This window comes from Sminthopsis crassicaudata, chromosome 2, assembly GCF_048593235.1.
Source record: "Sminthopsis crassicaudata isolate SCR6 chromosome 2, ASM4859323v1, whole genome shotgun sequence".
NCBI classification, from domain to species: domain Eukaryota; kingdom Metazoa; phylum Chordata; class Mammalia; order Dasyuromorphia; family Dasyuridae; genus Sminthopsis; species Sminthopsis crassicaudata.
This window is the reverse complement of record NC_133618.1, coordinates 263,348,126-264,210,625: the sequence shown is the minus strand read 5'-3', so window position 1 is coordinate 264,210,625 and position 862,500 is coordinate 263,348,126. Positions and strand designations below refer to the sequence as shown.

Sequence of the window (862,500 nt, the reverse complement as noted above, 5' to 3'; positions counted from 1 at the left end):
ATTTTGTTAATCCTGAGTACTATCATCAAACGGATATATATTTTATTTTGGGCAGGAAATACCAACCTTAACATATGGGGATACAAAGAAAAGGTATAATACTTTGGTCTTCATTATTCCTATGGAATTTGTAAGGGACCTAAGTGTTCATCTAATCCATTCTTCTTATTTTACAGAAGTGAAAAATTAAATCTCAGAGTCCTTAAATTATTTGTCCATGATAACCTTGGACTCTGAAGCCATTATTCTTTTCACTCTACCACACTAATTTCAAATGTCCATAAAAGCAAATTATATTGTGGAAAAAATATTGATATGAATCAATTAATAAAAACTACGATGCAACAATTCCCAAATAGTGCTCTGTGTTCAATAGCTATATCTTTTTTGTTTTAAATTAATTTTTATTATAAAATTCTATCTTCTCTCATTAAATCTTCCTTCTATCAAAAAAAAGGAAGGAAGGAAGGAACAGGGTAATGGAAAAGTCAGGGAGGGAAGAAGGGAAGGAAGTAGGGAGAAAGGCAGGAAGGGAGGAAAGAAAAGAGGGAGGGAAGAAGGGAGGGAAAAGGAAAAAAGGAAGAGAAAGAAGGATGGAAAGAAGGAAGGAAGAAGAAAGGAAGGAAGGAAGAAAAAAGAAAAAGAGAAAAAGAGAGAAAGAAAAAGAAAGAAAGAAAGAAAGAGAAAGAAGAAAAAGAGAAAAAAAGAAAGAAGAAAGAAGAAAAGGAGAAAGAAAGAAAGAAAGAAGGAGAAAAGGAGAAAGAAAGAAACAACAAAAGAAAGGAAAGAAAGAAAGAGAGAAGGGAGGAAGGAAGGTATTAATCTTGTCACAAATCTGCATTGACAAGCGAAACAAATTCCTGTTTTGGCTATATCCAGTCTTGGGTTCATTATCTCCCTACTAGAAGGTAAATAGCATATTATCATTGGTTAATAGATGTATCTTTAAGAAGAGACAAGAGAAATTAATAAATCAATAAAAATATAATTAAAAAGAAGAAAGTCAAGAGAAATAAGACTAAGAATAGACATTAGCTATAATTCAATATGAAGAAGGGCAGGCTTATAACATTTTTTAAAAATTATGTTTCCCTCTTTTACCCAGGCTAATATGCAGCAGCCATTCCAAGGCTTAATCCCACTACTGATTCACCTAAAAGCTTTGACTCCTCTGTTTTTGACCTAGTCTGATATATCTCTCCTTAGACAATCTGATGGCCACACTTCTGGATGAAGGGCACGCAATGGCACTTACCATTATTGAGACAGCTTTAGCATATATAATTAATTATTTTTACCTCTCCTGCAGCAGAGAATTCCTCAGAACTGACAACCAACTTCAGTCCTTCCATCAGCAGATATTACACGGGCCACCATTTTCTGCTGGATAGAAAACATTTTGATACTACTTTTGTTAAACACACAGCTTAGGTCTTTAGTATATTGTAAGCATCACCTAGTGGAGTCTTTTACATATTAGGTACAAGAAAAAAAAAAAAAAAAGATAAAAAAAGCAAGGTCCATAGGAAGAAGAAGCTAAATACAAAATCCCTGAAGGAGAAGAGTCACGAGCAAGTTTGCCCAACTAGACCTTACATGGCACTGTTGTGCATTTTTCCATGTACTTACTTAGGGTGTAATAGTTAATTATCATTATCCCTCTTAATACTTTATTCCTCTCCCAGAATGTAAGTTTCTAGAGGACAGGGGCCATGTCTTCTCTATACTTTGTAAGTACTCAGTCCTCTTCCTCACCTGACATGGTGCAGGTGCTTTAATAAATATTTGTTGTCTTTATATTGTTTGATTTCATCATGACAAAGTGGAAAGTACTGGAAAAAGAGCAGGGAACATTTTAGATTAAAGGAAACTTGTGTCAAAAATAAAAAACAGCGCAATTTGTCTGGATCCTAGGATAAGGTGAAAGGGGTAGTGAGAAATAAGACTGAAAAGTTAGGTAAAGAGCAGATTGCAGGGGGGGGGGGATTGAATGGCAAGATAATAAGTTTTAATTTCATTTTGTAGGCAATAGAGAGTTACTGGTAAGTTCTTAGCACAGAAATGATATGATTATAGTTGTATTTTGGGAAAATTAATCTGGTAGCAAAGTATGCTCTGGATTACAGAAAATATGAGACTGGGATGGGTAGGGACCTCAGAGATAAGTTAGTTTATCAAAACACTCCAGTTTGAGAAGATAAGGGCTTGAACTAAGTTGGTAGTGAAGGGAAAGATGGCCTAGCAATTCCAGCGCCGGATTCAAAATTTATAAGACTTGAGTCTTAACTCTTCACTCACATCTTCGTACCTGTGTGATGTCAGACAGTTACTAGCTTTGTGAGTCTGATTTCCTCCTCTATAAAATAAAATGAAGAAGAAAGATTTGATGGCCTGTAAGAACTCTTCCAGGTGGAAATCTGTGCTCTTATGCTAAGGAAAACATTATCTGATGTAGATCAAAGCTTCTTAAACTGTGGGTCTCAAACATAAGTGGGGTGACATAACTGAATATGGGGTCACAAAAAATTTGGCAACAGTAAAATGCATCAAATATTCTGCCAAGATTTAGTTCATTATGTAAAAAGAAACAAGTACATTCATCTCATTAGTATGCAAATTTGCTTTCATTTTTAATAAATGATATGTGTATACCAAAAATTATTTTAAAATAAATTTCTTTATGACTTATTACCAGTAAACATTTGATTGATATACCTATTTTATGTACCCAAATACTGGGGATCACATAATTTCTAAGGTGGAAAGGGGTCTTGAGTAGAAAAAGTTTGTGAATCCCTAGTCTAGATGAATGGCTGAGGAGGCTTTTCTAGATATAAATGTATGTCATGTCAATTCTCTTTTGTGTCTCCAGGAGGCATTTTAAGCTCTAGTAGCCTAGATTGTTGTGACTCTTCCTACAAGGCTCTTTAACCATCTGATAACAGAGGACACTAGTAGAAAGAAATGTGGGGGAAGCATTTACTCTTCAACTTCCCCTCAGATTATCTCCTGCATGATATGCTGAAATTCCCTTTTGCTGGCTCTTTTGAGAGAATAATGAATGGTCCTCCTGGATGGCAGGATGCGGTTTATTACATAGACTAAACACAGGACAGCCCACAGATCTAAAATCAAATCTATTTAACAGAATCAGTCAAGAATCACATTGACTATGTTGTAGATAGGAATTTCTTTGTTCCAGGACTTCCTGTAGATAAACTCTGAAAAGCAATACTTTGCTTTGTGTAATGACTATGTTGGGGCCATTCACAAAGTAACTTATTGACCAGACAGTTTTTCAGCAGATTGGAGATTCCTTCTTTGGAGAACAGTAATAGCCATGAGGGGAAAATATTCTATGGGCTCCATAAGTTGTACATTTTTTTGCAGCAGAGAATCAAGATATAATAAGTAGGGTACCAGAGTTGCAGTTAGGAAGATCCACGTTCCCCTGCCTCAGACTGTGGGCAAATAACTTTACCTCTCTTGATCTCAGGCTTCTCATTTGTAAACTGTCAATTACTTCTATGACCTCTTTCAACTCAAATCTATCATCCTACAATATTTGGATTTGGTACTAAGTTGATGCCTCTAGAGCTGCATCCTTTCATCCTTAGTTTCCACCATAGCTAGGAGATTCAGCTTAGGGAGAAGGAAACAAAGAGGGTCTTTTCATATTCTTTTACTTGTTCAGACTCCCTTTTGACCTTTCTCCTTCCAATTTTGATTCACTGGAAAAAAAAAAAGCTACTTTAAAATTGTATTTATTTATTCATAATTGTATCAGAAGCTCTGAAGATTAGGAAAATTGTCATGAAGAATTTTTTAGAGTAGTCCCTTCTGAGAACCAGAGTGATTCCCCTTTGGAATGTCACTTGGAAGGTAGGGCTAGGGATTTAAGATAGTGCTCCATAGGTGGCCACAACTACAAGTATGAACATTTCCCTTTGTAACTCACAGAGCAAATATTCCTTTAGGTAATCTTATCCTAGTATTGTTAAGGGTATTAAACTATTTGAAATTCTATGCCTACATTCTCCATCTGGTTTGTTAAGGACATTACTCTAGAAAGGAATTTGGGTTTATAACCCAATCATTTCCCCTTTCCAGACAGTGACTCAGTATCTCTAGAAAAAGGACGATAGGACTCTCATCTGTCTGAACTCTTTTGAATAAATAGGCAATTTTGATTTTAAAAAATCATTTTACAAGCTTCTAAGCATTATATAAATGCTAGCTAAAAGAGATATATTTAATAAGGAATAGCAAACACATGGTCCATGGTCCATCCTCAAGCTTAATAGGAATATGCAAATCCATCAAAAACAACTTCTAAAAACGGATGCTATCATTCTTAATAGTAATCCCAAAGATGTAAAATACAGGAAATAGGATGGAATTAGATTATCTCCCCTGGGTCTTCCTTGACACAGTGCCATATGGTTTCCCAGCTTCAAACCAAACCACTAGAGGTGGGGGGAGGGGAAGGAAACTAAGGTAAAGATCTGAAGAGTACTAAATTCTGCTCCTTCATCATTGAGAGAGAGAGAGGAGTAGAAAGGAAGGAGGAGAGAAAAGAAGGAAATAGAGGAAGAGAGAGTGAAAGGGGGAAAGAAAGAAACACAGAGAGACAGAGCAAGAAAAAATAGGGAAGAAAGGGAGAGAAGTAGAAAAATAGAGAAGAGAGAGAGAGAGGAAGGGAGGAAGAGAAGGAAGAAAAAAAGGAGAGAGAAAAAGAGAGGAGAGCAAAAGGGGGAAGGGAGAAGGAGTAAAGAAGTGGGAGAAAGGAAAGGAAAGAGGCATTAAGAATAGTGTGGATGATGATGGTGATGATAATAAGTATAAAACCTAGTTTTTGTTTCTGTTTTCTTTCTACTTATAATTATCTTGCCTCTTGCACCTTAGTAGTGACTCAAAGTTAGAAATAGTTTCATATCTTCTGCATTTTAAGCTGTACGTAAAATTTGAGGGTCTATATAGATTACTGCTCCTTTTTGAAAGATAAGTCAGTTTTGAATTAGAGATCCCAAACCTATGAACAGCAGAAAGCTTCCTCCTCAGTTTAGTCACTTGACTCACCGCTGCTCTTCTTTTCTGAGATCTTTTGGAGGTGGAGCTGAGTAAGGACCAGGAAGTTAATATAAGCCCTTTTCTGGATAATTAGAAGGTAAAGGGAAGAGGGATCAGTTGATAATTAAGATACTGCCTAAGAGAGCTAAACAAGTTGATTTCTAAAAAACTATGCTTTAAGGAATTCTTAAAAGAAAATACCCTCTCTAGAGCTAACCTAGCTAAAGAAACATTAAAGAAATTATAAAAGTTCTTTTCCTCTGTTTTCTTTCCTTTATTAATTCACTCAATAAATATTTCGAAACTTTGTACAGTGTGCAGAGCACTGTGCTAGTCATTAATGGGGATGAAAATGAACCCTCTATGAATTTCAACTTGTTCATCTGTAAGAACAGAGATAATAATGCCTCAAGTACCTACACCACACGGTTACTATAAAGACTGAATGGGCTCATTTTTTAAGTCAAAGTGATTTGATGGACAGAGTTAGACATATAGTTAGTACGACCTGGATTTATGGGCAAGAAACTTTCCCTCTCTGAGCCTCAATTTCCTCACTGGAATAGAAAGAGATCATAATACTTCTATTATTAACTCATAGAGTTGTTATTAGGATCAAATGGTCTCACATATGTAAAGTATTTTTCAGGTTTTAAAGATCTATATAAATAGTTGAGTAGTGATTTGTCATCATCTCTTGCCCTGTCACTGACTTGCCTTGTCAGATTCTATACTTACATATACAGCTCAATTTCTCTGCATCTCTTCCTCCATATTTATCTATAACATTGCAAAATCTAAGGAGGAAAGATCTATATTATATGACTGCCTTATTTTTCAAACTCAGTCAGTCACTCTCTCCCAGATTCCCACATTGTATGATATCCATGGGTTCTACTTATCCAATTCTAAATTTTAAGGAATTATTTTCTCAGGAGCTTTTATACCTCTTTTTCCATTTGACCTATTCTGCTTTTTAAGGAGTCCCTTTTTTCAGTGAATTTTTGTACCTCCTTTACCATTAGACCAATTTTGATTTTTAAAGTATTATTTTCTCCAGTATTTTTGTGCATCTTTTACAAAGTCTTTAATTCTCTTTTGATAGTTTCTTCCATCACATTTCCCAAATTTTCTTCTATCACTCTTATCTATTTCTTTAACTCTTCCAGGAATTCCTGCTGGCCTTGGGTCCAATTAACAATTTTTCTTTGAGATTTTGGTTGTAGTATTTTTATATTGTCTTTTTCTCTGTTTGTGTCCTCTCTAAATCACTATTGATTATACAAATGCAAATTAAAACAACTCTGAGGTACCACCTCATACCTATCAGATTGAAAATATGACAAAAAAAGAAAATGATAAATGTTGAAGGGAATGTGGAAAAACTGAAACACTATTACATTGTTGGTAGAGTTATGAACTGATCCAGCCATTCCACAATTTGGAATTATGACCAAAAGGCTATAAAAGTGTGCATACTTTTTGATCTAGCAATACCACTGCTAGGTCTATATTCCAGAGCAATTTTTTTAAAAGGGGAAAGAAACTATAGATAGATAGATAGATAGATATAGATATAGATAGATAGATATAGATAGATAGATATAGATATAGATATCTGTGTGTGTGTATGGAATAGTTGAACAAGTTGTGGTACACAATTATAATGGAATATTATTGTGCTATAAGAAATGACAAAGCAGGATGATTTCCAAAAAAACTTATAAAAATTTACATCAACATATACAAAGTGAAGTGATCAGAACCAAGAGAACCTTGTACATAATAACAGCAATATTGTATGATGAATTGTAAATGATTTAGCTAGTCTCAGCATTATAATGATTCAAGATAATTCCAAAGAACTCATGATGAAAAATGCTATCTGCCTCTTTAGAAAGAAATGATGCCTGAATACAGACTGAAGCATACTATTTTCACTTGTTCTCTTTTTCCCTTTTTATTTGAGTCTTCTTGCACAAAATGATTAATATGAAAATGTTTTACTTGATTGCACATGTATAACCTACATCTGATTGCTTGCCATCTTCAGGAAGGGAAGGAGGGAGGAGGGAGAGAGAGAAAGAGAATTTAAAACTCAAATTATAAAAAAAAGCAGGGACACATATGTAAAAATATTAAAGTTTGTTTTTACATGCTATTGGGGGAAATGTTTTTTAAAAGAATATAAATTGAATTTTATAAAGACCAATGTTCTTGAACAATTTTATGATAATATGATAATTTATGACATATTATCATAATGGAATATTATTGTGCTAAAAGAAATGATAAACAGGATGATTTCAGAAAAGAACTTGGGAAGATAGATGTATATGAATTGACAAAGTGAAATGAGCAGAACTGGCAGAATACTGATCACAGAAACAGTAATATTATATGGTGAACATCTGGGAATGACTTGGTTATTTTCAGTAATACAAAGATCCAAAACATTCCCAAAGGACTCATGATGAAAAATGCTATCCCCCTCCAGAGAAAGAATTAATATTGTCAGAATAGAGATTGAATTATAATATTTTCACTTTCTTTTTTTCCTCTCTCCCTTCCTTCCTTCCCTCCCTCCCTCTTTTCCTTCCTTCCTTCCTTCTTTTCTTCCTTTACTATCTCAAGAAGAGGAAAGGGAAGGCAGGAAGGGATGGATTTTAGAGCTAAAAACTAAAAAAAATGTACAAGTAATTGAAGGAAAAATAAATATTGTTAAAATTTTAAAAGTGGGATCATAAAAAATAAGATTAGTTGACTGGTAAAACAAAAATAAAACAACCCCATACTCAAGAAAGGACCAAACTATTCTCACTGGTATACTACTTCAAAAATTTGTTCTTTCACCATTACTTTAAAAACATAAACATTATGTTTCACTGTTTTTCTAACAATATTTTATGAATACATGTACTCAGATCTATGCAACCAGCTTTAAATCTGTTGTTGGATCCATGATGCCACTGGACTTTTTTCCTTGGTGAATTTAGCATTACTCCTTAATGTATTCTCATTTCATAAAATTCTCATTTATTTTTGCTTGTAAATCTTAGTATCAAAACCTTTTCATTTTATGGATGAAGAAATTATGGTTCAATTCACATAGGTAATAAGCATCAGATGTAGATTTTGAACTTTTGTTCTCTGGCTCTGTAGCTAATGATCTTTTTACTGTACCATATGGCAGAGAGAAAGCTGGCCTTGATTCTGTCTCAAATGATGAAAGCTTACCTCTCCTTTTAATATCTCTGGGATACCAAAGCACAATTTTATCTCTTATTCTAGTATGTATGATTAACCTCTGATAGCTATAAATCCCATGAACCTATAAGCTTATAAATCTATCTTGGGCATACGTGTCATTGATAATGTCTTTTACAAATCTGGCCGCAGACACTTAACGCTTTCTATCTGTGTGACCCTGGACAAGTCTCCTTAACCCAATTGATTCCAAACAAATAAAAGAATACAATAAAATAACAGCAATGATAATGTCTTTTACATAATTTATTATGTATAAATTATCACTAGTAACATGCTGCAATCTAATTATGATTTTTCCATTGCTAGTTGGATTATTTGCAATGTGATTCTTCAAAGAGCATAGGGTTCCATTATTTACAACCATTTAACACCAGTGGGAAAATACAGTTGTAAAGGAATGAGACTTTTATGATTGAGCAATTAAAGATAATTGGAAGCAGTTAATCATTGAACAATATATAGCTCCACATCCTTTTCTACTCAGTTTTGGACCCAATTCATTGTCCATACGTTGAACCTATTTAAGATAAAACATATTGCTGCACTAATTTCATGGACTACCTATTTTAGTTTTATGTCAGACTGGACAATGTTTTTCATCCATTCTGTTTTTCCTATGTAGATCATTAGACCTAATTTTTTTTCACCATTTTTTTTAACTTCCCTGAGGAGGCTTTGTATTATTCTGGGGGCCAATGTTTTTAGTAAAATATCATTTGTGAACTGGAACATTTAGCAAACCTTCTTATCTTTTTATTTAGATGATTAGAACCATCTTCCAAGTCATTTTCAAATACTTAAAAAATAGGTCCATGATTTTATTGATATAAAGAATGTGATGAGTCTTTCCTCTACCTATAATTCTGATGGAACTTAAAGACCTCTAATGAGAAGAAAATCCCTTTCTTTAAAAAAAAAAAATAAAATATTTTGATAACTGGGAACTTTCCTATATTAAAATCAACCAAATTTGCTTCTTTGAAACTCTCATCTATTGCTCCTAGATCTGCTCTTTGGGGCTAAAAAACAATTCTGAATTTGCTTTATCATTATATCCCTTCAATCAGGGATTCTCAAACTACGGCTGGTGGGCCAGATGCAGCCCACTGGGTTATGGCAAATGGGCTGAAGGGCGGAGACAGGTGTGAGTTTTTGTTTTTACTATAGTCCGGCCCTCCCACAGTCTGAGGGACAGCGAACTGGCCCCCTATTTAAAAAGTTTGAGGACCACTGCTTCAAATGCTTGAAGTCTCCTAATATGCTATTTTAAACCCTCTTTTTTTCATTCTAAACATTCCCAGTTCTTTCAACTGATCCTCATATGGGCATGATCTGGAGGCCCTTTGACATCCTAATTGCCCTTCTGGCATGGATATTCTCCAATTTATCAATATTCTTCCTAAACTATGGTACCTATGATTGATCATAATATTACAAATGTCATCTGAAGAGGGCAGAGAACAATGGTACTATTGCCTAGTTCAGGGACACATACAGTTCAGAACATTCTCAAATGTCTCTAATTCAGATTAGAATTTAATTGAGAAATATTTAACAAAATAATACAATTAAACATAGATAATATTATATTTTTAAAGTGGCAACATTCAGCCTATAATAATCCTTATATACATGGGTTAGTGGACCTATTTTTTTTTTAATTTGTTACCAATAGACAAGATACTATGCCTCTGTTAATATAGTCTAGAATGTCTTGTGATTAGGAAGATGTGGTCTGCTCTAGAAAATGATCTGCCTAATTTTTTCTCGTGTTTTCATCCAGTTTACTCTAAATACAGATGTAGATAGTTTCAGAAAGATGATATAGATTGACATTTATTAGAGCCTCTTTATAAAAGTCAGCAAACATTTATTAAGTCCTTACTATATACTATGCATTATAGTAAGTATTTGGGATAGAATGAAAAAAAACATAGTCACTATCCTCAAGGAGCCCACATTCTAACATGACAATAATGGTATCCAAATGGAATTGTGAATGGATCCACCATTCTGGAGAGCAATTAGGAACTATGCTCAAAAAGTTATTAAATTGTACATACCCTTTGACCCAGCAGTGTTTCTACTGGGCGTATATCTCTAAGAGATCTTAAAGAAGGGAAAGGGACCTGTATGTGCAAAAATGTTTGTGGCAGCCCTCTTTGTAGTGGCCAGAAACTGGAAACTGAATGGATGCCGATCAGTTGGAGAATGGCTGAATAAATTGTGGTATATGAATGTTATGGAATATTATTATTCTGTAAGAAACAATCAGCAGGATGATTTCAGAAAGGCCTGGAGAGACTTACATGAACTGATGCTAAGTGAAATGCGCAAAACCAGAAGATTTTTATACATGGCAACAAGATAATGTGATGATCAATTCTGATGGAAGTAACTCTTTCTAACAATGAGACAGTTGAGGCCATTTCCAATGGTCTTTTGATAAAGAGAGCCAACTGCACCCAGAGAAAGAACTGTGGGAACTGAGTGTGGATCACAATATAGCATTTTCACTCTTTTTGTTGTTGTTTGCTTGCATTTTGTTTTTTTTCTCATTTTTTTCTTTTTGATCTGACCTTTCTTGTGCAGCAAGATTATTATATAAATATGTATGTATATATATATTGGTTTTAACATATATTTAACATGTTTAACATATATTGGATTGCTTGCCATCTAGGGGAGAGGGTGGGGGAAGGAGAGAAAATTTGGAACATAAGGTTTTTGTAAGGGTCAGTTTTGAAAAATTATTCTTGCATATGTTTTGAAAATAAAAAGCTTTAATAAAAAAGAAAAATAAATAAATAAAAGAAAAAATATTGGTATCCATATTAAATATGTAGCTAAGTTTTAAGACCTGATTTGACTCATAGCAAATGATCATAAGGGAATTCATGATCTGGTCCTATCCTGCACACCATCTTCTCTAGACAGTCCAACCTCTTCTCACTATTTCATAAATCCAATATGTTTGTTCCCATCTCTATACCTAACCTCATGTTATTATCATCACTGAAGACATTTCTTTCTCTATCGTTCAAACATTTTTCATTCAAATTTTACTCTGATCTTTGTGGTTCAGCTGAATTATAACACCTTTCACAAAGCCTCCCCTAGTGATTCCATCCCCCCAGTGACTCCACTCTCTTCCAAATTCCAATATCATTTAAATTTTACCAGTAATAACTAGAAGAGGTAAAAAAAAATTTTAGATGATATTGCCAAATAAACTTAACATCCTGTCAACAGCATAGAAACACCTGAGCTCAGCATCAACATTAACATCTGGCAGTCTCATTATGAAGAATAATTAATTAAAATAAGAAGCTGCCAGATAGTACATTTATTTCCCCTTAACTACTCTGGACAACACTTTTCCTAATGGCTGGGATAATCAGTCATGAGGATGGTGTTACAAGGTCTCTCCTCTGGCACAACACAATGTCCCACGATCTCTCTTTTTTCCCAAGCTCAAACACATCGGAATTTGTTTTTAAAAGCTGATTTGAGGGGTATTTCATGTCCCCATGTATTTTATAAAACTTGTTAAAATCATTAGTTATAATTCTCATCTATATAATAATTTAACAATACATGGTTATATATTGTTTTATATTATTCATGATGGAGAAATTCCTATATAGAAACATGTTTAGAGAGGTAAAAGGTACATCTGAGATTACTATTCAATCCCTTCATTGTACAAAAGAGGAAAAATTGAATGGTAGGTATCTTCACAATCTGGCTTCAAGCTGACAGCTCAGTCCTACCTTTCACATCCTCTTCATTCTAAACAATGGAATTATTCTGTTTTCTGAACATACTCCACTCTAGATTTTTGTGCAAATTGTACTCCATATCTAGAATGCATTTTTCCTCACCTCCACCTCTGAGAATTCAATTAAAGAGGGATAAACAAGATTGTCTTGATGTAATGAAAACCCACTTGAAAATGAATAATATAAATTTGTTATATAGTCAGGAAGGAAGAAGAGAGTTTGCCTGCAGGAGACTTACTTACATTCTACTTGGAACAGATAGCATGTGAATAAAAAACTATATAAAGTAATTGCTTGGGAAGGAAAAGAGAACACTAACCACTATGGGGATCAAGATATTATTCCCATTAGAGATTCTACAATCATTAAACCTTACAGGAAACTTGCTATTCTTTTCTTGAGAAAAGAATAGTTACCTCATCACTCTCCAGAAAATACTCACACAATCATTACTATCCTCACTGTTCTTATTGTTGTTATCATCATCATCATGATTATTTTCACAGTATTAGAAGTGAGACTCAGGAGGTTGGTTTCAGAAAAAGCCTGGAAAGATCTACATGAACTGATGTTGAGGGAAGTAAGCAGAACCAAGAAAACATTGTATCTGGTAACAATGAGATTATATGATCAATTGTGATGGACCTGACTTTTCTCAAAAAAGTGGTGATTCAAACCAATAACAATAAACTTGGGATGGAAAATGCCGTCCACATTCAGAGAGAGGACTATGGAGACTGAATATGGATCAAAGCATAGTATTTTCACTTTTTTTGTTTTGTTTTTTTTTTCTTTCTCATGGTATTTTTTCTTTTTGTTCTTATTTCTTTTTGTACAGCATGACAAATAATGGAAATGTGTTTAAAAGAATTGCAATTCCAAGAATTGTCTTGGAAAGGGAGAAAAGGGAGAGAGAGAGAAAAATTTGGAACACAAAGTTTTACAAAAATGAATGTTGAAAGGGCAGCTAGGTGGCGCAGTGGATAGAGCACCAGTCCTGAATTCAGGAGGACCGGAGTTCAAATCTGATCTCAGACACTTAACACTCCCTGTCTGTGTGACCCTGGGCAAGTCAGAAAATTTAAAAAAAAAAAAAAAATGTTCAAAACTATCTTTACATGAATTTGAAAAAATAAATATTTATTGAAATGATATCAAGGACAAATCCAACAAGGATGGAGTATTTAGAGCAAAAAGGCAACTTATAGATTGAATTGTGTTTGTAGGAGTGGTAAGTAGCAGTGTTGTCAGGAGTTTACAATCTGATTTTCTATGAAACTGAAGTTTTTCTATCACCAACTTCTGAGGCTCCTTCCTCCTCCTCTATTTATTTTCCATAGTATCAATGGGGCCCACCTGATTGCTGAGCCTAAGACAAAGATTAGATTTGCATTATTGAAATGATAGCACTGAATTTTGGGTTGTCGGACTAATGATACTCTTGTTTCTTCTCTTTCCACCTCTTTAAATTGATGGAAAGGAAAGTGAGGTAGTGGGAAGTGTCCTGCATTGTAGATACATTAGAAGACTTAGATTCAAAATATCATTCATTTTCAATCTAGAAGGGTCCATAAAGGTCATTTAATTCAACCCCCTCATTTTGCAGGAAGGGAAACGAAGATCCAAAAAAGCAAAGTAACATGCCCAAGATCATACAAGTAATATGTGGTAGGATGAGATTTGAATTCAGAATTAACTAAATCCAGAACTCTTTCCATTATATTATCAAGTTTTGACTCTAATACTTAGCAGCTGCAAGAGAAGCAAACCAATTTTTTTCTGGGTCTTTTCTGTAAAATGAGAGGGTTAAATTAGATGATCTCTAAGGTCACTTTAATATTTTATAACTGGTACAGCAGATGTCTAGGTATGTTTTATGAGACTGAGGTCAGATAATTAGGTCTCTTGACTTCAAATCACAAATAATACTTTGAATATAATTCAATTGTGAATACATCCAGCCATTCTGGAGAGCAATTTGGAACTATGCTCAAAAAGTTATCCAACTGGGCATAAGCTTTGATCCAGCAGTGTTTCTACTGGGCTTATATCCCAAAGAAATCTTAAAGAAGGGAAAGGGACCTGTATGTGCAAGAATGTTTGTGGCAGCCCTCTTTGTAGGATGCCCATCAATTGGAGAATGGCTGAATAAATTGGGGTATATGAATATTATGGAATATTATTGTTCTGTAAGAAATGACCAGCAGGATGATTTCAGAAAGGCCTGGAGAGACTTACATGAACTGATGCTGAGTGAAATGAGCAGGACCAAGAGATCATTATATATTTCAACAACAATACTATATGATGACTAATTCTGATGGATGAGGCCCTCTCCAACAATGAGATGAACCAAATCAGTTGCAATAGAGCAGTAATGAATTGAACCAGCTACACCCAGCGAAAGAACTCTGGGAAATGACTAAGAACCACTACATAGAATTCCCTATTTTTGTCTGCCTGCATTTTTTATTTCCTTCACAGGCTAATTGTACACTGTTTCAAGTCCGATTCTTTTTGTACAGCAAAATAACTGTATGGACATGTATACATATATTATACTTAATTTATACTTTAACATATTTAACATGTATTGGTCAACTTGCCCTCTGGGGGTGGGGGAAAGAGGGGAAAAATTAGAACAAAAGGTTTGGCAATTGTCAATGTTGTAAAATTACCCATGCATATATCTGGTAAATAAAAACTATTAAATGAATAGAATTCAAATGTCTAGAAAGATCTGTGCCGACTGATATTATGCAAACTTATTTTCATGACACATCCTTGCCACAGATACTCACATCAAAATAATTTCCTGGCTCTGCAGCAGAATGTTTATTCTTTAGGTGAGAGACAAGTGAACCATGTGAAATGTCTGCATCCTGTTTTGAATTGGAATCCAGTTCATTTGGAACACAGTTTTGACTTGGAGAGTCATGTGAGCTTGTAGACAGGGCTTTGAACTTCACAGTACATTGTTCAAATACCAAATGTACACTCGCCAAAAAAGATTATTTTATGGAGAACTCACAAAGGGCAAGTGTTCACAAAGTGGTCAGAAAAAAGTTACAAGAACACTCCCAAGGACTTTCTTGAGAACTTTAGATTTGATTATATGAGATGAGATGACATGCCCTCATCAGAGAAGGTTCTGTGTTCTGAGCAAAGCTGCATTAAATTAACTCAGAAGAAAAGTGAGATGTGCAAAGTTAGAGAAACCACCCCAGATGTTCATTGGGACTATTTGTGCCCAATCTATGGGGGAGTATTCTAAGCTCACATTGATCAGGTCAGCCACAGTCTTGTGTAACTTGATTCTAACATAGTAATATTATTTTTGGTCCTCTTCAAGAATAAAAGACAACAACTAAGGCTAAAGGAATACCCATTTTTGATTGGAAACTGTTATATAATATCATTCAAGCAGAAGGTAAAACATATGTGAAGATACCTGTTGTTTAATAAAACATATAATATTTAACATGCTATCTATTGGAATCTAGACAATCCTGTTTACAAAAGGAAATGTGGGTAGAGATTTAATTCTTCATCCATCACAGCAAAGAGTTGAGATGGTTTTCATTGATATTAGGAAATTCTGGCCAAAAGTCTCTCTGTTGAATTTGAATTGTATACTAGAAAATTAATAACCAGTGTTTTTTGCATTAGATGTCTTTTAAGCCAACTAAACTTGAAAAGTACCTTGTAGAAGGTAAGAGTTAATAAATGTCTGTTAAATTCAGTTTTTCCAGGTACTTTATTTATTCAAAAGTTATATTCAATTGACTAACACATATTCATTGGATTCTTATTTTGTACATCCTTTACAAATATTCTATTTTGGAATATTATTGCTCTGTAAGAAATGACCAGCAGGAGGAATACAGAGAGGCTTGGAGAGACTTACATCAACTGATGCTGAGTGAAATGAGCAGAACCAGAAGATCACTATACACTTCAACAACAATGCTGTATGAAGATATATTCTGATGGAAGTGGATATCTTCAACATAAAGAAGATCCAACTCACTTCCAGTTTATCAATGATGGACAGAAACAACTACACCCAGAGAAGGAACACTGAGAAGTGAATGTAAATTGTTAGCACTACTGTCTATCTACCCAGGTTACTTATACCTTCGGAATCTAATACTTAATGTGCAACAAGAAAATTGGATTTACACACATATATTGTATCTAGGTTATATTGTAACACATGTAAAATGTATGGGATTGCCTGTCATCTAGGGGAGGGAGTAGAGGGAGGGAGGGGATAATTTGGAAAAATGAATACAAGGGATAATGTTATAAAAAAAAATTACTCATGCATATGTACTATCAAAAAATTTATAAATAAAATTTTTAAAAATACAAACAAATATTCTATTTTGATTCCTCATTGAGATGTGACTCTGAGTTCTTAAGGGCTATGCCTATGGAACACAAAACTTTAAAAGTCCTTCCAAGGTAAAAATACTTTTTTGATGATGGACCTGATGAGAGAACCATCACAAGAAGATTGACCAGGAGGTTTTGATTACTTTTAACCAAAGAACCTCAAAAAAACCCAAAACTATTAAGGAATATAAAGTTTGTGACCTGCCTCTGAAGAGAGAATGCCATATCACTGAAAATATAGATCCTTGAATTATCAAAAAAGTCATAAATGCATACATATTCAGGAGTTCAAATCTGGCTTCAGACATATATTAGCTGTGTGACCCTGGACAAGTCATTTAATCCTATTTACCCCAGTTTCCTCATCTGTAAAATTAGAAGGAGAAGGAAATGACAAACCACTCCAGTATCTTTGCTAAGAAAACCCCAAATGGGGTCATGAAGCATCAGACAAGGCAAAAAGACAACTGAACAATAACACTTCTCAGGATTATGCTAAATGCTTTGGGAAGTATACAACAAATGCAAATTATGGTTCTTGCCTACAGAAAAGTAGACTTGCCTTGGCACTATACATTCCAGGGATGTCCACATTGATAATGAGATTGACAAATGCATTGCCAGAGCTAGTTCAGTGTTTGGAAGGCTCCAAAGGAAAAGGGGAGAGGAGAAGTTTTAGACTGACTACCAAACTGAATTCTACAAAGCTGTTGTGCTTATTTCATTGTTGTATGCCTGTGAAACCTAGGCAGTATAGCAGCTCCATGACAGGAAACTGAATTGCTTCCATTTGAATTGTCTTAGGAAGATTCTGAAGATCACCTGGCAGGAGAAGATACCAGACACTGAGATCCTTTCTAAACTGCCAAGCATTCCAACTCCCTACAGCAGAAAATTACAAATGTACACTTGCCCCAGGGGGAAAAAAAAAAATATATATATATATATATTTATGGAGAACTCACACAGAACAAGCATTCAAAAGTGGCCAGAAAAACCAATACAAGAACACTCTCAAGATCTCTCTCTTAAGAAGTTTAGTACTGATTGTATGACATGGGAGACACTGGAACAGTGCTGTCCATCATGGTGTGCTCTCATCAGAGAAGGTACTTTGATCTATGAGTAAAACAGAATTGAATTAGCCCAAGGGAAATGTGTGATGTGCAAAATTAAAGAAGTCACCCCAAATGTTCATAGGGACTATTTATGTGTAATCTGTGGCAGAGCATTCTGAGCTGGTATTGGTCTCATCAGCCACAGTCAGACACATTATAATTCAACTCTAACATAATGATGCCATTTTGGTTCTCTTCGAGAACAAAAAACAACCAACCAACCAACCAACATGAATGCATTCGTGTGTATGTACATATATACATGCATTTTGTGTGTGGTTTTATATATATACATATATATATATATATATATATATATATATATATATATATATATATATATATATATATATATATATATACACACACACACACATGCAAATAGCATAAATTGGAAAATAAAGGGACAAAGAGGTGGCTTGCCTGACTGAAACATTTCTGGGAAATGATATATAAGCTTAATTTTTGTTATTATTGTGTCATGTTTTTTATGAAGTAGAGGGTTGATCAAGAAAGCCTCTGATTAGAATTCTCCGATTATATGGTAAAATTACATGGCAACTCCAGTAACATTAGCACTTGATGGAGACTTAAACCTAGTCCCTTGCTGGTATGACATAGGAGATTTGTCCCTAAAGATTGGAGGTTGAGGCAAAGAAGACTAAGTATCATTGACAGGGAGAGGGGAGTAGAACAAACTCTTTTAGGAACCTCCCCCACAGTGTAACATATTAGAATGAGGCACCATTCTCTTTTGAATGCTTCTGATTTGAAGCTATTTTACCACACTTTCTCTAGCTTTGACTTACAGATAAGCAAGTGTTGGAGGAGTGGCAAGATCTATTTTCTCCTCTTCCTGCTATAGTCAATGGCAACTTCCAGCAGGAACACATATTGGTAGGAAACATGTGCTTGCCTAAAAAAGCCTTAAGTGCCATGACTCCCTGGCTACTTTCTCTACCCCTTTATTTTCTTTTCTGTGCATAGCATAGATCAATAACTAATAATTCTAAGAAAATTATTTCTAGCCTTAGAGATTATACAATATGTTGATTCTTGAGTTTAGGATTCAGATAGCTACTGACCAGAGGGAGTAGACTTTAGTTAACAACATGTTTCTTAGAGGAGAAGAGTACAACCATCAGGTGAACCTGTACCTGAAGGACTAAGGAAAGCTATATTCTGGATTTCCAGGAAATTCGGATCCTGTCAATACTACATGATAATTGTGAATGACTCAGTCCTGGATTCAAGGTTAATGCAAAACATTTGCTCAGTAACTCCACATGGGGTTTTACCTTTTAAGGAAAGCATGATTAATGTAATGAGTCATTTAAGTGTTTTATAATTCCTGTAATTGTTTATATGGGCTCTTAAACCTTTGGCATTTTATGCATTTTCTGAGATAGGCTTCTACATCCTATCCAAATTGTACAGAGAGAATCTTTTCCATAGGGATCCTATTGCCTACATTTTTGGCAAACCTTATATATAACTATACTTAAACTCTGTTTTAGAGATTTCCTTAGAGTTTATCTTCAAAGTAGGAGAGAGAACTTGACCTTTTGGGAGATCAGACCCTTCAGAATGGCCCCAGGTGTCTGTGAGTCCAAAGTCTCTTGTTGGGTTTTTTTGGGCATAAGTAAAGTATACAGCTTGAAGGAAACTAGTAGTGAATCCTTTGTTTTTCTGGGTTTTTAAATATTTTTATTTAATTAATTAAATATTTCTCAAATACATGTGATTTTTAAACATTAATTTTAAAAAAATTTTAATTCCAAATTTTCCCTCCTCTTCTCTCCCCCAGTCACTGAAAATATAAACAATATGATATCAACTATACATGTGAAGTCATTCATGTTAAACATATTTCCATATTAGTTATGTGGCAAAAGAAAATATACAGACATACATATACACAAACAAGAAAAATAAAGTTCAAAAAGTATACTTCACTCCACAGTCAGTGTATCAATTTTCTTTTCTTTTTTTCCTGAGGCAATTGGGGGTAAGTGACTTGCCCAGGTTCACACAGCTAGAATGTATTGTATCTGAGGTCAAATTTGAACTCAGATCCTCCTAACTTCAGGGGTGGTGCTCTATCCATTGCACTAACTAGCTGCCCTTAGTGTATCAATTTTCTTTCTGGAGACGGATAAAATTTTTCATCTGGTTATGGATAAATATCTTGATCAGAGTAACTAAGTCTTTTACCACTGATCATCCTTATACTCTTGCTATTATTGAATATAATGATCTCCTGGTTCATATGCATTAGTTTATATAAGTCTTCCCAGGTTTTTCTGAAACCATCCTGCTTGAATGAATCTTTTCCAAAGTGAAGAATTTCTTTTATATTTGAATGATCACTTCTTCAAATTCAGATTTGTTCAGTTCTAGACTTTCTTGATACCTTCCTGTATTGCCATAGTAAGAAACAGATAAGCAAAACTTATTTATGAAAAACTATAAAAAGAAGGAAATACAGAGAGGCAACAGGATGTGGGGACCTCAAGTAATGATTTTAGAATCCGGAAGATTCAGATTCAAAACCTGCCTCTGGCATTTACCAACTATGTGAGAATACTCAAGAAACTAAGACTTACCTACTCATTTACAAATAGGTAGTGTGTATATTGGTTGAAAAGACAGCTAGGTGGTACAGTGGAAAAAGTGATAAGCTTAGAATCAGGAAGACATGAGTTAAAATGTGATCTCAGAAACTTATTCAGAAACTTGCTGTGTGATTTTGATCAAGTTACTTTACCTCTATTTGCCTAAAATATTTCCTAAAATGGGGATAATTATCTACCTTCCAAGGATATTGTGAGGATTAAATGAACTAATATTTGTAAAAACATTTAGTACAGTGCCTGGAATATAGTAGACCCTATATAAATGTTAGCTATCATTATTATTATTATTATTGATCTGTCTTGTTTATAATTCTAGATCAGAATAGTCTGCCTTTACATTTGTTCATTTCATAAAATATTGGAAAATTTTTCCACTGATCAGAGGAAATAAGATTGAGGGAGGGTTCAAAAGAAAAAGAGGAGGGACCATCTTGAAGAAGATTTAGATACTTTTCTATAGCTCCCTTTATTATTTTTGTAAATAAATTTTTTCTTCCACTGAGAAAGGGACTCATTGTCCTAGCAAGGTTGACACTCCAGGGCTATCTTTATTCATTAGGCCATTATAGAGACTGTTTTGCTAGAAAATAGGACTAATATCTTTAAATGACACTTCTAACAGTAAAAGAGCAGGGCCACAAGATAAAAAGATGATTTTTTTTTTCCTTTGGCCAGAGTGCTTCAAATTGACCAGAGAAAGTAATCAAATCAGACTGCATCAAGCTGATTCTGCAGTACATCCTCTGTGCCTGGAAGCATTGTCTGAGCTGGTCTGCAGCCTAATCCTAATTTAGGAGGCCTGCCAACTATTTAGTCTTTTCCTGAGAAGTAATACAGCTGTATGCAATTTAATTATTGTGGATATTTTTTTATCATCATTATTAAATAAAACATGTGGCTTTTGATGGTGCTAAATAGCAGCAACAGATTGAACTTTGCACAAGAGAGTGAAAGTGTTCTCACATGAGTTACCTGCTGAATCCCAGGTAGAACTAGTGCCTGCTACTCTTCCTTTCCCTCCTCTCCTGCTTTGTTCCTCATTGTGGCCTGAACAGTTGCTACAGGTTCACTTGTTTGACTCACTTGCTACAAGCTACTCTGAAGCAGTGGTGTGTCAGGGAGCCAGAATGACATTCATTTTTCCCATCCAGCAATGACAGTATTTTTGTCCCTCCCTGGGAGGAGGTGAATGGATTATTGTCTCTCCTGATGTTGTTGGCAAGGTGTATCTAACTTTTAGTGACCCCATTTAGAGTTTTCTTGGCAAAGAATCTAGAGTGGTTAGCCTTTTCCATCTCCAAATCATTTTACAAATGAGGAACAGAGACAAATAGGTCACATAGTAAGTGAAGTTAGATTTGAACTCAGGGTTTTGTAGCCAATACTCCAGACTCCCAGAACAATATAGCTCAGCCATTTTCTGTTTTTGTGTCAGTTAAAAGGGCTACAAAAATGGCAGTCAGACATCTGCCCATGGCCTGTCCCATTCTGATCATTTCTAATGGGATAATGGGAGCTGCAAAGGTCTATTTTCTTTCTAGAAACACTGCCTAGTGACTTGGTATCCCAGCAATCTGCCTGACCTTTTTAGTATAGATGTGCCAAGCCTGATTCATTAACTATGTATTTTTTATGTTATTGGAATATAGACTTGTATAATTTTTTAAATGGAAGAGATATTACACATCTTCTGGTTTTCTTCTATCTATGGCTATAAGCAAAGTAGGTCCTAAATCTACAAAGGTAGGGTAGGTCTGCCTGTCCCCAGGTGCTCAGCATAGAACTTAGCTCATCAGTGGTACTTAATACTTATTGACTCATATCTTTTAAATCATGTTTGGAAAGCTGCTATGTCCAAAATATCTTACCTAACTACCTTTCACAGTCTTACAGAATCTCTCTTCTACTATTTTAGGGTCATACTTTTGCATCTTTGGGCTTACATTTCTGATTATCTACTAAAATGAGAATATTTCTGGGATTAGGTATTGTTTTAAACCAGTGATATCAAATTTAAGTAGAAAAAAAGTCCACTGATCATTATATAAAGTTCCCTGTGGGAAGTACACTGACAGTTTTAAAATATAACATTATCTATGTTTTATTGTATTTTTATTCATTGTAAAATATTTTCTAAGGATATTTTAATCTAGTTATGGCCTCATTAAGGAGTGTTGTGTGTTTCACAACTATTTGAAACCTTTGATTTAAATTATGAATTGCCATCATTAATTTTGTGTGAATTAATAGCTCACTTTTCCATAGCCTAGTTTGCTAAAAGAAAGATCTGGGGGAATGGCAATAGGAAAAGGGATGATAGATTAGGATGATGGATGCTCATAAGAAAGAAACTCTGGTCAGCTGTGGAGAGAGAATATTAAAAGTCACTGGACATTGAAGAATTGAAAAGGAAAAAGAATAAGGGTATTGAAAGGAAGATGGAAAGAATCTGGCACTTATTTTTCTGGCCTTAAAAGTTTTGCCTGGGCTTGGACCTTATCTTAATAGCCTTACCTTCATTTCTGGAAATTCTCCAAAGTGGATGACCCTCTACTCTTTCTCACCCCTTCCTTCACCAAACTTCCATGTTGGATATACTGTCCTGAGAGAATTATTTAATTTATTTAAAAGCCCTCCTCCACCCACCTTCCCCAAATCATAGAAGTTAATGTTTTGAATCCACTGACTGAATTTCTGGAAGGTGGGTCAATGTCTATCTGATGCTTTGAACTTGTCAAGGAACTGTGCTCTGTTCCCATTTTCCTTCATTATCTACCAGCATGGAACTACCTTGCTTCAGCATTTCCACAATTTCCCCCATCTACTGTCATGATTTTAATATCTTCTTATTTTCATTTCACTTCTATTTGATCCTTTTTTTGTTGTCTTTGCACAAAAGATCTCATACATAAACAATATTTTGTTTTCCAAAATACCCTGTTATCAATGATCTCACTTCATACTGATAATTTCAAAGGAATTTATGTATTATACATAGTTAACTCAGTTGAATAAATACTTACAAAGTGTCTACTTTGTTTCAGAAAGTAGAGTGCTGAGGATACAAAGACAAAAATATAAAGACTTTTGGAATACATGGGAGAGCTGCTGAAATACATGGGAGCCACCTGACAGTGGCTGCTTGGAGATCCAACTCAGAATGGATCTCCTCTTGTGAGAAGATGGTACAAGGAGACTGAGAGGCAGTTGCTGTTCTCTGACTTCTCTCACTGAGAGGCCGTTGCGTTGTCTGACCTCTCTCCTTTACCTTCTGCCTCTAATTTATCTCATTTCCAGTCTGCAACACCTGTGTCAGCAAAGGCTGCCTTGCAACTCTTTCAGATGTTATGATCCATAGTTGTGGAGGCTCTTGGAGCCCTTAACAAAAGACAATGCCTGCCTTGATAGAATTTATATTCCTAACAATTATCCCACTGAAGCAAACAAAAAAAAAAAAGGCATCACCTTGTACTTTCCTATAAATTCAATGTTTGAATTTTCATTATTTGCCCTTCATTGTCTCATTTGCTTATTTTCTACAATTTTTCTTTTCACATAAGTTAACATTTGGGTGAACCTTCTTTGAATATTTATGTCAGGATATGGACAAGAGGTTCACACATGGACAGCTATGGATAGATATAATCTTCCTTATTGGAGGTAGTGCTCATATAAATGGGATTACTGGGGGCAGCTAGGTGGCACAGTGGATAGAGCACTAGCCTTGATTTCAGGAGGACGAGTTCAAATCTAGTCTCAGACACTTAACACTTCCTAGCTGTGTGGCCCTGGGCAAGTCACTTAACCCCAGCCTCAAAAAAAAAAAAAAAAAAAAAAAGGGATTACTGATCCACCTTCCCTTCCCTAAATTACATCAAAAATTTCCACTGTTTCACTCTTTTCTTATAGTGAGGCACTAGAACATAGTATTAGGGAACACTGGATGGGAAATCAGGAAACTCAGATTAGAAACATCCCTGGAATATGATCTTGGACAAATATTTTCTCCCATCTGGGCTTCAATTTCTACATTTGTAACATAAAAGAATTGAATGATATGATCTCTAAGTTTTCTAAAAATACCATGAAAGAGCAGAACAATCTCATCATTGCCTTTTAGGCGCTGGCTTACATTGGGCAAATACTTAATCTTTACACTTCAGTTTCTTCATCTGTAAAACATAATAATAATAAATAATAATAATAATAATAATAATAATAATAATAATATGTGGACTTCCTACCTCACAGGATTGTGAAAAAAGAACTTAAAATTTTACATTGATATGAGTTGTTATTCCTTTTATCCTTATAGACATCTAATTATCGGTATTATCAAATTTTCTATATTTCTCATTTCTCTGTCTTTGAGCCTCCTTGAAATTTTTATTTTAAATAACCACTCCATCTCTTATTATTGTCAGAGTGGTCTTGCTATTATGTAATCTACATAAATTAGAATTGATTTTGATCTGCATATTACTTTCACTTTTTCATCTTTATATTCCACTTACTCCAAATTTTACATATTTTCTTTTTTAAGCATTCTTCAATTTTTTTAAATTACTTTATTTTCAGCCATTGAAAATCTACTTTTTCATATTCCTTCCACTCTTCCTTCCTCCCTATTTCCACTAAGGAAGAAAGAAAAACAAAATTCATGTTATAAAGATTCACAGTCAAGCAAAAGAAATTTCTATACTGGTCATGTTCAAAATAAAAATATCTTAATTTACATTTTGATTTTGTCACCTGGCATGTTTCATCATTATTCTTTTTGAATTGATAAGTTTCTAAGTCTTTCAAAGTTGTTTGTTTTTTACAACATATTGCTATTATATAAATTATTCTCCTGATTCTTTTCATTTCAATCATGTGTTCCTAAGATTCTTTGAAACCATCATTTCTTACAACACAGTACTTTCATATATCCTAAGCTATTCAGCCATTCCCCAATTGATGGGCACCTGTCAACTTGCATTCTTTGCTATTTCATAAAGATTATTATTGATATTCTATCAATATTTTGTACATCCTCAAAGTTTGTTTTGCTTAGGACTAATTATTCTATTTGCCCTCCATTCTTTCCCACCCTCCTTTCCTAGCTTTCTCTTCTGTTTTCCTGTTGAGTAAAAAGATATTTTTGTACCCAACTATTTGAATGCTCACTCCTTTGACCAGTTTAGATGAGAATTAAATTCAAGTACTAACTGTGCCCTCTTTTTCATCTTTCTTTGTATAAACCTCTTCATTTTTCTACTTGCATACCTCTATTATGCAATTATATTTTTCTCATCCTTTTCTCTCTCTTCCACCCTACCCCAGTTTTCTATTCTTTCCCATTCTTTCTATCCTTTTCCATATTTCTTTTATAATCATCAGAATATAATAAAAACCACTCCAAAGATCTGTGTCTAATTAGACTCCCTCTATAACTCCTGATAAAAAGAGGGTTCTGAGGAGACCTATATATCATCTTCTCACCCTGGAGATTACAGTGCTTTTTTTTAGTCTTTTAACTAATTTAATATGTCTGCTGTCTCATAATTTCATTAGATTCCAGTTGGTCTGTTCTCATTCTCAGGGAATTTGTTGTTTAGACAAGTTCGGGTTTTTGGTTTTTTGTTCTATTTCATGTGCAAAACTGTTAATGCTCTTTCCATTTTTCTTCCATAACTATTATTTCCTTTCCCCACCTCAATTTTTTTCCTCTAGCCATCTCATTTAATTTTCAAAAACATCTCAAAGTCTTGAAAACACTTGCTTTATTTCTCCCAAGAATTCTATCTGAACTTGTACCTAAGTTGGGTTTTTCTTTGAGGCTTTGCTTGTAGACCTTTTATAGACATTCTCTTCTTCAGGATTTGTGTTGTATGAATCTTAATTACCATAGTTTTTTATCTTTTTTTTGTTTGTTCATACTTCCACTCTATTTCTTGACTTCATATTTTATGTTAGGGCCAGGCTCTGCACATTTGTGAAGTAAATACCTGGATTTGTCTTGTATCCTATAGAGCAAACACTTCAAGATGCAACTAGATTAAAATGTAATTGGGAAATATTTAACAAAATAAATGAAAATTCAATAGATTATAGATCATTTTAATATATTGTTTTCTAAGGCAGCATATACCCCACAGAGATTCTTATGTATCATTTAATAGTCTCCATTTCTATTTCAATTTGACACCATAGTTCTAGGATCCTGTTGATGCTTTCTTGAAGGTATTGAATATTGTGTTTTTTTCAGAATCTCAGAGACAGTTTAGGTTGAAGACTTGCATGCTAAAAACTAGTGTTGCCAAAGTGGTCTGATTCAGAACATAGTCTGATTGTCCTCTCTGTGGTCTGATTTTTATAATTTGCTGATTTCAGTTTAGATCTGACAAACCCACCTATGAACTTGCCCTGATTGGAGTTTCATTAGACTAATGCTGCACTCAGACACTATCAACTAGCTAGAAAGAACTACAGGCTTCTCTTTGTTGTGGAATACCTGTCTTGCTTTTTTTCTCTGAAGGCCTCAGACTGAATTAAAGGGTAGAATTGAGACAGCCACTCCACTTAATTTTTAAGGTCACAGACATATAGCTTTTGAACTTGTTTCTTACTTAATACATAGATGTAGAGCCTGTGACTTTTCCTCACCTGACATACCACTCCTAACATGCATAATCCCCTCTTCAGTCCACCTTGAATTTGTGTCCCAGAACTGCTGATTGGCAGCTATTCCTATATTCTGCACATGATCAAGAACCTCTGGATTGAGGACTTTTTACATATTTTCTCAGAACAACTCTATGAGATAGGCATTATTATTATTCCCATTTTACAGACAAGGAACTAAGGCAGAAGACTGGTGAGATAACTTTCCCAGAGTCACCTTGTATGTGTTTGAGGTAGGATTCAAACTCAGGTCCTCTTTACTTGAAGCTCAGCTTTCTGTCGACTGCACCACCAAGATGGACATGTACTAAATAGACATTAAATCCTTTCTGCATGGTTATTCTGTGTATTGATTAACGCAAAGCTGAACTCTGTAGTCCTATTATATGCAAGAAGCTATGGAGAAAAATTTAAAGATATATATTGTATTGTATTCTTCTGCTCTAGTTATTACCAGGTATTATAGAAGTTAAAAATCATTGATTATCCTGTTCTCTACCCAAAATCTTATAGTATAAGGCATTTGAAATCTGAATGCCAGAAAACTGGTGATTTATTCTTCTTTCAAGCACTAGTTTCTAAATAAAGCAACAGAATTTTTTTTGGCCCCTTCTCTTTTTGTCTATGGGTTCTAACATGGTGATATTAACCAAGTGTGACAGGTTTAAGGTTTTTATTTATAGCGGTAGAGAATTGTTTTCTTGCAGCCTCAGAGACTGGGGCTCTGTGACTGAGCCATTTTGCAACAATGCTTGGAATATGGAAGGGTAAAGAACTTTGAACAGTGGAATCATTATTTTAGGGTCAAAGAAGACTTTAAAACTAATCAAGTCCATTCTTTCATTTTATACATTAAAAAATAGAAGCTTAAGGAGGTTAATTAATTAAGTGCTTATTATGTGCCAGGGATTGCAGTGAATGCTCAGGATATAAAGAAAGGCAAAAATATGGTCCCTCAACTTAAGGTTTCATATTCTAATGGGGGAGATAACATGTTAAAAAATGGATATATAATATATAGCTAGAAAGTAATACTAGAGACAAGACACTGGAGGTAGGGTAGGGGGTCAGATGAGGGGTACAGAGAATAGAATGCCAGGCCTGGAGTTAGAAAGAGTTAATTTCATGAATTCAAAGCTAGCCTCAGACACTAATTGTGTGACCCTGAGCAAGTCCCTATTTGCTATTTTACTCTTGTGGGTAAAAATAATCTGGAAAAGGAAATAGCAAACTACTCCAAAATCTCTGTCAAGAAAACCCCAAATGAAACCATGAAGAGTCAGGCATGACTGCAATAACCCAACCACAACAATAAACCAGTGGTGGGTTGGAAGTTGACAAAGGCCTCTTGCTAAAGATGGGATTTGAACTTAACCTTGAAGGGGATGGAGGAAGACACAGTGCCAAATAAGGAGGGAGAATATTCTTGGCAGGGGGGACAGCCAATGAAAAGGCAGAGAGATGGGAAGTGTGTCATTTATGAGGAATAGCAATTAACTCAGTAAATTATTAAATTCTTGGAGAGAAATAAAGTGTAAGAAGACCAGGAAGGTTGGAAGACATCAGATTGTGAAGGACATTGCATGCCAAGAAGATAATTTCCATTTGATACTAGAAGGAACAATGAGCCACTGGACACTGTTGACTAGGAGGGCAGCATAGTTTGATTTGTGCTTTAAGCACAAATCTGCTTTTTAAGCACAGCTGCTTTGGCATTGTTTAAGAAAGTCCAAAAGGAATTGGTAAGCTATAGAAATGGAGCTCAAGATAGACAATAAGTCTGAATATTTGGATCTGTTGTTATTCTTGAGACCAAGGTCATCACAAAATTTCTTGATTTGTGAGTGAATTGGATTTTTGAGGCAGTTGTAAAAAGTCATCAATCAGCCTTAGTCTCTCCTCCAGAGTCATTGAATTCTATTGGAAAGACCTAAATCAAGATGACTGATGATGGCTTAGAATGCAGTGGGAGACCTTAGCCTTTTTATCTAAGGTCTTTCCTGGGTCTCAATTTGTCTGAAGCAATACCCATTTAGTGATTAAGGCTACATAGTACTATTCCTTAATAGTGATTTTACTCAGGTAGAACTGAGTAAAAAATTACTTAGTTTGTTATCACAAAAGAAATAGATTTGGATATAATCTACATAAAGATGATAATCAAACCCATGAGACTTAAAATCACAATAGAAGAAAGTATAGAGAAAAAGTGAAAAAGGCTTAGGACAGAGCTTTGGGATACCAACAATTAGTAATCATAACCTAGATAGTTGATGACTCTAAGAATGTGAACCTGAGGGACTGAAAAAATGTTATTCTCAACAGAATCAGGAGTTAGGAGGACAGGTGAGTTTAGGGGAAAAGATCATGAATTCTACTTTTGACATATTGAGTTTGAGATGTTTTAAAGATCCAGTTTGCAATTGGTAGTATGGACCTGGAGCTCAGAATTCAGATAAAGACTATGTAGATATATAGATTTAAGAAATAATTGCATAGAGGTATTAATTGAACAAATAGGACCTGATGAGATCACCAAAGATGGTCAAGGTATAAACTAGAGGGGAGTATAGAGTCTAATAAAAAGCCCTGTGACTACCCACTCATAAATGGTAGATCAAAAATTTATTAAGTAACTATTTTGTATTTGCTTTTAAGAGCATACCAAAAGGTTTACTGAATAGATTTCTTTCTTAAGAACCAAATCTCAAACCAAAACCAATCTGATTCTCTTTGATCACCAATAGGTTCTAAGTCAAGCCCCATTTAGTCATTGTTTGGGTTCTGATTGGACTCAGGTTGAAGGTAAATAGCAGTCATGTATGCATTGGCCAGAAACCCCAAAGGTCTTCCCCTCTCAGATTGATTGATTTATTTAGGAGTGATTTTTTTTTTTGAATAGGTGAAAGAGGAGATTTTTTGCCTCAATTGCTATGTATCCTTAATTTCTGAATGGGTGCTGCCTCAGTCAAACTGAGCCATCTCTAGTTGCTTTAATCTTATATCTTGCCATGTCTGAAAGGGAAAGTGAGGCAGGTGACCTTGCACAGCTCTCCTTCACTTAAATTCAATTTGCTTGCATGTCATGGCAACATCTCCATGATGTCATATCCTCTTCAAGAATGAAGAACTACAACAACTTTTTACCTGACACTGTGCTAAATGCGGGGGATACAACAGGAAGCAATCTCTTCCCTCAAGACAGAAAAAGACAAATTTTATTGGGAAGATAAAGTGGCAAACAAATATATACAAAGGAAGCTGTATAAAGATTAAACAGGAAATAATTAGCAGAAAGAAAGCACTGCAATTAAGCAAAGGCAACTAATAAGAAGAAGAAAGAGAAAAGAAGAAAGAAAGAAAGAAAGAAAGAAAGAAAGAAAGAAAGAAAGAAAGAAAGAAAGAAAGAAAGAAAGAAAGAAAGAAAGAAAGAAAGAAAGAAAGAAAGAAAGAAAGAAAGAAAGAAAGAAAGAAAGAAAGAAAGAAAGAAAGAAAGAAAGAAAGAAAGAAAGAAAGAAAGAAAAAGAAAGAAAGAAAGAAAGAAAGAAAGAAAGAAAGAAAGAAAGAAAGATGAAAGAAAGAAAGATGAAAGAAGGAAGAAAGAGGGAGGAAGGAAGGAAAGAAGGAAGGAAGGAAGGAAGAAAGGAAGGAAGGAAGGAAGGAAGGAAGGAAGGAAGGAAGGAAGGAAGGAAGGAAGGAAGGAAGGAAGGAAGGAAGGAAGGAAGGAAGGAAGGAAGGAAGGAAGGAAGGAAGGAAGGAAGGAAGGAAGAGGAAAGAAGGAAGAAAGAGGAATGAAGGAGGGATGAAGGGTAAAGGGAAGGGAGGGAAGGAGGGACCGAGGGAAGAAAGGAGGAAGGGAGGAAAGGAGAAAGGGAGGAAGAAAGGAATTGAGGAAGGGAGGGAAAAGAACCAGGAGAGAGCAATGTTAAGAAGAAAAGAAGAAAAAAAAAAAAAAAACATGAGTAGAGTCTAAGATATTTCCTACTAAAGCTTTACTGAGCTATTTGGTAGGCAGAACATCACAAACCAAATATTACCTTTTCCAGTATATTCTTATTTTAAATCATTTCAAAATTGTGTCTTCACTGTGATTCCTCAATATTCTCTTCAATGTCCTACCTATCTTCCTAGAAAAAACACACATCCCATAAGCCAGATTTAGTAGCATGACCTGAAACTCAAGTAGTGAAGTCAGAGCCCTTTCTTCCTGCTTCACAGACTGCATAGGCCCAAGAGATTTCCTGCATTAGATTCATTCCATTGGTCCACTAAATCTGGTCTTTTGCCTTAGGCAGGGCCCCAGAAAGCAGAGAAAACAACCTAGAATCACTCAGCCAACTAACTGTACAATGGAGAATTTGGAGCTGAGAAGGGAAGGTTGGTTGTCTTTATTCCTTCTGACCTCTCTGTGCTCCTCTTTACACCTTGAGAAGGTAATACTATAATATACTGGCCTCAAATTTCAAATTTCAACATATTATCATTTGATGTTATATATATATTTAAGTTCCTTCTGGTATATTATAATGCATTGAGCTGCCAGGGTTATTAAATACTTTTAAAAGTACTTCAAACTAAAGTCTACCAAAATTTTAATATCCATTCTTCATTAGAAGTATCTTTTGTACACAGTTATTTTATGTATCACAGTGAATTTCTATAAGCTACAGGGTATAAGGAGCAGTTACTTAATAATAACAGATGAAGCCACTTTGTAATACATATGAGACATTACTAGGGATGGGAAAATTGGTAGGCTGCAAAGTTGCCCTCTTGAAATCAATTTTGAAGATATGAGGGAACGGGGCAATGCAAAGTGTTTTAACTTCTCATGTCTGCTACCATAGACACGAGAAGTTGGGGTCCTAAGCAAGATCCTTAGGGGCTGTGAAAATCTGGGAATTCTAAAGGATGCTAGGTGAGGAATAGAGCTGCTAGGATCATAACTATGTGTTCTTAAATTAAGGCAGACCCATAAAGAGGAATTTTTACTTCTGGGATGAGGGAAGTGCTAGGATAGGATAAGAGGAACTCACTGGGGAAAAGGTTTCAAGGGGAGGGGAAATAAAGGGAGGACATTGCACATGTCATTGCCATCCTCTAAACCAGGACTTCTTAACATAGAGTTAATGAATTTCTAAAATTTTATAATTATTTTATTATAAGTGATTGCCTTTGTAATCTTATATATTTTATTTTAAGCATGTAATTACATTACGAGAAAGGGTCAATAGGCTTTGCCAGGCTGCCAAAGAGATCCATGATATTTAAAAAAAGAAGAAGAAGAAGATTAAGAACCTCTGCTCTCAATTCTGGTAACATGTTTTTATTGCCCTATCCTTTATGTTATAACTTTCATTTAGAGCAGAAAAGAAACTATGGAACTAATTAATGTCATTATATTATACTTCCAGGGGCATAGTACAGGTAACAAGTCAAATGGCATAAGTACAGAAGATGTCCTTTAAAAGAGTAACATTTCTAAATGCATAAGTATTACAAAGGGAGGCCAAGGGTGGCCAGTTAGCAAGAAAAAGGTCACATGCCACTGGTAAAATCAACTTTGATTTTGCTTTCTACACTAAAGTCTGATTCCAATTCTTCTTCATATCATGAAGATGATCCTATGTCAACAAAGGTTATGAAAGGGAAAGTAAGCCTTGGCAAGTAGGTGAGACAGGGGAAAGTGAGCTGGGCCTGTAGTCAAATCTGACCTCAGATACTAGCTCTCTAACCCTGGGCAAGTTTGCTTCAGTTTCCTGAGCAAAATTTCCTGAAGAAAATAATCATCATTGTTCAATTGTGTTCGACTCCACTTTACCTAGTGCACTTCATCCATTAGATTCTCTTGGCAAAAATACTAGAATGCTTTGCCATTTCCTTCTCCGATTCATTTTCTAGATGAAGAAACTGAGGCAAACAGAGTTAAACGACTTGCCCAAATTCACACAGATAATAAGTGTCTGAGGTCAGGTTTGAACTGAGATCTTGCTGATTCCACATCTGGTAATCTATCCATTGCATCACCTAGCCAAATGCTTTTTCCTTCCCCACCACCATCTACCTGACAGGTTTTGTTAAACTAGAAAAAATTGAGAAAATGACATTTGGAGTTGTTCCCTAACCTATTATCTAAAATACTTATGATTCAGTCCAAATTTTTTTCCATTGCCCACATTTTCCTGGCAAAGACTATCTCTGTTATCTGAGTCTAGGTAGTTAGATGTTTAGCACCAAAAGGTTAATCACAAAGTGATAATATTGTTATCTGTGCCTGGCACATACTAAGTATTTAATAAATGTCATTTCCTCTGTTCCTTGCTATCTTTGTTATGTTTTTACCACAATAACTCATGATGACTGCCTGCTTAGGGCACGGAAGTGTTATTATTTGCCTAAGTGGTGAAAATATCTACCCTAATAAAATCAAGGATATTTTGGTGCATTGAAATACTAAAGTATGACCTTGGTACACTGCATGGACAGAATCCTAGTGTCAGGAGAGCTGGATTTTAGTCCTACTTCTGACTCTATCTTGAACATGGCTTTTAATCTCTCAAAGCTTTACTTCATTGTAAATTAGATATAAAAACATCTGACTTACCTAGTTCGCAGAGTAGTTAGGAGGATCAATGCAATTATGTGTATAAAAGCACTTTGGAAAGCAAAAATCCCTAAAAAAGGCAATGTGTCATTTTCACTAATAATATATTAATAAAAACAGTAATGTATTTCAAAGGTGAAAGGAGTTGTATTCTTATTTGTATTAACATTGTAATGATCTATTTCCAAAATGGAAGAAGAAGGAGACCAGGTTGCTCAGTGGATAGAATGCTAGGACTGGAGTCAAGAAGATCTGAGTTCAAATTCAGCCTTAGAAATTCACTTAGCTGCATGACTTTGGGTAAGTGACTTAATCTTTATTTTCCTTAATCCACTGAAGAAGAAAATGTCAATCTACTCCAGTATCTTTGCCGAGAAAACATCATATGGGGTAAAAAGAGACATGACTGAATGACTGAATAACAAAATGAAAGGAAAAAAAATAAAAGCAAAATATCTGATAGTATTATTTCTTCAGATGGACAATCCATGAAATCATAGCTTTAGAAATAGAGGAGTACATTGTGGGTCATCAAAGTCTAACTTCATATTCTAGGTAAGGAAACCAATGCCAAGAAAAACTGAATGCCTTGTCTGAGATCACACAAGAAAAAGTAGTAGAGGCAGGATTTGAATCTAAGACCCTGACTCCAAATCCAACATCTTTTATATTATACTGTTAATATTTTGCTTTAATGTACTTGTGACATTTTCAGAATAGTTTCTTCAACAATATAGATCACAACCTATAAATGCCTGCATTTTGTACAATTCTCAATCATACCTTCCATTAAATCCACCTTAGATGTCCACTCAACCTGAGGGACAGATGGGAAGTGAAAGGAGAAAGCTTGTGCTTTAATTCATGACATTGTGTGGATACTTGTGGTTTTTATTATTATTTACTTTCTTTTCTTTTTTTTTAATTTTTCGGTGAGGCAATTGGGCTTAAGTGACTTACCCAGGATCACACAGTTAAGAAGTGTTAAGTGTCTGAGGCCAGATTTGAACTCTACTCCTCCTGACTTAAGGGCTGGTGCTCTTTCCGTTGAGTCAGTACAATTTCAGTCAAACTGAAATCTCTAGAAGACCTTAGCTTAAAAAGACCAAGGTCTCCCATTGTATCCAACACCATCTCTAGTCAACCTGATCTATATCTGGCCATTGGACCTAGATAACTATGGAGGGGAAAGTGAGGCAGGTGACCTTGCACAGCCCTCCTTTACTTAAATCCAATTCATTTGTATGTCATGGCATTATCTCCCTGATGTCATGATTCTCTTTGAGAATGAAGGACAGACAACTTTTGTGTGGATATTAATGGGACTGATTTAATCCATGAGTTGATTTTATAGAAAAAAAAATTTTAGTCATGTAGCTGTAAGTGGTAAGAAACTTCATGAAAAATAGCATGCCTCCCAATTAAGAGCCTTCACAGGAATTCCTATAATTTCAATCCAAATTAAATATTAAAGGGGGGAAAAAGTAAAGAAGATTATAAATGGCAGTGTCTTCATGCATATTAAGGTTACTCATATTTAAGTGAATAAGTTCTCTGTGGGGTAGCTCTCCTTTTAAGGCATCTAGTTACTGAACTCTTACTGCACCTCAGTCAATAAGGTTCTTAGCCTTGACCTTCTGGGATATACAAATAGTTCACAGGAGGATTTTATAGGGATTATACCACTGCTCAATGGGAGATCACTTTCTATCACTGAGTGGAAATGATTTTAAGAAGCATTTTGTTGGAAAAAAAAAAAACAGGTCAGAAAGCTCTGAACTGCTCTATTTGTTGTTCTCTTTTGTCTACTTTGGAGAAAGAGATTGTGTGAAAAAAAATTCAATATAAGTCTGTAAATATTTGTTGTTATTATTATCCAATCATATGAGACTCTTTGTGACCCCATTTAGGGTCTTCTTGACAAAGATATTCTTCTTCAGCTGATTTTACAGATGAAGGAAACAGGGTTAAGTGACTTGCGTAGGCTCATGCAGCTAGTAAGAACCTGAGACTAGTTTTGAACTCACAAAGATGAATCTTCTGATCCCAGGCCTGGACTCTATACACTATGTCATCTAGTTGCCCATGAGAGTTAACCATGTTAACCATGAAAGTCACTCAGACTGATTCCCATTTTAAGCTTCTCTTGTGTATTGTCTTCCCCCATTAGAACATAAGCTCCTTAAGGATAGAGATTCTTTTTCTTTTTGCTTGTATTTATATTCCCAGCACTTAGCTGAGTCCCTTAAAACAAAGTAAGCTCTTAAATGACTAGTCTTGCTTTGCCTTTTAGCATTGTAAATCCAAAGGCAAACATGAAAGACTCCCTACCTTCAAAGATCTTACATTCATTCTACCAATGGAAATGCCATATATACATATACAAGTATACAAACTATATAACAAATAAAAGGTAGTTTGGGGAGAAAGAGTATTCCCAGCTGGGGGTTCAGGAAATGTTTCATGTCAGGGAAAGACCTCATTCTATCACTCCTAGTCTTTTCAAAAGTGGAAATAGTAAAAATTATCTTGACTTTTTCTTCCATCAGGGGGATTAGAACAAGCTTTAAAGCAGCAGGAGATAAGGGACACAGAACATAAGACAGAAAGGAGCTATTGGTTATCACTTAGGTTTAGATATAAACCACAGGCTATTAGGGTGTCCCCACCTCTTTGGTGGGAAGAATTTATGTGAGTTGCCCATCCTTAATACAGATGTATGATGAGATGACTTCACAGATACAGAAATGTCTGAGACTATTTATCTCTATAATTTTTGAGCAAACTAAGGAGTTTTTCCCTTGGTGTTTCCCAGGAAACTGGCTATAAATGATGATGATGGATCCGTGATATCATTAGTATAGTTACTCCTTCCTCAAGTGTAGATTACAATCCATGAATGCCTACATATCCTTAGAAGTTCTTGATATCTTTCTATAAATACTCCATACATCATCTATACAAAGGGCTAAGGCCATTTTGACTTCTTTTAATATTATGCAGAGAGCAGTATGTTATACTCCAAAGGAAAATGGTTGCCCTTCAAATTCAAGAGAGCTCACAAAAGTCTAGTCAGTAAACTAGTAATTATTAAGGACCTACTATGTACCAGGAACTGTGCTGAGGGAATAAAAGAAATGTCATTCATTCCCTCCCAAAAATAACCCGAACTAATCCCTGCTCTCAATGAGCTCACAATTTAATGGGGATTTAATGGGTAATATCAATTACTCCCTGTTATCATGACTACTATAATTGGTAAAATAGACATGATTAGGTAATCTCTGGATATTTGTAACTATGAGTATGGAATATATTGTAAAATATTGATGAGAATGACAGGAACAAGGAGAAAAAGCATTTAAAGGAATGAGTTAGCATGATCTTGTAACAAGAAAAAACATTATTAGAGAATGGTAAACGTGGAGACAGTGAGTTAGCATGGTAGTTTATGACTGTTCAGATGTGGCCTGCAGGTAGTTTAAGTATATGTTTGGGAATAGATTCCCCAAAATGTAATGGATTATATGAATTTATCATCCACTTGGCTTTTCTGTATTAATAGTTGGTCTAATCTCTTTTGAATTATCGTTGATCTTATTGAAAAGCCCAGTGCTTACTGTGGTCAATACAGTGTCATTCTCAAATGGGAGAATCTGGAGAAACTCACCATTTTAGAGAATATTCAGACATTACATGGGATATAAATACCATGATATTGGCAAAAACTTTTGGTGAATACTTTTCTCCTTGTCTGGTGGCTCATTTGATAGTGATATGTCAATATTTCTTTGGCTAATCTTATCAGCATATATATATTTATTACAAAGGTCAACGTCACAAACCAGTCATGCCTTACCATCTTATGCTATACTTGTCCACATCCTCTTAGAGATCTTCCAAAAATGATCTAGTCAATGTGCTGGAAGCATTTTTCTAGATCTTTTAGCATTCTTGTGGATATTAATGAGGAACAGAATCTATATATTCGCTATCCTTTGCTCTAACTATATGTCCAGCCCACCTCCTTTTCTGATTCTGTGTCTCTGTGTCTTACAATCAAATCATTGGCATATTCTGTAGCCTATTTATATTCACCATAAATTTATCTGTTGTTCCTTGTATTATCCACAGTTTTCTTTCCTTGAAGGTTATGGTGTTCAGTGATTCACAGCATAAACTTTCACTGGAAGAACATTAGTGTTTTTTAAAAAGGGAGTCTTTGTGACAACAAGCAGCTGGGGATTGCTAGAAACACTGCACAATTTCTCCAAGTCATCTATCCTGACTTTTTCTCCTTTTCAGTTCTGGACTCAATTCTAGTTAAAAATAAGAACAACAACAACAATAATAGCTAATATTTTCTTAAGTCTTACTATGTTCAAGATACTGTACTAAGTATTTTACAATTATTATATTATTTGGTCCTCACAACAATCCTGAAAGATAAGTGTTATGATTATTCCACTCTTGCAAATGGGAAAGCTGCAACAAAGAGGAAATAAATATATCCACATAATGAGCACATTGCTTGTCATAGTCTGTACATAGATTTTATCCATTTGTCATTTTCTTTATGGACTTAATTCAACTAAACAAATATTAAATACATACCACGTGTAAGGAACTGTGTAGGCACAGGAAATGACAAGGCAAAAACAAAACAATTCCTACACTAAAGCATCTTATATGCCATTGATTCTACTAAAATATTAAACTGATCTCTTTTAATTGATCACGTATCTCATTGAGAAAGCTTTGGAACATTCTAGGGCTTGATGTATGTTCAGTCAAGTTAACATGAGTATTTATTAAATACCTACTATGCCCCTGGAACTGTGCCAAACCATGGAGATACAGAGAAAAATGAAAAAGTCACTGCAGAACATTATAATTGAATAAGAGAAGACAGCCATATACAAATAAAAGATATACAAGATAAATTGGATATCATCTTAGAAGGAAGGCTTTTAGCAGTAAATGAGACCAGGAAAAGTTTCCTGAGGAGGGGATTTTAACTGAGACTAAAAAGAAACCAGCATTTGTGGCATCTCATCATGTCTAGGAAATCCATTTCCTTTTGGATTCTACACAGGATACTCTCCAGGCTGATGGAGAAAATCTTTGGTGATCATACATTCCCATGTTTTGATGACAGAGAGAGGGAGTTGGTTCTAGTCCTGGCCCTGCCACTTATTATCTGCATCACCTTAGACAAAGCACATGATCTTTCTGGATCTGTTTCTTTATTGATAACAAAAAAGAGATTGGACCAGGTGATTTCTAAGATTTCTTTCCTACTCTAAGCCTATAATCCATAATTCTGTCTTGGTGATAATAAGTGAATCTTAGGAATAAAGTTTTACCTTTGTCTCATTGCATTTATCAAGAAGTCTCATATAATCTTAAAATATGTATGGGAGACATCTTATTGGAATAGCTTAAATTTGCATTTTGATCTATGAAGTCAAAATGTTCAAATAATCAGCAAAAAAAAAAAAAACACAACAACAACAAAAACAACAACCTATTTATTAGAACTTTATAAGAATTACCTTCCTGCTTGGAGAGGTACATGAACTGATGCTGAGTGAAATGAGCAGAACCAGGAAATCATTATACACTTCAACAACAATACTGTATGAGGATGTATTCTGATGGAGGTGGATATCTTCGACAAAGAGAAGATCTAATTCAGTTCCAATTGATCAATGATGGACAGAAGCAGCTACACCCAGAGAAGGAACACTGGGAAATTAGTGTAAACTGTTTGCATTTTTGTTTCCCCCTGCCCCAGGTTATTTTTACCTTCTGAATCCAATTCTTCCTGTGCAACAAGAGAACTGTTCGATTCTTACACATATATTGTATGTAGGATATATTTATTTATATATTTAACATGTATAAGACTGCCTACCATCTAGGGGAGGGGGTAAAGGGAGGGAAGGGAAAAATTGGAACAGAAGTGAGTGCAAGGGATAATGTTGTAAAAAATTACCCATGCATATGTACTGTCAATAAAGAGTTATAATTATTTTTTTAATTACCTTCCTGGTAATATTTGGCATGGACAATTCTATTGTCCATATATATGAGTAGAAAACACCCTTCTGAGATTCTTTTGTTCTATCAGGTCAAATGCTATTTTTAAAAAGCAACAAATGGGGTCAGCTAGGTGGCGCAGTGGATAGAGCACCAGCCCTGAATTCAGGAGGACTTGATTTCAAATCTGGTCTCAGACACACTTAACACTTCCTAGCTGTGTGACCCTGGGCAAGTCACTTAACCCCAGCCTCAGAAAAAGGGGGGGAAAAAAAGGCAACAAATGACAGACACAGTGGCCTTATATTTTTTACATCTTTCAGTCAATTGTATGGCTGTAAAGGTTCTGTAGAATAGACTCTGCAAAAGTCTACCTCTGCCCTTCCCAAAATTTCACCAAGGTATGGATACCTCTGATACTTTCATAGACCATATGTATGTATGTACATATATATATATATATATATATATATATATATATATATATATATATATATATATATATATATATATATATATATATATATATGTATATATATAATATAATTTTATATATTAGATATAAGAAAGCAAGGATGTGGCTCAAGGTATTGTAGAAGTATGGAACTTAAAATCAGAAGAAATCTCAGTATGAATTCCACTCAATATTAACTTGCTATGTAATCATAGGCAATGATGCTTAATTCCAGAATCTGTTTTCTCATCTATAGATGGGGATAATACCTATCATACTTTCTTCATAAGGTTGTTGTGATGAACAAAGAAGAAAATTATGTGAAGTATTTTCTTGTTTAAAAAATACTATATAAAGAGTTTGACCCATCCTTTCTCTTCCCTCCTGCAACAGAGATTAACTTTACCTAAAAGGAGACAAACCAGTCTCCCAGATCTGATTGGCCCAGGATTCACTGAAGCAGTTTTCTAATCACCTAAGGGCATTAAAAAAAAAAAAAAAAAGAAAAGAAAAGAAAAGAAAAGAAAAGAAAAGAAAAGAAAAGAAAAGAAAAATCCTAGTCTTTTGGAGTCTGTGGCTGTGTAATTCGGTGGATTTCTAAAAACCATGAAAGTTCATTTGTCCTTCATATCCTGCCCTGTGATCAGATAGATTTCCATATGGAGATGAGTGGAGACTGCTTCCAAAAAATCTGACTGTCCTGTCTTTGTTGTATAACTTTGCAGTGTTAGAGCAAAGTAAATCTTTTGTTAATTTAACAACTTACTTTTGGTTCATTTTATCACAGCATGGAATCTGAATGGAGAATGCTAGCATTCTCTCCCTCAATTTTCATTTCTGGGAATCTTCCCTATTCTCCTGTGGCATTATGGAATTCCATAGCATTCTCTCTAGCATGGTATCTTTTACTGCTAAAAGCCTTCCTTCTGAGATGATCTTCAATTTATCCTGTATATCTTTTATTTGTACATAGTTATCTTCCCCTGTTAAATTATAATGTCCTTGAGGACAATGACTTTTTCACTTTTCTCTGTATCTCCATGGTTTGGCACAGTTCCAGGGGCAGAGTGGGTAATAATTGTGATGTAAAGATGAAAAGCATATATATATATATATATATATATATATATATATATATATATATATATATATATATATATACAATATTACAATATATACAATATTCACAATATAATATATAACACATATATACAATATATACAAAATTAAATATATAATATATACAATTATGTATATATACAAATAAATATATAATATATACTATATATTATATATATAATTATATATGCAATATATACAAAATTTTTAAAAATATATACAATATGTGCAAAATTAAAATGTTTAATAACTCTGCTGCCTCCTTCCCTCCAAAAAAGAAAGGAACTGTCAGACTTTCACAGATTATATTCTATGACAGACCGCATGTTCACATCTTTACCAGGTGGAGGAGACACAGAAAAGTCATCTCTTTTTGGCTTGATGGAGATGGAGACAATTGTCCCAAAGAGACAAAAGCAGCAAGGAAGGAGGGAAGGGCTCATTATGGGAAGCTTCAACTAATGGCAGGAAGTTTATTCTTCAACTAGAGAGTGGTTGAAAGTTTCTGAAAGACAATAAGTAGCAGAAGAGCATGGTCAAAGCAACATAGCTTCCCTAGCAACCCACAGCCCCCTCAACTCCCTTGCTTGGTGTTATAACAAATTAGTGAACAGTAACCTCAGGTCTGGAACAACTGTCTGGGGACTGCTGCAGGTGTCACATATGTTAGCAAACCAAAAACAACTCCTTTGTGATTATGTACCTACAGGTTTCCATAATATCACAAGAGAACAGGAAGTTAATTTATTATGAGGATGGAACTCTGGGAGGATTCCTAGAAATGAGAATGGAGGAGAGAAAAATTGATGAATTCAGACTTCTGCTTTTTTCTATTTAGTCCAATCCCTGTCTCCTCTCCACTCCACATATTTGTCGATGTTTAAATCTTACCTAATGTGATTCAGCTGCATCTATGTCATTTCCTGCTTGAGAGCACCTAAAGTGAGAGTGTGAGATTGGCTGTCACTTTCATTTGCCCTTAGATCATCACAGCAATTATCTAGAGAAAGGTTGCAGAATACTCGATATTCCCTCCTCCCCCCCCCCTTTTCACTTTTCTCTTCATAACAGTGTCAATGACCAGGCAGACTGCTAGGTCAATCTGCTTTCATCCTGTCATCAAGGCTTTTAGATTGATTTCTCCCTCCTCCTTCCAAGCCAAAAGCAAAAATTCATTTAGGAAGTAGGTATGTTCTAAAAGATCATGTATAAAAATGTTTGTAGCAGTCCTTATTATAGTGGCAAGGAACTGGAAACCGAGTGGGTGCCTATGGCTGAATAAGTTATGGTTTATGAATGTTACAGAATATTACTGTTCTATAAGAAACAGCAGAATGATTTCAGAAAGGCCTGGAGAAACTTACATAAACTGATGCTAAGTGAAGTGAGAAGAGCCAAGAGAGCATTTTACAAAGCCACAATAAGATTATGCAATGATCAATTCTAATGGATGTGGCTCTTTTCAACAGTGTGTGATTTGGGCCAATTCCAATAGAGTTGTGATGGACCAAGCCATCTGCATCCAGAGGGAGGACTGTGGGGACTGAATGTGGATCACAACATGGCATTTTCATCTTTTTTATTGTTGTTTGCCTGCTTTTTGTTTTCTTTTTCATTTTTTTTTCCTTTTTGATTTGGTTTTTCTTTTGCAGCATGATAATTATGGAAATATGTATAGAAGAATTATACATTTGATATATATTGAATTGCTTGCTGTCTAAGGAAGGGGGTAGAGGGAAGGGAGGGAGAAAAAAACGAACATGGTGTTTTGTAGGAGTGACTGTTAAAAACTATGCATATATTTTGAAAAGAAAAAGCTAAAATAATTTAAAATTCATGCATAAATTAGTTATTTTGGACCTGGTGAATGATTGTGAGATCCTAGGTTAGACCAAAATGTGACAATTAAGTTACAGAATGTTAGAATTGAAAGATACTCTAGGGTTAACTATTTCAATTCCCTAGTTTTACAGATGAGCAAAGTTGCACTTTGTTTAAAGAAATACTATCTAGAATCAGAAAAGCTGAGTCTAAATTCTGCCTTTGATACTTACTATGTGAACTCGGTTAAGGCCTTAATTTCACTGGAATTCAGTTTCCTCATCTGTGAAATGAGAATGTTGGAGCAGATGAATTCTAAGGTACTTTTCAACTTCAAATTATATTTTCTAGGACCCTATACTATCTGGTACTTTGAAGCTTAAGTGCTTTCTTCACAATACCTCTAGGAAGACAATAATAAAAAGTTTATTACCCACCATAGTAAATGTTTTTAATATTGAAAACAAAAAAATACCTACAGAGTAATTAATAGAAAAAGCTGTTTGCCTTGTACCTTTCTCACAATTGTTGCTGCTAGTTGTGTGCATCTCTAGTTCAGCTCTTGCCCAAGGAATACATCAATTAGGTTTTATTTTCATTTCTCTTCCCTTGCCCACCCCCAACCCAACCCTGTTTGGTTTCTTATTTTTGTTTCTTTTTGACTTTGTGTTTTTGTTTTGTGTTTTGTTTTTTGTTCTTTCCTCTGGCGATTGTATGTTGGGTCCTTTCTTTCGTGGTCAGATTGATGGTTGACTTGTAAGGGTGTTTGCTACATTGTGAACACCAATAAACTTCAATGGTTTCTACTGAAAATAAATAAATAAAAATAAAAAGTTTATTGTTCCAATTTTGTAGATGAGTAAACAAAGGCTAAAAGATTTTAAATTATTTTTACCAGGGTTACTAATTAGCAAGTATGAGAGTAGGGACCCAAACACAAGTATTATAATAATTAGATCCATCCTCTTTTCACTAATAGCTATAGGGTCCTCTGACATAGCAGCAGAAATGCAAGGGATTCTAATTTCTTCTTTCCAATCAGTCAATTAAAAATATATAGATTTTTTTTAAACCACACACTAAGCTTCCAGTATTGCTAAGTGCCTCCATGAGGTTTAGTGAAATTTTTGAGTAATTTGCATCATCCTTGGAACTAGCTGTGAAGGGCATGAGGGAAATTCAAAAGAATTCACTTAACCTAATTTTGTATGGGTGAGGGATGGAAAAAACTTTAGGTTGGGCACCACCAAGAAAGAAAAAGTCTTGGCTGCTATCTGAAAACCCTTTTCATGGGCTGGCCATAGTGACTTTGGACCTGAATAATAAAAAGAGCTAAAATTTTGTTGGTTATACTTGTATGTGTGTTTATCAAAAGAAATTGCTTGAAAGAGCAATAATATGAATGCCTCTTTTTCTGCAGAAAGATAAAGTCTATTTTATCTATTCACAATTACAGTAGATTATAACAGCAATAGCAGCAGCAACTCATCAAAGAATAGCAAATGGAAAAGAACTCCAGGGGCAGAATAGAAGAACAGCTGAAGAGGTGAATGGAGAGGTAAAAGTAAGGGGGATTTGGGATTGTGCCAAAGCAGTTTCAGGAGGAAATACAAGAAGCAGCAAGGCAGATCTAATTGACAGAAGATGAAATTATGGTCTTAGCCTTGATACAATATTTATTCACCTATGAGTGTTAGCTTTCTGAGGATTGTTTTCCTTCCTAGTAATACACAAATGTGGGAGAGAGTATGCCCCTGTGTATATGGGGATGCTGAGAAGATTCTCCTACTTGGTTTCCCTTGTTATCAATTTTGCTATGCTTTCCTAATTAAATATAGTACTATTTGATTTGTTACTCTTAACTACTCTGTTGGTAGAGAATGTAACAGATGGAATCTCTGGTCATAATTGTATAATTATTGTTAATTAAAAATCTCCTTTTTGAACCTGTAGTAGCAAGGATTTCCAGAGTCAAATTATAACAATAATTTATATTTGTATAATACATTGTGTTAATATAGATATTTGTATCTTTTAGCTTGATTTTTTCAATATGGCATATTTTTTTCACTATACCATATGTGTCAGCTAGGTGGACATAGTAGTTAGGAAACTGAACTTGAAGTAATACTAGAAGCTCTGAATTTGAATGCTACTTCAGAAGCTAACTAGTTGTGTGATAGTGGCCAAATCATTTAACCTCTCAGTCTCAGTCTCTTCATTTCTAAAATGATTTGTGTGCAGATGAAATGATATTACACATGTGTAACAGATCTCAATTCAAGCCTTATGCTTTAAGGTAGGTTGGTTCCAGATTGATAGAAAATGCCATTACAATGTCTAGGTAAAGGGATTAAATTTCATTCAATAATTTAAAAGAATTTGCCAGGTAGATCCTAGAAACATAAAGTTGAAAAAGTTCTTTGAGAGACGCTTCAGGACCAACTCTAGACAAGTAGAGAGATAGATAGACAGACATTGAAACTAGTAGTAGCTTTTCAGTATGTCTCTTATTACTAGCGTGCTTTCCTATCAGGGAATTTCTACTTGGGTAAGATTAGGGCTTCACTTTTAGTTTTAGTTGAGATTCTTACTCCCAGTGGAAATGTTCCTTCACTCTGTGTGTTTTCTGGTGTATTCTAATTTGTATACTTCTCTATTTTTGGCTTTAAGTTTGAATAAATGGGTTTATTCATTTTGTGATGGTCTTTTGTATATGTGAGAAGGAGCTAAACTAATAAGTATAAGATAGGGGCAACATTCCTCACCTAAAGTTTAGTGACCAGGAAAACAGTTTTTGTTTGTGTTTTTTGAGGCTATCAGGGTTAAGTGACTCACCCTGGATCATATAACTAGCAATTGTCAGTTTCTGAAGTCTGATCTGAATTCAAGTCCTTCTGACTCCAGGATCAGTTCTGTCCACTAGGCCACCTTGCTGTCCTCAATAAATGCTTGTTGACTTGATTTGTTGATAGCTATAATGCCTGAAATGCTTAAGTAGTTTTGTCATTTGAATTTGGATGTGATAAACATTTTTAGGTAAAGAAAACACAATAATACCTACTTGAACATCATAGAGAGCAAGGAATGAAACATGTTAATTTTTGTAATGAAGATTAGTCTGAAAGATAGGATTCTGAAAGTCAGAACAAACCTAAAGTGGGGACTAGTTAGTTCTAGGCAACCAGGATAATTATATGAGATTTGGTGACTTAGGAAAAAGGAAAACCCATCCTAGTAGAAAAGAAGATAGTTTGTGTATGAAGATAAAGTTAGCCAGCTCACATTTTTATTTAGGTCTGTCATTGGCGCTGAATACATTTCCTGAGATTCTGTAATGTCTACTATTAAAGCCCAATTTGGCAGTGCTCATCTGGAGAGCATTACTGAAGTGATTTTTTATTTTTTTTTTTGCATGGATACTAATGGTAGACTATGCTTACATCCTGTCTTCACTATTGAGAGTGTGTTCACCCTTAGATTTGGGAAAACCTGACAAAATGCACTGGCAAATATGAGACAAAAGCAGGAAGTAAAATACATGTAAAAGTAATATGAAGATATTAACATTGAATTGCTTAGCATTCTGGACAAAATACTCAAATAAATATGAAAATAGCAGAAACAAAAAACTTCATACCAACTACAAATATGTAATTAAAGATATTAAAACTATTTCTTCCCAAATCTATATTAAACACATGGAAAATATGTTTAAAAGTCATCATGGAAATAAGCAGAACAATTTGTTTATCACTAACCTGAAATCAATACCTACCTCTTCTGTTAAGACTGTAATGATAGTTTTGGTTTAAGAATCTGCTTAGTTGAAGTAGTAAGAAGCAATTTGATTTTTACAATCTCTGTCTCTCTGTCTCTCCATCCCTTTCACCTCTTCCTTTCTCTCTCTCTCTCTCTCTCTCTCTCTCTCTCTCTCTCTCTCTCTCTCTCTCTCTCTCTCTCTCTCTCTCTCTCACTCTCTCTCTCTCTCTCCCTCCCTCCCTCCCTCCTAAGCACCAGCTTTGAGAAGCTGTTGGGAGATGTGATCATGTGGAATTCAATCTCCTTGGATTAGTGTATATATGTACCTCTCTCAGTCTATGAAAGATGAGAGAACATGATGACCTGATGATTTTTCTAGGAATATACCAAATCATAATCCACAACCTCCAGTCTCATATATCAAACAAGGACTCTTTGTCATTGAATTCTAGGAAAAGATCTCCCTGCTCCCCCGCGCATAAACCAATTCCATTTTGCTTTGAAAGTAGTTCTGTTAGGTAGCCTTGTATACCTGCTCAATGTTTTAGTTCAATTCAATTTGCTAATTTTATGAGTGCAATCTGAAGTCATATTGAATTGGTGATATTTCTTAAAAATATCATACCCCTCTATACTTAAGATAATTCTACTATTTGTTCTTAGATATAATAGCTGGAATTCCCAACATTTCCATCAAGTTCTGTTGGTTTGTTTGTTTTCCAAACAAGGTTTATTGGTCTCAAAACTGACTATTACTATGGTGCCCCACCTTTGCCAAGACTCATTCGAATTCCCAGCTGGGGAAGTTGTTACCAACTTAAGACAACTCATCTCTTTGACCCTCTGCTATACCAAACATAATGCCTCAGAACTTCTAAGCCCCTAAAGGCTTTTTACAACATATATATTTAAGTAGATTCTCAGAAAACTTCCATTTTCATTGGGCACATATTCAGCCTTGGAGTGGTTATAAAGCCAAAAGCCATTTTATACAATGTAAGGATTGTTTCACCCAGGACTAAGGTCTTTAAGAATCATTGGATCTAGAATTAAAAGAGATTGGAAATTAAAGAAAACAGTCCTCTAATCGCCTAGGGAGGGTTAGTAACTTTAACAATGTTACATGGGCACATAGGTAGTATGAAAGACAGAATGGCAATAGCGAGTACATTTTAAACTTAGGAAAACTTAGTTTCAAATCTTACTATTGCTTAGTTTTAAATTCCCTTAGGTATCTCAGAGAAAAATAATTTAACTTTTCTGAACTTCAGTTTTCTCATTGTGAAATGGAGAAAACAATACTTGTGGTACTTGCCTTAACAAGTGTGTTATGAGTCTCAGTTGAGATACTACATATATAATGTATTCTATAAATGTCAAATGTTATTATTGGTCCCAAGTAACAAAAAATTGAATTTTACCATAAGTTTTGATGCTAAAACTAGTGTTGTTCCCACTCAACACATTGCTGTCTTTCTTTTGATCCCCAAAGTTAACAACTATCTATTTCATTATCTTAAGGTCCAATCCTTTTTTCTTCATCCTCTCAAAGAGGAATAAAAAGGAGATGATTCACAAGGAGCAATAGTGGAGAAAAGATAGAAAAGAGAGTGGATGATACAAGGGATCAGAGAAGCAGCACACAATGAGGGGGATGAACTAAATAATATCCTCAGGTTTATGTTTCTAAACTTATTTTTCTTAATTCTCTGCCAAAGAGCATGTCTCTATAATTGGTGAAACAGGGCCATGATCAATCTCATTCCACAGAAAAGGAAGCTCAAAGTAGAAGTACAGTGTATAGCATATAGAAAGAGAAAGATTATAGTTTTGTTTTCTTCTGCTCTGGCCAGAACAGATGTGGAGCAGAGGCATATAAAGGACATTTGTGCCTGATTTACTGGTACATCCAAAACACACTCTATGACCCACTGTGATCTGGAGTCTTGAGTACATTTATGGATGACGCATTTTAGTTACGCTATTGGCAAGCCAGAGGAAATCCAAAGAATGACATGGTGGCAAGGTCACTTTGCATGGTTACATAACATCAATTGAAGGAATTGGAGGTGTTTTGCCTGAATAAGAGAAGATGACATAATATATTTCAAGGTTTAAAGGTCTTTTATATAAAACAATCAGAACTTTCCCCTTTTCTGCCAAGTAGAATGAAAGCTATTTGAGGGAAGGGATTGATTTCATATGTATAATCCTCATCAAAAATGTTCCTAGCATATTTTTATATTTTACTTTTTTAAACTAAACTTATGATTTTCATCTTTGTAGGGAGTTGTTGGTAAGGGACTTAAGTCAATAAATCCAAGTCAACAAATGTTTATTTAGTGTCTACTGCATTCCAGGGCCATGCTAAGCCCTAGGGATACAAAAAAAAAAAAAAGACAAAAACAGTCCTTGTTCTCAAAAAGTTCACCATTCAGTGGGGCAAACATAATGAAAACAACCTTATGTGAGCAAAATTTGTCCAGAATAAATTGGAGACAATCAATAGAAGGAAGACACTGTCATTCAGGGGGAATGATAAAGACTTCTTGCCAAAAATGGGATTTTAGAGGTCAAGACAAGGAAGAACATTTTAGACATGAGACAGTCTTTCTAAGCAATAGTGAAAGAATTCAGTCTCACTGGATTGTAGAATGTGTGGAAGAGAGTAGAAAAGTAAAAAAGATTGGCAGACTAAAAAGGAGCCAGATTAGAAAGAATTTTAAAAGTCAAACAGAATGTTTTATATTTGGTCCTGGAGATTGCAAATGTCCAAGTATGAGGTGATAAAAGCTTGTATCAGCGTAGTACTAGTGTTAAAGAAGAGAAAAGGATGGATATAATTTTAGATAAATGCCTGGGGGCAATAACAAACTAAGTGACTTACTTAAGGATACAAAGACTGGATTTAAACTAAACTAGGTTTCCTGAATTCAAGGACAGGTTTCTGTACACTATCCTATGCTCTCTTTTATGCATCTATAACTCCTCAAAAAAAAAAAAAAAAAAAAGGGAAAAAGGACAGGTTCTTATAGCCTGGAACATGGTAGCTACTTAATAAATGCTTTTTGAATGGCTGACTGATTTTACTTGACCCCAGAGCAAAGTGGTGGAAGTTGCAGTGAAGCGGAATTTAGCTTGATATGAGGAAAAGATTCCAAATGATAAGAACCATAAAATAGGGTCTGCTTTGAGAGGCAGTCAATTATATACATTAAGAAACGGAAAGATCTTCAGCAGCAGAAGTAGGAATGAAGTTCTCTGACTACAAATCAATTATTTTTTTCCATGTTTCCTCAGTTCCCCATTTCTTAAACTCTTCAGTTAGGATCTGTGACCACTTATTGAACTTCTTTTAAAGGATGTTCTGACATCCAGATTGAATTAGTTGACTTTGTCTTGTTATTGTTCAGTCATTTCAGTTATGTCTAAATCTTCATGACACCATTTGGGAATTTCTTAACAAAAATATTGCACTGTTTTGGCTTTTCCTTCTTCAATTCATTTTACAGATAAGGAAACTCAGGCAAACACGTTAAGTAACTTGCTGAGAATGATAGAGCTAAAACTATCTGAGGCCAATTTTGAGCTCGTGAAAATGAGTGCTACCCAGCTGCTCCCTCAGGTATCTTAGAACCCTGTGACTATTATTCTAATTCTACACTGGAGAATAGGAGTATTCATCAGCTTTTGCGGAATCATATAACAAAGTCAAGATGAGAAGTCATGACTTCAGGGGTTTCCAGGTTATTGGCATAAGTGACTCAGTGGATAGAGTGAGGTCCTGGAGTCAAGAAGATTCATTTTCATAAGTTCAAATCTGGCTTCAGAATGTGAGACCCTGGGCAAATCACTTAACCATTTGCCTCAGTTTCCTCATCTGTAAAATGAACTAGAGAAGGAAATGGCAAACAACTCTAGTATCTCTGTCAAGAAAACCCCAAATGGAATCATGTAGAATTGGACACAACTGGAAAAGGTTTGAACAACGAAGAAGGTGATACAGTGGATAAAAACCCAGCCTTGGAGTTGGAAAACTTGTCTCAGGTTCTTATCTATGGAATACTGCAAAAGTCACTTACACTTTCTCAGCTTCAATTGTCTTATCTATAAAATGATGATAATAGCACCTACCTCACAGAGTTGTGATGAGGATAAAATGCAATAATGTATTTTAAGTCCTTTGCAAACCTTATAGGACTATGCAAATCCCAGATATGATGATGATGATGATGATGCTCAGTGAGCCAAAATACTTTAACACAAATATTCACAGAGGAAGGGAAGGAAATGCAATGAAAATGTTTTGTTTAATGAGAAGCCTTGTCATACTCTTGCAGACTGTTTACTTTATCTTTCAGTTTTGGTATCCTGCGTGTCCGGGAGACAGCTTCCAGAGTGGGACATAGTGCAGGAAGAGCCAAGGTTTGGACATATGCGCTGAGAGCCCTTGCTTTTCTGCTCCGATAGACTGGAAAAAGAGAATTGGCTCCCATAGGAGCTAAAAGCCATAGGCTTTAGGCACACAAGCCCTTGTATTAATTCCCTAGGCACCCATGGAGACAACAGCTACTCTGTCTATTGGCCAATGGAAATATGACATGGCTACCCCTGTTACCAGGGATTGGTTGGATTACTTGGCAGAATGGCAATGATATCAGTTTCTCTGGCCAATGAACAGTGTTGCTAATCCCCGATTTGCTTTCCACAGATGTTTCAGAATCTAAATTCTCTCCTGGCTGACTTTCACATCCCTGTTTGCTTTTTATTCCCTTATCAGTGGGCTTACATAGATTGTGCCATCCTCATTTCATTCACAAGTCTTTGGTCAGAATTGTTAGTGAATCATGAAATCTGTTCTTGAATCATAAGCTGCTAGAGCTTGAAAAGGACCCTTAGACATCACCAGCTTGAAATGTAAACTCAGAGGCATATCTTTTGTTTCAATTCAGCACAACTGCTTTCTGAGATAGCTCAGACTCATCTCTCAATTGCTGAGTTGCGATGACATTGGTTCACAACTCTCTGCTGCCATCAAAGGGCTCGTGACAAAATACCCTTTCATTGTCATCATGGTTTTCTAGTAGAAAAGTAGTTTACTGGTAGAAAGAAAGTATCCATAGAGAAGATACAATCAAGATGCTTGACATGTAACCAAAAGACCTGGGTTCTAATACTTCCCCTGACACTTAGTAGTAGGCAATCATGGTGTTCTACATAGACAATATTCTTGGACATTGTAACTGTTGTTTTTTCACCTTTTGAAATGCTATGACTCATTTGATGATCTTACAGATGTATGAAATTCTACCAGCAGAAAGAAATAAGGCTAAGTGATGGGGTCAAACCCCTCATGGGATTGGATTCTTTTATTACATAATGTATTATTACATAATGTAAATCAGTAATACAATCCCCATTTGAGGAGATTCCTTTACTTAAAAAAGAAGACATATGAGTATGTACAGTTTATTATAATTCTTTTTTTTTTTTTTTTTTGCTTCCATGTTGTGTTAATACTATGTTTTGAATAATAGCCAGTCCCAGCCTCATTGTTTTCATGCTATAAGTTTGACAGGTTTTTCTCCCTTTTTATTTATTTTTATTATTACAATTTTTTTTTGGCTTTTTGGCTTTTTGCTGAGGCACTTGGGGTGAAGTGACTTGCCCAGGGTCCCACCGCTAGGAAGTGTTAAGTGTCTGAGACAAGATTTGAACTCAGGTCCTCCTGACTTCAAGGCTGGTGCTCTATCCACTGCGCCACCTGGCTGCCCCGTTTCAATATTTCTTGTTGCCTCATGAAGAAGTCATTGGCTTCTATTTGACCCGTTCAAATTTTCAGGGAGTTTGTTACTTTGGCAAAATTTTATAACTCTCTTATGCCAAACTGTTCATTCCCTTTCCAATTCTTTTTTTTTTAATAGATTCCATTTCTTTTCCATTTTTTTTCCTCATCAGGCCCTTTCATTCATTTAAAAAACATCTTTAGCTCTTTTTAAAATTCCTGCTTCACTACTGTCTATCTACCCAGGTTACTTACACCTTCGGAATCTAATACTTAATGTGCAACAAGAAAATGGGACACACATATATTGTATCTAGGTTATATTGTAACACATGTAAAATGTATGGAATTGCCTGTCATCAAGGGGAGAGAGTAGAGGGAGGGAGGGGATAATTTGGAAAAATGAATACAAGGGATAATGTTATAAAAAAAAATTACTCATCCATATATACTGTCAAAAAATGTATAAATAAAATAAAATAAAATTCCTGCTTCATCTTTTTTAGGAATTCTACTTGAATTTTTGCCCAAGCTCTGTTTTTCTCTGAGGCTTTGCATAGAATTGCTTTAGAAACATTCTTTTCTACATGCTTATCTTGAATATCCATGCCATGATAATAGTTCCCTATAGTGGAAGGTTATTTTGTTTTGTTTTGTTTTACCAATTTTCTCTAGCTTGCTTCCAGATTTTGAACTTGATATTAGGCCTAGATTCTACCTCACATCTGGAGGGAAGGTCTTGTTGCAGCTTTCCTGAAGTACTAAGGGTTATTTATGAATTCAAATATCTCAGGGACAGACTGAAGACTTGCAAGTGTTCAGTGTTCTCCAAATAGTTTTATCCAAGAAAAAAAATCTTATTGCTGCCCTTCACTCTTAGTTCTGCAAGTTCTTGATCTGGGTTTGGGTCTTAAAGTAAACTGCTACTAGATTCTACCTCTATCAGATGGCTGGAAAACTCTGTTGGTTCAAAATGGTAAAACTGTAGACTTCTCTTTGTTCTAAGTTTCCTACTTTGGTTGTTCTGCAAGCTGGACTTGATGCTGGAACTAAAATTCATACCTAAGGTCTGAGTCACACATCTGTTGCTACTATTGTAGTTTCTGGCTTCTAGAAAAGCTTCCTCTTTCTCAGTACATTGTCCAGGTCTTCTCTACCTAAGAATACAGTCACTATCATGAGAAGGTCCCTTTTTCACTCTGCCCTAGATCAGTGAACTGGCAGTGGGTAGTGGGTGGCAAAGCTGACAGTTTATAATCCCTACTGCTGTTCCCTGAAATAAGTCTGAGGCTTCCTTTTATGCTGATGTATAGCCTCTCACTGGGTGTGAGTTGAGTCCTTCTCATTGCCCAGTGTCTGCAGACTTCTCTGTCCATCTTTCCCTGCCAATCTGCTTCTCTGTTTCCCCATACCAATTTAGGCTAGACAAAGGACTCACGGTGACTTTTTCTGAATTTCCCCATTAGGATTCAATTGAAGCATATCACAGATCTTGTTTAAAGGAATTGTGAATGGGAACTCAGCTCTATTCCACCCTCTTCCCCCAGCAAGGGGGGGGGGTGCTTTTAGGACAATCATCAGTACTTGAACTAGGCTGGTTAGATCCTGAATATCAGCTACCTCCCAAGGTTTCATCCCTTTCCCTATCTCTAATTTTTTGTAGGATCATGAATTTTGTTGTTTTTCAGACACACTTTCTAGGATTGGGCTTCAGAAGAAAATGCAAAGACCTCTAGAAATCTCAAAATAAGTCCACTGGAACAAAATTGATGTCCACCATTACCAAAGCATTCATTCTTATTACAATGAGTCCTAATCCCAACAGGGAAATTCCCCTTCCCCCATCTCTTCCCAAATTATCAGACAAAGCCATATTGTACCCTTAAAGGCAAACATATGTAAGTTTTAGAGCTATGGCTGTTGTGGACAGCTGTGGTAGCATTGATGTGATAACCCAGATAGTTTGACTTTGTGAAATCTAGTTTATTATGGCAACAACTTTCCAATGGGCTACATGTGTCTGTGAGATCACAAGGGGGAAGTGGATACAAGGTGAATGTGACTATTTTTTACCTTAAAGCTATTTGGTTTTAGCTCATTTTCAGGAGGGTGTTTAGAAAATAATGACTTTGGAAAAAGAAAATTAGCTGAGTATGCAAGAAGTCCATATACCTTCTAGAGATAGTATGAGATGGCCTAAGAAACTCTGGAATAAATTGGACCTCTGCTTCCATCCTCATATGGCCCCAAATTCCAGCTGAATCCAGTTTGTACCAGCTCTTGAGAGCCATTAAATTTTCACTGTACTTGTACTTTGAAAATCAATGAATGCCATAAATCAGAGCTTGATTTATTATTTTATTGATTGTCAAGACCTAGGAAAGTGGTGAAGTAAATGGCAATAAGGCAGATTAAATTTAAAAGTATTTCACATATATGTTTGTAGGAGATGAATTGATTATTAAATATTTACCTGCATATACCTCTGCCTTTACCTCAGTATCTATCTGGGCACTGAAAGATCTCCTTGTAGTCCTTCACAGGGATATCCTTAATCTAAAGAACAACCATTTCCCTTCCAAATACCATTTCTAGGGTTAACAAGGATCTGAAGTGGAATTTGACATATAGAAGGTAAAGGAAGACTGCCTTGGCAATTGATCTCTCCCTTGACAATTGACCTTTCTCAATTCTAGTCAGTGCTCATTAGTTCTCTAATATGCTAAAAAGTGACAAATGGGCAATTGTTAAACAGAAGTGACTCATGTCACAGGTTAATCTTATCACTACTATGAACCTACAGGGAAATGACCTCCCTAAATTTTACATGACCTCTCATCTGTTGAGTCTATCTCTAACCATTAGATTGTGAGTTCTTTGAGAGCAGACACTGTCTTTTCCTTCTTTTGTACTCTTAGAACTTAGCACAGTGACTGGCATATAGTAAGTGCTTAATAAATGCTTTTGACTTTATTTATTGTTTCTATTGAATAAATATTACAACAAAAGCAATTTTCCATACAACATAGGGCCACCTACAGGTATGTAATCTAAGGGGACCATAACCCTCCATTTGCCCCAAAAGAGTTCCACTGGCACATTGCCAAACATTTCCACCTTTACAGTTAGTCCTTAAAATTTTTTATGTATACAAAGTCCTGTATGTAAATTTTAAACCTGTTATCTAGCAATCATAACATGTTAACATTTTGGCACTTTTAATTTATAATTTGGATTAGTTTATTAGGTTATATAGTTAAAGCCTAAAGGATAGAATGTCCTTGCATGAATGGAGCAAGGGATAGGAAATCAACTTGAAGACAGTGAAGGGGGCAGAAGAGCAAAGAGGGGAACAGAACTGGAGAGGCACCAAAGGAGTGGTGAATAGTGTGCTAAAAGCGATCACAACTATTTCACTATTTGATCTGGACAAGACAAAAAGGCTTTGCTGAATCTGGAAGAGAGTGCCTCATTTTAATTCAATTCACATGGAAATCAATTCATCACTCTGTACTACAATTGGTCCTCTTCTAAAATGAAGAATGAACAACAACAATTTGGTCTAGACCAGAGCAAGTGCTGATGGGACATGAGAAATATGAGGAGTAAGAAGTGATCCTTCTGCGTTTTTTACATTTTGAAAGGTGAGCTCTACTATCTTCCAGGTTCTTCTGGCTTTTATCACTTCCCCTTTATCATTTTCCATGTTCATTTCAAAACTTTATTTCTGTCATTTGCTTTTATAGATTCTTCATCCAGTTTTTCTGCTGAATTCATCTGAACTAGTTATTTTGGATCACTCACCCCAAGTCAATCTATTAGTACTTCATTAACATCCATTCACCATCATTACACAAAGGATAGAGCACTAGCACACTCAGTTTTATAAAATTAAGGAACTACAATTAAATGCATCAACAATAAGACTATATGGCTTATCTTAGTCCCTTTTATACCCAGACAACTAAACTCCTCCAAGCTCAACTTGTTACAGATTCACAAATGTCATCTGATAAATGTTCAAAGAAGCATATTATGACTGATTTTCAGCTCTCCTGAAGGAATCAGCTAAGAGCTCTAGAATGAAAACTAATGGAACAGTTAGAAAGACTTTTGCCTCATTTTAGGGCTGGGATCAAAAGATTGTATACAGAACCATTATTTCCATATGGCACATGTCCTACAACCAATAAAGTCGTTTGAAAAAGAAATATAAAATATGATCTGTCTCTTCTCTTATCATTCAACTCACTCTAATTCCTGATCTGACTTCCATCCTCTTCACCATACTATTTCTAGCATTCCTCTTTTTATTGATGACACCATGCTCCCAAACACCCTTAACATCATCCTTGACACTTTCTTCTCTCTCATGTCTCACATCCAATCAAGTCAAATCAACAAGTATTTATTTCACACCTGCTAAGTGCCAGGCACTTTGCTAAAAATGGCCATTAGTTATTTTCTTTTGATTCTACACATGGCAATATCACTTAGATACACTTTTCTTCTTTCCTTTCAGATTGATATTATTATATTTTAGGTCCTCATCATTAATATAAATTATTCCTAATTTCTTTGACTCCAGTCTTTTCCCTAACTAAACCATCTTGCACACTCTATCTTTTTTTTCAGATTTTTAAAAATTAATTTTATAATTATAACATTTTTTGACAGTGCATATGCATATGTAATTTTTTTTTAACAACATTATCCCTTGTACTCCCTTCTGTTCCGAATTTTCCCCTCCTTCCCTCCACCCCCTCCCCTAGATGGCAGGCATTCCCATATATATAAAATACGTTATAGTATAAACTAGATACAATATATATGTGCAGAACCAAATTTTGTTGTTGTTGTTGTTGCAAAGGAAGAATTGTATTCGAAAGGTAAAAATAATCTGGGAAGAAAAACAAACAAACAAAATGCTCACAGTTTGCACTCATTTCCCAGTGCACACTCTATCTTATTTCCAACATTCATGAAGTCAGGAAGACCTGAGTTCAAATCTGACCTCAGACATTTCACACTGCCTAGCTGTGTGACCCTGGGCAAGTCACTTAACCCCAATTGCCTCAGCAAAGAAAGGTGGGGGGCAGCCCTTGGGTGCCTCAGTGAATAGAGTACCAGCCCTGAAGTCAGGAGGACCTGACTTTAAACCTGGCCTTAGAATCTTAACACTTTCTAGCTGTTATCTATCATTTTCATCCTCTTGGACAAAGGCATGGCAATCAATCAACTTGTGAAAATATCACCTTCGACAGGAACTCTTCTTGATTGTCCTTAATTATAGAGTCTTCCCTCTGTTGATTAATTCCAATGTACCCTATATATTGCATGTTTGTTCATATCTGTTTGCATGTCATCGCTCCCATTAGACTGTGAGCTTTTTAAGAGCCGGGACTTTTTTTTCCCCTTTCTTTGTATACTCAGAGCATTGCACAATGTCTGGCACATGATAGTTGTTTTAAAATGACTGACTAATTCTCTCTTTAGCCCTTATGTATGCTACCTAGTATCATATTTATTTGTGCACAAATGTGTCCCCTTTTTCATTATAAATTCCTAGAGCGCAGGAACTATGTTATTTTCATCTTTGCCTCCCTAGTTCTTTATGATATTAAGAGCTGCTTCTCATTCTGTTTTTTAAACAACATATTATCTTTTCTTCAGTTAGAAAATATTGATTTTCTTCTTCCTCTCTCCTCCTTTCCCTACTGGGAAAAGAAAAGACAAAACTCTTGCAACAAATATGCATTATCTAGCAAAATAAATTCCCACACTTGGCTGATTAAAAAAAAAAAAATGTGTTTCCCTCTGCTAACTCCAACTTAGATGCATATAATGAAAGAGAGCAACCAGAACAAGGGATGTGATCACTAAATATATTCTGCCCTACTCAGATCATTTCTAGAACATTGTGTTCTATTCTGGATTTAATTGTCATATTTTAGAAGGGACATTAAAAAGCTGGACTGTGTCCAGCTGGAATGACAACCAGAATGGTTTAAAACCATACTATGACAATTACTTGAAAGAAGTGGGGAATGTTTGGCTTAAGAAATAGAAGATTTAGATGGAGCATGATAGCAGTCTTTAAGTATTTGAAGATCTTATATGTAGAATAGGGATTAGGCTCATTTTTCTTTCTGGGGAAGGAAGAAAGAATAAAGACAATGAGTTGAAATTCCAGAGACTAATTTCACTTGAACATGAAGCTAAGCTTTCTTGTGTATGCTATTTAAAAATTGACTCTGTTTTCTCATAGAGTTAGTAAGTCCCATATCAAGAGAGGTATTTATATACAAACTGGTTGAATCATGTCAAAGATATTGTACAATGTTCAAGATGTGGATATGGGTTGGAATGGATGATCTTTTAAATTCATGTTAACTATAATTCATGATTTTCTGATCTAAGAGGCTGATTGAAAATTTTTTATTTTGTTATTAACAAATAAGTTTTGTTTTTCTAGGAATAAGCTTAGCTCTTTCAATTAAGTTACACAACAAACAGTTAGTTAATAAACATTTATTAAGAGCCTACTTTGTGCCAAACACCATGCTACATGGTGGGGATAGAAAAAGAGGCAAAAGATCATTCCTGCCCTCAAGAAATTCACAATATAGTGGGGGAGCCAAAAGACCAACAATATGTACAAACAACAGGATAAATAGAAAATAATTTTAAAAGGAAATGTATTAAAATTGAGAAGGGATGGGAAAGACTTCCAGGATTTTAATTAGGACTTAAAAGAAGACAGGAAAAATAATGAAATAAAATAAAATAAAAGGAAGCCAGAGAAACCATAAACAGAAATGAGGAAGAGGAATAGCATTTTAGGCTTAAGAGACAGTCAGAGAAATAACCAGAGGTAAGATAAAATATCTTATTATAGAACATCAAGGATATTCCTGTGTATCTAATATTATCTATCTATATCTATATCTCTCTCTATATATATATGTATAAAACAAGGTACAAGTTGTTACAATTATCATGGAGATAACTCAACTGAACTATGGGATAAGAAAGTAATAACTGATGCTCACAGTCCTAATAAGAACATTAGCTTCTCTTTACTCCTGAGGCAGGATATGGGCAATTTATAGCCTAGGCTTCTGAGTAGGTCTTTCCTAAACTGGCCCCATAAAATCCTATAAAGACTATGTGGATTGACAGAAGGAAGAATAAGAGAGCCAGGTGGAACCATTTTGTGACAAAGCATTGGAGCTCTATGGGGTATGACTACCAAAATGATTTTCTCTTGTATTTTTATTTGTAATTCCATTTTTTGCATGTATCTGTTCCCTCAAATGTGATATAAGCTACTGAGAATTTAGACATAGCATATAATAAAACACCGGGAAGTGAGAGCACTGTGCCACAATGTCAGAATATCTTTGACAATTCTTGAGCCCTCCACTATTTTCTGCTATCAGACATTGTGAGACTCTTACATTCAAAGTTTTGAGGGCTCTGTTGCAAAACAAAAAACAACCAAAAACAAACAAACAAAAAAACAAATGCAACATCAAAATAAACTTCTTTCTTAATTATGCCCACTTAGATTCCCATAATCCACTGGATTTTTCCCTTTGGCTCAGACCACCTCCCTTATTGACTTAGTTAAAAATTGGCAGACATGTATCCATGAATGTACTTACACATGATGGTTGGATTTTATGCACCAGATGATCTTGAGTACATCTAAGGGACCTGAGGGGACAGGAGAAGGTTTTATAACTTTATCCATCCCCTACCCCCTATCCTCCTACCTCAAGCAAAAGCTGAATAAACAGATGGTTTGGGTGCTATGCCCAGGAGGTTGACAGATGTGGACTTGGCAAGAAGAAGGGTACTTGCTGAACTCTAACCAGTCATGTACTCTCCATCTTAATAAACAAATGGTGTTTCATATGTCTATATTTTTAAAAAATATAGCCATGACCAGAGGTCTCCACAAACTAAATGGACAATACAAAGCTAAGAAACCATTAAGAAATAGTTTTTTTTAGTCAATCAATTAACAGATATTTTTAAGCACCTACTATGTGACAGACATAGTATTAAGCTCTGGGGATAAAAATACAGGAAATGAAACAATCTCTACTTGCAGTGAATTTACATTTTAATGGGAGAAACAAGTACATAGACACATATTCTATACATATAAATGTAAAGCTAATATATACAAGTATATATATTTGGTAGTTTAATACAAGGTAGTTTGGGATGAAAGTTGCTAGATTTTGGAGGAATTGGGAAAGTTTTCAGCAGATAACCTGGCAGATGTTCTACAAAAGCAAAATGTTTTCAATAGAGGAACTATTCTCCATTTTTCTAAAGTGAAAAGATCATTCCAATAAGTTTGTAGAATTTAAAATGAAGATGAAGTGGGATTGAGTTGTCATTACTTTATTCTGCAGGAAACAATCCTCGCTGAAATCCTTAAGCAGACTATTTCTTTGCCAGAAATACCTGTAAATTGAAGTAAGGGCAGAGTGTCATTTCATCTATATATATTTTAGCTGTAACTTGTGCTCTCTTGCTGTATATTTATATAAATCATATTTAGACAATATGTAAATATAGAGATGTCTCATATCTCCACTTATTCTAGAATATCACCTTTATAAAAATCATTATGGAGATTGTTGGTTGACTTTGAAGATGACACCAAAATTTGATTATAACTTTTCTAATACAACATCATCTTATAGATGATGCTATATTATGCCTGATCTTTGATAGAATTATTTGAAAGCATTCTTGACTTTAATCTCACTGGCTGAACTAGGTCTTCTGGAATACTTCTCAGGACCTACTTCAGTCCAACTTGTAGCTGGAACCAGACTAAATGTAACTGGGAAATATTTAACAAAATAAATAAAAATACAATGGAACATAGATAATATTGATATGGAGTTTTCTAAATCAATCTACAGCCAACAGGGATTCTTATAGTTTGATTTGTCTTCTAGAAAAATGACAATAAAAAATACATAATTCTCAAGTATAAAGATGAATATAGTAAATCAATCTAATATAAGTTCCTTGAGGGCAGGGACTTTCTTCTCTGTAAGTCTCAGTTTCCCAGGGAAGTTAATCTACTTGTATGGGGACCAGTAAGGGCTCACTCTTTTTGGATATGCTAAAATTTGCCCTTCCTTGTGGCTTCTACAAAACATGTAAAATATTCCTTGACTGCTTCCAGGCTTATATGTGAAACCCCAAAATCCTGTTTTGTCTTCATTGATTCAAGATTAATACTATGTGAGGATAAAAAGTGTAATTTGAACTGTCAAGTTTAGGAAGGAAGTTTGTAGGGATGGAAGGATTGAGGAGAAAGAGCTTCCATTTCTTATCTTGAGTGACTTCCTATATTATGATAAGAACACCCAGATAACCAGGAAGATCAAAGAAAGCTCCTACAAACAACTATAATCATTAATAGAATCTTCTTGTGAATGAATAGACAAATCTGATGAGGTAGCATAACAGTTGATTGACCTGTTTGACCCAGCTCCGCAGAGGATTGACCTGTTATCTGAAACATTCACCAAGATGAGGAGCTAGACTAGCTGAGCAATGGAATGACTCATTCATCTCCAGTGCAGTACTCCACAATGAGCCTGGAAGCAACTCCTCAAAGGGAAAAAAAAAAAAAAGGATTCTTAGTGCTGAGTCATGAGATACTTATCAGCCCAAAATGTTACCTGACAGTCTTTGTACTTGTTACCTGGTACATTATCAGAACGTACAAGAGAGAATAAATTAGCACAATAGTTTAATATTGTTCCTGGAAATGATCTAAAACAGATGGATTTGTGAGGAGATGGCAAAAGCTTGCTGAGTAATGAAATCTACAGATAAATGAAGCAGAATATGTTTTCCTTTGGTTTGGTTTAAGCAGACTATTTTCCCGGTTACTTTCAGTATATTATGCACAGGCAGAAATCAGTACAGATGCAAGCATAGGCTTATGTATTTTAGTAGAATAGAAGTTCCTTTAGGGAAGGAACTATTTTTTCAATTTTGCCCTTCTATTCCCAGCACAAAGCATAATGCTTTGCATATTGTGGATATTTAATAAATATTTGCTAGATTCGGTTAGATTGAATCTGGAAATGTGAACCAGCACCATACTGGAATAAATATGTCTTATTATTGAAGTTAAAACTTTGTTAATTCAGAGGATATGTCATCCCTGAATTAGAAATAAGGAATTGAACATAGGTTAAAGAATCCGTATTCTGAAACAACCCATCGTCTTGGGCTTTTCTGCAGAATAAGTTATATGTATGAGCAGTCATTGTGGCTAACATGGCAAACTCTTGCTTATCCAGAATCCAAAGGAAATTTTTTAATGTTCTGAGCACTTTTTATGGAAAATGATAAGTAAACAACCTATTTGGAGTTTATTCAAAAAAATAAATTTTAGTTTAATGGGGTCAATGCAAAATCAACCAGTTTCACTTTCTAGCAAAATACTTCTACACCCTAATAATTGCTGCTCAAAATGATTACATTGGGGTACTACATGATTCTGAAATACCTTACAAATTATTAAGAAAATATTATATCAGAAGCAGTTTTAATAATTAATTTAATTTACAATATTCTTATTCTAATTATATAGATTATTAAACCACCAAATTTGCCTTTACCATAGAAGTTGTTGTTCAGTCATTTCAGTTGTAGCTAACTCTTTGTGACTCCATTTGAGATTTTCTTGACAAAGATACTTTCTTTAGCTCATTTTACAGAAGGGGAAACTAAGGCAAACACAGTTAATTGTCTTGCCTAGGGTCACAGAAGTAGTAAGGGTCTGAGGATAGATTTGAATTCAAGAGGATGAGTCAGTTTCTGACATCAGGCGTAGTGCTCTATCCACTGCAATACCAAGCTACTCATTCTCTTACCTTGGGAGACAACATAGAAAAATGAAAAGGCTATATCACAGGAATCAAGAGATGCATATTCAAATCTACACTCTCTCAAGCTGTACTGGTTAATGCTCCCCCCAAAAAAATGTATACTGGACAAAATTTTAAAATTTATTCTGCATTATTTATTTTTTCTTCAAAACTTTCTTAAGTTTGAACACTTAAAACAAAAAATTCAAGCCTTCATTTGTAGTGTTTTCTGATTTCAGAGGAATAAATATTTAGGTTGAAAATTTGACAATAAACTATTCCAACTAGTTCAGGTTGGCTGCAAGTTATCCTTGAATCCTGACTCTTTCCTACTCATTTTCTTATAATTTACTCCCCTCCATGTATGCTATGATTCAGTAAAATTGGTTTCGTTGTTATTCCTCCCATAAGACATTCTTGTCTTCAAACGCAGTGCAGGGCACATTAGTAAATCCTACTTGACTGTTTGTCTCTTCTCTACACCCATGTAATTGGTCTAGTTATAAAATATGTGTAATAAATGAAAGTTCAGAATTGAAAATTATACTGAGGTTTTTAGCTTAGGCAACTGGGTAACAGGAAAAATGTTTGGACCCCCTACAGAAACAGAGAGTTGAACTCATAGAATCAAAAAATTACAAATGCAGATCTGGAAGGGACCTAAGGGACCATTTCTTCCAATTCTATCATTTTATGGAGGAAAAACCTAAGAATAGGTGCAGTCTAGCCAGAGGAAGGGAGAAGAAAGAAAAATAAAATAAAAAATAAACTTACACAACAATGTTATTATATATTATATTTAAAAGAAATAACAAGTTGTACATAATAGATTTGTAGTTTCACATGCAATCACAAAAACTCAGAAAGGAAAGAGTGTTTAGGAGAAGATGGTGCTCAACAGAATCAAAAACCAAATATAGATCAAAAAGGATTACAATAGAGAAAAAGATTTGGCAAGTAAGAGATCAATGGTAACAATAGAGAATATTTTTGGTTGAATGATGAGGCCAGAAACCATGTAGCAGAATATTAAGAGGCGAGAAGGTATAAGCACTGAATATGACCTCACAGAGTTTGATTGATAGTGTTGAATAGGAATTGATGCTTAGAAATGAGATCTTTCTCAGAGAAACTTGATATAACTTCATTAGGGGTTAAGAAGCAGGGTTTCTTACACTTTTCCTACTCATGATCTCTTTTCATCCAAGAAATTTTTATGTGACCCCAGATATATAGGTATATAAAATATGTATACAAATCAGATTTACTAATAATAAAACATAATTTTATGACATCCACATTCAATTATGTGACCCCATATGGGACCATGACCCACAGTTTAAGAATCTTTGATCTATGGTACCTTTTAGCAAAATGTAGTTACTCTGATTTTTTTCTTGTACTTGGATCTATTTTTCTTTTGCTTTGTCTGAGATCTCACATCAATGTCCTTTGTCTGTGTAAACTTCTTTTAAAGGCCCAAATAATGATACAATTATTAGGAGTTACATGTATCATCTTTCCACGTAGAAATATAAACAGCTTAACTTTATTGAGACTCAATTATTTTTTCATGTTTACCTTTTTAAGCTTCTCTTGAGTCTTCTATTTGAATGTCAAATTTTCTATTTGGCTCCAGGTTATTCACTGGGAATGCTTAAAAGTGTTTTATTTCCTTAAATATAAATTTTTCCCCCTGAAGGGTTATACTCAATTTTGCTGGGTGGGTGATTCTTGGTTATAATCCTACCTACTTTGCCTTCTGGAATATCTATTTCAAACTCTTTGCTCCTCTAATGTGAGAACTGCTAAATCTTGTGTGATCCCAATTGTGACTCCACAATATTTAAATTATTTCCTTCTGGCTATTTGAAGTATTTTCTCTTTCACTTGGTAGCCATAGAATTTTGCTATACTATTCCAGGGAGTTATCTCTTTCAGGAAGTGATTGATGAATTCTTTCAATTTCTATTTTACCTCCTGGATCTGAGTCCCATGATAATTTCTTAAAATATATAGTGTCTAGGCTTTTTCTTTGATCATGGATTTCTGATACTCCAATAAGTCTTAAATTACCTCTCCTCCATCTATTTTCCAGGTGATCTCCCAACAACATATTTCACATTTTCTTCTGTTCTTTCAACTTTGTTTTATTGTTTCTTGAAGTCTCAGAGAGTCATTAGTTCCCATTTGATAAATTTTAATTTTTAAGGAATTAGTTTCTTCAGTGAGATTTGGTATCTCTTTTACCATTAGACTAGTTTTGTTTTCTTCAGCATTTTTGGTGTGTGTGACTCTTTTACCAAACTGCTAATTCTCTTTTCATAATTTTCTTGAATAATTCTTTTCTTTCCCATTTTTTCCTTCTATTGCTCTTCTCTCTTTCTTTGACTCTTCCAGAAATTCTTGCTGGTCTTGAGTCCCATTAGAATTTTGATTTGAGGTGTGGTTTGTGGTTGCTTTGACATCATTGCCTTCTTTTGGGTTTGTGTCTTGATCTTCCTTGTCTTCATAGTAGCTATTTATGATCAAGTTCTTTTTCTGTTGTTTGCTCACTTTACCAATATATTTCTTGACTTTGAACTTTATGTTAAGGTTGGGCTTTGCTCACCTAGGGATTGGGAATCATCATCCCAAGCTTCAAGTTTTTCATGTTGCTGTCTGAGGGTCTGCAAGTTCTCAGTGCTTCCAAGGTGTTGTGATCCTGAGAGAGGGTGGTCCCTGCTCTCCCAATCTGTACCCTTGTTTTTACCCAGGAAGGACCTATCCTCTCTTGCAGCTAGAAATGCTAGCATTCTCTTTTCCTTGGAACTGTGATCAGGGTGCCAGCTGCCCTGGGACTGACTTCCAGTAGTCTTTTCTGCCCTGGATCTGTGAATCAAAACTGTGTATGGACATATTGCGTTGCCAGTCAGTGCTAGTTATACTCAGTGCCAGCAAAGGATCCTCTGTAATCTTTTTATGAATAGTTTTTGACCCCTCCTCCCCCTTACAGTCTCTGGACTGAGAGCTCAGGAAGTTGTTGCTGTTGCTACAGCTGCTGCTGACACTGTGTATGTATAGACTGTGGACAGGCCTCCATGCCAGTATCATAAACTTCTACTACTGACCCCCAAATTTTCTTAGGCTGAAAAAGTTTCTCACCCTGACTTTTGTAGACTCTGCCATTCCAAATTTTTTGAGGCATCATTTTAAAGTTGTTTGGAGGGGAATGTTGAGAGTTCAGCTGAGTTGCCTCTAATTTGCCATCTTGGAAACCCAAAGGTTGTTCTTGATGTGAAAAAAGAGATTATGAAAGGGATGATGATAAAACTGAAATATTTTCTTTCCTTAAAATATTTAATTAGGGAGAAGCAAGTTTGTTATCTCTCCAAATACAGATTTTTTAGCTGCTGCTGATTTTCAGTAGGAAAAAAAGATACACATATAGAAAATGATCTGAGCCTAACACCCATTAAAAACAAAAATTTATTATTGTAGATAAACACAGGAAGAGGGTTTGTGTTGACAGAGATCACAGTTTTCCATATATGATGTTTACTGACCTCAAAAGTGAGTGAATAAAAGAGTGACTTAGCCAAGGATGGAATAGTTTGAGCATGTAGGGTTGAAGAGGGTGGAAGCTTGATATTATTTGGTGTTGTTCCAGTCTGTGCAGAATTAGAAGGTGGATTATTGTGGATTTGTTTTCTTTTGGGAATTAGGGCTGGCACTGGCTTAGCTTCAGTGCTGTGCATGGTATTAACTGAAATGCATTTCTGTCTTAACAGCTTCATCCCATTTAGCCATTGTGACTTTGTAGTGACTTCCAAAGCAATCCAATCAGAATGAGTTGATAGATTAACATTAACTTTCATGTCAGCACCGAAGGCAATGAGAAATGAAAATGCTATATGAATAGGCATTGCACCAGGCATCCTGTAACTAAAAATAGAATGGAACTCTCTTATGCTTGCTAATGAGTCTTTGTCAAATCTACAATTGGATCCAATTTAGTCAACTATTTATGAGGGTATTCATGACTTTCATAGTGAAAGTAAAATGTCACCATTGTTACTAGCTTTTGGACTTGCCTAAGGGCTATATTGCCCTCTTCTTGATCATATCTAACTTGAAGGCTTTCTCACATCTCTCATTCACCACACTTGGTATACACAAAGAGTCTAATCAGAATAAATATAAGAATACTTATATGATACTTATAATTGACCTGATGTTTCTTTTACTTGAGAAGAAATCCAAAGTTTCTTTTTCATTGCTAGTAACCTTGGTTGGTATATGATCACTTGTAGCCAGTGTGATTGTATCATGTCAAAGATGAGAAGGTGCTGTCTACTGATCAGTGATGGGTAGGCAAAGAACAATTTATCCAGTGAAGGATTTCCCTATCTGAGATAACTTAACTTCCTTATTTTACAAATGACAGAACTGAAATAAGAGGAGATTAAATTCAAATAATAAATTAGCAACAGTACAATGAATAGAAACCAGATCCCCTGACTCCTTTATTTAGTTTTCTTTCCAATACACCACAAAAAAAAATCTTCTAAGCTCTATAATTCTATACTCCCCATGATGAAATCTAGCCCCAGTAAAGCAAATCTTTCCTTATGCCCTGACCACAGTATAGTCATTTTTAACTTCAAGTCTTTGCTCTTACTATTTTTATTGCTTATGTTAACAATATCAGAGATTCCATCCTAACATGAATGACCCTATACTTTAAGAATCTTTTACTTCTTTGAGTCCTTACCAGATCTCAACCTGGGAGTGTCAGTCTCTCACAATGACCTAAAGAGTAGGTATTGGTTTTCCAAAATTTACATTAAAAAAAACAAACAAACAACTTTTTAGCCTTCTCAATAATTTTGAAGAGTATAAAAGGGTCCTAAGATTAAAAAAAAAAAAAGTTTAAAAATTGCTAACATGAAACTTTGCAGACATGTCTACAATTTATAATAAACACATATCCAAATCGGAATGATTTCTTTCTTTCTTTCTCTCTTTCTTTCTTTCTTTTTTTTTTGAAACTTGATTTTACACACATATATCCTACAATCCCTAAATTCCCCACTGTTTAAATGAGTTTTAATCCTCAACCTCATATAGAGTTAGTTTGATTCAAAACCTTTCAAATGTTTTCTCTTCCTTTTTATTCTTTTCCATATTACCCATCCACCTACCTCAAATCCTATCATCTACCTCTATGAAACAAAATTTTATTGGATAATTCTTTAACTAGGGAGTCCTAAAATCTTCCTAGAGAGTGATTTTTCCTACCTTAGTTCATTTGATAGTAGGTCAATAAATTAGGAGGCAAGACTGGAAGATAAAAAGTTTATGTAGGTGCCAGTTGGATAGCAATACATCAAAAAGGTTAAATATACACACATATATAGATTTTTGCAGCGTCTTGAGGTGGCATTGCTAATAGCAAAAGGAGCCCAGTCAATCAGGAGAGGCTGACAGATCACTTTCCCTATTTGGAGGGTTGAGTAAAAGGAATAGGATGTTAGATGATTTGGGGAAGAATATATTGATCGTGGAGTTGGAACATGTTAACCTTGGACTCTCAGAAATTGCCCCAAAATAAGTTTGTTTCCATGAGGATCTTTTCTATCCAGTTAAAGTCATCAGATTATCTTGGTGGGGCAGAAGATCTTTAAGATAGTGAAATACTCCTTCAAAATAGAATAGGAGGTTTATCCTATTGTTGAATAAAATATGAGGGTCTGTCTCTATTTAAACAAACTTGTATTTTCACTTCTTTGACTTCTAACATTACTTCCCCCGCCCCGCAGATGTTTTCCTCAAACTTATTGTCTACCTCCACACTGACATTTCTGTATAATTCCATGACTACTGGAAATATAGTGTACATCATAAAATTGCATATTTTATTGACATTATTAAATATGGTTCCTTTCCAGGTTGTAAGTGTTCCCATCTCCACCCTCTACCCCCACAAAATATACTTTTCATGTATCTTGTATTTATTTATCTGTGTAAATGTTGTTCTCCCTGTAGGGGAATCAATGAATGAACCCAGAATTTATTAAGTACTTACAATGTACGAACCCAGAATTTATTAAGTACTTACAATGTACAAAACATTATACTAAACCCTGGGAATGTAAATAATATATGCAAAAATGACACGTGCAAAAGAATCCCTGTTCTCAAGGAGCTCATATTCTAATGTGAGAGATAATATATATGGAGGATTTTAGCTACAAGGTAGATGGACAGGTTCTATGATTCTTAGGATAGAATGGCAAAATGGACAATTATGCATCTTCTTCACTGTCATTTCTCCTGACAATATTATATCAATTTCCAATGTAGAACAACTGGACAGTGTCAAAGACTTTGGGGGCAAAAAAAAAACAAAAAAAAAAAACACCTTTCTCTTGTGAATCTTCAGGAGCTGTAGCTGTAAGACCCAAAGGGGAAGAGCAAGGCTGAGTCTTTATAGGTTGCCTCCCATGATGATGTCTAAAGTCACTGCTGAAACATTGCTACTCCCAGGCCTCTTGGATTACAGGACTTGAATTGTCCCCATTATGGTCTGAGGGGAGATGGTAGTCAAGGCAGGGATTGTAGTTTGATTTGTTTGCCATATGGTATCTCCTGCCTCTCCCTCAGGGTGCCTCTCTGCTTCAGCTAGGACATATGCATGACCTCTGAGTAAAAGTTGATTGGTGGGGATGGCTGGTGCCTTATTTATGGGAAATGCCTTCCTTGATGATGGATATAAGAGCTGAGCTAGAAGCAGAAATGATGGTCATGGGGGTGCTGCTATTCCCAAAGCTTCTGTACTTATTTACTTATTGGTGGCAGTTGGTCATCTCTATACTGTAAAGATGAGGAATGAGAGAGAGAGGTCCATTCTCTATAATTAGACCTATGGGGCTGAATTGGAAGCAGATCTGGTGGTCTGGAGTTACTATTTTCAAGGCTCTTAGGTTCAGGATTCTGGATGATTCTCATATGAGAGCAGAACATGCTGGAGGTGCTGATGGTGATTTGATTTGCCTTGCACCTGCTGCCCTCTGTCTCTGAGAGATGGGATGGGATTATTTCATTCTGGAGTTTGTATCCTCAGCACCTGATACACCAATGAGTCTCTACATTCAACACTGCATAGAGATGTGGTAAATCAGTGCCATTTACTTCCTTCAATATTATTCATATGTTTCCTTCTTTTTATATCTATCCAAAATACCTACCCTTCAAAACCTACATAAGATTCTTCATCCTCTATGAAATTTATTCATAATTTCAAGCCTACACTAACCTTTTCTTTCTGTAAAATGATACATAGTAGGTGCTTTTTAAAAGATTTTGAATGGAATTGAATGTCAAAGCTGATTTTTTGTTGATAACTCTTTTCTGATTTTCCAAAAGGCTCATACAAGTCACATGGTGGAAAGCCCCATGTCCTTCCTCACAACTTAGACCTTCCTTTCAATGGATGAGATATGACCTAGAAACATTGCTGAACCTAAACTAATTGTTCATGCACATTTACAGCATCTTATAGTTCCCTAGTAAGTAATTCCCTCAATAGTGGTTCATTAACAGCTGTTAACAACCCCCTTCTGGCTTCTAATTAATTACCTTGTCTCAGAATCTGTGTGGGAATGGCTGTCAAGGGCATTATTTGCTCAATTACCTAAAAGCCATAGACAAATGCTTGGTAATGAATTGAGAGATGGAACACCCTCAGGTTGTTCCACCCCCAGTGAAAATCATCCTCTGTTCTTTCACATCAGACCCACAGTTTTCATTTGTGTTCCATGTAGTTACATAGTCTGATTCTCCATTTTCTTTCAAATGGAAACATTTAAAACTACTTTTATGGTAGGAGTTAACTTCCTCCATTACCCAAGGGAGTAATAATTACTCCAGCTTCTCGCCTCTGCTTTTCCTCCCTCATCCTTCCCAATTTTTTTGCCTTCTGAACAATTAAAATGTTCACAAGTAGATCTTATTGAATTAGATCATTCCCTCCTCCATTTTCCACATCCCCCATGCCTCCATTCAAGCATTCATTCATTCTATGTGTTGGTTAAGTACCTACCCTTTGAGATGGGATGTAAGATAATGGCCTCCATTTTTACTAAATTCAAAATGATAATTCATAATCACATGTGAGGGATTCCTAGAAAGCATGAAGACATTGTATATCTACATATAAAAACTTAGTTATATACTGTATATGTGTATTTTAATAAGTTGTTTTCTGATTAACTTGGATTTATTACTAGAAAGTAGGCTCTACTTTTACAAGGAGAAAATATTCTATATTTAAGAGAAGATATATCTGATCCTATTTGAGATCATGCTAAAAGCTCATATTCGTCTAGTACTTTGCAACCAAAAAGCATTCTCTTCCCAAGAATCTATGAGGTGCTTGGAGGAAGGAGAATATCAATCAGCATCCAAATTCCCCAGATGTTTCTTCCCAGTATGAATCAATGTGTATTGTGCCATTCAATCATATCTGACTCTTTATGACTACATGCACTAAATTGTCCATAGGATTTTCTTGACAAAGATACTGGGGGTGATTTGCCATTTCCATCTCTAGATTTAAAAAAAAAAAAAAAAAAAAAAAAGGTTAAGTGATTGCCCAGGGTTACAGAGCTGGTCAGTTTCTGAGGCCGATTTGAACTCAGGTCTTCTTCACTTCAGGCTCAGCATGCTAGCCACCTCCTACATAAACTAGTATTAGTCCTTAAACCGTGACTCTCTGCCCTCTCCAACCAATGTCTGGTCCTATTTGATCCATATAAGATCCTTATAACAATCCATCAAGTTTTACTAGTTTGGGTGCCCTATCTAGGGATCCCAGTAGAACTGGCCTTTTTCCAACCTCTTTGACTACTCCCTGACTTGAATTTTATTCTTCCTCAATAAAGCTTGCTTGCTTTAATTTTTTCCAATCCTTTCTCACTGCTAATGTGTTCTTTCTTTTGGTCTTCTGTCCCTTCTATTTACCCTCCCCATCTACTTTATCATTAGTTGCTATTGAAACTGAATGACTAACCATTTGTTGAATGGTTCTTGTTCAGGTATTGGTTAAATTATTTGACCTCTCATGTCCTTTCCATCTCTGAAGATCTATAGTTTTATAACATGTGAAGGTAGAATTTAAAAAATACAAAAATTATGTAAGTCCAAAGAAAAATTAATCAAATTAATTATTTATATATTATTTTAGAATTTTTTCTCTTTAGTAAATTTGTTTACTTTTAATACACATTGTTTTATGTGGGGAGATAAAAATCAGAGCAAAAAGAAAAAAGCATGAAAGAGATTAAAAAAAAAAAACAGAAAAAAGAAGTGAACATAGCATGTGTTGATTTATATTCAGTCTTCTTAGTTCTTTTTCTGGATGCAGATTCCATTTTCTGTCCAAAGTCTATTGGGATTGCTTTGGATCACTCAACCACTGAGAAGAACCAAGTCTTTCATAGATGACTATTGCACATTCTTTTTTTTTTTTTTTTTTTAATTAAAGCATCATATAATCTTGCTGCTGCTGTGTGTAGTGATCTCAGTTAGCATCAGTTCATGTAAGTTTCTCCAGGCCTCTCTAAAATCATCCTGCTAATTGTTTCTTATAGAACAATAATATTCCATAATATCATATACCATAACTTGTTCAGCCATTTCTCCAATTGATGGGCATCCACTCAGTTTCCAGTTTCTTGCCACCACAAAAAGAGCTGCCACAAACATTTTTGCACATGTGGGTCCCTTTCCCTGCTTTAATATCTCTTTGGGATATGATACTGCTGGATCAAAGCGTATGCACATTTTGATAGCCTTTTAGGCATAGTTCCAAATTGCTCCTCAGAATGGTTGGATCAGTTTCACAACTCCACCAACAATGTGTCCCAGTTTTCCCACATCCCCTCCAACATTTGTCATTATCTTTTCCTGTCATCTTAGCCAATCTGAGAGGTGTGTGATGGTACCTCAGAGTTGTCTTAATTTGGATTTCTCTAATCAATAATGATTTAGAGCATTTTTTCATATGACTAGAAATGATTTCAATTTCTTCATCTGAAAATTGTCTATTCATATCCTTGACCATTTATCAATTAGAGAATGGCTTGAATTCTCATAAATTTGAGTTAATTCTCTATATATTTTAGAAATGAGGCCTTTATCAGAATTTTTGAATATAAAAATGTTTTTCCAATTTATTGCTTCCCTTGTAATCTTATCTGCATTAGTTTTGTTTGTATAAAAACTTTGACTATTGCACATTCTTGCTGTTATTGTATACAATGTATTCCTAGTTCTTGTTTTGCTCAGTATCAGTTCATGTAAATCTTTAGAGGTATTTCTAAAATCAGCTTGTTCATCATTTTTTATAGAATAATAATATTCCATTACCTTCATATACCACAACTTATTCAGCCATTCCCCAATTGATGAGCATCTATTCATTTTCCAATTCTTTGCTACCACAAAAATAACTGCCACAATTATTTTTGCATAAGTAGGTCCTTTTCCTTCTTTTATGATTTCCTTAGGATACAGAAACAGATCATTATATACTTCAACAACAATACTATATGATGATTGATTCTGATGGACATGGCTCTCTTCAACAATAAGATGAACCAAATCAGTTCCATTTGTTCAATAATGAATAGAAACAACTATACCCAGAGAAAGAACTCTGGGAAATGAGTGTGAACCACTACATAGTATTTCCAATCCCTCTATTTTTGTCCACTTGCATTTTTTATTTCCTTCACAGGTTAATTGTACATTATTTCAAAGTCAGATTCTTCTTGTGCAGCAAAATAACTGTATGGATACATATATATATATATATAGTATTTAACATATAATTTAACATATTTAACATGTATTGGTCTACCTGGCATCTGGGAGAAGGGGAGGGGGCAAGGAAGGGAAAAATTGGAACAAAAATTTTTGCAATTGTCAATGCTGAAAAATTACCCATGCATATATCTTGTAAATAAAAAGCTATTTTAAAAAATTGCTTGGCTGAATCCCATAGGTTTTAGTATATTGTCTCATTATTGTCATTCTCTTGGATGAAATTATGGATTGTTTCTGTGATTTGTTGTTGATTTACTCATTTTTAAGAATTAGATTATTTAATTTCCAATTGGTTTTTAGTCTATCTTTTCCTGTTCCTTTATTGAGTATATTTTTTATTGCCTTATGGTCTTAAAAGGAAGCATTTACAATTTCTGCCTTTCTGTATTTGATTGTGAGGATTTTATGCCCTGATACATGGTCAATTTTTGTGTAGGTGTAATGTACTGAGAAAAAGGTATATGTCTTTCTGTCTCTATTCAATTTTCTTCAGAGATCTATCATATCTAGGTTTTCTAGAATTCTATTTACCTCCCTAGTTTCTTTCTTCTTTATTTTGTGGTTAGATTTGTCTGATTCTGAGAGATAATATAGTTTTGCTGTATATTTCTTCCTATTATCAGCTTAAAATCTTCTCTAGGATTTTGGCTGCTCTACCACTTGTTTACAGCACCCTTTATCAAGATGTACTTTCCTTCTTTATCTCTTTTAATAAGATCTATTTTTACTTTTTGTTTTATTTAAGATCAGAATTTCACCCCTCTTTTTTTTTTTTTACTTCAGGTGAAGCATGATATATTCTGTTCTAGCCTTTTATCTTTATTCTGATTTTTTCAATAAGTATTCCCCTCTGCTTCTAGAATATAGAGGCAGTTCTCCTTAATGATCTCTTGAAGAATGCTATCTAGGCTCTTTTTTTGGTTATGACCTTAAAGTAGGCCAATACTTTTAAACTGTTTCTTCTGGATTTATTTTCCAGAATGGCTGTTTTTCCAATGAAGTATTTCATATTTTCTTCCATTTTTTCATTCTTTTTAATTTGACTGATTCTTGCTGTCTCACAGAGTCATTAGCTTGCATTTATTCTGTTTTAGTTTTTAATATGTGATTTTCTTCAGTTAGCTTTTGTATCTCTTTTTCCATTTGGTTAATTCTACTTTTGAAGGTGTTGCTTTCTTCAGACAATTTTTCCTCCTTCCTTTTCCAAGCTATTGATTCACTCATACATACCTCTAATTTCCTTTTTAATTTTTTCTTCTACCTCTCTTATTTGCCTTTTAAAGTCTTTTATGAGCACTTCCAAGATGTCTCTTTGGACTTGAGACCAATTCATATCACCCTTTGAGATTTCTTCTGTGGTCATTTTGTCCTCATCTGAGTGTGTGCCCTGTTACCATAGTAGCTTTTTATGGTCAAGGTTCTTTTCTGTTTCTTGTTCATTTTCTTTCCTTTTCTTTTGATATTTCCTTTTTTTTTTTTAAACTTTTGTGGTTGAGCTCTTCTTCTGGGGTAAATGGAGCACTGTCCCAATCTTCCTGTGCAGTTCTGAGCCTTGGCTTTGAATACAAGGATCCCTTGTATTTGCAGGGTGTAGTTTTGCCTGCTCTTTTCAGGAAATAGCCTGGTTTCCCAGAGTTTGCCTTCTAATCTGGGACTGGAAGTTGCTCCACTGTTTTACTCCTCTTCTGAGCTAGGACTGAGGGTCTTAGTTGCTGATTTGACCCCCTCACCAGCTTTCCCAGAGTCTATCTGAGCTGGACTGAACACCCTTTTTACCCCTGTGAGACTGCCCTTTCTTGAAGTTTTTCTATTCTATCTTAAGCTGGAGAATGGTTTCATTCCATCAGACTCTGTTCAGAGGTTTTGTTTCATATGGTTTTTGAGGGAAACTGGGAGAAATAGAGCAGCTTCCTGACTTTATTCTTCCAGCATGGCTCCACCCCCAGAAGTCAAAAGAAATGGTTTTTTAAATATTTATTAACACCTACATACTTTTATTTCTTTAAATTTCACTTGCTTGTGCCTAATCTTTAAAAAATCTGTCTGTGAATTACCTTTCTGTATAACCATTGTAAAATGCTCTTTGCTGTCTTGTAATTTGCCCTGTTCAAGAGTTCTAAACTTCAGGTCCATTGATGACCCCTCCCCATTTCTCTTGTCACTGATCCAGGAATTCTATGCACATATTTCAGATGGTTCATGAACTTGGATGGGGAAAAAAATATATATGTATGAATATGTGTGTGCATGTGTGTATGTATATAGAGCATCTCTATTGTTATTAGCCTCTACATGAAATTTAGCATTTCTTTCCATTGTAAATGCAGGCAAAATATATATATATATATATATATATATATATATATATATATATATATTTGGAAAAGTGGCCCATTGGATTTACTATACTGTCAAAGTAGCTTGTGATACAAAAAGTATTAAGAATCCCTAGTTTAATTGGCTTAAAGTGTTCCAAAATGCAAAAGAACATTCCAAACAAGGGAATGGAGAAAAAGCCAATTTGGAGGGTGGAAGTGGAAAGGCAGAGGAGATGTGAGAGTAAGTTTCTGGGTAGATATACCCAGAAGCATGATGAAGCCATAGACATTTTTCCAATAAAAAGAGTCAGCATAAGGAACATGATGCATTAGCTCCACCTTCTATCTTTTGGGATTTTAATAAGGCAACTATTATACAGGAGAAATGGCATTGGATCTGAGTATCAGCTCTTCCTATCTGCAATCCTGAGTAATCTTGAGCAAGTAAGTTACTCTTCTTAAACTTTTAGTTTCCTTGTGGTATAAAAACAAGAGATAATAATTGTTATCTTTCCAAACTTATGAGGCTCTTTTAAAGATAAAAATTTTTTAAAATGTGTATAAAAGCAAAGTTTTTAGGAAGAAGGATACTAATTCAGTTGAAATAACATAGAAGACACAGTGGAAATTGTTCCTTAGTCGGAGGGAAAGTAAATAAGCATTTATATCACATCTACTATGTTCCAATGCTAAGCATTTTACAAATATTTCATTTAATCCTCACAACAACTCTGGGAAGTTATTACTATTATTATTATTATTACTGTTATTTTCCCCATTTTGCAGTTGAGAAAACTGAGGCAAACAGGGATTAAGTGATTTGTTCAACATCTCACAGTTATCAGAATCTGAGGTTAATCTGAACTCAGGTGTTCCTGATTCTAGGTCTGGCTCTCTATCCACAATGCCAGCATCTGTGTCAGAGCCAGAATTACTCTGTGGACCTTAAATCAGTGAGGTGAATTAGATGTTATTCCAATGCCCTTTCTATATCCATGGCCTTATTATATTCTGTTCCCAGTCCTAATTATCTTTATTTCATGAGAGTTATAAGCCAGTGTCTCAAAGTCTTCTTTTCAAATTCTTGATCTCCCTGAATACCATTTTTTGAATGTCAGCCTCTCAAACCAAAAAACTGAAATGTCACTGTAAACTTCCTTCATATAGCACCCTGAGGATAGAGATTGCTGATCCAGTGATATACACATGGAAGCATCACCAAGCCCACACTCCTAGTTATGTGGTTCCTTTAGTCTGTGGTGGAATGAAAACAGACAACATTTCTGATTTCACTTGGCAATAAACATTCAAAAACCAAGACTATTTTATTGTCCCCAGGTCACATTTCATGTTTTTCAGCACCTTGGCAAGGTTTTGATGACAGTCTTTTGATCAGCTTTCATGCTTAAAATGCACTGACTGTCTAGCATATAATAGTTGGAGAATTCCTCAACCCAGAAGTCCTAAAATCCTTTCAGAGTGATTCCTTCCATTTTGGTTCATCTGACAGAAGATCAGTAAGTCGGGAGCTAAGGTTGAAAGTAAGGTAAGGCAGCTAGATGGTATGGTGGATGATGTGCCAGGCCTGGAATCATAAAAGTCTCATCTTTATGAGTTCAAATCCAGACTCAGATACTTACTAGCTTTATGATGCTGGGTAAGTCACTTAACTATGCCTGCTTCAGTTCCTGACTTATAAAATGAGCCAGAGATGGAAATAGCAAACTATTCCAGTATCTTTGCCAAGAAAACCCCAAATAGGGTCATAAAAATTTTGAAACAACTGAACAACAAAAAGACTAGAAGATATAAAAAAAAAGTTTAATCTGATGAGCAGTGGTCCCACAGATAGCAACAAAGGGACACACATACACAAAACACACACACAAACACAATCTGTGTGTAGACACACAGAGTCTACAGAATTTTTATTATTTTTTAAATTTTATTTATTTCTTTTTGCAGAACCAATTGGGGTTAAGTGACCTGCCCAGAATTACACAGCTAGGACTGAGGTGCATTTGACTTCAAATGCTCCTGCTCCAATACTGCACAATTTACCTTCCCCTAAGCAATTGTAGTATAATATTACCAGTGGTAAAAGTAGACTTTCAGGTGAAGCCATTTAGTCACTTTGCTTATTTGGACAAGGCTGAATAAATAATAGGCATGGGATACCAGGTGATTTAAAAAAGAATATGTTAAACTTGGGGTCTCAGGTGTTGCCAAATATAAAATTTGTTTTAATATGGATGTTATTTCTGCTGCTAATCTCATCAAAATATCTTGGTAAGGCGGGAGATCTCTTAGTGGAAGCCTCCTTCAAAATAGAAATCAGTTAAATTAATCCTGTCCTTGTCAGCTTGAGGGTTTCTATTTACACAACCCTGTAGCTGTTTCCTTGACTTCCAAGGTTACTTTTTCTGAGAAAGAGATGTTTTCCACAAAGTCACAGTCTATCCCTTCTACCTTGAAAGTGAATTAGAATTTTCTTGGTCAAGTTGAGATTTATAAGACCAATGTAATAATTAAGTTTATAATCTTTTTAAAAGATATTTAATACTTTATTTTCCCAATTACATGCAAAAATAATTTTTAACATTCTTTATGAGATCCAAATTCTCTCCTTTTCCCTCAACTCTTCCCTCAGTGAGAAGACAAGCAATTTAATATGTTACACATGTACAGTCATGAAAAATTAGTCATGTGAAAAAAACACAAACCAAAAAAAAATAAAATTTTAAAATGCATTCTTTGATCTGTATTCAAGACTTCATTAGAGTCTTTCTCTGGAGGTGGATAGGTTTTTGTTTTTTGATTTTTTTTTAACATAAGCCCTTCAGAGTTGTTTTGATCATTGTTTTGCTGAGAATAGCTAAGTCATTCACAGTTGATCATCATATAATAAATAATGTTGTCATTGTATACACTTTTCTCTGGGTTCACCTCATTTCATTTTTATCAGTTCATTTAAATTTTGCCGGTTTTTTCTGAGAGCATCCTGCTTGTCATTTCTTTATAGTATAACAATATTTCATCACAAACATATACCACAATTTCTTCAGCCATTTCCCAATCGATGGGAAATTTTCATTCTTTGAGATCACAAAAAGAGCTGTTATGAATATTTTTGTATATATAGGTCCTTTTCCTTTAAAAAAAAATCTCTTTAGAAAACAGTCTCAGTAGTGTTATTGCAGGGTCAAAGAATATGTCTAATTTTATAATCCTTTGGACATAGTTCCAAATTGCTCTTTAGAACGGTTGATTCGGTTCACAACTCTACCAAAAGTGTCTCAATTTTCTGACATCCCCTCCAAAATTTGTTCCCCTCCTTTTCTGTCACATTAGCCAATCTGATAGGAGTGATATGCTACCTCAGAATTATTTATGCTGATAATTTTATAAATTTGAAATAGCTTCTTTTTTAAGGTCACAATCTTCAACAATAAGATCCAATTATTTTAAGTCATAAAAGCTCTAAAAGCATTATGATAGTAGATAGTTTGCTGAACTTGCAGTTGGGAAGACTTGGGATCTGCTTCTGTTATATGTTGTTTGTGTGGCCATAGGCTAGTCATTTTGACTTCCCAATACCTCAGACAACTTCTTAGCACTATATATAAAAGAATAAATTATAGATGAGATGCCATTTTATTGTGTGAATTCCCCACATGGAAGAAATCATGGGTGGCGATCTCCCTTTCCCCTACAGATTAGATTAATTATAACCTAAATTCATTAAGGTTCAACACTTAGGATACTATGGGTAATTACTGTGAATGAATGCATAAAAAATAATTTATGAAATTTTTACTATATGTCAGACACTATGGTAGGCTGAGGATAAAATTTAAAAGTGAGGTTGTCCCTATTCTTAAGAACCTTACATTCTGATATGGGGAGATAATAAACATGTGGGCGTGACATTGAGGGATGGAGGATATAGGGAGTTACATTAAACATCATGAGGGCAGGGACAGTCTTGCTTTTTTGTTTGTGTAACCCCAGTTTTTAATATAATGCTTGCCACATAATGACAAATGTTTTCCAATTATCAATTTATAATGAGTTTATTCACAGGCAGGCAATTGGAACTTCACCTTTCCTGGAGCAATGGTGATATGAAGAATAAATGATGATTTTTAATTGAAGAGTTTTGGGTTTGTTTTTCTAATTATTTTTCTACATAGATTATACTATCCTGCTCTCCCTCCTTCTTCCTCTCTTCTTTCTCTGTCTCCCTCTCCTTCTTTCTCTTTTTCTCATTCTTTTTCTATCTCTCTTTCCCAATCTCTTTTCCTCCTTCTCTCGCTGACCTGTGATTTCATTTTATCAAGAATTCTAGATACAGAAACTGTCTTATCAATGAAGATTTACAACTCATTTGTCATCTTAGAAGTTAGCAGGACCTGTGAAAAATTGTCTTGTACATAGTGACTTTGTGTTCACACAATGTATATACCACATAATTTCTTGAATACCTTATAGTTAAAGTATAAATACTTAACAACAAGGACTTTATTGAGATAATCATTTAAAAACTGAAATAAGCTATATTTTGTTTCATAATTGTTTCTAGTCCAAATTCAAGTCATAATTAAATGCTTTTAAATAAACAGTTTTTAGATAACTCTCTCTTCTCTGGACCCCTATATATTTTCTTTCATTTTTAGACTCTGGGTTCATCTGATTCTTCCTGAGCTCTCTCTTTTCTCATGAAGAACCATCAGAATTATGCCAGACAAACATCCTCATATGACAGGACTGTCTCCTTAATGTCCCCAACTGATCATATAACTCTCTAGGGAAAGACATAAGACCCAGTCTCAATTTCACTGACTGAATTTAGTCTGGGGACACGTCTCCATGCATAGTTAATCCCCTCATTAGAAGATCATCCATAGGACCAGTACAAACCCTCTTGTGACCAATTTTCAAAAGACAAAAACACAGCTCATATTGCCTAAGATCTCCACTCAAATACCAGCATACTCACAACATGCACAAAACACTGAAAAGGAATCATAATAACTAGTATCTCTTCAGACTCATAATCATGTCAGTGATTATTGAGACAGCATGATGATATAGTGCTGAGTCTAGAATTAGGAAGATCAGAATTCAAATGTAGCTCCAGATACTTACTAACTGTGTGTACCTGGACAAGTCATGTAGTCTCATTTACCTTGGTTTCCTCAACTGTAGGATGAAGTTAATTAAAAACACATATCTTACAAGGTTGTTGTAAGCATCATATAGATAATATGTGTAGGGTGCCTGGGACCATTTAAATGCTTATTCCCTTCTCCTTCTTTTCTTTTTCACTTTTCCAAACTTTTTCCATCATCCACATACTGTAATTCTAATATTAATTTCTGTCACAAACTCACAGACCTGCCTTACAACTTCACCTAGTCTACTAAGCACTAGCATTAGAAGATCACCTGGATGAACTCATTTACTGAAGGGTAATTGGTAGTGTCAGGCTCTATTAGCCTTATTTGTCCAAGAAGCACACAGAATAGTTTCTACCTTTTTGCAATCTTTTCTTTTCTCCTTTATTGTATAGAATATACATTTTTTAAAATTTATTTATTTATTTATTTTTGGAGGCTGGGCTTAAGTGACTTGCCCAGGGTCACACAGCTAGGAAGTATTAAGTGAATGAGATCACATTTGAATTCGGGTCCTCCTGAATTCAAGGCTGGGGCCTCTATCCACTGCGCCAGCTAGCTGCCCCAGAATATACATTTTTTTAAAATCATTAATACATTTTGTTTGAGAAAGTAGATTTCTTAGAAAATACCCAAACACCATTTCCTATAAAGTACATTCCCCCCATGTAGTTAAGCAAAACCATTAAATAATATGATTGTGATTGATAATGTCAGATCCCATTTTTATAGCTGATTGTTTAAAAAATAAAAGGATGTAAGATTTAATTTTGATGACATTGCATTTGACCCATTTTTATTGCCCCTTTGAAATGACATTATTATAGAATTTTGGTCCCATATTCTTTACTCTGAGTCATCTCTTACAAATCTTTCCCTATTTCTATTACTGAAGCTATATGTTTTTGTTTTTGTTTTTTTACATTCTAAATTAGGTTTTTGCTATGTTTACTCTGCTTCTTCACTATAAATTCTTTATCTTCCATTATCATATAATAATATTCCATTAAATTCAGATATCAATTTTGTCAGCTCCTACTCAATTGTTGGATACATATGTTATTTCTAGTTTATAGTGACACAAAATTACTGTGAATTTTTTTTGATACATAAAGGTCTAGCCTCCTATCAATAACTTCCTTGGGATATGGTCCCAATAACAGAATCTCTCATTCAAAGGATATGAAGAATTGAGCAGTTTAATTGCAGAATTCCAAACTGTTTCCCAGAAAGGTTGAACCAGTTCACAGCTTCACATGACAGTAAATTAGCCTATTCTGCCACTTCCTTTTCAACAAGTTTTTCTCTATATATTTCTTTACTAATTTGTTGACTATGATATGATACCTCAGGGTTTTTTAAATGTGTATTTCTCTGTTATTTGTAATTTTGAATAATTCATAAGATTAGATTTTTAGACAAATTATAGTTAAAAAAACAAAAAAAGCTCAACCTGCTTGTCAGTTGCATGTCTTAGCTCTTGAATGATTCCAGAAAATACATATAAATGAATCCACAAATTTTATGAGGTAAATAAAGTGGAGGAATTTTTATATAGGACTTTGTTAAATAAGGTCAAGTCCATTTTGTTAGATGTGTGACCTAATTCATCTTTTAGATTGTCCTAAAAATAAACACAACCTAATATAGGGTTGATTTTTTCCCTTTGATTTTATGAATCCAAACTGGCTGATCATGAGCATATCTTTAAAATATGAAATAAAGCGGATAGATAAAAGAAAGAAGATAAATAGATAAAAGTCAGAGGAGAAGTTCAAGTCAAAAAAGAAGCATTTACAGGAGGCCTTAAGAAAGGATGAAGCTAAAGAGTCCTATGAGATATTTGAGACATAAGAGGTTCCTAATGAGATGTGGAAGGGTTTAAAAATGCAAAGTGCTTGAGGGAGTATAATGAGATGAGTAAGAGCAAGATATGTGTACAGTTAAAGGATGTAATGAGATGCTTAAGGAGATAAATTTTTTAAATGGCATCTATGTAAGTGGAAGGGTGAAGGGAAAAATCACATTGTTATCAAAAATAATGAGGTACAAATGTCTCATTACAACTGGATTACCATGACAGTTTCTGAGCCAGTATCCCTGCCTTTACTCTTTCAATTTTATCCTCTATTTCAGTGCCATACTCATTTCCCTAAAATACCGCTTTCATCATGTCCATCACCTTGCTCATGAATCTACAATAACTACTCATTGCTTTGTCATATCACATTAAATCAAGCTTTCCCATCTTCTTTCAAAGTCCTTTATAATCTGGCTCCACATCATCTATCCAATCTTATTCCTTACTCTTTAGCAATCAATGCTCATTTTCCATTCCAGTTCAACAGAAGTACTCATCATTCCTTGTATATGCCATGTTTATTCTTATATCTGTTTCTTTGCTCGTGCTATTTCCCTGGTCTAGAACTAGTACTGGATTTGGAGCTAAAAGAATTGCATTTGAATCCCATTTTTGCAACTTTTTTCCCCTCTAACCAAATATCCTTATCTTTCTGGACCTTGAAAGAAATTCTTCTTCATTAATCAAGTGATACAGTTGAAAAAGATGATCTGTCAAGACCCCATCAGCTCAAAATCCTATCTTCCCTATAAGTAAAACTGTTTTCTACTCCTTCCTCCTCCTTTTCCCTATGACTACCATCACTATCCTGTCTCCCAAAATCCTATTCATTTGTCACAATCCATTTCAACTCTTTTTTCCCATGATGCTTCTGGCTACCACAAGTTATACTGAACTCTCCTTTCTTAAAACTAGTTTACACTTATATTCCAAACCAAATAGACTATGCTGTATTTTGATTTTGATCTGGGCCTGTGATTTTATAAGTACAGAGGACATTGTGACTGTGAAAATTATCAGAAATATTAGGAGCCTATGATACCTGCCCATGGTTATACAACCAGTATATATCAAAGGCAAGAATTAGATTTAGACCTTAATGTCAGGATGGAATTTTAAATTTTTGGATTATTTCGTGTATTTCTATATTGCCTCTATTAGCTAAATTACAAATCTCATGAAGGTAGTAGATTTGTATTTCTTGTCTGTGCTCCACACTTAGGGTAGCTTAGGGAGTAGAAAAAAGTGAACTGGAAGTAAGACCTAGATTCATTTCTAGTTCCAGTATGTGACCACTGGGATAGTCACATAACTTCTCACTCCCTTAAGCAATTTTCTAGGGCTATGGTGGAGAAGGTATCAACCTGAATTGATAGAAGTTTCCTCACCTGGAAATTCCTTATCTCAGTGAAATTTCAGATCCAGATATTGTTCTATAAAAAATGATGAACAAGATGATTTTAAAGATTTACACAAAATGATACTGAGTGAAACAAATAGAACCAGAAATGCATTGTACACACTAACAGCAAGATCATGCAATGATCAACTATGAAAGACTTGGTTCTTCTCAGTGGTTCAGCGATCCAAAGCAATCTCAATAAATTTTGGATAGAAAATGCCATCTGCATCCAGAAAGAGAACTTTGGAGATTTAATGTAAATCATTCTGGGGAAACTGAGGCTCAAAAAAATTAAGTGACTTGTTACGTAAGGCAAATCTAGTTAACATCTGAGATAGGACACTGAGGTGGCACAGGGGATAAAGCACTGGACCTAGAATCAGGAAAACTGGGCAAGCCAGTCATTTAGCCCTGTTTGCCTTAGTTTCTTCACTGGCAAACCAATCTAGAAACTTTGCCAAAAAACACTCAAATGAGGTTAAGAGTGAAACTACTGAACAACAAACATCTGAAGCAGGATCTAAATTTAGGTCTTTTTGATTTCAAGATGAGTACTCTATTCAGCTCTATTCACTGTACTTCCTAGCCACCATCAATAAGTACTTGTCTGATTGATAGCTATAATTCTAGGATGTGTGTGTAAGCATTAATCCACATTCTGCTGTCATGGGTGATTTTGGACAAGTCATTTCATTTCTCTGGATATGAATTTCCTCATCTATAAAAGGGAAGAACTGGATGGATAATTAGTAGGACCCCTTCCAGATCTAACATCCCCTGAGACTAGAAGACAGAAAGGGAGAAAGTCTAATGAGATTTAAAATGGCAGCAATGTAATGAGATGCTTAAGTGGGGTTATAATGAGATGAGATTATACTAGATGATTGTAGAATTCTGTTGCAATTTAGGAGCCTATTGAAAGGTCCCTCCTTATGACATAATAAGAAACATAAGTGGAGTATTCTAATGAGTCAGCTTGTCCCAAAGTTCTGGGGGGAGTATAGGAAGGAAAGTGTTGTCATTACTCACTTTGAGATGCTTGCCTAGAGCTAAGCCTGCTGTGGGACTGAAATACCAAAATATGGATAATAGTGTTTACATACACTTCCTACTTCAGCAGTTCCATGTAAAACTGATACTTGAACCTGAGAGGCTAGAATTCTATTTCCAAGACAAGTCCTAAGCAACCTTTAGCCTTGAAGGATAATGATCACAGCTATACTCAAGCACTGACCACAATGCAGTGAATTGGAAAGAGAATTGAGAGCTTACTTTAGATCCTTACTTTACCCTTTCTGACCTTTAATAAATCACTTCTTTTTTAGTTTAGATATAATCTGGATTTCAAGTCATGCCTTTGGCATTTTGCATACTCTTTTTAGATATGATTCCTGATTGGAGGAAGGAGAAAACTGATCTAAGCCTGTGGATCTGAGGGGAATTGGTATGAAAGCTTTGGGAAGAAGAGATTTTTTTTTTTTTTCTCCAAGAAAATATGCATGGTGCCAGATTCTTCAGAATGAACTCTAAATGTATGGGTGTGTGTGTTAAAGAGGAAAAGTGGGGAAAGGAGGAAGGACAAGGGGAAAAAAGGAGAAGAGGAGGGACAGAGACAGAGAAACAGAGATTGAGCCAGAGAGACATAGAGAGAGGGAGGGAGGAAAGGAGGGAAAAAAGGGAGGGAGAGAGAGAGAGAGAGAGAGAGAGAGAGAGAGAGAGAGAGAGAGAGAGAGAGAGAGAGAGAGAGTGAAAGCTCCAGATATGTAGAAGTCAACATGTCCTTGATTTCCATTTTGCTTCCTTAGAAATTGGGGGAAATTTTCCTTCCGTGACACTAGGGACCTCTCTAGATTTAAGCAGGGTTTTATCTTGATCCTGGCAAAGAGTTTTATTTAGTCTTATGTATTTTTTCATATCTTGTCATTTAAATAATTTTTTTACAAATTAAATAAAGTGATTTATTTACAATTCATTATTTATGAGCTATTTTCAAGTTTATTTTTTATTAAAGCTTTTCATTTTCAAAACATATACATAGACAGCAGGTAATCTAATATATGTTAAATATGTGCAATTCTTCTATACATAATTCCACAATTATCATGCTGCACAAGAATCATCAGATCAAAAAGGGAAAAAATGAGAAAGAAAGAAAAAACAAGCAAACAATAAGAAAAAAAGTAAAAATACTATGCTGTGAACTACACTCAATCCCCACAGTCCTCTCTCTGGGTACAGATGGTTCTCTCTAACACAGACCATTGGAACTGTCCTGAATCACCTCGCTGTTGAAAATAGCCATATCTGTCAAAATTGATCATCATAAGATCTTATTGTTATTATATACATTGTTCTCCTAGTTCTACTCACTTCACTTAGCATAAGTTCATGTAAGTTTCTCCAGTTGTCTCTGAAATCATCCTGCTGGTTGTTTCTTATAGAACGAGAATATTCCATAACATTCATATAACATAACTTATTCAGCCATTTTCCATCTCATGGGCATCCACTCAGTTTCCAGTTCCTTTTCACTACAAAAAGGGCTGCCACAAACATTTTTGTATATGTGGTCCTTTCCCCTTTTTTATGATCTCTTGGGGATACAGGCCCAGTAAACACTGCTAGATCAAAAGATATGCAGTTTGATAGCCCTTTGGGCTTAGTTCCACATTGCTCTCCAGAACAGTTGGATCAGTTCACAACTCCATCAACAATATATTAGTGTCTTACATCCCTTCCAACATTCATCATTATCTTTTCTTGTCATCTTAGCTAATCTGAGAGGTGTGAAGTGGTACCTCAGTTGTCTTAATTTGCACTTCTTTGATAAATAATGATTTAGAGCATTTTTTCATATGACTAGAAATGGTTTTAATTTCTTCATCTGAAAATTGTTTGTTCATATCCTTTGACAATTTCTCAATTGGAGTAAAGCTTGAATTCTTATAAATGTGAGTCAATTCTCTCTATATTTTAGAAATGATGTCTTTATCAGAACCAGAAAGATTTTTCCCCAGTTTTCTGCTTTCTTTCTAATTTCATCTGCATTGGTTTTGTTTGTGCAAAAACTTTTTAACTTAATATAATCAAAATTATCCATTTTGCAATCTATAAAGTACTCTAGTTCTTCTTTGGCCACAAATTCCTTCCTTTTCCAAAGATCTAAAAGGTAGACTATCCTTTGTTATTCTAATTTGCTTTAAGTATTGCTCTTTATATCTAAATCATGAACCCATTTCAACCTTACTTTGGTAGAGAGTGATGGGTGTGGGTCAATGCTTAGTTTCTGTCATACTAATTTCCAGCTTTCCCGGCAATTTTTGTAAAATAGTGAGTTTTTATTGTAGAAGCTGGGGTCTTTGGATTTATCAAACACTATATTATTATTGTCAGTGATTATTGTGTCTTATTGAACCTAATTTATTCACTGAATGACTACTGTATTTTTTAGATAGTACTAAATAGTTTTGATGACTGCTGCTTTATAATATAGTTTTAGGTCTGAGTCACCTTCATTTGAATTTTTTTTTCATTAATTTCATTGAAATTCTTGATCTTTTGTTCTTCCAGATGAACTTTATTATTATTTTTTCTAACTCTATAAAATAACTTCTTGGGAGTTTAATTGGTATGGCACTAAATAAGTAAACTAATTTAGATAGTAATTGTCATTTTTATTATATTAGCTCAACCTACTTAAAAGCACTTGATATTTTTCCAATTTGGATCTGACTTTGTGTGAAAAATGTTTTGTAATCATGTTCATATAGTTCCTGACTTTCTCTTGGCAGGTAGACTCCCAAATATTTTATATTATTCTCCACTTATTTTAAATGGAATTTCTTTTTGAATCTTTTACTGATGGATTTTGTTGGTGACATACAAAAATGCTGATGATTTATGTGGATTTATTTGTATCCTGAAACTTTGCTAAAGTTGTAAATTGTTTCTAGTACTTTTTTAGTTGATTGTCTTGTTTCTAGTAGTTTTTTAGTTGATTCTCTAGGATTCTCTAAGTATACCATCATATCATCTGCAAAGAGTGACATTAATTCCTTTAATTTCTTTTTCTTCTCTTATTGCTAAAGCTAACATTTCTAGTGCAATATTGAATAGTAATAGTGAAAGTGGATAACATTGTTTCACTTCTGATCTTACTGGAAATGCTTCTAGTTTATCCCTATTACATATAATGCTTAAGGATGGTTTCAAAGAGATTCTACTGATTGTTTCAAGGAAAATTCCATTATTCTCTAGTGTTTTTAATAGTAATGGGTGTTGGATTTTGTCAAACGCTTTTTCTGCATCTACTGAGACAATTGTATGATTTTTGTCACTTTAGTTATTGATATAGTCAATTATGCTAATAGTTTTCCTAATATTGAACCAGCCCTGCATTCCTGGTATAAATCCTACTTGTTTATGATATATTATTCTGGAGATAATTGGCTGAAATCTCTTTGCTAATATTTTATTTAAGATTTTTGCATCAATATTCATTAGGGAAGTTGGTCTATAATTTTCTTTTTCTGTTTTGACCCTACCTGATTTAGGTATCAACATCCTATCTATGTCATAAAAGTAATTTGATAGAACTCTTTCTTTCCCTGTTTTCCCAAATAGTTTGGATAATATTGGAATTAATTGTTCTTTAAATGTTTGGTAGAATTCACATGTAAATCCATCTGACTGAAGATTTTTTTTTCTTAGGGAGTTGATTAATAGTTTATTCAATTATTTTTTCTAAAATGGGGCTATTTAAGTAATTTATTTCCTCCTCCATTGATCTTGCAATCTATATTTTTGTAAGTATTCATCCATTTCACTTAGATTATTAGATTTATTGGCATACAGTTGGGCAAAATAGCTCCTAATTACTGCTCTAATTTCCTCTTCATTGGTGGAAAGCTCACCCTTTTCATTTTTGATACTAACAATTTGACTTTCTTTTCTTTTTCTAATCAAATTGACTAAAGGTTTATATATTTTGTTGTTTTTTTTTTCATAAAACAAACTCAATTTTGTTTATTGTTCAATAGTGTTCTTACTTTCGATTTCATTAATCTCCCCCTTTAGAGAATTTCAATTTTGGTGTTTAATTGGGATTTTTAATTTGTGCTTTTTTAATTGCATGCCCAATTCATTGATCTCCTTTTTCTCTGTTTTATGCAAGTAAGTATCTAGAGATATAAAACTTTCCCTAAAAACTGCTTTGGCTATCACATAAATTTTGGTATGTTGTCTCATTATTGTCATTCTCTTCAATGAGATTATCAATTGTGTCTATGATTTGTTGTTTTACCTACTCATTCTTGAGGATTTGTTTCCAAATAATTTGTGGTCTATTTTTCTCTGGTCTTTTATTACATGTAATTTTTATTGCATCATGATATGAAAAAGATGTATTAACTATTTTTGTCTTTCTGCATTTTATTTTGAGAGTGTTATGCCCTAATACATGGTCAATTTTTGTGTAGGTTCCATGTATCACCAAGAAAAAAGTATATTCCTTTCTTTCTCCATTCAATTTTCTTCAAAGGTCTATCATACCTAAATTTTCTAAAATTCTGTTTACCTCCTTAACTTCTTATTTATTTTGTGATTCAATTTATCCAATTCTGAAAGAGTAAGGCTGAGATTCCTCACTAGCATAGTTTTGCTGTCTAATTCTTCTTGCAACTCTCTTATCTTCTTTAGGAATTTGGATGCTATACTGTAGTGTTCTCTGTTTGTTTTTTTGGGGGATCTCTGGGAGCAGCCTTAGTTTCAGTTCAGAAATCACCACAAGAGTAGCCAGGGGTTACAGTCTAAATCCTTTATTATCTCTTTCAAAGTCTTGTCTCCTTTCCTGGAGCCCAGTTAGCTTTCTGGAGAGCCTTTCAGGCTGACCTTGGTCTCAGTGGAAAAATGCAGGAGGAGAGTCTGCCACCAGAATGGTGTGAGATGAGATGAATGAATATGGGTCCAAGGGTTTGTGCTTCAGTCTCCGATCCGCTTGTCTTCTCTAATCTGTGCCTCTGAATCTAGCTGAGGCTCCTAGCTTATATGCTCTACACTGAGTATAAACCAATCAATCATTATATCACTAGGAAACCATTATTTGTTGTAAGATTAAATTAATCATACTGAACTTAGAGAACTATTAAACATCATGCTAAACTAGATGACCATTGTCTCATCAATTCCACTTAGTACCTTGTTTCAAGTTCAGAGTTCTGACCCATAATACTATAGCACTTTGTACCTATAGATTTAGTATCAATATTACTTCATTATCTGTGATACCCTTTAGCAAAATGTAGTTTCTTTCCTTATCACTTTTAGTTAGATCTATTTTTGCTTTTGCTTGATCTGAGATCAGGATCACTACTTCTGCTTTTTTTTTTTTTTTTTTTTTTTTTTACTTCAGCTGAAGCTATTAGATTTTGTTCTAGCCTTCTATATTTACTCTCTATGTATCACTCTACTTTAAATATATTTCTTGTAAATAATATATTGTATTATTCTGGCTTTTAATCCATCTGTTATCTGCTGCCATTTTATGAGAAAATTCATCCCCATCATATTCACAATTAAAATTACTAAGTATGTATTTCCCATCATCTTATTTTCCCCACATTATACTTTTCTCTTTATTTTTCCCCTTTCCTTTCACCCCAGTGTTTTGCTCCTAACTACCACCTTCTTAAACAGCCCTCCTCTTTTACAGCTGCTCTCCCTTTCTTATCCCTTTCCCCTTTTTCTTCTGTTATATCTTCTATTAGCCTCCTCCTTTCCTTTTCCCTTTCCTCTCCTACTTTCCTATAAGATGAGACAAGTTTGTTTGTGAAGCTAAATATGCCTGATATTTGAGCCAGATCTGATGAGAGTGAGATTCACACAATGCTCATTCCCCTCCCTTCTTTCCCTCAATTGTAATAGGTTTTTTTTTGTTTTTTTTTTTTTTTGGTCTCTTCATGAAATTGTAATTTACCCCATTTTACCTCCATTTTCCTTCTTTTTCCAATCCCCTTTCTACCTCTACTTTCTTTTTTTATCATCACAATAAAATCAAATTATACCTGCACCCTCTAAGTATACTCATAACAGAGCTACAATTCTCAGGATTTAAACATATCATCTTCCCATATAGGGATGTAAACTTTTAAACTTTTTTAAAAAAATAGTGTTTTTTTTTTTCCTTTTTACATTTTCATGCTTCTGTGTATTTGAATATAAAATTTTCTCTGGTATTTTCATCAGAAATAAATGAAATTCACCTGTTTGATTGAATGTCCATCTTTTCTCTGAAAGAGAATGCTTAATTTTTCTGGATAGTTGATTCTTAGTTGCAATCCAAGTTCCTTTACGCTTCAGAATATCATATTCCAGGCCTTTTGATCCTTTAAAATGGAAGCTGTTAGATCCCGGGCAATCCTAAGTATGACTCCTCAATATTTGAATTGTTTTTTTCTCACTGCTTGCAAAACTTTTCCTTGATTGATAATTCTGAAATTTAGCTACAATTTTCATTGGAGTTTTCATTTTGGGGTCTCTTTCAGCAATGTTTGGTGAGTTCTTTCAATGGTTATTTTACTCTCTGGTTTAAGGACATCAGGGAAGTTTTCCTTGATGGTTTCCTGAAAGATAATGTCTAGGCTCTTTTTTTCACCATGATTTTCTTAGATTGTTTCTACCAGATCTATTTTCCAGATCAGTTGTTTTTCCAATGAGGTATTTTACAGTTTGTTCTATTTTTTCTTTTTTTTTTTTTTTTTTTTTTTTTTTTGGTTTTGTTTGACTGATTCTTGATGTCTCATTGAATCATTCACTTCCATTTATTCAATTTGAATTTTTAATGAATTTCTTTTCATTATTAGTTTTTTTAAATCTTATTTTCATTAGGCCAATTGAACTTTTAAGTGAGTTGTTTTGTTCATTGGATTATTTTTTTTCCATTTCACAAATTGTTTTTCAGTGAATTGGTTTCTTTTTCCATTTTGTCAAATCTATTTTGTAATATGCTTTTTTCTACTTTGTCATTGTTATATACCTTTCCCATTTTGTCAAATCTTATTTTGTAAGGAGTTATATGCTTTTTCCATATTGCTAAATCTACTTTTTAAGGAGTTTTCTTCAGGTAATTTCTGTGTTTCCTTTTCTAAACTCTCCTGCAAAGTTCTCATTTCCTTTCCCCATTTTTCTTCTAATTATCTTTTAAGATCCTTTTTGAATTTTCTAAGAGAGTTTTGTGAAATAGGGACCAACTCATATCACTCTTTGGGCTTCATCTGAAGACATTTTGCTTTTAATGTCCTCAATGATTGAAATTTGTTCTTCTCTGTCTCCATAAAAGCTATCTATGATCAGAGCTCTTTTTGCTTTTTTGCTCATTTTTAAAGGTTGAGGTCTGCTCTTAGGGCAAAAGGGAGATTGTCCCAAGCTGCTTCTACAGGTGACAGCACACTGAGCCTGGAGCCAGTGCTGGTGACTTCCTTCCCATATTGGATGGGCATAGACAAATCCCTTGTTATTCTGGGTTTCAAGGTCTCACTATTTGCCTTTTGTAGTTGCTGGATGTCTCACAGCTAGTCTGCTGATCTACTGGCTTCTGAACCAGGACAGAGGAACCAATGCTACTATATTTTGGCTAAGAGTCTTCTGGTAGATTCCCTTGGCATGGGACATCACACTATCCTGAATTCCTGTTTTTGTTTGTGCCCCTAGACCAACAATATTTTGTACTATTCTTTCTAGAGTCCCCATGCTGTAGTGCCAAAACATACTTCTGTCCAGACTAGCTATCTGAAGGATCTTGGGACCAGCCTGAGTCCTTGGTCTTAGTGGAAGAGTTATAAAGCAGGAGACCCATGAGGGTGGTCAAAGATAGAGTCCCTTTATTTCAAGTCCTCTCAGCCCTTAGTACCATTACATCACCACAGCACACTGCCCAAGTGCTATTGATGTGTATTGATATGTATTGATATGTAAATGTCTCTTTATTGTAAGTAATCCTTTCTTCAAGTAAAACAGGGTCACACCCTTCTTGACTTCTTAGGAAAGGTGAGACTCTCTAAGGGGAGATGGGGAGCTAGACCAGACATTGTTAGCAGGTTTCCTCTGGGCTGAAGGATCTTATACATTACTGAGAGTTCTCCCACTGTCTGTGGCTCTTCAAAATACTTAACAGAGGCAGTTATATAATTCTAGTCCAGTACACTCCTCAGACATGAAAAAAATAGTCAACCTTATGCCTTTTCTCTTTCTCCTCTAAAGGCAGGAAATGCAGCATCTTTTAGAGAGTGTAGACATCTAAGTAGCATAGTGGAAAGAATGTTGGTTCTGCAGTCAGGAGAACATGAGTTCAAATCCAGCTTTAGACACTTACTAGTAGTGTGACACTGGAAAAATCACTTAACCTTGTTTGTTTCAGTTCCTCATCTGTAAAATGAACTGGAGAAAGAAATGCCAAATTATTCCAGTATCTTTGCCAAAGAAATCCCAAATAGGGACAGAAAGAATCACACAGATATCCAACAAAAGAAACAGGACAAGATTTCAGAGATATCTCTATTCCTTGCAAATCACATTTTGACAATCTATGTAGACATACATATCTTTATGAACACATAGACCTTCCGTACATAATGTTTTTTTAAAAAAATGAGATGAAAGTAGATGGCCTTCAATGTCTCTTCCAGTTCTAAATCTATAAACTTATGATTCTGCTGTAAATTAGGGTAATTACCTTTATTGTTCAAAACAGGCAGTCAATATTCCCAGATTGGCAACTGAATGGAGGAGAAAGAGGGCAATGCATCATACAGATGTGCACTGAACTTAGCAGAATACTGTCCAGGAAAAGCCTTCTTCCCCATCTTTACATACACATACACACACACACTCACACACACACACACACACATGGTCCTAAGATTTTCTACCCTTTTGTTATTACTTTTCCCCTTCATTGCTGATCTTAATATTAATTTTAAGCCAATTTCACCTGTACAGAAAGAAAGAAAGAAAGAAAGAAGAAGAAAGAAAGAAAGAAAGAAAGAAAGAAAGAAAGAAAGAAAGGAAAGAAAGAAAGGAAGGAAGAAGAAGAAAGAAGAAGAAAGAAAGAAAGAAAGAAAGAAGAAGAAAGAAAGAAAGAAAGAAAGAAAGAAAGAAAGAAGAAAGAAAGAAAGAAAGAAAGAAAGAAAGAAAGAAAGAAGAAAGAAAGAAAGAAAGAAAGAAAGAAGAAGAAAGAAAGAAAGAAAGAAAGAGAGAAAGAGAGAAAGAGAGAAAGGGAGAAAGGGAGAAAGGGAGAAAGGGAGAAAGAGAGAAAGAGAGAAAGGGAGAGAAAGGGAGAAAGGGAGAAAGGGAGAAAGGGAGAAAGGGAGAAAGGGAGAAAGGGAGAAAGGGAGGAAGGGAGGAAGGGAGGAAGGGAGGAAGGGAGGAAGGGAGGAAGGGAGGAAGGGAGGAAGGGAGGAAGGGAGGAAGGGAGGAAGGGAGGAAGGGAGGAAGGGAGGAAGGGAGGAAGGGAGGAAGGGAGGAAGGGAGGAAAGGAGGAAGGGAGGAAGGGAGGAAAGGAGGAAAGGAGGAAAGGAGGAAAGAAAGAAATGGCAGCAATTCTTTGGGAATCTAGTTTGACTTTCTTCTTCTGCAGCCTCAAATATCAATCAGTCCTGGTAATGACCATCTATAGAATTCTATAGAATTTACAAAGAATCATCCTTACCTAAGATTTCTGTGGAATAGAAAGAACATGCGGTCTCAAATTTTGCAGCAAGGGGCATTGTCAGTGTAGGAATAAGGAATGAGGCATATAATAATCAAACTGCCTATTACTTATTGATTTCAGTATTTCTCTACATATGAAGATAAACCTTGAAGGTGAAAAGAAAACAAAACACAAAAATTTGAGGATTAAATGACCTGGTAGGTCCCCTCAAACGCCAAAATTCTATTTCATAAAATAACTATTTTTCCTTAAAAATTATCTTAAGTACTTCTTGTACTTTTCCCTTCATGAATTACATAGTTGATTTGAAGGCTCATTTTATGCTGCTTAATCCAATTTGTGTTGCTTATTCCAGGCAGCAATTGTCCCCAGTATTAAAATTCCTAGTTATGGCTCTGCCTATATTCCTCCAGAGGAAACATACTTAGTCTCTTTTGATCCAACAGAAATGGAGAATATCTGATTAATCTTTCCCCTCCCTTAAAAAACAAACAAATAAATCCTATTATCCATCATTCCCTCACATAGTTCACTACTGGCAGTAGTTTTGAACTTAACATGATTTAAATTCTTAGTAAAAATCATTCTTTCAACATTCATTGGCAAACCCCTCTAGACAATTATCAAGACTCCAATTTCAGTAAAAGAATTCTGAGTTCTTTACTGATAGGGTTGCTAAGCAACTTAAAAATGCTTTTTAAACAGAACTTATCTGGCAGCAATTGGCTTTATTCTTAATGCTAAGGTGATTCTTTACATCACTTTCATCTTCCTGATTATTTAAAGTTTCTGTTGAAAGGAAGAAAGAAAGAAAGTCTACAAAATTCAGGATACAAATGAAATCAGCCCTTTTGCACCATCTGACCTATGCACTACTACAAAATTATCCTCATTTTACTTTGCAGGATCAAAATTGAAGTGTAATCAACTGAAGAGCTTTGTGAGGCAGTGGATAGAGCACCAGCCCTGATGTCAGGAGGACCTGAGTTCAAATCTGACCTCAGATACTTAAAAGGTCCTGGCTATGTGACCCTGGGCAAATCACTTAACCCTATTTGCCTCAGCAAAAATAAAAAAGTAATTAACTTTGCTTTGCATAGGGAATGCTTTTATTGTGAAATTCTTAATATTCTTTCAGGGATACCAGATGGCCGGCTGCAAAATATAAAATACCATGGTCTTCACATGATTGAAGTTTCTAGAAACACAAAGGACTAAGGAAAATCATGTTGAAGATATGAGCAGGTTGCAATATATTATCAATGAAAATTTACATAGGAAAGTTGAAATAAAATTGTGTCACCAAAAGGACATATAATTAGAAAAGATAAACTAGTCATGTATTAAGAGTAAGGAACAAAGTGACAGATAGTCTGTGTGTTCCATTGGTATCTATACAATGTCAAGAAATCTCAAGGAAGGTCCCATCATATTGTGTATACCACAAGCATTAGTTGTATACAGATTGACAAGTTACAGGTGGAGAAGGTACCCAGATCCACTTAAATAACAAAGATTTTATTGGTTCATGTATTTTAACATGCTAATTTTCCACATTCTCTTCCACAGAATTGGATTTAGCACATTGTACAAAGAAATACTCAACTTCTATCTGACAGTATTTTGTATAGATGATAAGAATATATAGGAATCCTGGTATATTTTGAATATCAGCTGGAAATTTTCTAGGATAATATTGAGGCTTTGGAGGCTTATTTTACTAAATCAATACATTTAATAGTTATAATAGCAGCTAACATTTATTTAGTGCTTAGAATGTGTCAGATACTATGCTAAGTGATTTATAATTGTTATCTCATTTGATTCTCACAACTCATTAGAGCAGTAAGTACTTTATTATCCCCACTTTACAAATGAGACAACTAAGACAAATGAGGCTTTTTTTTTTTTGAGGTCATTCCAACGTAATTGACTGATAAGGCCCGCTCTCTATGTAGACTCCTTTTAACTGTTCTAATGATCAAGTTTTTAGGAGTTACGTGTATCATCTTCTCATATAGGATTGCAAATAGCTTAATGTTCTTAAATTTCTTATGAGTGTACTTTCATGTTTATATTTTTATGCTTCTCTTGAGTCATGCATTTGAATACCAAATGTCAAGTACCTAGTAAGTATCTAAGGCTATATTTGAACTCAGGTTCTCTTGACACTAAGCTCAACACTCTATGGTGCCACCTAGCCATCAGGAAGGATGCTTGAGAATGTTCAAAAAAAATTTAATTATTTGAAATTATTGTGCCACAGTTCCCTTTTAATGTCCTGACCCATTTTCCCCAATTGTCCTACTCAGTTACTCTGCCTCAGGTTATAATCATTAGGGAATGATTTAATGTATGATAGGATAAAGATCTTATATTTTAGACTTCATGCTATAATCATTCCCTCTTAATGTTTGATAGGATTAAGGTCTTATATCTTAGACATCTTTAGAATATCAGGAGCCTCTCCAGTACCTCCCTCCATTATGTCATCCTAGGTACCTGCCTCTATTATGTCATTCTCATCCTCCTCTCAGTGCCTCCCCCATTATGCCATTGTTCTTGTAACCTTATAAAAGAATCTTATATACGACATTCATTGCTTGATTCTTAGAGATGATAGTCTCATTCAGCCCTGGGACCAAACTATGGATTTGGTCTCAGTAAATCTCTCCCTTTTAAATAAAATATTAAATTGTTCTCTAATCTCTACCCTGCCTCAGTTTTTCTGGCATTACAGAATTACCTCAAACAAAATGCCTTTGGAAAATTCTCTCCCCATTTTCACCAGATTCTCAGAGGTATCATTTCAAAACATAACTCAACTTTGCAAATCAGGGACATTATCTAAGTCTTGTATTCCATCTCTAGACCCTCAAATGAATACATGCCTTTATGCTAACCTTAATCATTTTAGTAATTGTGGCAAGAAGAAAAAAAGCCAGGGTGTGATAGAAACAATATGCTTTATACAAGTTAACCTAAAAAGTTCTGAGGCTATCCTTGAATCTTGGTTAGCTCTAAGCAATAAAGGTTCAAGTTTATTGTCTAAAGTACAATGAAAATTGCAAAGGCACTTTGAGGCTTGGATGGTATATTAGGGTGGGCAATGCAAGCCAAATCAACTAGAGATTTTCCTCAAGTTTTAAGGCTTTATCAGCACCAGCAACTGCTAACAGACAGCAACAGACAGGTGGAAAACAGGAGCCTGAGAGTGGCAGCACCTCCTGCTTCCAATCCATTCATCATCTAAGGCAGTAACTCCAATGGAGAAGGAGCCAGCCATCCCTAACAGTTGTCAACCAACTGCCACACTCAGGGTATGCAAGCCGGACTAGCTAAAACAATAAGACACCCTGAGGGAGAGATAGGGGGTACCAGACAAGTTGAATTACCATCTTTGATCAGCATTTCCCCTTAGATCTGATAGAGATAGCCTAGAACCCTGAACTCAAGAGCTTTGAGAAGAGCAATACTTCTAGCCTAGTGGTCAAGGCTACATAGCTTGGTCAACAGGATCTTCCTGTGCAGATATACACTGGCCATTGCTAGAGAAGGTCTTACAATCATAGCTATAGAAGACCTAGGAAAAAAAGTTCTTCACCAAAGTCCTTGGCATTATCAAATAGTTCAAAATCAGAAATTGATATTTTACCAGTGAAAATGACATTTAAGCACAGTTATTACTATCTGCTTTGTCACTGTACAGTAAAGACTATGGGACTTTTCCATTTGACTTGCAGCCGAAAGCTCCCATATACATTGTTTCCCCCACTGAGAACAGGGACTGTTTTACTTTCCTGTGTTTCCTTTGCCAATAGTAAATGCTTTATACAGTCTGATGATGAGGGGGATGAGGAGGAGAGACCCTGAAACTCTCTAAAACTCCTTCAAAGAGAAAGTCTCCTTGAATCCTGGCCTCTGGAAAAAACCCTGCCAGAAGAAAACAGGATAAATAGCATCATTCTGTTATCCTGAGAGACGGACCACCCCCACTGATAACACTCACTACTGATTAAGCTCTCTAAAGAGATAAAGATTAGTCCACAGACACCCATTCAATCCCAAGATTCTCTATTATGATTCCAGCTCAAGCTGCACCCAGCACCCATCAAGAGCAACCCCCAGCTTGTAGCCAACGCCTCAATTATAAAATGAGCCAACTTGGAGCTCAGTCCTTGCAGAGGACCTAACATGCCAGTCCATGCCATGCTATGCCAAGGAACCCTCTGCCCACTGAAATGATATTCTCTTTCAGCATTACCCCCTCTTTTATCTCTTTTTTATCTAATTCCCTAACAAGACTTTATATCTCTCGGTCGGGATTTCTCTGCTAGAAACTTTACTTCTCTGTCAGGACTCCTCCACTAGAAACTTTACCTCTCTGTCAGGACCTTGCTACCAAGGAATTCAGTCTTTGTATTCATGTATAGCAAAGGCTGACTTCCCAGTGCCAATAATAAACTTCCTTTTATCAGTCTAGCTTTTAAGGTTTGTAAATTCCTTTACAAAGAACCTCTGCACCACCAGAACTCTCTACCCTGCTTCAAATCCTAGGGGATAGGGGAGCCAAACCTCTTCATTTGGTTCCCTGAACCCCAAACCTGCCACTAACCTCATCATTTAACTCCCTGACCACCCAAAACCCTAACCTCATCACTTGGTTCCCTCACTGGGAACCCCAAAATCTAGCACTCATCACAGTCATTCATTCAAAATTATCCTACATGAAGGGAGAAGTGATGATACTCCTATTGCCACATAGGACAAGCAGCATGAAATATTTCTGGTGTTCCATGAAATGGGCCTTAATCATTTAAAAGAGATTCAGTTGGGAGAGGGGTCCTTTCTATAGACAGACATCTCTAACAGACATCATGAGGTTATTGCTATAAGATAGGACCTAGACTTAGAATGCTCATATGGGTGTCACCCCTAGGAAAAGGAAACAGGAAACAAGGTAACTTCTAATTAAACTAATTGTTCTTACAAACTAGTAGATAAAAAATCTGAATAGAGACTAGAATGTAATTTTATTGATAGAGGATTTCGAGATGAAGGAACTGCCTCAAATTCTTCACAACTTCTGTAACTTAAAATCTTAAAGAATTTTGCCTAGAGCTGAGAGGTTAAGTGATATACTTAGTGTTGTATAATTGTACAGTATATATCAAAAGTAGAACTTGAACTGAGATCTTCTTTGACACTGAGTCTGAGTAAACACTGTATCATTCTGCTTCTTGGCTAGGCAACAACTTTTATTATTTCTGTCTATGAGCCCCTTTCTAAATTTGGCACCTTGGGACAAGACCCAGATTGCTCTGACTCAAATTATGGCTTTGATTCCAATTGATTTTCCACAATTTAACACCATATCCAAATTATTAACATGCATAGCAGGATTCTGTTTCAGGAAGATACTTTAAATTCTCAACAATCTTGACCTTGATAAAATTATTCCTTTCCAAGCCTCAATTTCCTCAGCTCTAAAATAAAGGAATTAGAGAAGAAAATCCCTAATGTCTCTTCTACTTCTGAGATTTATGTGATATGCTCTTCCTCCTCACTCTAATCTCTTAGTTTTCCCAATATTCTTTAAGATTCAACTCAAATCCCACTTCTGTAAGAATCCTTTGCAGGTTTCCCTATGTAAATGGAAGAAAATCTCAGAAGGTAGGTGGGTAGATAGAATGGTGAGGTTGGAGTCTGGAAGATTCATCTTCCAGAATTCAAATTTGGCCTCAGTCTTTAACTAGTTGTATGATTCCCGGGCAAGTCACTTGACAATGATTGCCTCAATTCTTTTAGCTGTAAAACCAACAGGAGAAGAAAATAGTAAATCACTCCAATATCTTTACCAAGAAAATCCCAAACGGAGTCATGAAGAAACTGAACAAAACCAAATTATTCTCTATGTTGTAAATGTATGTTTTATTTATGTGATTTCTTTGAGAGTCAGGACTCTTGTTACTAACTATAATCAATCAAAAAGTTTTCCCATCCCATGTCCTTCAACTAATCTGTGATCTCATGTCTAAAAATATAATATGAGGCAAAGCATATTATTTACAATAGAACAACTTTGAAATGTTCCATTCTGAGGCTCATTCCCAGATATTTGCCTTGAGAACAAAATAAAACAAAACAAAAAAACGTAAAACCAAAATCTGGATGTTGGGGCTAAAAAATAGTATCCAAATTGCCCAGGCTAGTGACATATAAGATAAATTCTATCTCCCCAAAGGAACTAATACCAAACTTTTCCATTCCCCTTGAAATCTGTACTTGCAATTATTTGTGGGCACATTTTTACATAAAAGTTCAGCCTGAAATATTGAGCAATGACAGGGAGGCCACCCTATGAAAATGTGGCCATAAATCTTGAGCTACAAAATCATTTAACCTGACTTAATCTTTACTGGGATAGCCACATTCATAATTCCACACCTCTGAATTGGATTGTTGGAGGAAAATAAATTTGGAGGTCCTATATGCAATCTTCAGGATTCATGTTGCACACAGAGATTTATGTTTCTAAAAAACAGCATAGGTTGAGGCCAACTTCAAAGTTATTCATTAAGTAGGATTGCATAAGATTGTTGAGTTGGTGGGCAGAAGTTTGACATAGGCTGAAAAGTCTAAACTATAAAATGATAGTATTTGCTATATACTGTTAGCTTCTAATCAAGTCAAGGATTTCAGAAACAGGAGCCAACTTACTTTATGATTCTTAAATCCCCTCTAGAACTTTTAGGATTGTTCCCAGATGAATAGGTCAGGACCAGAATCACCCTTTCTTTGCTATTGAGCTTCCCTTCATCCCTAGAAAAATCACATTGTAGAATCTTCCAAGTAGTCAAATTGTTCTCCAAATATATCATGTGTTAAAAGAAAATCCTGGTTTTGAAATCAAACTCAGAAAAATAAAATAAAAAGAACTTATTAGAGTCCAATAGCATCAAGCTATTGGATTAGGCTGGCCACCAGTTGAGTTGCTTTTATTGTTGTTGTTCAGTTATTTTAGACTCTTCATTCACCTCATGTGGAGTTTTCCTGACAAAGATACTGGAATGGTTTGCCATTTCCTTCTCCTGCTCATTTTACAGATAAAAAAGTTAAAGCAAATAGGATTTAATGATTTGCCCAGGGAAACATAGCTAGTAAATATCTGAGGCTGGATTTGAACTCAAATAATTGAGTCTTTATGACTCCAGGGCTGGCACTCTATATTCACTAAGCCACCTAACTGCTTTTACTATTGAATGAGATGAAGTGAGATCTTTCAAGACAGTTGTGAAAATCAAGTAAGCCTTCATTTACTTCAGAGTTTGAGTAGGCCTGAAGGACTTTGAACATTGATTTAAGGGCATACTTGAGTCCCTTTCCTGCTATCCTCCCATGATATAATTTCCTCCCTATTTCAGTCAAATATGGGTAACTATGTACTTATTGGTCAAGTTCAATTTCATGGGTAGATCTCACGTTTAGAATGTAAGACTCTCAGCCAATGAGGATGAGGGTCAGTGGTGGGAGGGGGTGTTTTGCATTAGGGATTAAAGGTGCTGATCCTGCCCACAGGAGGTGCTTCCTCTCTTTGATTGTCTGCTCAAAGAATGGGACGCCCTTCTCAAGAGAATGTACAATAAACTTTGCTTTACTCTAGAGATCTCTCCAGCTTTTTTATTAAATGGTGACCCCTCACCATTTCCGTACCACATACTATTGTTGTTGTTTATTCACGTTCAAATTCATGACCCCATGGACCATAGCACACCAGTCGCTGTGTAGCACACTACTTCTTTATGTCTGTCCCAGTTCATGTTCATTGCTTCCATGACTATCTCATCCTTTGCTGTTTCCCTTTCCTTTTGTCTTCAAGCTTCCCAACATCAAGGCCTTTTCCAATGAATCCTCTCTTCTCAATTTCAACTTGAGCTTCCAGTAAAAAGTCTGAATTAATTTAAGTATGGTCTTATTTGATCTCCTTGGTTTCCAAGGGACTCTCAAACATCTTTTTCAACAACAATTTGAAAATGTTGATTCTGTGATGCTCAATGTTCCTTATAGTTCAACACTCACAGACATATATTACTACTGGAAAAACTATACCTTTGACTATGTGAACCTTTATTGACAATACTGAGTGGTTTGCCATATCTTTCTCCAGCTCATTTTTCAGATGAGGAAATTGAGGCAAACAGGGTAAAATGACTTGCCCAGAGTCACATAGCTAAAAAGTGTCAGAGGCTGAATTTGAATTATGGAAGATGAGTCTTCCTGACTCTAGGCTTAGCACTCTATCCACTGTATCACCTTGCTATCCAAAGGTTAAGCAAAGTTAAAATATGGTGGGTTCACTCAGACTAACTCTGTCCTAATGTCTATATATTCCAACTCCACAATTTTGTTCAAGCTATTTCCTCTTGCCAAGTAGGAGTTCTCCAAGACTATTGATTTGTTTAAATAAAACATTTCCTTTGTCATACCCACTTCTTCCATAAAACCTTCCCCAATTTCCCTTAATAATTACTTCCACAGAATTTATTACTAAACAAGAAATGGAGAACATTATGAAATGCACAAGGATAATTTTTATAAAATTAAATTAAAAAGGGGTTGCACAAACAAAACCAATGCAACCAAGATTATGAGGGGAACAGAAAACAGAAATAATTTTTCAACCATGTTTCTGATAAAGGCATCATTTCTAAAATAGATAGAGAACTGAGCCAAATTTATAAGAATACAAGTCACTCCCCAATCAATATATAAAGACAATTTTCAGATGAAGAATTTAAAGCCATCTAGAGTTATATAAAAATGCTCTAAATTACTATTGATTAGAGAAATGAAACCACTTTGAGGTATCACTTCATACCTATCAGATTGGAGAAGATAACAGGAAAAGATAATTATATATGTTGGAGGGGATGTGGGAAAACTGGGACATTAATGCATTTGTTAATGGAGTTGTGAACTGATCCAATCATTCTAGAGAACAATTTGGAACTATGCCTAAAGGGATTAAAAAAAAAAAAAAAGACAACAACAAACAAACCTGTGCATATCCTTTGATCCAGCAGTGGTATTAATGGGTATCTCAAAATAATAATAAAAAAAAAAAAAGAAGAAGAAGAAGAAAAGAAAAGAAAAAGGTTCCATATGTGCAAAAATGCTTGTAACAACTCTTTTTTTGTGGTGGCAAGAAAATGGATGAATAAGTTATAATAAATGAAACTAAAGGAATATTATTATATAAGAAATGATTAACAGTCTGATTTTAGAAAAGCGTGAAAAGATTTAAATGAATTGATGCTAAGTGAAGTAAGCAGAACCAGAATAACTTTGTACATAGCAAAAGCAAGATTGTGTGATGATTAAGCATGATAAGCTTGGATGTTCTCAGAAATTCAGTGATCCCAGGCAATTTCATTAAACTTTCTATGGAAAATGCCATCTAGAAAGAAAGCAACTATTTTCATCTTTTTTATTCTGTTTTTTCTCTTTTGTTCTGATTTTTCTCTCCCAATATGACTTTTTTGGAAATAATTCCCTCTACTTCAGAATTTCTTGTGACCCTAATTGTTTGTCCCAGTCATCTGGAACTGATATGATCTTATGTTATCTAAATGATTTATTTCCATAATTTAATCAGAAGATTTTCAAGGATAGGGACAATATCCTACAAACCATATTTCATAGTTCTCTTCATCCACAATGGGTAACATGTCACCTTACAGAATTTTTAAAATAGTGAATGAAGGGTCGATCTTAGAGTCAGAAAAATTTGAGCTGAGTTCTGCCTCTGACACATATTAAGTTGTTTAACCCTAGTTAAGTCTCAAAGACCTCAAACAATTCTGTAAGGTTTTTAAAGTTATAAAAAGTTGTTGATATGTCCTATTAATCTGTTTTATATAGTGTAGGTGCTAAATAAATGCTTACCTAATTTGTGCTCCAATGGGGAAGGAAAAGTATTTGATTTTTGCAAGCAGTTGTTACCAATAAGTTGTTACCAATAGTCCAAATGAAGGGACCAATCTCTTTCCCAAGAGAAGTCATAAACAAGCAGGATATAAAAGCAAGAAGACTGAAAGGATGGAAGAAGGAAGGAATGGAGAAAAAAGAGACAAAGACAGACAGACTGAATGGGTGGGAGAGAGAAAAGGGGAAAGAGGGAGAAAGAGAGGGAAACAGAGAAATAGAGACAAAGTTACATACACAGACAGAGACAGAGAAAGAGAGAGACAGAGAAGGAGAGAATGAGAGAGATTCAGAGAGATATTGAGATGAGATCTCTTTATTCTAACCTATTCAGTTAAGGGGGAATAGGGGACAGTGTTGGTGATTCTAGTTATGTTTTCCCCTGTTTGAATAAATGAATGAAAAGGCATTAAGTTTTTTTTCTATGTTCAAAGCATTGTAGTAAGATTGGAGATACAAATAGGAAAATAAGAGAGCCCTTGATCTTAAAGAGTTCACATTTTAAGGAAGAAGTAATATATAAGGAAGGTTTTAGTTGAAAGTAAGAAGAAAAGCTATTTTCTTGACAATACCTTCTTAGTTCTCTATTTTTTGATTTATCATTTAATGTCATTTCTGCTGATAAAATAGTATCATTTTCTGATGTTGAACTATTTGACAATGCCAAAATATTTGTTGCTAAGAACTTTCTTTTCTGGGTCTTCTAAGCTGTAACTAGAGGGCTATAGAGGCAGGGGACAGGCTATATCTCCATAGAAGTTGCTTCCCAGAATGATGGATGAGGGCACTGGGCTGGAAGTATTGCTATTCCCAAAGCTCTTGGGTTCAGAATCTCGAACTACTTCAATCAGGGGCTGAAGGGAAGTGGTGCTCAGGTAGTGGTGGGAGTTTGATTTGTCTGGCACATACTGCCTCCTGTCTCTCCCTCAAAGTGTCTTGCTCCTTTAACTAGTTTGGTATGTTTGACCCATTGATTGTCAGATTGTGGTGTTGGCTGTTTCATTATTTATGGGAATTGTTTCATTGAATGCTGACTTTTGGAGCTGTACTGGCAGCAAGATCTGTAGTCTAGGTAGGATCACTACTCCTGAGGCTCCTGCTCTTAATGTCAGTGGCCATAGGTATGGGGGTGGGGAAGAAGATAGGTCCCTTGAACATTGAATTGCTCTTCTTAATGCATGGCTGAGGGAGCCAGGCTGGAAACAAGACTGGTACATAGTAGGTCCTGCTCTTCTTCGGTACAGGAACCTGGGCTATCTCCATTAGATAGTAGTACTTGTTTATTAAATGCCATCTCCTCTTGCTCTTTGTGTCCCCCTATTTTATATGTATTCCTTGGCAAGTTTTGCATATGAGACAATGCTACAAACTACATTCTTGGACAAAGAATAATAACGAGCCCATAGATGCTACTTTTACATTATAAGGGCAATGAGTTGATTCCTTGATAATACCTCTTTATCACATTTCAGAGATCACAGAGCCCAGATAATTCATTCATCTAGTGCTGAACTCTTATAAATCCAACCCATAAAGCCACCTATTGAAGGCACCCAGAGAAAGATACTTTAAGGTATCAACCAAAGTGAATCTAGATTTCTGAGTTATTTATATCTAAGTTCCCACAACCTTTTCCCAAATGGACTTGTATCAAGTGTGCTTTTTTCAAACATTTCATACCAGACACATCACTGCACAGAAAAGATGTGAAATGATATCAAAAAGGTTTTACTGACCATTTCTGACAGGAACTTAGAAAACATCAAGACCCTTATGACTATAAGATTGTATATTTGATCTCCATTACTGACAGATCCTTTAGTAAATTTTAGTAGGTTTAAATGGCACTACTGGCTAATGAATAAACATTTACTTAACAAATATCACTGTTCTATTTATACACAAGTTATGCTAAATGTTTGCATGCACCTTTACTGCCCTCTATAGCTAAATCCCTGTACTGCTGTTAAGTCAGAAAATAAGCCAAATTGACAGAAAACAGTAGCTATATTGTTAAAAACCATAGGAGGAAAAATGCTGTCAGCTCTCTAAGAAGCATATCCACTTTTCTCTTAACGGATATTTTCTGTCAGTGTGAAATATGAAAAACTACCAGAGCAGACCAAATGTTTGCAATCAATTATGCTCTATAACTTGCTTCAGGGAAATTGTAGTGCCCAGGGCATCTTTGCTTTCATGTACACTTGATTCATGGTTAAGAAAATGGCACTAGTTGAAGCATGATATGTGCATTTGGCCACTGAAATAAACTTCATATAAAGATTGAAATGTTTTCTACACACTCAAAATCTAGAATTTCCTCAGCCTACATAGGGCTCACCAGACCTGGCCTTAGGCAAAATAACACAGACAAAGTTAGCTTGGGGTTTGAAACTTACCTCATCAGAATGCCCATCCTTTTTAAAATGTAACTTCTCCTTTATTTGTGCTTTTACTTTCCTCCTGAAATCCCATAAGTGATTTTAAGTTCCCATAGTTTTTTTTGTTAAGAGAAAACAGCAGATTCACATAAACATTTATTATAAAGTACCTGCTATGTGCAAGCACTTTGCATGCTCTAAATCAATGCTTGTTGGTTGATTGCAAGACAACTGAGCTAGGCACTGAGGATGCAAAAGAGAAAATGATGCCATCTTTGCTCTCGGGGAGTTTACATTTTATTGGTAGCAAACACACATGTTTTTCAGTATTTCAATGCTTCAATGGATCTGTGATCTCAGTGTTGAAGGTATTTTAATTATGTTCATTGCCATCAATTTGGGCCTTCTCATCTTGTACAATTCTTATCCATGTCCTCAATGAAATCCTCCACAGAGGTTCCACTCAAGGTTGTAGGATCCTTCCTCTAATGTTCCTGACTTTAAATGGAATATAGTGTTAACTCCAGAGGTAGTGTCACATCAGATGAACAGCCATCCTGGGAGTCAGAAACTGCTGACATATCCTGGATGTGTGATTCTAGGTAAGTCATTTTGCCCCTCAGTGCCATAAGCAATCTTTAAAGTTTATAAGTGGCAGTGTAGATGCTGGTCTGCACTGGAAAAAGGTATTTCTTCATCAAGAATTTTCTATGCCATCAGCAGGATGTTTTCACAAAAGCACAGAGAAGCCTACATGAACTGATGCTAAGTGAAGTGAGTAGAAACAAGAGAACACTGTATACAGCAACAAAATTATATGATGATCAATTATGATGGAAGTGGCTCTTTTTTTTTTTTTTTTTTTTTTGAAGTGGCTTTTTTTTTAACAATGATTTAAGCCAGTTCTAATTCTTGTGATTGGAGAGAGCCATCTGGATGTGGTTTGAATGTGGGACTGAATGTGGATCACAATATAGTATTTTCACTTTTTTTGTTGTTTGCTTGCATTTTGTTTTCTTTCTCTTTTTTTCCCTTTTTGATCTGATTTTTCTTGTGCATCATGATAAATGTAAAAACATGTTTAACATATATTGCTTGCTATCTAGAGAGCAGGTGAGAGGGAGGGAGGGAGAAAAATTTGGAACACAACATATTGCAAGGGTGAATGTTGAAAACTATTTTTGCATATATTTTAAAAATAAAAAGCCATTTTTTTAAATGAATTTTCTATACCAGTGAAATTACAGGTTGGGTTAAAAAAAATCAACTCATGCGGCATCGAGGTAGCACAGTGGATAGAGCACCAGCCCTGAAGTCAGGAGGACTTGAGTTCAAATATGACCTCCGACACTTAACACTTCCTAGCTGTGTGACTCTGGGCAAGTCATTTAACCCAAATTGCCTCAGGAAAAAAAATGTCAACTCAGTCATTGAATAAGGATCTCACATTTAGAGGACATATAGTTAAACTTATATTACAGATGGGATATATAAGAAGTAGGGGAGGAAAAGAGAGATCAGAGTGTGCTAAGAATGAATGAAGGGGAATAAGCCATTTTCAACTCCAAAACAGAATAAAATATTTTCTAGGTGCTTACAATGTACCAGATATTAGGGATACAAATGCAAATGTTTGTGCTCCCAAGAAAATTACATGGCAGATGACTTGTAAACAGGAACTAGAAAGGAAAATGGCATATGTAGACAGATGGCTGGGAAGTAAGGTGGAGGACTGAACTCTGTTACCTTGTGCCATCTCTGCTCATCTCTAATGCTAGTAGATCTAATTAGATTTCTGGGTGGCTGGGAAGGGGGAAGGGATTTGTTAGCAGGGGATGAGAGTTCAAGGAAAAAGGTAGAACATGGAGATATAAAAATTTAGTATAACAGAAATTGTCAGGAAATGATGATGACCTGAGTCAGGGGGATATAACACAGAAGTTTGCCAATCAGAATGCAGATGATTATTCTGAGGTGGAATCCAAGGTACCGGATCAATAAAGTCTATGCAGAGGAAGTAGAAGGGAGCTTTGAAAGAAGGCAAGGATTCTCAAAATTATAAAGCGAATATATATATTCATTTTAGGCATGGGGGATGGGAAATAGGGAAAAAAAGAATAGCCTGTGCAAGGTTAATACTATACTAAATTCAGAGAAAACCAGGTGATACAATGGATAGAGTGTCAGGCTAGAGTCAGAAAGACATGAATCCAAATCTGGTCTCAGACCCTTAATAGCTGTGCAACCCTGGGCAAGTCACTTAACCCTGTTTGCCTCAATTCCTCATCTGTAAAATCACCCAGAGAAGGAAATGGCAAGCCCCCTTAGTATTTTTGCCATGAAAATTCTAATGGGGTCACAAAGAATAGGATATAATTGAAACAAAAGAATAACAACTGAACAATACCTAATAGTCTGGTTAAAATGAAAAGTAGTATGTTAGATCAGGAGTCTATTTTTGCTAGCCAAATCCACTTTCTTTCTAGAAGGATCTCATTAGCAAGTAGTTCTGCTGATGGGGTCTCAGAGGAGGGCTCTTATGGCTCTAGAGAAACAGGAATTATTCTATGTGGATAAAATTGGTTCTACTGAATATAGAATGAGAATAAAACTTAGGTCCAGAGAAAATGAAAAGTAACAGATCAGACGGTTCCCTGACCTGTAAGAAATAAGAATAAAAACAAAATATCCTGAAAATCAGCATTGTTTCATGATGTCTGTCTCATTGGCCCTGCTTGGCTCTTTTATCATGGCAACAATCTGGACCCCCATGCCTTCTCTACTATCCAGAAAAGGCATCAAATGTATTTCTGATCCCATAGGATTCCATAGGAATGGAATTCTCCCTGGGCACAGAAGGTAGTTCAATGAATTAAAGATTGCTGTCAGGGGTTAAGTGAATCCATCCCTGTTTTAATTTTGGCCATAAAAATGCATTGGGGGTTGTGCATTTTTCTCCTCTCGTATAAATCTTGATCAAAAGTCAAATGCATTAGGATTTTAATGCCTCATATATTCTGTGGATTATAGTGACATAGTTTATTGCAGTGACCTTTTCAATATTCTGCAATTTGTTTGACTGATTTGGTGTTCTCTTCTGTTTACAGCCTTATTGACCTCCTTGGGAGGCATGCAGAATAAATAGATAAATACTAAACTCTACTGGGGAAAATGTATAAAAGAGAAATTCCCATCCCCAAAGAAATGCAGAAAAGCAATAGATCCTCTGTCTTTTGTCCTTTTACTAAGGGTTAAATATAGTTAAATATAAAAATATAAAAATAAAGTTAAATATAGAAGACCCTCAAAGTTCTGAGGGAGTCATTTTAGAAATCCCCTCAATCAGGAGAAACTAAGAATATTTTCTAATAGGGGTCATAGTTGGTCATAGTATTGATCAAAGGTCTTAAACCTTTCAAAGTTGTTTTCTTTATATTGTTATTTTATATATTTTTCTCCTGATTCTCCCCACTTCATTCTTCATCAGTTCATACAAATCTCAGGTTTCTTTGAAATTATCTCCACCATTTCTTATAACACAACATTCTATGGCATTTGTATGCCATAATTTGTTTAGTGATTCCTCTGTTGAAGTGTTCCATATCAGTTTTCAATTCTTTGAATAACAAAAAGAACTACTATAATTATTTTTGTACACATGGATTCTTCTCTTTCTTTGATCTCTTTAAGGGCATATAAGTCTAGTAAATAGTATTTCTGAGTCAGAGTTTACACAGTGTGTATCATTTAATATCTTACTTGCAAAGTATGTACAATCAGAGAACTCCATAACATGGGAATGTAAAGAAAAAAGATTTCGTCTTGCCATTAGAAATCTATTTGAACACAGCTCCCTAGAGATTTTTGAGGATCCCTTACACTTTTCAATAGTGTCTGAAGAAAATACTTGGTTGGTGATATGACTGAATATATTATCCCCTTCACTTTTCTCAAAAAACTTCAGTGCTTCCCTGTTACCTCTGGAAGTCCATTCTAATTAAAGTTAAGGTTTTGGCAAGAAATAATTCAAGGAGCCTTTGCAGGAATCAAGAAGTCTAGAACTGTTTCTTCCTAGTATTTTAATATATATTATTGATAATACTAGGGCAGCTGGCTAATGCATTAGATAGCGTTCCAGGCCTGGAATCAAGAAAACTCCTCTTCCTGAGTTCAAATCTAGCTTCAAATACTTCCTAGCTGTGTGACCAAATCACTTAATCTTGTTTTTCTAAATTTCCTCATCTGTAAAATGAGTTGGAGAAGGAAATGACAAAACACTCCAATATCTCTGCCAAGAAAAGCCAAATGGGGTCCCAAAAAGTAAGATATGATTTAAAAGTGACTGAACAATAATTTTGAGAATGCCCTAAGGTTTGAGCAAAAGTCTCAATTGAGTCTGCACATAGCCTTTCTATGGCATGCATCTAACACCATCAAGAACATTGTCACTCTTTAATTATTACCTACTGCTTGGACAGAAACTGCCAACTCTGACTCTCCTTCCTTTCTTGATACCTCTCCCTACATTCTCATTCCTCTCCAGCACAGTCTCATCGACTTCCCATTCCCTGTCTCCTTCCTCCCTATTATTCCCTCTGGACTCTTTTCTTCCCTTCATCCTATATCTCATTTCACACTCTTGAATTTTGTTTGGTGCGCATAAAAATTTACTTCTATTTAAAATATATTTCTGTCTACCTTCTCCAAAGTTCCTTGTTCCTTCTCTTATACTTGCCAATACAGGGAACCAGGAAGATACTTTAAAAAGTGTTCCCCTCTACTGCTTCCAGAGCTATTGTTGCAACTTCTCTACATTTGAGATTCATACCTGTTCATCTATATCACTTTTATTGTGGCTGTAATACATTGACCTCCAGGTAACTTTCCTTCCTTTCTAAATTAATTTAGAACCTATCTTGAAGATAAGTTTCCACTTCTACCACTGGCTTCATTATTGGAAATTTCAAATTTCTCTCTCTGATCATAAATTCCTCTCTTCTCATCTTTCTTTCTGCCTTACTGATCAAAAGTTTACCCAAAGGAGCATAGATTTAGAACAGAAAGGTACTTTAGATACCATCTAGCTTATAGTCTAAAAGTCAGAGAAATTGACTTGGATCAAGACCACATAGATGATATGTAGAAGAACCAAGATTCCAGTCCTTGTGTTCCCACTTCAAATCTAGTATTCTTTCCACCGCACCATGCTCCCTCTTTATTCTCTCTTTACTATAATCTCTAATCACCTTTTTCTTTCTTCTTTAAATTCATTAACCTTACTCTGGCCTTGGTTTCTTTTCCTCATAACTTTGAAATCTGAGCTGACACATTCAATTAGAACCTTCTTTATTCCACCACCATTCACATCTTGTCGATGCTCAAACCTGGGAAGATCCCATTTACTTTGTTTATTCATACATCACTTGAAAAACTTATATAACTATGAAGATTGAGCACTCTCCAAATTGATATTATCTAATTTCAACTGGATCCCAGTGTCCATTCTTCTGTTTGAATTTCTCTGAGGTTTAATAATAAAAGTTCAAAACCTCTACCTCTCTCCTTAAGATCCTATATCACTCTCTACCAGCAGATAACTTCATCTACTTCATTGAGAAATTTTAGACTATCAATTGTAAGCTCCCATTTCCCCTACTTTATAACTCAAAAACCTCTGTATCTTTAATTACTTTTTCCTCCTTGCTCTAGTCTCCAAGAGCAGGTGCTGGATTAAAAAAAAGTGTCTCTACTGGAACTGTATCCCAAAGTGATCATCAAAAAGGGAAAAGGACCCACATGTGCAAAAAAAAAAAAAATGTTTGTAGCAGCCCTTTTTGTAGTGACAAGGAACTGGAAAGTGAGTGTTTTGCCTATCAGTTGGGGAATGGCTGAATAAGTTATGGTATATGAATGTGATGAAATATTATTGTTCTATAAAAAACAATCAGCAGGATGATTTCAGAAAGGCCTGGAAAGACTTACATGAACTGGTGTTAACTGAATAGAACCAAGAGAACATTGTAGACTGCAACAACAAGAGTATGTGATGATCAACTGTGATGGACTTGGTTCTTTTCAATAATGAGGTGATTCAGGGCAATGCCAATAGACTTGAGATTAAGAGAGCCACCTGCATCCAAAAAGAGGACTATAGGGACCAAATATGGACTACAACATAGTGTTTTCACCTTTTTTTTTTTGTTATTTGCTAGCTTTTTTTTCTTTCTCATTTTCCCTTTTTGATCTGATTTTTCTTGTGCAATATGAAAAATGTGGCAATAAGTTTAGAAGAATTGCACATGTTTACCTGTATGGGATTACTTACTGTCTAGGGAAGAGGGTAGAGGAGAAAAAAAGGAGAAATATTTGGAACACAAGGTTTTGCAAGGGTGAATGTTGAAAACTATCTTTGCATGTATATTGAAAATAAAAAGCTATTATTTTAAAAAAGAAAAAGGTACCCAAGAATTCTTAACTGTTAATTCGCTGCCCTTTCCTCAGTCTTTAATCCATTACTTTTCTTTGCATCTTTTGAAACTGTTATCTACTATTCAGAAAAACCTGGTTCTCAGCTCCTTCTTCTGAGACATTCCTGTAGTATAACCTTAGAAAGATCACTTAATTGTTCTAGGTAATTCTCTGTGACTTTAAGATTCAAAGCAGGCATAATTCTACTTTGTAGAGAGCATTTTCTTACATGGAAATCCCCTATACCAATGAAAAAATAAGTGCAATACCAATGAAAAATGTGTCCAGCATAAACTCCTAGAGAATAGACTATATCATTCTCTGTAGTTATATCTTCAGAACCTAACATAAAGCCAGGCACATTGCTGGTGCTTAATAAATGCTTGTGAATTGATTATTGAACATGCCCCAAATTAAATTGATCATCTTCCCAGCTCCCTCCTATTACTTTTTCTATTTAATAGTCATTTATACTTAGCAATCTATGCAAAAGATTTATGTAACTTTTGAGAGTACTATCCTAGGTCTTAAAGATGGACCAAATCTTTGTAATAATTTAATCTAACCCTTAATAATCTAATCTAAAGATGGCAGAAGTAAGGTGCAGAGGAGTTAAGTGACTTTCAGTAGGTTATGTAAATTACAATATCTGAATTGGGATTAAACTCAGGTTCTCTTATTCCAAATCTTACCTCTACTATACAATCTCACAAGCTAGATAGTATATAGATAGTACAATTAGTTTTATTTCCTTCCCTAAAAGACCAAGACAAGAATCCAGAACACAAAGATTTTTCTGCCCCCCCAAAAAATTGTTTTATCATTTTAAAAGACTGATTCTGAAAAGGACAGCTCAGATTGCAGAAATGTTTCTAAAGAAATTGCAGTTTGCCATCTAGTGGTGTTAACTAAAATACAAAATCAAAATCATTCCCAGTCCTCTACTCTTCCTCCATCACCACAGAAGTTGCCATTATACTATCTAAGGACTTTGTAATTTTAAAATTAAAAAAAATCAGCAACAACAGCAACAACAACATTTATGTGTAGGGAGGTCTCATGGAAGGGAGAAGAACGAGGACGCATCAGAATGAGGAAAAGGAGATGGCTTATTATAGAGGATCAACACCCTCAGTTTACAAATAAGAAAACCAAACCCAGAAAGGTCTGATGACCTCCCACAAGTCACAAAAGCAACAATAAGTGAAATAGATTTTGAACTCAAGTTCTCTGACTCCAGAGCCTGGGAACCTTCCACTAAACATGATGCTTCTTTGACTTACGTAGTTTGAATGAGGTTTGGAATTACAGGATATAGAACAAGGAGGAGGCTGAGTACCACAAGACTGAACACAGAGCAAGAAGGGCAGTCAGCAAAGAGAAAGGAAAACAAGTCAGCTTTTTTGAGGAGGTGATACAACACAAGAGCTAACTGACAAAAATGGGAAAAGGTGAGGTCCCTCTATAATGCCCTGTGGAAGGGAAGCTAACACTGAATTTTATAGGGAAATCAAGCAGGACCAGACACTCTGAGGAGGGAACAGAAATCTTGTATAAATTAGGAAAGTCAAACTCTTGGGACACATGCTGATTCATGAGAGGGAAATGCCTGGAAAATTGTTTGTTTAGTTGATATCTCCTTATGGCAGGTTGGTCACAACCATCACTAAAGACATTATTTTGATTGGGGATTTGATTTAAAGAATTTGATTTTTCTGAAGCTTGTTTTTCTGGATGGATGTTTATTGAGCTCCTTACACTCTTCATAGCTAATCAGGTGTCTTGGGGAAAAGGGGAGAGTTAAAACTAATAAACCCCCTTCTCAATAATTCATGAGAATCTATTTTAGAATCAAATTTATTCTCCCAGATTTTAAGTCTAACCCTTAAGAGTACTCTCAGTTTTCAGGCAGATCGTCCAAATCACAAATTAGCCAAAATGCCAGCCACATTGTTTTAGACACAGAAACTCAGCAGCTAGGAGACTTGGCCAAATCTTCTTTAATCCCTGTACTTTGTTTAGATTTGGAAATTTTCAAATTAGCCCATTCTCTTGCTTTATTTGATATATTTGCCTTGTTTCTCTTAATCTATTTCTTCTATTGTTTTGGTAATGAGTAATGAGCTGAGAATTCAAGCCATCCCCAGTCTTCAAAGTAAGAATGGATGATATCACTGTATGATTTCTCTGCAACAGAATGCTGATGCTCTGTTCTCTTTTGTTGTTTCCTTATTTCTGTCTTATCTGACTCATGATCCCATTTGGAATATTCTGGGTAAAAACACTAAGTAGATTTGCCATCTCCTTCTCCATCTCATTTTACAGATAAAGAAACTGAGGCAAACTGGGTAAAGTGATGACTTGCCCAAGGTCAGAGCGAATAAGTGAGGAAGGTGGGATTTTCATTCATCAAGATGAATCTTCTTCATTCTAAACTCATTGTTCTATGCATTTTACCATGTAACTGTCCTTTCTTTACTTAAGGAGTTAACTAAATGGTAGTGTAAGATAGAGAAGATGCTCTGGATTTGAAGCACGGTCATATAAACTAGCAATATTGTATATGCACATGTGTCTGTGTCTGTGTTGGGGGTGAGGGACAGACTGGAGAGGCTGAAGGAGGAAGTATTCTCACTAGAGACTCTCCAGTGTAGAGAAAACCACTCCTCCTGAAGTAAATCCATTTTACATCTGAACAACTCTTTTCCTTACATTAAATTGAAATCTGCTTTTCTACAACTCCTCCCCCCCATTGTTCCTAACTCTGATCTTTAGGAACAGATATAATCCCTCTTAATTTCTCTTCTATATAATTACACTCTAAATAATCAAGATTGTTTTGAAGTTTACGAAATCTTTTTTATTTCAAGCTCAAAATCCCCAGGTCTTTTAATTCTATCATAAGAATGTCTCCCATTCAGTCTGCATTTGTGCCTCTTAAGAGTTCCAATCATTGGTCAAATGAGAAAAACACTTAGCCCATAGTGAACATTATATATATATTTTTAATCTTCACTTTGGATATATAAAGGATATAAAACTTTAAAGAGGCTCATTAAGCCTTGTAAAGGATACTGAAGCTGGGAGTAGCTCATTTGCTTATGAAAACCACTGAGTAACCAATATAAACAATAAACTTGCCCAAGGACATACTTTCCCCTACCTACTCATCTTTGTAGTACTTCTAGAAAGCCATAGAATTTATAAACAAATAACCTGAGGGATCCTGAATCCCAGTGTTATTTTATATATGGTTCTTGGGTAAATAGGCATTACCTGTTTTGTTCCAGCCTATGGAGATGGAAGATTTTGGAAATGTTCCAGATAATCACCATATTTTAAGGTAAATTTTTTATCTGAGAGTCGGGGTGTAGGGTGTGGAATCTGATTTGTAGCCGGAAAATGTGGTGAAAAGTAGAATCTAAATCCTTAAGGGCATTTCTTAAATAGGACTGCCCTTCCTTTCTACTTCTCACTTTAGAGGATTAGAACTGGAGAAGCTGTAACCAGGGTAAGAATCATTACTCTTGTGCTCTCTATCTCTGTCTCTCTCCTTCTTTCCTTTTTCTTTTTCTTTCTTTCTCTCTCCTTACCTTCTTCCATTTATCCCTCTTTTCCTTCCCGTCCTTCCTTTCTTCTTTTTTTGGCCCCCTTAATAGTATTTTTAAATTATATATAAAGATAGTTTTCAACATTCACTTTTTAAAAAAAAAAATAGCTTTTTATTTACAAGATATATATGCATGGGTAATTTTTCAACATTAACCCTTGCAAAACCTTCTGTTCCAACTTTTCCCCTCCTTCTCCCCACTCCCTCCCCCAGATTGCAGGTAGACATGTTAAATATGTTAAAGTATCTGTTAAATATACTATATATATATATATATATATATATATATATATATATATATACACATATACATACAGTTATTTTGCTGTACAAGAAGAATCAGACTTTGAAATAATATAAAATTGATCTGAGAAGGAAATAAAAAATGCAAGCGAACAAAAACAGAGGGATTGGAAATGCTATGTAGTGGTTCCCACTCATTTCCCAGAGTTCTTTTGCTGGATGTAGTTAGTTCTATTCATTATTGAACAAATGGTTCATCTCATTGTTGAAGAGAGCCACGTCCATCAGAATTGATCATCATATAGTATTGTTCTTGAAGTATATAATGATCATTTCACTCAGCATCATTTCATATAAGTCTCTCCAGGCCTTTCTGAAATTCTCCTGTTGGTTATTTCTTGCAGAACAGTAATATTTCATAATATTCATATACTACAGTTTATTCAGCCATTCTCTAGGCATCCACTCAATTTCCATTTTCTGGCCACTACAAAGAGGGCTGTCACAAACATTTCTGCACAAACAGGTCCCTTTCCCCTCTTTAACATCTCTTTGGGATATAAGCCCAGTAGTTACACTGCTAAATCAAAGGATATACACAGTTTGATAACTTTTTGAGCATAGTTCCAAATCGCTCAATTCCACCAACAATGTATCAGTGCCCCAGTTTTCCCACATCCCCTCCAACATTCAGCATTATCTTTTCCTGTCATCCTAGCCAATCTGAGAGGCATGTAGTGGTATCTCAGATCAACATTCACTTTTATAATATTTTGAGTTCCAAATTTTTTACCTCCCTTCCTCTCTTCCTTCTCCTGACTGCAAGAAATCTGATATAGATTATAAATGTACAGTAATATTAATCATATTTCCACATTAGACATTTGTGAAAAAAGAATCAGAACAAAAGGTAAAAAGCCATGAGAAAAACAACAACAAGGTGGGAAAAAAGTGCCTTGATATGCATTCAGACTCCATAGTTTTTTCTCTGGATGTGCATAGCATTTTTCATCATGGTATTGCTGCGAAGAGCAAATCTGTCATAGCTGATCATCGCAAGATATTGCTGTTATTGTGTACAATGTTCTCCTGGTTCTGCTGCTTCATTCAGGATTCATGTAAGTCTTTCTGGGTTTTTCTGAAATCTACCTGCTCACCATTTCTTATAACAGAATAGTATTCCATTATATATACCACAGCTTGATCAGCCATTTCCCAATTGATGGGTATCTCCTTAATTTCAAATTCTTTGCCACTACAAAGAATGGCTATAAATAATTTTTATACATGTTGGTCCTTTCCTCTTTTTTATGATCTTTTGGGGATGCAAACCTAGTAGTGAAATTGATGGATCAAGGGGTATGTCACTGCTCTTTTTACAAGATCCAGCAGAGGGTTTGCAATTGAGGCTGAAATTAGAACTGGTGGAGACTATAGTTGTCCAATAAGGCTGAGTTGAGTAGGTCTAAGCAAGACCCCAGCTTGAATAGAAGCCCATTTCCTAACAAGATGTCTAAAAGCCTAGATCATCAATACTGAAACTATGTTATTGAAGCTTCTCAGACTAGACTCCAAAACAATAACTTCTTTCTCCCATCTTTTAACTCCATTCCCCCACCCTCCACCACTAGTGCTCTTTCCTAGAAACTCTAAGCCTTTCCCGAAGGCAAAGGGAAAGTTTGTTTACTTATCTTAAAAAAACAAAACAACAACAAAACCAACATTTGCCTTTATATTAGGAGCTAGCTCTGGCTCACTCTCCTAGATTCTGTTTGTTATTCATCTCACCCTTTAGTGAGTTCTAGTGAACCCAGATGAATTTTATGAGATGTCTCTTCTCCAATGCCATCCTAACTGGCTGTGTTCCACCTCCAACTTTAGGTATCAATTTCTAGTGTCCCAGTTCCATTTAACATCAATTAGGATTTTGGGGGGAGGGGGATTGTTGTTTGGTTTTTACAAAGACATGTTTGAAATTACAGCTTGAATATATAAATATGTAAACATTTACCCTAATACCTTCGGAGAATACCCCTCCTTATATCACCTGGGGTGGGGGGGGGCAAGGAGAGTATCCTCAGATTTGTCCAGTTCCTGCATTACAATGGCCCAATTAGTTTATATCCATATGTGACTTTACTTTATCTTCTTAAAGATATTTTTTGCTCCTAGGTTGCTTTGTTCCTAAAGGCATCAGTGCTGTAAGAGATCTAAAACCCAGCCTGGACCTTGATTTGTGGTTTGTTTTCCTAAGGGGCAAGCTAGGCAAATGAATGGATTAGGATGTTGGCCCAGGAATCAGTGACACCAGTTTTCATCTGGCCTTCGTACATTTGGTAGCTATGTGACTGAACAACTCATTTAACTTCTGTTTGCTTCAGTTCTCTCATTCTAAAAATGAAGGTAATAATACCTACCTTCCTTATACTAAACTGTCTTCATAGCAATTACACCCTTTATTCTCCCAGGCCTTTTTCCTATCCCTATACCAAATTCGAAGCCCTACCCACAACATGCCTTCTCCCTTTCCCCTATGGCATTCCTCCCACCAACTCTTTTCCACTCATACTTTTACTTTTTTTTTTTTTTTTTTAACATATTCTTATTTTCTTCATGGAGCTTTCACATGTTACTATTCCAAGCTACAGATGCTTTCCCCTCCACAGAACCCAAACACTCACTGTCCATACCATTCCTTTCACATAAGAGATATAGATAGTACACAGCATAAATTTCGTGATGAAAAAAGTCCTCATGTATAAAACAAAGATCCTACAATATGGAAGGTCTAAGACTCCTTTGATCTTTAAAATTCCATTAAATCTTATATTCTAAGTCTCTGTGTCATCTGTTTTGTCTTGGATTATTTACCTTTTCATGAATGTATATGAGGGGATGAAGAGTTATTGGGAAATGACTGATGTAAGAAAGGAAAAATAGGGTCAGTAAAATATTTAAATAAAAAATCAACACTTTTTAGGTTTATGTCTTTTATTTCCAACATAGTTATAAACAACTTACTAGAAAGTGAAAGTATTTACTAAGTACTTATATGTCAGACACTGCACTAAGTATTGGGGATGACAGTGCAAAAAACAAGACAGTTCTTATCCTCAAAGAACTTTTATTTGAACTAGGGAAGACAATAAGTAAAAGGGAACTAAAAATCTCTGAAGTTCTAGGAGGAGCACAGAGACAAAAACAACGGAAAAGTCCAGGCATAAATGAGATGAAGCATGACTGGGGTTCTTTCTAAAATGGTGGTCCCAAAAAAGGACAAAATGGGTGTGTTGTATTTCTCTGCTTCCCATATAGTACATAGCATACCACAGAACAAATATTCAGCAAATGTTTACTGAATGAACAGGTTGCCCTAATGACATCAGAAGCTCTTATATAAATGATAACATTTTCAGAAATTTAAAATAGATTCTTTCCTTAGTGTAGCTCTAGAAAGAGAAAAAAAATATATCAAATTAAATTGGGAAATGTTTTCACATCTTTGTATTCAGGGTCATTCCAGTGAAAAATGGAAATAATTTCACTTGTTATTTGACCTCACACCTGTTTCCTTATCCTGCTGATATCTTCTTTCCTGCCCTTTTGCTAGAGCTATTGCTCTAATTTTCTTCCCTCCTCTGCCAGAATATACCTTTGAATAGAGGGCACATGTCCTCCAGGAAGAATGTCAATGGGGGTCAAGTCAGCAATTTACAGGATAGATTAACCACAGGAATTGACCTGGCTCACAGAGACCAAGGGGTCTCTGGAATCTGGCTAATAGGTAAAAGTCAAGTACAAATCATTCCAGGTCATCTAACAGAATGGGCAGCTTCTATCACATATTCTAAGACTAATTATGAGCAGAGAGATTCTTGGTGCCAAAAGAGCATTGTTTGAATTATCTTTGCTACCCAATACTCTAATTGGGAAATTCAATTGATTGTGAACTTGGAATTCTATTTAGGTACAGTGATCCATTTCATAAATGTGGAATTCAGTGATGAAGTGGGAAGTGACAAAATCCTTTTTCTTCAACAAATAGAAAAGCTCATGCTCCTAGTCAGAAGTTCTTAACCTGGTATCCATGAACTTGCTTTTTTTCTTTTAAATATTTTGTTAACTTTATTTCAATGTAATTGATTACCTTTGTAACATACATATTTTATTTTCTGCATTTGAAAATTTTATACTGAGAAGGGGTCCAAGATTTCACTAGATCACTATCAAGCTAAGAACACTTGCTCTAGGTAGATTTTTTAGCCTAATTATTTGTCTAAATAATTCACAAAGTATAAGGACTATTATTTAATAGATTTGGAAATATTTTAACAATTTAAATGCCTTACATTTTATTTATTTTTAAAATATATTTTTTCTAACTTAGGCATATAATTATTATCTGGGACAAAATAGAGTCACTTGAGTCTCAGCAAGGAGAGCAAACACATTGGAGTGGGTTATTTATATGAACACTGCTAGTTTCCTTTCTTTTCTTTACAAACACATGGGCAACACACTCATATATGCATGAGAATTCTGCTGACAATTTTATTTCAGCCAGATATTTCTGGATTGGCAACTTCCTCAGTCTGACTCCACTGTTTTGTTCTGCTTTACAGAGGTCAGGTCCTCTAGAGTTTAGACTGAAGGAAGATAGGACAAATAGTACAACCAGGGACTTGGATAAAGGGCAATAAACTCTTCACCTACCCATTCCCAACCTTCTTTTCTCACCTTGAATTATTCTCCTTCTCCACTACTCTTCATTGAATCCTTAGCCAGAAGAAAATATACAGAAACATTTCTTCACTCAGATTCCCTACTAGGTACTTTCCAGAGAGAAAAAATTAAAAGCATAGATAGATCTCATCACAACACTTTTTCTTCTATTTACCCATAGACAACAATCTATCCTCCCATGAACCATGCACAGTACTTGGGGATCACAACCTCTCTCAAATATTTTCCCTAAAAACCTGAAGTTTGGGGCACAAGGTGATGAATTCTTTGGTCATGGTGAGCCAGGTATGAAACAGGCAAAAATACAAAGTAGTCCTCAGTAATATGTGATCTTCTTCCATTTTCATAATGATTGTGATCAAGCCTAAAAAAGGTTAAGCATCACATTATTTTGAGATCTGCAACTATTGATGCCAAAGAGACCAAAGCTGCTTAGTTCTATGAATACCTATAATATCTTTTAAAGACAACAATGTCTTCATCATAGGAGATTGGAATGCTAAAGCAGAAAATCAAAAGGTAACTGGAATAACAAGTTTGGCTCTGAAGTACAAAATGAAGTAGGGCAGAATCTAATAGAATTTTGTTGAGATAACCCACTGGTCCTAGAAAACAATTTTTTAAACAACCCAAAAGATGATTCTATATATGGACAACCCAGATTGATTATATATGTTGCAGCCAAAAACAGAAAACCTTTATTGTCAATTAAAACAAGACTAGGAGCTGACCGTGGCTTAGATCATGAGCTTCTATTTGAAGAATTCAGAAGGAATAAAAGATTTCTATTAGAAATTAAATAGAAGAAAATCAGGTCTCTGTAGATATGACTTAAATAATATCCCTTATAAATATGAAGTGAAGATGATAAATAGATTTAAAAGATTAGATCCAGTATAAAGAGTGCTTGAAAAACTATGGACAGAGGTTTCCAATACTATACAGTAGGCAGAAACAAAAAAATACTCCAAAGAGCAAAAAACCAGAATGTCAGTCTGGTAAGGCTTTACAGATAGCTAAGGGAAAAAGGAAAATGAAAGGAAAAGGATAAAGAGGAAGATATATTCAGCTGAATGCAGAATTCCAGAGAATAGCAAGTAGAGATAAGGTTTTCTTAAATAAGCAATGGAAAGAAATAGAAAAAAACAACAGAATGGAAAAGAGAAGAAAATCCAAGAAAATTAGAGATATCAAGGAAACATTTCATGCAAAAATGAACACGATAAAAGACAAAAATAGAAACAACATAAGTAGAAGAGAAGACTAGTAAGGATGATGAAATTCTGGTTGAGCTATTTAAAATACTAAAAGATAATTCTATTAAATTGATACACTCAATATGTCAGCATATTTGGAAAATGCAGCAGTGGCTATTGGATAGAGTCGGATTTGCTTCCCATTCCTAAAAAAGGGCAATGTCAATGAATGTTCAAATTATCAAATAATTGCACTCATTTATCAACATGGCTATGAAAGATTCTGTAAGCTAAGCTCAGAAAATATATGAACCAAGAATTGTCAGAAGTTCAGTCTGGTTTTCAAAGAGAGAAGGGAATTAGAGACTGAATTGCTAACATTCATTGGATTTTGGAGAAAGCAAGGGAATTCCAGAAACACAAACAAACAAACAAAACAAAAAATACCATCTACTTCTGCTTCATTGATTATACTAAAACCTTTGAGTGGGTGGCAGAATGTGGCAAGTCCTCAAAAAAGATGGAAGTCCCGGATCATCTTATTTGTTTCCTGAGGAACTTATAAGCAAGTCAAGAAGCAACAGTTATAGTTTAACATTTAACAACTGACTATTTTAAAATTGGGAAAGAAGTATGACAAGAGTATATATTGTCATGTGAAATACCAGGCTGGATGAATCAAAAACAAGAATTAAGATTGTTGGGGGAAAACATAACAATCAGCAATAAAGACAATACTACTTTGATGGCAGAAAGTGAAGAATTAAGAAGCCTCAGTAGAGGGATAGAATTCTGAAAAGGTATACTTAAGATACTGACTGCAGAGTGTGTGTAGTTAAGCACCTACTCAGTGTGATTGATGAGATAATGATTCTCTAGTTAAGCAGTTAGCACATACTTAATGTGATATGGTGATGAAATGGCTCTCCTGACAGTTGAATGCTCCATGTGCTGTAGTAATGTAGTGGTACTGAGGTATTCAAGAGCCACAGACACAGGAGAGTCTCATACACAGAGGAGACACAGAAGAGTCTCAGACATACACACAGAGAAGATTCAAGGACTCCATCTTTGATCAGTCTTGGTGGTCACATGATGAAAAGACAGGACTCATTGAAAAAGACCCTGATCTTGAGGAAAACTGAAGACAAAAAGAAGGGGATGGCAGAGCAGGAGATGGATAGACTGTCATGGAAGTAATAAACATGACTTTGGATAGATTGTGGAAGATAGTGGAGGACAAAAGGATCTGGAGTACTTTGGTACATGAGATAATGATGAATGGGACAGGACTGGATGATTCAACAACAAAGTTTTCAGATCAACATTACAAACATTAATCTCTTGGTTTTCTAAATGTGAGATCTTTGTCTAATGAGTCAATATACTAAAACAATTGACTAGCATTCATATTAACATTCTTATGAAAAAAAAAGCTAGATGGTTCACAGGTTGTTTGTTGTTGCTGTTTGTTAGTGGTGGTTTGTTTTTGTTTGTTTTTGGTGTCTCTCCTCTCCTCACCACCACCTCCCTGAGTACTGAGTAAGAGGAGTTAGCTAAGTTGATTTGATGGTATGTCCAAAGATAAGAAACAGGCAACTTGGTCACCTCACCTTGAATTACATATAATGAACTTTGTTAAACAGGACAGTACTTAAATGTAATGGAACCTTTTGCTAAATAAGTTAGAGCTTATATTCTATCATCTGTTGAGGAAGATGAACTAAAGATACTAAATGAAGGACTTGACAAGATCAACTAAGTCAGAAACTACATTGGTATGTGGTGGCTTGAATATGAAGGTGAGAACAGAATAGAATGGTGAAAATTACCTTAGAAAATATGGCTCAGAATTAAGAAATGTAAGAAGTCAAAGTTTAGTATATTCCTCAGAAGTTTTGCATCATATATATGTATATCCATATATTAGAAACACTTTCTTAGAGATTCATAGGATGTTATAAATAGCAAGCACCAAAATATATTACCAATGAAACACCTACTTTTTATAACAAAAAAAGACTAGTTACTAACAAGAATCATTCCAAAATCTACTATCTCTCTGAAGTCAAATTACTGACTGTTTAGGACCAAGGTCAAAAATCAACACCATAACAGAAGAAAAATAAAGAAAAAAGACAATTTTACAAAATTATAATAGCTCCAATATGATATTTTAAAAAACCATTGGCTTTGAAAATTGTGGAATGGATAAAAACATTACAGAATTACATGGCCTAAGAGTAATGAGTAAAATTAGTAGGTATCATGACTCAACAATAATCTCCTTAGTATCCCTGAGAAGTAAGTGGTCTTTTCTGTTTGAATAAATTCTTCCAGAGAGGGAAAACCATTCTATTTTCAGTTAGCTCTAACTATTAGGAAAGTTTTCTTTATATCAAATCTTTCTATTAAATCTTTCCTTAGTTCTATCCTCTGGAACTAAGCAAAGTAAATCTTAATCCTTTTTCTACATAGTAGCCCTTCAAATATTTGAAGCTAGCTATGAAAAACTATCAAGTTTTTTCCAGGCTACACATCGCTAGTTTCTTCTACAAGTTTTCATGCAGCATGATCTTGAAGTTCTTCTCCATTTTGTCGGGATGATACTCTTCAGATTAACATTGTGCTTCCTGAAACATGGAAACTAAAACTGAACACAATATTCCAGATATCATTTGATAAGTTAAGAAGACAGTAGAACTATCACTTCCCACATTCTAGACATGCCTCTGTTAACGCAGCAAAGCATAGAATTCTGGGGGATTGTTTTAAATTCATTTTGGAGTTCACTAATGTCTCCAATCTTTTTCACACAAATTTTAAATATTTAAACTTGATTTCTTGAGCTGAAATATAAGATTTTACATTTATTCCTATTAAATTTCATTCTAATGAATATAGCTTAGTGTTCTGTACTAAAAAGATCCTCCTGAAATCTGCCATCTAATATATTAGCTATCCTTAAAAATCAAGTGGCCTAGGGCACTGAAATTTAAAGAACATTGACATCACTTGTACTTTTTTTTTTTACAGCATGGAAATAGCTAAACACTACACCTGGATAACAATAATAATTATTAAAATAGGAAGCTGCCAGATGGTACAATTGTTCTCCTCAGGGCTGTAATACAAGCATATCCTTCCCAGACCTGAATCATTCCTGTTTTCCTGACTGGAAGGATATACTCTTTGAGGCAAAAAGGAGGTTAGGAGGAAGAGTTTGGGGGTAAAAATAATTGAATTCAGTTTTGGACATGGATAAGTTGAGTTTAAGATATCTATGGGATGTTCCGTATGAGATGTCTCTAATACTAGAGAGTTGGAGAGATTGAGACTGGAGGTCATTAGAGAGGTTGTGTTCAATAAATAGATTTTTTTGACTCATGAGCATAAAAATAATTGAATCCATGAAAATGATAAAATCGCCAAGCCAAATAGAAGGAAGAAGGTTTAGGACAGATCCCTATGGCACATTCATGATTAGTGGGTATGATCTGGATCTTCATCCAGCAAAGATGAAAAGGTGCATTTAAACAGGTAGTAGAAGAACCAGAAGAGAATATCCCAAAAACTCAGAAAGAAGATAATCACAAGTTTAAAAGGATGAATACTGAGAAGAGGCCATGTTGTTTCTCTTCAACAGTCTGAGGAAAAGGACTCATCTAATGTAGTGCCTGACATTTTGTAGGTATTAATTTTTTTTTTGAATAAATGAACATGATGTTCCATAGTTTATTGAAAGATTGTTGCAACAGTTCACACAGAAATGGATGAATTACGCATATTGCCCAGTAATGAAACTTAACTGAAGGGAGGTCACATTGAATTAACCCATCTTTTTTTGGTCTTAGGTGATGATACCTTCTTTAATACCTCCTTTACAGAGGACAAGCCTGTTAAACTGAATTCTACTCTGTCAAAGCTTACAAGAGATCTTAGAATCTAAAATGATGTAGTTCTATTGTTTCATTTTGCAGCTGGGCAATCTGAGGCCCAGAGAGGTTAAGTAATTGCCCGGGGCGTAGAAGTAGTCAATAGAACTACAGTTTGAGCGTGGTGACTTCAAATCATGTAGTCTTCCTATCATATTGATCAGGTATTAATCAACACCAGCAGCTCTCTGGGCAGGCAGAGGTAGCTGGACTACCTCCATATAATAATAGGAGGCTAGAGAAATTCTACCTAGTGACATTAAAGAGTAACGTGAGCTTAGTAGTGATCTCCCCCACTTCCAATGGACCTTCCCGTAGGGATGCAAAAAATTAGTTCTTCGGCTGGTTTAGGAGACTTGAATCCATCGTTCCCTGTTTCAGGAACCTATCGTTTGTACCGCAGATTCCTTTCAGTGATAAATCATACGTCTCTAGGCACAAAGTTTTTAAATCCCAACTTTCTTCCGACTCCTCTACTTCCCCTTTAAATAAGATTGACTCCAGCAGAGCAGTCAAAGGGGCATTGCCATTATTTTTCCTTCCAGTTCTTTGGGATATTTAAATCCTCCTGAAGAGGCCTTTAGCTTGCAGTTAGCTTGCTATGTGACTGAGCAAGTGTACCTGGTTTACCTGTTTCCTCCTTGGTAAAAAACGGGCTTTATAAGGAAATGGCAAACCATTCCGGTATCTTTGCCAATAAAAGGGGATCATCAGGAAGAGTTGAACATGATTGAGAAATAATTAAATACAGACTTAGAGGAATGGAAAAAATAAGACATTCCTGTCTGCTAGTTAAAGGCTTATCGGGAGTGGCTCCCAGAGTTGCTGAATACCACCAGCGAGTCTTCGTACTTTTTGGTACGCACATGTGCGCCCCTAAGTCTCTCTGACATTTGTCAGTCTTCCCCAACATCTAGTAATAAAACCTAAGCTCTGACTGGCGGCCGGGTCGGGCTATCACACTCCGCTTTCCTTGGAGAATACACTGAGCCCCACTTTACCCTGTCTCTCTGACATTTGTCAGTCTTCCCCAACATCTAGCAATAAAACCTAAGCTCTGACTGGCGGCCTGGTCGGGCTATCACACTCCGGTTTCCTTGGAGAATACACTGAGCCCCACTTTACCCTGTCTCTCTGACATTTGTCAGTCTTCCCCAACATCTAGTAATAAAACCTAAGCTCTGACTGGCGGCCTGGTCGGGCTATCACACTCCGCTTTCCTTGGAGAATACACTGAGCCCCACTTTACAGACGGAACACCCAGAGATTAATAAATGTGCTGGTGATTATACAGCCCAGTGTCAGAGGGAGGACTCAACTTCAGGTCCCTCCTAATTCCAATTCTAGATCCTCGGCAATGAAGGAAGTCTGAAGTGAGGAGCAGAGCCCAATGTACTCTACAAAGAGGCAGCGGGCGCCGGGCCCGCCGGTCAGAGCCCCAGGTAGGACTGCCCGCCCTCGGTGCTCCTCACAAGCACAGGACCACTGGCCCTTTAGTCTGGCCTCTCAGGCCTGGCCCTGCGTCAGAGACTTAATAAATGGTTTGAGTAGAATTAATTGCTGTTACGAGAGGAAGCAGGAAGAGACAGTCTCCAGCCTCGGCTCGCACATTCGGGCGTCAGGTTTCCTCAGGGAATAGCCGCCCCCAAAAGGAAAGCTACAAAGCACCTCTTCTGGCTTGCCGTAGAACCTGGCTCGGCCCTCCCCACTCTGGGTCTTTTACTATCTTTTAAAAGGATGGATGATGAGGTACCTATTCTAACTGCCTGAGAATTTTCAGTGAGATGTAGCAAAGCAGGGGGTGGGGGCGCAGACTGGGAAGGTTTGGCCATTTCCATCACATGTCCTGCAATACTCCTCGCTGCCCAGAACCATCAGGCAAGAAAGGACTAGTTCCTATAGAAGATGTTTGATCCCTCTGTTGCTCAGGCTTAGTATCTGTCTTCCACTTTATCACTAAGTCAGGCCGTTATGAGGCGTCCTCCGGGGTCCTGATTTTGAATGGGGAGCGGACCAATCAGAGAGCGCCTCGAGCTCTGGCGCCGCCGTTTGAGCGATTGTGTTTGTACCGGAGGCGATCTCAGGGCTAGGCTACCGAGGTGGGGTAGGGCTGAAAGGCGGCCGCTCTGCCAGAGAGAGCGGCCAGGGATGCGCTGGCCGGGGGAAAAGCCAGGCTGACGGAGGGCAGACGGGAGAGAAGTAATTTCAGCGAGACGAGGTGACAGTGGGGACCAGCCCGGGCGGGGACCGGGACTGGAGGAGCTCGAGGAGTCAGCGGCTGGGCCGCAGGTTGGGGTCGGAGGCAGGGGAAGCGCAGGGCAGAGGGGGCCGCGGAGTCTCCGGGTGTAGGGAGCTTTAGCTAAGGTCTGGCTGGCAAAGAGCAGTAGACGGGAAGGTTGTGCGTGGGGAAGGGCACCCGAGAGTGAGCGGAAACACAGGAAGTAGGAGTCTGGGGGGCGGTCATCTGGTGGGAAGTGACTGAGCGTGGAAAGGTTGATGTGAAGTTGGCTTAAAAGGAGCGGAAGGGTTGTGGGAAGTGTTTTAGAAGGAGCGTGGAGAGGGCGGTGGGAAGTGTCTTAGGGGAGCGTGGTAGTGGAAAGAAGTGGAGGGTGACTTAAGAGAACGGTCTGTGCAAGGAACGTGGTGTGGAAAAGCAGGCCAGGGCTTGGAGTTGGGGAAAAGGGACGCGGAAGTGGCTGGAGGAGGGCAAGGCCCCGGGAGGGGTGGTGGAAGTGGGCGGAAGGGAGCTGGCTTGAAGGCGGTGACACTGAGGGTTTGTAGCAAGTGGAAGAGCTGGTGGCTAAGGAAGGTCGGGGAGTGGAGGAGGAGGAGTACGCGGAGGAGGAGAGTGGGGGAAGGGGGCGGCTTACGCACCGGAATGAGGGACCGGAGGCTGGTGAAGTTGGCCCTGCAGCAGCATCTCCGAGCCGCCTATGGCATCAAGATCAAGGGCCGACGAGGGCATCTGGATTTCGGCCGGCAGGAATCACCAGCTGTAGCTGTTGGGGTAAGTCCAGGGAAAGAAGGCCGAGGGAGGAAGTCTGATGGCTAGTAAGAATCCCTATAAACCAGCACTTGTAAGTGGATAGAAAAAAAGGATAACTAACATTTACATAAAGCTACGTCCCAGGCACTGCGTTAAGTACTTTACATTTATTCTGTCATTTGATTCTCACAATAATCCTGTAAGGTTGGTAAGGCTGTTATCACGGACGTTTTAGAGACCAGAAAAACTGAGACAAAGTGGTTAAGAGGTTAACTTCTTGGGATCCCACAGCTATCAAGTCTTTGAAGCCTCATTGAACTCTTCCTGACTCAGGCCTACCTCTCTCCATCGACCCACCTCACTCCCTTTTTAGAGCCAGAAAGGAACTCGGAAACCATCCAGTCTAATTCATTATTTTACAGATGAGGAATCAGCCCCAGAGAGAGATTAAGGGACAGAATCATAGAACAGTTGTTCTTCAAGGTAGATCCTGAACTTGGCATTTTTGTTTACTAGCCCATGCTCCTTGTTAGTCTTACAGATGCTTTAAATATAAAGCATAAGGTGAAAATCCCAAGAGTTACGATTATAACTAACATTTATATAGTGCCTTTAAGTTTGCAAATTGTTCCATATAGCTGATTTTACCTAAACTTTACAAGAGCCCTTTGGAGTGAATACTACGGGTATATCAAGAGTTTTTCTACTTGTTTTTCAGGTGAGAACTTGGAGCTTTATTTGTGATTAATTTTGAAGCTTATGGGCTGTCAGGAAAGGCTGTTCATTTAAAATGGTTTTTTCTGAATGGTTCAATGGAAATTATTAAATGTGCAGGGGCAGTTTTGTTAAGTACTTGAAGTGTGTGTGTGTGTGTGTGTGTGTGTGTACACAAAACAATTGTGAGTTGTGTTGAATATAGTTTCTTTTATGTGGTTCTTCTGTGTACATTTGTTGCAGTTACTTTTGAGTGTATAATTGAAATCTTCCGGCTATGCCCTAACTTAATTTTTGCTACTGTTAGCTTTGATTTGTCAAAAAACATTTTTAACTGGGTAATTAACTTTACACTTTTGTTTCAATTGATGCTTATTTACCAATATGATAGTTTCTTCAATTGTTTCAGTCTCTACTTGAGATTTTATACCTATGAGATGACATTTTCAAAGGTTTCAGGAAATTGAGGGAAAAAAATTTAGGTACTTGGTGTGAGACATGATATCATTGATAAAGAAAGTGAAATAAAATGATTAAAAAATAGATGTCTTTGTATAACATAGTCCTTGTTATTTTTTCATTCATAACATCTAGGAATTTCACAATTTAAAAAAATCATGCATGAAGTATCTCTGCTATGTAGAGTAGAAACTGACTACTCTGACACATTGTATTGGACAAACAGCCACATAAAACCTAAATATGTGAATGGTTAGTTATGTTGTATAAATAAAGGATACATGACTTTAAAGAGTGTAAATCAGGGTAAATAGCCCTGGAATTTATTCAGAATGTAGCATGAGATGAAACAACTTACAACTATTAAAATTTAACTTATATTTGCAGTAACATTTTATATTGATTCACATTCATAGTTTCTAACATAAAAGCTTAAAGGTTACAATTTATACCAATATATAGACTATTAGGCAAAAGTTACTATTTGTGTCACTTTATTGTCTTCCCTTCCATTTTAAAGTATTCTTTTGAAGGCATTGGATTAAATCTATATGGTGTAAAGAGCACTGGACTTGTAGCATACACCTATCTTTGCTATGTACACTTAGATCTGTTATCTTTAGTACTAGTCTCCCTCCTCAATTCTAGCCCTGAATCACTAGCTGTTTTTTAGACATTTCCTGGAGGTGTTGCACAGGGCTGTGTTTCCCTAAAAACCCACCCCTCTCTGAAATTTCTTTTGAGAGCCCCACTATTCTAATCATTCTTTTGATGAACTTGAAATCAGCTTTAACTCTTCATTTTCCCATAATCCCCCTGCCCAACCATTTGTTGATTCCACCTACAAAACATTCTAATCTTCATTTCATAATCCTAGTTCCAGCTTTCTTCTCACCTGGACAATTATAGTAGCTTCCTAATTATTTGTAGGTCAAGTTTCTCCCCTTTCAGTTATTTTACATATATTATATATTTACATATGTATCTGTTTCTTCCCCTCTACTCTTTTCCCTTCCTCTACGAAATATAATTTCCTTGAGATAGGGCTGTTTTCATTTTTGTCCCTGAATCTTTCTCTAGAGCCTAAAGTTTGTTACGTGAGAGAATTTCTCTTATTAATCCCATCAATCCCCTGGGTTGTTTTAATTATCTTCCTTCAGATGACTTGAGACCTATTGTTAAAAAGCTGACCTTAGGCCAGGAAGACCTGGGATCTTGCCTCTGATTTATTCTTTCCTGTGTGATTTCCTGGCAAGTCACTTAACTATTTTGTGTTCTAGATACTTAAGCTTTATAAATCGCAGAGAAGATGCCATTCTACATTGGTAAAGTGCCCTTATTTAGAAGTTCCCTCTCAGTGAAATCATAGATCCTTTACAACCCTTAGCCTTCATATCTTGCTCTGGTTTCTTCTCTTGAGGTTCTGTCCTACATCACTTGTCTATTGGATATTTCAAACTCACTGAACAGCAGGTTATGTCAGTTTCTGCATTTTGAAAACTTGATATTTCAGAGATATCAAATCAACAGGTTCAAAACATCTTATATTTCTCTTTCTGTCCAAACTTTCTTATTTCTGGCCAAGACACTGCCGTTCTAGTTTCCCAGGTTCAAAACCTTATTGTCCTCAACTCCTCCTTTTCCCTTACTCACTATATCTAATGAGTTGCCAGTCTTGTTTCTAATTCTTTCTACTCATCTCCTTAGTTTAAACTTATCACATTTAGATTATTAAATTGATCTCTTAATTGTTCTTCCTGCTGCAAACCATTTTGCACTCTAGTTACATTACATGTTGCTGCCAAAGTGATTTTCCTTTAGCCTATATGTGATCTCATTATGCCCCTACTCAGTAAACTCCAGTGCTTTCCTATTACCTCCAGGATAAAATATAAACTCCTACTTAACTTTTAAAGTCCTTTACTGGCTATCTTTCCATCCTCATTGTTTATTACTCACCAATCTCCTCCCCCAATCCGTTCAGACTAGTCTTGTCTGTTGTCCTTGTTTACTTGATATTTCCTGTCTCTCCCTTTGTAGTTGCCATCTCCACGTGCCTGTAATTCATTAACTCCTTTTCTCTGTCACAGAATCTTTTCCTTCAATTCTGATGTCATATTTTGCCTTCCAACTTTTTTCTGATTTTCCTTTTTCTAAAAAATATGCTTATTTAACTTTTAAAAAAATTATCATCCATACATGCTTTAGAAAATACATTTCTTTCTTTTTTTTTTTTTCCTTTGAGGCTGGGATTAAGTGACTTGCCCAGGGTCACACAGCTAGGAAGTGTTAAGTGTCTGAGACCAAATTTGAACTCCAGTCCTCCTGAACTCAAGGCTGGTGCTCTATTCACTGAGCCACCTAGCTGCCCCTTGAGAAAATAACATTTCTTGAGAATAGGTATTATTTTATTTGTATTTTTATCCCAAATGCCTGGCATAACACATAATAAATGTTTATGGATTGATTTTTAAAAATACTGTAAATGATTTTCTTCAATCCTACAAGTTTACAATGGAATATTTTCTGAATGAGTCCTTAAATGTCCTCATTTTATAGGTAAAGTAGGAGTCTTGAAAGAGATGAAGTAACTTGTCAAAGGCCACATGGAGACATTACTTAAAATTCAGGACTACTGAATCTTGGGTGCCTTTCATAAATTGTTCCACTGACAAAATCTTTAAGAAAAAGTGCTGTAAATAGTTAAGGAAAATCATCTAATCAAAAATAATAGGAAAGAAGATAGAAACATCAACTGTACAAAAAGTTCATTGATTGGAACTTTTAAGGTTTATTTTTAATATTGATATGGTATAGCTTTTAGGGGAGATATAATAATAACTCTAAGGCCCCTACCCTTGAATAGTTGGAAATGTATTTCTTCCCATGGTTTATCCTGCCTCAGTTTATGACCATGGATGCTATGATTATAAATATTGCTGGCCATTAGTGATAACAGTTTCTCATACTAAAGAGCAACAGTAATGAAGTGCTTAAAGTTGATGCAACTCAGAACAAAATTGGGGGTCCGCTTTTTGACTTAGTGAACTTTCAGGTTAAAAACCCACTTCCTGGTCTTCCCCTCCCCAACCCTCCTCAATTATGGGTATTGTACTTGCTCACAAAGTCAGAACCAGAACACTACTCAACTCTACCTCTAAGCCATAGAGTTAGCATATCAGTGACATGAAGCACTGATTTTTCTAACTTTTTTCTATAAATTTATTTTCTTGTCCCTAGTTCTTTGCTAACTTCTTTTGAAATTTAGCCCACTGTTAGTAGTGTAATAAGCCTTTGCACCTTAACTTGGAGACTTAAGTTTGTGAATTTTTAAACCATACCTGTGACACCAACCTGGGAACCCTAACATTGTTGGGGTTTCTTCCTCCTCAACAATGTCTCCAGTGCTAGTCTCTTGAAAAACTTTGTTAGAAAGTGTAACTTCTATAGTAATGATATTCAGCAGCCACAAAAAATTCACCCATCTTTTCCTATTTGTTCACAGTAGTACAGATAATTTGAAGTAGAATTTTTATTTTTTTGCTTTTTCACATGATTTGAATTTGTTCAAGGTTAGTATTTACATCTTTAGAAGGTAATTTAAGAAAAATGTCCATTTTAATAGATACAAGTTTGGAAGTATTAAACCTACATCACATCCTTATAACGATGATACTTTAAAGTGTATTAGTATTTGATCCAAATTGCTTCTTCATTAGAATAAGTGTTAGATATTATTTATATAATGCATTTAGTTTAGTATTTCAGACTAGTTATAGTATTCTTCAGAGCCCCATCACCAAAATTTGTTGCCTTTTAGCTAATGTGACAATATTCAGAATACTAGTAACAAGTTTGGTTTTTTTTTACTCCTTTCCTGAAAACATAGTTTGTTTTCCTTTCAAAGTAACATTCAGTGCTTATATTTGCACATTGTTCATCTTGATACTTACAGCAAATGACTTTTACATTTTAGGAGAAAATATTTGGAGTACCTTTTTCTGCACTACCCCAGTCATTTGTACCAGAATATGGAAACATTCCAAGGTAAGCAAAGTATGATATTAAGCACATAGTGTAAATTTTGAATAGTACAAATTTTAAGGTTCAAAAATTTGTAGACATTTCAAATTGGGGTCTTTATGTTGTAGTAGTCATTAATGAACTTTATAATTTAACCTTTCCAATCTATTTGCCATTACTCCTCTTTATGATACACTCAATCTCCTGCCTCCATTCCTTTGCATAAACTGTCTCCCAGGTATATAATATATTCCATCTTCACTATTATCTCTTATAATCCCTAGCTTCATTATTATACTAGGCCTTTTCTGATCTATTTTCCCTTTTACCTAGTTTTATTGTCTCCCTCTTAACTCAACTTTATATATTTATTTATCTGTATATATAATATACATGTTGAGAGGGGTTGAAATTTTTTGCCTTTGTATCTGGTGTCTAGGATGTTTTGCATAGGGGAATGTAACAAATGGTGAATTAAACTGATTTTAAAAGAGATCATATTTTATGGGATGATAATTGCAAAAAGATTTGCTGGGGTATGCATGTGTTTGCATATACGTATGTGCATGTATATGTATTTACATGTAGTTATATAATATAATTCTAAGGGTTATAGTAGGTTTTAGAGGTGCTGGTATGGGAGTAAAGGCCATACTAAAAATAATTTTGGTACCCATAAAGAACAGTGAATAGATTATAGAAAGGGGAAGTAATCTAGAATTCACAAGCTAAGTGTCAGAATAGGAATTTCACAGTACATCAGTACTATGACAAACATATTAACATAATATGGTTTTATAAGATCATATATATTGATAAGATCTTTCTTTGTCAGTTTTCTCGTTGATGCTTGCACATCTTTAGAAGAACATGTTCATATTGAGGGACTTTTTAGGAAATCTGGTTCTATTATCCGTCTGAAAGCACTGAAGGTAAGCATATTCCTTGACTAAATTTTTTTTTTCTTTTCACAGTTGTCTAGTTCTGGTTTTATTGTTAAAAATCCTCAGTTATAACGTTAGAACATAAATGAATGTACAAAAGGTCTGATTTTTCTAGCATGTGAATCCCTCTAACATTACAATCCATGTGATTTATTCAATGAATGCTAAGGAATTTTCAGTGAAGCACCTTGGACATAAAGAAGATCTACTGATTTCCAAGCTCAGTAATATATTAGCTTTGTCATACTTCATTTTTCCGTGTGTGTGTGTGTGTGTGTGTGTGTGTGTGTGTGTGTGTGTGTGTGTGTGAGATCAGCAGAGATATAGTTGACAAGACATCTCCTCTGAGGAAAGTGCCTATAGCCTAAAAAGACTAAATATTTTTGATTGTTTACTAGGCCTTCCTTTGTGTTTTATAATATGTGACCCAAAGCAAATAAATAAAAGATTAAATTTACTAAGAAAATCTCCTTTTCAGAGATTTTGATAAAAACGAGATCTTAAATCCAAAGGAAACTAAAGACTTGAAATTTATTTCAGAGCAAATTGGATCATGGTGAAAGCTGCCTGTCTTCTGCACCTCCATGTGATATTGCAGGACTTCTAAAGCAATTTTTTAGGGAGCTGCCAGAACCCATCCTTCCTATTGATTTGCACGAAGCTCTTATCAAAGCTCAACAGTTAGAAACAGAGGAGAAGAATACTGCTACAATGTTGCTCTCTTGTCTTATGTCTGACAGTATAATTTATATATTACGATACTTCTTTAACTTTCTCAGGAATGTTTCTCTTAGGTAAGTAAAAAATCAAGTAGAAAAAAAATTTCAGCTATGGGGAATTTTTAGGAAGTTAGTTGTTTTAAATAGCTAATCATATATAATTTTAAGCACCCAAGCCTTTTTATTTCAACTATTTGGGATGAAAATATTTCCTAAAATTTATTTATATGTCCTTATCTTCTTAAATGGAATATCATTTTTTAACCATCATTTTGAATATCAATTTTGCTATGCCATAATATTGATCCCCAGGGATTTGTTGATGCAAGGCAATTTTAATGATTTTTCTATTTTGTTCTTTGCTATCACTTGTCACTTCTTACTGTTATTTTTGTGCTACGTGTAGTAGCTCTTCTCACTCTTTTTATTCGGCTACATTAAGAACAGCAAATGTTGAAACCAAATGCAATTTGTTACAATTATGTGTTAAATAAGAGTAAGCACAGAGTAAAGATTTTGAGAAGGTTGGTTATAAAAAATAATAGTTTAGATGTATGGACTTTATAAATTATTTTGGCTGTGTAGAAGATTTTAAATTTCTCATTTCTTGGTTAATTCTTGAATGGATTTAGTATTTTTTCCTTACATGTAGCCAATAAAGGAAGAATCTCTACAAATATACCTATTAGATTATTGTTTTGTTTGTTTAAATTTTGGCTACATTTAATAGAACTTTTTTTTTTTTTTTTTTTTTTTTAAAGAGCCAGTGAGAATAAGATGGATAGTAGTAATCTTGCAGTAATATTTGCTCCAAACCTTTTACAATCAAGTGATGGACATGAAAAAATGTCAGTCAATACAGAAAAAAAGCTTCGCCTGCATACTGCAGTGGTAAAGACCCTGATTGATCACGCAGCTGATATTGGTAAGAAGAGGTGAAATGTCTTAAATATGGATTTTTTTTTTGTTTTGTTTTGTTTTGTTTTGTTTTTTGTTTGCCAGTTTCTTCCAAATGAGCACTGAAACTTGTGAGGCAGCATGATAATAGGAGAAAAAGCACTGGACTGAGGATTTAGGCTTAAAGAGAGCTCCCACCTCTTGCTTGCTCCTTACATGACCTTTGGCTAGTCATTTAACCACTCTCTCAGTTTTATCATCCATTAAATGAAATGGGCAACCAGGTGACTTGTGAAAGTTCCTTCTAGTCTGAATCTTATGATTTGTAATGCTATTCTATGACAAGTTCAGTGTATAATATCTTTATTTTGAAAGTAACACATGTTGTCAATGCTGTCCTTTAGGGCGTGTGCCAGAGTTTATCTTAGAAAAGATACCAGTCATGTTGGGTATTGATGGCCCCAGTTCTACTCCATCACTTGACGGTTATGAAGAAGGTGAATATGAATCTCCTGTTGAATATAAGAGAAAGAGAAGACAGAGTGTAAGTGGTGAGTATTATAATTTTTGACCTAAACATGGAAATTTTTATTATCTAAAATAACTGTATTCCAACAGAAAATTTGTTTTGTGTATGTTAAGGGCTGTGGGAGATGTAAAGAAATATAAGATTATTACACCCTGTTGGTATAGCATTTAGTTGGAAAAATAAGATATACACTCCTAAAATTAAAGAATTGAGGTAGAAATGGGACCTATTCCAGACTCCTTATTTTACTGATGGGGAGACTGCTCCATATAGGTTAAGTGACTTGCCCAAGATGTCACAAAGATAGAACTTAGGTCTACAGAATACCAGTTATAAAAAGTTATAAATGTTAACATGAAAAAGTATAAGATTGTGTTAAATGACTAGCATAGCTAAAAAATTATCCTAAGCTTGAAGAGGAATGAGTAGTTAGGAAAGATTCATGGAATTTTGTATGGATATTCAAAAATGAGTAATAATTGGTTTGGATGAAGAAATTCAAGTGTGGGTGGGCATGTTATATGTATGAGACAATGAGGAAACTTTCTTTAAATGAAGGTTTAAGTGGAAGAGCAATAAGGAATAAAACTAGAAAAGAAGATCATGGAGAACTTAAATGCTAACCTTAGATTTTCTAATGTAAATAATATACTTCAATTTGAAGGTTTGATCAGTGCATTGGTATAATGGAAATAATATTTTTGGAAGATTTTCCAGCTGCCTATAGGATTATTTTTAGGTCAGAAAGATGAAGGGAATTGAGGAAGGATTTTGGAATAATCCACATGAAATAGTAAAGATCTCCCTACATTGATAGCATTTAAAAAGGGAGGAATAAATAAAAAATATATTACAAAATGAATAAGACTGCAATCCATTGTAATATTATTTTTTTTTAAAGTTAAATCTATTTTGTGACATAATTTAAAGTTGGAAGAGTCCTAAAGATAGTTCAGGGTTTTTTTGTGTTTTTTTTTTGGGGGGGGGATCAGTTCTTCATAAGCAGTTTTGAGGATTTAGAAGGACAATGACAAAAAAGTCTCTAATTATTTTGCATTTGGTAGGTTACATTTTCACAAATTAAACCCTAATGAATCACACAAATAAGGTAAGACCAAAATATATACAGATTCTTTCAGAGAAATTTTAACAACACAAACATAAAAATTTAAACACAGCTTCTTTCTATTTTTAAAGATAGCAGGATTATATATGTCAAAATGCCAGAGTTAAAGGTCAAACCTAAAAATCTACATGATTTATATGCATGATATGTGATAGGTGCTTAATATGTGTTTGTTAAATTATATGCATAAAGAACAGATAAGCATATGGATAAAAAACATGAAATGATACACGGGAAGAAAAAAGCATAATTAAGGGAGCTGGATCATTTTGTTTTTCCTTCCTTTCTGTTACCTCCAGGGCAGCAAGAAGAGTGCTACATTGTCTCAGGACCAATAAAGATGTCTTTAAGTTAATTCTAAGATTCCTTTTACTTATGAATTATACAATTATATGAAGATTGAGTTTGTTCTTTTTTAAATTTCAGTATAAAGGCCTATTGTACTTTTGGCTAATTTTTGGTTATCTTTTTCCATTTTTTTCCTTTTTTTTTTTTTCAGTTACCCCTGGAGTTGGGGAAATGCAGAGTGACAGATATATCCTGCTTAGGTTACTAGAGAGGAAAAGGAGGAGTGCCCTATGTCCTTTTAGTTTTTGGTACTCCCATCTGTCTCAAAAGATAGTGTTCTGTATATCAAATACTACATATTTGCACCCAGCCATTGCAACACAAACAGTACAAGGTCATTTTCCTATTAGATTGTATCCCAGCAATTCCTGAATATTCATAACTCTAGCTTTAATATTCAGTTTCATAAATCTATCCTGTTGTTCTCTAAAAGCTCTAGATGGAAGCTTAAATCTTCTACATTCTGAGCTGCATGCTAGATCTATTCATGCATGTGATCATGGGGTGACATCCCTTGAAGGCTCAGGGAGTTTATCAACTGTCAACAAGACCAAGTTTTCCTTTCATATTGTTCACTTGGCATAACAGTGCCATCTCTCTCAGATCTGTTGTTTTAGAGGAGTCTTCCCTTTTATGTTTTGTTCTGGTTAAGTATTTTTAGGTATTTTGTTACTTGCTCAGAAGCAATGAAATATTATTTTTGAGAAATGGGCATCCCTTTTCCTCTTGTCCCTGCCTAAATGGTTAATTTCAAATAAGCCAGAATTTAATCTTTGGCAACATCTGGGTTATTTAGTATTTTAAATAATATCCTGAATCAAAAAAGGTAATATTGGCAAATAGTATGACACAAATCTCCTTTAGTGATTATATGGATTATATTATTTCATTCTAGACAACATTGTGAGATAAGATATAAATGTTGGCTTTTTTACAATACAATTTACAACAAATGTAAATTGCTTTATTTATAATGCCAATTGCTTATATACAATTTACATGCGATCTCTAGACACTATAAAGATAGATAGATAGATAGATAGATAGATAGATAGATAGATAGATAATAGGGAAAATACCATGTGCAGTAGTTTCTTGTTGATCACTAGGTATATCTTTTAAACCCAGATTGAAACTATGTTCTTTAAAGCCATAGAAATGAAGCATTAAGACAACCCATTTGGGGGTCAGGAATGAACTCTTTCTTGTGTGTTAGAATTTAAGAGGGAGAGCTTTCTCCTTGGTAGCTATAGTCTTGTCTATTTCATTTTAATAAGTTGTGTCTGGTAAAAATAATTGTTCTACATCTTAGAATTAACTTTGCTCTACAATTATTTAGGAGCAAAATGTCTAATGTCCTTAGGTTACCTTACAGGTAAGAAATGTTTAAAATTTTAGAATGATTACATTTTCTAGTGATAAAGATTTTATGGATGCCTATCAAATCAACTTATCTCTTCTCCTTAGTTTAAGCAGGATGAAAATTGTTTTTACCTTTGCTTTTTAAAGTAGAATTTGTCTTTCATCACCAGAGTGGTCCGGTTTCTTTAGCTCTGACCACCTCTTCAAAGAGTAGATTATTTGGAAATGAATGCAGGAAAATTTACTTTGCAAATCAATATTTACCGATTATTTTAAACAAATTTTAAAATATGTTGCATATCTCAATAAGAAGAGTTGTGAGAAAAATACTAAAACTTTAAAATGCTACATAAATGTGAATTATTAATGGTCAGTGTTTGGCCTTAAAATACATTGTTTTACTTTAAAACTCAAATCATGTTTCAGAAAATTCACACCTTTGTCACCAGTTTCATTTAGTCATCAACTAGCATTTTTCCAGAAGAGTACCTTTTGATTTTTTTTTTTTTTTACTGAAAACACTCATAAATCAACTATATTTGAATTGAAATATAGCCTGTCTTTAGATAACTGCTTAATCAAAAGATTATCTTTTCAAACATGCAAAATTTCTTTGCATTTTATTATTGCTTGGTATCAGTTGTCTACTTTTCTTATTATGACCTTGTTAAAATTTATATGTGATTTGTTTTTTATTAAGACATAATAAATGTTAAATGCGTATTAATAGAGCAAAACATGATTGGTTCTATGTGTTCTGTATTTCAGAATTTGTTAGTGGAGCACTGAATAAGTTTAAATCAAATAAAACGCCTTCTACTACACCTCAGCAAGAGAAAATTGGTAGGTATTATATATAATAGTAATAGAAGCTTTTGTAATGTTTTTAATTTTGTTCTCTGACAATTTATTTGGTTTTTTTAACAGTAAGGAAAAATTGTCAACATAATGCCAAATAAAGTAGAATTTTTAGTGAGGATACTGCACATGGGAGGAGTTTTAATCTGGACCCTATTGGTAGTTTGGTAAAATTTATATCTACATATATAGATATGTACTCTTTCCAATATTTGTTTAAAAACATTAATGAAATACATGGGATTACAAAGGAAACCAATGATATTGAAATAAAGATATAATGTAATTTTCCTATTCAAGTTCATGAATCCCTGATTCTATCCAGGAATTTCTTGTGAGGCCACGATTCCAGAGCCCCTTATATAGAAAATCCCCTCATTTAGACACTCATGTATGAGTCTCTGCATTGCTAAGTGATCTTATCCTATTGTAATAGAAGTTCTGAGATTAGAAAATAAGGTCTTGTTCATAATTTAATCAGTTTTAAATAGTTTTCTGTCTCTTCATAACCATATACTGCTAAACATGTAACATACTCATGTGGGTTGCCTATTAAACTTTGGATTTCACATTCTTATAAATGAAATATATGCACTCATTTTAATAATTTATTCTATACCAGGAAGTTGAACTAGTTTATTTCAATTCTTGTGTAATTTAGTTTGGAAAACATAACAGAATAAGTATAACTTCAAAAGTTGTTCATAAAGTTCAAGTTACAAATAATTTTTCCATAAATTTTTGGTTCAACTTTTTGAGTGCAACTTTTTTATATAATATGCTTATTTGTATAATATGCAGTATCTTCATCAGTTGATTGACTTTTAAGGTACTGCTTGCCAGATTTTTGTGAATATTTACAACTTATTTTTATTTTTAAATTACAGCTCTGTCATCAGTGACACCAGTGATTCTTACACCTAAGATAAAACGAAAACTACCAATAGATTCTTCACATGGCTTTTCAAGCAAAAAAAGGAAATCCATTAAGGCCAGTTTAAACTTTGAGTTGTTACCAAGTAGTCTCTTCAGTAGTGTTTCAACACCTGCATCAGGTAAGAAATAGAATTTGTATTATAAGGTTATACATGTATCTAGTAATGCTTCATTTACTTACCAGTGAATTGTGTTTCAGTCATTCAACAAATAATTGAATAACTTTGTATAAAATTGTAAACCTTGAAGATAAGAACTATAGTATTTTTATATCCCTATATTGAATCTCTGACTGTACCTAAAATAGTCAAAATAATGCTTGTTGAGTAAATGAATGCATATCTACTTATCAAAACACAGATTGGCACAAAGCTGGAAGGAATAGCTAACATACTGGATGATACTGAGGATTTGGGGATGAAAATTCAGGATGAGTTTAAAGCAGGGGTTCTCAAACTACGGCTCACGGGCCAGATGCGGCCTGCTGAGGACGTTGATGCAGCCCGCTGCATTATGGCAAATGGGCTGAGGGGCAGAGACAGAGTGTGAGTTTTTGTTTTTTCTATAGTCGACCCTCCAACAGTCTAAGGGACAGTGAACTGGCCCCCTATTTAAAAAGTTTGAGGACCACTTGTTTAAAGCATGAATTTAGCCTAGCAGCCAGATTATTCTTTCATTGCTACCAGAACCGTGAGATTCTTTGTCTGTCTGGGAGGCAGAAGCAATGAAGACCTGCATTGACTTGGTGCTCAACCATTGAAGGACACGGGAGAGTAGGAATATTTATCAAATAGTCATTTTTTTCTGTTGTGGATAATTCTGAGTTCTTATTTCCATCATTCCATTAGTCCAAAGGAGGAAAATATTCTCTTCCTTTCTCATCTTATACTCTTAGTCTTACTTTCCCATAGACCTTTTATTCCTTTGTATTTTAAAGATCCCAATTAATTTTTTTTTAATTCCTGTTTCTCAACTCTTTAAAATTCTGCAATAACAAACTTGGTTCTCCTCAGAAGATAATATCTTGCCACCATCTCTAGTACTGATAGCTTCTTTTCTCATGTTCTCTGGAATCTACCAATTTTATTTCCACTATTCCCCTTTACACTTTCTCTGTTCCAATCAAAGTGGCCTAATCATTCCTATTATATATATATATAACATTTTGTCTTCTAACTCATGCCTTTGAATAAGGTGTCTCATTATGCAATACATTTCCTCCTCAATTCTTTTTATAGTCCCTACCTTCCTTTGGAGCATAGCTCCGGTATTATTCTACATAACTTCCTGATGCCCTTCCACTGCTAAAATATTATTTGTATATATTGATTTTTCACAGTAGAATATAAATTCCTTGAAGACATGATATTATATGCCTAGTACGTTTCATATAGTAGTCACTTCTTGTTATTGTTCAGTCATTTCAGTTGTGTCACTCTTCTATGACCCATTTGGGATTTCTTGGCAAAGATATTGGAGTAGCTTGCTATTCCTTCTCAAGCTCAGATGAGGAAACTGAGACAAACAAGGTTAAGTGACTAAGTGTCTGAGTTCATATTTGAACTCAAGAAGATGAGTTTTGCTGATTTTAACCACAGTGCTCATCTACTGTGCCACCTAACTGCTTTCTGAATAGTCACTTGACATTTATTGAATTGAATTGAATTTTCCTAACATTAGAGCTATCCAAAAATAGAATGGGTTGTTTTAGGAAATAGTAGTATAATATTCTTCTAATAATAAATCTTCTAATCCTTTAATGTAGAAGCTGCTAAATTTTATGTGATCCTGACTTAAGATTCCAGAATATTTGAATTGTTTGTTTCTGACTGCTTATAATATTTTCTTCTTGACCTGGGAACACTGGAATTTGACAATAGTATTCCTGGGAATTTTCATTTGGGGATCTCTTTTTAGTGGATTCTTTGAATTTCTACTTTATTCTCTAGTTCTGGAATATCAGGGCAGTTTTTCTGGTAATTTCTTGAAAAATGATGTCTAGGCTCTATTTTTGGTCATGGTTTTCAGGAAGTTCAGTATTTCTTAAATGATTTCTTTTTTTTTTTTTTTTTAATTAATTTTACAATTATAACATTTTTGACAGTACATATGCATAGGTAATATACTCCCTTCTGTTCTGAATTTTCCCCTCCTTCCCTCCACCCCCTCCCCTAGATGGCAGGCATTCCCATCCGTATTAAATATGTTATAGTATATCCTAGATACAATATATATATGTGCAGAACCGAATTTTGTTGTTGTTGTTGCAATGGAAGAATTGGATTTGGAAGGTAAAAAAAACCTGGGAAGAAAAACAAAAAATGCAGTTTACACTTATTTCCCAGTGTTCCTTCTCTGGGTGTAGCTGATTCTGTCCATCATTGATCAATTGGAATTGGATTAGATCTTTTCTATGTTGAAGATATCCACTTCCATCAGAATACAAAATGATTTCATTTTGATCAATTTTTTTCAGGTCAGTTATTTTTCCAAAAATATATTTCACAGTTTCTTAATATTTTTCATTGTTTTGATTTTGTTTTATTGTTTCTTATTGTCTCATGAATTCATTAGCTTCCATTTTTTATTTTTAAGGAATTATTTTCTTGAGAACTTTTGTGTACTTTTTAACCTCCTTTTTCATTTGGCCAATTCTGCTCCCCCCCTTTTTTTAAATTAAAGCTTTTTTATTTTCAAAATATATGCATAGATAATTTTTCAACATTAATCCTTACAAAACCTTGTGCTCCAATTCCCCCTCTCCTAGATAGCAAATAATCCAATATATGTTCAACATGGTAAAAATATTAAATCCAATATATGCATATATATTTATACAATTATCTTGCTGCATAAGAAAAATAAAATCAAACAGGAAAAAAAAAAGAGATAGAAAATAAAATCCTTGCAAACAGCAACAAAAAGAATAAAAATGCTATATTGGGAACCATACTCAGTTCCCACAATCCTCTGTGGGTGTAGATAGTTCTCTTCATCACAAGAGCACTGGAATTCATCTGAATCATCTCATTGTTGAAGAGAGCCACCAATTCTGCTTTCTAAAGAGTTCTTCAGTGGATTTATATATATATATATATATATATATATATATATATATTTTTTTTTTTTTTTTTTAAACTATTGGGTCTATTTTATTTTTAAAGCCTTTATTTTCTTCAGTATTGGGGGGCATTTCTCATTCTTTTAGAACTGTTTGCCTTAGAAATTTTGTGACTTTTTTTTTTTTTTTTTTGTGGTGGTGGTTCTTTCCATTGTTGTCAGTGTCAGTTCCTTGTTTCACTTTGTACTTGTTGTGTAAATCCTTCCATGTTTTCTCTGTATTTTTTGGTAGCAAAGTATCACTCCATTACATTCATCTATAACAATCTTGAAGAACATCTTTCTGTCCTTTCAAAGGACTTTTTTTTTTTTTTTTTCCCTTTCTGAGGCTGGGGTTAAGTGACTTGCCCAGGGTCACACAGCTAGGAAGTGTTAAGTGTCTGAGACCAGATTTGAACTCTGGTCCTCCTGAATTCAAGGCTGGTGCTCTATCCACTGCACCACCTAGCTGCCCCCTGAGGACTTTTTTTTTATCAATGATTTCCTTGATAAGGAAGTATTGTAATATCCAGGTCAAAGTATGTAATCATTTTAGTCACTATTGCATAATTCTCAAAGGTTTTCCAGAATAGTTATACCCATCCACACTCCAACAACATAAAAATAACATTGGACAAGCTCTATAAGATATTCACACAAGTGCATGTTGAAATTTTTGCAGTAAACATTCTTAATCTATTTTATTTTTTTCATGTGGATGGATATAATATACATCTGGGAGAGAAAGCATAGATGCACAGTGATCTGGACCCATGCTCCATGCATCTCCTGCCTGATTACTAGCCTCCTGTAGGAAGAGAGGCCCCATTCCATCAATATTTTGCCTCTTTCCAATTTTCTTACACCTTACATACTACCATGTATTCTTCAGTTCTATGACACTGACCTCCCAAAGACCAAAATTTAAAAGTCTCTATCTTTGGGGAATTTAACCTCTACCAAGGAAGATAAGTAAGTAAGTAAACAAATATGAGGTAACTTGGTGAGGGAGAGAAAGGAGTAACAAATATTTTCTTGATCCTCCTAAAGTTTAAGGATAATAAATTAACTAGTTTTTTATGTAAAAGGAAAATGGTTATTGAGCCAAAGCTTAAATATTTTGAGATTGAAAAATTAGTAGTATTATGTTTTCTGATTAAAAAAAAAAATCACAAAGTTATTGTATGTCATGTTACTTTTACAGTTCAATTTGAAGAAAGTCCTGGTGCATCTTCCCAGAGTTCCATCTCCCCTATAGCCATCAGTAGTAATCATCTATTCAATACAGATGTTCAGAGGCGAAGTAAAAGAATTGCAAGCAAAAAAGTATGCAGGTAAGTTGCTTCAGTAGTTAACTTAGCCAATAAAACTTAATTTAAATGAATTTGATAGTTTACTTTTAGTTATTGTTTTGACAAACCAATATAACCTGAATAATAAAACATTTTGAAAATTTCCCTTTCAATATGCTCTTATTAATCAAGAAAATTTTTCTTCCCGCCCCAAACCAAAGATTTTCAATCTAAAAACCACTTCTGCTTGATTAAAACCTTGTCTCTTTTGTCCTGTAGTATATAATCTTTAAATGTTTTATTTGTGATTTAAAAACATTTTGTCCCAAGTTCAAAGAACTCAATAGTTCTTATCAGAAGCACATTAATTTGCTACACAAAGTTTTCATATTCTCATTATTTGTAAAATTGTCTAGATCCAGATTAGACTTAGAAACCATCTGGTCCAAATCCTCATTATAAAAGATGAGGAAATTGGCATCGTTATGATTTATCAAACTCCTCTATCAAGTAGCTGGTATTTTTATTCTTTTAGGAGCTGAGCACTATTGTGAAATTTTGTTTTAAATTTTATCCCCCAAAAAGAATATTGTTGGCAACATATCCATCAACTTGGATTATTTTGTTTTCAAAATTTGCTTTTTTTCTTCATTCTCCAAAAAAAAATTTTTTTTTAGGGTAGAGTCAGGAAAGGCTGGTTGCTTTTCCCCTAAGATAAGTCGTAAAGAAAAAGTCCGAAGATCTCTCCGCCTCAAGTTTAGCCTGAAGAAAAGTAGCAGAGATGTAGTAAGTATCTTTCATCCCCTTATTCATTAATCTTGAATGAATTTATAGATGACTAATTTGAAAAAACAAACAAAATGCAGCAGCAAGGTGGCATTGTGAATAGAGCACCTATCCTGAAGTCAGGAGAACCTATGTTCAAATATGACTTCAGATACTTGACACTCCACTTATTCCCAATTGCCTCACTAAAAACAAATGAAGAAAGCAACAAATCAGCCACAAGTACCATTTAATGCCATTTAAAATGCACAAATGTTTTATAATCCATAAGTAAAATTTGTACTTTATGTCCAAGGTGTTTTAAAGAATTCACACTTTATTTCTATCATTTGCTTTTCATTTTCCAGTATATCTCTTACCCTTCTTTTTGGTACTCTCCTGAATAACAGTAAGAAAGAAAATATTTCTTTCTTTTTTTTTTTTCTGAGGCTGGGGTTAAGTGACTTGCCCAGGGACACACAGCTAGGAAATGTTAAGTGTCTGAGAACAGATTTGAACTCAGGTCCTCCTGAATTCAGGGCTGGTGCTCTATCCACTGCGCCACCTAGCTGCCCCCGAAAGAAAATATTTCAGCAAAACAAATACACACCAGCAAAGTCTGACACTGTATATGGTATTCTATGTACATAGTTCTCAATATCTTAAAAAAAAGAGGGAAGAGATGCATTTTTTCATATCTCTTTCTTTGGTCATTACAATTTTACCAAATTTAGTTTTATTTTGTTTTGTTGTTCATTGTTGTTATCATGTATAACATTTTTTGTTCTGACTACTTAGCTTTGCATTATTTCATATAAGTCTTCATATTTCTCTGTATCCTTCATATTAACAATTTTTTTTACCATAATTATAGCAATATTCCATTATATTCTTATATTTGCTTATGCACTTCCCAGTTGATAGGATATCTGTTTCCAATTCTTTTCTACTACAAAAAGTGCTCATATTAATGTTTGTATATAAGGACCTTTTTTTTGGCTTTGACCTATTTGGGGTATATACCTGGCATCTCCAGGATAGAAGATATGGACATTTTAGTCATTTAAACTGTTTCTAAATTGCTTCTTTTAGAAATGGATGTAACTCAGCTTCCATAACAATATAGTATTGTGCCTGTTTTTAAATTAAAAAATTTTTTTTTATGAATTTAAACATATTTCAACATACAAAGAACAAAAATGAAGATTGCACATAAAACTATCAACTTCTACTTCTATTGCAAGGGTTTTTTTTTTTAAGTAAATGTTAAATTTAACATGATAGTAACAGAACTATTCTGTCCCTTCTGAATTTCTGGTTTTGATCTCTTGCATATTTTTAAATGTTTCACTGACCTTTGCTTCAATATACGTGTGTATACACACATAATACTTATATGCATGTGTACATAGGTACATACATATAGATATATGTGGGGGAGGTAGGGTATCTCTTCATTATCCCTCTTCTTTTCAAAAATAGAATTCCTTGCCCTGCCTTGCATGATCAAACAAAATAAATCAAAATGGTGACCATATCTGAAAATACATGCCTCATTTCTGTGCTTCTCTGCCACTCATACTATATTTTCTTTTTGCCATTCCTTGTTTCCACTTCTTTGCTACACAAAAAACATGGGTTTGTATCCTTTCCTGTTTTTTTCTTACTATTTGTCATTTGAAGCAATTCTTCATACAATTATTCTCAGTCATATTCTTTTTCTAAAAAACTCTTTTAAATATTTTATTTTTCAAATTCCTGTAAAGATAGTTTTCAGCATTCATTCATTTTTGTAAGACTTTGTGTTCTTCCCCAAGACAGCAAGTAATCTAATACAGGTTAAACATATGCAGTTTTAAAATATATATTTCTACATTTGTCATGGGCAAGAAAAATCAGACCAAAAGGGAAAAAACCATGAGAAAAAAAAGTTGGACAAAAAAAAGGTGAAAATATTATACTTTCATCCATATTTAGTCTCCTTAGTTCTTTCTCTGGATGCAGAATAACACTTTCCATCGCCAAGTCTATTGGAATTACCTTGAATCACTGCATTGTTGAAAATAGCCAAGTCCATCATAACTGATCATCACATAATCTTGTTGCTGTGTACAATGGCTTCTTGTTTCTGTTCACTTCAGTCAGTATCAGTTCATGTCTTCCAGGCTTTTCTGAAATCAGCTTGCTCATTTTTTATAGAACAATAATATTCCATTACATTTATATACCATAACTTATTCAGTCATTTCTCAAGTGATGGACATCCACTAAATTTCTATTTCCTTGCTATTATTTAAAAAAAAAAAAAAAAAGCTGCTACATTTTTGTACATGTGGGTCCTTTTCCCTCTTTTATGATCTCTTTGGAATACAGACCAAGTAGCAACACTGCTGGATCAAAGGGAATGCATAATTTTATAGCTCTTTCGGCATAGTTCATTATTATTCACCAAAATGGTTGGATCAGATCATAGTTCCACCAGTAATGCATTAGTGTCCTAGTTTTCCCATATTCCATCCAAAGATGATCATTTATTTTTTGCTATTGTCTTAGCCATTCTGAGAGGTATAGTGGTACTTCAGAATTGTCTTAATTTGCATTTCTGTGATCAATAGTGATTTAGAGCATTTTTTTTCATATGACTAGAAATAGTTTTAATTTCTTCATCTGAAAATTTTCCATTCATATCTTTTGACCATTTGTCAATTGGAGAATGGCTTGTATTATAAATTTGAGTCAGTTCTCTCTCTGTTTTAGTAAGGAGACTTATCAGAACCCTTAATATAATTTAAATTATCCATTTTGCTTTTCATACTATGCTCTAGTTCTGCTTTGGCTGTAAATTCTTTCTCCACAGAGCTAGAAAGGATCTAGACTATCCTTTGTTCTTCTAATTTGCATTTTAATATGTCTTTATGTCTAAATCATGAACCCATTTTTCTGAAACCATTGTTTTACCTTACCTTATAATTTGTCATTGAGTAATTCATAACCCAAGCTTTTAAAATTTGTTTTTCTCAAAAGAACAGATGTTCTGGTTTGAATAGATATGAACATGTTGGACGAAGACTTGCAAGTCAAGAAGATTTTAAAAACAGGATTGAATCTGTAAAAACTGGACTGCTTTTTAGCCCTGATGTTGATGAAAGATTAACAAAGAAAGGTATACTAAACATTTTTATAATTTCCTTAAAAAAAAAAAAACTTGGAAAAATATTATAAAGAAAAAGAAAAAAGAAAATTTGTAGTTAAATTACAATACAAAATTAAATTCTAATATTCATGCAAAATATTTGTCCTAGTGACTATGTTTTATGAATAGTTGGCAATTTGTCTAATAAAATGGTAGTCAATTTTCTCATTTTAACAATATTTCTGTGTACATATTGGATTCAATTTATTTTAATGTAGAAGCTTTGGAAAAAAGTGAACTGATACTTTGGTGAATCATAACTTAAGATATATGTATTTAATTTCTGAACTATTTCATTTTTAGGGTCAAAGCGAATCAGCAAATCTGAGGAAAATTTGTTGACTCCAGAACAAACAGATGATATAAATTATCGAATGTCTTGGACTGGACCTAACAATACCAATTTTCAAGAAATTAGGACAAATGGGACATCACTTCTTGTGGGAATTTTGAACAAGGAAAGCAGTCCTTCCAAACCTGTTCTTAGGGTTGAAATACCACCTGAATTTCCTTGTGAACTCACAGATATTAATGTAAATGATAAACTTGAAAACAGCCTAACTGGGAACTCTCTTAGTGGAGATGAAAATAATTTAACCACAGAAACTTTAGTGAAAATTCAGAAAGCATTTTCTGAATCTGGAAGTAATCTTAATGCTTTGATCAGTGACAATCCTCCATCAGAATTTGGTTCAAAGAAAGAAAAACTAAATGAAGTACCTAATTTAGAATTTAGTCCTCATAAGAACCTATTTGAGGCTAAAGATGATCATGAAAAGACAATATTATCTAAGGAAAAGCATGATGAAAATCATATGAATAAAAAAGATTCCATTGTTTCAGAGCAAAATTTCTCAGTAAATCAAATTCAAAATTTGGCAGAAGATACAACTATTCAAAAAACAATTAAGTCACATGAGAATATTCATTTAAATATGCCCAAGGACTATTTAAATAAGCAAGAATTTCCTAGAAATGACCAAACAAAACAAGAATTCCTCGGAGAAAAAGAAATTATTGCAACTGAAGAGACTAAAATTGGTGTTGAAGAAAATGAATCGAGTTCCTCAAATACTGAGGAAGTTGTCACTAAATCATCACGACAGATTGCTTGTCATATGCCAAAATTACTAGAGCCTAGGAATAGAAGAACTTTTCAGCAGCAGTCATTGGAACAAACTTGTGATAAAACTCTTATGCAAAATTTTCAGGTAACTGATCATGGAAAGGTTTCAGATCACATACATTGGTTTAATAAACTGTCATTAAATGATTCAAGAACTGAAAGCAAAGTTAAGTCACCTCTGAAATTTCAGCGTACTCCTGTTCGGCAATCTGTCAGAAGGATAAACTCCTTAATAGAAATGCATAGACAATCCGGGAGGTTGACCAGTTTTAGAGGGGTGTCTTCCCCATTGGTTAAATCCGTGAGCTGTGATAGTGATCTTTCTTATAAAGAAAGCATGACAAACAGTTCAACTGCTCTTTTTCATTCAGATCATAAGCAAGAACAAAAGGCTATGCCATGTGACCAGTCAAGCTCAGAGATGACTTCCAAATCAAGTATAGAGTTATCTTCTAAACCTTCCTCAAAGGTGAAACGACATACAGAGTCATGGAATGCTTCTCTGAGACCTACACGAATTTCCAAACAGAAGGTGATACTTGGTAGCCAAATCAAGTCAGTTTTAGATGACCTAACTAATCATGAATCTTTAAGACCTGTAAATACAAGTTCAACTTTTTCTGTTAATACACAAGATAAAGTTGTCAGAAAACCATCAGGAAGAGAAAGGGTTTGGTATAAAGGTTCTCCAAAGAATCCAATAGCAAAGGTTCAGCTACTGCCAACAACTAAACCTTTGGAACTGTAATTATAAGACATTTTTTCCTTGATTTAGTAATGTATATAGGATTAAGGTTCTGGTACTTGAATTGTAGCATATAGCCATGCTAGTTTGTAGCTCAGGCTGATTGTTTATTAGATTTTTTTGGATATTTTAAAATTTCAGTGACAACTTGGGTGCATGTACAAATTTCACTGTCCTGATTTAACTTTTTAAAAACCAGATTTGTGAATCAGGATCTTGTTTTTAAGACTTTTTTTTTTTTCCTAATAAATGGTTTTGAAATGAAGACTAGGTCATTCATTACCTATTTAGAAAAAAATTCAGCAAAGAAAAAGGGTAGATATGTCAAGTAAATAAATTAACTTTATTTTTGTCTTATTTCTTTAAATATTAATATTCAGAATCTTTGTGGAACGTTTTAATTTTATACCTTCATTATTGGTATAGCATTCTTAAAACTTTTGTTAATTAAAAAATGTTTAACATCACATACTTAGAACAAGTGTATTCTGTGCATTTGCATGGAATTTTATACCGTGTTTGAGTTGTTCTGAGTTATATTGTGGTGTCTAAATCAGAACAATCAATGTACTATGATTATGATGCAGAAACAATTGATGATTTTTAAGCCATACTGTATGTTTAAAATTAATTTGCACAAACATGTTTGTATCTGTGTCTTGTCCTATTTGTAATTAAAAAGTATTTAAGGAGGAAGAGCAACATTTGAAGCAACTTTGATCTTGGGTGGTTTGTGTATGCCAATAATTTGGATTTTGATATAATTGAAGCATTAATATACATTCAACTTAAGATGAAGTCTTGTAAGGGGCAGCAGTGGATAGAGCACCAGCCCTGAAGTCAGGAGATCCTGTGTTCAAATGTGGTCTCAGAGACTTAACACTTCTTTGCTGTGTGACTCCAAGCAAATCACTTAACCCCAATTGCCTCAGAGAAAAAAAAAAAAAAAAAGGTTTACAATTAGATGTTATTTATTTAGCATAGACATTAAAATAATGATGTGGTACAGCTTTAGGAAAGCTGTAACAATAAACCCAAGGCTACCTGTGTTCCAGTTTACTATATGTGACCAGGATGCTGAGCCCACAAATACTGCTGGTTATCAGATAACCTGTTAGTCAGTTAAAGGGGTTTCTGAAACTAAGGATCAACAATAATGGTATGCTTTAAAGTTAATTCAGGTACAGAGCAAAATTGAGTCCCTACCACTTAGTGATCTCCCTCCCCATTCCCAGCTCTAACCAGAGAACTAGGGGTACTGCATCTGCTCACAAAGCTAGCAATGACCTCTCCTCAGCTCCATCCTTAAGCTATAAAATCATATCAGTGACATGAAGCACCTGGTTTCTAACTTTTTCCTATAAATTTTATCTTCTTTCTCTTGGCTCTTTGCTAACTTCTTTTGGAACTTAGCCTGTTTTATTGGTGTCACAATTATAATAAACTTTGCCCCTTGACTTGGAAATGGGTCTGGGCCTGCAAATTCTTTTGAGACACCTCTTAAGACTGGTCTGGAACCCCAACATTTTGGGGTTCTCATTGAATACCAATAATAAGAATGTACTGGAAAATTGTCTGAAACAATAATAAATTTATCAGAGATAAACTATTAAGATTTTTTTAGAGGGAAAAACAAGATGACAAGTGTAGAATGACTGAGGGGAAATATTGAGAATTAAATCCAGATTAGATTGTGAAAGGTATTTTTAAATGCCAAAAGAGTTGCTAAAAATTTTTTCCCTAGTGGTGATAGAAAGTTGCTGAAGATTTTTTGAATAGAGGAGTAACATTGTTAAGACTTGCTTATGGAATAGAGACTGTACCTATAATTTCTGATATAGGGATGTTCCAGATAAGGAAGCTTCCTCTATCAAGAGAATCAGTACCTTCTCTCCAATTTATAGTTTCATATAATTCTGTAGAGATTATAACTTGCCCTAGGACACACAGGTAGTGTGTGCCAAAGGTAAGAATTTAAATTTTTCCAATTTCTATGCTAGCCATTTATGTCCTTTATTCCATTGTAGCTGGATCACAGTTTTTGTCAAAATATGGCAGTTGTACTGATTCAAGTCCACTGCCCCATGCTGTCTCTTTTTAAGGCTTGCTTTCTTTTGAACTTTTCTTTTTGGTCTTAATCTGTGAATTTCTTCTGTGAATGCAATTGGCAAGTTTTTTTTTTTTAATTGTAATATTTTATTTTTTCCAAATACATGCAAAGATGCTTTTCAAAATCCACTTTTGTAAAACCTTGTGTTTCAAATTTTTTTTCCCTTTCCTCCTTCCTTCCTTCCCCAAGACATTAAGCAATTCAATATAGGTTAAACATGTGCAGCTCTTCTAAACATCTCCATATGTGTCAAGTTGTGTTTAAAAAAAAATGAAAAGGGGAAAAAACAAAAAAAGTGAAAATATTCTGCTTTGATCCACATTAAGTCTCCATAGTTCTTTCTAAATGTGAATGGCATTTTCCATTTCAATTTTTTTGGAATTGCCTTGAGTCACCTCATTGTTGAAAAGAATTGAGTTCATCACAGTTGATTTGCATATAATCTCATTGTTATCTTGGTTCTGCTCGTTACCCAACGTCAGTACAGGTAAGTCTTTCCAGGCTTTTCTGAAGTTATTGGCAAGTGCTCTGCAATTAGATTGTTTTGTTACAGTTACCTGTGCATTGAAATTAAGTCTTATTAGGTCAAAAACTCTTTTGAGTTATTGAAGCTCGTTCTTTATCTTAGGTGCCCAAGCTTTCTTTCTGGCTTTTGAAACAGTGATTTACAAATATATATCCACCTTATTTTCCTAAAGGATCCCTTCCTTCTCTCTAATACCACATTTCTACCTAATGCACTCTTGCCATAATCCCCAGCAAAAAATGGGTTTGAATTCCTCCTAAGGTTGTTTTATTATTTGTTCCTTCAAAGACTCCTCAGATCTTTACAAAGGTATTTTTCCCTAAACGATTCCATTCTGTTCTCTCCTGTTTACATAGCTATTTCTGTATGGCCTGCCACCTTGCCTCAATAATTAAAATGTGGAATTTGTGATTAAAATACTTTTCGAAGATGGCATGATTGAGAAAAAGATACACAGAATTTTCTTTATTTCAGCAGGGAAGAGATTTTTCAATTCAACAAATGTTTATTAGAAACTTAGTAGAGTGCACCATGGTAGACTCTGGAAGAGATATAAACGAGATATAATCCCTGCTGCAGAAAATCACATTAAGTTTAGGGTAGTGAGGTGATGCAGTGGATAAAATATTTGATTTGAAATCAGAAAGACCTGTTTGAGTTCTGCCTTACACTAGCGTGACCCAAATTTAGTGTGATGTGTAACATTTATATTATAATAGCCAAAGAAATTATGTCATACATATACCATAGTTATGCATATTTTCATATATCTCAGAATATGAGCTGCTGAGAACAGGGATTTTTTGCCTTTGTATGCTCAGGGGTTGGCACCTAATAGCTTAAGTACTTATTGATGGACTGAGAAGTGACTTTAGAAAAGTATATTAATATCTCCCAGCCTCAGTTCCCTCGCTTGTAAAATAAGTTCACAAGGTTGTCAGGATAAAATGGGACAAATGTAAAACGCTTTGCAATTCTTAAAGCGCTATTTAAATGCTAATATTTATTAATCTAGTTGGGAGTTAACATAACAATGAAACGGCCCTTTACAAGTGTATACACACTTAAAAGGATTTCCTTGAGCCATGAGAGCAGAGTTTTAAGTAGTCCTTGCGGGAGGCTAGAGAAAAGTGAAGGTGACGTGGCTTAAGCACGCTGTCCATCCCTGGGTGGACCATGTGCCGGGCGAGGTGGGCGGTGGAGAGCCTAGGAGGGAGGTTGGGGGGTGGGGGGAGGCTGCAGTGGAGCCACCTGCCTAGGGGAGGGGCGGAGGGCGGAGTCGGAGCTACAGAGGGAAGGGGGTGACGCACTAGTGATTGTTTAAGCCAGGCCCAGAGATTGTCGCCGGAATCCCCCTTTAACAGCACTGGTGAGTAGCCCTGGGGAAGTGAGGCAAAATCCCCCTCCTTCCTTTCCCCCCTCATCCCTTCACCTCTGGCCCCCTTTCCTCTATCTTGCATGTCCCCGGAGGCAAACTCCTCCCTCAGAGAGTGGGATGCAGGAAAACTGGAACTGAGGCCCCGGATCTTTGGTTTGGGGTGTAGAAGGAAGGGGCGAATTTAATTTTATGGGAGATAAATTGGCGGAATCAGCCTAGAGAAAGAGGTAGCGGTGAAGGCATGAGACTAGAGGTTGGGGGCAAGGGACAGCGAGACAGGGTGGAGATCCGATCTTACCGAATTGTATTGTGTGGTGAAGAAATAGGCACAAACCCCGCCTTCGCCATCCTAGGGAGTGATGGAGATAGATGGAGAGGGATAGGGACTTGGCTGCCACCTGCCTTTTTGGCAGGAATCGCAGATTCTACCCTGGCCCAAAGCTGCGGGTTCTTTTACTGCTTTCTTAGAGTGGATTTAAAATAAAGTGAAATGTATTTTTTTTTTCCCATGAAAAAACAGCAACAATAACAACAACACTCTAGATGAAAGCATTTGGGGGGAGGGGATCGAAGAAGAAAAACGAGCTTTCTTCCTAATTCAGGCTGTTCTGAGTAGGAGAAGAAAAATACGGGGAAATGGAGAAGTAAGAGGGAGCTGATTTCCTGACTGGTTGGAGGTGGAGGATAATTATAGCAAGGTTAATGATTTGAACAGAGAAATATAGTGGTAGTGTAGGAAGAGAAGCCAAGATAAAATACAGAGAGCCTAAAGGAGCTCATTTTTTTCTCTCACCAGTATTTGTTAATAATTGTTAACAACCTAATCCCATCTATCCTGTTACCTAAAATTTTAGAAACTTTTGATAAAGCTTGTGGCATTGCGGTGTAGTAGAAACAGCTGTTGAACTGAGAGAAATGGAATCTGAGTTCAAATCCTGTTTTTTAGATCTTAGAAAAATCTTAGCTTCTCTGGCCCTGTTTTCTCCTATAAAATGAAAAGATTGGGCTAGATTATAAACGGGTTTACAGCTCTTAATCTATTGTGATTTTTCTGCCTCTTTCTCTTCTGTTAAAGGAACTCAGATAGGTGGAAATGCTTTGAAAAGTAAAAAATACTAAGAAACTTGTGAGAGTATGGTGTTGTAGATAAAAAGCTGGTCTTTGCCAGAAAGACTTGGGATCAAATGCTAACCTCTAACACAAGCTCTGTAACACCCTGGATGAAACTTAATTGGCAGAAGAAATTTCCTCACTAAATATATATATATATATATATATATATATATATATATATATATATATATATATATATATTATAAATATATACCCAAATGAAATCATAAGCTGATACCAGAAATTCGGGTTTGTTTCTTTGTTGTGAGGTGATAAGGATGGGACAAATGGAGAATAAACAATATTCACTTCAGCTCATCAGTCCTAAAGAATGATAAAGCTAGAGATCACTGGATTAGGAGACAGTTCCCACATGTAGGACTGCTATTGGAGGTAGCTAGAATCTGAAAGAGCCAGTTGTTAAATTTTTGAGCACCACAGAAATGAACTATCAGGGCTTCATTTATTGTTTTTTTCATGGTCAAGACTTAAGAAAGGGATGGAAAAGAATTTATTTTTTCAATTTTTTTTTTTTTTTTTTTTTTTTTTTTTTGGTGAGGCACTTGCTGTTTGGTGATTTATCTGGGTCATACAGCTAGGAAGTGTTAAGTTTCTGACTTCTGGAAATGAACTCGGATCTTCTTGACTCCAGGGCTAGTGCTCTATCCACTGCGCCATCTAGTAACTCTGGAGAAAATTTTAATAACTTAAACTTATAAATGTGCTGTGTGTACATTTCTCCCTTCCTTCCCCCAACTCCCAGTACTAATTAAATATTTACCAGCATCTCTCTGGCACAGAAGACCTAGAATCTTAGCTTAGCCATTTAATAGTTGTTTGACCTTTGTCAAGTCACATCATTTAATGTCAGTTTCTTCGGGGATCTGAATCTGAGAAAGATTTAAAGAATTTTCTAGGATCACACAGTCTGAGTTTTTAAACTCAGGACTTCCAGCTTTGTAAATGTTAAAACATTATATTTCTTTTCTTTTTTAAAAATTTATTATAGCTTTTTATTTACAAGTTATATGCATGGGTAATTTTACAGCATTGACAATTACCAAACTTTTTGTTCCAATTTTTCCCCTTCTTCCCCCCACCCCCTCCTCCAGATGGCAGGTTGACCAATATATGTTAAATATGTTAAAGTATAAATTAAATACAATATTAGTATATATGTCCAAACAGTTATTTTGTTGTTCAAAAAGAATCAGACTTTGAAATAGTGTACAATTAGTCTGTGAAGGAAATAAAATATGCAGGCGGACAAAATTAGAGGGATTGGGAATTCTATGTAGTGGTTCATAGTCATCTCCCAGAGTTCTTTCTCTGGATGTAGCTGGTTCATTCATTACTGCTCTATTGGAATTGATTTGGTTCATCTCATTGTTGAATAGGGCCACATTGATCAGAATTGATCATCATATAGTATTGTTGTTGAAGTATATAATAATCTCCTGGTCCTGCTCATTTCACTCGGCATCAGTTCATGTAAGTCTCTCCAGGCCTTTCTGAAATCATCCTGTTGGTCATTTTTTACAGAACAATAATATTCCATAATATTCATATACCACAATTTATTCAGCCATCCTCCAATTGAGGGGCATCCATTCAATTTCCAGTAAAACATTATATTTCAAATATTATTTTCTTCCTTTTTTTCCACATGCTATTCTTTCTGTCTAGAATAACAATATAACATTGACTCCCACACACTCATCTTTACCTGTTGAAAACATATTGTCCCATCTTTCAATTGGGGCCCAACTTAAATGTAACCTTCATCATGTAGGAGAATCTTGAGAGTTAGAGCTTTAGAAATCATCTAAAAGGAGCTAAGTCTTTAATTTTTTAGGTGAGTTATCTTAGACCCAGAAAAGTTGTCATTTGTGCAAGGTCCCACAATTAGCTAATGGCAATACCAGTATTTGAATTAAGGTTTCCTAGATCAGTATTCTTTGGTTGACTACACTACTTCTCCGCCCTATGATTGTCTCAACTAGCCTAAAAGATACCTAGTATATGTTCAAAAATTTTTATTGACTTTATTCACTTTCTTCTTTTTCTGAATTTTCTGAATGATAACTTTTAAAAAATAATAGCTACTTTCAAAATATATGCAAAGATAATTTTCAACATTTTTGCAAAACTCCAAAATTTTCTCCTTCCCTTCCCTTCCTCCCCTACACAGCAAGTAATCCAATATATGTTAAACATGTGCAATTCTTTTATACATATTTCTACATTCCTCATACTACACAAGAAAAATCAATTCAAAAAGGGAAAAATGAGGGGAAAAAAAGCAAACTACAACAATAAAGGTGACTGTTGTGATCCACATTCAGTTCAGACAATCCTCTTTCTGGATGCAGATACCTCTCTCACAAGTCTATTAGAAGTGGGCTGAATTCTGTGATTATATTATAGAATGGCATCATGATAAAAATCTGGTTTTAATGCTAGAAGTTCAAGTCTAGCCTCTGAAAAGTCACTTAAATCTCTCTATGTTCTGGGCAATTCTGAAACTATATACATTGGAGAGTATTGACTTAAATAATAGAATGAGTGTTCTTATCCAAGAGTCTCATATACCACTGAAATCACAGATCTAGTCCATAATTACATTTTCCCTTACTAAAAAAAAAAAAAAAAAAAAGCATTTTCCCTTGTTAGCTTCAGACTATCAGCACCCTTTTTTTGGATCACCAATATATTAGCTGCCCCTCCTAGTTATATGTCATCTAAAAATTTAAAAGCATGACATCTATATCTTCCACTAAGTCATTGGGAAACATTTCAAACTGAATAGTGCCAAAGATGGTCTAGTTTCATTCCATCAGAGCCCTCTTTCCTCCAATGGGAAGTCAATAAATCCATTCATCACCATACTTAGGGATTGGTTAGTCAGCCAATTCTGAGCCATAACTATCTGTCATTCAGTCCCGCATTTCTGCATCTTGCCCAGAAGAGTGTTATGAAAGACTATGCTAATCAAGATACACTATTAAGGGGCAGGTCAATTCTCTGAGAACCTCCATGCTGTGGATCATAACATCTGAAGGAACTGTAAGGCAGCCTTTGCTGACACTGCTGTTGCTTATAGACTGAGAATGAGATAAATTGGAGGCAGAGGAAAGAAGAGAGAGGTCAGAGAACAGCAACTGCCTCTGTCTCTTTGTATCATTCTCTCATAAGAGGAGATCCATTCTGGGTTGGATCTCCAGCAGCCACTGTCAGGTGGTTCCCATGTATTTCAGCAGTTCTCCCGGGTCTTCCAACAATACATCCTTGACAGCAAAAAGAAATATATAGCTCATTTGACCTGACTTGTTCTTAATATACCCACACTGCATAATGTTCACTTCTTTCCTTTTCTAAACACTCACGCACCTAGAATTTTGGCAGGATTTATGTTAGTTTTAATTTCCAACTTTTTCCTTCTTTTGAAAATCACACACAATCACCTTTCTCCTTGTGTCTAGTTGATAACTCATTGCTCTTTTTATAGGTGATAACAGGTTCCATGATGCTGCCCACAGTCTTATACAAAGTGGCATTTTGGCTGGCATTGGGATGGACTCTGTCATCCGCTCATAGTCCTCGGACTCCAGACCGAGTTTCAGAAGCAGATATTCAGAGGTTGCTCCATGGAGTGATGGAACAACTAGGTATTGCCCGGCCTCGAGTAGAATATCCTGCTCATCAGGCTATGAATCTTGTGGGTCCACAGAGCATTGAAGGTACTTATCATGTTTTACCCCTTTTTGGTTTTGCTTTGGCTTTTGTTAAATGATTGATTTAAAAAATTGTCACATCCCCTTTGTTCTTCTCTTTTCTTACCATTTTGCTTTTCTAGGCTTTGTACACACAAATATTTACACAGGGCTACACCAAGCTTGGGGGGGGTGTGATGATGAAGATTTGTGCTCTATCATAATGTAAAATGGAAATAAAAATGGAACCTGCTTCGAATGATGTAGATTAAATGATATAATATTTGTAAAATGCTTAGCAGTATACCTGGAACAAAGTAGAAGCTTGATAAATGTTTGTTCCCTTTCAGCTCTTCACATCCAGTAATCCAGAAGGCTTTATTTGGGCCTGCCTAAACATATGCATCTAGATCAGTAACTTGGTACTGTTATGATTTAGACAAACAACTATTTCCATTAAGCTCCTCTGACTGCATTATACTTCAGTATCTTTGTAAAAGCAGGAAATGTGTGCTTAGTCACCTAGCTGTTGTCTTGGAGAAAAGGTTCATGTGACTTTCAGAGTTTCCATTAATATCTTGGATCCTGTTCATTTGTATACTGAAAATTAAATTTCTGAAAATTAAAAATGAGAGTTTATTAGAATTTTTATTTACTGTTAAAAGGAACATAATGTATATATATACATATATATATATATTTATAGGAATACATCATATTCCTATAAAAAGGAAAATAAAATGATGATCTAACATTTTTCATCAGTTTAATATTTTCCTTCAGCATATTGTGCTTATAAATATTTGTTGTTTGGCCTTTGTTTATGAAGAGGACCAATAACATCACAATCATGACTTCTGAGCATAGTAGAGAGAATACTGGACCTGGAGTCAGGAAGGTCTGAGTTCAAATGTGGCCACAGATGCTCACTACTTATGTGATCCTGGACAAGACACTTAAATTTTGGTAAACCACCCCAGTATATTTGCCAAGAAAACCCTGAAGAATCAGACATGATTGAACAACAATACTTGTAAATAGTACATCCTGGCCATGTGACTCTAGCCAAATATTTAACCTCTCGGTGTTCTATTGCAGGGCTTCTTAAATTTTTTCCACTCACTACCCTGTTTGCCTGAGAAATTTTTATGGGACCTTAAGTAGATAGGTATATAAAATAGGCATACAAATCAAACATTTACTGATAATAAATTGTAACTTCACAAACTCCCACATTCAGTTGTAAGGCCCCATATAGGATCATGATCCATAGTTTAAGAACCTGTGCTCTAGTGGTCAAACTTGAATAGAAGTGGAGGGCTGCTAAACCATACATGAGGATCTCTGCAACCTGTATAGTGACTCAGAATATTGCATATGTTTCATTGTATTTTTATCCATTTTGTTAAATATTTCACAATTATATCTTAATCTGGTTCTGGCTGCCCTTGGGAGTACTGGAGGCTATTTGACATCTCTGCTTTAGGCAACTCCGTAAAATTATAAGTTACAAAAAAAAGTACTGACTTGCATAAGTAGAGAGAGTCTCTTCACTTGGGAGTTCTCTATGCAAACTATGACCAAAGGCCAAATCCTGCTGGCATCTGTTTTGAGTAAAGAATGGTGTTTACATTTTTAAATAAAGTTTTATTTTATTTTTATAAATAAAGTTTTTTATTTTATATAGAGTTAGGGACTAACTCTATCCTTATTCTATCAATCAATATTGCACTGATTTATATGTCAATGCTGGATTTGAATCTGTTACATAAATTCTCTGAGTCTCAGTTTCTTGATCTATAAAATGAAGTTGATCATACTTGTAATTCTTACGAAAAGATTATTGTTAAAATCACATGAGTTAGTCTTTGTAATGGTGGTGTATTGTGCATCCTTTGTTCTTGAAGAGAATCAATAACATCACAAGTGTGATGTCTTAACTTACATATGAAATGGATTTAAGTGAAGCAAAGCTTGGCAAAGTCTTCAGCCTCTCTCTTTCCTCCAGAGTCATAAGAATTGGCTAGACAAAAAACAAAATGACTAAAACCACTGTAGTTTCTGTCTTCAAGGAAGGGGCTTACAGTCTGGTCAATAATATCCCCTAGCCTAAGCCTCTATTGCTGTGTAAAGCACTTTGTAAATGGTAATACATTATATAAATGTAAACTGATTTTGGTCAAAATTGATTAAAGACCAAGAATTTCATGATCATGTTCCCACTGTTAGAAGTAGGGGGCAGCTAAGTGGTGAAGTAGATAAAGCACTGGTCAGTAAGATTTGAGTTCAAATTTGACCCCAGACACTTGGATATTTACTAGATGTATGACCCTGGGCAAGTCACAACCCTGATTATTTTGTGTCAAAATAAAAACAAAAACAACAACAACAACAAATCTTCCTTTATCATGGATTACCTCATTGTTGTGGTGGTTGTTGTTGTTGGTGATTTGTGATTTCATTAGTATTGGGAGCTTCTTGAGATTCTGGCTACCAATATAGCTAGGCGCCGATTTTCCTCCCAACTATAGTCTTAGAGTTGTCTGAGAAGTCAGTTATTTTAGCAAGGGTCACACAACTGTGTTTCAGAGGCAATAAACTCAGGTTAATTTTTTGGTTTTGTTTTGCTTTGTGTTATTGACTCTTAACAGTGTCTAGCACATATCAGGCACTTAATAAGTAAATGCTTATTTACTTCCTCACTCCAAATCCAATTCTCATTTCCCTTCATCATGCTGCTTGCATTTTAAAAGAAAAAGAAAAAGTTCCCATGGAAAAAATTCTGTTCTGAATGAAGCTGAAGATTTGTGGTTAGGTAATTATGTCCACTACTATGGTATGGTATGTACTATTACAAACATGATGAATTATGCTCTCAGAAATGCTTTGAAACATCTTTAAGAACTTGTGTGTATGTGTATACACATCCACACCCACACACATATTTACTGTGTGGGACTCTTCTGATATTGTCCCATTTTATGCAGTTTGGGGTATATCTGTACTCATATCCATTTTTTAAATAACTTCATTTGGGATTTTCTTAGCAAAGATACTGGAGTAGTTTGTCACTTTGTTTCTTTAATTCATGTGATAAATGAGGAAACTTAAGTGAATAGAGTTGTGACTTGTCCAGCGTCACACTGCTAAATGAGAACAGATTTTATTTCAGATGAGTCTTCCTGTCTACTAGCTCAGTGCCCTCTCCATCGTGTCACATAGCTGCCCAACTAATATGTAACTATATTTCAAATACACAAAGTCCAGAACTCCATTCTCTTCATTAAAATTTAAATTCATTGAGGGCAATGACTCTTTTTGTCCTAATTTGTATTATCAACTTTAACATAGTGTCTGGTAAACTTCATAAATGCGTGATTCCTCCTTTAGGAGGAATAGTATTTATTTCAAAAGGCTCATGATTTTTTCAGTGTGGGCAAGTTGAATGCAACTTGAAACTTCTTTATGCCTTAATAGAAACTTGTCATGAGCTTATATGACTAAAAACACCTGTTGTTTTGGTGACCATCCTTTAAGACCTGGACTTTCAGGTCCACTTCAGGACAGGTTGGCTGGGCTTGTATTAATCTTCCTATTATATCTTTATGTAGTCCTATAGAATAATTTACTTACCTTGTAGAGTTTGGATCCTTACTATGTCATCGCACAGTTTCCTGCCTCTCTTATTCCATCCCCATTTCTTCTTAGGCCTTGTTCCCTAAAGTATTGACTCTATTTATGTCTTCCTATGACTTCCTAATTGTAAAATTATTATATCCTACATTATCATCTAATTATCCTGGCAAAAACGAAGGTTCCTGATGATGTTGGATAGAGAAATATGCTGGGAGGATATGGGTAAGAATCACAGCATGAGGAGGTATGTGTAGGTTGTAATCTGTACCTTTGGAGGGAGTACCCTCTTGAATGAGATCATGCTACTCTTCCAGGTCAGTGTCAGAATCATAGAATGTCAGAGTTGGGAGAGACCTTAAAAATCCTATAATTTAGAAAATTTAGACTATATTTAGGATTTTAAGATCCTGGTAAATATTATGCAGTCCTAAAAAAATTCTACTCTCTTAAGTTTTGGGGAAGAGAAATTTAGGTAGTACTAGTGCAAAAAGATGAATGTTATAAACTTAAAGCAAACTTGCAATTAAAGTTTGAGTTCGTGATCTCATACTCTTATTGATGAAGTTGAGGTCCATACCTAATAAATTGCTAAGTCAGAGATTGAACGTATATTTTCTGTGGTTGAGTGCAGGGTTCTTTTTGTTGTCTATCATTGTCTTCTCAACTTATCTAAATCCAAATTCATCATCTTCCCTCATCTATTAAACTGGTCCTTTTTCTGATTTGTCTCTACTTATAAAAACCATTACTATTCTTCCAGTCTCTCAAGTTTGAAACTTTTGAGTAATTTGGGGGGCTCTCTTCTCTTTGACATCTCACAGGTAATTAGTCACTATATCTTATTCACTTTTGTTTTGAGAGTAGATTTGTCCCTTTCTCTGTATTCCTAATGTCAATACCCATATCCAAGGAAAGAAGCAAGAAAAGGGTAAGGAAAGGAAGAAAACAACTTTTAATTGGATGTCTAATCTGTGCCAGACACTGTATGCTTTACAAATATTGTTTCATTTTATCTTCATAACAACCATGGAGAATAGGTGTGATTATTATCCTCATTTTACAGTTAAGGAAACTGAGGCACACAAACATTAAAGTGATTTTTCCAGCGTTACAAAGCTAGTGTCTGAGGTCATATCTGAACTCAGGTATTCCTAATTTCAGAGCTAGCTCTCTATCTACTGTGTCACCTAGCTACCTCATCATTTCAATTCCTATTATTGTAATGGCCTCCTAACTGGTTTTCCTTCCTCTAGGCTTTTCCCCCTGTTTTCTTTCTTCGTCCCTACCCCCAATCCATATAACATACTGTTGCCAGATTAATCCTACAAAACACATTGAATCAAATTACCCCTCACAAAATTCGTGACAGGATCAAATGAAATAATATACTCAAAACATTTGTAACCACCAAGCCTTATATAAATGTAAGGGATTATTATAATGTCAGGATTATCAACAGCCTATGGTGTACCATATCAAAGCTGAATTCCTCTGCCAAGTTTTCTAAGCTCTCCTAAGATCACAGCTCTTCCCTACCTTTTAAACTGCAGTAATGCTCTCTTGTTATATCACAGCCAATCCACATTTCATATTTTTATGCTATATTTAATTGCTTTATGATAAACATTTAACAATGTTTATTATGGCATTGTCAAATGAGAATATGCAAATTACAGGCAAAGCTAAATTAGAACCATTTGGATAGCAAGATCCAAATGAACTGACCCTGGCATCAGTACAAAACTAATCTAAAAATATCCCTGAAACACACAGCTTCAATAGTGCCATATGCCAAGGTCAGCTAAAATGCCCAGCTGGAATGTTGCCATTTTTGTTGCCTATTCTTCAAAATTCTTCTCCCTACCTTAATCTTATTTCTTCTTACACTTTCTTTCCACTTTGAAAGGAAAAGTAAAGTCACTTTCATTGTTAGGCCACTATATCAAGGTTATGTGATTTTGTGGAAACTCAACCATTCTCATATGTCTTATTACAGAAGGAAATTTGGGGAAACAATATGGTGCAAGGGAAAGTCATAGGACCTGAACCTGAAAGCTTTTTATAGTACTTCTTGTGTGACCGTGGGCAAATTATTTAAACTCAGTTTTGCTTCAAATGTAACATCAGAGGATTGGGAAAGATAACAAACACTTAAGGTTCTTTCTGTTGTCCTACTAGGGAAGCTTTAGAGAGTTGCATATCCTTGCATGACTTATCTTTGGACATGTCAGAGGTAATGTACACACACTCAGTTTTTCCTGACTCACCTATACTAAAGTTCCTCTCATTGCTACAGTCTCCCACAAAAGACACAATTGATTTAATTTGACATTGCTACAATACAATTGATTCTATTTTTTCACAGTTGGCCAGGGGTAAGAAAAGTGGAATAAGGGATTTGGAGTAGATGGTTGCCTTCTAGTTAGTGCCTTCCAGATCAAGATCTGTCATCTTTGCAATATTTGGTGAGAGGCAACTGTGGCATAGGGGAGAACCAGTATTAAATTTAGGAAGCTCTGGGTTCAAGTCCTAATTTTGTCACACGCACACACACACACATACACACACAGACTATGTGACTGGGTAAATATTCTCAGTCTCTAGGCAAAGAGATTACAAGTTGCTGAGCATGTCAATGTGTATTGGTAGGAGTTTCCTTACTAAGAATTTTATAAATAATGAAAATGGTGCTCTAGACCAAAAAAACATTTTTTTAATCAATTAGGCTCAAAAAAAAAATCATTCAGTTCAATCTAGGAAGAGATCGTTTTTATGTTCAGTTAAAAAAAAAATCTGTCTCTCTGTTTCCCAGACTACTTAGAAAATGTCTTGTTATGAGTTTAGTGTTATAGAAATACCTTTTAATCTTAGCCATTTTATGACTGTAGTTACCATAGTAACAAGGTATATTAGTCACACTTATCAAGTAGAGCCAGAAAGAAGTAATGCAACTTGTTCATTCCCTCAACAAGTAGCCATCCAGAAATACAGGTATCCGGAAGAAGCCACACTGGTCCTTCTGCTTATGAATAGTCTTATACAGTTGGTGGGCTCTGATTTCCAAATTAGGCAAAGACTTAGCAATTTTTGGTCCTTGAATGTCTCATAAAGCACCTCAATCAAAGATTGGGGCAAACCAACTTTCAAAACTACTTTTTGTTCATAAAACCACTCAGTCAACTAACATTATTAAGTGCCTACTATATGCCAGGAACTTTACTAAATTCTGAGTTCAATACAAGACACATGGAGTAATAGGAGTAAAAGTAAACATTTAGTCGTATATACTAATACCTTGTCAATCACTTTTATCCAATTTTCCATCTCCAAATGGTTTTCCCTCAATACCCACCACCATTTTCTGTTGTTCATGCCAGTCCTCCTTCCTTCTTTTAGCAAGAACATTTGAAAGCTGACTATATTTTGAATTTCTTTAGCTTTCATCCATGTAGTATAAGGCAATTTGTACTTGTTTCACTGGTTTTCACAGCATCTATGTCAAGTAGGTGGGAAGTTGATATCACTATTTACTTCCAAAGTCAATGTATTTAAAAAGTAAATTGCTCTGATTATTCAGTTAGATGGTTCAATTTTTATGTTTTATTGTGGGGTTTTTTTCCCCTGAATTCTTCATATTTTTCATTCCTTATTGTTGTTGTTCAGCTGTGTCTGACTCTTGGTGACTCCACTTGGGATTTTGTTGACAAAATTACTAGAGTTTGCCATTTCTTTCTCCAGTCCATTTTACAGATGAAAAAACTGAGGCAAATGAGGGTAAGTGACTTGCTTAGGATCACATAGCTAGTAAGTGTCTGAGACCATATTTGAACTCAGGAAGATGAGTCTTCCAGATTTCAAGATCTGGCATTCTGTGCACTATGACACAAAAGTTTCTGGACAAGACAAAAATCTGACTTAGAGTCAAGGTCTATTTTTTGAAATTCCTTAACTTTGATATTCTTTTCTTCCAAGTTTTGTGGATGTTCTTATGAAACTACCTGACTAGATACTGGAATCTTTGCCTTGCACTTTTTTGTTTCTTTATTTTGTATCTTCATGCTCCTCGTTCACTTTTACTTGCTTTTTATGAAGGAGAAAGCATATTATATTATTATCAATAAGTAGAATTTAATTTTAATATCTGTACCATACAAATAAGTTAATCTCTTGTTGAATTTTTTTGAAAAAGTAAGTTGAAGAAATCACATCAATGTCCCTTCAATTTCCCAGGAGACTAACAACTCCTTGAGGATAGGAACTATCATTTATGTACTTATACCCATAGTAAGTCAAAGAATTCCTAACACTGTAAGCATATAATAGGTGCTTATAATTTGGTTGATAAATTAGAAGATATGATTCCAAAATATTTTTAGGCCTAATCTTCACTGAGCATTTCATTTCAGATCTCATGCTTGAAATCAGTCTTTTTGACTTGACAGAGCTATCAAAATGCAAAATAACTAAGTTTTCTTTTCTTTCCTTCCTTTCTTCCTTCCTTCCTTCCTTTCTTCCTTCCTTCCTTCCTTCCTTTTTTCCTTCTTTCCTTCCTCCTTTTCTTCCTTCCTTCCTTCCTTCCTCCCTTCCTTTCTTTCTGGAGGAAAAAAAAAAACTATCCAGATGCTTCATGGAAGGGATAGTGCATATTTTTATACAGTTAATTACAAGTTTATTATTGTGTAATGATGAAATTAAATGACTATGATTTAAAGAAAATCCAACTTATACTCTTATAGTGTATTTTACTCATTTTTTATAGTACAGCAATATACATGACATTCATATAACTATGATTTGTTTAGTTATTCCCCGATCATTGGGCATGCAGTTGTATTCCCAGCCTTTCATTACTACAAATAGGGCTATTGTGAATATGTATAAAAGGTACATAAATTAAGTTGAGTAAAAAAAATCAATAGGCATTTATTAAGTACTTATTATTTGCAAAGGATAAAAGAAAGGCAAAAAATAGTCTCTTATTAAGTAGCATGTAGCCTAATGGAGGAAACAATGTGTAAACAAATATGTACAAATAAATAAATAGGATAAATTATAGGCAATCTCAGAAGGAAGGCACTAACAGTAAGGCAAGTTGGCAGAGATTAGAAAGTGGAATTTTAGCTGAGACTTGAAGAAAGCAAGAGAAACTCAGAAGCAAAGAAAGAGAAAGTGTCAAGGTGAGCAGCCAGGGAAAATGCATGGAGCTGGGAGATGGATTGTTTTGTTAAAAACCAAGCAAAATGACCATTGTCATTGAATTGTAAGATAACATGCAGGGGAATAAGAGGACTAGAAAGACAGGAAAGGGTTGGGTTATGAAAGATGTTCTCTTTATGGTCAACCGATCAATTTACCATTTTAAAAAAAGTAAGTTTTTATTGATGTCTTTTTTTTCACATTCCCTTGGTTTCCCCCCAGTATATCCTTTCCCCTTTCCCTCTCAAAAATTCAACTTTTTTTTTTTTTTTTTTTTTTTTGCTGAGGCAATTGGGGTTAAGTAACGTGCCCAGGGTCATACAGCTAGGCAGTATTAAGTATTTGAGGTCAAATTTGAACTCAGATCCTCCTGATTTCAGGGCTGATGCTCTATCCACTGTGCCACATAAAAAGAGCAAATAAATAAATAAACTTAACAGATCAATAAGTTTGAAAAATCCTTTAAAACATGTATAAAGTGTACTTCTATAACCAAATCAAAAGGCATTTCTACACTAGATGATTTCTTGAGGTCCCTTCTAACAAATCTATGAGTCTATGAATCTCTCCAAATTTGGCCCTGGTCCTCAAATGACAGATAGATATGTAGTTATAACTGGAGTTTACTTACAGCTTTTCCAGGTGGAATGTTAGAAGTCATCAAATCTAACTTTCCTTTTACCAGTCTAAGTAGGTTAAATGACTTGTCCAAAATAACACAAATGTGAGGGTCATGATTTAATATCATATCCTTTCCTTTTTTCATTATATCTCCCTAGAATTTGTGTTCCTCTGATATAGTTTTCAAGAAGTTAAGTCTATTCCACACCACAGTGAAGTATCCAAGAATGACCATAGTAGTGGTCTAAAATATCAATTGAGAAGTGAAGTTTGTTCTTTGTCTTTCAACTTTTGATTTGATTTGATTTTTTAGCTTTTGGTATAAACAGAATTTAATATTACTTCCACTATTTGTCTTTTGAGTTCTTCTGGCTATTGAAATGGGGAACTCTGCCTATCCTTTTATTTTAACCCACAGCCATTTTCAAAATGACTCCTTATAAGCTGCTCATAATTAATTTTTGATCTTAAATGATTGAAAAACCTTAAAATGACAAGATTTCCACTTGAATTTCCAGTTGAAAAACAAGGTTACTTTTGTTCAGCAAAGTATTTCTGGAAAACACTGTATTGAGAACTGTGGCCAACAACAGTCAGTCAACTAACAATCATTTATTAAGACCTACTGTGTATCAAGTAACATATTAAGCTTTGGGGATACAAATACAATGAATGATTCCTGTTTTCTTTTTCTTTCTTTTTTGTTTTTTCAATTTGTTTTGTCCCTTTTTATTTTTTTAAATTTATTTTATAATTATAATTTTTTTTGACAGTACATATGCATGGGCAATTTTTTACAACATTATCCTTTGCATTCCCTTCTGTTCTGAATTTTCTCCTCCTTCCCTCCACCCCTTCCCCTAGATGCAGGAATTCCCATACATATTAAATATGTTATAGTATATCCTAGATACCATATATATGTGCAGAACCGAATTTTTGTTGTTGTTGTTGCAAAGGAAGAATTGGATTCAGAAGGTAAAAATAACCTGGGGGAAAAAAAACAAAAATGCTCACAGTTTACACTTATTTCCCAGTATTCCTTCTCTGAGTGTAGCTGATTCTGTCCATCATTGATCAATTGGATCTGAGTTAGATCTTCTCTTTGTTGAAGATATCCACTTCCATCAGAATACATCCTCATACAGTATTGTTGTTGAAGTGTATAATGATCTCCTGGTTCTGCTCATTTCACTCAGCATCAGTTCATGTAAGTCTCTCCAAGCTTCTCTGTATTCCTGCTGCTGGTCATTTCTTACAGAACAATAATATTTCATAAAATTCATATATAATAATTTACCCAACCATTCTCCAATTGATGGGCATCCATTCATTTTCCAGTTTCTAGCCACTACAAAAAGGACTACCACAAACATTTTGGCACATACAGGTCCCTTTCCCTTCTTTAGTATTTCTTTGGGGTATAAGCCCAGTAGTAGCACTGCTGGATCAAAGGGTATGTACATTTTGATAACTTTTGGGGCATAATTCCAGATTGCTCTCCAGAATGGCTGGATTCTTTCACAACTCCACCAATAATGTATCAGCGTCCCAGTTTTCCCACAGCCCCTTCAACATTCATCATTATTTGTTCCTGTCATCTTAGCCAATCTGACAGGTGTGTAGTGATATCTCAGAGTTGTCTTAATTTGCATTTCTCTGATCAATAGTGACTTGGAACACTCGTATGAATGGAAATAGTTTCAATTTCATCATCTGAAAATTGTTTGTTCATATCCTTTGACAATTTATCAATTGGAGAATGGCTTGATTTCTTATAAATTAAAGTCAATTCTCTGTATATTTTGGAGATGAGGCCTTTATCAGAACCTTTAACTGTAAAAATGTTTCCCCAATTTATTACTTCCCTTCTAATCTTGTTTGCATTAGTTTTGTTTGTACAGAAACTTTTTAGTTTGATGTAATCAAAATTTTCTATTTTGTGATCAATAATGATCTCTAGTTCTTCTTTGGTCACAAATTCCTTCCTCCTCCACAAGTCTGAGAGGTATGTTCCTCTAATTTATTTATGATTTCATTCTTTATGCCTAAATCTTGGACCCATTTTGATCTTATCTTAGTATGTGGTGTTAAGTGTGGGTCCATGCCTAGTTAATGATTCCTGTCTTCAAGGAGCCTATATTGTAATAAAAGAGATAGCAACTACATGTAGATATATAGCTAATATATCTATACATATGTATATATATATATATATATATATTTACATATATAGAAAAAACAAAAAGAGAATGAATACATATGAATGCAAAGTAGTTATTAATATAAGGTAGTTAGGGAAAGGTGATGGTGCTAGAATCTGGAAAGACCATATTTCAGCAATGTCTTGAAGAAAGAGAGGCAAATAAGATATGGAGATGAGGTACTACTACATTTCAGGCATAAGGGTTGATGAGTGCAAATGCATGGGAATAAGAGATGGAATGCCAATGTGAAGAATAAAGAGGTTAGTGTGGTCTTAATTTTCTAGGTAAAATATGAAGCAAAGCCTTCACTTGAGACAGAGTGAGCCTTGAGAGAAGAGAAAGTTTGGAATAACTTCTCTGGATAGTTAATTGGGAAATCAATTAGGGAGGAATTAAATCATAAAAATAGCCAGTGTTTATATGACACTTTAAGGTTTATAAAACATTGTAGATATTCTGTTCATTTTATCCTCACAAAAATCCTGAAAGGCATGTGATATTGTATCCTTTTTATAAATGACAAAGCAGAGGCAGACAGAAATTAAATGACTTCTCTAGGTCTCTGAACTAATAAATATTCAGGATAGGGTTCTTTTTCCCCCTTTTTCAATTATTTGGTGTTTTTTTTTTTTTAATACATGTAAAGATAGTTTTCAACATTCATTTTTGTAAGACTTTTTGCCTCCCTGCTTTACCTTCTCCCTTTCTAAGACAGCAAGCACTCTGATATAGGTTAAATATGTACAATCCTTTTAAACATATTTGCGTATTCATCCTGCTTATACACGAAAAATCAGAATAAAGGAAGGACAAAACCTGAGAAAGAAAAAAACAAACAAAAAACATGAAAATACTATATTTCAACCTACACTTAGTCTCCATAGTTCTCTCTCTGGATGCAGATGGCATCTAAGTCTATTAGAATTGTTAGGAATCACTGCATTGTTAAGAAGAGCCATGTCCATCACAGCTCATCATCACATAATCTTGCTGTTATTGTGTACAATGCCCTCTTGGTTTTGTTCACTTCATTCATTAATCAGTTCATGTAAGTCTTTCCAGGCTTTTCTGAAATCAGTCAGCTCAGCATTTCTTATAGGACAATAACATTCTATTACATTCTTATATCAGGATAGTTTTAAATTCATCTTTCTGACTCCAGGTCCAGCACGGCTGGGCCAGCTGAGTGGCTGGAATCAGGAAGACTCTTCCTCCTGAGTTCAAATCTACCCATGGACACTTTCTAGTTGTGTGATCACTTAATCCTGTTTGCTTTAATGTTCTCATATGACAAATGAGTTGGAGAGGAAATGACCATCCGGGCCAACTAGGAGTCAGACATGACTAAAAATGATCAAACAACAACAAAACTAACACTCTTATCATCTAGTCACCTCATATTAACAATAACTAGCAATATATAGATCTTTAAAGTCTGCAGAACATTCTACATATGTTTATTCATTTGATCACACTATCCAGCACTCTATTCCCTGGGCCACCTAGCTACCCTTATTATACTCATTCCTTATGATGCAGTAATATTACATGATATTCATTTGCCATGATGTGTCCAGAAGGGAGGTATTGCACGGTATTATTATTAACCTAATTTTTAAAATGAGGAAACTGAGTCACAGAGAGGTTAACTGACTTGAGCAGGATCATACAGCAAAGTGTCTGAGATAAGATTTGAACTCAGATCTTCCTAACTCCATGTCTACCTCCCTATTCCCTGTACCACCTCGCTGCCAGTGAGGGCCTAGTCAAAGTTGGATAACACAAATTTATAATGAACCCAGCTGGTTTCCCTTCAGTTATGAAAAGTCATTCAGAAAATTATACAAGTCATTTGGAGCTCACAAAGGGGGAGCTGCAATTTTCCATTTAAGCACAAGAGGGCAGAAGCAGCATCTTTTTTTTTTTTTTTTTTTTTTTTTTTTTTTGGTAGAAAAGAAGGAAAAGCTGACACAAAATGAACCATAGCCACAAGGTATACATTTGGTGTCTCTCTGGCTCTCCTAAGCCTTGAGACGGAGCTGGTTTTTGTGTTAAAGGACAAAAAGATTCCCCCATGTCCAGGTCATCTCTGCTTTGTTAAATTCCTCTAATAGGAATACATCACAGGTTTAACAGATGGAATGGAAGTAGATACCGTTCAGTCCAACCTGGACCCATTCTGTACATGTCTCTCCAATTAGCTCTCCATCCTTTCCTCTGACACTACGATCAGAGACATTTCCAGATGTGCCAGAGTCACTCTGGGCCACAGCAAACTGCTCCCTTAAAGCTAAAGTAGAACTACAAGAATTCAATGTCTTCCTTCCCCCATGTGACGTATCATCCCACAAATAATAGGCTGAGGAAAATTTTGTGAATACCTTTAGTCTTTCCTCAGATTTTCTTTTGTGATAGAAAAGAAAACTAGGACTAAAAATTAGATGGAATATGTTACAACTATGAATTACTCCAATCTATTTTTTCAGTCTTATTTCACCTCTCTTAGTGTCCAGCCAAATTTGACTTATTCTTACCTAGTCCCATGCACTCATGTAATTCATTCTCTGTTCTTGGAGTATACTCTTTCTCTGTAGCTACCTATGAAAATTCTTCCATTGCTTCAAGGCTTAGTACAGATGCATTGCCTTTATGAAACTTGCTCTCACCCCCCCTCCCCCAACTATAAGTAGACTTTTGTTCTTCAAATTTTCATAGAGCCTGTGATTGGGTTTCTCTTGTCCCTATGCTACTGTGTATCATACTAATGTGTATGCCTCGTTCCTTCTTCCACCTAGTTCTTAATGTTTTTATATGTGTGTCACTAGGCCCCTTTGGCAGTTTGGTGAAATCTTTGGACCCATTTTCAGAACATAATAATGTCTGGCTTTTTAAATTCATAATTGAAATAAATAACTAAGTTTTAGTTAAAGATTAGTGAAAATTAATATTTTCAATATTTCAATATTAATTAATTAATTAATTCAAGTTTTTGAATTCCCTGAAATCTATCCATTAAACCCACATTAAAAAACTCTGTCCTAGTGGATTTCAAATTCCTCAAGGGCAAGAATTGTGTTATCTTTTTTCCTCTGGGTCCATAAGACCCAACATCTAGCATAATTTCATGCATATCATAGCAGATTCATAAATTGTGATTAAGTGAATCAGTAAAATTTACTGATTTTATTTTTAGTGTGATAGAAAATTGCATATGGGGCCAGAAGACCCAGTTCATGGAATCCTGGTTCTATCTTTTATTTACCTGTGTGACCTTGGGCAAAGTCAATTCACTTTTTGGAGCCTCCATTTCCTCATCTGTAAAATGAAAGAATTAGATAAGATGACCTCTGAAGTCCATGATTCTGGTTAAACCAGGGAAGGCCAAGGTGAATTACTCATTTCATGCTTGGAGCCTAAATACTATTGTATTTCTGAGCTCCCAGATAAAATATCTATTTGAATGAGGAAGGGAAAGTCAGGTTCTAGGAGTAACATAATTGTCACTAGGACCTATGGTTTTTTTTGTTTTGTTTTGTTTTGTTTTGTTTAAGAAAAATGACTGATATTAACATGGAAGTGACAATCTTCACTTTTTTGTCATATCACTAAGTATATGCTTGTTGGTTATACACCAGTGTGAACAAGATTTATTCTGGCAAAATTGTGAAGTCAGGGAAATAACTGGTCTACTTCAGTAATTCCATCATATCTAGACTTTTAAAAACTTGGTTCTGATTTTTGGAATAATTCATTAGAAATTCCCAAATTAGTAATTCTCAAATAAATCAGTAGATTGTACTTATTCATGTATAGAAGTATTAGCAGGTATGAGAAATGTTTCTGGAAAAGGGGGTTTTGATTTGGATAATTTAAGGAGAAAGTAAGTATAGAAGGTCCTATGTCATAACTACTCCCTGACCTGCAATAAATGAGGCAATCTCTCTGGGCCCCAGTGATCTCTTGGGAAAATTGGAATATTTTGTATTGGACTGTTGTTTCCCAGACCATGTTCCCCAGAATCCTGATATTCCAAATGATTCAGAAAGGAGTTCTGGGGAAAATTTCAATATTAGTAATATTCCCTTCCTCCTCCCAGAAGATATTTAATATGAAGTTCTGTATGCATTTAAAATGTTTTTGTGTACCATTTTTAAAATGTAAAAAGGGCTTAAGTTTTATTTACTTATTTGGGGTTTTTTGCCCTAAAATTTCTCACACTTTATCTTTGTTTTTCTTTTCTTTTCCTTTCTCAATAATATCATATTTTTCTAAATACATGTAAAGATAGTCCATTAGCATTCATTTTTGTAAGACTTTGTGTTCCAAATTTTTTTCCCCTCCTTCCTTTATCCCCTCTCCAAGACAACAAGTAATCCAATACAGGTTAAATATGTTCAAGCCTTTTAGACATATTTTCATATTTGTCATGTTGTACAAGAAAAATCAGACCAAAAGGGAAAAAAACAAACATACTATACCATAATTGTGGATACAATTACCTAACCACAAGTTTTCAACTCCATTCAGAATGGAATATTAGTAATACTGTTATTATTAGTAATATTCTAATATAATAAGCAAAAATGATTTTAGTTACTTGTTTCCACTGAATCTCTTTCTAAGGGGATATGCCCCAATTATCCAAATCAAGGAAAAAGTTAAATGTGAATAATATAAAACATTAGATATTGCCCAATTCATTTTAGAATGCAGTCAGACACAAATTAATTTAGGTTGGGATTCTTTGTACCCAGCTCTGATTTCATTCCCTGCTCAGGGTTACTTGAGCAATAGGGTTGAGGCAGAAAGCCCATGTTTTCCCAGATAATCTCCACCAATGAATAAAGGTTCATATAGGAGAACTCTAATTTACAAATGTGTTGTGCTCCAAAAGTCCATTTCTAAGTGGTTAGTTTGGAATTCAGAATGAATTTTTTCATAAAACTGATGTGTGGTAGGTGTATGGGATGGTACACGTTGAAGATGGAAGAATAGGAAGAGGGAGGTAGCGATAAGTTTAGAGGACAAAATTAAATGCTTTTCTAAATATCAGTGAAACCCAGAATTATCAGTAGTAAATTCTCCAAATGCACTAAAACCAACACATCTTCATTCAAAACAATGAAAATGACAGTGATAGGTACCTATAGGCATACAATTCTTGTTTTATCCTTTGATAATTGTTAATATTCAAAAGATCATTGAACAAAATTATCCCTTTGCATCTAACAAGGAATATTTTATGATCTCAATTCGTGGCACTTTATTAGAGAAGAGGCTTTGATATTGTCACATTTTGATCTAGTTTCAGGTATTTTTTCATGATCAACAAATGATAGTGTGATATTATTATGTTCCTTAGACAAAATTTGATCCATTATGTTTCCTTTAGTCATCAAGGGCTGAGTGTTTGAAAAGCCTGTCTCTTCTTATCTCATATCTTCAAATCTACTTTTGATAGTGTGTAGACCATTCTCACAAAAATTTTATAAACATTGATTTTATAAATATATTAAAATTTTTTAATAAAAGTTTTTTATTTTCAAAATACATCAAAATTAATTTTCAACATTCACTTTTGCAAAACATTCAAGATTCACCTATTCCAAAATTTTCTCCCTCCCTTCCTCTCACCACCTTTCCTAGACAGCAAGTAATCCAATATAGGTTAAACATGCATATTTCCACATTTATCATGCTGTACAAGAAAAATCAGATCAGAAATGAAAAAAATGAGGAAAAAAGCAAGTAAACAACAAAAAAGAAGTGAAAATAGTATGTTGTCGTCCACATTCAGTCCCACATAGTCCTCTCTCTGGATGTAGATGGCTCTCTCCATCACAAATCTATTGGAATTAGCCTGAATCACTTCGTTGTTGAAAAGAGCCACATCCATCAGAGTTGATCATCACATAATTTTAATATTGCTGTGTACGATGTTCAATAATTTTATAAATATGAGAAAGCAGGAATTTGGATCAGTAATTACTTATGTCTTAATTGCTTTATCAAAATAATACCATTTATGATACCTTCCCCGCCTCGGGTCATTTGGTACTTTCCATACTTTCTGATATCTTAAAAAATGATCCCTCAGTTCTTTCAAAATTGTGTTGCCAAAAACATAAGTTTCTTTTATGCACTCTTACCTTGGTGAAACGTGTATTTTGTCTTCATCTTTATTAGTGCAGATTTCATTTTCTTACATAGCATATCAAAGATTGAAGTGTTGGGAGCCAAATACTGTGATTCTGTGATGATGAAAATGATTTATTATAGAAATGTTGACAGATATGTTCCATTGTTTTGGTCTGGTTTTTTCCTTCCAGTTAAATTTTGGACATCATGTCAAATTTTCTACAAATTCCTATTCATTGTTCTTCAGTATTTTGTAACATAATACTGCTTAGAGTTAACACTTGTGAAAGTCACAGATCTTTTGAAGTATTAAAAATGATGATTATGGTTTGTAGCCCTGAACTTAATCAATTTGACATGAGGGAGCTAATTAGAATCATGACAGGTATTTGGCATACTGGATGAGACTACTGCATATTCATTCAGTGTTCATCAATTTGACAGATATTGATCAAGTTCCTGTTAAGTATGTAATCCTCTAGTAGGTGCTAGATATACAGTTTTAAAAATGGCATTCTCCCTTCTCTCAGTGAATTTACAATCTAATGGGAAGGGGTTAACATGGGGGTGAATAAATACAATACAAAGTAAATGTGCAAAGGAGATAATAATTTGAAATATTTTGGTAAGCATTAAAGAAAAAGATCACTTTTAACTGGGAGAAATCAAGAAAGTTGATATCTGCACTGATTCTGGAAAAAAAAAAAGGAGAAAAGAAAGTTTTAAAAATGTGGAAATGAGAAGGAAATATATACCAAAGATGTCTAAATTTGTGTACAGAATAAGAGTAAGGTAATGTGGGGATTGAAAAGCTGACTACTTTGGAACCAGCTCCTTTCCATCAACTTAGACTGGTTTTATTCTGCTTTCTTCAGTTCAGTAACAAAGTGGCCCTAAGACTGGTAGCATTTGTAAAAAGAATAAAGTTAATCATATGAACAGATTTGGTCAGCCTAGATAAAGGAATGATGCTTACTGTAAGATTAAAATGACTTCAGAGTGGTACAATTTTCTGGTTCTAGTCAGTATTAGGTCTGTCATTACACTGTTGATGTTCCTTTGATATTCTCTTGACGTCATCCTTGTTATAGGCCTTTTCTTAGAGATTATAGTTGATATAACTAGCCTGCTAAATCTGTTGAAACCTATAAGAGACAATTAACCATATTTCTGCTACTTTTTGATGATTTATGATGATTACTTATCAACAAGCCTTATTTCTTTTCTCTTAAGCCAAGCAACCAGCATTTATTTCCTAAACAGCAAGAGAACTAAGATAAATCCTTTGCTAACAGTGACTATAACGTATTTGCCTCTTAAACCTATTTATTGAGTTTCTTTCTCTCTTCCCCCACCTCTTTTTAATTTTAATCCACAGTGGATAATGAGAAGGACCATTTGCTAAGGGCCATCCAAACTCTGAATAGTCGCTAGTCACTGAAGTGTGCAAAAATATGGCAGTGATAAAGGTGCTATTGTCTTAAAATGTTTCTGAAAGAAGGGAAAAATAATACCTAGCAGTTATCCTGACAGTAAATGATGCTATATAATCATATTAGAAAGATTTCTGTGTATATATGTTTGGCAGTCAGTTTCCACTTAACTATTTGTCTATAGCACACAGGAGCTGCTAAGTGCCTTTTTTTTTTCTTATGGGATCTAGGCTTTAGTACCTAGGGTTCTGGTCTGGGGACAAAGCAGAGACTCCCTGAATTTAAGAGAATGGTCAACTTATAGATCTCAAGGTCTATGGTTTTGGAAAGACCTATGGCAATGTCCCAAATGCAGCTTATCTAAACCAGTCCTTCTAACTTCCCTCAAAGCTGGCCTGTAGCCTGGGACCAGTCAGGCAAGCTCTCTAAGACTCATTGACCCTATTTGGAGAATGGGAATAATGCCATGCAAACTGATCTGCTAGAGAAATTGCCAGTAGAAATGACTGGAAAACAAAAAAGAAAACATGAAAATGCCATACAAATGCTTACTATTATTAATAGTAATATTAGTCTTCTCAGACTTCACACAACACTTTGTTCTTCAATTCTCTAATGCAACTTTCAAATAATATTTGTGTATTAGAGTCGTCTTTATGTCTACTCCTCTACTGTTCTGTAGAGGGTTCACTTATTCTGATATGAAATTTTCCTTGGCATCATCAAAACAGTCAGTTTTTAGTACCTGCTGAAGCCTGGGGAAACCATTCTGACATCTTTCTGGCATTTAGAGGTAGCCCTAAGGAGTTGGAGTCATTTTCTAAAGCTATAACATATAAGTACAACTATTGTGCTTCCTGCCACTATTATCATTTGTTATCAATTAGCAGATATAATTAGTTAGAAAAAGGTTTTAAAAAAAGGAGGTACAGTATTGTAAAAACAATTGGTAGAAAATATTCTTCTCTCAAATCTGTGACATGTTCTTCCATCACTATATGCAGAGTCTGGGGTAAAGCAGATTCAAACTTTGGCCAAAGCACATGGCAAAGGGGTAACTTACAGCTCCTTAAAATACTTTAGCTAGAGTTTTTAGGATGCTTCCTTTAGATATGATAGAGTTTTTCTGCTGAAATTTTTGCAAACATTTGAATCTATTTCCTCATCATGTCCAATCTTGTTCTTGACTCCCAATGCAGACTCTGTCATCAGCCAATCCTGGGAAACTTAGAATGTTGATTGTAAGTGACAAAGGGGGAAATCTAAAATCTTTGGGTTTTTTGAAACTTGCAGATGGAGGTGGGAGAAGATCTAGGTCACAGCACAAATTCTCAAATCAATTATAAAGGACCACTGATGGAAGATGCTCTCCACCTTCAAAGAAAGAACTGATAAATAGAAGTATGCATACTAAAGTTTTATATTCTCCTCCTTGTCAAATGGTGACCCTCTCTAGTGTGTGATAGGGAAAGAAGGTAGAAACAATCTTGAATACAAAAATGTAACAAGAAAAAAATGTGCTTCTCTCTCCAAATCCAAGTGATTCATTCTTATTTCTTTCTCTGTCCTCTTTCCAGACACTCACATCTTTCAGGTTCTGAACTAACTCTCTGGTAATATGTAGATCCTACAAGATGTTGTCAAGTCCCTCAGCCAAGTAGAGCCATCTTTCTGTAGCTTTCAGTTGAAATGTTTTTGATTCAAGGAGGTATCCAGTCCTCATTCATACCTAGTTCTGGCTGATTGGTTATATATCAAGAATTGGTGTAATTATCATTAGATCTCCTAGTTTCTATCCAAATTCTCTTTCTACTATGCCATATATTTTTATTATTTTAAAAGCTAGAAAGGATATTAGAGTGCATCTAGCCCATTTATTCTGGTTGACAGGAAAAATAAATGTATATATGTATATATACATTTAAATAGTGCTTAAGGTAATCAAAGGCCTCTCATTAGACCTTGAGGTATGTAGGTTAAATTTTTCCTCATTTTATATATAAGGAAACTGAGGACCCTGTAACAAGTGGCTTTTTCATTTTCATAGCTAATTTATATGTCAAATCTAAGAATTGAAAGGGACTTTTAGGACATACAGGCCAACTCAATCCTCTTTATAATATCTAACAGGTAGTAATATAACCTCAACTTGAAAACATCTGTTAAAAGGAATTCCATTTATACCCAAAGAGTTATAAAACGGTATATACTCTTTGACTCACTAATACCATTATTTGGTCTATTTCCCAAAGTGATCAGGGAAGAAGGAAAAGAACTTATGCATTCTAAAATATTTATATTGATTCTCTTAGTGTTGGTAAAGAATTGGAAATTGAGGGATGCCCATCACTTAGAAAATGGCTAAACAAGTTGTAACAATGATTGTAATGGAATACTACTTTGCTGTAAGAAAGGATGAGCAGGTTGATTTTAGAAAAACATACTCATGGAAGAAAATGAAGAGTGAAATGAGAAGAACCAAAGGAATGTTGTATGCAGTAACAGCAATAATCAAAGAATAACTGTGAATGACTAGGTTAGTCTGAGTATTACAAATACTCAAATCAACTACAAAGGACTTATGAGAAAAGATGCTATCCACTTCCAGAGAAAGAACTGATAAATAGAAGTATTTCCTTTCCTTTTCCCCCTCTTCCCCTTCCCCCCTTGGTTTGTCAAGTGATGGCCTTCTTGAGTGTGTGGTAGGGAAGGAAGATGAAAAACAGTTTGAAACATAAAAATGTAAGCAAAAAAATTAAATTAAAAAAGAAAAAGAAAAGAAAGGGACTCCTCTGCCTTTTGAGGCAGGACAACTGTCTCAAATTATCAGAAATTTTTCTTTCATATCAAGTCGAAATAAGGAAAAAAGAGAACAAAGCCACGAGAATGAGAAGTTTCTCCCTCTGGTTGTTTGTCTCTGAAATATTTGTCACTTAATGACTCATCTGGGCATTTCCTAAGTAATGACATTGTATTTAAAACTGTGTCCATTTAACTAACTTCCTAAATACCTGGCACTACCCTATGCTTAGGTTACTGCTTTATTAGTGTTATAGTGTGATGGTGAGAGGGGTAATGTCAAGAAGTCAGAAGTGGTTTGTTTTTCCCTACTGCCTCTCAAGTTAGACTTTGCTGAAGTGGCTCCATGGTTGGTTTAATAATGCGTGTAAGCATGGGAAAGAATGATCTCAGATATAGGCACACTGAGCTACTATATACATGGTGCCACTGAAGGGTGTTGAACCATTCATATCACCAAAAATCTGTCCCTTATTCTATGTCTGAAGTTTTTAAACATTTCTTGTAGGCTTTTTCAAGAAGTGAATTTTAGTCAGGTTAAAGTTTTGAGTTAAGCAGGAGATGTAATCACATCTTTTAATTAACACATCAGAAGGAATGTGCCTACTTAGTTAAAATATGCTACCCTATAATGTCATATGGTAGAAAGCAAGGCTCAGAGAGCTAATATGTAGAAATAAGTTTGGATGGAAGGAAAGGCCCTAGAAACAGAGGCTAATACCTTTGGTGATGATGTGATCCAATGGGATTAACATCAGATCACTGAAGAGCTGGTGGGAGATGCCCAGAGGGAGTAGGGTAAGGATACTCAAGGGAGGAATAACTGGTTTTATTGTCTTTCCTGGGGCTAGCCAGCTCTGATTAAGACAGCTCGGCCTCTACCTGGGGCTCACAGTTAGACTTTGGACAGGTTTTTTTTCCCCCCTATTATTGGCCTCCTCAGTGGGAGGTTTTTCATTATCTACTAGGTTGCAGTGGGGTTAAGTGAGATGAGACTCAAAAGTGTCCTAGATGAAAAGTCCACATCATGGGGCCATAAAGGTAGAGCTGGAAAAGACCTCAAATTGAATATTCTGAAGCATCCTAACATAGTACTAAGAGCACCAGTTTAGGAGCCAATTACCCTTTCTAGCTGTTTGACCCTTTAGCAAGTTATTTAATGTCCCTGAGCCTCAGGACCCTCAATTGTAAAATGAGGATAATAATACCTACCTTGCTTACCTCCTGGTGTTAGCATGATGATTCATCAAGACAGCCAAAAACTGTAAATATGAGGGAAAATATTTTTGTATGAGTAGCCTCTCAATCCCAAACTTGTGAATTATAAGGAATTATGGTGTAATGTACCAGTATAATCAGTCCAAGTCATCAGTCACTTGCTTTCAATTTAAACAATTACTTTCCTTCCAAATATATGCCCTAGGTCTGCTAAAATGTTTTTGATAGACATATACACATACTTGTATGTGTGTATGTATATATGTGCATCTGTATTTTACACACACATATTTAATTGGGAGCAAATTTCTAACAAAAATGTATCTATTAATTTCTGTTATGAATTCATTATCAGTGTCCTTCTACCTCCATATTCAATGCCACTCCATTTGATTCAATTCATCAGATTTCTATTGAGTACCAAGAGGTATATGCCATAGGTAGTGAGCATACAAAAGCAGTCCTGTTCCTCACACACAGAGACTAAGTATGTAAAAGCTTATACAAAGTAATTTCAAGATGAAAGGAGCCCTAATAGAGCTTGATTTTTGTATAATGTTATGCTTTGCGTAGTTCTTTAATGTATTTCCTTATTTACAAGAGCTCAATGAAATAGGTGCAGTCACTATCTCCATTTTACAAATGAGAAAATGAGGAGGTAGAAGAGAAGAAAAATTAGTTAATTAGAATTATATTGCCAACAAGTATCTAGGCAAAATTTGAACCAGGACTTTAAAGTTCAGCATTCAGTACATCATATTATGGCATCTTATTAACTACTGGATCCTTGAGAGGCCTTGAGTGGAAGGCAGCATCTCTGCTATATTCTAGTTCTTTATTTATTTGTTTATTTATTTATTGTGGTTTATTAAACATTTATTAAGCATTGACTACGTTGCAGGCATTGCACAGCTAGAAGCAATAACATAGCTTGTGCCTTCATGGAGTTTGTATTCTGATACAAAAAGACAATATATAAAGAAGAGTATTGTAGAAAGGAATATATTTAAAAAAAATTTTCCCCAGTTATATGTACAACAATTTCTTACGTTTGTTTTTAAAACTCTGAGTTCCAGATTCCCTTCCTCTCCACCTTTATCCTAAACTCCCAAAATGTATTTTATAGCAAATTAGGGGTTCCAATAGGTAGAGGTGAGGAGAGAGTACATTCAAGACATTGGAGTTGTCAACAGGCAATCACATTATCATGAGACATATGTGAAAAACAGATGAAAGAGAAATGAGCATGTGTGTGGAACACAAAGGGTTTCCAGTCTTTACAGAAGTTCATCTTTTTATAATAGCAAGACAAAGGGAGTAGGGGATAACAGAAAAGGATATGAAATGGGAGGGAGACCGCTGCAGCAAGGTGGGGAAAAGGTGCTTCTCCACAAGCAGGAGCAAGATAATGACAAAAACCTGTCTTTTCCCTTTGTAACTGTTAGATCTTGAATATAGAAGAGTTTGCTTATCTGCAAAGGGCCTTAACTACATAAGCATTATCACAACTTGGAACAGACTGGTTGTCACCTGTCTTACCTTCAAAGGACACCCAGGAAGTCCCTCTTGGAATGCAACAACAAATAATATCAACTTGGGAGGAAGGTCATCTTTGACATATTCAGGGATTCCTTTGTGCTCTGGGTCCAGTGCTTCTGAAAGATATGGCAACTCTAAAAGACAAGTTCAAGGGACAAGTTCAGGACTGCCCTTAATAGGAGCCATTTGTGCAAAGACAAATAAGCAAGAAATGGAATGTTAAATCAGAAACAAGTAACAGAACAGTTTGAGTTTTTGGAGAGTCCATGAGGAGAGCAATATTAAAATAAGTTTAGAGATGTAGTTGGGAATCTGTGGAAACCTTCAAAAATGCTAGACTGAACATTCAGTATTAAAGAATTAGATTTACCCCTGTTTTTTCATTTTATCCTCATAGATTTAATTTTATCGAATCGTTGTGGAAGAGAAGCAACCTGAGAACTCTCAACTCATCAGTCTCTTAATAAAACCATTTTGGCTTGTCCCTAATCAAAATCTCCCTTCCATTTGTAAGGCAAAGGTTTGAGGGGCCTCACAATTATCACAAAATAATTTTGTCTTTAGGATCAGTTTTACCCTCATTCAGAATGAGTCTTATAAAAGGTTAAAGAATAAAGGAGATCAAAAATCTAGGAAAGTTTCTCAGCATCTCCATGAAAGGCAGAGTTGATGACTTTAAGCTAATGGCATGAAGAGTGACTGAGTTACCACTGATGTCATAGCCAATTCCATCACTCAAGTGTCTCTCCCTGTTTTGAATAATGGATTTCAAACAGCCCCACAATCCCAGTAATTTCCAAAGCTCTTAACAAATCAATCTGAGAAGGAAATAAACAAATATGTAGAAAAACAGCAGGATATTTAGTGCATGGTTTTAATTAAAATTTTCAAGTTTCCCTTTTGATATCTTGTATGAGCCATTAAATATATTTTTAAAAAATTCCACATAAAAGTAAGCTAATCATCATATTTATCATCAATGTACTATTATCATAATTTCAGAAATCCTGAAGAGGAGGAAGTTCAGAAGCCTCTATTAATCTATTAAAGACGGTCTTTCCTGATTTTGTGACACAGATGCAAGCCCTTTTGGTACTCACTGTGCACAAATCCTAAACCAGCTCATCTGTATAGTTCAGCACACAAGAAGACTTCTCCAGAGGAACATACAGGAGAAATATTTCTGAAGACACAAAAGATAACCCCCATATGCCCACTATTCCCACCTGCCTTCTTCCTAAAATCACTGCAGTGTTTGGCACAGGAAATACTGTATGATGATGGCCATCTTCCAAATACCAACAATGCAAATTCTGCTGTTTCTTGTTCCTATATGTTGGTGTCAGTCATTTTTAGTTTTAGTAAAGGGTCAATATACACTTCCAGGATATTGGCTGAAATTGCTGACTTTTTTTTCCTATGGTTCAGCTGCACTACCTTCTTTGATGTGCTAACACTAATCTTATTTTTAAAAATCCTATCATCCTTCTCTGAATCATATCTCTCTATCTCTGTGTCTTTTTTCTTTTCTTCCTCTCCTCTCCTCTTTCCTCTCAATCCCTCTCCCAGCCCCCTTCTAGCCAGTCTAAAGCGAATGTTGCATAGGAAACCAAAAGTGCTTACTTAGCAGCCATTCTGAGTTGTGATTAGCTTCAGGCAGTCTGTTTAAACAGTAAGCTGTAACATGGTCAGCAATCATTTATCATTCAGTAGGTCCAGGGGGGGAGTAAATGATGAGGAGTTGTGATAGCTCTATAGTGTAGAGATGATGCCATACAAATATTGGTGAAAGGAATTTGGCATGTTTAGAAATGCTTAGCTTGGAGGAGAGAAGTCAGTCTGGAAGTATATGAAGGATATCAAATGGAAAGGGGATGGAATTTCCCCTTTAGCTTTAGTGGTCAGAACTAGTACTAATAATTGGTCATTTGAAGGTAGGCAAATTTTGGCTCAACTTTAGGATTGTCAGAGGTTTTAAAGCAGATCTTGAGTTATTAGTTATGGGAATGTTAGAGAAGAGATTCTTGTTCATGGATGGTTTGGACTAGATGTGATTCTTAGTTTGTTGACTATTTGGGCCCATTTACTTTTCTGCTACTCTCTGACATATTCTCTTGTCAAATTAGAAAATTGCCAGCAATGTACCTCTTTTTTTTTTCCCCCTTTGGTGAGAATGTTTCCCATACCAGGGCATCCATAGGAATCACATGATCATAGGTCTAGAACAGATCCTTCTAGTCCAGTCAGAGGTATTCTAGTCCAGTCCCCTCTTTTACTCAAGGAACCTAAAGCCAAGGGAGGTTTTGACATGTCTTCAGCAAGGTAGTAAACATTGGAAGTAGGATTTGAACCCCAGTCTTCTGACTCTAAAGTTAATGTGCTTTAGGAGGTAGGATCATGATACTAAAGCATCTAACAGAATGGATAAGTGTCTCTACTCTGCAACTACCAGGCGGTATCTAAGTATTATTGTTGGTCCCTTTGTCCCTCTAACCTCCCATAGAAGTTATTTTCTGCCTACCAGACCTTACTCCTTCTTCTAGACCATCCACCTTTTATTTAGTTAGGTACTGCCAGTTATGCACTCCCCTTATTAGATTCAGTATAATTACACTGGGATTGATTCCTGAATAGATGGGAATCATATTGTTAACTCTTGTATGAGAGGACTCCCACAGCACAAAATCTCAGGCTCACTTAAAGTAATCTCTGCCTGTGTCCCTATCTCTGCTCCATATGTCTCTGTCTCTCCCTCTGTCTGTGTCCCTGTTTCTCTCTGTGTTCCTCTCTTTCCCTTTGTCTCTGTCTCTCTCCCCTTCTTTCTCTCTTCCCCCCCCTCTCTCTGTCTCTGTCTCCCTCCATTACTCCTTCTTGCTCTCTCTCTTTTTCTTTTTCTCTCTTTCCCCCTCTTTTTTTCTCATGCACACACATCCCTATCTGGAAAATTACTGATGGTGCCCAGTATACTAATGCCAACTCTGTTGGAAAACATGCATGCAATTCACAAAGTTTAAAAAAAAGGGGAAATTTTATTGAAAGATGGAAAGAAAAGAGTAAAACTCCCAACAGACTTCTTGGAAGATGAGGACCTCTCAAATGACCAAGCAGCTCTCCCAAACACCTATGTAAAAGGAATCTGAGTAAGGTCATGGGCTCCCAACAAGAATCTGCAGTCATTCCCTAGTGTATTGTAAAATTTTAAACACTGATCTCTAAAAGAGCTTCTCTTTTAGTCAGTCCTAGGCATCTCCTAATGGGTGCTATCAGGCAACACTCAATGTCAATACCAAGTTTTTCTATCCCTGGGTGTCTACAAAAGGAAATTCTTGTAGAGTCTCCCTGCCTGGAAAGAAGTATCATTTTTCTTGCATCTCTACTGAACAAGACCAAATCATGGGCTTCCTTTCTTTGATATGATTTACTCTCTAATCTCCCAAAAGTTTTCCCAGAGGGCAGGATTATGATGCCATTCCCTTGTTTCCAAGAAAAGCCATGTCATCCAAGAAGAGGTTCAAGGATGATGATGACAAATTTCTAAATATTTTCTCCTTTAGATGTCTTTCCTATCCAGAGGAACTTCTTTATTTGGTCCAGGAGTTGGCAAAGCAACCCAGTTTTCTTCTTAATTTTTTCTCTCAAAAGAGGCAGTATGATATAGTGAGAGTAAACTAGACCCCAAATCAGGAAGGCCTTGTTTATATCCTTCCACTGACCCCCCCCCCCCTGGCTGTGGGATCTTGCATGAAACACTTAATTTTTCAATGCCCCAGGCACCTCTCAAAGACCATAAGTTACACAATAAATACTTATTACATGTGACTGAGGCCATTAATATGAATGAGGTAATTATATAGATTATTATTCTGGTGCTGTTAACTTCACTTAGTTTTAATGCAAAGAGCCAAAATTTGAAATGAGGTTTCAAATCAAATGCTTACTTACTATATATTCTTCCCACTTCCTTCTCCCTCCCTGCCCACCTTCCCCCACCTTAGTAGTCCCATTTCTAGATTAAATATCTTCAGTTCCTTTGAAGGATTTTCATATGATATGATTTTGTATTCTATCATCATCCTAATCATCCTCTTATGGAATTCAATAATTTGGCAATCTTTATATCAAATGGAATAAATTTAATTTTAGTTCTATATATAACAGAAGAAATAATTGCTTATATTGTATCTATGAGAGTCAATTCCCTAAAATCTCCCTGTAGATAGATTATGGTGCTTGATATATCTACTTTAAAAGCCATTCCTTTGAGTTAAGGTCCTGTCTCTTGAATCCCTTTGAAATATAAGTACGGAACAAAGAAATCACTGAGCCCAATTAGCACTGGCAGAAAGCAGGATCTAGAAGTAACAGAGGCATAGAATTATTAGGGTCATTCCTCCCTCCCTTCTTTCCTTCCTCCCTCCCTCCTTCCTTCCCTCCTTGTCTCCCTCCCTACCTCCCTCCTTCCTTCCTTTCCTCCCTCCCTCCCTCCTTCCTTCCTTCCCTCCCTCCCTCCCTCCCTCCTTTCTTTCTTTCTTTCTTCCTTCCTTCCTTCCTTCCTTCCTTCCTTCCTTCCTTCCTTCCTTCCTTCCTTCCTTCTTTCCATTTTTCTTTTGTTTTGGTATTGGTAACTCTATAGAGTGTTTGGGGTCCTGAGGCAGGTTAAATGACTTGCTCAGTGACTAGCCTTGACCCCAAATTTCCCAGATTTAGGGGCCAGAGGACTACTAGGTTTTAATGGAAAAGAGCCATAAGGTTGAGAATTCAGGAACATGGCCATCAGAAATATCTGGCCAGAAAGCCCAGAAGAGAAACTTCAGTGGGAAACTTTGGATAGCCAGAGATAGCCATATGAGAGCATACCTTCTCAAGTATACTTATAGACAAGGGGAAGTGCGAAATACACTGTATCTCTTCATAGTTCAGCTCAGGGCAAGCCATAATTTTGATAGATCCCAGTATTTTTGAGCAACTGTTGACTCTTACTTAACTGGAGGTCTACATTGGTCCCCTGATAACCTGTCTTTCAACAAACATTAAATAGCATGAGTTTTTAAAGTTCAAGCCCGGGAAAGAGAGACCTTGGCCTCCATGTGCAAATATATTTGGGCATCATACAAAGTGCCAAATTGACACCTCATTACAGGCAGCAAGTAAAGTTAAATTAAGTGACTGAAAGGGCTATAACAAATTACCTATTCAAAATTACTTTTGCAAATCTTACGAAATTCATGGCAGCCCTGAAAATATCTCCTCACCAAAAAAAAAAAAAAAATTTTCCCTGTCTTGGAGTTGTGGCTGCTGCAGGAAAATTAGTAAAATCCACAGAATAACATTTGAACTTTTGCAAATGAGTAAACAGCCAAAACAAACAGCACTTCGGAAAAAACACACATTTTCTCTCTTTTAACAGCAGGCTGTGCCTCAGCAAAATACCTTAAAAGTGAACTAAAAAGCTTTTAAAAAAATAAACAATTCTGCTTATGATCCTAAATTGGGACCATATGGAGATGTGAAAGCTGCAAGAACAATCCATTTATGTTCTGTCCTTACTGACTGCATTATTTGCATGCCATAGAGAATGCTCATTAAGTAGAATTGATTCTGGTCTTGAATGACCCCCAACAAGAATGAGCTATCTTCTGAGGCTTCTTAGACAACATTACATTAGGAAAAAGAATCGAAATGAAGACCAATGCTTGTTAATAAGGCACATCTGAGAAGCAAGTTACTCCTCTGTTCAACTTCCCACCATTTCATTTCAATTCAGAAAGGGGTCCCAGCGTAGGTCAATGATATATACTGAAGCTGAGACTATATGGTGGATTCCATATGAATGGTCAGTCATTGATAGAGCTATACTACACGTTACCATCTTGTTTAGCTCTCTGGCCTTAAGGACTAGCGAATATACAGACTATCCAGAGTAGATATTTGTCTGCTTTCTTCTAAATCATTTTGATTTTTTGTCATGACATCATAGGTAAGAAAATGTGGATGGTCCAGTGCCAGCCATCATCATTAAACAATTCAAGCACTGTTTGGCTACTAATACAATATGGGCAATAATAGTTTCTTTAAACTTGAAGGATTACATTTTCATTGTCTTGTGGCTATCTCTGTTTCTTATTTTGTAGAAGTATGATGGCATAATGAATAGAACGCTGGATGTAGAGTCTAGAAGACCTGGGTTCAAAAGCTAACACTGACACTATAGCTGGGCAAAGCACTTACTCTTCTCTGTATCTCTGGTTGTTCTCTGTGACTTAGTTATTGAGTTATAGTTGGGTTTCCATGGTACAGAAGATATGTAATTCTTGTACATGTTGAACCTATATTAGAGTTTTTGCTGTCTCAGGGGTGGGGAGAAAGAAAAAATTGTGACAGAAGGTTTTGCAAAGGTGAATGTTGAAAACTATCTTTGCATGTATTTGGAAAAATAAAATATGATTAAAAAAAAGAAGATATATAATTCTTTTGGTATTTTCCTCAATAGTGCTTAATATCTATATCATTTATCTAGGATTTACCTACCAGTTAGAACTAGAGATAAATTAGACTAGTCCCCCAAAATCAATTGGACTAATCACATAAGGACCTTTTATTAAATGGTAAGCGTGACTTAGGTACCATTAAATATTTAGCTGCTTCACCTCAAAGAATCATTGGAAACATTCAATATTAGTGCTCTGTTTGTACTTTTATTAGGAGGGATATGATAAGTATTTATATCAGAGGCTATACCTTAAGATCTGTCATGCTTGCTTTTTTTTTCCCCTCTTTGGCTCTTCCCTAGATCATAGATTCTTTTTCCTTACTACTACCTCCTACTATTGCCTTTCTTTAATTGACCAATCAATAACCATTTTAAAAAAGATTGCTATTGATATTTTTTATTTTACCTTATCTAGTTTACCTTCCTCTCCCATAGAACCATATCTTCTATCAAAGAATTTTAAAAAATGAGGAAGAGAAAAAATTAGTAAATTCATGAAAACATAATCTGACATAAGCATTGTTCTGACAGAGGTGTCAAACAGGAGACTGTGGGTCTCATAGAATTGGAGTGCAATCTAAACTGGATTAAAATGTAATTTAGAAATGTTTAACAAAAAACAAATAAAAATATAGTGAAACATAGAAAATATATTATTTTCTAAATTAATATGCAGCTTAGATAGGGATCCCATTATAGGTTTTGGTCCCTCTATTTCTATTTGAGTTTGGCATCATTGTTCTATTCTAACCTCCCTGGCCCAAAGGAATCAAGGCAGTTGTCTTTTCTTTGGGGCCAATATTAATGAGCCTTTATAAAATATCCACCCCCAATTTATTCTGCATCTATCTTAGCTTTGCGTGTTTGTTTATAGATTGTCTCTGGAATTGTGAGCTCTTGAGGGATTTATCTTTTGCTTTTCTTTGTATCCCAAGTGCTTAGCACAGAGCCTGGCTTATAGTAGGAACTTAATAAGGCAAAATAAGTGATTGATCACTCTTCTGTGTCAGCCAATTGTGATTAGTGCTGTGGGTAAAAGGCAATAAAACAGTTCCTGTATTTAAGGATTATATATCCTGACAGAGGAAACTGCATGTACAAGGGTAGGTATCTGAAAAATTTATGCAAACAATTATGGGGAAGAGAAGGCACTAGCACGGTGGGATGGAAGAGGGTGGGATTGCATACTAGGAAAGTCCTCTTGCAGAAGGTGTCATCTAACCTGAGTCTTGAAGGGACCTTGGGATTTGAAGAGGTGGATTTGAGGAGGAAATGTAACCCAGCCAGCACACAAGATCTGGATGGAGAGAGAAGAGAGAATCTTGAAAGTAAGGAACAATAAGATAGAGGAAGCCTGATAGAATACAAAGTACGTAGAAGGGGAGTTAAAAATCCTTTCAGGTGTCTATGTCTTTTCCCTCTTGACATAACCTTCTCTATAGTTTGTATTTACTTATCTCTGTGCATGTCATACTTCCCCCTACACACACACACACACACACACACACACACACACACAGTTCTTGAGTGCAGGAACTATTTTGTCTTTGTCTTTGAGTTTACTTTTTAGGCACTGTGCTTTGCAGACAGTAAATACTGATCAGTTGATGAAAAGAAGAAAAGGAGGATTTTTATGAGGAAGCAGAATTCATGATTTAGGGAAAAGAGCAGAATTGAGATAGAAGAAAGGTAAACTTGAGAGGGCCTTATAAAGACACAGCATTGATATACTCTTTCTAAATGTATATTGAATTAAATGGAATTTCTCCCATCCATCTCTTATCTCTTTCAATTTTTGCTCTTTGGGTTTTTGAGAGATGAAAATTGCCTTTGCCTCTTTGAACACAAGACTTCTTTCTCTTAGTTCAGACCCCCTTTTTTTTTTCTGTCCTAGGTCCCTTAGGTATCCCAGGTTGTCACTCTTTGCTCACTAGCAAGAATATTTGGGAAGCACCATGGGTGGGTGCGGGCTCAAGGAGTTGGTTTTAATAACCCATATGATTTCTTGGGCTTTTTAGATCATAAAAAGGTCATATCTTTTTAAATGGTATACCCAGGATGGTTGAAGATTGAAGGAAGAGGCTGTAGTGTATTTTTAGTGCCTGCTGTTTGTGGGTAACATAACTGAAAACTGCTGGATCTTTTCCCCTTTAGCTGAATGGCTGGTATTCAGGAGCTTGCACCCACTCTCTGCCAGGCTGCCCTCATGGAACTCCCTTTTTATGATGTGGGTGACTGGTAACTTGGCACCTGACTGTCCTGCTACAATTCTTCATTATTGTGCAGTACCAATGTCCAGTCATCTGGCCCAACTGGCAGCCTTGGCGTCATTGGGTTATAGCAGAGAAGGTTTATTGATGAGACTCGGCTGGCTGGCTGGCTGACTGGCTGGCTGTGAGCTTGTCAGGGCGTTACCACATTGCGAGTGAAAGTCTGCAGGGTAGGGGCTAGGTCTGGATGCTGTAAACCTCCTGGCATAGAGCTGGCACTCAGACATTAATGAACCACAGTAGCAAGAATAATGGCCAGTGTCCCATCCTAGAAGGATTCTGCCAATGCCTGCCGAGAATGGGGACTTGGCTCCAGTTGCTCTGAATCTTCATAGTGAGTTGTTGTAAGTAAAGAGAATAGTTTTGGGAAAGTAAGTCCCCTAGACCTCTTGAGCCCAAAGTCATTTTGGGAGATCTCATTTTTCCAATTGAGCTCAGATACTTACTAATTGTGTGACCCGAGGCAAGTCACTTAACCCTATTTGCCTCAGTTTCCTCATCTTTAAAATGATCTGGAAAAGGAAAAATAAACCACTCCAGTATCTTTGCCAAGAAAACCCCAAATGGGGTCATGAAAGTTGGACAGAACCAAACAAACAATGAGTTCTTCAAGAAACTCATAATATAATAGGACCCTCTCATGATTTCACTGGATGTTTAACAGCAGTCCTGTGAGGGAGGTTCTAATTAATATCCCCATTTTATAGATGAGGAAGAGGAAAGTCAGAGAGGTTTTGATATACTTGGGGTCATACATACAAGATAAGAGTCAAGACCAAGTTGCTCTTGGTATCCACCATAGTGATTCTCAAGCTAGATGCTATGGTTATATGTGTTTATGCTTTACCTTCACTAGTGAGAAAGCTTCATAACAGAAGGAAATTTTTATTTATCTATATATTTCCTTTGATGCCTGGTGCATTTCCTAGATAAACAACTAGATGGCTCGGTAGATGATAGACCATTGGGCCTATAATTAGAAAGACTCTGAATTGACACTGGATCTCAGACACTTTTGAGCTATGTGACCCTAGACAAGTCATTTTACTTGTTTCCCTTAGTCCACTGGAGAAGGAAATGGCAAATCACTCCAGTATCTTTGCCAAGAAAACGCCAGGAGCAGTGTGATTCACAGGGTCACAAAGAGTTGAACTAAATCATCCAGTAACAATGGCACCAGTCTATCTTGGACAAAGTAAGGAATCGATAAACTTTCTTTAAAAAAAAATGAATTAAGTCAAAATCACAAATGTGGTAACATTTTGCAAAAATTGAAAACTAAAAGAACTGAAAGAAGAAGGAGAGGGAGTAGAGACTAGTATTACTACTTTTCTTACTTCCATTACTGGCATTGTCCTCAGGCTATGTCCCTGGGGAAATGAATGGACTTATCCTTTCTATACTCTAAATTATTGATAGATGCACTAAATTAGAAAGGAAGAGCAGGTCACAATGACAGAAAAAGTTCTAACTTCCAATCTGACACAGATTCAATAACAAAATAGCTAGTATTTATCAAATTTAAAAATTTAAATTTTCCTAGTATTTTACAAATATTATCTCATTTTATCTTTGCAACAATTCTGGGAGGCAGGTATGATGATGATGATGATGATGACATTGATGATGATTACCATTTCACAGATGGGAAATTAAGGTAGACCAAAGTTAAGTGACAATATGTGTGTGTGTATATACACACACACACACACACATGTATACATACATACATATACATATATACACATATAGTATCTAAGGCTAGAATTGAACTCAGGCCTTTGTAACTCCAAGTCCAGCACTTTATTCACTGAGCATTGCAGATTGGGTCCATTTAGTGTAGAGGTAAATGTCTTGATTATGTCAGAGATCCATGAGGGTACCATTCATGGCCCAATCTTTTATTGTATAGTATCTAGGGGAGGGGGTGGAGGGAAGGAGGGGAAAAATTCGGAACAGAAGGGAGTACAAGGGATAATGTTGTAAAAAAATTACCTATGCATATGTACTGTCAAAAGAAGTTACAATTATAAAATTAATAAAAAAAAAAGAAAGCTGTATAAAAATTTGGTCACCAACCAATGATGATAATTTTTTTAGCTATAATAATTCATGAAATAGTCTGCAAGGGTTGGAGAGGTTGAGATCAATATTGCTGGAGGGAATACTTACACTAATGAAATCTTGATTACTTAAAATATCAATAAAGGATAATGATGGATATTATTCTGCTTACCTCGGAGAGTTATTTTTAGTATGTTTGAATAAGACAATGAAAAAAATATTTGTTGCTTACAAGGATAATCCTGAGTCAACCAGACCAAGGTTAAATTATGTTAAATATTCCTTTGTTTAAGAAGGCAGAGAAAAGGTCTCTCCTGCCACTAAATCAATGATCTTATAAAACAGTATAAAGTCTTTAAAATTTGTGGAAGATGTCGTATAGAATCAGTTGAGCCTGGTCCAGAAAAGGTTTTCTGAAAGAGTAGGATTTGCTTTGGTTTTCAAAAGGCATCAGGAGAGGAGTGCACTGTAAAAGTTTAATAATTGGCTCTCCAGGGGAAAAAAAGTGTACAAAAATACATTAAATTTAATCTGTATTTCTAAAAAATGAGATTTTATTGATGTTTTCTGTTTTTTACATTATCATAGTTATTCCAAGTGTCCTACTCCTTTCCAAAAAGTCACCCTATTTAACAAATTGTATTTTTTACAAAGGAAAAATAATCAGCACAAGATACAAAAATACTAAAGCATGTGCAATGTGAAACCCCTATGGACTTTCTGTCACCATAAATGAGTGAGTTTGGGTGTCCTCTCATATCTCTTCATTCAAATCCTTCTGGTTCTTTGTAATTTTGTTACATTCATTTGATTTTTTCATGTGTCATCCTCTTCATTTACATTGTTGTAGTTATTGTATAGATTATTTTCTTGACTCTACATCAATTCATGTGAATCTTTACATGTTTCTCTGTATTCATCACACTCATCTTACAGCATAGTAATATTCCATTACTAAAATTTGTTTACCCATTTCCCCCAAAATGGCCATCTACTTTGTTTCCAATTCTTTGCTATCACAAAAAATACTGGTATAAATATCTTGATTTATTTGGGGACTTGATAGTTTCCTTAGGGTATAAATCCAACAATGGATGTCTCTGGTTCCAAGGGTACGGACATTGCAATCACCTTGCAAAATTTTAAATTGCTCTCCAAAATGGTTGTATCATTTCATAATTCCACCAACAATGTGTTAGTGTGCCTATCATTATACATCCTCTCCAACATTGATTATTGCCATTTTTGTCATCTTTATCAATTTTATCTACTTTATTCATATTTTCCAACATTTAAGTCCAGACTATCAACAGAACAATAAATCAAACTCTGATTCATAACATTTGCCAGTTTGTAAAATACTAATGTTCACACTGAAAATTTAACAATCATCTCTCAAGAACTTGTTTAAACTGGCTCTAGCACATCCCTGAGGAACACATTCTGATTGAGAAGTGAGTGTCTTTCTGGGTTCCTTATCTAAATACACCTTAGACTGTTTTGTATTCCATATAGGTGGTGCCCATGAAGGTCTGCAGCATTTGGGTCCTTATGGAAACATCCCTAACATTGTGGCTGAGCTGACTGGTGATAACATCCCCAAGGACTTCAGTGAGGACCAGGGCTATCCGGATCCCCCAAATCCCTGCCCCATTGGAAAAACAGGTAATGGGCAAATATGCTGATACATTTCCTTGGAGAAATAGGTCTGAGCATATAACCAATTTAAACTAGAAAGGGCCAGTAGTAAGCATTTAGAACAATTAGCAATTTAATTCCACTGGGCAGCCCTATGTTAGAAAGTGAAGGACTAAAGTGAATTTAATTTTCAGTATATACTTCAGTCATGAAACTCGGCTATATAAAGGTCTTTGCCAACATATTCCATGATATTCTTTCTCTTTCTTTCTCTACCTTTCTCGTTCTGTGTCATTATGGTCTTATGGACCATACTATCTGCGAGGTTTTCTTAGCAAAGATATCTAAGTGGTTTGTCATTTTGTTTTCCAGTAGCTTAAGGTAGGGGTTAAGTGATTTGCCCAGAGTCAGACAGCTAGTAAATATTTGAGGCTGGATTTGAACTGGTTCTTCCAGGTTTCAGGTCAAGTTCTCTATCCCCTGAGTCATTTAGCTGTCCTCCTCCTTTAGTTGTTCTCAGTCTACCATATTTTCCTGAACTTAAAAAAAAAATCTCCATAAATCTGCTCTCTTCCAAATTCCTTTAAAGCATCTTTCCCTTTTCCAATATTCCTTATTCCAGTATCCCAGCACAGTGCCTGGTATACAGTAAGTGCTTAATAAATATTTCTTGATTGATTGGTCCAGCTGGAAGGGATCTCACCTTTTTTCAGTTGATTCCCTTCATTTTGGAAATGAGGAAATTGAAACAGTCAAAGTGACTTGGTCAGAATCATATAAGTGGCACTTTATAAATACAAGATGATTTCAGTTCTATCATCTTACTGAATATTTATTTTTTTATTATTATCCTAATTTTATAGATAGGAGACTAGGCTCATCTAAGGGCATATAATAAACAGAAGAGTAGTAATTTAAATTCTTATATTCTTTCTCTTACCCTATATGCTTCTCTGAATATATAAGTGTACTATAGTGGAAAGAGACAATTTTTGAGTCAGAGAACCTAGGTTTAAAATCTGCCTCTGATACATCTTGCTTATTTGATTTTGGACAAAGCCAGATAAATTCTGTGGACCATGGTTTCCTCATCTATAAAATGAGGAGATTGTTTGAGATGGCTTCTGAGGACCTTCCAGTGTATGGATCTATGATTTTGTTTACTCTATAAAGGTTAAGCAAAAAATACAACTGTTAATTTAAATACATTTTAACAATTCTGATAAAAGATCAGATATGGAGACACAGTGAGATTTTCTGTAATATTCCAGTTTACCACTTTCCTATCCTCTCCCAGCTCTCTCCTCTTAGATCTTCATATACCATTACATTAAGATAAGAGTAAGAGGATTAGATTATTATTAGCATTTCCTGATAAAGCTGTCCTGCACCATATTACTTATACTGTTGTTCTTCTTGGGATATGGTAACTTCCTTCACCTTGAGAGGCTTGCATCTTCATGTCCTACTGAGAGTTTTGGCAGCCCTGGCCCAAAAATCCTTCCCCTCCTGCTTTCTTTTTTTAAAGAGTGAAACCTTTGTTTTTAAACTAATACTTAGGATTTAAGGATTTGATTCCCTATTTTTTTTCTACTTTTCAAAGTAAAATGCAAAGAGCTACCACATGCCATTTCTATTTCAAGTTAGGATGTCTTGCTGTGTCTAGATGTAGACTGAGTTGGAACCCAAAGTTCTGATTTAATCTGGTTATTTACCAACAGTGATCTTCAGGGACAAATCCAAACTAAAAAAAAAAAAAAAACCAGGGACAAAACCAGCTTACAATTATATGAAAAAGAATACAGAGTTGAGCAAAGCAAACTAAATTGGAGCATTAGATTCTGATAGGTTATCCATGAGACTGAATACAGCTAAACTTAGTCTCTTGGTGGTGCAATTTCCTCATTATTGAAATAATCGATTTCAGTGAGGCTTGATGTTATTTCAAAAATTACAGAGAATTCAGAAAGAGTCTCTGGGACATCATAGGGGATGCTCAGAAGTAGGCTTTGGACTCTGCTGCTTCATGAAAAATCCCTCTTGGGCTGGCGCCATTAGGGGAGGTACTAAGATGGCACAGCAACCATATGTTCTGTAAAATCTGGGATAGCCCCAGTTCCAAGAAAAGAAAGTGTTCTTTTAACAAGCCTTCACAAAAAGAATATCTTCTATTAGACCATGTGTCTTTTTTTGTTGTTCAGAAAACATGGTCACTGTAACTTAACTGGAATCTAAGTGATTGCGTGTGGCTAAGCAATGTGGGTCTGCCGGCACAGTGAAAAATTAGATTTGAGAGCAGGACTGCAGGAAAACCTGAATCACTGCATGGCTCAGATCACTTCAGCCACATATTATTTGCTTGTAGAATTTTGGATTCAAGGAGAGGAAAGACCTGTACCAAGTTTAGGGAACAACAGTCCCCAGGGGCAGCTGGCTGGATTGATTAGACACAGCAGCGGGCCTTATTCATATATTTAGAAGTGAGTTTTCAGAGTCAAACATTTGGGTTAGAGTCTTCCCCAGCCCTCTCTACATCTCCAAACTCTACCCATCCTTTAAGGCTTGGCTCAAGTCTTACATGCTTTATAAAATATAAAATCTTCAGTCTGGCATTTAGACTCACTTTAGTCTGGCTCTCAGTTACCTTTCTAGGCTTATTTCATAATATTACTCCCCAAGTACTCTCCTTTCTAGGCAAATTGGCTTATATCCTGTCCCTGGGGTATGACAGTCTAGCTCTCACCTTTATACCTCTGCTCTGGTGGTCTGCCATGTCTGGAATGCTCTCCTTCTTTCTGCTTTGAAGGATCCCTAGCTTGCCACAAAGCACAGCTCAAGTGCTATTTCTTACGTTTTGTATATGTGGCACCTAGTATGTTATCTGTTTCAAAGTTGTTACATAATAAATACTTATTTATTGTTTGATATTATCAGGTGCTATGGGATGTATGGGATAGGCCATAAATAATATTGTATTTTATTTTATTTTTATTTTTATTTTTTTTGGAGGCTGGGGTTAAGTGACTTGCTCAGGGTCACACCGCTAGGAAGTGTTAAGTGTCTGAGACCAGATTTGAACTGGAGTCCTCCTGAATTCAAGGCTGGTGCTCTATCCACTGCACCACCTAGCTGCCCCAGTAATATTGTATTTTAGAGAAGGAAGAATTCAATATGGGCTATAGTATAAGGTCCAAGGCTTAGCTTTCAGACCTCCATGGTTCCAATATACTATCCTGGAAATTTAGTCTTTAATTTAGGGGAAATGTATCCTTTAATTCTCTCAATATGCTTTTTGCGTCATTGTGGAAACTGTAGGAAATCCTTATCTATGTTGTTTCCTAGCCACAGAAATGATATTTTAAATTTTCGGGTGTCTAGTAAGTTGCCTCCTACTATGTGCTCATGGCTCCAGCAGACTCCCACTCTTCAGCATCACCCAGGAGGTCACATCTAGTAAAGGATTAAAATCCACTCCACTAAGTTAGCTTCCAAAGAATGTATCTGAGCACCTATTTTTGCTATAATTTCCTCCATTCCTGCCAGAGTGACACGCTGATGGTTGCAGATGTAGGGGTTAGATAACGTTCCCAGTCAGGAGCTCTGAACACTGAGCAGACACAGTAGAGCCGCATTAGAGATTTTTTGGTATGCTAATAACTTCCACATTAGGTCCATGCTGCTGAGAGGCCTTCTGGAAAGACTTGGAAATGCTCCAAGAAACTAGACACAGGACATACCTGGCTGATTGTAAATAGGCGCCCATTTTCAGCACTTATTTGATGTCTTAGCAGCCTTTTGAAAAGAAGTCCTCAGCCCTCTCCTCACTTTCTCACATAACCCGGACACCCTCCGTTCTTTATTGGTTGTCCAAAGCACATAAAAGAAATCAGAATGAGTCATCTGCAGAGAATCATACCCAGAGAGGATCCAGAGAGGCTTTGAACACGGCTGAGACCAAAGGAGTTTTGTCCTCCTCTTTGCAGGGAGCTGATGGAGTATAGATGTGGAATGAAGAATATATAACATGGACAATATGTTACCTTACCTGACTGGACTTGTTACAAGGGAGAGTTCTGTGGAGAGAAGTCATTGAAGGGTGATAGTAATGCTTAAAAATGGCATCAATAAAACATTTATTAAAGGGGGAAATTTTTTGAAGACATTATTTCTGAATGATAGTATATCTATTTAGAGTTGATCTTTGATTCAGTAAGATCTGAGTTCAAGTCTTGCCTTTGACCACAGAGTGGGTATGTTTTAGACTAATTGCCTCAGGTAACTCCCGCCGATGGTGCCATTCTGCATCCTTGGAAAGAATGTTCACTTTGTGCTACCCTATGATGATAAAGATCTGGATCCAAAATACTGACAATATTAATAATTAAATACTGACAAAGACTCTGCCTATAGCAACATCGGTCATGCTGGGCTAGTCATTAGTCCAACACACACTCTCTCTCTCACACACACACACACACACACACACACACACACACACTCACTCACACTTTTTTATGGGGCTATCATGTGTCCCATGTTATTTATTAACTGTGGGGCACATAAATTTTGTAAAGTGTAATGTTATGCAAAATCAGCTCTTCTCCCCCATTCCTCTCCCAGGAATGTGCATCTCATATTAGAACTAGAATTAGGCCAAACTCTACCTGAGATAAATTTATTTTGTGGGTGGGTGAGTAAAGTGAGATCAGAGAAGATAGTGGATGTGATTATATCCTGAGTCTCCAGAGAGGAGGGTGAATTAAGGGACAGTCATCATCAGCAGGGGAGGGAAAGATCACAATTTATCTCCCTTAAGTGCCTTGGGACAGAGTCCCATTTAGTCTTAAGCTAAATACAGAGGTGCCTAATCAATCAATCAATCAATCAATAAACGTTCCTTAAGTGCTTTGTACATGCCAGGCATGTATACTAAACTATTGTATATGTTTTATATATATATATAAACATTATTATGTAAAATTATTTATCATACAAGGGATTATTAATATTGATAATTATATTAATATAAAAATATAACAAAGCATACAATAATGTTTTGATTTATCAATCATATTGATAATTATTAATATTTATGTAAATATAGATATAAATATATTGATGTTCCATTTTTATCTAAGGAGCACAAGTTATATTTATCTTTAAATATAGAAAAATAGACTAAATATAGAAAACATAGAAATGTATATTATACATTTCTATATTTTCTATATTTAGTCTATATATTATATAATCTAAAGCATTATTAAACAAATTAACATTATATTTAAAACAAAATGTATTGTTTTATAAGTTTCATGTGAAACAGTATGATGATATTGTACTTTTCTCTAAGAAGCATAAGGAATTTCCAAAAGTCTAGGCACAAACTCCATCATGTCCCTCTGAAGTAAATAGAGGGAAGTAGCCATCATTATTTTCAGTTTCCAGATGGGGAACAGGCCCAGAGAGGGAAAGTGGTTTACCTGAGATCACAGAGTGAGTCAAAAAGAAGCAGGAATAGATACACGGGATACAGATGGGAATGTGATTCTGACCTTCAGTGGCCTGCCTTATTCCTATTAACCTTTACCCATGAGAGCATGCATGAGATGCTTAGTCTCAAAGACTTCTGGCTGTTTGCAGTAGATGATGGATGTTTGGAAAACTCCCCTGACACCGCAGAGTTCAGCCGAGAGTTTCAACTACATCAACACCTTTTTGATCCTGAACATGACTATCCTGGCTTGGGCAAATGGGTGAGTTCAATTTTAATTATTACTGATCATAGTTGCTATTTGTATAATGTTTTAAAATTTGCAAAATGTTTTATGTACAACATCTCAACCGAGCCTCAGAGCAAACCTGTGGAATAGATGTCACAGATTTTATTATTATTCCCATTTAATAGATGAAAAAATTAAGGCTCAGAGAGATGGCATAGTTGACTATAGTCATATTGCTAATAGATATTAGAGGTAAGATTGGAAAGCAGGTCTTCCTCACTTCAAGCCCAGCACTCTCTTCCCATCCTGTGCCTATATTTTCCATACTTGTTTATTGAAGGTGCTAAAGTAGAGCTAACTTATATAGGAAATTTAGGATTAGAAAACTATTTAGAAACAGATTTATTAAAAAGCCTAGAATAGGGAAAGACCTTAACCTTGTTGATATCACCAGCTCCAGCAGTTTCCTGACAAACATATAGAATAGAAAGGTAAGCATTAAAAGTCTTTCATATTAATATTTTGTTGGTTTAGGAATAATACAGGATAAGCGTGTTACTTTCTAGAATTAGTGTCTGGATTATTTGTATAACTTATGGCAGGGATTCTCAAACTATGGCTCACGGGCCAGATGCAGCCCACCGGATTATGGCAAATGGGCTGAGGGGCGGAGACAGAGTGTGAGGTTTTGTTTTTTTTATAGTCCGGCCTCCCACGGTCTGAGGGACAGTGAACTGGCCCCTATTTAAAAAGTTTGAGGACCGCTGACTTATGGTATAATACATAGGAAAAAAGACTTTATAAATATGGCTGTATTTTTAAAATTAAGTTAATCAGGCAGTATTAATTAAGTCCATGCTGTGTTTTTGAGACAGACATTTTGTTGTATTATTATCATCTAATATGGATTCCTTTTGAGTTTCTTGTTATTGCAGATGTTAGAGGATCTCTTTCGGAGTCTATTCTGTCGTTTTTGAGTCTGAGAGGGCAGGGATCTAGCATTTAGACTCTGAGTTTGGAGATATTCCCAGCTAAAGGCTTATTGTCATATGTAGAAACACTACCTACTCTGCCCTATCTCACCTCCCATTGGGGAAAAAGTGACAATGTCTTAGTCCTCTATTTGTAGGAGATGGGAAGACTTCTCCTGATACTGAGGACTTGACCTCAGACTCTTCTCAGACTATTCTCTTTACAACATGCCCAAGAAGTGTTCTCATAGCCTTTGCCTGAAAATCACCAATAATGGGAAACTTATTATTTCCTTAGGTAATTCATTCCATCAAAAATGGTAATACATTTTTTTACATACATGAAGTCTAAATTGTTTTCTTGTAATTTCTACTTATTGCTTATAGTTCTGCTATCCCCCTAAGCAAAACAAGCAATTCTAATAAATAACATTTATATATGTTAAGAGTAATGAATGTCTGATGAAGGAAGGATTTGAACTCATCTGTCCTAATTCCAAGTCCAATGTTCTCTCCACTATGACACTTAGCTGTCTAATCCTTCTTCCATATGACAACTTTTTGAATACTTTAAAGACAGTGATTGTATCCATCTTCCATTTTCTCTTCTCCACGTTAACTATCCCTAGTTCTTCCAACCAATCTTCTTAAGACATGAATTCATCATCTTGGTTACTTTCCTATGACTACTTTCCTACATACCAAAGTGTTTCCTAAAATATGACTCCCAGAAGTGAACACAATACTCCAGATGTGGCCAGACAGAGTGGAATACAGTAATATTATTTCCCTCATCCTAGACATTATTCTTCTCTTAATGCAGCCTAGGATTGCATTAGCTTTCTTGTCTGCTGTATTTCATTTTTGACTCATTGAACTTGTGGTCCATTACATTACCTAGATCATTTACAGATGATACTCTTCCCTATCTTATATATTTAGAAGTTATGAATATAAGCATAAGACTTTGTATTTATCAATATTATATTTTATATTATTACATTTGCTATTTGGAGAAAGAACAGGCTGACCCAACTTGTCATCATTATAGGACTCTAGAGGGTGACTGCAACTACTCCTCTCATTGCTTCAATTATCAGCTTTATGGTGATGATTTCTTTTGGAAAAAAAAACCCAACACATTTCCATATTAGTCACGTTGGGAAAGAAAAATCAGACCAAAAGGGAAAAAATATGAGGAAGAAAAAGCAAAAAATAAAATTAAAAAACTGAAAATAGTATGATTCAATTTCTCTGGATGTAGATAGCATTTTCATCATAAGTTGGGAATTGTCTTAGATCACACTTAGATTACTTGCTGAGAGAATTAATTTTATCATAGTTGAAATCACACAGTATTGCTATTACTATGTTGTACACAATGTTCCCCTAGTTCTGCTCACTTCACTCAGCATCAGTTCTTGGAAGTCTTTCCAGGTTTTTATGAATGTTGCCTGCTCATCATTTCCTATAGCACAATAGTATTCCATTCCATTCATATACTATAACTTTTTCAGCCATTCCTTAATTGATGAGAATCCCTTCAATTTCCAGTTTTTGCCACTGCAAAAAGAGCTGCTCTAAATATTTTTTGTACATGTGGGTCCTTTTCCCTTTTTTAATGATCTTTTTTGGGATACAAATCTAATAGTGGCACTGCTGGGTCAAAGGGTATGTACAATTTGACAGACCTCTGGGCATAGTTCCAAATTGCCCTTCAGGATGGCTGGTTCAGTTCATGGTGATTATTTCTTAATGAAATCTATGTGTCTAATTCTAATGACTCCCCTAGATTTCAATACGACCTTGCCAACTGCCTTGCTCAAAATCACTTGGCTGCCCTAATGACATCTCAGACTCAGCATTTCCTAAACAGAACTTGTTTCTGACCTGTTTCCCAATTTTTATTTCTGTTGAGGACATTACCATCCTCCAAGGTATCATCTAAGGTGTCATCTTAGACTTTTTAAATTTTCTTTCACCCATCTCATCAGTAATCAACCTTGTCAACATTCTCTATAGATCCTCTTTCTCTTTATCTTTACTTAAACAGCCAGTACCATAGTATTTTTTAGCTGAACTATTATATCAGCCTCCTAATTGGTCAGCCTCATCTCTCTTAATTTATTCTTCACACAGCTGGCAAAATAATTTTCTGAAGGCACAGATACATCTTCTCCTCAGCCCCAATTCCATTCTAAAGTCCTTGGTGACATATTGACTATAGGATAAAATACAAATTTCTCAGTTTACCACTTAAAGCCCTTTTAAATCTGGAACCAACCTATCTTTCCTGAATTATTTTATATCACTTATCTTTGTACATTTGTATATATCCAACTTAGGTAGCCACATATGTACAGTTGATAGAATGGTAAGCCTGGAGTACAGAAGACCTGAAATTAATATTTCAAGTTGGAATGTAACCTAGGACTTTTTTTTTTAGCTCTATGACTCTAAGCAAGCCACATAACCACCATATATGCCTGTTTCTTCAGCTGTAAAATGGGCTTAACAATACCTCCTGAATATGCTGTGAAGATCAAATGAGATATTTATAAAGCACCTAGCATAGTGCCTGGAACATATTAGATGCTTAATTGATGCATTTTTCCTTTTTTCCTTTCATAATTATCTTATTCTTCTCCTTACTCAGCATTCCATAAGGACCTATGTTCAAAACTTAGTTCTGCTATTTACTGATCTTGGGTGAGTCATTTAACTCTGACCTTCAGTTTCCTCATTAGTAAAATAAGAGGGTTGAATGAAGTGCCCTCATAAATTCTCTCCTAGGTCTAAATCCTATGGACCTTATGATCCAGTATTTTGTGATTCTTTCTACTGTTCCACAATGCCTCTTTAGATTGGATTTGAGGTATGTCTTGATTATAGGTAGGATTTGTAGGAAAACGAGAGAAGAGAGTTCAGAAATAAATATTGGAATGGAAGGAAATGAAAGGGTATAATCAGGGTAACTAGCTTAATTGGAATGGAGGATTTGTATTTCAGAGCAGGGAGAAATAAATTTGGATAGGTAGTTTGGAACTAAATTATGGAAAGTCTTTAAAAAGGATCACAGGAATATCAATTTAGAGATGAAAAGTTATATCGTTCTGAATCCCCCAATTTAACAGATAAGGAAACAGAGGCCCAGAGTCATGAAATGACTTACTCATATTTACACACTTAATAAGTAGCAGAGATGGAATTTCAACCCAGGTGTTCTGATTGAAAATCCATTATTCTAGGAATTGAGACTTGATGTGAAAGGAAAAAAAAAGTTAGAATCTTGAAGAAGAGATTGATTTGATAACAACTGCTCTTTATTAAGATTAGTCTGGTGACTAATGTTAATTAGGAGACAATTTTAAAATCATAGACAAATCATAAGATCTCAGAGTTGGAAGAGGCCTTGCAAATCATTTTCTTTGACACATACAGTCTCATGACCATCTCTTCTGTAATATTCCCAATGTGAAAATTTCAAAGCTTCACTCAAAGATGTCTATTGAGCAAGAACATGCAATCTTCCAAGATCATTCATTCTACTTGTGGACAGCTCTCACTATTAGGAAATATATTTTTACATGCAGTCAAAATCTCTCTCTCTCCAGTTTCCAATATTGCCACCTAAGTTCAAGCAGAAAAAGCTTATTTCCTGTTTTGTGTGACAATCCTTCAAGTTCTTAGAAGTTAGTGATTATGTCTTTCTTGATGTGTCAATTGATGCAATTTTTCTAATACTTGAAAAAAACAATTTTAACACACTTTGCTATAATTTTTCCTATCTCTGTGTATCTTCACAATTCTCACAACCTAATGAGCATGTCCCTCTGGGGAAGATAATGCTGTTATTTCTATTTTATAGATAAGTCGGTTGAAGATCACAGGTTAAATTATCATCTCCTATCAGCCATAGTAGTTGTGATGCTCTGAGCCTTCTTTAATCCTTCCTTTTCCTCTATGATAGTTTCAGAAAAGTCACTTTAGCAACATATGCAAAAGAAGATCAGCATCTAAGGTGATGGCAATGGAAATAGCAGATAAAGGGAGAAAAGGGAAAAAATATTGATTAAGGAATTAACAAGACATGGAAATTGGAAAAGGAAATTTAATAAAGGACATAGAGGCTAGAGTGACCCCAAGGCTTTTGGATTAGTAGATTAGAAGAGTAGTATTTATTTAGAAGGAAGTCAATGGTAAATTTTGAGAGCATAATTTTAGCAAGATGGTGACATAACTAGTTGTCAAAAGGATAAGCAGTAATGGGTGGAGAGAAATCAGAGGCAGACAACACTTTCTACAACTTGAAGGAGTCAAATTTTGATTGTAACTAGAAGAGGCAGAAGGATGGAGTGGAGGGGGGGGGGTTGTGTTTTTTTTTCCTTCTGAGGCTGGGGTTAAGTGACTTGCCCAGGTCACACAGCTAGGAAGTGTTAAGTGTCTGAGATCAGATTTGAACTCAGATCCTCCTGAATTCGGGGCTGGTGTTCTATCCACTGTGCCCCCTAGCTGCCCCAAGGGTTTTGTTTTTAATTAGGGAAAACCCATTCATTATTGAGATAGAAATGAGTTTGTGAAAAAGAGGGATTAAAGATATTAGTGGGAATGGAGAAGGGTATCTGTAAACTCTCAGTGGAGGAGATAAAGGTTGAATCCTGAATATAGTTGGACAAGTTAGCTTTAGAATGAGAAAGGGAGATCTCTGCATGTAAGGTTGACAAGGTAGATGGTGATATGAAGATATGAGGTTAGATTATATTAATCAGTTCTGTGAATTTGGAGGTTGATATCACATTATTAGGATGAGATGCGAAGAAGCGGCAGCTTTAGAAAAATATATATTTATAGGTCTTCAGTTGGCACTGGAGATAAGAGAGGAATAAAAAAAAATTACACAGCAGAACCAAGGGTTGGATCAAAGCTAGAACTCTTTCCTTTACTCTTTAATGGTCTCAGTTTTGCATGGTTTTTCTTCCAGTAATGGTCTGTGGTCCAAAAGAAGGAGTGGAAAAAACAGAGTATGGGGATGGAAAAGGTTAGGTAATAGCATATCAAGTTCGGAGGAAGGAATCCAGAGTACTGGATAGGGCAATTTTGAATTAGTTAACCTCGGGAAGATGAGAGGGAATTTAGGTGGAGTCGGAAGTACCAAGTAAATAAAAGCTCCAATAAAAGCAGAAAATAGGTTTGGTGGATGTAGGGAAGTAGGGGAGGTGGAAAATATCTTCTTTCCTTCTTCCCATTTTTTTTTTTTTTAAAGAATGAGGCAGTTGGGGGGTTGAATGACCTACCCAGATCACACCATTGGCATCAGATTTCTGAGGCTGGATTTGAACTCAGGTCCCTTCTGATACCAAGCTTGGTACTCTAGCCACTGTGCCGCTTAGCTGCCTCCCTCTTCAGTCATTCTATTAACAACCCAGTCTCTAGTTCTCATCTTTGAATAATTAACACATATGCCTATTATATCTATGTTTCTGTGACTTGTTTTATATGTATGTATAAAGGCCAAAGGCTAGAACTTGAACTCCCTATACAAGGAAGGAACTATTAGTAATCCATTAATTTAGGTCACGTTTAGAAGTTTATTATCAATTATGATTATTTTTTTAAACTTAGCTCTCTTTGATTTATTGCCTTATTACTGACTGGTACTGTTAATTAGTTTAAATTCACAAACATATGTGATTTATTTTAGTGGGGTTTCACTACCTCCCATCAGTATTCCATAGATTAAGACTTCTCAAGAAGTCTTATTGTGTGCATACAACATACTCATACACATATATATATCTTAATTGATTTGCCTATGGTCACCCAGTTAGTATGTAATTTTATGTAGGCATCCATTAAATGTTGACCCAAGAGCTTTAAAAACAGAATAAATTCCTGTATCTTTTTACTACTTATGTTTCACTAATATCTCCTGGGAGTCTATCATGTCTACAAACAAGGGCAGGAAGGAGTTGTTCTGTGAGAAATAAGCAGCCACACTCTGATGTTAAGCAACTTACACCTGAAATCAGTGGTTCATTATAAATCATACTTCTTCCTCTTTTATCCTTGAATTGTATATGCTACTCAGGGAAAAATTTTTTTGACTTAGGAAAACAAATATTTGCCCTTTCTAAGCATGCAGCACTGCTCTTGATCAGCACCTTGGATGACTCCTGAGCATTTTCAGTAAAACAAAGCAAATGGTAAGGTGAACATAGTAGATGGGCTAGATGAGGACAGTCCCCTTTGTTCAATGCTGCAAACGTAAATTAACAATGAAATCACTATGCTGTTTTTAACTTGCTTCTTTCAAATGGCCATTGCTCTTTTACTCAGGGCTATGCTTAGGTATTTCTGGGTTTATGGCATGAGTGGGTTCCTGAGTTCTCACCAAACCTGGTCTCTCAACTCTATACAATCTGTATTTAAAACTACCAGGATTTAGCTGCTCTCAATCCAAGGCTCCTATGCCATTGTGTCTAACTCTTGGTAGTAAAAATACCCTTACCATGACCCATGGTTTGTACTTGATTTGTCCTCACTGTGTACAGCTCTATTTGATAAACCTAGCAGATCATTTAACCTGAGAAAGTAACTCTTTACAAGGTAGTTCCAAGATTGGTATTGAATCACTCACTCCAAGACTTGTTGGACATTTGTCATAACATTGAAATAGGTTTAATACTTTAATGACTTTTGATAGCAGTATACAACCTGTCAAAGGAAGGTGTCCATGAGGAAAATCTTCAGGAAGTGGAAGACTCGCTTACTGAAAAAATATAAAGTAGCAGCTAAAAGAGTGACTCCAAAACGCCATGATACCCTGTGATATTTTTTCTCAATGGAAATAAAGTCATTGTCCACTGCCTTTTATTGTTCCAGCAGACCATAATTGCAGAGCTGAGAAAGATTCCCTATCATACTGGTGTTCTTAATCTGAGAATTCCTGAACTTGTATTAAGATATTTTATGTAATTGCATTTCAGTATAATCCCTTTTTTAAATCCTCAGTATCTCATGCATTGCTAACTTAAACTCATGTTGAGATGGTTTTCTACCTGGTGATGCTAATACTAGTGCCACTCTGGGCATTGGAAATAGCATCACATCTATAGAGAAGGCAGTTGTCAAACTGCAAAATTAAAGAGCCCAAGAGTGTAATAGACTTATTCCTAGAGGGATAATCTACATGTCTGACTTTTCTCTCTTCAAATATTAAATTGAACTGTTCCCCAAGAAAGCCAACAAGTGTGACTGCAGCCAAGGACGTCCCTCTTTGGCAGATGGAAGGGCTCTTTGCCTTTCCTTCCCTGGCACAACCTCCATGCATAGTTGAGGTTGGGCAAGAGATAGTGTTGTGAATCAGGGAGATTTTAATGAACATGAAAAGTACAAAGCTCATTCTTGGCACTTGTCATTTTTGTCTCCACATCTATTATTTTCTTTAAAAAAATGTACTCAAACAACTCAAAAGGATACAAGAGAGAATAAATTTGTATTTCACCAAAACTTTATGCTCTACTTCCTTTATCAAAGTTAAGGAAGCTTATTTAGAGTAAGATGAATCACCTCATTTATACTTTATTTTCCCTTCATTAAAAAAACCAAACTAAACCAAACAACAACCAACACAAACATCACCATTCTTCTTCTCCCATCCCACTCACAGGTTAAGTTTTCTGTCTTTTATAATCATAATAGAAGGAAAAATCTGTTGAGCATGTGTCCTATATTCTTGAGCTTATTCGACTCCACTATGTGTTTGAAATGTAGCAGTATGTGGAAACACTTATACAAACTGTGGTAACAGAACTTTTTTTTCTCAACATAACTTTCCTTTCTGCCAAGAAGTTTTTTTGGCAGTTTTTAAAAGGTTCACTCTATTAAAAATGTTATGGACCAAATGGTTTTCTTAGCATCTTTACTGGGGGCACTAACTTAAAACTACAGATGGATTGGTTGCAGAAGTCATGATGTTGAATTTATTTACTTGGAAGATTATTACAAATAATCAAACACTACACCCCTGAAGCAATTAGTTTATGCAGTTCGTTAAAAGGGAGTTAGACACCATTCTCATTCTCACCCTCTCCCCTACCACCCCCAACCTCCAATGGCTAGTTCCAATCACAGCTTTTCATGGGGAGGCGCTAGATCTGTGCTAGACTGGTTTCTAGTGCTTGTATTTTAAACTGTATTTTCCTATTTATATGATTGTTGATGACACTGCTGGGCCTCTGGGCACTCCAAAGGACTTTATTAAAAGCTGAAAAACCACTAACTTTTCTCTTGTGGTTTATCTTTCTGACACGACATTCTTTTCATCTAGTTTTGTTTCCAAAATATGTGTATGCAAATGTTCACAGGAAACACAGAGTATTGCTTTTAAAATAGACATTCACCAAATTTGATCCATACTTCTGCATTTGTTTTTTTTCCCTCTCTCCCCTTCCCCCTCTCTAGAACAAGAAGCTTCTTTATGAAAAGATGAAAGGTGGACAGAGACGGAAGAGAAGGGTAATCTACAGTTAACTGCTTGACTATTTTTCAATGTGATGTTATCTGAAAAGTTGACAAATGTCAACTTAAATTGTTGATCTTGAATTGTTTTGAAGCATCCTGGGACTTGTCATATGTATTTATGAAAAATTAGGAGAGTGGTACAACATAAAGAGAAACCTTACTCTAAAAGTACAAACTAGACTCTCTAATTGGCTGCTGGAATCCAGTATTTAACCATAGTCATCATAGCTTCTATAGGTTCAATTCATTGAAAATTCAATAAGGGCTTACTCTGTACCTAACTTTGTGCTAGATACTGTGGGAGGTCCCAAAGAAGCCACTAAAATGGACTCTGCCAACGAACCTTTGATGGGGCCCAGTTCTTTACTTTTTTTTTTTTTTTAATGAAGTCTCCATGTGATAGGTTTGCATGCAGCAAAGAGACACTTTAATATATGAAACACAAAAAATTCAATAAAGTCAAAGGCTAAATATGATAGTTCAACCAATAATTTACATGAGCATTTTTTTAGAGACGCTAAATTCAGCATTTTTCTCCTTCAATTTGCCTAGAAACCTTTCTGTTATTTTTCTGTCCAGATTATGGTAGAATTTCTTGAGCCATTTCATTTGCCACCTGTCACATTAATCTCTGCTTGGAGATTTCAACACCATTTCTCAATCTTAGTTATCCAATGTTGGATTCAACTATTTATATTCTTGTTTGACAATTTCCTTGAAAGAACTGAATGGACCTAGGTTTTTAATAAATTTTTGAGCACTGATATTCACAAATTGAACAGGTGAAGCTTTGTTATCCCACACTTTTCCTTTAAAGGAGCTTTACAATCTATCTATCATCCCTTTCAATTTGATGAGAATATTGCTATTACCTAGTCAACACCTATTTTTTTTTTGCATTAAAAAAAACACACCAATGATGATAACACAAGTATATTACATGGAATTTAATGCAGAAAAACAAGACAAATAGGCCCAATCAAAAGTGGGGGAACCAGGCAAAAATAATTGCAAATTGTTCTGAATTATATTGTCTAATCTATTTCCTTACTACTGATAAATTTTCCTTCTTCTGGTCTTAGAGTTGTATAGTCTGTCCAGCAATATCATTTACCTCCATCGTTCCATGTCACAAAGATCCAAACTTCTGTCTTAGTTTGAGAAAGAACAGATACTCCAAAAGCAGATTTTATAGGAAAGACTCATAAGATATTGAAAGGATAGGAAAAAATATCTTATTTGGCAGAATTAATTACTCTGTTTAGGAGTCTTTGCCATTTGAGAACGAATAAAATATCCATTTGCAATCTTATAGCTGGAGATGGAAAAGAGCCTATGGAATAGTGACCATGGAGGAAGATGCAGAATTCCAGGTCCTTACATCCTTATAACTGTGCTAGTAATTGGCCATTATGTGGAGATTTACCAGGGAGATGCCCACAATTTCCATTTCCTCTATTCTCCACGGTACATAAATGACATCTTCATTAAATAACTCAGAAAAGGTCCTCAATTTTTTTCTAATCCCTATCCCACCACCACTTTTATTCTCACTTAGGGAATGTTGCTGGGTGACTACTTAGATCTTATCCTTATGAAAGTTAAATATCAAAATTTTGGAACTTTGGCCAGAGTTTATATTTTAGCCTCAACTTCCTTCACATGGAAAAGGCCTAGAATTTATGTCCATGAAGGTCATTGTGACCCAGTATCAAGTACTGTCTGTTCTCCTGGACAAAGATCATGCCCTCAAGCCAGAAGCCTTGGGTAACAGAAGTTGCCTTTCCTATAATCAGTATACAGATGGCCTTCACAGTTTGATTGAAGACCTTAACCATCTTATTAAGTCCATGATTCAGAAAAAAGACATTCTGGACTAGTTTAAAAGCAAGACTTCTCCCAAAGAGTTTAGCCTAGACTGTGGGTTTTTAGACAAAAAAAATCAAGAGCAGAGGTCCAATTCTTATTTTTATTTCAGAGGAAAGAAAGAAAAAACCAAAAAGAAAGTGAAGACCCGAGTGCTAGATCTGGCTCCATTAACTACATACACTGTATTTCATAGGCTAAATCAAATTTTGTTGTGTCTCAATCCTTTGAGTTGTAAATAGGGATAAAATTCTTGTCTCATCTTACATCTGATCTCAGAGAAAGTTTGCTATGAAAGCATCTTCCTTTCTTTAGACGAAAGATGTTAGATAAAAAGAGAATTATTGTTATTGTTAAAAGGTAGAACAGAATATTAAAGTTTGGTTATCCATCAAATGTCTGCATATTCCAAAATTTAAAATTATATCTTTGGATTTCCATAATTCTGTATTTCCAAAAGATTATGATGACAAATTATGGTTTCCAAAGGTTAGATAGTTTAAATCCACACTTGACCCTGGGAAAGTTACTTAAGCAGTGTAAATCAGAGTACTTGGCACATAGTAAGTTGTTGCCTTACCTCAGTTTTCTCACTTGTAAAATGGAGTTAACAAATAGTTTCTCTATCTCATAGAGTTGTGAGAATCAAATGAGATAGAATATGCAGCACTTTGCAACCTTAAAATGAGATATAAATGTTAGTTACTTTTAGTATTATTTTATTTCATATCTTTTTTTTATGTCAACCCTATGAGTCTTGGAAGCACACAAATTATTATTCTCATTTTTCAGGTGAAGAAGTTGAATACTGGGGATATTTAGCAATTATCACAGAACCATAATTGAGGGAGTGTCAGTGCTCACACATAATAAAAATGTTGACATTTATAGAGCATTTCTAGGTTTACCTACATTATCTCATGTGAGCCTTATAGTAGACTTGTAAAGTAGATATTATTATTCCCATTATACAGATTAGGAAAGTGAGAGATTAAGTAATCTTGCTTGTGGTCACAGGTATTTGATCTGAACCCTGCTGTTCCTATTTTGAATTCAGTTATGTTCTATCACCCATTTTGTGTGCTGTCTCTCATGACTGATACTGCTTTCCCAGCTTGTATCTGCTAATTGCTGGGTCCTAAAAGCTAATTTTAACAGAGAACTGAAATATTCTCACAAATGGAGGCACTGAATTGGAGTGGAATTTTTTGGGTGGTTTAAAAAACATTCAAATAAATGGTCTTTTCCTTTTCTCTCCCTTCCTGTTATTTTTCCTGTTCTCAATCTTCACTACCTTTTCCTCTCTTGTTCCTCAATATGGCACTTCCTGGGTTTAGGTAGATGGGGAAACATTAAAATGTCACATAAAAACCCATTGCCAGTGGTAACCTCCCTAAACTTCCATCTTAATCCAGAGTGCTGCATATGGTTTACATGAGACTTTATGTGATCATCCAAAGCCAACCAAACATTCAGATTTTCACTTGCAAAACACTTTACATTCAATCTTTAAATGTCTTATTCATTGTTCAGTCTTTACACATATTCAATTAATATTGGTGTGTTCCTCTTTATTTAGTCTAAAAGCATTTAAATTTACCTAGAAAAATGATTTCTCAGAAAGTGACTTTAAAAAAAAAAAACCATCATCCTTCATGCAGGAATTTCCACAAATTTCAACCAGGTTGGTCTGTTTCATTTCTGAGCCCATTTTTGACTTGCTTTGAAGTAGAGCCCCAACAAGAAAAGATACAGTGTTTGCAGGAGAGCTTGAAAACCTTCCCATGATTGAATCATTTAGCTGTCAGATGCAAAAACTGATCCTCCAATCTAGCATTCAAGGGATCATATTTAATTAAGTGCTTTAAGTGAGTATTGCACCTCTACCTGAAGCTTTTAGAAAGGAAATGTGGCTTTTTGAACAGTGTGTTGCCCCATCTGGACAAAAAGTTCCAGCAAAATGTTGCCTTGGAGAGTTTGTCCACGTGAATTTTACATGTAATTGAATTGTAATCATTCTGGAATCATAAAATCCCAAAGCTCTTTTCTTATTTTTGTTGGGTCTTTGGAAAGACTCTTCAATAAACAAATATCTTCAAAAGCTTTTGCAACAATTTTACTTCCTGCGAAAAACAATATTGCAAGGCTCCAATTACTTATTTGAACTCAAAATACTACAAAATAGATGTGTTGGAGCAGCAGTGGAAAAACTTTGACTCATTCAGCATGTTACCAGATGGAGGAAGGAGTATTACAGAATATAGAGACCAGTATTGAAATACAGGTTCTTCCCAAAGTGTATAGCTTTTGAATTTGATCATCTGGTTATATGAAAGTACTAGTGACTCCCACTATGAATCTCTATTTCACCACTAAAGTTAGTACTTGAATGGAAAAATATCACTTGTGACAATGAAAAAAGTCTCTTCAGTAGCTTTTGAATCTTAATTTCAATTCTAGTGTGCTTATAAATCTTCAGAGCTATTTTTTAAGGAAAGTATTTGATAAATTAAAAAAATAAAACTGTCCACAGAAACATAGTAAGAGAATTTGCTATATATAAGGATCAATAGCTAGGTTATTGGAAAGCTTATTCATCCAAGTACTCATATTGCATTGGTAAAACAAACCAGATTATGGGGAAGGAGGAGGTTGGTTGTTAACTATCCTATAGGTAAATAACATAAATTTTCATTAGAAACCTGAAATAATAATTCAACTAATGGGACCCTTCAGTAAAGCCATCATAAAGTGGTCCAGCTTATACATATAGGGTCATTTGCTCACATTTGGGCATATCATAGTACATTACTTCCATATGTTTTCCTGTGTTATGCATAATTGATCCTTTTTATATTACTGAACTATGTATTTTTCAGAATGTGAACCCCTATCTGCAAGGGCAGAGACTGGACAATGTGGTGGCAAAGAAGTCTGTGCCTCATTTTTCAGATGAGGACAAAGATGAAGAGTAAAGTGAAGAAGATTAAAGAATACAGATGCAGCCCATTATATCACAATATTGCTTACGTGTATTGACTATTAAAATCCTAGTGAATGGCAGCATGTTTATTGTTTATATAATTATGGATGAAAAGCAGCTGTATTTATGACATTGTGTTGTCATAGATAAAGAAAAGATGTCTCTGCTTTCTGTTAAATTATTGTAATAGGAGCTTTGAGGATATTTTGTTTCAGGACTGGAATGGGCTTCCAAATTAAAGTGATTTTGATAGCTAGTATATATCTACAGTCATAAAAAGCAAGACCATAAAATTTACTCAGTTTGGTGGTGGTTTAAATGATGTTTGGGATCTAGTTTGATACCTGTTACTCTAAAAAGCAGAGTTTGATTTTGATTATTTAGTTCACCAAGCCCTATACCCCAATAAATATTATTTTACTCATGAGGAGTAGCTGATGCTTTCCACTTGGCTCTATCTTATAGGCCTACATACTACCATGTTTATAAGGATCTTTAAAAGTGAACTTGGTTTCTATTCTGCTGTTCATTGACTTAATACCACAAACTGCAAAAATTTTCCCTTAACCACATGACAGAAGAAATATGCAACTTTCTTTCAGGTTAGATATTAGAAGTTTACAAAATAATTTGAATAAACACATTAGATGTGGAAGTAAAATGGTGGGCTTATGGCAACAATTCTATATATATTTCATTTAAGCTAGAATTGTTTCCTGATTCTTCATCTGCAAAATGGAACTTGGCCCTCCGATCAATTTTGACCAATAGGAAGGCTGCTAAAGTAAAATCCTTCAACTTAGAGTTCATGGTAGATAAAATAAAACTGAATGCTATATCCTATATTTTATGACACTTGATTACAAAGAGTTCAGAAAAAAGGATACATAGAGTGAATGATTTAAAATTCTACAGTGGAAGTATAGATAATTCTCTCAAAAATAAAATTCTTGGATTTGATTTTCAGGAAAATTATTGCACACACTAATAACGGAATGTTTATGAGAACATAGAAAAGAAAGGGGCAATCAGTAAGAGCTAATACTGGCTCTTCAAGAGCAAGTAATGGCAGTTTCACCATATCATTTTTTTTGACACAATTACTATACAAAACAAACAACATGATGTAATAGTATCATAGTTACAATATATTTGGAATTAAGCAATGCATTTGATGTAATTCTTCATGTTATCTTTGTAGGTTAGATGGTTATGTGGACTTTATACTTAGATAGATTTAGAACTGGGTGAATAATCAGAATAAGCAAAAAGGGAACTAATGGGTCAATGTTAACCTGGAGAAAAGTTTCTCTTAGAAAACTGCAAGGCTTCATGCTTGGTCTTGTAAGCTTCGTCATTTTTATGAGATTTAGAGAAAGGCATACATAACATACTTATTGGATTCAGCTAACATTTGGGATGACAGAAAACAAAAATGATGTTTTGGATCCAAACATATGAAATGTACAAGTTTAATGTATTAAAATTGAAGAGGAATTGATTAAAAAATTCTATCTCTGGACTAAAAAATTGGTGTCAGAACATTTGAGTTCAAATTTCAGTTTTGTCAATATTTTCGTGAAGTTGGCCAAATGACAACATTTCTGGGTCTATTTTCTCATATGAAGGATTAGATTAGATCACCTTTAAAAGGTTCTTTTAAGCATTACATTATATGATTATATGATACTATAATCTATACAAATAGAGGATAGGAAAGCTATGGTTGTATAATAATTCATGTGAGTTAAGATCTAGCTGTTTGTTTTTAAGTACATTAAGAATTTAGTGTGAGTTAATAAGCTGAAAAGAGAGTCCCAAAGGCCAATCTTAGGATATATTGACAGAAACATTGTCCAAAATGTTGGAGATAGTATTAGGTGAATAACAATTTTTTGGCCGTACTATCCATAATTGTAAAACTTAGGGGCTTGTACAAGATGATCGCTAAAATTTTGTGATTTACTTATTCATTGATCATAATCATCATCATCACCTTTTCACACCAGGGAGGATCAAAAGATAAAAAGCATGTATCATCAAAAGTTTACAATTTTGGGAAACAAATACAGAATACAAATATCTAGAATATGACATAAAGATTTAGCATTTTTACAATATAAAAAGGATGAAACTAGAAAATTTGTTGGGCAGGATAGAGAAAGATAGTTGGGGCCCCTGAATTCAGCTTGGATAATCTGGTTTCTAGTAATTCATAACAGTGAGTAGGAAGTTGAAAAGATAAGTGATGAGCATGATCATTAGGTCATTTAAAATAATAAATAGATTACAGGCACTAAAACTACCTATCTAGCTTGCCCTCAATTTGCTGAAGCAATTAGTAGAACACTTTATGTTACCAGTTAGAGGAACCTAAGATTCTTATTATTTAAGGTAATGGGAAAATAAATCCTAGTTCCAGCTGATAAGCTCTTAACTGTACTGCATGTCATTGTTATTAACAGAAAGCTATTTTCAACTAATATTTTCTTTCTGGATCATGTCATTTTCCCACATTATTCTACCTAAAGTCAGAACTTAAGTTTGTTCTTACATAATTAATGTCATTTTTAGGATTTAGGTGTTTTTTTTTTTAAGTACTAGCAAAATCATAACAAAAACAGTCATAACAAAATCCTAACAATTCCCTCTATTTTAAAGAATAAGGAATTGAGTTACTAGAAATTTAAGTCAATATTAGCAAAATATTTTTTTACTTATCATAGCTACTTAATATCAAATATGATAGATATTTAATTTTTGTAATTTATAATATCTAATAGCTATAGGACACTTTAGACCCTAACAATCTGATCTGAAATTAAGTGACATAATGGATGTGGAAACACTGATACACTGTAAGATTTGTGAAATGGAAACATTACTAGGTCTGGACTCAAAGAACATGATTTCAAATGCTAGCTCTACCACTTATTATTTATGGGATATCTCTCTGGATCTCAGTCTTATCTGTAAAATGAGTAGATTTAGCTAGATAAGTCCTAAGAAGCTATATAGCTTTAAATCATTTCTTATTAAAATAATCACTGTAGATAAATACATGCCATATAGATAAAGATATTCAACATATAATAATGTAATAACAGAATAATCTAAAATTACATGCACATACAATATTCACATATATAGTATGCATATTTGTTTATTGTGATGCAATATGTGAGAGTTAAGAGGTGGATGGCATAATTCAATAAACCTTGCCTTCCATGTTGAATTTTGGACAAGAACTGCAATTTCATCAATATAGAGAATGCTCAGAGAGTCAACTCCCTTTACTAATGCAGATTGGCATATGCTATACAATTTATAGTCTCAGTGTCTAGGACAGGGATTGAGAACCATTTTTCTGCCAAGGGTCATTTGGATATTTATAACATCATTCATAGGCCATACAAAATTATCAACTTAAACATTAGCCTGCTATATTTGGTCAAACATTTAATTAATTTTTTGATGAAGCATTTGGGGTGAAGTGACTTGCCCAGGGTCACACAGCTAGGAAGTATTAAGTGTCTGAGACCAGATTTGAACTCAGGTCATCCTGACTTCAGGGATGGTACTCTATGCACTGAGCCACCTAGCTGCCCTTAACTCACTCTTAATATGATGGCTGAAACTGTTTATTTTTGATGAAGCATGTGATGTTAGCTGGTATTTGTGATGTTGCTACTCACAACTTTTCCAAAGTGGGAAATTCATCATTACTTATGTAATATTTATAGAATCCACATAGTGGGAGGGTATTATATCTAGCTTTGAGCTCATCATCACTTTGCAACTGAGTGATTTCATGTTATAGGTTATCAGGTACATCAACTAGTTCCATATTGAATGGTGTAGCAAAGATATTCAATTCCATTTATTTATTTTTCACATCCTTGAGTCTTTCAATGCTTCACTTAGAATGCCCACATTTTATGATATTACTTTCTTTTGGGCAATTTCTTTTTATATTAGTTTTATATTATTTATACATCTCTATAGTTTTATTTCCTGAATGTATATTTTCAGCTGGAACCAAGATCCACCCTTGGCTACACTTTTGGGTGAGAATAATTGACTCTACTTCATTTTACTCTGAGTAACCTGGTTTCACATTCTGGGATTAAACATCTCTAAATCTTTGCCATTCATTACTCAATCATTAGGACCTTTTCTTGGATCTTTTGACAAAGAATTAGGGATTCAGAGCTCCAGAACATGAATTGACTAGTTATATGTATTATAGCACTATGCTGGTTGCTGATTTCTGCTTACTAATATACCCTAGTGTTTCCAAAGTCCCCATTCTGGAGTTTTTTGGGCAACCTGGGACCTCTCCCCTTTATTAATGCCCATGGGTTTCTGGCTGTTCTTATGTGAAATGTAAGAAGTCATTTACAATAATTTATCTTTGGATTTCTTGATCATTATTCATTCTGGTGTAAATTTCAGGGTTTTGCTGTTGTAGCTGTGTTGAAGCTGGGCAGTCTGCCTCCTATTCAAGCAATTATCTTGGCTAGAAGTTTGTGTGATGGCCCTTCCACAACCCCTCTAATATTATTTTTATCCTTTGTTAATTTTCCCAATTTGATGTGAATACCAGATTTGTTTAGATTTGAATTTTTAATGATGTTAATAGTTTGCAAATCTTTATCAAAGCCTTTTAGAACATGTATACAAAATTCAGGAAACTATTTCAATAATTTTCCAAACTTCTCCATTTCTCATCTCAAACTCTACATGTTTAAAACAGAACTCTTTATCTTCTCCAAAACTAGCTTTTCCTCTGGACTTCTCTCTTTTTATTAAAGTGGTAGAATATTTCTCTAAGGTTTAAAGTCTTGAAGTTATTCTTGAATTCATTATCTTTTCTCTTTATATCATCATTTGCCTCTGAAAATTCCTTTTCTCCAATATCTTGCAAATTTTATTTTGGATTCTATCAGGATTATTTCTCCTTATTTTGAGCCAAGATGTCTGTCTTTATAACTTCCATCTACTGCTTTAGTTTTGTCCATATGGGAACAAGTAGAACAAATCTAAATCCTTTGATATATAACAGCTATTTTGATACTTGAAGATAGCTATCATATAACACTACATTTTTTTCTCTTTAGACTAACACCTCTTCCACTCAATTTCTTTCACTTCAACTTTGTAGGATAACAAAACTAAATGGTGAGGGACTTCCATCATAGTAATTTTTTGAATTTTATAAAGAACCATTTTGGAATTCTGAGGACTAAGATAACATAGGAAACAACATGTCTTACTTGAAAATTTCAAAAGATCTGTGACTTCATTAATATAGATATTTCTTCCACTGATACAGGTCGCAATTCCACCATCCCAATAGTATATGGTCTTCTTGAACTGCTACAACTGGAAAAAATCATCCCTGGCTGGCTCATCTTTTGTTGGCAAGAATCTTCAAAATTAAATTACTCTTTGGAAGACAAGCATGGACTTCATTGTCCTGTTCACAGAGAGAAATCTTTCTTGCTTATTGAAACATTCTACTTATTATGATTCACTAGTGTAACCTTTCATAAATTTAATCATGTTTTTTGTTGTTTTGCCTCTTGAGAGCATTCTGTCCACTAAAACTTCAAGATCTTAAAAAAAATTCACTGTTGTCCACTTACATTTCCTCATCCAATATGTATATAGCTAATTTTTATAAAAAACCTAAATGTAATACCTTACAAATATTCTAAAACATTAAAATAATTTTTAATTTTCAGCATCATCTTATCCCTCCCATATTCATATTATCTGACAATTTGATAGGCATATCAATTTTGCCTTCATATAAGTCACTGAATAGTTAAACGACTCAGGACCAAGGACAGATCCCTGGGGACTTTTAATAGATTCTATTCTCTCAGTTGACATTGATTCATTAATTTCTATTTCCTTCAAGTTTATCATTCAGCCAATTCTGAAACCATTTTGTTTTGAAGTCAGTTTAATATAGCTAGATAAAAGTACACTATCCTCTATCCCCTAACTCCTAAAAAGGTTATCAGTAACCTAATATCTAAAGCCAACAGATTTTTGTTAGTCTATTCTCACAAGTCTATCCTTACAATACTCAATATTATTGACTATCTTCTCTGGAAACACCTTTATTGATTGACTGACTGAGATAACATGAGGAAGAACTCCCTAAAAGTGAAAATAATATAAAGGTGGTCTGGATTGCCTCAAAAGGTACTGCAGATTCTATGTTTGTTTATTTTTGTGGTTCTCTCCAAGTCCAGTGCTTTCTTTTTATATAATATTTTATTTTCTCCCCAATTACATATTAAAATAATCTAAACATTTTTAAAGTTTTGAGCTCCAATTTCTATCTCTCTCTTTATCACTCATCTCCCCCCTCTCTGAGTCAGTGAGCAATGCAATTACGTGTGCTATTATCTAAAACCTTTCCAAATTAACCATTTCGTACAAGAAGATTCAGATTTTTAAAGAATGAAAAAAAGAAAGTTAAAAATAGCCTGCTTCATTCTGTTTTCAGACAGTCACAATTCTTTCTCTGAAGGTGGCTAGCATACTTTATCATAAGTCTATTGCTATGTTTTAAATGGAGTCTGAATAACCACTCTGTGAGAATGTGCTCGTTTTCTCTCTCTCTCTCTCTCTCTCTCTCTCTCTCTCTCTCTCTCTCTCTCTCTCTCTCTCTCTCTCTCTCTCTCTTTCTGTATATATGTATGTAATTCTAATTTAGAACTTCTGACATTCCTTCCAATTGAGATTTTATAGTATTAAAATTGTATCCATACATATCTTTTCTACATAATGACAGATATTTTTTACATTTAGTTCAGCATTTTAACCACCAGGCTTCCCTTTTCCTTATATGTTTCTCTTTTTTTATGATTTTGAAGAATTAGAATCAACATAGAGATTTTAGAGTGCACTAGGAAGAATAGAAAGATTCCCTTAATGCTTCAATAAAGTTTTACTGACAACATAAATAAAATACTAATGTTACTATTTGTAGCATCTGATCAAGGAAATAACTTTGTTGTACTCTGTCCTGATCATATACTGTAAGTGTTGCTGCCTTTAATTGTGTGTGTGTGTGTGTGTGGTGCGCTTCATTCTATTTCAGAAGAATCTATTTCAGAAGCATAGGTATAGAGAAGAGAATCAAAGTTGGGGGAAAATGCAAAACACTCCATTAGATCAGCCAATAAACATATTATTGAGAATTCTGGGAAGGTGGTGTAGTAGATCAGAAAATTCCAAGATTTCTAGATTTCCCCCACAAACAAAACAAAATTATACCTTAGGGGGAACATAGACTGATGAAAAACAAATAAGACTTGGGGCAAAACAAGAGTCCTCTTGGGACAACCCAAGAAGACCCAAACAGAGACACTAAAACTAGGGTTTAACCACTGTGAAGTGTAAATACCTTCAAGCTAGCTCCCCAGAAATAGGGAGCTTTGGGGCTAAGTGAATTTAAAGTAACTCCAGCCCAAATCACAGAAATTTTTACCTCCTAGAGAGTGTGGGAAGTTGGAGGTCTGAGACTGAGAAGACTGAGGGAAACTTGGCAGATTGGGAATGCTAGATCCAGCTGTGCTGTAGAGACACAAGCTCTGGGCAAGAAGGAACCAGCCTATGGGGTAAGTGCAGACATTTTGGGATTAGACTGCTGGCTGCAGGTACTTGCAGGAAAGTGGAGCTTTTGGTTTGGGGTTCTAGGTTAGAGGAAAATGCAGAAGTGAAGTAGAGGTACAATTCCCCGCCCCCCTGCCCACAGGATTAGAGGTGCTTAAATTAAAAGTTCTCTTTAAAAAAATGAACAGGCAAAAAAGAAAGAACTTAACCATAGAAACTCACCATGGAAATAGAGAAGACTAGGGTTCAACTTCAGAGGAGGACAGTAAAGTTTTTTTTTAAGCTTCTGTTCCAAAGAGGGACATTAAATAGTCCCTGCCTGAAAAATAATTATAAAAGAAATTAAAAAAAAATTCAGAAGTCAAATGAGATATTGAGGGAAAACTAGAAAAAAACATTCAGGAAAAATAAGATTATGAAAACACTTAACTACAAAAGGAGATAAAAAACCTTAAAGAAAAAAATAATTAAAAAAAATAGAATTGAGGAAGGGGAAGCCAGTGAATCTATAAGAGACAGAGAAATAATAAAATATAAAGAATTAAAAAATAGAACAAAATGTGAAACATCTTGTGAGAAAAACAACAAATCTGGAGAAGAGATCAAGAAGAGAAAAACAGAATAATTAGGCTTCTTGAAAGTTGTGATCAAAAAAAAATAAGATCCTTGACACAATAATATTTTTATTAATAATTTTTATTTACCAGATATATGCATGGGTAATTTTACAACATTGACAATTGCCAAATCTTTTGTTCTAATTTTTCCCCTCTTTCCCCTACCCCCAGAGGGCAGGTTGACCAATACATGTTAAATATGTTAAAATATAAATTAAATACAATATATGCATACATCTCCAAATAGTTGTTTTGCTGCACAAGAAGAATTGGACTTTGAAATAGTGTACAATTAGCCTGTGAAGGAAATAAAAATTCTGGCAGACAAAAATAAAGGGATTGGGAGTTCTATGTAGTGGTTCATAGTCATCTCCCAGAGTTCTTTTGCTGAGTATAGCTGGTTCAGTTCATTACTGCTCAATTGGAACTGATTTGGTTCATCTCATTGTTGAAGATGGCCACGTCCATCAGAATTGATCATCATATAGTATTGTTATTGAAGTATACAATGATCTCCTGTTCCTACTCATTTCACTCAGCATCAGTTCATGTAAGTCTCTCTTGGCCTTTCTGAAATCATCCTGTTGGTCATTTCTTACAGAACAATAATATTCCATAATATTCATATACCACAATTTATTCAGCCATTCTCCAATTGATGGGCATCCACTTAGTTTCCAGTTTCTGGCCACTCTAAAGAGGGCTGCCACAAACATTCTTGCACATATAGGTCCCTTTCCCTTCTTTAAGATCTCTTTGGGATATAAGCTCAGTAGTAATACTGCTGGGTCAAAGGGTATGCACAGTTGGATAACTTTTTGAGCATAGTTCCAAATTGCTCTCCAATATGGCTGGATGTATTCACAATTCCAACAATGTAACAGTGTCCCTGTTTTCCCACATCCCCTCCAACATTCTGCATTATCTTTCCCTGTCATTCTAGCCAATCTGAAAGTGTGTAGTGGTATCTCAGAGTGGTGTTAATTTGCATTTCTCTGATTAATAATGACTTGGAGCATCTTTTCATATGGCTAGAAATAGTTTCAATTTCTTCATCTGAAAATTGTCTGTTCATATCCTCTGACCGACCATTCATCAATTGGAGAATGGCTTGATTTCTTATAAGGTAGAGTCAATTCTCTATATATTTTGGAAATGAGGCCTTTATTGGAACCTTTGACTGTAAAAATGGTTTTTTCAATTTATTGTTTCCCTTCTAATCTTACCTGCATTAGTTTTGTTTGTACAAAAACTTTTCAATTAACACAATATTTTTTTTAAAAATCAAAGAAAATTGTCCTAAAGTGATGAACATGAAGGGAAAGTAGAAATAAGAAAAAACATCCACTGATCACTCCCTCTAAGAGATCCTCCATGGAAAACACATAGAAATATTATTGCTTAATATTGAAACCCCTAGATCAAAAGAAAATTATATAAGAAACAAACAAAAAACCAAATAAAATATGCAAGAGCTACAATTAGAATTGTACAGGGTTTACCAGCAACTATCATGAAATACCACAGGTCCTGGAATAATATATATCAACAATAAAAAGAACTAGGCTTGTGGTCAAAAATTTCACATCCAGCAAAAGTAACTATAATATTGAACCAAAAAAGGACATTCAACAAACTTGCAGATTTTTCAGGACTTTGTCTCAATCAAACCAGAACTCAGTAGAAAACTTAACATATGAGAGCCAACATCAAAGATTAATTTTAAAGAACTCAATAAGGACAAATAGTTTTAAGTTTTTTACATGGAAATGTATACCCTATGTTTAAGATTGATATCAATATAGCTCAAAAAATGATTGGGGCAGAGCTGAGTATGATCTAACTCTAAAAAGCAAAACTATCTAGAAAATGATAAAATAGTAATTATGCTATATTAACGAGGTACAGAGGAAGAACTGACTTGGAGACATTGGTTGGGGAGGACTGGTAGTTCTGAAGACCTAGGAAAGAGTTAAATAGGGAACGATGCACATATGTACCATGAAAAATAAAGACCCTTCAAAATAAAAAGAAATTTAAAGAAATTTAAATTTATTTAAAGAAATAAAGGGCAGACATAGGATAAAGATGGGGGTATAGTTATGTCAGTGAGACAAGGTGTGTAGATTAATGGGAAAGAGGTAAAGAAGAGGAGAAAGAATGATATAGGATAAGAAGGGGCTCAGAAAAGTATTTAGATTAATAGAAGTGAGGAAAATGTGTAGATTAATGGGAAGGGATAAAGAGGTAGGGAAAAGGTAAGGGGGAGAAGATAAGGAGTGATCCATGGGTAAAGGGAAGTTAAGTAACATCAAGGCAACTTAAGGAGTAGAACTAAAGTAGGAGAGTTAGCAGAAATAGGAAATGAGATATATATTTAGTTCAGCATTTTTAAGAGTCTCTCTTTGGGTCTTCTTGGGTTGTCCCAAAAGGACTCTTATTCTGCCCCAAGTCTTATTTGTTTTTCATCAGTCTATGTTCCCCCTGAGGTATAATTTTGTTTTGTTTGTGGGGGAAATCTAGAAATCTTGGAATTTTCTGACCTACTCTGCCATCTTCCCAGAATTTTCAATAAAATGCTTATTGGCTGATCTAATGGATAAGAAATATACACAAACACTATGACAAGGATCAGAAGTTGAATTCATTAGAAAAAAAAAGTTGGCTAACAATCATTAATGTCAGACAAACTCAAACTTAAAGATTGAATCCAGAGAGAAATCTGCATTATGTCAGCCATATTAATATTGTTTTAGATCCATGTCTACATATGTGTAAATGTGTATGCATAGGTGTGTGTATATGTGCATGTATACATGTGTGTATGTGTATATATATATTATATGTTTGTGGGTGGGTGCTAGTGTGTGTGTGTGTGTGTGTGCACATGTGCGTGTGCGTACATGCGCTTAACTGTAACTGGTTTGGGGAAGGACAGATGGAAGATGAAAGTGAGGGAAAATAAAGTAAGAATTACACATCAGAGAGCAAAAGAATTAACTTACAAGGAAACAAAGAAAAGATGGACCATCATGAATATATAATCTATCCTATTATTACATATTCTTTCTTGAAATGGAAATTTACTATAACATATTTTGAATCTTCCCTGAAATTCTGCTTAATACATGATAATGTGTTGTTTGGAGCTTTTTTAAATTGTCCTTTTTTATCTTTCCTTTACTATTTTTTTCTTATTTTGTATTTGGTTTTAAATTTTAAATTAAAAAAAATTTAGGCAAACATTTTTTTATTTTAATAACCCTATTGCTGATCCCTCTTTGTACCTTTTTTTTCCCCCTTCCATCATCAAACTGAAAGGAAGAAAAAACCCTAATAACAAATAAGAATAGTCAAGCAAATACAAATCCCCATATTTAGCCATGTACAAAAAACCTTATATTTCTCTCTGTACCACCTTGAATTAATTATCTTACTGTCTGAGAGCAAAATGTTTTGTCACTTATCTTTTGACACCATGATTAGTCAGTTTTTAGTTCTTTCAAAATTATTGTCCTTAAATTATTGTTATTGTATAACTTGTTATCCTAATACTGCTCACTTTAGTCCACATTAGTTCTTCTTTTGAACTTAGTAAATACTAAATAAAATGAGCATTTCCATATACAAAGGAGAATAGAAAAAGATGATTGCCCGTGGGGCCATGAATATGCAGCATATATAGCTTGCTTCTCTCTCTAATTATGCAACAAATTCAGTACAGCATTTTCAAAGTGGTCTTATATGTATTTCTTCTTGATCCTCCCTTTTTCTTTAAATCTACTTAGGTTTTAAACTACCCCTTCCATTGTTTCTTATTTTCATTAATATTATGTCATCTCTCAATTTATTGTCACTTTCTTAATTTTTATTTCTTTGGCACTATAAAAAAAGCAGCTGTCAGTATTTTAATATGTGTTTTCTTCTGCATTTGTATTCTTTCTTTCCTTCTTTTTTTTGGTGAAGCAAATGAGGTAAAGTAGTTTGTCCAGGGTCACACAGCTAGAAAGTGTTTAGTGTCTGAGGCTGCATTTGAACTTATATCCTCCTGACTACAGAGCCAGTGCTCTAGCCACTCTGCTATCTAGTTGCTCTCACATTTCAAAGAGTGAAATTATGTCGATGCTAGCAAAGTGAGAGCTGCTCCTGATTTTTCTTTTTTTTTTCTAATTAATGTATTCATTAATTTATCATTATAAGCATTTATTAGATCTTCTTCCCTTGTCCCTGGATTAAATAGTTAACTGCCGTCCCCAAAAGTAAAATCTTATAACAAATGTGTATAGCTCAGCAAGACATATTCCCAGATTGCTCATGTTCAAAAATAGTAGTGCTCCCCAGATCACAAGAATTGTTTCCAGTTTAGCCCTTGCAGACATTGAGGGGAGAAATCATTGTGAAGAGAGGACTTACCTTCCCCGTCACAACTAGAAATAACTGTTGACCTACTATCACCAATAGGTAGATAAATATAAGAGGTTTGGGAATGGTAGAACCCTCAGATCACTGTGTAGATTCATGAAGAAGAAATTGATAAACTAAGAATAGGTAATATGGAAATAAAACCATCATTCTTAGTAGATAATATGACGATATACTTAGAGAACGGTAGAGAATTAACCAAAAAAATTAGTTGAAAATTCATAATATTAGGAAATTGCAGAGATATAAACTCATATCTCATGAGTTCCTATTTTTTCATCTGTAAATTTCAAATTTCTCCTTAGATTTTTAAAGCAATATATCTAAATATATACTATTTTGTCTCTTTTTTACACGAACTCAGTGACCACTTATGACATAATATACTTATCATGGAAAACCATAAATGAAATATTTCATAAAATATCTTTTTACATCATATAAAAATTCCTTGAAACATGTAGCAAATAATTTTTAAAAGATAGGATTAGAGTATGCAATTGTGACTTTATTATTATTTTTGAGACTGGGTCTCCTTATCTCCTTTGACTGGAAGAATAGCAGCCATAAGTGGTTCCATACTATTGCAGGTCACTGTGAATCTTTAACCTATTCTGATTCTGACTAGTCTGTTTCCTCTTCTGTTGATCAGTACAGTTTATGTATTGTAAACATACATCCATTGCACTTAGATTATCAGTTTACTGGAAAATAATTGAATTAAATAATACTTAATAATGGTTTTAATTTTATCTTCATTGGTGGTACATTGATTCTTTTCATTTTTGATGCTAGCAATTATAATTTCTTCCTTTTTCAATCCAGGGCTGGATTGTCCTACCTTAGATAATCAATAACATCCCAAATTGGGTATATTGGTGCCAGACTTATTAGGATATGTGATTAAATTTAGTTCACTGTGCTTCAGAACTCTCAACCTCAAGCAATCTACCAACTTCAGCCTTATCTTGGAAACAGACTTTTAAAGTCATTTAAATTTTTTGAAATAAAAATGTAACTCATGATACAAAAGAGTGGCATTTGAGTTGGCTTTTGAAGTAAACTAGGAATTTTAACAGGTAGAAATGAGGAGAAGGACATTGCAGATATGGGAACATCTTGTTCAAAGGCATAAAGGTTTTTTTTTTTTGTTGTTGTTGTTGTTGTTTTTTAACCACAAATGAGGTACAGCCAATCTGACTAAACTGAAAAGTGTGTGAAGGAGGGTAATATAATAATATAAGAAAAGTAGGGTGGATCATGAAAGGCTCTAAATATCAAAGATAGGAATTTATATTTAACCCTAAAGGTATTAAAGAACTAGTGGACAGAGCCAATTAAGCAAGAGCATGTCTGGTCAAACAGCCATGTGGGAGATGATTGGAGAGACTTGATATTTCTTTTCCACCTTTTGAATTTTATTTTACTCTGTACTTAAAAAACACTAAATAAAATAAATATTTTCATATCCATATTATAACGGAAAACTGAAGAATTATGAACAATTAATCAATAAACATTTATTAAAAACCCAATTTATGCCAGGCACTGTGCTAGGTTTTATACATGGCACTACAAATCTCTTTTAAGTACACTTTGCTTTTCTTTTAAAGCATGTCACTTTCAAAGATGTCTCACTTATCTATGATTTCTTTTGTTCCCTTTTATGTATTTAAAATAAATGCTTACATTCCATTCTTTTCCATTATTATTTGCAATAATTCTAAAAATGCTAGCAATAAAAATATTATAAGAGAATGATTCTAAAATAATGATTTTAGAATCATTATTTACCAATAATTAAGAGGAAAAATTATCATTTTTTGGCAGATGACAGGATGGTTTACTTTGAAAACTTTATAGAATCAACAAATAAACTAAATAGGTTTTATTAAAGTAACAAGATACAAAATAGATGCACAAAAAGTATCAGCATTCTTATAAAAAAAAATCAAAAGAAAAAAGAAATGATAGAAAAAGAAATCACATACAAAATAGCTAAAAATTATGTAGTACTTTGGGGCCAATCTACCACAGTCAAGACTTATATGAATAATACAAAAACACTTTTTATAGAAGTAAAAACTTAAATAATTAAAAGGCTATTTAATGTTTATAATTGGACCGTGTTAACATAATTTAAAGATGATATTATCTACAGTAAATTACAGATAGAGTACTATACCAATAAAATCACCAATGGGCAATTGTTAAACTTATATAGAATTATTAGAATTAGACAAAATCAGGTTAAAATTCATTTGGAGGAACAAAATGTCTGAAATCTAAAGGGAAACAATGGTAAAGATGGGCATGGAATGTGGCGGAATAGCACTTCCTGACCTCAAACTCTCAAACTGTGGTATAAAACATTAAAAAATTAACAAAACTATTTGGTAGTGTGTGTGTGTGTGTGTGTGTGTGTGTGTGTGTGTGTGTGTGTGTGTGTGTGTGCGTGTGTATTAGGGACAGCTTCATGATGCAGTGGATAGAATTCTGGACCTGCGATCGGGAAGACTCATCCTCATAAGTTTAAATTTGGCCTCAGACATTCACTATCTGTGTGACTCTGAGCAAGTTACTTAATCTTGCCTAAGTTTCTTCACCTATAAAATAAGCTAGAGAAGGAAATGGCAAACCATTTGCCAAGAAAATCTGAAATAGAGTCACAAAGTCTCTGATATGACGGAAAACATTTTTAAAATAGATCAATGTAATAGATTAGGTAAGTAAGAATCTGAAACAATCAGTCAACAAGCATTTATTAAACACCTATTATGTGCCAAGCACTGTGCCATATTTGGGGAAAACAGTGAAAAATCCTTGCCTTGTAGGTTACTACTTTCTTTTGGGGTAGTTATGTATACATTAAAGTATTCAAAAATAAATACAAGGCAATTTTAAAATGAGTGGTCATTATACATCTTTTTGTAAAGGGATTTTGAGTCTTTGTGTTTATTTTGCTTTCATTTTCTGTCCCAGACTGCTCAAATCCCATTTGAAAGCTGTGCTTCTTCATGCATGTATTTTAGCAGTTTTTAATTAAACTAGAGTTCTTTCTTCCTCCTTTTAGCCATCAAAATGCAGCAATATCTTATGTCTTTTAACAACTGTTTTAAATATATTTTCTTTACACAAAAAAAACTTTTTCTGTCCTTTTAAATGTTAATCTACTGGAAAATCCTTAAAGAAATAGTAAATTAAATCAGCACTGATGATACAAAAACAAGTAACAATCTAATCTCTGTTCTTATAGAACTCCTCAGGAGATCACAGGTACCTGTGTAGTCAGATACAGAATAAATATAATTAATACAAGTCGATTTGAAGTATGTGAGGTAGTAAGTTTGCTGTTACAAGTGTTCAGCAGAGATGGGATATTCAGGGTGAAAACTCAAACAACATCTAGGGTTTCTTCAAACCCAAGAGCCTTTGCATATTTAAAGAAATATGAGAGAATAGCCCAGGAAAACTGACTCGGAATTCCATATAGGCTATGTAGAATTTCTGTGAGCTTTGAGCACTAAAACCTTTTTGTGAAACAGGGTTAACTCACTCTTTGGGTGCATTCATATGTGTTCAATGTTCCAGAAAATGTCAGGTCTCTTTTAGAACAAGCTATCAGAACCACATTCCTTTCCCCCCACAGGGAACTACCCAATAGCTAGCAGAACAGCATTCTCTGAATTCTGGGTCTTGGGATAATCACCCTGAAGCTAACTCTATACATGTTCTCCTGTTTGTTCAAGGGATGAATCTACGTGATAGGGCAGCATCCCAACTCCTCACCAAGAGGACCACGAATGCATAGGGCAGAATTATCATCATGGTTATGCTAGTGGCTTTTTGAGTAGCTCTGTACTCTTGACTACCAGAATATCTGGTAGCCATGTGTTCTGCACACGGGAAGGAAGCATTACACATCTTAAAAACTGTTTTCAGGGCAGTGGCGGCAGCAGCTCAGTAATTAGAGCAGAGAGACCTTGGAAAACCTTGTCTGGCCAGCGAATGGTAAGTTTGCTTTTGGTTTAGGAAGTTAGCATGCAGAGGTGGGTCACAAGGGGAGGCTGGTGAGATGGCTTGGAAAGATAAGGGAGAGTGATTCGATGTGGTGGGGAAATCTCTAAAGAAATCAAAGCATCCAAACATCATTATTACTCTAGGTTCACAGACATTCTCCCTCTCACCAATTGTTTTTCTCTGCTAATGAAACTGCTGGACCTTGTGATCCACATGGATAAACACTGGTTGACTTTAAAGTTGCTTCAAATCCCAGGCCTAATTGGCAAATGACAGTGGGTGGAGGAAGCTTGTCAAGAAAGCCCACATAACACTTTCTGGCCAGACCTCAATCCCTAGAGGACCATTCTCTCTCCTTGTATTGCCTATGGACTAATAACATTGGCGAGGCACCAGTTAATAGGGAAACACCAGGAAATCAGAGTTGTTCCTTTGCAAAATAGTCAGCACATACCTTTCTCTACTCCTATACAAACCATGATGCAAAATCAAGTCATTTTCTACAGAGAATATTCCATCTGAAAATAAGAGATCTGGTCTCATATGCTCCATAGATACATAAGGTACCTTTGACTTGGGTAATTTGGGTTAGAATGGGAAGCCATTATGAAAATGCTTGGGAACCAAGGAAATCCCAAGAGACCTCATGATGTTTGACTTTTTTTTTTAATCAATGAACCCTAGATCAGGAAGGTTTGGGGGGGTTATTTCCTCTTCACAATCTCGACTTCCTATCTCTAAGGGAAAGAAAAGAATCATCAGGCGTTTTGGCCTTTAAGTCTCTCTTACAAAACATTTTGGTGACTTAAATGTAGATGAATCATAAACATATGGATCAAATTTCCTCCTAAAATACACATGGGCTTAGCAATTAAAAGAAAATGTGTTGGATGCAGCATATTTGCTGTTTCAGCCAAACCCAAATGTTTGAGAACTCCACAGCTCCCAGACAGAGCGGTGGCCACCAAAAAGGATCACAAGGAATTAATGGGGAAAAAACCTAGGCTGATAAATATAAGGGCATAGAGTAACTAGGAGGTAGTTGGATGACCTGTGGATTCAGTGCTGGCCCTGGTGTCAGAAAGTTCAAATCGTACCTCAGACATTTATTACCTGTAAGATTCTGGGCAAATCGCTTAACTCCTATCTGTCTTTAGTTTTCTCATTTGTAAAAATAGAGATAGTAATAGTACCTACCTCCCAGGATTGTTGTGAGGCTCAAATGAGATAATATTTGTAAAATGCTTAGCATGATGTCTTATACATAATAGGAGCTCAAAGGAAAAACAAACAAAACTTGTTTCCTTCTTTATTTTTTTTCTCCCTTTTACCATTCCTCCCATTCTTCAACTCTTCCCTTTTTCTTTCCTTCCTTTCTTTCATCCAACCAATCAACATTTTTTCACCCAACAGTCAAAAATTTCCATGCACAGAGAAATAGCGAATGAAGTACTTTTGCATCTATAGACCACATTAACAGGGAAAATTCTCCTACAGAAATTATGCACTAGAAAATTTGCCTTGAACTATAGTTTGATAAATGTGTTAACTTATAAGGAAGAAATTAAAAATATTTTAGAAAATGGCCATTGCAAGTTGTACTGGATAGACAAACACCAAACGCATCCGGCCAGCAGGGCGGACATTCTGCTATTTGATAAAACTAATAATGTGGTAGGACGTGTTGATATAACTGGTCCATTTAGCAAAAACCACAAACATTTACACAGAAAAATAAATAAATAAAGTTTGTAGCTCTGGCAGAGGAGCTAAAACAAATCTAGAAACTGAGGAGCATCAAAGAAAAGACAATTATTGACTTGGCAAGTAGGATGATTTCACTGCACATTTGTTGGACTCAGGGACAAGATGCTTGGTCAAATCAAGAGAACTCATTTTGCAGTCACTTATTATATTTATTTACTAAATAATGCTAGATAAAACTTAATCAGAGAGACCCAATTGATTTCTCCAGTTGCAAAATGAGGGAAATGCTACCATTTGTCACTAGACATCTGCAAAGTACTTTGCCCTTCTTTGAGGAAGGAGCAGAGTCATAACTAGGAATTTTGCACATACAAAAAAGTTAGAAGATCAGGTGATAAGGGAGTGCTCACTTGAGCACCCTACATTTAAGTCACCCTTACTGAGCACAGTATCCAATGTATACTGAAGGAAGAAAGCAAACCTTTGACAGTACTATTAGAACCCCCTACATCAGGGTTTCTTAACATAAGGACCATGGATTTCATAAGGTTCATTAACTTGCGAGGGAACGGATGACATCTTTGTTTTTCACTAACCTCTAATTGAAATTTATCATTTCCTTTAATTATGAAAATAGGTTTATGTCCCTAGGCTTTATCAATGAAATCCATGGCACAAAAATGTCAAGAACTATTGTTCTAGATTTTAATACCTTGGGACAAAGCCCCAGTCCCCCTTAGTTATGACTCAGGGAAAGGAGGGTCTAATGACAACCCATTATTATTAGGTTTTTTAATCAAGTTTGTAAGAGTAACTTTTCTCACTAGCTTTTTTGGGGTATTTTCAGGTCTTTTAGGATTTTTGACTTTTCAATGGGACATTTACTTTTTAGAATTCTCAGTAAAATGGCAAAGAAACTAAGAGAGTTCACTGGAGGCCAAGTGAAATAAATAAACTGGAGAAATGTTTCTGACACCCTGTAAAGCATAATCATCACCCAGAAAAATCTTCTCCCAATTTACTCTTTCACTATTTAAGGATTGTATACAAGAAAGATGTTTTCAGCAGGTTGCCAATTCAAACCATATTACAATTTTTTTTAATGGTGTGGTGGTGGTAGAGAGGTAGAGGGGTGAGAAGGTACAGACCACAGGTAATAGGAAGTATGGAAATTCTGGTGCCAAGTTTTTTCTATTTTACAAATGGACATATTCAATTGAAAATACTTTTAGCAGCTAATACCATCTCTGTTATTGAGTTTGGCTCCACTTGGCACAGAATCACAGCCTTGTTACTATTTGATCTGAAGGATGATGGATGCTTTCCTTTGCAGTTTGATCTTTTTTACTTGAATATTAAGGCAAATAACTTTGGGGTAGGGGATGCATCTTGTGAAAGTTTTAAAGTATAATAAGCATTTTCCCCTCAGGAAGCCTGAATATTTTCTCCCTGATTCTATGTAGATGCCAATAGCACAATGTCTCCAATTAAACTAAAATAATTTAGAAAGTCAAGCCAACAAGCATTTATTAAAAGCTGACTATATGCCAGACTTAGTGCTAAGTGTTAGGGATATACAAACAAGTAAAAAACAAACAAGTAAAAAACAAACAAACAAAAGATAGTTCTTACTAGGAATTTACATTCTAATGTGTGTATGTATGGAGTGAGACAACACATAAATCAAAGGTGAAAGATGATAAGAAGGGAAAGTTATCTATGAAACATGTGAGTTTGGTGCATCTGGAGAGTTAAAAATGGAGAGCTCATTGAAAAATGGAAAAGTGAATATGGTTGGCTTGGGAAATTTCCTTAAAATGTCTGTTTCAGGAGGAAGTGATTCATCAAAGAAAGGAAAGATGAAGGAGTCTTCCAGGGTTAGAAGAATGCTGGGATAGGGTAAAGGAAACAAGTCCAGAAAATCAGGAATAAAGCCCAGAGAAGCATAAAGGTACTAAGTCTCCCCACAAATGAATTTATATTTTTCCCCATCTTTATTTTTATAACAAGTTCTCATGCTAAAAACTCAAGAGCTTTGTGAGGCATGGAAGAAGAGAAATAGATTAGAAGATTTAGCTAAAAGATCAAACTTCAAATTTTTTGTGATGTTGACACAGCCTAGGGAAAGGAGAAACTAAACTTCTGGCATCTTGTGCTTGGGGAGTAAACACATTGTGGGAAAAATTTAATGACAATTCAAGATTTTATCAGAAGAGAAAAGATCAAGGAGAAGCTGGTCTGCTATATGCTCAGTTTAAAACGAGTCAAAATATGAGATTTTGACAGGATGAAAGAAAAAAAACAGACAGTTGGGATTCAAAGATAAAAGAGTTGGATCCAGGCATGTCTATCTGATTTCCCAGAAATGGAAAGTCTGTTGGAAATTTTTGAAGGAGAAATATTAGGAAGAAATATATATTAAATGCTCAGAGCTCACCACAGTCATAGACTCGAAAAAAAAAATCAGAGTACATGGCATGATGATTTCACTTGGACATAACTATTCTTCTGGGTGACTGGAAAAATGGTGGTGCCCTCAACATTAATAGTGTTTCCAATTTCATATGGAAGTACTATTTTCAGTGAAACATAACCCTCTCATCTAAACACTCAAAATCACTATAATAGTAATAACTGTCTAGTCCTACCAATTTCATCTTATATTGGAAATGCATGCTTGTGTCTGTGTTTTTGCACACATGTAAATGTGTTTGAGAATTTGTCTGTATATAAATATTGATGTACTGGGCAAAGTTAATAGGGTGGAGTGTGGAGGTGTAATTTGAGAAGTAAGGACAGACAAAAAGGGTGGGATAAAAGAACTCAGGTCCAGCATCTCTATGCACATTTTTAACAGTGGGCTAACCCTGGCTCTGCCAATAAATACTTTTTGAAAATTATTAGACTAGAAATTTTTTTTAAACCAGGTCTACAAAATATGCATTGGCTCTACCTGCATTTACTGCAGCCAGTCCCATCTCTTTAACCAATCCACCTCTTCCCAGATGGCTACCAGATACTCCTGTGGTTGGGAACAGAAGCCACAACAACCAAAACAACGCTGTTTTTACACAATGTTCCTTCATGTGGGATTAAGTTGATCCACTAATTTTTATTCTAAGATAAGTGTCTGTGTATGTGCATGTACATAAATGCATTCAAAAGTAATGGTATTCTTCCCATGTTCTTTGAGAATGACTGTCTTCTCCAAGAAGTGTTTTCAAAAGGCATTAGGGCTTTAAACACTACACATTCCATTGTTACCCCTTCTTCTGGTCACCTCAACTTTCCTTTAAGAAGAATAATGTATGTGAAATTCCTTTGAAACTTCAGAATGTTAAACAAATAAAAGGTATTATTTTTAATATTATTAGGCTAAGAGAATTCAAGCAACTGACTTCAACAATTACATGGCAATTTCTTAAAAAGTCAAAGGGGGAATATGAAAGAGTAGAGAGATGTATCTTATAACTTCCTCAGTGAGCCTATTAACATACTTTCATGAAAGAACCTTGATATTTCCTTTGGAGACCATCATCTCCACCTAAAGAATGTGATCAAGACATCCAAAAAGATACCCTATGGAAGAGCTGGTTATCATACTCCTATCCAGTCAAGTACATGTGTGCCTTCATATACATGTAATTTCTTTTAGACCTTAGGAATATTGGCCCATATTTAATTTCATGGAAAGAAGTTAATTATACAGTCAGAGTTCCCGGGAGATTTCCACAGTAGATTGTCATTTCATGGTAGAAGAAAGTAAAAACAGATTGTATCCAGAAAATTCGAATAAGAAGACTTGAGTCTATTTCTGATGCTGTCACTCACTTTTGGACAACACATTTAAATCATCTAAGTTTTCATTTCCTCCCCCCAAAAATGAGGGATTTGGATCTGATGATATCACATTTACCACTGCCTCTAAGTTCTAAAGTTCTATGATCATTTGGTGGGCATTTTATTTTTTTTTATTTTATTTTTATAACATTATCCCTTGTATTCATTTTTCCAAGTTTGCCCCTCCCTCCCTCTATTCCCTCCCTTTGATGACAGGCAATCCCATTCATATTACATGTGTTACAGTATAACCTAGATACAATATATGTGTATAAATCCAATTTTCTTGTTGCATGTTAAGTATTAGAATCTGAAGGTATAAGTAACCTGGGTAGAAAGACAGTAGTGCAAACAGTTTACATTCAATTCCCAGTGTTCCTTCTCTGGGTGTAGCTGTTTCTGTCCATCATTGATCAACTGGAAGTGAGTTGGATCTTCTTTATGTTGAAGATTTCCACTTCCATCAGAATACATCTTCATACAGTATTGTTGTTGAAGTATATAATGATCTCCTGGTCCTGCTCATTTCACTCAGCATCAGTTCATGTAACTCTCTCCAAGCCTCTCTGTATTCCTCCTGTTGGTCATTTCTTACAGAACAATAATATTCCATAACATTCATATACCATAATTTACCCAACCATTCTCCAATTGATGGACATCCATTCATTTTCCAGTTTCTAGCCACTACAAAAAGAGCTGCCACAAACATTTTGGCACATATAGGTCCCTTTCCCCTCTTTAGTATTTCTTTGGGATATAAGGTAGGCATTTTAAACAATTAAAAACAGTTGTATGTTTGAGCAGGTACTATTTCCTTATGTAACTCTTTGATAGAGCCATAGGATCACAGATGCAGAGCTGAAAGAGGGTGATTAGAAACTATCAAGTCTCTAATTTTACAGATGAAGAAAATGAGTTATAGACAGGTTAAAAATTTACTCGGGATAATACCGCTAATAAATATCTGAGACAATATTTGAACCTAGGTTTTCCTAACTCAGTCCAATCTATTATTCACTATACAAAGCAATTTCAGAAATGAAATGGAATGTTTAAAAAACCTAAATGACACTTTAAAATCATCATTTTTTGAGATTTCTTATTGGAACTGGTAGGAATCTTTGAGTTCATCTAGGCTAGGAGGAATGACTTTGCTCAAGGTCATAGAGTTATCAAATAGCAGAGCCAGGATTTGAATATATAGTTTCTGTGTCCCAATCCATTGTTCTTTCAATTGCCCAATGGCAGAGCCCTTTTGAACTTTTCAGTCATTTTCAGTTATTACAAATTTTGTGACACAACTTGGGGTTTTCTTAGGAAAGGTATTGGAGTGGTTTTGCCATCTCCTCCATTTCATTTGACAAATGAAACTAAGGCAAACAAGATGAAGTGACTTGTCCAGGGTCACACATAGTTTGTATCTGAGGTTGGATTTGAACTCCAGCTTTGGTTATCTATCCACTGTGCTACCTAACTGCCTCTTATAGAGGCATAACATGTCCAAAACTTTGTTGCTCAGTGGCTGTCTTAGGTAGCTTCCATTTAAGGAGTAAAAACTGATATGTGAGAAATGTAGGAAAAAAAGAAAAACAATGATAATGACTACAGTTTCCCTTTAACACCATAATTTTTTTTTCCAGATCCTAGGGTGACAAAAAGATTCAAGAGTCATAGTTTCTGGGTAATTTAATAATTTTATTAATAAGGACATCAGGTTATTAATAAAAGGATGGTCGGTTGGCCATTTCTCTTAGACCAAAGACCCCTAATGACAGTGGGGTCACAATTTATTTGCCCTTTGAAAAGTAGGTATTTCTTAACTACACCCAGAGAAGGAACACTGGGAAGTGAATGTAAATTGTTAGCACTACTGTCTACCTACCCAGGTTACTTATACCTTCGGAAGCTAATACTTAATGTGCAACAAGAAAATGGTATTTACACACATATATTGTATCTAGGTTATATTGTAACACATGTAAAATGTATGGGATTACCTGTCATGAGGGGGGAGGGAGTGGAGGGAGAAGGGATAATTTGGAAAAATGAATACAAGGGATAATATTATAAAAAAAAAATAAATTAAAAAAAAATAAAAAATTATAAAAATTAAAAAAAAAAGAAAAGTAGGTATTTCTGAGGGATGGCAATCAGTTCTGGTTGATTAACACAGTGGGAGGTGGGCTATCTTGTAGTATGTGACTTTGGTCACTTAAATCTTAGTCAAAGAGACATAATTTTTTATATCACCTATCTTCATAAAAGAGAGAATCAGCATTTTCCCAAGTCTGTCGAATGAACACTCATTAGCCCAAACCTGGAATTTCTTTTACTGTCTGATTAGATTTTGGCCTGTATAAATACCTAAGAGAAACTTCCCACACTAGTTGATTTCTGGATGAGAAAGAAGGAAAAAGGAAAACCTTGGTCTTAATAGAATAATTAGTTATTAGCAAGAGGAAATTTCACTCACGAGTATATTATTCAAGAATGACTTTAATTTGGTGGGGTAATGGTCAATAAAACAGAAAGAAAAGAAATGTAAAATAACAATCATTTGACAAAAGACTTCACATATGTCTGCCACTGTCCAAATCAGTTTCTTTCCTTTATAACTGTTTACTTGTTTTGATGTATTTCAAATATTAAACAGCTTCTATGCTCAAAGCACTTTTCTAGGTACTGGGAATACATCAATTATAAACTACATAATCCACATTCTCAAAAACCTTTTAGTTCCTCAAGAAAATACAGCATGTAGACAAATAAGCATCAAAGTGGTGGAATATGATAGAAGAATCAATTTGACAATTTGAGGAATGTGGGTTCACCTTAGCTCAAGGTACAAGTAAGCTTCATGGAGAAGGCAGAAAGTGAGCTGTTTCTGTGAAGGAAGAGAAGGATTTCATTAGGAAGAAGAAGGAATGTTTTGGAGACCCAGTGGATGGCCAGCATAAATGCATAAGATAAGAAACAACTGAATAAAATCAAAGAATTTAAGTATGAAGAGAAGTAACATGAAATAAGATTGGAAATGCAGGTTGGAGCCAGATTGTAGAGGTTCTTAAAGACGAGGTTGAAAACTTTGTTATTTTATCCTATAGGTATGTTAGCAATTGGCCTGCTTAAGCATCCTGGCCATATCATAATTACAAGTGACACCACATTACCTTATACTGTTTGGAAAGGGCAGGAAGGAAGAGATAAGAAAAATTCTCCTTATTTCTAACTCAACAGTGGATCCCAAAAAGTCATGTTAGATTAAATAGGTAGCTTTCTGTTATTGACAGGACAAAATTTAATACTGATTTGTCCCTTGGAAAAAGGATTGGAAGGAGAGGAAAATCATGATTGAAGGGAACAGATAATGAAAGGAAGATAATAACCTTTAGGCATTGTTCTAGGAAAATATAAGGACTGTGTGGGCAGGGGAATACAAGTGAAGTGGATTAGGAGATTGAGAGAGTATAGTTTTAGACTGAGAGTCATGGTTCACTTGAAGAAATCGTGAGGCATTTATCACAGATCACAAAAGTTTGCCATTTATTATATGAAATCGTTTACAGTCTTAACCAAATATGACTAAGCAAGACAGAATCATAGATGATTAAGCGATGTTCTTCCTAGATTCAGGAACCTTTAAAGTCTCAGGGGAGAGGCAGGGTCTGGGGAGTTAAGGGAGGAACCAGGGAGGAAGAGTTTGGGAAGAAGCTAGGGAGAGTGTAGGAAAGGATCAAGGAGGAGCCAAGTGGAGTGTTACTAGACAGACTAGGCTCCCCATCTCCCCCCACTGGTCCAAAGATGTGCTAATCAAGATGAAGACTGGATGGATGGATTCCAGTTACTGACAATGGAAAACAGATGAATTGACTAAGAGTTCTGGCTTCACATCACAAGTTCCTTAAACTTTCCGGACCTCAGTTTCCTCAACTCTGAATTGAGGTGATTGGAGTAGATGGCTTCTGAAGTCCCTTCTAGCTCTAAATCTATGATAACATAATATTTTTAAAGTATTCATGAAACTTAATTGAAAACAAATTTAATTTATTTTGATTCCCTCTCTTTTGTTTTTTCTTCAATGTGCTTCGTTTTCTTTTCTCCTGATAACCTAAATGTCAGGCTTTAGCTCCTGCTCTAGTCCTCAAAACAAATAATTGATAGAAAAAACTGGGAAATAGGGGGCAGCTAGGTGGCATAGTAGATAGAGCACCAGCCCTGAATTCAGGAGGACCTGAGTTCAAATCTAGTCTCAGACACTTCCTGGCTGTGTGACCCTGGGCAAGTCACTTAATCCCAGCCTCAGGGAAAAAAACAAAACAAAACTGGGAAATGATATTAACAGGTCATAGGGAACCATTTCAGTTTCTTGAGCAGGAGAGTGATGTGTTCAGTTATTATATGTTAGAAAAATTGTGGCAGCTTTATTTGGCTGGATTGGAGGGGAAAAACTGGAGGCAGGGAAACCAGTTATAAGGCTATTACAATAATCTGGGAAAGGTGGTGAGAGAGGGATAAGAGAGTGAAAGGGGGGGAGTTGTATGAATAAAGAAAAGCATCTCTATTATATAAGCAAAATTTAGAGTTCACAACTGATTGGTCTTTCTAACCTTATTGGCCATGACTTCCCACTTCCCTTTATTCTTCATTCAAGCCAACTGGTCTTCTCTCTGTTCTTCACATATGACATTTCATCTCTCATTTTGGTGTCATTGTTCTGGCAGTCTCCCATGCTTGGGATATATTCCCTTTACTTTCATCTCACAAAGTGCCTCTCTTCCTTTAAAATGCAGTCTAGGAACTATCTTTTGCATAAATCCTTTCTTGATCCCCGGAACAGCTAGTTCCTTCTCTCTCAAGCTACTTTATATTTAATAATTTTGCATATGTTTTTATTTACTAACTTTACATTTTCAGATATGCTTATTATTTCTTCCTTTAGAATATGAGCCCATTAACAGTCCCATTATAGGACTGTTTCATTCCTTGTACTTGCATTCCCAGATTTTAGCATAGTTCTTTGCATTTAATGGGCACTTAATAAATGATTGGTTTATGAAGGGAAACAAGGAAGGAAGAAGAGTCAAAGATGATTCTAAATTTTCAAGCCTGCGTGATTAGAGGGATGTGGATGCCATCGATGAAAATGGGGACATTTTAGACGGGAATATGCTGAGTTCACTTTTGGTGTAAGTTTGCTACTTACAGACATATATCTTATGCTCAAGGTCCTCTAATACCATATGGGTAACATCTTTCCAAAATAGACTAGAAAGTCTCAGGAAATAGTCTATTTAGACATTTTAGATTTGAGATCAAATCTGATTAAAGCCTTTTTACATTTATCTCTATTTAATATAGGGGTAGCTAGGTGGAGCAGGGAATAAAGTATCAGATCTGAAGTCAGGAAGATGAGTTCAAATTTAACATCAGACACTAACCATGTGACTAGTTATTTAAGCTCCGTTTGCTTCAATTTTCTAATCTGTAAGGTGAGGGTGATAATAATGGCTATTTCTAAGAGTTTAGAGGAAGATAAAATAAGATAATAATAAAGTGCTCGGCATATGTTAACTGTTATATAAATGTTAGCTATGAAATATTATTATAGAATTATACATAGTATTATCATATCATTATTTAATAGGGCACTCCAAACGATACATATGAGTGTGTGTATATGTCTACACACACATACATACATACATATACACATACACACATGAAGACGCAGGTTCCTTACATGGTCACTTTAGGATGGGCCAGCTTGCAGTTGCCTTAGCATTTTTCTCAGTTTCTTCCTTTTATTTGTCTCTCTGATACACATGCTCTGAATCCTCTCCTGGTTCCTCTCCATTCACTTTTCCCAAACTTCTACAATCAAATCTATTTTCACATTACAAATAGACTCAGTCCCCAGCATCTCTTTCTCTATAAAAAATTTTCATTCCATTTAAGTTCACATTACAGTTTACCTTTTCTTTCTCACATAGATTAATGAACTCAATGCCTTCACATAAATACTAGTTCTCTACGTTTCATCTTTTGTCACTCACAAGGCAGTCTCCAAAATGCCATCTTCAGTTTACTTCCTCATGCCCTTAAACAACCTCAATGAATAACTGGTAAGATCATCACGATTTTGATTGGTTACATTGAAATAGTGTTGACATGACCTTAATCCATGATATTTATCAGCATATACTCAGTAAATGCTTGAGGCAGATCTGGGATTAAAGTCTTTGTAATTCTTTGCAGTCTGCTTTTCAGCACTTTTCCTTGAAAAATCTTGTGGAAAATACATGTAAGTGACACCCTAAAATTTTGTGATTTCATAAGCAGATAAAATTTTCTGTTTTTTAAAGCAATTGACACGATAAAAACATTCTCTAGCTTAAATACTAATATAAAAAAATTCAAGACAAGGAACTGCAAAATATCCAAAGATGGTTAAGCTTAATAAAAAAAAAAATAGGTACTATTATTATTCCTATTTTACATATAAGGGAATTGTGTTTGGGAAGGGTCAAATGACTTGCTTACGGTCACACAGCTAGTAAGTGTCTGAGGCAAGATTTGAATTCATGTCTATCTGATTCAAAATATCCAGTTCTTAAGTTACCATACTTTTTAGGCACATTTGCTAGAGAGTTATAAAGAAGAAATACTCAGGATGTTTTATATATAAATGCTAACATATCAAGGGCCCATGATTTCCTCTGTGTGGAAATTTCCTCCACCCATTCAATTTGCAATCTATAAATCATAAAGGGTTTTTTTTTTTCAGGCTCAGAAAAATTAAATGATTTTCCCATGGTTATGGAATTAATGTCAGAGATGAGATTTGAATTGTTTCCCCCTGATTCCTATCTTACTCTATCTTTTAAACACCAAAGTGTCTGTCCATAAAACTACAGATATTACTAAGATTTATATATCTCTTTCTTTTTATAGTAGTATGGTGAATTTGTCAGAATGCCTCTATTTAAAACTATTTGAATATTATTGAAAAAATTAGGCTTTGATAAAATTATATTTTGTAACTCCAAGGTCTTTCTCCATCTCCCAGAATTTAATCTGTATCAGAGGGCAATTTAGCATCTAATTCGATAATGTTTGCTAAGATACTATTTTTTGCAAATCAACCCACAAACAACTATTTGGTAATTGATTAGGGTTAAAAATAATGAGCAAGGCAGACAGCTGTGCAAGGAAGACAGTTATCAGTGCAACTGTCTACAATCATCAGTTGCTACTCTTGTCTCTCAGTTTAACAGATGTTCTCTTAACAGTGGTGATTGAATTTGGAAAATGATAGTCTCAGAAGCAGTATGTAAGGCTGTTGTACCTGGATTTGTGGGAGAAGGGAAAGAATAAATATTACAGGCATGTGTCAAGCATTGAGTTTGTAACAGCTTTGGGGTTCCAATACCTTTTTACAAAGCAATAACAGCATTTTGTGGACTAATGAGCTGGAAAATCTGATTGGTAGTTTTGGCAGAGAGGGCTGCAGGGAGCAGCCAAAAGACCTAGTCTATTTGTGAGTATAATTAATAATGATTATACTTAGCAGTTTTATAGCACCTAATATGTGCCAGCCACTGTGCTGAGTGCTTTACAAATATCTCATTTGATCTTTACAACAACTTGGGAGTTAGGTGTTATTACCTTCTTTTACAGATAAGGAAACTGAGGCAAAGAGAAGTTAAAATTAAGACTTACCCGGGATAATTATCTGAGACCATATTTGAACTCAGGTCTTCTTGAATCCAGGCTTAGCACTCAATCCATGGCACCAGCTAGTTGTGGCAAGTGAGAAGTGTTTCTGGGTGTTTGCCTACATTGGTTAATCAGTAGAATACCTGATAGAAAGGTAAACTTGTAAAAAATTAGTCAAGTTGAAAAAAACTTAAAATTAGAAAAGATTATCAGAGGTACATGTTACTATAGATTCTGCTTGTTTTTCTTGTTTATGGCACTTTCTGGATCTAAAATTTTGGATTTGAAGATCGTAAGTCCAGAACCAAAAGGTATTCCAGAAGCTATAGGTGCCCTCCCTTCCCTAAATGAGGAAAATGAAGCCCAGGAGATCAAATGACTTGCTCCCAGTTGTATTACAATTAATGTAAGAATCAGGAGTTGAATCTTGATCCTCTGACTTAAGAGTCAGTGTTTTTTCTAGTTATCTGTATGAATTTAGGAAAAATCCCTTAACATCCTTGAGTCTTAATTTCCTTATCTGTAAAATAAGGGGTTTGGACTAGATGGTCTCTGAGTTTCCTTTCAGCTTTAGAACTCTGATCCTATGATCCATTTTGTGATGTTATATTGTAATAATAGATTGATTTGATATGGAGGAAGAGTCCCTAAGTTTTCATCTCAGCAAAAGGGAGGAATGCTTTTGAGGTCTATAAAAAAAAAAAAAACTGGGGCAGTTAAGTGGTTTTGTAGATAGAGTGCCAGGCCTAGAGTCAAAAAGACATCTTTCTGAATTCAAATTTGGCCTCATACACTTACTGGCTATGTGTCCCTGGATAAGTAATTTATCCTGTTTGCTTCAGTTTCCTCATTTGTAAAATGAGCTGGAAAAGGAAATGGCAAACCATTGTAGTATTTTTGCCAAGAAAACTCCAAATGGGATCATGAAAAGTTGGACAGGACTGAAGAATTACTAAATAACAATAACATGGGAAACCTGGAAGCTCCTTTCAAGAGATACCCTTCTGATCACCTAGAATTTTTTCCCTAAGAATAATAATACTTTTGTATTATTTAGTTGAAAGTATTCTCATTTTCACTTCCTTCCCTAATATATAGACAAGTATTGTACACCATTTGGGGATTGAGGAAAATATTTGGGTTCAAATTATATGATATAGATGAACTTTCTGCAAACATCTATATCAGAAAGAATGTGGCTCAGTTTAAATCTTAATAATTTCCTCACATCTCATGGATATGATTCTAAATAATTTTCTCTTGCCCTTAGTTCCTCTACCCCCCTTTTTAATCATATCTCCAAAGGCATCATTGCTTGAGTATCTATCCCAAATGCTTTAAGTTCACAAAGCTCTTTATAAACATTAGCAAATGAATAGTTAGTTTAACTAGAACACACATATATACCTCTGACGTAAGCAGTAAGGAGTCTACAGTTTACATTTTTGTCTTTTTTTTTTTTTTAAAGAGAAATCATATTCCACATGAACCAGCCTTTTAGACCAAGAGTGGGAACAGAGAGTGCAAAAAGAATCTTCTTTCCACCTTCACCCTCACCCCAGTCTTTTTCTCTGTCTTTACTCTGTCTCTTTCTACCTCTTAAACACTCATTTTTAAATCATGTTTTTAATGCCCTTTAGAGACAGAATGAAGTAGAATATAAATTATGTTTACCCATCTTAGTACAAGCTGTTCCTCAGTGAAATACCAAGACAGCAAAAATGAGACAAATTCTTTGGATAATACCTTCTTTGTGAGCTAGAATTGAACCACTAGGTCTAGAAACAAATGATTAATCACAATCCAGCTTTAATGAGAATGCCCACAGCCTGTGAGGTCGCCGGATTCAAAGAAGACAAATGTGTACAGCAGTAGTTCTTAACCTTTTTTTTTTTTTTTTTTTTTCTGTCATAGCCCTCTGGGGCAATCTGGTGAAACTTATGTACCCTATCTCAGGATAATGCTTTTTAAATACATAAAATAAAACACACAGGTTTACAAAGGCACCCAAATAAATTGAAAAACAATTATTAAAAATATATTTCAAAAAACTTTACAGACCCTTTGGAATCTATGCATGAACTCCTTGGATCTAAAGTTAAGAATTCTTTGGTAGACAACTCCAATAGATTTGTGATGGAAAGTGTCATCTGAATCCAGAGAGAGAACTATGAAGACTGAATGTGAATCAAAGCATAGTATTTTCACCTTTTATTTTTGCTATTGTTTGTTGGCTTGCTTATTTTCTCGTGGTTTTTTTTTTTTTTTTTACTTTTTGATCTTATTTTTCTTGTACAGCATGACAAATGTGGAAATAGGTATAGAAGAATTGCACATGCTTAACCTATATCAGGTTGCTTACTGTCATGGGGAGGGGACAAGAGGGGAAGAGGAGAAAAATTTGGAACACAAGCTTTTATAAAAGTTAATGTTGAAAATTATCTTGACATGTATATGGAAAAATACTATTTTAAAAAAGAATTTCTTGGTATATAGTATAAACCTGTAAAAATAAAATCAAATACCATTTTCCTTCCTAGATATGTATCAGACTAATGAGAGGAGGTGGAAATTTTGGACAGCATTTAAGATGCATCCTTATTTTCTTGCCTACATGTTTGGGTGGCATCAGGTACACTAACCTGTATGATCCTAGAATGATAAAATAAAACAATCCTATTACAACTATAATGATGGTGAGCCTCAGACAATTTTTAGAATAGACCCTATGTGGGATATTACAGAACGTTTGGCCAAGTACTCAGAAATTCCTCTTTAAATCAGAAGCATTCAAGTGAAGGCGCTTGAGAAAGGAGAAAATGTGCTGGTTTGGAGAGAGAAGATCTGGGTTCAAGTACTAGCCCCACTACTTATTAGTCAAATAATCTTGACTAGACTTCTTGGAGTCTCAGATTTTTTGTGCAATATTGAACTATCCACATAGGAATACTGGGAGAGACGAATGAGATGATATGTGTAAAGATGAACCAGTGTGGAGAGACTGATAGAGTACTTGACTTAGATTTGGGGGAAAAACTGGATTCCAGTTACTTATTGTTATTTGTCCTTTGTTTTCAAGGAGGACCATGACATCAGGGAAGTGATGCCTTGATATGCAAGTGAATTGGATTTAAGTGAGGGAGGGCTATGCAAAGTCACCAGTTTTACTTTCTCCTATGAAGCCATCTGGGTCCAGTGGCCAGATATAGATCAGTATGATTGGAGATGGCCAAGGAGACAGTGGGAGACTCTGACCTTTTTTTAATCTAAGATCTTTAACACATCTCATTCTGATCCAATCAGTTATTAAGGCTAAGTAGAAAATGAGATCGAGAATGGTTTCTTTTACCTAATAAAAAAAAAATCAATTGGGGTGGGGGAGAGAAGACCCTCAGGATTTCTGGCCCAAACAGAAATAATTGCTAGTTACATTCATTGTAAGCCAGGCAGAGCTCAAACAATGATCCAGTGGGAATTGGCTCGGGACCCATTGTTGGCCAAACAATGAGAACCAGAATCATTTGTATTTAAGGCATGGGTCTTTAAAAAAAAAATCTGGCCCATAAATCTCAAGATATTTTGCAAGGTTTTAATTTAGGGTAGAGTACATGCAAGGTATAATGTCTCATGTGAAGAGAAAGAAGAGAAAGGAAAAAAGAGGGGAAAGGAAGAAAGAAAAAAAGATATTCAGATGAAGGAACAGCCTCTGATCCTCTATCTCCTCTTTTGTAAAATGAGGAAAATAATACTTGTAGTACTTAGCTTACAAAGTTCTTTCAAGACTCCAAAATAATTTATATAATATTGCTTTTTTTCCCCCTGAGGCAATTGGGGTTATGTGACTTGCCTAGGGTCACCCAGCTAAGAAGTATATCTGAAACCAAATTTGAATTCAGGTCCTCTTGATTTCAGGGATGGTGCTCTATTGTTAAATTAAGTTGTTAAAATGGTGCTCATATGTTAAATTTTCTCTTAAGTTCAGGTTTGGTTGATAGAAATCCTGAAAATCTGCAAGTTCATTGAATGCCCATTTTTCTCATTCAATATTATGAATAATTTTGCTGGATATGATATATTTGGTCATAGGCCTAGTTCTTTTAATTGTCAGTAGATATGATTCCAGGATCCAGGATCTTTTATTGTGGTTGCTGAGAAATCCTGTACAATTCTAATTGTAGCTCCAGCATATTTGAATTATTTTTTTGTTTGTTTGTTTCTTGAAAATTTTTCTCTTTGATCTGGGAGTTTCAAAATTTGGCAATAATATTCCTGTGTGTTTTCCACAAAGGATCTTGTTGAGGTGATGATAGGTGAATTTTTTTCTATTTTTACTTTCCCCTCATGTCCTATCATTCCAGGACAATTTTCTTGGATTATTTCCTGCATTATTGTTTAAGGTCCTTTTTATGTTGTTTTTGTTACAACTTTCAGGCAATCCAATTATTCTCATAGTCTATTTTCTTGATCTGTTCTCCAGATCTGTCATTTTTCTTATATTTCACATTTCACTTTGGGGTAGAAGCTTTTTTTTTTTTAACTAAAGTGTCCTCCTCTGAAGATAAACTTCAGTCTTCCCTGTTCACCCATGGTGAGGTTCTTTCTTCTTTGCTGTTTCTTTTTTTTTTTTTTAATAAGAATTAGTAATGTAAGCACCTCTAATCTTGGAGTAGAGGGATGATGCCTCAAACTTCCCTTCAGTTCTCCCCTCTAACTAGGAACTCCAACCAAAAGCTAAATTGTATAGTAGTATTATACTCCATGATAATCTTGGATGATCAGGAAAAATGTAATGTAAGAGGTGTGTGAAGGGAAGGTGAGAAAGGATTAAATTGCAAGAATGATGGGTTGCCTGTAAAAAAGCAAAGGAATGAAAAATGAAATGTCATCTGTGATGCTAGCAGTTGGCCTCCTTGGCTGGAATGTAATAGGAATAATATGTCTGGAAATATAGATTTAAGTCCATCCTCAGTTAGGGAATTAAGACATGGATAAAAATGTAGTAATGGAGATCAAGAGAAAATAGAAAAATATCCATGTTTTCTTATGAAAATCCAGAGAATTTCCTGAAGGAAAAAGTGGTCAATAGTGTTAAATTTTACAGAGAGCATTAGGACTGAAAAAAGATCATTGGATTTGATAATTATAAGATCTCTAGAGAGTACAACTTCAGTTGAAAAAAAAATGGAGGCAAGAGGAATAGACATTATTTTCTAGAAGTTTGAATATGATCTAAAAGAGAGATCTATGATGTTGGTTTGAGGGAATGGTAAGTGGTTTGCATTTTTTAAAGGAAGGGATATGTTTTTAAGGAAGAGATGGAACTCAGTAGATCTATAGGTAACAAGGAAGAAGCTGGTAAATGGAGAGGTATTTAAATTTCGAAAGAGGATTGATTATGGAAATGATTTTTTTTTTATTTTTTTATTTTTTTTAGAAAAAAGCTTAGAAAGTGTGGAATCCAAAATTGAGGTAAAAGGGTTGGCTTAGGTAAGGAGAAGGATCACACAATGTTGTCCAGATGACATCTTTTAGGCTGAGAAATTGGTGGAATGATCTGTTCAAGTTCAACATGTCTACACAAATATCAAGGTCTTCTTACACTTGACCTATAGACTGTACTAGGTAATTCAGTTCTCAAACAAAAGAGTGAAATCACAGCAATATAAAGAGCAATCTAAAACAGTCCTTGGTGATCAATTTCAAATGACCATTTAAATCAGTAGCCAAACTCAGATTAGAATGAAAGTGTCTTCTTTTCAATGTATATCTATTCATTGTTGAATCATTTCAGTTGTGTCTGACTCTCCATGAATCTATTAAGGGTTTTCTTGGCAAAGATACTGAAGTAGTTTGTTATTTCCTACTCCAGATCATTTTATAGGTGAGGAAACTGAGGCAAACAGGATTAAGATACTTGCCTATGGTCACATGGTAAGTATCTGACATAGATTTGAACTCAGATCTTCCTGATTCCAAGACCAGTGCTCTGTTACTCCACCTAGCTGCCTACAATATCTATTTAGTAGTCCTAGAATGATTTAGAAAAAACAAAACAAAACAAAACAAAACAAAACAAAACAAAAACCAAACTTTTTAAATTGTGTTAAGGTATTGGTTGTTGTCAAGATTAATTCAGGCAAAATGGTTTGATCTTTCCTTTCTGCTTCCCACCTTCACTTCAGCAATTTTGGCTTAGTTTCCTATACTTCAGTTCAATTCTACTCCATAAGCAGTTCCCATTACAAGCAAGTCACGTTCAGAACTGAGGTAGATACAAAGATAAAAATGAAAAGCAATCCTTGCCCTGGAGGAGCTCATATTCTAATGGGTCTTCTAATCTGATCAGAATTTACATACAGTTTTTTCAATAAACACATTTTTAGGGGAGGGGATGCTATAATCTGTGTTTTCATTCATCTGAACTCTGTACTCAACCAGAATAACAGTTGATCAACAATTTAAAATCTAGAGAATTGCTAGCATAACATAACATATTTGTTAGCATCAGAAGCAGGATTTGAATCTGAATCTTTCTGGCTCTGAAACCTGTCAATCTTAGGTCAAAGACAACAACCCTAGAGGTTTTTAATGACCCTTCACATCATTACAACAGACCTCTTGATGTAAAAATCTACTTCTTTAGTCCCAGCAAATCCATACCCTTTGGTACAGTGTTTTACTATGTAAACAAATGAAATTCATGGTTATCCAAATAGTTTCCTTTACCCATGAAGATGATGCTAGAGCAGCAAAATATATGGAAGTTTTGTATATTATTATAAAACCTCCCAGATATTAGTATTCTTTCCCTCTTGGAATTAATTTGTATTTCTTTGCTAAATTTTCTTTTTATTTCTCTACATACATGTTACATACTTCTCATCTCATCCCTCATTTCCTATTAAAATGTAAGTTCTTTGAAGGCAGTCTGTTTCATTTTTGTCTTTATCTGCCTATCACTTAGCATAGTGCCTTGCACATAGTAGTCACTTACTAAATATTTGTTTAATTCAATTTTTAAAAATGTAATCATTTATTATCATTATTGAGCTTTACAATTTATTTACAGTTTAAGACAAAAGATCACTGGATGAAGAATCAATTCTTATAGTTTATCAGTCTCTAAAAATGAAGTCTTCCTTCTTTCCTTCCTTTTTTCTTTCCTTACCATTTCTCTCCCTTCCTTCCTTCCTTCCTTCCTTCCTTCCTTCCTTCCTTCCTTCCTTCCTTCCTTCCTTCCTTCCTTCCTTCCTTCCTTCCTTCATTCATTCTTTCCTATCCTGTCTCTGTTTCTCTCTGTCTCTGTCTCTCTTTCTCACCCCCCCCCCCCAAACAGAGGTATCAAAACATCTTAAAATGAAACTGGAATTAGACATAGTCTTACTGTTAATGAATTACCAAAATATGTCTGCTTTGTTCCTAGTTCCTAGTTCTTAGAAACTGAGAACTGAGTACAAACTCTAGAGGCTTCTACTGACCTGGAAAGGATCCTGGAATGGGACTTTTATAGCCTGAATATCTTTTGAGTAAGATTAAACTAGCAAAATTCTGAGAAACTCATCACTATAGACTTCGTGATGTAATAAACTATTTCTTTAGTCATAGCAAAGTACATAATATTTACAGGATACATTTAAAGAGGAGATAATAAAAAGCATTATTCTCAAGAGTGATAGGTAAGAATGATCACTAGATAATGGATGTTTCTAGACACAATAATCATGAAGTCCAAAACTGAGAGGGATTGTAATCATTGCAGTTGGAGACAACACTGGCACCAGTGAGATTAGGTATCTTGGAAAGATTGAAGAGTAGTTTATTCAATGATGAAATTTGGCTCCACACATTTAAATCAGAACAGTCCAGTGAAGGCCTTGTCTCATGCAATTCTTGATTAAATAGTCACACCCTAATATTTTACATATATGTCTATGTTAACCACTCTCTTCAGACAGCTATTGGATGTTAAACAGGTTTGACATAAGGCATCCATTCAGATATTATACTCCATATGTTTGTGGAAGTTGCTTATTCCAAGAAACAAATTTGGAAAAAACAAAACAAAACACATAAGGTCATTTAAAATTATTAGGACTGTTGTCTCTGACTTTACATCAGCAGCAAGTTCCCTTTCCAAAAGGGAACTTTTTCTCCGACTTTCTCTGATTTTGTTATTTATGAAAACTGTTGCTTAAATCCCCGCCTCCTTTGTAGATTTCATTGTCACAAATGAAGCTAATCTTCAGATTTGCTTCTTGCAAAACATACTTTTGTATAACTTTTAATTTGTATAATTTTTAGTGTTTTTTTACATTCAGGCAAGGCTGATTGCAGATAAAGAAAGGCCAGTATTTGCCCATGGGTCATGGAAGATACATACAAAACAATTTCCACAGTCTTCTGAATAACAGATTTCTTTCTTTTTTTTTATACTGATTAAATCAATATATATATATATATATATATATATTTTCTTCTTCTGTATGATATGGGAGTGGGATGACTAGAGAAGACAAATGTGAAAAAAAGTCTTTACTCCTATTTTAAAACACATGCACACACAATTCATAGTATCTAGGAGTGTCTCATGTATTAATTGGATGAATAATAATATATATCCTCAAACTAAGACATTTTTTAGCTTTGAACTTCTGCGTCTAACTTTTCTCAAGTTAGATTTTCGATTTCATTTTCTCTGCACAATTATCTGATTCTCCATTAGTAAATATTTCCCTCTGTGAGGTCGACTAAATTTTGTCCTTTCAGGTTTTCTTTCCTCCACTTTCCCTCCGTACATCTGAAGGATACCGCAAAACATCTGTAGCCTAGTCTGCATTTAAAAAGCTAGTCTGCATTTAAAAGAAACCCCTGCAAAGGAGAGTGAGGGGATGGAAGAAGAAATGTTGATAGGCGGATTAAGTGCTCCGAGGTCCTTGGCTGTTGAGTTCTTGGTGGCTAAGAGAATCTTTGAGGTGCGTTTCAAATTTAGGGGTCTAGAGTCAAATCCCGGAGATCCCCGAGCCCTCCGGGTCCCGCTTCCTCTGATCGATCTTAGACCGGACGAAAATAACTGCATCTTCTATCGTGACACAGATCTCCTCTATCAGGAGATCGCAACCATCAGGGATGTAGGGAGCCACAAGGAATGAAAGAACCTCAGGAGGAGAGAAAGGCAAAGCTCTGGGGGCGGGGGAGGAGAAAATGAGGGGGGTGGGAAGGCTGGGGGATTTCCTACCGATCTTCCCCTTCTAACGGGAGCGGAAAATGTGATTTGCTGTGCATTCCAGGCGCGGTCCCCTGGGGTGACCTCTCCCCGCTGGCCCGGCAGAGGGAGGGGGTTTTGGGGAGGGAGGAGAAAAGGAGGCGGGTTCAGTCTGGTAGGGGTCCCCGCTGGGAGTCGGGGAGGGGGGGGTGTGGGGAGGAGAGGAAGGAGGGGGACTCAGTAACGGGAAAAGGGGGCGGAATAGCGGGTCCGGGACGGGCGGCGCCTGGCCAATGATGTGGCGAGGCCCCGGAGCGCGGCGTTCAGCCGGCGGACATTTAAATGGGAGACGCTGGGATGCTGAGGCACTCGGCGCGCCCTCCATGGACTCGGGGGCCAATCCAGCAGCGCAGACACAGTCGCAGCTGCCAGGCTAACCCCAGGGGGGTCGGGGGGCGCGGAACCAGCCCCTGGGGCTGTCCCAGCGACTCAGGAGGACTTACAAAACGCTCGGGTCACTGAGGGGAGAGAAGAAAAAAGGAGGCTTCGGAACAGGTGAGTTGAGCCCGACTGATGCCAGTGCTTGGTTGGGTACGGAGCCGACCAGGAGAGCTTTCCTATAGTGAATCTAGAGCCCCTCCTTCGCGCAGCTCGGGCGTCCCCTGCAGTTATCCACGCTGTGATCCTCCTTCCTAGCCCTCCCGGGCGGAGGTGGCTGCTGACAGCCGCGATCCCAGGAAGGACCGCGAGCTCCGGAGAAGGAGCTGTCCCGAGTTCAGGTTGCTTCTCTGCAGTGGTACTCCTGGAGATCACGCCTGTCTGGAAGTGTAGATTCCGCTTTCGTACACCTTACTGACTTCTTACCCAACCAGACCGCCTCCCGTTCTCCTAAAAGGCGGGAAAAGACCCCATCTGTCAGGGAGAGAGGCGAGGGGATGCTGAGGCCTTGACGTCTCATCTCCCTTTTGGGGGAGGACTTGAGATTTAGGGAGCTGAGGGGTCCACCGGACATCCGTTCCGATCCGGGCGTAGCAGGGGACTGAGTTCTAGGACTTGATAGTGGGAACGAGATAGGACAGAGGGGAAGAAGAGGAGAAATCTGAATTTCTCAGGTGTGTTTTGCGTTCTAGAGTGCGTGCGGTGTGTGCGCGTGTGTGTGATGTATGTGTGCTCGCGTGTGGTGTGTGTATGTATGCGTGTGATGTGCGTGTGTCTGTGTGTGAGCGCCAGCCTCCTATCTTGTACTGGTCGCGCAAAGTTGGAGAGCTGGAAGAGAAGGAAAAACCGAAGGATCGTGCAAGTACCGTAGCAGCCTCGTGAGAATCCGTCGCCCGTACTCTAGCGCACCTGGCAAAAGGCTGCTCTGGCTCAGGGGAACGTGTGTGCGGTTCTGAACCGGAGTAAGCCAGGAACCCCTAGAGACTCAAAGCTGAAAACCCCAGGATCTGCTCGTAGACAACCGTTGTGCAGCCCTGGGTGACACTCCCTCCCTTCCTCTCACACAGAATCTCTTATTCTGAATGAACACACTAGAAGATATTTTTCTGTAGATGCTGGTACTGAACCCCAACTTCCCCATTACCTTTTCCCCTCAAGTGTAACTCAAAAAGGGAAGTCGCAGCTCAGGCTTCGATAGGCCGTAGGTGCCAGAATCTCCAGGGAAGCAGATTCTGTGTCCCAGGAAAGCCTGGAGCTCTGGGCAGTTTTGCAATCCTGCATTGTCTCTGGACGCGTCTACTAGGCGGGCTCGGTCTGGTGAAGCTTTTTTGACTTTACAAACAACCTCATAGAAAGTTCATTTGGGGGCTAATACAATCAATGTTGAAACTAATCCCTCCCCTCCCCAACCCTTGTTAAAGAATAGCTGTGATTTTAAAAGAGTGGGGGGTCTTCTAGCTGTGGAAAACTTCCAGTTGTACAGATCGGCAGTTAGTTGATAATTTAGTTTTAGAATTGCCTATTGCGCTGAGAAGTTAGAGGCTTTGCGCAGGGCTTCAATGTAGGGACCCGAGACCTTTCTGATTCCGGAGCCTGTACTTTATCCTCTTTGCCAGGCTGACTCCTTAACGTATTAATGTTAAGTGAAAATCAAAACGCCACCCATATCCTCCTTTGTGCATCATCTTAGAATGGGCTTTCCAGCTCCAACACACCTTAGCCGTGAGGTCTCCCGTTTGCCACTGAATATTGAAAGGAGCATAGGTATTTTGACTGGATATAGGTAAGGAGGGAGAGAGGGGGAGAGAGAGGGGGGGGGGGAGAGAGAGAGGGGGGAGAGAGAGAGAGAGAGAGAGAGAGAGAGAGAGAGAGAGAGAGAGAGAGAGAGAGAGAGAGAGAGAGAGAGAGAGAGAGAAAGAGAGAGAGAGACAGAGAGAGAGACAGAGAGAGAGACAGAGAGACAGAGACAGAGAGAGGCAGAGAGACAGAGACAGAGAGACAGAGAGAGACAAAGAGAGAAAGAGACTGAGAGAGAAAAATAAAGAGACAGAGACAGAGAGGACAGACAGAAACAGACAGAGAGACAGATAGAGACTGAGAGACAGAGAAGGACAGAGACAGAGAGGGCAAAATTAGAGACAGAGACAGATAGAAAAACAGGCAGAAAGATGTAACAGAAAGATAAGACAAAACGAGACAGAGACAGATAGAGACAAAGAGAGAAAGAGACAGAGAGAAAAAAAAAAAGAGACAGAGACAGAGACACAGAGAGACAGAGAGGACAGAATTAGAGAGAGACAGAAAACAGGCAGAAAGACATAACAGAAAGATAAGACAAAACGAGACAGAGACAGAGAGAGACAAAGAGAGAAAGAGATTGAGAGAGAGAAAAGAAAAAGAGACAGAGACAGAGAGAAGGACAGAGACAGATAGAATTAGAGACAGGCAGAACTAGAGACAGAAACAGATAGAAAACAGGCAGAAAGACATAACAGAAAATAAGACAAAACGAGACAGAGACAGAGAGAGGCAAAGAGAGAAAGAGACAGAGAGAGAGAGACAGAGAGAGAGAGAGAGAGACAGAGAGAGAGAGAGAGAGAGAGAGAGAGAGAGAGAGAGAGAGAGAGAGAGAGAGAGAGAGAGAGAGAGAGAGAGAAAGAGAGAGAGAGAGAGAGAGAGAGAGAGAGAGAGAGAGAGAGAGGAGAGAGAGAGAGAGAGAGAGAGAGAGAGAGAGATGGAGGGAGGGGAGAGAGAGAGAGAGAGAGAGATGGAGGGAGGGGGAGAGAGAGAGAGAGAGAGAGAGAGAGAGAGAGAGAGAGAGAGAGCACCGAAATCACTTTTCCTTAGGGAAGTTTACCTCCAGATTGCAGAATCAGAAATGAATTGCTTCCCTGCTGGGGTTTGTTATGTCCTTCCTTTGTTCCCACTTCAAGCTCTCGACTACCTTCTTTTAGAAGAATCAGTAAGCCTTTTAACAACAACACTAACAACACATTCAGAAGTGTTTCTTTGCTAAAAACTGGTAAGTTTTTCATTGCCTAGGCCAGAATCAGGTATGGAATCTTTTTGACTTGAAATAGCAAATCTAGGTGATGTTTTCGAGTAGTAGTGTTTATTTTCTCAAAATGATGCTGCCAGAAGAAGAGTTGATTCAATCAACCCATTTTGTTATTTTCTATTTAAACTTCCTTATAGGATTGTTTCTTTCTGTGTATACACACGAGTAAAACAAAATAAAAGGGAAAAGATTAAGATAACTCTTTAAGAGTGAAATATCTAAAAAACTTTCCAAAGTACCAAAGTAGGATCTTTAAGAGCATGATTCACATTCAGATTCCATCTAGGTCTCCAGTGTATCTAGCACATAATCTAAAGTCTAAAGCAATTCTGCTGAATTAACTAATCTTCCTTGTTTCATTTTGAGCATGAAATTTTATTTAAGGCATCTTCAGAACTGTGGCTACTCTAAAAATGAAAAACCTTAAGGTTACTACTTAGCATTTTCATTCTGCATTTTGTGGGTTTGATATTCTCATAGGTTCATTACTTTTAGCACAGTCTTTTTGAGTGAGAAAGAAATAACTTGTAGAATATAGCCTAGAGAAATCTAAAATTCATGGAAGAGCAAATTCAATTACATGAAAGTTTGGGAGTGAAGAAAAATAATAGAGTCTCTTCAGGACTAACTATAGTGACCACACTGGAGAAGAATAGAAACATGATTCATTTCCTCTTTACAGTTTCTGACTAGGACGCAGATTCTTACCTCCGATCTGATTATGCATCAGCAACCTGGTTCTGATTTGCCTCTGTCTTCCAAACTGAAGCTCCCCATCCCAGCAGTGTGCTAAATAAATATATTGGGAAATGGTGACATTTAAATTACATTTCTATACTTTCTAATACTTCAGAACCAAAAGTATTTTGCCTAGAAAAGTTATCTTCAGCACCAAAGACATAAATTAAATGTGTGGCAAGGGCATTTCCCTTTCTTACTGCTTAAAGATTTTGTTTTATACATTATATATTTTATACAGTATATTGCTATGCTACTATTAAGTACTATATATAAAGGATACAACTGCTCTAAGAGATAATGCTGGGAAATAGAATTATCTATAATGACTCTTGTGAGGAAATCATGTCTCAAAAATGACTAATCTGGTATACTAAGCTGAGAATTCAACCTTTATTTTTAGTGTTTGTGTTTGTGTGTTTGGGGAGGTGACTTTATGGACTAGATGAAATTAGAATGAATCATGAGATCATATATCCCTTTAATTGCTTTTATATTGAAAAGGATTTCCATTTCTTTTTTTTAAAATAAAGCTTTTTATTTTCAAAATGTAAGCATAGTTTTCAGTATTCACCCTTGCAACACAAATATTTTTCTCCCTCTCTTCCCCATACCTCTTCTCCTAGACAGCAAGTAATCTAATATATGTTAAACATGTGAAATTCTTCTATATATTTTTCCATAATAATCATTCTGCACAAGAAAAATCAGATCAAAAAGGAAAAAAATGGAAAAAAAAACCCAAAATGCAAGCAAACAACAACAACAATAGCAACAGAGTGAAAATACCATATTGTGATTCACACTCAGTCCCACAGTCCTCTCTCTGGCTCTTTCCATCCATCACAAGACTATTGGAATTGACCTGAATCACCTAACTGTTGAAAAGAGCCACATGCATCAGAATTGATCATCATATAATTTTGTTGTTGTGTATTGTGTTCTCTTGGTTCTACTCATTTCATTTAGCATCAATAAATGTAAGTCATTTCAGGCCTTTCTGAAAGCATCCTATCAATCGTTTCTTATAGAATAATAATATGCTATAACATTCATATACTATAACTTATTCAGCCATTCTCCACTTGATAGGCTTCCACTCAGTTTCCAATCCTTTGCCACTACAAAATGGGCTGCAACAAACATTTTTGCACATGCAGGTCCTGTTCTCTTTTTAAAAGGATTTTCTATATCATCCAGCCCCAGAGAAGTAAATTAATAATAGACTTTTTTCCCATCGAAAACAAGATGAAAAATCAGTTTTATTCATTCAGGGTAGCCTGTTAAGGTGGAAAGAACACTAATTCTAGAGACAGAGAACCTGGATTTAAATTCTGGCTTTATCACTTATGTAACTCTGGAGAAATTATTTAATTTCTTTGTGCCTCAGTTTTCTCTTCTATAAAAAAAGGGAATTAGATTAGATGATCTTCCAGGCCCCTTCTAGCTCTAAAAAAAATGATCCTAAATGCAGGCTTTCAGCATTTTTAAAATAATGAAGTTTTAAGGGGTTGGATTCATTTTGCCCATATTGCAAATAAGAAAAACTTTGCATTTATACACTACAAATTCAATCATTCATGGTGTCAGATGATTTTACCCTAGAGCCCAGCTTCTTAAACTGTAATTCACAACCTCACATGGGGTCTCATAACTGAATGTGGGAATCTAAAACTACAACTTATTATTGATAAATGTATGGTTTGTATACATATTTTGTATACCTATATTCCCCGGGATCATGTAAACATTTCTTGGGCAAAAAGGGGTTGAGAGTAGAAAAAGTTTTAAGAAATCCTGCCCTAGAGTAAGAGCTCTATACTAATAGAAAAAAAACTTTATGTATCATGAATCTTCCTTGACATCACCATTTTAATGGAATTATATTTTTAATTACAGAATAGTTTTGCTCAATTTATTTTAATATACTAATAATCCTATAAATACCTAGCTTCTAAATTTTTGTGTCTTCAGATTCTGAGTGTCATCTGGTTTATGCAATAGAGACAAGTCCAATTAAAGGTCTCTTCAGTTTCAGGATTTGTTGGTTTGGATACTAGAAATATACAGAGAATAAATGAGTTTCTAGTTCTTCAAAGACTTTTTTTTTTTTTTTTTTGCTAAGGCATTTGGGGTTAAAGTGACTTGTGACTTGTACAGGGCCACACAGCTAGGATGTGTTAAGGGTCTGAGACCAGACTTGAACTCAGGTCTTCCTAACTTCAGGGCTGCCCCTTCACAAGCAATTTTTTTAAACATGTAAAATCTACTTTTTTCTTTGGTAAATCATAAAATTTTAGATTATTTTATAATTATCATTATCTTGACTTTTAATTAATTCATTTTGGCCCTAAAACAATAATATACCCAACTCTTTTCCACTTTTACCCTCAGTCTTTCCTAGACCCAAAACCTGGGGAGAAAAGGGTCACATCATCCAAAAAAAGTGTAGCATATAAAGTGATCATCTCCAGCATCTTTTAAGGAGGAGAGGGAGGACAACTTTATAATCACATTAAGATGTGTCTTTTCCAGGTGTCTTTTCAAAACTTTGTATTAGAATTACCCAAAAGCCTAGGCAAAAGCATCTAACTTCCTATAGCCTTTCTCTATTGTATTCATTATGTCAAACTCTTAAAAACTAGACAGCTAATAGAAGGAGAACTAGGCTCAGAATGACGAAGACCTGAGTTTTAATCTTGCTTCTGACACTAAGTATGACATAACCTCACCCACTGGTTTTTTTATCTGTAAAATGGAGATAATAATAGTGCCAATCTCCCAGAGTTGTGAGGATCAAATGAGATAAGATATGTGAAGCACTTTGCAAACCTTAAAATGCTACATAAATGCTGGATATTATTATTATGAGTAGATGTGGCACAATCAGCTGAATTGTGAAATGCTGAGGGAACAGAGAAAAAAGGAAATAGTCCCAAATTAGTAAGATAACAGTCTGTCTAATGTGAAATAAAGAGCATTAGAAACAGGTTGTACAAACTAGTTCCATTTTTTTTATTGTGGTGGTTTAAGATCCAGTAGATTATGCTCCTGAAGCCTTTCTAGTGGTTGGCACTCACCACCATGACCTGAAAATCAGTTTATGTCACACACATTGAGTGTCTTGCATGCAAACATTCTTTCTCAGTCATGAAGGAAAACTCAAAGAAAGAGTCAGGTAGAAAAGATATATTTTTAAAGAGATAGGAAGGGAGGAAAACCTGTGAGGAAAGTTAAGCATGATAACTAGTCCAGGAGATAGCAGTTACAGAGATAGCTTTTCGCAAAAATCTGACTGATTACATGAAAAAATATTCAATGAAAATTGACATAGATTTCTAATGTCTAATTAGACAAAATCTAAACAGATTTTGTCAAAAAATCTGTTCACTGGTGTGTTGGGTAAATATTTAACAACTAGCCTTCTAGAGAGAAAAAAATTGGTATGATACTGTTAAGTTTAATTTACATTATTAACATTTTCTCCATTACTTCCTTACATCTAGACAATCCACAGAACACTAAATCAAGCCCTGATCTAAAGCCTTCATCATTTTCTGAAATATAAATGTTCATACTCATAATTTAACAAAGGTTTGTCAAAGTATGAGCTGATTCTAGCAGGCTTCTGCCTTCAGTTGAAACAAAAGTGATTCCAAAGGATCATAGAGCTCAAAGAACCAGAAATGACTTTAAACACAACAAATCAAACCTTCTCATTTTACAGATGAAAATTTTAAGACTTAGAGAAGTTAAATGACTTGTCTAAAGTCATACATGACAGAGATATGATCTTTTATATTGGTTGTCATTGTTAATTACATTTAACTTTGTTAGAAGAATAATGATCTAGTTTGATTAATAAGTGGACAGTATAATGAATGGAAACACTCAGAACACATATGGTCCTCATAATGGGGAGATTCACTGATGGACCTATACAAAATTTTTTTCTAGGATATCAATAATTTTTGATCATCTACTATGTACAAGAGACTGTTTCAGTTCTTCAAGATACTAATATGAATCAAGACAGCATTTATTAAAGCATTTGCTATGAGTGTTACATACTCAAGATACAAAGATGAAAAATGATACAGCTCCTATGGAACTTAAAATTTAATGGAGGGAATATTACTCCTGAGTCTTTTTGTTTCTCCTTCACATTCCTGAAGTTACTTAAAAATACAAAATGTTGGGCAGAAGATTTGGAAGGTGGGAGTGGGAAATGTCCCAATAAAGAGTAATGGAAAAGTGAACTTCAATCCTGACTCAACAGACTCCAAATTCAGGGTTCTATGTTTTTAGTTAGTTAACAGCATAGACTCCCTTTAATTTACCACAATGATATAGGAAACAGAGCTTTCAACAACTACTTTCCCCCCTATTCTTCAGAGTATTATTGGCCTCCAGGAAACAATGATTTGTTTGATTTGTTTGATTGAATATTTGAAGTTGATCTTTACTACTGTCTTAACAGCTATTTATAATGTTTAAGAATTCTAATGGTCTACACTAAGCACTTAAGATCTTTAAAGTTAACAGTAGTTATGCTTTTTTTTTCTTTTAAGAGTAAAAAAAAAAAACAACAACATTTGATAGGAATTTTTTCTAGACTATGCCAGACTACTAAATCTTAATCTAAGAAATCTGTAATTTTTTTAATTAGGAAAAAATAAAGCTCTCTTCTCCCCGCCCCCCCTTTCTCCTCTGGCTTGACTTATGGGACATGTGTGCTCCCATAGGAAGAACAGAGCCTGTCCAAATTAAAATTAAAAACCACATTTGGTGAATTTTATATAGTATTTGACAAGTGAAACATGGTTCTGAATTTACTGCCTTTTTTTTTGGCCCCATAGTAGTGAATAAAAATGACTTCAATTAGAAAATAAAACCCACAGAATTTGGCCTCATACCAGTTCATAAAACTAATGGATTTTGGAGTTTCCTTAGAAAAAGTAAGGCATGCTTTGGGAGGTTGGCCAGGCTAGCAGAGACTTTGCTGGGCTGAAAGTTAGAAAACTTGAGCACTAGTCTGGGCTTTGCCACTGATTTGCACTGGGAGGTGAATTTATACAAGGTATATTGCCTTGCTGCCTTATATTTTTATAAAATACACATGAAAAAAATAGTCCTTCCATTTGTAAAGAAGATACTATCAATTAATCCATATAATTTTTCTCTCATATTGCAGAGAAAAATTTAAAAAAATTTTCTCAATATAATTTCATTCTACTTCTCCATTCCTCATCCTATGAATGGATCCCACCTTGATTTGAAATAGCAGCCACCATAAAATAGATCCCTTTAAACAGAAATACTTTCTTCTTGTGAAGAAAAAAGAGGTTAAATTAAAGGTGCAGGTCTACTGCTTGCCATGAGATGAATGGGGAGGCCTTGTCAACATTTTTTCATTTATCCCAGAATAACCCCTCATTTTATTCATTTTTTAAATCTTCTGCTGCTGCTGCTGCTTCTATTGAATCAGTCGGATTCCTTAATCCACCTGCCAGCTGTGTCAGGAGACACAGGTGAGTGTGGACTACACCAGCTACTTAATAGTGTCTTATTCTGTGATTCTCTTTGGCCAATCAATTAGTCTCTTGGATTCCATTTCCTTAAGTATAAAATGATGGAGTAAGGTTAATAATTTCCAGGATCCCCTCAAGTTCTACATTCTATGATTCTGTATTCTTCCTCTAGAATAAGTGTTTTCTTACAAGACATTAAGATTATAAGTGGATAAAGCACTGTACTTGGAGTTAGTGAAACTTGAGTCCAAATCCATCCTCAGACCCTTACTACTTGGGTGAGCAAGTTACTTAACCCTCTATCTGCCTTGGTTTCTTCATCTGTTAATAGAGATTATATTAGTTTCTTATCCCCAGAGTTGTTATGAACGTTAAATGAAATAATATTTGTAAAGCCAAAGCTAGAAGCACAGTGTCCATCCTAGTAATTATTATTAAAAATGTCTTCAACTTACATGAACTGATGCTAAGTGAAATGAGCAGAACCAGGAGATCACTGTGCATGGCAACAAAAAGATTATATGAAGATCAATTCTGATGGATGTGGATTTTTTCAACAATGAGATGACTGAGGCCAGTTCTAATGATTTTGGGATGAAGAGAGTCATCTACACCCAAAGAAAGGATTATGAGAACTGAGTGTGGTTCAGAGCAGCATTTTCACTCTTTTGGTTGTTGTTTACTTGAATTTTGTTTTCTTTCTCACTTTTTTTATTTTTGATCTGATTTTTCTTGTGCAGCAAGATAATTGTATAAATATATGTACATATGTTAGATTTAACACATATTTTTAACATGTTTAACATATATTGGATTGCTTGCCATGCAGGGGAGGAGATGGAGGCAAGGAGGGAAAATTTGGAAAACAAGGTTTTGTAAGGGTCAGTGTTGAAAAATTATCCATGCATATATTTTGAAAATTAAAAGATTTAATGAAAATTATTTTTTTCCTCTGAGGCTGGGGTTAAGTGACTTGCCCAGGTCACACAGCTAGGAAGTGTTAAGTGTCTGAGATCAGATTTGAACTTAGGTCCTCCTGAATTCAAGGCTAGTGCTCTACCCACTATGCCACCTAGCTGCCCCCCAATTTTTTTAAAGTCCTCAAATGGGGCAGCTAGATGAAGTCAGGACGACTGCTGTGTGACCCCTAGGCAAGTCACTTAACCCCAAATGCCTCCCCCCCCAAAAGTGTAAAAAAAAAACAATATTCTCTATTGCAAACAACCAACTATCAATAAGTAATAAAACCTGGAATTGAGCCTAAGAATGATGAACTGGACTGGGATCAATTTTTGGCAGGTGTGATAGAGTCTCTAGTATTCAGGCCTGAGGCCATCTATTATGTTCCACTGCTGAAATGGGCAGTGACTGGTTTAAATTTTATTTTTGATACTGGCACTGTACTGAGTAAATAACACAGACTTCTAAGGGTTGCCGAAGCATAAAGTATATTTGCCCGGGAGACGGAACAGTTCTGGCTCAAGTCATCTTGGTTTCTGGAGAAATATGCCCTGTTTTAACACTAGATTTTTTTAGAGGGAAAAAAAAGATCTTTTAAGGCAAAACAAGGAAATTAATTTTTTTTTTGGGGGGGTAGTTGTTCTGTTTAAATAACAGTGATGTTGTAACCCAAGCTGACAAAAGCCAGGAACCCTAAAGTCAGAACTGGAGTGAAAATGTCACATTATTTGCTTAGAGTTTGAACTTCTCTCAAAGTATTAGGTTATCTCAGAATCTTGATTTTTTTTTTACTTATATTTTTATATTTGATAATTTGTGGTTGTAATAACACATTATTCTTAGGGATGAAAGACAGTATCTTCTTTGGGCCTATAGAGTGTGTGTTTTTCAAACATTTTATTGTTTTTGGGATAGTTCCTATGTTTATGGGATCATAGATTTAGAGCTTAAGTCCATCTTAGATGTTTAGCAGATTTTTCAGATTGGGAAAATAAGATTCAGAAAGGTGAAGTTTCTTGTCTAAGGTCAAATAGGTAGCAAATAAAAGAGGCAGAATTTGAACCAAGACCTCTGATTTGGTGCTTTGTATCACACCACACTGCTCTACCTGACCCTTGTGATGAGGAATGGGAGGAAATTTTTTAATTATCATTCAGTTTTTACCAGTTGCTTCTCATGTGTCAAAATTTAAAGTTAGGCCAAAATAAGAGTGGGGAGAGGTAAAGAAAGTAAGTGATAATCCAGTGGGTTTTTTTTTTTCTCTAACATCAGGAAACCAGGTCAGAGAAATGATAACAATTGACATTTAGACAGCTCTATAAAGTTCGCAAAACTGTATTTCATTTGATCCTTACATATTGGGACCAGTTCCTATAGACACTCTTATCCCCATTTCCCCATTTCACAGAGTCAGAAAAGGTGACCGACTTGCCAATGATGGCACAGTTAGTAAATGTTGGACCTAAATTTTCCTATCTCTACAGTTAGTTCTTTCTGGTATATCAGGCTTCCTGAAGAGAAGTAGCTTGGTAGCCTCAAACAAATATCATGTAGGCTTTTAATTTTACCCCGGGGGAATTGTGAACTGAAATTCCAAGACATAAAAAAATCAGAAACTGTCCCCGAATTTTAGAGTTGGAACATGTCACAGAGATCATCTGTTTTATAGATGAAGAAATGGAGGCACAGAAAAAACTAAATGACTTTGGGCAGTCCTACGGACAACGTGGGCAAGTTACTGATAAACCTGGAACAGGATCTCATTTCTCCTGACTCCCAAGCCACTGGGCTTTCTCTTGCCATATGTAGCCACACAGTCTAGAAATCTGAGTTTTCAGAGAGTTTAGGGGATTTGCCCAAGGTCACTCAGTAAATTAGCGGTAGAACCTATCCGGGAGATCCCGTCTTCTTCATTCTCAAAGTGGTAGCATAAGAGCAGGAGGAAAAGGAATCTGGAGTACTAGTGAATTCAGGCATGAGTGAGCCTCTGCTTACAGGGACATTAGAAGGATCAAACGATGATCAAAGAGATGTAAGAGTTTACAAACTTCAAAGGGTTACATGAATGTTGTTTTAGTCACTTTCGTTCTTTTATTTTCCATGTGAGGGTACTAATGGCATTCTCCTTTCTGCCCCCTCTTTCCTTTCCCTTAGGATGGGTCGAACAGCCTACGCTGTGGGGGCTTTGCTTCTGCTCTTGGGAACCTTGCTGTCAGCCACCGAAGGGAAAAAGAAAGGCTCTCAAGGTGCCATCCCACCTCCTGACAAGGAGCAGTACAATGACTCAGAGCAGACACAGACTCCGCAACAACCTGGATCCAGGAATCGCGGGCGGGGCCAAGGACGGGGCACTGCCATGCCGGGGGAGGAGGTGCTCGAGTCCAGCCAGGAGGCCCTGCATGTGACAGAACGCAAATACCTGAAGCGGGACTGGTGTAAGACTCAGCCTCTCAAGCAGACCATCCACGAGGAGGGTTGCAACAGCCGCACCATCATCAACCGCTTTTGCTATGGCCAGTGCAACTCCTTCTACATTCCCAGGCACATTCGGAAGGAAGAAGGTTCCTTTCAGTCATGTTCCTTCTGTAAGCCCAAGAAATTCACCACCATGATGGTGACGCTCAATTGTCCTGAACTGCAGCCGCCGACCAAGAAGAAAAGGGTCACCCGGGTGAAGCAGTGTCGTTGCATATCGATTGATTTGGATTAGGCTACGGACACCCAGCCTACCCAATGACTCAGCCCCAGATGTGCCCAGTGCCGAGTCCAAGGCACTTGTGATGCTCAAATCCCAGATGCAAGAAGTACTGCTCACTGCCGGAGCGTGCATGTGTGTATTTGTCTGTGTGATGGAGCATTGCATGTATGTCCAGAGGCACCATGGGGCGTAAAAGTCTCTTCTGGAGGGTACTTCCTATTATGTAGAGTATCTGTTGCACTTGGGGCTATGTGGATGACTCAAATTCCTGGCAACTTCCCGAGGCAAATCTCAAGTCAGGCAGGGATGGTGCCTTGCTTTGCCTCTGCCTTCAATGCGCCTTCTTAGTTAGACATCTAACATTCCCTTCAGAATGAGTGTTGCACAGACAGTGGTTACTCTGGGTCTTTTTAAATGGAACATGGAAAGGGACTTGCTTTCAGACCTGCATCTGAAGTAGAAAAAAGCTCCTAAGCAGCTGTTCCTTTCAACTACTTTTGGTCCATCCCCCAAACTCAAAATCGATAGCTGTTTCTAAACCATATTCCTCTTTGTAAGCTCTTCCTTGTTGTAATCTTACCATGATTTTATGTAATTTCCTCTTTGCAAAAATATTCTAGATAATTAAAAGTAATTTGAATTGCCAAGAAAATGGAGGTGAGACACTGAGGGACTAGTAGTGGTTTAGGAGGTAGAATTTAGGAGTAATACCCACATGAGCTTGGCAGGATTAAGGATTAAGGTGTGGAGGGAACAATGCAACACTGTAAAGTCAGCATGAAAGAGAATCTAGGTAAAGCAAGGACTCGATAAATATCTCGCATAACACTCTCAACTCTGTTGTGCATTTTGAATAAATAAGGTAGCCTTAGCTCTGACTTTCTTGACATTAGTGTAGGGAGCCAAATCTTTAACTGTGGTATTCCCAGCCCAAGATCAGATTTCTATCTTGATAATTTTTTCCTCACTCTTTCTTTGTCCCATTTCCCCATAAATACAGGGCTTAAAGTCTTCTGAAAATTAAATCATTATATGATTGTTCACTCAGTAAGAATTTATTAAGAATCTACTACATCCCAGGCACTGTGTGCTAGGTTCTGGAGATAGAGAAATCGGTGAAATAGCACCCACTCTCACGGACCTTTTTTTTTTCTTTTTTTTCTTCTGCTAATGAATAGAATCAGATCGTTTTGGAAGTTTCCTGGGCTTTCTATTATAACACAAGGTTGAAGAGAACAAGATAGAGGTATATGGAATATGCTGATTACCCTAAATTCATTTTTTAAATAGATTTTTGAATTTTTTTATAAGATGGAGGATTTTTTATGGTCTTAACATTGGGGTTGGCTTCAAAGTGTTTTCTCTTTCCCACCACATGTCACTTTATGGCAGCTGGTTTACTTATTAACCAGGCAAGTTTGATGGACATTTATCACCGGTTTTAGATCAAAATTAAAGTTGACATCAGTTTTCAGTTCAGTTGTTTTTCAGTAATGTCTGATTCTTCCTGTGCCCCTTTTGGGGTTTTTCTGGCAAAAAGAGTGGAGTGCTTTGCCATTTCCTCCTACAGTTCATTTTATGAACTGTATTTTATAGATAGGGAAAACTAGGCGAACAGGGTTAAATGTCACACAGCTAGTAAGTGTCTGAGGCCAAATTTGAACTCAGGAAAAGGAATCTTCCTGACTTCAGACTGGCATTCTCCCACTGTGCCACCTAGCTGCCCTGGTTGGTCTACTATTTCTAATTATATTATCTAATTACATATCTAATTATTCCCTGAGCACATAAGCAACATAAAATCAGCCAGGTCAGACTTAAATATTTTCATAATTATGTAAACCAACTTAAAAAGACTCTAACCACCACCATTGCCCCCCTTGTTCCTGAGGATCATGAGAAATGTTGCTCAGACCTCCTTAGCCATGAAGAGTTAGGACTTGGTATCTTTATTTTATTTTATTTTTTTAATAGAGAAAATGGCATAGAAAAATCTCTTTAAAAGAAGACTCAATCAACTTTCTTTTTCTTTTTTTTTTCCAAAGGCTTAGCATTATTTTTGCAAATTAGAATTTTGGCTAAAAATATTTGGCTCTTTCAGAAAGTCTTTCCTAATTGTGCCAGATCTGAACTTGTCAAATAGAGTACAGAAATGCCAATATAGCATGGAGTGTTATACAGAGTCCCCATTGAGTAGAGCTATCTCTTTAGCCTGGAATGGTTCTGGCAACATTGTGGTTATAGTGTTTTGTTTTTTTAACTAGAGTTTTTGAGAGAGAGAGAACAGTAAGTAAGAGAAAGGAGAAAAAGAGAAGAGGAAAGAGAAAAGAGGTAAAAGAAACAATAACAGAGATCTCATGATTCAGAGGGAAAGATATAGTCCTTTGTTCAGAATTTTAAGGGAAATTGTTATTTCATTTATTTTTTTTTAAAGGAGGCATTCAGAATAAGAAAATTTGTTTTTTGTCTAATGATACCGCCATTTTGATGTATAATCATACAAATATTTATTGGTTCACTTCATCTGCATTGCTCTAAATAAACTAGGACAGCTTCCAATTCCTGACTTATTTTTATCTAAGGCCAAGATAACCCTGTTGAGGGTAGGCAAGACTAACTCTGGTTTCTCTTTTGTGACCACATTGTTTTTCCAAATCCTGGAATTTTATCCATTAAAATTAAACCTATATTCTTCCTACCTAGAGCCTTCTCAGCTCCACAACTGGAGAAAGGGGTGGACACTCAAAAGACCAGGAGTTGAAAATTTCAGAGCATTGCTAACTTTCCAAGAAAACATTTACAGTCTTCCCATTCAACAACTATAAACAAGAACCACATATTTTAAGGCAGAATTAAAGATTCAACACTGGATTTCATTCCTATTTCAATTTCAATTGAATTTCATTTCCAATTCCTGATAAATTTTAACCTTCAGCCCAAGGTGTTTACCCACTCATAAACACTTCCTTTCCCATGCCCAAACAAACATGCTTCCAACATGGAAGTATCTTGTCTACTCTTTGCATTAATCCTGTCTGTTCCCAGTCTTGCTTTCATTCAAATCCTTAAACAGGAAAGCACAGAATGGCTTTAATTAAGCACACAAATGCCTAAGCCAAAATGGGGAGTGGGAAGAGGAAACTGAAAATGTAAAACCACACTAGAGAGGAGAAATAACATTTAGAACCAGTAAACACTGAATTTCTCTTGTTGTTTTAACTCTGCCACAGGCATGTGATTTTGTTAAAAAGAGATGACTTAAGTGGCCAGCAATAATTTTCCTTTTAGTAGCCTGTACCACAGTCTTGCATTTGGGGAGGATTTGGCTCCAGTAAAGAGAGTTTCCTCAAAATTAACTTCCCCAGGATAATCAGCAGCATGACTACCCCCCAAAGCATAACTGGGCAAACAAAGAGAGCAGTTCTACTTGTCTATTTATGCCACTGTTGGTTAAGATTAGCATGAGTATAGACTATCTTCTGTCATTTACTTAAAATCCACATTGGTTAGATATTATATCAGGTACTCACTGATGATGCAATACTACTTTTCTGTTTGCTGTGGGGTTTTTTGTTTGTTTGTTTTGACTGAAATATACATAATTTCAATCTTTCCTATTAAAAAATGCCAAACACTGAATTTGCATATTATGGCATATACCTGACATCTTTTAAAATACATATTATATATATACATTTATATACTTTTAAGTGTTTTTGTCATCTGCATTTCTTCAAAGATTAAAATTAATAATGATAATAATTATGATAAGGGAAGAGAGAAATTTGAAGATAAAGGAGATAATTTCCACTGTGTGGAATGTGAATAAACAGAAAGATGGGTATTTAATGTAATTATTAATTCAGATATTTTGTTCAGTATGATAACAGCGATTTTTTTTCTTTTTCTCTGAATTGTGCAAAGGAGACACTGGCTCCTCCTAGGTGGTTGAAAGCTTTTTGTATGGGATGATTTTATTCAGAAGAAAACAAACTTTGTTGTATCTGTGCACAGATAGATATTGCAGTTATCAGAAATGAAGAGGCTGACATCTATGTTTTATGTTTCAGAGGTTAACATTCCTCAAGCAATATTTGTCAAGACTTTAAGCAGTATCTGTGAAGACAAGATGTACAGAAAAAAATACCAAATAACAGCAGTAATTCACAAAGAAAGTCGCCTTAAGGAAATTTTAAAAAAATGAATCCCAATTTTATTCATAGAACACATGAATGGCTAATTAATGCATAAGATTGAAAAAAAAAAAACTTCTGTTGATCTCTCATTCCCAAGATATTTAATATAAACTGTATCATGTATTTAAACTTCTCCCTTATTCTAAAAAAGTATCTATAGACAATGAGGTGCCTTATTTTTTTATATGTGTTCATGGACTCAAAAGGAAATTTGGTTTAAAATGAATTTCTAATTATATGTAATTGAATAAGATTGGATGTTTTTTCTCAAGAATTTTATGTATAAACTTTTCTCAAGGATAACCAATAAATTAAACCTCTTCTATATTGTTTTTGTCTGTGTGTGGGGTGGGGTTGGGTGCGTTTAATTTCTCATATTGGGGATGAAAGTTAGAGGGAAATGAATAGAGAAGGAAGAGATTTCTTTAATCATAAGATCACGGGGCAGCTAGGTGGCGCAGTGGATAGAGCATCAGCCTTAAATTCAGAAAGACGAGTTCAAATGTGATCTCAGACACTTAACACTTCCTAGCCGTGTGACCCTGGGCAAGTCACTTAACCCCAGCCTCAGGGAAAAAAAAATCATAAGATCACATATTTAGAGGTGAAAAGGATCAGAGAGGTCATCTACTCAAAATCCTCATTTTATAGATGGTGAAACAAATCCAAAGAGGTCAAATGACTTGAAGATTCCACAGATAGCAAGTGGTAAAATTGGAACCAAAAAATTGATTATGGTTTATAGTTGGGTTTCAGAATTTTTTCTATTGCACTGTGATAACTTATCAAAGAAGGAAAGGAAGGAAGATGATGGTTTCTTTGGTATCTCCAAATATCAGAAGTTTTATTCCTTCTACTTAACTCTTTCCTGAGCCGCAGTTAATTTCATTAGACAGTCATCATGACTTGAGCTGAGAAGAAATGAAAAGAGAAGTTTAGCATCAGAAGAGATCTCAGAAGTCATCTAATCCAACCTATATCTCACCCAGAATTCCTTTGAAAGCATCTTCAATGAATAGTCATGAAGTCTTCTCTTAAAGATCTTTAGTAAAGGGTAATCCTCAAGAATTAGGCAGCTCATTCCACCTTGGAAGCTTTTCCTTTCATCAAATGTACCTCTTCCCTTTTTTAATCTTCTACCCACAGTGCTTTATTTTTTCTTCTTCAGCCAACAGAACAAATTCACATGAAGCTCTTTAAAATATGCAATGGCAGCTATGTTCCCTCTGTCTTCTTTTCTTAAGACTGGATATTTACTGAATGAGTCAGTGGAAAGAGTGTTATATTTGAAGTGAGAAGACTTTGGTTTGAATCTTGATCTCTGTGACCTCTGTGATCAAAGGCAAATTGATTTCTTTGTGTCTTTGTTTTCTCACCTGTAAAATCTGGAGGTAGAATGAAACAGCTCTGAAGTCCCTTTTCTCTCGAAATCTCTGATCCTACAAACTTATCCATAATCACCGCTTTCTATGAATGTAGTCAAAGATCATAATAGTTTTTCTGGCTTCCATTTCATATTATTGATACATAGAGAGCTTGCAATTCATCCCTCAGATATATTGTCAAGCCAGACATATTGTCATATCTTATACTTACAAAGCTGATTGTTTGAACTCAAAAGCAAAACTTTATATATCTGTATTAAATTTAATCTTGTTCAACATAGTCCAGTATTACAGCCTATTCCAAGAAAGAAGGTAGGAGCAGAGAGGAGTGAGGTGAAAGGGATGTGCTTTCCAAATATAAACAAAAAGAATAATACCATTTTCTCATGAGTACCCATGGCGAAGACTTCATTCAGTGATAATGAAGAATAATGATACCATGGGTCCTTTAAAAAATGTCACTGAAGATTCAGGCGGCAATGAGATTGAAATAACTGAAGGAACTAAAAATTAATTTTTGATTAACCATGTATTTATATTATTCATATTATTACTATTCTCCATTATCATAAAATAAAGAAAGACTAGAATCTCATCTTGTTGGCAAAAAGAATAAGAATTCAGTGGTAGATAAATGAGAGAGGATAAAAATGGGAATAAAGAAGGAGGTCCTACCTCTCTGCAGAAAAGCTGCTGTCAACTAATACTACTCTGTGTCATGGAATTAAGGAAAAAGCAGATATGAGCTACACTTCTTTACAAAACTAAGAAATTATTCTTTTCTATCTGAATCTCTAATGTCTAGACTAAAGCTGAACATATAGTAAGTGCTTGTTTGATTGACTGATTACATTCTACCAGCATCTATTTCTGAACAAATTAAAAACTTTAAATCATTACTAATTCTAATTAATAATGATGTATTCCCTTAATGTTAAATATTGACAAGGCAATACTAATTTCAATAACCTACATAACTCTCAGCAGCAACATCAAAAAAAGTGCTTTTCAGAAAATAGTTAAAAGAGCCTTCAGTGAGACCTTGAAGTATAGTGCAGGGACTCCATTTCCTAACATTCCTAAGATTAAGCATTAATCTCAATTTATAGAGAAGAAGCTAAAATATAGTCCCATCGATACTTGCTGCACCTTCTCATATAATTCCTACTTTCTCATTTCAAACTTCAAAAGATCTATGATTTGGATACATATTTCAGACAAAGTTTCCCTCAGGAAGGGGAAGGATGGATCAAGTCATTTAATTCAATATTTCAAACTTACCTATATCAGTATGTAGTACTTAAGAATGTGAAGAGAATGGATTTCAGGCTCCCAATTCTAAAGAAACAGCTTCAAATTTGTGAAAATTAATAATAATTATAATCAGAACAGTAGGATTTCTTTGGATGACAGAAACCAGAAGACTAGAAAAAACTTCAGTTCTTTTAAGTCATATAAGTTGATTGAATTAAAAAATCACACACACTTACATTACTATGAACTTATACCCAAAATTTAATCTAAATAGTTTAATTTACAATTCCATGGGAAGACTAAAGTGATTGCCTTTGAAGTCTATAGTGTTCTGGGGACAGAGCTAGAATAAGAAATGGACAGTATTTGATCTAATTCTATTGGAAATCTCAGATGTACAGATGAAGAAACTGAGGCAAACAGGGTTTAAATAATTTGCCCAGGATCATAGATAGTAGGATCTTAGATTTAGAGCTGGAAATAACAAAAAAGGTCATCTTGTCTAGTCTTTTGAAAATGGAGACCTAGAGATATTAAGTGATTGGCCTGAGGTCACATAGGCCAAAATTGACTATCCCAGAATTTTAATTAAGGTGTTCTGACTCCATCTTTATCACTCTTTACCATACTAAGCTATTCCTTGTTTTTCCCATAAGGATTGGGGACTCATTGAAAGAGACTAAAAGGTATGGCCTTATAATTAGAGAAGGTTTGGGGCTCTTGAACATAGAACTGACAAGTTTCTGGGTCCAAATCTTGTTTATAGCTCAAAATAGCATTTCTAATCATCCAAACTAAGGCTAGGTAATTAAATACCAATTTTGGGCAACAAAGTGAGGATGGCTTTTTTATTATCTCTTTTTTTGTATGTCTTCAAAGACTCACTGTCAATAGTGGAATGCTAAACTATTACCAAACTTTCTCAAGCTATCTTTGGACTACAAAGGAAATTGGGCCTTGTTCCCAAAGTAGAATTCCTGGAAAAATGATTTTTAATGAAACACTAAATGAAAAAGATTCATTTCCACATCTTTCAGGAACAGAAGGCTACTGAATATTCCTTTCCTTTGATAAGTAATCAGATATTAAAATAGGTTTTTATAGCACTGTAGTTCTCATCTTTCAATCTTCCCTTAACCTCTTATCCTCTTGGTTTGAGAAGGTGACTATATTCTAATTGCCATTATGCCATTACAGTCTTACTTGGTGTGAAGTGAGCTAAGGTTATTTAAAAGTACCAAGTCTCTTGGGGGAAGAATACTAGGCTGGAAATCTTCTAAGACCCAGGAGGAATTTTCCAATTACTCTTGTTTAGGAGGCAGATAATTTTCCACTAGGAAATGGTAGTCAGTGACTGAGTTCCTTTCCCACGAGAAGGTGGGTGAGAAAGACAGAAAATGCAAGTTTGTTTATTAAGGCTCTAGAAAACCATTGTGTAGGGGGAGGGATAAATCCAAAGATACTCAAACAAGGCTGAGGGACATCCAGTAATTTGTGGTGACACTTCATCAGGGACCTTGGCCCTAGCATTGGAAGTTGAAAGATCTGTGTTAGTGTTCTAGGAATGCAGCTGGCAACTTGTATAAAATGTCCCATGTTATTTAGCTTGTGGTTGACTGGATTCCTTTCTAGGGCATTTTTTAAGTGAAGGGGGGTTACTACAGAAGGGAATTACTTTTGTTATCCTCTACATCTATAATTGTTATTCTCAATTACTGGAATACCCTGCCCTTTACTTTCTCTTGAGAATAAGTAAAGTCAAAGTCACATAAGGACTGAAAACTTCTTTATTTCAGGTATCTATTTCTTTTTTTTAAAGGAGGCTTTCAGGTTGCCATAACTCCATATCTATGCCAGAAGTCAGGTTATGATTTATATAGTTTGGAAATGAATCATATAGAATTTGCACAGATGTTGAGGAAAAAAAAGTTAGGTACAAGAACCCAAGAGAAGACAGTGATTTGAAAATAACTATAATCAGATGATAAAGCAAATCTTTATTTTTATAATCAAAGCAAATCAAACAAGCAAAAATGGACAAGAGGTCCTATTTCAACATTCTGTAAATAAATTTTAAACTTAGATGCAGGTAAAAAGAAAATCCAAACAACTTATCAATGTTTTTTTTTACCCCTTTTCTTCCCTCCCCTGCAATATCAGTATTATTTTTCAAATGACAAAGATCTAGTTTTGGAGGAGGGGGAGGAGAAGTGGTTAGGGAAGGGTGATCATTGAAATAAGGCTACCACATTCCAATACAACTACTTCTTTCCATTCTTCCAGGCTTTATAAATCTCCAGAGAAGCAGGGAATGAAGTGTCCTGTCCATTTTCAAATTATCCTATATAGGTAGTTTTTATTCCCTAAGCATAGGGAAGTTTGACTTTAATTCATCAATTTAAATTCCAGCTCTAGTGATCCCTGGAAATGAGCAAGTGGAATCGATAGGTCATGTGATCTGACTTTAGCAGTCAGCCAGAAGCCAGATGTCCCCTCCCCTTTGATCTAAATAACACTTTAGGCTGCAGACAATAAGATTGGTTTTAAATTTATTGTCTCTTTGATTTCTGCATTCTAATGCTTTTTAAATTCTTTACACAAGACAGAGCTATATATAGGCAACTGGGGTGTCTTCCACCCAGTCCAACAAGAAAAGTACTGGGCAGAGCCTCAGGCACATTTCTCCCTAATGAAACAAAGCCTACTTGGGGACATAGACCTTTTTTTGTTTTTGTTTTTTATAATTTCTCTTCCAAATGGAGTGTTCAGCTCATCCTCCCAATGTCCAATCTAGTGTGAAGCTCCTTATAGGACATATGTATTATCAAAACAAAAAAGAAACTAGCTATAAAAGGAGACCTAAAGTAGAAGTTCACAAAGTCACATAAATCTTTCATCTTAACTTAATTTTCATTCTGGCAATTTATGGACTATCTGGTACATAATTAAATCTATTATTTTCTCATCCTGTGTTTAAATATTGGATTAACATGGATGATTGTATGTAACTCTTGTTCTTCCATGACCCCATTTGGAGTTTTCTTAGAAAGATACTGGAGTGTTTTGTCATTTCCTTCTCCAGCTCATTTTACAGATGAGGAAACTGAGATTTGCCCAGGGTTACACAGCTGGGAAGTGTTTGAGGTCAGATTTGAACTCATGAAGATTTGTTTTCTGACTCCAGATCCTATATTCTCTTCGCTGTGCCCCCTAGCTATCTATATCCTACCCCCTTACATAAAATACACCCCCACATTTGGTTTTTCTTACTTTACTCTGCATTAAAAATAAATCTTCCCATGTTTATTTTTATCTTATTTTTTCATTTCTTACAAATTTGTAATATTTCATTACATTCATAGCTCCAGTCCTCCAGAAGCTTAAATCAAATCCAATATCAAATACAGGGATGATTTGTAGCAATTTATTCTTCTGTATCTTGAAGTCATGAAGTCTTTGAAAGTTCAATGACTTTTCCTGAGTGAATGGTGGAACCATTAAAAGAAATCTTCAAAGCAACACAAGTGAAGTGATAAATATAAACAACAACAATATCTGGTATTTATATAATGCTTTTAAATTGCAAAACACTTATATACTTTGATTTTATTTGATCCTCACAATAGCTCTGGGAAGTAGGTATTATTATCCCCATTCTACAGATGAGGAAACTGCAGCACAGAAAGATTAAGTGATTTGTCCCAGGTCACACAGTTTCTGAATGACTGAGGCAAAATTAGAATTTATAATTTCCTGTCTGCAACTCCAATACTCTATCTATTTACTATTTAATTATAGGCTGCATATTGACTTAGAAAACCACATAGTAACATTATCTGTATCCTATTGTATTTTTATTTATTTTCTTAAGTTTTTCCCAATTACATTTTAATTTTTAGAAGTGCTATAGAAAAATAAATCAAATGAAGGTAGCCTAGCTGTACCAGATCTAAAATTATATTATAAAGCAGCGGTTACCAAAACCATTTGGTATTGGCTAAGAAATAGACTAGTTGATCAGTGGAATAGATTAGATTTAAAGGACAAAACAGTCAATAACTTTAATAATCTAGTGTTTGACAAACCCAAAGACCCCAGCTTTTGGGATAAGAACTCAATGTTTGACAAAAATTGCAGGGAAAATTGGAAACTAATATGGCAAAAACTAGGCATTGACCCACACTTAACACCATATACCAAGATAAGGTCAAAATGGGTTCATGACCTAGGCATAAAGAATGAGATTATAAATAAATTAGAGGAACATAGGATAGTCTACCTCTCAGACCTGTGGAAGAGGAAGGAATTTATGACCAAAGAAGAACTAGAGATCATTATTGATCACAAAATAGAAAATTTTGGTTATATCAAATTGAAAAGTTTTGTACAAACAAAACTAATGCAGATAAGATTAGAAGGGAAGCAACAAACTGGGAAAACATTTTTACAGTCAAAGGTTCTGATAAAGGCCTCATTTACAAAATATATAGAGAATTGACTTTAATTTATAAAAAATCAAGCCATTCTCCAATTGATAAATGGTCAAAGGATATGAACAGACAATTCTCAGACGAAGAAATTTTTTTAAATTTTTTTTTATTTTATATATATATATATATATATTTATAATATTATCCCTTGTATTCATTTTTCCAAATTATCCCCCCCCTCCCTCCACTCCCTCCACTCCCTCCCTCCGATGACAGGCAATCCCATACATTTTACATGTGTTACAATATAACCTAGATACAATACATGTGTGTGAATATCATTTTCTTGTTGCACAATAAGCATTAGATTCCGAAGGTACATGTAACCTGGGCAGACAGATATTAGTGCTAACAATTTACATTCACTTCCCAGTGTTTCTTCTCTGGGTGTAGCTACCTCTGTCCATCATTGATCAACTGGAAGTGAGTTGGCTTTTCTTTATGTTGAAGATTTCCACTTCCATCAGAATACATCCTCATACAGTATTGTTGTTGAAGTGTACAGTGATCTTCTGGTTCTGCTCATTTCACTCAGCATCAGTTGATGTAAGTCTCTCCAGGCCTCTCTGTATTCCTCCTGCTGGTCATTTCTTACAGAGCAATAATATTCCATAACCTTCATATACCATAATTTACCCAACCATTCTCCAGTTGATGGACATCCATTCATCTTCCAGTTTCTAGCTACAACAAAAAGAGCTGCCACAAACATTTTGGCACATATATGTCTCTTTCCGCTCTTTAGTATTTCTTTGGGATATAATCCCAGTAGTAGCGCTGCTGGGTCAAAGGGTATGCACAGTTTGATAGCTTTTTGGGCATAGTTCCAAATTGCTCTCCAGAATGGCTGGATTCTTTCACAACTCCACCAGCAATGTATTAGTGTCCCAGTTTCCCCACATCCCCTCCAACATTCATCATTATTTGTTTCTGTCATCTTAGCCAATCTGACAGGTGTGTAGTGGTATCTCAGAGTTGTCAGACGAAGAAATTGAAACTATTTCTAGCCATATGAAAAGATGCTCCAAGTCATTATTAATCAGAGAAATGCAAATTAGGACAACTCTGAGATACCACTACACACCTGTCATATTGGCTAGAATGACAGGGAAAGATAATACGCAATGTTGGAGGGATTGTGGGAAAACAGGGACACTGATACATTGTTGATGGAATTGTGAATACATCCAACCATTCTGGAGAGCGATTTGGAACTATCTCAAAAAGTTATCAAACTGTGCATACCCTTTCACCCAGCAGTGTTTCTACTGGGCTTATATTCCAAAAAGATCTTAAAGAAGGGAAAGGGACCTGTATGTGCAATAATGTTTGTGGCAGCCCTCTTTGCGGTGGCCAGAAACTGGAAACTGAGTGGGTGCCCATCAATTGGAGAATGGCTGAATAAATTGTGGTATATGGATGTTATGGAATATTATTGTTCTGTAAGAAATGACCAGCAGGATGATTTCAGAAAGGCCTGGAGAGACTTACATGAACTGATGCTGAGTGAAATGAGCAGGACCAGAAGATCATTTTATACTTCAATAGCAATACTATATTATGATCAATCTGATGGACATGGCCATCAACAATGAGATGAGCCAAATCAGTTCCAGTAGAGCAGTAATGAATTGAACCAGCTTCACCCAGGGAAAGAACTCTGGGAGATGACTATGAACCACCACATAGAATTCCCAATCCCTCTAATTTTGTCCCCCTGCATTTTGGATTTCCTTCACAGGCTAATTGTACACTATTTCAAAGTCCAATTCTTTTTGTACAGCAAAATAAAAATAGAAAATTAAATACCATATATGTATACACATCCAAAATAACTATATGGATATGTATACATATATGGTATTTAATTTATGCTATATTTAACATATATTGGTCAACCTGCCATCTGGGGGAGGCGGTGGGAGAAAGGAGGGGAAAAATTGGACCAAAAAGTTTGGCAATTGTCAATGCTGTAAAACTACCCATGCATATATTTTGTAAATAAAAAGCTATAATTTTAAAAAAGTGCTATGGAATATATGTTTGACCTTTGTGTTTTACACCATGCTATGCAATCAATCCATTGTCTATACTAGTGATTGTTTACTATTTGCAAAACACTAGCCAACTATGAGGGGAATTGTTGGTTTGTTGTATTTTATTCTCAAAGAAGACCAAAATGACTTTATTATGTTAGAGTTGAGTTACCAGTGTGTCCAACTGTGGCTAATCTGATCGGGAAATCGTTCTAAATTTGTGGTGTGAATTATATTGAGTTGTGAAAAGTTATTAAGGAAGGCAGCATGGAGTAGAAGAAAGGAGACAAGATTTGGTTGGTGGAAGAGAACCTGAGTTAGAAATAGAGCTTTTCATTAATCATCCATTTAGAGTAAGCTATTTAACTTTCTGGGCTACAATTAGACGAAATGGCAACAAGGACCTGTTTAGGTCTTAATCTCTGATCCTATGACCTGTGAAATATAATGATCTCTTCCACATCATGACTTTCCCTACCTTGGTTTCAATATGTCACATCAGCATAAGAAGATAAATGGAAATTTGGGGGAAATTTTGAGGAAGCCACTCATGACATGTGAAGTCTAGCAGATGGCTCAGAAAAAGTTTAGAAACTCAGAAATGCTTAAAATATATGTATAGTATTGTATAACATTAACATATTTTATCTTTTAATGCCATAAATATATGATTTCTCTTTTAAGGTTACAATAAGTAAAAAAGTTAACATTTGTGAAATTTGTGAAAGTAACACAAAAGCCACAGACACAAATGCAAGAAATACAGAGCATCTTAAAAAGTTTAATAACTCATAAATGCATAAAATACATGCAACTTTATGTACAATATCACCTTATAGTATATATTTTGCTGTTTAATAACACAAATAGCTATACAATTTTTTCCCTTAAAATTGAATTTGTAGTAAAAGACCTGTGATTTTATGTATTGGTTTGGAAATGCTAAGCATATTTATGGAAATCTTTCATGTGACATCTTGCAATGCTATTGCAATGATCTTTGCATCTTGAGTTCCTCAAATTTTATGTCATTTAAACACCATAAATATTTAATGGTTTTAGTGATTTGGAAACTGTTCCCAAGAAACAGAGAAAAGTGATTAACTTGAAGGAAGAAGTAGAATTTTAAGCTATACTTCATTCAGGCAAAATCGGTGTTGCAGTTAGCCACAGGGCATTAATGAGTAAACTATAAGGCAAATCAACTAAAAAGTGAACATATTCAACACCAAACAACCATAAAATAGCATCCTGAAATGAATCCTGGAACAGCAGAACTAGCAAAAAAGATGGGGTGAAAGGTTTAGCATTTCCATGCTTTAGGTGCATCTCCTTTTAAAACTTTTGTTCTCTGCCATTTCTACCATTATGTGTTCTTTAAATTTCCTGGTATAAATCCTATTGATCATAGTGTATTATCCTTTCTGAAGTCTTTTTGCTAATATCTTATTTAAGATTTTAGCATCAATATTCATTAAGGAAATTGGTCTATAATTTTCTTTCTCAGTTTTCGATCGACCTGGTTTAGGTATCAGTACCATGTCTGCGTCATAAAAGGAGTTTGGTAGGACTCCTTCATCCCCTATTTTTTCAAATAGTTTATATAGCATTGGGGCTAATTGTTCTTTAAATGTTTGGTAGAATTCACATGTAAATCCATCTGGTCCTGGGGATTTTTTCCTGGGGAGTTGATTAATAGCTTGTTCTATTTCTTTTTCTGAAATGGGACTCTTTCTCCTCCTCTGTTAGTCTAGGAAGCCTATATTTTTGGAGGAAGTCATCCATTTCACTTAAATTATCAAATTTATTGGCATAAAGTTGGGCAAAGTAACTACTTATTATTTCTCTAATTTCCTCTTCATTGGTGGAAAGATCCCCCTTTTCATTTGTAAGACTAACAATTTGATTTTCCTCTTTCTTTTTTCTGATCAGATTTACCAAAGGTTTATCTATTTTATTGGCTTTTTCATAAAACCAACTCTAGGTTTTATTTATTAATTCAATAGTTTTTTTTACTTTCAATATTATTGATTTCTCCTTTTAATTTTTGTATTTCAAGTTTAATTTTTGGTTGGGGGTTTTTAATTTGGTCTTTTTCTAGCTTTTTAAGTTGCAGGCCCAATTCGTTAATCTTCTCTTTCTCTATTTTGTTCAAATAAGCCTCTAAAGATATAAAATTTCCCCTTATTACCGCTTTAGCTGCATCCCACAGATTTTGGTATGATGTCTCATCATTGTCACTATCTTGGGTGAAATTATTAATTGTTTCTATAATTTGCTGTTTCACCCAGTCATTCTTTAAGATGAGATTATTCAGTTCCAATTACTTTTTGGTCTATTTACCCCTAACTTCTTACTGAATGTAGCTTTTATTGCATTGTGATCTGAGAAGAAGGCATTTATTATTTCTGCCTTCCTACATTTAATTATGAGATCTTTATGTCCTAATATAAGGTCAATTTTTGTATAGGATCCATGAACTGCTGAGAGAAAGTATATTCCTTTCTATCGCCATTCAGTTTTCTCCAAAGATCTATCATACCTAGTTTTTCTAATGTTTTATTTACTTTTTAAATTTCTTTCTTATTTGTTTTGTGGTTTGATTTGTCTAAATCTGAGAGTGCAAGGTTGAGATCTCCCACTATTATAGCAAAACAATCTATTCCTAAAGAATAAGTAGGTCAAAGAAACAGCATAAAAACAATCAACAATTTCATTAAAGAGAATTACAATAATGAAACAATATACCGATATCGATGAGATGCAGCCAAAGCAGTACTTAGGGAAAATTTATTCCTCTAAATTCTTATATCAACAAAATAGAAAAAGAGCAGATCAATGAATTTGGCATGTAAGTAAAAAAAAAAAAAAAAAAAAAGAAAAAGAAAAAGAAAAAGAATTCAATATCCATTTTTGGCAGATTTTGAGTTCAAAATTTTTTTCTTCTCCTTTTCCTACCTTTCCTCAAGGCAGCATGTTAAACATATTTTCATATTAGTCATTTTATGAAAAAAATCAGAACAAAAGGGAAAAAGCACAAGGAAGAAAACTAAACAAAAAACAAATAAAAAAGTAAAAATAGCATGCTTTGATTTACATTCAGACTCCATATTTCCTTTTCTGGATGTGGATGTCCTTTTCTATCAGAAGTCTTTTGGAATTGTCTTGAATCACTTTATTACTGAGAAGAGCTAAGCCTGTCAAAGTTGATCATACTATGTTACTGTTACTGTGTACAATATTCTCCTGGTTCTGCTCACTTCACTCAGCATGAGAAGAACAATTAATTCTAATAATATATAAACTATTTGGGAAAATAGTCAAAGAAGGAGTCCTAACAAACTTGACAAATATGGTGCTGATACCTAAATCATGTAAAACAAAAAAATAAAATAATAGATTAATTTTCCTAATAAACATTTATGCAAAAAATTTTATGAAAAAAAAATCAGAACAAAAGGGAAAAAGCACAAGGAAGAAAACTAAACAAAATACAAATAAAAAAGTAAAAATAGCATGCTTTGATTTACTTACATTCAGACTTCATATTTCCTTTTCTGGATGTGGATGTCCTTTTCTATCAGAAGTCTTTTGGAATTGTCTTGAATCACTTTATTACTGAGAAGAGCTAAGCCTGTCAAAGTTTTTTTTTTTTTTTTTTTTAATTTTTTATTTTATTTTATAATTATAACATTTTTTGACAGTACATATGCATGGGTAATTTTTTACAACATTATCCCTTGCACTTACTTCTATTCAGATTTTTTCCCTTCCTCCCCCAACCCCCTCCCCCAGATGGCAAGCAGTCTTATATATGTTAAATATATTACAGTATAATTTAGATACAATATATGTGTGTAGAACCGAATTTTTTGTTGCACATGAAGAATTGGATTCAGAAGGTAAAAATAACAGTTTACATTCATTTCCCAGTGTTCCTTTTCTGGATGTAGCTGGTTCTGTCCATCATTAATCAATTGGAATTGGATTAGCTCTTCTCTATGTTGAAGAAATCCACTTCCATCAGCATACATCCTCGTACATTATCATTGTTGAAGTGTATAATGATCTTCTGGTTCTGCTTGTTTCACTCAGCATCAGTTGATGTAAGTCTCTCCAAGCCTCTCTGTATTTCTCCTGTTGGTCATTTCTTATAGAACAATAATATTCCATAACATTCATATACCATAGTTTACCCAACCATTCTCCAATTGATGGACATCCATTCATCTTCCAGCTTCTAGCCACTATGAAAAGGGCTGCCACAAACATTTTGGCACATACAGGTCCCTTTCCCTTCTCTAGTAGTTCCTTGGGGTATAAGCCCAGTAGTAGTATTAAGCCTGTCAAAGTTGATCATACTATGTTACTGTTACTGTGTACAATATTCTCCTGGTTCTGCTCACTTCACTCAGCATGAGAAGAACAATTAATTCTAATAATATATAAACTATTTGGGAAAATAGTCAAAGAAGGAGTCCTAACAAACTCGACAAATATGGTGCTGATACCTAAATCATGAAGAACTAAAACAAAAAAAAATAAAATAAAATAATAGATTAATTTTCCTAATAAACATTTATGCAAAAAATTTGAACAAAACACTGGCAAGGTGATTGCTGCAATATATGACAAGAAATGTACACTGTGACCATGTGTGATTTATATCAGGAATGCAGGATTTGTGCAACTATAAACTATAAACATAACCAACCATATTAATAACAAAGCCCATCAGAAATTATATGATCTCAATAAATGCTGAAAAAGATTTTGACAAAAAAAACAGAACCCATTCCTATGGAAAAAAAAACAACACTAGAAAGCATAGGAATAAAGAGAGCATTCATTAAATTGATTAGCACTTTCTATCTAAAACCATCAGCAAGCATTATCTGTAATAGAGATGTTAGAAAACTTCTCAATAAGATCAGAGATGAAGCAAGGATGCTCATTATCACCATTATTATTCAATATACTACTAGAAATGTTAGCTATAATGATAAGAGATAAAAATAAATCAAAGGTAATAGAACAAAACTATCACTCTTTGCAGATGATATATTTAGAAAAAAAACTAGTTGAATAGTTAATAACGTTAGCAAAGTTTTAGGATTTAAGATAAACCCACATAAATCATCAAAATTTCTTTGTGACCAACAAAGTCCAGCAGCAAAAGATAGAAACACTGCTGGATCAAAGGGTATGCACAGTTTGATTGCTCTTTGAATATAGTTCCAAATTGTTCTCCAGAAGGTTGAATCAGTTCACAATTTCACCAACAATCTATTAGTGTACCAGTTTCCCCACATCCTTTTCAACATCTGTCATTTTAGTAAATCTGAGAGGTATATGGTGAAACCTCAGAGTTACCTTAATTTGTATTTTTCTGATCAATAGTGACTTAGAGCACCTTCTCATATGATTAGAAATAGTTGTAATTTCATCATTTGAAAATTGCCTGTTCATATCCTTTGACCATTTATCAATTGGAGAATGGCTTGAATTCTTATAAATTTGAATTAATCCTTTATATATTTTAGAAATGAGGCCTTTATCAGAACCTTTGAATGTAAAATTTCCCTCAGTTTATTGCTTCCTTTCTAATCTTGTCTGCATTACTTTTGTTTATACAAAAATTTTTTAACTTAATATAATCAAAATTATCCGTTTTGCATTCAATAATGTACTTGAGTTCTTCTTTGGCCACAAATTCTTTCCTTTTCTGATCTGAGATCTGAGAGGTAAACTATCCTTTGTTCTTCTAATTTGCTTATAATATCACTCTTTATGTCTAAATCATGAACCCATTTCGATCTTATATTGGTATAGGATGCTAGGTTGGTCAATGCCTAGTTTCTGCCATATTAATTTCCAATTTTCCCAGAAGTTTTTGTCAAATAGTGAGTTCTGATCCCAGAAGCTGGGGTCTTTGGGTTTATCAAATACCAGTTTACTATAGTCATTTATTATTTTGTCTTGTGAACCTAACCTATTCCATTGATCAACTACCATTTATTTCTTAGCCAATACCAAATTGTTTTGATGACTGCTGCTTTTTAATATAGTTTTAAGACTGGTATAGCTAGACTACCTCCATTTGCATTTTTTCATTAATTCCCTTGAAATTCCAAACCTTTTGCTTTTCTAGATTAATTTTGTTATTATTATTTTTTAACTCTGTGAAGTAATTTCTTAGGAGTTTGTGATTAGCACCAAATAAGTAGAGTTAGGTAGTATTGTCATTTTTATTACATTAGCTCTGCCTACCCATGAGCATTTGATGTTTTTCTAAGAGATCTGACTTTATTTGTGTGGAAAGTAGTTTGTAATTGTGTTCATATAATTCCTGACTTTGGTAGATAGACTTCAAAATATTTTACATTATTTATTTTAATGGTTATTTTATTATTATTTTAAAAGGAATTTCTCTTTGCATCTCTTGCTGCTGGACTTTGTTGGTAACATATAAAAATGCTGATGATTTATATGGATTTATTTTGTATCTTGCCACTCTTAAAGTTGTGAATTGTTTCTAGTAGTTTTTTAGTTGATTCTCTAGGATTCCCCATGTAGACCATCATATCATCTACAAAATGATAATTTGGTTTCCTCATGACCTATTCTAATTCTTTTAATCTCTTTTTCTTCCCTTATTGCCAAACTAGCATCTCTAATACAATATTGAATAGTAATGGTGATAGTAGGCAACCTTGTTTCACCCCAATCTTATTGGGAATTGTTCTAACCTATCCCTATTACACCTGATGCTTGCTGATGGCTTTAAATAGATGCTACTTTTCATCACTTTTCTTTCTGATTGTATCCATTCCTCTTCTTTTAGTAGTGAGAGTGCATTAGCTGATTAAATGATAGAGCCCTAGGGATTTAGGGGACATAGATGCAGGGCAGATGGTAAGATCTGGAGAATCCTAGGCCTTGGTGGCGATGCAGATGGTAAAGTTTGATGGTCCTCCATCTCACCAGAAGAATTAGAGATGGTGACTCCCAGGTCTTTCAAGAAATATGAGCAGTCTTTTTCACCATCTAGGTCTACATAGTTGAGGCTCAGGGAAGAGAACAAATCTATTTAAAATATATTATTTTATTTAGTTCTTTTGATTGATTTAAAGAGAATTTTGTAATTTGTATTTATATATCTTAAAAGTGGTTTGATTGATTTACAGATTTTCAGAATTTAAAAAAATTCATTTATAGTTATTTTTAAAAAATGCATTTGTATTGTTTTTTATATCACCAAAAACTTTCCATTATGCTTCTCTTTAACCTTTTCCCATGAACCATCTCACATAATAATACAAGAAAAAAATATGTAAAACTGATCATTTAAAAAAAATTCAAATACATGTATAGAGTACCATACTCATAAACTTTCTACTTCTGCAAAAAAAAGTATCTCTTCTTTGGAGCCATGCTTGTTCTTTGTAATTTTGAAGATTTGCTTTTGATTGTTTTGTTGTTGTTCCTTCTATTTATCTTGTGATGAAGGATGGGTTAGATAGAGGGGCAGCTATATGTACAGTTGATAGAATGATGGGTCTGGAGTCAGGAAGATCTGATTTTAAATTTGGACTCAGACTTACTTAACTAGTGTCTGCCTCAATTTCCTTATCTGTAAAATAAGAATAATAGCATTTACCTCCCAGGGTTGTTATGAGAATAAAATGAGATAATATTAGTAAAGTGTTTTGCAAACCTTTAAGCAATGTAGAAATGTTAGCTACTACTGAGAGCAGAGCTAAGTCCCATGGGTGGAACCCAAGGCTGATTTCACCTTAATTTAACAACACACACACACACACATACACACACACACACACACACACACACACACACACACACAAAAAAAAAAAAAAAAAAAAACCCTAGAAACTGTTGGCTCCTTGTCTCCTAAGCAACTTCTTGAGATATTGATTCTCTCCATCACTACCAGTGTTCCAACAAAGGCTAGATGATTACTTAGGAGGTGGTGGTATAGATGGGAACCTCTCCTTTTCTTTTCTAACAATTCTATCAGTGTGCCTGATCAAAACTGCCTGAATGCTTTCTCCATTTTATATTCTTTACCACTGAAGTTAGGGTTTCCTATGCTGTTTTGAATAGAGGCAAACTATTTCACCCTTAAGTGAAATTTGATACTTTTTTTTGGGCATCTTTCTTAATTTTGCTAGAGATACATTGTGGAGAGCAGTAACAGGCTTCCTAAAGTTATCTTGTAGCAAGATATAATTTTAATAACATAAATTTAGTTTTTTAATTAAAAGCACATGTTGTAAACTCTTTTCTGTCCTTCCCTCCATTAAATCAGGAATTGGACTTTACCAAATGAGGGATTCTGTCACATGGGGCAAATTCTTTTTTTGTATTATACATGCTAATAAAAATGGCAGAAGCTCAGATAAGTGCCATGGTGATGATAAGCTTCAGTTCATTACAGGAAATACAGGAAGACATCATACTCTTTTACCTCTTACAATTTTCAACACCCATGATAGATAAGAATTATTTGCTGGAGCAGAGGAAAGTTCTTACCAGTCATTGCTGAGGGGATAAGCATATATACTTCTTTCCACCAGAATATTGTCATATTTGACCAATGAACAGAGTATCATTGTTTAAGCAAGTGCTTCTCAAACTTTGTTGTGACAAAACCTTTTATTATATTTTTAAACAAAAGTTGTATTGGTCATTTAAATGAATAAATAAAATAAATTAATAATAAAAATCCCATGTACTGGCCTGGTATTTTATTGATGTTGAAATAAATCTATGAAGACCCACAGCTCATTGGGTGAACTTCCTGTGATGAACTTTTTTAGGACACAGGCAGGGGTCACATAGGATGGACAGACATGGATTGATTGAAATTTACATTGTTGAAGGGAACATCTACATTCCATGAGCCCATGGAAGGATGGAACTTTATGGCTGAAGGGGTCCAATTCACACTGAAAAAGGAATCCCCACTGTCACATATCCACAATTACTTGCCAAGATTATACTTGGAGATTTCCAGTGAGGGGGAGTTCACATCCTTATGATAGCCTATTCCACTTCTACATAGTTGTATATGTTAGGAAGTTTTTCCTTACATGAGGTCTGAATTTGCCATTTTTTTCCCCACTTCCATTCATTTCTTCCCTTTCTAAGACCTATTCTTAGTGAATCCATGATAGTTCTTTGTAATTACTGCCTCTTTTTCAAGGTACCATAGAAATATCTAACTGTTCATTTCCTTAAATGCTTTGTTTAAGAATTCTCCCAGAAATTGATGGCAGGCCCACAATATGCAGATTCTATTTTCTTTTTTTAAAAAAGTAATTCAGGAAATTTGTCCATCTATATGATATCATTTCTATTTTCCCATGTCAGGGGCACTGACAAAGACTGTTCAGCAGTTACATTAATTAATTCATCTGGGTCAGGTAATTTGAATTCATTTAGGAAAGCTAGATGTTCTCATGTCTTATAAATATTATTTACCAACTTCCCATTAATCATTTTTATTCTTTTATTTCCAGTCCAAAAGTCATCCTCCTTGGCAGAGAAACAGAAGCAAAACTATTTCTCAACCACCAAGGTTGCATTTTGTGTCCTTAATTTATTTTTAAAAATGATGCTGAATGCATTCCAGTTGGGTTTTCATAAATGGTTTTCATCAAGAAAGATCTTGCTAGGCATCCCTGCAAAATTTTGAGCACTGAAGGATCCAGCTGTTGTTGAAATATCCTCTTCTGTGGTAAAGACATTGTTCTCCCATCTAAAATATTTCAAGGCTGATTCATTCCATGGTTATTTCCAGATGACAAAGCAAACATAGGAGAGAAAGCAACGAGGCATTAATTGAGCCTACTTGCCCATGCTCAGCATTTTCCACATATTTCCCTTGTATTTAAATCAAATTCCAGCTCACATATCATCTCACAATATGCTGATGAAGCCTCTTCCAACCTATAAGACCCACAGGAAAAAAAAAAAGAAAGGAAACCTATTAGATATTCTTTAAAACACAATAGGTTATGTCGCCCACATTCCTCATGTTTAGATCTTACAACCAGTTCTTTAACTTTCTCAGAAGTCATGGTGTCTTTTGGAGGAAATAGTCATGACTGGAATGAAGGTGAATGAATTTTTGTTCCAAGGTGTTGACACAAGTAAGTTTATTTTCTTAGTGTATCTTACCTTACAGTTCTTTACTTGCTTGCATCAACCTGGAATCTCTTTTCAGGATGCTATGGTCATATAGTTTCTCTCACCATGGTGACCTTCTCCCAGGATTCCTCTCTCCCTTCTAATCTGTGTAAAGCTGTTTTTTTCTGGAGTGCAAATCACTGCATCCTCCAATGTAACTACATCCATGGTCTTCATTTGCCCTTCAGCCAGCTGTTTTTGCTCTAAGTGAAATAATTCCTACTTGTGGCTCTGGGTGGGCCTTTAACAGAAAATTGCATAGCAGACACATGGTCACTTGGGTTGACGGGTTTAAAAGAACAGCATTGTCTAAAATAAGAATAAAGAACATATATCTCTCACTCACTTCAGAAATCTCATTGCTCACTTTACAAGTAAAAATACAGGAAAACTGTAGTTGCAGTAGTAGGATTTTCCTATGCATCTCTTCTGTGGCGTGAGCCTTAATGTGTTTGTGTTTGTGAACAGGGTGGGAAGGCAGTAAAATAACATCAGCATTTTCTTTCTACCTATCAGTCATCATCAACAGACTGATTGTCTTGGCTGTTGGGTTTGTGCTACCAAAAAAAAAATGCTTATTCCTTAGAGATACAATCTTGGGATCACATTTTCTTCTTTGCTGCTTCTTCAATATTTACAATGTAATGCTAGTGTTAGCATCCTACTAAGTTGCTAAAATATCATTTGAAGATCAAAAACAAAAGGAGAAAAAGGGAGGAATTTCTGCATGCACATTTGGAAACCCAATAATTTATTGATTTCTTCTATAATGTGGGGTATTGGGTAGAGTGGAGAAAGGATGGGATGGGATAGAAGAAAATCCTATCCAATATTAATATAGCTATAAATATAGTTTAGTTATTCATTCTGTGGAGGTCAAGAAATCAGTATCAAAGAATACAAAACTGTTTGAATGAGTTGTGTTCAATTTGACACCAGAGATAGAAATATTTTGACCATTACAAATATCCCAATTAAATATGTTTAAAAGAATTGTGTATGTTTAATGTATATCAGATTGCTTGCTCTTTGGGGGGTGGAGTGATACAGGGAAGGAGAATAAAATTTGTAATACAAAATCTTACAAAAATGAATGTTGAAAATTATCTTTACATATATTTGGAGAAAAAACCTATTGAAGGGAAAAAATGAAAATCACTCAAACCAATATGTGAAAGGATGTTGACCTAAAACAGGGAACCCAGAGCATCTAATTAGGACACAGAATCGAAATGAATAACTGAGAAAATAAAGCAATAAAATTATCAACAAAAAAATAACCAAATTAACTGCAAAAGATGTATTATAAATAAAAAAGCTATCTGCAACTATACAAATATGTATAAAATGAATTTGCATATGTATGTGTGTATATATACACACACACACATATACATATACACCCTAGGGTCGGGGTGGGGGAGGAAAAAAGTTACATGATAACTTTATATATATATAAATATATATATATACATATACATATATATATTTAAAGGAAAAGCAAGTTATACACAATAGATTATTTTCAGTTTCATATACAATCATCTTTTTTTTCTACTATGTCATGGAAATGCTCATTTTATTTCTTAAGTTCAGAATAAAATCTATTATGTCTGTCCATCCATCATCTATCTATCTATCTATCTATCTATCTATCTATCTATCTATCTATCCATCTATCTATCTATCTATCATCTTGAAAAGAGGATGTAAAATTCAGACATGGGAAATGAGAATATGACTGGATCATAAAAAGTATTTATTAATAAATTGACATCAACTTGGAGGGAAGGCCTCTAGTAGAATGTCTCAGTTAATCTTTCCTTTACCCTTCAGTGCTCACTGTTTATCAATCAGTTGGATAAAGTAATAAATTACATGTTTTTCAAATTTGTAGATTGACAAAAAAAAAGACAGTTAAGATAACTAGATGACAATGCCAGAATCCCTAAAGTTCATGACAGAATATAATGTTGGAATTATTTAGGTCAGACACAATTTAATCAATTTTTCTGTTCTGGGAAAGATATTATATGTTATATGGTGGAATGTCTGGAGACACTGAGATGGTGAAGAGCCTCAAGATCCTGCTGAGTTGCAGGTTTGGGGAGATTTGACATGGAGTACAGAAGACCTTTAGAACATGATGGCTTTCTTCAAGTATTTGAAGGACTGGCCATTTGAGAGATGGATTAGAATTGTTCTTCAGGGTCCCATAGGGAAGAAGAAAGAGCATTGGATTAAAGTTAGGTATGATGAAATTTAAAGCTATCCCAAAGTGGAATGGGCTGCTTTGGGAGGCATTAGTTTTTCTCCATACTGGAGGTCTCTATTAAAGGCTACATTTTGAATTTGCTGGCACATGGATCAGATGGGCTCTGAGCCTCTTCAAGCTTTAAGAATTTTTGGATTGGGGCAGCTAGGTGGCACAGTGCATAGAGTACCAGCCCTGAATTCAGGAGGACCTGAGTTCAAATCAGGTCTCAGACACTTAACACTTCCTAGCTATGTGACCCTAGATAATTAATTCACTTAATTCCAGCCTCAGGGGGGAAAAAATTTTTTTTGGATCATGAGATGCTCTAAATCACTGTTGGTCAGAGAAATGCAAATTAAGACAACTCTGAGGTACCACTACACACCTCTCAAATTGGCTAAGTTGACAGGAAAAAATGTAGAATGTTGGAGGGGACGTAGGAAAACTGGGACACTGATGCATTGTTGATGCAAGTGTGAATATATCCAGCCATTCTGGAGAATGATTTGGAACTATGCTCAAAAAATTATCAAACTGTGCTTACCCTTTGATCCAGCAATGTTACTACTGGGCTTATATCTCAAAGAGATCTTAAAAAAGGGACAGGGACCCACATGTGCAAAAATGTTTGTGGCAGCCCTTTTTGTAGTGGCAAGAAGCTGGAAAATGAATGGATGCCCTTCAATTGGAGAATGGTTGGGTAAATTGTGGTACATGAATGTTATGGAATATGATTGTTCTGTAAGAAATAATCAGCAAGAAGATTTCAGAAGGGCCTGGAGAGACTTACATGAACTGATGCTGAGTGAAATGAGCAGAACCAGGAGATCTTTATATACTTCAACAATACTATATAATGATCAATTCTGATGGATGTGGCTCTCTTCAACACTGATATAGATGACTGATCCCAGTCTCAATGATCTTGTGACGAAGAGAGCCATCTATACCCAGAGAGAAGACTGTGGGAACTGAATATGGACCACAACACAACATTCTAACTCTTTTTGCTGTTGTTCGCTTGCATTTTGTTTTCTTACTCATTTACTTTCTTTTTTTTTTATCTGATTTTCTTGTGCAGCAAGAAAATTGTATAAATGTTTATACATATTGGATATAACATATATTTTAACATGTTTAACATATACTGGATTGCCTTTCATCTAAGGTGGGTAGGGGGAAGGAGGGAAAATCTGAACACAAAGCTAGGGTCAATGTTGTCAAATTATCCATGCACATGTTTTGAAAATAAAAAAACTTAATAAAAATAATTAATTAAACTTTTTTTTATGGATCTCAGAATCATAGAGAAGTTGTATAAATGCCTTGAGCGGGAAGGGATTACGGGCATAAGAAAGTCTGCAAAACCATACTTTCATGTTGAGAAATTATGGTTTACGCCATAAACATTTTTTTTTCTGCCACTCTGATATAATCTCGTCTGCGGGATGGGGAAGAAACATAAGAAAATGCATTTTTATAATTCAGCCCAACCTATTTTCATAACAAGTTACATAGGATGAAAAGCTGTCATTTGGCTAAACTATAGAGAAAATATTTTCACAATTTATTAGACTTTTCTTCTTGGAGTTTCAGTGCATTGGAGACTTTCTTTCTGTCAAAAGATACTCAATAATCCATTTCTCCTCATATCCTTCCTGGTTCTTGGTTAGGGGTCACTATCATCTTTAAGTTGCTAAAATCAATAATGTCTGATATCATTCTAGGATTCTGGAGTCCAAAGTTCCAAATTAAAAAGCTAGGTTTTTCACTCTATCTCTCCTAACAGAATACTCATATCTGGAGAAAAAAGGAGAATTTGTTGAGGGGAAAATAATTATGATGGATCAAAAACAAGACTAGTAGTTAGGAGATCTGGGTTTTAGTCTCATCTTGCCCCATTTATGTAACTTCTTTATATGATCTTGGGTAATTTACATAACTTGTCTGTTATTTTATTTTCTTATTTATAATATATATAATATATTCTTATATATAATATGTATATTATATATATAATATAATATAATATAAAAATATTATAATATATATAAAATATAATATATAATATATAATATAATATATTCTTATATATAATAAGAAGGTTGGATTACATATCTCTCAAATCCATGATTTTATAATTAAGATTTCTTAAAGATGGAATAGAAATTCTTTTTTAATGGTAGTTTGTTAGGATTACCAGGTGAGAACTCAGGTTGTCTGGACAGTGACAAAGTGAGAACTCAGATTGACTTGACAGTTCTCTGGCTCAGACCTTTGGTTCAGGCCTTTAAAGGGAGTTTACACCTTAAGAATTCTAAGAGAAGCAAGTTCATTGGTGGAAGGATTTCCCCCACGCCCCATTGAGTTCTCACCTGCCTATTCTCTGGGAGGATAAAAGAAGGGCAGCATTGGGTCTGGGAGAATCTACTCTGATACAGAGTTGTGACGCCAGGCAGGCTGAAAGGAGACCAGTCTGATTTGAGAAAAGACAAGAGCTGGAGGAGATTTCAGAGCTTCTAAGAAATCTGCGCACAGAGGAAAAGATTTTACAGATCTCCTCCCAGAGAAGGATTATAATTGAGCAGACAGACCCTCACAATTCAAGAACATTACAGTAGTTAGGTGCCATTTTATTGAATATTAAAAAAAAAAGGGGATATCTTTTGAAATGCATCTTAGATATGTCAACTATATTTTAAAATATGCTGCTTTTTATAATTTACTGCTCACAAAATTAACCCAATGCATGCTTTTATTGCATAGCTTTAACATAATTATCTCCTTATTGTTTTATGTCACAACATATACATTTTCTCCCATTCCTACATACATACATTTTTGAGTTTCTTATCTCAGGTCTACTATTTTTATTATTCAAAGTGCAGCCTGCCTTTTAAATACTCCAATTTAAAAAAAATGAATGGTGGGATACAGTGTTTAATCTTGATTGTAGCTACAGGCAGATCATTTGTGGGTATTGAGTTAGACAGAATACAGAAGGGAAAGATGTAGATTCCTTAACAAGAAAGTATAAGGTAGAACGAAACATGGAAATAGTAAATTATCTCAGGTTCACTTTAGCAGTAAAGAGGAGGCTGTGGCAGTAATAAGCTTTAAGACATGACTGAAAGAATGTAGGCACTTTTGCTAGATTACAAGTTATCCCTATTTGTAAGCTATTTTAAACGAAAAGAGAACAAATTTGTACTACACACCTGGAACACAAGAAAACAACATTTATTAAAATAACCTTAGGAAATTTACATCTCTAAGTCATAAATGTAGTTTTCTGCAAATTCAAAAAAATATAAGTTCTATCTCAAAACAAATTGAAAGAGGGCTAAAACATTAATAGTATGAATAACAAGATTAATAGTTACATTGGAGATAGAATTCTTTGAGTAGACGATCTATACTATCTAACCAATATATTTTACATACAAAAATACACTTAATATGGTGAATAGCAGTGTCAAGGAGAAAATATATATCTATATTTTCATTATATACAAACCAACAATGGTTCCTTTACCCTTTCTTTTTAAAAATAAATACTTCATTTGGTTGCAAAGGATGTTTACAAATCCAACTCAAGCATTTCTTAGCTTTTACAAAATTAAATGTGCAAATATAGATTAGAAATACATATACATTTTACATTTTAAAGGAAATGTACCTGAATCCAATTAGCTTATTAAGTTTTTAACTATTTAAGATCACATATGTTAGATTTTTCAAAGTAGTCCCTCCTCTTACCCAAACTGAGCCTTAATTTCTACTAGAATTGTTTAACTCAAATGAAAAGCTATGTAGGGATAGAATAGATTATATTCACCTTCCATTAATATAAAAAAATCTGTTTATTTTGTTTTATTTTTAAAGGCAGACAAAAAAGAAATTAAGTGGCACCAATAAAATTCTTCCCCCACTTTGTTTTCTTGATTTTGTGTGTGCTTGAAGGCACGCTTAAAGTCTAAGCAGGTTTTCAAAAGCTTTGAGGCAACAATAACCCTACCAAGAGATACAACAATGTAGAATTGGCTAGCATGTGGGCACCCTTTGGAATGAAAAGTGTAACCAAAGAGAAGGAATGGGAATTAAAGTGCTGGGTGTGAGGGAATAAAGCAGAGACTGAAGTAGAAAGTTATTTATGAGAAGAAGAAATGGAAAGAGCTGAGGCCTAGAAAGAAGTGGAGTACAAAGGAAAGGGTGATCATTGGAAAAGCAAGAAAAGGAAATAAGCAAAATGGAGCAAATGCCAATGATCAAAGAAATCTTGGCAATTCAATGTGATATGACCAAAAAAAACTGAAAGTGGACCAGTAAACATGCACCTTTAACTAACTCATCAAATTAAACATAGACCAATTTCATTTTGACATCTGCCAATTTAGCACATTTCCAGAAGTGATTAATGCAGAGGACAATAGAGTATTCAGGGCACTCTGACTCCCATCAAAGGTTTACTGAACTCTCACAGAGAAGTTTACATATTACATCTCACTGCAGAGATCTCACTCTTTGCAGAGAATATACAAAAAGCACTGGGCTACTAAAAGCTTATTGGTCTTTTAAAAATTTGTTGTTCTACTCAACTTTCCATATGCTTCCACTCCTATTTCTTCCCATCCTTTCTACCATCCACCACCTCCCAGTTCTTCACAGCTAAGAAAACACAAGTATCTGGTTAGAATACAACTGATTCCTCAGACAAAGGATTCCATGAAAATTAAACATAGACCAAGATATAAGAGGCCAATTTTAGTATGTCTTTTCAGGTCTACTTTCTGATTTCTATTAGAACCTGTGCCTGATTTCATTTAGGTGCTGGATATGTAGACCAGTGCTTATTTTCCTGGCAAAGGCATGGGTCACTCTGAATCAATTTGGAGATACCCTGATCCCCATTGCTGACTTGTTATTCATAATGGAATCCAAGTTAAAAAAAAAAAAGAGAGAGAGAGAGAGAGAGAGAGAAATTGAACTTAAGTTGTCACTTTTTTCTTAGAAAAATTCTGGAAAAAATCTAACTAAAAACCATTGTTCCCTTCTTATTGTAAGCATATTTCAGAATGATGGTTTAGAGAAACATGTCTTTTACCAAATACTTGTCATAATTTTAAAATAAAGTTAGTTTCTCTATGAGGATCACATTGTTTATATCTTGAGAAATTGCTGACAGAGAATAATAATGGTAATGATGCAATGACATCTCTATTATATATATAAAGCCAAATTTAGGATACATTGAATATTAAAGAAAAATATCTATCAAATAGTGTTACAAGAAGGATAAATGGAAACTTTTGATTTAGGCACATCATAATGTGGAGGTGGTCATGTTTTGAAAAGGAAAAAAAGTAAGATAGTAACTACACACATATGTCAGAAACAAAGGCTAAAACCTGAACTATTCATGCTTTCCCCAAAACAGTCTACCATATATAGAACTTTTAGTCTTTCAATAGAAAGAGGAAGGTACCAAGAAAACTTTGTTACTCATCTTCATTCTATATTTCTTAATGGAATGAAGACCCTACACATATATATGACCAATGTCTTTCTAGAGGCTTATATATGAAGATCCATTCAAAAAGATTCTCTAATGCCCAATTATTTGTAGGAACCACTTTTTTCTTTTGGAAAGTTAAACCTGGAAAATGAAAGCAGAAGTTTAATGGATAAAAGTGTTTCTAGTCCATGAGATGTTAATAGAAGAAAAATCTCAGTGAGAGCAAAGTATGTTGAACTTTGCCAAGGCTGTTGACAAACCACTATTCATACATTCTTTCGTGATCCCTTGCTTGATATGCTAAGTATACAATAATGTATTGGCAATGCATACTCCAAATTTGAAAAAATGCTTAATCTATATTTAGCTATTTCCTTTATTCAGGCTGACAGTCCCCCAATTTTTACATAGGTAGGATTATAGGAATTATTTCTCAGCATAGGTTATGACCCACATGCAGAGGAATATGTTAGTCTTACATTAAAGGCTGCCAAAATCCTTGGGGGCAAGCTAGCCAGTGTAGATTCACTAACATTTTGCTAGCACACTTGTATCAAGTTTCACACAATGCATAAAAAAAAATAGCCTATGGAAATATTTTGATCAGGCTAAGATCAAAGGACAGACACAAGCATTCTTAGCATTTTGGAGAAGATAGGAAATAGGAAATTTTATGAGAAGGTGGTGTGGCAAGATAAATGGGCAGATTCATCTATCATTTTGTCTTAAGAATTGAAATCAATTCTACTATCTTCCCCAGCACACTGAATACAGAAACTATTTATTAACAAATGCTTCTAAGATAAAATGTGCAATTCAATCCTAAATTAGTTTATACTAAGGATTTTAGTGGACTATAAAACACCAGAGTAAATTCTCTGAGAATATATTCTTGGTAATAAGAAATAGGAGAAAAAAAATCTTTGAGGTAGGTCATCAAAAAGTCAATCAAGCCAGTTATTTGCTATAGGTTCAGGAGCCTGTTAATGGATGGACAAAGACATACAGCTTGAAAGAGGGACTAAGAAAACCACAGAGGTTAGGTCTTGGAGAAGAAGTGAAGTATGGTTACTGCTCCTGAACAACTATTGGAAAAAGAAAGCTCTCTATCTGGTTTGAATGAGCATGAAATATCTCTGGTTGGTTTGATCTCACTTGCATTTCACATTTCTAATGTTTCATTTTCATAAATACTTTCACTTTACATGTCTTTTGATAAATTTGATAATCAATGTTGATTGGAATCTTAAGCAAAAAAAAAAAAATCTACTGAATTGACTTCAAGTCTGACACACTAAGAACATTTTAAATTTTGTAATTTCCAACAAGGCGTTGATCTAGGAGAATGTAAGATTTTGACTGCTTCTTGGGAGGGAAATAAAAATTGTGAAATAAAAATTCAGTGCCTCGAACAAGGTGTCAACAGCTGACAAGCTGTATAGAAATATAATTTGTGCCATTGCCCAATAACATGAAGAACTTGCTTCTCTGTCACTCAGAATGACTATGCCTGGAATCAATTGCCAGTGGAGTTGCAAATACCATGTTACATAGATATAAAAGGATGATCAAACATTTATTGGCTCCTATTATTGAAGGTGCTTTTTTTCTCATGTGCAATTCTTGGCCAATGCTGAAGGAAGTTTCTAAGCAGATGGAATTATTTCTCCATGTGGCTTGCAAGTGGAAATCTATCCAACAACAACTTTGGTTCTTTTGTATTTTGAAAAGACTCAAACTGGCCATGTGTGTTGAACACCATATCAGTTTGACCATATGGGACTTATTTCACATGCATATCAACCCCAGGGGCTCTTTGGGATAGGATGGGGCAAGTTTCTTATTATGACAAAGAAGTAAAGGGAATGGAATCAATAGTTCAGTTCTGCTTCTTACATTCACTGCCTCATCCCATTCTCCTACTAAATCAGTTTCTAAAGGTCAATTGACTGATATTTGAAGCATGGTCACTGGACTTTGTAATGTGTATGTGGTCCAAGTCTTCTGCATATTGTATATGTTTACAAGCTACTCCAGTTAGAATGTAGACTAATTTAAAAAATCAAAATGGAACCACTACCTAAAGAAGAAATTCTAGTTTAATCTTGAAGGACCTTATGTCTTCATTGATCATATATATATATTTTAACAAAATAGTATCAAATTCAGTGCTACATCATCACTAAATGTTGATAAAATTCCATTTAAAGTAGAGTCAAACCTGGAAATGCTGAAAATGAAAACAAAAGGGTCATCACAAACCAACATAACAGAGAAGAGAACAGAAAAAAAGACACTCCTCTGTTTGGATGAATGATCATGAAATCCAACTTGCATTTGGAATACATACAAAAACTTAAAATGACTTCAGAAATATATTGCTCTTTTCTTATGCTCTTGCCAATGCCAAATTTCAATTTTGACAACATTAATCCAATAATATGGACTTATATTTGACTTTTCTGTCCATTAAGATGCATTTGGGTTAAATCTGAAGTCTTACAAAATTCAGGACGAGATAGATCTTGAGAATTTTCTTTGGTATGATGAATGGGTATTAATTTTTAAAAGATCTACCGTTTTGTTTTGGGATTATAGCATTTTAGAGTAGCAAGAACATTTAATTAGTCTGACTTTTTTCTAAATTATGTCCAATGTCATATAGAAATTAATAGTAGAGCAAGGTATAAAACTCAGATTATTTTTAAACTCCCAGTCCTAGGATTTTGCATTTTTGCCTTGTACATAGACTTTTCAAAAGGAATTGGCTTCACCATCCTAAGAATTTCACATTTAGACTCTCAACAGTTCATATTGCTTATATAGATGGTTCAAATAGGGGTTGGGAACTACTCTGCTCAGAATTATCAGATAATCACAACTGTTTAAATTTATGACTTATACAAGATGAGAGATCTCATGTATTTCACAATTGGAATTTTCTTTCTACCAACAATTTATGATTAAGGGTGGATAGTGGGCATAAACCCTATAGAATAGCCAAGCTCTTTTGTGTGCTGCTTCCTTTATTTCAAGTATTTTTGTATGACATAAGAATTTATTTTTTTTCTGCTGTATATTTTTATAGTATAAATCATGAGGTTGAAAAAAGTAGTAGGAAGAAAAGAAGAAATGGTAACATTTAGGGAAGCAATAATCAAATTAAGCTGAAAATTACTCAAAAACGGGATGTAAAATCTATGTTGAGATTTGTAAATTATAGGCAAACCATTATTCAAGTACCCTTGTAGCTCTCCAATTTCATCTACAATTGGGCCATAGGAAAATAAGTGATCAATTGATCAATGTCATGAAAGTTCTAAAGTCAAATATAGCCCCCAAGTATCAAATTTTTCTCCTAATTTTATTTCCCTATTTTTCTCAGTAGTAAGCTATGAGATATTAATGGAAAAGTGGTTACCTCACTAAGGGGACTCCACAAAGACCACAAAATCTAGGAACAGTCTTAAAAATCACCTAATCCAATCCGACACCGCAATGATTTCAGCATGTTCATTGAAGAATTATAAGTATTCACTAACTCTTAGAATCCATTTCAGTTGGAAAAATGCAAAGTATAATAGCACCAGAGGGTGTTCCTCTGTTATTATCCAGATTTTACCTGCATTCACTCCCCCTTGCCTTGGGTGCCTTAGCAAGTTGCTATGGGTCTCTGAAGGCATTTCCTATAAATGGGCTCAATTGCTTAAAAAGCACCTTCTTGTTTCACAGTTTCTTGTTTCCCACAGTTTCTTATGATTGACTACTTTCTTCCCATGCTTCATTATATGATATGCTTCATCATACAATACTGAGATGCTAGCCTGTGAAATGCCAACTATTACTCATATTTCTATTTTTTGGTAAGATTCTGCCCTTCAGTAAACATGCAGCCTCAGGATTTATGGCACCAAGAAATTGGCCAGGAAGACATTAGCATGCTCCTTGTGTAAGCAGTTGGTCATGTTCAGCAGCTGTTATTTTATGGGTACCTAAGTGGATGATCATATTAGATCCTTTGATCTAGTTGCTGGATGCTAGATGTGGTAAATCTAATGGTGGAAATTACTGCCATTTTGCCTTTTGTACTGGGGTAAGGGACAGTTCAATACCATGAACCCAGTTCTTTGCCCATTCTATATGGAGCTGTAGCATTTTGGTGTCTTTTCTTTTTTTTTTTTTGTTTTTGTTTTTGTTTTGTTTTGTTTTGGGAGGGATAGGAAGATAGACTGCTCTTAGCAACTTAGAACTATATGGGTATTTTCCACTGAAGGGTAGGTAGGGAATTCAACCAGCTGTGATAGCCTTCTCCTCTTCGAAAATGTCCAATGTTCTAGATGAGTTTCCCCTTGTTCTTCCTAATGTTGGGGTTGCCATACACACACACACACACAAACATATTTTAGTTGATATTACACCCAGTGGTCACAAGAGCCTGTGATCATAAAGCCATTTGCTGCTCTGGGCTTTAGGCAAATCAGAAGTAGCTCTATGCCACAAATCTCAGAAACCTTACTATACCTCCTCCAGTCTCCGATGTATTATGGTATGGCCATTTAGAAGGGTTTCACTACAGAGACTTGTTCTAGGTCTTTTGCATTAATTAGTAGCTGACACTTGAGACTGACTATGAAATAGGGATTCAATCTATGCTCCTTGGGAGGAATAGTTAGGACTCCTTTTATCCTGAGGCCTCAGGTGAATACACTGCCAAACTCAAGAAAGGTAATAGAGATGGTACAACAGCAATACGTAGTATTAATGTGAACATTTGGCAGCAGAAAGAAGGCAAAAGCTTCTTACTCAGTAAGTGGTTTTTTTGGTAAATTTTTTTTTTTTTAAACTACCAATTTCTATTGCTTCACCAGAGACCAAGGTAAGACTTCCAATAACTTGAACTGCATTTGCCTAAGTTACTCAGAGTGTTAATCTGTTCAGCTACTCACTTGTTCTCCTTCTCTAGTCTTCAGCTGTTTGAGGCAATGTGCATTCTGGGGAGATACTACAATCCTAATTGCCTTAAAGGATTTATTCTTTTCAACATCCTACTTCTTGGTCTGGGGCATCCCTCCAGTAATAGTGGACTGAGTCCCAGTTATGTAGTGATTTCCCTTCTGCAATCCTTTCTCATCAAGTTAAAATTTACCGTTATTTAGGTTAAATGGTGCTAAGCTTCTTTCCTTGGGAAAATGGACACTCAGTAACTACCAGGAAGAACTCTTAACAGTATGGGCTTTTGTTTTAAATGGACTGTTACTTTCAAATTTATTCATTGATAAATTCTCAGAGTTATTACACATTTGAGATAGAATAGGAAACATAAGAATCCAGTGACAGAAGGCTCTTTAAATAAGAAGTCAAATGAGTCCTTCATATTCTGCATAGTCCACTTTGATTGTCCTAGCACTTTATTTTGGGAAGTACAAAAAAACTAATCATCCCCCCCCTTTTTTTTGGCAGCATAAAGAAAACAATTAGCACCTGTGTGAATATGGTTCTTATGCTTTGATTTGACCTTAAGGATGCATTTTTAAAAATTTCTTAAGAGACAGAAACTGTGTTAAGAATGAGGTGATATTTTTATTAGATACTTCTATTTGTAGCAGTTTCTGAAAGGGCAACTGACTGGCAGGTTGGTGGGGAATGATCTAGGGGTCTGAAGAGAAGAAAAATGATGGTATGAGTGGCAGTAGGGATGGAAAAGGCACTCTCAGGGTTTTTCTTTCTTTTTAGATGGTCCCTCCGCTAACCAGCAAAGGAAGCTCTACTGCCTTCCCAGAAGCCATCACCTAAAACTTCTTACTTATTCTGTCTTATGCTTTCTACCTGAGAAACAAAAGGCAAACAAGGGTAGTAAGGGGAGCCAGATCAGGGGAAGGGTCCAAGATGAGTTTTCCCTGGGCTCACAATTTTATCATCATGGCTCATGTCCTACTAAGCTACTTAGTTTCTCAGGTTCATAACAAAACAAAATTACTTGTTAAAGAGTAGCCTACTTAAGGTTTATCCACTTTTTCTTTTGGATGTGAAGATCTTTCCTTCTGTGTTCATTTATTTCTGCACTGAAGACCTTTATCTGTCACAAACATCACTTGCTAGTGAAGAAGTTTTCATATGTGATTGCTGATCTCTTTTGATACAGGAGCAAGAAGGAACCCAGGAATCTCCAGGGACTCCATAACTAAGCTATACTGGCAGCAAAGTCTTGCCTGGGGACCATACCACTAGTGTTAAAGTGTTCTGTGACATCAACAAACAAATGCCAGTCTGAAATGTAAAGTGTACTTGGTACTTTTCCTCTTCTAGACAAGCAGTGAATCTGATCCTCAGGCCATTCAGGTTATTATTATTATTAATCTTCTGGGAGTTAAGTATGCAGGATTGGTGCATACCTAGACCCAGAGGGAAGAACACCAAACAGTCATCACATTAAACAAAGAAATTAACTCAGTGTAGGCCAACTACCTGGAGTCATTAATCATTCTCCTAGGAGAATGGAGTTTATGGCTACTTCTTCCCCACCCAACTGGTGTGCAAAACAACCTTGTAACCTGGGATATTTACAAAGTCTTAGGTCTCTAAAAATAGTTGGAGTAAAATAATAAAATACAGAGCATATTTATGTATAGAAATCTTCAACTCTTCTGAGAAGGATGCATATTCTTGCCAACATGATTAAAGTAGGGCCAACCATCAAAGCAGCAGGGAGTGTAGAGCAAGGCTTGAAAAGGATCCTATGGGGAGGTGTGTTGATAACAGCTCCCTCTTTCACTTCTTACAACAAATACATCAAGCTCTGGTGAATAAGCCTTGAATAGACATGGAGCATCCATTAGTCACTGAGGAGAGGGGATACCTTGGGATTCCCCCAAAGAGTAGTTACCAGAATTCTAATGTTCCTGTAAACACCTTCTCATTGTTCCTCTGGCTTTTTGAGGGTCTTCCTTTGCAAAGACCTGGAGAGCTTTCCTTGAGTAATCTCAGAAAAAGTAGAACAAAACAATGCTTGGTAACCAAGTCTTCTACCAAGGGCTCTCCGGGGCACCAGTCATATTATAAAGCATCATGTAAGGTATCAACGTCCCACTATCATCATTTTCACATGTCTCTTTTCAGTTGGTGGTCACACTGGCTTCCTTCTGACGCAGTCTTTCTTTCTGTTGTTTAAAAAAAAAATAGTTTATTATCATTCCTTTCTCTAATTTTCCATCTGTTCTCAAATTACAACAAGCATGTGGTCTACAAGGCTGTGTTGAATTGTCTGAAACATGCCAAAGAGATGAGTGTTTCTCTGTCTATCACTCTTTTTCCTACTGTTCTGTCATCATCCCTACCCCTTATCCAGACCACCAACCATTTTTTAAAAAGCTTATTGCTTTTTAAAATTAACCCCATGTAGCTCCAGGTCTCAGAGAAAATGCTAAAGGATAGCAGGCTACTCTTTGTTCCCTAACATCTTTCAAGACTTGTCTAAAGTGCATTTCCCAAGGACTTCATGGAAAGAAGTAATAATTTTTCATAAATGTATGAGAAATTCCTGTTTGACAGGTTGAAAAATATCTGCATAAGACTTTGAAAGCAAATATTCTTTCACTAGTTTGAACTGTTGCTACTAATATTTCCTCTCCATAAATTTATTCCCCTCTAGATACAGGTGGGGCATATTGTTGTGATAAGTTTATATAAACAGAAATAATTATATGCAGAACAGAAACAAGAATATCTACTTTCTGTAGGTTTAATGTAGCTATGTGTTTAACATGTTAAGGAGATGAGTGTTGCTTGCAGGGTGGGACAGAAAGGTTTAAATGACCAATAGGCAGTGGGGATAGAGAGGAGGGGGAGAAAGGGGGAGAGAAAGAGAGAGAGAGATCCTTGAGAAATGGATGATGATTTGGACACCCCAAGAGAGCTGCTTGTCACTGCTTGTCACCTATAGGATCATGGTATCAAAGAACATAAAGTGAGAGATGGAAGAGACTTTAAAGGCCATCTATTCCAATACCCTCAATTTAATAGTAAAGAAACTGAAGGTCAGAGTTTAATTAACTGTCTCAAAATCACAGAAGTAGTTAGTTTCACAACCAAGAAGAGAATTCAGATCCTCTGACTCTAAATTCAGTCAACTTAAAAAAACACACCTAAATTTAAAAATAATTTCTTTACTAATGTACTTGTATAAGGAAATACTTATAGGCTTTTTTATACTTTCCTTATAGAAAAAGGTTATGCTTCATTATTAGAATCTGACTAGTTGAGGTCAATTATAATTATAATAATGCAATTATTCCACATAATTTTGCCTCTGATAAAATAATATAAGATCCCACTTTCTCAGTAAAAATGGGGAATCTTATTGGAATGAAATTTGTCTGTGAAAGCAATGAATGACATATACAAGGTGAAAATGGAAGATACTTAAAGCAATAGAGATTTGGAGCATAGATTAGGAAATGAACCCACAACCCAGAAATCTGACAGGCAAGTGAAATTTCCATTCATGTAAGCATGTAGGATAAAGAAATATAGCTCAGAGGATTCAGGTATTCATTCTGCCATCAACTAGCAGAAGCACAATCTTTGGGTAATCAAATAGCATGCATTCTGTTTCTATATACAAATAGTACCAAATTTCAGAGGAGCTACATGAGACAATTAAACAAAATGATGGTAAAGCCTTTAATTAAAAACAAACAAACAAACAAAAAAAAAAACATTCATTCAAAAGACCTGCTTTTATTTACTAATACAGAGGGTGAGTTAAATATGTTTTTGGTTATATTTGTCTATCTTCCATTCTATTTGGATTAAAATTCAGTGTAGTCCTTCACATGTTAATTTTTCTCAGTCTTTAATAAGGCAACATAAACTAGGGGACACAGCACCCGCTTGGGAACCAGGAGGCCTTGGTTTTGATGTTCTTTTTCATGACCAAGATATAAATAAGATTGCTTAAATTTCCTGTATCTCAATTTCCTCAGCTGCTGAATGAGAATACTGATTGCCCTTTTCTGCAGTGTGAACAAATAAGACCTTAAATATGAATGTGTTTTGGAAATTTCAGAAGAAAGGTACTATTAGAATATAAAATATTATGATTCTATTTCCATAATCTCTGAGAAAAGGGCATGATAATTCTAAAGAGACCAGGTTGAGCTTATCGGTAATGATACTAATTTTAATTAAGGAAAAGGAAAAGAAGATACATTTTAAAAAGTTTCATTTATGCCTCACATTTGTCTCTCCCTGCCTTCCCCCCCCAACCCCCCAGTATTAAGAAAGCACTGGTTACATTGAATAAGACATCTTATTACCAGACTGGCAGTAGGATTGATTTTCTTTGTTTCCACCTTCTTCTCTGCTGTTAACTTGTTGACTGTTTCCTGGGCCATTTTCAGCCTAAATCAAGAAAATGAAGAGAAAAGATGAACCAAAAGGAGAGGGAAAAGAGTAAAAAGAACTATATTAAACAAACAGAAGAACTCATTTTTAACAATTGTTTCTCCATTATCCATTTGGTTTCCTTGGAGTTTGGAAATGTTGGAATCATTTCCAAATAATTAGCAGTGTTAAAATCCAATGTGGATAATTAGATTTTAAAGTTCAACACTCTCCTACCACATTTCCTAACTGATTAGTCAATGTTTTATCAAAACCAGAATTCCTTATCAAATTCCTTCATTGGAAGGCTATAGGTCATCTATGGCCTCTAAGGACCTTTCCAATTTTAAGCTGCCATGTCTGTGAATATGTGGTAGGTTCCTATTAACTGAACATCATATATAGTTTCTTTAACCCTCAGAATCCATTTTGCATGGTTAATTGGATTCTGCTTCTTTTCCTGCTCATCAAAGACAATTCTGAAAATTGAAACTCTGGGGAAATTTTTAGAGACTAGAAAATTTCAAACATGCATAATAAATTAAACAATTCACAAACTTAAAAAAAAGTACCTTTTCTTTCATGGACTTAAATAAGGGAAATCCACATTCTTTACTAGTTGCTCAATATAAATCATCACTTGCCTGAGGCAAGTGGCTATTTGCAAGGCTAATTTAATACATTCAAAATATACATCAAAATCAATCTTTCTGTCTACAGTTGGGAGTTAATGATAATGAATTGAAACGCTACCTTGGTTTCTTGAGGGGTGTGTGGGTGTGGGCGGCAGGGAGGGAGGGATGGAGGAAGAGGGAGAGGGAGAGGGAGGAAGGGAGAGAGAGAGAGAGAGAGAGAGAGAGAGAGAGAGAGAGAGAGAGAGAGAGAGAGAGAGAGAGAGAGAGTGTGTGTGTGTGTCTCAGTCAAAGAGTAGAGTAGAAATACAGAAACAGAAAGAGTCTGACTTGCATATGAGCAGAGATTTATAACATAAGACAACCAGAAAAAAAACTGGCCAAGTTGATCAGAAAACTGGACATCTCTTGACATCATTACAAATCTAGACATGAAGGAAAAAGAGGGACAGAAGGAGGGGTAGAGAAGAAAGGAAGGAAGGAAAGAAGGAAGGAGGGAAGGAAGGGAGCAAGAAAGAAAAGCAGGGAGAAAGGAAAGAATGGAGGGAGGGAGTGAAGGAGGAGGGAAGAAAAAAAATGAAGGAAGGAAGGAGGGAAAGAAGGAAGGAAGGAACAGAGGGAAGAAAGGAGGGAAGGAAAAGGGAAGAAGAAAGAAAGGCAGGGAAAAAGGAAAGGAGGAAGGGGTGGAAGGAGGGAGGAAGGAAGATTCTTTTTCCAACTGAATTTGGCCAGTTGGGTCCTCACTGAAGCAGAGTAGTGAGGTGACATAAGCATGAAGAAAGCAAAGAATTGATTTCATCAATTTCTAGCTTAGGAACTAGATTAAGCATAGTATTATTAGGTGTAATGTGAAAGTGTTAGAAAAGATATGTCAATTTTATGACTATAAAATCTTTACAAGATCTGTATTGGAACTACTAAGGATATCCTTTATGAAAACTGCATTCGGTTCATCCCGCAGCGCCAGTTCAGCTTACCAAAAGTGGTCCACTAGGCACTCGCATTCCACGCCCGGCTCCAAGCCAGTGAGCTGGGCTTCTTACCCATTGAAAGTTTGAGAATAGGTTGAGATCATTTCGGCCCCAAGACCTCTAATCATTTGCTTGACCGGATAAAAAGAAAGGGAGTAGGCAGATTTTATATATATATATATATATAAATAATTTTTTTTTTTTGTAGGAGGAGAGAAGTTTAAGAACTCACTGGATTTATAACTTGTAAGACTCCACTGAATAAAGTGGAAATTTCCACTTTACAGGCTCTTCTCAAATAAAGTATCTCAGCACAAGATTTTGTAACATATGTGATCACAGAGATTACTTTGTTCGATTGCCTGTTGTATGTTGACATAAAGTAAAATTTTCAAACGAAGCTATACATTGGTGAATGACATTTTGGTCTGTGTCATGGAACACAAGAGGCAGCTTACTATAATGGAGTGAACTGAGCACTGAATTTGGAAGATTTGGGTTTAATTCTTGCCTCACTTACTGTATAATTCTTAGAAAAATATTTAATCTCTATGGATTTCAGTTTCTTCATCTATAAAATACAGATATAAGATTTAATGATCTCAGAAGTTCCTTCCAATTCTAAATCTATAACCCTATGAGTCTGTGTCTTGTTAAAAAATTTTTTTTCTGGCAAATGATCAGATTCTGCAAATGTTCTTATCATAGATGATATTATCCTAATTTCATTGGAAAGGGAGGGAAGAGAGCAAGTTTTTGTCAAATCCCTACTTTGTGCCAGGCACTATGCTAAATGTTTTATAAATATCTCATTTGATTCTCATTGGACCCAAAATTTAATCACATAGGGAGATTTAGCTTACATGATTGGGAATAAGTTGTAAGAAGACTAGAAAGGTAGAAATAAATAGTCTGCCAAACAGAAGATTTTCCAGAGAATTCTTGTTTTTCCAGGTAATGAGAAATATTTCAGGAAGTCAATTTCCTTTCTGAGAATTACTCTTCCCCTCCTTTTGAAAAGAATTCAAATCTTTATTCATGGTTGTGTTTGAGGATGAGGGTGGGGGGACATATATGAAAGTCAATACTGATATAACCTTTTCATTACTTATGATTTCTCCAATTTTCTGAGATTTTTCCAGATAGGAAATGATGTCAACTTACTTCAGACAGGTTTATACATCAGAGATTAAATAAGATTTTTAAACTTGAGTAGAGGTATTCACTATTCTGCTGTCATTAGATCACATTGTATGAGGAAGCAAAGACTAAGACAAAGATATTTGTGAAAAAAGGTGAGAAATCAGTTTTTATTTGTCTGTATTAAGTGAGTACATTAATCAGAAGTTAAATGAGGTATTATGTGTGTGTATATGTGAGGAAAGGGATGCAGGAACAAGACAATCTGGATTGCTTTAGATCACAATCTGTATTTTTATTTTTTTTTGACCTTGTGGAGCTTGTGGTTCCCTGGATAATAATGGGATTTATTTTTTTTGGAAGAATACCTGCCAACACAGTGCATCTCACAAAGGGGTTATTCAGGGGTAACTGGAAGTTAACAATGTGTTAAAAAGATAAGATCTCTTAAAACTACAAGCAAACTAATAGTAGGTGCCCTAGAATGACAGAGCCCAATACATAACAAAATGCTAACAAGAAACAAATCATTCCATGACTCTTCAACCAATCCTCATTATTGTTACTTAGAGAATAACCTTACATTATAGCACGGTCCCTGCCATCCAGAAAACAACCATAGGGTGAAGTCTACAAGAGCCATTAGCCAAGAGAAGAAATTGAAAAGTAAATAAAATATCAGTTTCATTTTCCCTTCTTACTCAAGGGTAGTAATTATTTAATATTTCACTATGATTTTTTTATAGCCTTACTTAGAATGTATCATGCCTTTCTTTCCTTTCTTCTCCCAATGGCTTCTTTAACTCCTAAAATTTCTAGAGTAGAAATGAAACAGAGACAGTGTGGTAGGGATTCGAGTCACAGGTGGTTGTGGGTATTTAGCTGTTTTCAGTCATGCATGTCTGACTTTTTGTGACCTTTTGGGAATTTTCTGGGCAAAGATACTGAAGTGGTTTGACATTTCCTTCTCTAGTTCATTTGATAGGTGAAGAAACTGAGACGAACAGGATTAAATGACTTACCCAGGTCCCTTACTTACACTTACATAGCTAATAAGTGTCTGAGGCTGGATTTGAACTCAGATCTTCCATACTCTAGGATCAGTACTCTATTTACTATACTTCCAGATCAGGAGACTTGAGCTCAAAACCTACTTCTGATACTTGCTACCAATGTGACCTTGGGTAAATAAATCATTTCACCCCCTTTTTTTTGAGCCTCAGTTTCCTCATCTGTAAGGGAATTGGACTAAATGGCCTTAGAAGTTCCTTTTAGCTCTACATGTGTGATTCTGACAATGTTAAACTCTTTAACAATTTTCATTAGCAGCTATTATTGTTGTTTGTCTTTCCTTCATAAAAAGGATCAATGACATCAGAAAAGCAATGGCTTGGCTTGAATTGGATTTAAGTGAAATAGGGTTGATATGTCCAAACTCAATCTGATACTGAAATTGCATTTTCATAGACTCATCAATTGTTTTAGCTGGAAGACACCATCTAGTCCAATCTTCTCATTTCACATTGGAAAAAATTGAAGACTGGAGACTGTCTAAGGTTGTTCAACAAAACATCGGTAGGGATAGTATTAGAATTGAAGCCATATCATTCTTAGTCCAGAGATTCTTCCATTCCACTATAGCATATTTTTAGGGCAATAATTTGGTTGTATTTATTTGAACATTTCTTCTAGTTCTAATATAGTAGGAGGGATAAACAAAATCTAGTGGAATATTCTGGTTACTGAGCTGTTATTTGATAATAAAATTACCTGTTTTGGGTTGTGTAGACAATACCAAACAAGTGATTTTAGGAATCCAGAAGTAAATTTTAGGTTTGGACTGGGATTAAAGAGCTAAAATGACACCAAAGGCCCATGCAGAACATGGTGACTTTGAAACATTAATCACTATATGACCATATATACGTCATCATCCAAAATATTAAAAGTTAATGGCTTTGGAATCTTTGGTGGACAAAGACACAGAGAAGGGAGGCAATTATAGGGAACACAGCTCAAGAAATTCAAGTTGCTAAATGCATGAAATATGACCAGCTGTAACATGAATCTGTTTAAAAGACGACCTAATATCACTCACCACTGTAAGAAAGAGGTCAAAATAGTCTAAGGAAATTGATGCGGCAGATTCTAGGCCAACATGAACAACAATGAGTTTTTAAAAACTGTGGCAAGTTTGCTTGCCTGGGGAAAAACCCAAGACTGCTGAGAAATGACAAAGAAAACTAAAGACCCAAACCACTATCACTTGGCTCTGATGGCTTACTACACACAAATAAACCCCCAATTCTTGAGTCTGCTTCTGAATTCGTGGAGAGCATATGCTGAAAAACCAATGAAAGAACAGGCAAAACATATTTTTGTTGTCAGTTTCATAAAGTCTGGCATCAGTTCCATTGAGGGATAGAAGAGGCTTTTAACTAGAAAAAACTGCTAGCATTGGCTAGCAGGTGGGAAAAATGAATCACTATCCTTCAGTCTTGCATTCAATAGTGTGGTGCTATGTGAGGAAACTCTGCTACATACTTCTAAGGCAGGCTTCCCTGCAGTCCACTGGAGGAAATCAGATGACTTGCCAAGAAACTTTGGAGGAAGGGAACCAAAAAATAAAAGAGATGGCAAACAAAACCCACTATAGAACCATTAAATTTGACCTGGACAATGGATAATGATGAAATGTTGACAATAATTAGGAGATTAGTCAATGAAAGATTCATAGTCCCTGTGAAATATTGTTGAAATATAAGAAAATATCCTTTCTAATAATAAACAGTCTCTGAACTGAGAAGTGCAAATGGATAAGGCCACATGTATTTTCTTTGAAGGGTCAGGGACACACAGTTAAATTAGAAAAACTCATATTCTTCTTCAGTTCTTTGATGCCTGATTCTTTTCCGAACCCCCTCTCATAAGTCTGTGGGTTCCATACTAGCATATGCTGGAATAGTAGGGAAGTTGAAAATTTTTCTTTTCTTTCAGAAAACACCATCACTCATTCACTTATGAATGTATGTGTGTGTAAGTGTTATAAGACACTAAAATTTACATATGCCATATTCCTCTTCTAGCCTCCTAAGTAAAGATCTTTCTTTTCTTCTTTCAGGAACTTTGCCAGTGCCTAATATACCAGTCATAGAACCAGACACTTCATAGTTTTCAAGGTAATATCACATGGAGAACCAAAACACACTTTAACTTCAAATAATTAATTACAATACAAAGTTCCCTTCCATTTCCAGAGTTTCTTTTCTAGACCACAGAGGAGTAAAAGTGGAGGGTGTCTCTGGACTTGTCGTGGAATGCATGATCAGTTAAAACCAATCACTCTTCACCTAGTTGACATAATACCATGAGCTAACCACGAGCTAACACATTCGTGCGGATACATGCACAAATTTATGGAGTCAATGCATATAAACACACACTCTTTCTTCTGAAGAACTCATTCTAACTTCAATTATTTCATCCTGGATGATACCTTCTAAATCTGTATCTCAAGTCCTGAACTCTAGCTCTAGATTTCTAAATTTTTACCAGACTTCTACTTGTATATCCTTTTATCAACTGAAAATTAATATATTTGAAACTAACTCCATCTCTGTGTCCCACACCTCCTCCACCTTGATGGATTTATTTTCCCAACTACCCCACTACAGCAGTGTTATTATTGCTTTTACTATACATGCCAGATCAGATCTATTTGGATCGTTTCCTCATCCCCTCTTTTGAATTTGTCACCAATTTCTGCCCTTGCTTCTTTGGAAATGTTTTAGAGACTTGGTACTGTCCACTCCAATAAGCCTAAAATGCTTCTCTTCCACTTTTTACTATTCCTAGTTTCCTTCAAGATTTATCTGAAATTCCACCTTTAGTCAGAATCCTTTTTCGGTCCTCCAATTGCTAGTGCTTTTTACTTTGAAATTAACTTCCATTTACTCTACATACACCATATAGTTTATACACACACATATATATTCATGCACAGTACTATGTATACAGTTATATATATAGCTTTATATATAGTTATATATGTTTACATGTATATATGTAAAATATCTATCTACATATAAGTTACCTCTAGTTACTTACATGCTATTTTCCTCATTAGAATTCTGTTACCCTAACCCTCAACACAAAACCTTAAAATAAGTATTTCATAAATGTGTTTTAGTGACTGACTGATTAACTTTTAGGGAGCAGAATACAGAGGAGATACAAGGACAGGCACAGCAACTCTGAAGTCAGAGAATCAGTTTCAAACTCTTCCTCTGATAATTGCTTTCTCTGTCAACTTAGGCAAATCACTTTGAACTTTCCTGGGTCTCAGTTTTGTCAGGTATAGAATGAACATGTTGGATCCTATGGCTTCTGAGATCCATGCCAGCTGGAGAGCTAAGAAATATAATCCTGTAATCTGACTTAGAATCAGGAGAACTGGGCTTCTTAAATCCTGTTTCCTATGTATTACTTCTTATGACTGCAGCATATAAACTGAGTCTCAGTTTCCATGTTGTAAAATAGAAAGAGTAATACACTACAACTTCACTGGGTTGTTGTTTGTAATCTTTAAAGAGCTATATAAATGTAAATCATTATATTATTTTATCTTTGCTATGCTCATAGCACAAGCAAGCTATTGGACACAAGGTAGATATATAATAAATCTCTCCTAATTGCATCAGGGAAAGATCAAAGTAGATTTAAAGTAGGAAGGGAATGTCAGAGGCCATTGAGTCCAAATCCCCCATTTTATAGATGAGGAAACTGAGGCAAATAGGGTAAAGTGACTTGCTCAGGGTTACACAGTTGGAAAGTGTCTGAGGCAGGTTTTGAACCCAGAAAGAAATCTTCAAGTCTGACACTATTCACTGGGTCATGTAGATGATCTCTTACACTACTCCATGCTAACTCTCTAGAAAATTGTATAGTATTTATATACTTAAGAATTTGTTTGACAGGATGAGAAACTCAAAGCCCAAGTGTTGACAGTCAATGCTACTTGAAATTTAATCTAAGTAAAGATTAGATTGTAAGCTCTTTGAGAGCAAGGATTGTCTTTTTGTATTGCTGGTGCTTAATAAATGTTAATTGATTGAAGATAAATGGTCCCTGGAGTTTCATCTCCAGTCAATGGGGAATAGAATTCAATTTATAAAATAAAGAATTACTGTACTGTTTGTATCATGATCCTGGTCCAAGAGTCTGATGAATTACTCCAGAAAGTCAGCACAACATGGTGGAGAAGATGTGGATTCTAAGTTTTGACTCTGACATTTCCTGTTTGTTTTGGGCACTTGAGTAAGTCAATTTAGACTGTAATATCTCTAGGATTCCTTCCAGTGCTAACTAAGTCTTATTATCCACTTTGGTAGTGGGAGAATTTGTTTATAGTTCTCAAAGCAACCCATAGTAGTAAGTATATAAACTCATTTATGGCCACAACAATTGCAATTGATGTACTTAAAAATAAATCAACTCAAAATTTAGTTAGGTTTGAAGATAAAGTAACCATTTCCTTAAAACGTGTAATAATTGTTAGATATATAATGGAATTTCTCTTTGCACATCCCACAAAGCTCACCACATTCCTTCCTTATTCACTCATTATCTTCCCATTGTGAACTCTTTAAATAGTATAGCTGTTTGGTTTGGCGAGGGTGAATGAACTATTTACCAATAATATTCTCCACATGGTTCTTCTGGGAAGTTTTTACCTCTTGTGTATTCCAATGTATATTTCATAGGCAGACCTTCTCAGTTAGATATTACAGTATTGTATAGCAAAAGTATCCTAGCTATAATTAAGCAGAAGTAGCTTTTGGCTTATAAAATTTGCAGAAGCAAACTCAAAACAGAATGTTAACAGACAGTAAGAAAGACTTAACTGCTGCTTATAACTATGTCATGTCATTATTTTCTAGACCCTTTCCAAATATCACTGAATATTAAGAATGGACAGAGATCTTAGAGATAAAGTTCATGTAACTTGCTCAAAGTTGTTCTAGGAGAGGGCAGGTGGAGGGCAATTGGATTATTTGAGGTGCCCCTTGAATGAAGATGAGCAACCTGAGCCTTAGAGAAGTTAAGTGATTTGTTCCTCACTAAGGAGAATAGGAAATTAGTGCAAGGCTTGGTCTAGAATCTAAATCTCTTGACTAAACGTGGTGTTCCTTTTCCTCTACTATGAAGGCACTTAGAAATACATATGACATGTATAATAATAACAAGCACAAAATATTATATAATGTTTAATGTAACATATATACATGCATATAACATATTGATAATTTAAAATCTTAGAATAAAAGCATATATTATGTGTACATTTTAAATGAGAACTATGATATCACAGTGAGGAAGCTTCCTCTACCAAAAGAGATGAATACCTGCTCTATAACATAGAGAGATAGTAGGGCTGCTAAAAGGATAAGTGATTTGATTAGGATCACACAGAGCAGTATTTGTCATAACTTGGATTTTAACCCAAATCCTTCTTACTCTGAGATCAACTTTCTATTTAATTACTTAATAGATTATGCTGACTCTCCATTTTAGACAAGAAAACTTTGCTCCAACTCCCCCCAAACCCCCCCAAGAACTCCCAAACCAAAATAACTTGCTAAAGTCATGAAGATACAAAGTTGGAAAATAAGCCTGAATCTTCTGACTTCAAGTGTAGTACCCTTCCCAACACATAGATATAATACTCTGCAACCTGTCTAGTCACAGAGCTATATAAATTTAAAACTTCACCAACACAAAAAACAAAAAATTGGTGCTACTTCCACCTCCATCCTCAATACTACTTTAAACATATATGTATGTGTGTATATTTGTGCATACATACATACATACACACATACAGACATCAGGTTTCAATCCAGTATTTCATTGAAATTTGATTTCTAGACAAAATATAGCCTAAATATAGTCTATTTCTATTTTTATATGGTATGCTATAGTGAGGATTACTTTTGTCTATTAGGTGGACTTAATAGCCACTAAGACTTCCTACCAATTTCCAAATTCTTTTTTTTTTTTTTTAATTTTTATTTTATTTTAAAATTATAACATTTTTTTGACAGTACATATGCATGGGTAATTTTTTACAACATTATCCCTTGCACTTACTTCTATTCAGATTTTTTCCCTTCCTCCCCCAATCCCCTCCCCCAGATGGCAAGCAGTCTTATATATGTTAAATATATTACAGTATTTTCTAGATACAATATATGTGTGTAGAACCGAATTTTTTGTTGCACAGGAAGAATTGGATTCAGAAGGTAAAAATAACAGTTTACACTCATTTCCCAGTGTTCAATTTCCAAATTCTATAATTCTTTGATTAGGCTTGTTATGCATTATTGGCAAAAAAAAAAAAATCATTAAAATGATAAAAGCAAGCTATCTGCTTTTATCTAGTTTAACTGTACTTTTTATAACTACTAACTCATAGCTTAATACAGTGTTTGGTACATAAATGCTTAACAAATATTCACTGATCACTGACGAATAGTTGCTAATATTTATATAGGGTTTTAAAGTTTTCAAAGTGCTTTACATATGTTATTTGAGCCTTACAACAACCTGAGGATATTATCCCCATCTTACAGATGAGAACATTGAGACTGAAAGGTTAAAGTGAACTTGCCCATAGGACTCTAAACTCCATAGCTATTAAGTGATTGTTGAAGGATTCAAAACACAGGTCCAAGTCATGCAATCCAGCACTTTGGCTAAGATACCTAGATATCATGCAAATACAAACTGATTATCTTAAGTTACCACAAAGTTCACTACATGAGTCTCAGGGGACATAAAGAACAAAATACATGCCATTTCAAATATAGTACAACTCAAAGACTCCACATCCTGATAATATCCCTTGAAAGATTCTGCTTGAGGGAGTAGCAGATAATTACCAAGATCTTTAAGTGGGTTTCCATTAACATATATAAACATGTTTTCAATTCTTAATTAATTAATAGCTTAAAAAAATTTTTTTGTTGTTGTTCTATGGGTCACTTCAGTAAGAGGAAGGTGACAGGATGTAGGAGGAAATGTAGACAGTATAATAACAGAATATATACAGATTTAACATATACTTTAACATATTTAACATGTATTGGACTATCTGCCATCTAGGGAAAGGGGTGGGGGGAAGGAGGGGAAAAGTTGGGACAGAAGGTTTTGCAAGGGTCAATGTTAAAAAATTACCCATGCATATGTTTTGTAAATAAAAAGCTATAATAAAAAAATAAGAAATGAGCACAATTGCTCAGTAATTTGAACATTAAAACAGTAATTTGAACATTAAAATAGAAATAAAATTTATTATTATTATTTTTTAAAGCACTGCAAGTCATTAAAACCCTTAAATTCATCTTTTGAGTCATGACATGCTGAGATCTAAATACCATTTTTTTCCTCCAGGTATAAAATCATATGCCAAAATCTTTCTATTTTATTATTTCAGGGTTTTAGAAAGAAAAGACAGTCAGTAATAATGAGTAGGAATAATCTTCAGTGAATATTTAGGGTAGATGTCGGCTATGGGAATAGTTTCCTTTACTTTGGGAGACTGCTTTTTTTCCTTTTCCCCTTTTAACTAATTTGTCTATATATCTGTTTCGCAGGAGTTCAGACCTGTTTGAAGTTTGGACTAATAGTACTCCTTTAAGGATGGCAACCTGCTAGAGCCATTTACAGTCCGGGATACAGGTAGGGATGTTCTATATGGTAGATGCAAAGAAAAATGCAGCCTTTTCCAAGAAAGAAACAAACCCCAAACTGATTCAGGACCAAGGTTTTCCTTCAGCTCCTGACTAATAAAATCAAGAGGTTGCAATGAGACCTAGCGGCATGTAGTTTGATGTCCTGAGCAGGATACAAGGAGTCAGAAGTGGCGCTGTAAATCCAGCGTGGGGCTTCAACATTGTGTTAAGTGTGGCCTGAGTCTCAGGAACTTCCCTTTGATGCAAGTTCAGCATATTAATGGGAACAGCATTCACTTTTATTTGTCTGTACTGTCTGCGACAGCAATACCACCTCATTTAGGCCAGCCCAACATGAGAATGCCCAGAGAAGCAATCTGTTGCAAATTAGCACTGCTCCCCTTTCATTTTACTAGCTAGTAATTGGAAGGGGTTAAGAAAGTGTAACTTATCAGATCATGTGTGTTTATCTGCTGGGGGGGGGGAGGTGCAGCAAGCCTTCCCTGAATTTTCCTATGCACCCCGAGGCAATAATCTTTCCTTGATGTCCACTTGATCTGAAAGCAAACTCTGATGCCTGTGAAATATGGGAGTGTAATTTGTTAAGTTTGGGAAGGCAGTTTCCCAGACTCCTGAAATGGTATTAATGACTTTATTAGAACCTTACCTTTCTTTAGAAATATTTTTACTCTCTCGTTTCCAAATGGTCTTGAAGTCACTGCAGAATTCATACCACACCATAAACACATAGTTGGGTGTGATCTCCTTCTCACCGGACTTTGGCTTCATCCCAAAATAGCCTACCGTTGTTTCAAAACTGCAGGAGAGAAGAAAGATGAGAGAAAGAGGAAAACTGTCAACACATAAACCCACTGGGGGATCTAGGTTTCCCACAAGCCTGGATTCTTAGTCAGTAGCTCAGTCTAATAATTACCATAAATTCCCTTTAACCTTAGTGAGTATTACTACCAAATATGACAGTCCTCAACTCTATTTCTTTGCGGATCCTGATTCTTCTGGGGTTTTTTGTCTAGGAGTCAAAACGTACATTGTGTGTGTGTGGTTGTGCTGGCTAGGAGCAGAGTGGAATAAGAGAAGAAAATGTTGAATTCCACCCCTTTCCCTTATACTAGATGTAAAATCATGACAGAATAAAGTACCCTGAATCCTGATGGGCTTAATTTTCATCTCAAGCTCTGACATTAACTGGAGGTCTGACCAAAGTCATTCTCTTGGTCTCAGCTAACCTACATGACGTTCATGGTTCCTTCCTGGCCCAACAGTCTATGATTCTACTTAGCATAATTCAATAACAACTGACAAATCAACTCATGTACTTGGTGCAACCAGTCAAATTTGCTTAGTAGCTGGAAAGGTAGGTATCTGGAGTGGAAGAAAATTCCTTATAGAGATTTGTCAGAGAAAAAAAACAGGCCTCAAAGAAAAGCCTCTCCATATCCTTTTTTGCATACTTCGTTGTTCAGTCATTTTCAGTCATGTCTTACTCTCTATGACCCCGTTTGGGATTTTCTTAGCAAAGATCCTGGGGTGGTTTGTCATTTCCTTCTTCAGTTCATTTTATAGATGAGGAAACTGAGGCAAGTAGAGTTAAGCAGTCTGTTCAGAGTCCTACAGTTAGGAAGTGTCTGAGGCCGGATAACTTAGGAAGAGAAGATTTCCAGACTCCAAGCCCCAATTCTCTATCCATTGTATGCTCAGCTGCCCTTTTGCACTCTAGTCTTAGTTTGTTCATTCATAAAATGGGGATAATGCTAGTATCTACCTCACATGGTTGATGTTATGCTCAAATATGATAATCTATCTAAAGCACTTTGTAAACCTATAAAGTATAATACAAATGCTAGCTATTATTATAAGCAACTAGGTAGTGTAGGATAAAATTCTGGACTCTGAAATGTACTTGGTTAAGCCACTTAATCACAAATTCAGTTTCATCATCTGCAAAGTAGAGAGAATAAGTGCCTACCTCACAAAATTGCTGTGAGAATTGGACAACATATTTTACAAGCCTTAAAAGGGTATGTAAATAGTAGTGATTTTCAGCATAGAAGTGCCTAGATTCCCCAAGCTATGTGGAGTAAATACAAAACTCTACATAGGCAGCAAATTTTATTTCTAAACTCAAACCCTGTTCTTATTCACTCTCTGTACCTACTTTCTCCAGAAAGTACTAAAGGGTAATTTGCCAAAAGCAAGCACACTTCAGTAAATGGATCTCTTTCCTGGGGCATTGGAAAGTAATCAAAGGAGTTATGGCCAGCAAGGTTTATGACTCCATGCTCAATCATCTCCTGAAGGCTCCACATTTTTGTGGCCATTCTGAATATAGGACTTCTATTGGAACTCTGTTCATCAGTGATTATAAAACTCTGAAGCCCCTTTACTGCTATGATTCATACTTTCATCTCATTTTCAATTATTGGGCAATATGTATCTCATAAGATTTTTATCACATTTCACAGATGAACTGCTAATTGATTCCATGACCATGAGTAGAAGAGATCCAAGCTAGAACTACAGCTCAGAGTCTTATAAATTCTTTTTGCTTCTGTAAATAAAAATTTAAAAATCTGTTTTTAGTACAAATTAAAGATGTTGGTCAGGGACTTTTATGTCTTAGTTATTAAAAGAATGGAAGTGCAGGAAGGGAGTAAGTCAATAATTTCAATCATTTACTGAGAAATTGAGTCTTGTAATTTTAAACATACATATCTTGATAAGCAGAAAAAAAGAAATAATAAAAATGAAGCAATGGTCTTTATTTTCCTATTTGAATGAGATACAAAAGTTTAAGACTATGGAAATAAAAATTCCTAGGAAATCAAATAAATAGAAGCATTTTTTTTTCTGTTGCAAATAGTTCTGTATTACCATGGAAACAAGTGACAAATTAGATAACAACAGAGAGGAGTTTATTATGGAATATTTAGAGGATGAAGATTGTCATATCTGGAAAGAAATCTTAGAGATTATCTCTTCTAACCCCTCATTTTATAGAATATGAAAATGAGTCTCAGAAAAGTGAAATAATTTCCCCAAATTATTAGTGTCAGAGACAAGATTAGAATCCAGGTATCCTGACTTGACTCCCAATTATGTTTTTTTCTATTGTAGTTCCATATCTCTCTTGGAAAGTGGGATGGGTATTTAAAAAGAAAAAAATTTTTTTTTTCTATTTTAGGTGGTTTTTATAAACTTTTATTTTTCTAAATTCATTCTAACGGTTTGGTTTATAGTACATAAAATATTTCTTATTAATTTCCCCTCTATTCTTTCACATTTAGATGGCACATATATACATATTCAGTAAATCTGAGAAATGTGTTCCAGAAAAGAGGAAGGAGAGAAAGGTCACCTCCTTCCTCACCAGTAGCATGAGGCAAAAGGGGCAAAAAACAAACATTGGGTTTGAATAGATCCACAGACTCCTGATGATACTGTAAACACTGAAGCCATTTCAGGGAATGACACTATGGATTGGAGAATCTCTGTTATCACAGGGAAGGAGAAAAGCATGTCATCTCTGAGGTTTTGGTTCCTAAGATGTAAATAGACTCTAACCATACATACTCATTGTCCTCCCCATTCCTTGGGATTCTGAGGCCCTGTTAGCTAACACTTACTGGAGTGAAACTAAAGGGAATGCTGAATTTCAGCAATTCTCTCTGTATATTTTGGAACTGATGGCAAATGTACCTCTAGAGAAATCAGAGAAAACAAATTGTTGGAAGATGACTTAGCTTGGCTAATCCCTCCAACTTCACCAAAGGCCAAACACTTGATTTGAGTCAATATTTGCCGGTCTTCTTAAGAAAAACCTAGAAATTAAACCTACAACTATCTGAGAGTTTCATGATATGAAGTGCCAAATGCAACATGCATTTTCCCTTAGAATTTAATTTCAATAAGTATTAAAGTTGGGTAATGTAGAAAATCTAAAATGAGCTTTCATGTTCAAATAATAATCATATCAATCACAACAATAAATCATAATTTGTTCAAGAACAAATCAATAGCCTCTAATAACAGACAGCAATCCATAGGATAAGTATGTTTCTTACTTGAAAGTAATTTTCCCCCCCCTGAGGCTGGGTTAAGTGACTTGCCCAGGGTCACACAGCTAGGAAGTGTTAAGTGTCTGACAACAGATTTGAACTCCAGTCCTCCTGAATTTAAGGCTGGTGCTCTATCCACTGCACTACCTAGCTGCCTCTGAAAGTAACTTTCAATTTAAAAAAAAAAAAGGATTTCTAACTGTATATTTTGTATTCATATGATTCTTTTTCCCACCCTTAAATTACTTTCTTAATTATCTTATTTTTTCTCCTGTAATTTCCTGTCTGATTTATACCCTTTTAATTGAACCAAAATTTTGGCATCAATAGTGACTATATCAAAGACCCCTTCCCCCTCCTTCTTCCAGCAAAATTAATTATTCTGTATCTTCTCTTGGGCAAAAATCCCAGGAAACTGTATTTACAGTGTAAGATCCCACACTGGAACATGTTCACTTATTGTTTTCCATGTATGTCCTTCAGAAATTGCTTAGGAAAAACAAATACTCTCTAGCCTCAGAGTAAATTGTTTCTCTTGAGGATAAAACTGAAGAATTGACCAAATCTCACATGAATATTACAACACTGACCACAAACCTTTTTTTTAAGAGGGCAACTAAACAATTGTGGTTTCCACATTAAAGATGAGGTCTAATTTTTTTTTTTATTTTTATGTCTGTCATGAAAGCTAGACTACCTTCACCACAAAGCCACAGAAAATGCTGACAATAGCAATTTATAGTCTCATTCAGCACTGTTTTAGCACTGCAGCAACTTTACCCACTCAGGTGGGCTTCTTTTCTTCAAGCCTGAAAAATACAGCAAACTAAATTTCTATTCTGAAAATGGCATTTCTGAGTGTTCCAATAGTAGTACCTTCTTTGGAATTCCCTCTATGAAAAAAAAAATAATACTATAAGACAAGCATATTCCTTTACACACTAGGAAACAAAAGAATAACATACATTCAAGGCAAAAGAACCTTAGACAAAATCTAAGATTATAACTACACCTATATCCCACCTGTCCAAATCACTGGGTAAGAGAATTATGTGTGATGCAAAGAGAGTTCTAAAGCTAGAAAACTGAAAAGACTTTCCTAACACTCCTATCCCACCAAGTCTACAATGTGAGCAGGTGCAGTGGGAAAATTACCAGATGAAGTGGCCTATTAAAAAGAAGCATAAATGGATCCATAATCTTTTCTTACCCAGTGCTAGGGAATCAATGGATTTCAAACCCCCCTACATCAACAAACAAATGAACAAAAAATCCCAAACAAAATTGATAGTTAATAGTAAGGCAGAAACTTATGTTAGTAGAATGGAATAATAGAGAAGGTACTGTACTTTATTTTTATAATGTCCAATATTTTTCTCATTGCATTTTTGAATGCTGTGGGAATTTTGTCCAACATCTGAGTAAGCAAAGATCTGCACCAAGTACATGCTCTTATTTGAGAACTTCTAAAGCATAAAGTCCCTGCTAAACTTTGTAAAAGGGAGAGACTTTGAGTTGACTGAACTATACAAAAGGAATAAAGAATGTTAAGAAATCATCTCAAATAACTGGTCTTTTTCTCACAAATGTGTCCTCTTAAGAGAACAGAGTGTGAGGACATTTCACCCTTTATTCATAACCACTTAATATTATCTTCCATCTTCAAACTTTTTTTTTTTTTTTTTTTTTTTAAAGGAAGTGTTAAATGTCTGAGGCCACATTTGAACTCAGGTCATCCTGACTTCAGGGCTGGCTGGTGCTCTTATCTACTGCATCACCTAGCTGCTCCATTAAACTAATTTTTTTTTTAAACAAAAAGTAGCTCTAGTATACTATTCATATTGATAATGATGAGGGAAGTGTCTCTTTAAAACCAATTTAAAAAAAAATAATTTGTTTTATTTAAAAAACATTAAGAAAAAAAGCAAAACAGAAAAGGAATACAAAACAAAAGAGAACATTGTCATATGCCCAGCAGATCTGACATCAGAGAGGATTCAAAATATATACCAATAAATTACCAAATCAACCAAGTATTAACTATTAAAAGAAATTATATTAATGAATATCCATTTCTTTTACTTCCTTGTAAATTGTTATTTTGTTCCCTCTTAAATCATCTTTTTTATTTTATTCTTTTTTCTCCCCTTCTCTAACTCCCTCAAGCAGGTTAGTAGTTAAGAAAGGATCGATTTACTTATATAGATATATACATACCCATACATAGACATACACACTATATCTCCTCCCCCTCTATACGTGTGCACATATTCACACACGCACACACTTTTCCTAACCCTCCTGACTCATTGCTTTAATACTGCTCCTTAACTTGTTTTACTATTACTTAACCTCCCTCCACATGGATCCCTCCCTTGTTTTCTTCCCATACCCTTTGCTACCCAGTTTGCCCATTCCTCCCCTTTATTTCTTTATAGATTTTAGAGGGTGCTATATACTTCATGGTATATATATAAATGTTGCCATTCCTGATGTGAATAAGTTTTTAGAACTATGAGCCCTCCCTCTCTGATGCCTCTGTGTCCATTCTTCCTCTGTACCTCATTTATAGAATCATTATTTTTGCCTTAATTCTGCTCCAATCTTTCTTTTGAACTGCCCTACTGTTGATGACAATCAAACATATGGTATTCATTTTCCATTTATAAAAAACATAAACAATTTGTCCATGTTGAGTTCCTTGTAACTGATCTTTGGTATTAGCTCTTCTATATTAAATTTTCTATTAAATTCAGATTTGATTGAGAGAAAATCTTGAAAATCTGCAAATCCCAAATCATATTCATTTTTTTCTCATTCAATCTTACAGATAATTTTGCTGGATATGATATTTTTGGCTGCAGGTCTAGTTCTTTTGATTGTTAGTAGATCCGATTTCAGGACCTGTGGTCTTTTATTGTGGCTGCTGATAAGTCCAATACAATTCTAATTGTAGCTCCAGTGTATTTGAATTGATTTTGTTTTGTTTTGTTTTTTGTTTCTTGCAAAAATTTTTCTTTAATCTGGGGATTTTGAAATTTGACAATAATGTTCCTATGTGTTTTCCATAATGGGTCTTGTTGAAGTGGTGATCAGAGGATTTTTTTTCTATTTCTATTTTCCCCTCCTGTTCTATCACTCCAGGACAATTTTCTTGGATTATTTCTTGCATTATTGTGTCAAAGTTCATTTTATGAGTCACAATTTTCAGACAGTTCGATTATTCTTATGTTTTCTCTTCTTGATCTGTTCTCCAGATCTGTCATTTTTTCTTGTAAGATGTTTCATATTCTGTTATATATATTTTTTGTTTTATTACTTCTTGGTCTCAGTTTCACTGGCTTCCTCTTGTCCAATTCTAATTTTCAAAGAATTATTTTTATCTTTGCCTCTGTATCTCCTTTCCTAGTTGGTTACTTTTTTTTTCCTTCATAATCTTGGTTTGTTGGGGGGGTTTTTTGGATAATTTTTATTTTTAGTTTTTCCTAAAGACCTCTCATTTGACTTTTAAATTATTTTCTTTTTTGAGTTTTTCTATAAATTCTCTCTGAACAGGGAGCCATTTCACAATGTTCTTTGAGACAGAAGCTTTTTTTATTTCAGTGTCCTCCTCTAAAAATGATCCCCTGTCTTCCCTGTTCCCATAGTATGTTTCTATAGTGGGGTTGGTTCTTCTTTGTCAGTTCCTTTTTTTTTTCTTTATAAGAGTGCAAATATCTCTAATCCTGGGGTAGAGGGAATGGTGCTTCTGGTTTCATTTCAGCTCTCCCCTCTGACCAGGAACCCTAAACCAAGAGTTCCACCCTCTAGCATGAGCTTGTAGCCAGCAGCGTCTCTGTCCCAATGCCTCTGCACTTATGGAGGCTGGTCCCCTCCAGTCCAAGGCCACATCTCTGCAGTACAACTGGGCCTGTGTTCCCAATCAGCTGAGGTTCCCTCAGTCTTCCCAGACTCAGACCCAGGCAGCAGATACTATCCAGGAGGTGAATGTTTCAGCGCTTCGGACTGAGAGTCTAGCCACACCCAGTTAGCCCCAGGGCTCCCCACTTTGTGATTCTGCAGAGATAGCCTGGAGGTGGAGGTGTTTACACTTCACCAGGCCTAATTCCCCCGCCCAGTCTTTCTTTGGATCCCCTCGTAGTGCCCCAAATCTTCTAGATTTTTTTTTTTTAAACCAGTTTATGTTTGTCCTGAGGCGCACATCTTCTATTTTTTGGGGGAAATTAGAAGAATTTGAAATTTACCAGTCTACTCAGCCATCTTCTCAGAATCCTAGCCCCTCTTTAAAACCACTTATGCAGTCGGTAAAGAGTACAAAGGTAGGAATGAAATCACAAAGGTGGAATAATCACTTTGGGAAAGATTGTACCATCTAATCCAGTTTCCAGTGGATTATTTTCCTCATGGAAAAGACAATGGGCTGAGAGGATAGTTCTTCTAGAAGAATGAGAAACTGATTAGTCACTTACCTTTTCTGGGCATTCTCCAAGTGGATTTCTTCCATTTTATGCTCTCCTTTTGCTGTGAAGGAAGAACAATTATAATTACAAAAATTTTTCTATATTCCACCACATCTACTGCCATTTTATCTTATGCTTGAGATCTGAGAATTTACCTTAAACACAAAACAAAAATAAAGTCTTTAAGTACAATATCAACAATCATTTGGAGTTGATAATTTGGAATATGATGGTGGAGATGGTATATGCAACTCTATACCATTTGCTCATTCATTCAATCTAACCATCAATAATCTACTATATGCCAAGCAGTATGCTAGGTATTGGAGAAACAAAAACAAAAGTGAAGTACTCTCAAGAATCTTACATTGCAGGGCTGAATGAGATGATGAGTAAACACAGAGCCTATCCTATACTTGAAAATATGGCATATTCTCACCGCAACAGATATTTATCTTATTTTTTAATTTAACTGGAGGATGATAGTCTTCAAGGTCTCCTAATGATAAATGATTATTTCAATTCTCCTAAGAATCTATAGACTCATGACCATAGGAGGCTATCAGAAATGGCATTATCGTAATTATGTATCCAACTCAGAAAACTACAGATTTTTTAACAATCCTTCCAGTCTAAAATTTCTTCCTAACCTAAATCAACACTTCACCTTCTTCTACAACAGCAATTTTAACAGATTCTTTTAAAAAACTTTTAATATTCATTTTTTTAAAATTGAGTTCTCATAGAAACTTAAAGGCACCATGGAATACAACCCCATATTATGATGAAGTTGAAGACTACTTAATGTAATAAAAAGGACTGGTCAAACAATCATCTTGAAATATGGTTTACATTTTAGATATTTAGTTTCATACATTCTAATTATAGATATCCTTTTTCTTAACCAAATTTAAAGTTATATACATTTTCAAACTCAAAAAAGTAGGACAAGTATTGCAACTAATCCAAAAAATATTTGTACTCGATTTTTTTTTTTTTATCATGGTGCTAAATAAAAAGCATGATCCTAATTAATACTTATCGATTAGTAGGGCCATTTGGAGAAGTAGTAGAAAAGAGTTGGATTTAGAGTCAGGAGGACATCAGTTCAAATTATGCTTCTATAACTTACTAGTTGACCCTAGGCAAGTTATTTAATCTCTGAGTCTCATTTTCCTTATTTGTAAGGTGAGAGTAATAAAATAAACCTTTTGAAAGTACCACATAAGTGTTGGCTATCATTTTTTTCATTCTTATTCTTCTTACCTTTTTTCAATAAAACTCAGATGAAAATGATCCTGAGACAAGATACTAGCCTGCTGTTATTCTTTTATATTTAATATTCTATAGACTACTACACAAGTGGATAAAATACTTCCTTTTTGTGGTTTACTGAATTTAAGTAATAGGACGTAAGCTTATCCTCAATAAATTCAATGAAAGCAAACAGGATGATGAGGATGATAATATGTGTTCTCTTCCCACATTGCATAGTTTTGATCTATTTTGTATATTAATGTCTATATTTTGAAAGTTCTCTGTCCCACTGCAGTTGGAGGATATGTATATTTTATATGGTGATAAAAAACATTGTTCTTAAGTTTTTATGGCTCGCTATTCTGTCTGGGCAGTTACAAGTAACACTTTGAACTGTGACAATGATCCAATTTCACAACAGTTTGACTGCATTCTCCTGGAGAACTTGTATCAAGGGGATGCGTTGCCTTTCAGGTGATAAATCCTAGAAAGCATAGAATGAATGCATAATTCAAGTAACTGAGATATGTTTTGCTTTGGTTGGGGCTAACTTCGGTGATGTGAAGCACTTTCTACCATTTCTCTGTATAACCTACCCTGATCACTATTATTATAATATATAATATTATAATAACACATTATGCCTATATGGTATAACATGACATTTATATGGAAAGACTTTCAAGGAAGCACACATTTTATGTATTAGATGATGATAATTGGTAGAGATTAATGAAATCAGTTCTAATCCTTCATTTCAAGGTAAGGACATTCAGGCCAAGAGATAAGAGTGACTTGTTCTGGGCCATATAAGAACCAAAGCAGAACCAAAAACTCAAACTCAAGTCATGGGCATCTAAATCCAGCGCTCTTTCCACTATACCATACTACTATAGTTGATATAATTTCATTAGATTTATGATACATCTGCTGTACTATTAATCCTAAGAACAACTTACAAGGCTTTTAAAACTTTGCTTTTTAAAGACCACTCTTTACAAAAATCCTTTGAAGTATATGATGTATATACTATTATCTCTATTTTACATATAAGAAAATGGAGGCATATAAAGGCTAGTTGGATTTTATTTTGTCTTCCCATAAACCAACCAATAACCCCAAACTTAAGCTTTATTGTTGGTGATCTAATTCTTTGTATATGAGAATGTATGGTATATTCCTCAAAACCAAGTTAATGGTGATGGAAACATTCCTCAAAAATTCCCTATTCTATCTACCTTTGAAACCTTCTGACTTAGACCATATCTCAGGCATGCACTTTCTCCTTTCTAAAAGCTCTGCATATCACCTGTCCAGAATGCTTTTCTGTAAAGGGCTAGAAGTGAGCAAATGCACTTGGATAATGGAGCATGTGAGACTAATTGCCAATTGGACAATTCTCTATTAACATGTTTGAAGGATGACCCTCCCCAACTATTCGGTGCTGGCTGGATGGGGGGTGTGGACAAAGGAGGGGAAGTGACATGTGTGGGTGGAGGAGGTGGAGGAAACTGAGGCATTCTCCTGGCGCTGGAAAGAGAGGAAGGAGGTGTGGAGATTGCTAGATCTAATCCCCTGATCTTGACCTCAAAATCCCATGATTATCCTTACTCCAGCTGATTTCTGGGAAGACAGAGTTCCAGAACTTTTCCTTCTGTCTAACCTAAATCATTCTTATAGGAATTCTAATTTATGCATTGTGCTCTGTCTTTGGTGCACAATGGGGCAAAAATTCTTTACATGGTAGGGAAATTTAATAGTTGGGATTAATGATGATAATACTGATATAACTATCAAGTCATATAAAGCTTTACGATTTTCCAAAATATTTTCATAGCTATGATATCTTTACATGACATTTTATTTCATTTCCTCAACAATCCTATGAGGTGGTCAGGACAGGTACCATTTTATAGATGACAAATTTGAGTTTTGGAGAAGACTTGCTAGTGACAAAGTCAGGACTGGAACTTAGGTTCCTGATACCCAGTGTACTGTTCTTTTTACTTTATCAGGCTACCTAACCACTAGTTGTGTAACCTCTGATCTGATTAATTGGACAGAATATTTATTAGACCAGATGGAATGTTACACAACAGTGAGTCACACCCACACTACCAAAGCAAGAAGATTTAGTCCAATCCACTTTATTGCTTTTTGAATATTTTAGGCTTTTTTTTTTTTTTTTTAACTTAAAAGAATATAACACTGGTGCTAGTCCTTCTTGAACAACCCATATACTCCAATTCCCTCAGTATAAAAATAGCATAGCACTTGTCTCCCTCATCCTTGTATACCCCTTTTGGGAACTGGTACATTTAGGCAAGAAAGGAAACAAGGGTAGTATGGTACAGAGGTAATAAAAACTGCCTGGAAGCCAAGAGACTTAGACTCAAAGCTGAATTATGCAATTCATTCACTGCATGATCTTTGGCAATGAGCCTCTCTCTCTAGGCACCTTAGTTTCCTTATCTTTATAATAAAAATAACAGCAATAATAATAACAACAATAACACAACAGGATTGGCCTCTATGATCTTTAAATTTCCTTCTGGTTTATAGGATCATGGGTTTAAAAGTGAGTAATTTCCTTATTATGAAAGTGAGAAAATTGAAGCCCAGAAAGATGGAGTAATTTGTTCAGTCACAAAAAAAGGGACACAATTTGAACTTATAGTCTCTCTTATTCCAAATCCAGCACTCTATTATACCACACTGCTTCTCACAATCATCATTAATTAGGAAGAAAGAAAGGAAAGAAAGAAGGAAGGAAGGATTTTTAAGTGTTTACCAAGTACTTGAACAAATTGTATCTTCTTTCATCCTCACAACACTAGGAGTTAAGTCCTATTAATATTCCCATTTTACAGTTGAGGAAACTGAGGCAAAGAAATTAAGTGATTTGCCCAGGGGCTACACAGGTAATGAGTATCTGAGATTGGATTAGAATTTAGGCCTTTCTGAATCTAAGCCTAGCACTCTATCCACTATGCCCTCTAGCTGCCCTTCACTGACACAAATTATTCTAAACCCCAATAGAAGATTCAATATATGATTTTAATAATTTTTTAAAATAATGCAATCATGGCAGTCCTATTTTTTACACACATGATAAGTAAATTTATAATTCTGTGACATGTTTAGGCTAAGAAAATTTATTTACTTAACATCTTGAATGAACCATTCAACAACTTGATTTTTAAGAGGACACCATCATAGTCTGAAAGTAGCTTTAGAAGTGAGTTTCAAAGAAATTCTTTTCATTATACCACACATAATTAAGTCCTATTTATGGATACCTGTCTGTAGGGGCACTAAAGGCAGTGGAATCAGGAATAGGGAAGTAGGATGGGGGGAGACTGGAATATTGTCCTAGAATTCTTTACAAAGTCTATTATACTTTAATATACCATGGTTTATGGACCTGATGTGACTGGTATAAACCAACAGGACTCACAGTAAAGAAGTTGTTTTTATTATGGCTTTACAAATAGCGATGCTAATGAAGAAACAAAGGAGTGCTTTCCCCTTCATGTGGTATCCATCTCATACACCTTTTCTTAGAAAATCACTGTCTTATACTTTTCAGGAGCAAAGAATGTTGCTTGCCAAGAGTGATAACAGATGGCAATGAAGGGGAGACTTCATGGGGAGAGAAGATGGAGAGAGGACAGTTTTTCTGAGATAATTTTAGAGGAAGTAAAAGAAAAAAAAATTGTAAACTTTAAATTAGAACAGGAAAGTCTAGTCATAAATGGGTTACCTTTCTTACACATTTTAAACCTCTTTCCTAGGAAAGATGAGGGGACAGATTAGGGTGTCAGCAATCAAGATCTAATGAGTAGGAAAAAAAGATTGGAACTATAATTCATTTGCATAGGGAACTTCTGGGTGAGGAAATCCTCTAACAATTCTAGTGAACATCTTTTCCACAACATAATAGAGCATTGCTTAGATCTATAGTGTCAAACCCAAAAAGAAACTGGGTCACTAAATGATACATAAGGAATCCTGCAGGGCTCATATTGATTAAAAAAACACATATTAACATTATCTATGTTCTATTCTTTTTAATTTTATTACAAAATCTGGGAAAGATGAGAGGAACCAGACAACCCCAAGGCAGTAGTTCTCAAAGTGGATTACATCCATGGGAAGCAGAAAAGGAAAAAAATTAAAACTTATATTCAAATTTTTATTAAGAAAAATAATACATAAATTAAACTTCACTAATATTTAATATGTGGCTTGACACTGTAATCCTTACTTGGTCTCTATATTGAGCCAACATGTTCTTTGTTTTACATGAGGAAAGAGTAGGACTTCTACAACAATTGAAAGTGACAACTCTCTAGTTTGCTTGCTTTCAACATTTAGTGACATTATATTTACATGAGACCAGTTAAATGAATGTATGGATTATCTAATTTTAACTAAACTAATCCACACCAAACGGACAAGTGATTTAATAAAGCTGCCTGTAAAGAAACCATTCATTGGCACAGAGAAATACTCAGCTGTGCTTTTCCAACATTCCCTTCCAAACAACTTTAAAAAATGCCTCTAATAGAATTCTGTTGTGTTTGTGCTAATACAAGGTCAAAGTGAGACATTCTTCCAGTTTAAGACAACATAGGAGTCTGTAAAGAGAGATCTATATGACCCAAAGGAGGAGGAGGAGGAATTGAAGCTGATACAGATGAAACACCAATTGTGGCACTAAAGGGTGATGGAAACAGAAGCACCTTTGGGAGTTCTCAAGCCAGGGATGGTAAAGGGACCTATCGATTGGTCGGAAAGAGATGACAAGGTATATCTAGGCTGGCACTGGATGCAGGACCAGACTCTGTTTGGTAATTCCCTTGCCTACAACCACTTCTGAGTCATAGTTCAAGGGTGGGAAAAAATACATTTGGTCAAGAGAAAGTGGAGGCCCTGAAGGGCACTTATAGCCCTAAGGGATCAGGAACTCTGGGGAGCAGTATCATTTCCAATCCCAAAGGAGGATGGATGCTGAGAAGCAGTGTTCATTGCAATCTCAAGGGAAGAGGAGTCTTTTCTGTGGAAGGACCAGAACGCAGATCCAAAGCAGGGACCACGTCTCCTCAGATCACACTGTATTGGAAGCAACAAAAATTTCTATACCTCCAAAACTAGCTCTGAAAACAATACTGTAAAAACTCTGAAGCTTGACTCATGAAGTATCAAGAAGTATTAATGAAGCTTGAATCAAGAAGTAGTTTGGTGCAAACTAGGCATAAACCGACATCTTATACCATATACAATACAAAGTCAAAACAGAAACATGATTTAGACATAGAAGATCTATCACCTGTCAGATCTATGGATAAAGAAAGAGTTTATGGTCAAATAAGAGAGAGAGAGGATTATGGGAAATTTAATTTTGATTACATTAAATTAAAAAAAAAAACTTCTGCACAAACAAAACAAATTCAGTCAAAGTTAGAAAATTGGAAGCTAGAAAAAAATTTTTGCAGCAAGTTTCTCTGATAGAGACTTCATTTCATAAATATATATGTAACTGAATCAAGTTTACAAAAAATATGAGCCATCCCTCAGCTAATAAGTGGTCAAAGGATATGAATAGGAGGTTTTCAGAAGAAGAAATAAAAACTATTGCTTTAAATCACTACTGATTATAGAAATGCAAATTAAAATAATACTGAGATACAAGCTCACACCTATCTGACTGGCTGGCATGACAGAAAAAAAATGGCAAATGCTAGAGGAGTTATGTGGAAAAATTGGAACATTAATGCACTGTTATTGGAGTCATGAACTAATATGACTTGGAGAACAATTTGGAACTATGCCCCAAAGGCTATAAAACTTTGCACTTTGAACCAGCAATATCACTACTAGCTCTATCCCAAAGAAAACAAAGAAAAGGGAAAATCTCTTTCTATGGTGACAAAGAAATCAAGAGTATATCTGTCATTGTAGAATGGTTGAACAAGTTGCAGGAAATTATTGCAATGGAATTCTATTGTGCTATAAGAAATGACAAGTAGGATGATTTCAGAGAAATTTGGAAAGTCTTGTAGGAAGTGATGCAAACCAAAGTAAACAGAATCAGGAGAATACTGTATGTAGTAACAGCAATATTGTAGAGATGATGAATTATAAAAACACTTTACTCTGATCAAGTTGGTGATCCAAGACTTCCAAAAAACCTATGAGGAAAAAATTGTTTCTACCTCCAGAGAGAAAAGTAATGAATAACAAGGCAGATAGAAGCACACTTAAAAAAAAAAAAAATAAACAAAAAAACCCAACAACAAATTTTTATTGTTTTATTTAGTTTGTGTTTTTTTTTTTTTTTTTGTAATATGCAAATATCTTTGCCATGCCCTCTTTTCAAAGTAGGGGGAAGAAAGGAAAGGCAGGAGAGAATATGGAACTCAAAAATTTTTTAAATGGCTGTTAAAATAATTTCACATGCAATTAAGAAATATTTAATAAAGTAAATAAAAATAATTTTTAAAAAGAAATCATCTATTGATGAGAATAATAATAATAAATATAATAATATAAAACCAAGTGAATAGGAAAATAGCTGACACTGCTTCTACTCCTAATACTACCTCTACAGATTATAATGATCAACAATTGTGCTAAGTCATCCCTTCATCTCCCTTTTTTTATGTGAGGCAATTAAGGTTAAGTGACTTGTCATCAAGAGAGTCACACAGCTAATAAGTGTTAAGTATCTAAGGCCAAATTTCTTGACTCTAGGGCTGGTGCTTTATCTAGCTGCTTCTGTCCCATATGAAATTAGCAAGATATTTTAAATATGGATTTTTCATGTGCAATAAATAATCATGAGCTTTCTCTTGAATGTATATTTCATCTTGATTATACATATATAATCTATATCAAATTGTTTGACTTCTCAAGGAGCATTGAGGGGAGGGAAAAAGGAAGTTAGAATTCAACATTTTAAAAACTGAATTAAAAAATTTTTGTTTGATGATGTGAGAAAAAGTAATGAAAAAATATAAATATATTATATATATATACTATATCTTGGGATGTTAGCTAAGAAGAGTAATGAAGTTTTCATGACTAGGAAGATATTTAACAACTAATATTTTGTTGCTGAAAACTGATTTGTGCATGTAAATTTAAATATCTGCAGAAGTGAAAAACTTGGAAACAAAAATTTTTAACTTGTTAAAAAAAAAATCCAAATAAAGAATTTTACTAGGCTTTTAAAGCCCAATTTGAAAGATGTTAAATTCTCTGCTATGCTATTAGAATAAATGCTTGTCATGGAAAATAGAAACATGATAGCTGCATTTCAACAAAATATGTGCTTAAAGGGTGAAAAAAAATAATATTGTTATTTACTAAGTATAGTCAGACTCTTTTTTTTGGTTCTCTATATCATTGTAAGATATATTTTTTCAAGATTCATTAAAACCAATAATTTAAATGAACAACTTAAAAAATTGGACTTTCTAATCACTGTATTTCCAAATGTTAAGCCTTTAAAAAAAAAGATTTAATTATATAACTTGCGTTAAAATTACTGTTAATAAATTTTAGTGAGAGCCAAAGTTATTTTAATAAAATAAAATTAGATTTAAATAATTTGGTTTATTTCACCTTTATCTCATCTTTCTTCAATTTTTTAAAAGCTTGCTTCATGCTGTATGCCAAGGGCATTATAGAGTTAGCTTGAACTGGCTCATTCTTAATGTGAAGAACACCTCAGAAATTGGCAAATGCTACAAATAAGGGCTTAATTTATTGTTTTGCTCATTGTTTATACTTAAGAAAATAATGGAGGAAAAATTAACATGCATTTTTTTTCCTGTAGAGACAATTATACATTTATCATCATACCCTTGAACGTATCTAAGTTATTAATTAAGTAGTGCATGTACTCAGGAAGATAGGATCATAGGATAATTGTTCTAGAATAGGAGGAGACCTCAGAGATTATCTATTCTAGCCCCTTTCTTTGATATATTTTACAGATAAGAAAACTGAGACAGGAAAATCAAGTTAATTGCCTAAGGTCACTAAGGTAGTAAACATCAGAGACAGGATTTGAATCTAGGGTTTTCTAAATTAAAAGTAAATATCCATATATTGTGCATGTATATTCATTTTTTAATGTCTAGGGGAAAGTGGCTAAAGGAGTTTAGAACTTGGAGAAAGCTGACAATTAATGGGCAGAGATAGGATGGCCATCCAATAAAAGGGCATGTCAGATAAATAGGAGTAGAACTTCAGACATGGTATTGTCATGTAACATCTGTGTGATCTCAAAGTTGTCACATAGCTTCTATGGGGCTACAGTTTCCTCATCCACAAAATAAGGACTTATATATTATAATAACTACCAAAATTTTCTGCATGAGTTTGTACAATGAGAGCAAGAGGAAGATGGAATTTCAGCTTTTATAGTGAATCTCCTGGTTTTCATTGGCGTAAGAGCATCAGGAGCAAAGATTTGGAATGATTCATTGGAGAATCTGTCTGTGAGAGGCTCATTAACATTAATAGGAGGCAGGTGGTTAAATTTCCATAGAGTATGAAATTCTCCATGATGTGGCATAAATATCTTAATTTTTTAAAATAAAAAAGTAATTGTAAGTGAAAATAAAGTAGTATGGAGTTTTTTGTGGTACATTTTCCCTCTACTTAACAGGCTAGAAAAGGACAAGTATTTATAGACCTTCTAAATAATTATGTCACTGTAACTTTTCCCTGGAAACCTTCTATAAATTTTTTAGAAAAATGTCCTTTTCTCAATGTTCAGTGAATCTATCATTTAATCTCATTACGGAATTCCTGACCAGGCCATTTTACCAGCAGACCAAAATGTTTTCACATCTCCTCTGAGTTCTATGTGCTTTGCCCTTAGTCTATCATTCTTACAGAAGATTCCAAAGCAAGCAAAATGATGAAAGCATTTGGTCTCCTCTAAAATTGCAGATTTTCCAGAGGGCCATCCTTAGTAGTTTCAGCAAGTACTCTGTGGAAATTTCAAAGAGGTGGAGACTAGAGCTTTGGAACACTAAATAAGAAACTGGGAATGAACTGCCAGCTACTCTGCATGAAGTCAAAAGAACTCCTAACTTTTAATCATTCTACAGCATTTCTTCTGGTCATTGAAGTCTGTTCCAATGTTAAGAGGGAAATTAAAACTGGTGATAACCTCACTTAAGGCAGGGACAATCTATATTTGTTCATAAATTTGTATCACAAGTCCCTAGAATTCAGGATTATAAATCTTGTGGGTGAAGAGATTACTTGGTCTTATATTCATTAACTATTCAGGCTAACCATGAAGTAAACTGCTAGCTTGGAATTTTGAGAGGATTGGTGGGACAGCACAGAACCGTATATGCTCTGCTTCCAAAGCTAAAAATTAGTGGTCTACCAGGCAAAGTGCATAAATTTCTGTTTCTTTTGTATTCTCTCCATCCAAAGTTAAAGAAAACCACCCTCTAAGCCTGGAAGATCTGAGTTCAATTTCCATTTATGACATATACTGGCTATGTGACCTCTCAGTATTCTAATCAATATTTTTAAGACTGTAAATTGCAGAGAAGGAGCTGATTTACAGCTATAAAGAGAATTTCCTCAATTTCCCATACCAATGAGATCACAGGACTTATCACTGAGACTCAAACCTCCTTAGTCCCTCAACACTTGTTGAGCAAACAATCAGAGTTCAATAAATGCTATTAACTAATTAGTAGTTAAATCACTGGCTGGTCATTTTTACCTAGGGAAGGAGGCAAAAAGATAAGGAGAAAGAAGGAAGAGAAGGAGGAGAAGAAGAAGAGATAAAGAAAGAGTCAAAAGAAATGAGGCGAGAGAGAGATGAGAGGGGAGGACAGGAGAGGAGAGGAGAATAGGAGAGGGGAGGAAAGAGGAAAGGTCAGGAGAAGAAGGAAGAGGAAGGAGGCAAGAAGAAGGGAGGAGAGAGAAGAGGAGGAGATAGGAAGGGAGAGGATGGGGAGAGGGAGAGACAGAGAATAAACTACATAAGTAGTCTGATCTACATGGGAATTTAGAAATGTAAACATATTTTGCTAAAAAAGATTTTGGCATACTTTTCCTCTACTGGATATGAAAGAATACTGATCCCTTGGATAAGGGAATAATTACCATCTGGTGGAGGCTGAGGAGAACTACACACAGAGAGATAGCAGGAAGAACTATATAGTGATGAAGGACCATGAAACACCTATGACAATGAACATTGAATGACTTGCTGCCTGCTGAGATCTGAGAATTACAGAAAGCAATCACATAACAATTCAGGATAGCAAAAAGAGAATATAAAAAGAAGTGGAGATTGGAGAGCTCTTGGAGAGCAGTTAAAGGAGCTATGTCAAGGAGATCTGATGTGGAAGAGGAACTCTGAGGAACTGCTATAAATTATGGAGGGTATATAAAAAGCTTTTGGGAGGAGTGAGTGAGATGGTACAGCTGCTGGTGGGTATTGATGTCTTCTATGGTTCTGGTAAAAGCCTCTGTGGTTCTCTTAACTCCCCTGTTCACATTTTGAGCCTTGTATGCTAATATGTTTGTTAAGGAATGAGATGACTTTACCTTAGAAGTATCCCATACTGAAGTTCCAAAGGTTATTGTAATGGAGTCAGTGAGACAAGATGTCCCTTAAAATGCATCTCACATGGAAGAATCTTCAAGTTTTCTTATCAAACAACAACTCTCTCTAAGAATTCTAGTAGTGGGGGCAGCTAGGTGGCGCAGGGGATAGAGCACCAGCTCCGAATTCAGGAGGACCCAAGTTCAAATCTGGTCTCAGACACTTAACACTTCCTAGCTTTGTGACCCTGGGCAAGTCACTTAACCCCAGCCTCAGGAAAACAAACAAACAAACAAAAAGAATTCTAGTAGTGGCTGGGTGTGCCCAGGACAATAAGTAAGAAATATCAGATTTAAAGTTAGGAGGAATCTCAAAAGCCTTCTACTCTTTATACATAATGATACTAAGGTCAAGACAAGTTAAGTGACACATCTCTAGTCAACTAGTTGGTACTAGAACTCAATTCCTTGAACTTCAAATATTTTATTCTTATTATACCCTGCTGCCTCTCCTAACTCACATACCTTTCCTATTTTCCTTTATATTTGCTACTGTAATATTTGTATTTATATAATTTATAAACTGGTCAAAGTGTTTCCTTCCTTCCTTCCTTCTCTTTTTTTTTTCTTTCTTTCTTTTGCAGGGGAGGCAATTGGGAACAAATGACTTGCTCAGGGTCACACAGCTAGTAAGTGTGTGAAGCCAAATTTGAGCTCGGGTCCTCCTGACTCCAGTGCTTCAGCTTTATTCATTGCACCACCTAGCTACTGTTGAAGTACTTTCATATCTAGTAATTTATTCCAACAATGATTCAGGTTTTTTTCTCAGAACTATATTCAAAGGGTTTCTTTGAAAATGGAATTCAAATTAATTTACCAATCAAAACTATTTTCCAAATTAACTAAATATCAATGCAGTGAAAATATATTGCTTCTCGTTAACAGGGCATAGTGGATCAACCTGGAGTCAGAATATTGGATTTGAATGTTAGCTACATGACACTAATCTGTCACTTAATATCTTTGAGTCTTAGCTTACATGGAGATGAGTCTTCCACTACCTAGCTTCTAGGATATATTCATTCTCTCTCTCTCTCTCTCTCTCTCTCTCTCTCTCTCTCTCTCTCTCTCTCTCTCTCTCTCTCTCTCTGTCTCTCTCTCTCTCTCTCTCTGTCTCTCTCTCTGTCTCTCTCTGTCTCTGTCTCTGTCTCTCTCTCTCTCTCCTCTCTCTCTGTCTCCCTCTCCCTCTCCTTCTCCCTCTCCCTCTCCCTCTCCCTCTCCCTCTCCCTCTCTCTCTCTCTCTGTCTCTGTCTCTCTCTCTGTCTCTCTCTGTCTCTCTCTCCCTCTCTCCCCCTCTCTCCCCGTCTCTGTCTCTGTCTCTGTGTCTGTCTCTCTCTTTCCCCCCCTCCCTCCCTCCCCCTCTCCAGAGAATATGTAACAGCAATAAAATTTTTGGTAATTATATTGTTAAGGTAAAGAAAGGCACTGCTGTTTTCTGTAATAAAGAATTGTATGAATTTAATGAACAATTCTGTGGAAGATACGGATCCATTTAAAAATAAGTGGTTTTTAAATTTTAAATATAATTAATTCTTTTCTATGATAATCCTTAACTGCAAATAATTTTAAAATAATTTCCCTAGCTTATTGGATCATGAGATTTAAAGCTGGATCTAACTAGGATAACAAGGGCTCAAAGGGTCATCAATTTCAACTTCTTCACTTCTCAGATTTGCAGATAACAAGGGCTCAAAAGGTCGATTTCAACTTCACTTTTCAGATGAAGAAACTGAATCTCAAGGAAGTTAGGTTACAGAACTAGGAAAGCAGCTGAACTAGAATTCTAACTCAGTCTACTGATTCCAAATTTAGTGGTCCTTTGGTATTCAACTGACTCTATTTCTTAAATATTATGAAAGCAGAGTTTACATCGAACTGCATTTGGAAGAAATCCAGCCTTATACCATGGTCTGCATCCACAACACAGAAAAATCTCTTTGACATGACCAAGTGTATCTAATTTACAGAACTTACAAAATTGGAAATCTGAGACAGTTCTAGCAGAAACAACAAAAGGTGAGACTATTCTGCATTGGGGGAAAAGGAATCTAGAGACAATATTGAGGATGCATTTTTGGGTGCCCTCATGATGTAAAAAGACTATCATTTTTCTTGTAGCAAAACAGGAAAATTAGGGGAAATACATAATATAAGCATTATTACTGAGAAATAGGTTTCCCTACAAACTTGAAAAAGATAGAAATGTTCAAATAATAATATAATAGGAAAAGAATTACTAGTGTCTTTCACGCAGAGGTGTAAAGACAATTTTCTAAACGGGCATGATTCCGATTTCAGAAAGGGGTGGGGAAGGGGTGAAGTATGTGAAACCAGAGGCTTGAAATGTTTTAGTAGAGAAAACCCATAGCATGACCTCCTCCTGTGGGATGATAACAATGATTTATGAGGCTGAAGTCATTTCTTCTGATTGAGCTTAACCAAGATTGGTTTCACATGATCTAGGAAAACTGGGCAAGGCGAGCTGGGAGCAGCAGTCCCACATGTTTGACTAAAGATCTAGGGTCTGCCCTTCAAGGAGATTCCAGAGCTCAGGGAGGAAGGGAGAGGGAAGGGGATGGGCTAGGAGAAACTAAGATTTTCTGTATCCAAAGATGTCCCTCTTCATTAGAAAGGCTTTCCTTTTTGCATACAGCTATGGTTGTTTTTTTGTTTTTGTTTTTCTAAGTGTAACACTTTCATAGTTGGGAGGAGGAGCTCATCGTATGCCTAGGAATATAGTGGCAAAGTCAAAATTATTCTTCATAGGTTTATATGCATCTTTCTTACCACTGATTGCTTATAGGGTTTCAAAGGTGATTGGATTCCCTTTTATTACTAGTTACTGATTTTATTCCGGCATATGGTGGTTGGCGCCATGACACAAAGTGAACATTTTATACCTGAATTAAAGTGGATATTTGACAGTTTCTGTCAGAAAGTCTAGAGCAAAGAATTTGTTGGGACAAGATTTATTGCATATTTTATATGGGACACATCTGTTTCTTTGCTAGCTTTACTTCTTTCAGTAAAGAATGTAATGAAGGTTCCTAAAGAAATATAACAACTGATAGAAAAAAATAGTCGAGAAGTTGGGTTCTTATGACCCAATTTGACATTAAAAAAAAAAAAAAATTCTTCCACACTTTTGAGTGGAGAAAACAATGACTCACAGTCACTTAACAAAACCCAGTGTAACATTACTGTTATTAGCAACAATTACTTTTGTGGTAGGTTAAAAGCTATTTACATAACAAAGTTAGATTTTAAAGTTCATGTCCTATTATTTTATATTCAAAACAGAACTGGTTAGAATAACTTAAAGAGGCTTTTTTTTTTTTTAAAAGGTTTTTCCATCTCAAATAGCAGGCTTATAAATAATAACAATAATATGATTTATTTTGACTCCATGTTCAGATGCAATAATGACAATATGACACTTATAGATCTTTAAATTTGTGATTCCTAAAGGTAAATTCAAGCAGTTCCAACCTGGAGGTGCTTTTTAAAAATGAGGAGCATATAGAAACTTATTTGCTCTTTAGAAACTCTTATAGCAAATATATAATAGAGGAGGAATCTATCACATGAAAACTACATTACTATTTTAAGAAATATAATTTATTGGATTTTAATATGAGGACATATGACTGTTTAGAATGGGCTTATGATTCTGAATAGTATCCAAAGTTTCATATCCAGACTTTCTAAATTCCAAGTCTATGATAATATCTCATAATACTAAAGGCTAGGTATGACCTTATACTTTTATTATTTTTAAGGAATTTAGCTTGGCCAGAAATATGTATCTTATCCTCTCCTTTCTCCCTAAGTTTACCTGTGCTATTCTAATTCTTAGTTTCTTATTCCTCTTCAAATCATCTCTTCACTAGCACTCCCTCTTCTTTCCTTCTTTCCAAATTATTTTCACATCATCTCTACTGAAATTTGTACTTCATTGCTATCAAAAAGCTATTGAAGCAATAGGCAAGGCATACAATTAGCCCTGTGGCAGAGAGTTCTTTTCATATGACTGGCTTTAGTCTCCTGGGTTAAGTAGCTTTTTTCCTGAATTATACAAATTTGAACCTGACTTGGTAGATGTCATCAACCATCAACTAGAAACTCAGTTGTTTTGTTTTGCTTATTTTTTCCTGGCTTATGGATGGGGTTTAAAAGCAGAACCAGCACCAATTTTGGGGAACAGCAGAGGAAGCTTGATAGTAACTTAGCAGCTGAAATCTGGAATGTTATTGAAGATTAAAATCTATTCAATGTAGTTTTGTCAAGATTTGAATGAGGTAGACAAATAGTATTGCATCGTGGATAGAAAACTAGCTTCAAAACCAGCATGAGATGGGCTCAACTTCTACTTCTAACACAAATTAGCTGTGTGACTTAACCTTTTATTGTCCTGGGCAAAACTCTAGGACTCTGAATAGTAGGTATTGATTTGTAGAGGGAAACTTCATTTACTCTTGGGATTTCCCTATGTCATTGAAATCACAGGCCCAGTTCCTGTTTAAGGGAATTCCAGAAAAAAACATTTTACTTTTGCTTTATTGACCCCACTAAAGCCTTTAACTGTGTGGTCATAACAAAATGTGGCCAATCCTCAGAGATAGGAGTCCCAGGTATTCTCCTTGTCTCCTTACTTACTAAATATGAACTAAGAACTTAGTAACAGTTAGAATCAAAGATAGAATAACTGATTGGCTTAAGATTGGAAAAGGAAAATAAGGCTGTATTGTCATCTTATTAATTTAATTTGCACTCAGCATATCATTCAAGTTTTCAGGGTGGATGAATTAAAAACCAGAATTAAGGTGACCAAGAGACTATCAACAACTTTGGATATGTAGATCATACCACTTTGATAGCAGAAAGTAAACAAGAATTAAGAAATTCTTGATGTGCAAAAATGTCTATTTTAAAATGGCAAGGAATTGGAAATTGAGTGATTGCCCATCAATTGGGGCATGGCTGAATAAGTTGTAATATATGAATGTAACAGAATATTATTGTTCTATAACAAATAACAAGCAGGCTGATTTCATTAAGACCTGGAAAGATTAACATGAATTTATACTGAACGAAATGATCAGAACCAAAAGAACATTGTACACAGTAACAGCATATTGTATGATGCTCAACTATGATAGACTGACCTCATCTCAGCAATATGGTAATCCAAGACAATTCCATTAGACTTGGGATGGAAAATGCCATCTGCATTCAGAGAAAAAAACTATGGAGACTTAATGTGGGCCAAAGCATAGTATTTTCACAATTTTTGTTTGCTTGTTTGCTTTTTATTTCTCATGGGATTTTCCCTTTTGATCCAATTCTTCTTGCACAATGTGACAAATATGGAAACATGTTTAAAAGGATTGTACATGGATAACTACATCAGATTGCTTGCTGTCTTGGGGAAACTGGGATATAAGGGAAGTAGGGAGAAAAAATTTGGAACACAAAATTATATAAAAATGAATGTTGAAAATTATCTTTACATGTATTTGCAAAAATAAAATACTAGTGAGGGGGGTAAAAAAGAAATGACGAGAATGAAAGAGAAGAGTGTATAAAAGCTGGCTGTAAGCTTGACATTAAAAAAAAAAAAAAAGATATTGGCAATTGGTCCCATGGAAGGAGTGTCAGATTTTATATTCTTGGGCTCAAAGATCATTTCAAGTGGTGACTGCAGCCAGGAAATCAAGATACTTGCTCCTTGAAGAAAAGCTATAACAAATCTGGACAGCATACTAAAAAGTGGAGATATCACCTTGCTGACAAAGGTCTGTCTTTTTCCAGTAGCAATGTATGGCTGTGAGAATTGGACTACAAGGAAAACTGAGAACAGAATTTTGAAGTTTTCAAATTGTGGTGCTGGAAAAGAGCTTTGAAAGTCTCTTGGACAGCAAAAAGATCAAATCAGTGAAAACTTAAAAAAATTAAATCATGGTTGTCAAACACTGAAGCCAAAGCTTAGATATTTTAGCCACATAATGAGAAGATGAGATTCATTGGAAAAAACCCTGATGTTGGAAAAGATTGAAGGCAAAAGAAGGGGAGAGAAGAGAATGAGATGGATAGATAGTCATGAAAACAACAAATATGAACGTGGACAGACTTTAAAAGATAGTGGAGGAAAGAGGAAAGAAGAGCCTGTGTTTGAGTCATGAAGAATTAAGACAGGACTCAGCCAAAACAGGCCATACAAGAAGCCTTAGGAAATGGCTACATCAGGGTCACAATATCACAGGTTTTAGAGCTGCAAGGAACATTAAAGATCACCTAGTAATCTTCTTTTTTTTTTTTTTTTTTAACAGATGGAGAAACTGAGACATAAAGTGATAATGAGATTTGCCCAAAGTCATGTATGTATAAATAGCAGAATCAATATTGGGCCCCAAGCCCTCTGATTTACCATCTTCAGTAGCACATAATTACATGGAAATTTTATTTATCTACATAATATAAATATATAATTATAAATTATGTATAATTATAAAATAAGCAATTATATTATATTCCTGTTTATGTTACTTGTATGATTTGAAAATGATAACTATGACAATGAAAAAAAGAATAACAGTTCAAAACTGACCAAAGAAATCAAATTCTAAAAATGCACATGAATATCTCTATAATACTGTCACAGTTGAAAGGATCTTTAGTGATAATAATAAAATGTACAATTTTTAAAAAGCTTATTACTATCATATTTATATGTTTGGCTAATATTGATGATTAATCAAATAATTAATGCTAATAAAAAGTAAAGTTCATATAACATAAGTTTAGATGAACAAAGCATTCTTCTTGCCGTAACTCCATTGGATAGGTAGTATAAACACTAATATATTTTCATTTGATAAATGGGGAAATTATGGCTCAAAAAATTTAGTGATTGGTATGTGATCCTACAATTAATGTTATAGAATTGGGGCTTAAACCTGTATCTTCTTACTTTCAAGTACATTGATCTTTCCACTGTAGAACCCTCTTCATTTCATAGACAAGGAAACAAGCCCTGAGAAGTTAAAGTCAGTGGTAGATCTGTAACTAGATCCCAAATCTCTTAGTTCATAGTCTACTGTTATTTCTTCCTTATTAATGCATAAAACCAAAGTCTTGGCATTTTCATTTTGATCAGGTGTTCCCAAAAGTCTAATAATATTGTGGACTCAGAAAGTAAGTAGCTTTGAGACCTCAGACAAATCATTTTACTGACTCTAGTTTTCTTTTGCGAGGATCAAATGGACAAAGTGCTTTGCAAACCTTAAAGAGCTATATAAATGCTAGTGATGATGATGATAATGATTATTACATTTTGAGCTCTTCAGAGACTGAAAGTAAAATGACAATATACAAAAATTATTAAAATAACCATTTTAGAAGTAAAATCCATTTTAAAAAGTTACCCAGGAACAAAAACTCTAAAAGAAGCACTTTTCTTTTACTCATAGTGGCAGACTTGGCAGAATAGCTGGTGGAATTCTTTATGGGTAATTTTCTCTTATGAAGAATATCCTTCCCAGTAAAACCCAGAAAGGGCTTATTTGAATTTGAAGGGAAGAAGGGCGTCAGGCCGGGGGAGAGACTGTGTGGCTCTAATGTTCTGTTTCAAAAATAGCAGAAGGCCATGTTGGGGCTATGCTTTCTTTTTTAACAGTTCTATAAAACAACAGCTGTGAATAAATAGTGTTTCATTTAAATGCTTTAAGCCACACACTGTTTGAAAGGGGTTTAGGAGTTGCCAGCACTCCATGCACAGCAGACATTATATTGAATTCTTTGGGAGAGCTAGGGATTAAAAAAAAAAAAAAAAAAAAGAACACAAAGAATGAAAGCTTCAACTACCACCTAGTTATGAACAAAGTTAATAAAGACTCAAAAATAACAGTAGGAAATGGGAGTATTCATGTGGGTCTGACATTGTCTTCATACTATATAAGCTGCAAATTGATTGGGTCAAAGCACAGATCCCAGTGATAATTCATAATTCCTGTTTACAAGGTTTTCCTTAGTTTCTCAAACATTATGATCATAGTGGTTTAAACAACAAGCTACAAACCCCATAAATGTCATAAAATCACAGAATTTGGGAGTTGGAAGGATCCTAGTCCAACCAATACTTGGACATGGATCTTCTCTACAACATCCCAAACAAATCGTTATCCAACTTCCTATACATATTAATGCGGAACTCATTACCTCCTTAGGCATCCTGTTTCTACCTCTAATAATTCTGATTCCTAGGAAGTCATTCTTTTTTTTTTTTTTTTAATAGTTATCAACTATTTTTTAAAAATAAAAATAATAATAGTTTTTATTTACAGATGTCCAAACAGTTGTTTTGCTGTACAAAAAAAAAAAAAAAAAATCAGACTTTGAAATAGTATACAATTAGCTGTGAAGCCTGTGTCTCCAAAATGCAGGCAGACAAAATTAGAGGGATTGAGAATTCTATGTAGTGGTTCATAGTCATCTCCCAGAATTCTTTTGCTGAGTGTAGCTGGTTCAGTTCATTAATGCTCTACTGGAATTGATTTGGTTTATCTCATTGTTGGAGAGGGCCATGTTCATCAGAACTGATCATCATACAGTGTTGTTGAAGTATACAATGATCTCCTGGTTCTGCTCATTTCACTCAGCATCAGTTCATGTAAGTCTCTCCCACCTCTCTGAAATCATCCTGTTGGTCATTTCTTACAGAACAATAATATTCCATAATATTCATATGCCACAATTTATTCAGCCATTCTCCAATTGATGGGCATCCACTCAGTTTCTGGCCACCATAGAGAGGGCTGCCACAAATATTCTTGCATATACAGGTCCCTTTCCCTCTTTAAAATATCTTTGGGATATAAGGTCAGTAGAAACACTACTGGATCAAAGGGTATGCACATTTTGATAAATTTTTGAGCATAGTTCCAGATTGTTTTCCAGAATGGCTGGATGTATTCACAATTCCACCAACAATGTATCAGTGTCTCAGTTTTCCCACATCCCCTCCAACATTGGCTAGAATGACAGGGAAAGATAATGCACAATCTGACAGGTGTGTAGTGTGTAGTGACAGGTATCTCAGAGTTGTCTTAATTTGCATTTCTCTGATTAATAATGAATTGGAGCATCTTTTTATATGGCTAGAAACAGTTTCAATTTCTTCATCTGAGAATTGTCTGTTCATATCCTTTGACTATTTATCAATTGGAGAATAGCTTGATTTCTTATAAATTAGAGTCAATTCTCTATATATTTTGGAAATGAGGCCTTTATCAGAACCTTTGACTGCAAAAATGTTTATTGTTTCCTAGGAAGTCATTCTTGCACACAACTGCAACCTCCCTCTTGGTAGCTTCCACTCATTATGTCCATTTCTTTCCTCTAAGACCAAGTAGAAAAAACTTAATATTGCTCCTAAATGACAGCCCTTTAAATATCTGAACACAACTATCAAGTTAATACTTTACCCACCTACCCCCTACAAATGACTTCCCTTTTCCATGTTAAATATCCTTAGTTAATATAAAAAAATTCTTATACACTTCAGTCTTTTCACAATTCTGGATGCCCTGATGTATTCATAAGTAGGATGCCCAACCACAGATTTATTAATGAACTTCTTAAAAAATCAAATGCCCAAAATCAGTTAATTGATTAGTTGTGAAGGAAGAACTCCAGATATGTTCTTGAATAAGGAAGAATAAAAAGTCAAGAAAAGTAGGATCATTGCCTCCTCTGCCTCCATTTATGCATTCTAAAGTATTGGTTTCTTTCCCCCCTCTCCAGAAGTTAATATTAAGTATCCCTAAGGCTTGGTGCATTCTTATGTTTTAATCACTATTAAATTACATTAGAATGTATTAATTATAAATCAATATTACAGCTTAAAATTGAAATAAGACTTTTGGCACACACACTATATATATACACACTATACACACACACACACACACACACACACACATACTGAGTTGCAGTTTTTGTAAAAAAACAAAAACAAAAACAAAAAAACCCCAACACCATTAAATGTGGTATTTCTGAGGAAAAAATAGAAGGAACAAGGTGAATGATGGGATGGGTCATCTAAGGTGTACCTCATATAGATCAATGAAAAATAAAATAAAGCCTGGGTTGGAGGTCTTTCTCACTATACATATCCATTGTTTCTGTCATAAAGGATAAATGCACTACAGACACTTTATCCTGCAGACTCTTATTGTATTGTCACTTCTTATCCAATCCTAGCAAGCAGCAGTCATAGGCTTTTAAGCAAAGATGTAGCTTCTGGGTGAAGCAGGTTTACCAGAACCTTAAAAAAAGTCAGCAATGGCTCAGGTCTCTTCTGGAAAACATGGCTTGTAGATCAATGAAAACTTCCTGAAAGTGAGAGAATTCTAAGTGTATAACTCACTGCCTTCTGGCTTAGTTAGAATTTCTTCTGAATTCCAAAACCAGCTCAGATCTCTTATTTGATAATGAGAGAAGTAATATTCTCTGAGTTTCAATTTCATTATAATTAAGGAGTAATTATAATTAAAAAGGAGTCTTTCTCAGAAAGACATTATGAATATAAATTAATTTCTGTGGAATATTTTAAGCTCCTATGGAGAAAGATATGCAATAGAATATGCTGGGACTATGAGAGTATTGCCATTAGATTCAGTGACTGAACAGCTATGTGCCAGTAGTATCCAGAAATAAAAGAAATGGGGGTGGATGAGAATTTCCTAAGGATTTCCTTGCAACAAGACAAGGAAACCATCCAGCAAATTGTTCTTGCTATCACTGCTGCTCTCTCACTAATCTTGATTTGTTCCCCGTCTTTTGACTGCTTCCCAATTATCAGCAAACATATCTAGGCTTGTCCCAAACTCAAAAAAGCTTCACTTGTTCCATCCATTCCTGCTATCCTCCAACAGTTCTCCTTCCCTTTGTGTCTAAGTGTCTTTCTTTTTTTTAAATTCATTTTTAATACACATTGCTTTATGAATCAAGTTGGGAGAGAAAAATAAGAGCAAAAAGGAAAAACCATGAAAGAGATTAAAAAACAAACAAACAAACAAAAAGAATTGAATATAGCATGTATTGATTTATATTCAGTCTCCTTAGTTCTTTTTCTGGATACAGATGGCATTTTTTGGTCCAAAGTCTATCGGGATTGCTTTGGATCACTGAACCACTGAGAAGAACCAAGTCTTTCACAGTTGATCGTTGCAAATTCTTGCTGTTATTTTGCACAATGTATTCCTGGTTCTGCTTGCTTCATTCAGCATCAGTTTGTGGAAATCTTTTCAGGCCTTTCTAAAATCAACTTGTTTATCACTTTTATAGAACAATAATATTCCATTAACTTCATATATCACAATTTGTTCACAACTGGGCATTTTCTAATTCTTTGCTACCACAAAAAGAGCTGCTACAAACACTTTTGTACATGCAAGTCAATTTCCCTCCTTTATGATTTTGTGGGATAAAAATCTAGTAATAGCACTTCTGGGTTAAAGAGTATGCACAGTTTTGTTGCCCTTTGGGCATAATTCCAGATTGCTCTCCAGAATGTTTAGCTCATTTCACAACTCTACCAATAATCCATTAGTGTCCCAGTTTCCTTAAATACAGAGATATTTATCCTCCAATGTTTATCGTTTTCTTTTCCTGTCATTTTAGCCAATCTGAAAGGTGTGAGAGTTGTTTTAACTTGCATTTCTTTAATCAATAGTGATTTAGAGCATTTTTTTCATATGGTTATAGATGGCTTTAATTTCATAATCTGAAAATTGTCTGTTCATATCCTTTAATGATTTATTGCATTCTTATAAATTTGACACAATTCCTTATATATTTAAGAAATGAAACCTTTATCAGAAATATTGGCAGTAAAGATTTTTTTCCCCAGCTTTATATTTCCCATTTAATCTTGTTGATTTTGTTTGTGTAAACCCTTTTTAATTTAAGGTAATCAAAGTGGTCCATTTTGCCTTTCATAATGTTCTCTAATTCATAAATTCTTCCCTTCTCCACAAATCTCATTGGTAAATTATCATTTGCTTTCCTAATTTGTTTATGGCATCATCCTTTATGCCCAGATCATGTACCCATTTTTGTTAGGTTCTTACTAAGTGCTAATGAGATATTAGGTTCTAAGTGCTAAGTCGATACCTAACAATTCTCTAGTTCCGGCCTTTACTGGGAGTTTTACTTCTGTGACCTCCTGGGGAGGAGCTTGCATGCTTAGGAGGAGCAAGTTCATTGGTTGAAGTAATTTTTCTCAGAAGCCCTTGCGTTATCCCACGCCCATTCTCTGGGAGGATAAAAGAGGGCGGCACTCCAGAGAATGTCTGGACCAGACTTGAGGAGGCTCTCTGGAGGAAGAAGTCTCTCCTCTAGACCAGAGAGCGATCGGCAGTTTCTGGAGACAACAACACATTACACATTTTGACCTTATTTTGATATAGGATATGAGATGTAGGTCTGTACCAAATTTCTGACATATTGTTTTCCAGTTTTCCCAGCAATTTTTGTCAGATATGACTTTTTATTACAGAAACTCAAGTTTGGGGGTTTAATCAAATACTAGATTATTATAGGCCCTGATTATTATGTTGTGTGTATCTAATCTATTTCACTGATCTACCACTCTATTTCTTAGCCAGTACCAAGTGGTTTTGATGACTGCTGCTTTATAATATTGTTTTAGGTTTGATACTGCTAACCCACCATGCTTTGTCTTTTTTTTCTTCCCATTAATTCCCTTTATATTCTTGACCTTTTGTTTTTCCAGATGAATTTTGTTACTACTTTTTCTAGTTCTATAAAGTAATTTTTTGGCAGTTTGGTGTGACACTGAACAAGTAGACCAATTTAGGCAGAAATGTTGTTTTTATTATATTAGCTCAGCCTACCCATGAGCAATTTATCTTTTTTCAGTTGTTTAAATCTGACTTTTTTTATGTGAGAAGTGTTTTGTTATTGTGTATATATAGTTCTTGGGTTTGTCTTGGCAGGTAGACCCTTAAATATTTTATTTTGTCTGCAGTTATTTTAAATGGATTTTCTCTTTCTATCTCTTGCTGATGGGCTTGCAATTTATTTGGGTTTATTGTATTGCCTGCAACTTTGCTAAAGCTGTGAACTGCGTGGAGTTTTCCTAAGATTTTCATCATATCATCTGCAAAGAGTAATAGTTTTATTTCCTCAATGCCTATTCTAATACCTTTACTTTCTTTTTGTATTGCTAAAGCCAACATTTCTAGTACAATGTTGAATAATAGTAGTGATAATGGTCATCCTTGTTTCACCCCTGACCTTATCAGGGATGTATCCAGCTTCTCTCCACTACAGATAATCCTTGCTGTTGGTTTTATATAGATACTGCTTATTATTTATAAAAAAGCTCCCTTTATACCTATGCTCTCTAGTATTTTTTTTTAGTAGGAATGGGCTCTGTGTTTTGCTAAATGCTTTTTCTGCATCTATTGACATTATCATATGATTTCTATTGGTTTTGTAATTGATATGGTCAATTATGGTAATAGTTTTCCTCATATTGAATCAGCCCTGCATTCCAGGTAAAAATCCCACTTGGTCATAATGTATTACCTTGCTGATAAATCACTATAATCTCCTTGCTAATATTTTATTAAAATTTTTTGCATCAATATTCATTAGGGAGACTGGTCTATAATTTTCTTTCTGTTTTGGCTCCTCCTGGTTTAGGTATCAGTACCATATTTCTGTCATAGAAAGAATTTGACAGGACTCTTTCTCTACCTATTTTCCCAAATAGTTCTCAATTTTTTTCTTAACTTTTTTTCAGAATGGTTTCCAATCTTGTCATTTACCATGTCTTTTCCAAAGTTAACAATGATCTCTTAATTTCCAAATCCTCAATCCTCATCCTTCTTGACTTCTCTGCAACCCTGGACACTGTTGATTGCTCTCTTTTCTTTGATACTTGTCTCTCAAGATATTTTTATGATATTGTGTTCTTCTAGTTTTCTTCTTACCTTCCTAGTCATTCTTTTTTTTTTCACTCTTTTACTGGATATGTTCACCTTATGAATGTCATGCCCATTAACTAAGGGTTGTACTGGATCCTCTTTCCCATTTCTCTTTATTATTTCACTTAGTGTTACTATTAGCTTCCATGGTTTCAATTATCATTCCAATGCAGAAAATGTTTAGATCTATTTGTCCAGTCTAATTTCTCTTATTGATCTCTAGTCTTGTATCTCCAGGTGCCTGTGAAATATCTCAAACTGTATATCCTGAAGATACCTTAAAATATCTCAAACCAAATTTATTCTATTTATCCCAAAATTTTTCTTTTTCTAACTTCCCTATTATTGCTCAGGGTACAATCACTCGCCCACTTATGCTGATACACAATTTAGATGGCATCCTTTAGCTCTTTCCTCTCATCTCCTCCTCTCTCCTAAATCCAATAAGTTGCCAAGTCTTGCCTCTATCACATCTTGTTGTTTGCATGCTATCTTCTCCAATAAACTCTAAGCTCCATGAAGCAGGGATTGTTTTTTAGTTTCACTTTTATTTTTCTTTCATTCATTCATTCATTGTTAGTTTTTTTTTTTTTTTTTTTTTTTTTAAATCTTCTTGGTGCTTAGCACAGTGCCAGGAATATGGTAGGAGCTTGACAAATACTAATTGATTGATTTCACCAAAATGTGCTATGGAGAGAAATGTTTTCATAATTAATCTACAATATTGTTTTGATCACTTGGTTGCAAAATTTTACTTTGCAGACAAACATAGCAGTTTATCTTTCTCAGTGCCACTTCCTTCCAAACCTAACCAATCCCCACTGCCTTCTATTACTACTCAGATCAAAGAAAGCAAACATCTGCCTAGAGTCAATATATTTACCCTGTACCAAAAGGGAGCATAAAAAAGAAGAAAGTATTACATTTCCTTCAGGCCCACTGCTTTATGCCCAGTGGGAAGATAAACTAGTGTTTACTTTTATAACTTAGTTTAGTCCAAAGAAGTATATTAGAAAATATATGCAAGGTTCCTCTACTAAAATCTTGTCTATCTTCTTGAGAGGAAAGATGATAAATCATCATTTTGATGACATGGATCCATATGAAAGCAATGTTTCTGGGGAAATGACTTTCCACTTAGGGACACAGAAGAGCTCACTTGGATTATGATCACACAGTGCTATATTTAAAGTGCTATCCTGAATGAGATCTACCAATTAGTTTCACTATAACTTGGTGAACAGAAAAATCCAACATCTGCCTTGTAAGTAGTATTAAGAGGGTTGAATGTATTATACTGAAATTCAATTGATTATAATGACCACAATTTACATTTTTATAACTTCTACATAAGTATTATCTCTTATATATGTACTAGCTCTGATATATGATAAAAATAAAATGCTTTGCTAGGCATCAAGAATATGGTACTTTTAGAGATTTCATCCAAAATGAAATGGTAAAATAAAATTATCTTAATTCCATATGCTGCTTTTCGACAAATCTGGCCAAGATATTTCACATTTGCCATTCTATCCGTCTTTCTAACATCATATGAGGAAAAAAGAGAACAAGAAATGCTAATCTCTTTTCTTCATGGAGTTCCACATCAATATTTATAACTGAGTAAAGACCAGGAACCCAGAATACCTAAATTCCTAAATTCCTAATGCAATGACTTTTGATCAGTAATTAGGCATTCAAAGATGTAAATTTTTAAAACTAACTGAACAAGAAAATAAGAATTCATTAATTCTATAACATTCAGTTTCTGTGGACAGGAATGAGCTGTTTTTCTTGCTAGCTTTTCAGAAGATGGGATATACATAAGCTTAGAATGGCCACAAGATCTAAAAAGTCAGGCTATTGCCATCTCCATGTGTCAGTTAATGTATTTAAGGGCAGAAATATTTTAAAGCCTGATCACACCATCTGTATTTTGAATCGTCAGAAATCTTTCCTGAGAACTGAAGATAAATATTTGTGATCAAAAATTTGTCAAGACTGTTGGATGAAAGGAATGAAGCATTTTACTAAGTCTCTTTCCTAGCCAAACCATGATTTTTCAGTGACCTAATAAAATTAGGGTAAAGTCTACTCCATAAATAAGGAAGCAATTATAAAAAAGCATCTAAATATCATGGATATAGACATAACAGTTTATTTAAGGATTTCAAAGTTAGTTGTTATCCCATTATATACTTAATGGAAAGGAGATGTCTATTAAATAAATGTTCTTAGGGAGTGAGTCTCAGCCTTTTAGCACCTTTCTTTTTAGGCATAAAATCTATAATATGTTTTGGATATGGAAACAAGGCATAGAAAATGACAGTGTGATCATTGTATCACTTGCTCTTCTATAGTAGTAGTTGTCAATTTGACCACAAACTCAGATCTTATCAATTCAAAGAACCATAAGAAAAGTAGAGAGTAAAGTTACAACCAAATGGAAGAAAATTCTCCTTTACTGTTTCCTTCCACTCCATGCAAGTTAATTAGCCAAAAAATATGAGAACAAAGGTCTAGTACATAATACTCAGTTTGAGCCTATGTCACCTGAAGTAGCCTTTATACAAGGTTTCTCTCTCAAAGTTGAAAACAGATGACTAGGATTGAGGAGAAGGATGTCTATAAACTTGATGGTTTGGCAGTACTGATAGTGAGGAAGATTTGGGAATATATTTTTAGGATATAGCTGCCAATAGTTATGATTGATGAGTAAGAGATGGATCATATCCTTTGGTGATACTGTGTTTGTTTTTCACAAAATTAAACATTTCCATAAAATTTCTTATTTCATTAATATCTCAAACTCAAACTGGGTCACTGGAGATTCTTTGGATTGGGTAGCAGGGTGAGAATCAAGTTAGCAGCCTTATATAACTATTTATTTGTTGGGATTGACTCATTGTGTCTATATTGAATTAGTTGAAAGCATATGGATGCAATCACATTCCAGGACACCTTATTTGGTGTCTTTATGGATTGAGGCTATTGTCTCAGCTTACCAAAGCAATAAGGATTCTCAAGTCCCTGCCAATCCACGTAAATCACCCTTTCATCTGTTTAAAGTCTGGGAACCGTGAGTGATGAAAATAGTTATGACTGTCACAAATAGTTTGAAAGATTAAAGAAATTCTGTTGCTGGCTTATAAAACAATGTTTTACAACTAGATACAAACCCTTCAAGGTCTGAGACATCAATTCTTAAAAAAATGAACAGTTTTAGACTAATGTCACCATAGTGGAAAACAAAACCAAACAGGACATGTTCCCTACCATGTGACAGTGTTAGGAGATATCCCTTCTCTGTTGCTGAATATGAAGTCTGCACATGTGCTGAGAGACTGCAAGTCATCTATGCTGAATAGAATTCAGAACAAGAGGAAGCTAAAAAGAGTAAAAGAGTGTTTCCTCTAGATCCATTTTGCTTTGTTGTTTCCAAAAAAAAAAAAAAAAAAAAAAAAAAGAAAAAGAAAAAAAAAAGTTCAATCACAAAAAAGGACAAGAATAGCTCTAATCACCAATAGGTCATAATGTGAAGAGCCATAGGCCAGGCACTGAAGATTAACAGAAAAGAACTATGAGAATACATGTGAGAAATTATTAAAAGTTAGGAACTCTTCACAAAAGTCCATGTTAAGACCAACATTGCTCTGTGGTCTTAGAAATGGCTAGGTCTCCTTTAGCTCAAGGCAGGAAAAATGTGTCAGCTGGATCTCTAGATAATTTTTTTTTTTTTGCCACTTTTGTCCCGTTTCTTGTCAATTTTTTTTGTGGGTGTATGTGGGAGGAGTTTGATTTTTCTTCCTTTCTAGCTGCACAACATTATTTTCAATTTCAAAATAAAATATATTTTGTTCATAATCATATATTTTTTCAACATGATATCATTTTGAATTCTAATCTCTATCTCTAATATTCCGTCTCTAGTATTTTCCTCATTTTCTCTTTCCTAGACCATTTCATCTCTCTTTGCCATCTGCAAATTTTCTAAGTATATTTTTTATTCATTCAATCAAAAGCACTTATTAAGCATTTAGAAGCAGTACCTGTCCTCTGTGAATTTACATTCTAACATATGTTAATCCAGCCTTCTAAACTTTTCTGAGGATGAAGATATAGGGGATGATAGCAAAGTCTGAGTAACCTAGGAAATGTAAATAGCTATACATTTCTCAGATTTTTAAGGTTTTCTCTTTGTTTGCCTTTGGAGGATTTTCTACCTGGAACTGTTTTTTCATAGCTTTGGAGAGGAGGATAAAGAAGAAGCTACCTTGAGAATTCCTTGATTTTCTTGCTATGGAAATGGAGCAGGGCAAGGTATGCTACATTGCTTTGGTGGTTTTGAAAGGAAGAAAGAAAAGAGAAAACATATCTCTTTGTGAAGACATTCATGGACTTTGGAACATAATTAGAGCAGACACTCAATACAAATTAGATCAGAGTAGACTAGAAGAAGTAGAGAGACATCAAGTCCAGTAGTACAGCATAGACCAGAATGAAAAAAAACAAAAACATAGCAGCTGTTGTCAATGAGATGAAGTAGAATTTCTGTCCTCAGTTTTTTTTCTGAGTGGTGGAAATTTTTTTTTTCAAACTTATCTAAATCCTTTCCTTTTCTTTCCTTTCAGACTAGCTAGGAGGAAGGATGGGAGGAAAGGAGAAAATTAAGCTAATTTTAACGACAATGGCAAAGACCATCAAATATGAATTGTTGATTCCTATTAATGTGGTATTTTGTTATTTAGAAGGTAAACATTAGCAATGGGATATGGGCTTACTGAATGGAGATTTTGCATTTTTGGCAATTTGGGGTATATTCCAGATCATACCACTAGATTTACATGGAACCTGGGGCCAGTTTATTCACTAGTTGGTAGAGAGCAGGAACAATGAGGAGTGTAATGTGTGTGTGTGTGTGTGTGTGTGTGTGTGTGTGTGTGTGTGTGTGTGTATGTAGGACAAGGGGATAGTGGGGAGGGGTATGGGGGGAGGATAAATAAAAGGAGATAGTATAGGTGGAATGGATTACTCATGGGTAGCTACAGTGCTATCTAGTGGCCAAACTAAATACTACATAGTCCCACAGATGGCTAAATAATTGAAATAGCATATAAAAGTCCAGACTCTGGACCAGCAGAGAACAGGAGAATATACCATGGTTGTTTTCATTTATTACTAAATATATATTTTAGAACATTTTAGTCTTTTGCTGCCAACACTTTTGTCACATAAGCATATGCAAAATAAGTATCTAGTAGATGGGGGTAACTAGGAAAATCTTCAAGTTAAGTAGAAAGTGAACTGAGCTTAGAAGGAAGCCTGGGGTTTTAAAAGGCTGAGGAGAGAAGCACAAGAAACAACTATGAAAAGGTATGGAGATGGTTGTGAGAAACAGCAAGAAAGTCAGTTTGATTATACTTAAAGGTGTGTGAATGGAAATAATAATAAGGCTTGAGAAAGGTTAGAATCAAATTATAATTGGTTTCAAACACCTAAAAGAGAAGTTTATATTTGGTCCTGAAGGTAATAGGAAATCATAAAAATTTATTGAGCAGGCAGTGATTTAGACCTATGCTTTAAGAATATAATTTCTACATCCTGAAAATAGGTAAAGATGATAAAAGACAGGAATGATGAATACTAGAAGAGATAGACAGATAATAATAGAAAAATATATATACCAATCCTTTATTAATGGAGCTATGAATTGCTTCAATTATTCTGGAAAGCAATTTAGAATTGTACTACAAATGTGACTAAAATGTCCATATCTGTTGATATGGGAATCCAGAGATCCCACTGCTGGGCATATCCCCTAAATTTAGAGTTCAAAGTTAGAAAGATTTCATACATACACATATTTATACCAGTACTATTTATAGTAGTAAAGAAATACAGTCAATATCCTTTGTAAAAACAGTAGAGGCATTGTATATAATGTGCTATTTCTATAATCAGGAAGATCTAAAATCAAATATGATTTCAGATTTAGTTCTTATAAGCTCTATGACACTGATCAAGTCCTTTAACTTTTGTCTGCCTCAGTTTTCTCAATTGTAAAGTTGAGAAAGTTCCCAAGGTTATTGTGAGGATTAAAAGAGATAATACTTGTTCATGTCCCTCAGACTGTGGGAGGGCCGGACTATAGTAAAAACAAAAGCTCACACTCTGTCTCCGCCCCTCAGCCCATTTGCCATAACCCAGCAGATGGCATTTGGCCCAAAGCTCTGAGAGACCATGTCAGTTTATCACTGTCACCCAGTCAGTAAACACCTGAGGCCTTATATGAATCTAGTTCTTCTGACTTGAAGTTCAGCATACTTGCTATCTTACCTCTGGTACAAAAATGTTTTTTCTTTTCAATAGGTTAATCCAAGCCCAACTGCAGAGAGTTCCTGCAGCTAGTTATGATTGAAAGCACAAATTCAGCTTCTGTACATTTTTAACAGCCATCTTATTACTATGAGAGATTTAAAAATAGCTACACTCCAAAGAGTTTCTTTCCAACATTTGACATGATTGCATTTTGTGCCAATTTGTTATGTAAATTGTGGTGGCAATAGAGAAGAATGAAATAAAAATGAGCCTTCACAAAGCCCCATAAATTTAATGCTTTTGTTAGCTTTAGGTCTCAAGTCTAGGGCTATTTATTGATCTGTGGTGTTTAAAATGATGTGCTTTATTCCTGCCTTCGTTTTTTCCCTTACAGGGCAAAAATTTGCAGAGGGCCAATTGTTTCTCTATGACTTCCTTAACACATCTTTATAAAAGAATCCTAGATTTACAGATAGGAGAACCCTTTCAGGCTTGATGGTTTAATAGGTGGGATGGGTGCCTTTTAGATTAAAAAAATATATATCCATTAATATTGTCATTTTTAGTTTTATTCTCAAATCTGCCAATTCCTTTGGTCTGATCAGGAGTAAGCTATGTAAACCATTCATGCTTCCAGTTTCTCAAATACCAGGGAAGGTCCTGGCATTTATTGATTGATTAAGTGAATATTGGCTGATATTGGCTGAAAGTTTTTGATTGAAAGATACTACAGAGATAAAATACATGTAATTATAATTTATATTAGATGTGTTTAAAGAAAGTGATAAGCATGGGAATGAGGATACAGAAAATTAATTTCCATAGCTTGTCATCTTTCTTAAAAAAAAAATAACAATGTCAAATTTCTATTTAGATTCATAATCTTTTTTGTTGTTGTTGTTCCCATTCTATGGAATTCCTATTGAAATTCTAGTCTATAGCACTTCTGGTTTTAGGGAAATTTATTTGGGGCAACTTTATAGGGATGGGCTCCATTGGGGAGAAAGTATTTTTGATTTTACATTTGTATAAATGGTGGGAAAGAAAGTGCTTGGGTCATGGGAAAGTATCCTGAAAACAACAGCTGTGCCTTCAAGGGGCTGGTCTGGAGAAGTCAATTCTATCAGAAGTTGGCACTTGTGAGGGTCCATAGAAAGCCAACTTGCATTCCAAATATTAGGGAGAGCCAAGGACAAAGGAAGTAAACCTCCTGACTGACGTCATGATACCATGAAGAAATGCATCCAGTATGCTTCTGTATCTAGTACATAAAAGAAACTATGACTAGGGGCACGGTTTACAATTTATTTGAAGGCAAACTGTTGTAGCACTATTTTTGACTTACAAAGAACAGTAGCTACAATGTGAAAAAATTTGCCATTTTTTTGTTTTTACTTATTGTTTACTATTTATTCTGGTAAAATATTTGTTCTGGTAAATATTCTTAGCTAAACTTGATCTCATTAGTCCTTGTTCTTAAGACACTGGTTCCATCACATTACTAAATGAAGTTGTCATATAAGTTGTCCTTACCACTAAGCTAACATCTTTGCTGGAAAAATTATAAAGACAGCATAAACTCATGAATTATCTTCTACTGTCTAGAGGACAAGTCAGCATTCTTAATCTTTGACATGAAGCAGATGACTAACTCATCTTAAACCATGTTGTACTTCCATTCTGTCTTTAGCTCAGGTTAGGATTTCCTTATGTTTCTATCATAGAAGTCAAACAAAAACTTCCTTTCCTAAGATGCCATTGTGTTTTATTCATTATTCTCCTTCGTTTTATTGGTAACTAAAGTTGAAAGACATTGACAAACTCAAGGTTAATAAGAGGGATAGAAATTCTTAATAATTTTCTAATTTCTCCAGAGGGACAATTATAGCAATGCTCCAAATAAGGTACCCTGTATTGTCACTGTTACCTCAATTGATTATGTGTATATCAAAACTATGCATCTCTAATGCTTTTCAAAATTCAGTAACTATGTACGTGTTCTCTCTACTGGTTGATCAGATTGCAATTATTCTTTAGCTTCTTATCCTATGCAGTTTTTATCCCTATGGATCCAAAGAGCCTCTACATAGTATCTATCCAAATACTAATTTGGATAGATAAATACCAATACCGTATGTATGTTTTTACATTTAGTGGATAGCAGTGGAATAGTGTAGTTCTTCATCTGTTGTCCTTTGACCTTCCCTATGATCAGTCACTTTTTTCTCATCCTATATTTCCTTTACATCTATCCTTTACATTAGTTCTTTGCACTGAGGTCACTGGAAATATGCCCCTGCCTGCTGGCTCTTATAACATCACTCTACTGCCTTCAAGGATATTCACACTTTGGCTCTTTAGCAATTCAGGTTTCACAAATGTATGGCATGAAAAGGCATAGCATATGTGCTAATATGGATTTGATTTTAGATTGCTTTATATTCACAGAGGCCTATACAAGTATTATAGAAAAAACTTGGAGACTCTGAAAGAGAGGAAACATATCTAGTAGTAGCTTACACACATACTAAGTGAAGAACTGAGCTTGGAAACTTTTCCTACAAGCCAAATGCCTATTAAGTTGGGAAATGACTCTCTTGGACTAAAGGGGAATGTCACTGTCATCATCAAAATTGATTAGAAGTAATGAATAAAAGTTGCAGAGAGATGAGGTTTCTACTTGATGTGAGGGAATACTTAATACAACCAGAATTATTTGAAAGGGGAAATGGGCTTAGAAATTAGCAAGTTGCAAGTTCCTGGAGACCTCTTAGTGAAGTTTAAATGGCAACTTGTCATGGATGTGGTAGAAAAGACCACTGATCAAGTTTAGGCAGGACTATATAATCTCTAAGATACTTCAATGCTGAGAATCCTGTGACTATTATTCTTTATGAATAATTATGAATATTAGTCTTGACAAAAAATAAGTCAGATGCTCATTAAGGCTTCTTTTTACAAATTGACAAACCTTTCAGAGAAGCCTTTCTACTAGAGGGTAGGACAAACGCAATTAGATAGGGTAGAAATTGCAAGCCATTTTAAAGGAGGGTTATAGACTTTCCTTCAAATGGTGGTGATGGCCCTTTATAATCATAAATCATCAAGGTTCTTGAAACTGCTGAAATCCTGACAAAATTACTTGAGTCAGAATTCTCTTTTTTAAGATTATCAATGACACTAAAAATATTCTAAATTGCTTTTCTATCCTAAACAAAAATTGGTGCCTCTTCTTAGCCCAGACCACCAAGCAAGTTACTCTTGGAGTCTTTGCAGCTCATTGGAAGTAGGGAAGTTCTGGATATCCCGTGAGGAAGCCTGATCAAATCATCCCCTTCCATTCTAATTTCCAAACCAAAGAGGTTTGGAGACACAGCTGCATTTTTTTAAGTGGGCCAAGTTGCAACCTCAGAAACTTTGGAAATTTTCTCATATTGAATTGTGATACCTACTGCTCTGGTGGTGGTGGTGATGGTGTGTGTGTGTGTGTGTGTGTGTGTGTGTGTGTGTGTTCTTGCTTTGTTTTCATGTAATGTGAATGTTATGGGCAATTCCACAAGAATCCTATTTCAAACCATCATTAACTGATAGCCACTCTTTCTTAAGTGTAACATTGGAGGTATAGATAATCTTGGCACAGAGATAAGACATATTCACTCTGGTAAACACTTGTCTGGGTCTGATGCAAAGGAGGAAGGAACAGATTAAAGCAGACAGAGTCAGGAGAATTTTAAAAAAGGCAAAAGGAAAACCATCGGTTTTTCTGCTCTGCTCTTTGTATTTGATATTGGATCAGAGACTACATTAAACTTTCATTACATTTATTTCTTCTGTTCATTCTTTCTAACAATTTATATTCCATTAGTTTTTATTTTTTGTCTGATGTTCAAATATAGCATCCTCTCCTTCTCCCTGGCACCCCAAGCTACATATACCCAGAACATTTTAGAAATATAAAGCTTCACATATTTTTCACTTAATAGACATGAAGCTATTTCTCCCTTTGTAACCATCCACCAATTACTCAATCAACAAGTATTTATTAAATATTTACTATTGATACAAAGATAAAAATAAAATGTCTACTCTCAAAGAGCTTATAGTCTGGGGAGAAAACAACATGAACATGTAAAAGAGACACAAAGTGATTTTGAATAGATGGTCTGGAACATAAGGAAAGACTTTGTACATAAGCTGCCACTTGAACTGAGCTTGGAAGGAAATATAGAGAAATGGAAGTAAGAAGGTAGTACATTCTAGGAAGGGAACAGAGCCAGGGTGCAAAATAATGAGTTAGGAGATTGAATGCCATACACAGAGAACAAGCAGGAAAAATACTCTGGCAGGACTTTACTGTAAATGTAAGGGACTGATGTGTATAATAAAGATGGAAAGGCACTTTGGAATCTCTTCTATTAGCAAAAGTAAGTACCATGGGATATTTTGGGTACCCTGAGATGTGACAGTCTCAGAGTTTTAAGATTTAGTCTGGGAATTCACTTAATCAGCAAATCTTTATTAAGACTACTATGTATAGGAGAAAGACCAAAAATGAAACATTCTTTACCCTTGGGAAGTTTATATTTTTATATCTTTTCATGAAAATCACATTCTCTTTACATACTTAAATTTGTTGTATTTATTTGATAAAATGCATATCTCTTCAGGAGAAACCATTATGTTATATTTATTTGACCTTTTCTTCCTTCCCAAAGTTGACAAAGCTGGTTAACCTAGTTGGTATAATTGCATTAAACCATGTGGCTCTTGTGGGCATAGAGAAGGGCAGAGAGGAAACAATACTTAGAAAAAATGTCATAGGAATGGTTAGAGGAACACTCAAGAATGTTAGTAAAAGAAAAAAGATTCTCTTTATCTAAAAGGCAATATGATATGGTAGTGAAAGAGTTAGGCTCAAAATAAAGAAGATCAGTTCAAGCTCTATACATACTGTGATTCCAGACAGGTCATATAACCTCAGTAGTCTAAGTTTCTTAAACTTCACTCGCCACTCCTTTTTACTTGAGAAAATTTTACATGACCCTGGATATAGCGTTATATGGAATAGTTATACAAATCAAACATTTACTGATAATAAATCATAATTTTGTGACCCCCCATATTCAGTTACCAGACCCCATAATTTAAAAAGCTGGGCTCTAGGCAACTCTCTGAAACTATAATTTGAAGAGTTGCCAATTTAGATAGGTAGAGGACATTTTATCACTTATCATAATATCAATGAAATTATAGATTTAGTACTTCTCCCTGTCTCTTAATTGCCATCCAGACTCATCTGAAAAATGCCTGAATTCAAAGAAGAAACCAAGACATTACTCTTTGCTCTCCCTAAGCATCTGGATTCTAGGTCCATCTATTTAGACCCTTCTCATGATGCAGGGTACATACCCAGAATGGTTTCTACAATCATTCTATGACCACAGGTGCCACTGTGAGTAGTAATGGTCAAGGGTGTTCTCTTTGTTGTCATGATATCTCAAAATAAAGATTAAGTGGCTGTATTACCACAGTAGTAATGCTGAAGAGAGCTCAGAATCAATGAGAAAGTGAATATTAATGACAAATTAAATGCAAGTTCCTGTGCTTTTCTAACATATTAGATGGATGTTGGCAAGAATTTTGAGGTGTGTGTGTGGGGAATACTTGAGAAAGAGCTGAAATGAGTAATAGTTTGAAAGAGGGCTAAAGAATTAGTTGTGCGATGGACAGAAACAGCTACACCCAGAGAAGGCACACTGGGAATTGAATGTAAACTGTTTGCACTATTGTCTTTCTAACCAGGTTACTTATACATTCGGAATCCAATTCTTACTGTGCAACAAGAAATTTGGTTTTACACATATATATTGTATCTAGGATATACTGTAATACATTTATTATATATGGGATTGCCTGTCATCTAGGGGAGGGAGTAGAGAGAAGGAGGGGAAAATTTGGAAAAGTGAATACAAGGAATAATATTGTAAAAAAAAAAATTACCTATGCATATGTACTGTAAAAAAAATTATATTTATAAAATTAACAAATTAAATTAAAAAAAAAAGAATTAGTTGTGAAAAGAAGAAATGTTAGAAAAATTTAAGAAAGAATAGCCAACATTGAGAATAAAGATAGAGAGGATCTGGGAAGAAAGAGAAAAACAAAAACAGAAGGGAAGGCAAGAAACAGAAAGAAGAAAGCTAACAAGAGAAGTCAGAGAAAACTGAGGTAAGAGGAAATAAAATCAAAAGCAGAAGCAGAGGAAGAAGAAACCTGAAGAGGTAAGGCAGATATCTAGAGGAAAAATGAATATAATGTCATCAACTTATTTTGAAAGTATCAGAGACAGATCTTGAGCTGTTAGTAGCAGTTAGACTGATTCCTTTGGATCCTGAAAAAATGTTAAAGGCATTTATTCAGACGTGGGTCCTTAACATGTAGAGTTCCTCTACACAACTTCTAGAAATGTGCTGTAAAGCAAAGAATGCCAGCTAGGAGGAAACACATGATCACAGTGACACAGTACATTATAAAGATTCAGTGATCCTGACTTTTCATCCTCTAGAATGTAAGAGAAGGCTGACAACTACAAATAGGCAAAGGACACATCTTTTTTTCTTCCCAGGGTTCTATCACATATTTAATATACATACATACTTAAATACATACATACATACATATGGGTATTCACACATAAATCCACATATACACACTTTTCAGCACATGATTAAAGAGAGATGTTACCTATATGCTCAGGCCCATTTCCTGCCTTATTTTTAAAAAAACGATTTAATGGAAAAAAAAAAAAATCAACACAACATAATCTGAATTTTCCCTCCCAAATGAACCAAGCGGCATTAGTTGTTGCTGCCAAAATACTTGAACAATAGGATTTTGACACGCAGACTGAAATTTAAACAGTATGAAGAAATTCAGAAAGCTGAACAGAATCCCCATTATCTCATACTTGCATAACTATAGTCCAAAAGATGAGTGATGAGTCTGTTTGTACAAGCAGCGATCCAGGGCAACAACACAGCCACTCATTGCCTATGTGAATGTTTACACAGCTCAGGGATGACAACAGGATGAGCAATCAGATTATTTCCCTTAAAATTAGAACAAATTGGGATTGGGGGGGGGGGAGAGAAACCAGCTCCAGGATATAGAAAAAGCACGGAAACATGAACCCCTAATCAAAGCAAAGCACCTACATGTATAACTAGAGCTGGTCCAAGTTTTTTGTAATGGCCTTGGGAAAATTCCTTTCCATAGTCCCCTTTTCTTAGATATAAACTTGGCTCTTCCTCACCTATTCTTTCAACTAAACTTTTAGATATTTCTGTGAAAGAAATAATAGAAAAACGGAACAAAGAATATTCATTCATGAAAAGTAGCAACTAGCCAGTTGTACTGGTCTTTTCATTTTTTATTTGGTACTTATCATATATTCTTGTATATTGCAATTTGTTTTACAGGATCCTATAGACATAGCATTGGAAGAGACTCTTCTCCAGCATTCAATCCAATCTCTTAATTTTGTAGATAAAGTAAATGGAGAAGTTCCAGTGATATTAAATGACTACCAAGATCACATGGAGAGACAATAGACAGTAAATGGAGCACTGAACAGTAATGGAGTTAGAAACATTTGATTTTGAACTAGACACTTACTCCCTCTGTGTGACCTTGGGCGGACCACTAAACCTCTTTCAATCTCAGTTTCTCCTTCTCTAAACTAGGGATAAAAGAAGCTGCATCCCCAAAGGGTTATTAGGGAGGGGAGATGAAATAAGATAACAGACTCAAAACCTTGAAGCTACATATATAAAATAGACAGTTACTGATATTTCTAAGTGGCAGAGCCAAGATTTGGACCCATCTCTTTTGATGTTGTCTTAGAAACAGTTTTGGTATAATAAAAAGCATGCTGTATTTGAAATTAGAAGCATTGACCTAAAGTTTGTGTAAAGGGCTGAAACTCTTAATATGCACTGAGGTGGGATAATTGAATACTTGAGGCTAATTACCAATAGAACAATACTCTTATTAGTATATGCTTGGAAAATGGCCCTTCCCACTATTCTGTGCTAGCCCAATCATTTGGTGTATACAGAGAATTGTGAGAGGGACTGGTGGTGAAGTGAGACTAGCGGGGGTCTCAGGTCGAGGAGATCCTATGTGCCCATTCCCTTTGACTTCTACTGCTAAAGACCAAGAATAAAGACCTTTCCTTATCCTGACTCCAGCTGATTTTAAGGTATCCAGGGTGCTAATGCAGTTGCCACACAAGTTTGGGTTTGCCGTTTGTTAATTGTATGACTTTTGGCAAATGGCTTCAGTTCTCCATGTTTTCTTTAGTGCATCATCTCTTGAATAAAGACACTACTTATCTTATGTTATTCCAACCTTCCACAAAGGCCAGTGGCAAGGTTTCTTCACAGCAGGATTAATAAATATTGATTAATTTATTGATTGATCTTAGGTTCCTGAGGGCTTTACCAATGGCACATAAGCTTTGATCCATCCTGCCAAGATGAGAATCTACAGTATACAGGTTTAGTGATTGGTTCCTTGTTTCACTAACCCAAAAAAATCCAAAGAAATCAATAATCAATCATTATTCAGACTATAGACCAGGCTTTTCTAAGTACTGGTGATACAAAAGGAAGTAAAAGGTACTGCCCACCTTCAAGAAGCTCACAATCTAACTGGGAAGATAATAAGCAAACAAAAAAATATTTACAAATAGTCACATATAGATAAAAAAGGAAAAAATTATCAGGGAGAAAACACTGGATTTTGAAGGGGTTGTGAAAGATTTTATGTAGATGGGATTTTAGCTGTGACTTAAAGGAAACTAGTGAAGTCAGTAGACAGAGAAAATACCAAGAGATATGAAATGGATTGTTTTCTTAATGGAACATTCAGGATACCAGTGTCATTGAATTGAATGGTAGATAACAAGGGAGTAAGACAGAAGACTGGAGAGGTAAGGAGAGAGTAAGCTTTAAATGCCAAGCAAAGAATTTGTATTTGATCCTGAAGACAAGAGGGATCCACTGTAATTTAGAAACTGTGTGTGTGTGTGTGTGTGTGTGTGTGACATGTTTGGATGTACAGTTTAGAAAAAAAAATTCACTTTGGTGCCTGAATGGTGTATTGATTTTAGTATGGAAAGACTTCAGGTAGGCTGACTCACCAGTAGGCTTTCACAATACTCCAAGTGTGAAGTGATGAGGGAAAAGTGTCAGTGTCAGAGGAGAGAAGCTTATTTGAGAGATACTGAAAAAGTGAAATTGACAGACTTTGTCAACAGATGAAAGATAGTGAGAAGTCCAAGATGACTTCTAAGTTGCAAGCCTGAGAGGGACTGGTAAGAAGATGTTGTTTTCTACAGTAATATGGAAGGTGTGTTGGAGGTGGAATGTGGGGGGAATGTTAAGAAGAAAAATAATGAGTTCTGCCCCTGCCAGTTATAAGGTTCGTTTATTTTGCATATATTTATTTATGTATGTGTTATATCCCCCATCTAACATTAGCTCCTAGAAGGCAAGGCCTCTTTCATTTTTGTTCAGTATAAGTAGTAGAGTAGGGAGAATAGGAACTTAAATAATACTTGTTGAAAACTCTCCCATTTTTTAATAAAGGGGCTTATTTTTAGTAAAATAGATTATAGATAGTAGAATTGTAATGTTCTGGTTAGCTTTCTGGAGGTGTTGAGACCAGCCTTCGTTTTAGCAGTTAATCACCACAAGAATAGTCAGGAATAAAGTCCAAAGTCTTTATTATCTCCTTCCCCTGGGGCCTGGCCACCAAGATGATGGGAGATGGAATGTTTACCTCCCAGTCCTTGTTGGCTCTTATATACTCTATTACAAGTACATCATCATAGGTGTCAAGCTTGTAGAACTATATTAAGTCCTAAGTACATGTAAAACTAGGTAACCATTGTCTTATCAATTCCACAGAGTTAACATCTTGTTGTAAGACTAAATCAATTATACTGAGCCTTAAGTATATTTCTCCAAAGTTCCTTCCCTTTACATTGGATCCTATATTCTCAGAATGCCATTGCTGGAAGGGGCAAAAAGAATTTATATAAGCAGACCTAAACCATCTGAGAAATCAATCAGTCAAAATGCCTACTATATTTCAGATATCCAGGGCAGTATCCTGAAGAGGAAGCTCAGGATAATCTCCCTTGATGGGTAAGGGGATAAACTTTATCTGAATCTTAGTCTCATAAGATTTGGCTCAAAACTTAGTTTGGTATAGAAATTTTTCTCATTCTATAAGGAAATAGGAGGGGAAAAGAGAAAGGGGAAAGAAAAGGAGGAGACTAACAAAGGGAGGGTTGCTTGAAAAAAAGGAAGAGCAGATAGAGGGAGGTGATGATTAGAAGCTAATAAACAAAAAGAAAGAGTTAGTTTTAGAAAGAAAAAGAATAAAATACATAAACTGGTAGCAAATTTGATTAGAAAAAGGAAAGAAGAAAACCAAATTACCAGTATCAATAATGAAAAGGTTGAACTCAGCAACAATGAAGAGGAAACTAATGCAATAATTAGGAGCTATTTTGTCCAATTGCATGCTAATAAATGTGATGATTTAAAAGAAATGGATTTTATATATATATGTATATATATATTGATCAGATTAACAAATGAGGAGATTAATCACTTAAATAGTTGCTTTTTAGAAAAAAGAAATTGAACAAATAATTAAGGAACTCTGTAAGGATGCAGTTCATGCAAAACAAGAGAAGGGAATTGTAAGGGCCCTTTAAATGGGCGGCACCACAGCCCAACGGGAGATTGAGTGCCCCAGAAGTAATCTCTGTGGATATAGGACTGCCCTGTGGGTGGGATCCTGCCCATATTGAGATAGCTTCATAATGGGTGACCACTCTCTCGGTGGTAGGCTGTGTGTGTGACCTCACAGGCCCTTTATAAGCCCACTGCAGACAGCAGTCGCTCTCTTTAACCTGGCTCCCTAGCCTGGGTGGCCAAGCAGAGATGGATAGCCGAAAGAGGTAAGGATTTTGGTAGTGAACACGTGGGTCTTCTGACCAGGTGTTCACTAGGGAACCAACAAGTCAGGGCATTATGTGAGTAGGTATAATAAAGGCTTTTAAGATTACACGTGGCTGTTCTTAAGCGTGCTACCGATTATTAAGCTATAGATTCAAGAGATTGTGGCCAGAGGAAGGCCTCAGAGGAGGCAAGCCAGGTAGAATTGACACTTCAAAGGTCAGTGGTCAAAGGTACTCTGTTGGGCCTAGGATAGACTAGTAATTCTAACTGCCAGGAGAGCATGTAACAGAACTCCCTAAGAAAAAAATCCACAGGGCCAGATAGATTTACTTTTGAATTCTATCAATCATTAAAAGAACAATTAAATCCAGTACTATATAAACTATTTGGAAAAATAGCAGAAAAAGGAGTCCTGCCTTTTATGACACAGATATGGTGTTGATATCTAAACCAAGAAGGGCCAAAACAGAGAAAGAAAAATATAGATTAATTTCCCTAATGAATATTATTGCAAAAATCTTAAATAATAGCAAAGAGATTACAGTAATTTATTGGCAGGATAATACACTGTGACCTGGATTTATACCAGGAATTCAGGAATGCAGATATTTGGAAAACTATAGATATTAATTGATCATATCAATAATCAAATGAACAGAAATCATATGATCTCAATAGATGCAGAAATAGCATTTGACAAAATACAACTCCCATTCCTCTTAAAAACACTAGAAAGCATAGGAATAAATGGAATTTCCTTTAATATTATAAGTAACATTTATCTAAAATCATCAGCAAGCATTATATGCAATGGGGGTGAGTTACAAGTATTCCAAAAAAGATCAAAGATAAAACAAGAATGCCCATTATCACCACAATTACTAAGTATATTAGAAATGTTACCTTTAGCAATAAAAGAAAAAAGTTGGAGAAATTAGAAGGTAATGAGGAAACAAAACTATTACTCTTTGCAGATGATATGATGGTTCATTCAAAGAATCCTAGAGAATCAACTAAAAAACTAGAAACAACAACTTTAGAAAAGTTGCAGGATATAATATAAACCCATATAAATCATCAGCATTTCTATATGTTATCAAAAAGCCCAGCAGCAAGAGATAGAAAGAGCAATCCACTTAAAATAACTGTAGATAATGTAAAAGATTAGGGAGTCTATCTATCTGCCAAGACAAAGCCAGGAACTTTATGAACACAATTACTAAACACTTTTCACACAAATAAAGTTAGATCAAGTGCTCATGGATAGGCCAAGCTAATATAATAAAAATGACAATTCTACATAAATTAATTTGCTTATTCAGTACTATGCCAATCAAGTTGTCAAGAAATTACTTTATACAGCTTGAAAAACAACATAATTCATCTGGAAGACTAGGTCAAGAATTTCAAGGGAATTAATGAAAAAGAAGCAAATGAAGGTAGCTTAGCTATATGAAACAGGCTTTATCATAAAACAATGGTCATCAAAACCATTTGATACTGGCTAAGACATAAGAATAGTAGATCAATGGAACAGATAAAGTTCACAAGACACATGACTGCAGAAATGAGGCACTGACCAACATTTAATACCCTATATACTAAGATAAGGTCAAAATGGGCTTATCATTTAGACATAAAAGGTAAAACAAATTAGGAAAATGAGGGGTGGTTTACCTCTCAGATCTGTTGAGAAGGTAGGAATTTATGACCAAAAAAAGATTAAAAGGGGAGTAGAAAGCTGGAAAAAAATTTACAGCCAGTGTTTTTGATAAAGACCTCTTTCTAAAATATATAGAGAATTGACTCAAATTTATAAAAATGCAAAGCATTCCCCAATTGATAAGTGGTCAAAGGAGATGAACAGACATTTTACAGATGAAGAAATTAAAACCATTTGTAGTCATATGAAAAAAATGCACTAAATAACTATTGATTAGAGCAGGGGTTCTCAAACTACAGCCTGCGGGCTAGATGCAGCCCCTCAGGTTATGGCAAATGGGCTGAGGGGTGGAGACAGTGTGAGTTTTTGTTTTTACTATAGTCCAGCCCTCCAACAGTCTGAGGGACAGTGAACTGGTTCCCTATTTAAAAAGTTTGTGAACCACTGGATTAGAGAAATGCAAATTAAGACAATTCTGAGGTACCATTTCACACCTTTCAGATTGGCTAAGATGATGAGAAAAGATAATAATGAATGTGGGAGAAAATGTAGGAAAACTGGACATTAATGCATTGTTGGTGGAGTTGTGAAATGATCCAACCACTCTGGAGAATAATTTAGTACTACTGTCCAAAGGACTATAAAGCTGTGCATACATTTGATCCAGAAGTGTCTCCATTGGATTTGTATCTCAAAGAGATCATAAAAGAGGGGAAAAGGCCCCATATGTGCAAAAATGTTTGTAGCAGCCTTTTTTTTGAGTGGTAACGAACTGATAAATTGAGTAGATATCCCTCAGCTGGGGAATGGCTGATTAAGTTATGGTATAAATAATGGAATATTCCTGTACTAGAAATGTTTAGCTTTAATAAAAAGAGAAGAAAAAAGAAATTGAAGGAATTAGAATAATGAAAAAAAAAAGTATCACTCTTTGCATATGATATGATGGCATATTTAGAGAATCTTATAGAGAAGAAATTAAAAAAAAAAAAACTACTAAAATGCTAATTTCAAAAAGGTCTGGAAAGACAAGAACTGACTCTGAGTGAAATAAGAAGATCCAGGATTACATTATATATAGTAACAACAATATTATGTGATGATCAGTTATGATAGACTTGGCTCTTTCCAACGAGGTGGTTTAAGTAATTCCAACAGACTGATGCTAAGTACCATGCACATGCAGAGAGAGAACTATGGAGACTGAATGTGGATCAAAGCATAGTATTTTCACCTTTTGTTGTTTGTACCTTTTTGATCTGATTTTTTTTTTTTTTGCACAGTATGACAATTATGGAAATATTTTTAGAAGAATTGCATACATTTAACTTATATTACATTGTTCACTGCCTTGGGAAGGATGCTGGGGGTCAATGGGAGAAAAATTTGGAACACAAGGATTTACAAAGGTGAATGTTGAAAACTATCTTTGCATGTATTTGGAAAAATGAAATACTATTAAAAAAGAGTATGATGATCATGTTATATGATCATCAGTTGAAGGAACTGAGAAAGATTAGTTTGGAGAAGGAAAGGCTCACAGGGGACATGACAATTTTTTGCAAAGCTGAAAGATAAATGAAGACCCCAGAAGGGTAGGCTTAGGAGCAATGAAAAGAAATTAAAGAGATGTCGATTTTTGGCTCCATAGTAAGAAAGATTTCAATTGTTCAAAGTTAGAAAGGAATGTCTCAGGAGGTAATGTGTTCCCAGTCCTTTTCAGTTTCCATGTAGAGATTTGATGAACACATTAGGAATGTAGAAGTGATTCCTGCTTCAGGTATGGATTGAACTAAAGTACTTTCTAACTCTGCCCTTCTATGATTCTGTAAAAATTAGTGTGGTAAACAGTTATGTTTGTGGCTCCTTTAATCTCTTAGAGGAGGTCCCTCAGCCACTTTTTAAGGGCAGTCAATAAAATGAATACATAAACCATGAAAGCAGACTTAGCTTCTTCTGTACAGGGACAAAAAGTAATTGCAGGGGAGTGAGATAGGAGGGTTAAATTGTGTGTGGCCTTACTTATAAGCAGCTGAGAAGACACACTGAATGAAATGGTGACTTCTATAAACTCTAAGGCAAGAACAGATACAAGAACATACTTCCTCTGCCAGTAGATAAAAAGCATGTGGTGTAGGGAGTGGATGATTTATGCTAAAAAATTACATTTATATTTATGCTAAAAAATATGAATGGAAATACATAGAGAGAACTATGGATAGGAAGTGTTAAGTTAAAAAATGAAATGGTATAAAAGTTAAAGAAGTCCTAATTAGAACCTTCTATTCCAGTGGAGCATTCAAGAAGCAAAATATAATTTAGTATGACAGGACTTCTGGAAAGGAAAATGTGCATACAATTGGGTAAGCCTCTAGGCAGTGAGGGATGTAATCTTTTAAAGTAGAAAAGATATTTTTCTCCCTTCTTTGGAAGATATACACAGACAGAAGCAACTGAACATACAAAAGATTTGTATTATGGGAAAGAACAGAATCTGTTATTGAAAAAAAAAAAGACATACACACTTGAATAAGTCTAAAAAACAAACAAACCACTAACAATTTATCACAGTTTTAGCCCAACTAGTGGTTTTCTTTATTCCTTTGGCTATTACTTCACTTTTTTTTTTTTTTTTTTTTTTAACTTGGATAAGACTTTTTTCTTTCCATGACAGTTCATTGATCTTAGGTTTGGAGCATCATAGTTCATGGGAAACAATATCATATTGACTTTTTTCTTGGCTTGTTTCTGCTGGTGGATATGTTCCATTTTAAATTTGGAAGATAACATTTACAGATGTCAATCTAAGCATATATATGTTTCTTTAGAATAGGGGAAAAGGATTGGATCTGTGATTTAACTGGTACAGGGAACTCTGAGGTTGAGGAAACTATAGATACTAATGCAGATAAACACTCTTATATTGCACTCTTATATTATTTTAATTGCAGATAAACACTTAATGGGCTTAGAGAGTTTTCCAGATAACTACTTTAAGGAACTCTAAGACTAAATTACAGAAAAGATAACTTTTGTTTTCTCACCTGTTGAGTTCCCCAAACCAGTGAAATCTCAGGTTCTGTATCTAGCTTTGTCCCTCTCGGTACTATAACTAGTATATTCACCTCATAGATATAAATTACATCTACAGAGACATTACTTTCAAAAGTCTTCTTCCATCCCCTCTTTGGGAAGAAGAAAAAGATCAAACACTCAGAAAAACTTCTCCTGAAATACTGGATTAAAATATGCCAGCAATGTGGGATTTTTGTCATCTTGGCAACAGAGCCTTATTTGGGCTTCAGCAGAGTCAGAAGCAGTCATCACTGACTTGGCCATCCCAGTGGCTAGACAGTAAATCATGATACACTGAAAAGATATGCAAACTTATCACTGGGCTTTAGATATCCTATTCTATTCTGAGCTAGAGCACAGGAAAGGAAACATTAAGGTTCAAAACTTTTTTGCTTTTTCTAAAGCCAAATACTATTGGTACTAATTTTTTTTTTTTTGCCTTTTCCCTCAGATCATTTATACATTTAGCAAAGTGTTAAAATTCTTAAAGCCAGATCTTAAACTGAACAAGGTTCATGCTAAAATAAATAAATAAAGAATGCAGTGGTTCTTGGGATCTGCCCTTCTTTGTGTCTTTGGGCATTAATTTTTCTGCTAATGATTTTTATTAAACTATCTCATTTTCTTCATTTTTATAATGCCACATCAACAAAAGGAAACAAAGATTCTGGTGACTTACTAGTACATATCATTCAGGAAATAGTTTTTATTTTCATAGTCTAAGAAAAAAATGTAGCTTTGTTATTCTAAAAGAATACAAAAGGATTGTTTGGATGTAACAGAACCTAGGAAAGCACATTAAAGTGTTACTTATTTCAAAAAAGTGTAAGCTAGGAAATTTGGGACTAAATTATGAACTTTTTATTTAGCTCTTAAAGTGTCATTCTGTTGTATATGCTTATTTGCTGTTGTTGATGTCCACTGAAGGCACAATGAGGCAAAAGATTTTCAAACTGAAGCCACTAGGACTTGAGAGCACAAAGAAATATTTCTGGTAACAAATAAAGGTTTCCAGGCACTGAAATCGATGTGAAATAATTGGATCTATTTATGGATTTGCTAATGTAGCATATATATATTGGAAATATATACCCTGTGCCTTCCATTTATTATCTAGGTGACTTTGAACAAATCCTTTTCATAATGTATAAAGTGAAGAGATTGGATTAGATGGTTTCTAAGGTACCATCCAGCTCTACATATATCATTGAATTCTATAATCTTGTAATTTTACTTGGAACAGTTAAAAGATTTTTGTTTTTGTGATTTAATTGCTGTAGGGAATCCATTTTCCCACGAAGGGGGCAACTTTCCAGTTTTATAGTCTCAAAGAGTAATTGGGATGGGTGGTGGAGCAGCATGACATAATCAAGGAATCAGAGGTAGGATCTGATAATCAAGTTCTTCCTGAAACTATGGCTTGTTCTCCTACCATGATAAACTAGCTTCCTTTTCTTGATATCGTATGGTTATTAATCATAAAACTGTTTATTCTTGTGTGTCTGTTATGACATTTTTTTTGGATTTAACTACTCTTTCTGGGTCTCAGGGATCAGGTGTCTCCAATTTAATTGATCTACCAGTAGAAAGTGCTTAAGCTCAATTCAAGGATGAATTTGTTTTGCCCCAGGAAATATATGAGGTTTTAAAATTTTAAATTTTTTGTCTTTAAGAATAAAAAGGCAATAATATTCCATGTGATCAACCATATAACCAGAGAGTTGGAAGGGACTTCATTGGTCATCTAGTCCAATTTACACAAAAAGAAATCACCATTGTAACTCATTTTCCCCTTTGGAATAATATGAACAAACAAAAACAATTATATGTATCTGGTACTTTTAAAACTTATGCTGATTCCATTTGTCTGATTTATATATTCCATGATTAAATACGAGTATACTGCCAGTTAAAGTTTACAGTGTTTTTTTTGGGGGGAAATTTCATGGAATTCCAGTCCCTATAGTTACATGCCAGTATTGCTTTTTCTTACTGTTCCATATTTTGTCTCTAGAGTCCACTGGTCTTTAATTATTGATAACTTTAAAATGTCATCTATAATTGGTAGATATTTAAGGTCTTTTTCAATGCTAAATAATCTAGTGTTCCTATGAGTGGTCAAGAAAGAGGTCTATAAAGAATGGGTAAAGCAAAGAAAACAAAAACATAAGCTATTTTAAAAGATAAAAAAATATTAATAGTTTTACATAATCTTGAAATAGCTTCATGTGATTTCTTTTTTTCTTTAAAAAAGTAGAAAGAAAGCCTTTACATCAATGTCAGTCTTTGGATACAAGCCAGACAATGACTCAATAAAGTTGAGGAATAAAATGCATGACAGGATCTTAGCTTCTGCCACCAGAAAAGAAATTACAATTTATAGCTAGAATTGATGAGATTGATTTGTGAGTTCCAACTGGAATATACTGGGAAGAGGAGTTGAATCAAAAATTGAACCATATAGTTTGCTATGAAAACATCCATTACTGAAGGAGATGACAGCTAACTCTATGAAACACTGAACAACTCAGAATTGCACAGAATATTATTTTTAAAAAAAGTTGGCTGGAGAAGGTAGAAGCATGGGGTGAGTGCAAGAGTTTGATTTTTAAGGCTTCATATGTCTAATGCTGTGGTGGGTAGGTAGTATTCTCACAGTTTTGCAGAGTCAACATCAAAAAAAGACATAAATATTACCATTTTTGAGACACTTAAAATTTTTAGATATAAGCCAATGCCTTTCCTGAGATCACAGTAACAAACTTTTATATAAATAGTTCCCTTTTAAAGTAATTTATCTTGTGTAGTATGAAGAATATGTAAATGTTTAGAAAAATTGCACATGTTTTACCTATATCAGATTGCTTCCTCTCTATAGTAAGGGGAAGAGATAAAGAGATGGAGAAAAATTTGGAACACATGGTTTTGCAAAGTTGAATGTTAAAAAATATTTTGAATGTATTTGGGGGGAAAGCTATTTTTTAAAAAAGAAAATAATTTTAAATTTTATTTTATTGATTTATATGTCTTAATAGGAAAATTTAAAAGCAATAAACCATTATTGATAATTTAATCATTTAATAAAAACATAATTAAATTGTAATAATTTAACACTGATGATCATTATGAATATTAGTCTATAGTTTTCTATTTTCTGTTTTAATTCTCCATGATTTATATTTCAAGATCTTATTTGTGTCACTGGAAGAATTGGAAAAATGTCATTGGAAGATTCTTTTATCATTTTTAAAACTATGAAATATTAGATTTTTTATTTAGTTAATAAAATTTTATGGAAAAAAATAGACGACTTCCAGAAGATACAGATATACTTATATGAATGGATAGGTAAAGAAGCTTCTAAATTACCCCTTTTCTGCAGATAATATGAAGGTGTCCTTGATCCTTGAAAGAACTTGAGCAAACTTGCAGGTTATAAAATAAAACTTAGAAGATAAAAAAATAAATCCATACAAATCATCAGCATTTTTATATAATACTCATAAACCCAGCAAAAATAGATAAATTACATTTAAATTAACTTCAACATGTAAAAATAATTGGAAGCATATCTACCAAATATATACATAAACAATATGAATACAATTTCAAAGCATGATTAAACCACTGTTTAAAGATTGATGCAATTATTTTTTGAAAATATCTCCTGAAAGAATGCAGAAATATATTTGCATGTATATAAGTATGCATGTACATACTTGTGTGTATGTGTATATACATATATATCAACACACATACATACATACAGATAAATATACACATAGACACACAGATAGATACATACAGCCAATGACAGAATTTGAATTCTTTGACTATGGATAATTGTTATAAGAAATTTTTTTTCTTTTGTGTTTTTTTTCTCCTAATAGAATGGGAGCTGAGAGAAAGAAACTAGATTTAAAAGAAATCTTTTAAAGAAACGTTGGATGGTGCTACATATGTGGACTGTTGATTGCATTTTTAGATGAGATCACTTTGTCTTACTTTGTTACAAGAGATCTTTCATGGAATGAGGGGAGTCTATTAATGTTTGTAATATAAAAATAAAACGTCAATTAATTTTTTAAAGGCATGTGGTGCTTGTTTTTTTGAGGGGGATAGATAGGAGTTATGTCATGATAAAAACAAAACAACACGGAAGGTAGCATGGAATTGTGGAAAAATCATTGGCCTTGTAGTCAGAAAACATGAATTATACATCCCACCTCTCTTTTAATATCTGTATGACTTAGGCAAATCACTTAATTCTCAGTTCTTATCACAACTCCATTTCTAAGTCTGCAAAAATGAGGAATTTAGATGAGATGACCTCTCCACTGAATCAATCAATGAACGGCATTTCACCTAGGTACAACAGGAAATCTGTTAAATAGATTTAGGAATTTAGTCATATTCTGTTGGACTTATATTAAATCAATGAGTAGGTTAGAATCAGACCAATTCCCTAAAAGAATCTTAGCAGGAAAAGAAAGAATAGAATTAATCAATGAGTACAAAGAACAATTATTTATTACATACCTACTGTGTTTCCAGGCACTGATTTAGGTGCTGGGGTTCTAAAGACAAAAATAAACTATGCCTGATCTTAAGGAGTTTACATATTAGCAAGAAAGGAAAAAATGGAAAAATGGGGATGTGTTCTCATTACAGATTATGAAAAGGAAAGTGATTTTTTTGGCTCAAGAGAACAAAAAATAGAAACAGTAAAAATAAAACGGGATTAGAAGTAAAAAAAGGTCATTGATAGAATATTTTAAGAATTACTTGTTTAAACTAGTCCCTTCAGGGGAGGTCTAATTCTATGCTAAAGTAGCCCTCATGATACTGTTTTACCATCATTCCAAGGAACACTTTTCATGGACACCTCTTTTGTTACCTGTTTAAATCATTGCTTCTGGTTATCATTCCCTCTGCTCATTATATCTGGCAATAATATTAGTGATGATTGGGCTAATTACTTTGGGTTTTTCAGCTTCTTTTTCCATATGTTAAAATATTTAGATTTATTTTCACAGTTGGCATTACTTTTTTAAAAGAATAGTGCAAGTTGTATAAAGTATGAAGGTATGAAGATACTTCTGAGTCAAGAAAACTTAGGCCCTGTCCTGCCTCTGACATACCAGCTGTGTAATCTGTAACATAAATACATATTTATATCTAATATAAATGCTATAAATGCTACTAGATAATATAAATAATATAAGTAACATCGTAAATATTGTAAAGGTTTATAATTTCCTAGTTTTCTTACACTTTACCCATTTCTACATATTCTGAGATCTAGCAACCCTGGCTTCCTTGATGTTCCTCACACACAACATTCTATCCTCCAACCCAGTATTTTCACTGGTAGTCCCCAATAGTCTGGAATGTTCTTCCTCTTCTTCCCCTCTGAATTCCTTGGCTTTGTTCAAGACCCAGTTAAAATCCTGTCTTCCAATTTCCCCTCCATTTCTTCCCTCCATTGATGATTTCTAATTGATTTTTATAAATAGCTTGTCTGTACATAATTGTTTACATTTTCTCTCTCCCATTAGACTATGAGCTCTTTGAGAGCCTTTTGCTCTATATTCCTAGCTATTAAAATTGTGCCTGGGGACACAGTAAGTATTTAATAAATGTTTATTGTTTGACTCTTCTGGGCATTAAAAAATTATTTCAATGTTGCTCTGCTTCTCTCTCTCTCTCTCTCTCATTATTACTAACCTTTCTTTCTTCTTTCTACCCCTTTTCCCAAACAAAAAAAAAATAGAAGAAAAACATGTATTGTCTCTACATCTTGAATTCCTCACCTCTTAGATTGCATTTCCCAGAAATTCAAGTACCTCTATATTTGAAGATGATACAAGTGATATTACTCTCCAATTTATTTAAAATGTGTGGACTGCTTGCTCTATTGCACTGTTTTGAACAGCAATGAAAAGTTTGTTTTTCACCAGCTTTTAATTCATTTCAACAATTACTTATTAATTTCTCTTAAATGTTAGCCACCTGAAATAGATGCCAAAATCTTCCAAATTATTAGCCAAGATAATATTTGATCTTCTAATTATTCTTCTATATCTTCTAACTAAGGAAGGCCATGAGGCTCTGCATTGAATTTGGCAATGTACATTATGTAAGATTCAGAAATGGATTCAGAATGGTTCTGATTAAAAAGTAAAGCATTTAGATATTTTATTTTAACCACTCTATTCTAGAGCTTCCTTAGAGTTTTATGTAATTCTTTACTCTTCTTTGTAGGAGATACTGATTTTTTCATATCTTGCATCTTTTATTTTCTCTTTGCAATAGAAATTATTTAGAATTTAACAACAGTTTTAAGAAAGTTATATTAATCAAAAAGCAGTTTCAAAAGATCTGGTTTGAGAAACCAAGTATAATTCAATAAATTCCATAGTTATGTTGACAGTTCATCCCAAAATATTTAGTGCAGTTTTAAGCTATGAAAACTTGAGTAGCTTTAAAATACATTAAGATATCTGGGGTAACTTGTACAATTATAGGTCACATTGATTTTACTTCCACTAAGGATATTCAAATAAAAAAAGAATCAAAAATGAGAAAATACCAAGAGTAGGAGAATGCTAACATTAGGACACACACACAAAATAAGTTTAGCCCATTCTAACTTCAGTACTCCCTGCCAGAGTTGTAAATACAAAAGGCCAATTTAACAGCATGAAAAGACCACCTACAACAGCCATACCTGGGACCCAATCAACCTCACTGTGGTTCTTTCAATTATAGGATCCCTGCCAGGTTTATGGGAAACTTTAATGTGTGTATCACATTTTTGAGGGCTATATCATTATGAACATGTTTGATCTGAGGGTGGGAAACTTAGAGCCTAAATAATGCCTTCACAAGCTGACTCTGAATTGAGTTGTAAATTGGAACAAGCAAAAGAACACAGTGGAAAAGGGAAATGTGTGAGAAGAAAGGTCAAATATTGTGAAGAGTGCAACTCTGCTAAGTGAAGCCATTAAAAATACTTTCACTTCTGTTTGGGGAAAGAAATGAGTTAAATAGGAGTAAGGCAGTTTCATCAAATGAGGCTATTTAAGGGTGTTTGGAGAAGGAGAGGACCAATAAAAGACATAAAGCAAAGTTCAAAGACGCTATAGTCACTCGAGTGTGGCAACAGGATATGATTTACAAAAGAAAAATTAATTCGTTATGATTGTTAGAAGAATTGAATTACAGTCCATCTAAAAATAAGCCTTTCCATGAATCAACTGAGTCACACCTCATGTGACTTCTCAAGCATAAAGAACTCAATTGCTTAAGAATTTATGAGTGATAACAACTATTATGGAATATGAACTTCCCAGCAGGCTGTTCCATGTATGCAGCCATATAGACAAAAGAGTATTTCATCTTACCACAATGACAGCACTGGACTCCTAATCATGGTAAATAATCCTGAAAGGGATTGGGGGGCAGGGGTGTCACTGTGCAGCAGAAAAGTCAGTTGGATTTTGAGTCAATGGACATAAGTTCTAATTCCTATTTCTATAAATGCTAGGTGATATTGGAGTAAGTCATTTCATTCCTTTGTGTCTCTTTCCTCACTGATAAAATGAGGGTGTCAGAAATAATGGCCTTTAGGATCCTCTCAGTAAGCTTTAGACCCTATCATCTTTCTTGAAACCATATTATCCAAAAGATCTTAAACCCATTTGAGTTAGAAATTCAGCAAACATTAAATAAGCACCTACTATGGACTGGAAATTTGTTGTTACATATAATTTTAAGTTTCTAGCTTCTTTTTTATGATTATTTTATTAGTAATAGCTAGTATTTACATACTATTTAATGGTTTGCAAAAGTACTTTATATGTTATTATTAAACATTTTACTGATGAGGACATTGAGGTTGAGAGAGAGTAAAAGATCTGTTTTGGATCACATGCATAATATCTGAAGTAGGATTTGAATTGACTTTATTGTCCTGCATGCCACCTAGCAATATCTTTTATGTTCATAGCATGTCTGTGTATTAATCTCACTGTTTAGATTTTAGGATGGCAAAATGATGGTATGATTAGCAGGATGCCAGGATAAAGCTTTAACTCATGTGGTGATTACTTTGACAAGCCCTTAATATGAGGGGACACAGCAACAATGCTTCTCCCTCAGAGGAGACAGCCAGTATCCAGTTTTTCTGACTCACATAGGAAATCCTGCCAATTTCCAAAGACTGTTGGCCATGACTTATGGATTCATCCTGATGAGTAGTCTTCTGTTTATTATGTGGTATCATATTGGCTGATGCAAAATCAGCAACAGTATGTTGATAGCTTACCAAAGGTTCATACACTCATTTCCTTTGGCTTTCTAGAAAAGATAAATGCAAACAGATTTCCCCCCCTTTTTTTCTCGCTTATCTTTGGCTAAATTTTCAACAACAACAAAAAAATCAGATTAGGAAAAAAACCACGAAAGAAATCTTACATTCATGGCTTAAATGGCAATAGCACCCTAGTGACAATAAATGATATTGTTTTCCTTTGTCAGCACTATGAATAATGTAGATAGATGCCCAAGTGATATTACTACATTGGATACTGTGTTTTGTACATTTCACTTCTTTTCACTTATGAATGAAATATAGATCTGTAAGTCAGATAGATCTGTACTACAATCTCTTGCTTTTCCTCATATATAAGGAATCATGGAATCCTCAGAGAATCATGGAATCATAAATATTTGAAAGGACCTTCTTCTAATCCAAGCCATCCTTGGAAGGAATTCTCACTATGACTGTATATAAAATAAATAGTCAGCTTGTCTCTACTTGAAGATTTTCAAGGAGAGGAAAGTCATCAACTCTTGAAGATATTTATTTCTTGGTGTTTGACCTAATTATCTCCTATTCCTGCAATGTCCTCCTTCTTTATCTCTTCCCTCTTGGAATCTCTGATTTTGCTTATGGATCTAACTTAAGAGGCATATTCTAGCAGAAGCCTTTTCTGATTCTTGTCCCAGATGCTTGTGTCTCTTCTTTCAAAACTATCTTGCTTCCATTTTATGTATATATTTATACATACACATTTATATGTTGGTTCCCTGTCAGAATATAAAGTCCTTGCAAGGGACTGTTTCATTTTTGTCTTTGTATCCTTAGCATTTAACATGGTCCCTGGCACATAATAGGTACTTCATAAATATTTGTTGCTTTTATAGTATCACCTTATTTTGCTTTTCTGAGCATAGTTTGACAAATAGTAAAAAAAAATCCATAGTCCTCAAACTGATGAAATTCAGAAAACTAAGATAGGGAATTCTCAATTAAGCCTGTCTTGAATATGTGAATGAAGTCTATTATTGCTTGGAAAATTTTTATTTAATTTACTTCCACATATGAATCAGTTTGTCAAGTAAAAATGAGGACTCACCACAAAAAGAACAATGTGAAAAATCACTTAACCTCTCTTTCTTTTTTGTTTGTATAAAATAGGGCCAAGATTAGCCTAGATGTCTCCTAAGATCCCTTCCAGTAATTGTGGCCCATTCTTTAAAAGTTTAACAAAGAATGAGAGGTTAAGTACAGACAAAGAGAATAAATAAATGATCTAAACAGTTCTTAATTAAAATCTGAGAGCTTGTTTCCTCTTTAAAAATATTTTGATGTAATTTCCATGTAATTTATTACTTTCATAATCCTAAATATTTTATGTTATGTATTTTAAAAGATTTTTCTGGAAAAAGTCTATGACACAAAAAGGGTTAAAAATATTTGAGCTAAGAAGATTGAAAAATCAACTACAGATTAATTTCATATCAACTATGTACATGCCTGTTCAAGAAAGCTACAGGAAGATATGGAAATAAAATGATTGGAGTTGAGTATTATTATCCAGTAATAGACATAAAGCTGGACTCTAGTAGTTGGTCTAGAAAGATATACAATGTTTCTGAGCAACATGTGCTTACCTTTCTGGAAGAACACCTCTAACTTGTCCTTAAAAGGTTGGAGATGCTCTTTTGGGGACTCCTTGCACACAACCACCATCTGCTTCTCACTTGCTGTGAAAAGAATCCCAGAATTAGAATGTTAGTTAATTGCTTGGCAAGATTATTAGTTGATGTTTATCCAAATACCAGTGATTTCCATTATATCACAATAACATGGAGGCCTTCATAATAACAACGGTCATTTAGGAAAAAGGAAACTTTATACTTCTGACTTGTTCCTCAGGCAGGAAAGTCAGTTAAGTGGATTCAAGATAAGGTGTTTTGATTTGAATTTTCCAGATTCACTAGAATAGACAAAAATGTTGAAGGTCTAGACTGAGAAGGTTAAGGATTCTGTTCTTCATATTCACAAATTAGAGTTCATTTCTTTCCTTTAAAAAAAGAGAGCTAGACGGCAGCTGCTGCAGATGCCCCCACCCCTGAGTGGAGCAAGTAGGAAGGAGATGCTGGAATGGTACTTTCTTCATCAAGAGCATGGCACAGGGCCTGTTAATTTGGTCATGAATGACCAGGAAGGTAAAAGTTACCATCAGCCTTACCAATAACCCTGAAACATTAAATATACATCCCCCCATAAAATTACTACATTTCAGGCTCTAATTCAGAAATTTACAGCAAAATGAACCATCAGACAAACTTTGAAGGGCAAGTGACATGGCTGTATAAGTGTATATTATATACTATAATTTGCCACAACAAAGTACACTCAACCTAGGCAAAGAGACATTTGCTTGAGATCCCATTAGCTTGTTACGATATCTGAAATCCACTAGCAAGACACACATACACACACACACACACACACACACACACACACACACACACACACACACACACACGTTTAATTTTTCCAAAGCTGGAGCTAATTAAAGAATACTTTGGTCTGCTGGTCATGGCTAGATTCTTGACATGTCCCTGTCTAAAAGAATATTCTGAATCTGTTGGAGCTTCACCATAAGTCAGCCATGCTGCCTGATCTTTTGATTCAGCCTGAACAATCTTGCACTACAAGGACAGAAACAAGTACCTCAACTCCTGGAGGAGGCTAATAGTGTTATTATGCTGATGCTACAGAAATTTAAGTAGAAAAGGACTGAGAGAGGAAAAACCTCTTATTTCCTTTGGTTTTTTTCTGACCAAATAATTCTAGATTTTAAAAACTGATGCTTCAATGAGTTTGTGCCTACCAAAAATATTATCACTTCGTAAAAAAGTAATTATAGTAGGTTTTTAAAAGACCACTCATATATCCCCCTGTAACAATTTTTACACACACACACTTTCTAACAAGATGCCTACAATCTTGGCCAACTCAAACTTTAGAACTATCAGAGAAATGAAAATTTAATGTTGGAGATCTCTTGTGTTCCAATTTAACCCTATAGATTTCTATGAAGTTATGCATTAACTCCAAACTCCAGACTATCCAGTTTATCATTACTGGAAGAGCTAAAGCAAAACAGACAAACTAATTCTTTGCTGGTAGAACTGTGAATTGATTCATTCCATCTGAAAAATAATTCGTAATTACTCAGGAAAAATTACTAAGTTGCTTCTATATTTTGGCCAAGAGGTTCTACTACTGGGGCTACATATCCCAAGGAAGTTCTTGATGGTCAAAATTGTTCCTGGTGGCTTTCCACAAAGCTGGAGACAATATATGTGCCTATTAGTTATGTTATATATTATATGAATACAATGGAATTTTTACTTTGCATTAAGTATGATATGATAAAAATAATATAGAATTTGGAGTCAAGAAGATTTGAGTTCAACTCTACCTCAAATTATTACTAGACCTGGCAAGGGAAAATATATACATATTATTCATCCCTGGGCCTCAGTTTTTGTTTTTTTTTTGTTTTGTTTTGTTTTGTTTTTGTCAATAAAATGAAGGCATTGGCTTCTAGGATTCCTTCTATCCCTCAATCTATGATAGCACAATTCTACAAATGAGGTATATGAAGAATTCAGAAAAACTTGAGAAGAGTCACTTGAAGTCTTGAAAAAGGAAGAGCAGAACCACAAGAATCATATATACAATGATTACAAAAATATAAAATGAACATAAAAGGCCACAAAATTCTGGTAAACATTAATGGTCAATGTCAGCACCATGCTATCAGTCAAGAGACACATTCCTTCTTTCTGCTACTAACATATTTCAGGGAGTGTTTCAGGACAGTTTATGCACATTAGGAAGTATCTGCTGTATCAAAACAAATATGTCAATAAATTTTAAAATAAAATAAAATATCCAGTGTTTGATAGATCAGTCAGAATTCTCTGGGGGTGAACAAATAATTCTTAGAAAATCATTCCAAAACTCATTAAGGAAATGTGTAAGTGAAGAGAATAAGAAAATTTTATTATTCCTAAGACAAATACTATTTCAATCATGCACATTTATCTTGCAGAAGAAAATTTTAAAATCTTTTCTCTCTGTTTTACCAAGTCTTCCCTGATTTCTCTGAAACAATCCTCTTATTCAGTTCTTATGGTTAGTATTCTATTACACTCAAGACCATAAATTGGTCCAATTGATGGGGGAAGGGGATAAACATCAAATGATAGACACACACACACACACACACACACACACACACACACACACACACACACTTACTTTAGTTTCTAGTTTCTTTACCATTATAAAAAGAGTTTGTGTAAATACCTTTATACATATGAGTTTTAATTTTTGGTTTTTTTGTCTTTCTTTGATTTCTTTACTGTATAGGTGTAGTAGTGGTATTGCTGGGTCAAAGAATATACAGTTTGCACCTTTTGGAAATCAAACTGCTTTTCAGAAAGTTTGTACCAATCCACAGCTTCTTTTGTTTTTATTATGTAACTTTAAAAAATCCAATGTAACTATAATTCTAAAACTTTTCTTCCCTCAAATACAAAATAAAAGATTAAAAAAAAAAAGATTTTAGAATTCTCAATGATCTTTACAACACCTGTTTCAGAGACCAAATTTCACTAATGATTTAACCTAAGTCTCAGGGAAAGAAAATGTCACATATCTTAATGAAAAAATACAAAATGCAATTTAGTGAATTTATAACTGGGCTAAGAAAGCTGATATAGTAGAAAGAACACTGGACTTTTTGTCAGAAAGTAAGTTTTGATCCTGGATTCACCATTTATTACCTGTGTTATCTTCATCAAAGCACATTTGCAGTTTTGATTTCTTTCAATATGAAATAAGGATAATAGTTTTTGTATTACCAATGCACATGGTTATTGTGAATAATTAAATGAGATAGTATCTGTCAAACACTTTGTACAGTTATATCTCAATTAGTACAAATAATTTATCTCCCATCCCTTGTTCCAGTAATAGCATTATTTGAATTTGTAATGTATTTTTCCACTGGCCTGAAATCAACAACCATATTTTTCATAACTGTAACTTCAAATAGTGAAAATTAAAATGCATGAGACTATCTCAGGGAATTCATTATTCACACTAATCAAAATCTACCTGTAAATCATAATGTGTTTTAGAAATACCAACTATCACATTTTCCCCAAGACAAGTTAATCTATCATATAAGCCATAAAATTTGGCAGGAAAAAAAAAAGATATAAGGTTATAAGCTAAATAGGTATCTGTGCCACTTCTGTTCTCAGATGTCCCAGATATTCAGACCTTTCCAAGTAAGATTTTAATAATCACAAACTTAGAGCTCCAACAACCAGAGGTCATCTAGACTAACCCTCTCATTTTATAAATGATGAAACTAAGTGCAGGGAAGTTAAATGATTTGACCCTAGTCACTCACATAACAGTTAAGTGATACTGATGGAATTTGAGCCTCAGTCGTCAGAAGCTGAATCCTTTTAACTGAATTAGCTCTTAAAAATATGTAAAGTAATACCAAGCCTATGGTTTGTGAAGTTAGATATGCAGATAAGATTTCTGAACTCAGATAATACTGAAAATATATCCTCACTCATAAAGGGACTAGGTTGTAAATAATTGCTAAGGTCTCTTTTTGGAGCAGCTATATGGAGCAGTGAATAGAGTGGTAGGCTTGAAATTAGGAAGACTCATCTTCCTGAGTTCAAATCTGACCTCAGACATTTTCTAGCTGTGTGATCAATTTTTTCATCTGTAAATGACCTGGAGAAGGATGTGGCAAAACACCCCAGTATCTCTGTCAAGAAAATCCCAAAAGGGGTCATGAAGATTTGGATAGAATATGAATATGAAAAAAATAAGAAAATGAATTAAAAAGGTCTCTTTTTAACTCAAGAATTCTATGCTTCTGAGAAAATAGAGGAGAAAAGATTGATCAAATAAATAAGTTAATTAGAAGTTCATTTACACATATTTATTGAGGCTGATCATTTGCTTACACGTGACCTTATTTTGTGACTTAGTCTAAAAGTAGAACAGGCCCTCATGGGAATCACATCCAAGTTCTTACCCTAGTTTTGCCATTAACTCCCTGCATGAAATCAGATAAATTACTGCCCTTGTATGGGCCTTGATTTCATCATGTGTGGGATTTCTGTGGAGAGGAAAGCCTGGCTCTGTGTAAGGGCTAGGGTAGAGCATGAGTTCTCTGCATGCTGCTGAAGGAAAAAGCTCTGGGAAAAAACAAAAGGAACATGAACTGTGATTGGTATCTTCCATCTCCGTTCCTGAAGTTGGAAGCCAGAAGCACTCAATATGACTACAAATTCCAAAGTAACTCCAAGTTTGAAACACCCAAGAAGATGGAAGGGGATTTCCTTTCTTACCAACTCTACCCCACTTCACATCTAGTATCCCATCTTTGAAAACAGAGTCCCTTACCAATTAGCTTTGGGACTGGGGTAACATGCATAAAATTAATATATTAAATTTGTTTCTATGATGCTGATACTATTTGTAGGAAAATTACAATTCACTTGGATCGTCACAACTATGTTTGAATTTCATTCTAATATTTAATAGCAATGATCTAGAACTTGAAATCAAGGCATAGGATCTTACTTGAGCCAATTCATTACTTTTTATAGCAAGCAGGAATATTTAAAATATTGATTAAAATTGTTATTTATTCTTTTCTCATATATTAAGTGATGTTCTGTTTTCTGCCATTAACAACCCAAACTGAAAAGTACTCTCTCAATCTTTTTCCTTCTAACCAAATCTTTCTAAACTGTTGTCTTAGTCTCTTATGCCCTACCATACTCTTACTCATGTTATTTATTTATGTTTATACTATAACCAGTTATTAAACTATAAGCTTTTTAAAGGGCAAGAAGCATCCTTTTTCACCAATGGATTCTTAAGTGTTTAGCATAGTATTTAACATGAATGAAATACTTTTACAAATGTGTGTTGCAATGAAGAGAAAAATTATTTTCTCAATATTTGTTATTGTTTCTATCAATATTATTATTGGAAATTTATGTGGGATCTCTTAGGGATTCCCACTTTTTAGTCCTTTTTCCCACTAATGTGATATTACCACTAACACCTTATTAAACTGCCTCTGCCTAACCAGTAGGCCCTAGGAATAGCAACACCAATCTTACTACCAGTTCAACTTCCAGAGTTGGAAGGTCCAGGGAAGTGACCCTTGCAGAGATACAACCTGGCAATTGGCTTTCCTGGAGCAGCAGTCCCCTATCTCCTCAGCAATCTCAATTAGTGAAGGAAAAGAAAGTTCACCACCTAAATTCTTGGCATTGTCAATGGCCTCACATCAGAAAAATAAAATTTTATCAGTGGAAATGATTAAAGGCAGAGACTGTTTCCTTGGTTTCTAAACCCTAAGTACCCCTGAGTTTTTCACTCTGGCAAAGTTCAATGTTCTTAATGAATTCATATAGTTATATATGCCTCTGTCGCTCACATTTGCTTCATAACACTGTTATACTTTTTTTGAAGCTAACCTGATATGTGAAGATATATTTATAACCAAGTTCAATAAGATAAGTGATTAAAAGTGATTTCTTAAGTAGGTTATTTGCACCTTTAAAATCGAATAAAATAGACATTCACATTTTTCAGGAGTACACTGATAATGTGGACATATAGCATCACTTAGAGATAGAGTTTGTCTTTTGGGTCAGAAAAATGTGATTTGAACTCAACCTTCTGATATATACTAATTCTATAAGTAAGGTCATTTAGCTTCTCAGAGATTAAGGCAACTTTCCAAGTTACAGATGAGCTGCTGAACTTCATAGGTGAAGGAGATGGTTTCTCTACCATTCCCTTCATTGATGAAATCATAGGTCCACTCCCTAGAGCACCCCCCTCCCCAAACAAACTAAAAAGTGAGGTATATGTAATCTATATACAAAATAAATTATTGGTAAATGTGACTTATTAGTCCTTAACTTTAGCTGTTAGTGATGGCAATAATCCAAGATGGCTGGTCTATAGTCCAAAGAGGGGAAGAAAAGGAAGATGCATTCATTTTTATCTTCAGGAAATAAGTATGACAAAACAGGATCCCAGTTAATGAATTTTATTTTTCATTGTCATTTAACTCCAACTTTTTGAAAGTAGTTAGAGGATTCTAGAGCTAAGGGGAACCTGAAAGATCACCCAAGTATGTTCCCTAATTTTAAAGACCAGGACATATTTTTGGTGTTCTATTATTTCATTCTTTGCATTGCCCTTGGAACAAAGCTGTTGGTAGTTTATTTAAATCACTTAGAATTTTAGTTTGAATACCCTAAAATCTGTGTTTGTAAATAAGCAAAATATGGGCCATTTTGACAGCAAAGACAGGAGAGGTGGGGGGGGGGATGGTCTGGGCTCATCTGCCTCAGGCACCCTAGGTCATCTTTGTTTAGTGAAAGGGCCACCCTCTGCCCACAGATTCCCTATCTGGAGGAGGGTAATTGCTCCTGTCCCTTTGCTGTAGTTGCACCACCCCATCATCAGGATTAGCTGCAGCATGTCAGAAAACTCCTTGGCAAAGGGCCCCCACCCTGCAAGTGTGAAATGAGCCTCCTGGGGCTCTGAGCTTGCCCATTTGAAAATTAGGAACTGAAACAAGTACAAAGCAAACCAGGCTCCACCGCTGTGCGCTCTCTCAAACCTTAACAAGATGGAACTCCCATGTGGTCAATTAGGATTAAACTTCACTCCATGATCAAACAAGAGGGTTGCCCTCTGACTGCCACAGCACAGCAGTACATTTCAGTGGCTAGGCAGCCTGCCTTGCGCTAATTTATTAACTCATCTTGTTCTGAGACATTTAATATCAAACAAATGGGAGACCAGGAGTCTAATTAACGATGAAACTGTCACAGAAATGGAAGCTCCATTTGAGGTTGGCAGTATGAAGAGGGGAGGCTACTGAGGAATACATGAATGCAGTTTATTGTCCAGCCAGTAGTGAGTACACAATGTTGCTGGACCACCAAGGCAGCCTCAAACAAAGAAGTCATTCCAGTGGTTTCAATGTAAAAACCAACAGTCACTGAAGGGTGAGGTTGTTTTTCTTTCTTTCTTTCAAGGCAACAGAAACAAAACACTTTTTGTTATTTGGGATTAAGCAAAATGCTTAGCTTTGGGAAAAATTTTTATCTTTTTAATAAGAGTTTTAGATGGTAAGTATAATTATTTTATGTGCAAGGAGATCTCACAATGAAAATACCTACAAAGAGAACAAATATATGGAGTCAAACTGCATCATTGGACCCAAAGTCAGTTCTTTCAGATTCTAGTCCTAGTAATGGAATCGATTTCCTGTGTGATCTTGGACAAGTCAGAACCTCTTTGGGCCTCAGCTTCTTAGTATGTAAAATAATAGGCCTAGATAAGATGATTACTAAGGTTAATCTTTTTTTTTTTTTTTTAATGAATATGCTACAATTCTAGCCTGTAGGGAGAACAGTACTTTTTCAGCAGGAAAAATATTTTGTCAAAAAGAAGATAATGCTTTAAGAGACCTATGAAAAATTGCGTTAAGACAATACTAAGTCAAATTTTTATGCTGACAATATGAATGAGTATAATTATATTTAGGGGAACATTTATAATGAACAAAGTTGTGTTGTAGTTTAGAAGACTCAAAAAAGCAATTAGTTAATGTGATAGATTACAAACTAATTAGAGTTGAATCAATTCTAGGGAAAGGAGGTGATATTCAAATAAATTGAAGGGTTTTTAAATTTAGGTGTCCAGGGTGTAATTAAAAAATTGGGACTTGTTTTGATTATCAACTTCTTCCCACTCTAAATATGGTACTGAGTAGTCCAATAAAATGACATAATGTTGCTATGTGGACTCTTTGTTACTTCCTCCTCCATGAATGAAGCCTACTATAATCCTCAAAACTAGAAGTAATAGGGTCAATTGGTGCAGTGAATGGAGCATTGGCTTTGGAGTCAGGAGCAAGTGAGTATAAATTTGACTGTAGGTATTTATTAGCTATGTGACCGTGGGCAAGTCACTTAATCGCAACTGCCTTGAAAAAAAAAATAAAGGTAGAAGGAATACCTTCTCTTCCAAATCTTTTATGTCCCATCTTAAGATTCCTATGTATTTATCTCATCCTAACTTCCAATGCTTGCTCTTTTTTACACAGATTATATATAATCTTAAGAGACTATAAAGCCAGACTACAATTTTTTTTCACTTTGGCATATCTAGCACTCAGTACAATGCTTTTCTCTAAGTAGGCACTTAGTAGATGACATCTTTGAGGAATAGGAGGACAGTTGAAGTATGACTGATAGTAGCAGGTAGGTCTTGAGGCTTGACTTCAAAAAAAGAGAGAGAAGAGCGAAAGAGAACAACAACAAAAAGGCAGAGAAAGCAGAATGTATATAGCATATGTGGGGAGTAATAAACAGATAGGTCACACTGAAACTGAAATTTTCTTTGGATAGGAAACCTATAGGAAACCAATTATTGAGAAACAGGTAAGGTCCAGATTTTGGAGCACTTTGAATACTACATCAAAAGTTTTCTCTTCATGCCATAGACAACAGGAAGCCACTGAGCAAATAGTTTATGTGTGAAAAAGTGTTTTATAATTATGTGTAAAGTCTAAAATTGTAACGATCAATGTGAAATAGGCAAGTTATTTGGTCTTGATTGAAAATTTCAGAAAAGCATGAATTTTCCTCCTGATAGACAAAAAGTTTTCAATTTTCTACATTAAAATTGGGTGTCCAATAAGAATAAATATTATATATTATATATTATATTATATATAAAAATTATATATGTATTTCCTTTCTGTGACATTAAGAGAGACAAGACAAGGATAACAAAAAACAGGCCAAAGAAGGGTCTAGGATCTAGATTTTGAAGAGTTGATAATATTCCAAATTCCATGTGAAAGTAATAAAATACATTTTAGAAAAAATTAAAAATACAACAGGGACATAGATGACACCATGAACCTCTCATGGCTAATAGTATGAACTTTAAAGCGAATGACTAGAGAAAGAGAACGAAAGAAAATTTATATAGTAAAATGCAAATTGCCAAATTCTACTTGTGGGCTAGACAACAGCATAGGTTACTGTATGTGAAAAAAAATTGTAAACAAATGAATGTTAAGATGATTGAGAAAACTTAAAAAAAATTATTTTATTAAAGGTTGGCACAATTGAGAAAATATAATTTTTGTGGCTGCTTTCTGTATATGTTAAAAAAAAGTCTAGACAGAAAAGGCTACATAAAGGAAGTTTTAAAGTTGATTTAAGTCAAATATAAATGACAGAAATCTGAAATGATATGTGCATATTTCACGTTCTTAAGCTCTGATGTTAAATGTTGGAAAGAATTTCAAGTATTGGCATGGAGAAGAGTAGTAGTGTTACAGGAAATCATGTGAAGGCAAACAGGAAATCCACTCATGGTGAATTTCATATGGTTAAGGTCCCAGAGGAGACTGTTAGACCCATTACCCTCTAAATCCATCTTTCTGCACTCAAATTAGGCAGAGCGTTGATAACCCCATGGCTCTAACTTGTGTAGACATGTACAAAACTGTTTTATATTTGTTTTATACCATGGTTTAGGGATTCAACAGAGATAACCTCTTGTGACCTAATTATTCTCTTTAAAAAATATTTTTTGCTGCTTTTCTTCCTAAAGGCAAGAGTGCCTTTTGCCAAATGGGACCAGCACCTCTAGCCTATTAGTTTGAGGTAAATGAGTAGCAATATATCTTTTCTAGAAGTAAAAAAAAAAAAAAAAAAAACTATGAAAAAAAAGAAAGGACATATGAAGAAAGGTTAAAGAAATAAGGTTGATTTAAAAGCCACTTTTAAAAAGGTTACCATAAAGGACAACAGCAACTTATTTTTTATTTTCCCCTATAAGGATAGGACTAGACAGAAAATGGGAAAGAAGTTAGGTGACAAGGGGGGCAGAAATTAAGAACGTCATAAGGTTTCTGAAACCTACTATTGTATTTCCTTTCTGTGACATTAAGAGAGACAAGACAAGGATAACAAAAAACAGACCAAAGAAGGGTCTAGGATCTAGATTTTGAAGAGTTGATAATATTCCAAATTCCATGTGAAAGTAATAAAATACATTTTTTTGAGGCTAGAGTACAGCAAGTTTTAAGAGGATATATGAGTTAAAAAAAAAAAAGGATATATGAGTGCTGAAGAACTTGAGAAATAGGCAGGCCAATAGGTCAGACAAGCAGGCCAGCTATAATGTTAATGATTTAGATTAAGCAGGAAGGTCTGGGTGGAAAACAAATTTGGAACAATTTAGGTTTGGGAAACATGGGCTTGAATCAAGTAAGAGAACAGGAAGTAAGTTCAAAAGTTCCAATTAAATATTCTAGGAATCTAGGATGGTGCATGATACTAACATAATGAAATAGGCAGTATGATAATAAGAGTAGACTGGCCAGATGATAAAGATCAACATGAGCATGGAAGGGCAGATGAGAAATGGGGGAGGGAGGAAAATAAGAGATAAACTGGGTTAAAATTCAAAAAGCTCAAGAACCCAGGTTAAGGATTAGGAGGATTCAAGAATGAGAACTGGGACAGACTATTTAAAGTAGAAGAGACAAAGAACTCAAATGTACCATGCCTAGGCAATTAGGGGTCAAATAAAAAGCCAACATAATATATGCTGGGGGATTAGAAGTAAGGCTATACTGATGCTCAATTCAGTTCTTTTTATAAAAATTGTAATATTCTGGTTTCTCTATCCCTTCCTCTTTCAGATTACTTTCATATACTTTGCTTAAGTCTTGTACATACCTTGTTATTAATAAGTTGTCTATCCTATTAAAATGTTTAGTCATTGGGAGTAGGGACTAGATTTTAAAATTTTTATTTTGATATTCCAGGGTCTGACAAATAGTTAAGTGCTCAAAAAGTGCTTGTTGACTGGCAGACTAATTATTAGGAATGATATTCCCTGGGGCCTTGCTATTAGGCAAGTTAGCTTTTCTTAAGGTCCAGTATCATGAAGCCTAGGCTACTTCTTTTCTCTGAGAAAAGAAGGAAGCAAGCATTTATTAGGCATCTAATATGTGCCAGACACTGTGTTAAGAGCTTTACAAATTAAATTTCTTTTGATTTGTACAACCTAGGAGGTAAGTATTATTATTCTTCCCATTTACATTTAAGGAAACTGAGACAGGCAAAAATCAATTGACTTGCCAAGAGTCCCATAGCTCCTGAGTGTCCTGAGAGTATTTGGACTAAAGTCTTCTTGACTTCACATTCAATGCTCTATGCCACATAGCTGCCAAGACACAGCTTATGTAAACTTCATTTTCATCATTAAATGAACTATTGTTGCCTCATTTCATTCCAATATTGAGCCTATATTATTAAGCATGTAGCCTGGGCCACAATAAGCGGTCTCCTTAAGTACATGTCTCAGTACAATTTAACATGTTAGGAGAACTCTACTTACAATTCAGGTCAAATAATAATATGAATGAATGACATTTTAAAAATGTTTACTATGTGCAAAGCGCTGTGCTGAGTACTAGGAATACCAATAGAAAAGTGAATAGCCCCTATTACATTCTAATTTATATCTAAATGGAACAAAAGAATATAAAGTAGGGACCTAAAGACATTTCTGGAGGAGATATTTATGTATATCTACATACTCTGTTTAGAATGATTTAGACGAAAATTCTGCCTCAAATCAAGGCAATGGATGAGATAATTGAAAAGAATTCTATCTAGGCTAAGGATATCAGATTATAATTTAAAAGTTACGATAATAGATTTAACCTTTAGATTAGGGCTATATAACAAATTAATGAATTTTAAGGTCAGGATAACTACTTATAGAGGAGAGTAAATAAACAGAAGATGATTATTGATACATTTATCCTTAAATCTAATTAGAAAGGTGCTCTAGAAATAGTGCCTCAATGCTATTGCTTCCAAATTCTGGGAACATTTTATATTGATAATTAATTAAGAATTTTTCCTATAAAAATCTGTTGGGCTGTTAGCAAATCCTTTGGGAGGTCCAGACTAGTCAATTTTTCATTTGCAAAGAATTCTATAGGTTATCCATATGCATAAATTTATCTTTTCAAAATAGATGAATAGAAATTTCATTTTAGAAAAAAATCAACTTAGATTACAATTTCTGGAATTCCTTCATAGACATTTTAAAATTATGCAGAATGTTATATGTGCATGTATATATTTAAGCACAATAAATAAGAGAATATTATCCATAACAATTTATGCAAATCACTATGTAAGCAATGAGAATACAAATAAAGAATGAATTTTGAGGAATTTACATTCACAACAAATGCAGAAAAGGAGTTATGTAACAAGTTATATAACAAGAATCAAAGATAAGAGATAGCCTCAGTACCTATAAAATGTTAAAAGAAATAAAGGAAAGGTTCTGCTATTTGGGAATGTTTTACAGAAAAATTATGTGAGGACAAGGATGAGGACTATACAAAATTAGAAGTTGTGGACATATTATCTTCATTAATGACCAATGGAATCACATGTCCACTGAAGTATAACATTGAAATGCATGTATGTATATGGATGTTCACATAGATTGTACCTCCAATATCATAGATAATTTTGAAACTTCAATAGCTTAAAAATCTATTATGATAGAGAATATCCAATTGCCTCCATTAAAGTTCTATTCGGAAGCAGTAAAGTGACTGTTGAGTTCTTAAAGATCCTGCCAGAAAAGCATAAGTTCTATCAATTTTATTAAAATGGACTCTCCTAATAGATTGTGTACAAACAAAATCTAGTAAATTACAGTGGTTTATCAGCAGAGGTAAGGCTACTGGACAATAAAAATTTAGACACAGAAATTCATGAAAGCATGGAGATATTTCAATCTATGTTTATGGAAGAAGCACCTAAACTGAAATTAGGGGTGTTTTCAAATCTTGAATCATTGATGAAATAATCTATGAAATATTCATATAAAACTGTGGATAAAGGAAGATTAATAATGTCCTTGACTACAAAACTAATTATCATTAATTAATACTTAGAAAAGACTGGGTGGTTGAAACTAGTGAGACTGCAGTATTATTTCTGCATATCATTTACACATATGTTCTCCTTTTGTCAGGGCATGAAATCTACACATTTAACATAAAAGTCATGAGGAATCTATGGGATACTATATTTATGCTGAGCCAGGAAAGGCTCTCTTCTAGTCTAGGGATATACAGCAGTCCCCAGAACTGAACTGGGAGAATTTCTGGGAATAGAGAAGTAAAGATATTCCATTAAAGAATTGTGGATCAGTAGAGGGAAGAAGGCTCTACTTTTAAGGCTAAAGCAAACTACTCTCATTAGCACAATATGAAGAGATGTCTTTTAAGGAGAGAACTAAAGAATTTACTAATTACCTTTATAGTCAAGGACATTATTAATCCTCATTCACATGAATGAAATATGAATATTTCATCAATGAATAATCCATCAATAATCAACAAAGCATAAAACTGGGTGAGTCTTTTCTCTTTAATCTAATGATATATTTAACAAAAATCATTAGTGTCCTTTAGGTCATAAAAATAATTTGCTGGGACTAGTTAAGTGATACATTGTGTGTGTTTATTATTTTGCTTCTAAAGCTTAATGAAGATTGTGGTGAAGTGTTACTAATATGATTAATGATAGAAATGATCAAATGAAACTGTGATCTCATCAATTTAAATGTTCCTTACAATGACTCAGATTGCAATTTATTTATTCTTGCTTTTCCTGTGAGATTCTTGTTACATTAAATTCACTTTGGAGGTCAACTTAATGACCTGGGGTCTTCCCCATTTTCTCTAGGAGACATTCAAGCAATCTACCTATTATTCCTTGTTCCTATCATATGATCAACCTATAATTTTTTTTTATTTTTTATTTTTTTTTTGTGATCATGCATTTCCTTGAAGACATGTCATTATCTTTAATCTCCATACCAAATGGCTAAGGCTAACCCTGACTGACACCACCTCTCTCAGCTTTCTCTCCTCCTGTCTAGAGGTCTGGAAGGTGTCTTCCTTTATGGGGGGCAGAGACAAGGCTTTTTTGCCTCATTCCCCTCTGCCTTTGCTGCCTTGCCTAGCTTCATCTGCAAGGAACAAGAAGGCTCCCCATGCTGTATCCCCTTTGGTCTGATCTTCTGCTTTTCTGGATTTCTTTTGGGTATTGTCCCCCCTTTAAATTGTAAGCTACTTGAGGGCAGAGTGTGCCTTTCTTTTTATTAATTGTATTTCTAGCACTTAGTACAGTACCTGACACCTAGTAGAACTCTTAATATTTACTGGATTGGTAAAAATGTTTATTGGATATGTGTGTATATATACACACACACATATACGTATGTATGTATGTATGTATGTATGTATGTATATATATATATATGTGCACTCCCCCCCCATACACACATATAACACACACACATATATATGAAATGATTATTCTCATTTTACAGTTGAGGAAACTGAGGCAGAGAGAGATTGACAGACTTGGCTGGTGTCACACTGAGATCTTCTTGGCTCCAGACCAACACTATCTACTATGCCACCTGGTTGCCTAGCAATGGCTATGTAAACTGTATATACACAAATACCCACAACATAAATATATGTATATATTAAGGAATATACTAATAAACATTCAATGGCCAATTCACTGAGGGGAAAAATACACATGTAACATAATTTTAAAATTAATCTCCATTGTTAATTCCTATCACTTGAAATTCTCACAATCAACAAAATAATGCATTGAATCCTGATTTGTAAAAGTTACCAATTTCCAAAGTGTAAATACTCACACTGAACAATTAACAGTTGACTCTTGTGAGCTGCTACAAGACACACACACACACACACACACACACACACACACACACACACACACACACACACACACACATCTTTACCAAAGATAAAGAGACTCCCCTTTTTGTCTTTTTATCTCCAGTCCCAGACATATCATGGGCACATAAAAAACACTTGCTCATTGCTTAATAGGAAAGGTGTAGTCTTCTATGTAATATCACTTAGAAGAGCTAATACTGAGTATGTTTTTTTTCCTGGCTCTGCTCACTTCACTTTGCATTAGCTCATATAAGTCTTTCTATAATTCTCTGAATTTATTATATTGCAGATTTTTGTGGCACTGAACTGACATCAGATTTAAAGATTTAAAAACTCAATTCTGCTACTCATGACCTTTGAGCAGATCACTTTTTTTTTGGGGGGGGGGGAACTTCAGGTCCTTATCTCTAGTACGAGGGCCACTGAACATCAAAGTTCTTCTAAGACTGAACATGTGATCCTATTAATTTTGTGATCATTTATGAGAGTACCTGTAAATTAACTGTAGGCTCAATATCCAGGAGAAAGATCCATATAGAGGTCAACAAGAGATTTGCATAGAAAGGGTGATGCCTGCTATGGAGTGGAAGCTCCCAAAATTGGAGTTAAGGGCTGGGGAAATAAATTCAGACATAGGTGACATATCTTTGTTAAACCAAATAAACATAAATTAGAAATTCAGAGTTTTATCTAAAATTTAGCCTAGTTAAAATTTGGCCAGCTGACTCATTAAGGCAAGAGAAGGAGGAACTGAAAAAGACAGGTCCTGAATAGTGTAACTAATACATCTCAAAAAAGTACTTGTATTATTTGAATTCACACTGTAGGTTTCCATTAAGCTAGAACCAATTTCCAGGTTTTACATGTAATGATAACTTTGAATAGTATGAATCAAATAATGTGACCACTTCACAAGACTTATTAATTATATTAATGAACTAATGAGGACCAGCTGGATTAGGTCCTAGCTCTTGGAATATTTCTATGTAGAGCCAGGACTGATAATTGATAGGCACACAAACTTTTATTATTTTTTTTTCTTTGTGATTTCAATTTTCTATGTCTTTCTTGAGTAGTAAAGGGCTCATCAAAGCCCAAAGTAAGAGCTAAATCCCAGCTAGATTCCCAATATGGGATCTTATAACTAAATGTGGGGTTGTGAAATTATGATTTGTTATCAGGGGAATGTTTGATTTGATAATTATTTTATATGACTATATTCCCAGGATTATGTAAAAATTTCTCGGGCAATTAGAAAAAGTTTAAGGTAGCCTCAGCTAAATTACTGAAAATAAGGGCCATATTTTCAGGATAAAAGTCAAAATGAAAAGAGTCATGGTCATTCAGAGAACTGAGGGGGAAAAAAAAACAACTTTAAAGGCCCATTACCAGAGTGTCTGGGGTACTCTCTTATTGCTGACTTGATGAAAGAACACAGATTCAAAGTGGAGAGGCAGTAGCAGGGAGTAACCAATAGGGAAGTATTACCCAGCTAGGCTCTGTGACCGAAAGAATCTGCATACAGAGGGGTTTAAAAAAAAGTAAACATTCTTTTGGTGTACTAACAGACTCTATAACAATTTATTTGTTCAGCAAACAAATCCTCCAGTCAGAAACAGAAATCATACAGCCAGATACTACGAATGAGGAAATTGAGAAATTAACAGGTTTCTAGGGTTTATCTTTGGCATATAGAGATAGAGAATATGGAGATAAGGAGATGAGAGAGACTGAATGAAGGAAAGAAGAACATAGATAAAGATTAAAAATATCTAATTTAGGGGCAAAAAGACTTCTGATAAAGATGACTCTCTTGCTAATCAGGTTTTGTCATGTGGGAAGAATCTAATTACTGGGGCAAAATGATTCAATTTTTATACACACACATGTTTACTTTTTCCTTTGCTCAAAGGAAATTTTTTATACTCAAAGCTCTCTTAGATGGCAAATGGAGGCAGTAAAAAACTCAAAGAAACTGTGAGATCTGCCTTTTTATTCCAGCTGTTACTGCTACAATATAATTTGAGACATTGAGACAAATGAGGGCAGGGGGAACACTCTCTTGCAAATCAAAGCCAGTCTAATTCTAGAACCAGACACTGTTTTGGAGAGTAGAGGAAAGGTAGATTAAAACCTCAATGTGGTAGAGCCTCTAGAAGCAGATATTGGATTCTTAGATTATGTGATATTGCCTACCTATGAGAGACAATTTAAGAGTTGCAATGGACGGACCTCAATAGGCCATCTCTACTGAAGGATCTCCAAAGATGGGGAAGCTAACACATTCTGAAGCAGCTCATTCTGCCTATAGACAGCAGTTGAAGTTTCAGAAATAAAGCCACCATTTAGTTTCTTACATATCTTGTAAAAAAGAATAAGAGGAAATGGACTTCTCTGAGGCTAAGCAGAACAAGTCTTACCTTTCTTTTACCTATGGGGCTCTTTCAGATACTTGAAGACAACTATTAAGTCCTCTGCTACTTCTCTACTCTAGGATAAACACCTTTTCCTTCCACCAACTTTAGCATGGTATGATTTCCATTTCATACATTATATGTTGTAAGGAAAACAGACTATTCAAAATTCCATCATTTTATCCTGCCTTTCTTTGCATGTGCATGCTTTTCTGTTTTTGTACCTTTTCGTCTTCACATTTGCAATATTTTCCCCTCATGTCTCTATGGGTTGAAATCACAGATTCCTAGATTTAGAATTGGAAATCAGTCAGACAATAAAACAAAATAATTGATTGATCTCTGCTCTATGAAATCACAGGCTCCTAAATTTCAGATAATAACTAGTTCAAAAACCTCATTATATAAAACAGGAAATTGAGGCTCACAAATATTAATTTGCTCAAGGAAACAAAAGTACTAAGTAACTGAACTGATATTTAAATTCAGGTTTTCTGATCTCTCTGTTTGTCTCTGTCTCCCCCTCCCCCCCAATATTATTCTGCCTCTCTTTACGTCCTTCAAAATCCAGTTCTGCTATTATCCCCTCCATGAAGTCTTAAGTGATTTCTCCCTTCCTGACTTTTTTTATATGGAGCTCTTTTATGTATTAATTCCAGGATAACTTGAATTAAAGTTGGAAGGGGAAGAGAAGAAAGGGTATTTCTTAAGTACCTACTACATTTCAGAAATGAGGATAATTTCTTTACAAATTAATATTTGTAAGGTAAATTATCTCATTTGATACTCACAACCGCACTAAGAGTTGATGCTATTATGATCCTTATTTTAAAGTTGAGGAAATGGAAGAAGACAGCCTTGTCTAAGGATATACCATTAGTATCTGAGGTCAGGTTTGAACTCAGGTTTTCCTAACTCCAGGCCCAATGCTCTATCTAGCTGCCTGATTATTAAATCTGAAAAGGGCCTTAAATCAAGCCCAATTCTATTTTACAGAAAAGGAAATTGAGGTAAATGAAATTATTTCCCTGTGGCCATACAGGTAATAAGTAGCGTAATTAGATTTTTGAAACCATGTCTTCTGATTCAAAAACTAGGACTTTTATCTATTAAACCACCCAATCATAGAAAATGAAACTTATAAGGAAGAACTACATTAAGTGGTACTGTTTATCCTGAGGAAGAAAATAGCAAATAGTGTTTTATGATTTTCATGAAAAGAAAAAAGAAGTAGGATTTAGTTGGAGCATGAATTGAGTTCAGACAAAGAATTTATCTATCCAGAGAACAATAATCCAAAAGGGTAAAGGAGGCTCTTGGAACGACAAAGAGTACAAAGAAATCAAAATTACTTTGGAATCAGGAGTCCTGGGTTCAAATCCAACCTCTGACACATACTAGATGTGTGATCCTGGATGAATCAATAAATGTTTCAGTGCCCTAGGTAAGTAATTCTCTAAGAGTATAAGTTGCAAAATAATTTCTTACCTATATAGGTAGAAGAAGTTTCCTGACTGGTAGTTCTTACACAAATAAGGCTACAATTATGATTTATAATAAATATTGTTCTCATATGGATGTTACTTCTGTCCCTTACATCAATATAATTAAGGGGTTTTATGGCGAGTGTGCGTAGCATCTAAATAGTATGCATGTAGTTGACTGATTGATCCTTGAAGTCAATAAGATCTGAATGCAAGTTCTGCCTTGGATAATTATTATCTGTGTGAACCCAGGCAAATCACTTAACTTGTCTGTGTCTTTTTCTTCCTTTCATATTAGATGAACTTTCAGTTGCCGTTAATATTTTAGGTTTTTTTATTTTACAGGGAAATTCTGGTTGGAAGGAAGATTCTTCGTTCACAAAAAGGATCATAACTTTGGGAAGGTGATGGCATGACTTACAAGTGAATTTAAGTCAGGGAGGGCTGTGCAAAGTCACCAACCTCATTCTTTCCTCTGGAGCCATCTGGGTCCAGTGGCAAGACATAGATCAGGATTATTAGAGATGGCCTGGATGCAGTGGGAGACCTTGGCCTTTTACAATTAAGACTCTTAACAGGTCTCAGGCAACAAGAAGCACAAATCCCCAAAGTGGATGCCCCTTTCCCCTAGAGAGATTTTCTGCAAAAATCAACCCACCATGAAAGTTTGAGCTCAGGGGAAATCCCATGACGCTGATTCACTCCACAGAGGGAGGCTGCACAAGATCAAATTCACCTTAGTGTCTCATGATCATGGGCATTTTCTGTGAAAAAAAAAAAAAAAAAAAAAAAAAAAAAAAAAAAAAAAAAAAAAACTTAAGCAGAAGTGACAGGGCCAAGTGAAGGCATGCCAACATGCTTTAAGGCTTTGGAAAGATTTGCCAGGAAGGGCCACTGACTACAATCTTTGCATGAAATTGTCTACAAAGCTATTCAACAGCTCTCCCTATCAAACCGCAACTGAGTCAGAATTTCCATTCTGCTGATTGTAGTCATGTTGATCCTTGGTTTGGGAGACACCAGAATTTCAATAATATTTATTAAAGACCTATGTACATTAGGTCCAAGTCCAACCTCAATGGTAGGCAGAGTAAGTAGCTGCCTACATGGCATGATTTCAAGGTTTATGAGAAAGACCCATCTACTTTTCCATTAGCTTCCACAGGGATTGAAGTATCCACTATTAGATATATTCCTTCAGACACTTCAATAACTGGCTTCTGAAGGTTAATGTTAAAAAGAAAAGATGTTACTCTGGAAGGGTAGCACATTAATGAAGAAGTATCTATAAACTTTTTATGAGTAACAGATTAGACAGGAGAAACATAGGCCCTCAAGGCAACAGGTATAGGGAATTTAGTTTTGATTAGAATGGAGAAAGGGAGTCAAGAAAGGTCTGGTTTGGGATATGGGTATGCAGTACTGATTTAGTAAAAGTCTTATTTAGGATGAATCTAATGATGCAATAGAGTCAGAGCTCAACCTCCAAGTGTGAAGGAATGGATTTTAGGGAAGGATGGAGTCTTAAGGAGGGGGAAAAGGTCACCAAAAGGAAAAGTAATTCTGAAGAAAAGTTTTAGCTAGTTTGCAACTTAACCCAGATCTGGTCCAGTATCCACTTATGCATAGTCCTGGACTACGTGCTTATTAAAAAGATATCATCACAATGAAGAACAATATAGCCCTTGAAATTGAAAAAGCTGGCAGAAAAGAAGTGTAACATTTTAATGAGGTCCCACATAAAGAAGCAGTAGTTTTAAAATCAAATACAGAAAATGAACTACATGCAGCATTTCATCTTTATGTCTATACCTTTGTACTGTGTTCTGTACTTAGAATGCTCTCCATTTTGACATCTCTGCCTTACTTTAAGGCTCAACTCAAAAAGCCTTTTACAGTAGTCATTCCAATTCCTTCTACATTTCCAACCACCAATTCGAGTTTTCCCAACTACTTTACATTGATCTATTTAGTATGTAAGCTGGAGAGCAGGAAGGATTTTTGTTATTTGGCCTTTGTTGCACAGCGCAGAACCTGACACATAGTAAAAACAAAATACATGCTTGTTGATTGATGGAACTAACCCAAATAAAGTGATGCTTTCTTAAAAGTCATTTCTGATGCTTCAAGATGTGATGGGGAAATTTATTCACAAGTTAAAGACTTTTAAGCTATAGAATCAACATAAATCTTTAGCCCACTTTACTATTGACACAACAGCAGCTGACTACAGAAAAGTCAGTGATTAAAGATACTCAATTACTTTAGCAAAAGCAACCTGTTTTCATATTACTCAACCCAGGACAGCTGCAAACCTTCTGCTGCCTTTCTGACCTCTTTGTTCAAATTCCTGATTCTGCTTCAATTATTTTGTCACAATTAACTAATTTTCTATTTTCAAAGTTAGTTCTTTAAGAGATATAGAACAGGCAAAAATGGGAAAGAAAGAAATAAGGGGAAATGAGGAAAGGAAAAGAGGGAAGGAACAAATAAGAAGTGGGAAAGGTAAAGAGTAAAGAAAGAGAGGTAGGTAGAAGGGGGTAGAGTGAAGAAGGCAATGTGAGAGGAAGATGGAGGTGGGGGACTAAAAAAGGAGGGATACTCATGAGGAAAGAAAATAGAAAAAGAGTGGAGATATGAAGGAAGGGAGAGAAGGAAAGAGGAAAGGACAAGGGAGTAGAAAATAAGGAGGGAGAGAGAAATGGAAAGGGAGAAAAAAGACTGGGGAAAGGAAGGAAGAAAAGGAGAGCAAAAGACTAAAGAGAGGAAGGGAGGAAGAAAGGGAGAAAAAGTTTTATAGAGAAAAGGTTTACAGATAAAAAAGAAAGTTCAAATATTTGTTGGTTGATTGCTTTCACATTTTCATAAGCAAAAAGAGTGAGAAGGGAAAGGAAAGAGAAGGAAAAATAGAGGGAAGGAGATAGTGAAAGAAATTAAAGAAAGAGGAAGAAAGAAATAGTAGGGGGAAAAAGAGATTGAAAAGTTATTTTAAAAATTCAGAGTCAAAACTGCTGGATATGTCCTCTCCTGATATTTCAAATCTTGCTATGGGAACCACTGGCAAAGGAAAAAAGCTAGAAGCCTCTGCTAATCAGTTTGCCACTGTCTTCAGATTTAATGCAATATTTGGCTTAGAAATTTTCAAAATCCCCAATTCCAGCTAAAATATTTACAAAGTCCTATGTGTCTCACTTAATGCCTGTTAGGCAATCTTCTTTAAGACTCCACAGATACTTGTAAACCTGTCAGATGAATTGAGGTTTATAAATAAGGCTTTGTCATAAAGAAGACTGCAATGTCAATCAGTTAGAAGTCAATATTTCTCAGGACCTGTCTGAAAACCAAAAGCACAACCAGATAAAGTTCCACATTGGTAAATTAGACTGGACAATAGTTGGCTTGCCCTCAGTTTTCAGTGGCATTAATGGGAATTCTTCTGACCTCAACTACTTAAAGTCATACTCTCCTGTAAATCTGTCACTGATCCAACCCCTTCTTGAGTTATGGCTTAGTGAAAGTTCATTGGTCCAACTATCACTGACAGAGTGACAAGTTGGATTATTATGGAATACTTGGAAGAACGATTCCTTTCTATTGATATTTGAATTGATGGGATATGAAATGCATTGAAGGTCAGAACACCCAAGGGAAAGTCAATACTAGGAATAAAGAAAGAAGGGAGATGGCTCAGAAAAGGCCAGTTTAGGAATACATTTTATTCTCAATTAACTTTGTCTTTCAGTGTTATGAAGAAAGTTTTAAACCTCAAGCCCAGAAAGGGAAAAAAGGCAAAGTAATGGTTTAACTTTCTCTGAATCCTGTTTAGTCAAGTACTCATGATAAGACTGGAACCATAAAGCTGCTTTATTTATTCTCAACTGTATTTTAAAAATTCCTTATAAAGGTTATTACATGTAATGCAATAAGCTAAAATCCTTGGCTTATAAATACTCACTTCAAATATTTGTTGGTTGATTGCTTTCACATTTTCATAAGCAAGCAGTCCTTTATAGATAATTTAATTAGTTGTTATATGTAAGGGCAACAAATAATGAACTATTAGACAAATGGGGAAATAAAAGTGCTAAATTGGTGTAAAAAATAAAAAAGTCATTAGTATCAATTGATCAATGAGAAAGAGCTAGAATTGAACCTTTAACTCTGAATGAATTAATTTACCTATTAAAAGGAGCTAGCTTTTGACCAAAAATATGCTCCGAGATTATTGGATTTTTATGTAAATTGAAAAATAAAGCAAGAATACTAAACTAAGTTGAAAAAAGATTAGCAAAGTCCTTAGATACAAAATTGTTTGTAGCATGGATAACAGCTTGTCTAACATTACAATTTTACATGTTTGATTATACTGATTACTTGGCATGTAAGGATTTTGAACATTTTAAATGATAATAATAAAGCAATTAGGATATTATTTTTTAAATGTAGGTACAGGGATAATACACCTCCCCTACCCCACTTGCTCTACCTTTTTAAATTAACTTTTTATTTTTCCAAATACATGCAAAGATAGTTTTCAACATTCACCTTTGCAAAACCTTGTGTTCCAAAATCTTCTCCCTCTTATCCCACTACCCTCTCTTCAAGACAGCAAACAATCCAATATAGGTTAAACATATGCAATTCTTCTAAACATATTTCCATATTTGTCATGCTGTCAAAAAAAAAAATCAGACCTAAAGGGAAAAAACATAAGAAAGGAAATAAAAAAAAAATAAGCCAACAACAAAATATTATGCTCTGACCTACATTCAGTCTCCATGACTCTCTCTGCATGTGGATGGCACTTTTCATCACAAGTCTGTTGGAAAGCCAAGTCCAGCACAGTTAATCATCACATAATCTTATTGCTTGGTTCTGCTCATTTTACTTAATATTAGTTCATGTAAATCTCTCCAGGTCTCTCTATATTCATCCTGCTGATCATTTCTTATAGAACAATTATATTCCATAACATTCATATACCATAATTTATTCAGCCATTCTTCAACTGATGGGCATCCATTCTGTTTCCAGTTCCTTGAAACTACAAAGAGGGCTGCCACAAACATTCTTGCACATGTGAGGCCTTTTTCCTTTTTTATGATCTTTTTGTGATACAGACCCAAAAGCTTTCCCCCCTCTTTTTGTGTATGTAACCATAATGTCATTGTTCTCTAAGATCAGTTCCAGAAATCCAAAAAGATTCTCTTCTAGAAATGGGAGATTCCATCTTTACTGAAGGCTTTCTCTAACTATTGGTACATTCTGAAATTGATACTTTTTTTTTTTTTTTTTTTTTTTTTTGCTGAGACAATTGGGGTTAAGTGACTTGCCCAGGGTCATACAGCTAGGAAGTGTTAAGTGTCTGAGTTCAAATTTGAACTCGGGTCCTCCTGACTTCAGGGTTGGTGCTCTATCCACTGCGCCACCCAGCGTGCCCAGAATGTTTTTCCCCCCATAAGTCAGGTGTTAAGAGTTATTACTGGGACTCTAAGCAGGATTGTGTCTAACTATGATTATAGGATTACATTTCTAGAGTAGAATAGAACTCCAGAAGCCATATAATCTCATCCTCTTAATTTTATTGATGAAGAAATCAAGGGCTGGTGAAATTTTGCCTAAAATCAACATAGGGTAGTAACAAGCAGAGGCTCCAGTATTCCAAATGCTTAACTATTTCCCATATTTACACTGCTCCATTGTTAGGTGTTAGGTTCTTACTAAGTGCTAATGAGATAATGAGATATTAGGTTCTTACTAGGTGCTAAGTCGGTACTTAACAATTCTCCAGTTCCAGCCTTTACTGGGAGTTTTGTCCCTTTGAACTTCTGGGGAGGAGCTTGCATGCTTAGGAGGAGCAAGTTCATTGGTTGAAGTAATTTTTCCCAGAAGCCCCTGAATTACTCCACACCCATTCTCTAGGAGGATAAAAGACGCAACATTGAGCAAGGGGGAAGAGTCTCTACTCTAGGTCAGTGTTGGCAGCCAAGAGATTGAGTTGAGACAGCAGAACATTACAGTTGGGGGCAGTCTATATAGGGCACACAATTTTTCTGGGAAAGAAAATGTTTTAATATTCCCAAGTAATCTACAAACTTTCTGTAAATTGAGTTTTCTTTCTTTTAAATATAATCCTGAAAAAAGAATTCAGCTATATCAAAATTAGAACCATCAGGTAAAGGACAATCTAAGTTGAAGGTCTATACATTCTTTCAAGCATTCTATCAAGGTAATAAATATGATATAGCCTAAGGGTTGATCAAACCATCAATAAGATACCCAAAATCTTCTAGTAGTTTTCCTTCATAAGAAGTATTAAATCACCCAATCAGATTATATTTATAGTACTTGTAGAAATAGCTATGGAAAACTGGTTGTCCATTCAGTTTTCAAAACATAAGTCAAAAAGCTTTTTTTTTTTTTTCCTACTAAACACAAGTGGTTTCCAAGCTTCCATTAGCAAATAAACATTCACTAAAGCCTACTATGTGCTAGGTACTATGATGCTAAGCTCTCGGGATATAAAAAGAGGCAAAAGCCTCTCTCAAGAGGATCATAAAGGAAACAACATGCAAATAACTCTGTATAAACAAGCTATATGTAGAATAAGATGGAAATAATCACCAAAAATTAATAATCTGTTAACATTAAAATCCCAAATAATCAATAGGGAAAAGGCTAGCAATAAGGGAGATTGGGAAAGACTTTTTGTAGTTGAAATTTTATAGGAAACTTGAAGGAAGCCAGGGCAAATTCTAATTTGTGAGTATTATGTCCAAGGCCTTGTGCTTATCATTTGGGGGAAACACAAAGGGAAATCAATCTTTGCCATGTGAGAATTTACAGTTTGACAAACAAAAGAGGTAAGTAGAATAAATACAATAGTAGAATCAAGTGAGTGCCACAAAAAGATATATACAAATACAGACAGAGCTCATAAATATGTATCAATCTAATTTTTTCTTCACAATTACCTGTTGAGGCATTTAAGTACCATTATTCTAATTTCATTGATTAGAAAGATTTAGAGATTTTAAGTGATTTGTCTGAAGTCATAAGATTAGTAAATATCAGAGTTCATATAATCATGTTTTCTGCTTTTAAATCAAAACTTTAGAGCAATAAGGGAACATAGAAATCAATACTTCAATTCTTTCATTTTAAAGGTGGGAAACTGAGGCACTGAAAGATTAAGAAATATTTCTGAGAACAAATGGATCATAAAAAAAGAAGTGAGATCTGAACCCATTTGTCCTTCATTAGGGAAGATGTCATAGGACATGAGATATTTAAATTGGGATAGATATAATTTTAACATGTGAAAATGAGATGGGACAAAGGGCCAAGGGGATGACATTTTAGACACAGAGAACAGCTTTATCAAAGGGATAGAAGCAGAAAAATCATGATGCTTTTGAACACTAAAGCTTGGACATATAGTGGTACTTTCATGAAGAACCATGCTTAGGAAGACAGGTGATTTCTCAAGAGATAAAGCTAGAAAAGGTCAAATTAAACTATGGCTTGTACTCCAAGATTTTAGTTTTGACTCTTAAGAAAAATATCAAGGCAGTTATCATTCATACTCTTTCATATTGGTCTGATCAACCATAGTAGAGACACTGTAATTTATTACTTTTAATTAAGATTAATTCTTAATTGGGGTTAAATAGGGGGTAGAAATAGTATAAAATGAAATTCTAACTCACTCTTCACATGAAGGAGTCATACTTTTGGCTTTAAAGGGTTTTTTACTTAGACCTGCATAGGAACTTAAAAATATCCAGTTTAACCCCCTCATTTTATAAATGAGGAAACTGGGGTCCACTAGAATTGCATGTCTTCCCTAAGGTCAACCAGATAGTAAGTAACAGAGCCAAAAATCAAACCCAGGCTTTTTGCCTCTAGGAGACTGTGTTTCCTCCCCACTATAAAACATTACTGCTTCTTCTCAGAGACACTCATATATGAAAATACAAAATTCTTCTGGTAATCAAACAGATGAACTAGGTTTCAATTTTCTTGCTCCTTTTTTTTGCACAACACAGTTTGTCTTTGAAGGCATTCCATTTGGGAAATATGTGACCTTTCCCCATCATACTCCATTTAACTGAATGCTTTGCCTCTAAAGTCACCACGATGCAGATCAACATTTTACACCCACTGTCTTTGTGAAATGCTTAATCCCGTTCCTTAAGTTTGCTTTGTTGAAATCATTTTGCAAACATAAATCAAATCAAAGTATTTTTTATTTAAAAAAAAAAAAAACACTTTGCTTGCAAAACTAAATATTTTTGACACCATAGCAACATGCTCAGCACTCTGGCTAATGTATTGGGCCTTGCACTGCAGTTTAGAGTTTTAAAAACTACTGGCAAAAATTCGTAGTGGAAGGAAAGAAAAAAAGCTAATAAGCTAGTCAATAGTAGCTTTAAAATCCTTTGGCCATTGCTAAAGAGAGGTTCATCTCATAAGTATAACTTTTTCATATATAGGATTCTAAAAAATCCATTTTATCATCACGAAATGACATAGAAGTTGGCCTAGGTTCAAATTTTAATTAGTATATATTGTGTGACACTTATAACCTCTCAAGGCTGTTAGCAACTCCCAACAGAGAATTTATGAGATGGAGGTGGGGAGGTGGAACATGGATAAAAGTCATATACGCCAGGTAGGCAAAAGATTATAAATTGCAAAGAAAGTACAGTCCTACTTTAGTTAAGGAAGTTTCCTTACCTGAGAGTTTCTTTTACTAATGATTTGAGAGTCACACTATCCCTAATATATTTTTCTTCCTTCTTTTTAAGGTTTATTATGTTTTAAGTATTTTATTTTTATATTACAAACATTTATACATTGATCCTACTTTGTGAAAGTTCTCTTACAAAAAAGTAAAATCAGCTAAGTAAAACAAATTATACGGTGATATCACCTATTTCACATTTGTACCCTCCATCCCTACCTCTCATTAAAAAAAAAAAAAAAAAAATTAGAAATCTGTTTTTTCTCCCTTTCCACCTAACTCATCTGGGAAAAAACAAAACAAATTTCTTATAACAAATGTGTATGTAGTCAAGCACAACTAATTCCCCAAATAGGTGTACACAAAATGTAAATGCATCATTCTGCACTCTAAACAGAATCACTTTTCTGAAACAATATTTTACCACTGGAATCATAAATGATCATTACAAACTGTTTTTATAGTATTGTTATAATTAATTTTTTAAAGTTTTGTTTTTTAAATTTATTTTATTTTCAATTAATGAAAACAAGTATTTCCATAATAGCATAAGTTAATCTGGTTCTGCTTATTTCATTCTTCATCATTTTATAAGAATGCTCAAAATTATTCATTTTTATAATGTTGATTTTATAGTATAAAATGTCCTGTTTCTGCTCATTTTACTCTATATTAGCTCATACAATTCTTTTCATGTCTTTTTTTTAATTACAGCTTTTATTTACCAGATATATGCATGGGCAATTTTACAGTCTTTTCATGTCTTTTTGAAAGTATAGTCAATTTTCTCAATTTTTCTACAGCACACATTCATTTGCCCTAACTTATTCGGCCATTCCTTAATTGTTGTATATCCTTTTGATTTCTAATCTTTGGCCAACACAAAAAGAAGTACTATAAATATGTACATGAAGGGACCTAAAAGAGATCAAAGAAAGAGGAAACAGTTTTTATCCCTTTTATTGAGGCATCTGGATTGGTACTGACTCATTCATTCACTTAACAACCATTAAGCACCTACTATGTTAGGCACTAGGTGAGCAACAAAGATACATATAACAAGGTCTATAACAAGAATAGCTCAGTCTACAGAGAAAACAAATCATCACATGGTACCTGGGGCAGATGTTGCAGGTAGGCAGAATTGTGCCCAGAAGTATTTGATCCTCAAGACAAAAACCCTCTCTTTTAAATATAAAAACAAATGTTATCCTTTTCTAAGGGAGCTGAAGAGAGACATAGAGACACAGAGAAAGAGACAGAGACTGACTCATGGAGGACACAGATGGGTTTCAACATATTTTTAGTGACAATCTATCAGCAAAACTAAAGGCATATGGGATAACAGAGGAAGTGAATAATGGAAAAAGGAGGTGGGCTGGTAATGAAGCAAAAGTGAGGGATCACAGATGGACATGCTGATTTCTGCATTGCTTCTCTTGAATGTTGCTTGTTTGTACATAGCTTTTTTTCACATTTTCTTTCCCACCAGACTATAAACTCCTCGAGGAAAAGGATTTTCTTTTGCTTGCCTTTGTATTCTTAGTGCTTAGCACATAAGTTTAATAAATAATTAATGATGTGAGTACTTGGCACATAATAGGTTCTTAATGTTTATTTACTGACTCAACTAGCATATGTAATTAAAATAAAAGGTCTAGGTCTTTCATGAAATGCTATGATATAATATGTACAAGAGTTACATAAGAAGAAAGTATATGTAAAAGATTGTTATCTTCAGTGTTGGAGGAAAACACACTGATTCCTCCATTAAATTATATGCATGAAACAAATCCAACTAGCTATATTCTATCATATTGACAAATTATCTTTTCTCTTAAAAAAAATTTCACTTATCTCAGTGTTTTCTTTGTGGTAATTAGCTTCTATATTTTCTAACTACTTTATGGTATGCTTAGGACAAACCATTCACGTGACCACCTAATGCTGTGGAATTGTGAGAGCACACGCATAGTCATTACAATAACAAAAGGTTAATATTTTTTCTTCTTCAGTGTAAATAATCTCTCTTAAAATATAGATACATATAGTCTATCATAATCAATTTATATGTGCTAACTCTTAACTATCTAGGTAATTAAAAATTTTAATACTAACTTTCCCTTCTAAGCCCCCTACATTACCTCTAAAACTTTATATCATGGTATCTCTGTCTGCTTGATATGAAGTATAGTTTCACAATATAAAGTGCTTAAGAGATTATGGAAATGCAGCCCTCTGTTTGGACACTTGCTTTTAAAAAAGAAAATAATACAGGGGATGATAGTCTTGGACTCTCTCTCTTCCTCTGGCCAAATCTCTCCATTAAATAAATATTAGAAATCCGTGTGCCCATATGCAAGGGAGTTTTCCTCAGTCACCATCAGGATGAAGTCAATGACTTCTGTACAGGATTTTTTTTTTTTAAAGATCAACTTGTTCAATCAATTCTGAAACAACTTATCACCCAAGTCTCATCTTGTGCATGGTTCTTGTATAAGACTTTCCCAAATACACAATCTCACTTTTAGTCTTAACTTGTACTTTCATTTCCAAATTATCTTTTGAAACAGAAAATAGGATCAGAATCATGATTACTTTTCCTGGGTTGGGATACTTCCTCTACTAATCCAGTTAGAGTCACTTGGAGAACAGAAAAAATGGGTCAAAGGCTGTTCTTGAATCCAGGCCTTCTTGACATTGAGGCCAGCTCTATTCAAAAATGTTATGCGCCTCTCAATCAGGTTAGAAATATTTGCTCAAGTCATTTGGCCAATGAGCATTTATTATGCATTTATTACAAGGCAAGTACCATACTAAATGCTGAGGATACAGAAAAAAGGCAAATAATAATCCTTGCTCTCAGAACTAAATATTTGTCCAAATAATAGGTAATGCTGGAGATGTTAAAAACCAAAGTTTTAAACTACAAGCAAATAAACCACTATGACAAGATAGCACCCAGCCAAGAGTACTTACTAAAAGCACTTGGAGGTTAACTGGTTGCAGATTTAGTTATAAATGAACTGTCCCCAGAAAGGACTGTCTCAGACTGCTATCATGACTGCTATCCATAAGAAAAGGCCATCCATAAACAAAGGAGTAAATTTCACTTCTTCAACTGGACAAATGGATGATCATTCAACAAAACTTAAACTATTAGAGAAAAGCAAAGCTGTTTATGCAAAGAGTGATTGTGACGCATTAATCCACTAAGAGTAGCTGTGGAGGAGAATAAACAAATATGTTTTCAAGGAGTGGGGGAATGAGTAGCCAAAAGTTGGTCAAGACTTTTAGCAAACCCTTGACAAGATTCCACAAAAGATTAATTTCAAAATAAGTTGCAGTCAGATGTGGGGATGAGAAAGTTGTTTTATCATAGACAGTGAACTGGTTCAAAGACAATAAATTCCTGGATGGAAGCATGTAAATAGTGCTGTCTCCTATGGATCAGTTCTGGGACCATTCTTTGAATATGTGTCAGGGATTGAAGAGGGCCTTACATTTCACTGTGTTAAGGATTTGTGATTCCATCAGTGTGGGTACTTTCTCCACAACTCTGTGACATAGTACATTTCATATCACTTCACCCCTGGTGAACCCTCCTATGAACACCAGGTAGTTTGTTTGGATCTATTTGCTCAAAAACACAAACTAGTTGATTTATGAGGATTCCTCTGAAAAAGTAAATTTTTTTTTATGTTAACACTGAAAAATATAAAATTTATGAAATAAAATAAGTGTTGTATGATATATTTTGGATTTTTAAAATAGATATCTTTCTTCCCCCCCCCTTCTGAAGCTGGGGTTAAGTGACTTGCCCAGGGTCACACAGTTAGGAAGTGTGAAGTGTCTGAGATCAAATTTGAACTCCGGTCCTCCTGAATTCAGGGCTGGTGCTCTATCCACTGTGCCACCTAGCTGCCCCCTAAAATACATATCTTTCAAGTAAAACATCTCACTTTTACTTTATCATTTGTTTTCTTTCTATTGCTTTCTATTGACTATATTTAGGTTGTATATGTAACATAGTTGGGGGAAATTGTAACCTGTATGTAAACTAATATAGTATCTTAAAGATAAAGTCTAGATCTTTTCCTCCAATTTCAAGGAGGAGAAAATAGTATAAAATCTCAGAATAGTAATGAAAGGGGAAGTTGAAATTTCCATATAAAGACAGTCTAAAAAATAATATAATTGACATCAGCCAGAAAAGATGAAGGTCAAGGCAGGACAAGGTTAAAATATATAAAATTGTGGATAGGGTAAATATGATCCCATGACTTTCCCATAAATGTGAGAAATCAGCCCCAAGTATTTCTTATTGGCACATAAGAAAGGAAGTGGTTCAGACAAGTGTGAAGAAGTATCTGGAGAAAATGTCAACATACTTAGGCCAACCCATCCTAGAATAAGAAAGTGTATATTCCTATGTCATGAAAAGGGCTCTCAATCAGGAAGATTTTAAGACTGAGAGTTCATAATGTGCATACTGGTTATTGAAAGCAGTCTTCTCTAGCCTTATTAACGCATTCCTTCTCAAAGCAGGATCTGCTATGATATTGACTAATTTCCTGCCCTGCCCTAATTTCATTCTTTATACCCAAAAGGCTCTAGATATATATTTTTGGCTGATTTAGAAATATTTGTTTTTTTCTCTAAGATGAGCTATTTTGAGTATACCGTCTTCTCTGGGCTCTTCTGGGTAGTTTGCTCCTCCTGTGCCAATAAACAATGCTTATTCCTCAGAAGTTATTTATTAAAACCTGTCATCTATGCAGCCAGAATGAATTTTTCATCAGCCAGGATAAAATACCACTGTAAGACTGTGATAAACAAATGTGGATTTTTGAAGGGGGTTAACTGGTTTCCAAGTTGCTTACAGTTATACTGGTGTTATTTTTGAATGTATAAAACCACTGACAACTGTACCATCACAATTTTTTTTTTCAAAATCTGTAAATAAAAATTTATAAATTAAAAAAAAATTTTTTTTTTCAATTTTAACAAATCCTGAAAGGGAAACATGGCCGTGTGTGTGTGTATGTGTATGTGTGTGTTTTTACTTAACAGAAAAAAAACCAAAATCAAAGGCCATAGATTTTAGTCTTGACTCTTTTTGTCTGTTATTCTTTGATATTTCTGACATTTCCTATGCCTTCAGAATCCTAATCTGCTAATAAAAGAAGAACTTTCAATCTCCTATCTAAAGGAATTTTAAAGTAATGGCCAAAGGATGGATTTCTAAATTTTTAGAATATTAAATACCAATAGTATTGGGGAGGGAGAAATGTGTGTCTGAGGCAGCTGTCCCACTCTGAAAAGGAGTAAGGTGGCATAAATAAATAATTTTAGGTAGGATCTACACTCTCATAGTCAAAACTTGTACTTAGTTCTATCTTTGTTAATATATGACAACACAGTGGTAGCAGTTATGAATTCTTCAGTGCTTCTTTGTCATTTATCTCCTTCCAGACAAGTAAGCACTTCCCTGAAAATCTGTCTGTTTCTGACAAAAGCTGTACATGTATACATACCATATTTATCTTCACTGTTTTATGATATGTATATATTTATGGGATTTTTTTCCCATAAAAAGAGTATATCTTCTTTTCTCTCCTGCTCCATCTCCATCCAGATTATATATTCCTTAAAAAATGCAGGTGGATCCCTTTGATTTCTTTTTCATCTTCTCATGGAAACTACCCAAAATTCTATATATAATGAGTGCTCAGTAATTTTACAGAGGATCCTATGATCTGGAGTTAGTTAGACTTATATGAAATATTTTGGCTTGTAAAGCACAAGAAAACACTTAGTTCCATGCCCTCAATTTAGAGAGGAAAATTAAAAATTGAAAAGGGTAAGGAGACTTATCCAAGATCATATATACAGAAATAGCAGACCTGTAATTTCAACCTAAGTTATCTGACTCCAAATTCAAAAGACTGTTTCCACTATCTACCTCATTTTTCTCATTTGTAAAAATGGGTATAATATTAGTACCTACCTCCTAGGGTTGAAATAATATTTGTAAAACACTTTGCAAGCTTTAAAATTCTCCATAAATGCTAGTTTTTATTGTTGTTATTGATACTATAATCTTTATTATTGACACTTTCACTTAGTCATGGTCATGGACAATATCTATCTTTGACCTATGTGTGAATACTAATGAAGTTCAGTTTAAATCCCACTGCAAAGTGCAACATGTACACCAGCTAATATTGTTCAAATTATTTACTTTTAAAGGATTGTGCCTGTCTAAAAAATTAGAGCCTGGTGCTTCTTGGGATTTGCTAATCACATCTGGTTTAGCTTTAGATATTTTCTGGAGTTTTGCCAGCAGCCACGACACTTTAATGGCTACAATAAACCTCAGAACCTCATCAAATCTTTGCTGTATGTGTGAAAATTATGTCCTCTTCAATTAAACATTTAATCTGAGTTCAAGCCGAGATCTTATTGACAGGGAGGTTAAATCTGAAAGAGACTGTTAGATCAAACAAATCCACCAGTCTGCCTAGATTTTAGAGACAAAGAAATTCATTATAGAGTCAATGGTCCATAATTTTTTAAGTACTTACTGTACATCTTTTATCTATGAAAAAAAAAAAAAAAAGAAAAAAGAAAAAGCAATGGCATTCTCTAAAGATTCCCAGGTATTTTTTGTATAAGATTTCAATGTGTATACTGAGGAGGAATACACTTATTTTTAGCAATTTTAAAAAAATGTTTAAAATCTTTTGCTGTAACCCAACACAAAAAGAAGAACAATTGAAGCAGTATCTCTAGCTTTCTCTGTGAGGCCATTAAACTGGAACTGGAGGGCCCCCATCATTTCCTTACAATCAACTAAGAAGAGTGTCAACTAGTCAATAAGTGATTCTCAACTAGACTCCTGTGTTTCCCTGGAGGAAAGAAAATAAATCAAAGTCGAGAATTCCAGTGAAAACCACCACCTTCCAACTCTCTTCCCCGGCACCCTCCTGCTTCTGACTTTGCAATTTATCATCAGAATCATAGGGATGTCAAAGTGAGGCAGCAGAGGCAGGAAGACGGAACGAGGCAGCCCCCGGATGGCAAGTTAGAGAAGGGGAAAGATCAAACGGAGATCAGGTTTCCACACAAAGGACTACATGAGAGGGCAGGCCAAGGGTTTTACAGGGGCCAAGAGATGAGAAGAGATAGAGCACTCTTGGATGGCTCTATTGAATAAACAAGCACTGATCTTGCCCTACCATTGTTGACCTTTGCAGCTGTCATGAAGGTGGATTTAATTGTTGCAAAGGGGAAAGATAAATTGCTATAGGATGGTTTTCTCTGTTTTACTACAAGAAGAAATTGAGCTTTAAAGTCAACTTGGAAGAAGACAAAGTATGCCATCATGTCTTAAGGAAATGGGAAGGGAAGACTAAAATGACCACAGGCTCCTATTTTACATTTCTAAATGAACTGCCTATTTAGTCAGATTCACTCCTCCAACTATATCAATAGAAGAAACCCACATGTTTCTTTAATAAAATTTACAAGATATAAGTATTTGCTTGTCATCACCTCACTTATTTAAACAAGTTTTATGACTAAAGTAAAAATAAATGCTTATTTCTACATCTGGGAGATAATTATCTTGATTTTATTTCAAGTTTCATACTGTAACTAGTCAAAGAGTTAAATTTTTGAGCTTCCTATTACAATAAACATTTAAAAAAATGTTTATTTTATATCTTAGCATAAAAATTTTCCTAGTCGAAATTTTTCATTTCCTCAAACTTCTCCTTTGGCACATGGAGTTCCATTTCCACATTAACACTGTTCCTAAGTCTTTCTTAAAGATCCTCAGTTGCACTTATACTAGTACTGAGGCATCTTTATGTTCTTGGGCAAAAGGATGTCTCCATAGTTAAAATGAAAGTCTCTGGAAATGCCAGAGGAAAATTCTTGCCTAAGAAAAGCATATTTTCACCTTAAAAAAAAGAGTGTTGGGGGGAAAGAGGAAGGATGCTCCATTTTACATTAAATTATTTCAAAATAATTCAGAAAAGGAATGTAAAAAGAAATATGGTCAGCTTCCTGTGCTTTGCCATAATGGTTCTTCTTCAGTTTACACATATAGTAAGTATGAACATTTACATATATGTGTATGTAAGGAAAATATACAGTATGAAAACAACTTACTAATCTACTTTAAACCTACTACATTTAAAAAAAAAGGATGAGAATTTTCATAAGACTGTGGAATGGTATGACAACCATATATATCAATATATACTAACTAGTAAACAATTCTGCATCTAAAAAATGCTGCCAATTATTATTATAATAATGGAAAAGTATCCAATACCTTCCAGCTGCCTCTTCAGCTTTCTCAAGTCCTTAATGAGGTCTTCAAATTTGACTTGGGCAGCCAGAAAAAAATCTTGTGGTTCAGGGAGAGGAAAAATACTCTTCTCTGTTCCTGCCTCCTAAAAAGTAAAATAAAACAAAATTGTATAAACACAGAGAGAATAAATAAAGCACAATCCTCCTAGCATTATTTATAGCTCTAAGATATACTATTGATGGGGGAAAAAGATGTTTTGTTTAGTGTTAGAATAACAATCATAATGTTTTATCCTTTCTAGATATCAACCATGTTCCTTCTCTGTCTACTTTCCTTTCCTCCAGAATGATTTTGTTCTTGTTAGCTCTGTGAATCTAAATGGGTTAGATTTCATTTTGACTTGTAAATAAAAAAGAAAATTGTAAGGTATATGCTGATCTTGGAAAATATTCTTAGGGATAGATTATTAGGCATTTGAAGGTAGCTTTAAATTTAAGGTTTGAATTGCTCTTTCTGACAGTTAAACAATTTATCATAGTAGTAGATTAAATAGGTAGCTTAGAAGGTCACATAAAACTCAAATATTTAGTTGTCTGGTTATGATAAATCCTTAAGATACCCAATAGTTTTCTTATAATTCTACACAAGTTCTTACTTGCCTGATTTCCCATTATGATATAAAATTTCAATTAGGTTCATTTTTGTTTGGATCAAAATAACTGAAAGGCTTTCCCCAACTGTTATTGGATTCTTCCAAAGAAAAGTTTATTTTAGACATGTGGACAGATTAATTTTACTAACTTTAAAACACTGGTTATATTCAAGTATGCATCAGAATAGAAGAAGAAATTGAGGAACATTTTGAGAGGTTACCATCTCAGGAATTTTGTGACAGAACTCTTCTGTGTTGCAAATAAGCTTATTTTCAACTGTGCTTTTCTTAGAACAAACCCTGGCTTGTACTCTTTTGATCATATTGGCCAAAAATTTGTGTTTTGGTTGTAATATCAATTTCAAATAAAATCAAATTTCAATTCGATTCAAGAAAGGCTCTATTCTTTAAAAAATAACCCATTTGGGGACCCCCCGTTTTTCAGTTTTGTTTTATTGACTGTCTTATTAATAAAAACTTTATGAAGACTTAGACACACAAGGTGTCCTACACTGGTGGAATGTGATATCTAATCAATAAATCACTTTGAGGAGGTCTCCTGTCTCCCTTTTTCCCTTTCATCATCATTTAAAAACCACACTGTCTTGTAAACAACTATCAGGTAATAGAGGAAGGTTTTATATTGTTCTTAAAGTCAATCACTCTTATCTGCTTTAAAAGTCTCTCTTTTTTTTTTTTTCTTTCAAGATTTTTGGGTCTTCCTTTTTTATGGCACCTCTACAGTTTTTGTAGCAAGGTGGCATGGTGAATAGAGTGTTTGCTCCTACAGGCCTCATACACTTACCCTGGGTGACTCTGGGCAAGTTACTTGACCCTGTTTGCTTTAATTTTCTCATCTGTAAAATGAGCTAGAGAAGGAGGTGTCAAATCATTTCAGTATCCTTGCCAAGAAAACTCCAAAATGGGGTCAGGAAAAATTGGACATGACTCAAAACAACTGAACAACATCACAGTTATTGTTAATAATAATAATAATAATTTCCTTTCATTAAGTCCTCATTTGTCTTATCACTGTAGAGAGATGGTTCTGGCTTCTCAAAAGCTGTACTAACTAAATGGAATGAGTTCTTCGAGGCTCTATTGAGATATAGAATCTTTGACTAGAGATCCAATTAACAGTCTGGGTATGTGTCACCTAAAAATGAGGAGATAAGGATAAAGTGACATTTCATCATCAAGAAGCTAGTTCCTAAGACTTTCTTTTTTCCTGTAGCAACTTTTGAACTTAGCCAAGTTGGTGGAGACAGGAAGATATATTGATGAACTCACAAACCATTTGTTTGTTTATTTATTTATCAGGGTCAGTATTAGAATAGTACTAGATGTAGAGTTGAGGAGACCCATATGATTTTGGGCAAATTACTTAATCTCTCTTAAACAGTTTCCTCATCTATAAAATTAAGGAGTTGGACTTGATGGCCACCCATATCCCTTTTGGCGCTATGATTTATTTTAGAAATATTTTTTATTTTAGGAATAATGATAATAGCTATCATTTATATAGCTCTTTAAGTTTTCAATGTGCTTTACACATATTCACTCATTTAATCCTCTCAACAATTCTGGGATATAAATGGTATTATGAACTCCATATTACAGATGGGCAAACTGAGGCAAGCAGATATCAAGTAGCTAGACTAGGATTATGGAACTAATAAGTGTCTAAGACTATATTTGATTTCAGGTCTTCCTGATTTTAGGTTCAGTGTTCTACCCACTGTACTACCTAGCTGCTTCAGTTTTTCTTAATGAAAAAGTAATGTGAAGAACAACTTTGACTGAAATGTTCACCAAAAAGCTAGGGCAGGGCCTACAAATAACTGCTCTTTGTTGCCAACCACAAAAATCTTGCACTTAAGAGAAAAAGAGACCTAACAGTTCACAAAATCATATTACTTTGAAGTTAAATACTTTCTGTACAATAAAGTTCAAGAAACCAGCACAGAAATGTGGGTTTTCCTCCACTTTGGGTTGGCCCTTTCCCTATTTGAAAATAATCTTAAAATTTTCCTCTAAGGAACTTGTATCCTTGTATTCAATTCTGTTTACCAACAGTTTAGTTTGTTTTTTGAAACTTTTATCCCCAAATTATCTGTCTCAATTAATGGCATCATAAGCATATAGAGCAATTCACTATTAAAAGCTTGCAATGATTACAACCTGGTTTAACTTGCTTTTCCCAATACTTTTCAGAATAACTCTTCTGAAGAGTTCTTCATGTTCATGATGAAATGTGAATACATATACTCACATATGTATATACCACTTCTAAGTTGTCCTAGACTATTCTCACCTTTTTTTATTTACCTTAGTCCTCCATCAAATCACATACATACATAGCTCTTTCTTGTTTATTATAATTTATGTGTGTATTTTAAAAGATGACTAATGCAAATATCTAAATGTTTTCTCTATCCCCTTCCCACTCTGCTCTTGAACTGTGTCTCCTGTTAAACAGACTGAAAGCCTACTAAGGGCATGTAGTACTTTGTACTTTGTAATCTTTTCACAGGGTCTAAAACAACAGCTCTCAAAGGTTGTCCCCAAGACTCTTTTAGGTGCTCCTGGATGTCAAAACCATTTTCACAAAAATACTAAGACAGCTTAACTTCTAATATAATAAACATTGATAAATATAGTCCACAGTAAAAAATTTAAAAATAAAAAGCTCTTTGAGGAAGTTCTGAATAGTTTTTAAGAGTATAAAGGGGTCTTGAGATTAAAAAGTTTGAGATCCACTGATGTAGAACAATGTTGTATACGCAGCCAGGTAGTGCAGTGGAGTACTAGACTTGGAAGTCTGGAAGAGCTGTGTTCAAATCCGTCTCTGGAACCTACTAATTGTGGGATTGCTACCTATCTGTAATATGGGGATGATAACATATAACTCATAGAATTGTTGAGAATCAAATGTAATTTTATACACACACACAAACACACAAGAAATAAGTTCTTTGTAAGCCTAAAAGTGCTTTTTAAGTATTATCGTTCATTTGTATCCAACTCTTTATGACCTTGTGGACCATACTATCCAACAGATTTTCTTGGTAAAGACATTGAAATGGTTGGCCATTTTCTTGTCTAGATGATCAAATCAAACAAATGACTTGCCCATAGTTACAGAGCTCATAAGTGTATGATGCCAGAGTTGAATTCAGTTCTTCTTGACTCCAGGTGTACTGCTCTATCTGCCTCCTTATAAGTATTAGTTGTTATAATTATAAATGGATAATCAAGCAGAATAGTTGCCATTATTTCCTTACCATATTTTCCCAAAGTACTACATTTCTTGAAGACCTACACCATCCTTTGTTCCTCTCCATGTGTTGTGGGAGCAGTGTTTTAGCAATGATGAGTAGAACATATGAAATTAAAATAAGATGATCATTCTTAGAAAATTTTTCTTTTCTTTGGGAAATAAAACTAAATTGGGCAGCTGGACTTGGCTTGCTATTGTTCACAGGGTCATAAAGAATCAGACATGAATGAACACTACAACTAAGGTTTTGAAATGATTTGGCCTTAAACCAGTCCCCCCACAAGCACCAAGGATAAAAGGTCTGGCATTAAAATGACTTAGTTTTTCAGTATCTGAGTAGCTATCACTGCATCCTGTTTTAGAAATATGACTTTTCTGACTTCATCTAGATTTTTCCAGAGAAAAATCCTGGGTGCAATAGAAGGAGGTGTGAGGGCATATGATTATTTCAAGTCTTTCTGGAGAAGCATCATTGAAAATGTCATATTCTCCTGTCATTTACTCTGCTTACCGAGTCATAATGGCGTAGATAATATTTCACAACGTAGTCTACTAGGTTAATCCCATTATCCTAAGGAGGAAAGAGAAAAATAAAATCATTCACACTTTGAAATTCACTTAAAATCATTTGATATACATTTCCATATATTAGGTGAAGGACTGAGGCTTAGGTGTATAATTATAACTATCAGTTCAAATAGACTTATACCATATTTTCCTTTTTTACTCAAGCCTAGCCATAAGGCCTTTGCCTTTATGTTTCAGTTTTCCCTTTGAACTATTGAAATAAACTTGCCCCTGATTATTATGGTTATGAAATAAATAATGAGAAAAAGCAAACTATTTTCACTATCTGAATAAAGCCTTTTTAAAGTATTGCTACATGCAATGATATAGTAGGAATCTGATTTAGAGATAAATGGTCAAATTCTAAATTAGGTATTTACTCCATTTGTGACTCTTGGCAAAGCTTCTCTGAGGCTGTTTCCTCATCTGTAAAAGAAAGGAGGTAAAGCTATGGGTTTGCTAAGGTCTCTTCAGTTTCTAAAACTTTTAATTATATAGTTCCCTAGGACAATGATTAGACAAAGACAAGAATTTCCATCGGGGCAGGTAGATGGTGCAGTAGACAGAACACCAAGTCTGGAGTCAGAAAGATCTGAGTTCAAATCCAATCTTAGACTCTAGTTGTACGTAATTTCCTCTGTAAATGGGGATAACAACAGCACCTACCTCCTAGAGTTTTTGTGAATATTAAATAATACAATAGTAAAGCATTTAAACATGAAAAGCACAAAAGCACTATATAAAATTAGCTATTATTGTTACTTTTCAATTATGCTATGAGTTGAGAAGGAACAGAAAAGTGAAAAGGAGAAAAAGCAGAATAAAAAAGTTTTCTATTCCATCAATCCCCCACCCCCAATTTTTCCTTCTCTACAGAGAGAGGGAGAGAGGGGCAGAGGCATAACGCAGGAGTGCTTGTAAGGGCGTGAAAACAGGCTTAAAAGGAGCACCATGTCATTTTATGACCCTGGGAGTCCAGAGGAGAGCAAGCCCTCCCACAAGGCAGTCTTTGTATCCTTTTCACATGGGTCCAATTCTAATTTGCCTGTGTGCCTTCCTTTACCTCCCCCCAACCCCCATGGGACTCTTAGGGATCGGCTAGTGTCTCCTAAAGAACCAACTCTGCAGGGGTGTGGAGCCAACTGATAATCAGGCCTGGGTCTTTGACAGTAGGTAGGCTCCAGCCCAATTGTGTAGTGAGCTAGAAAGTAATTCAAATGCACTGTTGTAATGATGATTCCTCATTGCTGCCATTCAGGAAAGAATAGATTACACGTAGCCAACTCCAGGCTCCTTCAGGCTGGTGTTTCACATGACAGATGGGATGGTGGCTTATTTGTTTCACATCCTCCTCAATGCTCCTGAAACTCAGCCCCTATTGGCTCATTTAAAGCAATTGATAGACAGAAAAAAAGTCATGCTGGACTCTTCCATAAAGAGTATTAATTTGTCCCACAGGAAAAACTACCTTGTCTTAGGAAACAAAAGGAGAACAAAGGCAAGGAAGAAAAGACATGTAGTACATGAATCTTTACAGATAAGTCAGGGAGCATGATGGAATATAACAAAAGAAATTATTTTAATTAAAAGACTATGAGAAGCAAGGTAGCAATCTGGATACAGAGCTGGACTCTCAGTCCAAGAAGATCTGGGTGCAAGTCTCATCTCTGGCACATAGTGACTTTGTGACCCTGAGAAAGTAACTTAACTCTCATGCTATGGTCACTTTTCTGTGAATAACATTACAGAGATGGTGTTAACTTTTATTAGCAGAGGGAATTATCTTGAGAAAGAGTATCTAATTAAAGAGATAGAGAGAAAATGGCTGATGTCTATTATACCACAATATATAGATACTTAACCCGACTTTTGACATCCTTGAGTTTGGGCAGAATTTCCAAGCTGTATCCATCTGCCTGACCCCGAGTCCTGTTTCCTCCATTCATATAGTTTCCAAAAGCCAGAATTAAGGCTAAAATATCCTTTACACTCTTCATATCTAGCAAGCCCTGTGAAAACAAATACCAAGTTATGATATTTAGTAGTCTTACACCCCAAATGATAATGCAGGTGATGTATGACAGTAGGCAGATTATCAATGGTGTAAAAACACATTTTCCTTAATCTCCCCAGAAATGTCCATAAAAATTACTTCTTCCTATTCATCAAAGTAATTATAAGCATTGCATATTTTATAGATTAAATATTAACTGGAATAATCATGGTCTCTGAACCTGTTGGAACTTAAAATTTAATAGTCTTTACAAATTTTTTTTTTGCCTGACATATTTAGGTTTATTCCTTGATGATTGCAGTGTGGAAAGGAATTTAATGCCACTTAAGAATCTCTCTAGAAGACAAGCAATTTATATATGTATAGTTCAATTATAGTCAGTCACTATACTGTATAGTATAAACAGTAAGGTTCTCCTTTTTCAATAAGTATAAAATTAAGAGGACAGCCACTCTGAAAGCAACCTAAGGGCATTCATTGGGATTTACTATGTGCTTGCTGATGAGTCCATAAACTTTTACTATTTAAAACTGTTCAAGATTTCTTTCAGATCCCCATCTCATTTTGGTTTTCTTCTTATTCTTGTTACTTAAATGAAAAAAATTCAAAAAGACTTATTTCTTCCGTATGGTCTCAGATGGATAGAAATCCATTTCAATGCAAAGATGAAATGCTTTTTGTTTTGTTTTAAATTACCTTCTTTTTTTTCCTCTTCTCTGTTAGGGTGGTACTAAGAGAGTTCATTATAATATGGTAATATTTATTATTTCTTTATTGAAAACATCTACTATTTGGGTTAAAAAGCCAAACATATGACCACTTAAGGACCGATTAAGTATCAAGTCATTCTTGGAAAATATTATGTTCTTATGGAAATAGATCTTTGAAAGAAAAATGGGGAAATGAAACCATTTAAGTCTTGTGTTACATATGCGACATAGCTAGTACTATGAGTATATTGGACTTGTTGGAGTAGGGAGAGTATTGCTTCATTTGGTAACACCCATCTGGAATCTGGGATTTCTCCTTTCCTCTACTGCCACTCAAGTTACCTTTTTATATGCTTATGTCACTAGCCCTGATCATAAAAAGATCCTATAAATGGCCAAAATATGCAGTCAAGAAAAAATACTGATAAGTTCCTTAGAATCAGTTATCCCATATATTTATTTGCATTACAAGTCTTTAGAATCCATTTTATTTTCTAAACTGGATGAACCCTAAGTGATCAATCTTATGGATTCAATGACAAGATATTTTTCTCATCTAAACTACTTAGGGGATATTCTTCTTCAGAAAGTTGTTTTGAGAATTGAAAGAGAATATATATAAAGTACTTTTCAATGTGTATAAAACATTATGAAAACCTATATATGTGTCAGTTATTATCATTATTATTATTACCAAGTGCTAGAACTATAATAAAATGATTTTTTCAATATAATTGGTTATGAAGAACCATTCCAGAAAAAAATGGGAAATGTAGATGTTCTCCTCTCCCTATCTACCAATCCAACCCTACTCCCCCCCCCCCAAAAAAAAGGATAAAATAAAATTGCAAAATTCCTACTTTAAAGGCCTTTGAAAAACCTAGCATCCTAAAACTAAAAATGTTCTCTGGAGGACATTTTATCTATACTCTTGTCTCTGAGCATTATATTAAGTAAGGTAATGAACACACCTTTGAAGCCCTTGTAATGATCTCCACCTTTCGATGAACAGAGGTAATGCCTTCAGAAAAGACAGATCTGAAGATTATGCACTGGGCACGTTCAGCAAAATTTGGAATCTGGGCTAATTCATATAAGAATCTGTGGAAATAAGAATGAATTACACATACACAGGTATAGTCAGGAAAATTAAATAACAGAAACAAAACAGAAAGAAGCTAGCTTTAGAATTTTCTTTGAGAAAAAGCTACTTTTGGTATAAGTTCACATATTTTATTTAAATCCAATATCTACAAAAGATGTATGTAATCTTAAGGACTGATAAGAAAGGACTGTGATTAGAAATTAAGGCTCAAGGATTTTTGTTTCTAACCACTTGCTTGGTTGATATGTGACACAATAGATAGCACTGGAATCACAGATTTGAGTTTAGATCTAACTTCTGACAATTAATTATTAGCTCAGCGATTCTGGACAAGTCACATACACTATCTGCCTCAGTTCCTCATGTAACAATAGCACCTATCTCCCAAGGTTGGGAGGATAAAATGAGAAGATATTGGTAAATTGCTTTGCAAACTTTAACTATAAAGGTGCTAGTTATAAATATGGTTCAAATACAATCTTTTTTTTTTTTTTGGCATTTTAGATAAAGTCTATTTTTAAAGTTAGCTTACTTAATGGGGTTTCTTTGAAGATATGTGTTTGTATACATAGAAATGAAAATTTCTAAATATATACATATGTGTGTATATGCATTTTGTGTGTGTGTGTGTGTGTGTGTGTGTGTGTATGAATGTCTTTATTATTAGACAGTAAGCTCCATCATGGTAGAGACCATGTCTTATTTATCTTTCATATTCTCTGATATTTGGAATAGTATTTTGGGTAGGCACTTAATAAATATTCATTAATTGATCTTAAGCATTTTAGGATCAGAAAACTTGTTGACTAAAACCAAGACCGCTGTCTCTATTGTCATATTTGATTTGTTCCAAAAGAGCAAACAGTGCAAGTGCCTAATTTTATTTTTAGTATCTGAAATTATACATGGTAACTCTCTTCTTCAAAATATCCATTCTAGCTGTGTTTATAAGGTTAAGTGGCATACAGAATTCAGAGCCAGGAAAAAGCAAGTAGACTGTATGGAGTAGTGGAAAGAGCATTGACTTGGAAGACCTAGATTCTTGACCCAGCTCCGTTACCATGTGACTTTAAGCAAATGTCACTTCTCTAGGTCTTGTATGCCCATTTATAAAGTTAGGATGTGAACTGGAGTAATAGAAAGAGAGCTAGATTTGGAGAGAGAAGATTTGGGTTCAAAATCTGGCTCTGCTACTTATGTGATCTCAGTCAAGCAATTTTGACTTGTTTTTCATTTCCCCATTTTTAAATTAGGGAGATTCAATTTGATGGCCTTTAATGTTATTTCCAACTTTAAATCTATGATAAGTAGATAACAGGTGGCAAGGTGAGAAGAATATTGGATTTGGAATTAGGAAGATCTGTGTTTAAATCTTGCTTTTGATATTAGCTAACTTTGTAACCCTGGGCAAGTCACTTAGCTTGTATTAACCTCAGTTTTCTTGTCTTTAAAATGGGGATAATAATTGTGCCTATTTCATAAGGTGGTTATAAGGATCAAATGAGATAACGTATATAAAATACTTTGAAGGACTAGCATCAAATGAATGCTAGTGCCTTTTAACAATATGTGAGCTTCTATAATTTAGTCTATATTGATTGAATCACTTGATAACAACTCAGCCCTTCATTTCATCCTACCTGTGTTGATTGTAAAGAAAACACTAATATTAGATCCCAACAAACAGCTAATATAGGGACTGAGCTACACAGTAATTCATTGTCTTGGTTCAAGTACTACGTTCTTTGCAGACTTAGGCTAGAATAGCTGATAACTACTCCAACCCAACAATAAAAGTAAAGGCATAAATTAATATGGATGGAAACAGCTGGACATGACCTCAGCAAAGGAGAGAATCATGTACTCAGCTATTACTGAAAGTCTTGGTGGACCCTTGGTACTATTTCCTTGAGATTTCTACAGTCTGACACAAAGAACACTTTTACTCAGGGGCAAAATTGGAAGGCTTTTTACTTCTGTGTGTGAAGAACTTTATTTGGCTCACATTTTATGGTTCCTCTACTTCTGGAGATATTTGCACTTTAAAAAACTTGTAATAATCAATTGCTTTTCCATATTTCATGTCAAAATCTTTCATTTGAGACATTGAGGACATCTGAGTCAATAATTGCTTCAGCAAAAGCAGTCTATAAGAGGAAAGGTGTCTTTCTTTAAAATCCTTGTAAACTCTGATCAGTGGAGAAATTACAATGAACAGTGTGGTGGGAAAGGAAAAAGATCAACAATAAGGCTTCCTTAATAAGATCACTGAATTTAAAGCTGGAAAGGACCTTGGAAATCTTTTGTGTCAAGAGGCCTCAGAAGTGAAAAGTTCTTGCCTTCCTCCTATGCTTTCAGAGATCCATCTCTCACTTGGAAATTGTATCTCTGATTACACAAACGGCCCTCTTATAAAGCCTTTCAAAGATGCAGTGATTGGTTAGGATTCAGCTGTCCATACTATATAATAATGATTTTTCTGGAGCATTCCTCTCACAAATATTAATCAAATGTTACAAAGACTTATTAACAATACTTGACCCAGCAATGCTCTCATTTATTTCTTTTGCAGAAGAGATCATCAGAGGCTATGTTGGTAGACAGAGCAGGATAACTGTCACTATGTTCTATGGACTATATGGAAATTTCTCTCTCCGGATGCAAATTTAAGTGCAGAAAAAGACCCACAAAGTTACTTTTCTCTTCATTACCTAACAGAATGACTGTTTCATGAAGTAATTTCCATCCCTTTCTCAACAGCAGTTCCAAGCCCTTTATAGCAGGCATTCTTAAACTGGGGTCTATGAACTTGTTTAGGAGGTAGGTGCTACAGTAGATAAACCATATGGGATTTAAGTAAAAAAGAGTTTAAATCCTGTCACGGCACTTGTTTACTGTGTGACCTTGAGCAAGTTTGTTAATTTCTCTGTACCTCAATTTCTTCACCTGTAAATCAAGGATAATAATAGCACTCATATCATGGGGTTCTTGTAAGGATCAAATGAATTAACTTTTGGAGGGTGTTTAATCCTAAATCACTAGGTAAATGTTAGCTTTTATTTTTCATCATTTTGATAACTTGAATATAATTATTTTTATTTGTAATTCTTTTATTTTATGCATTTAAAATATTATTTTGAGAAGAATTTTAAAAATTCATTAGACTACCAAATAGCCTCAGAATATAAAATTGTGTTTTCTGCCCTAAAATTGTTTTTTTTTTTCTGTCCTAAGGTTTTTGGTATTTTTTTTCCACCAGGGAACTTGGAATAAATGCAAAATGCCCTTGATTTCACTAGAATAATTATAAAGAAATAGACTTTTTAACACAACTAGAAAGTGGTGTGTGTTAGGAAAACTTCCAAATTTTTCCAAGAATTTTTTTCTGGTCTGCTTACAAAGAAAGCACTAAGGCTTGCTAACTGGAGAGGTTACATGTGGAAGGAGGAGGTTTAGGCACTTTCAGATGAATTTTCATGAGGACTATGAAAAATATGCTACTGTGAAATCAATTGGAGACTATCTCTTTAAGATACCTTCTCTCATCCCTATCTGTTTTGTCTTGATTCATAGCTACAACCCCTCTACATTCAGTGATATTAGCTGAAAATTCTAGTCTTTATACCCATTGGAATTTTGCAAGTTTGACAATACAGAGCTATATTGTATTAGAAGATAAAAATTTCACTTGTATTTTTCTGGTCACTAAACAGTATGAGACACTTCTGAAATCATAATCAGAAACACAAATCCAGGGTTTAACTGGGGCTTTGCAGTTTATAAAGTAAATGGCACAGTCAGGCAAGAATTGAAACTATCTCTAAGTAAAGGGTCTCCAAGCAACCTGCACAACAAGTTTCTGTCATACTAAGCAAAATTAGAGTTTGTAAAGTGGTAGGATGCTATGGTTTCCTTCCCTTTTATTGGAAAGGGGCAAAATGTGCTGAAGTTTTGTCTTTTCAACTAAGTTGTAAACTCCTTGAAGCTATCTATTATTTTTATGTATGTACCAACCAAATTGGCTTCCATAATGGAATATTTTATGATAAATTACACTTTGTATTGTCTACCCCTACATCTTTTGACCAGTTATTTCACAAATTCCTAATATTTAAAAATTATTAGGGACTCCAGAGACAATCCATTTCAACCCCTTTCATTTTACAGATGAGAAGATACAGGGTTTCCTCTTTTTACATGATGAATATTTATATTCAATTCTCTAGCTTGAGTTTACTACAAGGTATATTTATTAGCTTAGAACAAGTGCATCTAAGTTCTTAATATTCCCAAATCTGCTCCTCTCACTCCAAATTTTTTTTTCCTCATTAAATTTCAATCGAGGAACAAATTTCCAAAATATAAATTACATATAAAGCGACAAATAGTATATGCACTTTATGACCTATAATGTGCTAGATCAATGTAAGTAGTTTTCTCTCTCATTTCTTTCCCTATTTAAAAAAAAAAAAAATTGTTTCACTCTAAAATCCCTCTCCCCCACAAAAAAATCTAAGTTACTTGATCAGTATTATACTACATGGCAGTAATTCCCAGATTGCTAGAAGTCCTTGGTGGCTAACAACTTTTTGTTGAAAGGCTAGTTATTGGTTTCTTATTCCCGAAGTCCCTGACTGGTGAAGAGGGCGATGGATTATGTATACCCAGGGCTCTTTCTAATCTGTGTCAGGCAGAGAAACCCCCCAATCTCTTGTCTATTCTATCATATAAGTGACTTTCAGCCTTGTCCCAACTAGATAACTGCTACACTACAAGTGTTTTTCCATTCTGGGATGGAATAAGACTGATGAGGTGAGTGAGGAGGCCAACGGCCCCTTGCTATGATTTACAGGACTGGCACTGCAGGACTTGAAGGAAATTGCAATGTTGGGACTCAGCAAATGATTCATATTTTCCAGTATGTAAAACATACTTATAGTCAACTCATTGAGAGTTGAAGAACTAATAGGTTGCCAGAGAGTCAAACTCTGGCAAACCTCAAACACACGCAAGGCTGTGCAGGAGGTCGGGAGGGAAGGTGAAATCTGCTTAGTCTGAACAGTCTCTCCTTCTTCTCTCCTCCCATGCACACCCACCCCACCAGGAACCACAGAAGTGCCTGGTTTGTTATCAGTAATGGTCATCGATGTTCTGAGGAATCATGTTCATCACTCATTAGATTAGAAATCTACCCTTCCATGACTTCAACATGACAGCTGTAGGGGCAATCGTTAGGCTAAGAGTTATTATTATCTCCATATTCTAGCATCTGGGATAATTGAACAGGGTCGAAAAAGAAAATGAAAGGCTTCTCATAGTAGAAATATTAGAAATGGAAGTGTAGAGCCAGAGAGAAGATAATCAAAAGCATCTCTCCTCTAGTTACCTATTTGCTATTTGCTCATTCCTTAAAATATCAATCATAGCTAAAAACCCAGGGCAAAGATGCTTCCTCACAGCTGTGAGTTATGAAGTTTGAAAAGTATTTTACAAATATTATCTTATTTGAGTCTCACAATAATCCAAGGAATTAGATGCTATTATTATCTTCATCTTACAAATTAGGTAACAGAGGCAGGCTAAGGTTAAATTACTTGCCTAGGATTACAAGAATAGTACTTAACTAAGGGCACATTTGAAATCAAGTCTTTTTGACTCGGGGCCCCCCCCCCCCCAGCATTGCTGACTATGGGCAGCAAGATCATTTCCAAATGCCTCAGTAGGCAATTGCCTATATGATGTGATTTGAGGAGCACAGAAAAGCTCACCCTACCTAAACATTTCTCCCTGATATCTCAAATTTCCCATGGTTTAAAATTCCCACCATTAGCTATTTCTTAGTCAGCCATTAACATTTTTTGTGAGACTTAGCTAAAAAGAGAGCTTGGTCTCAGAAGAAATTCAACACATAATAGGAAAGTATGGATGAATTGGGAGCTTGGGAAGACAACAAAGAAGGCATGTCTAGATCATAGGGCACTATGAATGAGGTACAGCACCACAGTAAAAAGCTCTGCAATATCGAGGATCCTGAAAACCTTAACACAGGAAAAAGAAGAAGACAACAGAAGGACAAGAGAAAGAGTTGAAAATGATCTTCACCAACTCCTCAGTTTTCTGAGGACTATTCACATCCAGATTCCCAGACCAAAACCTCCAGGAGCACCTACACATACAAAGGCATCTCAGGGTTTTAGATCAAGTCTGTATATCTCACCATCACTCAGAGGGATCTAGGATAGATCCAGTTACCTTACAGATCTTCATCAGAGTATGTAAGGGATATTAGAAGAAAATGTCTCCAAGTTCAGCATCCTATATTGGAAGGCTTCATATGGATACTCGGTTCCATCTGTTCCCCTGGGATTCTTCCTGATGCTAACTATGATCAAGAGACCAGAAGAACTACATAATTTTCTCTACTGTCTCACTGGTTCTTGGGGTAATCCACCCAAATTAATAGTAACTTGAAGGATCTACTTTGAGTCACCTCCACATCTCTAATCTTCCTACATTTATTACCTACTTTGAGTCACCTCTACATCTCTAATCTTCTACATTTATTACTTGCATGCATGAGAGGTGGAAGGTAGACTGATGTTGAACCACAGTTGAAGAAGAAAAATATATAACTATGAAGAGGAAAATACAGAGAAAAATTTAAAAGGTTTGTGTATAGAAGCAAAAAACAAAAACAAAAAACAAACCAAACACACACACACAACAAGAGAGTCAGCTAGAAGAATCTGGGAGAAAAATGTGATCTGGATTTATTTGTTGGAGGAAACATTTAGGAAAATAATAACCATAATTAATTCTGGGGTTCTGATGCTGTTTCTATCCTAGAGAAGGCAAGTAGTCAGAGATATGTTATCTTCCTTAGTTACTCTTAGCTGGAATTCCTCGTAGAATTAGTGAGTTACTAAAACTAAGGGGGAAAAGGGAAAGAGAGGGGAATGAAATAGTATGCAGCAGCTTAAATTTTGATGCTGAATTTCCTGGCATCTGAGGTTATTTCTGTGCCTATGCAATAACTGGAATGACTACAACAGATTATAAGAATTCAGTTTTATTTTTTAAAACTGAGGGACAAGGAAGGGGGAAGTTGGTAAGGTAGGTTGTAGTAATATGAAGAAGGGCAACAATTTCACTTTGGCCCCAACCTTAATAATCTCCCATTCCCACCCAGGGGAAAAAAAAAAAAAATTCACACTTCCTTACTGCTCAGGTTTGTCCAGTAGTTTAAGTTCCTCTTCTTTGGAGGTTTCATAATGTTTCCTTATTTTTATCAGCTCATCCTTCTGGGCTCTCTGTGATGAAATAACAAAATGGAACAGATGAGAGGCTATCTTGTAGAATCATAGAATCTAAGGATTTGGTCCGACCTACACAAATGATTGGAGTCTATATGGTTATTCAATTTGGTGAAGAAGACTATCTTCATTTGTAGATTTCCTTCCCTGAATCGAAAGAAATGAAAGCAGCTGATTTTAAGTCAAAGTATCAGAGAAGAAAAGGTTCAGAGGCTAAGCAGCCAATGGCACTTGGCTGTTTAGACAGGATCCCAGATACTTATACCCCACCCCCATTTTAGAAATGGATCTGAGGTACACATCAGTTTTTTCCCTTAAAATACATACTATCATGCAGAACACATTATAAGTATATGGTTCCTATTTTCTTCAAAAATTCTCTTTTTGTACACAATACTTCAAAGCATGGCAAAATGGAAAAGAATGACACTTCAGGAGTAAGGATGTATCAGTTGAAGTCCTGATTCTAAGCATTTATTTACTGTATGGCTTGGGAAAGCCACAATCTCTCTAAATGTTAATTAACTCACCTAGTAATAAAGGACTACCAATGTTTCAAAGAGTTTGTAAACTTTAAGGTTTTATATAAATGTAAATTGTTATGTTTTCAGTCTTAAAAATGTTTCTTTCCTTTATGACTCAGAAGTTATATATTTCCTGAAAATCTTTAGCCTTCCACTAGCTTTTTGTCAAGAATATTTCTTTTTTTTTTTTTTTTTTTTTTTTTATTATTATATATATATATATATATTTTATAATATTATCCCTTGTATTCATTTTTCCAAATTATCCCCCCCCTCCCTCCACTCCCTCCACTCCCTCCCCCCGACGACAGGCAATACCATACATTTTACATGTGTTACAATATAGTCTAGGTACAATACATGTGTGCGAATATCACTTTCTTGTTGCACAATAAACATTAGAATCCGAAGGTACATGCAACCTGGGCAGACAGATATTAGTGCTAACAATTTTCATTCCCCTCCCAGTGTTTCTTCTCTGGGTGCAGCTACCTCTGTCCATCATTGATCAACTGGAAGTGAGTTGGATCTTCTTTATGTTGAAGATTTCCACTTCCATCAGAATACATCCTCATACAGCATTGTTGTTGAAGTGTACAGTGATCTTCTGGTTCTGCTCATTTCACTCAGCATCAGTTGATTTAAGTCTCTCCAGGCCTCTCTATATTCCTCCTGCTGGTCATTTCTTACCGAGCAATAATATTCCATAACCTTCATATACCACAATTTACCCAACCATTCTCCAACTGATGGACATCCATTCATCCTCCAGTTTCTAGCTACAACAAAAAGAGCTGCCACAAACATTTTGGCACATATATGTCTCTTTCCGCTCTTTAGTATTTCTTTGGGATATAATCCCAGTAGTAGCGCTGCTGGGTCAAAGGGTATGCACAGTTTGATAACTTTTTGGGCATAATTCCAGATTGCTCTCCAGAATGGCTGGATTCTTTCACAACTCCACCAGCAATGTATTAGTGTCCCAGTTTCCCCACATCCCCTCCAACATTTGTCATTATTTGTTCCTGTCATCTTAGCCAATCTGACAGGTGTGTAGTGGTATCTCAGAGTGGTCTTAATTTGCATTTCTCTGATCAGTAGTGATTTGGAACACTCTTTCATGTGAGTGGATATAGTTTCAATTTCTTCCTCTGAGAATTGTCTGTTCATATCCTTTGACCATTTATCAATTGGAGAATGGTTCGGTTTCTTATAAATTTGGGTCAGTTCTCTATATATTTTGGAAATGAGACCTTTGTCAGAACCTTTGTTTTTAAAAATATTTTCCCAATTTGTTACTTCCCTTCTAATCTTGTTTGCATTAGTATTATTTGTACAGAAACTTTTTAGTTTGATGTAATCAAAATCTTCTATTTTGTGATCAATAATGATCTCTAGTTCTCCTCTGGTCATAAATTCCTTCCTCCTCCACAAGTCTGAGAGGTAGATTATCCTCTGTTCCTCTAATCTATTTATTATCTCCCTCTTTATGCCTAAATCATGGACCCATTTTGATCTTATCTTGGTATATGGTGTTAAGTGTGGATCCATATCTAATTTCTGCCATACTAATTTCCAGTTTTCCCAACAGTTTTTTCTGAATAATGAATTTTTATCCCTAATGTTGGAATCTTTGGGTTTGTCAAAGATTAGATTGCTATAGATGTACCCTTTTTTGTCCTTTGTATCTAATCTGTTCCACTGATCTACCGGTCTATTTCGTAGCCAATACCAAATGGTTTTGGTGACTGCTGCTATATAATATAGCTTTAGATCAGGTACACTTAGACCACCTTCCTCTGAGTTTTTTTTCATTAGTTCCCTTGCAATTCTTGTCAAGAATATTTCTAATCATTATATGTTTATTATCAAGTGCTTGTTTTAAAAAACAAACAAGCAAACAACTACATATATTCATTCTCTTTCTTTTGAACACTGATAGCATTAGCAAAATTTACACTTAATTATGGATTGTTTTATTTGGAATACATATAGATGTGTAATTTCTTTTACCATGGGAATTTTCACCACCAAGGCAGATCAGAACTCACCTATGATTTAGTACCTAAGTCTTAGGAAATTGCCCAAGGAAGCCAAATTAAATGATTTGTATAGGATCCCATTGCTAGTAAGTTCCAGAGGTGAGAGTTGAAACTGGCCGTAAGCCCAGACAGGCTACCTCTGAATTTATCCAATATGCCATGCTGTGTGTGTGTGTGTGTGTGTGTGTGTGTGTGTATGTGTGTGTGTGTGTGTGTGTGTGTGTTTGTGTCTATGTCGCCTTTCTAAACATGTTGTGAAGTCGCAGGGGTCAAAATTTGTATTTCTTTGTATGCTCTACAGCAACTCACAGAATATTAAAATACAAGAATTATTTGCAGAATTCAACAGGATAATTTCCTGAATCAAAGAAAATCACCCCATAATTGACAGATTCTTTTTAAGGACTCAGCTTCCAGCTGAAGTCACTCATTTGCTGACCTGTCTTGGTTGCTTTTATATTCCCCCAATGCTGAAGGATTTACTCACAAGAACATGATTGTGATTATTCTGATTTTCTTGGGAATCCTTCTCATCTGACTAAGATAAGTCATTTTCCACTTGGATGCTGAATAATCTCAATCTATGAGTCTTTATGCCTCTTTTCACTTCCCAAAGTACTTTCACATCCATCCTCTCATTTTGCCCTCATTAGGACCTCTGGGATTAAGTTGTGTTGTTGTTGAGTCAGTTCTATTCAATTCCCAATAATCTCACTTGAGGTTTTCTTAGCAAACAAGCTGGAGTGGTTTGTCATTTCTATTTCCAACTCATTTTACAAATAAGGAAACTGAGACAAATAGGATTAAGTGACTTGCCTAGGGTCACACAGCTAGGAAATGTCTGAAGCTAGATTTGAATTCAGGTTTTCCTGACTCTAGGCATGCCACTCCCTCTACCGCCCATGGGATTAAGTGACAAAATTAGTATTACTAGTTTCCAATGACATTCATGCACATGGTGATCAAGGGATTTACTCAAGAGAATACAAATGGTTAGAGGAAGAGCAAGTACTAGAATTCAGGTCCACTGTGTCTCCTGACAGCTTCTTGATTTTTCCATCAGACTAGAGTGTCTATGAAAGGTAACTCCAACCTTGAATCTCACCCTTCATCCCCCAGCTTCACAATGTAGATGTGGTCTGCTAGCCTGAGTACCACAAAAGAGATTTAGGTGACTTCAGCCTTCAGCTACTCTCCCAAAAGTGATTCTAGTAGAGTATGACAATTTAAAAATTCTGAGAGATATAGTTGCTGATTAAGTTAATCATTTGATTAATAAGGTCAGCATGTATTAATAAAAGGATGGTCAAGTGGCTGTCTCTCTTACACCAAAGACAGTCTTTACCACTAAGACTCACAGTATATATATATTCTTTGAGAAGTAGGTGTTCTATTTGTGACCAAAAAAACTAGAGATCATTTTTGATCATAAAACAGAAAATTTTGATTATCTCAAGTTAAAAAGCTTTTGTACAAACAAAACTAAGGCAGACAAGATTAGAAAGGAAGCAATAAATTGGGAAAACATTTTTCCCAATTAAAGGTTCTGATAAAGGCCTCATTTCCAAAATATATAGAGAATTAACTCTTAATTTAAGAAATCAAGCCATTCTCCAATTGATAAATTGATAAAACAACAATACTATATGAGGATATATTCTGATGGAAATGGCTGATCTTCGGCAATGAGAGGATCCAATTCAATTCCAATTGATCAGTGACGAACAGAACCAGCTACACCCAGTGAAAGAACACTGGGAAATGAGTGTGAACTGTTTGCATTTTTGTTTTTCTTCCCAGGTTATTTTTACCTTCAGAATCCAATTTTTCTTGTGCAACTAGAGAACTGTATAAATATGTACATATATATTGTATTTAAGATATACTTTAACATGTTTAACACGAATGAGACTGCCTACCACCTAGGGGAGGGAGTGGAAGGAAGGAAGGGAAAAGTTGGAACACAAGTGATTGCAAGGGACAAATGTTGAAAAATTACCCATGCATATGTTCTGTCATGTAATAAAAAAATTAAAAAAAAAAAGAAAAGAAAAATAAGTATTCTAGAGGGCTGCCAATTAATTCTGACAGATTAACACAATGGGAGGTGGCCTTTATTAAAATGAGTAACTTGGGTCACCCAAATCTTAATTAAAAAGACATCAAATTCTATATCACCTGAATGATATAGTAGAGAGACAACTTTTTTTCAGACTGGTCTGAGAAAATCCAATGAAAAGGAAGGCACCTATTAGCCCAGATTTAGAATTTCTTTTATTATCTGATTAGATCTTGGCCAAACTAAATCTCTATGAAAGATTTTCCATATTGGTTGCTTTCTGGATGTAGAGGGTGTAGAAAAGGGGCAGAATTGGTGAATTCAATAATTAATTATTAAATGCAAGACAGAAATACTCATTTCTCTTAGGAGAGTGAAATAATTTTTATGTCAAGATAATGGATATTTTTGAAGTTCCTAGGTAGAAGAGGTTTGTCTAAAAGTTAATACAAATCTCTTTCTTTTCTTCTTCATCGTCATTTTTTTTTAAACACATAGAACATGCAATACAGAACATATTAGAATAAGGTGCTTTGGGGCCCTCAGTGCCATTATCACACAGCTACTTTGTGTTAGAGGCAGGGTTTGAACCCAATGTCTATCTGACTCCAAGGCTTCCTCCATTATCCACTATGCCCCTCTTGCCTTCTTGCTTTCAGTAAAGATAAATAAGGATGGACATATCAATTCATCAGGTCTTTGATACTTACATTTTCATAAAGGGCCTCCAATGTTTCCAAATCTACCACGGAATCATCCACATTGAAAATTGCTGAGGGAGAGATAGAGAATGAGAGACAGAGAGAATAAAGTATTTCATTAGACCCCCCCCCAAACCAACATTTATTTCTTTCCAGTTTCCAGGCAATATAATATCGCACATTCTCACACAAGCTATGCCTTTCACCATGTTACTGTTCCCCTTCCCTTATCCCCAGGGAGCCAAAATGAAAGGAGCCAAAATGGTTTCTATCACTGGCCTGCGCCCTTGCCCTGCCTCATTTAATTCCACAAACTCCATATCCCACTGCTGTTTAATTTAGGCTCTGCAGGAGAAGTGTTTATGCTTTAGAACTAAACCAGGGTGTAGGTTTGAGGCATGGTTTTTAATCTTTCTTCCTTGCCAGTAATTGAAGAGATTTAGTACCTAGAGTCACAGACCTGACTAAAGGATTCTTTCCCTTTCTGGGGGGAAACAAAGAAAATTTTGCAAATTAAATTTATCCAGGCATGTGATTTCAAGCACCTTGTCACTGCCAACCCAACATCTTGTTTAGGTTAGAAAGAGAATGAAGAAAAAAATAGTGTTGGTGGCAAATGAAGATTATGGCCACTTCCCAAATCCCAATCTTAAAGCAACCTCTCTGTCCCCCAATCTTATTACCATCTAAATTGCTGCACTGTAACCTAAACAAGTCATTTAGTGCTACTTGATACTCTGTCCATTTCAGCTGGGTTCGATTTCTTCCCTTCTATGTGGGGACACAAACCCTGAGATTTAAAAGTCCTCATGGATTTGGCTATCCAAAATGTTTGAAATAGGCAAGGCTCACATCTTTAAATAATTATTCAAAAGTAATAAGCCTTCTTCTCCACCCACCCCCACACTCTGTTCCTTGATTTTACATTGTGAAATTAACCAGCAGGCTAGTAAATTTTCTCCATGACAGGCTAATTAATTTTATTAAAAGTACAAGTGACATTTAGAATACTTTAAAATTTTGCCTGTCAATTATTAATCTGTCCACTGGCATTACAAAGTGATTCCTAGAAAAGACAGAGGAAAAAATACAAACATAGTGAGGACCATCAAGGTAAAATTCAAGTTTACTTCAATTCATGTGGTTTCTTTTTCAACTTGGGATTATATGAATCATTTTACCAAATATAACAGAACTATGTAGATGTACTAAGATCTAACTCATCATTTAGATACTAAGCAAAGACCTTTAAGTTCCTTGATTCATCACTAACTGTAACACCTACAGTGAACCTGTGGCTGAAGGGATGTGGATGGGGAAAGAACAGGTTAATACTTTAGTAACAAAGCAAGGTATCTAAGTTTGAGAGAATCCCAAAAAGCTATATATTTTCACATAGACCAATCTGAAACCACTAAATGAAAATGCAGTCATCACTTGAAGGAAGGAGGAAAGAATTTACCCTCCCAGCAGGACTGTTATTTTATGTGTGTCAATAATATGAACTCACTAATTTATCAGATGGAACATGCTTTAAAACCTCTGGCAACTGTTTAAATGAAATGGCCAGATACCTTTTCAGCCTTATGCAAATCCCATTACCATCTTACAAAAATCAACCAATGGAATTATGAAGGAGAAGAAATTACTAAAAATGATCACAGTGATTTTCTCACATATAAACTAAAACTTTGATAAATCCTGACACTGCATTTGAATAGCAACATTAAAAATTATCATGTAAATTTAATCAGAGAACATCAAATTATACTGTCTATAAGCATCCTTTTTTTCTTCATTTAAAGATTCAATAAGGCAGTAAATGTCAGCTGATTATCCTCAGAATTCTAGATAGAAGGAAAAATACATGAGTCAAAAAAAAAACTTTATTAATGATTGTTAATTTCTCACTTTTCTCCTTTACTTCCTAGTACCAATAGAGACAACTTCAATCACTTTGATTCCTAGTAGTGATATAATTTAGATGTATTGTAGAGAGAAAATGGGCAGGCAACAGAAAACTACTCATTATATTCTTTATTTACTGCCTGAAACTTTCTATGACTATGGTGATTTCTTCCCAATTGGTATTCTGATTGCCCTTATTTGTACATTTGATAGTGATAGTTAATTCTTATTATTTTTTAGTCCACAGATCTAAAGATTAAGTGGTCATCTAATATACAACCCTTTTGTTCTTAGGAAGAAAAAGTATTATTACCATTTACACCCTTATTTTACAGATGTACCAAATAAGGGCCAAAACAAATTGAGATTATTTAAACAATTTGTTTTAAGTTGCATAGCTAGCAAATACTTTAGGTTTAGTTGAAAGATTAGGATAAGTTTAAAAAACAAGTCTTCTGCCTGTTAGTTTAGGTTTTTTTTGTTTTACTATACTGTAATGGTTTAAGCATCTTGAGGGCAGAGACCATTTCTTAGACTTCTTGATATACCCTATACTTACTCCCAAGGTCTAGAAGATAATAAGCATTTTATAAATATTTGTTGTGCAAAAGCATAGCCTATAAAACTTGAAGTATATTATATTAACTATGAAAACCAACAAGGAAGTCATCACACCAAGAAAAAAATCATTCTTTGATATGACTTTATGCTATATGAGGTCTGACAAAATCTCATTTTCACCCTATTTTGAACTTATTCCTTTCATCTTGCTATTTCAGCAGAATGAACAAATACCAAAATTCAAAAAAAAAATTATAATAATGTAGGCAGCCTTAAGGCCCTCATACAGTACTCCAGGTTTTGATCTCCTCTCCATATCTCATTATACCAACACTCCAACATATGGTGTCTGAAAGGTGAAGTGTCAAATCCACAAAGCGAAGATCAATCATTACTGGTGGTTTTTACTTTTATCTTGCTCACTCCTGAGCTGTCCCCCTCACACTGTCAGTTCAGTTAGAATACTTCACCTACACCTCACAATATGTCGAAAGGAAGTAGACACACGCTGTGAAAAGCTGGTAATTTTATTGGGTTCCTTTACCTTTAAAAATCTGTTACTTGGACAAGTCTGGTTTCTGAGTTCCTTTTTTGCAGGGAAATTGAGGCAAACATTTTTATGTGGTCCTCTGGTGCCTGCTCTCTACTACAAGAATTTATATACACAAGGATCATTAGCGTAGTGTTTCACCCATTAAGATATAATAACCGTCAGCTTAGACAAAAAGCAGATCTGCATCATGCATTCAATCTAACAGGCACACATAAAACTATGTGCCAGTTCCAGGCACAGGCAGTGGTCCTTGCACAAAGGTAAGTTTCCCTCTCAGACTTAAAGATTGCTTTTCACAGATTTAAAGGTAAGCAGAGTGAAAAGAAGAGTACTCCTTGTCCTGTGGTCTATTTTCTCACCCACAACACTTTCTAATCCCAAAATAAACTAAGTCCAAAAGACAAAGGATCAAGATGCTGATGAGAGATACTAAATGGTGAAAACAAAGTTAGTTGTCAAATAAGATGAATTCTGCTATGCTTTAGTCTCTTTCCCTAGAATCTCTTCACATTTATACGTGCAAAATAATTCTTACATTCTCCATAATCTTAAGTCATATGATTCTACATCTCTCCTCTTTACTATCTTGAATGCAATTGGTTGATAAATATTTGACAAGTCAATAAATATGACAATTGGTTGAATATATTCTCAGCAAAGACAAGAACTCAACAATCCAAGCCTTCTAATGAGAAACACCCTAATAGTTCACTCATAAACCTTGCCAGGGCCACTGGGATTACTTTCAAAGATGTTTCATTATGAATCCCTATTTTCTGCTTATACATTGCCTTTAGAATAAGTTAATTTGGGAAAAACACAGAACAGTCTAATGATCTAAAGTCAGAGGATCTAGTTCAAATCCTTCCTCTGACAATTAGTATCTGTGTTTCACTTTCTGCACCTCAGGCTTCTCAACTATTAAATGAGGAAGTCAGATTAGCTGACCTTTATGTACTAGCATTACATTCCAATGTTTCTATTTTTAAATAACTAGTATTATAATATAGACTAACACTTATAATGATTTGTTATAGCAAAGAAAATTCATCTAATGTTCAGAAGAACTTTGTGATGTAGGTGCTTTTATTACAAACATTTTATGGATGAAGAAACAGAGGCACAAAGAGGTTAAGTATTTATTCAATGGGACACAGCTAGTGAGTGTCAAAGGCTGGATTCAAATTCATTGTTACTTACGGACACCAATCTATTATACACTTCAGCTTTGCCTAGAAGAAATGAGAAGATTTCTCTCTTCAGGGGGATTAATTCATATGACATTCTCAAATGTGCATCTCCTATTTTTACTTTTCTACCCTATTATATATCTATAAATAAATTAGACCTCTTTATCCTACAAAAATGAAAAATGGAAGGGGAACAAGATTTTATACCCAAAGAAAGGTAGATGTATTATTTTATCAGATTTTTTTGTTGCTTTCATGTCAGTACTGGCTTTAAATATAATAATGGAGTCTTCTATTAGCATTTTAAGGATAAGACTTTGGATTACCAGTAATTTTTAGCACAAAAGAGAAACTTTTTAAACCTTGAGTTTCATTAATGATCTTTTTTTGAATTCTAGCTAGAAAAAAAGTCAGTTACTTAGGTCTAATTTATAGTGGGAAAATGGCTAGATTGTGGTACATGAATATAATGGAATACTACTGTGCTATGGGAAATGGTGAATGTGATAAATACAGAGGAAAAAAAATATATTTGAATTGAAGCAAAATAAAGTACACTGAATACATATTATTATAAAATATTTATCAAATTAATAAATTGTTGGAGAAGTTGTGAACTGATTCGACCATTCTGAAGAGCAATTTGGAACTATGCCCAAAAGGATATCAAAGTGTACATACCCTTTGATCCTGAAGTATCTCTCCTTGGTCTGTATTCCAAAAAGATCATAAAAGAGGGAAAAGGATCCACATGTGCTAAAATGTTAGTAACAACCCTTTTTATAATGGCAAGGAACTGGAAACTAAATAGAGAATGGCTGAATAAGTTATAGTATATGAATGCACTGGAATATTATTGTTTTATAATAAATGATCAGCAGGATGATTTCAGAAAAGACTGGACAGATGTATATGAACTGATGCTAAATGAGAGAACATTGTACACAGTAGCAATAAGAATATTTAATGATCGACTCTGATGGACTTGGTTCTTTTCAACAATAAGTTGATTCTGATCAATTCCAATAAGCTTGTGATGGAGAGAGCTATCTGAATAATGAAAGGGCTGTGGGGACTGAATATGATTACAATATAGTATTTTCACCTTTTTTTTTTTTAGCTTGTTTTTTTAATATATACCATGACTATAATATAAACAGAAAGAACAATGACACACCAAAAAAATCAAAAGTAAATATAACAAAATTATAAGATCAAATGAAGACATGCTTAACCAAACCCTTCATGGAGGTGGGAAGTCCACAAATGTTATATATTATATATGCTTCAAGATTTTTTTCCAATGCATCCATCAGTTGTGCTAACTTTATTTGTTATGTGGAATGGCTCTCTGGAAGAGGGAACGTGAGAAAAGGGATGCATGAAATATTATGATAATGTAAGAAACAAAGTATCAGTAAAATTTGTTTTAAAAAGTCTAACCTTTTCGCTCAGAAGAATAAATTCAAGAGAAGTGGATGGATGTATTTGTACCCAGGTGCACTTAGATGGTTGTAGGAAGACTTATTTCCAATCTTGCTTCAGGAACTTGCTAGCTGTTTGACCTAGCAATTCATTTAACTTGAGTTTTCTAATCTATAAAATGGAGATAATAATAGCACCAGCCTAAAGAGTTGTAGTAAATACCGAGTGAGATAATGTATGCTAAGCACTTTGAAAACTTAGGTAAAAGTCAGGAATTATTATTTGTAATAGAATTTGTAGAGGTTTTCTAGGGACTATGCTAGGATCTAAGAATACACATATCAAAGATGATTCCTATTCACAAAGAATTTAGATTCTACAATGGGAGATACTGTATTAATTAATATTTTAATTTATTGATTTATAACTATATCTTTATCTACTCAGTATCTGTAATATTGATTAAACTTTTCTTTAATTCCTATAAATTTTCTCAAGGGACTTAATGGACTGATACAATTTCACTCCTCCCCCCCCCCCCAGGCTGGGGTTAAGTGACTTGCCCAGGGTCACACAGCTAGGAAGTGTTGAGTGTCTGAGATGAGATTTGAACTTGGGTCCTCCTGAATTCAAGGCTGGTGCTCTATCCACTGCGCCACCTACCCCCTACAATTTCACTTCTAATTGCATTATTGGAAAACAATGTTTTTTGTTTTTTCAGCTGTATATCATAAAACACAGGATTACTAATAATGAGGCTCTAGGATCTTTTATATATATAAATAAAACTTGACTTTAAAATGAACTAATAGTAATTCAAAGCCTATTTTCCTTCAAATGATGACAATGATCTTAAGGTTATGTTTAAAGTTCAACGTAACCAATAAAAGTCCTAGAGAAAAAAAGATACATGGTCAGAGATCCTATGAAAAAAGTTTCAATGACAAAAGAAAACAAAAATTCAAGTCAGTGAATTATACTATACATCTGAACTCTGAAAGACTAAAAAGTCTGTATGACTCCAATAGATTTTATCTTGTTGGAAAATATGTCAAATCGATAGACACTCCAAGAAGAACAGTAAAGCAATAAGTATGGTGGGGATGGCCAGGATGTAAGTGGTATCTTACAGTCACACAAAATAGCCTAGACTTTAAAACCTAGATACATTGTCCTCTCATGCAAAATCCCCAATCATTTGGAAATAAAAATATGGTGTTCAAAAAAACAGTGAACTAAAAGTTTTGAAATACCATGTATATCACAGAGCCCTTGGACATCTAGGGTCTAGTTTAGTAAGATCCCCTAGGGTCAAATGAGATTCTTTGGAATTTTCTCTAAAATAACCTGGATGATATACATCGAGTTTTTGAATTACAAAGAAAATTAATGATGATTATCAAAGTAGCACTGATATTTCAACAAATTTCTGGAGACAATTAAAGCTAAAGGGAACAAGATGTATGAGATGCACATTGGACTGGGAATCTAAGGATTTGAGGGTTAGAAATTAATCTTACAAATGAGTGACTTGCTTCTCTTTTTCATTCCTAGAGGTAGGATTTTAAAGACAATGGGACAGAGAAAATTCTTCATTATTATGGCACCTATACTCCCCAAAGATAAGATTGAGAGGCTAGTTCTAAATATATTATTTAAAAATCTGATTTTAAGTTAAACATAAGAAATATCATTTTCAAAAGCATGAGAAACTCCACACAAATGCCATAAGATTTATAGCACCCAATTGGTTGCAATATACATATGAAAGTCTAAGATCTAGCACAAAGACAAGAGACAGAGGCACAAAGTCTTATCTCTTTCCCCCCGCCCAAGGCAACAGGGGTTAAGCGACTTTGGCAAGGTCATGCAATTAGGAAGTGTGAGGCTGGATTTGAACTCTACTCCTCCTGACTCCAGGGTAAGTCTCATCTTATTTTTAAAAAATCTTATTTTTAATTGCTAACTTTGTTGCTTCACTTCTTAATGGCCAGGGCAATTTCCCATAAATTTAAATCACGTGTCAATCTATATAATTAAAGGGAATTTCTTCAGTGGGCATTCCCTGTACCAATAAAAATCACAAATCTGGTCATCTATTCCCACCAAAAACAAAAACAAAAGCAAATCTGTTTTTTTTTTTTTTCATTTATTTCCAAATATATCCCTTCCTTAAAGAGCATTCTCTTCTAACAAAGATATGAACACCATATTTTCATCCTAACAACCAATTAACACATCAGTTGTAGAATGTATACACCCACATCCACCCCCACACAAAATATTCCACACCCATGATCCATCATCTTTACAAAGAAGGGAGAGAGATATTTTTTCAACTCTTGTATAGGGCCAAATCTGGTCATTATAATTATACTATGTATATTTTTTCCCCTCACTTTCCATTTACAATTGTTGAAGTTACTTTGTATATCCTTTTCCTGGTTCTGTTTCCTTCACAGTTTGTCTTCCTATGATTTTCTGAATTATTTGTCGACTCTTATTGAACATTAATATCCTAGTCATCCCCTATGTGTATCAACTCCCCCCCCCCCCCCTCCCAATTCTACTACAAAAAATGATGCTAGGAATATTTTGGATATATAGGCCTTTTTTTCTGCCAATGTTCTCTGTGGAGTATGTATCTCTCAGTAGAGTATTGACACTTTAGTTACTTTCTCAGAATAATTACAAATTGCTTTCCAGAATGGTTGGCTAATCAGTATATTTAAAATGTGCCTGTTTTTCTCACCAACACCATTTCCAAATTTTGTCATGTTTGCCACTTTTCTTGATATGACTTGGTTTGATATATATTTTTCTAATTATATAAGTATTATTAAGAATAAAATGAAAAAAACTTAAAGTAGTAGGCAAAAACACCTAAATTCTTCTGATAATGCTGTATGGCTGATAGTTACACAATGCCACTTTCTTTGAAAAATCAAAATTGCAAATAATCCAAAGAATAATGAAGAAAAATATGGTGAGTATCAATGGGCTCTGGCAATAATATGCATAGGAAATGGCATAAAATATGTCACCCAAGAATACATGCTGGGAAAAGAAGTGGACTAGTTGGGGTATATCACTTAGATAGCTTAAATACCCTTTTAATATTCAAGTGATGTTAAGAGATCTAGATGACGGCCTCTGGCATATTCAGTAGACCCCTATAACAGATTTTCTAAGAGGACAGAGACATGGCTTGAATAGACATGGTTAGGTTGTATTCTACCCCTGAGTAAGGGAGGACCCACATCAATAAGATCATGGAGATACCAATATATTTTATGTATGAAAAAGTCTTGCCATTAAAGTTTCTAAATAAAAAAGAGGCTTAAAATGTTAAGTGGCAAGTATTTTAAAATACACATAATTATTTGCCTAAATATTCTGCAATTTTTTTTTTGCTAAAAATAATTAATGGAATGAATTCTCCAAAAATATGTTTCTCAAAATATGAGGTACAACCTCTACAATTTTCATTGGCAGTCTTTAAAAAGGCTAGAGAATAAAACTACACCATCCTTCCGTACTAGCTTATTACAAAATCTTTCCTGTTGTTTTAATCTTCTTTGGGATAATTACTAGTATTACTTTCACTAGTAAGAATCAATGGGGATAGGCTTGAATTGTTAGAAAGTCATGATGTCAAGGCATGGTCACTGGATTTGCAATCAAAAACCTTTCAATCCTAGTACTGATACTTATCATTTGTGTGATCATGAGGAGTGACTTTCTCTTTATGGAATGCAATTTTCAAACTTGAAACCTGAGTTGGTTAGACTAAATGATTTCTAAATTTTCTTCTTGGAAATTTTATGGTCCTAAATAATACGTTAGGTCATATGTTTTAAAAGTAATAAAGAGAAGAACATATTCTGAGAGCCATTGCAGTTCTTGCTCTTATCTTCAACTCCCTTCACCCATTTTCTGGGTTACTGTCTGAAAGTTATTTCATTTTCCTCAATTTCTCTAAATTTCTTTTAATAACTTAATAATTACCCATTTACTTTCACATCAAGCTCTATCTACCAAGTATCAGGGACTTTCATTCACTGGACTTTTACAGGCCAGGCTAGCAACAGGAATCCTTTTGGTAAAAAGAAAATACCACCCCCCCCAAAAAAAAAAAAAAGAAAATACAAATTTGTTGCTTTCTGTGACTCTTGCAGATGCACCTGCAAAGCAAATTGCAAATGACGTTGATGGTCCTAAGTGAACTTCAGATGCCTGCGTCACTCAACCATCTCCAAAGAAGACTATGTTCTGATTATATTGCCACATCTAACTGGAATGCATTACTAAGGGAAGCTAGGGGTTTTTCAGAACAGGCAGACAATAATCTTTTTTGGAAATAGCTTAGGTGCTAAGAGGCAGAGGATGGACTAAATGATCACCTCACTTCTTTCAGTGCTAGGAATTTATGCTTTTATGATTTTCATCAACAGGAAAGCACTGACCACACATTTTTTCCTTCATGTAAGCAGGTTCCTGGCAAATGAGTGATCTTAGAAAGGGAGAGGAAGGGTAGAAATGACTTAAACTTGTTATTTCTGATGATAAATATTCTACCAGACACCATTCAAACAGTCAGCAAGCAGAGTGTCATAAAAGTCCTGGACTAGTAAATATAATGTTATATTGTCAGACTTGCTATTATCTATAGAGTATGCTGGCATATTTTTATTACTAACAAGTTTGTGGAAGATTTGTCTTTACTTATGAACATGGCAGTGATCAAATACTATTTTGGGAGAGATCTGGCCAAAGTATTTCCATATCTGAAACTCAACATACTTACTTTTCCAAAATTATGTTCATGATGGTTCCTTCACTCCATATGGGAATCTCTCACCACTTTTAATGAGGGGCTGATTCAAAGGTCTGATAGATCAATTTCTTAGGTTCATAAAAGTTGATCCTGGCATGTGAGTCAGTTCATCTAAGTCAGGGGATTCTTAACTTTTTTCATAGGTTTACAAAGGAAGCTAAGTATATGAAAACACAGTTCTCAAAGTATTTAAAAAACATAACAAATTCACAAACTCTGGAGTTGAGAACCACTGATAAGGAAATTATAGCCTAGAAAAGTTAAAATACTTGCCCAGGTTCACACAGGTATTAAACTGCAGGACTAAGTTTTGGTTTTTGATTTTCAAATTTAGTGTTCATTCCATTCCATTCCATTCCATTCCATTCCATTCCATTCCATTCCATTCCATTCCATTCCATTTCCTTCTCACTGTCTCCCCCCAGGGCTACAGTGTCTTCCAAGTGTAAGGTAAGATTGGCTAGAATCACAGTTCTAGCAAGGTGTTCAGAGAGAGACCCAAAAAAGGTTGAGGTTGCAGACTAGTGTAGCAAGGTGTTCCAAAAGAATTTGCAGGCTTGAACTTATCTCCAAGTTAAGGGACAAAGTTTATTATAATAGTTTATTATAATAGTAATGCCAATAGAAGCAAGTTCCAAAAAGATTTCACAAAGAACCAGAAGCAGAACATATATTTATGGGAAAAAGAGAGAGAGACCAGGTGCTTCATATAGCTGATATGCTAATTTTATGTCTTAGAGGTAGAGTCTCTGAGGAGTGATCTGGTATGCACCTCATTATTATCTCAGAAACTTTATTACTAACAACAGATTGTTATTTGATTGTTTGTGGAACTAGGCACTGCCAAAACCCAGGCCTCAGGACTACTGTCAATACAGCAATTTCTTACATTTGCCTCCAATTACTTCCCTATGTTGATTCCACCAAATGCAAATGCCTCAATCTTTTCCTAAATTCAACCAAAACATTTATTTGTGCCCCCAAGCCTTTCTATTTGCCCTACAATTACTGTCTTTTTTAAAAAAATTTTCTATTCGCCTGGACTTTTTTTTTACATACTGGTTCCCCTAAATAGACTATGAGTTACTTGAGAGCAGGGACTGTCTGGTTTTTCTATAGCTCTCTGCACAGTACTTGCACATAGTAGCATTTAAGAAATATTTTTATTCATTCTTTTAATTCATTACCTCTCTCCTCTTCTTCTAGCTTTCCTTACTTATCTTAGCCTAGTCTTAGTTGCCCTCTTTCATCTTAAATATCTATTTTGGTCATTATCCCCTTCTTTTTTTATTTATTTATTTTTTTAGCCTCAAAGTTTCTACCTTTTGGGAGGTTTTTGAAAATGTTAGCTTTTTGAAGGACTCCACTTGATCCCCCTTGAGACAATGATTAAGCAGGTTTTTTAAAAAAGGAAAAGGAATGGGTATTAAAGAAGCTATGATCCAAAACACTTGGATTCTGAGAACAAAACCTTCCATCTAATTCACATCAATTTATATTGTTGGAGTTTGCTCTTATTTCTCTCATTCCAGTGGTGGGATCTAGAATTTAAGCCAGTTAATTTAATTACACTGTGGCTGTCATCTGGTATTTTTGTTTGTTATTGTTGTTGCTCCTGTTTGTTTTTTAAGCTCAAAATGGGGGTGATTTTTCATTTTGTATTCAGTCAAAATTTTAGAGCACATAGACATCTTTTTGGCTTTGGAACACCATACTTTCCTTTGCTAGTTAATATTATCTTTTATGAAAAATAATTAATTTGACATTTATTTATAGAATGAGAAAAAACAAAAACTCATTGGTTTTTTTTTTTTTTAATATCAAGGTACAAAGTAATAATAATCTTTATTTTTATTAATTTATTTTTTGCTGAGGTATTGGGGTCGTGACTTGCCCAGGATCACATACAGCCAGGAAATGTTAAGTGTCTGAGGTCACATTTGAACTCAGGTCCTCCTGACTTCAGGGCTGGTACCCTATCCACTGTGCCACTTAGCTGCCCCTAATAGTGTTTATTTTTAAAAATAATCAGCAGACCAATAGAGAAGACTTACCTTGTTGGATATCTTTCATTTCTAAATGTAAGCTAGATATCAAAATTCCTACGGTCTGAGATCTTTTTCCATCCAGCAGCTTGATGATCTAGAGTTAAAAAAAAAAACACAAAAAACAGATATGATATTAGTCTAAAAGATATTATCATGTTTCAGTAACCATATTAAGTGTGGAAGAACAAAAAGTCTCAAATGGTACTAAGTGATATTTACTGAATTTCTTTTAATCTCTTCAGAGATTAAAGACCAGAGCCTGGTCACAGATCAATTAAACTTTTATATATAATTCACTGATAATACCCCCAAATTATGCTCTTCTTAAACACAGCAAACCAAAAAATTTGCCAGACTAGTGTTATATAAATAACTTATCACATGAACCAAAGAAAGATGCAATATGGCATAGGACAGAATGTTGGAGTCAGGGGAGGAAGACTTGGGCCTGAATCTTGTCTCTGGTGTTTTTGAGTTAGACAGTTAAGTCTCTGAGCCTCAATTCCCTTGTATGTAAAATGAGAGGGTTGGATCTGAGGACCTCTAAGTTCTCAATCTATGTTCCTCCCCTTTCTATTGTTTTCCTTTATTAAATTCTTTGAGGACAATTTTGTATTTGTATCCCTCAGAGTTTAGCATAGTGCCTGACACATAGTAGCTCTTGATGAATGTTTATTACTGACTATTGATCTCATGATTCCATGTAAGATAAGATCAAGTGTGAGAGCAAACTTTAACAGATGACTGAGTTCAAGTTCTTCCTTCTGCAAAATGATGAAATCAAGCTTATAATATGGTGAATGTCTAGTTCAAGGTTGCACAGATAATAAGTAAGATGTGAATGTAGGTCTCCAAATATAGCACTCTTTCCACTAAATTATGCTGCCTCTCATGACTTCACCAGTAAGCTGGTATTCACGGTAGCAACTCAGATTGCAATTCCATGTTTGTTTTTTTACAGATAGTGTCATAATAATTTGCTTTGGCCAAAAGTAGTTCCATATGTTGGCTAAAATTCTGATGATATGCCTCTTTATAATTAACTAGGATAACCCATACTTAACACCGTACAACAAGGTCAGGTCAAAACGGGTTCATGATCTAGGTATAAAGAACGAGATCATAAATAAATTAGAGGAACATAGGATAGTTTACCTCTCAGACCTGTGGAAGAGGAAGGAATTTATGACCAAAGAAGAACTAGAGAACATTATTGATCTCAAAATAGAAAAATTTGATTATATCAAATTAAAAAGTTTTTGTACAAACAAAACTAATGCAGACAAGATTAGAAGGGAAACAATAAACTGGGAAAACAGTTTTATAGTCTCAGGTTCCAATAAAAGCCTCATTTCCAAAATTATGAGAACTGACTCTAATTTATAAGAAATCAAGCCATTCTCTAATTGATAAATGGTTAAAGGATATGAACAGACAATTCTCAGATGAAGAAATTGAAACTGTTTCTAGCCATATGAAAAGATGCTCTAAGACATTATTAATCAGAGAAATTTAAATTAAGACAACTCTGAAATACCACTACATACCTGTCAAATTGGCTAGAATGACAGGGAAAGATAATGCAGAATGTTGGAGAGGATGTGGGAAAACTGGGACACTGATACATTGTTGGAATTGTGAATACATCCAGCAATTCTGGAGAGCAATTTGGAACTACGCTCAAAAAGTTATCCAACTGTGCATACCCTTAGCAGTGTTACTACTGGGATTATATCCCAAAGAGATTTTAAAGAAGGGAAAGGGACGTGTATGTGCAAGAATGTTTGTGGCAGCCCTTTTTGTAGTGGCCAGAAACTGGAAACTAAGTGGATGCCCATCAATTGGAGAATAGCAGAATAAATTGTGGTATATAAATGTAATGGAATATTATTGTTCTGTAAGAAATGACCAACAGGATGATTTCAGAAAGGCCTGGAGAGACTTACATGAACTGATGCTGAGTGAAATGAGCAGGACCAGGAGATCGTTGTATATTTCAACAACACTATATGATGATCAATTCTTATGGACGTGGCTCTCTTCAACAATGAGATGAACCAAATCAGTTCCAATAGAGCAATAATGAATTGAATCAGCTACACCCAGTGAAAGAACTCTATGAACCACTACATAGAATTCCCAGTCCCTCTATTTTTGTCTGCCTACATTTTTGATTTCCTTCACAGGCTAATTGTACATTATTTCAAAGTCCAATTCTTTTTGTACAGCAAAATAATTGTTTGGACAAGTATACATATATTGTACTTAATTTATACTTTAACACATTGAACATGTATTAGTCAACCTGCCATCTGGGGGAGGAAGAAGGAGGGGAAAAATTAGAACAAAAGGTTTGGCAATTGTCAATGTTGTAAAATTACCTATGCATATATCTGGTAAATAAAAACTATTTTAAAAAATTAACTTTTTGTAACATTTGTAACACGATCCTCAGCATTTTTATACATTAACAACACAATCCAACAGCAAGAGATACAAAGAGAAATTCCATTCAAAATAACGGTCGATAGTATAAAATATTTGGGAATATATCTACCAAAGGAGAGTCAGGAATTATATAAGCAAAATTACAAAACACTTGCCACAAAAATAAAGTCAGATTTAAATAATTGGAAAGACATTCAGTGTTCTTGGATAGGCCGAGCAAATATAATAAAGATGACAATACTCCCCAAACTAATCTATTTATTTAGTGCTATACCAATCAGACTTCCAAGAAACTATTTAAATAACCTAGAAAAAATAACAGAATTCATATGGAACAACAAAAGATCGAGAATTTCAAGGGAAGTAATGAAAAAAAAATTAAGTGAAGGTGGTCTAGCTGTACCTGATCTAGAACTGTATTAAAGCAACAGTCACCAAAACCATTTGGTATTGGCTAGGAAATAGAGTAGTTGATCAGTGTAATAGGTTAGGTTCATAGGGCAAGATAGTGAATAAAAATAGCAATCTAGTGTTTGACAAACCCAAGATCCCAACTTTTGGGATAAGAATTCATTATTTGACAAAAACTGCTGGGAAAACTGGAAATTAGTATGGCAGAAACTAGGCATGGACCCACATTTAACACCACATACTAAGATAAGATCAAAATGGGTCCAAGATTTGGGCATAAAGAACGAAATCATAAATAAATTGGAGGAACATGGGATGGTTTACCTCTCAGACTTGTGGAGGAGGAAGGAGTTTGTGTCCAAGGGAGAACTAGAGACCATTATCGATCACAAAATAGAAAATTTTGATTACATCAAATTAAAAAGCTTCTGCACAAACAAAACTAATGAAAACAAGATTAGAAGGGAAGTAACAAATTGGGAAAACATTTTTACAGTTAAAGGTTCTGATAAAGGCCTCATCTCCAAAATATACAGAGAATTGACTTTAATTTATAAGAAATCAAGCCATTCTCCAATTGATAAATGGTCAAAGGATATGAACAGACAATTTTCAGATGATGAAATTAAAACTATTTCCGCTTATATGAAAGAGTGTTCCAAATCACTATTGATCAGAGAAATGCAAATTAAGGCAACTCTGAGATATCATTACACACCTGTCAGATTGGCTAAGATGACAGGAAAAAATAAGGATGAATGTTGGAGGGGATGTGGGAAAACTGGGACACTGATGCATTGTTGGTGGAGTTGTGAAAGAATCCAACCATTCTGGAGAGCAATCTGGAATTATGCCCAAAAAGTTATCAAAATGTCCATACCCTTTGACCCAGCCATACTGGGTACATACTGGGCTTATATCCCAAAGAAATACTAAAGAGTGGAAAGGGACCTGTATGTGCCAAAATGTTTGTGGCAGCTCTTTTTGTTGTAGCTAGAAGCTGGAAGATGAATGGATGTCCATCAATTGGAGAATGGTTGGGTAAATTATGGTATATGAATGTTATGGAATATTATTGCTCTGTAAGAAATGACCAACAGGAGAAATACAGAGAGGCTTGGAGAGACTTACATCAACTGATGCTAAGTGAAACGAGTAGAACCAGAAGATCACTATACACTTCAACAATGATACTGTATGAGGATGTATGCTGATGGAAGTGGTTATCTTCAACATAGAGAAGAGCTAATCCAATTCCAATTGATTAATGATGGACAGAATCAGCTACATCCAGAAAAGGAACACTGGGAAATGAGTGTAAACTGTTATTTTTACCTTCTGAATCCAATTCTTCCTGTGCAACAAGAAATTCGGTTCTACACACATATTGTATCTAGAATATACTGTAATATAATTAACATGTATAAGACTGCCTGCCATCTGGGGGAGGGGGTTGGGGGAGGAAGGGAAAAAATCTGAATAGAAGTGCAAGGGATAATATTGTAAAAAATTACCCATGCATATGTACTGTCAAAAAAAAAAAAAGTTGTAATTATAAAATAAAATAAAAATTAAAAAAACAAAACAAAAAAAAAATAACAAAAAAAAAACCATTTGTAACATGCCCTCCTGGAAGTTACAATTACTAGTCTGTCCTAGGCCCAACAGAGTACCTTTGACCACTGACCTTTGCAGTGTCAACTATACCTAGCTCGTCTCCTCTGAGGCCTTCAAAGGTCTCGGGCCACATTTCTTGAATCTATAGTTTAATAACTAGTAGCACGCTCAAGAACAGCCACGTGTAATTTAAAAAGCCTTTATTATACCTACTCACATAGTGCCCTGACTTGCCAGCTCCCTAGTGAACACCTGGTCTGAAGACCCACGTGTTCTCTACCAAACTCCTTACTCTCTGGGCTATCCATCAGCTTGGCTTGGCTACTCCAGGCTAGGGATTAATTAGCTAGGATAGCTCTTGATTGGCAAATAAAAATGCACATGTGCGCGCACACATACACATACACACACACAGCTGCCATTTGGTTTATACTCAAAATCTTTCCACCTTGGTAAAATCTGCCTGTTTTCACACTAGAGGAAAAAGTTTTAAAAATCCATAGTTACTGGAGATTTTGGAGGAGGACCTCTTGCAGAGAGTCAATAATGATAACAAAGTGGGCAGAAAATACAATATACTAATGTCATGGACATAAGAAGAAAGAAGAGATAGAAATGATTATTGAAATTTTGAAATAATGATGAAATTTATTTTTGGAATGGCCCTGCTGGACTTTTGGGGGGCAAAGATAAATGCTAATAGTCCTTCCTGGCAATTTTTTTCATTACTGAACCATTGCAGAGTGCTCAAAATCTACTTCTATGAGAAGATGAGGGAATTAATCCTTCTGATTTCTTCTAGTGACATGTCTCTCTCTAATTAACTAGGATAGGTCTTAAGTAGCATATACAAGTGCCAATCATTTATACTGAATTTTTACTAAAAATTCATAAAGTACATAACCTCAATTGAGTTCCTAATGTTACTCTACAGTGTTTCAATTCTATTATTACTAAGTCTTTATCTCATTACAGGTTTCCCCTTTTCTCATGTTCGACGACCTGTATCCTACTTTACTAAGATCTGGTTGAAGTCATTTAACATGTTTCTTCATCCTTGCTTAAGAATTCATTAAATTCACAGTGTTATTTATTCTCTTCTCCTTTCCTCAAGTCAGAAGAGATATCCCTATTACTGAATAATCTCTAATTATTTTCCTAGTTTGTAAATTGCAAAAATAATACTGATTCTTAGTGATTCTGGAATCACTTCAGAAAATTACTTAAACTTTCTCTCAAGCTCATTTCTTCATATGTATTATTTGCACAACCTACCTTAAAGTTACATAATTGTGAAGATAACAATTTGTAAACCTCTATAAAGATGCACATAAGCCAAGTTAATGTCCCTGTCTCATTCCCCTCTCTGCAGAGGTCCTACTCCAAAATCTCCAGTAACTATGGATTCATACTTATATCACTGAATAATATTTAAAGATACAATAATTTGGCTAGACGACATCATAAAAGACAAACAATGATGTCTATAAAAGTATTCTTCAATATATAAATTTTGCTGTAGTTTGAGAATAAAGGATAAAAATGCTATGCTTTTTTCAATCATAACTGTATTTAAGGTTTTATATATAATTACCAAGTGAATTGTTAATATTTAACTTTCTTACTTGTGAAGACCGAGTTAGCACCCTGGATGCTTTGGAATCAGCCAGAGTCAGGATAAGCAAAAATCCTTAGTCTTTATTCTAGGTCTTTAGGGGTAGAAGTGAATGGGATGGAAGCAGGATCTCCACAACCTCCCTTTGCCTAGTGACTCTGGCTTGTCTTACTCCACCCCCTAAACCCTCCTACAATTCTCTACATACACCAAAAGATCTAGCCAGCACAGAATAGTGGGAAGGGCCATTTTCCAAGATGTGCTAATATCAGTAATTAGCCTTAAGTGCTCCATTGTTTGATTCCAGTGCACCAGACCAACTGTCTAACTTCTCACCAAGTGATTGAAGCCAGAGTAAGTCAAGAGGAACAAACACATTTGTTTAACTATTTTCCCCAAAGGGTGTATTTCATCAGATAGTATTCAGAAGGCACATAAAGGATGAAAGGGAGAGTGCTTAGCTGGCCTATTCTTCCTGAAGACAGGATAAAAATTAAAGAATATATTACACAAATTAGAACACAAGGTTAAAACACCTTTAAAATGCTTTTTTTTTTTTTTTTTTTTAAAGAAAACTAGGACCCCAGATTCAAAAGAAAAGGCACATCATATCTAGAATAGGTTTTGAATGAAAATTTAGGAAAAAGAGGCTTTGAAAATTCATTGGCTTCATCTTTCATATTCAGGACAGAAAATTACAGGGAGAGTTGGCAATAAATAGCATAATATAAATAACAATAACTCACTTCTTTAGTGCTTTAGTTTTTAATAACAATGACTAACCTTAATATGGCACTTTAATGCTTGAAGAAGATTTTAGATCTATTATATACCCTGTTAGATAGGCAGTAAAAAATTTAATATCTCTGTTTTATAGATATGAAAAGTAAGTTTTGCAGAGATTCAAAGACTTGCCTAACATCACCATTAGCTAATTAAGTGTCTGAAGCCAGAATATGAACCTTTATTTCCCTAACTCCAAGTTCAGTGTCCTGTTTACTTTACCACCTTGTCTTTCAGTGCACTCGGCATTCTCTTTACAATGACCCTCTGTAGTAAAAGCATTATCTTCCATAATAAAAATAAGCAACTTTCAACCCTCTCTTTACAAAAAACTTAAGAGAAATTCAGAGGGTGACTAAACATTTATATCTTTCCCCTCTTTTAGTAGTTCTGGAAGAAAGAACAGTAACTTTCACCCTTCAAACTGTCTTGTAACTTGGAATCATGAGTGTGTGTTTTTTAAATTTGTTTACCCAGATAGCTAAGCTCAACTTCAAGCCTTTGCAAAGTTGAAATCTATAATCCTATGATCTTTGTCCTTACTAAAATTATCAATTGTTATGCAATGCAATTGTTCCTCCTGAAAAAGTAACGGGAAACACTGGAACTAGGGAACTCATTCTTTTCTTTGAAAAAGGTAATATAATATGATAGAAAGATTCCAAATCTTGATTCTAAGATTTACTGATAATAGGGAAAAAATTAAGTAATTTAATCTTATTGAAGCTCAATTTCTTCATCTGTAAAATGGGAATAATAATGCTTGTACTAACTAGAATTCTGTGAAGTTCCTTTATCCTCTCCACCCCCTGCAATTTGAGGCATTGTTATTATTTTTCCCCATATTTGTTTCTAATTCTTTAACTGACTAATCCTTTAAATCACTCTATACCTGGGCATCTAGTAGCTCAATGGATAGAGCACCAGCCTTGAATTCAGGAGGACCCGTTCAAATCTGATCTCAGACACTTAACACTTCCTAGCTGTGTGACCCTGGGCAAGTCACTTAACCCCAGCCTGGAGGGGGGGAATCACTGACCTGGTGAGGGGGGGGAGGGGCGCAAGCCCCAAGGGGCTCTCGCTTCTGGCTCACCCGGAGGGACCCCCTCCAGGGACAGTGTCAGGTGGGGAGTTTGACTGGGATGGTACAACTGTCAAACCATAACGCAGGTGTCCTAAGGTGAGCTCGGGGAGGACAGAAACCTCCAGTGGAGCAGAAGGGCAAAAGCTCGATTGATCTTGATTTTTCAGTATGAATACAGACCGTGAAAGCAGGGCCTCCCCATCCTTCTGACCTTTGGGGTTTTAATTTCCTTATCTGTAATTCAGTGATGATAGTTATATTTTTTTCAACCTCACATTACCTTATGGGAATATGCAAAGAATAAACTATATGAAATATTCAATAATAATAATATTAGCTAGCATTTGTAAAGCACTTGCAAGTTTAAAAAACACTATATATGTATATGTATTTATGTGTGTATGTCTATAATCTCATGAGATTCTCACAATAAGTAGTTCTATTAGTATGTCTATTTTAAAAATGAAATTAGATCTGAGAGAGAATAAATAACTTATAAGCTAATAAATATTTAAGGCTGAATTTAAACTCAGTTCTTTCTGACTAAATCCAGTGCTCTTATCACTTCCATAGTTTTTTTTAGAAAAAAGTGATGTTTATCAGTGTACAAGATAATCAATGGCAAATAATTATGATAGTCCATTTCTTGTTTGGCATCTCTAATCACTATAATTCTACTAAAGAGGTAGGTTTATTACCATCATCAAGGTAGTTGTAGGAGAAAAGAACAAACTGATTTAGGATATGTTTAGGTTTCTCTAGGAAAATATTGGCTACTTCCTTACAACATGAGAACGAAAAACAAATAACAAGGAAAATGCATGAGTGAATGGGAATTAAAAAGGATGGAGGAAATATATATTTAAAACATATACTTTAATCAAATCCAGATATACAAAGTAGTTAAAAGGACACATGCCAAGGAAAAAAACATTTTAGACTAATAAGCAGACCAAATATTTGATTAATAGCCAACAGACTAGTAAAGTATCTATCTGGTTAGTGCCTTTAGGATATGTCCAGAATTTTCTGGAATTTTGGTAGACTGTCTGTATGAGTCCCATTTCTAAGGAAATATCCTGGCATGGAAAGTGACAACAAAGAACAATAATGTCAGGAAAAGGAATTTTGGACCAAGAAGATGGAAGAAAGATTCTCACAATGAGGTTACTATCATTATTTAACATGTATTGGTCTACCTGCCATCTAGGGGAGGAGGTGGGGGGAAGAAGGGGAAAAGCTGGAACATAAGGTTTTGCAAGGGTCAATGCTAAAAAATTACCCATGCATATGTCTTGTAAATAAAAAGCTATAATAAAAAAATAAAATAATTATAATTATAGACAAAACAAAACAGAAAAACAATGAGGTTACTATGCTTATGAAGGAATTCCCTAAGGATTGATTAGTATTAAAAAAAAAAAAAAAAAAAAAACTACAGAAATCATTTTTAAGAGTTAGATAAATATTAAGGGGCAAGAACTTTGCAGTCTTGGTAAAGATGGCTAATCATTATGCTATTGGAACATCTATCAGAATGCAAAGCTATATTCTATTCCTTAGTACTACAATTTGTTTAAGTACTTCTCAACCTTCCTTGAGTATCCACTTTACTTGTTATTGAAAAGACTATAATGATAGGAATAAGACCTTTCTGTTTTATCATTGACAATCCTGGGGTATGTGTCTCACAATGGAATCTCTGGGTAAAATGATAAGAACTTTAAAATTTTAAGAATCATTCCAATTTGTTTTCTAAAATATTCATACCATCTGACAACTCCATCAGCATTATATTAGTGTGTCTTTTTTTCTACAACTCATTAAACATTGGCAATTTTATTCTTTTGTCATTGCCAATTTATGGAGTGTGAGATGCAATCTCAGAATTGATATACATTTTCCTTATTAGTGAACAACTTGTTCACTAATAAGAACAACTTGTTATATCAGCGCTAATAGTTTATAAATCCTTTGAAAATTGCTTATCCTTTGACCATATTCTCTGGAGAATGATTTTGGTCTAATTTTTTGTTAGTTTCAAATGTAGCTTAAGTATCAGACTTTTGAGATATTTGCTGCAAAGACTTTTCTCCCAATTGACCATTTGTTTTTTAAAAATTCTAGTTGTACATGCCCCAAAGGCTATCAAACTGTGAATACCCTTTAATCCAGCAGTATCTCTACTGAATCTATATTCCAAAGAGATCATAAAGCAGTGAAAAGGACTCACATGTACAAAAATGTTTTTAGCAGCTCTTTTTGTAGTGATAAGGAACTAGAAATTGAATGGATGCCCATCAGCTGGAGAATGTTATGATAGATGAATGTAATAGAATATTGCTGTTCTAGAAGAAATGATAAGCAGGCTGGAAACTGATGCTGAATGAAGTAATTAGAACCAAGAGAATATCGTACATGATAACGAGAAGGTTATGTGATGATCCAGTACTTAAGGTAGACTCAGTTTTTTCCAACAGTGTGGTGATTAAAGGCAATTCCAAAAGACTTAGGATGGAAACTACCATCCACATCCAGAAAGAGAACTATGTAGACTGAAAATAGATCAAAATACAGTATTTTCATTTCTTTGTTGTTGTTGTTGTTGTTATTCTCTCATGGTTTGATCTGATTTTTCTTGTATATGATAAATATGGAACTATATTTACAAGAATTGCACATATTTAACCCATTAGCAGATTGCTTGCTTTCTTGATAAAGAGGAGTCAGGAAGAAAATTTGGAACATAAAGTTTTACAAAAATGAATGTTGAAAACTATTTTACATGTATTTGGAAAAATAAAATACTATTGAAAGAACATTTTAGTTGTACTGATTTTGCTTATGCAAAAGTGTTTTGATTTTATACAATCAAAATTATCCATTTTTTGTGTGATCATTGTCTACCTAATTCTGTAAGAAGGTGTGAAAAGTACCTAATTTGGTAATTTAAAATTTGGTTCTTTATTCATTTTCAATTATCCCAGCAACTTTAATCAAGTATAAAACTATATAGTTCTATCCAAATTCCTTTGCTTGAGATCACTTATGTTTTGAGAAATGCAAACTATACAACTCTGAAATAGTATCTTACATCTAGGAAACTAAAACAAATTATTTAAAATAGAAATAGTTAATGTTAGATTGAATTTGGAAAGACAGCATAGAACAGCTTAATTGATCTAACTAAAGCAAATTGGAATGATATTAAAAAGTGATTTAAATGACCCAGAAATTCTGTGATTAGGCATATTCCTTAGGAAGTCAATAGTAAAAACAGAAAGGTCTCATAAATATCAAAATATTCATAGCAATACTTTTTAATAGTAGTAAAGAACTGAAAGCAATGTAGGTACTTACTGATTAAAGAATGGCTAAACAAAATGTGGTATACAGACATAATTGGATATTACTAAGAAATGATGAAAATAAAGAATTCAGGGTAATAGAAGAAGACATACAAATTGATGCAGAGTAAGCAGAATCAGGAAAATATTATACACAATTACTACAGCAACATAAACTGAAAGGATAATAAAAGGAAACCAAATAGTGTAGAATTAACATGACTTGGCTCAGCTCCAGAGAACAAATGGGGAAAACGGACCTCCATTCCTTCATGAAGAGTTAGGGGATTACAGCTCTGGAATGTTGCATGTAGTTAAATCTGGACAAGGTATTGCTTGGTTTTCCATTATTTTTTTCCTTTTAAATATTTTGTTACAAAGGAATCATCACAAAAAAGGATTGAAGTAGAAGGTTGATTGGGGGAAGAGAATGTTGGGAGAATTATATTCTGGAATAAATGTATCCAAAAAAAGGGCATCAATTTTATATTTTTTTAATGTATTTGCTTATTTAACAAGGTTTCTAGTCTAACAGGTCAGGGGAATTCCTTAAAGTACACCTATATTTCAACTAGGCATTTGACAAAGTCAAATTTAGAAAAGATTTTAATATGCAAAGTGGAAGACCATAGAGTCAGGCTAACTTCTGTAAAACTGATTGAAAAACCAAATCCCAAAAGTAATGATTAAATAAGTTCAGGTCAATATGGAGATGGCTGGGTTTATTTGTTTGTTTAATTAAATAGTGTCATACGGTTCTGTCTTTGACCCTGTTTTTACAAATATCTTTATCCATTTCTTGTTTTAAGGTGCCAGGTAGCACCAATCTTAGATACTGAAGTAATAATTCTTCAGACAACATATTAAGATATTCAATTAACATTTTAATGTATTTAATTTTTCCAGTTAATGTTTATCTTTTTTGGCTAATCATAGATTTCATTGAAGAGGCTAAGAGGAAGATGTTAAGCAGGACTACATTTGGGAAAACTAAGCACTATGCTTTTAATCATCCCAAGTTGCTCCTTAACTCCAAATCTCATCTTTTAAAAAAACAAAACGTACATACATGGTCTAAGAAATGTTTTACAGTTTCAAATCTTGCAATATCACAAATTTCTCCCCCAAAGTACTAATTCAAAGGGAAATGAAGAGATATACAACAGGTTTATAAATAGCCTGCAACATATTTCCAAAAATATAAGAAATGCCGTAAAGAATATTAATCAGCAAATATATGAGGGAAAGAGCAGATATGTAGCAAGAGGTAACAGATGGAGAGCTTAAGTGCTGTACCAGTACCAATAGAACATGAAAACATTTGAAGATCTAAGATCCAACATGTTAGATTAAGAAAGATTTATCAAAGAGTTTGGGCAATAATCACATAGGATGAGAAGATAGGAATAGTATGTGATTTGAACTGATAGAAAGAATACCTGTACCTAAGGCATGAAATCCATTTAAGAATTAAGCATCTGAATGAAGACAGAGATTGTACAATTATCAAATTTGCAGATGATACAAGGTATGAAAAGGATAGGTAATATTCTAGATGACAAAATTAGGCTCAGAAATATAAGAACCTAAAATAATGAACCAAATTCAGTAATGAAAAACAATAACAACAGAATAGGGACATATGTAAAGTACTAGATTTGTCTTTTATTTTATTTTATTTTTAAATAGCTTTTGGCTTTGATGTACTAAATCACCTTGACTTATTTTTATAATAAGAGAATTCTTAACAGTATGCTCTGGTAGACAAGGACATCTGGAATCTCAGAAGACCTGCTTTTTATTCCCAGGCTCTTGACTCACCATAGCAATCATGCTCAGTAATATTTGGTGATTAAGACCCCCCCAAAACAAAACAAAACAAAACAAAAAACAAAACACCAGTTTACCTATAAACACATTGGTTCTAAAACAACAATGGGCTCCCTGGCATAGAATATTCTGAGAAAATAGGAAATTTTAGAAGCAGAAGTAAAGTTAAGAGATCTTAAAGCATGCCATCTCACCAAACTAATGTAAGGTCCAAAGAGGTTATAATTTGTCCATGGTCACACAACTAGTCAGAGTTCCCTGATTCTTAATCCAACATTCTTTGCCATTTGCTGAGTGGTATTCAAGATAACCTCTTCAGAACAAATAATCTCATTTTAAGACTAACAAAGACTTTATTCATGAAAATGAACTCTTTTCCAACTCTTCTGTGTATAAGGTGTAGCAGTCTTTAGCTTTGCTGCTTATTCCCTTAAATCTAGAAACCACACATATAAATAACAGTACCATTGAACCACACAAAATGTGATACATTATGAATTTTGGAACCATAAACCCAATGAAACAAGACAATTTAGGAATATCTATAAAGGACACACAATAATTGGAAGAAGTATATGCTCATAGATCTTAGGTTGGAAGTCGCGATGGAAAGCCATCTATGAAGCCCTGGGAAGTTAAATAACATGTATGATATCACATAGGTAATAAGAAACAGAGCTTGAATTCAGAGATCAGATTTGAACTAAGGGCCTCTGATTCAAGAGGTATTGTTCTTTCTACTATAGCAAGCATCGATTTGGATTCTATCCCCTCCCCCACTCCCACTCTTTAGCCCTCCCCGTCTCCCCACCCCGCACCCCCAGCTGGTAGGAAAATGATCTAAGAAAAGTGGTTTTTTCACTACTTCTTTAGTTCTCAGCATTGAGATTGTGATTAAAGATGCAGACAGGAAAGAAAAATGCCACAGGATTTTATTACATTTTTGATCTTTAAAAAGGAAAACTACTGCAGGGTAACATCCATGAGGATACAAACATCTTTGTTTGACAAACATGACAGCAGGAAAAAAATCTATTTTATTACTTTTATTTCTGAGCAAAAATATTCAGCTGTCCCTCATCTACAGAATATCTCATCAATAGCACAAAGACAAATCTACCCAAGAAATCTTGAATTTGAAATCTTGGATTTAATCTAATCAAATATTTTTCAATTTTTAGGTGATCTCAGAAAGGGTCAACAATTATTTTAAAGTTATGCAGAGAATAAGTAGTACCACCTAGTCTCATAATTTGGTGCCCAAAAATTTCTTTCTTGTGTGAATTTAGAAGTATTCTCTAAATCAGACTATTGGTGTCATACTAAGTAAACAGAGCAGAAAAGAAAAGACTTCTTTCATTTTTCTTCTATGCTATGTGGGGAACTTGGGGCAAGAAACCTGGTATACTTTTAGATACCAATACTTCTTAGAAATAGAAGGTTTTAGGGAGGTGTAAAGTGCTAAAACATCATTTCTTAAAGCATGAAAGTTGATGAATAATCAAATGATCAAATTATTCAATCACATGATTTCAAAAAGTTAATGTAGAATCATTAAACAAAAAAAAATGTCAGCAAATTTCTTGAAGGTACATATTGTAATATGAATAGTAACTCAAAACAATTCATTAAATGTTAGATTGTCCTATAAGAGTCTTTCCCTCCCAACCCATATAGAGAATAAGGAGAAAGTAGATGGTGGTGAGATAAAGAATTGGGTGAAGGACGTGATCGAAGTTTTCCAAAATTTTGCACAGAGGGCCTAGCACTTATACTTAAGTCACTGACACATTTAAGTTATCTAAAGAATATCATATAATCAGAGAATTCTGAGATTAGTGTGAAACTTGAAGTCTAATACATCTTCCCATCTTTAGACAAAATCACACCACCTCAGGTATGCAAAAAAAATTTTTTTTGAGAAAGATACTTTATTATAAAAGACAAATACATATTATAAAAATTATATTATAAGATTATATTATATTATAAATTATTTCTACAAGCAATTAATTATAACAGTGAAAAAGAGCTGGATTTAGAGCCTAAGGACCTGGATTCAAATTCTATTACTACTTAACTTGTGTGTGAGTGGGTGTGCATATGTGTAGAAAAATGCTTCGTTTTATATTATATCCTGAAAGGATCAGGTTTATTGTTTTTTGGTTGTTTGCGGTGGGAGATTGGGGGAGAGGAGGATGGTAGACTTAAAAAACTCAGTTTATCTTGGTCATATCTGGAATCTGCTGAATTTGGCAGCGTATTAACTTTTCCCAGGTATAATTACAGTCTGGAAGAGAATGCAATTTGTATAGCATTCCTCTGACCTAAAAGCTGACCTTGTTTTAGAGGTAAATTTGCAGGTTGCATTATACTCTATTAGATATGACTGGTTTAAAAGCAAAGTCTTTCCAGACTCCTACCTCATGCCAGTAAATGGACATGTCAAATATATGTAGTCATCCATTGCCCAAGCAACTCTCCAGAAAGGGGGAAATTAAGCCCTCATTCAGATCTTCTGAGCCATAAAGGTATCCACAGTGTTACAATTTCTCATAGGTACATTTTAGATTTTTGGTTTTGTTTTTTTTAAGTTAAAAAATGGATATTTAAATGATACAAATTAAGATGAAAATAGGAAAGTATATGTGTTTTCCTGGAAAAATTACACATTTTCCACTTAGCCAGGTGAGGGTTGCCAGCAAGGGCAAGATTGAAAGCCCAATGAAAGCTTCACGTCCACAGACACCTTGCAACTTTCTGGATTAACTTGGCAGGCAGATAAAAAAACTAAAATAAAAACTAATTAAAAAACTAAATAAAAATAAATGTCTAACTAGAATGCTGAAAGCAGGCCTGGCAGAGTGAATGAGATTCTGCTATAAAATCAGTATGAATGCATGCAAAAACCTTTCTCTTTTAGATTTTAGAAAATCCACTTTTCAATTTTTCTGCTCTAATCACCCTCCTCTGTCTAATGGCCAGAATCAGTTTTGTGTTTGACATATATACCCTGTTGTTGTACATTACTCTAACATTTTTATTTTCTAATTTCATTTTTTCAATTTTTATTGACAGTACTTACATTTATTTTTGTAAGATTCTGAGTTCCAAATTTTTTTCTCTCATTTCCTATAGATTATACATTTAAAACATTTAAAACATTTCCATGTGTCATGTTATAATAGAAAAATCAGAACAAAAGGGGAAAAATACAAGAAAGAAAAAAAGTTGAAATAGCATATTTCCATATACAATCAATTGCCATAGCTCTTTCTCTGAATATGGATGTCATTTTCCACCACAAATCTATTAGAATAGTCTTGGATCACTGCATTGCTGAGAAGATCAACATAGTGATCACCACACAATGTTGCTGTAACTATATATAACATTCTCCCTGTTCTGCGAACTTCACGTTCATATAACATCAGTTCATATAAGTCTTTCCAGGTTTTTCTGTAATTCCCAATTTCAGATACAGATTTCTGTAACCCAAATGGTGGTGGTGTTTTTTTTTCCTCGTATTTTATATCCTTACCTGACAGGAGAAAGAACAATTAGTACAGAGTGGACAGAAAGTCAACTTTAGAACCTGGAAGTCTTGGGTTCACTTTGACATAAACCCACTCTGTAGCCTTAGGAGAGTTACTTAACTTTTCAATGAAGAAAAGGCGACAATATTCTTTGGTAAAGGGAATTCTATCATTTGAGAGTTCTTTTCAGTGAAATCACAATTTGAGTCATTATCACTACTTCCTTTTTAAAGAACCAAAATAATAGGGAATGTTAGGATAAAATTTTCAGCTCAATGGAATTCAAATTTCAATTATCTGGGATGAAGATCTTATTACATGGTGAAATTACACATATACACATATGTGTATTTGTACACACATACACACACATACACATATATATAGCATGTTAGAAAACTAAATGTTTACTATAGAAAAAAGATGGCAATATCAAGTCAATAAGAGTAAAATCTTATACAAAATTCATTCCATCTTTGTGTTTACAAGTTATGAAGCACCTATTTATTCTTTGAATATGCATACACTAAAATTCTGCAATCTAGAAATTATTATATGGTCTTCCCATAAATGCTTCCTCACCCCACCTTATCCATTCTTTGACACCCACAGCACATCAGAGAGATGTAGCTGGTTCAGATCTTAAATTTACAGATTCCTTTTCTTTTTCTAAAGGAAACAAAAAGCTTTAATGCTGAGTTTTTCTTTTATCTTTAAGACATCCACATGATGCAGTGGAAAACAGGTGGCACAAACCCCTTATTAATCAAGAATAAAATGAGGAAGAAGGAGACTCAATGACCTAACAGCTAAATCCATAACTGGACTGGGACTAGAATCTTTGTCTTCTCCCTCCCAGACCACTACTCTACCAGAGTAGCCTTATGGAGTTTTGGGAAAAATGAGATAGATGCATCGACAATTACAGTCACTGGAGAGAGCAGCTTGAGCTTTCTGGTATTAGAGGTAAGTTTCCTCTAAGGATGAAATAAGAAGATCTTTGAGATCTTTGGAATGTTGAGGGTCCTTTCATGCTTAATCCTCATCCTCATTTACCTAGTTCCCATTCAGATATCCCAGATTAAAAACAAAGACATTTTCCTCTTCACCAGTGATGAAGTGATGATACATTTGGAAAATGTAGCAATCATTTTCCTATGGCAAGGATGTTGCTGCCAAGGAATGCATAAGATGGGACACGGGAATGGGGTGTGATAACTGCTAGGATCCAGGCTTTCCATGCCAAATTATAAGAGGAGGCAAGAGACAGAAGCAAGGCTTTGTAACTGGTTATTCTTATCCCTCCCTGACATTCCCAGTGTTCCAGTGGCTGGAGATGGAGCAGGTAAGTGACTGTTCTTCCCTGCCAGTGCCAGGTGCCAAGTACCAGCTGGCAGAGGGCATTAGAAGCCCACACCTAGCAGCCAGATTGCTGTCTCTTTTGAACTGGACTAAGCACGTAGCTGGGAAAACAAATTGGTTTTTGGCTTGAAGCCAGCAACACAAGTGTTGACTCAGACCCCTTGTTCCTCTGATTCTCCACCCTGCGCTCCTCATCTGTCTCATAGCTCACATCAAGTGGTGGCCTACTAGCTGGCACTGTGGTATTGTATTATGAAATGTCTTCTGACTCGGTGCAAACAAGCTCTCTCTGCTTGTGGCCAGTTCAGCCCAGTAGGCTTCTGGGCAGAGGCCTCTGTCAACTTGCCTGATGCCTCCATTAAAATGAGCTTTCCTCACGCAGCCTGATAATCCATCCCATTAAATGTTACAAGGCAAACTAAGCTTCACTGTTCTGTCAAACTGTTAGTTTTGAATCTCTTCCAAGGCCTTATTTTGGGGACACATAAAATTGCCCAGTTGAAGTTTACTTGAACATTTTCGGATCCCAACCAAAAAATGTGAAAAAGTGAATTGTCATCTTGTTATGTGTCAGGAAACATACTTGGCACTTTCCCTTCCATCCTGTGGGGACAGAAAACCCTTTTTATTGCTCTTTAGGCTAACGAATATAGTAGGTAAGCAACTGCCCAGAAGGCTAGAGCAGGTGAAGGCTGGAAGGGAGGGGCAGGAGCCCATCTGGGATTTTAAGGGCTTTTTTGTCGTGTCAAACATGGCAAAGTCCCCTCCAATTCTCCACCTGATATGAGTGCCAAAGCTACAAAGAACCTTAAGAGATCATCCCAACCGTTTTCTGCTTTTAGGCAGGACTACATTTAGCTATCCCGAGAAAGTAAAAGACTTTCTTGTTAAATCATTTTAGTGTCTAAAATTGCTGTACCTTCAGAGAAGAAACACTAAACCACACCTCTGAAATGTCTCAAGCCATAAACAGAATAACAAATAAACAAGTATGATAAGGACTGAAGGAAAGAGAAATAGGCAAGGAAAAATAAGAAAGGAGAATAGAAGTCTGTATAAAATAGGAAGGGACATTTCTGGCAAAAATCTTAGAGCATAAGGCCAACAGTCCTAATGGGTCCCATGGGGTATGGGAGTAAGGGGATTTAAAAAAGGACTCTTGGAGGGGATTGAGACAAATAATAAGTTCAGTAATATCAAGATTCACGAGAGGATGTGATTATACAATTGCTTACCACTGAAATTTGGAACTTGAGGGAGAAAGATAGTCAATGGCTTCCTCAGGGTCACATAGCTGGTAAGTTTCTGAGGCCAAAATGAGAAGTTTAAGAGATTACTTAGCATACTGTGAAGATAAATGATGCATCCAGGACTGTACAGCCAATATGTATGAGGGATGAGACTCAAATCCAGTTTGAGGTTGACTCATTAGACTTGTATTGCTTTTCTATGCATAGTAGACTTAGGTACACTTACTAAATGTTCACAGAATTTCATGAATTGAATTTGAAATTCTATCTAGCAGAAAAATCTTTTATATGAGCACTGAAGGAAAATTTTATAAAGAAAAAATATACATCAGTAATTTACACTATCTGTCCTTCCTACCTTGTCTATATATTTCTCTAAAATACAGATCTGAAGAGTAGTCCTATCTATATCTTGATGCTTCAAATACAGTTGTTTTTATGAAAATCAGCATACACATTAAACTTTCAGAAACATATGCTAATAATTACTCAAAGCTGGTTAGAGATAATGGGCAACAGAAAAGTTATTATCTTCAATGTCATCCTATGTCTTTGATATGATAATCATGGCATTCAAAAACTCAGAAATGATGGATGGACTTTGATTTAGATTGTACACATGATGCAAATTACTTGGCATTTTCCCACTCACTTTTGGAAGGTAAAAAGTGAGTGATGCTGAGCACTGTTGGCTACAAGGCCAATCTGGAGACAATGGACCTCAAAGTATCTGAAACAAATTCTAACAAGAAAGGTTCCTCAATATAATTATAACTGAGATTGTACTTTGCCTTTCTTTCCAGATGAATTCAAAGGGCATTCATCACCTACATGAGCCTGGCAAGTAGTCTTGAAAAATGATCAACACTGGTAAAAAAAAAATAACTGATAGTTACAAAAGTCATTTTCTATTTACTCTTCACTTTCCAACTATCTTCTGCTCCTTAGTCTAGCAGAACCCAAAATCAGCTAGGATCAAAAGAAATGAATAAAAGATAAATATTTACTCCCAAACTCCAGCTTCTGGGATCACTATTTGATCCCAGAAAAAATTGCTGGGAAAACTGGAAAATAATATGTCAGAAACTTAGCATAGACCTACATCTCACATCAGGTCAAAACGGATACATGATTTGGGCATAAAGAATGAGACATGAGCAAATGAGAGCATGGGATAATTTACCTATCAGATCTTTGGAAAAGGGCGGGATTTATGACCAAAGGAGAACTAGAGAATATTGTGAAAAGCAAAATGAACAACTTTGATTACATTAAAGTAAAAAGTTTTTGCACAAAAAACCCCAACAGAAACAAGATTAAAAGGGAAGCATAAAGCTCACAAAAATTTTTTATAGTCAGTGTTTCTGATAAAGACCTCATTTCTAAAATATGTAAAGAACTGTGTTAACTTTATAAGAATACAAGTCATTCCCCAATTGATAAATGATCAAAGAATATGAACAGGCAATTTTCAAAAGATGAAATTAAAGCCAACTATAGTCAAATGAAAAAAAATGTTCTAAATCACTATTGATTAGAGAAGTGCACATTAAAATAACTCTGAGATACCATCTCATATCTCTCAGATTGGCTATGATGACAAGAAAAGATAAGATAAATGTTAGAGGGAATGTGGGAAAACTGGGACACAAATGCATTATGGAGATGTGAAATGATCCAACCATTCTGGAGAGCAATCTGCAACTCTGCCTTAACTGTGTATACCTTTTGACACAGCAGTGCCATTACTGGGTCTGTATCCCAAGGAAATCATAAAGGAGGGAAAAGGACCACGTGCACAAATGTTGGTAGCAGCTCTTTTTTGGTAGGAAAGAACTGGAAAATGAATACATGCCCACAAGTTGGGGAATGGCTGAATAAGTTGTGGTATATGAAGGTAATGGAATGTTATTGTTATATAAAAAATGATAACCAAGCTGATTTTTAAAAAGATCTGGAAAGATTTAAATGAACTGATGCTGAGCAAAACAAACAGAACCAGGAATACATTGCACACAATAACAGTAAGAATGTGTAATAATCAACTATAAAAGACTTGGTTCTTCTCAAAGGTTCAGTGATTCAAGGCAATCCCAAAAGACTTTGGATAGAAAATGACATCTGCATTCAGAAAAAGAACTATGGAAACTGAATGTAAATCAACACAAACTATGTTCACTTCTGTCTTGTTTTTTCCTTTCCATAGTTTTTCCTCTTTGTTCTGATTTTTCTCTCACAACATGAATCATAAAGCAAAGTTACACTAAAATAAATAAAATGAAAATAAAAAAATAAAAAAAAATTCAGAATAAATATTTATTAATTGTTGACTATGTACTAGGCATTATACTCAGTGCTGAGGATATAAAACAAAACAAAGCAAAAGACACTTTCCCTTCACAAACTCCTAACAGCTACCTGAAAACAGTCTCAACTCTCAGGGAGCTTACATTCTAATGAGGGGGAAAAAAAAAAAAAAAAAAAAAAAAAAATATATATATATATATATATATATATATATATTAGTCCATACAAGGTAAACACCGGGTAAATAAATGGGGACTTTAAAGAGGACAGCACTGAGGAAAAAAAAAAAAAAAAAAAGGATCCTGAAGCAAGAAGCAGCTTCCTCAATTAAAACCTAAAGTCCTTTTCCTAAAGGGTTTTTTCCTTTATTCTGGTTTATTACTGTCAGGTCACATTAATTTACAATTACCATTCATGACTGAAATAGGTGGCCTGCCTTGGGACTAACTGTTCGTGTGGACTGGTAATACATCAACAACAGGAATTAAGAGCCCTGAGGCTTTGGGATAAGTGCAAATCTATTCTCAACCACACATATCTTTTCTTTCTGCTATTAATCAGCAAACTATAAAAGTAGAAAGTAACCATGCTTTCAATCTCAATGATATTATTAAGCAAAGAGGTTTAACTAATGGATTCTTACCCTCTTTTTTTGCTGTCATGGAGAAGTCATGGAAAAGCTTGCTTTTGACAACCTGGAGAACCTTATATAACTTTCCTAGAACAGTTTGGTTTTTTATTTATTTTTTTATACCTACATTCATATTTTAAGGGAATACTACACATATATATATATACACACACACACACTCAAATATATACATGCAAATACACACACACACATATATATACGTGTACATGCAAATATACACACACACATATATATACGTGTATATGCATGCATATATATATATATATATATATATATATATATATAAAAATCTTTTTTTTTTTTTACATCCAAGTTCACAGATTCCATGAAATCTATTTTTAGATCCACAGATTCTAGGGTATATGTGCCTTTAATGTTTTCAGGAAAATGTACTATGGAGCAAGATTTGTTGGGAAGTATTAATTGAAATGTAAATGAGTATTTAAAGATTTAAAAAGAAAAGGGGGTTTCAGGGATATCACTTCAATTCACAAATTATTATATTTCATGATAGTAATTAATGCTATTACATTAGCATTCTTCTTATCTTATTCAGTATAACCTGTCCTCTTTATTTCCACATCTGAGATTTCATTTCTCTTGGTGAAGAAACTTCCATCTACCAATGCAAATTAGAAATACTTCTGAAATGTCTTGTACTAGACATTTTCTTGGAGGTATCTGGAAATTAAGAAATTTGCAAAGGGTTACAGAGAAGATATGTTAACTCTTCCTGTTAACAGGCTACCTCTTATTATTTTCTACCGATAATTGAAAAACTTTTGACCCATGGCATCACAGAAGGAAAAAACACAGAGCTTTAAAATAAAGCCACTTGAATAGGCAACTATCATCATTTCTTTATTCAGAGTCTAAGAATAACTTTCTTTGATATCTTAGACCTTATTGGATTGAAAGCTCCTTGAGGACAGGTTGTATTTTTGCCTTTCTTTGCAATCCTAGCACTTAATACAATGCCTGGCTCACAGTAGATACTTGTTGAGCTAACTGAAGATTAAATTCCTAAAGTTTGCCTGAAAACAGCCAAGTAAATATATATTAAAATTATTTTATTAGGCCAGAAGGTTTGCTAGATATCATTTAGCTATGACAAAAGTTCGGTCATAAGATGACTTTACATATCTAGCATTTTAAGGTCTCTTTCAGTTTAAAGTCATCTAGTTCAACTCCTTAACTTTATATGAGGAAATACCTCCAAAAAAATTAAGTTACTTGTGTCAGAGGTAGAGGCAGAATTAAAATTCATTCTGCCATCTCTCTCACAATCTTTGGGATTTTTGGGTAGAAATCATGCTGCTGTGATGTTCTACAGTCTGGCTTGGAGAAAAAAAAAAAAAGTCAATTTTAATAAAACTCCTAAAATTATTTAACAATTTAAAGAAAAAGAATTTTCACTAGGCTTTTAGGTTTATTTGGCCAAAGATATATATGAGTTTATGGGTATAGGTATATAAAATAGGCATACAAAAAGCATTTACTGATAGTAAATCAAAATTTCATGACCCCTACATTTGGTTATGAGACTCCATATGGGGTTGCAACCCACAGTTTAAGAAGCTGGAAGATCTGTTTGGTCACTCCCCTGAAGTAAGTATCTTGTTTTTCCTCTAGCTTTATCACTATTTGTGAGATAGTAGATAAGAAAACAGATCTAAAAAAGTAAAATGACTTAAAATGAGAAGATAAATAGAAGAGGGATTCTTGATATTTTTTTTATGTCAAGAACTCTCTGTTGGCACTCTGGACAAGTATAGGGATTATTTCTCTGAGTAATGTTCTTAAATAAAATGTGATATTACAAAGGAAATCAATCATATTGAAATAAAGATATAATTTTCCCCATCTGTATCCCATCTCTTAAAAGGCAGTCATGGATCCAGATTTAGAATCCAACCTCTTTGTTAGAAAATATCTAGGGTACATTCTGGCTTTATCAATTTGTTGTCCCTATATATACCCATTCATAACTCTCTCATAAACTCAAGGAAAAGGAATTAGAAAGGAAAGACAGTACATTCTGCTTTTTATCACACCGTCTTGTTTTTAGGGTTTTGTAAGATTTTCTTTTGGAATACTTAGAATGTTGTTGAGCTCTAAGCATGTGACCAATGCTTATTCTAGCTGAATGGATACTCTTAAGCACAATTAACACTAATAGAGATCATCAAAGTCAGCCATTTCCATCTTTTTGTAACTCCATTTGGGATTTTCAATATAACAATACAGGTGTGGTATCATTGACAGGTGTCATTTCCTTCTCCATCTCATTTTATAAATGAGAAAACTGAGATAAATAAGGTTAAGTGACATACCCAGGTCCCAGAGTGAGTTAGTGTCTGAGGCCAGATGAGTCTTCCTGATTCCAGGCCTGGCACTCTATTGACTGTGCTACCAAGCTGCCCACCCATCAAAGTTGTAAAGAATCAATTGAAACCAAAAATAAGATAATCTGTGAAGTTCTCTATGGACTATTTCTATGGAAATCATGAAGGAAGCTGAAAAGAAAGGTAATGCTTCTGTTTACATGTCAACTTTTTCATCTTCAACTCAGAGATAAAAGTAGAAGGAAATTTTTTGTATTTTTTTCTAATTTAGAGTAGCTATGGCTAACATGCACTAAATGCTGAGTCAGAAACCCAGCGTTGAGTACAGTATAAAGCGCCATGTCTTGAGATATCATTTTCCAAGCAATTCAGAACCAGGCCTCAATCTTATAATACTTCTTCAGGGTTTCTGGGTTCTTTGATTTGTAAATACCTAAATCTCTGGGGTCATGTAGTTTGGTATTTTCTGATTGGTAGGCATAGAAACACTAGCCTTCTTTCCCCAAGGGATGCAGTTCTTTTGTAATTAATTTTCATTCACCTACCTCGTGACTTATACATCTCCATAAAAGTTTAAGTAGTTCTTTCCCTAAAAGTCAAAGAAATATTGTGGTTTTCTAGTCACATAAGGACATAATTCCTCCATCTCACCCTACAACATGGATCTAGGTCCTTTATATTTATAATACATGCCAAAGTTGTATTTTGCCTTGCTGAGGAGATTTCCATATAGAGAAGCAAGGAAAACTGTCTACCCAAGTGCTATTATATCTTTATTGAATATCCTTTTTAGATTATGGCAAAAGTAAATTCCCTTTTATTCATTATTAAATAACATATGAGTGTCTCATTTTATGCTAGTTTTAAATGTAAGCTAACAGAGGAGCCTCCTGAGTCAAGGCCATCCATTAATCTCCATATCCAAGGGGCCCGATGATAGACTTGCACTCTTCTCTCCCCAATCAATGTGTATGTATGTTCACAGTTTAAAAACACAGTCTTAGTTTCCTTGGCACCTAAATTTCCCTCTGCAATTCCTATTAGGAATTTATTCCTAGGTGTTTAAGCTCAACTTACATTAATATTAGTCATCTCCATTATTCATTTTTCTACCAGCAAAATGGTGATTCTGTAACTTCACCTTTGAAGAATACTGCTTAAAAAGATGAGCCTTTACTTCAGGAAGAAGGCTGGTCTCGCTGAATTGCTTAATTTTCCCAAACCAGGTTAGTTTGGGTTTCTTTGTCACCTTCAATCCTGGGTCTAAATCATCGCCAGTAAATCTTTCTATAAGTGCTCTTATAGGTGCCAGTGCTCCTCTTAAAAATACTCAGGAAGCAACTATATGAGCTGTCCATATCATAATGGCTGACAAATTAACTCTCTGGGCCACCCAAAAGACAAAATGGAGAGATATACATTGAATTTGAGCCATTTACATCATCACTGAAGAACTGAAAAAGAAAAGTGTTGTAAAGAATGACAACAGAAATATGTATGATGATAAAATGTTTGGTAAGAGTGAGGGTAATTAATACAAAAGTTGACATGTTCAAAGATATTCAAATTTAATCAAAAGAACCAAAGAAAGACATCCAGTGTTTTGGATGAACTCTTTATACATGAATTATGGGAGGACAAGAGTAGGAAAGGATAAGAAATCATGAAAGCTTTAAAGGGATTTAAATCTACAGCTAAATCACAAAATGGAAATGATACTGAAGTGACCTCTATATAAAATGGGCCTCAAGAAAAGCAGCATGAATCAATTGGATGTCACTTAAAAATGGACTCTCCTATACTATTTTTTGTTGTACATCACTTGGTTATTTTGAAGTATCTAGATCCAATTAATTAATTAATTGGTTATTTTAAAGTACCTAGATCCAAAAGTGATTGCTGTCACTAAAATGAACAGAGAAAGAATCAAAGAGAAAGAGAATTACTTTTAGGAACCAAAAATTCAATGCAAGAGAAAACACTAAGTACTTGAGACATTGTGGGGAAGGTATATTTTCAGTTAAGTTATCAAGGAATGGAAAGATTAAATTTCTGACAGCTCATAAGCTGAATACAGTACTTTGCCCAAAGTACATTCTCAACATATTTACTGTTGATGATTATATTCCATATTATCACAATCAGTTCTTGGGAAGGTAGTTTACTTGGAACTACATTTCTTACAGAGAAAAAAGAGGATCAAAAGCATCCTCAGGCTGCACTGGACTGTTCCTCTGCTTTAGTCCAGAGCTACACCTTCCTATGTTATATCAAACCTCTTAACTTTTCTTTTCCAAAGAGGATCCAAGACAGCCCATTTCACAAACTGTATTAAGGAACTTCTACATCCTCTTACTCACATGTGAGGGGCTTGGCAACTAAAGACTACAGCTGTGAGCTAGAAAGGGGGGGAAAGGAGGAAAAGAGGGAGGGAAGAAACCCAAAATGATTCACTAACTCTTCACATTGGAATCTTCTTTGTCATTCATTCCACTGAAAATGCCACAAAAAAAATCTCCAATCCCATTTACATGCTGTAGATGGGATATAATGATGGTTTTGGCACAAATATAATTTTTCATAATTTCTGTAATCCATAACACAACTATATCCCTTTCCATGCCATTCCTGCACATACACCACAGTTAGCCTGCTATCCTAATTAGATTAATCATAATTTCACTGTATTAACCACAGATTATCAATGTCTTAGCTAAAAAGCATGACATGTAGAATTGAGCTTGGATATTAGAAGAAAAAAAAGTTTCTAGCATTACTTTTTTTCAATTTAAATCATTGTTAGTATCCTCTTTACATTCAGGCAATGAATTGCCTTGACCACAGATGGATGTAAATTAAATCAGATCTTGAAACCAAGTTTAGTCTATCTTGAAGAAAATCAAACAAACATTTTGCATGAGGTAAACTGAGGTTTTAGATGGGATTACTGATTCTAGAGCCTCTATCAAAGAAACAGTGACATAGTGATAATGTTGACCATGAATAAGATGGCAATGACTAACATTATTTTGTGCTTTATGGTTTTCTTTCAACATAGCATGGTGGACAAAGAATCAGACTTGCAGTCAGACATTAGTTCAAATCAAATATCTGGTACAAACTGGATGTTCTGATGCACAGAAAATCATTATCTTTCAGTGTTCTAGGCAAATCTCTAAACTATAAATTGCAATTATTGTTCTCATCTGAATTGGAAGAAGTTGCCTCACCTGGAAATTGCCTGTGTTATTACACTAACTGTTCAAGCTCTATCCCTGTCATTTTTGGGTTTATAAGATATTCTACATATATCACATTTGAGGTGATACAACAGCCCTATGAGATGGTTGCTAAAATTATTTCCATTTACAAAGAAGAAAACTTATCAAATGATTTGTTAAACGATTTGTCCGAGATCACATAACTAGGAACTATATGAGGCAGGATTTGACTTCGGGTCATCTTAAAACCAAGGTCAGGATGGTACTCTCTATGCATCCAATCTGGCTTATATCCAAGCCTGGACACGAATATTGCTGTAAAAGAAATATGTAATTGCTAAAATATTATTGAGTACCTCACTAAAGTCTTATTTTAATCTTGAACATAACATGAAATAATCTTGGATTCTTAGGCTTTGCCATTGAAATTGAAGCTTTAACAGAATACTAACAACTTGGGAAAACTGAGTATGATGAACTCAATAGTTGTTATCTAAAACTGAACTTATGAAAATCCAGAGGGTTGCTGAGGATGTAATAAATTATTTTTGGCCACAGTGATCATCTGTCACAGCATAAAAAAGTTATAATCTGTGTTGGCTGAGAGAGCATCCCCAAAGATGAAACACGGATCTTTGAAATAATTAAGTAGGGGCCATCCCCTCCTTCTTGAAGCATGCTCAGAATCACCATTCCTGCTAGATGGTAACAAAAGAAAACTTGGAAATGGTTGCTTTGAGCCATGTATGACTTACTGCTAAGAGGCTTGAACTGTGAGATTAAAAGAATTCCCTTATTGGCTACAAGGCTGGAAGAATTCATGACTCACTTTTATGCCTATTTCAATTGGCTGTACTGTTTTGAGCTTTGGAAAGATGGCTGTGGGAAGGGATGGTGGTCCCATTCTTCTGCCCTGGGCTCCATGTGGCTATGAGCACCTAAGAGCTAAGGCACATGTTCTGCTTGGGCCCTACCCTCAGTAGGTGAAAAAGCAGCATTCTCGATTATAGATGACCTCATAAGTTCGAAATGTCTGAAAAACCTGAATCCATTGAGAGGAATGATTATTTGTGGCAGGTACAGGAGTGATTCATTCAGAAAGCGGCTGAATGTGAAGTTGAAAGGAAGCTCTGGTTTTTGACTAGAGTGATAGAGATGAAGTGACACATGCCTAAGCAGCAATCTCATAAACTGTTTCATGCTCTGATGAAGTTAATCATCCTTCCAGCAATGGTACTAATAGTTATAAATTACTGAATCATAATCTATTAGTGAGTGTTTATGAGTCGTTTATGTTTAGTTATATGTAATGTAAAAGAGTAATTTACTGCTTCCATATCGTATATATTTATTTAGCACCTTTTTTTAAATTTCCCCTTTTATAAAAGGCACTAAACCCATAAGCAAAATTATACCTACAGCACTGAAATGAAGAAAAGTAACAAGACTATAAACATGAAAGAAAGGAGCCTAAACTCTTGTCAGAGGACTGAATATGGTCTAGATTTTAAGCATTTATCTAAAGTAAAGGGTCCTTCACCAGAGAAGGGAATAGGTCAGTTTTCCCTGTCCTTGTGGTGGTACAATTATACTGAATTAATGCTAGATAATTATGACATATTGGAATACAATTGTATTTCTTTTAAGAGAAATAATTTGTAGAGACAAGCCTGATGCATGAATATTCCATATATATTTCTGCATAACTAAAGTCAAGCCCTTTATATAGATTTTCAAGTTCAAAGAAGAACATTGAAAAGTAAAAGCATGTTCAGAAAAGATACACTGGCTGTGTAATAGGAATAGTATACTCTCACCCAACAGAGAAAAAACAGATAAGATGAATGGCTCTATCATCCTAAATAGGTCTTCTATAGAGAATTTACGATTTGACAAAAGTTTTACAGGATAAACATAAAAAGATCATTAGTTTTCTAGGTGGCAGAAGTTTAAAGTTCACTCAAAGTACAATATAAAGTGTATGTGTGCTTATGTACATCCTATATTACATAGGACACCCACACATACACATACACACATATATGTATTTTTTTCATAAAGATTTATTTTTCCAGCTCCATCAACTTTCTACCAATATCAACCTCTTTCACATTCCTCCTAAGCCAAGCTTCCTTATGCATAAATCTGTTTTTGTTATTCTATTGCCCAAAATGCTTTAGTGAAAGTCAATGAAAGGAATCCTCAGAAACTGCTATAGAAAATTATATGCCAGAAAACTTGAGGTATCAAAGGAAGTATGTATTATCTATAAAAAATATACTATTGATAAAAAAAATTCAAATCCTTTCAAGGGGAACTGTAATAATATGTCCAGAAACTCTACTATGAACAAATTGAAGTGATACTTAAAATTGCAAATTGTTCAATAACAGGAAAACTTCAGTAAAATTAATCATAAAACAAAACATATATAATATAATATTACGTATAATATATATTTCAAAATATATTCCAAAAATCTGAAAACATTTAAGATTCATACAATTTGAAATCTCTGAAATTGGAGGTGTGGTAGGTTCCTTCATTTTATTATGATCAAGAATATATATATATGTGTATAAAATCAAGAACTTTCATTATTTTTATAAATACTAAAAGCTTTCCCAATATTATAAGTATAAAGGCAAGAATACTTCCTTCTTCCCACCATTATTTGACATATATCTAGAAACTATACCTATTAGTATAAAAGAACAAATTTTTAAACATTAGTATTGAGAAAAAGAAGAGACCAAATATCCTTATTTACAAATGGCATGACGGTATGTATACAATAAAAAATTCCAGAGAAATAAAAAAGAAATTCAGCAATATGATGAATAGTTTTAGCAAAGTAGCAAAATATATAATAAATCCATAAAAACCAATTTCTAAACAGAATTAATAAATCAGAGAAGAAAAGCCAATAAGAGAAATTCCATTTAAAAAATTATAAAATGTATAAAATATCTGGGTCTTAACCTAAATACATATGTATGTACAAGAATTCTATAAATAAAACTATAAAATATACTTTACAGAAATATTTGGCTCATGATCTAGCCAAGTTAATATTATAAACTTTATGGATAAAATTAACTTAACAGATTTAATGCTATTTTAATCAAATTTATTGAAAAATATCTTATAGAGGTAGAAAAGAATTTTAAAAATTCATTGGGAAGAATAACAAAAACAAACAAATAAACCAAAAATTCAGAATTTCAAGTGAAATAATATGAAATATGAAGGAAGTGAGCATAATAATAACATTCCTCAGGGTATATAACAAAGAAGCAATCATCAAAATTATCTGGGATGGTCAAAATCAAAAAAAGAAAACAATGGAATAGACTAAATAAGCAAGAAACAGAAGCAATAGAAAAGTTTTTGGGGCTATTTGGATTTCAAACCCAACTTCAAACTACTTCTCATATCAGGAAAGAATTCATGACCAAACAAGAGAGATCATTACAAAACATAAAACATTATTATATTATTATATTAAAATTAAAAGCTTTTGCACAAAAAAAATCAATGCAAGATTAAAAATAAAGCAGAAATTTGGGAAGCACTTTACAGTAAATATGATAAAGGCTTTTCTGATAAAGACTTCATTTCTCAAATATACAGAGAACCGAGTCAAATTTATAAGATTTGCCATTGCCCAGTTGATAAATAATCAAACGATATGAACAGGCAGTTTTCAGATGAAGAATTAAAGCTATCTATAGGCATATAAGTGCTCTATATCCTTTTTGATTAGAGAAATTCAAATTAAAACAACTCTAAAGCAATATCTTATCCCATCAGATTAGCTAATATGACAAAAAAAGAAAATGATAAATGTTGAAGAGTATGTGGGAAAATTGGGACACTAATTCACTTATGGTGGAATTGTGATAATGAAAGGATATGAACAGTTTTCAGATGAAGAAATTAAAGCTATCTATAGGCATATGAAGTGCTCTAAATCCCTTTTGATAAGAGAAATGAAAATTTAAACAACCCTAAAGTACTATCTCACCCCATCAGATTAACTAATGTGACAAAAAAGGAAAATAATAAATGTTGAAGAGTACATGGGAAAACTGGGGTACTCATTCATTTTTAGTAGAATTGTGAACAAATCTAACCATTCTGAAAAGCACCCTTGAGACTAACCGACTGCATTACCTTTGATCCAACAATACATTACTAGGTCTGTACTTCAAAGAGATGGTAAAAAAGGAAAAGGACTCACATATGTAAAAATATACCAGACTTTTTTTGTTGTGTCAAAATATTGGAAATTGACAGGATACCCATCAATTGGGGAATAGCTATACAATCTGTGGTATAAGAATGTAATGGTGCAATTGTGCAATAAGAAATGATAAGCAGTCAGATTTCTGAAAAACCTGGACTTGTATGAGCTGATACAAAGTGAAATGAGCAAAACCAGGAAAACATTTTACACAGAATCAGTTAACATTATGAGATGATCAACACTGAATGACTTGTTTTTCTTAGCAACACAATGATCTAAGACAAGTACATAATGATACAAGACAAGATTCCTAAAATGGAAGAAGGTAGGAGAAGGAGGATTGGAAAAACACAGAACTCAAAATCTTGGGAAAAAAATAAAATACTATTTTAAAAAATAAAGAAAAAATGGCAGAGGAAAAAAAATCAGCAAAAGTGATTAATATATGTACAGCACCCACATCCATGTATTTCCTACCTCTGAAAAAGATTATGGTAGGGGTATCTTCTCAAATCTTTTTTGGGGGGATCAGGCTTGTTCTCTACAATTTTGTAACATTCATTTAACTTTTTTTTTCCCCCAACTTACATTTATGTTTTCATTACATTCATTGTTTTTCACAGCACAGTAACATTACATTATATTCATGTACAACAATTTAATCATTCTTCACTAGATGACTATCTACCCTGCTTCTACTTCCAAAAGTGCTGCTTGAAATTTTGGGGACTTTCTTACAAATAACCTTTTTCCTTGGAGTATAAACTTAATAGCAGATTTTGGGGGCCAAATAGCACTAACATTTTAGCTATTTTCATTGCATAATTTCAAATTGTTTTTCAAAATAATTGTGTGGATCACAGTTCCATCAACGATGCATTTATGTACCAACTTACCCCAAGTCTTCCAACATTAACTATTCCCATATTTTGTCACTTTTGTGTGTGAGATGAAACATCAGAATTTTTGAAATTTTCATTTCTCTTATTAGTGATTTGGAGAATTCTTTTATATGGTTGTTAATATTTTATAATTTTAAAGAATAAATTGCTCATATCCTCTGACCATTTGCCTCCTAGGGAATTTGTGTATATGTTATATAATACATACATAATTAAAACCATCAACCAAGAAATTCAAGATTTTTTCTTATTCTACTGCTTCCTTTTTAATTCCTTATGTATTAATTTAATTGTTTATATAATCAAAATTTCCTCTTTTATAATTTATAATTGCTTCATTACTTGTTTAGTTTAGAATATATCTTCCACCCATTTATGAAAGGCATATTCATCTGCTTCTCTTCTAATTTTTTTAATAGATCCTATATCCACTTAGAATATATTGTGAAATAAGGTATAAGGTTTTAGTTTAAGCCCAATTTCTGCCAGACAACTTTTCAGTTTTCTCAGCACTGTGGTTTTTATTTTGATTTATTTTTTTTCAAACAGGAAGTTCTTTCCTAAGTAATTTGTTTTCCATTTTACTGAACAATGGGTTTTTGAATTTTACTGTTTCTAATGCTCCTTTGTCTTATCTGTTCCACTGATATACTTCTCTATTTTGATGTTATTTTAAAATATATTTTGATGGCATTCTCCTTCTATACCTACTTTGATTAAGTATTTCCCTTGATGTTTTAGTTCTTTTCTTTCTCCAAATGATATCTTAGTTCTTCATTTCCCTACTAGGAAGTTATCTCAAATTATTTGAGGGAGGAAAACAGAGAGTCTATTAAAAAATGTCATGACATTATTTTATCATATATGTGTGTATATGTATATATCTCTATATAGATAGCTATATCTCCTTCAACATCATGGAATAAAAAGAACAATGAACTTGGTCAAGAATTGGATTTCTTGGAAGAATTGGATTTCAATCTTGATTCTGTAACTTTACGAGGATGTGATCATAAGCATGAGCCTTAGTTAAGATATAAACTGGAGACAATGTTACAGATGGGGAAAATGAAGCTAAGGAAGTTAAATGATTGGCTTAAGAACACAAAATTAGTGTCCAACATCATTTTAGACTCTCTAATTTGCACTATTGATTTTATAGAGTTTTATAGAGATTTAGGACTAAAAGAACCTTCAGAGAGCATAATTTGCAAATGAAGAAGCTCTGAGGCCCAGAGGTAGTGAGTAACAAAGTCATGATTTTTATTCTAGCCCTTCAACTCCCAAATTCAGTGCGTTTCATGATACTTGGCTATGAGGAAAAGGTACTTGGTAAATGGGTAACGAGGAGCACAGTAAATAGAATGCTAGGCTTGAAGTCAGGAAGACCTAAGAACAAATCTGAACAAATTACTTAACCCTGTTTGCCTCACTTTCCTAATAGACAAGGAATAATAATGACGAAAACTCAAAATTCTCAAAAGCTATTCCAGTGAAAAGGGAAACTCTTAGATCCTATACAAAACTAGGAAGGTTTTGGATTTACTTTTTACTTTTTGGTTCTTGGTTCTCCGATAGGAAAAACAGGAGTGATGGTGGCTTTATGTTGCAGATAGGAAGGAACAAACATTGTTATCTATGCCATACCATGTGTGCACATTAAAAGATATGGAAGAGGTAGAACTGAAGGAACTGAAGTTCCCTGAAGACTAAACAATAGTCTGAACTGACTGAACACATTTGCAAACTTTTTCCTGTTATGATGGAACTGTACAGTAAACCAGAAACACAGTGCAGAAGTGTTGTGGAAGGGGAAAAAAAAAAAAAAAAAAAAAAAAAAAGAAGGTTTAGTTTCTTTGCCCAATATGAGTGCATTATGTAACTTGCCAGTGGAGGTCTAGCAATATTTTGCCATGGGTACAACCTGGAAGATGCTTGTGGCTTATTTAAAGCCTCTTAACTATGGGATGATGCATTTATTTCAACAATGAAAATAAATGTTTTTATTATAACTGTCCAAAAGTGTGGACTATGTATCATCTGATCAGTCTATAGTCCCAATAAAAGAAAACATACCATGAAAAAAGAAATCTCAATGAGGAACTTTCTGCAATCAACTTTATTTTTTAGAAAAGTAAACATCTTTTAGGTATCATCTGCACAAGTTTTAATCTTGATAAATTGTTACTCATTTGCTCAATATTTTTTCATTGATATGAAAATGTTATGACAACTTCTTCAATACCTTTAAATCTCTTGTTTTTTACTTGTTCTGGTCATTTTTTTATGTCCTGTATTTAGGAAGCAAATTCCACATAGCATAAAGAACTACATTTTGGGATTTGCCTTTTCTTAATTGCCCAAGATATTCATACAAATTACAAGAAATATTGCCTATGTCATAAAATGCTCTTAATGGTTTAAAACATTTTTAAGCCACTATTTCAGCAGATCAATGCAAGATCTAATTCTTTTGATAAACTATGTGCCTAAAAATGACCGTGGGACGATATGTTACCTGATCCTGGTGGCTTATATGTTATTATACCTTTTGTCAAAGGTTCAGTATAAAAGCTGAAAGATATCCTTAGCTTTTAATCTACTGGACTCTATCAGAAACCTTTTAAAGAGTAAACAAAACATGCAAAGGAGGCATCTTTTGTATTCATTTTAAATTATCAATAAACCAGATGTTTGACTCAAAAAAAACAAAAAAACCTAGGAAAGTTTTGAGTATGTATGCAGAGATGGATTGCTATTTCTATCATATAAGGACTAATTTTGTGTTCTTAAGCCAATCATTTAACTTCCTTAGCTTCATTTTTCCCATCTGTAACATGAGAAAGGGGTTTTAAGCCCTTTCTAGTTCTAAATTTGTGAGCCCTATTCTCAAAGATCATTATGGTGATATCCTGGATATGATAACAGCAAAACCTTCACTGGGGAAGAGGGAAAGGGGGAAAAGAGAGAGAAAAAGTATAACTTGGGAAAAATAGGATGATGAAAAATACAGAATTAGTAATTTTAACTGTGAATGTGAATGTGATGAACTCTTTCATAAAACAGAAGGGGACAGAAGACTGGATTAACCATATGAAGCAGAGAGATACATACAGAGTAAAGGTAAAAGGCTGGAGGAGAATCTATTATGCTTCAGATGAAGTTTAAAAAAAAAAAAAGAAAAAAAAGAAGAAAAAAAAAAAAAAAAAAAAGCAGGGGCAATGGTCCTGCCTTCAGATCAAGCAAAAGCAAAAATAGATCTAATTCAAAGCGATAAGAAGGAAACTATATCTTGCTAAAGGATACCATACATAATGAAGTAATAACAATATTAAACATATACGCACCAAGTAGTATAGCATCCAAATTCCCTGGAGGAGAAGTTAAGAGTTATAAGAAGAAATAGAAATCAAAAATATACTAATGAGGAATCTCAATCTTGCTCTATTAGAACTAGATAAATCGAGCCGCAAAATAAACAAGAATGAAGTTAAGGGAGTTAAATGCAACTTTTTCAGATTATGATACAATAAAAATTACATGTAATAAAGGGCCAGGGGAAAATAGACCAAAAATTAATTGGAAAACTAAATAATCTAAACCTAAAGAATGAGTGAGTGAAACAACAGATCATAGAAACAAATGATAATTTCATCCAAGAGAATGACAATAATGAGGTAACATATCAAAAGTTATGGGATGCAGTCAAAGCAATTCTTAAGGGAAAATTTACTTGAATAAAATAGAAGATGATTAATGAATTGAGCATGCAAGTAAAAAAGGTAGAAAAGAAATAAATTAAAACCTTCCAATTAAATACCAAATTTGAAATTCTGAAAATAATAGGGGATTCACAGTGGGTATAATTCAAGATGTGCCTTGTGTTAATATTCCTTTTATCTTGATATGAAAGCTAATTATAAGATTTTATTTTTTATAAACTAATCAAATTTACCTGTGCTGCCAAGAACTTGATGTTACAATATAGCTGAGAAACTACTGATTTTAACACAAAATCTAGAATATTTCTCTTCATAAAATACACTGTAGATGTAAAGCTATCAGTTTTGTTTTTATTTTTTGGGTCTGTAGCTGTAAACTACTTTGCACAATGTATGGAATAATTTCTATCAATGCAAGTCTACAACTACCTGCAATTTATAGTTTGAGAGAATTTTCTGATACTTTGAATATCTGCTTTAGTTTGAAGCTTTAGGCACTTAAAACTGTACTGAGATTTTGGGATGTCATATACATTTCAGGGTAGGAGTAGGCCCAAATCCTTCCTTACTCCAGGGCGCTCATTCTCAATCTACTATCCCATACAGAGTCAACAAAATTAAATCCTGATTTGTATATAATTAAAATCATTTATTGTTTAAAGCAAACATCTGGTGATTTAGCCAACTACTATTTTATTCATCATTTACTGTTAAAAGCAAACATGTGGTTATTTCTAAGAATGTATGAAAAAGTAACTGTAACTTTACTTTTGGTTTAGTCTTAGTCAGATGGTGATATTTCTAGTTTCCTTTCTTAGATAGGTTACATTTGTTTATGTATGGTGATTTAGCCAACTACTATTTTATTCAGAGCCTTGAATGTGTCTATCATTATGCTGTTTTGCTAGAATTTTTTTAAATCTATGTGAATGTACATGAATATAATGAGGTAGATGTGTACATGTGTATGTGTGTAACCTGAATTATGGAGATACTTGTGTCTCTATCATTATTTGCTCTGATGAAGAATCTGTATGTGCTTTTGAAATATTCACATGTTATATCCATGTCTATACCTAGGAATGGGCACAGAAACCAGGACAGCTGAAAAGTAAGCCCCCAAGTTATTAAGTACCCTCATTGGGATTTGGAGCTCTACCATGTCTGTTCCAAGATTTTATTCCTATCATATTCTCCAACCCATTTGGCCGAGAAACAGAGACTATGATTGTCTCTGTCACTGGAGAAGTCTCTGGCATAATGAGTCATCACTGTCCCATCTGGATGGCTCCCGCCCATGGCACGTCGATGGAAAGAGGCCTAGTCTGGAAAGCTATAAATATAGGTAGTCTGTCTCGGGAGAGAGGCAGGCAAGACTTCAAAATTTTCCTAACATGTATACTGAACAAGGGGGGAGAAGGGAGGTGCCAAACTTGAGGGATGCAGGGCAGGAGCCAAGGAAATAGGAAATATCATTAGGAGAGATGTGATTTATTCAATACTTATAAATTAAATAAGTCTTTTGTCTACTAGTATGCTGTCCAAATTATCACACAAATACCCATCACCCTAGAGATTGAGAAACTGAAGAAAAAAGCCGATGACTCTAGTCATTCAAGAAAAAGACAAGATCTACCTCATGTAGACTTTTAAACAGTCATTGTTCATTCAACCCACAAGGGCTGAACTGCTTAATAATTTCTCTTGTAGCTGGGTCCAATTGGCTGGGGTGTGGCTGGGGTTAGTAATATGGTCTGATGCTTGGGCTCAATACTACAGGTACTTAATAGGACTGCTTGGGCTGTTAAAGAGCTGTCCCGCCTTTCTAGAATCCTCCTCTGGTGTGGTTGGAACAGAGAAAGCCCATTTATCTATACATTCTAAGGTGCCCTCTTGTGGTTTTAGGGAGGTAAGGAGTATCAAGTACCAATGTAGTTCTATTAGTGGGACAGCCTGCAAACGGCTCCGAATGAGCATCACTCATTTATAGTCAAATTGTATCAGCTTGAAGAGACCAGTATATTTTCAACTTCTGACAAATTATGAAATCAAATGTTAAAATATGAATGGATAAAAGTATCAAATTAGCTTTTAAAGTTATTTGTTGCCAGATAAGAGTAAACTTAGAGGCTTCTGTATGTTTTGTTTTAAACTGTTGTTTAAAAGTTGCCCATAGAACCCAGGGAGAAATTTATAAACTAGAATAAGGTAAGGAAGCACCACATTATGCAAGGATCACCAAGAGAATAAACTTGGAAAATGATGCTGTTAATTAGGGCACTATGTGAGTAGTACATGACAGGTTTCGGCCTTATAAGCTAATGCCGTCATCTTCACTCATGCTATGGGGTGAGATGAAGTGAGAGGGAAGAAGGCACACTATCAGAGAGAGGTCTAACCTTTGGGTTTAAAAATAAAAAGTCGCAGTTCATAAAATGATTTTCTAAAATTTTCATGAGACAATTTTTCTATCATTTTTTTCAGGTATGAATACACCTTTGTTGATATTAACAACAACTACTAAGATAAATGGCAAAATTTAGAGTCATGCAAACATCTTGCATCATATGCCAAAATAAGCTGAAAATAGATACAATGCCTAAATATAAAAGGTCACATCATTTTTTTTAATGGTGAGAAATAGAACCTTGCAAAAATATGACTAAAATTTTTAACAAGGGATAAAATATTGCTAAAAGATTATGCAGTATCCCAGAGTTGGAGATCATTTAGTCCCCTCATTTTATAGGTGTGGAAACTGGGGGCCCATGGATATAAAATGACTTGCCAAGATCATATTGTGGCAAATCTAGAATTTAAACTCCTGGAATGGAAACAATCATTAAAAAAACAAACAAACAAACAAAACAACAACAACAACAAAAACCCTTTTCATTTTAAAAAAGAACCAAAGGATCAAACTTAATAAATCAACCAACCAACATTGTTCTAGCCTTCTCAAATATAAAATCAAGCTGAATATATATTCTTCAAGTAATGTACTTACTTCTATTTTACTTAAGAAAACATGTTCAGAGAGTATATAGGCTAGATACACTGATAGCATCTAGGTGATGCAGAACCTTAGAACAGGAATCAGAAAGACTCAACTTCCTGAGTTCAAACCTGGTGTTAGACACTGCCTAGCTGTGTGATACTTCATTCTATCTGACTTAGTTTCTTCATCTATAAAATGTGCTGAAGGAAATGGTAAACCATTTTTGCCAGGAAAATCCCAAAAGGGGTCATGAGTCAAACATGACTGAAAATTACTGAACAATATATGCGCTAATAAATAGGGTAATCAAAAAAGGCCTTTTGAAATATGGTCATGATATAAATTTAAGGAGAGTTAGGAGTTTCAAAAAAATATATAAAAGAACATTCTAGACATGGGGGGGGTGTGTCATGCTTTACTTTACATCCCTTTTTTTAACAGAGGCAGGGAATAGGGAAGAGAGCAGAGAAAAATTTGCATACAATATGAAATCAATCTGAAGAAATAATCTACAGCCAAATTAAGAAGGGCTTATATGCTGATATAAATATGACTACAAATTATACCCTTAAGTCATAGAAGTTTTTATCTTAATGACAGAGTGGATACACAAAGCTTCTTTAGCAAGGATGTGACCTGCTAAGGACCCACCAGTTCACAAACTGTGAGAGATAAGACAAAGAAGAAAGGAAAACAGAAACAGAGGAGAAAGGCATTGCAATAGTCCAGTTAAGAGGTTAACATTAGAGATATGGCTTGTTGGAATCCTGGGAATAAATGGAGAGACTTTCTTTTATACTTTCTGGCTTAAAACTATGTAAACCGAAAATCACAATGCTAAGGTAAGCTATAAAATTTACGTAAAACCCAGAGCATCCAACACTATTTTGCAGAACCAAAACAGAGTGATGTGACATAGACATAAAGCAGAAATAGGAGGCACCTTGGAAAGAATCGTAGCTTCCAGAGTCAAAAGACCTGGATTGAAACACCCTTTTGATGCTATCTGTGTGACTCTGGGCAAATCACAAACCCATTCTGGGAGTCTCAGTTTCCTTATCTCTATATGGGGACTGGATTAGATGGCCTTTGAGATTCCTTCTGGCTTAAAATCTGGGCTTCTAAGAGCCTACTTTTTTTGGATTCATATGAGGTTCCCTGAGAAGGGTAGCTTTCCTAAACTTCTTCCTTCAAATTCACTATACTTGGCTATAGTTACTAGGAATGGAGAGAAACATGAAGTAAAATATATCTGCATCTTCTACATGCAAGTTAAGTACCCAATAGAGTAAGAATTATGTCACTACTTCATCGGGTACTTGTTTGGCACTAAGTGAATTAACAAGTTTGGCCAATATCAGTCATTCCAAAGATCTGATTTCTAGGCAAATCAAATTTGCTGAATTCCTATGATTTGTCAATCTACAACCATTTATTAATTGCCTATTATATGCAAGGTTTGGTGATTCAAAAGAAAAAAAAAATTATCTGCCCGAAAGGAGTTAAAGACCTAGAATGTTAACAATTCTCAAAATTTAAAAGCAGAGTCCCATTCCCTCCCAGCAGCCGCCCCCCAATCCTCAAGAAAAAAACATAACTGTGGAACCCACCCTCACAAAGATCTTTTAAACACTAGATAAGTGATATCCCCACAGGGTATAAAGATCAAGCAGCTTAAAGGGAAGTAGAAGCCTGAAGGTTTATTTTGTTTTGAAACTGACAGATTACTTAAGCACTCTCTAAATTCAAATAGCCCTAGTTTAGAACACTTAGTTAAATAAGCAAACCATTAAGAGATAAGAGAGGGCCAAGAGCTTTTAGTTTTACCTTGAAAGTTTTCAAAATTGGTGTATTTCATTTATTCACCAAACATTAATGAGCTTTATAGCTACACAATATTGCATTGGATAGGTAGGCCCTGTGGGGATACCAAAATAGAAAGAACAATCTAAAAGAAACAAATAGAGAAAGTGAGCATTTATCATGTCTTCCCAAGGGCTTTCAGGGAAGTATCAGAGAGTATCTAGGTTAACTCTCTCATTTTACCCAAGAGGGAAATTAGGCTCAGATAAATGAATTGATTTAAGGTCACATAGCTAATGAGAAAGTATAGGCAAGATTTATGGAAGGAGGTAAAGAATACAAGGAGGATGAGAAGGCTTAGACAGATTGCTATCTCAGTCAATAAAGCACCATTTTGATCTATACCTACATCTCACACAAGGAATATTTTCCATAATATTTAAGAACTAATAAAGGAGAGAATAAGTGTGGTTTTGGAGTGTAGAGAAAGAAAACTTCCTAAAGAAAGAGAGTATTGATACTTGCTTTATTGTTTAAAGATTTATCACTCCAATAGGCAAGAAATATCTTTTAAACTATATCAAATAGATGACATATATAAGACCCAGGAAGATATAAATTCCTTTTGTGTAGATTCATCCAGGGCCTATGACTTAATTATACTTTGAGCATTGTTCTTTCATCAAAAAATTCTAATTTTCTCATTAAGGAGCGTGATTTGAAAATATTTGTCATAATTTTACCTACAATTAAGAGCAAAAGTCTTCCAATGAGAATAAAATTCAAGTTTCATAGCATGTCAGATGAGAAGCAAGTAGATGACTCAATGGATAGAGCACTGAGTTTGAAGTATGTAAGACCATAGTACAAATCCAATCTCAGATGCTTTTTAACCTTTGTTTATGGATTCATTTTAGAAGGAAATGGCAAACCACCACTGTATCAGACTAAAAAAAAACTACAGTATTGGCAGACTAATGTCAAGGATCAGACAAGCCTGAGCAATAAATAGCAAAAGCACGTCATATAACAGCATTGTTTTAATTTAAGGTTTGCACAATACTTTACATGTTTATTTGATGCAACAAGTTTGTTAAGTATGTTTTATAGATGAGGAAATGGAGGCAAAGGTTCAGTGACTTGCTCAGGGTGACATAGCTGGTAAGTGTCTGAGGCAGGAGGATTTAAATCCCTTTGGGCCCTGGCCCAGTCTCTCAGACTCCACTAAATGATTTAAGGGCAAATGATGCTCTAGAATGATGATAATGATCATCACAATGCTGTTTTACAATTCTCTTTTAATATATATATTTTCACATATATTACTTTACCAATCCTCTGAAAGGCTGTTATGATGCAGAGTGAAATAGGCAGAAAAAATAGGACAAGAAAAAACAAAAAACAACTTTGAAAGATTTAAGAAATTTCACCAGTGAAATGACCAATTTCTACCTCAGAAGATTAAGTGATGAAGCTTGTTATCTACCTTCTAAAAGAGACATAATGGTCTTAAAGAGCAGAATAAGACATGCATTTTCAGATATGGCCAATGTGTGAATTTAGTTTGCTTGATTAAACATATATATATAGTAAGAATTCTGTTCCCCCTTTTTTTGTTTTTTCCAAGATGAAGAGGGGACAGAACTGAGGCAACAGTGTCTAGAGAAAGGGAAAAGGAAAGAAAAAGGAAAATGAAGGGAAGGGAAACAAAGGAAAGGGAAAGAAGGAAGGAAGGAAGGAAGGAAGGAAGGAAGGAAGGAAGGAAGGAAGGAAGGAAGGAAGGAAGGAAGGAAGGAAGGAAGGAAGGAAGGAAGGAAGGAAGGAAGGAAGGAAGGAAGGAAGGAAGGAAGGAAGAACAAAGGAAAACAAACAAATAAAGGATCTTGCTAGGATAAGGAGTACATAAATCTCTTATTTTACCCAAGAAGGAAAGTGGACTTAGAGAAATTATATGTGAGTGAGTAGTGAGTGTGAGTGAATGTGTGTGTGTGTGTATAAAAATCATTGAAACATATATATTTTAATGCTTAGAAGTGAAGTAAATAGATAATTATGCAGGACATTTTGAAAGTAACATGTTGAAGTTATATAATTAGAAGGAAAAGCAATTTGAGTATAATAGAAATTCATAGTTTCATGTACAATTCTCCTCTGCTCTATTTGTTAGTAGTAATTTTTTAAGTTCAGAATTAAAAAAAAAAAAAAAAAAGAAAGCACAGTCACGGAAAACAAGAGAGGAAATGAATGAAAATCAACTTTAGATCAGTGAGTCTCACTTTGATTTCTAGGAAAATTTTGGGATGATTCATGAATAAGATAGTGAATAAAGCCGTGTTTATAAACAGCTAGTACAGCTCCACCAAAAACAGGTTTTGATGCCAAATTACATTTTGGTTTTTTGGATAGTCAGATCAGGTGAATGTTGTAGGTCTATTTTACCTAGATAGCAAAGCATTTGATAAAGTATCTGATATTAATCTTCTGGAAAGTTTGGAAAGAAAGGGGCAAGATGATTTTTGGAACTGATTCTACATCAAGTTGGTAAGAGGTCTTCTATGAATCTGCTGGGTTCTATACTTGACCCAGCTTGGTTTTTTAAAAGTATATATTCAGAACTCAGATAAAATTCTAAATAGCATACTTATCAAATTGTCAGAGGTGTGTGTGTATGTGTGTGTGTGAGCTCTTGTACCTGCTGAAGGGGGAGAGTAGCGGTGGTGGAAAAAAAGAGCACAACAAATTCAGCTCTCTTCAAATATTTAAAAAGCTGTCTTGTGAAAAAGGGATTAAACATATTATGTTTGATCCTAGGGGCAGAACCAACTAGGAGAAACAGGGGCAAACTTCAGAAAAGGCAAACTGAGATTTTAGTTCAGAAAAAAAATATATTCCTAACAACTTCAACTATCCCAAATTCATGTAGGGGAACTTTGGAAGTAGTAGGCTATTTCTCCTTAAAGATTTTCAATTAGAGTTTAAAAAAAAAGAATTATATAATTGCTGTCCAGTATGGGCTGGAATAGGTGACAGCTAAGGCTCCTTCCATTTCTGAAGTTCTCTGAAATGGATGAGCCAGCTATTATTATTATTAGAGAAGAAGGAACTGAAGTCTAGATAGTATAGATGATTGTTTAAAATCACATGGGAAAAAGAAAATTTGATTCTTAGTCCTCTGCTTCTTTTACTTAAATCATGTGGGCTTTTATCAAATTTCTTAAACAAAGCTAGCAAAATGGAACTAAAATTCCTACAATATCAATATATTTAACATTCAATCTTTTTGTTAATAGAAAATATACCACTACTTAGGAGGGGGGAAGGGAAAGCAGAAGGAGAAAAAGGAAAAGGGAGAATATTATTTTCTTCAGGTTTGTTCTTTTATTAAATTTAAATGTATTTTTGAAGAACTAAAGAAATCCATGCTAATGCAAAACTAAAAGATCTAGATCATAAGCTCAGGTAAAATAACCTGTAAAACTGCACAAAAGTTCAGATAGCTCTGAATACAATAGCAGGAATCAAGTTTTCACTACTACTTCTTTAATTTTAAGGCTCCCTTTTTTCCTGCTATAACTCAAAAATTTCTCTATTATCATCTGAAAAGATAAGTAAGCAAATCAGCATATAATGAATTGTCATATATGAAGACAGATACAATGACTATTATTATAATTACTCAGTACCTTTTTGACCTTGGTTTTCTTCTCATAGGATTCTGACAAAGGCTTTTTCTTTTGTTGAATGGTATCCTTGGAGAATAAATACTCAAATTCACTGGGATCTTGTATATCAGGTTCTTCTAAGGAATCCCATAGGGTTGGAGTAGTACTTTGGCTTTTAAAAAAAAAAAAAAAAAAAAAAAAGGCAAGTGAAGTAGAGAATTTAAATCAATGAGATTATGAAACAATGAGAGCTTTTTCTAATTGATTTTTTTTTTAAAAAACAAATAACCCTTGTAAGAGTTAGGGAACATGTTTTTTATATTCCAACAGACTGACTTAGGGAGGGCAAAAGATCTAACAGAACACTGGGTAGATAATAAAGCAAATATACATTCTAAAAGTTGGATGCCTTTTGAAAGCAGCCAAAACGATGGATTTGGCAAAGTTCATTAAAAAAAAACCTAAGGATTCTGTCATCAGATTGGTGAGGTTAAATGAACAAACCTTATATTTCCTTCTCTGAATTTCTGTGGAGATTTGCAACCTATCACTACAAAATTTAAGAAAAATAAATAAATAAAAACAAAGATTTTGCTCAACAGACTGGCTACAAGTCCAGAGATTTCATTTGGATTTGATATAACAACAGCTAGTATTTATATGGTTTAGAAAGTACTTTATCTTATCTTTCCTCACAACCTAGTGAAGTGGATGTGAATTTATCATTCCTCCTTTACAGATAAAGGAAAACTGAGGCAGTCATTTAAGTGGCTTGCCTCAGACCTTCTTGACCACAGATCCAGTGCTATATCAGTAGCCACTACTGTCTATTGGTTGCCAATTAAAGCTTCAAATAAATACCTCTCAGGAATATTCAATAGTTATTACTTCTCAAATTAAACAGAGTATTTCAATCATCAGATTGCTGTTTTCCAACACTTAGCCAAACCCAGTAATAAGAAGACAGAATTCAAGTACATGAAGGACAACCTTCCAAAACTATTCAACCAAATGCTGTGCTTATCTGGGTGACACAGTGGATAAAAACTCATCTTCCTGAGTCAAATCTGATCTCAATCACTTTACTGTGTGACCTCTGGCAGATCACTCACTCTGTTTGCCTCAGTTTCCTTATCTGTAAAATGAGCTGGAGAAGGAAATGACAAACCACTCTAGTATCTCTGCCAAAAAAAAAACCCAATTGGGCTCATGAAGAGTCAGACATGACTGAACAGCTTGTGCCCAGTGGGAAGAAGTAGGGAAAAATGGGTAGAAAGAATGGTCATCTTTTTATTAATGGTGATTAGCTAAGATTTATGTCACAATGGCAACATGTACAAAGCACTCTAAACTCATTAATTCATTTGATCTTTAAAATATGAGGAAGATGAGGAAATTAAGGCTAAAAAAACTATGTCCAGACCATATAGTTGATGTAGCATATGAAACAATATGTGATCTTAGGTGTGTTTGACACCAAGCTTAGCATCTTATCTACTATGCCACCTAATCACTCAATACTAGCTCAATAGAGGGCAGTTAGGAGCACTATAGAGTACCAGTTCAGAAGTCAGGGAGATGATACTTCCGAAATTCAAATCTGGCCTCAGACATTTAATAGATGAGTGATCCTGGGTTAGTCACTTTGGGGTGGTACAGCCTTTAGGAATAACCCCAAGGCTACCTGACCTTGGGATTGGTGTAGTTAAGAATGATGCATTTCTTCCTTTAGGCTATTTTCCCTTAATTTATTTTCTATGGCCAGGAGGCTGAGCCCAATTGACTGCTGGCTGTCAGAGCCAGTGATAAGGTGGTTTCTGAAACTAATGAGGCACAGAACAAAATTGGATGCCTGCCACTTGATCTAGTGCTGTTTCAAGCCTAACAAACATACCTCCAGAAGGTCCCACCCATCCCTTGAGCTTTGCCCAGGGAACTATGGGCACTGAACCTATGCACAAATTCAGTACCAAAAACGACTCAACTCTCCCTTTAAGCTATAAAATTAGCATAGCAGTGAAAAGAAATGCCTGTTTTGCTTTGTTTTGTTTTTTAACTTTTTCCTACTTCTTGATTCTAAAACTTCTTTTGGAATTTGGCCTGCTTTAATTGGCATTACAATTATAATAAATTTTGCCCCTTGACTTGGAGATGGATCTGAACCTGCAAATTCTTTGGGGACACCTTGTTATACTGGTCTTAAAATCCAACATTTTGGAGGTCCCCCTTGAAGTCCAATAACTTCACTGTTTGTTTCAGTTCCTCATCTGTAAAATGAGCTAGAGAAGGAAATGACAAATCATTCCAGTATTTTTGTCAAGAAATCGCCAAATGGGGTTAAGAAGAATTGAACATGACTTAAATACCTGAACAACAGCACAATGGAAGGGGAAAACATCCTAACATAGAGCTGGCCAAAAGTATAATGGGTTGCTTAGAGAGGTTATCCCTGGAAGTTATCAAACAGAAGTTGGATGTCACTTGTAAAAATCTTTGTGGAAATATTTCTTACTCAGCTGTGATTAGAGGAATTCTTAATTTAGAAAATAGAAAATATTATATCTATGGAAAAATCCATAGAATATCTACCACAAGACCATATGAACCCATCAAACTGGAGAATGAGACAGAGGGCTGTGCAATATTTGTACTCATAGATGTCTTGGTTAAAGACTTGCCTCTAATATATACCAGCTATGTGAACCTGCTGTAGATCACTAGCTTTCTGAAGCTCAATTCCCTCCTATGTAAAGTGAGGATATTAGTACTTCTAAGAATTATTGTGAGGATACAATGAGATAATACATATGAGTGTTTTATAAACCTTAAAGTAGCATATAAAGGTGAATTACTATTGTTATTGATAAGAAAATGGGACAAATCATATATTATTACAATGTTGCTGAAAGTAGTCATTTAAAAAAAAAGGTTTGCTTTATTAAATGTAAATATTTAGAAAGCAAATCAGGTGGGTTGGGAGAGGATTTCTCTACTGTTCAAAAATCATTTAGGATCACAAGTTTTAGAATTGGAGAGGATATGAATATCCATTTAGTTCAATTTTCTCATTTTACAAATAAGGAAACCATGGAATGGAGAGATTAAATGACTTGCATAGAGTCACAAAAGTACTAAGTAGCAGAGCCAAGATTCAAACCCAGGCCTTTTAACTCCAAGAACAATAGTGTACGATGCTATCTCCCCAGAAATAAGAAAAAGAGTAGAATGTGAATGTAGATGCAAAAATACGCATGTGTCTGTGTATAATTATATACATACTACTATCTAGGGTTATCAGTTATCAAAGAATATATCCATATTTAGTTCAATGTGGTTGCTTACTAATTATTAAACATTTCACTCTTTCAAAGAGTCCATTTAAGATAGAATACGAATGACATTTAATTTGGCACTTTAATTGGGGAGAGTGGGATTTTAGGAGGGAGAAGACAGTCCAGCGGGGCCATATCTAAATCATAAAACTGCTAGTGGAGGGAGAAAGTGACCATATTTAATATACTTTATAGTTTATTCACAGAGAAATGTCCCCCACTCCCTACCCCAGACCTCATACAATCTGGCTCAGTGCCTAAAACTATTACTGAGTCAGCCTCTCCTGTTGCCTCTGGTTGGAACTTGTAAATATATTCATATGCTTTTCGTTTTTCTCCAACCTAAGTAGTAGATTTCTTTTGAACTAATGAGAGTTTTATTATTAAATTGTTTCCCTTTTCAAAATGGTACAATACATAAGGAAGAAAAAATGCAGACAACAATCATCTCTGGCCTGTATTTAACCCAGATTGGGTAGCAGAAGCCGAGTCTGTCTCTCCCAGTGGTGTTGTTACAAGGCTCTAATATTACCTACTGATAATGAAAGCAGGTGGGACAGAATGTGGAAAAATACTAGTTAGACACACAAGGGAATGGAAACAAGTACTATCTGAAAACTGCATTATATAGCTCTGAGATGTAATCTATTAGCCCTCAGTGCTTCTCCACTTGGATATGAGAATGCCAAATAAATGGAAATCACTCAAAATAAGTATGCTGGAAAGTTATTTCCTAGGAGCCTTCTCTTTGACTTTAGGTGGGACTTCCAGAAGAACTAATGTTTTGGGTGTGGCTATTTCAGGATCATAGTCCTGTTTCCTTCAACATTTAACTGAAAAGTTAAAAAGTAGCTGCCCAGTATAAACTAGTTTCAATTCTTTACTAATGGTGGAGAGAAACTAAATCTCCAAACACTATGTAGGATATGCTAAGACTAGGCTATTCATCTACTTAGTTATATAAAAGACATTTCCCATCTCAATTTTCCATCTGCTTTAATCCAGAAGTCCCTCTGATTGTGTTGGGTATCATTATATAGTTTGCCATATACCATGATATGAACAAAAACAACATACACTGAACACTGACTGTCATTCAATAATGTCTTTACCTAATGCTGGCTATAACTCAACCAGTTTTAGCTTGAAAATATGAGCAAGATAATGTCGTAATGGATACTTTAGTGGATCTGGGGTTTTGACCAGTGTGGTTACTTCTTCTACCAAAACAGATTAAGACCTTACTTTGCATTCCCATCCTTGTTTTTTTTCCCATAAATTCTCATGGTAGCAGGCTAACATCAATTTAATTTGCAAAAAAATCTATGAAAAAGGAAGACCACGAGAAGTATCACCTCACAAATGTGGCAATTATATGATGAAATATGGTGACCCTTTCAACCTTAACATTATTCCATCTCCTATAATCAGACTCAAGTTCTGTTAACAAATTAAGATAGAGAACAGATGGCAGTCAAAGAACAGAACTGGCAAATACTAGAAGAAGGAAGTTATGGAGAGATAAAACTAGCTTGTATATCATCAATCAATCTCATTGGCAGTAAAGGAGTAACCTTTTAAAATCTATGTGAAAATTGGTGTGAATGATAATATTCAAGTCAACTAAGGTAGCAAAGTAGATAGAGTACTAGCCCTGGAATCCAAATGATCAGAATTCAAAGACTTGCCCAAGCACTATCTGTGTGAGTCTAGGCAAATCGCTTAACCTGTCTGCCTTGGTTTCCTTATCTGTAAATTAGGAGTAATGGCAGCACTGACTTCCAAAGGTTATTGTGCAGATAAGATGTGATAATATTTCTAAAACTTTGCACATTTCAAAGTGCTATATGAATAATGGAAATTATTTTTATCAACTACAAACTAAATTATTGTTATTAATTGTTATTAAATAATTATTCATACAAAGCACACAAAAAAAATGTTTGTCTAGATCCACAAAGTAGCACCACTTTGGAAGAATAATAGTAATAAAAACAGCTGATAAGACTTACAAAATACTTTATAAGTACTATCTCATTTAATCTTCATAACAATTTTATGGAATATTATTGCTCTGTAAGAAATGACCAACAGGAGAAATACAGAGAGGCCTGGAGAGACTTACATCAACTGATGCTAAGTGAAACGAGCAGAACCAGAAGATCATTATACACTTCAACAATGATACTGTACGAGGATGTATTCTGATGGAAGTGGATATCTTCAACATAGAGAAGAGCTAATCCAATTCCAATTGATTAATGATGGACAGAACCAGCTACATCCAGAACAGGAACAATGGGAAATGAGTGTAAACTGTTATTTTTACCTTCTGCATCCAATTCTTCCTGTGCAACAAGAAATTTGGTTTTACACACATATATTGTATCTAGAATATATTGTAATATATTTAACATGTATAAGACTGCCTGCCATCTGGGGGAGGGGATTGGGGGAGGAAGGGAAAAAATCTGAACAGAAGTAAGTGCAAGGGATAATGATATAAAAAATTACCCATGCATCTGTACTGTAAAAAAAAAAAAAGTTATAATTATAAAATAAAATAAAAATTTAAAAAAAATTTCTTATAATCTTCATAACAACTTTATGAGAAAGCTATAAGCAGCCTAAAATTTAGAGATGGGAATCTGAGTGCCAAAGAAAGGCTAAGTGAAACACATGCAATTACATAACTAGTAAGAAGCAAAAGTACAACTTGAATACAAGTTTTGCTTGACTCTCAAACTAGTGACTTTTCCACTATATCATTCTGTCTTTCCTAAAGGGGACAATAGACATAGTTTTAAGAATTTTACAATCAACTAATTTTAAAAATCATCTGGTCTTGCAGGATGATTTCAGAAAGGCCTGGAGAGACTTACATAAACTGATGCTGAGTAGGAGATCATTATATACTTCAACAACAATACTTTATGATGATCAATTTTTTTTTTTTAATTATAGGTTTTTATCGATAGAACACATGGATGTTTTTTTTTTTTTACAACATTGTCCCTGGCACTCATTTCTGTTCCAACTTTTCCCTTCCCTCCCTCCACCTCCTCCTCTAGATGGCAATCTTATACATGTTAAAACAAGTTAAAGTATATCTTAGATACAATATATGTGTGCTGATCCGAATAGTTCTCTTGTTGCACAAGAAAAATTGGATTCTGAAGGTAAAAATAACCTGGGAAGAAAAACAAAAATGCAAGCAGTCCACATTCATTTCCCATTGTTCCTATTCTGGGTGTAGCTGATTCTGTCTATTACTGATCAATTGGAACTGAATTGGATCTTCTCTTTGTTGAAGACATCCACTTCCATACAGTCTTGTTGTTGAAGTATATAATATCCTGGTTCTGCTCATTTCACTTAGCATCAATTCATGTAAGTTTCTCCAGGCCTTTCTGTATTCATCCTGTTCACCATTTCTTACAGAACAATAATATTCCATAATATTCATATACCACAATTTTTTTCATCCATTCTCCAATTGATGGGCATCCATTCAATTTATGCACAGTTTGATAACTTTTTGAGCATAGTTCCAAATTGCTCTCCAGAATGGTTGGATCTGTTCACAATTCCACCAACAATGCATCAGTGTCCCAGTTTTCCCACATCCCCTCCAACATTCATCATTATCTTTTCCTGTCATCTTAGCCAATCTGACAGAGTTGTCTTAAATTTGCATTTCTCTGATCAATAGTGATTTGGAGCACCTTTTCATATAAGTAGAAATAGTTTCAATTTCTTCATCTGAAAATTGTCTGTTCATATCCTTTGACCATTTATATGAGGATCAATTCTGATGGATGTGGCTCTCTTCAATAATGGTTCCTTCACTCTTTCTTTTTAAAAATAATTTGGTTGCAAAGGATGTTTACAAATCCAACTCAAGCATTTCTTAGCTTTTACAAAATTAAATGTGCAAATATAGATTAGAAATACATATACATTTTACATTTTAAAGGAAATGTACCTGAATCCAATTAGCTTATTAAGATTTTAACTATTTAAGATCACATATGTTAGATTTTTCAAAGTAGTCCTTCTCTTACCCAAACTGGGCCTTAATTTCTACTAGGATTGTTTAACTCAAATGAAAAGCTATGTAAGGATAGAATAGAATAGATTATATTCACCTTTATATTTATAATATAAATAAAATCTGTTTATTTTGTTTTATTTTTAAAGCCAGACAAAAATCTCATTCAACAATGCGATGAACCAAATCTGTTCCATTTGTTCAATAATGAAGAGAACCAGCTACATCCAGGGAAAGAATTCTGGGAATTGAGTGTGAACTACAACATAGCATTTCCAACCCCTTTGTTTTTGTCCACTTGCATTTTTGATTTCCTTCTCAAGTTATTTTTACCTTATTTCTAAGTTTGATTTTTCTTGTGCAGCAAAATAACTGTATAGACATATATAAATATATTGTATTTAACATATACTTTAACATATTTAACATCTACCTGCCATCTAGGGAAGGGGGGTGGGGAGGAGGGGAAAAGTTGGGACAGAAGGTTTTGCAAGGGTCAATGATGAAAAATTACCCATGCATATATCTTGTAAATAAAAAGCTATAATAAAAAAAATTAAATTAAAAAAAGATCATCTGGTCTTTCCTTACTCATCCTGGATTCTCTCATAACCCTTTTGGCCCCAGAATTTAAATTTATTTGCATCTGTAATAAGAGAAAAAAGAAGAAAAGAAAGAAGAGAGCAAAGGGAAGGAGAAAGAAGGGGAATAAAAGGAAGGGAAGGGGAGAGGAGTAGAGACAAAAAGTATTAGGTTATCTACTATGCGTAAGGCACTGTGCTAAGCACTTTATATTATCTTATCTGATCCTAGCAATAATCCTGGGAGGTAGGTGCTTCTTTTACAATTGAGGAAGCTGAGATAGACTCTGGCTAGGGCAAAAGACTTATCCAGAATCATACAACTAATATCAGATTGGATTTGAATTTAGGCCATCTTGACTCAAGGCCCAATGTCTTTTTCATTTTACCACCTTTTATTCTAGTTGAATAGTACATATATTTGTGAGTTTTCCAGCACAATGGAACCCTCTACCTTTTCAAAATCTTTTTCAAAAGACTCATCAAGATCCATATTATCTACTGCAGAACTGGTTTTCTTCTTTCTCTCATAGTCCACAATGACACACCTAGTCTAGTCTCTAAAAATGATCTATTAGCTGGCAGAAGGGGTGTGCCTGCTCAAAGATCATTGCTTGGGTCACCATCATCAAAGATTTCGTAAAGAAAAGACCAGTCAAGGTCTGCCAGATAGAACCAAATTCAGCTGACAATCCTTCCAAAAGTATCCCATTATCACCAAGATACCCATACACAGAATTTAGGAATCACGAAGTGTTAATGTTACACTATACAAACAAGAGATATAGGGCTTGGAAGAATAAGATTAATGGGAGCTCTCGGGAATTTTACAAGCAGACACTAAGTTTTAGAAGGCCTGTTAAGGTTTTCCTTACCTTCCACCACTTATTTGTATCCTTGTCCAGTACAGAGGCTTCATGGGACAGCTGGGTTCAATGGCAGGCTTTCTAGGAATCTGACTGGAGGATGTGTTGCCTCCAAAGAAGGGAGGAGGAGGAGGTGGTGGTCCGATTCCTGGAGGTGCAGGAGGAGGTGGGGGTGGTAGCCCAGTGCAGGAAAGAGCTGGTGAAACTGGAAGGGGTGGAGGAGGAGGGGGAAGGGGACTCCCAGCACTTAGAGGTAATGGAGGAGGAGGAGGAGGTGGAGGAGGGGGTAGTGGTGGAGGAGAAGGTGATGAAGGTCCAATACTTGATTGCAATGACAACAGTGGAGGCCCAAGTCCTGGTGGAAGGGGAGGAGGTGGAGGGATCAGTGTTGGCAGTGGAGGAGCAGGAGGGGGAGGTAATTTTTGTTGACCAGATGAGTTATTTTCTAAAGACTGGAGACTTGAAGAGATATCTTTGTTGTCATTTGGGGGAGATATGTGGTTTAGAGAGGAGATATTCAGTTTTTTGGGTACTATTGGGTTACTTTTAATAGTTTTGCTTTCATCTTCACTGGGTTTTAAAAATGTCTCTCTGTCAGTTTGTATGTAGACATTTCGGAAGGTCTTTGGTGGATAATCATCTTCTGTAGAGATGCAAGCATCTCTTGTCTTTTCACATCCTCCACTCAACCGGTGTTCTAACTCACACTTGAGATTTTCAATGGTTTCTTCTAATCTTGCCGTTATTACAGCGTGCTCTCCCCTAATATGAAAGACTCTCAGTTCAAACTGGGCCTGAGGATAAGAGTAAAGAAAAAAGAGTTCAATAAAATGAAGATCTGACATATTAATTAAAAGATTTAGTACTATTCCAGTGTCAAAATAGCACATGCTATTTGAATATAGAGGCAAAGAGGTAATCATGCAATAATCTAAATGGGTATATACAGTTCACTTTATGAAATTTCCAGAAAAATTCCAGAAAATTAAAATACTTGGAAAAGAAGAGTGATTCAGTTAACTTGAATTCATGGGGGGAAATTACTGAAGATTAAAGTTTAAGAGCAAAAATATCACCTTAGAACTTTTACCAGTTAAAGTATCAAGCACAAATTATTTTTGGATGTGCCTAATACGCATTTTGTAGTTTCAAGATCTGGTATGGAAATTGACTGTTATAAGAAAGGCATTTTGCTGTTCCAGCATCACTCTAGAATGACAGCCTATGGGATTTTTAGACTACTGTGGCAGTCAAAAAGATACAGAAAAATTGGTCTCCAAAATTCTTGATGCTTTTTCTTTTAATATGTTAATAGGTTTTAATAGGTTAACCTTTAAAAGCCAGGGCCTATGATCTTTCTTAAAAATATTTGGATGACTGCATTTTAGTATAATTGATTCCCTTTGCAATGTATTTTATTTTATTTACTTAAAAATTCTGAGATGGGGTTTAGAATCTTTGGATTGCCAGAGGGCTCCATGAAATAAACAAATAAAAAACTGAGAAACCCAGATTTAAATCATCAATATTTTGTCTTATGTTCATTCAAAATGAAACGAATTCCAAATTAAGATCAAGAAGAATTGAAACAATTCTAGTTCTATGCACTTGGCTTTGCTGTCTCAATTACAGAGGTTTTTCAATAAAATAATCTACTTCTGTTCTACACATGAAACTTTCCCTAATCCTCCCAGATGCAAGTATCCTTGTTTTAAATTTTAGATCACATCCTCTCTATTTAAAGGTTATGGAATTGGGAAGCAGTGGGTTACCCATCTTTGGAAATCTTCAAGTAGAGTCAAAATTACATATTTGTCAGAGATTCATTCAGATATACGTTAGATTAGATGATTTCTTAAGTCTCACATAAATAAAATTGTTATTCTAAGGACTTTTTCTGAAGGTAGGACAGTGGCTAAAGGGCTGGTCCTAAAGTGAAGAAAATGTGAATTCAAATCTGGAATACTTGTATAATCTTAGGAAAATCACTTAATTTCCATTTATCCCAGTTTCCTTAACTGCAAAATGAATAGAGCCTATTAAATTGAGATATTTGTAAAGTACTTATTAAAATGCCTGGAATATAGTAGGTACTTAGAAAATTCATTTTTTTTTCTTCCTTCCTTCTTTCCTGATATTTTCAAATTATCTAAAATATCCTTATTCTAAATTGAATGAAAGTTTCTGGAAGAAATCCTGAAATCATACTGACTGTTTCTACTTAATTTCTCCCCAATTGCTGTTCGATTATTGACGACACCATTTTTTTGATGTCATTGGTCCTTTTCAAGAATGAAGGCCAAACAACAATCTAAGAGTAGCAGAAGCTGCCCCATTGGGGACCAAACTGGCCAGTTCCAGTTGGGTAATGCTGCTCGCTCCCTCCCTTTCTCTTTACCCTTCTTCCCCTTTCCTTTTCCTCCTTCCTTCCTTCCCTCATATCTTTTCTAATTCCTACTTTTCTCCTCCACACAGGGAATTACATACTTACATATGGATGTTCTACCCAAAAGAAGATACATTTCTAGAACTAGAACTCCACTAAATCAGGCTTTGATAAAGTCTAAGCTACTTGACTTTGCTTTGAATCCAAATCTGGTTCTCCCAGATTAAGTCCCAGCCCAAGCCTTCACTAAATCATGCTTTGGATTTTGAGGGCTCAGAGTGAGTGTAAATAGCAACTGTTACTGTTCTGGCTAGAAACCCTGAGGGTTTCCCACCTCACAAATAGATTTTTTTTTTGAGTAGGTAAAAAAAGGCCCTTTTTTGGGGGCCTCATTTATTACCTAGCCTTGGTAAATGAATGGGTGTTGTCTCAGACAGACCTGGGAATGGTCTTAGTTCAAAAGGCCTAGGTCTCCCACTGGCCCAGAAACTTTAATATGTTCTATTTTTCTGGCCTGAAAAGAAGAATATAGACAAGGAAATCAAGGACTTATGAGGAGTGCATCTATATAGCACTAACCATATGCCATGATTATCTCATTTGATCTTCAAGATAGGTGATATTATTACTCCCACTTATACTTAAGGACACTTAGGCAAAGAAAAATTGGGTTACACAGTTAGTAAATATCTGAGGCTGAATTTGAACTCAGATTTTACTGACTACAAGCTCAGCACTACTATCTGGCTGTTGTGCTTCATCCTTGAAGAAGACCAGAATGACATCATTATGTTAGAGCCAAATTACATTGTGTCCAACTGTGGTTGATTAGATCAATATGAACTCTGAATATTCAACCACAAATCAAGCACAAATAGTCCATGTGAAGATTTTGGGGTGGATTCTCTAACTTTGCATATCTCACATTTTATTTGAGCGATTTCAATTCTGCTCAACTCATAAGCACAACTTCTCTGATGAGGGCATGCTATGCTTGGTGGTGTCCTACCAGGATATCCCATGTCACACAATCAATTTCTAATTTCTTGAGAGTGTCCTTGGTTCATTTTTTCTGACCATTATGTGAGTGCTTGCCCTGTATATGTTCTCCATAAAAGTATCTTTCTGGCAAATTATATATATATATATATATATATATATATACACATATTTGAATATATATATATTCAAACAATGTAGCCAGCCCATCAATTTGGCACTCTCTGCAGTAGAGTTTGAATACTTGGCAATTTACTTCAAGAAAGGATCTCAGCGTCTGGTACCTTATCCTGATCTTCAGAATTATCCCCAAGACAATTCAAATGGAAGCATTCAATTTCCTAGCATGATACTAGTATACGGTCCAGGTTTCACAGGCATATACAACAATGGGGTCAGCACAACAGGCCTGTAGACCTTTAGAGTCAATCTAATACCTCGTCTCTCATACATTCCTTTTGTCTCCCAAACATTGGGCTAGCTCTAGCAATGTATGTATCAACCTTATTATCAACTCCATAGAAAGTATGCTGCCAAGGTAAGTGAACTTATCCACAATATTCAAAATTTCTCTATTTGCTGAAAATGATTGTTGCACACATAGAGGGTGTGATGCTGGCTGATAGAGCACTTGTATTTTCTTGGTATTAATTGTTAGGTTAAAATTAACATGAGCAGCAGACAATTGATCCATACTTTTTTTTTTTTTTTTTTTTTTTTTTTTTCATTTCAGCTTCAGAGGCTGCATTAAGTACACAATTATCTCCAAAAAAAAAAAAAAAAGCACTAACACTCCCTCCATTTTAGTTTTAGTTTGTAGCCTTTTCAAGTTAAAGAATTTACCATTAGTGCAGTAGCTGACCCTGATGTCATGTTTGTCTTCACTGAAGGCATTTAATAACATGGCTGAAAACATCTTGTCTCACTCCATAGTGTCTGGTAAAATACAAGAGCATTATCCATCATCCAGAACCTGGGCACGCATGCCTTCATGAATCTGATGTACAATACTGATGAACTTCTCTGGGCAACCAAATTTTGACATAATTTGCCATAAGGCCTCAGGACTAATAAGATAAAAGGTCTTGGTCAGAGCTACAAATATTGTCCTGCCCCTGGCATTTCTCCTAGAATTAATGGATAGCAAATATATTGATTGTTATTCTGACCTATCTGAAGCCACACTCGCTCTCAGAGTGATGAGCATCTTCCAGATGAAGGATCAGCCAATTAAGGAGACTCTGGCAAGAATTTTGCCAGGAAAGAAAAAGGAAAAGATCCCCCAATTGGGGTGTGACAGGCCAATCTATTACCTTTATCTTTATAGAGAGAGAGGTCTCCTTGAACTCCTGAACTCCATTTGTCATGTAACCCAGAAAACTTCAGCCAGTTTTTATAAGGAATGGACCCCTCCCCTTATAAATCTCACTTAGAATAGAATCAGCACCAGGTGTTTTGCTACATGACAGGAGTCTAAGGGCATTCAAAACCTTTCTTCAGTTGGAACTTCAACCAGGGAAGGACTGATTAACATCTAAGATAAATGGTTGATGGCACCGGCATTGATAAATCATTGTCTGTTGAGAACACTGTGGAAGTGCTCAGTCTATCTTTCTATATCATATCCCTAACATTAATCAATGTCGCTCCATTAGTGCAGTTGGCCTATAAATATTCTATTAACAAATATTTAACAGAACTAAGAGTGGATCTTCTTGCTTCTTTCATGTCACAGGGAGAAGTATAGTAGACAAAATGCAAAGCTTGGAATTATGAAGGCTTGGATTAAAATTCTACCCATGGCACTAACCATGTGACAATGGACAAGTCCTTAATCTCTCTCAGTCTCAGACAATTCTGTAAAATTTATCCCATAAGTCATAAAAGTGCTGACAGACATCGTCGGCCCACATCATACCATATCTCTTCCAAGTCCACTCACCTTACCCAGGAAACCCTTCTAGGTTGAAACTACTTTCCTCCATAATTTTTATGCTATGTGTTCCTTAGCATTTCAGTATTTCATGTACACTCTAATGAATACTTTTATTTGGCTATTTTAACACCTTTTATAACACACACACACACACCAATCTAGAAGATAATCTATTCTTTTTACATTCATATATGTTTATGTATTTTTATACATGTTATATATGTATGTACAGAAACACATTTTATAACACACTTCATATAAATCAATCACATTAGATGATAGCCTACTAAAAGGGCAAGGACCAAGCTTTCTAATCTTCTGGCATACTCCTAACCCACTGTCCCCGCTATAACCAGTAACACAGAGGCATAGGATTTAGAGGTGGAGGTGACCTTAGAATTCATCTAGTTCAAATTCAGTTTTGCAGATGATGAAATTGTCCAGAGCTCTTACCTTTGTAGTTTCAAACTCAAATAGAAATATCCCTTCAGGAGAGGTATTGATTTTGAAAACTTCAAATTGCTTATCTATTATTTTTATTTTGTTGCCCATTTCCTAATTACATTTATTTATATATTTATTTTTAGAGGCAATGTGTGTTAAATCACTTGCTTAGGGTCACATAGTTAGAAAGTACCTGAGGCTAAATTTTAACTCATGCCTTTCTGACACCATCTAGTTCTGTCCCTCTTCTTTCTTTCTTTCTCCTCCTCCTTGCTCTCTCCAATCCTTTCTCCCCTCTCTAACCCATTAATTTAAATCTGGATTGGCTGCCCTCTAAAGTGTTGAGTGTTGCAATCAGTATGTTTAACACCTCTGGAGTAAGGCCTTGTTTGTGTTGACAATTTATAATAGAATTGGGATTCAAAATCAGACCTTATGATTTTTATGTATCTACATAATGAGAGTTCTTAACTGGCAAAAATTTAAACCAAATGCACAGGTGTTATCCCCATACAGGTGGTATTAAAAAAAAAAAAAAAAGTGATGCTGTTCTGTTTATTAATTCAAAATACAAATAGTATAACAATATCAGTGCTCTGTGTAGCTGTTTTCATAATGTAAAAGAATCTGGCACAATAGAACTATATTTGTGATTCTAATCTGATCAAGGACCATTTTCCAGGCAACACCCTTAGCCTTTTCCAAAATCAGTCTTCCCTCCTCTCCCTTTCCAAAACCAAAATTCTCATTATTTCATTTTTTTATTTTTAGTATCTTCCATATTACCACTGCTTTGAGATAGCATCAAAGGGACATAATGTACTAAAACTTGGAGGGAGATTTTAACTTGTCTGGTCTACATGAGCACGTCTGTTGAAAAGAAGGTGGAAAAGTGCCTCTTGATGAAAGACATCAAGCTAGTTCCAAGGACTGTGGAAAAATTGCCCATTAGTATTTTGTTGTTATGAACATGCTATCCCAGTAGCGCTGCCAGGGCCAGTAAATATCCAGGTTATCTGCCATACAACTTGAGTCAACCTTTTCCAGAGATTATTCCAAATTCTACATCCCAAAGTCAGAATAAGCCAAGAGTTCTCAACACATTGCTAAGACCTGTCATAATTCTCCATAAATTCAGAAAAGAATTCTATCATTAAAGGAGAAAGGAAAAGGAAATGGGGGGTTGGGAGCATTAAGCATCCAAATGGAATGGGAATTCTATTCAAGTAATTAATTGATTTACCTTATACTTTAAGAACAAGCTATATCCTATTTTTTTTTTTAAATCTCATTGATAAGCATCTCTTTGACACTACTCTTGACCAATTCAATATCTTGTTAACTCATTAACTTGTTAGCTCATTAGTGTTGGAATATTTCTTCTACTAATGCTAATTGTAAATTCTTTATGACTTCATAGAAGTTAAGTGAAGGTTGCTTTGGGAGAAAACTCATGACCCTAAGGTCAATGCCTTGATAAGCTTCTTTAAACTTGGTTAAAATAATTTTCAAATGACAGATTGTCTATTATTTGGCCCATTCTTCTAGTCTTTCCATTTCTATTAAGACCTTCCTGAATTTACACTTTTCTATAATAGCTTTTTAAAATCCAAGGTCATCATTGTGATAAGTGAATCATAATAATATATGCCACACAGCCATCATCATCACCAACACCACCAGCACCACCATCATCAAAAAATAAAAATAAAAAATAAAAAAATAAAAAGACAAATACAAAATTTAATTAATGAGAATGACACTGATTTTCTTGAAGGACACATGAAAAGTTATCTGATTTTAATAAGCAAACTTTTAGCTCATACAAGAATCAAGAACTAAAAGAGAAAATCCTGTGAATAAGAATTTTTGCATTTGTAGGGTTTTGTTTTGTTTTTTGTATTTATAATACTATTAAAATAAGATGGAATATGGGGGAAGAAGGATTGGAGCAACAAGAAAACATGATGACATAAAGGAAAAATGTCAAAAAGAATCAAAGAGATATTACTAATTCTCTTGCTATGTTCAAATAGAGAATAAAAGAATAGTATATAATCAGCTACTTTATTCATATTTCTCCAGCAATTTGGTAGATTCTTATATTTACTGACCTAAATAATATCCCTTTACCAATGTAGATTCCCCTTATACTTCCTTTACTTTTGGCAATTCTCATTTTTGTCCTTCTATAAATCACAGGATTATCAATTTAGAGGGATAAGAAGTCATATAATGTAACCTCTTCATTTTATAGATGAATAAAATGAATTTCCAAGGGCTTACATGCCTTGCCCAAAGTCACACAGTAAGTGTAAGATATGAATACCATTCCTTTGACTCCCAAATTAAGTACCTTTTCCACAATATTCTGCCCTCTCTCAATCTTCTACAGAGGATCTACTTAATATACCCTTTTCTGGTTGTTTTAAAAAGTATGTTTCTGAGTGCGGTACCAATATAGAATAGGATTATCCATCTGTTATCCATCACTTTTAATATGACAACACATTGATTATAACATTTATGCCTTTTCTTGAATGTGAGAAATATTTGGCAATATACCACAACCTATTTACAACCATTTACAACTGCCATGCATCTTCCAATTGTCCTTTGTGTTATTTGCAATATTGATTTTTTTGAGATAACATGTGGCAATATCGCATTGCTGAGCAAATATTGCTGTTCAAAAGATAGGTTTTTAACTGCAATAAAGATGTAATTTCTTAAATGCAGTCCCTGACCAGTCTTTTCCCACATTCCACTCTGAACACATGGATACTATTGTTAAGACTATTGACTACAAAAGTATCGATAGACTAGCTCAGTGAGTTACTTATACATGTTAAGTTTTTAAAATTTCTTTTGTTCTCAATAGTATTTTACTTTCCCAAATACATGTAAAAATAGTTTTCAACATTTATTTTTGTAAGATTTTGTGTTCCAAATTTTTCTCCCTTTCTCCCTTACCTCTCCTTTCCAAGACAGCCTAACATAGATTAAACACGTGCAATTTTAAAAAACATATTTCCATAGTTGTCATGTACAACTATATGTTGCAATGTAGGCAATTTTCTTCTTTTTTTTCATGCACTTTGTTTTTCTTCTAAGGTTGGTTGGGCTAATTTCTTTTGAATGATTATGGTTTTCACTGAGATGGATTTACAGTAGGCTGGGGTTTAACATAATTTTAATGACATTATCTGTAATCGGTAACATTTAATGACTCTTCTGTCAAAAAAGAAACTATAAGGCTCTATGAAATGAGAAAATAATCTAGATTAGAGGCTAGCAAATTATTCCCTCCATTTCCAGGCCAAATTCATCCAACCATAGTTTTTGGAAAACAATGGATTTTTAATCCCAAATGTACAACCTCAGCAATAAAAATCCTGTTTATACAGAGAAGGACTTCCTTATTAAATTTTTATAATTGGCTATATTTATAATTTTAGAATATTATGACCAATATATTCTGAGAAACAGAATTTTAGTTTCTGGAATTATATTTTAAATAATACTGCTCCACACTCCAAATTTTCTTTAGGATGTGACATCAGTCACTATCAGTTAACAATTAAGGAAAATGACCTCTGTGTAGCTTTTCCCTAATGCATAGCTAAGCATTTTTTTTTTCCCAGATGCAAAAGGAGGTAAGGAAAATATGTAGTCAAAAGGAAACTATTGATAGGGGAGCCTTTTCATTTAATGACTTCCCAAAGACCTTTTTTTCTGGATTTCCATTCTATCCTCATTTTAGCTGATGTAGTCATTTCATTTTGCCTTAGGTTTTAGATTCTGTTTCTTCCTGTTCTTCTAGTTTTGGTGACTGCTTACTTTTTCACTTTTGATTAGACTCTGAGTCCTACCTCTGCTCCCCACTACCAGAGAATTCGAACAATTTTTGTTCAAGCTACTGAAGCTGGTTACTGTCCCCTTATCTTCAACAATGGCAGAGAGATTTAACACTATGTAAAAGTTTTTAAGGCCACCTTTATAGACAAATTTATTGGACCTTTCTGAAATAGCATAAACATACAGTTGGAAAAGATATCTGCAGCATTCTTGTTCAAACTCTTCTTTTTATGAATGAGGAAAGAGAAGGCCAAGGAGATAAAGTGACTTGTTCCAAGTCAGACAGATAAGTAAGCATCAGAGGTAGGATTTGAACTCAGGCCTTTCTGATCCCAGAGTCAGCATTCATTTTTACTATATCACAACTCAGAATGGGGTATCTATTATCCCCTAGTCCTGCTTTCTCATAAAGATGTTGTGAATGCCTGATGGAAGTGGATATCTTCAACATAGAGAAGAGCTAATCCAATTCCAATTGATCAATGATGGACAGAATCAGCTACACCCAGAAAAGGAACACTGGGAAATGAGTGTAAACTGTTAGCATTTTTTTTTGTTTTTCTTCCCAGATTATTTTTACCTTCCCAATCCAATTCTTCCTTTGCAACAACAACAACAACAACAAAATTCGGTTCTGCACATATATATTGTACCTAGGATATACTATAACATATTTAATATGTATGGGAATGCCCGCCATCTAGGGGAAGGGGTGGAGGAAGGAGAGGAAAAATTCGGAACAGAAGGGAGTACAAGGGATAATGTGGTAAAAAAATTACCTATGCATATGTACTGTCAAAAAATGTTATAATTATAAAATTAATTAAAAAAAAAAAGATGTTGTGAATGTGAAATGGATAGAAATTATAGGGAAAATAAACCTTGATTAGCTAGAAATCAGAACTGGCTAATAATGACTGTTAATTATACATTTGTGAGATGTATACAATTTCTAGGATTGTTGATATGGGTTATCGAAGTTATTTTCATTGCCAAACACCAGCACACACACACACACACACACACACACAAATTCAAATTAAGCCAAAGAAAAAAAAGAAAGAAAAAGGTCAATAAAAACATCTTGGAACCCTCACACACCTAAATTTTAGTTTACATTTCAAACACAGACTTAATCTTCCATGATGCTTTCATTAGCCAAGTAACAGCCCTCCCAGAACTGAACAATTTAACAGCCTCCCTAAATGCTTTTCCCTGAATGAACCAGCAAGCATTTGGCCTCTTACCTTTATTATTTGAACAAATGACAGATGATGTGTGCCTAGGCCATATTCCCTTTTCCCCTTCTGCCACTTCAAGGCTATTCAGGGATCCATCACTTGATAAATATGCTGTTGAATGGGTTTGAGATCATAGGCTAATGCAAGAGGGGGCACAAACAATGGAGTTTACGTGTTTCTCATTAAAGCCTGGACCATGAAGGTTCCTTTAGAGGAGACAGGGAGGGGAATGTCTTCAATTTCCAAAGATCCCAGCTACAAGGAGTACTCAAAATTGCAGGCATGAACTAATAACAGGCTTGATAGAGTATAAAGGCCTCCTTAAAGACACTACTTCCCTAAGCAAATAGGAGAGTCCACTTCTGACAAAATATTGATAACAGTAAGTAGAAACTAAATAGAATAGTCTTTTTGGGTTTTTTTTTTTTTTTGGATGAGAAATAGGAGACAAATCACATAGTATAATGAAAAAAAAAATCAGCTATGTATCAGAAATAAATCTGGATTTGAATTCTGTGTGACTATGGGCAAGTAATTTAACCTCATAGATCCTCAGTTTCCTTATCTGTTAAACAGAAAAAACAACTTTTCTCCTACTTACCCCATTTACCCTGGGATAAACCTTAAAATGCTACATATATGTGAAATGCTGCTAATGTTACTAGAAGACTTGGTTATGTGACTGTAAGTCCATTCATATGAGCAGTATGGCAGTGAGAATGTTAGGCAGACTCACCTTGTTAAGCTCAAATCTGTCTTCAGACAGTTACTAGCTGTGTGACCCTGGGCAAATAATTTAATCCTATTTGTCATAGTTCCTCATCTATAAAATAAACTGGACAAGGAAATGGCAAACCACTCCAGTATCTTTGCCAAGAGGAGTCACAAAAAGTCAGATGTGACTGAATTGAATGAACAACAAAAGCCTCTATCTGAGACTCATCTGTAAAATTGAAGGAATAGAATCATCTCTAAGGTCCCAGGATCTTTACATGACAGCTGTTGTGGGGGGAAAAAAAAAAAAAAAAAAAAAAAGCTGGAGCTGTGATTCAAAAAAACGGGCAGCCTCCAAAAATATTTTCTAATCACAGCATTCCATACTTAAATTCTCACATAGATTGGCTATTATGGATCTGGGTGTGACCCTATGAAAAACCCTGTAACATAGAATTGTCAAAATATCATCATCTTAGTCTTTAGCCACAGAGAAATTGCTAGGTACCCAGAATTTCTTTTCTTCATGACTTGCTAAGGAAAGAAATCAGTAAGATCTATCTAGTAGCATATGCAAAGTTTAACAGATGAAGGTGAAAAGTTTTTTGTTACCAACAACTGACTATTTTAAAACAACAGAGGTTCAAGTGTCTATAAATTTTGAAATTTGCACAGTTCTTTCTTCACAACATGGGCCATGATATTTTTATGTCCACTTTATAGATGAAATAAGTTTCCAAGAATTTATTTAAACAACTTATCTGCCCAGTACAAGCAAACAACAATAAAAAGAGTGAAAATGCTATGTTGTAGTTCATACTCAGTTCCCACGGTCTTCTCTCTCTGGGTGTATATGGCTCTGATTCTGAGTCCCAAGGTTATATGCTTTACATTAAGTATAAACCAATCACATCACTAGGAAACCATTATTTGACTAAGACTAAGAGCTAGGATGAACTTAAATTTAAATTCTCCTGTTCCCAAGTCAGAGTTCTTTTTGCTAAATCTCATTATTTGTTTTTGCTCCACCTTCCATAAAAGAATATTCATATTCACTATTTCAGAGAAGCATCATGATATAGAAGTTGGTCACTATGTTAGTCAATAAGCACTTCCATGTGCCAGGCATTGTAATTAGCATTAGGGATAGAAAGGTAAAAACACAGTCCTTGACATTTTATTAGGGGAGACAATATAACTTAGACATCAGAAGAGGCTTGAGTGTGAATCCTACCTCTGAAAACATATTACATAGGCAGGTCACTTAATCTCATCTTAATTTCCTTCAACTGTAATGTTCTCCTTGGTTTGGTTTTTTTGGGGTCTCTGGGAGCAGCCTTCCTTTCAGCAGAGTAATCACCACAAGGACAGACAGGTATTAAAGTCCAAATAATTTACTGTCTCTTCCTGGGACCCAGTTTGCTTTCTTAAGAGGCCTACCTCCTCTCCTTGATTCCAATCTCTGCCCTCTGAATCCAAAGGTTTGTGCTTCAGCCTCCAGCCACCACAAAAGTGAAGCTTCTAGTGCTTCTAGTCTTGTCTTGCTCTGAGAGCTTCTAGCTTATATGCTCTACACTGAGTATAAACCAATCATTATATCACTAGGAAACCATTATTTGCTGTAGGATTAAATCAATCGTTCTGAACTATGCTAAATTAGATTACCACTGTTATCAATTCCACTAAGTACCTTGTAAGAATCTTTTGTTTCAAGTTTAGAGTTCTGGCCCACAATATTCATCCATAAAACAGGGAAAATTAGACCTACTTTATCTACTTTACAGAACTTTTTTGAGCCTCAAAGGAGATAATGTATATAAAAAACTTTGTAAAACTTGTAGTACAAAATCTTACAGCTGCTTTATCTTATTCACTCCAAACACTTCTATCACCTCAGTGTAGATTCTTCCAGAAATTGTATTTTTAAATTCTTGCCTGAATTACCATTCTATATGATGAAACTATTAGACATTTAAAAAAATTACTTTGAATTTTTTTTAAATTATCAAGAACTTAATTTTTCTTTTCAACTTTTCCTGGACAAGAATACTAAGGTTAGTATTCTTAAAAATGGGGGTGAGGGGAAGAAAAGAGAGGGGACATGAGAGGAAGCCCTGAAGAGAATGTAATCCTCAAAGATGATTATATGATCAACCAATCAAATGTTGGGAAGACAAGTGTCATACTACACTGGCAACATATTAATAAATTGTGTCATCTCCACCCAACTATAGTAACACAACCAGCTATTAAAATTCCCAAATTCTTCCCCTCTGGTTCTGATATTAGCTTCTCATGAGGACCTAAATGTTAAAACCTAAATGAACAGTTATCCACAATAGCTAGGCTGGTGCCATTAAAAGAAGTCTTTGCCCCATCCTAAAGATTTTCTTGTAGCTGCAACATTTAGATTCTGTACTTAAAGTCATTGACAGGAATGCAAAAGCCTCCTCTCCCCACACATACACTTTGACTATGGGAGAAAGTTTTTAACTGGGAAGGGCCATGAAAAGATTTCATAGAGAAAGAGCTCTTTGAGTTGGATCATAAAAGATAGGATTGGTTAGTACTGGGAGAAGAAAGAAACTTTATGAATAAAAGCATAGAGGTACAGAGGGGCAGGATGAGTTTAAGATACATAGCACAATGTGCTTTAATATAGAACATATAAAGGAACAGAGTATAAAAGAAGCCAAAAAGGTAACTTTAAATGTAGAACCTTAATTAAATTACCAGCTTGGATTTTATTTGATAGGCAATGGGGAACCACTGAGAGTTTTTGAATAGTATTGTGAAGGAATAGGAACATTATGACCATTTCTTTGGAGCATAAAAGAGCAGAATAGATAACCTCTTGGGATCATCATAGAATCCAGAGGTAGAAGGAACTAGAGAGCTTCAACCCTTTGTTTTACAGAGAAGTAAAAGGAGGTTGAGAGATTTGCAGGGTCACACAGGTAATAAACAGAAGAATTGGAATTCAAACCTAAGCCCTTTACTTCCAAGTGGAATCTCTTTTTCTTATCACAAGAGAGATAATTAGACTTGAACTACTGAGTAACAGTGAAAACAGAAAAGGGTAATTATCATTGTTCTTCTGTTTAGCTGAGTCCTACTCTTCATGACCCCATGGATAATCCTGTTTTTCTTAACAAGGTTTTCTTAACAAAGATACTGGTTTGTCATTTCCTTTTCTAGTGGAATGGGGCAAATAGAAACGTCCAAGGTTACAACAGCTAATGTTGGAGGCCATGTATGAACTCAAGTTTTCCTGACTCCAGATCTGGTACTCTATCCACTAAATCATTTAGTTGTTTTGAAGGAAAATTAATGTTCAAGACTTATAACATGTCCAAGCTGTAAAGGAGCTTAAAGATTATCTAGTCAAATTCTCAGAGGTTTAGAGAAATGAAGAGAGCAAGAAAGTCAGAGGTTATCTACATTCCTAATCTCTAAAAATCATGAATCCTTAAGAAGTGATTCATGAAAATAGCCTTTGTTTAAAGATCTTTGGTGATTGGAACTTACCATTCTCCTACATGAGCCCTTTCAATTTTTGCCAATTTATACATTTTTGTTGTTCACTCATTTCAGTTATATCTAATTCTTTAAGACCCCATTTGGGGTTTTCTTGGCAAATATACTGGAGTGGTTTGTCACTTCCTTCTCAAGCTCATTTTATAGATGAGGAAACTGAGAAAAATGGGATTAAGTGACTTGCCCAAGATGACACAACTAATAAGTATCTGAAGCAGGACATGTGAACTCAGGTTTTCTTGAGGAGTTCGAAATGCATTCTTTAGCTAGCTACTCCATAAAGCATGTGAGAATAACAGTTAAATTCTCAAAATGAAAGAGAAAGGAGAAGAATAGGGAAAGGAAGGAAGAGAAACAAAAAACGAGAGAAGGAAAGAGAAAGAGAAAGAAGATAAATAGATCACGAATCCACAAAACAGCATGGCACCATGGGTGATGTCAAGTTATAATTTGTGCTAGTTTTGAAAACTTTTCCTAATCGAAACCTTCAGACAGAACGAAGTTAAACATGTACAAACCAACTGGGGGAATATAAGGCCACCTTTTCCAAATATTTACTTCAATTTCAACTCTGTTGCTTTTTAAGCTTCAGAAGTTGTCTCCTACTATTTTTCCCTTTCTCACTCATCTCTAAAGTTTGGCATTCCGGCCAGGAATTTATAAACAGGATTTGTGGAATCTCAACTCCCAGACCAGATTCTGTACACTCAAGAGAAATAGATTAGCACCTGATTTGACATTGTTCTCATGTAACCCAGGCTCATATGCTGGGCTTTTTCTAATATTGCCTGTTTTGTTTCTCCATTTGTTTTTGGTTGGTTAGTTATTTTATTTTATTTTATTTTATTTAAGTAGCTGGAGGGTACAGTGGATAAAGGTGCTGGACTTGGAATCAGGAAAATCTGATTCCAAATTCAAGTTTGACCTCAGACACTAGTTGTACAGCTCTGAACAAGTCCTTTAACTTTTCTCTGTCTTGGTTTCCTGGTCAATAAAATGGGCATAATAGTAATACTTATCTACCTCCCATGGTTGTGAGGATAAAATAATATTTATAAAACAAGATGCAAATTTTACAGCACTAAAGAAATGCTATTATTTTACTCTTTACTATTATTTGGAGAGACAAAAGTAAGGGCGAGACCTATCTTTTTTTGATGTGGGGAACTTAAAAGTATGGTAACTCCCTTCTATGACAAAGATAAGTAACAGACAAACCCACAAGTTATAAATATAGAGTTGCTCAAGGTACAAGAGTTGAAAAGATTTGCCAAAATCTGAAGTCACAAAGCCAATATGACAAAAAAATTTAAACCTATGTCTTCCTAATTTCTTCTTCTATCTCATCATGGTATCTTCTACCAATTACTAGCTCACCAAAAACAGCAGAATGGTAATTAAAGGTCCTGATGACCCCTAATCTTAAAAAGGAAGAAAGAAGAGGACAAAGAGATAGCAAAATTCCCAGAATAGATTTCTTGCTTTTCCACCTACATATGTAGAATGATGAAAAAAGCAAGATATTTGCAAACAGAGGGCTAGGGTTCAAATTTTGGCTCTGCCATTTAATACTTAATGAGTGAATACAGTTAAGTCACTTATTACTTCTCATTCTCAGTTGCTTTAATTGTATAGCAAAAGGGCTGGACAAGATGATCTCTCTTCTCTTCAGCTTTGAATCCTAAGATCATTTCCTATGACCATGCAAATGAATGAGCATTGGATTTAAAAATCAAACAAACAAAATCTAACTACAATCAAGAAGAAGAAAGCCATGGCCAAAGGATTCTGGGCATAGAAACCTCTAGAATCATGGACTTACAACCAATAGAATCCAAGAAAGCCAAAGACAAACAACATTTACTAGGCCACAATGGCTCTCCTAGCATTCTCAGAGCAATAAGGACATTTTCATTTTTATTGCCATTAGTGTAGCAAGAAAATCAGTAAAAAGAAAGGGCTAAAACAAAAGGAAAAAAAAAAGGAAGTAAATCTGGGGAAAAAAAAAAAAAAGAGGCATTTGTTTTGCATTTTGAAAAAAACAGCCACTGAGGGAGGTAATTAAAGAATATTTGGACCCCCCAAATGATCCCTATGCCAATCTGAATGAAAATCAAAATTCCTTTCTTTCAAACACCTCAACCATGATAATCAGTTACACATGCAGTATTAATACTATGTTCAAGGACATGAAATCTAATGGTCTCCTACTACCTTAACTGATGATATATTTTTAAAAGAAAAGAAAGGTGATGTTCCAAAAATGAAATTCCTAGAAACAGAAACACTTAAGGACTTTAGTAATTTAATAACTATTTAGAATAGATTGACAACAGTGAGACATGTTTTAGTGTTTTTTTGTTTGTTTTTTTCCATGAAGGGGAAAAATCATGGAATTGGTAGATACAAGTTATGGGGACATTATTTAAATCAGTACCTCCCTACAAAAAAAGTACTATTTTGAGACAAAGTTGGACTACAAGAAAACAAGAGATATTAAAGTACCTCAATGTGAATACTTTGTAATAACAACATGCAATGCTTTGTGTATGCAGAACAAAAGGATACTCTCATCTAACCACACAATTAAACATATTCATGCTGTAACATTTAAAATAAAGATCGAGAGAAAATAGCAATCATTAATTATTTGGTAGAATGAAATTTGAGTGATATTAAAACATTGCTTTGACTCTGATCTAATATTTAAACATTTTGAAAATATTTTATGAACTATATTCCATGTTAAATCTGTTAAGAAATAAGAATTCTGATTTAAATGGATCTCTTGCAATTACTGGCAAAGACTGGCATATGTAATTCTTGGAACAATTATTCTTTCAAATGCACAAATTAAGGGGATGAATATCAATCAAAAGTAATAAAGTTTAATCTAAGGGGGAAAAAAATCCAAGAATGTGGTTTGTCATTATTCCAAGAGAAAAGAAGTCAAAAAGGAGATCTAATCCTTTCCAAAGTTATATTGTGTGCATTATATTATAAAGCAATTTCACATGTATTTTGATGTTCCAAGTATCATTAAACATCCAGAAATCAAAACCAATGCTCTGCCAACTTCCATTTATTATCTTAACTGTTTAAAACATCAAACACTTCAAATTTATAAATATACAATTAAAATCCCTACTTAGAAAAAATAAACCTAAGTGATAGATTTACATTTTTCTTCTTCCATGTTTACTGAAACAAAGAAAATAGAGAAGATCTGTTTTTAAATATAACTTAAGTTCTTTGTAGACTCATGTAAATCAATATGGCTTTTTACCAAAGACATGTCTGAAGATGATTACATTGTATAGAGCAAAAGTCTGGAAATTTAGGCTTCCTCCATGACCTGCTGTACCTTTAAAATTTACCAAAATTTTAAAGTTCTAACTTTTGTCACAAGCAAATTGTAGAATATACAAGGGCCCCAACTGAAACATGTTTAACTTTAAATTCACAAATGATTTAAGACTTTCACATTGCTAATAATAATAATTATTAACTAAATGTCACAAAACTAATTTGAACTCTATAAGAATACTCAGATTTATGTTTTGTAATTTATGAATCCATATTAATACTGACAACTATTGTAGAATCCTTTCTATAGAGGTTTACAAAGCAATCTTTATGGTATTTTTAGTTTTGTATTTGTGTCTTGGTGGTAATAATTTTTTTAAGGGGGTGGTGGTGGTGGTAGCAGCAGTGATAAAAATAGGGAGAATGACAGAGAAGTAAATTCTCCTGTAATGGTGTTTTCTGTTCCACATAGTTAGACAACCTCAACAGAACAAGGAATATACTTAATGTAATCAGAACAGAAACATCTTCAAAATAAATAAAGATGATGATAATGTCTTCTATATGAATAACACAAAAGTTGACCGATTCCCCCCCCCCCTCCAAGACTAGTGATAGATTTGCAGTAATTTATCCATTCACATTTACCCAGGTCTACCTGTAATCAAGAGCATGGATTTTTTTAAAATACAGGATTTTAAAATAATAATCATATATTAGATAAAATAGCTTTGTAAAAAGCTAACTGGTTCCTACAAAAAGGCAGCACTAATTTTATTCTTATTAACACTTTTCTCTAACCAAATGGGGTCATCAGAAATTAAATAGCTTTAGTATAAAAAAGGAGTAGCTGTTCTTTTCTTATTAGATTAAGTCTGTGGAATGTTCATAGTTTTTATTAATATAACTGTTGGTTGACTAGGAACTTTTGAAAATTATTCCTCATTCCACATTTTCATGCTATCTTATTTCCCATGTGTCACTCTTAGAAGAAAATATTATAAGAAATATCTTATAATCACGCTACACATATCAATATAAGTGTAAGAGTACTTCGCTGAAGCTTCTATTCATGTATATATTGAGATCATTCCTATCTCAAGATGAAATAGTAAAAGAGACTCTCTGTATTAAATGTATGAATATATATCATGTAATCAACTGACCAGAGACATAATATTCTGTTATGTATTTTAAGCAGCATAAACATTTAAGGTTTATTGAATTGAATTTCCATTCCATATTAATCTAATTCATAATTAATTCCATATTTAATCTAATTCATAATTAATTCCATATTAATCTATTCATAATTAATCTAACGGGGGGGGGGGGGAGAGGAGGTAACAAATTTGCTTCATACCTCCACAATGGCACAAGTAATAATAATTCAAGTTGTAGGTAATATAACACAGGTATGCATGAGTAATCATGTCAGTAAATTTTTGCTGAGGCATCCCCAGCAGAACTAGAGAAATAGGATATTTAAACATTAAAAGAACTCAAATAGAAGGAAAATGTTGTTAAAAATTTATGTATTTCTAAGAAATAGAAATGGAAAATAAAACTACAAAAGAGATCCTCAGTTATATCAAGCTTATATATTAATACTAGAAATGTTTGTTCATATATAGAAGAATTACACATTTAATCATATATTAGATTACTTACTTTCTAGGTGAGGGGATGAAGGGTTAAATTTCTATATTTTTAAGAAATAGAAATAGAAATTAAAACTACATAAAAGAGATCCTCAATTATATCAAACTTATACATTAATATTAGAAATATTTGTTTATAAATACAAGAATTACAAATGCTTAATCATATATTAGATAACTTGCTTTCCAGGGGATGGAGTGAAGAGAAGGGAGGGAGAAAAATTTGGAATAAGAGATTTTGCAAGGAAGAATGTTGAAAAGTATCTTTGCATATATTTTGAAAATAAAAAGCTATTATTAAAAAAAGACAAATATTTGTTGTATTTTACCACATACTCCCATTTACTTTTCTCGTATAAAAATCTATGTTGTTTTCCTCCCATTTTTCAATTTTTAATTGCCCACCACCTTACACAGCACAGAGAAAATGCTGTAAGATAATTTTCTTTAAACCTTTTTTTAGTAGTAAAATAAAAGGAAGGAAGGAAGGAAGGAAGGGAGGGAGGAAGGAAGGGAGAGAGAGGAAGGAAGGAAAGAAGGAAGGAAGGAAGGAAGAAAGGAAGGAAGGAAGGAAGGAAGGAAGGAAGGAAGGAAGGAAGGAAGGAAGGAAGGAAGGAAGGAAGGAAGGAAGGAAGGGAGGGAGGGAGGGAGGGAGGGAGGGAGGAAGGGAGGGAGGGACAGGAGGGAAGAAATTGGGAGTGCTTTATCTTGTGAGTAGTCAACAAAGATCAAACTAAAAGCCATGCAGAAGGAAAACTAGGAGACCAAAATTTCATTGTAAAATTTCATCTCAATTATAGTTTCATTAATTAACCAGGAAACCAATGAAGATAAATTGTAACTATAATGACAATGACTGAGAGATACCTGCCTTGAACAATGAATAAGGCAGTCAGTCATATGCTCAGGAATCTTAATATTTCTGACTTTCTCTGTAACCTTGAGCAACACATTTTCTGGGTCCATGTCTACATCTGGAAGAGAGGGACAATCACAATATTTTTTCCATATCCATTAACTCAAGTGCTAAAGACTATGAGAGCTTTAGCAGCACCATAAAAATACAAAATTACAAAACTAGCATGAAGGAACCAAGAATCTTAGGGACTTTGTGTTATATGTGAAATTGCTATCACTTTTAAATTGAAATGCCAAAGCAAAACAAAACATCCTACTCCCCCAAAGGAAAAAACAAAACTATAATTTCCTCCCTTCCTTTCTAGACAAATACTATTCATCCTTTTCTAAAACAGACTAATTGATGCCTTATTAAAAATTCCAAATTAATCAGATGTATCTGAACAATTACAATTCCTTTTGATAAGGTGATCATTAGTCATAGATGAAGTTTCTTTCTACATTCAGCGGAATGCTTGGCACGATGTCAGGTCACAAGTTTTAAGTGGCAGAAATAGTCTGATAAATTTTGTGCACATGTTGCAGTCTCCCTGCTAGGTGCCATAATTTGTAGAATATCATGATACATAGACAAAATGATCAACTCCCCCCACCCAAAACAAAACAAAACAAACATCTCATCCCCCAAAGACCAATGAGCAGAAGGCGATGGTTCCATGACACTATAAGGCTGCAGACATTATATGGATCCAATAAGAAAGCAGCTCATTTGAGTGAGAGAACAGCCTCTTGATCTTATGGAATGTTTTTGGACACCTAAAGGTTCTTTTATTGCTGTAGCTGATTAAAATGAAAAGCCTAAACGACTAAAATGTTCTTTTTGATGAGTTTTTGCCATGAACTATAGACCTTGTAGTCTAGTGGGATTCCAGCCCTTTGATCCTGGGCACTCACATAAATTCAGGGTCGTAAAACAACATTGGATTTGATTTTACTAGTGTGGTTGATGTTGCCAGAATTGTAATGCAATCTTGTTCCCCCTCCCATACTTTCTTTTCTTTTGGGTCCATCCACTATTGTTTCATAACACATGGGAAGGAGTTTGAATTAGTTGCTGGCAATCTCACATTGAGATTAAGCCATTACTTTAAAATGTTGGCATCACACAAAAAAGTAGTGATAGCTTTTTTAGATTCAGCCATATTTGAGCAGTGTTTTTTCATGGGAACAATAAACATCAAACTCAAAAAAAAGTCACTTTGTACCAAGATAACTGCTATTTGCAGAATAGTTACTGAACTGCCTTAATTGAGAGAACTGATAAAATCATATCCAGGATCAAAAAATAAATATACACAAAATCATTAAATTCCTAACTAAAATGAGTGGTTACCTGTTCTGTGAGCTACTAAACCTCAAGAAATGCAACATGTATTGTAAAAGTCAAGAACTCAAATACATTCTATAATGGATTCTAACCACACTGATGTTGGGTTGGCCAAAGTATGTTAATATCAGTATCCTGGCCTTAGGCAGAAAAGTCCAATGATAGACTCAATTCATAAAATAACTTACTCAATGAGAGATGACTTATGAGAAGTGACGAGACAGGTGATATGATTAATTTCTCTCTACTGCATGGTATGGCCAAGATAAAGAAATCCTGAACAATGCAAATTGGAAAACAATTATTCTCTCCATTAGATACTCTCTAGGCTCATTATATAGTACTCTATATTGATTGAAACATAGCAGGAGTTTCCAACTGTGATCTTTCTCTACCTGAAATAATATTTGGTTCCATTGCTCATGTGATGTTTTGAAAGAGTGGCATAGTCAAAGCAAGAGAGTTCCACATATATATATACACTTGCTTGCCTCCCTGAATCAAATAAATATTCTTTGGATTCATACTATCCATAGAATCAATTTTCTACTTTGTCCAGTTTAGTATTTTCAATTACTTTTTTTATAGATTTTACTTGAAAAATACACAATACGTTAAACTATCTATCAAACACAAACACATACTTCCTTTCAATAGCATCCACTCATAGGAACACTAGGATGATTTCATTAGAATTTCTAAAATATGAGGAAAACAATCCTCTGCTGGAGATGGACTATATCTAACAGAGGGGAGGGGAAAGATTCTTAGGGTGAATAGGGAATTTTGTTTCTATGAGGGTAAATGGATTATACTCTCTGTTATAAAGCAGAGAATAAAATCATTCTAGAACAAGTTCAAACTGCAGATTATCTTATGATTGAACAGCCCAAGTCTAATGGAAACTAATGCTTATGTTCAGCCTATATAGCCTGAGATTATGGCTATTACTTGTCTTCTAGAGATACCATAAAATGAAATCATGCACATTAAGCACTTTGAAAACCTTAAAATAACACAAATATCAGCTATCATCATTATCGCTATTATTATGCTTCCCTGACCAGGATCAAACAGCACTGCCCAAATCTCTCTCCTTAAAGTCTAATTTGCTACTTCTCAGAAGATGACTTTGCCTTCTACTTTACTGAGGAAAATGAGTCAATTCAACAGATGCAATCTTGTTTGACTTGCTGCATTTCTCAAAATATTTCAGATGAATAAATTAAAACCATTTCTAGTCATATTAAAAAATGCTTTAAATCACTATTGATTAGAGAAATGCTAATTAGGATAACTCTAAGATACTACTTCATATCTCTTAGATTGGCCAACATGACAAGAAAATATGATAAATGTTGAAAAGGATATGGGAAAACTGGGACACTAATACATTACTGGTTGAGTTAATGAATTTATCCAGTTATTCTGGAGAGCAATTTGGAATTATGCACAAAGAGCTAACACTGATACAGCAGTGTTACTACAGGGTTTGTAGCCCAAAAGAGGGGAAAAGACCCACATATACAAAAATATTTGTAGCAGCCCTTTTTGTAGTGGTAAGGAACTGGAAATTGATCAGATGCCCATCAGTTTCTCAACTGAATAAGTTATGGTATATGAATGTAATGGAATATTATTGTTCTATAAGAAAAGATCAGCAGATTGAGAAAAGCCTGGTAAGATTTACATGAACCGATGCTGAATGAAGTAACCAGAATCAAGAGAACACTGTACACAGAAACAAGATTATGTGATCAACTGTGATGACTTTCAAAAACATAGTGATTCAAGTCAATTCCAATACATGTGTGATGGAAAGTACCATCCCCATCTAGAGAGAGAACTATGGAGACTGAATGTAGATCAAAGCACAGTACTTTCATCTTTTTGTTGTTATTGCATAATTAGTTATTTCTTTTTTCTTTTTCATGATTTTTTTTCCCTTTTGGTCTGATTTTTTTTTTGTACAACATAACAAAAAGGGAAATATACATACATACATACACACATATATATATGTATGTATACATATATATATATACACAAAACATAAGATTATTTGCTGTCTTGGGGAGGATAGGTAAGGAAAAAAGGGAAAAAAAATCTGGAACATAAAATCTTACAAAAATGAATGTTGAAAACTACATGTATTTGGAAAAATAAAATACTATTAAGGGGGGAAAAAAGTTGCTCTTTGCCTTATACCCATTATGTTTCTTTCTTCTATTTTCTAATCTGTTCATTATACCCTTATGTTTTCTGTGATTTTTCTTTATTCTCACTTTGTGTCTCATTAGGGCAAAGTTTCAGATGTATCAATTTTGAACTCTCAATTCTATTCTACTTCCTTTGTTATCTTTTTAGATGCTAACTTACTTTCTATCATCTCTTGCTCTTATAAATATCAATAAAGAAAGCTGTATCAGATATAAGATGCCTATAGAGTAAGTCATTCTTTGCTTAAGTCTCAACTCTTGTCTTCAACATGATCAACATGGATTCCTAATACTATGTTAATTTGTCTTCTCTGACTCTATTTCCTTTCTACTGCTCTGAGTGCTGATGGTTTTGGAAATTTTTGTATCCCCTTTCCTGGATTGGGATATCATCCAGGAAAAAAAAAAATAACCCCTTGTCAGGGAAATTAATCTCTTAATGGGCAGAGGGAAATCTCTCAATGAAAGCATTATTCTCCTAGTTTGTTAGTGACACCCTTGAAGGATATTTCCCCTCATTTTATTACTCCCACCTTAGTTATCTCCTCCCCTTTACTTGAATATTATTCTCTAATTGTCCCACCTCAAACTTATTGAGAGATTAGAGATATTATTATACCTTCAAAGTTCACCTATGGACTTGTGAGGAGTATATTACCTACTCCTTCTGTCATCTTCCCACATTTGCCAAGCCTGTTGTCTGTATTCCCTTTTATAAAAATTTATTCACCAATATAGAATTAAGGAACTTAGAAAATAGAATATTAATTTACTTTTGCTCTATCCTTTCTACTGATTCTTTAAGTTCACTTTAAATCTTTGGCCCAGTAGGGTTTTTTTGTCCCTTGATAATTCCTTTTATGAATTCTCTTTCTCAACAATACACTTTAAGCTTTAAAAAAATGCTTTCATTATTTAGAATTTTCTGTTATATTTATTTACCTTTCTAATATTTCTATAGTTTGGAGTATTAAAAATCAAGTAACCAGCTCAACTCTTATGTTTTGATTTTTTTTTTTTTGACATACCTTTCTGTTGTTTAAAGCACAATGTTTTTCTCTGATTATTAGACTCAAATTGACAGAAAGGGTATATGATCTGGGTCTTGATTAGAGCTCTTCTACCTTTTAGAAAATACTATTTTTTTTTCCTTCTCCAATTCCTTATGAACTCAAAAGTATTATTTGAATTTCTTTTCCTTCACACATGAAAGGACTTTACCTTTCTCTGGAGTGCTGGCAAAATTTGTTACTGAAATTGTGAAATTCTTGAGCTTAAAACATGGGTTGATTCCCCCCATCCCCCTTTTGATAATTCTCTTTGGATTTTAGAGCTCAGTGCTTTGATATTTATATTCAAAAGTTCTAGACAGTTTTCTTAATTTTCTCAGTAGGATATCTAACATTTTAACTTTGTCATGTTCTGATAAAGTGATAATCCTTAAGTTACGCCTTAAAGTTAAATCATTTTGGTTTGTATAGAATTTTGTGCTCTTTTAATATTGTTGCTTTTCTCTTCTGTAAGATTTTCTTCCACTTGAACGTTTTTATGTTCTAAATCTTTTAGGGATTTTCTTTGAAGGGATTTTCCCCACAACAAATTTAATTTTTTTTTTCTAGCCTAATTTTTATGTTTTAAAAAAAATCTTTTTTTGATTTTTGATTTTAGATATATTTCACTCCTAATTTCTTAAAGCATTCTTAAAGCTTCCTTACTGTTCTAACATCTCTGGAGAGTCTAAAAGAATCTCTTTTTCATTACAGAATTTTGGTTTATTTTCCTTTACAGTAAAATATTTATATATGGAGCCTCTCTGAGGTTTTGCTCATTTTTCCTTCTGTATTTGAACCTTTTCATGTTGGTTTGTCTGTTTATAAGTTAGATTTTTATTCAGGCTTTTCTCTCAAACTTTTATTCTTTCAGCTTCCCTCTCATTCTCCCAAATATTTACCTCTGGTTTCCTTCCTTCATTCTTTGGTTACTCTTCCTTTAGTTGTTATACAAACTCCTGAAGTTGGGCTAGTCTGGATACCTGGACAGAGTATACTCTGGAGGAGAGAATTAGTTCCATTTTGGATATTAGTCCCCTTTCTTTTATGTTCTGATGCTTTTCCCCTTTCTAATTATTCTCTGCACTACCCACAATGCCAATCCACTAATCATCTCCTAATTGCTTTCCCTTTCCTTTGTATAGCTGCATGAAAGCAGTAGTATGTAGTCTCTTGTTAGGTGGAAGGGAGAGGTTTGGACTTGGTCACTGATGTAGGAAGAGTGGGTAAGGATGCCTATAGACAAACGCTGAAGTATAATGCTTGTGCTTTCTGTTCTGGACAAACAGAATGAACTATATGTATTGTATGAAGTTGGTTTAAGGGTGGAAGGTGATGAATTGATATTCAAACTTTACAATGTTATTTCATGAGATTTTTATCTTGTGTGGTATTTTTATTTTACCTTGATTATTTTATATATGGCACTTTTCCCCTTAGATTTCTGGGATGGCGAAGGTTAGGGAAAACAATTACTCCTCCAACTTGTTGTTCACATAATCTTCGTTTATTTAGAATCACCTTTGTGCTGATTCAGTTAAAGAAATGTTTATTCACTGAGTGGACGCCCATCAATTTGAGAATGGCTGAATAAATTGTGGTATGTGAATATTATGGAATATTATTGTTCTGTAAGAAATGACCAGCAGGATGATTTCAGAAAGGCCTGGACTTACATGAACTGATGCTGAGTGAAATGAGCAGGACCAGGAGATTATTATATACATCAACAACAATACTATATGATCATCAATTCTGATAGATGTGGCTCTCTTCAACAATGAGATGACTCAAATCAGTTCCAACTCAGCAGTAGTGAATTGAACTAGCTACACCCAGAGAAAGAACTCTGGGAGATGACTATGAACCACTACATAGAATTCCCAATCCCTCTATTTTATATGTCCATCTGCATTTTGGATTTCCTTCACAGGCTAATTGTACACTATTTAAAAATCCAATTATTCTTTATACAGAAAATAACTGTTTGGACATGTATACATATATTGTATTTAACTTATACTTTAACATATTTAACATGTATTGGTCAACCTGCCATCTGGGGGAAGGGGTGGAGGGGAAGGAGGAGAAAAGTTGGACCAAAAGGTTTTGCAGTTGTCAATGCTGAAAAATTACCCATGCATATATCTTGTAAATAAAAAGCTATAATAAAAAAATAATTATTAAAAAAGAAATGTTTATTCAGCATCCCTCATATATAAGCATTTATACGAGGTGCTAAAAAAAAGATCCAGTCCCTTCAAAATGTCTATTAATTTATTTCTAATACTTTATTAGTTTTTACCAAACTATGTATAGAACATATAGCATAATCCCTAATGATATAGAAAACAAGAAATTCACAATAATAAGAAACAGAAGTAACAAGTGGTTACTTAGGTAAAGTATATTAACATAGGTTACACAGGTATGCTAACTTAATACTGTCATATTCATTTAACTACCAGGATATGTAATAAGTTCTCTACTTTACATGAAGACATCTACTTAAATTTTCAGTGACAGGATTTCTTTCATTAGACTTCAATTGATGCTATGGGATTTTAGTTGCCCTTACTGGTTTTTATTTCTATGGCCAATGGTGTAAATATTAAATAATTCAGAAGGAAGACGTTTATTTGCATATGTGTATACCAAATGCATACAAGTTTATGTTTTATATGTAATACAACATAAGCATTGTGTTAATTACTTGGTACAAGCTCCAAACTGTGATATAGTTTCAATTTCTGACAGTACTGCTCATGCATGCATGCATGCTTCTACTAAGATAAGGCTGACCCAGAATGTCTGACAAAGTAGAATTAGATTGAACAGTATTTCCTACCTCAGTTTTATATCATTCAAGTGTTCAATTTGTGCTATTAACACACACACACACACATACACACACACACACACACAAAATTTCTTTACTCTTTTATGCTTTTAATTCTTTAATTTTTTAAAAATAGATAGGACATATATAAAAATAGTACCCATTAAAGAGTATACTTCAGTGAGTATTAGAGATATTACAATGGTAACAGCTAAAGGGAAGTAATGAATTTCAAGGATCATTCAACCCCTTCAATGAAAGAGGATTAGTCTTACCAGACAACAAAGAAAAGTGTAGTCAAAACCAAAAAGTAATGGCCTATACCAACAAAATACTGCAACAAAACAGCTTAATTAAACCTCAAAAGACAAGAAAAGGGCTTCCAAAGAACCTAGCAGCTAGAGGGGCTTGATTTTTTTTATAGTATAATTGAGACTTCTCAAATAGTTGAAAGAAAAATTAGAAAACTAATTTTAAAACTATCTGCTAACAACTGTTATGAAAAAAAAAAGTCCCAAGAAAAACAATAAATTATAATTAGTCAGTGGAAAAAGGTCATTTTTACTGCTGAAACTCGTTATTTTATTCAGCACTACCTTAAAAACTTTGACTTGAGAAGTTCAGATAAGCCTATATGTTCTCGGTGACTTCAGAAGATAGTGAAAAATCTATCCCACCAAAAAAAAAAAAAAAAATTTCTCATAGTCTAGGAAGCCTTATCCTCGTTAAGAATGTGATGAACTTTGATCAAGTGACCAGTGGAATCACTTCTGAATTGAAGATATTCCAAATAGTCAAAGAATATTACAACTCAATAATATAATATGTCACATAATAAAAAGATAAAGAAATTTATCCAAGAGAGGAAGATAAACATGCTTTAATGACTTACCAAGATTAGATGTGGAAAAATGGATTGTTTATCCAAAGTATGTTTAATAGCCATTGTGATAAGTGATTTCATGATAGCAAATGTGTTATAATCTTCTGTAATCAATGTCAAATTATTTTAAACAAATAATTACTACAAAAAAGGAAACATTTAATTTTTTAAAAAATTAAAATTTTAAAAGGTTACATATCACTTAATGTAGTTGGTTTACACTGTAACAGATAATATACCTCCAATTACATTAACATTGTAGGATAAATTTGTACTTTAGATTAAATTAGGTACTATTTTTATATGTCTTAGTAGGCAAAAGCTCTTCCTAGAATGAGATCGTAAAGATGTATAAACAAAAGAAAAATATTAGTAGAAAGAAGGTCAAACTGACCTCCAGTGGTGATAGGGAGAAGTGTCTTCCAACAGAACATAATTCTTAAACTAGTAACTGCCTGTTTGTGAAGAAATTATAAAAAAGGGCCTAAGATATTTACAAACTTTTAGGCAGATAACATAATTTGAAATTTGTCTAACATTAGTTATGCAGAGTTGTGAATTAAAAGCTACTGTTACTAATCATATAATATTCTCTCCTTTCCAATAGCCTATGATTTCTTTTCTGGTAGCTACTGTGGGGAAGTAATAAATTTCAAGGATCACATTCAACTCCACCATGAAACAGGATTAGACTTACCAAAGAATTGCCTTCTATTGTTATATTCTCACGTATTCTTTCCTAGATTCCTCAGTAGATTATAAACTCCTGTAAGTTAGGGACCGTAACTCTAGCTTCTTAGAATCCCACCAAATTAATATATATAACAGGGAGTCAGTAAACATACACAAAACTATAATAAACTCAGTCACAGTGCAGATGGAAATTAGGTAGTTTGTTTAAATATAGAAATAGGCAGCAATGAAAATTATTTTCCCATCTTTTTTTAAAATTTACAAATAGCTTGTTTAGTTTGGGTTTAGTTGTAGTTTAATTTTGGTTTTTTAGAAATTTACAAAGACAGCTATGAAATTTATCCTTCTATCTTAGCGAAATTAACAATGTAAATGTAAAGATCAAAACAACAACAAACAACACAACAGAGTATAAAGAAACCAAACTTGGTCCTCTTTTCCTCTCCAAAAAAAAAAAAAAAAAAAAGAAAGAAAGAAAGAGAAAATGCATTTCCTTCCCTTCTTTGTAAAGGTGAAGAACTATGAGTATAGAACATTGCATATACTACCTGGTTTGGTTGGTACAAAATTCTGCATTTGCATATTCCACAAAAAATTTTCAATTTTGGAAGGTATAGGCTACCTTCTCCCTCTAAGTAGTATATTCTCAGGTAATATAAATTAATTGGAATATCAGTCTTAGTAAAATATAATTTGGAAGATAAATATGCTGTCCACCAAAACTACATAAAGCTTTTTTTTTTTAATTAATTTTATAATTATAACATTTTTTTGACAGTACATATGCATAGGTAATTTTTTTTTTTTTTTTACAACATCATCCCTTGTACTCCCTTCTGTTACAAATTTTTCCCCTCCTTCCCTCCACTCCCTCCCCTAGATGGCAGGCATTCCCATATATATTAAATATCTTATAGTATATTCTAGGTACAATATATATATATATATATATATATATATATATATATATATATATATATATATGCAGAACCGAATTTTGTTGTTGTTGCAAAGGAAGAATTGGATTCGGAAGGTAAAAATAATCTGGGGAGAAAAACAAAAAATGCTAACAGTTTACACTCATTTCCCAGTGGTCCTCTTCTGGGTGTAGCTGATTCTGTCCATCATTGACCAATTGGAATTGGATTAGCTCTTCTCTATGTTGAAGATATCCACTTCCATCAGAATACATCCTCATACAGTATTATTGTTGAAGTGTATAGTGATCTCCTGGTTCTGCTCGTTTCATTCAGCATCAGTTCATGTAAGTCTCTCCAAGCCTCTCTGTATTCATTCTGCTGGTCATTTCTTACAGAACAATAATATTCCATAACATTCATATACCATAATTTACCCAACCATTCTCCAATTGATGGACATCCATTCATTTTCCAGTTTCTAGCCACTACAAAAAGGGAGTGCCACAAACTTTTTTTTTTAAACACAAATGGTATTTGGAATATATATCAACATTAATTTATTTCTCTCTCCTCGTATATATTTAACCTAGTTAAAATCAGTTTTCAAATGTTTAACCATTCAAATGTATCACCCAAAATAGCTTTAAGTTCATTTTACATATTTAATATTCATTCATCTGGCCAGATGTTATAGCCTTCAAAAGAATCAAAGGTCCTTGAAGGCAATGATTATTGTGTTTTTGTATTTCCAATTCCTGTGGCTAACACAGGGCCCATGTACTTATTTAAGAAATACTTCTTGTCTAATTAATCAAGTAGTAGAGACCTGTATTCCTAATATTAGTCAAGATTATTTCATCCTCTTCTCAGTTCCTTCTACCACAAATAAGTGGTTAATAACTACTTCTAGTAAATATCAATTATATTGAGTCCTACAAAAGTATAAACAATGAGCTAAGGATAAATCATCCGTATGACACAATGTAGTACCTGCTGATACCCACCCATTTTCCAAGCAATAGCAAAACAGTCAATACAACTAAACCTTCCCTTTGGTTAACACCCTTAGGTTCCATGACTCATCTATTTACCTGTCTCCCTTTCAGTATTTGCATATAGCTTTCTAAATGCTTTGGTAAGCAGTACATGAAAAAGAAAGGTAGTGGGACAAGGACAGATCACAAATTCAGTTGGGGAGGTGACAGGGCTTTAAGGAAATTCAGTGGGAAAGTTCCCTCCCTTGATCTCATCCTGTCCCTACTTCTCAATTCCCACCTGGTACTATTTACCTCTTCATCCACTACTTGAGCCACCTTAAATCATGAAACTTCCATCACAAATAAAACAACAATCTACCAACAATAAAAGACACAAAAGCGAATAGACACTACATTTCAAAGATCAAGTTCTTCACATTTCTGGGGAAAGTAATGTTCAATAAACTTTTGGAGAAAGTTATGCTTTAGAAATCTAGTAGTGAATCTAAATTTATTTTTTTTTAAAGTAGAAATGTAACTTTTCCATGAGTCTACTGGTCCTTTTATAAAAGACTTTGAAGATTCATAAGGAGGTATAAGGTTGCAGAAGAGGCAGAGCAAATTAAATACATTCTGACTTGGTACAACTCTAATCCAGCCAGACCCTTAAGTGGCAGGCAATAACAAAGCATTTGGCTTCTTATATCATTTAAAATCATTCTTTTGTGAGTACTGGTACTCTACTAGGAACCCAACTACTAGTGCATGCGTGTGTGTGTGTGTGTGTGTGTGTGTGTGTGTGTGTGTGTGAGAGAGAGAGAGAGAGAGAGAGAGAGAGAGAGAGAGAGAGAGAGAGAGAGAGAGAGAGAGAGAGAGAGAGAGAGAGAGAGAGAAAGATAAACATATTACATTTCATTTAATCCAAAGGTTTCATGCCATTCACTTCACTGAGTAACATATTCTGGATTTTTTCACAGCCATATACTAACTGAAAAGTGCTGGTACTACACTTAGTGTAAATATACCTAAGCCAAGAGTCACCCTCAAACAATAAACATATGAAGAATATTACTGAAACAATAACTACCCAAGCATCTTCATCATACAAACACTTCCAGACTACAAAGCAAGCCAAAATAAACTACGATGAAATGGTCAACAATTATGCTCTCCTACCTCCATAATAGATCAGCAAAGAGGATCTCAAAATACAAATATGCCTGGACTTGTTCGAGGAAACTAACAGAACTATCTACTTTACGTGGGAACATCCCACAGACAGGTGATTGCATGGGGAAACAGTAATATTCTTTTTCTTCAGTGAAATCAAGAAATTCAAAGGAATTTATATGGCACATTGTAGGAATTGAAAGTAAGGGCTGAAGAGAAGTAAATATATGTGAAGTAAAATAAAAATTAAATGAATGGATAGATGAGTTAAAAACCAGATTTTACTACTTTCTCACTTTATGAACTAATAAAAATAATCAAAGGCTTTCTTGAATCCTAGTCATCATCTGTTAAATGAATATAATCAATAATTGGGATCAGAGTGATAAAATGATGGAGTAGCATTTCTCAAACAGGAGATAGGACCAATGGAAGGGCGAGAAAGGTGAAGGAGAGAGACTTGTTACCTATATCCATATGAACAATGTAAGACTGCCCGCTTCTTCTCTTAACTTATACCCCGCTATATAGTTCATTGTTACTTTGGCCCCTGATATTTTTTCCTCTTTACCAAACTCCAACTTTAAATAAGTAAACTAGGGGAAAATAATGTAATTTCTGAAGTAATTCAATTAAAAGGCGGCTATTATTACTATTGCTCTCTTCCCATCTAAGTTATTACTTATTTTATACAGGGAAAAGAAAATGGTCTACAGAAGTCATAAAGTCAAGGCACCTATATATTAAGCAGGGATAGGGACTGAATCTGGGATTACGTAATTATAATCTCATATATTATTGCTGTGTACTATAAATATCTTGAAATATAATCTCCCAAGGAATTAAAAGAAAGGAACTGGACCTGTGATCTGGCTGGTATATGGAACTCCTAGGACAGGAAACTCCCAGGAGAGGAACCTCTGCAATTAATAGTCTTAGAGAATGACCTATATTACAAAAGGTTAAATGAGTAGTTCAGACTCAGATAGTCAGAATGGGTAAGAAACCAAGTACTTCTAATTTTGAAGTCATACAGTCTCTCTGATATAGCAATTTAAAAAATGGGGAAATGAAAAGGCTTGCTACAATATAATCGGATGTAAAAATTTAAACATTGTGCTTCTATTATGAAGATAAATCTTTATCTTCATTCCCAAAATAGAAATACAATAAAGGTCTGAAGGTTCTAAAAGCAATTCAATTCCTTTTTCAATCCCTCCCTTTTTGAATGTAGACTTAGATGAGCCTGGTAAAATCTGCCCAAGGTCACTGTCTGAGTTTCTTTAACTGTAAAATGGAGATGATAATACTACCTTACCTCCCAGAGCTGCGGTGAAGATCCAGTGAAATATTTGTAAAGCACTTATTTAGCTTAGTGCCTGACATCTAGCCGGTACTTAAATAAATATTGACTTCCTGCCTCCCTCTATTTTTTCTGCCTTTCCTTCCTTCCTCTCCTTTCACTAGCTATTTTCTCAATCCTTTCATCCAAAGATTGTACTATAGCTCCAACAATACATCCTTTTAATGATTCTTCTAGTGAAATAGAAAGCTAAGAAAAGCATTGAGTCAGTGATAAATCAGAGATTTATGCTTCTTTTCAGCCTTCTCATCTAATGCACTATGCTGTCCATGAAAAGCATGCAACTTAAACACAAGATATGAGAAACAATGTTTGTTAAAAGTATTAGTGTTATGCCATTTTAGTATATGGTCAGAGTTTTTTTTTTTTTTTTTTTAAACAATTTTTATCAAGTTCCCATTATACATCCAACATTTTACTGACATTATAGGAAATATAAAAGAAATGTCAGATACAATCCTTACCTGGAAGGATCCAAAAAGCTAGAGAAGAATAAATTAAAATATATTAATTATTGGTCCCCCAAAGAAACAATTTTAAAAGTAGCAGGGACTTTTGAAATCTATTTCAATCCCATTATTTTATATATGAAGAGATGGAGACCCAGAAAAGTTAAATTACTAATGTCACACAGTTAATTAATAATAAAGCTATAACCTTGGTTTCCTGATCCCAGTTAAGTGTTCATTATACATCCATTATACAGCATCTCAACAAGGGGATGGGCTTTCAATACTGGAGCTAAGCAAAAAGTAGAGTGGCAGAAATGCAGGTAGATCCAATGGAGCCTCCAAGATGTAAAATTAAGAAATTTGAGTTAGTAGAAAAATGCCAACCCAGGTTTCTTGATTCCCATTTGAGAGCCTCTTCTACCATACCATACTCCCTCTTCTGAAGTGAGGCATCAGAATAATAAATTCCAATGTTCAAAGTATTTCAGCCTCACTGACAGTGTCTCACCTGAAACAAATAATCTTCTCAGAAAAGCCACCTCAGGTCCCAATGACACTTCAAAGATTGTTGTAACAAGCAGAAAATGCAGACATGAACGAAGCTTGAAATTGGAATTGCTAAGAAGCAGCCTATGAGATGAGCAACCAGCTGTGTAGTGTACATGAGTAATGGAAGCACTTGTTATTCAGCAACCCACCTATTTTTGCAGGACCAGAGTTTGGCACAATGCAATGGTATCTGCCTGTGATGTAAGATGAAATCCTCCAAAGGGAGGAGACAAAGTGCTTCCTGGGACTATCCAATACTTAAGAAATTATTTTGTTCTTTGCATAGAAACAAAAATCATGGTTATAGTTCGCAATTATATAATGCCTTCAGGCTTATATAGTTCTTGCTTTCCATAACAATTCTGAATTAGGATTCTATGCTCCAAATCAGGATTCATAGCTCAAAACTAGAAGAGAGCTCAAAGTTGTCCAATGCAACTGCTTGATTTTAGAGAATAATACACTGGAAACCAGAGGGATGCCTCCTCTAATATAACAAAGGTGACAGTAGCAGAGTCTGAAAGCAAATCTAGTCCCTGACTACAGATTCCATGCTTTCCATAGAAGCCCAATGACTTTTTTTGAAGCATGCCTCTTGGCTTCTATTTAATGACCTAAAGTGATAACTGGCATACAAGACATAAAATGCAAATAGAGAAGTTTGGAAGACTTAACATCTTCCAATGCAACTGGTTTTTTATACTTCTGTTTTGTTTGGCGCATGGAAATTGATCAAAAGTTCAATTAAACTAACAATGTTATACCATGAGTCTTTATGGTTTCACTGTGTCACAGTGGTGATATCATCAATTTCTATCTGGGCATACAAATGATTCTTGGATTGTAAATCATTCTTCTCTTTTTCCCTTGCTACATTTCCCAGAAAGTAATAGATTATCTGCTTAATGCTGGTAGTAACATAAGATTTTGCAAATCAGCCAAATTATTTTTAAACCCCAACACCTTCGGTTCCAACTCAATTTCTGTTCATTTTAGTTTCATCAGCAAAGAATAAGTCTGAAAAAGTGGGCCCAAGGGGTACATTGTATGGATACAATTATTTTGTGGTGCCCTGATGCTTTCAGCTTTATTTCCACAAAAAGATTAAGAAAGTCCACAGTTTTTCCTAATGGCGACACATAATTTTGTTCCACTAGGGACAACAAAATACAGCATAAGTCCACATCCAGCTTTGAGTTCATTTTCAGATTCCTTTAAGCCTAATCAAGCTATTATAAACCTGAATGCATTTAACAATGAATAGAAACACCAGAGACTCTAATATAGAGCTTTGCCTGTGCCAAGGGCTCTGGTCCTGATTTAACAGAATACAGGGAAAAGCTTACTTGATAAAGTAACTACTTACAACCAGTTCTCTTTTCCCCCATTCCTTCCCCTGGTCACATTAGTGGTTAGAAACTGATAAAGCCATTTGGCATCTCCATGACATTACTCAAAGCCACAATTGCCTTAATCTGTAACTGCTTCTCATGAGACAGATGAGGGGTATGTATTGTTTTCCACTTTTCACAAAAGGAGAAGCAGGGCATACCTGACAAATGCATTGCCTCCTGCACGATAGGGAACTCAAATGTGGACCTAAGTTAAGTGGTTTATTCAAATCACCTTCCAGGGCACTTGGAAAATTTGGGAAATTCAACATGATTTATACTTGATATGAGTGGGTTTTCCAATAAAGTAGGAGATAATAAAGATGTGAAAATAATGAAAGGAAAACTAGAGAAAGGAAAAGATAATGTGAAGGAAAAAAAGCAGGGATTAAAAGTAACTGATATTAAAAAGGGAAAGAGGACAGGAATACAATGATTCTAAACTATATACAAGCACTTCTATGCTGAAGTTACTCTATGATGAATACATTCATGAGCTTGGGAGCCTATGAAAGATCATTTACTTTAGTTCCTTTATTTTTCAGATCAGAATGTTCAAGCTTAGAAAAGTGAAATTATTTTTCCAAGGTCATATAAATACATTTGAGTAGCCAGGGCAAGCCAGGAATCTGCACTGAATAAACAACCCAATGCACTTGGGACGAGTTTATAAATTCTCTGGCTCTAGGCTTTCCCCTTAGTGAAAGATGGAGTCCATGTCTCTTTACTCCAGGTTCCATAATCTTCACTATCCCAAGCTGCCTTTCCATTTTAAGGCTATGGGAAAGCAGTGTTACTAAATGAGACCTTGGTGACCTAAAAAGAACTCATGAAATTTGCTTGAGTACCTAACTTTGCACAGGAACATAAAACATTTATTAAGCACCTATATATAAGGTAACAGGATATAATGAAAACAAGTTTATTTACACAACATTTTATGGCTTGTAAAGAACATATTAACAATTCTGTGAAGGAGTTACAATTATTATTGTTACTTCCAATTTACATAACAGTAAAATGAAGCACAGAAAAATTACAATGAAGTGCTTATAGCTGCACCACTTCATAAGTATTAAAGGCAGAACCCAAATTCTTGGTTTATCTACCTCCAAGTTCAATGTTCTACCAATCATCTCATGCTATCTTTTGCTATAAGGCACTGAAGGAAAGGCTATTTAAAAAAAAAAAAAAAAAAAAAAAAAAAAAGGAATTGGGTCCAAAGAGTTTAAGCTAGATAAAAGGTCTTCAACTGGAATAGAGAAAGGGAATAAGGTCTGGACCCATTATTTCATTGATAAGCACAGAAATGAAGGCAAACTGAAATGTCCTATTTCACAAAAGGAGAAAAACTTATCGATTGTTCACATATCTCAAAGCGCTTATATCTGCATTGTATTTTTCCTTCAACAGTTTTGGAATTGTCAAGTTTATTATGTAGAAATTATCAAATGATCTCTCAGGTGCTAGGAACAAACAATGAAGAATGAGTTGTTATTTTTCCAAGGATAACATATCTTGACTATAAGTTAGAATCAGGTCAAAGTGTAAAAATGAGCCCAAAGATCTCAAATTTGAAGTATGGGTCATAAAACATGGGAGATATTTGGCTCAATTTGTTGGTCGGGGGAGGAGGGAGAGCAAGGGAGTGAGGGCCCTAAGGCAAAATAAAGGACTTAAAAACCAAACAAAATTCGCTACTACATAAGAATTTTTTAATCTTAAATCATAAGTTATTCAATATAATAAGTAAACTTGGAGATTGGGAGAAAGCTTACACTGCAATTTTGGAGAACCATTCATCTTCTTGGCCTTGGTTTCTTTATATGGCAAAAATGGAGCCAAAAATACTTGCCATGTAATAACTGTAGAAAAGTCCATAAAAGGATTTGAGAATACTTTTAGTTTATTTAAATATTAGTCCTTGGACCTAAAACGATTCAGTTTACTAGTATTAGTCTAGAAGTGAAAATGTCATCACAAATGCATCTTATTACACATGAAACAGGGGAGATAGTCTCACTGCTTTGTTTATATCTCAATAAATATTTAATGATAATGAATTAAATTTTAACATTTTAAAATTGTTTACTAGCTTCACCCAGTTATTTATTTTATTTTATTTTATTTTTTTGCTGACAGAAACAAAGAATAGAGTGATAGAATTGGAATAGCTCATTTAGTCTATCCCTTTCATTCATTCAACTTATGGAAGTTGAGAATAGTGGAGTTACTGCTCAATTTTTCTCTTCCTAGGCTTTAGAATCTCCATTACTTGTACCTTACGGACAGAAACCCACTTTTTTCTTTTAGCAAGAATCATATTTTCCCTTATTCCAAAAAGATAGTCAATTCAGATAAACAAAATATTCATATTAATGTCTACTCCTTAAATTATGAAAAACACTTTATTAAAGAACTCAATGACACAGATAACAAGAAATATTAGAACACAATAGTATAAAAAACAAAATATAGGAAGACATATAGAGAACATGTAAAATACCTGTTATTTAAAAATAACTGATCTGGGAACGAGATCAAGGAGAGAGAATTTAAGATACACTGGACTCAATGAAAAACATTAAAAAGTCTAGATGCTATAGCTCAAAAAAAAAAAAAAAAATCACATGCTGAGATCTATTAGAACCAAAGAGTAAAGTGAAAAATAAAAACACATGCAACAGCCTGCTATAATAATTAGCTTATTTTAAACCTAGGGGAATTATAGTGGGGACAGATACTTGGCACAGTGCATAGAACTCTTGCCCCAGAGTCAAGAGGGCCTGCGGTAAAAATCTGACCTCAGAAGTGCTAGTTGTGTGACCCTGGGCAAGTAACTTAATCCCAAATGGCTTCAAAAAAATGAAATAAATATAAACACACACATACACACATATAAGTAGCCCCTCATGTCTCTATGATTCCCTCCTCTGCAGTTTTAAGCAATCTATTTGAGATGAAAAGTGGTTAGATCAATCATAATTGCTTTTAAGTCCCAGTTAAGAATATCATTAACATTAATATCATCCTAGTCAATCCCTGACCTTTTTGTGGTTGAGGCAAAAAGTCAGGTCCCTGGAAGGATATGTTTGAATTTTAAAACAGTATGTTATATTAGCATTTCCATGGGTAGAAAGGCACCAAGGAGAATGTTCCTAAAAGTGAAGAGCTCTTCTCTGGAGTTACTTTAGTATTTAAATATTCAGGGACACTGATTAGGTCAATTTCACAAACAAACTAAGATTCCAGAAAGGGAAGGAAGATACTGGGTAGCTCAAAAGTTTTTCTTTTCTTTTCAGTTAGGATATGTTATTTTTGTCAATGTAAGGAACTCCTGTGAGCACCCACCACCAAAGGACAACTCATCTATATAGCAATCAATTTCTTGGAGAATTTTGCCAGGGCATTGAGCAACCAAGAGACTTGCTTAGCATCATATAGCTAATAACTATGAAAGACAGAATTTAATTCATATCTTCCTTATTCAAAGGTCAGCATGCCTTTTGCTCTATCATATTTTGAAACAGAAAGGATTTTTTAAAATTGCATTAAAGAGACCAGATACAATATGAAAATCTTGTAGAAGGTATAGAAAATTTCCTTCATAGAAGGAACAAAATTCTCAATAGGTAGAAGTGGAAAGCTTAAGAAGACTTGATTTGGAGGAGGCAGCATAGTTCTTTGAACATTTGAAGATCTGTCATATAGAAATGAGATTAAAGCTACCCTCTTAGGTCCTTCAGGGCAGCAAATGGTAGAGGCTGAAAAAAAAAAAGGGGGGGGGGCAAATTTAGATTTTACATTATGAGAAGGGAAAGAAAATTATTTCCTAACAATTAAGCTCCACTTAAGGAGGGAACTCAGCGCAAAAGTATTATCTCCTCCCCCCAATTAGATTCTAAGCTTCTGGAGGACAGGAACTGTCTTTCTTTTTCTATATTTATATCCCTAGAACTCAAGGGATACACATGCCACATATAATGGGCACTTAATAAATGTTTATTGACTACTAACTTATTGACAATTAGACTTGTGCCAAAGTATAATGAACTGCCCCAGGGGATTGGAGGAAAGAGTGTTCCCTTTTTGGGAGATCTTCAAGTAGAGGATAGGTGATTACTAGTCATTTATGTCACGGGGAGATTCCTTTGAGGTATAGACTTTATGGGTCAGCTAGGTAGCATAATGATTAGAGTGCTAGACCATGTATTAGAAAGACTCATCTTTATGAATTAAAATCTTATTAGCTGTGTGACCCTATGCAAGCCACTTAACCCTGTTTGCCTCAGTTTTCTCATCTGTAAAATGAGCTAGAGAAGGAAATGCCAAGAAAACCCAAAATGAATTCACATAGTCAGACATGACTGAAAATGCCTGAAATGCAATGGAATTTTATCACATGATTCTTAAATTTTCTTTTACCTCTAAAATCGTGTCATTTTCTGAATCAAAGATTTTAATTATGGTGGAATAAAATTTTGAAGTTGTTGACAGCTCATAGTCCTTCATCCAAGTTTACCTTAGCACCTATTTAGCAAAAATAGTTACTAAAAATATCAGGTAATTCCTTGCTCCTGAAGAGTTTCATCTTAATTTAGCCCTTTTCTATTACCTTCCTTGATGGTGGAAAAGATCTGTGACTTCCATTAAACAAGATAATGTCCTAAGTCTTTTCTCTGAAATCTCACTATGCCCAATGAATGTGTCTTGAAAAACTGATTCAAGCATTTGGGTTTTTTGGTTTGGGTTACACTTTCTAGTATGTACACTGGATGTTAAAATTGCTAATTGCAATCTTGGTTAAAGTGCCGTGAAAATTCCCTCAGGAGTTAGTGAGTTTACCATTACTATACAATTTCAAGTAGAGACTCTATGACTTTTTCTAGAGAACCCAAGAAGAGTGTGATGGGTTAGTCAAAATCAAAAGCCCCTAACTGGTAGAGAGCTATGACTTAAGCTTAAGACCTCGGACTCTACTACACTCTCTCTCTCTCTGTGTGTGTGTGTGTGTGTGTGTGTGTGTATCCTCTCTGTCAAAATAATTTCTACATTTCAGATAATGTGACTGATGTCTAGTTTCTTTTAGGCCCTGAGCCAATGAGCTTATGATGATTACTATAGCCATATAGACACCCCTTCAAAAGAAGTCATTGTAATGCAGTGGAAAGAATTATTGAATTGAGAATCAAGAAATAAGGTTCTTTATGACCCTAGCCCCATCATTAACTAGCAATGTCATCTTGGATAAAATCACTTCTTTTTGAGCCTTAACTTTCCTCCTCTGTGGAATGAAGTGATTATATCTATGACACTCAAAGTCCTTGTTAGTTCTAACATTTTATGAATACATGGATGAAGCACAGATTCCTTATTTACAATTAGAGATCATTAAAGTATATCATACATGGTAAATCCTCAAGTATCCTTTGGCTTGATTTACTGATTTGGGAGGATTACTTTTTAAATCTCATTTTTTTTCTGCATCTTGATTTCTCTTTTGCTAGACTTTATATTATATTGATTTTATTGTTTTATTTACTGACTCTTTCCAAACTTTTGACTGTTTCCTCTCCTCCCATCCTCATAAGAGTACATTTATAATCTTACCTTTATTGGTGTAACCTCTTAACTTATGAAACATTCTTTGGTGGTGCTCTTTCCAAGAATTATTCATTTATTTTGTTCCTGTGTCCCTTTCTATTTCCATAGAGGCTATCCTGAACTCTATTTTCTTATCCATGATCCACATGCTAACATATTCTTTATTCTAAATCCCTTATAAAAGGTAGGGTCTCTGGAATACAAAATATTGAATTTTTGAATTTTGAATTCAAAATATTTGAATATTGAATTGGAATACAAAAATTGAGTTTTCTCCTTTATTCCATTCTAATGTTATTGTACTTGTAGAACCCTTTCTTGCTTTCTTTTGTTTCCTTGTTTTGTAAAGGGGCTTCTATGAATCTTTTCTTTTTTTCCCCACCCCCAACAAACATCAGTGAATGGAGAAAGGGAACTTGGTGTGAGATGTTACTCTAAGTCCTGTATGATGAGGTCCAGGACTATTTGTTGTCCTTACTACAATTCACTCCAAGGCCCATATATTCTACTTTTATATTACTGTCTCCTCTACCTATCTCAGGTATTGGCCAATGACAGAAGTTCATTTAGACTACTCTCCTAAGGTGCAGCTTTTTTTCTTTTCCACCAGGACACCATACAAATTTTCTCCTGCACAGATCCTAGTCCAAGGCAGTCTTAGGTTCCTCAAGCTGGCTGGGAGGTATGGTGGGAAAGAAGTGGTGGAAGCTGGCTGAGACCCTTCTACTGAGCACATCTATTTCTAGGTCCCTTCCTTCCTTCCTGGCTAATGCTGTACTGTCAACTCTCTCTCCTCATAAGACCAGATTAATGTATTCTATCATTATAAGGGTATAAACAGTTTAGAGTGAGCCAATGACATGAAGATCATAAAGAGATATCATTTAGGTTTAAGGGGTATTCCACATATGGGGTAAACTGGTGATGTGGTGAGGGTTTAAGTCTTTTCACTTTCCGAAGGCTTTTACATTTGGGTGGTATTTGTGCTTTCCCATCTAATTTATGGATCCTCGATTATTATATATTTGGAACATTTTTTATTGTTGTAGTTTTGAGGTTAGTCAAGGAATTTAGGCTTATTTCAACTACTTTACTATCCTGTTGGCTACCTCTCTATTGTTTAAAAAAAAAAAAAAAAAAAAAAAAAAAAGTTCATGTTTATACCATATTTCCCCCTAAATTTGTTTTTCCGTGGAAGTATTTTTAGAAATTATTTTTCCTAATTACTACTATTGTACATTGTAACATTGGGAAAGGGGAGCCAATTGATTAATTATACCAATAAATTAGCTAATTAGCAAACAAACAAAATTGAAGTCAAATCTTGATCTAAATGTGCTGAACTTGCTTCTACCTATTACATATTATTCCTATGACTTTGAAAAAGTTACTTAACATCTCTAGGCTTCATTTTTCTCACCCATAAAATCAGGGGTATTGGAATAGATGACATCTAAGTCATTTCACAAACATTGATCTATGGGTTCTAATAGGAATATCACTATTTGCTAATGGTGTCATTTAAACAAACAACAACAACAAAAAGGTATGTTCTATTATCAAGTAACAAGAAAAGGAGGAAGCTAGTCATTTTCTTTCTAACAGCAACTTTACCTTATCAAAAGATTTATATGCAGGAAATCCAGCTTCAAATGTATCACAAAATCTTTAGAATGTTAGTTCAACTCATTCAAGTAGCAAATATAATTTCTGAAGTTAAAAACATCTGAATGATGATTTCATTCATTGAGCCAATAATCTTTATTTTTACTTTGGCCTCAGAAGGCAAACTACATAATTCTCTGAAGACTTCATTCTGTAAAAAAAAAAAGGTTTACTTTTCATATAAAAAGCAAAACATACAATTAAAGGAATCTGGTCATTTGGACTATATGAAGTCCAAGGGCTGACAAATATCTAGTTATATACTGATATATATCTTACTTAATAGAACTTTAATAAATGCTTATTGCCTGACTCACGAGATGGGAATCAGACCTCCAGTTTTCTAACTCCAAATGTGAATGAAAAGAAATCAAAAAAAGGAGCTACAACTCTAAACACTTTGGTAAGAATGAAAGCTAATGCATCAACTATGTAACAAGGACTAATCTCTGATATTAAAAGTGGTTAAACAGTGATATAGATAAGAAAGACTATATTATAGAAGAATAATTATCTGATTTATAATATCCTATTTCTCATGATTTGGATTTTCATTCGTTTTTTGTTCTTTGTTCCTGTTGTTGTTTTATTAGGCAATTGGGATTAAATTATTTACCCAGGGTCACACAACCAATAAGTATCAAGTATATGAAGTTGGATTTGAACTCAGGTCCTCCTGACGTTAGGGCCAGTATTCTATCTACTGGCCATCTAGCTGCCCCATCATGATCTGGATGAAAGATGGCTTCAACAGTTAATAACTGCTAATATTTAGACTTTGAGGTTTGCAATACACTTCATATATATTATCCAATTTGATCCTAACACCCACCTTGTGAAATAGGTACTGCCTTTATTCCCATTTTACAAATGAAGAGATTGAGGCTCAGAGAAGTGAAGTGAATTTCTCAAAATCTAATTACTTTTTGAGGAAGGTTTTAAACCCAGATCTTGCTGACTTCAAGTCCTTCACTCATTCCAGGAACTCCATATTGCCACTGGTCACTGCTCACAGCAGACAGTCAACTAGGGTTCCAGTATATACAGTGCATTTGTACTTAGGCTCCTTCCAGTCTTTGAATTTAAATCAGCCGAAGTGATGATTTCCCCTCTGTGTTTCCTCTGCTTTATGTCAAAAGTACACTTTTTTATTATTATTTTTTTTAACCAAAATGAAAATTTCAGAGAATTCATTAATTCATACTTTGAGGCTCTGGTACCTATATCCAGGATACAACATTGGTTAATTCAGTTTAAATTAAATTTTTCTGATGTTGTAATAGAGTGAACATCCCAGGTATACAATCTTTATTAAAGTTTATAGGGAAACTGATTTCTGAAAAATAGTGGCTTTTAAATTAGGAGACTGAGAACTATACAAGTGAATTTATTTGGCTTTTCACAAGAAAGTATCAGAAGGTAAAAAGGTTTTTATTATGGCTGGTATTTTTTAAACGTACCCTAGAACTTCAATAATATTTGAACTCTCCACATTAGATCTGTCAATTTACTACACATACAAACTTAAATGTTATACCAGCAATTTTCTATCCTCATTTAACCAGAAAATTTCCAAATTCAAACTACTTTAAAGAATTGCAAAGAAATCTTGGCATCTATAGAATCCTTTGTCTCCAAACCAGACAAAGCCCTTTCTATAGTAAGTATCCTCTATCTTTAAAACAACCCCAGGAAAAAAATGGGACAAACAGCACAACTTTTATTGTAAAGACTATAAGATCAAGACAACATGAAAGTAATTGCCCAGAAAATCCATTACAAAATAAAGGTCTTTGGTGAGGGTCCACAGTTTGTATTTGTAATTCCCTAATGTAGTTTCTTGAAATTTCCAAAAGAAAAGTTGACACATGCTAAGATAAGTAACATAGGCTCCTAGGTCAAATATATTTCCATTTAGAAATCCTAGTTCCAGACCATAAAGTGAGTAATTCTATGAAGAGTCAGTGGTGTTGCAGGAGGAAGGAATATTGAGATCACAAATATTTACTTGGAAGAATATTTAGAGGATATCTTCTCTAATTCTCATTTTAGAAATGAAGAACTGAGGTTCCCAGAAGTTAAGTGCCATGTTCAAGGTCATATAGATGGGTAAAAAGTTGGCAAAGGCAGCATTATAAGCCAGGTTCTTCAATTCCAAATCCAGCAGTTGTTTTACTTCATTGGAATCACCAAGCATTTCATGATAGCACAATTTATGCAGGTAAAACATAAATCACAAATAAATTTTGTCCAAGACATTATGGTGGGGTTTTGTTTGCCCTTTTAAATTTAAAACAAATTCCACTGAATTAGAATAATTAAATTTAACCAGCAAGCCAGATATTTTAGAACAGAAACTCCCACAGACAACTATTTCAATATAATTGATTTCCTTTGTAAGATTATTATGTTATGCACCTAAAATTGTTTTTCTGAGAAGGGAGTCCATAAATTGTGAGAAAGTTGGATACATAACATTAAAAAGATTAATAATTCCGATTCTAAAGTAATTTTAAAACAAAATCAAGGTATTAATAACTACTTACTTTCTTACTGTGTTTGCTATGTCGTCTATCATTACTTAAGGGTGATATCATATGCAGACCCTAATCAAAATGTATGATTTCTTGAATCTTAACCTGGTATCAAAATCTACCCAGAGTTTCTATACTTCTTTAAGACTTCATATTATTTTGATATTGAGGTCCCTTTAACTATTCTCTCATCTTCCATTTATGCCTTCAGCTTAAGGATTCCCTTGAATATAATCTCAACTGGTTTTGAAATAATTCTCTAACCTTTTCAGCTCAACTTAGCCTTCTTGAATTTTTGTGCCTTTGCCTTTATTGGGCATTGGTAGTGTTCTTTCTTTTCCCATCTGTTATTTGACTTCTTCAGCTAAATTGTATGTGTGTGTGCAAGAGAGAGAAAGAGAAAGAGAAAGAGAAAGAGATTGATTTGAAATCTACATGTATATATATTATCTAATAGTGTGCTGCTACAAGTAACATTTAAAATATAAATTACTTCAGTTAAAGAAATAGTATATCCTTATGTAGATTACTATAGAAAATATACAATAGGAAATTAAAAGTAAAATTGTAATGTTTCATCATAAGTTACAATAAAATTGAAAAAAAAAATTCTTCAATTGTCTTCATATAATACAGAAGGTAATATGGAGGTAAAGGAAGAGATCAGGGCACCTGGGTCCAAGTCTCACCTCTACTACAAATCTATTTAATCACATAATCTTTTATGGTCTCATTTTCCTCACCCTGAAAATAAGAAGATGGGACTAGATGACATTTGAGGTTGATGAATCAATTTAGGTAGTTACTAAGCCACTAGGGTCAGCAACTTGCAAAGAACTTGACTTTATATGCATTATTTTTTAAAGTAAGACTAACAACTCACTTTTCTATGCTTCAGTTGTTTTTCCTCTAAGTAGCTAACACTTGGGGCAGGGTATTGGAAATACTGATGAAAATAAAACATTTCTTGACCTCAAAGGGTTTATATCCTACTGGTAGAATAAACATGTATATGGTAAGTAAGTGTTAAATTGAGAAAACACAGGACCATTAATTGAGAGCTTGAAGATCATTTAATCTAAATCCTCAAATTTACAAATGAGGAAAGTGAGGTTTTAAAAGGTTGCTTTAAAAGGATGAAACTACCCTTCATCAATTTAAGTGTAACCTCCTTTAAATGGTCTTTCTAAATTCTTCATAGTTGTTAGTGACCCAAACCCCCCAAATAATTTTATTTTAATATATATGTGTATTGCTTTTCACTTCTCTTCCATCATTCTATATAAGTTTCTTGAGAGAAAGAATGATTTTCTTTTTGTCTTGGTACCACCAGTGTCTATCACAATGCTGGATATACTGTAACAGGTAGCTATGCAGTGAATTGAATTGCCCAGAGACACACCAACCAGTAACAGATCTAAATTTTGAACATGTCTTCTGACTCCTAATCTAGTTGCCTCTCACTAATAACAGGAGGGTAAAAGTTTAGGGATGGTTAGAAAAGGCTACATGAAGGAAATAATACCTGAACTGAATCTTAAAGGCAGCTTATAGATCCTGAAGGTAGAGATAAAGAAAGAATATATATAGTCTAGGCATAAGGGACCGAGTCTATTAAAATTAAAATGGAAAGCTCAGAGAATATCTAAGAGTACAATATAGTTGTGATAACATGAAAGTAGAGTAATACGAAAGAGAATTGGAAAGGTAGCAAAAATCAGACTGGAAGACTAACAGTTTGAAGAATTTGCATTTTGTCCTAGAAATATTAGTATTTTATCCTAACATTCTAGTATTTTTTTAATGTAGTAACAATGGGGAGCTGAAGATTTTTTCAATGAAAATGATAAGACTTCTACCTTATGAAGATTATTTTGATAGACATATGAAGGACAGATTAGCAAGGAAGAAAGCCTAAGGATCTAAATCAAGAGGGTCTAAATCAAGATGGTGTCTATTTGAGCAGAAGAGAGAGCATACAAAACATTGTGAAGATAAGAGTCACATCAATAACATTGGGCAAGGCATTAACTACAGAATAAATGTGGTGATGGAGTGAAGAGAGTCATAGATAATTTTATAGTAATAGAATCAGGCTACTAGAAGAATTAAGGTATCCCAAAAGAAAATAGGGAAGTTTGGAAAAAAAGCTTTGAGGAAAAATGTGTTCTATTTTAGACAAATTGAGGTTAAAATGCTTATAACACCTTAGTCACATTGACAGATAATGAGTAGTCAAGGCAGTTCTTCTTAGATCCTTCCCCATTTATCTGTGTGGGACAGAAGTCTAGCAGTATATCAAAAGATGTGGACCTCCTTTTTGTGGATAATAGACTCATATAATATTAGAACTAAAATGGCCTTTAATTAAGAGCAAGTACTTCACAGGAGGATCTGAGTTCAAATCCAACCTCAGACACTTAACATTTCCTAGCTATGCGACCCTGGGCAAGTCACTTAACCCCAATTGCCTCCAAAAAAAAAAAAGAAAAAAAAAAGCAAATACTTCATTTTATAAATGAAGAGAGGTAAATTGATTTATTCAAGGTCATTAAGTTGATTGATAACTGATCTATAACAAGATCTACTGCCAAACTAATGATCTTTCAAATATATTACATTGTATGGAAAGAGAGAAGGGAAGATAAAAAAGGAAAGGAAATCATTCTATATAACTCAATGTCAAAAGATCTTTTTAGCCTTAATTATTATTGTTCACTTTCCTGCATTTCAAAACCATAGCCAATCAAGTCAACTTTTCATTTCCTAAATATAACTTACTTTTCCAATTCTTTGCTCTATATGTCTATAAAGATGATATTTGTACATTGTTGGATTTAAGGCATTTCTCTTAAAAGCTTTACCAAATTAGAACCTAGGTGGAAATAATTCTTATACGGTGATACTTTAATGGCATGTGCATCCTAAATTAGTTTCCATTTAAATAACAATAATCTTTCATTGATTTTCACATTTCTCTTCCAACTCTTTTGAAGGATTTTCCTGAAAAACAAGGATTAAATGTTTGCTGGGTATTTTCAAAACCTGTATTATCAGAGAAAGCTGTCATTTTAAAGGTTTCATCTAAGGGTAAAATTTACTTCAATGTTTGAGAGAAACAGATCAGTTTCCTATAACCAGTAGGACTAAAGAAGTGTACCTGAAGGTTTTCAATTTCTTCTTTGTGTTCCCGCTTCAAGTGTAAAATTGCAGCTTGGTACTCTGTAAAATTACAAAAGAAGTCATTACAAAAGGAACATGAAATTATTCACAAAATTCATGTGAACATTCATCTAAGGATAGATGCCCTCCCCTAGGTCAACTGAGGAGACTGTCTTGCTTTGAATTCCAAAAGACCAGAAATTTCAAAAAAGGGGGCTTATATGAATTGAATTCAAAACATAAAACATGTGACATAGGATATGCAAGTACACCATTTGTAGACCTTGAGATTACGAGGAGATCTAAACAGTGATTAGGTAGGCAGGGTAGGGCTAAAAAATATGGATGAGTATTTCATATAAATATTGGGTTGAATGTTTGACATGAGGGAGGAGATGACAACCAGTTAACACCCCACAGAGAACAAATATGAACATGCTTAAAAAAAAAAAAAAAAAAAAAAAGCAGACAGTTGCAGGAAACATGGGTTGTTGAGTTTTTGTTTTGTTTTTAGCATGTAAGAACAGAGATATCAAACTTTCAGAAATCTTCTCTTGATAGAAAAACCTAAGCATGCTCTTCAGACTAGACTTTAATTTGTATAAACTGAGCTGAAAGTAAAAGCAATTGATCATTTTGACTATAGGCTAAAGAAGACAAAAATGGAGAAAGTGACAGAAAAATTTTCCTTTTAATTGTCTAATTTTAGTTCAAGTTTAATAGTGTTCCAATCCCAAGTACATACAGGTTTGGGAACCCCATCAATGTTACATGAAGTCAAGACAAATTCACAAAGTGGGATCTAAATACATGCTTATTGATCTACTAATATAAATTTTTGTTCTAAAATGAAACTGAACACCATAAAATCATAGTCCTGTGAGAACTAGAATGGGAAAAGATGAGACCTCCATTATATGAACTCTCAAGTCTCATGACAAGGAATGATACAACCAACCCTCATGCCAATGCTACAGAGATATGATTTGGTGAGTGTGACGAGTGAGAAAAGGAAATGATTTAGGCTTTGACCAAAAAGTCAGTTGAAAATGGGTTATTTAGGGGCAGCTAAAAATCAGGAGGACCTGAGTTCAAATCTATCTTCAGACACAACACTTTATTAGCTTTATGACTCTGGCATATCACTTAACCCCAATTGCCTTGCCAAAAATAAAAAATAAAATAAAATATATTTTTTAAATGGCTTATTTAGTCAATAGGGTATCAGAAATCAGAAGGAATATATTAAGGTCCTATTCTAACAATGTATGTCATGATCAATATCTTTCAACCTGACATCTGTTGATTGTTTTGTATAATTACTAAGCATGTTCACATATTGTCTAATCTTCACTGACAGTAAGAACACTAGATTTGAAGTTAAAGAATTTGGACTCAAATCTAAGATCACTTTACTAAGTTTGTAAGTTTAGAGTTATTCTTCTGATTTTAAGTATATCACTTTATGTAGGTTGGAAATGGGAGTGTATACAGCTCTTTTTGTCACAATAGAGGAATAGTTTTTACGAATGAAGGAAGATGGATGGAGACACCTTTTATAACTTTTGTTGTTTGGTCATTTCAGTCATGTCCAACTCTTTGTTTCACCATTTTCTTGGAAGAAACACTAGACTATTTTGCCATTTCCTTCTCCAGCTCATTTGACAGATATGGAAACTGAGGTGAACAGGATTAAATGACTGGCCCAGTATCATGCAGCTAGGAAGTATCTGAGGCTGGATTTGAACTCACTAAGATGAGTGTTCCTAATTTCAAGGCCAGTCTTCCTTAGATAAATGGATAAACAGATGATTTCAATTTGAATGAACAAAAGCAACATATCTAGGATCAAAAGGGAGATGATCTTTTTGAGAAAAACTCTTTGAAAACAATATTTTTGATAAAAGCCTGATATCAAAAATATATGAGGAATTAGAATAATTTCCTTATAGATAAATGGTCAAGGGATAGGAACAAACAATTTTCAAAAGGATTATAACTATTAACACTCATAGGAAAGATTATTTTAAATATCTTATAATAAGAAATGAAAAAACAAATTTTTTTTTCAACTCACATCTACAAAATTGGTCAAGGTGACAAAAAGGTGGAAATAGTTGATGTTTGATGGGATACAGGAAGATAAGCACACAAATTTAATGCTGGTAGAGTGAATGAATCCAGCCATTCCAGAAAACAATATGAAATTAAGCCCCCCATGCTCCCCACAAAAAAGAAAAAGATGACCAAGTATCCATAACTTGATTCAGAGAACCCCTACTGGTTTATACTCCAATAAAGACCAACACATAAAGAACCCATGTATCCAATATTCATGACAGAACTTTTTAGGATAGCAAAGAACTAGGAATAAAATAGAAGTCCTTAGATTGACTTCTACTTCTAAGGATTAGGAAGTGATTCAATAAACTATAAAACAAATATGATGGAATATTACTGCATCATGATAAATAAGGAGATATCCAGAGATGGTTGGGAGGACTTAAGGTGAAGCGATATGGGTATGTAGTAAGCAGAACTAGGAAAAACAATATATACAATGACCACAGTAATACATAGAATGAATATAAACAAAATTTTAAAATTATATACTCCTAGAGAAAAGTTGCTAAAACGCCTTCCCTTCCTTTTATTGAAGAGGAATAGAACCATGGCATGTGGTATACTGTCAAATGGTATCAATGTATTGGCTGGTTTTGCTGCACATTTTTTTTGTTTTGTTTTAATCTCTGATATAAAGGAAAGCTTTGGGTTTGGGTAAGAAAAGTATATATTATGAAATAAAATAATAAAACTTTTTTAGACCTGACTATCACGAACTAGTTGTGTGACCTTGGCTAATCACTTTCCTCTGGTCATCTCTAAAATAAGAGGTTGGGCAAGGTGATCAAAAACTCTACAACTTCATAATAATACCTTCTGATCAGGCCCTTTCTAGAGCAGTAATTATTTGTGGGTTCTACAAATATGAGAAAAAGACTTACAAAGATTCAAGGTGACTAAATATAGTTCGCAGGTCAGAAAGTAGTATCACAGACTTGGCTCTTTTCAATAATGAGATGATTCAAGGCAATTCCAATAGACTTGTGATGGAGAGAGACATCTGCATCCTGAGAGAGGATTGTGAAGGCTGAATGGGGATTACAGTGGAGTATTTTCACCTTTCTTCTTCTTCTTGTTTGCTTGGGTTTTTTTCCTCTCATTTTCCCCCCTGCTGAAAACTAACTTTGCATGTTATTATTATTATTATTTGAGGCAGTTGGGGTTAAGTGACTTGCCCAGGATCACACAGCTAGGAAGCATTAAGTGTCTGAGGCTAGATTTGAACTCAGCTCCTCCTGACTTCAGGGGGCTGGTGCTCTATCCACTGTGCCAATTACTATCCAATTACACCAACATGCCCCATGCATATATTTAAAAAATAAAATAAAAAGCTATTATTATATTTTTAAAAAAGAAAGTAATATCACTTTCAAAAGGCAGGTCACTCAAATGAGACTAATCAGTAGAAATTGTGTCTTTAGAAATGACCATTTCTAAGAGGGCAGTGGCATAGTAGGTAGAGTATTTGGCTTGGAGTTCAGAACTCTTATTAATAAGTGTGACTCTCAACCTTTGTCCCAGTTTCTACAACTGTGTAAAAAGGGCAAATTGCTCAAGTATTGTTCCCAAGAAAACTCATAAAAATTGGGTCACAAAGAGGCAGAAACAACTAAACAACTAAAATTAACAACAACAAAATCAGCAATGGAGGAAAAGGAGTTCTGGGACTCAGTTATTGTTTGAACCTGAAATGAGGAGAGAAGGCTTCAAACTTGCAAAGATGAGAATTCAACTGTGTAATGGAGGACTTTATCCAGGTACCCAGTTCTGCCACTGGCCTTAAGAAAGTCAATGGACCAACAAAACAACGATTATCTTTAACTTGGTCAGAGGGCACTTAGTGTGTTCTGTTGAAGTACAAAAAAGGAAAAAAGGCTGCTTACTGATACCATGGCCATTCTTAAATTTACCTTCATGAAAATAAATGTGAAGACTTCCCTAAAGGCAAACAATTCTTTATCTGAACAACTGCATTGTTTTAGAATTTGCCCACTGGGTTGAAACTGTAATGCTACCTTTTGCTCAATAAAAAATAAACTGCAATGTATTTTTAAAGTAGCATTATTATACACTGTCTCCATTGCACAATACTTCCTTATAAGCAAATTCCCAGCAACAAGTCAGCATCTATTTTGCCAGCTGTCATAACATGGACCATGTCCTCCAGCTCATCATGATGTACAGAACTACTAAAAGATTATTTCACTTAAAAACATATGGTAATTGTCTTAGCTGCTGATCACATTTCTCCTGAGTAGAGAAAGAGATTTTAAGAACATGAACAAAGCAAAGATTTATATTTAAAAATTTTAATGATTGGGAAAGCATCTTAAAGAAAAACATGGCAAATAACTGGAAATTAATATATCATTACTATTATTAAGTGGCAAGACAGCTAGAATCTGTTACTTAAAAAAGCTGTGGAATTTCCTTCTTTTGGATAAAAATATAACTTGGATACCCATTGTTTAGGTTCAGAAATTCCCAAAAGCAAATTCTAGGGAATGGGAGTTAAAGATCTAGTAACTTTTTATCATGAAGGGCATAAGGTAATGATAGAAACTGCTACTCTAAGGTAGAGGCAAATCCTATCACTAGACATCTAGTTGAAGTTTAATAATAGTACCTGGAGAGATGGATAAAGATTCCTCTTGCAGACAATTTCACAAGGAATTCTATCATCTATCTCTATTCTCTCTACAAGTAGAACAGAAATCTCAGAATCATGACATTCACATTCTTATAAGTTTTTGGGGAAAACAAATCAAACTTGTTAGAGCAGTTTCTGGCTCATTTAACAATATTAGTGACATATTAAAAAGGAACCCACATGTGCAAAAAAAATTGTAGCAGCTATTTTTGTGGTAGCAAGGAATTGGAAATTAAGTAGATGATCATCAATTAGGGAATGGCTGATAAGTTATGGTATATGAATGTAATGGAATATTATTGTTCTACAAGAAATGATAAATAGGTTGATTTCAGAAAATCTTGGAAAGACTTTCATGAACTGATGCTTAGTGAAGTAAGCAGAACCAAGAGAACATCATACAAAGTAACAGCAAAATTGTGTGATGCTCAACTGATAATCAATGGTTGATTAACTCATCTCAACAATACAGTGATCCAAGACAATTACAATAAGTTGTGATGGAAAAAGGCCATCCACATCCAGAGAAAGATGTATGGAGACTGAGTACAGAGTGAAACATAATACCTTTCATTTATTTATTTATTTATTTTCTTTCTTGTGGTGTTTACCTTTTGTTCTGATTTTTCTTTCATAGCATGACTATGTAGAAATGTAGAAAAATGTTTTATCGTTGTACATGCATTACCTTTAGCAGATTGCTTGCTGTTTTGGGGAAGTAGAAGGTGAAGAAGGAATGAGGCAAAAGTAGGAACTCAGAATCAAAAACTATATTTACATGTAATTGTAAAAAAAATACTATTAGGTGAAAAAAAAAAAACACCTTGTAGTTCAATTCAATGTATACAGCAAACAATTATTAAAGTGGATAAAATGCTATTATCTAAAATCAGGAAAATCTAAGTTCAAAACTGGCCTCAGACACTTACCAGTGTCTATGTGACTCTAGATAAGTCAATTTACCCTATTTGCCTCAATTTCCCCATCTGTAAAATGAGCTGGAGAAAGAAATGGCAAACCGTTCTAGTATCTTTACTAAGAAAACCCCAAATGGGGTCATAAGAGTCAAACCCAACTAATAATGACTGAATATAAGAAAGGAAATATGGCACATTGGAAAGGGAGAGGGTTTTCCTTGGAGACCAGGAAAATCAAGTTCAAGTTCTGTCTTATATACTCTCTGTGCCCCCATTGTTCCAAGGTTATAAATTATAGATGAGTTGCCAATATAAAATAGTGTATAGCATTTCCACACTGTGAATTTGGGACATCACAAAACCATAGTTCCAATTTTCTTTCCACTCAATCTTTTATTTTTTTATTTTTTATTTATTAATTTCATAATTATAACATTTTTTGACAGTACATATATATAGGTAACTTTTTACAACATTATCCCTTGTAGTCCTTCTGTTTCGAATTTTTCCCCTCTTTCCCTCCATCCCCCCTCCCCTAGATGGCAGGCATGCCCATACATATTAAATACGTTATAGCATATCCTAGGTACAATATATATGTGCAGAACCGAATTTTTTTTGTTGTTGTCGCACAGGAAGAATTGGATTCGGAAGGTAAAAATAACCTGGGGAGAAAAACAAACAAAAAAAAATGCTAACAGTTTACACTCATTTCCCAGTGTTCCTTTTCTGGGTGTAGCTGATTCTGTCCATCATTGGTCAATTGGAATTAGATTAGCTCTTCTCTATGTGAAGATATCCACTTCCATCAGAATACATCCTCATACAGTATCATTGTTGAAGTGTACAATGATCTCCTGGTTCTGCTCATTTCTCTCAGCATCAGTTCATGTAAGTCTCTCCAAGCCTCTCTGTATTCATCTTGCTGTCATTTCTTACAGAACAATAATATTCCATAACATTCATATACCACAATTTACCCAACCATTCTCCAATTGATGGGAATCCATCCGTTTTCCAGTTTCTAGCCACTACAAAAAGGGCTGCCACAAACATTTTGGCACATACAGGTCCCTTTCCCTTCTTGGGATATAAGCCTAGTTGTAGCACTGCTGAATCAAAGGATATGCACAGTTTGATAACTTTTTGGGCAAAATTCCAGATTGCTCTCCAGAATGGTTGGATTCTTTCACAATTCTACCAACAATGCATCAGTGTCCAAGTTTTCCCACATCCCCTCCAACATTCATCATTATTTGTTCCTGTCATCTTAGTCAATCTGACAGGTGTGCAGAGTTGTCTAAATTTGCATTTTCTCTGATCAATAGTGATTTGGAACACTTTCATATGAGTGGAAATAGTTTCAATTTCATCATCTGAAAATTGTCTGTTCATATCCTTTGACCATTTATCAACTGGAGAATGGCTTGATTTCTTATAAATTAGAGTCAATTCTCTGTATATTTTAGAGATGAGGCCTTTATCAGAACCTTTAACTGTAAAAATATTTTCCCAATTTGTTACTTCCCTTCTAATCTTGTTTGCATTAGTTTTGTTTGTACAAAAGCTTCTTAATTTGATGTATTCAAAATTTTCTATTTTGTGATCAATAATGAGCTCTAGTTCTCCTTTGGTCACAAATTCCTTTCTCCTCCACAGGTCTGAGAGGTAAACTATCCTATGTTCCTCTAATTTATTTATGATCTCATTCTTTATGCCTAATTCATGGACCCATTTTGATCTCATCTTAGTATGTGGTGTTAAAGTGTGGGTCCGTGCCTAGTTTCTGCCATACTAATTTCCAGTTTTCCCAGCAGTTTTTGTCAAATAATGAATTCTTATCCCAAAAGTTGGGATCTTTGGGTCTGTCAAACACTAGATTGCTATTTTTATTCACTATCTTGCCCTGTGAACCTAACCTATTACACTGATCAACTAGTCTATTTCCTAGCCAATACCAAATGGTTTTGGTGACTGCTGCTTTATAATATAGTTCTAGATCAGGTACAGCTAGGCCACCTTCATTTGAATTTTTTTTTTCATTACTTCCCTTGAAATTCTCAATCTTTTGTTCTTCCATATGAATTTTGTTGTTATTTTTTCTAGGTTCCACTCAATCTTAAAAAAAAAAAAAAATGGGGGGAGAGGGGCAGCTAGGTGGCACAATGGACAGAACACCAGCTCTGAAGTCAAGAGGACCTGAGTTCAAATCTGATCTCAAAACTTAATACTTCCTACCTATGTGACCCTGGACAAATCACTTAACTCCAATTGCCTCAAAAAAAAAAAAATGTAAAAGGAATTATATAAAATATGCAAAGGCAAAAAAAATTTTTTTGACCTTAATTAAAGACAGATTACTTTCTATTAGGAGGATATACCACATAAGTAGATAAGTAAATAGAAGAAATTTAAAGGAAGAGAGAACATCAACTCTATCTGTACTGGGGAAAGTCAGATGCCACATTCACTATGGCAATTTGTGTATAACCTGCTAGAGCACAGGTATAAAAAAACAAGCTCTCTCTATGATTTCCAAAGAGTTCATGATCATCTCAATCTTTTGTTACATCTTCCTGCAAAGGACAGTGTTCACCATTTGTCAAGGGAAGAGTAGATCTGTGTACCCAAACAAAATTAGCTTTGTACTTTAAAACTACTATTGAAAATCTTGCTGCCTTTGGGAAAGACATTTCATAAATCCCTAGTCATATATCCTTAGTCAAAAATGGAACTGTTTCTCAAAAATAAATAAATAAATAAATAAAAAATAAAATAAAAAACAGATCAACATGCTTGGTTTCTCTTAGTCAAGATTGATATGCAAAAACCACAGTATATATAACAAGGACATGATATTTAATAATACACCCAAAAGTTTGAGGTTTTTCCTTGTTCTATAAAGAAAAGTATTTAACTTAGTTCAGTGAATAGAGCTTGTAGTCAGGAAGTTACAGGAGCAAATCTAGCTTTGAATTTGTGATCTTAGGCAAATCATTTAATCATTTAACCTCTGCCTCAGTTCTTCACCTGTAAAATGGGGTAAATAATAGAACTGATCTCCCAGAGTGATTGTGAAGATAAAATAATATTGGTAAAGTGCTTTGCAAACTTTATATAAATACCAGGTATTTATTATTATTTGGTTCCCTACAGAAGAACCTTTTTGAGTGGTTAAAGAAATGCAGGAATGCCTACTTGCTGCTCAGTCCAGCTACTGAAGAATGAGAAACTCTATTGTTACTGTGGATTAGGCACTCACCAATGGGAATGGATTCAGGAGCTGGTGAGAACAAAAATCTAAGAAAGTTAATGCTTCTCTTCTCCCCCATCATCCACCTATCCAGTCACTTAATGGGACTGCTGACCTCATTCAGCTTCTATTAGACTATTAAGGTGCATAGTGAGTGAAAATAACAGTTACATTTCCACCATTCCCTAGCCTTCCTTTGTCCTTTATCTTCCTTGTTCTCCCACAACATCCAGGATCATCTTTGGTCACCCTCATCTATATCTTTTCATTGGATCCAGATGGCTCTGGGGGAGAGAGTAAGGCTGGCAACTTTGCATAGATCCTCCAAATTTAAATCCAATTCATTTGCATGTCATGGTATCACCTTCCTGATGATCTTCTTCCATCCTTTCTTCTTTCCCTCTCTCCTTCCATCCATCCATCCATTTGTTCGTTCTTCCGTTCTTATCTTTGAATTCACAGGCTAGATTTCTTTCATAAAGACCATGCCTAAAACCTGTATCACAGCCTCTCTCAGACTGACCAATGAAAGGACCCAGGACAATCCCACATGCCATTTTCTTTGGTTCCGATTGCCTTGCAATTGTTGCTGTTTTGCCCAGAAACTCAGAGCATCTTTCTCTCTCAGAATGATTCTTCTCCTCTTTCACACATTTCATTTATTTTTAAATTACCTTATTTCTTTCTTACCTAAGCTTAATTACTAAATGGGTGTAGCCCCAGTCAAACTGAGACCTGGAAAGAAACTTAGCTAAAAAAGCCAAGGTCTTCCACTGTATCTAGGGCCATCTCCAGTCATTCTGATCTATATCTAGTTACTGGACCCAAAGAGTTCTGGAAGAGAAAGTGAAACTTGCACAGCCCTCCTTCACTCAAATCCAATTCATTTGTGTGCCATGGCTTTACCTTTCTGTTGACATGGTCTTTGAAAATAAAGGAAAAACAACAATATTCAAATTACTATAAGTAGCTAACAGTAGGCTGGGGAGATGTATAAAGAGTAAGGGGACTGTGCTATTCTCAGTTGTGTAATATCTTATGTGTATAAGGTATAGTACATAAGTGACTAGGTAGTTCGCCTTTCAGTTCATGGACTGCACCAATCGTTTATTATAGGATAACTTAAATCAGTCAGTTACCTTCAAAAACGACCATATCAAGGTTCTAATGCCTTTCTTTTTGGCATGATGATGGGATGGCAAAGAGAAGGGACCTTGATTTTTCACTGATTCTTGCAGGGGATAAAGAATGCATGCTGGCTTTCAGTGATGACAGTATTTGAGGAAGAACTGCTGAACGTGAAACTGACTTATCAAGGGTATGTGATGTCTTCACACTGGCTACCTTTCATAGCAGCAGGGTCAGACATGATGACAGCAACTTGTATGATACTAAAAATTGGCCCATATCATTACTGCCCTGCATTTCATCATCTGCCAGCACCTGTTACCATCTGTCATCTGTCTTCTCTTTCACATTAGTATTTTATGAGTGTCTACCACACTATTTTTTTTCTTTTGCTTTCATAGCTAAATTATTCTTTTGAATGTCCTCTTTCAATTTCCTGAAATCTTATCTCAATCATTTTTCATTTCCCTCCTTTATACATGGGTCATTCTTTCCTTGAACAGTGGATGCCAAAGTTTAAGACATTTTTAAAAGCAAGGTTTTTGCTAATCAGGAAATTTACTATTTCCTTTAATTAATATATCTTGGTATTATATCATCAGCGGTTGTGATGAGTTTGTGAGGAACTAGAATAGCGAGATGGAGAGGGCTTTCAGGAGTGATGTTGAGAAATTTTGTTCTAAAGTTGATATAGAAGGAGGATATGCAATTGTTACAAACCCTGGGGTCCGGAGTCTGAAGTATCAGGTCAAACTGAAGGACACAGGGAAGGTTTAGTCCCCCTTATAGAGGTCAGAGACAGAATACAGAGATCTAAGCTAGACCGGTTGAGTAGTCTCTGATGGGTGTTGTTCAGGGTTCAGACCAGGCATGAAATTGAAGACCAGACTGACTTTGGAGTGGAAAACCTAGAACAGCATGGCAAGAATCTCAACAAATAAGTCCAAAGAATAATATGCTTAAGATATGAATCTTGAGACAGGAACCATATGCCTTCTGACTCAGTTTTAAACTTCTGATGTAGGCAAACAGACTCTGCAGAATTCTATCTTTAATGTCAATAGTATTAGAACTAGAATGCAGAATTTATTATCCCCAGTGACCCAGGCTTGACTGCTCCCTCCCTTCACTACTTATAGCTTATTTGTTGTCAAGTCCTATTCATTCTATCTTTGAGATATGTTTCATATATTTTTCCTTTGACACTGCCTTAGGAGGTAGTATCATCACTTCATACCTGAACTATTTCTATAGTTTTCTGGTTGGTCTCCTTCTATCATCTTTCCCCATTACATTTCATCCTCTACAAAGACATCAAAGTGATCTTCTTAAAGTGTAAATCTGACCATGTTATTCCCTAATTAAACAAATTCCAGTGGTTTTCTATTACTTCCAGGATCAAATGTAAGTTTTCCCTTTTCTCTCTCCCCAATCTTTTTATACCATACTCTTTCCCCCAAGTATTCTATGATCCAATGACTTTAGCTTCCTTCCTATTCTTCACACAAGACATCTTGTTAACAAACATTTTTACTAGTTTTTCTCCTTGCCTTGGAATTATCTCCCTCCCTTCACTTCTGCCCCCCAGCCTCCAAGTCTCATCATCTTGTGTAAGAAGCCTTACCTTGTCCTTAATCTTAGTACCTTTCATTCCAAGATTATCTTTAATACATTCTTTATCCTGTATGTCTTCCATATACATAGTTTCTTGCATACTATTCTTCCTCATTAGAATTTGAGCTCCTTCAAATGTTGGAGGGGATGTGGGAAACTGGGACTCCACTGTTGATAGAGTTGTGAACTGATTCAACCATTCTGGAGAGTAATTTGCAACTATGCCCAAAAGGTTATAAATCTGTGCATACCCTTTAATCCAGAAGTGTCTCTACTGCCTCTGTATCCGAAAGAGATCGTAAAAGAGGGAAAAGGATCCACATGTCGCAGGAATGTGTGTGGCAGCCCTGTCTGTAGTGGCAAGAAACTGGAAACTGAGTGGATGTTCATCAACTAGGGAATAGTTTTATAAGTTATGTTATGTGAATACTATGGAATATTATTATTCTATAAGAAATGATCAGCAGGATGAATTCAGAAAGACCTGGAGAGAATTCCATGAACTGATGCTAACTGACGTGAATAGAACCAAGAGAACATTGTATGCAGCAACAACAAAATTATGTGATGTGATCATCCTACTGGACATGGCTCTTTTCAACAATGAACTAATTCAGGCCAATTCCAATAGACTTGTGATGGAGAGAACCATTTGCATGCAGAGAGAGGACAGTGGGAATTGAGAAAAATGTTAAAAATTATCTATGCATATATTTTGAAAATAAAAAGCTTTAATTAAAAAAAAAGAATCAACTATGCAACAAATTTTTTTTAATGAATTTGAACTCTTTGAGGGCAGGAACTATTTTTGTTTTTCTTTATATGTAATCTCAACTCTTAGAATGATGCCTAGTACATAGTAGGGCTTAATAAATGTTTGACTAATGCTGAAAATGTTCTTAGCTTAAAGTTTTAGATTATGAACAAGAAAAAAGAAAAAGCAATTTACAAAAGAAATTATACAATTTTATATTGAAGAATATCTATGTGTTATAAGAAACACCACCACAGAAACTCAAAGCAAGAAGACACCAAAGCATGTCTTGAGAAATCTTCAATAAACAAAAATAATCTGTCATCCTAAAGAGAGAGTATTACCAAGAAGGTAAATGGATAGGAAATCAGATTTGAAAATTCCATAATGAAAACTCAATTGACAAGTTATTAAGGTCACATCTGGACAAGTCAAGGTTAGGGACTTCATTGCTCTATAGGATTTAATTGTTATACAGAAGTTCTAGATGAAGAAATTTCCCCTACTAATAAAGATAGATAATCTTCTGAAATTTACTTTCTCAAGAGTTGCAGAAAACATTGGTGTCAAATTGTCAGTCAAAAAGCTGAAAATTTTCTATAGGCTGCCTCAACTCCACAAAAATGTAGCTAAGAAGTGTTTAACAAAATAAATAAAATCCAATATAAACTAGTTGTTTATAGGTTTGTAAGTCAATATATGGTCTTTCACGATCTGTTTCTATTTGAATTTAATATTGTTGGCATAGAACATGAAGAGGTTAAGTAACTTGTCCAGGATTATTTGTTGTTGTCTTTTGTCCTTCCTTCTGGAAAAGTACTATGGCATCAGGGAGGTCACCAGGCTCACTTTCTTTTCTGGAGCCATCTGAGGACCAGTGGTAAGATCTAGATCAGGATGATTAGAGATGGCCTTGGATGAAGAAAGAGACCTTGACCTTTTTAAGCTAAGTTGTTTCCAAGGTCTCAGTTTGATTGAGGCAATGCTCGATCAGTATCTGAAAGAAATAGCACCAGAATGCAAATCTTATTCAGACCTCTACGTAACATATAACACTTTTTTTTTTCCTTGGGCAAGTAAAGAGCTAAGGAAATCACCAACCATTGATATTATCATATCTTCCTCAGCTCAGGAGTTTATATTTATAAAGCACTGCAGGATTATATTGTGCTTTGTATTCATTTTTTTTTATGCAACCCTAACAAAAACTTTAATTAAAAAAGATAGAGGGCGTAGGTACTTTTGTTCCTATTATTTGTTGTAGATTTGTTCATCCATGGACCATTGCACTCCAATACTGTCCATGGAGTTTTCTTGGCAAAGATAATTGAGGGTTTTGCCATTAACTCCATTTAAAGATGAGATGCTCAGGGTGGGTTATAACAATGCAAAGCTTAGCTCAAAATCAAGTCCAGTACTTCTCCTGTATCATAATATTTTTGAGTGCAACATGCTGAAGGACTATAGATTAAGTACTGGAAGGGACCTTAAAGGGCATGAAGTCTAATTCCTTCCATTTTACAAAGCCAAACAAGTCCCAGAGAAGTCAAGACACTTCTGGTGAGATTTAAGACCTGTTCCTACCATTTCTGCTATACCATAGTTTAGTTTTCCAGGGATAAACAAACCTAGTCAAAGGTATACTGTCATTTGATACTGAGATTGAAATATAACTCAAACACTCAACAATACAATCTTCTTGTAATTTCTCAAGAGTTTAAGGAAGAAAAGCAAAGAGTCTCATTAATGCAAGCCTTTGCTCTTATTTTATTTAATAAAACCCAACTCAACTGATTCATAGATACACAGGTAATGGTAACATTTGAAACCTCCAGTCCAATTTGGTCCTTGAACTTCATAAGGTAGCTGTAATCATTTCCATTTTTTGAAACCAAAAGTCCCAGGAAAGATTCTAATGTAGGACAGAAGAAAATTAAGACACTCATATTTTTTAGTTCTTTTTCAGAGGACAGCTGAATTGGAGATTCTAAGTGAATCTTAGTGAATTCTAGTGAATTGGTGAAAGGAAGAGAGACCTACAGGATCCAATATTAATCAAAAAAATCAATGTATCCCTATGGACTTCTTACCCAGTGTAGAAAATGAAAACTCACAACTCAAGACTATTTAGTAATCAGTTCCCAAGGGAGATACATTCCATAAATTACATGTGGATTGCTATGATTATAGCTGTGAACAATATAATATGGACTACTACTACATATGAACTGTTTTATGTGAACTGTTATGATATGATTGTTATAATAAAAACCAGATTTTAAAAAAATACAAGTTACTTTTCTGCCTTTTTTGTTGTAGTTTTTAATCCCCAATAAACTATAAATTCCTTAAGGGTAGTTAACTGGGATTTAAATCAACTTTGGATCCTAGTATCTAATATATTTTTTTTAATTGAAATGACTACGCTAAAGCAATTTAAGATTTAAGGGATAGTGCTATGAGTTATTTTGAAATTTTAGGAAGGGAATTAGGTAGAGTTTATTTCATGGACCATTGTATAAGAGGTTAAGTAAGCAAAGGAGGAAGAAAATGCTATAATTTATTAACCTTCAAATTTTTGACTTAAGAGACAGAAGATCTAGGCCTTACTCCCATTTCTGACATTTATTTGTGCTCTGTGACTGCACAAGGTAATTAGCTTACTTAAACCCATTTCCTAATTTATAAATGTCTCCTGCACAATTTACTTTTTATCTGACAGATGCTAGAAATAAGGTTGTAGAGAGACTTGAATTAAGCAAATGACTATTGTCTTTTCATTAAAATCAAGATTATCCAATTATAGATTTAGAGATCTATCGGACTTAGAGATTGCTGGATTTTAAATAAATGACTAAGGTCCAGAGTGGTAATATGATTTGTTCAATGTCATTCATGTAGTTAAGAGACAAAGCTAGAACTTTGAAATTTTAAAGTGCTACAGAAATATGAACTAGCATTCATCTCTGCAATTCCTAAATCTGATAGGAGCAATATCAATTTTAAAATTATCCCCCCTCCCAAAAAAGGAAAAACTTTCATATAGAAATTTGTACGAGCAGTAGAGACTATTGCTCTAGAGTTAAAAGATCTTTACTTGGATTCAGTTTTGCAACTTGTGTGACTGAGTAATTCTCCTAAACTTGCTACCCCTTCATTTTCATATTTGCAAAATGAAGATTCTGGTCTAAATAGCTTCTAGGATTCCTTCCAAGTCTAGATCTATAATCTGCTCTAGAAATACCATAATTTTTGAGAAGAAAAAAATATATATATTTTAAATTTCAGCTAAAATTCACCTGATTGTCACTAGATGGCAGTAGTTGTATTTATATTTGAGTCTGAATGTGTTATAAACTTAAAAACTAAAATATGTTTTTTTTAATGTGAGTGGAAGTCAATTACTTGTCTTTAGTTCAAATAAAATTGATGAGCAATAGTATTAATATTTCTACTGTTAAGCAAAAATAATTAAAGACTATATGAGTCACCAACCTTAACAAACGTAGGTAATATTATCAAAGAATCAAGAAGATTTGTAGTAATCTCAAAGATCAATCACCTAGTTCAATTCTCATCTAAATCATGAATCTAGCCCATAGAATTCCCACTAACTGCTTATGAATTCTTCTTGAAGGCCTACATAATGAGGAACATACTATTCTATGCATCAATCTAGTCCATTTTTAGACAATTCTAATTGATAAATTTTTCCTTCTGTTGAGCCTATTTCTAGTTTTTGGAGAAAACTCTATCCCTAATATATCTGAATTCAGTAATGAAAAAACGTTCTCTTTTGCTTATATCTAAGAAATAGCTGCACAGACTATCACACACACATTCCCTTTGCCTCTTTCCCTTTCTCTCTCTGTCTCTCCCGCCCATAGAATATTTCTTGGCTTTACATTTTAAAAATAGTCCTATCAACCATAAGACTCCTGGGTTCAAGCACTAGCTACATCCTTGAAACCAAAGACAGTTTAAATCAAAACTCCGTATTCTAATTCAGGCCCTACACAAAGTAGGGACCTTAAAAATAAATAATTAATTGTAGGCTTGTTGTTTTGTTTAATTTAGTGAACTTGAGAGTAAAGTTACTTGGACTCTCTAAATAGTTTCTTCATCTATTAAAAGGGGGTTGTTGAGAATGAAAATAGTGATGTCTAAAGTCCATCATAGTTCCAAGAATTTATGATTTAAAGATATCAATTCTGATATTTTGATATTCTGGATCTATTTGTCTTATGTTTTTTATTTCAGCTCTGAAATTCTATAACTTCAAAACTTTAAATTCCAATGAGTTGACCTACACAAAACAGGCTGGACAAGTTCCTATGATGCCAGGCTAGCACACTGAATTTACAAGGCCCAACGGGCCTTGTTTCTTTAACTCTCTGGAAAAACACCCACCTTTAAATGTAAGTTGCTCTATTTGTCATTAGGCAATTACTGCTCTCTGATAATCTGACCTTGACTTACATCATATTACCATTCTGAATCACAAAACCAGGTGTTTTAAATTTTCTTCTATTGCCTCAATCTTTATGTATGTACAAAGCCAAGAATTTAGTCCAATCTTAGGATTTAAGGTGAAAACTATTGTATTATTGCCATGCATATTGAAATAGTCAGATTTAGAATTCAGGATAAAAAAACAATTGAAGTGTCCTTCAAAGCAAAAGTATAACAGTATAAAAGTAATAAATTCAGAAGCCACAAGATCAAAGAGATGTTACTGTGCACTGGTATACTTCCTGCACATTTCCAAACTACCTTGATAAGACAATACAAGTGCATGTTCAAAATCAGATGAGTATTTAAAAAAAAATTACCAGAGTGCACTTGCTAGTGGGGTTAACAAGCACTATAAAGTACATCATATTTAATGAAGTGACAACAACTTGTATCTGTATTTTGGTATATAGAAAAGATCCTAGAAATTCTAGAACTATTAAAAACCCAAATGAGCCTTTTATTTCCCCTCTCCCTCCAGATAACCCAGCTTAATATAATGAGTTTGTTTTAACAGATATTCTGATATTCAGTTTCCTTTCCAGACATTATCACACAGAAACAGTTAAAAATAATTATCTTTACTGCAAGGAGAAATGAAATAAGCAATAAATCCAACAGGACACACATATGTACACATATCACAAAAGCAAGAGACTCTGCACCCACCTGGTGGTCCCTCCTTGTAAAGAATTAGGAGTGCTATGGATAAAAGCATATATGTAAATAAAAACAAGAATAAACATGAAAATCAAATTGATCTGAAGGCAAAATACAATTGGCTCAAGTAAAGGATATCTATATAATTTTTTTGGTATTGTAGTAATATCACAATTCAGTGACCCAAACATTAGCTTGAATTGAGTAATGTCACATCTTCCTTATATAATTTATTTTTCGGTTGCTTCCCCCAAGAGAAATAATTTTACTGATGGAGATTAAAATTGATGCTAAAAATAAGAAAATATTCTCGGCCATTTATTAGCAATTCCAATCTCCAATGCAGAAGTATGTTCAATGATAAATATATTAGGCTAATGTGAAAAACTGGATACTGCTTTTTTATTGCTATTGCTATTATAATAGCTCCCAGAACTTGGGTCTTTTCAATAAGGTAGTAATTCAGGGCAATTCCAACAGACATGATGAAAAGTGCCATTCATCTCCAGAGAAAGAACTATGGAGACTGAATGTGGTTCAAAGCATAGTATTTTCACCTTTTGCTGCTGTTGTTTGCTTGTTTTGTTTTTTTATCTTACTTTTCTGACACAGCATGATGAATATGGAAATATATTTAGAAGAACTGCATGTTTAACATATCAGATTACTTGCTCTCTTGGGGAGAAGAGGAGAAAAATTTGTAGCACAAGGTTTTACAAAAGTAAATGTTGATAACTATCTTTGCATGTATGTGGAAAAATAAAATGCTAATGAGTAAGAAAACAGCTAAAAAAATAAATAGTATCTCAGTATGGCCCACCCACTCAACCCTCCTTCCCCCTCAAAAAAATTATAGCTCCCAGATCAATAGGTATTAGCCAAATTTGGGGTAAAGGTGAAGTAGAAAGAAAATAAAGTTGAAAAGAGAGACACTCAATTGAATTTCTGTTACTAAATCATTCTGGTTCTTATGATCCACCAAGAAGCTGAATATCTTGAACATTAAACTGTCAATTTTCTTAGGTAAATTGTATCACTTCTATAACTTTCTGTGAAGGGCACTAGTTTATCACTTGAAGAGGCAGGTAGTTTCTATTCCCAAAAACCTATTAGCTAATCTACTGAAACTCCCCTTTCACAATGCAACTCTAATAATATCACATAGTCTAAAGTATAAGGCTGGCTGCACTTTTACATATTTTACATTAGGAACAAGAAACTCCAGGATAATTGTGTAATATCTCTGCTTGCCTATTGTATGCCATGATAAACCAAACCATGAGGGGCAAAACCATAAGTGAAAAAAATATATTGTATAAACCTTAGTACTATGAAATTATATGAAAAGTACACATTACGTACAAATTCACTCCTATAACAGTGCTATGGATGGCTTGCTCATATGAAATTTCTCTTTCCTTTCTTCTAAGTTATAATTAGAAGTTCTGAACTTGAAAGCTAAAAGATGCAAGATGGTATATAAAGTTCAAAAGCAACCACAGAATAATATAATACTATGGTTGACAGGACTCTTTGATATCATCCCATCTAATTCTCCCATTTTATAAGTACTTTCCCAAGATTACAGAGCTGATTAGAATATAAAGCTCCCACCATCCAGTCTGCTGCTATTTCTACTGTCCCACATGGCTCTTCTTTAGCTTGTTAAGAAGTTGCCTTAGTTATCTAGGAAAGTATATCAATTAACAGAGAGTTGCTCAAAGCCAGAACCTAAACACAATGTAGTACCACAAACCCATTCCCTCACCAAAGAAAGCACAAGCAACTAAATTCTGGGCCATTTAGCAGGCATACTACTGCAAGAGGAAAAATGTACACTGATTTTATTGCAAAATATAAGACAACAGTCACTAAAAATCCTGTGCATCATTATTCCCCTCAAGCTTATTAGAAATTGACTGTTAAAAACAAGAGACTTATTTTTGGAGATAAGAGTGGAAGGGAAAACAAATACACTTATGTGCAGCCTGTATCTTTTTTTTGAAAAACAAATTTACAAATACTGATTGGCTTGGAAACTTATTGTTCTCAAATTTCCTCTTCAAATTTGATCTGTATAAACACTGTAAGTATAAACACTTAGTATAAGATCTATAATCTTATACTAAGTGCACACTGAATAAAACTTAGTATGCCATATCTAATAAAAATATTAAGGAACAGTGACAATTAAAAAGTTATACAAGAGTCATTTCTCAATGGTTAAGTGGTCAAACAATAGGAGGGGAAAGGCAGTTCTTAAACCAAAGTGCAAACTATTACTGATCATATCAAAGAATATTCCCCATCACTAATAATGTGAAAAATGCAAACCAAAATCATCAACTTTTACTTGGCAAAAACTGACAAGAGATGGGAATAATTAATGTTGGAGAGATGCAAAAGAAAAAAAAAAGGTAGGGAGGAAGTTCCTTCAATTTTGGTGACAAATTAATATAATCATTCTGGAAAGCAATCTGAATATACCCTGAGGGAAAAAAAAAAAAAAAAAAAAAAAGAGAGACTAAAATGTCTATAGCTTTTGACCCAGAGATATTGCTAGGCATACTCCAAGGAGGTTAATGATTAAATGAAAGGTCTCACAAATACCAAAATATTACTAATATCACTTTCTTGATAATACAGAGTAGATTACCATTAATTGAGGAATGGTTAACAATGTAGTGATACACAAATGTTAATAGTTACATTGTATCATATGAAATGAGAAGGAAAAATAGAGAAACATAGTAATACTCCTATAAATTAAACAAATTAAGCCAAGGTAAGAGGGGAAAATAAATAAATAATTGGAAATAAAATAAAAATATTATTACAATGGCAATACTTAGATATAAGGGCATGATTTTTATTTTTTTATTTTTTATTTTTTGGAAGAAGGGTATGGGAAGTGAGAACATATGAGTATGCATTACTGCATAAAATTAAATACTGATTGTTACTCAGTTTTGCTAGTGTTTTTTTCTTTTCTTTTTTTAAAATTTTCTATTAAAAGGAATGAATCTCTAGATATAAGAGAGAGGAATATATTGAGAAGTTAAGCTGATGTAACTAAAAAAAAAGTCAAAAAAGTTGTTTTTTTTTTTAAAGAATAAAACATTTTACCTGAATTGACAACAAACTAAATGGTTTTTCAGTAAATATTTTTGTGATGATTTTGTGTAAATTTTCATCAGTGTTAACTGTATTTTTTAGCTATATATTTCCCCTTCTCAAATAAATTTAAGTTTATAGTCTATATGCAAATGTCGCCAATTTTAGATCAATGAAGTATTGGAGTGGAAAACCTCATTGTTTTTAACCCAGTGTTTCAGAATATAACTATCATAGGAGACAGAAATCATAAAGCAAGTTCTATTTGACAGTCTCCACACATAAATTTGTGCTTTTTGTACTTAGTTTCCACAAGAGATGTTGACTTACCCCAAAATTTTTAGAGAATTAGTACATCTTTGCACTTATCACAGCTCTCACTCACTCTCTACTAGATACTTCCTAGTAATCCCCAATCTTTTCTTTCTATTTAATCACCTCCCTTTCATTATATTACTGGACAATTCTTAAGCCTCTGGCTTCTTAGTCTCTCTATAGCTCACTTCCCAACTCTTAAGATGTTGGGATATGAATAACACAATATTAGGACTTGGCTAGTTATCGCCCTTTCCTTCCTACCATAGAGAAGAAGGAGCTTGCAAAACATATTAAGACAAAGCATAAGTGCTACTTCTGGGACTATAGCCCAAAGAAATACTAAAGAAGGGTAAGGGACCTGTATGTGCCAAAATGTTTGTGGTGGCCCTTTTTGTAGTGGCTAGAAACTGGAAAATGAATGGATGCCCATCAATTGGAGAATGGCTGAATAAATTGTGGTATATGAATGTTATAGAATATTATTGCTTCGTAAGAAATGACCAGCAGGATGAATACAGAGAGGCTTGGAGAGACTTACATGAACTGATGCTTAGTGAAATGAGCAGAACAGGAGATCATTATACACTTCAACAACAATACTGTATGAGGATGTATTCTGATGGAAGTGGATATCTTCAATAAAGAGAAGATCTAATTCAGATCCAATTGATCAATGATGGACAGAATCAGCTACACCCAGAGAAGGAACACTGGGAAATGAGTGCATTTTTGTTTTTCTTCCCAGATTATTTTTACCTTCCGAATCCAATTCTTCCTTTGCAACAACAAAAAAATTCGGTTCTGCACACATATATATTGTACCTAGGATATACTATAACATATTTAACATGTATGAGAATGCCTGCCATCTAGGGGAAAGGGTGGAGGGAAGGAGGGGAAAATTCGGAACAGAAGGGAGTGCAAAGGATAATGTAAAAAATTAACCATGAATATGTACTGTCAAAAAAAAAAAGGCGGGGGGGGGGGCAACTAGGTGGCGCAGTGGATAGAGCACCAGTCTTGAATTTAGGAGGACCAGAGTTCAAATCTGGTCTCAGACACTTAACACTTCCTAGCTGTGTGACCCTGGGCAAGTCACTTAACCCCAGCCTAAAAAAGAAAAAAAAAAAAGACAAAGCATAGATGATGCTTAAATGAAGGGAAAGAGAAACAGAAGGCATGTAGCTGAGACAAGTTATTATCAACAGTTATCTCATAGATAACATTCTATAAAGCTTAAGCCTAGTGGCAGGCAAGCCAGGGCAACATGCTTTACTTGCTTTTATTTTTGTTGGCTTTCGTAGTAGGTATTTAGAACTTATTAGGACAGTGCCACTGTATTCCAAGACTATAAGATGGTTTGTTAGGTGAGCTCAAAGACATAAAACAATCTAGTATATAGATTATAAAACAAAAGACAGACAGATAAGTGAACCTTCTCATAGTACTGAAAGTATGCACCAAGTCAGGAAACTGGCTGTGAAAAATTATGATTTAAATCAGAAATTCCCACCACATATAAAATTTAGCACCTTTGTTATTTGTTATGTCCTAAGGAACATATAAAAAAATGACAGTTTCTCAAAAGTCCTGAAGAAGAGAATTCTATCTCTGTCAGAAAAGAACACAGATGCATCATAGAATGAGTTAGTCTCTCCCCACTTCTTTTTCCCTTCTTTGTCCCCTCTACCAATTAAAATATATATTCTATTTTCCCCTTAAAAAACAAAAACAAAAACTTCTTTCTTCCATAAAAATCAGAGCTTATCACTGAAGCTTACACCATAAGATATAGCCTCCAAACACTATTCTGAGCCTAAGCAGAAAAGTTTTTCTCTAACATTTAGCTCTATACATTATGGCACATTTTGGCCCAGCTTCTAGAAACTTATAGAAAGCTCTCACAATTATTCCATTCTTTTTCATTCTCATAACTTCGTATATTAGCAGTTGGAAAGAGGCAATACTCCCATTTTCTTTTCTCTCATCTTTCAAAGCCTACCTTGGTTACTATGGCAACAGATGCCCTAGAAACAGAGTAAGGGTTGACAGTACTTTTCAAAAGGTTCAGTTTATTAAATCATGACCCTAGTTCCAGTCAACATTATCAGTTTAATTTTTAAAAGTGTTGCTACCTGCAATGATTATAAGGATTTTGTTTCAAATAAATAAATGTGATATGTATTCAACAAATAAAAGGTACTTATTCAACCCTTCTACAAATTACTTATGTTAACCAATTTAAATGCCAGTGCCTTAATTTTGAAAAAGAAATCAGTATGTTATGAATCAAAGATTTTTTGAGGGGAAATGAAGTTTGAAAAGAATCCAAATAGCACAACCTCATTATGTATCATTTTATGAAAAGCAAATAGCCCACCAAACAATAATATAATATTGTTATTACTTTAATGTTAACAATATACTTTATGTTCATTCTCCTTTATTCATTCCCCTCCATGGAAGTCCTGAGGCAAGAATTACACATACGGTTTTTATTATCCACATGATGAGGAAACAGAGAGGTTGAGTGAAATATCCATGGCCACTCAGCTAATAATTCACATTTGAATACAGGTTTTTTCTTTTTCTTTTTTTGTTAGTATGTTGATTTTTAAAATTAATTTTATAATTATAAATTTTTTTGACAGTACATATTTTTTTTTTTTTTTACAACATTAACCCTTGTATTTACTTCTTTTCCAAATTTTCCCCTCCCTCCCTCTACTCCCTCCCCTAGATGACAGGCAATCCCATACATGTTAAATGTGTTACAGCATATCCTAGATACAATTTATGTGTGTAAAACCAAATTTCTTATTGCACTGGATTCCGAAGGTAAAAGTAACCTGGATAGAAAGACAATAGGAACACAGGTTTTTTCTTACTTTCACATCTAATAATCTATTCACAATCCATCTCTGTGAAGGTGGAGGTAAAAAATAATTAATTAGAAAATAAAGTAATGGGGCGTTGCTTAAGTGTCATTTTCCTCCCAATACAAGAATTCTTAATCTTTTTTAATCTTTATGAAATCTATGCATCATTCTCAGAATGGTTTTTAAATATATTAAGTAAAAATTAATATAATTGCAAAGGAAACACTAGTTAAAGAAAAGGAAGATGTAAAATTTTTTTCCCATCATAGTTCTTGGACTCCCTAAAATCTATTCTCTTGCTCTAGAGGAAAACATGCATCATACTTCTGTAGAAAATAATCAGACACTTCCAACTTCTTTGACTACCAAGATTCATCAGTTACTTCAGAGTTTCTTCTTAATGCTCTTTTTTCCATCTAGTCTCCCAAAATGCATATGAGAATTCAGTCTACTGCCCAATAGCCTCATTGCATTTTCAAGACTTCTTCTGTTTTACACCTACCACCTTCCAGGAAAGAAGCCCTGAAGAACATAATTCTTTCTACTCTAGAACTACTGCCCTTGAGCCCTAGTCTTGAATGGTATGATTGATGGCTACCTTATTCATTTGCTTCATTTCTGACCAATTACATTACTATTATTTAACAATTCTTCACTTTCTCACTTCTGGAACCATAATCAAAATAATCCTATCATTATTTCTGAAAAGACTGTCAATCTACTCCCCTATGGCTCAATTAACCATCACTTTGACTTTCAAAGCCAATATGCTAATCCCCACCACTTTTATATTCCGTCTTCCCAATTAGAATGTTCTTTTTTTTGGATTTATATCCCCAGGTTCTTAGTAAACATTTAACAAATTTCCAAGGCATTTCAGATCTTCAAAATATGTTCAATTGTACTGATGTTCGGGATTACTGATACATAATCCATAATAATAAAAAAAAAATTTTAAGTAAACATAAGGTTGAATGAGAGGTTTTGTTCACAAAATTCATCACTTGGTCTCTAAACTTAGGTAAAGGAACTTTTTAGAATTTAACAAGGCTGATCTGTCATTGGGCCCATGTTCAAAACGATTTCAACTTTGTAGAACTTGTTCAAGAGCAATGGTCTTTGGAAAAATCATTATTCTGCTATTATAATTAATATTCCATGCCTTATTACACAGGTAGATAAGATGGCTGATTTGTGATGGTGAAGAAGTCTAACTAATATTTCTACAAAATCCTTTCCCACTGCTTTTATCATGGTAGAGTGATGACCCTGTATTCTCAAAAGCTATGTTGATGAAATGAAAACTTGGACAGATTCTAAGAAACTGCTAAGATTATGCTTTCAGAACATATTGATCAAGAATAAGGAATGAGTGAGGTGAAAGATTTGTAGACTACTCACAGAACCCTTAGGAAGCTAGCCAGTTTCTTTTCCTATTACAACACCTTTTTCCTTGCCTTCCCATTTAACCTGTTCCCCAGCTCTAATGGCTGGAATAAGATGGACATTACCAACTCTACTCCTTCCTGTGAGAGTTGGAAGACTATCAAATTTTGCAATTTACTCTGTCATCACTAAGATCCTTCAGTACTTACTATCAGTCCTATGCTAGGCCCAGAAAAGCTCTGACACTGTCATCTGATCTATGGATAATAACTGAACGACCCATCCGGTCTTGTCATCTGCCCTGCCATCTATAAGTTTTCCCACTCATCCTACAGCTGAACTTTTTTTTTTTTTTTTTAATCTATATTCTTCAATTAGAAAACGAGGTACTGAGAAAGCAAGGACATTTCAGTTTTTGTTTTCACTGTTTGTTTTCACTATGTACCAATGCTTAATTTTTTTTATTCACATTTCTTCATGCTTCTACAGCACAAATGCTTCAAGACAAGAATTGGTAGGTATCAGACATATCAAACACTAAATATCATTACGAAAATGAAATTAACTATAATTTAACAGGGGAAGGGGGAAAAAATCTCCCGATATAGGTTAGTCCTGAATTACTTTCCTCTGTACAATAAGGCCAATGATTTATTATACCAAAGATGAGAGTATGAAATTAAAAATATAAAAAGGAGGGGGGGGCGCGGGATGACATTTAATATAAAGATCTCTAACCAGTTTTATTTAAAGAAGTCGATCATGAAAAATGAGATATGGATGGCCCAAAGAACATGGAATGATCGCAACAATTTTATATAGAAGTTTAACTGATGTCTTCAGCTCCCAGTTTCTTCATTTGTGAAATGAAGGCATTGGATAAGATGGCTTCTGGGTCCTTTCCAGTTCTGAATCTATGATCCTATTTTGTAAATCAATTGCCATAATAAGGAAAACAAAATAAGCTTACAAAGCACTTTGATCAGCCAAGACTTTACTTCTTTGGCAGGCAGAGAAATAATAGCAGTCAGCTGTAAAACAGGTTAAGAATATAAACTAATCAACAGAATATAGTGGAAAGAGCACTGTCCTTAGAGTCAGGGGACCTGGTTTAAAATCTCCTTTCTGATATTTATTGAAAGTTATTACTTTCATTCCTTTGGGCAAATCACTTAATCTTCCTTGGCCTCTATTTCTTCTGATTCTAAAGCTATGATCTTGAGATCTTGTGATAAAGATAAAAGAAAATTATGAAAAGTGTCAGCTCACAGAACAGTCTAAGGAAAGCTCAATTTTGCCAATGGATCCAGGCTATTTATGGTTAAAACTGAAGGACAACTAATGGAATAAAAAAGAAGGAAACTGCAGAAAGTTTTTTTAAAAATGATTTTATAGTTATCTTTGATTAAATACCCTTTTATTTCTGTATAGCACCTACTCTTGTCCTACCCCCAGAGAGCTATTCTTTCTTAGTTAGAAGCTATACAGTAAAAACCAATTAACTTATCAATGGCATCTGACAATAAAATCTGTATTTCCTATCCTCAGTCCCTAACATATGCAAATGAAAGAAGGAAGACCATTTTCTTAACTTTCTCCCAGGGTCAAGACTGTATCATTATAATTTAATTATATTGGTTTCAATTCCCCTTCCTCCTCATTTATAATATTGAGGTCTTTGTGTATACTGGTTTATCTTCAAGGATTTTTCTAATAAACTTTTCAACATCAATGAAAATGGGATCATACTTTCAGTCTCCATTATCACAATTTCAAATATACTTAGAGAAGGTATAGAAAATTATTCTAAAGAGAATACAGGAAATTCAAGTTAATTAGATGAAGTGTACATGAAGGATACGCATATATGAAGGACATGTGTACTGAAAGTGACAAAATTGTGAATGCATCAAGGAATCAATTCACAAATTATCAAGAAAGGAAGACACCAAAGATGGGAGATAGGAGGGACAAAGTGGCAAGAGAATATTAGACCTTATTAATAATTCCCCCCATTAGCAAAATACAATTAACAGCTTCTGATCTCTATGTCTACTTTCCTGTCAATTTTAATTTTTAAATTAAAAATAATCTACATGTATAAAGTCTTTATCTTTGACGAGGACATTATTGAAGAGCAGGTTTTCACAAGTTATATTATGCTGTAATATAACTTACATCACCCAAGATGTAAAGAATACAAAATCTCACTATGTTTACTTTGTTAAAAAAGAGTTAATTAAATGTTGTCTTAAGGTCTCTCTTTTAATGAGATGTCTCACATGCATGTATCAAAAAGATATCAGATTACTTAAATGATATAACACATCTCTGATCATTAATATAGTTGATGCATAAAATGGGAAATATATACTCACCAAAGGTGTTCATTACTTTCCCAGAGGAGAAAAAGAACAGAGTCCAATTGAGAGGAATTTTCTTTTCTTAAAAGTTAACCAAATCCTCTTGTTTATGGATAATATTGTGCTTATGATATCTTTAGCCCTCAAGCACTGGAGAATCTCATAGACAACATTCAGAACCACTCAAGAGAATTTGGTGTAAACTACTACATAGGGAAAAATCAAGTAAATGAAGAATACCTATTTATTCAGTCATTCATCTAACAAACTTTATTAAATCCATTTATTTGCTTGTTCAACCAACAGGCAATTATTATGTTCAAGGCACTATTCTAGATGCTAGAGATAAAAGAAACAAAAACAAAGCAATCCTTGTCCTCACAGAATTTTTAATCTCTTGAGGAGAGATTAAATATACAGAGATAAGTAAATAGAAAATTTCTAGTGTGTAGGGCATTAACAGAAATCAACCTCATGTAGGAAATAACATTTAATATAATCTTGAAGGGAGCTTGAGATTATACAAGGCAAAAATGAGGAAGGAAGGCTTTCTAGGAATGGAAGAGAAATTGTTCAAAGACATGTGAATACCTGCTATCTGGGGGAGGGGGTGGAGGGAAGAAGGGGAAAAGTTGGAACAGAAGTTTTTGCAAGGGTTAATGTTGAAAAATTACCCATGCATATGTTTTGTCAATAAAAAGCTATAATTTAAAAAAAAGAAAAAAGAATAATTTGCAATAAGCCCTTAAAAGTTAGGCTTCTTGCGAATGTAAATTGTTAGCACTACTGTCTATCTACCCAGGTTACTTATACCTTCGGAAGCTAATAATTAATGTGCAACAAGAAAATGGTATTTACACACATATATTGTATCTAGGTTTATAACACATGTAAAATGTATGGGATTACTTGCCATCGGGGGGAGGGAGTGGAGGGAAGGAGGGGATAATTTGGAAAAATGAATTAAAAAAAAAAAAAAAAAAAGTTAGGCTTCTTCAGTCAAATGGTAAGGGGCTTTAAAATGATGAAAGGCTTACTTTCTATCTCCAAAACAAGAGGTTATCCATCACTACAGTTTAAGTACAGCAGTAGCACAAGTAGATGTAATTTTAACAACCGTAAGCAAAATGGATTGAAAAAGGGAAGAGACTGGAGTCAGAGAATATAATAAGGTAACCGATGTGTAATTCAGGCAAGACATTATGGGAATCTGTACCTGAATGATAGTTTGAGTTGAAAGAAGGGGCCAAATGCAAGAGGTGCTATAGAGATAAAAATCAACAAAATAGCAACTGATTTGAGTTGAGGATGAGAGAAAGGGAGGAAGAAAGGATGGCTACAAAGGATGGCTTCAAAACTATGGACCTGGTCTACTAGGAAAACAGTGATTTCCTTCATAGAAATTAAGAAAAATGGAAAGATTTAGGGATAAAAATGTTAGCTATTATTTTGGACATATAAGATCTAAACAACCTGCAATGGAAAATATAAAATAGGCAGTTGATGCAACAAGATTGAATTTCAGGAGAGAAATGAGAATTGGATATATAGAGAGATAAAAATCATTTCAATAATATGATAGTTGAAATCATGGAACAGATGACATCACTAGTAGATCAAAATAGATACAAGTGGGTCCACTTGGGACTGGGATTAAACCTAAAAATAGAAAGGATTGCAATCTTTCTTGTGCAGCAATATATGTATACACATATTGTATTTAACATATAATTAACATATTTAACATTTATTAGACTACCTGCCATCTAGGGGAGGGGATGGAGGAAAGGAGGGGAAAAGTTGGAACAGGTGGTTTTGCAAGGGTCAATGTTGAAAAATTATCCTTGCATATGTTTTGTAAAAAGCTCTAATAAAAAGAAAGAAAGAAAGAAGGATGGGACGTTGATGACAATCCAGCAAAGGAGATTGAGAAGTGTTGGCTAGACAAGTAAACCAGCAAACTCTACAGAGTGGAGAGCAGTATAATGAAAATCTATGAAGGACTAATTATCCAGGAAGAGTGGATGATCAAAAGTTTTAAATACTACAGAGCAATATTATTCATTATTATTGAATAATTTAGATGAGAAAAGGTCATTGGATTTGGCAATAAAAAGATTATTGATAAACTCAAAAAGGGTTTTTTGTTGTTTTTTTTTTAGTCTACAAATTATTTATTGACTCTATGAATCATCCACTGTCTCCTTCAACTATCATTTTTCTTATTATTATTAAAGCTTTTTATTTTCAAAAAAATGCATGGATAATTTTTCAAAACTGGTGTTCCAAAATTTCCCCTCCTTCCCTCTAACCTCTCCCTTAGATGGCAAGTAATTCAACATATGTTATACATGTTAAAATATGTTAAATCCAATATATGTAAACATATTTGCATAATAATCTTGCTGCACAATATCAGATCAAAAAGGAAAGAAAATGATCAAGAAAACAAAATGCAAACAAACAACAAAAAGAGTAAGAATATTATGTTATGATCCACACTCAGTTTCTGCAGTCCTCTTGGACAGTGTAGTTTCAATTGAGTTAGGAGATCAGAAGCCGTAATACAAAAGTTTGATAGGTGGATGAGAGAAGAGGAAGTTGATCAATGAGCTTAATGAGCATTCCTAAAAGTTCATCTGTGAAAAGGATAAGAGATATAGTATGAGAGATTGAAGGAATGGTAAGGTTCAAATAGATAGGGTGGTCTGGATTTTTTTGGTTTTGGAGTATGTGTGTCTATGTGTTTGTTTTTAAGGATTAGGAGAACTGGATATATTTGTAAGCAGTAAGGAAGGAGCTAGTAAATAGAGATCACAGATTATAACAGAAAGTTAAATGGACAATCTATAAAGTTTGTCTATCAGTTGATAAAGCAGAGTTCAGCTTTTTGGCCTGAGAATGCTCTCCATCTATTTACATTCTTTTTTTTCAACCTTTTTTTTTTTTTTTTTTTTTTGATGAGGCAATTGGGGTTAAGTGACTTGCCCAGGGTCCTTTGAGGATAATTAGTAGTGATACTAATATTTTATACTACTACCTGAGTCTGGGGTTAAGTGACTTGGCCCAGGGTCACACAGCTAGGAAGTGTTAAGTGTCTGAGACCAAATTTGAACTCAGGTCCTCCTGAATTCAGAGCTGGTGCTCTATCCACTGTGCCACCTAGCTGCCCCTATACTACTATTTTAAATAGTAGTAAAATACTACTATTTTAGTGATCCTTTGAGGATAAATAGTAGTGATACTGCTTTCTTTTACAGATAAAGAAAGTGAGGTTCAGAGAGGTTATGACTTGCCCAACGACATACACTAATAAGTAAGAATGAGTTTACCTACTTAAAGAAGCACCTAGAACTTGGAGAACTTAAACAAAAATAAGTATTGGTTGATTGGGTAAATTTAGTAATGAGATTTGAATCTAGGCTATCCAAATACAGCAGCAGTGCTCTTGCTACACTACTATATTGAGCAGACAAAGTTCTTAGGACATATGTAGATCATGATGCCATGAGGAAGAAATCATTGGACAATTCTGTGTTGCTATCAGTTCTCTCTTCTCCCTAGAGTTCTTCATTTTCCATCATTGGAAAAAGAGCCTTACATAGCACCAGACATCAAATAGAAGACCAATGTATTATTGAATATCATTGTGTTTCCCTATTCTAGAGAAGCACTAATTCTAGCATGAAATATTTTAACCTAACATAACCATTCTTTTGTTCATATCATAATAATTCATTAATTCAACAAATATTTGTTAGGTGTATATTTTGAACTTTTTTTTTTTTGTTGTTAAGGCAATTGGGGTAAAGTGACTTGCCCAGGGTCACACAGCTAGGGAGTGTTAAATATCTGAGGCCAGATTTCAACTCAGGTCCTCCTGACTTCAGGGCTGGTGCTCTACCTACTAGACCACCTAGCTGCCACTAAAAGAGTATTTTTTGTATGAACTATGCAAAACACTGAAGAACATAAAATATGATTCACTATTATGCAAAGTATTCCCAAAGTCTTCATCCAGTTTTTTTTTTTTAGTAGCTTAACATTGCATGAGTTTAGGGGGGCATCCTTTATTTAGGGATATAAAATTTTCTTAGGCATGGTATAACAGAAAGAACTGGAGATTTAGAGTAAAAAAAAAATCTCAATTAGAATTCAAGCTCTAGGGGCAGCTAAGTGGCGCAGTGGATAGAGCACTAGCCCTGAATTCAGGAGGACCCAAGTTCAAATCTGGTCTCAGACACTTAACACTTCCTAGCTGTGTGACCCTGGGCAAGTCACTTAACCCCAGCCTCAGGGGAGGAAAAAAAATATGAGAATTCAAGCTCTACCACTTCATTTTTGTGACGTTAAGTCAAAACTTCACTTAGCTTCAGATTCTAAAATATGTCAAACAGTGCTAAATAATACTTGATCAATCTATTTCAAAAGTTTATTGTGAGAAGACTTTCAAAATTGTTTTATATATATCAGCTAGCATTCTTCTTTTCCTCTTTAACTAAACTCCAAGATGACTGATGCCAGTTCCAATGATCTTGTGAAGAGAGCCATCTAAACCCAGAGAGGACTGTGGGAACTGAATGTGGATCATAGCATAACATTTTCACTCTTTTTGTTGTTGTCTACTTCCTTTTTGATTTGATGTTTCTTGTGTAAGATAATTGTATAATATGCATATATTGGATTTACCATGTTTAACCTATATTATAGGATTATTTGCCATCTGGAGAAGGGATGGGAGGAAGGACAGGAAGCTGGAACACAAGGTTTATAATGGTTAATGTTGAAAAATAAATCATGCATGTTTTAAAAACAAAAAGCTCTGAAAACAAATAAATAATAAACTCCAAAACAATAGAAACAACATTTATCTTTATTTTTTCTCCATCTAGTTCAATCAACAGCACAATAATAAATGCTTAATAATTACTGAATGAATAAAACAGTAAGTAAGTAAGGCTTCTGCTTATGAGAAGATATTTAATCAGATAGCATCAGGGGAATGGTTATTCATTTTATGGATTTTCTAGTTTTCTTGCTAATGCATAAATGGCAATGTATTCGATTATTATGTGGCATTTCCAACAGAACAGACAAAATAATAAGAGGTTAATTCAAATAATTCCATTCCTAATACAGTAGAAAGAATTAGGATCTTTAAATAGATTTTCAATTCCATCTCTACTACATGAAAACCATGTGAAATTAGGCCAATCACTTTCTGGCCCTCAGTTTCCTTATAGGTAAAAGCTGATAATACCTAAATTATCTGTCATACATGGCTGTTACTAGGGAAATGTTTTGTAAACCCTAAAGCACTAAGACTTTTGATGAATTCTGCCTTTCTTTTATCACTCTAATGAAGTATCTGGTGAGAAGAAAGATTAAGGTATAATCTAAAATAAACTTTGAGATAAGTTTCTTTTATCTGTGGTCTCATTATCTCCCCCTCCCCCTTTATCAAGAATAATGACTGGATGCATGTGCATTCATGAGAATGAACTAATCTAGGCATAGATGAAATTATTTGCAACAAGTATATTACTACTAGTGAGTTAGACACCAAATGACTTGATAAAGAAGAGGTGGATATTATTTGTGAGCACTGGCAACTCTGATGTCATGACCATTTACCTACACCTTCTAAGATTACGCCACAGAGAATGTGCATTCTAACTAAATCAAAGGAAATCCCCCAGGAGTTATCCTAGCTCTACCACAAAACTCAATACACAATAGTAGCATTTTTCCAAAGTCTCATTTTGCTTGTCTAGAATGGCAATATAGAGAGGAGGGAGGCTTTGCTCCAATAAGAGATAGTATTATTGCAGAATAGCACAGAGGATCCAGCTGAAAACCAATGGATTGCCATTCCTATTGGATTTCAACTCTAGTCAGTATTCCTCTACTCTACTGATTAAATCCACAACAACTTAAGGTTAAGAATATTTCCACTGATTTTTTTGTTTCTCTTGTCTTAGGGTAACTAACTAGAGCAATTTTTGCTAAGACTTGAACTTCTTAAAATTTCTATTGTACTGTTATTTCTCATTTATTATATATTCCTAAAATAATAGGAATCAAGTTATACCATAAAGTCTTCTTTGGCATCTTTGTTTAAAAAAATAAACTCAAAAGTAGGGTTCCTAAAATTTTACTTGTAAGTCACAGATTATTAACATGGATTTAAGTTATATTACAGTGGAAGCAAACTCTCTTAGGAAATAAGTGTTACACCCAGGATAATGTAAAATTTTCAGGAAAAAGAGGAAAAAAAAAAGAACATCTATACAATACTCTCTCCAATTAATATTTAATATTTTGTCTCTGCAGTAATGTGACATTAGTAGAATAACTTTTATTGATTATTCTAATAATATTTTTCCAATAGTTGTGGATTTGAATTGTAAGATCCATATTCTCCTGACTAATCTTTTTTTGTGAGCAAAAGAATGCATCTGGAATAGCCAGGACTAAGAATTTGATCCATGAACATGGAAAAGATTGATGCCAATTTGTGCTATAAGCACACCAAACCTATGGTGCTGATCTTCTTAGCTAAGATTTTCATAGAATAATAGATTTAGAGATAGAAGAAATCTCAGAGGCCATCTAGTTTATCTCTCACCCCAATTTTACATATGAGGAATTGAAGCTCAGAGATGTTAAATGACTTGATTAAGGCCATGAAAGAAGAAAGAAGCAAAATCAGGATTCTAACAAACCAAATAAATCACTTTCCACCATATAGCACACTGCCTCTAAAGAGCTCTACCATTTCTACAGCACCTTATTCCCCACGCTGAAATTCAGTTCTGATACATCATTTATCTGTATAGCTTGTGAAATACAGGAAAAGACAATTTACTGATAAGTAGGTAGAGAAGAAGAATAAGAACATGCTGTAGTGAATAGAACATAGGTCTGGGTTCAAATCCTATCTCAAAAATATATTAGCTATGTGATCATATGTGATTTTGTCTTAGTTTCTTAATTAAAAAAAATTTTTTGTATGTGAGGCAATTGGGGTTAAGTGACTTACATGGGGTCACACAGCTAGTATTAAATGCCTGAGGCCAGATTCGAACTCATGTTCTCCTGACTTCAGAACCAGTACTCTATCCACTGCACCATCTAACTGTCCCTCAATTTCTTTAATTGTAAAATGAGACTTGAATTTAATGACCTCTAATATCCCTTCTACATTCACATTTATTATCTTACAATTCTATGAATAAATACACACAGGTAAAGTAACTTACTCAATGTCTCGAATATCAGTGTCAGTCAAGAACTCAGCTTTCTTATCTCCTAACTACGTCATCATTCTAATAATCTTTATGACTTAACTAGAGGGGGAAGATTTCCATTGACAAATTTGAGCATTTCAAAAAAAGAAGGCAACTATGGAGCTCCCAGTCTCCTGTGTAGAAATAATATTTCCCAGTATTTACATGTATTGTGAAGTTTGCAAAAGAGGAAGTAGAAAGAATTCTGAACTTAAGAGTCATACAACCCAAGTTCCAATACCAATTTTAAGCAACTAGGTGTTATGGATAAAGCCCTGGGTCCAGAATCAGAAAGACTAGAATCAGAAATCTGATCCCAGAAGCTTCCGATTTGTGTGACTCTACACTCAGTTAACCTCTTAATCTCTTTCTGCCTTAAGTTTCTTCAAATGTAGAAAGGAAATAACACTTACTTGATTTTTTCACAACAACCCTACCAGGTAAGGCAATATTTATAAAGTGCTAAGAATAGTACATGGCATATAGTAGATATTTCATAAATTTTTTCCTTCCTGCTATCCTTTCTTCCCTTCTTCCTTCTTTCCTATCTCAGTTGAGTCCAATAAGCCTTATGAAGTGATAAAAATATGACAAATTCCACTTTACAAATAAGAAACTTAGAGATTCAAACTTAAATGACTTGTTCGTGGTCACATAGTGTCACAAGCAGAATTTGAATACAGGTCCTACTGACTAAGTATAGTGAACTAGCTATATTTCCTCTGTCCCCTCTTCTAGATGCTAGATCATTTTCAGTGAAAACATCTAGAAACCAGCTGATAATATAACCTTCTTAACATTTGCCCATTGGGTCCACCTGACTTCAAAACTGGTGCTCTATCCACTGTGCCATATAACTGCCCCAATCAGTATAAATCTAGAGCCAAGATATAATACAGCAGCTGAGTAGTGAAGTGAATAGAACCCCACATCTGGAATTAGAAATATTACTGTTAGGAACACTCATCATCATGGGTTCAAATACGATCTCACACATTTACTAGTTAGTTGTGTGATTGTGGGCAAGTCATTTCACCCTGTTTGCCTTTCTCCTCAACCATAAAATGTACCACAGAAGGAAATGGCAAACAACTCCAATATTTTTGCCAAGTAAACTCCAAATGGGAAAATGGGATCGCAAAGAGTCAGAAATGAATGAAATGATTGAACAACAACAAAAAGGACAGAAACAGTAAGGGGAAAAAAATCTGCAACTTGGACTCTCAGGAAAATTAACTGCAACTCTAGTTGATATGTCAGATTAACATTTTCTAGAACTTCGTCATTAAACTAATTTCTGCTTCCTATTTTGTCCGCTCCTCATTCCCCTTTATTGCTTTGTAAACTAGCTGTGACCAGAAGCAACATGGCAATGGGATCATTCTAAAATTATCACAAGTTTTAAGCAGTAGGCATGAAAAGAGTTTGTCTAATGGAGGGCACAAACCTAGGGTCTTGAAACCTTTTCTAGCTCTTTGGCATTTCTAAAAGAAAGAGTCAAGTGCTGCCAGTTAGAAAAATTCCCTAATCTTCATAGCATTATCTCTTTTAGCATGTTATTATAGAATATACATCAGAGGCAGCTGGTGGTAAATATCTAAGATTGAACTTGAACTAATGAAGATGTCTTCCTGATTCCAAGCCTAAATAATATTCTTTTTCCAGGATTTTTGATCCTCTCATTTATTCCATAGCCTAATTCATATTCATAAAGTGACTATCCTACTCTTACAATATACTCAATATATTTATTTAAATTCCATTAAAATTCCATTTAATCAAGCATATATTGGTTCTGAAAGCATTGGTAGGCACAGTGATACAAAGGTAAGATAAGGTATGAATGTCAAGTATACCTGTAATTCTTGTTGCCAGAGATACTAAAGCTAGTGAATCTTGTGGGGCTCTAAAGTTTCAAGGTAAAATAGTGCTTATCATGATCAGTCTCCAGCACCAATATGGTGAACTCTAGGAATTGTGGAACTACCAAGCTGCCCAAGAAGCATAAAAAGGAACAAGTCAAGAAGTGCTTATCACATTAAGACAACTCTGAGATACCACTACACACCTCTTAGATTGGCTAGGATGACAGGAAAAGATAATGCGCAATGTTGGAGGAGATGTGGGAAAACTGGGATACTGATACATTGTTGGTGGAATTGTGAATACATCCAGCCATTCTGAAGAGTGATTTGGAACTATGCTCAAAAAGTTATCAAAATGTGCATATCCTTTGATCCAGCAGTCTTAGTTATATCCCAAAGAGATCTTAAAGAAGGAAAAGGGACCCACATGTGCAAAAACGTTTGTGGCAGCCCTTTTTGTAGTGGCAAGAGGCTGGAAACTGAGTGGATGCCCATCAATTGGAGAATGGCTGAATAAATTGTGGTATATGAATGTTATGGAATATTATTGTTCTGTAAGAAATGAGCGGCAGGATGATTTCAGAAAGGCCTAGAGAGACCTACATGAACTGATGCTGAGTGAAATGAGGAAGACCAGGAGATCATTATACAATTCAGTAATAATACTACATGATGATCAGTTCTGATGGATGTGGACAATGAGATGAACCAAATCAGTTCCATTTGTTCAATAATGAACAGAACCAGCTACACCCAGAGAAAGAACTCTGGGAAATGAGTGTGAACCCCAACATAGCATTTCCAATCCCTCTGCTTTTGTCAGCTTGCATTTTTGATTTCCTTCTAAGGTTAATTTTACCTTATTTCTAAGTTCGATTTTTCTTGTGCAGCAAAATAACTGTATGGACATGTATACATATATTGTATTTAAACATATACTTTAACATATTTAACATGTATTGATCTACCTGCCATCTGGGGAAGGAGGGAAAAAGTTGGAACAGAAGTTTTGCAAGGATTAATCTGAAAAATTACCCATGCATACATCTTCTAAATAAAAAACTGTAACTTAAAAAAAAAAAAAAAAAAAAAGTGCTTATCACTAATAGCCCTTGGAATGGCTGCTCCTGCACCCTGGAAAAAAGAGAGAGTTCTATTAAAAAAAAAAAAAATCCCAAAACAAAATAAAGATGAAGTGTAAGAATGCTCTCCTACCATCTTGCCATGCTCATTTCCTACTACTATTGGCACTATATTCCCTTTTTCTGCTACTTTCCCTGCTTTAATCCTATCTTCAATCCTGCTGCTCCTCCCTCTATCCACTACCCAATCTCCCCACCAGGAATAATTTTACTGCCTAAACAAGATAAAGTAGAATCCTAGAAAGAACAAGTGGTAAAAAGTCAAGGAGACCACAATTCACTTTACTCCTTGATCATCAGCTTCCTTGCTACCACCAAATCATGTGTACTTTCTGCTTCTTCTGTAATTTTAACAGGTTATTTAACACTTTCCTTTCTCATGGAACCAAAATCATATCAATATTATCATTGCAACTAGAAAGGATGTGCCTTTCTAATTCCTCCTACTTTAACTCACCATCCCTATAACTTTTCCAATTAAAATACTCTTTATTAGTCACTACTCTTCCATTTATATTTACCCCCTCTCCTTCCCCTTAATAGGTCATAATCTCCTATATTTACATCCCCAGAGGTTGGTACTTTGTAAATGGTTTTTTTATTCATTCATTCAGTGGGATCCAATTTCAACAGTTCCTACCAAAATACAAAGATTGAGTATAATCCAATCAATGAGTTTTATGTAGCACCTACCTTTTAGGATTATTGTAAAGACTGAATGGGACATGAGTAAAATGATTAGTACAATGCCTGGCCCATAATGCTTGTTTCCTCACTTCCTTTCTTCCCCAGGCTTTTCTTCCTTCCTTCCATTTTAAAAATAATCCACCTAAGTTTAGAGAGATTCACCATTAGACTGAAGCATAGTTAACAAATTTTTTTTTTTTCCAGAGAAATAACTAAAGATCAGGCCATGTGATTTGTGTTATTGAAAGAACTATGCCAGAAAAATAAGACAGTAGATCTTTGAATATTATTGTCTATTTATCATCTTAGTTAACATCTATTATTTTGCTTTTGACAGCTTTTTAATCACAGTGGATACTCACTCCATCTATGCTGAGTATGTCCCATTCTCATCTTCTCTTTCATGTGATTCTTATCAGTATTTTCTCTATTAAGCTTTCTCACTTAAAATTCTTTTCAAGCAAAGATTATTATAGATTTATCTATCTCATCCTGAAATCTTCAGAGAATCTTTAAAGCGAGAAGAGACCCTGGAAATCATTTATTTCATCTACCAATTCTTCTCTCACAAATGAAGAAATTGGGGCCCAGGAAGGGAAGGTGACTTGTCTAAGATTACAAAGCTAGTTGGCAGAACTAGAAACCTCCTGACTCATACTGCAATGTTCTTTCCAATAGACTATTTAATATATGAATGCTCAGTAAAAACTGATTGAATTTGTGGCCACTTGGATCTTACAGATGTTGCCAAATAGATGGTGGTTTTAAACATTTTTTCAAAGTCCATTTTTTAGGTTTATAAATTCATTATTTAGGTTCATCCACAACATTAGGAAATATGAAGTAAATTATTTCTTTTTTTTTTAATGTAAAAAAAGTCAAGTGATTGGTATGAACTGAATGAGTCAACACCAGCAGATGTGTCAGAGTATATGGTATAGTCTTCATATGCTATCTATCCCACTGGAATGAGTCACTCATCCCCAAGCCTTTTCCTTCTTCCTTTTAGAAGGAAGCATAGACTCAATATCTCCCCCTTTCTCTAACTTTAAAAAGACCCTCTATGTAACACTAAATGGTTCCCTTCTTACTCTATTTTCCTTCAACTGCATGCATATTTTAGTTCCTTTCTCTGCAAACAAAATGAGAGTAGATTAGATGAGCTCTAAGCTCTGATTCCAAGTGTTCACTTTCTTATTTTAACATGCTAACATGCTATGTTACCTTAAACACTTTTCACGAAAAACCACATGAGCTCATGCATTATCTTCTACATGAAGCCTTTCATGATAACCCTAGTTTCTGGTGCTTTTCCCAAACACCTTGTGCTTTTATCTTTAATATATATTGTGTAATACATACAGAGTGTTCCCAAAGTCTTAGGATAGTTAAAGCTATTAAAGATTAAAACTGCCCTAAGACTTTCTCAATACAATTCAAAGAAAAAGTTAAAACTTTACTCTTAAATATAGTTTTTCCTCTCTTCTTATGTTTATACTTCACTAATACTCAATTGCTCCACAGAGTGCCATTCCAATCCCACGAACATCAACCACATTTCCCCTTAGGGCTCCGTAGGAGATAGAATACTGCAGTACATCCCTGCAGAAATGAACAAATTCTCATTAAGTTAGTCACAGTGAAAAAGAAGGCAGCCCTCAGCAATAGAACCCAATTCATCCTGACTGAGGACTGAAGGGGAAAAAAAGAGAAGTACCTCTTTCAAGGTAAGTCAGTCAGAAAAAACGGAGATCTATCTATCTATATATTTACATATCTATCTATTTATAGAGAGAGGGGAGAGACACACAGAGAGACAGAGAGAGAAAAGAATATCAAATCAAATTGGTCTGAGTCCGAGGCAAAAAAAAAAAAAAAAAATCTTCATGATACATTAAAAAGAGTACTGAATTTAGAGACATATTACATACTAGGCCCCAGTAACTACTGCAGAAAATGGAAGTGCTAGATTAAATTATCCTTATGGTTCCTTTCAGCTCTAGATCAATGATTCTAGTATGCCTCAAAAAGGATTTTCATTAGGATATTAATATAATGTTGGTGGAGTTGTGAACTGATACCACCATTTTGGAGATCAATTTCAAACTATGCCCAAAGATTTTTAAAAATATGCACAGCCTTTGAGTTAGCAATAAAACTATAAGTTCTGAATTGTGAAGAGATTTCTTTTCTTAAAATGGGAAATGACCTATTTGTACAAAAAATTTTATAGCAGCTCCTTTTGTGATAGCAAAGAATTGAAAATTGAGGGGATGACCATCAATTGGAGAACAGCTTAACAAATTGTAATAGAATTGTAATGGAACACTATTGTGCTGTAGGAAATGGCAACCAGGATGATTTCAGAAAAACCTAAACTTGCAGGAACTGATGCAAAATAAGCAGAACTAAAAGAACATAGTAAACAATCTTTTGATTGTATGATTATCAGTTGTGAATAACTTAGTTATTCTCAGCAGTACAATGGTCCAAGAAACTCCAAAAGACTATATAATGATATATACCTCCAGAGAAAGAACTGATATAATCTGAATGCATATTGAAGCAGGGGAATGTGGGGAGGAGAAAACCTATGTCTTTTTCCACAACATGATATAGAAATGTTTTGTAAGATTACACATATATATATAACCTATATCAAATTACTTAACATTCCAGAGAGGGGAGAAAGGAAGAAAAATATTTTACAGCTTAAAAACTTTTAAAAAATGAATGTTTAAAAGTTCTTTTAACATGTAATTGGGAAAAAATAGTTGAGGTTTTTGTTTGTTTGTTTGTTTATTTTTGTTTTTTTAAAGAAAAATTTTCAATACTAAAGGTGCAAAGAACTTTTCTTTTAACTGTACATTAACCAAATGATTCAGTTAATTGGAATATACTCATTTGCAAATTTCCTAGCTAACCAAGATTTTGCCTTAGACTGTGGACAAGTTATTGACTGGACCCACTAGAATCTTGGTATTTTAATTAAAAAAGGCTGAAAAAGTCTAAGAGTGAGCACTTAAATAAGCACAGAATAAAGATTCAATCTAGTGCTCAAAAATTGTTTTATATATGTAATACTTTGTGCTACCTCTTTTTTGTTACTAAGATCCTCTTTTGCATTATTACACCCAAATTACTGCCTGTATTCACTACAGGAAAATCCAAAATCCATTTCTATCAAGAGACTCTTTCCTAAATGACTACACAGTTCAAAAATTAACTTGAAAGCTTTCTCATCAAAAATTAACAATTACTCAGAATCTTGGCCACCAAACCAGGTCACCACCCTCATTTTATTGAGTAACAACAACAATAATAATTACCGACATTATTAAGCTTTAAATTTTGCAAAGTTTTATATATATTTTCTCATTTGTAAAATGTAGGAACAGGATCAGATAATTTCTGAGGTACTTTCAGTCTATAAATTTATGAGCCTACAATTTCATATGGGCCCCACAAAAATCTTGGGAAGTCAGCACTATCTAAGTTAAATAACTTATCTAGGACTGCCTAACAAAAGATTAATAGATCTGGGTCTTGCAATCAAGGCAACTCAACATAAATTTATTCAGGATCCCACAACATTCAAGGTACTATAATGGGAACTAGCAATATAGTGAAAGAAAACATGTCCTTGTTTTTAAGGAATTTTAAGATAACATGGATGAAATCCGGCCTGACTTCAAGTTCAATGTACCTATACAGTATAATTTTTTGGGAAAAAAAAAAAAAAAGGCATTTTAATTTTTAAACAAATAACAATCTTTTTTCCCCTTCTACCACCATTACACTGGATTGAAAAAAAAAAAAAACCAGGCAACATATATACATAATTAAGTAATACAAATTCCTTGCATTGTCCCTGTCCAAAAAAAAAAAAATTTGTTCCAAGCCACACCCTAAGTTGATCATTTCTTCTGTCAGAGTATGGATAATAGTATGCTTCATTTTCACTTCTCTGGGAAAATGGTTGGTTATTCTCCTGCAGTGTGATATAATGTTTACAGATCATAGATTAAGAATTAAAAAGGACCAAGAAGGTAAAGTAAAGGTAGGGATACATCTAAGCTCACCCAAGTTACCCTCCAAACAACTTTCAAGTAACAACTCAAAATGAATCCTAGAGTGGACATGGTAAAAATAATTTTCCAGCTTAAGACAAAGATTGGAAGGAAAAGTCCATCTCATTGGAGTGAGAAGAGAACATAAGAATGCAGTCCCATGCAGGTTTACCCCATAAGTCATCAAGAGGCCTTGGGGGAGGCTAAATCAGCAGTGATGGCTTCAGAATTCCCAGTCCATAAATAGGAAGAGAGTTGGACAGATGGCCAGGGAACTCTTTGCTGGAATTGGGTGCTAGACTCCATTGCATTGCCCATAAATGGTTCCTGATCACAGTCCCAGGATGAGAAGGAGCACTATTATACTAGAATATGCAACTGCAACTGAGTAAGGACCCAGGGCACAGTTCTAGGGTGGAAAAGAATGCTTTCGGTCACTCACAGAAAAGAGCACTAATCAGAAGAGCAATGACCATACTTCTCCTTAGATCATGAATCCTTGGAAGAACTGAAAATTTACAGACCCCCAAACTTAAGCCTGAAAACAACAGTAATTAAAAAAAACAAAAAACAAAAAACCCCAAAAAACCTGAGGCTTAGTATAGAGGACCACAGAGAGTGGGGGAACCCTGAGAAGTCAGTGAGGGCATGATCACCTGTGTTCTACTTGAAACAAGGATACTTACAGTAGGGTGTTTACTCAGTGTGATTGATGAGAAAATGGTTCTCTAGTTCACATATACTTAATGGGATATAATAATGTAATCACTCTAGTAGGCATAAATTTAGTGTGATGTAATGATGTAATCAGACTGAGCTATTTAAGGGCTGAAAGGACTGGAGAAACTCAATCTCAGACTCAGACTCAAGACAGAGGAGACACAGTGGCTGTCCTGCCTTCAACATTCCTCCATCTAAGACCAAGGCTTGTCCGGAGATCCTCCAGAGAGCTAGTCCAAGCATCACATATTAGAAAAGTATCTCCTCCATCCAAATATAGTGCTTTAAAGTTAAAAAGTCCATAAATACCTTGGAAAAAATGAGCACCCAGCAACAACAACAAAATAATCTGACTAAAGAAAGTGACAGTGGAGGCCAAAACACAAACTCAAGACCACAAAGTCAAAACAGAGATGCTCAAAGACTTAAAGGAAAAAAAAAATTGATCTCAGGCCCAAAAAGAATTCCTGAAGAGCTTTAAAAATATTTTAAGAAATAAAATAAGAATGGTAAAGTAAAACCTGGTAAAAGAAAGGAGAGCGATGCAAGAGAATAATGAAAAAAGAGTCAATAGCTTGGCACATGCGCACGCTCGCGCGCACACACACACACTCTCTCTGAAGAAAATAGTACCTTAAAAAATAGGCCTATGGTAAAAGAGGCAAAAAAAAAAAAAAAAAAAAAAAAAATCCACTAAAGAGAATTCCTTAAAAAGCAGAACTGGCCAAATATTTACTGATTACAACATCATAAAGATAGATTATAACTTCTTAAAAAGTTAAAATTAGCCAAATGGAAAAGGAAGTACAGAAGCTCATTGAAGAAAATAATTCCTTAAAAATTAGAATTGGGCAAGTGGAAGTTAATGATTCCATGAGACAGAAAGAAAAAAAACAAGCCCAAAATCAAAATAATTTTTTTTTTAAATAAAAGAAAATGTGAAATACCCCATAGGATAAACAACTGATCTGGAATATACATTGAAAAGAAAAAAATTTAAGAACTGTTAGACTACCTAAAAGCCATGATAAAAAATTAAGAGTCTATATATCATATTTCAAAAAATTATCAAGGAAAACTGTCCTGATACTCTAGAATCAAAGGGTAAAATAGAAAGTGAAAGAATCCACCAATCCTTTCCTGAATGAGATTCCAAAATAAAAACACCCAGGAATATCAGAGTCAGATTTCAGAAAGTAGAAAATATTGCAACAGTCAAAAAGAAATAGTTCAAATATTGTGGAGCCATAGTCAGGTCACATAAGATCTAGTAGCTTATATATCAAAGTATTGGAGAGCTTGGAATGTGATATTACAGGGCGAAGACTACAACCAAGAATCACTTATCTAGTAAAAGTTAGTATAAACCTTCATGGCTAAAAATTGATATTTAATGAAATAAAGGAATTTCAAGCATTCTTGATTAAAAGATCAGAACTGCACAGAAAATGTGACTTTTAAATAAAGATTAAAGAAAAACACAAAAAGGTAAATAGGAAAGAGAAATCATAAGGCATTTAATAAGGTTATGCTTATATTTTTATATGGAAAAATGATACTGGTAAACTCCCAAGAACTTTATCATTATTAAGTCAGTTAGAAGCAGTATACATAGACAGAGTATATGGATATAAATTGATTGAATGGTACATAAAAAAATAAAATTAAGGGGTCAGAAAGATATGCTCTGGGAGAAGAAATAAGAAACAAAACAAGAGTGAATTATTCTGTATAAAAGAGGCACAAAGGGTTTATAGTAAAGGAGAAGATGGAAAGCAATAGTTGAACCTTATTGGCTCAAAGAGAGCAAAACATATATACTTAACTGGCCATAATAATTGAAGGAAAGTAGAGGTTGGGGAGGGAGGCGGTTAGAATCAAAATAATTTTTAGGAGGCTCAGGGTAAAAGGAGAGAAAGTGAAAAGAGTAAATGAGAAAAAAACAAAACAAAACAAAACAAAAAAACAGATGGAGGGAAATACACTGTAATAATTAAAGAAATTTTCATAGCAAGTTTCCCTGATAAAGTCTCATTTCTCAATGAATCAAATTTGTAAGAATACAAGTCATTCCCTAATTGATGAATGGTCAAAGAATATGAATAGACAGTTTTCAGATGAACTATTCAAAACTATTAATAGTTATATTTTTTAAAAGTTTTAAATCACTGATGATTAGAGAAATAAAAATTAAAACAACTCTGAGGTATCACTTCACACCTATCTTTCATATTGGCTCATGTGATAGAAAAGGAAAATGACAAATGTTTCAGAGAACATGGGAAAACTGGGACGTTAAAGCAGTACTGATGGTTTTATGAATTGATTACTATGGAGATCAATTTGGAACTATATCCAAAAGCCTATAAAATTGTGCATACCTTTTGACCCAGCAAGACCACTACTAATCTATATTCTAAAGAGATTTTTTAAAAAGGGAAAGCATCTATATGTTCAATTTTTTTTTTTTTTTTTGTGGTGGCAAAGAATTGGAAATTAAGAGGATGACCATCAAATGGTGAATTATTGGACAAAGTTGTGGTTTATGATCGTAATGGAATACTGTTATGGTAAAAGAAATGACAAGCAAGATGATTTTAAAAAAAAATCTACTAAGACTTATTTGAACTAATGCAAAGTTAAGTGAGCAGAAGCCACAGAATATTGTACACAGCAATATCAATGCTGTTCTACAATCAGTTGTGAATGACTCAGCCATTCTTAGCTATGCAATGATCTAAGACAATTCTGAAAGACTTATGATGAAAAATGCTATCCATTTTCTGAGAAAGAACTGATTATCTGGATGCAAATCAAAATTAAAAAACAAAACAAAACAAAAAACTTGTACTTTTTTTTTTTTGTCTGTTTTTCACCCCCCTCACAATATGACTAATATGGGCATATGTTTTGCAAAATGGCACATGTATAAGCTATATCAAATTATTTGCCTTCTTGGGGATAGGGGGGAAGAAGGCTGACAGAGAGGAAACGAGAAAATCTGAAATGAATGAATGTGTCATGTAATTAAAAAAAAAAAAAAGTTAGAAGGGACCTTAAAAGTAATCTAGTCAGACCTTTTCATTTTGCTTATATCCTGTGAAGCTAGCATTCTTCCACAACAGAATAAGCCCAAAGAAAAAGCACTACAGGGCAAGTAGATTTCCAAGGTAGATTAAGGCAGCAACAAACCATTAGAATGCCAGGTAAGGTTTGGCAGACCTGAGATATCAGGTTAGTTTCCCTAAATGTCAAAAGGGAAGGGATTGCTCAAAATAGGAAAATGACTGCAAAGAAGGAAAGAAGGAATAACTTAGTAAAAATATGTGCCAGGCTTTATGCTGAAATTTTTCCAATATGTTATTTAATCTTTACAACAATCCTGGAAGGTTAATGTTATTATTATCCCCATTCCACAGCTGAGAAAACTGAGGCAAACTGAAGTAATTTGCCTAAGGTTACACAGCTAATGAGGCTGGATTTTAAGTCAGGACTTCTGATTTCAGGTCCAGAATTCTATCTTCTATAGCATCTTGATGCCTCTAAAGTAACAGATTTACCTTGGACTGGCCCAGAGTACAGATAGTCAAATAAATCAAGATTTAGAACCTAACATGTTCTTGCAGGACTTAATTGAACTCAGTAGAAGAACTGCAGCTTTCCTATGTTTCTCCCCTCCAAAGTACACAGATTCAGAGACCTAAATTTAGAATGCATTAAAAATTATTTGCTAAGATTATATTCTTTCATGAGTGTGTGAGTTCTTTGAACTCACACAGACCTAATCAGAAGGAAGGAATTTATTCAAGACTAGTATTATGGGAACAACAACAACAAAACAAACAAACAAACAAAAAAACAACTTTCTAATCTGCTAACTCAGGTTGTAAGATCTTTTAGAGCAAGAGTTACATTTTATTCAATGCCCAACAAAAATTCCCAAAATAATAGATAATTATATAATAGTCTTATTGACCTCCTCTGGTGAGTGACCCTGCCCATTATCTGAAGGAATCTTAAAATCATCTAGTTTGGTCTATTTTTTTTTTTTTTTAAACAGATGAGGAAACTGATATATTCAATTGTCTAATTCACAAAAATTGCAAGGATTGAGGATTCTAATCCAGATATTCCAGCTCCAAATCCATCTTTCTAGAATTCCATGCTATTTTAGTGAGGCAATGGTGGCCATATAACCAAGAAATCTTTTTTTGATATTATTAAACAACATAGCAAATAGCATTGTCCCATATAAGTATAGGCTCATCTGCTCAAAACTAACATTTTTGCCAACAATTTTTATCAAAATGGAACATGGATGTATCTGAAACATTAAAAGGTACCATAAAAGAGAACAGAAAGGCTCATGACAGTCTGAACAGGCTTTACCATGGAGCCAATGAAGAAATCTGTAAATTAGGACTAAAAGAAGTCATCAAGGAATTGTATGACAAGAAGGAAAGTGAGCTGATCATATGGCAAGTGTAAGAGTTCAATACTGATATCTATGTCATGTGGGAAGGAGCAAGGAAGCTCTTCATATGCTTTGTGGATCTCCTATAGAATTTCAGGAAAAGATGGTTGAGTTATATACTATGGACAAAACCAGATGGATTTCAGTCTGAATCACTGGAGGAAATATCAGAATTCATGAGATCATAGATCTATTAGGGAATACAGGATCCATTTCCAAAGGGTAAAAGCTTCAAGTCTGGTTTAAACCATAATTCAGATGACTAGAGGAAGGTAGAAAACCAGCTTATGCTCATCAACTCAGAGAGACTTAAGGTTAAATTAAACTAGAGGTAGAGTAAGGTGAGATCATATTATCAGCAACAAACAGATGTCTGGTGGAGAGACAAGAGGCCAACCTCTTGGTCCCAAGTCAAAGGAACCTAGTAATACAATCTAGGTTTCAAGCAAAAGAAGCAATATTATCACCAAGGACTAAGCCAAGAATATCTGGTTAGAATTTGCTTCAGGCAGGTGAAACAGGATTAGAAAAGTCTACTAAGGGTTTAGGTAGTGAAAAGAGAAAGGCAGATGGGTAGAGAAAGGAAGAAAGAAACCACAAGAATATGTTCCCTTTAATCTCCTAGCTAAGCACTTTATCAGAAAGTATTTTATTCTCAGAAAAAAACAGTCATAGATTAAGGTCATCATTGTCAGCCAGTAGAACTCTATTAATTCACTGAATCTCATTATAGTATGATTTCCAAACATCCAAATATGACTGAGCTAGAAGAAAACAGAGGAATAATAATAGTAGCGCTAAGTAAAAGTTATAATATTGCTAAGACAGCCACATACATTTCATTTTCCAAATTTGCCCTAAGAGGATTCAAGTAGCAAAACACAGCTGGTTAGCTTTAGACATAGCTATTGAGATTCTAATTCTAGTAATTAAACCTGAAGAAGAAAAGTTTATGAAAAGTCTCAAGTCCTACCAAAATGTTAACCATCCAAAAAATTTAAGACAAAATTTATTGGGTTGCTTAGGACTAAATTGCTTTTTTTTTTTTTTTTTTTTTTTTTTGTTTTTGTTTGTTTTAAGAATGATATTGACAAGCTTCAATCTTTTTAGAGAATTAATGAAAGATAACTCACTGTGCAAAATCATCAAATTATGTTACTTCCCCAATTCTATGCACTTACCATGGCTACTTATGATTAAAGGAAAACTACATATATAAACAGAAATGTAACTAGCTGAAGCTGTTGCCTGGAGCAACTCTGTGCTGGATTGGGCATAACATGAGGTCATACAGGGAGGAGGCAGTTTATAACCTAGAGTCAGGTCAAGCCCTTGTACACACACATGGAACCATGGCAATAACACTTTGGGGTCAGTTACTTCCATAAGACCACAAAATGAAATACTGAGAGATGGCTGTTGCCTCAAGGATAATGAATATTCCCCAGATGTTAGTTTCCTGGGCCAAAACCTTGATGACCTTGTGCTAATAGTGACATAACTTTAGAAAATCAATAACATCAAAGAAATGACCTTCAGTGAACAATCATCAAATCAATCCATTCACATCCTACCCTAACAGGTTTTGTTATAAACATGTATCCTTATACATATGCATATACAATGTAGCCATCTTGTGTTTCTATATTTCTGTTATTTAGAAGTCTCCATCTGTAAACTCTACTCAAAGGATTCATTTACCCAGACCTCCCTCCTCTCTTACAGCAGGGCAAAGAAGCTGGGAAGTTTCCCAGTAACTCAGGCAGATTTAGAACTGGCCTTGGAATAAATAATGCATTGCCCAACAAAAGAGAAGGAACAAATATCTGTACGTTCACTTGGCCAAACTTTGCTCTTACCTTTAAAGCATTGCCCAAAGACAATCCTCAACACATCGGATTACAGTTCAAGAGAATCAATGCCAAAAGCACACACTTCCCATCACCCACAAGAGAAAGCAATTCTACCTGTTCCCACAAACATACTACATGAGAGCCAGCGCCGAGCTTCCCAAAGAAACTGAAATTTATACACTAAGCAGTCTCCACATTACAGCATCCCCCCCACACAGAGCTTTGCTTTCTTCACATAATTTATTCTTCTTCTTCTAGAATAGACTTACTAATAAGAGATTGTTGGAGGGTCAGTGCAAAGGTAATCTCAGAAGCAAAGACGCAATATGATTAAAAAAAAAAAAATGCAAAAATCCAGTGGAGACTAGATCCAACTGACAGTATTAAAAACAGAATGCCCAGCTGTCATTATAAGAGATTTGTGGCACCATCATCACTACTTCCCGTTCATTTTACCTGCTTCTGTGTACTTCAATCCCACTTTTTCTTCTTCGTCTTTTGTTTTTGGAGGTGGCCACACAGCCTGAAGTCGTCCAGGAGTTCTGTCATCCTGCTCAGTGGGACTCTGGTCAGCCTATTTTAAAGAAAAAGAGGGCAAATGGGGGGGTGGAGTGAGGAAGAAAGTTGAATAGAAGGTGACCAGTATCAATCCATTCTTTTGGCTGCTAACATTTAATGATACCAGTTATCTCTAACTTTTTCTCATTTAATCCACACAATGAAGAGTGTATTTCATTACCAATGTGGTTCTATTCCAATGACTTAAAATGATCAGTTGTGGTAAAAACAAAAGCAGACTAAAAGTATCAAACAATTTAATATTCTATAATGAGGTAATATGCAAGGTAAAATTTAAGACCATTAGATATTTATTTGGAAAAACTAAGTTTAAATCTCAGTTCTCTTTCTTATTGTGTAGAATCTTATGGAAGTGGGATTAAATGTTTTAAAGTAGAGACTTTTAATTTTTAGTTTGTGTCCATGACCCTTTCAGCAATCTGGTTAAACCTATACACTTTTTCTGAGACTAATGTTCTTAAATATATAAGATTGCAAAATGGAAACTGGTTATAAATGAAACTGTTATCAAAAAAAATTGTATTCATTGAATTCAGATTAAGAAGTTCTACAACAAAGTTTCTTCTAGTTCTAAATCCTATTCATTTTTCTTTTCAGAAAAAAAATTTTTAAAGTTATTTCTACATAGTTCTTTTATCATTCTGGTTTGATCTCCCATAAAAGAGAATGAGAGAGTAAATATGAAGGGACCTCAAAAATAAGCTCATTTGTATGAATTTTTAAAAAAGAATATTCATAATAACTTATCTTATAGGTACTTGAATACCTAATATAAAAGTTACTAGCTCAGGAGGCAATCCATTCTATTTTTGGATAATCTAGTGAGTAAGGAAAAGGAAAATAAAAACAAAAACAACTTCTATTGATTCAAAAATCTACTTCCTTGTAACTTTTACCTTTTGGTATTACCCTTTGGTTCACTCTCAAGTTAAACAGAGAAAACCTTTTCCAACTTCCATATAACTGGGTTTTGTTTGTTTGGGGTGGGTGGGGGGGAATTAGGGTTTAGTGATTTGCCTAGGATCACTCAGCTAATAAATGTTAAATATCTGAGACTGGACTTGAACTTGGGTTCTCCAGACTCCAGGGCCTGTGGAGGGCCAGGTCACATTGTCATCTAGCTGCCCCAACATGATAATTGTAAAAAACAGCTCTGATCTCTCTGTCTGTCTGTCTGTCTCTCTTCCCTTCCCACCTCAGGTTTCTCTTTTCCAAGTTAAACACTTCCAAATCCTTTAATCAAGGCTATTGTGATATAGTTCAGAGTTTTTATTACTATCATAGTTGTCTTCTTTTGGACACATTTTTACTAGTTTTATATTCTTCTGCATAATAAATGCTTATTAAGGAACTTTACATTTTAGCAAGCATCTGTTCAAGAAATGGTTTAAAAATGAAAGTTATTTTTTATTTGGCAATTGGGAATATGTCTTTTGTCTTATAACCTTCTCCCTTGAATTATACTTGTTACACAAACCTTATTCCTACTACCCACTCCTACTGGAGTGTAAGCTACTTGAGAGCCATAACTGTTGATAATTTTGGAACCACCAGCACTTATCACCAAGCCTTAAACACAGTCATTATGTAATAAATGTTGGATCAAAGTCATTACAAAAAATAGGAATACTAAATATTCAGGCACTATAATGGCATGCACATTTAAGAGACAATAAAAGTAAATGTGCTTATGAAACAGAGGCAACACGACAAGCATAGTTAGAAAGCTGGCCTTAAAAGTCAGGAAGAGCTGGGTTAAAGCTTCACCTCTAACACATATTGGCTAACCTGATCTCTGTCAGGGTACTTGACATTTTAATACTTTAAACATGTTGCTGAGAAGTTAACCTGCAAGGATACAGGAACATTCTCACCTGGGGATTCCCTATAGTACAGAGAATTTGCATACATGTAAATAAAATAAGGCATATTTATTTACGAAAATTTATTTCTTTCCTCTTCATTTATACTTGATCCTATAGTTATGAGAAATCACTTATTAGGTATGAAATTAAAGACACTACTGTTACATTTATAGTAAAGTTTATAAGGTGTCCAAGCAACTTCAGGGGTTCTGTAAAAACCTGTAGCCAGCCTTCTCCTATAATTATTGGTCAAATCATGATTCTCCAGGTCCTCTTCAATATCTAATTCTCTTATTTCCTAGATTTGCCTTTAAAAAAAAAAAAAAAAAAAAAATGACCTTCAAATTAAAGCTGTTTTCTAGCTAAAGCTAAATTATTTCCCAAAGCAATAATTTTCCCAATGGGCATAGAATTGTGTCTTTTTATTTATGACACTTCACAAAAGTATTTTCTCCAAAGTATACAAATCATAAGATCATAGATTTACAGCAGGGAAGAACTCAGAGGTCATCTAGTTCAACTGTATCATTTTATAAATGAAGTATATGAGGTCCAGGGAGGTTAATTGAGATGCCCCAGGACACACACATGTATCAGAAAAAAAAAATTCAAATCCATATTTTTTATTCCAAGTACATAATGGTAAGTCAAAATATTATGAGCAAATATTCCAATAGAGAATTTTAATGTTATGTAAGGCATCATTTTATTTATTGGAGAGATATTTGTTAATTTTGGTAAATTATCTGTTTTAGGTTTGTGATTAGGGAATCATAGTATTTAGAGCTAGAAGGAATCTTAGAGATAGTCTCTCCTAATCCTCACATTTTGCAAATAAGGAAACTGAGGAAAAAAGGGGTTAAGTAATTTGTCATACAAGCTAGGATTCAAATCTTGGTACCCTGAACAAATTTGGTTCTTTTACTTATATTGTTCAATTATATCAATTTGCTTCATTTTCCATTTATTCTACATTATTGTTAGTAGTAGAGAAACTCAAATTATTATTGCCCCTCTCCACTATCCTTTGACATTCACATGGAAATATCAAAACTATTTCAAGAAATCTTTTCTGAATTACTCACTAAAAGTTTCAAAATAAGATCCCAGGACTCCCAAATGCTGTGTGTGTGTGTGTGTGTGTGTGTGTGTGTTTTGTGTTTTTTTTTTTTTTGTTTTTTTTTCTTTTCTTTACGCTTTTGGTCTCTTCCCTGGAGTTATTTTTGTATGTTATCTTCCTTATGATTTAAACAAGCTTCCTAAAGGAAAGCCTAAGGTGTTCTTTCTACACTGCCATGCTCAATTTTTCCAGCTGGTACTTGTAAGAGAATGAATTGAAAGCTAGCTCCTATCCTAGAATAAGAACTAGAAAGGATCTTGGAAGGTCACAAGGTCAATCTCTTTATTTCCTAGATGAAGAGAGGCAAAGTGATTAAAAATGTTGACAGTCACAAAGCTGGACTAAATGGAAATAAGCACTTATTAAGCACCTACTATATGCTAAGCACTTCACAGATATTCTCTCTTTTGAGCCACACAACAATCTTAGAAGGTGATATTATTTCCCCTATTTTACAGGTGAAAGAATTGAGGCAGAGTTTAAATGATCTGCCCAGGTTCACACAGCAAGTCTGAGGCAGGAATCAGATCCTCCTGAAAACAGGCCAAGTGCCCTATCACTGTACCACCTACCTATCCTAATTCTTATTATTATAATTTTATCAACATTGTTTCCTGAATTCTTTTATTTTTATGACTTTCTTACACATAGGGAAACTAATTATTCCATTCAGAAGGACCAGAGAATTATATGGTAGAGATATTCTCTAGAGCAAAGGTTCTTCATCTGGCATATGAAAACTTGTCTCTTTAATATTTTGATAAGTGTATTTCAATACAATTATTTCCTGTGTAATTCCACTTATTTTAAAATTGTTTCTCTCTCACACACATACACACACACACAAAGAAAGGGGTCTGACTATATTTTATTAGATTATCAAGGAGTCCAATGATAAATATGCACTAAAAAGAGTTAAGAGATTCTGGTATAATTCCTTCATTTGGGAAATAAATTGAGGCTAGAGAGAATGTGACTTGTCCAAAATCTCAGATGTAGCTAAGAGGCAGATCCTAAGATTCTCATTCCAAACCCAGAATCCTTTCCACTATACCATATTCTGCAACTCTGGATCCCAAACTCAGAGTCCTGTTTCTTTCAGTCCTGTCATTCCTAACTACAAAAGGTTAAAAGCAATAAATGAATAATAATTGGCACAAAGAATGTTCTTAATAAATGTCTGTTGAATGAATGAAATTCTGCCCATGATATTAATTTTCCATGGGATATAACCAATACAGTCCACTTCCAAAGCAGAGATTGAGTTGTTACAGGGGCATAACTAAAATGTCATGGCAATCATAAACCCAGGGGTAAACATGCAGGAACTATGAGCACATGGTTAGACTGCTTTTGCACCTATGATACTCATTTTGGTTTAGTTTAATTTTGTAGTATGATATTCACTATAATACTCAAATTTAAGCTAGCAAGATAATTAACATTCCTCACATCCCGCCAACTATTGTATTGCAACTTTTTGTCACCCAGAAAAAGATCATGTTCGGGGAGAAGGAAGGACAACCACCTCCATTTAGTCTAAAGTAGGAATGCAACTCTACATACGCTTCTGGAATCAGATGAGCCGTCCCCTGGCCTGGACTTGGATCTCTCAAACACAGCTCTTAGAGACTCCTTCTCATATCTCATCTTCTTCTTGATGGCCTCTAACTCAGAAGTGTCAGCTGTTGACCCTTTTTTGGGGGGCCGCATGAACAAGGCTTTAAAGGCCTCCAGGGCAGTTTCGGAGGGCTTAGGTTTAACTTCTTCATTCTGAAATGGGACTTCTTCAGTCTTGTACTGACTCTCATGGTCAGTATCAGGACCCACCTCTTCTTCCTTAAATTGCTCACAAACTTCTCCTTTCTGTTCAGTTTTGGGCATATCAATGTTTAGCAGCTGGGAGATCTGCTCCAAGAGAGTGGGAGTGGCTTTCAGGTCTGAGGTTTTCTCCCCACTTTTCCTAGAGAGTGTCCCTGGTAAGGCTCGAGATTTTTGGACTGGCTGTGTCAGTTTAAGCAAAGCCAGGTCACTGTCCTTTGGTTTAATTTCAGTGATTGTCTCACCTCCCTCCGTGGTAGTTCCTTTCTTTAGTACCCGAAGCCCACTGAAGAAGGCTGGAAGCTGGAAAGATTTCTCCACCGTTGCTTCTTTTTTGGATGACGTATTTTCAGAGTTTCCAGCAAATGAGCTCTTATCTACAGTCCAAGATACGGTAGGGTAATCTTCCCCAGAATGGTCCTGTCTGGGGCCTAACACATCTTCTCTTTGCTCCAAATTACTCATCAACTCAGGAGAAGTCATTGAGGAAACTTCTACACTGAGGTTCATTTCAACCATCTCATTCATGGATTCCTTTTTTCTAGATTCCCCAGGTGTTTCTGATGGGTTTGCAGATGACTCACATAAAAGAAAAGTCTCTGATGGTGTACTGCTAATATTGTTATCCTCTCTTTCTTCCAGGCCTTCACCGTCAGATTCTGAATCACTGGTGGTATGAACAAGGGTCCCATGAACAAGAAGAACGTCATCCCTGCTTGGACTCAGAGCTGAGAACGGATGGGTCTCTAGGCCAAGAAGAACCCCCCCATCTTGTTCTTTCCCAGGACATCCTCTCTTCTCTGGCTCATGCTCCACGTTAGCATTCCCCTTACAGTTCTGGAGAACAAGTGGAAATTGGCTCTTGGTCTCCAGGTCCTTGTTGTTCTCCAGCTGCCCCCGAGGTTCAGAGCCCAAATTTCGGAAAGTTGTAAGCACAGCATCCTCCTCGGCTGCCTTAGTGGATTCCAATTTAGTAGTAAATCCAAAAAAGGATTTCATGGAAAACTTACTCAGGATAGACTGGGTTATTTCAATTCCATCTTCTGTTGACCGCTCAGGTCTAGGGCCATCGCTGCCGTTCACAGAACCGTCCCCGTGTTCCATATCTTGCAAAACATTCAAATAGCTCCTGATACAAGTGACTGCTGTGCTCTGACTAGCTCAGTCCATCCCGTCCATCTTCTCTGAACTTAATAGAGAGAAACCCAACAGGGGCTAGCAACCAGTCTCCTCAAGCTCGGCCTGTCCTTGGGTCACTGCGCCCTTCTTCCTGTTTCAGTCATGAGGGGACTAGGTCAACTTTAAAGCGCCGGTCAGATTTTACAGCCCCCAACAGCCCAGAGAGCCTCTGCACCTTTACTACACAACCCAGGAAGACTTCTCCCGGCCACTTCCGTATTTATTCCGGGCACAAAAGGCTTTTTGTAGGAGGGAAAGTCAGCCGGCAACTCGGTAATCTCAGCCGAGAACTCCAGCGACGAGCCCCGCCCCAATTCCTACCGTTCTCCCGGTTATATTCAACTTCCTCCTGGTTGAGAAAGTCGAGGTTCCCTGAACACGCTGGGCCGGTCAGCCTGCGCTGACAGCGTCGGTCTGGCTCTCTGGGAGGAGCAGCCCAAGAGAGTTTCTAAAGAGATTCAGCAGAAAACTTCTGAAAACCGCTCGCATTTCATCTTTTCAGTTTTGATTACAATCAGAGGGCCGGGCCAAAGGGAAAAAAAAAAAAAAATCACCCCCGACCGGGCATTCACAAAACCCGAAGCAAAGAGAGGCGGAGGACAGAAAAGTCTCGAAATGTCCCGTCCTCAAGTTTTTCTGACGGATAAAATTACTGTCCCTGAAGCTGCATTTCCCCCCAAAGTCGTGCTTTCTTCCGTTTCCCCAGGTTTCATCTGGAATGCAGATTTCAGCTGCCTGGCCAGCGAAGGAGAAAACCAACACGACTGGTTTCAGATTACTGGCGCTTTAGCTGCGCCTGTGCTCTACAAACAGGTACTTAGTAGGCACATTCACCACGCCCAGATCGGTAAGCCATACCTGTGGCAGAGTAAACCGCAGCCCCAGATGCACCTAGAATTTGTAACATGCTGACTGCTTCCTCACAGCAAAGGAGGTTTCTCAATTTCCCAAGGAAAAATCCCCTCAGCCCAGGGGCAAGGCTCTGCTCACGCCCTTTTAGGCAGTACCACCCAAACTCCTTTAGTTTCGTAGGACTCTAAGAATAAAAGTTCCAGTTACCTCAGGCAAAATGCAACCTGTTATTAGGCAAACTGATAGGAGGATTGTTGCCAGGGGTACACATTTCTTCAAAGTTCAGAGGATTTAACGAGGCTCACACTAGCCTTTGTGGGCAGAGCCAAGTCACCAAATAAATAGACAAATTCAAGCTCATTATCACCACACCTCTTATAGAGACTGGAAACTAAGGATGTATAAAAATACTACCTCTGTTGCTTAGTTTCTGAGCTGTCTTCTGAGATTATTTTTGGGCATGTTTTCTAACTAAGGCAAACAAGAAATCTAGCCAAAGTACCTACTGCGTGCAAGCACTCTGTTGCTAAGTACTGTACGGGCATAACAAAGTGGCTCAGTAGTTATCAGTCATGAACATGTCCGGTTTGCTCTGAGCAAACTTCTAGAAGATGGAGTCCAAGGGGCAAAAATGTTAATACAAGTTCTTTAAACAAAAGTTACTGTCTAACATCAAAACTTAAGCTCTGTGTGCTCAGTATGGAAAGGACTAGGTGGAGTACAGACTGGTCTTTTCTGTTATGTTCTCCACTCAGACAACAATTTATAATTTCTGAATTTCGAGGACTGGGATACACAGCACAAATGTGCTGGTCTTCACATCTGGGCAATGGTCAATATGTTCAGTAATCTACCTTAGCTAGTTTGCCCAACAATCTGCCTTAGTCAGCTTCCTCAAAGCACAAATAATGTATAATTATGAAGTACCTGATCTAATGAAATTCTCTATAAAGGTGTGAATACATATTGAACAATTCACTTATTAAGTTCGAGGCATTCAGATAATCAGTAGAAATACGTTGTTTAAATGTACACACATTCTAGACATTGCCCCTAAGAAGCTTACAATCTCTGTGTATACACATACATACATATATGCAGGTTTCATATACACACATAAGTGCATATGTACATATTATACAAACATATGTTATACATATACACACATTTGTATATTTACGGGAACAAGTAGGTTATATTATTTTTCACTGACATATAGAAAATTGTCCTTTATCAAAGACATTTCTTGTTCCCTTTTCACAACAAGATCAAATTTACCTTTCCATATTCAGTCCTCTAATTCAAAGATGTCAGGTTATTGACTAAACTGAATAAGTACCAAGATGCTAGAGAAAATCTCAGATATGACACAGTTTTCAAAAAGTAGGCTTGCTTTTTATTCAGCAGAACTACTTATTAAAGATCATTACTACAAAACTCCAATCTTTGAGATAAAAAAGGGAGGAGGAATTACTAAACTAAATGCTCTTCAAAAATCAAATCTGAGACCCTTGGAGACAGGTATTTAATAGGGTAGGTATGAGAAGGGGATAGTTAAGTCAGATAAGAGATTAAATGAGAAGGTCTAGCATATAGATTCATGCCTCTAGAGCTGGGATGCTTAGTAAGGAGTCTGTGAAGCATGTATGTATGTGTGTGTGTGTCTGCCCACTACATATCTACACTTGTATTATACATACACATATATTATGTATATTTTGATAATTAGATTTCAATATAATGTATTTCCTTTGTGATTTATTTTATTATATGCATTAAAAAAATTACTTGAGAAAGGATACATAGCATTCACCATTCTGCCCAAAGGACAAAATACAAAATTATGAATTCCTCCTTTGAAGTAAGAAGGGGTCTGTCTCAAAGACTATCTAGAACAAACCTTTACTTTAAAGATGAGAACTGAGAAAATTGAATTGACTTCCTTAAGATCACACAAGTAATCAAGATTTGAATGAAGGTCCGTCTAACTCCAGAGCCAATCCTCTTCCCAATGTACCCATCTTGCTTCTCTACTAATAACTCACTACATTTTGGTTTCCAGAAAAGGATACAGTAGGACACAATACAGAAGGAGAAATAGCAAACACCTGAGCCCTTATGAACTCTATATAGTGGAATGATAGATGTTCTCATCTCACACTGATGCCCACAGGCAGTGTAATTTAAGCAAGAGGAATCATAGATTCATAGAACTGAGAAATGAAAGCAGTCTCAGGAGAGATCATCTGGTTCAATCTGAGGCAGGTAGTGTTTTTATTCCCATTTTATAAATGAAGTATTGAGGTCCAGAAAGGTTAAGTAAAGGGCCTTAGGTCAGATAACTAACATGTAATAGTGACAGATGGAGTCTAGGTTTCCTGCCTCCTCATGGAATACTTTTCACACTATAGTCTGCTGCCTCTTTTTCAAGGACATGAAATCTCCCTCCAAAGGGCCAGTAGCTATCTCTTACTATCACAACAAGGGGTTCAGTATCACTGTGGTGAATTTTGCTATAGAAATGGAAAAGTAGATTTAGAACTTAAATGAACAAATACTTAGTCAATTTGACTTATCTTCAAGACACCAGAGATACAAAGACAAAAACCAGCAGAATAGACTGTTAGAAAAGAAAGGGACCTTACAGTTCAACCTAGTCTAAGAGCCTTATTTTATAGCTGAAAAAACTGAGGCCCCAGAGAAATTAGTTAACTTGCCCATAATGAGCAAGTTAATGATAGAGCAAAGATTAGAACTTATGTTTCTTAACTCCCACAATCAATCCCATACAAATGAATAGTCATTCTTCTTCACAGATAAAATTTTAAAGGAAAAATTTTCACAGGCTTCCTTTTAAAAACCAAGAAAAGAACCATTAATATTGGCTTTGATGATAGCAAGTCGTATATAATAAATTTGGAGTTTCATGTGCAATCTTTTTTTATACTATGTTATGAACATGCTTTTTTATTCCATAAATTTATTAAAAAATTAAGTAGGCCAAAGAATCCAAGTGTATCAGAGGGCATAAAGAGGCCATCTAGGTTTTGAAGGACTTTTTTTTCCCTCATTCTTCATGAAGAATGACTTCTAATATAAATCCATAAAAAGGAGTACATTCCTATAGATTTAGGGTAAATGACTGGGATTGGGCCTAGAAAGACAGCCCGTGTGAGCCATCAATTAACAAATACTAACTGTGCAACAACTTATAAAGACATAGTCTAAACTTGATCAGGATGCCCATGATGCTTATAGTCAAGATGATTTCCCTAGATATAACTGTAATTCCTCCTTTCTGATGCTCTCAGTCTGCTCTCAAACTATCTCTGTCTACTTGTTCTGGTCTCAAGACATTTATACATCATTTATGCTTGATGACTTTTACATATGTAAAATACATATTTTATATATTTTACCTCAAAATAATTTACTTTAAGCAGCCATAGTAAGATACAAATGGCAAACAATTTTAAAGTACTTGACTTACATGAAGGTCTCCATAAATAAGTTTCAATAGCAACTCTTGTTCAGCTACTCATCCAAGAGACATCCTCTAAATTAGATTCCTTATTCCTTTATTCCACTATAATTACAGTTACACTCACATTGAAGCTGCTTTCAAACATTATTCATCCCAATGAGGATATCTATCAAATAAGACAATTTTTAAGTCTTCCCCATCATCTGCTCCTAAAAAATTTAGGTGCTAGCTTCTCTTCTTTCACCAAATGTAGAGAAATGTGATTGTGGAACTTAAATGGGCCTATAAATCTAATCTAGCCCTTTTATCATAGAGATAAGGAAACCAAATCTCCAAATTATCAAGTGAATAGTGCAACATCACATATTTTAAAAAGACAGAACAAAAACATATTTTTAAGTCCAGTGGTTTTTCCATTGTATAATGCCTCATCTTAGAAGTAAATATGGCCCTAAAAATAGTTTTCCAAAGTCATTAGATTATTGTAGTTCTATGCAAACTACAAAATGAACTTTGTTCATCTTCTTCCCTGTTCCTTTTTATTACTCTCCTGATTTTTACTGGTTACTGATTACTCAGCTAAAAGGATATAAATGCAACCTCCAGAAGGGAGGCAAAAATGAGACAAAGTAGATTCAGTTTTTATTTGGTATAGTGCTTGATTCCAAAGACTTTAGCTCCTGTGTTTGACACCTCTAATTTCCAAAGGGAATCAGTCACTTATGGTTCAGTTGACTTATTTAGAACCAGATATCTTGGACAAAGGTTAGAATTAAAGCCTGGACAAAGAATTCGAAGGAGTAGAAATAGGAATGATTTCAGTGAGGGGGTAATTCTGACTAAGAACTATTTGAAATGAGAATGGGTGAGGAAAGAATAAGGGCCTAAGAAATAATAAAGAAACAGTAGAATTATGGTGTGAAAGAAGAATAAAGGTAATTTATTTGTTGTTTGTTTTTATTAGAAAAGTCTTGCAACATTTATTAAATTACCCAAATGATTATATTGGAAATTTTACATGTAGATGGAGTTGAGAGATCAGAATTAAATCATTGCAGTTGGAGGGGAGCTTAGTGGCCATTTAACTCTTACCTTTTCACCTTGCAGATAAAACAGTCAGATAATTGAAGAACTAGGATTTGAATTCAGTTCTCCAGACTCTTAATCCACTTCTCTTTTCCCTAAAATACTAACTGCTTATCTTCTTCATTAGTTTGATAAGTGATTTTACCTTCTCTGTAACTCAGCTTCTTCCCCACATAATAGTCCTTTTATGGACAATAACTCACACTTGCTTAACTCTGAGGTACATTGTGTCTAAAACTAAGAAATCCAGGAAGACTCTTTGAGCTCCTGGAGGGACATAACAACTTTAATTTTGAAGTATTTACCTTACCTTCATGATATTCTAGCACCATCTACTATTTAGGTCTTGATGAATGCTTGACTAATAGCACTCCCTATGGGTCTAACTTATCTAAAATCAACAACTGAGCTTAATCAGCACAGATCAAGTGCACCTGTACACTGCATGAAACACAGGTTGTGACAATTAGGGTATTTTCTCTTTAGAGATTTTGAGGCCAAAAACTTCCAAAAGTGTGATTATCACACATTATCAAGTGACTTATCAGAGTCAAAAAATGTTGAAAAACAAAAAAATAATCAGGAGACCCTAAAAAGGGTAGAGTTAGGGGCATACTCAAAGCCTGAAAAAGAGGTAAGGCTGAGGAGGTAAATGAATATGAAGTTCTAATAAAGAAGGGACATGATTGGTAGGAGAAGGGGTTTGAACAAGCATTTAACACAGTATAAGCACTTTCTGGATAATGGCTCCTAACTCTGGAATTTGTCTATGACTATCTTACTCCCCATATCCCAATTATGCTTTTGATTTTCCATCTGACATTCTGAATATTTGATCTTCTTCCCAGAGTACTGCAGAGTCCTCCAAATTGGTTTTCCTGACACCAGCATCTCAATTTTCAATTTGGACTCATCTCCTTAAAGTTCTCTCTTCCTCAGAATAAAAGGTCGAGAATTGCAAGGGAACTAATGAAAAAAAACTCAGAGGAAGGTGGTCTAAGTGTACCTGATCTAAAGCTATATTATATACCAGCAGTCACCAAAACCATTTGGTATTGGCTAAGAAATAGACCGGTCGATCAGTGGAACAGATTAGATACAAAGGACAAAAAAGGGTACATCTATAGCAATCTAATCTTTGACAAACCCAAAGATACCAACATTAGGGATAAAAATTCATTATTTGGAAAAAACTGTTGGGAAAACTGGAAATTAATATGGCAGAAATTAGATATGGATCCACACTTAACACATGATTTAGGCATAAAGAGTGAGATAATAAATAGATTAGAGGAACAGAGGATAGTCTACCTCTCAGACTTGTGGAGGAGGAAGGAATTTATGACCAGAGGAGAACTAGAGATCATTATTGATCACAAAATAGAAGATTTTGATTACATCAAACTAAAAAGTTTCTGTACAAACAATACTAATGCAAACAAGATTAGAAGGGAAGTAACAAATTGGGAAAATATTTTTAAAAGCAAAGGTTCTGACAAAGGTCTCATTTCCAAAATATATAGAGAACTGACCCTAATTTATAAGAAACCGAACCATTCTCCAATTGATAAATGGTCAAAGGATATGAACAGACAATTCTCAGATGAAGAAATTGAAACTATATCCACTCATATGAAAGAGTGTTCCAAATCACTACTGATCAGAGAAATGCAAATTAAGACAACTCTGAGATACCACTACACACCTGTCAGATTGGCTAAGATGACAGGAACAAATAATGATGAATGTTGGAGGCGATGTGGGAAAACTGGGACACTGATACATTGTTGGTGGAGTTGTGAAAGAATCCAACCATTCTGGAGAGCAATTTGGAACTATGCCCAAAAAGTTATCAAACTGTGCATACCCTTTGACCCAGCAGTACTACTACTGGGCTTATATCCCAAAGAAATACTGAGGAGGGGAAAGGGACCTGTATGTGCCAAAATGTTTGTGGCAGCTCTTTTTGTTGTAGCTAGAAACTGGAAGATGAATGGATGTCCATCAGTTGGAGAATGGTTGGGTAAATTATGGCATATGAAGGTTATGGAATATTATTGCTCTGTAAGAAATGACCAGCAGGAGGAATACAGAGAGGCTTGGAGAGACTTACATCAACTGATGCTGAGTGAAATGAGCAGAACCAGGAGATCACTGTACACTTCAACAACAACACTGTATGAGGATGTATTCTGATGGAAGTGGAAATCTTCAACATAAAGAAGATCCAACTCACTTCCAGTTGATCAATGATGGACAGAGGTAGCTACACCCAGAGAAGAAACACTGGGAAATGAATGTAAATTGTTAGCACTAATATCTGTCTGCCCAGGTTACATGTACCTTCGGAATCTAATGCTTATTGTGCAACAAGAAAATGGTATTTACACACATGTATTGTATCTTGGTTATATTGTAACACATGTAAAATGTATGGGATTGCCTGTCATGGGGGGAGGGAGTGGAGGGAGGGGGGGATAATTTGGAAAAATGAATACAAGGGATAATATTATAAAAATATATATAATAATAAAAAAAAAGTCCAAAAAAAAAAAAGTTCTCTCTTCCTCCATATTAAAAGGCCTTGTGTTGCTGTTCATCTTTCATACTCAAAGTGGATCAATGACATCATGTTGGAGTTAAGGTACAGTGTGTTAGACAGTAGCTGAACAGTCTAATACAAGCTATGAAAGCTCTACCACAGGTCAAACCCAAATAGTTCATTGAACATTTGGGATGGTGATATCTCTACATATGTGCATCTCATATTTCCTTTGTGCTATTGTGATTCTGCTTTGCTCACAGAGTACAAAATGAAAACAACCCCAAACTTAAGCTCAAAAGACTTAATAATCCTCCTCTCTGGTTGGATAATCTCAATTTTCTCATCTGTAAATTGGGGATAATACAATATTCCAATCCTCATTTGATGGATGAACAGTAATAACTACAACTAATATTCATATAGTAGTATGTGCTAGGTATTGTGCTAAGCACTGTTGGCATTTGATCCTCAGAAAAAAAACCTGGAAATAGGTGCTTTTATATTACTTATGGTTATGTTGAGAGTATCAAAAAAATAATTTATGTATAGGTCTGTGGGACCAAAATACATTTTTTTTGGTAATTCTTTAATGTAATGTTATTGTGCTATATGAAATGATGAACAGTTTCAGAAGAACCTGGGAAGATTTCTATGAAGTGATGCAAAGAAAAGTGAACAGTTGATGAATCTCTCCCCTCACCTCCCAACTTATAATTTCTAAAGCTGACTTTCCTGTTTCTAGGGGACACATATGCAGGGAAAACAACAATCAAAACAAATTAAGACTAGAGAAATTTTAGCCACGAAGATGACCTATCAAAGCTAGAATATTCTTGCATTCCTCATCTAGTCTAAAGTTAATTTTTCTGTCCCAATTCTACTTCCTTACTCTTCTAAGATCTTGCTCCAATAATCATTCTTTTCAAAAAAATCTTCCAACTTACACATTTAATACCAATGACTCTAATTTTCTTTCTGAATTTCTATGACACTGCTCTCTTCTGCTTTTTGTCTTACTGATCTGTCCCTTTTATGATCTTCTTGGATGGTTCATGATGCCTAACCATGACTTTTTAAAAAATTTTAAACATTTTACACTTTCTTTTTTTTTTAATTAATTTTATAATTATTACATTTTCTTTTGACAGTACATATGCATAGGTAATTTTTTACAACATTATCCCTTGCACTCACTTCTGTTCCAAATTTTTCCCTCCTTCCCTCCACCTCCTCCCCTAGATAGCAGGCATTCCCATACATATTAAATATGTTATAGTATGTCCTGGATACAATATATGTGTGCAGAACCAAATTTTTGTTGTTGTTGTTGTTGCAAAGGAAGAATTGGATTCAGAAGGTAATCAAAATACATTTCATCAGCATACATCAGGTGAGAAAAGCCCTTCAACCAATGCAGATTAGCAAAACAGTTATGCTTCTTTTAGGCTTAAAGAGTTTGCCTAGGGCCCTGGCAAATTAAGTAACTATCCAAAGTGACAGCCAATATTTGTCAAAGGTAGAGCCTGCATCCAGCTCCTTCTGACTCAGAGGTCTACTATACATTCTTTATACCACATTGCTTCTAATGAACACACACACACACACACACACACACACACACACACACACACAGCTTTGTAAACTTCAAGGTATCACTTCTATATAAATAACAATGAAGCAGTAATCATAGTTATTACTCATTAAAAAAAATACCTAACAGCATTACCATTTCCTAAAACATTCAGAATTTTATTCCATATATTAAAGCCAAATATACAATTTAAAAAACTATGCTATTCTGAGATGTGTACTATTCTATCCTAAAAAGTTCCATGTAATTATTTTCCAGGCAGACTAGAAAAATTTCTTGAGCTTCAATATTTCCTTCATTAAGATGGAAAGGATGATGATGTTGTTTACTCAAAGAGAAGAGATGACAAGAAAACCCAGAGTTCTTGCTCAAAAACTTGCAAACACTTGAGAAGTATGATCTGACTTTAGATACAGCTAGGACAAAGAGTGCATAATGCTCCAATAATAATTTTCTATATGTCTTTCATTTAAATATTATTTCCCCAAATGGAAAATGTATCCTTACAATATGCTTGGCTTCAAGAGTGAAATGTCCTTCCTAATTTTTCACATTTCATTTTCAATCTGAAAGAGGAAAGGGATCTATTATGCCAATAAGCTAAAAGAAAAATCTTCTGGAGTCAAAACTCTGCAACTAAAGTACAGACATTGGCAAAAATCTAAGGAATGTTTTAGTGAGAAGTATCTTCTTTTTAAGCATTCTAGGCATAACAATGAAAGCTAGGAAGCAGAACCAAGATACTGAATAAAAGCAGAACCCACAAAAATATAGATTCAAACAATTTCCCAGTCAGAAAGTCTAAAAGGTGAGGAAGGAGCCAAGATGGTGGAGTGAAGCCAGGAGCTCTTGAGCTCTCCAGTTTCCCTCAAAAATAACATGAAAATAAGTCTCTGAACAGAGTCTGGAATGATAGAGCCTATAAAGAAAGGGAATAAAACAACTTTCTAGCTCAAAATAGGGTGAAAGTTCAAGAGAGGCCAGTCTCCCTGGGGTGAAAGGGATGCACAGCCCAGCTTAGACTTTGTTGGGGAAAGCCAGTGGGAGGGTCTTAATCATAGTGGAGTAACAACCAAGACCTTCAGTCCAGGATCAGCAAAACAGTAGCAAACCAGAGTAGTGGGACAGCCTCCAGTCCCAGTGCAGAAGGCAAATAGCCAGCCCCAGACACTGGGCAATAACAGGTGGAACTAGGTCTGGCTACCCTCAGTACTGTGAGCAAGTCACCATATACAAGGGGCCCCTGTGCTCAAAGCCAATACGGCAAGCTGCAGAAGAAGCTTGGGACAGAGCTTCTTCTACCCCAAGAGCAGAGCTCACCTTAAAGTGACAAAATATTAGAAAAAGAACGAAAGAAAATGAGCAAGAAAAAGAAAAGAACCTTAACCACAGAAGTTACAATGGTGATAGGGAAGATTAAAAAAAAAACACTAACTCAGAAGAGGATAAAATGCCCACAACTTTAAATAGGCATATGAATTGGTCTCAAACCCATAGAGACTTCTTAGAAGAGTTCATCAAGGATTTTTAAAATCAAATAAGAGAAATAGAAGAAAAATTGGGAAAAGAAATGAGAAGTATGCAAGAGAAATTCAACAGCTTAGAAAAGTAAAACAATTCCTTAAAAAAAATGCAATTGACCAAATGTAAAAAAAAAAATGCATTGAAGAAGATATCTTTAAAAGTAGAATTAATAGCATGGAAAAGGAGATATTAAACTAGAACTAGTCAAATAGAAGCTAATGACTGTATTGCATATTAAGAATTAGTTAAACAAACTAAGAAGAATGGAAAAAGAAATAGAATATGTAAAATACCTCATTGAGAAAATAGTCACCTGCAAGATAGATTCAGGATTTCAATATTTCAAAATTATTGATTACCTAAAGGCCACAACCAAAACAAGAGCCTGGATAGCATCTTTCAACAGATCATCAAGAAAAACTGTTGTCACATACTAGAATCAGAGGGCACAATCATCATTGAAAGAATCCATCAATCATCTAGAAAGAGGTCCCACAAGAAAAACTCCAATAAATATCATCGCAAAACTTCAGAACTATAATCTTAAGGAAAAAATACTTCAAAAAAATACTGTCAGAAAAACAAACAAAAACAATAAAAGTGTCAAGTAGCTAGAGTCAGTATTACCTAGGATTTGGCAGCTTCTACCATAAAGGATCAGAAGACCTGGATCACTGTATTCTGAAAGGCAAAGAATCTTAGATTAAGTGGAATAAGAATCCACTATCCTGAAAATCTTTTTTTCAGGGGATAATATGGACTTTCAATGAAGTAAGGGACTTTCAATTATTTCTATTGAAAAATCAGAACTAAACAAAAATTTGATTTACAAATACAGGATTCAAGAGAAGCATAAAAAGTTAAACAGAAAAGGGAAAAAAAAAACATTTAAAAATTAAATTCTTTACCTCTCTACGTGGGAAGATGATAGTTGTGACTCTTGAGAATTGTATCTTTTATTAGGACAATTAGAGAAGGTATACATAGAGAGTGTGGGTATAAATTGACTCTGATGGATGATATTAAAGAAAAAAGCATTAAGAGGAAGAATGGAGTAAATTAGATCACATAAAGAGGCACAAAAGACCTATTACATACAGTAGAGGAAAAAAAGGGAAGGGGATGAGTATTGTCTGAAGCTTAATCATTCAGCTAGGTACAGAAATTTATCTTGCCTTATAATGAAGTAGGAGGAGAAAGGTAAAAGAAAAGAGAGGAGCTAGATAGAAGGGAGGTCAGAAACACTTGCAGAAAGGGATAAGAGAAGGGAAGAGGAATAATAGAAGAGAGGGCAACCAAAGAGAGAAGAAACAAAACACTAGTGAGGAGGGACAGAGGGGAAAGAAAGAAAAAAGTATATACAAAGGAGAAAATAGAGTGGAGGAAAATACACAACTGGTAATCATAACTGTGAATGTGAATGAGACAAACTTTCCCATAAAACAGAAGCAGAGAGCAGAGTGGATTAAAACCCAGAATCCTACAATATATTGTTTACAGGAAACACGTTTGAAACAGACAGTAGATAAAAAGTAGAATATATTATACTTCAGCTGAAGCACAAAAAGCAGGAGTAGTAATTCTGATCTTAGACAAAGCAAAAACAAAAATAGATCTAATTAAAAGAGATAAAGCAGTAAGTGACATCTTGTTAAAAGGTACTACAGACAACAAAGACAACTTAGAAGTTCATCGGGAAAGGTTTGTTGCATGAGGAGGATGGAAAAAGCAGCTCACTTCTGGCTCAGACCAGGTCAGGATAACCACAATCCCAAAAAACCAGCAGCAGGCTCAGCATCTCTGAATCAATGGCAGCAGTGGCAGTACCCAGACCTTCAGCCCACAGACACTAAAGATCACTTGGAAGATCCACAGGAAAGAACTGTTTTATTAGAATGAAAGGGCCTTGGGAAACCAGCTAAGAGTGGGCCTTGGGAGCCACTGGATTGGCAGTGACAGCAGCAGCAGAGGCATTCAGGGGTTTCAGTCCATGCACTGTAAAGAAGTCAAATAGTTGACCAGAAGTGGGTCTCTTTACTAGCACTGAGTCAGAACTCTGCTTTGCCCATACTCATATCCAGGATGAGGTCCTGGTTCACAGTCCCAAGGCAGAAAAGAATGTTTGTGGTCACTCACAGATCAGAGCATAGTCAAGGAGAGTAGTAAATACCTCTCAGATCATACTACCTTGGAAGAATAGAAAACTTACAAGTCCCTAAGAAGGATCTCTGAAAACTGTTGCACAAAGCCCCTGAAGTTTGAGACAATGCACCCTCAACCCTGGAAATAGAATCTTATTTTAACAGAGTTAAAAGCCTAGTAACAGGCTAGGAAAATGAGCAGACAACAACAACAAAAAAAGATTCTGATCACAGAGAGTTACTATGGTGACAAGGAAGGTCAAAACATACACTCAGAAGATAAAGTCAAAGTTATATCCAAAGTCTCCAAGAAAAATAAAAACTGGTCTTAGGCCATGGAAACGCTCAAAAGGGATTTTAAAAATTAAAAGAGGTAGAGGAAAAGTTAGGAAGTTAAATAAGAATGACGCAAAAGGAATTATAAAAAGCTAAAGAGGAGAAAAATGCCATAGAAAGCATAATTGGGATATATAAGCTCACTAAGGAAAAGAACTCCCTAAAAATTATATTTGAGAAAGTAGAAGCTAATGATTTTTTTTAATTATCAAGGAATGCAATTTTATTAGAGTTAGGTTTTCATTTTTTAAAATAAGTTTTTTATTTTCAAAATATATGCAGATAATTTTTTAACATTCATCCTTGCAAAACCTTGTGTTCCAAATTTTTCTCCCTCTCACCCTCCCAAAGACAGCATCTAATCTAATATATGTTCTATAAGTGCAATTCTTTTATACATATTTTCACAATTATCATGTTGCACAAGAAAAATCAAATCAAAAAAAGGAAAAAAACTGAGAAAGAAAACAAAAATCTAGAAAACAAGAAAAAAACATGTTGTGATCCACATTCAGTCCCCAGAGTCCTTTTTCTGGATGCAGATGGCTCTCTCCATCAAAAATTTATTGGAATTAGCCTGAACCAACTCACTCTTGAAAAGAGCCAAGTCTATCAGAGTTGATCATCACATAATCTTTTTGTTGCTATATATAATGTTCTCTTGGTTCCACTCACTTCACTCATCATCAGTTCATCTTCTTTCCAGGCTTTTCTGAAATCCTACTGTTGATCATTTCTTATAGAACAATAATATTCCTAATATTCATATGCCACAATTTCTTCAGCCATTTCCCAAGTGATGGGCATCCACTGAATTTCCAGTTCCTTGCCACTACAAAAAGGGCCTCTATAAACATATTTGTACATGAGGGTCTTTTCCCCTTTTTTATGATCTCTTTGGGATACAGATATCACAGTTTTATATAGCCCTTTGGGCATAGTTCCAAATTGTTCTCCAGAATGGTGGGATCAGTTCACAACTTCACCAACAATGTATTAGTGTCTCAGTTTTCCTATTTCACCTCCAACATTTATTATTATCTTTTTCTGTTATCTTAGCCAATGTCAGAGCTGTGTAGTGGTACTTCAGAGTTGTAATTTGCATTTCTCTAATCAATTACAATAAATTAACAATTAATCTGAAAATTGTCTATTTATCTTTGCAAAACCTTGCAAAATGATTCATTAATGCAATCCTGTTAGAATGATGAACTGATTCAACCACTCTGTGGAGTAATTTGGAACTATACCCAAAGGCTTATAAAATCATGCATACCTTTTGACCTAATAAAATTCCTACTAGGCATATATCTCAAAAGAGATAAAAACAAAAAAGAAAAAAAAAAGCACATATATGTACAAAAATCTTTTTAGTAGCTCTTTTCTCAGGGTTAAGAACTGGAAATTGAGGAACTACCTATCAATTGGAGAATGTTGAATAAATTGTGGTATGTGATTATGATGGGAGTACTATTATTTTATAAGAAATGATGAGCAGGATGCTCTTAGAAAAATCTTAAAAATCCTCCATGAGCTCATGCAAAGTGAAATGTACTGTGTACAAAGTAATAGCAATATTGTGGGATCTGCTGTGAATGAATTTGTTATTCTCAGTAATACAATGATTCAAGACTACTCTGAAGGACTTATGATGAAAATTGCTAGCCATACCCACAGGAAAAACTCATTATGTGTTTGAATACAGATTGAAGGATACTTAAAAAAATTTTTTTTTTCTTAAGGGATTTGGGAATTGGGGTTGGAGGGAAATCTGTTCCCCCCACTCAAAAACATGATTCTGACAGAAATATTTTGCTTAACTTTACATGTGCCTTCTTAAAGTCAGTTGAGGGTAGGGAAGAAGGGAAAGAATCTAGAACTTAAGGTTTTAAAAACAAATTAAAAAAATTTGTTTTGCACATAACTCAGAAAAAATAAAATATTAAGTAAATGGGGGGGCAAAGAATATAAGGTTCTTGAGAAAAAGAACTATTTTACTTTTTCTTTTTGGGCATTGGGCACAGAGGAAGTATTTAACATAATATTTTTCATTAAAAAAAGAACAAAAACAAAAAAAACAAAAATCCAGCAACAAAACAATGAAAGATATAGAAATAAAGCAATTAGAGGAGCTCCAGGGTAGAAGATGGGTATGTAAAGAACCAAAGCTGTAAAATTCTCATTCCTTTAAATTCCTTTTTTTCCCTGATTGATATTTCAAAATTGAAATGTTATTATTTACAAAGCACCCTTTTAAGATCTAGTGATTATCTGATATTCTTGCTAAAGCACAAGAATAAAACTTAGCCCTTTGCCATTTAAAAAAAAATGAAATCTCCACCAATTGAAAATATGATTCTAATTTCCTTAATGATTTTCAGAGGCATGCTAGATGGAATCACCTCCCTGATGTTATGGTCCTTTTCCAGAACACACAAACAAGAACAGAAAGTTGGTGACCTTTTCCCTCCCCTTTTACTGATGTTAATAGTCAAGTAGAAAAAGACTATAGAGAATAGCCAGTTATTTCTCTCTCTTTTTTTAATCTAATAAAAACAAAAAAGTAAATTTTCAATACAAAAAACAAAAAAGTCTTAATTATATGCAATTTGTTTTTTTAAAAGGAGTCATAAAAATTCAACATTACTTTCAAAGTTGTGGTCCCCTATGAATTTCCTTCTATTCTCTTCTCTTCATTAAAACAACAACAACAACAACAACAACAACAACAACAACAACAACAACAACAACAACAACTTTAATGACTTTTAATTTCTTTACTTTTTTTGAGGGATGGGAGAGGTGAAGTAATATTATATTCCTTCCTTTCCCTTGACAAATTCCCTCTCTCAAATAAAAAGAGGAAAATATACTCTTCATAATAACATCATCAAGCTAAAAATATTCATGCATTTGCCCCTCAAAAATGCATGTCCCCTGGGGCAGCTAGGTGGTACAGTGGACAGAGCACCAGCCCTGAAGTCAGGAAGACCTGAGTTCAAATTTGACTTTAGGCACTTAAAACTTCCTAGCTATGTGACCCTGGCCAAGTCACTTAACCCCAATTGCCTCAGCAAAAAAAAAAAACAAAAACAAAGAAAAATGCATGTCCCTCTCTGTACTTTGAGGACCATCACCCATTTTTTAGGAAGTAGATTGCATACTTCATCATTTCTGCTCTGGAAGCATAGATAATTATTGGACTATTCAAAGTCTTTAAATGTTTGCAAGCTGATTTTCTAAGGTGTTACTCTATTAAATTATATATTATATATTATTTAATGTGACATTAAATAATATGTAATAAATTATATTGTTATATATCATGATTATATCATAATTAAATAATAAATACAATTATATAATACATATTATATAAATTATTCTATATCTGTTTATTCTATTCTGCATCATTTATGCAAATGTTCCCAGATTTCTTTGCTATTCTTAGAGCTGGAGAACTAGTTTCTCCACTGTGAGATATTCCATTATCAATACTCATCATAGATTCACTTTGACCTCCTTTACTTTGGTCACTATTGGATCCCTTCAGTGCTAAATTATACCAGCAGTAAGTTCTTGATCATTGTTTCTCTATATTCTGCGTCTTTTTTTTTTTTAATTAAAAGCTATTACTCCCAGCCCCTATTTCACTTGAAGATATCTTTCACTCTCTTTAAGAAATATGATCAAGAAGAGACAAAAGGATGCTATGGATCATTCTAAATCTCTTTATTTGATGTCATTTGCCCTATTACTGACTTGCACATGCACTAATGATACATGATCCCTCATGTAAGGTGGTTTCACAGAGATAGGACATTGATTTTTTTTTAATTATTTATTCTCAAGATTAAGCTTAAATACCAAATAAAATAGCCATTTCCATAATACAATATAATAGAAGAGGAGTGAACACAAAACTATTGGTTTCATCTATAGCTTATTTTTCTTTTCAATATGTAATAAATTCAAAATGTAACTTTCAAAGCTATCTCACTTGTCTATGATTCTGGCTTTCCTTGAATTTTCTTGCATGCATTTAAAAAAAATGTTTCAATAACTCCATCTTTTTTTTTCTTTTCTTTTGCTACCCTATCCTTATTTATCCTCCAACTCCTTTATCAATTCCCAATCTATTACTTATTATAAATGAGGGAATAGGGATGTGTGAATTTCCATTTTGCTGTTCTTATTGAACTTATAAGAAATCTGCACATTCCTTGATTATGAAAGTTTTATTTATAGGAGATTTATTTTATGGGATTGACTAAAATTCTTTCCCTAGTTATTTTTAAAGTAGTTAGATAGTCACAAGTGAGATATGAGTTAGAAATAACCACTTGTAGTTGTGCCTAATTCATGTGTGCACATGCCAATAGTGATTATTGAGAGCACAAAGCTATCACCAAGAATAGTGCAAAGCTTGTGATAATTCTATTAAAATCACAGATCTCCAATGAATGATGACATCAAAAATATTACTTGTCTACTTCTCTTAAATGTTTTTGAGTCTCCTATTTTAGCTTAAGTATATTCATCTTTTATCATCACATAATTTTACAGATGCAAAGGACCTTTGAAATCACATCCAATCTCCCTGGGCTGAAATTCATTCTTAGTCTCTTTTTGTCTTGTTTTTTTCCATATACATACATACATATATACATATGTATGTATATGTATATATATATACACACACACACACATGTATACGTGTGTGTGTGTGCGTGTGTATAAAATACCAAGTGAGCAATCTCTGAACACTTACTTCAGTGACAGTGGACCCACTGCTTCTTAAAATAAATGGCCAATTCTAATTTGGGATAACTCAGATTAGTTCATTGTCCTAATTTTGTCTTCTGGACCTATGAAAGTTTAAGTCTAGTTCTCTCCCCCATAGCTTCAAATGTTTAAAGATTAGAATCCTTCTTCAGTTATTTCTTTTCTAAGGCTCATTCATCATCCCCAGTTCTTTTGAATGATACTCATATGATATGATTTTGAGTCCCTTCACTCCTCTGATCATGCTCCTCTAGATATATTTCAGTGATCAGCAGAACTGAACACACTATTCTAGATAAGATCTGAAGAATATAACTAATGCCTTCCTTATTCAGCATACTACACTTTTACCATTGTAGCCCAAGAGTTGCTTGTCTTTTTAAATAGTGATCTCACATTGTTTTTATCCCAAAGTGAACCCTAAACCACCTAAAATCTTTGTCTTTTTTCATATGAATCACTTCTAAGTTATATCTCCTTCATCTTGCTGATGTTTTTCAATTTGAACAGAAGGTATTTATTTATACTATTAAATATCATCAATGTGTCATCTATTAGCCTGTTAATGTCATTAATATCTGAACTCATGGTCTAATCAATTCTGTAGGTATCATTCTCAACTTCAGATTTTTATCCAAACCATTAATTAAGATTTTTTACAAGACAGTGTCAAAATTATATTTTCCAGTTTCTCTCCTTTCAACTACCTTGTGGTTTGGCTCTTATTCTATAAATTAATTTAAGGTCTTTTAAATAAACAATTTTATCTCCTGGACAAGAAAGAGTCTTTTTCCACATGCTTGCATATGACTGTCTTAGCCATTATTAGGAGCTAGGTCCAGTTTATGATTTAAATCAATAACCCTTTTTAATAAACTTTAAATAGTGGCAGATAGGTGACATAATGGATAGAACACCAGGCTTAGAATTATGAAGATTCATCTTTATGAATTTAAATCTGGCTTCAGAGACTTTCTAGCTGCATAATCCTGGGCAAGAAACTTAATTTTATTTGCTTCAGTTTTCTTATCTATAAAATGAACTGGAGAAGGAAATGGCAAACCACTCTGGTATCTTTGCCAAGAAAAGCCCAAAAGGGGTCAAGAAGAGTCAGACAGGATGGAAAACAACTGAACAAAAACAACCTTTAAGCATCCTAAATCAAAGAAAATTGAGAAGAGTAAAAAAAAAAAAAATTACTCATGAGGGCGTTTGGGTACTTGGAGATGACTAAGGTTTTGTAAATTCTTATGTGCTACCACTGAAGTGGTAACTTTTCATCATTTTTTCCCACCTATTTGCTCATTCACTTCACTGGCATTCTGCTTAAAAATTAGTGCCCAAAACTTCACAAGAGAAATTAATGAAGCATTAAGTTCAGTCTTATTTGAACCTACCTAATCCCATATGTAGTACTGGTCTAGGAAGAAATATATTTTAATTGCCCACGTGGTAAATTTCAATGACAAGTGAATGAGGAAAAAAACATTTCTAAAATACAAAAAGACCTGGCCAGGTTAACAGACTTCCCTAGGGTCACACTTCAATCAGAAACAGAGCTAAAAATAGAGTATGAAGAGTAATTCTATATCACAGGATCATAAAACTAGAGGGAGAAAGCATTTTAGAAATCATTTAGTTCAATATCTTGGATTTTATAGATAAGAAAACTGAGGACCAGATAAATTAAATGATGTGCTTACTGTCACACAGGTTGGAAATGAAAAAAAACAAGATTAAACTTGGCTCCTGTGATTCCAAGATCAATACTCTTTCCATTGTAACACACTGTCTCCCTTGATCAGCACTTAGCATTTAGCACAGTGCCCAACACATATTGGCTACTTAATAAATGCCTGCTGACTGGTCAAAAAATGGTACTGATATTATTCCCTTTTCTCCTGAGAACACTATCTCATCTTAACTATTCAAGTCACTGGGAGAAAAAATGTCTTTTGCTATTTACCATGGTTACCTTTAAAGAAATGCTGTAGAGCAGTATATAAACAAGAAAATAATATAACTCGAGAAGCTATTATTTATAAAGTATTAAGGCCTACTCATAAACATTGAAAATTACAACTGAGACTACAAGCCACAGTGGATAAAGCACTGGCCTTACTTAGATTCTAAAAGATCTAAGTTCAAATCCTGCCTCAAATATTTACTAGCTTTATGACTTTAACTTCTCTGAGCCTCACTTTCTTCATCTGTAAAATGGAGGCTTAGATTTAAATTCTAGACTTATAAAGTTTCTTCCAACTGTAAATTACAGTTTTATAAGCTATATTAATTTAAAAGGAATATATGAGTCAGAAACTAGGATTTTAAAATCAGCAATATATGATTCCAATGGCTTTTAGGGGAGTCTTGCTAAATTCAGTAATCTACATTTAAATTCTCTCCAGCTATTCCACCAATAGATGTCACTATTGCCTTCTAAGACTTCAGTCCTTCATTTTAGAGTTGTGAAACTAGTTTGAAAAATAGGAAGTGACTAATGTTTAGCAAAGTCCATGTCAACTCCTAAAGAGCTATTTCTAACCTGCAGGCTAATTTCAAAAAGCCTTTAGAGGAGCCTGGCTGAGAAAGGTCTGTTGCTTCTCTAGAAGAGAAGATAATTATTAATCTATGTTTCCCACAGGAAAATTAAAGGTTCGCCCACAGTAGATTTTGGAAACTGTGACACTCTCTGCTGCTTTTAGTTGATCAAGTAAATCATCATGTCTGTGAATAATATCGCATAATCCAAACGAGCCATGCAAACTGGTACAAAGTCTGAAAGTAATGAGATAAAGAATAAGTTTATGGCAACAGGTACATTCAAATGTTAATGAGCGCTCTGGCTGGGTTCAAAGTACCCTAAATATGTTCATTTAACTACTGTTGGATCCAAATTCAAATTGGAGAAAGATTAAACAAATTCTCATATATAAAGGTAATAAAAAGTGACAAAATGGATTGATTCAGAAGAAATTTAAAAGATTTCTATGAACTAATGCAAAGGGATGTCAGAGTAAGAGAAAAATTAATATAATAATAACATTGTACAGAAAAATAACCTTGAAAGATTTTAGAACTTTTTCATGTAGTGAAACAGCACGAGTCCAGAGAATTTCATTCAGGGATGGAAAAACCAACCTATTTCTTGCTTGAGACTGATGAGACATAAATTTTTCAACATCTCCAATGTGAGGAAATTTCTTTTCTTTTCTTTTTTTTTTTTTCTTTGGACTGCATATTTTAACTATAAGTTTTATTTATTTTTGTTTTAACTTACTTAATTTGGAGGTCTATAGGAGAGAAGAAATTGCTTTAAAACATTAAAAAAAAAAGGTAAATTGAAGATAATTGATAGAACTAGAGTCAGAAGAATATTTGGAGCATGACAAGTTATTTTAGCTTAGCTTATTTGGAAGGTAAATATCTCCCTAAAAACAAGTGTTTTATCTGCAGTAAGAGCTTATTAAATGTGTTGGATATGATTTTATTGAATGAATGAATGAAAAAAAGGGAAAATAATTTTTTCTTTCTAAAAAGATCCTCATGAATTATATAGGTTACCTATTCGGAAGTGAATCAGTCTAGCTGGTGTGTAGTGGATAGTGAGTGCACCAGCCCAGAAGTTGGGAGGATCTGAGTTCTAATCCAACCTCAGACACTTAAATTCCCCTGCTATATGACCCTGGGCAAGTCACTTAACCCCAACTGCCTCAGCAAAAAAAAAGAATCAGTAATAGGGAAGTGAATCAGTTCCATTTCCATTTAATTTAATTTAATTCAATTTCATTTAATTAAATTCCATTTAATTGGTCGCCATATTTTAGAAAGGATATTGGCTAAACTGGAGAGTATATCGAGTACATACAAAATGGTAAAGGACTTTGAGGTCATACCATGTGTGGATTAGTTTAGCTGAATTGGTTGAAGATGGAGAGAAAGTAAACTGGAAGATTTAATTATTTGAAGGGCTCTCATATGGAAAAGGGTATAGATGTGTTTGTTTTTACCTCCCAACAGTAGAATTAGAAGCAATGGGTGGAATATCAAGGAGACAAACAAGCAACAGCGGATAAAATGCTTGGAATTAAGAAGATCTAAGTTCAAATTCTGCCTCAGACACTTACTTGTGATGTGACACTAGGCAAATTCTTTAACCTCTGCTCGCCAAAATTTCTTTATCTATAAATGGGGAATAATAATAGCACCTTCCTCATAGTAGAGACAAAAAAAAATGAGATCATATTTGTAAATAACTTTGCAAAATGTAAAATGCTATATAAGTGCTTGGTTAATTTCAACTATTGTCATAAATTTGATGATGGCCGGTGAGGTGAAAATGAGGGTGGAAGACTTTCACCATTAGAACTATCCTAAAGTGGAATAGGCTGCGTTGGTCTCCGCAGTACAAATGTTTTCAATGAAATTTCTTCACTTCAGAGGTTTTTTTTTTTTTTTTTTTTTTTTTTTAATGGCTTCTAAGGAGACTGTATTATTGAACCAATTTGGAATTATTACAGAATTACTCGGACTATCATCCAAACCACTACAGTGGTAGTTGCTCAAAATCTGACAATTGCTTTCCTAAGTGATTTTCTTCATACCTAAGTCGGACCACGTTGTTTTTGGTTCATTCACATTTTAGCGGATCCTGATTCACTAGAAATATAATATCCTCTGCTTGCCATTTAATGGCCCTTCTTACCTTCCCATTCTTCTCACACTTTTCTGCTCTCCACATGGTCTATGACTCAGTCCCCTTTGGGAGAACTGGGTGGGGGTTTAGTTTCCACAGTTATAAAACTTAAATTATAAAAGTGAAACCTAAGAAATTAAGGCTAGGACTTGGAACTAGGAAATAAAAATTAAAAAGGGAAAATATAATCCAGGTAAGGGGACTCCGACTGGAGGAGACTGGGGCAAGTAGACTCTCCAGATAGGATAGTCCTCAGCCAATAAAGAATTAGGTAAAGGACTGAAATCCATCCAAATAAGGTAAATGCCGAGGGAGGAGTAATGATGTAATCAGGGGCTTGGGGGGATTCAATCACATGAGGAAATATGTGTTCCTGATAGGTTGTGGCCTCTGGTACTCAGCCAATGGGCATCGAAGTCATGGGGGGGGGGAAATTACTCACTCCTGATAGGTTGCATCTTTGGTACTCAGCCAATGGGCATCTATGTCATGTGGAGGGACTACTCACTCCTGATAGGTTGCATCTCTGATACTCAGCCAATAGCCATCGAAGTCACGTGGGAGATTACTCATTCCTGATAGGTTGTACATCTGGTACTCAGCCAATGGGCACCAAAGGAAGGACTTGAATTTCAGGACAAATACAATTCAGAGTTCCATTTCAATACAATGCACACTTCTTTGGTTGTGTAATTAAAGACTTTTAACTCCTCCCAAGTTCATTGGCATTATTTCTTACACTTTGACTATGTTGCTATACCATGAACACGATATTCCATCTCTTGCCTCCATCCATCATTGACCGTCTCCCATGCCCGGAATGGTGGCCCTTCCTCCTCTCTGCCTTGGGGATTCCCCGAAGTCCTTCCATGCAGTTCACACCAGTTCTGCCCCTCCTTTCACTGGCAGTGCCTTCTCTCTGAGAATCACTCCTATTTGTACCTTTTATAGCTCGTAAACATTTATTTGCATGGTCCCCCTATAAGTGGGGACTGGAATGAGGAAGACCTGGGGTCAAATCCTGCCTCACAGTACTGTGTGACGTTGGGCAAGTCAATTAGCCTTGGCCTCCCTCTGTATCCTCATCTGTAAAATGGGGATAATAATAGTATTCACTTACCAGGGTTGTTGTGAGAATCAAATACAGTAACAGTGGAGCACTTAGCACAATTCTAGGGTTATAGTTGACCACATATATATATTAGCTAACCCTCCCCCCACATACACACATATGTGTGTACGTACATATTATCAGTATTACTACTATTATTATTAGTGCTCCTTAAGGCAGGAACTGTGTTTTGGTCTTTCTTTATATCCTCATCACTTAGCACAAGTCCTGGTATAGAATAAGCATTTAATAAACTCTTAATGACCAACTTAGAGGGAAACTGGAAATCTAAGTTGTGTTTTTGACTCCACTTCTGATACATCCCATGCTCCAAGCCCAGTAACTTCACTTCAGTTTTGAGAACCCCCCATCATTTTCCAGCACACATTTTTATAAAGCCAAAATTTTAAAATAATATCTTTCTGATCTAAACAAATTTGCGAATGATGTGGCACATTATATAAAATAGGTATGAATTAAGAATATTAAATGAGTCTCTACTGATTATAAAAGCATAGCACAAAAACCCAGAGTTCTACTGAAATACTCACATGAAGGTCCAAATGCAATTCACTCCTGCTGGGCTTCTCTTTTTCCTCATGGACCAGGAAGGGATAGGCTGGTCCTGACCTGTAGCCCAAGACCCATACATCTCCATCCCTCCCGGGGCTGTCTTTGTATGCTGACTGTTCAGTGAAGCCATCCTTGATGAAACCCTCTAGGGAGATGCCTAAAAAAAGATCAACACATACATAAAAGGTCATCAGTGATGTTGGCTGTAAAAATCTCAATCCAACTTACAGAAATCCTTATGTAAATTTCAGCTTTTCTTTCCTATACCTTTACTTCAGAGCTCTGTTTTTAGGACTCGATTTCCTCAAAGGGTTTGGTCATAATCACTATTTCTGAGTCACACTCATAGATATGTCCAAATTAAGTCAGTAAAGAAAAGCTACTTCTCTACCTAAACCAAGGGTTTATCTTCTATTGTATCATGGAGCCATCTGGTGAAGCCTGTAGGTCCTTTCTCAGAATAATATTTTTAAATAATTGAAGGAAATTCCAAATTTCAGAGAGAAGCTAATGAAAATAAATATGTAATTTCCCCCTAAGTTCATAGGTCATAGACTCCCTGAAATCCATCCTTAAGCCCCTTAAAAGCCATGGATTATTGGTTTAAGAATTCTTGGCATAAATGAAGTAACTGTAGGCTAGTAATCAGGTTAAGTTCAAGTCTTAACACTGCTATAAATCAGTCATGTTATTTTGATAAGTTCCTTAACTTCTTTGTGCCTCAGCTTCTTCATCTGCAAGTTAAGTTCTCTTCCAGATCTAGCATTCTGAGCAAACTCAGAATGAAGGTGATGTTTTAAGACCAGTAGGAGCAACCAAAGACGTAGCGGCCAACACACCACTGCATTCAGAGTCACTGTTAAGCATGTGACAGGTAAATATATCTATTTAACTGGCATTGGAGGTTGTTATGGCAGTGTCATGCATCTGTGAGGCTCTATATTTGCACAAGTTGCTCCACTAACTGGCCATTGCTACCCAATTGAAAATTGGATTCATGAGTAACATGAGCTTAAAATAAGCCAGCTGGGAAATGGACTGCCAGGCAGCATTTCACACTGACCTTTCAGACCAGATGGCCTTTTTTTCTAAAGGGAAAAAAGTGGAAACACAAAAACATCTATTATGCTTCATCACATAGGGGGCAGTATTTCTGCTATGGCCATCTGTCAAATTATCCAAGTGTATGGCAGGTGTTTCTTTTGCTTATCTGGTTAAAGGTCTTTAAAGTAGCAATACATAGATTGTGATCTCTGATAGTGTTTGCTTAGTCTTTCTTTACTAGGCAGACTTCTGGTATCCAGAATGTTAAGTCCAGTCTGCCCTTTTACTTTAGAAGGACAGATAAAAACAACAGCTCTTTTCAATTGTCATTGTCCTTTATATCTTTTGCTACTTCTTTCAAGGTAAATGTTTTTAGGCTTTCAAGCTTCTTATTCTCCCTATGTATTCTCCTGCTATTGTAACATGAAATAGTAATGTTTTTAGTAACCAATTCCTTTCAGTTATGCTTCCTCTTTTCTTTCTTTTCTTTTTTAAAAAACTGCTTCTTTCTAAGACTACTCTCTTCACAGGAAGTAGAACTGGGAGGTGCAATTTATTTCTCCTTTCACAACTTTAACCTCAGTACAATTTTTTCACTTCTAAATCTCATTCTACATTTCCCCTTTGGACACTGGAGTTACTACTGGCATTAAATGTAGTTGTAATGAATGAAGGACACAACATAAAACAATACATATCACAACACATAAGAAAGCAAAATACCTTCAAGGTTTTTTTGGTGTTTTTTTTTAAAGCATGTACAATCAAAGGAAACTGTCTGACAAAACAATTCTTAATGGCATAAAACAACCATAGAGGGAGTGCAGAATTTCATAAATTTTGATATAGATAACAATTAACAATTTTTTCCTTTTTTTTCTGCTTCCCATTTTAAAGGGGAAAAATCCTTCCTTCTATTGTGTCTGAAAACACTGCAGTTTACACTGTGATTATGCATGTAGTCTATTTGCTACTTAAGATGAGGATGGGAAGTAGCAAAATCCAGAACAGAAACAGTACGAAAATGACTTAGTCTTGAGAATGTTTTGAGAACTAAAGTAAATCATTACAGAGATTTATTTAAAAAGCAGACAGCATCCATATGAAAGAAACATGCATTATGAAACCTTATTAGGTAAACACTTTTGTATTGTCAGTAGGACAAAGGACCAAAAACTGAATTAATCCAGACACAGAATTCAATGCAAAAAGCTTTTTTAATCTAAATAATCTACTTATGCAGGTTAGAACACGGGACACACTCTTCATTTGAATATATGAAGCACAATTCTAGCATGTAAGTTTTTCCCTAATATGGATATTGATATTTATATGTAAGTGACGATACTACTTTCTTTTACTAATTAATTTTGATTAAAAATAATAATACAATGAATCTAAAATAAAATAAATATATTCCATTAAAATATGACTCAAATAATTCAAGATACTATATAGAACATGTTTTGAGGAATAGAACCTTTACTTGGCATAGTGGTTATTTTTTTAAATCACTAAAATTATTTATCTATCTCTTTCATGTGATCAAAATGAGTTATCTTGATCATCTTTTTATATCTCTCTTTGTCACTTATTGTTTAGTTTTTCAAATGCACATGAACACACAAAGGGTTAATCCTACAATTGAGACCTGTTAATGCAACACATCACAGTTACAGTAATAAGGGTGTGACTTACCTTATAAAATCACTCTGAAAGTCTGGGCCTTCCCCATGCATTCAAATGGTGAACTGCATTTCCTGTAGCTAATCTAAAACATCAGACTGGGATTTCCACTAGGAATTATCAAAAACAGTGACCATATAGAAAGAAGTAGTCAAATTTGTGGTCAAGTTCCATCTAATGATGGGAGCCATGCTGACATACAACTAGCATTTCTAAAATATCATTTGTCTCTCCCCCCTTAATAGTCTGCAAACCCAAATAGATTCCCTTTCTGTCATAAAGTATAACTAATCCCAGTAAAGTATCATAACTCAAATTTCAACTTTTTTGTGTCAATTGTAATGAAAATACTTAGACTGAAGTCCAGAGCTTTAAAAATCAAACAACCCAAGAGAAATTTTATATCATATTTCCTAATTCATATCAAGAATTTCCATTTCAATTAAATGTCACAACTAAATCTCATTTACCAAGCATGATTTTCTTCATGAGAAATTCATTTCTAAGAACAAATTGATTTCCATATACTAAACAATCATATTTGGGCAAAACTACTCTTAAAACAGGGGTTCTTACATTTTTTTATTTTTTTGTTTATGTCACAGACACTTTTGTTTATCTAGTGAAGCCTTTTTTCAGAATATTGCTTTTAAATACACACAAAAAAAGTCCACAGAAGATAACAAAGGAAACCAATTATATTGAAACACAGTTGTCAAATTTTTTCTTTAAAAAAATTCATGGATCCAAATTTAAAGCCAATGCCTTGAAACAAAATTCTAGTGCCTGTCAGGCCTACTGCTCTCATTTTCACATCAACCAGAATCCTCTTCTTGGCAGAAATGATAAATTGGTAATGCCTTTTAAAATAAGGGAGAAAAAAAATTCATCAATTTGAATTCCTCTCATGAATTTCAAAGTGCCACAGTTCCCAAGGCCATCCATCAGGCTCGAGTTAAAATAAATCCAACAAGGTGAAGTTTTCTCAAGTGTGAATATCACCAGTGATATGTTAGACACAGACAGGTTTCTTTCCTTATGTGATTTAAAGCTTGTACTTACAAGTAAAGAGACAGTGATCTAGATATGTGCCTAATGGAAAGTGACAGTGTTAAGTACTCATGTAGACTCTGTATACATATGTAAATATTCATATCTATAAACCAGAAAGACATCCCAGTAATGGCTAGTTTTCCTATCTGTCAATTTCATGAAACAACCACCACCTGCATCACATTGCAGCTATTACTTAATGTCATGAGTTAGCTAGACAGACATATTTTGAGATACTGTCTGTCTCTATGTCCATTTTACCATCCTAAATCTCTACCACAAAAACCAAGAGGAAAATTATGGGAGTGGAGAAGCAGCATTTCCCAAAACATGAGTTCGGTAGAAAAGTGTTTGGCTAACATGTTCCTTCCATAGAGATGAGTACTGTTCACAGAAAAGAGCTAAAATGCCATTGTTTGAATAGATTTACATGAAAGTGGAAAATCTCAACACATGCCTATAACATGGAAGAAGATGGCTTTAAAAAAGAAAGAAAAATAGAGCCTAGTTTCCAGACTTCTGCATCTTAGGGTTTTACCTAAATTAAGACTATTTATAACACTGAAATAAAGAATCTTAGAATCAGACATAAAACACCTTACTTAGATTCCCCTAACCCTAATGCAGTATTTTCCCCTCTAACATCTCTGGAGATCTTTGTCTAGCCATACCCTGAGAATTTTTGCTGATTGCAGATGATTTCTCAAAATAACACTCTCTTAACTTTAGAAAATGCTGCCTTTTATTAATTTAAAATTTTCTTCCTTATCTTTCCCTTGCCTCATTGATCCTTTTTAAATCATGCAGAATAAGTCTAATCTATCTTTCACATCAAAGATTTTCAAATATTTTAAGAGAAAGACTTCTCCTTCCTTCTCCCCTATCTTACCCTCATTCAGAAAAGGGAAACATTTTATTCTCTAGGCTAAACATTTCTGGTTTATTCAATCATTCTTCATGTGACATGATTTCTAGTCTCTTCAGTTTCCTAATCACATTAAAAAAATTGTATGTGCCTATTATGATGTTTACAACTAACCACATAGTTCCAGATGGTCTAACTAGTGTAGTTTATAATAGGCTATCAATTCCCTTGATTTAGGTACTATACTGCAGCCTAAAATGATACCAGTATTTTTAGCAAGCATGTCACATTACTGGCTCCTTGATGAAATTTTTTTTCTTTTTCAGGGGAATTACTGTCAAGCCATATCTCTTCCATCCTAGAAATGTGTAATTGTTTATTTGTTTTACATCTCAGACTTTAATTCATCTTTATTAAATTATTTATTTTAACCTATTGTTCTAGTATAATTGGAAGCAACATAATATAATGATGAGAAAGTTGATCTCAAAGCTAGGAAAACCTGAGTTCAAGTCCTGCCTCTGCCTCATATTGGCTGTGATCCTAGGGCACTCATTGTTTAAGTAACATTCTAAGACTAAATTGCAGAGAAGGTGCTGATTTACATTAACACAAAGAATGTTCTTACCTGGGAGTTCCCTGTGCCAATTGAATCATAGTTTATTTCTTATCCCTATCCCTATTTGTTCCAGCATACATTGAGAACTTTTTGAATTTTGTTTGTGTGATATTAGTTGAATTGTTTGTGTTGCAGCTCTCCAAGCTTTGTACAATATGTAGTTTTATCATTATTGCCCTTGATGTTTTCTTTAAGTCCATGATGAAGAAAAAAAAAGCTAAGAAGGTCAGGACCAAGTATAATTCCATGGCATTCAACTGGAAATATCTCATTAATTTACCAATACTTAAATCAACAGTTTGGAAGGAACATCTAGCTAAACAATTACTGATCTGTCATAACTAAAATATCAAAGCATGGTTTTCACTCTTTTCTACAAGAAAGTTGATGTCAAATGCTGTATTGAAATTAATATATACTAGTATCTATAATATGACTGTCTTCTAATTATATTGATAACCCTGCCAAAAATAAAGTTATCAGTTTGATATTTGTCCGTTAGGAAAAAAGTTTATATCCAAATGATTACTATCTTCTTTTATAATCATCTATTTTTCTATTTACATCTATTTAATATTCCATCCTAAAATTTTTCCAATGTCCAATAATAAGTTTATTGGTCTATAGTATCTAGTGGTCTTCTTTAGTCTCTCTGTGAAAATATAGAAAATCCATCACCAGTTTTCTGGTAGCTCTCCTTCTCTATGATTTCCCAAAGATGATCAACATATATTCTTAATCGTTATTTATGAATCAAAGGATTTAATTCACTTTGACCCAGATATATAAATTCTTTTAAAGCATTTAGTTTTTTTTAGCCACACCAGTCTTCAATCTTTTGTTTTCTACTACTCATTTTTATGTAGTACTATCTTCAATTAGAAGAGAAACTTTGATAGTGAGAGCAAAAAAAAATAAAAAAATAAAAATTGACTCAGATTTTTCCTATCATCTGTTCACAAGGGTCCTTAAGCTGTGGGACTTGTTCTTCCTGTTGTGGTGGTACCTAAAAGACCATTTTTCTTGTCTTTAATATTTTTCACAAGCTCCAGTTCATTCTGTGACTTAGCTCTTCAGACTTTAGAAATACAGGTACATGTTATTCTCAGATGCCCCCTTAGTTATATATTTCCTCCTTCTAACATTTTTATATTCCTTTTAGAAATAGTTCATTTGAGAACTTTCTGTGCACTGACTTTTTTCTTAGATATCTTACTCTCATAAATTCATGTCTAACCTTTTTAAGATATAGAATTTGTTATAATACAACAGATAATATTAATGTGTGGTTTTCTGAGTCAATATTTCATTACAAATGTTTCTACTGCTTTGCATGATCACAATTATCTTTACACAGAAACTTTGAAATCTTCTCTCATAAGGTCTAGATTACATATTTGATTATGTCTATTATTTCTTTCATTGACTTTGAAGGAGTATTAAGAAGACAGTCTTTTCTCCCAAGATTTCTGTCATTTTTTTTTCTTCAAGGAATTCTTTCTTCTCCTCTCCTCCTCCTGCTCTCTTTGTTTTCTTTCTCCTCCCTTCTGATTGCTCCTTTGATTGGTTCTTGTTTGACTCCCTTCTTAGTCTGTGGGGTTTTCTCCTGAGAATGATGGGAAGAGTTAGGGATTTGAGAAGGCCTTTACTATTTCCTTGATTTTAGTCTCTTAAGAAAAGGATCTTCTGTTTATAATATTGAAGTATGAGGATAATGAAATCTTTGGACCAACGACCATGAGGAATTTGCTTTTCTTAGTGGGAATGGAGTCTCTTTGGCAAACTGTGAAAATTCAATTTGGGGATTTTAGGGGGAAGTAGATAAGTATTGGTGAAGGCATGAGTGAAAATAATGTTGAATTGTATCAAGGAAAGATGTATATCTTATGGAGAATTTTCTTATAATTTCTCACTTCCTTCAAACAGCTTAACAAAATGTTTCAGGCTAGATAAATCAAAAGCTAGAAAAGGTTGCCAGAAGAAGTATCAATAATCTTAAATATGCAGATGATACCACTCTGATGGCAGAAAGTGAAGAGGAATTAAGAAGCCTCCTGATGAAGGTGAAGGACAATGTAAAAGCTGGCTTGAAATGTAACATTAAAAAAAACCAAACAACTTTATAATCTTGGCAACTGGTTCCATCACTTATAGAGAAAGAAGAAATGGAAGCAGTATCAGATTTTATATTCCTGGGCTCAAAGATCACCACAGATGATGACTAACAACCATGAAATTAAAAGACAATTGCTCCTTGGAAGGAAAGCTATGGCAAATCTGGACAGCATAATAAAAAGAAGAGGCATCACTTTGCCAACAAAGATCCCTATAGTTAAAGCTACAGTTTTTCCAGTAGCAATGGATAACTGTAAACTTTTTAAAAAGGTAAACTAAGTACTGCAGCACTGAGGCTTTTGAATTGTGGTGCTAGTGAACATTTTTGAGAGTTCCTTGGACAGAAAAGAGATCAAATCAGTCAATATATAAAGCTTACTTACTTAAGGCTTAATTAGTTAATATTTAGTTCAAGATATTTATTGGAAGGTCACATAAGGAGAAGATGGAACTCATTGAACAAACTCTGATGTTGAGAAAGAGTAAAGATAAGAGGAGAAGACAGCAGGGAATGAAATGGATAGATCATACCACGGAAGAAACAAACATGAATTTAGACTTCAAGAGGCCATGGAGGATAGAAGGGCCTGGTGTGCTATATAGTCCAATGGATTACAAAGAGTCAAACATAACTGAACAATGAACAAGAACAACAAAATTACCAGATGCTGTTATCTTTTAAAATGAAATAATATGTTTAATAGTTTTGACAAAATATAAGAAAATTTAAGGGATAGAACTAAGGTTAAGTCTTCTCTGTTCCTCTCCTCTTTCTTACTTTCTTTTTTTTTTCTTTCTTTCCTCAATTTCTTCTCCATCTCTTTCCCAGCCCTCTTCTCTCTTTTTTCTTTTCTTTCCCTTTGAGATTGAGACTTCCAATCAGGCTGGAAATACAATGGCCATCCAAGGGCCCAATCTCATTATTGATCTACACTCAAGCTTTGACTGGCTCCATTTCTGACTTGTTTTGCCCTTTCTTGGATAACCTGACAGCCCCTAGCTCCTAGAGACTCACCATATTACCAGACTTAATATGAACACCTAATCTATTCAGCATAATATAAAACAAAAACTCCTGAGCTCAAGAGATCTACCATCCTAGGTCTTCTTGGTAGATTTGTGTTAAGTACAACAAAGAGTCTTCTGGTTACTTTTTTTTTTTTTTTCAAGAAATGAACCTGCCAGCATAAGTTAAAAGATATATCAAGGTCTTCCACTTTTAGAAGAATATGTCCAATAGCTATTTATATGAAATATCTTGTCACTTGTCTTATGTCTTCACCAATTTGTAATTTGTATTAAAGTGAATCTTCAAATGAAAAGGAACTCAAATTTCCAAAAATTTAAGTATTTTAAAATTCTAAACATAGAATACAGCTAAAACCCAAATAGTAAGACTAAATAATCCCCCAAAGTAGTTACATGTATTTAAATTCAGATTATGTAGAGTTATAATTAAGTAAAATATGATCACTAGTTTTAGATCATTTTAAAATATTGCTAGTTACTTGCTCATTCATTATTTAAATCTCTGTCCCTTTTTCTTTCCCTTCCTCTCCCTCTGTCTAGCTAGCTATCTCTGTCTTTGTCTCTGTCTGTCTTTCTGTGTCTCTGTGTCTGTCTCTCTCTGGTATACGTATATAGTTGTTAAAAATGGAATAGATTGATTCACAATGCAGTAAAAGTCACTGTAACTGGAAATGTTTAAGCAAAGTATGAATACTATTTTCAGAGATTTTTTAGGGGAAGATTCATTAGCTAGAGAGTAGACCAGATAATTCCTCAAATATCTTTTGGTTCTAGAATGTGGTTATAGAATTATAAATCAATCATAAGAATTTAAGTATTTTCTATATGCCAGATGCTGCCATTAACTATAGCCTACTCTTTAAATTAGGAAGACTGGTGCCAAAGGACAAGAGATAAAATGGATTTTCTGATAACCAGTGTATAGTTCTATATAGCAAAAAAGAACTACTAAACTCAGCCATCATTTTCCTTGTCAATCAAAACTGATAATTAAAAAAAGATAATAGTTTTAAACTCAAAAAATTCTTTCATAAAATTAAAACTGCTGATTTATTATAATTTGTTAGTAGTTCTTCCTTAATATAGTCATAAATCTTCTATGTTTATATGGAGATAAGCTATACACAAGTAAAATATTTTGTAAAGTTATCAAGTTACAATTGATAATGAAACTGTGATGATAAATCATTTTTTCAGAGAGTTAAATTTGCTTTTGTGTATTTTCTTAATCATTCCCACAATTTCCATGAGACAGAAATGCCCTAATTAATTGCTGAGGTAACTGACATCTGTGAGGGTAAATGAGTTTTCCCCAATGATTTTTTCTCAAGTCTCCTCCTCGTCCTGACTAAAGCAGATAGCTACCGAGTTTCCTTTGAAAATCAAAATATTAAGATTCTTTTTAAAAACTGAAGTATTTCTATCTAGTTTAATTTCTCTTGTCCTTAATCTTATATTATAAAAAGAGTGTTCCAATGATTTTGGAACTTGCTCCCACTTAAAGTGATCCTTTATTTTATTCTTTTTTCCCCCCCCTTTTCTTTTTCTTTTTTTTTTTTTTTTGCTATTGTTCCAGGTTAAAATAACTAACAAATCATATCTCCCTCATCCCCTTATTTCATCAAAACTGACATTTTCAGATCTATATAATCCTTTTGTGAAATTTGCAGGGTTAGTACTCCATTTACTGATGAAGTTCGCCAAATGTTAAACTATGTTAGTGACCATTTTTGTTGAGGGAAATTAAAGAGAAAAATCATCAAGCTCATCAGAATTCATAGGAGTATGTCAATGCAGCAGATCCAACCTCTACCCAAGTCCTAAAATAGGATTCACATCACCAAAGGCAATAACTCCCAGGAAGTCAGCCAATCACCTCAGCAAACAACCATAGTGCTGGTTTTTTTCACAGGCATCCCTGAACAATGCTTTCTAAAGCAGTAAGTCTCAGCTATAAGATGAAAATATTAATAGTAATTCGTATACATAATACACAGTTATATCTGGAAGGATCCTTAATAACCTACTATGACAGAGCACCTGAAACAAAAGAAAACTTGAGCTCCTTGGAGCTTGTGACTTGTCCAAGGTCATGCAGTGGCAGAGCCAAAACCAAACCAAACCAAACTGCTGAGTACAGCTTAAAATATTGTCTTCCTATTTGGATGGATTTGCCAAAAGCTCAGTCACTCACACAATTGTTCCAGAGTAAAAAACAAGGTGGATAAGTTGGCCATTGTCATTGAGAGTTCATGTCTCTTGGGAGTTTCCACTGACCAGTGCTTTATTTATATCCTTTCTTTCTGTAGGAAATACATAAACATCAGAAAAATGTGGTCAGTGTCCTAAAGGAGGCCAGATTGCAAATTAGGTAATTGTTCTTATCTGTAAAATTATGGGATTGGACTAAATGACCTCTCAACAACTTGAACAGTCTAGGATTCCAAGTAGAAGCTGAGTCTCAGTCACATAGTAATAAAGTAATATATTAATACACTGTTGGTGGAGTTGAGAAATTCTGGAAATCAATTAGAAATATATCTGCTGTCAAAGAAAAAGAAGTAGTTACTGATAATATACCTTGCAATTTAACCAAAGTTTTCCAGAAGTAATTTTATTTAATTTACCATTAAGCAAACATATGACCATTTCTAATTTGGATAGAGAGAGGTCTAAACTGGTATAGGCATCCTTTCCATTCAACATGATTTATCTCCTCAAGTAAGTTTTATGTAACATTTATAGGAATCTCAAAAAATAAAATTTTAATATATATAACATTACAGTTCTGAATTATCATTAAGAATAGTTGAACAATCTATTCCAGTCCTCCGGGACCACTCTCCTCCAGATTTCAATAAGACTTCTCCCAGAAATCTGTATCAAAAATCTAATTTGAATTCCAGGCAAAGAAAACATTTGCTTTTCAATGGAAGTGGGCACTTTCCTTGGATGAATCCTAGCATGGAACACTTCATGGATGGGAAGGGCACATGATTTTACCTAGATCAGAATTAAATTTGGATATCAGGCTTAATCCATTTCCCTTTGGTATTTTAAGAATAGCTTTTTATCTACCTTCCTAAAGGAAAAAATCTAGAAAAGAGTTTCAGACGTGATTAATATTAATATTTTGAGAAAATCTAAAAAAAGGCATTTAAAAATATGCTTCTATAAAACAAAGTCAACAAAATGGATATATATTCTTTGGGCCAGGATATCACTAATGGGCTTTTACCCTAAAAAGATTAAAAAAAAGTAGGAAAAGAGTAATACAGAACTCAACATTCTGTAAGATGAAAACAACTTAGAAACTCACACTACCTCAATACTATGTGATCCTGAGATTGCTCTCCCACTGGAGAGAATGGGTGTGGGAAGTGGAAATCTGGGAGCTCCTCTCTTATTTTTTTTTAATTTAAGGATGGCTTTCAGGGAATATTCTTCATAGTCTCCTAATCCTTGTCATTTCCTACCTCAGCTATTTTTCTGGATTTCATCATTTTACAAGATTAAATCAACTCAGAAATTCATACCTCTTCAGATCAATTTTCATCCTCACTGAATAACTTTATCATCACACATGCCTCTGTGTTTGAGTAAACTTCCCTCTCCCCACCTCCTGGCTTTTCAGTTCTTTTTTATGTGTTGTGGCTTCCAATAGATTGTGAGCTTCCTAAGGATACAAACTGTCATGCTTTTCTTTGCATCATATGTTACATATATAGTAGGTGCTTAAAAAATGTTCATTGATTGAATACTAATCTTTTTTTATTATAGCAAAGAATGAGAAATAAAGAGGATACCTGTCAATTGGGAAGTGGTTGAACAAACTATTTAATGTTAATGTAATGAAACAACAATCATTTCTGTTTGTCTGGAAACTTCACCATAACAAATGATGAGACTGACTGATGCAAAGCAAGCTGGGAAGACTTTTATGGACTCAGGATGAAATAAGCAGAATAATGAGAACATTTTATGCAGAAATTACAATAATATAGAGCCAAAGCGGTAAGAAGTCAATGCAATAACCAATCATGACTCCAGAAGGCCAATGATGAAGCAATTTTCTCACTTCTGAGAAGAAAGGTGAAAATGAGGCATACATTCTCAGACATGGTCAATGTGTACATTTGTTTTGCTTGACTCTCCTTGTTACCAAGGAAGGCTTTTATATGGGAGGAAGGTATTGAAGGGGAATTAAAGGGTAAATATAGAGATGCAAATAAAATGGTGTCAGACACACTGTATCTTGACCCCAATAGAGTGATGTTATTTTGGTCCTCTTTGAGAATGAAAGACAACAACCAATCTATTAACCCTTCCAAATAAAAAGCTAAATACTAAAGTCAACTATATACCAAGCCAGCAAACACTATGTTCCTTTTTCCAATGTCTCACTTGTTTCCTCTCCAAATGATCCTAACAATGGAGGTGAGAAAGCACTCTTCTTTCACAAACAACATGCCAAATGTCTTCCACAAGCACGGTACTGTGCACAGGCAGCATAGTTTAGTGATAGTTTACAAATCCAGTTGAATTTTGTAATCTTGCAAATTTTATAACCTTTGGCCCTCCTTCCTTATTTATAAAAAATAGTGTATAGACAATCTCTAAGATCTCTTTCTAGCTCTAAAATCTTATTAGTTCGCTAATTCTTTATTTTGAAAATTTTATATTTTAAAAGAAGACACAATGACAAGTAGAAAATTATTTTCTTTTATTCTTTTTTTATTCATATTACCCAATTAGTTTTTGTGGTGACCTAGTTCTGGGATTTACTGATTCTTAAAATGAATGAAGAAGGCTAATGTTTCTAACTTTGCAATTTTCCTTCTCAAATGGCACGTTTTAATAGCAAAAGGGTTCCAAAATTCTAGAAGTTCATTTCAGGGGTTTGGAACTGAAAGGAGAATGAGTCAGGATAAGGATAATGATGAAGGAAGGCAAAGGCAATAAGAATGCACATAGAGTATTATTTTTGAGTGGAAACAACTTAAAAGACAAGAGCCATGATCAATACAATGACAAACCACAAATCTGGAGAACCAACATAGAAGCACGCTACCCATTTCCTGACAGAAATAATGAACTCAGGTGCAGAATGGGACATTCGTTTTTTGGGCAAAGCCAATGATAGAATTTGTTTCACTTGATTATGGTTATTTGTTACAGAAATATTGTGCTTCTCCCTCCCCCCCACCTCACCCATTTGGGGGTTATATGAGAGATAGAGCAAATAAGTGATTGTTAAAAAAATACCCTCTCTCTGAGGGTATGAGAGATTAAATGACATTTTTCCACAGCCATACTAAGTGAACACTTCAAGTAGGATTCAAATCTATATCTCCTACCTTCAAAGTCATGCTGACTCCTAAGTTCTTTCTAGCTCTAAACCTATTAAATGAAAAAGCTGCTTTGCTTTGAAAACAAGGTTCCAGAGGTATCTCTTTTCTTTGGTCATGTTACCCAGGATTTTCTCTCTTGGAGATCCTAATCAAAGAAATATAATGCTATTTTTACTATGTCTTTAGCAAATCAGCTTAGTCCCCAATACCCAATTTGGCAGCCAATTCACTTTTCACTCTGAGAAAGGTTAAAAAAAAAAGTCATTAGCAAATGCAAACATTTCTTACTTTGTGATCCTGCAATCTATTTTTAGTTCTTTGTAAATCTGACATGAAGCCTGGTGCAGAATTTAATTCCTCTCTGAATACTAATCAATCAGCAAAATGCAATCCCACTGATGTTGTCAGTTAATGAAGGAAAGTTCTCCTGACACAAATTCAACATAGGCATTAACTGCAGTGACAAATACCAAAGGATTTTTCTTTAAGTGAATAGTTGTTACATATCCAATTCTGGTTGTCACTGAGCTCCTGTGAGCATTAGGAAAAGGGATATGTTTTGGACATTTCAAAATTAAATTCCTAGCTTGAGACAGAAATTGTGTGACAGTGGATAATTGTAACATTCCTTACCAACCACCTTTTCATGTGAACCTTTCAACTATGGTATTTAGTGAATACTTACATCTCTGAAAAGAGCATAAAGAATTTCCATGAAACAAAACCTTACAAATGAAGTTGGATCATCAGGTTGAATATCAAGGTAGAAACAAGACAGAAATAATGAGCAGGGATGTTACCTGCTTTTCACCATCAGGTCTTTATAAGGCTGTATATTATGTACACCCAAAATAAGAACATTTGCAAATGAAAGGGATACCTCTGCTCTTTGTTGTTTTGGCTGACTGTCAAATATTTGGAAAATTGTCTCCTAATGAGTGAGCTTTTTCTATTTAGAATGATTGATCAAATAACACTTATTTTTTGCTTGTTTTTTATTAAAGCTGTTTATTTTCAAAAACATGCATAGATAATTTTCAACATTCACCTTTGCAAAATCTTGTTAACACATTTAAAAAATTTCTGTGTGTCAAGCACTGTGATAGATGCTGGGGCTATAAATACAATGAATGAAGGGACAGCTAGGTGGCATAGAGCACCAACCTTGAATTCAGGAGGACCCGAGTTCAAATCTGGTCTCAGACACTTCATACTTCCCAGCTGTGTGACCCTGGGCAAGTCACTTAACCCCAGCCTCATGGGGGGAAAAATACAATGAATGATATAATCCCTATTTTCTTAAAGAAGTTATATTTTGATGAGAGAAACAAGTACATATTAATGTGCATATGAATAAAAAAATAATAAATAAAACAATTACATACAAGGTAGTATAGGAAGGAGAACTCTAGCACTTGAGGGGATCAGGAATGGCTTCAATTACCTTTTCTTTTCTCTCATTCTTTTTTGTCTTAAGTAATTCTTTTAGCTCATGGTCTCTGGTTAGAAATCATGTCAACCTTCACAGGTCAAAAGATTGAGTCAATAGGAATATAGGATTTGGAGTTCAGACTGGGTTTAGTAGTTAGCATGACATCAATACCCTGAGGAATAAGGAACAACTTTTGGGAATGGCTTTTAGGACTTTAGCTAAAGGTAATTAATATGAAAAGTTATCTGACAGCAATGATACTTTTAGACTCCCCTTTGTGGACCTAATGCTTTATTGTAACAGTTAAATTTTGAGTCTACTTTTTATGAGAGCAAAGTGGCATAGAGGGGAGTAAATTCTGGAGATATTGGAGAAAATGTTTTTAAATTTGTTCTTGCTATATCTTTAAAGTGGGAGACATTGGCTAAGGTCTGTGACAGGTCTCAGCTTCACTGAGACAAGGCATTGATTAAGGCTAAGTAAGAAATGAGGCAGAAAATGGCCTTTTATACCTTAAAAAAAAATCTCAAGGTTTTTGGCCAAAAAAAAAAAAATTGCTATTTATATTCACTCTGGCTCTGGAGCCTCACTCTATCACTGTTTGGGCCCTGATTGTCTCAGAATAAAGTTTCTATTTGACCAGAAAGAGTATGGATCTTGTCTTCCCAGACAGATTTTTTAAAAACTAGTTAAAGGAGGCCATTCTCTGTCTCATTTCTCAGTCAAACTAAGACCTGTTAAAGACCTTAACTTAAAAAGGCCAATGTCTTCCATTGCACCCAGGACCATCTCCAGTCATCCTATCTGTAACTTGCCGCTGGATCCTAAATGCTTCTGGAGGAGAAAGGCTTAAATCCAATTCACTGGCATGTCATGGCATCCCTTCCTGATGTCATGGTTCTCTTTGAGAATGAAGGACAAACAAGAATAATAATCTTTAAAGTAAGTTATAAAAATTATAAAAAAAAATAAAAAGTAAAATTTGAAAAATTGAATTGATGCTAGGTAAATATAAATAAGGTGCTAGTTCCTGACACTTAAAAATGGGGGAAGAGAGAGCCAGTTGGGAGGGAGGGACTTGAGATAATAATAATAATAGAGAAAAAGCTAGAGTAACACAAGAGTAAACTAAAACCATGATGGTGTGTATGCAGTCTAATGTCTCTGGAAGAGAAGGTCAGAGCTCACCTAGCCAATCTCATTCTAGCAGCAGAGGAAGGTCCATTGCACAGGGTCAAATGTACAAGGCTGGACTTAGAGTGTCACGTCTATGGGACAGAGACAAGACCAAATTAACTGAATTGTAGAGTGTAGGAAGAGAAAGTATGGCCAATGAAGCTGAAAAGTTAAGTTGGGGCAAAGTTGTAAGGAATTTTTAAAGCTAAGCAGAAAAGTTTCTAGTTGATTCTAGGGACAAGAAGAAACCACTGGATTTTACTGAGTGGGAGAGTGGTAAGAAAAATCACTGAAACAACATTATAGAGAATGGATTGGATTGTGGAGAAACCTATGGCAGGGGAATCCAATTAGGAGGTACAGTAATATCTGAGGTAAGAAGTCATAAGGGTCTGTATTAAAGTAGCTATGAAGAGAATAGACAGAAAGGGCCATATGTGAGATATGTTGTGGAGGCAGAAACGACAAGATTTGGAAACTGTTCCTTTTTTGTCTTTTTATTCCTAGAACTCTGTAAAGTACCTTGCATATGGAAGATACTTAATAAATGCTTAATGAATTAAACTAACTTGGATTTCTTTATTTTATTTTCCAATTATATTTTTTTTTTTTACAAAAAAAACAAAATTTTATTGCTACTTTTTATTTTTACATCAGAATTTTTTCTAGAATTTCTCTTTTCTTCTTCCAGAAACCCATCTTAACATTTAAAAATTAACATTAACAGAAAAAAATGAAAGAAGAAATAAAATAAAATCAGCAAAACCAATTAATGTGTCTAAAAATGTGAGTATCTATACAATGTAGTGAGATGAGGGTGTTTTCTCATATCTCTTCTTTGGAGCCAAGTTTCATTTTCAATATTATTTTGTGCCTGACTTTTCCATTTACATTGTTATAATTATTATGTGTATTTATACACACACACACACACATACACACACATATTTGTTCAGTCATTTTTCAGTTGTGTCCAAATATTCATGACTCCATTTTGGGTTTTCTCAACAAAGATGCTGGAGTGATTTGCCAGTTCTTTCCAGGTCATTTTACAGATAAGGAAACTGAGCTAAGTAGGGTTAAGTGACTTATCCAAGGTTACACAATTAGTACGTAACTAAGGTCACATTTCAAATCAGAAAGATGAGACTTCCTAACTCCAGGCCTGGCACTCTTATTAATATGCTACCTAGCTGCCCACAAATGTACATATGCATACATATATTTGATTATTCTTTAATCTACATTAGATATAAATACTTCTGTGTTTTCTATTTACATATTTTTCAACTCTTACAACATGGTAATATTCCTTCATATTCTGGTAGTACAATTTATTTAGCCATTCTTCAATCAAGGGACATTTGCTTTGCTTTTTTTTTTTTTTTTTTTTTTGGCTAACACACACATACTAAATGCTGCTAGAAATACTTTGATATATATGTATACTTTCTTTTTATTAATACCTCTAAGGAGTATATACCTCATAGTAGATACTGTGCTCCCTCTTCCTTTAAATTGTTTGATAAAGGTTGATCAATTTCATCAGTCTTTTCAAGGAATCTAAAACATTTATTATTTCTATGGCTGCCTCATCTATGTCCATCTATTTCTCCTTTAATTTTCTTTATTTCTTACTTTGCAATTACTTTTAGTTTATTATCTACATTAAGTGCTATCTTTTCTATGTAATCTTTACTTTTTCATTTTCTTTCCCACTTTCAAATTAAATTAGTTTTTCAGTGAAGGGAAATTGAGTTTTTCTTCCCATTCCATTCTCCACTATTGAAAAAAGAAAAACATTGAAAAATGTGCCTAGTTAAATAAAGACAAATTCCCATAGTGGCTATGTTTTAAAAATACATCTTCCATTCCACACAATGAATCCTCTGTCAGGAGATGAGTAGTATGCTTCACCATTATTTGTCTGAAATCATGACTGGTCACTGAATGGCTCAGACTTATATGTATAGCTTTCGAAAATGTTGTTTTTACAACAGTGCAGTTATGAATCATTCTGGTTCTGCTTAATTCACTATGCAACACAATTCCTACAAGTTTTCCCTGGTTACTTTAAAACTGTCCTTTTTATTAATTCTTGTAGCAAAATATTTCATTATATTCATATGCCATACTTTGTTTAGCCACTCCCCAATACATGGGCATTGACTTATCCAGTAACTGAATCAGATTGTAATAAATGAACACGGTGGGGAGAAATGGAGTTAGAGGGATAGCATTCAATTTCAATAATGGGGAAAAAATCTGCTATGGAGAAATAGAATTTTTAGGGGGGAAAATGAAATTTGTCCATACTGTTTTAGGGAATTATGTTGTCACAGCACAAAATGAAGTACAGACTTAACAATTATCTGTTAGTTTAAGGTGATGTAACTAGCCAAACCAGACTGAGCAACCCAAACCTATGTGATGTCTGCCAACATTTAACTTCATCAGGTATTGCCTTAGTGAACTAGAGAATGCTGCTTATTTAATAGTGAAAGTTTTCTGAGTGTAATATTGTTTCTAATCAAATAACACCTTTCTTGTCTTAGAAAACTGGTTTTCCAATAATTATCTGGAAGGGAAACTGATGTTTTTCTTTCATTAAAATATCAATACTAATTTTTAAAGTTTCTATCCTTGTGTATGAGTGAAATCATCTATATCTTCATCAGGGAGAGATAGGAACTACAGGAGATTGGAAGAAACTATGTTGTCCAACCTTTTCACTTTAGGTGTATGAAACAGATTGAAAATAGTTAAATAATTCATGGATTGTCAGGAATAGAACTGGAATACAAATACTGTTTCTCACTCAAAACCTAGTACTCTTTCTATGATATTGAGTTGCCTGGGATTAATTCTCATCTCTGCCACTTATAAACTGTGTGCATGATTATCTTACTTAACAAAAAGTCACTTAATATTTTTGTGATGAGTTCCCTACTAAACAGTAATAATCATTTTTGTAGTATGCTATAGTGGATACATCACTGCTCTGGGAGTCAGGAAGATCTGAGTTCAAATTTCATCTCAGATATTTATTTACTAGCTGTGTAGCCCTGGAATGGCACTTGGATTTTGGTTTCCCCATCTGTAAAATGAAGGTGTTAGATTCAGTGACCCCTAAAGTCCCTTCCATCCAACGTCTTTGCGTGGTTATGAAAACTTGCATACTTTGTAAAACATTAGTTCAGTCAGTTTAATACTAATACAACTATTTACCAATAAACTCAACCTAACAATTCATATTTATTTAGCACAGGGCTAAATTTGGGAAGATAATTCAGAAATGTGCAAGATATGGTCCACTCTTAGGAAACATGTAATCTAGTATAGGAAATAGACATTCAGCCAAAAAATTAAGTATAATAAACAACAGAAAAAAAAACCCATATAACAGAATTATACAAGTGCCATCCAACCTATAAGGAATGAAATATTTTTGACTGTGAAGGATAGAGGAGGGGATCAGGAAAGATTTGCAAAGCAAATGGCATTTAAACTGGCTCCCAATGAAAAACAGAGGCTGGGAAGGGGTATTCCAGGTAGAAGGAAGAGTGTGAACAAATATCCTAAGACAACTTCATTAACAAATTCAAATTTAGATTACAAAGAGAACATTTTGGTGCAGTACATTTGAAGAATTATACAGAGATAAATTATATTCAATAATTACCTCTGAGTAGAAGAACATATTTGATCTCATTTCATTAAGCTGACAAGTATTTCAAGGGTGAATGAGTTATCACTATACTTACTTTGTTAATAAGCATATAAATTTACATTTTAAACACAATATCCAGGTTTATCTTTTTAAAACAGCAGGATGAGACAAAGCAGTGACTCACTGAGAATGCTTGGAAAACCAAACAATTTCCATTCTTATCTTTCATTTGAATTCCCAGGTGATACCCACTAAGGATGAAGCTCCAGAATATTCTAAAAGAAATCAGCAAACCCCCTAGTGTGAGGTCATGGAAATGAGGATCACAGAGGACTCAGCACAATTAAAACTTGAAATGTGCCCAGGCTACTTAGACCATTAAAAACTGAGTCAGCTGTGGGAAACTAAAATAAAATTATTGAGAACAACTGGCACCAATCTTTTGGTAATGTCTTCCAGCTAATTTAATTATAAGCTAATTCTCTAATTTGCAGTGGGATCAAGAGTACCACAAATTAGCTAAGGCAGGGGGGAAAACTCATAAAAAAAATAAACAAAGTGCAAATTAAAGTGTGAACATATCTGATGGATATGACACAGTAAGTTAGGGTGGCAAAGTGGACACTGAGCTGACCTCTGAGTGAAGCCATGAGTTCAAATATTGCTCTGAGGCATACTGGCTGTATGACCTTGGAGATGTCACCTAATCTTTTGGTTTTCTAAACAACTCTAAAACTAAAACTTGCTGATAGGCATTAGTGGAGGGAATTTTCTCTCTAGAGCTCACTGTACTAATGATATCACATGTTTGGAGGAAAAAAAATCAAAAAAGGAAAAGGCAAAAGAACTTTTACCTCTTTGACTCAAACATCTATAGGCAGCCAAATACAAGTCTTATTGTTTCTTTCTTTGAAAATATATGCATGCTTTCCCCGATATTATTAATTGGTTGAGAAAATACCATTAAAAATATGTTACAGAGGGCAATTAGCATCATAAAACAATCTCAAAAATAAGCAATTGACTAAATGTCTAGGGATTTTGTTAATATCTTATAACAAAACTGTACTAAAAATGTAACTGCAAAATAATATTAAACAGATCTATTTAATAAAGTTGTGTCAATTGTATTCTTAGAATATACCATATACATATACAAATACTTTTAGGAAGAGGGTTATGAAATTCATTTTTTTGTGATTGTCTCATTACTATATGATGTCATTAATGTAGATTTTTCTTTTAATCTTTTAATAAAAGATATCCTAAACCTTCCATAACATGTCCTTCCATAAACTCAACATAATTGATGTATCCAGCATATTAAAAGTCATCTTCATCACCTTTTCTTGTTATCTTGAAGATGCCTTTTAAAGCCTAGCTTTTCAGTGACCAATTTGGAGAGAAAGGCAAGATTTCCACAAGATATTTAAAATATCACTATTTGATGTTCCTAATCTATCCTCTGAATTTGCTTTTGTGGGGGGAGAAGGGAGGGAAAGGTGGGGCACATTAACAAAGACAAGCTTCAAAAATGTTGGCAAGGCTGTTGGATGGTCAAGGACACCAACTTAAAAAACCTGGCTCCAAAAAAAATCAGGGTTACAAGCAAGAATACAAGTTTATAATCTACTAAAATATTATTCTGTTTTCTCCCATGGGTGTTGATGAAAAATAACAGGGAATTTATGTATCTTTTATATACCAAATTCAGAAATTTTTTTAAATGCCTTAATAATAATCAACTCTTTTCTGAAGAGAAATGATTGTATTTTGTGAAATATTTTAAGGTCTTTATTTTTCCTCTTTCTTCTGTCTTTTAGGCTCTTAAATTTTTTCTCAGAAGACAGAAGGAAAGCAGAGAACTGATTTTGTACAAGACAAATATTAAAATCAAACCATCCCAATGACTATTTCAGCATAATTTTGAAATATTACAATCAAGAAACATGATCTTAAACTGAATTCTTAAAATAACCTAAAAGTTAGTGGTATTTTTCCTACTAACTCATTTTTTTCAAAGTTTTCAAATACAAACACTCAGATTATGGCCTAAAATTTATGCTGAGAACATTGCTATTTCCTATATCACGTGATCATTTCACTTTCTTTGCTCTAAGCCAGCAGAAATTACATTGTAAAACTACTTCATGACATCTTTCCTTTTGATAAAATATAACTATCTTCTCAAGCAGGAACATTGATATATTAAGCTATGCATGAACAGTTCTAAGGAAAATAAGGTGGCAGAGTCAGTTAGTAAATGAAGAGATAAAAAGGTCAAGAGATAAAGGAAACCCATCCAGTCATCCAAATCCCTTCTATCTTCATTCTCTGGAAAAGTCAACATAAAGCCCTTGACTCCTGGCCTGTAACATATCTCATTCCTCTTTTGATGTTCTTACTATGAGAGCCTTAACTGCTTTTTTCTTGATTCATTAGATGGTTACTTCAAAGAGACTCCAAAGAGACAGCATTAGCCAAAACAATTGCACAGACTTAGTAAATACAGACAGGACACAAACAGCAATTCATCCTAAATTTCACACATTCTCGTCCTGGATTCTCATCCACTTTTGCAACTTTCATAGTGATTGCCACTTATCCCTAAAAAACTAATCTATCAGAACTTTGGAACAGTCATGGAACAGGGAAAAATTTGTGCATTCCAGCAAGGGAGGGAGGATCTCAAGAGTTTAGATAGTTCAGAAAAGAACAAACAAAATAAACTTGCCATAACATTAGAAATAGCATTTGAAGGACATGAAACAAAAGAAATTATACTACACTGATATAGGTTGACTATAGATTAATCCATGTCTCCCTCCAAAGCTCAGTAAATGAATCAATCATTTTCAGAAAGTTGCTCAAGATGTCATTTTAGATTGATCCTCTTCTTATATCCCACCTTTGTAGAAATGAGTTTTCAAAGCTTAAAGGCTATATCTATAGAAATAATTCACAGAAGAAAGATGTGAAGAAGTACTAAACGAAAGTAAAAAATACTGTCTGATAGGGAAACTAGTTTATATTTCCCTTGTTTCACTCCATATTTTAGTTTCTTTTTGTTTAGGCATAAGATTTTTGTATTAAGATTCTTTCTTTGGAAAAGAAAACATTTAGGATTTGAAATGGGGATCACAGAAATAAAAATACTGGAAAACAAGTACTCTATTCCTTTGATTATTAGATTATAAACTGGTTAAAATTTTTTGGAACAAAATCCAACAACATATCAATTACAGAATTGATTACAGACTTTAGTGATTTCACTACTGATATAGTTCCCTAAGAATATCAATTTTAAAAGGATAAAGTATCTTATTTATGCAAAATATGTTTATGGAGAATTCATCTCACTCATAGCAAGATTCTGGATGCAATCTATATACTTGATTATTGAGGAATGTGTGAAGAAATCATGATATTCATGGAATATTACATATATATATGAATGTATCTTTAATTTAAAAAACCTAAACACACAGATGTATAGGAAAATTTCCACAAAATGATGTAAAATAAAATCATTAGTATAAGAAAGAATTACAAATTGCCTACAGCTATATTTTTTTTTTAATTGAGGAAGAGAATAAGGATGTATATGGCATTTACTGTGTCAAGCACCGTGTTAAGAGATTTTACAAATATTATCTCATCTAATCCTCACAACCACCTTGCAAGGGAGATGTTGTACTTATTCCCATTTGACAGTTGAGAAGATTAAGGCAAACAGAGGTTAAGTCATTTACTCAGATTATTCAATTTGTTAAGTATTAGAGTGGATTTAAATTTAGGTTGTACACATGATTCTAAATGGGAAGCTATATACACATATTAGGTATGTGTATAAACATATGTACATATACATACATATATACATGTCTATTCAAAACTACATTAAAATGTGTATGGATAAAATACCAAGGTATGCCTAAAATCCTAGTGTAGTTTTAAGTTAGTAACTACACCAAGATTTTTGAGAAATCTTCAATATATAATCAGAATGTAAATAATTTTGATTTTAGGGTTTTATTGAAGTCTTAATTGATCAAGATTTGTTAGAATTATCTGTTTACTCATGTCTATTGTGAGTACTAAGTTTATCATAATAAAAAATAAGTGAAATGTTACTAATAAGCCCAAAGAAACATTTTTATTATTTTCTGAATAAAAACATAATGCAGCAACTATTACCTAATACAGAAATCTAATAAAGAACATATACTCAAGTTTCCCTAGACATGTTTAGCCCAAAGGACAGCAAAGTCCATGGAAGGACTCCTGTTAGACATCAAGGTTTTAATTTAAACTCCATCACAATAATAGCTTCGAAAGCTCTGGGTATCTGGAAAATCTTAGGATATTAAGAAAATGCAACACATTCAACTACTGTTCCTTTAATAGATTTATTCTGCAAATATTTCTGATCACTTATTACTTGACTGTGATAGTGATAAATATTCTATATAGGAAAATATACAGAAATAAGATGAGTAAAATGTGTGAGTAGTGTTATTGAGGCATTTTTTAGTTTTGTCCAGTTCTTTATGATCTCATTTAGTGTTAGCAAGCCATATCTTTTCCTTTTCCAGTTCATTTTATAGAAAAGAGAACTAGGGCAAACAGGGTTAAGTTATGTGCCCACAGTCACACAGCTAAGTTAAGTGTCTATGGCTGAATTTGAACTCAAGAAGATAAAATCTTCATAATTCTAGCCCTAGCATACTATCTACTGTGTCACATATATATATACACACACATAGGTACAGAAATACAAAATAGACCATACAATGGAAGGCAAGACTATGATTGCTTGGTAATTATAATTAACTCATAGTCTAGGTACATAGATCTCAACATCTCATAGAATGATTTCATTCATGATGTCAAGAAAAGCCAGCTACCAGGAAAATGACAGGAGCTCTGAGCAGTGACCACATCCAGAAATAAGCCAGGAGTCCAGTCATGCAGATAGATCACTCTTCCTGAAACACATTAAATATTCAGATCCCAGAGGATAGGAAACATGCTCCCCTTTGTTGTGCATAAGACCTTAGGAAAGTGTCTTTTAAAATGAGAAAAAAAAACGAAAGATGTACTGATCGATAAAAATCAAAGAGCTTTTTCTTTCTGCAATATAATTACCTAGATCATAGATCTAGAGATAAAAGAAACTTAAGTTTACATCTTGTCCAGCTCTCTCTTTTTACAGATATATTTATTGCTATTACACAGATAAAGTTATATAGTTTGCCCAAGGCCACACCAAAAAATTAGCTTTAGAAGTAGGTTTTCAGTTCATGCCCCCAATGTTTTCTCCTTATCCTCTGCTAACTTCTGAGATTACTTGTACTCTGGATCTATTGTCCTATATAATTTTAAATTGGAATGAATGAAAAGGATTTATTAAGCACTTGCTATGTACAAAGCATTATGCTACAAGTTTAACATATATCAGATTGCTTGAGCCTGGGCAAGTCACTTAACTGGGTTTGACTGTTTGCTCACAGCAACTTAGCAAATAAACTGTGAAATGGGCCCATAAACTGTATGGTCAACTTAGAAGTATCTCTAATGTATCTATAGTGACATACTCCTTCCCCAACCCCTGGCCAGCCATCTCATTGAGCATGCTATTGGTTGCCACTGACACCAAAATGAACAAATTAAAATGTGTCTTACTAAGAATGGGTCATTTTCATTTATGAGGTAAGTATAAAAATTAGAATTATATTTTAAGGCCACCAGAGTAAATTACTACTTGTATTCATGTCAACTAGGAGCTAAATATAGTATTGTTCTTGGAGATTTATATCCCAAGAAGAACTATTATGTTGAGGTTCCTTTATAAGTCTTGTAAAATTTTGGCTTTTCAAATTGAGCCAATGTTATGTCAAGTTTTATGTCAAAGTCTGTCGATTAAAAACAATTACTAAAACATTTTATTTTTACATCACTTTCATTTGCAGATGTACCTTACTCTTTTCCTATCTAGAGTCAAGCTTTGTACAAGAAAAATGGAAAAATACAGAAAACAGTATAGAAAAAGTCACCACTCCTTTGAATTTGATAGTATTTGTAGCATTCTCTATTCATTAACTCCTGCCTCTACAAGGTTCATTTTTTAAAAATCTCATTTAATGAGCAAAGTTTGGTTATTATAATGACACTTTTTAGTTTGGGGTATTATGTTCTTTCCATTTACATTGTTTTGGTCATGGTAAATGCTCTTGACTCCCCATATTATTATTATTATTAATTGCATCAATAATAATAATAAATGTCATTCATGTAACACAAATATTCACATGGACCAATCCATATAATATTTTAAAGGCCGCTAAGCACTTTGCACATGTTATATCATTTAAGCTTTACAACAACTCTACTGGTTAGGTACTAAGAGTATTTATTTCCATTTTCTAGGTGAAGAAACTGAGGCTTTGAAATATGAAGTAACTTTATATAGTTATATATATTGAGTGATTGGAATGAAATCTGAATCTAAGACTTCTTGATTCTAGCTCTAGGATTCTATCCTCTGCCCCACATTATGTTTGCAGCCCAAGGTAATCTATGAGTACCAGACAACTAAATTTGAAGCACAATAAGCGACCAGGTATTCTGTAAAGTTCCTTCCTTGGCATTTAAAGCTCTATGTAATCTAGTCCCTTTCTACCTTTCCAGTCTTCTTACACTTAACTTCCCTTTAAATTCCTTGTAGCATGACTAGCTTGCCTTTTCTCTCTCTCTTAGCTCCCCTAGCTTTCTTCAATACAGCATTTTAATTAAAATTTCTCCTTCCCCTTCCCAATCACTGCCTATCTCCAATGGCTGTAAACATTAACTGCTTATTAAATGCCTGTAGAATTAATTTTATTGACTTGTTATAAAATATATAAAAATATATAAAAAAATAAAAATATTGACTTGTTATAAAACAAGTGGACATTTAAAAATACTTGTGGTTAAGCTCTCTATTTTTATTCTTTTAAAAATGAAAAAATGATTATTAAATAACAAAATATTGGGAAGTTTGAAGATTTTTTTTCCCTTCCTCATTGGAGATTAGGTCAACGTTTACTTCTCTGAAAGGTAGATAATTAGATATTGTCCCACCCAACTAGAGAACTTTAAAAAGATTTAATCTAAAGTGAAATCTTGTCCATTGTGTTCCACTCAGCTCAATTTGAGCCAAGATAGACCCTTTTTTTGTCTAAGATTGCCCTTAGCAGGGGTAGTCAGGATAAGAGATACCCTCAATAATACCTTCTCTTTCAAGGCATATCAGGATTGGGTGGGTTCCACCTGGCATTTGAGAGTGCCACTGACCCTTTTATTAATTATTTCTAACAGTGATTGATTAATTACTCAGAAACTACGTGTCTCCAACATTTATATATCACAAAATACTACTTAGAAGGAATTTGTTCTGGAAAAGGAATTGACCCATTTAAGAAATACTTGGACTTTTCTAATTCTATGTTTTACAAGCAGTTAATATTAGGGTCATAGTATAAATCTAGAACTAGAACTAGAAGGAAAATTAGAAGTTAAATAATCATATTATTTCATTTTATAGATGGGAAAAGTGAGGCCTACAAAAGTTTAGTAAATTATTACACTAGGGTTTTTGTTGTTTGTTTTTATACACCAAACCAGGTGTCCAGTCTATGGACATATGCTAGGAAGATTCTAATTGCAAAATAAAAATTTAGAGTATACTTTAGATAATCCCTTCTGCTCAAGATTGAATAGTGATGAAACCAGCCTTAGAATTAGCATCAATTGATAATGACATACTTCAGGCCTAGTCTAATGTTTCATAATTTCATGGAAATAACTCTGTTTTCTTTTTTCTTTTTTTTTTTAATTATTATTAATTTTTTTTATTTTTAGAACCTATACATAGATAATTTTCTTTTTTTTTCTTTAGAATTTTTTTCCCCACAGTATATATGCATGAGTAATTTTTAAAATAATATTATCCCTTGTATTCATTTTTCCAAATTATCCCCCCCTTCCCTCCACTCCCTCCCCCTGATGACAGGCAATCCCATACATTTTACATGTGTTACAATATAACCTAGATACAATACATTTTCTTGTTGCACATTAAGTATTGGATTCCAAAGGTATAAGTAACCTGGGTAGATAGACAGTAGTGCTAACAATTTATATTCACTTCCCAGTGTTCCTTCTCTGGGTGTAGTTATTTCTGTCCATCATTGATCAACTGAAAGTGTAACTCTGTTTTCTTAAAGGTAATTTTAAAATTTCACTTTGAGTATGAATCTGATGAGAGTATGTCATCATAGAACAACAGCTAGAGGTTTGTCAAATGGATTATTACTAAATAATAATCTTTTTTGGTCAGAAAGAGCTCATAAACACTATCTCCTAAAGCATACAAAGTTTATGAACTGCAATGAAATAAGAAATGTCCACAATGATGAAATCATTAAACTTTTGAAAAAAATTGAAGTATTAATAAGAGATACTAGATTATGCTGAAGATATTAAAATGTTGATTCCCAAAGAAATATTTATTTTTATATTACTTTCATTTCTGAATATATCCATCCTCTATCTAAACACAATCCCTTATAAAAACAAAAACAAAAACAAACAAAGAGAAGGAGGGAGGGGCAGGAATGAAGCCCATTTGGCAAAATGAACCAATATATCAATTGGGTATGATTGTAGCATTCCATATCTATCATACTCCATTTTTCCAATGAAGGAGATGTTTTTTTCTCTTCTCTTCTTTAGATACGAGCTAGGACTTTATAATTCAGTTTTTGTTTTTATTTTGGGGTGTTTTTTCCCTATTTATATTGTTTTAATTATTCTGTATATTATTTTCCTGGTTCTTCTTACTTCACTCTCTATCAGTTCATACAAGTCTTCTCACATTTCTCCAGATTCTTTATACTCATTATATACATGGAAATATCCATCTACTCCTCAATAAATCTTTTCAATTCTTAATTTCTACAAAAGTGATGCTATAAATATTTCAACATAGATGAGACTTCTGTTTTTAACTTCCTAGGAATATATATCTAACAGTAGTATCCTTAAGTCAGAGGGCATAGGCATTTTAGTTACTTTCTTATCATAATTCCAAATTACTTTTCAAAATGATTGGAGTAATTCATATTTCCATTCACAATACATTAGGAGATCTGCAAAAAGATGAATTTTGTTCAGTGTGAAGTGAAACCTTAGAGTTCTGATTCATATTTCTCTTATTATTAGTGATTTGGAATAAACTTGAATTTAGTTGTTAATTTGCAATTATTTTGAGAACTTTTGTTTATATTCCTTCACAATTTATCCATTCAATATTAGCTCTTGATCTTACATATCTACATTATGATCCTATTTTTAAAATTATGGTTTTAAAATGTATTTTTCAATATGTAATATTTGTTATAATAGTCAAAGTTAAATTGGATTGAAGAGATTAGAATAAGTGAGGAAGGAAAAACCAGCTCAAGTCCAAAGATAAAAATTTCAATAATGAACCCAGAGGCAAGAAAATCTATGAATATTGTTCTTCCATTTTATTCCAATCCTTGCTTAGTGAGGAATATGATGCCTGATTACTGTCTGGGAATCGGCAGGGATAGGGCTAGGAGTTGGGAAGGACTGGGTAAAAGAATTGAGAAAAGATAATGAAACACATCAACTGCTGCATACACTGTTGGATGTGTTCACTGTGCCATTTTCACTCATTTGAAAATGGTAAGGTTTATAGTGTGGGGAATTTATATAGAAATAACTGTGATACAGTAAAAGGCATCAATAAAACTTTAATTTAAATTAACAAGCCTTAAGAAATTAAAGTTATCTATAGTCATGTGGAAAAAATGCTTTAAATCACCACTGATTAGAGAAATACACATTAAAACAACTCTGGGATGCCACCTAACACGCCATATCATATTAAGTTGACTAATATGATAGAAAAGGAAAATGATAAATGCTGGAGGAGATGTGAGAAAAATGGAACACTAATGAATATAATGATGGAGTTGTAAACTGATCCAACCATTCTGGAGAATAGTTTAGAACTATGCCCAAATGGTTATAAAACCCTGTATACCCTTTGATCCAATAATATACTACTACATCTATATCACAAAGAGATCATAGAAAAGGGAAAAGAATCCATATGCACACAAATATTTAAAATAGCTTTTTTTTTTTGTGTTAGTAAAGAATTGGAAACTGGGGGAATCCCCATCAATTGAGGAATGGCTGAACAAATTGTGGTATATGAATATAATGAAATCTTATTGTGCTATAAGAAATGATAAGCAGGAAGATTTCAGAAAAACTTGGAAAAACTTTCATGAATTGATAGTGAGTAAAGTGAGCAGAACCAGGAGAACATTGTATATAGTAACAAAACATTGTGTGATGATAAACTATGATAGACTTAGCTCTTTTTAAAAATACAACGATCCAAGACAATTCTAAAAAAACTCATAATGGAAAATACTACCCACATCCAAAGAAAAAATTGTGAAGACTGAATGTAGTTTGAAACATGCTATTTTCACTTTTTTTTTCTTTCTCATGGTTTTTCCATTTTGTTGTGATTTTTCTTTTATAACATAACTAAGGTAGAAATATGTTAATATTAATAATAATAATGTTTTGGGGAGGGGGAAGGAGAGGAAGAAAAAATTTGGAACTCAAAATCTTATAAAAATGAATGCTGAGGAGGCAGCTAGGTGGAACAGTGGATAGAGCAATACCCCTGGAGTCAAGAGGATTTAAGTTCAAATTTGACCTTAGACTTCCTAGCTGTGTGACCCTGGGCAAGTCACTTAACTTTAATTGCCTCAGCCAAAAAAAAAATGCTGAAAACCATCTTTACATGTAATTGGAAAAAATATGATTGAGTATAAATTAATTTTATAATTATATATATATATATATAATAAATATGATAACAAAATATATAATACATAATAAAATAAATTGATAAGCATTTTTTAAAAGGACAATTCAATGCAATAGGATGCTAATATCTCCTACTTGACTACATCTATGAATGAAAACTGTTTGGACCATAAAGTCATAACCAAGGCAGGTAGCTTAAGTAAAAGATTTGCAAACCTAAATCCAAAAACTAAATGGCAATGGTAACGTCATAAGGTACTTCTCCTAAGACACTCTTACCAAATAGAGGTAAAGTTTTGAAAAGAGAATTGAATATGAGGGTGGTTTCGCTTTAACAGGGAAAAAACAAACAAACTTGGATGCTCTTTGGTCATCAGACCCACAAAAATCTCCCTGATGCCTTTGTTCCTCTTCTTGGGTGTCATCATTAGCTCAGGTGTTTGACTCACATCATTCACAGCTTGTTTGGGTTTACCATGAAAACATCACACAGACATTAGTCTCTTCCACCTTACTTATGACAGAACCACCAAAAATTTTCCTCCCCTACATTATAACCAACAATGTTCCTTTATTGAAGGGTATCTAATAATCAGAGCTTAGTTTCATTTCATCTTTAAATACCTAAACAAAACCATATTTCCTCCTAACTGCATTGAAAACACATACCCACTCAATTGTCACAGAAATTCATTCTTAAATACTGTAGCTAGAAGACAGAAAATATTAGATGGCGCAGGGGATCAGAGCAGTGAACCCTGACTCTTCTGAGTTTACTTGAGTTGAAAGCCTGTCTCAAATACTTACTAGCTGTGTGACACTGGGCAAGTCACTTAATCCTGTTTGCCTCTTCTGTAGAATGGGGCTAATAATGGGATCTATCCCCCAGGATTGCTGCAAAGATCAAATAAAATAATATTTGTGAAGCACTTTTCAAATTTTAAAGTGCTATATAAATGTTATTTTCAATAATTCAAATTATTAACTCTAAAATGATTGAGTACCTTAGTAGCTAAGATCTTAATAGTCTCTGATACCTAAAAGTAAGTCTTGCTAACAATAGTTAGCCTTTATATAGAACTATAAAGTTCAGAAGACTTCCCAAATATTATTTCGCTTTATCCTTACCACAACCCTAAGAAGTAGGTCTAATTATCATTCCCATTTCACAAATGAAGAAACTAAGGCAGACAAAATTTAAGTGTTTTAACCAGAATCACATAGCTATTTGAGACTGCATTTGAACTCAGGTCTAACATTCTACCCCTTGCATTGTCTAGTTACCTCTATTTTGCTCTGTTGTATATAGTTCACCTGCACATATTTTTTGGGGGGAGGCATCTAGCTTTAAATAAGATCTATGACAAAGCATAGGGACTGCTCAAGCAGTCATTGCAAAACGTGAAGGGAGAGAGGTTGAAGATGGACCTGGCCCTCAACAATCTGGAAAATATGGTTGGGGGTGACTTTCCTATTCTGCACATTCAGAAATTTTTTGGTTCAAAGGGTCTCATCATGATACCCTGCATTGTGTATCCACATCAATAAATCCACTAAAACTCAGTTTTTGAAATTGTTGAGTTTCCTCAACATGGGCTAAAGTGATAAAGTTCTCCTTTTTCTCTCTTTGCCAGGATAAGTAGCACCTGTATGCTGGGAGGGCTAGAAAGAGGCAGGTTCTGGAGAGGCAGAGTGCGCAGTTTCATCTCTCTGGCTATCACCTCCATCAAGGAATAAAGGAAGTGCTTTCTCTCGAAGTAGTCAGTCAATTAACCTTAGTATATGTCAGGCACTGTGCTATGCTCTGAGATCAAAAAAGAAGCAATCCTCCCTACCAACTCAAAACCCAGTGGGGATAACAAACGTAAATAACTAGGGACATCACTAGCTAATAATAACAGCCAACACTTAAATAGGGCTTTAAGGTTTACAAGTACTTTCATGCTATCTCATTTGATCCTCACAGCAACCTTGTTAAGGTAGTTACTATTATTATTCCCTTTACAGATGAGGAAACTGAGGCAAAATGAGGTTAAATGGCTTATCTCGTATCACAGCCAGGAAGTTTCTAAGGCAGGATGTGCACTGACTTTTATACTCTGTGCCCAGTTTTTTCTTCTCTAAACCACTATTAATGTAAAGAGATGAAGGTAATCTGAGAGGAAAAGGCAAGTGGGGGAAGGGGAGATGATGGGGAAAGAAGATTTCAGCTAACTTTTAAAGGGGGCCAGGGAAGCTAAGTTGTCTGCTTCTGATGGGTCACATCACTTCCTGTAACTTCCTGTCACTGACCCTTAGACACCTCTAGACATTGAGATCATGTGACTTCCTGTAACCCAGGGGTCCAAGGCCTGATCTTCCAGCTCTGCAGACCTCTGGGAAATAGGGACCATGTGACTCATAAACTTGAGAAAACTTCATCCAGTCAGTCCCATTCAGGGAAAATAGGGAGCCACTGGAGAAGTGTGTGTGTAAAACATTGTTAAACCTGCATTTTAGAAAAATCACTTTGATAGCTGATAGAGTAGGGAGAGACTTAAGACAGAGACTATTCATTAGACTACTATAATAGTCTAGGTGTAAAATATATGGTTTATACCAAGATGATGGAAGCATCATAGGACAGAGGTGGAGAATGGACTCGATAGGACAATGCAACAGACTGGATAGTGGGGTGGGGTAAAGAATGTGCCAGAGAATGAGGAACTGAAAATAACATCTAGATTTTGCACCTGGGAGTCTGGGAAGTCTAATCTCACCATAATAGGGAAGTTAGGAAGAGGGAAAAATCTTGAGGAAAAGCTACTGATTTCCGTTTTGAACATACTGAGTTTAAGTTGTCTGTGGGATATCTAGTGTGAGATGCTCAATAGGCATGGGGATATAAGACTGCAAGGAAGGAGAAAGGTTAGGGATGGATAAACAAACCCAAGAACTATCTGCAAAGACATGATGACTGTGATGAATGAATCTATGGGAGCTGATGAGATCATCATGCAAAACAGTATAGTGGGAGAAAAAGAAGTGAACCCACTATTTGTAGCAGCTCTTTTTGTGGTAGCAAAAAATTGGAAAATGAGCAGATGTCCATTAGTTGAGGAATGGCTGATCAAGTTGTGATATATGAAGATAATGGAATATTACTGTTCTATGAAAAATGATGAACAAGCTGATTTTAGAAAGACCTGGAGGGATTTACACGAATTGATGCTGAGGGAAACAAACAGAACCAAGGTTACATTGTACACAATAACAGCAAGAATGTGTGATGATTAACTATGAAAGACTTGGTTCATTTCCATGGTTCAGTGATCCAAAGCAATCTCAATCAATTTCTGAACAGAAAATATCTGCATCCAGAAAAAGAACTAAGGAGGCTAAATATAAATCAACACATGCCATGTTTATTTCTTTTTTTTTTCTCTCTCCCATAGTTTTTCCCTTTTGCTCAGATTTTTCTCTCCCAACAACATGATTTATAAAGTAATGTGTAGTAAAAATAAATAAATTTACTAGGCAAAAAAAAAAAAAAAAGCCCACTAGAGCCCACTAGAGCGCCTTGGGAGACATCCATGTTTAGCAGGCACTATTTATACTCAGATCCAGCAAGGGGAAATCAGAAAGATTAGTCAAATGAGTAGGAAAAGAACCAGAATAAGAGTCAGCTATGCAACTTTAAATGTGTTTTCCTACTTCCTACAAGCAAATTCCAGTAGTAGACCATGTAGAGAATCAGCAGAAAACAGTGCGATGAAAATCACTATCATATATGGTACTCAAGGCTGAAGGACTTGGCACCAAGGGATGGAATGATTCAACAATCAGTAGCAAGAGGTTCCTGTGTCAAATAGGATTAGCTACTGAGCCAGAAAGTACTCTATACTCAAAAGACCTTACAGAGAGAAACAACTTTTTTCTTATCCTATCTTGCCTTTCTGCAGAACATATGTTATAGAACTCTCTCTGTCATCACAACAGAAAGAAGCTATTCACTTACAATGGTAGACCAAGAAACAGCTGAGTCGAAGCTGTTTTAGGGGGCATAGATAATAAAAATTCAAAGTGTGGATGAGCTAATCAATGCAAAGGTGTCTAATTTAATATTATCTAGGTAAAACAAAAGTAATTTTCCAGATCAGAGGTATCAATAGTCAACATCAGCTGAGAGAACAGAAAAGCTCTCTATATACAAAGTTTGTTTCTAACAGTTAAAGAAAGACAGGTCTCTACTGGTAGTAGCTTGGGGGTAGACTGTTTATGAATGATTAAGATGAGAAAGAATGTTTTAACTGTTGAGTGGTTGGCATGAGAACCTGCCCCCCAAACTCTTACTCCCTCCTCAAAAAACAAAATCCAGGTGCCACTTCCTTGAAGCTATACACCCCAAGTTCATCTGTTAATAACAAAATATGTAATCACAAATTCCTGTCATAACAATGCATTATGCATCTGTTCCTATTTAATATTTGCTTATGCTACTTATTCAAAAAGAAGAGGGAATAAGATTCATTCTCTTTAAGTGAATGAAGTCTGTAAAGAAAAGAGTGGTTACAAAATGTACTCAAGGTCAAACAGTAAATCAAAGATTGAACTGGGAATACAATCCCAATGCCATTTGCTATCCAAATTCCCCACTACTAAACTATTTACCTTGGTTCAGTAATTGAAAAAGCTATTGATTTCAAGTTTATTGTGCCTTTTGGCTTCTTCTCAATACCTCTTAAGGAAAAAACAAAACAAAACAAAACAACTTTTGCTTTCCAAATCAAAATGCTGTTTATTCCCCATATATAGGAATAAAAACTGTATATCTTAAAGTTTTTATTGTTAGCCATACAAGAAAAATGAATGGTGAGATGTTTAATTGATCTTCTTACTTTCACTTAGATCCCTTTAAAAAACACTTTACAATCACAAATTGTGGTTCACAGTCTTAAAAAGTGATTGCACTTGCTGATTAAAACATTCCATGAGAAACCAGTCTTTTTTATTTAATTACTAGTTACCAGTGGGCAATTACAAGTTAAAGAATTTTCTCATTGATTTCATTAACAACTATTTTATATGCACACTGAAACCTCTTCTCACTTTTTTCTCCCAACAGAAAGATTCTCTAAACCATATTAAGAGATTAGTAAAAAAAAAAAAGGAAAGAAATTATAAAAAGGACTATATCAAATAGATGCCAGTAAATAAGAAGCTTAGAGATGGGGTAAAGAGGGTGAAATATTTTCTTTAGACTATTTTCAATTTTTCTGAAATGAATTCATTTTTCTAAGCAATTGTCTCAAAATTTTAAAATGAAATTATCCTTCCAACCACCAGTAATTTGTTTAAGATGGTAGATAAGAGATAGAAAATAAGGCCTTCTAAAGGAAAGAAGGAATTTCCCAAATTCATAAAGAGTTGTAGGATCAAAGATTTAGAGTTCCAATACGAATAATATGAACAAAGAGCCAAAGGGTTTAAATAATTTGTTCAATGTATACAATACAGATAGTGACAAAAGAAAATTTGAAGCTAGGTCTTCAACTTTCCAGATTTAGTGTTCTTTTTACTATAGCACACTATAGTATACTGAACCAAAAGTCCAAGTTTAATATTTTAAGGTGCACTTTTAACAAAGAGAACCTTATTCTCCAAATATTGAATCTTTACTTCTTTGATATGGCATTTTTTTTTCTTGCTTCAAGTAAAATTCTTAAGGCATAGACTAAGTATCCAGTTTATAATTCTATTCATATCCCCAAAGGTACAATCTTCAATTATGAAACTACCTTCTAGGTAAGAATCTATTTACAAACCTTACATCCTTTCCAAGAAGTTAAGCTCTAACTTGAACTCTATCCCTTCAGTCCATCATGAACTGATCAATATTCAGTCTGAAACAAACCAAAACTGGATGCCAAAACACTCATAGCAACTCTAGGTAACAGTCAAAATGTATGCTTAATCCATTTCACTAAGTGCTGAGTTGCCAAAATGCTACCTTGAACCATCAATATTTATTCCAGTAGATGATCAATAGGTAAAATTAATAAATCAACTTAAAAAAATTAGTTTAGATGCTGGATTATACACAAAGATAGGCATGTTTTGCTTTTTTAAATAAGACTTGTATTACAACCAATATACCAGATCCAAATTTCAAGCTTACCTTCCTCGGGGGTTACTGACCTCCTGTGACGGCATTTCCAGATCTTGGCAACTGAAATGGTTTGGCCATGTCTGGGATTATGGTGATAGCAGGGACTCATGGTGCTGAAAGGTGGGGAGCCTGCAGCAAACATGATGGGCTTTCAGGATGGAGGGAGAAGGGAGAAGCCTTGGAGGACACTTCTCCTGTTCCATTGCACAAGTAAGCAGTTACCATGCCACACTACGCAGAGCACACTGAACACTAATGAGTCAACCAGCAGTCTGTATAGAGGGTCAAACAGGTTTCCCCACTCTGTACTCATGTATTTAAAATTAAAATACACACACACACACACACACACACACACACACACACACACACACACCCCAACCTATGTTCTTTCTATTAAGTTTAATATTTCGCTTTTGGGAATGGGGGAACCTGATGAGATATTTTTCTTTTCTTTTTTTTCCCCCATTTAAATTCAGAAACTTCTTACCCTCTTGTCTTTGTATTTGCTTTAAAAACCCTAGGATAAAATTTTCCTCTTCTAAAACTCTAAGGTCTGATATCTGTCTCTTCAAAAAGTATTTGGGAATTTTTAAGTTTTTGAAATCTCTTTTCCCTCATTTCCTTTATAAAACAACTTACTTCATACAGCATTTAGTCTCAGCTATACACCTGAAGTAGGAAAAATAGCAGTATAATTATCCATAATGAGACTGCTTGTTTATATAGCGTCTTTTATCTGAGGAGCTCAAAGCACCTGACCAACATGATCTTATTAAGCTTACAACGCCCCACTTAGGAATGGTGATGGTAATGATTATTATATCCATTTAGTAGGTAAAGAAACTGAGGGAGAGGAGAAGAAATGGTTCATTAAAGGTCATATTTCAGCAGAATTCAAAATTTGTATTTCTTTTTTTTGATATTCTCCTTGACTAGTTTCCTTCATTAATTAACTGGACCTTTGAACAACTGGACCTTTGTTACAGGGAGAAATTATTTTCTCCCATTGGTCTTTTAAACAGTTTCTAGAATTGAACATATTTAATCTGTAGTGGAAACGGAGAGGGAGGGAGAAAAATTTGGAGCACAAAGTTTTGCAAAGGTGAATGTTGAAAGCTATCTTTGCAAGTCTTTGGAAAAATAAAAAGGTATTATAAAAAAAATTCCAAAAATCTTATATGAAATTTTGCCCTAGATTTGGTATCAACAATTAAAATGTGTCCAAAATGATATGTAAACTAATTATTGCCATGTACCCCTATCTCTAACACCATTTTAGGTTTAGGGGTAGAAGAAAGCTCAAAGGCCATGTAATCCAATCTCATTTTACAAATGAGAAACTATAAACCCAAGAGATTAAGTGATTTGACCAATTTCTCACAAAGCCATAGGATCAAAGACAGACCTGAAAGGAACTTCAGAGATCATGTAAATATTTTCTTGGTGTCAAATTCAAATAGATCAAATGCAAATATTTCTATAGATAGCATATTAACTTAGAAAACCACACATTAACATTATCTATGTTTTATTGTATTTTTACTTATTTTGTTAAATATTTTTTAATTATATTTTTATCTAGTTTGGGCTACACTTGGGAGTGTTGAAGGCTACAATATTTGATATCTCTAATCTCACTCAAATTCTGAGGAAATTGAAACTCAGAGATGTATACACTAGAGCAAGTGACATAATTCAATTCAATCCCATAAGCATTTATTAAGTTTCTATAATGTGCCAGGCATTGTGCTAAGAACTGGGGATAAAAAAAAAGCAAAAAATAGTAAATAAAAATCTAGAATTTTAATCCAGGCCCTTTGGCTCCAAATTCAGTGTTCTTGAGAGGTACCATCCATCTCACCATCATGAAAGTCATCCACTAGCCTATACTTAACACACCTCCAATCTTGAGAGTTGACAACATAGGTTCCCACACATCATAAGTTAAAGGGTTTGAACCTGAGTACAGTACTTTTCAGAGATTGTTAACCCCTAATCTAGATAATCACCACGGCAGCCAAAGGAAAAAATTCCAAGCCCTCAGATCCCTGTTCATTTGGAGACTGATCAAGATTTTTGTTCATGACAACAGTAGTTATTCTTCTGTTATTTTTTGTTTTTCTGTGCTTTATGTACCCATGAGTGCTATAAACCTATTGCTTCAGGAAGGAACAGCATTCTTTAACCCTTTTTTAAAAATGAAGTTTCAATACCAGTCACCTTTTTTCTTCTCACCCACTTCTTGGCAGGAATCCTGGCTAAGTCAGCTCTTCCTACAGTTGGACAGGACATTCCATCACTATGATTCAAAGATAGGAGATGGGAGACAACACTGAGAAAAATAGATGGATGGTGTTGGACTGGGAATAGTACCATCAGCCATCTGTTATTTAGCATTTTCAGTTTAGTTAAAAAAAATCTGATTATTTCTAGGCCTGAAAAAGAAAGTCATCAAAATGTTGAATTACCCAACGAATCCTTTACTGAACGTTATGAGGAGGTGTTGGAGAAGAAGATACCTAAGAGTCAAAATGCTTGAGTTCAGTACCTTGGTCTGAATTAGGGGAAATTTTTTTTTATTATGTGCCTCTCTTTCTTCATTTTATCACCTAGTTGAGGGGTGGGAGAGTATCCAGAATAACTTTAACATTGGCTTAGATAGGGAGCAAGATGGTAAAGGGGATAGAGTGCTGAACTTGAAGTCAGGAAAACTTGAATTCAAATCTGGCCTTAGACACTTACTAAATTTGTGATCTTGGATAAGTCTCTTAATTGGTGTCTGCCTCAGTTTTCTCTTGTATAAAACAAGGATAATAAAAATAGTACCTTCTTCCCCATTTGTTGTGAGAATAAAAGTAAATGAAAATTTTTATTCTTCCTATATGGTAAGGAATATTATTTTAGAGATTCTTAACTTGAGATTCATGAGATTTAAAAAAAATATTTTGAAAAAACTGTGTTTTCAACATAACTGGTTTCTTTGGTCACTTTATGTTATTTTATTTTATGCATTTAAAGTGCTATTCTGAGGAGTGTATAGATTTTACCACATTGGAAAAGAGCTCCATGACATAAAAAAAAGGTTAAGAACTCTTGCTTTAAACCATCTTCCCTTTTCTTTCATAGGTTGTAGATTTATCTACAATTCTTGTAACCAAGGCAACTTGTTTCAAAGGGAAAGAGACACATGAGCGTATTTTTAAAAAATAGCCCAACAGGTTATCAACTAGTTTCTCTCTAAAATTACATGGCATAGGAAGCTAGTGACTCTTTGGTACAATACAAGGTCCTAATTAGCTTGACTCTCCTTCTGACTTGTGCCTCTAAATCAGGTACTTTAAGTTCATCCTTTGAATATTTGGTTCATAGTAATTTCCTACCACCAAGTGCAGTGTATGTGTGTACGTGTGTGTCTGCGGATGTGTTTATATGCCCATTAAAAAGGATAAATGAGGTCTGGAGATCACATGCAGTTGTCCATTTAGCTCATTTTTGCGCAGCCTACTGAGGAAACAACTTCACCTCCCTGTGGAAGAGCAGGTATGTTTGACATATTGACAAAAATTGGTTACAGCATGGTATAGAATCTGCCCATATTGGCCCATTGTTGCCTAGGGTGAAATCTACAAATTATAACTGATTTTCTGTGGAATCTAAAAGGAAAGAGAACTGCCCCTATTTTCTTTCTCTAGGGATGATGAAAAGTTGTAATAATTCTTTCAGTATGGTTTTTATGAAGTGCTTTGAGATAGATTAAATCTCAATTACTTTTGTAACTAACTCTTTTTAGATTTACAAGACTTTGGGGGAAAGAAGTTAATGAAAGAACTTAATAAGCAAACATTCATTCTGCCCTTTCTCTCACCTCCAAGGAATATCAAACTGAAAAGTCATTTAGGTAAGGTTTTGATGATCATCCCTCTTCACACCCACTAACCCCAAGCAGGCTATATTTAATGTAAGTGGTGAATATGAAGTTCAATAGATATTAAGGCTGGAAAGTTGATGAATATCCTTTAGAATGGCATTCAGTAGACAGTTTAGATGATGGAAAGTTAGTGACATATATCCTAATATCTCAGAGTTTCAAGGGATCAAACCATTATCTAGCCCAAATCATACCTGAACAGCAATATCCATTTGTAATATCCTACAATCCTATAATATCCACCTATAAAATATAGGGGTTGGACTAGATTTAATTCAATTAAATATATTGATAAAATAAACAAATATAATAATAAAATAAATATAATAAGTCTTTGCTATAAATAAGACAACTAGGTCCCAAGAATACAAAACCAAACTAAACAACCTAAGAATTTTACATTTCAGGGCTGCTGGATGGCACAATAGATAGGGACCAGTCCTGAAGTCAGGAGGACCTGAGTTCAAATTTGGCCTCAGACACTTAACACTTCCTAGCTATGTTGACTCTGGGGAAATCACTTAACCCCAATTGCCTCAGTTGAAAAAAAAAAAAAAAAAAGAAAAGAAATTTACATTTCTGAGAGGTAGGGTATGGGGGCAGGGAGAGAATAAACTATGTAAACAGAAAAGTAAATATTAACTAATTTAAAGAGGAAATAACACTAAGTTGGAAGAAATTAAAGAAAGGTTTTGTAAATACAACATCTATTCTGATTCCTGAATTAAGATTAAAATTCTGAGAGACTAAGGTGAAGAAGGAATAAATGGTCTCCAAATCACTTTTAGCTAAAAATCTAGGATCTTATTTTCTTTTTTAAAAAATAGCTTTTTATTTTCAAAATATATGCAAAGATAGTTTTCAACATTTTTCCTTACAAAACCCTATTCCTCCCCCCACCTCTTTGCTAGACAGCAAGTAATCCAATATTTGTTAAACATGTATAATTCTTCTATACAGATTTCCGCATTTATCATACTAGGATCTTATTTTCTTTTTGTTGGTAGACCTCTCACAATGAGGTCACAATCTTCATTGGGAGGAATCTCCCAAGAAAACCCATTTCACTTTTAAATAATCCAAATAGAAGAATATTTTTTTCCCCTTACACTGATCCTCCAATTTGCTTCTTTGCAATTTTTATTCAGAGGCCTTAGGTCTGACTTCTGGGAACCAAGCAGAATAAAGATAATCCTTATGCTATATGGCAGTCATTCAGTTATTTAAGGATAGCTGAAATGGGCCACCTGTCTTGTCTTCTTCAAAATAAACAGCCCAGGTTTTTTGAACTGATGCTCCTATGACATAGTTCTGAATTTCTTTAATATCCTGTTCACCCTCATTGGGAATTGAGCCCAGTGTTCCAAATGTGATCTGACCCAGGTAGAGAACAGTGGAACTGGCACTTCCCCCACTCTGCGCACTTTGCTCCTATTAATGCAACATAAAGTTGCATTAGTCTTTTTACTTGTCATATCTCCTTTTCCAAATTCTCAATAAGAATTTAGTGCATACCTTCTATAAACAAGAGACTATGGGAGGTGATGAAGACATGAGGACAATAACAAATCCCAGGCCCTCCTGATACAAGAACCCTGAGGTGTAGATACTATTAATTATTATCTTCATTTTATACATGAGAAAGCTGAGGAAGAAGGGAGCTATGTGACTTATCCAGGGTCATACAGCTAGTTAGTATCTGGCTTTAGATTTGAATCTTGATCTTCCTGTCTCCAAGTCTAAAACTTTGTTCTTTGCCACTTAAGATATTATGTCTCTCTTAATATAGCATAGGCCCAGCTTCTTAAATAATGATTAATGATCCCATGTGTAATCGAGTAACTAAATGTAAGGGTCATGAAATTATGACTTATCAGTAAAGGTTTGATTCATATATCTATTTTATATACTTATATGCCTGGAGTCACATAAAAATTTCTCAGGTGAAAAGGGGCTGCAAGTAGAAATTTTTTTTCTGTTTCTGGTTGTTGTTGTTTTTTTTTTTTCATTATCTGGCTTTCTTAATTTTTTAAAAATCATTTTTATATGTCCAGCAGAGCATCAGGGAAGATTCAAAATATATAACAATAAATTTTCATTTAAAAAAAGTATATATAATAATAGAAGAGATTGTATTCATTAGTGTACATTTTTCCTTTACTTCCTCGTAAATTATTCTTTTGTTCTTTGTTATGCACTTTCTCCCCACCCCTCCACAATCTATTTTCTTTTTTTCTTTTTTTAATATTGAACTAAATACAAAATAAGAAGAAAAGAATAGGGAAAAAAGGCAAAAAAGGGAAAGAAAACAAAATAAAACATTTTCATGTGCCCAGCAAAACATCACGGAGGATTATAAATATATAACAATAAATTTCCATTTCAAGAAAACATATATAATTAATAGAAGAAATCATATTCATAAATGTCCATTTTTTCTTTGCTTCCTTGTAGATTATTCTTTTGTTCTAAGCAGAAAAATTTTAAGAAGCTCTAGTCTAGAGTTTTATGAGATTTTTTTTCTCTCATGGCTATCATTTCATATTGTTTACTGATAGTAAACTTTTAAGAGTTTACTAAATGTTCCAAATTTTGTGCAAATGAACTTCTACATTTCAAAATATCTCCTATATCATATTTACAAAAATGATCATTTGAACCTAAGTATAAATCTTTTTTTTTTTTTTTCCCTGAGGCTGGGGTTAAGTGACTTGCCCAGGGTCACACAGCTAGGAAGTGTTAAGTGTCTGAGACCAGATTTGAACTCAGGTCCTCAGGGTTGGTGCTCTATCCACTGTACCACCTAGCTGCCCCCTAAGTATAAATCTTTATCATATTTCATCTAATTTGGTTTGGCCTAATATTTTAGCTTGTCAATATCTTTTAGTAACTTATTTTACCATTCAAAATGTTAAATTCAGTCCCAAATCCCCAAAAAAACATTTTAAAAGGAACTGTATTTTTCAACTAGCATACTATGGGTCAAAAGTAAATTTAATGAGATGATTATAAATTTTCGCATCTTAAAAATAATCTTTTCTTTTTTTTATTGTTTAGTCTTTTTAGTTATGTCTTATTTAAATTAAGATCTTCCTGATTCTAGGCCTAGTACTATCCTATCCACTATGCCACCTAGCTGCTCTTACTTTCGTTCTTTGCAAGTTTGGAGAAAAGCATTTAAGGGAGATCAATTCTTTTTTCTCATCCCTTTGCTCCAAAACATCAGGATAAATAAATAGGAATTCATCACATTGTCAACCCATACAATTTAGTAATTGCTTTTATATGTTGTCTAGAGACATAAAAATCCACATATATGTACATGTGGAGAGTTATTTGCATCAGAAATATATTCCACTTATAAAAGCTCAAAGTGCTTACATAAAATACCCTAATGTAGTTAGAAACATATAGTTACAGGTTTTTGTTTAATCAGGTTCCTAAAATTTGACAAGCCTGCAAGTGTAATAGCAATGCTGTGCTGAACCTCAGTTACCTGAGGGATTATGCCACTGGAGTGACTAAAAGCTCAAGTGGGGACCACAGGTTTTGAGGTATCATCAAAATAGTAAGTCAAGGAAGAACTTTGTTTTTGGTCAAAAACTATGGTAGTTTTTTCAGAATAAAACCCTAGATGACTTAAGGTTGCAAGTAAAAAAGAACCCAAAAAAAGGTTAAAAAATGTTTCAGAGTTCATAATTATACAAGATTTTAGCATTCCTGTTTTGTAAGGAATCATCATATAACTTTCAGATTTACTCTATTGTAACTATACTAATCAACTTATTAAGTAACTAACTATAGCTTTGACTGAGATAGCCAGAACAAACAAAAAAGTTGCATATATAACCATGTAATGTCAATGTATCATTGTGACCAGAATAAATGGTTTTCTATTAGCAGTCAGGCAGGACCTTGGGCATATGGTTATCATTCAAAAACTCTGCTTCCCCCTTTTTACTTTCCCTAGGAGTATGATTCTTTTCAGTCCTATTTCCATACCTCTTCCTACTTTGCTCAATATATTTTTAACCAATCTTCAGTATCAAATACCATTAATTTAATAAGCAGTTGATGATCAACTATGAAAGACTTAGTTCTTCTCAGTGATTCAGTAATCCAAGGCAATCTCAATAAACTTTGGATAGAAAATGCCATCTGTATCCAGACAGGGAACAATGGAGATTGAATGTAAATCAACACATGCCATGTTCACTTTTTTTTTTCCTTTTCCTTCTGATTTTTTTTTTGGTGATTCTTCCCTTTTGTTTTGATTTTTTTCTCTCCCAATATGATTCATAAAGAAGTGTGTATTTGCAAAAAAAATTAATGTACATGTATAACCAGAAAAAGTTAATAAGCAGTTTCATTAAATTAAATAAAAGGGCATAAGCAGAAGCATTATGTGCATGTAAAAGACTATAATTTACAACTTCCAGCATATATACATGTATTTGGACATAATTATATATATATATATATGTATATATATATATATACATATATATATATATACATATATATATATATTTAAAAGTTAAATATCATCTTTTAGAGTTCTTCATGAAAAGTTACTGGATACATGTAGGTAATTCATTCATAGTTATTTGCACTGAGTTTTGAGAATACTTTGGAAACTTGCAGTGATTCTTGGGGTCACGTCTGGACAAACAAATAGAATATCAAGATGCCAACTCCAGTATCTTGAGGATCTGCATTCATGCTCTGAAACTTTATTGAACTTTGGTCAATCCTTGCAAGCCCAGCACAGTACAAGAATAACCAAAGGCCAGTGAGCTTGTAGTATTACCATAGCATTATAAATCTAATGCTAGCAATCAGTAGGGAGAAAAAGTATAGTAGTTCCCTATTCCCACCTACCCACCCCCAAAACACTTGCTATTATTATACAGTTCCATATTCTTCTTTTTCTGTTTCAAAGATTCATACATTGAATACATTCTGCATCAGTTACCCTACATCTTCATCCATCAAATTTAATATCAACTGTCATGTTCCTCAGTATCTTTGTCCCAGCTGGGGAATATAATCATAACATCTATACCTAGGTTTTACCATGTACTTTTAATGAAATTGTTCCAGGCGACACAATTACTCTGAGAAGATACTAATACAGTTTGATGTAGGAGAGAACCGGGGTACATGTCCTCTAGTTTGGGGGCATTGTAAATATAAGTTAATTGGGCTAAAAGAGTTGAATAGTCTGTTTTTAATTACTCTTATGGGCATGACTTGAAACTAGATTATAAAAAATATCTGTATGAATTTCAGAAAAAGCTACTAAGATGATTTTTGGTTCACTTATGCCACCTGGAGAAAAATTGTTCCTAATAAGGTCAGATAGTTTGTGGGTAAAAAAGAATAAGCTTCTGACAAAATCCCTGAATAATCTAACAGCCTTTGTCCTATACATAGGCTGTCAACAAAACAAAAACAAAAACAAAGTTGTAAGGCTTCTTTGCTGGTATTTTTAAATTGGTATAGAAATGTGCAATACACAACTTTAGAGACATCTCTCCAAATGGACTATTCGTGTGTGACTTGTGGTAGTGCTATCCAAGCTTGTTTTGGTCTGATGGGACATACTGTACTTTGACTTCAATATAGTGATCTCATTTTGATCCTCTACAAGAATGAAGGACAATAACTAACCACAATTGGTCCATTATGCTGCTTTATACAGTTCACTTAAAACAGATCTCTGAATATATAAAGCTACATGTTAGGAAAAATATAAAATCATAACTTAGAACAATAAGCTTATTCTTGCTAGAGGAGAAAAAAAGACTGGTTCACTTTTCAGAAAGATGCACTGGTATCTCCTAAGGATTAAATTTGGGAATAGCAAAGAATATATGAGACAATTTAATATAATTAACAGAGCATTATGTTTGAAGCTAGAAAAACCTGGTTCAAATTCATCCTCTGACATATACTGGTTATGTGATTCTAGGCAAATACCTTAACATCTCAGTACTCTAGATAACTAAAAGCATCAATTTGCATTGGTTGAGAAAATTTCCTTACTCAGGAATTCACTATATTAATGAAATAATAAATCCATTTCCTAACCCCATTGCTGAGAAATCCCACAAATCTTTATATCACACTCCTTGTGTAAAGAAGGAATTAAAATGTCCTACAAATAATTGCTATCTGATATTCTGAAATGGTTCTACAATTCAAGCCATAGAACCAAATCTAGATACTTGAGACAAATCAATGCAATAAATGTTAAAAAGACCTACTATGTGCTCTGTTTTAATGTGATTACCTTAATGGTTGTCTGATTCAACCATCTTTCATAACCAGAAACTTCCAACTTATTTCTCACTAAAAGAAATCATTGTTGATGTGTAATTGTTTAGTAAATTGGGTTTATTTTAGAAACTTAAACCAAATTTAACTATTACTGAAAAAATAGATCTTATCTTTTTAGTTTTATGAGCTCCAAACTGAAGGGAAACCAAAAGAGAATTTAAAGAAAAGTTAAACTAAAAATGTTAGCTTTTTTGCTTTTTAAAAACTTGTGAACCAGTGAAAGTTATTTCCATATTTAGATATATTACAAAACTATTGAGAACAAAATCTCAAAATGTTTTCCAACTCAAACCTTTATTCAACCCATATCTCATATGGTTTATGTCTCTGCTTCATGTCCATGCATTGTCATAATCCACTCACTTAATTTTTAGTAGTATTTTATTATTTTCCCAATTATATGTCAATATAATTTTTAACATTCATTTTTACAAGATTTTGAGTTCCAAATTTTTCTCTTCCTTCTTCCTTCCCTTTGACTCTTCTTAAAATGGTATGTTTAATTTAGATTATACAAGTGATATAATATAAAACATTTCCATACTAGTTATATCAAAAAGAATAAAAGGATAAAATAAGTGAAAAAAGTATGCTATCTATACTTTGTATTTGTAAGTTCTTTATCTGAATGTAGATAGCATTTTCCTTTAGGAGTCCTTTGTACTTGTCTTGTACCATTTTGTTGCTAATAAAGAAGAGCTGAGTCATTCAAAGTTGATCATCACAAATGTGATTGATACTGGGTAAATATTTTCCTGGTTCTTCCCATTTCACTTTGCATCAGTTTATACATATATTTCCAGATTTTTCTCAAATATGCCTGCTCACCAGTTCTTATTACATAATAGTATTCCATTATATTCATATAACATAGCTTATTCAGTGATTCCCCAATTAATGGGTATCCTATCAATTTTTAATATTTTGCCAAACACTGCTACAAACATTTTTGCATATGTAGATTATTTCCCCCCTTTGATGATCTATTTGTGATAAAGATCTAGGAGTAGTATTACTATACCAAAGAATATGGATAGTTTGGTGCCCATAGCTCCAAATTGCTCTACAGAATGGTTAGGCCAATTCACAGCTCTACCAGGACTACTTTACTTTGCTATTTTTAATAATAATTGCTATTTTTCCAACTGTTTAGATCTGACTATATGTGAAAAGTATTTTGTAATTGTATTCATAAAGTTCCTGGGTTTGTGTTAGTAGATAAATTTCCAAGTATTTTATATTGTTTATAGTTGTTGTAAGTGGAATTTCTTTTTATATCTCTTACTGTTGAACTTTGTTGATCATATAAAGATGGATGACATAAAGGCTGGTGATTTATGTGGATTTATCTTATGTCTTGCAACTTTGCTAAAGTTGTTAATTATTTAAGTAGTTTTTTAATTGAGTCTCTAGGATTCTCTCAGTATACCATCATATCATCTGCAGAATGATAGTTTTGTTTGCCATTGCATAATCTAATGCCTTTTATTTCTTTTTCTTCTCTTATTGCTAAGATATTTAGTACTATATTGCTTCACCCGCTGATCCTACGGGGAAGGGTTCTAGCCTCTTCCCATTTCATATAATGCTTGCTGATGGTTTTAGATAGATATGACATATCATTTTTAAGGAACACTTTATTTCTGTGCTTTATAGTGTTTTTGATAAGGATGGATTCTGTATTTTATCAAAAGCAACATCTATTGAGATAATTATATATTTCTGTTCGATTTGTTATGCATATGGTCAATTATGCCGATAGTTTTTTCCCTTCCTAATCTTCAGTCCTGCATGCTTGGTATAAATCCCACCAGGAAATAATATGTAATTCTTGTGCTATATTGCTGTAATTATCTTATTAATATTTTGTTCATAATGTTTGCTTTGTTATTCATTACGGGAAATGGTCTATAATTTTCTTTCTCTAGTTGAGCTCTTCCTGATTTAGGTATCAGTGCCATATTTGTCTTAAAAAAAGTTTGCCTTAACTCCTTCATTGCCTATTTTTCTAAATTGTTTATAGAATATTAGAATCAATTGTTCTTTAGATTTTTGATAGAATTAACAAGTAAATTCTTCGAGCTCTAAGGGTTGTTTTTTTTTTTTTTTTTTTAAGGAGTTTATTAATGTTTTGTTCAATTTCTTTTCCTAAGATGGGGTTATTTGGGCATTTTATTTCCTGATCTGTTAATCTAAGTAATTTCTGTTTTTGTAAATATTCATTGATTTTATTCAGTTTGCCAGATTTCTTAGTATATAATTGGGCAAATTAATGCCTAATGATTGCTTTAATTTCATTGTTGGTGATTTCACCCTTTTCATTTTGGATACTGGAAATTTGGTTTTCTTCTTTTTTATTTTGTGATCAAATTAATCAATAGCTTTTCTATTTTATTTTTTATGAAACCAGCTCCTATTTTTAATTATTAGCTCAATAGTTTTATTTTGTTTTGTTTTGTTTGTTTTCAATTTTATTTATTTTATCTTTAATTTTCAGAATTTCCAAACTGGTACTCAATTTTTTTTCTTTTCTTTTTTTTTTTTTTAATTGCATGCTCAATTCATCAATCTACTATTTCTCTAATTTGCTGGTATAAGAATTTAGAGAAATAAATGTTCCCCTAAGTATTGATTTGGTTGCATCCCATAAATTTTGTCATGATGTCTCATTTTGTCATACTCTTTAATGAAGTATTGTTTCTATGATTTGTTCTTTGGCCCACTAACTTTTTAGGATTCATTTATTTAGTTTCCAATCAATTTTTAATCTATTCCCACTGCCTTTTATTGAATGTAATTTTTATTTATGATCTGAAATGAATATATTTGTTATTTCTGTCTTTCTATACTTAATTTTGAGCTTTTTACACCTAATATATACAATTTTTGTATAGGTACTATGTATGACTGGGGAAAAATAATAATTCTTTCTCTTCCGATTCAGTTTTCTCCAAAGGTCTATCATATTTAATACTTTCTAATATTCTATTTACTTCCTTTGCTTCTTTTTTGTTGGATTTATTAAGTTCTAAGAGAGAATAGTTGAAGTCTGCCATTAGTATATTTTTGCTCTCTATTTCTTCCTGTAACCCACTTAACTTCTATTTTAAGAATTTGGATGCTATACTACTTGGTGCATATATATTTAGAATTAATATTGTTTCATTGTCTATGGTACCTTTTAGCAAGATGTAGTTTCCTTCCTTATCTCATTTTATTAGGTCTATGTTTGCTTTTGCTTTGCCTGAGATCAGGATTGTTTATCCCATCTTTTTTTTTTTTTTACTTCAGCTGAAGTATAATAGTTCTGTTCCAGCTCTTACTTTTACTCTGTGTGTGTTTCTCTGCTTCAAGTGTGTTTCTTAAAAACAGCATATTATAGATGTCTGATTTTTAATCCACTCTGCTTTCTACTTCTGTTTTATGGAAGAGTTCATCCTACTATGTATTTCTCTCCATCCTATTTTTCTTCCTGTTTGTCCTCTCTCTTTCACACTTCCCCTCCTCACAAGTGTTTTGCTTCTGTCTAATACCGCCCCCCCCAATCTACTCTCTTTTTTGTCAGTTTCTCTACCCACTCCATTCCCTCTACCTCCACTTAATCTTCTCCCCTCTTACTTTCCTATTGGGTAAGAGAAATTTCTATATTCCACTAATTGTGTATACTATTTCTCTTTGGGCCAATACTGATAAGAGTAAGATTCAAACACCACCCAATGTTCACTCTCCCATCTTTCCTTCTCCTCAAGCCTCTTTATGTGAACTATTTTACCCCATTCTATCTTTCCCTTTCTTCTGCTCCCACTGTACTCCTCTTCCTTATCTCTTAATTATTTTTATGTCATTCACTCAAATTCACCCATACTCATTATTTAAATATATTCCTTCTTGACATACTATTCATGGTACAAATTTTTTTGAGAGGGGGTTATTTTTTATTTTTATATTTTTAGGGTTTGGAAGCCCTTTAGATCTCACTTCACTGAGGAGGAAACTGTGGTCCAAAGATGTGCTAATACCAAACTGGTAGTTAATAAGAGGGAAGATTTGAATCCATACCTTCTGGATCCACATCCTGAGTTTTTTCTCTATTTCTTTTTTAAAAATTATTCTTTTTATTTTTCCCAGTTACATGTGAAAACACTTTTTTTGGTTATACATGTACATTCATTTTTTAACCTATTTCTATATGAATCATGTTGGGAGAGAAAAAGCAAAATAAAAGGGAAAAAACACAAGGGAAAAAAGTGAAAATAGTATATATTGATCTACATTCAGTCTCCATAGTTTTTTATCTGTTGATAATCACAGAATCCTGCTGTTGCTGTGTATAATGTTTTCCTGGTTCTGCTTGCTTCACTCAGCATCAGTTCATGTAAATCTTTCCTGGCCTTTCTGAAATCAGCCTGTTCATCATTTTTTTGACCAATAATTATATTCCATCACTTTCATATACCATAACTTATTCAGCCATTACCCAGTTGATGGGCATCTACTCATTTTCCAGTTTTTTGAAAGCATTAAAAAGAACTGCTATAAATGTTTTTGCATATGTGGGTCCTTTCCCCTCCTTTGTGATTTGCTTAGTATACAGACCCAATAATGGCACTGCTGAATCAAACATTATACAGAGTTTTATAGTTCTTTGGGCATAGTTCCAAATTTCTCTCCAGAATTGTTGGATCAGTTTACAACTCCACTAACAATTCATTAGTGACCCAGTTTTCCTACATTCCTTCCAACATTTATCATTATCTTTTCCTGTCATTTTAGTTAATCTGAAAGGTGTGAGGAAGTAAGTGGTACAATTTTAAGAAGTACCAGTATCATCTTCTTATGTAGACATATAAACTCTTTGATTCCATTGAATTCCTCATGTTTTCTTTTCCTTTTTCTTGGGTCTTAGTATTGGAAATCAATATTTTTTTGTTCAATTCTGATCTTTTTGAAATCTTGAAATCCTTCTATTTTGTTGAATGATCATATTTCCCCTTGAAATATTATGTTTAATTTAACCAGATAGGTTATTTTTGCTTCTAGTCCTAGATGCTTTGCCTTCTGAAATATCATGTTCTATGATCTCCAATCCCTTAATGTTGTAGCTACTAATTCCTATGTAATTCTGATTGTAGCTATTCAATACTTGAATTATTTCTTTCTGGTCACTTGCAGTATTTTTTCCTGACCTGATAGTTCTGAAATTTGGTTATAAAGTTCCTTGGAGTTTTTATTTGAAAGTCTCTTTTCTGAGATGACTGGGGTATTCTTTCAATGTCTATTTCCAGGGGTCTGGATCCAGGATAACATAGTAGTTTTCCTTGATAATTTCTTAAAAGATGCTGTCTAGGTTCTCCTTTTGATAGTCTTTAAGGCAGTCCAATGATTCTGACATTGTTTCTCTTGGATCTATCTTCCAAGTCAGTTGTTTTTCCAATGTGATGTTATACATTTTCTCTCTCTCTCTATTCTTTTGAATTTGATTTTTTTTTTTTTTTTGCTGAGGCAATTGGGGTTAAGTGACTTGCCCAGGGTCACACAGCTAGGAAGTGTTAAGTGTCTGAGGCCAGATTTGAACTCAGGTCCTCCTGATTTCAGGGCTGGTACTCTATCCACTGCACCACCTCACTGCCCCAGAATTTTATTGATTCTTGATGTCTTACAGATTAACTTCCACTTGCCTAATTCTAACTTTTAAGGAATTAATTTTCCTCAGTTAGCTTTTATATCTTTTTCCATTTGGCCAATTCTACTTTTTAAGTAGTTGTTTCTTTTTCTAAGCTACTGACTTTTTATTTTCATAATTCTTTTGCACCATTCTCATTTCTTTTTCCAATTTTTCTTCTACCTCTTTTATCTGATTTTTAAGCTCCTTTTTGAGCTCTTTCTGGGCTTGACAACTTTCTGTTTTCTTTGGGGCTTTGCCCATAGGCGTTTTGACATTGTTGTCCTCATCTGAGTTTGTGTCTTGATCGTCTCTGTTGCCATAATAACTTTCTATGGTTACATTTTTTGGTTGTTTTTTTTCCCCTCATCTTTTTTAGTCTTTTTCCTTTTTAAAAAATTTGAGCTTTGTTCCAGTGTGAAAGGGACACTGCCTCAAACTTCTTCTGTCAGGGGATGCAGGCTCTGTCTGCTTATTTGGTGCTACACTGATGTTTCCTTGAGACCGAAGGGGGAATCTTATGCCTGGCAAAGTAAGGTGGGGAATTGCTGGTGATGCTGAAAACTGTAGGGGTCTGGCAGTTTACCTGGTGTTAAGTCAGGGTCCTAGAATTTGTCTGGTGTATACTGTGGTCAGTGAAGTGTTTCTACATTCCCCCATGATTACACTGAAGCATGCTGGGTCAATGGAGGTTACCTGTTTGCTCAAGTTTATGCTGAAGCACATGGCAAAGAGGGGAGGAGAAGAGTCCTAGTGTTGGTATTTGCCTGCTCTACTGCAGTGGGGTTCAGGATTTTCCACTAGTTTACTGAGGTGGGGCTTGCTGCTGGCTTACTAGGAAGCTTTTTTTCCTGGACTGTGCTCCCCTTTTGTATAAATGAGACAGATCTTTCCCTGCTGATCTTTTAAGTTTCTTGGGCTAAAAAATCATAATACCATGTCTTTTTGCTACTTCTTCTGTTCCAGGATTTGCCAGGATTTGGGTTGCTATTTTATGGTTGTTTGGAGAAGTATATGGGTGAGTTACAGTGATTTATTGCTTATTCTGCCATCTTGGTTCCCAGAAGTCTCTGCCCACTCACTTTAAATTGATTTTTTATTGGGGTTGTGAAACTATAATTGGTATAAGATTTGATGAGACTGAGACCACATTTTTGGTGGATGTCATTATAAGGAACCCTGGGACAATGATAGTACATTTCATCTTCCTGCTTGCTAAAAGTATATGTGCAACATTTTTCATGCTGAGAAAGTCATACATGTGGGTTGTGTACAGTCTATTCCACATGAAAAAGTGGCTATGGCGTGAGGAAGCCTTATATTTCTGCTAACTCTCCAGGAAGATGGAGAAAAAGGTGAAAATTGGCAAAGAAGAGAAAGGGAGACAGATCCCAGGCAGAATGCCCAATATAGAGAGATAGAAACACAAAAAGGAGTAAGTTAAACATTACAGCAGAATCCAGGAATGAGAAAAGGAGGGGAAGCCAAGAAAAGGATAAGGAAGGAGCATTTTAGGAGCCAGATTATCAGATGAAAGAAGGTTAAAACTTTGGATTTTGAAGAAGCAATAAAAATTCAATAACTGACCCATGGAAAAATAACTTGAATGAATAAAATGAATGAAAATGAAAAAGTGAGGTGAGAATGTTGTCAGAAAATAGAGAAATCTGAAGTCAGGACTTTAGTTTTCTGCCATGGATTCCCCATGTTATCTCAGACAAGTAATTTTGCTGCCTCAGTTTAATCTCCTCATCGATCTTTTCACAGAAAGAAAAAAGTTTTAATTAATTAATATTAATTGAATTGAATTAATATTTCTAAAGCATAAAGTCCAATATAGAAAACCCCACTGAAGTTTAATATCTTATTATATTCATCATCCTACAGATGACATTATCATCTTTCATGTAAATACATATTTTAAAGCCTGAGTAATACAATTTAGTAATTAAAACAGCAATTAGGCAATACCACAATGTAATCACCTGCAAAAAATGAGAGTAGGATGGGAATTTAAATAAGGCAGAACAATTTTAGAATCTAGGGTATCAAATATGTGACTTAAGTCTGAGCAATTTTGTATTTCATACATTTGTCCCATTGTGCAAAATCCCCAAATCAAACTAAAATCTATTAAATTAGATTTGAAATAATGGCCAAGTTATAAATCTCAGGAAGAAATGTGTAGTCAATTTCATTACTATTCATAATAGTCAGCCTATACGTTTTTCAGTATTTATCAATTCTCACCAGCCAATCATTCAACAATTTTTTACTTCAGCACCTTCTATGTATCTTACACTGTAATAGTCCCTAAGAATACAAAGAGGGAAGCTAGATGGTTAGAGTTAAGAGTCTCAAATCAAGAAGACTCCTCTTTTGAGTTTTAATGTGGCCTCAGACACTAGCTATGTGACCCTGGGCCAATCACTTAACTTGCTTTGCCACAGTTTCCTCAAATCTGCAAAATGAGAAGAAAATGGCAAACTGTTCCAGTATCTTTGCCAAGAAAACCACAAATGGGGTCATGAAGCATCAGACATGATAGGAATGACTCAACAACAATAACAGCAGAGTATGCAGAAAAAAAATAACTCTAATAGCCACTGACATTTTAAAGTGCATTTGTGAGTTTCTATATTTCATGAAAAACAATTGTTATCCAGGGCAAAGAGGTTATGCTTGAGAAGATCCAACTCCTTTTTGACTATGTTGAAGATCTGGTGGACTCCATATCAATAGTCTCTACAGTGGTTTTAAAACAATCACATCATATTAACAAAATCCATTTGTTCCCAAGAGAGACTAAGAGGGTACATTTTGCTAGACTTGGAATCAAAAAGAACTGTTTTGAAACTTCAGTTCTGAAGCTAATATTATGATCTTAGATGAATCACTTAGACCCTTGTGAGCCTTAGTTTTCAAATCTGTAATCAGTGGTATCAAACTCAAATAGAAGTGGGGCAAAAAAAACTAAAAAAACTGGGGCCACTAAATTGTACATAAGGATCTCAAGGGGCTGAATACTGATTTTAAAACTGCATATTAACATTTTACATAGATTTTATTGTCTTTAACTTATTTTATCAAATGTTTTCCAATTACATTTTAAACTGGTTTTGACTGTACTCAGGCATTCTGAGGCCACTTGAGGTCTTAGGACTGAGAGTTTAACAGGCCTCTAAAGTCTCTTCCTACTCTAAATCTATGATCTTCTGGACTAAAAATCAGGTTTAAAAAAAAGAGAAACTAAAAGTAAAATCAATGTTTATGTAAATAGTATTTGCATATGTAATCCATATTTTCTGCAAGATTAATTTTCTCATACCATCTATATAAGCTCTTACAGAAAAAAAGGAACTGTGCTTTATGTATTTTCTGCATATTAACTTCTAATGTGGGCACTCAATCAACAATAAGTGCTTGACTCAAGTATCTCTGTAAATATGGCGGGTAAAGGAGAATTGGACCTGGGATTGATATATCATTAGTATTGTATAGTATCTTCCAGAGTGAAGAAAATTCTCTCCACCAATTATAGGTAAACACCTTTTCGGCAAGTTTAAATTTTAACAAATTATTTTTCTAAGATCTTCCAGGCTTTAAGGTCAGCTCTCTATCTATAATACATTATTATGACACAAGCCCAACTGTCCCAAATTGAATTCTATGCAGAAATAGCATATTTTTGCCAAACAAAATTAAATAAACTGGTCCAATTTCCATAACAGCAAGTTATTAGTAGAGTTCTCAGGGTAAATGACCAGTTACTGATGTTCCCTTGGTATCTTTCCCAGAAACATACAAAAAAACCCCAGTTTAGGCTGTAAGTCACAGAGAAAATAACTTTCCAAAAGCTTTTTCAGGCAACCTAGCCTCAGCTAACATATAAGATAACAATTCCCACTTTTAACTTCTCCAATGGAGATAGATTAGAAAAGGTAAATATTTATTCCAGGCTCACTCAATTACCCCAAACCTAGATCAAAAAAAAAATACTCTATGCTCCTGGAAGAATGATACTGAACAGATACAACATATTATTATCATTATTTTCTTACACTTGCTTTTTGTGAAGAAACATATAGGGACACTTACTTTTCCTTGGAAGCTCCTTAGGCATATTCTATGCCTCCCTCCACAGTAAAAGGGAGGCTCCAAGACAACAGAAGATTTCTTAAAGTATATTTTCATTAATTGAGTAAGAGAATGTGAGTAGTCTTCAATCATATTACCTTCAAATGCTGTATCAACTACCATTCAATTTCAAAAAGATTTATAATGCACTGATGGTGAGGATGGTATTAGGCACTTGTGGAAATGGGGAATTCATATACAATTAGTCATGGCTAGCCTATCAGACTGTAAGCCATCACCAGAAGCTATCTAGTGAATAGCTGCTCCTGACTTGAATACCACAAAAGGCAGATGTTTCCATGGAAACAGAACTTTACTTTCACAATAAAATCTAAGAATATGAGCACACTCAGTTGACACCACGTGTTTGATACTTTTGTTCCCAAAAAGAGCTACCACAAAATGAGTTCCATGGAAAAAGATTATTAGAGCCAGACAAGTAAAATGAAGTAAACTGTCCAAATTCTCATGATACCATGTCATTAGACAGTTTCCAAGAATAGAAAGCACAGTATAGCTTCTCCAACTATAAATCTGAATCTATCATCTATCAGTGAAGAATGATCTGCAAGTCTGATCATTCTTTAGTATTCAATTCCTTCATTCATTTCAATTTAATTCAAGCATTCCTTCATTAGGGGGATTCGGGAACAAAGAGTAACCAGAACCTGGTAATGATATTAAATAAACGACTTTTTTACCTATCAGTTAAGTAATATTTGACTTTTTTTCCCAGTATAAAGTTAGCCATTTTTTTTTTTTTTTTTCAGGAACATCAGGAACATGAACCACAAACTAAAGGAGGAAAGTTTCAGACACAAGCAGGAACGCCCAAGCCTGCTTCCTCCCACTCTTACCCATAATTTCATTCTTAAATTAGCACTACATTTAACATAAAGGAACACATAAAGTTGTGGGTTCTATTTCCTATGGAAACCTTTAATAGTCTCCCTTAATCGCTAACGGCATGGTAACTTTCACTCTGTCATTGCCTTCATCTTCATCCATATGATGTCACTCCTCAAACTTCATTTCCCTAAGCTCCTTTTTAGTGTGCCTAGTTAAGAGAATGGAATGAGAAGCTCAAAGGGGAATTCGTTTTTAAGGATACACCCCCCTCTACTGGGCAAACTCCATTTCAACACACCAAAACAGTATGGAATCCCAGAGGAAGAATTACAGATTTCGAGATGAAAGGAACATTACAGAGAATTAATTAGGGGCATTTTATATGAAGAAAATGACCCCTAAAGAGGCTAGGTCTTTTGCTCAGTCACAAAGGTAATACGTGTGAGAATTGGAATTTGAACCCTAATTCTTTGACTTGAAATGCAACACTCTTTTAAACATTCATCACACTCCCTTGGTAATCATCTGAATCCATCCATTTCACTTTATTTGTGAAGTGATTGTGATTCAGAGCAGTAAAAAGTGTGAATTAGCAGAGGAAAGACTAAAATACAAATCTTACTTGTTCAGTATTCTGGCAACTGTATCACATTGTCTCCCACATTTAACTTCAAATTATTGGACATTAACTGAGGTAATCTCTTCTCAAGATGCCTGGCTTACAGCCATACCTGGAAATTCTAAGAACTGTCCTTGGGTCATAAATGACTAGATATTAGAGATCCATAAAGAAATAAATGAATATGACATAGAGAATAGATTCGGAGATCTGTCCTGTTATCTTAGCTTTGCCCCTAACTGGCTATGTCACTTTGGGCAAGTAGATCTCAGTTTTTATCAGCTGGGGGTTTTATTAATAAGGGAGTTGCATTTTATTTTATTTTATTAATGAGTGATCACTGGAGATTCTTCCAGATCTAAAAATAGGCTATTTTTCTGTTATCCAGTTGGTTACTAAATCTTGTTAGTACCTCTTCAACGTGGCTTCTGGGGATCCAACTCAGACCAGCAAAATGGATCCCTTCATGTGAGAGGATGATGATGATGCAAGGAGACTGAAAGACAGTTTTCTGTTTTCTGACCTCTCTATGCTTCCCTCTGCCTCCAATTTAGTTCATTCCCAGTCCACAAGGAACATCTATGTTAGTAAAGGCTGCTTTGCAACCCCTTCAGATGTTATGATTCACAGCTATGGAGGCTCTCGGAGAATTGACCTGTCCCTTCACCTCGGCATGGTCCTTAACACCATTCCCTTCATTCTACTCATAACATCACCATCCTAATGAATTATCCTTCATCACCTCTATCCTTAACTATTGCAGTTTCATTCTAATTGATCTACATGGTTTTCAAATTGATATTTCTAAAATGCATCTCTGGCCATCTCATTTCCCTGCTCTAGGAACTTTGTTAGCGCTTCATGGCTTATAGGATAAAAAAAATTTAATTTGTTATTTAAAGCTCTTCACAGTCTGGTCCGATGTATATTTCTAGACTAATAACATACTATGTTTCCCTTATGCACTCTATTCCACAGTCAAACTGGTCAACTTTCCTCATAAATGACTTTTTTTTCTTTCCTTCTTGCCTTTGCACAGTCTCCCAGGTCAATAATCCTCACTCTTATCAGTTCTTTCTCCTAGGAATCCTTGGCTTCATTAGAGACTCAGTACAAGTGCCATCTCCTATTAAGACCTTTCCTGGTGCAGTCTTGATTTTTAAACATACATTTTCTACTCCCAAGTATCTTTTTGCCCCCTCATGTGGATTTATCTGGTATGTACTTTGTGTTTATTTCTTTGTGATCATGTTTATCTTACCTTGACATCCCCAGGAGAATGTGAGTTCTTTGAGGAAAGACATTATTTCATTTTTGCATTTGAATTCTTCACCATCTAACACAGTGACATAATAGGTTCTTAATAAGTGATTACTAAGTAAATAACTGGTCCAGTGTCAGATAGAAAGATGGTAGAAAAGTGTTATTGTTTTAATTTATTTGGTTGTTTTTTACTTCTCTATTTATTGCTCTATCAGGTTTTGTTATTTACATTTCAATAGGTAGAGGCTATGCCTGCTCCTTTGTTCATTTCCATCTCTTCTATTAAAATTTTCTCTTCTCCTTGTCTCATCATCCATTAAAACATTGCAACTAGTAGTCCAGATTCATTTCTCACTTTTCATTCCTACTTATAGCAATTCTCAAGCCAGCACTGACTACTTATACAAGGCTTATTAAGACTTTATGGTCTGGTTGTAGAGCCGTGGACTCAGAAGCTCACCTTACTGATTCTGTTCCTCCTCCAATTTCTCATTCTTGTGTAATTGAATTATTCACTTGGTCTATGAGATCCCTATTTACAAAGTGAGAAGAATGGCCAATAAGTCTTGATTGGAAATAAAGATAGGTTTAAAGGTACTTGGGATCTTTAAAGATAGGTTTCCATAATTAATCAGGCATAGTTATGATGATTCTTAATTATAGAAACATAGTCTATTAGAGCCAGAAGAAACTTTAGAAAACATCTAATTCTACTTGCTCATTTTATAAATAAGGACATGGAGGGCTAGATAATATAAGGTGATTTGCCCAATGCTACGTTGCTAGTTATTGGCTAAGCTAAGGCTACTATGATCATCTCTAATATCCAATTATTTATGATGGGTAGGTGAATAAGAATAATAATGAGATTGCCTCTTAGATTTTGAACATGGATTGCTAGAAAGATGGAAGAAATTCTAACTATGCTTTGCCTCAACTTTTCTACTGAAAGATGGAGAGAAAAAATTACACTTATAGAAATAACATGAACTATTTAAGGATTCAAAGAAGGTACTATAACCTATGGCTTGCATTTATTTCTCAGTGACCATGTTTATCTTACCCTGACACTTCCGAAGAATCTGAGTTCTTTGAGGAAAAAGTATATAAACCAAGATACTTGGTTTATTCTACTTTCTCTTTACAAATCTTTAAATGCCTCTGCCTTTCTTCACCAAGAAACTCAAAAAAGAATTTAACATCTCATGTGAAGAATGGTTTGACACTCAAACTTTTGCCAAGATAGATAAGTACTTTAAGTGTTTGGTGCCAGGTTCCCTGAAGAAACTTATCCTTAAAAATACCACTACATAAAAATTTTCAAATTATCATGGAGAATTTCAAGAACACTTGGCATTCCAGTTTCTTTCCACTCTACTTTTGTAGAGATGCATCACTGAAAAGAAAGGGAATATTGATTTTAAAGGCTAGCCTAGAAAATAAATTACACTGGAAAGATAAAAATTAAGACATAGTGACAGGACAACATAACCTAGTTAAGTGAGAAAATGCCTATTCTATCAGTCTGCCTTTCCCGATGTTACTTCTCTTTGGCATCAGGTGGAAAAGATCCATTTCACACCTGAACAGAAGTTTGTACTGTCCTTCTGAAATGTGAGAAAACAAATTCCCACGGGGCTGAAGAGGCTACTTTGCATGGGTCACTGAAGGGGAAGAGACCAAAAGCCTGCTTGGCACTCTGATAAAGCAGTGGTTTTCTCATTTAGAATGGCAGTGAAATTGGTGGCCTCACTTGGTTATTCAATTTGTGAAAATCTGTTTAGAATTATATCCCATCATGCAAAACCCAATATTAATCTTCAAGGCACATAATCAAATAATATTTCAACAGACTGAAGAATGTGAACATGTTTTTAAATACATTTTTATTTTAAGAATTCTGTATCTATTTGTGGTTCTCTTAAAATAAAAAATTCAATTTAAAGCTTATACATCTCCAATTGGAGATTGAACAGTTTAGTCTGGATATTCCCTTGAAATCCTAAACTAAACATGCTCCAAACCAAGTGAATTATCTTTCTTATCTTTTTTTATTATATATTTTTTTATAATTTTATCCCTTGTATTCATTTTTCCAAATTATCCCTCCCCTTCTTCTACTCCCTCCCCCCCATGACAGGCAATCCCATACATTTTACATGTGTTACAATATAACCTAGATACAATACATGTGTGTAAATACCATTTTCTTGTTGCACAATAAGCATTAGATTCCGAAGGTACATATAACCTGGGCAGACAGATATTAGTGCTAACAATTTACATTTATTTCCCAGTGTTTCTTCTCTGGGTGTAGCTACCTCTGTCCATCATTGATCAACTGGAAGTGAGTTGGCTCTTCTTTATGTTGAAGATTTCCACTTCCATCAGAATACATCCTCATACAGTATTGTTGTTGAAGTGTACAGTGATCTTCTGGTTCTGCTCATTTCACTCAGCATCAGTTGATGTAAGTCTTTCCAGGCCTCTCTGTATTCCTCCTGCTGGTCATTTCTTACAGAGCAATAATATTCCATAACCTTCATATACCATAATTTACCCAACCATTCTCTAACTGATGGACATCCATTCATCTTCCAGTTTCTAGCTACAACAAAAAGAGCTGCCACAAACATTTTGGCACATATAGGTCTCTTTCCGCTCTTTAGTATTTCTTTGGGATATAAGCCCAGTAGTAGCACTGCTGGGTCAAATCTTTCTTATCTTTAAAAAATAAACTGCTATTTGATTTTTCTATCTCTATCAATGGTATCATCATTTATCCAGTTTTCTGTATTTGGAACTCAGATATCATCCTTGACTTCTCTTTCTCCCTTGCCTTTTATTATCATCATCATCACCACCACCACCATCATCATCTCAAGTATTTATGTGCCAGTCACTGAACTGAACAATAGGGATAGAAAAAGAGACAATACAAGAGAGACAGTGAGCTAGGATGAACAGGACATTGTAACTAGTCTTCCCCTTTCTTTCCCCTATTCTTGCTAGAGCTTTCTTCCTGAGATTACCTTCCAGCTACTTCTAACTTACATATTTTATATGCATATAAGTTGTTTCTATGTTGTTTTAGAATGATAGGTTCATTAAATATAAATTAAGGGAATTAGTTTAGAAGTTCTCTAAGTTTCCTTGTACAGCAGCTAGGTGACACAAGTGGATAGAGCACTGGCCCTGGAGTCAGGAGGATATGAACTCAAGTTTAGTCTCAGACATTAAGAGATTAGCTATGTGATTGGGAAAGTCACTTAAACCTGTGTGTCTCAGTTCCTTCTTCTGTAAAATGAGCTAGAGAAATAAATGTCAAATCACTTCAGTATCTTTGTTAAGAAAACTCCAAATGGGTTCATGAAGAGCCAAATATGACTGAAATGACTTAAATACATACATATTTGTCCAAGATCTCCCAAATATTAAATGTTGGAGTCCTGACTCAGAGCTGGCACCATAGTCATTGGTCCACCTAGTTGCCCCCAAAGTGTCAAAAGCAATATATACATACACACACACACACACATATATATATATATACACCCATATTACCTCATTTGTCCATCACAACAATACTATGAGATAGATGCTATTATTATCCAATATACATATCACAAATCTATAATGTATATAGATCTATGTATACACATACATTTTATATATATATATATATATATATATATATATATATATATATATATATGTGTGTGTCTGTGTGTGTGTGTGTGTGTGTGTGTGTATAAATGAACTCTTGGGGAAGTATGTATATTTATGTATACATACATATAAACAGATAGATTAAGATATAAATATGGAATAGAATAGAATAATATTGGAATAAACCTAATTATTCTGAAAGGGAGGATGAGGTAACAAATTTTAAGAAAATTTTTAGACAGGATATAAATCAGCTCTGATAAACTTATCATCAAACTTCTATCCTCAGCCTTTTTGTCTCCTGTTCTCATGATCTGAAATTCCATTCACTACTATGAGTTCAACTATCCCTAACAATACATCTATATAATGCTTACTATACTAGGCACTGTACAAAGTGCTTTATACTTATTATATCATTGGATCCTCATAACAGCTCTGGGAAGTAAGAATTACTGTTATCCCTGTTTTACAGATGAGGAAACTTAGGTTAAGTGATTTGTCGAGGTTCATACAACTAGGAAGTATCTGAAGCTACATTTGAACTTAGATTTTCCCACCTTTGGGCTCAGCAGTTTATCCACAGGGCCACTTAACTGCTTCTGAAATAACAGATGAGATGTAATTTTAGTTCTGCTATCTGCTACTTAGGTGAATTTGGGTAAGTCATTGAATGTCACCTCATTTGTATAATGAAGTATTGTGATAGATGACTGCTAAGATCCCTTTCAATTCTAAATATTATGATTCCTATGATACACATCTCTAGCTTTGATCTCTATTCTGAGCTCTAAACTCTATTTCTAGCTGCCTACAAGATAGATAGTTCTACTTTAATATCCATTGCTATTCCAAACTAAACACAATTTAAATCAAATTTGTTATTTTTCCTCCTCAAAATCTGTAATGTATTCTAGCTTACTTATATTTATAAGAAGTATCATCACTTATTCATTTTTCCATATTTGAACCTAAGATGTCATTCTGGACTCTTCTCTTTCTCATGTCTTATGTTCAATCAGTTAACAATTCCTTTTGATTCTTCTTTTACATCTACTCTTATATACATTCTTTCTTCCTTAGTCTCACTGCTATCATTCTTATTTAAAAGTCCTCATTGCTATTCTCTTGTATTATTGCAATAACCTCATAAGAATATTTCCAACTTTACTCCTTTCCTGCTTCAACCTACCCTTCACACTACTGCTAAATATACATTCTTTAAGCAAATATGATCTTATCTTTCACTATTCAAAACACTTTATGTGCTTACCAAGTTAATATTCTTATTCTAAGCATTAAGATCCTATACTATCTAGTATCACCCTACCTGTCTAATTTTATCACTCCCTTCCATGTACACTAAGTCCAAGAAACGAAATTATTATTCCTACACATATTTTTCCCTTTGTTCTCCAACTCTATGATTTCTTTTTTTTTCCCCCCAGGTAGTTGGTGTTAAGTAGCTTAGCCAGGGTCACACAGCTAGTAAGTATAAGTCTGAGACCAGATTTGAACCCTGGTCCTTCTGACTTCAAGCCTGGTGCTCTATCCACTGTGCCATGTCTGCCCCCATGATTTCCTATTAACCTATTAATATCTAGTCATTCAAATTCCATTTCGATAAAGAATCCTGAGCCAGGCTTTAGAAAAACCAATATTCTCATTCTGTTTCAATCATCAGAATTTTTAAGTAGTCTGATTCCCTACCCAATTAAGGAATCAATTCTATAAAATCTCTTAGGAGTTTAAGCTGAAACACCAGTACTGAAGACAGCTCATTTTGTTTTTCAACATTTCTAATTGTTCAAAAGTTATTTCCTGAATTGAGCTGAAATCATTTGTATAACTTTCACACAATGAATGAGATTCTGCTCTCTGAAGCCACACAAAATACATCTAATCCTTTCAGACTACAACCCTTCAAATAATTGAAGATAGTGATGGTACACTATTGACCTTTCTTTACTTCCACTTAATCCAATTCTTCACTTCTTTAGTTTAAACATGAAAGGGTCCTTAAAGCAGCCTTCATATTACATGTATAATTGTTAGGAAACACATTCTGAATTAGATGAAAGGCAATAGCTACTTCTACAGTTCAAAGGAAGAAAAATGAAAAAGAAACTAAACATTATTATTTATCTCTGAATAAAAGCAAAAATTCAGATAGAATATGAAGTTATGTCTGTATTGCCTTCATTGATTGTCAAAGAGCTTTCAACTTTGTTAAATATCCATTGCACATTTATTTATTTATTGCAAATATATAAACTTCGCAAAAATACAGTGAGAATGCTAAAGCATCTGAAGTCAAACATGAAAGACTGATCTTTACTTAAAATATACTACAAGCACAGTAATATTAAAAATAAATTGATGTAAAATATATCATCTTTCAGGGAAATAGTATAATATCATTATGATTCTACTCAATTATAAGCCCACTGTAATTTTTTTTCCTGAATAGAATTTAGTAGGATTTCCAAATCAAGGATTACATTGTATAAATCACTGGATCAACCATTCAATATATGCATACAATATCACTGTTTATGGCTACATTGAAATGTATGGCTACATTATGGCTACAATAGGCAATTTCTCCATCTCATAGAAATTTTCTTCAGTGATACCAAAATGTTACTTTGACTAAATAAGTTTATAACTTTGCCAAGAAAAAAATGGAGACTAAAGGTTTTAAGGCTGGATCTAGAGATGAAGTAGAATGAATGTGGATATTGTATTGAATAAGTCCAATGGATAAAGGTGATATTTAAAGATCTCACCAGACACATCAAGCACAAAGTTGTCAAGAAAAAAAAAAGTAGCAAAAAGTAATAATATGTCAGAATGCTTATTGGTATCCTGAAATAAAAAAATTCAATATATAAGATCTTAAAAATACCAGTTTTTATGTATTTCTCTGGAATAGTAAAATAATTGCTAATAGATTTTAAAAGTATTAAAATAAAACTCGTACAATATTATTAAAACACAAGGATCAGCATTCCAAGGCAGCAAAAGAAAGATTACTACTTCCTAATCCAAAAGGTAGGAGAAAATAGATGTTCTCAAACTAATAAAATGATCAAGCTAGCATAGAAAAAATAGCAACTGGACTCTTAAGAACATCCGTTTTCCTTGGTCTGTATCCAAGTACTTGGTTACTAGACCAGAGTCAATTCTGAGGAACACTGAATCTAATTAGAAAAAATTAGGCTCTCTATTCTTATACACATTGGCTTGCTCCACTATATACATCACTAACATTCACTGAATCACTAATTCTTCTAATTAAGTAATCAATTAGGAGATTATCATTTCCCATTGCAAGCCCCCAAATTATATATATGGGGTAATGTCCCATATCATTACTTAATCTTCCCAGTAGTTTACTGGACTCAGGAATGATGAGTAGGTATACTTCTTGGGCAGAGAGAGTGGAAGGGTTCATTATGCATGTTTGCTACCAGCTTGAACCAATTGAACAATTAAAATCCAAGAAGCATTATTCTTCTTGTGCAATATCCACATGATATCAACCAAAAATATTCCTATCATAAAAAATCAAATTGCTGTCAAGATATTTTTTTTACAGAAATGGAGGGGTTCATGATAGCAATACAGGACCAAGTCACTGCTACAAGAAACTACAGAAGGCTTATTAATAAGGACTTCTTAATAGGTGCAGATTCTGCAAAGACATGATAGAAATCATGCAACATATCATTACAAAATGAAAAAAATTCCACATTTATCAGGACCATAATCAAACAGCAAAAATTCTGTAACATAGGCTCACTATCCTTCATGAAGCAGTAGATATTACTACACATACAAATGTCACAGTGTTCTTGTGAATTAAACAAATAAATTTTGCCTTGGAACATTATTACAAATAAAATGATCATTCATAATAACTTAGACAAAATACTTACCTATAACAATTAAAAAACATATATAATGATTACCATATCAACCATTTATGACCTCAAAATTAGGTGGAATGAAAATCTCTCAAAATATAGATACTTAGGAAGAAATCAAAACCATGTGGAACAGAAGAAAATTTGTACTACTATTTGAATTGTCTTGATGATGTTTTCAGTGAGCCTACAGAAGATGAATGGACATCTCAATATTTTTATCCTCATTCAATTACAAATTACAATTACAAAAAAAAATCATCCACCAGTAAAATATATTACCAAACATTGAATGTATCAACTTATCTCTGGACTATTTCTATTTGAATTCCATTCAACACAGAAGAATGAAATAATAATAGCAATAATAGCAGCAACAATTCAAAATAGGATTTCAAAGTTTATAAAGTTTTTTTTCCCACATCAAATTTGTAAGATATAGTGTGAGTATTATTATCCAAATTTTATACATGGGAAAATTTAAACCCAGAAAACAACAAATAAAATTCCCAGAATCATAGCTAGGAAATGTCAGAGCTGAGACACAACACCAGGTCTTCTGATCCAAATCCATTCTTTTTTTTTACACTACACACAATGGTCCTTGGTTATTTGTTCGTCTTTCTACCTTTATTATGCATCTTTTAAAATCCAAGGCTCATTGAACCATCTTCCTCATTAAGCTCATTTGCAGTTAAATCAGAATTTTATTTTTGAGAGTCTCCTATCCCTCTTGCAGTTCCCTTTTTAGACTAGATTTTAGTTGAGGCCTATTATTTCTCTAAAGTTTTCAAATCTGCTCTCAATGCTCTGGAAATCAGAATGCCTTCAATATTGTTCTCTTTGTTAATCATGAGCCTTAAATGGATTGTAATTACATTAGAATACAAGCATCTTTGGAGTAGAGATCCTTTCATTTTTAAAAAATTTATATTTCCAGTTCCAAGGACAATTCCTAATTCCTAGTCACCGTATTGATTGCTATCTTCTCCTAAGTTCTATAACATTTCTCCTTTATCAAAGAATTCCTCTTTATTGATTAGTATCAAATCCAAAGTAGCAATTTCTGTTATTGATTTCTCTGCTTTCATCATCAACAAGGCAAATCAATAATTGGATTGCTTACCATCTCAGGGAAGAGGAAAAAAAGGAAGAGAGGGAAAGATAGACTTTGGAACTCAACACTGTTTTTTTTAAAAATTAATTTTATAATGATATATATATATTTTTTTTCCTCTGAGGCTGGGGTTAAGTGACTTACCCAGGGTCACACAGCTAGGAAGTGTTAAGTGTCTAGATCAGATTTGAACTCCAGTCCTCCTGAATTCAGGGCTGGTGCTCTAGCCACTGCGCCACCTAGCTGCCCCCTATAATTTTTTTGACAGTACATATGCATGAGCAATTTTTTTTTTTTTTTACAACATTATCCCTTGTATTCATTTTTCCAAATTTCCCCCTCCCTTCCTCTACTCCCTCCCCTAGATGACAGGCAATCCCATAATATTAAATGTCAACACTGTTTTTAATGTCAAAACTGTTTTAATATGCAATTGGAGGAGTATATTATTTTTAAAAAGAAAAAAAAATCATAAATCACTATGTATTAGAGCAAAACAGTCACATTCCCCATGTTACAAGAACAAAAAAGTGATAAATAGGTAAAATTTAGAAAAAGGGGCCCAAAATAGTATTACCATCTCACATTTTAGGCTAATTATTAATGCTTAAGCATTGGTGATTTTCCCAAAGTTGATGATTTAGTAATACCAAGAGTTTTGCTCTCAGGTTTAGGGCTCCAAAAACAATGTGGTTTATTGGAAGACCTCATCAACCCAAGAAAATTCAGATTAACTCTAGGATCTTGTAGCTCTGCAGTACCAGATTCATTCCTTCCATTCCCAATGAGCTAGAATGTACAGTGATGGACTCTTTGGCTCAAGTCTTCTTTTTCCAAATCACTTGTCTAGGAGCTATAAAATTTCCAATTTAGTCCCAGGTTCAATATATTTCAATTGTTTGAACCTGGACAAATGTCTTCATCTTTCTAGGCCTAAGTTTTCTTATCTATAAAAATGGGTGTTTTGATATAATAATACCAATAAATATTCTCTCCTATATCTTCAAAGCTTTTCCTAAAGAGTTGAAAATAGAAGACAATGTTTACATTAACCATCTGCCAATAACATAAAAACTATATTGCTTACATCTAGTTCACAATAATTATTTTAGTTAAAGTGGGAAGCTACCAGATAGTGGTATGCTTCCTTTTCCTAGACTCAATTGACAGATGAATCTCAGCTGAGCTCCTCTCTGGCCCCATCCCACCCCACTAACTTGCTCTAATTGTTTGTTTTTTTTTTCATTTTTTAAAATTAATTTTATAATTATAACTTTTTTTGACAGTACATATGCATAGGTAATTTTTTACAACATTATCCCTTGCACTCACATCTATTCTGAATTTTCCCTCCTTCCCTCCACCCTCTTCCCTAGATGGCAGGCAGTCTCATACATGTTAAATGTGTTATAGTATATCCTAGATACAATATATGTGTGCAGAACCGAATTTCTTGTTGCACAGGAAGAATTGGATTCAGACAACTTGCTCTAATTGTAAAAATGCTACTCAATAGATTTGGTAATCCCCATCACTCATGACAATAGGAATAAGTCACCCATGATATAGATTCCCACCTTGCCCATGAACCATCCAGAAATTGCAGGTGTTTCTTTTCTCACTGACTCAATTCTGTCATGTCTATAGCCTGACACTTAGGCCACTCTTCAGTTGGCTTCTGTTTCGATGGAGTCATTTCAGATGCTGGTTTGGTCCCTGTCCAGTCAATTCTCTTCACTAAAGGAGCAGGGTGCAGGGAAAGGAAAACTATCCACTTTACCTCATTTCATCTCATATCACTGGGTCTTATATGAATCTTGAAAGGAAAGCCCCAAAGTGAAGAAGCAAATCCTTATCAGTGGAGATAAATGGCACTTAAACTCAGAGTTCATCCCTGATATTGCAAGAAGAAGCAAAGACAATTTCACATACCAAACAATGACCCAGAAAATCAATACCAGAAGTCTAACTCACTGTCTAACAGGAACAAACCAAGAAACTATCCAGCAATTTCCCCTAGCTGATGCTGCTTGGTAGGTGATTACTCACATTTATGGTCCTAAAGGCAAGGGGACAAGATATCCAGACAACAGAATGAGAATTGCTTGTGAAATGTAAGCTAGGACTCAGAGTCAAGGACATCATCAGAGTAAAGCTTAAATTAAAAATATCCCTTCATTTCCATGTCTATTTGTTTTCTTTTCTACAGGATTTCCCAAATGTATTTAGTTTTAATGGCTATAATTTTTGAAACATCTTGTATAATCATGCCAATTATTAGAATTAGAAAAATCTTTCTTGCTTTAAATATGATTTTAATAAGAAAAAGGTCTTCAGAGACTAGTTCAGTTACATACAACATCATCATAAATTCTCCCAACTGGCTGATGTTGCTATTAGCTTCAACAGCTATTAAGGATCTGCTGTTATGTCCAGGGGTATGGATACAAATAAAAAAAGGCAAATACAATTTTACATTTGATCTTAGAATCTTAGAGGTAATAGGGAGACACTGAAGTTTACTGAATGGTATGTAGTATGAGGGAAAGGGGAATGTGGTGTGTGTGTGTGTGTGTGTGTGTGTGTGTGTGTGTGTGTGTGTGTGTATCTGTATAAGACATAGTCAGACTTATTTAGGAAGATAAATTTGACAGCTGAGTGGAGAAGCAGAAAGCTACTGTAATAATTTAGGCATGAGGTGATGGATGCCTAATCACAAAGTGGTGGTAATATCAGCATGTTTGATGATTGAGAGGACAGATTCTGTTTCTTGAAAAAAAAGAAGAAAAAGATTTCTCATTTGTGTGTGTGTGCATGTGTGTGAGTGTGTGTGCGTATGTGTGTAAATTTGTTTTTTGTGTTGGGGGGTCATTGTGAAATCAAACCATGGATTTTATCACTAGAAGAAATTTTAGAATTCCTTGTGTAGTTTGAAAAACATAAGAATGGATAAGAAAATCAGCCTTAAAAAGTCAACCCATTAAACTTTTTTTTTTTTTAGGACAATTATATCAAATAACCCAATCCCCAGCAATTCTAATGTTGTATTCAGAATTTGATGACTACACATATAGGGATTATGATTTAACTCAATCCTGCTCAGATCTTACTGTAAGAATAATAAGAATAAGTATTCTCCCCTATTTAAAGGAGACTGGTGGCCACAGTAATGTTGGAAACCACAAGAAAATAAGCATGCAAAATATTGCTATAGATTTAAGTTAATTCTGATTTAAATTAAAGATACTTGTTTCAAGTGCCCTGGAATCTTCTTGAAATTTTCTGCCATATCCACCTTATGTGAGAGCTGTGTGTCTTGGACTTCTAGCATTAATAAGAAATTTAATTATAGTGAGAAATAGGGCATGAAGGGTACTGAGAATTCTGATATAATTTAGTTTTTATTGTTTCTTTGTAATATCTTACAAAAACCTAATATTCAAGAAAAATTCAGTATTCATAATCTCCACAGCCTTTCTTCTAGTAATCATTTAATCTATTCTCATATTTATTTTCAGCCCATCCAATACTGAGGCTGAATTCTTAGATAAAGTTGTCAAATGAAATATTATCTAAGGTCACAAAATAATAGCTCCCTAATTTCCCTCTTCAGGCTTCAGATTTCCTAGCTTTAAGACTTTGATGAAGAAGCAACAAGATGTGGAATATTATGGAAAGAGCACTGAACTTGGAGTCAGAAGACCTGAGTACAAATCTTGGCTCTGACAATTTGTGTGACTTTAGGAAAATCACTAAATCCCTCTGGGCCTCAGTTCCTTATGTATAGCATGAGAGAGTTGGATTTGATCATTTCTAAGGTCAAGCTTTAAATCTCTGAATAGGATGGAAATGTGGATTAATGGACAGAGCTCTAAACTTGGAATTAGGAAACATGGGTTCAAATCCTTGCCTCAGACATTTAATAGCAATTCATCATACCTCTGAGAGACAGTTTCTTCAAATATCAAATTTCAGTGATACGGAGAATTGCTAAATATATATATATATATATATATATATATATATATATATATATATATATATATATATATATATATTTAAAAGCCAATAATTGAGAGTGGTACTATGGCCACCAAACTGCCCGAAAAAAGGGTGAACTGGCCCAGAGCAGAAACACTACAAAGTAAACTTTCCATGAGTATTATCAATGAGGTCAGGTCTGTGAGCAGTTACTCAACTTCTAGGCTGGACAAAATAGGGAAACCCAGTTTCAAAGAAAGAATAATAATTAACAACAATAATATAAAAGCTCTTATTCATATAGTTTAAATGTTTTCATCCCTATTTTACAGATAAGGAAACTGAGGTTTATGGAGGTTAGCTGACCTCCCCATGAGCTTACAGTTACTGTCAGAGTTCAAATTCAAAACACTTGATGTTATTTCTACTATAATGAACTACTTCATTTGTCTTTGTCTCAGTAAAACAATTGTAATCTTACTTTAATTAGTGATCTAAGTTGTCTACAATTATAATTTTACAATTTTTATTACTGGATTTTGTACCAAGTCATACTCCTCCATTTCACTTTTTCATTCTCTCTCTTGTGAATAGAAATGATGTTTCCCAAGTTCCTCTAGGAAGCAATAAAGACTACGTTAATTCTCTTTCACCATGATCGTTTTACACACCCAGCTAAATGATGATAAAACCCTTCACAATTCATCATTTACTCTGAGAAATCTAACCCAAAGATCATCCCCTCCCCCTGCCTCACATCTACCATTCATTAAAGCATAGCCTTGAAAAGGACAATGAGAAAGGATGATTTCCTTCCGGGCAAATGGTTACTGAATTAATGGGAACTATCATTCAGATTCTAAAAACCAGGGGCTACTCTTTGGGGCTTCTGCTATTTAGAAACCCACTCTCAGGCTACCAGATCCTGATAGGAGCAATCAATAGATTTGATTTCTTTAGTACCAATGAAATAGTAGAAGCCTAATTCACTCTCAAACAAATGCAGTTGTCCAGCTAATACTCATAGACTGAGGACAGAGACAACCCTATTTAGCCACAAGGTGGGAACTGTATAATTTTTTTCAAGATCTTTTTCAGTGTTTCAAATGGAATTCCTCTTTAGAATCAAATTCTGCTTCTAGTTTCTCTTAAATAATAAGAAAGTGAGTTTGATTTTATGTAGGTCCCTTCTACATTTAAAACCTAAAGGAGCCTATGAAGAACAATTTGTAAGATTATCTTTCCAGAGATAAAAGATCTACCACAGAATCTTAGGGACATCTCAAAGTTATCTAGTTTAACTCTCACATTGCACAGATGTGGAAATTGAAGCTTCCTTTGGACAAGATTAAGTGATTTGCCCAAAGTTACAAAGCTAGTTAATGGCAGAGCAGGAATGAGGAAAGAGGCTACAGAATTATGGAATGTTAGACCTGGAAGTGCCCTAGGAGATTTTCTGGTGCAACACCTTTTACTCTCCCAGACTGATTTGACTTTTTTTTTTTTTTTTTTTTTTTTTAAAGAAAGCAAAAGAGGCCCTTTTTTTTGGCCTCATTACGTAACTTTAATCACTGAATGGCTATTGCCTCAGACAAACTGAGACGTAGGAAAGAACAAGGCTTAAAAAAGCCAAGATATTCCATTGCATTCAGGGCCATTTCTAGTCATCCTGATCTATGTCTTGGTATTGGGCCCTCTCTGGAGAAGAAAGTGAATCTGGTGACTTTGCACAGACATGTTTAATTTAAATCCAATTTATTTGCAAGTCAAGACATCACCTTTCTCATGTCATTGATCTTCACAAATGAAGGATGAACAACAACCTTCATTTTATATGTATATAAGGTTGAGAATTGAATGGTACACATTGTGGTTCTCAAGAACAAGTAATCCCTTCATAGTCCTGAGAATGATTTTGACAATTTTACTATTGAGCTTGAAGAATGGCTTAAGTAACACCCAAGGAGTCTGAACATACAGAGTTTACAAGAGAGCAAACTTGAGAGGAAGATGTGGGGATATAGGCCCACCTGAAACTTAATAAGCCAAGCTGGAAAAAATTGATATGAAGTGATAGGAAGACAATAGACAAGAGGTGAAACTGAAGGGAAATCTGAATCATGGCAGAGAAGGGACAGATAGAAGCGAAAGGTTCATTGAGGTTCTGTACTCATGTGGGAAGAGATGAGTTGGACTGAAGTTATTTTTTACCCATTTCTTTAAGGATTAAAAGAACTAAGTTCCAGATTCCTTCCTTCATGTCTATCCCATCACCAGCACCTTCTTTCACCAGAGAGTTTACTGCACCTTAATTGTGCCACAAATATAAAGAAACCAGGGATTAACTGAAAAATTGCATAATTTAAATTTGAACAGCAAGCCAAAGCTTCATCCCAATGTTAGGAATTTTCTACTTGGGGGCTCTGAACTATTATGATTCTATCAATTTTTTCATGTCTAATATAAATGCTAAAACATTGAAGATAAAATGACCTTACAGACCTAAGATAATGGCTCCTAAGCTAAAAGTAAGCTATTCACAAGACAAGAAGAAACTGATTCAGTCTATAATTATGATATAAAAATGAAAGGTGGCAGACTGGTGAAAGGAAAGACCCAGATGACAAGGACTGAGATACATGGCTCTATCCCTTTCATAAGAAAGGAGGGATCATAAAGTATTGAATACTTTCCAAAGTACAGTAATATAAAAAATTATAAACAAATGAAGAGATATGTACTAAAAATGAATTAGCTTTCCAAGGTCACAAAGAGAATAAATGGCGGAGCAATGACTCAAAACCTAAGTTTCCTGGAATACTGAGTTTAGACTCAAATACCCTCAGTTCAAATATTGAATCTATTTACTTATTTTGTGTCTTTAAGAAAGTTATAAGCTGCTCTTTGCCTCAATTTCTTAAATATTAAAATTGGAAGAGCTGTAAGATCGGTAAGATCTCTTTTAGTTACAAATGCTTGATAGCGGGGAAAAAAAAAAGCTGTAAATGCCACTCTGCATACATCCTAGCACCCCTTTGCTCACCTGCCATGCTCAGTACCGGCTGCACTATGGTCACTTATCTCAGTTCTGATAGGATGGTTTTAGTCATGAGACATTTAAAATAATTAGAACCAAAGGGGGTAATTATTGGTATTGATTTAATTGCAATGAACTCTTATGTGGCAGTAATGGCATGAGAACAAGCAACAGTGTTGGCAAATGCTGAAAATGCTGGGCTTACTTCCTTGGATATAGCTTCATTGGCTATTGATTTGATTATCACTTTGATAATCTTTTCAGAATTGTCTGAGTTTCTAGTGGTGCTTGCTTAAGTAGAAGCTCATGGAAAGCCATATTTTCTAAGTCATGTGAGTACATTGATGAAGATGAAGGAAACTGCAAAAAAACACCTAGATTATTCAACCAAAATCCTGTTATCATTGTACTGTCGTGTCTCAATTAATGCATGAGTCCCATGAAGTGGTTACATTATTCATAATTGTACTATTTGAAAAAAAATATATATATGCATGTATATTATGTGGTAATTAGTTCCAATACAATGAACATATACAAATAAAACTTGAATAATGTGACCACTTTGTGGGTTTCATTATTCATACTAACCAGGACCTAGTTGCACCTCAAATTTATTTCCGTTACTTCCAGAGATAAGTCATCAAGAATGTGGGGCAAATATTTCGCTAGGATATACTTTGAGTGATAAAAGAACCTACAGTTTCTGCCTTGATTTATAGCTTAGCTTTAGACAAATATGAAAAGAAAATTATTTCCACGTATGACTTAGGTGGTAAAAACTTTTGACAATTTTTTCCCTGAAAATCTAGAAAGAAATATGTGAGGAAAAAAATCTACTAATAGAAATATTTTTCCAATCAGTAAAGACTTTGATCAGGCTACGCTATAATATATTATGAAAGAGTTCAAAAGAGAGATAAAATATGACTTTATCAATTTGATCTTTCATTGCATTATGGGAGGCTTTTGAGAAGATCAAATGAGAATTTTTTCTATAAAGAATGATATTTAACCATAGATGCTTGTAGCTGAACCTGAAGTTGACTTGACCACATTTTGAGAATCTTCTCATTAAGTTCATCAGGAAGATGACTAATCAGCGTCAGAAGGCCATATAAAATACTCAAGTCAACAAGAACAACACTGGAAAAGGCATCTTTATGCCTTGTGCATGAACAAAAAGCCAAAGGTTCTCCAGATTGTACAGGATCATTTTGGTCTTTTGAGACCAAGAGTAGAAGAAAGAACACTTGTGCATAAGAGAAGAGTTAATAAAAATTTTAGCAGAGAGATAAAATTTTTCACAGTTAAATTGTTTGCTATTATAGATGTGCTACTGCTGTCCCTCTCCTTTCCCTGAGGCACTAAGACTTTACCAATCAATAGGAAACACAACTATTCCAACTAAAAAGAGCCAGGTGTTCTTATAATTATTGATGGCCAGATATAAAAGGAAATTAAAGTATCCTAGGGAGAGGAAGATATGGCTAAAAATAAAACAAACCTCTTGGAGAATTTACTTTAGTTGGAATTCTACAGCTCTATGTGAAATCCTAAACACTAAAGTTACAATTGATATTGATTGCTAATGGAATCATACATATTTCTGTAAAAAATAAAGGCAGAGGAAATGAACATCTGATTGTGATGCAGGATTGAGTCTTATATGAAGGAAGGAAGGAAGGAAGGAAGGAAGGAAGGAAGGAAGGAAGGAAGGAAGGAAGGAAGGAAGGAAGGAAGGAAGGAAAGAAACATTTATTAATTACTCTGTGTTAATCATTGTGCTAAGAACTTTATAAAAATTAGCACATTTGATCCTTATAACTGCCATGGAAGTTAGGTAGTGTCATTACCCCCATTTTATAGTTGAGGAAACTGAAACAGACTTAAGTGACTTGCCCAGATTCCTGAATCAATGAATAATAGTTTTCCTGAGTACAGATGCAATGCTCTATTTACTGAACCACTTGGCTTTGTAGGAGAATATGGTTAAAAATGTATTATCTGTCAATATGGAAGAAGAAATCATTAATGAAACTGAAATAAATAAAATTTTAATTTAATAAAAATTAAAAGACCAATTATCAGCAGTTAGTTTAATAAACTAGAAAAAGAAAAAAATTGGTAGAATTCTAGGCTTATGAATGATAGTGAAATGAGAAAATACTAGGAGGCAAAATCTACTCTCCTGAAAATTAAATTAAGGCAAAATGGAATTTAGAAAATGGAATTTAGGAAGACTGCATCTGAACAAGAAGACTCTAGAAATTCTGTTGCTAAAGAATATCAGAAAGTGGGAAAGCAATAAAATTTATAATTACTGTTTTTATGATATTCTATATATAATTCAATTAACATAAATCTAGTGAGTCAATTACTTATCATAAGATAGGTAACTTGTACAATAAAAAGTTCTAAATGTTTATTCCCCAGCTTATCTTTATTTCCCAGGTGCATGTAAAACCAGAAAGGAGGAATTCACTGATCTTTATAAAGATTGGATATAGTTGTCTGTGATAGTCATTGTACTTCTAGCAGTAAAACAAAAGCACATCAGAAAATTGAGAAGAGGGGGCTACAATGCTTAAAAGATTCAATAGGGGTAGATCCTTCTAGTTAGTCAATTACAAATCCACTGTGACTGAATTCTCTTATCCATCACTCAGGCTGGAATAGCTGCCTTGTTCTAGGTGATAATAGATTGAATGAGAAGGCTCAACTTTGCTTTATCTAAGACTATTCCTTTTGAAACAAAGTGATTCCAGGTATATTGGAACATTGCTGAAATACCTGCTACTAATGGAGACTGCTGGATTGCTTGATGTGGAAGTTCTGCTGCAGTATGGCTAAAGGTTAATCAGGTGTCTGTATTAAAATGAGTACCAATATAGGAGTTATCTAAGAGGGAGACAAAATGGCTAAGCTTGGGACATGGAGCAGATAAGCTTTTATGTGGATCAGAAATGGGATTAGTCCTGTGAGTGGTCATGGAATTTTTCAACCTGATGAAGATCCAGGCTCAAAAACAAGTAAACAAAGAAATTAGATGGTTGAGGAGGTTCTTCAATTTACTTAAAGCATCCTATTCTCTCCACCTTCTAAACTTTGTTTTCGGCAACTATTTCCTTAATTGATCTTTTCATACATTCTGGAACTTTTTTTTTTTTAAGATAAATTAATGTGAAAAGAACTAAAGAAAATAGAATGACCTTAAATCCACTGCTCATTCTATTGTAAAAACATACTCCTAACTTTCAGACTAGTGCTCTCTTTATTCTATTCTATATCACTTGAATACCCAAATAATTAATATTTAAAAGCCAAACAATTAAAAATTGAGTCCAATAGAACCACAATAGGAGAAAATACATAGAGTTTCCAATGGTTTTCACTTGAATAAACATGTGCATACTAATTCCTATTCATGTAAACTAGCATTTATACATTCAAAATCCAACAGCAATGACAAAGTTGAACCCAAAGAATTCTCTCCTGATTTAAGACTTTTTAAAACTGAAGACCATTAAAGAGATAGGAATATGCTGATTTAAATTACTTTAACATAGTGCTGAAGCGTATTGGAATATAAAGCAGATAAGCTTTCCTGTGGATCACAGTGATATTAGACCTGTAAGTGGTCACACAATTCCAGGATAAGGCAGAAAATTATCTGGCTCTTCCCTTAATTACTCTAAAAAATTTATAATAATGCCTCAAAGTGAACTTTAGAATGACAGAAATAATTAAAAGCTGGGGTGAAGCAGTTGTCTAGCCTAAGACAACTTGGGAAGATGTTAGGAAAGGCCTGGCCTCCCAGAGTGATGATTTGGCCTGATTAAAGTGCAGACCTCCTGCAGATACAGCTGAATCAACAAACAAGTCCTGGGGGCAGATGTATAGTTAGCTTCAGGAACTTTCAACCCGTGAACAGTGTTGGGGGTCAGACAGTTCATCAGGGGAAGATTGCAGGATCCTCTGCTGGCTTGTACTGGACATGGGGTCCAAGTGCACGATCATACAGGGTCCCAGGCTGCAGTTGTGGACGAGGAGAAGCGAGGACTTGCTGGTGAGTGTGATTGCAGAGGGTTGGAACCCTGCTGGTTGTGGTCACTTTACAGAAGAGTGGAGTCCCTTTTCATTTCCAGGGCAAAGGGGTGAGCTGAAGCCTGTGGTCATTGAAGGGACCACAGTGAGCAAGAGCATTTTTGGTGACATTTTCTGGAGACCCTTCTCATGGCCTAGGGATGGAGAGAAGTACCTGAGGTCAGCCCTCTTCCCTGCCAGATAGAACTCTGAAAAACCTGAAACCTGAGACATTATTCCCTACACTTCAGAATTAGAGCCCAATTCTAACATAAAATTTACCAGTCAAGAAGTAAGCTTTTTAAAAATAGATAAGTAAGAAAGTGAACCCCAAATATAGTTACTATGATGATAGAGAATTCAGGCTTCAAACTCAAAATAAGATAATAAAGTCAAAATAGCTACTTCTAAAGCTTCAAAGAAAAAATGTAAAATGGTCACATGCCTAAAAATAGTTCTTGTAAGAGGTACAAAGGACTTTAAAAACCAAATGAGAGATTGTTTGGAAGAAATAAAAGGAATGAATGAAAATTATGAAAAAAGTCAACCACTTGTAAAAAAGATATTCAAAAACTTACAGAAGAAAATAACTTCTTAAAATTAGAATTGGGAAAGGTAAAGCTAATGGCTTCATAAAATGCCAAGAAATTATAAAACAAAATCCAAGGACATTTTAGTTTTTGAGAAAGCATTAATTCAGAGACCCTTTGATCAGAATTTTCTTTAAAAAAATTACTTGCCTAAGAATTTAATATTGAAAACTTGTCCATTGATTGGGGGATGGCTAAACAAGCTCTGGTATATGACTATAATGGAATATTATTGTGCTGTAAGAATAACAAACATAATGATTTCAGAAAAACCTGCAAAGAGTTAAATGAACAGATGGAAAGTGAAGTGAACAGAATTAGGAAAATGTTGTACATGCTGACATCAATATTGTTCAATGAAGAACTGTGAGTGACTACTATTTTCAGCGATACAATGATTTAAAATAATCCCAAAAGACTAATGATAAGAATACTACCTGCCTTCAAGGAAAGAAGTGATGTTATTTGAATATAGACTGAAGCATGCTATTTTTCCCACTTTCATTCTTTTCCTTTTATTTGAGTCTTGTACAAGATGATCAGTATGAAAATGTTTTACATAATTGTGCAAATATGACCTATTTCTGATTGTTTCTCTTAGGGATGGGAGAGGGGAAGGAGACTAGGAGGCAGGGATAGAATTTGGATTTCAAAACTTTTTTTTTAAATGTTAAAAATTGTTTTAACAGGGGCACCTAGATGGTGTAGTGGATAGAGCACCAGCCCTGAAGTCATGAGTACTTGAGTTCAAATCTGATCTCAGATTCTTCAACACTTCCTAGCTATATAATCCTGGGCTCAGGGAAAAAATTGTTTTAATATGTAATTGGGCTAACATATATATATACATATATATACATATATATATACATATCTATACATATATATATATATATTCTCTAGCCTAAGAGAAATAAAATATACCTAGCTTCTCCATTTCTCCCTCTGCCCTGAAGTTGAATTTTTCTGAAATTTTGACCTTAACAGGAATAAGAAAGACAATATGCCCAGTGTTATTTGTGGCAAGTAATTCTTTCTGTTCTCTTCATCCTTTGAGAACAACAGTAGAATAAAGAATAGGAAAAGAACTAATAAAAATTTTGCAGATAGATGAAAATTTGCAGATAAATTATTTGAGCTAACATAATTCTTGGTGGCTTATGAAGCATTCATCAAAAATTAATTTTGGTTAAAGACTTCCATGGCTAGAGATGGAAAATGTGTTGGCAAAGCTTAAAGCTTCAATATTTCAAAGATCTTGGCAATGTAAAGTACTATTTTGTTGGGCCAGCATATAAAAAACCCAACATTGCTGAGCAAAATTATCTGAGTTAATATGAAAGATTCCTAAATAAATAAAATAATGGGATCCCATTATTTCCATCCCAAGTGTATGGGAATCGCCTTGAATCACCTCATTGATGAAAAAAAGCCAAGTCTATCACAGTTGATCACATAATCTTAATGATACTATGTACAATGTTCTCTTGGTTTTGCTCACTTCACTCAGCATCAGTTCATGCTAGGTCTTTCCTAGCTTTTCTGAAATTAGCCAGTTCATCACTTCTTATAGAACAGTAACACTCCATTAAATTCATATATCATAACTTATTCAGCCATTCCCCAATGGATGATTATCTACTCAATTTCTAGTTCCTTGCCACTATAAAAAGGACTGGAGGTGGGGGGAATAAAGCTTTGTATTGGCATTTTTGAAAAGGGTTGTTATTTTTTCTAAAACAAACAAACTTAGTAACTATACCTTTTATAAGGATTATAAAGATTTCCCTAAAACTTTCTTCAAACTGCATTTGAGGGTTTCCTCTTGAGTGGTAATCCTTTTATGACAATCTCCTAACTTTACCTTTACCATATGATAAAAAGAATTGAATTTGAATGTCAGTCCTATCAATTTCCACTATGACCTTAGGAAGAATCACAAAATCTCAGAGTTTAAAGTTCTTAAACCACATTACAGTGGAGTCCTGGTTCTGGAGTCAAAAGACCTCAAATTCAAATACCATCTTTAATCTTTCATCTCCTTGGTCCTCAGTTTTTCTCATTTGTAAAATAAGAAAGTTGGACTAGATGGTATTAGAGTTCCTTCACTGTTCTGTGAACCTGAGAAGTCATCTACTCCAACTCATACCTAAATAAGAATTCTTTCTTCAAATATCTGAAAAATTATTATCAAGCTTTGCTTAGAGATTAATGGTGATCCAACTAATTTTTGAAGTAGCTCATTATGTTTATGCAGAATACAGTGGACAGAAATTTCTTGATTATGTCATATCTAGATTTACCTCTGTGCAACTTCTGCCCATTGATCTAGGGATGTGCTACAGCTAGGTTGTACTTGTGAAAATCAGCTATTGAATTTTCAATGTTAGCTTTTACACCCCAGAAATTAGCAAACACTACAAACTGGGGCTTGAATTATTGTTTTGTCGATTGTCTAGATTTAAGAAATCAATGAAGAAAATATTTTAATCAGTTTAATCTTAAAAGTGTATCATATCCAGCAGTATTTCTACTTGGTCTATATCCCAAAGAGATCATAAAAGAGAGAAAGGGACCTACATGTGTAGAAATGTTTGTAGCAGCCTTTTTTATAGTGTCAAGGAACTGGAAATTAAGTAGATGCCCACCAGTTGGGGAATGGCTGACTAAGTTATAGTGTATAAATGTAAGGGAATAATATTGCTCTATAAGAAATGAGGAACAGACTGATTTCAGAAAAGCCTGGAAAAACTTACATGACCTGAAGTGATATGAATAGAACCACAAGAACCCTGTTCCCAGTAACAAGACAATGAGGTGATTCAAGTGGTATCTTAATTGTAAGTGGAGATAAGGGAGAGAACCTAGAACTCAACAATTTTAGAAACAAATGTGGAGATTCAATGGAAGTTCTAATAGACTTGGGATGGAAAGTACCATTTCATCCAGAGAAAGAACTATGGAGACTGAATGTGGATCAAAGTATAATATTTTCACTTTTTTGTTGTTGTTTGCTTATTTTTCTTTTTCCTTTCTCATGATTTTTTCCTTTTTGATCTGATTTTTCTTGTGCAGTGTGATTAATATGGAAATATATTTAGAAGAGTAGCACATGTTTAACCTATATTATATTGCTTTCTGTCTTGGAGGGAGAGGGGGAAAATTTTAGAACACAAGGATTTGCAGAAGTGAATGTTGAAAACTATCTTTACATGTATTTGGGGAAAATACTACTATAATATAAAAAAATCATGTATTTTTTTCAGAGAATCATTTGTTATACATTTATTCACACATCCCTGCATTTTATTCTCATTCTGCCCTTAAAACTAAGCAGACAATCTCTAGCCTTTCAAATAATTGAATGAAGATAGCCGTTGCGGGCCCATTGTCCTCTACAATTTTTCTTTTCTTAAGGCCAGACATCTTAAGTTCTTTTTTTTTTCTTTTTTCTTTTTTTCTTTTTGCTGAGGCAATTGGAGTGATTACTGTCTTAATTCTAGGTAGCTTATTTTGAAAGAAAATCATTAAGTTGAGAAGTCTCAAGAAGACAATTAGAATTGGAAAAGGCCCTTCACCTCATAAAACTCCATGATTGGCTGAAAGAACTTAAGAGGATAGAGCACCATCCCTGCAGTCAGTAGGACCTGAGTTCAAATTTGACCTCAGACACTTAACACTTCCTAGCTGTGTGACCCTGGACAAGTCACTTAACTCCAATGGCTTAATTAGGGAGGAGCAAGATGAGACTATCTTTCCAATAATTCTGTACATTATTCCTTTCTTAATATATACATATATATATATATATATGTGGTTTTTTTTTTCTTTTCTTTGCTGAGGCAATTGGGGTTAAGTGACTGTGTGACAGTCAGGAAGTATTAAGTGTCTGAGGACAGATTTGAACTCAGGTCCTCCTGACTTCAGGGCTGGTGCTCTATCTACTGCACCACCTAGCTTCCCCGCCATCATATATTTTTGACTCATAATTTTACTCCATCAAGAATAGCCAGATCTTTTAAAAAAATTTGTTGTGTAGCTACCATTGCATCACACTTCATATTTGTGAAGTTGATTTTTAATGCAAATATAAACTTTTATATTTATTCCTATTAAATTTCATCTTACTAAATTTGGCCCATTTTTCTAGTTTATCAATACTGACTTTGGCAACCAAACTGTTAGCTATATCTCTCAGTTTTGTGTCTTCTGCTATGCTATATCTTTGCCCAGTCACTAATGGCATAGAGACAATCCTTAGATTCTTAAGATACACTACTTTTTTATGTTGATACCAAACCATTAATCATTATTTTTTGGATTTAGCCATTCAACAAGTATTAAAGTCACTCAACTATTCCATACATCTCTTTTTCTTTTCCATAATAATAACCTGGGAAAGTTCATCAAATTTTTTGATAAAATTCAGGTGGACTAGGTCCTCAGCTTTCCTATGCCATACCCATCTAGTGTATAAAAGAGAAAAAGGGAGGGAAGCAGGGAGGGAGGGAGGGAGGAAGAGAAAGAGAGAAAGAAAGGAGAGAAGGAAGGAGAAAGATCAAAATAATGATATTGGGTTATTGATTGATGTTGTTTATAGTGATGGGACAGAGTGTTGCAGTTGAAGTCAGGAAGATCTAGCTCAACTCCCAACTGTGATACTTTCTAATTTTGTGAATACAGGCAGTTCATTTAACATCTTTCTACAATTCCCTAGAAGTTACTTAATAAATTTTGGCTTGTAGCAATAGTGGATGGGATTGGAAGTTCCATGACTTTTATATATTTGAGTAAGAATACCAAATCTCTAAAATATCAAAATTGTGGCTTACGCAAAGAGCATACAAATGTAGGTAAAAGTTAAGTGTAGCACATTTCCAATGACAAATTACAAATGAGAAACAACAACAACAATAAAATATAAGAGACAGGAACAGAAAAGGCAGTGGAACAATATATCACTGGATCAAGAAGTAAGTGATAGACAGCCTATATGCTGTATTGGTATGCTCATAATGGTAAGATAATTGGAGAAAGTTTATTGCATGGGGAGTATTTATGGGAGGACATGAAAGGAAACACACAGATAAGTTTTAGCCTGGCCATTGGAAGTGGTGCTCACAAAGCCATAGAAGTTTATAAAAGAAAGGACTTTGGAAATAATCTATTCAAAATATTAAAATAGAGAAACTAAGACATAGATATGCTATTAAATATTCAAGAGGATATAAGATATAATTGATATGGAAATTTTCCTCTGCATTTTGCGACCAAGATCAGTCTTCCTATCTCCCAAAGAGGTTCTGAGATCACACAAGCCTGGCACAATACACGGGGCTTTGTCAAATTCTCTTTGGCTTATTAATGCCATTATCCTAGAGCAAAATTCTAGGGAAATCTTTACTTAGAAAGTAATTATTTTCTAATCAAGGTGCTTTTTAAATTCTTTTCACTTCTTTATGATGATTTATTTATATAGATTTCACTTCTACATTAAATTATTGGAATCTATTCTAATTTCTTTTTGCCATCCATATCCAATTTACATTATCAATGACTCATTTAAATAGGTCAAATTAAAGTTGTTTTAATTGCATGCCATATCTTTTTTTCTCATTTTATTATTTTTCTATCTTTGTAGTTATTGGTATCTTAGTTTTAACAAATTGATAGTCAAATCAGACAAAGGATTTAAGAAAGTCTCCCATATAAGTATAGATTATTTCTTGTCTGCTAAAATATTACTACTTTTTTATTTCTTAAATATTAGATGGCACACACTATATCCAACATCTTCCAATTCTTTTCTCAAGATAAATATTCATTTATAGTGTTTTTCTTCAAAGATGAGACAAAGAGATAACTTGTAAGATAATATTTTCTTTTTATCTTTGTGGTCTACTGACTCCTTTCTTTGCCTTTCCAAGGAGAACCTATGAGTTATCTTTCCATTGATGTACATTTTCCTTCTCCTTCTTTTATTCATTTGTAATGAAAATGTAAAGAATGGATAATATTCAGTTCTTTTAGTAAGGAGAGAAGAGAATAAACATTTACAAAACACTTGCTAAAATGCTCATGGAAACTGTGGAAAGATAGCAAATAAGAAAGGAAAGTACCTGGTTTGACAAATTTCCTTAACAAATAACTTAAAATTATGCCTTGAAGTAAATTTTAGAGCAGCAGAAATAATTGAAAGATGGGATAAAGAAGCCATATAGCCTAAGACAATTTGGGAGGACATTAGAAAATGCCTGACCTCCCTGAGTGGGAGTCTAGTCTAGTCTGATTGAAGTATTGATACAATATTCTGGGGACAATTGTGTAGGCAATCACCTTAGCTCCAGGAACTTTTACCCCTAAGAGGGTGTGGGAATTAAGTAACTTACTGGGGATGATTGTGGGGACTCGTCACTGGTGCTGGATGTGGGACTCAGGCATTGACCCAACAGAATCCCATGCTACGGCGGTAGGAGAGAAGGACACATATTAGTTAGTGAAGTAGCAGAAGGGCAGAAGCCCTGCTGTGGTCACTGGCAGGAGAGTGGAATCCCTGGCTTTGGTTCTTGGATAGAGGGGAGAATTGATTCTGAGGGACCATCAGGAACAAGAGCATTTGCATTTGGTGCTGGAGGCCCTGGTAGCAACTAAGGGTGGAAAAGAATATCTGAAGTCACTTACAGACCAAGGAATAAGCTGGAGGAGCAGCAATCACACCTGACCTTGTAACAATGGAAGAATCAAAGGTTCTCAGATAGAGATATTATATTCAAATATAATATTCTGAAGAGCAAAGGGGCAGGATTTACAATCAAGAATAAACTGCCCATCCTGCAAGGAAAACAGCTGATATTTAATAAGCTAAAGAACTTTCAGGTATTCTTGAGAAAAAGACAGAACAGAACAGAAATTTTGATTTAGAAGAATCAAGAGAAACATAAGAAAACAAACATGAAAGAGTAATTATAAATGAATTAATAAGGTTAAACTAGGTTAAAATAATTCTCATATGGGGAAAATACTATGGGTAACTTTTATAAATATTATTATTACTAGGGTAGTTTAAAACTGTATATAAAATTTGAGGGCTTGGAGTTGAGTCAATTATGATGAGATGATCCTAAAAAGTAAAATTGGGTGAGGAGGAATAAAATAGAGCAAATTATCTCATTCAAAAGAAGCATGAATGGAAGAACTGTTACAGTGAAGGGGAGAACAGAGTGAGTGGCAGGTAGTAAAGGAACCATATTCTCATTGAAACTAGGTTAAAAAGGGAACAAAATACACATTTAGTAGGGTATAATATAGGAGGCAAGGGATTAAGACAAAGGAGGAATTCTTAAATAAATATATGGCTTAGGGAGATAGTAGTCAAAGTAATTTGGATTTCTGAGGAGGGATAGGATAAAAAGAGAAAGTAGGATAAACAGTGAGGAAAAATAGAATGGAAAGGAATATATAATTAGTAATTATAATTTTGAATGTGTATGGAGTGAACTCACTCATAAAACAGAAACTGATAGCAATATGGATGAGTGTTTATGAGAAACACATTTTAAAATGATACACACATAGAGTAAAAATAAAGGGCTGGAGTGGGATGTGTTATTTTTCAGCTGATATAAAAAAAAGCAGGAGTAGCAATCATGATTTTTTTTGAGAGTTGAAAGTGTGGATTTTATCTATCTATCTATCTATCTATTTATTTATTATAACTTTTTATTGACAGAATATATGTCTGGGTAATTTTTTACGACATTATCCCTTGCACTCATTTCCCTTCCCTCCCTCCACCCTCTCCCCTAAATGGCAAGCAATTTTATACATATTAAATATGTTATAGTATAACCTAGATACAATGTATGTGTGCAGAACTGAACAGTTCTCTTGTTGCACAGGAAGAATTGGATTCGGAAGGTAAAAATAACCTGGGAAGAAAAACAAAAAAATGCAAACAGTTTACACTCATTTCCCAGTGTTCCTTCTCTGGGTGTAGCTGATTGTGTCCATCATTGATTGATCAATTGGAACTGAGTTAGATCTTCTCTATGTTGAAGATAGCCACTTCCATCAGAATACATCCTCATACAGTATTGTTACTGAAAAGTATAATGATCTCCTGGTTCTGCTCATTTCACTCAGCATCAGTTCATATAAGTCTCTCCAAGCCTCTCTGTATTCATCCTACTGGTCATTTCTTACAGAACAAAAATATTCTATAACATTCTTATACCACAATTTACTCAGCCATTCTCCAATTGATGGGCATCCATTCAGTTTCCAGTTTCTGGTCACTACAAAAAGGGTTGCCATGAACATTTTTATACATATAAGTCCCTTTCCTTCCTTTATGATATCTTTGGGATATAAGCCCAGTAGTAGCACTGCTGGGTCAAAGGGTATGCACAGTTTGATTACTTTTTGGGCATAATTCCAGATTGCTCTCTAGAATGGTTGGATCCATTCACAATTCCACTAACAATGTATCAGTGTCCCAGTTTTCCCACATCCCCTCCAACATTCATCATTATTTTTTCCTGTCATCTTAGCCAATCTGACAGGTGTGTAGTGGTATCTCAGAGTTTTCTTAATTTGCATTTCTCTGATCAATAGTGAGCATTCATGATCTTAACAAAGTTAAAGCTAAACTATATTTAATTAAAAGAGAAACGGGGGAATACACACACACACACACACACACACACACACACACACACACACACACACAATCTGTGTCTGAGGCACTTTCCCAAATGGTTTTATAAATGTTGCATTTGCTCTTCACAATAACCTTATAAGGTAAAATCTATCTTTAGAGGTTAAAAGACTTGCCCAAAATTACAGAGTGTCTGAGGCAATATTTGCAGTTAAGTTCTCCCTGACTCCAAGATCAACTCTCTATGCACTGTGCCACCAACTGACTAGTAGTACATCCCCAGTTAATAAGTTTAGAGTACTGACAGTTAAAATAAATTTTATCGATATCTGATCTACTAAAAAAAACCCACAAAGTAAAAACTGTTATTTTTAATAAACTCTGTTCCCTTTTTACCACACCATCGCTGTAGAATTCTGATGATGGTGAAGTAGGATTGAGGGTACACTCTAAGTTCATGGATTCCCATGATCAAAGATTTCACCATCAAGTGGCTAGACAAATCACGATGAGCCTTTCCATATTTAGCAATGCTGGTCCTCAGAAAGTGTTTAGTTATTTTTGTTTTGTTTTGCTTAGAATTGTACTAGAATATACTATTTTAGCATGGCAGAAACTGCCATTATTATATCCTTTAAGAGATCATGTCATGATGAAGCACTGGAATAAGATTTTGTGCATATGATATTAATTTTAATTCCAACAATAACAACTATGTAATCCTATATAAAATTCTCTTCTAATTACAAAGGTCTTTATGATTGGCAAAATCTTAGGCTGGCTTATATTTTACTGTTGTGGAATTCTCTGATGTTAGAACTTCTTCCATCAATGTAGATTAGTCTTTATAACCACTTACTATAAATAATGAGCTTGCATACTAATTAACATTGATTATCTCAGTAATAAGTAGACTATTTTGAATCTTCTACTTTTCACCACAGTTTTACTATGGGATTAAACAACCATATTGCTCAGGATCAATACACAAACATTTCCTTGGGCAACTACAGGGCCTAGTTAAAGCCACTCATTAATTGATCAAACCTCATTACAAAGAACTCCTTTTCTTGGATGCTCAAATGCATTAAAAAAAATAATGAAGTCACTCATGTGAACTAACCCTGCAATCGATTTAAGATGCTATAGATTTTTAGGAAAAAAAAACTATTTCCTACTTAGAAAAAGGCACTATAGCTATAGGGTAGAAATAGATTAATTTAAGTGGGAAGATTTAGATTTATGCAATAACTCTACCATTAACTTGCTGTGGAAATTTGTATGCAGAGATATGACTCCAGGATTTGGCACAGGACTTTGAACACACTAGGTGCTTAATGAATGTTTGCTGAATTGAATTGCCCCAAATCCCAAAATAAATTAGTGATAGTGCCACAAAAATGTTTTTTTCGTTGGACAATATAAAAGCTGTCATCTACTCATATATGTGTTACCTTGAGTGCTTACACAGGAGCCAGGGAGAGTCTTACCTAAATTTGGGAAAATATAGAAAAGTTGTTTCTAAATTATATTCATGGAATGAAGCACAGTTAACTCTGGTTAGGATAAAATGAACCAAAAGAAGGACTTATCCTTTCTGACTCACTATCAAACCTAGATTTTAAGCTATTTGAAGGATCCTAAACTCATTACAATAAAAATGGCAATCTTTGTTATCTTGCAATTGTGATTTAAGCCTTGAGCCCATGATATAGAAGACTTGATGCATCTTTTAATTTCTGAGATAACTCTAAGGGAAATATCAAATGAACCATATTCAATCATTCCTGGACTGAAATATCAGTACAAAATTTGATAAAGTACAAATGGAAATTAATCAAATGACTTTAGAGCATTTATATTTCTTTAAGATTCTGACTCCCATGCAAAAAAAAAAAAAAACAACCCTGTAGTTTTGTTTTAAGTTGACAATGTATTTGTTTTCTCCATGTGAAGAATGTTTATTGAATTTTCTTTTTATTAAATAAAAGAATTGTTGATATATGGATGAGTAGTTTCATTTCTGGAAAAAGTTTAAAAACAGACTAAAATGTAAAGGTGATTTTGTGCATGTCCAACTTCTCACTGTCAATGAAATACTTTTATAAAATAGGAAGAATTTGAGATTCACAAGAATCTATTTTGTAAGTTAAGTATATTTTATTTATAGTTACTTTCTATTTATGGAAAAGTTCACAAAGAAAAATAGAGCCTTAAAATGGAAAAAATTCTGCAAAATTATGCCAACATATACTCAACTTCATAGTTTCTGAATTAAAAGTTAATTTAAAAGTCTGACTTTCTTTTATACTTTGAGTTGATAAATGATGTTACTTTTTATCTAGTAACTTATCTCATTTTTCTGCAGAAATTTAAATGAAAATTTAACAACTCAAGATGTGATAATATGTGTGAAAAATACTGTGAGGAGTGAAAAATGCTATTGAAATATAAGGTGATAATATTTTACTTAAGAACGGCACGGTTATAAGAAATCATATATAACAAACTCATAGAGAAGTCTTCTCACTGAAAATAATACTCTTATCAAAAAATATGCAAAGTCTATACAAATTTTCCAAAAAATGAATCTTATCTTGAACTTATTTTGTAGATTGTATTAAAAAAGCAGTAGTCACTGAAAGTTTGATTCTCCATTGTTCATTTTGTGGTTGTACCGATCAAGACAAAATAATATCGAGGATAAAGCAATTCAGTATTTCCTACTCTAGATCAGGTCAAAAGCTCTGATTCTGGAAGCTCTTACTTAGACTACACTTCAGGATCCAATGAAAAGAATATAGGAAACATTGCCAGGATAATAGAGCTAAGGGGAAACTCATAAACAAAGAAAATTATGAAATGAAAAAAAAAACAAACCACCCACAGAATAGGTCAGTAGGACTTCAGTGCACAGTGCCCTAATATTCTGCTGGTTATTTGCATGGGCAGGTGATAACTCTTCTTTCACCAGCACTACCACTGCTCACCTATGCTTATTGTTTGCAGTTTTGTAGAAGTCAAAGTAGTAAAGAATCCAAGGTAAGTTGGAGAAGTGCTGGTGGTATAAGTCCAGTCCATGGAGGACACAGCTCCAGAGAGCTAAGTATCAGATTGGCACAAAACAAGACAGCATCAGAGACTTGGAAGGAAGTTTATGGTGGATCCTGCTTCTCAGCCCAAAGACCCAGGATACCACCAAGTCAGGCCAACAAAACCAGTCAAAACTACAGAAGAATTCCAAGTTAGCATATCACCCAAAACTAGATAATGAGGTTTGCCAAAGGAATCAATATGGGTCACTACTGAGAGCAGTGGGGTTCTTCAGCTACTCCAAGTTATCTGATTTCCTAATGCCATCCTGAGGTCCAGGCTACAAGATCTAGGACACCAACAATTTCACAATTTTGCCAATTTTCCATAGTTACCTGGGTATATGTTCAAGTAAACTCTTATATTAAAAAATTACTAGTGTGCCTTGGGGTATATCAAATTAACTTTAAAGCTTTTAAAAATAAAGTCAAAGGAAGTAGGAATAAAGAACATTTTTAAATACTGAAAATACTTATAATTTTGTCAAAGCATCCTACCATTATCATTAACAAATATAAATTAATTGCCTGCTTTGTGAAAGGCATCTTGCTATGTATTTTAGATGGAAAGATGCAAAGAACAGGATACATACAGTATCTTCTTTAAAGGAATTTATAATCTAATTGTTCAAGAGGACATACACTCCAAAATATGAATAGCAATTCAAAATAGCATGAACTAAGTGCTGAGCGAGTGCTACACACAACTTATTAAAGAACTTCAAAGGAAGACATGATAATCAAATTTTAGGATTATGGGGGAAATTGACATAATGCAGACTTTTAAGGATTTAGAGCTAGAATTAAAGAGTTTAAATAGTCTCCAAAGAGAGAAATTTGGAAATGTGCTCAAAAAGTTGTCAAACTGTGCATATTCTTTGATCTAGCAGTGTTACTACTGGGCTTATATCCCAAAGAGATCTTAAAAGAGGGAAATGTGCAAAAATGTTTGTGGCAGCTCTTTTTGTAGTGGCCAGAAACTGGAAATTGAATGGATGCCCACCAATTGGAGAATGGCTGGGTAAATTGTGGAAATGAATATTATGGAATATTATTGTTCTGTAAGAAATGACCAGCAGGATGAATACAGAGAGGCTTGGAGAGACTTACATGAACTGATGCTGAGTGAAATGAGCAGAACCAGGAGATCATTATACACTTCAACAACCATACTGTATGAAGATGTATTCTGATGGAAGTGTATATCTTCAACAAAGAGAAGATCTAACTCAGAACTATCAGCTACACCCAGAGAAGGAACACTGGGAAATGAATGTAAACTATTAGCATTTTTGTATTTCTTCCCAGATTATTTTTACCTTCTGAATCTGATTCTTCCTGTGCAACAAGAGAACTGTTCAGTTCTGCACACATACATTGTATCTAGGTTATACTATAACATATTTAATATGTATAAGACTGCTTGCCATTTAGGGGAGGCGATAGGGGGAAAGAGGGGAAAAGTTGGAACAGAAGTTTTTGCAAGGGTCAATGTTGAAAAATTACCCATGCATATGTTTTGTCAATAAAAAGCTATAATTTAAAAAATATCTCCAAAGGACAAAAACAGGAATTTGGATAATCTCTAAAATTACATAAAGCCATCTAATCTTAAGATAATTATATTTGCTTAAATATACATTAAATTTATATGTGGATATAGATATAAATATTTTATATATGTAGATGCATAGATATAAATAACTAGATATGCAGATAGAGATATAAATATATGTAGATATATGGATATATTTAGATATGAATATATGTAAATATATAGATATAAATCTACAGATTGAGTCACACAAGATAGAATGAATGCTTGATTAAATTAAACTGTCTGGGGATACAGAATGGGGAACACAAACCATGGAATTCATAATGCAGAATTTCAGAGTTGGAAGGAACTTTATAGACCATCTCTTCTAAGCCATCCTCAATAATAATTCATTTTGTAACATTTCTGCCAAGTGATCATCCAGCCATTACTTGAAAACCTCTAGCAAGGAAGAACCTACTACCTCCTGAGCAAACCATTTGCCCTCCATTTGGAGAGCTCTAATTATCTCTGTTGTTTTGTGACTGTTGAGTCATTTTCAATCCATTTGACTCTTCATCTTGCCATTTGGAGTTTTCTTGGCAAAGATAGTGGAGTGATTTGCTATTTTCTTCTCTAGCTCATTTTACATATATGCAACTGAGGCAAACAGGGTTAAAAGATTTGCCCATAATCACACAGCTAGTCAATGCCCAGGATCATATTTGAATTCAGGAAGAAGAACCTTCCTGATTCCAAGCCAGGCATTCTATCTAATGCACCACCAAGTTACCCCAATTGTCTCTGGACAATTGTTTCTAATTCAGCTCCTTGGAGTTAAGCAGGAAATCCTTTTCCTACATTCTATTTCATCACAAACATAAAAAAAAGCTATCATGTTTGCCATTAGTCTTTTTTTTTTTTTTTTTTTTTAAAGAGACTACACACTCCCAGTTCCTTCAATCTGTCCTTACAAGGCTAGATATCAAGATCTTTACCCATCCAGGTTGTCATCTCCTGGACATCCTATAATTTATTAATATCTTTTCACTGCAGTTAAAAAAACTTTTTGTCAAACCATTTCTCTACCAGATCTTTTACTTATAATATTGATATTTTCACTCCATATATAAGATAATATTTTCTTTAAATTAATCTTACTAGATTCAGGCCAAGCCTCTAGCCTCTTGAGATATTTTTTGGATCTTTATTGTCATCTAATATCTAATTTTGTTTCAATAACAAATTCCATAAACAAATTCATCCAAATCATTGATAAAAATGTTGACCTATGCAAAGCCAAGCATAGATCCCCAAGGCACTCCAGTAGAAAGAAACTTTCTACTTTGACATACAATTATTAGTGATTACTTTTTAGGTCCAGATTTTAATAAATTCCAAATTCATTTAATTATTTTTCATCATGGAAAGGAGAAAACACTAATTTATTTATGATTATGGCAACAGAAGGTAAGTTATGAGATTCCCAGTAAGATAGGCTCAATGACTTGGTCAACAAGAATTTATAATATTCCTTTTATGTGCTGAACACATGGGATATAAAGACAAGAGTGACACCATCCCAGCCTTCAAATTTATTTACGGGGGGGGGTATTAACAGAATAATAAATATAATATTAAGAGCTGAGTTGCCCAAAATCAAAGAGGATTTTGTTGTTTTAGTCTAAAAGCATGAGATTACAGCTTTAACTAGAAAGTATCTTAGAAGCTAAGTAGCCCCTACCGTTTCATTTTACTAATGAGGAAATGGAAGATTGACTTGCCCAGTGTCACACAACTAATAAGTAACAGAGGCAGAATTTGAATTTAGGTCCAACACTCATTCTACTACATTTCACTCACTGCCTGAAGCTTTTTGAGCAGAGGAATGAGGAGAATGGATTGGAGCAGGATAATAGAGGCAGGGAGCCAATTAGAAGGCCATTGCCACAAGCCAAGTGAAAGATGATGTGGGCCTGAATTAGAATGACTGTAATATAAATAGAAATATTGAGGAAGTAGGATTGATGAAACTTGGCAACTAATTGCAGGTTTCTGGACAGTGTTTATGTTATTCAGATTCATTATGACTCCCTACTGTGTATGTTGAGTCATTTTTTAACTCTTTCGAACCCTTAAACTTCAGGCCACCCTCCTCTTCTCAATGATAAGGGCTTTTCTTTCATTTGTTTCTTTTGTTTTGTAGGTAATATTTTCTCTCCTGATTCCAGACAGTATCCTTTCAAGTCAAGGAAAAAAACATTAACCAAGGGACAGAGGACAAATACAGCTTTAAAAGGTAACATCAATCAATCCAAGTATCTTCTCAGTCCAAGAGTTGAATGAATTTGTTGGTTTGTATTCCCTGTGCCTTTTGTTACTTTGTTATAGAAATTCAGTGACTTGTATTAAATAAGAAACAGTTCATTTTGAAATTTGATTTGAGGGAAGACTAATATATGGTTAAGAATTCTCAATAAGACCACAGCTAATGTTCATAGCTGCTTGGTTATAGATTTTTGTATTTAAAAATTAATGTGATCATAATCTACAAATAAACTTATTAGTTACCACTGGGATGTAAATAAAACCTAATATTTTTAGTGGGGAAAAAAAGATGAAACTTAAGATGCTTGTCCATTCTGGACTTGTACTGAGGCAATCTGGGTTTTTATCAGTCTTTGCCATTACTAGTTACATAACCTCTGGAAAGCCATTTAACCATTCTAAATCTTAATATCCTAAGTTGTAAAACAGAGGAAATGATATTTGCATTTGTTTTGACAAAATAACATGTCAATTACTATCATTGTTATGTGTGTCCTCAGCCCTGGAAAAGGCTTTGAGGCTTAAAAGACTGTTGCCTTTAATAATCTGATGAACTAGATGCAATATAAATTATGACATAAAAGATACTTTTCATCTATCATTTTTTCCCTTAATCCTCTCTCTTGAATAGGGTTGAAGAAGGAGAGACAAAGCACAAATATAAATGGCTTATGCATAAATGGCTCTGCAACTTTCCCTTTTCCATCTCATCCCCTTTTGTCACCTGCGTTTTTCTCTCAACCTGACTTTCTTTCCTTATAAGTCAAGCCAACTAGAATTCTAAGAGACAGTCATATTAATGAGGACACAAATCAAACAATGGACTTTTGGGGAAAGATTGCAGGTAACCAGCATTGTCAATTAATGTAATCATTATTATAAAAATTATTTTGAATTTAACAAACACCAAATTAAAAAAAAACATTTTTATATACAACATAGAACAGAAAAAGACTATGGTACTTTAAACTGAATCCCTATCATATGTGTATTGCTTTTTCCTTTTAAGTATATTATAAATTCAACATATAACTTTCAAAGCTGTCCTATTTGTCTTTGTTTATGTTTAACCTTGCTTCTATCCTCTTCTGTGTATTTAAGAAATGTTTCAATAATTCTCTTTGGGGAGAGGGGACTCATATTATGAACTATTATGGACCCCTTTCCTCCCTCTAACCTTCTCACTAAATTGAAAACAAAGAAAAAAGTATCCTCACAGCAATGATCCTTAGGACTACAGTAACTCAAAGCTAGAAAAAAAAACTTATTTTTTTTTATTTTAAAGCTTTATATTTTCAAAACATATGCATAGTTTTCAACATTCACCCTTGCCAAACCTTGTGTTCCAATATTATTTTCTCTTTCCCTTTTCCCCAACCCCTTCCCTAGAAGGTAAGTAATTCAATATATGTTAAATATGTGCAATTTTGCTAGAAGAAGTCTTAGAGGCTGTCAAGTTGAACTTTTTCATTCACAAATCCTGAGATACCCAGGATTCAGAGAAGTTCAGACACTTGCCTAGGGTCACACAACAAAATAGTGATAGAGGTAAGTAGTTGTACAAGAAGTTATAGTCAAAGTTTGAATATTACACTCCCTATGGATTATTGAGGCTTTGAGACTCCATTGTAACATAGGAAACAAAATACGAATAATTAACTCACATTTGCATAGCATTTTGACATTTGCAAAACCTTTTCTTCTCAAGAAATCCATGAGGTAAATTCACCATAACATAGGGAATTTAATTTTCTGACATTGAAAATGTCATCTATAATTCATTCATTTTTCACCTGCATTCTTCTAAACATCTCCATCATACTCCAGCAACCTTTTCATTCTGGAAGATCATCACTTCAGTCATGTAATTTATAATTCAGAAGGACTTTCTGCCCCTGAGGTCTACCCTTTCGATGAGAGGGATGGAGGGTCTTTCCAAGAACTTCCATTTAAGGAGGGCACAGAGAGCAGCCCTTTATTTATTTCCCATAATACTATATCTCTCTCTTTTTTTAAAATAGTTTTTATTTACTAGATATATGCATGGGTAATTTTACAACATTAACAATTGCCAAACCTTTTGTTCTAATTTTCCCTCTCCTCCCCCTCCCAGATGGCAGGTTGACCAATACATGTTTAATATGTTAAATAAATTAAATACAATATATGTATATATGCCCATACAGTTGTTTTGCTGTCCAAAAAGAATTGGACTTTGAAATAGTGTACAATTAGCCTGTGAAGAACCCATAATACTATATCTCTCTGGATTTTTCCATCATGACTCCTGGACCAAGTACTTCCTACCCCCTACCCTCCTTTTTCTTTTGTATGTTTTCCCTATTAGAATACAAACTCTTTCAGGGCAAGGTTTGTGATTTTTGCTTTGTATTTGTATTTTAGCAATTACCACAGTGTCTGGCACATACTAAGTACTTTATAAATGCTTGGTGACTGTTTATTAACTGACTATTAAATTAATCTTTAATAGTCTCCCTTATTTTATACTTGCTGCTGTCATACATTACACACTAAACTGCTATCTATTCAGCCTAAATAAGTATCATATTAAAGTTATCCTAACACTCAATTCAATTAACACATTTTCATTTTGATATCTAATTCTTTTTATTACAATAATTACTATTTAAATATAAAGGACAGCAACAAACATCAACTAATTAATCATTTATTATATAATCTTGGAGCAAAGTAATTTTTTTTTAGTATAAATACAATAAAAAAAAGTAGTCCTTGTCCTCAAGGAGCTTGTATTCTTACATAAATTTAACATAAATATGTCTATTCACATATAGTTTGCTCCTATGCAAGCAGATTCAATTTTTACTTGAAAAAGAATTTGGGATAGGTCAAATCTATCTTTACTGATAACACAAAATAGATTAGAGGAGCCATATACAGGGAGATAATTGGGAAAGAAATGGATGGGACTAAATGCCTCTTGGAGGATTAACATTTAAGACCACATAACAGCAGCTTATATTTGACAGGCAGAATAGTTATCTGACTGAGGATATTGTGCAGAGGACAGGTTGTTTAATATTATGATTAATATTAAAAAGTTAGGATCATGGCAATGGATGTCAAAAGGAAAAGAACTAATTACATTTTGTCTTTTTTTGCTCAAGATATATATGCATACATACATATTTAACTAGATAGACATGATAGAAAATTTTAACAAAGTAAAAGGGGAGAATCTATTTATGCAACACTCAACTCTATTTTCAAAAAAGACCATCTTATCATACTTATTTTATCAAGTGACTAATTACTATTACTTCTTTTTAAATAGAAATATAGATGTATAAATATTACTATATAATTCATACACAAAGAAGATGAGTGATAAAAATCCAATTATCCTCCAAAGGTCCAATTAAAAATCATCTTAATATTTAAAATTTTTAAAAGAAACTAATAGTTGACAGAATTTTACATGTAGGCATCTTGCATTCATTTGATCCTTACAACAGCTCTATAAGATTGGTACTCAAGTATTAACAGCTTTATGTGAAAATAATCTAACAAAATTTCCTTCTCTAAAATTTTGAGTTTACTTTATTGTCTATCTGTACTATCTATCACATATAAATACATAGTTGGACAGACTCTATAGGGGTCTTTTTCAAGATGCTTATTGAAATTTGAGTAATATATATTCTTCTCCATTTTATCTTTCCTGTAAGAATGGACAGCTGAAACTCCTTTTTTTCTGTAAGCTCTATGTCCTATGGACTCATCTAATAAATCTGTAGGGCCCAATCCTAAATATCCATTGGAAATATTTCAGTTCCCTAGAGTCTCTTCTGGATCTCCTTTATCATAGTGATGAATATTTTCCACAAATGTAGATACATATTCTTGTTTTATGTCTCAGTGGATACCCTCATTTGCCTCATTTGGCATCTAAGTGATCCTACATTCTTTGAAGGTTATTCCAGAAGAAAATATTCTTCAATGATGTAAAGACTGCAGACAGTCTCAGGAGCAGTCCGAGAATGCTTTCTGAGAATAGGCTAACTAATCACCAGATTATACCTCCAGGCTATACCCTCATCCCACCTCCCTGCCCTGGCAAAAGTATGAAATTTGTAAATACAATCAACTTCTAGTACAATAGAATATAGAGCTAGATCAAATACGACTTTAGGAGTTGTAAGTGATCATACTGAGAGCAAGGAGAAGAGTTGTGCTTCAAAAGTTGGGCCACAGAGTACCTCCTATCATTCTATCACATTACACTATTTCCATTCAACATTGCTTTTTTTATGAATTGATATTTCAATAAGTTAGGAATAGATTAAAAATAGAAAAGATGGAGTAAAAATCCATAAATTTAATAACATGGAAATGGTATAGAAAAGAGTTCAAATTTATTACATCAAAAGCTCTATATTTATGAAGGATACAGAGAGAATAAAGAAGAAAAGATGTAGTACAAAGACTTTAGAAGAGACTTGAAACAAAAAGGTTAAAGTTAAGGTAAACTTCTTGGGAAAAGGTAGCATGAAAAAAAAGTTATCTAAAATTGGCTTACAGAGAGGGAAGATTCTGAAGCATAACCTTTGTACTTTATGTGAGGAAAGAGAAAGGTCATTAGAATATCAGAAACACAAAATTAATTAATTAAATTAATAAACAAATAATCAAAAAATGATCAGATGAACAAAGTAAGAAAGAAAAATTTAACAAGAAAACTTGATGAATTTTGGATAAAATATAGATATATCAATAATAGGTATTGGAAAGAGACTATTGGAATAGACTCACAACACAACAATATTTACTTAGAAGAAAACTAGGGTAAAAAAATCAAAATAAAAGAAGGCAGAATCAAGATGTTGGAGAAAAAGGAAGTGACTCACCCTCAAACCCCCTACAAACACCTTTAAATAATGCCATAAAACAATTCCTCAGTGGAAGAACCCACAAAAGGAAAGGGGAAAATAATTTTCCAGCAATAGACAACTTAGAAGATCAGGAAGAAAGTTGGCCACACTTAGTGAGAATGAAGCACCATATAGCACAGGCTGTTCTTAGATTGGGCCTCAGCAAACCAGGAGCAGGCTTTGAGAACCAACGGATCAAAGCAGGCTTCCAGAGCTCTCAGTCCAAGGATGGGGTGTTGAATAACTGACCAGAAGGAGACCATAAAAGTTTCTTTGGTAGCAGCAGGACTCTGTTGATTTGCCTATACATACTCAGATCTGGGTCATAATCCTTAGTGACAGTCCCAGAGTGAGGAGAAACACTGATACGAACAGAATTTGCAGCCACAGTGGAGCAGATAACTCTTGTCACAGTTTTAAGATAGGAAAGAGTGCTTGTGGTCACTCACAGACAAGAGCACAGGCCAGGATAATAATAAACACCTGTCCTTAGAGCATATCACCTTGGGAACATCAAAAACTTACAGGTCCCTAGAAGTATCTTTGAAAATAGCTACACAAAACCCCTAAAGCTTGGGACCGTACACTCTCTATCCTAGAGGTAGAGCCCCACTTTAACAGAGTTAAAAGTCAAGAAATTGACTGGGAAAAATGAGCAAATTAAAAAAAAAATTCTGACCATAGAAAGTTACTCTGGTGACAAGGAAGATCAAAATGCACATACGGAAGAAGATAACAAGGTCAAAATTCTAGCATTCAAAACCATTAAGAAAAATAAGAAATTATCTCAGAGCATGGAAGAGTCAAAAGTGATTTTGAATAGCAAATAAGAAAGGTAGAAGAAAAATTGGGAAGAGAAATAAGGGTGATGAAAGAAAAGCATAAAAAAAAAAAGCCAACAGCTTGGTAAAGGAGATGCAAAAAAAATTTCAAGAAAACATTTAAAAAACTGCAATAGCCCAATTGTAAAAGAGAAACAAACAAACAAACAAACAAACAAACAAACAAACAAAACAATGAGGAGAAGAATGTCTTGAAAAGCAGAACTGGCCAAATGGAAAGACAGGCACAAGAATTCACTGAAGAAGTAAAAAAGCTCCTTAAAAAGTCCAATGGAAAAGGAAGTATAAAAGTTCATTGAAGAAATAATTTCTTAAAAATTAAAGTTGAATATTTAACATGTATGAGACTGCTTGTCATCTAGGGGAGGATGTAGAGGAAGGAAAGGGAAAAGTTGGAACAGAAGTGAGTGCAAGGGACAATGTTGTAAAAATTACCCATGCATATGTTCTGTCAATAAAAATCTATAATAAAAAAAGAAAAAAAATTAAAAGTTGAGCAAATGGAAACTAATGACTTTATGAGAAATCAAGGAACAATAAAACAAAACCATAGTAAAAGAATGGGAAAAACAATATGAAATATCTCATGGGAAAAACAACCAACCTGGAAAATTAATCCAGGTGGGTTAATTTTAAAATTATTGAACAACTTAAAATTTGTGATAAAATCTCTTCTTTCAAGAAATTGTCAAGGTAAACTGCCCTGATATTCTAAAACCAGAGGGTAAAATAGAAATTGAAAGAATCCATCAATCACTTCCTGAAAGAGATACCAAAATGAAAACTCCCAGAAATATTATAGTCAAATTCTAGAGGTAAAAGTAGGAAATATTACAAGCATCAAGAAAGGAACAATTCAAGTATTGTGAAGCCACAGTTAGGATGACTCAAGATTCAGCAGTTTCTTCATTTAAAAAATTGGAGGGCTTCAGATATGATTATTTTGGAGGGCAAAAGAATTAGGATTACAACCAAGAGTCACCTATCCAGCAAAACTGAACTTATTCCTTCAGAAGGAAAACACATATTCAATGAAACAGAGGACTTTCAAGTATTATTAATGAAAAGAACAGAGCTGAATAGAAAATTTGACTTTCAAGTACAAGTCTCAAGAGAAATATAAAAAGATGAACAGGAAAAGGAACTAGTAAGGGACTTAATAAGGTTAAACAGTTTACATTCCTACATGGAAAAATGATATTTGTAACTCATAAGAACTTTCTCATTAAGGCTGTTAGGAGTCTTTAGAGGAAAAAAACACAAGTGTGAAGTTATTATCAAAGGATGATATCTAAAAAAAAGAGTAAAATTAAATGATTTAAAAGAGGAATATGCTGTAAGAAATGGAAAGGGGGGGATAAAAATAGGGTAAATTATCTCACATAAAAGAGGCCAAAAAAAAGGCTTTTACAATGGAGGGGAAGCAGGGGGAAGTAAGGAATAAGTGAAGTTTTCATTGGAATTGGTTGAAAAAAAGAAACAGTCAATTTGGTATAGAAATCTATATTACCCTACAGAAAAGTAGGAGGCAAAGTAGATAAAAGATGGTAGAGATGGGGTTATAAAATGGAGGGAAGATTGGGGTAGGTGATAGTCAAAAGCAAAATACTTTTGAGGAGAGATAGGGTGAAGGAAAGAGAATAAAAATGAGAAGGGAAGAACAGGAAGAAGGGAAATATATTTAGCAATCATCATTGTGAAAAAAATAAAAGCAAGTATCTTTGATAAAGGTCTCATTTCTTAAATATATTGTGAACTGAGTCAAATTTATAAAAATAGGAAACATTACCCAATTGATAAATGATTAAAAGATAGAAATCATTTTCAGATGAAATAATCAAAGCTATTTATAGTGATTTGAGAAGATACTCTAAATCACTATTGATTGGAGTAATACAAATTCAAACAATCTAATTTTTAAAAAGGAGTGACATAATGAAATAAGAAAAAGAAAAACTAACCATTATGATGTATAAGAAAAAGACACCTAAAAATACATATAGAATGAAAATTAGTTGGGGCAGCTAGTTGGCACAGTGGATAGAACACTGGTCCTGAAGTCAGGAGAACCTGAGTTCAAATCTAGCCTCAGACACCTAACACTTATTAGGTATGTGACCCTGGGAAAGTCACTTAATGCCAATTGCCTCAAAAAAAAAAAGAATGAAAATTAATTAAGTTTAAAATTGTCTTTTATCTGATAATTACATGCCCACCCTCCAACAAAAAGCAAGAGATGTATCCATTTAAGAATAAAACCTCTTTACATTAGTAAAAAATAGAGAAGTTGTATTATGTTCAAAGGCACTATAGACAATAGGGGGAATAAAGATAAATATTAGATATATATGAGCCAAAAGAAATAGCATCAAAATTTTAAAAGAAAACTAATAACTAAATCAGAGAAAAATACAAGGATAGTAACATCATTTTAGAAAAAACACTTGGAGATGGATAGATCTAAAAGATACGAACAAATATATATATACATATATATATATATATATATATATGTATATATATATTTATAAGCAAGAATGTATATGTGTATGTATAATATATAAGTATATATACATAGATACATATTCTTATATATGTGCATAAAAGTTCATACATGTGTGTGTGTACATGTTGGAGAAATTAGATCTCAAAGACTGATGGCATTTTATGAGTGGTAAGATTATGTATATTTCTCAATATCTCATACTACCTTTACAAAAAGATATCATATTCTAAATTAGTTCCCCATGAGGCTAGAGACTGACCTCAAGGTTTCTATCATCTGACACCAAGAGCTACATGTTCTACCAATTTGAAGGCTGGAAAATGGGTTGTATCCCACTTTCTTCATAATAGCCAGTTATGGAACTTGCCTCTAAGACAATCATATCTGCTGTCATTTCTGTCTCCTCGCTCCCCATCTCACACTGAGAGGTAAACATCAAAACTCCTTCACTCTATCCCAGCTCTCTTTCAGCTCACAATCAGAAGTCTCAAGGAATTCATAATTTAATCCTGATTTGGCATCCAAAGCAGAAACTGCATAGATGCTATTGAGAAAATTCTAGTTCACTAAACCCTGCTAAAACCAATCCTGCCCACAGATAACTTTCTGGCTAAGCCAAGTGCCTTGTAGAGGGTGAATTCTGCACTCTAAAGCATTAATAAGTAGGTAAAACCCTACTTTCTTTATTTTTGGTTGGACAGCAGAATGGGTTCTGATAATGAGCAGGCAAGGTGGGTTCTGATAACTCACAAATATCATTATATTACATTTCTTTCCAAATTCCCCATAAAAAAAATTTCTGCAAGATTAGCAGCATACTTCTAACTAATCGGGTTCAACTATCCACTCTCCCTTATCCAATATAGCCAATAAATTACTAAATCTTAATTCTACTTCTATATCTTATCTGCCTCCTTCCCTCTACCCATACAGTGTCTACCCCAGTTCAGACTCTCACTACCTCTTACCTAAGCTAATTGCAGTTGCCCCCTTCTCCCTGCTTTGATTCTCTCCATTATCTGATCCATATCTCACAAAACTGCCAAAATGATTTTCCCAAAGTGAAAATATGACCATGTTACTTTCCTACTTAATAAACTCCAGTAGTTCTCAATGGTCTTTCATTTTTATCCTGTTTTTATTTTTTTTTCTGGAAATTTTAAAATGTCAATAATAAATAGCATAGCAGTACATGTACATAATTTACAAATAAGTAAAGCTATACATTGGAGTTGTATATTAAAAATGTTTGATTATAAAAAGTATGCAGTCATAGGAATTTGAAGGTCATAGTATTAGGGTACTGAAAAATTATTAACTAAATATAAAATTAAAAATAGCAAACACAGCCACTTATAGGCTAGAATGCAATAAAATAATAATAAATGGAACAAGGCAAAATATGGAGATTTGAATTTAATAACATCCTTAAATAACAAGGGGGTCAAAAAACAAATAATAGAGCAATAACTATGTTAAAAGTAATGATAATGTTGAGAAAATTCCTCAGAGAAAAAATATTTTATGAAATATAAATTAACAAAATATAAAAGATATCATGGAATTAAAAAATGAGACAATCAAAAAAAATACAAGAGGAAATCCAAAACATTAAAGAGAAATATATAAAATGGAAGAAATTTTAGCATTCATAAATATTTAAGATTACTTCTCTGAAAAAAAATTTACCTAAGCTGGCTTACAAAGAGAATTTCAAATTACTAAAATTAAAAAGAATATACTGAAGAAATAAAACAATAATCAGAATCTTCTAACTAAAACTATCAGATAATTGTTATGTAGTATTTTAGGGTACCTAAAGCACTTTTCATATATGATTTCATTTGATCTCCCAACAGTCCTGAGTGTCAGGCGCCATTATTGTCCCCTTTTTAAAGATAAAGAAACTGAGAGAAATCAACTGATTTATTGAGGATAATATAGATAATAAGTGCCTAAATTTGGATTTAAATTTAGGTTTTCCTGGCTTACATATAGCATTCATATAGTAGCAAAACTTAGAATTTAAAGGAAATGGATAATTACAAAAAATATAAAATGTTCAAATTAATAACATGAAATAGAGATTTTTAATTTTTTTTTTGTCTGAGGCAATTGGGGTTAAGTGACTTGCCCAAGGTCATACAACTAGGATGTGTTAAGTGTCTAACATCATATTTGAACTCAGATCCTCCTGACTTCAGGGCTTGTGCTCCTCTGCATAAATAAAATAGAGATCTTAAGCAATACAAGCTCAGTAACTAAAACTGAATAAATTCCCAAAGAACTACAAAAGGCAGAGGATTGGGGTAGGGAGTGAGGAGTGGGAATTCCTAGACCAAACATTTATAATTGAATTTTATAAAAAATTTAAAGAACAATTAATACCCAGTACTATACAAATTATTCATCAGTACAGCCATTTACAGAAAAATCGTTCTGTCTACAAATGGTCCTACAAATGGACCAATACAAATGAGATAATTTAGATGATTCTGGATAATTATTATTTTCCCAAAAAAACCTGTTAGAATCCAGTTAATGATATTTGAGTAATTATTATTGCTGTTTTAAAACTTTTTCCAAATGTTATTCATCCCCACCAAATATATCATTAAAATTACTGATATAATTTATTTATAAATCTAGTATATTACTATAGTTAACTGGATTTAATTGGTTTTTAAATTATAGTTTAAAATGTCAGAATGGGGATAGCATTTCCATTAATATTTAATTTCTAATCTTATAAACATCCCATCCCTTAATTACTGAATTATGAAGTATTTAAATCTCATCTCCTGAAATGAATCCCTACATCAATATGTGAATATTTGAAAAAAGAAGATAAAAAAGTCATTTTTTTCTTCTGGGGGGGGGAATAAAATTTTCTCCTCTACAAATCTGAATTTTATTTCACTGAATGTTTTAAAATTGGTTTCCCTGTTTGTTTAGTATAAAGATGTAATTATTTCTGTAGAAGAAGTGTAGTTATGATTTCATGTGCTGTGGATGTGGACTTCTCTCTCCCATTATCTGTGCCCCAAAAGCTTAAGACAGTGGAAGAAGACAAAGAGGAAGTGCCCACCAAGAGAGGATGTGGAAAACTATAAAGTATGGAGAACTGTGGAGATAGGATAGCAGTGATCAAGGATATAGTCAGTGAGAACTATTATTCAAAGGGAAGGTATAGTAAGCATGGGAGGATTCTCTTATTATATCTGGATCTTCTCTTATGCCCAAATTAATAGAATTCCACTCAAGCTGATTAAATCGTGAAGACTAGAGATCCCATACAGCTTATCCAATGAACAAGGCACTTGGAAAAGCAGTTAGAAGGTAGTAATTAGTAATAGTGTCTAGTGAGGAAAAAAGGTCAAGAGACCTGAGTACCCCAACTGACTGGACATTGATCTTGTGTGAGTTTTGGCCGTGAGTATAATAACCTTGAGAGACATTTGTTACCTCTTTGTGGGAGTAGTTGAAGAGAAGTTATGAATCTCTGCACTCAAATTATGTTTCTCAAAATTTTGGTTTATGGTTTATAAATTGTGACTGGGATGAGTCATGAGCACCCAGAAAATGCTGTAGTTGTTTTAATGTAATCTTTCCTTTTCCTTCCATGACTATGAGTATAGAACCATGTACTTATTTCATTCATTTGTGATTGACTCCATTATGCTATTTGTGTGACTGAATTCTAAGTTATCCTAAAAGGAGGGTAGACTTTCTCAAAGGATGGGGTGCTATTTATCCACGTGGATAAATCTACAATATCACACCCTTAGGCAAATAGGGAGCAATGTTAGCTACAAAGGGATAAGGACAAGGGGTAGAGGTAGCCAGCTCTCTGAGAGCCTTGAAGAATTTCCAATGCACTCTGATGTTGGGTAGAGTGCATAATCACCAGGGTGAATAGAGACATACCAGTACTTAATCAGCAGCACCCCCTTGTGGTTAAATCCCCCCAACTAGTTTTGGGGCCAGGGGTATTGAGAAGAAACTACAATTATTCCTCCCACATCTCAGGAGGGATAGGGGCACAGCACCCCTGCAATCTGGAAAATCCACCTAAAATTTTTTGGCCCTTCCTTCATACCAAAAAAGAAGACTTAGTTTTTTATTTTTCTTTTATGGGATGCTTACAATACCTTACTATAAGATTTAGTTTGATATTATATAATATTCTGAGTTTCTAAACTTTTTCTGTGCCATTTGCTAGCCTTCTCATATAATCTATAATTTCCACAAAACTTTCAAAAATTTTCATTTAATTTCTTATGCTGACCTGTGATGGGGGAAATCAAACTGTGTCAGGGATGCCTATATTTCCTAATTAGCACCCAAAGATTGAAAGTACCTTCAAAAGGGCCACTCCCACCCATAATATACACATACACAATACACAGAGGAAACAGCATGCAATGCTGGAAGATATGATCTTTATGCTACTAAATTCTTTATCCTCCATAAGAGCCACAGAAGGAACTCCTCCATTGGATAAATTGAATTAGACGACTAGTTCTACAATTCTATTATAATATTCAAGCTGATACTCCACCGAAGTCTTATCCTGATGCTTCAACATAGTATGAAGAATACCATGAATTTTCAAAATATATGCTAGGAGAGTAGAAGCTCTGGCAAGTCTTACCAAACAATGTTGGGTGGGATGGAGGATCACCTGAAATCCCTGCTACTGGGGAGGATAAATCTGGATCACTAGAGCTCAGCAGTTCAGACCTGCGTTAGGCAAATGCTGATTAGATGTTAAGACTAAGTCCAGAACCAAAATGGTGAGCCTTTAGCAATAATGTCTTTCCTGGATTTCAGATGGAGGGATGATAGGAAGACCTAATCCCCGTATATCCCTCAAATACCTTACCAAACAAAGAAGGATTATAGGAAAAGTCCCTATTACATCATGACATTCCTTTTGTTTCCCAGTTTTGTTACCCTAAAAAGAAAATGAAGTTAATCAGGTATAACCATTCTTGCTGAAGCTATCTGGGATTTTAGTGATCACTATAATGTGATTTTAACATTAGGTAAAAGTTCATTCTATCTGGGATCTTGGGGAATATCCCTAGTAAAGAATAGAAAGTGCATGGAATATAGCAAGAAGAGAATATAGACCTAAAAATAAGATATAATTTAATCAAAAAATTATGATTAGATTTTTTTTTGGCATTAAGAAGTATCAAGGTCACATAGCTAATAAGTGTCAAGTTCTGAGGGCACATTTGGACTCATGTCCCCTTGACTCTGGCAGGTGCTCTACCCACTGAGCAACCTAGCTGCCTCCCATGATTAGAAATTTAAATTGTTTCTTTATATACCTAAGGGTTAGAAGCAATAAAATGATGAATATAAAAAAATAGTTAGCATTTATGTAGCAGTTAAGATTTGCAAAGTGATTTACAAATATCTCATTTTATTCTCATGAGCTTGGGAAATAGATGTTATTATTATTTCCATTTCAGAGATGAGGAAACTGAGGCAGATAGAGATCATCATGCCCAATACCACATAGCTAGTAAGTAGACTCAGTTCTCCTTGACTCTAGACTTGGCATTCTATCTCATGTGCCATCTGTCTACTTAGTAAGTTATGTATTTGAGAGTCAGACTTCAGGGCCCTCTTCTTACTTCAAGTAGCCTATATTTTCATGGTTTTTTTTCCCCTCCCAAGGACCCTCACTTCAGTCCTTATCCCCCATCTTTCAAATGTCCTCTACCATCTGAAACCATGTGTCTCATGTTCTATTTCCTGTCTAATAATGTCTTTGCTCATTTCCTGTGCCCAGATGGTCTGGAATGCACTCCCTCATCATTTTTATCCCATGAAATTTCATCTTCATGGCTCATATGTAAAGCCTTTTCTGAGACTTCTTCTCCACTTCCAGGTTCTGAATGTTTTTTTTCCTCTCATTTTAAATTACTTTGTATTACTGCATAAACTTTGTATTAACTCACATTTGTGTACTAAGTATCTGTGTGCATGTAGTTTCCCCCAGGAGAATGTAAGCCCATTGAGGGCAAGGACAGTTTTATTTTTTCCCTTTGTATCCTCAGCACCTAACATTTAATAAATTTTGACTGAATTAAATGCTGATGAATTTAGAATTAGAATCATAAAAAAACTTGTAGATCATTTAATCCAACCCTCTTAATTTTATAGATGAGGAAACTGAGACTTCAGAATTTTAAATGGCTTGCCCATTGAAACACAGATTTTAAATTGAAGGGCTAGGTTTCTAATCTAGGTACTCTGATTCCAAATCTAGCACCTTTCCCCCAGATCTGTGAATATAAATTAATGAGGTTTATTTTCATATGAGGCATATGGAAAGCAATTATTGCTTTATAATTACAAATCTCATGTGACAAAGGCTTTGGAGGTTGTAATGCTTTTGTGGAAAGAAATGAGAAACCTTGGCTTCATGAAAGATCTAATCTTGTATACTTAACTAAACTATAAGCCTTAAAAGCATGAAAAAATAACAACATCTCTAAGTTTCCATTTGGCACCTCAGTAATGTAATGAATAGAGTCAGGAGGGAGCAAGTTCAAATTCTGCTTCAGATATTAAACTATGTGGAAGAGAGAGTGAGGCTGACCTCAAATCCAATTCACATTCAAGCCTTCTGATGTCATTAGTCCTTTTCAAGAAGGAAAGACAAAAACAACAACAATAATTGTGTGACAGTCTATCAGACTCAGTTTTCTCATCTGTAAAATGAAGTTATTAAAAAATAAAAACTTCAACTTCTTAGTTATTATGAATACCAAGTAAGATAACATATGTAAAGTGCCTGACAAATCTTAAAGTGATCTAAAAGCTAGCTATTACTAAGTTTCTTCATTTGTAAAACCTTCCTCACAAAGATACAGTAAAAAAAAAAGTAACATTATAAAGTTCAGTAACTCATATACTAGATGTCCCAAAAGTCTTAGTACAGTTTTAAGTTTTAGACTAAAACTATATTAAGACTTTTGGGACTGCACATATTTGATAGCAATTAAGTGGTACAGTAGGTGGAGTGCTAAAAGACCTGAGTTCAAATTTAGCCTCAAATACTTACTAATTGTATGACCATGGTCAAGGTACTTAACTTGTTTGTCTCAGTTTTCTCATCTGTAAAATGAGGATAATAATAGTAGCTATCACCCAGAGTTGTTATGAAGACCAAATGAGATAATAATTGTAAAATTCTTAGCACAGTATCTGGCAAATAGTAAATACTATGCAAATATTAGTGATGATGATGATGATGATGATGATGACAACGACGACGATGACGGATCCTTTTGCAATCTCATCCACATATTTTCATACTCAGTGACTTGTCCATGAGATCCCATAGATCCTATAAATCATGGGGCAATAGGGCAAGGAGGGGACAGATTCTGAGAGGTAGATTTTTTTGATGCTCCTAAAATCACATCACCTAGGTGATTTACCTGGGAGGATGAAACATAGTTTTAACTTTGTTTTAATCTCAGTTCTGCTTCTTACTGATTGTGTGACTTTTATAAGTTTTCTTTAAACTACTATAAACTTTAGTCTTCTCTATCTATAAAATTGGTATAATTATATTTTCCCTCTCTACTTAATTGCATTACTGAAAGGCTCAAATAAAATAACATCTGTAAACAAAATTTGATACCAAAAAGCATTATATAAATATAGCCTATTATTAGGATAGAAAGGCAAGGTTTAAGTCCTTTTATAAAACAGCCTCTCAATGTACTATCCATCCCTATTGCCCCTGCCCCCATCCTCACCCCTACAACTCTCTAAGACTAAACAGAGCAGGTGATGGCATGATTGATAGATGGAGATCTTCAGTGGAAGCTTCTTACACCATAGAAATCACAATCTGATTTTTAAAAAATAGGGTCAAGCCTGTGTTTCACAAATATTCTGGGCCATAAAGTGTGCATCCATGCAATTGCATTTGGCCTTTGGTATTGCAAAATAAAAGATTGTTAATCAGTGACCAGCAAGAAACAGGAAACATTAAACAGCCTCTGGTTTTTCATTTCAGTTTTATTCACTTGGCTACCCTTCACTGATTGGCTTTGACTAGAAAGTCATGTCTCATTTTGAGATCAAAACAGCAAATGTTGCTAAAGCTGGTCATGCTGTTAAGTTATTCCAATTAAAATAGTGGCTTTTCTGCTCACAGCTGCAGCCAAAGCCACTCTTCGGAAAGTCTTTCAAAACTCTGCCACTTGGCCTTTAGAACACAAGTTTAATCTAATACCATTGCTTCCAGCCTCAGGAAAATATCCAGATTTTCTAGAACTATACATTGGTGAGAAATTTGGGGGGTTCTTTAAAAATAATGTAGCAATCACTCAAAATAGGTTGAGTATCAGAATTCCTAGCCTAAAAAAATTCTTAGAAATTGGGTCCAACAATCACATAAGGAAGGAAAAACAAAACAAAACAGAGTAAATTAAAGATTTGGATTAGATGATCTCCAAAGTAACTTCAAAATCTGAGTCTATGATCCTATGAAGATAATCCCCATTTTCCAAATAAGAAAACTGAGACTCAAGAAAGATTAAATGATATGATCATAAACACAGAACTAGCATCAGTGATTAGAAAAATCAGTACTCCAGATGCTAAGTTCCATACTCTTTCCACTACACAACAGCTTCTCTAGTAGCAATTTACTTCAGCATTTTTCCAGTATTCAGTCATAATCTACTACAGTCCAAAAGTGTAATCTCTGATTCATAATGAGGCATCAACATTGGTGTCCAGCCCACAGCTGGCATAAATTACCAAAAACACAGGATAAACAGCAATAATGGCCTTATGAAGGTCAGTCAGTCAATAAACTTTTATTAAACTTATAGTATGTGCCAGGCCTCAGAACCATGAAAAGAACTAATCCAATCCGCACTGTTATGTGGCATCCTGGCTTTGATGGACAATGATTATATTGAAGTCATCAATATGATGTTTTCAGTCTGCTGTAGCACTAGATATTCAGTTTTCAACTTTTATCTTTTAAAAATCTCATTCAATTCATTAAGAAATATTTATGATGTATTTGGACAATAGAGAGTTGTAGTAGAAAGTTAAGACATAATCTTAAGAGATTTATAGTTTTGTTGGGAAGCTAAGATTTTTTTTCATAAATAACTGAAGAACAATGTAAGATATTAGGTATGCAAAAATCTAAATCAAACATTTCAATACTTCAAGCATTAATGACTTCCTTTAGTATGGAAATATAATCAAATGTCAACATATCTCTTAGAAGCAATTGTTTGTATAGTTCAAGTCTCTTGTGGCTACTACATGTGATCTTCATGTTAGTTTTATGATCTATTTCTGGAATTCATCAACTAATTCCTTCTTCTGCCTAGTAGGTCTATAATAAATGTGCACCACAATATTTTTGTAGATCTCTCATAATTATCTATAGATGTCCTGGTTCTTGTTTTCTATTCTATTGTACATTTTCTATTATATAACTTTTTTGTTATATAATTTTAGCATATTCTATTATCCTCTTTTCTTTTCACTCTAGTAGGATATAAGCTCATTGAGAGCAGGAACGATTTTGTTTTCATCATGGTGCAGTGGAAAGGTAGAATGCCAGATTTGGAGTCAGTGTGTGTGTGTGTGTGTGTGTGTGTGTGTGTGTGTGTGTGTGTGTGTGTGCCTGAAACACAATATGTATTTAATATAGGTTCATTGACTAATAATGAATTTACTGGTTGTTTGTTTTTTCAAGTGCCAGGTTCTTCTTGGCACCTTGAAATCATACTCTGTGGATGATTACCTACTTTGCTTATACAAAGCTAACCCTGCACAGTGACACGCACATGTGATTCTATAGAAGATAATATTACATAATGTTATTATTTATATTGGCTTCTAAAAATTAAGGCAAGTTTTTCCACCCCCTCAAACCACACAACTTACAAACTTGATTCCTAGAGTTGTTGTAAGGATAAAAGGAGATATTTGTAAAATGCTATATATTTTCTAACTTTTCTTATTATTAACCAGTTTCAAATCCATTTAGCAATACTATTTTCTAAACCACTTATTTCCAACTTGTGCACAAGAACAGCATGAGAGATTTGTTCAAATCAAAGGAAATTATTTTATCACATTTTTCTGATCTACCAATCTAGTATCTGTCAAAAAGAAAGAAAGAAAGAAATGAGGTTAGTTTAGTCTGACATGCTCTTGACAAAGTCATCTTGGCTCTTTAAGACTGTCACTTCTTTTTCTAAATATTCTCTAGCAATCCCATCCATTTATGGTCATGCAGTGATTGTATGCCTTCTTTGATCCCTCTCCTTTCTCTCAAATAATTTAAAACTTTTTTTTTTTTGCATTTCTTTAGTTTCAGCTCATTCACACCATCTTATAAATCCAGTCCAAATTTTTATTCAGCTTACATTACCTGTCCTTAAGCCAATTTATAAATATGAACATGTCTTCTTTCTAAATTCATCTTATCTCTTTTTAAAATAAAATTATCTACTACTGGTTTGTTAATTCCTTTAGGACCAGAGCCATGATTTTTTTTTGATTATATATGTTCTCTAAATATCAATATATTAGTTTATACTATATGTGTACCTACTAATGTTGTATGTAGTCATGGGAGAGTGTACCTCAAGCTTATGGGGAGAATATTTTGTTAACAGCCTCTTCATTTATTTATACTTTCTCTCAAAGGATGCCTGGAGCAAAGTAGTCATTGGATGAGGCAAGGAAGTGGCTGGAGCTAATAGACCTTTTGGAGAACCTCTACAACCAATCACAGAGCCAATCACCAACTACACCAATCAGTCTGAAAATAGCTGATCAGAACTTCATTATCTGTAAAGTGCTTGTTATAAAACAAACAACCCCCCCCCCACAAGAAACAAAGAATCCAAACAGCCCATCTTAGAAAGAAATATTGAAAAAAACATAGAAGAATTCTCAAAGTGGGAGAAAAGTCTTTTGATCATCAAACATTTAAAGAACAAATGGTCACCATACCACATGAACTATTCTCAAAAATAAAGAAAGCATTTCGCCAAACTCCTTCTTACAGACAAATATGATACTGATATCAAATGAGGGGGGAGTAAAACAGAAAAGGAACTAATTATAACAATGTATACAGGATGAAGACCTAAAAATGCAATTGATGTTTTTATTTTTGAAAAGACATCCACTTAAAAGTATTCATAAGAATCAAAATTACTTTTCCTTTCATATAAAATCAAGGAATTTGTCTAAAAACCTAAAGCTAACATTATTTATTGCAAAGGAAAGTTGGAAACATCACCAGTAAGATTATTTGCATTATTTTATTTTTTTTTGTTAATTTTTTTTCATAGCATTATGGATATATTTGAATATATCCACTACTCCCTGAAACTGAACTTTTCTTTGGACTAAATTAAAATGAGTAACTAAAAGACAAACTATATAAGATTAGGTTTAACAGTATGTGAAGCATTCTGCCTCAAAGTCCCCCTCCTCTATGCCATAATAATAATAATAATAATAATAATAATAATAATAATAATAATAATAATAAATATATTTTATAAAAGTTTACCAAAAAACCTTTGAAAATATCTCATTTCATTCTTACAACAACTGCATTTTATACATGAGGAAATTGAAGAAGAGATAAGTCAAGTAATTTGCTAGGATCCTACAGTTATTAAATGTCTGAGAACACATTTAAACTCAAGCCTTCTGGACTCCACACCCACATTTCTATTCACTGTGCTGAGTCTCCCAAGAATTGAGAAATAAAATTTCTTACTTTCAAACTCTCTTAAGGCCCATTATTTCCAATAAAATTTTAATGCAGACTGAGATTCTATTAGATTTTTCTTTTGGCTGCCATAGCACATTTGACTCATACAAAGCTTTCATCTTACTACCCTCCAGCTACTTTTCAGATAAACTGTTATCTTGCTACTTTATCAACTTATATGTGTAAGGTTGATTTTTTTAAAAAAAAATTCAAGTCTGAGCTTTTGCTTTTATATTTTTTAAGTTTGCTTTTTTATAGTTTGCTTTTATAAGGTTTTGCCTAAATTTCATTTTATTAAATGGAAACCATGAATCTTACAGAAGAATGATCTGTCTTGATGGAGCAGTGCTTCACAGTTGTCAAGGTTAACAAATAGTTGGTATTTGATTGGTGTCTGAACTGATTGATGAAATTGCTAATTTGTTAGGATTAGTAAATGTCATAGCCATTATGTGTACATGCTCATTTTCTGATTTTAAACTCATGTAAGATATTTAAAGTGAATACTGATATTTCTATTGAATTACAAGATAAAACCAGAGATGGGTTCTGGGATGGAGATTGAAAGTAGTTGGAAGAAGATAGAAAACTTATGGCATAAAATGATGTAGATAATAACCAAACTTGTTATGTTCTAGATATTTAATACCCAAGGATTGTTATATTTGTGGGGCATTGTAATCTCTGTTTCTAGCAGTTCATTCTTACTTTACAGTACTTTTAATGTATTCCTGCCTTCTCCACTTTCAAATACCACTTACTGCTCACTGGACATCCGGAAAAGTTTCTAAACTCAGAAATCTCCTGAGTCTATACTATATTTGAAACTCTTAATAATTTTCTACTCTCTCTTAGATTGTACAGTAAGACCAAGTTGGTGGACACTCTTACCCAAAAAGAAAATCAGGCAAGCCAAGGTGCCATAATGAAAACATAGCTAATAACTGGAAGTCAGAAATTAGCATGATAGTCAAATATGGTCTAATGGAAAGCATACTGGATTTGTGTCAGTAGAAGACAGTTATAGGAGGTATATGATCTTGGCTCTCTGGAGTATTTCCTGTGATACTGTGAGCAAGTTACTTAAACTATACTCTAAATAACAGTTTTCTCATTTGCAAAAACGAGAGAGCTAATCTATATCATCGCTAAGATTTCTTCCAACTTCAATCATAATGATGGAACTAAGGTTATAGTACAATTAGAAATCAAAGGTTAGAAAGACAAAAATTTATACCATAAGTTTGGGGTATGATTAAGAAGAACTGATTTAGACAGACCAAAGAAACTGGTGTCTAGTTCCAAATTTCACAAGACATATTTAAATTAAATACCAACTTTTCCATTTACTTAATGAAAAAACTAAGATGTTTCAGATGAAATTCAATGTCAGCAAGTCATGGAATGCCAGATTTTTTAAAGAATTGAAACTATGCATTAATCAGAAGGGAATGAAGAAGTGCATAATATAAATTAATAGGTGGTGACATAATACCAATGAAAAATTACACAAAAGTAGAAATAAAAATATCATCATAGATCGATGACTGAAAAAGGAATTTGTTCACATAGCAGCAAGACTGAGAGATAAGTGACAGACAATAACATTACAATATTAAGAGAACTAAAGAAAGGTTCTCATTACATTGTGGAGACTATCTTTGGAATATTTATGATAGGACTTGGACAAGATTTATATATGAGGATAAAGCATGAGGAAGTTCATGATGTTTAATGTTGAGAGAGGGAATATCTATTGACAGAAAGATCAAAGTAGGCTACCATAGTGGTTGGGTAGGATAATAAAGGAGATGATTAGAAGTAGGAAATATATCATGATCTAAGAACTTTTAGGAAGACACTAATACCATTTTTAACCATAGCAAGAATACTTCCAAAAAAAAAAAAGTTTTGCTTTTGACATTACTCTGTGACTGTAATTCCTCTACCAGGAACAGTAAGTAATAAAATAGTGTTTGTTTTACTTTATGATATTTTCAGACATGGACAATAGATATTTCGTGGGCTGAATCCAGTTAAATAGTATTAAATCAATAGTAAGAGAAAAAAAATTTGGTAAGGACTGCCAAGTATATGCACTTTGAAAAAAATTTCTAGTTCAGTGCAACATGCAAATCCTTCCAAATGACTTATTTAATTTGAAAATATTATGCCAAACGTAAAGATTCAGTTCACACAAGTATTCCTGTTAAAAAATATTGGACTTTTAAAAAAATCTGGGTTCAAAACTCTGTCTCTGCCATTTGCTTCTGGCAAGAGATAATGTAAATCATTTAACCTTACCCCTCCTCAATTTCCTCAGATGTCAAATAAGAAGATAATTAGTTTAACTCTAAAAACCTTTCAATTCCAAATACATGAGTCTGTGATAAAAAGATGGAACAAGGATATTTACTGTCTCGTCTATGTGGCTAGCTGATATAGTACAAAAAATCTAAGCTATAACAAAAAAAAAAAAAAAAACAAGAGAAAGAAATTAAGAAACCCAAACCAAAATAGACTATTATTTCAATGCAGTTAAGAAGACAGTTTACCTAGAAAACCAATCAAAGAAAGTTTCAATAAAGTAGCAGCATACAAAAGAAATCTATCGAAAATCAATATTTCTATATATTACTAAAAAAAGAGAATTCCATTTTAAAGAAATGCATTAAGTATCTAATGATCAGTTAGAGAAAATAGAAGTTTTATAAAAATTCAACTATAAAACATTTTTTACAAAAATAAAAGTGAGATCTAAATTACTCAATAGGCAATTTCTTCTACCAATGAAGGGCCTGACAATTTAAATTATAAAAGGATACTTTATAAAATTAGACACAATAATAAGAAAACTCATGTGGGGAAATAAAAGATCAAGAAACAAATGGGAAAATGGGGGAAAGAAAACAAGGCAAATCACTTCCCCAAAGCTCAACCTATATTAAAAAGCAGTAATTATAAAGCAATAAGGTACTATATAAAAATAGAAAATTAAATTATCATGTCTCATCATAACTCTTGAAAGAGGAGATTCTTTGCCTCAGTTGCTCCCTATCCTTAATTAGTGAATTACTGCAGCCTCAGATGAACTAAGACCTGTTGAAGACCTTAGCTTAAAAAGGTCAAAGTCTCCCCCATACAGGGACATCTCTAGTTGTCTTGATCTATATCTGGCCACTGGACCCAGATGGTTCTGGAGGAAAAAGTGAGGTAGACGACCTTGCACAGCCTTCCCTCACTTAAATCCAATTCACTTGCATGTCATGGTATCACCTCCCTAATGTCATGGTCCTCTTGGAGAACAAAGAACAAACAATAACAACATAATAAGTCTCTCCTAACTAAAGCATGCTTTTTGTTTTTATTTATATATTTACAAATCAAAGAGCTAGTCAGAGCAAAAGATACAGATGGGGCATAAAAAACGATTAAAGTAATACTCATTAATCAGCAGAAGTCAGCAAGGTATTACTCAAAACCATGCATAAAATCCAATATATGGGATAAGCAGGAAGATGGTTTTATTGGGCAGTTATATTCATTTACAAACATATTCGATTCTATAAAAATGATCATGGCATGGTACTTCAATGAGTCTTACATAAAGAAAAATGAAGATGCCCTGTATTTTCTGGGAATTTAAGAACAGAGAATAGATGTTTGATATCATTGTTATAAAGAACTTCTAAATAAGAGACTTTTCTCCTCTATTGATATAGATTGTTACGTTCTCTGAAATTGATAATAAAATGTTTGGCCATAATTCCCAAAATAAGCAACTTGATTAGAGTCATAAGAAGAAGAATGAGAGTAGGGGAAAAGGAACAAGAATTTGTTAAGTGCCTCTTACATACCAAGTACGGTACAAGGCACTTTATAAATATTACCTCATTTGATCCTCGCAAATCTAGCAGATAGATGCTATCCTCATTTTATAGCTGAGAAAACTAAGACAAGCAGAAAGTTGACCTATCCAAGTTCACACAGCTAATAAGTAACTGAGGCTAATGTTGAATTCAGAACCTGAACCCTATCCACTGCAATACTGAGGTCTCTCTCTCTATAGTTACAGTCGGTATGTTTCAAGAGTTATGGCTTGATCCCATCGCTTCTTGTCTTCTAATTTAATTACCTACACTCTATGCCATATTGCTTCTCTCAAGGAGTTTATTATCTAAAGTAGGTACTACTAAATAAAGACAAATAGATAAAAAATATCTTATATTTTAGACTAGATGCATTTAAACCTGAATAAGTCAATGTAGTTTTAAAAAAATTGGGAAAAAGTTTGCCATATTTGTAATTTATGGGAAAGCCAAATAATCTATGGTTAGGTGTTAGTGAAAAGGATGAGGTAAGATTAAGTGAATAAATGAAAATAAATTGAAAGAAAATTAGATATGAAGAATGAGAGCTAAAATAGAGAGAGTAGGAGTGAAGAGAAAGTTTAAAAGCCACCATATTAATCCCATTTGACAAAAAAAAATGATTCCATCATAGGATGTAACAGTGAAGATATCATTGGAATTATAATAAGGAGGAGACTTAATAGAGATTCTTCAGTTCAACTATCCCATTCCATTTTATAGTTGGGAACTGACACCAAAAGGGAAATGATTTGCTCAAGGTCATATAGATACGAATTAGCTTATTTCAATACACCATGCAAAGTGATAGATTAAAGTATAATAGAATTACATATTAACACAAATTTTTATTTAAATCCTCACTTTCTTAACTTTTTTTAGATCTTCTCTAATTTCCTTGAAAAGTGGACCTGTATTTACATGCATGATTAAGCTGTTGTTTTTCCCCCAACATTTTTAAAGCATTGGGGTAACAAGGCAAATCCTATTCAAAATGATTAATTTCATCCTAGATAATATTTCTGCATTTAGGATAGCTGCTATAAGATAAATGGTATCACCTAATTCATACATTTACTTAGGGTACAACTCTGTAACAGAATAACATAAGGCATATAAAATCACTTTATAAAATATAAAGCATTCAATAATGATAGCTCATAGTTATATGGAGTATTAAAGTTTGTAAAGTGCCTTACATACTTTATCTCATTTGATCCTTACAACAATACTATGGATTGCTATTATTATCATATTATATATTAATATATTATATTTTGTTATATATTGTATTATATATAATATATTTGATATATATTATTATATTGCTATTATTATTATTACTCTCATTTTGCAGATGAGGAAACTAAGGCTTTGAGGTTAGGTGACTTATCCAGGTCATAAAACTAGTTAAGTATCTGAGATTGGATTTGAGTTCAGGTCTACCTAATTATAAATTCAGTCTTTTAGCTAATATGTATACAATGCTTCCTCTTATATGCAAATATGTAGGTTTTTTTTAAAAATTGAAATGACTAAAACATATATTGATTAAATCTACCAGGATTCAGCTATAATAAAATTTTATCTGACCAGAATTATTTAAAAATGAGTAATTTTATATGGCTAAGATTTCTAGAGAGCTCAAGATCAATCATTTTAAAAGTCAGAGCATTTTTATTTAGTCTTTCTTAAATAAAAAATCTTTCCAAAATATATCATATAGTTTGTATCATAGATGACCAATACCTTTAAGGCCACTAAATTAAGATAGAAGGGACAGGTGACTATTTTCCACTTCTAGCCAGCCTTATCCTTTCACACACACTATGGAGATATCCTTTAAATTTAAAGGTCAGGGAAAGATAGGGTAAGGATGCTTCAAGAAATAAGAGTTTAAAAATAGCCTTTGTGGAAGGTAAGATAAAGATTAAATTAAAGAGGAATGAAAGGATTTCTTCCTGTTTTACTGGCCCATTGAGATTAGATAAGATTTATAGTGACTTTCAGGAAAATAAAATAAAAAGAAGACTGGAGAACCAGATAGAAAAGAATTAGATCTAGAGAGCAAGAAAAGAAGACTTTAGGTTGCACAAACTTCAGCTCCCTGGAGGAAAACCTAAGGCATAAGTGGTTTTACTTCAGTGAATGGAAATAGCTAAGCCATGAGGGATATCTACCTGGATGATGTTGGGAGCACAATTTCATAGCAGGGATAGCAAAACAAAAATACTGCTAAACCAAGCTGTCAGAGCAAACAGAAGAGTTTGGACTAAGGATTGTTCTTGAATTATGATGAGTTCCTGGACCCAGCGACATAGCAGTTGAAATAGATGCAACTAGGAGAACTTTAGGAATTTATGTTCACTTATGTCACTTATGGAGATTCAGTAATAGAGCAAAGATTTGAACCTGAACCCCCTGACTCCAAAGCTAGCCCATTTTCCCATTATAGCTTGCTTCTTCTGCTAATAGTCAGAAGACCTAAACATACAAGAATCAATAAAATCTTTCACAATAAAAGGACATATGCCCAAAGCATAATTTCAGTCTCTCCATTAAAAGAACAATGACATCAGATTGTTTATTAGGTGGGCCCCAGAACACTTACGCTATTTCCTGAGCATAAGACTAAGCAAAAATTCACATGATTCTTCTGATTTTAAAAGGATCTATTCATAAAGAATACAAATGCTGGAAAGCAGCACTCAGCAACAGGACCCCCAAATATTACTATAGAGAGGATCATTACTATTGCCTTCTACCAAAGGCTTTTTCTGTAATGGCAAATGACCTAAATTATTTGTGAAAATATTATGTTCCACCTGTATATAAGGGGCATTTTGTTGGAGATATATTTCATATTTTATATATATTTTAGCTAATCCCATAAAGTGTGGCTTTTTATGATATAGATGACTGATTGATAGATGATAGATATGACTCTCTCTCTCTCTATTTATATATATATATATCATGTAATATTTTATGTATATAGATAGATACACTCATCAAAAGATATGTCTGTCTATTTATCTGTCTCTCTAATTTCCAGGTAAAGTTTTGACCTAGCATTCCACAAATATTAAAAGAATGAGAGGGAGGTGTATAATATATTGAGTTGAGTCATTATGGAAGATCCATGGAAAGTCAAGAACCAAAACAGTACAGCTCTCTCATACAAAAATGGCACAAGGCAATGCTTTCTGCTCCACTTCTATTCACTGGGTTGCCATCTTTAACTCAGGGAAGGTAAGTGTTCTCAGAGTTAACAATAAATATGGCAGTTAAGGTCTACATGTCCATTAGACAAAGGAAGCACTTTTTACTAATGTACCAATCTTGAGTAGATTAGAAAAAGCCAGATACTGAGGTTGGTACGATTCATTTGGACTCAACATTTGTACTCACAGTGATTCATCAGTCACCCCTATTATCTTCTTCCTCCTTGGGGAAAAGGGGACTAGATTAATCAGTCTACATCAGGTAGTGATGACGACTTTGACTGCTGGCTGAATTTAGATTTAATTCCTTTTTTGATGTTGGTGCTTACCTATAGTGTAAAAGATTCCTTCAGATGGGAAGGTATTTGATTATTTTTGGCAGCTTTAATCCTTTACTTTTGCTGTTAATGAGGGTTTTTGATAATCTTTGTCACACAGTTTCAATAAAATATCTGGAAATTATTTCCACAGGAAATAGATTTCCACTGACCGTAAATTCAACTTGGTTAATACCTAACACCAGAGGAGGCTCCAGAGAATGGGCTGGTGCTTTGTTGGGGAATAAGTGGATAATGTGCCTCTCCATATCTACTGGAGATTTGTACTGTGAACTATTTGAACTACAGTATCCTTTGGGATTAAGTGGGAAGAGAAAAATAGAAAGGAGAGACAGACATCATAGACAGTGATAGTTGACCTTTCCCAGGCAAATCAAATAGAAGTCACCCAAGATACAAGGATCTAGAATAGTAGAGGTAGATGGCAGAACCTTGGAGATCACCTGTCCAATTGCCTTATTTTAATAGAAGAAACTAAAGCATTGAGAATTATTTCTTCCATTCTTTTTCGAGAAGTTTTTTTCTATAAACTGTTCCTGAATTTCTGAACAAGAGGATTATGACTCAAAGAGAAGTTGTTTGATTTGCTTCTTGTCTCCAAAAAAATCAGAAGTACAAGGCATTCCTCTAATTTCAGTGATTGATTTATTACAAACCTACTATTGTAGACTCACACCATTCCTCAGGATAATGATGAATGGATGACCCAAAAGATAAAAATAATCCAATGAAAAGACTTATCAGTAGATCCACTTGTTAGGGTCTTATAGCTAGAAAGTGTATGATGTAGAATTTGAATTCCAGTCCATCAATATTTACTAAGTATTTTCCTTTTACAATATAACTTGGTAGCAAAAATAGAGAGAATAGAAAAGGGAAATACTAAATTAACAAATAAATAATTGATTTAACACCTATTGTGTGAAAAGCACTGGGCTGGAATAAAGTGGCAAAGCAATTCTAAATCTATGAGTAACCTGGAAAAAAGTATCTCTCCAGAGACTAACAAAGCTGAATTTCCTGCCTCCAGAAAGTCAATCTCTGTAAGTTTATTTAAGTCTCTAATTTCTATAGAGAATACACTCTATACCTTTCACAGGTAGTTAATTTAGTATAGGAAAAAATACTTTTACCAAATAAAGTAAAAAATCTTACAAAAGAAACCTGTAAAGCAAATATTATGGAGTATTATTAAATGTAATTTAGGTTTTTAAATTTGCAGGAAATTGGATATTTTCCAAACAATATAAATTGTAAAGTCAACAAAAGTATATCACATCTTAGATTGCTTTCTAATAATTGAATGTGCACATCAGTAAGTAGGACAGTGGATAGACGTTAGGAAGAACAGAGTTCAAATATGGCCTCAGACATATATTAACTATATAATTCTGAGCAAGACTCTAACTTCTGCTGCTTCAGTTTCCTCAGCTATAAAATGGGGTAAGTGTAGCACCTACAACTTAGGGTTGTTATTAGGACCAAAAGAGAGAACATTTGGAATACTTTACAAACCTGAAAGCTCTATTTAAAGGCTAGCTATTACTATCACAAAAATTAGCATGCTTTTCATCTCTCCCCACAATTTGTGGATAGAGAACCAAGACAGCAACAGATCAGAATATAAAACATTATTTAGACATTGCCATTGGCGATGTATCACAAAAGGAAGCCTGAAAGAGAAAGCACTGAAGATACAACCTAAGATAAGAGTGGTGAATGTTTTACCATATTAGCCTAATTAGACATTAACAGATTAGAATGACTGATGTGAGCACTACCGAAGTGACACTTTTGATAAAAGTCTTATTTGGTTCTCACAGTACTTACAGATTAGCACAGAAGGTTTGAAAGAGCCTAAGTGTAATTGTCTCTTCAGATGTGTCACCCATACTAATTATAACCAAAATCCAATACATCATCCAGGTCAGTCATTTAAAGGTTATAATGTCGAATCAGTAACCATAGTAACCCAAGTCAGGATGAACAAGTTGTACTTCTATGTCCATCAGAACCGAGAGAGTGAAATGGAAAAAACAAGCTGAGTTAGACTATGTTGATTAGGTTAGCATCATGTATCAGGGTCATAAATTAACAGAGTAAACATGACTGAAGATTTTAAAATACTTTAAAAAAAAGTTAAGTTAGAGAAAGGGTATAAAATAAAATAAAATAAAATAAAACCGGCCTCAGTTGGGAAGACCTGGGTTCTCTGACATACTGAAGATATCAATCACTGTAAGCAGATAATTTAACCTTTCAACACCCCCAGACAGTGCTAAAACTTGGCTTTAGAGAAGATTCCCATCTGCACTGTTGGAGGAAGCCCCTTACAGAAGGTTCCCTGTATCAATGAAATCTTAGGTTTAATATTACACACAACATCTATCTATATCTATCTATTTTACACACACATATATACATATAACATGTGTGGAAGTTTCCTGCTGATTCTGGGATCAAGAGGTCCATTCTCCAATAATCAAATGCAAAACCAACAGGTTGCCACCCCTCTTCTGCCTATCTCTTCCCCAAGTTTGGCGGACAGATCCAGAAAGCATAGAAAAAAGCATTTGAAAAGAAAGTTCTAGGAATTGGCTCTCTCAGACTGACCCTTCCCTCCCTCACCCTTATCCCCTACCCTCCCACCAAGTCCCAGGAGGTGGACAGGGCACGTGGCTGACTGATCAGGAGACACTTCTGATCTCACTGCTAGCCGGGCTCTGGAAGCAGAAAGGGTTGAGAAGCACAGGGACAGATTTAGGACATTTTAAATCAGGACTCACCTGGAGGCAGCTGATGCTGGGGCAAAGCAGCCTCCTTCCCTGGCTCGGGCCCCTTGTCCAAACGTTCTCCCGGCTCCAAGCAAGGCAGGCCCACTTGGAGGGAGGCCAGCCCGGCTCCTTCGGTCTCTGTAACCCCAGGAGAAGGCTGCAGCGCGGAGGGGTCAGCCGTGGGAGGCCCGCAGGAGCTGCCCGGCTTCCTGCCGTCCCCAAGGGCAGCTTCCCTCTCGCTTGGCTGGGGAGGGAGCCTGAGGATACGGTGATGCAGCTGGGGGCTGGGAAGCCTTGAAGATAAAAGAGATGGAACAGGTGACATTTGTCTAGGCGTACTGGATGGTGGAGATGAATTATTAAACAGAGTGGTGACAGGTGCCGGCGATGGTGGGGAAGGCCTCTTCTCTTTTGTCCTGGGAAAAGGAGAGCCAGGGTCCACTTTGTGGGAGCCACTCGAAGGCCAGGCTTGGGGGCTGCTCTGGGCCGGGCCAGCTTTCCCGATCCTGGCCTCTGGGAAGGGCCAGACAGATTTTCTGGTGTCAGGGAGGCCCAATCTTTTCCACTCATTGACTTCATCTAGACTCTCACTCTGCATAACCTTCAGGAGGGCTTTGTTCACGGCTCCCCCCGGGCTGGAAGATTCATTGGGAAGAGAGGCTGGCTCTCTGGCCAGGGCCCCGGCCCTGTCCCTCAGTGGCTGCTTCCCCTGCCTCTCGGTTGGCTGAGCGGGCACCTCCTCTCCAGGGAGGGTGAGGAGATCTGCTTTGGGGAAATACTCGGACTGGATGACAGAGGGGTGGGGAGTCCCCTTCCCTCGGTCTTGGCCATGAAGAGAAGTGTTCCTTTCCTCAGATTCAGGGAGGCTTTTAACAACTCTCTGCACCTGAGCGGACAGATCCTGGACTTTGGTCACCACTCTGGTGACTGGTCTCTTTCTTCGAGTCTTCTTGGCCGGTTTCTCCCCCCACCTCTCGACTTCTGGACCCTTCTCAGGGTTCTCACCCCTGTCTGATAAGCCAGCTTGCAGACGGTCAGCCCTACGGGGCCTGCCCTGGGCCACCTGAACCCCCCGGACAGCAGATCTGAGGGAACTACCTACCGCAGACAGCAGCTCCCCTCCCAATGCAACATTCTCATAGGCAGCCACAGAGGCCCTAGGCTCCGGCTCTAACTCTAGTGGCCTGGAGGTTTCTGCAGAATAGCTCTCTCTCCTCCGTCGTGGGGAGGAAAGGTTCCTATTCGGGGGCAAGTTCCCCCTGTCCTCCAGATGCCGATTAGGCCTTGTCAAGGAGGGAGAAGAGCAGCTGCCTGACGAAAGCCTGTCCCTTCCTGACTCAGTAGGGGATTCTTGACCCCCTTGCTCTTTTTTTCTCACTCTCTTCTGCAGGAGCTCCTCAAAGCTTTCCCTTCGCTTGCCAAACCTCTTGGTTTTTTTGTTCTTCAGAGTTGTCCTCTTGTCCAAAGAGCCTGCCGGTGGCTCCCCCTGAACGCCCCCAGAACTCTGGAAAGAGTCATCCTCAAATTCCAGGCCCCCAGACAGCTCAGGAAGCTTCCCCTCCTGGTTTCCCATCTTAATCCCCAAGATGTGGTGTGAGCTCAGCAGATTGGCCAGGAGCCGCTCCTTCTCCGCAGTGAGCTTGTAGAGCTCAATGAGGATATCTTTTGTAGTGGTTTGTTTGAAAAAAATGTCCCCCGGATTCTCATATGGCTGCTGCATGAGGCTGATGGTATCTGACCCCTCCCTGACTTGATAGCAGTTATGAAACCCTTTATTGGATTTGTCTAGAGTTACAGTGCCCTTATATGAAAATCCTCTGACTTTCCCCTTTGGAAGATAGAAGCTGATGTAGCAGAGTTCGGTAATGGGTTTGTGCAACTGAAGGGTGGAGTGAGTGCCTTCCATTATGCTCACCTAATTATTCATGCATCAGAGTGGTCTGTCTGTGGCAGAGACTCAGCCTTTAGTGGTAGGCCATGTGATGGTGGGAATGCACAGGAGGCAGCTGACAGTCGTCTCCAGGAATAAGGGTGCCTGTAAGAAGGAATGAGGGGGAGAAAAGTAGCTTGTCTAACAGAGTTTGTACAAATCAGACAGAACTCAGAGCAAAATGATTGCAGGATCTAGCACTACACGGGACCTTGGGAATCACCTCAGACAACTTCTGGATTTTACAAAGATGCTAATTAAGATTCACTATTCAACCCACACCACCTTGCCCCAAGACTTACCTTCTGCCTTATCCGTGACTAGCCCAGTCTTTCCAGAAGTTTGGAGGTTACTACATAGAGGACCTTAGGATTTAAAAAAAAATGGGGGAAGTGTTCTTGATGCTAGGTGGTTTAGTAGAGAACAGAACTTGAAATAAGTAGGATATAAATTCTAATTTTTCCTCATATAACCTGGGCAAGTCACTTAACCTTTCTCACTCTCCAGTTTCCTCATCTGTAAAATGGGGATAATCACACTTACCTTACAGGATGGTTGTGAGGATCAAATAAGGGAACATACAGAAAGCACTTTGCAAACCTTATGGAAGCATTTACATGGCAAAGTGAATAGTGTTATACATGAAACCCTGAAAGTCCTGGGTTCTGATATTACCTCAGATATCTACTAGCAAAGTAATTCCAGAAAAATTACTTAATTTATTTTATTTTTTTGGCTTCAGTTTCCCTAAATATAAAATTACATGTGGATAATAATTACCCCTACCTTATAGAATCGTTGGGAGGATCAAATAAAATAACAACAATGTTAAGATTTATATAGCACCGGGACAGCTGGTGGTGCAGTGGACAGGGTCCTAGGCTTAAAGTCAGAAAATCTGACTTCAGATCTGCCTCAGGCACTTACTAGTTACAATGCTCTGAGAACTCACTTCATTTCTCCCTGCCTCAGTTTTCTCAAGTATAGAATGAAGATAATATATAGCTTTTACTGTGTAGGATTGTTGTAAGGATCAAATGAGATAATATTTGTGAAAAATGCTTAGCACAGTACCTGGAACCATATTTATTCCCTTCCTTATTTTGTTATTGTTGCTGTTCAGTCATGTCTGACTCTGAGTGATCTCAAGGACATTGTTCATGGTGTTTTATTGGTAAAGACACTGGAATGATTCGACATTTCTTCTCCAGTATGTACCCATTTTACAGATGAGGAACTAAGGCAATTAGGGGTTAAGTGACTTGCCCAGGATCACATAGTTGGTAAGTGTGAGACCACATTTAAACTTAGTGATTCTGAGTACAGGACTCTATCCATTTCACCACTTAGAAACCCTGTGTTATAATGCTATCAATGTTCCTTTCCTTTATAGTATTATATAAATGCCAAGTAGTATTATTATTGACCATGCCAGAAATTCAGTGGGATTAAATGTAAGACTCTAATGTCTTTTATGCTTTGGTGCCTCAGTTCTCCTTCAAATTGCTGCTCTCAAGGAATTCACAGTCTAATGGGAAAGAACACATTTAAACAACTGTTTACAAACAAGATAAATATAAGATAAAATGGCAATAATTTCAGAAAGAAGGCATTAAGATTAAAATATACTGGGAAAGCGTCTTGCAGAAGATAGATTTTAGCTACCACTTGGAGGCAGTCAGGAGATTGGGTATATATATATATATATATATCAAATGTTTCTCAAAAATCTCAGTGCAGTTTTAGCTTATTAAACTTGTTGCGGTTACCAAATAACATGTATTGTCTTTTAGAGATTCTGAGGTTAAGGAGAATAAATAAGTGCTTTAAGATCTTGGGGTAAGCAGGAGGGAAGACAAGCATTGTTAAGCATCGCTGTGTCTGGTATTACTTTATAAGGATGAATTAAATCCTTTCTTCTCTAAACAGCGGGTTCCATAGTTTGAAAGCTGTTTATTTATTTATTCCATTAAAACACTGCCTCCATACTTATGCATGACATTAGCAATGACATTGGCTCTGCCAGTGGGTTATACAGAGCTTGAAGGGCTTCAACTGAAAGTCCAGTGACAGACAGGATGTCTAAGATAGGACTAGCTGCATTTAGATAGGCTCATCATCAAACACCAGGGGATGACATTTTTGATCACATCAGTTCATAAAGACAGTTTACTGGGGTGTAAAGAGATTGAGATTTTCTGGGGGAGAGCACACACATATACAGACATCCAAATCATCCACCACTACCTTTCAGGTCCTAGTTTCTGATGAATCAGCTACTCACCTAGCCCCTCAATATTTTTGGTTAAATTCCTTCTGCTTTTCTAAGTCCAGCCGAAGCTCCATATATTTTTATTTGTTACAAGGTAGGCCTAAAATCCTTCATAATCTGCTCCTTCCTATCTCTGCACTCTTCTTACATCTTCCTACCCCCCTTCAACATCTCTCCTTCTGTACTTCCACCTTCTGATTTCTCCAAGTGGCAGCTAAAATCCCACCTTCTGCAAGAAGCCTTTCCCAGAACTTTTCAATCTTAATGCTTTCCTTCTGAGATTATCACCATTTTATTTTGCATTTATCTTGTTTGTAAACAGTTGTTTAAATGTGGTCTTTACCACTAGTCTGTGAACTCCTTGAAAGCAAAGAGTAATTTTTGGTTTTTGTTTCTTATCTTTCTCTATATTCCTAGCATTTAGTACAGTGCCTGTGACACAAGGGCATGTTGATAATGTTTATTAAGGGACGTTAAAGATTTATGGAAAGATGTAGGAAACATAGTGATTGTGATTTCTTCTTTTTTTAATTGATTGAATACAGCAAGCAATTCTATAGCATAATATAATAAAAAGATGATTGTACATGAAATGGCAAATTTATCATGTATAGCTTCCTATTCTTTTTAAATATATGATAAACTATGTAATGATTTTAAAACAAAAAAGAAGAAAAGAAAAAAGGATTATTGAAACACCTAAAATATGTAGAAGATATTTGAAGGAAGTTCATAGTGGTATATAGATGAGAGGAATAGTGTTGGAATTAATGAGTTAAATCCAATAAATATTTTAAAAAATAAGCTATGTATAAAATATTGATTTACAATGTCATGTATAATCTTCTTCCATTCTTTGTATTGTTAAACAATTGCTAATATTTGTGGATGGGTGCCAAGTTAATAATAATATAGAAAATTATAATATTAAAATAAATAAAAGAAAAAAAAAAAGAAACACCACAGTAAAATCATCAAAAGCCAAGCCAGGATACAAGGTTAAGCAGTGTAAGGCAAAGAGTGTTGGAGTTAAGGTTACAGGAACTTGGTTGGCTTTATAATTCTGCCATTTATTATCTGTATAATCTTAAGTATCTAATCCTCCATGTCCTCATCTTTAAAATGAGGAGACTGAACTAGATAACTTACAAGATCCCTTATAGCTCTAAATAAGGTATCAGGAAGGTCTAGGTTGTCTTGGCTCCTGAAACTCCACCCCTAACAATTCATTTCTTTGGATTAAGTCATTTTCAGATCTAATAAAATGAAGCTACTCCTTGGAAGAGGTGATGCATTAAAACCAATTATCAGCTACTATTACATTACCTTTAAATTGCTAACTAATATTTACTTCTCAAATTTATAAATAGTAAAGAAGATATTTATTTACAACACCTTACAAGGCAGATAGTACAGATATAATTATTCCTATTTTATAAATAAATTGAAACCCAGAAAAGTTGTTAGACTAGGTCAAGATCTGAGGAAACTGGGAAACTGAGTCCTGTAGAAGTCAAGTAATTTTATTTTTTTTGCTGAAGCAATTGGGGTTAAGTGACTTGCCCAAGGTCACACAGCTAGGAAGTGTCAGGTATCTGAGACCAGATTTGAACTCAGGTCCTCCTGATTTCAGGGCTGGTGCTCTATCTACTACATCAACTAGCTTCCTCCCCCCCCTTTATATATTTTTATATTTTTTTAAGTTTAGGTGTTTTTATAGTTTAGGTATCAGATCTGAGACTCAAACCCAGGTCTCCGCGGTGCACTTTCAAGTGATCAAGGAATGAGACATTCAACAATTGTGTTTGAATGAATATTTAACAAACAACTGTAAGATAGTACCATTAAAATATCTAAAAATGCCAAGAAGAAAATTGAAAGAAGTTCACTAGGAATGAAATATATGCATGATACACATTTAAGTTAAATTTTCATTATTAACATTTTCTTCATCACTTTCTAAAGTCTAAACAATAAATCATGACTTGGTTTGGAGAGCTTGCCAATTTTTGAAGTGTTAATGCTCACAATGCAAATTTTACAATGAGTTGGTTCTAGCACACAACCCCTGTATACTACAATTGAAATTTTATTAGGGAAGGAAAAAAAAAGCAATAATTAATGAAGAAGTCTTGGAGGTTTGAGTGGGAAGTTAATCAACTAAAAAGTGGCACAAAGGACTCTGGTACCTGCAGAAGAGAGTGGAAGGCCATAAAAATGGAACAGAAGGACATTAAAGATAAACTTTGCCTGCACATAATTTTCCCTGAAACAGAATCTGCTTAAACAGATTCACATATATAAAATCTTCTTGGCTTTTCCCATAGATCAGTACCTGCACAGTAGGTAACATTGGATTTTCTTTTTTGTTTTGAGTTTCCCTCCATTGAACAAACAATAGAATAACATTAATGCCCAACCCTTCACCAAGCAAATTATGACTGACATAAACTATAAATACAGGACAGTATGAAGGAAGATTTGAATTTCAATTCAGAGGAAAGAGAGAATAGCCTTACTCTGAGGTGTCTTATTGTGGGAAATGGAGCCTTTTCAGCTGTTCTTTCTTGTTTTCTCCACCTTTTCTCTACAGGGGCAACTTTCCTCTCCTAAATCTTATCATCTTTTTCATCTTTCCTGGAGCCTGAGTAATCAGTACCACAGAAATGATCCATGAACAATGCCAAGGACCTCTACAAAATTGCTCTCATGAGTTGAAATGGGAATATTAGTGACCCTTTTAGAAATCCATAAAAATGGTTCTAATAACCTAATTAATTCTTCATAGTCAAAAGACAATATTAGCCTAATGCTTTATACTGATTAACTTTACTTCTCTAAGAGTCACTGGATAATTTTATAAGAAAAAAGGGGAGGGAGATGCAAGAAACAAAAAAAATCTAGGTTTAAATCATGCTTCTGTTACTTGCTAGATATATGGCCAAGGGAGAAATCATTTATCCTAACTTCTCAATTTCTTTATCTGTAAAAAAGAAATAATAACATGTTTAGTACCTGGCTCACAGAGTCCCTTTTATTTTGCTTATTGTCTTTTGAGCCCCACAAGGGATCCTGAAATTTTATGAACCTACAACTTCCTCTCTTTTGGATACTTTACTCCTCAAAAGAAGGGTCACAATATCATGGAAAGTTAGAGCTGGAAAGTATTTTCCAAATCAATCCAACCCCCTCCTACTCTACATGAAATAATTGAGGCCTAGAAAAATAAAGTGACTTCATCACTTGTTACCTTAATCTACTCATTTGATACTTTTTCACTGCTATCTGAACAAGTAAAAGTGAGTATAATAAAGATTGACTTAGCTCTTCTCAGCAATACAATGATCCAAGATTATTCCAAAAAATTTGTGAGAGAAAATACTATGCACTTCCAGAGAAAGAACTATTAAGTCTGAATGCAAATCAAAGAATTCTATTTTTATTTTGGGGGGTTTATTTTCTGTTCTTTCTTTTGCATAGTTTTCCCCTTTTGTTCTGCTTCTTTATTCACAATATAACTAATGAAGAATATGTTTAATATATTTCCCTGGGGAGTGGGGAGAGAAAGGGAAGAAGAAAATTTGGGAACTCAAAGTCTTATTAAAAAAAAACAACTAACTTTACTTGTAATTGGGAAAAAAATTAAAATACTATTAAGTAAAAAAGTCTACCTTTCTGCAACTTCCATTCCATGTTCTTCATTCTTCCATTTTGGTTCAAATAGAAACTTTCTTCTGTGACAACCCTTTGAAGGCATAGATATTGAAAATACAATTTCCTTCTTTTAAGTTACATCCTAAATTTTTTCTACTTTTACCTTATCTTGGCACAGTTTTGAGCCTATTCAACATTCTAGATATAATAAGAAGGTTCATAATTTACCCAAGCTGATAGAAAGGCAATGTTAATGCTAACACCATAATTTGGATTTCTTGATTTCAAGTCCACAGCTCTACAATTACACGAAACAGCCAAAAGAGCACTGGTCCTGGTATGAGAAGATATGAATTCAAATCCAGATTCTGTCATATGTTACCTGTGTGACTTGAGAATTAATTTGACCTCTCAGGGCTTCAGTTTTATCATCTGTAAAAATGAGGAGACTTTGTTGTTGTTCAGTTGTTTCAGTCATGTCCAGTTCATTTGAGGTTTTCTACTTTTCTATTTCCTTTTTCAGCTCATTTTACAGAACAGAAAATTCAGGCAAATAGGGTAGAATGACTTGTCCAGGATCACACAGCTAATAAGTGTCAGAGGTTAGATTTGAATCCAGGCCTTCCTGTCCCTGACTAAATAGTTTTAAAGTTTCCTTCCAGATCTAAGTCCATGATTGATTCTATAATCCATACTGTATCTATAAATATTGAGTCATTTTCTTTCTTCTTCCTAACATTAACTGAAGATAGCCCTTGGTAACTGTGATATTATTTGTTGCCATCTCTAGCTTCTTTAGTTATTGCCTATTATAAAATCCAGGAAAAACTAACTCCTGGGACCAAGGACATCATCTTCTGTGTGATTTATTTGGGAGACTTTTCCTATCTGCTATCAAGTATTCTATCTGAATCAAAAGGTGAAAAGCCCACAAACTAGGGACACAATTAGATGTTAATAAATGAGACCAGCAAACATAAATTATGTATTTAGTATTGCTTGCTTTAACAACATTTCAGAGTCTGGGAGAACATACAGGCAATTTAGAAAATATATATTACAGAAAGATGAACACATGAATAAAAATTCTGACATGAATAGCCTTCTAGAAGAGTTTGGAAGCCCAAATTCTAATTGCCAATTAGAACTGAAACTCATGGCATAAATCCTTATTTTCTGAGTTTCTTATGGTATTGTAAGAAGAAATAACTTAACACCCCTTTCTAGATATTTTTATTTCAACATGTCTTCTAAGGAAAAACCGTTATTCCACATTCTAAATTAAGGGCTAAAACAATAAAGTTCATCAGATGACAAAAGTGAATTTGAACCAATTTATAGCCTTATTTACATGAGTGTACATTGAATTTTACATGCAATGTAGTATAAATAATATTTAATTATTTGAGTATTAAAATTTTTGCCTACATTTTAAAAAATTAGAGAATCCTTCTCATAATAAATAATAAATAAATCAAAGTATTTGCTTTGTGGGACTGAAATAAGTTTTAGAATTGGCTGCATGTGGTTCTAAGCATCTAGGATACAAATGATTTAAATTGGGTTGACCCAGAATGCCATGTTCAAATTGCTTTTCTTTTAAGTTCTCCTACTCTACCCTCACCCATCCCAAGCTTTAAAATGTCCACGATGTGGTGGCACTTCTTCCACCATCACTAATGAATATGTATTGAATTCCCACTGGGGCCATGGCAATGTACCCAAAGCTTTAATCCCAGGCCACAGTTTCCCCCCAACAGCTTTCTCAACCAAAGAAAAGGCAATGAGGATTTGCTCAGCAGTTCAGCATCTCTGCCAGATTTTGAGCTTGGCCAAACACAACACTTGTGTCATCAATTTTCAAATCCCTCATGAACTGAAGAAGAAAACTAAGTCATAAGCTTCCAACCTGCTAACTCAGAATAATATCTGGTCACATCTCCTACATGGCCAAGAAACCTTACAAAGCTCTCCCTCACAAAAGCAAAATAGCTATCTCTGTCCTAAGCAAATGGTCTCCAACCTTCTGCCAGAGTCTTCCTGGAAGGCCCATTTCTAAAAAAGAAAAAAAAAAAAGTTTATAAACTGGGCCCAACCCGTCTCTCTGACAACCCATTAGAAAGTCAGAGTTCTTAACTGAGTCACTACACATATTTTCCACATGGGAGAGTAAAAAGGAAAAAGAAATAACAGTCTTAAGAGAAAAAAGAAAAACACAAAGAAAAGCATTTCAGAGGACAAAAATACACAGTGGCTACAATTCCATGCTGAGCTCATCCAACTAATTCAAACTGAATTGCTTCACCATATCTTTACTGCAATCTAACAGCTCCGTGGGAGCTACACACTAAATTATACATCTTAATTTGGTCTACCAAGTGACCTTCTCTAGTTTTGTTTAGTTTTAAAGTATCCATGCCTTCCAACCCTTTCCATTCCACAATCAAATCCCAGACTGACATTTTCTCATTTTCTCACAAAACCATAATTCTGTAGTGACTTGCTTCTCTAATTCTTTTTCCAATGAGCTAGTAATTTCTCATTCTACTCAAACTGGAAAATGTCTTACAGAAAATATTTTTGAAATGATATTCCCTCCCTCCTTCCCTTCCTTCCTTCCTTCCTTCCTTCCTTATTTCCTTCCTTCTCTCCCTCCTTTCTTTTTTCCCTTCCCTCCTTCCCTCCCTCTATCCACATCAAGGACTAATATAATATATTTCTCAAAGAAATCTATAATACAGTTTTAAGAATTAGAAGGGACCTTAGAGGTCATGGAATCCCATATTCTTCACAAATGGTTATCCAGTTTCAACTTTAAAGTCTTCAGTGGTGGGGAACCCATTGCTTCTAAAATTAGTCCATTCTGCTTTGGAACAGTTCTAATTTTAAGAAGCATTTTCTAAAATACAGTTTTTTATAAATAATATATAACATATTAGCTATATACATTTCTAAATCATGCTGGACTCTGACTTTCTATAATTTTGTATTCTCTACTCCCACCACCAGAGTGTAATTGATATTTTACATTGGCTTAAAATAATATATAAGAATCAGCTATAGCTATTATGTCTAGTGACAACAGGTTTCTTAAATGATTCTGGCTGGAAAACAAAAGCCTAGTTCAAATATTTCTCTACTCAGTACCTGACAATGTCATGCCCTCTAAATACTAAATCTAAAATACTTTAGTTTGAGTCCACAACATCCATTTAATTCATATCTAGGATGGTATGAAAGTAGGAACTATATACTGCTGTGTTCACTCATTTATTTTCCCACATCTTCCTCCAGAGAACCATTTTTCTTTATGGGAAAAAAAAATCAAGAAATCTGCTTACTCACAGAGTTTTATCCTGCCTTTTTGTGCTTATTTATCAAGAAAATGCTGCTATTAGCTGACACTGCTTTAACCTCTTATCTTTCTTTGAAGGAATAAAGGCTGGCCCTGTGATTTGATTAGTATTAGGATGCCCAGGGAAGGAACTTCCTCTAACAGGCTCAATCAATCAATATTTATTAAGCATATACTATGTTCCAGGTACTGTGTTAAACTTTGGGGATGTAAGAAAAAGGCAAAAAACAATTCCTGCCTTCAAAAGGCTTTCAAATCTAATGAGGGGATAACATATAAACAAATATATATACAACAAACTATAGTGGATAAATAGGAAATTCCAACAGAGGGAAGACACTAGAATTAAGAAGAACTAGGGAAGGCTTCCTGAAGAAAACAGGATTTTAGCTGGGACCAAAGGATGCCAGGGGGTCAGTGATTAGAACAGAGGAAGGAAAGAAAGCCCACCAAGCATGGGTTTAAACCAGAGAATGTCCATAATTGAAAGATGGAGTATCTTGTCTGTGGAATAGTCAGGAGGCCAGTGTACAGGACAAGAAATAATGTCTAAGAAGACTGAATAGGTTCAGGGCAGCTAGGTTATTAGGGCTCTGTGACAAACAGAGCAAGAGGAAAGTTTATTGAGTAAGGGATGTAAACAGATCTGCACATGACTTCTCTGCAACTTACAGTCTCAGAGAGTTGTCTCTAGAGCACAGGGAGATCAGGTAATTTGCCCGTTGTCATGTAGTGTCATTGTCACTATTGGGTTCTGTTCTAAGCCAACTCTCTACTCCCTATAATCTGAATTTCTTCTCTTTCAAAAGAAGCTAAAAAGTTTAAATTACCTGAGTGGTTAACTAGTTACTATGGGCTGAAATATAAGAAAGGAGAGTTAGTTAACATTTAATTCTCTGGGCTACCTGTTTTTCATCCTTTTCTCTTATGTTCTCTGAGATCTTCCTTTCTCCCTTTGTATGGGATATAATCTATTCATCTTCTTAAAAGCCTCTAATCTTTTGAGAAGACATGAACAAAGAATATAGAGTGTAGAAGCTACCCTGTCTTTCTTCTTTCAGAAGCAAAAAAATTGGTTAATCCTAAAATATAAAACAACAGAAAAGGTGATAAATATAAAAAAAAATCTTGAAAATCACATGCAAATTTTATTCCCCCTTATTAAAATTCCTCCCCTTTCCATGTATCTGGATAGGTGATAATTATTTTAAATAATAACATTGATACCTCCTTTATACCTTTATGTCCACAGCCATTTTTTTTTTGTTTCTATGCATTAAACAATTCTAGGTAGCAGGGATTTGGTTGTTTTTGTTATTATTGTGCATATTTTTATTCTGAACTTGACAAATGTCAAATAAAATAAACATTTCCACATACATTATAGAACAGGAAATACTTATAAACAGAAATGAAATCTCTATTCTGTAGAACTTGATTTTCTTTGTAAGCATGTAATAAATTCAGCACATCCTTTCAAAACCATCCTAATTGAGATTCTGTAAGGTTCTCTCTAAAATGAAATGTTCTCTGTTGAGGTTTTCTTGGGGTCTCTGGAGACAGCCTTCATTTCAGTTCAGTAATTACCACAGGAGTAGCCAGGAGTTAAAGTCCAAATTCTTTATTGTCTCTTTCAAAGTCTTGTCTCCTTTCCTGTGGCCCGCTTTCTTAGAGGCCTATCTCTCTCCTTTGTTCTGAGAGCTTGAGCTCCTGCCACTAGTCCTTTGCCTTCTCTCTGAATGTCAATCTTGGCTAAGGATCCTAGCTTATATGCTCCATACTGAGTATACACCAATCATTATATCACTAGGAAACCATTATTTGTTGTAGGATTAAATCAGTGCTAAACTAGATTTAACCACTGTCTCCTCAATTCCACTTAGTACCTTGTTTCAAGTTCTGGCCCAAAACAAGATTCCTCACAGCCTTTCTTCTCATCTCTTAATTTTACTTTTGAACATGACCCCTTTATCTTCACCAGTTCTCCCCAATCCATTTTTTTTCTAAAAAGGAAAAGAAATTCATAATAAATATGCATTAAAATTCCTATGTTGGCCATATCCAAAAATATATATGCTTCATTCTGCATCTCGAATCTATCATTTCTCTGCAAAGAAGTGGATAACATGCTTCATTACTGGTTCCCAAGAATCATGGTTGGCCTTTACTTTGATCAGAATTTTTTAATCCTTTCAAAGTTGTTTTTTCTTTTTTTACACTCTTATTGTATAAATAATTCTCCTGGTAATATTCACTTCACTCTGTGTTACTTTATGCTTATGTGTATACTTTACTTCAGTCTCCACTGAAGTCCCACCTTCCACTTTTTTTAACAGCACAATAATAATACATTACATTCATACACCATAATTTGTTCATCTATTCAATAGATATCCTCTTCTCTTTCAGTTTTGGAGGGCTTTCTGGATGTTGTTACTTCTCTTCCCTCATTTGTCCTCTCTCCTCAGTGCCTTTAGGGCTGAGATTTTAAGTTGCAGAGCAAGTACCTACCTGCATTGTTTGAAGGAATTTGGTTGCAGAATATTCCCTACACTAATGAAATCACAAGTTCTATTCCAACCAAATAGAAAATTCAATACCAGAAGGGACCCATGGCTTTTTAATGACATAAGATTGAAACAAAATTGGTAGATCTAGTAAACTTTGAAGGTTGAATTTAAACTGAAGTTTGATCCATTTATACTATGATTTGCTCCTATAGTCAAGAACCAGATTAAATATTCATTATAAATCTGTAAGTAGCTGAATGACTCTAAAAAAACCCATCAGAATAGGACCCAAACTGTCATCCCTTACTCAGCCCCTGACTTTTTGAAAGGGAAAAATATTGGGATCAAAATTGGGTTTCTAACCAATGTCTTCCATAGCTAATATCTCCTTATTCACAGAGAAAGGACATAGACAAACAAGGGGCTGAACTAATGTTTACTTGGGATGACTTTCTCACTATTTGGCCATAGAAAAAGGCTTCAAAGAAATCAAAAGTTAACAAATTCAAGAGGAAAAAAACAAAATCCCAAAAAATCCCATTCTCCTCTTCTGCTTTTGCTGTTGCTTTTGTTTGTAAACAGAACTCCAAGCAATATGATGCCAGAAACACAGGATGAGACAAGTCATCCTAAAGCCTTCCTTTTGTATACTGCTCTAACCACAAAATCCTTTGTCTTGGCAGTTGTCACTATTTTACTTTACAACTCAGTGCGTTGTGGTAGAAGAAATACTGGATTTGTCCTTAGAGAACCTTGGTTCATATCCTGATTGTGCTTTGATCTTGAGCAAGACACAACTTCTTCTCATCTCACTTTCCCAATCTGTAAAATGGGGTGTTAGATTAGATTATCTTGAAGATTCTCTCTAACATTAAGTCCTATAGCCCCACATATTATTAATATTTACTCTTAACTTAGTAGTTTTATTGAAAGGGCAGATGGATGGAATAGTGAAAGAGTACCTGGCTTGAAGCTGGAAGATAAATCTTCCTGAAAGCAAATCTGGCCTCAGACACTTACTAGCTGTGTGATCCTGGCCAAGTCATTTAACCTTTTGTGCCTCATTTTCTTCATCTGTAAAAATGAACTAAAGAAGGAAATTGCAAAGTGTTCCAGTATCTTTACCAAGAAAACACCAAATGAGGTCATGAAGAATCAGATATGACTGAAAATAAAAAGATTATTTAAATGGGTGTTTTTTTTAAAGCTTTGTTCAATTCTTCAGCATGTTTCCATTATATCTTAAAATTATATATTATATGCATTATAACTTTAAATTATATATTAAAAGCCTAAACTTTTTCAGTAAGAAATTATACCTAATTTAATAATAGAAATCAATGAGACCATTAAACTTCATAGAGAGAATCTGCTTTACAAATAATTTTTATATAAAAGTGGAACTCTTCAATTATGAGTTACACGATTCTATCTCTTAATACTTTTAAGAGTAGTATCACAAAACTAGAGAATTTCAAAACTTGAAAGAGTTTTAGGAATCACTTTATGTAATGTATACCTGACAAAGAATCCCTTCCATAATATATCTAAAAATTATTCATCTTTATGGCTTAAAGATCACAATTGGTGGGAAACTCACATTGGCCCCTCAACTCAGCTATTTCGCTTTTAGATCATTCTAATAATTAGGAAATTATTACTTAAATCAAGCCTAAATTTCTCCCCCTGCAGTATCTATCACTCCTCCTAATGTTGTGCTCTGGAGTTAAACAAAATAAATGTAATTCCTATTCCATGAACCAGCCATTCAAATATCTGATGACTGCTACAATGCTCTCCCAAGATTTCTTTTCCCCTACTTCTTTCAACTGGTTCAACTAAGTTCTCTAGTTTATCTAAAATATGCTGAATACAATACTTTAGGTGTGGTCTGACTTTGAGAGAACACCGTGGAGCTATCCATCTCCTTATCTTGCCTCTTTTAATAAACCCTAGGACCATATTAGCCGTCTTCTCCTCCTCCTCCTTCTCCTCCTCTTCCTTCTTCTTCTTCTTCTTCTTCTTCTTCTTCTTCTTCTTCTTCTTCTTCTTCTTCTTCTTCTTCTTCTTCTTCTTCTTCTTCTTCTTCTTCTTCTTCTTCTTCTTCTTCTTCTTCTTCTTCTTCTTCTTCTTCTTCTTCTTCTTCTTCTTCTTCTTCTTCTTCTTCTTCTTCTTCTTCTTCTTCTTCTTCTTCTTCTTCTTCTTCTTCTTCTTTCTTCTTTTTTGCTATAACACTCAGCTGACTCATTTGGCCCTTGAGGTTCAATGAAACCTCCAAAGGTTTTTATCAGAGAATTTCTGTCCAGTCATTCCTTCTCCATCTTGTTTTTGTGAAGTTTACTTTTTTTTTTTTTTTTTTTTTTAGCCCAAGTGAAACAATTCACATTTATCCCTATTAAATTTCATCTGATTGGATTAAGCCCAGTGTTCTAGCCTGTCAAGGTCAATTTTCATTCCTGACTGTCATTTCTTGAGTTTGCTAGCCTTCTCATCTTTTTATTATTTGAAAAGAAAGCAGGCTACCTTTGCTTTTTATCTAAGTCACTGACAAAAATGATAAATACCACAGGGCTAAACATGGATCCCTGAAGTAATTCATGGGAGACCTCCTGCTGAGCTAACATAAAAGCTAGTAATGACTTTTCTTTGTTTATAATTTTGGTTCCATCATGATATGCTTCCCTAATGTTTTCCTAAAATACAGATAAGATATAGTTAGAGCTTTCTCCTGATCTACCAGTTAAGTAAAATTTTTACTAAAATTTTGCTAAATTGTTTTTTAAAAAACGAAGTAAGGAGCTTCATTGTGTTCATTCAGTTCTTGTGTCCATTCAGTTAAGATGTACAACAGTTTTAGAGAAATAACTTTATATCTCAATCTATTTTGTGGTTAGAAAACTCACGGTAATTAATTCTTGTTTTAAAAATTGTTTGTAAAATATTAACAATATGGTAGGAGTGTTAATCAACAGGGTCTTACAAAGAAGGGATAAGATAACCTGGTGAGGACAGGAATTTTAAAAATTTTAAAATTCACTTAAGAATTAGAATAAGAAAGTGAAAGAGGCATATAAGTCATAGTCGTTCTCATCAGTTTATTTAATAAAAATGATAATAATGTCAGTTAGCATTTCTATAATATTTTAAGTTTGTAAAGAACTTTATAAATATTAGCATATTTGAGCTACATAACAACCCTGTAAGGGCTATTCTATTATTATTCTTATTTTGCAAGTGAGTAAATAGAGAGGAAGAGATGAGAAGGAAGCATTTGTTAGGTATGACAGATAGTTTACATGAATGTAAAAATTTGGGAAATGAAATATCAAATTCAAGGAAAAGTTAGGAAACTGTGTAACTAAAACATAGAATATAGATTTTATTAAATAAGGTAGAAATGAGCCTGAGGTCAGATTTGAACTCAGGAAGATGAGTCTGGACTTGGAGTGAAGATCTTAATTCAAATCTGGCCTCAAACACTTACTAGCTATGGGACCCTAAGCAAGTCACCTAAATAAGTTTACCACAGTTTCTACATCTATAAAATGATCTGGAGAAGGAAATGGCAAACCCCTCCAATATCTTTGTCAAGAAAATCCCAAATGAGGTCACATAGAGTCAGACATGACTAAAATGAATGAACAACAATAAAGTACACATTTAGCAGAATAAATTGGCCTTTTTGAATTTACCATAATCCATTAAGTTCCCTAAGAATGTCCATTTTAAAATATGATCTCATATTCCCAGCACTTTCCTAAAGAATATCATTATTACTTTGACTCTTCTGTGCATAAAATGCAAAGGTTCATAAGTTAAGTATAAGTAGACTTCAATATGTAATAAATTCAATGAGCAAAGAACAAGATTAAATGTCATTAAAATGCATGATACAGCATTTTCATACTTTTTTGTTGTTTGCTTGCATATTATTTTCTTTCTCATTTTTTCCTTTTTGACTTGATTTTTCTAGTGCAGAAAGATAATTGTACAGATATGTATGCATCTATTGGATTTAACATATATTTTTACAATGTTGAACATATATTAGATTACTTACCATTTGGGTTTTTTGACAGAGATACTGGAGTAGTTTGCCATTTCTTCCTCCAGCTAATTTTACAGTTGACAAAACTAAAGCAAACAGGTTTAAGTGACTTTCTCAAAATCATCCAGCTAGTAAAAATGTCAGATTTGACACAAAAGTGGCTAGATTTGAACTAAGAACTTTTGACTCCAGCTGCAGCACCTTATCCACTGAGCTACAGAACTGCCTTCTAGGTACTTAGATATAGTAATTTCTTATTCTACTAAGAAATGATTGTAGTCTGATTTTAGAATATATATGAAATCATAAGGAAGCACACTGAGCTACTTCAAAGGAATTTCTCTGAAAAATGGAAAAGCTTTTAAAAACCAATTAAAAATAACAAATGATCAGATTTAGTATTATAGCATTTTTGAGACCAATAATTACCAACTTATCTGCTATAGCTTACTGAAAGGAATTTGGCAATATGTTTGACTCCATAAGAAAGCAAGCATACCATCTGCAGACTTGAATAAATAACATCAACATAAATACACTTTCAAGTACATGAAGATCCTATTCTGATTAATAAAAATATCAATTGCTACAAAAATGTTATTGACTTCCTAGCAGTTTTTGGTTATTACAACTGTTATCATATGGAAGAGGCCAAAAAAGTTTCGTATACTAAAAGGAGGCGTTAATAGTGGAAAAAGCCAGTAAAGCATAAGTATAGACAAATTATATGATGAATTAATTTTAAAGAATACATGTATATCATATATAAGAAATCAAAATTAGACTCAGAACCAATAGTTGTAGGAAAAGATTCATGTCCCTCATTAACAAAACAGAAAAGGATAACTTTGAACACAAGGGAGCAGGTCAAATAAAGAGAAAGCCAAAATGATTTTGTACAATCTGTTGCATATTTCAGAGGAAATTTAAAATTTAATAACTTCTAAATTAATTAAAATAGAAAACAGTAAAATAATAAATGGGTTTACTAAGCAAAGCAGAAAATAAGTTTGAAACTAACAGGGAATATAAATCACACTGAAACTAGGCCTAGACACCCACCCACCCCCACATTCACACATTGGTTTCATCCTTTTATTCAAGTTGTAAATGTCACAAATCTCAAGAGAATTGCTGAGTGAGCTTTCCAAAAAGATGAGACCATCAGAGAGCAAGTCATGATGTGTGTTTTTTTTTATCATCTTATTAAGATAATAAAAGCTCAAAGCCAGAAATGTTATTTGTGTGACAAATTGATTTTCCAGTTAAGAGTAGTTCTGTTAAAAAATCAGGACTATAACATGGAAATGTTACTGAGTGCTTTAAAAGAGGCAGCAATTTTGGCTGGCTCTCAGGTGTCAGTTTTGGGGAAATTGGGAAGCTATTTGATCCAAATGAGCTTAGAGCATTAAAGAACTAAAAAAAAAAATGACTCGAACAGTCAAGTCTGTTAGAGTCTAAATGAAGTATAAATAACTCTAGGGAATAGAAATGGAATCTATTTAAGGGCATCTATTTTCAAGTATTACTTGAAGAAAATTATACTGTATTTTCTTAGATACTAAAGTTTGAAGGCTGAATTCAGTAACTACATTTGTCTATTTCTGCTAGTTAGTATTAACTGTCTGATGGATTAAAATTGTAATTACTGCAAAATTCTTATGGACCTCTCAAACTCAACTACAAAGAGTTTTCATAAATAAAGAGCTTGAATATCAATAAATCATTTTTCAATCCAGATGGAAAAGTAATAACATAATATTATACAAGATTACTTAGCTGGCATTCATGACATGACATATGACTCCATTTACTGAAATATAGGGAAAAACATATCTATGCTTAAATAATATAATTAAAACCCAAACCTCTGGAATTAGAATAGACCTCAAAGGTCAATTATCTAGTTTCTGTTAATGATGTCATATAGAGTGTGGGAGCAAAATATAGACTTCTAGGGATTAAGAAGACAGGGAAATAGAGAGAAGCATTGGTTCTACTGTATTGGATAAATATCTTTGGGGGACAAGAAGTTTAGAAAGAAAGGGAATAAGCAGGATGGGACAGCTAGATGGATGGGGTCAAAAGAAAACTTTTTTTTTTTTTTAAAGCACTCAGGATAACACAATGTTTCTATATAGGAGGCACTGACTAATCCCTTCTTAGTGCTTGAATCTTCTGTCTTCCATGGATTTAAGATAAAATTGTGATCATACCCAGCATGATTGGTCATTTTCTCTCTACTTTTCTAAAAAGAATGAAGCCATCATCCCTTGTTAGCTTCCCATCCTGATTCCTCAATACTTATCACTATCAACCACTCTTTCCTCTTTTCCTCACAGAAGAAAAGATATTCCTATTTCTAAAATTACATCAGAATTTCTTAACTTGGGTTCCACAAACTTTCCTAAAGAGATCCTGGATAAGTTTCAGAAAGTTTGTAAACTTGAATGGGAGGGTGAGGGAAATTCCATTTTTATTTTCACTAATATTGAAATTTAGCATTTCTTTCAATTACTTAGAAACATTATTCTGAGAAGGGGTCCATGGGTTTCCTCAGACTGCCAAAAGGGTTCCATGACACAAAAAATCCAGTTCTCCATCAACTTTTATATAATATTTTCATCCCATCCTCTCATTAAATCCTTAAAGACATAGCTCCTATAGATATTCCTTCTTTCTGAGGGTCCCACCAATCTTATTACTTGCCTCTTTTCCATCTGCCTATAAACATTCTCAAATTTCCTCAGTCCTTAAAAAAAGCCTTTTTCTGACTTTTCTAGGTCACGAAGATATCTCATCCTGCTAATCCCTTTTCTTGTTGAACTTTCCCCAAATGTTTTCTACATCCCTTCACTTCCAACACACTCCTTCAGGTCCTATCAGTCAATATTCTGCTCCATGCCTCTCCACAACTTCATGCAAAAGAAACTACTACAGAACAGAGCATTTCTTTACATTAAGAAAGTTTTTCAAAAGGAGATTTTTATTTCTTGCTACTTGTTCATTTTAATTTGAACCCAACTTGAGCTCTACCTTACTGAATAGTCTCTGTAATCTATCCTACCTCTGCCAGGAAGGTCAGGATCAGCTACCTAACCTGCCTTCTTCTAACTCGGTAACCCATGGACCAAGGACAAGAAGGAAAAGAGAGTCTGATACTCAGCTACAGCCAAAAGAACAGAAGATAGATTTTTGCTCTGGGTATGAAGGCAGACCCTGACAAGGGTGGCTGGGACATGGAGGAGAAGGGAGCAAAAGGTATATAGTGTGCCCAGCTCCCTCAATCAGATATTTGACTTCAGACACTGACAAAAGCATTTTCTCATGAAGGGCAGCTTAGGGTACCCATGATTACACCTCTGTCAAGTCCGCTAAGTCTAATTAAAGGTTAAATGATCCTGTCTCATAGAGGAAGTTGCAACTAAGAAAACTAATTAACACATAGCCCAGCTCTAACATGCCTTTCTGGGCTTATTACACATTATTCTTCATGGTCTGGGCAAAATGACCTTCTAATTCTTCCTCAAAGCGATGTTGTATCTCCATCTCCGCTTTTGTACAGTTTGTCCTTCTTGCTTCCTTATCTATGTTTCTTAGAATTCTAGAATCCCTAGATTTCTCCAAGCCTACTACATGAAGACTTTTTAGATTCCTTCAGTTGCTAGAGTCTCTCAGAAATATACTTTAAATTTGCTTTGTATAGATATTATGTGTTAACATATTGTACATGATGGTATGGTCTTGAGATCAGGAATTGTTTTATTTCTGTTTTCGTATCCTCCAGCACCAAACACAATGTTGAGCACTGTTATTAAATATTTGTTATTTAATTGATTGATAGAAAGAGAAGAAAAAAATACATTCAGAGACAAGAAGCAACTTGTCCAAGAATTGTTCCAGGCTGGATCAGTCACCCAGGTGTGCCTGAGGTCTGGGTAAGAAGTTGAAGATTAAATCACAGAAAGAGTTGGTCAGGTCAAGTCAAGAAACATTTATTAAAAGCTTACTATATGTTAGGTACTAAGCCAAGTTCTGTGGACACAAAGAAAGGCAAAAACATTCCCTTTCCCTGCTTACAAGAGACTTTACAGTGTAATGGAGAAGATAAAACATGAACAACTCATAAAATACCATCTGCATCCAGAAAAAAAAATCGAAGGAGACAGAATGTAAATTAACACATGCTATATTCACTTCTTTTTTAGTTTTTTATCTGTCTCATAGTTTTTCCCTTTTGCTGTGATTTTTTTTCTCCCAACATGATTCAAAAAGCAATGTTTAGTAAAAATAAACTTACTACAATAAAAAAGACATGAACAACCTATCAACAAAATATATACAGAACAAATTAAAGATAACCTCAGAGGGAAGGTGCTAAGATTAAGAAGGATCAAGAAAGATTTTTTTCCCAAGAAAGGATTTAACTGAAATTTGAAAGAAACTAGGGAAGCTACAAGAGATGAGGAAAGAGGGAGTTCTAGGCATGGGTTGATTAAGTGAATAGAAGTGGCCAGACCAAAGGAGCTATCCAAAGTAGAACATGACAGATGGCAACTACAGGTGACTGAAGTGAGCATCATTCACAATAAGCTAGAAGTATCAGTAATCTAGGAAAAGTGTATTGTAATAGGAGCCTTTTGACATCACTGATAGTTTGTCATGATCTTATGTCAGGTTGATGTGTTTGCCCACTCCCTGCTGCTTCTTAAAAAGACTGTCAGATATTAGAATCTAAGCATCCTGCTCCTAATTCAGTGATAACTCTCTCTACCCAATCCCCCTCCCCGCAACACACACACCTACTCTATTTGTTTGGGTTCAATTTACAAGATCTCCAAGTCAGAAGGGACTGAGATAATCATCTAATGCAACACATTCCCAAATGAGATTTTTCTCTAAATCACACTAGACACAAGGTCAACCAGTCTGCTTCAAAACTTCCAGTGAGGGCAAAGTCATTATTACCTAATAATGCAACCCATTCCACATTAGGATAGTTTTATTTGTATGTAAGTTTTTACTTGTATCAAATTTAAATTTGTCTTTTGTCTCTTCCACAGTTATCTACCAGTTATTTTTAGATCTCTCTATTATAGACAAGCAAAGTATGTCTAAACACTCCAACATGGCCACTTTTCAAACATTTAGGTAAACGGATACAGAACTTAGAAAGAGTGAAATAATAAGCAAATTAGGGGAGCATGGAAAATTTTACCTGTCAAATATATATAAGGAAAGACTTTATGACCAAACAAGAGATAGAAAGAACTGAGGAAAATAAAATGAATAATTTTTATTATATTAAATTTAAAAGCTTTTACACAAACAAAACCAATGTGGCCAAGACTAGAAGGAAAGCAAGGAATTGGGGGGGATGCTTACAGTAAATATCTCTAACAAAGGCCTCATTTCTCAAATATAAAGAGATCATATATGGATCATTCTCCAATTGATAAATGGTGAAAGGCTATGAATAGACAATTTTTAGATGAAGAAATCAAAGCTATCTATATGAAGAAATCAAATCACTATTAACACAAATTAAAACAACTAAGAAGTACTACATCCATTTAACAGGTTTACTGATATGATAGAGAAATTAAATGACAAATGTTGGAGGGAATGTGGGAAAAATGATACATTAACTTACTGGTAGGGAAATTGTGAACTAATTCGACCATTCTGGAGAGCAATCTGGAAGCACATCTGAAAGGTTATAAAACCTGCATACTTTTAAACCGAGAAATACCACTAATAGGTCTGTATCCCAAAGAAATCAAAGGAAAAGGAAAAGGCCCTGTATGCACAAAAATATTTATAACAGTTTTTTTTAGCAAAAAATTTGGAAATTAAGGGAAAGTCCATTGGGGGACTAACTGAATAAATTGTGATATATGATTGTAATGTAATACTATTGTGCTATAAGAAATGACAAGCAGGATGGTTTCAGGAAAAACTTGAGAAGGCATATGTTGCAAAAATGAAGTGAACAGAACCAGGAGAATATTGTACACAGTATAAACAATATTGTATGTTGATCCACTGTGAACAACCTTGCTATTCTTAGCATTACAATGATCTAAGACAATTATAAAGGGCTTATGATGAAAAGTGATATCTCTTTTTCAAGAAAGAACTGATAGAGTCTCAGTACACATTGCTGCATAATTTTTCTACTTGATTTTTCATGTTTTTTTGCAACAGAACTAATATGGAAATATGTTTTACATAATTTCACAGATATAATTGATATCACACTTCTTGTCTTCAAGAGAGAATTCAAAACTCTACATTTTAAAATATGAATAAATAACAAATTAAAAACCATACATGCTCATACCCAAGCACCTATATCTTCCCTTCTTCAAATTAAACATCTCCAGTTCTTTAAAAATATGTATATATCTCAATGCCTTTTGCTATTCTGTTTGCTCCCTTAAAGATGTTCATAGATTTAGAGTTAGAAGGAATCTATGAGGGCATCAAGTTTAACCTTTTCATTTTGGAAAACTGAGGTAGCTATGAGTAATTAAGTGACTTCCCCAGAATCATACAGCTATTAAATACCTGAAGGAGAATTTAAATTTAATTCTTTCTTTCTCTATGTTTAGTATCTTATCCTCTATCCAACTGTTTTCTCAACTTATCAATGTCCTTCCCAAAATGTGGCTTCCAGAACTGAACCTAATGCTCCATGTAGGGTCTGATCAGAAAAGAGTTCAGAGAGACTCAGCTCCCTTCTCTCTTATTGCAAGCTAAAATTACATTAGCTTTCTCACTTCCAGAATAGATGAGGCAATTAGATTACTTCTCATATCCCTTTAGAAAATGGTGTGTGTGTTTTTGTTTTTGTTATTTAAAAGACAATCTGGATGCTAACCATGGGACTGGAGAGGAAGCCTAGGACATTAGAATGCCTTTCAAATAGCTATATATTTTTTTCTTTTTTTTTTGCTTGTTCACTTTAATTAGTGCAAGTAGATTGCTCCCAGAGGAAAGAATCATTGTTCTGGGGATGTGGTATCAATAGAAGAAAATGTTCTGAGCCATTCCAGTGGAAGACAAGCAATGTCCTAGGAGAAGACCTCCCCTGCCCCCTCAGTTGCAACTACCATCAGATTCTATTTTTGGCTTGAAGAACATCATTTCTCTTTCCTTCAAAAATTATAAGATTCTTCTTATGCTTTTATTCTGAATAGAAGTCTCCATCTCTGTTTCTTGAGAAGCCCCCACCCCTTTTCTCTGCTTTGAAATTATGAAATTGGTACTTAAAAGTCCTCAGCCACCTCCCCACTGTGTTGCCTATACAGCAAATAGCCTGAAGGCTAAGGTCTAAGGCTGACACAATGGACAGATCCTCAATGAAAACTCAGTTTTTAGTTTTGTGTTGTCAAGGGCTTCAAAGCAAAGCAAGTTTGAGATTTTCACAAGCAATGCCAAGATGGATGGCAGAGGGAACCCTCTCTCCCTAAAAAATCTTATAACCTTGAATAGGCTTTCATCCTTGTGCCTTTCAAAGTCATTAATTTCTCTTTTCCAGCCAGAATGGCATTGATGCTATTGTTTATTAATTATTTTAAATAAAAAAAATTAGGAGCATGGCATGACAGAAGGAATTTTGAGTTCAAAGACTGCTTTTAATATATGCTATTTGTAGGATCCTAGAGACTAATTCAAGTAATACAGGAATTGACAATTTGCATTGCAGCAAGTTTTCATTCTATTTCCCGACCTTGATTAAATATCTAGCTAGGTGGCAAACTGGATATAGTGTTGAACTTAGAGTCTGACATTTATGAGATGTATAATCCTGGGCAAGTCACCCCCAGTCTCATTCCCTCATCCATAAGACTACTATGAGGATTCTATGAGATGATATAGCTGAACAGATATTGCTTTCCCAGGAGTATTTGCATATTAAATCCTATCTCTTTGTGGGATTAGTTTGATCTCTGCTAAAGAAATTTCAGATCTGTTGCACAGGTGGGAGAAGTATTTTGTTGGACAAATAGCCTTTCTAGAATCTCAAAGCACATAAAATAGTCTGATATGTAAAATGCTTCTTGCATTTTCCCACATCTCCCACAACACTCCCCTCTCTCAGACACTTCAAGAGAGACAGACAGACACACACACACACACACACATACAGAGACAGAGAGACAGAGGCAGAGAGAGATAGAGGGGGGAAGAAGGGAGAGAAAGACAAAGACAGGGAGGAAGGAAGGAGGGAGGGAGAGGGAGAAAGGGAGAGACAGAGACAGAGACAGAGAGACAGAGAAAGAGAGAGAGAAAGGGGGAAAGAAAGAGGGAGCGGGAGAAGAAGGGAGAGACGGGGGAGAGGGAGAAAAGGAGGAGAAAAAAAAGGGAGGGACAGAATAAGGGAGGGAGGGAGGGAGGCACAAAGGCTATATAAGGGTAAGAGAAAAGCATACAAAATTGCTTTGAGATTAACAGTGTCACAGAAACATCAAGACCCTGAATTTGTTACTTTTTTGAAGCAGCTAGATGATATAGAAGATAGAACCCTTAGAGCAATGGAAGAAACACCTGAATTTAAATTCTATCTTAAACACTTTGCAGTTATATAATCCTGGGTAAGTTACTTAAACTCGCCTTCTTTTCTTTCTCCTTCTCCTTCCTTCTCCTTCTTCTTTTTTCCTGAGGCTGGGGTTAAGTGACTTGCCCAGGGTCACACAGCCAGGAAGTATTAAGTGTCTGAGATCAGATTTGAATTCGGGTCCTCCTGAATTCAGGGCTGGTGCTCTATCCACTGCGCCCCCTAGCGGCCCCTGTTTCTTTTTTTATAAAATGAAGATAATAATTGCACCTACTTTAGAATTGGTATGAGATGATGAGATGAGATTTACAATCCTTAAAATGATACTATCTATCTATACACTCACATATACACATATAAACACACATACATATTTATACACACATGTAAGTGCATATACATATAATGCATATATGCATGTGCATAGTTAATATTATTTACCCCTATCATAAGATTAAGAGTAATCATTCTATATCAAACATCATTGCAATTATAATTTGAATTGCTTTCATAGAAAACAATTTCCATGTAAATATCTATTCACCTTTAAAATACCACAAATCCCTCGCTACCCTCACTGACAGAGGTGCCCAAAGCCTAAATTACTTCCAGGCAAAGCAACTGAGTGGCAAGCCTGGGATTAGAGAATCCTGTGGCTCTAACAGTTGAAATGTAGCAGTACAGAAAAATAATTGGGAAAAAATAGAGAAAATGCTGGGTAAAAAATGTGAAACCAATGGTTGAAGTCAAACAAAGATCTCTAATGTAAGTACAAGATAAACAAATATCAGGGAAATGCCAAAGATTGGCTGGAAGCTACTATCAGCAAGGATAAATTCATGAAAGTATCATCTTGTTCCTATTTTCTTTTTAAACAATACAGCTGGAAGATGTAAGAGATACATCACTAGGCATAGGAAAAAAAAAAAACAACCTTGCATTTGAATTCTTGCTCTAACAATAGATGAATGACCATGGGCAAGGGACAACCTCTCTGAGTCTTTAAATTGTAGAAAATAACTCTTTCACTACCTACTTCTTAAGATTTTGAAAGGGGAACCCTAACTGGAATGGAGTCTCCCAGGTTTTCTCATGGGGCAGGATATTTAGAGGCCTTCAACAGAAGCATCAGTGACAGACATGACTAATGAAGACTTAAATTAAAACAAATGAAAGCTTTGAGGCTTCTCAGAACACAGCTGCAGCATATTAAAAAACATGACCATGCACTCCTATAGCAAATAAATACTCTAGCTAAGATGAAGGTAAATTGGATTAAACTATTGGTTCCATGGGCTAGGAGAACACAGATCACCGACACTTATTCCTGGTTGCCCAATCTAGTTACGTTTTCTTTGAATTCATATTTTGCTAAATATTAGACCAGGAAGACATAAAAGTAATTGAAAATGGTAGTCCCTAAGAAGTTGTCTCTGTCCCCAAGAAGATAAAATGGCTTTGTAGTAAAGGGAAAAGGAACAGTCAGAACAGCAAGTTCCTATAAAAGATCTTTCTGGGTCCACAAGGACACCCTGTTCCTTATTTGAAACCTTCCCTTTGAGATTATCCTTCATTTATAATTTATTTATTTTATATATTCATAGTTGCCCGCATATTGGACTGTGAGCTTCTTGAGGGCAGGATCTGTTTGCTTTTATTCATATCCCCAGGTCTTAACACAATTTCTGACACAAAATAAGTACTTAAACTCTTGCTTATGACATAGAAGGTATGTTAGATCGAGCCTATTCTTTTAGATAAAAAGTGAATGAATGAAGGATTTGTCAAAGCACCGTGTTGGCACTGAGAATATGAAGAGAGAAATAAGATACTTCCTCCTCTCAGAGAGTTCATGTTCTAATGGGGAAGACAAAACATAAAGAAACTTTCAGCTGGAAGTCAGTTGGGAAAGTGATCCCGTAGTTCTCAGGGAACAGCAGTAAAGCAGATATTATATTTCTTCCTTAACTTTTCTACTGATAAAATCACAGTCTGATATTGAAGCATGTGACATTGCCTAGGGCTTTTGTGACAAGAATTTTCTTTTGGGGGGTCTTCAAAAGATGTGACTGTAGCAATTGTAGGAAGAGTTGCCAAACTGCATCTCCACAGAGGTTATTACCCAAGTTGAAGGGTATGAAGGTGAAGTTAGATGGCTTGGTGGATAGAGCACCAGTCTTGGAGTCAGAAGAACCAAGTTGAAGACATGGACAGTGAATTGGAAGCATTGATATTCCAAGGTTTTAGAGGTCAGTCCTGGGCTATCTCTATCTGAGGACCTGAAGGGAGATGGTAGTCAAGGTAGTGTAGATGGTTTGACCTGCATGGCACATACTGACTTCCATCTCTCTCCCTTTTGCTATTTTGCTCTTTCAATTAAGTTGGCTTGCCTGTCCTGTGAATGACAGTTGTTTTCTATTTGGTGGGGATGGCTGGCTCGTTATCCACAGGAGCCACATCCCTGGAAACAATGCTTGAAAGCAGGACTGGTATTCTTTGAGGTGATGCTATTCCCTGGACTCCTGTGTTTCTCTGCCTATTGGTAATGGTTGGTCAGCAGCTGGTGGTGGTGATAAGGAAGGTATGTTCCTTCTCCACAATGATTTTCCCTCTCAAGGGTGGCTGCAAGGGGAAAACAGGTCTAGTGCTATGGAGGACAGTGCTATTCCCAAGGCAATGCATTTCTAAAATCAAGAGACAGAACTCTACTTTGTAGGAATCACACCCTAAAGGGCTGAAGGTATAGTAAAATCATAACTGAAGATCAAGATATTCAGAAGTCTCTTTCCTTGTGATGACAGCATTAGAAATAGGCCAGGTGGTTCTGTAGAATTAGAGTCAATTCATGTATACATATATTGTATTTAATTTATACTTTAACATATTTAACATGTATTGGTCAATCTGCCATCTGGGGGAGGGGGTGGGGGGGAGAAGGGGAAACATGGGAACAAAAGATTTGGCAATTGTCAATGCTGTAAAATTACCCATGCATATATCTGGTAAGTAAAAAAACTATAATTAATTTTAAAAATTTAAAAAAATAGAGTCAATTACTAATACTAATGGTTTGACAGATATCTCTCTCACTGGACTGTGTATTCTCCTTGCAGTGGACCCCTCACAAAGACCCACTACCTTCTTTTTTCTGTTAAATATGATACTGAATCTGCTTTCTGAACCTCTTCTAGTACAAAATAATTTAAATTGAGAAAAAAAACTGGAAGTAAAAACAGAGACAACTACTCTGACAGAGATACCAACAGAGTGATAGAGGGGAAAAAATTAGAATATTAAAAATACAAGAAGCTAGACTGAAAAATCAAGGGACCAAGAGAATAAATAGGTAATTGTTTCTCTTTTGAAGGTGAAAACTCACTCAAGAGTCCCCATTAAGGAATGACAGAACTATATGCACAATGCTATTAAAGTTATATTCCAATTTGTGTTGGCTGAGACAAAAAATTCAAAAGGTTGTACTGAAAGGTCATATAAATGGCCCTTTAAGATATATGTTTGGCTCAGAGAATGGCCAAGACTAATATTTATAGTCTGAATTAAAAAGACATTGTGGAGAATGAATAGAAGAGATGAAAATAATGTTCATGGATATTGAAAGATGGATTGAGGTAGGCCTGATAAAGCTCTGAAGAAAAGAAGGAAAATGATGACTGTGAGACTTTGATGCAATATTTTCTTCGCCTACTTTACAAGGATGTGGACCTCCATATTTCATATTTATATCCTCAATTCATATTGCTTTTCCCCCATTAAAGCTTCCTGACTCCCTGTCAATGAGTCAAATTCATATTTTCCCCCTTATCTCCAAAAGCCTCTCTAGTTTCAAGAAAATACAAAATAGGATTTGGGGTCTATTATGAAAATACATACTTATGTAGATTCAGATAGAAATGTGAAAATAGATGTAAAGTAGTCAATTTTAAGTTTATACACACACACAGATACACAGACATATATAATATATGTATATATAAATAGGTCAGCAGCATATGATGAGGTTTATAGACTGGACACTTCATGGCCTGTGTACTTTTACTAGTGGCTTATCAAGGGATAGGTTCTCAGATAGGAATGAAGAAAGGGAAGTTGAAGACTGACATAAAATGAATAAATTTGTTTTACTTTGAAATTCAGCCTAGGGCACAGATGTCCTTGTACTACTAAAATCACATCCAGGATTTGCCATAGGTTTCTGAAGCCTGTCACAATTCATATCTGAATACCTTCAAGTCTATTTAAAGTCTCAAGTCACACACACACACACAATTGAACCAGTTACATTTTATTACACATTAATCCATTTTATTCATTGAGAGTTTGGGATGATCTCTAAACAGAGAAATAAGTGGGAAGTCTATGTCTCTCTGGGACTGATTTAGTTCATTATAGTGCCCATTTTAGAATAAGTAATGTCTGGTTATTGCACATGATAAAGTCTTGTTGAGGTTCTAAGTGTAAGAATATTTTTAGAGAACAGGTAACACACAATGTAAAGACTTCAGCAGACTTAGCAATGAAAGGGAACTTATTTTTGGTCAAAGTGAAACAGTTTTTAGCCTGTTGGAAGGAAAGACTTTATTTAGAAAAGGCACTGATGAATGCTTAAGCCTCCTGCTTTGTAACAGCAATGACTTAAACATCTATATATTTCCACCTCTCTTCTATTCTATCGCTCTCTTTCCTCTTTCCCTCACTTACTCTCATCTTCCTTCAATCCCAGTCCTCTTCTCTCTCTTTTTTTCTTTAGTCTTTTGTTTCTAGTCTCAGGGCATCTGCTGACAACAAAACCAAATCTAAAAAAAGACAAAGTAAGAGGATGGAAGTTTTAAAAATGAGAACTGGGAGGAAGAAGTGAACTAAAAACTAAAAGGGGAAAATGACACATTTCCAAATGGAGAAGAATCTGTGACCAAAAAAAAAATGGTGAAACAAAGTCCTAGACTGGCTTGGGAATTTGAGTTAGTTATATTGACAGTTGTACCCAAAAAGAGAATCAATTCAACAGTCATTTTTTCTTTTTAAAAATAGTATTTTATTTTTTCAAATACATACAAAGATAGTTTTCAACATTCACCTTTGAAAAACCTTGTGTTGCAAATTTTTCTTTCTGTCCTCTTCTTCCTCTTCCCCAAGATAGCAAGCAATCCAGTATAGGTTAAACATGTGCAATTCTTGTAAACATATTTCCATATTTTTTGACATGCTTCATACACACACAAATCAGATCAAAAGGGAAAAATATAAGAAATGAAAAAAAATACTAAGCAAACAGCAACAAAAAAGTAAAAATACTATGTTTTGATCCCCATTCAGTCTCCATCATTCTCTTTCTAGATGTGGATGGCACTTTCCATCACAAGTCTATTGGAATTGCCTTGAATCACCTTATCACCAAACAGTTATTGAGCATCTTTCGTTTGTAGGACATTGTTCTAGGAATCAAGTATAGAAAGACCAAAAAAATCCAGGCCCTAAAGAATCTTTAATTCTTTGGAAACAAAGAGGCATCCAAGTGGAAATGTGAAACAAGCAGAGGTAATAAAAAATAGAGTTCAGAAAAGATCCTTGCACTGGAGATAGAACCTGGATAATTATATGCATAAATGCAATTATCAAACCCACAGGAGTTGTGAAGATAATGAATAAAAAAGAGAAAAAGGAAGAAGTCCAAGATAGAATCTTGAGAGATAACCACACTTAGTTGTCAGTTTGTTACAAATGTTCTCTCCTCTCCTCAAGCTGCCAATAGCACTTCCTTTCCTACCCTTACTCCATACTGGGCTGAAAAAAATCTAGCTATCAGTGAAAGCTCCCTCCTCAGTCTTTCTCCTCATCTTACCTCCCCCAATACCATCTCCCATCTCTTTGTTCAGTCCAGTCTCTGATGAAGAGGTGTCCCTTCTCATTGGGCAACAAAAATTTCTTTACATGTACCTTTGATCCCATTCCCTCCATCTTCTCTAACAGACTACACTCATTATTATCCTTCCTCTCTTTCTAATCTTCCATCTCTCCCTATTAACTTGTTTTTTTCCAAGATGACAAATACACTCAAGTCTCCTCATCTGAAAAATTCCTCCTTGTATTCTACCATACCTGTTGTTGCTATCACCTTCATTTCTCCTCCCCTTCTGAATGTGAAAAAGTTGACCACATGCAGAACTTCCACTTTTCTCATTCATTCTCTTTTTAAAGCTTCTGCAATCTTGCTTTCAACTTCATCATTTGATTAAAAAAAACTATAAAGTTACTGCATTGCTAAATTGAATTCTTTTCTCATTCTCATTCTCATCATTTTTGACCTTTCTGTAGCATTTGACATTGTTTGGCTCTCTCCTCTTAAATATTCTCTTTTATCTAGATTTTTTGTAGAATCATTCTCTTTTTGTTCTTCTATTCCTACCTGAACTTTGCTCATTCTCCTTTGCTTGATCATTATCCATGTCACATATATTAACTGGGACCAGAACTGATGGCTGTATCCTGTACCTTCTTCTCTTCTCTTCTGTCTCTGTCTCTCTGTCTCTCTTATATGGGAACCTTATCCATATGACTCCTAAGGTTAGATATATAACCTTAGTCCCTCCCCTGCACTATAGACCCATCTTTGTGAGGCATTTATTCAATCATATCTGATTCTTTGTGACCCCATCTGGGGTTTTCTTAGCAAAGATATTGGAGTAGTTTACCATTTTCTTCTTCAGCTCATTTTACAGATGAGGAAACTGAGGCAAACAGGGTTAAGTGACCTGCTAAGGGTCACACAACTGATTTGAACTCAAATTTGAACTTAGGATCTGATCTCAGATTTGGCACTCTATCTACTGTGCCATGTAGCAGACCCATATAACCAAGTGCCAATTGAAGTTCTAGCTTTTCACTGAAGAAGCTCTGATTTTAAAAATTTCCTCAGAGATACCAGTGGAGCACTGGGAATACCCTTTTTTTTTTTTTTTTTTTTTTTTTTTTTTTTTTTTTTTTTTGAGACAATTGGGTTTAAGTGACTTGCCCAGGGTCACATGGCTAATAAGTAACTGAGACTAGATTGTGAACTCAGGTCTTCCTGACTCTGAGCCCCATGCTCTACTCACAGAGTCTCCTAGCTGACTCCAGTGTGCAACCTTTCCCATGCTTGTTTTTACTTACACTGAGAATGTCAATATGAATAGTTTGCATTAGCATAGTACTTCAATGTTTACAAATCCTGGGAGATGAGTAATAAAAGGATTATTTGCCTGGTTTTACAGATAAAACACTTAGTTAAAAAAATTTTCTAACTTAAATAAGTTAGAAAAATTAATTTATTTCCTCATGATCATGGAAATAGTAATTATTTGAAGCTGATTTGAACCAGCATTTCAATTCTAAGCTCAGGATTCTTTGTACTACACCATAATGTGGTTTAGTTCTTCTGGTATCATATTAACTTATTGATCTTTGGACGAAAATCATGAATTAAGAGTGCTGAAAGTCAATATTTCTATGTTTGAGTGTAATATATATATATGTATATATATATATATACACACACATACAAACATATATCATATATTGCAATATAACTAATCAACATATAGCTCTCTTCCCCCTTTCTACACATGTCCATTATCATAAATATGGAGTTAGAAGGGTGTTGCATAAGACTGAGGGTTTGGTTGTTGTTTTTAAAATAATTTTGATAATTTCATGTTCCAAGAAGGCAGCTGCCTAAGTAGCATAGTGTATAGAGTGTTGAGCCTAGAAGACCTGTATTCAGATATGTGACCCTGGGCAAGTTACCCCAGCAAAGTTACTTAACCTCTGTTTGCCTCAGTTTCCTCAACTGATAAATGGGGATGATGACAGCAGCTACTTTGCAGCATTTCTGTAAGGATCAAATGAGACAATATTTGTAAAGCACATTTAGTAGGCACTATATAAATGCATATTACTTTCCTTTCCCTTCCCCTTCATCAATCACCTGGAACCAGTCTAAATAATTATGAAGAGTTTCATCATCAGAAGGCTGGGCACAAAGTGATGAATTTTTTTTTTCGAGTGGTAACCCAAGAAACAAATACACATGTACTGGGCCAAGGGAGAAGTTAATCAACTTTTTTCCCATTATTGCTAAAGATATCATTCATAGCATGATACACATTACTTCCCTAGGAGTTTATATGCCCATTAAGCACAAGAGAAGAAAGAAAAATCTAAACCTGGATCTTAAGATTCACCAATAATTGTCTTTACTGAAACACTCTAACCTTGAGGAAATAATGAAACTATACAATGACTCAGTACACCCACTTGCAACCTTCTTATAGAGCTAGTATCTCTGATCTGGTGTGAAACATTGTCACAGTGCATTGAAGGACACTTTGGGACAAAATTCTAAAGGCACAGAGAACTATGGGTGAAAAACCCAGGGATTAAAAACCAAGCTTTTTTGGTGTACAAAGATAGAAAAGAAAAAGAAGTAAGGGATTGAAGGATAGCAATCTAGCCATATTATATAAACTAACATGGCAGATAGAAGGTACAGTCTGGAGTCAGAAAGACCTAAGTTTAAATCCTGCCTCTAGCACATAATAGCTATGTGACTCTAGGAAAGTCTCTTAAATGTTATTTGCCTCAGTTTCCTTATCTGTAGAATGGGGTCATTAATAGTACAAAGTTTTGTGAAGATTCAATGAGATAATTGTAAAGTGCTTGTTGTTCACTCATTTAGTCACATCTGACTCTTCATAATCCCATTGGGGTTTTCTTAACAAAGACACTGGAATTACTTGAATTTTCTTTTTCAGCAGATTAAGGCAAACAGAGATTAAGTGAGTCACCCTGTTAGTGAGTGTCCAAGGCCAGATTTGATTCCATGACCAGTGCTATATCTACTGAGCCACCAAGTTTCTATGGATCAGAAATGATTATCTGGAAAAACAGAGAGGGGTTATTTATTAGGGAGCAAGAGATCCTGTGGAGAAGGAAAAACATTTTGGAGAAAAGTGAAGCAGCAGAAAAGAAGAAATGGCAGAAATGTGTTATTACAGGGGAATTTTGGAATTCAAAATCATAAAGATAGGATATTTGGGAGATAATGAATGGTAGAGTAATGGGAGTAATGAAGGCAGAATATTTGGGGATAATTCTAAGATATGACCATCCTTGTGGATGGCTGACATAGAATACAATTTAAATCCATGGAAGTATCAGAGGTTGATGCACTTGGATGTCAAAAAGAATTCTCAACATATATAAAATGAATCACTACTAATTCTTTTCATTTGTTCCATTATTTATGATATTCTCTGACTTTCATCCTTAATTTTTCCTTTTCTTCAAGCTTGTTCTCTGTGTCTCTCCCTTCTATGTCTCTCTGTATCTGTCTCTGGTCTCTCTGTCTCTGTCTCTTTTTTATCTCTCTGTCTCTGCCTTTGTCTCTCTCTCTCTCTCTCTTTGTCTCTGTCTCAGTCTCTGATACCTCTGTCTCTCAGTGTCTGCTGTCTCTGTCTCGTCTCTGTCTTTGTCTCTCTCTCTTTATGTATATATATATATATATATATATTTATATACATATGCATCTGTCTCTGTCTCTCAGTGTTTTTGTCTCTGTCTCTCTCTGTCTTTCTCTCTCTTTGTCTCTCCCTCTCTCTCTTTCTCTCTGTCTGTCTCTCTCTCTCTTCTCTCCCTTTTTCTCCCTCCCTCCCATCCCTCATCCCCCTTAGTCCAAACCTATGATTTTTATCAATGAAAGGCACTGTAAATGTAGAAATTCCCTTCATAAAAAAAATTCTTCTCTTCCTGGATCTGTGTGTAGGAGAGAGAAAAACTGACCAATGCCACTGGAATATTTAAAAACTATAAAAGAAAGAAATCTAGGATGAAAGGTATTAGTGAACAATAGTGGAAGAATCCAGAAGAAATAGTGAAGGAAGAGAGGGATACCATTGAGAATGTTGACTCCTAAGTCCTATCTGATAGTCATTTGCCTGTATATTATTTAAAAACCCTGAGCTTCAGTTTTCTTAACTATAAAATGAAAAGACTGGATTTGATGGCCACTGAGATTTATTACACCTCTAAGTCTGTGATCCTATAGAGGAGGAGAAGAAAAGAGACAGTAGAGGGAAAGATCTGAGCCTGAGAAGAACAGGAATTTGAGAAAAGGTAGCAATATAGGAGAGATAGATTACAACAACTGGAGGATGATAAAGTAGAAATCTTCTATAGTCATAATCAAGAAAAAGAAACAAGTATGGAGGAACTTGTAGATTCAATATTCTAATCATGATTCCTCTTATTCTAGACTAAGTAGATATCACAGAAAGAGCATTGGGATGGATGGGTTAGTGGTAATGGCCAACTCTCTTAAAGATGTCATCAAATATGTTTGAGCTGATGCCTTTCTCGTTCTCTGATAGATTTTCCTTTATTAAGAATAAATGTCAAAATGGGTTTTCTTGAACCAGAAGCTAGCTAAGGGCTATTGTCAAAGGACTTTAATTCATCTTCATTTTTTGTTGACTGTGACTGCTGCAGCAGTGACCATAAATGGTAGTTTCTCCTAGTGAAAACTGTTTTGTAAAATAATGGCTAACAAATAATTTCTCTGTTTCAACTCTCTCCTATGTTCTCAATAGATTCAAAATTATTATTGCAACTGCACTAGTCATCTAAATAAAGAACACCAGAAGTGTTGCATGTCACAACTGCCCTCCTCCATCAAGGTATATTTTGTGAAACAGAAAAACTGTCCTCTGTGATAACATTATGAAAGATTTCTTCAGAGAAGTGTAGATATAGTAGAAATCTGGAATACAAGACACTGGAGGGGCAATTCAGATCTACAACTTTACTAGGATTCAAGGAAATCTCTATGACTTCCTTCTCTTATGCACAATGGGATTTTAGTGCTTAGCTCTGGAGACGCTACTGTATTGGTATCCATTCCTGAGTTCAAATGGACTGTTTAAAATTCAAGATCTTATCTTACTGGGCCATCTTCCCATTGAAAAAGATGAATTGGAAATGAGAAGTGTCAGAACTGTGTCTATTTAGTCTAAGAAAAGCAGGGGCCATCCCAGGCCAGCTGAAGAGCACTTGAAATCCTTAAGAAACAACTCCCAATCCATTAGATCTTCAGCACTACCCATCCTCAGGTGCTGGACTGATAGGAGCTTATTGTGATCTTCCCCCAATGATTGTCATCAAAAGAGTGACCTCACCCCATTTCATATGAGTGGGAAGATGGTCTAGAAATGCTGACTCAAGTTAAACTTAAAAGTTTTGGTTTCTATAATAACAGAAAATATTTTCTGCTGCATTTCCAGATTATATGATTATATGTGCTTCTCATTTTTCATAAATAATGTAAAGAAATATGTTTTCTTAAAGATTCATTTGAAAGAGACTGAGACTGGACAATTTAATCAACCAGTATAAATACAGATGTTCCTATTGAACTTAGGAGCAAACAATTAAAGGAGATTTTGGAGAAGAGTTTAGTATAGGCAGGTCTAAGACATGAAGCCATAATGTCCTTATCAAGAGCCTATTATTATTTTCCAGTTTTTAATCTATAATTCTTCAAGACTTTTCATAAAAATAATTTTCTTCATCCAACAAAGTCTTCCAGAGAAAGCTTTCAGTTCAATTTTTTTTTCCTTTAAAGTATTGGGTAGTATCAATAGCCCAATACCTAGCCATTTTTCAGGTAAAATTTCATGAGCAAAAAGGTTTATTTTAGGTCAACTTTCCAGTCAAGGGAATCACTACTATCTTATCCATCAAAGGAAATCACCACACCACAGCTATGTCTTCTCTAGGCTTTTTCAGGCCTATTTTCTCATTGGTAAGTTTTCAGAACTTCAGTTTTGGAGAAAGGTCCAAACCACCCAAATCTGATACTCTGTTTTCCCATTTTCCCATAAATTTACTTCCTTCTTGCCCCCATTTTTTCAATTCTCACTTTATATATTATCTTCCTCTATTAGAATGCAAAATTCTTAAAGGGAAGAACTTTTCTTTCTTTTCTTTCTTTCTTTCTTTCTTTCTTTCTTTCTTTCTTTCTTTCTTTCTTTCTTTCTTTCTTTCTTTCTTTCTTTCTTTCTTTCTTTCTTCTTTCTTTCTTTCTTTCTTTCTTTCTTTCTTTCTTTCTTTCTTTCTTTCTTTCTTTCTTTCTTTCTTTCTTTCTTTCTTTCTTTCTTTCTTTCTTTCTTTCTTTCTTTCTTTCTTTCTTTCTTTCTTTCTCTTTTTAATATCACTGGATCTTAACACAGGCCCTGATATATAAGTGCTTAATAAATGCTTATTGACTAAATGAATGATTGATCCCTTTTATTGTTCCAATGATAAGGAGCCCATTAGATCTCATTTTTAAATTTATCATTATTTATCATTAAACATTCTTATCTATATGGAGTTGAATTCTTTCTTTATATAAAATTAATCTCAATTATTCATTTAGCAAAATATTTTTTGAATTGTAGCTCTGATAATACACTATGTTAGGCTCTACAATAAAAATAAAAATATGTTTATCGTATGAACATTTACTAAGTGCTTACTATGTCCAAAGTCTGGATATTATTATCTGAAGTCGGTATTATCCCTACAATTCTATTCAATAAGCATTAGTTAAACCTCTATACACAAGATTCTATGCTAGATTTAGAGGATTAAAATGGCAGAAATAAAAAACAGTTCCTACCTAAAAGCTTCTAATATTCTTTCTGTTGGGTGTGATAATACAATGTCACAAAAGATTTAGACCAATCTAGCCAAGCAGAACCAACTATTCAGAACTGCCTGACCAATCAAAACCATTTGACTAATCCATTCATCAACATCACTCACTGAGGCCCATCTGGAGATAATTCTGTAATGGAATACCACAGGGCTTTATTCTTGGCCTGATTCTGTTGTATATTTTGATCAGAGGATGCACAGAAGGATAGAGACGAGATGCTCATTAGATTAGTGATTAGACCCAAAAGTCCAACTTTTGGATAGCTGATATTATACACAACAGAACTATGAACCAAAAAGTTTCTGATCATTTGAGACAGTGGTCCAAAGCTAAGAAAATTAAATCTAATAAGAAAAAAGTAAAATTCCATGCTTGCATTACAATTGATGGGGGCAGGATGGGGGAGAAATGAATAGAAAGAAGTTTTCTGAGATCTCACTTCCATTAGGTAGAAGGAATAGGAAAGATGAAAAAGAAACTGACTGACCCTGGGGAATTTTTGTCAAGTGGACTAAAAGGACAATATCATGCAACAGGAAAAACAAATGTTAGCAGAATTTTGTGCTACATTTTCAGATGTATAGAGTCTAGAACAGAGGAGATCATATTTCACAGCCAGGACACTATGGTATCTGGGCACCAGATTTTAGAAGGTTCTTTGACAAATTGCAATATCAGGAAAGGAAAGTGATTAGAATGGTGATAATTTCTTACATGTTTTTCCTATCTACACACTCTACAATTTGGCCATACCAACTTACTACCTTTTTCACACACACACACACACACACACACACACACACACACACACACACACACAGCACTTCTGTGTATCCATCCATCTACATGCTTTTTTGCATTTGGCCGAATCTAAAAAAGTGCTCCTTTCTCACCTTTTTCTCTTGGAATCAACTTAAGAACCACTTATTAGATGAAGTTTTTCTAGATAATCCCAGATGTTTGCACCTTCCACACCAAGATTACTTCATATTTTTATTCTTACATATGTATATGTTACCTCAGCACTTACAATGACAATACAACAACAAAAATAATAACATTTGTATAATGTTATGTGCTGGTATCTGTGCTAAACAATTTGATGTTTATCTCACTTGATCATTACATTAGGATGTAGTGCTATTATTCACATTTTAGTTTCTTAGGTTAGAATATAAACTTCTTAAGGAAAGGAATTGTTTTCATTTTTTTGTACACCCAGTACAAACAGATATTTAGTTAGTGTAACTGCTGAGAGATTAATTGAATACAAGAAATCATGTCATGCAAAAATCAGTAGAAGAAATTAAGGATGTTTAGCCTAAGGGAGAGAAAATGGGGAGTGGAGCATGTTAGTCATGTTTAAATATTTTAAAGATCTATCACAAAGAAAAGAGATTAAACTTTTTCTGCTTAACTGTATTTGACAGAACTAGGATCAGTAGCTAAAATGTATAGAAAGGCAGAGTTCCACTTTTTGTGAAGGAAAATTTCTTCATAATAAGCTCTCTTTAAAAAAGGGAATGGTTGAATAGATGTCGATCAATTGGGGAGTGACCGAATAAGTTATGGTACATGAAAGTAATAGAATATTATTGTTCTATAAAAATGGTGAACAGACTGATTTTTTAAAAGCCTGGAAAGATTTACATGAACTGATGCTGAGTGAAGCAAGCAGGACCAGAAAAATATTGTACACAGCAACAAGATTGTGTAATGATCAACTATGATAGTTGATTCTTCTCAGCAATTCAGTGATCTAAGGCAATCCCAATAAACTGGATGGAAAACACCATCTGTACCTAGAGAGAGACCTATGGAGATTACATGTGGATCAACACACACTATTTCCACCTTTTTTCCCTCATGGGTTTTCCCTTTTGTTTTGTTTTGTTTTCTCTCACAACCTGATTCATTTGGAAAAATATAAAAAATGAATGTGTGTGATAACATAAAATCAAATGTAATAAAATAATAAAAAAGAGACTGGAAGAACAAAAAAAATAAAATGAGCTAGACAATTTTAAAGAAGGGTGGTGGCAGAAGGACTACCTCAATAGGTAGTGAATTCCTTACCATTGGAAATAATAAAATATAGGCTAGATATCTAATTGTTGGGAATATGTAAGATAGAATTTATATAATGAACTTAATAGTTTCTGAGGAACTTTGCAATTGTACAAATTCTGTGTTTATGTGTACTCTCTCTATTTAGCAAGACTTCTCTTTCCCAAGCAAAATATCTTGAGCTTTTTCAAGTTTTTTTATGTCATAATTTTAAGTCCCATCAACATCTGTTATCAATTTCTGATATCAGTTTCAGCAATAATCACAAAAACAAAAATAGATAGAATTTATGTAGTGCAAACTTTAAACAAACAAACTTTAAAGTTTGCAAAGCATTTTACAAATATTACCTCATTTCACCCTCAAAATAACCCCAGGAGGTAGATACTGAGGTAGAGATTAACTGACTAGCCAGAGATCATACAGCTAATAAATGTCTGAGACTGGATTTGAACTCAATCTTCCTGATTCTGCATCATGTGCTCTATTTCATTCTTCCATCTAATATGCAAATATGCACTTAATAAACAGCAAATGAATGAAAAGTTATTTATTAAGCACTTACTATATGCTAGGCATACTAAGCACTTGACATACAAACAAATGAGATTCTGACTTCAAAAGGCTTACATTTTAAAAGAAGTCAACCTACATAGAAGAATGGGGACTATGGACAAGTGACAGAAAAATGAGAGACAATGGTGACTGGAATAAATAAAGCAAATAACTGGCATATCCTTTCCTGGAATGGTCATGCTGAGATGATTATTCTGAGAGACAGAATTGTAAAGGAAAAGGATAAAGGAGAAGGGCATGTCATGGTAGGCCTAAGACCAGGATAAAATTAAGTATTATCTACCACTAAGAACCTAGGTCACATGAATAACAATTTAATTACAGGTCAGAAGTAACCCTCTTTAAAATAGTTCCCAGAACTGAATGACCTATATAAAATGAAGTCAATTTATGGTTCCTTGGTTTGAATACTTTATTTCTTTTAATGCTGCATAAGATCACATTAGTTCTTTAAGTAGCTATATGTTAAAGTTACAGTCAACTAAAATGAACTGCTATTAAGCCAGGTCTCCCCATCTTATTATTATGCAATTGATTTTTTAATTAAGTACAACTTTAAATTCATTCCTTTTAAATTTTGTCTTGTGATTTGTGGATCATTGTTTCAGCCCATTGGGATATTTTAAACTGATAATAGTTAACAATTAAAATAATAATTAAAATGATATTTTACATTTGTATAATATTTTAAGTCCAGGGCTCTTTCTACCACAGCATGTTCTTTCTCAAATTGACTTGAATCAATACTAATAAGTATGCCTTTTCTGTCTTTACCTTAGCCACTAATAAAAGAATTTAGCAAGATAAGCCTGAGGAAAGAGTTCTGTTATGTATCACTAAAGATCTCATTTCAGGTTTATATCAACCCATTCATCAGCATTTTAGTCCATATGGTTGTTCAATCACTAGGATTCCATGTTAAAGTAGGCGTGAATTGTATAAATCATGCAGATTATATTTCTTCATCTTATACACAAAGATGTTGAACATTTTCCTTTAATGCATTTTCAGTATATCTTCATCTCCTGCCTGCAAGAGTTTTCACTGGCTGCTCCTCATTTCTAGAATTGTCAGCTTCTTCATCTCTGCCTTCTTGGCTTCCTTATAAACAAGTCATTGCAAAGTCCCTCCTTCTGCAAGAAACCATTTTAGCTCTTCTTTACAACTAGTGCCTTTTCATTATTAATTATCAATTTATCATTCACACAGAGACATATATATGTATAAATATTATATATACAAATCTATATATAATATATACATACATTGTTTGTACATTGTTGTTTATATATTGTCTGTTAGACAATGAGCTCTTTTAAGATGAAAGACTATCTTTTGCTTCTCTTTGTATCCCTGGAAATTAGTAGTTACTGACATATAGTAAATGCTAAATAAATGGCTATTGATTGACTAGTTCTCTATGGCATTTCCCAGAATACCAACCTAGTAACCTCAAAAAAATAAATGAGATGAGTTTATCATGACTTGTCCTCAGTGAACCATTTCTCAATCCAGTGCTCATATTTTCCTTTTCTAAGTGTTCACAATCTATCTATTTAATAGTCTATTCTAGATTTGTTTTTCTGGGGCTCAAGGAGAAGTTCACCAGTGGATAATTTCCAGAATCTATATCCCCTACTTTAACAATTCCTAGTATTCTGATTTGTTTCTTCATTCATTTTTTGTTGAATGACAAAAGTGATTCCAGAACACCACCTGCAATTTCTTCAACTAACCTGTGACTTCAGTGCTTAGCATCATGCCTAATAAATAACAGGTCCATAATAAATGCCTCCTGACTTGATTTGATTTCTGGACATAGAGACAAAGTCATTTAAGTTAACTGATTGTATTCTTACTATACCTTCACTTATCCCAACTACTTGTTACTCATGTTTATTTTACTTTTTAATTCAAAGATCTTTTTCCTTGGCAGAGAAGGCAGATGCAAAATAGGAATTAAGTAGTTTTATTTTGTCTTTGTTAACTGTTAATATTATCCATCTGCTCCAGGGCTTTATACCTTTCTTCTTCTTACTCTGAACATAACCCTTTTTTGGATTCTTCTCTTACAGTATTGTGGCAATAATTCACATATGCTCCCATTTCCACTTTTTTATTCATCAGAGAGCTTCTTGGGTAACCAAGAATTAATGTAATTTAGATATCTTTGACTTTTCTCTATCAATGGGATTGTTCGAAATAATATTATTTATTAAGTAAACAAAAATTGATCTGAATGTGTTAATTTTAAGAGTCAATAATGTCATTGTTTCCTGAAGAGAATTAGTATGAGGTAATAGAGAGAGGACTGGAAAAGGAGTCAGGTGGCCTGGGTTCTATTCTTAGCTGTGCCACTGACCAAGTATGACCTTGATCTTACTCTCTCCCTTTCTCAACTTTCTCCTCTAGGTAACTGGGACAACAGTTTGTGGCCTTAACCTAGTGAATTATTTGTATACAAGGATCAGAGGATAATGAATAGGAAAGTGATGTTTCACATTCCACTTTCCTTTCTACTTCTGACTTGATTTCCCTTAGCCTACCTGGCCCATTTGGATGCAATCAAACACCATGAAAATAAGAACTAACCTCTCATTTCAAAGCCTGAAAAAAATCAGGGCAGGCCTACTGAAAATCAAGCACTGGACTTATATGACAGCTACTCTTCCTTTTATTTTGTTTATATCAGGGCAGAAGGTATGGCAATAGGAAGACAGTACATTTATCCTCTGGCAGATTTGTGTTTTTGGTCTAATGATACAAGGAGAAGAAATGGAAAAAAGGCCAGGAGGAAGAAGGTCACTGATCCTACTCATTTTTCTTACAGCAACAAAATTGGGTAGATAAATTCCCATTTCTATAGACTAACAGGTTTGCAAAGCTTAAAAATTATGGACTACATGGAGATTCTTCAAAAGGGTTTTTATCCTTTTAACATAAACATATTTTATGTATCATTATGTTCATTCAGTATATCCCATCAGACTTACAGCTCATCTTGTAAATTCAAAAACCAGGGAAGAGAGAATTCAGAAATTTAATAATGTAGCTTAATACGACACAGACAGAAGGTGGAATATACGCTTAGCAGGTTCAGTAAATACCACCAAGATGACATTCAGAGCTATGTCTTTCAGCAAATCATTTCAACCTTTCTTTGCCCTGGTCTTTCTCCTCTATAAAATACAGATAATGTTATTTACCTACTACAAACACGTCCTATGCAGATTAACGAACTGCAAGCAGGATTGAAAACCTTTTTTTTTTTTTTTTTTTTTTTTTTTTTGTATTAAATCTAGGACCTAGCAGAATAGCTACAGACAATTCTGGAATAGACACCAAGGAGACTTTTAACCAGGATAGGACATTTATATTCAAGTTACCAGAAGCTATGTAACACAGGTACTGACTTTGCTGAAGGGTGGCACAAAATCAGCTTTATTAGTTCTTGTTGTGGTAATATCATTGACACTTTTAGAAAAGCTATGGCACATCAGTGAACACACTGAAGCTACAAATACACTGTTTGAAAACAGTGTTAAGTAAAAAGGTTATTTATTGTTTCCTGTGGATTATGAATACATTGCAATTTATAAATGGTCCTATGATAACTCAACACAATTTAATATAGGAAAGAAATTTTCCAAAGCAATATAACTTTCACCTAAAAATCTCAAAGCATTTTAAACTTAGGAGTAATCAGTTGAACTCAGCAATATGGCACTCCACAAAGGGAAAGACTTTCTTTTCATAATTAGACTGGGAATTTAAGGCGAGTATGGGAGTGAATAAGCATTTATATACAGTATCTAGCATGTGCCAGGTACTGTACTAAGTACTTTACAATTATTATCTTATTTGATCCTTTCAACATCTCTGAAGAATGGGTGCTGGTATTGTCCTCATTTTACAGTTGGAGAAACTGAGGCAGACTCAGGTTAAATGACTTGCTCAGGGTCACAAATTTGGTAAATAACTGAAGCTATACTTAAACCCAAGTCTTACTGACACCAAGTTTAGTGCTCTATCCACTGTACCACCTTGGAGGCTCTGTCATTGCACTCCCTGCTTCACAATGTATTTCCTGATCTGAAATAGATATCCTTCATATATCCAGATAGCTTCATTTGAACACGTAATAGTCAATGTTCAAATGTCAAGGTGGCAGCAGCCTATGGCTTCCCAAGGGGTTCAAGTTTAATACTGCATTGAAATTCACATTTTTTCTGTTAGTTTGGCCAAGTGACTTAATTATTTTTCCTAGAATAGGCTCTCCACAAGGACCTTGAACAAGGTTTAACAAACTAAAATAATGGCTGGGGCTATAGAGGTGGTAGCAATCTTACTGCCTTTAAAGGATAATTTTTAAAAATATTGATAGATGGGATGAATAGACAAACAGTTACTGCATATCACTGGATTTTGTTATAAAGAATTACACATCATTACAAAATTGCCTATACTACTGAGTATACATTTATGAAGTTTGTTTAACAAATATAAATTTATTATTCTTTATTTCCTTACATTGATTATTAGCATTCTACTATTCTTAGAATATCCCTGACTTCTATTTCTAGCTTTTTACAGCCTCCAAAGATCAAGCATATAACTCTATGGCTCCTACATGATCTCTCCATTAGCTACCATCTTACTCTGCATGCTTGCTGGCAGGAGGTTATGCCAAGTGTTCTTCACTTCCATCCTATACTTACACTCTTACAGAACTGACCAACTGGCCTACCAACTCTTTGGGATTAAGGCAGTACTTCAAAGAAGGATGGTCCTAAAATAAGTCGTCCAAAACATTCAATTAGGGAGGGCTGGTCTTCCATAACATATTAATATGAGATAATTTTTAAAAATTGAATCCATTAAATGACAATTCACAGAATAAAAAGATCTCGTATTAGGAAAGATCTCAAATGTGAACTTTGAAGAAGTCTAACTTGTAAGTGACCAACTGCTGATCTCCTAACATATGATACATCTAACCTTTGAAAACTTGAAGTGAAAGGGAACTTATGACCTGAGGGAATCTACTCCATTTCTGAATGACTCTATTTGTAGGGAAGTTTCTTTTTTTTTCCACATCAAATACAAATTTGTATTTTTGCAACTTCTAAACTTTACTCTTAGTTCTGTCCTCAGGGTCCCAAAAGGATGAATCTATGTCTTCTTTCATAGGACAATCCTTCACTTTAATCATGCTCCCTATTGAGCCTGTAAGTTATATAAAGAACTCATTTTTTTTTGATTAAAGGTTAGACCAAATGACTTTAATGGGTTTTTTATGGATATCTCTTTCATTGCTCAAGAAGAGACCCTTTGGGGAAGTTCTCTATGATCTCCTGACAGTGGACCCCGGAATGTTTGAACCACAATTGAGGTGGATAGATCTGACTGGCAAGATCCTTAGCTATTATTGGAACTACTACCTACTTCTTATAACTTTCTATGATGTTTTCTCACAATTTTTTGCAATAAATTTATATATTCTCACAATAAAAAATTTTATATATAATTTATATAATAATATAATTCTCACAATAAATTTATGGAAAGGCTATGATTAAACAGTACTTTCTGGTTACAGTGCTTTCACATACATTATTCACTCTGATCCTCAAAACAACCCTATAAATTACTCTTAAATTTCCCCCATTTTAAAGAAGAGAGGAGGTATAGTTAATGATTAATGGTTAGAAAGACACTTTAAACACCAGAAAGTTCTTTTGGTACATACTAGTTAAATGACCCATCACAGTTGTCCTAAGTAACTCTTGAAAGCTATACATTGCAGAGAAGGTGTTGACTTGCATTGACAGAGAGTTTCCTTTCCTAAGACTTTTTCTATACCATAGAAATCATAGATTTAGTGCCTGTTTCTTTTAAAGTTGAATAAATTTAATAAATAAACAAATAAACAAATAAATGAATTGAAACCTAGAGAAATTAAATGACCCAGGGGTCACATAAGTGTTAAGTGTCTGAGTCGGAACTAGAATTCAGATCCTCTGACTTCCAACTTAATGCTCTTCTTCAGTCTCTACTATACTATATTCCATCTTTATTAAATTATTTTTATAAGAGACAACTCAGGAAAAACTGGATTCATATTCTACCTCTTACACTACTGTGTAACCTATGACCCTGATCAAACCACTTTACCATTTAGTGCCATAGGTATCACTCAGACTATAAGTCAAGTGTCTATCTGCATTGATAGAAATAGGGCTATCCCAAAAGAAATATTTGTATGTATCTCCGTATGTTCTAGATCTTATGTTTATTATTATTAATCCTAAAACCTAGCTTGTATATGGGAGGTCTATTTGTGAATGATTATTTGAGTATTATTCCAACATTTCTATAATGCATATATATGCATATTTATGTATATATGCACTTATTTGTTGATACAAGTATATACTTATACAAGTATACATATATCTTTATATGGGTGAGTGAGTTTGTATATGCTGTTGCACTTGTGATTTTACTGATATAGAAGCTCATTATAAGGATATTCCCTTTACCAATGCAAATGATAGTTTATCACTTAAAGTCTTAGTGAGTTGTCAGGTACACTGAGTAGTTACTTGCCCTAAGTCACATATGTGGTACGTATGAAAAGTGATTCTTAAGAGTCTGTCAGAGTCTTTTGGACTTTGAAGCCAGCTCTCTAAACATCATACCATACCCACTATTGCCCAGCACAGATATAACTATAACTGCTTTGTCAGCCCTTCATCACATAAGAATAAAAACAGAGAAGCTTAAATTCCCTTACAAAGCTAGTCTGTTGGTGCAAGCTCATATTAAGTTCACAAGGATTCAGCCCCCACAGTGTAGCAATAGCGAAAGATCAAGCAAATCAGATTAATGCCTGAAACTTTGTCAGCAGACAGGCCAGGACCTGCTGAGTATCTTATTTTTAAGACTGATGTATATAACTAAGAAATAATGGATATCCTTGAAGACAAAGTACTGTGAGAGTATAGAGGAATATTAAAAAAAAAACCCTAACAAACAGTTCATGCTGGTCCTATTACTTAAAAGCTGTAATTTCAGGCTAGAAAATTTTCCTTGTTGGGCCTCTGTTTACTTATCTGAAGAATAAAGGTGTTGTAATGGATTATTCTTAGGGTCATTTTCAGCAGATTTATAAATCTATGATTTTATGATCATTATTATTAAACCTGAATCCAACTCACACATGAAAGATCATATTACCTAAATATGTTAATAATCTATGAATGTTAAGCATCTGTAGAGAAATTTTGCAAGTTGGACAAAGAAAAGTTTAGTAAGACAATTTCTAAAAGCAAGGATGTCTAAAATTCAGTCCTGCCTAGAAGAAATTTCAAGAGTTCCAAAGCTTTCAAACTGAATACTAGGTCCAAGACCTTAGTTAAGAGCCTAAGATGTATAAGAGAATTAAATTTATAAATTCTGCTTCCTTCTATGGAGAAAAACAAGAGATTAAATTTCTCAAGGATAAGACTGATGATCCTCAAATTGAGTCTTCCTAGATCACTTCATATCAACAATATGATTTCCCATCATTTTGTCTTTCCAGCTCCCGGGGAAAGAGGTTGCAATTATTTAATTCTCAATTTCATAAATGAAGAAATTAAAATATGCAGACATTAATGATTTATGAATCTTTTATACACTACCCTTGAAAAGCATTTTCTGTAAGAAATTATATATTCTAAATATATCACATAAGCTTAGCATTTTTTCTTCTTGCATGTCCCCATATACTGTCCCCCAACATATTTGTCATAGCAATTTATTTTTCTCATAGGCATTTCCCCTATTTATTTCCTATCATTTGTATCACATGTACAATATGCATAATATATGTATACATTTATAATTCTCCATCAGATTATAAACCCTTTGAAGGTAGTAGCTGGGTCTTCAGACTCTCCAAATTAGAAAGAACTTTACAGATAAGTCCAACCTGTACTTGGGCCAGTCTCACTTGAAGACGGTCAATATTAGGGAATTAACTTTCTGCCATAGCAGCCCATTCCCATTTCTGATAGCCATGTTAGTTTTTCCTACTGAGCTAAACTCTGCTGAACTACAGCTTTCTGGTTGTATCATCGAGGTCCAGATAGAACACTTGTTGAACCAAAATCCAATGACCTTTGCAGAAGAAAGAAAAACGTTTGAAAATAAAAGTCATTGTACTCACCAGCGTTTCCATAAAAAACTGTACTATGTTAATGGTTAATGGTAAAGGAATAGGGCAGATCCTGAGACCCAGGACGTGCTAATGAATTTTTCCCTAAAAGAGTATCTTCAGTTCATTTGAGCTGAGAGTTGACCAGTTACACAGGGCCTTCTATCCCCTCCCTAATACTGGTAGACTAGTAAGAGAAATGACATTCCAGCCACAGAAGACTCTGTAATAGGACCTGCTGTCCCTGTGTAGTGCCATCTCTAGGATCGCAAAGGGTTCATAAAGAAACGGAGGGGGAATGGATGATTCTTGCACTGTCACTACCACGGGGGAATGGATTTTGCTCACTTCCTCAGTCCTCTCAAGTATGACAATTGTTCACTGTTTCTGATTCTATCCCAAGTGGGCCAGATTAACAAATGACAAGGTTTGTGAAGCATCTGCCTCACCATCATAATTCAAGGTTCAACTATGTATTATTCCTGTTGTAAAGAAGAGGAAACTGGATCTCGGAGATGTGAAGTGATTCGATCAGATTAGCAATGGAAACTGGGATTTTAGGCGATGCCTTCCTGATCCCAAGTCCGGTGCTCTTTCTGTCACCGAGAGTTATCAGATTCCCCAAGAACTCGGGAAGTAATTGTGTCACATTGATAAAAGAAAAGGGGAGCCCCAGAAGTGTTAACCAGGGGCTGTTTCCCACAGCGCACTTTCCCGCTCCTCCTTACTGCAGGTACATACATGTTTCCTCACACCTGTCCCACACATACGCACCTAACCACTTGTCATTGAGGTGGTGGGGGGGATTAGAGCTCAGTTTCAGGAGAGTGGAAACACAGATACTGTTTTTAAGGTCAAACTTCATGTGTCTGAGTGGAACCTTCCTCTCAGAGGAAAGCGCTAAAGGAACCTCGGAGATTCTCAGGTTTGGACCTGACTTTGGAGGTTAAAAAACAAACCCGCAGAGCCTGAGAGGCTGACTTGCTGGGTCACCGGGAGTAAGTGGTTCTGAGGAAGAATGAAGAGATGCGGCTTTTCCAGCCCAAGGCCTCGGTAATAATCCCGGTGCAGCTGACAGTCCCCGGATTCCTCAGCCAGCCCCACCGCAGTGCTCCTAACCCAACTGGGGAATAGCTAAAAGAAGGCCCTGCAGCCGCCCCACCCGTAGTCCGGAGCGGGGCGCGGGGCGCGGGACGGGGTGAGGTGAGGGGGCTGGGGCGCTGCTCCTGGGGACTTTAGGGGCAGAGGAAGGACAGCACCTGGCCCCGCGGTGAGGGACCTCACGGGCAGGCTGGCGGGGGAAGGATGCTAGGAGACTGAGGGCCAGTGCCGGGGGAGGGGAGAGGGCAAAGGCGGCGGGGGAGGGGGCGGCTCTAGATGGTGAAGTAAGGAGTAAGACGGGTTTTAAAGCAAAACCCCTTAGGGATACTGCAGTTAGTGGCCAAAGGTAGCGGGGCAGTGGGGGAGGGGAAGCAGGGCCGACCACCGGGCAGAACCGAAGGAGAAGTGGGTGGGCAGGGCTTTCCTTTACCTGGCCAGGTGTGGCGGCCGCGGTGGCTGCAGCGAAGATGCTGCCGCGGGTCCCGAGCCGGAGCCAGAAGCTGCCCGGACTGCTGCCGCCACCGCTGCGGCCGGGCCCCGCCCCCGCCCCGCCTCCGCCACACCCCCGCCTGACGGAGCCGCCCCGACTCCGGGCCGGACTCACGCGCTGCCGGCGGCGTTTGTTTGGGGGAGGAAAGAAGGAGGGACTGGGGAAAGTGCCGACCAATCCGCACTTGTCCCGGAGACGCAGAGCCGGGGAAGGAGGAGACACTGACCGCGGAGCGCGCTGCGGCTCGGGGTCTGGTCCCGGGGATGCTGCCCCGGCCAGCTCCGCAGCGGGGGCGGGCTCCCGCCAGCCTGGGGCTGCGTGTAACCCCCGTCTCTGCCTCCGGGACGAGCGGGGCCGCTGGGGTCGAGGAACGGACAGGGCCCTGACCTTCCGCGCCCCTGAAATCAAAGGCGGCAAGCGCGGGGGTTTGCAGGAGACCTACGGGAAGGACTGAGTCACTGCGCACCCAGGCCTGAGAACTTGGAGCGCCCGGATGCGCGGGGGTCCTCGGCCCCCACACACGCACGCCTTCCCGGCTAGCTCCTGCTACGTCTGAGTACGAACCCTATTTATGGGAAAAGGAGGACTCACGCAATGAAATCCAGAGGCAATCCAGAAACCTTATGGTCACTAGGCGCTCAACCTCCCCCTCCCCCTCCCCTTCCCCCTTCTTCCTCTCCCTCCTCCCCCTCCCTCCTCCTCTTCCTCTCCCTCCTCCCCCTCCCTCCTCCTCTTCCTCCCCCTCCTCCCCCTACCCCTTTCCCTTCTCCCCCTCCTCCTCTTCCTCCTTCCCCTCCCCCTCCCCCTTCTTCTCCTCCTCCCCCTGCTCTTCTTCCTCCTCTTCCTCCTTCCCCTCCCCCTCTTCCCCCTCCTCCCCCTCCTCCTCTCTTCCTTCCCCTCCTCCTCCTCTTCTTCTTTCTCCTCCTCCTCCTGCCTCTATATCTCTCGCTCTCTCTCTGTTTCTCTCTTTGTGTGTCTCTGCCTCTGCCTCTGTCTCTGTTTCTCTTTCTCTCTCTGTCTTTATCTCTGTTTCTCTGCGTGTCTGTCTTTCTGTATCTATTACTCTTTCTCTCTGTCTGTCTCTGTCTCTGTCTCTCTGCTTTCTCCAGAACTAACAAGAAAATTGCTTTAACTAGTCTTACTTTCACCTCTTTTATGGCAAACTGAAAATGGACTAAGAGTATAAACAGAACACTTCTTACTCTACATGGTTCACTGATTTCTTTCTTTACTGTATTATTAGAGTCCTTTACTTCTTCATCCTCTTGGATATTTAAACACAGATCTTCCTGCCTCCGGGGTAGTGTTCTTTGGATTTCCTTAATAACATTTTACATAGAGCCATTTTCCCCTGTTATCACCATATACCAGGTAGATATCTGTGAGAATACTTTGGATTCCTCCAATTTAATCATTATATACTTTGTTTCTTTCTTTAACTTAGTTGTGTTTCTTTAATCAGTTGACCACTAATGGTGAATTTTCCCATTGTTTATATTTAAATATATGACAAACATGACATTTTAGAAAGGCATAGATTTATAATGGGGAGAATATTGGACTAGAAACAGGAAGTTTGTTGGCTCCTAAAGCAATGTAGACTTTTTTTTCCCCCTGAGGCTGGGGTTAAGTGACTCACCCAGGGTCACACAGTTAGGAAGTTTTAAGTGTCTGAGATCAAATTTGAACTCAGGTCTATCCACTGCGCCACCTAGCTGCCTCCAAAGCAATGTAGACTTTATTCTACTCTCCTAATCTTAGTTTGTTGTTCAATCATTTTTAGTTATGTCTGACTTTTAATGAGCCCCATTTGAGAGAGTGGTTTAAATTTCCTTCTCCAGCTCATTTTATAGAGGAGAAAACTGAGGTAAACAAAGTTAATTGACTTTCTTAGAGTTACATACCTAAGTAAGTATCTGGGGCAGAAATTGAAGTCATGTCTTCCTGATACAGGCTTTATTCACCATTCCACCTAGGTAAGTTTACTCAAGTATAAACCAACAATACTTTCTTATCTCATATAGTTACCATTAGACTCAATTCAGACTCAACATATTAAGCTTATTATATGGAAGATACCATGGAGATAAAGATGAAAACAAGTCAGTCCCTGAGCTCAAGATGCTTACAGTTGGATATTATGATAAGGCATGTACACAAATATGGGTAAGCCAGTTTGACTGGAACCGTGCTTCAAGGGGGAAAAGCCTGAGGAGGTCATCCAGAATCATATTGTAAAAGACTTTAAATGCAAAAAAAATTGCATTCTAGAGGCAATAGAGAGTCACTATAGCTTCTTAAACAGGACTATGACATGTTAAGAAACATTTTAAAAATAATGTATGGTGAAAGGTGTATTAAACAAAGGGAATAGTGGAAGAGAGAGAGCAGCTTCTCTAATATGCCAGTGAGAGACAACAGGGCCTGCACTGGACTGGTTGTGGTGTTAGTGGAACCAAGGGATGGATGTAAGAAATATTAACATGTTGAATGGATGGATGGATCGATGAAAGGAGGGAGGAAGGAAGAAAGAAAGAAACAACCAACCAAAAATAAATGAAAAAGTATTTATTAAAGCTTACTATATGCCAGTTATTATGCTAAGCACAAGGGATGGAAATGCAAAAGTGGGGTCAATCCTTCCTTTTGAGGAGTTCACATTTTAATAAGGAGAAACATTACTTATAGGAGTGTGGTAGGTGAAGAAATATCTTTGAACAGTGGAATGATAAGATGAGAGAGGGGAATGAAAAAGGGGAGACAGAGAGAAATAAAAAAAGAGACAGAGAGAAAGATTCAGACACTGGAAGTTTGGGGTTTGGAGGGTTGAACTATAGTAGCAACAGCAGCGGATGATGGGGGAAGGGGAAGAATGGGATTAAAGAAGATTTAGCAACTGATTGGATGGAGGGTATTAAGGAAAATGGGGGAAGAGCCATGGATTTTGTTTGATTTAGGAATATTTTAAAATTTACTGACAGAAACAAGATTTATGCCTGGGAGTTCACATCAATTCTGGAAAAGAAGAAAGATTTAACCCAGAGTTGCTTAGCATTGTCTCCAGAGCTTTCTAAACCCTGCCTGTTTTTAATGAAATCAAATCAAATCAAATCAACAGATATGTATTGAGCTCTGTGTTAGCAGTGGAGAAGAAAGAAAAGAATATCATGAAGTCTCTACCCTTAAGGCAATCTGGTAGACAATCAAACTCATAAAAAAGTGAAGCCTGGGGACCTTCTCAGAAAAATGTTTTATTTTCTGGTCTACATTCATAATTGAAGTATGTTAAATTTCATTTAGAAGTCAGGAAATTTTCCTCACACACAAATACAAAGACCTTCTGAACCTAGGTTAAGAACCTTTGGAGATATTCTTTGAGTTTCTGGTGATACAGAAGAGGAAATTCATGAAATCATCTCTTTCCCTGCAAATGTTTCCTTTTCCTCACTCATATCCTGATTATAGGAGACTTCCCAGACTACCTGCACTGCTTCCTCACTGTGGATCCTGGGATGTTAACAAGAATTCACTAATATTGTGGCCTACTTCTCAGAAGTCCTAACCCAAGGGTGAGTCTTTAATGTATCATGCTTTTAGGCTACAAAGCACTTTTTTGCACTATCTGATAATAATCATGAATATGAATAAGAACACATCTTTATAGCATTCTGAGATTTCTCAAGCAGCTTTACTTAATGCTCATGGCTGTCTCAAGGCATTTTTAGCCAGTTTCAGGATTCCACAGTTTAGGACAAGGAAGCCCACAGCACAACAAACCAGAATCAGCAGAGAGAAAATAAAGCAATCCTGCTTGATTGAGGGGTCAGTACAATAAAAAGGGCAGAATGAAACAATAGAAATAGGGCTTCTAGAGGCCTGGCAGAAGGCAGAACCACAAGAAGTAAAAATCATGTAGATTTTTCAATTTAATATTTTCATTTTCCCTAGTTACATGTAAAACAATTTTTTAATATTTGTTTTTAAAACTTTGAGTTCCAGATTTTCTATCTAGACCTACCACCCACCCTTCATCGAGAAGACATATGAATCAAGTAGATTTTTGTGGAATTCTTATCTGTGTCAAGCAGAAGCAAGCATTGGGGGATGGAGTGAGAAATCTGGACTTGAAGTACAGGTCAGAATTTGGGGATTTTTACTGATTTATACTGGGATGGGAGAAAGAAATTCCCCAGTTCCTGGAGAATTGTTGGCTAGTTGAAAGGGGCTTTTGGTTTTTACTAGCCATGGGGAGACTCAGAGAATTTGAGTCTGCTTGTGGGCTTCTTCATTTAGCAGAGTGAGGAAGTTACTGAGGTCCTTAAAATGACTCATTTTATAGATAAATAATCTACAATTCAAAGATTTCAATATCCAAGACTGCAGATTGTAAGTATTCTAAGAACACTATAGTTAAATTCAGAGTATCTGGGGTTGGATTCATGTTCTTTGTCTTACTACTTCTCTTACCTTAGGCAGGACCCATTAACTTTCTAGATTTCAGTTTCATCATTTGTAAATTGGGGAGTAGTAGGATTTGAGGATTGAATTAGAATAATCTCTAAGCTTCCTTCCATCTTGAAATCTATAACACTAAATGTCAGGGCTGGAAATTCAAACCCATGTCTTTTAACTCTTAGTCTAACGAATGTTCTTTCCATCTAACCATAGTGATCTCAACAATTTGCAATGGTGGGTACACTGAAGTTATATTATCAGTAAGATGAATTTTTGCTATCTAAATGGAACCTTCCCATTAAACTTGCAGCTGAAACCTTCTATATGTACATCTCTGTCATTAGAATTTGAGCTCTCTAAAATCAGGGATTGTCTTACTTTCCTATCTTTAATGCATGGTGATTTTTACATAGTAAGTTCTTAATAAAATTCCTTTTCATTTATTCATTCACTCATTAAAATATTCTAAGACTTTATTTCTCTGCCTTCTTCATACCAGGCCCTCAGATCCTTTATTGTAGAAGCTGTTAGATCTTGGGTAATCCTGACTGTTGCTCTTTGATATTTGAATTGTTTTTGTCTGGCAGCTTGCAGTATTTTTTTGTTGAGATTGTAGTTTTGGAGTTTCGCAGCAATGTTCTTTGGATCTCTTTCAGAAGGTGCTCAATGATTCTTTCAACCATTATTTCCTGCTCTGTTTCTAGAATATTGGAGAAATTTTCCTTAATGATCTCTTGTAGAATGTTATCCAGGCTCTTTTTTTTGGTCATGGCCTTCAGGTAGGCCAATAATTTTTAAATTGTCTCTTTTGGAACTATTTTCCAGGTCAGCTGTTTTTCCAATGAGCTATTTCACATTCTTCTTCCATTTTTTTCATTCTTTTTGGTTTTGTTTGACTGATTCTTACTGTCTCACAAGAAAGCAATTAGCTTCTATTTGCCCTGTTCTAGTTTTTAAATTGTGATTTTCTTTAGTCAGCTTTTGTACATCTTTTTTCCATTTGTTTATTCTACTGTTAAGGAATTGTTTCTTCAGACAATTTTTTTCTTTCCTTTTCCAAGCTGTTGACTCTCTCATGCATACTTCTTATTTCCTTTCTCATTTTTCTTCTACCTCTCTTATTTGCCTTTTAAAGTCTTTTATCAGCACTTCCAAGAAGCCTCTTTGGACTTGAGACCAATTCATATCCCTTTTTGAGATTTCTTCCATGTTTATTATGTCTTTGTCTGAATTTGTGTTTTGATCTTCCTTGTCACCATAGTAGCTTTCTGTGGTCAAGGTTCTTTTCTGTTTCTTGCTCATTTTCTTTCCTTTTCTATTGTTCTTTCCTCTTTTTTACTTTTATGGTTGAGCTCTGGATAAAGGGCTCTGTCCCAAGCTTCCTGTGTAACTCTGAGCCTTGACTTTGAGTACAGGGGTCCCTTGTGTTTGCAGGGAAGCTTTGCCTGTGCTTTTCAGGAAATAGCCTGCTTTCTAGAGTTTGCCTTCTGAGTTGGGACTGGAAGCTGCCCCCCTGATTTGCTCCTCTTCTGAACAAGGATTGAGGGTCTTAGTTGCTGATTTGCTGTGATTTCACCTGATTTCCCAGAATTTATCTGAGCAGGATATAAAACCTTTTTCACCCCAGTGAGACTAGCCTTTCTTGAAGTTTTTTCAGTCTGCCAGAAGGAGGTGATCACAAATAACAAGTTTCAAAGGTATTTTGTGGATACTAAGGAGGACTATGGAACAATGTGCATGGTTTTTATTCCTTTTATTTCATTAGCATGCTGTCCCCCAGAAACTATATAGTGGTATGGAAGCTACAATGTGATTGTAGGATGGAATTTTGCAGAGTAGTTTCTGAAAAACTGAATTCTATCTGTAACACAAAAACTGTAATGGACCTAGGAAGGATTTAAAGTCATACCTCTAGCTCTACATGAAGTTCATATACAGGGCAAGGAACTGGAAACTGAGCAGATGTTCATCAACTGAGGAATGGCTGAATAATATAAATATTATATATTAAATAATATAAATTATAGTTACAAATGTAATAGAAGATTATTATTCTGTAATAAATGATGAGCAGGTTGATTTCAGAAAAGCCTGGAAAAACTTATAAGAACTGATGCTAAATGACATTGTGCAGAGCAATAAAATTATGTGATGATCAACTGTGATGGACTTGGCTCTTTTCAACAATGAGGTGATTCAGGTCAATTCTAATAGATTTGTGATGGAGAGAGCCATTTGAATTCAGAAAGAGGATTATGGGGGCTGTGGATCACAACTTAGTATTTTCACTTTTGTTATTATTGCTTATTCTTTCTCATTCTTTCCCTTTTGATCTGATTTTTTCTTGTGTACCATGATGAATGTGGAAATATCTTTAGAGGAATTCCACATATTTAACTTATATTTAATTACTTGATGTCTAACGGGAAGGGGAAGAATGAGAAGAGGGAGAAAAATGTGGAGCACAAGATTTTGCAAGAGTGAATGATAGTGAAAAACTGTCTTTGCAGATATTTTGAAAAATAAAAAGCTATTAGTATAAAAAAGTTTGTATGCAGTTTCTGATAGTAATTGTTAGGCCTTAGTTAACAATTAGTTAGTGCGAATAATTTGCCTGTTCCTATCTAGGACACAAACATTCTTTCAGTCACATAGAATCATAACTTTAACTCTTCTTTCTCTTTCATTCCGTCATATCTCATCAGTTGCCAAATCTCATAAGTTCTACTCAACACTCCTTAACTCTACTGCCTTCCCTCTTTGAATTATTTCTGATTTGTCCTTTATATAGCTTGTTTGTACATATTTGTTTGTTTGTTGTCTCCTCCATTGTATTGTGAACTCCTTAAGGCTTAGCATAGATGCCAGCTATGTGGCTCAATGGATAGAGCTGTGGTCCTAGAATTATTTAGTTATTATCTTAGTTCACTGGAGAAAGAAATGACAAATCACTCTAGTATCTTTGCCAAGAAAATCCCATGGACATAGTGTGCTAAGGTCCATGGGGTCACAAAGAGAAGGGACTCAACTGAACAACAACAGCAACAGCAAGGCTTAGCACAGTGCCTTGAACATAGTAGGTACTTAATAAATGCTTCATCAACATATATCTTGCTCTATATTTCTCCATTCAAGCCATAACCCCCAGGCAAACCCCTTTTAATTGGGCTACACTATTCTACATAGTTTTTAAATTAATATTCTTAAAGATCTGATCATGACATTTCCTTATCTGAGAAACTTCACTGACTCCCTATCACCTCTAGGACAAAATGCAACCCTTTCTGTTTGGGAATTACAGTTCTTCATACCTTGGCTCTAGTAGCCTGCTGGCTTTTCCCTCTACACAATGCCCCACGTATTTCATTCATTACATCAGCTTATTCCTTCATCTTTGGAATACTCTAAAGTGTTAGCTTCTTCAAGTGTCCTTTCCCATCTCCCAGTAGCAGTTAGCACTTCCCATAAAAATCACTTTCCATTTATTTTGTATGTATTCTGCATGTAGTTAACAATGAATATGCTGCATTTCTCTAATAGAGGCAGCTAGGTAGCTCATTGAATAGAGTACTAGACCTGGAGTCAGGAGGAAGACCTGAGTTCAAATTTGGCTCCAGTCATTTAATAGTTATATGACTCTGGGCAAATATTTAATATTTCTCTGCTTTACTTTCCACAGCTTTAAAATGGGGCTTTTAATAGAACCTACCTCCCAAGGCTGCTGGGAGGCTTAAGTGGGATGTAAACAGCTTAGAACAGTGTCTGGTACACAGTAAGGTACTTAATAAACATGTTTCCTTCTATTCTAATAGGAAAAAAAAAGTGCTGTAAGAGGAAGAATTGCTGCCTCATCTTTGCACTAACATTACTAGGGCCCAGCATAGTACTTGGCACATGGAAGGAACTTACTACTTGTTGATTCACAGGTCTGTTTGCTCGTTTGAGGACTAACTCCTATGGACTGACCCTAAAACAGTTCCATCTTGCTTTTCTATATCCCTCTCCATGCTTTTGCATTATCTTTCCACCATGCCTAGAATTCATTTCTTCTTTACCTGCAAATGGAAGAGTCCCAATCTTCAGAGAGACTGAAGAAGGAGGTTCAGAGGGAGCTCAAGCACCACTTTCTGCATGAAACCTGTCTTGATTCTCTCCAACATCTTCCCTCCCAAATCACTTTGTATTGATTTTTATTTACTTGGTAGGTATTCTGTATATACAAAAAATATAATATATTATGTATCACAGACACATGCATATATATATATATATATGTAATGTTTGTATGCATACATAAACACACAGGTTATCTTTCCCAATAGAATGTAAAGTTCTTGAGATTAGGAATTGTTTCATTCATAGTATTTGTATCCCCAGAATGAAGCATCCAGAAGCCTGGCATGTACAATAAGAACTTCATCAATGCTTATCAATTGATTGATTGACAGCATTAAACTAGATGTTCTCTAAGATTCTGTGATTCTGAATGTTCAAATCACTGGATCATGGGTATTAATGCTTCTCCATGAGTCTCATAGTCTCTCTGTTCCTGGAGACATCAAACGGGCTCATTAACATCTTCCAGGACAGATTATCTGTTTCATCCTAGAGACTGACATTTTATGTGAAGGAAAGGACATCTGTGGGAATCATTAGACAGAGACAAATGATCAAGTCCATTTGCAATGCAGGATCCGGAGAGCAAACCTAATCTCTAAGATGTTTCCACCTCATTTGCACTCAGCTGCATAATCAGCTTTTCATCTCTGCTTAGGATAAATGCAAACTGCCTGCTGCTGCATTCACTCTAGTATATATAGTTACTATTGAAAGGGGAAGGAAGCACATCTACAGACAGCCATTTATTGCCCTAAATTCTCTATAAGTACTTAAAGAGACATTAAAATACTGATCCCTGCAACCTATTAGATTATTTGGGGTGCAGTATTCAAAACAATTCAGCAAATATTTATTAAGGCTTACTATGCAATTAAAACCAAATTAGACAGTGCCTCTAATCTGGGAGAAAAATGCTAGTGTATATACACTATTATGTATTCATGCATATATGTATGTATGTATATGCTCATATATGTGCGCATTATTAAAAAAAAGGTAAAGTAATGGTAGAGAGAAGAGAAAGAGAACAACAGAGGGGAGACAACATTAAAAGGTCAAACCTGAGCTAACTCTGAGAGGCAGAAATAAGGAAGGAATATATTCAAGAGATGGAGGATCACCTACAAAGACAGGTGGATACTTTATGTGAGTAGGTCACATCATTTTGTTTAAAATAGAGAGTGCACAAAAAGGATAGGTACACTGGATAGGTAGAAGGGAACTGGCTGATGGAGAGCTTTAAATGCCAGGTTGGGAATGTTGTATTTTATTCCAGAGATTATAGGGAATGAGTAAATATATAAGGTGATGACATAGTCAGTCCTAGTTTTTAGAATTATTGACTCAAAACTATGAATTAGAGAAAAGAGAAACCAAAATGAGAGAGTCCAATTATAAGACTACAGCAATAGTTGAGGTGAGAGGTAATAAAAACCTATCCTTTGGAAAGAAACTTTGTGAGTTAGAAGAAGGAAGATGAAGGACAAAAGAGATATCATGGAGATAGAAGCAGGGGTATTGCTGAAGGTGCTGTTCTTGAAAGAGAATTGTTAAAATTTCAGTGTGACTCTTTATACCTGGTAAATTGGCAAATATTATAAGGTAGGGCTTGATGTGTTTTGTTGATTATCTACTTTAGACGAGAAAGTGATGAAGAAAATGTTAATGCAGATTCAATTTCAGTTTAGAGAAGTGATTATTAAACATATATCAGCATACTCCTTGGTAGTAGCCACAAAATCAATCAACTAATAAACTGTGAGATAAAGGATTAAGGGGAAGATAGCAATCAAAAATGACTCTTATCTTTGTGATAAGATGTGAATTTAGGTAACTTGGAAGAAACACCATATTCTCAGCAAAAATAGAGAAGTTGGAAGAAAGATGAGTTTGAAAAAAAAATTGTAATGAGTTTCATTTTGGAAATTTGTACTACACCATAGTCATTTCAGCTAGCTTCAACATTTAGCTTTAAGAAAAATCCTAAGGAAAAGCAGGCAGTAGACAAATGACAAATTTTGTATTCATCCATTTATTAAATAAAACTTTATGAAGCTCCTGCTGTTTTCAGAGTGCTATACAAGATATTGCGGGAAAGAAAAATTTTAAATAAGGCATTTTCCCTATTTTTATGGAGTTCTCATTCCAGGAGAGAGGTGAGTTACAAATACTGTAACACAAACTACTATACAGTAAGTGTATTAGAGAGATACTAAGCAAAGTGTTGCAGAAAGTCAGAGGCAATTAATCAACAAATATTTATTAACTGTTTATTATGTGCTAAGTATCAGCAATGCAAAAAGAGGTAAAAAAAATCAATAATATCCAGAGTCGTGGAAAATAAAATAGTTCAATCATTTTTCAGTCATGTCCAACTTTTCATGACCCCATCTGAGGTTTTTATTTGGCAGAGATATTGCAGTGGTTTGCTAATTCCTTCTTCAGATCATTTTACAGATGAGGAACTGAAGCAAATAGCCTTAAGTGATTTGCTCAGGTCACACAGCTAGTGTCTGAGGCTCTTTAAACTTAGATCTCCTAGAGTCCATACCTGGAAGTCTATTTATTTCAACATGTGGTACCCCAACAGAAATTACTATGATTCTCCCATTATAGACTAAGAAGAGCTTAGCACAATTGCTGGCACATATTAAATGCTTAATATTTATTAACCAACTGACTGAAGACTAACTCTTATCTCTTGTTACTGCTTGTACATATACTTGTGAATGCTGTGGGGGCTGTTAAAATATTCAGACTGCCAAGACTGAAAAAAACTTATTTATGATAAAAGATGTCATTAAAGTATCTCAGGTAAGATATCACCTGAAGAATCACATGAAAAATTACTTTCACTTCTCTGTAATCATAATTTACATCATGTTGTATTGCCTTGTAAGGAGATAGTAAGAACTGGAAGTTCAAGAACAGATCATAAAAGCACCCAAATAAATCCCCTGAAAAACCTCAGTTTCAACTTAACAGGAATAGACATAGTGATTAAAGTCATCTTATGCTTAACTGGAGTTGAGTGTGGGAGTTTTTCTCCAGTGGAGATGTTCTCAGATACTGCAAAATTCCTTATACTTGAAGAAATCTTACTGATTCCTCATTAAGGGGGAAAAAAACATAAAGTAACTTGAATAAACCTGCTGAGACACAAAGTTTAATGGATCTAAAATGTGTGTATTGAGACAAGGTGGTATGGTAGAATGGACAATGAATTCTAATCTTGCTTCAGCCACTAACTAACTTATGATCTTGAACAAATCCCTTAAACTTTCCTCTTCTGAAAACTGATGGGGTTCCACTAGATGACAGATAAAGTCCCTTTCAGTTCTCATTTTCTTTTTTTTTTCTTTTTTTTTTTTTTTTTGGTTGTGCAACTCCTTTTATTTTTTTATTTTTTTTATTATATATATATATATATATATATATATATATATATATATATATATATTTTATAATATTATCCCTTGTATTCATTTTTCCAAATTACCCCCCCTCCCTCTATTCCCTCCCCCCGACGACAGGCAATACCATACATTTTACATGTGTTACAATATAGTCTAGGTACAATACATGTGTGCGAATATCATTTTCTTGTTGCACAATAAACATTAGAATCCGAAGGTACATGCAACCTGGGCAGACAGATATTAGTGCTAACAATTTTCATTCCCCTCCCAGTGTTTCTTCTCCCAGTGTAGCTACCTCTGTCCATCATTGATCAACTGGAAGTGAGTTGGATCTTCTTTATGTTGAAGATTTCCACTTCCATCAGAATACATCCTCATACAGTATTGTTGTTGAAGTGTACAGTGATCTTCTGGTTCTGCTCATTTCACTCAGCATCAGTTGATTTAAGTCTCTCCAGGCCTCTCTGTATTCCTCCTGCTGGTCATTTCTTACCGAGCAATAATATTCCATAACCTTCATATACCACAATTTACCCAACCATTCTCCAATTGATGGACATCCATTCATCTTCCAGTTTCTAGCTACAACAAAAAGAGCTGCCACAAACATTTTGGCACATATATGTCTCTTTCCGCTCTTTAGTATTTCTTTGGGATATAATCCCAGTAGTAGCGCTGCTGGGTCAAAGGGTATGCACAGTTTGATAACTTTTTGGGCATAATTCCAGATTGCTCTCCAGAATGGCTGGATTCTTTCACAACTCCACCAGCAATGTATTAGTGTCCCAATTTCCCCACATCCCCTCCAACATTTGTCATTATTTGTTCCTGTCATCTTAGCCAATCTGACAGGTGTGTAGTGGTATCTCAGAGTGGTCTTAATTTGCATTTCTCTGATCAGTAGTGATTTGGAACACTCTTTCATGTGAGTGGATATAGTTTCAATTTCTTCCTCTGAGAATTGTCTGTTCATATCCTTTGACCATTTATCAATTGGAGAATGGTTCGGTTTCTTATAAATTATGGTCAGTTCTCTATATATTTTGGAAATGAGACCTTTGTCAGAACCTTTGTTTTTAAAAATATTTTCCCAATTTGTTACTTCCCTTCTAATCTTGTTTGCATTAGTATTGTTTGTACAGAAACTTTTTAGTTTGATGTAATCAAAATCTTCTATTTTGTGATCAATAATGATCTCTAGTTCTCCTCTGGTCATAAATTCCTTCCTCCTCCACAAGTCTGAGAGGTAGATTATCCTCTGTTCCTCTAATCTATTTATTATCTCCCTCTTTATGCCTAAATCATGGACCCATTTTGATCTTATCTTGGTATATGGTGTTAAGTGTGGATCCATATCTAATTTCTGCCATACTAATTTCCAGTTTTCCCAACAGTTTTTTCCGAATAATGAATTTTTATCCCTAATGTTGGAATCTTTGGGTTTGTCAAAGATTAGATTGCTATAGATGTACCCTTTTTTGTCCTTTGTATCTAATCTGTTCCACTGATCTACCGGTCTATTTCGTAGCCAATACCAAATGGTTTTGGTGACTGCTGCTATATAATATAGCTTTAGATCAGGTACACTTAGACCACCTTCCTCTGAGTTTTTTTTTCATTAGTTCCCTTGCAATTCTTGACCTTTTATTCTTCCATATGAATTTTGTTGTTATTTTTTCTAGGTCATTAAAATAGTTTCTTGGGAGTCTGATTGGTATAGCACTAAATAAATAGATTAGTTTGGGGAGTATTGTCATCTTTATTATATTCGCTCGGCCTATCCAAGAGCACTGAATTTCTTTCCAATTATTTAAATCTGATTTTATTTTTGTGGCAAGTGTTTTGTAATTTTTCTCATATAATTCCTGACTTTTCTTTGGTAGATGGATTCCCAAATATTTTATACTCTCAACATTTGTTTGGAATGGAATTTCTCTTTGTATCTCTTGCTGTTGCATTTTGTTAGTGATATATAAAAATGCCGAGGATTTATGTGGATTTATTTTGTATCCTGCCACTTTGCTGAAATTTTGAATTATTTCTAGTAGCTTTTTAGCAGAGTCTTTGGGGTTCTCTAAGTATACCATCATGTCATCTGCAAAAAGTGATAGTTTAATTTCCTCATTTCCTACTCTAATTCCTTGAATCTCTTTCTCGGCTTTTATTGCCGAGGCTAGCGTTTCTAGTACTATATTGAATAGTAATGGTGATAGTGGGCAACCTTGTTTCACTCCTGATCTTACTGGGAAAGGTTGCAGTTTATTTCTATTGCATATTATGCTTACTGACGGTCTTAAATATATACTCCTGATTATTCTAAGGAATAATCCATTTATTCCTATACTCTCAAGAGTTTTTAGTAGGAATGGATGTTGGATTTTGTCAAATGCTTTTTCTGCATCTATTGAGATGATCATATGGTTCTTATTAATTTGATTATTAATATGGTCAATTATATTAATAGTTTTCCTAATATTAAACCAGCCCTGCATTCCTGGAATAAATCCTACTTGATCATAGTGTATTATCTTGGAGATGATTTTCTGAAGTCTTTTTGCTAATATCTTATTTAAGATTTTAGCATCAATATTCATTAAGGAGATTGGTCTATAATTTTCTTTCTCAGTTTTCGATCTACCAGGTTTAGGTATCAGTACCATGTCTGTGTCATAAAAGGAGTTTGGTAGGACTCCTTCATCCCCTATTTTTTCAAATAATTTATATTACATTGGGGCTAATTGTTCTTTAAATGTTTGGTAGAATTCACATGTGAATCCATCTGGCCCTGGGGATTTTTTCCTGGGGAGTTGATTAATAGCTTGTTCTATTTCTTTTTCTGAAATGGGACTATTTAAGCAATTTATCTCCTCCTCTGTTAATCTAGGGAGCCTATATTTTTGGAGAAAGTCATCCATTTCACTTAAGTTATCAAATTTATTGGCATAAAGTTGGGCAAAGTAACTCCTTATTATTTCTCTAATTTCCTCTTCATTGGTGGAAAGATCCCCCTTTTCATTCGTAAGACTATCAATTTGATTTTCCTCTTTCTTTTTTTTGATCAAATTTACCAAAGGTTTATCTATTTTATTGGCTTTTTCATAAAACCAACTCTTGGTTTTATTTATTAATTCAATAGTTTTTTTACTTTCAATTTTATTGATTTCTCCTTTTAATTTTTGTATTTCGAGTTTAATTTTTGGTTGGGGGTTTATAATTTGGTCTTTTTCTTGCCTTTTAAGTTGTAAGCCCAATTCGTTAATCTTCTCTTTCTCAATTTTCTTCAAATAAGCCTCTAAAGATATAAAATTTCCCCTTATTACTGCTTTAGCTGCATCCCAAAGATTTTGATATGATGTCTCATCATTATCATTATCTTGGGTGAAATTGTTAATTGTTTCTATAATTTGCTCTTTCACCCAGTCATTCTTTAAGATGAGATTATTCAGTTTCCAATTACTTTTTGGTCTATTTACCCCTAACTTTTTACTGAATGTAGCTTTTATTGCATTGTGATCTGAGAAGAAGGCATTTATTATTTCTGCCTTCCTACATTTAATTTTGAGATCTTTATGTCCTAATATATGGTCAATTTTTGTATAGGATCCATGAACTGCTGAGAAGAAAGTATATTCCTTCCTATTGCCATTCAGTTTTCTCCAAAGGTCTATCATACCTAGTTTTTCTAATGTTCTATTTACTTTTTTAATTTCTTTCTTGTTTGTTTTGTTGTTTGATTTGTCTAAATCTGAGAGTGCAAGGTTGAGATCTCCCACTATTATAGTTTTACTGTCTATTTCTTCTTGCAGTTCTCTTAACTTTTCCTTTAGAAAGTTAGATGCTATACCACTTGGTGCATATATGTTTAGTATTGATATGGCTTCATTATTTATGCTACCTTTCAGCAGGATATAGTTTCCTTCCTTATCTTTTTTAACGAGATCTACTTCTGCTTTTGCTTGATCTGAGATAAGGATAGCTACCCCTGCTTTTTTGGCTTTACCTGAAGCATAATAGGCTCTGTTCCAACCTTTTACCTTTACTCTGTATGTATCTCCCTGCTTTAAGTGTGTTTCCTGTAGGCAACATATTGTAGGGTTCTGCTTTTTGATCCAATCTGCTATCCGTCTCCGTTTGATGGGATCGTTCATCCCATTTACATTTACAGTTAAAATTACTAATTCTGTATTTCCTGCCATCGTATTATCCCCAGATTATACTTTTTTCCCTTGACCCCCCTGATCCCCCTCCCCGATATTTAATTTACAGACCCCCCTTGTGACGCGCAACCCTCCCTCTTTTTTTTTTTTTAGGATCCCTCCCCCTTCCCTCCAAGTCCCTTCACTTATTCTCCTTTTCCTTTCCCCTTTTCCTCTCCCCCCTTTTAATGAGGTGAGAGAAAATTCTCTGAAAAACAAATATGTTAATTATTTACTCTTTGAGCCTCTTCTGATGAGAGTAAGATTCACACAATGATTCTCCCCCTCACTAAGTTCCCTCAGATATGGTGTATTTTCTATGTCTCTTCCTGGGATGTAGTTTCCCTCTTTTTATCACTCCTTCCCCTTTTTCTGAACCGACCTCCTTCCCTTTATTACACCCCCCTTTTTTTCTTTTATATCAGTAAAATCAAATTATCCTTGAGTATTTTTTATATACCCACAACAGAGTTACAGTTCTCAAGGGTTCTGTGTACCTTTTTCTGTTTCTCTTCAGTCTTGTGGATGTAGATCAAATTTTTTGTTTAAGTCTGGTTTTTTTCTTAGAAACATATAGAATTCCTCTGTTTCATTGAATGACCATCTTCTTCCATGGAAAAAGATGCTAAACTTAGCTGGGTAGTTCATTCTTGGTTGCAGTCCTTGATCTTTTGCCTTTCGGAATATCAGGTTCCAGGCCCTTCTATCTTTTAATGTGGAGGCAGCCAGATCTTGGGTGACCCTTATTGTGGCACCTTGGTATTTAAATTGTTTTTTTCTAGCTGCTTGCAGGATTTTCTCCTTTGTGTGGTAATTCTGCAGCTTAGCCACAATATTCCGTGGTGTTCTTTTTTTAGGGTCTATTTCAGAAGGAGTTCGATGAATTCTTTCCACATCTACTTTCCCTTCTGTTTCTATTATCTCTGGACAGTTCTCTTTGATAATTTCCTGTAAAATAGAATCTAGGCTCTTTTTTTGGTCATAGTTTTCTGGAAGTTCAGTTCTCATTTTCTATGAATATATGAGATTATTAAGCACATGTTCATGAAGTTGGACAACCAGTGAAGGTTAGAGAGAAAAAAAATTACAAGGACACTTAGACAGGATTTCAAAACTGGTGGGAAGGGTCCTGAGGCAACAAGTTCACAAGGGGTCTCCTCAATGGACAAGTAAGTCATTATTCAGTTTGTCATAAAAATCAAATCTTGACAGTCTCTTAAACCTGAGGAGTCTGAAGCAATGACACATTTTAATATCATGCTAATTTGTTTCTGTTTGAAAAGATATAAAGATAAGTTTAAAAAACAATTGTGACTGATGGACCCAGCAAACCCAAATTGTGAGTAGCAAACCTATATGTAAGTCAGTAGGAGAAGGTTTTTTAAAGATGTATTCCTGACTTTCTAGGCTTTCTCTCCATTGCCACAGAAATCTCTTAAATGAAATAAATGTTCTTAGTGCTTTAAATATGTGGTAATGCAAAGTAATGAATTTCCTGTGTTTTAAGCATTTCTTATGTGATAGAGGAAATAAATAACTATCTTATTTACCTTGAATTTGAAGTACCTTTCTAGAAACAACAAGAGATCCTAGAACATCCTGAATCCTAGAAGAAATGCTAGAAATGAGTTAAATGTAAGATTTGCTAAAGAAATTTGTCTTCAGAGTTTCTAGGATAAGACAAAAAGCCTAAGGCACTGAGAAAAAGCCCAACCCCTTCCTTCCTGCAGTGTGTGTGTGTGTGTGTGTGTGTGTGTGTGTGTGTGTGTGTGTGTGTATGTGGAGAGGGGTCAGAGTTAGTGAATAATTAATAATCAGCTCTTCAAAAAAACTGTTTATACCTGCAACACACTTTTAAGTTTACTCTGCATTATTAACATTTTCTCCATTACTTTTTTATATCTAGGCAATTTAAACACAATAAATCAAACCTGATTTGTAGTATTTGCTGATTTCCCAGGTATAAATGTTCATAATCACACTGAAAGTTTAGTAGTTGGATACCGAGAGTCAGCTTGATGGTTCTAGTACACACGTTGGTCAGGTTTTTCCAGGATTAAACCCAGTTTGTGAGCCCAGGACTATGAGAGACCCTTAGGTCAAGGATCTTTACATATAGGTGAATAATACAAATAATTTAATGAGCACAAATGTAAAGTTTTACTTTATATATGTTTAAAAATACCTTTACAAATAGAAGATAGGATAGGCTCTCTGCTGAGAAATATCTGGGATTTCCAAAGTTTAGCATGAAGAAGAGAACTTGAGAAGGGAAATATGATAGCCATCTCCAAATATGGGAGATATGTCAGGTAGGAGAGGGATTAAATTGAGCTCCTTGCCCCAGAGAGGTACAGTTAGGAGTGATGGGTAGATGTTGCAGAGAAATAGATTTCCCTTGGATATAAGGAAAACATTGATAACAAATAGAGCTATAGGAAAGTGGAGTCAGCTATTAAGTGATGTTGGAAAGGCTGGATGACAGCTTGTCAGGGATATTGTAGAACTTTGGGGAGTTTGGGGTTTGTTTTTGTTGTTATTGTTCAGGTATGGGTTGAACTTATTGATTTTGGAGCTCCCTTCTATCTCTGATCCTGTGCATCTATGACTTAGAAACTGTGAAATTCATTTTAAAGAAAATCCTATAGGTAAGAATTACAACAAACAAAAAGATTGATAAATATTTATCATTTGACTAGGAGATTCAATTTATCTTATGTAGAAGGTACTTTAGATATGGAATTTCTCTCTTTTGATTTGATGGTGCAATCTTGAATTCTTGATAAAAACACTATCTTGCAGCATCAGAAAGGCAGAGAAGCTGAAAGGCAATGAAGCATAACAATTGTTTGAGACAGAGCCATGAAAGGTTTACAGCTATGGACCATGAAGTCATTCCTCACCTAAGAATGGTCTGGAGTCAGACTCACCTTCCTTATTTCAAATCTGGTCTCAGACCCTCACTAACTGTGTGATCTTGGACAAGTCACTTCATACTGTTTGCCTCAATTTCCTCATCTGTAAAATGAGCTGGAGAAGGTAGCAGCAAACCATTCCAGTATCTTTGCCAAGAAAACTCCAAATGGGGTCACCGAGCGTTGGATACAGCCGAACAACACATTTATTTTGTTATTCTACCCTAATTAAATTCATTGCTATTTGATTTGTGGTTCCTGCGGGATCTGTTCAAGTACGCACAGGATGGACATTCCAATAGTATTTATATACTTGGATGATTACCTAAAACACCCTACTCTGCAACTGAGGTAAAAAGGGATTCCTGAGTGAAGTCAGGTCTATGCTGTGATTATAAATGCAATGTTTGAGGGAATATCTTTAATGATGTATAATGAAAATGGAAAGAAGGGAGTTTCCCTCTGTACTTCAATTAAAACAATGCTAGAGTTCCCAGAATGTAATTGTAAAACATATCGTATCTCACCACCATTTTACTCTTCAGTTTGAACTCATTTGTTCCATGGATACTATTGTGAATTGGTCCATTGTGCTCCAAACTTTATGGGGGGCTGCAATACGAGGTGGAGGAGAGGAAGATGTTTTGTCCCAATTCTTCTTAGTATACCACCTTAATAAACGCATATACTAAGAGTTAAGTTTATTTGATGGCTGTGATTGGGATGCACACAAATGGGAGTTAATGAGTAAATGTGAGGAATAGACATCCACAGGATTACCCATGAGAATTGAGGTAGTAACCTCCTGGGGACCCAAGTAGAATACAAGCTTAGAAGTATGCAGCAGGGAGTGTCACAGAAAGCAAATTATAAGTTTCTTGAGAGCAGGAACTGTTTTTGTTTGTTTGTTTGCTTGGTTTTTTACCTTTCTTAATATTGCTAGTATTTATCCCAGTGCCTGCTATATAACAGCCATTTAATATACTTGATAAATGCTTAGTGATTGACTAAAAATGTGCCTATGAGTCATTGAAGTCAATTGGCTTTTGCAAAGTCAATTGAAGAACCAGACTATAAACCTTACCTTAAGAGTAAACTTTTTTTTTTAATTTACTTTATTATAAAAAGTTGACACTCAACAAAATAAAAGATCAAATAAGGTAGAAATTCTTATATAAAACCATTAGCATTCCATAAGTTTTTAACTTCCTTCCTTCCTTCCTTCTTTCCTTCCTTCCTTCCTTCCTTCCTTCCTTCCTTCCTTCCTTCCTTCCTTCCTTCCTTCCTTCCTTCCTTCCTTCCTTCCTTCCTTCCTTCCTTCCTTCCTTCCTTCCTTCCTTCCTTCCTTCCTTCCTTCCTTCCTTCCTTCCTTCCTTCCTTCCTTCCTTCCTTCCTTCCTTCCTTCCTTCCTTCCTTCCTTCCTCCTTTCCTCTCTTCTTTTCCGGCTCCCTTCCTTCCTCTCTCTCTTCCTTCTTCACAGTAATCATAGGATTTTTAGGATTACAGATACAGACTATAAGGGATCTTGGACATTACCCTACTCATTTCAGAGATGAGAAAACTAAAGTCTAAGTTTCTGATGAATTGGTTCATTAGAGAGTCCTAATGGAGGTGAACCTATAAAATTAACCCTACCCAATTTGCAGGAAGTAACAAAATGCTGATACATTTATCAGGTGAGAATACAACTTGATTTTTCACTAGCTAAGAAGAAGGATGAAACATCTCCCTGGGTATTACAATAACAACAAACAATAACAGTTATATAGTCTCTGTTATATGCCTGGCACTGTTCTAAGCACTTTACAATTACTATCTCATTTGATCCAGTAGAAATAGATGGAATATTTAGAACAGAAATAGAAAATAAGATCTTTTGGGATTAGCTGAAAGACCTGATTGCTACTTCTGGGGTCTGTATAAAACCATCCAGCTGTTTGGAGCCATGAAATTTAAGTATCTAGCAGTAGAGAGCAGAGAGAACTATCCCTATAAAGGATCATTTTGGGGGGGATGCTGGAAGGAGATTTCACTGAGTTTGAACTGGGTCTCCTCTTTGCCCTCTTACCAATATCTGAGTTAGAGAGGCCCCTGAGAGCTTTGGATGATCTGAAAGATTTTGGACTTAGCATCTTTCCTATGGTAACTCCTAGCAGAATCCCTTGAATAGCCTATGGCAGCATCTGCATCAGGATCAAAAGATAAGCTAAACAAGATGAGAAAAGCAGACTCAAAAATTTATAAAAATCCCAGAAGATAAAAGGGGAGCAGTGTGCTTCTAAGAAGCATGTACTTTGAATTACCCCTTTACCACAGGTGCTTTTGACTTGAGTCCTCTCCTGACTCTTTTTTTAAACCTCTGCTGTCATAATAAAACACCTCTTTTGCTATGAGCTAGACCTAACTTCAAAGTTGAGTTGGACTCAGATCAGTCTCTTATTAACAATTGTTTGATATTGGAACTAAATTAGATGCTCATAGGATACTAAAGGAGATTGACTTAGCCATAGCAGAAGAAGCATATTTTCATCAAGGTTATGTATCACTGAAAGTTGATTCAGCTAAGCTAAAGTTCCCTGGCTCTGATTTGTCAGATTTGTTTTTGCCAGCCAAGCTTATAATAGTAGATGGAACACTTAATGCTTATTTTTTGTTAGGCAATGAGGAAGTGATGTCAATAGTCTGTGCCTTTAGTCTTCTAAGTCGATTAAATGTTGAGGGTGATTACAATAACTTTTAAAGAAAAACTAACCTAACTTGCATGGAAAGGGACAGATAGAATATTGATTCCACCCTATCCCACTTCTTGGCAGCAAGATCTTTAAGGTCTTTTAGACCACTCAAATGAGCACTTAAATAATTTTAAGACTGATATTGGTGAAATATGACCTTGGGAATTCAATAAACCTCAACAACAATTAGCACTAAAGGAAGAAAGACCCCAGTCCTAGACTTCTCAGATCTTCCTGGCTCCAGACTTAGCATTCTGTCTGGTCGTCTAGCTTCCTCCAATCAGCACATTAATGCTATAAGATAGACATAATATGATGAAAGTCTGAATCAACATGGCAGAAATGTCAGAGAGAAAGAGACTTATATGAGAGACATTGTGAAGGTAGAATTTACAGGATTTGTCAGTATATTAGACATGGAAGTTAAGCAAGAATAAGGAGGCAAGAATGACATTTGGGTTATAATTTGATGCCTGGGAATCATACTCTTTCAACAATAATAAGGAAATTTAAAGAGGTGAAGGGTTGGACAGAAAACAATTCTGAATATAAGATAGCTATAGGACATTCAGTTTGAGTTGTATAATAGGCAACTAAAATAGCAAAGATGGTGGTGAGCAGAAAATTTAGGGCTGGATAAGTAGTGCTGGGAATCATCTGCATAAAAATGATAATTTAAGTTGATAAATTAAGTTGATGAGCCACCAAGAAAAAGAAAGAGAAAAAGCCTTAGCAGATATCCATGGTTAGTGGGCCAGTTTAGAAGAAAAATTCCAGCAAAGAAGGTTGAGAAAAAGTGGTTAGATAGGTAAGAGGAAAACAAGGAGAGAGTAAGGTCATGAAACCATAGAAGAAAGTATCAAGGAGAAGAGGTTGACCAATAATGTTAATAGCAACAGAGAAGTCAAGAAGACAATTTAGAAAAGATCATCAAATTTGGTAGCTAAGAGAGGTCACTGGTAAATTTGGATAAAGTAGTTTCAGTTCAGTAGTCAGAAGCTATTTGATATTATATATATATATTTGATATAATAACTAGTGGGGATATAATAAATATCAAAAAAGGGATCAAATAAAGACTTTTTGTTTAAAAAGGGAGGAAATTTGGATATGTTTGTAGTCTAAAGAGAAGCAACCAGTGGACAGGGATACTGAAGATTAGTGAAAGAGAAGAGATGACAGAAGGGACCATCTGATGGAGAAGGCTAGTTGGATTAGGATCAGGTGTACATGTAAAGGGATTAGTCTTTATCATGTGAGATAGGGTGAAAGAGGAGAGAGCAGTATTTTGAAGGTAATTAAGTGGTTCGGAGGGTGAGAAGGGGATAAGAGGGAGCTCTCAGCAATTAGCCTTATTTTTTTTCCAGTGAAATAAGAGGCGAGGTTCTCATTTCAGAGGACAGAAGTAAAGGCAACCTTGGGAGGCTTGAAAAGGCTGATAAAAAGTTTTAGAAAATGTACCACGGCGGGTCATGGTGAAAGAGTTAAATGGATTCACCAAAAGATCAGGATGGGAAAGGAAGGAGAGTTCAGGCTAGATGACCTGGGACAAAACTGAGGGATAAAGGGATCTGAGGTCACAATGAGAGTAAGAGTGAAGGATAGATGGATGGAGTGGTTTCAGGGCTGAAGGAGAGATGGAAGGACAACAGACTGGGTGATCAGAGAAGGGAATTTCAGAGGTTCTGATTATAGAAATGACACACTTGTGTGTGATGGCAAGATCAAGTGCATGGCCATCTCTGTGGGCAGCTGATAAGTGGGGTGGAATAAAATACAGAATTGTGTTGTAGCATTTGAGGTAGTATCAGTCTGTATGTTGAAATTCCCTAATATAGGGACTGAAGCTGGAGAAGGAAAAAAGACTGCAAATCAGGGACTGAATTCATTGAAGAAAAGAGAGTGTCCTGGGGTTCAGTAGATAACAGAAAATCCATTGTGGTACAGTTGGAGCATTTTTTCATATTCTGAATTCTAGAAAAGTCTCTGGATTCCTGGAGAGAATCAAGTAATTTTTATTCAAGTGCCTCTCAAAAAATTCCACATGACACAGCTCTCCAGAGCCTCCCAAATGTCACATAAAAAAACACCAAGAGATTCCTTCAGCAGTTTTTCAAACTGTCTTTTCTGGAGGCTGAGGGAGATGGGCTGTGGCACAGAACCAAGCCTAAGTCTACCAGCTGGTGGTAGGGGAATTATACCGATTTGACCGCCAACAGTTTGTGGTGCTTTTCTTCAGGGTACAATTCTTAGTGATACAGAGAATAATCACATCAGTCTCTCCTTGCTCTATGGCCACAGACAGTTTACTGTCTAATCTCCCAGGAGTTGAAGTCACAGTTAGCAACTACTACCTCAAAAGGCATCAGAGAGAACACACTCCAAAGCATGGAGGGCAAACCAAGATCACCTTCTTCTACACTGCACATGCTACACTTTAATGACATCCCTTCATCCCACTCCTTTTTGAATCTACCAGTTGTTCTGGGCTAGGTCTGGGAGTTTGTATTAAATATTAGAACAAAATGAACTACTCATAGGTCCCTTTTTAAAAACTAATTCATGACAGGAAAGCATACCAGTGATGCTCATGAGCTAAAGCATCAGAGTTACACTTGGAGCTCTGAGGACATAAAATAGCCATGATTACAATCCCATCTTGAGGCTCACTTATTACAGTTCTCTTTTGTTATTCCGTCATGTATCAGTAATGTCTGATTTCTTGGCAAAGACATTGAAGTGGTTTGCTATTTCCTTCTCCAGCTCATTTAACAAATGAGGAAACTGAGGCAAACAGAATTAAATGACTTGTCCAGAGATACACAAATAGTAAATATCTGAGACCAGATTTGAATTCAGGAAGAAGAGCCTTCCTGACTTCAGACCCATCACTCCATGCACTATAGCACCATTTAGCTGCCTCTTACAATTTTCAATCACCTCCAAAGATTATGATTGTAATACAACTATCCTAAGTGGGTATTGTAAATCTGTACCTTGTTTCTTATGTAACTTTACCACCACCACCACCATGATATCATACACCAACACAACCATCTTGGAAATTGGAAATTGGAAATTGAAAACTGAAAACTATATGAGATATGCAATTACCCCTAGCTATAGTGTTGTGGAAAAAAAAAACAGAATCACAATCTCAGACTCAGAAAGGAATTGTAGACCAACTTATATCTGAAGAGGATCAGGAAGAATAAACTTCATTTCAGTGTCAGGTTCCTTCTCTGTTTGGGCTTCTTACCAAAAACTGAGCAGTTTGAAGGAGCTAGACTTGGAGAGATTTCTGAGCCCTGTCAGCAAAAGGAGAAGAAAAGGAGAGAAGCAGGAGAGAGAGAGAGCGGATCACCAAATAATAAGCATGCAAAAAGAGAAAAACTTCTCTGTTGTCTCCCTTATGGGTCTACGGGATTGTGTAAGGTATCTCATATTAACTGGCCCTCAAACTAAGGCTCTCTACTTTTTAAAATAATTGCTTTACATACTGTTTTGAGGGGTCAGTATTTAGAAAGGAAAAATAAAATAAACTTCATTTATAGAGAAAAAGAAACACATATTCTTTGTGGAACAGATAATAGAAAACAGGACTCTCCTCACTTTACTTATGTAGAATGGATTTCAGTGAAGTTAAATGACATTTCCACAGACACACATAACTAGCTAGAAAATTTAGACATTCTAAGACATGAATTAAATAATCTCTCAAGTTCCTTTTTAACAAAGTCTTCTCATCTTTCTATATTACAATAAAATCACACAAACTTTCAAGGAAAAGAGATTGACAGTTGGGTTATAAGTAATAATGGCCATGTTCAAGTGTGGCTTATGGAAACTTTTGTAAGTACTTTATAGTTGTGCTCCCCATATTAACATTTCTATTTCTTAAACTCTTTAGAATCCATTAGAACTGTCCTACTTCCTATTCCAATACTTGAAAGTCCATCTTTTGCTACTATGCCTTCATATAGAATATCCCACATGTCTGAAAGTAATTTCTTCCTCACCTCTGAATTATAGAACCTAAGTATCCTTCAAGATTCGGCTCAGTTTCATTTTTTTTTATTTTCCCCCCTAGTTATACATATACATTAATTTTTTTAATTTTAATTTTATTTTCATAGTTTTTATTTACCAGATATATGCATGGGTAATTTTACAGCATTGACAATTGCCAACCCTTTTGTTCTAATTTTTCCCCTCCTTTCCCCCCACCCCAAGATGGCAGGTTGACCAATACATGTTAAATATATTAAAGTATAAATTAAATATAATATATGTATATATGTCCAAATAGTTGTTTTGCTGTACAAAAAGAATCGGACTTTGAAATAGTGTACAATTAGCCTGTGAAGGAAATCAAAAAGGCAGCAGACAAAAATAGAGGGATTGAGAATTCTATGTAGTGGTTCATAGTCATCTCCCAGAGTTCTTTTGCTGGGTGTAGTTGGTTCAGTTCATTACTGCTCTGTTGGAATTGATTTGGTTCATCTCATTGTTGAAGATGGCCTCATCCATCAGAATTGATCATCATACAGTATTATTGTTGAAGTATATAATGATCTCCTGGTTCTGCTCATTTCACTCAGCATCATTTCATGTAAGTCTCTCCAGGCCTTTCTGTATTTATCCTCCTGGTCATTTCTTATAGAACATAATATTCATATACCACAATTTATTCAGCCATTCTCCAATTAATGGGCATCCACTTAGTTTCTAGTTTCTGGCCACTATAGAGGGCTGCCACAAACATTCTGGCACATACAGGTCCCTTTCTCATCTTTAGTATTTCTTTGGGATATAAGCCCAGTAGTAACACTGCTGGATCAAAGGGTATGCACAGTTTGACAACTTTTTGAGCATAATTCCAAACTGCTCTCCAGAATGGCTGGATGCATTCACAATTCCACCAACAATACATATACATTAATTTAAAAAAATACACATTTGGTTCCACTTGTTTTGTTCAACATCAGTTCATATAAATCTTTCCTGGCCTTTCTAAACTCAGCTTGTTTATCATTTTTATAGAGCAACAATATTCCATTGCTTTCATATACCATAACTTATTCAGCCATTCCCCAATTGATAGGCATCTACTCACTTTCCAATTCTTTGCCACCACAAAAAGAGCCATTATAAACATTTTCCACATGTGGATCCTTTTCCTTCTTTTATGATTTCCTTGGAATACAGACCTAGTAATAGCACTGCTAGATCAAAAGAGACCCAAATTGCTCTCCAGAATGGTTGGATCCCATTCATAGTTCCACCAACAATGTATCAGTGTCCCAGTTTTCCCACAGCCCCTCCAACATTTATCATTACCTTTTCTGGCCATCTTTGCTAATCTGAGAGGTATCAAGTGGTACCTTGGAGTTGTTTTAATTTGCATCTCTAATCAATAGTGATTGAGAGCATCTTATGGCTACAGATGGCTTTAATTTCATCATCTGAATATTATCTATTCATATCCTTTGATCAGTTCAACTTCTTTAAGAAGCCTTTCCCAATTCTCCTCTACATCATGCTTTCCCTACATCACGAGGTATTTATTTAATGAGTAAAGTCCAGGAAGAGCCCAGCCTTTCTAGAATACATAAAATACTCTGAGTGCTGGCCAAGAACAAGAAAGAAGCCTTATAAACCTGCTTCTGTAAGTGTCCAATTTACTGTGTAATGATGAAAAGAACTGTCTGATGAGACAGATTTGAGTAGCACAGGAAAGAAAGAATTCACTTTTTAATGTTTATGGTAAAAGGGAGGTACTATGGGTTTTCCAGTGGGCAGATAAGATAGTCTTTGAACCTTTTGTATGAACACTCAGTTTTGACTCAGGAGCTAATTAGAAGGCTTTTCATCATCACACAATAAGTTGATGGGAATAGCTAGAGAATATCTAACCATGCTCTGAATCCAGAGGGAATAGCTCCTTTGTTGTACATTTCTGGAAGCAACTCACCAAACCTCTACATAGAGTGCCAACAGGACCAGATCCTCATTGGTCAGTCCTCCCATCATATTTATTCTGTATGTCACTTATATTTATAACCACATCTCAGAAATATCATGGGTTAGATTCCAGACCATAATAAAAAGACAAATATCACAATAAAGTAAGGCACATGCATTTTTTATATCCTAATGCATTTTAAAGTTATTTTTACATTATACTGTAATCTATTAAGTGTGCAATAGTATTGTCTAAAATATACAAAATTTAATTGAAAAATACTTTATTGCTAAAAAAAATGCTAATCACTATCTGAGCCTTCAGTGGGCCATAATTTTTTTTTTTTTTTTTTGCTGGTGGTCTTGCCTAGATGTTAATGGCTGCTGACTGATCAGGGAAGTGGTTGCTGAAGATTAGGGTGACTGGCAATTTCTTAAAATAAAACAATAATGAAGTTCGGTTCATTAAATATCTTCTTATTACTTGAATAGTTAGAAGACATTGTAGATTATCAATTGGCCTAATATCAATATTGTTATGTTTTAAGGAATAGGAAGGTCTAAAGAAAGGGAACAAGATGGTGGAGCAATTAAACATACATACAATATTTATTAAATTTACTTTCTTCAATGGGAATGTTTTGTGGTACCCTAAAACAAATACAATAGTAACATCAAAGATCACTGATCACAGATCACCACAATAGGTAAAATAATAACAAGAAAATTTGAAATGCTATGAAAATTACCAAACTGGAACGCAGAGAAATAATGTTAGAGGCAAAATTAGCACAAAACTTCAATTTATTAAAAAAAAATGTAATACTTGCAAAATGCAATAAAGTGAAATTCAATAAAACAAAGTATGCCTGTATTTATCAGTAAACATTATTACCTTGCTTAGTTTAGTACTATGTTTCTAGGGAAAAAAAAACTATGGATAATGGAAGTTCATAGCTTCATGTCTAAATCACTTTCTTCTTCTTTGTAAATTGAAATGTTTGTTTTTGATGACTAAAAGTCCATAATAAGGCAAAAATATGTATATTCCCATATCCCCATCCCAGTATCTTATAAAGCTCCTTGAAGACAACTGTCTTGCTTTTATCTTTATGTTTCCAATGCCTCATGCAATTCCCTTAATGATATTTCTCCTCAGAAGTTGATTCTTCTATAAAGTAGGATTGCCAAGAGATTCATTACATGGCAAACAGTTCAGTCCCATTTCTTTTCAAGGAGTAATAGAATTCAAGGGCTGTAAGGAACCTCACGTATTTAATACAATGCATACAATGAAAAAGAATTCCCTCTATAATATACCTGTTTCAGAATTTCCCAGTCTTTACTTAAAGATCACCAATGGAGTGGAGTTAGGGGAACTCACTGACTATTTAAACAATACATTCCATTTCTTCATAATTCAAGTTGTAGGGAAGTGTTTTTGTTTTGTTTACACCGTTTCAAGCCCAAAGGCAACTTCCACCCATTATTCCCTTTTGGTTCTGACTTCTGTGGCCAAGCAAAAGAGGTCTAATCTTTCTTTTGGGTGACCAGAAGTACTGTAATGTATCTATCATGCTTGCTCCTCTTCCCCTTCCTTCAAGTCAACTCTTCTCCAGAATAAAAATAACTAGTTCTTTCACTACTCGTCATATGGCATGAACTCAACTAATTCTAGAGGCTTTCTAGCTACTCAGCGAATTCAGTTAGTTTTAAACACTCCCTAGCTGTTCAATGCCCTTCCTAAAATGGAAAGTCCAGAACTGGAAAGGACAGTTGAGCAGTCTAACTAGGACAGAATATGATGGAATTTCTACTTGGGTTTTCTTGATTCACCAAAAAACCCTCATGACTCCATGTAATTCAGGTTAATGAATATCATTACAGAAGCTGAAACATTGAGAGTTCAAGTGGTGAAAAGTAAAATGTGAACATTTCTAGCTAGCAAGAGGACAGAGAATGGGTTTGTTAGTAAATGACATAAAGAACTCCTGGTAAGGAAACTCCATTTACCAAAGTGAGTTATCTTTTATGCAACATATAGTCTTAGGGTTGTTTAGGGCATTGAGATGTTAAGAGATTTGTGCAGGGAAACACAGTTGTATGTGTCAAAGGAGAGACTTGAATCCAGATCTCAGGCTTCAAGGCTGATTCCCTATATTCTACTATACTGGTTTCCCCTAATTGGCTGTGAACAATGGAAAAGAGAGGAAAGACATGGAATATGTGGTTAGGGCTCATTCTCTTTTCCTTTTCATATTTTCTGCAGGTGCCCTTGGTTCCTGTCACATACAAAAATCTTCCTGATACAGCAGGAGAAAAGTGGTTTGTTCCTAGGATACTGAAAAGCCAGCTGTTTTGTTAAATATGATCATTAACAAAAAATGCATTGGATGTGTGACAGCATCCTTCCCAACAGTGTGGTCAGGATAGGTGGGGAGAGTAGGTCTACACCTGGTGTGGAGCTTAAAACTAAGATGAGCAGATGTCCCGATCAATCACTAGAGTTTGCCTTATTTCCCCTGTCTGGCCATCTGGATTCCATACTGAATCAGATGCTATGGCTCTAGCCAGAAGCAACTCAACCAGTACAAAAAGACATAAAGCATCACAGATGATCAGGAGGTTCAGAATTAAAAAAGAGGAAGGAAATGCTTTTTCAGTGAAAGGTGTTTTTACATTGGTAACTTCATTTTTTTTAAAGATTCAGTTATGGGCTTAAAACATCTAAGGCACTATCAATTCAGTCTGATAGTTTGGTATATTGACAAAATAGAATGATTTAAGGTACTATATTTAAGGACTGGTAAGCATTTGCCCCTGATAAAGGGGTGAAAGAAGTATTATTCTTTTACACTTGCTCTATTGGATACTGAAATATTGCTCCTTGGCAAGTTGGAATATATAAACTATTTCCAAAGAGGATATAAGTAATTTTGACTCCAATAAAACACACTTCTCTCCCTCTCTTGCAAAGGTTGGGAAATATGGATGTGGAACATTACATTTAATTTGGATCTAGTGGTTGTATTGGTTGGTTTTACAGCTTTGTTTTTAACAGTTTATTTATACAGTATTTTTCCCCCCTCTGTCAAATCCTAAGCCCCGGGTTTTCCCCAGGGCTGTGTGGTAATTTGGAGGGGGAGGGACGCACAAGCTGGAAGAAACATGGAAGGAAGCTGAGGAATGTTCAGAAAAATTGGGGGATAGAAATGTCTCCATCATACGATGAAGAGAATGAGGAAGGCCACATCAGACAAAAAAGCCCAGGATGGCATAGAAGAACTGCTGCTTCAGGGAGGAGTTCCTGGAATAATCAATAATGAGACTTCCAAAGGCAGTCCCAATCCTAGCTCCAGACCTAGCCACCTTCACAGTGGCAACCCTAGCCCTGGGAACTTGGCTCTTATGTCATGTCTCTTGAGGTACTACTAGTTAGGAATACACGCTTACAGACAAGTGAAGTTAAGGAACCTGATATTGCCAAAATGCTGAAGTTCTCATCTGTCCAAATCTCTGACCATTTTATTGCCCCTGGAGATAACAGTCTACTCAAGCAGCTGAGAGTCGTTCCTCACGTGGGCAGGGGTAGAAGTGAACTTGGCACAAGAATACATTCCCAGGGGGTTAGGGACAAAGCTGAAGAGCTGCCAGCAGAGCAGGAGAGACAGAGCTACAGAATTTTTAAATTCCCTTTTTTTTCTTCTTTGTTATAAGAAATGCATCTTGGGCAGGAAGGGATATATCAAATGATACAACAATAAATAAATTAACAATAAGTTTTTTTTTTTAAAGAAAGAAATGTAAATGAAGAAATCTTAGTATTTAAAAAGGCCAAGAAATATTGTTACACTAAAATTAAGTATTACTAAAATAATTTCGTATAAAGTTAACAGAATTATCTAAGCTTCAAAAACATTGTTTACAAATGATATTTCAGTTGAAGACTAACCAAACACCCCTTTGTGGATAGGGTGGATCTATTTAGTTTATAAACCCCAGAAGAGCTTTCTTTTTCTTATCTGCCCAAGGTATCAAGGGATTTAGAATTTAACTGAGGTTGTATTTGTTTTGGAACACTTGGTGAGCATTATTTCTTCTTTCATTCTCCACAATTTTTAACAAGTTTTTTTGAATTCTTTCTTCCTAGCTCCTCAGTTACCTCACGTATGAAATGAAGAAGTAGAAATAGGTGGCATCTATGATCCTGTAAATCCAATAGACTAGGACACATAGGAAATCCTTAAATCTTAGCAAGGATCTACTCCCCAGGGAAATAAGTTATACAACCACTGGTCAATCCAAGTCCTTAGACAACAAATTCAGTTACTCCAAATTGAATTATTGTAAATAATTTCTAAGTATCATTTTTCTTTTGGTGCAAATTGCCCCTCCAGTACTATTATCCCCATTGTTATTTGATGAACTAGAAATATCATAGGCAATATATCAAGAGTTCACCCAGTTCTCATAGCTTTTGACCTCAATAATAAGTGCAAAAAACTCAAAAAAAAAAAAAAAAAAAAAAAAAGGGAAGAAATGCTTCTCAGCATCCGTGTTGTCCTAGACACTTTTCTGCTTGCTAGGATGCAAGGGCACAGAGCACCGAAATTGAAACGGTTGAGGAAGTCGAACTGGTCTGGGGTGTTGATTATTATGAGCCAAGGCAATGGAGCAAGGCCATTGCAACTATTCTGCTCTGGTTCTTTCTCCCAGAGTTAGATTGCTAAATTTCCTCTTAGTGTTCCAACAGGTAGCCCTGAGGGGTTGTGGTCATCTCTGGCTCTCATCAGCTGTGTTCCATCTATTGTTAGATGGATAGTGATAAGTACTACAGTTCCATTTAATCATTTAATATTGTGCAACTGCTTTTATGAAGGAAATTTACTTTAAAACTAGAACAAGAACAAATGTCCAAACATTTCCCTATATGCATATCTTGCATAACATAATCTCTCCTATTTCACTTTAGTCTCTGAAGGAGTAGGCTCAAAACTTAACTCAGTTCTTACATAGCACTGGTCCCACCAAGTTTACTGCCCTATCGGTCCTTTTCTCAGCTTTTGCTGCCCTGGATCTAGGAGGTCATTCAGAAAATTGGTTTTATTTTTGCAAACTCTGACCTGAACACTAACTCTCAGATTACTGGGGTTCACTAAATCAATTTTATGAAAACTTCCAAGATCAGAGACTACACTCCCTTAAAATAATGTTCACTGGTTATTGTCCTTTGTTCTTGACTAGGACCAAAATGACATTACTATGTTAAACTCAGGTTAGTGTCTCCAACTGTGGCTGAGCAGACTAATATGAGCTTGGAATGCTCTGGCCCATGTGAACATTTGAGATGGATTCTCTAACCTTGCCCATCTAGCATTTCTTCTGAGCTAACTCAATTCTGCTTTGCTCATAAAGCACAGCACTTTCTTTGATGAAGGTACACCATGCTAGTAGTCTTGAGCCACTGTATCTCAATTCTAAAGTTCTTTTTTCAATAGTATTTTATTTTTCCAAATATATGCAAAAATAGTTTTCAACATTCACCTTTGCAAAACCTTGTGTCCCAAATATTTCTCCCTTCCTCTCTCCTAACCATCCTCAAGACAGCAAGCAATGCAATATAGGTTAAACATATGCAGTTCTTAATTCTAAAGTTCTTAAGAGAGACCTTGAGAGCATCCTTGTATCACTTTTTCTGACTGTCTTGTGAGTAATTGCCCTGTATGAATTCTCCATAAAATAGGTGTTTTTGTTTTTGTTTTTTTTTTGGCAAGCATACATTTGGCATTTGAACAATGTGATTGGTGCAATGGAATTGCACTTTTTGCAATAGAGTTTGAATGTTTGGTAAGTTTAGTTCGAGAAAGAACATTAGTGTCTGGAATCTTTTTCTGCCAGGTGATTTTCAGAATCTTGCTAAGACAATTCACATGGGAGCAATTCAGTTTAATGTAGAAAAGAACAAATGAAAAGACCAAGGATTGAGGCCCATTTCTCTTGGTCCCATGGCCTCAGAAATGAGAAGACCATAAGGTCTGTCCCCTTACTTCATAATTTCTCACTTGAACACAATAAAAAACAGACACCAAGACTGATGTTGAATGTCCTCAAAATGAAACACGAAGTTTATACTTTCACCATGTAGTTAGCCGACCAGAAACACTGGTAGAATGTCAGTTTATTTATTTTCTACAATATCTCTACAGTGCTTCCCTTGCAGGTCATCACTCTGCTCCTGGAAGTAAAACCCCTAGTGTCCTTCAGACAAGCAAAGGGATGGGGTATGTGCATGTGCCAGTTCCCCATCACACAGTAACCAGAAGAGAAAGTAATTAAGAACAGATGGAAACTCCAAACCATGAAGCCTAGTGAGACTAACAAAATGGGTTTACAGCATCTTCATTCCCTCTCTATCCCTAGAGTAAAGAAGCCAATCTTTGTTAATCTTTACTTCCAACCTTTCACTTCCAATTTCTCTGGGAGGAAAAGACTTTGAAGGGGAGAAAGCTTTTGATGCCTTTCTACTTCACAAAAGCAAATGGTATTTATTTAAAAGCTTCATTTCTTTAAGGTTAAATCTCATTTTTCTGTTGCTCAAAGCTATTTAAAAAAATTTAGACACTAATAACTAACATTTATATAGTCCTTTGGGGCAGCTAGATGGTGTAGTAGATAGAATTCTGCATAAGTCACTTAATCCTGTTTGCCTCAGTTTCCTTATTTGTAAAAAATAAGATGGAAAGGTAAATGGCAAACTACTTCAATGTCTTTACCAAGAAAATCCAAAAAATGGCATGAAGAGTAGGATGACCCCCACAACAAAGTCCATTAAGGTTTTGTAAAATACTATATGCATGTAAATATAAATGTTATAAATAAATACATAATAGAACCATAGAATAAAATAAATATATTATTATAGATTACACACACATATAAACATACAGTATATATTTTTCAAATTGCGTTTGCCACTCAAAACAGCCCTTTACAGGAGGTGCTTATATTAATCCTATTTTATGGATGCTAACATAAGAAAAGCTAACTTACTTTCCTAGGGTCACACAGCTGGAAAGTGTCTGAGGCTATCGAACATAAGTTTTTCTGACTATGAATGCACAAAACTGTACTGAGAGAAGAGAAGACAAAACCCAAATGAGGAAAGATTTCATTTTAACTGCTCCAGGGCAGAAAAGAATACTTGTGGTCAGATTCCTAGAAGAATCTCTGAAAACAACTGCACAAAATCCCAGAAGCTTGGAACCATGCACCTCTATCTTGGAAGCAGAAACTTATTTTAACAAAGAGTTAAAACCTGAGTAATATCTAGGAAAATGAGCAGACAACAAAAAAAGTTACTGACAATAGAAAGTTATAATATTGACAAGGAAAATCACACACACTCAGAATAAGGTAATAAAATAAAATCTCCTACATCCAAAGCCTCCAAGAAAAATAAGAATTGGGCTCAGGTCATGGAAGAAATCAAATGGAATTTTGAAAATCAAGTAAAAGAGGTAGAGAAAAAATTAGGAAATACAAAAAGCTAATGAGAAGGACTCTTGCCTTAAAAAGCAAAATTGGCCAGTTGGGAAAGGAGGTACAAAAGCTTACTGAGGAAAATAATACCTTAAAAATGAGAATTGAGCAAATGAAAGCTAATGACTTTATGAGAAAGCAAGATACAATAAAACAAGACCAAACAAAAGAAAAAATAAAAAAAGAAATGCCTCATCTGAAAAACAAATGAAAAAAAAAAGAAAAAAAGAAAAACAACTGATCTGACAAATGGATTCAGGAGAGATGATTTAAAAATTATTCATTTACTTGAAAGTCATGATCAGTACCTGATATTCTAGAACCAGAGGGGAAAATAGAAATTGAAAGAACCTACCAATCACCTCCTGAAAAAGATCTTAAAATGAAAAGAGGCATCTGATGACTCACATTGGAAGGGGAAGCTTTGACTATTTTCTCTCTCAGAAATGGAAATTTCACAAAGGCTAGCAGTCAGGAGATATAAATACTAGCAATTTTTTTTTTAAGCAAAGGATAGTGACTGCACCTGGAATCAAAGGATTTAAGTTAAAATCCCAACACTCTTACTACCAATGACCTCAGACCGGTCATTTTATCTTTGAAATGTTTTCTCAACTCTAAAATTAGAGTTGGTCTCTTCCAGTTTTAGATCTTTGACTCTGCTACTTTGACCCAACACTATTGCTGCTTTGTGATTCTTAGTGTGATTTTTGGGCATGATTTAGGGAAAAGTTGAGACACATGTACATTAGGTCCTCAGCCATTCAGAAGCAAGTTCATTTCCTTTTTATTTTTTAAAAATTTTATTGAATGCTTCTGCTTTTTGTGGTTGTTGTTTGGTTTTTTCAGTAGTGTCCAGTTTTTCACGACCCCATTTGGTATTTTCTTGGTAAAGACCCTGTAGTAGTTTTTCCATTTCCCTAAAGTAAAGAAGCCAATCTTTGTTAATCTTTTACTTCCAACCTTTCACTTCCAATTTCTCTGGGAGGAAAAGACTTTGAAGGGGAGAAAGCTTTTGATACCTTTCTACTCCACAAAAGCAAATGGTATTTATTTAAAAGCTTCCTTTCTTTAATGTTAAATCTCATTTTTCTGTTACTCAAAGCTATTTTTAAAAAAAATTAGACACTAATAGCTAAAATTTATATAGTCCTTTGGGGCTTTCATTTTACAAATGAGGAAACTGAGAAAAAAAGGGTTAAGTGACACAAGGTAACACAACTAGTGAGTGTTTGAGGCCAGATTTGAACTCAGAGTCTTCCTGACATCAAGCCTGAATCTCTATCCACTGCTTCATTTACATGATATTTATTTCTTGAAATGCCCCCTACTTATTCATTCAATAAGCCATCTTCGTGATAAAGAAAAAAAGTTAATTAACACATAGTTAATTGACACATAGCAAGAGATCACTTCTGACATATACACAAATAACAATTTGAACATGGAATATTTTGCATCTAGAAGGAAAGAATAACATATTTTTCATCTCTTCTTGAAGCCAAAATTGTCCATGGTGGTTATATTGTTTAGATCCTGTTTTGCTATTTTGAAATTCATATGATTTTACTTATGTACATTGTTTTAATGGTTATTCTTATTACATGAATATATGGATATGTGTATATCCATATATATTTAAATCTCTATACATTTATATATTATAGATAGTGTATATCTATCTCTCTGTCTCTATCACAGTTCTGCTATAATGCTTACCTTGAAAATGTTTATTTGTTCCAACACAATTAATATGTTAGGGAACACTTTGAGCATAACTCAGATTGCAAGTTTACTTACCCAAGATTTCTTCTGCAAGAAATATTGAGAAAACTGTGCCTTTTCAAAATAATTCACAAATTGCTACCCTTTCTATACTCACTTCCACAAGCAAACTTTAGGACATTTTAAAGGCGACATGACATTTATTGTATATTCTCTGGTGTAGTAGGAGCTCCACCCCACTCCCCATCCCCACTTTCACTATGGCTTGTCCGAAGTAGCCCTTAAGTCAATAGCCAGAGACTTCGCCAGCCCTGCCATGTGGGAATCAGGGACCAGGTTCAGCAGCAGACCAAGCCGGTATTTTATAACAGTATTTTACATATTTCTTAACATGTGAAAGCATTTTAATTAGATTCCTATTTTTTAATGCATCACTAACAAAGTTTTTGAGTGTTCAGACCTTAGCTCTAGTTTCCTATGAGCCCTGTAGTGTTTATTACAGAATTTTGCATAGTGTGGTGATTTTAAAGAGAGCTTATGTCAGCAGAACCAACAGAAGAAGAAAAGAAGTGAGAGACATAGACAGAAAGTAATCTCCTAGGAGAAGGCACTAGCAGTGGGGGTACCAGGAAAGCTTCTTGCAGATTGTGACATAGGAGCCAAGTTTTGGAAAAACTGGGTAACTGAGAGCTGTGGGTAAGGAAGCAGAATAATCCAAGCATTGGAGATAGGCAATGCAAAAAAGCTTAAAGATCAGATAACAGATGTCCTTTGTGAGCAATAGCAAGTAGCCTCCTGCAAGGATATAATCCATCGTATGAAGGGAAGTAAAATGTCATGTAAAGCTTCAGTGGCAAACAGGGCTTTATATTTGCAGAAATAATTATGAAAGATGGGAACAAAAGCTAACAGAGGTGGGAGAGCAGTGTGAGTGGTCAGGTTTATATGCTTTAGGAAAATCATTATGGAAAAAAAAAGTGCTTGAAATTTGCTGGAAAAGTGGGAAGAACTTTGACAAGTTAACTTTCATTCCAAGGAACTATAATGCTGAGGAGAAAAATTATTAACTATCCTTTTGAAGAAAGAGATGTAGTAAATTGAAATTTCTGACAAGTCTTAAAATTTGGAAGAAACAAAAACTGTCATTATTTTTAGGAGAACTAGATTGTTGTTGTTCAGTCA

The 862,500-nt window shown here is 34.7% G+C and overlaps 4 protein-coding genes across 12 annotated transcripts; 3 read left to right on the top strand and 1 right to left on the bottom strand.

Annotated features, from left to right (window-relative positions):
- Nucleotides 1-35,364: 35,364 nt before the first annotated feature.
- On the top strand, nucleotides 35,365-227,634 carry SCG5 (secretogranin V). Of its 3 annotated transcripts, XM_074289197.1 has the most exons (8): nucleotides 35,365-35,392; nucleotides 124,819-124,910; nucleotides 158,338-158,464; nucleotides 163,095-163,326; nucleotides 200,426-200,575; nucleotides 206,195-206,304; nucleotides 215,706-215,759; nucleotides 220,511-222,144. In XM_074289197.1, exons 4-8 carry the CDS (start codon nucleotides 163,110-163,112, stop codon nucleotides 220,604-220,606), a joined length of 627 nt encoding a protein of 208 aa, XP_074145298.1. In that variant the 5' UTR covers nucleotides 35,365-35,392; nucleotides 124,819-124,910; nucleotides 158,338-158,464; nucleotides 163,095-163,109; the 3' UTR covers nucleotides 220,607-222,144. The 3 variants fall into 3 exon arrangements, with proteins under 3 accessions (XP_074145298.1, XP_074145297.1, XP_074145299.1); XM_074289196.1 differs by lacking the exons at nucleotides 35,365-35,392; nucleotides 124,819-124,910 and having other exon boundaries at nucleotides 158,358-158,464; nucleotides 206,192-206,304; XM_074289198.1 differs by lacking the exons at nucleotides 35,365-35,392; nucleotides 124,819-124,910; nucleotides 220,511-222,144 and adding an exon at nucleotides 225,950-227,634 and having other exon boundaries at nucleotides 158,368-158,464; nucleotides 206,192-206,304.
- Nucleotides 130,382-155,169, top strand: ARHGAP11A (Rho GTPase activating protein 11A). Its single transcript, XM_074289195.1, has 12 exons — nucleotides 130,382-131,345; nucleotides 136,474-136,544; nucleotides 137,356-137,452; nucleotides 138,005-138,258; nucleotides 138,945-139,108; nucleotides 139,485-139,631; nucleotides 143,214-143,288; nucleotides 144,191-144,358; nucleotides 148,543-148,672; nucleotides 149,308-149,416; nucleotides 152,420-152,558; nucleotides 152,892-155,169. Exons 1-12 carry the CDS (start codon nucleotides 131,217-131,219, stop codon nucleotides 154,460-154,462), a joined length of 3,054 nt encoding a protein of 1,017 aa, XP_074145296.1. The 5' UTR covers nucleotides 130,382-131,216; the 3' UTR covers nucleotides 154,463-155,169.
- Nucleotides 227,635-227,761: 127 nt separating the features above from the next.
- Nucleotides 227,762-277,722, top strand: GREM1 (gremlin 1, DAN family BMP antagonist). 4 transcript variants are annotated; one of them, XM_074289200.1, is made up of 3 exons: nucleotides 260,085-260,331; nucleotides 269,499-269,541; nucleotides 272,656-277,722. In XM_074289200.1, exon 3 carries the CDS (start codon nucleotides 272,657-272,659, stop codon nucleotides 273,209-273,211), a length of 555 nt encoding a protein of 184 aa, XP_074145301.1. In that variant the 5' UTR covers nucleotides 260,085-260,331; nucleotides 269,499-269,541; nucleotide 272,656; the 3' UTR covers nucleotides 273,212-277,722. The 4 variants fall into 4 exon arrangements, with proteins under 4 accessions (XP_074145302.1, XP_074145303.1, XP_074145301.1 ...); XM_074289201.1 differs by lacking the exons at nucleotides 260,085-260,331; nucleotides 269,499-269,541 and adding an exon at nucleotides 227,762-237,299; XM_074289202.1 differs by lacking the exons at nucleotides 260,085-260,331; nucleotides 269,499-269,541 and adding an exon at nucleotides 257,690-259,546.
- A 33,151-nt stretch (nucleotides 277,723-310,873) lies between these two features.
- Nucleotides 310,874-824,288, bottom strand: FMN1 (formin 1). Of its 4 annotated transcripts, XM_074289190.1 has the most exons (20): nucleotides 824,195-824,275; nucleotides 774,973-775,035; nucleotides 772,753-774,775; nucleotides 646,517-646,695; nucleotides 615,707-615,824; nucleotides 565,477-565,538; nucleotides 515,691-516,475; nucleotides 506,873-507,023; nucleotides 461,714-461,801; nucleotides 449,195-449,256; nucleotides 443,768-443,856; nucleotides 436,413-436,542; nucleotides 434,580-434,726; nucleotides 432,662-432,721; nucleotides 428,240-428,360; nucleotides 391,917-392,009; nucleotides 333,946-333,997; nucleotides 326,068-326,217; nucleotides 313,859-313,943; nucleotides 310,874-311,701 (listed from the first exon to the last, which is right to left on the bottom strand). In XM_074289190.1, the coding sequence occupies exons 3-20, from the start codon at nucleotides 774,644-774,646 to the stop codon at nucleotides 311,657-311,659; spliced, it is 4,311 nt and encodes a 1,436-aa protein (XP_074145291.1). In that variant the 5' UTR covers nucleotides 774,647-774,775; nucleotides 774,973-775,035; nucleotides 824,195-824,275; the 3' UTR covers nucleotides 310,874-311,656. The 4 variants fall into 4 exon arrangements, with proteins under 4 accessions (XP_074145291.1, XP_074145292.1, XP_074145293.1 ...); XM_074289191.1 differs by lacking the exon at nucleotides 774,973-775,035 and having other exon boundaries at nucleotides 824,195-824,281; XM_074289192.1 differs by lacking the exons at nucleotides 646,517-646,695; nucleotides 772,753-774,775; nucleotides 774,973-775,035; nucleotides 824,195-824,275 and adding an exon at nucleotides 620,381-622,620.
- Between the last annotated feature and the right edge of the window lie 38,212 nt (nucleotides 824,289-862,500).

Excerpts from the sequence above, each read along its gene's own strand:
- SCG5 (XM_074289196.1), top strand. The coding sequence starts at position 163,110 with ATGATGCTGCCCACAGTCTTATACAAAGTGGCATTTTGGCTGGCATTG. Across the intron at positions 206,305-215,705 it reads ATCCTGGCTTGGGCAAATGG|AACAAGAAGCTTCTTTATGA; the intron begins GTGAGTTCAATT and ends CCCCCTCTCTAG. Across the intron at positions 215,760-220,510 it reads GACAGAGACGGAAGAGAAGG|AATGTGAACCCCTATCTGCA; the intron begins GTAATCTACAGT and ends TGTATTTTTCAG.
- ARHGAP11A (XM_074289195.1), top strand. The coding sequence starts at position 131,217 with ATGAGGGACCGGAGGCTGGTGAAGTTGGCCCTGCAGCAGCATCTCCGA. Across the intron at positions 138,259-138,944 it reads CTCAGGAATGTTTCTCTTAG|AGCCAGTGAGAATAAGATGG; the intron begins GTAAGTAAAAAA and ends TTTTTTTTAAAG. Across the intron at positions 139,109-139,484 it reads TGATCACGCAGCTGATATTG|GGCGTGTGCCAGAGTTTATC; the intron begins GTAAGAAGAGGT and ends GCTGTCCTTTAG.
- GREM1 (XM_074289201.1), top strand. The coding sequence starts at position 272,657 with ATGGGTCGAACAGCCTACGCTGTGGGGGCTTTGCTTCTGCTCTTGGGA.
- FMN1 (XM_074289191.1), bottom strand. The coding sequence starts at position 774,646 with ATGGAAGGCACTCACTCCACCCTTCAGTTGCACAAACCCATTACCGAA. Across the intron at positions 516,476-565,476 it reads AAGAAATTGAAAACCTTCAG|GCCCAGTTTGAACTGAGAGT; the intron begins GTACACTTCTTT and ends TCTTATCCTCAG. Across the intron at positions 428,361-432,661 it reads ATCTACGCCATTATGACTCG|GAGGCAGGAACAGAGAAGAG; the intron begins GTAAGCAGAGTA and ends TTTACTTTTTAG.